The sequence below is a fragment of the Argiope bruennichi genome, chromosome 2 (genome assembly GCF_947563725.1).
Source record: "Argiope bruennichi chromosome 2, qqArgBrue1.1, whole genome shotgun sequence".
Lineage (NCBI taxonomy): Eukaryota > Metazoa > Arthropoda > Arachnida > Araneae > Araneidae > Argiope > Argiope bruennichi.
Window position 1 is genome coordinate 26,010,483 of NC_079152.1, and position 1,070,357 is coordinate 27,080,839.

Genomic DNA, 1,070,357 nt, shown 5'->3' on the forward strand with positions numbered 1-1,070,357 from the left:
ATACGATACAAATATATGAATACTCAAGTGGTTCTCAAGCAAACAGTCATTAACAACATTAACCGACATCCAGTCCCTAAATTAGATTATCATCACACACAACTAATCCTACACGCTTTATGTCAACAATTGAATTAAATCAAAGATACTAACAAATAAAAGTTTGTCTTTCGGAATCGGATAAAATCTGAAAAAATGGCATTAAAACAGCTGATTAAACTTTCTGAAGATTAATCAATACCTTTTCTGTTGTTTCTTATGGCACTTGACATGGGCAAGCCCGCTGTTCGAAGACAGCCAATTTAAGCCTGAAGGGGAGCGCCTCTTGTTTCTATTGTAGCTCCATCTAGAGCCAAGAGAACGACTTAGCTACCCGCATGTCACAACCCTTTTTACGGGGCAGACTTCATTCACTCAACCACAGATCATAATTTAGACCTGAATCAGAGAACGATCACCCCTGATCCAGTACCCCCCAGTGGTATTACTCTCGACATGGAGGACTTTGTGACCACGATAGATTTAACGTGCGTCAGTCACCAAGCGGCAAATCTTCGGCCGGCGGGGTTCGAACTCGCAACCAAAGGGACGCGAATCCGACGCTCTACCAACCAGTCTATCCCGGCCTCAATCATTTTCTAAACTCCCATAAGAAATATTATAATTTTGTAAAAATTTTAAAACTTTTTTTTAAACTTTTGTAATTGAAACCTCATGCTAATCGTGAAAAAATGCTGCTTGCTTTTACTGGCGGTCATATGAAATATTTAGGGCATTTGATAACCAACTCAGGGACAGTAGACGATCTTAAAAACAAAGCTAACTCACCTTTGTAAACCTACTTTGAATGTTCACATTTCATTCGATTTTTTTTAAAACCTGAAGATCATAGACTCATTAATGAAAAAGGAAAAATAGAAATTGTGTGAAAATGATAGTAATATTTTTTTACTCTTTAAAAAATATCTTTCAAAATACAAACTTTTGCAAAATTAAAATAGCTGAAAGAAACTTTACGTCATAAGAACCATTGCTAACAATTATATGTAAGTGCTGTGTTTTTACAAGACATCAATGTAGAAATGATTAATCAATAGGATGCTTATTTAACAATGCTGAAAGAAACTAACCACTACCGAGAAAGAAGTTGTAGCTTTGAATAAATTCCGTGATTACATTAATGATTAAGAAATTGTCATTTGTTATAAAACTTTGTAGTGGTTATTGAGCTTAAAATAACCAAAAGAAATATTAACTTGGTAAGCCCTATAAATACAATTGGTCAGTCCCAAAATTAAACACAAATATCTCGTAATACCTGCAAGGTCACGGAAACGAATTTTCCGATTTATTGTCACAAAGAAGTGTATATATGTAGATTTTTGAAATTCTTAGTATTAAATCTTTAGATCTTGGCACGAGACTAATACCCAGAAGAAAACGTTACAGTTTCATTGTTAAGGATTTTGAATTATAAATTTGAAAACTAAAAAACGAAAAATGCGTTGCCCTATTTACGTCAACCAATGCTATAATAGCAGAGTGTTCAGTCACTATAATAGGTAACTAATTTAAAATATTGCTTACCAAGAAAAGTTATAGGTTATAATAGCTCAAAATGTATTAGAGATATAAGGCAACATGTGTATTTCCAACTGGATAATTTCAAGAAGTTGATTTCGGTCAATTATCCTGAAATTAACCGAGCTGAAAGGAAAAATAAGGATCTAAAATCCATGATTTCTGTCAATTATCCTGAATTTAACCGAGCTGAAAGGAAAAATAGGGATCTAAAATCCAAGTTAATAAAAGAGGTTGATAAAAGTTCCATGAGAGAAAAATTATCGATGATTCGTTTTCTCTGAACACTCCTAAAAGTTACAAAAACAGATCACTCAGTTATCCTAGTTTAGAAGGCAACTTTGAAGTTCAGATAGTATGATTTTCATGAAGTTAGGAACAATTTATAATTTTGTTCTTTACATTCTTTATTTCAGGAGCTTTGCAAATTTTGCTAAAAGAAAAGTTAGTTGAGAAACAATATCATAAAAAGCAAGGAATATGCGAAGAGAAATCATACACTAAGATTTAAATTTAAATACACTTATCGTGTTAGAGTAATAACATACACAGTTAATAATACATAATTAAAAAAAAACTAATTTTCGTCCCACCGTAACGGACCTATATAATATTGAATCAACGATCTTCCATTTTTTTACATAGTTGTTATTACAATAAATCCTTCAATTCCTTTTGGTCCTTAAATTACATCCTCAATCTTCCCTTTTTATGGTATGGAATTCCAGCCTATGAAGTTGCTACGTGTATGCTGACTTCCCAGAACAAATGCAAGAGATCATTTCTCAAATGTTAAGAGGAACTGTCATTCCTAATAGATGTGAACCTCCCCCCCCCCGAACCAACATGGAAGAGTTCAGTAGACATCAAGACTACTTACCCTTAGCTCGACGTCCTAGCAAGAATACAATACTTGTGCCTGAAAGACTATCATTTCAATGTGCAACTTGTTCTGAATGGACAAATTAGAACAGATTCAGTGAAAACATATAAGCCATGAACCTGAAGTCCACTCTGTTATTTAAACTGGTGAAATAAAATCGCATGATCGAACTGACGTTTCATCTAGTTATTAAATTTTAAATGCATTCGTTGGCAACTAAGGTTAAAAACAATATTCTGAAAACACCACAAAGTAAAATTGATTGTGAAGTGAGATAATGAAAATATTTGAGATTAGTTAAATTATTTTTAAAAGCCTATCATTTCATTTTTTTATTTATTTTGTATTTTAGGTTGTTCTTTGTATTTATAATTTGAGAAATTTTATTTTTGTTACGAATTTATTTTCTTTTCGGATATTGATTCTTTGTTGCAGTTCCGAAAAATATATAAACTATAGTAATAGGAGGCATTTTTTTCTCTGATAAGAATATAAAAAAAACTTTAATAGTCTCTTTGTTTCATAATAGGATTAAAATATAATAATTGATCTTTTTAAATAGTTTTTTAATGCAGACATTTATGTCATAGTGCTTTGAGTATTTTGATATTTTTATAGTTAAACCTCTTAATTTAGTATATTTTTTATTGACACTTATTTATTAAAGATTAAGGAGAAACTGACATTTTGCTTGCATAAAATCTATTTTTTTTTTTAGAAATCTTATTTTTGCAAATTAGACTTTTTGCTGAAATCATTATTTTCAAAAAAAAAAAAAAAAAAAAAAACAGCAAATGGTTTTATTTGTAAAAAAATCAGACCTTTAATTTTTTTTTCATTATATATCATCGATTTAAAATGTAGTGATTTAAAAATTGCGATAAATCACTGATTGTGCTGAACGTTTAGATTTTATTTTATTTCCTTTACACAAATTCATTTTCCTAATTTGCACTCTATCCGATTCGCATAGAAATCGGATTTTTAAAACACGAAGAAATCCTATTTTTAAACAATCTAGAAATCTATATTTTTTAAAATAAAAATGTGGGAGTTAAAACTAAAATTTGTTCCTCCTACATATTAAACCTGATAATTAAATACGTTGATGACAAACAACTTTTTTGATATATAGACGAAATATAAAACAGTTTGAAGATTTTTGGCTGTTTCTGTTGATCGCCATAATGGCAAACAATATTTATCTCTACATATTGATTAATTCATTTCATAATTTTACGTTTTTATCAAAAGTAATATTTAAGAAAAAATCTTCTTGAGCTTTTTAACAAACTTGTTTGAACAACGAGAAAAAAAAAATCGTAAAGATCAATTATGTTGTATTTAGTTTTGAAACATGGAAATGCAGACATATTTAAAAAAGTTGAATGGTCTAATATTTAAATACATTTTTTAAATGTATAATTTTCTTCTTTTCTTGATTTTTAAGAATAATGTCAAATTTTACACCAGAATTTTTATGTTACTTGAAATACAGTATTGAGAAAAGTAAACTAAAGAAAAAAACTAATATTATGGGCTACGTTTTATTCAAGGATTTATTTAAAAGTATTTAAAGAGAAAAGAAAGATGTTATTACGTTTTAATTGCAAAAGGCGCATCCTTCCATTCACTCACACAGATAATGATGGTTGCCTCAACAACTTAAAATACTTTTGCATCAACAACAAGTTGGTTACATCAACAGCTTGGAATACTTTTGCATCAATAACAAGATGGTTACATCAACGATAAGAATTAATTTTTGTCTCTTTCTGTATTTGTAATATCACTTCAATAATCATTCTTTATTTACTTTAAGCAAAATAGCTGTAATATGATTTTATTTACTTATCTTAAAATATAATTCTGATAAATATTAATTCAATGAATACTTAATATTTAGCATTTTAAGTACTGATACTTTAGTTTTCTTTATAAATTAATTATAGATATAGCCAGTTTGAATGTAAAAATCTAAAAAATTCCAGCGTTGATTTATTACTATTTTCTAATAAATCCTTACCTTTTCTTACAATTATAAATATAAATTAATAATTATGATTTTTACTACAACAGTAAATACAGAAGTCTTTATGAAAAAGAGTATCTTGTCCAAATATATAAGCAAAAATTTTTCATTTCATTAACATTTAAATAAAAACAAAACAAAACTAGACACTATATATAACAATTTGAGATTATGAAATTCCATGTGAGCTATTCAGTATATGGCGTATTTCTCTAATAAAAATGTTGTTTAAGCCTTTACAAAACTTTCAAATTTATTTAAATACTTTAACGCATGGTAAAATTAAAATGGGTAACATTTAATTTTTATATGTGTGACGGTTAACGTGATAAAACGAGTGGTAGTAACAATAACTAATAAAACTAACTAATCAATTTGTCATAATGGCAGATTATTATCAATATTACTCAGGATTATTATTAATAATAGTCAATCAATCATACTGACCTAACATATCCTTTATTTACTTTGTATTAAAGATTGCTTGTACATAGTAAGTCTTTAACTTAATGAACTTTACACCAACAATAAACCAATAAAAAGTATTATTTGTTTAAAAGTAACTACGGAATACATTTTCATCCATTTCATTTCAATTTAACCAGGTGAGAAGCATTATTACTAATATATAAAAATGGATTGTTGCTTGTTCTTATTTTATGCGCTGTAGTACCGTTCATCCGATTGCGATAAAACTTGGTCAACTTGTAGTTTTGAACCAAGAAAATCCATGTTTTTCACATGACCAGTTGTATGTTAGATACTCAAAAGTCGGACAACCAAGAAATTTGTTTATGCTAAAGACGGAAAAAAATATTTTCTTCCCTATACTTGAATTATAAAGTCAAAAAATAGAATAAATATTATTTATTCTTCTCCTTTATATATTATTCTATTTCAATAAATGTTTTTACTGCCGATAAGAAAATATATGGCATTTTTTATATCATTGCTAATTAAAAAGCTATTTCAAATGATATTTCTACTATTATTTCTTCTGCGGCAGCAACGCGCCATGTGTGAGCTAATTCTTAATAAAAAACATAAATGGTCTCTGAATTTGAAAACACTAAGAAATTTTAGATTAAAATAAATATTTCTTTCCAGAAATTTTTTGTTGAAACATTATTTTGGTAATTTGACAATTGACAAACTGTATCAAATGTTTTTACTATTTTGAAAAAAATACAAATATATGCAAAAAAAAAAAACTTTAAATCATTGATGATTTATAACTCTTGCAACAATTTTAAATTACGTTACATAAATAATACATTTTGGTGAAGAAGAAAAAACAGTTTACTTTTAGAATCACGATATATTTTTTTTTCTACAAAAAAAATGCATAAGCAGTCTTTCTTAGCATGTAATTTGTCACAAAATTTTAAAGATAATTAATAATAAACGTTTGATAGAAAGACTTATCTAATTTAATTTTTCATTAAAAAAATATCTTAGGAACTGCTGATTGAAGAATTTCTTTTTCATTTCGCTAATTCAAAATAAAAATTCAATTTCAGAAATTGAAACACGTTTTATTCTAAGTGAATTAAATGTTTTTGTATTCAGAGATTTCTGCAACTGCAATACTGAAGTATTTATTTAGTTTCCCAATATTTCATATATTATATTATTTCCTCTGAATTTAAGAAGCAAATATGTAAAAAAAAAAAAAATCTAAGAAATAGAAGATCTCTAAGAATCTCTGAAACGTTTCTTATTCAACCCATGATTATTTTGCTCATAGGAGCTGAAAGTTATTCAGCTCGATTTAAGCATCTGTAAATAAAATCTAATTCCGCCTTCTAACATTCTTCACCGAATTGTTCGAAACATTCTTTGAACAATATACTCTTTCATCAGAACTTTCATTAGAACTGTTACTGCTTCAGGTATTCTTCGATTTCATCATAGCTGGAAACAAGTAGCTTAAAAAGATATCTTGTTTCATCGAAGGACTAAGCGATTTCAAGCTAGCTCTTATATTGTAACTATGGTTATACGGATGTAACTGTTAACTTTCCAAATCTTTTTACTGATTTTCACAAAGGAAAATGCATAAAAAAACATTTAATTGCAAAAGATTTCTCACGTTTAAAACGTACAATAAACTAAAAACTGCCGATTTATTTTCTTTTAAAAACATTTTATATCACGTCAATTATTTCAATGAGTGTATTGTAATACATAATGGAAATATATAAAGAACTTTTTCTTTAAGAAAATCACAAACACTGTTTTGAAATATAAGGTAACTATGTTAAATTTTCGAGTCGTCTTTGCTTGATGATTGTTTTCGGCAGATGACGATTGTTTGATCTTTTTGCACAATACCACTTTTGGACTTACTTAAAAGTTTATTACCTCAGTGGGGTAGATATAAGCAATAATGAAGACTAGTTAAGCATACATTTGATCATTATCGAGGACGACACTTGCCTCTTTGTAAAGTTTCTGTATTTGAAGCTTAAAATAGAGCATTACTTATTCTCACAGTGTTCCTAATTTTTAGTTTAGTTTAGTTATGTTAACGTCCCGTTTGAAGCAACAATAGGGCTATTTTGGGACGGACCTCGTAATTTTGAGCCACGGTCAGATGGCGAAGACGACACCTGAGCTGGCACCCCCCTCTCTACACCATACCAGCGGGAGGACGTTTGGTCATGACGGATTTAACATGCAAAAGACCCCCTTACACTACGGTTCTTCGGTGGAATCGGGTCTCGAACGTGAAACCCTCCGGTTCCGAACCCGAGACCTTACCATCAGGCCACCGCGGCCGCCAGTATTCCTAATATGTATGGCTGTTTTGTTTTTCAACTTTACGAAATGACATTATTTGGCGGAAAAATACAGCACGATTCCCATTCATCAACATTCTTCAACACTAGGGTATCTAATCTGGTGCTTTTAGCTTCAAAACCGCTTGGTATTATATTAAATCAAATTTTAGTATTTTTTTTTATTTCTTACAATCTAAAATAACTTCGTTTATTAGATTGTAACAAAAGAATAGAAACATTTCGCAGTTGATAATGGGAAATGATAAATGGTAACCGTAATTCAGTTTCCTAAGGCTGAAATAAATATTCATAAGTATAACAAAGAAATGTTTCTATGTTTATCTTCGCTTTTGTTTAATTTAATTTCTCTTTACGCCTTCCGTATTTTAACTAGTTCACAAATTGCTGCTCTTCCATTCAGAAACGCTCACATAAATGGCATGATAAATTTTTAAAAGTCTCCTTAAAGATGCTAAAAAAAAGAAAAGTCATAATTGCTTCTGAAACTAAACAATCCTCTTCTTAGCAAATTCTTAAGTGGCGCTTTCTGAAACTTAATAAACTATTTAACTGAATCGTATTAGTTTTACTGCCAATAATGCAATGCTTAAAAGTGAAAGCTGCTTCCTTCGATGCGCGAGTCATTCTCAGACATCCTTTTAGTAATCCCTCGTTCGGCCCTCCACAGTTGCAAATAATCCTCGACAACAGAAGTTTTAAAGCTTTTTACCACATCTTCAGAGCCGCTTGTTTCCAATAATCTTTGAGTAAAAGTATTACTTCGTCCATCTTTTAAAGTTCAAAAGCAGAAGTAGTTTATCACGTAAGAGAAAGATTACTTTTCAGAAACTTTTAATGCATCGAGGTACTCAGGAAGTAATTTTTCATGACGTGTGTTGAAACATTTAATGTTGTCATTGTATTTATTGTAATTATATTGTTAATAAAATTGCCAGTAACCGTTGATATACTCTGTCCATTTCCTGTTCCATTACATTAGTTTCAGAAAAAAATAATTACAAGTTATCACTTTAATTTTATAAGACAAAATAAACAACTTTTTAACAATAAACTTTTAACAAAAATAATTATTTTACACTTTTTTGTTAATGAGTGAGTAAACGATTGTCTTGCTAATTTACAAAATCCAATGTATTATTTTCATAAAAAGAAATGCCCCATCAAAGAGTTGATGAGAAATTTAGATGTTTGTCTCTGCTTATAATACAAATTAATCCATATGTGCTTTCCTTTTAACGTTCAAATAAGACATAACGTTAGACTTGGAGTTATGCAATTTGAGTCGGGTATTTTTTGGAAGGTGGAAATGAACAAGTGAGAGCGATCTTTTAAAATTTTATTTACATAAAAAGTAAGGGAAAGTTTGTTGTTTTTCCATGTCAGTATCTTAAAATAAATGTCCCTCCCTAATATTAAAACTATATATATTTTTTCAATTATCTCAATTTAAATGCAGGACACATTTTTCTTGAATTCTGTTTTTCCCACTTTTAGCATTAAACTGAACTGAAAATCAAAATCAATTCCATTATTTGATCAAATGTATAATAGTCTAACTTTCTTGCATCACTGAATACTTAGAAAGTAGGATTCTTTTTAAACATTTAGTGATGAACCAAAGTTAAAAATAACTGGTAATTAAGTGAATAATAAAGGATGTCTAAGTTGGAAAAACGGGGAAATTGATCACAGAATAAGAGAATAATTCGAATGACACTAATCACATCTGTTATGCAAAAAGCAGTTTCTATAAAAATTGAATTTAACAGGATAATATAACAGGATTTCATATTCAGTAAAAAGTAAAGGAAACTAGCAGTTGTGGTCTCTCCAAAACCTTCTCGCATACAGTCTAATACACTTGTAATATCAGAGAAAGCCTTTCATGACACTGGTTTACAATAGTTACGTAATATTAACTTTTATTGTAATTTAGCATTTTTACTGAATATATCGCATGGTATCTGACATTATATTTGGTGATAAGTCCCTGGCATGCGTTAATAGTTCGAAAAATCGAATTTGTGTTTTAAATGTGTTTACTTCAATTGATTATAACGAAAACTTGACACTAAAACTGCACTTGTAGTCAAAAAAAAAAATCTCATACCAAATTTGATATATTTATGTCATAGCATTCTTGAACTATCTCGTAATATATATATATAAATACAGACGGACAGACAGTCAACTCGCTGTTGGACATGGCTCAAAATTTGATGGATGACTAAATTTTAGATATTAAATAAATCTGTGTACCAAACTTAATTTTTCTAGCTCTCTTTGCTTCGTAATTATCATGTTAGCTAATATCCAAACAGCTTGAATTCTGTTAGAATTAGACAGAATCTGTAATAGTTGGAATTCTTCTGAACAGAGTTTATTCAAAATTTGATAGAAATCTGAAAACTGATGCGAGTGTCTTATACTAAATTTCAACCTCCTAATTAAAAGCATTTTCGAGTTACCTTAGTCACAGATAAACAGACGGACATTTTCTAAAAAAAAAAAGATTTTTTTTTTCAGAAAGGGAGGTCTAAAACGAGGAGATTTGTCAAAATCTGGAATTCGAATTTTTTGACAATTACTATACTTTCTCTACACTAAGTATACGAGAAAGTAATTTAAAAAAAAACTGACACTGCAAGTTTATGAGAATTGCGGTCAGCTCCGACAGCCAAGCACGTTGTATAAAGATTTTCCATACTTGGTACGAAATTTTAGAGGAGCTGTGTGCTCAAAGATTTTCAAACACTGTGATTAGATCTTTATTTCTCAAATGCATCTTAATAAGTGTGAAAGGACTGCAGGTTGCGTCCCAATAATGTTATTAGCAATCTCAATATCATTTAGACAAAATGAATAAACCGATCACAGTTGATTGGATATTTTCAATTTAAAAGAAATCCTGGGTTAATTTAATAGGATGAAAAACAGCGTTATCATCTTTATATGAAGTAAGTGCTAACGCCACATAGAAAAGGGAGAAAATGAAGGTTTAATAACTTCATTTTTATTGTTTTAATTATTTAATATAAGTAAAGACATTAATTTGGATTATCTTGATTTAAAATTCCACATGTGATATTTTAGTCTATGATTCACTTATCATCACAGACATTCTAAACCATAATAACACTAAGTACTATCAAAATGAGAATTTTTATACGTCTTTGGGATTAACCCAACTCCAAATCATTTAAGATTAACACTTCAAAAATATAAAAACATTTCTCAGCTGTGAAATAATAATTAATCTCTAAACATTAGTTCTTTCTTCCCATAAATAGAAACATTAATTTTAAATCTTTAATTAATTTAATTAAAAAATTGTAATAAAAATGGCTGTAAAATATGCCATAAAAAAGTTAAAACATAGAATTTTCTAACTAAAATTACAATTTACTTAGCTACCAGTGTGCAAATTTTAAATATTTAAACCTTTAGACTCTCACAACATTCGACGAAATTATAATCAGGAAATTGATGTCAATACTACAATATATTATATATTTTGACATATTAAATATTATGTAATATAAGAAATAAAATCAAAATGGCTTAATCGAAATATATCTAAAAAAAGGAAAATTTGTTTAAATTCTTTAATATATTGTTAAACGCTATTCACAAATATAATACTATAAAACTCAAATTAATGATAGAAAAACATGACGTTGAATCTTAGAAGGATTAACAAAATAACATTTTACCAAAAATCAACATTCGGTTTAGATAAGATATGCATTTTAAGGTTTAATATCAAATCATACATGACACTAAAATAATTTATAATTAAAATTGAAAGCATGCGTGTTTTATTCTCGAAACTTCAACACCTCATTAATTTGAAAAACAATATTTAATACATTCTCGATATGAATTTTTACTTTTCAAAACAACAGTGAAAGTTCCATGGATTATTTCCATTATTAGTCTATAAAATATAGAGGACAAAACAGGAGGAAACTAATTTTCTTTTGGCATTGAAGGTAGACATATGGCAAACGGTCATATTTATGTCGGCCACTATCAAAGACGCATCGGAATTCTCATTCTTCACTCTGGGGTGGGGTGGGGTGGGGGGGTTGAAAATATCAATCACATAGCGCCTTTCTATATGGGCTTGATATTCTTATCAGTTTAGGGGTACCCATAATGGACGGCCGCCTTCATAGGCGATGAAGAGCAAGAAACAAATCCATAGTCGGCTACACAAATTCCGACATCAGAATTGTCAACAAGTCTGTCTTTCCAACTGCAATTAGGAGATCTCTTAAGTGTAGGAAAAAACGGAATCTATCGGAGTGTTCTATTGCTGATAAAAGATTAGCTTCTTGCTACTCTCTAACTTGGAGTCTGTAACACAAGACTTTTCAGATATCAGAGTAATTACCTAGCTTGCATTGTCTCAACAGCACCAAAAATCAGGAAAAAGTTTGATTTCCTCTACTAGAAAAAGTTATAGATTCGGTTTGTTCCTTTTTCTTTTGTGTTATATATTTTCGTTTCATTTCTTCGTAATGTACCTGCAATAAGCATCCACATTTAATTGGTTTTGGTCAGTTATGTAATTTTATTTTTAATTATATATATATATATATATATATATATATATATATATATATATATATATATATATATATATATATATATATATATATATATATATATATATATATCAGTTTCACGTCGTTTTTCTTATTTTTCAAATTAATTGCTCAGTAATATTTGCGGAAAATGCTCGAATTCTTTTGTAGTGCATATTGAATTCATTCCCTGAGAAACATTTAACGTGAAAATTATGTTGTTTTATATTTTATATCTATCTTTATTACTGATTTATAATATATATGTATTAAAAATAAGTAATAAATATGGATCAATTTGATGAGTGAATGGTTATCTTCATTTTAGAAAAAATATTATTTCAATTCTTTCATATATTTGTTCTTCATATTATTTCAATTCCTTTTATTCTCCACATTTCGATTGTATCTCTGACAAAATTTCCTGTAATATTGAATTTCTTAGGAAAAATTATTTCTTAACTATGTTTTAAATTGCATTTGATAAAAATTAATTTCAAAATTGGCTACCCTGTCTTAAACATAAAGTATCGAGATATAAAATAACTGTTTGTCCATAGAGATTTAAAATATCATGAAATCATGCAATAAATCTCATTTCAAATCCCATTTTATTTCCATTTACTTTATATAAATTTTATTGCAAATAACAATATCTTTCAGAGCCATTTTCTATTTTAATAATTTTGAACATTATAAAAATATATTTATTGAAGCAATTATTATTTATAAATTAACCGGAGAATAAAAAATTATTTATAAATCTATATTAGTTATGGAAGTTATATTAGTTCCAAATTTGAATTAGGTTTTCGGTTGCGATTTCTAGAAATGATTTCGAAGAAGTATTAAATGATTTTAAGTCCTGAAATGATGAATAATAAAAATAAAATCAATGCAAAGAATATTGCATTTGTATAAAAATTTTAAAAAATGAAACCCCTGGGATATTAATGTAAAAATATTTGAGATACATAAACAGGCAAGAATTCAAAAACATTGCATTAATCTTTTGCGATAAAGTTTTCTTGCAAGAAATTTTATTTTACTATTTTGATCAATAATATTAATTTATGAATGCAAATTCCATAGAAAAAATTAATGGAAGCTAACTCTTTTAGAAAAAAAAGATGCTTTGAAGACAAATAAATCTGAAATAAAATAAAATTAAAAAAGACTTTGAACACATAAATAATTTGTTAAATTTGAAAAAAATGGTGAGGTACATATGGAAAATTAGAAAAATAAAATTAGCTTATCATGTATTTTTGAAATAAATACTGTGACGTTTGTAAGAAGAATATATAGCACAACAGAAATTACTGACACACACGAAATGCACCTATATCCATTCTTTTATCAGTTTAAAAATCATTATTATCTTGGGTGAGATTTACTTTTCAAAACAATAAAACTAGCAAAGAAAAGGAACTGCGATTCATTTTATTTCCCGATAACTGATATTAACCTTTGATTTTCTGATTTCTACAAAAATCAATTGAAAAATGTTTCTAGGGTTTCATTTTTTGATCAAATCTTATGAGAAACAGAAAAAAAAATAATGATAATATTATTATTAAAAAAGATAATGATAATAATAGGATAATAAAATAACGTATATTATTTAAGTATTATAATTTTTGAGTATTTCTATCCTTCTCAAGCTGAGGCTTATTTCAGAGTCCCATGATATCCATTTTCAGTGGATCCTTTTAGAACCTTGACATTTCCGGCAATGACAGAGCAGATAGCTTGGCCAAATAGGGCTGCAGCCGCTTTAGTTCTTCCTCTTCAGCCCTCACCTTTTTAGAACATCAATCTATAATTAATGCTGAACTTTCAAGGGCGTGGAAGATCCCTCCTAGCCATCACTGGTATGCGGGCAAAAAACCAAGCTCTTCTTTTGCTTTCAATTGTGAGAGAGCTTCTCCAACGACAATATCCAGAATGGCAAGCTGCCACACTAAAAGTCTCTCGTTTTTAGAGGGCAGAAAGACCTTTGCGGTCTTCTCTAAATGCCAAGATCTGCAAGCCTATTCCGAGCACATCCTGAACTGTTTGGGACTTTCCAGAGTGGACATATACTCCTCCGCCCTTCTGGCCCTCGACTTTTTCCGGGTCAACAGATTTCGTCAGCCATCTGGAGGATAAGCCAGAACAACAGCAACCATATAATATTTTATGCATATTTTATTCCTATGAAATAATTTATTGCGTCCGGTTTTGGCAAAAAAGGGCTGTTATACCAAACTGTGTCTCTGTTTGGTGTAATTGCACAGAAATGATTCATTTTATCATCAGCTGCTATTATGTTTTACTATAATTATTTTTTTCAATCATTGATGAAGGTATTCTTTTCTTAGCAATATCCTACCAGATGTTGATTCAAGAATACTTCTGTGCAACGATATATAGCATCAAAATCTTTTGTAAAGAAACCTTGAATTTTCTATTAAAAAATGACAAAAGATATATATATAGGCATGATATACTTTTCATCTCACTTTTCATAGCACTTTAAATCTCATTGAAATGTATTCACTTCAAATCGGAACTATCATTTGGATATTATAATTTGAATTTAAATTTTGAAGAGAAGATATGCTTTCAGTGGCTTTAGTTGCTGAAGTAGTAAGAATATTTTCTGCATCTGGATCATCTTTAATTAAAGATATGTTTATAATCTCATTACATTCTCAGCCTAAATGATTATTTGAAAAACCAGGATGATATTTCCTTTCATTAGTTAAATCAGTTATTAATTAAGTATTATTAAACTTTTGTTCAATACTTTTGTAGAGATAATTTAAAAAATATCAGGGTGGGAAACTATAGAAAATATTAGAGAAAAAAATCTCGATATAATACAAAAACATTTATAAACTTGGAAATCTTGAATCCAGATACTTTTCAAAAACCGAGTCCTATATATGAAGCATAAAATAAGTGCATTAAATTGAAATTAAATAAATGAATTCAATCAATCTTAATTATTTCTTAACCCCTTACCTGGCGAGGATAACTTGCGAGATTCGGTCCCCAGTGCCACGTATTACGTGTACGCTCTATTACGTATATAATTGCGAGACGTATATATACGCCAGGGGCAGTTAACACATTGACTTAGAGAGACGTATATATATATACCGCTGCAGGCAAGGGGTTAATGTCTAAACTCAAAACTTCTGGGTATTATTTCTTCTTCATGAAACTTCACACCTATTGTTGCCAATCAGTTGCGGGACTTGTTTGTCTATAATAAATATTTTGGAATTAAATATCTAAAAAACAATGATAAATGCAAATTTAAATAGTTTTATTTTAATTTTGCATTGCTGAATAAAATATGATATTCTAAAACAAAAAATATGATATGGCAAACAAAACCAGTAGGCCATACCACCACAAATAAAAAGCTTCAACTTATTTTTTTTCCATTAACACTCTATTATATAAATTGATTTAATTACTTTTTCAATATATAACCATATAATTACAATAGTCTTAGCATTTCAATCTTATTTTCGTAATATATCAAAAGTAAAATGAGTAAGAGGGAAATTTATGCATTTAAGAATTAAATGTGAAGATATTAAGCCCTCTTGATGTTAAAGATATGAATATCTCTATCTTAACCCCTTACCTGCCGAGGATAACTTGCGAGATTCGGTCCCCAGTGCCACGTATATATATACGCATATAGTTGCGAGACGTATATATACGCCAGGGGCAGTTAAAACATTGACTTACGGAGACGCATATATACGCCCACGGCAGGCAAGGGGTTAAGTAGTCAACTCACAGGATTCTGGCATGAAAAAAGGACTTATGATTACATTATTTTCGAAGGCATTATTAAAGAGTCAGGAAGCATGCTGACACTTTTTATTCTAATTTATTTGCCCAAATGAAAGATATTGAAGCTATTTCTTCAGATTAGGATTAATTGCATTAACTGAGCGCAAAGGCACAGAGATTCATAAATTCATTATAATATCTCCAAACGTTGTTACCTTTGAAACCGTCTTAAAGCTCGCTTATCTATTCATACTCTATCTATCTTTGAAATCTCATCTCTTTATTATCTATTCTATATATTATTGTTTAGCATGGCACATCATTCTTTTTCGAGTAACCATGCATTTTTCAAATATTTTCAAGAACTTGTTTTTGCTCTTTGAGTGTATTGTTTGGGTCATGGTAGCCTGTCTATAGAAGAGTTGTGAATTTAAGCAATTCATTCTTCATTTTATTTCAATTCATTTATTTTTCTATTTCCTTATTTTGCAAATTTTGTGTTGAAGTTTCGCTTTTTATTTTCATTTCCCTGTATACGAAGTTTAAAAGAGGCTATTTTGATTGTCAGATAATTCGATTTCCAAATATTGACGAATCTGCGAAATTCAGACATTCGTGAAATCTAAAAATATATTCTTGGCTTTATGTATGTATGCCAGTGAAAGCCATAACTAAAAAACGCTCTGATCTAGACGGCTGATATCTAGAATATGGATTATCGAACGTATTTATATACTGTATGAAATATTAAAAAAAAAATTCGTTCAAAGGAGGCATGTCTGTTGACAGTCCTAATGCAAATTAAACCGTAGCTACAAAGGAAAGAGAGCTAATAGATAAAATTTGGTACTCAGATTTAATGTTAAAATTATAGATACCATATCAAATTTGAAACCAGCTTTAAGAATATAAATGGGATATTTTGAAAGCTCAGTAATTTTTAAATTTGGTATGTGAGTTGCAATTGTAAGTTTGAATTTAATTTTAGTTTCAATAAGCTAAAAAATTGCATCCAAAACACAGTTTTAAGTTTTAGATACTATTTGCGACATGCCAAAATTTATTTCTCAAAAACAATCTCCAATAATAACACGATAGATTCATTTCAATTATCTACATTTCTTAAATATTGTTCGCCAATTCCGTGCGAAGAATTCACGCTCTTATACAAGGGTCAAAATTTTATGCATGGGAAGGGTAATATCACCTTAATTAAAGAGAATACGAGAAAGTTTCAGAGAGACCACACCTGTTGGTTTTTTTTCAAGTAATATTAGTTATAAAAAATATTTAAATAGTGTGTGAAAAAAAATAAGCTTGTTCATGTTACACTTGAATATAAACAATTCAATAGAGTTAAGTAACATTTTTAAGATATATGGTTCTCGCACATATAGCATGTTTCAACATTTATTTAATTTTTAAAGACAAACAAAAAAGACGCCTAAAGGCAACAAATATGCTTATATGACAAAACTCATGCCTGCTGCATATTATTAGCTTATCTATAAAGTTATTCCTTTGCCGTTTATTTATAGTTCTTATAAGGCGAGGTAATACGTTTCTATTTTTTTAATATTATTTTTATAACCCATATTATACCAAATTGAGAAAAGAATTTAAAATATCTTTAAAAAAACCATCTATTATACTAATTAGAGAACAAGAAAAATACAAAACTCGACAAAACTTTATTGGTTTCCCTTTTACAAACTGTCCCATATATTCGGCTGTGGTCCAATATACCACTGAGTGTTTTTAAGTCAAGCATTCTGGCTTGCTTGAAATATTAGGAAATATTCGATACAATTAATATGTTTAACTATTTATTAAAATTTCAAAGACAGACGAAAAATCATTTAAAGGAACGAAGAAATTATCATGACCAAATACACGATTACCTGTTGCCCTGTATTGGTTTAGAGGACAAGTTATTATATTGTTAGCTATTTATAGATATCATATATGCAAAATAATTTGTTATGGTATTTTTTTAAAAAATATCCTTTTTAATGTTTTGTTTATTGCTGGTTTAAAAGTGGATGGTTCTGCGATATTTTATTTATTATGTAAGAATTAAATAAGCAAATGTGAGTTAAACATGATTAGAGTAAAATTGAGGAATACCTTATAATTCGAATGAATGGAAACTCTATCAGTAATTTCTGAATCTTCGAAAATCCAGATCATTTCATTCTTAATTTACCTTGCTCATTTTCATTCTCCTTTCTCACCCAACTAATCTTCTAAACTGAATCCCACGGGAATCACCTTCGGATCATTATTCAAGTCTTAATTCATTTGAACCGTAGAGAATGACTTTCAAAGGAGTCGGCAAAAGAGGAAAAATCCGCTCGGATAACTTTCCCGTAAACACGGTAATTTTTCCCGAACCCGAACTTGTGCGGGGAAAGACAATTTTCGAGTTGCTCCCGAAAACGGAAACTCTCGAGTCCTTCTCTTCGTTTTCCTTCCACGGGTTTCGGTAATTTCTCAACTGAACAAGATTTCGCAATTCAATTTGCAGCAGTGAGTTCCGAGAGAGAAGTTAAAAGTCCTGGTTCAACTCTTAGCTCATTAAAGAATATAATCGCGTAAAGTGTTTCGCAGAGGCTTAAATTATGCTCGCCGTACTTAAAGAGAGGAAGATACATATTACAATCGAGAGTGAAGATACAGGATTGCAGGTAAGAAGCCTCGAGGCTTCTGCCTCCTTTTGAGAGAGGATTAAGATACAGTTACAAGAGGCTTTTAAAATTAAACTTTTGATGAATGGCTTAGTTTTTATTACTCTGTAATACTAAAATCTGTCTTAGGAAGAAATGCAAAATTGGGAAAAGCAGCTTCATAGTGCTGAGACATTGCTGAATGATTAATTGAAAGTAATTAATTTTTAAATTGATTCATTGAATTTAATTAATTTTTAATTTCATTAATTGAATTTGATTAATTTTAAATTGATTAATTAAAATAGATTAATTTTTAATTGATTTATTGAATTTCATAAATTTTAAATTGATTAATTGAAATAGATTAATTTTTAAATTGATTAATTGAAATATAAATTTTAAAATTGATCAATTTTTTTCCAATAAAATGCATCTAACAATACTTTCAAAATATTAATAACGTCCCATTGAATGAATTATTTAAATTTCTATTACAAAATAACATTTAGAATGAAATCCCATACAATGAAAAAACATTTTCAAGACGTTATTTGCAGAAGCGATTATGAAATTCAGAAGTTCGAGTATTGATTCATCTAAAAATAATCGAATATGTGTGCTTCACAGATATTTAACCATGTAGAAAACTAAAATGTTTATGTTAACATGATTTAATAATTATTTAAAAAATGAAGTAAAAGCTTTGGTGCTCTTCAAATGTTTTCATGTATTGTATGTACCTTTCTCAAATATTTCAAATATGTTTTAAAAGTCTATCTAAAAAGAAACGGAATATGCAAGGAAGTAGAAGCATATATATAATTCCAAATTCCAAGAAACCAGTGACAAAAGCAGTCACAGATAGGAGAATAATATGATTAATGAACTCACTGATCCTTGGCTGTTGATAATCAAGAATAGCAAAGCCAGTAGGACACATATTCAATGCTGGAATGCTAAACTATCTCTCAAGGTTTTATGCCTGCAATTGTTAAATTTGATTAATTTCTCATCTATCATATTATGACCATACAAGAATGGGTCATATAAAGACTAGCTAACTTGGAAAGAGAATAAACGTAATTAGACTCCTATTATAACATGATCGTGTAAAAAGCAGGGAATTTCTCATGTATACTTTGAAACTATCTATGATATTTCTATCTTCATTAAATATGTTTACTACTGAAAAATAATGACATTCAACTATAATCACATTTGAATGACTAGTCCTTTCAAAAGTTGGTTCCTTGATAAACATTTTTGTGATAAATTATAGAATGTTTTTAAAGTGGCTCAAAATTGTCATACATCATTTCTATAAATAAGGGAAAATAATGAAATATAAGCAAAATATAAGGAATTAATTTTGTTCAAAGGCATATTTAATGGTAATGGCTTAGAAACAGAGAATTAATTTAAAGATAGCGGATAGATTTGCATCTTTGTTGTTATATAAAATTCGAAAAATTTTAAATTCAAATAGACAAAAAAATACTTTTAAATATTTATAGACATAAATATATATATATATAATTTACAATTTATTTAAATAAAAAATGCTTAATTTTCTTTTTTCTGATTTTTTTTGGATGGATGCATATGTAAATATCACTTTTAAACATTATTCATTGTTTAAAAAAAATTTACCTCTTTAAAAATTAAAAGAAGTTGTAGAAAAAAGGAGAGAACGCTTATTTAATTTCGATTAAATAATTTTTATGAAAGTAGCACACCCCACGCACTTTACTCACTAGAAGGGAATAGAATTCTTAACTAGTTCTTTTTCTTCTTTATCCTTCCAGAGGCCCTTTATATGTCATATTTGCATTTCAGAATTTTTGTTCGATCATTCTGATTAGCCTAGAAAAAGGATTAAAAAATGAGGCTAGGTTTCGCTGCTGTACCTCAAGATGCTTTCCTCGCCGCCTATTGGAGCATTTATCAATGGCCTCGAAACTTATTTGCATATTTGTCACAGCTGCACCACGTGTTTAGCGACGCTTCAATGACCTTATTGTTTGGTTTCCGATAGATTTCACTCTCTTGCTGCACAACCCCCACCACCCTTCTCATGGAATATTCCATGGGAACCACAGTGGGATACGTCGCTTCTCGAGTTACACCCCTGAGATTAACACTGAATAAGTTGCAGCATCTCAAAGTTTTCAGAAGCTCAAAAATCAAGAAATTCGTTGATTAAAGGAATTTCAAGGGAAACAGAATTGTATCTAGATGAATTAAAATTAATATTAATTAAAATGGATGATATTTTAATATAATATCTTTTGAAAGTTGACATAATAATTACAGAAGGAAGTTTAATGTATTTAAAAGTTATGATACCTTTTTACGATTCTTGTCAGCAGAAAAGAAACTATTTTTCTTGAGTTTTTCACTACAAATTCGATTTATAATCTAAACCACTTTTTTGTGGCGATTCTCGAATATTAAAGCATATTTAAAATCAGGATGAATAGAATGCTAAAAATATCTATATTAAAGTTGATATTCAGATGATGTAACAAGAAACATAATATCTCTAAATTTTGTTAGAAATATTATATTGTTTCAAATTTAAATTTCGATAGTGTGACAGAAAACGTAAGGAAGCATCTGATTCTTGAAATGAGGTTTCGGAATTTCTCATTCTTGTCTTCATAGTAATAAATAAACCCATTTCATTTAAAGTGAAATCTTAAGGACGAGTAAATAAAGTTATTTGCAAAATATTTGATTAGAAGTATATTAACTCTGAAAAGGGGAAATATAATGGTTTAATGATATAGCATCGTACGCATAAGTAATGCAATGAAACATTTTATTTTTGATCCGCTGGAAGGAGATATTATGTTAAAATAGCATATATTGAAGCTTTCTTTAGATTGATTACTATGTTCAAACGGTAGGGAAGGTTTCAATAAAATTTCAATTTCATTGAGTTACAAGAAATATTTATTTAGTTATTAAATTATCAATTCTATTGCAGGAAAATTTTAGATGATCGATTCCTAAACAAAGAAAACAGCGAATAAGTATTACTAGATACTACCGATATCAATTTTTTATAATTTGAAAATATTTAAAAAATATTTTAATAATATTTAAACTTTTCTTCTTAGCACTGCTATCTAAACGTGCATCAATTTCGTATTTAATTACTCCACCTATGATACTACATTCTTAACCTATTTAAGATACCACTATTATTACATTCTTAACTTAATGAAGGATTACTTTATTTTTAAGATGGTAAGAAGAATACGTTTATCATAATGTTCTTGTTAAACAACCTGCTTAGCCAGGAAAATTGATATTATTTAATTTCCATGAATTTCTTATGCAAAAGATGTTAATGGTTTCTTGAAAACCAAATGTTTGTGTACCCAATTGGGAAATTAAATATTTCACAATTTCTCGCCTACATCTCTATATATTATTTTAATACTTTTTTGCTGTAATATTATATAAAGATATATAATAATACGTTTTTATATATTATTTTAATATTTTATATATGTTTTATTTTTATTTTATGTCTGGAACTTATGAATGAAGCGAAGTCATATGCTAACATAGCGATATTAAAAATTGAAGAATTAAATTTCAAATGCCGGTTTGTCTGTCGCGATTTTTAATTCCTGTATATATATATATATATATATATATATATATATATATATATATATATATATATTGAATATATAATTGCAAAATTATAAATAATATTGAAAGTATTGTTACTTAAAATAATTCAAATAATTGTTAAAATTCAAGAAAAAGATGCATAATTAAATATAAATCAATGGAAAGAAAATGTGTTTAGCTTTAAAATGGTGAGAAAATTATTTCTAAAAAATAATATATTCAGAAAATAGCTAGGATAAACTACAGGGTTTCGTTTTTTTTATCTAATAGAAATTCTCATTAAAATCTTTAAAAATCGTTCGAGTGCAAACATTTCCACTATGTATAATAAATATATGGCAAATTTGATATTTCTAGTCTGGTTTGTAAAGCACTAACACACACACACATATATTTTTCTTTATTATCAATATAGATGACGAAAAACAAGAATCCACTGTATATAATCAACACGTATCCTAAGAATTATTTGATCTTCGATTTCTATGACCTGAAAAAAGAAAAGAACTGCCTCTTTACTAACATTCTTGTCTGAAGAAATGATCGTGAATTCATTCTTAGTTTTAATGTAAGGATAAAAAAATAGTGATTTCATATAAATATATCAGGCATTTCGATTTTACTGACAGATTTCTTTGACCCTCAGTCATATTTCTTTCTTATTTTATTAGGAAATGTTTATTGATGTTATTTCTTAAATTAATTCAATTTCGAAATTTTTCAAATATTTCATTTACATCTTTTTAAGCATGAATTTTATCTTTGTCCTTTAACAATCCTTTACTGCAGAATTTTCTATAATCCTGTAAAGTTAATAGGCGATTAGGATTAATGTGGTATTTCGTTTATGAAATATTTATCTTATCAGCAAATTTGCAAATTTCTTACGAAATATTATATATGTCAAGTTTACAATCGGGGTATTCTTTGATATATGATTAATGCATTTTGTTATTAAAACCTCCGAAAAATATCTAATAAAAATAACTTTAAAGGCAATTGGAAATTCGTGTTAGATATTTTTTATTTAAAATTACAATACATTTAATAAATAATAATATAAAAATTGGATATATATTTCAGTTTTGCAGTATCCATTACAGTAATAATATGTATTAATAAAGAAACTATATTTGAAAATGACACAATACATTGAAGCAAAAAGAATAAAAGGGAAATGAAACTATAAAATGTTTTATTTAACTATGAAAGACAAATGAGAAGAAAAATAATGGATAACACTTTTGCGATATGAATAGTGATGAAATCATTATTCTAGTTAATTATTATATTTATTTTAATTTTTCTTATTGAAGCAATCAACATACTGATTTATGAGCAATTGAAATTAAGTTCTTCTAATATTAAATGAATTTTAAAACTTTTCAAATAAATCTTTAGTTATAATCAACTGATAAAAATTCTTATTTTGCATGAAATTGTCGAACTACTGAAATTACAGCATTACAATTTATTATTTTAAAACAACGTTATATAATTTGTATTAACTTCTAATTATGCATTTAAAAACACTGTGTACATATACAAAAAAATTCTGGTACCATTCGATTAAGTAACAGCAATCAATCGACAGATATTCCCAATATGATTCATCTAAGCTATACAATGATTATGAATTTATTTGGAGGACTAATTCATCATATGCATAAATAGGAATGAAAGTATCATTAAAGAAAACGAGAAGATAAAAGATATATTTGAATGTTAATATAACGAAATACTTATTTTCAAATTATAGATAATGCAAAATAAAAAAAAAGAAGCAGAGGCAGAATTTTACAAGGAAAAATAATTCATGCAATCCCATTACATTCATGGAGATTTAATCAAAATAAATAGAAATCCATTATGAATCCAAACCATTTTATTTAAACCTTGTTTTCTCAAATGAAATAATGTAAACAAGGTTTCATTTTCATGAAATGTTTTAATAATTCACGCAAAAACGCTGTTATAAAAGTCGAAATGAATAAACTTTTGGGAGAATGAAATTAATAATAATGATTTCAAAATTTTAAAGATGCACGAATATTTTCATACACAATTGTGTCTTTCAAATATAATAGCAATTTTATTTATTTTAATCTCCATTTACGATGAAATTCATTATTATCATTAGTACAATTATATGATTTCGTTTACTCTGTAAAGTATAATTTTTATGTTATTCAGATATATATATATCAAATCAAAATCTGAAATATATCGATTGATGAACACAACAAGAGAACACACATGAAATGTTCTATTCTTTAAACAAGACTGAAATTAAATTGGATTTTTTATCGAATTTCCTCCTAATATTTTTCTACGTCTACGAAATGAAAATGAAAATATAAATATCATGAAACATTTATTTTGGATCCTTATTTTAAGGAATGCTTTTTTCATATTTTAATTTATTTCAAGAATTGTTAAGAGCTGTGGAGAAAAATTAATAAGTATTACAAAAACATTATAATTATATACCATTAAAATAAAAAAAGAAAGAAATAGGAGGATTCCTAATATGAAAACATTTTTGAAATTTAAGTCAGATCACTTGCACATGATAGAGAAATAAATTAAATAATGATCCCTCCTTATACGACCAAAAATAAATTAAAATAACTAAAGATTATATCTTAAAAAATTAAATGAAAGAAGATTTTATTAGAGAGTTTCCACTTTTGGTTAGAAAATACATATTACTTTGTCGAGTTAGATGCTTTATTTAATTTTAATATTGTTAGATTGTAAGTAATACGAAGTATATGCAAATTACTTTGATTTACAGTGATATATAATTCCTTTCGAAACTGATGCCAAATATCGAATTAAACAAATAAAATACCTTTAATTATCTAATGAACAAAAAAAAAATTTCATGAGTCACTGCTTTTTTTTTTTTTTTTTTTTTTTTTTTTTTTTTTTTTTTTTTTGCTTTTAGCTACGTTTACTCCTGAGGATTCTACAGAAAATTTATTTTTCTGTTCTTGGAAAATTACACAATCAGAAAAGCAAAAAGGAGGTCACAATAAATAATTAGGTTCATTTTCAATGTATCTTAAACTGTCACTATACTCATTGATTGATATGTGCAGAGAGTTCAAGATAGTAATCACTTTTCACTCCATTTTAATACAATATTATCTTATTCCTCATCGAACAATTGGTTTTGATTAATGAATTCCTTTATATATATTTATATTATTAGAAATTTTGATTTAATAAAGAAAATAAACGATTTCAATAAAAAAATTTCATTTCTCTTTTAATATGTTTATGTATGAACTTTTGCCAGTTAAATAAGTCATAGATAACTGGTCATAAATACTCATGAATTTTGGTGAACCTTGATTTGATTAATAATGCTGGCGACCTAATTCTATCAAAACGACTATAAACTTTAAAAAGGGACTATATTTATAAATTCATGCTGAATTTTTCTTTGAAATGTAGGATCAGCCAATAATTAAATAAACAAATGAATCAAGTTTAAAGAAAACCCTGGTTAACATGCAACATTTATTTGACAAAATCGCAGGATCAAAAAGAAGCTTTCAATTTTATTGCATTTTGAAATTAAATTTAGATAAAGAAACCCTCTTATTGGAAGTTCATTGATAAAAATAAATCTTATTTATATTTTAGAACGTAACCACTCTATAAATGTAACTTAAATTAAAATATTATGGCTGAAATTAACTGTCAGGGAATTACAAAAGATACTTTCCAGTTTTAATTTATGTATTAGATTTTTATTAATACAATGGAATCTTCACAATTATTGCTTGTTCATTGGTATAATATGGATCTGGAAAGTATCTCACCACTGTGGTAATCTGAATAACTGAGTCACTGAGATAAGAAACACTGAAGCTGCGGTTCTTATTATAGATCTATTACATTATGTATCCACCTCTCACATAGAGGTAAATTCTTCACTGAAGAGAATAAAACAGTTCCACACCACACTTGAACCCACCTGTTGAGCGAAAATAATGACCTTAATATAAACGTTCCATCTCATATCTGAGTTACCTTTAGGTAATTCAAATATGCGATGGAATGCTTACCTACCTACCTAACGTACCGCTCAGATACCTACCTAATTTACCTGAATAGGATGTGTAAGTTTAAATGCAAAGAAATAACGGAAGTAACGTCCAAAAATAAATTATTGGACAAATTAGATTCTTAGGCAAAAAGATACAAGAATAACTTTTCATTTATTCTATTTCCACTGTGTCATTTACATTCGTTTCAAGTATGTTTCTGGCAACGGGATGCTTAATTTCAGTCAGTTTCTTAACTTGTACAATTTTCGTCGGACTTCTATGAAAAGATAAATCAATAATTTGATATTCAAGAAACATTCTCAACAAAGGAAGTAAGCTAATTCTTCAGTGTGACTGGCCAACATTTTGTTAGAGAATAACTGTTGCTGTGCTTATTGATTTTTCTTTCATAATTTCGAAAATTTTATTGTGAAGATTCCTAAAAGTAAAACAGATATTTCTTTACTTTTAAGTGTAATAAATCATTATATTTCTTCAGATGTTAATTATTTTAATTTTTCTTGATTACAGTTTTTTTTCAGCTGTCAATAAGTTTTTGTGATTGATGTTTGTGAGATATAATTCATTTCGAAAAAAAGCATGTTTGAAAGTGTTTATTTATTTAATTTTGTATGTTTGGAAGACTTATTTCATATTCATTAAGAACATTCTGTGGAATTCCGATAAGCATTTGAAAGTTATTTTGAATTCTTTGGAGAGTAAAGAATTTCAGGCGGAGTAGAAACAACCATTATTTTACATTGAGGAAACTTTAGTAAAGTCATACGGAAAGGCATATTCTTTGATATTGCATTGCTGAATAATTTTCTTTCCTTCTAGGAAGAATAAAGTTTGTTTGATTTTTATGGAGATGTTCCATTTTAAGTTGCCCATTATTAGATATACTAAATGATATCCAGAGAAACTAATATATTTAAATGTGTCAAAAACAAAATGATATACTTCATGATATATGTCTGGGCAATACACATATATTGTCTACTATGGTAACTGTAAGATAAAAACTTGAGCCTTACCAATTATTACACCTAAAAGTAATGATGTATCTTTGTAATGTATGCGATAATGGGTATTTTAAGAACTTTTAGTTTATAAAATTCAAAATGAGTTATTGGGCAGGCGTGATGCAGTTGGAACACGCAATATAAAATCTGCGTGTAGTACATAATTTTTGATCGAAAGTCTCGGTGGAAATATCAAATTTAGAAGGATATTTTTGCGTTGGTTTGAAAATAGTATTGTAAGTTAGAGACTAGTAGTTAGCTCATAAACTACATAAGTAAATTTGCTAAGAACTTAGGCTTACAGAAGAATTAACTACTTCACTACCATGTTCACTATTTTTAAGTATTTTCACTACTTTTATCAATATGGATTTATGCTTTCGGAGTACTAATGCACGATATAAGCATTTGGTAATATGTATGATAAGCTTATACAGAAGAAACCTTTAGGAGTTTAAGAGGAACCTTACTAGATCAAAGAGAATTTGAGCACTTACCAAGAACTTGTCATAATTAGGGGTGCGAGTGTTTGTTGTGACTCCAATTATTACAACGTTTTAAAAAAAATAATTTTATTTACATTTTAACTAAAGAAATTAAACATTTTATTTTTACTACGAACTTCACCAAGGCAGGGCGCGCGAGAGTTCCGAATAGAAGAAGTGATAATAGCTTTTTTAGAAGCATACTCGGATGATGAGCAGCTCTGCAATTATGTCAGACACAACCTCGACGGAGCCTGTAATTTATATATATTTGATATGATTCACATGATTTATGATAGGCATTCACTACATGCCCAAGCCTAAGAAGAAAGGGCAGGTACCAGCTATTAATAACCAAGGTCTCAGCAATTAAAATATATTTAGATTCCTAAAATATATTAGATTAGATATAGATTAGAAAATATATTTAGATAACAACCTTAACGGGTCTCAAAAGTTAACCCACTTGATCTCTAGCAGATACATCATTTAGTTGGTTAATTACTACACTCATGTCCAAAATTAAGGTCACAAAAATGTTTTTCAGAGTAATTCTAAATGGCTACCAGTAAAATTTAAGCAAATTATATTTTATATATTGTGAAGGACCGATAACAAGATATTCACCTTTGTTGTGAAAAAATGTTGTTTAGCATTTGTTTTTGAAGAACTACTGAAATTACACCGTTTAGGCATTTGGGATTTGTGCCTGCACTTTTGTGAATGTTGCATTAAAACAAAAAAATTAAGCTGTTTCCAGTGAAAATTAGTTCTCATAATCGTTTAGACGATTCCTTGAGATGGAGAGCCGTTGGCAGGCTTAAAGCTGGGCAGTCTCAAGCGGAGGTGGCTCGATGGTTACAAATGGCACCGAAAGTGGTAACCAGGTTGTGGAATCAATTCCAAACAAGTGGTACTGTAACCAGAAAAGCTGGCCAAAGCCGTCAAAGAGCAAAGACGCCTGCACAGGATCGCAATTTGGCATTAAGCGCACGACGGCATAGGCTGACAACGGCTCCTCAACTTGCTCGTGACCTTGCTGCTGCGTCTTGAATAAGAATTTCCAGACATAGAGTATAAAAACGTCTAGCAGAGTGGGCCCTTTATGCCCGATGACCAATTGAGCTTGCCCCTTTGGCTGCATCCAACAGAAAAGCCCGGTTCTTGTGTTGCCTAACACAACAGTCTTGGGCACAGCAAGAATGGGGACGTTTTCTTTTCAGTGATGGGTCGGGATTTACCACACAAAGTGACACTCGTTGGATATTCATCTGGAGAGAGCGAGGAGCTCGCTATCATCCATCCTACGTAAAAGAAATCGACAGACTTGATGGCAGATGAATCCTTGTCTAAGGTGGCATAATGTTGAGCAGTCGTACACCACTTCAAGTCTTCGATGCGGGTACTGTCAATGCACATCTCTCTAGAGATGAGATCCTTGAAGCCTATTTAAGGTTGTTCCGGGGTGCTTTTGGCCAAGACTTCATATTTATGGACGATAGCACGCGTCCACACAGAGCCCAGATCGTTGATGATTTTCCTGAGGAAGAGGATATTCGACGTATGGACTGGCCTTTGAGGTCTACGGATGACAATCCTATTGAACATGTTTGGGATGGTCTCGGAAGACCCATTGCACAGCGTAACCCTCCTCCTAATACCCTCCAAGAGTTAAAAGCCGTGCTTTTGTAAGAATGGTCTTTGTTGCCCCAAGCATTTATTGATACCCTCATAAACAGTATGAAATCTCGTCGTAAAGCCTGTATAGCAGTGCACGGTGGTCACAGTCCATATTAGACAGGTTTTTCCAGAGATAAATGCTTTATTTCTGATTCATAATGTAACACTTTTTGATAAACCATGTTTCTTAATTCCCAATTAAAATCTTTTTTATGTTGTTATGTGTCTATGTTCTTTCTTCCGTTGCAGTGTACCTCTGTGCCAAATTTCGTGGCAACACTGTGAATAGTTTTTCATTTTTCGCAGATTTTATGTTTGTGACCTTAATTTTGGACATGAGTGTAGTTATAATGATATACCAGAAAACGGAATGCTTAGCTCATTTAAAGTACGGCTACGCATCACGTGTGCTTTTAACTTTCCAGTAGAAATAGGAAGTAAATAACAGGACAACGTATTTTCATATAGAACACACTCATAAAATAGTAAGGAAAAAAGAAAGACAATCAAATAGCGGATAATGGAGAAGAAAGGAAAGACAAAAATGCCAAGTAATCTCTGGGTATCTTAGGATTGGAATATTCACATTCAATTTAAGAAATTGAATTCCTGAAAACCAAGGTTATAAGTACAACCAAGATGCATTTCACTTCAGTAGCAATCTTTGCTTCAAATGATCACCAATATTTCACAAAAAGTCTTTTTTAATTTTATTCCACAGATTAATGTTCTGAATTTGTAAGGAAAATAAGTAACATTTCTCTTGTTAATTATAGTTTTTGCAAAAAAGTGTTTTGATTCTTTATTTGTATTAATTCTCAAAAAATAATTCAGTCAGGTAAAAAGCAAAAAAAAAAAAAAAAAAAAAAAAAAAAAAAAAAAAAAAATTAGAACCAAGTTCAAAAATTCTAGCCACATTACTTTAATCATTTCTCAAAAAATATTCAGACGAACTATATCTTCATACGAATTCTACATTATTTATAAAATAAAAGAATTATTTTCATGTACATTAACTGGAAATGCCTTGGAGATGTGTTTATCTTTTAAACTCCGAGGCTTATGTGAAAGAGCGGGTTTTTTTTCCTCTTCTTTTCCATAAATATTGTCTAATGTTAAGCACAGGAAGAAAAACAAATGGAAAAGTGAAAGTAATAGTTAAGCAAATGGAATTTTTCGTTCATTTTAACGCAAAACTACTCTTTCATTTCTCTTTTTGCTCGCAGTAAGGAAGAATACGATATTTTGTCAATGGGTTTCAGTTTGATAGAAAAAATTATTCACCAGTAAATTAAACATGTACATGTTATAAAACATAATCTCCCAGAAAATATTCATCCTTCCCTTTTGTTTCATATAAATATTTTGATCTTTCAATTCTGGGTCATGTTTTCAATTTCCGTTTTCTCGTATTCAACATATGGAGAAAGTATTGCAATTGTGAAAAATAATTCAATCTCAAGATTTAATGAATCTTAATGTTTTTTTGTTATCTTTTTATATACCTCCGTATGTCTATGTCTAACTTTTGTGTCTGTCTATCTATCTATGACGAAAATAATTCAAAAACGCTTTGCTCGAGACTAAGAAATTTAGTGTATGATCTTTGTACAATTTTTTTTAAAAATTTCTTTCAACATTTGAGCTAATTCCTTCTGAGGAAGCATGTCTATCTGGTTGACGAATATAAATTAAAAAAGATGTCTACGAAACGAAAAGAGCTAGATGTATAAAATGCGATACATACATTTTAAAAAAAGTTTAAAATGTAAATAATTATTAAAATATGGAATTTGGAGCCAAATCCGTAAAAGGCTTGACTTTATTTTAATCTGTGCATTCTGAAGCATAAATACGCTATGACACAAAAACACATTCACTTAAAAATATGAAATTTGGTAGGTTATGCCAATTCCCTTCTTCCCTAAGACGTTCAGGATCTTATTCAATATCGACATTTGTATACGTCAGGTGAGAAAAAGCACCTTTATTAAAAAGTGTAAGAAAAATTCGGAAGGAGAAACCTGCTGGTTAGCTTTCTATTCTACTTTCTAATATACAAAATGTGAAGTATTGAAATTATTAAAAAATTCAATTCCGCGATTTTGACTAATTTCCGCTTTTCAGACTTCTTACACTCAATAAATATTTTTGTTGATATGTCTGTCTTCTGCCTGTTTATTTATATGTGACAAACTTCATTAAAAAATGCTTTGAGACAGCCGAATTGAATTTAAAGTATGGTCTTAACAATAAATTTGTAGATTTATATCAAATTTTGATTGAAATTGTGGCGGTTTGATGCGAGGATAGAACCTGTGACCTTATGGCTCGCAGTCGAGTAACATAAAAACAACAATACAAAAGTACAGTAACAATACAAAATCAACTGCTCGAGTAGCGTAGTTGTTAACTGTCTTATAAGCTTTCGCCACAGACTCGCCCTCCAGTGAGTCGGAGGTGAGACGAACGATATGGTGTTGAGTGGTGATGTATTAGCTGTTGATTCTAATGCGCCTGTACCCATTTGAGTAGCGCTAAGCGTTATGACGAGCGTGTGTGGGTTAGTGGTTGCTGATGCTGTTGCTTCGTCAAGTGAGTTTGTTGACTTTGGGTTGTTGCGGCCTTTTTGCGTTCAAGTGAATCTGACGACTTTGGTTGCGGGTAGATGGCGCCACAACAGTTGTACGAAGGTTGAAGGTTCATCGTCCGAGGTCACCAAATGTTGCGGATTGTGATGAGTGAGGATAGAACCTGTGACCTAATGGTTCGCAGCAGAGTAACATGACCACGATACAAAAGCAAATGCTCGGGTAGCGTAGTTGTTAACTGGCTTATAAGCTTTCGCCACAAAATCTACTCCTAGGAATAGATCTGTCTGTCTTGCTGTCGGAATGTGAAGAGAGATATTAGGATAAAATTTGATACATAAATTTAATATCTAAATTATAGATATCTATGAAATTGAGAATAAATTACTCTAAGGAGTCTGCCTCTCTGTACTTTCAAAAGCATGTAAACGGAAGAACGAAAAAACGCCATGACTTAAATATATCAAATTTGATATATGATTTTAAGACTTCATAACTAACATATTCTTCGGTCATGCCATGTCAAGTCTCAATTTACTATGTAATTAATAGGTTGTCTTCAGCCATCTTTTTTTATATCAGTTATCATATTTTTTGGATGATAGCTTGATGTTGAACTGTCTCCTTTGAGAATAAACATAATTTTTATAAACATGTCATAAACAAAAGCATATATTCTTCAAAACTTTAAAAGAATATGAAAAGAGTAACAAATTATTTCATAAGTGACGTGTTTCCAGAACTATTGCGATTTCTCAGAGTATGTTAGTGGTTTTGGAAAAGTATAAAGAATTATGATGTACGCCATTTTTCTTCTCAATATATTCGATTCGTCTCGGCTTTATTAAAATTAGTTTTCTTTCGATGAAAAGAATGCAACATCTGGAATATTCAGTAGAGTTGAAAGTTTTCTTACAATGACTCTGTTCTGCGGTTTGAATATATTTTGCTGAAAGAATCTTTATTTATAATTTTTTTTTCCTTTCCTCACATTTTCTTCTTACGTCTCCCACATTCCATACATTTTTGCTCGAAGCATTAGCAAGATAAAAGAAAAGATTATGCTATACGAAAAAAAAATTAATAGTACGAGGCCTTTTTTTGTAATATTGATATAGATTTGAAGCGTTTTTTTTTAAATCGAATGAATTCTGTCCATCTTCGAGCATCTAAAAATGGCGAAGAAAGAAGCAAAAGGAATTGACGTAAATATATAAAATTCAAGATAATAAATATTATTATATTTAAATTTTTATTTTATTTAAAAAGATTGTTTTTATCATTAAAAATCAGTTAGAATGTCAGAAAATAAATTTGTATATTCTTTCTTTCTGATGATAAAATTATTTTTTATCGTAAAGCAAAAATAAATAAATAAATAATAATAATGTGTAAATTTTTATTGTTAACGAAATCTGTAAGATTTAGTAAATATTTTCAAAAACATTAATCATCAAAATGCATTTTTAATCAATTATTGAAATTAGAAAAGCTGATAGATAAAATTATCCCTCCGATACTTAACCCTACAGTGCATGAATTTAAAATTTTTACGAAAAAAATAAAAGGGGTTTGAATAACTCCAAATTCAAGAAAATTATTTAAAATTTTTAAAGCATTTTTTGTTCATTTAAAAAAAAATGTGTCAAATGGGTACATTATAAATTAAACAATATACCAGTGACGCAAATCACATTATAACAATTCCGAAATAAAAAAAAATACCAATATATACCAATATATCTTTACTAATATATTTTTTTACGAAGCAAAGCAAAAAATATTTTGATAGTGTTTTTAATGGTAGAGCTATTTATGCAACAGCCGTCCTGGTATTTTTCCGAGTTTCCAGTTTAAATCTAATTCCAGTAAAACTATTAAAATTTATCGGTCTTTTCTACAAATTTTTATCAAAAAGCATTTAAAAAAGGGTTTCAAAAACTCATAATTGTCCTTGGAAACAGTCTTTTGAAGCATATAAATGGAAATAAAAACATGTAGCCAAATAGATACATGATGCATTAAAGGATTAAAACTTTTATTTTTTAGCATTTGAAATAACCTAAACGGTCGTTATTACTAATTGAATATTATTGAAATATACATTAGTTTATTTATATTTTTATGAATTTCAAGAGAATTCTCATTAATTAACATTATAAAAGGAATGCAGGTGTGATGAAAATACATATATATTTCATATTACAGTAAAATACACTTCAGAAGAAGAAAAAAATATTTTTTCAAAAATAAAAGTACGTTTTTAAAAAGTGCTATACTTGAACTTATTTTTTGCGGAACTGTTGATACAAAAATATTTCTGAAATTGTGTCTCTGCTCAGTTTATATAAAAACAGGGTATTAACTTTCATTCTTTCCGTCCGGTTTCTCAGAAAGGATAAAATTATTTTTCAGTGTATAGTTTCCTTGTACTTTTGAAAACAACTTTGCATTTCTAAAAACATTCTTTATTGTTGATATTACAAAAAGGTAACCGAATATATTCAAGAGAAATGGTTTTTAATTGTTTTTATGTGGTAATTTAATACCGGGGTGTGTTTGATTTCATGCTTTAACTGAACTAGTATTCCTTAGCAAAACATAGTGTCTATTCTCCTTACCGAAAGTGAATAATTCCCACTCCCTTAAAAATAAATCTATAAAATTATCTTTCAGTGTATAGTTTTCTTCTACTTTTGAAAACAACTTTGTATTTCTGAAAACATTCTTTATTGTGGATATTATAAACAGGTAACTGAATATATTCAAGAGAAATGGTTTTTAATTGTTTTATGTGGTAATTTAATACCGGGGTGTGTTTGATTTGATGCTTTGGCTGAATTAGTATTCCTTAGCAAAACATAGTGTCTATTCTCCTTACCGAAAGTGAATAACAAGAAGGCACATTCGATTTCCTCCCCGCCCCCTTAAAAAGAAATCTATAATGGCTTTAAAATTTTATTGATAGCTTGGGTAGGTAATGTTGTTTTGAAACTTTCAAAGATTAGAACATTTATCAAAATACTATAAAAGAGTTACAGTCTAGACTGTTGTTATTGGAAAATCTTTCTATTGCAAACGAATTTAATAGTGTACCCTTTAAAGAGATAACATCGTGTTCTAAATAAGGATTTCTTTATTAATTTCTACAGTTATGTGGCTAATGTATTTCACAATTCATCATTATTAAAATTTTATATTAGGTGGCGCCTTATGTATGAAATTTATATATAATTAATTTGATATATTTATTAGTAATTAAGAATTCGAAACCATTAAAACATTAAAATATCATTGGGGTCAAATAATTTCGCAAAATATATATCTAGCAATCCAGTATATCTATATAATTTCGCAAAGGGATTCGCAATCCAGTATATCAAAAAGTAAATCAAAATTCGATCAGAAAATTTTATCTTTGCAATAATAAAACTAGGCAAGTTAGAAAGTATTAAAAAATATATATAATCTTGATTTGTTTTGCAATGACGATTGGAGACCAATTTCAGTATTGAGATAATTGTATAGCTATCATTGAAAATTTATCTCGAACATGATTTTTATAATTTAGAAGTAAAATCTGCATTCAAAAATTGCAAGGATTTATAATCCATAACCTCAAATAGGACAGTAATTACATTGTTTTCATTCTTATTTTTTAAAAAATTAAACAGAAATAATGGTAATAATTAATAAATAGTTTAGTAATAAGTAAATAAGTAGTTTCATTAGCTTAATTGTGACTATATAAGTTTTGAATTTATTAAACTAAAATTCATTAATCTTTATTCAATTCAATATGCTTTTCTTCATTCATTCATTCTCATTGGTAATATAACTCTTATTTTTAATTGAAATATCCTTCTTTGATATAGGGAATATAGTTAGCTATAAGTATTTAAGCAGATAGTGAATTTAGAGACACATAAAAGTAATATAGTATATAGCAAATATATTCAATATCTACTTAAATAATTTTTTTACCGAAAACCTTATATTTTTGTTTCTTTATACTTATTAATAATTGCTATATGACAAAAATAAATATAACGTTACAAATTTTAAAAAAAATAGTTAAATTTGGAAAAAATTCATATTCGTTATAACTGCGAAAAAATTTTAAATTTTTTAATAAAGAAATTTTTAAATAACCTCTTGATGTAAAACATTGCGTGATTTTAAATATACGTCATAGAAAGTAGCAAATAACTGTACTTTCAAACTGAATTTTTGAAATTAGTTATTCATTCTTCGAATTATTTGTAAGAATAATCTCGCAAACTAGACACTTTTCATTTTATTGTTTTTCAATTATAGTTTTAAAAAATCATCTGAATGTGGTTTATAATAAATAATTATCTTTCAATAGGCAAATTTTATATCTGTTTTAATTTTCCGAGAGATAGTTTAGCCAAAATTGTTTTCCTAAATATAGCGACTAATAAATTTCTAATTTCTTCCTAAATACAGAGTGATTATAATTAAAGTTACGATTTCAAACATCGATAATTTTAAAACTACTGATCAAAATGGCTTGATATTTTAGTAGAACAATCGTGAGGCAATGGAATTTTTCTTGGAGAAGAAAAAAATAGTTCCAAAATCTACTGATAGATGCGGCTGTCAGGGGAAAGACGAAAATGGATTCGTTAAATACAAGAATATTGTTAGCCAAAATAAAACAATAGAGTTCAGTGGATTAACTAAAAATTTATTAGCGATAAGACAAGAATACATGTTAATAGCGACAACAGTGATAATAAAAAAAGAGCTTCATGAAACAAACATATTACTGATGGGTAGTTAAGGCATAAGTTGTTCGATATCCCTCCTCCTTGTTCTGCTACAAATTCGAAGCGGAAATGCCATGCAGCAGAACAGATAGAAGTGTATCTGTACTGATACAATATATGTGATTTGTGGTGCTTGCCTTCAAGTCTTCTAGATTCTCAATCATATCCTGTAAACAACATTTTTCAGGTACCCCCCAAGCCAGAAATCACACGGGATTAAGTCGGGGAAACATGGGGGTCATGTTGGTGGAAACTGGCGGCTTATGATCCTATCATCTGCGAAATGAGCACTCAGCAGCTGCTTCATATGAGTAGCAATGTACGGAGGAGCGCCATCTATCATGAATATTGTGCGATCCACACACTGGCACTGCTGAAGTGCCGGAAGGATATGGTTACGCAAAAGGGCTTTATACCGCTTGCCAGTAACGTTGCAGGTAACGGAACCCGCAGTTGTGATCTCCTCGAAGAAAAACGGACCGATGATAAACGCTGCCGTTATTCCGTACCACATAGTGATTTTTTCAGACTGAAGAGGTAATGGCTGTAGCTGAAACGTATTCTTGGTAGCCGAAATCTTGCAATTTTATTTACAGAATCATGCAAATGGAAGTGGGCTTCGTCAGATCACAGAACTGCCATCCGTTGTCCACTTCTATCCGTGCAAGTAATCGTAGTGCAAAAGATTCATGTTCGTCCATGTCAGTAGATTGCAACCGTTGCAAGTTGTCTTGTACGGATAACAGCGCAAGATGTTTTGTAGAACTTTACGCCCCGTGCTGATCGGCATATCCAGCATTCGGCTAACTCTTTGTGCACTGCTGATTCCAGAATCACTGTTAGTCTGTTCTTGAATTGCTGTAGCCACATCTTCCACTGCCGCAGCCGAAACTGGTTTCCTTTGCCGAGTCTAACTGCATCGTTTTGCTATAAATATTTGTTTTCGATTTAATTTAAAATGATAGCATTTACTTATCTATACTATAATGTTCAAAAACAATCAAAACATTTTTTTTTCATTTGGTCTTCATAAAATTCGCACTCTCCCATGATGATTGTCAAACTTGTTGCTGATCGTTCGCAGAATCATAAAAAAGTATGTTTTCCATCGTCACCTTCTGTTTTCCCACATCCAATTTATTTCACCCTATTCTAATATTATTAATTCCTTTAAAAAAAGTCCTATCTCTGATGATGCGATATTAATCATTTATTTCCACAATAAATGAGAACTAGCAAAAGAATAAAAAAGGAGGAAAACGGAGCGATGTTTGTTTGATTAATTCGACGTTTAGGGGGCGTTCCAAGAAAAAAATTCCGCAACAGCGACGCGTAAAGAATTTTCTACTCAATAAATTAATCAAATTGTCTCTTTAAAACGACGCCCTAGTGAAAAATAGAATAAGTAATTGAAGATTTTTCCTAACAATTCTCGAATAAATTGATCTTTGCTGCGCTGTAAGTAATCCTCACACCAACGCAGGCCGGGGCGGTTTTGTTTTTCTTTCCATCCGAATTTAAGAACCCACCCCCTGTACATGGTCATTAGAAAGAAGAATATATGCTTTGGAAACAACAAGCAAAAGGTGGTTCTTGTCCATTACTTTGCTGGTTGTTGGAACTTCACAGCAAGTTGCTGTTTGTAAGACCTTCGCCCCACGTGGAGATGAGCAATAAAGTTTATTAATGGATCATTACGATTTTTAGTTGCATTGAATAATTTTTTTTCAGATTTTTTTTCTTTAAATAAATCTTTTTGCATTTTGTCAGCTCTTTTTTTTTTTAATGGAATATATGACAAACAAATCTAGTAAACAAGGAATAAATTGTTTCATCCCCATCTTAACTTTGGATTTATACTTTTTCATGCTATTGAAAATACAAAACTTTTCACTGGGAATTTCAATAGGCAAGAGCGCATGTTATGAAATTTTAGGTTTCTTTGAATTATTTTCGAAATCACTTAGTTTCTTAACAGTTTTTTTTTTTTTTTTTTTTTTTTTTTTTGCGATTTTAAGTTTTATTTAATTAATTCTTTTTTTTTTTTTTTCTTTTAAGGAAAAATTTTGCTTTCATTATTAAACATAAAAAATTCTGTGTTTGAAACAAGGTGATAACTATATTTAGCACACATGAAATAATTTGTTTAACCCTACATTTTACCATAAGTGTCGTTTGCTGGTGATTTGAACTTGTAAGTCAACAGCATTACGGTAATTATTTTTTTTTTCCAGTTGTCCTCCAAAGCTCCATGTCCTGCTTCTTTTATTTAACCCTTAACAGGGGAAATTCGGTATCTGGGACTGTTAGGGATGGACTTTCGGTCACCCCTGTTCTATTTTTAGCTCAATCGAATGTTCTGACCATATAGCTTTTTGTTTCGCCACCTTCATTATATATGCACTTTTTCAATCGGTTTCAGCGGATTGTTTTTTTTTGAATATTTCGACTTTTTCTTTGCGTGATGACTGTGAGACCGCACTCCTTTTAGTGTTCCAGTAATATACAAGGCTCAGCCGATTGCTCTAAAATTTGGTGCTCGAAATATTATGCAATCTACTGATCAAAACTCGGCTTAAATCGCTGATTTGTTACTTATGGCACTTGTTTATGACAAGTGCCATAAGTAACAACAGCAACATGAATAAAAATGCTAAATTTGTTGGGGAGGTTTTGTGTTTCTTGAAAATATCATTTCTGATAATCATCTGTGAATTAGGCCTGAGGTAATTCCCATACATTCTCTTCCCATTCGGCAAATACTAACTGAATGCATGTGATATATTTCAAAGTTGAACTGTTTAATGTCTCAAATTTTAAGAACATTTTAGAGTAGAAAAATATTTTAAGCATACTAATATTTAAGTATTATAAAGATCAATGTTCTGCTTGTTATAATTATACATTTATGCCTGTTATAAATTATTCATTTCTATATATTAACCGAAAGAGAAACAATGAAAATTATCAAATAATTATATCATACATACGAGAAAATCTTCAATATTAAGATAACAGCTTTTATGAAACATAGTGATAAATGATTCGGTAGATTCATTTTGCAATTCAATATCACGAACAGCAACGTTCTGTACATGATTTTTCAAAACTCTTTCTCTCTCTAAAACTTTCAGGACCAACCTGCATGAGCTGCACCACGGGAGGTTCATCAACCATGCAATTTGCTAATGACTTTTGCCTCGAAGAAGGACGCAAGCCCATCTCCCTCACCCTCGAAATAAACCATCATCGATTAGGCCGGCCTATGACAAGCATTCAATCAGATAAATCGCAAACAACCGCATCCAGACTGAAATAGGCGGATCCCCCAGCTATTCCTTTTAGACTCCACAATCCGGGAGGTGGAACTCGTTTTTGAATTAAAATGCAATTAGTGGTACACGGGAGCGAAACAATGTCTGTATTTCCCCTCCGTCCATTCCCACTAGAGGTAATTGTTTCAATTCTCTCGGCTAATGACTGCTGGGACATTAGGGACAGCCAAAATTTATTAGTTTTGTAGGTCTACGTCTGAAGTTGGAAGCAGATATTTGCGGATGGAGAAGAAAATGCACCTGACCTTCCAAGAACGCTGCCGTCTTTAGAAAGCTGAGTATACTATTATGCTCCTGTTTCCCCTAACATTTGTAAGAGTTTATTTGCTATTTCAGAGACTATAATGGCTACCCTGAAATTTCATAAATACTGGTTAACTGCCTCTTCATTTATTTTAGTTTTGAAAAGTGTTGTCATTTTGGAGCTATTATAATTTGAATGATTTTGATTTCATTACCACAACATGGATTTAAGTGTCTATTATGGATTATCAAAAATCAGATTAACTACAAATGATTACACAACAGACTTGTTATAAGGCAAAAATATATCGAATTTAATTGATCAAAAACCGGACTTTAATGAACTAGACATCAACTTGACTATTAAAATAAAATTTCTTAGATAATATTTACATTATTATCCTTAATATCTTATTCTTTTAACTATTCATCAATCAGATATGATTTATAAATAAATAATAAGCGAATATTTGATATAAATAAAATATACTTTTTTTTATTATTGTTAAGAGGAATGCCAAAATTTAGTCATTCAAGAATAAAAAATAAAATTATATTTCGATGATAATAAAAATATTTTCTTGCATTCATATTTCCGTATTAAATAATACATTCTCTTGATAAAATTTGATATGTGCTTGGATATAAATTTTAATTTTCATGTATTTATTTATTGCCGAGAAAATTAAACAACCTACAAAGCAGTAATAAATAAATTTCAAAGCCTTCATATAACGTCTGAATAAGAAAGCAAAAGCACTCAGCTTGCTATAAAGGGCGATATTTTTTCCTAGGGATTCAGACGAAGGTTTATTAATAAAGAGAATTAATTAGATCGAATAATTATAATTTATCAATATTTTATTATTATTAATATAAAGTTAACGGAAGTACAATTAATAAGAAACAAGATTGTTAAACGTTAATATATCATCATATATTCTTGAGAAAGATATTACATGTAGATTCCTTACAGTAATACTACGCTTCAATGATTTTCATGCTATGATTTCTGGAAGCATTTCTGGATATTTTCACAGTCCTTATTCCATTGAATCCAAAACTGCATGTGTGTCTGATATGTGTACACTTAATAACATTACCATGTCTATGAATACTATTGCTTAAATTATTTTCATTTATCTGATCATTTTTAGGATGTTAAAGAGAAGAGAGGGTGGTTGAAAATCTCATCTGAGTTCCTATATAATACATCCAGCTCAGGTGGAAGCGAAGGATGTATTCTCATCTCTATACTTATTTACAAATTAAATTTGACATATAACTAAAACTAGGTAAATTATTGACTCATCTCAGTAACTTTTGTATCTATCAACTTATCTCCAAAGTCTCCTTTAACCTATCATCTTGGAACGTGCTAGATGCTATCTTTACAACTAGCCATGGTTCTTTCCCTTCAAGCGATTTCATATTAAAGGATTTGATCACTGTGGCTTTGGTGAAGCGGGCGATCCACTTCATTATGCCACTAGCTGCCCTCTCACCACATCTTTCCATTTTTACAAACTCAACCACGACCTCGAACGAATCTCATGGATCAACGTTATTGGAAACAAAATGTCCGAAGTCAAAATTAGAAATCTTGAGCTTTATCTGCGAGACAACGAAGAATTGATTCCTGAGACTGAAGCCCTGAATAAATTTTCATCTCGTACCTCAAATAATAACTCCTTTCTCTCCAATAAATATTAACTTCAACAGAATTCCTTAATACATACTTCCCAACGAACACTACCTTTATCATCATTGTATTATATGTAGTTACTTTTTGTGTACCCTATATAAACTTTAACTTTTTTTCTTCTTAATAAATTTTTTCGCGTATATCAACTGGCAGGAAATCCAAGAAATTCCAAGTTCGGGGATATTTTGTAGCTAAAGAAAGAAAGTTGTTGTTGTGTTGCAATTTATGACACTTTGAAAGCCCACTGACAGTTCTCTGTCAGAGATTTAAGCCGAGTGAGCATCTCTTGTGTTTTCAGTAGCGCCAACTAGGGCCAAGAGTACGACTTAGATACTTTATAAATCACATTCGCTTGAACAATCCCATTTTACAAGGGGCACATTCACACACCTCACAGATAATACACAGAAGAACAACCATGCCCGAACCAGGACGCCCAGATCACGGGGTAGACGCTCTACCTCTATGGCAGGACGCCGGCAGATGGAAAGTAACTTTTGTATCTAAATTTTTTCGATAGCTATAATTTCTCAGAAGTGAAGAGGCTGATAAATAATTTTCAATCAAAAAATATAATCGATTTAAATATGGCTCCTATACATACATATAAATAAGATATTACTAAATCAGTAACTTTCAAAATCTGTAAATGGACTAGAGCCAGTAACTTGAGATTTGCCTTGTGGTTGATTTTTGCAGTTGCTTGCTAAGAAATGATTTTTCGAAACTTTAGTAAGTAATTTGATCAATTAAAAATCACCAGAAACAGAAATTGTTTCTAAGATCTTCAAAACCTTAATACAGAAACTGCTTTTAAGAAATTTTAAAATTTTAGAAAAATAGCTTTTTAATAACAACAATTATTTTGCATACGATAATTTGTTTAATTTAAATTTATTCTTAAATGTTTTCAAACACAACTGTATCAATGCTTCTATTATTAAAATGAAATTCAAACCGTTTTTATTTTTTTGCTAAATTATTTGCCCATATGCCTTTCCTCTATTACAATGGTGGATTATGTGTATAATTTTAGTCAAATACTATACTAGATCATAAATAAGCCTAAATGGTTGGCAAATCTGTAAGTGATTTATAGAAATGTAGGACGGGGCAGTGCAATGTATTAGAGTCTAACCTTTTAGACTAGGCTTATCTCAAATGGAATTTTTTGCTTTCACTTTTAAAGTAACTTTGGTGAAAGTCGAAACCTAGCAATTACAATTATCAAAAAGCTGAAATTTGACAAGTGTTTATTAAGAAGCAATTTATGGAATTTCAGTCTCTAACAACGAAAATCATCCCTCGAGAATTCAAATACTAAAATATTTATGCTTTGCTTTAACGTCATAATAAATGTTAGTTGTATTCTAGGCAAAATACTATTTTAATAGATTGAGATAAGCCTAGATTTTATACGTTTTGGATATTATTAATAAGGTGCTTTTAGTCATTTGTTGAAATTATAATGCATTTATCCTGAAACTCCATCTGGACCCATTAGGATGCCTCTTTCATTACAAGTTGCTGCAGATGCTTATAGTTATTCGCTATAATCTATACTTATATAAAGTTCAATGTGTGTGTGCGTGTGTTGGCTCTGTACAGTCCAGACCGTTTGACCTACAGCTATCAAATGTGGTACATGTATACCTTGGTGGTTGGGAATGTGCACCTGGGGGCCCTTTTTCGAATTTTTTATTATAATTTTAATTATTAATTAAAAACTAACTTTCCTGCCAAAAAAATCTTTTCATTTTCCCCACCGCCAAATGAGTAAGGCTTCAGTTTTTTTTCCCACTCTAATGAGGCTAGGCTTAAGATTTTTCGGCTGATTATTTCAAACGATTCTGTTTATTTTCTTAATGTTTGATGCGTTTAAAATTAAGCATTGTTAATGAATCGATCTTTCAGATTCATTCTGAAGTACTTTTGAATTAAAATAAAACAGAATAAAGGAAATTAAAAATTTCTAATCTGCATAGCGTTACCCCAACAGGCGTAGAAAAACTCACGCATTTGCGTTACTGTAACTGACGTTGAAAATTCACGCATGCGCATTGAGTTCTGATTGTTGACAATTATTATCAACGGATGCGGACCTGATTTAAATTATTTTTAGGTTAGTTGCATGCTTTTGCAATTAAATTGTATTTATGTTAGTTATATATTTTTTATATATGTTTAGTGTTTTAAGTACATAGTTTTTTAAATAGTTTTTTTAAAACCTGTTTTCAACCGATTATATTAAACGATTCGTTTTATTTTCTTGGTGTTTGATGCATTTAAAATTAAACTTTGTTAATAAATCGATCTGCTCATGATGAATCTGAGAAAATTTTGTTGACAAATTCTTGAGATATTACAAAAATTAAGAAAGATATTCTTTAGTGCCCTTAACGTTTAAACGCTCAATGACTCTGTTTTCAGTAATCATATTATACAAAATGCTTTGTTTCAGCAAAAAATATTATTATATTTATTGCATATTAATCCTTTCCACTTTTATTTAAAGCATAAATTCTATGGGAGCAAATAGTAAATTAGTGAGATACATATTACATTATGACGGAAGGCCTTTATAATATTATGAGTGAATTATATGACAATCAAAATTTGAAGTTTTAAAATATTTTAATGAAGAAGCTATTAAAGTAGGAATTGCGTAATATATTTAATTATTAAAATTTTAACGAACATTAAGATTGGCAAACCGGCTGGTCGCCAAAGGCGGTATCATTTATACCTAGTGCTCCACAAACATTTTGTACATGTTTCGTTATTTTTCGGCTTTAAGACCATCCAATCAGTTCTTCTAGACCAAGATGAATTTGGACCTCAAGATTTGAATATTTATTTAATTGGATTTTAAAGTTACTTGGAATACTTTGTTTCAAGAATTTCATGATCAAATAAGAGAAACTAGAGTGAAAACACTGTGTTTTGATCCAGTCTGGAAAACGTTTTCTTTAATTAAATCCAATCACAATATTATTTTTTTTTTGCATTTTTAGCTTATTTTTTTAACTAATTTTAATATTTTGAAGATAAATAAAGACATTCTATTTCATTCTGATTAACATATACAACATTTTTTTTTTGCCTTTTTTAAGAGTATTTTTTAGAAAATTAATTACAGTATTTTGAAGATAAATGAAAATATACTATTTCATTCCGAGTATTTTAATTGTTAAAACCCTAAATTTTTCAACAGAAAAAAATTAAGCAGTTAGCGCTAATTTAGAATTACATAAATCACTCATCTGTAGTTTTTCAAGATCAAAATCAGGCGTGATCCAAAAACAAATCCCCAAAACCAAAAGCAAGCCCAAGAAGAAGTCACGATCTTTGACTCCGTGTTCGAAGAAAATAAATGCCCTTCTCTTTCGAGATCAGCATTTTCTCCCACTAGAGGGAAATAGATGCGATGGCTCGATTCGAATATATTCTCAGATATTTATTCGATAAGATTAAGCAGGGGTCGAAAGCTGTCCCCAGAGCGCAATGAACGCACGATTCTTAGTCCTCGCGAAAGAGCTTCATTTATTGGCCTTAACTTTCCGAAACAATTTCCCAAAGCGAGAGGACAATCTCGCAATTGATATCTGCTGACTCTGAATAAGGAGATTCCTTTTATTCCTGATCATTTTTAACAGGTGGTATCTCGACGCCAGTCTGTTTTCTCATTTGCTGATTTCCAAGTTGGAATTAGCCACCGACTGTCATATCGATTTTGTTAGCCGTACAGCTTTCACTGCATTAGAGAAATAAAAGGACGAGGGAATTCGTTGCAAGACCAGTCTCAGTAACACGATATTCTTTCATAGAGTTATGTTTCTAGGTTTATTTTCATGGAGTTTAGGCTTATTTCATGCAAAATAATTTTTCGTAACTGATCATGTCGAAATATTTGCTTATTTGGAAAGAGTTTGGAATAATTTTCCCCCCAAGATGACGTCGAAAGTTCAATAAAAAATGAATTTTAGCGACGTCGTTCCTTATTTGAAATGTATCGAAATTTTGATGATTAATCCTTTCGTGCTCCTTTCCTGTCAGTGAAAAATTTCTTTCCAGAGACCCTCTGTTTTTCGCCGCATTAGAAAAAACAAAAATAAAAACTCAACATTTACAAATCGTTTTAAACGCTTAAAGGTTTTAAAATGTCTAAGAACGCTTGAAGCGCGTTACTGCCAACCTGCAGAAGTTTCACTTGAATGCGCTAGATGCATTACGGATGACGAAGAGGTTAAAAACATATTGTTATATTTTACTAAAAATAAGTAATTTTCTTTTTAACTATCAGCATAATTTTTTCAAATGATGTAAGTTAATTTGACTAGAATCAATCTTCAGTTAATCAGTTAATTGACCTCAAATCTTCAAATAATGGTAATGTGGTTTGTAAATATGGACGTGAATTCGACCAATAAAAACAGCATAAGAAAATAATAGAAAAGAATTATTTTAAAAGAAAATGATATAAGCATTACATATAGTGAAATTATGATAAAAAGCTGCATATAAATACTTAAAAAGAATGATTCAAAAAAAGGACAGTAAAATCGAGAACATATTGAATTTTATGAAGGCTACTAAAGAATTGTGGCATTTGTGTTTATATGTAAACTTTATACACTTCTTTTTAAAAACATATATATAACAGTATAAATAATACAAATAGAGGTAAAAACAACTAACGTCGAAAATATGACAATATTTAATAGCAATTAAATATAAGAGAAAATTCAATTTCACAAATTTTGTAAATAAACGTAAAAAATTTAATTATCTTTTAAATTTCTTGCATTTGATTAATAAATAAATTTTATTTATATTGAAGCATCATTAGGAACAAGTTATATAGTACGTATTTCAAAAAATAAGTGTGAAAATGTGTAAAAGAATCAAACAGTTGGAAAAAAATCAAATTTCTAATCCTAAGCATTGTTGCATTATATTATAATGTTTTCATAATAAAAGTTTCTTTAATAGCTATAGTATACAGTATTTCTCCTCTAAATTCATTTTCTAATTCATGAAATTATATCAGAACCATTTAAAAATTTGAGATAATTCTAATGAATTAGAAATAAAAATACGTGAAAAAAGTCTTAAATACAAATATTTTTAAATTATAAATTGACTGATTTTTTAATTAAAGTGTATTTTATGAAACCTATTACATATTTACACAAGGAATTTAAATGTTGAGTGAATATTGAAAACATTTCGCATCAATCGTTGCATTAAAATTAAAGAATACATTATAGACAAATGAAATTGTTTGTATTTGAAAAATTAGTTTTGGAGTTTTAAATTGGTTTAAAAATATTTTTAGTCAAATAACATGTTTTGAATCTTTAGAAGATTATTTAACAGTAGCATATCTTAGTCAGTATCTATTACTTAAGAAATAATGACAGATAATATATAAACACTTTAGGTCCATTTGTCTGTTTTGTGGAACGGCTTTAATTTTTTTTTTTGTAACGGGGTGACTATCTGTAGTTAGAAAAATAATAACTATTTTGTAGAATATTTTGAATTATACAAATAACTTCTAAATCTACAATCTTAACACCACACCACACCTCCATTTCTAGAGCTCATGTGGTCCCTTTCCGGTTAATCTACAACCTTTATCATATATATATATATATATATATATATATATATAAAGAGAGAGACAGAGAGAGAGAGAGAGAGAATATACAGCTAGAGATCAAAAGATGAGCCACAAATGGTGTAAATTAATATAAATTAATTATTTTTAAAAATAATTTAATTAGTGTATAAACAATTAAATACACAATCTTTCCATTTTAATAATGTTCTGCAATTAAATCATTAATTTATAATTCCATGTTAAAAAGAACTTGATGAAATAATTTATTAGGTTTCCTCATTCTTATGATGTCAGAATTCACTAATATAGTTTCATGAGTTAGCAATTAAGCTAAGAAAACATTATAATAATGTAGTTATTCTAAAAATGCAAATACTTAGAATTTCAAAAATCTAGCTCATAAGAAATTCAATGGAAAATTCTTTAAAAAAATGAAGTATAAAATTTCAGAAAAATAAATTAATGCCAAATCAAACATCACAAATGTAAGGAAGTAAAAATGCAATATAGCAGGATATGTTTTACATTCGAATGCTGTTTAGAGGGTTTTTTTTTTTTCACTTTATCATTTATTTAAAAAAAATAAAGAACATTTTTTAATATAAATTAATAACATTCACTGATTCAATTCAATAAAATTAATGAGTTTTAAGAAACTAGTAGATTTTTTTACTTACCTTGAAGCTTAAGTAACATTAAAATTCTCTAGAAAAATTTATAAAATGTATAATACTTTTTTAAGTATAAACACCGTTCTGTTTTGCATGTATTGATTAATTTTATTGTCAAGAATTCCTTCGTTCCTGCCAGCTAGAATAATTATTAGAAGAATAAATAAATATCATTATTGGGCTAGTAACTTTTTTATGTCCAGAACAAAAGGAGAGTCTTTTTCCGGTAATTGAGGTTTTATTAAGGTTAAGGATATCTCCGATGATAACAAAGAAGGAGGAAGTTACTGCTCCCTACAGGAATGGAACCGTCATTAAAAGTCCTAGGATAAGAAATAAAAGGGTCATCATAGAATTCAAGCACATTTTTTGGTCAAACTTTTGTCCATGACATACAAACCAAGTAGAGAAGAAACTAAACCTATGGGGAACGATCAATGATAGCAAATATTTCTTTTCTACCTTGATTATAAATATAAATAAGCGTTTAGACTTTTGATATATTGTTTGATTGCTTTATAGGGTTTATGTGCTTCTATTGGCTACTGTGTTCTTTCTGTTGTGTTTCAGCACATTCTGATGTGGCAGCATATTAGCACACATGTGCACTGACGTCAAAAGTACATTTTGCAGGTTCTGTCGTGTATTAATTGAAGTGCATGTTTACACACTGAAATTGCATAAAAAATTAAATCTCATTTCTAATCAATAAACCATGAATCTAATGATAAGCACATTATTAGTAGATGAATGATCAAATACTATGCCGTTCAGTGCTTTTTTTATATCATATCAGCAGAGTCCCTTAAATAATGTTGTTTCTGCTTTCCCTTAAATAATAGTAATAACCCTTAATTATGTCCCTTAAATAATGTTAAATAATTCAGCTTTCTCATATACGAAGTATCGAGAAGGTGTTATAACCGTCAAAAAATTCGACTCGAGTTTTTGACGAATCTTCACGTTTTTGACCTCCCGAGTTTGAAAAACACATTGTTGGCATCATTCCTGTCTGTCTAACTCAGAACTACTTTAATAACTCAAAACTACTTTGAGTTAGACGAATGAAATTTGGTAAAGTGTCTTTACATCAAATTTATATATTTCTAGCAAACTCTGTTCAGAGGAAGTCTGTCTGCTCGGTTGGTTGAGTATGAACTAACAGGATATCTACAAACGCAGATAGCTGTATAGATAAAATTCGGTAAACAAATTGTAGACACCTTACAAATTTTGAGCCATATAGAAGTGTAGTTTTAACATCTGTTAATCTGAACTCTCAGAAGAATATAAACTCGATAACTCAAAAAACGCAATGACTTAAATGTATCAAATTTCGTTTGTGATTTTTGTAATTATATGTAGCTTTATGTCAAATCTTAGATTTCATAGGTTTGTAAAAATGTAAAAAAAAAATGTTTGTAAAAAAACACTAATTCGATTTTCGGAAACTATTAATCACCTGCCAGGGATAAATCACCAATTTTCTTGCAATGCTGATATGAGAGATTCAGCAAAAATGTTAAATTCATGCCAAATGTTAATATTTCGTTACTATTGTTCACCAGTGCCCTTTAAGGCGTTTTCTCCCTTAGACAAGGTCCATAAATTTTTTTGTGCATAGAGGATAATATCCTTATCAAAGAATATATGAGAAAATTTTAGGAAGATCATTCCGCTGATTAATAAATATAGCAGCGGTTGGATGTTCAATCTTTTCAGTTTCAAAGAATTTTATCTAGGCATTACACATCACGAATTATGCTCTATTTATTACTTTCTAAACATATCATTTGAATTCTTTTAGAACAGATATGGTCTATACATGCTACCAGCAGAAATCTGTAAATCAAATCATCAGATAATCAGCTTTCAGTGATCAAATAATCAGCTTTCCAGTAAATTAGAGATATCATTATTTTTTATTGTATATCAGAACCATTTATTAAGATTTTGCGTTAATATCTTATGGTATATATATATATATATATATATATATATATATATATATATATATATATATATATATATATATATATATATATATATATATATATATATAATGCTATTTTAATTTCTAATTTAATCCAAATTAATTTCCTAAATTTTTGTCTAATTCAGTCCGTGTCAAAGTCATTCTAAAATATTCTCTTGTTTCCTGATATCATTCCACTTTTTAATTCAACTGAAGCTTTGTACAAATTACTGCGCCATCAGTTGCCCTTGCCAAAGTCAACACGAGGATTGAAGTATTGAATTAACAAGTGGCCGGAAATCCCATGTTATATAAGACAAGTGATTATTTGTTTCATTCCTTCTGCTTTTGTGCCGAGCTATGGCTGACGTGCCTTGTCCGCGTCTCTGCTTGTAAATAATTATGCCTTCCCGGGATGGATATTAAAGAGAATTAAAAATTTCAAAGTGTCTTCAAACCTGCCTTCTGCTTTTAAGAATTATATATATATATATATATATGTGTGTTTGTGTGTGTGTGTGTGTGTTTAAAAAACCCGATAAACTATATGAGTAAATGTCGAGAACTGAGTACTAATTACAGTGAGGAAATAAAGAATATTTCCTGCAAAAAAGCTTTTAAAAGTGGGTTTTTAATTGCTAAAAAATAAACAAAACAAAACAAAAACATTGAGAGGTGCATTTTATTGTGAACTTAACCATTGAAAGAAAAAAAAAACAAGGCTTAGATTTCTTTTTTATTATTCAGTATTTTGTGTTTGCTATGCATGTTTAATCATGCAAATATATTAATTTGTTACCTAATTTCCAATTTTTTTTGTATTGTAATGGCTCAGTATTCAGTCATCTGAAAACAATTTATTCTTCTCATTTCAGTTATTAATTTTATGTCGTAATCTGGCAGTAATTATTAGGTGAAGAAAAACGGTGAAATGAAATGCTCATTTTTTTAGATTAGTTCTGGAATGCTGCTTTTATTGTTATTTTATTCAAGGCCGTATTTGTATAGTTATTACTATATATTAATGTATTATATATTATCTCATATTAATTTAGTTCATAAATCTTGTATCCTAGCACGTAACTAAAGAATTTTCAAATAATTCAATATGTGGAGTTTTTATGCTTAGAAATACATTAATGCAATTTAAATACATCATTATCATTTCTCCTCTACACATTTTTTGGTTGTTTTAAGTATTTCCATTTAATAAAATTTGATATTTATCTGATTCTAGCAGTTGTAATCTATTAATTTAATTAGTTTTAAATTCTTACAAAATGATAAGAGTATGCAATTTGGTTTCCAAAAATCTGCTGTGTCGTGCTTTTATCAGTTTCTCAAAGCATTAACTGCTTTTTGATCTAATGTCCATTCAGCATCTATTACTATTTCTGTAAAATGTCTTCCTTAGCGGAAGTTTCATTGTGCTGGAAAACAAAATTATGGATTCATAATAATAATCTGTTCCCCTTATATATTTTACATATTTATATCAAATTTTCTTTATGCAATTTCCTATTAAAATTTCGGAACTGTTAATCAATAATTTAACTGTTGGAGTTATTATATTACGATACTAATATCAGTAAACTTAATAATTAAATATCCTTAAATATTAGAATAATGAATAATAGATCGGTTTTTATTTCTTCTATTTTAGTGTTTGAAATTTTTTTTCAAATTTAAAATACTTCTTATGGAGATAAAAATTTAAGACTCCCATTTAAAACACATACTAGAATATATCCTTCTGTAAAAACAATATTAACTTTCATTTTTTAAAAATTACTAAATTATGATAATTTTATTAATTATTAATGCAGAAAGTGTTGATTTAAATTTTATTCTACAATTTTAATTACATAAATATTAATTAGCATAATTATTAATATCTCATTAGGGCTATTAATTATATTAACTGCTTATATATTTCAGCCAATACCATGAAATATATTTTCTATTCTTGTGAGTACGAGTGTTTAAAATTTAAGAATTCCTAATTTAAATAATATTGCAACTTTACAGCAAAAACCAATGAAATAAATAAATGTAATCAAAGTTAAATCAACACAAACGTATATTCCATTCCGCAATCGTGCGACTTTTATTGTTTCTGTTTACACCATGCAATAAATTACATAAAGCTAAAACACTTCAAAAAGTTTTAATCAATGCTATCCTTCAGTCTTCATGCTCGAAACTATCAAATCTAAAACGAGTTCTAATCAACCCTTTTGTTCTCTCACACCGTTTTCGGATCCTTCCCACATCAAACAAGAGCAATAAAACCCACCTGCCATTCTGATTTAGCATCTGCACAAACTATTAAAGCATCTAGAAAAATGCACCATACCCCCGCTCAGGGCCCCCGACAGAATCTTCGGTAATTGCGGGGCCTTGCACTTATCCCGGAACTGGTTTCCGATCCAGTTGGTTTTTCGAGCTGAGCACTTGAGCACGGCGCTCCCATTGGAAAGCATCCAAACCCTCTCCAAAATAAGCAAGAGTTGCAGCGTTGAAAAATAGCTGCGACTCCGACCAAGCATATGCTAATTAGGAAGACGCGCCATCCTTAGGCTATTGATAATCGGTAAAAAGGCCAACAAATGCCAAACTCGCCAGCTTCGCGACATTTCTGTCTCGCTTTGTATCAAGGCACTCCGATTTGACATTAATTCGTGTGACATCTCGCCCATTATAATATTAAATGATAGATGGAAAACTGTTTACTCCTTCGGTTTGAAAATATGATGTACATTTTTGTTGAAATTCATTTATCATCATTCATTAGTCAAGTATTATTCATTTATCATTAGTTAAGTAAAATAAGTTTACTGATATATATGTATATGCAATATATTCCCAAATCACTGACCAAATGTGGTGGAAGGACTTGCAGGATATGAAAAGTTATATAAATTAATTTCTTTGCCCACCAATACCAGAAACAAAGTTTTTATCCAAAACTCAGTGTTATAATATGTATTTTCTCACTTCTAAATGAGTACTAAACCCTCGATTTATCACAATGTGAACGCAGCCGAGGCAGGTCGAATCACAGAAGCAGTTGCCGGTAACATGTCGAGTTAAAAATAAAATCAAAATTTTATCAAAATCGCCTTTTCCACAGGAAAAAAAAATATTGATACTATTTCAAACTCGATAATTTTGTCTCTTTCACAATTTCTGATTTCATCACATTTATATGTTTACTGTTAACTGTTATTTAAATATTACTATCAAGTATAAATAAGGCTATATAATGTATCCTCCATATATAATAGCTTATCATACTCTAAAATGAATGTTAACATCCTATGCCCTTCTATTTGGTGGTAAAATTTGCGTATGAATGAAAGTTCAGGCGTTGTCCTCTTCTACTAACCACTGTTCAAATTTCCTAGCATTATCTCAAAATCGCTCTCATTTTGCTGATATATAGGGCTTTAATTTTAATTAATCTCCAACTGTATTTGTTCGAAGTTGGCTAAAATGAATTATCCTTTTCTGTCGACAAATCAGAAAGATTAAAAAAATCTTGATATTAGAGGAGCATCTAAATGTGCAAATTCATATTATATGAATTAATTTATGTAGCATAGTTAGAATCTTATGTTTGAAGTAGAATCTCATAAAGATTAATCTTCGAATGAAGAATGCTGGAATATTACGTCATGCCACCAAATTTATAAAGTTTATGAAAAGTTTATAGTGGCTTACTCTTATCAAAACTGTTTTAATGACAGTAAACCAAAAATTATCCCACATTTTACCCATGGCGAATGTGAAAAAAACTTTCATAAAATAAGTTAGTAGTAACAAAAGCTAAATTTAAAATTAAATTTTTCGAAAAGGTGCTAGATATCGCAATTCTAATAATTACTTCGAATCTTATAAAATCTCTTTCGTTTGTCATAACTTTTTTGAAATTAAACTATAGATTTAAAAAAAATAAATTAATTAGTTTGTCATTCTGGTTATCATCCATCCCATCCTCACACTAAAGCGTTTCTAAATAAGCATTGCTAAGGATATAGAACACTATCCAAGAATGGACGGGAAAGGAAATTTCATTTCATATTCTCTGAGTCGTTCTTTAATCAATCGGATTATGTGTTGTATATTTTTCCAATGAACCAGAAAACAATCTAAAATAGTGGCTGTTTTCAAATTTTTGTTATGAAGCAAGACTGTAAAATAAAATATTCATTTAATTAAACAAAGTACCGTAATTTAAAGAAAGGTTGCCTTTTTTAACATAGCGGATAAAACTTAAACTACAATTTAATGCAATTTGCTGTTTCAAACTTTCTCTATTAAACACTTACATTTATAATTATCTCATACATTTTCTAGAACAGAATGCTCGTCGTATATTAAAACAAAATGCCCAGAGTTTTGAAATCTTCACAATAATGTACGATATACAGAATATCAAGCAACATTATGAAGAAATCGTACAAAATCTTATTTTAACGATGATTGTTTGTTTATGCTGCTAATCCAAATAGATTGTGATCAATTACGTAAGATTTTTTGAAGTACTTGTTTCCAAACTCTTTTGCATTGCTTTGATAATCTCTCGGCATTATCTATCTTTCAGAGTTTTTCTATTTCGTCCTTTCATTCCTTGCTTATTAAATAAACAAACCCACTTAGTAAGAAAATTATGAATAAATAATGCAAAAGCAGGTAGTAAATTAAAGAGGCTTTTTCCGGCTTGGTATATATATATGTAAATATCTCATTTCTAAACTTATAATAAAAGTGTTGTACTGATGTGAAAATGCTATAGTATTTGCCTCTTACAGAATTCTTTGTTTAATCCATGCAATACATTTCCAAAAAAAAAAAAATAATGAAACATAGCTAATTAAAAGGCGGGACAAAAAAATGAATAGTCACGTTTTTAAATTAGCATTATATATTTGAAGATTCTGTATTTAAGATTTTTTGTTTAAATTCTCTTGTTATATACAAACCTTTTAGAAAATAAACCTGTTATATATTTATATACATGTCTCTACTAACTAGTAAAATGCAGAGTTAGACGAAAAGTATCTGAATTATTAAACATATGAAACGAAATCCAAATAATTGGCAGTCTATCTTCAATCCCGAATCGGCCCAAAGACTGCAAAGATAAAAATAGCAACCAACAGCGGCCTGTTCGCTGCAATATTAATGGATTCCTCTCTTCGAGCATTATTTCTCCGAAATAATCCGTAATCTCGGCTTTATTTCACGTGTTTAAGGTGCTCTGCATGATTCATGATATGCAAATATAATCAGTGTTGCTGTCTCTTTATTCCATATCTTCGGTTTGATGAAATATGAGGCTTCAGTTTTTGGTTTCTACTTCTCGTCAGAGTTAAGAACAACTCATTAATCTTGCTTCTCTAGTGAAATGGAAAGAAAAAAGAAGCAGCTCCATTTCATTTCTATTATGAAATGCCCCTTTTCTCAGGTAAAATAATCATTCTAGTAGCTTTCATTCTGGAATATTCTTGGAACTTGATTATAAAGAAAGAAGTTACTGCGATTGTCTTACTCCTAGTAAATTAGTACCACTGTTCAGGAGGAATTGATACGACTTTCTGATCAGCCTTTGGTATGATTGTTTTCGTAAGGAAATTTTGTCTTGCAATTATTTATAGACGTTAACTGCTTATTTTCTATATTTATTCTTAATTTGTTAAAAGCAATGATATATTTCAACAACTTATTTAGTCAACAAATACTTAACTTTTTATTTAATAATGAATAGATTAGAAATGCTTAGAGCATTAGGATGCTAAAATATTGAATAGAGAAGTATGTGTAAATACTTCAGAATTCAAGTTCAGATCATAGATCCACACTGTAATGTTGACAGAAATTGATTTAACAAACTAGCCATTTAGCTTCAATTAAAAACTTACTAAATATTAGAATTTGCTCTCCATCTAGTAAATATCTCTACCTCTATAAAATTTCTAACAGTCTTCTCAATTTCATATAAAAGTTATTTGTATTATTTTGAAAGATAATAGGTTGTTGTTGTTGTTGTTTCTTATGGCACTTGCCATGGACAAGCCCGCTGTTCGAAGACAGTCGATTTAAGCCTGAGGGGGGAGCGTCTCTTGTTTCTAAAGTAGCGCCAACTAGGGCCAGGAGAACGACTTAGTTACACACACGTCACAACCCTTTTTAAGGGGCGGACTTCATTCACTCAACCACAGATCGTAATTTAGACCTGAATCAGAGAACGATCACCCCTGATCCAGTACTCCCAGTGGTATTACTCTCGACATGGAGGACTTTGTGACCACGACAGATTTAACGCGCGTCAGCCACCAAGCACACGGGGATTCTTCGGCCGGCGGGGTTCGAACTCGCAACCTAAGGGACGCGAATCCGACGCTCTACCACCTGGTTAGACAAGATAATAGGAGGAAAATGAAGTAAAAATCCAATTAAATAACTTACGTGAACAGTGACTTTAAATTATACAAAATAAATTTGATTTAGATATCTAATTTAGATATTCAAAGTTATGAGAAAATGAAGTTTTATCACAATATGTTTTATCAAGTGACATCTGCAGAAGCATTTACAAAATGACAAGTACTTAAATTAAAAGTTTATGTTTACAGGTCGTAATTCAAATAATGATTAATTCATATTATTAAGAGATACACAATTTGGATTCAATATTTCTGGGATAAAATTGGTGATTAAGAAACACAATAGATATATTAGAACTTGCTTAATTTAATCAGTGTTGAATTCCGATAACAAGGAAATCACTTCAAAGTCGATGATAAATGTCTTTTTATTAAGTTGTTTTAGTTGAATATTTCCTTTATTTTAAAAAAAAAAGTTGCTATTGAGCTGCAGAAGGTATTCGAAGTTGCCATTGAATAATCGCTTTGCTTTACTGTAGATATGTAAAATATCAGCAATGTACCTAGAAATCTATGTATTAATTTGTATAATTTTATTAATTTGATATTAAAAGTGCTGGCCGATATTATTGTTGGAATAACATCAGTTCTTTGTTTACTTTTGTTAAATTAGTAAACATCCATAAAATACCGATTAGACAGATTTATAGAAAAAAACTCTTCTAAGAGTTTTAGATAATAGGAAAGAATTGCAAAAACACCAATTCTTGGTCACGTGAATAAAAAAATATTGACGTGAAAATGAATACTAAATTGAACTACTATCTGAATAATAAGTAAATCTCACATTCTTTTAATATAAATTTAACTCAATCACGAAATAGTGTCATTAGTTATTAACCCTTTGACTACACATTTATTTGAAGCGACTTTTATATTTGAAGTGCATTTAATTTTTTGAGCATGAGAAGGCAGTAAGTAGCTTTTACATAAGAATTCATTTATTTCTTATTCAAAATATGTACTAATACTTGATATATATATATCATTTAAGCTAATTATGATTACAAAATAAATAGAAACATAAATTCGAGCAAATACTGAACATTCTGAGGTGTCTAATGTACCCACATTTTATAGAATATAGGAAACTGTAATGCATAATAACATTATAAAATTTGCACATTTTATCTAACCAAAATTACTTAAACCTATCCACATAATGCGTTGTATTAGATATGAGGGTGCTCAGTTACTGTTTTTTCATATTCCTCATAGTATAACAATGGTGTTCAATCTAGTTACCTCTTCTCCAGTGATGGGACATTCGTTCTATTAGAAGGCTGTAACATGTCAGATGATAGCCAAAACAGCTTAACTCTCATCTCCACTTCTGTGTTGTCAGAATAACTATCATTTAATTGCCCTGGTACTTGGGGAATGCAAGATTGTGATTATGCGTAAAATATAAAATAAAGTAAGCCATTGTTGAAGAAATATTTATAATTATATGCTAATATTTGCTTTCTGGTATTGTAGTATGCTGAAAAGTATTCTGCCGAACATTAATGATTTTATGATTACAGAGATTTTAATGAGGTTTATTCTCTATCGAATAAATATAAAGGGTTTTCCTGTCTATTTAAAGTGTACACTTCAATAAGATTTTGTTTTCTCGTAATCTGATCATTATTACAATATTTTAATTAGCAGTAATGGAACATAAGGGTTTTCTTTAAATGGGCCCTTCATAATTTATTAATTTATAATAATAATTTATTTTAATAATTTAAATGATTAAAATATAGCAATGAAAAGTTGAAAGTACATATGCGCAAGATCGTATAAATGATGAATATCATGATACATATTTCCAAGCGTCTTAAGACGAAACAAATCTCTTAGAATATAACCATTTTCATAAAAAAAATATTTTTTAAAGTTCCATTGCATTTAAATGTATTCGAAATTTGTTTAGAACCATTTACAAAAGCATAATAATATTATAAAATGCATAAATTAACTTCTATATTTTGAATTTTGAGTTAAAATAACAGTTCCAAATTTCTTTTCTTTTCTTTATAAATTATTTCTTTCTATTCCAGCGTATTAGGCATTGTTAAATACTTAGGTTAAGAACTGATTTGAAGTTATTTACATAGGTATGATAAAATCACAAACGGATCATTTTAATTCTGTATTTTGAGTTTTCAATTCCAATAGCGGTGCATGATTTTTCATTTGCAATTGTTTATGTAACTCTGATAGTGACCAAAAATGGCGAATATCAATGCACGCTAGATTCCGGCCAAATGCCCGCATGTATAATCGGTAAGCCACTAAATCAGAAAAGAGTGGAACTTAAAAGATGGGAGTCGGGCTAAGTCTTACATACCAGTAAGAGAATTCTATCGAAGAAAGGGGGAGGGAGGTAGCCTTCGAAGCAATTTACCATTCTGCTGTCTTGCTAACGAACGTTCGGAACCAGTCGACTGTGAACTAACTGGCAGTTCCACGGGCGAACTTGTACAAATAGCAAAGGCTCCTGTCTCGGTGGAAGTGTCACTATTATGGCAATGTGTTGCTGAAGAGGCATGGAAAGAAAAGGTGGGCTGTTAGCTGCACTTAACGGCCGGCTTCTTTGGGGACCGTACACGAGTTTAAGGATCTAATTAGGGCAAAAGAAGGCATCGTGCCCTCTCCTCACAACCACCTTGCGTCTGTCACCATGAAATTAGTTTATTGAATTATATTGTGATGCAGCCTGGAGGCTGTGCTTCCTCCTCTTGTAATCGATGTTCGAGTCACGTACGTGAAAATTTTTACTTTCTTCCTACAACTTTTCTCGGTGTTGCCTCTTGAGAGGATTCACTAATGTAAACACCATTCATTAGCCACAAAGAACACGGAGTAGGAAATAATTCGTTACATAAACGCTGCTTTCGATAACTGTGTAGTTTTCTTTAGCTTAGCAGTGCATGCTTACATTTGTCTGCCATGTCATGGAAGGACGGTGTAGCTTAAACGCGCTTCCTTAGAATGAATTATAGCTGTACAAGTAGCTGGATGAAACAAATACTTCCAATGCGATTCCTGTTCTTCTCATGTTGTAAATATTAAATATTTGATACCTTCTCCCAGTCATGCATTTTATTTATAACAAATATATGAAAATATCTTTGTGTCTTTCATATTGCCATGTTTATTTTCAGCTGAAATAAAAGTTGCATTATCTTTATTCTCATTCTTCTTTCACTTACATCAAAAATTTAGTAGAATTTTATTTGTAGTATATATATATATATATATAATAGTAAATACAATTAAGTAGTACATAATTCCTTATGTCATATGACTGAAAAATTGATAATTTTTTTTTGTTCAAATATATTTTTGACAAGTGAATAATTTTTGTTTATTGGTATACTAAATTTATTGTGCTTTCAATTAACAATTATTTTCGGGTATGAATTAAAATAAATTTTATCTAAGTTTATTTTAAATAACTGCAACAGATTTAGATTATTATTCATATAAAATAATGAACAAATCATGCAGTTTGCTTTTGTGGTGGAAGTTAATTCTTCGAATCCTTGAGTTTGGATTCTGATAAAATTGTCAAGCGAATCGGATTGAAAAATTATTTTATAAACTTCATAAAAATCGACATAAAAAAGCAAAATAAAATGTGTTAAAATTGTATTATTTTTGCCAATCGCCGATTTAAAATGTTAACATTTTGTTTTGTTTGTTAAATTTATAAATGCTCCTATTTGCCTTGATGAACTCACATAAATTCTGATTAGTTAGTGTTCAACTTTCTAATAATAATAAAAATAAATTTCATTGTAAATCTGAGCAATTTCTAGTCTCATAAATTTTCTATATTTAAACAAAAAATGTATTACTATAAAATTCTAATTGGTGATTTTAGGGCAGAATAGTTAATATTTTCATAGCCTTCACACAACATCTTGTCAATGAGTAGTGGCAAGACGATTGATAGCTCATAAAAGTGGTTCATCATGTTAAATTTATATCTACTGCAATATTTGGTTTGTTTATTAAATTACTTTAATTCAATCATATTATATTTCTCTTTTCAAACAACTCAAGGATTACTTTAAGACGCACTTGAAAGCTTTCTGAGACAATCATAAGTTGCAAAAATTTATTGAGATTCACATTTAAGATAAAAATTCATTGCCAGGATCGATTCAAAATTGGCTTATTAAAAGAAATGATAAACAGAACAAATAAAAAAAAATAAAAAATAAAGAAATTTATCTGTATATTTAAAAGAGTTTTATGATATTTGTCGAAATTTAGTCAATTTTGTCAAATTTATTTGTCAATTCTTGCATTATAGATCTTTATATATAGGGTGTTCATTAATTATTGTCGGGGTTTCAGTACCTCATAACTTTCGAATAAAAAATATTACGCAAAAACCGATTACATATTCGTAAATTACAACTCAAAGAATTTTATTAATGATATTAAAGTGTAAAGCTTGCACAATTTGCACTTTGTAGGCATTCAGTTGAAGGCGATTATGTATTCGTAAATTACAAGTCAAAGAATTATGAATACGTAAATTACAACTCAAAGAATTATGAATACGTAAATTACAACTCAAAGAATTATATATTCGTAAATTACAACTCAAAGAATTATGAATACGTAAATTACAACTCAAAGAATTATGTATTCGTAAAGTACAACTCAAAGAATCACCTTCAGCTGAATACCTACAAAGAGCAAACTGTGCAAGCTTTACACTTTAATATCATTAATAAAATTCTTTGAGTTGTACTTTACGAATACGTAATCGGTTTTTGCGTAATATTTTTTATTCGAAAGTTATGAGGTACTGAAACCCCGACAATAATTTATGAACACCCTATATAATGAAATTAATATGCTTCGTTTACCAGTTTCAAATCATTCCGTAACTTGTATGCGGCTTGGAAATTTCTTCACATAGAGAAACATTAGCTTTATAGAAGACCGAATAAATCATGTTCTAAAATCATTATTACTGTCTTGCACTAATTGGGGAGAAGATCAGTCACAAGTTGATTGATTTTGCCGAATTCCATCATTCCAAAATCGAATTTGTTTAGCATGGTAATTTTGGTTGCGTCCTCATTTGCAATCATATGCTTTAGCATTTAAAGTTCCCTAATGATAAAATATAAAATGATTTTCCTCTTGCACAGAATAAGAGTTAATAACTAATTTTCTTCATGGATCAAAACTACATTTCATCCAATCACTCGTTGATTATTCTAAATAAATGTTACTTTTCTGTATAAGAAGCATAGAGAAAGAATTCAGTCGTCAAAACTGAATTTGGGATTATGATGAATCTCCATTTTCAGATTTCTCTCATTTCGAAAAACACATTTTTGGAATTATGTTTATTTGTTCTACGACAAAATAATTTAAAGCAGCTTTGAATTGTTCAGAAGAAATTCGACTTATAATATTTTCATCAAATTTGTATATTTCTGTCACCTTTTGAGATAATATATTCAGGAGAAGTCTGTCTGTCCATCCATATGAGATTAACGCAATAACTGCAACATGGGGAGAGCTAGATGAATAAAATTTGGTGCACATATTTTACATTCAGATATCTACCAAATTTGGAACCAAATATGTCTAGTGCTCTACGTTTTTTTCTGTCTGTACTTTCACATATATGTAAATGCGATCGAACATAAAAATGCAATGACTTAAATAAATAAATTTGATATTTAATTTTTTATGTGTAAAATTTTTCTTTCAATTGGGTGACAAAACACAAATTCGATTAGATAGATATTAAACGAAGATTAATATCTATTCCAGAGATTAATCGCTAAGAGAATCGCCAAATTAGATTCAATAAAACTGCTACCTTCACGTCACAGATCAATATTTCTTAACTACTTTTTACAAATACCAGGCAAGGAATTTGCCGTCCAAAAGGTTCTGTTGGAGGAAAAGGAGTAGCATGCTTATTAGAGAGAATAAGAGAGAGGTTTGAGAAGACCACTATCGCTGGATCGAAAATATGATGAATTGTTTTTATTGATACGCATATTCAATTAATCATAAAATCAACGTTAACCATAACATATGTTAAGCAAACTAATGTTCGCTATTGTTTAAAAAAAGTTTTCTGAAAATCATGGGCACACTCAAGTGCTCTTCATTGTCAAGATATGTTAATTAGACTCTGCATTAGTTATCCTTTTTATAATACCCTTCCTTTATATGATTATGTTTTTCAACAATTCGTTGATATTTAAAAGGTATATGCATTCTGTATTTTATTGGATAATACTAGTCGTTTTCAATAAAGATTAGGATATTGACTATTATTGATAGTTATGACTTACTCTCTGTTCTGTAATGCATGCCAGCCATGTCAGACTAGCCCTGTTATATATTTTAATTATGTTTCTTGTTATAAAATTTTATGCGAAATGCAGCATTATTGATTAATGAAAGGAAATTGCTTAATATAATGACAAGCAAAGTGAAAGAAAAATTTAAGATGCAGGCATGGAATACTTTCGTGTATAACGTGAAAAAGAAACAAGATAAAAGAAGTAATAATAAAACTTATATTAGAGTGAAAAGCTTTCCATTAAATATCCTTTCATCCTTTCACGCTTTTTAACGTATTGAAAATGCTTAAAGAAAAATCTTTTTTTTTTGTAATAAATAAATAAAAAAAAATTGGTCCAAATTTTTTCAACTTTCAGTAGACTATAAAAACGATAATGCTGTGAAGCTGAAACATAGATTTTTTTTTTATTTATTATTTTTTTTTTTATTTTTTATTTTTCACCTTTCGAGTTTTTAATGCGATAAAAGGAGAAAGTATTAAAGAGATGAAAGACGGAGATTAAAAATAAAGAGTTGCCTATAAAACCTGTCAAGTATATATTTCAGAGAATTTTCCTTCATTTTATTTTGAAATTAATATAAAATATCATTTTTAATAAAATTTAAAATGAAACTTTTTCTGCCATTAATAATCAACTGTGTGTTTATATATGTGGAATAATAGTTTATTTTTATTTTAACTAACGACGGTAAAAGCGATATCTTTTAAAAAGCTTTAGTTAAAACCTGCAAAAACTTTCAGATTTCTTATGTAAAATAGCATATACATTAGTTAAGAATAAACTAGAATCCTTTAGATTCCATAAAATGTTTTAAGACTATGTATGAGTTTCATTTATATCGCCTTAGGGAAGAATGTATGCATAATGTAAAATGTAAGGATTTTAAAGTTATAGATGCTAAAGCGTAAAGCTAAATTTGAAGAAAGGCTTTCATTTCTCTAGTTTTTACTCTAATGCTTTACACTCTATTTAACCGTTTTACTACTGTATTAATATTTCCACTCCAATTTTAAAATTACTATTGGGATGAAAATTACTTTGAGACTCATTGTGATGTGTTAAAATTGTAGAGGCAGAATAGATTCATATTTAATTTAATGACCTATATTGCACTGTATTTTGCCCTTCAAAAACAATTTTTCACAAAATAATTTTGTTCTATTCTTCTATGTTTGCTAATTTTTATCTAATAGTAATGTAACAAAATTATTTTGCATTACAAACAAACATTTTGCATTGTAACAAAATAATGCTCAGCATTACATTTTATATTTCAGATATTGAGCTGATTATGTCTTTTATCATTTATTTTCAGATATTTGGTTTCCAAACATATGCGAAATGAAATATGAATGATTGAATTGATTTGAAATTTCAAATTCAAAAAAGTTCTTCAAATATTCTGATTTGACTAATGTCTTTTTGTAAATATCCCAATAAATTAATCTGATACTTATTTAATGAAAAATATATTGCATTTAAACCAATAGTAACATCTGAATGCTTTGATCAAACAACTGAAATAATGAATGAAACAATTTTTAAATAAACTTTTAATAATGCAATAAAATATATATTCATATTTTAATTATTTTCTGCTCTTTAGCCTTTAGATTATAATTCATTATTGCAAATGTAATGAAAGTTTAAAATCAATTAAAATATTACATGTCAAGGTGGCACAGTTTGTATACAATCAGTTATTCAAATCAATCTATACTCTGAAAAAATTAAAATAATCAAATAGTGCATTTTCTTCGATAAAGTGTAAATGTACCAAATTTGAAAACGAACACATCAGGAAACAATAAGTAAACCGATTAAAAAATTCCATTTTTATAAACATGAATGAAATTAAAGTCCTTAAAAATACAATGAGGTATTGGTGTTTTGAAACAATTTTCAGTATTAGGGCAAATTCAATTAAAAATTTTTACATTAATAACCACAATAACAGTCTATAGATTGGCAATAGGAAAATCTGCAGTTTATGCGTAGACAAATTCAATCAAACATTTCTTAACTTTTATATCAATAGAAAAATCAGTACTTTTATATCAGTAAATAAAACTCCTTTCTTGTCACAGAATGATATAATTCAATTATCTTTTTATGTATTTTTGCCATTCAACTTAAAAAGGAAGATTTTGATCAAATTACATCGAAACTCGCTGTTTTAATGATACGTTGTTTAACATTTTTTTAAATCATTGTTTTAATTTTCTATATTTGACCAGAGGATGAAATATAGATTGTTATCAATAATTTTAAAGAAAGTCTAATTCATGCATTTCTTGCATTCAACTTCATATGCTTGTTATTGCCTTTGCTGCTTCAATTTTTAATTAGTTTTGTTGTTTATTTTTTCCTGTTGTTTTTATCCTTATTTTTATATGTGTTTATTTTTTCATCTATGTATGTAGTTGCTTCTACTTACTTCTGTAAGCCTTGTGCTGTACTTTGTGGTGCACAAGGATTGACTTATTATTAATAAAAAAAATAATAAATAAAAAAAAAAAACTTCATATGCTTAATCTATTGACTATTTCAATGTCGCCCAGCTCTTATGTTTTTAAATTTTAAATTTTTATATCAATAAATAATATAAGTGAACCCTTTTCGTCTTTCCTTCATCTAGGAACATCATGAATGTTACTAGTCAGCGTACTAACACAAGAATAGAAGTTGGAGTCCACAGACTTTCGTTTATCACAATCCATTGCTCGATCGCTAACAATACTGCACACTGGAATCCCGTTGAAAAAACCGGCAACTCTTCATCCACATACTCGAGGTGCATTCCAAGGGGAATCATTATTTTTAAAAGTCCCTATAAAGATATAACATACTTAATAACTATCGAAAAATAGAGTAAGAAAATAATTTAAATAGCCAGTGTCTCCACTCATGAGTCAAACGAAATTAGCTCCGGATCTCTTTTTTAAATCCTACTGCCAATGATTGCCTCAAAAATGACCGGAAATTATCAAGGTTTTACCCCTTAATTCTTTCCGATCTGAAAAGTGAACCTTTTTTCCTCTCTTTCAGTAAAATTCATAAATTTATTTTTTTCAATGTTCATTTCTTCTTTCTTTAATGTTTAGACTGTTTTTAGAAAGAAAAAAAAAATGTTTTAGAAATAATGCAGTGCAACATACATCGTCAATCGTTAATTTGTTAACCATGGTATTAGTTAAAAAATATTTTTCACTGAATTATAATTTTTATCATATATATATTCAACATTCTAATATTCAACATTCTTATATTCAACATTCTAATATTTAACATTCTTATATTCAACATTCTAATATTCAACATTCTTATATTCAACATTCTAATATTCAACATTCTTATATTCAACATTCTAATATTCAACATTCTTATATTCTTATATTCAACATTCTTATATTCTTATATTCAACATTCTTATATTCTTATATTCAACATTCTAATATATATACATATATTAGAATGTAGCATAATAGTAATAATATATAAGAGTGAGTATTTAGAATATATATAATAGTATGGGCCGGAAAAGCCTGGTTTATAGGGCGTTGGACTCGCGTCTCTTGGGTTGTGCGTTCGAACTCCACTGGCCAGACTCTCCGTGTGTGTGGTGGCTGACGCACGCATGAATCTGTGATGGTTACAAAGTCCTCCATGCTGAGAGTAATATTCCTGGGGTACTGGATCAGGAGTGATCGTTCTCTGATTCAGGTCTAAATTACGATCTGTGGATGAATGAATGACGTCTGCCCCCTAAAAAGAGTTGTGACTGGTGTGTAGCGAAGTCGTACTCTTGTCCCTTGATGGAGCTACTGAAAAAACAAGAGAAGCACCCTTGGCTGAAAATTACTGACTTCTAAAGTTAGTGGGACAAGTGCCATTAGAAACAACAACATAATAGTATAATATATAGAATAGTAATAATATACAAAATTCACAGAACAGCAGTATTTTCTATAAATACAATATAAAGCAGAACATTCCCAATAATAAGTAAAATAAACACCAACGTCTTCAAAGAAAAAAAGCATTAAACAAAATAAAAACAAACTTTTGAGTATGCGAATCGTATATGCAATATAAAATTTTTAAAGCATCAACATTTTAAGAAACTATAAAAATTAATTATTCAATAGCAAATTTTGTGAGCTGTTGTTTGTAAATGCTATCTGTATTTTCCTTGAATAGTAGAAATATTTGTACTATTCTTTAAATCCTATTTATATAGCAACTTCTCATTTTGGTCGTAATTTCCTTAAATTAAATTTGTCTCATATTTTTTTTTTTTTTTTTGCACTATTCTTTTATTTATTATGTAAAACCAAGCGAAGCAGTTGCTAATTGTCTTCATTGCACACATAACATGACTTTATGTGGAATGACTTTTGGAAGATTTTTTTAAGCTTCAAAGTTATGACTGCAATTTAGCATAAATCTTAAAGCTCGATTATTATTTTTAGAGCCGTCTCGAGGGGAAAAGTGTTTTTCTTTCTAGTATTCTTAAGGCAAACATAGTTAAGCTAGAATTATTCATGAGAAATTAAACAAGAGGTTTGTTAATCTTACCCTAAAAGAAGAATATTTCAAAAACCTTTAAAAAAATGCAGAAGAAAAAACCTTTAACTTCCCTTTCATTTTGAGATATTACGCATATAATATTAATATTCAGAATATGAGGAATAAATTTTTTTCACTGATTATTATATTTGACTGCTTCTTTTCTGCGCTACTGTGTAAAATAATAACCTAAAATTTGATTTTTCAGCGGCATATTCTGGTCACTAACGAAAAGTTTTTATAATAAATTTTAAGATTTTTTTCTGTACTTTCTCGTATTTTTCATCAGTTGTTCTTTTTTATATTTGAAATCAGCTTTTGCCATCTAATCCTAATTACATTACATATTCATGAATCCTGCGAAGTGAATATTGCAAAAATTAGAAACCTAGAAAATAGGAACTTATTCACTGTTTTTTATATGCCTCATTTTTAATATTTCTGGAATTATGATATGTTGAGATTGCGATTTTTATTTAAATATGTTGAATATATCTTATATACAAAATTGGCTAACAAAAATATATTTCAAATCGTTCCAAAATTATAAATTCAAAACATTTAATTTTGATTCAGTTTAATCTATAAATTCTATATAATAAAATTGTCTAAAAAAATAAAAATATTACAAGTTTAAAATATTATTATTATTTCTCATAATTGTATATTTAGATTAAATAAGTCAAAAATAATTTTATAAAATAGTACAATTATTATGTAAAGAAAAAAATAAAGTTTTTGCTTTAAACTTAAAGATTTTCTTATTTCAGCTTTTTATTTTTTGCACGTATGCAATTCAACAGTTTAAAAAACTATGGAATTTTAAAATCAATTTTTTTTTCTGAAATTCAGTTATAAATGTTTCTACTTGGAAAATCAAAATCTAATTATATTTCTCAATTATATAAAAATTTATTTCTAATAACATAAAAATTATATAACTTCACAAGTATGTCATATTATATCAAACTACCAATTGATTATAGCTTTCTGATAGGAAACATGTCATATTAAATATATATATTTATATATATATATATATATATATATATATATATATATATATATATATATATATATATATAAAATTCTATATATATATATATATACATATATATATATATATATATATATATATATATATATAATTCTATATAGATATATATATATATATATATATATATATATATAAGTAACAATACACTGACTGGAAAGTTATTAAGTACATTTAATATTAAATTATAATGCAAACTTTTACTTTGAATAATATTTCTATAATTATTGCTGACAGCGTGCTATGTCCTTAGTTACAATAAAATAAATAAACATCTATGATTAAATTAATTACAAGGTTAATATATGTTTTATATAATCTATAAAATTATTACATTTGTTGCTTAATTTATTTTATTTTTCTAAAATAAACATTGAAATACTTTAAAATGAAAGTTACTCCTGAAATGATTTTACTATCAAGAATAAAAGTTATGTTCATAAAAGAGACAATACATTATAATATCATTCAGGAGTTAGAGTTTCTTTTTAGCCATGAATGAATTTTGATAATCTAAAGACATATTTAAAGATTTTCATAAGAATTCTGATCCGTAGTTACTTTCAATTTATTTTAACATTCTTTATGAAAGAAACATTTTACATTTTTATCATTTTAAACTTTTTTGTTGAATATTTATGTACTTTAGATTGAAAAGAATTCCCTCAAAACCACGAAAAGTAGAAATAATATGTTATAGATCAACATTTTTAATTTGACAATAGCATATCTTTATTTATTCACTTTTGGAACTAAATGATATTTATTTCTTTAATTTAAGTATTAATTCAACATAAATTTTATTTGTCTGAAACAAAATATTAAAATGTAAATAAACTAACCAGTGCATTTATCCTTATTTAAAAATGCATTTATCATTATTTAAAAATTGAAAAAAAAATATTCTATAATAAATTTCTTTTATTCAGAAACTTGATGGCATTTAAAATTTATGAAATGATGTTTAGAAATACAAGCTTTATTATTGATAGCATATGATTGCTTTGTGTGTAAGATGCCTTTTTAAAATTGCAAGAAATAATTAAAATTTTGTCAGATTTCTGTAGTTACCTGTCATATTTCATAATTTAAATTAAATTACCTGAGCCAGAATAAGAGTTTTTGAATTAAATCTTTTTTAATAAAAAGTAATAAAATTTGTAATTATTGCCGGTAATTACGAATGCCAGAAATTAAATGTAATTTTTTTTTTCAGAAATATCACGAAAATAATAGTTTATCATTGTTCAAATGACTTGTCCTCAATAATGTACTGAACCAAATTCTTGTAATAGCAATCTAATGTCTGGCAATAACGAAAACTTGTAAGTAGCAACGTAAGAAAAGATTGAAGAGTTCGATTTGAGATTCGAAAAAAGAAAGCAAAAATCAATTCAAACGATTTGTGCGGCACCAGAAGAGAAAAACTACTACTTGCAAAGGAATATAGTCGAATACAATCACATTTTATTCTTTTTGCTTTTGGATTGCATATTGAATGCTACTTAAAGATACTGAAAGTACTTACTATTCAAGATATTAATTTAGGTGCAAATAAAATAATTCTTATTTTTTCCCATTTGTGTTTTCTTCTAGAAACAATTGATTTCCATAACAAAGATCTCCCGTTAAGAAGATAAAGCTTTTCGATTACTTTAATCCATGTAGTCATTTCGAACTCCTTCTTAAGGAGAATATATTCTTAATAAGAATATTTTCTGCTTCTTTATGCCAGTTCAAAATATTTATTTCGATGAATGGAATATTTCGAATCAATTTGTAATTTTAATCATTTGCTAAAAAATAGATTTGTTCATCCAAACACATTGTTTAACATCATTCCAAATAGCTATGATGTCAACCGTTTATGAACTCATAAGCATTACTTTCAAAAGCAAGATTCGGAATGCTAAAAAAAGCAGAATGAAACGAATGCAGACGATTTATTTCTCTACAGAACGCAACAGAGTGTCATTTCCTAGCATGTAAATGCCAGCAGGCGTAATTTCATTTTCTTCTGAATATTTATGACTACTTACAAGTGCTGAAATTATTATATATGCGCTTTAGTGAACATTGATAAGATGATACTTTCTATACTCTCTAGCATGATTCTGTCTAGTATTCTCATTATTCTTATTATTCTCTCTAACAAGTAAGTCAAATTCTAGTAAGTAATTCAAATCCAAGTTCAATCTCAAATAATTTTTTAATAGGAATTGTAATTTTATTATTCTGTTTGATTTCAGACGATAATTACAAGATCACAGACTAATAAATAACAAATAGATATATTAACGTGAATAAGAGTCTTGGATAACAAAATGACTACTAATAAATCGATGGCTTTTGTTATTTAAGAACAAGTGATATCTCCTTGTTCGACGAGAGTTCGGTAAGATTTTGAAATATATTAAGCCATATCCTTAAATATTTTATTTTGGCTTTTTTTTAAAAATTCTGGTTATTCGTGCGAAAAAAAGAAAAGTCATAGAAATGTGTCATGAGAATTTTGTCGGTTTCAATCATAAATCTTCTCAAATAATGAAATTAATCAATTTTTAAAATTCATGGTAGTTTAATTACCTTTCTATTCATCTCGTAAACCACATAATTAGTAAAATGAATTCTTTAGCTTTCAATAATAAAAGAAAATATTCAGTCACAGTCAAATATTTGATGGAACAATGAAAACTCTTTAACAATCTATTATTGAAAACAGATTAAAAAACATAAATTTGCCAGAAAGCGGGAAATATATTCATGATTATAAATTTCTATGAATAAAAATAATTATATGTATATATATATATATATATATATATATATATTCAAACAGTGTAAGATTCAATATTGTGCAAAAATATTTGCATCTGTATAGGCAACAATTAAAATGACTCTATAAAACGTCAAAATTCAGTTGAATAAATGTCTATTTAATTAAAATTCTAATGAAAATCCCAAAAAAAAACCGGTGCAAGTTGGGCATAAAGTATGTATGCGCCAAATTTGGTAGCTGTAGGTGAAACGATCTGGTCTGTAGAGTGCTTGAATACAAAAATACACACAATGATTCGTTTTTATTATTTATAGTGATATAGACTCTTTATACGGCAGACTATATTGAATAAATAATTATGTTTTCATATATTTCATGATGGCGATGACTGTTTTCCTGTATTAGACTGTTGTTTTTAAGAATTCTGGATGAAGGAAATCGATTTGAAATAAATTGCCAAACCGTATTCATAGTGATATAGACTCTTTGTACGGCAGACTATATTGAATAAATAATTATGTTTTCATATGTTTCATGATGGCGATGACTGTTTTCCTGTATTGGACTGTTGTTTTTAAGAATTCTGGAGGAAGGAAATCGATTTGAAATAAATTGCCAAACCGTATTCATAGTGATATAGACTCTTTGTACGGCAGACTATATTGAATAAATAATTATGTTTTCATATATTTCATGATGGCGATGACTGTTTTCCTGTATTAGACTGTTGTTTTTAAGAATTCTGGATGAAGGAAATCGATTTGAAATAAATTGCCAAACCGTTTCGATTTCCGAAATTATACGGAATTGTACTATTTCTGAAATCCTGTCGCGCACAAGGAGTTGTTTCTAGTAATCTCAGTTTTTAATGGTTTTTATACATGTATGCTTATGACTTTTAGTTTGAGGAACAATCTCATATGAATAAACATATTCAATAAAGATGTACTTACTATTCTGATAAATGAGTATCAATACCATTTCTTTACCCTTAGCTTACTTTAGTTTTAAATTGTATGACAAGATCACAATGCACTTTACATTGCTCAATGTATCATAACCGAGTTTTTCCGAAAAACGAAGGTTGTAAAAAAAATACAGAATCATATTACTATTGACTATATATATATATATATATATATATATATATATATATTTGAAATCATAAATTCTTAGAAAACGTCTAATGGGATAAAATATCATTATCATTATTAATATTAATTTAATAGCTAGAAATTTAATTTAATGATGAATTTAATAGCTTGACATCGTGAAAAAACTCTCCAACAAAGATGCCATGAAATGCCATGCATTCGTCAGCAAAATGGGCAATGTGGTTTCTCCTTTATTTTTTTAAATTTTTATTTATTTATTTATTTGACGAGTGGAAATTATTTCTGTATCTGTTTACTAGTGATTAAAAGAATTTTGACACATAGCAATTTCTTGTTGGGAGCTTGTACAAAAATTAAGAAGGATCCTACACCAAGCATTTACAAAGAGGATGTTCTTGTATGGTTCAAGCACATGATCATTCACTTAAATTTAAAAAAAAATTGTCTTGAATACAAAGGATTTTCCTACTTAAATCCCTAATATATTAACACCAACAACAACTTTGAAGGTCATTACAGGCGTCATGCATGTGCATTTGAAAGCGCAACAAAAATAATATACATGAATTACGGACATTTAACTAAAGAAACTGAATTCGAATGTTTCTCTTATCATTGGAAAGAATATGAAGAAAGAGGCAAAAGTACAACTGTCTATGCTTTATTACTTAAAATGGAAATCTAATTCTCAATAATAAAGCCTTCCGTCGTAGATAATGCTCTGACACTCTACATTAAACTATTATTAACTATTTAAGTCTCATAAACTCTGACACTAAAACATTAATAAGAATAAAATACTCTAATTGTATATTTTGAAACGGCATTAAATTGACAGGCATGTATATTTGAAACGGCATGGAATGGACAGAAAAACTTGAAATATTCCATTCAGTACTTCAGGCCATATCATTAGGATTAAAAGAAACAATTATTGTAGGAAGTGAAGAAAGGGAAGTGATTAAAATTTGGGCAGACATTCATTCGAATTTATTGGTAATACAAGTTCCACTAACTCCTCATGAATATATCCGAGCTATCCATGCTTTCTCATACAAAACCTTAACATCCTCTTTAAGATGGATTAAAGCAGATCTTGGTTATCATGGTAACGAAGAAGCTGACAGTCTTGCTTAAGAAGTCACTAGCGAAGCGTTTGAGTGGTAGTTCTAAGCCCTCAATGCGAACTTAAACAACGGCTACATTAAATATTTTAAAGAAAATTGCTAAATCCTCCTGAGGATGGAAGCATTGACCGTTCTATTTATAAGGTCCTGAAAATAATTTAATTAAAATACTCTCCTGGGTTTACTGCTTCTCCGTGTGACTAAACCATGTTTGTCTCATGACCTGGTCCATTTCCATTTTTCCTTCCACCGTTTTCACCTGTCATAAAGAGCATAGTGACCCCATCCATCATTTATTCAGTATTGTTGTACTCAAAACTTCTATTTTTCTTTATATCTTTGTTGTCAATTTTATATATACTTACATCCTTTACCTTTTATATGTCTATTTGCAATTGATTACAAATAATTTTTCCTTTTTTTTTTCCTTCTTTTTTTTAATAGCATTCACCAACGCTTTTACTAAATCGGATAGGAAAGACAAGAGCTCTAAAAATTGAGTTAAGATGTCCTATATTACTGTACATATTCTTATCCAATTATATTGCAAAAAACAGCAACAAAGTTTAGAGTTAATATAGTTTTTAGAAATATAAAATTTAAAAAAAATACTTATTTTTTGAAGCGAAATCTTCTTTGTTGTTATGACAAAACGTAAAACAAAATAAAAACTTTTATTAAAAATATGATTTTGAAAGAAACGTACTTAATATGCAAATAAGGACCACAAAAGCAAACAACATTCGCGAAAAATAACCATAGTATGAGTTTTATTAGAACAATAAAAAGAATTGCTTTAAATATATCTCAAAAGTTACTAAAATTATAAAAATAGTTTATACACAAAAAAAATACACACACATAAATTAATACACAAATAAATAATATAAAGTCATTTTTCAAATAATTTTTCGATTATGTGAAATATTATTTGGTTTCATAGCATTTACCAGTCTTAAGAAAAATGTCAAAATCTGATTGATAATTAATTATTTTTTAATTAAAATTTCAAAAACAAAAGAATATTTGAATTGCAGATTGATTATTTATTTACACAGATTCAAATTTCATCTATACGCCTGCAATATCAAATAGGGCAGTTTGAATTGTACTTTCATCGTTAAAATTGTTTTAATCAGTTAGTTCTGAGAACGTCAATGATATTGTCTTCAGTTTGTGCTGTGAACAAATGAGAACAAATGCTTTTCAAAAGTAAGAAGTCTATGAAGGATAATTACTTACATTGAAAAACAGAGGAAAGCAGTATTACTTAATTTTGAAAATATGAATTCTTATTTATTTATTATTTTGAAGCACCAAACAAAATTAATGCTTTAGAAATTCGCATCAACGTTAGCTTCAATTTAAGATAAAATCATAACAATGCCAGTTTTTAAAAAAGATCATTATCAATCATATATTAACGCAGCCTTCGTTTCTTATATGATAGATATTCAGGATAATAAAGATAATCAGAAAGGCATGTCAGGTAGACAACAGAAACAAGTAATATTTAGTGCAGAATTTGAGATTGGAAAAGGATTTATAAATATATATTGGATTTTATCTTCTGGTCTATATGAGGGAGAAAGATATAAAAGGTATATAAGTTTATATATAGTTAATACAAACGAGGTATGTATATGTCATTAAAAATCTGTAATATCAACTATCTGCGTAGATAATATCATCGTCAGAAAAGATAACTTTACAGTAATGCTGAGTGACGTGAAGTCAATGGCATTCGGAATTGGTGCTAAATGTGTTCTTCATTTAACGATGAATTTGGTGACACATGTGTAGTGAATAGCTTATAAGTCAGTTAACAGCTACGTTACATTGACAATTGCTTTTGTATTGTGGTCCTGTTACTGGCTTCGAACCACAAGGTCCCAGGTTCTATCTTCGCCCATTTCAATTTGCCACATTGGTGACCTCGGACGATGAACCTTCGTACAGCTGTTGTGGCGCTATCTACCCACAGCAAACCAAAGTCGTCAGACTCACTTGACGCAGCAACAGCATCAGCAACCACTCACCCACACACACACGCCATAACGCTTGACGCAACTCAAATGGGTACAAGCGCATTAGAATCAAAAGCTAATACATCACCACTCAACAGCCATATCGTTCAACTCACTGGAGGGAGAGTCTGTAGTGAAAAGCTTATAAGCCGGTTAACAGCTACGCTACACAGGCAATTGTTTTTGTATCGTGGTCATGTTACTGGGCTGCGAACCACAGGGTTCCAGGTTCTATACTCGCTTATTCCAATCCACTGCACATGTCTATTAGAAATAGAAATCTAGAGATTCTCCTGAAATATTTGATTTCATATCATATTATATATGAAGGTCATAAGGTCTCCTAATATCATATTATATATGATATTAGGAGAGGCAGTCACAAGTGGTATTAATACGATATTCTGACTGTTGATCGCAGTACTTGTCCTATGCTGAGCACTCTTATTTTTTTATTTAGTAATTTACCATCAGCTTGTATTGTTAGTTGCCTAGTCCGGTCTCAAAGGCAAATATTCCAGCCTCTTCAAAATGCAATTTCATTTTTTCAAAGATTTGTAATTATCAAGTGCTTCTATGTAAACATTTTACCTGTAGTAGATTTAGTAAAGCAGAAGTATTGTTGTCCATTAATAAAACAACTTAATAAGTAACGGACGATTAGGTAAATGAAGTTTCACGAAGAATTCTTCTCTGTTGAAAAATGTTTCAAAATCCCTTATAAAAATAGCGGATGTATGCTTGTTAATATGTTTGAAGTGCCAACTCCGAAGCACTAATTCATACCCTGCGTTATAATAAAACTAATTATGTGTGTGTTTCTTTTCAGAATGGCCTTTCTTTCAGAAATCTAAATAATGAAAACAGCAAATGTACACTATTTGGGTGAAATGAGCGAAAGAATTTCCATACAGAACGGTCTAAAAATTGTGTTTAATATAAATGGTTCTTCATATAAAATGGCCATGAAATTATTCGTGGAAGTATTTTAAACTTTATTTTAAATTATAATCCAATAAAAAATGAAATAATAAATAACTAAAAGAGTGTGTGCATCAAAAATTGAAAAAAAAAATTGTGTGCATCAAAAATTTAAAAAAAAATTGTGTGCATCAAAAATTGAAAAAAAAAAAAAAAATGTGTGCATCAAAAATTGAAAAAACAAAAAATTCTTAGTTCCAACTCGTATTTGAGAAAAAGTAAAGAAATCATTAATTTGCAGGCAATAGTTATTAATGAAGAAAAAATTATTATTCTACTTAAAATGAAATGAAAAGTAAAAAAATTCTGAATATCTAGAGTATCTTATAGAAAACAAATTCGTTCTTCAAATATGTTCTTTTTGTTGTTTTTTTTTGCAGCAAACTCTACTGTCTTCAATTCATGTGCGGAATGCAAGCCGAAATATTTGAAGCAGAATGCATACTTTGACAACCGAGCGTCATTGTTTTTGTGTTTGATATGAATAAATTATTTTTCTTATAAAAGATATCTCCGTGGACCTAAATAAAAACAAAATATATGCCTTTAAAATTTCTTTGCAACAATGAAATAATAAAAATACATTTATTTTGCCTCATAGTACATAAGAATTTGTTACTGTAATCTAAGTACCAAGGGATTTGGATTTAAATACGGAAATGCGATTTGTACAGCGCATTTAAAACTGCTGTAAGACTAGACACGCTCAAGGAATATGCAACATATAAAACGCTGAGCGCCTTTTTGATTGTCATTCCATTTTGTTATGGTGTGTTGTTTCAAAATTTTAAGACAATTCAAAAGTACATTTTATATCATAGTCTTTTGTTTTCTTCATACTTTGAAATAATATCGGTGCAGCGACAAGTGCAAGAAAAAAGAATTAAAAAGATAAAAAAGAATTAAAATGAGAAAAAAGCAACACTGACTTTACTTAAATTCATGACCTTTGGGAATTTAAATTGCGACACAAGAAAATTGTTTATTTATATTGTTTCTTTGAAATACAAAGAAACAATAAACATTTGCAAAGAAATATAAGATTTAAAAGACAAATTCTTGTGATTTGTTTCTTAAATAACTGCTCATTGCAAAAACTCATGATATGAATGATAAAAAAAACAACAATTATGCTTTATCATCAAGCATAATTTAAATGAATGACACTTTTAAATTTATGCTATTTTTATGACAAATACTTACATAAAAGGTAATAGCAATTATTTTTTTAAACGTTGCACATAAAAAGAAACTTTTCATTAAAGTTGAAGTTTGATTGCAAATTTTCTTAAATGAGTTTTAAATGTTTAACTTTTTTGCCTCCATTATCATTTAGAAAGTGTTAATTTGCTGTTTGCAATTAATTATAAATAGAGAAAAATCTGACTCGAATTCATTTAAAATATACTTAAAATGTCTATTGGAATAATTCAAGATATCAGAAAGTGTTACATTGTGAAACAAATAAAAATTCCAAAAGCCTTCTTTTTTCCCACCTGATAAGCCTAATTGCTTAGTTGCTAATAAGCTTAAAATAAACCCATGGAGCTATTTCCTAGAAATTATCTCCGACTCACTAATAAAAATATGCGTATATTATAAAGTGTATGCTTTTATCGATTAATATTTGTAAAATAGTTAATTAGTGTACGATCTTTGACAATTAATCGTAAGGATGATCCTTTAATAACACAAAAGTATCAAAATCGAAAGTGCAATTTGGATCACCTTTTCTTCCAATCGATTATAGCCAAAATTCAGCATCAAGCTACAATTGTAGTATCAAAATCACATTCCAAATTTGATAAATTTAATAAATTGTTTTATTGAGTTATATACTTCTACAAGTAAAAATCGATATAATACTTAGTTTTAAATTTGATACCTATCTTTTAGATGTTAAACACAGCAGATTTAACTCCATTTCTTTCTAGTACTCTTTGTTTTATAGTTATCATGTTAATTGATATTTGGATAGTCGATTTGACAGACTTCTTTTCGAAGTATTTCATTCAGAATTTGATAGAAATCTAAATGTTGGAGTAGATACCATATACCAAATTTCATCCATGTGCCTCAAAGCAATTTTAAATTGTCGTGCTCCCAAACAGATTGTCATAATACTAAAAATAAATTTTTCCTGAGTCAAGAAAATCTGAAACATAGAGATTCGACTAAATCTCGAAATCAGATTTTTCCTTTCTTTTTGAGAATTTCAATATTTTTTCTTTATATACTAGAAAATTACGAAAGTAATTGTTGCCACGAATGCATATTTGTATATTACATATCTCCTCCTATACAATTGGACTAAGCTCAGCCAGCCTTTCGCAATTGTTAAGTATACATATAAATGTATGTGTTTATTTATTAGTACATATGCGCGTATGCGTCAGCGATGTCCAGGCAAATATATTACTTGGTCATGGGATTTAGACCACAACAAGTCGTAATAGTAATTAAATTCACCTCCATTCGCGAATTTTAACCAATTTTTTTAATTAATCTCATTAATAAATCACTTTTCTTAAATTCTTTTAGATGTAGGAGGTTAGGGGCTTCACGCTCAAGTATTCCTTTCATGTTTCGTCTTCGTCGTCGTCTAGAATTTTAAAATTTATTGCAGAAATCATTTTATTTAATTTTTTGTGTTGCCTAGACATTTTTTCCCGTGTATTCATATGCAGTAGAGATTCTCATGAATGTAGAAAAAAATCCTCCCCATTAAAGAAACAGCAAATTAATTTCCATTTTAAAGAAATTTGTTTTCAAACTTTGACGTAAATGAGTAAAGTTGGAATTCACTATTTATATTTGTTTCTATTTGTTGTTGCCAATCCGCTGCAATATTAACAAGTGATTTAAAATTATAAAAATATGAGATTAACATTGCAAAATATCAGTCATTATGAGAACTAAAATATATTATAAGTAAAGAAAATAAAATATTTTATTGGTTAAAGTGTTAACACAAATTATAAGTTATTTTCATATTTCTTTAAATAGCATAGAACACTTTTTAAGCCTCATTAATTCTAAAAGATATAATACAAACTTACCAAGTACTTCTATTCATTCCTAATACTAATAATGAAGTCATATGATTAGTTCTGGCCATCCAAATGTTATAAGACAATAAGATTCTGCTCAATATTTTATTGAGAAATATATCTCATTCTAGCTTGCATGTTTTTCATTTCCATTTTTTGGAGATTCTTGTATGAATCTTATGAAAAATCTCGGAAAGTATTAAACGCGAACTTTGTACAATGCTTGAAGTTTCTTTTTCAAATGAAAATAGACAAAAATTGGTCACATAATATCTTTGCGCAGACGACACTTATTTCCAACAACGGTATTTTATCAATATTCAAAATTACAATATATGAGTAAGAGAGAATCCGTTCTAAATGAAACCATTGTCATTCTCAAGGTCACAGTGTGGTGCGGGGTTAAGTCAAAATTTATCGTTATCCTTCCTTTTTCAAGGGGCCTAATAACAATTAAAAGCCATTTTTAAGTATTTTTTTTTCTTTATTTATAACCTGAAGACAGTGAAAAACCCATTTCTTTACTGTTTTCTCTATAATTTTTGACTTACAATTTAAAAAAAAAAATCAGTTTTTTCTCTTTCCACGGCTTTTGGTCTAAGGACAGTTAACAACCGTTTTTTTTTAATTGCTTGGCACCAATTTAGTATGATGGAATTTCTTTGTTGTTTTGAAAAGAGTTTTACAACATACCGCATCTTATGATGAATATAGTATCATCTATCGAAAAGCAATTAAGCTTTCTTTTCTTTCTCAAACAAATTATCATTATCTCACGCATACTCAGATGAAATACCAAGTCATGCGGATCAGTACTTATTTTTTACAGCCTTTTGAAAGTACAAATTTAATCATAATATAACTCCATAATATAAATTATCAACATAGAATTAATTGTATTGTGAACTTCTATTGGATAAAAAGCATAATTTAAAACTTCATTTATTTAGACTCAGATGCCAATCTTTTGTGTTGAATTGACATCTAAGTCTGATATGCCTTTAAACTCAAGTGCAAAAAATATAATTTTAGGTTCGAAAAATAATCGGAGTTTATATAAAAACGATAATAAAGTTCAAACGCATAAAATATATATATGTTTAAGAAAACTATATCAAAGACTGTATGGATATTGGTATTAACCCAAGGAGTTTTAAAATTATACGTTAAGTTGGTGGCAATATCTTCGTTGTCTTTTAATATATAGGATATTCTGTTTAAGAACTGACAAATTAAGAGAGTTGTTAATAGGCATCAAGCGGAACAAAAATTGCTGTGGAACCTAGTGCTTCGAACCATGATAAAAGGGTGAAGATGGCTAAAAATGAATACAGACTCAGAAAACAGAATTCAGAATAATGAATACAGGCTTCAGAAGGCATTATCAACACACAAAAGGCAGAAATATGGATAATGAATTACCTCCCCTCGCTGCTATTGTACAGTCGAAATCTCATTTCAAGTTTCGTGTCAATTTGTGGTTAAATTCTTTTGCGATTACTTCTTGGAAACATACATGCTGACCGAAAAAATTGTTCTCATAAACTCGTTCTTCTAGAAATGTTGAAATATGTGCCAACTGCAGTGGTTGTGCTTCATGCATAATGGTGATTCTGCATATCTTTTCGCGAGTTGCTTAATAACCTAGATGTTACACAACCAAGAGTTTGAATTGGATGCCCAAGAAATAAGGTTTTATTTCGATGTTCACCGGATCTTAATCCGTGCGCTTTTTTCCATTGAGATTATCTTAAATCATTGGTTTACGCGACGGCTATGGATACAACGGAGAGTTTCACAGATAGGATTGTCGTTCGTTATAACAAACATGAAAAGTGTACAAGTATTTTCTAGCACATTTGGAAATCTTTTCCTGTCGTTACAGCTAATGTAATGACATCAGCCATCGTTACTTCTAAAAACTCATGTAATAATGAATCAAACAAACCTTTTGCAGCTGTTATTGTATTCTTTGTTGTTTTAGCATATCGTTGAAATCTGCATGTGTTTCTAGCGAATTTCAGAGCAGTTTGTAGACACATATCTCGCTGAATTTTCTCCGTGGTGTTTACTAACAATTCTTAGAGATTGTAGACCCATTAATAGAGCACCTTGTATTTTCAGAGATAAATTGTTTATATCTATCATCAAATATTAAGAAACTCTTAGATACTCATTATCTAAGAATTTATTATCAAAAATATATCTCTACATTAATAACTTAAATATTCTTTAATCTGAGTAATCATTACATTCTCAAAATACCGAACATTTTCTGATTAGAGAGTTATAAAAATAAATCCATCATTTCGGCAAAACAGTTAGAAAATTGATCGTAGAAGCGCGAAATATAGAGTGAAATAAAATTTAAAAAAAAAAAAAAAACTTGTGCACGAATTTCCTTTTTTATTATGAAATAACAGGTTTTATTCCATTTTTTGTTGAAAAAAGATAAAGGAGAGAATTCTTCATCTGAATAAACTTCACATGTAATTCTAAATATTCTTATTCTGTTTCATTAAAGGCGACATATCTAAGTACTAATATAAGTATACAAAAGTCTTATTCTGGTGTACATTTCTATAGAGTAAAAATTAATTATTTTCATTGACTGTTTCAAAGTGTTTTTATTGTTAAATGAAGCACTTATTATTCTTAAGAAAGAATACTATTATTTCACGATTCCCAGTTTGTAATTTATCAGAACGTCAGAGCATCAAAAATAGCTCAAGCCAAATTGCGTTAAATTCTTCAAGTCAATGTTTCATTCAAAGCATTATGAAACATCTTCTCAATTCCAAAATATATTCCATTTGATGCCTATAATGTCATTTTAAAATCTTCCTTGCAAGTTAAGGCAAGGACATCAAAAGCCCGTTTTGCAGTCGCGTAAGAATTCATACGAAGAGTCATGAAAACAGAATTTGAAATTTCCAGAAAAAGATTCGAATCCCTGCAAACGATTTGTGTCCTATTTTACCCGAAGACAGTCATCTCCTCCCATTCCAATTCCATTTGCATCTAGCCTGAATATTGATGGCTACTTAGCGAATGTAAAATTACTATTTGCAATTTTATTTCTAGCACATACGGATATGTCCATGTTTTTTTCTGCAGTAAACAACTGCTTCTTACTGGATTTCTCTATGGAGGACTTCTTGCAATGCAGGAAAATTATTTTGATTATTTTATTTTTAATAACTCATACTTCATTCTACATAATTTTAAATTCATTAAATTATTGGTTTTCATTCTGATAATAAATAGTGTCTTTCATTGAAGAACAGAAAAAAAATCGCATATATTTCCCATGAAATAAGCGTATGAAGCAGGCTGACTTTACTAAAGTTACTACATTTTGGAATCAAGATGAATTAAATTGAGAGATACTGTTCATAGATAATTTAAATGTATTCAATAAAGAGTAGAAAATAAATATTAAGAACTAATTAAAATTTGTGGATGTCATATTAAAAATAATCAGGAAGAGTATATCCAATACAGGTCATAAAATTACAGCAAAGATGAAGAACATAAAATTAAAAAAACCAGAACTTCTAGTCCTAAGTATCGTTGCTTATTAAGATATGTTATTTGCTTAAACGTCTGAATTTATACGAGACTAACTATTAAATGACTTTTTGTGTAATGCATCAGATAATTTATAGACAATTTGCATCCCCCCGGGGGGCACCTCGGATTGAGGATGAGATGCTTCGGGCATGGTGGTTGGATCTCGCCACCCTGGAGTGTACACTAATAGGTGGGGGATCTGACTCCTCCCATCGATGACGGGATGTACTTCCTTCGGGGAGGGTTGTACCGTGGCCGGTGGCGGCCCTTAGGACTCAACCACAGTTCCCACCAATGTTGTTGTTGCGGCAATCCGGTCATTCAGTTTTTATGGTTTAAATCCGTGTGCCTTCGTGGCGGGTCGGAGAGTTAGATGGCTGACTTATAGACAATTTGCCAGTATAAAATATTTCTTATATTAAAATTATATTTTGATAGAGAACATTCTCAAATATATTGATATCTACCTAATTAGTAAAACTACATTACATACTGAATAACTAATAAAATTTAATTTTTTATACGTATGGTTTTATCTTATTCTTACATTAAGATTACTATTTTATTTAACTCATAATTTCTTAAAATGTCAAAATAAACCAATTTAAAAAAACAGCGAGATTTCATTAGACCTCATCCAAATACCCATTTAATAGTCACCCTAAGTGCGCATAGCTGATTCTTCTTTAATGGTTCTCAAACTATTTTTGTAAACTGTAGTTCCATGCTGTTCAATATTGTTTGAATAAATTTTAGAGCGAATTAGTAGAGTAAATATTAAGTTTCTTTCTAATTCACTGACATAAATAAAAAAATACAGCGAAAAATAATTTGGTTAGAAAAGTCATTTAAATTAATTTCGTGAAATTTAATCAAATATTTTTTTTCTTTCACATCAGCTTTTCATCTGAAACTTTTTCTTCAATAAATGTTTTGCGATAAAACAGACCATGGAAAAAAAAGACTACATTTATTTCACAAGATGTAAAAACAAGAGGCTTTGCTAAAAATACAGTATTATTCTTCAATTTTAAGTTTTTGAAAAATTAAGACTCAGATTTATTGCTGCATATGATGTGAAAAAGATATTGCATTGAAATTGTATGTACCAGAGTCTAAAGTTTTCTCTCCACAGAGTGTTAAAATCCTTCTCGTTCAACATACCGAGATTTTTTCCAATTTTCTCTTCACCAAAGATTGTACAAATATAGACATTTCTTCTTTCCGATGAATACATCACAAACGAATTTAATTCGCTGAATTATTATGAAAGAATGATATGAATGTTATCCCAAAAATTGCTAAATTTATAAAATAAAAATATTAGAACTGTTGCAATGTAGAGTTTCATATACATATAGAGAGGGATTCAAAATGAATGGGACAAAAGGAATAGCATAGTAAGAATTGTGAAAATGATTTATTTAACAGAAAATAATTCATTCTGAAATTACAGTTATACAAGTCTCAGCTGGCAAAAGTCAAAATGCATCCAGTTACAAAATAACCCCTAGAGGCCGCTCTCAGAACCTGTTCGTCACCGTCACTATCAAAATGGCGCCATCTATTCAGGTGAAGGCATTCTTTGTTTTGGAATCTGCCAAAACTTCTTGCTTCGTTCAAATAAATTTTTACCAGACATTTAATAACTGTTGGATATTTAGAGAGGATCTGTTTACAAAAATGAATTTTCGGATCCGAATTATTATGACGTCTTTGTGTTGTTTTTTCCAATTCCTCACCATGATCTCAATTTATGTAAACAACTGACTGATTCGAACCCGACCTTTTTCTAAGTTTAGAGATTAGTGATTGGCAATAACTGTTATGCAAATCTAACTGCTTTAAAAACCTCGGTTCGTGTTTTTGAGAGGTATATGAGAAGGATTGAGACTTGTCGGTATGTGATGGAACGGTTCGAATCGTTTGCCTAAGGTCTGGTAATTCTTTTTTTTTTATATGAAAGTATAATTTTGATTGCTCCAGTGATGAGCGAATTGATTTTTTTAATTATCTTTAATCAACTTATTTTTTAAGAAACTGCTTTTATCATTATTTCTTCCTAGACATAAAATTTCATTGCGAACTTTGATAAAGCGTGGATTAGTTAATCCTGAAGTATAACAATAACCACATCGGCTCATCACAGAATGTTGGATCAAGCAATTTTTAGACACTAGGTGTTTATGTAAGATAATCAGCACAAGATGAATACTCGCCAAAAGCGAAGTGGTTGAAAAATTAATATTGTAACGTTTACATGAAGTCCCAAAAAATCAAGTGTTTTCAGGGGATTCACACATCGATGTGGTGTATTAACTGACATGGCGTGTATGAACTAGCATGTTGAACATATTAACAGAAGATATTGTATTACGTGTGTGGAATGGAATACATCATAGATATTTGGCATTTCATCAGAGAGATACACTTATAACAACATAGAAACTTGGATAATCGTTATTACCTCGTAAATTTTATTTATCAAAATAAATTGATAACATTCATGTGAATGCTTAATTTTGTCCCATTCAATGTGAATCACCTTTAATAATTTTAGAATAAAAAATTTTGAAATTGACATTTTCCAATTAAATTATAAATGATATGATGATACTTCATTTTATATCATAAAAACTATTTCTCCCACTAACTTTTTCCTTTAGTTTTCTGTAGAAATGTGCATGTTGTGGCATGCACGTTTCTTTCAATTTGCATGTTGAGAGTTTAAATAACGATAATTGTAAAAGGAAAATCAAACTTTAGTATCTGCATATTTTTAAGTTAAATGTGCTTACGAAGCCTTTTCTTTCCAAATTTCTTTTCGAAAACTAAATGGAACAGGTATTTTTATCTTCAAACTATTGTTTACCGTAAGGAGCTGGAAAGTAAAATTTATTCTGGTTCGTCGAATGTAAACATTGATTGCTATTGTTTACATCCCAGCGGATCTGAATTTAACTATGAGAATATTATTTGAATAATGGATTGTAAATTATTCTGACATCAAACATGACTGTGATATTTATCTATGGAGGAAGATGTCGCTGCCATCTTCGATTTTGATTGCCACTCAATTTTATTGCTATTTGAAATTTAAGCCACTCTAAATATAAGCTGCGCGATCTTGATTCTTGTTTTTTTTAATGATGTGTTTGTTTCAGTCTGTTTCAAAAATGCAAAAAAAAAAAAAAAGGAAGAAAAAGACCGAGTATTTTAAAAGAAACTTTGCAATCCAAAAGACCGAATCTCATTATTTGTTTAAACTTAGACAAAATAAAATTTCTTGCAAGAAACATTGTAAAAACATTTCAAACAAACACTGTTTCAGAGACATACAAGTATATACTTCTTTTTTCATTCATTATTAATACTTACTTCACAATTACAAATATAATAGGGTAACTAACGTAAAATTATTCTTTACAACTGATTATTAAACAAGAATAAAAATAAAAAAACATTTTCATACTAAATATTTCCTGGCAATACATTTCTGGTGAAAAATTTTGATTCTGAATAAAGTAATAAATATTTGACACTGTAAATTGCGATTAAAGTATCAAAAAAAAACTGAATTGTTTTTAGCCTTGCCTATTAAAAAAAATCTTATTCGGTACTCAAATTCTGAGACTGACACTTGTTTTACAATGTATGTGATATAGTCTTCTGTACTTTTGTTATATGATATCAATATCATTTGTAACATTTTATATTTGGTTAGATTGCAAATATCATGAGTGGGGAAAAATTATTTAAACTTTTGGAATGCGAGGTTTATAACCTGAATACAAATAATGTTTTAAATAAAAAAATAAATTATAAAAAATGATAACTTATAATTAATAGTTTAAATTTAAATAAATGATAAACAATATCTTTAATATTAAAAATATTCTACTGAATATTTAAATATAAAAAATAAATATGATAAAAATACTTAAAAATTAAAAAATATATATAACTTTAAAAAAAACGTATATTTGAATGAAAAAAAAAATATATATAATATAAATATTTTTCATATGCATGTTTTAATAGAAAAATAAAATTCTAAAAATTTCTGAACTAAGAGTAAAGCATTATACGGGGACAAGAGTACGTGGATGGGAATTCACCGGTTAAGTAAATGGATTCTCGCTTCTGTGATTAATGCAGAAATTGTAATAAATTTTCTCTAATAGCAGGTATCTGTTTCCTGGAGGGACTCACAAATTGTCCGATTATGGTTATGATGTGAATGAATTTTATAGCGGTGATTTACCAACAAATGACCCAAATGCATAGTTCGAACTTTGATTTGGTGTCTAAAAAGCAAGAGCATTTGTGAGATTTCCAGCATAAAGTGATAAAAACTTTTAAGATTCCGAAGACTCAGCAAATAAGTAATACCTATGCAGACTGAAAAACATTTTTTTTAAGAAACCCTTAGTTCATTATATGTTTTAAATACTGTATTTGTTTCATAAGAACCAGCAATACAAAAAACAACTTTACTAATTCCGAGTCACTGATTCTCCGAAAACAATATTTTATCCATCCTGAAGTACTTTATTTTCTAAAAACGCACTCCTCCATATTCTTGTAATATGATTTCAAAATATCTAAACAAGTCTGAGTAGTGTATCGAAAATCCGCTTTCGAGCAGCGAGAGATTTCATATGCAGAGTATTGAAAATAGGATTTGGCACACCAAGAAAAAGGCCAAATCGATGTGGACGATTTGCATCATACCGCGCCAAAAGAGAGAAACCAGGCCTTCTATTCGTGCATCTACAGATGATGTGATTTCTTTTGCATTTGGACTGAATATTGATAGCTACTTAAAGGGACTGAAATTACTATTTAGGCTATTATCTCGATCACGGATAGACAGATTCTAACATTTCACTTGCGCTTTCTGCCATAAGCTACAGATTTTCTCAGATTTACATAACAAGGATTTTGTTTTAGGTACGAATGCTTTTTTGATTACTGAAGACGAGTAATTCATACTCTTTTTTTTTCTTCTTTTTTTGATCGAGAAAAATCCTTAAATGGATGAGTTTTTGAACGAATTTCAGTTGAGGATATAAAGGGGGGAAGTAGAAACTGGCTGCTAAAAATTAGAGCTATCCAATGTTGATTAAATTGAATTAGATGACATATTATAGAGTATATGAAATTTACAAAAATGTAAAATTTAACATTATTATTAAAACATAAAATAATAAATATTCAATTTGATAAAAATTCTTTACTATTATAATTTTTTTAGATAAATCTTTGATTTTTCTAATATGTCTTTTTATTAAAATTTCGAATCATGGCCTGTTTTGCCATATATGACAGTTTTGAGTTCAGTTTAATTTAAATATATTAACGTTCCGTTTTAAAGCAACACTAGGACTGTTTTGGGAAGGACTTGGTAATTATAAAACTTTGTCAGATGACGAGGATGACACCTGAGCTGGCACCCTCCTCTCCAATTATCCTACACCTCACCAGTGGGATGATAGTTTTGAATAAGTACTTTAAGAAAATTACATGCATTTATTTAACTACCAAATAAATCGAAATTTTATTTGAATGCAAAAATATTTTTAATCGCTTTTTTAATTAAATATTTACAAAGGATTATTGTGCATTGAACTTAACTTAATAACTTAATTTTAAAAAATATGATACATAATCATTAAAAAATCGTAATAAGAAATGTTTATGAAAAAAAGAATGAATACATTGATTCCAAGATGAAGTTTTAACATTAATTCACACATTTTGCAAAAGTTTTAAAACATTACAAATTTTTAAAATATGTATTTAATGTATTAGAAATTAAAATATCTCAAGAAAATTATCTATTAGAAATTAAAATATCTCAAGAAAATTATCTATTAGAAATTAAAATATCTCAAGAAAATTATCTATTAGAAATTAAAATATCTCAAGAAAATTATCTATTAGAAATTAATATATTTCAACAGTTAGAAGCAAAACAAAAGTGAAATGTGTTGGTTTTGGCAGAATTGTTTCCTGTATAGAAAAAAAAATGGAAAGATCTATGCATTTTGTCTTGCCATGTAAGAGTATATTACTATTGCTTGCATCTCATTGCTTGCATTACTATTGCTTGCATTTGGATTTAGCTATGAAAATTCAATTTGAATAACAAATTTTAAATTTCTTTGAGACCAGACAAGCTCAAGAACAAGAGAAAATGTCATGGACGAATTCGATTAGTTTCTTGCTTGTTATTTCAATCTTTGAAAATTCAAAACACTTGAAAAATGCATGATTTTTCCAATTATCCTGTTTCATCACTTACATGTTTACATAAAATCTGTATATACAAAGTAATGCAAAAAAAAGGAATACGAAGATTTTATGTAAAGTTTCTATAACTGAGAATGTGAGATGAAATTCTACAAACATATAAACATATAAATAAGATATTTCAGTGTTTTTTTTAATCTTTTTTTTTGCCGAAATGATTAGTGAAAATGAAAGCTAAACAAAACTATTTTAGACAGAGATGAATTAAGTAGGAGATTCTGGAAGTTTGTGTTTTAAATTTTTGATAAACAGGAAAAAATTTGCTGTAAATGAAAAAAAATAATTCGCTGATATTTCACGAACATTAAAAGAGCTAATAATCTATTCAAAAATTACAAATTCTTTGTCTTTATTATAATGTTGAATTATAATGTAGTTATTGATTAACAAAAAATTTCATTAAAATAAAATGTAAATTCTTTTTCAGTATTCCTGCATGCAATTCTTGGCTTAGAAAGTGGACAACCATGAGTTTTCATTGCCTCATTGTCTGTCAAATTATTATTATGAAATGGATGTTTATATACAAATAAAGTCATATTATTGATGTACATATGTTTTTGTGTAATTCTATGACATTGAATTACACATTGAATTGATTTTTGATTGTAGTAGATTTACTCATATTTATTATCTAATTAAATGATCTATTCTCTTCTCAAATTCAGAAGTTATATAAAATGGATAGTCTAATTACGCAAAAACTGCGAACCATTGTCAAAAATCATGGCGGTAAACAAGTTAACTAAATTTCAGAAAAATATGTTTACATTTTTAAACAATGTAATAATATAAAATTTATTCTATTATTCGTTTATGATTTTAAATGTCAATATTTTGTCAATATCAATATTTAAATTCAAGCTGCAAAATAACGTGAAAATAATACGTGAAAGAGCTAATTTATGTGGGATTACATGTTTAACATTAAGTTATCAAACTAATTATTTTTGATGAAATTTTCTGAACATTTCTAAATGCTGCAATTTCAAAAATAAATAAACTCAAATTCTCTAAGAGAAGGGTCTTTTTTCTTTCGTAATAAATTTAATCTTGACCTATGATATCATATCTGATTTAAGATCTAGTTTTATCAAAATGAACACCACATTTTGTTTAAGGAGTTATACTTATATTCAGCTTTTCATACAAAGCAATATTCCATTATTGCTCGAATGTTCCCTATTCCCATAACGTACTTCTTCCAAATTATTCTGGAAACAAGTGCGTAGTATCAAATATCTGATTTTTCAGCTGAGTAAATATTTTTTATAGGGCTTTATGAAAATTGGATTAGGGATTCTAGGTGAAAAAGCTCAAAATCAAGGCAGACTACTTACATCATACTACTTCAGAAGAGAAAGCATGTTCTTTGCACACCAGAGTAGTGAGATGTAAAAGCATTAATTTTCTGGATTGAAAATTGAAGATTCCTACAAATACAGTAATTACTATTTACAATATTATTTAGGGCACAGATCAAAACGGTTCTGTACTTTGCATTACAAAGTGATACTTAAAAAAACATATATATTTGTTTATTTTGTTTCAATATTTCCTTTTATACTACATTTCATGGTATAAAAAATCATCAAATGTGTATCATCGATTCATTATGTCGACACAAGATCATTACTGGATTATTATAGTAAAAGTTCACGAAAGAAAAAAAAAGAACTCATATTCATTTGGCCATAACGACTCTTTATTGAAAACTCCGCTCTTTGATCTTTTTCTAGGGATTGCCATTCATTATTTGGATAAATTCGTCACTTAACACTTAACACCACAACACACCTCCGTTTCTAGGGCTCATTTGGCCCCTTCCCGGTTTCGTATAGATGTAGGTCGACTTCATTAAAAAAAAATACCCAGCAATCAATTTGAATAAAAACTAGAATGAAGAATATCTGAAGTACAATAAAACTGGATAAATGAAAATGATAATATACAGTATGAGTGAAAATATTGTATAAAGGAATAATAAAAATTAGTTACTTGAGGAAGTTAAAGGATTTATTATGAATAAAATGCGAGATGTATTAAATGATACTCTTAAAAATTGATAAGGTTAATCTCACTGTAACAGTTCTCCATGATCCATTAGGAATCTAATCATGTTTATGATTCGTTTTTTGGAAGAATGCTAATGACTCTTTTATACCAAAGACTTTTTAAGGAAGAAGAGGGTTTTCGGAGGTGCCATGAAAAAGTAAAAGGGGAGGATGTCGCAAAGTGGATGGGATCGCCAACTTCTCCACAAGAGCAGATGTCATCTTCTGATAAATGGAAACAGTGAAGAAAAGAAGGAAATGGACCACGTCCTGTGACAAACAGAATTTCTTCACGAGTCCAGGAGAGTGGTTGCAATTTTACTGTTTTGATGACTTTATAAACAGAATGATCAGTATTTCCATTATCTCAAAAAATTTGCCATTTTCTTATAAATATTTTCTGAAGATGCTGTTTGAGATGACACCGGGGTTTATCAGCTTCCATTAATACACCATCGATGGTGGCTGCTTTTGTTAGAACATCAGCTTTTTCATTCCTCCGATAACCAGCATGGGCTTATCCATCTTAAAACAATATTTGGGTTTTGGAGAAGTAGGGACTGGATGTCTCGGACAAGTCGATGAGGAGAATGGGGATCTTGTATTGCTAAAAAAAATGAAAGACTGTCTGTCCAGATTTTAATCGTCTCATTTTCTTCGCTAGCTCGTATAATAGCCCTTTTCAGTCCAAGCAATTTGGCTTGAAACACAGTATAGAATTCCTCTAGTTTTCTTTTCCATTCAAGGATTTAATGTCATTTCTGAATGCGCGATATGAACAACCTGTTCCCAGCTCTACTTTGGACCTATCTGTCTAGAATGTCAGGCTGTAATCCTTCAAAGGGCTCTATTGTTGATATTTGTTTTTCTATCTCAAACAATGGTGGATAATAATATAATTGACTTTTTCTTTAAATTCTCTAAGATAATATGTTACACCTTCTAATTCTATTTCTTTCTTTAAGCGTGTGATATTGATGTAAAGGGTTTCTTGTTCAGCTTTCAGGTATAGTGACATTATGCCTCTAATGACTTGCGAAGCTGCTATTGGTGTTGTACGATATGAACAATGACATATAGGAGGCAGATCCTCTGAATAGATGATAATTTTCTCTCCAACCTAGGAGATGATGAAAGTGATCACGCACTTACACCATGAAGGAGTATCCTCTAAGTGACTATTTGATATAGGGTCCTTCTGAATTTTTGTTGCAGGCCCCAGCGAAGACCTACTATGCGACATAGCCTTACTTGTTGATATTGGTTGATAACCTTAGAGCCTTGTTCTGGTATATGAGTAATCGAATTTAGCTTTTCAACCATTGTTACTCCCAGATATTTGAGAGATGAAGTTCTTCTTAGAGGCAAGGTGTTTCATCGAACAGTTAATCCCATGGACAGTTTTCCTGTAAGTAAATCTTCCTTCACAGATTGTCTTTCATTTTTATTTTGATAAAATCATCACGGGATAATTTACCTGGCCATCGTTAATGATGTTCAAAAAATGAACAAATAATATAGTTTATTCACTAGTGGATATGCATAATTCTTTAGCAGTAACTTTATAATATTAAGATGATAAATATGTGAAGGTTTTCATGCACAATTATTAAACATCTAAGTATGTTATTTCCTCCTTCTTTTAACAAATCGGCTATTTCTAGCATAAATAATTTTATAAAAAATAAATTATTTTATATTTGTTGCTAAACGAACTGTATTTTATATACAGTGCTGTTTAATAGGCAGTATCCGTAATATCATATAGAAAAAAATTTATCAGATTTTTATATTGCTGTAATGAAGAGTCTTTATCAATAGCCTCAGTGATTTTTTACATATTTATTTAAATGCTGATTCAATGCATCAGAAAAATATTATTTTCTAATGCACATTTTTTTTAAAAGCCTTAGCAGTTTTTGAAATGTATATAGCAATAATCTCGAAAAAATATCGACATTGAACGCATATGCAGCCGTTATATTATGGTTGCTATATAAACAAAGGGAAAAAAATCATCTTATTTAGCATTAAACCAGAATAATATTCGTTGAAAACATCCTAGTCTTCTTCAGGAAATTTAATACATTTACCAATTTTTATTTTGTTTTATTGCTTTCACTTCATACATCGAGAATGTGTTGAAACCTTCAATGGAAAGTGCATATTTTAGCAAACCGAACGTCAATGTTTTTATGTTTGATGCGGATATATTGTTTTCCCTTCAAAACATATCTCAACATATCACAAAGAAAGCAAAAACATCTGTTTCGACAACGCTATTTGCTGTCGAAAGCCGAAAAGATATATTTATTCTGTCTCGCCGAATGCAAGCAATGATTACTATTGTTTAAATCCCAAAGGATTTGGGTTTAACTACAGATATGCGATTTGAATAGCGAATTTTAAATTGCTCTGAGACTAGTCACGCCCATGCTATCTGCAGAAGTAATGTGATGTAGGCGTATTTTGATTGTCATTCGATTTTATTGCTAGCATATAGCTTTAAAAATTTAAGACACTTCAAATACTTTTATTATACCAACGACCTCTGTTTCCTTCATTACTTATTTAAACCACTCAATATAACAATAATGCAAAATAATTACAATAATAATAAATAATGAGAGAAGGCATTGACTTCATCTAAATTTATGACAATTGGGACTTTTAAGTGAAATATAGTCAGGCTGAAAATTGAATATCATTTTTATGTGTCTCAAATTGTTTAAAAGAAACAACGCTAAATTAAGGGAAGTTTCAAACTATGATAATTTCAAAGTCAAATGTCAGTGTTTTGCGTTTTAATTAATATTTCAAAGGAATAGCTAGACAACCGACAGCTACATGAAAAAAACATTCCTTTTAATTAAAAATTAAAATGGTCTCTGGTATTTCAGGTCAGTTGCATATTTACAATTAAATTTTAAATCCGAGTTAAAAAGTGAATGCAAAATGTAATAGCTGTTGAATAAGATATTTAGGAAAAATAATCTTAATTGTAATTTCTAATATCAGATGAATGTTTGTTATTTAGTTCATAATTGCTAGAAGTGATAACTGATAAAAGTGACAGCAATAGTTTTGTATATAATCAATCATTATTATATATATATATATATATATATATATATATATATATATATATATATATATATATATATATATATATATATATATATATATATATATATTCATTTACAGATTTTGAATCGATTTTTTTAAATGCAATAATTAATAAAAAATCTAAATTACCAAGCAGGTTTTAAAACAGGTTTTTCCTACTTTCAATAACGATATATGTAAAATATAAGAAAACTAATGATGCTTTGTCTTTGAATGAAAGAGACGCAACGAATTTTGTGTTAACACATCTTTAAAAGATAATCTACATGCACTCATCCATTTTTTTTCTCTATAGAATGTGTCTGAGAAAGGTAGAAAATGTTTCGTACAACATGTGCATTTTCTAATTCAATTTGACAGTGACAGTAATATCTTTAATTCACCGATAATCTTGTTATTTTCTTTCGCATCTATTTTATGTTGCATTGAAATATTTTCTCATTCTGGTTTCAAAAAAAACACTTTTAAAAAATGTTATAACCGACATTTTCCTTTAACTTCCCTGATTTAATTTTGCATTAATATATCAAGTATTTTCCCTAAATAATTTACAGTAATTATCAAATTTACTTGTTAAAAATTAGATACGAAAATATTTATTTATTTTTTTACATTATTAATGGGAGAGTATATTTTTTGAAGTTTGGTAGGTTTTATTGAATTTAACATTGAGATAAAACTATATTGGTAAACAAATGATGAGATAAATTTTATATTTGTTAAATGTTTCGAAACAGACAAATAACGCTTCCTTTCCCACTGTAGAATTAAATTCACAAATTTCCATTAATTTTCTATTAGTATCATGTAAGCGAAACTAATGGGCAGATTTTGCATTTTTTCTTGATGGATATTTTCCAAAACATATCGATTATAAGAATATTTCATCCCAAAATGTATATTTTTTGTCAAATCTGGCCTGCCTCTATAAATTTGTTTGAAGCTCAGGTGCTGTAAATTAGAGTGTTAGAAAGTATAAACTAAGACAATTGTTTGTTTTCGTTTGCTTGCCGAGAAACAGAAACCAAACATTTTACCATTCTCTAAATGGATAAACCTGGATTTCAGCTTTTCTTATTTCCTATTGATATTCGTCTAAGTTTCAGCCGTATCGAATTTAATTTCAGAATGTCGATGGCAAGTCATAAAAGTGATATCTAGATACACTAAACAGTCAGGTAACTTAGATGATGAGACCATTTGCAGAGTTACCTAGCAACAAAATTCGGAGTTAATATTCTTGTTCTTAAAACTCTATGCACTACAATAAAACATTCAGTTAGAAACTAAATAAAGATCAATTATTTAGCTCGGAAAAAAATCATCTTTTTATTAATCTTTTTATTAATTACCTTTAGTATTAATACATCGAACTTATAAAACATTGATCATGATCGCCATTTTAATATACCTTGGCGCATTTTTTTATTTTTTGGTTTTTTTCTCTTTGCTTTTATTTATTTTTATTTTCAGGTTTTGAAGGTTTAAACTATCTATTTTTGGTAAATGTTATTATTTACTTATTATGTTTCAATGATACTGTTACTGTGGAATATTATGTAGGCTCTTCTACTTGAGCCATTCAGACCTTCTCCATTTTTTCTTCTTATGCCTGCTCCTTTATTTTTTGTTCCGTTTTTTTATTTTCTGTAGCTGTCTTCGATTTCTTTTACATCTGGTACTCATGTCTATGAAAGATTTTGAATAGCTAAATCCTTTGATAGCCATTTAAATTCTGTTTTTTACTTTAATTCTAAGCTTTTTACCGGTGTAGCGTCACTTTTGGCACACGCCTAATCATCATCAGAACAAACCAGAATTAGAATACTCAGATGCTTAGAATATGATAGTTGCTGTCATTGAATTGAGTACTTAAGTGAACACATAATACATTTATCCTTTTGTTTTGTGGTTCAGTTTACTATATTGTCATCAAAACACTTTTATTTTATATAAAATAGGAAATTATTGAATAAATTCTTCCTATAAATCATACTTTCATCAGCAATAAAATGTTCACATGCCTTGAATTCCTCAAAAAAAAAAAAAAAAAAAAAAAACACTTCATTCTCAACAAATGTTGGTAATTTATTTCTATGATAATCAATAAAATCGATAGAAAATATATATAATTAATTGGTGTGAATCAATGTATTGCATGATTCTCGAAAATGCAGTACATCTGTAATACTAACCAGCTTGTTGGTTAGCTTATGCTCATTCCATCCCAGACATTTTCAAGGGGCAGGTCATGAAAACTAAGTCATTTGATAAAAGGTTTAAATAATAATATCTGTAGATAACGAATAAAAAATATCAATAAATGTATGAATACCAATAAATAGCAATAATATAATGTATGAATACCAATAAATACCAATAATATAATGTATGAATACCAACAAATACCAATAATATAATGTATGAATACCAATAAATACCAATAATATAATGTATGAATACCAATAAATACCATTAATATAATGTATGAATACCAATAAATACCAATAATATAATGCATGAATACCAATAAATATATGAATGAATACCAATAATGTATGAATACCAATAATAATGAATAATAATAATAAATGTATGAATAATATGAATCCATAATACTAATGTATGTATGAATAAATATGTGTTCTTAAAAAGATAAATTTATATGTAGTATTTTTTTAATTAGTTGCACTCGAAGGCGATACGTGGAATCTAGTTCTGTAATAAAATATATGCTATTACAGTAGCTATCTCAAAAGTATTTTATTCATGAAAAGCATAATCGAACTTCAAACTGATACGATAATTTCAAAATCACAATCATAAAATTTAACTGTTCAAATTTTTGATTATGTAACAACGATTATTACTTCGATACAAAACAAATAATAAATATAAATGCTACAAATGTGTATAAAACTTTAACGTTACATTGTTTGATAGAATTATTGAGCTTCATAGTTTCGGACAATACTGTAATGTTTGTATAAACACAATATTAAAACATGACCTCTTAAATCTTTTTTATTCATTTTACTTAATATTTTTAATGAGCTTGATAATAATAACTATAATTCAATTGCAAAAAATCTATTCATATTCTAAAAAAAAATTACCAAGATTAACTATAACCGTGAAGGAAATCGAACTGAATTAGAACAGAATGTTCCCGAAATTTCGAGTGGATATTTTATTTTAAATATCATTTCTAAATTCTTCAAATGTTCATTTTTTCATATTCTTTTGTTCCATATGCATTGTTCCATATTCTTTTAATGTTATTCGGGAAATTGGATAGTTCCAACTATCTAGAAGTTAAAGATCAATATTTGAGTTCAAAATATTTAATTTAGGAATTCGCAGGAAATATATATAAGTTTCTATAGAATATTTGTATAATACCCTAACATAAAAATAGAATCAAATGTATGTAGTCTTTAGTCTTCAGATAAAGTTTTATTTGCTTTTGGAATGAATGGATTATTAGTAGATGGTATTGTTATATACGATATTATTTATGCATAAATGGGGTAAATTCATAGTTTTCACTTACTATTGCTCCAAAAAATCTCTGATTTACATAATAAGTGTTTTTTTGGAACCAACAAAAAAAGATATATATATATATATATATATATATATATATATATATATATATAGTAACCAATCTTAAGTAAGAAAACGTTTGAAAACGAAACTAAAATGAAAAGTTTCGAAATCGCAACTAAAATTTATAACCTATTTAAACTAAAACCAAAAAAGAACTTCATAGTATTTAGAGAGCGTTTACTTTCTGTTAAAATGGTATATCTCTTGAGCATAATTTCAGGGGATTTTCGGGTCACGAGGAATCATTATTAGACAATGTCTGTATTTCCTCACAAAAAAATACCTGTCTTTGAATCCCTGCCTGAGGGTGACCCTTGAAAAAGTCTTCAGGCCGGATTCTCTTTTTTTATATTTTTTATAATTTTTTTCGTTTAATATTTATTTGATTTTTGGTTTTTCCTATTAACTTGATTCTAATACTTATATATATATATATATATATATATATATATATATACTTCATATCATACAATTATTTCATATCATACAAGATTTTTGATTTTTGATACAAGATCATACAATTGAACTTTTATCGATTTATTGCGTTGACCTATTGTTTATTTTTTTAGATTCAGGTATCACTCTTAATTTTTATTATAAGCATAATTTAATCTCAAAATTTGGATCAATTTATATTCTTATTATACAAAAAAATTACAAGCTTGTCTATATATTACACAAAATAAATATTATTTTATAGAGTATAAAATAGGAGAAAACATTTTAAAATAAATAAACACATTTTTATGAGAAAGTCCAAAAATATATAAAGTACACGAATTCATTATTTTGCATATAATAATTATAAGCGGATAATATTGTATGTTTTTACTTTTATAACATAATAATATTTGTTTTTAAGTATTAAAGAATTTCACAGAGATCAGATCTATTCTAGAAATGTTTTCTTTTGTTTGCGATAGAAATATATATTGCTTTCAATTTATGTGCTGAGAATGCGTTGACATTTTCAAAGGAGAATACGTACTTCAGCAACCGAACGTCAAAGGTTTTATTTTTAATGCGAACGTAATATTTTTTTCCTTTCAAAATAGATCGAATCTAAAGTAAAAATATATGTCTTGACAGCATTGCTTGGTGTATAGAGATGGATTGATATATTTATATTGTCTCGTCATATTTAAATATAGATTACTATCGCTGGAATCCCAAAGGATTTGGATTTAACTATTGAAATGTGATTTCTACAGCGAGTTTGGAATTGCCTTGAGACTAGACACGCCCAAGGAATTCTCAAAAATTCCATGAAAGAATGTGCTTTTTGATTGTCATTCAGTGTTGTTATAAGAGCGTAGGTTTGAAAATTTAAAACAGGCTAGGGTATACATTTGCTTTCTTTATTTCTTCCTACGTCACTCATAGTAACTAAGATGGAAAAGTAAGAAAAGAAAGAAAAAACTAATTCTATTTAAATTTATGAAAACTGGGAATTTAAAATGAAACACAGTCAAGCTGAAGCCAGAATCTCATTATTCTACTTAGAATTAAATTTTTTTTAAAAAATCTTTTGTTAGTGACAGACGTAACAAACAATAAAAAGAGATTTCATACCGTGAGCATTTCGAAAATATATGCCAGTTTATTTTGTAATTAGTTGTTCGTACCAAATGCCAGACAGAAAGGAGAAAAAGCTATTAATTTAATTTCAGAATTGTCATTCACAATTGTTGTCAGTGACAATTTGTAGTACTTAATTTGTATATATTAAAACTTGTATAAAATATTTGTTATGAATAACAGTTTTGAAGACTACACACAAAAATTCTATTTTAATTTTATACATACTTTTTATATTCCTTAATATTGTTTTTTTATTTAACTTAATATCGTTAATAAAATTAACTTTTAATCCAATGTGGATATCGGATTAATTCAAATTATCCATTTTTCGGAATAATTTTTTAATCAAGTGCTCATTTTGTAAAAAATAAATGTATTCTACTTTAGTTAATATATATATATATATTATAACTTATTACTCTAGGCCGGGATAGCCTGGTTGTTAGAGCGTCGGATTCGCGTCCCTAGTTTGCGAGTTCGAACCTCGCCGGCCGAAGATTCCCCGCGTGCTTGGTGGCTGATGGGCGTTAAATCTGTCGTGGTCACAAAGTCCTCGATGTCGAGAGTAACACTCCTGGGGGTACTGGATCAGGGGTGATTGTTCTCTGATTCAGGTCTAAATTACGATCTGTGGTTGAGTGAATGGAATGTGTGAATGAAGTCCACCCCGTAAAAAGGGTTGCGACGTGTGTGTAGCTAAGTCGTTCTCCTGGCCCTAGATGGCGCTACTATAGAAACAAGAGGCGCTCCCCCACAGGTTTAAATCGGCTGTCTTCGAACAGCGGGCTTGCCCATGGCAAGTGCCATAAAGAAAAAAACAACAACTTATTACTCACATTTATTTTACTTTCCCCCCACCATTCGTCCCGGAAAACAATTATTTTATTTAAACAATAATATTTTCCATTATATTTTAAATAATTTCTTCATTTTATACCACGGAGGATCACTTTAAGGCTGCACAGATGCCAAAATTTAAAAAAAAAGTACCGATAAAAATTTTATTGCACTTATCGAGGGTTCATACTGTCAGGATTCATGACTCAAAATTTTAAATTTCATATTTATATAGTCTTAAAAATATTTGCAGTTTTCTGGGTGTTGACTCATTGAAAGTAGATGAAAGCGGTTAATTCCGTTTTTATTTTGAAGAAATTCTCAGTTTCTAAAAGTTAATTAATTAAAAATATTTTTGAATATAAATCGACTTCTTAGGTGAAATGATTATCACACTTCTCTTTTTATATTCTGAATCCTTTTCAAGTTTTCAATGCTATCTAATATCTAACTCTTCAAGATTTAAAATTTCCAAGATCAATATTAGATTTCAAGCAAAGTATTTTTTCCTCTAAAGAATCTGTCATTTGATATTTTGGTTGTTTCTGATTTATTATTCTGTTGAGAAAATGAATGAAATGTTCTTGAATTACTATGATATATAATGTGTTTGAAAGTTGGCAGGCTATTGAAATCTATAACTCTAGAAACCAGCCATCTATAGATACTAGTGTGAAATTTCAAATATAAATCTTTTAAATATAGGTATTGTGGGTAAAATTAAAGATATCTTTATTGCATCAAACTATATTTTGGATATTAAAAATATGTATAATCTGTGATATTTAAAGTCTGTGCAAAGAAAGTTCAAATTTAATGTTGTAATTTAAAATTTACTAGAAATTTGAATGTTTTATGCATAAATGTGATTATTTTCAATTTTAATTCTGTATTATTATTATTACAGAAGTGCACTGCATTCAAAACTTTCATGAAATTATTAAGTTTTGATCCGATTAAGAAACCTGCTGTTGTTATAAAATTAATGTTATTGGTATTGAGCGAAAAATAATACTTTAAATTAATAAAATCTAAATAAATAATGCTTTAAATTAATAAAATCTATTCAATAATATTGAGTTTAAATAGCGTTTTTGTGCATTTGTTTATGTTTGGGAAAACACACGTTAACCCTATGACCCCTGTCCGCCAAATATCGCCCCGTTCGACGGGAACGCGACTCAGGCTCTTTGGAGCGGTTAAATGAGTTAGACCCCTGTTGAACAGGGCGATATCGGGGGGTCAGGCTTATAGGGTTAAAATGTCAGAACTTCTATTTTTAATGATGCATGTATTTTCCTCTCCAGATTTATTTTTTCTGTTCTAGTTAGAATATTAATATTTTTATAGATTCTTTCTTATATATATATATACTATAATAATTAGTTTAGATTTAGAACTGAGATTTATAATTTTTTGAATGTTAAATGTTGATATTTTTGTAATTATTGGGTTATATATATATATATATATATATATATATATATATATATATATATATATATATATATATAATGTGTTTATAACTTCTGCATAGATAGAGATTGAACATGAAAACGGTTACAGAAATTACAATTTTACACCGCACTAAAAAAAAAATCAGTAAATAAAAAGTTTTCTTATATTTATCTATACACATACTAGATTTTTCCTTACTAATTGTAAAATTTTTTGAGATATTACACATCATATTTATTGGTCCAGACCATATTTTCTTACCACAGACCGGTGTTTTAGCAAATATTCAAAAAATGCACTCAATATGAACTTTTCTAATAATGTTTGCGTAAATGATATCCAGTTTATAACTTGTGGCATCAAAACAGACTTCTTCAGTTCATCAACAAAGATCTGATGCATCTGCAGACGATGTGTTATATAGATAAGAACGTAACGAAACCGTGAAAGGTTAATAGGAGGTAAGTCAGTTGTTATTAGAGGAAATTCAGAGGATCCGGTCAAGTCCTCCACTTGTCAAGCAATCCCTCATTCAGTCATCGTTTTGCCTCTAATCTGCATTGAGAAGGACCTCATTTATTTGCGAAAAATCTGTAGAAGTACTGCACAAAACCGAAGAATTCAGGCATAAAACACTTCAAAACTAGTCGGTTATAGTAGTATCGGCCTTCATTCAATATATTCTGTGATAAACAGGACAAATCAAGGATTTTTTTTTTATAAATACGACGCTATACACGTGTTTAAAGTTGTCACCAATAGTGAGTCTCTTGTATGAGAAATGGATTTTGTTTTGTTTCAAATGTAGAAATTTTGATAATTTATGCTTCCATCGTGATTAAAGATCCATTCAACTCTCCAATTTTCATTTCTGAAGAAATATAGATTTGATTCAATCTGAAAGGGCTCCAAATGTAAAACATTATACGTTCATCTTAGTTGGATTGAAACTATTCACGGAGTTCACGAATACTCTACGGATACCAATTATTACATTCAAATATTCTTTGCAACGTTGTTTTTAAAATAATGAGTTGGGAACTGACAGTTATTGCCCTATCAAGAAACTAACTTCAAAAATTCATAAATCGGTATGTCAGCTTCTTTATCAAGTACATGATGCTACAAATTCTCAGTAGAATTTAAAGAATTGTAATTTGAAATCACAAAACAGCTCTGTAAATGCATGTTCTATAAAGATGCGTGAATTTAGAAAAGTGAAATTAGTAATCTTCTGTAACCAGGCGGGAATTGCGACTACAGACAATATAAAGCATCGACATTTCAAAATGATCCTCGTTACTGAAATATATCGTTCGACTTATAGCTTCATATCACGCACGCAATTGCAAGCAAAAGTTTTCATTTCTTTTCAGGTATTCCACTACTTCTGAGAGATAAGTACAAAATTTATCGGAGAAGTATCCATGCACTGACGGTTTATATCGAAATTAGAATGGAATAAAGGCATCCATCTAATTTTGTAATTAGCACCTCTAAATTTAAAAATGGGCACATCTCAGCAGATTATGCAGACAGAAGAGGGGGACTTTGCGTGTGTATAGATGAATGTCTGAGAGAAAATTTTCTAACAATTATTTTTAAGCAAGAGTGGCCTATAATTTTTAAAATCTTTTTTAATTTCAATCTTTATGGAAGCCAAAGTGTTTTCATTCAGATGTCTATTTTATTTAAAGAAATCTTAAGCATATCTCTAAGTGCAATATTTAAGAAAAGAAACTCTTTTTCCACTTTATATATAGAGAGAGAGACCAAAAAGTATATTTAAATATTTTTAACCGTTACAGATCAAAAGAAAAAGACGTTTTGAACGAACTTCAATTTATTTTACCACAGCAGGCATAACGACACATAAACAGGATGTGCCTTTCGCGTCGGAAGACAAGAGCGAGAATGACGGAAATTTTCCCTTTAGTGGTTCTTATATGAGATTCCGATAGGGATTTCTTTCACACGTGTTGATTTAGGAAAGGGAATCTTAGGTATCTTTGAAACATCTGCACGGGAACCAAGGATTATTGTCCCTTCGCTCGTGGCGTGTGAGAAAAAGAGAAAAGAATTTTTTAGAAAGCTTGTTGGAAGTAATTAAATAAAAATTTGAGTTTGGAAGGAAAAATTTTAGAATAAAGTAACATTAAATTATTTAAGATTAAAAAATAGGAAATTAATTCGGATTTAAAGAAATATCATTGCACATACACATGCGCATATATATACTACAAAGAATATTTGTTTAAATAATTAGTTAACGGAACTGCAAATTTTAGTATTCAACACTAAAAATTGAAATCTTTGGGAGCAAGATTTTATCATTCGTAGCACCTCTTTCGAAAAATTCGGTAAAATAACCAAATCTCTTGATATTTATTATTACTACACACTCTTCCACTTCCTGGGAATGCAAGCTCAAGTTTTTTTTTTTTTTTTCAGGTATGAATATATTACGAACTTTTTTATGAACCAAATATCGCCAAATCATTATCGCTTTTTTTTAAGATGCAAATTATTGTTTGATTTCTTTACATTATTTTAATACATTCAAAATTTCAAGTAACTTCATTAATACTCCAAACAATGTGTTTTTCCTTAATAAATTACAAGAAGAAAAGAAGAACCGGGAAATATTCAAAAATATATGGTAAGAGAATAAATAACAAAAAAAAAAGTGAAAAGTAATGTAAAGATGAAGTATCATTTTTTTTTTTTCAAAATCACGTTTCTCTGTTGTTTTTAGGATTTTTTATGGGTTAATAACATTTCTGTAATCATATGCAAATTCATATTAAACTATCTGAAAGTTGCATTCAATATAACCGCAATTTAGCGAAATCCAATCGTCTCTCTACGAACCAACAACGCATGTGTTATTAAAAGTATGATCTAGATGAAACCCAGGGATGATTAATTTTAATCAGAGCTAAAAATTGCTTAATTGACATGATGAAATGTCATGTCGCTTCGATAAAGCCAGGAAGGGAATCGGGTTATTAGAACTGCAAGAGACTCTAACTTAAAATGGAAAGTTAATAATTAACATTAGTTGTCTTTTTTTAGTATTCTCTTAAATTAAACTGCATTCTTCTTATAGTTTTTATTTATTTACATTTTTATTTTGCTTCAAAATTCATACAAAATAATTATTCAAAATTCGAGTATGTGTCTAAAATTTTCAATTTATTTCTTTTATATCAATAAATTATTAGGATAAAGATGAAAATATTTTTAATAATGATAGAAAATAGAGTTGTTTTGAAATGCATTGTTTAGTTTGCCATCCAAAGCTAATCCAAAAGACGGCTAATATATAAGCATCCGAAATAGATATGACGTTAAGTTGGATTGCAATACAATTTTATAGAACACAGATTAAATATCGTTTATATTTTAATGCGTTTAAAATGAAAAGAGCTAAATGTCTGCCACAGAACGCAAGAATCTCCACTCAAGTTTAAAATACTATTCTGAAAAAAGGAAAAATGTAATTCAGTTTTTGAAAAACTTTTTTTTTATTGCTACACTGTAGGATTTTGAAATGTTCATCTATAAATGAATATAAATAAGTTACAAAAAATCTCTCTAAATATTGAATTTTTCTTTAAAGGTTTAAAGATTGAAAAATAATAAACTTTTATAAAATAAGCTTCCCTTAAAATAAATATATTTTTTATAAATCAAAAGTATAAAGTTCAACAAAATCATTAACATACGGGGCGCTTATTTTTCTATGGTACACTATAGGATTTTGAGATGACTAGTCAGTGATCTCCATCTTTAATATACTATAATCTAGTACAAATAAGTTAAAAAAAAAAAAAAAAAAAAAAAAACTTTTTAAATTTTGAATTTCTCATTTAAAGTTTTAAAGATTGAAAAAATAATAAACTTAAAAAAAAACGCTTTGGTGAAAAGAAATACTTTTTTTTTTTGTCAAAATTTTACTAGATGGTGCCTTTAACATGGAACCGAAATTTATTTAAAATAAATAGATTAACATATAAATACATTCTGAAGAGATTGAAATGCTATTTAGCTTAATAAGACATTTTTTGAAAATTTCAGAACTTAATTATTTCAGAAATTGAATGGAAATCTATTAACGAAATTTCAACATTATTAACATGAAAGGACTTTTATAAAATCCAGTGAAATTTTATCTCCAGTATCTTATTTCCTGTTAGCCATTAATTACTATTTTTTTCACTTATAAATTAGTTTGACATCTCGGAAAAAGTTTAATCGTAGATAAGATCACGAGTATTTTTGTTGGTAAAATATGGACACTATTGATAATAATTTAAGGAACACTCTTTGAACCTACGAATACGTATCTAATGTATAGTCTCGTTTATTTTATTTCTAGACTAATCCATCCGCAATCACATACGATTACATCTCATAAATGTAGTGGCCAGATAGGTGCCGATATTGATCTGCCGTCCCAGAGTGCAGGAATCATCAATAAAGCTGGCCCGAGAAGATAAAACTTGCCAAGCCAACTCCTCACCAAAAACAATCCGTCACGCCGGGCCCTCCAGACACGAGACAATCTGTCTTGTGGATCGTGCATAATGCTCGCAGGGGGTCAAACCAGCTGCAAGCGCTTGACCTTTGCGCGGGACGACGTGAGAACTCGCTGGCAGTGGTCAGGCGGAGAGCAATGGGATGAGGGTCAACACTCAACATCCATCAAGGGATTCCATCTGGCGTCGACCGGCGGAAAGGATTCCTCGCCAATTGGCAGCTCGGCTGTCCTGTTTGGCTCCCAGAGATTGGTGGTAAAACGAAGCGAATGCTTTTGTTTAGTTCTTGATTAGGAAGTTGGAGGTTTGTTCAATTTCTTTATCGCATTAAAGACAAATAAAATCATACAAATTTACTACAACCGAGAAACTTTCAGATGTCATTTACTGAATGTTACTAAATTATAGAGAATACAAAAAAAAAAAAAAAAAAAAAAAAAAATAGAGTAATTACCATGTCATATAAAATTTTCGTGACAAATATTGTTCATGACTCTGTAACCTGGAATTACAAGGAGATGGTCTAGTAAAAAAAAAAGTGCATACTTGGCTTCTGTAAATCAGATTTTGACTGAGGGAATGATAGAAAGGATAATTCGGGGAGTAAAATTTGCATTCGCTCCAGGATATAAACATTAGGAGAATGAAACGGATTAATAGAAATGGAAAGACAGAGGACAAAGACTTTATATGTCTGGCAAATAAATATAATTATTCGTTAAAGAATAACAAACCTTAAAATATTCATCAAAGAAAAATCCAAGATTAAAATTTTAATCGGCTTTATAAATGAATCAAAACTTTTTTTTGTATTTAAAAACAGTTTCATATAATTTATAGAAATTGATTACAGTAGATTGATTATAGTTTATTTTATGACTTTCGAGTAACAGTGCGCAGCTTGAAAATTTTCTTTAAAAAAGATTTTTCAATAACCTGACTAAATTATTTAGAATATGTGCAAATACTTTCTGTTATATTTTGCGCACTTCTACAGCTCATGTAATTATTTTGAGGTAGATTTTTCTTACAACATTCCCCCTCTAAATTTATGGCAAATAAAATCTAGAATCTTTATTAGGAGGTTGCAGTGATTCAACTGTTAAGTATAAAAAGGTTGGCAATACCAAGAAATTGAATAAAAGTAAATTGAGTCTTAAAGTATTGTGAATTATTATATATCTGAATGAACCAAACTGTGCTGATTTAATTTTTATTTCGCATGTATTTTATACTGGTACTCATTTGACAGCAGTATATATTTAATAAATCATTAAATTAAACCATCCCATCTACCCCTTTCACTCGCTCTATTTATTTGTTATTCGAAATTATTCATCAGCATTACAATGCTTATTCATCAACATTACGACGCTTATTCATCAACATTGCGACGCTTATTCATCAACATTACAATGTTTATTCATCAACATTGCAATGCTTATTTATCAACATTGCAATGCTTATCCATCACCATTGCAAAGCTTATTCATCATCATTGCAATGCTTATTCATCAACATTGCAAAGCTTATTCATCAACATTGCAATGCTTATTCATCAACATTGCAATGCTTATTCATCAACATTGCAATGTTGATGAATAAATCAACATTGCAATGTTGATAAATAATATCAACAATGCAACGCTTATTCATCAATAATGACTTTCTCGGATTGTTTTCCATTTTTATAATAATGTATGATTATATGATAGTCACAATATTTTCACATCATATATAGAAACGAATCATTGTGAAAGTGCAAACAATTTTTATTTTGATGTTAAATAAAATAAATAAAAATAAATGTATTGTACATTTAAAATATTTTCTCAGTTAATATTTAGATTTAAAAAAATACATATTTTTAAAGAGGAAAAATAACTGCCCCAATAATTGCATCTTTATTTCAGAATCACTTGTATTCTTTCAAATTTAGAACATAATTTTTTTCTCCTCGTTATTTCCAAAGATTTCTGGAACAATGCCGGTGACAGCAATCTTCATCTCGTTTGCAAGTTGTCCTTTAATTGAAACCTTATGAGAACCTAATCAGGGAATATGAAACTGCTCGTAGTAAGAGAATGCGAAAAAAGTTAATGAATGAATTACAGCAGGGAATTAATTAAGAAATTTCAAAGCTCGGATGTCAAAACGAGTTTTCTTTTTTTCCCCCTTCTGTTTCTAAATCTAGAAATAAAACACAAAAGTGAACAAAACTGAGAAATATTTTATGAAAAAGCTCAAAAATCAGGCGCGATATTTCTTTAATTATGCATTCTTACAAAAAATATCACCTTGAAAATTCTTTATAATGAAGTTCATATTACTTTATATTTTTTTATTTTGAGTTTACAGACATTTTTATGATAATGTTTTAAAAATCCACGTATTTATGTTGTTTCAGCCTGCATAGGATTAGATTTCAGATTTTACATACTTCGAATCTCTTTCTTAAGAAAAAAAAATATTCAAAGAACGAGCTTAAAATTCCTTTCACGGAATAGCAAATACTAAAAATAAAATTTCTGATTAAATGTCACTGGATTTAAAGAAATAAATATTAAAATATTAAAAAAATACAATGGATAAAAAAGCCGTTGAGATTTCTTTGCCATCTTATATGAAAAATAAAGGCATTTAAAAGAACAAAAATTGTTTGTTCAGATGTTATATATATTTTGATTTTGGGAATCTATTTTAGGGTAAAATGTGATACTAAGAAAAAGAGATATAAGAATTTAGAGGTATGTACTTTTGTGTTCAAGGCTGTTTAGAAAAATACTTTAAAAAATTTTCATGTTATTTAACATTAAAATTTTTAAATAAATTATCATTATACAGAAATATGAAACATATATTTCAGCATTCATGTATTTAAATTTGTGTTGCTAACTTTAATGTTTTATCTAATTATTTACACTTTTTTTTTAATTTGAAGGTTCGTATTATTGAAAATTTTTATTTAAACATAATATTAGAATATAGTGGAGGCCCACAGAAATTATAATTGATAATATAAAGAATGTGTGTAAGAATTGTATTATAGTGGTGAATATAGAGTAATCTGCAATTTGAATTAACATGTAATTAATTAAAGAAACCTATAATTTTTGAATTAACATGTAATTAATTAAAGAAACCTATAATTTTTGAATTAACATGTAATTAATTAAAGAAACCTATAATTTTTGAATTAACATGTAATTAATTAAAGAAACCTATAATTTTTGAATTAACATGTAATTAATTAAAGAAACCTATAATTTTTGAATTAACATGTAATTAATTAAAGAAACCTATAATTAAATCTCACTAAGAAATCATTAAAAATTAAACAATATCAAATAGCATCTACAGTTTTGCTTTTATGTAAGATTCATATCTAATGTTTAGCAAAATACTCTGTAGAAATGAATTAAAATGAGTATTTTAATAAATTTTATATATTTTATATAGTTTATTGTTTATAATAAATTTTATTTAGTTTATAGTTTATTATAAATTTTATATATTTTATATAGTTTATAGTTTATAAATACATTTTATACTTGCTTTTTAATATTTATTTTGATAATTATTTCACAAACGATATTTTGAATTGAGTGTTTTTCACCTACGGAAATAAATTTTTTAAAAAAATTCCACAATATAATTTTATTAAAAAATTTTTAAAACACAATTATTTTATTTAAAATCTTCAGTGAATATGACATCAAAAAATATCATAGTGCAAAGATTTTTATCAATTTTTTGACAATTGAAACTGCTTAATTTAAAAGATTGAGTGTTTGTGATTTGTGGATGCCTTTCAGAAGATAGAAAAAAAAAAAGATTTTTAGGTTTGTGCTGAATAATTTACCTTCACGTTCTTGATTTCGATAATATCGTTTAAAGTTAATATGAAACTTTTACCTTACTAATTGAAAGAAATTAATTTGAATAAAATAATCCCATAGAAATACAAAGACTTCTAAAATGTGGATAAAAACTTCTACCCAAATCCCTTGGCACAACAAAAAAAAGAAGTGTCACTGGTAACAGCCCCTTAAACGCTGTCAGTCCACTTCACAGAGTGAGAAAGAGAAAAATGAGGAGTGAATAATAAAATAGAGGCAAAATTTTCCGTCCGAGGATCTTTCCGATCGATTTCATTCACGAGATCCCGGCGCAGAGAATCCGGCCCACCAATTTCCAGTAACATGCTCCGATGGAGAAGTATTAGACCTAATGATGCGGCTTCTCGACCCCTTCCTTCCTTTCTTCTCCATCTTTCTCAGGGCGTGTGTGTGTGGGGAAAGGGGTTGACAGCTGCCTCTTTAGATTCTATTATTATGCCTAAAAGTGGCGGCACATTCGGATGTGATGCAGTAAGGATTTGAATCTGCGGATTTTTTTTTTCTACGAACTTTTTTTTTTAAACTTTCTATTTTTTGCGCTGAAGAAAATGTATGTAGCATAGAGAGAGGTGTGTAATGATACGCTTTTTCATAAATACTTCTCGGCTTTTTTGAAAGATTTGGACAATTCCTCGATATTTTAATCAAAGTAAAAAAAAATGTATTCATGTGTATATTTTTACATAAGAGTGCTACGTATGCTTTATAAAGCCTTATCATCACATCTACATCTGTAAATACAATTAAAAATCTAAATAACACCGCTTTTATTATAAGGTGTACCATTACGAATGGTCATCATGTGCTTTAATTGTATACAGTGTCAGAATTGCAGTTATGATATTTTTTTGAGGGTGAATATTTTATTTCTTATAAGAAGCTAACCACCAATTGGTTCGCTGAGATTAATAATTTTTGAAAATTTCAATTGTATCCTCAGCAAAATATCTTTAAGCTTCAAATTTTGATTGATATACATCTTACATTATTTCGAAAGTTTTACGCATTCTGTCCACAGCGCTTTTCATCGCTCTAATTTTCTGTCTACATCTTTATAATTTTTATTAAAATTGCGGGCACTTTAAAAAATGTAATCCATAGTTTGAGTCTATTAAATTTTAATTTTAAGTATAACAGAATATCAAACAATTTATTAAAAAACTTTATTAAATCTATGAAGAAACATCATGAATTTCTAGATATTTCGATAAATAAATGAATTTATATTTTAATCAATGTATAATTCTTATTTTGAATTCTGTCTGCCATTGATTTCTTTTTGCATCTTGACACTCTGAACTTTCCCTTTATTAAGGACGTTAAGAATTCTTTTTCTTACATACGTCTTTTGAGAAGAAACTAAAAATGTGCTTTTAAAGTTTCTCTACTCTTTGATCTATGAAACGTGTAACAGTATTTTAATATTCATATCAAAGTAGTATGTAAAATTAAAACTAAAATTAAAAATTCATAGCAAATTTTGGAGATTTCTAATTATTTTGGAAGGCCATGCTGCTTAAAAATTGTACTTATACAACAGTTTTGTAATTTTAATTTAAAAGTGTGCAAAAACATATTAATTCCTTTAAACAAAAACTAATAATTGGAAGATTTTTTTTTTAAGCATCAAATAAATTTTACCATAAATATCATCTTTTTTTTTCCTATTAAAATAAAGCTTGATCAAAAATAATGGTAATTCTTTTGGTTCAAATGGTAATTCTTTTCGCAAATTTTATCATTTAAACATTAGTAAGGAAAATAGTGAAACAAAAATTTGACGAAGTATCAAAATATTGGTACTTTTGGCCTTTTAAGAAAGTTTTAATTTCTTTAAATGTCAAAAATTTTAAGTAAATAGTCATTACACATACGTTACACAAATACTTTACGCATAATCAACTAGACTCTTTCTAAATTTCAAGTAATATTTAAAGAAAAGTTAAAATTATTATGTCTGGAAAATGAGAAGTCATAAAAAAACATTTCAAGTTCAGATTTTTTTACTTACATTGAGGAAATACAATTTTCCCTCTTCATTCTGTAGTGTTTTCCCCTTTCTATAAAATAGTTAAATTTAAAATTACAAGGAAATTCATTCCTTTCGTTATTTTGATGCTTATGAGTACTTATCATGATTTAGCATTTAATCATGTCAACAGATTTAAATGTTCTTTACTGAGATATTTTTTGGAAGAAAGTTGATTTTAAATAATAATTTTTATCCCAAGTAAAAGATCCTTTTTACCCATTATACAAATTAAAATAATGAAAATACTCTTTGTTGCTTACATTGCCCTTTTCAGATATTCAACTAAAGTAATTCTTTTATTCTCTTGACTTTATCTTAGAATATCCCTTTGATGAGACCATGAAAATAATTTTGTGATTTTCACTCGAAAAGGAGCTCCAGATGGAAAGGAACTTACTTTGTAAAGCATTAATGTTACTTTTTTTTAACTCACGTTTTTATGTTTTATGTTATACTTGTTGTCATACAAGGTGTTTATACCTAGAGCTTTAAAAACAATTGCTTTTTAAATATATAAAACAATAGAAAGTAATAAATAAATGTTGGAGGATTTTTAATTTCGTATTATGTACAAATGCCTGCTCCAAAAATTTTCAAAACACTTTCAATTTAAAAATAAATGTAGTTTTTCATCATTTTGGTATTGTATTTCTTGAAAATGATTGATTTTCCGAGAAATTCTTTACACCTTGTAAATAAAGAATTCTAACGATGTTATCTTCAGACCGTATATTTCGAACAGCTCCAATAAGAAAAAATATTTTGAAACTAAAAATAAAGTAATTTTCCAATGAATTTGATCACAACGATTTCTTTATTGCTAATAATTCCTTTTTGTAAAAATAGCTTGTCTGTTGTAGAGAGTTATGTTGAAATTACCTTGAAACATTCTTAATGAAACTTTTTAGACATGGAATGATAAAAAAAAATGAGATAATATTAGATTATTAGAAAAAAAAATTATAATACAATTGGAGTTATTATGAAAAGAAATAAACATAAACATTATAATTAATTGCTTTATATCTTAAGTTAGAAGTCTTTTGTGACACTTAAAAAGCCAAATTTTCATAAATATATGAAAAGGACATTATTAATATGTATATTATTTAAATAGAACTTTCAGCATAAATATCTAATTTAGGAAAATAAACCATTTCTAGTATTTAGTAAGTATGGAAAATTTCTTTTACTTGATAGTCACGCATGATTAAATTAAAGATTCATTTATCCATTTGAAACAAGTATTATAATAATTATATAATTTCTGATTCCATGTAAGCAATCTTTTATATTTCTTGAGAAAAGCGATTTTGGATGTTTAATATTACTATGTTTATCAACGCACAAAAGCAGAAATGCTGTAAAATTTATATAATTAGAAAAACTAGAATTGTTTCTATATTAACTAAATATATATATATATATATATATATATATATATATATATATATATATATATATATATATATATATATATATATATATATATATATATATATATATATATATATATATATATATATATATATATATATATATATATATATATATATATATATATATATATATATATATATATATATATATATATATATATATATATATATTTATAACATGCTAACAAAATGAATCTTCATTTATATCAAATGTTGATAAAAATAAAATGTTCAGATCTTAAGAATATAAAAGACATACTGCGCTAAATAAATAAAAAAAATATGAATAATCAGATAATAAAGATATTCAGAAATTAGCAAATATTTATAATCTAAATATCAGGAAATAAATATATTTAGATCATTTATAGATTTTTAGTTTTTCTGAGAAGTTTTAAATTTGCAACCAAGCGATTGGTTTAAAACAGTTTTTTTTTATTCCAAAGACATTTTATGACATTAATAAATATCATTTTGTTCAACTATTTTAATTTTAAAAAATGGTTTTTGTAAATAAAAAAAATGAATATATTTCTCTTTTTAATTCACTCCAAAGAAAAATATGCTTAATATATTTTTCTAAAACACCATAAAAGACAAGGGAACAATTAATTTCAAATCAAAACCAAACAATTAATTTCAAATCAAAACCAAACAATTAATTTCAAATCAAAACTAACCAATTAATTTCAAATCAAACGGTTAATGGAAAGTGGGAAAAGCGTAGAAAATTTCACTCCAATTAAAAACGTAATAAAAAAAAATGTAGAAGAAGAACCGAACCTCTGCTAATAATTCTTACATAAACTCTCTCATATGAAAATAAAATCCTTTTTGTTGATATTCACTGGATCATTCAATTTCATCTATAAAATTAATAAAGAGCCCTTTGATTTACTTCCCAAAATTGGGAAAAGAATTAAAATTTTAATTTCCTTTTCTTCATAATAGATTTTCTCCGTTTAGAAATAAAGTAAAACGTAAAGTTAATTGCAGGCTTATGAATGAAAAGCAGCCTGTTTGATGGAAAACGAAAGAAATTTGCAATGAAACTCTGATAAATTTTAGAAAATGATGCAAAACTAATTTTCATTCATTGCTCTAAAAGAGAATATTCAAAATATTTTTTTAAAAAAATGCCTTTGGTAAGTAGGTTTTTTTGTTGTTATCTGTTTTGCAATGAAAAATTAAAAATAATAATAGATGATAAAAACCCTTGAATAAATATAATCAAATCATATAATCAAAATAAAATTTTAAGGCCAATATTTTAAGTAGAAATACTGTTTCTTCATTTATAATATTCAGCAGGATTATCTAAACACAGCAAGGAGCTATACATCTAATCCAACTTCAAAATTCAAGGAACATTTAAATAAAAAAAGCCGAAATCAATTTAAATTTCCATACAACTGTTAAATCACAAATGCAATTTTTGAACATTTGAAAAATTTTATTCTGCAATGAACAATCAAAAACCGTCTATGGAATATTGAAAGCCATTGTTGAGAAATAATATCTAAATTAATATTAATAACAGCATTAACTTAACTTGCTTTTTAGGTTAGTGATCGCTTAGCTTAACTTAATAGTATACATGCGCATATGTAAAAAAATAAGCCAAGAATTTTCTCGGGGAAAAAAAGCCTATTATATATATGAAGATCCAATAGCTGAAATACTGTGCTTTAGTCTGTATATGTTTCAAAATATATTGGATTTATACGTTGATTTAGTTTTATAAAGGATTAATTTAGTTTTATAAAGGATAATAATTTTATAAAGGATTAATCTTTTTTTCAGTTTTAGTCCTCTCCTATTGCGTCTTTATGATTCCAAAACTATTCTGAGAGAACAGAATTGCAACAGGTTTTTACTTAATCATCAATTAGAAACGTGTATCTCAAAACTGTATTTTAATTAAAAAGTTCCTTGTTATCTACCAGATAAATGAAAGCTAAATAAAAAAAAAAATATTCGGCTGTAAGTTTTAATTTAAATACCTTCAATGTCAAAAAATAAGTTGACAATTTGATTTTTTTACTTTATTTTAGAGCAGATTTAATTTAAATTATGATTAGATTTCCGAAAGAATTTCATTCCGATGTAAAATTATGCTGACACGAAATATTTATAGTAAGAATTATTCTTCGAAAACATCCAAGTTGAAGCTTACTTTAGGTTTAATATTAAAAAAAAAAGCTCTTTTACCTAATAAATTGTATCGTTCGTTCTGTGAAACTAATTAGAATTCGAATATGCCTTGTTAAAACTTGATGATAACAAGTCTGGTAAAAGGGACAAGTAATGGTTTAGTCCCAATATATAATTAAGATTAAAATGTTACCTTTTGAAATTAATACATGATAATACAATTTTTTTGGCGAATTTTAGTATTTTTTACTATAATTTAGTAAAAATTTAGTAATTTTTTTTGGCTAATTTATCAGGAAAATTTTAGTGATTTTTTAAAGTGGAGTAGATTCCACATATAGTTATCATTTTGTGCTCAATACACATACGAAAAAGATTATCAAGACACAATTTATAATTTTTAAAAAAAAAGACTTTATAAAAATTTTATTTATTTTTTATATTATCTTTAAAAATAATATCGAGACTAAGATGCTTTCTGAATAACCAAGTATTCATTGAGTAAACCGTTCATAAGAAAAAAATTCAATTACTTTTGGAATCATAAAATCTTCGGTCTTCTGATGAACTAATGGTGCTCTCACATTTTTGACCGGCTCTTGCTCATTGAAAATTCACTCCTTTAACGCTGATTTCACGTCCCAATATATACCATGACTTTCAACACATATTAAGTGTATTTTGAATGCAGACATTCTTGATAAAAGGCGTAACACTCTATTTAATGTACACAAAAATACAGAAAAGTAACTGGAGCCTGATTATATTAAATATATGGCGAAATAACATACGTGAGATAACAACACGGAAATGTAGAGTTCCTGCCTCTTTAAATATCTATGCTACTTGATTATGTGTCCTTATACAGATTTTATGTGTGCCAGCCCAAATATAGATGCCGACGGTTCTGAATTCTCTTTCGATAACCTCGAACATAACATATTGTGAAAAAGAAACCATGAACCAATAGGGATTTTAAAGTTTTTTTTTTTTTTTTTTTTTTTTTTTTTTTTTTTTAAGCTTGTCGGTTTTGGATTTCTGCACTTTTTCTACAAATATTCATTTTGATGTTGTACTGAGTAATGATCGAACACTTCAAACGAAAATTTAAATAATAAATAGATTCACTCTGATATCGAAACACATTTAATCAATTTTACTTAACACCGCTTCAATATAAATGCTACATATGTATTAACTGTATTATAACATAACTAAGGAGATCGGTCTTTTCAAAACTGTCTTGCATACTTTCTACTGTAGGTGTTATCTCCCTCCATACAAGTAAAATTTTATACATTAGGTAGAACCACGAATGCCTTGCAAAAAATTAAAAAAAAAAAATAGTTACAAAATATCGATTTTCCCTGAGAATATAGAATTTTTTTCAACATTTAATTTCAGAATATGTATTTTAGAAGCAGTTTTTTTCCAAACGGGTGTAACGAACATTTATATGGAACTACTATTGCAATCACAAGACCATGTACCAAATTTCATTGATTTAAGCCATCGTGTTTATGAGTTTTTACGTTTACATGTTTGTAAAAATACAGTCATGCCCTGATGCATTCGATTTAAAATTTTATAAGAATTTATATTTTAGATCTTAAACCTGTGGTCAAAATTTATTTATCTAGTTATTTATGTTCTTTAAACTTTTTACTCACATAGTGGCCACCTGGATGCTCAAAAACAACAACGACAAAAACAGCTGGTAAACTTTCAATGTTTCAGTTAGCTGTTAAAATATTTTGATGACCACTGGTATATTTCTGAGACACTTTTCCATTATACCAAAACCGGTTGACCACGTTGCCTGGCACAAAAAATAAATAAATAAGTAAAATAGAATTAAAAAAAACTTTGCATTCCGTGTGCAAATCATATATGTACAATGATCTGGACTTCCGAATTCAAATGTCCTTTTTTTTATCCACGGATTGCAATTTTAATAAATATGACATCTGACTTAAAATCCATAATAATCATCAGGATTTATAATGTGGCTTCAAGAATAGTTTCTTTTTCATTTTGCAATGAATCGTTTTCCCTGTTTCCAGAATTGGTCTAAAAACCACATTATTTGGTACCAAATATATGGTGACTTTTGAACTTAGAGAATAATCATTTGTTGATATTTAGATCTTAAACAATCATCTTGTTAATTCATCACATACAGCATATAAGGTTTGCATGTTCCTTTTTACATGTTTCCTTCAGGTAAAAAATGGTAAATATATATAAATATGTTTTAATGATTAATAATAATCAGATTTTCTAAAACAAATATACTAGTTTTCAGTTGTAAAATCTTCGTATCTTCATCTGTTTAAATTTTTTTCACTTGCATATTCTCTAGTATGTAATATGTTCGTTTTCCGAAATTAAATACCAGAAGTCTGTCAGCCACGTCTTTTAAAGTTGAGCATGGTAATAAAATTCCTCAGAAATTCGAAAGCGTGACTTAACTTTTGGGAAAATAAAAATTTTGTTTTTATCCAAATAATTAATAATACAGCAAATCAAACAATGGTGTTTGATAAATGTATTTTTAAGCGTTTTTGAATGTGCTGAAAAATTTCTGCAATTTCCTTTCAAAATGTTGAAGCAGAATTTCATCAATTTCTAAGCTCTTGCATTATAATTACAAAGTTTTTAGACAAGGATTTTTCATTAATTGTCATTATTTTTATATAAAGACTAGGGAAGCGGAAACTAACAATAAATATGGATTTTTAAAAAATAAATTTCAGGTACTTTTTTTTCTTCTTTTTTTCACATGTATTTTAACAAATTCTTACTCAACCGAATTCTTATAATTTCAGGAAATATACTTTTTGATATATTCGTTTTCTTTTTTTAAGTATATTAGATGTTACCAATAAAGAAATTTTCCAAATATTTCTGTCACTTCAAGAAGTTAGATATAGATCATGCTTATTTAGAAACAATCTTAAAAACTTAAATACTGGGGCCGTATTTTATGTATAATAAAATAAACAAATTGATTTTGATTGAAATATAATTAATATTTTAAAATCAGTATGTAATAATTAGTAGGAAGTTATAAACGAAAGCACAAATGAAATTTCAATGCAGGCCTTAAATAATTAATTAAGTGACATAAATGGTAGTGTATATATAAATAATAAATATGTAAATATCTATAAGTTATGTTTACATAAATATTAATGAATGGATTAAGAAACATAAATAGATAATTTTGTAATACAAAAAAAAACTCTTCTGCTTAATATTTATTAACAATTAATAGTCTGTCCCAAGATTATATACTAAGTTTGAAAAAGGAAATAAAAAATAATATGTTTAAGATTGCCTTTCAAAACATTTTAACGAAAATCCGCAAAATATACAAATAAAATAATAATTATTTCCTCTTTATTTGTTAATGATGTAAAATATAAACACAAATCTAAAGCTAAAATTAAGAATTTTTCTTATTTCCCGCTTTAGAAATAAGAAAATTTGGTCGAGACAAATTTTACGGAATACATAAATTCACATTAATTCTGGACAATGAAAATTTCGAAATAGTGATAATCATAGGTTTTATTAATCAAAATGTAAGAGATAGTTGCAACAATATATTCATATAAAAATGCTTTAAAATAAAGAATACAAATTAATTATCGCTAATTAGATAAATTTAAACAGGAAATGTGAAGCTTATAAACGCTCGAAATTATTCATTGAATTAAATAAGTAAATTAAAGCGACATTTTATTACTTGAGTGGCATTTTTTAGCATTTATTTATTAATTGCTTTTAAAATATTTTTCTTCCTATGATGCTTTTTTTTTTCTTTACACAAGAGTGAGCTGAACAGATTAATTCTCTTTAAATAATTTCATTTGCTATTCATTTTTCTTGATTACGCGCTTGAGTTTCATATCCTTTAATTACAATATTTTCTTCTTTATTACTGCTTTTGGTGACGGATTTCAAATAATAGCATTATCTTGGAGTCAATACAATTAGTGAAGCGTTTCAAAGCGTGTGTTATTTAAGAAGTGTTTTAATATCATGCATCGAAATATATTTACTTCCTTATGATATGCAAAAGAATCAACTGTAAACAATTACCGATCATTAAAAAAAGTGCTGAAAATACATTTATTACTTTTCCACAATGGATTAATTTTTAACATTTTAGCAGATCTTATCATTATTTGAATGATTTGTTTGTTTGTTTCATTAATAATAAATTGAATTCATTTAATTACTTTCTTATTTAATCTTTATTTTATACAGATTTAAAAGCACCAGAAAGCCTTTGTTTGTTTGGTTTTGAAAGGAAGTGCATAACTAAAAAGAGCGAAACCTACAGCTACTATTATTTAAAAAATATTTTAATAGTTGCAGTACTCTAGAAAAATGTCAATATTTTTTAATGTAAACCTTTGTGTTGCTGTATTAAATCCACTTGATAGATTTTTTAGCTGAATATAATATGCATGATATTGATATGTATATATATTTATTTAGTTTTAGAATGTTTAGAATGTCCTAGCATTCAAGGATTGCTGCATTTCACTTTGCATCCAGCCATCCATACCTTTCCTTGAGATACAAATCCGCTTGTTATCGTCTTTAGCGATTGTCCGCCTGTGTATTTTCTTCCAATGTGCGATAGTTGATGTTAAGAACCATCTTTTATGCGATCTCAAAGCTCAGTTTATGCTGTCCTTAAAGAATTTCTTATGAAAGAAACCTATGTCAGCTGGCGTGGAGAAATCTTTTGCTGCTATTATAAATTTGGTTACTTTTTGACAGTAATTTGTCTGTTGTTACTATTTAAAATTTTTCTACTTTCTAAAGAATATATTACACTCTTTACTATTGTACCAACAACAAGAAACGATTTTACCCTTTCCCAAATAATTAATAGGTCTCGAGGTTTCATTTTACATACCATTGAGTTATTAATTTTGTTCTTCCTGATTAGCAATAGATCGATCATTCTCACATTTAAGTAAATAATTAGAAAAAATCGATAAAATGGTCGATATATTTCGAGAGGCAGACCAGTTTAAGGGAAGTGTGGGAAACCAATGATTGCAATTGCATAATCAATATTAGCTCATGCACTGACTATTCAGATAGTTTAAGCTATATATCATAAGAGTTAGCTAAGTTATGAACCCTCAGATAAGTTAAAAATAAAAATACAGAAGTTAAAAAGAAAACATCAAAATGAAGTTTTATTTTAAAGTACTTTACTTCGAAAACGAATAATATTTTAAGCTGAATTCCTTTATCTTAATATTATTCTTGAATTTTGATCCTAAATATATGTTATTGATAACATGCATACAAAAAAAATGTGTTTAATGTCACCGCAAAGGGTTTGTGATTAAAGACAGTAACTAAAATAATAAGAAATATTCTTTTTAAAAACTTATTATTATAATATTAAAAACACATAATAATTTAATTAAAAAAATCTTATTTTTTTTTAATTTTAAATTGTTGAGTTTTAATATTTATATAATAGAGTGGTCTGAAACTAATGAGGAAACAATTTTAAAATGCTGATTAATTTTTAATTAAAAATCTTGAAAATAATTTCTTACTGGACACTTGAAACTCAAGAATGTGTAAGTAGCATATTTAGTATTTCTATGTAAATCATCCGCTCGATTTACACATTTTGAATGATTGTTAAATCCTGCAGGTCTTACTGTGCCATTTATAGTTGGTGCAAGAACTTTTAAATATTATTATGCTAATTTGGGTGTAGCAATTTTTTGGATGTAAAGAAATTGTTAAACTTCTCGTCTAGAAAAGGTAAGTAGAACCGGAACTCCCAGAGTAAACAGTTGCATTATATGCGATTGAAGATGTTATTATAAGGATTTGCTCTTCATGAAAGTTTAATCTTTTTTCGATTGTGTAATAAAATCAAGGTAAAATGCACTGACATATTTAAGTGAAATAGGGTGACTTTTGGCCCATTATTTGTGCCACAGACAATATTAGAGCTGCTGTTTCGATAGCGATATAGTCAATTATCTTGTAACTGTGGATCTATAATTTTGAGAAATGTTTTTGCTTCCCACTTCTTATGTTTTATTTCAAATAGAGTGATAAACTATAGATATTCACCGTGTGAAACTTTTCATATTTTTTTAAAATCTTAATTACGCTTAAAAAGATTTTACAACCACTTTATTTTAATAATATTTCTTTAATTTTAATAATATTCTGAATTTAATTTTAATAATATTCTGAATTTAATTTTAATAATATTCTGAACTAAGCTTATAAGTCATCAAATACTTACGAGTGACTCAGTATTTATCCCACACATGCATCCCTTTTGCAAAAGAAAAACTTTCATAGAAAGGCTTAATGATAGAGTAATTGCATTTATCTCTTGATTATTCAATTTAAACGCATTTATAAATTGCCTATTCTATCATGTATTTTATCACGGCCACAAAACCGAAATCCGAAATCTGTGAAATCTACATTTACAGTTAAACAATTTTATAAAATAGTTATTTATACTATTTGGAATGATTTTCTAAATATGTAGAAATTATACAGGTCTATAATGTGAATATTTGAATATTCTGCATTCTATCAATTAAGATAACTTTATAAATTTGGTATTGATTTATAAAATAGAGTAAATTAGAATAAAAAAATAAAACGTTTTTAATATAGAGGGTGCTAATTTAAATTTGATGGAGATTTCTATAATAGTAATATATATATATATATATATATATATATATATATATATATATATATATATATATATATATATATATATATATATATATATATATATATATGTGTGTGTGTGTGTGTGTGTGTGTGTGTGTGTGTGTGTGTGTGTGTGTGTGTGTGTGTGTGTGTGTATGTGTGTGCGTGTGTATGTGTGTGCGTGCGTGTGCGTGCGGGCGTGTGTGTGTGTGTGTGTGTGTTTCTTATATGAAAATGATTTCAAAAATCTTTGTTGAAAATTTGAGCAAATAATTCAAAATTATAAAAATACCATATTTACTCTCAAGAGAAAATATCTCATTTTAATATATTTGTTACGCTATCACTCAAAAAGCTCTGAATTTTATTAGACCCTATTTACTTTGTTTTTTTGACGCGCTGTTGCCAAGAAATTGGATATTTTGAAAAAGAGTTAAATTCATTTTAAAGGATAGCAGTGTGGACGTGTGTTGAAAAATGATCTTTTTGATATCAATGTTGGTATACAAGTAATCCATTTTGTATATTATTCAGAGAAACCCCATTTTAGAAACAAGGCCTGTTTGGAAGAATATTAACCATAAGAAAAGCAACAGCGTGGTTGAAAAATGGGTGAATTTCCCTCCCCGTAAGTGGAAAAGAATACGCTAAGGTATTTTTAGAAAGCAGTGCGACGAAATTTTATGTAAAGTAAGCAAAATCTATTTTTATAAAACTAGATTCCCTTAGTCAATCCATAAATAACATTCATGCGAAGCTCTTTTTATGGTAGGATAAATAAATTATATTTTTAGGAATACTTCTTATGGAAAAACTGTAGCACTTGTTCTTATGTTGTGTCATGCAGCTATTTTTATTTTTAAGATAAAAGGTAGAAACTAAAATGATGTTAGGATAGTAATGTTTCAAGATACCTATTGAATTTTTAAAGTAATAATGTATTATATTCTGTGTATTATATTCTAATGTATTATATAACACAGAATATATTCAAGAATTATGAAATAAAATTCTTCTTCAATAGAGAGTGATTGCATTTTATTTTTTTATTCTAACACCAACCAACAGTTCTTCGTGACTCAAAAATATTAATAATTTGACAAAATCAAATAATTTGAACAATAAGATAAAAATCGTGTTATTTTTCATAGTTTAAATCTGCATTTATATATTCATTCAATGAATGAAAAGATAGTTGGCAATATGAACGAAAAATTTAGGATTTAAAGTACATAATGCCTAAGCAGGTGATTTCTTTTTTTTATATTTAAATAAATAATATTTACAATATTACAAACAATTTTTTCATATTTAGATATACAATAATTGCTTAAATTGCTTAACCCCCTCCTTAACCGATGTATTTTAATTTAGATATCTCAGAATATTTGAATGGCCGAGCTTCTGCTTTAAAAATTAGAAAAATTCTCTACTACTCTGAAACACTACATTGGTTGCTCTAGTTCTTTAGGGGTTGTTATGTAAAAAGGTTGAACCTCTGAGCTAATACCTATTAAGCAACTACACACCCCGATATCTTTTAAGAGTTCTTAGAAAACTTTTCTTCTCCAAAATTAATTTAGAGGAGCGTCTCTATTGAACAAAGAATGTGACTCAGGTATTCAATTAATTACACTTTACGAAAAAAGGAGATTTGCAATAATATCTAGCATACTCCGCAGCTTTGTTCAGTGGACGTTTGCAGTTTTTCCATTATAATATAATCAATGAACTACCATTTTAAAGTTCAAAAATATCACACAAAATCAATTTATTTTGCTTTGTTATTTTTTTTATGTTATAAAACTTTGGAAATCGATCTATATAGTAATTTTACTTACAACTTAAAAATATGAAAAGGGATTAGTAATATCTACAAATCTAATTTTATCATCAATGTCTTATTTTTTATACTTGAAATGTTTTCATGGTAGTCATTAAAAATTAATTAGAATAATTAGTAATCATTTTTTTCTTTTAATAGTTTAGTCTTAAAATATTTAACTACGCTTCAATTAATGATAGCACAGTTGTTGATACGAGTGATTGAATAATAGGCAAGTGACGCAAGATGAATATTTTAAGAATACAGGACGAACAAAATGAAATGAAGCAGATTTCCATTTAAATATGTAGATTTATTATGGAGAATATTAGTTGTCTTCTTGAAATCAGTTTAAGTCTCTTAATTCCTATAGTTCCAAAATAATCGCAATCTGGACTGTTTAAGATTTTATAATGGTATATAGTTTTTTCCATATTGACAGCTTCAGTTATTATTGATTTCAGCACCAACACTGTAACTGTAACAAAATGTTGCATAATAAAAATTTTTTCCCTGTTTTCTTCTTTCAAATTCAGATTTCGAAGCATGATAAAAATGATTACACATAAACGATCAAAAAGGGTTAGTTGAAGTAAAATGGTTTGGTAAATGTGGACACTCTGCAGTTTCCGTTAAAGGGATGATATTTCATATGACATGGCCCGGAAGACTTGCAATCCTTTTCCAATCCATATCCAAAACCTCAGTGCTAAGTAGCCATCAATATTCACCCCCCTCAGTTCTCCTGGCAATAGCTTTAACAGAAAACTATTTTGGCCAATAATCGCAGCTGTGTGTACTTAGTTGTCTAATAGTCGGTCGAATCAATGGAGAGGAAAGGTGTTAAAGGGTTGTGAGAGAGGGGGAATGGTTCATTTCGCTCTTGGGACGAGATAAAATGGGTTGCTGGAGGGGTGGGGGAAGAACGAATCGGGTTGCAAGACTATTGCGGTAGGTGGAGAGGAGCTAGTGACACGGGCATCCATTCAAGTATCAAATGCGTTCTGTGGAAATGGATGCATTTCCTGAAATTCAAATCCGGTTCAGATTTTGAGGCTTATAAGAGAAAGGGGATGTGTACAAGTTGAAGAGGGTGAGATTTTAAAATGTGAATCTGGCCAATTTTTTATAACACTTATAGCTAAAATATTCAAAATACGCAACTAAAGACATATTTAAGTTTCTTTTAAGTGAAACTTAATTATAGTAGGGCATTAAAGAAGACACTTTAATATATTTTTGAAAATTGTCTTTTTACCCCCAAAAGAATATTACTGTTATCACTGAAATAACAATTTCAAAAATTAAAATTTGAAATAGAGTATAAGTTTCTCACACTGCATGCTACCAGTATAAAGCAAAATTAAAAACGAGACACTGGTTTCTAATTTTTTTTCAGATATTATATTATATTTCATATTCTTTCATTTAGAAAATCTAGCTAACGACGGTTTCACTAAATATTACTACGAATTCTTCTATTTGATCAGCGACATTTTAGAGTACTTTTTACCTAAAGATATGCAAAGACATAAAATAAGAGTTTTTCATGCATTTGCTGTTTCTTGATTATAAATTCGAAAAATTGCTCAATATTGTACATCGTTCTTCAAGAAATCAATTCGAAAATAAATTTTGGAACAATAAAAGATTTATAAATATTGATGTTCAGCTTATATAAATAATTATTTTAAGAAATAAATTAATCCTTAGAACATTTAAAAATGGAGTAATTTAACACCTATTTAGATAACAAGTCCTATTTTGTACATTTATTGTTAATTCAGTATTTATAAGATCTTCAAGAATGCATGGAATACATCAAATATAAATGTGGTTTCAATTTATAAGTATTTGTCTTTTTAAATTGCATATAATTTAATATATTGTAGTTCCTTGCATGATTTAGACATACCATTTATTAAGGAAGAATCAACTAACTATATAAATTGCAAAATTATTTTTAAATGGTTTGCTCTCATTTCATCATATATTTTGATTGCAGAATTATATGATTTCTTTCTAATAACGTGTATTCTTTAGATTTTTAATTAATCTCATAATGACATCTATAGTCATGTGTATAAATTTATTAATTCATTTGATAGTAGTCTGTATTATTTTAAGTTTCAATTCGAATATGTTACACTAAATAGATATAAACCTATGTTTGTTTACATCCTTTTGTGGAGAATTTGTGCATGGATACAAAATTGGAAAACAATTTATATCAAACCATGCAAAATCTATTGAGATAAATTAAAAACTATACATATAAACTTATATTTAGAATGAGGGCATTTATTAGAAATTTGATAAATGATTCTTTCACTAAATAACTTTATTTGTTTTCTATTGATATGAAGTTAAATACACAAAACCGTGCTTGTTACTGTGAGAATAGAATATCTACTGTAATAGATATTCTCACAGTAACAAGCATTATATGTGAGAATATCTACTATAACAAGTCTACTGTGTACAGTAACAAGATGCTTATTATTGAAGTAGTTTTAGTAGTTTCTGTAGAAGACACAGTAGACTTGGATTACTGTACACAGTAACAAGCACTTTTGTGAAAATATCTGTTGTAGTAGGTATTCTCCCAGAATTGTAAGTGATTATATGTAACGTATAATTTTGATTTCGCTGGCTTATTTTTCAAAAGATAATATTTCTGAAAACCTAGAAGTGATGTAGGACAAAATGTCTGTCAAAATTGAGAAATCAGTCAGTATATTTTCTGTAAATTAATTAAAAATAAGATATTAGATAATGAACTGAGCAAATGTTATAAAATATTTGGTTTTAAGATCCTATGTATCTTACAATTTTAAATGAATAATCTTTAAGATAGCGATTTGTAATATTTCGATTTTAATTGTACGCTTTTTAGGTATCTCTGAAGGTAGGGTCAGTACATAGGCTCTTAGGTAGAATCTGAAGATAGAAATTTCCAAGAACTTACTATATTCTTAAATTTGATGATGTCCCAATCTTTATTTTCTAAAGAGATAATATAAGAAATGAAAATTATAATTTTCATTATGATTTTGGTGACAAATTCTTGGCAGTTAACAAAACTCTCTCCGAGGTTGATTTTAATATAAGGGTTTATTTATATTTGGAAAGAATGATCACATCATTTTTTTTAGTAACGTTGAAACGAGAAGACAATATAAATTTCAAGATAATTGTCAGATAGTTTTAAAAAGTAAACAGAAAAAAAATATTTCTGAACTGGCAATTCGAAGCCAGCAAAATGCTCTAAAAGTTTAAGAATTATTAGTATTTTTTTTTTAAATTTTAAATCCGTCTATTATGGTCATACTCGTTTCCATTTGAAACTGATCATTTAGAGAGGACGGAAATGATGATGTTTTATTTTTTTTTGGAACACAGGATATTTATTAAACAAGCCATAATTTATTGTTTCTGAGAAAGTGAAATTTTGAAAATCATCCAACAAACAAAAATACTTTATTCGAATATATCTTTGTATTTTAATCTATTTTTTTAAGAAACTTTTTGTTTATTCCTTTATTCTTTAGTTTCTTTTTTTAATTCTTTAGGCAATTTATTTTTCTTCTTCTTTTTCAATTGGAAAAATAAATGTCTAATCCATTCGTCGGTAATTGTAGAAGAGTGGACAATAATACTATCGGTTTCTTTTTCCTTAAAATTCCTTCAACTGATGATTAATGATTTTCTTCAGTTGTGTGCTCAGATGACTTAAACATTGGGATACCATTTATTCTTATTCTCCATTATTATAATAACGCTGATCAAAATTCAGAAACTCTATTGCTATGTTTAGAGATTAAAATGCTCTGATTGTGATGAAAAAGACCACTTCTTTATATAGTAACAACTTCAAGTTGTTTTCTCCTAATTAGAGGATGGATTTCAGCTATTTCTTTATAATGGGGAAAGAATACAATCAATTTCGATCTGATGTCCATCATTTTTAAAAATAATTTTGGTTTTCCCGTTTTTTCCCTATTTTCTTTATTTTAGTAAAAAACTGAAGTTCAAGGTTATGAAAGGAATCGATTCCATGATGTTAAAAGAATGATCATTTCTGCCATGGAAAAATTTGGGAAATGGTCGTTATTAGTATTATTTAACACTACCCATATGGGTAAAAAAAAAATCTGCATCTAGTAACAGTTATCATTGAGGATAATTTACATCAATATAATTGCAATATAATAATATGAGGGATAATATAACTATATAACTATAATGAGAGATCTGTCTGCGTAATCTTTCCAATTTGATTCTTCTTCTACCTGTGCAGACTAGTACTAGGACTCCAACATTTGTAATTTGAGTGGTACATTTTGGATAAAATATACAACAAAAATTAATCTTAAAAAATAATAAATGTTAAAGTGCACATCATTTTTCTCTTTGGCGGTATGCGGACTAACGATTAAGTTTATCATCTTAAAAATATAGTTTGTGGATCAAATCGCCCTGCTAGAAGTTTTAATCGTTCTTTAATTTTTAAAATTTTTCTTCTTTTTTGCTTTTAATCGTTCTATAATTCTAAAAAACTAATATATCAAACTCATAAAAATTATTAATATTGAATAAACAAATAGGATCGAATAAATCAGTTTTCTGTCAGCAAATTGGAAAATCATAATACTGTTTTTATTTTAGCAACTGCGCTTGCCGATTGGCTGTTACGTCTCTATTGCCACAGCGTGACTTGCCGAACTCCGACCTTAAGCATTCATCTTCTTTAATGAGTTTTAAAATCGTTAATTCTTATGATGGAGTTAATGGAAATAACAAATATAATTTTTCTGATTAAAATTCATTATTCATTATTTATTATTCAAACGGTCATAATGCATATGTGTTTAAACAGAGAGTAAGAAACAAAATTGTTTGCTGCTTGATTTACTTTAGACATCCCACTTACTTAAAAACACATACAGAGTATATAGTGAAGTCAAGTAAGCCATGTTGTATTAAGCTTTCGAAATTTTATTTTGCTAAAGACCCGCCTTATAAGAAGATCTGGTTTACGAGAAATCTGTCAGGGAAAATGCATTTTGCCTTGTATGGTGCGAAAGCTTTAGGATGCGGATGCCAGCTTAGGCGTCATCCTGACTATCTGGACACAGCCAAAATAATCCTAGGATTGCTTCATATTTTGATTCAAACCTAACTAATTAAAACAGTTAAACAAATCTGAATTTCTGAAAATTGTATTCTGTTTTAATAGTTTGCAAAGCTCATCTTAGAAATTAAACATGATCAAACTTCCATAGTTACATATTAGATAAAACCTAATGGTAATCGTGAGGGTACTAGGATGAATTAACTTTTCTTATTGGTTTTTAATAAGCTTAATTCCCCTTCTGAAAATAGCTAACATATAGTTTTAATAGATAGAAATTAGTTTTTAATAGATATAGCACAGTGATATTGCCACTGGACAATATACCACCATGTAAATTTTTATTGAAATATATAAATTTGATGCCAAGACTATGTACTAAATTTCATTCCTTCATCGCAATGGATTTTTGAGTCACTCTGTTCACATTCATACAGACAGAGGTACATATAATTTACGACATAATTCCAAAAGCTTTTTTCGAATTTTGGGAATTCCAAAACATGAAGATGTCGAAATCAAATTTCTCGAAGATTACTAAAGATTCTTTTTGTATTATTTATATAAGAGAAAGGGAAAAAACGCACAGATAGATTTTTATGTCATTTTTTTATGTGTGACATACAAAGCATGTAACAATTCTTGAATATAAAACTCTTTTTGCAAGCACCTATACTTTATATTTAAATGAGAAATAAACTGTATAGCCCCATTTGGTAGGCTTTTGCCTTCGTAAATTCTCAAGGGTTTGAGGGATCGAAAAGCGATTACTGTATCAAAACGAAAAATCTAAGTGTCAAGTCTGCAACTCAAATACTTGCTTAAACTCCATTCTGAATTTTATTATTTGGTCTCACATTTACAATATGGCGTATTTTCAAATATTACTAATAATTTTGAATCTTTTTGATTTATAAATTATAGATTGATATAATAAAATTAAATAAAGAATCGCTTACATAATTTATGAAGATAAATAGAGTTTTCCGAATTCAGGAAAGGGAAGTATATCGTCCTGTAATATATCTTCCACGACAATTATACGGATATATAATCAGTTTTGAAAAATTCAAAAAATGCAAGGGACACTGCACATAAAAAAAGTGATCCCATTAAACAGCTACTTTTTGAAAGGTTTAGATAAAATAAAAATAGATTTTAAGCACTAATACGTTTCGAAGATACTGAGAGGAAACATTAAAATTTAGAATAATTTTCAATTAAAATTCTAATGAAAATATCAAAAAGATAAATACTCAAGATGTAATTACCTGCCAAATTTCAATTGTCTAGTCTCAGTGGCTTGGGAGATCCAATGAGTGAGCATATATATATAAGTTTTATAATAAATGTTTCAAAAATAACGTACACGGTACTCATAAAAGTACAAATATGTACAATGTACTTTGCAGATATATGTTTAAAATGCTGATGGGATTCGCAAGAGAAGTGATTTCGCAAGAGAAGTGAGTCATTTTTCATAAATACTATATTTCTAAGAGAAGGGATACTAGTGAGTTGAAGATATTGTTTGCAATGCATTGACATAAACTTCAAAAATTAATGAAAAAGGAATTTTTTTTAAAAAAAATGTGAGTTCAGCAAACAAAAAACGCCAGCAGTAAAATGAAAGAGCGAAGATGTGTTACTATTAAAACAATTTTAATTTTCATTTTAAAGTTATTTAAGATGCATACAAATATTTATTCATTTAGTACGGAAACGCACCCATTCAAATCTTTGGTTTCAAAGTATTACATAGCCATTTGAGTGGTGAAAAATTCAGAACAAAAGAATCCCAAATTTAAAAAAAAATAATTAAAAAAAATCCGCCAATCTGAAGAATATGATAGTTTGAATAAAGAGTCTGCCTACACATGTATCGGCATCGTTATCTGATTAAGATCCCGTCATCCGAATCACGGATCATTTTTAATGTAATCTTGTTTCGTTTCAAAGCAGGAACGGTGCAAGTAATTTAGATTTAGTTTAATTAATAGAATGAAGTTATATAAATCCTCCATGAAATGAAATTTCGTTATTTTGTAGCGTTTTATTTATTAGAATATCGTTGATTAGAGTATAAAACTATTTAATTATACACTTTATTTTAAATATGATAATATCATTTCAAAAATGCTTTAAGTGTTAAAGTGATGCATTGCGTAGTTTTAAGTTCAACTAATTTAAATTGTAGTTTAATTAAGTTCTAATGTAATTAAGTTCAACTAATTTAATTTTAATTGTAGAAAATTGAATAACATAACAAAATATATATATTATATAATTTTCTTTTTTATTTATGCATATTCTCTGTGATTGGCCTAATTTCCATTTCTATAAATGTAGTCAAATCTATCGAGTGAAATGTCGTCTATAATCAGTAAAATTTTAAGCTTTTTATGTACCATAAAAAGTGAAATTTCAGATAGAAGCATGGATGCTACATTTAAGTATGAACTACATTACTCCAGATTGTAAATTTTTAACGATGCAAGAGGAAGATATTCTTAATTATTTCTTGCGAACAAGAACTTTGAAGAACAGAAGAAAAAAAAAGAGGGAAAGTGACATTCTTTTTCAAGTGAAATGGTTTTGAAGCAAGCAAATTTGAAAGGCTCATACGTCTGTCCAAAGAGACTTAGAGAAAACTCTTTAAAAGATCTCGAAGATTTCACAAAAGATTTTTGCTTTAAAACGACTCGAACAATTTCTTCTTTTTCCTCCTTCAGCTTAATTTGGTCCATTAGTCGTTCTCCAGAGACATTTGGAAAGAAATAAGAATTCTTCTTTGGCGTTAGCTTTGACTTCTTAGTGAAGAATTCCCCAACTCTACTTTAAGCATTCGTTTGGCTCTATAAGAAGCCATTTCAATAAATAAAGCCATTTGTCGAAACGAATGGATATATGTTAATTTATTTCATGTGTGAGAACAGACGCTGAAGAGCACTTTACTACTTTCGGCACGAAAATTGGGCGATTTCTTCATTTCGCCTCATCTTCTTGGGGCATGTGAAGAAGCAAGGGGGGGGGGGAGACTATGCATTTAACGATTTCACCACGGCTAATGGAGGTACCGTGTTCATCCGCCGTTAATGGATCATTTGATAGTCATTCGCACTACACGTGTTCAAATGAACAGTCAGAATAAGATCGTCTGCTGACTGCTGCAGTGCCTATTATTTGGTGCATAAGAATCTTTTCATAGAATACACGTAATGGAAATATTTTCCATAGAAGGTGCTTTCAATTCGCATGAAAATGTCTTCTGGTTATGTTTTCGATCTATTCATCTTTAGAAATCCGATGGCTTCTGTATGAATGAAATTCACTAACTAGTTTCACGTGGAAATTATTTCATTTTCTCTAAGTGTGAAGCATTTTATTTCGGTGTGCATTGAAATGGAAATTTTTATACCTCTATTTTGTTTTCCAATGTTTTCATTATCATTTTTTTTGTTGTTGTTGAGTGAATTACTAAAATTCACATTACATTTTCACGCTGTTTTTTTTTAAAATTTAACATCAACAGTAATAATTATAACCGCAACTGTTTGGTTCAAACAGCCATAATATTTCCCAACTTTAAATAAGCTTTAGAAATCACATATTTAAGTTTTAGGTGGATTTATATTTAGTTAAAAAGTTTATAGATTCATAATGTTATTGAAGTAAAAATATTTTAAATATATGTTAATTACAAGCAAGAGCAATTCTAATTAATTTCATTTTTATGATAAAAAAATGAAACTTCAAATATGTACAATACACTTTACAGATATATGTTTAAAATGCTGATGCGATTATTTCACAAAGAAGATAGTTATTTTTCATAAATGCCAAGTAAGTTAAGTTAAATACAAGTAAGAACGGTTTCTAATTAATTTCATTTTTATGAAAAAAAAATTATGAATTCTTTCTTCATAAGTTCGAGATACAATAAATTTCTTTACATCTAAAACTCCTGCGATTATTATCTGAGTCCCTATTTCTATTTATGCACTTTAGTATTGTTTATAAAAGTGAGAAAATATTATTTTAGTGAAACCATTGACAATTTATCATACATTTTCTGATTTTTTTCATATATTATTTAGATAATAACACCAATAAGCTCTAATTGTTCGAAAGCAATTTATCCTCTGTATTTTAATGCATTTTTTCATTATAGAGAATATGCAGCATAACCTGTATGAAAGTTGTTTGAATAATTAGATTCATGCCACATTTAAAGAACTTAAGAAGATTCATAAATTACATATATAGGATGTCATTCGAAAATGCTTATCCAACCCTTTACAATGATTTAAATGGAAATCTTTGATATCTCTAATTCTCTTTCTTCCAAAAAAGAATCTATAAACCACTCATATATTTAATATTTGTGAATGAAGCATTAATGCATTATCAATGACGTCATGAGTGTAACTTCTTTTGTCATTATATAAATATTCATTATTCATTTGTGCTGTGAATTAATTAATTGTAACAATTGCTAATCGTCTGCTGACAGCTGCAGTGCCTATTATTTGGTGCATAGGAATCTTTTCATCAGAATACACAGAACAGCCGTATTTATTTTTCTTTGCTGTTTAAGATTAAATTATATTCCAAAATATGATTTTTGAAACTAACGAAGAATGGAAGAAGATTAAATATGATATAAGCTGGATTTTAGTTTCAGATTAATATTATTTATGTTCCATAATTTGTTGGTATGTTAGTTTTTCAAGAATCATAAATATAGAAGGTGATTCTCAGAATTATAACAAGTGAATACAATGATTCACTGAGTATCATTTTTTATATTTCTGGAGAAATCAAAGGAGTTCAAAAGAATTTACAAACTCTACAACTAAAATCTTACACATACGAGAATGGTTGATTTCAAGGCAATGTCTCTAAAGATGGCTTAGAGTTTCAGACAAAATGAATTTATCAGGACGTACTTCAAATTGAAATTAAATTCATCATGAAGGACAGGAAAACCATTCTTGACGAACAGCCAATTATCAAGTTACATAAGACATGGAATTTTTAGTAAAATTATTTTAAATCAGAAGATTTTGAAAAAAAATGTTTAATAAGTAGAAAAATGGTGCATGCTTGAATGAATGCTATCAAATATGTTCGCTCACATATTCTCTCGATGACAACTGAAAATGTAATGGTTTAGTGGGAAAAATAGAAAGTTAATAATAGAGAACTAGAGAATCAAAATGCAAAAGACATGCCGGCAAAAAAAAAAAAAAAAATTAGAAGAAAGCAAATAAAACATAAGCAGATTTTCACACATTTTCGGTGAATATAAATCTGGATCAATGAATAGCATGTATATTTATTATATTTTCAAAGAATTTTGAAATATCTGCAGACAATCTTATAAGTAAGCAAAAAAAAACCCGGGCATTTCAAAACGAAGAACAAACGAAAATTCCAGCTTAGATATAAAATAATCAAGCTAGGAAAAGTCATTATAATATATCTGTAGCAAGAAATATGCAAAGCGTTTTTAAAAGTTCAATTCTTTAGTTTTGTATCCCGAAACCGGTAGTGTAAATGAGAAAGACATAGATTATTGAAAAAAAAATCAAACTTTTATTGTTATAAAATTGGTGTACATATCTGAATTTTTAAGAGGATACCTTAGATTTACAAATTTTTTTATGGTTTTTTTAGTTTGCCCTATAGTAATAAGTATACAAACTGACATTCCCTAAAACAAAATGATTTGATTGCTGGGGTCGCGTTGTACCTTAAACCGAATTTCAGTTTTGATTTTTTTAATTGGTTTCATATGCATGTTCAAAATGCTTATCTTATATCACTTAAGTTTTGCATTTATTAAATGCTTTAAAAATCCACCATTTCCAATTTTAATAGTTTTAATTACTTTTTTACAAATCTTACACAGTAGTCAAAATTACAGCAGGGTGTTGTATTTTTGACCAGAAAATGTTGTATCTTTGTCCTGTTCATATTATTAAAACAAACTTATATGAGAAAATTTATTATATTCAAGTAATTATAAATAGTTACTTTTGATTAAATCTCACATTTTTATAGATAAACACGTTATTTATAACAGTAGTTTAAAAAAAAGTTAGTTTAAAAAACTGTTTTCATTATGTTGCTATTTATTGGATGAAAAAAACTCTTTATTGAATTTTATAATTCTGAGAAAACTATTACTACTTTCAGTTAGTTTGGAATTGAATATACTGTATCAGAACAATAAGCGGTTTTATAAGAGCTGGTGCGTAAACATACACATAGAAAGATATTTAAAAAACAACTCTACTCTTTTTTAATATATGCTGTCTTAAAGAGGCTATGATACCGTAATATTATATTCAACTAATAATAATTCATTAACTTATTAACTATTTTTATTGACTTTTATTTATTTAACAAATTAAACAATAAAATATATTAAAATTAAAAACAAAGAAATTTTAATGCAAATAAGAACAATGAGTTTTTTAAATATAAGCAAAATACACTGTTTTACTTATTATTTACAAACATTTACTCTTTTTAACATAAAAGAAATAAAAAACAAATTTAAAATCTCTTATGGAAATTTGATAGATTAGACACTTGTATAAACTGCACAGCCATCCGGAATTTAACTCTCCAAACATTAACCACTAGTGGATTTCCATTCAGAAATCATCTAAATGGCACATTTTCTGCATTATCTGTGGCAGAAATTATCTTTGCCTACACTCCGCCTTCTCACGATGTACACATGCTGAATCAAATTCAGCAAACAAAAGCAAAAACAAAGCCATCTAATTCCCCAGCTATTCCAAGACCAGTAAACAGAACCGAGCCAAGAGCGCTTCAGGAAAAGCAACATCATTAACGGGTGCAATAGTTCATAATGGGTAGTTAAGAAGCCATGCTTAATTATTGTAGTGGTAATGATCTCCTGTTTGAGCCCCATCATTAGGACGTTGGTGACTGTCCAATCAGAGCGCCCAGAGAATGCAGGCGAGAGATATTAGGCGATATTATGCGATGTGGCAACCTAAATAATGATTGTCATACATGCAACTTCGATAGTCCATGGCCACTTCGGCGCTGGCCAGCCGTGGATTTGATTACAGACAGATGAAATCTTGTCGGGATCCATTGGATGCATTTGCAATTTAATAAACTGTTGCGATGGCCTAATATTCCGAGAATGGTATGCATCTGTCTGAATATTACTGATCCGTAATGCCATTATTGTGTCTCTTCAGATCCAGCGCTAGACAGTTTTGCAGCTTCTGTAATGACACTTACGTCGAATTAAATTGTTTTGCGCTCGCGATTCTTGGAAGAATGTATTTTATTTTGCAAGAAAAGTTTCAACTTACATACTATGATGAATTCGGTTTTATAAAATAGATGAACTTCAATGTATTTATTTTATATTAACTGCCACATAAAATTTTGGATAATATTAAATTTATATAATGGTAACTAATTATAAGTATCTTTCGTATTTGTAATTTTTTTTTTAATTTCAAGTATTGGAAAATATAATATGGAAGCCTACTTTAAGAAAAATTATATATGTCGTCTATTCATAATCAATACTTTTTCTCTTTCGTAATCAATTCCTCTAATAGCTTCAGTCATGTCTGCAGCCAAATGAAGAGTTATGAAAGAAATTTACTAAGAAGTCTTGTATAATTAAATATGTTTAATAAAGAATTTTTCTATGTTATTTTCTACATAAATGATATATATATATATATAAATTATTAAAAAAATAATCTTTTATTTCATATTTAATTAATTATAATCTTAAACGAATCTATGGCAATGAATGCATGTATAAATTAAAAGTATTTGTTTTTCTAAAAGCAATAACATTTTTACACACTTACATTATTAACTTGCTTTATGGTATTTGGCTTTATGGTAATTGCATAATAGTTTTATGGAATATTGAAATTGATTTTTCATTGACTTCCTGATGTGCTAAAATTTTTAAATATGACACTAATAATTTTTTTCTAAACTGAAATTGATTAATAACATTAAATTACCTTTTCTTACTACCGATGTTACTGTAATAAATTACAGCAAGATTCCGTAATATTTAAAATAATGACTTATAAATTAAAGGCTAAAAATAAATAAATAAATAAAAATAAAACAGCTATATTTAGTTCACTAAAAATATTTTTTTCAAAAAATGTAGCTAACTTAACTTGTTTGATGATTATAAAGAATTAATTTTAAAATTAATTTTTCACTCGCAACATCATAAGTGTTTTGAAATTTTATTCATCGAAGTAGCCCGATGGCAGAATTTATTAATAAATATTATACAAATTTTAGCCAAGTTTACTTCTTATTCATAGTAACGTATGAAATCATGTATAAAAATTGAAAAATATATGAAACAATTAAGGGTTTACTTTTTATTTAATCACAAACATATGATTTTATAATTTTTTCTCCATTTATAAGTACGATATTTTTTCAATAAAAATAACATATTTTAATATATACAGTGATATTCCTGACCGATTCTCATTTATTACAATGATTAGTTCTTGTATTTTGTTATTATAAATTAAATAAAAACTATAAATGGATAATGTTTTATATTGAATATTTATTTTATTTTTATTACGTCGTATAAGGGAAAAATACTTTCCGTCATATACATATACCGAATCATGAAATTTTTTATTTTCTTTATTATTAATCTGTCATTTTATTAAGAAAATATTTCCCAAATTATTTCTCCAAACACCTCAATACTTTATCATTTCAATTCAAAATTGCAAAGGAGTCGAGATATTCATTTTCTTAAATATGCCTTTTAATATTCATCATCATCATCTGCCTTGGGACTTCATGAGTTTTAAGATCGTATTAAATTACGTTTTCTGCATAAATAATGTATTCAGTGAAAATGAAGGAATAATATTGTGGTTTTGATGAGTGAGAAAGTGATAATATATGTCATTAGTGGTTTAAAAATTTAAATTGTCGCATTTATTCCAATTATATCTCTTTTTTTTCTTGCATATATTTTCGAAGAAATTGCTTGTTGTGATGCATAAAATAAATTAATGTTAATTTTTTTAAACTAACAAAATAAAATTAGTAAAAAAAATGTGCTTTAGAAAAAATTTCACCCTAACCTTACAATTTATGAAACAAAACAGAATTATTTTGTTTAATCAAAATATTAAGAATTTTATTAATTACTACATTCAACAGATAACTTTGTTTCCCTGTTTTGTAATGTTTAGATTTAATGTTTCTAAACTAAAGCAATTTCTTAGAGGGTTAATGATTTCATAAAAATAATATATCATGTTCAATAACATTATCTCAATTTCGCCATACATTTTTCAAAACAAATATTTTGGAATTAGTTTTCATAGTTTTTTCCATTTGCAGTTTATAGCTGAAATCGCTGCTTCTTTGATTCCAAATGACATTTTAAACATAAAATTGTAAAAAAAGTAAATTTAATTTTTACAGATTATTCATTAATTATGAAGGTGTATGTTTAAAAAGTCGGTATTGACTGTAATACCTTAAAATATGCTCGGTTCCTGACATCTGAATATGTTGCCAGAGATGTGGATAAAACTTTAAATGCCAAAAGAGCCATGGTTCTAATTGTAAGACCACTTACCAGTGGAATATTAAAAAAAAAGTCAAAGAAATGAATGAATAATAATGAAAATTAAAATTATGTAATTAAAGAGAAATAGAAATAATCAAGTTACGAAAAGGAGAATTTTATTATTTCCTTATGCTTTCAAGTAATTAGAATTTTGAGAATATTTAGAACACTGAGAATTTTGCTGTACAATATTAGGAAAGATATTCGATACTATTGGAGCTCAATATGAAACACGAACATCAGAGCAAAGTTTTAAACTTTACTTTGCTTTAATATTGCATAACAATAATGCTTAATAAATGTATTTCAAATTTTGCAATACTGTGTAATATTGTTTGCTGCTTAGATTGTTCAGTTATTGCTTATAAATACTTACAAAGCTACTTTACACCATTACTGCATTAACATAAGTACATAGTAATGCACAGTAAATTTGACTATCATTTCCTTATATTTCCTTATGAATTCAGAGATTCCAGTATCTTACAGATTATTGAATAATTCATTGCGCGTAACTATGTCATTCCCCGATCTTATTCCTTGTAATTTTCATATGTGTGGTTTTTGAAAATATGTGGGGGGGGGAACTAAGGAGAATAATCTAAACATTTTATAAAAATATAATAAGTAAATAAGTGTTAATATGTTATGTTCTTTTGTAATAAAGAAAATGAATTTCTTTTGCACTTGAGACAACAGAACTAGAATCGAAGTTAATATCAATTATATGCGAGAAAAGTATTTTTTTTTAATTTTAATTTATTTCGAATAATTGATTGGGATAACTACATCGCCCAATTCTGTAGAATATTTAACAAATTTAATCAAAAGTACTTTTATTTGTATAAATCTAAATATTATGATTAGAATATGAAACAAAATAAATTTAGTTACATCTGACTAAAATAATTTTTACAATTAAGCTTTGAAATTTATTTCATTTTATAACATTTTGAGGCCAACCTCTATATAAATTTTTTCAAATGAATTTTACATAATGTTTCGATTAATTTAGTTAACAATTCATTCGTATAAACATTATTTTAAAAATATAAAATGATTTTTTTTTTTTGCAATTTCGAATCTAAAGTAATGCGTATACAGATTTAAAACTAATAAGTTTTAAGCTATTCATAATAATACAAGATTATTATGAATTTATGATATTTTGCTAATTTTTTCGATGCTATATAATATTATATATTATACGTTGTATTTGCCTTGCTATTTTTAAGACGGTCAATACGAAAGCAGCAATTTAATGAACTCTGCAAAAAAGAATGATATACGTCCCTTTAGTAAAGTTATTCTTTTGAAACTTTATTTCTTCGCTCACTTTTCCTTTGTCCTCCTTTTTTTGTATTTGTAAAGAGGAATTAAATGTGACGATGTTCTTTTGAAAGTCAAATCAATAATTTTTATTCCTTTAATACTTTTTGAAACTGAAAATAGAGAAGAAGGCTTAGGAATATGATGATTTTTGGAAACTATGCATAAATGTGTTCCTTAGAAATTGCAATTTACTTGTTTTACACAAAATTTTATTGCATACAGTGATTAATGTAGTGATTTTAGGTATCTGAAATATTTAAATAGTATAAATCATGAAGTAATCAAACAATATATCCTTTAAAATTCCGTTTGGGGCATATTTATCTAAAACTTGTGTCAATAAGTTCACCTTATTTTTCATATTCAGAATGTAGCTGAGAATGGTAAAGAAAACACTCTTTTCTCAGCAGATCTTTGCCTTTATGTTTGAAGAAAAAAAATGCAAGAATTTTACTTAAAAGCTAAAAAATACAAGCTTATGATTAATGCATGAAACATTATTGAGATTTATGCCGTTCTATGGAATGGAATTTTGGGAATCGTTGTTGAACAGTGCTAAAAGAAAGAGTTGTTTTGAAAACAAATATTATGACTTGTTATATCTGATTAAAAAAGTAAATGATAATTTTCCACGGTAGATGTTAGCAATTTTCAGATCAACATAATGGAAATGAATATATTTACCCTTTAATAACTTCAAGGAATTATATTTGTTGCTTATAACAACGAATAAACTTCTCAAGAAGTCTTAACGTAACTGTTAAAGTTATAGTTATGTTTCCATAAAATATTAACTAATGAATAAACGTAATATGTATAAAATGATATAACTTTTTTTCAATATTACTTTAGAAGGTTAGTATCATTGTTACTTAAGTACTAATATAACAATAAGCAGAAGAATAAGATAATCTATTTTTAAAAGCTTATTCGCTGTGACTTTGAATATAACAAATTTTATTTAGCATTTTTAAAAATTTAATATGTAATAAGCAGATAAATAATATAACCTATTTTTTAATGTTTATTCACAATGATGTTAATTATAAACTTTATTTATCATTGTTTTTTTATTTAATACGTCGAAGGATGTAAAAATCTTAATTGATACAGAAAAAAAAACTTTAAGGAATAATTAAGATATGAATTAAAACCAAGGAATCATTTAAATACCCACGTGATCAGAATTCCCAGCAATGCGTAGAAAAGAAAGATGGAAACACGATCATGAAATTTTTCATTCACATATATCAAGCATAAATTAATACTTTCAGCCTAGTTTAGAAATATTAATTTTTTTTTGTTTCGAAGCAGTGCATTGTCTAATTTTGGAAAGACACTTAGCTGTTATAAGAATATGTGGATGAAACTTGTCGGTAGTTCCATCATCATATATCCACCTCTATAATAGGAGGATATTATTTAATTTCGATTTTGGATTCAACATGCACTATAGAATTATCATAAAATAAAATAGAAGCATTTTTGCCTTATTTTGAAAAGGAAGACCCTCGAAAGAAGATCTCTGCCCTTTGCCAACTGGTGTAGAAAAGGAATTGTCTAAGTTTTAGTTCGATTAGAAAATAGTTAATATTTGCCATATCTGATCTAAATATATTCTTTCTAAAAGAATGGAAAGTTTCCTGCTCACATTTATTTTTAAAATTTCGTAGAGAATGTCTTTGCTGAAGTTTTTACTTTCAAATCTCATTTGAGAAAATTGCAGATCAGGTGGTTATAGATTGATTATTTTTTTATAAAACTGTAAAAAAAAAAAAAAAATGTCAACTTTAAAAAAACCTGAAAATTCACTACACAAATGAAAAGTTACTTTTCAAAAATACATTTATTGTTTGCTGAATTCATTCCCTTCAAATGCGTCAAAACAATACTTCAAAATATATGTATTCAATGTATATGTATTTTAAACAATATATGACTTGTTTTCCATAACTTAAATAAAAATGTATTCAGTGTCTTTGATTCCTGCTATACGGCTACAAATTGCCTAGGTTTGAAGTAAAAATGCAACTCACAATCCAATAATATCTATGAAATATATCTTTTTCTCTACTTTTACTATCTACATTTTTACAGAAAATATAGAAATCTACGAAACGTTTGGAAGATATTATTATAAAGTGATGGAAATGAAGAACTGCATAAGGAGAAGAGGAACTTATAAACAGCTGACATGACTATTTAAGAAAATAAAAACTTTTCCCCCTTTTTTGGAACAACCTGTATATCATATGAAGCGTATTTCTAGTTTTCTTCTAATGTAATTACGACAGCAACACTCTAGAGAAATTTTTTAAAAGAGTTTTTATAGTTTTGTTTGATTTATTTTGGAAAGGAATGTTTCTACTAAAACCCTCTTTTAAAGAACATAAGGTACCATGCAAGGCATCAGGTGGATGAGAAAAGAAATTAACTCCTCAGAACTTTTGTTATGATTCAATTCTATTAAAAAAAACTACAAATTAGAGTCTATCTGAAGTATTTATTAAAGTGTTATTAATTTTTATGTCAAATTTTGAGTTAACGCCTTTAAAACTATATTGGTCTCCACCAGTACTTAAAGTTTTTGAAAATCTTAATTAATTATTAAAAACTTAGTGAATATGATTCAAAGATGGCAATATATAAATTTATAAATCATTCTTGCTATTTGACCCAAATATAAATTGCTATCGCTGTTTTTTTTTACTTTGATAATTTGTTAGATGAAAAATTATCACTATATACCTATTTACAAGACTACTTCTTTTCCCAGAAAATAGTGATGAGATGAATTAAGCAATTGCTTTAAGCTTTAGAAAAAAAAATTCAAAAGACGAGAGGATAGTTAAAGAAAGCCTAGATTGTTTTGAAAGAAGCCCATCCTTTTTGGGACGAAAACAATGGATTCATTTATTACATTTAAACATTCAAAAGGTTCAAAATTTCAACTCATATATTGCCTTCTAATCGGGATATTTGAAAAGAAAATATCTAAATTGGGAAGATTACTTTTAGGGTTCTTTAGGGAAGATCTTTTAGGGTTGAGACGATAGCCGAAGGACGAATTCTTTACTGAACAGCCTATAAGTTTATTAGAAAACATATTATTTAAGGATCTAATACTCACAGAGTGTTTAAAAAAATAAACTTGCTGGAATATCAACATACATCTTCTTGCTCTTACAATGACATATAATAGTGGGTTACAATGTTCAAATATGCTATCGACATAGATATTAACGCAAAAATGAAAAATTTTCGATTCTGGAGAAATGCCATATCTTGCGCAATAATATTACTAAAATTTCAGCAAAATTCATCCGCATTCTACTAGCCAATAAGAACACGATATTGCACTGGAATCTTTATGAACAAAATATATAAAAGTAGAATTCTTCTTTTATTAGTTTAATTCTCTAGAAAGCATGCTGGTGCATGCATTTAGAGAAAAAGCAAATACTTTATTTTCTTCCTTCGGTATCACTGGGAGCTTCTGAGTGGGAGATTTGATTTATGTTTATTTTGTTGCATGCTACTACTGCTTTTTATTTAATATTCTTGATGAAACTTCATACATTCTTATTATGATAAGTATCGATATCAAATATATTTATTGATTGTATGATCATATGAAGCATACATAAAACTGAACATTCAATTTCTATATATGCAAATTCTGTTTTGAATTTCCTCAAATAGTTTTTGGGTGAATATATCAATTTTTAGCAATAGTCAGGTAGTCAGGATGAAAATGCAACCAATGTTTCTATATTAATTTCTCGTGCAACATAAAACATAAGACTTCTTATTCCAATCGATTTCTCGTGCCACTGTTCAAATGTAATATTATCAATGCTGATAGCAATGATTCTCCTGTCAAAAAACTGAAACTCGGTAATTTGTTCCTCATAGAAGTCTAAGTGTCCTTTCTTAGTAACATTGGCTTTTTTTTTTTTCTATCATGTAAATTTTAATCCTCGGATGGCTTCTCTCAAGTACCATTCAAGATAGATTTGACATTTTAAATCTTGATTTTTAATTTTGATTCATTAAAAAAACTTATATATATATATATATATATATATATATATATATATGGTTCAAAGAAAAAAGGAAGTAGATCTGAGGGAAGTAGATCTGAATATAACTCTGTAACTATACATCAGTATCTAATGGAACATGAAAATCCATTTTATTTATTATGTTCAAAGAATTATCATCATATTATTATTATGTTCAAAGAATTATCATCATATTATTATTATGTTCAAAGAATTATCATCATATTATTATTATGTTCAAAGAATTATCATCATATTATTATTATGTTCAAAGAATTATCATCATATTATTATTATGTTCAAAGAATTACCATCATATTATTATTATGTTCAAAGAATTATCATCATATTATTATTATGTTCAAAGAATTATCATCATATTATTATTATGTTCAAAGAATTACCATCATATTATTATTATGTTCAAAGAATTATCATCATATTATTATTATGTTCATAGTTATTCTTTTGTTTAAATAATTATCACCTGAAATCGATACATTTTCAAACAATTTGAATCAAAAATTGTGGCGACAAATTTTTAAAGACTAATGTAAAGAAACATTTATTCAATGTCCGGTTTGGGAGATCTTGTTTCTATATAAACTATTATGCTTAGAAAATTTTCAAATGTATTTAATAAATTCGTAAATTGAGAAATTAACATTTTCAACATACTACAGATCAATTTCATCTCTTTGGTTTATACATGAAAAAAATTAAGCTTTCATAAGCATGTCATTTATATTTATTATTTTTAAAAGAGGAAAGACATAAGAAATAATAATTTATTTTAATTTAATTGTTATTTTTACTTACTTACTTACTTACTTAAGTTAATACTAATTAATTAATTTAATTACTAATTTTTTTACTCCTTTTCATTTTTTTTTTTATTTTTCTGTATGTTTTGATGTTTTTTGATATTAATATTTCAAATAGATAACATAGAAATTTTTATCTGAAATTAAATGAGTTATCGTTTCATCTTCCAAAATTATTTAGCAATTCTCAAAATCTCAATCAAGTAGAAAAAAAATGACAAATGACGGAATTTTATTTGTTCCTCTAATTGTTATTATTATTTAATCACTAATGCGAGATATTTTGGTTGGAAGGTAATTTATTATTGAAATATTTTTGCACTCTCGCAAGTCATTACTTTGTCTATACTTACACTTAATAAACAATTTTACAAAGTTGATGCAATTATTAAAAAATATAAATTGATTTTCATAAAAAATTTAATATATCTGCCCATTATAAGTAAGACCAGAAATAATATAAACTATTTCCTTAACATATTTATTTAATACTTTTTCAATTTTCATCTGTAATTGCGAAATATATTAAAAAGAATTATCCATAATTCTGAAAACTTTTCAGAACAAGTTCGTAACTATATATACATGACCAATGTAATGATTATTAGAAATAAAATTTAAAATTGAATTCCGAAAAGGTAAATGATATTTCAATGTTTTATACCTCTTTATTATTTCAAAATAAGTTTTAACCGGAACTAATGGCTTACCTAGAATCAATCTCAAAGAATATGTCTGAAGAGATTACCCTTTTGATTTCATAGAAAAGATAACCAGTAAAATAATCCTACATGTTTAGCGTAAAAAGGTTCTGAAGATAAAATGTTGAAAGTGCCTTTTGGGAATGTGGTTTGTTTAAAAGTAGCAAATCCTTTGCACTAGTCACATGCTATATGAAATTTCATTTAACTAAAGCTTGAAAAAGCCATTAAAATGCGTTTAGAAAAGTTTTGTATGTTTTAAATGAAACAGTGCGGTTTTATAATCCTGAACTTTTTATTCTTGGATTTGAAAAGCCTTAATCTCCCTTATTTTATCCCAAAACTCATTTAAATTCTGTATTCCATTTTAAACTGTTTTTTTTTCTGTGTGTGTGTGTGCTTATCTTTATGTTTGTACATTTCAAAAGGAATATTGTGGTTTAAACTATATCACTTGAAAAGAATTATTAATGAATTAAAGCATATTCAAAATGAGGAGTCAATTCTTGGTAGACAACAATGTAATTCGCCATGAGATTTTAAATTTTAAATTCCTTGCACGATTTGAAAAATGTCGGGATGTTAAATTGAAACTAAAAATAGTATCAATTTATATTTATATATAAATGACAATTTGTAATGATTTTTGTAACCATTTGCTAGATTATTCTTTTAAGTATTTAATTAATTCTTCCATTAAAAATGAAGAGAAAAATGAGGTTTGAATGTATGAGGATTGATGTGAGTACTTGTTAAAACAAAGGTCAAGAAAAAATTCATATTGTTACGAAATTTCCTGGGTTCGTTTGGATAGTGGGAGTTATGTGGTGTGGAGAACGCTCAATCAGCAGGTGACAGTTGAAAATAAAACAACGACGTTTATTTACACGAAGACACACAGCACAGCACAAAGACGACAACTATATGCAGCACAAAAGACGATTATCTTCAGCCGAAACGTGCAGCATACAAAGCAGTATACGAAACAGCATAAACAGCAGCATACAACAGTCTCTACTGCAGACAGTAGTGCACAGCTTAGTTCAGCACTAGCTTCACTCTTCGACTCCACTGGCCCACGACTACTCGGCAGCAGCGGGCCACTCCTTTTTGAGGTCTCAGGAGGCGGGGCTAGAAACCTCTCAACCAATCAGGAACGTTCGAGGCGTAACTCGGTTTCTACTGGACGGTTCGGGAAAATTCTCCATGTTTCGGGTATAGTCTATTTAGGCGCCAAAGTCGCCAAGTCGTAAGTCTAAAGTTATTTGCATTTTTAGTGCAGTAGAACTCAACTCAATACTGTTAAGAATTTTAGTTTGAAATTTATTACAATGTTCCTTCCTATAGAAAGATCTTATTAACTGTAAATTCTGGAGCTTATTTTAATATCCTCATAGTAGAAACAAGAGAACTTTTAAGTTGCTTTATCTTCCGTTCAGCTCTTCGTTTTCATTTCAAGAATATCTTATTTCTAAGCTTACCCTGCAAAGTAGTAATCAGTAATTTATCTCTAGATTTTTTTTCTTCCGCGTGTAAATGACTCTTTCTCCCAACAACATATATAAATTTGCAAATGTACTCCACAGTTGATAAATACTAATTCTCTACAGTCTTTATACCTGTCCACAAAACTACTGATTTTAAAATTATTGATCTTTTTTCAATTAATCCTCCTATTTATTGTTAATTTTCTTCTTTTCTCGTCTCATAAGTCTCATACTGGTCAAACATTATCTAATACTCTTGTTTATATATTTTAATGTAAGAAAAACGCGCTTCTTTTGATTTTACTAAATGTTATTAATTTCTTATGTCAACTAAATGTTACAGCAGTTTTCTAATGTCAACTAAATGTTACAGCAGCTTTCTAATGTCAACTAAATTTTACAGCAGCTTTCTAATGTCAATATTAGATCACATAATAGAATTCTGGAATTGAGAATATTTCTTGGAAATTTTGATATATCCACAAAATTTCAATTTCTCATCTAGTAATTCTAATTCATATCTTAGCAAAAACTGTTTTCGTTTGACTATTTTTCCTCCTATTCGAAATGTATATATCTTTCCAAAGAAATGTCTACAAATTTTTGGTTTAACATACTTGTCGATTATTTTCCCGTATACAATTATAACAATTGACCCAAAAAGCAATCATCTATAAATTATTTACTTATTATTGTGCCAGAATATAACTATTTGTATATTGATCTATGAAATCTCAAAATTACTTGTGCTCCATATTTGTTACTATTCATATTCTCATGATTTATAAGGATAATAAACAATTTCAACTACATTTCTGTACTCATTCGAAATTAGCGATTAATTATTTTTTAATAATTTTAATGCCATCTTTTCCTAATGATTAATCCACGAAGGGCACATCATAATTGTGGATCAGAAGCTTCCGACATGATGGTTGGTTCTTTCCATTCTTGTGGGTACAAGAAAATGTGGGGTTTCTGGCTCCTCCCATGGATGGCGAGACGTAATTCCTTAGGGAAGGGTTGTACCATTGCCGGTGTTGGCCTTTGAGACTCAGCGACAGTTCCTTCCAGTGTTGATGTTGCGGCTATCCGGTCATTTCAAGTTCTACTGTCTGTCTTTGGGTGGGTCGGGATAGTTAGTTTGTGATATCCTAATAATTAATTTTCTCAAAGATATCAAACAATCAACATCAAATATAATTGTAACCTCTTCTCTTACTTAAGTTTTATTTTCTGATACCACTCAAAATGTGTTTCTGAGATTAATTTGCAGCTCAATTTTTTACTGGTCTCACGCCCAACCGCAATTTTATTACCAGTAATAATTGTGAGTTCGATATGTTGTTGAGTGCTCTGTTGTCATTCTCAACAGGCATTCCAAAATGTTTACAGTATTTCTGGAATTGGATGGATTATTCTATAATACCTCGTTGGACGCAATATTCATTTTAAAGAGTTCAGACACAAGTAAAATATCGCAATTAGTAATATTAAACCACATCATTTTTTTATTTTATTTTTCTAGCAATCTTTGTGGGATATTTTACTCACTTTCTTGTGGGAGACCGATGCGGACGCAGTGCGCTTGTGAGATCAATGTGGCATTAACTACTTCCCAAGAATGAAAACTGGGCTAGATGTTTCAAAAGATCTGTTAAAAAATCATAGTTATTAATAGGGGGAAATTCGTCCCTACTTAGAAGTGGCGATGGACATTAAACACATGTGTCATGCATGCCAGGCCAACTGTGCTCGACAGAGGATTAAAAATTCAACATGTAATTACTAAATTGAATATGCAGTTCATTTGTACTCAGCTTAATCACCACATGTTTCGGTAAAATAATCTTACTAAGGGGTTTCGCCTAGTGGCAATAAGACACTGTACTACTAGAATTTTTATCTATGATGAAGAGAAAGAAAAAATCTTATACAAAATAGATACTTATAGGGATTTTCATTATGTCTAGCTATATCACATATTTTATTATCTAATGGAATCACCTCTAATATTCGTTGTATTAATGAATATTTGGAGTTTCTATTTGTCTTCCAATAAAATTACCCGACTGACAATCCTAAAACTCAATATATTCCCCATAGTGTGTGGATTAATTCCAAATTAGGAACCAAAACCAAAAACTTAATAAATTCAAACGCAGTGAAGGCATCTAAAAACTTTAACTTGCAATTGCGTTAGAAAAAAATACTTTTCCCATGATTTCTCAAACTAATAACATACAGAAAATGTTTTAATTCATTCAATAACCTATAATATAAATATTTAATTTTCCCCTATACTTCTTCATATATTAGCGCACTCAAACAGCACACTGAATTTTTACATATTTCATCTCATTTCTACGCAATTCAAGCCTTAAAACAACCATCAAAAAAGCAAAAACAAATTATTTTCTACACTAAAGAAATAAAGAGAAAATATCTGTATTCGCATTTCTATTTGTACCTTCACTCTGCTTTCCCGACAGCTAAAGTTCCCTAGAGAATGCTATATTCCCTCGGACAATGAAAGTAGCGCTTTAGACGCCCTGGTATTTGAACTCCTGTCATATTCAACCTTTATTTCATTATCGCTGGTTTCATTTAATTTGGAAAGAAACCTTCTCTTCAGTTCTTGCCCGGCTCATTTCTTGATATCGCGATAAAGTTTTATCTTTTCATTGTCAAACTTTTATCCTTTTGAAATAAATGTTTTTTTTTCAAATTTATTATTGTGTTGTTTTTATATTTGGTTTGTGAACGACCAGTAATAAAGTTTTGCCGTTTAACTTTTACGTGTATATATATATATATATATATATATATATATATATATATATATATATATATATATATATATATATATATATATATTCACAATTTTGTTTTTAATGTCTATTTTTATAATTCGGTTTAATTCATTTTTAGCATTCTGTTAATTCTTATATTCTGGAGTAATTTTATATTTCTTAAGTAAGAAAAAATTAAATACTTTCATAAAATACGTAAATAGTTCTTTAGCATTGGTTGTTTGCTGTAGAATATCTATCTATCTATCTGCTTTTCCGATAGAAATTCCATAGAGTATTCTATATTAATAGAATATTCTATATTAATTATATGTTCCTCAGATAATTGGATGATGAAAGTAGCCTAAACAGAGATGAAAGCCTAATTCCACAAATTATCTTCATAATTTTAATTAGTTCTTTCATTTATCTGACATGTAATTTTGTTTTTCTTTTCGCAATTTTCCCACATCTGAAAAAGCTGTGAATCATCATCCCAGAGCTATAAATTTACATCATTATAAAGATGAGGTAATCCTCTTACTTTACGCAGTTAAATTTTCCAATAGTATTCGCTTGAAAACAAAATCTTATATATATATATATATATATATATATATATATATATATATATATATATATATATACACAAAAGTATTAGAATCAAGTTAATAGAAAAAACAAAAAATTAAATTAAATTAAACCAAAAAAATTATAAAAATATAAAAAAAGAATCCGGCCTGAAGACTTTTTCAAGGGTCACCCTCAGGCAGGGATTCAAAGAAAGGGATTTTTTCTGTGAGGAAATACAGACATTGTCTAATAATGATTCCTCGTGACCCGAAAATCCCCTGAAATTATGCTCAAGATATATATTATTTTATCATAAAGGAAATACAAAACAACAAATTAGAAGAAAAAACCACAACAAAGTAAAAATACAATAACACAAATAACAAAAAAAAGTATAGCACTAAAATTAAAAATTAAAAAGGAAAAGGCCAGAACATACCATCAACAGTCAAGGAAACTTTAAACTATCGATCGGTTGTGATTTTCCGTTTTTAATTTTTAATTTTAGTGCTATATATTTTTTTTGTTATTTGTGTTATTGTATTTTTACTTTGTTGTGGTTTTTTCTTCTAATTTGTTGTTTTGTATTTCCTTTCTGTTAAAATGGTATTTCTCTTGAGCATAATTCCAGGGGATTTTCGGGTCACGTGGAATCATTATTAGACAATGTCTGTATTTCCTCACAGAAAAAATCCCTTTCTTTGAATCCCTGCCAGAGGGTGACCCTTGAAAAAGTCTTCAGGCCGGATTCTTTTTTTATATTTTTTATAATTTTTTTGGTTTAATTTTTATTTGATTTTTTGTTTTTCCTATTAACTTGATTCTAATACTTTTGTATCAATTCATCTCTGTTTTAGAAGTAGCTGCAATCGCGCTCTCTAAATACTATGAAGTTCTTTTTTGGTTTTAGTTTAAATAGGTAATAAATTTTAGTTGCGATTTCGAAACTGTTTTGTTTCGTTTACATTTTAGTTTCGTTTTCAAACTTTTTCTTTAGTTTGGATATATATATATATATATATATATATATATATATATATATATATATATATATATATATATATATATATATATATATATATATATATATATATATATATATATATATTAACCATGTTCTTAACCAGTAATGCTTTGTGAAATGAAGGGCAAGGTGTCGTCTAAATGCAACATGTATAATAAGGCCAGCATTTGACATTAGACTGTTTCTTTATTGATGTATTTTTTTTTAAAAAAAATAGCAGCGTAATTATTAAATATATAATTAATTGAGGTAAAATTTGGAAAAAAACGCGAGGAACTTCATTTAAGCATCATAGTTTCGCATTAACTATTGGATATGAGAAATATTTCAATAACATATGATTACAAACGCAAGCACAGCCAGTAGCTGCATTTTATGTCACAGAAAATTGTTGTGGACTAATTTTTTATTAGAAGTGATGTTTGTAACTGTATGAACCTTTCAGTGAAATATGGAAATTGTTGAAAGCATGGGAAAATGGTCAATTGACGAGAACTACTGTAATGAAGCAATTGCATAAGTTCAGATTTATTTAACAATAATGCTGGGTCGCATTTTTAGAAATTGGAAGCGTACGTGAGAACAAATATCTTTACACAGTTTCAATGCAGAATAATATATATATATATATATATATATATATATATATATATATATATATATATATATATATATATATATATATATATATATCATTTTTACATTTGGGAGGATGAGAATGTCATTTTAAATCATACTTCCAATCAATGAAAGAATTGTGTTAATGGAGCTTTGTTAAATTGAGCCAGGAAAGATATGAAACCAAGAATATAGAAAAGAAATCAGGGACATGAAGAAAATAAGCATCATCACATAGTTGCAACGTTGATACTAATAAAATAACTTATTGTTGTTACAAATCTTTCCTAAACAAGGAAAAAATACATAAATTTTTTAAATATAATTCAGAAACTACTATGAAACTACATATTATGACATAAAACAAAAATAAAGAATTACAATAATTCTCAGATGTTTTATTACTATTTTACTGTTTAGGTCTATGTGAGTGATATTTTAATGGAATTACAGTTACACCATTATTCCATTGTAGTCGAGTATAAAAATATTTAAATTAATTATTTAAACAACAGGCAAAAATGAATTACTAGTCAATTTTTACACGATATTGTATTATTTCCTGTTGCCCAGCATTACTTTAGGGAAATGTATACAAATAAAATTAAAGCGAAATTTCAAAGGATTCGAATTTAATCAAAATACAGGCTTGAAAATATATTCAATTGATGAAATGTTCCATTTGTAATAAATAAAACATCAAAGTAATATATTTCCTTAGTTTAAAGAATTCGTTTATTTCAATTTAAATGGCTGGTAAACATTTGCGGACAGGAAACAAGTACTAAATGTTTATAAACATCGATATCAACAAATTAAAACCCAAAGCAAAATTCTTAGAAAGTCAGAAAAGTCAGGTTTCAACAAATAAGATTACTTCGTGTAACAGATTGTTAAACTTTACAATTCTTCACTGAATTTGAATCCAGCAAAACTTCTGCTTTTCCTCATCGGTTTGATTCTACTTAAACATAACACGATCTTTTTAACGTTCCTCTTAAACCCTTATAATCGGTCCTCTTCCGTTGAAGAGAATCGATCCGTTTAATTAATTATTCGAACCTTTTCTAGGCTGCTGGAAGGTGGATCTTCCTCCCCGGAAAACATTTTTAGCCCGAAAGTTGGTCGTGTGATTTTCCGAGTCGTTGAATAGAGACATCAGAGTTAATTTCTCAGCAACAAAAAATAATCAAGATGTCGTATCTTTGAACCCAGTGAACTAAAGAATTCCCAGCACTCTCTCACTACGTTGAACACGGCACCATTTTATCTTGGCGTGAAAATCAAATGATCAATCGGTCGCCAAGCTTCGGATGGGATTTTTGGCTGCAGCAGCCGTCTGTGCGTCTCCCACACAACAGAAAACTCTTATACTGGAATGAAATCTTTTCTTTTCACTTCAGTTCTCTCTCCCCCCATTGTTCCTCCCCGAAGGCAATAAGTCATTCGAGCGTAGTTGGTTCGGATTAGATGAAATCGTTTGCGCGATTAAAGGTTTAGTATTAGGTCAATCAGACATTTCTCAGCGTCAAGTCGAAGCTTTGAAGTGAGCAACAAAACTTGCGTTCAGACGTGAAATTGTTTATTTTTGCTCACTTCAGAAAGAGATTACATCATTCTGTCAATGAAATACAAAAGGTTACATTTTCACTCATTGTAATACAATTGATTTCGAGAACTATAAAAATATACATTGTTTTTGAGCAAAGATATAAAAATTCACGTTGTTTCGATAAAGTTGAAATTGAAAAAAAGAATATCACTTATATTTCGTTGATATAAAAATGATACTATTTTTTAAATTTATGTAATAATATAGATACCTTTTATTGATTAGATTTTCTTATTTTACTAGTAGATATATAAAATATAAATATAATTGTAAAAGGCCAATAAAGTTTGTAATTATTTGCATTTTTTAAACTTTAGATTAAAAAAAATTATAAAATGCTATACTTTGAATAATTTCTGTCCATTGGTTTTAAATTTTCCATATTGTTTTCTTTTTTTTCTTTTCTTTCTTTCTTTTTTTTTTCTTTTTTTTTTTTTTACAGAAAAGCAGACTAAGTGAGTCGACTATAGATAGATTTAAATTAAGTCACTTAGCCGAGACTTAAATAATGAAGTGGTAAAGTCGAAACATTGATTAATTAAGTTTACTCTTAAAAGTGAAGCAGGTTTAATTTTTGTCTCGTTGAAAATAAATTATGTATATTTTAAAGTGAATTTTTATTTTTATTTAACACTATTATGTATATGGCGTTTGTAAAGTTAGCATTTTAAAGGGGTCAGAAAGAATGCGGGAGTAGCAGACATGCTTAATTTGATTTTAAAGAATTAATCTTTAACAAAACGATACCATAAACTATTTCCACTTGCTTCAGTATCAGGACCATTATTAAATATAAAAATTCTTACCATTATTAAATATAAAAATTTAATAATGGTAAGAATTCAGACGGTGAAATAAATAAATTTCCAATTTTTAACTTGTGTTTCTACAGTATTGTCAGAGAATATTTATATTTATCCATTGCAAAGCATTCGTTTTAATAATTTTACAAGAAAGTGTTTTCTGTCACTTTCAATCATATAAAGGATGTTGACAACCTTATTAAAAAAAACATTTGATAGGTGATATTTTAGGGTTAATAAAAATGGAACCTTACATGATAGAACAACGAGTAAACTCAAGATTTTAATTAAATAAAAAAACAGTCTTCTTTTCTTTAAATTATTATATTTTTATTGAATCGTAAAATACACGGGATAGGGTTATGTATGGAATAACACAAAGTGCAAATGATCTCCAAAGTTTTTCTGATACGTGCGCACTTTTTTGTCGAAATTTTCCAAGCTTATCTTGCATAAAAGTGGCTAAATTGTATTGAAGCAGCGTTGAATTTCTTCTTTCAATGCAAGTGTGCTAATGGTTTTTTTGGAATAGACATTTGACTTCAAATAACCCCATAAAAATCCAATGATGTTAAATGACATGATCTAGGGGGCAAATGCCGCAAATTTTAGAACTGTGGCCGTCAGACTTTCATTATTTTTGAAATATTGTTCAAAAATGAGAACTTTTTGTTCTATTGTGTAACGCTACATTTTCAATAGCCTAAAACTATCAGCTGTAAAATGTTTTCTTAATAGAAATGCAAATACTCTACTGCACGAATGGTACCAAATTCAAATCTTGCATTAATTTTGGGACAATCTTTATAAGAGTTGATAATGAAGCTCTAATATTACGCCAATCATTCATTTCACAGACTGAAATCTAGGTTTTGCATTGAGTAGGAAAAGGAAATTTATCTGATGTAAAAATGTGTGTCGATGTTCATATTTCAAATATTTTATATCAATTCCTCAACAGAATAAATAAACAGACTGTATTTTTGCTCAACCTTCTACCACTGATAACTATAAACATGAATTTAAGCCACGAAAAGAAAGATGATACAAATGCTTCAGAATTTTTAATCTATCATAAGCTTCAAAATCTAACGAAAAAATAGCATTGATTTATGTTATGAAAAGGCGGAGAATCGCAGTTTTTCCTGCTTCATACATATATTCACATTAAAAAAAAGTATATTCTAATTTATTTTTATTTTATACATATACAAAGATATAAACAAAATTTTATTCCAGTCAAGTTTTGAGAATTTTAAAATAAGAAATGATAACTTCCGAGTGAATGTGTTTCAGTAATTTCCAAGTTTATTGAAATACTTGGTTTTAATTACTTTCGTTGTATAAAGATAAAATTCTTATAAATGAATATAATTTTGTTTATTGATCAATGATTACTGATGAAATCTTTAATATATATTTAAATGTCTTTATTTATAAAAGCACACATGCGCATTTCTGAATTTAGAGAAAACTTTGATACTTGATTTGTAATCTTTTAATAAGCTATAAAATTTAACCTTTAAAATATTCCACACATATTTCAACTACTTTACCCTTTCGTGTCCTGTAATGCGCTATAGTTAATTTACTGTCAAGAATATAAAACAAAAATAAATATTATCTCATGATAATTTTTTCAAGACTAGATAAGAGATCGCCCCCCTCCTCCACTAAAATCTTTCATTTTGAAATTTCATTTATCTTATAAACCGAAAGAAATTCATTTCAGTATGATATCGAAATTCTTTCATACTTTGTAATATATTTTAATATGAAGCCAGCACAAGTAAAAATAAAGTTATAGCAAATATTTTAAAACTTTATGTAATATTAGAGGGATAAAAATTTAACAATACGAATAATAACATATTTGCCGATAGCAAATTTTTATTTCTTTATCAGTAAGTAAGATAAAAATTTAATTTAATAAAGAAAGAATTTTCTTTCCCAAATTTCGTCAATAACAGAACTTGGTATTAAATTGGAGAAAATACTTTTTTCCTAATCAAACTAACAATTTCGGAATAAAAATATTGCGCTGTAATTTTCCAAGAGAAATTTAATACTCTTTTATGAATGATATTATTGATTATCTTCTGTAAACTATTATTGAGTTTTTGTTATTTGTTTAAATGTCAGTATAAAATTTGAGTTTTAACGGCCAGTTCAGTTAAAATGCTTTTCTAAAATTATTCTTTTTTTTTTCCTTAGAAAAAGTAAAAGAATTTTCGAAACAGTTATATTAAAAAATCCTTTATATATATAAAAAAACTATTTTCGTGTAACATAATTTCATTAAATTAATGTCCTTCAATAGAATAATATTAATTTCTAGTTTATTTGAAGCCATGTTTATACATATTGATGAATAATAATCTGTTATTATTGAAAATATCTTAAAATCTTTACACATATTACAAAATTAATTACTTGGTTTGAATTCTTTTGAATTTTCTGAATGAAATGCAATCGCTTTACTTTTTAAAAAAAATCCTTGAAGAATACTGCCCTTTTGATGCAAAGAAGCTATATTTGCATCAAAAAAGGGTTCAGCATCTAAATGAATATAATATCTTCAACCGTCTATAAGTAGCATAGTGAGAGTGACATCTGAATTAATTAGATTTATAGATGTAAATAATTTCTTTATTCGTTTTCTGAAACATTTCAAACAAAAAGAAATTTAAATTGAATTATTTTTGAGGAAACATTTCTCATTATGTGCTATTTATACATTTGTTTATAATTTAAGATAAATATAACGTAGAAAATTAATCAATGAAAAAAGTTTAATTTTATAAAAAATAATTTCTTCTAACTTTGTATTATAAAAACAATCAAAGAAAAGAAAGAAGTAGATAAAAGTAGTCTCTTTTGTCAAAAAAAAAATGTTTAAAATAGATCACCAAATAAGGAAGGTTTTTATTTTATTCACTTATTCAATAATTTAATTGTTTTCTTCAAACTATTGAAGCTTCAAATATTTTTTTTTATATAAAAAAAAATCAAATGTCTATTTCAGATTTTTTTATATTGATATTTGGCAATCAAAAAAAGATTTTATGAAAGAAATAGCTCTATTTTTTATAAATATCTGTCAGATTAAGAAACAGAAAGGATTACATTTCTCATCATTTCTAATCCCTTATGAATGATTTCGTATTTTCTTTCTGTGAAGGTGAAAGACTTTATTATTTGTGCGCCGTTTTCTAAATAAAGCTTACATTTAGGATTTTGAAAATAATGCAGAGTTTATGAATTAATGTTGTAAAACAAAATTCAAAATAATATTAGAATGTTGATGAATTAATACACATGTATGACTGATTCATATCTTAAAGTAGTTAATTTAGCATATATGCTCTAACTAAAACATTTAAAGAAAATTAAATCAATATGCAAGTGAAAATATCAGTGGAAAGTGATCAGTTTTATTGCTAACGTAAATTGTGGCTTCTAATGGCACTTGCCATAGACAAGCGCACTGATTTTAGAAATCAGTGATTTTAAAGGTACGTCTCTTGTTTTTTCAGTAGAGCCATCAGTACGCGTTAATTTTCAGTGGGTCCAGAAGTACGACTTAGTTACACACACGTCACAGCCTTTTTTATGGGGCGGACTTCATTCATGCATTTCATTCACTCATCCACAGATCGTAATTTAGACCGGTATCAGAGAACGATCAGCTCTGATCCAATAGCCCCAGTGGTATTACTCTCGACATGGACGAATCTGTGATCAGGACATATTTATACGTGCGACAGCCACCACACACACGGAGAGTCGTCGGCCGGAGATGCGTCGGTCGGATGTGAATCCAACGCCCTACCAACCAGGCTATCCGACCCTTACTTAAATTGTTTAATATTTATAACACTAAAAATAAAATAAAAAGCTAATTAATATCCTATGTAAAATTCCAAAAATCCTAAATCATTGAAAGAGTTTGGAATAAAAAAAATAATTTTTATTAAGCAGGCTTTAAAATTTGTTTTCATAGAAATGTAGAAAATTCTGTAGAATAAATCGATTTTCAAGCATAAAATTTCTTTCTACTTTTATATTTTGAAATATAGATCTCATCATGGAGCTATTATTATGTTGCTACCATTCCAGTAATGAACTTAGTATCTGTAGTATCTTAGTATAGTAATTACTGATGGTTTTGCTTTTAATACTAGTTAATAGTGAATTAAAAATACTTGATACTCTGATGTATCTCAGTAATGCTGAGATACATCACTATAACAGAAATCTTATCATTAACTATTTTCTTGATTGATTGGCATCAAAGCTAAGATTCAACAGCAGAAAGATCAAAAGGAAAAAAAAATTACTCCTAATGTTTACTCCTAATTTGAAAAATTTTTTCATTCCCTTAAAGGAAATTCTAATTCAGAAAGGGACATCTAAACTATATTCCATAAGCATTACTTTTAATATATCTTTTTTTCCATTCAGGATACGTGGGCATCTTCTAAAGATATTCAAAATGTACTTTTTGTTAACTTGTGATGAAGAAGTGTAACATATATAAAGAAGACATCTGAGCTTAAAGTTATCAAATTGCAGCTACCATCGAAGGTGTTTCAACTGAAGCTCCAAAACCCCGGTTGCATCTTAAACAGCGTCACCAGGAAATATTTATAAGAAAATGGCAAAATCATTGGGACAGTGGGAACATCGTTCATTCTGATTATAAAGTCATCAAAACATTAAAATTCTAACCACTCTCATGGACTGGTGAAGAAATCCTGTTTATTACAGGACATGGATCATTCCCTTCTATTTTTCATCGTTTCCATTTATTATAATATGATTATTTCGCTTGGGGAGAAGTCAGCGATTCATACACTTTGCAACGCCCAGCTCTTTTACTCTCTCATTTCACCTAGGCCGCGGTGGCCTGGTGGTAAGGTCTCGGCTTGTGAGCCGTAAGGTTTCAGGTTCGAAACTCGATTCCACCAAAGAACCGTCGTGTAAGGGGGGTCTGTTGCACTTTAAATCCGTCCTGACCAAACGTACTCCCACTGGTGTGATGTGGAAAGAGGGTGCCAGCTCAGGTGTCGTCCTCGTCATCTGACCGCGGTTCAAAATTACGAGGTCCGTCCCAAAATAGCTCTAGTGTTGCTTCAAACGGGACGTTAATATAACTAAACTAAACTCTCATTTCACCAAAATCCCTTATCTTTGCTAGAAAGTCTTTGGTACAAAAGAGTCCTTAATAATTAATCTTACAAAAAAAATCCTAAACATGATTAGATTCCTAATTGATCATGGATAATTATTCCAATTAGATTAATATTAAAGTCAACTCCCTATCAATTTTCCTGTGCATTATTTAATACACTTCGCATTTTATTGATAATATATCCATAATCCTCATCAAGTACCTAATTTTATAATTCTTTTAATCTCTAATTCATACTGTACATTATCATGCTCATTCATCTAATTTTATTGTACTCTAGGTATTTTTCATTCTATTTTCTTTTCGATTTTTTGCTATGTTTTTATAATTTGTCATGTGTATGCTTCTTTCTAATTCATTGCAATATAATTTTCCTCTTTTTAATTTTTTTGAAAATGAATTCTTTCTACATTTATACCAAACTGGAAAGAGACCACATAAGCTCTAGAAACGGAGATGTTTTGTTAAGTTTTAAAGTTACCAGATATAACACATACCTACGAAAGGGAATTGATAATATAACCTCAACATGTCGAATGAAGAGTTTAGCCAAATATTAATCTTGAAGCCTACCAGGTGTATAGAAATATTTACAAAACTATTTACTGTGTGGTGAATAGCATATAAGCCAGTTAACAACTACGCTACCCATGCATATGCTTTTGTATAATGGTTATGTTACTGGACTGCGAACCACAAGGTCCCAGGTTCTATTCTCGCGCATTTCAATTCCCTAAAACTGCTATATTACAGTAGAGCTTTGAAAATTGCACATACTGGATTGACAATGAATAAGTTATAACAGAGAAATTTTGCTTCTAAACGAGTCTCTTAATATCTTTGAATGTTAGATGTCCTGAACAATTATCTATATACCCAAGTTCCAATTCATATTACAATAAATTTCAAAATATTCCTAATTTCAGCATGTTAAAATATACTGAGCTATTTTGAAATCTAATCTTCTACGTGTTTCAAAGAGAAATTTCCATATATTTAGCAAATGTCTCGTACCGGAAACTTCTCTCAGAATGGATTGAACTAAATAATGGCAGTTCCTGATCTCTTCCGATAATTAATTAAAAGTCATTTGTGAGTATTGACGTTCAGCTGACATCTGATTTCGGACGTTTCGACAACAGTCACTATCTGACAACTGTCTTCATGGTTTAGTATTGAGATTTATCCTAATGCTTGCTAATCGTATCTTTTCCAGTTTGGGCAATAAACTACTCATTTAGAAGGAAATTTTTAAAATTTCAACTATAGTTTTATTTATTAAATACTAAAGCAAAATTTGAAAAAATTTCGCAATAAAAACGAATTACTGTACGAAACTGTTTATGTACCATCTTAAAATTAGTGGTAAATTAAGACTTCTAAGCGATATAAGAAAGTATTAAATACTATTTGTTATTTTTAAAAGTATTTAATTTAAATATTTTTAATTAATTTTAAACATAATTTATAATATTTTGTGTGTTTTGTTTTAGGATAAGAGACTCAATTTAAATTTTATAGTTTCATCAAGTTTTTCGCTCATACGCATTTACAATGATAAATTTATTAAGGAAGAGGTTGAATTTTTGAGAAATTTATTCTAAAAAAATTCTCACTTTCATTAATATGACAATGATTTCAAGCAAACAATTCTGTAATCTGCGTGATGTAAAATTTAGGATGTTAAGATGCAGTTAATGAGGCAATCAAACCGGACCTGAAACATCAACTCTCTATGATATTTCTTATAAGCGTTTCGAATGCCGAAGGTTTTTTATGCAAAATTACACAGGCGAAGCTAATTTATCCTATTCAGCGTCCACCCTTAATGACATATATTATCTAGTTGAATTTGCAGTGAAAAGTTAACAATGCTACAATATTAATTACGACAGGAATTGAATGAACATAAATTAAATATGTCTTTCACAAGAAACCTACGTTATTTAATTATTAAAAAAAATGTAAAAATAAACAAATTATGTTTTCGGTAGCAAGAAGCAAACTCAGACCGGGATAGCTTGGTTGGATTCCCATCTGTTGGGTTATGAATTCGAAACCCGCCGGTCTAACACTCTCCGCGTACATTGTGGTTTGTGCAGTATAAGTATGTCGTAGCCGCAAAGTGAGTTGAGACTATACCACTGGGGGTACTGGATCAGAGGTGATCGTTGTCTGATTCAGGTCTAAAATACGATCTGTAGAAGAGGGCTGTGACACATGAGTAGCTAAGATGTACTATTGGCACTAAATGGCGCTACTGAAACAAGATATGTTAAAACTCGGCTTAAAATTGATGATTTCTCAGCGGGCTTGTCTGTGACAAGTGCCAGGAGAAACAGCACCAAAAGAGACAAACTCTGTTCATACATTTATTCTCGAAGGGTGTATAAGCATTACTGGTATAATTAAATAGAATGTGGCTTTAATTGCTGGTAATTGATATTTTGTATGAAAAAATTATATTTTTAAAATAAAAGTTATTTGGTAACAGGATTCTTGCATAGTTTCAAATGCATAGAGACAGATTTGCCTCATTATTTTATAATTTATTCGCTCATAGCTTTATATAGAACAGTTACCGTCGTATTACCTTCATCAAAAAGCTATGCAGATCAAAATAGAGAATTTCTATAGGAATATATAATACTTACTAAAATAATGGTGATATAATAGCAAAGGTGAATTTGTAGAAAGTTCCAAACGTTTCTTTTGCTAATTAGTCAAATAGTTCTGGTATTACATCATTATTATTTGTTTAATTTGAATATATAATTCAATATCCATAAAATATTTAAATGACACAATTATGTTAGATACAATGTATTCCTTATATGTTTCTATTATTTTTTATCATTTTTCTCCATTAACATTTAAACTTTCGTTTAAAGACTTATTTTCATAACAATTCAAAATATTCATTGATAGTGCATTTTCTTAGATCTACAAACTTGGGACATTTTTGACATCTCAAAAATTGGACTCTCAGTTCATAGTATTCAAACAGGAATTTTGAATTTATGGCTTAAAGATAAAAATTTCCTATCCAATAACTATAAGTTTCACTATATTCCAATGCACCATATGCGATCGAGTATTATTGTGCCGATGGATCTAACTTTACCTACTGGTTATTTTAGATCGCTTGACAGTTAAACTTTCTCTAAATCCATCCAACTGACGGCAATGGATGCTGGCAAAAATGATTTGACGATAGGTTGAACCTTTCTGCCAGCATCATTGTGAATGCCATACCCACTATTTACAAATATCCCTTTCTTTCTTCTCTTAATTGTATATTTATATAGATCTCTTTCTTTGAAAAAATCAGAGTCTGTACCTCATAAAATAACGCAAAGGTTTCATTTTTTAAAAATCAAAACCACAATTCATTTGAAATGAAATGCAAATATGTGATCTCAATCTGAGCATACATGCATAAGCCCGCCAAAAATCAAATTCCTTCCAAATATTTAATTTCTATTAAATGAATACAAAATTGATCCCACAGGAAAAATACTATATTGGTGATCCATATTATCACTCATCTTCGTAATTGAAATTTTTAAATTCGTCTTCATGAATATTATTTTAATGTATTAAATTTTTTATTTGAAAACTCTGTCGCATTTCAATGGAACTAAAGATCAATAAGAATTATTTTCTGGATATGTGGTTTTACATAGGACATAAAATGTCTTGAAATGCTTATTAAGGGCAATAAAAATAATTTTGGGAGAAAAAGTATGAGCAAAATATTATAATAACTATTAAATTTCCTACAACAGAAACCATTTAATAGACAAAAAATCTTTAAATATTTACTGATTTAGAATGCTATAAACTTGGCATAAAAATTCTATTGCATTAATTAATGTCTTAGAGAATTTCAATAATTCATTTTTCTATTCTGTATAATTTTCTATTATTTTGATTTAAAAAGTATCCTTACTTTAGAATGGCTTCAGAGAAAATTGATTACAAACGTAATACATTTTAATTCGTCAGTTCAGACATTAATTGTCTTTACTCAATTTTTGATTTTATCTACTAAGCTTATAAAATTTTCTGATTATCTTTAGCACATGTATTTCATCTTTATAGTAGTATATTTCCCAGTTAATCGAATGTGCTAGATCTACTGTCTTTCACAACAAAATATCACCTAAAAATCAATTGATCTTCATTTGTTGGATGAAAATACAAGACTCCATCGAAAATAGACTGAAGCTAATGTTCAACAGTATTTTCGTCTTAAACAACCTGTTTAATTAAAGAAAATATATTAACAATTCTTTAAAACAAAATCTTAACAAAGAATGTCAACATTTGTAAATATATATATTTATATTTTTTTAACAAATGATGTTTTAATTAGATATAAAATATTACTTCATAGAAAAGAAATAAAATGATTTCTTGGGAATATATAAATATGAAAAGTATTTATTATGTGAAAGGATCGTTATGAAATTAAGAAAATCATTAGGCTAAATTCTATTAAAGTTATAGAATTCTATTAAAGTTATAGAATGAATTCTATAAAGTTATAGAATTATAGAATAAAGTTATAGAATATAGAATAGATAGAAAGTTATAGAATAGTTATAGAATGAATAAAGTTAAGGCAGATCATACAAAATATTAATGATTGCTCAAATTCGGACGAAGATTAAGGACGGAATACCTTTTTTTTTCTCTTTAAACAAATGCAGACATTTATTTCTACATCTGGATGGCATATAAATGAGAACACCAAAAATCAACGCGAACCAGAATGAAACCAGAATTAATGAAATTAGTTGAGTAGTAATGCTGAACAAATTTGTCCCAATATTTCTCCCAAGAGAATGTATTGCCAAGTCTTGTTTTCTTAATTTCTTTCAAAAATAGAAAAAGGAGGAAAATAGTCATCCTTACATGATATATTTAAGGGTCATTAGCTTCCATATGATGCCAAGATTATGGAAAGCAGACCAGTGGTTGCAACTGGACGATAGGTCAATTTGGTTTCTTTATTATTCTAAATGCATAGATTATGTTCGCTCTTCTTAAATAAAGAAAAAAATATATATATATTTGCATCAACTGAAAAAATATTTATAATTGAGATCTTATTTCATACCAGCTGCCTTGGGTAATTAGCGAATGTTGGGGAAATTTTCAATAACAGGCTTTATGTAACTTTAGAACTTCTACAAGAAAATATTTTTAAGCTTCTGATTTGATAGTAACATTTCAACTTTAAATTGAAGCAAAAGTGATTAAACTTCAATTAATCTAAATAATTTATTTTGCTAAAACGAAATATATTTTTTTAAGCAGGCATATGAACAAATGATGGGCACACAACAACACAGAACGACACAGAGAGGAATGAGGAAATGCTCTTGGACATTTTATCCATGTTCTTATATAATTTGAGATTTTGATAGGGAAAATATTTTTTTACAGTGCTAGTATATTATTAAGATTTCGATAGGGATTTTTGCTACACACGTCGACAAGGCAGGGGAATCACAGGGAGGTTTTAAAAAATAATTTGTCTCGTCAGCGGTATTTTGTCCCTTCACACGGAATGTGGAAAAGTTAGGCTTTTAGCCGATAGAGCTATTTTACATAGTTTCTCTTGAATTAATTAAGTAGAGACAGTGGAATTGGATCAAGAATTAAGAGTATATTTTAGAGTAAAGTTACTATGGGCTAAACTAAGATAAAATCTTGGAAATTAATTAAATTGAAATTAGAGAAAAAATATCATTACATATATATATTGCAATTTAAGCAATATCAAAAAGAATCATTCAATAATAATTTGTCTGATTTACAATAAAATTTATTTTTAGTTCTATTTTCAAAGGGATTAAATGACATAAATAATATTCATTTTGTTCGAGGCAGCAAATGTTCTTTTAAAAAATTTATTATAGCTATATTTTGTATAGATTATTATTTCTGAACTACAGCTAGAAAGAGGCAATCCGATTACTTCTGTAAAATTGTCAAAATATATATACACAATGTACACTCATGTCCAAAATTAAGGACATAAGATCTGAGAAAAATGGAAAACTATTCACTGTGTTGCCACGAAATTTGGCACAGAGGTACACAACAATGGAAGAAAGAACATAGACACATAACAACATGGAAACGATTTTAATTGTGAATTGAGAAACAGGGTATATCAGAAAGTGTTACATTATGAATCAGAGATAAAGCATTTATCTGGAGAAAAGCCTGTCTAATATGGAGTGTGACCACCGTGCACTGCTATACAGACTTCACAACGAGATGTCATACTGTTCATGAGGGTATCAATAAATGCTTGGGCCAACAAAGCCCATTCTTCCAAAAGCGCGGCTTTTAACTCTTGGAGGATATTAGGAGGAGGGTTACGCTGTACAATGGCTCTTCCGAGACCATCCCAAACATGTTCAATAGGATTGTGATCCGGAGACCTCGAGGACCAGTCCATACGTCGAATATCCTCTTCCTCAGGAAAAACATCAACGATCTGGGCTCTGTGTTGACGCGCATTATCGTCCATAAATATGAAGTCTCGTCCAAAAGCACCCCGGAACAACCTCACATAGTCTTCAAGGATCTCATCTCTATAGAGATGTGCATTGACAGTACCCGCATCGAAGACATGCAGTGGTGTACGACTGCCCAACATTATGCCATCCCAGACAAGGATTTCTCTGCCATCAAATCTGTCGATTTCTTTTACGTAGGAGGGATGATAGCGAGCTCCTCGCTCTCTCCAGATGAAGATTCGACGAATGTAACTGTGTGTGGTAAATCTCGACTCATCACTGAAAAGAACACGGCCCCATTCTTGCTGTGCTCAAGATTGCTGTGTTACGCCCCACAAGAACCGGGGTTTTCTGTTGGATGCAGTCAAAGGGATGCATTCAACTGGTCACCGGGCATAAAGGGCCCTCTCTGCTAGACCTCTGTATACTGTTTGTCTGGAAATTCTTATTCCAGACGCAGCAGCAAGGTCAAGAGCAAGTTGAGGAGCCATTGTCAGCCTATTCCGTCGTGCGCGTAGTGCCAAATAGCGATCCTGTGCAGGCGTCTTTGTTCCGGGACGGCCTTGGCCAGCCTTCCTGGTTACAGTACCACTTGTTTGGAATTGATTCTATAATCTGGATACCACTTTCGGTACCACTTGTAATCACCGAGCCACCTCCGCTTGAGAATGCCCACCTTCAAGCCTGCCGACGGTTCACCATCTCAATGAATCGTCTAAACGATTATGAGAACTCATTCTCACTGGAAACATATTAATTTTTTTGTTTTAATTCAATATTCACAAAATTTCAGACAAAAGTCCCAGATTTCTAAACGGTCTACTTTCAGTAGTTCCTCAAAAACTAATGCTAAATAAACATTTTTTCCCACAACAAAGGTTAATATCGTGTTGCTGGTTCTTCACAATATAGAAAATATAATTTGTTTAAATTTTGCTGGTCGTCATTTAGAATTACTTTTAAAAACCTTTTTGTGACCTTAATTTTCTACATGAGTGTATATATAGAAGAATATCATAATGTACTATAAGTTGGCATGATATTCAGGTGACCATTTTTCAGATATCAAATCCTGTTGATCTGTCTTTTATTCCACATATCCAACAAAAATTAGGAAAATGAGTAATATCGTTAACATTTCAACTGATCAACAGCGACGAAAAATAATTTTCGATGGTAAAAATTGATTTTTTTTTATCATTTGATTCATGGCTCCAGTTCGTTTGATGAAGAATTGAAACTGACTGTTCTGCCAACATTTTGGAAGTTTAGGTCATTACAGAAATATCTGACATATAGTTGAGTTAGTGTGCGCAACTTAATGTTTTAGAAAAGCATGCTATAATCATGCACAATTATTATAAGGATATCGTATTTCTTCATGAAGGCAACTTTCGGGTCTTATTCGAATATGTCATGAATGGATAATCTCCGATATCCATGCTGAGGAACTTCTTGGAAGTGAAAGAATGCTCAGAAAAGAATAGCATGTTAACCCCCACCCGAATTAATAGCAATGAACATGTGCAACATACATTTTGGGGGACGCGCTTGAACGCATTCCGCCGTCTTTTAGGGAAAACATGATTAAGACCTTTAATAAAATTTAATTTATTTCAATAATTTCGAGTTAATCTGGTTAAAATTACTAACAACTGTCGCTAAGAGATGGTCACAAATGTATTCAACAATAGAAAATGTGGACATTTTCTTATGATAATTTTTTTCACTAATCCAGGTGTCGCGGTGGCTTTGTGGTAAGTTCTCGGCTTCGGAACTGGAGGGTTTCAGGTTCGTGATCCGATTCCACCGATGAGCCGTCGTATAAATGGGTCTGGAGTGCTTTAAATTAATTCGGGACACATGTCATCCCACTGGCGTGGCAAGGGGGGATGTTCAACTCAAGTGTCGTTCTCGTCATCTGACCGCGTCTCAAGTTTACGATGTCCGTCTCAAAATAACCCTAGTGTTAACTTAAAATGGGACGCTAATTTAACTAAACTAAACTGACTAATTCCTTCAATAACTGTGAATTAGTATGTTTACTTTCTTATACCACGTTTTCCTTAAATATTCTGCAAATTAATAACTTTTGGCTTAATATTTTTAAGGTTTTTTTTGAATTTTTTTTTTCAGTTACATAAAACGTTTTCAATTTTTTTAGAGGAAACAAATGAAATTTTGCTGTCATTTTATTTATGAACACTATGATGAAATTTTCTGTAGTGTTTTAAAAAAAAAGATAATTCAAATTCTTTTCAGTTTCTTACTATAGACAATTTTTGAGAAGTATACGGGATTAAATACTCACTCTGACGACAACTTATGTCTTTACTATTTCTTATTATCTTCAACATTTATATGAAAATATTTTATGTCTTTTATTTTTTGTAAGAATACTGGGTCCTTCCACAAACACACAAAATAAAATAGCCGCGTTGAAGTTTTAAATACATTTTGCAAGAATCTATTTTTCACTAAAATAAATTCAATGGATATTTCTCAACTAGCTCACAAACACAATAATGAAACACAATTTTTTTTCACCATGATTTTCAATGATTCGTTTATAATAATTCCACTTTAAAATACAAAATAATCCCAGAGTGAGACATATGTCGCAATAAACCGTCTGCTTACATATTATTAATGTAAAGACAGCACAAATCGTTTCTTCATGTCTCACAATTTCGTGTTGCTTCATTTGCATAAAAATGAGTTGGCTGCATGTGGAACGGAAACGTGTCGTAATGTCATTTAATTGAAAAAAACTAAAAATGGGCAATTAGTTTACATACATATATTCAATTAGACATTCAAAAAGAGAAATGATGCTATAATTTCTTCTTTAATAAATAAATAAAAATTAGGAGGGAGACATATATCATAAAAAACCGTCTGCGTATATATTATCATTGTAAGTCCAGTACAAAAAAAATTACTTCTCCATGTCTCAGACAATTTCATATTGCTTAGTTTGCATAGAAAAAATAATTGAAAACACTTGAAATTGGAACGTGTTATTTAACTAAAAAAAAATGCTTTTTTTTTGTTTACATACATAGGTAATTAGACATTACAAAAGGAAAAAAAATAACTCTCATTTCTTCGTCAATGATTAAATGAAAAATTATTATACATTTTTTAATTAGTGTGATCATTAATTTCATTAAAATTAAGAATTTTTATCTCGCCATAGAAAAATGTAAACTAAATTCACAAAGCATTAGATTAATATTTTATTACCAAATAATGTATTGTGATAACAAAGAAATAAATATAAATAATTCACTTTTTTTTTCTTATTGAATTTTCAGCATTTTCGAGACTAGATTACAATGTATAAACAATTTGAATTATATATGATGTTTATTTCCACATTAACTCCTTTTATTTTTTAATTGATGTAATATTTGGATTGATTTATATTATTACATATTCTAGGACAACAAATTCTTTTATTAAAAATATATATTCTCTTTTCCTTTACATAGTCATTTATATATTTTGCACTTTTATTATTCAGATTTGCACTTCATTATTATTTGCACTTTTTTTAAATTCATATCATAATTACAAAATATACATGAATATGCATATGAGCAATTTTAAATTAAGATGAATAAATTGCCTTTGTAGAAAAAAATTTTGTATATGTAAATTTACAAATATTTACACATCTAGCTGATGTTATTTTTTTTAATTTTTAATATATAGCAAAATAAAAAAAAAAATGTAATTATTTACAGAAATTGTGATTTCAATTGAAAACAAAGTTATCGTGGTTTCGAAGTAATTTAAATAATGCTCTATTTCTGTTAATGCATGTATATTTTAATAACGAAAAATGTGCGGAATTTTTTAATTTAGCTGAAAATAACTCACGTACCGTGGTAGCGCTAGACCCAATTATTTTCTTTCTTGAACTCTGACCCGATTTTAAACCACTTTCTGAATTATTTTGGCTCCTCGTGTAGAATTAAGTTAAAGTTTTGATATTACAATGCTTTCCAACAATTGGCATATCAGTACGGTAATAAAGACATTTTAACAAACTAATATATTTTTTCTTAACAAATCAAGTATCAAAAACAGATTTTTGAATTATATATCTAACATTATTAGAATTGAAAGCCATAGCTAAATATGAAATTCTGATTTACATTACATGCTTTTATTTCAAAAGTTTAAAAAATTATGATTCGAAAAATTAAAAAAAAATACTGGAATTGATGATTTTATTAACCGATCCAAGATGATTTATATTTCTGAGCCTTAGTTAGATTATGAATTAGATTTGAGCAAATACCAGAAGAAAGATATTTGATTCCTTTGAATTCAATAGGCACTTTAGTATCATAACTAGCAAACCTTTGATAAAATTTTGCATCGAAAACCACCTATTTTAAACTTTTTCAGAGGAAAACTCAGGAATCTGAGCTTAAATTAAATAATTAAATATTTTAAACTCAATGATTATCTACATAGCCTCTCCTACTAAATCATTTTATCTTTACCCATCTAGTTCACTTACATTAAAGCCCCGTTTCAAAGCAACACTAAGGCTATTTTGGGATGGACCACGGGATTTTGAACTGCAGTCAAATGACGAGGATGCTACCTGAGCTGGAACCCACACTTCAAACCCCCGCACCAGCTAGAGAATGTCTGGCCCCGACAGAATTAACGTGCAACCAGACCCACATACACGAAGATTCTTCGATGGAAGCTGGTCTTTGAAAACCTCCAGTTCCGAAGCCTCACCACTAGATCACACCGGCTCTTTTTGCATACAAGCATTACAGTGAATAAAGGTTGTTCAATCATTAAAATACAGTTGAATTAGTTATCATTATTCATGGTTATTTTAATACGTTATTTTATTGGTTACTTTCTGCGATTTCTTTTACTGCTAATTTTTAAGATATTTATTGACATCATCCTTTAGCTATATTTATATCATCGTATTAAGTTAATTATTAATTTATTTTTGAATCATTAATGAACCTTTTATTGCATAATATTGTCTTTAATGTGATGAAAGTTTAACGCCGTTTTACAATTAAATATTAAGCACTAAAGCCAAATTACTTAAAATGAAATTAGTAACTACAAACTTTCAGAAAAACAGTTATAATATTAAGATATATTTTAAGTATATAAATATATCATTTCTAAATAGTTCCTTTTTTCTTTCTTTTGCATTTTTTCGAGTTAACTTGCTGTTTCCAGAAGGGAATTTGAACAAAACTCATTTCTGAATTATTTAAAAATATATCTTCAATAGTTATTTACTTCCTTCAATCAAAAACAAAAATATTTTTCTGTAGTATTTGCGAATCTCGAGAATCCTATCATTCGTATATATGCTAAAGGAACTTACATTATAATGGTTCATATTTACAAGCTAATGTGACATTTTACTATCTCATTCCTATGTTTAAAACACTAAAAAAATAATAGTAAATTTTTATGAGAGAACATCACGGGTGGATAAAATATAATCTATTAAAAGAAGAGTATTTTGCAAATTAGGCATTCGATAACGTTATAAACAAAAGAAAATGGACGTCACATATTTTTATTTGTATTGACATCACGTATCTTGTCACGTAAATTGTCAAATTATCTTTCTTTATTTAAAAACGAAAATAAAAAGGATATATATTTTTGAAGAAACAAATGGATGCATTTTATTTGTTTGTCAAAAACATTTGACGGAAATAAAATTCTTTAACTGCACTTTCATGATTCATTAAGAATGTATTTAGGTTTATTTTTATGTACGATGTTAAGTATATTGACATGTTTACATTTATTTTTCTGTTTTTGCGGAAGTTGATGAAAGCATTCTCTATGTTTCGGGATATTATCGTTATTTTTCTGCACTTTTAACCCTTAATTTGGGAGTTGAAATTTTAGGACTTAACTGGGGAGGTGCGGTCTACGAGACCGCATTTCATTTACACTCAAATCAAATTTTCTAATGAATGTATTAGTATGAAAAACTGCCAATATATTTTGCAGATATTTTTCTTGATATATATATATGTTTTAGAAATTTTTCAAAATATATTATCATTGAAAAAAGTAAATGCGCTGGAACATACATTTTCTTCCCAAATTACATGTTACGATAAATAATATTCTTGGAAAAAAAACATATTACTTTTTCTTTTTAAATCATATTTATTTTTACAAAATATGAAGGTATATAGAAAACAATATAATGCAAATTCATTAATTATATGAAAAATAAAAAAATTGACAATAGGTAAAATTGGTCTTTTTTATCGACTTGTATGGCTTTCATAGCACGGTTTTCTAGGGTATTTTAAACATACAGGTTAAGAGCTAGTATAAAAATCAACCTATAAATTCTGTATATATATATATATATATATATATATATCTTGGTATATTAATATATTTCAAAATTTTTTTCAAAATACATTCACTTGAAAAATTAATTATGTTTGAACATACATATCAGAATCAGTTCAGTGCGAACTTTCATCGCAAAAACTCTTCTGTACAATTATCCTTATCACTAAAATCACTTTCTGCTTCATTTAAAAATGTCTGGTTTACTGCTTCATAATAGAATTACTAAGTTGGATGATATTTTGGGCCCCAAGTTTTCATCCGCTAAGCCTTGTTTATCACTGGGACACTAACAGGGAGGTGCGGTCTTAGAGACCGCGCTAAAACAAATAACTGAATTATTTAAAAAAGTATCCGCTGAAATCGGTTGAAAAAATGCACGTGTATTGAAGGTGACAAAACAGGAAGCTACAGGGTCAATCCATTCAATTGAGCTAAAAATAGAATGGGGTAACCGAAAATCCATCGATAGCGGTCTCACAGACCCAATTAAGGGTTAATGGGAAAGAATAATTTAATAGACGGAACAATTCTCTTTCAATATATGGAAGCAACCTGTGGTAACATGGATTTTAAGAATAATGGTAGCCTAAAAGTTTCTGTTGACCGTTCACATTTAATGCGCTCTTTCCATTCCTCTTTCTGGCTTTTATATAAATCATTAATAAATGGGGCCGGCGTCCAGGCTTAGGGGTAGCGAGTCTTCTCCTTGATCTAGGCGTACCGGGTTCGAGTCCTGGTTCGGGCACGGTTGTTCTATTTCTTGTGTTCTCTCTGTGAGGTACGTGAATTTGCCCTCTCCCCCCTTGTAAAAAGGGGTTGTTCAAGCAAGCGAGTGTGTACCCTCAGAAGCTACTACGAAAAAATTTGGCTTAATATAGTCACACGACAAAAAAATAATAAATGGGAAAATAAAATGTTAAACAAAAGGTGAAAAAGGCAATCAAAGGATTGATTGCTCATCAGCGGACGAAATCAATGTGGGTTGTAGAAAAAATTACAGCATTTTCTGCTAACAGTATGGAACAATTAAGTAAAAAGATATCATCTTCGTTCGAAATGTTATAACATACCAATGTGCAAAGTCGGAAAAAACTGCGTTAAACTGGAATGCATTATTAATGCTTTTTATATTATATATTTAAATTAAATGTGGAAATATACTGGAGATGTAATTAAGAGGAAATAAATGCCACCAGAGAAAGATAAACAGCAGGAAAGACGTTACATTTTCCGCATCGAACGTTGTTTTCGATGTATCAAGTTACAAGACTTTTTCTACTAATTGTGATTGTTTCCAGGTGAAATTCATGCATTAAAGTTAACAATAAAAATATAATATTTGAAATAATGAGTTGTAAAAATAGTTAAAAATTAAAATAAAAAAGGTTTTTAACAAAAAATGGAAAGAAAGCATTTATGATGATATAGGCAGCAATATGTGTTTTGAAAATTCAATCTCAGATGTTGTTGATTTCGTTTATCTTTTCGAAATTTTGGGTTCCAGTTTCACTTTAATAAGCAATCCTTTACGATGTAGTAAATTCATTAATTAAATATCCAAAGATATAAACTGCGATATTATTGATAATAAGTTTGGATAGTAAGCTCTTGGTTTAATTTTTGATTGAGTTTGTTTCGTTGTATATTTTATTGATTCTTATAAACTTATTTATAACAGGGCTTTTAAAAATTTTGTTGGATGTATTAAATCTCCAAAATATTAAGATAATTGATTTATTTTGCCACAATATCTATTTTCAGGTAGCTTTATACCTCTATATCCCCTTTAATAGTGTTGGAAATTTCTGGTTTTAACTATATGTTTGCTAAGATAATTGTAATTTTGGAAATTAAATTTATAATGATAATCAATGATTATGAATGTAGAGTTGATGCTTGCGACATGAGTCCTTTCAAGATACTTAAAAAAATGAATAATTAATTCCCTTTGGAATGCCCTTCATTATTTGAAAGATATTTTTTCCGTTCTACCATATCTTGCAACATAAGCAATTATATATATAAAAAAATGGCTCTCAGGATTCTTTCATTCAATGGATTTTTATTTAATAAAAAATACTTTAACTCTCTTCTTCCTATTTGTTTCTATTATTTGATTTATCTATAATCTTTCCATTTTATTTCATTATTTTTTTATTACAAAATTCACTATAAACGAAAGTCTTCTCTCTTTCCTGGTTTGGTAAATGATTTATATTGGCTATTGAATATATATTTTCTTTTGAAAAAAAAATATTGAAAATTTTTTATAATGTTTTGATATTTAAACATCTTTATATAATAGTAAGCAATATAACATATAGACTTGAAGAATTCTCTTTAGAAAAATGTATAAGTTTATGGTTGATGTTGTTAAATAATTAAAGATTCTTAAGAACTTGTTCGCTTTCTATTTTTATGCAAATTTACGTTTTTGAAATTCTACCTTAAACCGAAAAAGAAATGCATAACTACGTATTCAAACTTTGATGTGTTTAAGAGTTGCTATAGCTGAGGACATATAAACCAGTAAGTATTTACTACTTTATAAAAAAAGTATATTTTGTGTAATGGTTCGTATTATAATTATAAAAACTAAAAACTTTTACATGGTCATTATTACATTAAGAAATCATTATTCATTTTGGCTAAATCCATGGGACAACAATCCTCAATATATATATGTGTGTGCGTGCGTGTGTGTGTGTGTGTGTGTGTGTGTGTGTGTGTAATGATATTTTAAACTCTTGATTTGATCTAAATTAATTTCCAAAACTTTATCTTAATTTAGCCCATTCTAAAAATATTCTCTTATTTCGTGATCCAATTCCACTTTCGGTTTAATTAATTCCTCTGTAAAACTAATGCGTAATCAGAACTATGTATCAAATGAACGTGATACTTCTGTTTCTCTTCTCAAGGTCAACACATGTATTGCATTGGTGCATGGCCAGAAATCCAATGTTATATAAGACTAGTGATCATTTGTTCGTCCCTTTTTGAGTTTTTTCTTACTTCTGTGTTTGTGCCGCTCTGTGTCTTGTTGTTAATAATTTATGCTTTCCCGAAATGGATATTAATAAGAAATTAAAAATACCAACTCTCTTCTATGTCTTCAAACCTGCATTCTGCTTCAACCAAAATAATGTTGCATATTATTAAGCCAGCAGGATTCAAAAATCTTTACACACACACACACACACACACACACACACACACACACACACACACACACACACACACACACACACACACACACACACACACACACACACACACACATATATATATATATATACATAAACCAGTATTCACATTGTAAGAAATGCATGCATTTCCTTAATATTCTGCACGTTTATAGCGGAACGATAGAAACAAAATTTTACTTCATCATTATCTTCACAATTAAAACTAATTTTAATCTTCAGATCATTCGGCTTATTCATTACATTTCCTTTAACTACATAAAGGCATCATTTGTCACCATTAACTATGCCAGTTGTATTTTGTACTTTTTTCGTCTCTTTTAAGATGCTGATGACTTATCTTAATTTAAATATTCATGTTGAACTGAGGTAGGGTATTGTGTTAACGTATGTAAACTAAAGCGCATATTACAGTCTATATCATGAATTGCTCAGCTTTTATCATTAACTAATTGCTTCCCTAAAGTCGAAATTTAACATTTAACAGTTCAACATTTGATGGATAATTACGTTGAGGCATTTAATATGTTATGTAACAATGCTATGAACCATCAGATGTCTGGAAATGTTATCAATTGTCTTCGCCAGATATGAACTAATTATATTACAGTTACAGTACATTTAGAAGTACGATAACAGTCGAAAAATTACATTTGGTCTAGTTAAAAGTTCTTTAATGGCAAAATAAGTGCTTAGTTTCCAAAAGCTAATCTTCCACGATCTGAATTGTCACTGTTATTCCTACTTTCAATAATATTTTTATAAGTTAACATTCATTTATTCCGATTATAATAAACTTTTAAAAACATGATGCAAGTTAAGATATAATAAACCTAGATGCAGGCTAAGATACAATATATCACCTGCATATTTCACAAATAACTTCAATCCCACGGAATCTATCACTTATGTAAATTTATACCACTGATGTAAATTTTGTAATTATAGAAATTGCTTTAACACCCTTTTATTAATGATTATTTACCTAAAGTAAACATTATTTTGCCTAAGATGATAAGCGTGTTTAATAATACCCACTTACCAACATGATTTTGCAAAATATTTTTTACATTTATCTCTTTTCACTAAAATATTAATAAATTGCTTGACATTAAATTATTTTAGAGCTCGTAGTTATTGAAGATTTACTATTTATTCGTGAATGTTCTGATTTAAAAAAAAATACTTATGAAATATATTCATTTAATTCTTTTTTATTTTTTACATGATCTTTCTGGAACTTATGTAAAACATTAATTTAATTCTAGAAGTACGTTAACGAGAACTCGCCGTATAAATAAAAAAAAAGTCTTGGAGTTTGCTTGGAGATATACTAATAACAAAGAATCGAGTTACCTCCATTCAGATGACAAGACGAATCTCTTGAGGAAGGCGTTGTCAGTGATGACCATAAGGCTTCATCTTAATTTTCATGATGGCAACAGGAAACTTTAACCAATACTTAGATAGCCAAGCATTGTTCTTTCTTATTGCGAATTTTCATCACAAATACATATGAATAATCGTATTTACAATGCATCTTTATTTTTGAAAAGAAATATGCGATAAGATTCCTATTCCTATTGCAGAGCAATAAAGTATTTTTTTTATATATCTATATATTTTTTTTCCTTTTGAAATAACAATGCCTTGTTGTTATCATGCATTTTTAAACATTATAATTGTAATCTGTTATTTTGAATCAAGTTTTCTGTGTCACGTCTGCGCTTGAGAGATCCCAACTTTCAAAGTAATAGTCAAAGTTAAATTTTGATCTTGAAACTGAAATATGTTTTCCTTTCTTTAATGTTGCCTGAAGATATTATTTTACCAGTTCACCTTCTATCGAATTACTATACTAGTTTGTCTCAATAGTAACAATCACAACTTGAAAATATTAAAAACAATTGAACATTTTTTTTCACAAAGTTTGTTTATTATAATAAAGGTTAAGTAACCACATGAAACAAAATGTTGTGGATCATTGATACAAAATTTGTAAAAATACATGCTAAAACATATAAATATATAATGTATCAGTTTATCTATAAAATCCAATGTATAAAGTGTACTGAAATTGTTATTTGTTTAATATTTAATACTACTTATTCCCGAACCACTTGAAAAGGCACCTCTATAAATGTTTGAACTCAAAAGTCAATAAAGAATGAAATAATAATGAAATTCCCTATGCCAGGTGCTAATTTATCGCCTCACCTTTCAAAGTTTTTGTATTCTATCTTAAGGTTTACTGTCAAACCTCACTTAACCAGCTCTTCTCATAACGAGCTATTAGCAAGATATAAAGAAAAATGGAAAAAGTGACTTTCTTAATGAGTGATATTTTGCAGAATGAGTAGCGAGGAGACACTGTGAAGTTACATCCTGGATTAGCCTATAGATGACTGTAGTGGGGGTTTCTTCAAAGAAAGCCCTTATATCTATATGAAGAAATCTAGGCAGGATAACGCATTTGAATGCGACTCCAAAGGTTTCACCAGTACTTATGGAACCATAATCGATGAGATCGTGACTGTGACCAAAATTTCAGGGCTAGAGGTGGATAACAAAAACACTAATTAACTAGTAAAAGCGCATAGCCATAATTACCGAAGAACTTATGGAATTGCTTTAAGTATCGCAGTAAAAAGCTTCTTCGAGTTGTGGTCAGAAGGAAATAATGAACTCAACAGAGCAAAACCTTCCTATGAAATTAAAAAAAGAAGCTGAAAGCATAGAAAATTATCAGAAGGTATGCTGAGAAGCATTATCCAATTAAAGCAGTAGCTATGTGTTCTACAAATACCTTTAATAATAATACTACGTCTCATTATCAACAAATTTTCAAGAGTATTTAAAGATAAATAATTATCTTTAGATAATTTCATTGCAAAAAACCAGTATTATAAATAATGAATTACATAATTATAAATGTGTGTATTTTTTGGATTGGAATGCATTGTCCTAATTTAAATGGATTCTTACGAAACAAAATCGCACGCTTAGCAAGTATTTCACATTTGGAGTATAATTCTGGAATTAATTAGGCTTATTAAGCAAGGTTCTACTGTAGTGTGTTTATTTAAAATGTTGATTTCACTTATATCGCAAGTAATAGCAGGTTACACTATTTGCGAAAAAACCTTCGACATTTTGGGTATAAAAGAAATAAAATACCTATGTCTTGAGTATAAATATTTGCATAAGAAAAACTTTCTTCCTTAATAAGAAATAAAGTATGGATGTATTACTTATATTGTTTATTGTATGGAAAATTTGAAGGTTATTATCTCCATGAATTCCAATGTCTACATTAATTAGTATTCTTATCATTTCTAAATATTAGTTTTCGTGGCAGTATAATGGGAATTCATTAAGTTATCAATTTTATAAAATATCGTTCGGTGTATTAAATTATAACTTTTTAAAGTTTAAATTTTTGGCTCATAATTTAGTGAAAATTATCAATGTACTTATTATAACTTAATCTGCATATTGTATTCTGATTGAGAAAATTAAATATTCATCCAAAATGCACAGGTGCCCAATGTCTTTTCTTTACACTCAGAGTAGAGTTAAAAAAATCATTGGGAACCGAAAATAATACAGATAGATAACTTTAATACAGATAATAATAATACAGATAGCTTTAATGAGCTTTGTTAAAAATGAATTTTTGAAGGCCAGTATTAAAAATGTATCAATGAAAATGCTTCTGCTTTAATTAATAAAACTATTATTACACTAAAACAAGTTACATTTTTATTTGTTTTGATGATTCATAATAGTTAACAAGTGTAATTACAAAACTTTCAAGTTAATTTTTTTATAAATTAAGATCTAATCTCATTTCAAAATATGTCAATAAACTGAAAAATATGAATTTCTATTTAATATATAAGTTGCATCGCTTATTGAAAAATCATAACCAATAGTCTTTCAAGAATATAGCTTTCTTTACCATGCACATAATTTCGTAGAGAGGCGTAATATTCAGTTTTACGCCAAGTTTTTAAGATTCGAAAAAGTTAAAATCTTGAAACTACTTTGTTCAGCTCAAACTTTTGAATGCATGCATAAAAATACATTCATAGAATAGTTTGTGCTGCATCCAGTAACAACCCATTCATATAAAGTAATATAGATAAAACGAGATGACAGCGACTATAGTATAAAATACAAGTTCTTGTTAAGACTGATTTCAGAATTCATGAATAAATTCTTTTGTAAATCTACTATTTTTAGCTTTCACATTAAATCTTGCATCATCTCCGCTTATGAATGATGGGAAATGCAGAAGAATTGAATAAAGGCTTATTTGTCATCTTTCTTTAGTTGATAATAGTTTAAAAGTTTTAGAAAGTTCGAATTAACTTATTTCACTTGGAATTTAAAAAAATTAAGAATTTCTCAATTGGTCTTATTTCTAGGGTTATAAAAAATATGAACATTTAATTAATTTCTAGATACCTTTTGGATTTTAAGTCTTCTTTCCTTTTGAACGTTCTCATTTCCAACGAAAAATACTAGATCTGTATTTCTATCGGAATATATTAATTATGTAAACATATATTTAATAATTTTAAGCAACCACATCCATTATCAAGATAAAAAGAAAAAATCCAACTTTATTAGAAAGAACTTTCCCAATCTGTCCTGGATTTGATTACAAGTTTTACGATTTAGACATTAAGTGACAAAAAATATCGATTAATCGATTGCATGCCGATACGTTATTTATCGGAAAAACAGATTTTTGTTCGTTAACAGATATCGATCGCAAACCGGAATCTTTTTAAACGGGGACGAGCCGAAGGTCTCTTAATTTTCTCTTAAAACTTCTCTCGCTCGAACTTCTTCCAGTGTCATATTTCCATCGTCATCCCGGCAGACAATCCTCTTCAATCGATTTTAAGTTCTTTTCTTCCATTAATCGTCAGAATGAAATGCGTTTCACTTTCAGCAACTTCCATCAGCCCATCTTTCTAGCTCCTATCTCTTACCCCGCGTGCCGACCCTTCAATCCACCCTTTTTTACAATGCTAGCACCACTTTCTTTCTCCTACTTTTTGCAAGGTTGTAGTTTCTTTCCGCATGTCTATAAATAGAGATAGTCGAATTTTAAGTGGACACAGAAGGGTGAAAATATGAAATGTAGGAAGTATAGAATAAAACCTATTCTTGGTGGAAATCTTCATTAGACATTGTAGTTTATATTACATGCTGATGTTTCTATGTGTAAATGATATATGCGTAAAATATGCGTTGATATGTGGTGTTAAGTCTTTTTTTAATAAACCTTCAATCTTTTGATTACAATATATTTTTTATTCCAAACCCCCAAGTAATTTCTTTCATAAAGGAAAAATAATTTTTAAAGTCTTTAGAATACATTTCAGGTTAGTTCATGGATATTGTTGAATTGTAGAGTTCAAAGCGTCTCCGATCAAGAAAGGCAAGCAATTTGAAAGCTCATAAATAGATTTTATACTTTCAAAACGGGAAGATCTTAGGAACTTTGCAAGGGCAGCATTTTAATGAGTTAATATTGGAGTTTTTAAATGTCAAATTGTTTTCACTATTGGAATTGTGTCCCAAAATTCATTATTAAGATTTGATGGTACATATCTTCTTCCTTGTTATGATTTGTTGCTTATGTATATATGATGTGCTTTAGTATAAAATATTATTAAATTATGCTTTTCATAATATTTTTTGAAATTATTTTGTACCTATAATCATAGTCTCACTAAAAATTATCCAATGAAGAAAGATTTTAATTACGTTTGATTTTAATACTAACGATGTTTCCTAGAATATAATTGGATGCATAAATTATATTATCATTCTTTTAGATTGGAAATTCTTCTCCGGTTTTGGAATACTTTTGAAAAATCAGAGAAATGCTTATTGAATAATCATCAAATATATTTCCTAAATTATGAAATACTGTGTAGTACTCTCAAAATATAATTGCTGCAAAATATTACTTTCTATACTTATATTTTTTAAAAGATATGTTTCAATTCTTTAAGAAATATTTTGTATTAGTTGAAATTTAATAACTTTCTTCTAAATTAAAGTATTTGATATAGACCAATTAGAAATAAATAAATTTTCTAAATAATAGATATATTAGAATATTTGGATATAATAAGTGAAAATAAGATATATATATATCTCAATGAACAGTTTGTTGTGAAACATCTAAAATAGTAGACGCTACATAACAAAAATTGGTTTATATATTCTTTTTGAGGAAGCCATTGAGATACGTTGCATTGGACATTTAATTAAACATTTAACAATTATTAAATTGGGGAAAATCTTTTCTCTAAAGATCATTAATTATAAATATACATAAATAAATAAATATTTCAAGTGATGCACTCACGTTTTGAGATTCTCCTGTTATATGACATTCTAGTCGCACAATACAAACATAAGGATAACTTTTTTTCTAATAGCATAGCGCCGTTAAATCTATTTCGTATAATACAGCTCATGAATATGTATACATATACATATATATATATATATATACAGTCCTTTTTCAGCACAACTTTTTGATATTACAAGCATAACAAGGCTTTAAAATAAAATGAAATGGAATAAGCTCCTTACAGCATATTTAAATATATTACAAATGGTTTTATTTATTATCTAGGCTTAAATGTCTGAGTATATGACAGTATAAGGAATGCACAAAAAATTACCGATAACTGAAGCGAGATTTCAACATTAGATAAAAAAATAATTATATTATTTTGTAACAATTTTTAACAATTACATTGTTTTGTAACAATTTTTAACAATTACATTGTTTTGTAATAATTTACAATTACCATTATAATTACTCTGCATACATCCACTGATGCACGTATATTTTTAACTTTTTCTTTACATGTTTCTGATGAATCACTTTAACCCTTTCTAAGGCCGTGTGAAGTATGCTTCCCACCAAACTGATCAATCTTTGTATGAAATTATGTAGGTTAATATCAGTTCTGAAATTTTTTTTTAGAAAGACACAAACTTAGATGCTTTACTTCTTTATCTCACACAAAATGATGTGTTTTGATTTGTTACTTAATTACTAATGAACCAAATTAATTAATTAATCAAATTAAATTTATCTAATAAGCTAAATGAATTTCTTTTCTTGTTCTAATTTCAAGCCTAAAAATATTTTAACATAAAATGACTAGAAAAAAATGGCCCTTTAAAGGATTAAAGAATAATATGTCGTTATAAACGTGTTGTTTTATTTTATATGGGAATGCTGTCGTAATTTAATAAATGCTTTTACTAACATAACATAAGAAAAATGTTCAACAATTAATTAAATATGCATCACAGTTTAAATTCATTTTTTCCTTTTATTTTTTTTCAAATACTGAACTTAATGAAACAAAAAATGAATTCATCTGCTCAATCATAAAGCATATTTCCATTTATTTTAATCAGTAATCTTATAAAGTAAAATGTATTATTTTGGTTAATTAAGAGGAGATTCAAAATACTGAAAGGTATCTATAAATAATACATGATAATTTGGTAATCACTTTTATATGCTGAGAGATATAGCATTTCAGCATTTTATTATTTTGTAACAAATACATGAATTTATATCAAATAACACAATTTAAAAACAAGATTTATTTTCTAAGTCATTTTACAAATATTTTTTTTTCAAAACCTCTACAAAATTGATCTTTTTAAAGTATCGTATTTGCGTGCTTTATTAGAAAAAAAAATTAATTATTCCTCCTTTATTAAATTGTTTACACCAATCATACAAAAGTATTAAATTTCCACTTTTTATTATAACTAATAATAAAAATATTGTTGACATTTTTTAAGGAAGGTGAGAAAAAAATTAGAAATAAATTGCTACGCATTGATTCATTAAAGAAAATGTAAAGAGTCTCTGTAAGAAACGAACGGCAGACTAAAAAAAAATCTCACCGAAAATAATGAGAATTTTTAAAAAAATTAAAGATGCTGAAATCAGTTCTTGCGAAAGAGAGATGCGGCCTGGCTCATGAAATTATATTTTTTTCTAGGAACTAAAAGGCTCAGATTCCACAAATTAGAAAAAAAAATATTCTTGTTAAAATCTTTGATTCTCTTTTCCAAAATTAAATTATTAAATCGCTTTATTTTTTTTACCAATTACTTTAAGAAAAATTGCAATGTGATTGACAATAATGATATGATAAAGTATATTTATAAATAAGTTGGGGGAAAATAAGTTTTTTTAATAATCTTATAATAAATTGGTAGAATTACTTATGACTTGTAATCAATTTAATTAATATATACGGGAGATCGGAGTAGGATGATGATGTTGGCAATTGATCATTTTTAATGAACTAAGTTTTTGTTAAGAAAAACAATTTAAGTTTAAATTGGTTTTTCTTTGCAAATATTATTGGAATGTATTTTTTTTTTTCACAAAATACTTAATTGGATAAAATTTCATTAAAGTCGATATTATTTTAATTACATTTATTTAGTTCAATTAAAAAGGATTTGCAAAAATGCCATCTCATCTGGTATTTTTGGAGGCAAGAGGATTTTGACCCCACGGTTAAGATGGGAACTTTTACACAGTTTATTTTTATTCTTAGAGGATAAGATAGTGTACTAATTAAAAAGATATTATTAAGTACTTTCTATGGAATAATATGGAATGACAGAGGCATTGTATTCAAAACTCTAGCTACTAATGTACTCATATATCTCAAAATTGGTGTTGTCTTACTATCAAAAATTATTGCAAATTTTCCAACTGAAGTTGAGCAATCCTTGCAGCGATATATTTATATTTTGCAACATTCTTTCCTGGTTTGCTGATGAAGGATCAATTTCACAACATGAAGAACTGCAGTATCTAGTTTCGAAGGAAGTTTCAATCAATGACCTGAGTTTCCAAGAGAATTTTAAATTTTTAATAACAAATTTTGCATATTGAGCTTCTTTCGTTTGTTGATTTAAATATTTTTACTGAGCCTTATATATTTTCTTAGAAACGAGCAAATCTTCCAAACGGGAGATGGTTATAATGTTATATATAAAACATGCGGTTAAAAGTATGATTTGAAAAAAAATCATGTATCATGTTGATAAAAAAAACCCTCAGAATTAGTTATATTAACATCTCATTCTTAAAGCAACACTAGGGCTATTTTAATACGGACCTCGTAATTGGTCAGATGACGAGGACAACATCTGCGCTAGCACCCTCCTTTCCAAACTTCAAGCTTGATGATCAAATGTTTTTTCCATAATGTCTTCTGAAAATAGATTTTTACCAAAAATATACAGATCTAGATTTATTGCGAATATTATAACGACGGCAATCATTCTTAATTTGGATTTGTTATGCATATAAAATTACATCACATGTCCAGTTGACGAACGGATTTTTTTTTTCTTTTTCATTTTCGATTTTTACTCCCTTTAAAAAATAGAAAGGTTGATTTTGTGTAAAAAACCAAGAGGAAATATTTAATTTGGAATTTTGATTTAAAATGTATAATTGAAAATACTTCATAGATAGCATTAAAAATATTTTTGTGTTTTTTATCTAAAGAAGATGGATGAATCTTTTAAAGGATTTTGTGTAAAAAGATATGAAATGAAACAAATACCATGCTAAGTTTAAAATAAATAGCTGGAATAAATGGAGACAATTTCAAGCAGAGATTCAATAGAAGAAATTTTCGAAACAGCAGAAATATTCGGAAATAATAAAATTGAATGTAAACATCTTCTATATCAACACTAAATTGTCAAATTAGTCTTTCTTAATAAAGATGTGCATTTTTTTGTTCGTTTTGTTTTTTATTACATTTAATCTAATCAAGTCATAAAACTTTCGAAAAAAGTTTTTCAAATACGATTTTATTAAGTCGAAAATCGTTGCGAAGAATATGTGGAAAAAGAGGTATCATTAAATGTTTTAGAAATACATACCATTTCAAAATTCTTCCATTTTTCTAATGAATCATTATTTTTTCTGTTAAAAATGAATATGAGCACTTATTCTTTTGATAGAAAATTAAAATTAAAAAATATTTAGAGAACAATTTAGGGAAAATAGAAAAAAAAAATGTGAATTGATTGAAATTTATGAAATTAATGAAGCGTATACACCTTTTTACGAAATACATTTTTATATGTATTTCATATAATAAATAGTTATTTCATTCAATTAGAAGCAAATTTACGATATGAGTTTAAATTAAAATACAATTTTGAACTGAAATAACTGTTATGTTATTGGGGATAGATTTCGGAATATTTTATATAAAAGAAAATAGGAAATCAATTTAATTAAGAATGTTTTCATAGGAAGTCCTTTTGAATTTTCGCATCATCGAAGACAGTTTCAGGTAAAGGGGAAAAAGGAATAAGGTAAAAAAATATTTACAGGTAAAGACGTAAGAGTTTCTTTCCTTTCTTCTATCCTTTTCTTTATCTTGTTTTATTTATTTCTTTTAAAGAAAATATGTTGTGCACCTTATTAATATGGCCTTTTTCTTCTGTTAATAAGATTATTTGGCTACCTTTTAGAAACTATATATTCCATTTGAAACCATAAATAGAAATAATGTAAATTAATATTTGTGGAATAAAGTAGCAAGTACAATGGGTATGGACAAAGATTAATATATTAAAGGCGATTACCCCAGTGCCAAACGTTTATGGTTTCAAACGCAAGTTCCCGATAACTCCACATTTTAAAAATGTAGAGATGCCATTCTTAACCCATTGAAAACCTGCTAGGATGGGCATGTCGTGGTTTGAAAAATTGAATTATTAATCTGATCAGATTTCTTATCAGTCCAAATAACTGTTAGAGAAAAAGAAATAGAAAGGAAAAACAATTTTAGGAATACTTCATGTCATTCGATCGGGTGTACATAGACTGAATGCAGTGTGTTCTAGCATACCGTAATTGATCAGCCTAAATGACTGGAAAAAGAAATAGAATATTGTAAAATGGCACCATCTCATTGGCGCGGAGTGGAGTGTTCGTAAATCTCCGACTTACGATAGGCATTTGAAATTCGAAAATCACTTCAGCATAAAAGGATGCTAACTTTTGGCAAATAAATAAAATGTTTTAAAATAAAAATGCGATCTATGATTGCATCAAATTGTTAAACAGGCTCACTAAAAAAAAGCAAAAAAAAAAAAAAAAAAACAGAAATGCGTTTTATTTTATATCCTGTCTTATGTTATTCATTCGTAGTGACATTTGATAAAGCCCCGAGAAATAGTTTGTATTCCGATATGTGGCTGAAAAGCGCATGCTCAATCATTGAAAATGTACTTTTATTTAAAAGAAAGAAAAAAGATAATTATCAAAACAAACACAAACAGTAATTATAATCATAATATGAAACCATCGTATAAGTCAATCAGTATAAATTATCGTCTGATATTTTCACAGCTCATTTATTTCAACCAAAAGCATCTGTAAAAAAAGTAATAATATGATGGAACAAGATCCTGCTTATTATGTGCAAAAGAAATATTGATGACTACAGTTTTGAAAAAAGAGCCGTATTATCTTATTGTACTGATTCTGAAATAAATTTGATCCATCATGTGCAAAAAAGTATTACTGGATGTACAGAAAAATTATGCACTGAATTAACATATTGTACATAGTTGTTTTTTACTTTATATATGAATCAGAATTTGAAATTTCTGATTAAGTGGTGACTTTATAAACCACTGAAATTAAACTTCTTTAATTAACTTCTTAATTAATTCTTAACCACTGAAATTAAATCTTCTTTATCATCGTATTTATCTCATACAAATCTAATTCTTTCCTAAAAGATAAAAAGCTGAGTGAAAGTTAACCAAAGCAACTCTTAAGTAAGTTTTTCCATCTTCCTTTTCCTTTAAAATCAGATATACTTAATTAATTTCAGTTTAATACCTTTGAGACAGATTTTTAAATATTTTTAGTAGAACAAAGAAAACCGAAATAGCAACTATGTACTTACGAGTTGCTTTAAAAGAATTTGGTTTTAATTCCTTGAAGAAATAAATTTTAGTTTAAATATAAAAATGTATTTTTTAAAAAAAGGGTTTTAAAACTTAAAATATATATATATATATAACATGATTTACATTAAGTATTCTGAAACGAGATTTATTAGTAGCGGTGTCATGTAAGTCAGCAATCCAAATCCAAAAATTATTGGGCAGCTCTTATCTGTTGCGGAACATAAAAAAAAGGAAAAAAAAAAAAAAACTAATAAAAGTATTTTGGGATTTAAACTACACTTAATTTAAATTTTAACATGCTGCGGCACATGTAAATCAAATAAAAAGTCTGTCCTAAATATAGTAAAAGTACAGCATAATATTCTTAAAGTTATAAGATCTACGGACAGTTTGAAATGCACAATCATTACGATGTGTACCTTGATTAAAAATATTGCAGATATTAATTTCTTTGCTAGGCAGTTTTGAAATATTTAGCAGAATTTCATTCCAAAATCGCAATACCTTTGTACATTTTGAAATAAATTTAGAATTTTAAAACATCCGATGTGATTGACTGCCTTTAGTTTAATATCCATAGATACAGATAGACAATTATTGAAAGAGAGTCACTAATTGTCTATCTGTGTCTATAGATACAAATAGACAGTATTAATAAAAAAATAGACAATATTAAGCTAAATATAAAAAAGATTTCAAATGTAAAAAATAAAAAATTGAATACGTACATATATTTTCTTTCATAAAATTTATTATGAAAATGGGCATCTGCGATCAAATAAATAAACAGAATCATATCATATTTATCATCATATTTATTTTAATGAGCAATTATTCCAAATAAATTATAATTATGATATATTTTTTATCAATTATATTTGAGAATGATGATTAATAAGTAATACCTAAGTCAGAATATTCAGAAAAAATATATTTTCAGATAAAGAAAATTTATTAAGCAGGAAGTTATATCTGTTTTTAATCACAATTAAAAAGTAAAAGAAAAAAAATAAGTATAAATAATCAGCGAATATAACTGAAAAATTACTATTACTCAAGTGCAAAGAATAATTTGGAAATGAAAGGCGTATTTAATCTGAAGTTAATTATATAAATTTTAGCTGATCGAGATTATCGTGGATTAATTTAAAAATTATTTCTTAAAAAATCTGCAAAAAAATCAGCAAAGAATATCGAACTGTAGTTATATTAATATTGCTGAATTGATAACAATTAAAACTTAAATTTATGTGAAAACCTTTTCTTTCTATTAATAAAGCGTAAAAGCTGGAGGGCATCAACATAAGAAAAAATCATAATCTTATTCGACAGCTGGGAAGATAAAACATACATTGTTTGGGGATTATTTTTAATGGATAAAGTCATTCTAGTGAATTAGAATTATTAGAATTATTATTCTACTAAATGTTTTAAATGACATTCTCATGCAGAAATCCACCAAGTGGTGGAGTTCTTGACTATTCGAATATATTTTGTAATTATTTACTGGTGAACGATTTATTAAAAGTAAGAATGGTATTTAAAATCATTTAAATTTTATATTTATATAGGATTTAGAGGTTAATATCCGGTTTCGTTTGTCATAGTAAAAATTCTTTTAGTCTCTGGTTAATGAGATTAGAAGTAAAAATCTTACCTTTATTTTATTCTGCCACAGAGTTTCTGGAAATACATTTGAACAAAATGTAAATGCAAATATATAATTATTATTTTAAGCTCATTTAAATAGTTTCTGGTCTTTTTATAAGAAACGATGACAAATTAATTTGCATAACATATTAGTATCAATCGTTCAGTTAAATTAATTGAACTAAGAATATTAAATTAAATGATTTGATACATGTAATCGTTCTTTTTTTTATTTTGAAAGTTAAATTAAATCAAAATATTCACAGCAATGTTATGATTCAACTTCAAATAAGTCACTTTAAATTTCAATGGTCACATATTACAAAATTGAATTTAATGATTTCGATTATTCAGTGTTATTTTTAAAATACTGCAATCCAAGTGCAACTAAATTTCGTAAATATATATATACATGTATTTTTATTTTCAAGTGAAATAAGATTAAGAAAGAAGTAAAGTGCCATTTAAAATTTTAGATTAAAAAAAATGGACGACTCCAGGGCATTTAATTTAAATTCACATCAAATCTGGGGTGGAAGTCAAAATCGCAACCTTCTTCTTTTATAATACTCTGGTTTTTTTTCTCTTTAAATTCTTTATATTAAACATAATTCAACTTCATTTAGAAGCCGGCGATGTTAAAATCATCAATGCTTCAACCCTCTCCATCACCACCACAACCACTTTGCACAAATTTTCTCATATTGTTCCTTTGTCAATACCCCCCCCCTCCCATTGACACAAAGCACTTGAATCTTAAATGAGCTAAAAACACTGTTCAAGATTGCTTAAAAATTTGCCAAAACTAAGCAGAAATTACATTTTAAGTTATCGTCATTAAATAAATACCTATTTGCTCTTTTTTAATGCGCGTAAATAATACAATCTCTTGCAATAAGTTTTTCAGAAAATATTAACAAATTTCTAAATAAAAATTCCGAAATTTAGAAAAAATTTTGTTATCTCCTCAGTTTTAAATTATGAAAGTTGAAAACATTACAGCTAACGAAGGATTAAGTACACAAATGGTATGTTTTTTTCGCTGCTTTATTTTCATCATCCATTATTGTAACAGACAAAAAAAATTGTATTTTCTTATAGATATTTAGAGATTATTTTATTTAAATAATTTGAGCAAAGATTACACGATATCTTCTTAAATATAAGTTGTTATTCTTGAATTTCGTCATAGTTATTTACAGACAGGTTGTCATAGTTGTATTTCATATAAATAGTACTTTTACGAATTCTTGTAAGCACATTAATTGGATAGAATTTACAATATGTTTTCAATCATAGTTCTTGTTAAGTACATTTAAAAACATATTGTTGCAGTAATTATCATTGTATTTTGGAGAACAAAAGACTTGAAAAAAGGCAAAAAAAAAAAAAAATTGTAGAATTAAAAATAGTTGTTTATGTCTCAGAAAGTCCAAAATCTCTCTCCAAAAATGATATTAATAGTTGATATAGACAAAAAAAGAGCAGTAAAAATTACTGTATGAAATACAATGTGCTCAATCACATTTATTTAAATTTGAAAATATTTTTTTTCATAAATATAAAAGCTCACAACTTACGAGCTGAACTTATAAAAACTGATGAAAGAATGGACTATGCAAACAATATTTTCTTTTAAATTTTATTTCATTTGAAATTCTATGAAATGAAATATCTGAAAATAAAAGCTTCCATAGATAATAATAAATTTAATGACTAAATAAAGAAAATAATTATTTGAAATCTATTACTTTTTAAAGCATAATTTCATAATTCTTAATAAAAAAAATGCCATATTCCACTATAAATCTAAAGTCTTTAAATGTTTCATGTAGCTGTAATTTTATAATAGATTTTTCTGTCAAGAATGCTTAACAACTATTTAACGAAACTATTTATTGCAATTTATAGAAAAAAAAGTGTAAAACAAACAGTTTAAAAAACGAATAGGATTAAAAAATTGAGATTAGATTTTGGTCTGAACTCAGCAACATATATTTCCTCCAAAATATTCGCAATAATGTATTTGAAAAAGACGATTAGCTACAAATGGATGATTTATCCATAAGAAAAAGAATTTTAAGATTAAATTCAAATTTAAGTAATAGATTATAAATCGTGTTTTTTTCTCCATGTTCCCAGAATCAGTAATTCAATATATATATATATTTTAATTCCTTATATTTTAAACGAATTCTATCATTTTTTTTTTGACTAAAACACGATACGCATTTTTCGAGAAGTAGGGAAGCCTTTTTTTTGAATTATTCAGCTTAAGTAGATATCTTAAAAGAATTTCGAGAACTTATATATTTAAATGTTTAAAATCATTATTAGCTAATAAATATTTTATCAGACACATCTTCAGACACGTTTTTAATGTATTTGATCTGATGTATTTAATTATGTTACAAATTACGATATATTATTTTTAATATATGTAACATGATTTATAAATTAAAGTGAAAAGAAAAATGATAGAATATTTCTTTAAAAAAAATGTATTGAAACATGCTTTTTTTTTACTATGCAGAAATGAAAAAAGGAACATAAAATTTTTGAAATGATGCAATCAAAAAATAATTATACAGAGACTGTTGTAAGGAAAAGATACGCAAGCATTCATTATGTTAAAATGTATGATGAATATGGTCAAAATTACAATTTACTTAGATTATTTCAGTAAAACTTTTGTGCGTACGCTCCTATTTTTGTCCCTCAGGCTTTAGATACAAAAATATTTTCTACTTTCATTAAAAACAAGAACAAAAAAAAACAGTTTAAAATATTTCTTTCAATTTTATTTCATCAATCAGGCTGAGAATTACGTTTCGTGATCCGTTCAATTCATTTTTAAATTATTATTTATAGTGCCCTCGAATCATAGTATTTTATTGTTTAATTTAAAATTATGTTTTCCAAGTCCCAATGGTGGTTTTCTATAAAATGATTTTAACATGAATAAAGTATCTGGTACGTTATTTATAGCTTTGTGGATGTTGAGAATGTTAGTTGGGGATTTCAAACTGCGATCATGATATCGAAATTGAAAAGCTAAAGAAAAATAAATAAAAATAAACAGATCCCAAAAGAATAATTTAAGAATTAATTATAAAAGAATAGATATTTACATCATTGTAATCTTGTATTGATGCCTCTATAGATCATTTTTATTTGCTGGGAATCATAAAAATTAACATTTAAAAATCTATCGACGATGCTAATCATATCTTGTAAACATCAACAATTTTTTTTTTTTTTTGAACTTTAAAATAATTATTTCTCAATGTTAGAAAACATGTGTTTTCTTCCAAATTATCTATAATTATTCTAATGGATGTCGCCATTTTCTAGACAATATTTTGGAAAAATGGTTGCTTAGTGGTAAAATAGTGGAAAAATGGTTGCTTAAAATCCTGAAAACATTTTGGAAAACTCGCATTTCTTTAGATTCGGTGAATCCCAAGAGCAATTTTATTAACTAAAATATCATAAAGTTATCATTTTCCAAGATAAATTAGAATTAGAAACGCATTCATAAAGATTAAAATGGTAACAGAAATAATGAAGTATTTAAAAATTCCCATTTATGGTAATTAATATTTGGTTGGATAGCTTTTAGCATCTATTATGGACTTGGAATTCCTCAATACTTTTAGTTCTACAGTTGTTGTAATGGGATACCATTACTGGATTGTTGTTTCAATTACATGGATTTGTTGATTTGGGTTTCGGACAGCCTGACCCAATTTGTATAATGATCTTCTTTAGTCTTTTAAATTCAGTTTCATTTGCGTTCCAGTCTGGCTCTTGATTTATATGATAGCTTGATTTATTGATAGTTGATTTACATGATAGCCCATTTTGCAATTTGTTTCATGTACTGTTTTCTGAATCACTAAGGCTTTTTTTAAAAACTGAAGTATGGGTGAGAAATGTATGTTCTGAAGTACATGTTTTGCTGAAATGCATATGGAATTAGCTCTGTGAAGTATTTTTTTTAATATTGAAGTTAAAATAATTTGGATTTCTTGAGGAATTTATTGTTTTTTTAACAATAAAAGTATTAATAAATAAATATCAGCAGCTGAAAAAGCACCAGATTGTATACAACATATTATAAGGTACTTGGAAAAAAATTTGAAAAAAAAAATGTACATATTAAAAAAAAAAAAAAAACCCTTAAAAATTTTTATAGCAAAAATAAATAAATAAAAAGAGTTAAATCTCAGAAACTCTTTTTCAATAAATAGAAATTATTTACTGCTGATTTACTAGCTTGCATTAAATACTGATTATAATCTAATTCAAATATTTAAAACAAGAAAAGTTGATTAGAAGGTCGCTTGTGACATTAAAAAAATGTCACTGAAAAATGTTGCTTAATTTAACGGATGCTTTTTAAAACAGCATTTGAATTATAATTGCACTTGAAAACAATCAATCATGTTTAACTAACGGAAATAAAATTGAAACTGCTCATCCATCTTTTACCACACCCAGATTTTTAATAGAAAATAAATCCAGTATTGCAAACCTTCGAAGTATGCAACGCAAATCAAAATATTTGCTTTCATTTTTAACAAAATTATTTTTGCTTAATTATTTCTGTTTGCTTAATTTAATAATTCTAACAACCTGAAGTTTGGAAAGTTTTTATTTTAAAAGTAGCAAGGAAAGCACTCCTTCCAAAATTGAGGAAAATCATCTGACAGAATACAGAAAAAAAAAAAAAAAAAAAAAGAACGAAGGAAAAAAAAAATGCACCTGAGAGGGAGAACTCTGCCCTAATCAGTCATCACTCCCGTAAGGGCTTCGGGGCATCCCCTCCAAAGTAATCAAATGTTTATTGTTTCATTGGCCGATGCGATGTGTCTGGGGATGTATTAAGGGTTGTGAATTTTCCACCACTTGATTATATTCATGGAAAAGAAATAGCCCTTGGCTCTTGCGTAGCAGCAAATTGTCTTTGTTTTGTTGTCATTAAATATCCGTGAACACAGCAGCTTTCTAGAATTTTTTTTTATTGTCTTTATTTAATGTTTTTAGCAATCGATAACTTAGTTACATTTATAAAGATCAATGATTATATGATATGGAATTTATCTAGAATATTTTTGAAAAGAATAAAATTAATACTAAGTAGCAAGTTTTGAGTATCATTGAAACATTTGAATTATTTTTATTTATTGGAGCATATTATTGGAAGTTTGTGTATGCCAATTGATTTTTCAGGAGAAATAAATAACCGATACTAATATTATAAGATAAAATAAAAGATGCGCAGAAGATTTCTGAGCATTTTTTTAACTGGAAGAAATTGAATGTTATGGGACATTTATGGATTTTAATTGAAATAGATAGTTATATTTATTTTAGTTTGGGTTTTTAACTATTCAAAGAAATAGAAACATTACTAAAGATATTTAAATTTCAGGAGTACTAGAAATGAAACCAATGAAAATAAAAGGATACTTTTTGCCAATAATGATTCAATGACAAGAAGTAGCCTGCATATATGTACGTGTCGTTGTTATTTGAAAAAGAGGCATTTAGTAACATTTTGTCTCTGCCCATTCTATTTTATTGTGGGCAAACTATTTCTTCTATTGTATACAACATAGAATCACCTTTAAGATACTTTTTTATCCACGAGATTATTAAGGGAGATTTTTTCCATGCAAGATTATGATAATAATTAATAATTTAACCTGTGCTTATGGATTTAATAATTTTGGCCACTTGAACCTTCAACGAATGGCATCATTACTGATTTTTGGAATACAATGCTACTCTGCATAATAAATTCTTAATTTAAATCATCTTATTTGCAAATTTTCTTTACTAATAATGGATATCCATGCTGCTAAACAACATTTTATGAATAATAATAAATAATCATAAAATTATCTCGGAATATGGCTTATATGTACTTCGTAAAAGAGATTTTTTGTGAGATGTGCATCACTGAAGTCAAGATAACCTATCTCAGCAAAAATCAATGACAATATTTTGCTCTCCAGATGGAACGACTTCCATTTTTTTCTTCCAATCTAAAACATTCAATTCATTGGGTAGAAAAATTGCCTTAATGTTGTCGAAAATTTGTTTCATCGAATATTAGAATCAGTTTGAAATGAATTACATAAGATAACCTAATTGTCGTTTGAAAATGAATTCATGATAAAGACACATCCAATTGTAATCTAAAATCGCTACTATGGCAAAATATATTAATTAATTGAAATTGATGAACTCTATTTAATTATGATACAGATATTACTTTTAGAAAAGAATAATTACATTTTGCAAAGGCGTTAGGGTTTTGAGTTAAAGAAACAAATAACTAATTTTTTTTTTTAAAGCGCTTTCTTATGTTTTTTTTTTTTTTTTTAAGAAACGTAAAGTTTTTTTGTTTTTTTTTTCCTTTTTTTTCTTTTCTTTCTTTTTTTTCATTTACATAGCTCAACATTTACATAGCTTTCATTTACATAGCTAATAATTTGTTTTATAAGTTTATTACGTTTTAAATATCAATATTACATTTGTTATTATTCTAAACAATATTTTTCAAATATAAACTTAATTCTTTAAATTTAAGCTCATTAACATTGGCAATTCATGCACAAAGAATTATTTTGATATAATTGAGTTAATTCTAAAGTATATTTATTCAAATGCTTAGATTTTCTGAGATATTTTTAATCAAATACCGCGAATTTAAAGCTACCTGATGAAATCTCATTAATTATTAATTATTCTTTAAAGAAAATGAAAAAGAAAGAATGTCTCGAATAAAGCTAATAAAATATTTAATTCATTTATAAAATATTTCTTCATTTTTACTTGTTTTCATTAGAAATTATATCTCAGAGTTATTTCCATTTATTTGAATTCTGTAAACTTTCATATTTTGACAATTAATTTTGCATTTATATTGTAATTTGAATTTATGAAATGTTATTGAAGCTTTTCTCGTTTAATTTTCAAAGCCATTCTTCTTATAAAATGGACAATTTCATTTTAATTTGTTATGTACAGGTGATTATCAAAATAATGGAAACACCTGTGAATAAAAGTGACATTTTTGAATGCGTTTCGTAAGCATTAAAATGTAATAACAGCTACCATTTTTTTTATATAAATATCAATATATATATATTGATATTTATATAAAATGAGTATGAGCAAGCTTTATAGAAGTTCTGTAATTATCCGATATTTTTTCAAAAGTGTAAAATGTCGGACCTCTCAGATTTAAAAGAGGCCAAATTGTAGGAACCCGTCTAGCTGAGGCAAGTATGATCGAAACTTTTAAGCTTTTATAGAGGTATGGTGTGTAAAGTCATGACAACGTACACGCATCACGGCAAGACAAGCTCGGCAAAGCAAAATAGTGGAAAGAAAGAGAAGCTCAGTGAAAGAGAAAGACGGGGTATTGAAGAGGATTGTAGTGTCTAAAAAGCGAACAGCTGCAACAAACGTGACCGCAGAGTTTAATATCCATCTGGATTCTCCAGTGTCAGTGATTACAGTTAGAAGGCACCTTCATAAACAGAACATTTATGGTAGAGCAGCAATTCCCAATCCACTTGTCAAAGATGTTAATGGTGAACGTCGTTTGCAGTTGTTTCTCACTCCCAAAACCTGGTTGATTGATAAGTGGAAGAAAATAATATGATCTGACGAATCGAGTTTCACACTTTTCCTTACAATAGGAAGGGTGTATGTTTGGAAAATACTTACGCAATCTGATACCTGCTGATCGTGATTGTCTCCTTCCAACTATCAATCATGGAGGTAGATATGCCATGATATGAGCAGCCATGTCGTAGTTTTCTGCTGGACCAATCGTAACCCTGAAAGGAAGGATCACTGTGGAGAAGCATAGAGAAATTTTAGCTGACAAGGTCCATCCTATGAAGTAAACTTTATTTCCTGCAAGAGATGGAATTTTCCAGGATGATAATGCTCCTAACTATGAAGCGATATTTGTTCAATCATGCTTTGATGAACACGAGGATAAAGTTTAATATCTGTCTTGGTTCGCACAGTCACACGATTTCAAAATATTTGAACCGTTATGGTCTATTTTAGAGAGTTCAATACAGAATTGGTATCCTCCACCGGTATCTCTCCCAGAACGTTCACAATATCTCCAAAAAGAATGGTACAATATTCCTTTAAACACTATTGAACACTGGTATGAATCTATTCCTAGGTGAATACAAGCTGTATTACATGTCAAAAGTGCTACTACACCATACTAATAAAGGATTCTTTATAAATCTAAGGTGTTTCCATTATTTTGATAAGCACCTGAAGCAATTGCGAAGTATAATTTACTTATGTGTGTATTTGATGAGTGTAATTATCTTTACACCCATCAAATAAGCGCGACATCTGTGTGTACCTTGTCCATGCTTCACAATGATTACGATGAATTATCTCAAATTTATCTATTCCTACATTGATATTCAATTTCGAATTATCCAGATTAGGTATATATAGTTTACATAGATTAGTATTCCATTAATTCAAATTCATTCGTAGGACATATTATAATAATTTTGAATCCAAATCAGATGACAGGGTTGTCATGTGAGCCGGTATCCCATTTTCTAGTTCATACTTCATACTGATGTGTTTATACTATGGTGTTTATAGTGTTTGTCTACTATGATGGCATTAGCGTGCACCAAATTCTCATGCATGCTGAATTGCTGTCGAATCGAAGATATCCGTGGAATCCTAATTAATTGCTCTTGCAATAGGCTACATCAATTATTTCATTATACGAATAAATTATTCTATCTGTCAAAATCGATTTATTTCATTCTACTGTTTAATTCTTCCAAAAGTCAATCCAATCAGCATTACATGTTTTATTCATTTTAATGTATTTTCAGTATATATCATAATGTGGGTTTACATGAGGTTTCTTGAAAATTACGATAATTAAAGCCGAATAAAAAACAAGATCGCATCGGATATATTTGAAAGATCTCCAAACTATAAAATTGCAGTCTATACCAAAAAGTAATAGGTGCTTATTGAAGAAATGGACTGTAGAATGTTGTCAATGTGCTTATGCTGTCTTATTTATATTCCTTGTAACAGATTACAATCCAATTATTCCAAAAAACATTTAAGTTATCTCATTGTCTAATTAACCAATTTAATTGTCGTTAACAATAATGTATTCTATCAATTTCAAGAATTGTCTTAAGTAACACACCTTGGAAAATTCAGAATACAGTGAATTTCTTTATTTATCCTTTAATTATTCATATTTACATTATTTTATCAGTTTCAATCATATTAATTTCACGGTATTTCGTTATCTTTCATATTTTAAATATTTTATTTCATTCAAAATTTTTTATTAACCTATGTTATTTATTCATGATTTAGATTAATTCTAAGAGACTCTTGAGTTGTCTAGATTGATTTGGCCTGCATATATTTTTTCTTTGCCAAGAACCATAATTTAATATTAAATTTATCTTTTAACAATAACAGTGCAATCGAAAAAAAAACATTAAAAAAGTTCACTCGTTTTCGTAGGGAAATACATATTTTCTATAAAGAGCATATTAAATAACACAGAAAGTTATGTTACAAATATCAAGTTCTATTATGAACTTGTAACTCTTATAAGATAAATAAGATTTAACTATTTAACTTAAAATGATTAATTGAAATATAATAATTCTTATTATGTAAATATTAATTTATTTCAATATCTTATAATTAGTAAATTATATAATATGTGAGTATGAAAATATTTTTAAAGCATGTATGCTTCGATGAATAAATATCTTGAAATTATTCTTTATTCGCTAAAATGAGACTGAGCTTAATCTTAATCAATGTTAGTTGATAACAGTGGAATAGCAAGTAATATATATTTATATTCAAATTTTATAAGATAATATACGAGTATATTGCGTAAATGATAATACGCGATGATAAGGATTTAGTTTTCATTTTTAAAATTTCCTAACTTTATCTTCCTTGCTTGAAACTAAATCCCAATGGAAACATTAGTAAAATAATCGATTCCCTATTATGAGTATCTCAAATATTATCTCAAGATAGATAATGTATGAGGATGATATATTATCTATCCTAATAAATAATATCTAATATAAATGTGGAAAAAAATCTGGTGGTAATGCATAATAAACATGTGTTGTGCAATTCTGGGATAACTCAGAAATTTTCTAAGAAAAACATATGTATTGTAATGCTTTTTAATAGATTTGAACAAGTTCAAACTTTTGAACAATGCCTAGGTATAAAAAAATATCTGTATAGTGAATTATTGAAGTGATTTTTTTTCCGTGGATACTATATATTTTTTGTAGTTATGTATCATGATATCATGGTATTTATGATGTGTGTTCATTAAAAAAAAAAAAAATCAATCGTTACATTTTCTGGTTATAAGCAGATTAATCTTATTACGTGAAGGCAGATTAATCTATGCCTCAATACAATAAAATACTACTGCGATTTATTCAATTTGTCGAAAAAAAAAAGCAGACGAGAAACCATTTTCCTTTTCAAAATTGATAATACGCAAAAGTTTGGCAATGATTATAAACACCATACATTATCAGAAGAATTTAAACCTCGATTTCAGCTTATTTCAAATAAAATTGCAAAAGAATGAAATTATATCTCATAATGTTTTTAAACTATCAACTGGATCAAGTAAATGTCTGAGCAATTATTTTTTGCATAGAAAAGAGTTAAGCTTAGTTTTTAATAGATGAAGCGTATCATAATAAAATGAGATTTCTAACTCTAGATTTATTTTTGGAGGCTGTGAATGCAACCCGATTAAATGAAAAAAAATCCAGTCAATGTCGCAGAGGAACAGCATTGGAGGGCGGTAATAATAAAGCACACGATCAGGAGATTAAACATAATATTAACACTTTTCCCCGACCACACATTCACTAGGCTGTTTTTCTTCATGTTTATCTTCAAATTGTCTGAAACGAATTGCGACCTTAAATCTGTATATTGGCAAAAATAAGATATATATTTTGCTTTCAGTTTCTTCCTCAAGAACTGACATAAGATCTCAGATATTTAGAGAAGAAATGTTTGTAGAAATGTTCACTTCTTCAGAGAGTCTCTCTGGGTAGCTTATTTTGATAAAATATAAAGTATTATATTGCAAAGGAAACAAATAATACTAAATAATTCTACTATGTTGCAAGAAAGTATCCAATTTAAAAAGGGTGGGACAATGATCTGGTCGATTAATTCCAAGATTGGACATACTCGCTTCTGCTTTATTCATAACTAGCCGCCTTTGGCGACCAGCCGGTTCGCCAATCTTAATGTTCGTTTAAATTTTAATAATTAAACAGCTTGAACCGGAGTTTAACCCCCTTCTTCACCAAGTTGCGATAACGCGCCAAAGCTGGCAATCTTTATTATGCACTATGATTAAACATCTGCTCCTTTGGTTTTAACATTTCGCAAGGCCGTTGTTGGCGATTTTTAAAAGCAGGGGGTTAAACTCCGGTCGTACCATTACATATTTTACGCAATTCCAACTTTAATAGATTCTTCAGCAAAATATTTTAAAACTTCAAATTTTGATAGTCATATAATTCACTCATAATATTATAAAGGCCTTCAGTCATAACGTGATATGTATCTCTCTAATTTTCTGTTACCCCTCGTAGAATTTATGCTTTAAATTAAAGTGAAAATGATTAATCTGCAATTAATATAATAATATTTTTTACTGAAACAAAGCATTTTTTTTAATAATATGATTACTGATAATAAAGTCACTGGGCATTTAAACTTTATGGGCACTAAAGAATATCTTTCTTAATTTATGTAATATCTCAAGAATTTGTCAACAAAATTTTCTCAGATTCATCATGAACAGATCTATTAATGAACAATGTTTAATTTTAAATGCATCAAACACTAAGAAAATAAAATGAATCGTTTAAAATAATCGGTCGAAAACAGGTTTAAAAAAACTACTTAAAAACGATGTACTTAAAACTATAAGCATATACAAAAAAATATATAACTAACATAAATACAATTTACTTACAAAAGCATGCAACTAACCTAAAAATAATTTGAATCATTGAAAACAGGTTAAAAAAAAACTACTTAAAAAACGATGTACTTAAAACTATAAGCATATACAAAAAATATATAACTAACATAAATACAATTTACTTACAAAAGCATGCAACTAACCTAAAAATAATTTAAATTGTCCGTTGATAATGGTTGTCATGGCAACAATCAGAACACAAAGCGCATGCGTGAATTTTCTTCGCCACTTACGGTAACGCAAATGCGTGAATTTTCCTACTCCAGTTGGGGTAACGCTATCCAGATTAGACATTTTTAATTTCCTTTATTCTGTGTTATTTTAATTCAAAAGTACTTCAGAATGAATCTGAAACATGGATTAATTAACAATGTTTAATTTTAAATGCATAAAACATTAAGAAAGTAAACAGAATCGTTTGAAATAATCCGCCGAAAAATGTTAACCCAAGCCTCATTACTGTTGGGAGAAAAAAACAACAATAAAGCCTTACTCATTTGGCGGTGGGGAAAATGAAAGATTTTTTTTGGCGGAAAAGTTGGCGGAGGGGAAAATGGAAGATTTTTTTGGCGGGAAAGTTAGTTTTTAATTAATAATTAAAATTCTAATTAAAATTTCAAAAAAGCGACCCCAGGTGCAGATTCCCGACCTCTAAGGTATACATGTACCAAATTTGATAACTGTATGTCAAATGACCTGGCCTGTAGAGCGCCAACACACACACACACACACACACATTGAGCTTTATTATAAGTATAGATGACTCATCAGTTCAAAAACCGGATTCTTAAAATTGTTCGGTTCTTTTTTTTTATGTTGAGGAAGGGGATATTTGTCTCTTACTATGGACCAATGCTGAAGACAATACTGATTTAGGTAAAATGACAACTTACATATCATGAAAAGAAGATCATTCGGTAGTTCGCAGCATGTCTTTTTGAATTTAATCCAATAGAGCATACCAAGGACATATGACTTGTTGGCCAGTTATCTTTGTCACTAAATCGGTTTATTAGCTAGAAAGAGTTCGGTTACTAACGATGAGCTGAATATATATATCCTGATGAGTATTATTAGATCCTATGAATCATAAAGAATAAATTGTCATAGTACGTTAGTGCAATAAAAGTCTATTTTTTTTCCAACAGTTCAAAATTTACATTTTGTTTAGAAATTTGAATTATGACATTTTTCTTTTGTATTAAATTAATTATAAAATGTGCTTTTTCTATCAATTAAGTATGACCCTTATTCGCAGTACTTATTAAAACATATTGAAAAACGTCCAACGCCTGACTTTCAAAATCTAATATTTTCTATTCAATTCATTAACAAATAATTTTAATCTATAAATTAAATCCAGTTTCATATTAGTCTCCATTTAAAGCTTTTTTGTGGGCTCAAAGATATTTTTCCAACTCAAATAGATCAAATTTTTTTTTGATTATTTTATATTCATATATTTTGGCGATCGAAATACTTAATAAATTTTTGGTTACTTAAATGTAACTGAAATTTCATATCGTTTAGTTTCTTGTAAATGCTTGGAGAGAGATTTAACAAGAAGTTAATGATATTATTTGATGTGAAATACCAGGATATATTAAATTCATAACTGAGGAGGTAATTCAGCTGTATGATTTAATGATACACTATCAATCACTAATGCATCTAGTTTCAATTTGTAGCAGTTGCACGGGGTGGGATTATGATCTTCAGAAGACTTGATGGAAATATTATTGTACTGATGCTTTTAATTCAAAACATCGATGTTGACTTTATTGTGCAATTTATGCATTTGAAGTTCCATTTATCAATTTCCAGAAAGATGCAATGCTTCTATTTCAGCAATATCATATTGTGTAATCTTTATGATTCCAATAAATATATATAAATACATGGAATCTTGAAATAGAGGATTCCAAACATGAATTATTTTGATTTTTATATATTTAGATATTGCCCAGTATAGAAAATAATTATAAAAATATGTTTTCTTATATTATGTCGAAAATATCCTTCAAATAGTACAAAGAAACCTCCTTACTACTTCCTTTCAAAGTCAAAATTTATACAGGATGCGGTAAAAAAATAGAATAATTGGATTTTCAGAAAAGTCAACTTATTCAAGAGTTTAATATAGGAAAAAAAGTTTTTTAGTCTTAATTGTATTTTCTTCCAAATAATGCATTTCACTTTTCCTGGAAATCTTCTAAAAATTTTCCAATTTCTATGACATCGGTTATTAGAGAGCATACAAAAATGTTTGATACAGTAAATGAAATATCACCGCCTTTTGACAGGAATCGTGAGGAAATCATTCCATTTCACTTTTCTAAATTCTAAGCACCCTTCCTTTTTAATGTCGAAAAAAATAGATTTAAAGCAAAGTAAAACTCACACGCTTATAGCGCAAAGAAAATATTACTTCCATGTTGTCATATAAGAGCTATATTAAATGCCAACTCTAAACAAGAACTAAAAATGGGACTCAGCCAGTACATTTCTTGAAACTGCAGGGGTAAATATTATTCCCAAAACAGATGGGAGCCAATTCAAAAAAAAAAAAAAAATCCATAAAAATGAAAAGAAAAAATGCGAAATATAAAAAAAATCAGCCAAGCAAAAGCCGGATCTTTTGATCCCAATTTGATTATCTTTCTACGTGATCGGCCAGCACTCGGCTTCAAAGTGGTGAAAACTTTGTCAAACTGTCGATCACGTTCAAATGAAGCTCTGTTGTTCTTCCCATGTTCTTTTTTCTTTCCGCAAGAAAACGAAATAAGGTTGGTCTCTTTCGTTAACCGTGCACGTACCAGACGTCAAACGTAATTTGTATCAAATGCTTTGCTGCTTATAGCGAATGCATATCTTGTTGTGTTAAGCTTATTGAGAAATGAAAGCCAATTTTGAATTTTCGGTAATATTCCTTCAATCTTTCTTCTACTGAGTTTGCTTGCTTTTAATTTATAAGAAAAGTTCTAAATTCGCTGAACAGAAATATAATTCTATTAAATATTTGTTGAGTCCTTTTTTTCTTCTTTTTTTTCTTTTATCATATTAGATGTTTGTTATATTATACTGTAATTCAATCTTTTTTGAACGAAATTAGCGATACATTTTCTGTGAGCAGTTTTGCAAGAAAGATTATATACTTAAAACAGATAACTGATTCTATTCATTATATTATATTTTAGTGTATTGATTTTATTTCTTTTCGATCGCATTATCATGATTATTTGAATAGAAATTTTCTGAGCGTAGCTTTGTAAGAAAGAATCTAAATTTTATGAATATTAAGGAAGGATTTTAAAGAATTCATTTGGATTTTTGAAATATGTTATACATTTCTCATATATAAATCAATTTCAAGTGCTATTGGATAAAATTATCGATATTAATACATTAATCCTTTTTTGCACTAAAATACACTAAATGCACTAAAATATAATATATTGAACTCCAAAAAAATGGTCTAATTTCTGAGACAGCAAAACAATTTTGTTCAGGAATTTGTTAAAGTTCTGTACTTCGCTTTCTATCAGATTTCTTCTATAGCAAAGAATTTTCTACCAAATTCTTTTCACATCATAATAATAGCAGACAAAAAAAATCTTGCTTTATTCAAATAAGTACACAGAATAATTAAAAAAAAAAATTACTAAGCACTTATCTAATATCAGGAAAATCCCGAATGAGCACACAAATTGCGTAGTATATACTCGGCTAACGTTTACAGGTATACAGGAAGCAGTTTACACCCTGAATTCTCAAGCACAATCAATAAATCTTTAGCAGTGCAATGTAGTAGTACACTCTTCATAACAGCAGGTTGTCAGATATCATAGATGTGTGCAATATATATCTTCTTGTTTGGGAATTTAGTGATCAATAGAAGTATCAAAAGTCAAGGTGTTTCTGAAGCAATTCGGAAGCGATTCACGGCGTATAGGATATTGCTTTATCCGAATGCAATTGTCGAAATCCATGCAAATGACATGAATAACAGTGGTTCAATGGCCAGGCAGCTTATTTATCTTTTACTTGTTGAAGTCATCTCTTGATGTATCAGGGATTCCATATCGTTCTAGCTGCACACACTACATACCATCTCAAAAGTTTAAAAAAAAAAAAAAAAAAACTTGCCTTGTGGACATGGAGGCAAAAATTCATAAAGTAGTCCCCATACAACTATTTGTCCATCTGCCCGAATGGGAAACGAAATTCGTCAGGCAAGGTACGTGTTTCCTGTCATCAACAATTCAATAGCAGTGTTTGTTATCTCAAGCAAAATGGTACACGATGGGATTTCATTTCCAAAAACCTATATCAATGATGATCTGTTAAATAACTCACACATTGGTACTTGCTGATTCCCCGGCTTTGAAGTTCGTGCCAATTTAAGAATGTGCTGCACATTTTTTTTTTTTTAAGGAGTCTCGTCAGTCATCGATTGCCCCGTTCTTTCAATATATTTTCTTCGTCGCACCGATTTCGGATATTTAATGTTTTTTTCTGGTATTTACTGTACACTCATAAAATTCTCATACTCGAAAATCCAAATTTCATCACTATCTCGAAGACGCTAAGTACTATCTCAAATGTATTGACTTTATTGCTGCACTCAAAATCACTTGAATCTTGATAAAATTTCATTGTGGCAACAAGAACCGATCTAACAGCTTTGCAAGATACCTAATATCTTATATAGGCGCTGCCGATCATATGCTAAGTTTATTGGTTGCATTGCTCCTTTAATTATGTATCTCTGTATAATTATTCTGGATCTTCAATGTATTTGCTGAAAATGTATAGAGAACATTTATTTTTGTGGTCATAATTTCTAATTGAACATTATTATTCATATTATAATGCAATTAAATCGTGATATCCCGGCTATCTACTAAAGAAAAGTTGAAGTTATGCACTAAAATCGCAGTTCCACTTTTAATTGGGGACGTTTTGAAGATAGTTAAAAAATGAAAAAATATGTTACTAATATGTGTATATAAAAATACACGGCAACATATGTTCATAAAAATATGCGCATGTTATCGTTACCTTTACCCAGGAAATTCTGACTGAATGTTTCTGAAGTAACACATCACATATGTTGAAACAATTTCTCTCTAGAGAAGTTAGAATGTACATTTGCGCAATATTATTATAAATTTATAATATTTTAAAATTTTGCTACCGAAATTTTTTTTTTATTTTAAAATTTTTATATAATTAATTTTTATATAATCATATATAATTATATTTACCTATAATTATTAATGTTTATATAATTTAACATTTTTTATAATATTTTATATAATTAAAAAAGATTGAAGAAGAAGTTGTGATTTTAAAAATCAATATATAGACTGGGAATCTGAAGAAATTTTTTAAGGATATTATATAATTTAATTGAACGTATAATCTCTATGCAAACTTAAAAGGATTGAAAACTCATTTTGCCTTGTAATTTACTAAGTAGTCAATATCTTCTGATTCATTTTTTATCGTTTCTACACACGAACAATAAAGAATTTTCGAATCGTCTGTGGTGATGGGGTCTAACCGAATTCCGTCTCCCCCAAATTTTCTTCATATCGATAAGATCCATGTGAAGTGGGTATATGAATTAACCTATACACTTAACACCCAGCTTAATACCTCCAGTTAGATTTACATCCCGTTTCGAAGCAATGCTAGGGATCTTATGGAGCGGGCAATGAAATCTTAAACCGTGGTGAGATGACAACATTTACCGGTAAGGCTCTTCTTTTAACATTTGCATCAAACCAACAGGGGAACATTTGATATTAAAGAATTTAGCGTGAACTAGATTGACTTATTGGTTTCTCTATGATGAAATCGAGATTTTAATTAATTTGTACCGAAACCGAAACCGAAACTTTTCTCAAGGCCATTTCAATTTTTGGAAATGTCACAAAGAATGCCAACTCTTAGATATGATAATGCTCAATATCGTAGATCTTAAATTTCAAGATAATTTATATTAAAAATATTTTAGTAACTTCAGCATGGGGTAAACATTTTTTTAAAAAAAAATATCTTCCAGAAATATATTTCATAAAATTAACATTTCGCAAGATACTGCACATTTACCTGAATTTACTCCGGTCGAAATCATTAGCCAGAAGACAAGATTTTATATCTTTTAGCTCACAAATAAGTTTAAATTCTAATAATAAACTCTGCCCATATGAAAATAACTTTATTAAATAACTCCAGACAGAATCTCATATTGTCTATGAAAAGATAAATATTAGTTTCTAAATTTCCATTATCTCTTTCCCTTATATTAATATAGACATGCAAAAGAAATATCTACATGCGCTTAAATTATACTTATAAAAGCCTGTTTCGTATAGCGCGTATCCACATGTCACATTATGGGAAACAGTAATATTTTTGTATAACTAAATGAAGTTCCATGCAGCTTTTCTACGAAATGTTATGGAGGAACAAATATCTTTGGTATGTGTTATTGTACATGTATGATCATCTGACTTCTGGAAATATTTTTATATTATGGAATCCGTACAAACTCAATTGATTATACTTCGAGAAACAATTGTATGTGTGATGTATCTGTTTCCAACTGACTAACTGTCCGATGAACGATTGATACCGATAAATCGAGATGCTGAGACAATGTTCAATATAATTTTGCAAAATGTCTTCCACCGAATACTTAACTCTAGATGAAAACAAGCATAATGCCGGCGTCCTTGCATAGGGGTAGAGCGTCTTCCCCGTGATTTGGGCGTGCTGGGTTTGAGTCCCGGTTCGATCATGGTTGTTCTTCATCTGTTCTATCTGTGAGATGTGTGCCCCCCCCCGCTGTAAAAAGGGGTTGTATAAGCGAATGTGATGCGTGAGTACTCTTGGCCCTATTTGGCGCTACTAATAAACAAGAGAAGCTCCCCCACCGGCTTAAATCGCTGTCTTCGTAACAGCTTGCGTGTCCATGGCAAGTGCCATAAGAAACAACAGAAGTATAATTTACTGTTAGTAATCTACTTCAGTTTTGAAAATTATCCATTCTGACATTATTTTCAAATAAAAACTTCCTTTATCCAGCATTATTTCAATACATTAAATTTTTCTTTATATAAGAATTCAGTATAGCTTTATTTAGTTTTCTTGTTGCTTATCCCCTTTAGATTGCACTCCAATTCAAACCAAGTCCAAGAAATCGGGGGAGTGGGTGCAGTAGCTTCTGATTGTATGGACTCTTGAGATTCTAGAACTTCATACGAAGATGACACTCACACACTTGCTTTCACAACCCCTTTCTACGGGGGCTCTTGCATACACCTCATAGATAGAACATAGGGTAAATAACAACCATGCACGAACCAGTACTCGAACCTGGGATGCCCAGACCGCGGGGAAGAAGCACTACCCATAGGCTAGGACACCGTCCGAGAGCTTTCTTGCTACAGGAAAATAATACTGCGGAAACAGTGTTTATTCAGTTTTTTTAGCAGTGGCTTTTCACAAAGAAAAGAGACATTGCTTGAATAAAAATGCATAAGACATTTTGGTATATCCTCTGTCTAAGGAAATGTTGGTGGATTTACTTTTCAGCATCGTTATCAAAATGTCCAGTAGAGCGTGTTTCCATTTAATTAAGCAATCTTATTCAATATAGGCTGGTTGAATATTAGATTTGTTTGTTAATAATTTTCCCTTTGTTTAACACTAAAGATTTGAGTTCTAAAGATCAAATATCTGAACTACATAATATTTTTAAAGTTTGGAAGTAGAATCGTGCATATCCACTTCATATAAAGTAACTAGATGTGCTTCACAAATCTGAACTTTATTTTTTTTCATGAAAATAAATTGTGTTTTCTGACATAATGCGTGTTTCATAGATTTTACGAATAGTAGTTTTATAACAACAAATGATTTTATTACAAGATTTTTACTTACAAAACATGAAGTGTTATATTAACTTTACTATATTTACCTTAATTCTGAGTATTATTTTCAACTTCATCAGAACTGACTTGCACATTGTTACACTGCACAATGGAGGGAAATATACCGACGTGTTTATTGAATACGCTACTAGAATAAACATGGTATGTTACAAAGCAATATAATAATACAATCTATAGATTTGCATTTACAAATATTGTTACTGTCACGATAAGTAATTAGTCATAGAAATACTGCTTGTATTAAAGTCGAATTTCAGAACTATATATCATTTCATCCAAATATTGAAGACTCCTCTATAGTGGTAAATATATGTATTTTCTAGACTAGAAATTTTATAATACTGCATTTGCATATTTTACATATGTACTATTAAGCATGGTGGTGAATATATATATATATATATATATATATATATATAATTGCGACTCGGCTTAATATTATTAAAAGGCTACATGTGTAAACTCAGTTTGGTTTTTACATGTGTAAACATGAAGACATTGAAGCTAAATTGATACAAACAATGATATCTGGCAAGGGGCAATCATATCCTTCAGATCAGTTTAAACGAATAATAAGTTATCCTGTAGTGGATATTCCATTATCTAGCACAGGATATCCTATTATCTATTCTAACAGCAGAATCAAATTAAACTACTAGATAGCAATTCATTATTAAACTAAAGTAAAAGTATTTGAGAGCTATTTCAATGACAGTATATATATTTTTGAAACAAATATTTATTTTCAATTTTAAAATATAATAATGTGATCAAAAAGATATACTTGAATTTTTTAATACTTATCATCAATCTGGATTCCTTTGAAAAATTAATAAGTTTCCATAATGATTTTTTTTATCTATAATTTTTAAAATCTAATCATTATGTAAGAACGTTTTTTAAAAAATGATTATTTTTTAAAAAAAAATAGAAATTAAGTAAAGAGATTCAAACCCATTTGGGAAAATTAAAAAAGAATATATTAAGGTATATGATTTTGGCTAGATTACAAGACACAAAATAATCAGAATTATACAATTCGAAGTCTTTCTTAAAATAATTTTAAATTAAATATGTTAATTTATGCTCATGTTTTCATTTTTTTAAAAAAAATCAAATAATAAGCTCTTTTTGTATGTTTATGTGATGATGCCATCTATTCATGGATTTTCTTCATTCATATTCAATTTTTCGAAAAATCAAATTACAGCCTGAACTTGCTTGTCCCAAAGGATTTTTAACTTTAGTTAAAGAAAAATCAGTGAGATAAATGCTGAGGTCCAGGTAGAAGTGTAATATCTTTAAAAAGCTTGCCTGATAAGAAATACCAGAAGACATTTTTCACAGCGTAATAAAAAACAATATATACACTTGTTGCAATGACTCTTGCCAGTTGATTAAATAAACATGCTCGTTCTGATCTGAAATGTAGAATATTTAATGGAGGAAAAAGGGTGTAAGAAGGTGGTGAACAGACATAAGAATTTGTAACCAAATCTCCGTAGCAGATCGATCTGCAGGTTGGTGAACAAAGAAAGCATCAGAAAAGTCGAAAAAAAATGAGTCTTTTAAAACGGTTTTGTTTGAAATAATTAAAATGGATATATCTAATATTATTCTAATTTACTGAAATTAGAATAATAATTAAAAATTAGAATAATAAAATTCTAATTTTTAATTATTATTCTAATTTTTCAATTTTTCATCGAAACTTTGTTTAGTCATTAACTAAGGTTCGCAATACAGTTTATAATGCAAACATCGTCAGGATGTCGGACTCTAAAAATCTATGCATCTATTACCAGAAAGTGTAGACATATGATAATAACAGCAGCGGAAAATAATGGTGAACATTGTTGTTTAAATGATGAATTTTACATGCATATGCCACATTTGGGGATTCTTCAAACATACGTTTATATACACTCATGTTCAAAATTAAGGTCACAAAAATGTTTTTCAAAGTAATTTTAAATGGCTACCAGTAAAATTTAAACAAATTATATTTTATATATTGTGAAGGACCGGTAATGCGATATTAACCTTTGTTGTGAGAAAAAATGTTGTTTAGCATAAGTTTTTCAAGAACTACTGAAATTAGACCGTTTAGGCATCTGGGATTTTTGCCTGCAATTTTGTGAATATTCCAATAAAACAAAAAATTTAACCTGTTTCCAGTGAGAATGAGTTCTCATAATCGTTTAGACGATTCCTTGAGATGGAGATCCGTTGACAGGCTTGAAGCTGGGCAGTCTCAAGCGGAGGTGCCTCGATGGTTACAAGTGGCATCGAAAGTGGTATCCAGGTTGTGGAATCAATTCCAAACAAGTGGTACTGTAATCAGGAAGACCGGCCAAGCTCGTCATAGAGCTACGACATCTGCACAGAATCGCTATTTGGTATTAAGCGCATGACGGCATAGGCTGACAACGGCTCCTCAACTTGTTCGTGACCTTGCTTCTGCGTCTGGAATACGAATTTTCAGACAAACAGTAACGGACGTTTAGCAGAGAGGGCACTTTATGCCCGGCGACCAGTTGAGTGAGTCCCTTTGACTGAATCCAACAGAAAAGCCCAGTTGTTGTGGTGACGAACACATCAGTTTTAGGCGTAACAAGAATGGGGTCCTGTTCTTTTCAGTGTTGAGTCGAGATTTACCACACAGAGTGACACTCGTCGAATCTTCATCTGAAGAGAGCGAGGAGCTCACTATCATCCCTCCTACGTAAAAGAAATCTTCAGATTTGGTGGCAGAGGAATTCTTGTCTGAGGTGGCATAATGTTGGGCAGTCGCACATCACTGCACGTCTTCGATGGGGGTACTGTCAGTGCATATCGCTATACGGATGAGATCCTTGAAGACTATATAAGGTTGTTCCGGGGTGCTTTTGGCCCAGACCATATTTATGGACGATAACGCGCGTCCACACAAAGCCCAGATCGTTGATGATTTTCTTGAGGAAGAGGATATTCGACGTATGGACTGGCCCTCGAGGTCTCTGGTTCTGAATCCTATTGAACATGTTTGGGATGGTCTCGGAAGATAAGTTGCACAGCGTAACCTCCCTCCTAATACCCTCCAAGAGTTAAAAGCCGCTCTTTTAGAAGAATGGACTTTGTTGCCCCAAGCATTTATTGACACCTTCATAAACAGCATGAAAGCTCATTGTGAAGCCTGTATAGCAGTGGATGATTGTCACACTCCATATTAGACAGGCTTTCCCAGAGATAAAAGCTTTATCTCTGATTCATAATGTAACACTTTTTTATATGCCCTGTTTCTTAATTCCCAATTAAAATCTTTTCCGTTCTGTTATGTGTCTGTGTTCTTTCTTCCACTGTAGTGTACCTCTGTGCCAAATTTCGTAGCAACACAGTGAATAGTTTTTGATTTTTCGCAGATTTTATGTTTGTGACTTTAATTTAGGACATGAGTGTATATTTGCTGTGTTTATATAAATATACGTCTTTTAGTGCTAGGCAGACTAGGTAGGCAGATAGGTAGCTTACCTTGCTGCCATATACTTTTCAACAAGTAATACGTATACAAGTTTGTCAGTTATTTCGGATTGTCATGTATTTTTAAATATGGAAAATAATGTATTTATAAATAATTATTAAATGCTTTAATTAATTTAACTCTATTCGAGTATTTCTGACATCTTTTACTACCATAAGGCTTATTTTATAAGCCGATTTTATAAGTTAGAGAATTCAGGTGTGATTCCATCTCAAAGCTGATTTTTTTCGAAGATTTTTTTCTCATTTTGATTTTTTTCGAAAGAGCAGCACTCGACATCACTCTGTAAAAAAATTATGCTAAAGATTGTAACAAAATTAACGCTAGATTTCAGTTTGCCACCATTCATGCAGTAAATGTTTGGCAACTCCAATAAAAACCATAAGACAGCTGATAGTTTAGGGATGATAAAAAGGGTGCGTTGCACGATAGAACAATGCGTTAACGCAAGATTTGAAACATAAAAAACATAGTTTTTTCCCTTTAAATTGCTATAATTTTATTGAATCTTAAAGTAAACAGGATAGTGTTATGCATGGAATAACACATAGTACAAATGGCCTACAATACTTTTCTGGCACATACGCACTCTTTTGTCGAAATTTTCTATGACCATTTTCCATAAATGTGATTGAATTTCTTTGATGCAGCTATAATTTTTTCCTTCAATGCCCGCGTGCTTGTGACTTGTTGGCATAGGCCGTTTGATTTCGAATAATCCCATAAGCAAAAATCCAATGGTGTTAAATCACATAATATAGGGGGCCAATTCTCAAATTTTCGAACTGTAGCAGCCAGACTTCGATTATTTTTGAAATATTGTGAAACAATGAAAACACGTTATTCTATCATGTAACGCTTCATTTTAACTAAACCTAAACTATCAACTGTCATTTTTTTAATTGAGTTGGCAATACTTCACTGCAAGAATAGTAGCAAATTCAAATCTTGCGTTAATTTTGGGATATAATTTACCTCTTAAAATTCCGTTGAATAACTCAATGTCATTTTGATATTCTCCTAAAGAATAATACAAATAAAAGTGCTAAAAATAAATTATTGCCCCCTCTAATTAAAATTATAGCTTCTTAAAATTAAATATCATTAATAAAAATATTTTTATAAAAATAAAAGAACAGAAACAACACTCTCTTGCAATATTATGATAATATATAAATAGCTCAATTTTAATGTCCTGAAAAATGTTTTCCAAAGTTTGATCTCTTTTATAATAATGATTAATTTTAATTCTATGTTTTATATACTTACTTTCTTATGTATATTTTGAAAGTTTATGATCATACGTTTAATATATTTAGCAATTTGCAAGTAAAAAAACATATTTTATTTATAATTTCCTTTTAGTTGCTGATAATTTTTTTTAATAAAAATTCTGATAAGAAACTGGTTATCTACAAAATCTTTGAAACATTTATAAAGCAATAGAGTAAACAATTTGTTTCCTTTTTAGTTTTTACAAAGAGAAAATTTTCTATTTTGCTTTAAAATGATATACATGTATCGAAAAATAATTTATTAAGCACCTTAGAATTGCGTTAATGAAAAATAATAGTTCAATAGAATGAAAAATAATAGTTCATTATTTCTGATGAACACAAATAGTGTAAAAGGAAACCATACTCATGTTAATATACAAAAATTAAAAATTTAATAAAAAGTGAAGAAATTTGTCTTTCAAGTGTCTGTATTCCTATCTCTGTATGGTATTGAAGTTACTTTGCATTTTAATAAAAAATAAAGATAAGGATTTTGATAAAAAACTTTTTGAAGTTCTTTTGATAATTAATTTGCTAGTATATGGATAATTAAATTTTCTCTATGTTCATTAAAATAGTTTTAAGCTACATATGTCTTAAACAAAATGACTCTTTAAACTTCATGAGAATGAAAATATTTTCTGAACTTTACTAAATTTAATTATTTTCAAGCTCTTTTAAAGTAATAATATGCTTGAAAGCAAAGAAATAATTGGGGCATCAAAGATCAAGAAAACAATTGATATTGGTTTTTGCAATTGTTATCTAATTATGCAAGAAGTTTATAAGTGTAAAGAGGGAATTAAATCATTGTTTAATTATAATAGAATAAATATTATTAGAAAGTCTGCTCTTAAATGTGAGTTCTTAAATTCTGTCTCTTTCTCTCTTTATGTATAATTACTTTATAAACCTTATTATTTCAAAGTGTTTACAGTCGTCAAACATATCATTGAAAACAATCCGAAATAATCGAGAATTTATTAGATTCATATTTGATTCCAGGAATTTGAAAATAAACAATAAGAAGTTTACAGAAAGTTATCCTCATCAATTACTGGTTTCGGATAGAAATGGAATCATCTATTGTTAGATAACGCAACTGAAAGAAAACATTCTCGCCCCTCTGGGGCACGACGAAGGATTGCAAGGATTCTTTTGGGGAAACAAATAAATTGGACTTTCCATTTAATTTCATTTGCCAAATGAATATAAGGTACGTTTTTCTTGAACAAAAGCAAGTTTTCAACTATACACTTAGTAGAAGAATCTATGTTTACTGTGTTTCAATCTTAAAGCATTGATCGTATAGAAACAAATGATAATTTCTTGATTTAATCTTGTACTAGCTTTTCTTTTGTAAATATAATTCAATCGTAAAACAGCAAAGGTTTAATATATTATTAGACAGTTCACTCTGAAATGAAGATAATATAAACTCTTGACAATTCTAAGCAAGCGTAAAGATGCACGAATGGCTAAAAAATAATTTTTGATGAGTACTTTTCGTATAGAATTTGATGATATAGACAGAGAACTTCAAAACTATTAGGATTCATTTGCTCGGCATAATTATTTTTTTTATCTATGTTTCTAACACTTTCTTAACTTTAATGCTCGATTGTAACTTAACTGTGAGATTCTGAGAACCATATGATGAAGACTAATAACATTTAATTTTAAAATAGCATTTAACCATTAAGATTCATAACAATTCCGTTTCATTTTCTTGTAAACGGAATTCTCTCAATGTGTACTCTGTTTTATCTTTTGATGAATTTAGTTCATTTACAGAAAGTGCAATGTTCATTTATAGTCAGTTCAGAACAATTTGAAAAATATAAGAATATTTTTATACTTTTTTAGAAACAGACTTTCTATTTAAGCAAAAGCAAAATTCATCCATATGAACAATTCCAAACATTTTCTTTTAGATGTTGTTAACTATAGTTTGTTGATTTGAATAAGCATTTTATAAATTTCTAAGAATCACAAAAGTATTTGCTGAATCTATAAAATTAAAATAAAAATAAGAAATATCATTTATTAAAACATTTGTCTTAAAAACAACTGCTACTGTATGATTGTAAATCAATTTGTTTTCTCAAGATTTTCTATTATATGAATGTCTTCTCCTCATACTGTCATCATTTGAGAATTTTCTACATTAAAGCGTACTTTTGTACAGATTTTATGAATTATATATTTTTTTAATAATTTGTAATCAATTAAAATATGTCAAAATTTTAAAGCTTCTCTAAAGGGTTTTCTTTTATTTCAAAGATTTGCTTAATAAATATATTCTCTAATATGCTTGCTATTGAAGGGCTTGAAAAATTTGTTCTCAAATCTTAGTTCATAAATCATTATAAATAAGGAATTAAGCACTTAAGAATAATTTAGTGAAAAATGCATGAGAATGTCTTTTGTATCCGATACTACGACAGAAAAAGTACAATTGAAATCAAAATTTCAAGCACTGAATATTTTTATTTGAATGGAAATAATGTGGAGCTAACCCTTGCGGAAAGACCCCCGATGGGCACTTCGAAAAGAGGATGAGATGCTTCCGGTAAGGTAGTTGGATCTCACTACCAAAAAGGGTGAAGAATCTGGCTCCTCAAATCGATGACGGGGCATACTTCCTTTAGTAAAGGTTGTACCGTGGCCGGTGATGACTCTTAGTATTCAGCCACAGTTCTCACCAGTGTTGCTGTTGCGACTGTCCGGTCATTCTTTATCCGTGTGCCTTCGGGATGGAGTGTCGGTGACATGACTAAGACCTTGCGGAAGAAACTTTCAGCAAGACTATTTAAACGATTGGCTTTAGCACTCAAAACTCAATAAAAATATAGGTATAAATAAATTTAAATACTAAAATGCATATTTAAAAAAATAAAAAAAAAATCGAAAAAATGGGAACAAAGACGTTAGAATTTGTTTAGTATATGAAATAAATTCAATGTAAATTGTTAGTCTAGGAAAAAGATTCATTTATTTTAAAGAAATTTTGATCTAATTTGCGAAAGAAAGGAACAAATATTCCGAAATATTCTTTAAAATAAATATTTTAAGAATATATAAATATTAAATGTATAAAATAGTTATAAATAAATTTTATTAATAAAGAAAAAAATGTTTTAATTATTCTTTTATTTCAATTTTTTATAATATTTTCTAACTTTATTTAAAAAAAAATTTCCTTTTTCAGTGGAATATTCATCATCCTCTACAGAAGGCGGCTGTAACTTTAAAATTATTGTAAGAGTTCTTTGAGCATCACAATTTTAATTCAGAAATACTTTTTAGATATTCATCAAATATATATAATGTCAATTTTAAAAGCTATTATAAAATTCAGGATATTTTTATTTTCATTTGCATAATCTAAAGAAAATGTCACAGTCAAAAAATATGTATAAGGATTTTATTCACCCAGAAAATTAATTCACCTTATCTTTTTATGGAAATGATATTTTTACTTTCCCGTCTACATATTTTCCTTATTAAAGTCCAATATGAGATAAATATTAATTTTACTCTACAAGAGAATTAATCTATTATCTCTATTAAATTACCTTTGATGAACTTTGCAGTGGTTTTTTCTTTGCTTTCCAATTAAATCCCCTATGTTTGATGATTATACACGAAAGTAATTGCAGTTAGATAAAAAGAGATATCTCCATTACGATCGAATCAAAGTAAAGTTCAATTTTTAAGATATTTTAAAAGTGAAAAGGAACTTTCTTTATTATTTCTCTCATTTTAATAAAGTATTAATTATCTTAATCAATAAATACCAGTTCAGGAATAAGAATTAAATGGCTATAAAACATAGATAAAAATAGTTTTAAAATAATCTTTAAATGAGTGCATTCATTAAATTCTTAGTTCAAATCTTTTCTGTTCCTAATATAGATACGAATAAATAATGCACTACTATTATAGATTAATCATTATTTAAAAATATATGTACTAAAATTCAACGCATGTACATAATAAAATATTTGTATATTTAAATTAGTCATAGGAAAAGAGATGTATCAAATTTTTTCAAGGTCAATAAAAAAATAATAAGTAACGAACCAAAGTAGTTTTGAATTCTTAATAATTCGAAATAAAGTACTTTTGACACAGAATATGTTGGTTTATAAGATTCATTTATAAAGCAAGCGAACTCTTAAATTAAAGCCTTGATGTATTTCCATGCCATACCAACACATTAGAACTGATTTTCTATGTACACATTTGTGTATAGAATTTAATATTATTTTATGAATATAATGATCGATTCTTTTGCGTATTTAGAAATTGATTAACCACTCTCGAAATGTGTATTTAAAATGTTAATGAACAAAAGTAGTTGAAATTTTTCTTAAAACTGCAAATGATGTTCCTGAAATATTGTACCAAATTAAGTTAAAAAGATAGTTATAGTTTTAAATTAAATGATAGTTTATAGTTTTAAGTTAAATGCTAATTAATAGTTTTCGGTTAAATGATAGTTAAGAGTTTTAATCATTCCTAAAGCAATAAATAATATTCATGTCTCGAGTTTAGTTCAGTTATATTAACGTCCTGTTGTAAAGCAACACTAAGACTATTTTGGAATGGACCTCGTAATTTTGAGCCGTGGTCAGATGATTAGGATAACACCTGAGCTGATACTCCACGAGCGGCAGGACGTTTTGCTCTGACGGATTTAACGTGAAACAAACCCTCTTACATGACGGTTCTCGGTAGAATCGGGTCTCGAACTTGAAACCCTACCACCAATCCACAGTGAACCATCTGTCTCGAATAGGGTTGACACACACATGCATGTGATGATTCGAAAACTAGAATATGTTACATATTTTTATAAAAATAATATATGAACAGAACAAATGTTCATGAAATTGTTGAAAATCTATTAATCAGCAAATTGCATTTCCCACAATTTTCAGGCATAATATACAGATCGATAATTGCAACGCATTGTAGTAAAATTAGTGCCTCATCTTTAGCCTTATGATCAAAGCTTGAATCATATTTTCGCTATCAAGAGTTGCTGGATAATTTTAGAAAATAATTGTGGTATTGATCTAGGTTTCAATACTACTACTAGGTTAAATTCTGTTTCTTTTATTTCCTGCTTTTTTTTCCTTCCCTAAGTTGAAATTCTACATGAAAAGTGGAAGAATTGTAAACATAGAAGGGGATAAATAATTCAAAAGGCAATTTTTCGAAATATAATCTCCAGTAGCCATTTTAAGAATAAATAAAGAACATTTGAATATTTATATCAAAAATATAATCTCTTGTAGGTGATGAATCGCATTATTAGGTATTATTACTTTATTTTAAATTCCAGTTTCTTTGCGTATGCAGCGTATCAAATATTCAATACATTTTGAATAAAGAGAAAAACTTTTTTTTATCTTAGTTTTTAAAATTCTTAATATTCATTTAGAAAAGCCTTACCGTTGCTTTTAGGTGTTAAAAGTTTTGTGTATTTTACCATTATGTATTTAAAGGCAAAATTATCTCATATAGATGCATCATTATTTAAATCCGAATTTCATTTAATCAACGATAATATTCATCTACATTATAATTAAGGTGTCAAAAGAAATATATTTATATATGCCTCATCTTCGATTCATTTTATCTGCACAAGCCCTATTAAATATTTTGCATCACCACCATCTTTATATTTCTGACTTCTGCACGATAATAATTGCTTTTCGCTTAATATTCTGTCAGGATCTCGATGCTCCTTAAAACGAATTTCAGAGCCAGCTGGGTTACAACTCCTGAATAACAACGCCCAATCATCTTTGAAGTCACTTACTAATCTCAATCACCGTTTTGTCTGATTCACAATAATTCTCATTCCAAACATGAATTTGAATTCAGACTTCAAAAGGATCCGTCAACCTTCTGAGGAAACGCAAATGAGAACTACAATTCAGCGTTATCAAAGCTAATAAGTCATCTGTCTGACAAGGACCAAATGTATGCAAACGTGAACAAGTTTGATATTGGGAAATTCCCCCGTCCGAAGCGACAACTAATGTCGCTGTTCGTGCTGAATTCTGCTGTATGTAGGTTTGATGTCAAATTAAATCTCTCTGCTCATTAATGCGACAAATTAAGCTCGCTTATGCGGATCTAGCATGTTAAACATGTTTTGATATCTAAATTAACACATGTATAACTATATTATAAGAAAATGTTTTAATCGATAGCAAGTAGTGTCACCTCAAAGAACCATTAGAAAATGATGAAATATGATACTATTGTTATTTAAATAGATTTGTAAATTGAGTGGAATATTATATATGAGATAAATTATATCATGTAGCGAATTGGTTATTTTTAAAATACAAAATATTTTTCTGCTTTTTAGTTTCTATCTCATTAAAACGAAAGATCTAGATCAGGTCTCCTTTGCTTCAAACATGAGATATAATGAAAAAGTGGGATTTAGAACAAAACATTTTAAAATTTTGAAAATTAGATTCCAGATAATAAACAGATTAATATAGATTATTTATAGATTAATAATAATATTATAGATAAAATTTGATATATAAATAGGTTAGTTAAAGTCATGGATTTAAAATTTTTCTGCAGAAATAAAATTTAAAAATGTTTAAAAGTGTTAAGGTAATAGATCAATTTCATAAAACGTGAAATTCAAAAAGAATTTAGAGCAGATGAAAAGTAATGAAAGCAAGTAATCTTTAGTTTTCAAATCAATCAGTCCTCTGTTTAATAGACGCATTTAATAAGACTTTTCTGAAGTGCCCTTTTAAGATTTTTGTTGAGAATACAAATTTAATTGTAATAGAGATATCAATGGTAGGAATAATATTTCAGGGTGTTGAAAATAATTTTAATCAGAAAACTGAATAAACTTATTTTATTTCTTCCAGTTAAAAAATGCAGGGTTTTGCCGTTTCTAAAAGACGGCGTAGATTTTATACATTAGAAAAGTTTCTGATTCGTGCTAATGTTAGATTCAGCATAAGATGGCAAAATTTGAGCTTGAATCTTTATAAATCTAAAAGCATTGAACTAAATTAAAAGGAAATTACAAGTTTGAGTATAATTTTATTCGAATCTTTATTAACTCTCATTATGTAGCTAAAATCCAGTAAAAAACGTCTGAGGAACTGCTTTTCTCGAATTAAGTGGAGCTTCTGGGGATCTTCTTTATGGAACTTTCTCTAAATAGTCCATCTATAAATTTAGTTCGATTTGCTTATAATATTTTACATAGAAAGCATATTTCATATTTTGAGTAAGATTTGGAAGGCTGCTTCTGTTTTAAATGTATATATAGCTAATTTAAGAATACGTAAATCATTCTATTTGCCTAGAAATAAAATCATTTACTATAATGTCAAAAGATAACTGGATTATACTATTATCTACTGGAATAATAATATAACTTTTGAATTTTTGTCACAAAATCATAAGTTATTGATTGTAGCAGTTACAGTTTAAAGAATTAAATACCTCGCCTTTAGATGGAATTAAGATTTACATAGGATTAAAAAAAATTCGGGAGTGGTGACTTAAAATGTTTAACATTTCGTTCTTCACACAGCAGAACCAGTACCTTATAACGAAACAAATTGGCGCTCATATGTAGGACTAGGTTTATATGCGTTATTAAATTCGCCATGTGTTTATCACAATATCAATGATGTTAGTTCTATGAATGATGTGACTTATCTTTTGAAATTTGAAAAGTGGATATCACACCGAAATTTTTTGACAAAAGTTTTAATCGATATAACAAATTATTTCAAAAACTGCTTAAAATATATTGCATCAAATTTTAAATTAGGGAATATAATGGAGGTTATAATAACAGCATAATGGAATATTTCATCTGTTGCCTTATTCAATATAAGACATCAATTCGACAATTTCTAAAACATCCGTTGAATTAAATTTTAAATTTGGCTACCAATTAATTCAATTCTGTAGAAAATTAACACATTTCATTTTTTTCTTTACACAAGGGACATCATTCCATCCTCATTTATTTACGAATTACTTATTTTTAGAACATTTCTGGTAATTTTTAATCTCAATGTATATAAAAGAATTCAGAAATGAATATAAAGTGATCATGAATTCGAAATTAATGAACCATATTTATATTTCATCTAGAAGTGCTTAATCTCTGAATGGAGATTTCTTGGGAAAATAATAATTTGCATTCTGAAATTTATGATTCACATTTCAATGCACATTTCACATGCACATTCATCAATTCACATTTCAAATAAGAAGTATAACGGAAAGAGATATGCTTTTAGACTTACTAAAAGTATGAAGAGGCAGATGAATGCCGATGTGATCGAATTTTTGATCTGGATTGAATTTGACTAATGTGGAAAGATCCATTAATATAATCTCCCGAATTAGAATTTAAAAATGAAACAGGAGATAACTCGAAATATTTAATTTGAAATATATATTGTAACAACTAATATCGAAGATTTGTTCTTTTTATCGTTTTTGGTAAAACTAGAGATTAACTTAAAACTTACTTTTTTGATTGAATGATTCTTTTCTATAAACTCTAAATAGAGACTTTTAAAACATTAAAGTGAAGACTAATTTTTTAAAAAATATATTTTAATAATCCTCGATACAATTTGAAAAAGGACCTAATTTAATCCTGGAAGGATGCTATTACAAATCAGATTGCTAGACAAAAAATTAATATGAATTTTATGATAGACTTCGGCTGAAAACTAAATCAGGTATTTAATTAAGGAAAATTTGTTTTGGCAAATTTTCCTTAATTGAAGTTATAAGATTCCAAATTTTAAAGTGTTTAAAAAAGTTCTAAAAATGTGTTAATCTTACATTTTGAAATCAGATTTCGAATGTATTTTTCTGTTTCAATAATGTACAGGAATTTTTCATCAATGTTGGCTTTTACATTTTAAATAATAAGGATAGAAAAATACATAATCTTAGATGAGGTTTCAGGAATTTGAAAAGGTCGACATTGTGCATTAGTTCTTTTGATTTTAAGAGGAAATAATTTATATTTCACGTTATTCAATCTTTTTGCTCAACGAAAGATACATGATTAGATTACAAATTTTTCTCTAAAATTTAGTGTTATTAATTTTCTAAAATGCCTTTTTTTCTTGTTTTTAACATGATAATATTAAATTCTAATTCTTTATAGTTCTTTATTTTTATTTTAGCTATCATAACTTTTATCTATAATAAATTTAAAATTGAGGATTAGATCATTCTTGATCGAAATCTAATAACTTTAAAATTTTGGAGAATATGATAATTCTAATCATGCAGACACTGTTATATATTTCCGAATATGTCAAAAACGATATTTGAGCTTTTTATCAGTAACATAAACCCATCCAAAATAATATTTTACTTTTTTGAGTACAAATCATATGAAACAGCTGATGTATGATCTGGATGTTTATCTGAGAATTCAAAGTATTCTTTTTATTTCTTTTGAGAACACGATATTATGTTCAAAAAATTATATTTAAAATTGTAATTACATTAGATTAGATCATTCTTGATCGAAATCTAATAACTTTAAAATTTTGGAGAATATGATAATTCTAATCATGCAGACACTGTTATATATTTCCGAATATGTCAAAAACGATATTTGAGCTTTTTATCAGTAACATAAACCCATCCAAAATAATATTTTACTTTTTTGAGTACAAATCATATGAAACAGCTGATGTATGATCTGGATGATTATCTGAGAATTCAAAGTATTCTTTTTATTTCTTTTGAGAACACGATATTCTGTTCAAAAAATTATATTTAAAATTGTAATTACATTAGATTAGATCATTCTTGATCTAAATCTAATAACTTTAAAATTTTGAAGAATATGATCCTTCTAATCATACAGACACTGTCATATATTTCCGAATATGTCAAAAACGATATTTGAGCTTTTTATCAGTAACATAAACCCATCCAAAATAATATTTTACTTTTTTGAGTACAAATCATATGAAACAGCTGATGTATGATCTGGATGTTTATCTGAGAATTCAAAGTACTTTTTTTATTTCTTTTGAGAACACGATATTCTGTTCAAAAAATTATATTTAAAATTGTAATTACATTAGATTAGATCATTCTTGATCGAAATCTAATAACTTTAAAATTTTGGAGAATATGATCCTTCTAATCATGCAGACACTGTCATATATTTCCGAATATGTCAAATACGATATTTGAGGTTTTTATCAGTAACATAAACCCATCCAAAATAATATTTTACTTTTTTGAGTACATATCATATGAAACAGCTAATGTATAATCTGGATATTTATCTGAGAATTCAAAGTAAATTCTTTCGTTTTACTTCTTTTGAGAACAGGATAGTCTGTTCAAAAAATAATATTTAAAATTGTAATCACATTTTCCCTTGCATTTAATAAATAAGAAAACCTCGTATTTTCTTTTAAAAATGATATACAAATGACCTTTCAAAGGAGAATTGCATATATATACATACGTATAATTAACATTGTTTATATGAAGTCGATCTTATCCATAATAAAATCCTTAATTATTTAGGAAAAGAAATTTAAACAAACGGTCTAATATTGATGCATGATATATATATTTGTAATGTTCTATATAAAAGATAACGACATAGATTATTAATACTAACAAATATATGGTTAAAATATGTAAAATATTTTAATTTAAACAACATGAATTTTTTCCCCTCCTGAGTATCTTGAGAGAGATTTGAGATTATTTCTAATTCTATAATTAAAACTTCAAAATCTTTCAGAAAAAAAATGTGAAATTCTTATGTTATGCTTTCCATGTTTTATAACACATATTAATTTGATTCCATTTTTTTAATAATCGTCATAAGTAGCTTAGTTTCAGCCTGTCAAATAAAATTATTCATTTTAAACTTCATGGCGAGTAAAGCTAAAGTAAAATAAAATGAAATTCTTTAATTTTTAGAACAAAAATATGACCAAACGAATTAACTTGAAAAAAAATGAAATCACATGTCATTATAATAAATGTTTTCAAAAAAGTTAAATATGGATACTGCTACGATTTACCTGTAATATCAGAAACTTTTAAATATCAATACGTGAAAAAATATGTAGAAACAATTTTATTACTTTAATTTATTTGGTTGAGCATCCAAAACAAATAACTATATCGGTTTGAGGATATCGAATCTAAAGGGCTGTAACATTGGTTTCCCGAATCAAATGAAAGTACATTAACTTCAGAGAAAAATTTTAGATAGTAGTGCTATATGTATTAAAATGGTCTTCTTATAAATGGATTTCATTGAAGAAATGATAAAAAAATTTTGAATTTGATCTAAATTCCAGATACCAAATTTCATCGGTACAGCACAAAACATTTTGATTATAGTGCTCAAAAACAGAAATAATACCTAAAGTATGTTTTTAGAAGCAAGACAATTTGAAACAGCGTGATTCTGCGAAATCTCGAGATGACAATTATAATCTCTACCTTTTTGTATGAGAAAGCAAAGAGCGTGAAACAAGAAAAATATTTTCAATTTCTTTATTATTTGATCGAAATTTTCGCAATTTCACTTAGGTATGAAGTAATAAAAATCAAATATTTTGTAAAAGCTTGATAAATATCCGCATTATTATTATTATTTTGAAAATTAAGCTTTATCTGAAGACACGAGTATAATTTTTCGGACGAAAATAACAGTTATTGGAAAATGAATTCATATTTCTTAATAAAGCAACCAATTTCTTTCTCGAATTCACCATTATAATGACACGGATTGTCTTTTGTTTCGTGAATTCGGCAATACAGAAAATTTCTTACAGCTATAATTTCTGACGAAGCTGAATTTCCCGAAAGCTATTAGAGATATCGATCACAAAATTTTATCAGATATTTCATTCTTATTGATGTGGACATAGTTGGAATTCCAGGAATTCTACTCCAATTATAATGTTATTTCTAAATCTATGTTTTTTTTTAATTTATTCCTGGGTAAATTAAGATATCAACGTCTCATTGTATAGGGTGTTTATATAACATTTCAATTTACACCTTCGCTATCAAGTAATAATACTTTATTTGAACGCTAAAAGACCTTTTAAAAATTTTATCTTCCTTTTCTTTTCTTATACTCCTATATATGTGGAAAAATAACGTGCCCTATTTTGGATAGACAACTAAAAATCTTAAAACAATAAAATTGCTTTTATTTATTTTTCTATATCGAAATACAATTCGACTAGAGACTAAAACAATTTCATTTCAGTTAATAACATTTTTAATATGAGATTTGTTTATCTTTACTAGTGTGGTTTCTTATTATTAGTTTATTAGGTTTTAGTGACAGTGTAAATTAACGCAATGCTGCCATCATAAACAGCCTTATATGTCAGTACATCCAGAAATCCTTTTTGCTCTTATAAAATATCAGATATCAATTCAGGTAGGGTATGCCTGAGAAAGATTACTATAAGGAGGGAGATTATAGGTTCCAAAATCGGTCTTTGTCGGCGTTATTCTAAAACGGGTGGATGGAAATGTGGCTAAGAAACGAATAGCTAATTATGATTGGTTTGACTGCAGAAAGTTTCCCTACGTTTTGTTACAACAAACGCAAATTTTCACTAGTTTTCTCTAAATTTCAACCAAAATTTCTAGATTTAGATAAAATTTCTATTTAATACATTCATTAGATGCCCCATTGCCTTTTTAACCAAAAAAGACATCCCACTTCTACCTGTTCATGAATTCTTTATATCTCGAACAATGAACTTTAAACATTAAAGAAATAAACATTGTATTTTTACTAAGGTTGCAGCTATAAGAATCACAATTCTTGTTCTAATTTGTATATTATAAACATTCACAAAACGTTTTCACTCGATAAATCAATTAACTAAATTTTATTCGCAGTATGTTTATTCTTTTTTTAATGACAAAAATAAGACATATGCAGAATGTCTACCTATTCAGTTATAAAATTACATGTATTTAGTATATTTTAGACATTTAAAGAAATGCGATTTGTCTCTATAATGAATTTTTGCTTTCACGCTTAGCCATTTTCTTAACACTTTAAGCTTCATAAACTTCCTTAAATAATTTTTGTGCAAAGGGGAAAAAAAAAAACAATTATAATATCTTTTTAATATTTACCTCACTTTTTTTTTACTCCAATTTTTTTAACACCAATAAAAAAGTTTGGTATTTAGTTATTATAACTCAGATCCAGATATATTTCTTGAAAGTTGTCTTTATCTTGCAATTTCAACCTGGGTAAACTGAATACCCTTTGTCATGACAGCATGGAAGCCAGCACTATGGACCAAAACTGGTCATGGTACATGAGCCATGCTCTCGTCATTGTAGCAGATACGTTCCAAAATATAAAAAGACGTATCTTGAGATGTATTAAAAAGATTTATCAGGAAAAAACCAATCTATCATATTCTACGTATGTCTATATCTGAGGAACCGAGTTTTTGAGAACAAATATTTCTACAATTCAATAACAAGAATATTGGAGAACAATTTATGACGCAGAGCTTTGAAATAAAAGAAGAATCGCGTATAGAAACCTTAAAATTTCTGAAAATATTTTAATTCATTACAAAATTTGAAATGTTTTTTTTTAAAAATATAATTCATGTAAATATGTATAGAAGTATTCTTTAATGTACAAAATTCTCAATTGATGCAAGTATCAAGAGAAGTCGTTCATATGACATAAAAAAATTGAGATAAAGAATTAATGTATTATCATATAGTAGCAGATTCCTTTCCTTATGAAGGATTTTTCAAGATTTTTTTGCCGTAATTCCAAGTTTTCGAAGATTTCGATTTATAAGGAAAATGCTTCTATTTATATTTTTTTTCATATTTTTTAACCACAAAAACACAACCTTTTCTTCAGATCTTCCACAGAAACAGGCATGAAAATAATCCAAACGTGCGATCTGTTTCCAAAAACAGTTGACTATATTTGGCCTTATTTTGTGCCGATAAGTGTATACCAGTTATCCATGTAATTGAATTTCTGTGTAATTGTAAATTTGTATTGCATTAAACTTACGCATGAACTTTATTTAGGGTAACTGGTGCTAAATCTAAATGTATGGTTATACCCTCCGTTTAATTGCGGCTTCATATTCTGTTATAAAAATTATTTTTATTCCATGTCTCATCAGTTACCTTTATTCCATGTCTCATCAGTTTTAAATTGTTCCATTATTTTATAATGACTCTGTATAAATATTTCATTCTAGGAGTGACTAAACTTCTCCCTGTCACAGCAAACTATATGTATCGTAGTTCTTCATATAAATCCGAAGTTACGGATGTCTTTATATACACCCGTAAAAGATTTCCATTCAAAGGAACAATGAAATATATTTCTTTCTTACAATTTTTATTTGTCGGTCCTTTTTCAATGTCAAAAATTTGTCATCTATCCTTATCTTCACTAAAAATCTATCATACCCCAACTATTGTACAGGAATAAACTTTTCCAGTCTTCTAAAGATAAGTTCTTTTATTTATTTTAAGCACTTTGTGCAGATTGAAAAGATTTTTGTCATTGGCGCAACAGCCATATCGCAATCTACAAAAGTGTGACACCAAACCCCATCATCAATCGCACAGGTGCCCATTAATCTCATAGAGAGGGTGGCCGTCACGCATTCTGCAGACCCGCCATTCATCGCCCGACATACTCCAGGCGACATTCCACTTCTATTCTTATTTTCGATATTATTTCGCGGTACGCTGGTCAAAAGGTCGATGCTTCACTCTGTTATTTCAGCCGTCTGATTAAACAGAGTGCTGCACAGGGTCTGGCTGCTAGTGTCTAACTTATTCTATCCACCCCCTGCCTCTTCCCTTGTCCAAATATCTCGGTATGGGACAGTTTTCGGAGTATCTCCTATTTCGTTGGCGTTGGAAAATACTTTCTGAAATTTCATCAATAAGGATTTCAAAACATTTATCCATTTGGAATGTCATCCAGAATAAAATTGCAATCGTGCTTCTAATATCATAATTTAAAAAATAAATTAATTAAGAAAATTCCATAAATTAAAATGAAATACGAAATTAAAAAAAAACTATAAAAAGTGGGATGGATATATTTTTTTCCTTGCAGCAATATAAAGGAAATTTTTATAGAGAAGTTTATCATTTATCATATAATTGTGAAATTTTAATCCTTTTTTCTGATTTTTTTTTAGAATTTATAATTGAAACTACTCTCTTGTCATTATGTAATTATTTGCCAAAATATATAGTGTTCCAAAATAAGTATTTATTTTCGGACAATCGAATATCAAAAAAATTTCAAGTCTGCTAATATTTATCAAGTGAAAACGTATTTTAAAAAGTAATAATCTTTTTATATTTACAAGTTAATTTAAAATGTATTTTTTTTTAAATCAAAGAAGCAGTTTTCTGATAGAAGATCATTAGCTCAGTTGATATCAAAGAAAATATTAATTTAGTTGTCCAGGAAATAACTTAACAAATGCTTCCACGCATTGCTACGAATAGGCTTGAAATCAGTAAGAATTAAAATGGAGCATATTTTGCAAGATTTTGATAAAAAAATATAAGATTTTTTTTTCTTTTTTACAGTTTGCTGTTTTATAAAGGTTTTTGCAATTATAGCTCAGTTGCATAAATGAGTGTAAATTCTGTTGATGCCCCAAAATAAATAAAATATTCTGGCATACTAAATAAAAAAATTGGTTCACTTTATATATACTAAAAGTAAATTTAATACTCTTTTGAGATTATTTAAAGATGATAACGATAATTTCATTTGGGGTTTTGCTTAGAAAGTGTCTTATTTCACAAAAATAAGCACTTACATTTGATACAGCTTGTATAATAACATAATTGCCATGATAATTTTAGCTGGCAAACTTGAGCTCTTAAATTTTCTTTTATTTCACAGAAACACTTTAATGGAGTTTTCAGAGCAAATTATTTTCTGTTGGATTAATGAAAAAATTATATTGGAAATTACTGCCATGGTTCTTGATTCTTATATCAAATGACGATGGAATCAAATAGTCAAATTATCGAATTCCTAACAAAGTTAATTTCTATTGTTCTAATCTACTAATTGTTCTAATTCACTCATTTTGTGATTAGAAGACAGCCATTCATAACTACATTATTAGGATATATTCCTTATAAAAATATATTTGAGTTAATTATTAATAAATCGAAATCAATCAAAATTATTCTTTTTTTGACAAAATAGGAAAATTATTGTTGGATGAAATACTTTAAGATCGAAATAGCATTATTTTTCCCAGAATTTACCATTAGCATAAATGCGTTGTTATTCATTTAATTGTTATTTAATTATATCAGTAAATTCCTCAGGCAATGTGATGTACATTAAATATGAACCTGCAGAATAAAAATATGTAGAACTTTCCAGATTCTTACACGGATTACAGATGTGATAATTATATTTTAATCTGTCTACCAATTATCTGGAAGTTAAATACCTTTGTATAATTAACCATTTATACTGATTGATTGGAATGCTTATAGTGCGAAGTATAATAAATATGTTAATATTTAAATAAAGAGTGTCTGCAAATAAGATTTACTTAAATACGAATTCATTAGCGTATAAGTATACATAAATACAAGTTGAAATTAAATAAATTATGCACGTTAAATACTACAAATTTTAATTAATAATTCTCTTTGCAAATTATATGTGATCTCGTGACTGCATTTTTTATGTCTTAAAATAAATTTTAAACATTCATAATTGAAAGTCAAGTATTTTTAACTATTTACTATCTTCATGACTCAAATTTTATTCTTTAATTTATTAAGTTGTGAAACCCATTTAATTAGTAATTGAAATAACCTGCGTTTCTCGAAATTAAAAGTTTTATTTAAATATTTTTTATTTCTTTTTTACATATTTTAATGTAATTCTTATTATATGTCTCTTAATAAACAGCCCTTAGGCCTTTGTCGTTTGTAATGAATCGAAAATGAAAGGTGCATCAATTCATTCTTGCAGTTTTTTTAACGCACCGTTAAAAAAAAAACTTATTTTAATCAGTAAAAATCTTTAACCAATAATTATAGGGTAGATCAAGGATTTACTGCGAGCCATCTTATTTCAAAATCGTTTGCGTTAATTAAAAAAATTGAAGAACATATCTGGAAAGGAATTTGGAACTGAAAAAAAAGAGAAAATTTTGAATTTTAATAAGACATTATTGCAACATAATTTTCTTCTAAGTTAATGGAGAAAATACGGCATAATTTCAATTATTTCCTAATTAATTGGATATATCATTAAATTTTGAAATTTTTGAAAAAATTGATATCATTATTTCTCTTGTCTTAATAATAAATGTGCTATATTTATCTGGCCATCTCTTAAGAAGATATGTGAAACATCTCTGCATAAATGCATAGCCAAAAGGACTTTTATTTATATTAAGGTAAATAAGTCAAGCGAAAGTTAGCAACAGCAACAACAAAAAATGAAACCCAGCGGCATTACAAAAGTACAATTAAATTTAAAGATATATTGAAATGTAAAGATTGCTGAAAATTGCCAACTCGTTTTAATTGGATCTTTTGGTTTTTATAAGAAATCAGATTGTTGTAAACTATGAGAGAAAGAAGAGAAAAATTTCCTAAATACAAATTTGGTCAAATTCAATTCTAAATTCAATTTTGAAGCTAACTGTTCATTCAAAATAATTCAGTTCAATAATATTTTACATTAATCAAAATGTAATTCCATTAATAAGTATGTTTGAAATTGATAAAATGATAGAATTAGTCATGCAACTAAAATAATAAAGTTGAGCACCAATTTCCCCCCTCCCCCCAATTGAATCTTTTTTTCAGTAAATACAAAAACTAATATCAGTACATAAGTTACTAATATATTATAATTCTAAAATACAAGTAAGTTTCGATGTAGCAAAGAAATTGCATTATAGTTGAAAAATTGCACAAATAAAATTTCTTAACTTGTATATGTAAGATTTAAAATAAAATTAGAATAACGTTATCACTAAAATGTAAATTGTAGCGGCTTATATTTTGAAGCAATCGGAAAAATTTACTATATAATTACGAAAAATGTACTATATAATTACAAATGTAATTACTGAATTATTATTCAAATAACTAAATTTATGAAATTCTGTAAAATTCAGTAAATAAATTGAATTGTTATAAACCAATGAAAAAATTGCTAGATCTTATGCAATCTAATATTATGCATGAAATAAAACTTTAAAATTAAGTTTTTAAACTTTAATGTAATTTTTAATTTTTAAACGTTAAATGTACAAAATGTATTTATACTTTTATCCTTTATTTTTAATTTGCCCGTAAATGTGCATTGTTTAAAAAGTTAGATGTTTATAGAAAAATAAAATTGCATAAGCACATTTAAATATATGATGTAAATAGTTTTATTAGACTTTCAAGTGAAAAATATACGCTATTTTAATTTAAAATATCACACAAATTAAAATATCTACCACTTATTGAAATAATTTATCAGCATCATTGGACAGAATATGGAATAATTTATCATTTTCAAATGCCGCAAACACTCTACACACACATATACAAACAAATATATATTTGTGATGAAATGGAAATAAATATACATATTTAGCAAAAATCACAGAATGCATTACGCTATAAATCACGGAATGTATTATTAGCGTACCAAACAAAAATGAATTATTGGAGAATGGAAATGAAATTCATCAATAGATTTCGCAATTATTAGATGAATAATGCACCTTAACATTCTTCGATATTGTTTCAAGATCGAAGTCTTTATTAATCGATTTCTTTGTGTTAACTCCCCACATGCGTCTCCCGTGATTTCCACGGATTGGCAATCAGTCTATTTTCTGTTGCATCCCGCTTTTTTCGCAGTTTAGACTGTTTATTTTTAAGATTTTAGATTTCTATTATATTATATTATTATCGTGTAACATACAGTATCAGTTCACTTTCTTTGAAAAATATTTGAACTTATTTGCAAACATCGCATCTAAATAGGTATTTTAAAGAACAGCCAGAGGGTTAATTACAAATTTTTATTATAAAAATGTATTCAAATCTTTCTTTTAATTCCATTGCCAAAAATTATTAGTTGAAACAAGTTAGCATCAAAAGTAGGTTCGTAGTAAAAAAAAAAAAAAAAAATGTTTCATACTAATTGAATGTCAATGGCAATATTCGGAGTTGTAATTTTGGGACATGTTTAAATTTTGCATACATTTATCCTGAAAGCGATTGTCACATATTGTGCGATTTGAAACAACATGGTACACACACACCCTCTCCACTTTTTACTAGTCTAACTCTGTATTTCACGATAACCACAAAAAACTATTCTTGGAGTCTCAACTTATTCCAAAGTTTCAAAAGTAAACAATAAACTTCATTTTCAGTCTGAGCGCACCCATGTTTTATTTATACTTCTCCTTTTCCACACAATACAATGACGAGCGAACGAAAGCAGCAAAGCAAAGCAGAAAAAAAAAAGAGAAAAATTCTTTGATGCAATAACAATGTTTTTATCTGCATCCACAAATTCTGTTCCAGCCTTTTAAAAACTTCCATGCAATGCTAATTCCGATAGGCGCATCACTTTCTTCTTTGCCGAAACACGTTATGAAATGAAAGGAGTGTTCCATTCACCCTTCAAAGCGATGAGATCCTCTGTTGAAATGAATGTCAAAGCATGTCGACAACCTCATTTAAAAGTCTTTGCAAGGGAAGGGAACGGAAAAAGCAGGAGTAAATGGAAGTTACTCCTCTTTTTGTATCCTCCAAGGCCGAATCTTCAGGAGAGCATGAATATGTTTGAATACATGAATGTTTATGTAAAATTCGAAGAGTTGTTTACTAATGGAATTACTGGTAAATCTACTTAAGCGAAGAATGAAGTGATTTGTACTGAGGCAGGACGAATATTTTATAAGCACGTTTCCGTTTTATGCGAGCTGAAAGGATTGTCCGCAAGAGGACGTCTTTAGGAGCTGCAGAAAACAATCATTGGGAGATCTACGTCAGGCAGAATTACGTGTCTCTTGCAAAGAAAGACAGGGGATAAGAAAAAAAAGCGTATGTTTCCTTTTGTTTCTGCAGCAGGAAAAGAATTTTTCAAGGTTATGGCAACATTTCAACGTTTCTTTATATACTATACATTTATATATTTGCTTTAGAAAACTTTCATTGTATATTGCAAAGTTCTAAGATGTTTCAGCATAAAATATTTAAAAAAAGTGCAGGAATTCAATTAAATAAAGAATAAAAATAAAGAAAAAGTTTTTGCCTTCACAACCAGAAAAGAAAAATAAAGTTATAATAATATTTGAATGTACATATGCATTGGGAAAAGAAAATGGTGTCCATTAGAAGGCTTACATTAAATTTTTAAAAAAGTTCTGATGCTTTTATCAAGTTTCCAACAAACTTGATTATTATTTTTAGTATTTGTCTTGTATAGTATTCAATACAATTACCCTCACATGTATGCGTCATAATAGGCGAGGTGCCTTCACAAGTTTCTTTTTTCTCTCTATAGATTTTGCAGTACTACATATATATATATATATATATATATTACAAAAAGTTAGTGGCATAAGTGCTTTCCTTCTCATATGACTGTTAATTTCTGTATACATTTCCTGTATGTATACAGATGGAAAAAATCTTTTTCAAAAAAAAAAAAAAAAAAGAAGAAGGTTAAAAATTTGAATATATTTTTACTGAAAACTAATGCATATAATTCCTCTTGACACATACAATTATGGAACTTGTTTTTTTATCAAAAAAAAAAATTAAATTATCATTTTCATCCATAAATACATTTTCGTATTTCAAGAATTCGGCATGCATTTAAAAAAAGGATATTTGCATAAAAGATGTTTCCTGAAGATATCCTGTGCTAGAAAACTTTAAAACACATCTAGGTTTTAATTGGATTTCTTTTGTAATTAATTACGCATGTTTATTGTTGGTTAAGTTTTCTTAGGTAACAAATATACGAAATTGAAAGTTTAAATAATCTGAATTTGAAATGAAATACATAAAGCACCACTGAAAGAATGCATTATTTATAAAATATTTGCTAAATGATATAAATGAATAAATTTTATTTAATACCTTTGAATTAGTAGAATGTATACACATTGAATAATAATGTTAGCAAACTAATAATAACAGCATGTAAATATTTTTAAAATCCTTGTTTATTTCAAACTGAACAACGGTAATAACTCTGATTAAACATAGCTTCATACACACTCCATAAACGCTTTAAATTGCAATGTCAAATTATTAAAGCAAAGATTACGATTGAATATATAAATACAGAATGGAATACTGAAGAAATTGTAAACATCTAGATATTAAATATTCTATGATAAATGATTTTTACAAAGGGAAGCAAAAGGAAGAAATATCTTATTGTAAATTTATATTTAAAATATGAATAAAATAAAAATTTAAATACATATCATTGTTATGAATGATAATACATTAATACGTATTATAGTTTATTTTTTCAAGAATTCAAAGGTAATAAAATTCATATTTATAGATAGATAATAAGTAAAAATAATTTTTCTATCATTTCTATCTATCCTATCACGATTAAATTTAGAAAAAATGAATAAATATCTCACAATGTAATAATGAAGCCTTTCGATTTTAATATGTTTTGGTCTTCAATGTATTCTACTAATATGGAAAAGGATGCTGAAATTAATTTCAAATATAAAAACAAGTTCTTCTCTGAATAAAACATTTCAGTTTGTACCATTTTAATGCAAGAATATTCTTTTCTTTTCAATTGAAATTTTATTTTGGTGATAAAAATGTGTGGATAAACTCGAAATATGTTATTATTGATAATATATAACATATAATAGTATTTTAATAATTTTATTAATATTGTATTAATTTTTCAAAGATCACAAGATTTCAATTATTAATAAAAGTATAAATTGCATCCAGAGTTTGCATTTCTACTAATTTAATCAGTATCGCCCAGAGTCGTATTGATGGAATAGTTATTTACTATTTTCAACAAGAGCATAAGCATTCCCAAATCCCTTAGTTTGTTTAAGCCAGGTTCTAATTCCTATGTTGGCATATATACCACTCATTACATTGAATTTGAGTATGCTTTGCTTTTTTCAATGATTTTACTGTATTTTAAAATTGATTTTGATGCATATCTATAAAAATATGTTTACGATATTTCTTTACTGATTTTCAAATATTTTTTCTAAAAAAGATGTATAAAAATAAACCAGACATATTTTTTCGGAAATATTGGTTTCCTTCCCAATTATCTTGATAATAATATTTCATTCTTTTTCATAATTTTAAGTAAATATATGGAAATTGTGCTCTGAATTAAGTTATTTCATTAGTTTGAAATAACTAATACCAATCATTTTGAGATTATTTTTCCGATTATCACACTTTCCTCTCGTCAAACCGCTAACCATTTTATTTCCAAAGTTATTAAGAAAAGTTACAGCCATTGGAATACATTTTACCTGAAGCAAAACCGGAAATACCATTCTGAGGGATACTGAACTTGACTTCTGGAGAAGATGATTTTAATATTGCAATATTTTGTAATGGTTCTGCATTAATGCAATAAAGGACAGTAATGGTGACAATTTTGTAAATCAATTAAAATGTACAGGGCATGTATACCAAAGGTTGGTGCTACTTTTCTAAAGCAAGAGAAATGTACAAAACACCTAACTGAAAAATGAAAAATGGCCTATCTATACAACGATCAATTGCAAAAGTACCACGGAATTCATATAATAATTCGTAGCAACATAGGCAATTTGCAAGGTACACAAAACGTTATTATTCAGTGTTTCTGAATTCGCAATGCAAGAGAGATACTGATGGTTCTCACAAACATCAATGAGAATAGGCTTTTAGCAAATAAAAGAAGGATAAAATGGCAGGACATCCAAAATCATTACTCTGTATTTTTCTGCAAAGAAAAACGCAAAATGCAAATGAATATTTTAATGGCATATTATGGAAATGTAGAACACCATTTTGTTGGGTTAAAATCAGCGGAGATAAAGTCATTTATAAATGTTCTTTAGTTTAATTTAATTTATAAATTTTATTTAATTAGTTTTATATTAAATAAAGATGGACTAATTAATGATGCCCAAATATTTACTCTATCAAAAGCAAAAACTCAACGAAAAAGTTCTTTTTTACAAGAAAATAAGAAGTGCATCCAAAATAAGAAAAGAAAAGGCAGAAAGTTGTGGCAAATTTTAAATTATGGAATGACAGATTGGCGTATACTGTTAACCGTTTTTCGCTCAAATGTCATTTAAATTTAGTATAAATTCCTCTATTTCTCAACAATTATTATGTTCACACACAAAAAAAAAACACCTTTTCGTTGCTTTTATGTTTATGATTCACAATAATCTAAAAATAATGAAAAGTTATTTAAAAAAACAAACGTTTCAAAAATTCTTTCCTAAACATAGGGAGTCTTTTTAAGTTGAGATTAACCGGTTTGGAAACATAAAAAAAGAAATTACCGTTAGCTATACTAAGTAGCTTTTTTGTATCTATTTGTTTTTAAATCTTGGTGATAAAAGCATGAATACATAATGAATCAATTGTCAAATTAACACTACAAAGGAAAAAAAATCCGATAAAATATTTTGTTTACCTTCATAAGTTTTCTCGCATCAACACATCAATATGTTACAAGTCCAGCCATTTCTCACAAGATATATGATCACACTAAATCAAAAAAATGTCCAATTCTTCTAAGGCAGTGAGATACACTCGGTTTACCACGAAAACAATATAATCCATATATATCTCCTCGTATTTTTATTTCTCTCGTTTTTCTTTCTTTTTTTAATACCCATTCCGCTTTCGGCAATTCTCTGGCCCTTGTTTTGAGAAGTGAGAGAGGATATTTTATTGTATTTCTGGCGCCTCGCATCCACATCTGCAATTTGTCAGATGGTACTTTTATGTTGGGCGGGAATTTTTCAACTTCTTGGTTAATTGGATCGACAAGTTTTTGAGCCCTGGGAAATGATGGACCGACTTTGTTTAATGTTTTCTTCTTCGTCATCTTTCTCGTTTTGGATGGCAGAAAAGTCAAGCAAAGAAGTTATAAGTTCAGTAAATAAAAGAATTTGTTTTTTCTGCAGTGATCGTTGCTTGTTTCGTGTAATAATTCTAATTGGCTGTGTAATCATTTGTGACAACGACCTATAAGAGAATTATATTTTTTGTATTTTTTGAATGTCCTGCTCTCTTTTTCTTATAATAGATATTTCTGTGTTATTATTATTATTAGTTCTTAGCTAGAATCTACAATGTTAGAGCATTGCTAGTTCAGATTAAATTTTATTTTTATTTTGTGTGAAATACATTGTTTAAAAATATGGTTAAAACATATCTTTAAATATTCATTAAAAATTGAAATTTAATTTATAGGTTAAAGCAATAATATCATTAAGAAGATAAATTTGCAAAGTATAACTTTATGGAAAAATCAATTTTGCGTTGCAATACTGTCGGAAGTTATAGCGAGAAAACGCCGAAATTTCGCTTAATTTTTAAAATTGTAATTAAAAATTTTAAAAAAATCGCTCTGAGGTGCACATTTCTGACCTCCAAGTTATACACATACCAAATTTGGTAGCTGTAGATCGAATGGTCTGGCCTGTAAAGCCCCAACACACGCACGCATATTGAGCTTTATTATAAGTATATAATATAGATTTACAAAATTTTCTTCATATGAGAGTAATGATTTAATTACTCATTTCTGAACATTCATATTGTTAAATAAATTTTTTCACCATACTTATTCTATTTATTTAACACCTAATATAGTAATCGCTAATATATAACCTTCAAATTAATGTTTGAATACACAGGATAATATAACAAAATCATTACTTGATAAAGCATGAAAGTTAACATTTTATATAAGGGAGAATAGATTCCAATACATGATGATAAAGGAGAATATGGAAGAATAGTTCCCAATATTTTAACAATAAAGGATTTTCTCTAATATTTAATATTGATTAAGAAATTTTTCTTTTCAAAAGTAGAAACTAAGTTATACGGGTTCCCGATTCTTTTACAAATTAATAAATTAATTATTATTTATTGTAAATTTATATTACAAGCCATTTTAACCCTTCTATGATACAAATGAAAACAAATTTAAGGTTCCCTAAGATGTTAATTCCTAAGTATACTAATTTGAATTTTTTTATAAAAACTTCTGAATCAAAACAAATTTATGTCATTCGCCATATACATTTATGAGTTGCTATAAATGTAAGTGGCATTATTTCGAGTAACGTCCCAAACTAATTGCCAAAAAATAATTAACATCATGACTAAATAAGCAATTTAAATTATTTTCATATCAGGTATTGATTTAAACTGCCTTGTAAGAGTTTATGACTCTAAACCATTCTGAATCATTTTGCTTCGCCATTTTGATTATTCAAGAGATGCGTCCAAAAATAATCGGCGAATAATAATTAGCGTTGTTATTGAATGGGTAAAAACTAATTGCTTTTTTAAGTGAAAATAATCTTCGTGTCTTCATTACATTTATTTTACCGTTCCTCATTTTGTCACTACTGAAATAATCATAAGCGCAACTAGATCATTTTAGCAAAATAAAATAATAAATGAGCAACTTTCATCGCTTTTTTTCAATGCGTCATTCAAAGTCTTAAAAGTAACTTCAGGATGTGGATCAATATCTAAATTGTTCATTAAAAGTCATGTCCGTAATTATTTCAAGTAATTTCGTAAGGTTGAAATAATCAAAAGGCACATTATAAATGATTCATTTGAATTTGTATTTGAATCTCATTTCATCCGTACTGATTTTGGGATCCTAATGAAATTCTCCTATCTTAAGGACTTAGAAAAAAATGAAAATAGTCTAATTATTCCGTTTCTGGCATTAATATTCTTCCGGACTTCAGTATTTGATCTTTTTTTTTTCACATGATTTTAGCCACTATATATATATATTTTCTCTATATATTAAAAAAGAAGCTAATTGTTTCCTACATTCTGCATTTCTCATTATTAAAAACACATTACATTTGAATGATTTCGTAACTTGCTGTTTAATATACTAAATAGCTACGCCTTTTATTGATTAAAACTGTTCGAGTAATTAAATAAAGTCTATAAAATGCCGTTATATCTATATTCTTCTTAGCTTAACAAAGAATGCTCAATTGTCATTAATTAACCGACTTTTTTTTGAAGTTAAGCAGATTATATAACAATGTCTCGATAAAAGTTTTGAATTCAGAAGTATTGTGTTTTATTTTTTTTATATGCCTTAAATTTCTAAAAACAGTTTATAACAAAAACTTTTCTCTAATATTGTCAAATGCGAATTGATAATTTTCAAATTAAAAATTAACTTTTGTCACTTACATGTAGATGCAATAATTGTAATTTTTTTTGATAATTTTTGTCTGAATAAATTACGACCTGTTTTTTAATACACTGAAGTTGATAAAAAAAGTTTAATAACATCAATCGAATTATCGAATTAAAATGTCAGTGCAATTATAATAAAATTCAAAAAAAAAATTGTCAGAAAAATTAAAATCTGAAAAATCTTGGAATGATTTAGTCTTAATTCATGTATTTTTAATTTATAAAAGTGTTATCAAATATATTGCAAATAATAGATAATCTCTGATGTACATAAATTCAATAATTAAAAGTATAAAAAACATAGTTGTAAAATAAACTTAGAAATATTTTGAAAAAATATTAAATTGAGAGAAAATGTTATGTAAACAAATTGAAATCACTAAAAATTTTGTGTCAAGAATTTCAAAATTTCTGATATTAACCTTTGACAGTAATATTTTTCTAAGTTACTAAGGAAAATGCAAAATTTGATTAATTTTGAATTAAATATCAAATTAAAATTTTTCTAATACTTTAATTAGAGACTACTGAAAAGTAAATAGGGGATAATGAAAAAAAAAAATTATCAAGTAGGGTAGGATAACGAATGGCTTTCTTTATATCAATATTATTCAAACATCTCTATTCAATCTCTATTCATCATTATTCAATCTATATGGTAATTTCTATGGTTAATATTATAATCTACATGGTACATCATTATATTATATACATGCTTCCATTATTTCATACATCTGGAAATATGAATTCGAACTATGTTATTACTGACACTATTTTTTTTAATTAATATATTTTTATTGATTTTTGTAATTTTTAAGGTTAACTTACGATCTCGTACACTCGAAGGAAAGATATTTGTTATACATAAATACCGATACAATATACTTTTCACAATTATTAGTTATTTATTGTTATACATGAATACCGTAGACAATATGATTTTCACAATTGTTATTTATTTATTTTTATACATAAATACCGTAGACGATATGCTTTTCACAATATTTATTTATTTATTTATTGTTATATATAAATACCGTAGATAATATGCCTTTCACAATTATTAGTTATTTATATTCAATTCTTGTTAAACTTACCAAAATAATATATATATCGGTACAGGAACGTCAGAGTAAATTAGAATTTCGTCATCTTGCACCAACTATTGCTTTTACAATTATATATTATACTCTTATATACACATTCTGTTCACTTTGTGCGATATGTTTATCTACTTAAATGACAAACTCCCCAATACCGTACTACAAATCAAATCAAATTATAGATAATATTTTAATAATCTCATCTTTGGATATGTTATATAAGAAGGGAACATAATCTGCAGCAGAAACATTTAAAGAAATAAAAGAATTTCAGAAGCGAAAGGAAAGGGTTGCTGCTAAGAAATTGAAATATGATTTTTCTAGAAGATTTAAGAACTTCGACATTTGAGAGGTCTCAGGGACTTTTCAAGGAAAATATTGTTTAATTTTCCGTAGCCTGATATTAGCTTTGATCCTCTATTAGAACACTAGGAACTGAATTTTGCAAAAACTACACATGTTGGCACAAGAGATACTCAAACGCAGAAGAAATGAAATTTATATTTGATTTTAATTATAAATAAACACCAATTGCGGAGCTAGAGATTTAAACATAGTATTTCTTTCATAACATAAATTTAAATAAAATTAATTTACGAACGAAATGTTTAATTAATTAATGTAGTTCTTATATTTCCTAAAATTAAAATATTCCTATGTTTTTTTTCCTTTTTCTTATCTTTCATCAGTAACGGAGGTTAACTTTCTCGTCTCCCCATCTGTGAAATTGGTAACTCTATATCAGTAATCTGTCCATAGGACATTTTGGGCTAACTGTTTCTTCATACCTACTACATTACATACATCGTATTCTGTAAATAATATTTTGTACGTTATCACGTGGAAAATCACCTAGAGGTATAGTAGAATATATAGTAGAAGTATAGTAGAATTATACTTCTTAGAATTCAAAAATTATTAAAATTGAATACTATTAGAATTGAAACTGTAAAGTATTGCTCGCATCAATGTGTTATGAATAATGGTAATATTTAAATGTATGTTTTCAATATCCTCTTCAGCGTTCAATTGAAAATGTAGATGAAGAAAAAAATTAATGAGGCATTTCTATAGCAAAAACATATTATGAACAATAGAGAATAGCCATTGATCAATCATAATTAATCAGGTATTTTAAATTCGTATGCATTTAAGAAATTATTTGACATTCTTTGTAAATTTTTAATATGAATTTAATTTGGTTTGATTAAACTGCTGTTTAGAAGGTATGCGTGGATTATTTGTTGGCGACATTGTAGTAATAAATCTTTGCGGATAAGTGAATGACATTTAGATCAGTCCCCGAAATTCAGCATGGTATCAACAATTCATCGTCTTATCATTTGAAATTTAGATATTTTAACAACCATAGAAGTTTAAGAATTCGCTGTCCCATATGTGTGACAGATTTTTACAAAAATCAGATCTTGATTAAGATTGTAAGACATTGTCACCGAATATTTACCTAAATGTCCCCGAATTAGTTTTTACAAAGTTTAATAATGTGTGATTGCATGAGATGTAAAGCACCCGTTTTATCTCATGAATTCTGGTAATTCATTAATAGTTAACTTTTTTTACTGTTGTTGTTTCTAATGGCACTTGCCATGGGCAAGTTTGCTGATGAAGTCAACGATTTTTAGACAAGAAAGCATCTCTTGTGTTAGTAGTGCCAACTAGGGCCAAGAGTACGTCTTAGCTACGCACGCATCACATTCGCTTGCACAACCCCTTTTTACAGGGAGGCACATTCACACATCTCACGGATAGAACAGATGAAGAACAACCATGCCCGAACTGGGACTAGAACCCAGGACTGTTTCGAATATTCCATGATTTAAAGATCTGAATATTGCTCACAGTGCTTTAAATTATTTTGCTGTATAAATTATTTTGAAAATTAGATGGATTGAATAATAAAAAAAAGAAAATTATTTTGTTCCATTTAGAAAAATTGTCTTATTTGATATTCTAGAATAAACTTCATTTGCACATTCCTTATAGAATTCCAACAGCATTCTGCCATTGTATGAGCATTCCATTTATTATGTAAGCTCTGCGATAACTTTATATATTAGTAAATTAATTTATATTTCTCTTCGCATGTTCCTATATTATTTACATGAATAGTCTAAATGTTTTAAATGCAAGTGGATACAAATTTGCTTTTCATTAGTGGTCATTTTGGCTCAATCTGAAACTTATATTTTAATACAAAATGAAATTTATATCCATAGATTAAATTTAAACATTTTGATAGAACTGATAATTTCCTTATTGCTTCAAACCCAATTTTTATTATGCAGAGATAGTGAAGACGATTCAATGACAGCATAATCATCCATTACATATTATTCAAAAGAATGAAACAATTATGTAAGAAAATACTTGCAAGCCTTTTTTAAAATTCGACTCCAGAGTTCTCGATTTAGTTGAACTTTTTTAATTCCTAAATATATTTGTTTTAAAATATATAATTTGTATGTATTTTAATCCAATTTTTTTTTAGTTCATTGTTGTATCTGTAATAGAAAATGTATAAATTACTCCCTCAGATGACGAAAAATTTTAAAAAGCAGGTTAATATATATTTGTTTATAGATGATTGGTCATCTACTCTTATGCGTATTTCATATGTCGGTGATTTCTATTAATTAATTTTAACTATTTGCATGAGCTGAAAACAAATACTATATAAGTCTTTCTTAGTAGTCTTACTCTTAATTTTAAGATATGACATAAATGTTTCTTTAGCATATTAAATTAGACTTCTAGTAAAATTGCATACTTTATTTTTTTTAAATATATAATAACTTCACTATTTCAAAATATCAATCCAATTTTCTAATAATTTTATAGAAAATTAGATATGCCAAATAAAAACAAAAAGGAAATTAGTTTGTTCAACTTGGAAAGATTGCCTTATTTGGTACTTTTAATACATTTCATTTACACATTCCTATTAAATTCCAACAGTATTCTGGGATTGTAAGAGTACCCCATTTCTCCTGCGAACGGTGCTTCTTCTTTAACTGTATGTATTCGTAAAATCATTAATCTCATTCTTCACTAATACCATCAAGAGTTTTCAGAAAATGTCTGAATGTCTGTTGAAATACTGACACTTTATGTGCACATGTCAAGAATGGTTTCCGCATGTGTTATATATGCTGTTAATTGAATGAGCACAACAGTTTTGAGACTTATAGTTTCTGAGAAGACTTTTCACAGCAAAGATAAATAGATCAATATTTTTCACTCTACTTCATTCAAGGAATTTCCCGAATAATCAGTGTACCTCAGTGCTTGGATATGAGGAGCATCAAAAATACAGCATTAAGATTTTCTATGACTTTCTAGATTTATTTTGTCGCATGTATTCAAAATAATCGTTATTCTTAATAAGTTCTCAAATTTTTTCATCAAACATAGATATGTATACAGCTGTGGGAAGAATATTTTATCCCTCCGACAAGTCTCAATGAATTTCGTTCGTCAACTGACTGTTCTTTCTTGTAAGCCACTCATTAACAATATTGTATATTGTTGTATTATGTGACTCTGCTTTCCCATATACAATTTCTCATGTACAATGATTAGTTTAGTCCACTTGATAACCAGTGAACCACGACACATTTTTATAGCCACAGAAGTTACCATTCGCGTTGGAGAAACCTCTCTCTTTTCTCTCTGATAATAATTGCAGTATCACATTCTTATTTTATTGATCATATGACTTCTTCCTTAAAACCAAATAAATACATATTGTATTTTTTTTCATGCAATGCACTTGTTCGAAGATTAACACACTTCTTAAAATAAGTATTCCATAATTTAATACTGAATAAAGTAACATAAAACTATTATGAAATAAAAACCTTTTTAAATTTGAATTCAGCATATGAAATGTTGTTAAATAAATTGAAATAAACTCCAAACGTTTACCAAAAATACTTTTTCCAAGTTTTTACTGAATTAAATATTGTAAAGTATAATGTGTTTTTTGCGTAATATTATTTTTTTACCTGGTTAGTTTTGGCGAAGACCTAATAAATACTGGATTTTTTTTTCTCGCCAAGTTTTTGTAATATATTTAATGCATGCATTTACTTCAGAATTACTGAAATTCATAAATCATAAGTGGATCTAACAGTAATGTGTCCGTCCCTCAACTCCATCAGTCTTAATAAGTAGAGGAAATATGTCGTTGTTCATTTTCTTTCCGTATTTTGTATTTTTTTAGTTACATTTCCATGCCAGCATAGGATATAATTTATTATATTATTCAGAATTCTTTTATAATTCATGACTCGTTTTTTCCCCCCTGCATACTGTAAGGTTTGATGAAACATCAACTTTATGAAAGTATTTTTCTTGTTCCTGTTTGGCATACTGCTTGCATGCTGTTATGATATATATATATATATATATATATATATATATATTTCTTTTTAAAAGTTTCTTCGTCAATTCGGTAATTCCTCCACAACTTTTGGCTGATCTTTTCCGAAAAAAAAATGGTATGATCTTTTCGAAAAGAAAATGGTATTGTCTATTTTTCATTTTAGAACTTTTTAAAATTAATTATTAGTTTCTCAATTGATTCCAAACTTTGTTTTAAATAAATTATTGGTTCATTCGATACATTTACTCCTTTATGTAATTTTCAAATATGAAACGGTAAATGATTTTTGACTTTGTAAACAACTGTATAAAAGCAAATTATAGTCACAGCCCATCACAAAGATTTTGGCTATTAATTTCTGTATTTCTCAGACAAATAAAAGAATTAATGGCTTTTAAGATAGATGACTGTGCTGAACTAATTAACAAAAGTAATTATCGTTCAAATTCAATAAACAAGGGCAGTTAATTGCCGATTTAAGTAAAATTTTCAATTATTCTTGATTTCACTTTATGCAATTACTACCTGCTTTTTATTCTGCTTGTCTCAGTTATTTCATTCAAGTCAGTTTCATAAATTAAAACTTATCTATGAATTGGGATTAATTTAAAACCATATTAAATTTTTGTTTGACCAGCAATTCTATAATGAAAACCCTTTGTAGAATTCGAAAAGGTTTCAATTAATTGAATCGATATTGGAATTTATGATTCTAAATCATACACTTAGTTATAGAAAACAATTTCTAGAACGAAACTCGGCATATATGTATATGCCGAGTTTCGTATGCATGTTCGAGTGTATATGTGGGGCATATTTATATATATTCCCCACATATTAAACAGTTAGAATTTAATCAGTGTATCAGTGTTAGAATTTATCAGTGCAGTATCAGTGTATAACTAAGTGTATGATTCTAAATCATACACTTAGTTATAGAAAACAATTTCTAGAACGAAACTCGGCATATATGTATATGCCGAGTTTCGTATGCATGTTCGAGTGTATATGTGGGGCATATTTATATATATTCCCCACATATTAAACAGTTAGAATTTAATCAATGTATCAGTGTTAGAATTTATCAGTGCAGTATCAGTGTATAACTAAGTGTATGATTCTAAATCATACACTTAGTTATAGAAAACAATTTCTAGAACGAAACTCGGCATATATGTATATGCCGAGTTTCGTATGAATGTTCGAGTGTATATATGGGGCATATTTATATATATTCCCCACATATTAAACAGTTAGAATTTAATGTATATGAACTTGAAACGCTATCTCCTACAATATAACCAAATGCAGATTCCTGTAACCTCGGATTCTCATTTTTTGCATTTAATTTTACCGGCTTGTCGTAAAAGTATTCGACAAAAATTAAAATATATATTTTTTGCGGAATATTAAAATTAGGATCCGCAATGACAGTTGATTTTGGAATCCTTATACGCATATCGATCATCTTATTTGATATTAAAACCGTTATTTTTGATACCACTAACATCGAAATAGATCTTTCTAATAGTTAAATGATCGTATCCATTCATTGTGGGAAGCAGAACTTTGATCAGAAATTTCCTCTCCCAGATTGCGAATTATTTATGACTTCACCTGTTTCTGCATTCGTAGACGAAATATTTTTCACTTCTTTCAGAAAGTGTATTAATTTATTGTGAGCTTTCACACAGAAACAATTCCTATACGACACACTTTTTAACGCTGTAATTAGACGATACACATTTAAAGCGTTTTTATTTTTTACTACCTCACAACACGTTCAAGAACCGAAAGCCTCTTAGGAGAACAAGCATATAACGGATGATTCTCACATTTTAGACATAAATCACAATTTTTATTTTTCATTTCATTGAAAAATACTTTTGATGCCGCTTTAAATTTGTTGCTATGATTTTATTCTTTTTTTGTCTCATTTATGATTTTGCCTTTGGAAGCAAAATACCAATCACATTCTTTTCCTAATTCGAGAGGTGTAAACCAGTTTTAGTTTTGTCTAATATTGATATGATTTGCTATTTCTTTATTCAGCGTTTGAAATAATTTATCCGAAACCATCAATTGTTTTAGGGTCTCGAAATCTGTCACCCTTCTTAATTTTGCATAATATTCAAAACGCTTCATTTAGTGCGACGCGAATTGCATATCACTTTCATTACCTCTGGAAGCATTTCTAAAATTCTCTAAAACCGCTTGCGGTGTTGGTTCGAAATCTTTTAATACAATCGATTTAATTTTGTCATAATTATTTAAATCTTTTTCAGTAATATAAGTTAGGATATTAGAAACTCTTTCTTCTAGCAAATTTAATAAAATCTCTGCTTTAAACTTCTCAGGTACCTTTTAAGTACTAAATGCTCTGTCAAGCAAAGCAAAAAAGAAATGCCATTCCTGAGCTTTACTCGGTGGTTTAATACACAATATTCTCACAAACTTTAATAAGCTATCCAGTGACTCTTCTGGTTCAGTTTTACACTCTACATTAACGGAAGTCTGAGTACTATTTTCATTAGCCCTTATTTGCGCTAATTGTAATTCTATTTTCGTTCTCTCTCATCTGAAACACTCTAGCTCTATTTCACTGCCCTGATCGAATTTTTGGTTTCTATTCCCTATTACTCTATCTAAAGCATCTTTAACAACTTCATTGTCATTTTTGAACACGTCATTTTCCTCAGTTAAACGATTTATTTCACTCTTTTTCATGCTTTCCGCAACAACCAAACCTATCTCCTCGGCAAACGAGTTTTAATTCATCTTCTTTTAATTTTGCTAACCCAGCATTTTAAAAATAAAATTCAAAATAATTAAAGATAACTCACTATATTAGCACAATTTTATTCTAAACTCATTAAAACAAAATTAACTTCTTCTCGGGAAATTAATTATAACTCATCAAAAACCAAAATAACTTCATCTCGGGAAATTAATTAGTTAATAACTCACAGGATAATATTGCCCTACTTCTTTGCTGGGACTTATTATCCATAACTGATTTCTCATTCTTGGTATTTTCGAACTAAGTTCGTCATCATCGACGATATCATCACTGATAAAGCAAACAAATTTCAAAAAATAAATCCCTATTCAATAGATGCATAATCATCCCCGGCTCGACGGACTATGTTTTGGCCCATGATAGCTCATCTTTTAGAAAACACAATCATATATATATCAAACACAAACTCTTGGATTGTATCACCATTGCTGTATTTTCAATACTCTCTGGAAGACACACTAACGGGTTATATCATTTGGCCAATTGATGCACTACAGAATTAGTAGGCGGAATGTTCTGCTGACTTACTGGCACATTAATTGTTAATAATGTGATATCGATTGATGAGAGTTCTCTCCTATAGGCCAATCAATCATGCCATAATGCCATATCGCTTGATAATATTTAGAGTACATAAATCCTACGAGCACAAGAATAAAAGTACATCAATAATATATTTAAAGAACAATAAAAACGAAATAAAGAATATGCCACTACATAAGATTTCAATTTTCAGCTAGACAATAATGTAAAATACTGCCATCTAATTCTGTGCTTTGTTTCTTCATGACGGTCGGGGAACTTATTTTTGGGATGAAAATATATCCAAGAATTAATAGGATAAAATGCCAATTACATAGATTTTATTATATCATATTCTCGTTAAAGCTGCGGTTGTGAATCTTACGTTCTCGTATTGTTATGTAATAGAATTTTCGGATATATAATACCACTTGTATTCTACACACTATCCAGCGAGTCACTTCAGAATTAAATTTCTGCTTTCATAAACCACTCCCACGATTTCATACTTTCTTCAAAACGATCGATATTTTTTCCCCTGCCCGGATTGAAGTATTTCTGCAATAAAATTTTTTAAAAAATACAAAAAAAATCAGCATTTTGGAATAAAATTACAGTGAATTTTTAGAATATCCTACATTCCAATTTAAAAAATATTAATTATTTCAGATAATTGTTAACATGCAAAAGAAATAGTTTGTATGAAGAATAATTTTTTTCAAGCAATTATCTTTACAAATGGTAAAAGTTAACATCGTTGACTTTTACTCAAATAACTTACTTTCAGCTTTAATCCACATTATTTTATTAGATTAGAATACGCCGTCATGGTGATTAGCACAATAAAATGTAATCCAAGCCATTAAAAAATATGTAATTCCCGGTTGAAGGAAATCAATAATTAAATATCATTTAAATAAATCCAATTATTTGAATAAAAATCTTCAAAGTTAAAATAATTAGAAGAATTGTAGAAAATTTTTGGAAATGCAAGGAAATAAAAAAATGAAGCTGTCAAATTCATTTAATTGCATAGATACTCAAACTTAAACCAGTTCTCATCAAACAGTGCGGAGTAATTGGTGTAACTTCAAAAGAACGAGTCAGATAATTAATGACAAGTGAATAATTTTTGGGAAAGAAGAGAGTACGTTCATATATATGTATTTTGCAGAAATTACTTAATTACTCAAATTGTTTTTATTCTTACAAAGCGAAGCAATTTGATACTTTTAATAGCAAACGCAGAAACCATTCGGAGGTAATGTTCTTTTAATAATGAGAAATATGGGACATCGGATGACATTAGATTTCTTTTTCAGGCAATGGAAAGGTAAAAAGGGAAAAAAAACCATCAATAAAAATGAAAGAGAAAATAATAGAATTTAGAAAGAATATTATTTAAAGAATCTCGAATAATTAAACTGCTTTAATTACTCTATAGCCCGTAAGATATCAAAACTTCATTATGTTCTCTAAATTAACATTGATGTGATACGATTCATTTTACTTGTTTCATTTATAATGCATCTATTCATGATTTCAACCTTACGAAATTACTTACAATAATTATTTGGCCTTTAATGTTCCTTTCAGGTTTTGATTCACTTAATTAAGTTGCTTTGAAATCCCTCAATGATGTATTAAAAAAATGAGTTTCCTGAGTGATTTCATTGTGCTAAATTTTTTTCAAAGCATTGCGCAATGTCAATCATTATTTACGTAGCGATTAAAAGAGGAAATTTTAATTTGAAGCAAAAATAGATATGATCCTTATTTTTATGTTAGTTACCTATTCATTTATTTATTTATTCAGACAAAATGTTAATTAATTTTCTTAATTAGATTTTAGTACTCGTCTTAATAATTACAATTACTCTCTCCAGAATCTCATAAAGAACAACGAATCACTGATATATTTTTTTCTTGGAATTTTTTTGTAAGAAGATAAAAAATAATTACTGAATAAAAACGAGTTTTGATGGATTTTAGACGAGTTATGAGAATAGGCAAAACGAAATCCTAATACTAATTTTACAAGATTCAAAAGTTATGGTTTGCTTTTTATGAGAGTTTCTTCTTTATTTAAAACCTTCCTGAACTGCAAAAAACATAGTGTAAATTCCTATAGAGATGAATAATAATTTTAAAAATGTGTTTTTTAAAATATATTTATTTATTGGTAATTATATTTCATGTCACAAATAATACTAGAGATATATCTTGTAACATTCATGATTACATGGCATTTCCAACATCATATAGCATTTATCATCAAACAGCATGTTGCGCTCAACGAGATGATTTGACGATAAAATTTCAGGCATTTTTCTAATATAGAGAAATACAATTTTCAGAATAAAATTACATCACTTGGAGGAGCCATGAAATTTTCAATGTTGTGCGCTAATTCAGATGTCGGCCCTGTCATCTGGAAAGGACTGTAATTAAAGGAACCACAATAAAATTATACATCATATCATCTATAACGCTATTTAGTCAAAATATATAACACTTAATTTTGTTTTCACCAAACAAAGAGAGATATTTAGTTCATTTCAATTAATTCATGTTTAAATTAAGATACAATTAAGAATATTTCGCAAAATTTTATCGATATTAATAATGCACTTTGATATCCATTATGGTACATGCAATTACAGTCATCTTCTAAAAATAATTAACATTCTAAAGAAGCTAATGAAAACATTCTCGAGTTTTAATTTCAACACTAATTAAAAATGACATTTCGATTTTTTTTAAAAAAAGAATACTTTTACAATTAATAATAATAAATATTAAAATAATTAATATTATTATTAATATTAAATTTGTAAAAAAATTAATAATAATAATAATAAATATTAAATTTTATACAAATTAAAGTCATTGTCAAGATGCATGCATGCACGTATGTGTATGTTCCACATCATCTTCTAAGTAGCTGAAGTGAATTTAAAAAAAAATGCATACTTATTATTTCAATTAAAATAAAGAATATTGCCAACATTTGAAAATTCTAAAATAATTTAATATTCTATTAATTTTAAATTTTTTAAGAGATTCGACTTTTTCACTATATATTCAGGGGAAAATATTCTCAAAAAGTATTTTTGCATCATCTTAAAATTCAGAATTTTACCATTTCAATGGTAATAACTTCATTTCTGCATAACATATCTCGCAATTGTTAATGGTTGATTTTTTTAATAAAAAATGAAAAAGTTGAGATCAACATTAACTTTAAATTTACTCTATTATTTTTTTTTTAAATTTTTAATCCTAAAGCCTAGGAAACTTTTTAACGATACCAATTTCCTTTCTGTGATATTCTTTCTTCAATTGTTATTATACTTTAAAAAATTAAATGTAGAGGATTTTGAAATTTATAGACCTGTTTTTTCTAAAGTACGACTATAATTTTGAGCTATTCTACTATTTTTTTATCTTCTTTTTATTTCACTACACATGTAATATAATATTTAAAACATGCACTTGAAAAATTATGTACATTATAATATTTTATGCATAAATAATTTTTATCTTAAAAATATTAATCATGAAATGATTTCAATTTCGAGTAATATTACTTTTTCTAATACTGATTAAATTTAACTAATTACAATTTAATATTAAAATTTATTTAATACTCGATTAATATTAGATTAAGTTTACACTCAGTTTTGTTTTAACCGTTTTAATGCAAAGTGGAAGTTTTTATCATTTGAAGACTTAAAAAAATCATTCCATTTTCTAAAAACTAATTTTAATTTTAATATCCTATTTATTATTTGAATACAAATACTCTTAATTATTGACTTCCAATTATTTGGATTAAAACTTTGAGAATGCCTGCGGATCATAGAAAGTAATGTTATTTTTAGATAATAATAAATCATGCAATAAATAATGTTTTCATTAATTCATAGTAGATTTCTTTCAGATAGACAATTCGAGAAAGATTTCTTTTCCTTTTTTTGTTCCTTAATTATTTCTCTTTTTACACAGAATAGAAATAATATTAACAGGAATTCAAATATAATTAATTACATCTAAAGGAAGAATAAATTATTTTTAGAAATATGAAGAAATTCAAAATGTAAAATAAAAAGTCATCTCATTACACAGTTTTCAAATTTTAAACCATTTTTCTTCCAAACAGTACGAAGTGACCTGGTGCAACTTCAAAAGAAAGAGCTAGTTAATTAATGACAAATGAACAATTTCTGGAGAAAAGATAGAGAAGATGTATGTAAACGTATTTTGCAGAACTCACTTAATTAATCTGTTTTTTTTTAGCTACAAAACAATGCTATTTGACACTTTTAATTGCAAATGAAGAAACCATTCGAATATAATGATTTTTTAACAATGAGAAATAAGGGACATTGCAAGGGATTAGCTTCCTTTTTTAGTAAAGGTGAAGGCAAAATCAAAATAGAAAGAAAAGAAAACATCATCGATACAAATAATTAGAAGTAGAGAAAGATATTAACAAAAGAAAATAGATTAATTAAGCTATTTTAATCATTCTATATCATGTGAGATATCAAAAATTTATTATGTTTCACTTATCAGCTACGATAAAATGGGATTTATTTTACTTGCGATATTTCAGATGGTGTAAACATAACGGAATCATTTAAAAGGAATAAAAATACATAAAGGAATAAAAATACATAAAAATTCATTACAATTATTCAATATTGTATGGAATGAAGGCAACAGAAATTCTTTTTGCCATTTCTTTTGATTTGAAATAATTTCGCTAAGCCGAGTATTATTGATACGTTTGAGTATTAATAATAAATTCACATTAATGTAATCATTCACATTATGCTTGAGTACTAATTTGATTCTAATAAGAGAAGTAATTGGTTTTCCGATTAGCTTGATTGGAAAATATGAATTGTAGGTGACAACATTATTGCCGTCAAGGTCAACAGTTTAATTATCTCCTTATCCGTTTCAATGTAGCATTCCTGCACCTTCTAAATGAAAAGTTCATCAAATAGAAATGGATGAAAATACCTTTGCAATTAATTAAATTTCTTTCAACAACAAGGTTCCATTAAATCATGTTATAATGTTAAAAATGATTCTGCAGTTCTTTGTGCTTATTAAATATTTTTTACTTAGAATTGTACAAATTTCGTCGGGAAGACTTTTGAACCTCCGTTCTAACTCAATTTGAGCCATTATTATGACGCCAAATTTATTTTTGAAAGATTAGATACATATGGGTTTTCCGGAAAAGATCTGCCAACAAATCGAGAGGATATTAATACGTAACAGATCAATTTTCACAACTTTTTGTTGAATCGCTGGTGAAGAAAAATTAGAAGGCCCTAGTAAGTAAGTGTTCTTGAAACAAGCATTTCAATGTTTCTTACTTTTCGATTTTAGAAGAAAGAAATCATGCTTGGGTTGAATATACTACAATTCACTTTATGGTAGGTACACTTATACACACATTGCAGTTTAATATGTGGGACAAAAGAATTGAATTCAAGGGATATTTCCCAATAATTGAATTGGGAGCTTGAGGAAATAGGTAGCGAATTACCCAAAAGTAAAGAGAATGCTATTTGTGAGGAACATTATGCCCGAACACATAAAAGAGATGAGACAGGAAAATATACTGTGGTGATGCCATTTAAAGAACACTGATCTCGTCTAGTGAATTCAAGGGATATTTCTCTAAAACGACTCGAATCATTGTGGACTCGCCTGTCTAGAGATCGAAAATATCTACATTCTATTCTGAATATCTGACTGAGTATGAGGAGTTAGGGCACCTGAGCGAGATACAAGAAGAAAGCATTGAATCTGAAGTGACGTATTATATGCCTCGTCATGGCATCTTTATCTTCAAAAAAGCACAACTACATTACTTACCGTGTTTAATGCATCCACCTTGACTACTAGTGGAAAATCGCTTACCTCAATTCAGTGTAACGGTGGAGTAATTCAAGATGATCTATTTACATTGTTAGTTAGATTCAGAAAGCATATATTTGCATTTACTGCATATATTCGTCAGATGTACCGTATGATTAATATAGATGGGAATCAAAGAAATCTCCAAATAATTTTATGGAAAGAGAGAGTTAATGAATCCGTTAAAGCGTGCCCGCTAAATGATGTTACCTACGGAACGGTAAGTGCTCCTTATCTATGTCTGATTGGTCCAGAACCGTCTCTGTCCTGGTCCCGGGAACTATAAAAGACCGGTAGTCTGAAACTGCAGTCAGTTGTGCTTTGAGTCGTGTATCAAGTCATAAGCGTGGAAAGAATCAACGGCGAATAAGGTGATCAGTCCAGCGAAGAGCAAGCATTGTGTAGAGCTCAAACGATTGCTGAATTGAGCTGTGTGTGCCAGGTCCTGATGATTATTGTGGAAGCAGCACCGAATCGTGTAAGGAGTAGACAGTCGATTAGTAGTGTGTCAGCAGTTGGATACAGCTAAAGCAAGGAGACAGTGGTGAATTGCAGGCGTTTGGAGAGACCGTAGAGTAAAGTTACGAAGATTCCTTCCTCTTGCTGAATTCTGCCTTGTAGCTTTATATGCTGTGGTTGTTATTACTACCGATTACTTCTGGGCTATTGTTGTAGTGTGTAGCTGTGTGTTGCCTGTATTCGTCTCGGTTGTATATCTTTTCTTTACGTATTCTTGTCCTTCGTATTTAATAAAAGTCGTTGTTAGTTATTGAGGCTTGTTGATTGTTTTCATACCATACACCCACTACAAGTGAACCCGGTGAATGTACGTACTTAGAGGAATTGAAGTTCCGTAACAATATACATTGTAAGATTGATTAATTTTTCAGAAAGATATTCCATTAAAGAATATGTATGTAAAATATGATTAGCACGTGTTAACGCATTCGCGGACAATACTATCATAGCAACAACAGGTTTGTCTTGTCCATAAATTCAAATGACTGCTATATTTTTCTCCACGAAAAAAAAACTTCCTTTATATACTCCGTCTGAATTATAAATCATTTTAAAAAAGTATTAATATATTTATAAATATTATGCGAGATGTCTTATAACTGCAACAAAGCGCTTGATTTGCTATTGATTTACTTTTCTCCTTTTAATCAATTATGGACCTCGCTTTCTGTATGTGTACACGCACACACTTATATATGAGTATGTGTTTTTATAAAATATTACAAAATAATGATGATTTCACTTGCATTTATCTTAAAAATTTCTCATAATAATTTTATCAAATAAATAAAGTATATTTTATTACGTTATATTAAATTTTCTTATATTTTCAATAGAAGTCCGGAAGCTTACAGCTCATAACATGATTCATTTACATAACGTAACACGTATTTAACATTAGGAAAATCGAAAACTTTTTAAAAACTTCTTGGTCTTCTTTATTAATCATTCTTTTATTAAAACTATAAATGTCTTATATTCTATCAGGAAGTGTTAAAATTCTAGTACAAGGCAAATAACAGAATAAATAAAAGATTAATCATTTATAAATTTAACAAAAAATTAAAGTGATGTAATATACTTGTTGTGTATCTAACAGAAAAATCAGAAACCTAATTTCATTCATTTATCATATATTATAAAAAAGAAAGGTAATTACCGACTTTCTCTTAGCTTGTTTTCGGTTTCTTATATAAACGAATTTATTATGTTCATGTTTATCTAAGAAATATGAGAAAATTGAAGTATAAATGGCAGTTTATCTGCATTTATTTTTTCACTAGGTTTTTTATGGCTTCTTTCATCAGGGTACTTAGAGTTTAACTTGTCACAATTATTACCTAAACGATTTCCTCATTCTTTTCCTTATGTGACAGGACTTTCAAATTTTGTATTTTTGTTTAACCCTTAACTGGGGACGTGCGGTCTGTGAGACCACTAGCGATGGATTTTATGTCACTCCTATTCTATTTTTAGGTCAATTGAATGGATTGACCCTGTAGCTTCCTGCTTTGTGACCTTCAATACACGTGCACTTTTTCAACCGATTTCAGCAGATGCTTTTTAAAATAATTGAGTTATTTCTTCGAGTGCGGTCTCTAAAACCGCATCTCCCTGTTAGTGTCCCAGTGATAAACAAGGCTTAGCAGATGACGCTAAAACGTGGGTTCCGAAATATCATTCAGTTTACTGATCCTATTTTGAAGCAGTGCTCCAGACACTTTTAAATGAAGCAGAATGTGTTTTTAGTGATAAGAATAATTGCACAGAAGAGTTTTTCGATGAAAGTTCGCATTCAACTGATTTTGATATGTATGTTCAAACATAATTAATTTTTGAAGTGATAATGTATTTTGAAAAATTTATAAAATATATTAATATACCAAGATATATATATACAGAATTTATAGATTGATTTTTATATTAGTTCTTAACTTATATGTTTAAAATGCCCTAGAAAACCGCGCTATGAAAGTCACACAAGCCGATAAAAAAAGGGCCAATTTTACCTATTGTCAATTTTTTTATTATTCATATAATTGTCGATTTTTACATTATATTGTTTTCTATATACCTTCATATAATGTAAAATTAAATATGATTTAAAAAGTAAAAAGTAATATACTTTTTCAAGAATATTATTTATTGTAACATGTAATTTGAGAAGAAAATGTATGTTCCAACGCATTTACTTTTTTCAATGATAATATATTTTGAAAAATTCCTAAAACATATCTATATATCAAGAAAAACATCTGCAAAATATATTGGCAGTTTTTCATACTAATACATTCATTAAAAAATTTAATTGGAGTGTAAATGAAATGCGGTCTCGTAGACCGCACCTCCCCAGTTAAGTCCTAAAATTTCACCTCCCCAGTTAAGGGTTAATCTTGGTAGCATTACACTATTTTGATTTTTTGAAATACAAGCTATTTGTATGCTTTTATTACAATTTAAATATTTAATTTACATAAATTTTACTTTGAAATGAATGGCACCAACACGTAATGAACTCAAGAAAAATTTATACGAAAATATTATAATGCCTATAATAAAAAAAGTAGGGATGAAAGCCTAATACAGTCAAATGAGAAGGAAAATAAAAATCTTTCTTCCCTACACAACAATAACTGAGTGTTTTTATTGAATATACTTTTACTTATCAAATGCAAGAGTTTTTTTCCCCCTATCACTACCAAACATTTGGTGAATGATATTTTGCTTCAATCAATGCAAGCAATTCGTATTTGCTGTATTTCTGAATGATTCATTCAAATGAATTATATTTTTAAAAAAATAATTTAGCGTCATTTGGAAAAGTGATATAATTGAACCCACTCTTCCAATCTCATATCCTATGCTTATGTTTTCTAAAAATAGAAGGTTTTACGCAAGAAATAGTTTTCTTTAGTAGTCATCCATTTATACTGTTACGAAATTTCCGGGGCTCGTTTGGATAGTGGGAGTTATATGGTGTGGAGAACACTCAATCAGCAGGTGGCAGTAGAAAATGAAACAACGACGTTTATTTACACGAAGACACACAGGACAACACAAAGATGACAACTATATACATACACAATTATCTTCGGCCGAGACGTGCAGACAACAGCACACAACAGATTCTAATGCAGACCGTAGCGCACAACTTAATTCAGCATCCATTTGACTCCGTCACTGCCCCGCTAATCTCTGGAAGGCCAGTTCTTGCTGTAGATTCCAACTACTCTCAATTCACCACTGGTTCACCACTCGATTCACCGCTGCCCGGCAGCTGCGGGTGTTTCCTTTTATAGGTCTCAGGAGGCGGGGTTAGAAGCCTCTCAACCAATCAGGAACGTTCGAGGCGTATCTCCGTCCCTACTGGACGGCTCGGGAAAATTCTCGATGTTTCGGGTATAATCAATTTCGGCGCTAAAGTCGCCAAATTCGTCGCCAAGCTCTGGGATCCCCTATGGAACCCACTATGCTTTGAAGCCGCATCAGAGATTCGTAACAATACACATCGAGTCACACATTATTTTTTATACAATTTTCTATAAGCATTTCCATATTACGGTTACAAATATTTCTTAAAGACAATAGAAAACTGTTTTCTGCATAACTACTAATTTCACAGGAAACTCACTGGGTTTCCGGGTGATCGTTAAAACACAGTACTATGCGAATTAATTGGGACAAACATAATTTTTAAGAAAATTGTTCCTTTGTCGGGGATTTTCTGCTTCAAACTGGATTCAACTGCATTTTCTTACAACCCACGACTGCCCTTCGCTAATCTAAACCGGTTTCGACGAGTCATGACATCGAAAATTTTTCCCTTCAGTTCCTGTAAGAAGTGGTATGTGAATTGTATCCTTCTGGCGTGTTTTAAGAAATGGATATCACTCCCAGGAAAAGGGCTAGAATTGTTATCCTTAATCAGCATACTTCTATTACTGTGAGGAATATTGTCGCAGCAATTAGAGTTGGAAAATCCAGTGTTTCGGGGATTATTAATCAGAAAAAGAATTTTGGAACAGTGTCTCCAAAAGGAAAGTGTAAATGTGGACGCAAACGCAAGACCACACCTCGAACAGACAAATTTCTTGTGCGAAATAGTACAATGCAGCCTTACAAAACAAGTAGAGATCTTCAGAGAGAATTATCTACTGGTGTGAATGTAGATTCATCGACAGTTCGACGAAGACTGCACAAGATTGGAAGAAAGTTTTATACACCGACGAAACGTATTTTCTTGTTCAAGTTCTTTCACCAAGATTAGTCAGACGAAGTGGTGGAGACCCCATCAAGCAACAACATCTTATTCAAACAGTTAAGCACCTTCAGAAAAGATGTGTTGTGGTTATTTTACTTCTGGATAACCTTGACGCTTAGTACCAGTTGAAGGAATGATGAACTCTAAACAATACATTTCTATAATAGAAAGTAAAATTGTGCCTATGATGCAAACATTAGCTGGTGGTTATGGTATCTTTCAACAAGATGCTGCTCCATACCATACTTTTAAGCTAACAACGAATTTTCTTTCAAAAATAGAAAATAACTGTTTTGGGTTGGCTTGGAATTCTTCTGATGTAAATCCATCGAAAATTTGTGGAGCATTATAAAGAGACGTATGAGTAAAATGGATTGCTCAAGAAAGAAAATAACTATAGAGAATGCTATAAAAGTTTGGCTTTGTGATGACATGATCGAAAATTTATGTTCTAATTTAGTGGAATCCATGCCAAACCATGTACGAAGTGGTGGAGATTGCTATACCGTGCATGTAAGTAAATCTATACTAATTAAACAACATTTATGAAAATTTTTGTGTTTGTCCCAATTAATTCGCACAGTACTGTAAATTTGCTCTGCTTTTCCTCACGAGCTACTAATCGCTCACACTCCACGTAAACGTCTAGTTAGCTTGACTGCCAAATAAACAATAAATCTTGTCTGCATAATTTTGAAGACAAAAGCAATTCGGTGCCTCTTATTTGATAATTTTTTTTTAATACTACTTAAAGATTGATTTATAAAAACCAATAATAAAATTTGTGCTCTCATATCTATTTCTCAGGATTACCAATTTCAGATATCTTTATTTCACTATATAGTACATAAAAGACAAGATTAGCTAGTTGTTTATAAATATTGGTTTATACTTCATATTCGATATATTATTAAAACACTAAATATTTACGTGCTTACCTCATGATATCCAGAAGGAAACGTTGCATTTAATGTTGGACAAATTATAATATAGTGTTAATAGCAAAGGATAAATTGCTCAAATTCTTTCAACATTTTATTTTTCTTTACTTCGCATCAAGATAGGTCAGTACAATAACATCGTCAAACGAACGTAGAAATATTTTTATTTATAGTACAGAATAAAAGTTAACATATGACAATTATGAAAGGGGTCAGATATTCGTGTTTTTTTGTTTTTTTTTTCTAGAGAATTTTTCCAAAATAATTGTATAACTTCTAGAAATGCCTTTAGCTTTCGATTATAGAAAACAAATGTGTTAAATGCATGTAATCTTTTAGAAATACTTTTGCTGTGAAAACTTATTTCTACACTTTTAATGAAAAACAACGGAAAACAATATATTAGATATTTTATAACTCGCACATTCTCTCGTGGATAGCATTTAAAATATTACTTGCAACACTTTATTAGTTTACTTTCTTTTCCACAAACGGACATAAATATGCTTTCGATTCTAGCAATATATTTTCTAACACAAGAGGCTAAGTATTTATTCGTTAAGAAGTATCGAGAAAGGCATAAACTAAAGCATACAGATTAAAGCAATAAAAGGGAAAGAAAAACATTTTCAATTTCCTCTGAAACGTATTGTCTTCATAAACACGAAAGAAAATACTTTTTTTCATTCCTTACACCGATACCTAATTGGAATGGCAGAAATATTTGTTTTTAGAAGATGATAAAATCAACTTTCATTAAATTTATTGTGAATTCTTATTCCCTAGAGTATTGTTGTTTTTGGAGAATTTTATTTCGCCACTAAAGTTTTCTTTAAGCATGCAAGCTGTTCATTTTTAATTTATTATTTCCTGAAGAAAAGTTTATTTTCGGGAGTTTATGTTTTTAAAATATTTGTTTCGTAAAGAATATGGAATGGGAAATTTTTCATATATCGAATGTCAAATGAAATATATTCTCATTACACTGATTTTAGGAATGAAGGAAAAAGAAAACTTCATTTTTTGAGGTAATTAGATCTATGATTACTTTGGATGACATATCAGTTAAATTATTATCTTTAAAAATAACCGCAATGATTAGACATGTAGTGTTACGAATAAGAAAAAAAATCTATCTGCATGGTTATTAATTACGAAAAAAAATTGAAATTCTGGAAATTTTGCTTCACAATTTACACTACTAGTTGTATATTACTGGTTATACTAACTACTATTAATATTTTTGAAAATTCATAAATGTGTAGATGATTTCTAATGGAATATGTTATTAATCTTTTCTACATTTTTGACAATATGAGAAATTATTGTCCATCTTTATTATTTAACTTTCATAAAAGGCCCTAAAATGTAAATAGCATATTCTTTGCACTTGGACTTGTTTTATTTATACATTTAACTAAATGATGAAAATACATATTCGAAAAAGATAAACAATTATATAAGTAAATATACATTTCATAAATATTTTTTTTGAAATTTCAGAACTACAATAAATTAAGTTTGTTAAATTTGTTAATTAATTCAAATTTCTGAATTATTTTCCAAAATTACACCCAAAACAGGCAAAACAATTCATCATATATTATGGCATCATCATGGCCTTTCGCAAAATATACTGTTAAAAGTGAATGAATTTCAAATAGGCCATCACGAATCTTCTAAATAAAATTTTAATTTTAATACTTAAAATATTTATAGAATTTTTTTGGTGCATTATTAATTGTTTCATGTTAATTAAATAAATTCGAACAGATTTAAAATATACAAGAAGCTCATGCACTTACTTTATGTAAGAATTTTCAATCATAAATACAATTTTTATTGGGTTTAATCATTTTTTATTTTGCATGTATTATATGTTTGATGGCTAATGCGATGACATTTCAATACATAATTAATACAATGATTTACAACTGTGACTTACGCGTGATATAATCAACAATTGCGAAATAACTGATATTTTCAATACAAAATTGCAGTGATTTTAGCAATGATGACATAATGAAGAGTTCTTATAGGGAATGCATTATAACAGTTTTAATTTTTTAAACTTTTTATAAACTCACATTGAATTATGATGAACTTATTTTTAAAGCCATATGGCCCACTATATTACCATATTATTTTATGTTTAAGTGCTAATTAGTAACATCATTGAATGTGATAATGACATTTTTATAAAGTTTCAAGTTAAGTTAAGAACAGTTTTAAATTCTTTTTACCCTATTAGAAATTCATATTCAATCATAATGAACTTTAAAATCTTTAATTATCGATATAATTTGTTTCTACTATTATTTTCGATGTTACTTTTAATGCCATATGGTGAACTATGTTGTCATAATATGTTATGTTGAATTGCCAATTAGTAACATGATTGCTTATTATGATGAAAATATGCACATAGTTACGCTGTATTATTTTTGTTTCTTGCAGAGAGATGCAGTTTCTTAGTAGCCTTGGAAATTAGAAACCTCATCTTTCCCAATTTAGAAACCTCATCTCTCTGTAGAATCACAGTATAAGTGGCCTAGTATACGTCAAATCTGCAAAGTTCAAGTCCTTGGGTGGAAGAAGTTCCATTGCGGAGTAGAAAATAGAAGGAGTTTTGAATGCCAATTCAATTGTTGCCCTCACCATCTGAAAATTTAAAATCGTGATGACAATGCCAAAATATACCTCCCATTTCTTGGAAGAGGGAAGTAAATAATATAAATAAGGTAAATTTCTTGGATACAAAACCATCTATGATAATGTAAACCTGTTCAACATATAATAATAAAAAATGATGATAATAATAAATTTAATAAGTTAAAATGGTAAAAAATAAACAGAAAATAGAAAAAAAAGTTTTTTTCAATATTATATTAATTATTTACTGAATAAGTAATTACACGTTTATATAATTTTTCTTAAAATTTCATTATTTCAGGGAATCAGAAAGAAATTTCGTACAGAAGTTGATTCCTGCAAAACATTACTCATATAATGTTTCAAATTTATTTTGAACTATGCTCTTAAATAAAATGATTCCTTTTAAAATCAAGAAAATTATATATATATATATATATATATATATATATATTCACCCTAGGAAGCTTATTTACAATTGTATAGCCCTCACAAAAAAAATGGAAAGGAGTGGATTATAATTCTTGTACTTAAACAAAATGTATAAAAACTTTCATGGCTATAAGCATTACCAGAATTTAATTTAGTTTATACGTGCAGTATGATGAAAATTCTAGAAGTAATATGTTTTCACAGAACTTGAATATGGAAAAGTATTGTACATGCAAAACATAAAGAAATGATTAAATTTATGTATGTTTAATGCACTAATGTAAAAAAAAAAATCTTTTCCAATATTTAGCACTTTCAATTTAAAAAAAAATATTTCTCACTTTTTTTCCTATTAATGAAATATGTTTTATACACAATTTGAATTTTTAAACAGTAAGGTATCAACAATTATTAAAAGTTGTCTTTGTTAGTTATCCTTTTAGCCTAATAATATTTAACGATTCAACGGCAAGTGCCCTATTTTAAATAACATTGAAAAGGATCGCGTTCCAAAATTAAAACCAAACAAGACGATAATATACTGTGCCTCAAGTTGAATAACTTTAGTCGAAATATAATTTAAAAATTACGTGGAAAATTGAATATGATTTTCATCACAAAAATGGGAATTACCAACAATAAATTGAGCCAGCTAACGAAAAAGACTTTCCATTCCAGCAACCTCCATTCAAAAAAAGTTATAACTTGCATTATTTTAAAATTTCTACATATTTTAAGATTAAACTTGATGTTTAACCCTAATTTGTTAATGATGGATTTCGAAACATCTCCAATTTGGTAGGAAAATGTTTACGAAATTTAGAATAGGCTTTAACTTCTTGGTCTTATTATTCTACAAAATATGCTTAAAAAATTATATTTCTAAAATTTACCCATTGAGAAGTAAAAACAATATAAAGGATTTAAAATAAATTAAAAATTTAAATAGTTTGAGAATAAACAAATAACATTTCAAATTTTAGGCAATACTATTTAAGATAAATGCAATGTTTCTTAATATTATCTTAGTAGATTAACTCAACTATGATATAATATTTTGAATAGATAGGTCACGCATATTGTCTATACCAAATATTCCAACGCTTTAATAAATTCCTAACATGAGCCATTTTCACCCTAAAGCAATATTACAGCACATCATTGAAGTTTCAGAAACATAAAAACAAATTCTGGAGTCGAGAACCTACGTTTCTTGCGCTCTAATATCAGATTGCAAGTTAATTTTTCAGCTAATATATTTCGCAGGTTAATTAGTTGGAACTTGAAGCGGAACAAACAGAGGATATTTTTTTTTCCTGTTCTCCGCTGCTAATGAAGTGCAAATACGAATGCTCGCTTCTTTAATGGGTTGAAATATTCCCGTTTCCAGGAATAAAATATGGTCGCAATGTGCCTGCGGCTATTATCGTATATTTTACGACGGACCCACCAACACTTGCGCTTCAAACTAAATGATCACATTCCTCAAAAATTCATCCGAAAGGTATTGAAAAAACAGCAAGCCCAAACCACTATTTAAGTCTCTGAGGAACTATTATACGTATTTATGAATCTCAGGAAATGAGCATCTGTTTTGATTTTTGAAAATATTTCTTTTTCAAAAGATATAAAATGATGCTAATGACATGCATTCGTATATTTAGTCTGCCTTCAGTTTGGGTTTATGTTATTTTTTTAACCCTGAAATAAAGTTTTAATAGATATCAGTTGAGAAGTGGATACTTTGTTGCAGTCATGGCTTAGAGTGTAAAAGTTTAATTTTCAACTCGAAGACAAATATTTACCACATGTATTGTTGTTGCAACGTGACTTTTTTCAATTAAAATTATTTCTTGAATCGAGAAAGCGTGAAATTTAACTATTCTAGTTAATAAGGACTCAAATGAATGAAAACATAGATTTCTGGAGAATTTGAAAACACTTTTTTTCTTCTTCTTCCTTTATTTTTCAACTAACCAAGTTTCTGTCATTAAATATCTGATTTCAGCATTAATTCTTATAGTTTGGAGATTTCGTCTAGAAATATTGAGAACAATTTATATATTTATTCTTGATATTTTTTATTCAAATAACTGTATATCATGCATTAGAAGGCAGTATATTTCTTCAGAAATGAAACGCATGTTTTGGGATCTTCAATTTGCAGAAGTGTATTTGAAAGCCTTTAGAACCCCATACGCTGTTAGGAAACACTTAATGCATTACATTAAAAATATGTAATTAAATTGATGCTATTAATACAAAATTATTTTAACTCAAACGCATTATAGAGCAAAACTAGTTAACAAATTAAAGCTATTTTTTGAATAGTAGTTTCTTGAAATGCAATATAATCTAGTATTAGTAATATAATATAGGATGTTTCATACAATAGTATAAAACAACAATATAGTTTTTCTCTGCCTATTTTCCCAAAACAGTTAAATCTCAAAATGTAAACTTTAAACATCCTCAGCGAGCATTTCTTTCAAATGCATTTTCGCTTTCAATTTATGAATATCTATATCAAAACTCCACTATTTGTTTTTGCCATGAAATGTATAAATAAATTGTATGATATAACCGCTAGGTGGTTCTAGGCAAAAAAAAAAAAAACAACAACAATAAATAAATATCGCAGCAATTGTTACATAATTGGATATAGGAAAATTCAAATGTCCAAAATAAGGAATTTCTTTTGTCTTCTTCTCTGCGCTATATTGCATACCAGAAAACTATTATTATAATAGTTAACAATATTTCGTTAACTATTTCTAACTAAATATTTATTTTACATTTTTCTTTCCATTCAGATATATATTCTGTGTGCTTCTTTATTACCAATGAACTTACAAAAAACACCAGAAATATTCTCCCATTAAAACAATTTTTTATGAAAAATTCGTGTGATTTCTTGAATATGTTTTACATTTATATAACAGATTCATTAATGAATCGATATTAATTCTCTATCTCTCGCTTTCATGTCATTATAACTATATGGCAAAATATAACCTCATCGTAACTATAATGTCCACCATCATCATAATTATTGAATAACTTAATGTACATGCGAAGCAACCATGAGGCAAATTTCTGACCTAGGGAGCGGAGAACAAGGAGATTCAGGCAGAATTTCAATAAAATCATTCATGAGAAAACTGACGCATTCATTAAAAAAATCAAAATATTAAAATCATTTGTTTTTGAAACCCTGAGTAATCTATGAATTGTATGAGGTGACTTAATAAATTGAATTTGGCATTTTCCAAAAGCAACAACCAGCGGTACAATACAGCGTTTTTTGAGGAAAGCTATTGCCTTTAGACTATATACGCATCATAGCATGATAATATTCTAGATTTGTTCAATCTATCTTTCTTTTATTTTTCAAATTAATTCTCAATTATATACAATTCCTGTAAGATTATTAGTTAAAATGCTTAGAGGAAATGTATATACTTTGTGTATACATTCGCTTTGAGTATAAAGTTGGAAATTAAAATGATAATAAGAAAAATTCTAAATATGCTTTAGAACATATTTCAAAATTTCTAGAAATTCGAGAAATTAATTGTACAAAGATATTATTATCATCACTTAAATTCTACTTTCCTTAGTTTAAAATAATGTTAAAATTATTTTTAAACAATAACATGCTACGACGTTATTGAGGAAGGATATTTAAATGTCTTTTAATTATTAACAATCTAATTAAAATTTCAAAATTACTTCCTTACGGAGTTGGTAGTAGTGATAGATATAATATTGGCAAAAAAAGTAATTCTGTTCTATTGATTGCTACAAAATTCAGACTACAACTTGCTGCTCTACAACACTATTTTGATAATATTTATTACATTTTTGAACCTAATATTTATGTCATTATTAAATTATAATATGTGTTTGTTAAAATTTCTTCTTATGAAATGACGAGTAGCATTGGCTGCATCTAATTATGAAGAAACTCTAATATCACGCAGTGGTCTAAAAGTTCATCTAATCGCATACTAATACTACTTACGATGCAAAGGATTCAAAAGTTCATTGATTGGAGATCAACATCCTTTTAAAAACATCAACGGGATTTATTCATTAAGGTTCAACAGAAAATATAAAATCAAGAAGTTACTTTAACAAAATTTTAAAAGCACAGAAAGTATTATATTGTCTATTCTCAGGCATTTCTGAAACTCGTAGCAAACAAACGTCGCTAGAGCGAAAAGCAAGCCAGAGAGCGGGAGAATGGATTCGGATATATCCTTACAAAAGCTGGCATCCGCTTTTATATGATCTCATGGCGATCACGTGATTGATTTACATGTACATACAGATTTACATTTGCGTATTGCACAGTAGTTACGACTCGAATCAGAAATACTGAAATCTTATGCTAATTAGTCAGATGATTGCATCTAAATAGTTTAATCTTAGACAATATTAAATTAGCACGAGATTATGATAATTTATTATTTACGAGATGAATATGTTTAAAGATTAAAAGAAACAATTTCTCAAGAAAGAACAGAAGCAAACTATGCTTTTGTTTATGTAGGCATTTTCGCGTACATTTCGAACTTTGGCTAGGAAAACTAACCGAAAAAGGTAATAATAATTACGATTAAATTATCTTTTTCTTAACAGTGTTACTCAAGTCCATTTATTGAAGTAGCATTTCTTTTTTTCTTAATCAATGCAATTAACAGTAATATAAAACATCGTATTATAAATTATAATCGATTAAAGCACAAAACTGTGAGCATAAAACTAACAAAGTTAACAACGTTTACGATCACAGTGGTCTTTTCAGCCTTACACCTGCAGTGACGTGGCTTACATTAATCGTAAGTAGCATTCTATTGCTCCTGATACACAGTGGAAAGCGAGCCAATCAGAACACTTGATGAGAATAATTAATAGGCAATTAATTGATAATTATATGCCTAATTCAAAGAATGTATTCCTCTAAAAATATTAAAAAATTAAATATTGAATTGAAAAATAAAGATATATTATTATAACACTGAAAGCTAAATTTAAGATGCAGTTTCAATGAAGCAACTTGCATATGATTATTTCAATTAATTTCGTAATTTTTCAACTGATTTGCCATTTTCAAACGTCAAGATAAATTATGAAAAGTATGATAAATAAAATTAAAGTATTTTCAAAAATATCATTTTTGTTACTGCACTCAAAACAAAATTTTAAAAAAAAATTAGCATTTTCCTAATTATTTTTTATTTTTAATTAATATTTAATTATTAAATATATTAACGAATCTTAATGTCGCTTTTTTTCTCAAACTAAGTACCAGATGACAATAAATTTTCAAATTAAAAATTTAATTTCATTCATTTTAATTGATTATTATATTCAAAATTATAGAGAATTATTATAGGGAAATAATTAAATTATGAATAGGAATCAAAGATAAAAAAAGGTATAAAATATGAGACTTTAGCAAATCAATACGACATTAGAATTCGGAAAAAGAAAGTCAAAAATTTATATTTTTATGCATAAATAATTCAAACGTAGTAAAACGTATGATAATATAAACATTACCTTTTAAATTCAGTTTAAAGCAAATTCACACTTAATAAATTTTATTAATATTATAAATTGCAAACAAATATTATTTCAAAATCTAGAAAAAGGGGGTAAATTGATTTAAATTCGAGAATCTGCTATAAAAGAAAAGACGACATATGAGGAAAAATTTATTTCCTACAAATTAAAGAAGTTTCGGAACCTTAATATGTTTACAATATTATTTGTTGAATCAAATATTTAGATTCAAATCTAAGCTATTGAAAAATCTGATACATCGCTAAGCGAAAAAAACATATAATTTTTTTTTATTTTATGGAACAAAATTTAAAGATAGAGATGATGTTACAGCGTTTTATATCTTCGTTTAAAAGTCTAATGAAGAAAAACGAAGCACCGTTTCGCTTCTTTCGAAATAACAGAAAGGAAAAATTTAAAATTCTTTATATATATTTAAAAATATTATGTTAAACGAAGAAATATATAAATAACATGAATAACTTGTTTTCGTTTTAAATTCACGTTTATCTTAACTTTATTATTAAGAAAAAAATATTTTTAGTTGGGAAGAAAATATTATATTTCCTTATCTTCAGCGAAAAGGAATTATTTTGAAAGGTCTTATGGCGAAAATTGTCTCTACAAATATTGATACGAATATAAAATAATATGCTCAAATTTGATACCATATTTTAATCGTAGAATTCAGATGAAAAATATATGAAGCTTTGTTTAGTTATGAAAATAAAATAACGCAATATCATGTTTCTCCATCACAGTTCGAATTGCAGCAAAGCTTGTAAAATGCTGACATTCCTAAGTTTAAGAAAAAAACTTAATAGGGATATATTTTAATCAGTTAGGAAATTGAAAAAAAAATTCGCAGACTTATACAAAACTAATTAAACTGGTATTCATTTTCATCTCATTATGTAAACATATGGTTCATCTTATAAGACAATGAAAAATTTTCCTATTATTTAAATAAGGAATGATAAATTCAAAGTGAAAGAAAATTTTGTGTCAAAAGATTTAAATAACTTTGTATTATTTATAAGAGGAAACTGCAAATAAATAATTTTGGAGCTTTCTAAAATCGTAAAACTAATGTTTGAAAATTCCGATATTTAATGAAAGTATAAATAACGAAATTAAAGATAAAATTAAATATAATGATATAAATCTCGCATAAGATAATCGCTTAATGTCATATAATGTTGTCCAAAATTTTTTCATTCCATTGAATTTCTCATTGATCTTCTTCTCACCATCAAACAAGTTTGAATTACAGACATTTTCTCTCATATTATACCAGCCTACTACAAAAACTATGTTGGTCCTTGACTCTTTCTCTTAAATAAGTTCATAGCAGAAATTCAAGAAAAATCGTCATTTTTCTTGTAATATTCCCGAAACTTTCTTTTAGTTTTTTCCAAGAATGTAATGTTCCATAAGAAGGTTTCATTATAAAGTTATACATTCTCAATTACTGAAAATTTTCTCAAAAATTTCTTCATTTATGCCATTTGCCAGAATTTCTTAAATTAATGCAAAATTTTGAATGAAAGCAAATTTTAGAAGTGTATTATAATTCATATTTTAAAAAATACTAGCTCATTTTATAATAAAAGTAAGTTGGATTTAATATTTTGGCCAATATTAGATGATCCTTTTATTTACTGTAACAACCATGTATTTTATTTGAAGAAAAAATATTTTATTTAAAGCTAAAATAACGCAACAATTTAATTCAATTTTTTTTAAAAATTAAAAGGACATAATTAATGTTTAAAACTAATATATGTGACAAAAGCTTATAAGCTTAGTGTTAATTATAAGCGGAATTAATTTTCGATATTTGAGATACAAAGTAAGAAATAATGAAATTTACGAAATTTTAAAAAAAGTAAACATCTTTTGATTAGCAATGTACCAATGAGAAATTCATCTTGGATTTTTAAAAGTACAAAAAAAAAACCAAGTAATAGACACTTAATTCTTCTATAATAAATACAAATTGGTCTATTACATCAAAGATGATCTAAAAATGGACATAAATATTAAGATTTTTCATTAATAGTTAATTGAAATATATTACCATGTTTTCATTCAGGCCCTCAAATTTCGCCGATGTTGGCGCCAAAAATTAATTATTCGGATTGCGCAAACAAAATAACTTGATTTATATCTGAAGCTATGAATATTCTCTTACGAAAATTACTCGATACTCATCCAACGGAGATTCTGAAAATTCCACGATAATAATTCTGACTAAAGTCTTTTAGAAAAGGAATGTTTGAAACATTTCTGATGTGAAATTAGAAATTCTTTGATCAACTCGCTCAAGGCCCATGGTCTGTGGTTGGACAATAATTCTATAATTATTATTTATTGAGATATGCTTTATTCCGGAATGTAAGCATATTTTTAATAAATTCTATGTAACTTTATGCTTAATTCACAAAAATATATAAAGTGGCATTCTCCCAGCTAAATAAAGATAAACTTACAAACTTGAAAAAATAAATTTTCTTATTTATAAAATAGTTTCCTTCTCCATTTCTACGTTCTTGATTTTATCACATACGGATTTCTGTACTTTCAGCTTTGCCCAAGTTTAATTGTTCTTTATACATATAGAAAAAAGCGAAATTTGAGTATTTCTAGTTTGTGAAATTTTTATATCGAACCCATACAATATTTTAATCTTATCGATTACAGCTCTAAAAATTCGGATAAAAATATTTTTAGTGACACTATTTGGCGTATATATGTAAAAATATCCTTGGATCTCTCCCCGTCTTGAATTTAGCTAAATGATAATTGACCATGGGAGAAACATGGAATTTTTAGGTACATAGTAATGTTTATAAGAGATTAAATTTTAACTTAAAAGATAAAAAAATCAAATGAATGCAAATTAAAGACTCTTTGACTCAGATATCTGATAATTTCATTTTTAAAAATTGTCTTGATTAGGATCTTTAATAAAAAGAAGGATATCATCTAATGCCAGGAAATCAAAATTAATGTAATACGTGTAACATTTAAGACGATATAAGAAGAAATTGCAAATACAGCTTAATAATAAAATATTATTCTGTGATACACTTTACAGATGAAATTAATCTGTAATTGACAAGATTTAGTTCAAAGCAATATTCAATATTCAAAGCAATTAGAAAAGAAAATTATCAATTCCCTTTTCTTGGTTACAGATTGTCAATAAAGTTTATTGTGTAGTAAACATTTATTTAGCAGTTTATTTATTATTAGCCGGAATAATATTCACTTTTTGCTATTGAGTGTACTTCTTCTTACATTGTCTTCATTGCACATATCCTGAAGTTCTTAACTTTTATCTTGCAACATTCGCAAACATGCTCCAAAATCTCATAGCACGACACATCGAAAAATTATGGTATTTTACATGGCAAAGTGAAAAAAGTAATATTTCCTTCATACTGCATCCCCCCCGGGGTGCACCTCGAATTGAGGATGAGATGCTTCCGGCATGGTGGTTGGATCTCGCCACCCTGGAGAGTACACTAATAGGTGGGGGATCTGACTCCTCCCATCGATGACGGGATGTACTTCCTTCGGGAGGGTTGTACCGTGGCCGGTGATGGCCCTTAGGACTCAACCACAGTTCCCGCCAATGTTGCTGTTGCGGCGGTCCGGTCATTCAGTTTTTATGGTTTAAATCCGTGTGCCTTCGTGGCGGGTCGGTGAGTTAGATGGCTGACTTCCCTTCCTACTGCTCTTTTTTCCTTGTGGCGATTTATTTTAATTACTTCATTTTTCGTATCTATGCATATTTAATTCACTATGACTTGTGATGCATTTTCATTTCAAATTGTTTATACTGTGTATCGGTTTTACTTTGCTTTTTCCGTCTCATTCACAATTGTATATAATATAACTTCAAGTGAAGACAATACTTTTCCAAATAATTATTCGATAGTGTTTTCAGAAAATGTTATAATTCTTTTATGAACTGTTTGCAGTTTATTCTTTGATGAGCAATTAATACATCAATCACTTTCTTTCACATTGTCTTTTACGTTTTATTTTCAGTTTTATTATTGATTGAATTTAGCTTTCTACAACACCCTTTGAATTGCAATATTTTGCACATTTACTCTGTGTATTTTTTTTCTCTTTTTTACCACATATTTTATGTATTTTTCTTCACTCCAGTTTTCTTTTGTTTTCAACTTTGCTTTCAAGCAACTTCCTGTGAGGAAGACCAATTATTGCAATGGTTCTCATGACACGAATTTGAAAACATTTCTGTAGGTATAACCCATTAATGTTCCCTATAACCCAAAACGATTTTTCTACCAAAAAATTTGTATATGTATGATTTAGCTTAAACGGGGTGGAACTAGTGGAGTTAAAATTTTTATTTCCTTATAGCATGCTTAATATTGAAGATAGAAAAATAAACCAAAATAGCGGTACAAATGAGCGGTACCTCATTTAAAAGAATAAACTTTTATTTAAAATTTTTCGATAGCTGCAGTTACTTAGAAGATAGATGCTGGAAAATAATTTTGAATTCCTAATTTTGACCGTTTCTAGCATCAAAAACTTATACTGTTCTATTTTGAAAAAAAAAAAAAAAAAAAAAGAATGGAATAAAACGTTTTTTATTTCCGTTATTTACATTGAAGTGCTTTAAAGGCACGTGGACTAAAAGTTTAAGAAAATTAATTAAATACAAATAAAGCATAGGAAGATTTAATGGCAACTTTATGCATAATTGAGCAGCTTAAACATTTATAGAATTTGCTTGATTTTTTAATTGTGTTTCCTTTATTATGCAGTGCAGTTCTAGAAGTATTATGTATCTTGCGCATTGTACAATTATTTTAGTAATATGTATTATCTATGACAAATATATGAGATTATTTGCATTTGAATATTTAGTAATTGAATTTTATATCCTGAAGTTTACTTTGATAGTCTATTTTAAAGACGATTGCCGTATATTTTTAGAAAAGCCGTTATCACATTTTAATTAATCATAAAACTATAAAAATATCTCATCACATACAACAACATATGAAGTAATTAACGTGTAAATGTAGTATGTGGAATATTTATGAAAGGGCATTTTTATGAAATCGGATGCAGACAAAGTTTATTGTGTTTTAATTCATTCCCCATTAAATTCCTTTTAGTTTAATTCGCTTATGCTGACCCTCCTTATTTATGAAAGTTTTTCCCTTTCGTATTTTAACAGAAAGCGCTCCATTGTTTTTGTTGTTCCATTGTTGTATTTATTTGAAACATCCGAAAGAAATTTTATTTACCATCAACGAACCAGAATTCGAAGTCAATGTGGCACCATTGTCAATTGTTTTGTTATTTTTTTCATGTTTTAGATATAATGGAGTAGATTTAAAAAAATCATCGTTTATTAATATTTTACAAAATTAAAAAATAAAGTCTCAAGTTTTTTACGAAATTTCATTTCATTTCATAGACTTCTAAATTCTAAAATTATCTATTTAATTTAAATATTTAAATTAAAGCTACTGGAAATATTCTTAGTTTAAATTTTCAGAGCCAACTCGAAAAATTCTAAGATGTTAGTTGTTATTCTTGACGAATCCTCAATTACACTTTCTTTTAACATTTCATATAAAATATTTACCATTTAGTAAAAGGCATAGGTAGTTAGAGGGAAAAATGCACCCTCAGAAATTCTCTTTCAAATTGTGTCAAATCTAATTATAGAAAGATCAAAAGAATTTATATTAATTTCGAAATGCATTGAAGGTGAAAGCCTGAATCTTGGAGAAAATTTTAAAAAATGATTCATAAAATATCCAAAACAAAAGAACAGTAACTTAGACTGAGTAAATTCAGATTAGTACTGATACAAATTATTAAATTAGTTGTACCAATCGCATTTTTTTCGTTTATGTTCGGTATAATTATGTTATTATAGAATCACCTCGATTTTGCTTTCAAAAACTAATATGTCTGTGCTCTAATCATTCTACAAATAAACTACTTTCTACTACTTTTTCTTTAATTTAGTGCCATTTGTTGCAACTCCATTAATTTCTATCAACTGGGAAATAAAATTTAGTAAACTCATGATTTGCGAAAAGAGAATATAAATTTCTTATAAGGTTACTAAATAGAGAAATACAATTCTTTTTTTTTCTTCGCCGAAGTCTTCATTTTAGCATCAATTACAAGTGAAAATATATTACAATTATCTGATAATTGACTCACGTATACACATTTATTGTAGTCAAGACTCTCTTAAGTCGAAACAAAAGTAAAATATTTGAAGAAGAGAATTCCTGGTTAATTTATTTGTGAATTTCGATTTAAATTTATAAGAGAAGTTCCAAAGCAACCAATAATCCGCATTAATTTTACAAATGAACTATCTTGAAAAAAAAAAGAATATTTGAGATTAAATTACATTTTTCTCATAGAACTGATAAAAAAATATATCTGATAACAATTCTTTGGAAAATGTGAATTTATTTATGGAATATTATGTGTATGAGATGTATTGGCATGGAGCTTTTCTCGAATGCTAAGAAAGTTTTATTCAAAAACCACAGATAGTTCAAATAGTATCTTTGTGCCGAATACATAACATGTATCATGCAATTTATCAGTCTAAGAAAGATAAATCATGTTCAATATCATGTCATAATTGTCTGATGGTTTGAAAGAGTTATGTTCGTAACTAACAATATTGAAATGATAATTAATGAGGCATTCAGAATCTATTTTTTTTTTATTTGAATGAAAAATAGTGTTGTTCGTGCTATAATGGTTTAAGGAATTCAGTCATGTAATGAAAAATATTATTTATGTTGAGCTACAATATCTTTCGGCATTACTTAAATTTCATCTTTTCTTATTAATTTCGAATAATGTAATTATTAATAAATAAGGAATATCAATCGATTCTTTATGTAAAAACTTAAACTTAACACACGATTTAATCATTTTTATATTTATAAATCATTGTTTTTATTCAAATTATATTATTTTTAGAAACTATTATTGATTATATTTCTTAGAGGAAAATTCCAGTTAGTGAAAAAGTTTTCACTACACAGAATGTGATTAAAATCCTGATTCCAATATTTATGAAAAGAATGAGAGTTATGTATATGAGTTGTGTCTTTTCACCCATAATCTATAGGACGGAAAAATATTGCTTTGCCGCTAAACGGCAGAATTAGAAACTGGTACAACTCTTTTAACGCCACCTTTCGTGCAGAAACTGCGTAAAAGAATGATTGAACCATTAATGCGCACGCAGTGTTAAAAATCAGTAGTTTTGAACGGTATTTCTTTTTTTTTAAATCTACGAACGAAGATATATCATTTTTGTTGATTTTTTTTGTATTTATTGAAAGATTAAAAAGGAATGCTATTAGATTATTGACAGATTTAGATCTACTGGACGAAACTAAAATATTTGTAAACTAAACAATGATTATATCTATTATATTGAAAAAATTTCAAGACTCCGAAATTCCTCGGTGTTCAAAAGGGCCATATCTAACTTCATGTAAGTGAAGTGCCACCTTACAAAATAAAAGTGTAAAGTATACCTTATACCTTATACTTATGAATGTTTTATAAAAAAGTAATTTTAATAAAGAAAAGTATTATATTTTCTGTTTCGTTTTACTTATCTTCTGATTAGAGTAATTAATGTTTAAGAATTGCACTGGGAGTCATACACTACTAAGACAGTAAAATTTTCGTCTGTTGTCCGATTAAAAAAGACGATTTTCCAAGAGTAACTAACAAGTTCTTGAAACAGAATTAAATCAAAGGAATTTTTTTTAATTAACACTGTTCGAAAACATTAACACTAGATAATTTCTTTTTTTATTATTTCCTGACATAAATTACAAAAACTAATTAATCTTATATTTTGCTTTTTGATCAATATTTGATGCTTATAATGGAGATTTATTATATTTCTGGATTCAGCTCAATTTTTATTACTTTAATTAATAAATAAAATTAAATTCTTTATAAGATTTTATTGTAATTTAGGCAGCAGTCTATAATTCTAATCAGAAAAGATTTTATGATTATACAAAATTATTTCAATTTTGATAAAATTGCTTTTATGAATTATATGGAAAGAAATTTCTTAAGATAGAACAAAATTTATTTACCCTTAATTCATAGCCTCTTAAAGACATTAATCCTTTCTTAAAGTCTTTAATTAATGATATACATATGAAAGCGTCTGTTTACTAAATGCAACCACCTGTTCTCATAAAAATGATTCCTCAAATCACATTTGCATTGCTTACTTTATGGCATAAATGTTGAATAAGGGACAACAAAATATTAAAATAGAATGATGTCCAGAAAAGGAATGTTGCCAAACCTAGCAATCTCCTTTTTATATATTATATAACGATATTATTTGCCAATGTATCGATGATTTTTGTGCTGTAAAATAAAAATTAATGTTCTTCTTAAGAAGTTTTGGAAATTTCATATCTTCCTGAAAACACTTCAATAAATGTCACTTTTATTTCCGATATCTTTTATTAACTAATTAGAGGATATCAAATTATAAAAATTATTTATTTATTCAATATTTTAATTTATCTATTTTGGAAAAATATCTTCATATAAATTTACTATAGCATGAATATTAATTTTGTAACTTGCAAATTACTAATTACGAATAATTCTATGTAAATTTTCAGGTACAAAAAGAAATATTATTTTTTTAATGCCCATTTCATTATTCCAAACGGGTAAAATTACCAGTGAATGTTTTTGTGTTCAAAATGAAACATCTAATACCAAAGGTCATTTGCACACTTTTATTTGCAGAAGTAAAGACATATTGACAAAACATTATAATAGCAAATTTATAATTCTGTTTCATATTTAACCTGTTAATACATATTTTATCTGGTTTCTTCTATGATTTAGTCATTTTTTTTCAAAATGAAGCAAAAAACGTAAATTAATAAATTTTATTAAGTTACATTAATTCACAATTTTACTTGTGTTTCTTCTTTATAGATTAATGAATTGTATTGCAATATTCTAATCACTGAATTAACAATTTTCTTTCTATAAATAAACCTTTAGTAATTTACCAACATATTAACTAATCATTTAACTCGTTGATAAATTGATCTAATCATCAAAATTTTTATACTTGCTTCTGTACTTATTTATGCTTTGTTTGAATTGTTCTTTTAGTATTATTAATGATCGGAGCCCTTCAAAACAGGTTTTCAACAGTTATTAAATAAGAAAAAATAATCTTTCTAAACTGCTATGCTAAAATATATTAAAATGCATGAAATCCGAATATTTATAAACATTTATTTTTTATGTTACATAAGAGTACTATTCTAGAGTAATTTGCTTTTACCTTAATTTTTTATAAATAAGAGTAATAGCTTTGCAAATTTATATTTTTATTATGGCAATGAGATAAATGAGTAAAAAGAATAGGAAATACTCAAAAATACTTGCTGATAATTGATTCTGAGATTATAAAACGATCTTAAAGCAATCACTTCAATTGTGAAAATGACATTAAATGAACTAAAAATATATTTTATGACAAATAATGTATTACTGATTCATGCAATTTCCCGATTTCGCTTAATAGGATTAGAGTTTATATATTTTAAGTGTTACTGTTTTTTAATGGTCAAAAAGAAAAAAAAAGAAAACGAGTCAAAAATCTGCATGTCTCTTTTCAATCTTTCAACTAAAATCTAAATCATTTCATGCATAATTTTTAAAAAGAAAAATACTTTCTTCAAAATTAAGACATGTTTTCAATCAATTAAAAATGTTAGTCTTTCTCTCCGGACATCATTATTTTATAACGTTAACGTTGTTATTAAAAAAAAAAAAAAACTGAAATTTTAAAGATGAAAATTGAATTTCTATCGTAAATTGTTCCTAGGCTTTTTTCCCATTACCAGAAATTAATTTTAGTCTCTATTCCGAAATTATTCTCCAATTTTTAATTCATGAAAAATTTTTAAATAAAGAAGAAGGGAATGAAATTGACTTTCAAATTTTTGAGGTTTTTTATAAGAAATTCAAACTTCACATTACATTAAAGACACTTTTCAATCTTTGAATGAGAAATAAGAAAATAACAATAACAGTTATTATAATGTAAAAGTGTCCGCATTTTCGATATCACTTTAGAGAAAACACTGAATTTTCCCAAGGTCCGTTGATTTATTTTTTATTGGAAATCTCTTTGCATTCGTTTTTCCCTTTTTAAATGTATATCATGATATGAATTTGCATTTTTATTATTTTTTTACATTATTCTAGAGAGAATTATAAAATTTCATTCATGAACAAAAGAACACTGAATTTTTCTTAGAAAATTATGCTAATTTTAATATAAATTTTTTTCAACTTCAATTTTTTTAAAATTACTCTAAATTAATTAATGATGTTGGAAAACTTATTTGAAATTTAATTTTATCATCATAATTGAAAGAAACCTATTCATAAATGTGCAATTAGTGAATTAAACTTCTTTATTATACTTTTTTACTTCAAAGTAGCAAATATAAGAAATAAAATCCTGCCTATTATTGAATTTTTCGAAATTAAATGGAAGGTGATAAAGTAAATAGTACAATTACACTTTAAATCACATAATGCGATTAAACTTTTTTTTTTAAAAAAATTGAATATTAACTTCCTCTTACATATGAGAATTGAAGACTAATTATATTTAATATGATTCTTGATATGAATGATTTGATATGATTCTTTACTCACATGCATTATCACATATCATAGAAATCATTAATAAAACTATGTCAATTGTATTAGTGTTTTACAAAAAAAAAATGTAAATTAAATTAAAATTCCACAGAATTTATTTTATATTTAAAAAAAGTGTATTAAGGAAAGGTTAAAAAGGGAAAAGTTTATTTGCTATTTCGTGAACAAAATACGAAGAATATAAAGTAATCCTATCTGCAACTGATAAAATAGTAATATTTGTAATGATGATAAATTTCGCAGTAACTCAATGTTAAATTTATTACCAGATCTTATTAGAAAAAAAATAACAAAGAGTTCCCGATAAGACTGGACGGTGGGTAATGAAATTTAGAATAAGATAGTAAGAAAATGATTTAGTCTTGCACTATATCTGCATTCAGCGCGCGAAAATTAATAATCTTATATTTCTTTTAAAATTATTTTGGCTAAAAAATATTAAAATTAATTATTTGGGGAACAAGAAAATAAGCCGAAGTTTTGTAATTTTAATAAAATTCTCGATTTAAAAACACTAAACTTAACAAGAAATGGTTAATTTTTAAACATATATTTTACGCAAACTAAATTATTTTTGACGGGGATTCAAAATTTCCGATCACTATAAACTCTAACCTCTTTAATATTATTTTAAAAATAGCAATGACCTGGTGAATTAATTAAATTTTAAAATACGTTTCGTAATTATCTTCTAAACTCAGTATTATGTTACATGATATGGGATCTGAAGATTTTCAGAAAATATGAGTTTAAGATTTTCAAGAAAATATGAAATTTCTCGCCATCATTTTATAGATGAAATAATTACTTGTTTTCTCAGGATCTTCATAATTTAATCACTGGAGTGAAACTTTCTTTAAATATAAGGATTCAAGTTCTCAGTGGCAGGGATTTCTTTTTCAGGCCACCCGTTGCATATTTCAGTAAAAAAAGCACAGCTTTATATTTCTTAGTTCTGGAAGCTCTATATTCCTTTAAATTATTTTTGATGCCTTATAAAAACATTTAATTACAGCATAAAATTTTAATTTGAAGCTTAATCTTAAAATGAACCAAAAGCACACGTCCATGAAGAGAAAAAATTATTTAGTCAGTTTTCAAAAATTTAGATACTTCATTATCTATGCAGTTCAGTTTTCTTTTGGAATTCATAAAATATAAAACAAACAAGGTGGTAACTATATATCTCTTATAGCTAAAATATGTACACTTTTCTTGGTTCTAATGTGTTATTTAACATATTCATTAAACTACAGCTAAGATCATCTATCTAGTAATTCGTTTATTTATTTTGGTAGTTTCAATGGATATATAGCGTTTTCAGTGATTTCCACGACTACAATTCGATTTGCTACACACTCTCACCGAGGGAGTCGCTATCTCATGTGTAGTCTTAACAAAGCCAACAAGATATACTATTTCCTCAAAGTAAGACGTTTCAACACCTCTGTTAGTTCCTTATCGTAAAATTAAAGGCTAAATATGCTGTCTTTCGAAAACTTCCTGATATATTTTCCTGATACTGTGCATACATAAGTGAATCACTAGTTTAAATAAATGTAACAAAATACAGTTTTAATAAGCTGAATTAAAACAATAATGTTCGGAAATGTTTTTCTTATTTATAACATTTAATGTTATTCGTTTCATTCCTACTTGACTGGAAACATGTAGGATTAAAATTTGGTAAAATATCGAATGATTAATAATGAAATTGCGACACTACTAAAATGTAAAATTATCGAGAAAAAATAAATCATAAAAATTTAAGCAAAATGGATTGATCATGAATGTTTACACTAAAGTCAATGTTGCTACACTATCCTCCAAGAAACTGGTAATGAAACTAACTGAAATACATTAAATACTTTGTGTATTACAAGATATTTTTCTAACTAAATTTTTAAAAAAAATCCGAAAAATTGTTTTTAAATTTTCGTTTTTAGAATTTTAAAAATAAATCGTCTCAAATTTCATGACGTCAATAAATTCAAGACGAAATAAAGTGAATTTCTCTATAAAATAAGAAGTCAAAAAATAAGAGGGCTAAAGATATAAAAACAATCTGAGCTGGATTATTTAACAATTAATATATTGCTTTTAAGAAATTATTTAAATCGTGAAAATATTTGATCGATAGCAATTTTACTTCATTGGTAACACTCCATTTTCCAAAATGTATTGTTTTTCTCTAGTAAATAACGATTACAAAGTTCAATTCTATGTGAAATCATAAATTTTTGAACAGATATATATTTTTCTATAAATAGTTTCATGTAGATTTTAAAACTTAATTATGAATAAAATTAATTAATTATTTATTAAATTATTCTTAAATATTTCGAATTAAGTATTTCTTATTCACTGGCAAAATATTTTTTAATGATGTGTTGCCTGAAATTTACGAGTATATAATATTTCGAAAAAAAATATGTTTTCATCTCCAAAAGAAGGGTAATTTACTGCCTAAACTATACCTAGAATAAAACATAAAATTAAAAAAAAATCTTAATTTTATTAAAAATAATAGCACATACTATGGTTACGATAAATAGTTAGATTATTTTATTATTTTAAAATAATTAAAATGGAATCTTACAGAGTGATCAACTAGTTATAGCGAAAGAAATTATTGAAGCCCGAGTCCCTTGCTACTTTTTAAATACATCAGTATATTTTAATGATAAGAAGGAACTTTGAATGACCATCCAACCATATGGCCATATGGGAAACGCATGTGCTCCAGATTAAATGATAAAACATTCCTAATAACATTCTTGTGAAAATTTTTGCAGCATGGAATACTGAATGTTTCCACAAGGGTGGGTGACAGCAAACAATTGTGCTACTTGTGCTTCTGTAATAAATGATTTATCTCCCTTTCCCATATTACATAAAATTGTGAGTCTTGGTTAAAGTTTCGAGTATCAAGCATAATTTTGGTAAACAATAGTTACAGAATATGGATCGTTATTGTAAATCTATATAGTTCATTAATGTAAATCTATATGGATCATTAATGTAAATCTATATGGGTCGTTAATGTAAATCTAACACATTTACCTAATTGATTGACCAAATACGTATTCTGGAACTTATTTTCCTATCGATGGAAGCTAAAAACTGTCATAGAACTATATTTGCCCTTAAGAGATAACAGCATACAAAATTAAATTTAATTTAACCAATGGAATTTTAATTACTGCGTTTTTATACATGTAAAAGTGCGCATAGTCATCCTTTTGAAGTATTTAGTTTCAAATCTCATATAGATCTGCATTCAAAGTTACTAAAATTGTATACCAAATTTTATCTATCCAGCTCTTTATATTTTGAAGTTATCATATCCACCTGTATTCGGAAAGTTGGGTTGATTTCCTCTGAAGGAATTTCGATAAAAATCTAATATATGGTATAAAGTCTATAAGTTACGGTCAATGTGAAAAATCGGTTACTATTAATATTAACCGGTTATTATTAATAATAACCTCCCCTTTTATTCAAAGTGAGAAATATCTCAAAATATTCACTTTAACCTGTTATTATTAATAGTTCCTAATGAAGTGTAGTCAGTGTGATTAAACAGTTTATAAAGGATTTTGACATGGGTGTGCCTCCTTGCATATGTTTTCTAATTTTTCTTTATTTCATAATTTATTCAGTCTAATATTTTTTTCGGGGGGGGGGAGGGGGGTTGTTGAGGTAAATCATTGAACTATCTCGATATCTATTATGTTGACGGGAAGAAAAAGATATTTTGAAGCATTAAAAAAAAGCGCATGGATTTAATGGCGATTATAGTAGATTATAATTTTTTTGGACGTGGGAATCAATCAATATACCCTCTAATTTTTCCCGGAGGTACCACGGTCTCTGGATTTTAGAGGTCCGTGGTACAGACGTGCAAGAAATCCCACGAAGATATCGGGGAGGGGGGAAGGTGCTGCCTCCCCATATATACTCTCCTGGATGGATTTAAAAATAAAAAAAAAGCGCAAAGGTATGTTGTTTTTTTATATATAAGTATTCCTTGCATATACGTTTTTTGGATTAATTTTCCTAAACAACAGATATGGCTTCATTGAAAAAGTAAAGTATGTTTTATCACTGCTAAACAAAGCCTGTGTCTCATTTTTGCAGGAAAACGAGATGCTATCTTTATAAAAGCATCTCTACCAATATTTTGGGAATTGAAGATAACTTTGGATTATTCTTTAAATGAATCTGTTGACATTCAGCTAGGCCCAGAAAGCAAAAAAAAATGCATTCAGAATGAACAACCATATCTGTCAAACCAAGGAAATACATATATTTCAATTAGCTGTTGCCATTATATAAAATAACGCAAAAAACTGACATTGACCAAACTTAGTTGGTTATTATTAACTATAACCAGTTAATGTGATAAATGATCATACGTTATTTGGAACCGGATTAATTTGCTATTATGAATAATGACAGGCTAGTATTAATAATAACCGATTATCACATTGACTGTAACATATAGACAAATTTGTCTGCTACCTTCATCCGTCCAGTTGAAAGCGTTTTCCAGAAATCTTGTTTAAAAGCAGACACAATGCCAAAAATACGTTTTTCGAATATAAAAAAGTTTTGAAATGCAGAAATTCTAAAAAATGTAGGGTTTCTATTTTTTTTTTTTTCAATTACAATACATTTCCTATACTTTGAATATCAGAAGTGAAAAACAATTTTACATATTGTGTTGCCCGGTGTTTGAAAGAACATTTATTGACGATAGTGCAAAATGTAACATATATGTTCTCGTCAAATGACATACGGTATCTTAATTTCTAGAATTTGAAAACAAAGAACTCGTAAAGATAGACGATGAATTCCTTTATTTTTTGTGTCATTAAAAGAATGGCTACGATATATTTACAAACGGTAAAAATGTTTCCACAGTTTTGTGCTAATTGAATATCATTTCGCTCCAAGGATGTATATAGACATGAAATTCAAAATACTCATAATATTCTATACATATTGCTGGTTTCACTAAATAACATGACAAAATGTCAAAGTATACTAAAGTATAAATACTAAAAGTATACTATTAGTATACTATTACTAAAGTAAAAGTTTACTATTTCAAAGTATACTGAAATAATGAAAATAATATGTTGATCGCCCAATTTTAATTTGTGATGTTTTACTGTATGAACATGACACAGTTGGCAATAGTTTATCTAAAATTAAAAAAAAAATGCTGTTTATCCTAAGGCATGACAATTTATAATTATGAATTTAAAAAATATATATTGAATTATCCATTGAAAATTAATTCCATTTGAAATAAATCATATGAGATTTAAATTTTAAGACCTTAAAAAATTTACAAACGGGAACTATTAAGTTATTACAAATGGAAGTCAAAACTAACCTCCCAGCTTAAATAAATTATCTAATATCAAAATTTCAATAAAAATTGAAATATATATATTTTTTTATTTTCTTATAAAATACTTAAATGAATATTATCATAAAAAAGATAAGAAGATTAGGAACGATTCTTTTAAGCAAATTCTTTCTTTTGTTCTCAGTATAAAAGTAGCCGTATTCCTGCAAATTTCGTTCAAGATCTTTTGACTTTTAAAAGATCATCTCATGAATAACGGATTCCAAATGGATAGTAATCTTTAAAGCACTCAATCTTTAAGCAAATCATTTAATTACACGAAGAAAATGGATTTTAAAATGTCAGCCTTCAGTTTCGTTACAAGGAGCATCTATCTACCCACCTCTCAACGTATTCTTGAGAAATGGCCGCTTTTCACAATGTAAAAAAAAGAACGTTCTTTCATGCCAGTGAGGCCAATACCCGTTCTGTTTATTTTATTTATCACTTTTGAACAGAAGATTCCAACGAAACCTTAATCATAAGAAATGGTAAAAGATAGGAAAATATAACGCCCTACCTCCTATTTTTAACAGATTTAAGCCGGTTTACTCTTTCGAAGAAAGCGGAAAATTCACTCTCGTTGAAGTAAGAGCGATTCGTAATACCAGAGGCGAAAATAAGAAAACATTATCTCAAATAAATAGTTCTGAAATCCTACTCCTTCACTCTCTTTTTTTGGCAACGGTGGCATGCGTGTAACTTTAGTTACGAAAAACATCACGGAGTAAACATATAAATCCAGTGAAAAATTTCATGTCGAGTCTGATCTAAAGAGAAGTATCGAATCCCGTAGGTACGTTTTTGCTGTATTTTTTGATGTTCGGCGAATGAAATTACCCTTCGCGGTTCGTGATATATATGTCGACGGTTGTCGATCAAAAATGAAAGGGTGATGTCGTAGAAATATGGCTAAATTTCAGAAGGAATTTTCAAAATCCAATTGGTTTAGAAATTTGACAAAAATTAAGAAATTATGTTGCAGTTTATTGTGAATTTTTCAATTTGTAGAAATCCTCCGAATATGTGTTAAGGTCATATACCAGCTTCCTTCGGTGCATATCTTGCACATTCTTCATATAAATACTATACATTTTGTCAAGAAAACTAACTGTAAAATTAGATTTTTGCTTTTTCTTTTCCCTTTTTGTTTCTTGGTGAATTGAATGAACGAATTTCTATAAAGAAATAAAGGTATTAAAAAATACAAAAAATACGTGAAACGGAATCTGCAAATTAAATATAAAGGCATTTGAACTATATTTTGTAATTTAAACAGAGTAATTAAACGAAATTAAATATTTAAAATTTTATGTTTACTTTTTATAAAATACAGAGTGATGAAGAAATAACAGGATGTGTTTGGGGCCTTGTAGCGTGTTATGTACTGGACAAAATTTAACAAAATTTGGCCACCATACACATTAATCTATGCTATTTCCATTTATCAAGGAAAAAAATAGTACCAAAAAAATGATGAAAAGAGAAATCCTGGCACCGCGATCGAAAACTGTATTATGTAATTTACTTATACGGGTACTTTGTGACGTGACATCTAATATAAAAGAAAGAGTTGCGGGAATTTAAGCAATTCTGCTTTGACACTACGTGAACGCGCTTTATTAGTCAATCTGTTTTACCAGCGAGATGAAAATGCCAGTGCTACTCTTCGTAAATATCGGTGGTTAAAACAGTTACATAGAGGACCGATAATCATAACTAACTTACGAGGAATGGTTGAAAGATTTGAAACAGCAGGAGTTCTTGGTGTGCCGAGAATTCAAGGCTGAGGAAATAAAGGTATCGAGCAGGAACAAGTTGAAGAAGTTTCAACGGCCGTTATGGATCTTTCATGGATGCTTTCATCATATAAAACATTCTGATTTTGTACACAATAATGAAATATTTTGTTTTATATTCAGTTTAAAATTTCTAATATCTTTTGACATATTAGATGCAACTAAATGTCAGAATTCTAACAATTTGTTTGTAAAATATTTTTGGACGTTTGTTAAGATGTCTTTATCTATTATGGAAAACAAATAAAATTCATTACAGTTTATTTCTGCTATCTGATCACATGATTCATGAATTATCAAAAAACTCCTTTTTATAATTTTTTTGCTGTTCAAATATTTTAAGGGGAGTGTTCAAAAAAATTTAAAGATTTCATGAGAACCTGACTCCAGGAGTAGACATAAAGTCTGTATAGTCGATGGCGGATTGATTTGAAATTTTGTTCAATATATCTTAACCAAAGATAATAATATGTAAAAAATTAGTGATGTGATGTTTATTAGAAGAATATATTTCATGAGCAGAAAATTTTTATGAAAATATTTTTCATCAAAACTTTCCTATCCTACATGAAAGCAATATTTATCTGATGAGAGTTCAGGAAACTTACACTCTAATCGTGCCATTTAATCTGTATAAAAAAGTAATGATGCATGAACTATATCAAAAATCAATTTTATATCTGCGAAATAAAGAATATAAACTCATGAATGACTATAAAAAAACCATATTTCTTGATCTATTCAACATATTTTAATGTTTAAGTGCTCAAGATGTGGAAAATGAAATATTGAAATTCTCCTCTTTTTGTTCCTGATATTTTCCTATCGTTCTGCTCAAATTTATATTAAAAGTTTGAAAATTCAATTTGTACTAATACAAGATCGCTCTGAAAAATAATTTAATGTAAAAGAGTTGCAGAATTTTATTGACGAGTTTAAAGTCTTTAGCAAAAAATAAATTCCAATGAGTTAAAATTGTTTACAAAAAGAGAAATGTTCTTTTCGATTCAATTTCATGAAAATTTCTGACTGTCTATTTCCGGTAAAATAGGAAACTTTTTCTCGGCCAGAAAATCAAACAAAACAGAAACCCGAAAGTTTAGGGGAAAAAAACTGCACTAAGAAAAATGGAATTACTTAAAAAAAGTTTTCAAACTAGTAGCTGTGATGGAATCGGCCCTCTTGGTTTATTTATATGGTTTTTATTCAGTTGGTTTCAAATTCTATTTCCAAAACAGACAGTTTTTCTATGTGGTGGGTTATGTTTAGTGAGTCTCCTCACGCAGACCAGCTGTTTTTATGCCCCATTCCTGTTTGTTTATGGTTATGTTATGGAAACTCTATCCCAGTTTGTTTTCTCCCGCATTTAGTAATTGAAGCTACAGCTGATGTTTGGAACTTTGCAAAAAATTATAAGTAACTCTAACTCAATGTTACAAAGTGCAAATGCATAAACATCCAGATGTTTTGGAAATCAGCCAAGAATAGCTAGCGACCATGGTAATATTTTTTCTTCGTAGCATCGGAATAAAATATGCAATTAAATGTTGTATATGGCGAGTGCTGGCTATGGAGCATATATTTCTCTTGATGAAATATATGTCTTATGAATATTAGTGTCAAAATAGAAATACCAAATGGTGGTGTCTTAGTATTCTATTTTCATTTTTACAAAGCAGAGACACAAAACATTTCTTCAGTAAATATAGGAAAGAAAATTTTGAGTTCCGCACAACATATTTTCTCCTCTCTTATTGGTGCAAGTAAGGGCTATCTGAATGAACATCGACACGCTGTTACTTAATTATAATATAAAGCAGAAAATGCGTGTGTCTCTGTGGGTTTGTTAGTTCAAAAAATTTCTCTAAAATGATGAATAATTAAAAAGTGAAACATATATATGTGGTGCCAGAATTGACTTCTAGATTCAATTATGTTTTAGTTTTTGAGTTATTTTAGATGAATTTTAAATATACATGAAAGATGATGATGTAAAATATTAAACTACATTATTTAATTGAAATTCAAATAAAGATAGGATCTTTCGTATCCCAAATGCCTACTTTTTTATCTCCTTCTTTGCAATATAAGATGTGTTGAAGAGAAATAAAGTAAAATGAATTGATATAGTTATATAATAAATATGGAATGGTTATGAAACTTCATTGGAAAATGATCATTGATAATGAAGAATAGGATATAAATTTAAAATGAAATAACTTTCTTCTTTTCTAAATAACGCGTTTAATTAATGATACTGTAAGTCTAGCATATCATACGATACGAACATTGAGTTTCAAAATATTTATCAATGTAGGATTTTATTTTCAGAAGTTAAATTTGAAAATTAATGAAGAAAATTAAAAAAAAAAGTTATTACATTAAATTTAAATTATTTTCTTTGCATTTAAATGCCTTCTCCAAATACCAATCCGAATTTTAGAGTTCAGATATGATTGATTATCCCCTGGAAAAAAGATTGGATTTAAGTCAATTATATCGTGTTAAATGTGCATGATGATAACACAACTGAACTATTTAAAGGAATAAAATTAATTTTGTCACCAACATTATGGAAAAAATTGGGGAGGAAGAATTTTATCTATTTGTCAGTCCTTTCATGCTTTTATATAGCTTTGTAATCATAAGTAAAAATGGGAAATTATTGGTGTTTCTGCTTGAAATAAAATCAGAAATGTAGATTTAATCTCATTTTTATCGGAAAATAATTTTGACTCTGCATATATATTTTTTTCATTGGACAGCTTTCAATCGATTTTTTTTTAATTTCCTAAATCTTAAAAGATTGGGGTAAAAACCCTAACAAAATATTTGTAAAAGTCAAAGTTGAATTTTTTTTATTGTTATGAATAATTTGAAATTAGCAATTTCATTAATTTTTAGTTAGTAATTAATATTGAAATTTCTGTGCTAAAATCAATATTGAACAACTAATTGTTTAATATTTCTTATTAACTAATTAATTATCTATTGAAAGTAAAAAATATCTAATTTAAGCTATGCAGAAATCAGTGTTTCACAGTGAATGACTTTAAATACAGATTTGAACACGAGCCGTTATGGTATGCATTAAATGTTATTAGTTCACTTCAATAACTTTTGGCTTAACGACTTGACTTCTATATCGTAATGGTATTTACTAGGAAAGTGAAACAGCACTCTGTAATCAACCAATTAATGTAAGTTCTTGTATTGCACTTCCACTTCTATCAGTATTACTTGGCCTTTGGTCATGATTTCCCCATTGATCATTCAATGAGGTAAACATTTTGGGGAGCAAGTTTATGCTTTCTTAAAAGTACAAAAATTATTGTTCTATGAAAATTTTTTAAAAACTTTTTTTGTTTGAACTGTATCCAATCTAGTTATGCATTTTTTCTAACATAAATATTTTTCCTACAAATATTGATTAATTTATCCAAATTTAAAAATTAATAATTTCATACTATCATTAACAAAAAGATCTTCTAACAGTAATATGAAATAATTTGTTTACAAAAGAAATAATCTGTTATATTATTTATTTATGAAAGAAATATTTTTTTTATATTTACTAATAGTATAATGCGACATAAATTTCATTAAATCACAATTATCGACATTTTTTAGTGCGCAATTAGGAAAGAGTTCTTCATTAGAATATTGTGTCTGTATATTTAAAAAATAATAAATTTCTGCCTTATGTATGTGTGCCTTTCTCTCTTTCCCATCTATTTTCACGTCATATCTAAAAAATATTAATATTTTATCTGAATTACTGAATTTATTTAATACTTTTTCTTGCAAGAAGCTGTTTGAAAGTTGAAAAGGTTTCTCGCCAATTCTTTTTTTTGCCAAATGTATTCATTAATCTAATATCTATATAGATTAATGAATAAGAACCTGTACAATTATATAAAAGAAATCAAAACTATTTTTCTCTTGAATTAAAAAGTTTTAATATTCCATTTGCTGTACACAATTTTCAAAAAAGAAAAGTTTGATGTATTAAATGTAGAATAAAATGAACATAAATATCAAAAGTTTTCTTACAGAAATGCTAACAAACGAAATTTATAAATAATGTCCGTCTAACAAAGCAATCAGTGACCATAAAAACCTTTTAGATACTGAAATATTGCTCGAATCTGCAATGTTCATTTAATCCCATAAAAAAAAGAGTTTGACACAATTCGATGGATGCTGAAGGGAATGTTGAAACCCCTGGTCTCGGTGAGGCATTTGGAACATTGTCGACAAAAATGGAAGTTCTCGGATAAACAAGAATTTTGGTGATATCTGCCGCTTTAGCATTCGGATATGACATTCTAGCTTAGAGAATTAAAAAACTCATCTCGGGATTTATAAAAACGAGAAATAGAGAATTAAAGTGATTAGTTGAGCGAACTCTACTTTTGGAGTGGTTGCGAAGTAAACTCTCTAACTATTCGCATCGCATCGCATTAAAGCATCGTTTTCTGTGAAATAGATTTTTAGACGCCTTGCCATGCACCCATCAGAAGAATTTTTAATTGCAATCAATATTGCTATAAAGCCGGATTGTTCACAATCATGCATCTAGATATGATATGCTGGCAATAGATTTCGGAGTTCCTAACGAGAATTTAAAGCTCATCTATGGTTTAAAATATGGGTTTAAACTATTCCTAATTTGTACACCTGTGCTAACTTGAATGAATGGAGTTATCAAATGTATATTTTTCTGCATATAAAATAGTGTTGATATCCTTCACATAGGTGTTCCATTATTTTAGCATTCAGTTCAGCTATACTAAAATAAGCTAACATTGAAAATAGGACTATTTTGAACAGTGTGGCTTTGAACCCCGGTCAGACGATGAGCAAGACAACTGAATTGTCACTTTCTCTCAATACTTTTGAGTCATACTTACGGGTGAACGTTTCGCATGCGACATCATAGTTGAGTGAACCAGATTCGCATAGATAATGGACTTCAGTGGTGTCTGGTAAATTTGATGGATCAACGTGATGACACACAAAATGTCCAAAATCAGGACCAGAAATCTTCTGCAATTTCTGCAAGATAAGGAACATCTGATTTCCCCAGAAACAAGCCAAAAATAATTTTTGTTACATCGTCTTCTTCATTCAAGCATTTCTCCAAGCAATTTTAACTTTTTAAATGCTTCCTTTTTTTTCACAGTTGTATTGTATTATGTATATTTGCTATGTTGTTATTTTGTGCACTGTATGTAAAACTGTTTTTTTTTCTTAATATATCTTTCATCAAATATCCGGGAAATTGACAAGGAATCCTAAAGATTATACATGTTCTAGGGTAATCTGTGGCGGAAAAAAGGAGGGGGGGGGGGAAGTGGAGTAAGTTTTCGAACATGAACTCATCTATCTCCTCGGACGAGATCTTATAAACATCTTTTCGTTGTCCTTCATTACTTTTAAAGTGCATTTAAATTATTAGTGTTTAACTAATCAATCATGTATTAGCAAATGATATGACCTTTATTCCAAGGATTAAATGTCTTTATTTTTATAGAATAAAATATAACTAACTAGAAGGGGAAAAGCTTCATATATATAAGTGTTTAACATCCGTTAGAATTATCTTTTATATCTAATGATTAATAAAAGGAGAAAAGCAAAGAAATTAATTAATTCATTCCAACATTAATAAATATGCTAGTTAATAATTACATGGAATAATTAAATAAGAACAAAGGTGGCAGTGCAATTATGAATGAAACGTTAGCAGAATATTTTAATTTATGGTTTTACAAAATAAACATAATCTTCATAATCACCTGTTTATGTTTGACTTTAATATATCTAAATCCGAAGACAGCTATTTAACGCTGTATATGGAAAAGTTAAATAAAATTGTAATTTGGTTAAATCTTCGACTGAGTTCCAAATTAATTTTCCGTTCACAAAGCTGCTTTCTGCTCAAGCTTTTGAGTAAATTAATTTCCATTGCTTTTTATTTTTCTTCCTTCTTAGTCTAATGCCTCTCGGAGTTTTGGAAGATACTACTGTTTCGTCTTAATGAGAGAGTCTAATTAGCATGTTTAGTCACTTTTCACTGAGTAACAACTTGAAAGCATATGCATTGCCCTCAAATCTTTTTCAAGTAACTTAATCCCTCCATCGACTTATTCTTATGAAACTGTAGCAGCGGTATAAACAATTCATTCTCTAAAGTGTAAGATTAAAAAGGTAACAAAGGAAATTTAAAGCATTGTTTTAAAACGATGCGCAAAAGAGGGTTTAGTCTCGAAAAGAATAGAATCCAAACACACATTTCAAAAGTAAGTAAAACCATTGTTTTATATGCATCTAAGTTTTTAAGTAGAATTTTAGTAATAGGTTAATTTTATTCATTTGCATTCAAAACAATAGCATTTAATTGTATTCTTTTATTAAAGATGAAGTTCTACAATGAAAAATCTGTAATTTAATTATTCATATATAATTCTCACCTTTCCTTTTTGTAACAGGTAAACAATAAACAGTAAAATATAAAAATGAATGCTTATTATTTCGGCCATAAATTTCATAACACGCTATAATCATTGCAGAATAGCCAAATATCATTAACTATTTATGATAGAGAATTATCTGAATTATCTGAAATATTTATTAGCTAAATTTGTAATGCTATGTTAGAAATCGCAGCTTTAGAATTAATGTCACAGTACACTTCATATAAAGGATTTCTGCATTCTTGGATTATTTTCATTGAATCACGCAATTATGCGCAACAACAGTAATTGCTGTTAATCTAAAGACAATTCAAAATATAGAAAATCTATTATTTTGAATTAAAGGCAATAATTTTGATTTATTGAAGATTAAGATTGTTTACTTTTTAGGGGCTAAATTTAAAAACTTAAAATAAAGATTTTAGCTTCACATTTGGCTTCAAGCTTGATGATCTGCTCAATTATTTTTATTGGAAGACAAAGATATTGACGCATTCGTGTAATTTCTAAGCATGAATACTTGAAATAGGAATTATGAGTATTCAAATATTAATGATGATGTGATGATGTGATTTCTGCATTCTGAGGATTGACGTTACATTTGTTTAATTCCTATTTTGATAATACTGAGCAACAAAGTTTCCAAAATATAACATATAAAGTTTTGAACTTTATGCTACAAACTTTTAGTTTCTTTCTATTCGGGACAACGGATTTAAGTTTATGTAAAAAACGCAAAAAAAAATGTTTCAAGTTTTGCCGTTAAATTAAATAATTTGTATTATGCTTTGTCATCTGACTCAGTTAGTCGAAAGAAGCAGAGAAAGCACAAATTCCATTCGAATAAGTTGTTCATAAGCGACACTGTTTGAAGAACAATGTTGAAGAAATATTATTAGCATGGAAATAAGATGAGATTTTTTTAGAATAATCTTTAAAATTATTTTTCATTAAAATTATATAGGTCTAAAAGCCCCTATATAATTGAGTTAAATTTAGAATATTTAATTCATATCCAAATTTAATCTTCAATTTTTTTGGGGAAACTTTATTGTGTTTCTTTACTCTTCTTAATAAAGGGAAATATCACTTCGAGAAAAACATGTAACACTTAGACAACGATGTGTACATATATGTCAATGGAGATGAGATATCTTTCTCAAAAGGAACACTTTAATTCAAACCAAAACCTATCTGATATCAAGTATATACGGTTTATTATTGAATGAATCAGTTTTCTGGTTCCAGGATATCGCTACGCTAATCGTCAATAATAATTCCAAACATTATCAGATTTCTGAAACATTTTCTAGATACTAGAAGAAAAAATATAACGCTTATAATCATTTGTTTCAATATAATTTTAACATTTTTTTTTCATTTTGGATAGCAGGTACATTAATAAAGAGAAGAATAAGATCATTGATTGGACATTTTGAAAAATTTGCCAACAAATCTTTCTAAATTATAAAATGTATCCAGATATAGAAATCATGAAAATACAGTACACAATAAGTTTATTTGTAGTTCCCTTAGAGGAGATTCACCTGAAACTACTTGCAATCGTAAATCTGAATCAAATAAAAGGCAGCATATAGCAATCCACGATACGCAGTAAGTATTCTTGTAATTGGGGGGGGGGGGAGAATACTTGAAATGAATGAAATAAAAACTACTTGCAATCATAATTCTCCTAGAGTTGAAATGCAGATTACAGCAATACTCCCTTGTAAACAATTATAGGTATTCAAAGAAGACTCTGTAAGATTGGAATTTAATATGATAACCGTATAATTATGTTTAATAAAGCTCATATGAATGATTTCTCCGATGTCATCACCAATATTTTGTATTAACGTTTTTCAATAATTTAAAAGTATAGAATACCCAATTCAATGACAGTTCTTCTCGCAATTTGAATGTAGCGTTCGATCTTTTGAAAATTGCTAGCCCATATAATTACGTTTGATAAAGCTCATATGAATGATTTCTTCGATGCCATGACCAATATTGTTTAATAATGTTTTTCAATAATTTAAAAGTATAGAATACCCAATTCAATGACAGTTCTTCTCGCAATTTGAATGTAGCTTTCTATCTTTTGAAAATAGATACAGCTGTTAGGTAAAGAACAACTTAAAGAGTTTCCATGAACATTTGATTGAGAATAAATAAGGCATTCGCAAACAATTCGTATGACTGGTTTTAAGAAACTGGGTTGTGCTGTTGTAGGTATGGAAGTTTGTAAAATAAGTACCAGGTAAAGGAATCAAACAAATAACCAATGCTTGCGAGCAGTTAAAAATAATTCTTTAAACGAAGCATTATTACTTCCGAACTATCAATGAAATAGGCACTAATTCAAATATTCGAAGATTTGTATATCGCTTTATAGAAAATTGATTCAAAGCGTATCACCAACATGGAATGATTCAAATCTATAGAGGCCGGTACCCAAGTTGTATGTATCTCCTATTAATCTAAATGCCCAACGAAGTTTTCACAGTATCTTCAAGCTATTCTCTGAAATTCAAAATATCGAGTAATATCATAGAAATATTTTACAATGTTCTGTGCTAATACGAATACCTATGATTATTTATCTACAAACATTGACTTTACATTTCTTGTGCAAAATTCTTCAATGATGTCGGTATCGAAGGATATGAAATTCCATGCCCATTAATAGCATAAAAGGAAACATTAAGACTACAATTTGTCGTATTTATAACGTCGTTGGGTCTTGAAAGAACTGAATTTTCCTATTTTGTTCAAAGAAGTAAGATAAATAATAAAAACAAGTAATTTCCAACTGCTTCACATACAAGCAAAATACCATTTGCTATAAATTAATAGCACTTATGTTATCTGTTATTGATATCGTTCTCATATTTCCAATATTTCTGTGTTCCTACTTTCATATTTAAGAATATTAAAATAGATTTTATTGCCTAATTCATTTTGATCTTCTTATAAGTAGACATGATTTATACAAGTTAAAAGGTGAAAATAAATCATTTGATTCCCAACCCACACACATGGTAAACATTTTTAGAGGAATTCTTTGTATATATTTTTTTCAAATATAAAAATTTTATTTATTTTCATGAAAATAGTGAAGCTAAATCTATTTATTATTGCTTTTTCTGATTAAATGCTCAGAAAGTAATTTATTGAGAAAAATGGGAAATTTTATGAATAAACTTAAAAAGCCATATAACATAACATTAAAAAAAGTACTTTTTAATACATTTTAAATTAATGTCAAAAAATCAAAATTCAGTAAGAAAATTATCTTAAAAATTTAAATGGAATATATAATAATAACTAAATATATTTATATTTCATTTTTCATCAATTTTAACATAAAATCGAAGTTTTTATTCGAAATAAGAGTAATTCTCATATCCTCAGAAACTTTATATAATTTGAACTAATTATTGTTCAGAAGCAAATTGCTTTAAACTAATTTTTGACGAATAAAATATAATTTATATTTTTGAAAATATTAAATTATGTTTAAGCACTTTTTTCCCAAAATGAATTTTTTGTACATGTAGGTGTTAAAATCTAAATAATGACACAAAAGTTATTTTAATGACAAAATATTTACTTCACATACTCAGTATTTCCAGAAGACACAACCTAAGATAAATAAAAGAAACACATCCAGTTGAAATTTTAAACGCACAAATGTTTTTTAATCCAATTTTTTTTTTTTTTACACGGTTAGTATGCTCATGCACAAAATGAATTCAAGCTGTTCTATATTCTGGTTCTTTCACTTTGAATGCAAAATGTTTTCCAAAGTGAGGTTCTGACGCTCGTAATTTGATGACAGAACCTTCAAAGACGCAGTCTTAGCACCTGAAAAATAAAACATTCATGTTTTATAAAAGTGAATGGGACTTTTAGTGTAGAGATAAGTGTGCATAAAATCATCCATTTAATTAGAAGAATGATTATCTTAGCATAGTGAGAGTAAGCTACTTCGTACTAAAATAACTTAAAGTCTTTATACTCAAGACTATAATTTTCTTATTATGATGACAAATGATAAGGAATTGAATGGATGATGATTCAAAAATAAGAGCTTTCAATAGTAACACAATAGAGCTTTCTAATTGAAAAAAAGTGAGAGTTACAGATACAAGTATGTCTTTTCTTGAGTTTGAAAATGTGACAATAATGACCTTTTTGAGGCTGATATCTTTAAGATTGTTCTTGTAAACCATTTTTATAAATTAACCCAAAATTAGAAGATACATGTATTAATATCTAAGGAGCAAGATGATGTACAGAATGCATTTGTCGAAAGATTTTAGAGATCGCTCGCGATAACTTGCGGTTAATAGCTCAAGTCAAATTTTAACTACTGTAGAGCACTTCTATAGATAAGTTTTTCTTCGAGTTAAATTACAATTTTTAAATTAACAATTCGTTTCTGTATTGAATATGTTGGTTTTCAGGCCTTTTTGGTTTAGTGTAATTATATTAACGTCGCGTTTTAAAGCAACACTAGGGCTATTTTGGGACGGACCTCGTAATTTTGAACCGATATCAGATGACGAAGACGACATCTGAGCTGACATCCTGCTCTCCACACTACGTCACATCAGCTGGAGGACGTTTAGACCAGACGGATTTAAAGTGCACCAGACCCGCTTACACGGAGGTTCTTCGGTGGAATCAGGTCTCGAACCTGAAACCCGCTAGTTCCGAAGCCGAGACCTCACCACCAAGCCATCACGGGCCTTGAAAGTTTTTTGAAAAAATTACGGAAGTAGCATGAAGATATTTTCCCTTCTGCTAAGTCATCTTAGACTGATTAAAATTTATTGTAAAATGATTTAAATTTAATGTTAAAAGTTGATTAAAAATATTAATTTAATCACATAAAACGAATTAGCAATGTATTTAGTGTGTAAATACTTATAGAAATTCAGTCAATTACAGTAAAAATCAATATTGCCGGAAAAGACGCGTGCTATATCATTTCGTTGAGTTAAATATACCTCATTATTAAATATTATAATAATATTAAATATTGTAAATTAAATAGTTAATCTGCTTCGAATACTTATTTTAAACAATATTTCTTAGTTCTTAATAACCAAGCATTTTTCTTCTTTTCAAAAACAGTAATATCAAACATATTATGATAGTCGTTATATCTATATTTTTCCGCAAGTTGCCACCACTGAATGTAAATTCTCTAATTTTTCATGTTAAATTCATCTAGATACGCTGAAAGGAAAAAACAGTATTTTGAACAAACAAAGTTATAATTATTATTTTTTTAAGCACATCTAGTCTATAATTGCAATCTTCATTATAGAACACACTCCTAAATAATAAATTATGAATTATTTCCTTCTTTTTAAACTAACTATACAGTGCGAGTTTCTGTCAAACAAAAGATAACGATTAATAAAAAAGCCCAACGAGATTATAAAACATTATAGCAACCCTATCATGTCTCTTATCAATTGCAAGCTATAATGGATCAAGTGAATATACTAGCAATATTGGAAAAACTATGATTTAGAAAGTTTTGGACTGATCTATACATAAAATAAAAACTTATTTTAAAATAGCAGAAATAATTCTATAAGAGGATGGCATTTTTATGAGGATACCTGGATTTAAAGCTCAGCTAAAAGTATCACTAACTTCGGTGAAACATGGAATTGAATCACCAAAATTTTTAAAATTGAAAACTACGAATACTGTCTAGACACAATTTGTCAAATTTACCAAAAATGACACCAGCTTTCAAATGAGCCTACAATAAATTATATCATTGATCAGTTCAGGAGAAATTTAGCTTTTACGTTTGTAATGCGATATTAGAAATAGATATTCTTTCGAAAAATCTGAAAAAAAATTGACTGTAGATAAATGGAAAGTAATAAAATCCAACAATCTGAATTCTCTTGGATATGAAGATGGTTGTCGGCTTGTGGTTGGTTATTATGCTTTTATTTCTTAATGAAAATGCTACTTTTCTTACTTGGCTATAAAATTTCACTTTTTGAACTAACTGAAAAGACACAAAATGGATGGAAAATTAAAATCAGGAGCTACAAGTCTTTCGTTAGTGTCCTGTTTTAGCAAACACCATTTCAATGATATATTGCCAAAAAAAGACTGCATTTCTCCTGAACTATATCATTGATATGGTTTATTGTAAGCTTATTGAAAAGTATATGGAATTGAGAAGGTTTTGGTAATGGTACTTGAAAGTATTTTGAATGGTATTTGCGATATTCGATATTGAAATTATTGGCGACATTTCGATTCTGCAATATCGCCAAGGTTTCAATGATAGAATATTTCTTTAAATCCAGGTATCCTGATGAAGCAGAAAAATGCTTCCTGCTTATAAAATTCTTGCTACTCTTTCAAAATATGTATTTAATTTAATGTAGATTAGCCAGAAACATTTTAAATTAGGATTTTTATTAATTGGTAGCATATTTACATAATTTGTCATAGCTTAGATATCTGAGAAGATAGGACATGGTTACTATAGATTTTATCAGAAGAAGATAGAATGTCATCCTATATAGAATTATATAGGGTGATAGAAGAAGCTAAGATTCTACATGGATTGTTCTTTCACTTTTTAATTAATATGTGTTTGCGTTTGAAAATTTAAATTTAAGGAGTTATTAATTTATTCTATTTTGGAGATAATAGAAAAAAATTACATTCGTTGGATCTTTGTAGAGTTTTTTATACTTTATTGTCTTTTTCTTAACTTTTTTCTCATATATCTCACATTTTGATTACAAGTTTGCATACTTTCTGTTTATAAACTTTTACTTATAATTATTATTATTTATTACTCTCAAGGTGATATTTTAGGGGGATATACCTTTACCTTTTAACACTAATTTGCTAATAGTCAATACATATAAAATACTAATATTAAACATATTTGTTAATATTAACGTAGAAAACTCTCATGCTTGATTATCAACCGTATATTTTTCTTCTGAAGAGAAATATTCTGTGATACTTTGCATGTTTCCTTCTTTATTGGGAAGAAATACAAATATAGACCATGAAATTTATTTCAAAATAAAATTGAATTAATCTGAGAATATTTTCCTTACAAAAATTTTTGTAAATCCATTAACACTCCGAGATTTCAAGAGGTATTATAATAATATAAATGAAAATATTGTTATAAAAGTAATATCTTTCATCAAAAAAAAAGAAAATTCCATTTATTCCAGTAACTCAATTTGCGTTTCAGGGTATTTCTTTTGTTATAAGTAGAAGTAAGAAATATTTAAATCCGTTCTATTTCTCCGCTCTCAATTGTTGTTTCTTATTAATACAAGAAATTATTTCCAATCTCTCTTATAACAGTATCAAACCAGTAATGAAAAAAACCATGCATTTAATAAGAGCATAAATCATAAAGGATTTAATTATGTTTGGAAATTATGAATTCAGTGAAGCATTTATTTATGAATATGATCTTTGCTAATACTTTCAAAATTTGACACAAACTGTTTATTCCAATCAACTTACTTAGATGTGATTCAATATTTGCATATTTCAATCTAATTCTATCCCTTCAATTTTTAAAACATCAGATTAATGAGAAAGGGAATTAATTTTTACTTTGTTCTTAGTAAATATCTTTAATAGTAGAAAAGAATAAACATATTTATGCATACACTAAACATAAAATCAAACAATAAAATCGGAAAGTATTGTGAATAAATTGAAAATATGCATGAAACTACTTTCCAAAATATAAAATGTCCGAATAATTCTTATCAAATAAAATTGTTTGTAAAAATTATAATATACTATATTTAATGTAACATTCAAGATTTAAATTTTTAAAATATAAAATAAATAGTAGAGGTTGAATAATTTTGGATAAGTTAAGTTGCTGCTTAAATTTAATAATTTTTATCTTTCTCAATTAATAAATTTCTTATTGCAAAAACCGAAAGATCTTTCACCATTTCTAACTATATATAGGAATGTTCTGCCTTTGATACTGTTTTAGTTGATGCGTTAAACAACATAAAAATGTGTTGCATAGGTGCACAAAATGGTTTGATAAAACACATGTATCACGACCATGGAGATCAGAGGAGAACGAACATTTATCTTTTGCCACCTCATCTACATCTAACCTTTATTTCCTCCAACTGCTGGTAACACACCATAGATGACCAGTGTGACATTACTACTCTGAAGAAGTTGAAATGAAGTATTTAGGATTTCAAGAGTTGAAAGAAGTTGACATTTTCTACGCCACTTTCCATGTCTTTTGAAATGAAGGACAAAAAGATATTCATACATATATTAATATTGACTTGAAGCTTCAATAACTCATGTCCGAGAATGGAATGTTTAACCACTTACAAGATCCATATTCATGTTGAATAAATTATCTGAAGTGCGATGCACAAAACATGCTGTTATTTTACAAAAATTGTTATTGTTGTTTCTTATGGCACTTGCCACGGACAACCCTCTGTTCGTAGACAGCGATTTTAAGCCGGTGGGGGAGAGTCTCTTGTTTTGTTAGTAGCGCCAACTAGGTCCAAGAGTACGACTTAGCTACTCACGCATCACTCATTCGTTTGCACAACTCCTTTTTACAGGAGGAAACATTCACACATATCACTGATAGAACGACCATGCTCGAACCGGGACTCGAACCCAGGATGCCCAGGTCATGGGGAAGACGTGATACCCCTATGCCAGGACAGGATTTTACAAAAACCCACTTGCTGACAAAAAATACCATGCAGCTTTTAGCTCTTCGGCCTTTATACCTAAACCAGAAATCAATAACAACCGAATTGTAGATTTTTATATCATCTACAACAAATAAAAAATTTATAAGTATAATCACAGCATTGACATTTTAATTCAAGCATTGTAATAACAATATTTCTGTAATAATTAAAATTTAGTAATTCCTTTTCTAACTCGATTTCATTCTAACGAAGCAGATGAAATGGAATTGAAACACAGTTGCAAACACAATTTAAACAAACGCATATTTAAATTTTTCGAGTATTTGATAATTAGAAAATTTTTGACGACAGGTATCATGACAACAAATTATTTGATGGAACAGAAAAATTATGCATTGTTAAATTAAAGAAATAAGTGTATTAAAATTAAATAATTCATTATAAGCATTGTTTGCAGTTTTACATATTTTTGTACATCTGCTAGATTTGTACTATTTAATCCAACAAAAGAGGAGTTCAGATATATAAGGTTGATGTCATTACGTAGTAATTCTTTATTCATTCTAAATAAGGATTTTGATAAATAACTTCATTTAAAATGGGAAAATATGAATAAAATGTTTAAGAGCCGTTGTGTTTGGTTCTGTCATTTTTAGATTGAAATATATATCGAATTTTTAATTCTATATTCAGATTAAATTAATCCTCCTGGTGCAGAAACTTTTAGAACAAGGTAATTAAAATAAGTCTAAATTGAGTAATGTTAGTGGAATTTGCTGTGAAATTTAAGACGAGTCTCATGAAAGACTTTTTTAGACAATACACGCATTCATGTATCAAATTATAATTAATTCTAATTAAATTAACTCCAAACTAAATTTTACTTTAAATCATGTGAAAATATAATGATTTCTTGGGAAGATGATGTATGCCATCACATATAATAAATAAAAAAAAATTCTCAAATTGATTTAAATTAATTGAACTGAGGATTGTATGGATGATGTATCATTAAATTGTTATATGTGATTATTTGCTCTTTGACAATAAAATAACTTATTGACTATCCCTTTAATTGTAATGGTACTCATTTTAAGTCATGTTTATGTGAATGAGGTTGCATTAGTAAATATTTTTGTTCTTTTTTGATGAACTTGCTAAATGAATAAAGTTTTCAACCTATATGTTTTCAAATACAAGAAATAAACTTGAACGCAAAGGAATATCTTTTAAATTTCTATTTTCTACGTCTCTCAAAATAAAAAAAATATTAAATCAAATGAGACCAAGGTAACTGAATTCTCCCTCAAAAGCAAAACAAACTCCAATCCTGAAAAATACTTGAATAGTTTTGCGCCTGAAAACGCAACGTCGATGCTGAAGGAGAAGGTGTCAGATTTCTTACTCGCTAACTATTTACTTAAACTCAGCATTGCGAGGAAATAAGTAATATGAAAACTCCTCGTTTCTACTTCTCCAAGGATATATATATATATATATATATATATATATATATATATATATATATATATATATATATATATATATATATATATATATATATATATATATGTATATATAAATCCCGATATAGATATAAATACATACATACATATAAAGCCGGGAGTCTGATTTGATAAAATATATATATATATATATATATATATATCCAATCAAGTTGACGTTTGAGTAGGGATCCTCTGTGTTTGCACTACACTTAAGCAAGGAGGTACCGGAACCGAGGATAGCATCTTGCAGTGGATGCGAAACCGATAGCAAAAATGAATTTTGCAGTCACTTCTCCGAGTGTTGCTACTGTAAATGGCTTTTGAAAGTGTGAATCCATGGTTTATCCTTTTCTTTCTTTTGCACTAGCTACGACAAAACACGAGACCGAAAACAGTTTTATTTATTGAATCCCTGCAGCTTTCTTGGAATAGACCATACTTTATCTTATATGTTTATTTTCTGAATCGGAATGGCTCAAGATTTGGGAAGCGAAAAAAAAAAAAGAATACAGAATCCTGGGAAAAAGTGAAAAGAAATATACTTGGTAAAGTTTCTTGAGTGGGCTAAACGCCAGTCTGCACTCTGTTGAAGCTTGAGTAGCAACTGAAGAATTTTGTTGAAAATTTGCTCTCAGTTACTGCTATACCTTCCCTTGCTTGAATGAATTCAATATAAAAGGAGAAGGAACATATACTTTTGGATTATGCAAAACTCGAAATATTATGAGCATGAATGGTTCATGTAGTTGAGTATTTTATTTTTTCTAGAAACTTCCGGGATGAAGTTTTTGGAAACTGAAATATTTGAAATATTTGTAACCGTTTTTTTTGGTAAGACATTTTGTTTAAAATCAATTATTCAAATTTGTTTGTTTAAAATCATTACTATTCGAATGCTATAATGGTATGATTTCTCCCCTCGAATTTCCACAATTTCGGTCGTCAATATAATAGAAAATGACTACTATAATTTTAATACGCAATTGTATGAATTGTAATACGCTTACATTTCTGATTCCATATATAACTGTAATACGCAATTGTATGAATTGTAATAATTGTAATACGCAATTGTATGAATTGTAATAATTGTAATACGCAATTGTATGAATTGTAATAATTGTAATACGCTTAAATTTCTGATTCCAATGGAAAGAAAATTTTAATATGTTCTAATGATTATGGTCATAATAATAACGAAATGTCAATATTCATTTAGAGGGGATTATTATATGTTTCGTGTAAGGCGTGAAAAACTCCCATATTCCGTACCCTTTTCTAATATATGAGGTTTTAATTTTACATTTTAATAATTGAATAATTGAAATGTATTACTATTTGTCACATTACATCAGTCCGAATAGTACTTTTTCCATAATTCTTGCAAATCAGTCCCATCAAAAAGAATGAAATTTCGCGATAGAAGAAAAGAGTATATATACTAGCATTATTCGTGCAAGTTACGTGAAATCATCGCAATTTCTGAAAAATAAATTACTATTTGCTTTATGTTCATTTTGTATGAAACAACTGCCGAGGTATATATATTCAACTCGTAATACTATTGAATCAATAAAAGAAATAAGAGATAAATCGTTCGACTTTGGTTAAGACTATCTTAGATTTAGGAATTATGTTTTAGGTTCAATGAAACTGAATGAAAGACTTTATTAATCTGCATTTTTCAATTAGGAATTATAGTATATAAATAAATTGGCCTGAAGTTATTTAAAAATGATTATTTCTAGAAATTGAAAATATGTAAATAAGTTATATGAGATTGTCATCAAATCTCTATTAGGAATGGTGGTGTAACAACAGTTTTTTTAAAGCCACATGTAAAACATATGGCATATGTGTACATAAAACTCCCGCAGAGGGCTTATTTATGTAAACTTATATGAGATTGATTACTTATTGAAACTTATTAAAATTCTTCTGTAAATAGTAATGCTTGTCACAAGTAAAACATTATTGTAACCTTCCATCTGGCGCACATATGTCAGCGATATGTTGGAGAATTTTTTAATATAATTTTTTACAAAACAGACTCTAAGATAGCATGATTTTGGTTATTCTTGAAAATCCTTTCAATCAGCGTTTACTCCATGTTTGGAATTCTAGGTGCTAATATAAATCTGCGTTGTTGGAAACTAAAGTTGGAAAAAAAAGTAGAATTAGGTTTTGTAGAAGAGAGAATGTATCTTCAAATTAAAAAAAAATTGCAAACGACAATTACACTAGAATTACGAAGTTTACCATAAGATGTGCTAGAAATTTATATTCTTGGAGAATTCTAAGAATATATGCTGGGACCGTAACCAATACAACGAAGCGAATATCAAAACGACATCATGCTTTTTATACATGCATTACAATTAATGTTTGCATCCATATGGTTTCTATCGTTTTATATTAAATATATAAATACTTCAATGGAAATATTGGTAATCAGTTAGATCCATGATCGTTTCAGATTGAGTTTCATTTTGCATTTACATTATTTCCATTCTTTTTTAAATAAAAATGTTTAAAATAATAGGACTTAACTTTTATCCAAATACAATTACATAACTTTTATCCAAATACAATCTTATTTTTAAAAAAATAAACCCTTAAACATTTTTTATATACATTTTATAAATATTTGACTAATGTAATAATACTAAAGTAAATTTAACTAATGTAAAATTTTATAATAGTTGTTTTCGCTGTTTCATGTTGACATGTAGGACGGATACGGTGAAAAATTCAATATATCAGTTGACTTTTAACCTTTTATTTACCAAATAATTTTACAATAAAATTCTCAAATTTATTTTTGAACCAGTATTTAAATTTTGGTACAGAATAAACCCAGGCAAGTAAAAAAGATTTTTATAATGAATCAAAATAATTTAATTAATAATTAAAGATTTTGAATATTATTTTTAGTTGATATCTATTATTTTTTATTAGGAAGAAGCTCTCCATGTTATTTTAAACACAGTTAAAAATAATCCTATTACGAAGATATCAGCTTTATTTAAACGGTAATTAAAAGTACCATCGATAAATAAATAGTCAAATTAAATGTAGCAATTTGAATGATATATTTAAAAATCAACTTTCACAAAATTGCCGTATTATACAGGGTGTTTATAAAGTCCCGGACCCATTTTGATGTTTAATAACTCATAAAATAATAAAGATATAAACACACTTATGACATTTATTGATGGAATAACTCATATATTTTCCTTTTCAGGTTTGAATATTTTTACTTTTGTAAATATCGTCTGCGCGTGTGGTTAATTTCAGATAATTTCATTTTCTAGTCTAAATATCTGTACTTTTCTAAATATTGTCTGCTTATTAATTGCATTTTTCTCTCTTTTGTTTTTGTCAACTATTGCAATGTTATGTTTACTTTTGATGTGTTTGTTCTATGTAGTACTTTTGTATGTAATGTTTTATTCTAGCGGATATTAAGGAGAATGCATACACCACAAGAGAAAGCACAGATTTTATGGTGGTTCATAGAAATGAAATCGATAGTGCAAGCACAGAGAAATTTCAGAAGAATTTGCCAAAAAAGATCCTCCATCCAAAAACAGCACCTTGCGGTGGAAAAAGAATTTTCTAGAAATTGGAAGTATCGAAGATAAGAAACGTTCCAGACGTCCTTGCACAAGTGATTTTGATGTTGAGCGTGTCAGAGAGGCATTTTTACACAATCCTAGAATATCTGTGAGATCAGCGGCAACAGAATTAGATATGCCAATTTCGACGGTGTACAAGGTTATTAAGAAAAAATTAAGACTGCATGCATACAAAGTTCAAATTGTTCAAGTTTTGGAACCGAACGATAGACCTAGGAGGATGGCCTTTGCAACAGATATGCTAAGGAGGATAGAAGATGCTGCTGATTTTCTGAAGGGCATAATGTTTTCCGACGAAGCATCCTTTCATGTTTCTGGCATTGTTAATCGCCATAAAGTGCGCAAATGGCTCTGTGGATGCCGACATGCTTGTCGCTACCTGGCGTGAAATTGACTATCGACTTGATATTCTCCGTGCGACGAAGGGGGCACACGTGGAAGTTCATTGACAACGGTCATGAAACTTTTTGAGTCTATTTAACCATTTATGTTATTAATTTAAATCTATCTTTATTATTTTATGAGTTATTAAACATCAAAATGGGTCCGGGACTTTATAAACACCCTGTATATTTATAAAATATATAATACAATCATTTTTTCCTACGGCGAGTAAAATTTGAATAAAAATTAATTAATAATTTTGCATTCGTATTTATTACATTAGTCAAATATTTATAAAAAATACAAAATTTTTAAACTTTTTTTTGTCGACTACTTACCAATAACAACTTTACAAATCAGGTGCAGACATCATTCGTTACAAAAGAGAAATACAAGAGTCTATTTTCATAAAACTGCAACAAGATTTCACAGTTAACATCATTTTATCATTTTTTTTCTTCTTCTAGAAACGAATATATTCTTCCGGAAGAAGTAATGTTTTTAAATGTCACAAAACACAAAGAGAAATTTAACATCAAGCACAACATCCAGTTTATCCTCGAATGTCAATTGTTATGTCGGAACGGACATGTCTTTGAAACAAAATTCCGAGGAATCCTTCCTCGTAGTTTCATCTAGATACTGTAAAATGTAGAGTAACACAAAGAAATAAAACACGTCCATATACATTGAGTCATATATATTCGAGATGAGATTATATATCATGCATTTCAGCATATGTCTTCTTGTCATCTGGTCACAATAGACGGAATGGGATGGTGACTGTGTACGGTCTGAAAAAAATGAGAAGTATAGGTTAGAACAAGGAGAAATTTTGGTTTTACAAAATAAAATGAGCTTAATCATGCAATATCTACACTTAAATTTTATTCTATTATGAACAAGGAACTAGGAAACTGAGCTTAATCATGCACTATTTACACTTAAATTTTATTCTATTTTGAATAAGGAACTTCATTCTATTCAGAACAAGGAGAAATTTTGGTTTTACAAAATAAACTGAGTTTAATCATGCATTATCTACACTTAAATTTTATTCTATTATGTAAACTTACAATTAAGTAATTTAACTCATTAAGTATTTTATCGAAAGCACTGAATAATTAAAAGTATTTTTATTATTTTAAATTCAAAATAATTTAAGTGTGATTATTTTAAATTCAAATGTTATTTTTAAATTTTACAATTAATTGCTACACGCTGCGTTGCTACAGCAGAAGAAATAATTTTGGAGATATCGTTTGAAATTTGAAATAGCTATCTTGTTTAATTGGGAATGATAGAAAGAATGATATTTATTTTCTTATCGGATAGAATACATTCATTGAAATTTAATGATATTTAAAGGAGAAGTATAAATTATATTTATTCTAACTTTTTTACCTTATTTTTTAAGTGCTTTAGAATAAACAATATATTTGGTTTTACCATAGACAGCAGAAACAAATTTATTAGCTGTCCAACTCAGGAGCCAACTCAGAACATACAAATGGCCATGTAAAAAATATGGATTTTCTAGATTCAATATTAGATATAATAATTGTTCTATGGCTATAACTCTCGCAGAAGTCCAAGTAATAAGTTTGAAAAGTTTCATCGCAATCGGATGAATGGTACGGCAGCGTATAAGATATGAACCAACAAAAATTCATTTTTATATATTATATATAATAACTGTATTATGCCTATAACCTTTGCGCAAGTGCAAGCAATAAATTGGCAAAGTTTTATCGCAATCGAATGAACGGTATGATCGTATTCATTTTTATATATTAGATTACTTCAATGGCAAATTTATCAGTGAATTCAATGTAAAACCAATCTTATATGGAATTTGAGATTGTATAGTATTATAAGAATATCATACAAAATGCCTTTATTATTCTAGAGAATTCTGTCTAATATTAATTAGTATAGTTCTCCCCGGATTAGAGTTTTTATTAGAAAGATCTATCATAAGATCAGCCGTAGGATTGTAACAATAGAATAAATTACATTTAATTCAGAAAATCTTTGTTCCATATTTAAGATATTTGACTTCATTTTATTTAAATACATGCTTTGACTTCCTTGCGAAAACATGGTTTGAGTAATGAGTAAGTGAACTTTCATTAAGGATTAAATCAAGAGATTAAACGTTTCGAAAATACCGATTTCCATTTCGCAATCAGAGCTCTTCAAATTTAAGAACTTTTAATTAGTAAATATCAGTTGGTTTAATTAAAATTTCAATTAGGCTTAATTCGGATGATTTAAATTAAAATGAGTTTCATCATAAATATATATTGATTAACATATGTATCTTTCACTTCAAATGTATTTGAATTCATGTAGAAATCAAATTATCTTATTTTTAAGGAAAATCTTAGTTAAAATTCCACTGCCCCATTAAATTTTAAAAATAGGAATCGTTTTAGGAATATGATTTTCTGTTCTACAGAGTTTAGATGCATCAGTATTAGATGCGGATTTCCTAATTTTATACGGTAATTAGATGACAAGGGCAATAGAGCCTCTCTAGTGGAAGTGTTCCTGAATTTCGATGTCAGAATTAGTGTGTGGCAGTCTCATTTACATGGACATTATTTCAAATTAGTCTGCATACTAAACTATAGTTGTAGTTAAAATGACATTAAAATCACGATATTTTTACTATAATAGAGACAATTACGAAAAAATTCGTTAAAATGGACTTACTGATACAAACAAAAAAGCTTTTTTAAAAGATATTGGCTAGTAATAAATGTGGTCAGAGGATACAGAAAAAGATTTTGCGATTTGCAATTGTATTTGGTTTGAGATATTCGAACTGAAGGAGTTGTATCGAAAAATATGGTAATCCTACTTTTAATGTTTATAGAAATTCTTTTCCTTCCTAAGTAATTAAAATATAAAGTGTTGCATTATTAAAAGTTTCTTACTGGCTGTAATCTGTTTCAAATTTCTTCTTCTTTTATACTGGCTGCCTCTGAAGAGCAACTGGTTCGAAGGAGAAATGCTCTCTAAAATGTTGGTCTCTTAATCTTTTTCATCAAAATATATTTCAGCCTCAAATTTCGATATTATCATACATCATATTATTATAGAAGCATTAAGACATTTTTTTCATTGTGTACTATATATCTCTCTATTTTGTTCTTTAAGACTTAAATTTGAATTTGAATTTGAAGAGATAAAACTTTAATAAATAAGAAAACTGATTTGTTGAAAGCAAGCATATATTGTAAGAACTCGTCTTCATAAAATCGTTTCCTTTAACATTGCAATCTTATTTGTTGCATATTGAACCTGTGTACAACATGACTTAAAATCATTTTGGGAGACATGGAAGCCGAAATAGGCGAATAATATGAATTTCGGCATACGATTTTAAATTACCCTTTATACAATAATGCTAGTGATAATGGGTACTACACTTTGTTGCTGAGAATGGCTGACCATATCCAACCCCTTGTATCAACATGTAATCAAATGATGATACAAAGGATGATTTAAATCTGTTAAAAGGAATTCACAGGGTGATTAGGCACTCATCTGGTCGGAAGAGGCGGAACCGAATTGGGAATATATTGACTCTAGTCATATATATCATATTCAGTTAGAACCAATCGATGTACAGCGTATGAGTTTGATTATTACTTAAGACTATTGCTATTAAAATTTCGAACGTTCTTAAGATAAAGTGGGAGAGTCAGAAGCCATTTGATTTTGAAAAGTAGATTAATGGAATAATTAAGCAAAGCGAAAACACAAAATCTAGTTGAAATGGAAAATATGGAAACTAAATAGGGTACATTAGTAATATGCCGGAGAACATTGAGAAAATTAAATCAAAACATTGATTTGACGAAAAATGCAGGCTCACATTATAAGCAAAAATAGCGCCATATAAAAATATGCTACAGAAACGGTATTCAAGGATGTCAATGGAGGATTACGAGAAGACTAGGAGACATGAAAAAAGACTCGTCGGTTTAAACGAAAGGCAGTTTTACGAAGATATTTTTAGAGATATTGAACATCTGAAAGTGTCCAATGAAATCAGAGCTTCCTTTCGTGAAATAGATATTGGTCAAAAGATTTTAAACTTATATTTACTGCATGTAGAAACAAAGGAAAATAATTTTAATTGGCAAAAAAAAAATGCTTTACTGGTGGAAGAGTAGTTTAATGGTTTATTCAATTTATCCATTATTCTGCATCAATCCTTAGTAAAAATTAAAGAAAGAATTAAAAATCCTTTTCAAAAAAAAAACCTACCCTCTTAACCTATATTTAATTCGCTAACAAACACACAAAAAAATGCAACATGTAAAAAAGTTGCATAAATCTACCCTTATATTGTTGAAGGTTGAGACGGGCTTAAACTTTCTAACTGCATGATGTTGTAAAATTTCTTTTTCAAGATTCTTAATTACGTATTAAGAGATGAAATGGAGTTAAATAATACATGCCAAATACCAATGATTATGTAATATTCATAATCATGTGAATTAATTAAAAATCAGAAATGGATACCTGAGTAGGAGGAAAATGCGATTTGTGAATGACATTTTCGTATGTGTATTCCTTGCAGTCTCCTAGACTTTCATATATCCGCTCAGTTCTGGTATTCGGAGTCAAATCCACATATTCTGAAAAGAAGTATAGTAAACTTCAAATAGGAGTTTAGTTAAAATTTTTCAATACTTGCATTTGTTCTAACATTTCATTACTATGTATTATGATGCAAATAAAGCAATGATGCAAATAATAAGCAATAAACATTATATAAAACGATAATACAGAAAAAGAACCTAATGTCATATTGTTATTTATATCATCTATGGACATTATTGGAGTAAAAATAATTTCTGTATTCAGATGTATACTAATATTTTGACCAAGACATTTACATGAACTCTTACAAGATGAATTGTTCCATTTGGAGCATTTATTGCTATTTCAATTCATGTAATAGCTTAAAAAAATGAGATACTTAATTTGTCCAAGTGATTTTACTATTGTTAGTTAATTGTTACTGCAGTTTCAATGAATGTTTAAGTATAAAAAAATTATACCGTTATTTTACATATGAGTAAACCCTAACATTGCAGCAGAAGAAAATATTTCTAAAACTTAACTAAGAGCTAGTCTTGTAGATATAGTGTTTTATGAGTTTGTAAATTCTGATATAAAACAAGGATTTCCAATCCAACTTCTTTAAATATGCATAAAAATAAAGAAAAATAGAATAAAACATTTTAAAAAAAGACATTGCAAAAGGTATATTCAATAAATGTATTAATTTACTACCACATTTAAAAGTATTTTTTTTGTTTTATATTTAAATTAGCGTACTTTTATATTTAAATAAACGTACATTTATATTTAAAAATACTCAAACTATATTTAAAAATAATTTTCTAAAATTTTAAATTTGGTTTAGAAAAAAAAGGAATTTTATAAAATTTACTAGAAATAGTTAGTCTTCTAAACGGTTTTTAAATAGTCAGTTCCAAATGGTATAGATGTTGATTGTTATTGTGTTTCGCGTGTTACGCAATTTCTTTTTTACTAAAATATCTTGAACGTATCGGCATGTCATTTAAATACACATTATCTCAAACTTATCTATCTTATCTTATCAGGTAATATCTTTCTAGCGTGTAAATGAATTTTTTCAGATTGTATTAATTTTGAATAATCAGTAGAACAATCATATTAATTAGAATTTATCTCTCATTTACGATTCTTCTATTCTCAAAGAATTTTGATTGGATGGAATTCTTTGATATAAAAATATATTGATTTTATATAACGAAAGTCAGTGTTTATTTACTTTTTTTTTAATTTTCGTGTAAAAATGTACATATATGCGTCATTCCGAAATTTCAGTTCGTTTCCTGAAAATACGCCCTTGTAAAATGTATTTTCTGATTTATTTTTACTGTTAAAACCTTAATGTGATAATGACCAACTATGTAAACTGGATTTTTTTATCTGTTCCTTTCAAGAATGATATTAGTGTCTGTTTATTCTTCTTGACATCCATATTCTCAACATGTTTTTAATTCTGATTGTAATGTACTATTGTTAACAATGGAATTAATAATTTCTTATTTTTAATCGCATTTCATTGATTATTAAGGAGGTTACTATGATGCAAAAATTAGATGGGGCACAATTTTGAAATGAAGAATCAATGTCAGATTTAAAACTATAATTTATACAACTTCCTTTAGGAATGATTATACGTTTTTTCCTATTTTATTTGAAAAGAAAGAAGAGAGAAAATGAGAATTTTTCGAAAAACTAACAAAAAATTTTCATTTGACACCTAAAAATAATCCTGTAATATGTATGCACGCATGAAATAAGTGAAAAGCATAACATTGATCTGTTTGTCTGTTGCATCTGATTACTTAGCAATATATTCGCATAATGATTGCAAAGTGAAGTAAATAACTGGCTGTCGAATGTCTCTAATTGATTACAGAATTATAAAAAGAAAGAAATATAATATCCTTGTCAATCATTTGTTATAACATATTGATTTAAATCAGTTTATACCTTTAATTTTGAGGATAGATGGGATTCTGAGGAAAAGGAATTCTGAGAATCAAATAAGCTGTTTGACTTAAAAATGAAATGGCCTAATTAGAATCTATAGTGTTTTTTTCATTGGTGGTTTCATAAAACGAATCAGGTTCGTGGAGATCTATCTATAGTTATAAAACAATTCCATGTGTTTCCATGTGTGTGTGTGTGTATGTATATATATATATCTATCTATCTATCTATCTATCTATCTATATATATATATATATATATATATATATATATATATATATATATATATATAAGAGGTCCGGTTGCAAACAAAAAAAATTAATGTCTATAATAAAATATATTTCTGTCCAAGGAAATTTAAAACAATATTTCAAAACAATATTGCGAAACGAAATTGAGAAAGTGTAAGCATTTCTAAAATTTAATGAAATTTGATTCAACATTACAAATCATTATTGCGCGCTTTTAAAATATAAGTGAAGATGTCTGAGTCAGAATTTTAATAATAATCTTTGTTTTTTCAGTATTTACCAAAACTTTATCTCATTTATATATATCATTATATTGAAGACTGATTTGGTATTTCAATTTTTCTATATATGAATTTAAAAATATTTTTAAAAAGTTTATAACATTCAGCTTCTGTCGGGGCTTTTCATATTACGTCAAATTAATGAGTAAAAAATGATTTATGAACAAAGATTATTAATAGTTGTGTATGATTAGTATTATGAATTATCTTGTTTATCTGTTACCGAAGTTGATGGTTAAACGGTGAAATGCATAATAAAAAAAAATTCTCTCTTAAAAAAAAAGAGGTGCGATGAAATTTTTTCAAAATATTTTCTTTTGAAAAGAATAATTCAATTCTTAATGTGTATTTCCTTCCTTTGCTATGAAACGTGCATGCTATTGATTAAAAAATAAAAACGACATATGATGCGTATTTCACTATTTTAAATACCTTACTATATCATTCTCATTTTAGTTTTATCAAAAACCTTAAAATAGGAAACAAACGAATACTTTACTAATTTTCTCTTTGAACATTTTTTAAAACTTTAGTAAGTGTTTTTTTATGTTGGATAAAAGTCTTGGTAAAATATATATATATATATATATTTAAATATAAAGCTCAAATATAAATAAATCTAATAAATTAATCCAATTTTATGACTATTATTTATATATGCGCGTGTGTGAGGTGTATATATATACATGCGTGTGCCTGTTATACAATATTTTAAAATCGATTTTCTAGTGAGAACAAGAGAGACTGGAATCAATATACATATTCAGTTGCAATATGAAACAGACATTATTAAAATATTCGTTTTTTTATGTTTGAAAGTTTATATATATGTTATAATAATAGAAGAATTTTTCACAATTGAAAATCTGTTATATTGTAAAGATAAATCAGTGCGGTATATTTTGTGTTGATTGCATTAAGATATTTTGAAAGTATTGTTTGGTAATAAATTTATTTGCTAAATTTACTTTGGAATGTATTTTTTTCATATCGAAGAGTGTTTTTTTAAATTCCTTATCACAATAATAGAATTCGGTAAATTAATTCTTCTTGTTATTTTACTCACCAGTTTGGTAATTCTTTGAGAATAAATCTGTTTGTTTCCCTTCAAACACTGTCTCTGAACACGATGGAGTCCTGAAAAGAAATGAAAAAAAAAAATTGAAGATACAGCCAAAATATTTGTTGTTAATAATAATTACGATAAACTAGATTTTAAAGTTGTATGAGATTCAATCGATGTTTCGACATCATTTTTTTTCTTCTTTTATTGATTCTTCAGAGAAATTAAGAAAATACATATACCTTTTTCGTAGAATATATTACATTTCATATGAAAGATTTAACAATATTCTCTAAATGCTTTATAAAAGAATATTGAGTATATTATATCTTGCTGGGTTTTTTTGTAACATTATTTTGAAACACATAAAAATATCAATCTAACCAATTTTTGGAATATCAGAATAAGATAAAAAATGATATTATTAGGCAATATATTTCATATCGTAGCAAAAATAATATGAGACAGGATGATTGGGAATAAGACGCGATTGCGAAAGGTCATTTCAAAGCTCTTTAAACTAAAAATCATTTATTTTGGTTAAGAAAATTTTTAGAGGGGTAAAATAAAGTATTCTTCCACTTTTTAATTTGATATTTGATACTGTATGTTTACTTTAGTTGCAATTATTCTTAACAATTTCCTTAATTTAACCATTTTATTCGAGAAAATTATCCGTCCTTTATTCCAGTTATTTATACTGTAAATTGAGATATTATATTTTTGCGAATCTTTAGAATATAATTGTTTCGAGGAAATTTCACTTTTCATCTTCGAAAACTTCTTGGAAATAGATTCTTGTTTTCGATTAGATCCGATATCTTTCATCACAGTTTAATTGAGAGCTCGTGTTTCTTTAAAAATCCACATATTTAAATTATTTAATAGGATGTTTTATTATTTATATTTATTTAATACTATTAATGTTTTATTATTTTAATAGGAAGCATGTTCTTCTGTATTTCTAATTTTTTATCAGCTCCCGTATAAGTTGAACCTTACAAGGAAATGGTAGTAATTAAATTTCTACTAAGGCAAAAATTACTTTGCTGCAAACAACATATTTTTTGATATGAGAATAGAAAATAGAATCGTTCAGGAATGAAATCATATAAGCACTACGAATTAATTTATTTACAATGTTTGCAATATATAAAAAAAAACATGCAATCAAAATGTCTTTTATTCATCATACAATTCAATTTTCAGCTTTACTTTCAAAGGGATTTAAGTGATATAAATGATAATATTTTGTTTTGCCTCAGAAATTTACTACTGAAAGAATTATGAAGTCTAAATTTTATCAAATCCTTTCACCCTAAAGAATCATATTCAATAAAATAACTTTGACATTTTTTTTTCGTTTGTTTTTTTAGGTAACGCGTTTTTATAAGACAGTAACATTCAAATTTTCAGAACTCACTCAGTTTCAGTCGTAACAGATTGAAATTCACTTTTTATTTAAAATCTCAATTTATCAAGAATATTTTACAAAATATGATTCATAGGACGGATTATCTATATAAAATTCCTAATTCATCAGTACATTTATCGTCTGAAACTGAATAGCACAGTGTGTTTTACTTCATTTTACCGTTTTTCCAATGAAATGTATATATCAATTATTAACTGTTTAGAAATTAGTCACTGGGCCTGTATTAGAGTAAAGAATATATTAAATCATGTTTGCTTAAAATGACACAGAAGAACTGAATTAATAATGCAAATATTTTAAACCTCTTACACCTGTTTTTCCAGAAAATATCATGTTTCATATTTATTCTATTTCTAAAGACATTTACGGCGTGAAATTTGCATATCGCTTTCTGAACTGCGTTTGTTGGCCAATTCTTTTAGTATCGAATTTTAGAATGAATTATTTCTTAAAATTTACAATTAAATATAAAAATTACGAAAATTCAACGTTTTTCTTTAGTATGTGCGCAATAATTTCAAAAATAATTATCGAAAGAATATTTCATATGCTTTCAAGAAGAAAGAGATACTATTCCAAACACGATTGTTTATTTTTTATGGGATTTTCATTTTGTAGTCCCACATTTAATATGTAAGTCATTCAAACTATTAATATGAAACTATTTAATATGTAAGGTCATTCAAAGTCATTGTGTCTGAGAAGGAAATAGGGGAAAAGTACAAAGAATTAACATAGCGAAGAAAAAAAAAACAGGAGGAAACACTATGGAATGTTTCTACTAACAGGCAGAAAAGCGTACACAAAAAAGTAAAGAATATGATTTCTGAACTTAATAATAATAAACTACGATTTTAAGGAAGTTTTGCTTTTCGCGAAACAATAATATACAGGAGTGGCATAATTTTAAAGGATATTACTAATTTGAATACTATAAAAATCCATATAAGTGAATATAATTTTTTATATATCCCGTTTACAAATAGCGAGACGCAAATGGAAGATTTTAAGGAAGGTTCGTCATAAATAATTAAGTTGTAAACTCAGTGTAAAATAATAGCTATGTTTTTTAATTATCTTTAAAGGTAGCCTTCCCAGCCAATTTGTTAAGCGTTCTTTTACCCCAAATTGCCGTTTGTTATGTTTGGATACTTAAGTTAATCTTTTAAATTTTCCATAAATCAGTAAGGAAATTAAGTGATGTTTTAAAAAATCACTTGGTTCAAATGATTTAAAGAATGACTTTATTTTAAAGAATGAAAATTTTGAAATTTTTCTCTCTCACAAATAAAAAAAACATATAAAAAAGGCACGTATTTAATTAGTTTTAACAAGACAAACTACAAAAAGCATTATTTTGAAAAATTCGAATCTTTCTCAGTAAAATTGGGTGTTTTTAACATCCTTATAAAGTTCATTAAATCTAGTTGTGAAATATTTGAAGTTGTTAGCAGTGAAAAATTAAATGAGACTTGTCAAACTCATGAAAGTAATCGGTGATTATGAAGCTAATGTTAAGTTACATGTAATCAATCATTTTAATTTTAGCGGCAACATACGTGTTGTCAAAGGTATTTTGAGAGATTTTTAGGTAGAGGAATCTCATCTTCTTTAAAAAGGCATAAAAATATGATAAACTATAGAAGGGGCAAACATAGAATTCACCACTTTAAGGTTAAGCACATATTCATATAGAAAAATTAAAATTTCAAAAATTATATGATATTAGCTTATTAAAAAATATATGATACTGGCTTATTATTAAAAATTATATGATATTAGCTTTCAATATCTCCAATATAAAAAATTATGTCCAATGAGAGATTTGCTTGGTTTTGATATGGCCATCAAATCATTTGAAGTGCTATATTGGCAATTATATATCATGGAGAAAGTTAGATGGTGTTTAAAAATCGGTTGTTTGAAATGATGCTCTGATTTTAAAGGAAAAAGTTTCAGACAATAAAGTAAATATGTGTATTAAAACAAATAAAATAATTCTTGAATTATAAATATTAAACCGAGAAGTATTTTTAGCTTAAACAACCATCTAATTAAGTATAGAAAAGATTATACGGGGAGAGGAAAATTTATATGAAAACGAGGCTTTATTTGTTATAGATACCAAATCAAATGTTTTTAAATATTCATATTTTATGATTAAATAATTGATCAATATTTCTTAATTGGAAAGCAGGTAGGAAAAAATGCATATTTTGAATACTATATCAAAATATAATAAAGTAGCAAAGCAGTTATCAATATGATTTTCAAGGCTCAATAATCAGTTATTTAAACTAATAAATTTATTTTAAGTATGAGAACGCTTTTAAAAATTTCACCTTGGTAGCAGCTCGAGTAATAGAGATTGAAATGTTCTATCTTTCAACCAAACAAAGCGCAAATAAATAAATACACCAAACTAGTAATTCGACGTTTACCCATTTATCATGTAGAAATACAATGTACATTCAGCTGTCATTCTTTTAAGAGCAAATAATGATTTCCTTAAACAGTACCTATTTGCAGATAACCTTAAGAATGATCTTCAGACAACAATTTATAAAGCAACTATAGCTAGGTAAAAGATTTATTAAGAAATATTCTCCAAATGATATATTATTTAAAATACCCTTATACTCAACTGCAATATGTTTCTTGAAGAATAAAGACGCATTATCCGAAGTAGCAATAAAATGGAATGGGATTTAAAATTCCACTGAATGTGGAAAGCAATATCCAGTTTGATAACACTTTCTAGAGAAACCGCAACTTAACATGAAATATGCGCCTGCCGAAGGAAATATATGTGAATGATGGGCTCTGAGAGTAAGAATTCGAAGACATTTAAGCTAGGGAATATAAAATGAACGCAAGCAAGGAGAATGGTCCCTTGACAATGGAAAAGGAAAACGAAAGGATACTATCCGGAAAATATTTGACTCTGCCATGTCTTGATGCTGTAGTTGATGCTTCACAAGTGCTGTAAACAATGAAATACGCTGGATAAAAAGCGATGGTTATTTCGCTTCCTACGAAGAATGTGGTAGAGGATAGGAAAATCCATACATATTTGAACAGCCTGATTTTAGGAGGCAGACAATTCTTTTTTTTTGACTGAATGTGTTACTTATCTTAAAACAGCATGTATTTTTCAATAGATAAATAGTTCAATATTGAATATAAGAAGGTGCTTATTCGTATTCTATCAGTTGAAGAATTTACATCATCTTTTACGGGCATTTATGAAACTCTGGAGTTATACTTTTAGCTAATTTTTAAGCACGTTAATATAAAAAAATTGATAGTTTATATTTGTTAACCTATGAAGTATAGAGTTGTTTTAATTCTTTTCTCTAAAATTACTGTTTCCTTTAGATGTTGATGATGTAATTGTACTTATATTTTATTATTATAAGTAGTTAATATTATTTCTAGTTTAAGCCCTTTATTCTTAAATGATGAAAAATTGCATTGACCCTTTAAAGGGCCGTTTTTTTATAGTCATATTATGTTAAAATACTTTTGGACTTGAAATTAGAATAAGAAAAAGGAATAATTTAGCTTATTAGATAAATTTAAATTGATTAATTAATTAATTTGGTTAATAAATAATTAAGTAACAAATCAAGACACACCATTTTGTCTGAGATAAAGAACTGAAGCATCTAAGATTCTGTTCTTTCTAAAAAGATTTGTCAGAACTTATGCCAACCTACATAGTTTCATACCAAAATTGATAAATTTGGTGGGAAGCATACTTCCCATGACCTTAGAAAGGGTTAAACAATTTTTTTTAAGTGCAAATAATTAATAAAAAGATTTTTTTTAAAAATATTTACATGTTCTTTGACTTTTTAAATAAATAATTATGTAATTAATTAATTTTTTTCATTATTATGCAGGTATTTTTATATGAAATCCATTTAAAGCATTTGATGATGTCGATAACTTAAAAGAAAAAGTTCCATCTGAGCAACGTGCCAAATAAGGGGTCATTGTATGTCTTAATTTAAATTTCATTATTATTAAGCTTTTGTTGAAGCTTATAATTTCTCCTTCATCGTACATTTAAGAAATTTTTCTATGTCACTCTATATTATTCTACATTTTCTATTTATTTTACATTTCATGGTATATAATTTTATGCATGTTATAGATATTTTTATGAATCTTTCTCATAGTTTTATACGAGACTTGTTTCCAATTTTTCCCATAGTTTTATACGAGACTAGTTTCCAATTTTCTCTATAGTTTTATACGAGACTAGTTTCCAATTTTCTCCATAATTTTATACGAGACTAGTTTCCAATTTTCTCCATAGTTTTATACGAGACTTGTTTCCTTTCGGGTAGACACATAAAATAATACTAATGCCATGCGTACAATCAAAAATAAAACATTCTATGGAACTGCTTTGCAGTGTACTTTACATTGATCAACATATTCCAGGTGATTATAAAAACACAATCAATGTATGATGCCATAACTATCATACTATTCACAAAAACAAAATAAAATCTTGGTTCAAGATATTTTGACGTATGTGTTCAGGAATCATATGAAAAACAGTAATGAAACCCTAACAGTTATTGTTATTGCGACAAAATTTCTAAATTTTTCAAATGGAAATGGATTACACATTTTGATAAAAATGTTGGTGTTACCATTTCAAAATTTTGCAGTTTTGTCAATGTAACCGTACCTGCCAGAGTTTAACTTTTTTTTGTTTATGATTCTTGAAAGCATATCTAAAAATACCTTGAACCAAAATTTTATACGTTCCTGTGAATAGTATGATAGTTACACTCTCATATATTGGGATAGTCTTTCTATAATCACCCGGTATGTATAAATTTATATTTAATATCATTAGGATTTTTTTACAGAAATGAAATTATACTCATCAGAATATATAGCTTCACAAAAACGAATATCGTAATCGGCTGATAATATTCATCAAAATAATCTCCAAGCTAGTTTTAATACCACGGTGTCTTCATTTACACATTGAATTTATACTTAGTTTAGTAGAAATTATATTTTACCCTTAATACTGGTTTGAATATATAACTCCAAATACATGTAATGCTCATATTTATATTTAAAGTGCCGTTTAATATAAAAACACATTAATTTTCAATTTGAATTAATGAATGAAATCTCAGTATATTCAAATGAAAGGAGAATTATTTGGTTCCGCACACAATTACTCGTGAATTTAACGTTATTTATAGACTCCTTTATATGCGTGGTCCTTAAATTTAGTTGAATATTAAGTACAGGATTCTCATTTGATACCAAAGCTTATTAAAAAAGAAAAGCTTATGCTCATATAAATAAAATATTATATAAAATGATTCAAAATTATGTTTATTTATTTACTTAAAAATGCTTTATTCAGCTTCAGTGCAAATAATGTGAACATTAAAAACCGGTTAAAGAATTATTATTTATGATCCAAATGCAATTATTTCTAGTCCATAACCTCATTGCAAAAACACATTTTGCATAATAAGAAAATACCACTAGTTACAATGAGAAAGCAATCATTTTCCAACAGACAATCACTGCTGTAGCTAATTTATTAGCACTTAAACAAACATATGCAGAGCTTACTTTTAGTTCAATCACTGATGATAAAAAACTCATTTAACATCAACCAAACCATTTGAACCAACAGAAAAAAAAAGTTAATTCAAAAGTTCACACAAGCATTTCATTCAGAGGCTTAATTTATTATGTCTGTGCGCTCACGAGCATCCCGACGGAGAATTATTCATTTACGATCTCAGCAGATTTTATGGTCTTCGAAGTTTGATTATCTTGACTCTATTTTTACAGATAATAAATTGTTGGATGCTTTAAAGTCTAAAAGCTTCCTACTGCCTCCCTTAACATGCTCCAGCACCTTCCTCCGGTGAGGAAGTGCGAGAGGCAACTGAAAAATACATTTTCAGCTTTTACTGCTGTAATTATGTGTACAGCGGAGGAACGATGACAATTTTTAAAAGCCAAAATGGAAAGAAAAGAAATTTTCTTATCATCACAAAAGCGAAATTATGATTCTACAACCATAATGCCTGGTGGTCATTTCTGTTTATGAGGAGACTTAACGAAGCTCATTTTGTGGACCAGTCTCCTTGGATAAAATATCCCGGGACAAAATACCGAAGCAGATAGATAACGAAGCAGAACCATCGTTCTCTAAGTCGCTGGTGTTTAATAACAAGCTTTTGAATGCGCGCAAGCACTTTTCGCTTCGTTTGTCTCTATGTTGTGTCCACGAGGTACGATTATCGAAGTCCCTTTCTGGTAATCGATAATCAGAATCAGCTCGTTACAAGTGTCTCTGATTCACTCGTAAAGGGCTTTCTTGCCGGCGCTGAGATTTATAGTTGCATCCCATGCTAATCAGAGCTCACTTGCGACACATGCTACTAATCTGTTGATGATGTCGTTAAAATGGTGTGCTTCAGTTATCTTATAATAATGATGGAGATTTCCCAATTAAAGTCGCTTGCTTCAAAAAATAATCATAAGAAATGGATATGAATGCTTTATGAAGATTAGAAGAACAAAATATACTCAATGTGACAATCTATTTTTGAAAAATCGGCATCTTTTAAATGAAATCTAAATGTTTTCATCTTAATGATGTTTAAATTGAGATAAATTTTAATTTTTATGTAAGACTGTACCAAATTTAGTAATGTGTTTAAGTATGAATTGATGATTTTTATGGTATGTTTTACAAAACAAATTATTTTATGTTATGCGAAATAATATAAAATACTTTTTTTTTATGATTTCAAAAGTTTACATTTATACCAAATTACAGTTAAAAATAAAATTATAAATATTTTCGAAATGTTTATCAAAAACTATCAATATGTATTCCAAACTACATTTGTAAGTTCTAATTAACCATTTTTCACCGAGCTTCATGCATTTAGTTTGCTATTGCGGATATAACTTTATACATGTTTGAAAATATAAGTCGCAAAACTATGCACAATTGTTGTTAGTTTGTTGACCAAGTTTCAAGTTTCGAAATAGTGTAGTTGTAAGATTTATAAACATTTTTTTTTTATTATTTTCTTATATTGTCTATTCAAATCAGTCCCCTTTTTTATAATCATTAATGGCTTTCAAAATATAAAATTTAGTATACTTTAAATATGTTTAAACATGACAAGCAAAAAATTAGTTTTTTTAACAATTTATATAATCCTACAAATATGTTTCCAACTCATAAAATAAAATTATTAGTATTTTTTTATAATATAATATCCAATGCTCACAATAATCAGTATTATTAAACTCGTAAACATTTCAAATAAACACAATTTGTAGATTATTAAAGTTTTCAGCTGTCATAATAAATTGAATATTTTTAAAAGATGGACAGTTTTTAGATAGATTTATGTATTGACGGTTAAACATGGTTGGCGATTTCAAACATTATTTTTGAAGTTAAGAATGCCATACTTTAAAATACGATAAACGTGAGCAATCTCTGGGGGTCTTTTATATAATCCAGAAAAGTTGATAAAAAAATCACGAATGTGAATAATTCTGAAGCTAGAATAGCATTTTTTTACAATACATTTACTTTTTTTACTTTTAAAATTTATTTACTTTAATTTCGCTTTAAGTTACGTTAATCATCCATTTTATGGATAATTTCGCACTTAACTTAATTGTGCATACTGTATACTTTCCGGTCATGTTTTGATTCTGTTTTTTTATCTGATGTGAAACTTGATAATACGAATATACAATCCGAAAATTCATTAAAATTTAAATATTTACATTAGGATATTTTGCAATAATTGGAGGAAATTTTTTTTTTAAATGAATATTGTGAAAAGCATTTATTTAGTACTAAACGTTCATATTGTAATATTCTTAAGTGCAAACAAAGATAGAAGTTCTTAATTAATATATACCATGTTCTCAATGTATTCTTCTTAATTAGCGTGTCTTCTTAATTCGTTCCTTTGAAATGAGAGGAAATTCAATCCCTTCATAACAAGTGATAAGATGAGAGTAAGATGCAAATGTGTCAAGAAAAATATTTAGCATTCATATTTACATCATGAACTTACTCATATAATTTAACCCTAATTTAAAATGCATTACTAAGTGATTCGACTATGACGTATACAAAATTTTATTACATTACCATATTACTAAATTCCAAAAATATTGAAACGGTATATTTTCTTCTTAAACCATTTTTTTAAAAAAAATCAAAATTCTGGTTTATCTAGAAATGAGGGAAAATTCAACCATAGTACTCTATATTTACAAATATGAAATAAATCTAGTTAATAAATATGGTGAAAATCAATCATTTTCTTTTTTAACCATCCAATATTGAATGATATATTTAGTCCAAGGTTAGATCACTAATTTTTATGATTTTCTGAATGATAAATATTATAATACAAAATGTTATATTCACTCATGTAATAATACATATAATGCACAGTTAAGGCATTAAGGATTTTCCACTGTTTGTTACCTTAATAAACTCCGAAAGTATTTTTCATATGACCTCGTAGATGACGACATACTTAAATATTAGATCATTTCTTATATGGTCAAGCAAGAACAAACCTAAAAATCACGATGATTTTCCATTAATCACATACGATATTTAATATTGCTTGCATTTTATTAATTATGTCTTTGTAATTAATTTATTATAGTTTCTTGTCCTTATGGATGGATTTAAAGACCAGAGAAGTGTGGATTATCTAAGTTTTGACTTCAATATCATTTGCCAAGGCAAGGAAATAAAACTCTCGCTCCTATCCTTTCCATGACTGAAAGCTTTATTTTTTTTCTATGTTTCCTTCGATTTTTGCTTGCATATATAATGTTTAATTCTGTTCATAATAAATATCAAGAACATTATTTAAATATGATGAATTAAATTCTTTAAATATATTATTTAAAAAATGGTGTGACTAAAATTATAATTTTTTATGAAATTCTCTACATCATTTAAATGTCTACAGCACCATTAAGTTTCTACGTATCTTATCTTCAAATGAATTACAAAGGGGATAAAACATTAATCCTCTAAGCATTGTTCTCTGTACTAATACCCCTTTATGATCTTGTTTTTAAAAACACATTTTTGGCGTTTGCTTCGACGTTATCTAACAGTCAATAGTTCTCTATCAGAAATTCCAAGAAGAAATTTTTCCAATAATGATTCAGAAATTTATTTTTATTGAGATGATAATATTTTAGAAGGTAATATACTCTCTGAAACATTAATTATAGTAATTAGAGCTCAAAAACTCTTTCATTAATTTGAAAGAAAATGTAAATCAATTATTGATAAATATCTTTAATTCAATAACTAAAACGAGGGGGAAAAAAAGAACAGTCGTATTTTTAATTGTTATTTTTATTTCTCTTCTTTTTATCTACTCTTGAAATAAATAATGAAATAAGTCTTTCCAGAGTGATACGTGTTTTCTGTTACAATGGAAAGCCATTCAAGACTACTCGAGATCTTAATTAACGAAGTAAATGATCTGATCCGAAAATAAATGATCCGATTAATTAATTTTAATTAATACTTTAATGAGGATTAGAAAGGAACAAACTGTCCCTACGTAAATATGTATTATTTTCTTTGAAAATAATGTAACTTAAAAAAATTGAAGTAAAATCAAAATTTTTAAAAAGAGATTTTGAGTACGAAATAATTTGGTTCTGTAACTAAGATTTAATTAGGGTTAAATAATTTCTAATAGAAAGTAACAGCTTCAGCTTTTCTACGCAAATAAATAATCATTCAAATACATTGGTGGAATTCTACTAAATTCTACCTTCTTTTAAAGGTGTTATGCTATTTATTATGAAACTATATTTGAATTATGATAGTAAATTTCATTGTGAAATGTCAAAATCATTTTTATATTGTATTCTATCATTTGATGGAATTTATAAGATTATATTATATATTTTTTTCTATAATTTTTTTACATAACTTATATTTAATTATCATTGATGTCTTCGAAATATCCATACAATTCAAAAACTAATAATGCCGCAGGAAAAAATAGTCATTCTTAAATATATATATGCATAGTTCTTTTTTGTAATTAAACTTCTATTTTATTAAAACTTTTCTAAACAATGGCGAGCAATGTGAAAATATTCATGCTAAAAAATAGGAGTCAAAAATCGATATGTCTAGTATGTTTATATTTTAGAGATTATGATTCTTATCACGACTATGAAGATCGTACAGTGCAGGATCTGAAAATGCACTTAGATTAAATCTTTAATTTTAATTACAACTGACAAAGCTTGAATGGTAAATAAGGTAATGAATAAAAATTTTGAAAATAGAGAAAGAAAAAAAAAGAATTAAAAAATGAAAGAAAAAAAATTAATGAATGAAAAAAATGTATATATATATATATATATATATATATATATATATATATATATATATATATAAATCGAATCGTTCTCAATAATATTGTGTAATTTTAGCTTTCTTATAAGGTTCGTTTAAACCTGGGTGCGAAATATTTAAAATTGTTAGAAGTTAAAAATTAAATGAGGCAGTAAAACTCATTAAAAGTAATCGATAATTATTTAGCTGATGATAAGACTCATGTAATCAATCATTTTTATTTTAAGGTCATCATATATTTTGTGAAATGTATTTTTCGATATTTTTAGGCAGAGGAATCTCAACTTGTATAAAAAGGCAAAAAAATGTGCTAAAATGTACAAGAGACACGCATACAGCTCACCGATTTAAAGATAAATATATATTGATAGTTTACCGTTTGATTAATATTTTAAGATTTCAGAAATTATAATATTTCTTAAAAATCACCAATACAAAATATTATGCCTTAAAATGATTTAAGGCAAAATATTATGCATTTAAATGATCCTAAACGCGAAAAATTGATGCATCTAAATCCTCTAGAGTAGAAGCATTATATAATTTGCAGTAACATTTACAAATCTTGAAAATAAGCCCTGAAAATATATATATATATATATATATATATATATATATATATTATATAATTGTAATAAAATTCAAATTAATAGGAAAAAAAGTATCAAAATTAAACCAAATAAAATAGTTGCGAGTTTAGTTTCGATTCCGAAATAACTTAGTTCCGAATAATTTCAATTTTAGATTGTTTCAATAATAGGTTTTAGTTACATAATGCTAGTTCTGTTTTTAGTTTTTAGTTTGATTCAAAAATAATTTTTTAGTTGCGATTCCGAAGTAATTTTAATGTTAGATTGTTTCAATGATAGGTTTTAATTATATAATGCTTATATTTTGATTACTTATATTATATATATATATATATATATATATATCAAAATAATTGAATCCTCAACACTCATCTTGAATTTATCAATTCATAGCAATGGCGAAATTTGTGACATTTTGTATGTCACAAATTTCGCCAAAATGTTTTATATATGTGGCATAAGTCAGTATGATGAAAATAGATATACACAAAATTATACTTTTCATAGCATTCAAATTCTGAACAAAGAAGCATTTTATTCTTTACAAGAAAAATTGGAAATAAAAGTAAAAATGACATCTTATGGATATGAAGTAAAATATCTAAATCTCTTGTAAAAGATTTGGCAAAACATATTATTATAAATCAAGCTCCAATTTTAGTAAAACACGACATTCGAAATTTTTCTTCACTGTCTTAAGAACTCTCCTTCATCTGTATGTGGATGTTTCAAAGATGTCTCTCATTTTAGGACGGTCATTTTAATCTATTGTAGGTTTCATTATTTGATACTAATGCTGAACAAAAAATCAAAATTACTTAAACAAATTTTTAAGGTTTTAAAATACGAATTTAAAAAAAAATGGGGTTAATTTATATTTTACTTATTTAAATACAGATAGATACATGAATTTATATTTAAAGTTTTGCAATAATCAAATTCTCTCAGTGTTCACAATTGAAACAAACTCAGAGTTAATCAAAAGCGCATGGAGATAAATAAATAATAAATATCTAAATGTATCATTTGAAAATGAAAAAAATAGTAAGATATCGTTTTCTAATTTCATGAATTTTATAAATTCAAAAATGCATGCGTAAATACGTAATGCAAAATTTTAAAGAATGATGTTGCGAAAAATATTTTAGAATAAAAATATTAAATATTACTTACTTTTCCTCTGAAGCTTTGTCTTCATTTTTACCTAAAAATATTAATAAAATCCATAAATTATACGAAACAAAATAACTTGTATGAAAATTATTAAACTTTATGTGTGTATATATATATATATAATGCAAGATTTTTATAGAAATAAAAATTAAGTGAAAGAAAAGTTAAAATTTGAATTTGAAACAAAATTTAAACCATGTAGTGCATCAAAATGATATATTTAAAATGCTACTTTACAATTCATGTAAGAGTTGATAATTCAAAATTTTTATTTTTATTAATTTAGGATTAAATTCACAAGATAGCTTAAATTATCTTAAGATTTTCTGCATAAAAAATTTATATTTTATTTTACTGTAAAAAATATTTTTATTAATAAAAAAAAGTAATTTGGGCACAATATAAAAATACTGTCCACCATGCAAGAATTTCTTAAAATTTCCATTATTTTCTTCTACGAGCTAAAGGTTATTCAATATATAAATTTTCGAAAATTATAATTCGTATAATAAAGCTTAAAATAATATTAAGTTGCCCTTATTTTAGTAGGTCCAAATTTCTATATACCAATAATTTATCTAAAATCTATAGTTTATAATTGGACCGCGCATTGTATTTTGTTCCATATAATACACTATTATCAGTCACAACATAAAGAAAAATATGTAACTGTTTTTGAATAGTTATATATAATGAATGTAGAAATTGAATGGAATTTAGGAAATGAAATTTATGAAAATTTATGAATGATTATTTATGAACCTTCTTCTTAATTTTCTAATGAAAATTTATGAAAACAAGTATTTCATAAATTTTCATTAGAAGATCAATAAATGTAGCAGAATATTCTTAAAACTTCCCATCATCACAAAGATATAATTGTCATTCTTGTTTTCATAAGTCCAATCGCCAGAAAAGATTAAATTCGTCACATAGTGATTGAATCGTCATTCTTGTTTTATAGAGAGGATGAAGTGTTAATTTTGCATAATCACTTTTTATAAGCATTAATTGCACGGCATACAAATTTTATGTATTGTTTATGATGGAGGCGCTTAAAAAAATCAATATCACATAATCAAGATTCTATAATGCTATTTTATTGTAATCACTATCCAAAAAATAATTAAAGGTCGATGAATTAAAAGAATTAATTCAAGAAATCTGAAATTTCCCTATGTCATCTTTATTTTCATAAGATATGTATATGTTTTACTCATAATCGAAATGTTATACACATTGTATTAACCTACCTATACAGGCATTATAATATGTATGTTGTAAAATTAATTAATACGTTATTAGTATTAATTATTAATTACGTAGTATTAATTAGTACGAATGGAAAGTCTAGTTTGGAGATCTAGTTTATGCGATAAAATTGATTGTAAAAGTCTTATGTTCAATTTAACTAACATATTTATTTATAGAATTACTGGATTCTTAAAGAAAATTGCATGGGCTGGGATTACTAACTCAAAGAATGGCAACAAAAAAAATGAACCATTTTTAATAAAGATTTTTCTGTGCGAATTTCCATTGTGTTTCTATAAAATAGTGCTTTTTCGCAAAATGAGGAATTAGAATTTTGACAATTTGTTGATACAAATTCCTCTGAAAAAAAAAAATAAAAAGAATCTGAATTTCTCAAAATAGAGGTATGATTATTTACGAACAAAAATACTTTGAAATTTTTCATAGCTTTTTCTTTAAGATGGGCGTTAATTATTTTTTTCAAGATTTCTCACACGAATTTTAGGCATGTCCATTTTAACGTTAACTCCAAATAGGTATCAATAAATATTTATCTACTATCATTTATTTTCACTATTTATCTATCTTTTAAGGGTTATTTATCTACAAATCTCATAAATAAGTCTAAATATTTTTGTAATGAATTTAATCGCAATACATGCTGCAAGCTCAAAAATATCGCTGATTTTTATGGCAAAAATTCGATATTATTTTTATGTTGTTTGATGCAAAAGGGTTTAAAATTGGGAAAATAGGTAAGAAATTTCACATTACTGTTCCTAATGTAGGATTTCTAAACATTGAAGTTAAATATTATGTCAATGATAAATAATATATTTTAATTCTATAAATATATAAAATCCTAAGCTTAAATTTTCTGAAATTCTATGTCTTTTTGTTTACTTCAGATAATAAGTGAAATACAAACTAAAAAAAAAAAAAAAATACAAGTAAAAAAAAAAAATAAGATGCAAATTATGAATCACATAATAATATTCTAGACTAGTTGTGAACCAATCATTTATTGGCGATATTTTGCTCTTTTTAAAGCTCATGCTAATAAAATATTTATAGCTTTTGTATGACTTTAAATGCAAAGGGTGTTGATATATATATATTTTCTTTTTTGCAAATAAATATATATAAAAAATTACTGATTGTTTGATTAAGTTTCATTTTATAAATAGTTATTTAAATCAATTACAAAAAATAGGAGAGAAAATTATACAAATGAAATTATAATATTTCAATAGTACTTTTCACTGGGGATTTGGTCATGTCATTTTAAATTCATGTTGTATATACGACAGTACGGAAAATATTACGATGCTTATGCTTTTTAACAAATTAAAATTCATTTTTTTTATTTTATGACTTCATTAAAGGAATTAAAAAACTATATTAACTTGTTGACTATTAAACGTATTTAAATATAAAAGTATAATATCATATTGATATTGAGATCTAAAATAATAAGAGAATATTTGATAAAATATGAACAACGGAAAAATCTTTAAGAAAATTATTCTATTTCGTACTCTTGCACGTCCTTATATACAATTGCAATATAATGGACTAATTAATGTAATAATAAGACCAAAGAATCTATAATAGAGCAAAATTGTAAGGAATTCCGAACAATTGGTAAAGCAAAGCAATTCTTACATATATTTAACCTATGAAGGGAATTTCGAATTATTAGCGGAAAAGATAAACAAATTTGATTTAACTATTCATACCATTACCAGAAACTAGATACTATTCAAGTAACAAACGGAATAGTTTTTAGATCTCTTCCCTTGACAGAGAATGGTCTCTGAATTAACTAGAACAGGACTGAAATATTAAGGGAATGAAATTCATCATTTTCAAAAATTCTTTCATCTAATATCTTTATCTCCTTTGCCCAAATCCATGTAGAATTATTAGGAGATCGAACAGAAGGGGCGTTATAACAACGAATTCTTGAGCACCCGGAACGAGACACTTTTTTCAGGCTCTAAAACTATGTCCCATTCAGGGAATCTTGCCTGTTTTGGCACATTATCTCCTTCTTGGAAGGGAAGGCCTTCGTCCCAGAACCATTGCGGAAGCGCCCGTGTCATCCATCTGTAGAGGCATCCAAATGGACGGACAGGGTATGATGCCACATCATACACCTCCAGCGCATAAATAATAGAACAAATCGCCATCGTCTGTATCTGGGGCGGGGCGCAACAACAGAGATTAGCAGGAGTGGGTGATTTGCTGCGCCATTTGGCGTCCCAACAGTCCCTCGGAGGACGTAATCCACTACTATTCTCACTGCGCGCTACATTAGGTACTAAGTGAGGCGGCACTTTTTGGCAGCGAAGGGCGATTTCCTGCAGAAAATAGGGTGTTACGACTGCAGGGATTGAATGGGTGCTGATTTAATATTAAGCGAGAAGATGCGTAACCCTCAGTTGGCAAGCTTTTAAAAGTTTCACTTACTTTAACTAGTAGCGAAGAAGAATTATCAATTTTGTGTCTTGTTAGATTGCTGCTGAGAGAGCAATTGGACAAAGTTTTTCACTAGGGAGTATTTAACAATTTATGGATATGGCGTTTTCTATTGACTAAGTATCTATAATGTTCAGCTAAGTAAGTATAATTAATTGAAAAGTGAATTATTTGCATTAAGTTGCGGCATATAATACCAATAATAAATAATTAATTTTCAGAAAATATATCTTTAGCATATCTATATTATTAAAGATATGATAATATTAAATTTTCTATATGGGTATTTGATTATAATTATGAAATTTCAAATGAATGCATGCAGTTAAGAATGCCCGGCGTAATGCATAACTTGGTTCAAAATTATTTAACTTTAAAAACCGTGCATTTAGTGAAAAAAAAAAAAAAAGGAAACTCAAACTTACTAAATTAATCAGCGTAAATTGAAATCCAAAGAATGGAATGTTTAAATTAAAGCTGAAACATCATACATTATTTTTAAAACAGTGATTTATTTTTCTGGCGAAAAGAATTTTATTTTCCATTTCAGCAAAATAAAATTCGGCAGTAAAATCAAAAAACTTTTATGGCATTTGTTTTCATACCTTTATACTATAAATATATTTCAAAAATGAGTTTTCGAAATTCGAATATTTCTCTAATATTCAAAACATTTTTTTAATGTATCCAGTAAAAAAGTTAAAAACTCTTTTAATAAAAACATCATAGAAGATTTGGATAAGTATTTTCGGATGGTTTTCTGGTATGGCGATTTAAGTTATTTTGGCACAGAAAGTAATCTAACATTTTAAAAAAAAGCTATGAATTCCAGTTACAGTGAGCTATTATTACCATATTTTGATATATAATTTGAAAACAAGATATCCTTTCAATTTGTAATAATTTGAAAATAAAATGTCCTCTTAGAGAATAGAGAATCCAAAGAGTTTCTCTATTTCATATTTATCATTTATTAATTCAGGTGAATTTGATACTGTTTGATTGAATACACTTTATGCTATTAAGATTATAAACTAATTACATATTAGAAATTCGACCATAAATATGGATTGCATGTAAAAATTTTCGAAACAAATATTCACATTTTTTTTTTTAATTTTTATATTAGGAGAAGAATCAAAATAAATTGATAAATGAGATATTCAACGTTATACCGATAACAAATAATAGACTTCATACAACAATTTTCATTAACTAAGGTTAATTCATTGGTTTAAGATGATTTAAATCTGTATAGGAAGAATTTGAATAGTACAATAATAAATATTCAAATGTGGAAAATTTGAATTTCCAAACTCATGAAATATTCCTCTTATATGTATTAAAAAATTAGGGACTAAGTCTTTTGCGAATGGATTCAATTTTTAAACCAACTGAATAAATGAAATAATTTATTCAGTTTCTTATTTTTTAAATTACTAATAGAAATAATTTGATTATGTAATTACTTTATGGTACGAATTTCATAGAATTAATATTGATACTGAAAAACTCAACGATACAGAAGAAATGGATTACGATTAACAAATGTTTCTCATCAATTTCTCTTTAATAAGTTTAGAAACAGCGTAGTTCTTTTAGAACAGATTAGCACTGCGGAAGGTTTGGCTTCTAAATAATGCGTGGAAGAAATCTTAAAATCCCTTTTTGAAATCGAGATTCCTACAAATTACTATTTTGAATATTGCTCAATTCTCTGTTTCCTTATTTTCTTTTATTATAAAGAAAGAAAACAATACACATAATTTGCTAGAAAATGGTAAAAGAGCATCTACAGAATTATTTAAGAGCAGATATTTTTATTTTCTTATTTCACAAGAAAAGAAGTTAAACACAAATGGTTCAGTGAACATAAAAAAAGACAATACCATATATGATATGCACTTCATCTACTAAAAAGAAAAAAAAAGAAAATGAAGAAAAGAAATGTAAAGGCTTTTAAAGTTATTAACTAGAATACGAGTTGTTTCATTTTTGTTTTGTTTTGTTTTGTATTACAAGCCGTCATAAATTTTCACCATTTTAATAATTTTGTGCGAACTATATTATGAATGTCTAATTGATAGTCATACGGTTTTTCCTTTATTGAAATCCAGCATTATTATACAAATTCTTTATATCCTATTCATTTCTTCATTTATATTAATGGTACAAATTATTATTATTTTTTTAAAAATTGAATCGCGAATTTTTCCTTGAAAGAGCTCAACAATGAATAAAAAATATTTTCTATACACTTATTATTGCCTAAAATATTATCAATTTATTTTTTGAAGTAATTATTCTTAAAGCTGCTTGTTGATATAGTTGTTTCTCTAATTATAAAACTCCGCTATCAATCGACATCAAGCTCATTTTCGAATAGATCTAATGACTTTAGACAGTATTCTGTATAAAGAAGAACAGCATAAAAATGAAGGAGTAGGAAAATTCGAAATGAAATAACTTTTTATTCACTATTTAATTTCGATAGATATGAGAATTTCTAATTTCTTCAGAAATCCAATATATCATCTTCTATTTGTTTAATTTTTTTTGAAATTGGAAAATAAGATATTACGGATAAAAAGCAGTTATAATAGTATAGTTCAAAAGAAAATATTTCTGTTTTGACTTAAATGAAAAATTTCATCTTCACCAAATTATCATGATGATATAAGTCAAAAATTTGTATATAAATATATATCTTCTTGTTACAAATTATTACATGATGCATTTTATATTTCATTTCTCAATCTATTTCTATATTTCCAATAAAACAGAATTCCAAAGGAAATGGTATTTTCTCCATGTAGCATAATATTTCTTCAAAAAAAATTAAATTACTTAAATCAGAAATTCCATTCAAATGTGATAACTTTTGTTGAAAAAAATTAAATAAATGATCTTCTGCACAGTAATGAAATCCTGCTCGAAAAAAGCTGAAAATTCATTGCTGAAAAAAAACCTTGACGAAATTTTGAAACTATGCTAGAAGAAGAAAGACATTTCAATTAACGAAAGCTCGCTTCAGGTGAAAACTTCTTTAAGAAACAGAAACCTTGTAGCATATTATTTAATTTCCTGGGCGTTATGTTTTTCCTTTCTTTTCTTTTTTTGTTTCTATACATTTTTTAGAAAACAATCTTTTAAATTCTTGTATGTGTCTGCATGTTACTATAATTGTGAGTATTTGAGACGCATACCTATCAAATCAGCATTTTATTTTAGAATGCATATCGAATCTCATTGTTTTTAGAAAACAAGGTTCTTTTTCATTGCTATTTTTAATACTTTATTGTTTTCATTACTTTTGTTTAGAATATGAAAACAGTTGTGCATGGTATCATTTAGAATTCAAAATTAAATTAGACCATTTCGAAGCTTTTACTACTTATTCTCTCGATTTTTTTATATTATTTCAAACTATGCATAAAGTACGCTATAATTTTTCATGTTGTATTTTGTCAAATTTATTCCTTTGTTTACAAGACCTTAGAAATTCACTATTATTCTAAGCATATCTTATTATATGTAAAGCTTTCCAGAAATCCTTTATATGGTGAAAAACTCGTGTATATCTTTTTCTTTCTGCTTGTGGACACCTTAACACAAAAGCTCTAAAATATAACTAATCATATTACTCTGTTGTAAAGTCACATAAAATGTAACAGGATTTATTGAGAATGAAAAATGCGATAAAAGGAACCACAATTTCTATTCAAATGAATCTAAAAGCTGGAAAATGATTTCCTCGAAACTCAATAGAACATCAATTATAAATGTAAAAATAATTTTTAAGTTTTAATCGTCCTTAAAGCAAAGATCAAAAAGATGAAGTCCTGAATATAGAAAAGAAAGAAAATTACCAAATAGAAATAATTTGTACTTAAATAATAGCACGAGTAAATTTAATTATGAAATAACAACCAATAAGACAATCAAGGTTTAATTTAGATTGTTTACTTAATTTGTTTCAAAACTTTTACAACTTATTATTATTAGATTGAAGGTATTTCACCTTGAGATTTATTTGTTAAATAATGAGTCATCAAATAAACTACTGGAAATACTTTGAAGAACACCGAGTATTAACTATGCTTCTCAAATCAATTTATTCTCGTTAATCGTTGCTGCATCAATTATTTGACAATCTAACTCTAAATTGACAATCTAACTCTCATGGTCAATAATGTTGCGCAGGATTTTTAAATTAAATCTTGCATCTATTTCTACTTTATCTGTATTTCAAAACATAGTACGTAGTAAATATTTTAAACAAGTAATTTTTTTAAACTTAATACTTGTTTTTATTTCTTTATATCTCATTTTTATTGTTCTGATGTTAACTTGTGCTGTTTTATATGCTGTTTTGCTTTGAGCATTCTTTCTATACTTAGTATACTAACTGAATCAAAATCTCTCGCAATATATCCCAAAATGTGCATAAAAATTTATAATATGTCAAATTCTATATAAAAATGCATTCATCATTTATACTAGGAAAACTTTTATAATCGGATTAAGAGTCTCTGTGCTAGCATAGTTCATATCTTTATAAAACCTACAACCAAATATAATGTTTTTAAAAATCAAAAACTTATTAATTATATTAAAAAACTGCAAATGAATTATTTTAGAATATGATTACTATGATGATAACAAAAATGGTTTTCGTAAATGCACAATTTTGTTATCTGAAAAAGTCTCTAAATTTTAATTCATGTATGGTAATTTAATATGTTTTTATTAGGATTTTTTTGCCTTATGTTTATGTTTTATTGGGATTTTTTTATGTTTTTTTATTCACTTGATTTTTTTTCAGAGCTTTCTAAAATTTGTAAAACATGAATGTAAAATTGACATCTGCAATTCTATATTTATTAGCTAATGATTTCTTAAGACGTAATTTTCTGCATGTATTTAAATACAGACATGTATCGAATTACTTCTCATTATACTTCAAATAAATTCTAGGCACAAATATGTTTTAGCAATTTTATCATGCTGCGAATCTGATGAATTGAGATTAAAAATGAAGCAAGAATAGGAATTTAGAATAGGAATAGAATTTAGAAGAATAGGAATCTTTTACATTAGTGTTAGGAAAAAATCTTAAGCAAAATATCAACTACATCCAATGATAAAATTCCTTATCGATGTTTTGAAAACAATAGAACAAATTTAGATGTGTATAGAATCCTAACATTTATTTTTATCAGTATTTAATTTGGCGACTACTTGTCATTATTTTAGGAGTATAAAGCCTAAGCTATAAAGCTCAGTACATTATTATCAATGAAAATCTCTTACCTCGTTTATCTCCTCTGGCTTTCATTATAAAAATAATGATGATCGCTAGAAGCACCAAAGCTCCGACTGTGCCCATTAATACTACAAGCACAGTGCTAATTGTCACAGGTTGGCCGTCGTCTAGAAGAGAAAGAAACAAGAATGTAGAAAAATTCTTCCTGAAAGTGTTTCTGTCAATTTGTTGTATTATCTTTATTGCTCTCTGTAATTAAAACAATAACATTTTTTTACATTAAAGATGATTTATCACTGAGATCTTAAGAAATGCACATTTTTTAATTTCTCGATTGCCATTAATGATTACTTTATAAAGAGATATGATTTAGGGAAGCGACGTATTAGTATGATTTATTTTAGAGAGGAATGAAGACAATGAATCTAAAATATTAAGAGTTATAACTAACAGGAAATTTAATATAGAATATTTATTTAATTGTAATACTAATCACTCATTTTCAGAGTTTCTACTTTTTTTTAAAAAAAATTGTGTAATTTCTATTGATGCATCTATAGTTAAAAAGAAATCTAATTGGTAGAATGAGAGAATATTTAATACATTATGTCTTTAATTTCTTATTGTTTACTAATATACGAAAAGTTAAAAATTGCAGACAATAATATTGGCCCTTATTAAATGCGGATAAAGTCTGTATTAGTATTTCTTATAACCTTGCTCCAACAATAACTTAGATAGATAAGGCATGACATAATTTTTCATTTCAGCGTAATCCCAAGCCCTGATTTTCATTCCTGTAATTCCGGTTAATCCCTTAATCTTAATTGTTCCTTATAAGTTGAGTGAGTTGAGGGAACATTCATTGAAACCATTCCCAAATTTAAGGCTAGATGTCAATATATAATAGTATCTCAGAATGTAGAATGTATTTCTGAATGCATTCGTGGGATTTATGCAATAGTAGGAGGCTGAAGAATAATAATCAGGTGATAGTTTGAGTTTTTTTTTCAGGATTATCCATTAATTGTCATAAATCTTAAACAGGTAGACCGATATGGGTTTTAATTTATAGTTGCTGCTATCTGGTTGGTTGCTAGTTTAGATGAAATACAAACGTGCTTAAGATTCCTATTCTTTGAGAAAAGAACCTTACCATCCATATAACAATCAGATTTGATGTACTCCAAGTCATTTTGAGCAATAGAGGATGCAATACTTTCGCTTTATCATAAATTTATGTCTTATGTACTTGTTTAAGAAGTAGTTAAAATGATAACGTAACATAATAAACACTTATAACAACTTAATATAATGTGGAATAAAATCAACACATACAATTCTAACGTAACAAAGCTACGTCCTTATAAAACCCTTCACGGTATTCAAAAAATTTCCCCGCATTATATACCTAATAATAATCTAGCTAAAATATCTGAAAGTTTAATAGAAAATAATTTTTGGTCTTCGAAAGGGGTGGGGTTAAAATTTCTTTAAATACACTATATGAAACATTTTATTTTACCAAATAGATATTTTAAACATTTTTTCTGCATTTTAAAAGTTATTGTATAGATTGCAACAAAGAAAGGAAAAGTTTATTTTTAAGGGTCTAACGAATTCCATGATAAAATGGGAAAATTGAGTATGAGGCATGTTTGTTTCATCAGTAAAAAAGAACATTATAAATGATCAATGTAAATTATTTACCAACGATTAATTGGTTCAAATTCATAGATTATCTGTGCATAAAACAATATGTTTCTTACATATATTTATGTGAGAAACAGTTTGTTAAATATCAGGTAAAAAGGTACCGAAAACAAGCAGAATGTACACAATTCAACTGTCAAGCATATTCTTCTAAAAAGTTTACAATCCAAAAATTAATTTTTATTATGGGTATGTCAGAACTGTATCGAACAAAAATTTTATGAAATTTCCGCGCTGATAGCTGAAAAGGAATATTTTATTTAATAATTATTTGCCAGGAACAATTAATTCGTGACAAAGATAATTTATTGATATTTGGCTGAAAAATACTCACGCATTAAATAACAAAAATAACATGTATCATGAAATTAAATTATAAAAATATCTGAAAAAAATTTGACACACATGTATAGTATATACATTGGAATTGCGATTTTGAAATCAAACATGAAAGGATGATTCCATTTTGCTTTTCCATATAATATTGTACAAAGCTTAAGATTCAGGAATACTCTTTAAAACAAAAGTTTTTAATATGATAATTTTTCTCTATGCTTTATTTAACTAACAAATGATGCATTTATTTGTATCATAAGTAATGTGTAAGGAGACGCTTGCTATCTTTGCTACCAAATTTCACCTAGCCAAGTATAGTTTGAAATTTTCAAAACGATATATTTTATTTTCTTGCAAGTTTTAAATCTTTGAAAAACTCTTTTTTAATCAATTATTTTGTTTAAATTATATTTGTTTATGATATAATTTAAAAATTTAATTCTTACTTAAAATTTTCAGGAAACTAAATTTATAAAAGATGAGAATAATATTTAAAATAAAACAGCTATTGCCATTATGATTGAAATTCATTTTATAAACAATTATCAGTAATATATTAAAAATAACCGCATACTATTAAAAGAGATTACCATTGTTTCTTCTTGTTAAAGATATTCATTGTACTATCGATGTGCTTGTGGAACAAAATCATGTTACCGTGAAATAAATTGGCATTTCACTAACTCGTGACAACATAATGTAAAATGTACCAGATAGCCTGAATCAGAATTCGCAAGAATTATTCAGAATCGAATTTAGAATGCTTTGTAATGTCACAAGCGTGTGATAAACACGTTAGACAATAGAATTGTAAAGCAGAATATATTATATAAATAGAATCAGAATCATATGCATCATAGAGTTTGACAATTTATATCGAAGTTTTAGAGAAGGGAGTAAATTAAAACAGAAAGCTTTGTCAACTCTATTGTAGGAAACTGCTAGTTGGAAATTAAAAAAAAAAAAAAACTATATCGTTTTTAATAAGATTATTCCAAAACAGACTATTTAACTTCTGAGCACAGTTCAACAATATTTTTAATAAAATCAGTGACAGTAATTCCACCAGAATTTTATTGAAGGCTATTTATAAAAGCTTTTATATTTCCTCCTCTCGAATAAAATTGTGGATATCGGACAAGACTGCGAACACCACAAATACATTGATTTCTATTTTCACATATAAAAGTTGCTTGCTTCTAAGTATAATAGAGAAAACCGACATTTGTGTATCAACTGCTAGCTATTGACAAACAATATTAAGGGAATACCGATGTTTGACATGAATCTAGTGTGAGATTAATCGCTGACACAAGTACCATAAAATCAAAGATATACAGGGTGATTCAAAACTTATCGTTCAAATTTCTTAGGGTAGAGAGGGACACATCGCTTGGCTACCTATGTCACCTGATTTATTGCCCATGGATTTCTTTTTGTGCTGGCCTATGAAAGACCATGTGTACGAGACTCCCGTCGACAATGAAATGGACCTTGTTGCACGAATAGTGACCGCCACAGGCATTGTCCACGATGTACCAGACGATTTTGAAAATGTTCGTCGGTCAATGCAATGACTTTGTGAATGTAGTGTTTGTGTAAACTGTCGCAATTTTGAACAACTGAAGCATGAAAACTGTCAGAATCTTCAGTTTAATTTTTTTAAGATTTATATTTAGTATGAAGAAAACAACAAATACATATATTATGTACCGGGTGCCAATTAAACTGTACAGAAAAAGATAATAATGATAGAACGTATAAAATAATTTAATATAGAACTTTCGGTCATGTTCTGTTATAATGACATTAATTACAAATATGATTTCTAACTTAAGTGATACCATGATACCTCAAAGTCACTTTAGCCAATTGAAGGGCCGCGGTGGCCTGGGGGTAAGGTCTTGGCTTCAGGGTTTCAGGTTCGAGATCCGTTTCCACCAAAGAACAGTCTTATAAGGGGGTCTGTTGCACGTTAAGTCAGTCAGGCCAAATGTCCTCCCGCTGCTGTGGTGTGGAGAGGGGAGCACCAACTCAGGTGTCGTCCTCGTCATCTGGCCACGGTTCAAAATTACGGGGTCCGTCCCAAAATAGACCTAGTGTTGCTTTACAACGGAACGTTTATATAACTAAACTAAACTTGGCAAATGAAGATATCATATCCCCTCTTTACCATGAGATTTTGATTCATGGAATCGGATTGCCATCTTAATGCAAGAAGGATCAAGACTATTAATGCCAAATAGCTTGTTAAGTTGCGTTTCATGATATTCTTGGGAGTTTATTTTCCATTGCAAATCTTTTACTTTACATTTGCCACACATACGTTTAGAGATTCCTATATTGAAAGTGATACTTTTGGATATATGTATCATATCACTGAGTCTCCGACCAGCCTCGAAGGCACACAAATATAAAAGCTGAATGACCGGACCGCTGCAACAACAACACTCTCGGGACTGTGGTTGAGTCTTGAAGGCCATCACTGTCCACGATACAATCCTTTGCTAAGGAAGTACGTCCCGTCATCGATGGGAGGAGCCAGACTCCCATCTTTTCGTCTATCCTCCGGGGTGTCGAGAACTAACCACCATGCTGGAAGCTTCTCATCCTGATTTCGAGATGCCAACCAGTGGATCACTCTTGGATATAAGAAGATTATAATAGTTCACTTTTGACTATAACACTTTAAATGCGGTGTCTGGAATCTAAAACATTCTTTTTGAACAATTGCATTTCAAATAATTAAAATGGTTATAATTATTGAAATTGTGAAATTGAAAAATCCATATATAAATAACTCGTTATTCAACGCGATAAACGAAATTACTATAGTTTTGGCATTTAATATCGTTTTTTTATAACCTTATATTTTATATCACTTTCGCACACTGAGTGTCAAAGTTTAAAAGCATCTGAAGGTTTATATAAATATTATATATATATATATATATATATATATATATTTTATTTCCCAAACAAAATATTTGCTTCAAACGCAGATGATAACATCTGCTTTTGAAATTACGAATTACAAATCAGAAGGAAAATAATTTATTTATGCAATCTTCGAAATACATAAAGAATAGTTTAAGAAACATAAGAGAAAAAAAGACTTCTTGCAAATTTAATTTGCTTCGTTTTCTTTGATGTTGTAGTCATTTGAAGAGTTAATTCTAAATAAACAATCGGATTTGTTAAGATAAAGCAAATACAAAAGTGAATGAATGATTCAATTCAAGATAAAACTCAAACACGAGAATCTCTGGAAAAATAAAAAAATAAAAAGACGATGAGATTTAAAGAATTCTTCAGCTACAAATTGAAATTCAGCAAGCGTATCTGCGAAATGGTTGTTCATTAAAAATGATTGGTATTTGGACGAGCAAAAATAACCTAGAAGGCGATTTTAGATATTCTCAACACTATTAAATTTAACGCGAAAAATAATTAGGTAAAGATGATTGAAGGTGAATTATGCAGCAAGCGGAAGAAGCGGGCGAATCGCCCAGGAAACTTTCGTCTTCGAGAAATAAAAGTTTAATAACGACGCAAAACGTGGAAAGTGTCAAATACCATTAAGGTCCAGAGCCATGAATGTTGATTAGTTCAGGAACAATAAACCCTCCATTCGCTTAAAGACTTAGAATGTAGTAATTAGAAACTCAGTTTCTTAAGGCTATCATGTAGAACAATGCTGTAGATACTAACAAATTAGGGGGGGATGCAATTTCGTTTTGATGATAACTGTTTTTGGTCTTTATAAATATTGCCAAGGAAGATAGTAGATTTGTAAATAGGTTTAAAACAGTTTAATTCGGCATGAAGTGCTATAAATTTTAGCAATAATTTGCTAACATTATTGGTAAATATAAGATTTTGAATAAAGACATACGAATACCTGAATTGCTTTATCTCTTTTCATTAAATATTTATTAAAATTTTAAAACGTTTAAATATCGGCAATTCTCTTTTGTTGAAATTGGCTTGCAATAAAATAATTTTCCGCTTTTAGTTTCACAAATCTTCCTAATTTTGATTTAAATAAATTTTAAATATAACATGATCTTTCTAATTAAGTCAAGAAATAATAGTTTCATTTGAATTTTGTGTTATTGACAAATATGACAAAATTACATTTTCTATTGCATTTAAGAACTCCCATTGCTTTCGCTGTTATTATATTATCACCATAAATTACGATAATTAAAATGCTAAGAAGAAACATTAAAAATGGATAGAGAATGTTTACTAAAAATTTGATTTTTATAAAGTTTTTTGAATATAATTTAATTTATTTGTTGTTATTTGCTTTCGCGGCTTACTCAGTGAATTGTATTTGCACTAAATATAAAAATGCATAATAACACGTCTTTCTTTAAATTGCTGTTAAAGGAATGTTCTTCACTTAAAAAAGCTAAGTGTTTCAACATTCTAGTTTTTAAAAGCATTAATATCTTCGAATTATAATATTGCGAGTATATTACAACAATGCATTTCACTTGAAAGAGCTAAATGTTATAACATTCCAGTTTTTAAAAGCATTAATATCTTTGAATTACAACATTACGAGTAGGTAGTTAAGGCGTTCGGAAATACTATTATAAGACTTTTTGGATTAAATTTTCCGACGTGTCAGCAAAATAAAGAAATTATCCAAATGGAGGAAAAAAAGGATTTATTACTTGATCTGAATATTTATGATTTGAATATGAAGTATGGTAGTCAAAGCCTTACTGTAAAATGCAATATGCAATAAAATTTGTTCTAAGGATAAAATGCCCTAATGCCCCTCACTTCAAGACGTGTGTAAGGCTATCATTCATTGCCATATATAACCTGGAATTTGCAAATCGATATATTATATTTTCTGGAAAGTTTAACCACTTAACTGTTTTATTTTCTTTCCTATCTAATAAGATAACACCTTCTATTTTGGGAATATTTTCTTATTTTGATTCAAATGGAAATCCATTGAATACTTGACTTTTCTCTGTACTCGAATTAATTTTAATATTGAATTATAATTGTTATGAATGGTTAAAGTTTTTGCTTATAACTATTAAAATTCGATAAGTCGATGCACGTACGACACTCGGGTAAAACAGTTAAGCGGTTAAAATCCTTGTGAAACTATTTTTAATTAATTAATTTGTTTGAATTATATTTATCTTTTATTCCATATGGAATTTAATTTTTGGTTAAAATTATTTATAGAATTGAAGATTCTTTCAGAAAATTAGATTTATAAAAGGATGAGAACACTAAAACTGTTATTTTCATTATAATTAAAATCAATTTTATAAACTAATACAAGCTATAAATTTTTAAATAAATCATTACATAATATTACAATAATTATATAATGTTGTCTATTATTGTAAAGGACATTCAATGCTTCCAGAACAATGTCATGCCACCATGAAATTGATGGTCAGTTCATTAAGTTCTGATAGCATAATATGAAACATACCAGATAGCCTGAATAATTTATTATTTATGTATTTACATATTGTGTTTCTAGTATTTCTCATGGAAAATAATTATTTTGTAATTTTTTAAAAAAATGTAGAAAAAATGGAAATTAAGATTTAAATTCCGAAAAGCTTTGCTGCAAAATTTAGAATTAACAAGTATATAGCGGAGGAATAAAAAAATAAATAAAAAAAATTAAACATATTTGTGTGTGAATTTCCCGGTGTTTCCTGGAAAGTTGAAATCGAAGCTCCATGTCATTTGTTTATCAACAAACATTTCCTTGCAAGTTTTATTTCTTTTTACTGCAAATCGGGGTGTATAAACAAAAGAAAATTTCTATTTGATGAAAAAATGATGAAAAAGACCAAATTTTTGTCGTTATATTTTTAACCATAATTTTAACTGATGATTCGCATTTATTGTCATTGGCTGTAGATTTGTTTTTCTTCCCTTTCAAGATTCCTGAAGTAAAGTTATGGCGTAAATGTATCTTCTTCAGGATCCTGCTTAAATAGAAATATTCCATATTTGTATTTATCCCATTCTTTAATACTGTATTTAATACTCTGATGATATCTTTTTTTCTGGTATATTAATTTCTACGTAAGTAAATTTCAAAGTAAATATACTCTACGAGAATGTAGAAAATGAATTTTCAAGATCTCGAAACCTTGAAATTGGAATGATAACAACTGATTTATATTTTTTTTATTATACATATATTTGATATTTGTCTAATTTCTATATTACATATTTGAATGAACATATTTTCCTGATTAATTTATTCAGGGTGTTTGTAAAAGAAGTAAAACATTTCCTAAAAGTCAACCTAAAAATTTGTTGTTTTTGATATTGGCTTCAAATAATTTTGGAAACTTTGAACAAATTATTGCTGAGTCTTTTCAATATTTGTTTGGCAAAAAGGAATTTTATAAACTGATTTTCATGACCTAATTTGATGTATAATGGAAGAAGTGTTTTTGTTTTTTTTTCATTCAGGAACATTCGATTTTTATCAATTCCGCAGAGATGTCTTATTTGGTAGTAAGTAGAATCTGTAACAATTCGTCATATCAGAATTGTAAATGTTAAATCACATTTTTTTCAAGATAATCCCTTAAAAATCAATTACAATTCTAAGTAACCAAAATATTGAATAGTATTTATATTAAGGTATATTTTATAAAATTATGGATTAATTTTCTCCGATGCTTACCGTCTAATAAATTTCAGCAAACATATATAAACTCGATGGATATTCGTCTGAATAGATATTTCATCAAAGACCAACAAAAGGGGGAAGGTGATACAAATTCAAAGCATACGAAGCCAAAATAGGAATTAAAATTATTAAGCATTTAAATGTAGAAAAATTCATTTCTGATATTGAATTGATAAATAAACCATTTGAATGTAAAAGAGGTATATTTCTCAGATTTGCTTGTCCAGAAATATATCACTTAAGAAATTCATCATTTTCATTGCAAACTTTCATAGGGTATTGAATCATTTTCTAAAGATATGAACTGAAAGTTGTAGCTTTAGATGCAATTTGCGTTTTTCAATAAAAGTAGTTCCCTTTTTAGCATTCATAAAGATCTAACAAGCAACAGCATAATGCTAATAAACAATATATCGCTACAACTTTTGATTATGTAATACGAAAACCTCTATATCTAAGTTAGCATTTAAAAAAAAAACATTGAATCTAGTAAATGAAATACAATCAAAGTAAAAGAATAAATAAAGCATTTCAACTTTATTGGTGTTTATGTCTAATTAAATTACCTTTTCCAAACTGTAACAAACATAGTGTTATACTAAGCATTCGGCAAATGAATCTTGCATCTGTACAACTAAGAGTGTCGGTCAGAGAGATCTCTGATAATCCTGATATAGCCAAATCATAGAATATAATCCTTAATCCTTTTCATATCCTTACTTAAAAACGAACTGAACTGCAATACTGTTTTCATGTTCATTTTTTTTTAGAATATTAATATAAAATAGAACTCGTGAAGAAAATACTAAAACTCTTTTAATTAACAGGTTTTTATTTTTGGTGCAAGTAAATAAATGCTTTCGTACTGAAAACATCAAAATGGATCGAAGCATATCTGTTTACAAATCTGACTTGGTTTGTTTATGCGCCCATCAGTGCAAATATATATTTTTTCAAATATGTTTACAAGCTTAAATACTGAATCCCTTTTTGCAATTATTATTTAATAAAATGTTAGCATTTTGTGTCGATTGATTAATTTAATTCAAACAAATCAAATTAAAAACTCACTTTTAAGTAAACATTTTAGGGTTACTTTATCACTGAAGAGCAAACACACTTCCAGTGGTAAAATTTATTCAATGAATATTTTCATCCTCTATTGAGAAATGCTATATCAAGATGAAAAAATAAACATTTATAAAGAGGAAGAAAATCGACAATTTTTCCAAAAAATTTAGAAATAAAAGAAGACGAAGTTGGCAATTTAAAGTTTTTGAAACTGGATAATTGGATAAATAGATGATTTAATTAAATTGAAGTGATATTGGAAATGTTTGTACATTTACTTTTTAAAGAAAAAATGCATCTTTAGCATTTTTTACCTTATTATTCTATTTTTGAACTTAAAATAAATTTATAAGGGGTAAAAATAAATATTTCTATTAGCGTATGTATTTCTTTTTAAGTAACGTATGTATTTTATTTTTAATGTATGTATGTTATCTTTTTATGTATTTTTGTTTATCTAATTTGATATTAAAATTACATGACAACCGTGGCTGATAATTATCATTTATCATTACGCATTTCATTAAGCTCTAATAATAGATTCGTCCTATTCTTTTTACAAAAAATATAATAATTTACCAAAACAAATTATAATTAGCACATTCAATTCAGCCTGAGTCGTACAATTATATATAGATTCTAATGAATCTAGCCAGAATAAAATAATTTAATTTTTTTTAATACATTGTAACAATCACTTTGATTTAATATTTCAACTTATATTAACGAAATGTAATGACCGAAGAAAATGCGTAAAATTACTTTATAAAATACAAAGAAAAAATTGTTACATTTTTTTGACTGAATTTAATTTTACATCAGGCAAAACCTAAACTCGGTTTAAGCCGGAAACCAACCCCTCTAATAGAAAAGTCACAAAGATAATCAAAAGCCAACAAAAGACAAATAGTAAAAAGTAAATCAAATCAGACATCAGCTCGTTTGGGCTGAGATCTTTTGGGTTACTTAATATTAGAATCAAATAGTAGATCATAAATAGAAAAAGAAAACTTTCCAAAATTGAGTAAAATAGTGAAAAAATAGAATTCACAAGGAAAACAAAATGATATCATTAGTTATGATTGATTATGCATCGTCCTTTTCATCCAAGTTCATGGATTTGGTGATTTATCGTCTTCAATAAAAAAAACACATCAAAAACATATAAATATTTTTTTCATAAAAAAATGAATGAATCGTAGAAAGAATATTACTACAAGTCACTTGTTTACCATGAAAATTTAAAAAAAAAACTTTTTTTTTTTTGAAGATGTTATAAATATTTGTAGTAAATAAAACTATTGGTGCTGAAGCCTTATTGCTAGAAATTGCAACAAAACCTTATATTAAGAATTAATTATCCCTTTATTATACTTTTTATTTTCTTATTATAAAAAATTCCAACAGATTGTATTGCAAATTTTTCATTTTACCTCACCATATTCATTTGATTCACTTTCAGACAACAATATCGTTTCGTTATCAAATCTCTATAGAATTAAATAAAATATTTTTCAAATTAGGACGATTCGATTGAATAAAGTGTGTCATAAAATATCACTCATATTCTTTAATAAGTTGCTTAATATGCAACTAAATATTTTTCTAGTATTAGTGAATGCAGAAAATTGAAATGCTTAGTAATTTACGGGCTTAGTTTCCTTATGACAATAATTAATAACTATATTTATTTATTACAATATATATTCTGTTCTTTGCCTGTTCTTGCCGAACTAAATTACATCCTAAAAACAAATAACATTTTAATTACTACTAGCAGAATGCCATACCACGCCACATATTATATCATATATAAAGTCTGATTAGCCTTTAAATGAACCGTTCAAAATCGAAACAGAATTATAAACACATTTAATAAGCATTTTACTGATCATCATCAAGCTGAGCATCTTTCCTCTTAAGATGCTCAGAGAAATGGATCTGATTCGCATTAAAACGATCACCGCAGTTAAAATATCTTCACTTTTGAAAGGTTGACAGATAATATCTTTTTTTGCCTGGTAATATCCCCGCTATTTTTTCGCAATTTGAGGACGTTTTCAGAATCTTCCTGCTATAGATTAAAAGACAAACATCGATCTCTCTTTTCTTAAAAAGGAATAATAACTTTTTGTTAGTTTTATATGTTCAATAAACTTTTTTGAAACTTTATTCATTTAATCTTCTGATAATAAAATTATTTCAGAGCAAAAGTCTTCTGTACTCTTATAAATGAATGAAAAATATAATATAATAATCGAATTGACTAGCGTCTTATTGTAATGACAATTTTCTAATTTAACACTCTTATTATTTTTTAACTCGTTTAATTCTCTTTATCATAAACGTAATCCATTTAACTCGTTTCTCTTATTTATAATTTCAACAGCAAAAATTTTTCAGACATCATAACATCTGAGTTAAATAGTGCCTGATTTGTAATTAGAGTTTTCAAATTCCCATTTTATTAGATTTCATGGGCCGAGTAGCAAACAAATGTTTAAAAAATTTCTAAATGCGATTAAGTAATGGTTATTTAAATGATCAGTTATTATTTATTTGAGATGTAAGCATTTAACTCATGTGCTTGTCGAAATTGGTTTTATTTCAAGGGTTAAAAATAGATTTTGCACTTAATAAAAATTAAATTTATGTTACTTTCCCTATGATTATAACTAGAGTCATTAACACTGATTAAAAACTGTACCTCTCTATACATTAGTATACAGGGCGTAAATCACAATGATGTAATAAATATAATTTGGAAAGGAATTTTACGAAGTTCGGGATCATTTAATTTAGTTTGTTTACTAGGTCTACACCTATAAATCTGTTTCATTTGCTGTGGAATCAATAAATTCACTAATCATTTTAAATTATCGCTTATATTTCCAAAGGATAATTCACCTCTATGTTACATATGATAAGCAATCACTATTAATTTTAACTTGGTCATGATACAAAGTTAAAAAAAATAATAAGATAAAAATAAGACAAAATTTGGAAGGGAATTTTATGAAGTTGTAACTCATTTAATTTAGTTTATTTACTAGGTATATTCCTAAAAATCTGTTTTATTTGCTGTAAAACCAACAAATTTAACAATCATTTTACATATTACTTATATACAAACATATATTCCCAAAGGATAATTTTCCTCTATTTCCTGTATGATAAGCAATCACTTTTGATTTTAACTTTGTCCTTATAGAAAGATAATCAAAAATAATAATAAATGAATTATAAATAATATATGCTATTATTTGTGCAAATATATCTATTTACAGTAGATTTTTAAAAGTGCTGTCTATATTATAATCAACTGTTTAACTCTTTCAATTGTATAAAGTTTCATTCTCATATTGTAACAATTTAGTTAGAAAATCTTGCAAATTTAAATTTCAGGCTCTGACATTGATTAATTTATTTTCAATTTATCAGCAGGCTTATCTCCTAGCTGCGCTTACTGAATAAAGTAATAAATCATACATTAATTATTTGAAAATAACTTCACGCTCTGCAAAGCAGCATTTTAATCTGGAATTCCGGGAATCTTATTCTGCGATCAGTTAGTTAAATACTTTGATTGTGGAAAACGTGTAAATTAATAATTTGGAAGAATTATTCAACTAATGGTTATTTTTGAAGCAATCCATTTTCTATAAAGCAGTATTTTAATTTGAAAATCTAGAAATCACATTTTGTGATCAATTTATTGCATATTTCGATTTTATATTTCGGGTGGCGCTTAAATTAATAATTGCGATACATGCTTTCAATTCAGAATTAATTTACGTTTAATCAAACAACATACTTGATTTTAAACTTAGTAATTGTTTTTCGTATTGTATTCTACAATTTTGAATTATAATGTAAGGATAAAATTCAGTGGAAAGCTTATATATCGATATCATTACACAAACAGTGATAATTGTTCATATATTTTATTCATGATTAACATGAAATACCTAATTATCTTGAATAAGTTTGTATGATTAAAATTGCAAAAAGATAATAGATATATTGCCACTTTAAATATATCACTATTTCATCAGCGAAACAAAAAAATTATTTATTTAGACTTGAATTTTTTTTTTTATTTTAATGTATAATGTCAATTTTATTTGATGTATTCACTATGCAAATAAATAGTTACTAAGCTCATTTGGTACTGTTCAAGAAATATATTTCATATCTTTAATTTTTCATGTTTCATATCTTAATTATGAACATATGTGCATGCATTTATTAATATCACATTGGCATTTTAATTTACCAGCGTTTATTAGAACCATAAATCATAGTTAATTTCAAATTATATATATTTATTTTATTATTTTCGTTGTTAAAACATTTAAATAAGTTTTTAAAATACATATATAATTCGGAAAGCCTTTTTCAGCATTCACAATGATATCTATATTAGTTATAATAAAGCTCAATGTGAGTATGTGTTTGTGTTGGCGCTCTACAAGCCAGACCGTTCGACCTACAGTTACGAAATTTGTCATGTGCATACCTTAGAGGCCGAAAATGTGAATCTTGGAACGATTTTTTTTAAATTTTTAATTAGAATTTTAATTAATTAAAAATTATGAGACATTTTAGCGTTTTTCAGCTATAAGCTCTGAAAATATTTTAGCACAAAAACGATTTTTACATTAAATTGAAGTCCAAAAATCATCTTTTTAATGATACCAATGTTTTTACCTACAAATTTAAATTTATATTTTAATGAATTTTTAAATAAAGATTTTAATCATATTTTTCAAAAAATTCATTCCCATAAAATAAAATTTAATTTGAACGGGCACGCTTCTCGAGAATGGGAATTAAAATTAGCTTTGTCAACGTGTTGCCATCACTTTAACAGAAGCTCAAATTAAGAAACAAATCAACTATTATGGCAAATTAAATATATAAACATGTGATTTTCAGCAGATTTCTGTATTAAATGAAAAAAAATGATATTTACTAAAAAGTGAGTGCATGGAAAAGCTTTCTATGACTTTAGACAATATATGTATCCTAATTGAGTAAAACAGTTTAATTTAAGAGAAACATAGTATAATATATATAGGACAATCACTCTAATCAGAGCCCATCAGTTAATTTTGGGCATGCATCTGCTAATAAAATGGTCTAAATGATTATATTTTATGTAACTTGAGTTAATAAATGATCTGATGAACTACGAATTTTAAATTTTTACATAGGTACTCTACCCTTTAAGTCACATTCCATCAAATATTCTTAAAAAACCAGTATTTTAAATAAAAATTGTTGAACTAAAATCAACTAAATCAATCACTAAAACTGACTAATTTATGAAAATTGAAAATCACTCTTCTATAAAAATTGGCGTTTATAGCGACCGTCTCAATGAAGATACGCCAATCTTTTGCCAAAGTTTCTCGACAGCGATTAGCCTATGATTATGAAACTGTTGATTATTCTAAAATTGATATATAAAAAACTTCATAAATGTTTCAGATTTTGTCGCAGAAGGTAGAAACTATTTATTTATTTAAAAAGTGTCAAATTTATTTCGCAGACTATGATTATTTAGGACCAAAGGATTGTGTAAAATTTAATCTTTTTTCTAATAAACTAATAATTTTTTCATAAGTAAATTTATTGACTGAAAATAAAATATTTTTATTTAAATCATTTAAATATTTTGAAATTAAAACTAAAAACTGAACTTTACGATGAATAAGAGATCCTTTTTTGAATAATTCTTTAAGATATAAAATATATGAAAATTATTCTGCAGTGTATATACATGTTCAATGTCGAACGCTTCTGCTTTCAATTTTCATATTAAAAAAAATATGTAGTTGATTTCGGTAAAAAATGTTTTTATATTAATTACAGTTTAATGTTTCCACTTTAGTACAAATTTTATGGACGTTGACAGAAAATTAGAGAGATACATAAGTAGTACAATAAACAGAACTGTTTAAGGTCTACATTGTAATATGACTGAATTATATAACTGTCAAAATATGAAGCTTAAAAATATTTTGCAGAAAAATTTATTAAGAGAACAAGTTACATATAATATTTAATTGGAAATTTTAGCGAACATTAATTCTGGCTAAAGGCGGCTAGTAAGGAAATAAGGCCGATATGAATATAATTAAATAATGTATCAATAAAAATTTATTAAAGCTCTGCTTCATGATTGTCATTATATTTCCTACTTGCTAAGAGCAATTCTGTTAGCTATTAAGATTCTTGCATTTTTGTTCTAAACCGCTGTTTTTAAATAAAGTAACATATTTGCTTCTTTCTAATGTACGAGTTTAACTGTAGCTGCACTTACCTAAGAAACATGTTAAAATGTTGATTATTTAATGGTCTGAGAAGGAGAATGAAGTTACCATGTTTATATACTTTTACAATACAAGATATACATTGCAAGTGACATGTGGATATTTATACAATACAAGATATTTTAATTATATAATAACTGGAATTTTACTCAGCTATTTTTTATAAAATGCAGAAAGAAATTAGGCAGTAAATTCAATAAACATTTCAATAAATAATGAGACATAAAATTGAAGCCGAAAATTTTATTTGTGTGAAGGATCATGACAGGGCTATTGGAAATTTTCACTGTTGCATAAAATAGTCTTTATTCTACAAAATCATAAGAGAACATTGTCTTTTTGGAGTCGCCGGGATGGTAATAGAAGAGCCATGATGACAGAACAAGCCTGGAGCAGTCGAGATGAAGGACTACGATGATGAATCAGGAACCGCTAAGGTGACAGAGCTTTTATGAAAGTCTTGCAAGACCGAGATGATAAAACGAGATTTTAAATCTGGAACCACCAATTGACAGAACGAGATAATACGTTTTCAAACTGTGGGAGATGGAAGATGTGGAACAATCGAAATAGCCGAATGAGTTGATAAGTCTTGAACCGCTGAGATGAGGAAACAAGCTAGAAATCATGAGTCACCGAGAAGACATAAGCGAAATAGTAAATTTGCAGCAATCGCTAGGATATAAAGCGGAAGAGTGTCTGTAGCCATAAAGATGATACTAATGTGATGGCAGTCTTGATTCGTCGTCTTCTCAGAAATTTGCTGATGTCCAAAGTCATAATCAATCAATATTAACCTCAGTGAGGTATTAATTATAGTCGGGAAAGTTTTTTTTCAAATCAAGTAGCAGTAATTACAGCTGCAATTTACTGTTATCATGCCATGCATATTAAATACACATGTCACATATCCATTATATAAAGACCACAGTTTTAATCATAAATAAGAGTCCGCAGGTGAAATATAAAAAAACAAACACAGAAAAAACAAAATAATATATACAATATGTACAATATATACAATGATTACTCGTGCCCACTAGGACAAGGAGATTCTTAGCAGGTTGTTGAACTTGTGCTTTTAAATCCATAAGTCCTTTCATTTCAGCCTTTGTCAGATAGTATGTAAATTCGTAAATCTTTGAAGAAACGAAGTGTATTTTTCTGAAGTGTATATTTCTCTGAAAAGTTGTTCCAAAATGATTTACATGCTTTTTCAGAATATTGATAGAATAGGGCAGAGAATCATTTAAGTGTTCTATCTCAGCTATTGAGGACTAGTGATGATGTAAAATGTTTCTCCCAGTTCTTGAAAAGCTAGCTCATAAGTAATTCAATAACGTTTTGCCATTTAAAAAAAAATGTCTAAATTTGCCATAGTTATTTCAACATCATTATTGTTAGATTGTAAATATGCATAATAACACCTGTAAATATGCATAATAACACCTGTAAATATGCATAATAAACCTGTAAATGTTCACTATTGTCCGACATTAATATTACTACTTAAGTTTCAAATAACATGGTGAATTGGTAACCATATTTCTTGACTTCACCCAAGACGCAACTTTGCTCACCTTTCGTTTCAAATAATGGTTGGGCCGTGATGCCACTAATGTAAGATTATCTTATTTTGGACATGAACAAGTGTTAAGTTCAGACATTTTTTGTTCATCTGAAAAACCAGAAAATGGATTGTTATTTGCGATGAGTGATTCTTTGAACGGGTTTTTATTTGTAAGTTCGAAAGGATTTCTTGCCAAAAATGGATTTGTAGCAAAATCGTTTTCCGAAGGATTCTCAAGAACACTGAATATATTTTTGGAGTTTTCAAATATTTCTATTAATTCAGGTTCTTCTATTTCAAACCAGGATGGATCTATTTCTGGAGGCTCATCAACTTCCAATGTTTTCTCACTCGAATGATTATCAGTTTTGAAAAGATTTTTTTTTTTTTTTTCACATCTGCAAAATCATCAAAATTGTTCAAGAATGGGTTAGTTGCTTTTAGTTCAATTAGGGACGCAACAAAATTGTCCAAGGAAAGATTATTACCAGATCGAATACATTTAATCTTTATATCTTCTAAATACGGCTGTGAAGAATCAACACCACATACATATACTCCAGTTTCGCCAGAGCCATAAATATCAGTCAAAGTTGAATCATGTTTGGTTGTTTGATTCTGTTCATAATCTGTCTGCACAGAAGCATCAGTCTTTTTTTTTAAAGTTTGAGTTGCCCATGATGACGAGGTAAATTACGTATTGAATGAAGTGAAGGTAGTTGAATAATTTTAGGCTGAATACTTAAAACAGACTCGGCAAAAAATGGATAAAAGCACAAGGACTAATAGCAATGTCCGTAGTTTCAATGAGTTAAATTCACTCGATGAAATCACAAACAAATTCAAGCTCACCACACTTGATGCGAACAAGCAGATAATATTGTATTGTTAGATTATAATTGCACTCATATATCATCAATAATGATATCAAGTATTGTTAACAACAAATATTGAATTTTGACAATCACTGTTTAAACATAGATATGCACTGTTTGAATCATAACAATAAAATAGTTTTTAATTCTTGTCTGAAGGATGATTGTAGAGAAAATTTTATATTGTCGAAAAACCAAAAAAAAGTATATCGAAGCGTTTTAATGATATTCGCAGTTTTTGAATTAATAGAAAACAGTAATTTTAAAATTTCGAAATAAAAATAGTACTATTCAATTTTATATTGAAAGCTTTAATATATTAGGTTTTAGAAAAATGATAACAAAATTGATAAAATACATATCAAGATTGTTGTCGAAAAACCAAAAAAAAAAGTATATCGAAGCGTTTTAATGATATTCGCAGTTTTTGAATTAATAGAAAACAGTAATTTTAAAATTTCGAAATAAAAATAGTACTATTCAATTTTGTATTGAAAGCTTTAATATATTAGGTTTTAGAAAAATGATAACAAAATTGATAAAATACATATCAAGATATTAGATTCAATATAAAATATTTAATTTATATCATATTTTTATCTTACGGCATCAAATTCTTCTGAATTCAATAATAAACAGATATAATTTATGAGTATTCACCTATGTTATATAAATAGAAAATTGACTCTCTAATCTGTGCTTTATTTTGCTGGATTCAATCAAAATATTTATCAAAATAAATCAAATGATTTATGAAGGAATGTAATAACATGTATTTGAGAAAATTGACTTTATATTCAAATTTAACGTCTTTATAAATTAATAATTTTTCGAACAAAATATATCTATGAAAATTGACTTAAAGCTTATTAAAAATCTAATAATAATTTTTATAACCAATTTTTAAGCTATTTTCGAAAATAAGAATAATGTGCAAAATATTTTTGTTGCTGAAACCGACAGTAAATAGTGTTGAATTTAAATTATGACAAACTTATGTTTTTAAGGGGGTAATCGATATTGTTCTTGGCATACTATAATGTTTCCCCTTTTTCCTCACATGATAATTTTTTTTCCTGCCGGTTGTAACCTCACCCGTTTCTCCAAAAATAGTTAAGTGCTTATAAAAAGCCAGATAGGTATATTTTTCACTAATATGGAATAAAAAAAGAAATCTGATAAATAAACATTTAATTGTTATTTGAATTGATATCTCTTTAAAATAAATATCTTCAAAAGATAATTATAAAATGAATTAGAATAAAAATGTGAAGCATTTTAATTACTCTTCAATAAGTTGAAAGAAATTTACTTTAAGAAAGCCATTATTATTACAATGGTGAAAAACATCGATGCTTTTATTTAAATTATTATTTAATTTTTATCTTATCGTTTAATTTATAATTCATTAATATAAGCCGTATATTAGCCGAAATTAATATTTTCACTAATTTCTTACTAGATGAGGCAAAAAGATTTTAAAAAAGACATTATTAAATATTTAATGTTTAGGTAACCATTTCGTATAAAGCAGTATAAATATTTCAGAGAGATGGATATAGAAAAAAATAGACAAGCAGCTAATTAAAATTAAAATGTTCAAAAAGATCGATTTATTAATTTCGTAAAAATGCACAGCATATAAAAATGGTGCTAATTATCACTAAATAAATGTTTTAATGATATAATTTTTAACTTTTGAGTTTCGACTGAAATAAATCTCAAAATATATTTTAAAAGAGGGGGGAAAATATTCTACTCTAAATTATTTGCACGTCTCTGTTCCCTGTTGTTGTCTCTTTTCATTAAGAAAAAACTAGGCTTAATTCAATGGGTTACAATATAACACCATGGTAAGGACATCGACGAATTTGCAATATTCCAATTGAAACATCTCTGTAATCAATGAAATATGCTATCGGAGCAGTATGTTTGCCCGTAAAAAAATAATTAAAAAAACATGAATATTCCCTTCCAATACTTAAAATAATCCGAAATATTCTAAGAATTGATACACTATTTTAAATTTTTTGTTTGTATTTCTTAAGTTATTTCCCCGAAAGTACAATAAGGCTAAAGCAATTATTTGTTTTACGGAATCTTCTTTCCCTCACTCAGACGTTTTTTCTTTTTTAATTAATCTATCGAAAAATTACCATTTTCCACTAAATGTTTAAAATCATTTATAAAAATAATGAAGCTAAAAATATCGTTATCTATTAAAAGTTTATTATATTTTAAAAATATTCTTAAATTAAGCCGTTTAGCATTCATTAGTTGAGAACTAATTAATTCTAAAAATTGAAAGACATCCTGCTTTTAATATAGTATCTAATTACTTCTGATAACTAAAAACAAAAAGGTGTTTGAAAGATATTGGACTTAAGGCGGTAAATTTGTTATTTTTGACACTAGGAATCCACAAAATAAGTAGAAAATGAAAGAAGTGAAGCGATGTATTTTCTTAATTCTATGTGAGGTTACGTCTTGCTTGAAAATTATAATATTATAAAATGTATAATTATCTCGAGTATATGTATAATTAAAAAGAGAAAAAATAATTATCTCGGTTAGCTTAAAATATATATTCAGATTCACTCCCCATAACGGGCCATAATGATTCACAACGATACTTGTAGATTTTGAAAGTTTTCAAAGTTCCTAATACAAATTGAGATTTTAATGCTGCATTTTTTCCTCTTAAAACTAAATTTAAGAAGAGGCGAATGTCTAAAATACTTTCCCGTGTGATAGCAATATAAAATTAAAATTCATTAGTTAATAAATACTTTTTTTTTCAAATTGTTCAACTATTTTCAGTTGTTCTTGATTCTTGCTTGGGTATTGTTCAAAATGGCCATAGTTAATAATTATTAAATCTAAAATTTGCCGAAATCAAAGAAAATAAAGAAAAGGCTGACAACTATTCATTCACTGATTCAAAAACCCTCCACGCGTTTGCGCATGTGTCAGGATGTGTTTAGTAAAAATAGGGGTGAGAAGAAAGATAAAAAGATATTTAGATGAACTCGGATTCTTCGAGAGCATAAAAGTGTAAAAACTGCAGACGGCTCCTAATATTGTGGGAGAAAGTTTTTAATTCGTTATAAAATAATTTAGAACAATTTTATAAGACGATATTACAATACATGAATAAAAGATTTATGTTCTTAAAGGCTAATAATTTAATCATTTTTTTCCTGTTGAAGCACTGTTTTTATTTGTTATTGAATAATTTGATTACACTTTGATATTAATAATGATAAATATTATCGGTCACATTTAATGATATTATATAAAATTTTCTTTCTGAGATTCCTGAAAGTTTTCTTGCCACTTGAGCTAGCCATATAAGCAATCAAAACTTAGTTTTGAATTAAAATAAAATAGTACGTTCAAGAAAGACACGACACTCACATATATGAGGAGAAAAAAAAACATAACGAAAAAGGGTCTGAATGGGTCTGAAATCAAGGTAAAAAAATGATGAAAAATACCGAAAATGCGCTCATCCTGCCATGTCTCACCTCTTAACCAGTTAGAACCGTCGAAAAGTTGTAGTTTCGAAATACTGAAATGAACAATAGTAAGAAATAACTTTCTGTTTGATTTTTTTTTTCATCAAAAAACCTCTGGCATTTTATTTATCTCATGCATGAAATATTTAGCAATTTTTCTTATTAAATTTTCGAAGAAATTGGAAAGGAAATCAATCAGAAATCCACTTTTAAATGATATATTCAAATGAATTATATCATTTTATTAAACTTACTTTTGAAAAAAAAACACTTAAAGAAAATTAATACTCAACATTCAGTCGGTTTGAAAAATGCTATTTGTTCATTTTTTACGTTTTTATTCACTTATTCTAACAGAACTAAATATGATGAAATAATAATAACATTTTGGCGATTCAAATTTTACAACCAGTATTTATTCATGGCATTTCACTTTTATAGTGAAAGAAGTTTCCTTTAATTAAAGGTTTCAATGAATTTATTTCATATTAATATAACTTTATCGTGTAATATAATAACAAGATAAGATTTTGAGACAAAATAATATTATTTTCCAGTTAATCTTTTATTTTATCTTTGCTTCATTATTAATTTTTTTTTTTAATTTTAATCTACGGTATTCTATACCATTCATAAAGCACTGTTCATAAAGCATAAAAGATTGTTTTCATACAACTCTTTAAAAAAATTAATGAAAATATTACTATTACTAGAGAAACCGTTTAATGTGTGATTAAAAATAGTCATTTAAATCTGCCAAAATTTAAGATTATGAAACTCTAAATCCCTCTGAAAGCCGGAACCATATCTTCGTAAGTGTCTTCTTAATTTATTTGATCAAGTTACGCTGAGAGACGCACCCCTTTTAGCTGCAGGAAGTTGAATTTAGCACTCAAAGTTCTCTCTTCTTTTTTGGGCGTAAGTTAAGAATTATAAAGAAAATAACAAAATAAAGCCTGAAGAAGAACATTTTTGAGTGATCAAAAATTGCTTTTCACGTCGAAAGTGACTGACAAAAAAATATTTTTTCTTCCTAACTTATTTAAGAGTTTTCACCAAGGTAACTCATTCATTTTATAAAGTATTTCAGAAATTCTTCAGCAAAGTGCTGTTGAATCGAAGTGAGTTGATTTTCTTTCATAAATATATAACCTTTTTTTTTTATTATTATCGTTTTCAGAATTCGTCTAACACAGGAGTTTTGAGAAATTCCTTTAGATTTCATTGCTGAGGTTTCAAGGAAACAGATGTTTTTGTTATCCAAAAATTTCGTGGAAAATGGGCAGAATCTTTTGAGAATTTTACAAAATTATTGTAATAAAAATAATAATATGAAAAATAATACCATCATTAAACTATCTGTAAAATACACTAAATTGAAATACCTGCTTTCTAATATTTCCTTCCGATTATTGAAGTTTTTTTTTCGTTTTTTTCATTATATTTGTTAATGTATTTAATAATGGTCTCTATAAATTCCGAGACAAACACTATTTTGTGGATTAGAGAAAATACTTTATCATTCTTAAAATACAAAAAAAAAATGTATCCACTTTTAATGACTTTAAGAAGACAATAGAAAATAAAATTTTTTATGACCATTAAAATAATATCTAATAATTTTACAGTTTAGCAAAATAAATTCTCTATACGATTGAAATATTAGGTGAATGCTCTTTTATTTTTGCTTAAAAATGTGTAACAGAAATTAAAACTATTTGTAAATCGTTCATTTAAATGTAATAATATTGGATTTTTTAAATGCACCAAAGATCAAGTCCTGACCTGGCAGATACAATTCCAGTACACGCTGATTAGCTGCTGAAATGACGGCAAAAATGAAATAGTATAGACACTATGCCAAAAGTCTGAACTACATTTTCTTGGAATTAACTGGCTATTAAGCTGTAACATTCTGATGAATAAACTTGAATAAGTCTCAACATGAATATGAATAAATTGCAACTCCAGCTTAATTTTTGAACCTATGCTCTCCCCTTATAAGGTAAATGTGATTTTTTTATTCGTTTAAAATTTTCTCACATTTCTTTAACTTCCAAAACTTCTGCAAGGAAAAACTCCAACTAAGGGTTTATTTTACAATTAGTTTTTCTTGCCAATTCTGTCTTAAACATGAAATAAAATAACATGGGTTATGTTTTCCTTCATAAACAACGTGGACTTATCTGAAAGCCAGCCCTCAAACCTCGAGCAATCGAAGTGAATTCAAGCGATGGGGCATATCAACTTATGACTTCATTTATAATACAAAACAAACAGTAATACTATGAACGGATACGTATGTATTAAGTTCAGAATTACCATTTAATATTAACTTTTTTACATATTCTTCATTTTTAGTGCTTTGCAATGTATATGTCATATTAAATATATTATTATGTTTATTAATTATTTTCCATCCGCTTCATTTTCCCAAATTGCTTTACCCTCACTAGCGTAATCCTATTAAAGTGCCGAGTTTATTTAAATGGCTAGATAGACAATAGACTACAATAGGCTATAGACAATAGGCTACATTCATATGCACTTAAAACATTACAGATACTACGCATTCCAAGTTAGGCACTTTCTATTTGAAACTTTATCGATTGTTTGGTTTTCCGTCACCGTTTACTTTATTTAATCCTCATTCTCCATATACTGTCTTTATAAGATTAAAATTATGCATCTTAAATAAGAACTTTTCAAATGGAGAATATTATACATCATTTTTCAATACTATAGCGCTGCATCCTAAGGGCAGTCTCTTCTACATTTCTACATCAAGAACACTTTGTGTGAATGTTTTTGTAAATAGTATGTTTAGTTTCTCATTTTTAATTTATTTTTCTACTATATATCTTTTCTTTCGTTATTTCAAAATAATTGTGGCCTGCTTTTATGTTTGTTCATTTTGAAAACTTTGTGTTGAACGTTATTATACATTGCAAGAAAACAAATGGATCTACATGGCTATATCTCTTAGGCTCTGTGATTAAGAAATATCCTCGATACTAGTTTTCAAATATAATAATTAGTCAATGTGTTACTATAGCGATGCAGCTTCAATGGTCAATGTTATAGGAAAACACCTACTCGAAGTTTTACTTCTCTGCAAACGCATGTATCCTATAGGAAGATGTAGGTAAATCTATTTCTTGACCACATATATTCATATATTAGGATACATTTCAAACTTCAGTTACATTTCAATACATTTCAACTTTCCTGGATTTAGGGATATGATGCAGTATCTACAACTGCATGTTGTTTTACCTTCAGTTTTAAAATCGAAAGAAAACTTTAAATTCTTTCAATTTACTGAAATGAATGATAATTTAAATGAGAAAAAAAACTGCATAAAGAAAAAGAGATGAAAGTTTAAATATTTTTTTTATATCTCTTATATGGACAAGTATATATATTTTGCTTATTTTCCTCATTTTTGGTATTAAAATCCATGAACTTTTTTCTCTCTTTATCATGTCCATCTATTTAGATATATACATATATAGGGAAATTAGAAAGCATGTATCTTTTTGGCTGTACGACACTAGGAATTTTAAGAAACTTTGAATAGCAATGATATGAAATTTACAACAACCATTTCTGGTCTATATCCATATAAATTGTGGTATTTCAAACTTTCAAAAATAATTATTTAACATATTTAATTAAATAATAAATAATTATGTAAAAATTTGTGGTTTTTACAATTCTTCACCATTAATTTCTAAAATAATTTCTGCAAAAAAAGAATATAGAAAAGTGCTTCAATTATAAGACGAGACCATCTAAAGCGTCTTAGTCAAAAAACTAATTTGCAAAGTGTAATTATAAATAAATATTCCAAATTTGCATACTTGTTGAAAGTAAACAAAACAAAGCACATCTTTAATTTTCAACGGAAATCAAAAATAACATTTGAAGTTAACAAAAAAACAACATTTTTAGCCTATTTTCATTTTATATAGCCTTCCTCTACTTCTTATGCTAGTATTGCTAGTATTGACAACATATTAGTGATTTTGTTCTACCTCTTTCAACTTTAAATTTAATGTAAAAGTATGTAATAATTGAAATTCAAATTAATGCATTTAATGATAAAATTCTCTTTCCAAAAATAATCTTGCTATTTTTAGAGATCTTCAATTTTATTTACATGTTTCAGATATACCAGTTTGAAAATATTTTGTTGGATCGAGGTGTTGTAAACATGAAGTCTTATTTATTTAATTGAATTAGCACTTCAAATATGACGCCCACGTTAGATGGCATGCGAAAGAGTCCACTTTTAAACATGTATAATCCTTTAATGGGCATAAAACTTCGACGCGCATAATGACATTTGTGTTTTCCTGCATATTTTCAATATGCTGTGTCAAGTGTATATTAAGGCAAATGTTTGTATCTCAAATGTTTTCTACAAATAGCTAAAAATCTTGTTTATTTAAATTAACTATAACGAAAATCTCTTTATTATGAACTGGATACTAAGAATAGAAATATTAAGCACTGAAGCGTAAAATATATCAATAATCCAGCTTGTGACTAATAGACTCTTATTTAATGAGTAATTGTTTTACGAAAAAGAGTTCTGCAAACCAATCATCTGAATGTGATTATTTGATGATCAGAATGTTTCTTGGTATGCTGCAAACCGAAAGTGACACTTATTTATTCCATCATCAAGCATAATTTTCTTGCACATTTAGGTTGTATTTTTATTATGCGAAAAAATTAAATTATGATATTTCATCATTAGTTCAGCTAGGGGTAAGTACAAAGAACAAAGTTTCCTTTTATCAGTTTCCTCTAATGTTGTATCTTTTAATTTAAGAAAATAAAGCAGTTACATTTGAACTTTTCCTCCTACTTTGACAAAAATTTAATAAATTCTGTCATAAACCCTTATTTGATGCATATTGACGATAGTAGAACCTTATATAATGTTTCCAAACTTTTATTAATTGAAGGTTTCTTAACCAATAAGTTTTATCTTACTGAAATTGTTGCTCTCGAACTGAAAGTAGTCAAAAATATAGTGAAAATTTTGAATTCCGGACAAATTATCCACTGGTACTCTTGAAACTCTATTTTGTGAATAATTAGAAATAAATTGTTTTAATCTTCCAAAATTTGCACTAAATTGTCAGCAAAAACGTAAGCAAATTTATTGTTATAGTGCAGCAAATTTGTCCTGAAATTTTTGAGAAAAAAAAATATAAGCAATTGTCCCTTATCTGGTTTATATTCGATTCTGATGTAAACAGATAGCCAATGATCATTAATTTAGTAAAAAATTATGACTTTTGTAGTAAAATGTATATTTTCAAGCTTATATAATGGAAAAGAAGATTCAACATACAAAAAAGCATTTTGAAAACCCTTTTTTTTAAATAACCCGAGATATTTTAATTACAACATAATTGTGCTTGGAATTTTAGCTTCAATATAAATAAATAATATAATTAATAAATAATATAAATTTTAAAAAAAATATATTTGACTTGTCTTCGCCATAGAACAATCTGTAATGAACAGCTAATTTTATATATATATATATATATATATATATATATATATATATATATATATATATATTTGTTTACAGAGTTGTAATTATTTTCCCAAAAGTAAAGTTTTAGAAATCAGGCCAGAAGTTGTTACCTAAGAGAAAGTTTATTTATTAAACTATAATTGAATTTACTTTATATGATGATAAGCTCTATCTGTCCTATCGAATCATTTAAGATTTCAGTTGCTTTAATACAAGGAAAAAGGGATAATATAAGAAAATAAACTTATCTTATTAAGAAAAATATGTATTTATCAGTATATGAAAAAGCTGATATTTTAAATTTTTTTCATTGTTTTATTATGCATATCAGGGAATTTTCAAAGTAGTTTTTAACAACTTAAATACCAAATAGCGCAATCATTATCGAAATAACACTTAATTTTATTAAATTAATAACAGATAATTGAATTATAAGGCATTAAAAATAATGCATACTCACGGAGAGAATAGAAATGCTCATTTTGAAACTTTTATATTCATGGACCGAGTGAATATTTAACATATAATTAGTCAGCTTTAATAGAGGCGTGCAAAGAATGTACTATTCACATATTTTAGTTTAACTTGAACATTTTTAACTTTCGTTTAACATGTTTTTTTAATATATATCAAAGGTAACATTATTGCTATTTCTATGCTTTCCCGTGTCTAGTGAATCATAATATCTAGTATTTTATCACCTGTTCTATTTACGTTTTAACGCTATCGCTATTAAGTCTTGAATAATCATCAAGGGCTTTCCCAGAAAACGCAAGATGCAAATGTTGCTTTCGTCGCCCCATAAACCTATTTCAAATTTTACTGGTAACACATAACCGCGTCTAGTGTTAAGGTGAATATCTCACTCGGCAATATATTCTGATGGAGAAATCAAGGCTCCGCACGGAACCTACAAATCAGTAGGCACAGATTTATGCCTAGGAATTACAGAGGGACTAACGTGCAACGTCATGTGTGTAATTCGTGGTATTAGATTTCGGCTGCAAGTGACGTGTTATTCGCTTAGTAGGCGGAAGTTGATACGGATTTTCTACGCCACTGGCGGAATGTGGCGGTGTGTTAACGTCTCATTTGCGGCAGCGCGCCCCTGAGCTGAACTTGCTTCGTAAACCACCCCGTGTAACTAAAGCTTCATTAAATGTGTCAGTGGTGCCAATTGTCCCCCTCCTTTCTCAACGAGGATATAAAGTGCAATTAATATTTATTCGGTGGCTAAATTTAATTCGAGTCTCTGGTACAAAATTCAGTTTGCGAACAGGCCATTATTGAGGGAGAAGGAATAAAATTATTTGGCGAGGGTAATAAATCTGTTATATTTCGGAATAAATGAAATTTCAGATAGCGATGCGGGGAATAGGGATAAAGTTAAAGGAGGAACTAGGAGATGAGAAATATTATATTTGAGCACATGCTTGACTCATAAATTTTATTTCTCTATAGTTTATTTTATTTTAATTAAGACTTATTCTGCATTGCGAAATTTTAAAGATCTAGCTGTATTTATTTCTAAAAATATTTGGGAAATTTTGAGGTTAAGTAATTTATTGTTAAACTAATATAAATTTGAGTATTCAGATTTAGATTTAAATAAATAAAATATTTTTGAAATTTAATCTTCGAACATTCAGAATTTTAGGCATAAATAAGCTACACTTTAGACAACATCTTTTTTTTTTTTTTTTTTGTCGTTTTTGTACCCAATTTTTTTTTTTTTTTTAATTTTTAGATTTGATATTTCTTTAATCATGATTGATTTATTTATTTAAGTCAAATTGTCAAATTTTCTTGAAATCAGCCCTACCCATTTATGATTGTATTTATTACATTTCCATGACTATTAAAGAAGGAATTAAAAGTTTGTTTAACGTACCAAAATAACTTAGGTTCTAATGAATGTATTTTAAAACTTATTGACTAACCGAGCAGTTTCAAAATGGCAATCAAGTGAAAGAATCCAATATTTTTTTTAAAAGTTGTTTCATCTATCTCTAACAAATTTAACACGAAAAAAAAATATAAAATATAATATTAATAGATATTTATGAAAAAAGTGAAATACTACGGGTGCTAGCCCTTATAATCTGTTGTAATTGTCCCGATACATTGTGTCCCGACTTATAAATTTAACATGAGTGGAGATGCCATTAATTATGCATTGAAAAATCTCAGATATGTATCATGATTAAATTTGTTGTCGAGTTTGCCATGGACAAGCTTGCTGACGAAGTCAGTGATTTTAAGCCTAGGGTACCTCTCTTGTTTTACTAGCCCCAAGATTACGCCTTAGCTACTCACGCATCACATTTGCTTGCACATCCCCTTTTTACAGGCTGGGGGACATTCACACATCTCACAGATAGAACAGATGAAAAACAATCACGCCCAAACAGCGACTCGAGCCCAGGACGCACAGGTCACGTGAAAGAAGTGGTACCCCTATACCAGGACACCGGCACTTATGTTGATGTACTAGTAAGGATCCTAAGTTTCCAATGACATTAGTATTCAATTTCCATTCCATAATATTAGCACTTGGACATATATTAGAATTGAGATCATTCCTTTTCAGTTTTTATATAAATAGCACTCCTTTCGACTTCGTGCAGTCAAATATATTAAAGTAATGTATTTTTGTTTATTGTTATTCTTTAAGGAGTAATAAATCCATCCTCAGAATGAATTTTAATGTAAATTAAAAACTCATCCAAATATATCTGATACTGTAATCAAATTTAATCTAAAGATATTTGCAAATGTATTATGCTATAAGAGATTCAACGATAAGCTTCCCGTTTTTCAAGAAAAGAAAATGTATGTGTAATTCACACAAGCGTTCTGATCTATTTGTTAAGATATATATTTTTAAATAGTGCTTCCCTCAAAATATTTAATTTACCTTGCATTTTCTCAGACATTTACTACAAAATATATCTTTTCCATGCACTTGGACTTTACTCAGTGCAGCAAAAAGAGATATCAATATATTATTTCCTAAAGAAAATATTAGAATTATGAATTGGATAATTATTTTAAACCCATCAAGTGTAAAACTCAAGGTCACACTAATAAATAATATAATAAATTTATCATTTAATGAAGTGTTTTTGATAAAGTTAAGACATAATATTATGTAGAACACAAGTAACATAGAATATTTTATAATACTATAAAATTTAGGAAAACTACATTTCACATTAACGTTTTATAATATTGAAAATAATGTAGTGTTGAAGAATGTAAGACCTTTGATAATGATCAATTCTGGTCTCCGAATTGTATAATATCGAGTTTCCGATATTCAGGTAATTAAATACCAATCCTAAAAATAATCCTAAAAATTATTGTTAATATCTCAGTATGAACATTTTTACATTATCTCATGATTATCTTTTTAGTCTAAATATAGCAAATTTCTGCTTTTTTCTTATTTTTATACCCCAACATGGAACCATTCATTTGACAAGCGGCGCCTTCTCCATTCAGCCAATGGGAAGCACTATTTGCTGGGCAATCATCATGAAGTTCCAATTGTTGAATTCTAAGGTGAAATTCTTTTAACGTCATTTTCTGTTCGATCATTGACCCTCACTTTTCATAACTAGAAATAGAGATACCTTTAAATGAGTTATTTCCTGTCTACGCAGATAATTACAATTTTTTCTCTATTTTCTTTCATATTTGATGAATTTCTGACCCAAATCATGATCTCCTGCAAATTCAGATTCCCAAATTACCCGGGTTTCTCTCGATTTTATTAATTCGCTTAAATACACAGAATTTTTTTGGATTGTTTGATTATTGTAAAATAAAGAGCTTGGATATAAGCAATCATTTCTGAGGGTGTCTTATTTTATTTATTCAATAAATTTAAGTCTTTAATGCTGTAAACTGTTTGCATTGCATCTTTCAATTTGTTTAATGCAGAATATGCTGATTAATAACTTGTAATAATTCGGGAGTCTATCCAAGATATTTGAGGCATCTTATTTTTTAGTCGAGTTAAATTAACATTTTAGAAATAAAAGAAAATCATGGTAGAGTCTATTTTCCTATTTCCTCCCATAATCATGGAAATATGGTATTGTACATATGTTTTTTGCACTGAAAATAACTGGAACAAAAAATGAAATTAGGCGCATTGCAAATAAAACAGAAAAATGTTAATAAACCGAATAAATAAGAGTGAAACACAAATCGATTTAACTTTTAAATAATGCATCATTGACATGCAAATTAATATATTAGTTGAAATTTACATTTAGGAATGTGCATAACAGAATGAACAGAAGATTGTAAAAATTCTAAAATGCTATTAGCAATTTGTTAATTATTATCAAATTCTATTATTATCAAATCATTATCAATTCAATGCTTATCAATGCATTATCAATTCAATGCTTATCAATGCATTATCAATTCAATGCTTATCAATGCATTATCAATTCAATGCAATTATCATTATCAAATTATTATCAAATTCAATGCTATTAGCAAAATGTTAATTAGCTATCAAATTCTAATTTATAAAAATATTTCTTTAAAGAAGATTGTAAAGTCCAAATATGTGTAAAAGATTCAATAGGACATTTTTTTGAACTAATTAATGACAAACCATTTGGTCTTCAAAGGTAAGAAATCAAGTAGGAACAAAGTTCACAAAAACTCACTTTAGAATACTTTTTTAATCTCCCAATCATTCATTTCTTAAAATTTATATTTTTCAAATGCCTATTTCTTCTATGACTGTCTCAGAGAAGAGAAAGTATATTGAGAATTCACTAGAGAAAGTAATGAGAACTAACTCACTTGTTCGTTGTTCTTTTGCCAGTTGAGTGTGAGCAGTAAGGGCTACCGACATGCTTCTTCCTTTAGCATTCGATGCATATGAGACTAAAAGATAGGATGAACTGGCACTGAGCTTATCCGCAATGAACAGCGGGCCGTCCATAGTCGACAGGTTCATGATTAATTGCTCCGCCAACATGCTGTACACCTCCAGGTGGAAGGTCTGGGGCAATCCGCCATCATCGCCCGGGTCACAAGCCAAGGTCAGAGTTGTTAGAGTGGTGTTAGTGACTGAGCAATTCTGGACGGGCTCTGGGGGACCTGTTGATGCGGAAAATAAATATTTATAGCAAATTTTAATTTTAATGCAAATAATTGTTAAAATACAACTAGAAATGTTCGCCTAATTTTCTTTTTAGGAAGTAGCGAATACTAGATTAAAAATTCGAAACAATTTTCCTTTGCCAAAGAAAATGCTCACAATGTAACGTTGGGAAAAAAAATAGAAAATATGATACTGTTCCAGCAAGAATCATATAGACTCAGAAACTTCATTTGATAAAACTGAAAATTTTAAAAGAAAATTTTTTGTTTTAAAATAAAGAAATTTCGTAAGAAAAGTAAGTAAGCGATTACTTAGCTAGAAAAATCCTTTCTCATTGTTTGCAGATATTTATCTCTATAAATCCCAAATTGCTAATTTCAAATTTATCTTCTATTATAAATGTTTCATTTCCTCTTTATTTTTATATTAATGAGCACAAAGCAGACAAATTTCGTAATTTTATAACAGTCGTGTTTTGAATTTTTCGATATGAACTTTTTTGGTATAATGCATGTTTAATAGAAAATCATTTTAATTTGTCGCATTGTTATGGAAAGGTAATTACTGCTTCTTTATTACAATTACTTCTTACTAATATTTACTAGAAATGCTTTTTTTCCCCTCTTTTTCTATTTAAAATAAAACTGGTTCATTTACAAATGAAATACTCCTAAACTTTCAGTACACATGATTGTTAAGTAAATAAATGTGTTCATTTTTTTTTTCCTATAAAAGAAAATAATGCAATAAATGGGATTTATGCATTATTTTTTTAATTAAATAAATCAACATTGAAAAGTAAATAAATTGTTATCAGCAAAAATTAAAAGCTTCAATTACAATTGGCAAACCCATTATTTAACACATTTGCACTCTATTTTCAAATATTTCATTATCATGTTACAATAAATTTCGAATTTTTCTACAGATCAAAAAGTTACAGAATCGCAAGCCGTAAATTTCAAAAGTCGTCGCATCAAATAAGAAATAACGCAGCCTTATGCATGTTATAATACCATTTAAAAGTCTTTAAGTACTTGCCTCGTTATAAATGAAAAAGAACGCCCACTTCTATGATAAAAATGAACTCAAAGAATAAAGCCTTGAAGAATACATTTTGTGATTTCGCACGAAAACACTTAAATAATGTAATTGATTTTTTTCTTATAAAAGAAAATAATGCCAGAAGAGGGGTTTATGCATATAATATAATTTCAAAAGATTGATTGAGCTATTTCAAAAGTATTCATACACAATTTTTACTTTAAGATTTTGCTTATGAATACAGAGCATAACACGTGTGCACTAATGTGGCCCACGATGACCATTGTGAGTCCCCTGGACATCTTTTTGCAGACGGATATGTCCCGTATTACTTTTCTATTCTGTCCTTATGTTTTTTTTTTGCAATGTAAAGTTTTCGAAACATTAGTTGAGATATGAATCACATGGCTCACGACAGAGATAACTCACAAGGCAAGAAAAATCCTCACATCACTAACATGCATAAAATATAACATTAGTTTGTTTTATATTGGAGGCATTTAGAAGCAGTTGATTAAAGATAAGTGCAGGTGAAATATTCATCTTAGATAATAATATGGCACATTTTTTTTTTCATATTATTCTGAACATGGTAAAATATTGATAGTTTAAAATCTAATTGACGTAATAAGATTGAAATCACTACCAATTAATATAACATATTGTGTCTAAAACAGATATGTTAATAACAAATCTGATACCAGATTTTAAATGCTTTGTTTTATTTGATTTATTTTTAGATATCCGGTACTAAATATAGAAGATATCCTTGAAAGCGATTTCTGCGAAATAATAGGATACTTCCTCCCATTCTCAATTTATTCTAAAACTGCTTTTAATTTAATAGAATGATATCTGTTCAAGTCTTGATAAAATGTCTACACAATTATTAAGAAATTCTATAACTTACATGAAGACAAGGAACCGTTTAATTAATTACTAACAAACATATGCGCTATATTGTAAAGAATGGCAAACTGTTTATTACGTCAATATCTATATACTCTATCGTAAAAAAAAAAAAAAAAAACCCTAATAATACACAATTTAAAATTATAAATGTCATCTCTTCAAAAATAATTAAGATTTTTTTTTATAAAATTATTGAAATTATCATTTAAATAATTAATGAGAAATGCTAAAAACAGCCTAATTAATAATTGCATAAAAAATGTTCTCTGTAAAATCTGTAAAAATTGTTTTCTGACTATAGCCTTACATATATCAAAAACTTTTATTACAAAGAAGAAAAAATCATTTTAATCTCTATTTTCCAGACTCTGGAAGCCATGTGTCATGATAAGATTGATAATTCAGTTTTTCTTATCTTCGTAAAGAAAATCCTTTTATCTCATTTTGAATTTATTTTTATTCCTTACTTTGTAGCCCAGACTTGTTTTATAGTCTAGTTTAAGCAGATTATACTAAATATAAAATATTCGATCCTCAACTATAAGAAATAACTCCGACTAAAAAAATTATTTTTAATCAATTCCAAACATAGACTTTATCTTCTTTTCATGGATTTATTTCATCCCACCCCTGCCCTTCAGTGAAATATTAAAAATTCAATTCATTGATATTGATTTTTTTTTTCTTTTTCATGTTTGTTTTTGGTAACACACATAACAGAAAAAAAAAAAAAGGTACCGAAAGAGACGCCTGAAGTTAAACTGCTGTGAATTACATGTTAGTTAATTTCGTTCAGAACATTCACGCAATCCTGCTATTTGAGTTTGTGTTTTCTTTTATGCACTGTGGTTATTTTTTTCTTCACTTTTTTCCATCCTTCTTCGAATCGAATTGTTGATAAATAAATTATGCATGACAATATTTGTGGAATCAATTTCGCCCCACCGCAAAGTGCCCGTTTGAAAAGAAATAATACATGAAGAAAAAAAACCTTAGAATAAACTTAATGTATTCCTCCGACATCAATAAACAATGGGAATCCTTTCGTATTTTCTAATTTCATTTGCGCGATAAATCCCGCAGACGGTACCCAAATATTGTCTTTTCCTTTTGTAACTCAGTAAGTGAAAATGATTTTAGTGAGATGAAAATATAGAAACTGGCTTTCAAAACTCTTTTTTTCTTTTGGGTACAGCCAAAATTAATTAGAGCCAGAAGAAATGTCATGTCACGTTTAATTCCCGAAAGTCTCCACTTGATATTTTGAAATGTGTCATTATTATTACGGTTACTTTCTTTCTCATATCAAAAATAACTTGAAGAAAGATATTTATTCTTTTCGTCTCAATTTGTTAAGAGGATTAAAAAAAAGACATTTCGCTTTATGAAGACTATTTAAACACAATCTTTACGAAATCTTTGAAAAATTTTATAATCTTACGAAAATATTTGAGAAATATTTTAAATATAAATATCTGATGGACATTCTCATAGGATATTCTTTTTATTTCGTCGAATGATGACACGATGCTAATGAGGTTCCTTTATTCTTCAATAATACTTTTTTGAGACTTTGTAACTGGATGGTAATCTTGTCCACTAAATTGAACTGTAATACAAACATACGTAACTACAGAAACCCTTTATAATATTTCAATTTCTAAGAATATTCCTTGGACATGCTCTTAGGATTTTGTGAATTATAATTTGGGATGTTATGGTTGGATGATGATATCATCGTGGTTTAGCAAGAATGTTGTTATTTTGCAACAGAATAACACTTCAATATCCACTGCTTTCATTAATCTAATGCTCATTAAATAGAAAGAAATTAAATATCTTTTTTTTTCTTTATTATCTAAAAATTTGAAGAGGGAGAATTAACTTCCTCCTCATTTGAATGCTGTCCCAAATGATAAAAGTCATCCCAAAATATCCCACTTTTAGCTTCATAAATGAGATCTAAATTTACATGAAATACCAGTAATAATTTTATTCAATATTATTAAAATATAAATGCTCACATCCCATTGTATTATGTTACTATTTGAAATGGCGAAAAAGTCTTACTCAAAAAATTAGAACTCCGGCTCGACGGACCAGATGTTGTAAATGACATCTCCTTGCCAACCAATCAGAATCGACCAGAACTGTTCTGTTTTCTCTTTTCATAAATGTTCTAAGAATCTTCTTGATGTAACGTTGTGTTGTGATTAAATATATCATATGTCACATCCTTGTTTATTCAGTAATTGTTAAATTCACTCAACCAAAACAGACATCAGGTAGATGTCGGCCCAGCATAATCATTTGAAACAGTGTGTAGCATATAGTTACGCTACAGTATGAGTATTCTTCACTATATACATCCATCCATATCGCACACTGTGAGGAATTTTTTTCAACAAATAATAAATTTATTATTTATCAGACATTCAATTGTCTCAGAAAAACTATGATATTCAGCTTGATGTTTCATAGACCGAAATTTCATTCCATCTAATATGAGATTCCTATTTTGTGCTTTTGGTACATTAAAGCAAATGCAAAATCAAAAGCTTATATGACAAGGAAAGGATTGAGTATAATTTATTCTAATTGTCTGAATGCGAATCAGATACATATCGTCCTCTGCATGAATATTTTTCGGAACATTCAAATTTCTAGAAAATCAGAATAAAAAATTACTTATGGTTGTGACGATTAATTCGCAAAGTAAAATCCCTTGTTTTGAATTATTTTGATATCAGAAAAATAATTTTGGTATTTTTTCAATTAGATTAATTTTATTAGATTCACTATTCATTATGGAAAATTAAAAGAGTTGTTTTTCAATAAATTATGCATATATATACAAAAAAATTAGCAACTAACAGCATGTTTGGATAAATACTGGCACTTCGTTGCAAGTACATAAAACTCTACTTTTGATTTTCGAAACATAATCGATTAACTCTGGTTATGCAACATTGTAATAAATTTAAAGAAATCTTAATTTAATCAGCAAATAAAATCATTTTGAAAAATAAAATAGTTATTCATAATTCAGTTTAAAATTATTAGAATCTTTTATATAATGAAATATTATGTAAAATGTTATCTATGTTCTACATTATCTTAATTATTTGATATGATATAGGTATTCAATATTTCAACAGGCTCCAAAAATCCGGTTTTATTCTTGTATGTATATAGATATAAAGTATTGCCACTTTATCCAGACATTCCAATTAAATAGAGTGTTTTGAGTATTTATCCGAAAGAGAAACTGCTCCCATTCTATAAGTGAAAAAAGAGGAAGTCCTTCTATTACTTAATAGAAGAAAAGGAAACAGCAGAAACTAAAGATGCCCTATCAAGAATGATTGCTTTTATTCAAGAAAAGAAGGATACAGCCATGAAATTTCCCTATTGTAGGCATGCGGATTGAAATCCTTTACACAATACATATCGATCCGTCATCCATCAGCAAAATATATTTGCCGAATATATTTATTGAAAATAAAAGTAGAAAAGTATTACTTTCTTTTATCATCTAATCTTTATAGGACAAATAATTCCTAATCTCACTTTTCATAAGGTTTATATTAACAAAGAATTAAAGACACTGTTTAAACATAAATAAAAGATGACCTTGCATTTCACGCAGTTTTTTTTTTTTATCAAACTTTAATATTTCAATTTTAAAACATCGTATTGTCAATTTACATCTTAATACCTTAACAGCACAATAATCCGCGTATCTTAATAGTATAATGCATGATTCTTAAATAAAAATTATTGTCTTATATTTTTATTTGCGATTTAAGAATCAAATTACAGAATTCTAATAAAAAATAAAAATAATAAAAATTTAGATTTTAAAAAAATTTTATAAATTAGATTAAAAAATGGAATCTAGAATTACATTTCTCAATATTTCTTGGAATTAAATCCTTTTTGCTTTTGTTTCAAACTTTTCAAGATGATTTGTTTCAAATTTTGCTTTTCCTTTTTTTGAAAATAATATTAAAGTTTTTCTAAGTTTTAGATCAAATTTCAGGACATGGAAGAATTAAATAAAAATACATTCTTTTTCATGATAGATTAGCCAAATCGCATATTATTTGACGATAAAATTTCTTTAGTATTAAGGACGTTTCATATATTTTACTCTGAAGTTTTTGATTTTCCTGCAATTTATTTTCTTCTTCATAAGAAGATAAAACAGTGGAATGTGTATAAATATTCGTTTCTAAACATTCTCCCCCCCCCAAAAAAAAAAAAATAAGGACAATTCTTTGATTCTCTTGCTGCAATGCATATATATATATATATATATATATATATATATATATATATATATATATATATATATATATATATATATATATATATATATATATATATATATATATATATCCTGATTAAAATATTTTTTCATTTTTTTTTCTTTTGAATATAGAAATATATAATTTTTAAAAGAAATCTTGATTTTTTCGAGGTATTATTCAAAATAAGAATCTTACGACATATTAATAATTATTTATTTTGGTGAAAACAAATATAAAGATGCCAGAAATGTTATAATTTGTAATCAGTATTTTCACTTATTACCTATTGTTTACTAGGGATTATTTTATTCAAAATAATTACTTAGGTAACAAATTTCTACATTTTTCTTTTAAAACTAGACAGAGAGAAAAAAAAAATGATAATATTAAAATATTCCTAACAGTTTGTGCTCGAAACAGGTGAGAAATCATTGGAAAAGATCTCTTTATTATGAATACATGATTCTTTTTTGCCAAGTAGAAAATTGGCAATCTGAGGTGGATACTTTATAAAAAAATTTCACACTTTTTTCAAATGTGGAGTAAGGACGAAACCTGAATTATTTTTCTAGTTCCCTATAGAGCCAGCGATTGATTGAAATTTTGATTCAAAAGGGTCTCTTCTGACTCAGACAGGAGGAATGGCACAGTTAAGCTTAATATCTATGAAGATACGGAGCAATTTTGGAGAATGTTAACGTATAGTATTCGCGCTATTTTATTTCATTGTTAGATCATTAACTGCTTGATGATTAGTCTTCTCCATGTGGCCGTCTTAATATAATGGAATTTACTTTTTTGCTCATATTTCATAAATATATGTTGTAGACTCGTGATGCAATAATGAGGGAATTGAAATTATGCAATAAAAATTCTTCATATTTTAGCAACACAACTTTCAGATTCTATTTTATTGCTTTCTGAAATTTTTAAGGAACAACTATGTTAAAACCTTTTGTAATTAGGATAATTGTTTTGAATTACTCCATATTTTCGTAAATCATCCGGGGCTCCAGATCATATAGGAACATGTGTTGTCTTAATTATTTAGAATTTTATTCAAACAACGACAAACATTAAATTGTTTAACGAAAAATGAGAGGAGGCATTAATAAAGTAAACTTAAGCTTTTTTGGAATCAAATTTTTTATTAGTTTAAAGAATCATTCATTTGAAGGGAAAGTGAATAGATTCTTTTAATTTGATATCACCGTTCGATAAAAAGGAATTATTAAAATTTTCAAAAAAATAATTTAAACTCACGCTTTACGTACAAGAAAAATTACTAAGTTACACATTAAAATTTGGATTTTAATTTGTTCAATAACATGAATCATGTAAATTCGATTATGATTCAAAAACTACTTTGGCATCTACACAATATTTCTTTATCCTTTCTATATTAAAGAATATAACATTCCTAGAAAATGCGATAACAATAATGTTTTCAATGTTTCTGGATGATAAGATTAGAGCTAATAAAGCGAAAAGAACAATGGAAAATTTCAGACTTCTAATCAGCATACTTTTATATTATATAATTAAAAATATTATCATAATAAATATTAATTTTAAATTATAAATTTAATTTATGTAAACATATAGCTTTGTTTGAGCAGTAGAATAACTCCACGAAAAACGCATAAACATTAATAATTCATCCAATTGGAAAAGTTATTCATACTGTTTTGAAAAATTCGATAAGTTAATAATATACTAAATTAAGAATCATAAATTCATTTAGAGACTATAAAATTAATATCGGCTAATAATTCGATAGACCAAACATAAGAATCATAATTGGGAAATCACAGAATGAAATGCTTACATATCGATGAGTATTGTCAACAAGAAGAAACTAGTAAGATGTTCAGAATGATTATTTCTTAAAATTTTTCAAGATGCGAAATATTTAAATTAAAAAAAAAAAAAAACTTTTAGAAGAGAGATTACATTGATTTTTTGTAATTTATTAAAGCAGATGAATGTTAGCAGTTTATTTAAAAATAATTACAAAATATATAAAATTAGTTAAAAATTCCAAACCACCTTGTAATCACAGATAAATTTGGAAGCAAACTAGAAGTACCCTATGTATATACTTAACTACTTCAAATAGTTAAAGTTATGCAATTCTTTGCATCCGAAGTTAAAATTTTGAACTGTATTTTACAGCACTCTATGCAGATTAATGAATATTTAATGCACAATTGCATTAAATTTTTTTAATGCAGCATGCAATTTTTCTCTGTAGTGTCACTTGGAAACTGGTGCATTTAAAAATGCCAGTTTTGGAGTAATTTCCAGATTACTTTTAAAGATTAAAGCAATTCATGGAAATGATTAGTTTAGTGAAACTAATGAAAGTATATCTATATTTTCAAAGAAGCTATATATATATATATATATATATATAATATATTCATGAAAATATTGGATTTTGAAATATAGCAGCTGAACAGTACGAATTTAATTTTTAATTCATTAAACCTTTTCAGTATCCAGGAAAATGTAATCTTTCAAAAAATATTATATATCGTTAGGTAGAAAAATCTCAAATATTAAGGCTAAAATAAGTTCAAAAGAGTTCTTCTATATCAGGAATGGTAACATTAGAAGCTAATGTTTCTAATTCTCAGAAAACCCAAAATTTTATTTAAATGTTTCCCAATGAATATGAATTAGTGTTTGCTCATAATGTCTCATATTCAGAGATAATCATAATAGTTAGATAATAGTTTAATTTCGTGCAATTTGAAAAGTTCTTAACTGACAAAGTTTAAGCTGACTAATTTCTCAAAACATTTCAAGAATTATAGTTTTTGGGAATGCGTAATAATATTGAAACTTGTCATTATTTAGAATTGTATATTGTTAAAATTTTCCTTCTGTAAAACATCAAATTTAATTTCTATTAAAGGCAGAAGTACAGTTTGGATTGAGAAAGTCTCGCCTAGATCTTATTCTAAGATAAATATCCATTCAAAAATCTTTTGAAAAAAGACTTTCATGCTCACAAATTCAAGTAATTTCTTTTTAACTTTTAGGAAAATTCTTTAAAAATAATTATAAACTATTTCTGACTACGTCTCACGCTTCTCAGAATTAAAATAATTTCATATGCATTATTTATAACGTAAAATCACTTTTGTGTAAAATATTAAAATATATGAAGTCTTTATATCGTCTCAGACATTTATAAATTAAAATTAGGATATCAATTAAACCAGACGACATTGGCGATAACTATTTTTTTTTTCATATACATTATTAACATTTGCTATAATAGTGATGCAAAAGTTATTCAGAAATACTAGCATGAAGTTAAAAAAAAAAGATTATTTTGAGACAATTCATTAAATTGTTTTTCATTTTAAAAAATATGAAAACAAATCAGATCAGTATTTGCTCCGAACTTCTGATAGATTGCGAATCTCATGCTTTTCTTTAGAATTTTCTATTATAATTTTGCTGATATCACCTTGATACAACTCTTCGCATGTGCTCTTGTTCTTCAATAATAAATGATTTCATTTTTTTCGCCAACGTTTTAGTTTCCATAACTTTATCTGTATTTGAACGGTGGTTTTATATTTTATTTTAAGCATGGCTGTGTCTCTACTACAAGATTCTCATTACTGAAAACTTTATAAATTTCTCAAATGCAATATTATTTATTTATTATTTCATAGAAGAAGCAGGAAATGGTAACATGGAATCTTATGTAACAGAAATTCTTTAATTAAATCAGTTTTGGAATTATTTTAAAACTAATATAAAACATGGCTAAAAGATTTTAAAATAAACACAAACATCAAGAAATTAATTTAGGAATTAAAAGTCTCACCCTAGCTTAACAATTTCCTATAATTCCTTATTTCAAATCGTCAGCAACTACTTAATTATTGAATAAATTTTGAAAATTTAATAAAAAGGAAAATTAGCATAAATTTAGTATTGTAGAAAAGTCGTTGCATTTATTGTATTACATTCCCATTAGTATCCTAGTTCCTCAGTTCGTGATATTGAGCCACAGTCCCTCATAAGCTAAAACACGGCTGCCATAAGCACCGTCAAACTACTGATTAAAAAAATTAATAAAATCAATTTTAGAAGTGTTTTAAAAAAAGAGAAAAATTTAAAAAAAGTGGTAAAGCGGCTAAAAGCAAAATTTTAGTTCTCTTCAGTTTTTACAGAATATTAAATAAAATATTTAATGTTATATGTTTGTTTTTTTTTGAAAAATTGAAAATATCTTGTATAAAAATAATTATAATGAAATATAAACATAATTTATGTGCAAAATTTAGTTAAATTCGGCACAGTTGTCTATGAGGAGATGCGGAATTCTTATTTCTAATGGCATTGTCTAGACAAGCCCACTAAATTTAGAAGTCATTGATTTTAAACCAAGAGTGCGTCTCTTGTTTTTCAGTAGCGCCAACCAGGACAAAGAGTACGACTTAGCTACACACAAGTGACAGCCCTCTTTACGGGGCGGACTTCATCCATGCATTTCATTCACTCATCCACAGATCACGATTTCGACCAGAATTAGAGAACGATCACCCTTGATCCAGTACCCTCAGTGGTATTATTCTCGACATGGAAGACTTTGCAACCACAACAGATTTATGCGTGAGCCAGCCACCACACACACGGCGTGTCTTCGGCCGGCGGGGTTCGAACTGGCAACCGTTGGTTCATGAATCCAACGCCCTAGAACCAGGCTTTCCCGGCCACTGCGGCAATCTTTAGAGAGACTTTTGCGATTACTCCCTGGCCTACCCGAAATCGAATTTGTACTTTAGGTGCGTTTTTCTCAAATGATTGAAAACAAAATATGTTACAGAACTATACTTGTAGTTTCAAAGTGATATATATATATATATATATATATATATATATATATATATATATATATATATATATATATATATATATATATATATATATATATATATATATATATATATATATATATATATATATATATATTAATGATAGTGATATATATAACCAAATATGATATATTTAAGTCATTGCGGTTTTTTTGGTTTAGTTTTTTTGAGTTATCACATTTACATACTTCAGAAAATCAGACTCATAGACGATCAACCTCTTCTTAGATTTGGCTCGAAATTTGATAGAATATTTAATGTGTGATTTAAATGTGTGTACTGAGCTTAATCCATCTAGTTCTCGTCGTTTTGTAATTATCACGTTAATCTAAAATGAAATAGGCGGAAAGACAGACTTTATCAGAGCATATTTTTCCCAAGATTTCATAGAAATTTATAAATTGATACAAAAACCGTATACCTAATTTCATCCCTCTAGCTTAAATGTTTTTGAGTGTTTGAGTTGAGTTTGTCATAAACAGATAAGCATAATGCCAAAAGTATATTTTTCAAACTCAGGAGGATTTAAAACGTGGACATTCTTTGATATCCCGAGAATTTTTCTTGACGATTACTACACTTTTCTCTTTATAAACTTAGTCTAAGAAAAAGGAAATAAAGGAACAATAAAGAAAACTTTGTATCACCTGACACATGTACAAACGAAAATGGCATCTAATTTAACTTCGAAGATCCTTACTCGTAGAAAGTAAGAGATAACATGTCTGAAGATAAGCATAGTTACTTTTATATGAAGCCATTGGGATGTAACATTGTTCGTTAAAGAATACATCATTTACAGAATTGTAAATGATGTATTCCTGAACGGATGCATTTTAAATTTTTGGTTTATAAATAAAATTTCATTAAGAATACGACTTATCTACACACACGACACAACCCTTTTTACGGGGCGGACTTCATTCACTCATCCACAGAACGTAATTTAGACCTGAAACAGTGAAAGATCACGCCTGATCCAGTGCCTCCAGTGGTATTATTCATGGAGAGAATTGGCGACCACGACAGATTTATACGAGCTCCAGCCACTACACACACGGAAAGTCTTCGGCCGTTGGGGTTCGAACTCGGATCCCAAGGGACACGAATCCAACCAGGCTATGCCGCCCTCTACATAATATGTAACTGGCTGATATAGTCGGCATTGTTCTGGGTTTTAATACTTTCATGTAAAATATTTTAATGTAATTTAATATACAAGTTTATTTTACCTTCTGACATTTGTATTGCCTTCTTTTAATAATATTAAAATATCAACTGAATCTGATAATTTTCAAAAACTGCCGACAGTTAATATACTCAATAAGTTATTTATATTTGTTATATTATTGTTCTGAATTTGGTTAACAAATGCTTAAAATATATAAAGTTTCAGAGATTGCCTAAAGTGAACTGGGACACTACTGTTTTGCAATGAAAATTGTCGCAATTTGAGTTGCAAATAAAGATGATTTTTTTACAGGTATCTGATAGAGAATTGACATCTAAAAAGAATAATTAATTTTAATTATAAAATCGTAGAAAAGATATTTTTTTGAAGTAGGATTTTTATGGTGAATCTAAATTATAGGTGTGGCTATTTTTTAAATTCATAACTACAAATTGCTTTACTCAGAAAAAAAATTATTATGAATAAAATCATTCAAAATTTGTCTACTTAATGAGCATACGTTTAATAATTACATTGAGGTATTTTTTATTTAAATACGCTAATAATAAATATACGAAAAAACAAATGAATAACATTGTAATGAAAAAAATTAATAGTACAAGCTGCAAAAGGGAACAAGTTTTTATTAACGTCTAATTAATTGAATATTTAATAAAGTTTTGTACTATGAAATGTTCACAGAATACCTTCTCACTTCATATATAATATGAGAGTACAACTTGATTAAATTCGGCCTGATTGATTAGGAAGAGATGAGGAGATTACATACATAACCACAATGATTACTTGTAATAAGATAAAAAAAGTTATTTTGAAAAAAAGATAATTTTATAATTATTTATTTTATATTTGAAAGTGAAGTTTTACTTATATATATATATATATATATATATATATATATATATATATATATATATATATATATATATATATATATATATATATATATATATATATATATATATATATATATATATATATATATATTACTCTTAACTAAAGAATGGATATATCGATTATTTTTTATCACTTTTTTCTTAATAAACTTGATTAAACGTAATTTAAAATAAAGTCGAAAAAGGGGGATTTCTCAACTTGATCTTTCAGATTTGACAAACATAAACAGTCTTTAAAATATAAAAAGCATGGCTCGGGCCTTTCGTATCAAGAAAAAAATATTCAATTCAAAATCGGACGATCCACATTTTCATAACACTGTTAGCGAATGTTTTCTCAAAATTGAGTTTTAGTAAATATTTAATAAAAGGTGTGTTATAATATTTTTGGAAATTATAGCTGGAAAACGACAACATTTCGCTTGATTTTTAATTTATTAAAATTATAATTGAAAATTCGAAAAAATTAACTCTAAATTGCGCATTCCCAACATTGAAGGTATACATGTGCCAAATTTCGGAGCTATAGGTCAAATGGTCTGCCGTGATCACAATTTATTTTTCATTTATTTATTTGAATTCAGAAAGTTTTGAAACTTGGTGATTTGTAAAAAAAGTCGAGTCGAATTTTTTGGCGACTACAATATTTTACTTTTATATGCTTCATTTACGAGAACGAAAAAAAGAAGAATTTAGTGCTCCACATATCTTTCTTTATAAGATTCTCATTTCATGATCAATTTGCTAACAAGGGGAAAATAGCAAACAGAAAACGAAAATTTATGTATTCCACAAGTTTTTGTAAACTGTCATCAAAGTATAAGAAAATAACTTTAAAAATTAAAATAGAGTAATTCAAATTTCATAATATAACGTATAAATTTACGGGTCATCATTATTTTCTTGAAATTCTTATAATTTAATTCATTAGATCAGCTAAGTTACAAAATCTACCTTAACGTATGATGGCCAATATAGAATGCAAGTTATCCATATGCCAATCATGTATATACTTTGTAAATTATTTATATATCTATAAATAAGTTTATATTCATATAGGACTTCTTTTGTTTTTGATCCTGGATATTTTATTTTGATGCTGTATGCATATTGCTTCTTAACCTAATTGAGCATATTTTTCTCAAGCCAAGGTTTCCGAACAAAATCCTTAAAATTTCTTAAAATATTCTTCTTATTGGGTACTTTTAGTATATTATTTTTGAAAAATCAAGAAGTAAAATAATAAATGCATGTCAGTTTGTTCAAAACAAGAACGAAGGAACAAGAAATGACCACATTTTGATATTACAGAATAATATTTACTCCTGGGATAGACATTATGCTCCTCAAGCTTCAAAAAAAAAAAAAATAACTCCATGTATCATAATATATAGAGCGTCCACAGTTAATAAAATATCTTATGTTTCAAATATAGTTGAAATTCATCAACTATATTTGTTGTTTATCTCTTGCACTTGATTATTATTATTATTATTCGGCACTTGCACTATACAGTTTTTAATACCCAAGAAATATAATACAACTTAATGGAAACGTTCTCCCGAAAAAGAGCATATGTTATATAAAACATATAAAGGAATTTTATTATTTACAATATTAACTAAAGGGACCAATTTCGTGCGAAATATTACCAATAATCTCTGATAAATGTAAAAGAAATTTATAAACGTTCTAGAAGCTAACATTTTATGTTTGAGATGTGGCTTTATTTTTCAAAGCATATGAGATATATTTAGTATTATGTTATCCATATTCTTTTTGACAGCTTGTGTCATGTGTTTTCTTTAAGATTTTGATATATTTGTTCATTAACTTTTTTATGATTTGAATTTGACAAAAGATAAATAACTATTAAATGTTTATTCATTATTTATTTGACATTCTTTATCGAGGAAAAAGAAATTTAAAGTTGTTCACTTTATGGCACATAAGTTATTTTTCCCAAAACAATAAGAGCCAAATCCTTATATAAAAGCTCTAATGATTTATATTAAATTACGCCTTCATCAAAATTTTTGGGATTTTCCCTATTTTATGTAACAATACGCATTATTTTAGATCATGAATCCCTTCCACCAATAATAATCCCCAATGAGTTTTTCTTAATTTCGTTTAATTTTTGATATTTAAATTTATAATTTTTAACAAAATTTGCATTTTGGTTCATAACTATTTATAAGATATGCCCAATCCCAGATCTTCTAAATCATGAAGTATTAGCAATGTGATTAGAAATATTTTGGTCACAAGATGCCACTTATGCATTCGTGACAACTATGGATAAGTAACAGTTTTGTAATTCTACCCTGCCTCAAAAATCATATGTTATTAAAGGTATATTATACAAAACTTATCTTCATTCAGCTGATAGCTGTTAAGAAAATATATTATCGATTATATCTGAGCGTACAAATAAACATCTTGTTTGAGTGTACATAGAAAATTCCCCAAATCCCTCTGGGCGACATCTCTAAAGAATAACCACATCAATCAATTACAATTAACGAAAGGAAGAAAAAAAATGTTAGAGATTTCAGACAACTTGGAGGGACTAAGTAGCTTCTTTAAAGTGAGTTATTGTATTACGGAGAAGGTGTGTGCGATATTGTATTTCTGTTTATGTGTTGGAGCTCTATAGGATAGATAGTTTGACTTATAAATATTATATTTAAACATAGATAATTTCGAGAGTAAAATTAGGGACTTAGGAGGGATTTAAAAAAGTATTTAAAATTTTAAATAATTAAAAAAAATCAAAATTTTGGGGTTTTACAATAAAAATTTCAGAAAACGCTATACGAAATCATTTCAGCAACCAGTAAAAGTTTAAAATAATGTATTTTTAATAATATCAATTTAATGTAAATTTTTCCTGGATATTTTATATTTTTAAAAGTATTTTTGATTATATTTTAACAATATTGAGATATTTTTAAAAATTAGTAAAAAAGAATGTTTCCTTGAAACGCAATCCGTTACCAATGTCCCATCAAATTCTTAATCGTATGAATTTTTTCCTTTATTAAAAGCCAAAGAGGAAGGATTTTGTTTAATATTTATGCAGTTTATATCTCTACTTCTACTGTAGACGAATGCGTCTGTGTTTATGTTTGTGTGTGCATGTTAACGCTCTTTAGACCGTCTAATCTAAAATTACTAAATTCCATACTTATATATTTTAAAAGGCGAGAATGTGCACTTAGTAGAGAGTTGTGAAAGAAATTATAATATGTATTGATTGAATTTTATTTAAAAGTTTGATTTTCTCATGATATTTTTCGGAAAAATTAGATCCGAAAAAACAATTGTTCACCATTAAAAATTTCAATCATCGCTTTTATTATTATTAATTTAATTGACATGCTATTTAGCAATTTTTTTAAAAAAAATATTTGTTGCGAAATTTTCTTATATATATTTCAATATTGAAAAAAATATTTCCAAACCGTTTTCATTATTTCATCAAATATTTACTCGTGTAATATACTTTAATTATTGGAAATCAGGGGAAAAAAAGGATCATGTTTTATTTTATATAATTTGTAAGCAGAAAAAGAAAGGGAAGTTACACTTTCATGTCAGATCATGGATAAACCAGATAGTTACATTTATAACACAATTATGAGGTTATGGAACTTAACTCTGTTAGGATGGTTCAAATATATAATAAACACAGCAGGGGCAAGATTTTTAAAATAACATGGCTTTGATGTATATCACGATTTGATTTCTAAATATACTTTCTTAGAAGAATCATGAACATTAAGTTATACTTACGAAATTCGATTGAAAGTAACTACAGCATTGAATCAACTGATTACCAAAGGCGGCTAATTGGAACTAAATGGAAAATGGAACTAAAGTCACTGTTATTCTTAGCAAAAAAGAAATCACCATTTTTTTTTAAATCAAAGAAAAAGAAATAATTCTTATTTTGTTGACAAAATTACATTTTATATTATTTTAGTATATTGAATCAAATTTTCAGAAATATGATATTTATGATCATTTACGAAATTCAGCAGTAATATATTTTCCAAAATTCGAAATCAGTGCTTCTTAAAAAACTTTCCAAAATATAAAAATAATTTCCTCTCTTTATTTGAGATCATCTTTCATTAAAAATAAAAACTCTGTTTGTTTTTTATATATTTTTGGGCTTTATTGGGATTCTTTTATGCTTTTTTACTCAAATGGAATGACACATGTTGGAAAGATGAAATTTGAGTATTCCGCTTGTAAAAAAAAAATGCTTAAATTTAATATCTCAAAAGTTTTATCTTTTAAATCAAAGAATGCAAGAATTAAAAAGAAATATTTTGACTTCTAAGCCAGTTTTAAAAGCAGAGTTTTCTTCTTAACTTCATATTTTTCAAAAGATTTTTTTTAAATCTTTAGAAAAATTAAATTGCTCATTATCTTCAAATAAAAGTGGATTGAAAGTTAAAAAAAAGTTCAATGAAATATCTTGTAAGAATTAAATTTATAAAAGCAATCCTCCAGGTATTCAATTTATGTAAAAGTTAAAAAATACTTTCTTATATTATAAGGATTACATTGACTAGATAAACGAAAGATTAAATAAACTACCACCAGGAATTTAAAATAATGATTAGTGAAATAACAGGATAGGATAAAACTAAGAAATATATCTAATAAGATGTATAGATTATTATCTGTCTATTCTGATTAGAATTTCTGATATCAGAACTTGGTAAATAGCACGTTAAAATTATTAATTAATTCAATGAATTCATCCGTCCTATCTTAAGACATCCAGTAAATAGAATAAGAGATCCTCCACAAATACTAATATGAGTAGTTTTAATTTAGGCAAAATAAATATTTATGAAAGTATTTCATGTTTCGCATGTTGAAAAGGAAATATTTTCTCTTACCAGTATAATGCTCACCACCATTACTTCGTTACCAAGGGAATCTAAAACCTGTTTATATATATATATATATATATATATATATATATATATATATATATATATATATATATATATATATATATATATATATATATATATATATATATATATATATATATATATATGTATATATATATATATATGCTCACCACCATTACTTCGTTACCAAGGGAATCTAAAACCTGTTTATATATATATATATATATATATATATATATATATATATATATATATATATATATATATATATATATATATATATATATATATATATATATATATATATAAGTTTTCGATTTCCAAACCGATGCTTTTCTACCCCTTCAAATGGAAATTTAATTAAAATCGTTTGAAATCATTAGGTTATTAATAATATAATCTAATGATTTAATTATATATAATAATCATATTTATTAGATAATAATATAATTGGATTATATATATATATATATATATATATATATATATATATATATATATATATATATATATATATATATAATTGGTTTCATTTTCATATATATATAATCAATGGTTTCAAACAAAGCTTTATATAAAACAATTGTCCAAATATTTTTAAGAGTACTAATTTATGATTTTTATGTCATTGATATTTAAATTATCATTTAGGATGGAATGTGGAGGATTGCCTAAATATTTTTGAACTATAAGATTTGAATTAAGCTATGTCAGGTTTGTAGATATACTTTACAAACATGTCATTGAGTAAACAAGCTTTATGCATTTCCCTCTGCAACTCAACCATGAAATTCTAAATAGGTGGCTTTGATTTCACATGTAGAATAAACAACTTATTTTTTCCGCCCTGGTAATGTCTTATAGGAAAACATCGATGATGTTTGCGAAAACCAGCACATGATAAAAAAACCATATTTGAGTTTTTAATTAATGTATAGTTTAGGAATTTCGTTTATAACATATTTATCGATTTTATTGATTTTCGAAAATACCTTCAAAAAAACAACAACAAAAAAAACGTGCGTTTGATGAACATAACTCGATTCATTTATCCTGCCTAATTTCTTATTATTTATTTAATTATTAGGTGATCAGATATCAGCGGAAATGGTCTCCTCGAGTTTTTCGAGTATGCATTTTAATAAATATACTTATGATGTATTAATCTATGGCTATGGCTGACAATTATAACGAAGCAGCCTATTAACGAATTGCCTATAATCTTTGACAATATTCATCTTAGCGAATCACGGATGAAATGTCTTTAAACAGGCTTTAGAAAACCAGATGCGTATTTTGGATTGCTTTTTCGGACTGATTAAAGTCAAAGTTTTCAAAGACTAAAAGTGTAGATATAAAATCCCATACCAAATTTCTACATTTCTTACATTACATTTTTTGAGTTTAGCGTTTACATGCTTCTGGAAGGATAGACAGACTGACCGATTGATGAATTTGACTCCAAGTCTGATACAAATCCACACTTTACAAATTAAATATCTCTATCAAATGCTTCTCCTTTAATTTTCTCCTTTCAATGAATAGGATATGAATTTATACCCAAACAGCCAATAGGCTGCCCAGTATTTGATAGAAATATAAGAAATTGGAGTATAGATAGATAATATGCCAAATCTCACCCATTTATCTCAAACTGATTTCGAAATATCGTATTAATAGATAGATACACATAAATCCAAAAAATCTATTTTGTGGTTTCGGGATTGCTTGAAACTTGAATATTTGTCAGTTTCTAAAATACTTTCTCTTAATTATATTTGGTATAAGAGGTAGTAAAAATAGATGCAAGTTTAAGAACTACAAATTTCATTCTATAAACTTTAAATTTTCTGGCACAAAAAATTATAATTCAATAAAAAATATCCAAAAAATTCATTCGATTTTTTATTTTGTTTGTCATTTTCTAAGTTTGAAAACGTTTGTATTTTAAACTTCATACCGGCTTCCTGACATAGGGATATAGGCATATTCCCGGTTCGGGCATGGTTGTTCTTCTTCTGCGTTCTATCTGTGAGATGTGCGAATGTACCCCCCCCCGCCCCCCTGTGAAAAGGGGTTGTGCAAGCGAATGTGACATATGAAGTAGCTACGTTGTACACTTGGCCCTAGTTGGCGCTATAGAAAAAACAAGAGATTCTCACTCGGCTTAAATCGCTGACCGATAATTGTCAGTGGGATTATAAAAGTGCCATGAGTCACATCAACATAAAATGTCATGGATTAATGTAGTTTACAGTTTTCTTTACAATGAAATTGACAATGGAGTAAAAAATATACTTATTTCTACAAAAAATTCAGCTAAGCTGTAGATTCGCTAGAGTGTACATTTATATTATGTGAGTACAAATTTTATAAAAAAAAAACTGCAATTTTATATCATAGGAAGGGCAATATGATATTTAGATGCAAAATGTATTTTGCACCCTAATGTTGAACTATTTTTGTGCCAAAAAATCCATTTAAATTTATTTTACTTGCAATGACTTGAAATTTATTCATACTTGCAATGACAAATTATGACTACCTTGCGGAACTGTCGACAAGTCTATCTTTTATTTTCTATGTTTCTGAACCAAATAGTAAATGGAATGTATTATATTTTGCTTTTCATTATACCCTAATATATTTTTTTCTTTGATCATTAAGTTTTTTAATTAAATTGAATTCAAACATTTTTGCAATATTAGACTTTGAAGCACGGGATATATTATATATTTACATTTGTAATTCATACTCATATACATTCACATACATAAAAATATGCATGAATACATATACATACTGCCAAGAATTGAAAGCCAAACTTTAAATTTTAAAATCAAATTTTTACAAACGTATTTTTAATAAAATTCTATTTTCTACTGATACTTCAAAAAGTTTAGCATGTGCACTAACCACACAAAAAAATAATAATTTAAAATTTAAAAAAAATGAAATTGAATTTACAATAGTTATTTTGCAAATGCCAATAAATTCCTTTACATCTGGATGCTTTTCTACAATAATTTTACTCTCAATTGCTGAAAATATTTCAGTGCTCAAAAAGGTTCCTGCGGCTGCTGCTATGCTTAAGTAATTCGGCGTCTATTTATCTATGATGAGTTTTCTCACCTGTTGGAATGATTGTGAAGACACACGGTTCCTTCATGATCCCCACAGCATTCTTAGCAAAGCAGTAGAGAGCTCCGTAGTCCAGTCTCGTCCTTGGGATATATCTGGCCACACTCCTTGAAGCGCCATCGCTGCTATAGGACAGGATGTCGATTGTCTCTGAAACGGTGTTGTTGAAAGACCACCGGAATGCCACTTCGGGTGGGTCTGCTTCCACCGCACAGCTGACGTTCGCTTCTTCGTGTCTCGCAATGCCATACGTGGTCTTTTGATTCGAAGCACAAACAGGAGCGACTGCAAAAATAAATAATGTGTTGGAAGGTTAAGCAAAAGAACAAAAAAACACCATCATATAAATATATAAGACGGTCCCCTTTCTAAACACTGTCATATAAATACGTAAGACGTTTCCCTTTCTAAACACCATCATATAAATATATATTATTTACATAAATGAATATGATGAAATATGCCCCAATTATATTTGCATATAAAGCATCATAACTACTTAATATTTTTGTCATCATCAATTCATCTGATTCGGTAAATATAAGATAATTCAGTAAACCAAGGTAGCTCTGATAGTATTTCAGGGTTTATTATTAGTATTATTACTCGTACTTCGTGCATTAAGAAAAAAAAATATCCACATATTTCCTACCCTCTGCAAGCTATCTCATTTCTAGGCACCTTCATCTTACATTGTTTTTATGTGTTTAATGGTAATTAATGTAAGTGGATATTAAACTTTTGACTTGTATCAAACACACATATATAAGGAATAGCAAGCCATCTTTGCTTCAGTTCTCGTAGCACTTAATCTAAGTGTTAATCTAAGTCTAAGTTAATTAAGTTAGATTATTTGTATTCATCTAAAGTGTAATCATTAATGAGCTCCTCATTTATTTGTTTAACATAAACAGTATAGGAAAAAAATGACTTTTCTTAAATATGAATAGATTCACATGGAAATACAGAAAGGATATTCATGACGTAAATGAAATTATAAAATCAGTGTAGCATTTAGATGATTTAATTAATGAACATTAACGGCATCTATCAACGCTTGATATCCAGGGAGAGAAAAAAAATGTTGGTATCCCTAAAGTAATTTGCAGCATAATTACTTGGATATCATGCTACTTGCCTTTATTACAACATTTTCTTTTTTTAATGAAATAATACTAAATTTAAAAAAAAAAAATCTTAAGTATATATATGATTTATCTGTCAATTAATTGTGTTGATCAAAATATAGCAAACTATATTTATTTCCTTATCAGTATAAATACCTCTTGAAATATCTTATTTACAGTTATTTAATATTTATTTAAATAATAAATCAGCATGCAACGTAATTTTTAATATCTGCCCAAGTCAAATTCTAAATTCCAATCTTAAATTCGCGACGGAGCTCAGATTAAAGAAACTGATTTCCTGTCATCCATCACTGATAATCAAAGGAAACTCCCCCAACCCACGTAAATAACCAATTAGATGTATTTAATAGCATCAATTAAACTCTATCTCTTAAATTTTGAAACAAATTTTACATCCTCGCATTATCATCGAAATCTTGTCTACAGAACAAGCCCTTCTCTTTTCAGTTCTGGAACCGATATTTATCTCGTCTTGGAGAAATGTCGATAAAAGCTCTTCTCCGAGCGTCCTAAAGTATGCGATGATCGGCTTTTTTTCCCCTCCCTTCTTGATAAATCACATACTTTCGGCATCAGCTGAAAATCGATCGCATACAAGAAGATCCGATGCTCCTGGATCAACAGCTTATTGCAAGATCTGCAACACAAATATTTATTCAGCTCTGGGACATTATTTGGATCAACTGTGAAAGAAAATATCTGTCCAGCACACAAGAATGGGAGAGTCCCAGTTTAGTATAGGGTATTTTCACAAAGACTGGACAGTAACGAAAATTATATATTGAATTAATATTTTGATAGGTTCAGTTATGAGAGATGGTATTCAATTAATTTCCAAATCGATCCTTAATTAAAAAGGAAAAACTTATTATTAATAAACATTGAAACCTATTAAAAATATTTTTATGAGTTTTAATACATCATTTGAATGAAATAAGAAAGAAAATATATTTCTAGCCCAAAAAAATGAATATTACGAATGCTGTAAGTTACATTTTCACAACGCTCGCACAACAATGAAAATTATAAATTGAATAAATATTCATTATTTTATTATAATGATTAGATTATCAGAAAGTTAAAGAGAAAATTTCCAATTACTTATCATTCAATACTTCTTAAAACCTAAAAAACTAAAATAACATATTATATGCTTAAAACGTTTTTATCAGATAAACTTATTTGGATCAAAAACCTTGCTCATTGTGTAATAAATCATTTTTGTGGATTTTTATATTTTGATAAATAAATGCCTCTGAAAGAGATTGACTTGATAAAGTCTGCATCATTACTTATTAATATCTATTTAACTGATTGTAATATTTATTAAATATTTAACAAAATTCATATCATAAGATGGAGTCAACATCATGCTCTTCTATACGAATTGATATGGAAATTTATCCGCAAATTAGTAGGTAATGCAGTTGCTCTATAGTGAAGCAATCAACCATGAAAATATGAATACACATAAAACATAAAACAGCTGGTGTTTATGCAAGAACAGCAGTTACAATATAAAGTAGCACATTAATAACAAATCAGTAGTTACGAGCAGTAAGAGCAAAGAAAGTGTTCAGACATGACTCCACGGTAGAGGGACTCCTTTTAACTGTCCACGGCTCTCGAACATCTGCTACTTTCTGCTGACTCTTCGCTTGAGCTGACACAACTAACACAATGCTCAATTCAATGTTGACTGACTATTCACAAACGATTGACGAGTTCTGTCTTTTAGCTTTTACACGATTTCCGTGAATGGCAAAAAAAGGTTCTAGAAATATCCATAACTCGCATCCTCTTTATCGTGGAAAGCGTAAATACAATCTTTAATTTAACTTTTGCAAAGATTAGTATAGAAACTCTTCTTGTAGATACTGAAATCGATTATTTTTTCTTTAAAAATTGATTTAACGAAGTTCTTCAATAATTACAACCTGATATGTGAATTGGAAGAAAAACTTCTTTTATTGGTTAGAGGAACATTTTTGTTAATTTTCCCCCTACAATATATGGTTTGTACCCTGACCACTTATTTTAGGTATTTTACTGACCTTTCGCACTTCTTTTTTTTCTCTCACAAAGGAAATAATAGTATTTTGTATCTTACCTGCATATGAAAGGGAATGCCAATTGAAAAGTGCTCATAAAATTATGATGCGAATATTCAATTTCATAAAGCTCTTTCATTATGCAAAAATATGACAATGGAACAAACAGCAGGGTAATTTCATTATGGAATATTATAGCTTTCAAGCTGGCTTGTGACCCATCAATGAAAAATGGGCATTTTCCGAGATTTATTGGTAATTTAAAGCAGATATAGGCCACTTATATCATTACAATGCTAAAATGATTACGTGTGGATCAAATACATATAAAAGAAATATCTGTAATGATGCTGAAATAAATAAACGATTCAAAATCAATACGTTCTAATTAAAAGATTTGTGATTTCTTATTTAATTACTAAAATAATTAGAAAAACTTTAAAGAATAAATTGATTAAACATGCATTCAGAACTAGTTCAGGAAAAAAATATCGAAGATGTTAGAAATGAGGATGTAATTGATTACCTATTTACTCGCACACAGCAGAAAATAAAGGAAGCATTATGAAAACTTCTTTTTTTTTCTTAGAGAAACTTGCTTAAAGTAATCAAACATTTTTCCAGAAAAGTTTCGATATCAGAAATATTTGGGAATTTATTGACATTAAAGAAACTATTAATTTAAGTAACTGAAAGACACTTCACTTATTCTTTCTCTTATTTTTCATACTTTCTATAAATTAACGTATTTTAAATGATTAAGCATACTTGAATTAGATACAATAGATACATTATCATTTTTTCATGACTATTTTTCACAGTCCGAGCTCCATCCACATGTTAATTTTGATCCATTTTTGTATGATATACCTCTGTGTGAATTTGAATTTATAAAATTCACACACAGAATTTTATGTAATTCAAATGAACAAAACATTTTGATCATTATCTTCAAAGCTGTAACCACTCACCAAAGTTTATTCAATGCTTAAATGTTCTCTTACATTTTTATTATGAAAATTTGTCGACTATTTTGTGCCACACTAAATGTTAAAACATGAAAATGCAAATAAATAAATAAAAATCCAAAGCATAATTAAATATATATTCAAATCTTTGTGACGTGATATCTTGACCGATGAAAGCAAGGACGTAAATAATGTTTTTAAACTACCTAAACAAGTGAATCACTCGATACAATATTTTTGTTTGCTGTTTCATAAAACGATTATAATGAAATTCAGAAGCAAGAAATGTGATTTTGTTAAAAACAAATAAGACATTTTCTTTTTTTTTGCATTTATTTTAAAACTGCAAGAATTTAGAATTTTTTATACAGTTATATTTCTTTTTTTTCTAACGCCTAATAATCCATAAGGTATAGAGAAATTAATAAATGCTAAATAACATAAATAAAATGTCAGGCATAGACAGATATAGATAAAATACGAAATTAAGGTATATATAATTAATAAATGCTAAACTTTTATTACATACAAACAGTTATTTTTTTATCAAAGCCGTATTTTATATTATTCAATGATAATCTAGTTAAATTTGCAAGTATTAACATAATCTTTTGATATTCTTTTGTATATAAATTCAACGAGTTAATATGGATAAACCAATTTAAGTCGATAATATAAACGGCTATTAATTTACCATACTCGATATTCTTCAGAACCGTTCACATTGATCCCAAAGAATGCTGTTTGACAACGATCGAAATGTTAAGTGTTCTGTTCAACAAAACAAACGATCTGTGACCGTTTTGGAGTGTTTATTGGAAGTTCACTGCCGCATAAATATCGAGTTCTGAAAATTGAACAGATAATGAAAGAATAGAAAGCTGAATCTGTTCAATCGAAGTTAACGGTTTGGCAGATTTCCTAAATTGTTGTCTTTGGCTCAATAGTAATTAATGGTGTCAATTTTTAACCGTTTGTTCAGTAGATATTAATTCTGTTTGTTTAGCGAAGCATTTGTTTTAGAAAGAAGTAGGATCACGGAAGAGTTTTAATCCATTTGAAAGAGCATTTGCATTTTATCTATGTCTGTCTAAGAACATAAAGGACTAAGATTCCTTACATTGAATGAAATTAGCATATGAAATGATGTGGGATAATTGGATATCAGAAATACTTTGTGAGGAAATTACTAAATTATCGATTGTAACTAACACATTTTAAAAAAATAGTATTGTGGATTATGTAACGGACAGATGGTAACACACCAACATAATCTATGTATTTTTTTATTTGTATGATATCGGTAACGATAGGAATACAATTTTAAGTGTTTGTTAACAAATAATTGTTATATGATGTCATATTAGCGAATTAAAATGAAATAACTCTGAAACTAGTTGTCTTTATATAAGACCTCTGCCTTCTAAAATAGGTAATATCAATATATATATTTTATGAAAGCTTAATTTTTATTTCAAAGTATCTTTTAGTGTTAATGTTCTATGTTTAATGTGTCTATATTTGCATAATTTTTAAAATTTACTTTTTCATATTTATTGTTAGTTATAATAACATTCATCAATTATATTATAGATAACTCGTACAAAGTTATCTTTAATATCATCGCAACAGACAAGTATATAAATACAATAAATGAACTCATGATAAGTATTCTTGAAAAAAAAAACCAAGTCTTTGAATGTTTTAAATTTAGAAAAAAATGTAACACTAAAAATCTTTTTTTTATTAAATTTTAAATTGAAATAAAAATGGTTTTTGTGTTTTCAGGATAAATGTTAACATTTCAGTTCCATGAAAAAATTCTCTTAAAATTGTCTTTTTTAATGAACATTTACTACCCTAAAAGTAACAATATGCCAAATTTAGCAGATCTTCCTCCAACAACTGATTTGGTAAAAAAATTAGAATGAAACAAGTAAAACGGGGCAACATAAATTTACAGATGATAATCAATCATTAAATATTATCAATTAAAAAATCCGAATAATATAGGCATTCCTAAATAAAATCCAACATCATACCGCAATGGTTATGGTGATGAATTTTTTTCTCAGCATCAATATATTTCCTTTCATTTCCGCAGTAACATCGTTCTAACATTAGTATGTAATATTACTATATTTTAGTGAAATGGAGTTTGATCCCATAATTTTTGATCTATGTTTTCTGTGTCACACGTAGATTACTGATTTCATTCATTTACTTTCTTCAATTTATAATTAATTACTTGTTTGCAATTTTTACTTCACATTAAAACATATTAAAATGTGTAAAACGAAAAATCATAAATGCAATACTTTTTAATAGAACATACTAAATAACATGAAAATCAATTTAATTGATACACACATTTTTTAATTGATTTATGTCTGGAAATTTTAGTAATTAAACTTAAAACAGTGAATTAGACAATATGTTAAATAGAATGAGTAATGAATTTCGAAAATAATAACATATTTCAAAGATACAATTTAGAAGTACGAGGGTATTTCAGATTAAAAAAGGCATAAAATCAAAACCAAGAAGGAATATGTTTCATTTGAATATTTTTATGATGTACAAGCTTTAATATTTTCACAACTAATGCTTTGAAACATACCGAAATGTTACAACATGTTTTACATAGTTACTCGCGTGATCTCTAAAATGTTACAGAACATAAAATAAGGAAGCTTTAGCCTTTTCACAATAAAACATATAGGGACGTATAGAAGTGTTCATTGAAATTTTTTCAGTATTGAAAGATGTATTTCATTGCATCACATGGAACGCGCAGTATGCAAAAGCTGTCAAAAGATACTATGTCTATTGACAGCATATCAACTTCATCAGCCATCGAATTTTTCTTTTGTTATTGAACAGAACAAATGTCACAGACGAATATTCGAAATAAGTTTTAGCATTCTGCTTATATTGTTTCAGAATAATAGTCAAAAAATCATCAAGGTTATTCAAAATCTCTATTGTTATGCATGGTATATGATTATCAAAACTAAATTTAATAAGAAAGGATTATAAATTAAATAAGGTATGTTTTATTTTTATTTTTTATATTTTAATGATTTTTCTTATAAATCATGGACTTGAAGGTGACGATGAAATAAATTAGAAAATACGAAAACGTGAAAATATCTCTGCATGTTTTCATCACCAAAAAACAGCTTATATTTAATTAAAATAACATTATAAATTGTATCAAAATGAATTGTTCAGTGAAATGAATATTTGAAGAGCTTAGATAAATAAATATATTTTAATGACTTTTCCTAAAGACATTATTCCACTTGAATTTAAATATATTTGAAATGTTCCGAGTGTCTTAATTTTTTTGAAGACATTACATAAGAAAACAGATTATGCATTTTATGTTTCGAGTTCTTTTGGATTGTTAAAAGTCCATTGATCAATCATAAACATGCATTTTCTAGTGAAATTCTGTGTGCGGATTTATAAATATTTATAAAAAAATAACTTTTAATTGAATGTGTAAATTAAAACTCAATTTAGATTTAAATAAATTTATATAACATAGTAAGGAAAACAGTTTTCAAAAATATTAAACATTAATCTTCCTAGAACACTTTGAAACTTTTTAAAATTTGTATTTTTTTAAATGTTTGAAATCAATATATTTCGCTTTAAAGAGTTTTTCAAATATATTTTAATACATATGCAGACATTATTTAATAGACCTAAATGAATAATTCCCAAAAGAGTCCACTACTCCCTTAATAAGTTTTAATGACCATTTAAAAACGAAATAATTTTGCATATATATATGTTCATATTGTATGCAAAATATCCCTGCTTGTGTATATGAGCGTATAATTCCATATGTGTTTAAATTTCACTATTTTTTTACGTTTTACTGAGATTTTTATGTTTTCCTTGATGAATTTTTCATCTAATAGAACTTATTAATATAATAAATTTAAAAATATATATAAAAGAAGAAGTAAACTTATTATCTTTTAGGCTCTATTGGTTATCACTGAATTACAAAAATTGAAGTGCTAATCTTTGAATTCTGAAAATTATATTCTTTCAACAATATTTTTGAAAGCCAATGAAAAAAAATTAATGTTTTTAAATTATAATTTTTAAAAAGCAAAATGGAAATGGTGATTTTGTTCCCATTCTAAAAACACATTTCTAATCAGTGAGTATGGATTATACTTCCACTACATCCACTGGCCTGTCTTATAAGGAATTTATTCACAATTTTTTACCTAATGAATTGCTTAACAGAAATAATATGTGTTTGTCCCCAATTTTTATCCTGCTAACTTAAATCCCATGCATAAGATTTTCTACTTCTTTAATTTTTCTTAAAATGTACGGAAAGCTCTTTGAATTACAGTAAGTCAGACGTATCAGTAATTAAGTAAGATTAATACATGCCTGCTTAAAAATACACTTTCTTTCCTAAACTGAAAACTCACACACAATTTCCAGTTGTTTTTCTTCCTGAATGGCGATAGACTTTGTTTCCAGAAAATAGATACATTATTTGTAATGTGTTTACCAAAAAAATAGTAGTTATTATCTTATTGATAAACTAAATTACAAAACTAACTCACATAGAAACAACGAAAGGCATAACTTTAAATGCCTTCGTTTTTCTTTTTTATAAAGAAAAATATTTTTATGCGCTATTTTTGAAAACAGATTAACTTCATCGTAAGAAATAATAATAAAAAAAAAATCTAAATGGATTCTTAGTTTTTTACTTGCTTTGAACTTGCAATTTCCTTTCTTCGTAAATAAATATATCGAGAAAAAAATTGCAGTTTAAAGAGTATTGGATCGTAAAATTTAACTCACAATTATGAGATATTTCAAAAAAAATGTAAAATGGAAAATGGAAAAAAAAATGCATTGGAAAATATTTGTTCTTTTATGGGAAACAAATGTAAACTTTTATTAAGTAACACATGTTGAAGCTTTTATTAATTCAGAAAAATAATTCTATGCAGAATTTAAAGAAAAATTTTCTACTCTCAAATAAATTATTACAGCAACAGTTATTCTGTTACATTACTTTCTAGCAGTAAAATCTGCACTTTTGTTTTAACATAAATATCATACATGCTGATGTTTATAATAATTTAATCGCTTATCAATCTGAATTATTAGTACTATGATTATTTAACATTCCCTTTTCGTAATATTAAATAAATAATGTTTGATAATATTAAATTGAAGCTCTAAATTCTTCTTTATAAAAGACTGAAAAATCAATTAATTAATTAAATGCAAAATTAAGCAGAACGAGTTTTGAAAAATCTTCTCCATTTACATTTAATGTAAAATATTTTTATTGTAATTGAAGTTCGTTAATGATAAAAATATCATGGATAAGCCAACCAAAATATTTATAATTCTGAAAAAGTCGTTTGTTAAGTCAATTCACTATCACGTGATGACTCTGAAAGCTTAAATTAAATTCAGTAGAGAGTAAAATTTTGAAAATAGCTTTTCACATTCTCTTTTAAAAGTAAAAATTCAATATATAAATAAGTATATTAACATCCTTTTAAATTAATATCCAGTTCTCTATTGCAAGTATTCTCTAAAGTGATTAATTGTATTCTTACTGTCGTATTTTTCATCCACATGCAGACTGAGCTAAAGTTCTAGTTGTTGATTTGAGTTTAAAAAAGTAGTATATTCTGATAATAATAATTCTCGTAAAAGTGATTTGGAGATTTTGTTTTGAATTAATTATCGAAGTAAATAATATAATAAATTTCACATTTTTATATTATTTATTACGATAATTATTGGAAACTCCATTATTTATCTTGAAAAATATTCCACAATACTTTTAAGTTAAATTTTTTATATTGTTTCGAATCAGATTTGATAGAAGATTCAGAATTTCTGTACTCTTTATAAATTCAAAATTTTAATTCAATTCTATTATAAAACGATTGAAAATATTTTCGAAAATCATTCTTTACATATATTAATAATATTTTTTTTGTAATTAAAAATATTTTTAATTGAAAGCTAACAGATATATTCGATATAATAATCTGGAAGCTCATTTCTTTAATTATTTTTCACTTCAATGTTAATATACGATTAATCCTTTCTGCCTTTTTGTCTTCCCCAAATATTGAGTTTTATGCAAACATGAGTGACAAATGGAAATTAAATATGAGTTTATTTTTATTTCAGGTTTATGCCACATGTATAAAATAAAGTATATTGAATTGCTAAGATAGCAGACTATTTATAGTTTGCAAATATTGTTAATCTATAAAATAAAATAATTTTACTTTTGAAAAGAAGAAATAAAGATCTCTTATTTTAATCTGTAATACGGAAGTAGTTTATTTGCCATCTGATTTACCTGAAATATATTCATATAAATATGGTTATAATTATTAAGTACGCATTCAGAGTTAATAAATGTAAAAGAAAAACAGTGTATCTTTATCGGTATCTTACTGAATTCTGTATAGAAATATAATTAATGTGGTCTATGTTTAAAGAAAGTGCATCGTTTTAGTTTACATGATTAGTTGTTTGATGTTTTTGTTTCTAAATGAATGAATTTATTTTTAAAACAAATGATAATTTTGCATTAGCTAATTTATTTGTGGTATAAAAAAGATATAATTGGTTTAAAAAAGTGAGATAAAAGGTATTATTTTATTGAAACTTTCGCAGACTCTAAAACATTTTGCATAAACACAGTTTTTACAGTTCACAGCATCATGAAAAATACAAACATTTTCACGTTTATCTATTGCATTATATTCAAAGGTTATAATAAAAATTGAGATGCCCATATTTTTTTTTTATTTTTTTATGGAATATTATTTTAGACTGTTATTATTATTAATAATAATGGTAAACTATTATTATTGTTGATATAAGTTATTATAATTATTTTAATCACCCTTTACCACAATATAAATTCAGCAGTTTTAAGATATTCTAGGAATCCAGCATGCAATATTTTTAACTTCGTTATCTGTAATCTATTTTATCATATACTGGTAGCTGTAAACATCTTATGAGTCTAATTATGCATAGGATTTACTATAAAATTTTGATTTTACTGTAAAAGTTCTCCATAAGGAAACAGAGAAGCATTCACTGATGTCTTTGGTTACAATAGAAAAAGAGAGAAAGAGAGAAAATTGTCATATGCATTCCTGTTAAGAAACTGACATTTTATATCACATTTCTTCCGGATGGTATAAAAATGCTCAAGTTAACATTTGAAATTTTTGAAAATATATAAAATTATATTTTAACATATCAAAATCGAGACTAGTGGCTATCTAAATATATATTGGATAATATCTTTTAGAAGTTGAAAAGTATTAAAAAATATTTTATAAAGTTTTATCGATCGAAAAAGTAATTCACATTTTTCTTAATATTGCTGGAGAAAGCCACATTTAATTTTTAGATAAGAATCCAAAATTTTAAATCCATATACTTTCTCTATTATTAAAATTTCTTATAATTTTTCATAATACTTTTAAAATTCATTTATTACCATATTTAGATTTAAGAAAATAAATTCGTATGTTTTTAAAATATGAAACTTTAATTATATAATTATTTATAAATTGATTATTATATGAATTTATAAGTAAAAGAACAGCTCATTTAATAAGTATTTAATGAATTCGCTGGTAGGCAAAGTAAAATTATCAAAAAACATGGTACAATTATTATGAAGTTCCATTTGTAGAACAACGTTAATTAAATCTCAGTTGTAACTTTTGGTATAAATATGGCATTTTAAAACAATAAAAATATATTAATTTTATGGGAGGAGTCGGGATATAAAGGTGTAGCCCAGGTGTCTTAGCTCTAATTTTTTTTACAATCGTTAATTCTGCCTTATTATCATAAGAAGATAATAATCGATTGAGTGCATAAAGCCAAGTCATTTTCAACTCAACTCATTTTCGACAATTCGTACAACAGAAAAAAAAAGCTTAATCATTGGAACGCAAAGAATTATATTCAGAATGTTCAGAATCAGTTTTGTATTTATAAAAGCATTGAATTATTACCATAAATCGTTTTGTCTGGAGGCACAGTGCAAATAATTCATGATTTATGAATATGATAGAGGTGATTGAGATCATATACGCATAATTTAAATCTTGCGAGCATTATTTCCCTTTATTTGGCCGATTCTTTTTTACAGAACGTTCTCTAAAATGTAACCTTTTCTCGAAATTCCTTCTTCCGACAGCTTCATTTGGTTAAAAATCATTAAAAATTACTGCAATAATATATCAAGAAGCCTTTTTTATTTATTTATTACTTGAGCTTTTATCTTCCAATTTCATGAATTGCTTCACTTAACCTACCTAAATATGTAACTTTTCTAAATTACTCTGCTTTTGAAGGTCTCTTTTGATTTTTCATCTTTTCTTTTTTACTCACATACAGTATTTTCTGTATATAGATATTTTGGAGTGAACTATTATATATATTTCAAATGCAATGTGAATTAAACATTATAGATACATCGTGGATTCAAAATCAAATATTATGAAAATTCTGAAAGAACCGTTTCGGAAGAAGAAATAGAACAAATTATAACAATGTTCGATTCGACGAAATCTTCTGAATGTTTCTGTCTTTTATTCGATTTAAAAAAATACAACTCAAGGGAAAGTAAATTCCTTCGTTAAAATGGTTGCTGAACTGAATGGAGTATTCCGAAAATTCCTTAGAATAGGAGGAAATAAAAGAGTATTTCACAAATCTTTACGGGGAAAAAAAAAGTGGGAACATTTTCCTTCAATTCTGTTACCACAAAAGTAACATTTTCAAAGCATGTTCATTTTATTTTCGAAATAACAATCTGTTTATTTGGCAGAAGTGTAATGTCTTGTATAAAGGAGAAAATATATAAGGGATACATTATTAGCGCCTTTATTTTCAAGTGTGTTTTTATTATAGATTTCAAATGATTCACATACTTTGACCAAGTAGAAATGTAGTTTTGTCAACATATTATCGTTTCTACTGAATCCAGAGTAGATTCTCTTTTGCACTCATATTGTATTTAGTTTGTCCTTCTGGGTTTTACTATCATTTAAGGCATAACCCATATCACTAATGATGGAAAACAAAAACAGATTTTCCTCGTATAACTTGGAAAGTTAAAGAAACACTTCTATTTATTTTTCATCGAAAACAATTCTTAATAGTATGTTTTGGATGGATGTTTCCCTAACAATTTTACATACGAACAAATGAAAAAGTGAGTGCTTATTAATATTTCAAGCAATGAGGATTTGAAAATAAAATTATTGCTTGGAATATCCACCAATTATTCCACCATTAAAATAATTATATTCTAAACTAACAAAAATATAAATCAATATATTAAAAAATTGAAAATCTAGCTAGATGAGAAACACATAATTGGAACTAGAACTAAGAAATCCGACATAGATATAGGATGAGGAGAAGGAGCACACACCCATTTTTTGAAATTTTATTTAATTTAAATTTAAATGAGATTTTAGAATTTCTCATCGATAACCGTTTTAAAAATATTATTGCAAAAATATAATTTTTATGCTATTTTAAATTTTTAAGAAATAATGTTTAATAATTACAATTAGTTTCTATGAAAATTTTTACTGATTTGTGGAATTTTACTGAATAGATATAATAAAAAAATGTTACGCCAATTTATTTGCACGTAATTAATCAAAAAAGAAAAAAAGAATAAGTGGCAGGGAAGTGGTTGAAAGATGAATAGTTAAGAAAATGTAAAATAGGTTTGCAAGTTGCATGTTTTAAAGAGAAAATTCAAAAATTTATTTCTTTACTGAAGAATTTATCTCTTGGAAATTCCCATTAAATATCCAATATAAAAACGAAATAATCATATAGAGTAATATAATTAGAGGGAAGATTGCTAAATTAGATTTGTTAACTCAATTATTCTTTCATTAAAAATCAAAAAATAATGGGAAACGTAGAAGGAATGAGGAAAAATAAGTTAAAAAAATCGAAAGCTCCAAAACTGCCATTTACATTAAAACATTATTACAAATTAATAATTTTGTCAACATTATTAAAAATTAATATTGTTAAAAATTGAATTATACCCATATATTATTTTACACGGGGGCATATGATTCCATTTTTTGCAACAGTTGTAGACTGGACAAGTTGAATCCCTGTCCGAAAGGTGAATTCCTAACTGCAGTAACTATGATAGAAGAAAGTTGATGAAAGAAAAGTCAGAAAGGAATGGAAGTCTCTTTTTTCATCCCCACCCCCTCCCAACACAATGAAATTATCACTTCGGAGGGATCTGAGGCTCGTGAAATGTTTGATGTCTCCCCGCGGGCCCACTTCCGATGGGACCTGTGGGGCCCCCAATGATGGTAGAGGAGCACTTCTCACAAAGTAGATATCATTCTTTTTATTCTTTTTTTGGCAGAAGACGTGCGACAAGGCTGCTCCGCCTTTTATGGTACCAGAAAAATAATTACGTTTGAGCCCAAGGCCCCACATCTGTCTCGTCTTCTATCTGTTAACTGTCTGATCATGGCGTGTATTGTTGCGAGAGGTCAGAACAGCAGTTGCCCATGGTAATGTGCTTTCGAGATGGAAAAGACAAGACAGGGGAAAAAAGCATGCTTTTGTATTCTTGTAACGTTACCAGAAACAAAACAGTGGCTTCTTCCAGGTAATCGTATTAGAAAGATCTTAGTTTTTCGGCAATCTTAGCGCTTTTTCGTTGTTAAAATGTTTTGCAGCATTAATTCTTTCTAACATTTTTTCTGGTGCTTAAATTAAATATTAAAAATAGTTTTTTGTAATATTATTATTTTATCACAGTATTAATTTTTAATACATGAAACACATAAACTCATTTAATCGGTACAATTATCAACTAACGATATTTTCTTTTTTAGCGCTTAAAATTAAAATAACTTTACAACTTCTGATGACATAATATTAAGAATTCCATTGAGTATACGTATAAGACGCTTTAGAACCAGCGGTTTACTTGACCATTTGGTCTCTAATATTCCAAAGCATAAAATTACTCCTTTTTAATGTAAAATATCTACTACATCTTTATAATCTATTTATCAAATGAGTTACAAACAAAAGAAGAAGTTTTTTCGATTTTTCAATGTTAAATGTTGCAGAAAATGTGAAAATTCATTCGATTTTTCCGCATTGATTGCTTCCCAATTCCTTCGAACGCACTTTGAGTAGCTGGAAAATATTATCGAATCAATAAGTGGGTTCTCGCTTCTTTGATGTTGGTATAATGTTACATCGCTATTGACGGTTCATGTCTTTTACGATAGGGGATTGATCAAAGAATGATTATAAATTAACTGACCATATTACTCATGTTAACTATTAGATACACCGGATGGTCAAGTGCTTGATCAGGTGACTTCGTGAATTATTTCTTGCCCACAATATCTTCGTTGTTCCAAATAATGTAGAAGGTTTATAATTTAAAACACATTAATAGAAAAGAATAATAAATTCTACATTTTTCACATTTAATTCAAAGCATGCGTCAACTTTGGATGTTTCTGTTGATTGTGATTTATCATACTTTTACTACTTTACCAATGACAATAATTATTCGTCGTTGAAAATTGTAAAATATATTTATTACAGTCTATATATTATTTCATGTATCAGAAAATTAAATAGGTTCCAAATGCACTGATCTGTTAACTGCAATGGTTTGTGCATGTTTCGACTTTGTTTTTTTACCTGAATGTTTTTGTGTTATCTTGAGGAATAAAGCCTCGATATCTTATTAATATTAATATTATAATTAGTGAACGAGCCCATATTAATATTATAATTAGTGAACAAATATAATTAGAAACTAGCAACGAGGTATTCAGTTATTTAATATTACACAATCACTTTACTACAAAGTGAAATATTCTCAAGGTAAATTTCCTTTTCTCTAATTAATATTTGTTAATTAAAAACTTATGGATATCATTGTTTACATAAAACATTTTTGTTGGAAGAAGAGAAAATTTCCTTGTATAATTCACAAAATAAAAGCTCATGTAAAAAATTAGTTTAATCAAAAACAGCTGGAAACTAATTTCATTTTTATTTTCCCAATTTTCTAACACTCACTTACATCATTTTTATATAATTTTAAAATGCTGAAAAAATTGTGAAATAAAAATCAAAACATGTTTTTTTCCATATTTTTCCAATACCAAATTAAAGGATTTTTTTAAAAACAAGCTTTTATATTCCAATCTTTGGGAAATATTTCTTAAGCTGGAATTAATGTGTTTACTCACTTATTATAATTCATCTTTAGATAAATGGAATTTAAATATTCAAAAAAAATTCGTTTTCATTTATATTTCACCTCAAATCCACTTGCAAATTCAGAAAAAAAATTTTTTTGGTAAATTAATTTTAAATATACCGCTAATTTACTGGTATAACATACTTCATGCATGATGCGCAAAGTTTTATAGATATGGATAAGTGTTGCTTTTTTGTAATAAATGAATATAATTATAATATTTATCTTTTTATAATATAGAAATTATTGAATGTAAAATGTATAAAATATAACATTTCAAATATTATTACTGTTATGAAATATTGTAGTTTTGTTTTCTAATCCAGAAATGAGACTAAGTTTATAATAAAATGCCTTGTTTTCGTTAAATTTCAAAAGATAGTAAGTAAAAAACTTCATCTTAAATTAAAATGCAATGAAACTCAGAAGATACTGTACTTAATTATTTTGTTGACTGAGGGATATATGAACATGAATCATAGGTATTTTGCATTTAGATTTAAATATGAAGTTAGATTTATCGGTTTTGGAGCCTTAAGTGTCTTTCACGGCTTTTAATAGTGTTGGTATGAAATATATTCGTTGATCATTCATCACTATGAAAATTAATATCATGTTGTTAAAAACTTGAAAGCATGGATATTTAGTGGAGTCTCCTGTAATATTATTTCTGTTTATGGAAGCCAACGCTAAATTTTCCTTTCAAATAATTTGTTTATATTAACTTATAATTATCTTATATTGAGTTGTAAATGCATTATTAAAATTCAATTCTCAGATTTATTCAAATATTGGCTCTTCTGGCAAATATTTTACTTTCAATAAGTTTATCTTGCTTAACTTGAAGCTCATGATTTGCCTACGAAATAATTGTTAAACTTAAATTAAACATTGTAAATATTAATTGTTAATTTGTTGTTAAACATGAAGTTCTTAGACTTTAAAGTATTTTTTTTTTGAAAATTTACATTTGTGTATGAATCATCGTAATGAAATCAGGTTCAATAACATTAAAGAGCTATTGTTCGGTTTATCTATATCCAAACTTCCGAGGTATTACAAATTGTTTTTTTTCTTATTCTTCATTAAATCAGTACAAATAATAAAATAAATTTTTGTTCTAAGCATTAAAAATTAATATATATATATATATATATATATATATATATATATATATATATATATATATATATATATATATATATATATATATATATATATATATATATATATATATATATATATATATATATATATATATATATATATATATATATATATATATATATTTATCATGGCATTAAACATTTGAAGAAATAGTGAACATGGCTTGAATTTCAGTTCAAATATAATAAATTGCATTGAAAATTCAAGCAAAAAATATATTAAATGATTGAAAAACTATTTAAGGAAGTCTTGCAAGGCAATGAAATTATTATATTAAAAAAGATATTTTCTTTTAAAAATATCAATAATATATAAAATACAAATTGGTACAGTACAATTTTCGACATTGAAGTAGAAAATGACACGGTATGAATCTATATAACAAATTTGTACACTCTATATCTTATTTTTTAGTAGATACTCAGATACCTTACCATTTTTTTAGAGTACTCAGCTGTAAAGAATACTAAATCAAATGAATTCCAAAAGTAAATTTTTTGGGTAAATAATTTATATTAAAAACAAAGTCTTCCAACCTGAATAACTTTCAAAAAAGATCTTTAATTTGCTAGTCTACCATAGACGTTGCAATACCATTTAATAGAGTTAATGTTGTGCTTTACTTGATTCTAGTAAGGCTGCATTTTTTATATCAATATTTTGAATGTGATAAAGAAAAACCTTATGTTATATGATTTTTGTTTGCAATATTTCCAGAAGAATTTGTGAAAATAATGCTGTAAAGTGGTAAATATCTCTAAAGAAATATCGCAACAAACTTCTGGAAAATATCATTTTAGACTGGATTTCCTCCTCCAAGAAAAAATACATTCCAAAATGTGTGAGACTTCCACAGCATTAGAATTAATTTCCCACGCAGTCAAGGATATGTAGGTTTTAATTCATGATATCACGTTCATGAAATAGTTAATTCAACTTAAGCCTTAGAACTCGCAAATCTATTGATAAATTATATTACACAAATGTGTGCCCTTTTCTTGTCTAATGAGAAAAACATATGATGGAAGATCATATTAGAAGTTACTATATCCATAAAATATTTTTCGATAGCTCACCAATTTTGATCCTATATCTCCTCTTTACTCCAAATTTAAATTCGAAATTAAAAATGTGAAGATTTGAACCTAAGAAGTGAAATAAATCTAAAATCTACTAAGATTCTTATTAATTACGCTCAAGAAAGAAAACCACATCCCAGTTCGTCAGTAGTTGAAGTGTTCGAAGAAATGAACATTCACGTAAGATGTAATGAAAGTATTGATAATGATGTTAAAAATGATGCACAATTATGTTAAAAATGATGAACAATTTTGTTAAAAATAATTTTCATAATGGACTTTATATAATTATTTAAATATGGCTCAACTTATTAAATCAAAACTTACAGAATGGATTATCGAAATGCTGATTTTGTATCAATCACAAGGAATTCAAAGATATAATTATATGAAATCCTTAGATTTAAATATTCATACATTTTAATATTTATACTACGATTTAATATTTTTATTTTATTTTCAATATGGCTTTTTCTGAAAACTCTTTATAATCTATTATAAGGTTCAAAGAAATTTTTACTTAAGACTATACAGCCAAATACTAATTAGTATAAACGAAAGGCCATGCTTCGTAGTTTCTTTATTTTACAATCATACAGCTTCCAAATAACATTTATGTAATGTTTAATTTTCCATGGGGTATCTCTATGAATCTGTAGAAATTCCTGTTATTGAAAATGTTAAAAAGGAATGATTTTGTTACAGTGGAATCACGATTTTAATTTTTATACGTTATTTTGCTTCTTCTAAGATCTTTTATGCTTTATTTTGTACTTTTTTGTAAATATTCTACACGAAGATTACTCTAATAAACCATGAGTTATATCTGATCAGATTAATCATAAGCGTTGACATGCATAATATTTCTCTGATAAAACCACATAATACTATTTACTCAATTTTGTTTATTTAGCAATTCAAAAGTTGGTATGACAAATGATGATATAGTTATACCACAAAACGTTGGATATGATCCAATCATCGTTAATGCATTTCATTCTATATTTCAGCTTTTACTGACAAATTCCCATAATATTCTCTCAAAAATCGCAGTGGTTCTTAACATTTATAATATTTTGTACGAATTTCTCAGTATTAATTTTCATCATTTGATCAACTCTATTTCACTTTTGAAATAGAGTTGGCAACAGGATTTATTTGTAAATATTAATTTTTTTTCTATTTAAACAAAGCATTATTATTTATTTTCAGACATTAGAATGAACTTGCAGCCAAGAACGTACAAGAACTTGCAGCCAAGAACGCACCACGGGGAAGTGAAGGAGATACTGTGAAAGTGGTCCTCCATCAGATTATTCCTTAGTCGCTAGTTTGGTGGCAGCAGTTATATTAGAATAAATGATTGAATGTGATATTTTATTCTGCAACACGTGTATGATATGATTAATATGTAAAAAAAGGCAAAGGATTTTTATTTTTCATGTCTTCTTTTTCATATGCACTGGCATTTTGTTGAAAGAATTTAATTATTGATACAGCAATTTTTAACTCTTTAAAAGTGGCAAAATTATGTTGCTTGGTGTAAAAATTGCAGATTCTGCTTCATGTTCATGCAATTCTTAAAAATGGCAAAATCGCATTTTTATCTCTAATTCAATTTCAGACGCTATTCTTTATTTACATGAAAGATGATTCACATTACTGTTTCATAATTCTGTAATCATAATTTTGTTGAATCGGCATCATATATAAAATTAGCATCTCAAATTAAGTAGCCAAAATCGAAAATACTGCTAGAGATAAAATATTAAATGGAAAGAAATGCAAGAAAATTTATTTTCTTAGCAAAGGAACAAATACCGATTGAAAAATATCATATAATATTTAGCACATCATTTATAATAAACATTACGTAATTTATTTTATTATTTTAAGAAACGCCTAAACCATTTACAAACTAAATTAGAAAAAATCTGACATATCTCTTTTATTAAACTTTAAGTAATAGAGTAAAAAATTTAATGCAAATTATAGACTCATTGAAAAGGCAAATATTAATGGAAGATTACCCAATATGATACTGATATTCAGAAGTCTCAATATTGAAAATAACTTTATGGTAAATACTTTCTAATGTTTTCTAACAAAAAAGAAAAATACCATCTAAAATATATTTATCAGGCACTTAAAAAAAGTAAAGAGGTTTTTAGTTTTTTTTTTTTAATTACTTAAAAGATTCTATTTATTGTGAATTTTGCTTAACTAGATAGTTTTTAATTGAAATATGTTGGTAATTCGACATTTCCTTTAATTCCTTGAATTTCTTACTAGAATAATGTCAAACTTATTCAAATATAGTTGAGTTAATTCAATATACAGATATATACTGAACATTGTATTCATTTCTGTGGCTATTTTATTATTTATCTACATCCGTAAACTGAATATTCAATTATTAAAAGAGAATAAGTTTTCCATTCATTAATTCTATCGAGAGATCGCAAGAAGTTTTAAAGTTCTCAGACAGAAAAATTTAAATGATTAAAAACCCAGTTTTTACCAAATTTTAAATCCCCTTTTTTTTCACCTCATTTTTTTTTCGTAAAATCTATTTCGCTTACTGTTTTAGCTGAAATATGCTTAACTAGTACATTTTTTTCATTTTCAGTAGAATTTAATTACAATAATACTCTCATAAAAAATTTAATTCTTCTGTACATTGAATATATTTAGATAAAATATATATAAATTTATCCTAAATGTCCAGTATTTGTCTTTAACTATTCAGTATTTAACTTCAATAATTACCAATAACTTTTTAAGAAATCTTCTGCCATTTCCAGCAAAGGGAAATTGTCTATGGTATAATCTCACTTCATAATTTTTTAAGGAACATAAGAACTTTTATGTTATTAATGCTTCTAAATTCTGTAAAAAAATATCTAAATTTTATAGGCATTTCCATGAAAACATTTAAATTACAAAAAATTACTACCTTCACTTTTCAAAATCTTTCGCATCATTCTGAAATATTCTTTATCACAGAATTTTGAAGGTTATTTAGAGCATTGAAATGAGTTTTTAACCACATTTAATGGAACATAAGTGACAAACCTTTAGATTAATCAATAATGTACCCTTTTTAAAAAGGTGTTTATTTTTGTAATGATAGTTTGGGTGTATAGAGATAGATTATTTTTTGTTATGTAAAGCTATAGACTAGTATTTATTTTAAATAAAAACTTCGAAAAAGTTATTGTTCATTAAAATAAGTTGTACCTTGAATGATTGTTTTGTGTTATTATGGTCCGTCACTTTTTTATTTTTACGTTATTTTTTTTTAATATTTTTTAGACTTTTTTCTCATTACTTTCTAAGTTTTTTATCACATACGGAACAACAATAGATTGCATATTTATCTTAATCTTCCCAATTTTTAATTAAAAATAAATTTAATCGAAAATGTACCTCATAGCGTCTATTACGTTTGCATATTAAAGGTTAAGTAATATTTTTTAATTGACAACATTTGTCTCTAGACTTGACATTTTATTATTTCACTTCCTTCCCCCCCCAAAAAAAAAAATCAGATGCTTGCAATATCCTTTCCTTCCGTTTTTCATATTTTCTTTTCTCTTTTATTATATGAATGCACAGGTTTAGATCCTTTTTTGCATTTTTGACGCTGCCAAAACCAATCACTTATAAAAGATATCACATCGCCTAACATCACTGATCAATTTTCAAATGCTTTTTCAATATTTTTTCGTATTTTGAAAAGCTTTACATTTATTTTTCTGTATGATATTTTATCAATATATTATATATTATAATTTATTATTTAATTAATATATTTCTTTAATTACGTTAATACAGTTCTACTCACACTGAACTCTGAGAAGTACTTCATCGCTGATGCTCTCGCCCTCGAGATTGGAAGCCAAACACCTGTAGCGCCCTCTGTGAACCTTTTGCACATTCTGTATGATGAGGGTATTGTTTCTCAACATTATTCCTTTTGAAGGATCGTGTGGTATAGCTTTCGAATGGAATCTCCATCGTATATCAGCTGCAGGAGGATTGGCCTGGATGTTGCATTCCAAATGTACGTCGCTCCCTTCTCGAATTAATTCGTTCTGTTGGCTGGCAGTGAAACTGATAGAGACGATTGGGGCATCTAAAATATTAAAAAATATTCTATTAGTACATAAAAACAGCACTTCATGTTCACTGGGAAATTTATTAGGGATAGATATACAGTTAAAAAACGGACAAAGTAACCTAATCCTTATGATTCTATAGATTCTTCTTGTTCATATGGGCTGGACATCTGGAATTTATCAAAAAGATTAACAGTATTAACAATAAAGGAGGATTTGGTGTCTATTCTCAGCATATGTATAGTTAACTTATTGAAACTCCCTTTCCAAACCACTTATTCATAATCACTACATGCCAAGTCAATATAACTTGCAGATGCACGCCGCTCGCTTGAAAATTAACCCGTTCTGTTGGCAGGCAGTGAAACTTACGGCGAAAATTAGGGCATCTGGGAATATTAAAAAAAATTTGATAGTACATAAAATTAGCACTTCATTCTCACAGGGATATTTCTAGGTTAGATACACAAGTGAAAATCAGACCTGGTAGCCTAAAATTTATGATTCTAGAGATTCTTTTTGCTCATATTATTTGGGCATACCATATTTATTAATAAAAGGAAATATTATTTAAAAAATTATATTAAAGGAGGCTTTAGGATCAACTCTCAGCAGGTGCAGAGTTAACTTATCACAATTCCTAATTTATAAAGTGTGTTTTTCATGATCACTCTGTGTCAGGTCAAATCATTATTGGCATTCTAAATCTATTCATCGCAGCAAAAACCTATCTGAATTGGCATAGCATGAAAATGTTAGATGCCATTCCTTTAGGTTTCCCATTAGTTCCCTTATGTCTAGTCGGCCATAGCAAATCCTGTCGATACTACTTCTTTCAGTGGTGGTGTAGGGTCGGCTGTGCGTAAGAAGTCCACTTACATACCCATATAGAAATGGAAGTTTAATGAATACGAATCAAGAAAAAGAGGATTTATATGCCTAAAAGTAGCTTCATGTGTACTTTAGCAATGCATTCACCATATAACGTTGGAGTGAAGTCAACGTGGAGTAGCGAAATGAAAGAGCTGAAAAATGGAATAATGTGGTGTTCCATCACGTGTGTCATGATTGATAATGATCGAATATAGTTCCAAAAATTTTTTACTTAGAATTGTAAGTTACTTTATTGAATTTTATTTATTCACACATGAAAATATTTTGTTATTTTTAATTTTTATTGAATACATAAAGGGCTTGTAGTACTTATTTGCTTTGAGTGAGATTGTTTGACATTGAAAAATTTTGCTCTCACTAAAGTTTTGAAAAGAAAATGTGAGATATAAAGAACATGAATTATGTGATCAAATACGAACAATTTCTATATATATATTTCCAAGTTTGAGGAGAAAAGTTAGATGAATTGTCTATGTTCTGCAATTTTATAAAAATACACTTGAATTCACATTTTAGAGTGAAGATTAGGTAACGGAAACATTTAAGGAACCGATCAGACGTTGATGGAGAAGAAGAGGAATTTGATTCATTCCTCTTCACAAAAGGGATATAATGGTCTAATATTTTTTTTTCAAATAATGATTTTATTAGTTTTGAACAATAAATTCATTTCAGTAAAAATAGACCAAATTCTTTTTCTTCTTCACAAAAATCATTTGAACGAATCTTCCTGATTAAATATGATTTGAAGTACATATTTTACATAACTGCAGTACAGTGATAGTTTATCCAGTCTTTCTGGAGAAATTCAAAAAAAAAAAATAGATAAATTATAATTTATCAGATAATGTATTTTTTAAGTAAAGAGATTTAACCATTGTTCTTAGAAAATTAAATCGAATGTATTTACAAACGTTTCGAGAACCTAGCAATATTCAGTTCATTGTATTTATTATATACGTATATAAAATATTAAACAAGCAAATATAATGCTAAAAATAAAAATATAGCAACAGAAATGAAAAAAAAAGAAAGTAAAAAAAAAAATCGAAAGTAAAACGGAGTACAGGAGAAACAGTACTTGAAAACACAAAAATGCAAATTTGACACTCCAGTTCATAATACTTTTCTATACTAATATCAAGACTTTGTTGAAGCTTTCTTACTCGCATTTATTGTTGACACACACACACACACATAGATATACAGATATATATTGTGTTTCTATAATCATACGGTTTATATTAATCTTCATATATTATTGTTCAAATGAAGCATTTTATCTTTTTTTAAAACAACCAAACAGATCTTGATACTTTTTTTTCACAATGACCAGAATTTATCCGGAAAAATTATAAAGTTAAAAAATAGAATTATAACAAAACAAAAAAACCAGTCTTAGAGTCCTCTTTGGAGATTTGGATCTTCATCTTAAAAAATCTTAATAATTGTTGAATCTCACCATTCACATAAAAGGATTCCTTTCAACTTAGGGACTAAAATATTTCAAAAAAAAGTTTCTAAATCAAATAGTTCTAAATTTTTTCTACCTTCATTCTTCAAAAGAATATTTAGAAACATTAATGATGAATACTTTAATTTCTATTGTGAATTTAAGGAAATTTTTATCACTAAATAATTTTATTTTATCGTTAAATTACTGTTCGCGTTTACTGTACGCGTTAATTACGGTTCGCAATTTCCTTGAAAAATATTTAAATATAATTTGTTTCTGTTTTTTTACTTTTCTAATGTTTTATAATTATTTCATAAGATGATTATTGGCATTCAATCAAAATTATGTCCAATATTGGGAAACCTTTCTTGGTAATTATTTTATAATCAGCCAGATTTTTGAGCGATTTAATGTTTAAATATCTGGATTCCTGTGATATATTTCTTTGACTTTTCAAATGCAAAACATGTTATTTAGGAATTAAATTAAGAAAATGCGGAGCCTCTGAAATAACTATGAAGAAAATACTTTGACGGCAATTATTAGAAATGCATATATCATTTTTTTAATCTCTGTTGGTTTAAATGTTTGACAAATGTACCGCATGACATATGTAAGAACATATTCTGCTGGTATTAAATTTGCTCCACTAGTAAGTAAAAAATGTTAAAATAATTCGCAATGTATTATATCTAAGCAGGTAACAATTTCAGCTCATAAAATCAAGTACATTTCAGAACCACAATCCACAAAGACCCATTGAGGAGTTAAATAACCTTATTTAACCATAGCTTACGAAACGAAATTATAAGTAAACCGTTCTTCAATTCACATTCCGTCATGTATGCATATCATTACAATATGCACAATTCAACCAATCCGGTTCTCAAAGCTTGAGCCGGTTGCAAGTTACTCACAAAGCAAAGGTCAAAAAGATAGAGCTGCAAGCTGCTTTAATCCGAGCTGCTGGAATTGCTAATTACGAGACCCAGCCTTTCTGTGTGGTGAAGCAAAGGCAAATCTGGAAAGCGTCTCGACTCAGGATTAATTCCTCCGCAATTGCGGGCGTCAGAGTGGGCGAGATCACGGATCCAGTTCAAACAATACTGCAGGTATTTAGTTAAAAGTTTAAAATATCATTTCTGGGGAGCATCTTCCTTCCTTTGTGAGCTCGGCTCCGTGGGAGAAGAACAACATTTGGTATTCAAAGCGCATCTCAACAGGTTAATTTAGTCAAACGCTGGGGAGCGTCTTTCTTAATTAAATGAATATGCTAATCTAATTTTACTCTTTTAATGTATGTCTTTGTGAAGTTCTGAATACAAGAGTGTTACTTAATGATATGTGTCGGCTGGATACAGCTATGGGAATGGAGGAGCTGTACTCGTCAAGACCTTCAAAATCGAAATAATTCTTGATTCATTGATTTTCCATTGCAGTCTCTTAACTCTCGTCTTTGTACCTCATGTACCAAAATAATTCCTGTAATTCGTAATAGGTCAGTAAATCGTTCTATTTTTCAAAGATTATCACTTCCCAGTATTTATATCAATATTATATAAAAATAAATCTTTTCTATTATTGATATATCAAAATTTTCGAACACATTTATTAATTTACTAGCCGCCTTTGGCGACCAGCCGGTGCGCCAATCTTAATGTTCGTTTAAATTTTAATAATTAAATATTTTACGCTACTTTAATAGATTCTTCATCAAAATATTTAAAAACTTCTAATTTTGATAGCCATATAATTCACTCATAATATTATAAATGCCTTCAGTCATAACGTAATATTATCTCTCTAATTTTCTGTTAGCTCCCGTAGAATTTAAGCTTTAAATTAAAGTGGAAAGAATTAATCTGCAATTAATATCATAATATTTTTTACTGAAACAAAGCATTTTTTTATAATATGATTACTGATAACAGAGTCACTGAGAGTTTAAACTTTATGGGCACTAAAGAATATCTTTTTTAATTTATGTAATATCTCAAGACTTTGTCAACAAAATTTTCTGAAATTCATCATGAACAGATCGATTAATTAACAATGTTTCATTTTAATAAAACACTAAGAAAATAAAACGAATCGTTTAAAATAATCGGTCGAACACAGGTTTAAAAAAAGTACTTAAAAAAACGATGTACTTAAAACTATAAGCATATATAAAAATATATATAACTAACATAAAAACAATTTACTTACAAAAGCATGCAACTAACAAAAATAATTTAAATCATTCGTTGGTTGTCATGCCAACAGTCAGAACATAATGCGCATGCGTGAATTTTCTTCGCCAGTTACGTTAACGCAAATGCGTGAATTTTTCTACGCCAGTTGGGGTAACGCTATGCAGATTATACATTTTTAATTTCCTTTATTCTGTGTTATTTTAATTCAAAAGTACTTCAGAATGAATCTGAAACATGGATTAATTAACAATGTTTAATTTTAAATGCATAAAACATTAAGAAAATAATCAGAATCGTTTGGAATAATCCGCCGAAAAATCTTAACCCTAGCCTTATTACTGTTGGGAGAAAAAAACAACAAAAGCCTTACTCATTTGGCGGTGGTAAAAATGAAAGATTTTTTTGGCGGAAAAGTTGGCGGTGGGGAAAATGGAAGATTTTTTTGGCGGGAAAGTTAGTTTTTAATTAATAATTAAAATTCTAGTTAAAATTTCAAAAAAAGGGACCTCAGGTGCACATTCCCGACCTCTAAGGTATACATGCACCAAATTTGATAGCTGTATGTCAAACGGTCTGGCCTATAGAGCGCCAACACACACACACACACACACACACACACACACACACACACACACACACACACACACACACACACACACACACACATTGAGCTTTATTATAAGTATAGATTTCTGATTCTAAGTTTAACAATGACTCACAATTTTTAACTAGTCAAATCTATTAACCCCCATGTCTATGGATTACAGTTGTATAATCATTGTCTTTATATTTAATAGAACGAATTGTTAAAGATTTGCTTTTGTAGTAGAATTTTAAAAACAATGTAATTTAGTTTCTGTTATCATCCTAAAATATCTTATCTTAGATAAATTCATGAAAGCGTTAGTTTTTTTTATACATTAAAGTAAAACTATCTTTTAAAGTGTATGACTATGATCGGGATAAATTTTTCTGAAAAACGCTCTAAAATAGTTATACTTTTTAATTTTTGCAGAAGAAAGATTAAAAAAACATGCATGACATGCATGAAATGAAAATTTAAAATTAAGTAATTAAAAATTGTTTCAGAAAGTGGAAAAGGGGCTAGGCTAAAAGAGGCTTGAATTCTTTTTAGCTTAAAGATTTGTCAAACGATTTGCTTAAAATTTTACAGATAGTTTAAGAAATATGTTACCGAGTTCCTGGACTAAAAAAAGCCGTATTTATCTCCACTCTGAATATTTGGTTTCTGCTGAAAAATAGTATGAAAATTTCATTATTTATTACGTTTTTAAGTATTATGACAATTATAAAATATTTCTAAATGAATATATTACTTATTCTCTATTTCAGAAATTGCAAAATATTTTGAGAAATTATGATACCAAATTTGAACAAAAATATCTGGAATTTATTTTTATTTATGAGGTTTCTCGCAAGAAAATTCTATTAAATATTAGACTCTAATTAAATATATTAATTAGACTCTAATTAAATATCTGAAATTCTATTAAATATTAGACTCTAATTAAATATCTAGACTCATTTATAACCGTTAATTAACATTAAAACTTTAATAAATGGAAATATAAAAAGCACTGTAACTTCCTGGTAAATGGGCTTAGAAACAAAATTCAAGCTAAGCAAAAAAAAAGCTGAACAAATTTTAAGAGCATTAAATAAAAATATTCATATTTAAAAAAAAAAAAAAAAAACACGTTATTTTCTTAACGTAGTCACTTACCTAAAAAAACTCGTTTAATTTTTCATCTATTATATCATTGGCTGATGATGAAATTGATATTTAAAAATGTGAGAAGTGGATTTTAGTTTATTTCACAAATTTTAAAACCTTTAATATGTTAATTTACTTAATAATTTATTTTACATTTTTCAGAGTAGTCTAACAAATAGTGGTGCAGAATTAGATTTTAATCTTCGCGTTATTGAAGATCAGAAGCATCGGACAGTATCATTCAAGAAATATGAGAATTCAGAATCTACTGACAGTTCGAAGCTGAAAATTGAAACCAAGAATATAAGCAGACTTTATGATCGTAGGATTGGAACATAAAAGAAATTGTTTACCATGAAGAAAGATTGTGAAGAATCTGAAATTGAATATGTCAGCTTTAACTTTTAGCCCCTACATCAGTTGTGTGCTCACTTGTAAACTGCGCTTCTAAAGGCAAAACAAGAGAAAGTACTGAGTCTTTCAAGGAAAGCATCTTTCAAAGGATTCACAATTCTGGAGCTGTATTTTATGATCAAGCGAAAGTAAGTATGAGCTCTTTTGAGCAAGCAACTATGAAAGATTGAGGCACTTAAACAAATGAATATCTATAAACAACAAAATATGTAATAGAAATATGATGGTATAGAATCATTTTTTCCCTAAAGATGCTAGTGAAATTTTGATGTAAGAAAGTAAAATTACTTGAAGTACGTATGCTAACATTCTGTCCCATATCACGAAGAAATTAAAGATTTTTAGAAATTTTTAGTGATTATTCATAAAATAACCGAATTAAATATTAGAGTTTCAACAGCAAAGCTTATTTCTTAATATTGTCACAAACGTGTAATTTTGCTTCCCATCACGAATAGTATCATCATAAAAAAGACCGTTTTACAGTCATATGTATTGGATGCTGTCGAATGCCGAGCCAGTGACAGTCTTGGCGACAAACTTGGCATCAATTTGGCGACTTGGCGACGAATTTGGCGATTTTGGCAACAAAGTGGATAATTCTCGAAACTTCGAGAATTTTGTCGACCCGTCCATTAGGCAACTAGATATGCCAGGCTGGTCTAGAAAATTCTAGCCCCGCTTCCCGGGAACTATAAAAGGCCGGCACTCGTGAACTGTAGGCGGAGTCACTGTCAAGTAACGAGTCTTCGAGAGGATAGCGATGGAACCTGTGGAGCTATTGCTGTGTGCCGAGTCCTGTTGTCTACTGTGGAGACAGCGTCGCATCTTTTGTGTAGTAGCCAGTTGTGAGAAGAAGTGAGTCAGCAACTATAGCTAGAAGAGACAGTGAGAAGTTCAGCCATTGGAGAGACCGTAGAGCGAAGATCCGAGGATCCCCTCTCAGGCTGGATTCTGTCTGGCCGCTTCGTGTGTTGTGGACGATTACTACTTGTGGGCTACTATTGTATGTAGTGTGCTACTGTGTGTTGTCCTGTGTTCGTATCTGCTGTAAATGTTTGTCGTCGGTGTATTCGTCGTCTTTGTGTACTCGTGTCTTCGTGTAAATAAACGTCGTCGTTGTTTTCTACTGTCGCCTGCTGATTGTGTTTTCACACCATACATACACTATCAAAAGAACCCGGCGGTGAGGAAAATCCGTGACAATACCATCTTACATTTACATTCCGATTTTGAATGCAAATTTATTTTGAAGAGCGAATGAATCAATAAAAATAAAGTTTTTAAAGCTATTAAAAACTGCGCTGTGTTAATAAAATTAAGCAGAAACTGAACCATAGCATGAATCAAAAACCGAAAGGAGTGACTGAGGTTAACGCAGGTTCAACTAAGTATTAATTTTCCTACTTAAAAATGCTGTGTTTCTTTTTTTATGTAAATATTTGATCTTTCGAATAATTTTGAGCTATGCATTTATGTACTTGAGTTATGCATTTATGTACACAAATATTATACATAATTTTGAATTATGTAAAAATTTTCTTATTCAGAAATATTATATTTTAATGTCTTAGATTTGAAAGAAAAAACTATGTGAATGTGTTTGTAAGAATAAAGATTATACAACTAAACAAAAGTCATTCCATGTCAGCTAACATGATAAAATGTGCGATAAAATTTTGAGATCCTAGAATTCACTAAAGGAAATAACTTTCATTATAGAAATCATAGTTTCATAGGAAAACACGGAAAGGAATTGATGGACAAAACCAAAGAGCTGAAGAAAAAACAAGATTGGCAAATGAATATTGCTGCAAACAACATTAAAAACTTTTAATCAAAGTTATTTGATAAAAATTTCAATTGAATAAGACTTACAATATACGTTAAGCACCCACTGGTCTTCCAAGGCACTATCAGCGTTGACAGGATTCTCAGCCCTACAGGTCAAAGTTTTCTCATTATCGTCACTAGAAGGAGTAAAAAACAGCTTGCTCGTAGTGACATCATCGAGGATTTCTTCTGTTGCATAACGCTTCAAGTCCTTTCCGTCCTTCCACCATGAGATCTTGGCTGGGGGTCTGGATCCTTTGCTCACGCACACAACTTCAATCCTTTCACCAGCAGAACATGGTCTATTAGGGGTGGTTATATGAACTTCGGTTGGATTCACTGCAAATTGAAATAAAACAGTTTATGAAGCAAGATGGAGACACATCACTTATACAGACGAGATGTTGTAAATGAAGTAAATGAAGGTAAATGGATACATTAAAAAAAGAATTATTTAGTATACATCAGAAAGTACATTTAAATCCGCATTACTACACGTTAGTACATAGTGGGAAAAATAATATTACGAATCAAATTTATGTTTGACACACATACACACACACACACACACACACACACATATATATATATATATATATATATATACTGTTACGGTACTTCTTCCAGTTTTCTATTCCGGTTTGTTGATTGATGAAACAAACTATAATACACAGACGGCAAATATACAGCTGAGTCAAACACAGACAACACAGCAGCACACTACAACAAACAGTAGTCCACAAGAAGTAATCGGTAGTAATAACATCCACAGCACACGAAGTGGACAGACAGAAGGTGGGAATTTACGTAGCTTCACTCTATGGTATCTCCAATCATCTGCAATTCACTACTGTCTCCTTGCTTTAACTGTATCCAACTCACTATTACACGACTAGCTACTCCACACACGACTCGATGCTACTTCCACAATAAACACCAGGACTCGGCTCACAGCTCAACTGAGCAATTGCTTCAGCTCCACACAACTGACTTCGGCCCGATTTTCACGACTGATTTCGGCTTGAGACTCCAATCTTTTATAGTTCCCGGAGGTGGACAGAGAAGTTTCTGGACCAATCAGGAGCATTTCACTTCCTATTGGCTCAATTTTTAAAATTCTGCAAGATTCCGTATTATCTACTTTGACGGTAAAGTCGTCAAATTCATCACCATGTCGCGAAATGGTCACCAAGCTCTAGACTCATTGATTCTGCACCCGGTCAGCATCCAACAGAGCTGAAAACGGTCTTTCCTGTGATATTATATAGTATACGCTTATAAAAGAGACACAAATTAAATTATGATTCTTGACATTTTGAACAATTGACTAGCCAGTGTGTTGGATTTTGTATTTATCTACTACTGATTGTATTAATTTATTATTGGTTTGACAAATGTTTTAATTTGATTTTCTTAGAACTATGCCAAATTATTCAAAGAAAAGGGAGACATGTCTTCCTTTAAAAAAAAATTAAAATTCACTACGATTATAGAATTATCTTCCTTTTTATGAATCTGAAAGACACTCTTCTTTTCTTCTATCAAGTCTGAATCTGCATTTTGAATGCAAAGTATATTTGCTGTTTTTACGTTTAAATAATTGCTGATAAAAAATTTAGTTAATCCTACTATAGAAATACAGTGTCTAGAATGCTATTATCATCTTTTGTGATAGAGTTTTAAAAGCATGACCCGCATTCTCAACAACTTAGGATGCAGTTGTTAAATATATTTAATTAATCAAATAAAAAAATATATATTCCATTCATAAAATGTGATGAGGTTTCATTGCATAAAATAAAACCTTTATGAATATAGTTATTTATCACCCTTTATTGCACAGCTAGGATCTTATTTTTAATTCGTTCTCTTTTTAGAAAACAAAATGATTTTATTAAGTCTTCAGTTGCGTACAAGTTGGTGTTGGTCATTTCTATGATTATGGTATCCATTTTGATGAAACGTTATTAATTAGTTTCATATTAATTCAAAAACATGAAATATAACATGATGATTAATTACGGATAAAACTTGCAGATTTTATCGTTGATGATGTATTTACTCACGATCAAGTAACGAAAGGCATAAAGAAAATTTTAATTAAATCTAAGAAAACCTGTCAAACTCTTTAATTTAAGGATAGGTAAGCATATATTTTAATTAAAATGATCCGATTAGTTTGCATAATAATTAAGAAAAATATTTTATTTTAATGGATTTGCTTTGAAAATTCTTTAAAACGATTTTTTACTGTTTCATCACAATATATTTGTATTATAAAAATAGATCTATTTATTAGTAATTAGTAAATTATTTATTGCAATTAATTATGATTTAATAAATCAAATTGTAAAACTTTCTTCCATTAAATAGCTATTTTATTTCTTGCTTAAGTTAAGCAATAAGAAGCAATCAGTTTTTTCAATTGCTTAAGGATAATTTAGAAAACAAATATACAACCTTCCTTTAAATAAAAAAATGATTTTTAAGCAGTCCCCTACAAAAAAAAAAAAAAAAAAAAAAAAAAAAAACATTTAATTTTACAATTTAATTTGTAATATAAAATTTATACTAATTCAAATGATATTATTTTATCATCTTATTTCCATAGAAGAGAAAATATTTTATTCCTGATTATGGCCTGGTGGAGGATGATAAAAAAAAATTATTTGAATAATTCCTTACATTCTCTGTGTTTAAGAAATAGGACAGTTCATTATTTTTTAATAACAATTTCAACAGAAATAGACAATTTCCTTTTTTTCTTAAAAAATAATGAATTTCTCAATGTTTTTGGAGCATTAAAAGAATGTTACATGTCCAACAAAGAAAATTTAGAACTAAATTGAAATTCCTAATGCATTGGAAATTAAAACCTGACCAGAGAATGTAATGGGATTTTACTATTTTTCAGTTGAAGGGGAAAAAGTCTGAGATGAATATCTAATAGCTAGAAATAAATTATTCACTCTAAAAAAGAAATGGCTCATTCGCGTTTGCTTATTTACGTAATTAAAGCGTTATGATATAAGCAGAAGAGCCAAGTAGTTTTGATCATTGGATGGATAAGTTAAAGAGCTTCAACTAATCCCTTTAATGCCCGTTTGCTTCAGGGAATTAAAGACAGCAAATGAGGATTCGTTAAGAATAATTTGTTTTTGAATAATATATTTTCAATGATTTTTTCTGCAGAAAACGTCTGAAAATTCGCTGTTAGTTCAATTTTAAATATTTGTTTTCCAATAAATTTTTAAAGAAATGTTCAGAATATTTATTTTAAACATTACTTTTTAAGAAAGGATAAATGCACCTTGTTGGAGAATTTCAATTTTTTTGTTTGATGAATTAAATCAGTGAATTATTTAATTTATAAATAAAATATAAAACATATAAAAATGACCTAAAATCTTCTAATGAACAGATCATCATTTGTATTATATTATATGAAGCTTTCAAATTTAAGGAATTAAAATCGTTAACAAATGTATGCTTGAAATTAAAAAAATATATATGCATATTTTGGATATTTTTTAACTGAAAACTCACAGTTTGGGAAATTATTTCTTTATAACAACCCATATACTCATCATATCTCAAGAGCAGAAAAAGATACAAGGGGTGTTCAAATGAAAAGGTAAGAAACGACACGGTCGGTATAAATGAAGACTTTATTCAAAGCATGCAGCTTTGGCCTGTGCTCAACGATTCCAATGATTAACGAGCAGAAGGATTCCTTGTTCCAGGAATTCCTGTGGTCGTGACGATACCCAGTCCTTCACAGCGTCCTTGAGTTCGCCGTCCAAGGTCGGCTAATTCTTGAAATCCTCGAACACAGAAGAAGCATTATCTCCGATGTGTACTGTGAAACATTCCGAAGATTACGCAGGTCCATCAAGAACAAGAGACTGGGGCTACTCACAAAGGGTGTTGTTCTGCTCCATGATAACGCACGTCCACACGTCTCCAAGGTTAAATACACAGAACTTGTCAAATTCAAGTTCGACCATTCATCCTACAACCCGGACGTATCGCCCTGCGATTTTCATGGATTTGGTCCCCTGAAGAAACATCTGAAAGGCAAGCGCTTCAACTCGGACGGCGAACTCAAGGACACTGCGAAGGACTGGGTCTCGTCACGACCGCAGGAATTCTGGAATTAAGGGATTCTTCGGCTAGTTAATCAATGGATCGTTGTGTTCAGGCCTATGGTGTGTACTTTGAATAAAGTCTTCATTTATACCCACAATGTCGTCTCGTACCTTTTCATTTGAACACCCCTTGTAGAAGAAATTTGGTATATAATCATGCAGCAAATTTTTGGGAGCTAATGGGTGTGTGAGAAGAATATATCCAGCGTATATTTGCCCCATCAAAATTCAAAGCTACAGCAAATTAAAGGAATATTATCGTATTTATCAGCAACATTTATATTAAATTTTAAGTTGAATTGATTAATATAAACTCAATTGCAAACTGAATAATCCATTTCTTCAGTATATGCCGAAGCTAACATGAAACGAATCATATTTTCAAAGTAAACGAAAAAATTGAAAGGCGAATACACATATTTATTATTTTTTGTTTGGTTATTTTACTTTAGATTATTGAGCAAATTTGTGTTAAAGATGTAAAAACTTCATCTTTTATGAAAGTGCAAAATAAAAATTTAATTTCTTTCTGTAAGAATGGATCTCTAAATGGAATGATAAAAACCTTTGCCCTTTGGCTTTTGGTTTTGAAGACAATGAATGAATGTAGGTAAATAAATATTTTCAACAAACCAAAAGCTGCAATCTTAATTTATTCTATATACCAGCCAATGGTAGATGGGTAAAAAAAAATTGATATCGGAAAACTATTATCTAACATTGCATAGCGTCATAAATTTACCCTACATGAATAATATACAGTAAGTAGAATTGATTACTCAATCATGGCAATTAAAATTTGTCTGTCACGCAGAATTTCGACTCACAGATTATTTATTCTGTTTTGTTTCTTGTTTTCCCCCTTTCAATATAGGGAGAAAATTTAAGTCTCTACATTCAGAGCATGTTTGCAACACATCATAAGTAATTTACAATTTTCCAATTTATGCATTGCATTGCCTAATTAATAATTTATTTGAAGCCTTGAAGTACAGTTGGAGACTTATATCAGAATTTCTTCGCCGGTGTTCATTTAGTTTACCATTGGTGAGAATAACATTTAATTTAGTGCTGTAACGTAATGTTGCGATGTTTTGGTCTATAAATTATTCACACTGCCTTGGTAAAAAATGTGAATATATGCATTATGCTATGATATATAAGGCGTGGAATTAAAAGTTGAAATACTCTGCCAGTCTTTATTAAAGTGAAATCTTTATCTTCAGATCATTTCACATTGAAGGAAATATAGTCTTCATTTCATCGTTAATTTTTTGTTAATTGTATCCTTTTATTTGGAAATTTAATTTGTCCCCAATATACTTTGCTAATTAGAACTGTAGTTAAATATTGTGATATAATTGAAAAGATTAAAATATATAGAGAAGAAAATTATTTGAATTTTTTTCTTTTTTAAAAGTAATAAAAATTATTGAATCAATTAAATAAATGAGATGTAGATTAATTACACGAAAGCTCATTCTGTAAAAGCAAGACAAAATGTTAGCGATATAAGTCCAATAATTAATGCCACTTTTAAAATGCATGAAAAAATGTCTTATTTGTTTGTTCCTTAATAATTATATATAGGAGATTTTTATGATGGAATTCATATTACTGGTTTAGGTCTGAAAACTGCATTTTTACCTGTATAAAATTGAGTAATAATATATTTCTATATGTACTAGGCATAAATATTCCAAATTCCTTTTCTGGAGCTGCAGTGACCTGTTGGTAAGGCCTCGGATTCGGAATTGGAGGGTTTCTGGTTCGACACCAGATTCCACCGAAGAACTTTAGTGTTAGTGGGTCTGGTGCACGTTAATTCCAACAAGAACTATTATTTGTGTTCCCAACTTTTTTTTTATAATATTTTTCATTTTTTACGTTTATCATAACCGAATGCTTATTATTTGAAAATAGTTTTAATTATCATAAATAATCGACACTTAATATAATGATAGCTTTTAAGTACTGGTAGCTCTTTATAGTACTTAATGGAAATAAGTAGTAAAGAAAAGTTATTTTAACCTAACAGGACATTCTGCAGTAATTTTACGTTGGCACTAAAATTATATTAAAAAATTTCTCTTATGACGTCGTTGTTTTTAATTTTGACAGTCTAACTAATTTTGAAAATCTAACTAATCAATCCAAACCAGTATTTTACAATTTTTTTTTTAATTTCAAAATAATTGAATCAAAATGGGGTGGATTTGTGCTAAAATGATTCTTATAAATTTATTACATACTACTACAATACTATCGTTCATGATAGCCTTACTTCTTATCCTGGACATACTTTCAGTATTACTTTGTATATTGATTACCAGAGCGATAAGAAGTTGAATCGATATAATATCTTCAACAAATATATTTTACTTTCTGTAATAAATATTAATTGAAATTGCATTACCTTTTAAGGCATTTATGGGTTAATCTTTACAAATACTGCAGTAAAAAAGTACTAATCCTAGACCTTTAAGTAATATTTTATGGTAAATATCTCGATAGTTTAATGGCATTCTTAAATCCTTCCTTTGAAATTGGAAGTTCCGTTCATCATATTCAAATAGCTTTATAAAGTCATGTAAATTCTAAAATATGTTGTGTATGCAGCTAACTATATATTTAATATGGACTCTTGTTCACATTATTTTAGTTAAGTGCACTTATAGGTTGCTAAATTTTTATACACATTTTTGCTTTAACAGGTATTTGCTATTATTAACTACATTTGTTCAGTACATAAAAGTATAATAATAAGCAAAATATTGATTACATTTACATGATCATTTCCCAAGAAAAATAAATGTTTTATGATAATCTTATAACATGTTAGAAAAGATAGCTCATCAGAAAAAGGGTTTCGTATTTTGTGGAAAACGAATTATGATGCCATGTAGGAGGAGATGTTTTGCAATATTTCCATTAATCTATAAGTGCCCCATGTTATCAGTCTAAGTAATTCTCTTTATCTTCTGAAACTATGAATTTCTATAACTTTTTAATTAGAAGGCTTGTATTATTTGGGAAATTTATTGCTCTTTCAGTTCATATAAAAGATAATAAACATCTGCGATTATAAAACGTAATATTTAAGTTCTTTTATGTATTTTATGTTATTGAGATCTTTATTTAAAAATAAATTTTTAAATACTATAACTCGAATAACTAATCAAATACGTCCTAAACTAAGAGATCAATGGCAGTGTTTTGTCTGCATTTCTTACGTTTTCTTTATTCATAAATTGTTCCAGTCTCATAATGAGTATGTCTCTTTTAAAATTAAAATCACTATTTAATTACTCATACTAAAATATAACAGGCGATTAAGCACTTTTATTTAGAAAGCTATGTCCGAACCAATTGTTAGAGTCGAGAAAAAAACATTCAGGTCACTCATTTTCTTGATACTCACAACTAATATCAAGCTTGACAGAAGCCGTGACGGGTGCAGTGAGGTTGGTGTTTGAGGCCTGGCAGGTGATTTCTGTGAGCAAGTCCTCCCTCTTGAGTGTATCGATGACCATCTCTGTTCGGACGACGCCCCTCTCCGGGTCCGACTCGGAGAATTGATCTGGAATCTCCGCCCGCACTCGCCTCCACGACACCGCTGGCAGGGGCCGACCTGGAAAACAATCGATAAGCAAAGTCAGAGAGGGAAGAGGTTTTCGATGTAGCCCCTGTCATAAAATTCTGACAGAGGATTCAATTTTGTGCCTGCTCGCTGATGCTCAAGGCACTGAGAAGGGTGAGAAATTGTATACCAAGCAGGTCCATTCAATATTTGAATCAAAAGAACTGAAAAAGACCTTTAAAGTATACTTATGATGCAAAAAATATAACCCTTCGGGAAATTAAGACTAATGAATTCAAAACTTTATCTTTCATTTAAAAAATAAAAACAAGTCAGAAGATAAGTTTAGAATAAACTGAAAACACGGTAAATATTTTATAATTCTCGACTAAAAGGATTCTATCCAAAAAAAGTTAGTCTATAAAAGTATAGTCTATGAAAAAATATGATCTATCTATGCCATAACCGCAATAAATTTGGCAAAATCATCTATTTTAGACCTAGATAGAGACACGAGTCATTTGACGAGGGAATATTTAACTAAAGAATGAACTGGTTTTGAATCAAAAGGTAAAAGAGGATGTTTAATTTAAATCAAGAAATGAATAATATAATTGAATAATAATTTTATGGGGGACATTTCATCTAAATAAAATCTGTCTTTTCCTTCTATAGATTAAATAGGCAAAGTACTAGTATGCATTATTAATAAAAAAATGTAGAAATAAGTAACAGCATTTGACCTCCGTTTACATTAGACAGCAATCGTGAAAGTAATTCTATTAAGTCTTTTAACTATAAAATAGTTATCTTGTATTGGAATGTTGTAAAGGCGGTTTCTGGAATCAAATTTTATTGAAAGTGCAATGTAGTTACAATATTAATAGAAGTATTTTAATATTACCAATCTAATATTTTACGGAGACATTGCTAGCACTAACATTTAAAATTATTAAGTATATCATTATATTTTCAGAAATAAAACATGTTTAACTTCTAATTATTATAATAAAAATTGTTGAAATAATTTAAGAAGCGACTATTTCGACGCGTCCAGAAGCATACGGGGAAAATTGAATGACCGGATCACTGCGACAAGCATTGATGGAAACTAATGTTGGGCTGTAAGGGTTATCAACAGCCGCGGCACAATCTCTACTGTAGGGTGCATACCCCATTATCGTTAGAGAGTAGTCAATATCACTCCATTTTTTCTAAACACGAGGGCGGCTAGAACCAACCATCAATCTAGAAGCTTTTAATTCCCATATCTTAGGTGCGCCCCGGTGATGGGACTCAGATATCATAAAGTGCTTCATAAATCGGACTGTTCAGAAAAATGGAGTTATGCTATATTGTTAGAAAAAAAAGCTCAGAAAGGAATTATAACACCAATGATTCCCATGAATTGGAATTGGAACGGAGCAATAAAAACAAATAAACAAATAAAGGATATTAAACACATCAAATATTTCTTAAAAATGGAAGCAGAGATGGTAGAACGCATAAAATATTAAATGTGATTTCGCAGATTTTGTGTTGGTGTAAATTTTAGATATTTGTTGTTCTAATTATGTTAATTAATTTAATTTAATTTTTATTACTCACGTCTTCAGACTATTATATTGTTGTACTGGTTTCACATCAGTATGTTTCAAATATAATTAATTCCTAATAAAAATGTTTATGTTGAAAGATTCCTCGTTCCTTTGTGTAATGATCATAATCATTAAGCTTACAATTTACTTATTATTTATTACAATTTACAATTACAATTACAAGCATAATCTCACTTTTAAAATTTGATAATATTTGCAATGGTATTCATTAGTTACAATTTCATCATAAAAACTCACAAATAAAATTTCTCCGCTAGCATATTTTAAAAGAGAACCTACCCAGAACTAGCGAAAATTTTTCAAACCCTGAAATATAATTGTTGAATTTACAATTTTAAAACTTATCAGTTTTTTTCTCTTCCTTTTTTAAACTATTCTAAAATTACCACATGTTATTTATTTAAATTTCTTTAAAATTTTGCCACTGGTTATTAATTATGCAATGGATTCCATATCAAATAATTCTTACATGAAATATCAGATATAGGTTTCTTATGCAAGCAAAAAGCATAAATTCTATCAAATTCTTGATTTTTTTTCTATAATGTTTCTGTTTCTAATGTGCGTAATAAATATATATATTCAAGCCATCAGTATATTTTCAATTAAATCTGTGTTGAAGAAATAGCACAATGCATTATATTGTTTTTTTAATATCATTGGCAGACGTTTCGAGGCATTTTTTTAGCTAGATAAAGCATAAAAGTAAGCTAAAAGTAAACGCTCTTTTGCGGCCTAATGGAACCTCCACATATGATGGGAAATGAAGGGCTTTTCCCCTCCTAAGCACATAGAACTTGATGGATGCGCTCATTAAGCTCCTTTGATGATATTCTTTTGAGGGAAGGACTCAGAACATCATAAAATAATAAAATTTCTTTTTGTGAATGACTCTGCCATAAAATCTGCGGCAATCCACATCATTTGTTCATTATTTTTGGGGTACCATTCATACTAGATTTTGTAAGAGTTAAAGATATATAATAAAAATAATGCATAATATTTATCGTAATATATTGTAGAGTTTCTATTCAACGAGCTTCCATTTAATGAGGCTTTCTATTTAACGAAATATTCCATATCATTTCATTTCAAATGATACATGCTTTTTTACTCTCCATAATAAGAAAGATGATTTCCATTTGACGAAGTTTCCACAATTAAACATTTTTGTTTTTAGTATTTTGTGATTACGCTGAAATTCCCGAAATGAAACCCAAGAATTATTGATTGTCATAACATCGTATTGCGTCTTATATTATAGTATATTTACGCAATGAAGAGAAGTAAATTGCTTCAGTTTCAAGTTTTAAGCAGGACTATATGATGCAGAAGAGATAAAAATGTAAATTACGTTCGAGTAATTAAATTACATTTGCCACAAGATTTAGTTATAAGTCTGTCTAAGTAAGATGCATTTTTTTTTTCCAAAAAGGAGCAGTACTTGGAGCAGAAATTCCGCTTAATGTGCATGACAGCAGTCAAATGTAAACAATTCATCATACGGATTTCAGACTGCTTTACTGAATGTTTTTACATCTGCATTGAATCCAATGATTCGTGTAGCTAATTAATTGAGCTGCAAAATACTATAAGAATCACTGAGACGATTGGCTGAGTCACCAAAAGGTGCAGATGTAAAAACATTCTGTACCTTTTGGTGACTCAGGTACACCAAAAAAAATATGAATTAACCCTATTTAATGATTTTTTTAAATAATCTTTCTAGTTAGAGGAAATATGATATAAAAAAATCAAGAAATAGAGTTCAAACAGAAAGTTTAATGGAGCTCAAAAATGGGCTTAGCCATTGCCAAAAAAGTAATATTTATAGTTTGCCTAAGGAAACTGATGTTCATATTTTCCGAAACAATTATGTTTTAAAAATAATATTTATATTATTGTAAAATTCAGAACATTGTCTTTTAAATAATGTTAATTTCGTTTCTGTACAATATTTTCCATGAAATAAAATTAAATTTTATTTATGTACAATATTTTCCTTTAAATTAAATTATATTTTATTTTTGTACAATATTTTCCCTTAAATCAAATTATATTTTATTTCTGCAGAATATTTTCCTTTAAATTAAATTATATTTTATTTCAGTTTAAAGTAATATTCTTAACAATGCTTTTAAATGCTCCGATGGAATACAAGATCACTCATCAAAACATTCAGTCCTGTTTTTTTTCCAAAAATTAACTATATAATAGGATTTTCAATTAAGCTTTTAATTTTGCAGAAATTGGTTTAATTCATATTTGAAAGTCCTATCAAATAATAGAGACTTTTCTTTAACTTTATTACGTATTAATTATTTAGTTACAAAAAAGTATATGTTCTAGGCAAAGAAATTTGTCTTCAAAGGCAACTAGTTATTATTTAAATCATTACAGATTAAAACTTTATCATTAAAAGAATACAAGCATTTAAGAGGAAGAAATAACTAAAATAACGGTTTTATGACTGCAAATTTCACTAGTGAAGAAAATATAAATTCATTTTTTGATCGTTAAAAGTAAGTGCCTTACATGTTTCAAAAAAGTAAATGTCATTTATTTTGTCAATAAAGTGTAATTTATGATATTTATAACTCTTGTAAACTACTTTCAAAATGAAATAAATATTGGAAAATCCAGGATTCAAGATTGTGTTATTTATTAACAATTGTCCAATAGATTGTAAGTAAAAATGCTATCGAATAACAGAAAACTCTTCCTTGCCGACTAATAAGACTTCAGCCATTAGATGAAGAAATATAAAAAATTTCTTTAAGTGCATCATCGAAAAGCAACTATACAAAATGCCATTATTGTCTTACAAAAAGGCCATTACATGGAAATGTGTTAATTTAAAGATCAGCATTTGAAGGAAATCAGAAAATTTGAAGGATCAGCAGCAGATGAAGGAAACATTCTAGTATGACGCGGCTGTATCAAGTGTATAAAATGTTTTGCTTAAAATGGTTTCAAAAATACTGCCTGATGACAACGAATCAAATTGCTTGGCAGATCAGTACAAAAAAAATAATGGCAACAACTGAAAGACATAAGAGATTTTTGAGAAAGAAAAAAATTGTCTTATGTTTTTTATTGTTGATGAACACATTGTAATTACTATATATACTATGCATCATAACTTATTAAATTAATTACGAACCAACAGTGAGATATGAAGATTATTATAATGGGATAATTATAATCATCTTCACATTTTGAAATGCCGGTAATATTTCTGCATTGCTTTGGGAATTACTATTTCAAGAAAATATCACAGATGAAGCGTTTTAATATTAATTAAAGTCTGAAAATTTTTATAAAATATGTATTTATTGTAATAAACCTGTATAACTCAGGTTAACTGTTGTTAATTTTTAGCATACGAAATGTATAGGAAGTATTGTAATCTTCAATAAATTTGAATTCAACATTTTGACGAATCTGTATATATCAGGTCTTCCTGAATTCAGAAAATATATTTTTAGCATTATGTCTGTGAGTCAATTTGTCTGTGAACTCAAACACGATTCAAACTGTAGGTTGAACTAAGGTATACGGTTGAACTTAGGTATATGAACTTAAGACCGAGTTTGTAGATTTCAGTTAAATTTTGAATGAAATCCATTCCTTGGAAGTCTGTCTGTTCGATTATAAGTGAGTTAATAAAAAGGTTAAGGCAGTTAGGTTAATAAAAAGTTTCAGCTTCTAAAATATAAATTTTAATCAAATGTTTAACCAAATCTGCCAAAAATTTGACAATCTGTGGGCTTGTTCTTTGTAATAATTATAAACGTAAAAACTCAGTAATACCGTAGGTTTATGTTAAATTTTGGTTTTATTCGGATGGCAAATAGGCGTTAAAAATACATGTTCGCAGTATCGATTCATTAAAACTGTTAAATGCACGCCAAATATTTATACACCGTAGCTATTGGTCACTATCGGATGCAAGATATTTGTGGTTTTTTCCAAGATTCATAATTGTGTACGGAAAGAGAGGGATAAGAAATTAATCGGATAGTGTGTAAGAAACTTTCAGAAAAACCACTCTTACAGGTTTTAATTGCTCTCACTGCATGTAAGATTTAAATATTTGCCTTTATTTGCTTTCTCAGTCATTTTCGTTTTTTCAACGAACATATAAATGAAAATAACTGAGGAAAGTAACTTTAACATTGGCTTTAGTTTAGTTTAGTTATATTAACGTCCCGTTGTAAAGCAACACAAGGGCTATTTTGGGACGGAGCTCGTAATTTTGAACCGTTGCCAGATGACGAGGACTGCACCTGAGCTGGCACCCCCCTCTCCACACCTCACCACACCAGCGGGAAGACGTTTGGCATGACGACTTCAATGTGCAACACACCCCCTTACACGACGGTTTTTCGGTGGAATTGGGTCTCGAACCTGAAACCCTACGGCTCACAAGCCGAGACCTTACCACCAGGCCACCGCGGCCCTTTAACATTGGAAAGAACCCGAATGATAGAAGTGATAAAACAGTGGAACAGGTTTAAGATTTGGGCGAAGAATAAAAGGAATTGATACAGATTTTATTTAAATTAACTTCCAAAAATTGATTTTAAAAATATAAAATATATAAATGTCACTGCAAAGAAAATATTTAGTATTTTTGGATGGTGTAAAAGTAGATTTTATAACTTTTTGTTCCAATGTTACGACAAATACACATAAAATATTTTAATCGCAATCTGACCCCATCTTATAAAGGAGCGTATGAACTTTTTAATAGCGCAGTTCATTATTTTTATTGCAAATAAACGTATATGCTAAAGTTTGAATTCTATCAGTGGGGGTTGAATTATTTAAAAAAATACGCAACCAAAGAAACAGAAATACCATTTTGTATATAAGAATTTATAATTTATAAAATCTGCACATATTGTATGTCGAGGAATTATTCATATGATTTTTCCTCATAGAAAAATTTCAAAATTCCAAGAGAATATAAATAAGAACATTCAAATATTCCAAAGCTTGATTTGATCTAGAGCAATATTGTTTAAAATATTTTCCTTGTGTGAAAGGTTGAGAAGATTCAAACTGTGATTTAACTCACTTTCCCCTTTGGTTCCAAAGTATTACTTTCATCACCACAAATATCACGACTCGGAAAATGAAATTCTTGCACTCCGAATTCTCTAAAACATGAAAGCAAAGATTCAACGACAAAGGGAAATCATATATCACATGGAAGCATAAGGAAACGTTAGCGTCAACAACCTGTTTGAGAATAATAACCATTATCATTTCTCTTTCAAGTTCCCTCATAGGAGATCGCTTGGGCTTGTCCCTGCATTCGACTGTCACCGCTGAAGTGTCATTGTTAGACAAGAGCAGACGACATGCTGGGGGTGGAATGCTCTCTTGTAGCACACACGCGGAAGCGATTCAAGGGAAATGGGATATTTCCATACATCCCCGCCTCTATCCATTTTAGGCGTTCTGGGGTGAAAAAAATGAGATGACAACTGCACAATCCTTTGCTTCGCTTTCCTTAGAAGACGAAAGGAAAAAAAAAATATGGAAGTAAAAGAACACACCATGAGAGGAAAAATTCCGAACAAATTGCTTTTTGCTGCTCCACTGAATTTGAAAGCAAAAGATAAAAAATAAAGCATGAAATGTCGAACGTATGCAAGGAGGCTACTTTTAGCTTGGATTTTTCAGTTTGCAACACAGTGGGATTTGCATTTTCCCAGACACGTGTAAGTTGGCAACATGGAACCTTCTTTTTCTGCAATTTTTTGCCCTTATTATATTTTTTCTCCTTCCTTTCCACCCATTATCACCAAGGAGTAGAAATAAGCATGGAGTGGTTTGATTCAATTTTCTGTTGCAAAGCGTTGCTGAAAACAGCAGACATCAAGTTAAAAGCAAAAGTTAGACTATTTGAAGTGGAATCACGTAAATTTATACCAAAGTTTTCTTCGTATTCAGTTTCAAACAGAGTGAAATCCTGGTTTTATTCTAGTTTGGAAAATGTCGTACATAAACACATGTATTGGCATAGCTCAATTTTTAATTCAAATAGATACTTTACATAAAATAGTTAAAGGTGGCGATTTTAAATAAAACACATGTTCTATATTTTTTAGCTAAAATTTAATTTTAATGGGATTGTTAGCGTAAACTATATAATAATAGATTTTATGTTTCAATAATTATTGACTTCTACATATAATTGTAAACAATGTATACAATTATATGTAGTAGCATTAGAATTAGCATTAGAATTATTAGCATTATTATTAAGTAGCATTAGAATGTATAGCAAAATTCGGCACAGTTAGACATCTTATTTTTTATTAGAAAGTTTGAAATGCACTTTCAACTTTGAAAGTAATTGTTAAATCAATTTCTTTGGTAAATTTTATCAAGTGCAATGGAATCTAAAATCCAAAACCAAATAACTTAAACCAGTAATGTCGCTTTTATGGATTGTATTTCTGCAAATCCTTGCAAACAAATATATATATATCTGTGGGCCACACTCGAAGCAGTGGTCCAAATACACAAAATTAGAAACAAAACCCATTTAAAACAAGTGTTACAAGAAGAATGGAGTAAAATATCTTCAGATACCTCCAAAAATGGGTCGAATCGGTACCATAACGTTTAGAGGCCATTATAAGAGCCAAAAGACCTGCAACTTAATAGTGACACTTTGTTTCTATGCAAAATATTGCAAAAATGTGATATTGCAAAAATTTCATTGGTGTATTCTCAATTTTTTGTGGCAAAATTCTGCGTATGTTTATTTAAAATTTTTCTGAAACTTTTCAATTTCAAAGTTTTTCCTTGCTTTTTCTTTATTTTTACTTTAAATTAAACCATTTGCTATGGGTAAAAATAAAAACATGTTTGCACTTCCCGGTAATGTGTTATTTATATTGAAAGTCGCATTTATCAAGAAAAGGAAGATGTATTCTCAATTTTTTGAGCGACTGTATATATATATATATATATATATATGTGTGTGTGTGTGTGTGTGTAAGGATTTATTCGTTGATATTGTAAATATTAACAACAACAGAACCTCCAAATAGTTATTCCAGTTTTGTTGTTTTACTAATTTTTTCCCTTTATTGTCAGGAGTTGTAGGTAAGTAGGATACTATGAAAATGAAACTTGGTAATCTGTTAAAATGAAACAGTTAAAATCTAATAGGGAGATAAATAATATGTTTAATGTAAAATCAAAATTTTAATGCGTTATAATTCTTGTTTAATCTTATTTGGTCTAGTCTAAATAGACAAGACAGTTAATCTATATCCAAGGAATAATTAAATCCACAGTGTTGAAAAATGTCGGCTTATGTTTTTCAAAGTGGTCTTGAAATAGATTTATGCTGAGATAGTTTTTTAAACTTTAATTCCCTGTGTCCATATTTAACTTAATTTCATAAAAAAAGGATATATATTTTTATATCGATTTGCAGAGAGCCAAGAAACTCTTCAGCATCTTAACCGAATTTCAGCGAGAAAATCACTATCGAAATTGAATTTTTTTGAAACAGTCTTTGAAAAGATATGATTTAAAAACACTGACCTAATCGATCACATAACGTTTTCTTTCTCGCGGGCATACCTCAACAGAACATATCAGATCATCAGACAGAAAATAGGTCAGGATATATTAGAACAAAATCATAACAGAGTAGGTGAAATAAGATTTTCTTCTTATTAGAATTTAGAGCAAGGACATTTTCTAATTTTGTTTCGCATAAGGGAATAACACAGATGCAATCAGTTGCCAGAAATTTCACTAGCCAAATAATGTTATATGCTACAATTACAATTTGCAGATTCAAATATAAGAGCATTTCCTGTAGATATTTATTAATATAAAGAAATACGATATATCGCTGTTAAAATAAAAAGAATAATAAAAGGGTTTAAAAACGAAAAACTGTTATAGATTTTTTTTTTCGTCTTATGTTAAATCCAACAACATAAAAGTAAAAAAATCCGATATATATTTCATAAATTTTGAGAAAATATTATTTAACAAGTTTGCAAAAAATTTATAAAAACTTGTAAGAATTGTGTTTTTTATAGGTTATAAGATGTAGCGTATATAAAACGAAGCATAACATAACAGCCATTGACTGAAAACTCAACTTTGTAGACAGATAAATTAGAAATAGAAAAGAAAATTATTTAGGCATTGAGAGAGAAGGGCCAAAAGATCAAGTTCGGAGGAAAGAACAAAAAAATATTTGCAGTAGAAGACAGAATCTAAAAAATACATGAAGAAAGTCAAGAGAACCAAAAGCGTTGGTTGGAAAGATCTTTGCACTGACGCTGCAAATCCATATAGAAAACATTTTAAAGCTGCCTTTAGGAAAACAATTCCTCCATCTCAACTAACAGTCTTTCACAATATAAATCCAGAAGGAGGACACCAAAAAATAGCTCAGGATATATTAGAACACATTTTTCCATTTCCAAATTCAACTCCATCTTTAACACATGGAATCACCACCAATCCTAATGACTGTCCTTTCACTGAAAAAGAAATATCACAGGTTATTTATAATCTCCCTCATGGAAAAGCACCAGGATATGACGGTATTGATAATCTAATTCTAAAAACAATAAACAAAAATTTTCCGACCCTCTTCAAAGAATATTTTAATAAATGTCTTTCACCAGAAAAATTCCCGGATCCATTTAAAATAAGCAATATCATCCTATTTCAAAAAACTGGAAGAGACCCTAAACTAGCCACATCGTACAGACCAATAGCTCTCATGCATACTATAGGAAAAGTTCTAGAAAAACTACTCACACGGCGTCTTATTTATTTTCTAGAATCAAATAAACTCATCAACAATAGTCAGGTTGGATTCTGTGAAGGAAAATCCATAGATGCTTCTCTTAAAAAGCTTGTAGAAAAATTTATGATGGAAAAAGGGGAACACATAATATTCTGGTTCTTTCAGTGGACATCAAAGGTGCATTTGATAATATCCAACACCGTTCAATAGTGAAATATCTAGATAAACTCCAATGTTCTCAAAATTTAGGAAACATCTTTGAAAACTTGCTATATGCCAGAAAAATCATCCTCAACACACAAGAAGGCTGGGCCATAAGACAACAGAAGCAAGGATGCCCCCAAGGATCTTGAAGTGGTACAGCTCTATGGAACTTGGTGACGAATGATCTGCTTAATAAAATCTGGCCTGCCCATACAACTATCCAAGCATTTTGTTCTGGTCATTAAAGCCCCCCCCCCCAAAAAAAGGAAGAAAGAAAGAAAGAAAAAAAAAAGAAAATCTAAGACAAAATATCAAAGAATCAATAGCACAGTTCATATCCTGGGCTGACATAAACAATTTAGAAGTGCCCACGAGGAAATCCAACTTTATTCTGTTTAGTAAACGGGCAACACGACTCAGAATCTATTGGCAGGGAGAAAGAATAAAGCAGACACACGCCATTAAATACATAGGTGTCCATATTAATGATAAATTAAATTGGAACACCTCAAGAATTTAGCACTGAAAGAACAATAACAACAATTCAATTTTCCCAAAATATCTGGCAAACCCCGGGGAATAACAATTCGACACAGAAAGATTCTGTACAGGACAGTTATTTAAAGGAGGCTTGCACACGGAGCAGGATTTTGGTGTCTCCACCCAACAGTTAGATTAGCAAGAAAGCTCTCTTCCATTCAAAGAGACTTTCTGTTAGCAATTACGGCGCCATACAAGACCACGCCTACTGCAGCACTTCAGGTTATCCTTGGCTGGCTTCCACTTCATCTGCAGCTTCAGATGATTGCAAGAATGACTGAACTGTACAGACTCTGTGGAATCTTACATGATATGTCGCATATCAGCCCAAACGTGTATGAGCACAGAGCTACGGGCTGGACGTCACATCCTTCCAAACATCTCCTAGCACATCAAATTCCGTTGGAAGACGGTGGGTTTCAGAATTTAGGACTCCGGATCTATACAGATGCATCAAAATCCTCAGCAGGATTTGGGGCTGTATTTTGTGTCATGCATGATGCAGTAACTATTGAAAGAAAACACGGTCAACCAACCTATTGAAAGAAAACACGGTCTTCCAAGCTGAATTACTAGCACTCAATAGAGCAGTCAAATACGCAACCTCTCTTCCTAAATCAAATCCAATCACTATTTACGCCGACAATAAAACAAGTATACAAGCCTCAAGTTCTCCAAGATCCAATAGCCAATTAGCAAGAGATACATTCACCCTTCTTCTTGTAAATCATCACATTAAAATCTCATGGACAAGGCACATGTAGGCTATGAAGGGAAGTGGCGGACAAACTAGCCAAAACAGCGGCTAAGGCTAATTAAGATCGGAATGTAATGAAGCTTCCAAGATGTCTTCTGAAGAACATCGTCCAAACAGATATGATGATAAGATGGCAAAAGGAATGGGAAGAATGTGAAAGAGACCGCTCCACATTCAACATAATACAGAAAGTTTCTCTCTGCACAGAGCGGATGTCCTTTTCTTCACTGGACTTCCCATTCCCGACATACCTACACAGATTCCTTCTGGCCAACTCTCCTTACTGTAGCTGTGGGGAGATAGGACCCCAATTCACAATGCCATCGAATGCTCACTGACTCTCTCATGGCACATGAGAAAGTCAGAAACAAGTATCGAGGAAAAATGGTACAGAAGAGTTGCATCGAATAACCTTTCACGAGGCAAGATCCACTCCACCATATTAATAAATACCAAGACCTCTTCAAGACTACACAATAGTTGAGACCAAAAGGTCACTTGTCAAAATCAGCTGAAATTGCAACTTCAAAAGTGCTCAAATGTTCCTCAAAAGTGCAGTTCTCACGAAGGAAATCAAAACCACAGAACTCAGACGGACGCTACAGATTTCTGACTCTTCAGTGATTGTTTATATACTTATGCATGTCGTATAGATGTTCTCAATGTAATTTATCAATTTTTTGCCCTTTTCAGTTAATTAGCAATCTCATTTTCCTGTAAGTTCAACTCAAAGTCAACATTTATTTAAGTATCCTTGCCCCCTTCATCCAGTTATTACTTCAACAAAAAATTAAACACAGTCGTGTAGGATTTGACATCGATGGGATTCTCTCTTGAGAACCCTGGATGGTCTGTCGTTTCTTTCTTTCTTTCAACAATTTTCTTCCTTCCTTTCTTTCTTTATTTATTCTCCCCTTCCATCTTGTGCTCATCGAACTGGTTAGATAACTTAATGTTACAGGCACCGGGGGCACAGGATGGTGTTACGTTATGTTATATAAAACGAAACAGAGAAATATTCGAAATAATAATAAAATTCGTTTCTCATTTACACCTTTGACTGAAATACCTTTTGGCAGTATTTCCCCTTCTATCTCGTAATTATAGTATGTAAAATTTTTAAAATTCCTAAAGATTTACTACATATGAAAAAAGATAACTAAAGCTTTATCATAAAATAATTAATATACTATTTTAGCTATTCTCCTATTACAAATGCAGTCATATTGCTTTATATATGGTTTAAAGAAATTTTCCTTACATTCCAGATTTTATTTTTTTGACAAGGATCTTAACACATATTTAAAACTGAATATCTTTTCCTTTACTATCGATTCGTACTTTATTAACTATAAAATTTTCATCACCATTACAAACTGTCTTTCATACAGAAATTTTTTTCGGCCTGGAAAAATTTTCAATTAGGAAAATTAAATTGTTGATGGAATGATAGGCTTAAAATTATAATAAAAAAATAACTATACCCCGATTTTCAGGAACATTTAATACAAATGCCTTTGATAAAATAGTGAAATATTAAATTTTAATTTTACAGTTTTAAGCATTTACAGAGAATGTGGAGGAAATTTATAGAAATCTTTCTCTAGAGGCTTGAAAAAAATAAGATTGTTCCTTTATATTGCCATTTATGATATTTTTCGGAGAAAAGGCATTAGTAATATGTATATTTCAAATCTATTTATAATTTAATTTCTTATTATCGTCCTTTTTACTAAACATATATTTATGTTACATTTAAGTCTTTTGCTAATTATAATATTATTAACGATTTTAATACCATTTCCCTGCATGGATATTTTCATTTTCAGGATAAATTTTGCAGATAGTTCTAATGGATTCTGAATTGAGTCTAGGTTATTAACACTTCAACTGTGGCTACTAACATTTTGATCTTTGGTCAGCTTGGCGAATAATTTGGTTATAAAAATAAAAACTCTAGCTACTTCTCGAATTTAGGCAATATCTTGATTATGATTGAAGATACGATATCCATCTAAGAACACTTTAAGGTAGTCATGGGAGCTATAAAAGGAAAGGCACACAGAAGAAGAGTCATGAGGAAGAGGAGTTGGCAGTTTAGATGAGTGAAAGGTTGTTGAATATATTTTCCCTTGGCGATGTTGATCTCCAACTGAATCCTGTATTAGCACTTTGAGTTTCTGCAATTATTTAATAGCGACTTTCTGCTTCAGTCCTGCATTTCGTTGTTGATAAATTAGTAAATCTGAATATAAAATGTCCAATATCTACCTGAATTTATCAATTGCAGAAGATTTGATGATAAAATTAAATACATTTCGAATTTGAAACCTTGTCTTATGTGTAAGCGGATTTAAATATTCTGTCATAATTCCTTAATTTTGCCATTATTAATTATAAACAACGCAATTGATAATTATAGAAAAGCCTCAATTTAAAAATTTGATTTGTTTTGAGTTTTAAATACATCCAAAAAGAAATTGCTTTTTTTAGAGAAATTAACTTAAAGCTGGTTTAATTTATTCCTCGATACAAGATATTTTCTTAATTAAAAATTAATAACACTAATTTATGTATTAGCCTTTAATAAGAAATCGATTTCGTTTTTCTCGAAAAAGTGAAACACAATATAAACTAAAGTATTTATATAGGCAGAAAATATGTGTTGCAACAAAACGAGTACGAAGAGATATTATCGATACAAATGAAAGATTGTGAAAAAGATAAATACCATCGTTTTAAAGAAGGGCCCTTTCTTAATTTCTTTCGTCACTCACGCTTATTCAAGTAGAAATGACCACTGACTTTCTACACAAAATATTGTGAATGATTATCAATATATTAACAAAAAAAATTATATCGGAATGTTGCAGGTATTGAATATTAATTGTGTGTCCCTGAAATGTTGGTATAGTAAGCTATCCGAGGCGCCTTATACTAGAAAAATTCCTTCAGAATTAAAGTTTTTCTTAATCCCAACTTTCTTATAAACGTATAGAAACGAACTTCATAACCAGTAAAGGTATCTGTTTTGTAATTTAATGTATGTAGCATTTGTCATCTTACAATCTTTTAAAAATATTTTTTAATATGATTTTCTAAGAAAAATTAATGATTTTATAATTTATTACATTTTTTCTAATCTGTAATTTCTAATTAATATAATTAAATAAATTATACAGTTGCAAGTGTTCTAGATTTCGGATATTTTATAGCGTAAGAAATCTTAAAATCTTATGTTACAAACATTAATAATAATACTTATAATATAATTTTGTTATTATGGTGTTTGATTACGAGTCTCAATAAATGTCAAATTAATTACGATATTATTAAATTGTGACTTTGTACCAATGGTTTTTTGGGAAGATAAATATTTAATTCCATTTTTCAAAACCTGTGGATAGCTGGAGGATACAGAAGCCGTGAACCAGATGGAGGATACAGAATAAATGCAAACGAAGACACAAAATGACATTTTTTGAAGTTAATGCTGAAACAGTTCTTTCTTTATCTATTTTAACTTATTGATTGTGCATCCATAATGAAATTGTTGATAACCTTGGGCTATGAATAATTTTTTTTTTCAACTACTCAATTCGATAAACTTTTAGTTTCAAAATCTTATCAAGAATGATTTCGTCCTTTCTAAATCGAGATTTGGATTTCTTTTACCGAAGAATCATCAAATTTAATTTTAGCCCACTCAGCAATAAACATAAGCATTGGATGAAAGAATTTTTAAGATTCTAAACTGAATAAATTCATAACTATTAGATTATTTATATGACGCTATATTGCTTTATTTTAGGAAATAGGGAAATTTCTTTAACATAAATGGTTCGTCATTTTTTGATTCTGAAAGCCTTATTGTTTTTGATACATTTTTAGGGAAATTTTACTTAATTTAAATCTTTATTTTTTTTTAAAATTTAGTTCTTTACTTAAATTAAGTTTAAACATCCCGTTTTAAAGCAACACTAGGACTATTTTTAGACTGTCCTCGTACTTTGGAACAGCGAAGACCAGGAACGAGAACGACACCTGAATCTGAAAAACAAAAATAATCTGCACTTTTTGTCTTTATTTGATGCCATCTTGACTTTGGATATTAGCCAATTGTTATCATATTTTGATGAATATTCTAACTTGTTGCTTTTGAAAAAAAATTCTGTCAAAATATGATTTAAAATATTTATTCCTCTAATCCATAATATTCTTTAAAAAATTAATGAAACCTTGACATTAGGAATATAACAATATCCATGTAATTTAAGGATAAGATAAGCAAAATTTTGACTTATTCATAAATAATTATTGGAAATATTATCTCATACAAATTATTTTTACAACATACTATAAAAATATTTTTTTAATCACATGAATTGAGGCGGTGCCACTTTTTTTTTGTATAATATTGATGCTTTAAACAAATAAAAAAAAGAAAAAAGAAAAAAAAGGATTTTTTTTTCAAGTCTAAAAAATTAAGTGAAACTTTAATCAATTGCCAACTAAGCAAGATTGAATTTCGGTTTTTCTCCCTTATCTTCCGCAAATGTTATATAATGATATATTTTTATGCTAAAGCATAAATATTTTTATACTATAATTAAAAATAATAGAGATTCAATGATTCCAATTACTTTATTACACAATTATTTTTCTATTATAAATATATTTTGCAAAATTAGCCTTATGCATGAATAATATAGTTTTTATTCTACTGAAATATTGTAGACTATATGTTTATTCAATGCTATTATTAAACTGCGTACTCTTACCATCATTTAGATAATTATTAAAAAACTGTTGTCTAACATCAGTACAGAGATCATTTCTTTATTCCGCTTTAATTTTATGGAATAAGTATTATTTTGTACAGATATAAAATTATTTGCTTTTTAAAGAATGTTTTAAAAATAATTTAGGTTTCTTTATCATTTTATATGCATATATTTAATTGTGTCTTATACTTCAGCCCTTTAATTTTTAATGATATCTCATTCATAAAGGATTTTATACCACGTTTCTTAACTTGAGTGTTTTGAATAAAAATTTACATCATTGTATTTATAGACCATTGGTTTAGACTAAAATGCATTTTGCTACATATTTCCATTTGGTTTCAAAGTAATACTTTTTTAAATGGACTTATATAACATTGCATTCAAAGTATAGAATGAAGGTCATCTTTCAAATTCCTAGTATCCGTGATTCCAATTATAATTTTTCTAGCGGATGATTTTATCATTATTAATACCGAATAATGTGATATATATTTCTTTTTTTAGCAAAGTATTTAATTGTATGTGCTTCTACTGATTCTGAAGGCCATAATTTAAAATTTTTACTGCTTTCTAATTTTTTAACTTAATTACCGTTACAATTTAACTTCAGAATTCCGAAATGATGTGAAATTTTTGCAGTTTGTTTACGTCTATGTGTTGATATTCTTTACTTCTATATATTTAGATCTTTTAATCATCTGTAAGCATCAATTGTAGTTGATTTATTTTATTGTGTCTATAAATAAAATATTTGTATGATAATTAATTTTTGAGGCATATCAAGTAAGCGTACAGCGGGAAATGTTTTTATGGGCAACTTGAATTCAATTAATTAATTAATTAATCACTGCCAGGGAATCGAAATTTTCATTAAATATCAAATTTGTGAAGTAATACATTATAACATGCAAATATATAAATAAAAATGGCGAGTGGCCAGAAAAGCCTGGTCGGTAGGGCGTTGGATTCGCATATCTTGGGTTACGAGTTCAAACCCCACCTGTCGAAGATTCTCCGTGTGTGTAGTGGCTGGTGCATGTATAAATATGTCGTGGTCACAAAGTCCTCTATGTCGAGCATAATACATCTTGGGGTAATGATTCAGAGGTGACCGTTCGCTGATTCAGGTCTAAATTACGATCTGCGAATGAAAGGCATGAATGAAGTCCATCCCTTTAAAAGGGTTGTGACGTATGAATAGCTAAGTCGTACTCTTGGCCCTAGTTGGCGTTACTGAAAAAACAAGAGACGATCATTCAGCTTAAATCGCTGACAGATAACTGTCAGAGAGCTTTGAAGTGCCATAAGTCACAGCAAAAAAATACATATGAACAATGTTACTAAAATACTGTTAGTCTGAATGTCAACCTAAAAATTTTCAAATTCAGTTCTTTTCATAAGGAAATCTAAAATGACGACTAATACATGGATATTCATTCATAGGAAATATAACTAATTTTCCTATATGGGCAATGCAACAACAACAAAAAAAAATTAAGGTTGTAAACCAGAGAATTTAATTAATATGTTTGGTGGAGCATTTAGAATAGCAAGTATCCAACGTTGAACATTATTACTTCTGCCATTTGTTGCAAGCATTAAAAAATTAAATTAACAAGTTGAACAACTTATTACAGAATCTCGCCATCAAAAGATCTAAGGATAGGTAAGTTCTCTCTTGTATATACTAACATTAGATATTTTTGCAACTTTTCTTTTCTATCGATTTTGCACAGGAGTTTAGGTTTCATGTAACTAAATAAATATTTTAATTAGAAAGCATGTTCAGATAAATAATTCATTTTCATATACATTTTAATTTTGCATGAACTCCTTTTTCCATTTTTATAAATTGCAAATGGGAAATTTTTAGTAAATGTATTCTATAATAATTGTTATCTCTAAAAAAGATAATATTCTGGGACGAACAAGCTGATCGCTCAAGACGCAAGTAAATCATAATCTTCAATTATTTTTATCAACAGATTTTAATTCATATAACATTTAACTGATCTTAATTTTGCAGTTCCAGTAACTAGTCTTAAGTTTGTCAGTGTTAATAAAATCAATATTCCTAGAATATAAGTTGGTCACCGACTAGTTTGTGATAAAAGCTATTAATTTAATATTGGTAATAATGCTAAAAGTGATAATAATGATAAAAAATAAATATTTTACTGTCATAATATTTCAAAATCTAATAAATTAATAGCAAATAATTTTTTCTAGGATAATCAATACTTTGTCAAATTATAAGTGAATATTAAAATTTCAATTTGGAAAGAAAATCTACAAATTAATTACAGGGTGCCTAAAAAGTATTTTTGCCTATAATATTTAATTAAAAATGAATCAAATATTTTTCGTAATAATTAAGAAAGTATCAAATTTCAATCATACAACGCCATCTAAAATTTTGAACAGTTTTCCATTTTAGAAAATTTCCTCTAAAGGCATAAATCTTGTATATTTATCATGAATTGTCTATTTTGAAGATTGATATTCATTTCATCTTTAACAAAATTAAAGATCTAAATTCGAAATTTGTAACATTTTATCGGTTAAACCATATTAAAACGACGATATTAAGAATCTAATGGCAATCGACATTCACTTCAAAAAAAGTCTTTATTTAATGAATAATAATACATATTTGTTATTTTCTTATCTTCTAAATCTTGTAAAATAGCTTTTCGGGATAGTGTATTGGTAATTTAAATTACATATGAATATGGCATAAGAAATCCGTTAGAATTGATAAAACAATTTTTTGAGCAAAAGTGCACATTACACTAGAGTTAATTTGTTATTAAATAAAATATGAATACGAAATAATGTTTATAAATTAGCACGGAATAACTAGATATTACTAAGCAGTGACACCCTCTACAATACCAGAAATTAAATAATTATTATAAGAGTAACATATTGTGTTTCCATTTTATTACTATATCGTATTTTAATTAGATAAATATAAGTAAATAAACACAGAGTGAAGTTTTGAATAACGAAGATTATTTAAATTCTTCCTCAAACAACAAGTTAAATGAGACTGAGACGGAAAAAATGCTTTGGATAAAAATTGCAATGTATAAAGAATTAATAATTTGCGTAAAAATTATTTTCCTAAAAGTATTTCAAATACAATTCAAAACACACACACACAATCAATACATTTAGAATTCGCAATGCAACATTCGATTTGGGACACATAATCATTGAAAAACAGAAACAAATTATGTTTAGAAAGGATTATCTAGACTTTATATTTTACCAAAACAAACCTTTAAAAAGAAATGGAATGTTTAGAAAATCTCAGTGAAATTTGCATTATTTTTTATACAATCTTATGTTTAGCATTTTATCTGCTCTTAAAAAAATAAATATATTTATTTTATCTAGACCTCTCAGAATTTTTTACCGGAGTTAGATTATTTTCCTATTAAATCACTATCTAATGAAAGTTAATTCAATACTAAATGATATGTGATGAATATTTTACCTCACGTTGTTGTTGTCAACAACATTCAAAGTATTAGTTTCAAGTGAAATCTGACTCTAAATTATTTGAAGAATTCCATTACGTAAAAAAATGTTTGAAAAACACTTTCTTAAATTTTGATAATAGATTCGCTGAGATTGAAAATACTATAAGATGTTGCTTTTCTTAATTTTATTCCATCAGCACAAATATTTGCCTAGTAAGAATTTTACATGTGTAAACTGTGTTAAAAAATATATTGGAAAATAATTCCTAACAATAGAATTAACTGGAATAACTATATAAGAAATAATTCAACATTTCCAAAAATAATTTGAAAATTAAAAGGCATAATTATTTACAAATGGAATTTAATTAATCTGGAGTATATTAATTATTGGAATTATTTATTACAATTATTATTTAGTATATTAGCTAATATTAAGCTAGAGCATAGTATATTTATATTATAAATCATAAAAAAAATCGTAGAACATTATAAATAGAGGAAAGCCTTGAGCATATTATGGATTTTTTTTAATTGCAATGCAAAACAAAGACATTTTTTGAAATAAAATTATAAACGCAATAGTTAAAGAATCATACATCAAAGTAAATCTAATTCAAATCCACAATATGAAAAGCATAGATCATTTATGACAGTACATTTTATTGAATGATATTTTTTGCATTTACACGAATTATTTGATATTACATAGAGTTTCATGTTATTAGAAATGGATTAAATAAATTTTATTTAAAAAAAAACGACAAGTTTCTTAAAGAGGATGAATATTTGAATTTCATCCAGTATCCACATGTATATTATAAATATTTCATACCGCATCATATTATAAGATAATTCAATATATGATTATTAATTCGATATTAATTAAGTATTTATTATTTTATTGTATTAGAATAAGATAAGATAACGTAAATCACAAAGTTCTCAAGAAATGTGTTTCAAAATCTTAAAGTTACTAAACTGGATCAAAATATTTTTTCACTGAGTTTTAGGAAATATCGAGTTTAATCCTCAATGGATCGCACGATTAACTATACCATTTGTTGAGCAGTTGTGTATGTTGGGAAAAACCTGTCAATCCTCCACCATGATCGCGAAATTTTGATTTTTAGATACTCTTCTTTAGCTGACGAAATAGAAATATAATTCTTACGATAACTCCATTGACAGCTGAAAAAATCTCAACGCCATATTATCTGTTGCTACTCAAGAGCTTGGACAGTAAACGGAGTTTTAGAAAATCTAGCCATCCATGCATTCGCGGAATAAAGCATTAGTTTACGTTGATGGATTTCGTTTCAATATCAGCCATAAAAATAGATCCATCCGAAGTTTAAAAATTTCTTTTAACCAGTATTTCATTGCTTTAAAAATATTTTCTCCTATATAAATGCATAAAAATATCACTTTCGGTTAACCACTCTGTACCAAAAATCAGAACAGCTTATTTTGCTATTTTCTACCTCTTTTAAAATATTGTCTAATATATGTATTCTCATAAAAAGTTGTGTATTGAATTTCAAGTAATCCGTGCTTTTAACGATTTCATTATGGAGGTGATGTGTTTGGAAAGGGAATATTTTGGCAGAATGAAAGCAAAACTCTATTTATTATAAGCAATAAAGAAATTCCTGTTTTCCAATTTGATAATTAATAGCACCTTACCAAGAGATTGACGTTTTAATTTAATTTTGTAATAAATCAGAAGTGCAGGAATAATCTTAATTCTTCTTAATATCTACATTCTTTTACAATTTCCTTATAATTTTGTAAACACAAATGCGAAATGTAAACTATCAACAAATGGCTAAATTCGTATTACGTATTTTTCAACAAAATAAAAATCCCATTTAAAACAAAGGCGGCATACATTTTAGCAACAATGGAATATATTTTGTAATAAAAATAATAATATCATCATTTTCTTATTAAGTTATTAGTTATTAATTAATTAGGTATGCAATTAATATTTAACGTTTAAATTCTAAATAAAAGAAACCTAAATCAAGAATAATTTCTGTTTAAGCAATAGCATGCGAAGTAACTGAATATGGCTCTTATGCTAATGAAATCCAATGTTCTATATTAAGTAAGGAGAAAAGAATTATAAATTCAAATAGCAAGAATTCAAAACGATGTCTCAATTATATTTATATCTTTCGTGATACTCAAAATTCAATACTTTCAAATATTAATAAAGAATATAAATAATGGGTTGATTACTTTGAGGTACATGAATCCACATTATAAACAAAATAATTTATATGCACCACTTTTAGATGATATTAACTTTTAGGGCATTATTTCTGATTAAGATTTAAATTCATTTCTTAGTGAAATAAAATATTTGCTCGATCCATTTAAATACCGACAGCCCTCTCAAACTAATCACTTGACTGAATACCGCGAAGACTACATTACCTTTAAATAGTGAAGATGTTAAATTTTGACACAGCCTGGTTTAATAATAAGAAATTCGCAGTATTCACGAAATCGTTAAAGTATCGCAGCAGACTCTCCGAAGCTACTTTGAAATGCATTCAAAGTTTAATTAATCAGATCTCGAAAGGAAACAATCTCTTATAATTGCATTTCAAAGCCCTTCCATTGTCAGAAACTCGTTGCCTTTGCATTTCAAAAGTATTAACCCACATTGTCCTCTGGACTCAAAAGCAAGACAAAGCTTTCCTCCTTTTAAATCCTTATCACTTTGGTCCAGCGTATTTCTCTTCACGGAAACTCGGAGTGACACGGGCAACCCTCTCCACCATCTTGCAAATAAATTAATCTTTTGCGAGGCACAGTCTTATTGATTCTTGGGGGGCATAATCTGAAAGGCTTAGGGGTAATTTATGCTCAGTCATTTGCTAAAAGAGATGGAAGGAAAAGGGGGGGGGCAGCAGCGATCCGGAATATTTAACATGATTAGTTATGTCTGTTATAAGTTGGTGGAAGGGGAGATTGCTTATGAGGAGAGATATTAATTCAAAACGCCCGCGTCGGTGCCACTATCTGGAAGTTTTAAGGTACATCTTGCCATAGAAACCCAAACTACAGATGCTTTTGGAGAATTCCAAGCGATGCCAAATTAAAAGAGTTGTCGATTAGATTGGCGAAATCTTCCTGGATGACTCCAGAAAATTGCCAATAAATGCTTCAATCATTGCAATTCATACAATATGGGACAGCAACGCAATTCCGCTGTCGTTACATCATTTAATGTTGCTATAAATATACCGTTGTCGATGACGATATTAAGAGGCTCTGTTGCATGTTGGCTGAATGTGGCGATTTAAAAGATATCCACCTATTTATGGCTACAAATTGCGCGCAGTTTTGAAATATAGGGCTTTTAACTCTCAGTACAAAAGGGTACATCCTAAAATGTTTTTGGTTTATTTATTAGAATTAGTGGCCACATTTAACTTTAAATGTTATAACATTTTGTTTTCCTTCCGTTAATGGAATATTAGGTGTAAATGTATTATTTTCTTACGTATAAAATGACTTCTATTTAAAATTATATTCATTCCATTAAAGTATTTCTGTTGTTATGATTTGCCAAACTTTCATTTTTGATATATAAATTTTATTTTTATGTAATAATTACAAAGAGCTATAATAAAAAATTGCCATATCTTATGCTAATAATTGGCTTCCATCAATAATTTTTATTAAAGCGTTTTGCTTTGTAAAGCAGAATAAGTTCGGAATTAAATATTTATATTAGAATGAATGGTTTTGCAAAAGAAATTCATTGAAAAGTACCTGACTACTTTTTAAATATTACATAATAGAAATATCATCAATTTCTATAATTTTACAAAGAAGTTTTTCATTATTAGAATCATATAATTTTTAAACGTATAACCTGAAATTAAGTAACTTTAAATCAGCACAATTTCACAGAAGGTTTATTGGAATCTATAAAAATTCCAAATTAGAGTATGTAGTAAAATCAATATAAAACAGAGTGTACCACTACAAACTTTTTTTAATTCAAAATCTGTATTCAATAAAAGTCATTATGGCCACATATTTACTCAAAATATTCTAGTTGGAATGAAAAATATTCCTAAAACAGGAGTAAAATGTGAATCTTTTTGTCCGAAATGTATATATTTAATTTTAAAAATCATTAATGGAAAGTAAACTTTTATTTTCAAGTATAAAATTGTGAGGTTAAAAATATTTATTACAATATAAAAAAAAATAATAAAACGAAATGGACGCTTTGTTTCGCTTCTTGTCTACTTTTTTTCGTTAACAGACTTCTTGTTTAAATAAAACTATAAAAAAAATAAAACTATTTAAAACTAAATATTAAAATCAAAAAGGGCTCACTATTCCTCTCATATTTTTTTAATGCCATTAAGCCTTTTTTTTTTGTGTAAAAAAATGAAACTAAATAAGATTAAAAAATAAAAAGAATGTTATTAAAAACATTTAAGACATGAATCATTTGTAATGAAATTATGTCATAATTATACATTAAACTTTCATAATAACGATGACATTTTGAAATAGAAAGATTTATAATGCATTTTATGGCTTTAATTTTCAATAATAAAACTTACGCCTGTCATATAAAATTTAAGTCTCCTGGAGGTAACATAAAAAAACTTAATTTTTTGACGAACGATTTTCATTTTAAATTTACAACTCCTTTAAGTTAATATTATTTTTTTATTTATTGTATATATTGCAATACAGCTTTTCAAAAAGTAAGAAATTAATTTTATGTACGAATAACCCTATTCAAGTATAAGTAATATCATTTCTTGGCTACTTTGAAGACAGATACTAGAAAAATTGACCCTGATTTTCTTAAACATGTGACCGTCTTTTGTGAAATGTCAAACATCTTGTCAAAGAATTTATTTAATTTGCATCTCAGAAATCATGAAACTCTATTTTGATTGTTGAAAAGATAGGAAAAGAAGTAAAGAAATCTTAAATGGGCAAGACAGCTAAGCAAGATCTCATATCATTGGTTAAAGAACACATAATTGTCTAAAGACATAGTATCTTCAATATTAAAACTTATTAACTGAATGAAATAAAATTGATAATACAATAGATGATATGAAAACATACCAAAAAAAATTAGAATATATATCATTCTAATAATATATATCATTCTACTAATAGATGAATTTTCTCAAAAGTTGGCTAGCAAAAATCCTAGAGATATCTTCTAAGATGGTTAACTGGAGCAAAATGAATTTTATGTTGATTCATTGATGACTTGATCTAATTCCACAGTTGAAGAAACTACATAAATTTATCATTAAAAACTATGTATCCTCATAGTTTAAATGAAATATTATCCCAGAATTATTTATGCACCACAACAGTTTATTTAAGGCACCAAGCCACAAATATTCAGAATAAGAACTTATGATTATTCTTCAACCGACTCAGCAAAGAAAAACTTTTATCGTAGAGCCAAAAAATTTCTTTTTGTACTGTTATTTGAGTCATGAAAAATTATTAAATGTCTGGCAAACAAACGATACAAAAAGCTTAATATATAAATTCATGAGTATAGAGAGTATTTGAACTTCCATAAGTTTATTTTAAGGTAGAGAACTTAATGGGTCTAATTAATTGACACAATAAACAGAAACGTAACCATTCCTCATAACTATCTAAAAATACAAAAATTTATCCTTGAATAAATTATTATAGATATGAAGATGTTAAAAATTCTTTTGCTCTCAGAAGCATTAGAAATAAAAGTAAAATTGACTACAGACTCTTCGAAGCACATTTAGCATTAAAAAAAATTGGATGGATACTGAGATCAAAATTTTTGGATTAAAAAATTACTTTCCAACGTTTGAAACGAATATCACTCCACATCAACAACTTCAACATTTTAAGAATCAATGTAAAGATTATTTTCGCAAGGATAAATAAATTATATGTTTGATCATTGAATAATATTTGTAGTGATTTGATAGTAAATTTATTTTAATGTAACGTTATTTTAATTTTATATATTTTAAAACAATTTTATTTTCATAAAATGAAAAAATAAGATGGTTCTGGTGGAGATATTTCAGTATTGAAATAGTTTTCATTTGTGTAATTACAAGAAGTTTGTTAATAAAAAAAAACAAATAGGAAACAATTAAAACCATTATCACTCTACTTACATTTTACTGCTTTCATTTTACATAATACATTTACTGTTTTTATTATTAATTACATTCCTGACTTTTCGTTTTTTAGCTTGAAAACAAAAATGTGCTTTCTATTTATGCTTTCATTAGGAAAAAAAATTAAAAATTATTTTTGACAAAAAGAATTTAGACCCTATATTGGAATCCAAAATATTTTTCAATTTGACAGATTTCGTTTATTAAATATGGTGTCTTTGTGGCAACTTTCTGTCGAATCAAAGTTTTGAGTATAAAGAGATTGCTTTCTTTATGCACTCTAATCTGTAAGCTCACAAAGCTTCATGCTTCTGTCTGCAAAATTTTCTAAAATATCAAAAAGCAAATTAATTAGCAATGGAGCAACTTCATAGACTATTCCACATCTTTCATGATAATCATATCACAATAGATCATTAAAAGCATTTTATCAAAAATAATTAGGCACAATAAAGAAAATAAAATGAATATATTGTGACCAAACAAGTGATAAGTGAAGGGTTTACAACACTTGTTCAAAATGATTACTTTTAGTCAAATATATAAATTTAAATACTTGCGTATTCGCTGTTTAGTTCATCACTTGAGATTGGAATCGCACATCATGAATTGCTATTGGAAGCAATGACATCTTGAATTCGTCAGCAAAATTTTGATACTTTTACAAGAGACTAATATGTTTCGATAAATAAATGTCAAGATTAATCACGTCAAGTGATATACGAGGGAATTCAACAAGTCCATGTAATTCAATTCACCTGTCAACTAATTTCACATTTAACAATTATATTAATTGTGTTGAGGAGGTGTGACGACTAATAGGAAACACACTTATAGGAGAAATGCCAAATTCAAATAATTCATTAAAAGTAAATGTCATAATTCAGTGTATTTTGTGCAAAGTGGGGATTCGACTGTTTGAAAACTAGCTTGAGTATAACTTGCTTTCAAATAAAAATGTGAATAACTTTATCTCTCTAATGTCACATCATCCTTCCCATTCCTCCAAGGGAATACAGATATACTGTAATTTGCCATCGTTGAACAAGATCTGTAAATATTCAACGTTTCGGAAGATCTATTCTGATTTTGCTTAAAACCGTCCAATGCACTTGAATATATTATTCAAATTCTAAATTAAGAACTCATTCAATGGCAGGTAATGTTGGAAGACAAGGGTTACTGAAGTAAACAGTACTTTAAAAAACAATAATGGATTGAATATTAACTTGATTACACATTTCTCCACAGACTTGAACAATTTATTTTATATTACAAATAAATTTTGTTATCCTGAAAATTTACAGTCTGTAATTCAAATAAACTTTTTATGAAATCCTTTATTTACTTTTAAATACGACAGACTCCTGCTTAAATATATAATTACAAAGTGTAATGAGATACGGTATAATTCTGCATGCTATCAACTTGAATTCTTACAGAGGCTTTGTTGTTTTGGCTCTATTATTTCAAATGGATCTTCTCGTTCATTTTAAATGTTACGCAAAAATAAATTTAATGAAAAAAAAAAAAAAACGTTCGTTTAAGAAGTTTGTTTCTTGACTATTTACAATACTTCTGATCCCCTAGAAATAATGTGCATGTGTATATTCTCTTAAACGGTACATTATTTTGATATTTTCAGAAGTTAATTATCAATAAACAATTAACTAAATAATTTTTGAGTCTATTAAGCATCTATGTAAACAATTGTATTGAAAAAAGAAACCAAGAAACTATGCATTATAAAATCAAAAGAACTTAAAAAAAAAATAAATAAAATTTTTAAAAATCTGTTTTTTAGTACATTAAAAGTATATTCTCAGAAACTTTGAACAAAATTTATAATTCATAAAAAACTGCAAATAGTTACAATGATTAAATCAACATTTCTTTTCATCTTACTTTTCAGGTTCCCAACTTTTTTTTTCTTATTCTCGGAGTTTTTTTAGACTTTTCGAGATTCTAAAAGTTACTTCGGATTCCCAAATATTTTTTTATCACAATTCTGTCGAGTAATATAAACAACTAAATTAGTGTAAATATTCATAAGTGTGTTATTAATGAAGTGAATTTCAGCAATAATATGAAGCATTTAAAAAGCAACCCGTCTATGAAAGTTGGGAGTTGAAAGCGCCGGATAATTAATAAAAATTTAAGCCAAAGATTAATTAAGAGTGGAGTCTCAATGAATTCTTAATTAAATTCTAGTGAGAAATTGAAATCCTTCACCCTCAATCATTTGCATCTAAACGATTTATCATAAGCTGTATATGAAATTTATAAATATTAATAAAGTGAGTTATTTTTCATGATGCAATTTCTTCCAGTTTCTCTTCCATATCTCTAGATTGAGATAGAAATAAATTTTACTTTCAAGTGAATATTATCAAATAATTATAATTTAATTTGTTAATTATCAAATAAAATCAAAACAATTTTTTTATCTATTAAATATTAAGAAATACTTTTCTTTTGCATGGTTATCTTCTTTTGTTTTCTGTTATATATAATTTTGTTTATTCACCGCTATGAATGTTACGCGAGCTGCATTCTTCCCAAAGTTTTGTAAAAAGTCTCAATTTTTTTGTATTTAAAAGAGTATTGCTTCAGACATTTAATGCATAGATATTACAAAATACCCATTTGCTTAAACATTGCCATCTGTGTTAAAATTTATACTATATATTTCCCTTATGATAAATGATATCTTTTTTATAATCTTTCAATTTTTTAATGTGCTCATAAATCAATAATAAATGGTTGCCATATGAAAATGGAAAATAGTTTTAATACAAATCTTTTATATTCAACTGTGTATAAATCGTATACGAAATTTTATTTTGCATTTAAATAATGTATAATATTTTACAAACATAGGAAAAATGAAACATAAATTCATAAAATATTCAGACATTTGATATTTGTAATATTTAAAACAAAAATATAAGAGATAGAAAATAAGTGATATATTGCATCATAGACCAGGTTATAACATTTAAAACAAAAATGCAAGAGATAAAAGTATGTCATTTATTGCATCATCGACAGAATTTTACCTTTCCAATCTTTCATCGTTTTATATGGAGCAAATCGTTTTATATGAAGCAAATCATTTTATATGGAGCAAATCATTTTATATGGAGCAAATTTGAATCTGGTATGGTAAAGGACAATGACAACAGCATCTACGGAAAAGTCTTAACATATTTAAAATCGCATGCTTTATTTAAGACATTTTTGAGGAAAAAGAAATGTTTTTTTTTTCTTCTGTTTTGAGCAATGTTTTCTTATGCGCTATTTTTCTTTAAATTCAGTTGTGTTTAAAAAAAAAAAAAAAAACAAAACTTTCATAAATCTCATCATTTTTTTCCCTATACGGGTTATATGCAAGATTGCCGATTATGCCATGCATTTTTTGAGTTTGTAGACATAATAGCTACGAGTTGACTTCAATTTTTTTTTGTTTTGTATTTATCTCTTGAGAAAAAGTTAAGATTACATTAAAATTAGGATTTTTTTTATCTAGAAACTCAATAATGTTCTTTCATGAAAATAATTTTTATTCCAATCCAATAATAGTAAATTTTAACCCACAAATAATTACCTATTGCAGTTTAAATCACACACACACGCAAATATATATATATATATATATATATATATATATATATATATATATATATATATATATATATATATATATATATATATATATATATTGTATATACATATATTGGTTTTATAAATGAAAAAACAATGTTTGTTAATAATAATTACTGATGTAGGAATCTAAAGATGATAATTTTGAATATTTTTAGCAAAATATGAAGTTACAAAGATAGGGGACGAAACATAATTCAAAACATCAATGGCTGATGTTTTAAAAAAAAAGTCCTATTATTCATATATTTTATATTTGCATATAAAAGTCTCAAATATTCTGATTGACAGGAATCTAATGTATACTAACAAATGTACACAATATACAGTATATATATATATATATATATAGGTATATCCTTTATGTAAGACAAATAGATATAATATATATGTATATATGGGATATATATAGCATATATGTTCATTTCTTTTCCTAAAATTAATGAAGTTGATGCGAGATTGAACAAGTTTAAAGAGGATCAAAGATACCATATCAGATTTATAAAAACCACTTTTAGATTTCCGTCAGACACTTAAAACCCATATGTCTGCATTCTATCGTCCAGAGCTTCCAATAAATAATCGAAAAATTGCGTCATTATTAATGGATTCAATTTTTAGTCTTTAGACTATATATTTGCTTATGCAATTGAAATCAGCAATATATATATATATATATATATATATATATATATATATATATATATATATATATATATATATATATATATAACCAATCTAAAGTAAGAAAAAGTTTGAAAACGAAACTAAAATGAAAACGAAACAAAACAGTTTCGCAATCGCAACTAAAATTTATTACCTATTTAAACTAAAACCAAAAAGGAACTTCATAGTATTTAGAGAGCGCAATTGCAGCTACTTCTAAAACACAGATGAATTGATACAAAAGTATTAGAATCAAGTTAATAGGAAAAACAAAAATCAAATAAAAATTAAACCAAAAAAATTATTATAAAAAGAATCCGGCCTGAAGACTTTCTCAAGGGTCACCCTCAGGCAGGGATTCAAATAAAGGGATTTTTTCTGTGAGGACATACAGACTTTGTCTAATAATGATTCCTCGTGACCCGAAAATCCCCTGAAATTATGCTCAACTATTAATAAATTTTTATAAACAAGTCAAGGGCATTCCAATGGGGACAGCTTTCTCAAGTGCTTTAGCTAATATTTTCCTGCATTACTATGAGAAAAAAATAATTAAATATAATTTTATAAACGGGTGGAGATATATTGATGACCTACTTTTGATTAAATTCGACAATACTAATATTATTACTAATTGCTATCCAAAAGATTTAATTCTAAAAGATACAAATAAAAATCAACTTGAGGCTACCTTTCTGGATTTAAAAATCGAAATTGCTAATGATAAAACAATAGTTGATATATACGATAAAAGGGATGATTTCAACTTTAAAATAACAAAACTATGTAACTACCATTCCAATCTAAACTCTAAAATTTTCAAAAATCTAATTTTCTCACAAGTTAACAGGATCAAAAGGGTTTGCAATAATAAAAATTCTTATATTGAAGCATCAAATATTCTCCTTAAAAATTTAATTAAAAATGATTTTCCTAGAAATTACTGTAATGTCAATTTTTTAATTAAACAAGGTATGGTTTGGGATTAATCTTTTGGCTTAAATAAAAATAGAACTTTACTTGCATATTGGTTCACTCAATAGATGGCGCTGGGTGCCTACATCTGTTTACATAATTTACCGTTAACTTTTTTAAAAACACGAAATCACAATCGATTGTTTAAAGCTTCCTTGACTGTTGGATGGTTTGTATTCTGGCTTTTTCGTTTTTAATTTTAATTTTAATTTTAATGCTGTTTTTGTTTTTTTGTTATTGTTTTTATTGTATTTTTACTTTGTTGTGGTTCTTTTTTTCTAATTTGTTATTTTGTATTTCCTTTCTGTTAAAATGGTATATCTCTTGAGCATAATTTCAGGGGATTTTCGGGTCACGAGGAATCATTATTAGACAAAGTCTGTATGTCCTCACAGAAAAAATCCCTTTATTTGAATCCCTGCCTGAGGGTGACCCTTGAAAAAGTCTTCAGGCCGGATTCTTTTTTTAATATTTTTTTAATAATTTTTTTGGTTTAATTTTTATTTGATTTTTGTTTTTCCTATTAACTTGATTCTAATACTTTTGTATATATATATATATATATATATATATATATATATATATATATATATGTTGTGCTTAGAAATCATAATTTAAAAAATTCATCAATTTTGTAGTATCATCATTTAAATTTTGGTAACAAATTTAATTCAAGAAATCTCTTACCTCCTTGTGATTCGCAAACCAGAGAGAGTGAGGAACCTTCCTTATAAGGACCTATGGTACCAGATAAGGTTTTATTATCCTTATCTTTTATCACCAGACTGTTAGTAGGCACTGAAAGAAAATATTAAAAGTCAATTTTTCAGCGTCTAATTCTAATTTAATTTTTGCATGCAAAAAAATGCATTTTTAACGACCTTCAAATATTTAAAGACAATTCAAGCTATGTAAAATCAAACAAAGGAACACCTCATTTGTAAAACTTCATCTTGCTTTTATGTATTTTAGAAAGAAACGCTCCATCAAATTGAATAAATTTGTTTTAAATATAGAATTTTATAAATAAAAAGATCATTTATTGATATTAAAATAGACATATTGATTCCTTATAAATAAATATACTTTTGATATTTAGTAGGGCTGTTGACTTCAAGCACTGTCAGCTGAAGTTGATTTTTAAAGTAAAGAGAAACCGTTATTTGATATTTATTTCTTGAAAAATACACAGGTTATTAAAGTTATCAACCAGAATGGGCCTAAACTGTTACAACTGTAGTGACTAAATTATGTGTTTTTAAAATTAAATAAAATTGTAGATGAATTACTTTAATTTGGCGCAATATAAAAGTATAATATTATATATTTAGAGTATGCGATTTTTATAATCAGTTTTTTTTTCTCTAAGAGGAATATGCAAATAATTAAAATATTTTTTTCACAGCTATAATTAATTTTTAGCAATTAAAAACCTTAGAGGATTAGGGTTGTATGGTTTCTGTAATTTTTGATTAATTCCTATTGGAATGAATACTAATACTTAAAATAATAGATTCTATCTAATAGAATAAATCTATAAATGAACCTATATATAAGATCTCATTTTATCTAAGACCACTCTCTGAAAGTTAGGTTTTACTCGGCAATGAATAAAAAACTAATATATTCATATGAATTTTATAAAACTGACGATATCAAGTAATAAATTTATTCATCATATAATAACTGATTAAATTACAATATGCAAAATTATTAGTAAAATGCAAGCATTTTCATATGTTATTTAATATTTTAACTAGAAAAATTAATTCTAATACTGCCAACTGTATACATTGTCGCTTTAAGGTACCAATCGATTTTTTGAGCGATTTCAACACAATTCATAAAAAACCTTTTCATCTTACAGAAAATTTTTCAATTCGCAATGCTTTTAAATATTTAACAATATATTGTACCTTTTTAATATTTGTAATTTTTCCAAATAAAAATGTACGGTTTCTCTGCCTGTGATCTTGTTTTACAAAAATTCTTTTTTTTAATAGCATCATATATAACAACTATTCTAGAACTTGCATCGTCTCTGGAATTAGAAGAATTCGATAAGTCTTCTGATGCTTCAGTCTGAAGTACAGGATTTTTCCCCAGCAATTTTCTTTTTCTTTTGTATATTTTAATAGCTTATTGTTCTTCAATTCCTTGAGCATCTGTCAGGATTCTACAATTTGTTTTTCTACCGCCTCGTTAACAAGGCAACGAGAAGATATGGATTGAGGGCATTGTCTACGTATTTAGACAGTTTCACCCAAACAGTACACCGGTTAGAATATTCATAACTAAATTTCGTATTTTCGAAATAAGTCTTCTAACAAAAATCAATGTAAAAATCAACCCTAACTGTTATGTTCTCCAAGAAAATTTCAAAATGGTTGGCAAAGTAGCAATTAATATTGCCACTTATCTAACACAGTAATGAAACTCGAAACTAAATAGTATTCAATTAAAGCGTGTAGGTCCTAATAATATAATGGCCTTAGGTACATAGGACTCTCCTTAATATTGTTTGTAAATAAGTTATAATTCTTCGAGTAGCAAAACAAAAAATGAAAAGCAGTAAAATTTTTGAAAATGTCTGAAATTTCCCCCCTTTTTTTAGCTTATGTTTAACATTTTGCATTCTTCCTTTTGCATTTCATTTCAGTTGTGACTACATAAACTCACCGATAACATTGAGCTTGACGAGCCAGCTGAGAGTTCTGCCTCTTTTAAAGTCCACCCTGCATCTGTATTCGCCGGCATCGTCCTCTTGCACGTTTTCCAAGGTCAGGGATGCAGCACTAGGTCGCTGAGTGCTGATGTTGAAGCGTGCTCGACCTCCTAGCACCTGGAAAAGAAGAAGATTAATTTAGAGAAAAGAAAATTTCAAACAGCAGTTTATATCTCACGGAATAGAAATAACTTTTTTTCAGATTATCAGAATAGTTTATAATCTGTAATACACCGTAACTAAAACTAAATGTCTTAATGGAATATATTTCCTTGGCATGACGTTCCGTTTAACAAACCATCTCTTTTTCAACAAACAAACTTGTGGTCATTTTTAATGTCTTTTTTGTTTTGTTTATTTTTTGTGTGAAGCAAACTGTAATACTGAAAGAAAAGCATAGGAATGAAATCTGAGACAATTATAAACTAAAAAAATCAATAAAATCGAGACAATTATAAACTAAAAAAATCAATAAAATCGAGACAATTATAAACTAAAAAAATCAATAAAATCAATTGAAAATTGATAGAGGAAATATATTGTTATAAGAATAATATGATTAATTTTTATTTTATCCGTATTGTTATTTTTTAATGTTACGTCTGGGGATAAACTTATAGTCGCAATAGCACTTCAACAGTTTTAACACTAATTTATAAATTTTACGATTTTGCATAATGATAGAAAGTGAAAGTTTTGTTTCGAATTTTAAATAGAGCATATAAAGAATGCGACAGCAACTGAACTTCAACAATCCTTAATGTCAGTAGATAACATACATAAATGTCTAAAATACAGAAATCCGTAATTATTAGGCGGATAATATAATCTTGTTAATTTTTTGAGTAATATAGTTAATTAATTTAGTAAGTAATATAGTAATATAGTAAGTTATAGTACTATCTATTGGTTATAGTATACTGTGGAATTTTTTATTTTAAATTAAATTTATGTAGATAATGGTCCTAATTTCAAAGTTCCTATATGGTTACTTCCATATGAATAGAAATTACATCTAACAAAAAAAATTATTTCCGCATAAAAATTCTGGATGATATAAATTCCTTTTCACCCCAAAAAGCAAGATATAAAGTATATTGACCACACAGATGATGCAAATGGGCATCAGAATTATAAAAGAATTCCTGCTCTAAATGTTATTCAAACTAAACCAAACAAAACTTTTGCATAATTAAAAATATGTTTTTGGTATGAAAATTATTTCTATTTCATTATTTATTCATATTAGTAACGAATTTGTATAAAATTTTTCTCTCATTTTGAAATAAATTTCTATCTTGTTTCGTATATTTCAAATGTTCTGTGAAATCAGGAAAATCCAAGGATATTCTGTAAAACTAAATGGAAAATATTTACTTTGCTGCATATATTTATGAAGTTTGTTTTGTTATTAGCATTCATCGACGGAAACAGCAATGCTGCAAACATAATAGATCAAGCCAATATTACGGTACTACATATTTAATGGTGGTTTGCATTTCAAACAGTGAATTTTCTGACATATTGAGTATGAACAAATAAAAAGTAACGTATGCAAAATCCTCATTTGTTTGCAAAATTCCATTCATTAAAAGGAAAGTGAATATCTTTTAAATTTTTATTCACGTGTCTCGATTTTAAATGAAACATGCTGCCAAACATTGAACAATTAACATATGTATGGCAACCATTTTTAAGCATTTACGATATAATAGTGGAAAACTGAAATTCAGTGTCAATAATTTTTAAGTATACTTTTAAAATTTCAGTTTTAAACATAAATTCCCTCGCGAATCGTATTACTCTTAGGTATAATTGTAAAGGAGTGAATTTAAATAAGCAATATTTTCTAACAATAATGCATAGTCCAATTTTTGGCAGTTATCATTTACTTACAAAATGTGATTATATATATATATATATATATATATATATATATATATATATATATATATATATATATATATAAAGTAGGCATAGTTAAGTGCATACACACTTCATACTTTTTTTTCAATCAAATTTATATCCATATCGATTCTTTTATCGACTATTTGTTGTAAGATAATTCTTTTATCATAAATAACTGAATAATGATGCGTAATTTTAATTATTCAGGTATATTAGTTATTAAATTATAATTATGTTTAAGCTGCCCCAAATTTTGGTTTAAACTAATAAAATTTCGAATACATTTTTAACATATCATATGAAAAAAAATCCCATAGAACGCGTTAAATATTTTTATTTTTTTTTTTATTTTTCTGCAATCAAACTATAGCAATCAATTTTGTTATTACTGATTATATTTAAAAATATGTTTTTGTTAATTGATTCCGATATCAGATTGGAATTTAACAAAAAAAGGTAGATATCAAAACAGTGATAAGAAATGAATATAAGAGTTTTATTTGAGAAAATGCTTAAAATAAGTCAGAATTTAATCGAAAATACAAGGACATTGAATATTAAAAATATAAACCAAAACATTAAATTTCTATATTTATTAAACTTATTTAGTACTTGCTTTAATGTTAAAACATTAATTATGATTCTGCTAAAAATTTATTTTCTGAATATCATAATAAATTACCGAAGGTATTTACATGAATCTTAAACATATAAATCAATATTCTGAATGAGCATGAATTTTAATTAAATTATTTTTATTGTGATTGAAGTACCTTAGATAAAGCAACAAAAGATACAAATTTTCGTCTCTTTTTTAAAATTTTTCTTTTTAAATAGCTTTTGTTTTTCATAAAATAAAATATAAGAAATGATGTGAATATATAAAAATATGTCTACTCTTCCTAATACATTATATCCATTATTTTATTAAATCGAACATGAAAATTATTTTTATGACATAATTTTTTTTGAAACGATAGAATGAATCGAATTTTTTTAAATACAATTTTTCAGAAGAAAATTCTTTATTTAATATATGGTTTAATTTATCATTTTCCAAAAAAAGAAAAAAAAATGTTTAGCTTGAGTAAGATAGCATTTTTTTTTTTTATAAAAAATTTCTAAAAATGATTATGCATTTTATTCTCTTATTATCATCATTAGATCATGTGTTTTGTTAAGAATAGAAAACGGCAAAATTGGAATTAAAAGCAGTGCTAAAATATTTTTGCAAGTAAATAGAGGAATATAAAAATACCATCATTAAACAACTTAGGATGAGTAGTGAGGATTTTGCTATATTTTTATTGTAAAGAATCAAGCTATAAATATCACCTTATACTGAAGCAACGAATGTTGATTCTTTTTTTCTTTTTAAATTTCTAACTCGAAACATAGAATATATTACAGAAACAGGAAGCTACTTTTAGCACTTTTACTAAAATTTTAACCCCTCTTGATGGAAACCTGGGAAATCAATAATTGCTTTGACAATATTGAAAAATGTCAATCCTGATATATAAAAAAAGAATTATTTTGTGTAATTAAGCAAAATTTTCATTGCATTTACTGCGTAGCTAATTAACTTATAACTTTGAAATGAAGTAAAGGCTAAATCATTATAGATAATACATGTTGAACATAGGCAGGCAGCGCCTATTGATTTGAATGTAGATATGGGATTTAAATGATAACATAGTATAAAACATTACCATTTAAATACTGAAAAATGTCAATCCTGATATATATATATATATATATATATATATATATATATATATATATATATATATATATATATATATATATATATATATATATAAATGAAATTAATAATTTTGTGCAATTAAGCAAAATTTTCATTACATTTACTTACTGCTGTTCGAATTAATTTAAAACTTTGAAATTAAGTAAATGCTGAATTATTATAGATAGTACATGTTGAGCACAGGTAATGCCTATTGTTTTGAATGTAGGCATGGGATTTAAATGATAATGTTTTATTGTATGTTATCATTTAAATTTCCATGGTAAGATATTTGAGGCTAATCATGTTATTCGGCGTCAGTAAATTACTGCTTGCATATGACCCCAAAGAGAGGAATGACTGATTTAATATCTGTTGAATGTCATAAGCAATGGAATGAATCAGGAGAAGGATTCAAGTATTAATGGGTTAACACGCTAAATCCACATTTATTGGCTTAGACCAATTGATGACGAAGACTAGTTCTGTAGAAATATTCCAGCCTTTTCTCCGCACAATGCTAATATTTAAGAACAAAAATAGAATCTTAGGAGAGGTACGAAGCTTAGAAAGATATCTATATAAATAAAAAGGTATACATCCGTTTGTTCAAAATCTTAAATATCTTACAGTTCTTAACCTATTGCTTTGAATTATTAACATAATATTGTAGTCAAATATGCTAGCATTTTTATAACCTTATTACATATATGTCGCAAGTATGATGAGTAAAAACATGCTTTAAAATAACAACGTTATTTATTGGATTATTTAAGACACATGCTTTATTGAATATTTTCAGATTATGATGTTTTGGATTGTTAAATTAAATTTTTATAACTCTGGATTTATTTCATTTTTGATTTAAGGTAACCGACTACGTTCGAAGCAATATTTTTGAAATATTGGATTTTTTAAAAACTTTTTATGGATTTTAGATATATTGTCAATTATAAACACTATATATACAAAAAAATTATTTGGAAATATAATATATTTTGAGAAATAGGAAAATTTGTAGTAAATTTTAATGAAATTTAACCTAAACGGTTAACACTCTATACAAAATTGTAATGCAGCAATCCTATTTTTCTTTGTACACAAGTTATAGAACATAATGATGAATGAAATGAACCAAAATCTTAGAAACATTTTGAGATGCAAAGAAATTATGAGTAAAAATATACGTATATATACATTTTTTCCATAAATTTACAACTTAATTTTTCTAAAAACACCTATAAATGAAAAAGTATTTCACCAACAATAAAACTTTTGGTTCATTTCATTGCCCACAGTATTTAAAACACACGTTAAAATTTTTATGTAAATACCTCTTTTAGTTTTTGAAATATCATGTTAACGGTGGATAATTTTTATAAAAATTAAAGTTTGAGATAAATGAAGTTAAAAAAATATTTTAGCTAAAAAATTGTTAAAAATTATCCTGGATGATAGTTTAGACCTTCCTTTTCCTAGAAAATACTATTTTGGAAAGAGGAAAGTCTGAACTACAAAAAATAATAAGAAAAGAAGAATTTGTCAATGTGGTCGATAACCAGTGTTTTCAACGTAGTCGGATACCTTAATTATTTTGCGTGACAATGCGTTGGAATTGAGCTGTGTCATTTATTATAACACTCATTTCAAGAGAATAGCTTATTTCATTGTTTTTATTTCAATTTTTAACTTCTTTTTATACTTTTCAAAACTATCGAAAATGGAATTGAGCTGTGTTGATTGACCTCTATTTGGTTTAGCTAATCAAACTTTAGTACACAAAATGAAAAACAAAAATGATTCAAAATTACACAATAATAACCATAATTATTCAATAATAAAAATAATTCATAAATGGAAATGGATGTATTCGTCATGACCTAACAAAACTTTGCTTTCATAAGAGCTTATGTATAACATAAGAAATGCTAGTAAAAAGCCATTTGAGCGTTGCAAATTAGGGGAGGAGTCTACGGACAACCTGGCATTTTCAAAGAAACTACAATAGGTGGATTGTAAACCTTGAATACCAATCAAGATGAAAGCTTCTTTATTCTATACTGCTGGTAAATGCAACCAGTCCAACAACTTTCCAGCCAGTAAGAATTATCAGAAACGTTTCGCTTGCCTCTCTCTGCAATACGTATTTTCTGAATTTATTGGGGAGTGGCCAAAGTGGGGAGTGGAATGGCTACATTAATGACGAGTATAATACGCCACATTCAAATCAAAATCGTTCATTGTTTGCAATAATATTGGCCAACTCTCTCCTTCATTTCCAAGAGAGTTATGGGAGAAATAAAAATCCCACATAGCAGAAATATTTTCCTTACGAATGCGCAAGGGAAAGTCAACCATCTGACTCTCCGACCCGCCATGAAGGCATACGGATTTAAACCATAAGGCTGAATTACCGGACCACCGCAACAGCAACACAGACTGGAACTGTGGTTGAGTCCTAAGGGTCATCACCGGCCACGATACAACCCTCCCCGAAGGAAGAGCGTCCCGTCATCGATAGGAGGCGTCAGATCCTCCACTTATTTCTGTACCCTCCAGGGTGGCGAGATCCAACCCCCATGCCGGAAGCATCTCATCCTCATTTCGAGGTCCCCCCCCCCGAGGGACAATGCGCTAGGGAAATCAAACATGATGTCACAACAGAATGCTACAACGAAGCGTTGATAATAACTGAAGATTTGTGCTTAGAAATTGCTAACAAAACTCTTAACCAATTCGGACTGCCCTCACCGAATTTCTCTGATTCCAATCCATTCTACCGCAGCTATTCCAATTTATCTGCTGCTGCTGAATTGTATCGCCAACAAAACTACAACATGCGTTCTATAGCATTCAAATATTCTTAAACTAACGTTCAAGTAAACTGTCAATAACAGGGTTGAAGAAATCTTCTTAAATACGCCAAGAGGAACTGCTAAAACGTTTCTAATTAGATTGTTCTGGTAATAATTCTATTCCAGAATTGCATTGTCATAGCTCTGGTGTCGATCAGAATAGCTAAGACATTCAACCAGACGGAATAACTATTAATCTGGATTTGAAATTGCCATGGCATGGAAAAACTATTGCAGAAATGCAAACTTATTGTTTGAGAAGATAAATACACAATGAATAAAAAAATCGATCGAAACTATTGAGCGATCATTTCCATATTTATGTGGAAACTTCAAAGCATCTAGGAACACATTAATATTGTTTGCAGGAGACTTTAGGTAAACATTACCTGTAATTTCTCGCTCAGCACTAGCGGATTAAATAAATGCTTGCCTGAAAACTCTAATTTGCGGCGACGCATAAAGTTGTTGGAACCAATTAAAATTACGCATGTTCAGTTGCAAAATTAATCGATCGGCTGGTATGTTCTCCCATCAATTCCTTGGAAAGGAAAGATGTGCGTTGATCTGACCTGAGTTATGAGGCAGATATCCTTTACCTCATAACTTTTGTAATTTTGTGACGACAAAAGTAGAACTATTTGAAAACATATTTTCCAATATGCAAACAAATTATAAGAACAATGATTGACAGAGTGAATAAATAATATTTGTGGCCAAGAACGCAAATGCTTACGAACTTAGCAATATTATTTAGTCTAGCATTCAAAGTGAGGTAACATATGCAGGTATGTCGACTGTGTTGTGGAAGCAGATGAAGCAGTTAATTATTCAGTATAATTTCTGAATTCACTCAATCAGCCACGGGTACCACCACGCAACGACACGTTTGCTATTAAAGGTGCAATTAAAAATCTGTTTGCTAATTATCATATTGCAAAATATCAGCTAGCCAAAGCTTTGCAACGACATGCAGCTTGCGATAAAAAAAAATAAGGAGTAATGCCGTAGAAGCTACAATCTTGTCAAGATTTCTCAAAGGTGAATATGTCCTTAATCCTCCTATTCCTATGATTCCAGCAAACATACAATTCCAATTTCAGAAATCACAATCTACCGATTCGGTTGGTGTTCATTGGATTTTCACTATTCACAAAGCTAAGATATAATCTTTAGAATCATGTGGTTTTGATCTTGACATTTACCTCTTTGAACTTTTATGTATGTATTTCTTCAAAGATTAATTAAATTTTAGTTTAGTTTCAATCATTCTGTAGCCAAAAATATCTATTATTAAATGATACGATGTTAATCAAGTATGTTTCAAAAGAGGCGTTATCCTGTTAGAGTCCATAATTAAAATTTAAAAAATAAATAGAATTCAAGTAGCTGTCACGAAATTAGCATTTCAGAAACCTCTAATATGAATACGTTCTCTGTAGAAAGGAAGATGAAGACAGGCATAAATAAATAAATAAATAGACTAGTAAATAAAGGGTAGACATAAAAAGAAAACGTGGAGGAAGCATAAATGTCTCAAGCAGTAAAGTCGACATAACAAAATAACAGTATCAATCAAATATGATTAGTAAAATAAAATTTACTGAAGACAAGCAATAAAATTTAGGAAATAAAAATTAATAAAAATAAAGTAAAAGTTATTTTAAAGAAAATATATAATATGCATACGTTGAAATTTAGGATCAGCACATTGTCATCTATTTTGTCTTATTTTGTAAATACATTTTCATATTAAATTATAAAAGACACCTCCACCTTCTTTTTTAATATTTATATTTTTTTATAATTCCAGAATCCTGGAAAGATTTTGTTAAGGAATGAACTACTGAAAACTTAGCTATTTTCGGGGTGCTTCACTAGAAACAGATACTGTAATTCAAGTGTATGATTTCGCTAAATATTTTTCACATATAAAAATATTCAAAAGGAGTTGATATTACTTTACTGAAAGAAAATCGCTGAGAAAATAATTTTCGTGTTTTGATTTTTAACTAGAAAATGATTAAAAATAAACAGAACATAAGAGAAAATCTTTCATAAATTGTGTCTAATGCAGTTTGGTAAATAGAATCTCTGTGATTATGTACGCAGCAAGATATATATTCGAAAATAGTTTTAAGCTGTATTCTTAAGAATGAATGAATGAAACGTACTTTTTTTGTTTTATATGATTCATGAATTAAACTTTTATACAAGAAACTTCCATCTCCTATAGTTTCACATATTTTTTTCAGAACTTTTCATTTAAAGGAAGATTTATTTCACTAAAGGTAGTTCTTAATCATCTTAGCTTCCATCCAAGTCATACAGCAAAAATGAAAAAAAAAATATGATATATCGAACATGAGAAGCACCATAATTATTGTACAGAATTAAAAAATTGTGATATATTTTGGTGTTTGGTTGAATTAAAATATGTTAAGGTTTCGAACTTTTTATTTATTTTCGTGAACTAACGAAAAACGAATTTATTGTTTATATTCATGAGCATATTTCATTTCATAAGTTCATTTCGTTATAGAACGATCATATTACAAGCAAATAATCACAATTCATGCTAAAAACTCAAACTGAGTCAAAAGGATCAATCTTAGAAGCACCATTTTCAAATAGTAAACTGGAAAATCCTTGAGTTCTTGTACTGCTCAATTATCGCTAATCAATCATAAGACTGTTTATGAAGCATCCATCTCATGGATTCTGAGAAATGTAGGTCTCCAAGAATGTCAATTTTGAATGGATGCCATTATAATGGCTTCCTTGTCCGAGTGATAAATACCAATCCAGAGGATACTGGGCTACAAGAGAAACTGAGTGGTGGCGCCAGACTCCTATAGCAATAAATTTTCCTTATCAGGTTTAAACTGTTCTAGTAATAGGACTTATTTATCATCTGATGTGTCTGCTGTTGGCTACATTTGGGAAAATTTGGTGTATGACACTATATGCAGTCTAGGCATGAATTACATTGCCTACAATAAAAATAACAAATATATAATAAATATCATCAATATGCTTGGTCTGTGTGATTAAATGTTACACTACTTCATATCATACTTCAATTAATATATACATGCCAACAACACATAATATATCTAATGACTTAAATATACTGTTTGACTCAACGATGGTACGTATTGAGAATGAATTCTGTCGCTGTTGTTCGGAGTAAAATAGGCTTTTCATCTGAATACACCACTTGCTTCCTGACTTGATATATGTCTGTGTTTGAATGCTTGGTTTGGTTCAAACTCGCTTTTCTGTGGTGAGAACCGGCTTCTGATCTTCTTTGTTGCCTGTTCGTTTTTGAAATCAGTTGGCAGTAGTTTCCAGAGTATAAGAATGCCATTGCAGATCTTCGAGGTACGTAGATACATAAAGTTTCGTTAGCAATCATTCATCACCTTGGGGAGGGAGGGGGCTCTATCATTCCCACCTCTATATTTTAAAGATTTACGACATTTTATACGTATAATGACGGAAGCCGAAATGCCAATGATAAAAAATGCTTTAGTGAATTCAAAATCAGAAAAACATTAAGTATAGCTTTAAAAGCGAAGTAAAAAATAATTAAGATTCAACATCTGTTTTTATTTCATAATAATGGAATTGTTTGATGTACTTTAAAAGTTAAAACTCAAAATCGATAACTAAAAATGGAGACGATCTTAAAAGTTTTATTTTTTAAGATTGTCTCCCTGAAAAAGAGCAAAAGAGAGAGAGAGAAAGAAAATCAAATTAGAACGTTTGTTACAAATTATGATATTTGAATTAAAGATACTCTGAAAGGAATAATCCCAAGTATTACGTTGGATATGCCTTCAAGTTCGTTATGTAATCTTAGCTCGCGCCGTTGAATCATCATACAGTTATGCCCAAATGTTGAGAAAGTTCTTAAAAATTTAATAACAATAAAAGAGAAATTGTAATTAAATTTTCAACCATGATTTTAAATTAAATCCTCATTTTTTAAATTATATTTTCCGGTAGGAGAGACACAAAATGATGGTACATATATATGTACTTTGTTTGGAAGAAATTTGAAGACTAAAATATAAAATTATAAGGTATTTAAAAAAATCAAAGATATATGCAGCAATAAACGTATTAGTACTCGTAATTAACTATTTTTCTACTTGCATCTGCGGTAATCAATGAATTAAAAGATTTCATTTGCGAGAATACTACATATTAATATTCATAACTAAAAAAAAATATTTAGAATTAAACACATTTTTAAAGGTTTACGATACATTAGTTATCACATAATATAGGCCAAATGAATTGCAAGTAGCTTTTGTTTGGATTTGAATGGCATTAAAATGGCGAAAAGGAAGAATAATAATAAGTACCGTGTAACGTAAATATAATAATAAGTACCGTGTAACGTAAATATAATAATAAGTACCGTGATAAGTAAAATTATCTTGACCAATCACAGAACAAATGAATTGTGTTTCTAAATGTAACGTTATAATTTAGTTTCAATTAAACATGTTGCATTACTCAATCCTTTTGTCGTGATTAAATTTACAAATAGTATTATAACGTTTTCTGTCTTTAAATTCGATTTATAAACGAAATAGTGCAAATTAAGCGGACTTTGATAAAGCTGCTTATAGTACTATTAAAAATAGTCTCATGTTCTTCTATATTCAAGAAATCTAGGGAGATGCTATTGAAAAATTTGGAATTTATATTTTACATGCAAAACAATAAGTATATTAGAGGTATTTAATCATAAAACTTAATTATCAAGATATTGAAAGTTGGAATTAAAAAAGGCAGTTTTTTGTTTGGTAAAATGCTGCAAATATGACGAATAAAATGACTGCAATTAATAGGGCATAACAGAAAAAAAAATTAGTTGGAGAACTCATAAATATTCCTCTTTGGTTAAGCGGATTAGCGTTTTTAACGCTGCAAAGAAAATTTGTCTTTAATTTGTTAAAATATCCATATCCTTCCTGGCATGCTACATCTCAAATATATCCATATTAGCCTCGACATAGAAATTTAAAATGGGTATATATTCACAACCATGGTAGACGGAGTGCAAGATCAGTTATCTATACCAGAACAGAAAAATTCAATTATTTGTCATTTTAAAATATGAAATATGCATCGATCTCTTCACGTTTTTATTTTGAATTTTTTTTTTTACAAAAATTGGCTTTTTATTTGCTATGCAATAGATTGATCCCTTCAGGATGAATAATAAAAAATATCTGAGCATTCGAATTTATAATCAAATTAAATAATATAGCTGAATAAAATACAAAAATATTAAAAAATTTTAAAATTAAGAAATAACTTTATTTATTCTGAATAAAAGAATAGATTACATTAAATCTTAAGCAAAAAAAAAAGCCCTCGAGGAAAAAAATCAATTTTAAGATGCAGTATAAGCTTAAAATGAGAAAAAAAAACTAAATTCTACATTAATTGAATTCTATTGCAGTGATATAAACAGAATTTTAGTTTAATCGAATAATATATAAAGGGCGAATTTCATATTTTGTGATTCAAATTTTATTTCAGACTTCCAGATCCATTGATTAAAATATTGAAAACAATATTCACTAAAACATGAATTATATGGAATGTTTTTTACATTTAACAAAGGCGTTTTTAATAAATGAATCAGGATAAAACAAGAAATTCTTATTTTCATTTGTTTTAAAATTTGTTTCTTAAATAGATTTTAAAAAAATAGATTTAGCCTTTGTAGAAAATTATTATTATTATTTTTTTTAATTTATCCATTATAGTCTGTAGGTGATGCATTTTTAAAGCATGCACCTTAAAAGCAAAAAGAAGATTTTACTATTAATGTTATCTAAAATTCTTTTATTAGCATACTATAAAAACAGAAATATGTTTTTTTTTCATTAAAAATCTAATGCCAAAACAAAAGTTTTGTAAAAACAATTGCTATTAGGTATACATTAATAAAGTATAATTTATGCATCAAACTAATAATATATTTTAAATTTTGACGAATTATTAACAATATATTTTATGTTGTTATCAATGCTTTTTTTAAATGAATGGTTATTTTCAAAATTTATTATATAAATAATTTTTAAAAGTGCTTCTTTTATTTTTATGACATTCTCCTTCTTATGTTCATATTAATTAAAAATCCATCATTATAAATATTATAAAACCTTATAATCAAGCTTTTTTTTTTCAAATTCATTTCTAAATAACTATTTGCATACAAAACTAAAATTGTCTCAAATTTAAGTAATTAATTTATAACCTAATAATAATGATATAAAAATGAAAAATGATGATGTTTTTTCTTCTTTTTTTTTTCTTTTCTATAAATAAACAGTCCTACAGAACTCTAGCACATCAGCCTTTCCATTTTATAAGCTAAATAGAACAAGTCGTATAGAATGAATTCATGTAAAATTTAGAGTTATTCCTCCAAAAAGGTATTGGTTCGAATTCAGTATGAAATTATTTAAAAATTCCATTAGATTCATCTAGTTTTAAATTGCCACGTATCTTCATTAATTCAGATGGAGTTCACGAGATTTATTAAATTGTATATCATCATGTGAATACCTGCCAGATACTTTTAAATATTCATTAAATTGTGAAGTTTATAATCATGTGTTAGACCTAAAAAAAAGATGACAAAATAGAAATCACCTCAGAAATATAATATCAATCTATTGACCAATATCTGAATTGTATCATGCAGCATGGTTTTGCTGATTTCTGTTGGGTTCTACATTTGAAAAAAACATATTTATTACATTACACATTTAATATACAAATTTATTTGGAAATTGAAGCTGTTCTTTTATGTTTGTTTTAATCACATTATTTTGATCCTCTTTTGTACTCATTCCTTTCTAATCCTTGATGGAAATTGGGAACTATGGATTATAATTTCGATTGAAACTTTAAAAATCGATATTTAAAATACTTCATTACTTTGAAAACCAAAGGAGAAAAAAGGGGAAAACTGCTTTTTCCTATATGTGAAGATGACTGAAATGGAATTTTGGAAAGGAATAAAGCGAATTGAAGCCATTGAATTGAAAGAACTGCCATTAGGCAGCCCTGCATGTAACATCAAATTGTGAAATAAGTTTTGTAATCAGAAAAAATTATAATCTTGGCAGCAGAGGAAGGTTTATGTTTTTCATGCCTTGGTTTGAAAAATAAATAATATATTTTTTTATTTATCCAAAGATATGCAACATCAAATAAATGCCTCCCATGCAGATTTCTTACAATTTTATTCATACTATACTGGATCATAAAGTTTAATTTATATATTAGCTTAATTTGTTTGTATTATATTTATTTTTAATATTTATGTCTGGAGAATTTCTGAACGGATCTAATGTGCTTGAACTACAAGCAGACGACAAGATTGGCATCTGATCTAGGATTCATCACACCCCCTACATATCTCTGCCCATTTCAAAATGTTGCCGGTGAAATGACTTCCTTGACTTCCTATTTAATATATAATTAACCTGCATATACGATATATAGATTTGGTATTCATAGATCTTAATAACAAAACTCCTACACGCAATGTCAATTCATTCAATTGAAGAAAAAAAAAAGTACAATATGATGACACAGAAACATAACTGTGAACAAAAAGAAAATGTGCATTGCATAATTCAACCCATTTTTAATACAAAATAGTTTGTAATAAATTAAACAAAAATTGAACGGAGTCTATAATTTCTCTCAAACATTCTCTTGGCAAATGTCATATATTGAAGACGATGAGTATCTTTATTCCTGGCGCATTTTCTTAGACATTATCAAACTTTCATAAAAATTAATGCAGTTCTGACGCATGATAAAATACGGCATATATTTATTTGACACATCTATCCCTAGTGACACAAAACCGATCCTGAGATATTCATCACCAAAGCTGTAATGAGACCCAATTTTAAACAGACCCCCTAAATATAATTATGAATCCGATGCATCCAATCGATGGTCCGAACATTAGTTTGAAGTGAGCTGACCTTGTTGGCGAAGTGCGTGGCATCGCCGGGGGCCGTGGCGCTCCTGGCGTCCAGGGTGTAGATGGGGTTGGGGAGGTCGAGCCTGTACCAAAGCACCAGGGAGAAGGAGTCGTCAGGCGAAGGAGGGCTCAAGTTGCAGGGCAGAGAAACCGTGGTGCCGATTACTGCGTGCATCTCGGGGTACTCTGTGAAAAAGATAAATATATATATATATATATATATATATATATATATTTGTTATGTTTTACTCATATTAGACAATATAAAATTTTGTATATTATTACAGTTATTGTCAACTTGTGGGAGAGAGTAGAAATTAAATAATGGAGGATGAAGTGAATAAACTTAAAAACCCAGAAGTAGAATAAAAAGAAAAAAAAATTAACAACAGCTCTGCCTTTCTGTCTCCTTTTGCTATTTGCGTGGTTAGAAAAGGCTTAAATAACAATAAAAATATACAAATATTATTTGATAATCGCATTCGTTTAGGATTTTTAACTAAGCTTACGTACCAGTATTTCTGCAAAAAAGAGGTAAAAACGCTTATTAATTTCACCATTATCAGATACATAATATTTTAGCAATCATAACATTGATTGTCAACAGCAAAATGTAAAATACACAGTCCAGTCATATTAATGTGCCCACCGCCTACTTTTGATGTCAACGTTAAATAACCAAACGCAGAAGACACGTATTCTCAGGAAATTTGGTGGATATATAAAGTCTGTAGGCATTCGGAAAACATTTCTGTTCTTGCGGTCATGCGGAAATTTAGTGATTTATCAGATGACCAAAAGGGCACGATCATTGGCTTTCAAGCAAAGGGTGGAAGCATTTGCGAAACGGTTAATTTTGTAAACCGTTCGCGGACCGCCATTGTAAAAGTATACCGTGCATGGTAAAATGACACCATCCAGAGTCAGCGACATGGCAAATGTGGTGTACACGGGCCATAGATGGCAGAGGTGAACGAAGGCTGTGGAGATGCTTTCGGGCGAATATACGTGCAACTGTTTAACAACTGACCGCCAAGTTGAACCAAGGGACTACCAACAATGTTTTCATAACGACAGTTCAGCGAACGTATGGGCTTTCGCAGCAGGCGCCTGGTTAATGCACCTATGCTGACTACTGTTCATCGACGACAAAGGCTCGAATTTGCACGCCAGTACCGAAACTGGACTTCCACTGAGTGGAGACAAGTGGCTTTTCCGATGAATCATGATTTATGCTCCATCGGACTGTTGGATGTTGGCGTATACGGTTTGAAGCGTCTGAAAGCAAACACCTTGCAACAATTGCCGCAAGGGTCCAAGCTGGAGGAGGGAGCATTATGGTCTGGGGAATGTATTCGCGGTATTCTCTGGGTACGCTCATCATTGTGGGAGGCACAATGGATCAATGCAAGTATGCATCTATCCTTGTGGACCCTGTTCACTCCTATATGCGAATTGTTTTTCCTCTAGATGATAGCATCTACCAGCAGGAAAATGTGACATGTCATAAAGCTCGCTGTGTACGTGCTTGGGTCGAAGAGCACCAGGATGAGTTTACCGCACTCACTTGGCCAGAAAATTCCCTGGACATGAACCCAATCGAGAATCTGTGGGGCCACCTCGATCGGGTTGTTCGCACCATGGATCCTCACCTGCGTAACCTAGGGCAACTGGCTACTGCACTCTAGTTGACATGGCTCAATATCCTAGTGAACACCTTCAGGAACCTAATTTACTCTCATCCTGCACGTCTCGCAACTGTTCGCTCTGTGAAAGGTGGTTATTCTGGATTTTGACAGGTGATCACATTAATATGACTGGACCATGTATATTACTTCACACACACACACATACACATATATAAAACATTTTAATATGTAAATTTTGGTTATAAATCTCGTTTTCCTTGATTTACATTCGTATTTTTAGATAATAGTGAATGCTTATTTTTTGTTAGCAACTTAATTAAGACAAGTGTAAAATAATTCACTAATATGAATTATAATTTAGCATGCATTTTATTACAGATATGTTTTAAATTGTTATAGTATTGTAGGATTCCGATGTGAAAGGCAGAAGAATAATTATGGATTTTTGCCGTTCATAATATCTTTTAAATAAAATTTTGAAGGAAAAAATTATACATCATTTTCATGATATATGAACTAATTTTAATACATAACTGTGCGTACTTTTATATGGCTTATGCCACTTTTAGGGAATTAAGAAATGCATCTCAAAATATGCACACATAATTTTACATAATATAACTTGGTTAATTCTTAATTCAACTTTTAAGAAATAAAAATTATAAATCAAATCAAAAGAATTTTGAAGAATAGAAAGCGCAATGTTGAACTCAGAAGAAAACTTAATAAACCTTAATTGAAGACTATATTTTTTCAGGAAAGTAATTTATTTTCCTAAGAAAAGTATTAGCTCTTAATAATGAATTAGATTTGAAAAGTTACAAATTCTTGCTATTGGTTTCCTTTTACCTTTATTTATTTATTTTTTGTCAAAATATTCGATTAGTGAAGTTTACAATATCATTTATACTAACTTCTAAAGGCAGTTTATCTATATTGAAAAAGGTCTTTTATACAAAATCCAAAATAATATCTCATGTACAACCTTTTCCAATGTCTAACAAGCATGTGGAATCAATGCCAAAATCGAGCTAATAAATAAAACCAAAATTCACGTAGATCGAAAATATCCCGTTGATGCGGCTTGAACAATACCCTATTATCTTCAAATCATTTGAAATCTATAATTGGAACGAGTACGTGCTGAATCCTTTAACGAGAATGAGATACATAGCTTTGTAATAAGCTTTATACAATTAAACCTAACACATTTCTCAGCCTTACATTATCAAATTGAAAGTTTGACACAATTTCAATGTGATTTCGTATAGGGCATATTCTATTCAAATGCTTGCTACAAAAGCTCGCACTATTATGCCCAATGTAAAATTTTACAGTATATTAGATCCTTACCTATGCTTTATGGCATTTCAGCATTTTAATATTTCAGAATTTATTTATCATTTAATTCAAGAAATTTAATGATTTTTTGGTCCACCTGGTGGTGAGTTTGAGAAAAATATGGTATTCAGATTCCATGATATTGATAATAACGAATTATGAATTAAAGACAAACCAGCAGAAAAAGTTTTAAAAATTATTTATACATTTAAATATATAAATAGTAATGTTTATTTTAATTTTTTATGCCTTTATATATTTTTATATTATAATTGCATTTCAGAAATTTAACATTTTAAAGAACACATGTTAAATCAATGTGTTTTATATGTTTATGGGGTTTTCCTGAGTATTTTATTTGTATTTTCACATTGTTATTCTTGGCAATGCATCAACATATTTTGAAAAATGCTTTTATGCCTGGAATTGTAAAGCAATCAAATAATTTCAGTCAAATTTTATTGAAGCACAAACTTATTAAAATACACAATACAATTTTCTAAAGTGCAAACTTGGCTACCAGCTAAAAACTCTCACAATATTCGATATGGCAAAAATGTTAAAATTGTCACTGTATTCTGTATCATATGTTTGAGATCATCATTATTATTATGATTATTATCATCTTATACTACTTGTTGGGTGTCCAATTAATTGCTTAATCAATGTAAAGCAATTAATTGGACATCCAATGATTTGGGCTATTAATCTTTGAACTATATTTTAATGCTTCGATTATCATGCTTAAAAAAACCCATCATTATTTCAAGACTTTTTATTAACTTTAGAATGAACAAAAAAAGAAAGAAAGAATAAAAAAGAGGTGAAAAACAAATTTTTATATAATATAATTTAAAAGAAAAAATCTTTTGAGTTGAAGGGAAAGAGAGCACAAGACGAGGAAAAAGCATTTTGTATCTTTATTTGGAAAGAGTAAGTTGGTTTGTCCACTTAGAGGTTATAATATTTTAAGCATTAAAACAATTTGAAAAAAGAACTAATAAAAGGAACACTAATCATATATTTTTATTTGTGTCCTAAAATTTCCAATTTATGCTTCCAACAATTTTCTTCTTTGGTCCTGTATTTTATAATATCTTTGTTTATGTATCATGGAATCAATTTTCCTCGTGAACCTAGAATTGATTAACTTATGGGACGTGTAAATAAACCAATATTATATTTAGTGTTTTAAAATTATTCGAACACATAGTGATTCATTACCTTCAGAGATAAGAAAGCGAAAAGGTGTAAAAATGTTCAAAATAAAGTAACAAACATATTTCTTCATGTTTATTAAATAGTTCCTAAGATTAATTTTCAAAGAAATCACAGTTTTTATATTTTTACACGGCTTATTTTGTCAAACTGGACAATTGAAAATAAATGATAATTATTTAAAAATTAATTAAAGGAAATTTTTTTTTCTCGATTGACCATCATTGAAATGTTATAATAAATTATAAATATATATATATATATATATATATATATATATATATATATATATATATATATATATATATATATATATATATATATATATATATACAGGGTGGTCAAAAAAAACTTCCCCTATATATGAAATCCTAGCGGCCTATCCGCTCAACCAATCGAGCCAAAATTTCAGACATGGTTGTTTGTAGGTATGCGCTGGAGATTGTGATGATTCAAAACAACGCAGAGCTCACAGTTACGGTTACCGTGAGAAAATTTCGAAATTTTCGAATGGCAACACCCACATTTTCCTTGCACAAATTGATCAGCGTATTGAAAAACCACAAATGGCGTTGGATCGATTAGCGTGTGACAAATATTGCCGCCTTAAAGCATTTGCAAAGAAGAGTATTATAAAGGACTAATGACAACACAGAGAGGAAAGAGAAAAAAAGCTTTTATTAGAATGAAAAGTTATAATTACAAGTTTTCAACGTGTTCACCTTTCCAGGCGACAATGCATTGCATTTGGGAGCTTGTGGACAACAATGCCGAATGTAACATGAAAGGAGGAATCTGCCTAACTTCACGTGTTATATATATATATATATATATATATATATATATATATATATATAAAGACCTGGAAACAGGGACGATGAGACAGAATGAATTCAATTTCTTTTCGGATGATAAGTGTGAAATGTTTATTCAAATTTGGCATCTAGAGCCCATTTCTTTCTTAAATATCTTTAATTGAAATAGTTATCATTTATTGTTTTATGTTCCCTTCGATAATTTAATTTCATTTGCATTAAATATTTTTAACTAAGCTTTGTAGGAATTTATTACTCCCCAGCTCTTGTCTGATTTTTTAAGCACGAGATTTTGCTTATGATGCGTCGTATCGGCTAGTTTATATTAATACATTAAATTTAAATTTGCATTGATCTTTTTATTTAATGACAACTTTATTTAGTATTGTTTAAATTTTTACCGTGATAAATATTTTTATCATAATTAATAAGGATGGCTATCAATGTATTAGCATAATTTACTTAATTAAGCCTCATATTAAGCTCCAAAGACAACAGATTGGCATATGTTTAAGAAATAATCTTTGAAATTTACAATCCATGTTTACTCATGGATATAAAGCAGAACGATAGAAAAATCTTTTTCGTTTTATATCAATTAAAATGTAACAATGTTATGCAACTTTCCTGCTTAAAAAGATTACTCAAAATGAAGAAAGGTGAAGGATATTAAGGACTTGATTGATGACATTTACGGCTACGCCTACCATGGAATAATAGAATCGCAAGATTTCAATCCATTTAATTTTATACCAGGTAATTATTACAAAAAAAGAACCTCTCCAATAACAAAAAATAAATTTCTGACGTTTGTAATATTTCACCAAAACACAATAAAAAAATAAGTTGAATTAAAATTCACTCAGCGAATTGGAAACATGTGTACTCATATGTGCATGCCTTTCCAGCAGAAAGTTGTGAAGCTTTAGCAATTTCAATTATTCAACATAAACTGAAATCATGTCCAGAATATTTTTAGGGATGAATTCTTATTTACAGAAATAGAGCTCTCGGGCACTTTAAGATCATTGTTAGATAGCATGAATCTGTTTTTGACATCAAATACAGGGTGGTTTTAATTAAACTTCCCCTAGAAACAGCACCATAAAACGCAAATGGGTGGACGAATTGCAACGAAATTTGGTATGTAGACTATACAAGAGATACACTCACGGAATATAGAAAACAATTTTCTAGTTCCAAAATATCCACCAGAGAGCCCCTTTTTCAGGAAAAGCATTAATTTTAACACAATAAACGATTTAAAAGGAATACAGAAACCAAATTATCATTTATTGACTAGTTTCTGATCACCTTATGATCGAACCACATTAAGTAAAGGTAAGGAAAAAACAATAGTAAGCTGTTTGAGAAAAAAAAATAACAGTTCAGTTTGCATAAACTAGAACAGATTAGGACGAAATTGCACAAGAGGATTAGTTGTTAATCATGCCGGCGTCCTGGCATAGGGGTAGCGCGTCTTCCCCGTGATCTGGGCGTCCCGGTTTGGGCATGGTTGTTCTTCTGTTGTTCTATCTGTGAGATGTGTGAATGTGCCTTCCTGTAAAAAGGGGTTGTGCAAGCGAATGAGTGATTCGTGAGTAGCAAAGTCGTACTCTTGGCCCTAGTTGGCGCTTCTATAAAAAATAAGAGACCTCCCCCTCAGGCTTAAATCGCTGTCTTCGTAACAGCGGGCTTGTCAGTGGCAAGTGCCATAAGAAACAAACAAACAGTTGTTAATCATACCCAGGACGATACAGGGAGAGGTGCTAAATGTGACCACCCTCATTCACCTGCAACATTTCAAGTCGATAGACAATATTTTCCACAGCAGATCGTACCTGATCAGTTGTGATGCTTCGCACAAAAAGCGTTTTGAAGCTCCTTAAGTCATTCAACGTCGCAACAAAATACCATCATCATTACAGCTGGAAACTTCGATATAAAACAAGACAACGACTGCAAACGTTTCTTAACCTAACCTGTTTTGTATACAGCTTCCTATTTTTCGCAAGCATGCAGATCTCAACGATTTTTTCCTAGAACTGACAAATTTCCCTTTTTTATGTTTTAATATTCATAATTCTTGTTTTGGATTGTTAATATTGTTTCTGTATACCGTTTTGGTCGTTTATTGTGTTAAAATTAATATTTTTCCGGAAATTTCTGGTGGGCATTTGGAAACTAAAAATTATTTTTCGAAATTCCGTGAGCACATCTCGTGTATAGTCTATATACCGAATTTCGTTGCAATCCGTTCACCCTTTTGCGTTGTATGTTGCTGTTTATAGGGGAAGTTTAATTATGACCACCCTGTACATCACCAAAGGAAATTATTATTATTACATTTTATTGTGAATTGGAATAAAAAACTAATAGATGCGTTTAAACAACAATGCGTTTTAAAAGCATATTTTTACCTAGTTTTATATTTTCTTTTAAAATGCATTATATTTTAGTAATCAGGCTATGGTTTTATCAAAGTGTGATATAAAGATTTCATTCTTTTAGATGAAATAAATATGTTCAAAAAATTTCAACTATCTTGAATTAAATTTTTGCTTTGTATATTATTTCACTCTTTCAAATGATAAGAGAAAATAATACATATCATTACTTTTAGCTTATTTATAATTCGGTAAGTATAAAAAATATATGCATTCAGATTTTTAAAATGCTTTGTTTGAAAGAAAAGAGTAAAAGTGGATATTGTATGATAACTGACCTTTAGATGATATGACTTAAAAGCGATTAGACCAAGATTTTAGTATGTCCCAATCCAAATTGTTACAATTAGATAGCATGTAGACACTGTTACTATTCCACATACAGGGGTAAATTATATGATAACAATTGTCAGGAATTCGTGGCTTATGAAAAACTTAAGAGAAACATTTGGAATATCCTATACAATTTATGTATAGGCTATTACAAATTATAAAATAAATAATTTCGCTTTCGTGCATGTGTGCATCCATATACATTTTTATGTCTTGAAGATAGAACAGCATGACATATATCATAATGGTTCGGTAAGTACGACAGATAATTTCATTCAATAATTTTACTTTAAATATCAATCTTCTAAGCAATCAAACATTTATTTGTTTTTTGGAAGATCTTTTTAGATTCCTTCAATCCGAAATATAAATTTAATAACAACAAGTCACTAAATATTTTACTAGAAATTTCAAGAAATATACAAATACTTCCATTCATCAGAACATTTAAGAAAGCAAATATTATAAAGAAACAAAATCAATAAAACAACCTGATACTTTTGAATTTTTGCTGGCATACGTTTATAGAACCCGAGATAGAAAATGCTCTGAAAGTATGTTACATTGTAAAAAATTTTCTGAAAATTTATGATGCTCAAAATTGCTTAGAATACCGGTTTCTAACAACAACAACAACAACAAAAAACAGTTTACATACTGAGTCTCAAAGAAGCTTTTATTTTCATGATAGCAGTTAACTTTTACGATACTTTTATTTAAGCTTACATTTTCCGTATATTAGCTGTAATTTTAAATTAAACAGGAATTAACAACACCTTCTTTAAGATAATTATTATTATAAAAACTGAATTATCGAATGTATTAAAAAATTTCCGTTTAATAGATTTGGTAATTCCTAAGTAAATATTATCAATTTTAATGAGGAAATACTTTATTGACAGTTTCAAGGCAGTTTACCGTCATGCGGCCAGTTCAAAATTACAAGATCTATCCAAAAATAACCCTAGCGTTGCCTTTAATAGGGTCGATAATGTAAATAATATATATTCAAGACAATTTATTATCACAGGACTATTCATTCTTAGTGGAGATTTAATATTCTGTTTGAATCTCGTACTATTTTTTTTTTCTGAATTTTTGTTTGTTTAAACAAAGAATGTTGTCAAAAGCGATCAACACATTCTTATTGTTTTAATAATTTCGCTTATTTACATAAAATATCCAATGAAAATTTTTTTAAAAATTAAGTTATTTAATTCTATTAAAAATATTTCTGTTTCCTAGAACAGAATATCACAGAGAACAAATAATTAATTAATGGCAATTAATTAAGATGCCAAAATTAAAACTCCCAAATGAACATAATTGATACAGTTTTGTTCCCTTTTTTGGCAATGAAGTTTCTTTCTAACTTTAAATAAATTTCTTAGACATATCGAATGCATGGACTTGGCAATTGCTTATTAGCTGGCTTCACAGTAAACCATATATATTCCATTACTTAGGCGAATCGAATGAACCCAAGGAATGTATGACGTTTTAATGCCCACACGCTCTGCTTGTATCTCTGCCGGCTGTAGTCATTGCCAGGATTTCGATGATCAACCAGCAACTATCGAAGCCAGCCAGCTGCACATTGAATTGAAGATCACTATCAATAACAAATACCGGAAACATTCTATTCAGGAAACATTTAACAAGCTCTATACGGCAATTGTCATTAGAAAATGCTCCCTTTTGTCAAATTTCAAAAATTGCTAGAAATGAAACCAGTTGAATTGTATATATAATATGTGCATGGAAGCTCTGATTCTGATGAATTCAATTAACTCCTAATTACATGCCACAAAATTTGGTATTTGTGTCTATTTAAGTCTATATAAGTATGTAAAAAATATTTAAGACTGTTAAAGAAATTTAAATATATATATTTTTTTCAATAATTGATTGTCACTTTGATTTACCTACATATTTAAATATGATAATTTCTGTAATTATGTAAACTAGTCTAACACTTTATTGTATGCTGAAAGGTTAATGCATTTATTATAGTAAGAATTATATATTATATATTTTAGTATTATGTATTATCATCAAAAGAACTTCAGAGTATTTTACAATTTTTTACACAATAGCTAGAGCATAAAAACATTGAACATGCGATTAGAGCAATAACCATACAAAGGAATGAACCCCTAAACTGTAAAAATATCCCAAAATGTCATCTTCAGATACTTTTAAGTGTCAAACATAAATCCTTTAAATAACAAATTTATTTTTTTATTGAAACTTACAAATTCCTTCCTCCAATAGACCTCGGTGAATATCGGCCTCATCAACTAGTTATCACATTTTTCCGCCCATACTAAAAAACAAGATCAACAAATTATCGACTGGTGTATTCCTTATACACCAGAAAAAAGTATTTATCGAAATATCCGGGAAGTTACTCCAGCGTTCACGTCTTCTTCCGCGCAACAACAAACAAAAATATCATCTTGGCATAAAGAGTTTTCTTTTAGTGAATGTAGGAGGCCCAGACATAATACCATCATAAAAAGTGTCTCACAATCTCTTAGTAAAGGCGGCCGTTCAGCTCCAAAATCACGTACTGCTGCTACAACCAGAGCTCGCGTTTATCTGATTTTACGACATTGGCCGGCAGGGAAGTAATACCTTGTCATACGTGGCGGGGACGCGGAATGACAACTACGGTTAAAAGGATGGAAACGGCAATGTGTCAGTTACTGCGTCCCGTAACTCATGTCCGGACGCAGCAACGGAACAAAAGCGGACGCGATAATCGTTCCAGGAAGTATATATAAAGAGTTGAAAAGTTCCGAAAGGCTGAAGTGCTGCTGCTATTTAGAAGACCAAAAGGTCTTTCTGCTTGCACTCGTTTAGTTGGACAGATGTGAGATAATAGTTTAAATATTAAATGCCGATATTTTTTATGGAATTTTTTATGCATTTCTTTATCAGAAAACCAATTGAAAACCTTTCCGGATATGTTCGTTTTCTCTATTTTTGTTACGGTCTCTTGCAGAACCAGGTTTAGTTTAGTTATATTAACGTCCCATTTTAACCCTTCAACCGGCTGGAACGTAGAAAGTCGCTCCAACGTGTCTCTTGAATACCGGCTGGAACGTAGGAAGTTGCTTTCCGAAAACTGTTTTGAACCCGGCTGGAACGTAGGAAGTTGCTTTCCGCAAACTGCTATTAACCCGGCTCCAACGTAGAAAGTCGTCAATGCTTTCCCCCTTAAATGCAATAAACGGGGTGGGTCATCTGCTTGTTAAGGTCATTTTGTGGTTTTCGCTGACAGTTAGAATTTGGGTGGTCCCTCCAATTAGGGGAACGAACTCCCGAAAAGGGGAAATAACGCTTTTCGTAAGAATTCGCGATTGCAGGATCGATTGGTGATATGAGCTGTATACTTCATTTCTGATTTGGATATTTCATTATTTCGCCACAAATTTAATATCCAAATGAAAACTATTATACTTATTAAAGGTAGGGAATCCCTCATATTTACATGTCATAATCATGTATAACAGTTAATGATTGTGATTAGTTCGCAAAAAAGTACGTTTGAACTTTTATTAATACTTTTATTAAAATGCTGTAAAATATAAAAAAACAAATCCTTATATAAAATTTTTAAATTTATTTTCATCCCAATTATTAAGCGAGACAAATATTTATTTATAAATATAATTTTAACTATTGTTTAAGCTTTGTATATAGATTTTGGCCAAGCATTTAATACGTAATGAAAGGCAAATTTGAAAATTTTTGGATCTAATTATTTATTTTTTACTGTTTAGAATGAGTTTTTAGTAAAAGCGTTTTTAATTTTTTTTATAGACGTTTTTATTTAAAGTATCTTGATAAATGTAGTTACTATTATTCTCTTATACTGCTTAATATTATTTTTTATTTCACTATTTAAATACAAGCGTTGTTCACTGGTTTTTGCAAATCATATTTGTCTTTCGTTTTTTTTTGGGGGGGGGGGAGAGGGCTCAGGTTATAAAAAAAAACCGCTTTTTTTATAAATATAAAAAATATTTTTTTAGAAATTATATCTTTATAATATATAATTATATTATAAATATATATTTAAAATCTCTATAAAAAAATCAAAGCACATTCAAATGGGAGGAAGAGTTGTGTCTTGTGACGGGCTGCGAAAAGCGTAAATGAAAAAAATTACTTGGTAATAATAAGGACTATTAAAAAAAGTTTGGCAAATGAAAGAAAGAAAATATATTTAATAAATGGAAAACATTTATTTATATTCTTCAAAATTGGATGATGTGTATGATATTGCTTTGAAGAATAGAATTAATGAATGTATCTGTGCAATTATAATTATTGCTTTGCAATAAAACAGCATTAACTATTTAATGAAATTAAATAAATGCATTAAAGGCTGATACGATTTCTAACTGTTTGAACGTATCACAAGGCTGTGGATTCAGAACTTTTTTTATCTATGGATCTCGGTTCCTTTCAATTGCTAGTATTCGGTAAGAAAATCCATGTGTTTCTCTATGTGAAAGTAGTTTTTCGGCTTGTTCGCATTGTTAAAAGAAGTTTTACGATCAAATCAAGCAGTAAAATGTCGGTAGGTTTAGTGCTTAAAGTTGCCCAAGTTACATTACAAAGAGAAGTGTTACATCTGGTGAACAACAGCCTATTCAAGGAAAATTAGTGTCTCAAAATGGGTTATATAGAACATGCGCCAGGCAGATTGTACAATAGAAGTACTTTTAATACGAATCTTGCATTGAAAGGGAGGATATTTTCCCTTGCTAGGCATTCACCAAGACACTAATGAATTCTTGAAAGAGGTTTTGAGTAGTTCTTTTAATCTTTACCATTCTTGAAATTTATGAGTCTTGGATTCAAAAGATTAATTCATCACTCCTGAAAGCGGTGTTCTTTTTATTAAGTTAACGTGGGTATTATGGCAATAATCTATGAAAAAAAAGTTTTTAAGCTTTGCTCTTTAATCAGTTTTAGATTTTATGTCAAACAAAGTGTGTGCTCTACTATTTTTGATTTTCATATCCATTAAAGGTTTTTTTCATAGAAGATTTAAAGACGTATTTCTTAATATATTCAATAATAAGTAATGACTAAAAAATAAAATAAAAAATTCGATTTCTCTGTTCACTAATACAATGCAAGTGGGTTTTCTTACTACATTTGTTTATATTCTGGTTGAAATTCGGCTATTGATCAGATACTACTGAAGATTGTTTCCAATAGAAAAATTGCTTCCTTTAGGAAATTTATTTCTAATGCACTTCCTAAGGGCAATCCTAATAGCAATTTTCAAAAATGAGCTAAAAATGTTTCACCAATGCTTGATTCTGCACTTGAACTTTATCTAAAGTATAACAGAATTTTTAACAAAAGCATACCACTGAAAGATACTCAGCATTAAATAATTAGTTGGATCATATCTTGATATCAACAATGGAAAAAAATTAGGTTGAAATGATAGAAGCAACAATGAAGACAATTTAATTTCACTTCCATAATGAAATATATTGATGTAAAATATGCTTAAATTCGATAAATTAATATACAAATGTCAAATTAGTTAATTTACTTTTCTTCGAATTACCACGGAAAAATTTTAATTAAAATTTTTACTATGCTTTAAAAATTCATAATTTACGAAAATAGTAGCGTTTGGATTTTTAAAAAGCTATTTGTGAATATTATTTTTGCTTTGATAAAAAGTAGTTACAGATGATAAGAACATCATGAGACATTTAACATTATGAGAACATTTTAACATCATGAGACCACGATGAGTCATCTGTGACTAGACCACCAATAACTTGCTGCTTTATCACACCAACATGATTCTCCGACCTGTCTTTGCTAATTAATTCTATGATGTAACAATTCACGCTTATCTCTATTTTTCTTAAAAATATAAAATAACTTATATATAGATATTATTTCTGATTTAGCACAACCTTCTTAATATGTAATGTCATTGTTAAGCAAATTTTCTCCCATCCAATTTTTGTGACCGGAGGATAAGATCATTTAAATGAAGAATTTCTGCCCTTCTTGCACAAACTGGAAAAATAAGGAACTGGTAAAATAATAAAATAATTACAGATTCATTAATATCTATAATTTGTTTTATTTTAATGAGTGTGCCAAAATTTGTAGCAAGTATTTTTATTGTTGCAATGAAATAAAAACCTTAATTTTCACTCACTGGTTTTAAACGTTATTGAAGTTATGATTACTTACTCTAGATTGTTTTTCATTTATTTTATTGTGCATCTACCTTTTGAAATTCACATGCAGCGAAATACCTTATAAATATTGCCAGTGAAATTCGTTTGAATTGTTCAGAAATGAAGAGCATGGAAGCAAGAGTCTGAAAGGGTAATTCTTAACTGTTGGACACATGCAGCTAAGTCTCATTTTTCGTAAATTATCTACGAGATAATTTACGAATTTTCATAAAAAATCATAATGTTGTAACTTAATAAAATGGGTACAGTTGAAATTTTGATTTCATTGATGGAGTTAGATGAAAGAAAGATTCTTCGCAATATTTAACGGCAGAGAAATGCTTGGATTTATGAAAAGATTTCTGCACTGACTATAAGTCATTTTTACCAAGATTTGTGACAAAATTAGGAATGATATAAGAAATTGACATTCAAAATATTCACTTATTAAAAATATGAATGAAATGATGATTTTTATCAGATATAAGCCTCGTGAGTAAATGGATACACTATGATTTCTTATTTTAGCATTAAAATTAACTTTAAAAATTTATTATTTCAACTTATTTTTTAATTATTTCAAAATAAGATAATTAGTCAAAAATATTCAAGTTAATAATATTTTCATCAACATATTATCATTAAAATATTCACCTACTATATATTGACAAAAGATTGTTTTATTATTTTTCAAAACTTAAAAAAATGAAATGAAAAACAAAAATCAAAAAATAAACAAATTTTTTATAAATTTTTATTTATAATTTTCAATAACAGATTATAACAGATTTATATCCGAAATGAATGTAGTATTTTTAAATTAATAATAATTTTTTATAATTTATTTCAATCAGGGAGCTATAAATCATGCTATTTTCATTTCGAATACCAAATATGCGAGTAAAAGGCTTACAACTAAAAATTAGAAAAAACTTAAGTAAAATTCACTGAATGTCAGTAAAAAGAATGTATTATATTCGTAATGCAATTTGATGAATGATAATTCCTTTTAAATAATTTATTAAACAAATTTTTCTATTACTAATAAAAATTTATAAAATCATACTGCGGATTTTTTTTTAAATTTATTTTTGAACAAATTCTATTTTCTGCAAACATTGCAGATTAAAAGAGAAGTTCTTAGTTCTCAGAGCGAAAACCAACTTCTTAGTTGAAAAGCCGCATGGCAATTGCCCTGCGTCGACAGATTTATTACTTGATTGATCAGTCAGTCCTATTCAAAATCCCCGGTGTTTAGGGGGTGGCGATGGTCGAGACGCGGGAAAGTTTACCCCCTGTTGTTAATGGTCAGGGGAAAGCAAAAACATACCAGGCCGGTTTAGGAACGTTCTGCCAATTTCTTTTCTAGTAAATTGTGTTCAACCTTTATTTTGACTGCGGCCGTTTTAAGAACATTCTTAAGCTGGACAGCCGACGCTCGATGGGTTAAAGCACTACTAGCACTATTTTGGCACGGACCTAAAAATTTTGAACAGCTGTCAGATGATTAGAACGACATCTGAGCTGGCACCTTCTCTTCAAACTTCCAAGTCACAAAATCAGGAGGTCAATTGGCCCCTGCGGATTTGGCGTGTACCAAGCCCGCTTTCATGCCGGTTCTTCGGTAGAGCGGGTCTCGAACCAAAAGCTTTTCGGTTGCAACGTCGAGACCTTAACACCAGGTCAACGCGTCTTCCATCACAAACAGAATTGGAGATAGTAATGAATAAAGCTAGAGGTCAAACAAGGTTAAACTTTTATGTTGCCTTCATATAATTTGAAAGACTGTCTTCCTAATCTAGATTTTTTCTAAAAGGACTTTTATCTATGTCTTCGTAGCGAAATAAGGTATTCAGCCGAATCACAATTATCTATAATACTTCGCTGAATAATTTTAGGTTCTATTTATTATCCTGATGTATGATACTAATACACCTGAATTCTTATATCATCTAGTAGGCATATCTTCAATAATTTACATTGCAAAAGAGAAAATAAAAGTTTTTGGTAAATCATCTCACAAAATATATTTGGAAATAATCCATATTTCAGGTTAAATGTAATAATTTGTATCAATATTTTATACGAAATTGAAATACCAAACAATAAGTGAAAAATTAGCAATGGAACTATAAATTTTTAAATCTAATTCCTTTTATAAATGTGAAATGAATTGACAAACAATTTTATAAAATGCTTAAGATTTTCGACGAAATTTTTCATAGTTCAATTCTTATTATTTTTTTAACATTTCAGGAAATTAATTTTGACATCATTATTTTTATTCAGTTACGATTTCCCCCTTAAATATTCAATCACTTAAATGTTATAAATTTCATTTCCAACGATATTGTTGTTTCTAATGGCACTTGCCATGGACAAGCTCCCTGACGAAATCAGCGATTTTAAACCGAGGGTGCATCCTTTGTTTTTCAGTAGCGTCAACTAGGGCCAAGAGTACGTCCTAGCTATTCACGCATCACATTCGCTTGTACAGCCTCTTTTTACAGGAGGGCACATTTATAGATCTCACATATAGAAAAGATGAAGAAAAACCATGCCCGAGTCAGGACTCGAACCCAGGACGCCCAGAAGACGCGCTACCAATATGCCAGGACGCTGGCTCCAGTGATATAATACCACTTAACCTTAATGATATAATACCACGTTCCTGACTTGTATAAAATGTTCCATTTATATTTTAGCGATACATCTTTTATGTTTGTATTTACATTTTTATTACATAAGATCATTTGACGTAAAGTTTTGTAGATGAAAGAGTTTGTGCTTCACTAAAATTATTCAATCGAATCAAGAATAACCTTGAACTCGAAATTCAATTGGAAAGATATTTAAATTTGCACATCTGTGCAACGAAACAAGAAAAGGGAAAGACAATTTATTAATTTATTGCAACGAATATAATTGTCGATACGTTTAAACGGTTGAAACAATGATTTTATTCTCTTTCAGAAATTATAGTCCTTACTTAAGAAATTTCCAATATTGCATAGATATTAGAACTAACTATTACTAACTTTATAAATGAAGCACCAATTTATTAGGTTCAAAGACTCGAATTAATTAATAAAATAACCAAAGTACTAAAATTATAGGCAGTTACTGCCCTACCAATAGTAAGGCAATAACTTATCACTATTGATGAAATTGCAAACATCGTTAAACATATCATTTTGATATTTCAGCTTGATTTTTCAATGAAATATTTTTTTATCATATTTTATGCTTGATATTATTTAATGAATTATTTATTATCATTATTTGAATAAGTGATTGCAATATTTTTGCATTCATTTATGCATTAAAATTTTATTATATGTATATATATATATATATATATATACACACACACACACACAGAGAGAAAATCTTGTAATTTTATGATTCTAATTTCTTCTTTCATTTTAAAATTGAACTGACCTCAACAAAATACCCATAAAGCAGAGGGATCTTTTGAAATGAAAGTTGAAAATTATAAGAATCAAGCCAATGTCCTTTAATCGAATATGACTATATTTTAACTTCATTAAAAATTTAAATACCAGCTTAATTTATCGTATACGTAACAATGACAATAAAAAGTAACGTTTCAAGAAATGTGCGAAGCATGTTAGAAAGTAACTGGATAAATAAGATTTTATTTCATGGAATGAGAGAAATTAAATAAATCTGTTGTACTCAATATTATATGCGTGTTCAAGAGAAATAAGTAATATAAAAAAAATAATGTCAGTTCCTTATTTCGCAAGAATTGAACTCGCATTCTTCATCTTCATGTGAAAAATACTGAAATCCTTGCATTTAACCGAATGAGCTACTGCCTGTTCATTCCAATTTTCATTACAAACTTTATTTTCATTACAAACTTTCATTACAAATTTAAAATATTAAAAATTAATTAAATTTAATAATTAATGAATTAATATTTGAAAAAAATTGTATTGACATTAAATGTCATCCACTACAACTTTATAAAAAATGTATTTGAACTTGAGTGGATGAATAAAAAGTATTTTATAAATGATTGAAAATTTGAATAAGAAATATAATATATACAGCGTCCCAAAATCCTTGACCTCGACTTTTATTCTTTAAATATTGATCATTGACATATACTGTAAATTACAAAGTTGCGTAAAAAAATGAACAAAATGTTATGAAATCGATTAAAATTTTCAGGGGATTAAACTTTAAAAAATACAAATTAAGTTTTTATACGGACCCTGTAAAAAATAATTCCTCATGAGTAAATTGTGCCCCATCCTTTATTAAGGTCATGTACAAAATTTCAGAAATTTATCATGAAAACTATGAAAGATATGTTAAAACAAAGTTGGTGAAGGGTCAATCACAAATTAAAATGCAAATGTTAGCTTCAGTACAGATGACGTGATGTAACAATGCATCATAAAGAAATAAAATCTGCTTTATATCTTTAGTTTTAAATAAATTTAAAATTTTATATTAGGAATTACAGAATATAACTTAAAAATAGCATAGTCAGTGAACTTATAAAAAAAAAAAAAAAAAAAAAAACAATTTATGCAATCTTTCCTTTAAATTATTATTTCTACAGATTTTGAATACTTTTGAACCAATAAATAGCAAAATAAATATTTATTTATTCAATCATTACTTTCTTTGTTAATTTGTGTACGACCACTAAAACACGATCATCCGACAAGATTTTTCCTCTTTGCGAACTCATATCCAGGCATCGAAAAATGATTTAATTCAGCAAATATGTAGTTTCTTATCTTTGAGACTTTTTGTGATAAATTGCTGAAATTTTGTACATGGCTTTATTAAAGGATGGGGCACATTTTACTTATTGGGAATTGTTTTGTATGGGGTCAGTATAAAAATTTAAATTTTGCCTTTTTTGAAGTTTATTCCCTTGAAAATTTCATAACATTTTACACCATTTTTTTATGCAACTTTGTAATTTACAGTACTATGGCTATGATCAATATTTAATGAATAAAAGCCACGGTAAAGGTTTTTAAGATACCCTGTATAGGGAAAGTGTGAACTAACAGTAGGAATTAAAAATGCAAAGGATATTAGAAACTAAAACTATCACTCTCCAAGGAATTTTATTGAAAATGAAGGTATATGGATAATATGACTTCAAATTAATTTAAAAACTATATCTATAAATAGATATGCAAACCGGCAGAAGATATTGAAAATCCCAATATTTTGAAACTTCCAAACATTTCACGAATCATAGGTTTTATGAGATAATAACTGAAATTGAATACCTTTTTAGCAATCAAAAATGCTGTGTGATTTCAAACAGCCAATAAGAGTTTTAATGCTGGTTTTAAGAATGAAATGAAATATAACATTTGGGACAGTTAATTGAAAGATGAGCAAAGCGTGTAGCATATTTCATATGCTCTGTATATCAAACATTTAATGTGTAAAGTGTACTCAGAAGTTTGGGACTAGCATGGGGATCTCTGAAGTGGAAAATTCAGACCTATTGAACATACAAAGAATAAATATGTCTATCTGAAGCTTCTAAACATTTCACGAATCATAAATTTTATGACAGAATAAGAGAAAGGGAATACCTTATTAGCAATCAGAAATGCTGTGCAATATAAAACAGTCAATAAGAGTTTGCGAAAATGCTATTTTTAAGGATGAAATGAAATATAACATTTGGGACAATTAATCGGAAGATGAGTAAAGCGTTTGGCATATTTCATATAGTCTGTATACCAAACATTTAAAGAGTAAAGTATACTCAGAAGTTTGGGACTAGCATGGGGATCTCTGAATTGGAAAATATAGACCTATTGAACATACAAAGAATAAATACGTTCTATTTGAAACTTCGGAACATTTCACGAATCATAAGTTTTATGACAGAATAAGAGAAAGGGAATACCTTATTAGCAATCAGAAATGCTGTGCAATATAAAACAGTCAATAAGAGTTTGCGAAAATGCTGTTTTTAAGGATGAAATGAAATAAAACATTTGGAACAATTAATAGAAAGATAAGCAAAGCGTTGGGCATATTTAATATACTCTATATACCAAATATTTAAAGAGTAAAGTGTACTCAGAAGTTTGGGAATAGCATTGGGATCTCTGAAGTGGAAAATTCAGACCTATTGAAAATACAAAGAATAAATATGTCTATATTCGCAATCTTAAACAAAAATTAAAGAAATGGGCAAATAATTCAAGAATTTCATGAAATTCTTAATGTATAAAGATAATGATCAGAAGTGTACTTAGTACGTTCTAAAGTAATAGGTTCATTATCATTGTTCTGATATAATTAAATTCTCTGATCAGAATCTTTCAACCGTGTTCAGTACAACTGGGATTAATAGTATCAAAAATTTAATAAATAATAAGTTTCTATTTAACAAGATTTAAGTGCTCTTCTTGCAGAAAAACGAGTCGGTACTGATCCGTCTTTTCGCACAAAACCCATAAAAAACCAAATCTTCTGCAAATCTTTAAATGTAAGCACGATGTAATGTGAACTTTTTTTTTATTCATTTGCGAATTATAGTTAGGCCCAATGCGTTTAAATGCAATTTTTACCTAGTTTTATATTAAGTTATTTTAAAATGCATTATATTTTAGTAATCAGGATATGGTTTTATCAAAGTGTGATGTAATATATTTACTTGCTTATACATATCAAATAATCTGTTATATCTTGTAGTCAGGCCCAATGTGTTTTAAGTATATGTTTTGCTACGAATTTTATTTTAGGTTCTATTAAAAATAAATATATTTTAGTTATAAAGATTTGTATTTATTTTAGTTATATATAATTTATTCTGTTTGTTTCTTTTTTATTTACCGTTTAATAAATTATATCGAGCAAAACTGTAGTCAGCTATTTTTGGAAATAATATATGTTTCTTTTTTAATCATTTCCCTCACTACATTGCAGGAGAATGAGGTTTTTATTCGCAATGCCAGTGTATCATGACTTCAAATAACTTCAGAAATGCAGCAGACGTCTTCCTCAGTGGATTAGTCCAATCCTGATTGAATCGTCCCTTCATTATAATCTGCAAATATACTTTTGGATAAACAGGCTGAATTTCTGAGACTAATTTTCAGTATTTGCTCTGCTAAGATAAGAATGGGTCATTTGATAAATGCTGTATTTGAATTTCCTATCCGAGACTGTTTCCCAACCAAATCTAATTTAGTGCGGGCCTGTGTATGGACAGAGTTTGCTGAGCAGTCTGATGAGCCTCGATATTCAATCCCAAACGGCAGGGGAAAGGAGGTTTATTGAATAGCTTATCTCAAGACTGATTTAGATATTCGATAGATCCTTAGGCGTTATAATAACTCAACAGTTAAGTGAATTAATGCATGAATCACTTTAGTAAATTATAATTTATGTTTTTAAGTTCTTTGGATAAAGGTTTCATAACATTTTTTTGTAAAGAATGTTTTTCTTATCTGAAAACTTTATGGAATTACATTTGGTACGTAAACACTATGCAGCAATAAACAAGAATACTATATGTAATCAAATATGGATACTTTTACAAAAGAATATGAAATATATTCAGGGAATATGAATCCGTTTCATAAATTTATTGCATTTATTCCACAGGATATTCCTATTCTTGTTTTTCGGAACACTAGAATAGCCAAATTCACCTTCAAAGATGAGAAAAATTCCTTATCCTCCTTAAATACCGGAATGACAATCCGTGTTTTTCTTTTTATAATAACTCAGCAGTTAAGTGAATTAATGCATGAATCACTTTACTAAATTATAATTTATGTTGCTAAGTTCTTTGGATAAAGATTTCACTACATTTTTTTATGTAAAAAATGTTTTTCTTACCTAAAAATGTTATGGAATTACATTTGGTACATATATACTATGCAGCAATAAACAAAAATACTAAATGTAATCAAATATGGATACTTTTACAAAAGAATATGAAATATATGCAGGCGATATGAATTCGTCTCATAAATTTATTGCTTTTATTCCAAAGAATATTCCAATTCCTGCCTTTCGGAATACTAGAACCCCCGAATTCACTTTCAAAGATGAGAAAAATTCCCTATCCTTCACAAATATTGGAATGACAATCCGTTTTTTTCTTGTTATAATAACTCAGCAGTTAAGTGGATTAATGCCTGGATCACTTTACTAAATTATAATTTATGTTGTTAAGTTCTTTGGGTGAAGATTTCATTACATTTTTTGTAAAGAATGTTTAACTAAAAATGCCGTAGAGTTACATTTGGTACATATACATTAAGCAGCAATAAAAAAGAATTCTAAATGTAATGAAATATGGATACTTTTTCAAAAGAATATGAAATATATGTTGGCGTTATGAAGCCGTTTCATAAACTTATTGCTTTTAATTAAAGAATATTCAAGTTCCTGCTTTTCAGAACACTAGAATCCCCAAATTCACCTTCAAGGATGAAAAAAATTCCCTATCCTCCTCAAATACTAGAATGTCAGTCCGTGTTGTTCTTGAGACGATGAAATAGAAAAGATGATTTCACTTAACTAATGATTATTATGGAAAAGTATGATCACTTGACTTTTCAAATTTTTCCGAAACTTCTCTTTTACCAAAAACTTGGGGCGATTACCTCTAACAAACAAAGCAAGCGCCACTGGTATTGTCACTTCAATGCTTAAAGTAGCAAGTAAAGCTGACCAAATAGAGCTATTTCAAATCGTATAATTATGTTCAGATCACATCTTGAAGTAATTAAACTGTTTGCGTATTCGCTAATTGCTCGATTTCGATACATATTACTTTGAATTTCTTTTTCAATTACATATTATAATTCTATATAGAAATTCTGTAAATTTGGGTTGGTTGTTTCATAGATATATCTGTAATTTTCGTCATAAGCGATCTCATTCTTCGTCATGTTTGCTCCTCTGGATTTCTTTGAGTTTTTTAAGATAATTGAGTTTCTCGCCGATATGAATAAGTAGTCAGAATAATATAGCATGAAAGACCCATTGCAATTTTTATTGAGATTGACGTTTCTAATTTTAACTTAAAGGTAAGAAATTAACTGGGTTTTGTTTCCTAGTTTATGCCGGAATTTTTAGTAAATTGTTTTAGAGATGCTCAAAAAATAGGAGGCAGTTATTGGGTGGACATTACATTATGATTCACTATTTTTTGATATTATTGGTATGATCAGTTGAAATATTTGATACCTAGTGTTGAAGAAGTTGTGATTTTTTTCAATTCAAAGGGTTATGTGAAATGTTGAAAAAGTATGCATTTTTTTATGAGTACATAATCAGGTTCAATACGGTTTTAAGAAATAGCTTCTACAAAAATTAAATTATCAATTAGCGAAGATTATATTCAAGAACAAACCGAATTGTGCCATGTTTTTAGTGTTTTCCGACTTTTGATCTCTGTAAGAAATTGATTTAAAGATGATATATTTGAAATAATAAAAACTAGCAAAAATAATGTCTTAGAACGCATTTCGTCTCAAGTTTCCAATTCTACGAATAATTAGACGGTTTTTCTGTAAAGATATTATCTATTTCACAGAATATCGCATATGAAATGTCATACCTATCGAATACATTCAATTTACAGTCGTAGTATTTTATAATCGTTACTTCTAGTGTCTTTTTTGAACAAAATTAAAAGATGAATATTTTTAACATCATTCATGAATGAGTATTCTGACAAAAGGGAAAGAAATACTTAAAAAAAAAAAAACCTGTAAGTGAAATTATGACTATTAAAAACTATCATTTTATCATTTCATGTAAGAAATAAAATGGGTTCTTCAATGTTGGCTAATTGGATCCATTTTTCTATCTTCAATATTAAGAAAGTTATAGGGAAGTCAACCATCTAACTCTCCGCCCCGCCCGAAGGCACACGGATTAAAACCATAAAACTGAATGACCGGACCGCCGCAACAGCAACATTGGCGGGAACTGCGGTTGAGTCCTAAGGGCCGCCACCGGCCACGGTACAACCCTCCCCGAAGGAAGTACGTCCCGTCATTGATGGGAGGAGCCAGATCCCCCACCTATTAGTGTACCCACCAGGGTGGCGAGATCCAACCACCATGCCGGAAGAATCTCATCCTCATTACGAGGTGCCCCCGGGGGATAAGTTATAGGGAAATGAAAGTGTCTACCCCCCACCAATCCAACTCACTTTGAGATAGAGAGGATATTACGAACTCGTCCGACATTTTTACATTCCTCACAATATATTCCAAACCAGTTAAAATCAAAACAAAATTACTCTAGTTTTCCTATTTACAAGATAACATTGGCACTCGTTATAATTATATAATATATGTATCCCATAGGAATCTACATAAAATATAAATTTTCAATATAAATTAGCACTGATAGCGTCTTTAATATAAAAGAGAAGCTTTGAAAATAAAAACAGCACCAGTTTTTAATAGAAGCATATTTCTTTCGTTGGTACCATGCACGAGTTCTTAAAAGTGAATTGCTTTTTTTAGCCGATCTCTTATGCAAAAAAAAAAAAAAAAAAAAAAAAAAAAGAAGCTATAAATCAATAGCGGGACGCAAAGTAAAGCATATTTATCTCTTCGAAATCATTGACGCAGCGAAATATTAAAGAAAATTAATGATGTAATTGGATTCTTCCTTTGAGAAGCCTGATGCGCTAATAATAAAGCTGCTTTCCTTAGCCAAATGAGTATCATAAAGATCTATCCATAATTTTTTTTTTTTTTTGGTAGAATAGCTTTTGAGGAGATTTGCTTATTTTTTTCCCTCCTTCTGTAGCAAAACGAAATTGAATTTCAAGCGTTCCTGATCATAGGATAAATCTTGATTACATTGCTTACTAAAATAGATCTAAAGCTAATATAGATTTCTTTGTTGCAAAGATGGAACGAAGCAAAAAACAATAAAATAAAAGAAGATGACTCTGAAATTTTACAATGCTGGGAGAAAAAGGGGAAATAAAGTGAAATAGAAAATAAAACTAAAAAAAAAGAATATATAGAAAATAAGCGGAAGGAAGGCCTGGAAAAATCAGGATTTTTTTATCCATTCAATTACGCCTAGAAATGGAGAGCAAGGAAAATGACTGAGCGGGATTTCTCTCTTTCCTCTCTTTTTTTATTTCGGAATTTCTGTTTCAAGTCTGAGATAGTAAGAGTATAGTATTAGCTAACTCTCTTTCTTCATTTTTTTAGTCTTTTTTTTTTTTTTTTTTGTTAATAATAAGATTCTTGATGCATCCAGTCTAAGCTGGGAAAAAGAATGGGGAAAAAATTAATTTTTTACGATTTCGATTTTTTCCCAGTGTCATTGAAGTAGACTCTTACAAATCAGGGAAAATAAGCATTTCTGAAATAAAAAAAATGTATTTAATCAAAAGTGATTAAAAGCGAATGTACAATGTGATAAATTATTCTGTCATCACTTATTTTTTTTTTTTTTATTTCAAGTGATTTTTTTTATTGAAAGAATTTTTTAATTGAAACAATTAAAAAAGATTCTAAATATATGTAACATAAAACATATGATTTCTTTAAATGCATATTCACATAAATTTATTTTAGAACTAATTTATTTCTCAGTATAATATCAGTAAAAATATAATTTTTTTCTCAGTATCAGTACACATATAAATTTATTTCTCAGTATCAGTATAAATTTATTTATGCTCTCACTATCAATATTTAAATTCTCAGTATCAGTATAAATTCATTTATATTCTCAGTATCAATATTTATATTATCAGTAATAGTATAAATTTATTTATATTCTCAGTATCAATATTTATATTCTCAGTATCAACATTTATATTCTTGGTATCAGTATCAATATTTGTTTTCTCCGTATCAACATTTATATTCTTGGTATCAGTATAAATTTATTTATATTCTCAGTATCAGTATTTATATTTTCAATATCAGTATTTATATTCTCAGTATCAGTAATTATATTTTCAATATCAGTATTTATGTTCTCAGTATCAGTAATTATATTTTCAATATCAGTATTTATATTCTCAATATCAGTATTTATATTTTCAATTTCAGTATTTATATTCTCAGTATCAGTATAAATTTATTTCTGAGTATGAATTAAAATACTTTTTAATGTAAATAAAATCATAATACAAGAACATAAAAGATGATATGAGACTCTAATGGTAAAGTCGTGAGGGTGAATGCACACGTCTTATGTGCTATAGCATACGAGCCAAAAAGGAAATTGAGGAAAGATTACAACATGTAAATAAAAATACATATTTAACAAAATAAAAGATCACATCTCTTTTTTCACGAACAGACGCATTAGATGCAACAGGATAAATAAGGTGGCAATTAGAATCCTGTTTTTGAAATAACTTGAAAAGAATTTTCGAGGGACGGATGTTTATGGGATAAATACATTTCACTTATTAATATTTTCCCTCAAAAAAGAATGAAAAGAAAAATTGTAGTAATCTATGAAGCTTTTGGTCCTCGAATGCCCAAATTTAGTTTCAAATCTCAGTGTTAAAAATCACGTTTTTGGAATTTTTTCTCTGTCCTTTCTCTCTGTTTGTTTATGAACACAAGAATTCAAAAATGGTTTGGCCAGTGCAATTAAGATTTTATATGTGTTTTTTTAAACAAACAATTTTTTAAATTTCTATTAAATTTGATTTTTTTCTTCTCTCTAAGCAGTAAGTGAAAAAATTAACCTCAAAATGTAAAGAGTTAGATAAATGTAATTTGGTACAGAATTGTAATATCTAATGTATAGATCTATATCAAATATTGATTTTTCCTTTGATTAGCTATGCTTTTATATGCATGTAAACGCGAGTTAAATAAGAGAAATTTGATAGACGATTTTATTTATTAAATTTTAATTCTACGGAAAATTTTGGCTTTGAAAAAAAGTCATCCAATCAGTGTTCCTCCCTATGCAAGGCGCGTATGTATTCAGTAAATACGAGATAAAATAAATTAATCATTTATTTTAATAAAAGAATAACAAAAATTTGATTAAATCAAAATATTTCTTTAGGGGGAAAACTAGATAATGTTACTTTTGTAATTTTTAAATATTCAACTGGTTAATGGCAACTTTCTTTTTAACATTACCTCACCAAAATCTGGTAACTTTAATAAGCTGAACATTGCTGGTAGAATCGATAACATTGATGAAATAAGTAATAATTCGCAGACTCGAGTTTTCTAAACCACGCAGTTACACTTCAGGGCAAAATCTCTGCCAGATAAGGGTCTTATCTTTACACGAAGCTGTAATGACTGATCAATAAAAAAAAAATGTACATATTCCAAGCTACTAATCCGAAAGAGCTCTTCTGATAATATTTAATTAAGATTCATAAACTTGGCAAACTGCTCGCTTAGCGTAACGACCCTGCCCCTCCCCCCCCCCCAAAAAAATCGAGAACTTTAGCAAGTTGTTCCACTCCTTAATTGCGTTATATTTTCGTTACGGAACTAAATCCTGGATAATAGGATATGTTGGATTAAATCAATGACCTCGGGGAAGGCACGGAACAGACGATTTGAGAAATTATTGTGTATCCAAACTACTAATCTTAAAATAACGGAATGATATGCCTGATTTCCATGCTCATCTGTCTATTTAATGACTTAGTAAGATTAAATTTTTAAGCTTGAATAGCAAATCTTGTTATTGATTATTAGTTTATCTGATTATTTTCTCATTTGATGCATTAAAAATCGCATATATGATTTTATTCTATAAGCTTATTGTGCAAAAGTAGATTAGGAAAATAATTACGAATATCATAAATGTTTAAACCTGTATCACATCGAAAGTTAATTTAACAACATATTTACTAAAGGTTTATGTATAATTATATTAGTTATTTGACATCATCGATCATCGTATTAGAGATAACTGAATTATTCATTTTTTCTTTTCCATTAACATTATGATATATATATATATATATATATATATATATATATATATATATATATATATATGTGTGTGTGTGTGTGTGTGTGTGTGTGTGTGTGTGTGTGTGTGTGTGTGTGTGTGTGTGTGTGTGTGTGCGTGCGTGCGTGTGTGTGTGTGTGTGTGTGTGTGTGTGTGTGTAATGATATTTTAATATCTAATTTCCTAAATGTTTTCCTAATTCGGCCCATGTCTGGATCATTCTAAAGTATTCTCTTGTTTCCTGATTCCATTCCACGTATGAAGCTTTGTAAAAATAATGCACCATCAGTTCCACATGGCAAGTAAAAATGATCCCTTCGTTGCCCTCGGCAAAGGTCAACACGTGAATTGACACGTGGCCGGAAATTCCATATTATATGAGGATAGTGATTATTTGTTTCGGCCCTTCCTTACCTCTACTTTACTATCGCTGTGGTGGACGTGCCTTGTCCACGTCTTTGCTTGTAAATAATTATGCTCTCCCGGGATCAATTAAAATTAATTTTAAAATGTAAAATGTCTCTTCAAACCTGCCTCCTGTTTCATATAAAATATGCTTACACCCACACACCCCCCCCCACATATATATATTGCCTTAAATAAGACTTTTTGAAAAGAAATTTATTAACAAGTGTTATTCAAGATATATGAATTAAATAATACATTTCAAGTACTATATGAATAAATTAATTTTTCAATAATATTTGAAAATGACAAGATTTATAAAATTTTGCTTAACAGGAACTTAAATTTACAATTTCATTTCGATCTTAGATATGCATTTGACTACATTTTAATAACTGTATTGAAATTCTGAATTTTATTTCTTTACTGATTATTCTAATAGCTTTTAAAAACCCATTTTGAAGAAAGTTATACAAATTACTGCATATGCTAATGAGAATTTGCGAACAATATTTCTATATCACTGATTATAATCATAATCTATAAAAATCATCGTGACTTTATATATATGAGTTTCTTACATCTAATCGTAAACGACAGGACGAGTTCAACATATTTTGTTCATTTGCTTTTTAAGAGTAAAAATATAATCAACTTGTTCAAGGCATAAAATTAAATTAATTAAAATGTAAATGAAATTGCATCATTTTCCACATTAACGTGAGGAGAAATTATTCTGGAAGAAATTCACACCATGTTAAAATTCAAAATTCCACTATTTTGATTATAGCAATTTCAGCTCAGCCCTATAGTTTTCTATTGTTATTATTTTTTTGATTAAATGTAAAATATAGATATTAATTTTGGGATAATCTAAAACTATATTTTTATATTTCAGTTTAATTTTAATTTTTTAACCAATTTTCAAAGTTTTAATTTAAATAAATATTTATTCCTAAAAGCAAGCAAAAGTCAATAGCTTAAACAGAGTCAAGTAGCAAAAAATTCTTGATAAAAAATGAAACCCATAATTACAACATCAGCGGCTTCAGGTTGTAAAATTATCCATTTTGCCTCAAAAACTATTAAAGGAATTATTCCAATATATATATATATATATATATATATATATATATATATATATATATATATATATATATATATATATATATATATATATATATATATATATACCATGTTTCTCTTTTCAAAGATACTAATATCATTTTTTTACACTTTTTTCTTTTACATTTTATTAAGTCTTCAAGAAGATTTAAAGCAGATGATATTGAAATAAAGAAACTTTTAGTTGCTCGTATGCAGGGCAAATTTATTTTTATCTATCATTATTTCTCTAAGTTACTGTTTTAGTATAGTTTTTCTTTGGTTAGCTATATTAACGTCCCGTTCAAAGCAAGGGCTGCTATTGGATGGACCTCGTAATTTTGAGTAGTAGTCAGATGGCGAGGACGACACCTGAAATATTTCTCTTTTATTTCAATGCACGTGCCTTCCAAGGTGTTTTAGTAAGTAGTACATTAAAAATATTATACATGAAAGAATTTGAATCTGGAGTAAAGTCGGGTACATCAGCTAGCACACAATACATGAGAAAAATTACATTTAAAAAAATCCACTATATCTGTTATTTTAATTTTTTTATGAATAAAACAACGGGTTTCTAAAGTTTTCTCAGAAATTGAATTTTTGCTTTTTCCTATAATTGTTTTACATGTTTTAAAGATTATTTCCTAATCACAACATTTATTGAACTAGGTGAAGTTTGAAATTGCAAAATTCTTAAATTTAGAACATGCAAAAAGAAAATAAATATTAATGTTCAGCAGTGAGAAATAACAAAAACATTTAATTATTTCCTTGTATATAGATATTTCATATTTTATTCATATCTTACTCTTATGTCACTTATACTTTCATACCTTATTCTTTAATTCGAATAAATTTGAATATACATTTCATAGACAAGCGCTGTACAAATTTCAAAGAAATATGAGAATTAAAACTTAAGTTCATTAAAAAAATATAGGAATGTTAAATATAACGCCAAAAAAGAAAATAAATATTAATGTTCAGCAGTGAGAAATAACAAAAACATTTAATTATTTCCTTGTATATAGATATTTCATATTTTATTCATATCCTACTCTTATGTCACTTATACTTTCATACCTTATTCTTTAATTCGAATAAATTTGAATATACATTTCATAGACAAGCGCTGTACGAATTTCAAAGAAATATGAGAATTAAAACTTAAGTTCATTAAAAAAATATAGGAATGTTAAATATAACGCCAAAAAAGAAAATAAATATTAATGTTCAGCAGTGAGAAATAACAAAAACATTTAATTATTTCCTTGTATATAGATATTTCATATTTTATTCATATCTTACTCTTATGTCACTTATACTTTCATACCTTATTCTTTAATTCGAATAAATTTGAATATACATTTCATAGACAAGCGCTGTACGAATTTCAAAGAAATATGAGAATTAAAACTTAAGTTCATTAAAAAAATATAGGAATGTTAAATATAACGCCAAAAAAGAAAATAAATATTAATGTTCAGCAGTGAGATATAACAAAAACATTTAATTATTTCCTTGTATATAGATATTTCATATTTTATTCATAATTTACTCTTATGTCACTTATACTTTCATACCTTATTCTTTAATTCGAATAAATTTGAATATACATTTCATAGACAAGCGCTGTACGAATTTCAAAGAAATATGAGAATTAAAACTTAAGTTCATTAAAAAAATATAGGAATGTTAAATATAACGCCAAAAAAGAAAATAAATATTAATGTTCAGCAGTGAGAAATAACAAAAACATTTAATTATTTTCTTGTATATAGATATTTCATATTTTATTCATATCTTACTCTTATGTCACTTATACTTTCATACCTTATTCTTTAATTCGAATAAATTTGAATATACATTTCATAGACAAGCGCTGTACAAATTTCAAAGAAATATGAGAATTAAAACTTAAGTTCATTAAAAAAATATAGGAATGTTAAATATAACGCCAAAAAAGAAAATAAATATTAATGTTCAGCAGTGAGAAATAACAAAAACATTTAATTATTTCCTTGTATATAGATATTTCATATTTTATTCTTAAACTTAGAACATGCAAAAAGAAAATAAATATTAATGTTCAGCAGTGAGAAATAACCAAAACATTTAATTATTTCCTTGTATATAGATATTTCATATTTTATTCATATCTTACTCTTATGTCACTTATACTTTCATACCTTATTCTTTAATTCGAATAAATTTGAATATACATTTCATAGACAAGCGCTGTACAAATTTCAAAGAAATATGAGAATTAAAACTTAAGTTCATTAAAAAAAAATATGGGAATGTTAAATATAACGCCATTTTTTTTAAAAAAAGAATAAATGATTGAGTTAAAAATATAGAATCTGAGACAGATTATTTTTTCTTAACTCAAGTGCTATATTTTTATTTATATGGTCTAAAATTACAATATATTTATCAAATCACCATTCAAGATTATTAATTAATATCACTGTCTGGAAATAAAAACTTCAATTGTCTTGAGTAAATATTTCAGAGATATAAGAAAAAATTTAATTAATCGTGATCATTTCAGAAACTGTCGGAGAGTTATTAATAATAACATGAGTTGAAACATGATATCTTGTATGGCTTTCATATTTTACTTTAGGAAAAATATTTATTTTTCAGTTTTGTGAATTTTACATGCGATGGAATATGATTTCCTTTTTCAATATTTCGTCTCATCTTTAATTTATAATGTACGTTTATTAAAAAATATGTCTTGCTAAACAAATGTTAGGGATTTTAAACTTCTATTGCTCAATATAGATCTTTTAGATCTTTCTACTGCCTTTTTCATTGACGCTAAGAATCTGGTTTTAATTCTTTTTATATAACTTCGATATATAAAAACAATAACAAAATTTCGTTTGGACCCCAAGAGTGTCAAGGATTACAATTTTCAATAGAACAATGCACAAAGCTATAAATCATAAATTTTATTTATTTTAATTTTTTAAAATATTTTATATTCGATATTGATGTAATAGTTTATTGTAAGTCAACTTTGACTCTCCGAGCCGCCACGAAGGCACACGGATTTAAAACATAAGGCTAAATGACCGGACCGCCGCAAGAGCAACACTGGCAATAACTGTGGTTGAGCTCTAAGGGCCAACACCGGCAAGGGTACAACCCTCCCCGAAGGAAGTACGTCCAGTCATCAATGGGAGGAGTCAGATCTCCCACCTATTTGTGTACCCTCCAGGACGGAGAGATCCAAGCACCATGCCGGAAGCATCTCATCCTCATTTCGAGGTGCCTCCCGGAGGTTGATAGTTTATTGTAAACTGCTTTTGAATTTATAAAAGGTTTTTTTTTCCTTGTTCTTTTTTTTTTTTTTAGAATTTTGAATGATTGATTAATATTACCTAAAGTATGAATAATTTTCTAGTTGCAACCAACATTAATATTTATATATATCAAACACTAACTGGCAATCGCTTTTACACTGCTGAATAGTAATTGGCTAAAATTGACAAGTAATCATACTAATTCCAGGCATTTATTGGGCATTTTTACTGTGACATTGAATGCAATGCTTTCTGTAGCTAATTATTGGAACTATAAAATAGCCTGAAAAATGTTCTGGGGACAGTTCGTCATGTCACCAAACTAATATTCAATCTTCAATCAGAGAAATGAAGATATGAAAGAAACTAAGAAATAGGCTTCAAACAGAAAATTTAATCGAAAGATAGATCTAACTGTCTTCACATGCATACGGAAATTGGCGCTCACATCTTCAAAACAAACGTATCTTATCTTATCAAACTTATCTAAACTTATGTTACAAAAATGTACTATATCTCAGAAAATTACATTTTAAGTTATGCCAATTTCATTTCTGCAGAATCTCCCCCTTAATTTTATTATTTTTTATCTAATTTGATAAACTCTAAGTAACAATGTTTTTAAATGAAGATATGATGGAATTCAAACTCATACCTCAAGGCACTCAGCCTCGTGTTTTTGTCAATATTAGCTTCATAGCAGGATTTTCAATTTACGCTTTTATTTCGTAGTAAATTCCCTTTCTAATTTGTAATAAAGTGGTTTTCGTATTATTTGTCCTATCACTTAATAAGGTTAAATGCATTTAATTCACATCAAATCATTGCTCAACTTAAAGAATTAATAATCTTGGTGAGCTAAATGATCGCCAAAAGGTCGCCAAGTTTTTTTCTACAGGATAGCTACAACTACATGCAAATGTTGGCATCTAACATGGTTTATTCAGAAGGCCGCAGTATGCCACGAAAGATCATAACTGTTATCATAATTCAAATATTTAACTATCAAAACAAGGACTGAAACGAGGATCTGAAAAAAAAGATTATGACTTAATTGATCTTTTAAATGTATTATTTAACAGGAGTGACAAGTTTAAGAATTCAGTGTTAAAATTAAAACACTTGTCAGCTAGATAAAGACATTGGAGTCAGTAAATATCGTCTCAGAGATTCATGCTATAGAAATTTTATGTGTCAAAAATATGCTCTTCAAATTAATAAAACTATATTTTAATATTCTTGGGTAAAAAATTGATATCTAACGCGCTGTCCTCGAGCTTTTTGAAGTAAGTAATTTCGTTTCCAAACTACTATCTCATATATATCTTCTTATATATAATTATAATAAATTTGTATACTTAAATTTATATTCAAATACATTTCTTAAATGAAATATACTTTATAAAAAAGATAATAAAATTTAGAATTAGTGATATTCTCTCGCTTTTTTCTTTTTGTTAAACTTTGATTACTATTTAGATTATTCCGCGTGCTTATCGAAAATGTCTACAAGCTGAAAATAGAACCAATGGCACAAATATTGATGTTGTTAAAATAGAAAATACCGAAGTGCGAAAAAAATAAGGTACCCGAAATAGGAAATTCAAGCATAGTGTGAAGAATTAAAGAAAAAAATAGTACAAAGGAAAATCCAATTTTCCACTTTACTTTAGAACCCCTTCAACCCCCCCCCCCAAAAAAAAATGCAAGTCCAAAGTTTTGATTTCCAAACTGCAAAAGAAAAAGAAAAACGAAGGGGAAAAAATAACATGCATCAAAATTTTATGATTTGAGGTCTTGAGAGTTTTCCTACTGGAAATATCAATGGACACTTCTATAAGAGCTGTCAATAAAAAAGGTGAGGTGCAGAGAGCAAATTTCACGTAGCAACACCAGAAATAGCAGACGAAGAAAACATTTTTAATCCCCTATCTCAATAGTTTCGTATCATAAATCCTAACGCCAAATATTGGCTCGTTTCTTTATTCAAGTATTGTAGTTCTTTCCTACTGTTGAACTAAGAAAAAAAATCATTAAAAAAACTTTTTTACTATATAGATTCGTGTCAGATTCTCAGGCGAAGAAAATCTGGATTTTTCCCTTCACGAAGGAATAAAAATATTTTTACTAGTAAAAAATGCTCTATCTGCACCATCTCACTTTTGCAATATTTGACAAGTTAATACGCGAACGTCAATCATCGCATCTGGTATGCAAATCGTGTAGGTGTTCCTTTCTGAACACAAAAGCATATAACTCTTACACTCTTTTCGTATTCGGGTTTTACGGGAGAGAGGAAAATGTAAATCGGAATGTTTTACCAATATTTCTGAAAGATGTTAGCATGTCTATGCCCATGGTTATGAACTTTGCTTCAGAAACAGGCCGGAATAACATATATCTTGGGTAATAAATGCAAAAATATATATTTTTTATACCTCATATTATTTAACATTACGCATTTTTAGTTACCCACAAAAAACGTCTTTAGATTAATTGATACGTTGATATCATTTTATGAAAATATTCTTTTATGTAAGAATAGAGAACATACTTTCTGCTGAGGAGAGTCACTCTTATTTACAAATGCAGCAATTAGCGAAGAATTTTTAGTACCACCGCTGGGAAAAGTACAAAGTCTAACACATAAATCTCATTTCGTTTTATGAAAAGTTGTACACAGAATGCCTTATAATTGACAGAATTGTTTTCTTTTTGTCGAGTGTGAGTATCTTCTCATAATCATCAAAATGCTCACATGAGTCAAAAGTAAAAAAAAAAAAAATAGAATGATGAGAATGTGTATGTTTGCCTTTTTTTCTATCCATACCTATATAAGGTAACTCCAAAACTTTCTCAGCTGCATGAATGATACTTGTTATTTTTATATCAAAACTATGAATCCAAATGAATTTTTTTCTCCAAATCTCTCAAAAAATTAAACCATAGGTTTATAGATACCGTTTCTTCTAACCATAGCATGTTTAAACGATGTTTTGAAAACAAATAAACAACATGATTCAAGAACTTCTCTTGGAATTGAAATGTTTTCTCCTTAATAAATTACTACTTTGATTTAAATAATTTTTTCCACTCTTGTTTTAAAAATATCAGTTTAAGCAAAAAGAAAACCAACGCGATAAATGTTTCAAGAAATACCTATTTAACCGAAAAAAATCATTGAGAATATTGCAACTTAAACTTTGGATTGGAATGAAATTTTCTTAACTTGTATTTTCACAAGTAAATTCAGCATTTTTTTTAATTCTAGTGTTTTTTTATGCGATTTCACCCCGTACAATACAACTTCTATATTCACAAATATGTGCCACAGTATAGTCCTTTCCTTATTATTGATCAATATTAAAGAATTCTTACGTAAATCTCTTTAGTATATAATGTACGCAAATCTCTTTCGACGGATAAAGTCAGAGGGGTGATAGTAGACACAATGAGGATAAAGAATCACCATACAACAGGGGATCCCAAAAGATGTTTAGTAGGTGACAATCGCAAAAATATCGGAAGTCGGAAAAATGTTAGAAACTTTTTTTTTTTAATAATTTACAATCTTCTGGTTCATTAAATCGGCATCTTACTTACATGAAAAAAAAAAGCTTTTAATCACGTGCTTTGTGATTTTCATGTACTAAACTTCGTTTGGGACCCCCTGTTGTATGGGGATTCTTTATCCTCCTGATGTCTACTATCACTCCTCAGAATTTGTCGGTCGAATTCGGCAACACCTTTTATATTGCTATAACCGATATAATGGTTATGCAGCCATAAAACATATTCTTCAGAAAAACTTTATTATTTTTCAATGATCAAGAAATAAAGTTGAATATTAATAATAAGAAATACACTGATAGTTTTAAATAATAAATGCACAGTCATAAAACGATCATCAACGAAACATATACATCTATTTCATGAATGTAAAAATTTACTGCTCATTATACAACCTGTATTTTTATTATCGAGAAAATGTAAATCAAACAACTGAACATAAATGAAAGAGTAATTTAATAATATTAGAAAATATTATTTGAAATTGAAATCTAGTTTGGAAGTTTATATAAGACATTGAAAAAAAAAATTAAATGTTAAATCGATTTTTTTCCCATCAGATTTTTTTAATGTACACTATATTTTTGAAGGATCAGTATTCATTTTTCAAAAAAATTAATTTCCCTCATATAAAATGCATACGCATGAATATCGGGATTCCATCTAATTATGCATAAAAATTATAAAGCCTTTACGGTATTTTACAAATTGTAATATACTGAATTGTGTTTATCAAAAATTTAATTTTCATTTCACAAACTTTTATTTCTTGATTTTTTTTCAAACTAATTTGATGAATCACAGAGGCATATCAAAGCAACTAAATAAGCTTTCGTAATCTAAGGACAACAATCTAACCTTCTCAGCTTCCTCTTAAATGTAAATAATTTCCTTTAAACAGTTCACGTAAAGTTATACATATTTACTGCTAGTAACGCATACTTTTGTCAATTAATCATTAAGAAGTTAAATGTTTCAGAATTTAAGCCAATACTTAAGCTTTGTAAATGACTCTAAACCATGGTTTTACGAATAAGTATCTTTCCCTTCTAACAATATTTCTCTTAAGACCAAATTAAAGCATAATTTCCAAAACAGTAGTGTACGGTATATTTCAGTAATTTCAAGTTTATACTTTTGTTTATAAAATGACAAAATAACTTTTAATATTTTTATCCAGATTTTGGATACATTGAGTTACAAGGATTATTCGGTTTTTAACTTACCTTATATAATGCAACAAAAAAAAATCATTTTATGTAATCTGATTTTTGCTATTTATTAAAACATATATATTCTAATACATTACTCTCTGAAAGTAACAAAAATAATAGTAATTATTTTTTTGGTAAGTTTATTCATCAAATGTACAAGTCATTTCTATATTCTTTACAGAACATTACATTGAAGCAATGCACATTTTCTATACAATGTTTCACATGAACAGGGTCAGTCAGTCATCGTCCAAAAACCATCGTTCAAAAAATTTTGAAATTATATTTAAATGCGATTAATAATTATTGGAAGAAAAATAATACACAGTCAGATTTAATTAAATATGAATACGGATATACGATAGTGTTGAATTAGACCTGACGCCAAAAGCATATTTAATATAATCAGTTTTATATTAGATTTGTTGCGAATTTTGAAAAAATGAATTTAATATTTACTACACTGAATTATGAGTTTTAAATTAGTACTCTACCTATCTATATTTTCTTTACTATAAAAACAAAATATTATTTGGAAGTACAATAATCTTTCTCTCCAAAAATTTCCAATAATCATAAGTTTGTTTTCAAGTCTAAATATTCTATTAAAGAATTTTGAAAAGTACTCAATTTCAAAAAAAAAAAAAAAGATTTGAATTAGGTTTTTTTAAATTATTGCATAATATTTTTTTTCTTTTATCCATTCACCATTTCACTTTTAATTCCCCTTCTTTTTTATTTTTTGGTTCATTTTGTTTAAATCAAAATAGCGAAATATAGATAATAATTATAATATATAATAATTATAATGTAAACTAATTGTGAATCCCAGAACTTGGTTAGCATCATAACAATTATTTATATGGAGATTCAAAAATATTTTCAATATATATATTATAAAATTATGCCATTACACGATATAAAAAAAAAAAAACATTATATTTAATCATTAATTTATGTCCGTCCGAAACTTTTAATTTCATCGTAGCAACAAAGATACCCTTTGCAAACTTTTCACAATTTGTTATAACAATATTAGATATTCTAAAGCAATATGTTATTATCAAACCGTTCTAAAAATTTTAAAACATGAATAAATGAAGTTTCGAAGCCATAGTAAAGAGGAAATTCTTAACACATTTTTTTTTATCAGTCAATTATTATTATAATTTATCAGTAAGAAAAGTAAAAATTTAAATTGGGTATCGAAATTTTTTTTCAATATTAAAAAAATATCATTATTATTCTATATTAGTAAGGATAAAATTCTGTTTTTGGTTCTGCTTTAACCAAAATACGATTAATAACATAAATTTAATTAAAAATGAGAAAATTTTAAAAGTTTTAAAATATTTAATACAATATATTGCAGAATTCAACTTTGTGGTAAAATTATTTTATGTTTCAAGATTTGATATTAAAAAATAGACGAACACATGCATTAAAATTAATCACTATTTCTTAAAATAAAAGGTTCGAAGTAATAGTAACAAATGGCATGCACATACCTCTGTGTAGAAAAAGGCTTAGTTTCACGAATGGATGAAGTATTTAATAAATTTATTTATGGTTAATCATAAAATTGATTTTATAAATACATTAGTTTTTTTTTTTCTTTTTGATATTCAAGATATAAATTCAAATTCTTTCAAGATCAAGTAAAAGTTCGTAAAGGAGTAAGAAAAAGGAAGTTCGGGGAATCTTAGAATTTTGTAATGAGGGTTTTATGAATAGTTATAATGTATTTCAAATATTGTTGATGCTTCAAAACTATTTTATAAGATTTTATATTGTATCCGATATGAAGTGGAATGGAAGTTTCCGTCATAAAAGTTTGTGTAAAGAATAAAAAAAAACCTATTTATGTTATTTCTATACGTTATATTATAAAGAATATATAAAATATAAAGATTCACATCAGAGATTCATAAGATATAAAGATTGACTTTAGAAAATTACTTTCAGAAATAAAAGATGCAGGAATTTTATTGGTGATAAATTTTTTTCAAATATGTATTCCTGTTATTATTTCTTCAAAGAAATAATATATTACATTTAATTTCTTAACATATTGTTATAAATTCATTTTTAATTGCGTTTAGTTCTATTGATAAGATAATGTGAAACATAATCATTTAAAAGATACTATAAAGTTAAATTTTTAACTACTCGCCTTCAGGGTGTAGTGAGTGATTATTTGCTCACCCACGAATTAATAGCACTTATCCAAGAATCTCAAACATATATAATTGCAAACCCAAATGAGAGCAATATATATTGATTGATTTCACATTGTTGGGAATTTAAGTGGCAAAATTAAACAAGTTGTTGAAGCTGGGGATATTTATTTGCTTATATCTCTACAAATAAAGTACAAATCTGAAAGCACATGAAAGTGTGAAAGCATATATAAAATCTAATTAATTCGATTTCAAATACTTTATGATTTACTAAACTAAAATATGGAGGAAAAAAACCATGAAAAGATTAAAAATGTGATCAATGTTTATTTCGCATGGGCTAAAGAGAATTAAATATCATGTGCGTCTCCTTGTCAATTTTTATCTTATAAAATGCATTAAAACAAATAATTCTTAATTTTCGGACGTATCCCGATTAATCAACTAAAATTAAATTGATAAAATGTATTCCAATATGGAATGTTTTTTTTTTAAATAATTTGTTCTAGCTTCATGAAAATAAAGGATATTTTGTCTGGATAAATTTAAAATAAACATCATTCTATTTATTTTTGGCACTTTTTATAAAGGAATTTAATTTCCTCAATATTTATCTTCTGCTTATTATGTTAATTTGAAGATTGTGTCCTACCAAGAAAAGACGAATGCACAACTTCCTGAGATTTTTTTAATGTCTACTTGATTTTTCGATTTCAAAATTTAAATACCAATTAAAACATTACTTTGCATGAAAATAGTGGGTTGTACAAGTTTCACATTCAATAAAACAGAAATTTTAATTAATTTATTGAAAAAAAGAAATAATTTCTTTAAAGAATAATTGCAATTCACATAAGAATTAATTATTCATTCACATAAGAATTATGTAGCAATTCAGACTGCTCGCCTCTGAGCTCTGACCAAGTAATAGTGAAAATTTTGAATAAAAATAAAGGTTTGCTGAAATTTGTCCTTTATTTTTTTTATCTTTTTACTTTTCCTTTATTTCATTATGAAAATTTTAGATTTCTAGTTAATATTAGTAAAATTTATTTCACAATGTTTTTCGTAAAAATATAGTAAAGATCTTTTTCTTTACGGAAAATAATTAATTGTAGAATATTTATGGAAAAATAAACAAATGGTGAATTAATATCTTTTTGAAATTGATGGCGTTTTATAGTTATCAACTTTTCATAACTTTAGTATCGATGATGTTGCAGGAAATCTTCATTTCTTCCAGGAAATTTCATATATGCTATGCCAGTCGTTTTCTGCGAACAGAATATACATAACTTATACTAATTTGGTTCTTCTCCAGGTGTTTTGTAAGAATATATATCAGACAAAGAAATTTTCTCCCCCTACGAAAAGCTATACCCAGAATTGTTAGCTACTTGTATTCCTTTATCGTTTTTCTAAAAACATGACATATAGTTTAATCTCTTTGCCACAATACTTATTTGTTTGAGATAATGTTTGCTTCTGAAGACAAACTAAAATATATATTTATTTCTCAAATAATTCAAATCAGTCATTAATATTCCAAATAAAGAGTGTAATTTTATATTTTAATTTCATAACATTTTAAATTAAATTTTTAATTCATTTCAGCGTCACCTCAAAATTCTTAATATCAATACTATGTTATTATTATTAATATTAATAATAATATTAATAATAAAAGAAGGGAATGGCAGATTGCATCATATTATTTTGTATTACATTCTCAGTTCATCTGCAAAACATGGATGTAGTTATTATTAATAATATTAATTAAATTTATGATATAATTCATATTTTTATTATTCTTAAAGAAAATAACATTATAAAATTTTATTATCGTGATTCAAATCATGAATATACATGATGTGTGATGCATTGTAAGATAATTAATTTTTTTCAAAGGGGTCATAATTCGAGAATTTGTCTATATCAGTAATTATAATAAAGTTTTAGCATCAAGAAAATCTTAATTAACTCTCGAAAGAATCAAACCAATTTAAGTTGTTTTCGATGGAAATTTCAAATTGTTCTGCATGATAACATAATTTAAACAAGATTTCATTTAAATTATAAATCTTCTAAGATTTTGAATTAAATTATTAAAAAAAATATTTCTAATTATCAAAGCTGCTTTCGATTAATAGAGAATTACAGCTTTTTCTTGTAGGCTCATCATAAAAATAAATAGCCTAATAAATTTGAATTATTTTTTTCATCGCAGAAATAATATTAAGATACATGTATGCGCTATACTTACAAGTAAGAAAAGAAAAAAAAAATATTTAAAAAAAAGCAAGATTAAGAAACCTACGCTGTCAAGTGAGCAATAATTCAGTTATTCATTAATTTTAAAAACGATGATGCTTTTTTTTTATTATTTCTGATCTGCGGTGAAAAAAAATATATTTTCGGTTGGTGTTACAGCACATTCTCACTAATTTAAATTTCTTCTTCTTTCCACACAATAGAAGTGCATAAAGAATGCGGAAAAATTCCGCAATGATAAAAAAAAAGAAAAAAAAAATATTAACTTGCTTGGAGGGGGGTTTTGATACAGTGCTGCTATTAGCATAAATGTGTTTCTTAAAATACTTCTTTCTACATTATAATTTTTTCCTATCACCCCCAACAAATGACTTGCCCGAAGTGCTGATATTTTGAGTTTTAATAAATTCTTCTACGCACACTTTACTTCAACTACTTTACCCCTAATTTAATTTCCTTCGGATATTTACTTTTTATGATGAAAGCTGTTACATCGCTCGGAAATTTAATAGAATTTTAAATTTAATGGCACTCTGATGTATTGAAATAAGAATACTTCTAAAAAACCTTTGATGATTTTATTCGTTCATTTATTGAAATTATTTAAATTTCTTGTGAAACTTTTTTCCTTTTTTATATCTGATTTCGAATTGTTTCTTCAAAATAATAAATATTTCTTGAAGGCTCTTCATTGTTGATATATCAAAACAATTAAGTTGACCGTCTTATAAGATGGGATTCAATTTAAAAGCTACATCAAGGTTTTTAAATTCACCAACCGTTTTATGTTTTCATTGTTAAAAGTTTTTACAAATTTGTGTCTAAACCAGAATTGTTTTTAAAATTATTGTTTAGTTAGGATATTTTAGCTTTCCAATTTTTTAAAGTTTCCAACAAACTCTGGTTTTTCACATTTTTTTAAAATTTTAACATATAAAATAATAAATATATTTCATAATATATCATTATATATATTGTGAAAATTTTTTAACTCAGAATTGGATGGTACCACTTTGATATAATTGATATTGAACATAAATGAATCGTCATATTATAAGCTAAAAATTAAATTTTGAAATATATATACATATATATATATATATATATATATATATATTGTGAAAAATATATATATATAAAATTTTCTATATATATATATATATATATATATATATATATATATATAAAATATAAAATTTTCTATATATATATATATACGGTGGCACCCTCCAATTCTGAGTTAAAAAGTTTTCATAATTTATATAATGATATATTATGAAATATATTTATTGTTTTATATGGTAAAAATTTAAAAAAATCTGAATATATATATATATATATATAATATAGAAAATTTTCAGATGTTTATGCATCTACAATTTCAAAACTGCAGCAGATCACAAAATAAGTTACTCTCTTCAAAGTTGGAATCCGAAGTTTCTATATCCACATTATTTGGATTCTTCTGTTCTTTATTTTTTTCGGTATAATACATCTATTACACATAATTGAATTCCATGTGCAAAGCGCAATTGCTGATTTGCACCAATCTACTTTCCAGCTTTTATTTCACAACTGTTGCTAAATCGGTCGTTATGGAAACAATATTTTCTTTCAGGGATAATCCATGTTTCGCTAATTCAGATTTAAGTAATTAATTAAGCCATTAATTAGCTAATTAATTTCGACCGTTAGGATGGCATAAAAAAAAAACGTATACTATTCTGCTATGTTCGCGATCCCTGAACCTATAGTGGAGGCAATTTTAAAAATTTCTAGTAAATACCGAAAAAACGGTATTTAAACTTGTGAATACCAGTATTACAAAATTGTACAAATGGCTCAAAATACCGGTATTCGGTATCCCGGTATTGCAATTCCTAATTGCAATATAGAAGTTTTGATAAGGCTTTACTAATTGGCTTCTTCCTAATCTTTCGAGACAACTAAGAATGGACATTCGGTTTCATGTCAACTAACTCAATAGATAGCGCTGAGACACTCTGATTTTTTTATTACTTTGAATGACGAAGCTTTTTTACGCAAGGCCAGTATATGACGCGGAAAGCATGAACAGAACCGGATATGAAACTTTTTTTTGTAGAAGTTTCATCTGCTACTGGTAAGGTCTTTCCTTTTTGTTCCAATAATTGGTTGTGAATGTTCTTTTATAGTTTATATTATGTTATTATAATTTTCGCTTCAATTGAGGATTGTAATTTATTGTTTTAGTTCTGCAGAAAATGGTTTATCTCTAAGGCCTCAATTTCAAAGGATTTTTGGTTGACCAGGGGACAATATGTTTGTACAAAAGTCAGACCCCTCACAGAAAAAATCCCTTGTTTGAATCTCTGCATGAGGGTGACCTTTGAGAATGTCTTCAGGCCGGATTCTTAATTCCTTCCTTTTTGATTCTATATTTATTCTTTTTGCAAATATTAACTTGGTATTTTTTACAAATGTGTTTAAGTTTATCTGTGTTTTAATAGTAGTAGCATTAGCGGTCTCTAAATGCAATTATGTCTTTTTTAGATTGATGCAGAAATAATTTTTAATTTTTTTAGTTTGTTTTTAGAAACAGGTTTTAATTTTAATTGAAATTTCCTAATGCATATATTTTTAATTATGTTATATAGCATAAATATTCTCTTTTTTCTCTTTGATTGATTGAATTTTTTTTATTTTTTTTATTATTTGTATCTTATAATTTTGAAATATAATTTTCTTTCTTTAACCTCTAGACTAGTTTTAAAATAACACAAGGGTTACTGTGAGATGGATATTGTCATTTTCAACTGTGATCAGATGATGGATTGAGCTCCTGGTTAATCAAAACATCCGCACATGACTAATGAAAGGATATATGATTTCAAATTTATTAATGAGTTCATAGCGTGAGTATGATGAAGATAATTTAAAACTTTCTTAGTTTTTATCGACTACATTAAAATTTGATTTTCAAGAGTTTTTCTTTTTGTGTGCGTGTGTCCAGCATTCTAGTGCGGCGATGTAACAACGAAAATTTTGCTGATTAGCTATACTAATATGAGATTGCCATTACCGATTCATCTGACTTTGCATGTGATTGAAAAATGTGATAATTCTGATCCGGTTTTAAAAGTGACTTTATCGCCATTATATAGAATTCTTTTTGAAAGAAAATTATAATTCAAAAATTTATTTTAATTTTTCAAATAAGTATAAAAGCCAAAGTTTAATTATTATTTTTGTGGCACGGCCGGAATTTCAAAACTTGTATTTCTGGTCCTATCACAAAAACATTAGAAATAATATTTAAACGAAGAAAAAATAAATTTAGAAAATTATAAAATACAAATAATAAAATAAATAAAAAATTCAATCAATCAAAGAGGATGATACGTAAATTTTAATCCTCATAAAAATAATTAGAACACTCAAATTGGAAAAATGAGTTACATATTGTGAGGAAGGTAATATGTTACGCTGAAGGCGACTAATCAGTTAATATTAATAATAATGAGTAAAATTATTTATTGATTTATCTCATTTGTAATTTATTATTAATAAAAAATTGATCGTTACTCATATATATGTTCATATATATATTTATATTTTATATTTACATATACAAATAAATATATATATAGCAACAAATTATTAGAATTTTGTAATATTACTGACTATTCAATTTTGCATAATTTCATATTGTCAATTATCTTGAGTACTTCTTTTAAATTAATATATTTGTGTCTCCAAAGCGCTTTTCGAAACAATGCGAATATATATACTAAAGATTATTCTAAAGACGGAATATTCATTGACCGTAAAATTTTGAAATATATATAGTTGCAATTTCAGGATAAAGGCTCAATAATTTCTTGAATAAGTTATTATCAATAGATCAAATAATATACCCTATTCGATTTGTACGTGCTTTAAACTGCATCTAGCAAGTTTCGACACAGATTAGCTACATAGTAAGAATTTATTATAATTGCTAATAGATATGTTTAACTGTGAGCTATATAAGGATGGGCATTGGTGCTGTTTTGGATGCTGCAAATTGCCCATAACCTATATTAGAAGATTTATTTGAAGCATCTACTTGGATAGAATGCAATATTGAATATATTAAATTATTGTTAAATATATGATATTTTGTAATGCTTTCAGAATTGGGTTATTTTATATATTTTACATTACTATAATAAGGACTTTAAATTTGTAAGTAAAAAATAATTTACAAACCAGTCAAAATCCAATGTCTGTTTTTAAATAAACGAATTATTATTTTTCTTTTTTAACAAAGTGGTGGTACAGGTAATCAACATTCTTTGTTCAGAGTTTTTAGATTCTGAGTCTTATATTTAAGAAGAAAGTATGATAATGCTGATTTTTAAAAAGATATATACCAGAAAGATAAACAGTATCAATTATACATAAAAATATAAATTTGAAATAACCAAATTTATACTTTTACTTAAAATTTCATTTCCTTGTTGTTTTACATGCTGAGATTCAGAAACTGTTCTGGTCGATATATGAATAAAATTCTTAACTAATGAAATATATTTAGTGGTACTGAATGAAAATACAACTCAACTTTTTAAAGAAGGGCATTCATATCTCAAATCAAAAAGAAAGGAAAAGATATATAAAGGGATTTAAAAAATATAGTTCAAGACCTCTGTTAGAAACAGATTTTTTTCTGAAACTTTTGGAAGTCTATAATATCTTGTGTTGAATTGTCACTGCATAAGAATTTTTTTAGCTTTTGCTAGACATCGCCATCAGATGGTGAGATTAGAATGACCAGAAACGAAAGCCCAGATGTATAAATATCCCCTATGAATTCGCAAACAGAATAAACAATTCGTATACATTTGTAAGAAGAATAATCAGACACAACCGAATTTCACTGTTTGACTTCAAATCTGTCCAAAATTTCTTCAGTACTTTTAAATTTCAACTATGGCAACGACAAAGGCAGTGAAATATCAGGATATTTAGCCAACGAAGCCAGATATAGCGTGGAAACGAACAACACACGTTGTGAATTTTTGGTGAAGTTTTGGTTATATTTGCAATTCTCCTATCAGGAATTTATCCTTATCTCTCTATCGGCTGCCATAGCTCTTTCGGTGCTGTTTTGAGAAAAGTTAGTATACTATCTTTTATCATGCCGTATAACATGTTAGTATAGCATACCGTTATAATTGATTCCAAAAATAATTTTGAGTTATACCTTCATACAAATTTAGAAGAGAAAAAAGGAAATTGAATAGCTTTCATGGACCGTTTATAAACACAATATGATAAAGATTTTTTTAGCAAAACAACTAATATTTTGTTCATTTTCAAAGCATACAATTATCATTTTAAGAAACACATTTTTAATAATTAAAAACGAATCTAAAAATCAATTAAATGAAGGAACCTATAGCTAGAGATTGGACCACGTGTTTCTTAAATTGCATTATCAATCTCTTTGATTGATAACAGATAAAGCAAAAGCTTTCTTTCTGAAAACTACTATATATTGGAAATATTTTTTTAATTACAGGTTTGATTAAAAATTTCCATTTTATGAATTAAAAGGAAAAAAGGGGTGATTACAAATACATATTATAAAGAAAGTCTTGATTACGAGAAATTATTCTTTGTTTAATTTTAAAATGTGAGAGAAAAGTGTTTTGTTAATTTATAAAAACTCCGCAATTTATTTATTTATGCATTTTCAAATGATAAATTTTTTATAAACATTTGCAAGCAACAGAAAGTTATCTTCTGAGTATACAGCCTCATATTTCCAGATATCCTTTCTTGAAAAAAATATTGAACTAAATAAAACAAAAAATTAAAAAAATAATTTTAAAAAACCTATGATAATTAAAAATTTCTATTAAATATTTTATATTTTAATTTTTTCCAGGCAGTTTAGTCAACTGAAAGTTCCGAAGAATTCCAGTATAATCGATATTTGAAATGCAATTCTAATTTAAGTTAAAGCAAAACAAATTGTAGCAACTGTACCATTGGTAAGCTATTAATTTCAGCCTATGTTTCAACTTAACATTTCAGCATACGACCAAATGCTGATACGAACTAGATCTATTTAACAAAATGAAAGTAACAGTTTCTAAATTAAAGCATTCTGATTCATAAAATAATTATATAATTAAATAATTTTAGTTAAGAAGATACTACAATAAGTGTAACAAAATCGCTTCATTTTGAAAAATTCTTAAAAGAACTCTATGGAATTTCAATTAAAAATGTTTTATTTCAAGTTTAATTAAATTTTATTAATTTAAAATTTAATTACAAATGTTTTATTTCAAGACTTGTTGAATGCTCATAGTTGAAGCTAATTAAACTTTTATTAAATAAATTTTGAACACACAAAGCATAGTAATTGTACGTTTTTAATAAATACTGAAAATAAAAATGCTTAAACTTTTTAAAAGTAAATATAACTAAATATTACCAGTTTCTTTATTGAAGATGGCATGTGTCTTTAATTTTATCCCAGGAACACCTGTAATAAAAAATACCATTTTAGAATTAGCAAATTATTACTAGCATTATATATATATAACTAATCGTACTATTTGACCAAATATTTAAAGAATAGAAAAATAATTAGTTGCATCACTTTATTTAGAACTGTTCAAAAAGTATGCCGTTGCAGTTTTTATTAATATTGCTTTCGTGTATATGTCTCACAACATGTAGAGTTTAACAGTTACAATAAGAATTACATTTCATTGTTCATTCAGTAAATTTCGTCCACTGAAATAAGATTTCCTTTAAACAAAAATAAAGAAAGTACAATAATCCATTTTTTATACAAAGTGATCATAGATAAAATATAGCTATGAAAGTAAATGATCAGTCAAACATGGAAACAATTTTTATACATTCTCTTTAAATCATAACATCGAATTATAAAAAGAAAAAAAGAAACATTTTTCTGCCGTTAGAGACAAATATAGTCAACGGGCCGAATCTGGGCTTCAAAAAGCATGAAAGCTGGATAAAGAAATATTTCACATATTTGACTAGAATATACCTTAATTGACTAGTTTAATGGTACTTTTAACACAGAAAGAAATTTTCAACATTCACACTGCATGTTTAATAATAAAATATTTATCATTTGCAATTAATTTGTTAACTTATAACACATTTGTAATTCAGAGTTCATTTTTGCTTTTATTTCAGAATTTAGTTTACAAAATACGTTTCTGTTGGTAATTTACTCGGAAAAAATTGCAAAATATCAAGAACATTTATTTGTACAGCAACATGCACACGAAGAAATTAATTAATTTAGAAGACTATAAAGGAATATTAAGAACATTATCAGACAAATTTTCTATCATGAAGAATGCATATGACTTAAATATCTAGTACCTGACAAATGTGTAGTTTAGACCGCTTATATAACTGCACATTCTATAATAGGATATAGGAGAAAAAAATCAATTTCTAACAGTTTCCTTTAAACATATTGTACCTTGGATATTCTCAAAGAGACAATATTGTCTACAGAATGTTTGTTGTCTGTCTGGTGTGGCGTGGAAGTTTGGACAGGGGGTGACAGTTTAAATGTCGTCCTTGTCACCTGACCTCGGTTCAAAATTAGGAGGTCCGTTCCAAAATAGCCATAGCGATGCTTTAAAGTGGGATGTTAATGTAAATAAACTAAACTAAACTGCTTGTTGTCTGTATCGATTTGCCCCAAACTCTGGAGTTGGCTAAATTAGCATGGCTAAATTATCTATACGGTGATACTTTCCAAATTATCTATACGTATATAGCAAATTATTTAAAGAGTACACAAGACATTTGAAATCAACCCACATCAAAATTCGCTAAGATTGATCATAGGTGAGAAACAATTTGCATAAGGCATTCTATACCAATATCAATGCAAGAAAATTGCAGTTGTTAAAAAAAAAATCAAATAAAATATAGTTTTGCTAAAATGTACAGTTTAATGTCAGTCAGATATGTAATTCCCAAATTTGAGAATAAAAACAACGTTAGGTTTTATTCAGTGTTAATATTTATCACAAAAAAATGCTAAAATTCAATTTGCAACACCCTTCTGAATCTGATGCTTTTTTTCATTACATATATCTAGATTAAAATTTAATTTCTCTATAATATATATTTTCTATCTAAAGATTACTTTCTGCGAAATTGATCAAAATAATATATATGTTACGGTGAATATAATCAAAAGTTAATTATTACAATAACCAACATTTTTTTAAAAAATATATCAGTTCATTAAGTGTTATTTTTACGAAATGATGAATAACTGGGATCTTTATTTTCTTTGTTATTAAGCTGTAAAATCTATTTTTATTATTATTACATTGTACATTGAAAAAATATATTTGTTAATCTTTTGATCTTATATATGATGAAAAAAGTAAAAATAACTTGAATTAAGATTTAATGCATTCAATGGATTTCCGTGCATATTGTGGATAAATAAGTTTCTTTTTATATTATATTTTGTGTATGTATTCTTTTCAAATAATACGTTCTTTTCAAATAGATAAAACATATAACATCAACTTTCAAATCAGAACAGAATAGAAACGAAATTAATTACTTCATCATCAGAATTAATATATCATCGGAATTATAAAACAGCTAAATAATTATTATTTAACATGCTCTTTTAAAAAAGAATGTAAAAATAAAGACCTGCGTTTTTCTCAAATATACTTTGAATATCAAATAATAAATCATTCTTATTTCTATTATACTAAAACTATTTGGTTCGACTGCTTTTATTACTCGAAACTAAACGATAATAGAAAATAAGATGAGAAGCTACATGAGTTTTATTTCTGAAAAAGGGGAATATTTTTAAATATATAAAGTATTTTTAAATATGTAAGCAATACCTTTATTATTTCTTTTAGATTTAAATTTTCAAATTACAAAGCTAATTTATACTGAAATATGAATCTTTCATTCGTTTGAAATAAATTAGAATTACTGCCTATATCTTTTGCTTATGAAAATGTAAAATGTTTTAAGATATATAAAGTAATGTTTCAATTTCCAAATTGTACAACTAAAACCGAATGAAATACGAATTTTTATTCGTTTGAAATAAATATGTTTTCCTTATCAAAAGTATAATAACTTATAACCATAAAATATCCATTTAATACTTCATTTTTTCTTTGCAAATCATGTTCTATTTATGAAAAAAGTTATTTTTTTATAATTTAAAATTATATTAATACATTTGGCAAAAATATTCTTTCGAAATTTTGCTTTCAGTATATATATTTATTATTCAAAAACTTAATCCCCTGAAGTCATTTGAATAAGTTTTGGTAATGATATTACAAAGAAACAATAGTCTAAAACAAATTGTTCTCGAAATCTTCTTGATCGATCATTTTAAGAGCTGTATTGAAACTATTTTTTTTATTCACAATGATAGTTCAAAAGCAATTACATGGGATAAAAATTGATTTAAATTGTATTTAAAATGAATATTCATTTCTAATGCTCTAATTTGATATTAATTCAACTAATATTTTATAAACTATAACAATGTTTATGAGCATGTCTTACAAATTCTTTGAAAGAAAGAATTTTGTATGCCGCAATAATTTAACTAAGCAAGTGGACTATTAACTGGAGGTTTCTCTTATCAATGTTTTGTTCAAATTTCCATAATACGATGCATTCGGTTTTTAACCTTATGATGCGAAATAAGTAAAGACTATGAACATTTATCAATTGGACTAGAAGATCCAATTCGATTAAATGTATTTATGCGCTTGCTTCCTTCTTTGCCGTTTAAATACGTTAAACAAAACTTATTTTATTTGATTTTCAAAGAAGGTGATGAGGTGTGTAAGGATATATATATAAAAAAACAGTTTTTCTTTCTCGAATTATTCGAAACATCTGTGACTATTTAAAAACCTGAAATTTTTAACTATCTATAACATTGTATAATTTTGGAAAGAAATTCTATCCAGAAAATTAATTCTCATGATTTTTTTTTTGTCAAACCTGAATTTGGATTCATGAAATATGAAGGCAATGAAATTACTAGGCATCCTTATTTGTTTTGCAGAAAAAGCCTTGATTCCTTTTAATGCACTGCTTTTTTGTCAGTTTCTAGTCAGCTCTTAAAAATTAATATTTTGGTTGAAAATCAGTGTAATACAACAATGACGATATTTTTCGAAAAAATTCAAAATACTATCACATCGATTCTAATATGAATAAAATTATATTTTTAAAGAGGTATTCTATTCAGAAAATTAGAGCAATTTTGTCTTCTTATTTTGTTCAAACTTTAAACTCGAGAAATATGTTCAACATAAACATGATTCACTCATCATCATCTATTATTCATAGATTTAGCTTGTAATCCCAATAAATGTATCAGTGGTCTTTTTAATTAAATGTATATTCAAAACTTCAGTGTCAAACCCAGATAATTCTTCCAAAGTTTATCTTAATTGTTCTCTACTATTGAAATAATTAGATGTTAAATTTGGAATTATGAAGAAATTTGAAAGAATTGTCTGGGTGTGGTGGTGAAATTTTAAAGATATATTTAACTAAAAAATCAGTGGTATAATGATTAGGATTACGAGATAAATCTATGAACAATAGATGATGATGAGTGAATCATGTTTATGATGATCATATTTCTCATTGAATTATATATGGAATTTAATATTTTGAAGATAGATAATTCTAAATACATTTATAATTTTTACTTTTTATGCTTATGAGCTTATCATTAGGCGTAAGACATAATCCATCACAAACAATCAATTTTTCTTTATCTGTTACTTATAATAATTTCTTATGGAAGTTTTGTGTATAAGATATATCTATTATCTTTTAAAATATATCAATTCTGTCTCAAGAAACGTAAGAATCCAATAGGTTCGAAGTTAAAATTTCATGTGACATACAATTCACATTATCATCTTTACGTTAAATCACCTGAGTGAAGAAAAAAGTAATTCTTTACTCATTTTATCGCATAGAAAAGAAATTTTGGGATTAAACTAAGAATATTAAACTGTAATGCATACAAAGTTATTCAGATGTTTTAAAATTTTACTTTCAGCGAGATGGATTAGCCTTATTTTAAACCTTTTTCCCACCCATGCAATTTTTATTCATGGCCAGTTTCACATTTTCATCCTAGTGTATTCCAGACGCGTAGAAAACTTATCAAGTCCTCATTTGGCAGCCGCCTCCTCCAAAATGCGTAAAGTATGCTTCGAGAAGATGGATAACTCTTTCTCTTAAAACGAAACATACAAGAGTGAGAAGAAGAAGAAGAAGAGGAAGTAGAAGAAAAGAAAGAAGCTGAAGATAAAAAGATGGCGTAAAAATAAAACCCCAAAGAACAATGGGTGGCATAAAAAAACAAGGAAAAGAATTCACAGGCCCTCAACTAGAACTTCCGACGGGTACACTAGAAGAAACTTTCAATCATTTCTCGAACAATAACAGAACACACACTGGACAACTTTTTGAAAACTATACTTTCTGCCCCTTTATGTAGACAGAGACTTTCTTTTTTATTTTCCTTGGATTTTGTTGGAGTTGTTTTGTTCCTCTTTAGTGGCTTCAAAGTGAAAATTTCGCACTTGGTTAAGCGAGAACCTAAGTGAAGAAAAGAATAAACTGGAACGGAATTGTTTAAAGATAGTTCTTCCAAAAGATTAAACTTTTTTCCAGTTTCATGTGAATTTAAAGGTTATTTTTTTTTTCTCTCATGCTCAAATATTGAGAAAATTCCTAATTTATGCAAAATATTTATTTGACCAAATTGGCAAAATGAAAGAAAAATTAGATAAGTTCTTTGCTTAACTCAAATTTCACGAAATAAAAATAAGATCTTTTATATCATTTATGTTCGTTAAGAAAACAGATACTTGTTTTAGTCTAAAAGTGATATTTTCTCTCTCAGTTACACCCCTATTTTTTGATGTCACATTAAATTAAAATGAATTAACAACTTAAATACTATGCATTGTATAAGACCTGTATATTCTTATTTTAGAATTTGTTATAATTATTCCACAAGCGTTCGTATGACACTATAGAAAATAATGATTTTTACGAAATTTTCAAAATCAATTGATATTATTTATAATGATTTAAATAGAGCTTTGGGCTTACGAAATGCTTCACTAAAGACTTATACTGTATTAATTTAGGGAACTAGAATGATTTCTACTTACAAAAAAACAGATTTTTAATTTTAGTTTCATAAAATATAACATACTATGCTGAATATACATATGCGTAGGTTTACGTTGAATGTATAATAAATATATACCTTTAAAATACAGAAACTTGAATGCATAATTATATATGTATAGCTGTCGGATTCGAAATCTTCCGTGCCTTTGCGCATGGGCCAGTCTGCGTTTATTTAGTAAAAATAGGGGTGAGAAGAAAGATGAAAAGAGGTGTTTAAATTTAACAATAAGGTAAACTCGGATTTTGTTTGGACTAAGAAACTTCGGGTAACTTTTAATATTGTCTGGAAAAGAAAATACTTTATAATAAAATACTTTGGAGCAATATTTATTGACTGGAAAGTGCCTAAACATTTATGTATTGTGAATAAATGGAAGATTTATGTTCTTAAAATTTGATAATTATTATTATTTTACAAAATAAGAATGTACCTTTCTTTTATATCACATTCTGAAATTAACAACATTATATAATCACTATCAAACAATGATATTACATAGAGTATTTTTCCTGCCGCTCCTAAAGCCTTTTTTGTCACTTGAACTAACCATATAAACAATCAATATACTTTTGAGTTAAAAAAAAATAATATGGTCAGAAACGCCACGAAAATGTACATAGAAATTACATAGAGTATTTTTCCTGCCGCTCCTAAAGCCTTTTTTGTCACTTGAACTAACCATATAAACAATCAATATACTTTTGAGTTAAAAAAAAATAATATGGTCAGAAACGCCACGAAAATGTACATAGAAATTACATAGAGTATTTTTCCTGCCGCTCCTAAAGCCTTTTTTGTCACTTGAACTAACCATATAAACAATCAATATACTTTTGAGTTAAAACAAAATAATATGGTCAGAAACGCCACGAAAATGTACATCAAAGAAATCAAAAGGGAAAGAAATCAAAGTCAAAGAATGAAGAATTCGGCAAATGCTCTCATTCTTCCCCGTCTCAACCCTTAGCAAGGCAGAATCGGCGAAAAGCAGTAGTCTTGAGATACTGAAACGAGCAGTACTATTTTGTCTTCTTCTCAAAGTATGTTTATTTTTTTTTCGAATTAAATAGTGTTTATATATAAAATAGTGTTTATTGCAGTAGTAGGAAATTTGATATTACAATATATACTTAAGCAGTAAAATAACATTTTTAAAAATTTTTGAATCACATGAATACTAATGATTTTTTATTTCATTTCCTTAAACTTATATAAAGATAAATTCAATATAGTTATTGAGTATATACTTAAATATTATGCTAATTTCGAAGCAACTTTATACAGATTTGTTTAGTTAGCGCACATATTTTTGATTACGAAATTGCCGATTATTGTATGAAAAGATATTCATTTGACTTATTAGAAAATAAGTACAGTGAAAAACATATATTTTATACTTGTATACAAAAAATAATCAAGTGATTATTTCATCAAATTTTGCAACAGATATTAGATTTTTTTTAATTAAAAAAACATATTTATTTACAATTTAAATGTAGAGATTTCTTTCTCCTATAGTTAAAGATTTTTTTCCAATAGGTCAATGCAGAGCTTCAATTCAAATATAATATGATGCAATTCTTATGTATTATGAAGCATTAATTGAACTGATTAGTTACATAATAGAAATGATTTTATATATAATAAAATATTATCTTTTTTTGAACGAAGGAGTAAACTTTATTATTAACCCGTTTATTACGAGTTAAGTTCACTGGTTAGAACTCCAGATTATATAAAATGCATCATAAATGTTTGCTATAAAATAACGAATTTAATTTCTCATGGATAAAAATTCTTCACGCGTCACAGTGTGAAAGTTTGACCATCGTCAAATGTTTGTGTCTTGAAAATTCAAAATCAATCCTTAAAAGTTTTTTTTTCTACTCTTAAAAATTGGTAAGTTAATTTCAGTCAATCAAAATAATCAAATGAATATTTCGCAAATACTTTAATGATGCATATAAATTATATTCGAAATGAAAGCTGAATGGTTGCAAATGATCTAATTCTTCAAATCAGTTTAAAATGTAATGCAAAACATTCAAAAATGCTTCTAATATCTATGGACATTATAAGCGACTCCACTCATTTGAAAGTAAATAATTTTCATTCTCTGATAACAACAGTAAAAAAAAAAAAAAGATTAAGTCTTGACATGTTAAATCTTAAAGTGACAAATACTAAGTTTGATTAATATAAATATTCTTTAAACATTTAACTACTGTAAAGTGTAAAAGAATCGTGTTACATTGTAAAACAAAACGTCAAATGATGAATAAATCATAATCTCTGACTAATCTAAATCAATAGACTTAAATCAACGGACAAAATGACTAAGACATATTTTTTTTTATTTCACCATTTACTTAATTACGCCCTTTTAACAGAGAGTAAATTAAACATCCCTACCTAACAAATTAAATCACTTGTCACTGAATTCCGAATTCAATTAGGTAGCGGAAGAAAAGTAAAAGCGTAAAGGAAATCCACAAAAAAACCCTGCCCCTGTGTTGTCTGTCTTTTTATGTACATTGTCCATCAAGCGGTTAATATGTGTCTTTAGAGCAGCTAATTAGTTTATTGTATAAATGAACTGATATTGCATTTAAATACATGAAAGCGCCCACAATAATAAAAAAAAAACCTGGATAGCACTTCTATCCTTGTCTACCTTTTCACGGCATTCTGATGTAATTTAATTCATGCCATCTATACATCAAACGATGTAAAGACGTGCAAATAATCCCAGTTGACGTAAAAATCCAAAATTTAATTACGCGGGGTTAAATATTTGTTTCTGAAGAATGATTGATGATTTGTTTTCACTAAATGAAGGATATAGTCATAATTTGTTGTAAAGAAAAAAAAAAACTTTCATGAAATTTCTGTCTCTAATTACAGTTAATTAAAATATACTACATTTTATTAAGCGAGAACGTTTATACACTCTATCCAATTCCTGAAAACATTAAATTGCTTTTAATTTATTTAAAATTAATTAATTTTATATAAGCCCTAAATGAATAATTAATAAGAAATATCAGTTATTATTTTTCAAAATATATCATTCGCGATATAAATCAAATATTAATTGGTTAGTGCTGAACTAAGTAGTTTAATTAATATCTTGATAGATAATCTGTATACTTAATAAGAAACTAATTAAGTGTTGTGATAATTCAAGTAATCGAATTATCATTTTTAATTAGAAATACATTTGCATCCTTTTGAACGCGTTACATTTTTGTGTTTTTATAGCACTTTCATACAGCTAAAAGAACAACAAGCCTGTGTCGAAGAATGCCATTTTTTGTCGAAATTCGGGATTCAAAAGTGATTATATTGAATTTGATTACTCTTTTAATTTTTATGCAATCTGTTTAAGACGAAAGATGCTGTAATCTTAATTTCTCTATGACAAAATAATCTCAATCCTTTAGAAGATTCTGAAAATTATTTTGAAGCGTTTGATATCATTTGGATTTCAAAGGATTTAGAAATTTATTTTTCATGCCTATGCCAATGAATCATTTTTTTATGTTTTAACATAGTTTCATCATTAATTTAGACACTTAGAAGATGCTGACACTGAAAATATTTTTTTAAATTTTTATTTCTCTAGTAATGCGTTGTTCGTCTCAAAATACCAAGACTACCCGTCTACTTGTTTTGGATTATTTTACTCCGCTAAGTGTAGATACACAATGAATAAAAAGAGGGCTTTTCCAGATTTTTTTAATTTTTTTAATAAACTAGCTTTTATTTTTTGTAATTCTTTTCCGATGGTAAAAGTTACTTTCTTAATCCGGTTATTTTGTTTTAATTTAAAATATTTTGCTTTCCTTAACATAAAGCATCATTTTTAATATTTCGTTTCATTTCTAGTTTCGTGAAACCAAAGCCGAATAGTACATGTGCTAAAGCATTACGAGTTAATTTTGAAAACGAATAATATGCCAAATCAATGTAGGAAACTGAAATTACACTATTTTTCATGCAATAAATTCTGCAGTTTATAGTTCAGTTTTTTTATTCAATTATTAACATTGCTAGAATGAAAAGAAAGTAATTAATGATATTTTTTTAAAAACAAGACAATGTAATTTTTTGTAACAGAATTAAAATCTGTTTATTTAAATACGCAGATCTCTATATTTTAAAATTAATTATTAATAATATTTGCTAATCATATTTTGATAAGAATTTTCATAGCTTTTAGACTGAGTATATATTTTATAAGAATTATTTTTATTTTAATCAAAACTTATATTATTTTCCTTAATTTCGCATATTTTGTAAAATAAAATTTAGCATATTTTAACATGTTTTATTGCAAATAAAGAAAAATAAAAACTGTTAAAAGTAATTTATTTAATCATCAAATTGATTTTAATTTTTTAATTTTATATAATAAAATATTCGGTGCATATAAAATTAGTTAAATTAATTATTATTAATATTTCCTAAACACATTTTCATAGCTTTTAGACTGAGTATATATTCCATAAAAATTAATTTAATTGTAATCAAAACTTATAGTATTTTCTTTTATTTCGCACATTTTGTAAAATTAAATTTAGTATGTTTTAAATTGTTCTATTGGAAATAAAGAGCATTAAATATTTTTAAATGTAATTTATTTAATTATTAGATTTAATTTATTTTTTAAAATTTTATATAATTAAACTATTTTGTGGTAAATTAAATTAGGTTCCCCTTTTTAACAATAATTGTTTTCTTGGAACAAATAATTAACTTCCAACATACATTAGAACTTGCTTAAATTAGAATTTATGTTTACTTAACTTTCCAAATAAATTTTTCATGCTTTTTTCACATTTCAACATTTTTTTTTTTTTATAATTATATAAAATTATTCCTTCTTCGTCAAAATTGGCTGTTAGAAAATTCCAAATATTTAACTCCAAAATTATTTTCTACTTTCAGAGTGATAAGATTCTAAATAATAACAATTGTTTGAGTGAGTATTGCGACTTTACAAAGCAAAATGCTCTCTGAAGAAGTAACTGCAAAGGATCTTTAGATGTATTGATTATTTTTTTAATTGCATTTTTTCTTCAAATTCCAAATTTCATTTTTTTTTCAAATTTTCAAATGATTATTTTTTCCAAAATTTTTCCCTATTTATTTTTTAACAAATTCTTCATTAATTATTTTAGAAAAAAATTCTTTCATGAAAATAAATTTGATAAAATCTTAAAATTAAGAATGAGATTTTCTAATACCATTAATATGTTTGATATATGACTTTTTTCTACTATAAATTGAAATATATGTTTGACGAAGAATTTTAAAATTATTTCTACCATTATATTTATATCTAGATTGGAAATTCTGTATTAGAAATGAAATTATTTCTAAACACTATCTGTTACTTTTTATTTGTTTCTTTGTAAAAGTTCTTATTGTTTCAATGTGAACTTTATTTTTATTTATATTGATAAAAAACTTGTTAAATCCTACAACTGCAATGAAGTGAATGCTTTGTTATACAGTCAAAGCGTAAAAGTCAACAAGTACTTTTTTTTCTCATAGCTCATCATATCATTCCTACAAAGCACGCACATTAGCATGTTTCAAAGCAGAGATTCCTGCCATCACGAACCGGTTGTTAGAAAATTTGAAGCGGGACAAATAACTATAATCAAGTTCGTTTTTCGTCCTGCCAGAATGAGAAATTTTAAACAAGTATACAAAAATGAATCAAAATAATTGTCGATGCTTCGCGGCGCGTATTAATTCCAGCGGTCCATTTAATTATATTGCTCGGCACGTTCCAATTAATTTATGCGCTACACCATACTAATCCCGAATAAAATCTCATTTAATTATGGGCGCCACTTCATACATTTAATGCCTCTTCTGGTGGGTTTAAAAATAAAGGCAACAAGAATTTTCTGCTGCTTAATTGATGCGCGGCATTAAATGGCCGTTATTCGATAAATTACTAGAATTACCCTGAGTACGAATTAAGTCATTATTAGAAATTCCCTTTCCTTTTACGGCAATTATCATTATAGTTAGGGTAATAATTTTTTTGCAGCCAGAATTACTCCTGATATAAAGGTGATTATGCCGGAATTATCACGAACGGGTATTTTTGCCAAACTAGATATGCGTTTTGAAATTTTAAGCACTGCTGGGCTCATAATATATTTTTAAATCTTCTACGCACCGTGAAGTTTTAATGGATTAAATAACTACTAATGCTAAAATGAAAGAGGAAGAGTGTATGGAAAGGGATGAGAAGTCTCTCCTTTCAGTTTATGAATTTGCCATCATAAAAATTGTTTCAGTAATCAATTGTGCCTCTCGCTGAACGATCCATTAAGTTCAAAGATATTTTCAGAGCAACATGTCTATCATTTTGGTGCTATTTCGCATCATTCTTCCAACATCAGGTTTTTCATAAAGGGGAAACTTACAGTGTGCTGTTTTTTGTCTTCTTTATTTGAATAAAGTTTTAAACTTTAAGGTGGAAATTGTGTCTCTACCGTGCAAACTAAAACTGCAAACTAGACTTAAATTAAAAGATATATCACTCGGTTAATTGGCAGAAAAATAATCAATTTCGACTAAGCAGCAGGTAATTGTTAACAATTTTGATTTTTATTCATTATATATATATATATATATATATATATATATATATATATATATATATATATATATATATATATATACATACAGCTTTCACAACCCCTTTTTACAGGAGGGCACATTCACACATCTCACAGATAGAAGAGGAAGAACAGCCATGCCCAATCCGGGACTCACGGGATCACGGGGAAGATGCGCTACCCCTATGCCAGGACGCCGGTATATATATATATATATATATATATATATATATATATATATAAACTAGTCATAAATGAAACAATGGAAGGAATCGTTTATTTATTTTTCAAGGAAGTTGTTTCTAATCTTTACTGTCTAATTTTCTATGTTGTTTATAATCTATATAAGCTATTTAAATGTCTAATATATAATGAAAAGCAAAAAAGAAAAGAAAAAAGACAGTTTTTTCTACAAACGTATTTGGAACAGGAATTAAATTTCGAAAGGATTTTTATCTGAACTAAGATGTGGATATCAAAATGATGGAGTTGAAACTTTCCATAAGTTTCATTTTCTCTTCAGAAAACCATAAGGATTCTGCCAAAAATTTTCTAGCATACTTTCTAATAAAAGTGAATTTTTGTTTTAGACACGTTTTTTCTCAAAACAAAGTTTAATATGAAACTACAGTTCTATTTTTTATACTATTCTTTTTTACTGTAATTTTTTGCATTGTATTGTATGAAACCTGTATCATTAAATTCGAGTATGGTAAGCCTGCTAGGTTCTTCTAGGTTAGGTATTTCTTTCTATTTTTTTATGCTTGGTAATGGGAATTCAGAAAACCCACTGTGAATAGAATTGAATAAGCATATTATATAATGAAAAAATATCATGATTTCAGCTCTGATTATAATCAAATAAAAGAAACACTCACACAGAGACATCTTTATTAATTGCTTTACTATTGAATTTCATTTTACTTGACCTACTCCATATTGAAATCAGACCGAGATTTATTTTACCTCTATTATCCTGACCTTGAATATCTTTAATACCTTCTCTATATTAAAGTAACGTTTCTTTTCCGCTTGATGATTTTGATGTAAAAAATCAAACACATCTATGCTTGTATTCTTTATTGTATCGAAAATTTTATTCTAAAACTTTGAAATAGAAAATGAATTGTAAGAACCATCCTCTACATACTTATAGAAAAGAAATTTTCGTAATTCATTCACTTGTAATAAAGAAAAAAATATGTAAAATGTAAAAACAATAATATTTTTAATATAATAAAAATAAAGAAAAATCAAACTAAAAAAAATACTAAAATCAAACATAAAACTGGAGGGTGCTAGTAGAACTATTGTAATGAAGTTGGATTTTTAATTACATTTTATAAATATTTTTCAAATTTATTGAATGTTTCAAAATTTTCTACCTTTTGATATTCACCGTGACTTACTATTCTTCCTAAAATCGTTTTCTTCATTTGAAGTTTTTCTTTCTTTTTTTATTTAAAAATATTACTTTTTATTTTTATATTACTTTCTATTTAATACTATTTAATTATTACTTACTATTTAAATATTACTTTCAATATATCTAGAGAAAGATACAAGTACAATTTTTCCTTATTTTAATTATTTATAATAATATATTCCATTACTTATTTCATAGATCCTTAATTTTTCCCAATACATTAGCAGATTGTTCACACTTTTGAAACCAAATTTCAATAAAAGACACGCAGTGACTAAAAAAAAAAAAAATAATAATCTTAAAATAGAAAATACTGTATTGTCAACTTTTCACAGAATGTCAGAACACTATTTCTCTTGTACACCTGGAAACTTGATTAAGACTCATTGAAAAAGAATCCGTTTTTAAAATCGAAAGACGTTAAATCAAAACATGAAAAAACTTGGCTATAAAACTTTTAGTTAGTGGAATCCTTCATTCTACGCCTTCAGTAAATTCCTACGAAAAGAAATGCGAATAAAGTGTTTTGTCCTTTGGCGGAAAAAAAAATACTAAATAGACGAAACATCTAACTAGCTGTCATTCGATTCCTCTCTTCATCACCCCCCGATAGCTCCCTCGAGTCCACAATCGGGCTCCTTTGACTTGATTTCTAGGGATTCGGCCCATTGATAGAAGCAGTGTACTAGTATTCCTTAAGTGTGGTCTCGAATTAATTTGATTACAGATTTTCTGACATTACTTTGTGCTGGACTTTAGTCTTTTGTGGACTAGTGTATAACTTTTAAGTCACTAATGCTACCAGGTCTCACTTATTTAATTTCTAAATAAAGTTAAAATTCATTTTGAGAAAAGCGTTTTTATTTCAAAGTATATAAGGGCGCAAATGATATTTGAGATAAGTATGTGTTTCTAAATGGTTTTTATCTTTATAATCATTTACTACTTTGACATAATTGCAATATCCTTATTGATAAATATTGTTACGAATCTGTGAGGCGGCTTTCCAGCATAGTCAGTTCCATGGGAGGTCCCAGAGCTTGGCGACGAATTTGGAGACATTGGTGCCAAAATAGATTATATCCGAAACATCGAAAAATTTCCCGACCCATCCAGTAGGAACGGAGATACGCCTCGAACGTTCCTGATTGGTTGAGAGGCTTCTAGCCCCTCCTCCTGAGACCTATAAAAGGAAGCACCCGCAGCTGCCGGGCAGTGGTGGGTCGAGTGGTGAACCAGTGGTGAGTCGAGCGGTGAACCAGAGGAGAATTGAGTCCTGGACCAGCGGAGTCGAAAAGTAGTCGGAAGCGACGGTGAAGGACTCGTCTTCCAGGTACTAGCGGAGGACAGTATACACAGCAGCGACGGAGTAGAGCTGCTGTGTATACTGTTGTATGCTGTGCGTCTCGGCTGAAGATAATCGTCTTCTGTGCTGTATATAGTTGTCTTTGTGCTGTCCTGTGTGTCTTCGTGTAAATAAACGTCGTTGTTTTATTGTCTACTGCCGCCTGGTGATTGAGCGTTCTTCACACCATATAACTCCCACTATCCAAACGAACCGCGGAAATTCCGTAACAATATCAAAAATGATGATATACGACAGGATACGATTCTACAGCGTATGTATGATATTGTTTGCTAAAATGTCAATATATTTATACTTTTCTAATTAAACAAAACATATTTTTATATTTTTCTAATTAAATACTCATATCTATTTATATTTTTCTAATTAAATATAATATATATTAATATTCCTCTAATTAAATACCATGTATATTTAAATTTTTCTAATTAAATACAATAAGTATTTATATTTTTCTAATTAACTATTAGGTATTGTTCTATATTGCTCCCTTTTTCCTCCTGATTTCAATTCATTTATTATTTACTAGCCGCCTTTGGCGACCAGCCGGTTCGCCAAACTTAATGTTAATTAAAATTTTAATAATTAAATATTTTATGCAATTCCTACTTTAATAGCTTCTTCATCAAAATATTTTAAAACTTCAAATTTTGATTGTCATATAATTTGATTTGATCATATAATTCATTCAAAATATTATAAAGGCCTTCAGTTATAACGTAATATGTATCTCACTAATTTTCTGTTAGCCCCCGTAGAATTTATGCTTTAAATTAAAGTGGAAATAATTAATCTTCAATTAATATAATAATATTTTTTACTGAAACAAAGCATTTTTTTTTATAATCTGATTACTGAAAATAGAGTCACTCAGCGTTTAAACTTTATGGGCACTAAAGAATATCTTTTTTAATTTATGTAATATCTCAAGAATTTGTCAACAAAATGTTCTTAGATTCATCATGAAAAGATCGATTCATTAACAATGTTTAATTTTAAATGCATCAAACATTAAGAAAATAAAACGAATCGTTTAAAATAAATGGTTGAAAACAGGTTTTAAAAAACTACTTAAAAAACGATGTACTTAAAACTATAAGCATTTACAAAAAATATATAACTAACATAAATACATTTTAATTACAAAAGCATACAACGAACCTAAAAATAATTTAAATCCAGTCCGCATCTGTTGATAATAATTGTCAACAGAATGCGGAATTCAGAACATAATGCGCATGCGTGAATTTTCAACGCCAGTTGGGGTAACGCTATGCGGATTAGACATTTTTAATTTCCTTTATTCTGTTTTATTTTAACTCAAAAGTACTTCAGAATGAGTCTGAAAGATCGATTAATTAACAAGGTTTAATTTTAAATGCATCAAACATTAAGAAAATAAACAGAATCGTTTGAAATAATCCGCCGAAAAATGTTAACCCTAGCCTCATTGCTGTTGGGAGAAAAAAAAAATTGAAGCCATTTGGCGGTGGGGAAAATGCAAGATTTTTTTGGCGAGAAAGTTTGTTTTTAATTAATAATTAAAATTCTAATTAAAAATTCGAAAAAAGGAACCCCAGGTGCACATTCCCAACCTCCAAGGTATACATGTACCAAATTTGGTAGCTGTAGGTCAAACGGTCTGGCTTGTAGAGCGCCAACACACACACACACATTGAGCTTTATTATAAGTATAGATTACAGAGAGAGAGAGAGAGATTTGGCAATGGTTATTGCCAATATAGTGCGGAATTTCCAAAGCTAATGATAGATTTAATTATCTTTGTAAATCTCAGGCTATATAAATCATCCTGTTCAATTACCATTATTTTTTTAGGATTGATTCCATTTATAAAATATATCTTGATAATCAGCTATAATACACCAATAAAAATAATAATTCATTGAGAAATTGGCTAAATGTTTTTGTTTTAAGCAATAATTTTTTTGCGTGGGAGAAAGATATTTAGAGAAATAGTTTTTATGTAAAAACCATTTTAGTATAAACTATTGCAATACTCAAAATCTTTTCACATACACATTTTTAATCGTCTGCTCTTAACTTTACATTCGGTTCTTCAGAATTCTATCGATATGCTTTGGTAACAGCTCTTCAAATTTATTTTTATTCTTCAACTTCAAAAAATATTGCAGCAGATTGTGTATAAAATTAATTCTGAAGAGTTCATTAGAAAGAAAGAAACAAATTCTATGGAAAAGAATTTTTTGCCATTGAGAAGCTAATTATTTTAAAACTTTTATAATGTATCAGAGGAGATTATATATATGAAATAATACCTTCGGGAGAAATCATGAAAAAAAAAAGAAAATGCTTACGTTATTCTTAATTACAGAGAATTTAAAACGACAGGAGATTTTAATTGTAGTAATTTTAAATCTAACTAAATAAAATTTTGAATTTATTTAAATCAATGAAACTCCACGCCATAAAGATTCATAAAAAATAAAAATAAAAATTAATTAATTAATAATAAAGCACATGTGCAGAGTAGCTGATAGTTTCACTATTGACAAGGAATAGATTGAATATAATTTTTTTTTATTTAATGGAACAATAAGTTAGTTTGAATTTAATTGCATCAAATTATGTTTTACAGGAGTTTTGAAGGGCTTTTTAAAATTATAGGAAACAAACACGTAACGCAATAAAATAATTCTAATATTATTTAGAAGATAATTTATTGCTCGTTAACAAAGTATAGAAGTAATTTTTTTATGTGAAAAAATCTTTTTGGTTATTGGCGAGAAATCATTAAATATATCTTAATTAGTTCTATTTAATTAAATATCTTTAAAAGTTTATTAATTTTTCAAGTTAAAAATAGCTAAGTTTTCCCAGAAATGTAACACCAAATGCCATGAGCAAATCTCAGGCTGCTTCCATTTTCCTTTTAGTAGAAATTCTGGTGACTGACTGATAGATACAGTCACTTCGTTCTTTATATTACAAATAGATCTAAAATAGGATTTTACACAAGATTAGCAAAAAACAATATTAGAATACGAAGTTTAAAATGGATTATCCGAATTATATTCATCAGAGTAAAACCTCCTATAAAAAAGTCATGGTAAATTATTTTACTGCAGCAAGCTTTAACTACCAATTTAAGGTGTACGTACACACTTGAAGATTTTTTTTTTAATTTTAACTTTAAAAATCCAGTTTTTTTCACAGTAGGTTATTAATATATGTTTAAACTCATTTCAGTGAGAAAAAACCATATTACACTAATTATTAATTAATTAAATAATATTTAATGAACTAATTAGCCTATTTTTTTGAAACAGGATATCTTAATTTCTAATTTGTACAGACACACAATTCTAGTTGGAAATGATGCCTAATATTAGTCTTCATGTTGTCTGCCTCAATCAAGTTATAAAAATGTATAGTTTTTTTAAAACAATTTTTTCATCAACGATGAATAGAAAAAGCGAGATTTTTTCTGTAATTTTAACATTTAAACAGCTATTAAAAATTTATTTCTATAAATATAACTTTGATTGAGGCACAAAACATCATCTATTTCATACATATTATTTTGATATATAAATAACTGTATTTGGTTCATTTCTTGTTGAGTTATGATTGTTTGAATGTAGCAACATAGTGGAAAAATATCATTCTTCATAAAATGAGTTTTAAAAACACCGTAACTAGAGTTTTTAATGAAAGCACCACAAGAAAAATAATTATAACTTGAGAAATATTTCGAATATTGACAACATCTTGGTATCGTTTGAAAGCTAAAGGATCAGAGAACATTATTAAGCAATAAAAGAATATTCGATATTTTAAACGATTTCCGAAGTTTCAAGTGTGTACATATACCTTAATATGTACATACATATCTAACCTTAATATTAGCTTGTATAATTATTCGGGTTTGATTTCTTTAACGTCAGTATGACTAAAAATCATGGCATTTAAAATAAATATTGTGAATGATGAAATAAGATTCTTATGCGCCTTTTATGGTATTTTGATATAATAATAAAATTAATGATATAAAGATATAATAATGCAGCCCTTTTATATTAAATGATGTGTCAGGAAATTTAATGTCGTCGTGAAGATTCTTGCAAATTGTAATTTGGTAATACCGTGTTTAGAATAGGAATGTGTTGGTTTGTAATCAGCATTTAAAAATTATTTGAAAAAGTGTCTTTAAATTTATCTCTTTTGCAAAACTATATGTATAATAAGCATTTCAACATGATAAAATTTACATGCAGGAAACTATGCATAAGTTCTATGTTGAGACCTAAGCTCCATATTCCAAACAACGTTTGAAACACTCTAGAGGGCGGATCGCTGAATCTGGCAAATACCGAATTTGGCACTTTGTTCTTCAATAGTGGGTATTCATTAAGAAAAATATTTCAACATTTTGATTGCGTCATTAATTAAAAATTAACTAAAATGTTAACAACTTAATTGTAAAATATGAAACACTAACTATTTAAGACAATACTTCATGAAAATAATTTTAACATCAATTTAAAATTATGAAAAACATTTTCTTAGTATACTAATTTCATATCTACTATATTTGTTCTATAATCTTATTAATTTTCAAACAAATGTTTCAAGTGTATTTTACAAAATACTTCAGAATGGTTTACTTACAACATTATGAGTAATTTTATATGAAGCAGCATTATGCATTTCTTTTTGTTACGGTATAAAATATTTTCCTAGTTATATCGTTATTATATATAAGAATATATTTTTAAAAATTGTATAAATATAAGGGAATCAGAATTATAGCATTGTGTATTTTTGGACAGCACGTTCAAAACTTTTACCTGGACTTTATTTATGTAATGTTTAGTTACGCATTTCTTGCAAACCAGAACAATTATATCTATTTTAACGACACCCAAAACATATGACTTTAGATAAGACTGAAAGGCAGATTCCAAAGATACTTGAATGGCTTGATATAAATAAAAAAATAGAAGGTTTTTGAATGAAAGGAATTTTTTTTTTTTCTATAAAAACACAAGTTTGACTTTTTTGCCATTAAGGAAGGCCATACATATTACTTATTCTACAGATTTTTAGATATGGAACAGAAAGGTTTTTAGAAAAAAAATCGTACATTAAACATCGCTACTTGCATTCGGAAGATTTTTACACCCGTAAATCCTTTTTATGTAGCCAAATTAAATATATCTCTACATTGTAAGATCATTTGATCAATACGAAAGGGGGGAAAGCAACATGAAAGCAAATTTTTTTCAGTTTTTTTTTTTTTCAGTGCGTTTTTTCTATGTTTAGGTGCTCAAAAATTTATCTTTTATAAAACTGAAAATTTTGTTCCACAATTAGATTTTTTTCATTGCCGTTTACATTTTGAAAACACGCTTCATTTGGGTTTTTTCCAACTCCACTTCTTTTCACTTCTTTGCTACATTTTTTTACATCGTTTCATGCTTTTTTTAAAAGCTATGTATGCTTTTTAAGTCTTCTTTTTAAATATTTACAGAGGAAGGCAAGCCATTTTTTTTTAAATAACAAATATAACTAGCAATTTCTTGACATTACGAAGGTATAACTTTTAGGGCCAGGCATTTAAAACATTAACATAATTTATTTCGAAGGGAATTTGGGTATTTTTTCTGTTAAACAAAAAAAAAGACTATGTTTTTTCTAAAGTTGTTTAGAAGATTTTACTTTTGCTTCAGAAGAATCTTGGATTTTCAGGGGTCTTATTAGCTGTTTTATTCTTTAACTACTAAGAAAAGTAAAATTAATTTTTTTTCAAGCATACATTTTAAAATTTACTTTATAAAAAAAACTCTGGCACTTCTCAGTCGAAAACATTTCAAACAAAAAGCGACTAATATCATTCATCAACGAAAATTATGTATAAAAAATACCTGGTCATAAATAGATAATTATGCTGAAATTAAAATTAGTTTAAAATATAATTCAGACATGCATAACATTATGCATTAATTGCATATTGAATTTCCAATTATATAAAGTATAATAACTTTAATTTTTTTTAATTAACACATTTGTAACAGGATTAAATTATCCCGAATATAATAGATCAATCGAAGTTATAATGTTTGAGTTTGATTTCAGTAAATTTTAAACACATAAGTATGCATGTAAATCGAAAAAAAAAAAAATTAAAGAATCTACGACGCTTTGTCATATCAAATTAATTCCTGTAAAGTGTTTGATATAGATTTTGTATTTAAATATAATTACTTTTTATTTGCGTTTACTTATACTTAATTTCAGCCTAATATAAGTTTGAAATGTATCCATAGTTTAGTTTAGTTTAGTTATATTAACGTCCGGTTGTAAAGCTATTTTGGGATGGACGTCGTAATTTTGAACTGTGGTCAGATGACGAGAACGACACCTAATTTACCCATAGTATCTCTACCGATTTCTAAGAATTTATAAAGCCCAGACACTTTGAAAAGAATATCAAAGTCATTAGAAAATGCCGGTACTAAGTATGTCCATTAATCATGATGATACAAAGCCTAATTGTCCTCAAAAAAATCAAAGTATAAGATTATAGTTTGTTATTTTAGTCAGAAATATAGATACGTCCTTTAAAAACCCTTAAAGATATAAACAGGATTTTTAGGAATTTTATTTCTTTTCAAGTAATTAATAATATATAACAATTCCGCAATGTTCAAAGCGTTTTAATGCTTCATGATACTATGTATATGACCTTACTTTGCTAGCCAGTATTCTTGATGAAATCACACAAATTTATTAGGGCCAATATGGTATTTCTTTTTTCTCTAATTCATATTACCTCTCATCCAGTTTATTTCAGAAAAGTATCCACTAATAAATATCACATTTAAAAATTCCTAATCTTGCTAGAAAATTTGAAATATATTACACAAGTCATCAAAATTTTAAATGGCATGGGGTATTTCTAAATGCAACTTGCAATAATATATATATATATATATATATATATATACCGATTTTTTTATAAAATATTTATAATGTACTTTTAAAAACAATAAAAGGTATGTAGAATAAAAACTTTTTATTACTATTTTTTTTACTCATAAGAAAGAAGTTTATATAATCGTTATTTTTGAACAAACAAAATTTTATAGTTAAATTTAAAAGTTTTACGAAATTTAACTTCACACGTTATAAGAACAAAAATATACCATGTTTCAAATTTAAAGTAAAGGTAAACTAAATTCAAGCTCAAATGAAGCATTCCGACGGGAACTCCTACCAAAAATAAAAATTAAAAAAAAAAAAAAAGTAAGAAGGCTTTCTCCAGAAACATGGAATCCAAAGTTCAAAGGAGATTTATTTTCCTTGTTTCGTTAAAATTTGGGTACTGAAAAAAAAAAAAAAAAAACATTCTTTTAAAGCAGTTTAGTCAAGAAAAAGAAAAATCGAAGAACATTCTATTGCGTTCTTATAAGAACAGGACAACTCCTCAGGCCTCATTATATCTGCCTTACAAGCGCAGTGCATTTTGGGAGGACTTTCCCGTCCACCAATCAATCCCAAGGAACTTACTTTCAGAGACATTTCGAACTGGTCTTCCTTTTAAAACACTGCAACAGTCCCGCTGCTAGGCCGAAGACCTCCCCTTTCCTGTAGTATGAAGTCGGGCCTAATGACCGATTTTCAAGCCCCCATGCTCTCAATAAGTAATGATTAAAAGAGGAAGGATTGTCAGTCATATGTTAACTAGGTATCTTTCGAAAGAATATTTGCACTCTTTTGAGTCAGGGGAGTTTAATTTGTATCATTGTCGTATTTGTTTTGCATACTCGAGTCAAATTACCATATGTATTTCATTAATGTTTCAAATTATCTTCCTATAAAATTTCAATGTTGAGTTTCAATTAGATAGATGCATGCATTTTAAGAAAGTAAGCTTTGAATAATTTGAAGATAGCAATCATGTCAAATTAATTCAAAGATGATTTATAAAAACAAAAGTAATTAATCTACCTGGATACTGTGCCTATAGAAACGTGTGTGTCTTAGAGTTGAATCGAATATTTATTACAATTGCCATGATAATGCATTAGCCGAGAAGTTATTACTTTTATTTTATTCTTAAGTAAAGTAAATTAAATTCAAAACAAACAATTTGTGCATAGCAAGATCTCAGTGAAATGAAAGAAATTTTTTTTTGTAAATTTTTTTCCATAAATATTTTATACGTATAAAAGAATTTTGATGAATATAAGAATTTTGATAATATTCTAAGAATCAATAATTGTTGACTTATGTAGTAACTGTAATTGTGTAAAATGTGAATCTATAGAGAAAAAGAGAATATTTATCTAATCATCCTAATGTAACAATATTTATATAATGTAATTGTAATAATATCATTCTAATGTAATTTAATGAAACATAATGTATCAATCATTCTATTGTAATAATATAAATTTTATACTTATTTTTAATACATCAAATATAAATAATTTGCTCTAGATCGACGCATGCATTTTAAGAAAATATACTTTGAATAATTTAAAGGAAACAATCATGCCAAATTAATTCAATCATTATTTATAAAAACAAAAGTAATTACTATTCCTATTTGATATACATATAGCAAAGTGTGTTTTAGAATTAATCGAATATTAAAAAGAAAACGCACAGATCGGATTACATTGCCTTTATAGTATATTAATCAAGAAATTGCAGTGCAGTTATTTTATTCTTAAATAAAGTAAATTAAAACAAAGAATTTATGCACAATAATATCTCAATAAAATGAAAGAAAGATTGTGTACATTTTTCCGATAGTCATTTTATTGATATAAATTTTTTATTGGAGTAAATATTATTAAAATCAATAATTGTTGGCTTATGAAGTAACGATAATTATGGAACATGCGAATCTGGAGAAAAAGAGGGAATATATATTTATCTAACACTTATTGAGTAATCAATCATTCTAATGTAATAATATAAATTTTATACTTGTTTTTAATGCATCAAATATAAATACTTTGCTCGTTATGTCAACATTAGAAGCACTTTAGAATTTTCTGCTTTAATCAAATTACTAATTCTTTTATCAAAGCATATTCGAAGAGAAATATGCTTCGGAGATTTTGAAGCAATGCACTTTCAAAAGAAATTCAAGGACGAAAGAAAAAAAACTTTCACTCGCTTATTTTGATAATATTTATCGGATTTCTCACCAAGATTCTCTTTTCAGAGTCGCATTCTTTGTTCATGCTTCAATTATTTAATGTAGCGAAAGTTTAAAATGCTTAAACAAATAGCTCCCTGCTGTTTGGAAAAAAGGAAACGTTAAATCTCTTAATACAAGTTTTCTATAAAATGTCACTAGTAATTAAAGAAAAGTTTGAGCTTGCTTTTAAATAAATGCATCTTTATAAAAAAATATTTAAGAAAAAAGCTTTAAGTCAAGTGGTAAAAAGACAGAATTTTAATAAAATAAAATATCAGTTTTTTTTTTCCTTATAATCAGAGCTTTTAGTTAAAATGTTTGTAAAAAACTTTTAAAGAAGATGCGCATTAGCAACAGCTCTTTTAAAAAGTTTTTCCTCCTTAAACTGAACTCAGATTGCAGGCTGAGAGCTTTGGTTTTTCAAAAGCTGTTTTTTATTATTTATTATGAAACCTATTTGAAAGGATGTACCAATAATTTAATAAATACGTACCCTCCTTGTTAAAAAATAATCATACTTCTAATGTATTAAATTTCATATTTTAATAAGTATTATAAATATTTAAAAAGTTTTCCTATTTCTTTATATTTTAATAAGTACTATTAAAGTGTATTACTACTTATACTTATACCTAATATATTACTACTTATACTTAGATCAGAAATATAATATATATATATGTATATATATATATATATATATATATATATATATATATATATATATATATATATATATATATATATATATATATATATATATATATAATTTTATTCACTACAGTTTTAAACAATTATTTGGATTTAAAAAATGTATATTATCATCCATTATAATCATTGCGTGTTCATAATTTGAAATCAATGGTATGCTCCCTAAAGTGAGGTTGCATATTAATAAGATTCAAGAATTATTACTGGAAGGCAAATACGTCCTAAATATGAGGAAGTACTTTGTAACAAAATCTCAAAATAATAATAATAATAATTTTTTAAACGCACTGTGGTATGCATTCTTCATCGCTAAAACTCGCTGTCAAATCATTTGTCAGTTATAACGCATTCACTTTGAATACTAGATGCATTATAAGCCAGAAAATAAAACAAAATTAACTTTATTACGTTTTCAGAAATTCATACTTCCTAAGCTCATGCATTTTTCATCGATATTCTTAAGGATATCATATTTCTTTCAGAGTGAGTTAAAAATTAGAGTTCAAACCTACATGTAGAATAAAATTATTTGAATGTAATTCTTATATCGTATCTTGACGGCGTCATGGCATAGGGGTAGCGCGTATTCCCCATGATCTGGGCGTCCGGGTTCGAGTCCCGGTTTGGGCATGGTTGTTCTTCTGTTGTTCGATGTGTGAATGTGCCCTCCTGTAAAAAGGGGTTGTGCAAGCGAATGAGTGATGCGTGAGTGGCAAAGTCGTACTCTTGGCCCAAGTTGGCGCTGCTATAAAAAATAAGAGACGTTCCCCCTCAGGCTTAAATCGCTGTCTTCATAACAGCGGGCTTGTCAGTGGCAAGTGCCATAAGAAACAAACAACAATATCGTATCTTAGCAGATGAAAAATTAAAAACATGCACTTCTCAATTTCCCAAAATTATTAACCTTCCGAAACCATGCCATATTTAACATAAATGATCAAGTATTTACTAAACCTAATAGAGAGTATTGCAATTATCAAAAGTTTATCATAAAGTAAGATTAATAATTGTAAAAATAATGTCTAATGTACACACTACTAGTTTAACAAATTATGCAAATGTTAAATCATTTTCTGTGCATATCCAAAGCTGATAAAAGCTTTAATTACTGCTATCGGAACAGAATAATGAACAAGGGCCTTGAGAGGACATTCAAGGATTGTAAAAAATATCTTTTTTTAATGCTACACATTTAAAAATATAATTTATAAAAACCTTGATATTCTGCAAAACAATACGTGGTTTTAATTTAATTTTTCAAATATACGGATTAAAGTTCGAAAATAGTGGAACAAATCCCATAAGTTTAGGTGTAGCAGACAGTGAAGCGAGTTATTTGTTTTTCTCAATGTACCAACAAACTGATCATGCTTATTTCTTGCTATGAAAATGTAGATTTAATTCTGTCACACTAAGGAATGTCTGAAAACCCAGAATTGATTTAATTAAAAAGTTTCTGAAAATAGTATTGCTGAAAATTTATAAAAAAAATCTAGTAAAATATAAGACTACACACACAAGACTAAGACTATAAAAAGATTACATAGCCTATTCACTACTAGTAATCCCTTTATAGTATACATCATATATTACTATTTTTTTTCTTTCAGAGTGGTTACAATGCACATTCTACATAATGACACTTTTCATTAGAAAAGAATATTGATTATATATCTTCAATCGCATAGAATTTATATGGAAGGCATCCGCTTGAAGAATATCAAGCTGAAGTAAAAGTAATGAAAAAGAGCCCTTAAAACTTCATCTGTGAAATGCTTTAACAAAATGGCGTCAAGTAAAAATTGACAAAAGAATTATTCGTTTCATTCAAAGCAGTGAATCTTTCCTCTATCAATCTCCATCGAAATAAGATGTAAATTCTTTCTTGGAAGAAATAAAACAATTCTTTTGTTACACACTAATTACCGAAAACAATAAAAGTATAAATTTGTCTGTCTCAATTATCAGTGAGTTTTTATTTCTATATTTATTCAGATATTATCATATACTTTGAAAAAAAATGTGTAGAATCTTAGATGTTTGATGCATGAGATTGGAATTGTTAAGCCTCGTTCAATAAATAACCTAAGTGCAAATGTTTCTTGATATATATACTTTTCAAAAATTGTGCATTCTGAGGCTACAATGAAATAAATCACGAGTCGTGTTTTGGTCTCATAGGATATCGACTACCAATATATCATTCAAGGCAGTAAGTGAAATGAAATGGATAGGCGAATGCGATATTGTTTGTTTCAAATTTGTGACGTTTTAAGATAAGAGACTTTAATATTCACCATCAATCTGGGGCGAATAGTTTAGAGCAGGGAGAAAATTTATTTCGCTAAAACTATAGCAGAAATGCAGAATATAGTCAAAATAATAAACCAACAGGCGTGGCCGTTCTAAAATTTTCTCATATATTCTTTTATAAAGGCGTTTTCTCAGACAACTCATTAGATGGCATTTCCGTATAATAATTATGAAATATTAACCTTTGGCATAATTTAGCCTTTTTATATAATGTGTCATGTCATTTTTGGCCAGTGTTTTGGCACTTTATACCAGGCATAAAGCTAATAATTTTCAAAAATCGAATTTGTGTTTTCCGCATGAGAAATCTGACTCAGAATTATACTTAATCACGAAGTCTCTTAAGAAATCTGATATAGTTAAGTCATTTTTTTAGTTACTGCGTTTAATTGTCTCTGAAATTACAGATCGGCTTTACTCCTTGTTGGATTTGGATAAAAATAAATTAGGCGTATGGTGTATGCGCAGTAGAATATTAAAGTTCTGTCTATCTAGCTCTCTTCATTTTATAGAGTGAGCTTATATTCTAACAACCATATAGACAGATTTAATTTCCCTAAAATTTTCAGATTTTAAAAAAAAATGTTTATTTTGGGGATGATAACCATCTTTGAAATTAAAAAAAAATAAAATAGAAGAGATTTTCTACAAACTGATATATCTTCATGCCAATATTGGGAACACATAGATAATAATTTATAAAAATATACCGAGTATAGGAAATCACATTTCCTCTTGTTATCATTTATCTGTGAAAATTTCTCAACAAATCTAGCCAAAATAACGTTTATGTCTAAATTTGCTGGCACTCATTGACTGCCACATCCCAGTTTGAAACTAACTCAAAGAGACCATTTTATAATTAGTTATTCACTGAGTGTAACATGCTTTTCTGGGGTGTTTTTCATTTTGAATCCAAAATTACAGAAGACCTGATCAAAATACTAGTCTTATGAAATATTATATTATTATAGCGAAATAGATCGATGTAATATCATAAAAATTGCGTTATTATTTTATTTATAGTATTTACAAGCATAAAACAGTAAACCGCCTATTTTAACACGTAAATCTACAAATATTTGGCTTGTCAGTCAAGTAGCAGCATCACTTTTCCAAATAAAATTACTATTGAAAAGTCAGTATTTAAAAGTCAGCCTATCAGTATTTTTTTTTCTTTATCATTATGAATTGCATTTAATATTCGAGATTCGCTCAGTGCACCGCTAGTAACATGCTTCATATTTGGGAAAAGGCTATGTTTTCGACTTAATTGACAAAGCGCGTTATATATAAAATCAGAGAACTTATTAAGGAATGGTAGAAACATAAAAAGAACAAGGAAAAGGAAGTCAAACGTTCAGAAGGCTTGAAAAGGAAAACATAAAGTAGAATGATTAAACAAGATTTAATTGATGCTTCACTAAAATCTTTAACATGATCAAAGTACCAGAATATAAAGAATGTGTACTCTTTTTAAAAGCAAAAAGACCTACCTGGTAAAATGGGAAATGTAGATAAAATTACTCTGAAGAAGGAAATAATAAAACGATTCGTTTCGAAAAAAATGAAGCAATGTGAAGAAGAAAATAAAAGACAATTATTTGAACAGATAAGAAGACTTTCGTATAGATTTTATAAAGATAGATTCGTATAGATTCATTTATATCTGAAAGTGTCAAATGTTGCTCAAATAATAAGCAGCGCATCCAAGAAAAAAAGTAGGAAGCATATTCTAGACATTAATATCTTTAACATTCTTTTAATATATTTGCTAATGTATATGGAATAATATATGCAATAATATCCAATATATATGCTGCAATTCCTTATGCAGCTAAGTCACGAAAAAGCAAATACAAAAACACTATTTTTTGACACGAGGTTTAAAAGTGTAGTATATGATCCATCAAAATACAATGTGAAGAAACTGTTAATCAGTGATCAGTGAATTTAGAGAAAGAAAGCATTGAAAACAGAGCTCAATATTTCAGAAACGAGTTTTCAACTAATTTTCCTTTAACTGGGCACTGAACTGGAGAATATTTAGGAAACATCATAGGCAATAAAACTATTGATCTTCTATCAATCATTATTTCATAAAAAAGGCATTAGTCAATTGCTTTTAATACCAAAATTTTAATCACTAATATGATAGTTAATTTCTGCTGCTATTAATAAAACAATAGAATCCCGAGAAATTATTAATCAAACAAGATGTTGGAGTTTTGGTACAACTTCAGTTAATAACAAGTTTCAGGAGGGGGATAATTTTCTTATTAATCAAAAGTTGAACAAAAAAAAAATGTTTGCTGTTTTCATGTCAATCATAACTAGCTTAAAGCAGGTACTTTTAATTCGGATAACAAACAGGGCCTGATATATAGACATTTAAACGATTTCTGGGAGCTCAATCGATCAAAGTAATTTTTCATACTGCACCATTTGATGTTTCAAATGATCACAAAATGAACAACAGCGCTTCAATTGTAAATTGATTTTACCAAAAATAAACTTGAGGAATTTCAACCAGGAAATTAATATAAAAACACTTTTAGAATTCACTAAAATATTTTTTGTAGATGTTCTCAAAAGAAAAATACGCTTTAGAGCCCCAGAGGGTTTCTATTATGTACGATGGATGGAAAAATCAATGAAATTGCTGAAAAAATTCTTTTTCAGATATGAATTTAAATTTTCAGAAAAAGAAGAATATGGAATTAGTGTTATTTACTCTTTCGTTTGAAATACTATGTCAACAACTGATGCTAAGCAACATCTGCTGGTTTTGCCTCAATAAAAAAACTTGAAACTTTTAAAAAACTCAAGCACAAATGAATATATTAATAATATATTAGAATATAGCCAGTATAATATACTAGTTGTATTAATATATTGGTTTGAAATATTTATATAACTTTCATAAGAAAATGGTAAGAACAATATTCTATTTTTAAAAAAAGTAAGATAAATTAATTTTTTCGGAGTTAATTACTATTTATTATCTTTGTTTTCTTTATTATTTTCATGAACATTCAAGAATGTCATATATATGAACAATCAAGATCCTTGGAATAGCGCAGGACATTTAAATATGGATAGATTGTGACATTTTATCCCCCATTAGGACAAAATGAGAATCATTCTTTCCCAACAGTGGTAAAAAGTGAAATACTAGACTCTCTCATCTAATTACAAATCTCTGATATTTTATTTAATTCTGAATTAAAATCCCATTTTAGTAGAGCCACAATACTTGCCAACAAGATACAAAATGATGATAACGGAAACTGCTCTTATTCCAGATTCGCTGCATTTTGAGCCATGGCTCAGTTCTCTGTTTGTACGAAAATCTCTAATGCATTCCGTTTTGTCTTGCGCGGATTCATTTCGAGATGGAAAATGGGGGACGTCACTTCGTTACGGCATCGTGAATATGCTTTTAAAGGCATCGGAAGCAAGATAATCATTCACATTTTTCGCATCCAATATGTTATTTCGCAGCTCGCTGTCCAACCAGATAAGAAAGATAACTTTTCAGAAAAGTTAAGAGTGTAAAGAATGGATTACCCGCAGACAAAGTAGAACCCGGACCCAAGATTAATCGAGTTATTAGCAACACTTTCACAGTTGCAAAGACCTCGAGTGGATAACAAATTACTTGGACTATCTGGTCAGAAAAATGCTCAAGACAAAGATAGCCTGGAGGCATAAATCTGCTTGTCTGGGCCCCTGAGTGATTTATACAGGACAGGAAGACATTTCTGGTCAGATATTTTATCATTTATCCTGCCTTTTCCTCAGGAATTCAACAACCTATCTTGGTGAAAATAATAAGATAAAAAATAACAGGGCCTTTCCTTTCTTTCCCATACATTCTTACCCTGAGCAAATAGAAGGAAGAATGCGGTAAGTGGTCGGAGGTATTCTTGAATTTATATGATAGTTCCACATTTTTTTAGAGGACCCAAGGAAAGATTTATTGATTTTTCAACGATTTTCGACAGGAAATTTATTCTGTGGAAGCTTGTTTGACTTTCGAATCAACATTTCCTGGGCTTTTATGGTGAGGATTTACGGCGGGGATGAAGTTTGGCATTATTGTGAGATGTTGGCATTGTAAAGAGTGGGAATATTAAAGCACTCAGTATTTATAGCCCCCACCTGTTTAAGCAGAAGGCTCTCCAATACAATGTTTTCTTTTCTTTCTTTGTTTATTCCAAAGAGCTTTTTTTCTGGGCGTAAACACCTTTTGATCTGGTGAAACGATTCATCTTCCGAACGAAATTAGATTTTCCAAAAGCGATCCCAGGTTTTACGATTCAGTTTGAGATTCCCGCAATAATTTTCAGAGGAAGAATAAGTGCTTGGAATAAGTTTTGAAAATGTGTGAGCTCCTAGAAGCATTTAGGATAGCAAATTTATAAAATGTGCTTTCAAAAGTTTGTTCAAAAATACGTTAACTAATGCAAGGAAGTTTACAATCTTTTTGAAAATTTATTTTAACTAAACTTTACAAATTAAAATCAAAATAATTTCCCCTTATTGCAAGTCATATCACTGATTCTTCGACTCGCCCGAAGGCACGTGGATAAATAATATTGAATGACCGAACCGCCACTACCGCAACACCGGAGGGAATTGTGGATGACTCCTGAGGGCCATCACCGGCCACGGTACAAACTTTCCCTAAGGAAGTACGTCCCGTCATCGATGGCAGGAGCCAGACACCCACTTTTTCGTAGATCCTACAGAGTGGCGGGATCCAACCACTATGTCGCAAGCATCTCATCCTCATTTCGAGGTGCCTCCGGGAGGGATTCCCTTTATGTAAAGGCCTTCCTAACACGGAGTTACATAATTGTAGATTTTCCAAATACTAGCTAATTTTAAAACTTATAAATTAAGAAAAAAATATTTTAAAAAAAAATTTAATCACTTTATGTTTATATATATATATATATATATATATATATATATATATATATATATATATATATATATATATATATATATAGATATAATCATAAATATTTTATTGTATAATCATAAATATAATCATAAATATTTGACGTAATGAAGCGATTCTTAAGAGAACTGTGAACTTTAAAATAGCAAAAATGGACGAAGCATGGCATTTTCTTTTTTCAGTCACTAAAAAAATCATCAAAATATGTATTTACATTCAATTAAAATTCTATTTCAATAAAATAATTTTTTGAAGGGCCTAAAGGAAAAAAGTACATTTTATTGAATTTTCTTAAAAAGTTATTCTAATCAGATTTAAAACGCTTTGAAATGTTTCAGGTGTGTTAATTTTTTAGGAAATTAAATAAAATTGATAATAAGGATTTCTGTCAAACGTCCAAAAAGAAACTGGGCATGCTCTTTATTTTCGAGTTTTATAGATACTATTAATTAAGAAAAACCTAAAATTCTTTTAACCATTCAATGCTTGTACATAAAATTATTCATAAAATTAACATTTAATTGGAATCCCAAAATTTAATAATGTTCAAAATTAATTTATATAGGATAATAAGAAAATAATTAAAAAAATAAATTAATAAGAATATTGTGAAATTTTCAAAAATAATTTAATATTTATTTTTTAACTATAATATCTAGTTAAATAGCTTTGAAAGATAATTTGAGCATTTATATTCTAATAAATAATTGTAAAAAAATTTCGTAATCTTAAGTAAATAATTAGTTCCTCTCATCTTTAATACCTTCTCGGAGTAATAATCTTAGCAGACAGAATGACACTTATTGCAAGATTGTTGTGGGTGTAAGGAAGTCTAAAATGGATATATCGGATATCGAATCTCTTAACAATTATGAAAAATTTGTATTGCTTCTTCATGCAAAAAAATAACTAGGTTTCAATAAATAGTATTGCAGATAACTTTAAAACAGCAGAAGGAAATATATGAATACATTAATTCCCTCAGAATGATTTTTGATATCCATGTAAACAGTTAAGAAAATAGCGAATGACGAAGATAACTCCATCGAACATTGGGTTAATCATTCGTTCAAAATCTTTTAATGTCAAACAGATTTCACTACATATAATCTTGTAAGCCGATTTCAGCTAAACTGGTTGCTTGCATTTGTCTTCCTGAATGGAAAATTCACCGTTGCTTTAATCAACGGAGAAGAGAGCTTTACAAGTAAATTTTATCGTAATAAAGAGGCTTAGCAGCAGATTTTTATTCTATTGTTACAGAAGTACATAACGATTCCAAATAGAATGGAACATAAAACATCTTAACCGAAGGGAAAAACGTGGTCAAACCCATTTTATCCAATTTCTCCTCTTAATCCAAAGAATCGAAACAAAGACATTTGGAGAAGAATCCCGGCATTTTATTTTTTCCATTCTGCGATTCCTTGTAACTCCTGTTCGAAAACTGTTGTTTCTCTTTTTTTTTTCTTACTGTTTTTTTTTATCATCGTAACGCATTTATAAACAAACACGGACGGAATAAAAAAAATAATGGAAAAAAAAGAGAAAAATTAAAAAAAAGAAAGAAACTGTTCATCGCAATTCCAGTTGGCTGACGTGAAAAATTGATTCTTTTTCTCTTATTGTCACTGACGGAGATTGTGATCGAAAAGAAATACTAGCAAGCGTATGAAATGAAATAAATGTGTAAAAGGATAAACGAAATACAAGAATTTTTGGGGCGCTAAGGAAGAAAATAGAGGAGGGAAGGAAAGGAGGGTTGAATGGAAGTGAAAAGAAATAAAACATGAAAAAATTAGTAGTAGCAATAACATTACAAAAGAAATGCTTCGGTTTCTAATAGGCTTGAAATCGTGGAATAATATTACGAGATGACACGACGTGAAAAAATGGGATAACTTGGAGAGCTATTTCTTTTTTAGTGCGAAAAAAAAGGCGTTTTAGAAATCTGACAAGACATTAATGACGAATGGATTTTTGGTGTTAGGAATCTCATTTCATAAATTTTGGAAATGTTGTACTTGCTTTTGATATATTACCGAAAATAAAACTATTAGTGAAATTGCTTTTAGAAAAACTAATATTTTAAAAAAAACATTTAGGCAAATCAAACATTTTTTGATCTGGAATAAAAAAATAAATTTAACTGAAAAGAATTTAGATTTTTTTTTCTGTTTAAATTTAGGTGCTAAAATAGAAGTCACTTTTAAAATTTGTCTCAATATGAAACTAAATTCACTAAACAGCTTTAAATTTATAAATTCAAACGAGCAATTTTTGTATATATATGATGTAAACCATGTTTTCCTTGAATATTACAGAATTATAAAATCAATAATATAGATATTTTGTAAGTTCAAAGAAAACATTTTTGTACTTATATTTTTAGAAATTATTTATTTCAACTCTTAGAGACACGTACAAAATTTACACTTTCCTAAGCTTATTTTTCAGTAAAAGTTAAATTAATCTTTTAATTTGAGTTATTGTCAGCGCATTAATAAAAGATCATTATCTCCATGCATGCATAATGTTTTCTTGGAGGTAAAATGTTATTCTTATGCATAAAATATTTTGTTGGAAATATGCTTAAAATATTTTTAATTGATTAAACGCAATTTAAGTGTTAAAAAATAATATCATTAAATACAAATATTTTTTTTTTAAAATTTTGATATAAAATCATTTTTGTAGTGTAGTATTTTTTTGGAGAAAGATTAATTAATTATTTAAATTAATTAAAATTTAAGATTAAGAATTAATTTATTTAAGATTAATTAATTATTTAAATTAATTAAAATTTAAGATTAAGAATTAATTTATTTAAGATTAATTAATTATTTAAATTAATTAAAATTTAAGATTAAGAATTAATTTATTTAAGATTAATTAATTATTTAAATTAATTAAAATTTAAGATTAAGAATTAATTTATTTAAGATTAATTAATTATTTAAATTAATTAAAATTTAAGATTAAGAATTAATTTATTTAAGATTAATTAATTATTTAAATTAATTAAAATTTAAGAATATTTTTACAAATCATATTTTAAAAATAATTTCTGAACTATTTGAAAGTAAAATAAATGAATATAAAAATTTCAGACTGCATATATTATTTTTATTACTACTTTTACTCAAAATCATTGACAAATTTTTTGTGTGTTATTTATAATATGAAAATATGAAGGCATGCTTAATATTTTTAAAGGCTTAAGTATTTTCTGTTTAACAAACTGAAGCGACCCTTTCAATTAAAAGTATATAATTTTTTGCATGAAATAAAATTTTATATGATTTCAAATTCTAAAATTTATTATAACAGCTTTATTTTAAATAACCACTTGAAATCACCACATTTATTGCCCTTATTGATAGGCTGTTTGAAAAGTATAAACATGTGCAAATTAATTCTTTTATATATCTGCTTCCCTTTATGAAACTTATGTGATTTTTTTTTAATGTCATCATACGTAGAGATACTGCACTGAGTACTTGGAAGCAAAATCCATTAGAGAAGAAAGTGGCGAAAGTGGGCGCAGCCCTTTGTGCGGTACGCATTGATTCTGGGACTTTTTCTCGGGGAAACGGGCAATTACGGGCTCTCCTTTCTGTCGCGGAATTACCCAATTACGGAATCCCCAGATTTCGTCATCCGGGCAATTACAGGCGTCTACTTCCTTGCGGAGTAAATGAACGTGGACCTACCTGCCGCGCCAGCAGATGTCACCCGCCAGGATCAAGATTTCTTCCTGATGTGTTTTGACTAGTTTCTTATCAACAAAATTACTTTTTATTTGATGCAAGGATTTATATTTTATCTCCTAGGGAAATATTTTCAGCAAGTCGATTTAGAGAACAAATTTTTATTTCGAAAATTATTTTTTTCGATTTCATATTGGAAAATTAAAGTAAGCATTCATTAATTATGAATTATAAACAGATGCTTGTAAAAAATATTTGAAACAATTTGAGATAACACAACTGCGTAAGCCCTTTTTGATACAGAATGTTCATAAAGATTGTTGGCTTTCCAAATGGTTGCATGGTTGTATCAAATTATTGATATAATATGGGGTTTAAAATACTGATATAAGAGACCATGACCATTGATGAGTTGGCTCATAATAAGTCTTTTCACTGCAGAAATTTTAATTTTAGAAATGTAGTTAAAACTTATTATCTTACTAATTTTCTGTTCATTTATTGCTTAAACAAAATAGAGATTACTTCGTACTGTGATTGACTGAACTAATATCTTCTACTTGCTGACTAAAAAAGCATAGAATCCAATAAAAAACGACGTCAAGAAATTTTATTCACAATAAGAAGCAATATTTTCAGAAAAACAATCACATGCTTTCGTCTTTTATTCCGCTGAGAATAAGAGTCAACAGTTTATGAAAGAAATAAGTAATAAATATAATGTTTTAAGTATAAACTTTTCTTACAAATTCTTTCTAATCTTTGCTCTTAAAAAGTGCCAACATTTCAAATTGTACACACATTTTATGCAATCTCTGCTTTTAGGAAAAAGTAGAATTTGGGCTCTGGGAGTGTGTTTATTGCCTTAACAATAAATTTCGCAATCTTGCTTGGGATCACGGAAGATTATTTCGGAAAATGTATTTATTGTCCATATGAATGAAAAGGGGTCATTTTCATACCAGCGAGCAAAACTTCAATATGCTCTTATAGTTTAAATTTTTCATTCAATAATTTAAAATTATTAATCATATTGTACAACAAATATGTTTCGTTTAATTCTAATTGCATGATTCGATGTCTTAGTAAGGTTACTTATTTTGCTAATAATTTTAGTCATATATATATCTATATCTATATTTCTCTCTCTCCATATATTATTTATATATATATATATATATATATATATATATATATATATTGTTACGAAATTTCCGGGGTTCGTTTGGATAGTGGGGATAGTGTGGAGAACGCTCAATCAGTAGGCGGCAGTAAAAAAAACAACGACGTTTACTTACACGAAGACACACAGGACAGCACAAAGACGACAAATATATACAGCACAAAAGACGATTATCTTCAACCGAGATTATCTTCAACAACCGAGTTACTTATTACAACCGAGAATATCTTCAACAACCGAGTTACTTATTACAACCGAGATTATCTTCAACAACCGAGTTACTTATTACAACCGAGATTATCTTCAATATACAACAAGACTCTACTGCAGACCGTAGCGCACAGCTTAGTCCAGCACTAGCTTGACTCCATCGCTGCTCCGCTAATCCCTGGAAGACCAGTTCTTCACCGTCGCTTTCGACTACTCTTCGACTCCACTGGTCCACGACCCTCGATTCACGACCACTCTCTCCTGCAGCTGCAGCTCACCGTCGCTTCCGACTACTCTTCTCTGTCGCTTCCGACTACGACTACCCAATTCACGATGACTCCCTGGCAGCTGCAGCTCCTTTTATAGGTCTCAGGAGGAGGGGTTAGAAGCCTCTCAACCAATCAGGAACTTTCGAGGCATATCTCGGTTCCTACTGGACGGATCGGGAAAATTCTCGATGTTTCGGGTATAATATATTTTGGCGCCAAAGTAGCCAAATTCGTCACCAAGTCGCCAAATGGTCGCCAAGTTTGTCGCCACTCTCTGGGGTTTCCTATGGAATCCATCTATACTGGGAAGCAGCATCACAGATTCGTAACAATATATATATGAAACACAGTTCAAATTTACTGTAAGCATTTAAAAGTTCGACACTTGATATCATAATTTATGTATTCCTAAATATTGGGCTTCTTTAGTTTATTTTTCTAGCGGTATGTGTACACGATAACCTTAACTAGGGATGAAAAGATTTAAAAAAATTCGATGCGTGGTCTTCGATTAAATTTGCAGATCAATATATGGATCAATTTTGGACCCAAATTCAAAATAACTGAAACACAATAATTAAAAATTGCAAAAAAAAAAGTTATATAATAGTGATCTTTAAATCAAAATTGTGTGATCTATACCAAATTTTGATTCATATATAGCATGTTCCAGAATACATATTCGATTTGCTTCGCTAAATAAAATAATTTTGCACAAAATGCTCTATTTTATGGAAATTTCTTGGAAAGTCGAAAGGAAAGTATTCACATTTTTTTAACCGTACCTAACAAAAATATATCAATCACTTGAAGCAAGAATTACAGCTTCTAAGCTGTAACTAGATCATACATATTCGAGAAAAAAAACATTAATGAAGGGGTAATAGGCATTATATATGAACTGAAAACGTGAACTTAATAAATATGAAAGATACAAAAGTCAGTGACCTAGTGTCAGTGTCTCGTATACAAATTATAAAGAAAGTATTGTAGTCGTTCGAACTTCAAATTTTGACGAATTTTAGATTTTCGTGAGTTTATAAAACACATTTTTTTTGGAAAATCGCTGTCTCTTATAAAAAAGATTTGAACTAAATGGATGAAATTTACTGTATGGTTTTACATCAAATTTTGCGTTAAAAAAATGTGCAATTTCGTATAAATAAAAGTATATCTGCTCCATTTACCGCTTAACTGCTTTGCCAGAGTGCCATACGTACATCGACTTATCGAATTTTGATAGTTGTAAGCAAAAAATAAACCATTCATGATGATTATAATTCAATATTAAAATTACTTCGAACACATAGGTAAGTCAAGTATTCAAGGGATTTGCATTTGGATCAGAATAAGAAAATATTCCGGAAATAGAAGGTGTCATCTTATTAGATAGAAAAGCAAATAAAACAGTTAAGGGGTTAACTTGATGGATATTTCTTATTTCAGAAAAAGGAAATCGTAAATTGTGTAAAAAATGCAATTCAATAGATAATTCTAAAAAGTGACAATGGCAGTTCACTGTTTAATAAAGAAAGACACAAAAAGTAGAATATACTATTTGTAAAGGTACTGATACCTGAAATTAACAATACACTTCGTATGCTCTTGTGCGTATGATTAGTGGGACACATTTATCCCAAGTAGTAATTTCATTCGAAAATGGGAAAAAAAAATCATTTGTAGATTTAAACTTATATAACGTATTAATTCATCCCACGAAAAGATAAAAAAAAGTTCATGGAAATATTACTGTTTGAAAACATGAGAAAAAATTGTTAAGATCCGAAATTATGAGAAAGTTTTATAATATATATTGACCTCGAGAGGGTTACATATTTTAATGACGATGAACATTTCCTCCACTATTGCTGCTCAGGTGATTGTTTATCTGAAAAAAGTTAAAATAATCAATTCTGTCAAAAATTAGCCCTTGATTGGAGTTTTTAAAACTAAAAACTAGCCGGCGTCCTGGCATAGGGGTAGCGCGTCTTCCCAGCGATCTGGGTTCGAGTCCCGGTACGGGCATGGTTGTTCTTCCTCCGTTCTATCTGTGAGATGTGTGAATGTGCCCCCCTGTAAAAAGGGGTTGTGCAAGCGAATGAGATGTGTGAGTAGCTAAGACGTACTCTTGGCCCTAGTTGGCGCTACTAAAACAAGAGACGCTCCCTTGGCTTAAAATCGCTGACTGTCAGCGAGCTTGTTCATGGCAAGTGCCGTTATAAACAACAACGAAACTAAAATCTAACTAATTTACTTAAAACATATTAATTTAAATAAAACTTAAATTATGTATGTAATATATGTATTTTATTTTCTTTAAATATATCCATCTTAAAGTGTTAATAAAATTATGTCAATAAGACGATAAGCGAAATTTTATATAACCTAAGAATTTGATGAAAATATTTTGCTCAATGTTGTTAAAAACATTTACCCTCATAAACCCTTTTGAGAATCATGAAATATTTCTTGTTTTGGAACAAAAACTTTTTTTTCGTTGTAGTTATTTTGAAACTTCTCACTTTTTCTTTACATATATCACTTTCTCTCTTCACAGAATCTTGTTTACTTTATTTTGTCCTCTGAGACTTTGTATCCAGGTTCGCGTGAGAGAACTGCGTGGATTCTAGTTCAAGTCTAACTACACGAAACGGAGGCTCAAATTACATTATTTCGATTCCCATTTTGCAGAAACGCAGCTGTTTCTGTGCAGAAGTTCAGTATCAAATAAAAACCACTATGAACCAGAAATTCCAAACGTAGGGGTGAGGGGGAAGGGATTGATAGTGGAGAGGAGGAGGGAGTTTTTATAAGGGATTGATAGTGGAGAGGAGGAGGGAGTTTTTATAATAAACAACTGACATTCTGTTAGAACGTTTTATCATTGCATGTTAGATATCGGTTTTTCCATGACCTGCCTCCCTCGGTCCTTATCGATCTCCGAGACTGGAATCATTTCGAGACCGAGTCGACTTTCATGAATGAAAATAGGCTGTTTGGGGAAACATCATTTCACGGTTTTCGTCGATTTTTCTGGAAAGTTTTGAAAAGCAAAGCCTCCGGATACGTGATCAAGTCTTTTGTGTGAGAAGTTGTTTTCGATATACGAGTTCGCACATATGCTTATTACTTTAGAGGCTCAATTTTTTTTAAAGATTTCATACTTTTCACTGGTATTTCTAAATCGATGAAAACTCAGATGAAATGTACCAAGAGTCAAATGACTTCGTAATTAATGGTTCTCCCCTTATAGTTGCTACTATCAGAAAGATCCAACTGATATCATTTTTCTAAGAGGCTCAAAATTAACTGCTTGAAACTATGGTATTTATTGTATTGTTAGTAAATATTGGATAGCTAATTTTTCTTTCCATTTATGAAAGAAGAGGTAAGATTACACAAACATATTGTTATAATCAATTAACTGATATTAATTAATCAATCAGAGAAGTTAAAACAATCTTTTTATTCAAACACAGTCAGAAGTTTTAGAAGATATTTCTATTAAATTTTTATTTAAATCATATTTAGGGGTGCAAAATTCCTAATGTATAATTTTTAAATAATGAAAGTATAGTTGATAATTAACAGACTAATTACATACTGTAAAATAGTAATATACTAATTACATACTATAGAATAGTAAAATAGAGAATGAAATTTTAATCGTAGTAGTATCGTCTTTCAGTAGTTTTAACATACATAAACTTGTTCAAGACGGTATCTTTTAAATATTTCGATTTAAAATAAAGGTGATGTGCATTAACTTTTATCATTACGATTGCTAATATTTCAAATTTCGTAAAAATTATTTAAGTATTTTTTAATATGCCACATTTTTAAAACGAACTAAAATTAAAAAAAAAATGTCCTAGTCTCATTTAGATTTATAACGCCATATATATATATATATGGTCCAGAAGATTTGTGATTACAAATTTTAAAAATTATAGAGTAGTTATTTTATATTTTTAGTCCCTTTGAAAAGGGTAGGATATTTATTTATTTTTTTCTTTAACAGTTTTTTCTTCTACTTTTTAGTATAATTTGCGTGGAAATTTACAATAGATTTTTAAATAAATTCCCAATAAAACTGCACACAACGACACAATTTATACCAAACGCAAAGTTCTGTTTAAACGTTCTAGCCTACAGCTAATAGAAAATTACTTAAAAATCGATTACAAAATTTGCTCCTAAGAGACAAGCAAGATACGGAGTAAATAATATCGAGCAAGTTAAAAATAATTTAAAAAAAGTATCAAAATTAATTGACATTGACTATTCCAAAATGTTTAAAAAATTTCTAGACAATCAAAATAGTTATGAGAAATACTTTTTTAAATACAAATTCGTATGATAATCTTAAAATCATGGGTATCGAAGCTCAACTTTTTCTGTAGAGAATGCTGTATCTAGTGTAAAAAGGGGATCAAGATTAAGAAGCCAATACATAATATAATGTTTACACTGATACGAAATTCGGTACAGCTAATTATAATTCCTGTATAGCTAAATATAATAAATAATTTTGACCTTGAAATATGTTGGCATAAATGAGGTTGTTAAAGTACAATTACGCAAAAAAATGAGATATGGAACAATAAAAAATGCTGCAAAAATCCTTTTTGCAGAAATGTTGCAAATAAGCATTTTTTAATTCCTTCCAGGCTTCAATTTCCAATACGAAAAGAGACAAAGAGATGAGGCAAAAGGTTAGCTGCTGACAAAGCCATCTGAATATGGTTGTAACTTGTGAGAACCCTCTTAAAATAAATATCATGTTGCTTTAAGGATGATAAATTTGTTTTTTAATTGTTTTTGCTATGGATGCCTGGAATTTTTAATAAATTAATTTAATTCTTCTTTTTTTATTACTTATAATTTAAATTATTTTTCAATTGGCGTCCTGACATAGGAGTAGCGCGTCTTCTAGTGATCTGGTTTTCCCTCGCTCGAGTCCTGGTTTCAACATGGTTTTTCTTCTTCTGTGTTCTATCTGTGAGGTGTGTGAATATACCCGTCTGTGAAAAGGGGTTGTGCAAACGAATGCGACGCATGGAGCCCTAGTTGGCGCTTCTGAAAAAAAACAAGAGACGTTCACTCGGCTTAAATCGCAGACAGGTAACTGTCGCGGGATTGTAAAATGCCATAAGTTACAACAACATATTTTTTTTTCGCTTAACTTTTTACTCTTCACGATTTATAGTAAGAGATTGTATTCAAGATCCCTTTTTAGTTATTTTGTTTTCTGTTTTCTTTATTTCACATATAAACTATAGAGATATAAACGAAAAAAAGATTACACGTCTTTAAATATATTCTTCGCAAACTACATTTTTGTTATTTTCATACAGCTTTTTTTTTAGAAAAATATTGCCACATTTTGAGGAATACCATATAAATGTTTCAATGTTACATAAAAAGAAATAATTTTATTCAGAGTCTCAGCTGCCATTGGGATTTTGTACAACTCAGAAGAAACATTTTCAAGGTAAATATTACTATAGGCGCGTTGATTTTTTTTCCCCTGAAATCTGTCTCTCTTAGCCTAAAACACCCTTACACTGTAAATTTTATTATATTTATTTGAATAAAATGTACATTATACATTTGGTAAGTTAATAATATCACGAAGATGAAAGTAGTTGGTTAGTTGATTCGGATTTTTATGTCGCAAGGGCCAGAGTTGGCTATGCTGTGCCAAGATGCATGGTATGCAGAAGATACAAGTAAACAACTTTTAACGATTGAGTAAACAGACTAATTGTTTAAAGCATACTTTAATTTACTCTATATCAAATTTTGAATAAAATTTGTTTATCTTCTCATTCTATATATTTGCATACATATGTTGGAGAAATTTTAAAATTGCAATGATTAATAAAGTTGAATTTCGATACCTCGCATTGCAAATAAAAGTGTAAATTTTTGCAAAATTATGGCTGAATAGGTCAAAAAGAAGACATCAAGATATTATACTCAGTATTTTTCATTATTATATAAAGGAGCGCTATAACTTCTTAGTATACACCATATAGCAGCTGCGCCATCTTTGCATGTGATTTATTTTTAGGCACTCTTTAGGATAATTCTTTTACAGCTTTCTTACTAATTCTAAGCAGAACTTATTCAAAAAGCATTTATTTTTAATATTTCTGTAAAATGCTATTAATAATAGTAGCAAATGCAAATTCTTCATTTATTATTAATTAATTATTCATTTTATTATTCTGCTTCCGATTCCTGTTATGTGATTAAATATTTTTAATGAAAATAACATTAAGAAATATTTTGGAGCTTGAGAAAAGACGCCGATGTATTTAACTTCTTCACATATAATGACGCATCTTATGACGTCATCGAAATACTAAAATTGTGATATTTAAATTTGTAACTCGGTTTAGCTAACAATTTTGAAGACAAGAATATTTTAGCCAGGCATAAATATCGGAGGTGAATTTTATCTTTTTTTACACTTCATACACTTCAAATATCCTATATGAAGTGTATGTTCGTTGTTAACTATAAACGACTGTTTTGACCAACCCGAAACACCTATAAATCTTAATGACATTATGTCTGAACAGCATAAGGGGTAATTAAGAAGTACTTCTGATGATCAACACTTCCACGGTACAAACTAACCAGTAAGAAGCTGTCCCGTCATTGGTAGGGGGTAGTCGACCCTCCATCATTTCTGTACACACCTGGGCGGTGAGAACCAACCACCATACTGAAAGCTTCTCATTCCCAAAAATATGCCTTCCACTTGCTAGGTTAAAGAAATCCGACTGTTCAGAGAATAAATAAAGCTTCAATACGCGAAATAAGTGCGAGGAATTTGAATTATAATTATTTAATCATATCAATATTCCCAGGATTGCACTTTTCTGACCTGGAAAAAATCATGTAAAGTATTATTGTATATTCAGAACTAACAAGATAGGAAAAGTAATCATTATAAAAGGTAGATAAAAAAAAATAATTAATTTTAGAACGATCAGTTGCTGGTAATTTTTAAATGCTACAAGGAAGGAGGTATCTATATATATTTTTTGTTTACAAATGCCATGAATCTCAAATTAACTTAAAAATCTAAATTTTTAGCGATTAATTATAATGAACATCATGACTCTCAGTTTTCGAGCCCTCCATTAAAAACGCAATAGAGAAAAATCGTTTTATGCAATTTTAATCATCTGAAAGAGAAAGGAATATGTAATCACTCGTAATATCTCAGACATATTGCATAAATAAAATTATTTTATTTTCCTATCTGTAATACACCGAATAAATTAAAAATTGAAACAAACATTTTAAAAAGGTGAGATTGTAAAGTAGATTCAAATTAAAGTAGATTCAAAAATTAAAAAAAAAGAATTGAATTAAATTAAAATACTAAATCAACATTTAAAAAATGTGGGCATTGAAAAAGAGCATCTAGTATATGAAAAATAAAATTAAATAATATTGAAAACAAAACACATAAAAGTCTTAAAGGAGTAATATCGAAGAAATTTATTCTGAAATAAAGTCTCCAAATTGAGATTAGAACAAATGAGAATACGTCACTTAGCTAGAATAACGTCGCATAAACATACATCATATTTTTATACCGTATGTACAAAAAAGAATTAAAAACGCTTATTATCGGTTGCAGAAAATGCATTTTTTTTATCATCTGGAAAATTTGAGAAATTGAGATAAGTGGTGTTGTTTTTTAAACGACAATAAACTATACTTATACTTTTAATATACTTTCAGCAATTGCATTAACTCCCTGTGGATTTATTATAATCCATTAAATAAAATGATAAGAAGCACATTAATTTATGAATTACTTTATCTGTGGATTGAAATAAGCAATTATTCTGAAAAAGAGAATGAATATTTTAAATAATGATATGCCGTTGAATTTCAGAAAACAATCACAAAACTATAAATAAAATGAATGATATATCGTTTCTATTACAAGAAAAAAAATTAGAACTGAAAAAAAATAATATACTTTGAAATACAAGCCGCGTTTGGCGACCTATTAGATCGCCAAGCTTATTGGTTTTTTTAGATTTTTAAATGATTCAAGAAATGCATTTTTGAAAAAATAAATAAGCATTTTATTTTTTGATACATTTTAAAAATGCATATTAAATCAGTTTATTGCAAATTAAAAATGCATATATTAAGAAATAAAAGTGGGTGAAACGCCTACTAAAAGTTAATGAAAAACCTGAAAGCGAATGATTTGATGAATGATATTGAATACTATCATACAATTTTAAAAATATCATTATAAATAAAAATATAATATAGAATATCACACTAATTTTAAAATACTACTGAACTTAAGTGGAAAAACCAAAGTAAATAGAAATAATATCAATCAAATAAGTAATTTTTTTTAAGTCTTAAATAATACAAAGAAATTCTTTATAATAATTTTAAAAGGTCTGAACTTCATAGGAAAGTAATAAGATTATCGAATTGCTGGTAGTTCAATCTACTTTTGAACTCGATTAAACATTCTAATTGAAGAATATTTCTTGATCTCTTTGATTTCTTCTTTGCTCTAAATGAATCCACTTTTTGGAGACACGGTGAACCACCTCTAGAACATTTCTAACAATATTTTTGGTTCCATTAAAAAACTAACATAAGCGTTGAATTAGATGATGTTTGTGAAAGAAGGATGATTTGTTTACCTTTTGATGTTGCCATTTACACTAAGTATTAAGAGCGATTTCTGTGCCAACTACTTTAGCGTCTACGATGGTTGGGTTGACCGGGCGTCTAGCCTCGGTAGGGGCTTATCCCCGGTAAGGAGAGACTTCACAGAACTTTACTGTCAATACTTGTCGTGGCCGTCTTCGACGAGATTTGGAGAGCGTTTATACACATAATGCTTTTATTTGTATCCGGATACCTTCCTAATTAGCTGCCGAGGTGGCCTGGTGGCATGGTCTAGTCTTCGGAACCTGAAAATTAGATGTTCGAGAACCAATTCCCCCAAAGAATTGTCGTGTGTCGAAAGCTTGAGAATTATTAACTTTAATATTAACGAAAATTACGTTTTTAATAGAATTAATTTTTATACATAAGTAAAGGGCATTCCATTGGGAATAGCTTTCTCAAGTGCGTTAGCCAATATTTTCCTACATTACTATGAGAAAAAAATAATTAAATATAATTTAATTAACGGTTGAAGATATATTGATGACTTACTTTTGATAAACTTAGATCATACTAATGTTGTTAATATCCTAATATTGTTACTATTGTTGTTATCCAAAAGATTTAATTCTAACTGAAATAAATAAAAATGAACTTGAAGCTATCTGGATTTAAAAATCGAAATTTCTAATGATAAAACATTAGTTGCTGTCTACGATAAAACGGATCAATTCAACTTTAAAATAATTAAATTTAGTAATTATTATTCAAATTTAAACTCTGAAAATTTCAAATATTTAATTTGTTCACAATTTAACAGGATTAAATGAGTTTGTAATAACAAAATTACCTATATTGAAGCAACAAATAATCTCATTAAAAAATTAACTACTAATGAATTTCCGAGAAACTACTGCACTATTGATATTTTAATAAAAAAAAAGATCTGGCTGAGGTACTAATATTTTGACAAAAATAAATATAGACTTTCAGTTACATATTTACTAACTCAAAAGATGGCGCTGAGTCCCTAGAATAATTTATTACCTTGAATGACGAAGTAGGAACAAAAACCAAACGCGAGAAGCAAAAAAAAAAACCAAACGCGAGAAGCAAAAAAAAAAAAAAAAAAAAAAACGATGGGACACTTTTTGTTAAACACATTTTTTTTTTTTTTTTGCTTGCTACTGTATGTTTTTTCCTTTTTGTTTTAATAATTGATTGTGAGAGTTCCCGTATAGTTTATATTATGTTATTATATTTTTCGCCTAAATTGGTGATTGTATTTCTTTTGTAATTTACTGTTTTATTTTTGTAAAAAATGGGGCATCTCTTAGGCCTTAATTTCAGGGGAATTTCGGGTCACGAGAGGTCATATTTTTGAATTAAAAGTCTCAGAAAAATCCCTTTTTTGAATCCCTGCCTGAGGGTGACCCTTGAGAAAGTCTTCAGGCCAGATTCTTTTTTTATTCTAGTTTAATTTTTTTATTTTGGTTTAATTTTGATTCTATTTTTTTTCTTTTTACTTGTATTAACTTAGTATTTATTACTAATTAGGTTTAGATTCATCTATGCTTTAATAGTAGCTGCATTAGCGCTCTAAATACAATGGTGCTTTTTTAATTTTATTCAGACATAATTTTATTCTGAAATAATTTTATTCAGAAATAATTTTATTCAGAAATAATTTAGAATTAATTTGTTAAATTATTTCAGAGATACATTTTACTTTGGATTTTCATAATGCTTATATTTTTGATTATTTCTTATATATATATATATATATATATATATATATATATATATATATATATATATATATATATACACAAAAGTATTAGAATCAAGTTAATAAGAAAAATAAAAATTAAACCAAAAAAATTATTAAAAAAATATTTTAAAAAAAAACATAAGCTCTCTCTAAATACTATGCGCTCTCTAAATACTATGAAGTTCCTTTTTGGTTTTAGTTTAAATAGGTAATAAATTTTAGTTGCGATTTCGAAACTGTTTTGTTTCGTTTTCATTTTAGTTTCGTTTTCAAACTTTTTCTTACTTTAGATTGGTTATATATATATATATATATATATATATATATATATATATATATATATATATATATATATATATATTGTTTAGGAGTCGTCTGCAAGAAATGGCAAAAAGAAACAACAACAGCATAACTGATTGTTAAATATTTTCACATTTTGATAGCCCTACCCCCCCCCATGAAAAAATGTATTCTCTTTCTTCATTCCTAGATTACTCACCAATCCTTTTCCCTGCTTCGATTTGAGAATTTACCGGGATTGAAGGAGGGATTCAGTTCATTCATTGGAGGTCTTTTTATTATCTCCATGGTTTTCTTTCTTACAACTGCAATCTCAAATCTTGTTATTTCTAGCACCGATTTGTCCAGAAGGAGTAAAACTAGTGTCATGAATTGAGATAAGGTGAATAGGCTTAATATTTTCTCATGGGGATCCGGTGCAAAATTGACTTAATGACCGTCACGTTATTTTGTGAATAATTTACAATTTGGCTTTCTATATGACAACTTCCTCCCTGTTCATATAAAAATAACTTTGAAATATTATTGCTGTACTGTTTGACCTACATATGCATTATGATAGAGCATAATCTTTCTAATGGAGAAAATACTTGTCGAATTTTGTTTCTAGGATCAAGTTTATCTTCAATCCTTTTTCACATCTCTGGACATTTTCGACAAAACAAAACTCTATAGAAACAGTATACACTCTATTAAACGCAATAAATAATTTTTGATACTGGTTTCTAAAGTTAATAAGTAATTCCATGTTAACATTCTGTTTCTATTGTCCCTTATCCTTTTTCTCATTATTTGTATCACTCCGAATCGAGCGATATCCATGTAGAAAGTTTGAAGAGATGATAGAGGAAGAAAATCGCATATAGCAATATATTTCTGTCTCTGAATTTCTCACCTTCCCTACTTAACATGAAAAGTCGGATAATTTTCTAGCTACATTTTGTATGTTAAATGCGGATTGTATATTACATCGTAAAAACTAAATATTGTAGATACATGAAAGAAAGATTTAAGTATGGCGCTATTTGATTTCGCACCAGTGATATTAAAATACTTTTAAACACTATTTCCGAATGCAATTAAATCAAATATGTAGCATATCTTTATAAATATCTCTTAATATCTTTATAAAGCCCTCATCATATGTATTTTCTACATTTCCAATTATAGTCATAATTTCAAAAGTAATGAAATTATAGGTGAAATTGACAGAGTGAATATTTTTTTCCCTTTTCTCTCATTCCAAAAACATTTAATTTTGTGTCTTTGCTTAGTGCTTGGAATTTTTAAAAGCGTAGTTTTGAACTCATTACAAAATATTTTTTCACAGCATTATTCGCTTTCGGATTAAAAGCTGAAATCGAGACCCACATTTCTATAACAATGAGACATATAATTTAAGACAATATTTTTTTCAATAGTAAATGATGTATCATTTTATTAAATGGACAATATTCTTATTGTTAAATTTAGATAATAAGATACTATAGTTGATAGTATCTTGGATGTATTATGAATATAATCCATTATGAAATTTAATACATGTATTAAAGTTATGGAAAGAGTTGAATGAAACTAACTAAAGGTCAATACTAAAGATTACAACTCTTATTGGCCTCATCCGCGTTTTAATTTATCGCATTATAAAAGGCACAGAGAAATGAATCTGTGGATAGTTCAAAAATATCTCGAGATTGAGATATTTGTGAATCTATGTTTTATAGTGCTTGAAAAATATCTCTTTGAACACACAATTATAAATTATGTAACCTGAACATATTAAATCGAACTAAAATTAAGAAAATTATCCATTTCCATTAATTGTTAAATAAATATTCAAATGGAAATTTCGTTTGTTTGCGCATTTAATGAATATTTGAACTATACAAAAGAGTGAAATTGAATGCATAAAATCTGCATTATATTGATGATATTTCTAAAAATGTTAATTTCCATCAAGTTTTTGGACAAATTTGTTACAGTTTCTCTATCTTTTTGGACATATGTAAACATGACGTATCTCAGTCTGAACAAGTTAGATTACTTTTTTTAATATCTAACTCTAAGGCCACAATTACAGACACCGAATTTTATTAAATTCGTCAATGGATACACACTCTGTATGTTTAACAGCTCTCGTATATAGTGACACATTAACTCATTAAGCAAGCAAATATAAAGCGAAATGAAGGGAAATCGATATATTTTGTTGGCATCATAATTGCTTATCGAATCCAATCCAGTTGACTAACAGGAAGAGATCAAGTCTTTCAAATCAAGATATCTTTTCTCTTCTCTATATTACGAAGCAAAATAGAAAAAAAAAACTTATTGTTTTTTGTATGTAAACGAAAATGGCTAAGAGAGAACAATATTGATTATTTCTATATGGCCATTACCGACACCTTATAATAAATTTAATAAATATTGTTAAAAAAAAAAAGGCTTTTCTACTGTATTCTAAAACAGAGAACACCGTGATGCTGTGAAGGAACTAAATTCATACTCGAAAGGTGTTGCGAAAACAACCAATGTCATTAGCCAGATGCTGGCCACTGTTCGACAAGCGCTAATGAATGAGTGCGAAAACGGATTAAGCAAAGTAGCAGCGTAATTACACAGCGTCTCCTGTGGAAGCTTTATGACTCCGCATCTGAGAGTATGAATGAATATTCATACTATTTCCTGGACAAATTTCCTGGAGCCACATGTATTATTTACTCGCAATTTTAGAGCAAATTTATTTGTGACAGATGGTTTTCGCAAAATGTTTGGAGTCTACTCTGAAGTGAATTGCACAGCAATAATGCAACCAAAGATTTATAAATATTAGTTTCTAAAATGTGCTTCTTAAATGGCTGGGTTAATTCATCCATAAATGTAGAATCTTTTAATCTTTGATTGGATAGTGCATTTTATTTGGATATTTATAGTTGTTTCGTTTCAATTAAGAGAATACAAGTCATTCAAAATATATCACGGTTTGAATGCTATCATTCTCTTTTCTATTAATTAACATTAAAAATCAGATTATAGATATTATTATCATATACTTTGTAATAATATAAATGAATCAAAATCTTCATTCTGAGAGGAGGTCATACGTTAAAAGATAAATGAATTACTTTTTTTTCAATTTGGAAATTTTTTAAACTTAGATTGTTTTCTATAAATAATTGAAGAGCGAAATGAGCATTCGAATAATGTGGATACAAATGGATAAAAACAATTTCCGATCAACCGTTTGCCTTTTAAAAGGATTACTATGGTACTGGATAAAGCATAGCATTTTCTAAATTAGTAGGTCATAAATTCGAAACATAATTTATGAAAAGATACGTCATTTGTACATATTTAATATGTTTAAATGCCTCTTTTGGATGTAATTTTAACATACGGATTCCAAACCTGATTTAATCCTTTTATTATGAATTTTTAAAAAATATCTTTATTTTCTATGTAGATGACGATAATAGGTTGTAAATAAGTTAAGTGATTTCGATTTTTTTTTTCAAATGAATTTTACGTCAGCTACTAGGACATGAGGGTGAAGAAATTCCCCCAGAAACTACTTTTATTAAAAAGTATTAAACTAATTTTAAAAGGTAAATGGGATGTATATTGTTTGATGTTTGTGAAAATGCTATTTTGTATTCATATTTACGTTCACTTTCCGGTGTACTAAATATTTGAAAAAAATTTGTACACCTTGTGTATTTTTGATGAAAATAGATTAGTTAAATATTTTGTATCAGAGGTTTATGGCTTAATGAAATTTTATTGCCATATTAGTGGCGGCATTGGTAACAAACTTATTCCAAAATTCCTTAATAACTACAATATAAATAAAAAGAAACTTATTTTGCACATCAGTGAGCGTTAAATTTTAATGGATAACACATTAATGAAAGTGTAGTTTTTAGCCTGCTTTTATTAAACTTATTATCATCTTTAAAATTGTACTTAATTTATATTTACCCTTTTATCTTCTATTTTTGAATATAAGCTCATTTTTACAACTGATTTCATTTCCACATTTCTAATAATAAATTATCTTTATTTGTACCATATTCTAATTTAGGCTTTATTAATCTGAGATCTAGTTGTATTTACTCATTTAATTTATATTTATGCATCTATTCTTTTTAAAAAATCAATGTTAATATGTCAGCGTTTCTGAATTAATTAATTATTCTTCTGTAAGAGCTCGAAGTTTATTTTGACGTTGATTTAAATAAACAATCTTTGCCACATTATTTGGCATTAAGCATTCTGTCAACATTTAAAAATTTCACTAGTGTATCTTCGGACGAGTTATAAGATTTTCTTGCAATTGATAAATAATTTATGTTTAATAAAGGTGTCACTAAATAGAATCAATGCTGTACCGCCACCATTTGCTTGAAATGAATAAATCGGCAAAAGTCTTAAGAAATTTTAAGACAGAGTTGATAATGATAACAAAGTGATAAAATTGATTAAAGATAATGAGATTTCAGAAGAACAACAGGACAACAACATAAATTATTTAAATAAAACTGAAGTCAAGATTAATCGGTGAATCGAAAGAAAGTAAGTGAGGACGAGTTTATTTTTGAGATCTTTGACTAAGAATACAAAGAATAATAAGGTAACTAAGAATTCGTTTTCATTCAGATTTTTAAAATAATTCTAGTTATGTAAAATAATATTTTAAAAATAATGACTCATTTTAAGAAAATAAAAATAAAAGGACAATGGGAGGGCAGATGTTTGAAATGGGAACTCTAAAGAAGAAAGAGAAAATAGTTTCTTTTTTTAAATCCTTTTTCAATCATATGAACATACCATTTGTATTCTTTTTTTGACACACCTTAGTTTTAACTTTTTATATCTCTTAACTACTGGATTATTAAATGAGACAAATAAAATAAGTTATTTTGGGAGTGGAAGTGATCTACTTTTAATGTGACAGTCTTACAACATTCGTTACAATTTCTTACAGAAATAATGTTAATTAATATACATAACTGTTTCATTCATTATTCACTAATATTTGAATATATTAAGAAGACTAAGTTCAGTAAATCAAAATACATAAAAAGAATTAAATTTAATTTAAATCCACAAATTGATAATCTTCGTATCGTAAACGGATACCAATCGTCGATGCTTTAAAAAAATGAGAAAGAGAGCATTGTGACTTGGCATCGATTGGCGATGTACGAGATAGTGATTTTCAACTAAATTTAATTTACGATATGAAATTACACTTTGCCGAATATATGTGTTATCCATGGGATAAAAATTGATAGTATTTATGATACAATTTCAAACATTTTCTAGTAAGGAAACTGAAAATTTAAATGAATTGAATTCCTGATAAACAGATGGAATATTTTATTTAAATTCTTAATACATAAAATATTTTTATAGATGGCTCATTTGGTTTTAAAATTATTAAGTTGGCGTTGTTTAGATAATCATAACAAGAAGGCAATTCTTTAGGCAAATGAAAAATTACCCTTAATCCCATAAAAGTTGAATAATAGATGCCAAGAAGAAAAAAAAAAAATAGAAAAAAAATTATCGGAAGAAACAACAAAGAGAAGTCATGATTACATCATTTATTCTACAAGAACTAATGATTATTACATTTTTACTATACAAATTAAAAAATGTTACACTATTCGTTAAAAATATAAAACATCAATATTTTTATGAAAATTATAATTTGCTTTATATGTGTATTAAATATAGAAGAGGCTCCAAGCATGAATTTATAAATTGAAAAGGAATTAAAAAGAGATCACACAAACAATCAAAATGTTTTCTTTTAACATGTTGTTATCCTATTCATTCACATTTTTTCTACTGTTTTTCTTTTAGTTTCTTTCAGTTGTTTGGGTTTTTTTAAGGAATGTTTATTCTCTCTCCGTCATTAAAAGTATTTTTTAATGGTATGCTTATTTATATTTTGTAATCCTTAAGCATTTTATTCATTCAAATGCATTTAAAACAATGTATTATTATTTTGTGAAAACAAATTATTAAAAGTATGCACATATTATTAATAAATGGAAAAATTTATCAAATAATCTAGAATTATACATTTCTATATCATCCAGACTGAGTAAATTATGGCTGGAAACTTAATTGATAAATTATATTTTCTTTTAATTTATACTGAGAAAAAAAATCACATCATTTTCTTCCATCATCAGCATTAAAAAATATTTTATTACTTGTTATTATATAATTTCATACGAAATATTAAAAGAAATTAATTGTTTTTTTATTGATTAAACAATATTCTGACATAACATTTTCGTATAAACTTTTCTAAAAGATATGATTCACGCTTTTATTTATTTTATAAAAAAAACATGGTTTACTTTTAATCACGTTAAATAAGTTAAAATTCTTTTATGTATTTTATTGTCTTTTTAATATTATATAATGCTAAAATCATTAATATAATTAATTTTTTCAACTGAATTATTTTGAAAAAAAAATTATGATCATATTATTTTTTGTCAAAAAAAACAAACAATTATCATCATATTATTTTTTGTCAAAAAAAATATAATTATGACTCGTTATCAATAAAAAAATTAAACTAAAAATTAAATATTTTTTGCATGAATGTACAGAAAGAAAGAACATTTCAAATAAGGATTCATTAAGGCGGTTTTCATTGTTAATATCTTATTCAATTAAAAATACTAACGTCATTGAAAATTATTTTTCCATAAAAAAAAAAGATGAATACGAAATTTAAAACATTAAATTTAGGTTTGGAATTAAGCAACATTTTGAAAGAAAGAAAATTCTTCAACATTGAAAGAAAATTCTTTCTATTTTAATTTAAATATTATATAAAATTTGAATAATGATTTTAGTTAACAATTTAGAAGTCGGTTATTGTTCAATATGAAGTCTAGGTTGAATGAAATTGGCTTTTAGTTTCAGTCTTTGAATAAATTTAACTTCATGGTAAAAACGAAATATAAGCATGTAAGGGAGATACATTCGAATCCAGGTCTCTATTGACTTCACCACAAGTCTTTTTCGCTGGCTGCAAGAGCGCCTTAGAGTTGTTTCCTGAAGTCATGAGGATAATGTTATATTCCCAAGCGCGTCTACAAGAGATTTCTTTTTCCACCTTGAATCATAGATTAACTTAAAAATAAATTGGTTTTCAGGAAGTGATATCAGCCATATTTAAGCATTAGAAGATACATTTTTCCTTTTTTTACAATGAGCTGTAAATTTGATAAGTTAATCTAAAATCTATTAGGATGAATTCCATATGCAAGAATTTTACATAAAGGTTCATTAAAAGTTTATTTACGTGTAGCAAAAAAAAAAGCCAAATACTTTATAACATTACACTGTATATCTAAACAATGATGTTACACATGTCAATGAAAATAGCATTCTGATTCTGAAAATGTTCTTTCATTGATTTGTAGCAGAATGCCGACATCTTTTCATATTATAATCTGCTATTTAGCCAAGTATCTAGTTATAAATCCTATCCTTTTTCTTAGAGCTAATTTCTTTTTAAATCATTGATATGTGGGTTCTTTACAACATTCCTTGATGTTATATTAAAAATTTAAAAAGAAATCAACGATTTTTTTAAATGACATTTACGTTTGCACTATCAATTAATAAAAAATAGGAGGCAATCTTTTAAGCAGGAAAATTAGCATTTTAAATAAACTGTTATTTTAAAGCATTTTTCTTTATAATATAATTATAATGTTTACATTTCTAAATGTTCCCTTTTTTTCAGGCTGTTAGGTTAGATTTAAAAAAGAGTTCCACGTTTGAAATTGATTTCTCCAACTTGGAATTACACTAGGAACGATATTTGGATATATATCCAAGAGTCAACGTTTTGAAACTGGTCTATGGAGGAGTCACTTCAAATTCATTTGAATTGACTTGGAAATCATAATTTAATTCGAAATATCCAATCTTAATAGTAGTTGATAATTATGTGATGGTTGCACACAATACAGAAAACCAAAATAAAATTTAAGAAAAATTTCATAATTGCATGAAACCTGATCACTTTTAATTATTTTCAATTTACTCATTCTCATTAATCTTCCCTTTTATATTAACTTGCTTTTCTTGCTACTTGTGATATTTCCTATCTACAAAATAACGATATACGTTAACAAAAAGAATTGAAACGTTTCATAGTGAACAATTCATAAGAACACATTATTATGGTGCTTTATTCAGATTGAGACTGTATGTAAGCGTTGTGATGAAATAGAATCATTACCCATATTTAAAATTATAAAACTTACTTTTTTTTATGGAGCAAGTTTAAAAAATATTTACCTATACAAAAGCTCTAACAAAATATCATTTTTTTTAGTTAGATAAATGAAGCCGGTAAAGATTATATAAAAAATAATTTTATGCCACGGTATTTTTTTTAAATTGAAAAAAAATTCTCATATCCCTTAAGTTTATGTACATCTATACTTATAATAAAGCTCAATGTGTGTGTGTGTGTGTGTGTGTGTGTTGGCGCTCTACAGGCCAGGTCATTTGACATACAGCTATCAAATTTGGTACATGTATACCTTAGAGGTCGGGAATGTGCACCTGGGGTCCCTTTTTTTGAAATTTTAATTAGAATTTTAAATATTAATTAAAAACTAACTTTCCCGCCAAAAAAATCTTTCATTTTCCCCACCGCCAACTTTTCCGGCAAAAAAATCTTCCATTTTCGCCATCGCCAAATGAGTAAGGCTTCCGGGTTTTTTTTCTCCCAACAGTAATGAGGCTAGGGTTAGTATTTTTCGGCGGATTATTTCAAACGATTCTGTTTATTTTCTTAATGTTTGATGCATTTAAAATTAAACATTGTTAATTAATCGATCCTTCAGATTCATTCTGAAGAACTTTTGAATAAAAATAAAACAGAATAAAGGAAATTAAAAATTTCTAATCCGCATAGCGTTACCCCAACTGGCGTAGAAAAAAAATCACGTATTTGCGTTACGTAACTGGCGTTGAAAATTCACGCATGCGCTTTGTGTTCTGAATTTCGCATTGTGTTGACGAATTATTATCAACCGATGCGGACTGGATTTAAATTTTTTTTAGGTTCGTTGCATGTTTTTGTAATTAAAATGTATTTATGTTAGTTATATATTTTTTGTATATGCTTATAGTTTTAAGTGCATCGTTTTTTAAGTAGTTTTTTTAAAACCTGTTTTAAACCGTCTATTTTAAACGATTCGTTTCATTTTCTTAGTGTTTGATGCATTTAAAAGTAAACATTGTTAATGAATCGATTTGCTCATGATGAATCTAAGAAAATTTTGTTGACAAATTCTTGAGATAATACGTAAATTGAAAAGGATATTCTTTAGTGCCCATAAAGTTTAAACGCTGAGTGACTCTATTTTCATTAATCAGATTATAAAAAAATTCTTTGTTTCTGTAAAAAATATTATTATATTAATTGCAGATTAATTCTTTCCACTTTAATTTAAAACATAAATTCTACGGGTGTTAACAGAAAATTAGAGAGATACATATGACGTTATGACTGAAGGCCTTTATAATATTATGAGTGAATTATATGACTATCAAAATTTGAAGTTTTAAAATATTTTGATGAAGAAGCTATTAAAGTAGGAATTGCATAAAATATTTAAATATAAAAATTTTAACGAGCATTAAGATTGGCGAACCGGTTGGTCGACAAATTCTTGAGATATTACATAAATTAAGAAAGATATTTTTTAGTTCCCATAAGGTTTAAATGCTCAGTGACTCTGTTTTCGTTAATCATGTTATTAAAAAAATTAACATTTATTGACGAACACGAACACACTGATATTCACCGTTACTCTGATTAGATATTATAAAATCTGAATAGATAAACATAAACGTGTAAACAGCTGTGCGCCGGTTTCTATGGCAACACAGCTGGAAAGGGAAAAGAAGTTTCCGAAGAAAATTCACGCATGCGCATTGTTCTGATTGTTGTCATGACAACCACTTTCAACAGACGATTTAAATTATTTTTAGGTGAGTTACATGCTTTTGTAAGTAAATTGTATTTATGTTAGTTATATATTTTTTGTATATGCTTATAGTTTTAAGTACATCGTTTTTAAGTAGTTTTTTTTAAACCTGTTTTCAATGATTTAAATTACTTTTGGGTTAGTTGCATGCTTTTGTAATTTAATTGTATTTATGTTAGTTATATATTTTTTTGTATATGCTTATAGTTTTAATTACATCGTTTTTTAAGTAGTTTTTTTAAACCTGTTTTAGACCGTTTATTTTAAACGATTCATTTTATTTTCTTAGTGTTTGATGCATTTAAAAGTAAACATTGTTCATTAATCGATCTGTTCATGATGAATCTGCGAAAATTTTGTTGACAAATTCTTGAGATATTACATAAATTAAGAAAGATATTCTTTAGTGCCCATAAAGTTTAAACCCTCAGTGATTCTATTATCAGTAATCATATTATTAAAAAAATGCTTTGTTTCAGTAAAAAATATTATTATATTAATTGCAGATTAATCATTTACACTTTAATTTAAAGCATAAATTCTACGAGGGGTAACAAAATTAGAGAGATACATATTACGTTATGACTGAAGGCCTTTATAATATTATGAGTGAATTATATGACTATCAAAATTTGAAGTTTTAAAATATTTTGCTGAAGAATCTATTAAAGTTGGAATTGCATAAAATATTTAATTATTAAAATTTTAACGAACATTAAGATTGGCGAACCGGCTGGTCGCCAAAGGCGGCTAGTTTGTAATAAAACTGAACTTAAATTTCAATATATTATATTATCTTTTTATTATTTTTATTTTTTTTAAATTATATTCTTTGAAGAAGTGAAATTTCCTCAACTATGTATTGAACTTTTAAAACTCACATTATGTTAATAAGAAAGAAACATTATATACTATTTTTATTAACATGTATTTTTTTTAAAATAGAAACATGCACTAATCTTATTTCTTACATAATAAAATTTAAAGTGTCTTCCTCCATCTGATACATCCATTATTTCCCACCGTAAGTTTGTCAGAGCTCCCCCCCCCCCGGGTGTTGGCTTCAATATTTGAGGAATAACACAGATATCGATTTCTTGTTAACCATTAATTTAATCTAATAGACCGATCTCTGAAAGTTTTAACCTTTGTGTCTTAATCACATTAGGTTCCGGCAAGTTTTAATCTACATAAAAGCTTTCCAAGTTACTCAAGTTTGTTACGAACTGAGCACCAGTGAAGTGAGTTTGCTAACTGACAGTGGAAAACTCGTAAACTTCAAGCAACTTAGTATCGATGACAAAGATTTTAGAAAGGCTGAATACAGTGTTATTAAAATATAAATTTCATCAAAGCCGCTTTTAAATTCTTAATATTTTCATCAGTTTAATGGAAAACAATATAACACGTTGCATAAATGTGTCATCTATTTTTTTTCTATGTATAATAAAGCGAAAAAAAATAAATAAGGAATCTCAACAAGAATTAAAAATATAAGATGAAATTCATACTGAAATGGAACGCATGTTCTGTGCGACACCAATTAAATTTTTTAATCTTTTGGGTGAGGTCAAAGCATAACGTAAGAGAATTGACAACTAGATGATTGATTATATATATATATATATATATATATATATATATATATATATATATATATTTACTTCAGTGCAGTGAGAATTCATTTTAATATAGTTTAAAAGAAATAATTTAATATAGTTTCCACTGCTCTTAAGTAAATTCAAGAGTAGTGGACGGGATCCTAATTAGTAGATTTTAGAACTAAATCTGAATGATTCTAAAATTCCACAATCACAAAAAAAAGAAAGAAAAAAAAAAGGATAATGATAAAATTATGACCACTGAGGCTAAACTTTCGGGCATTTTTAAAATGAACAATGTTTAATTTTGATAAGATAACAATTCATCTAGGCATGAGAAAACAAAAGATATGAATCGCATCCCCCTTCAAGATAATTTAACTTCCCCATCCATAAAATGCATACTATCTCGATTCGTGATCTTTTAGTGATTATCATAATGCGGAATCTCCATTGGAAATGGATGTTTGTATCAATAAATAAGGATTCACGGTTTACGACAATCGGCAACCTCTTCACCTTTCAACAGGCAAATATTTTATACATGCATTGCATCATAGAATTCCCATGTTTCAGCTCACAGGTCTTTGAATTTCTGCCGCATATTTTAGAATTAATTTGAACAATACCAGATACGCGACAGCACACCACTTCATCTGCGAAAATTAATAAATTTCCCCATTGTAAAAATTTGAACAAACGATTTTATATTTTTGAGCGGAATATTCTTTTGAAGATACCTAAAATGAATTCGAAAGCGTATTTACCTTTTCCGAATAAATATAAAATAACAATAAATTTAACTTTACGAATTCTTATTCAAATTTAAGGAATAGATATAAAGCAATAATAAAATATTTGTCATGGAAACCGAAGCACCACATTCCAATATTATAAAATTATTCTCTTTATTTAAGAATAATTAAAAATAATTATATTATACTCAGTTGCTCAATATAAAAGAAAAATTGAAAGAATAATTTAATTGACACTACATAAAAGAAATTTAATTGAAAATTCAAAATTCACTTAAAGAATTTCATCAAATATTCTCACTTAAATTTATTAGGCTCTTTTTGCATTATTATTTCGCAATGTACTTTTTGAGATATTGATAAATTTTATGATAGAAAAGAAGGATAAAATATAATAATAATAAAATATATATAAAAGAAGGATAAATCAGATATTATACTATGAATTATAATTGACTTTATATTTCTGAATCTAGCATTTTATTTTTGGTGTATAATCATGGTGTCTGAAATAACATCGCATACATATTAAATAGCTTCTTTTATCATTCAATTGACTATTTAATCATACAAAAATGTTTAAAGAAATTAAATGTTTTCGAATTTTGCATTCACTTTATAATTAAATACATCCCATTGTTAGTGTCTGTCAGGAATGAAAGTTATAGAGTTACTATTTTTTAAAGAATGTTTATATTCAGGATTTTTTTTTAGTCTTTTGCGTCATTGCAACATGCTATGGAATCTAAATATAAGGATTCAATTTTAGTTGATATCTGTTAATGATTTTAATTTTCACGAGTTGGCTTCAAATTTATGAAACCTTTTGCTTTAACCTATTTTGATTATAACAAAAATTGGCCGAAATTTGTTTAGTTAATTCTCGCTTTCTTTACAACGATGTCTACTAGTCATTACAACTATAACTGGATATACCTCCATTGGGAAGGGCTGTACGCTGTCAACTGATAGCCATTAGAAATAAATCATAATTGGTGACTCAGCTCTGTCAGGGTGACTGTCATTTTATTACTCCGGATGCTGCTGCAGGGTAAGGGGATCTCGTTTTTGCAGAATCTGGATCGAAATATAATTTTTTATGGGCCAGAAAACTGAACATTTGATGAGCCAATATCACTCATCTCAGACACCATATTCCTTTTTTTTTTCTTTCAAACTGTTACCTTAATTGTATGAGTGCACAACTTATGATCTGTAACTGACTTATTTGGAACGAATGCTGTTATTAAAAGGTGTAATAACTTCCCATGTTATATAATATTATGCATTGCTAAATGAAGAAAACAATTCCTAGCCTACGAATGCTGTTATAAAAATGAGTAATCAATTCCCGTGTTATATAATATTATACAATGTAAAATAAAGAAAACAATTCCTAGCCTTCCGTCTAATTTTACGATTAAATAACTTATGAGATGTAATACGAAGATAACTTATGATATGAAATGTAATACGAAATCATTCAAGTTACGATTTCGGAACAGTATATTAAAACGTATTATCTTTAAATTTATATAGTTAGTCATTTCAGTAGTTTCATGTTCAAAATAATAAAAGGATTATTCTGCTTCTATTTATTATCCTCTTAAATGAAATTAAATCAAATCATTCAAACGCAAAATAATGTATTTAAATGAAATCAATATGAAAAAGTATTTGGAAAATGAATGAAGTATCATAAATGTTCACCTTCAGAACTTCAACAGTTTTATTTGAAGGAGATTTGCAGAAATTTGAACTTACCTAGAAAAGAAATTAAAAAAAAGCCATATTAGAGCATTTAACTTTTTGTCCATACATTTAATTCAACAATTTTAGCTACTTGCCAAAAATACAAGAAAAAAATTATATAAGTATTAAAGATGAAATGCCAAATATGATATTTTATATACCTTAAAACGAAAAAATGTATTCATGTAATGGTTAACATAATTTTTGCATTAAAATTTATTTCCTTTTTTAACTGTACTAAATTTCTTTTATTTTTATATTTATTTCTTTTATTAAATTATTTTACTATATGAATTAGCAATAACAACAAATAATGTATGCGGTCTAATTAGGAATTGAAAGAAAATTATTGCTCAAAAGACTAAAAAGAGAATATTAACGAAATAGGAAATAGCTTCGTCCCTGTTTATTATTTCATCATTTTGATTGATTCTTATTTTAAAACATTTGATTATAATTAATTTAATTCCCATAACATTCCCTTTTTTTATAATTTTTTTGCTTTAAATAAGTGAAAGATGAAAAATAATAAAAGTCGTTTCTTTGACTTCCATAATAATGGTTTTGAATAATCTGATAAACAATTGGTTCACCAATCATGCATGGGATGACTGAACAGGAAAGAATAATAAAAAGAACTGCGGTGTAAATATAAAATACAAGTAATTAGATTCGTTAGTCAATACAGCACTCGCACCAAAAATTATTGACTTTATTTATTACATTATCGTCAAAACAATAAAGATTATTAAAATATACTTATCTATATAGCTCACAATATTGTAAAATATCTACTCGATCTATGAATGCCATACAATATCCGCAACAATGCAGTTGATCATTTTATGCTTTCAGAATTTAATCGAGAAAAGGGAAATCTTTTCTAATCATGAATAAAATATATAAACTAAAATATTAACATTTCTAATGATAAAATCTCCTTTTTCCAATTTTTATATTCAGTTTCAAAGCAGATAATTCATGTTTAAATGTATTTCCTTTGAACTCCAAGTATAAAATATTGCTGATATAGCAAAGACTTGATTAACTATAACAAAAAATGTTTTATTAAGCTTAAACACTAACCTTTCTCTATAATCAAATTAATTGAATATTTAGAGGATTCAGAAATATAATAATTATAGTAGGATTTATGATAAACCACAATTCAATTTTAACATCATATTCACTATGCCATGTATATAACTTATCCTTTTCACTGTAATATGCATCATAATTAACATCATTTCCTTGATCTGATTTGCAGAAACTAAAACATATACATTGACTTTCTTCAAGTTGTATAAAATTTATTATATATCATTAATTTAAATTTGAGAAGTAATTATTTCAGTTTTGTATCTTCTATGGTTCAATACATAATTTTGGGAATTATTTATTCACTTATTATAAATCGCAAAAATAAATCTTTTCATAATTCAAAAATTAATTTTAATATTTTTTTCTTAATTTTATTATTTCTGGCAGATTTATTTAAACTTTTCTTCATATAAAATGGAGAATATACATAAATGCATATGCAATTATGAAAAAGCATTATTAATTTATAAAAAAGGTAAAAGAAAAAGAGAAAAATCTTCTGCTTGATTTTTCTCAATATAATTGAATTATATGAATGAGATTGGCTATAAATGAAATGATAATCTACTTCTTTCTCGATTAAAAACAGCTCGATTAAAAAACGAGTATTTCAATAGAATGAAGCTGAAAGATTAAATCTATCTAAAAAATATATATTATGTATTAACATATCATGTTTTAATTACATTATCATGAAGAAATAACGAAAATCATAGTATATACATATTCTAATCACAAATTAATTACAGATTAATAATTTCTCTTTCCAAATGCGAAAATTCAGAAATAAAGAAAATACAGAATCCATATAGTAAATTGATCTTATAACTATATTTCTTGAGAAAGAAGTATTATGAACAAATCAATTAAAACACTATAGACGAGTGTTCGTTTATTCTGCCATTTTTAATTCCACGGAAGGAAATTAAAAATCGTCAAAAGATGCATAAAAAATGATCTGAAATACATTATTTCTCATAAAAGTATAATAAAGCGGAGTTCAGTTAATTACTTCAAACAAGAATTTATTTCAATAACCAAAGCACGCAACTGCCGGCGTTTGCATACTTGAAAATGAAAGAAATAGAAAAATTGCATATATCAAAAATAAAATCAAATGTTTAATTAATGGTTTCCTTTATAATAAAAACGATTTTTTTCTGAAAAAATAAATTCATTTAATTTTTGCATTCGTAATCGTTTTATACTTTTACCAATCAAAACATGCCTTAGGGAGAAAATGGCGAATGATTAAAATGGGCTATGAAAGAAAAAATACTTCGACAAAAAATATCAAATGTAATCTTTTTTCTCTGAAAGCGTCTAATATAATTATTTTAGAAACTAACCAACATGCAACATATTTCATTAAATCAAAGAAAATGTAAAAATATATTTGCACCGTAAAATGAAACATTTCGCATTTTTAAGAATTGTTTGTTTATTTCATAAGCAATTTGTAACAGTTCATTTGGATTTTTTTAATTAATTAATAATTTTCGAAAAAAATATTTTTAACAATGATAATTTTTTTTTTAAATTATCTAATCTTACTACCGTGTTCTGAAAGAAAAAGTGATTTTCCATTCAATAAATGTAAACATACTGCATTTAATTTATGATTTAATAATTTTGATGCAACTAAAATTATTTATTTAATCATCCAATTGTAAAACTTTGTCTTCAGAAACGACATGAAATTAGACAATTTTATATATTTATCTTTATCGAAGGCTGCAATATTATCATAATTACAGCATTTTCCGATTCTAAAATCATAAAATAAACGCATGGAATTCTAAGCAACATGCAAAAATAATTTTCCCCAGTGCTGTAACAGGGGAAAATAATTCAACTATTTTTTTCATATAGATAATAGATGTCTCTTTTAAGGAAAAGGATATTGCAGTCCTTAACAGAGGTTAATTAGGAATGTAATTTTCATAATGTATTGCTTTTTTTAAGGATTTTCACATAGTTTCACAGAGATTCACAGAAAAATTGAAATTCGATAGAGATTTATATTTTTATTATTATCATCGGTGTTCTGTTTGATTCAATATGATAGCATACACTTTCCAACTATATATTTAAAGGAGTGTATTGAAAGGTTTAATATGCATTTAATGACTTTGTTAGTGAGAGTGATATGCTATTGCTTTGAAAAAAAAATTCCATTTGTATATTCTCTTTCTCTCACTCACTTTTTTTTTTTTTGAAATTCTATTCATATATTGTTTAGATTTATAATTAACCAAGTTCTTTTCTTTAAACTTTAATTTAAAACTTCCATAATATATTGATTACTAAATAGGAGTGATGAAAAAATCCTGCAATAAATCAGCTCATTGTTAAAGAAGAAGAAAATAAACTTTTATCCTGTTCGGAAATTATGTATAAATGTCAAAAATAAAAAGGTTCAAGTGAATTTTAATGATTACCTTTCACTAGAAGGGTATTTAGTTGTGTTGTGGTGTTCTTTTAAACCACATATGCCAAGTAAATATTGTCACATTTACAAACAAACGTACGGTTTACAATACAAACGTACAATACAAACAAACGTACGGTTTACAATACAAACGTACAATACAAACAAAAGTACGGTTTACAATACAAACGTACAATACAAACAAACGTTACAATACAAACGTACGGTTATAATAAATATTCACTTGTTCTCTAAGCACATGTTTATACTAGAAAGGAACTCGGTTTGAAGTCAGAAAGAAACTAAGGTATGAGAATTCTAAGAACGTATAGACGACTATGTGATATTACTGCTATTCCTACAAACATGGAAAATTTCTTCTAAACTATATTTCTTAGTATGCTAATAATGCAAGGAAAATAAACCTGGACTTCCTGATGAAATAACAATTAGAAAAGTAAATAAGCTTTTACTTCATAGATTATGGAGCTGCTCAGTATAAAATTCCAAAAAATAATAAAAATGTCTTTCATATGAGCTAAATGCATCATGTAAAGTCAATTAATAGAAGACCAGGTCAAGAGACGGAAATAGCAATAATAATAATAATAAATAAATAAATAAATAAATAAAATAAAATAAAATAAAAAATAAATAACTGTGCATACTGTTGATTAATTCTTTAAATATATATATGCTTGTAAAGGAAAAAAATACTAAGCTACGATAATGATAATCTACAATATACTAGTTCTGCTTATAACTCCTTTATTTGCTGGAACTCAGTAAAATAATTGGAACAGAGACAAAATGACGAAGGAACAAAAACGGTCTTTTTTTAGAAGAATGCATCAAGTCCATAATTCATTAATATATTCAAGGCTGTCGTTGTTTTTCCAGAAATTATGTTTCGCATAATTTAGTCGGAAAATTATTGGCTAAAACATAAAATTAGTTATCATCATTAAAATCTTAATTTGCAATAAACTGTAAGACGTGCCGAATATAAACCTGGCCAATGAACCAATGATCGTAAAATAAATATATTGATAAGGAATTGTGAAAAGCATAAAAGTTGCTAAAAGTGCCATTTTTAAAAAAATTCTAATTGCAAATAAAAAGGAGATTATATAGAACTTGTTTTATTTCTGATAGATATATATATAAATATTAATATTAAATTTCTTCAAATATCTAATATTTACTATGTGAAAACTGCTTTTATCTATATGCAAACATGATTTTGCTTTTGAAAAATGTTTGATGACTGCAGTGAATAACACAATATTTTAGGACCAAATTTACACATTACATACGCTTATTGTAAAAGCGAACCAAAAGCAAGGCTTAATTTTGAATTGTCTTTCCGATCCTTTAACACTATCAGTTTTAAATGATTTTTTTTTTAATTTGATTAAAGCGAGTGTGATTTCTTTACTCATTTCTTGTTATATATTTTCTTTATAAGTATTTGCTTATGATGAATCATAATTAGTGTTCACGTCATAAAATTCATGTTGAACTAAATAACAGTCTAGTTCATGAAATTTTCTTTTCTTCTTTTGAGAAAAAAAAAAAAAAAAGATAATAGTAAGTTTAATGTTACATGCACAATGTCGTCATTTTCCTTGTTCTGTCAAAGCATTCAGTATTGTACTCAGTTTTCTAAAGAATTCTTATTTCAGAAATTTGTCATTCATTTATTGTTTCTTTCCTCTATACTTGTATCCAATGTGCTCTTTCTTTGCTTTCAATGTTCATTTAATCAAACACATATACAGATTGAATTCGAAAACATTTTGCTCGCTGCAAAGTAGTTTTGTCTCAAAAACTTTTAGTACTTCAGAAGTTCGACAACTCTAAAGTGAAATGCATGAAAGAATCTATTTTTTTAACTTTTCACTTATAGAGGGTGGATGCCATTAGGGTGATTCATTTTTAAAAGCTCCTCAAACAAAACTCCGAAAACTTTTTTAGTTAAATGATGCGTTAGAACTGCTTAAGATTTCTTTTTATGTTGAGTTGCTTCTGAAGATTGTTGTTTTTACATCATCAAAGTAAAGTTGCAAGATTGAATGGATTCACTATCGTGGCTCATTGAAAGTGTCATTTGTTATATGCTACAAATATTCTATACGAGAATTTACTATTATATGACACTTCGATGCATTTTTGAATTTCAGGTTAGCACATTAGTATAAATGCTGTAGAATATGATATATATATATAACCATATTCTATGGTATAAAAAATGATGTATATAATGAATCTTATCATGTGTATAATTTCAAAATGACGTATATAACGTTAAATTTAATATCATCATATATTTAAATAATGTATACATTATTATATTTTGTATAATGCATAATGTATATGTATTATGCATAATGAGTCACATAATATATATATTCACTTATTATGATATTCAGTCCACCAATTATTTAAATAAACTAATGATACAAAGCTAATCATAATCCAAACCTGATACATTCCTTTCTGATTCAAGTATTGAAAAATCTTGATTGCTGCAGGAATATAATTCTAAAGATTTTCGCACATATATTTTTGGAAGGTTGATTTAGTTTGTGTGGTTTATTGCTATATTTCGCCATACTGAACCAATTAAATTAATTTGGAAAGGTAAATTAATTATAAAGAATGTTTTACAATAAATAATATAAAATATTCTAACGGTACATTAAACGAAATGCTTACACAAACTAAAATACAGAATTAAATCAATTCTTTTTTTCCTTAAAAATTTTATGTATGAAAATACAACGAAATTTTTCCAAATGTTACTTCTATTAAATGTCGTAAAATGTTCTTATTATAATAAAATTTACATGACTAAAAATAATATAACATGATTTTGACAGAGGACTGTGATTTATCGAAATCGAATTATTTTTTATAAATAATGTCATTTTTATTCGTAATATTAATTTATTAATATAGTCTAAAGAAAATTATACAGATAAGAAACGACCGTTGCACAATATGCAGAAAGAAAGGTTAGCACCGTACTTTGATACTGAATATTTAATAGAAATACTGTTACATATTTGATATCTATAAATGAATGCAAATGTGTGTATGTACATTTGATTCCTTGCGACGAAATTTGTTTGATCAAGAGATACGAATTTGACTAAATAAACTTTGAAAGGTAGATATTTAAAACGATTCTTTTTTATAAAATTTAATTTTTTAATAATACTTAGTTACTTTTGGTATTTTATTCGTTATTAAATTAAAAAAAAAATATTTAACGTAAGAAAGTCTTGCTTTACCTTTAAAAAAACTATTATCTTTTCAGCAAAAGAAATTATCTTTTCAATGAGATAGTTTTAGATTGTCATTACACTTTTGTAAAAAAAAAAAAAAAAAAAAAAAAAAAAAAAACCCTGAATCTCCTCCTAAAAAAATAATTTTACGCATAATTTTCAATAATACTCTCATTGTAATTCAAACCATTCTAATTTTGAATGCAATATTATATATATCTTGTCTATTCTCCACATTGCCCCTAGATGGCACTTTGAGACTGAATATGTCCCATGATGCCTTTCAGTTAGTAAGATATCACTACTCTGTGATATCCCGGCTAGCCAACTTGACACTATGTGCTATTTTATTCTTCCATGTTAAGTATGTGTGTGCAGTTTGATGTTTTGCGTGTCCTGTGATGTGGAATCAAGAAGAAATCTTAATAAAACATGATTTCTAAAAGCCGGTGTTTTCATCTGCACAACACCATGAGACTCTCTTTACTACATACTGTTTTTGAATTCATTTTATTTGATTGTTTTAATACAGCAGCCCATTATAAGGCTATATACAATCTACATCATTTTTTGTTGAAATTAACAGCATTTTTTGCATGTGGAATAAGAGAGTAAAATTGGCCCTTACCCCATGCAATTAGATGCTGTAGAAAAGGTTATGTCACTTGGCGCCCTTGGCGATAATCAAGTACTCAATAAATTGCACAAATGTATGGGCCCTTAAGGGAAGTTTAGAAATATATACTGACGGAAGCTGCGATATCAAATTATGAATGAAACTATCAATTACGATGAAATTCAGTTATTTTTGCTAGTGAATAATACTATTACCAAAGATGGCTAATGGGTTAATAAAAAGAATGTAAAATTACATGTTAATAAAAATATTAAGTTTACATTTTAGCAGATTGTTCGTACTTCCAATTTTTATCTCGCATTTAGAAAACAGCAAGTATCTTCTTGGTAATTCATTTATCAGAAACTTTCTAACAGCAGAAGTGATTAGATTTTAAAGCATTTCCCACGACAATCCCTTCTAACTAAGATTACATTCCTGGGGAGAAGGGAATGAAAGAGAGAGAGAGAGACGTCCACCCACCCCTGAGACCTCCCCACCAGTAAACAAAGCACATTTGCATTTTGAAAAGATGAATGAACCTGAAAGGAACGTCTAGCCATCTCAGTCAAAAATGCGAAACCTGAAACAAAAGAGGAAGAGGCACGTAAATTCCTTCCTTAACAAGCTTAAGCACTGCCTTGCACAACCTCTCTCTACCCGAAACACAGCGGCAGCAGTCATCTCAAGTCAAATTTGACTGCCTCCACCACCTTGAAGGAAACGGAAAGCGAACGGAAGACAATTGTTTAGCTCAAACAAGATTTACAGACCTCTGAGTGAAAGAACGAGGGAGCACAACAAAACATGTGAAAACCCGTTAGAAACCCTCTTTTTTTTTTTTTTTTGTTCTTATCTTCTTACAGAACTTTTTGTCTTGCTTTCGTTGCAGCTAATGCAATTGTGTCGTCTCCCGCTGCTGTGGGTAACACTAAATAAAAGCTGTCATCGCATTAACCATTTGTTATCCTCTTTTTCTTTATGGGCCTTGAAAGAAAAGGGAAGTTGTACATTTGTACAAGGGGGGATCACGATGATCCGGGTCTAAAGAGACAACGATTATAGAAGAATAAATAATTAGGAAAATAAAAATCGAAGCTTTTTTTATTTATTATCAATTCTACGAGGGGGAAATGGCCATTGTATTTGACAAATGAAAAATTGTCTAGTTGATAAATTTATGGAGCTTCAGGGGAATCTTATCGGCTAGTTAAGAATTCAAAGTTGTAAGATTAATTAAAAGTGGATTGATTTAGTTAAGGTCAGTGTGACCGAAATTTATGTTAATGTGACTTTTCTTCTTTATATAGTACCACACTGTATCTTTCGCATTTAATACAGGGATCACGATTAGCAAAAATCAGAATGTAATCAATTTCAGAGATTGATAATAAAATCTTTGTGAAGTTTATAATACGATATATTTTAGTATTTATTCCATAGATGAAAATAGTGTAATGTAGCAATCCTCTCTAGATTTCCTTTTAGTATATTCCTTTGAATATTTAATATTAAAGTTATACCTCTAAGCTGGCGGATAAGAGGATTATTTTAATGACACTAACTGAATTCAAAACTGAAATTAAAATCACATTTTCTCGCTATTGTAAATGCACATTCTTAACTCCTCTATTTTCATATATTTAGTATTTTGAATTTCAAGCAAAGATTCAAAAGGAATGTAGCAATCTATAGTTCTTATTAGCACAAAATCCCCAACAGAATTATCTTCACGATATTATCAAGCGTTTAAAAAATAAAAGAATATGGTGAAAATATACTTTGTTAATAGGGGCGTTTTACAAGCTTCGATCTAATTACAGAAGCACAAGTCACTATTTTATCTTTGACACCAAGACTTTTACAAATCGTTGTCAGTGCTATAGTAAGAGAAATCGCCAAAGAAAATATATTTTTCTTTCTTCTCCCTACATTATGTAAAAATTAGAAAATGCATTGGGCAACGAAAGTGAAGATACAGCAAAATTCTGTTGTGTGTGTGTGTCAAATTTGAAAGCAAATGAATATACAAAAATTAATATAAGTGGTATATATTAGTATAAACGGTTATTTATTAAAAAAATATCCTAATATTAGCATTTAGCATGGTTTAAATGGAAATTTTAATTTTTTTTCAATGGTACATTATTGGGAAAAAATGACAACAAAAAGATATCGACTAAAAAATTAAGGAAATTAATTTAATTGAGAAATAGTCACCCGTAGATTAAATGCATTAGAGAGATAGATTTAGGCATTATCAACTTTATCGGAATCTGATATATACAAACAGTTGATAAAATTACCATCACACATTTCAAAGTTGAATCTAAGTCTAATCTACATTATAATCAGGACTTATAACAAGATCAATTCAAGCCTAGAATCACAATTCAGAAATATATATCAATTATTAGCCCTATATATAAATTTCATTTTTACATTGATTCAAGTATTTTTTAATTAAAAAAATCATAATTAAAAATAAAAAAAAATTACAAATGTTTCAAAAATATTTTATTTCTTTCTTTTCATATCATTCATTGCAGTAATTTCCAATATTTTTCTCTCAAATTAAAAGAGTGAAAGATAAGAATTTAGATGCACTGTGAATAAAAACACTTAAAAGAACTTTAAATGATTGTTACTATAAATAAGCTACTAATAAAAGATCATAAATGATCCGGTGACTTATTTATATCGTTGTCACTTTCAACTGAATCACAGTTCAAGTCAATAGACAATTTTAATGTTAATCCTTGTGGTCAATCATAGATACACTTTTTCATTTAATTAATTGTATCAAAGTTGTAACATTCCTCGTTTCCTAGTACTGATAAGACATTGTGTGATTCATTGTGTCGTCGCTGTAACTTACTAAACTCCTCGGGATAGCCAGATGGTGGATCTTTTCACCTGGGTGGTCTCGCATCTGTTCATTAACGACTACAATGGAAGACCACATATGGAATTCCTCGTTCCAGAGGTATTGATAGTATCTTCAAAGAGAAAGGGGTGTCCAAACATCTGGATGCTAGATGTTTCTCTTTGTGAAAGGACCTACCCACGACCCACTGGCGCCGCTGAAAGAGCATATGGCTGAAACCCGATTGGCCGAAGGAGAGCTCAAATGACCAATGCAAATTAAGAAGCGGAGATTATCGCCGAAATAAAGCGCGGAGAATTTTTTTTTAGGAAGAGAAGAAACGAATTGCAGAGGACGGTTGGACTACGCCCACGAGTTCGGAGTCTGAGAAACTGCCCCTGGAGCTGTCGTGCTGACAAGATGGAGAATTGAATTCCAAGAAAAACCTTCGAATTTGACTGTTGTATTTCCTACTACAGATGTAAATTACTATTTATTTAACCAAGATTAGAATAAGTTGTTCTTTGAATATATAGGGCTCTAAAATAAGGAATTGTCTGGAAATTCTGCTTCGTTATTTGATCAGTCTAGATCAGGACATTACAACGTCCTTGATATAATATCATATTCTTATCTTCATATGCATTTATATCAACATCTTTGATATAAATCATATTCTTACATTTATATGCATTTATTTAATGCTTAGCTTCAAGAAACAAGCTGAGCGTTTACTTTCGGAGCCAATCATTAGGACAATTCTCTTTTATTTTAACTTCATAAATGAGTTTCGATAAATCAGTTTTGGAAATTTTTGACGTTTGTTTCCAAAACTGGTCTAACATATTGTCGTTTTGATTTTTTTTTTTATGTAGCGAATAATTTCTAAGAATTAATTGAAATTAATAAATTTACTCAGAATAAGTTAGATTTTTCTTATTTTCCTATTGTATATTTCTGTTGCTCTTGACAACAGTGCAACAAGCAACTATATATCAAAGTTTAAATAATGTCAATGAACGATTTATAATATTATATTAATTGTTGTTAATATATTTAATAATTTAAAAGTTTCTTTTTTTTCATAATTACTTCTAGCAATTTTTCTATTTATACTTGGATATAATAATATCTAAATATTTCATTTGTTGAAATAATATATCCAGTTACATTTCTGAATAGGATAAAAATAAGGATACTAATTAAATAACTATAATTATTTGTATGTAGAAACTCACAACAAATTCACAAATTGCCTTTTTTTTATCTTTGGCCTTTTATATATATATAAATATAAAAATTTATTAATTAATCGTTGATCTCTTTAATTATCTTTTGAAGTTACTTCTGGAAACGTAAGTTATTCCTACAGTTCTCAACGTTTATCACTGATCAAATTTCACATATTTTTATCAATGATTTATTTAAAAAAAAATCTAGTAAATAAGAATATATTTAAAATCTGGTCTTGACACAAAGCATGAATGAATGTTTAATGAATTTCATTTCTTTTAATGAAAATTCGTCCATTATTATAGACACAATTACATTTATCTGCTATTATGCATGAAAATTTTCTATACAAAAATAGATTTAAAATATGATTTTGATCAATATTCTATAGGAATTTTGATACATTTAATTTATATTCTATTGAAGTTCTTAAAGTAATTATTCATATTATTGTATAAAACTCTCGAAAACACAGATCATAACATTCTGAGTCGAGACAATGTTTAGGAAGTCATAGTAGTTTCTTAAATAGAATTGCGCATGTTAACACATTTTAACATCATCTGTAATAAGATTCTATGCCTCTCTTCATTCTGTAAAATAACGTTTGGATTCCAAAAACGGTGGGTGTAGTTTATTTGATTAGTTCCTCATGAGTCGGAATTTGATTCCATTTCGCGTTATTCGGAGATCTTTGCATAAAATTTTTAATCAGCTCCTTTCATCTTAAAGTTCGAATTGTATTAATAAATCATATAGATTTAATATTCAGATTAATATAAAACATCACGCTAAGTGCGCAATAAATTATTCGGGTGACATATTACTTGGAAGTTATTTTCGTTTGGTAAGCCTTTCAGTACAATCGGTAATTGTATGCTGAAGTTTTAACTAGATTTGATTACAATTAGTTAGACTTGACTTAAATAGAAACGTATTTTCTAAATTTGCAAGGAAATAGTTGGAGTGGCATATTAAATAAGTACTCCTTCTCTTTAGATTAATGGATAAAATCGGTCACTGACTGCAAACGTCTTAAAAGCCCACTTCTAAAATCATAGCTCCTCGCCTTCCAAATATATTAGAACAATAAGGCAGCTTCATCAATCTTCAATAATTTCCGGTTAAAAGAGGTTTGTGATTAAGATTCCTTTAGGAATTTATAATTCCGGAAAACTCTAATATAATTCATAGAGAAGATCAATTCAAATTAAACCCTAAATGATATTTTAGATCATTGGAATTACCTATTTTTATCTATCATCTTCTATTTAAGTGTAATTCCAGAGATTTGAACTTTTTACTCTAAATCATTTACTCCAGATTTGAACGTTTCTCTCTAAAACATTTATTTTATATTTGAATATTTTACTCTAAATTGTTTAATCTATATTTGAACATTTCACTTTAAATAAAAGGGTATAGAACAGGACGAAATTTGATTACAGAGGCGAGAATGATACTAAGAATTGAAAGCAGATTACCATCATTATTCTACGGACACGATCCATGTCACGTATTTAGCCTATTCCACGTCACGTGTTTAGCGAAGATCCATTTCACGTGTTTAGCGAAGATTGAATCATATTTGAGACCAATAATGATTTTAAAAAACCTTTATAGAATCAATAGTATGATTAAATTTCCGGATACAGTAAGCAAAGTGTTTGATGCAACGAAAGATATATACGTTGAACAAAATCTTTTTAAATATCTTACAGAAGTTATGATAAGTTTATAATGTAGTTTTGAATATATTTTATATGGATGCTAAGGTTTAGAACGTCCATTAATATTTTTCCTGATATATACAAGTAACCAAAAATATTAGCAGTAGGTAATTAAAACCTATAATTGAAACAATCTTAATTATTTTGGAAACGAAACTAAATTATTTCGGATCGCAACTGAAAAATTATTTCTTATTCAAACTAAAAACTAAAAAAAAGAACAGAAAAAGTACCATTGTATTTAGAGAGGGCAAATGCAACTACTACTAAAACACAGATGAATCAAGACAATAGCAATAAAAATTTCAGGTCACGAGGAATCAATAGTTGGACCTTTTAGTCTGCTTTCCTCACAGAAAAAATCCCTTTTGTTCAATTCCTGCCTGAGAGTGATCCTTGAGAAGTCTTCAGGCCGGAATTTTATTTTATTTGGTTTAATTTTGATACTTTTTTTCCTATTAACTTGGTTTTTTAATACTATATACATGCATATTACTTTCTAGATTTCTGCATTCTTCGTCCTTTTTGAAGGCATCTAAATTTGTTCAATCATTTCTTCGCAAAATAAAATATGTGCACCTAAATACATAAAATGAAAATTTGATAAAGGGATATATTGGAAATTAAATTTGAAAATGTTCTGCATAGTTTGTTCATAATTATGTAGTGAATTTTTAATAATAGAAAAATCAGAATACTACATATCCTTCTTACATTTTAAATTGGCATAAAAACGGTGAAAAAACATTTTCCTAGACAAGATAAACGTCTCACAAATCATAGCTCAATAATAATTCTTTTAACCTCTCAACTGTTATGCCAGATAATAAATTTCCCGTCCAATTATTATATTTTTAAGATTTTGGGACAAAAATGTCATAGACCAGATAATTCGGCCCAGAAATGAGCATGCATATATATATATATATATATATATATATATATGCATTATGTATGCTTAAATAGAAGTAAATGCTAAAATTTAAAAACCGCAAATCAAATTATATGCCCATGTGATGTTGTCATGTTCTTTTATCATACAAAAAAGAAAAGTATTTTTGGTATATCTATCAAAAATAGTTTATATATATTTCCTCATTCATAAATCATTATAATGATCATACAACATTGCTTACACAAATCCTAACATCCACATAATTTACTTCCTCTAAATTGAATATAAAAGAGGCAATATCTTCTGCGCTTCTTATCAATATATCAAATTCCCGGAGCAAACTGACTGTGTGCAAAAACGTGAGAAAGATAAATGTCAGCGAAAGAGAAATTTAATTTTTAAAATCATTTAGGCAGCGCACGTGCAGGATGGAGTGAAGAAATACCACTTCCCATCCTAGTTCTAAGCAATCATTTAGGTTGATTCGCGAGTTGCCTTCGAGAAACAGCAACCTCCGACAAAATACCGCCTGCCACACAGCTTCTTCTGGAGTTTTGGTAATAAATTTGCGTGCTTCTCCCAGTGGGTCCGGTTCCTGCCTACCCCTCGACCCTCTGAAACAAAACCAAAAAACGAAAGAAACAGGAGGAGAGACCAAGCTCCCAGAAGGGAATCGTCCTGCCGTAAGCTGTGCTACATTTTTGATTAGTTTGTGACATGTACTTGCGACTTCGGGGATAGAAAACGCTCGGAAAAAAGCTTATTTCCTCTTTTCCTTTCTCTCTCTCTTCTAGCCGGAGAAGGAGATTATTTTTTTCCTGGCTTTTAAAGTGTGCCTTCAACAAAAATGCATAGACCTTTCTTTTTTTTTCGGGTGGGGGGGAGGTGTTTTGCGGTACTGCTTAAAAATTTGATGTTGGCTGAATTGATATCGTGCTTCCATAGTTTTTATCCTAAATTAAATATCAGTCTTTTAAGATGTCGACTATTTCTCTCATTGGTTCTTTTAAAAGGATGTTTAAAAAGTTCGCCTTAGTTTTTTTTTTTTTTTTTTTTTTTTTTTTTTGCTAAAGCAACATATCTTGTTTGGCTCTTATTCTTATCCATAATATAATAATATTTTGAACGATAACACTAATTTTCTTACGTTTCTATTGGCAATTACGTTCTTCTATTAAGTTTTCCATTTTCAACCAATTGATTTATAAGATCATCCAATCAATAATGTCTAGTTTAAAAAGAAATTTTGGTTTTTATAATAGATCACTATTCCTACTAATCAATTTAAAAAACGCATTGCAGTATTTTAGCTTATCTTGATTGTGATTTTCCATTTTAAATATTACATGAATTTACCATTCTTAACATGATAGCATAAAATTTGGAATTCTACATACCTTTCATCAAACTTTTATGCTAATCAATTAAATAATTGTACATATAAATATAAGCAGCTAAAATAATACTTTAAAATGATTCAAAGATAATTAGAAATAAAATAGCAATAACAATAAGAACCTCGGTCCATAATTATAATATTTTTTAATAATGCATTTTTTTTTATTATAACATAAGTTTTCCATGGAAATAAAATAATCCAAGAAAGAATTTTTTCAGATATAAAAAGATAACAAACAATACATATACTCGAAATTTAGATAACCAATTTTAATTATTTCAATGTAACAGTTTTTTTTTTTTTTTTTTTTTTTACTTCAGATAAGGAAAAATTTACGTAATTCATTATTTATGTGAAAATATGAGTTAAACAACTAATTTCATTCTTTAAAATAAATTGGAAAATACAACCACGCACGCAAGAAGATAATAATCTATTTGCACTTCAACGTCCATTGTTGAAAAATATTTTTTTTTTTTTTTTTTTTACCTCTATTCGATTGAAATAAAGAATCCAGACATTAGATGTAAGTGACGGAAATTAGTAATTAAATGATAACGCATTTATATGCTTGTATATATATATATATATATATATATATATATATATATATATATATATATATATATATATATATATATACTCTCTTTTTGCTAATTTTTCCACTTCCTTTTTTTATAATGTTTCTTTCCTTTCATTTTCGATTATTTGTATAGAAAATGTTTTATTAAAAGATTCGTTTTTTTTTTTAGTTCTGTTAACAGTAGATTATTTCTGAAAATTCTGGTTTGGGCTGCAATTTATGCTAAGTGTATGGAATGTAAAATATTAAGTCAATATTAATACTTCGTCATATATAATCTGCCATATCCCTTTTCATTTCATTACATTCACGTTATTAATTCTAGTAGATGCAAATACTTATTTCTGCTTTCATCATCTTGTGAAACTTAAATGATTGGTAATCATAAATTGTAATATATAAATGAATTTTAAATTTAAAAATTTTCTGCATTAGAACTTTATCTCCAAATTATGCACGGATTATTTTTTGACATTACAGATCTAAAGTGATATCATTTCGGCTGTTGATAAATTATCTAAAATTTTATACTCGTCTTTATATTCTCTCGAAATTACTAAATCTGTATGCAAGCAGAATCTTTTATTTGATGTCCGTCAACCGAAAATATAAATCCTGCCCTTTCTCGTGCATACATTCTCTTGTCAACAACAAATCCAGCCATCTTTCATATATTAGAATACTACCAAATAAATGAATCAAATTTTTGACAGGAAACATTTTGATATGACTTGAGGAGGGACAAAATTCCAATGACTTACCTTCCTTACATACTTCATGAAATCAGCATCACACTAGCAGTATTAGTACGACAACACAAATACTGATAGTATAGATTCAATAAAAATCAGGTTTAAATGATACCAGTATGATTTAGGTGAGATTGAACTCCGGTTTCTAAACTGTGGCCAGAACGATGATGGAGTCTGCATGTTATTATCATCAAATAAGGCTTGTTTGCAAGACCTTGTGCCCCCTCCAATCAGAAGGCAAACGGCGCAAGTTAATCAATCAAGAATCACATCAATCATTTATCTAGGTACATATTTAGTTGTTGTGACTTATGGCACTTGCCGTAGACAAAATTAGCGATTTAAGCCGAGTTTGTGCAGTAGCTTTTGATGGAAAAAGCCCCTGAGCATGCGTGGTCAGAAGTCTGACTTCTAGCTCGTAAGAAAATGACGCTCACCCACTCGCTTGCCCAACCCCTTTTTACAGAAGGGCTCTTTCACACACCGCACAAATAAAACACAGGGTAGAGAATAACCATGCCCGAACCAGGACTCGAACGCGGGACGTCCAGATCACGGAGAAGAAGCGCCACCCTTAGACCATATCTGGTGGGTACAACATTCAGCAAATATGAATGAAAATGTTCCTTAAATGTATGAGTGCAAGAGTCCGAAAAACGAAATTTCAAGGTTACAATTACAGTGAGAAAATTTCTCAGATTTCCATAAACCAACCAGTTACATGAAAAAACCCAAACTTGATCGGGAAACAGAAAACCCATAAATAGTTTCGAAGAAGTACTGGTATCTCGATTTTAACAAGCATAATACGACACTGACAAAAAAGCAATTGAAGAAATTAGTAAGAAGTGATAAATATTTCAAAATTAAAATGTTTTGGAAAATTTAAAAAATAATTAGACTAGCTGGCACTTTTAGTGTGAGAAATGGTTAACAGCGATGTAACAAGAGGTGTGGAAAGATATACGAACTCACTTTTATGTCCGATGTTATATTTCAGTGCCGAGATTGTTTGTTCAACAATTGGTGTATGTACGCGTACATCATTGCATTCCATACGCATTGGCGGGCATCATTTTTGCTCATTCAATTGCGCCAAGAGCAAATATATACCAAGGCTTTTCACAATCATAAATGTTTAATATCCATATAAATTTTAATATATTTTCTAAAACTGGCATGCGTTATTGCTGAATATACCAGGACAATGATGGTAATTACATAATCCTTACCATCAATAAGGAATCCAAGACATCAACTCCAAAATCGATAGTTAAACTAATTGAAGATTAAACATCGTGTTTTAGGTGCGATATGAGTGTTTGTAGACTGAGTGTCAAATTATTTGTCGATTTCAACATTTACATTTGAAACAAATCGCTATCTTCATTTATAAGAAAATAGCAAGAATTGTTGTACTAATAAATAATTTATAACTTTGAACATATATGCTTACTTATAATGCTATAATGCTTTGGGCCATAATAAATTTTGCTTCATATTGTACTTAATTTAAGTTGAAAATAATAAATTTTCTTCAGTATATAAACTAAGTAAACAATGCAAAGTTTCAAACTTGGTATCATTATTCTGAAAACCACAGATACTAAAAAAAAGTTTTACATAAAATGGGGAGAATAGAATGCAAGAAATAAATCTGCTTTGTTATTATAAGGATCATTTGAAACAATATCCTTCGAAAAAAAAGGAAGTATCGCTTTTAGAAGTTCTTTTCCTTAGTGCTTAGAGTATCCCGCGGCATTCTGATAAAACTTGCATCATTTCCCAAAACGCGTAATTTGCCTACTTAGAGCGTTAATGAACGTCCTTTGTAAGGCTCTCTTGTTTGGGTCGCCGTAAACAAAGAACTGAAAACTCAAGAGCGAAGCGCTTACATTATTTTAGAAAACACAGAAGAAAAATCCGAAGCTCTCTGTTTTGTGCTGCATTGCAGACTCAGATAAAACAAGAAAATGCGCTGAAAAATTTTGAGAAGTGCTATTTAAGTATTAATGGTTCAACGTGCTTACTTTGCAGTAGACATAGCATTTATTATTAGAGGATTCTCTTAAGCGTTCGGGGCAATTTATGCTGAGTATTTTAAGCTGAATTTGTTATTCTTGACAGAATTTTACCTATGTTGAAAATAAAAATTAAACTTGTTTCAATTCATTATGGAAGATATTTATTGCTTTAAAGTTTGCTGTTTTAATTCGTAAAAATAATTGAACATGAAAGTTTTATTCTGCTATTTATTGTGAACAAGAATTTTATTTTATCCTTCTTGAATACTGCATATTGAACGAGAAAGAATTGAAATAGCCAAAATTATGGACCTTTGTTTTGAAAAATATTTTGACCCTCTCCGAGGTTTAAAATGTATAACTTATAAAATTGGATAGTGGTAGTAATATGGTGTGGAGAACGCTCAATCAGCAGGTGGCAGTAGAAAAACAATAACGTTTATTTACACGAAGACAGGACAGCACACACACGGCAAATATTTACAGCAGAGGCGAACACAGTAGACGACAGGATTTGGCTCACAGCAGTTCAGTACTCGCTCCACACAACGCTGTCAATCCGCCGTTGCTTCGCTATCTTCTCGAAGACTTGTCGGTGACTCCGACTACTCAACACGATAATTTCCTTGAGAGTTCCGCTCTTTTATAGTTCCGGCAGACGAGGCTAGAATCTTCTAGACCAATAAGGACGTATCTGGGTTCCTATTGGATGGATCGTGAAAATTCTTGAACTTTCTATTATTATCCATTTTGTCGCCAAAGTCGCCAAATAGTCGCCCAGTTTGTCACCAAGCTCTGAGGTCATTTACGCGGCACCCGCTCAGCATGCACCGGATAAATCGTACAACTTGTCTTCCTTGCGATGACATTGTTCATGCTGGGAAGCAAATTACAGGTTTGTAACAATATTGACTTTTACAAGCATGTATAATTGAAGTAATCCCAAACGCAGAAAAATTCTGCCAAGCAGCTATAGTTCAAAGCCATGTGTGATAATTTTATTATTTTTTATTTGAAATTCATTGTTAGATTAAAGAATAAATCAGTGAAAGGAAAACTGTATATCTGTATTTATTGTTTCATTTATATTTTATTTTATACTAACACTAAGGCCAAAGGAAAAGTAGATCCTCCATATTATACGATAATCCTAAATATGACATAAAAAATGCATCTCGTTTGAATTTTTAAAAAAATGCAGCTTTTGCATAATTATTCTTTATTCTTTTATGAATAATAGAAATATAAATTAAGAAAGCTCAAAACACTGGGACAAGGAATAGAAGTTTGGTTTCAAGTTCTTATTATTTTGAAGATTCGTTAAATCATCATTTATCTTAAAATATTTTTGACTATCATTAGTTACATATTCATAATTAAGACATTCGTTTTCTTCGTGCGAAAATTATTAATATCACTAAAATAATATATATTTAAAAAATAAACGATTTTCTTTAATACTAATGAAAAAGAAAACTGCAAATTAGACTGCGCATTTACAATTTAAAATATATATTATATATTTTTATACTTAATAAGGTATACTTAATAAGTTGCACATATTTTATTTCACAATTTTGCACATGGAAAGCTGGATCATTTCCTTTTGCATTACTACGATTTTAAAATATTGTATGTATAAAAAAAAGTTCTTTTCGAAAAACTATGTCTTTTTCCCCTTTATATCTGGTTCTTATGATATAATTTTAAGCAGTTTAGTATAAATATAATTCCCGTAACCTCGGTCACCAAATAAACACTAAGTTGAAACCTTTTTTTTAAAAAAAATCAATCATTGATTTTATAAGAAAGTTAGACAATTGTAAATAACTTTAAGAAATTCGAGTATTTTATTGGAGGATGGAAAATTGTGCTCAATTATCTCAAAGAAATCAAACTTACGAGAGGAACGATTTGCCATGACTGAGAAATTATTTGCCTGAAAAAGTTCACATTATATATAATACCTAGGCATTTCTTACTTCGCAGGTAACAAAATCTCCCCGGGGAAGCACCTCGAAATGAAGATGAGATGCTTCCGGCATGGTGGTTAGATCTCGCCATACTGGAGGGTACACGAAAAGGTGGGAGTCTGGCTCCTCCCATCGATGGCGGGACGTTCTTCCTTAGGGAAGTGCTGTACCGAGGCCGGTGATTGTCCTTAGGTTTCAATCACAATTCCTGCCAAAGTTGATGTTGCGGTAGTGCGGTCATACAGTATTTATTATCCGTGTGCCATCGGGAGGGTCGGAGAGTCAGTAATATGACTTTGCCGGTAACATATCTAATATATTCTTTCTTATTGGTAGTAAGTATGGAATAAACAAATAATTTTCCACATTGCCAGACTAATCTTCGGATCTGAGTTATTGTATCATGAATTGCTTTACCACCAACAGGTGGCGCAGCATAGTCAAAACCATGGCTCTTGCGCCAGAAAAATCAAAACAAATCCACAAACAGGATTTTCTAATTTTTACATAAGCGTTTGATCAGCAGCGACTACATCCTTCTTCGAAAACAGATTTTTCAAGAATGAAAATAATAGTAAACGTCCTAAGTGAAAAATCATTCTGGGGTACGTTTTATCACTTTACGGCTCCAACATGCTCTTAAAATGCTACATGTTGCATTTGTGTCTTTTCATTTCAGAGTTATTATGTTCTGATGCTATATTCTTGACAAATAATTATGCAAAAATGTGTGTTTACACTGCAATTTAAATAATCTTATCCCAAGATCAATAGATTTGAAAAATTGTTTCACATTTCATTAGCAACTTCTCAAAAAATGAATAACATATATTCAAGAAGTTTACAAAGACACCATGAAATGGGAAAAACCTACAAAAAGAAATTCTTCTTATAATCAGAAATCTGAACTGTAAGAAATAAATGTATTGCATTATCGTAACATGTAGTATGAAACAATTTTTCTAGATAATAAAGTTTTTTTAAAAAAATCTTAAAATGAGATGTTTCCTTTTCAGAGCTTTCTCTTTCCAATTTCTCAAAAGGCTCCAGGGCATTCTGATAAAACTTGCATCATCTTAAGAAATTCGTAATTTTGTCTGCTTAGAGCCCTAATGAGCGCTCTTTGTGAGCTTCTCTTGCTGGAGACTGTAAACAAAGATCGGTGCTCTAGAAAATGAAATGTCCAGGAATTCTTCACATTATTCTAGAAAACTGAGAATAAAATTTTGAATTTTTCCATTTTATTCCACATTACAAGCTGAGATAAAACAGGAAGATGCCCTGAAAAATGTTTCAGAAGTGCTGTTGAAATATTAATGGTTCAACGCACTTTGGGTACAGCAAATGCTGCATTTATTAGCAGGAGATTATCTTGGAAACAATTTCATGCTGAAATATTTATGTAAACTATATTTTTCTTGACGGAATTTAAACTATGCTGAAGACTAAATTCTAAGCAGTTTTAGTTCATTATGGAAATCATATAATACATCCGAGTAGGTCATATATTTTTAATATGATGGAGTACTAAATAATATTTTTATGGTTGATGCATTATTTTAATGAATTGCTTTTTCCCGTCTTTATTTATCAAGAATACAAACTAAAGTTTTTTTTTTTTCTTTTTATTTCTGAAAATGATTTTCGTAAAACAGCTAAAGAAGCTAAACTTCATAATCGTTGCGACATAACGCATTGCTTTTTATAATGCCAATTTAATAAATTTATGAACATAATCATGAAATCATTTTCAAGGCACTTACAGAACATACCGCTAGAGGAAATGGTATAAAATTTTACACGTAAGTATTATAGTATATTTGTTGAAGAACAATTTAAAAATTATAGTCCAGAACTCACAGTAAAAGTTAAAGTGAAAAAAATTTCGGAATTTCAAACGTCAATACATTTTTCATAAAAATTTCATCCTTATAGTGAAAAGAAATTAAAATCGAGATGGAAAGATATTTTAAATGTTAAGAAAAATGAATATGAACAAACAAATGGAGACAAAAATGAAATTAAAAAAAGCAATAGTAAAACAAATAGTTTTGATTAAAAAAAAAAAAAAAAACTCTTGACACTTGCACCCTCCTTCAGATCGACATTTTGACAGATATTGCGCATATCATATAAAAATATCTCTTGGATTTTTACTTTCTATGGCGATTTCAAAATAGACAAACATTGCATATTATGCCAATATTTTATATTTTTCATATGCCAAAAGTTCATATGCTCTTATTCTCATTTCCAAAATGCCAAAAAGACATTAGAATCAGGGTGAGTGACTTTGGTAGTTTAGTAAACATGAAAGAACCAGAGATATTTCACTCATTAAAGTTTGCGCTAATAAAAGCTTTGTTAGAAGACAATAAATGTAGGACAGTAGCATTTTGCCTCCGTAAGACACGAAATAAATCATTTATTTGCTGCAAATTGGCAATGATTATCATTCATTCATAAAGAGTACACGTTACCATATGTTCGTCTACATTTGCAACATTCTTTTGAAAAAAAATTATGATTTACAGCCAAGAATGGCAGTGCTTGGTCCACAATATACAATTATTTTTTCGTAAAATAGAAGTACGACCATCATGGAGATTATAATCTTTTCAGTCTACGCTATTCTGAATGAATGTTATCGGTTTGTAAGAAATGTGTCTTATCTATCAAAATAATCCGTAAAGGCCAGTTTTTAAATAGCTTCTTACTGGATGAAGAATACATCTGCAAACTGAGACAGAAGTTTCTGATTATCTGCTTAGAGCACCTGGATACTCTAAAACGTCTGCAGCATCCTCAACATGAAAGAAAGATCCTCCAAGATGACGTCGATAAAATATGCAAATAGTTTCTTCATATGTGTCTATCAAATTTTGTATAGTTTGCTCCGAACATTGGCCTTGTCATAGCCTGTTGTTTCAAATGCTCTGCAGGCATTACCTCTATAGTATTTACCACTCATGCCGTTTTCCATTTAACAATGCTGTTTTATTTTAAGAGGCATATTGCTCAAGCCACATGGTAAAGAATTAAGAGGCAGTATTAAAATAACAAGTAGCCCTTTTCTTCAAGTAGGACGGAGTTTTCCAGCCTGACACTGTGTCTCATTAACTGACAGCATGCATACATTCTTATTTACTACTGCTTTTGTAAGAGATTCAGTAATCTAGGTTCAAAGCAAAAGAGACGGTTAAATATAGACAACTACTCCGACTCGTCCGAAGGTATGCAACAAAGTGCCGCAACAGCATCGGCAGGAACTATGGTTGAGGATCATCATCGGCGATCCTCAACCAACTGGTAGTAGGCACGTCCCGTTATAAGTAAGGGCAGCTTATACCATACAATTTCTGTATACACCAGTGAGAACCAACAACCATACCGAAAACTTCTCATCCCAATGTCTGAAAAACGGCATAGACGATGATATCAAAGGAGAAACTGTTTGTATTTTGGTGAATTATAATGTTATTGTCATATCATTTTTGCATGTATTTAACTTTGCAACTGCTTACCATTTTTCACATTAGACATATCATTGCAGCCCCCTTATTATTTTTTTGCTGTGATAAAAAAGTTTCCGTTAATTGCCATTTCAAACAAATCTGTGCAATTAGATCTGCTATATCAAAATTTTGTTACTGTGACCGTAATTGCCATATCTAAAGCACTGTTTCTGATACCAGTCGTAAATTCAAAACGCGTACCGTTGTATTAAAAATTTTATCCCATTCCTTAGCATGATAAGATCACAAGGGACTCATATGTTGGCATAGTTCTTTTATATTTAGTTTAGTTTTATTACTTGTTTAAAAGAAATCTAAAATATATCTTATTAGTTCTCGTATTCTCCAATAACAAAACATAAATATTAATTTAACTCTTTATCTGATGATGCAATTGCATTTGAAGAGTTGTAGGTTAAGTAGGAAGGGAACAAAGTATTTGGTGTGAAATTACAGTTTTTTCATAGGATTACAATCACTGATTCGAGAAGGAATATAATTGTAATAATTCTGACATCGATATTAAATAATTACAAATTTTCCCTAAGAATGAAATTTAGTGATTCATTTTTGGCACTGTTTCAATTTTCTTATGTTTTATTTGTCTTTTTAATTAAATTTCCTACTAGTCTCTCTATCATGTTGCTCTGATATTCTGTTTACTCACCTACGTTGCCATTAGATTTTGAAATATAATTATAAGGAAACATAAATGGCCCCTTTATAATTCATTGGAAGAAAGTTTCACACGTACACCGCTTAAATCATTTTTATTAAAATTTTCTAGTAAGATAAATAGTAAAAAGCAGGTAAAATAAAAGTTTCAATATTTAATTAGAAGCATGTTTTCAGTCATAAAATAAAATGTACTATAGCATATATTCATGAAAAGAGAAGTTAAAAAGTGAACATGTGATTTGGAAAACCCAGACATGTTTGCTCGTATATATGGAATTTGACATTTAAGTTAATGTTCTCAATAAAAGAAAACCAACTTCATAAAATTTCCAATATTCTTCCTTAAACATAAATAGTAAAGAATTTAATTATAAGTAGTCGATAATGTAAATTTTCCAAACTCAGACTTTGATATTATTATCACTATCAAATGCAAAATTTTTCATTTTGTGGGCAAGAATTGATATATATATATATATATATATACTGAAAACTGAAGCAACGAAAATTTTCTCAACTGAAAAGTATTTGCGTTGCAAAGAAGTTTGTGAAGCAATTGCTTAAACCATTCAAGATCGTAAAATTTTGCTAAATGGAAAATTACTATAAAAATAAATTTAAAAATTAATGGTTAAATTAAAAATTTAAACAGGAAATAATTTCTCAATTACTTCTAATTTGTGTCATAGTTTATTAGCATTCAATTTGTAACAATGATCAACGTGCTTTTAAAACTAAACTCATAACAAAGAGCCTCGATTATGAAAATGGTTCTGTGCCAAACCAACTATTTTGTAATCATACTAATATACTGATCATTGCTTATTTATATAGCAGCAATCTCAATTTTGTTTTATACTTAAGAAAATCTAATTTAAATTATTTTCCATCTAATCTGATATAAATCTTGCTCTAAAAATTGCATTTAATCGAATTTTTATTTCTAATTAGAATCTCGAAATAATCTAATTTCTGAAATAAAATTCAGAGTAAATAATATTTTGCATTATAAATAACATTATTTACTTATTACACTTTTGATTCAATACAACTTAATTGATATGATTTTCTGCAATCTAGAGTTAGGATATATAAATTTAGACATTGTATTTATTCCTTAATTTATTTTTTTTTAGATAGTAAAATCATTTCGAATGAAAATTATTTCGTCAATACACATCAGTCAGAAGAATCTTACTGTAATCATTATTAATAATTAATAATATTACAGAAAGATTTTAATTAATAAGTAATATTTATTAATTATTAATAATTTTTAAGAGAATGAGAATTAATACATATATTCCAGTCGAAGTCGATAACAAAAAAATAACGGATTAAAAATCTTTAATAAAGTTATTTGGGTCAGTAAGACGAACATTATCTGAATAATTATAGACGAATTAACTATCTTATTTCTTTGTTTTTTTTTCAATCCTACATGGGTCAAAATAAATAAAATTAAAATTAAAAAAAGTGGCTACATTATTTTATTTTGAGTTTTATAGCAATATGATTAGTTTGACAATGTGAGCAGCGGAGTTAAAGTACAGGTGTTAAAAGAATTTTTATCTATACCTTAAGCAATAAATACAAATTAAACATTTTATCATTCCATTACTTCATCGCACCATGAACCAACCACCCCGCTAGCTAGTCACGCGGTCTCTGAAACAAATCCCGATTCTCATTCTCTGGAACGCCTCCCCAATACGAGAGAGAACGGTTGATAAGGCGTCTGTCTGATCGGGGCGCATCCCAGAGTCGTTTGACAAAATAATTACGTTTTCGCCGCATAACAACGAGGACATGAACTGAAAACCCCCCACCAGCGCCAATTCTTTAATTTGAGGCCGCAGAAATCGGTGCTCTCCCTCAAACAAAGGCCGACAAAAATAAAACTAATTAAAATATATGGCATCGGACGGGGACTGACATTTCCGTCGGACTGGCGGGCAATTTAATTTCCGAATACAATCAGTGCAATGGTGTTAAAAATGACCCTCCGAAGCGCCCTCTGACGGCAGAAGGGAGCAACATCGGTGCTGGTTTGAGGAACTGCTGTTGCAGCAACTAATTCTATCAACCATTCAGTAAGCGTATGCCGGCGTACGTTAGTTAAAATGACAGAGAAGATTTTTCGCTGTTGTAATTAATTAGTTTCCTAGTAATCGTTAGACTGATTGCAGCGATTTCTTTTTTCTTTTTATACGCTCACAACTTCCGCTTTTCTTGTTTTACTTTTTCCTTTGTTATTTCCTTTTTCTTTTCACTTCGTGAACCTAATTTTTATTTTGTCCATGATGCAGAAAACGATGTTTTTGGTTCTCGTTAGATATGCTTTGTTGATTAAAGTATGCGTTTTAATTAAACCAATTGCGTCTACGCTGCGTTTTTATTTTGGCAATGAAAATGCAATTTGTGTATAGCGTTTGTGGCGGGAGTTCCCATGAGTTTGGCTTTGAAATAAAAATTAATTGTGTTTTAAAGTCGAAGAAGCGAAGCTTTTTCTCTTCACTCGAATGAAATTTTATCTTCAATTAATTAAAATTCTTTTTTTTTTTCACTGCTAAACCAAACATTTGTAGCATTGCGAAACTTTTTACCTGGCGAATTGTTCGGATATCTTTAAATGCTTTAAATTTCTTGTTGTATTCTGCATTATGTTAAAAATAATATTAGAATGTATTACTTAAAATTCTTTTTTATAATTGTAAGATTATTTTCAAAAAAGCACAGGACACAAATTTCTTTTAGTAATCTTCTCAAACCGAGAAATGTTGAGTCAAATGAGAACTTCCTGATATAAAGCAGCTAATTTTTCATATCTAATCAGAATTGGTCCATGAAACTATTAAAATCACATTCCCATAGAAGTTTTAATATTTTAAAATTCTAATTAACTTAAAGATAGAAATATTCGTTCTCCTATTGTGTTATAAAATTCGCATTAACCAAGTTTATTTCCAGCGTGATTTGAGAAGAAAAAGAAAAACTATATATGCATAATAATACTTCAAATTTTGCCTCACAATCTGTTAAACAAAGCAGCAAATTCTTGTTTCTCTGTTAAGATTATTTTTTTTAATCTTAAATATTTTTAAAATCGTAATCTGAAGGTTAAATGGGTATTCAAATCCATGTTACTAATTTAATGCCAATCGCTTCATGTGATAAAATGGTGGGAGATAATAAATTAACTATATTAGTTAAAGTGAAGATTTCATTCCCATGTATACATTTACATATTCCTTCGCTACATTTCTTATAAAGCTTGAGGCATTAAAAAACAGCATACAGCAGCGATGTTTAGAATATTGCAACGCAGTAGATAGCATGTACAATTCACAGTTAATCCAACTCCTTCGATTAATATTGAAGTTTAGTTTAGATATATCAACGTCCCGTTGCAAAGCAACACTAGGGCTATTTTGGGACGGACCTCGTAATTTTGAACAGCGGTCAGAAGACGAGGACAACAATTGAGCTGGCACCCACCTCTCCACGCAACACCACTGGGGGTACTTTCGTCATGACGGATTTAACGTGCAACAGACCCCCTTCCACGACGGTTCTTCGATGGAATCGGGTCTCGAACCTAAAACCCTACGGCTCACAAGCCGAGACCTTAACACCAGGCCACCGCGGCCTCGATTAACATTGAAATACCAGTTTGATGCGGAAGATGTATTGGGCATGATGAAGAGAATTTCAAAGGATAAATATAAAGCAGTATATAATTTCCAAAAATAAAAACAATAAAGAAAAATCTTTGTGGAAGGAGAAATAAGCTGATAGAGAATGCTAACATCGACTATTATATTAAAACTCTTTTCGTATTATTAAGTTTACATTTCTTTCTATTAGCTCGCAAGTTTTAATTTTCTGAGTAAAGCTGTCATTTCAGTCAGGCCGAATAAGATATCTTGCTATGATTTTATGTTTTGGTCAAGTTCTCATTACAGATAAATTATTTATCATAGCATTGAATTTCGAGATATATCTTTAGCTGTAATAATAACCAGTATCATCTTTGTACATTTTGTTTTTGCTTCAATAATTTATTTTATATTAATTTCCTCATTTGAAATGATAAATACTCTGCACCATATTTTTGAAACATGATCAGATGATGGTAGTATCCCTTAAGGAGCAAACTTCTCTACAAAATTCTATACTACATCGACGAATTATTTTTGACAACAGCAGATGAACACCTCATTAATCCCAACAAGACGTCAAATCTTCATGGAAATTGGATCATGATCGTTCGGGTTCAGAACCCTAACAAACATTATACTCTTCTTTTAATATAGCAGATTGGGTTTTCAATAAATTTTTATGTATTTATACTTTATGAATATAAAATTTAAAAAATAATGAATAGTTTTATCTTTTTAAAAGCACTTAATAGCATCCAATTTCAGAAAAAAAAAAAAAAAAATCGTGAAAGTCAGTAAAAATACATAAAAAATTTATTTTTTTATCAATGAAAATGATAATAATGAGATTTCTGTATGCATTTCACAAAAGAAGAACTGAGAAATTCATCAGGATGAAGGAATATTTTGAATGGCTCGAAAAAGAATAATGAAAAGGGGAAAATTAAATTAAATAAGTACAATGAAAATAATGAATAATGTAACTTGTTTTCTTTATTTTCTCATCTTTTCCATTGACAAGAAATTGCATTTCAACTGAATTTTGTTGTTTACGAATTACAACGAATTTGAATAAATCAAAGAAAATTGAAGATTCTTTTCTTTTTATTATTCAAAAAATAAAAATGTATATTTGATGTCTTGAGATTTCAGTTCCCAAATTTCATTTGATTAATTATTTAGATTAATAAAGAAGAGTTGAATAGTAAAGCTCTTTTAGTATACAATGAAATAGGGGAAATAAGTCTATTTCTGCTTTATCTTATATTTATGCGCAACGATCTGATATTTTTTCTTCTGCAATATGTGCACAGAATGCTACTAAAAAAAGATTCAAGTGCGGTATCTTGTTTAGAAACACAATAAGATAAGTGATTTATATATACGTTAAATTTTTTCAGACTTTTTAAAAATTTTATTTGTGATTTTATAATGATGATTCTATGATTAAATTTTGTAAAATGTTTATATAAATTATCAACTTGTAGGGTCATCTGTTGCAGAACAATAAAATTATGGATGACCACGAATTATTTTTAAAACATTATTTCTTATTTTATAATAAAATTATTATAGAGTAACAATTTTTAAGTAAATTAAAAACACAATATTGTACCGAATTAATATGCGTTTTCGATATAAACAAGAAAATTAGTAATATTCTGCTATTAAATTATTTGTTTTTATATTAGTCAATATTTTCCAGTAATGTTAGGTATTTTTTTAAATATGTTCTTATCCTTTGAAGCACTCAAACTAAAACAAAAAGTTTAAACATGACAAATAATATATAAAAAGAATGCTATTTAAAAAAATAATAAAAAGAATCTCATAGCTTTATAGTTAATGACTTGCTTTCCTCTCAACTTATAAGAAATAAAATAATAATAACTATATGAGCAAGTATTCCGACACAGAAGTCGAATGTTCTGAAATCTGCCTTTTTATTATTATGAAAGTGTTAATACTTTTTTATACTTTTCTTTTAACCTTACCATGATCCTTACCATATTATATCTATCTTAATTTATTTTCTTTTGTGAACGGTCTTAATCTCCCTTTTTGCCTTTTCCTACACCATTCAGTCGACCTTTTCCTTTTCTTTTTATTTCCCCCCTCTTCCTTGTTTATTTACCACAGAAGAACAGCTTCGTTCGGACGCTCTCGTCTCGAGAGTCTCTTTTTCCACACAAAGAGGAGAGAGAAATAAATTAAAAGGGGGAAACTTTAAAGTGGGAATGGCTCCTTAAAAAGAATTAACTGCTCCCGGAATGGTTTTAATTTGCAGTTTTGTGAGCCATTTTACTCATAAAGGCCAGCCGAAAATCGCGAACCCTTCGAGTACTTCTAGGCCCTTCTTTGCAAGAAGAATAAGAAGAGAAAAATAAACGCGTTTTCTTCTTCAATGGTAAAGAAGAATGCATTAAGGAAAGGAGAGGCCAAAATCAAGAGGATTAACGAGTTTTCAGAATGGGATTTTCAGCAGGCTTTTGTCCCGTCCTAAAAATGGATTCTTCAGCAGAAAAGGAACGGTTCCTCATTCAATTCCTTTACAAAACTCATACCTAAAAAGCAGAGAACGTGCCACACGTTCAGTTCATCTTGTCGCAATCCATTCACGTCATGTTGGTTCAGTGAAAATTTTTCTTCTAAAGTTAATATGTACAGTAAGCCGTTACAGAGCTATCAAAAAAGAAGAAAAGGAATGAAGGGAGCAACAAAAATTATAGAATAATAATAGAATGTAGTTATGCAATTAGGATTTAACTGCGATTTTATGAATCATAGATTCTCTAACTAAAAGAAAATTTCTGTATCAATGGTTTTCATCCACAATCACAATTTTCAGCTGCATTCCATTGAATGGAATTCTAAAAAGAATGCAATAATAAATATAGGGAAAAATTCGAAAAGGAATGGTTCCTCATTCAATTCCTTTACAAAACTCATGTCTAAAAAGCAGAGAACGTGCCACACGTTCAGTTCATCTTGTCGCAATCCATTCACGTCATGTTGGTTCAGTGAAAATTTTTCTTCTAAAGTTAATATGTACAGTAAGCCGTTACAGAGCTATCAAAAAAGAAGAAAAGGAATGAAGGGAGCAACAAAAATTATAGAATAATAATAGAATGTAGTTATGCAATTAGGATTTAACTGCGATTTTATGAATCATAGATTCTCTAACTAAAAGAAAATTTCTGTATCAATGGTTTTCATCCACAATCACAATTTTCAGCTGCATTCCATTGAATGGAATTCTAAAAAGAATGCAATAATAAATATAGAGAAAAATTCGAAAAGGAATGGTTCCTCATTCAATTCCTTTACAAAACTCATGTCTAAAAAGCAGAGAACGTGCCACACATTCAGTTCATCTTGTCGCAATCCATTCACGCTATGTTGGTTCAGTGAAACTTTTTCTTCCAAAGTTAATATTTGCAGTAAGCCGTTACAGAGCGATCGAACAAGAAGAAAAGGAATGGAGAGGACAACAAAAATGATATAGTAATAATAAGACGTAGTTATGCAATTAGAATTGAACTGCGTTTTTATGAATCATATATTCTCTATCTAAAAGAAAATTTCAGTGTCAATGGTTTTCATTCACAATCACAATTTTCAGCTGCATTCCATCGAATAGAATTCTAAAAAGAATGCAATAATGAATATAGGAAAAAAAACTGGAAATATTCCGAAAAACAACTACATCCAATATGTAGTTTTAATGTTCCTTCCACGCAGATAACTTTTGTCCGATTCTTAATCTGTATACTATTTAAATTATACAATATTCATTTTAGTTTCTTCATATTACTTTCAATACCTTCACTGGAATTATTACCAGAAACATTTTGTAAATCACAAAAGCAGCAACCTTTGAATTTTCACAATACACAACTGTGCATCTTTTGGAGAAATATACAAAATACCACAATTTAAAGAATTTTGGATTTTTTTATTCATTTTAAAAATATCTGCACAGATAGATTTTTAAGATGAAAAGTGTTATGTGTTTTATGAAAAAAAATTACATTTAAAAGCATACTTATAACATATTCCAATCCAGAAACATATTCTATGTGTCAAAAAAAATCAAGTTTTTCAGCAATATTAATATTTAATTCTTACTTAAATTGATGGCATGAATGTCAGCACACCTACCAGTATAATAAGAGTAGCAATTTGGTAAACTTTTTTTTTTATATTCTTTCGCAATCATTAAGTTAGAATATCTAATAAAGACAAGTGAAAACGCACAATCTTTATTTCTTATGAATATGGCATTATAAATTAAAATTGCACTACTGAAAACCGAATATAATTTTTATAGATTTCTAATAATAATATATGATTGATTCTTTACTTTTACTCTTAAATTATTTTCTGCGACTACTTTAATCTTATTTTAAATATATGAAAAAATTAGGTGGTGAGTTATCATTGCTTATTATTGCATGACATTATTACTACACATGCAAATGTGATAAAAACAAGGTGTCTTAGAAAAGTGTAAACACTTTTTGAAGAAAGTACGAATAATATCCATCAAAATTCCATATTTTAATATAAAATTTGTTAACATAAAAATAAAATAATATTAAAATCTTATTATAATTTTTTTAAATATAAAATTTGTTCATTTTTTTGGGAAATTTTGAAAATGTTTACCAACTTTTGATAGGAACAATATCAATAACCCAGGACACGGTAGATTAGAATTTTTGAACATTCGATTATTAGATTATTATTCGGTCAAAACCTTATTACATGGAGGTTGATGATTTTTATTTATTATATCTCCAGCAGAGTATATTTCATTCATTATCACTGTTTGATGAACACAATCTAAAAAATGCTCATGCCTATTACTCTGGTATAATTAACAATGGAAATAGATGGTAAATCATTTTGCCTTTCACCCTACAAACTTTCGAGCACATTGAGTCACTTCTCCTTTCGTAAGGTTTTGACTTATTTGATTTATTATTATTTTTTATTTGTATTCCTGATTTTTCTAAAATTAGCCTTCTTTTGATTAATTGTTTTGATTAACTGTTTCAATCCATTTGTTGTTCGCCGTTGTCTAGAGAACAAAAAAATACCAAAATTACTATTATAAAATAGAATTTCAGTTCTGTTATTTGTTTTCTTTTTATAAGCGAATGCCTTCAAAAGCTGATCGAGAGTACCCGAAGCTCTTTTATTGGTATCATAATCTAAAATCATACCCAGATTTTTGTATTGCGTGTTATTAATGATTTGTTAAGACATATTGCTGTCATAAGAGTTCATAAGAGAGTTATTCTACCTTTATAAACAGAAGTTGTTTCATTTGCAAACTTAAAATTTCAGCTCCGAATCTGTTTGTTTTTCATTTGTCGAAGAAGCTTAGTAACAAACATAATAATAAGTTTAAGATAAATTGATCTGGTTTGTAAGAAATGAAGTTACATGTACATTTGTACTCTATCTTATTAGATCGCTTATATGAGACATGGCTTTATTTCTTTTCTAGCTTTGAATTAAGTATAAATATTTGTCCTTAGAATTAAAAGTTTTACTATCGCTCAAATACAATATTTTAATTGCATATTTATATAGTTTATTCGAAATGTATTCTTCTCTGGTCATAGAGAAGAGTGATTTTCGTCTATATTTACAATTTGATTATTATATATATATAAAAAAAAGCTTTTGCTAAATTTCTCCATTTTTCTTAAATTTTCCCAACAGAAGAAAGTTTATCTGTGATTTATTTTTGCCTTTCTTAGGTGAATTAGTAATATACACTACAAAGTTATAAGTACTGTTTAGAAAAAACATAATCAAGTCATAAATACATTATTACAACTTGACAATAATTAAGAAAAATATATAAATAATAGATATTTTTTAAAGATTTTGCATCCTCATAAACAAGATCACAAAATATAAATAACTTCACGCCATTGTTTTTCACATGCAATTCCAAAATGTTTCGGGTCAAATATATACCAACAAAATAGCAGAATTAAAGGCTTGACATTTTGCCTTTTTAAGCTCCCGAAAGCTATATTATTTACAGTAACAGCTGCAGAAAAAAATTAACAAGTTGACATATAATCCTAATTAATTAAGTTTATGTGAGGTTCTATTATAAAATTATTTTTAGCCCAATAACCGTAATTGTAATAATTAATTAACTATTACTACTTTTGTATTAAAAAAATACAAAATTATTATATTAATTTATTAAATAATAAGAAACTTTCAATATTTGGAAAGATTCTAAAATATAATCATTTGATTGAAATTGAACTGGATAGTTAAATGTTCATATATTACTTATCCAAAGTATGATTTTTGAAAATATCATAAAATAAAATTTCATTGGATTTGGAAGAAATACAAAAAGATAAAATAAAAAAAAATTTAAAAAAAATTATACCGTAGATGAAACAGAAGCTTTAGAAAATGCAATTATACATCTAAGCATCTAAGTAAAAATCGTCTCTCTCTGTCACTTTATATATATATATATATATATATATATATATATATATATATATATATATATATATATATATATATATATATATATATATTGTCTCTTTTTATACAAGTCGTTTTTTTTTCTCATTCAAAATTAAGAAAAGTTTCAGAAAGAACTACAGAAAAGAACATTAAAAAAGATTTAAAGAATGTGTAATCCCATACATTTTACTATGTGTCATTAAATTTTTCAGAGATGAACATTCCACAAAAGTGAAAATTCTTTTTTTCTGTCTGGAAAAGCTTCTTGTGTTTAGCTTCAAATTTAATACTATGAAAAAATTCATCAGATATATAGCAGAACCCCATTAAACATATCGCAATATGAGCATTTAATCAATTGCCAATATAAAATAAGATAACCCAAGAAGGTGTTTAAAATTCCAGAAAAATTCTCAATAGAAAATCCCCGCAAAAGAATTTAAGAACACTGATTGCGAATAAATCTAAAGTAAATAATAATAGAAGAAATTCCTACAGGAAAAGGGGAGCAAATGGAACAACAAAGGAATTTCTATTAGGTGCAGCTTCTTTTTTTCCTTTAAGGCACTTAACAACACCAGACAACACTTGTTTGTTTATTTTATTTTTAGATAGTTTCTTTCAGCAGAATTCTTACTGTAAGTTTTTATTTTTTTCTAGAATTAAGGCGCTAACTTCAATGAAAGCGAATATTTGTTTAATAAATGGAGAGTTATGTTTATCAATAAGAGAAGGAATATTATTTTTCTTTCGCAAACATAAATTATATCAAAAACTCATTAAAACGGCAACAGTTTTTGGCGTGATCGTAAAAATAAAGATAGAAAATACCTGCACTGAGTATTTTATGTTATTACTATGATGCAACTTGCTTTGACCTTCAAAAATATTCGCAAAACGCAAGTACAATTAAGCATATATTTTGTTTACATTAAATGATAAAAAATTAAAAAAGAATATTTTTATTTCATTTTTATATTATCTACTAATAAAGAAGTTTCATAATGGCTCAATTTAGTAAAGGATGTATTTTATAGTTTTCGTTTAAAAATGATATAATTTCGAATGATTTCTTTCTGAAAAATAATAAAGAGAGTTTTAAGATTATTTTTTCTTTTATCGAATATCACATAAAATATTATCAAATAATAAATTCTGAATATATTTTTTTAAAAATTAATGAAATTATAAAAACATATTCTTCTTATAATTATTTATTGAATTTACATTAATTTAACTCAAAATAAATTGGTAATTATCTATTCGTAATTAAAAAATAATTAACATGATTTTAATTAAAATAATTTAAATTATAAACAATAATAGCAATTTAAACATAATTAATTTTTTTTTCAAAAAATCATCTACATAATAAACATAAATTTGACATAATAAATTTAACCTAATTAATATAATTTAAACAGAATTTAATTTTTTTTCAAAAAAATCGTCTATATCTAGAACAGTACATATTTCTATGAGGTATGATCGGATTGTATTTAGAGATATAAGATTGAAGTTTGAGTAAACAAGTTTTGAAGACCATTAGTGAAAAAAATTCTTGGTGCTGTTCATGGAAGAAATAAAATTTGTCATCCTAGTTTCTCAGCCAACGCAGTACCAAAGGTGTTCTGTTTCAAGTCAAGTGAATGAGGTATACACGAAATTTGCTTACTGATTTGGCGAAAATTGTGTTAATCGACAAATCTAGCTTTATGTGATGGACCATTATTCTTATTTGGGATGATTCCACCACAAACGGCACAAGCAATGATCTCTAATCGTCTATAAGAATATCTAATTTTATGACCTTCCAGAGAAATTGTATTCATTGTTACAATTCCACTTCTCTTTAAGAAATTCCTTTCTAATTTTGAGTTAATGATAATTTGTGTTTTACTGTCACCAAACCTATAGTAACTTTGCCAAATGTTTGATAGTAGAGGATTGATGTTTTCATATCAATTTCTATTCCTCTTCGTATATGGCCATTATGACTTCAAATTCATCATGAAATTTTTTCTATCTATGAATGCAATTGCATATTAAAGATGAAGGGGGCCAATAAGGGATATGTCAGTTGCTTATAGATGGATCGTAATCTGCCATCAATTACTCAAGGATAATATCAAAGCTGAATACTAATCATTCCTTTACTTTGCTCTTCTTAAACAGCAGTTCTTTCAAGAGCAATAGACTTTTCATTACAACACAATTAAGAATTTATTGCACAATTTACATCAATGGTAAGTGCATGAAGATCATCATTTCAGAAGATACAATTCAGTTTTTAACCTTTTAACTCATGTATAAAGTGCATTCTGCATGGAAAATTTTTCAAAGACCAAAATCTGTAAGAAAGTTTTAACTGGAATAGATCATTCGTAAAAAAAAAGGATATGAACAAATTGAGAATAGCTCTCGAAATAAACATTATTCCAAAAATAAAATAAATATATTAATATTTATTCTTAAAAATGATTATAATTAAATTCTAAATGTATAAAAAATGATAAATAATATAAAAAATTGTTCTTAAAAATAATCATAGTAACAATTTTAAAATTCCATCAGTGCTCTGAATTCATTGAAAAAAGATTTCTAATACAATAAAAAAAAAGACACCCGAAGCTAAAAAAGAATATTATTATTAATGATTTTTTTTTCATCTCAGATAAAGTTATTAATTTTGTTATTTGTTGTCTTATTAAATTTAAAACTATCTTATCAAAAATTTGCTTTCATCATCTCCTTAGAATTTATTTAAATAAAAAAGATTAAAAAAACTCTGATAAAATATTGTGTTTTAAACCAATATAAATATTTCCTCTCCCAAACCACATCTTTAATTTTACTCCTTTTGAAACAGGACCAAAAATGCATACAATGAAATAACTCTTTGAAAACTTCTTCCCAAATTCGTTTTTAAACAATTTCGTAAATCATAATTTGCATAAATTAAAATATTTCATATTAAATTCAGACTTAATTTTCTTTAGTGGAATATAAATTGAAATTTCTTGTCTGCAAAAACTTGAATTTTAAAATTAAATTATCCCAGCCAAAAAGTTATATAAAATGTCTTACTTAACTCAGTTATTCCAAAACGTGTCAACATTTTCCCTACATTGAATGAATATGAAATTCTTGCATTCAAATTAGTTTATTCAAATTAATTTAATGTATTCATAATATTTTTAAAGTATTAAGCATTTAAGTAAGCGTTAGGCAAATACGTTGTTATTTAAATAAATAGAATAGGTAGTTTATAACCAATCGGAGATTCTAGTAATATAGTTTGAAGGAAGAAATAAAAGAATATATATATATATATATATATATATATATATATATATATATATATATATATATATATATATATATATATATATATTTATATTTATATTTATATATATATATATATATATATATATATATATATTTATATATATATATATATATATATATATATATATATATATATATATATATATATATATATATATATATATATATATATATATATATATATATATATATATATATATATATATATATATATATATATATATATATATATATTTAAATAGTTTCAGTTGCAACAGTATTTAAACTGATACAAAAAATTTTTAGAGATTAAAAAATCAATATTTTGTGAAAGATAAACGACAGTGAAATGAATTTGTATCGAAAAAAGAATTAACATTTTGCTAAAAGAAACATTTCAAAGTATTTAATATTGATTTTCATAACATAATATATGGGAGGAGGAATGCAATTTAGAATTTTTCGTTCACTAACTATATGTTACTTAATTTTTGACTCGGTGATCTTGTTAGTTTAACGAACAAGAGCCATCACTTTTCAGGACTTAGAGAAAATAAAGCCGGCCATAAAAAACAAATTAGAAAGAATTACATCATTGAAAGAAACCTCATTATCCTTAAATTCATATGTTAGGAATAAACAGGGTATTATTCAATACAACTTACTTTAACTCATAAATTAATAGATTGAAAGTGGAAATGTATCAGGGTCATTCCTTTGCATTTGCAGTCATAGACGATTTTACTTTTAACTTATTTTTCCTCAATAGAAGCATATCTAAAATTCTCATAGTCTGTTTTAAATTTATTTATTTACCTTAATTCGTGCTTGTGGAAGAGAAATATTTTAATATATTTTTTCGTTTATTTTCAGATTGATTATAATCTCAATTAAAAATTTATTATTACAATAAATTCTTATTTTCATACGTTATTATTAGTCACACGAAGTAAATTTATATTTTATATTGGCACCGCCATCTGGTGGCGATATTGACAAACAATGTATTACAATATAAAGTTAAAAATTCATTGAAACCGAAAATTCACCTACTTTAGCACAATGGTAAAAATGTGTATTTTAAATGAAGTTAGTTTCTAGAATTACCTTCACTGTAAATAATTTCAACTAGTATTGAATTTATTAGTCATCTAGTAATGAAATCACATTTTAAAATTTTCGATTATAGACTCTTATAAGTTAAATTCTTATCCAAGTTTAAACTAAATTTATAAAGTGTTGACCGACCGTCGATTAGTACTTTTGTAATCACGAAAACACTGAGAAAAATGCTTACACTAAAATAAATGTTAACATATAGATAAACTGTTGTATACAATTTTATTATCTTCACTTTAGATCTTAAAGATTTGAACTAATCTGAGAAAGGGTGACTATCTTTTAAATTTCACATGCTTGCAAAAAACGAACTAGAAACTCAATGATTAACTAAAAAAAACAAAGTGTTTTAGAAAAATAAATGGAATTTAACTATTACTAATATGGCAGTTGATATTTGATAAATAACATATATATCAAATTTTGCTTTCATTTAGTCTGAAATAACCTGCCAAAAATTGTACTTTTTGGTTTCCTTTATTATACTAAGAAAAACGAAACCCTTGTGCAGAAATATGAAAATAGAAATATGAGTTCTTGCTTAAGATCTTGCCTAAAAATGTAGAGGCATGGGGGGGGGGTATCTTTATTTCGGAGTTTGAGAGAAAATTTCTGGAAGTCTGCGACTCTTAATTAAATTAAACTATAAATATTTAAGTGGAGCTTGAAGTCTATTATTTATTATTTCTAACTATTTATTATTCTGCATTTATTCGGAATTTGAAAATTAAATTTTTCTCCTATGATAAGGAGTTTTATATGGTGCACAAATTTTCTATTAAATCTCGTTTAGATTTATAAGAACTCTTTCTTTCCAGATTTTCATCTAGAAAAATAAAAAGATTATCTGTATCTCAAAATATGGATTTATGGAAATATGGATTTCAAAAGTTTTTCGCCAGCAAAATTATTTTTTAAGTCATCGATATCATCACCCATTTGGAACTCTCAGATAAGATTTTTCAGCATTAATCTTTTAAACAAAATTCCTTCTTTACTGAAAATCGGAATTTCAATAAAAGTTATTATGGTATTAAGGTATTGAAATACAGAGCATTTTGTTTCTTCACTATATTTTCTAAGATAAAGAAAATATGCAAAAATTAAGAAAATCAGTCAATTTTCACTACATTAAGCCTTCGCTCATTGATGTTAGAATCAATTAAAGGCTTCATAACATGAAATTAATTCAAAAACTATTCACCGTAATCATAACATTTTACATTCCGGTGTATCCTCATGGACCATTCACCGTGAATGTTAACATAAATATCAAGGTTAATTACACATTAGCCGTCTTCAGACTATGCAATAATCCTTTCTGTACAATGTATGACCTGACGTCGCTATGATAACGTCATTTTTTTATATATCTTCTTGAGAAATGAGACCTCTTTAATTAATCGGTAATGTAAATAAAATAATTATTCCTTAATTATTCGGGAATATATTAAACAATTTGAAATAACTTCATATAAATAGAGATTGATTAAGATAATCGATCATTAATCAGAAGTTATTTCACATTATGGACAAATTTACAATTATTATTCTATTTTTTAACTATTTAAGAAATAGATGGGATTAAAAAAATCATTTTTAGTAAACTTAATATAAAATGTGAAGTAAATTTAAATTAATATAATTAGGTTAAAATAATCAATATGTTATTCATATTTTACTACAGGTTATCGATTTGTTAAAAAATATAGACTTTTAATGCATTTCTTAGCGATTTAAAATTTATAGTCTTATTAAAGAAAAATCATTTTAATAAAATTATTATACAATATTAAAAAACTACAAATTTAAATAGTTTGATTAAATTAATATATCATAAATCAGAGTTACTTCAGATTATCGAGCTACTAATGTTTATTGATTTTTTAATCTATTTCTTAACAATTTAAGAAAAAGATAGAAAAAAAGAAAAATAATTTTATAATTATAATTACATTTAAATAAATACTGACAACATATTATAGCAATATACAGAATTATTTTTTTCATTACCTATATTTTGCATTTATCGGCATTAATCTGTATCCTTAATTTCACAAAATGTCTAAATGAAGTATTTCATAAATTCAACTTGTTAATTAGTAAGAATAAAAAAGGAATAGTAAAGTAATTTACTTGTAATTGTGAACACGCTTTCTCGTATTTCAACCTAGTTTATTTCTCTATCCTGTGAGAAACAGAGCATCTACCGCAATTTCCCATAACCGAGCTCATTTATTCAGACTTCTACTTTAATTAAGCCACAAGCGTCTAATTAAAGTTCAAGTTGCATCAGTTCTACTTTATTTATTTATTTATTTTTTGAAGTCACCTTCTCTCTGACGCCATAGCCGACTTTACTGCCCACTTACTTTTTCTCTTTAATAACCTCTGGGAAAGTCTATGTTGTTGGTCTTTCCTAGACTTTATCCTTTAAAGGATATTATTTTATTCCTGAAATGTGTTTCAGGAGTTTTAAAAAAAAGTAAATCTGCTGCTAAAGTTTTCCATCTCTATACCTTTCTTAGCTTAAATTTTTGACTTGTTCTATGTTTTTCTAATCACTGATACTAATTAAGTTTCTGAAGTGGATTTCGAAAAAAGCAAAGTCAAATGAATAATGAGAAAATAAAGAAAATTTCCATTGTAATTTTCGAAGTGCTGAATTATTTTATTCGTTCATTTTCTACTTTCTTTAGTTCTTTTTTTTTATTTTTCTATTAATTAATAGCATGATTTCTTTTTTTACTATTTCTCATTCTTTTAAACAAGGCGAAATATGATTCCTCGGATTTTGTTTGATCTCTGTAAATTAAAAATGGAATGGATGTAAATTAATAGAATGCACATTTAAAATGTTTAACTAATGAAAAAAAAATCTTATTGCAGAATTAGATTATTGAAGAAAATTCTTTTACTTTTTGAATATTCAGATTTATTTTTTGTTAAAGGAAATTTATTGAAAACATATTTAAAACTCATTTTCAGATCTTTAAACTATTTTTTCCCATCAATGTATATGAAAATATTAATATTAATAATTTTAAATAATATGAATTTAAATTTTTACAGAATTAGTATAATATTCATTGATAAAAAAGTATACGATTGGGGAAAATCAAACGCATACTATTTCATAGTTTTCACGAATAACCAGACCATATTCCCTGAAAGTATTTTTTTATTATTTCTAAATAACGAATTCTTAAAAAAAATTATATTTCACTTGAAACGAAATTGAAATTAAAAGTGGTAGTGAGAAGTAGCTTTATATGGCATAAAAAATAATGAAATATATTGTGATTGTTTTTCTATTTAAATAATTAAAAGTATTTCTTGCATAATATTCTACCTTATTTCTCATTCTATAAAAATTAAATCTATATATTCAGTCTAAAATAATATATTCACATGGCAAAGTTTATTGAATTATGCACGCATGCTTATGTTTATTAAAACAGGTAATAACTATTTTGCTCAATTATTTCGCAACTAACTGCCTTTAGAGATGAATAAGTTCACCAGAAATTATGGTTGAGCTTATTGAACAAATTGCTTTTAAGTGTCAAATTGTCATAGAAATTCGAGTAGTATTGTGTTAATAGTCTTGCACTTATGTTACTTTTCTGTGTACATGGAATATCCTGAGGGAATTAGTTCCAATATAAATGCATTGAAATGTAACTGTTTGACGTCAATTTCGTACTGTCTTTAGTGATACCATAAAAATACTTCCATATATATGATTTAAACTACCAACTAACTAGAATCAGGATTTTTCTTCCATTTCTTTTCAAATGAAAAAAAAAATCAACAGATGAAATATCTGAAGAGATAATTGGGACAGTTTACATTTCAATGCAATATTTAAATATATTGTTGAAAATCAGGCAAAGAAAAATTTAAAAATTAAATTCCTCAAAAATTGACATGCAAATATTTCGTTATCATTAAAATGAATGATATCATTTTCAGAAGTTGTCATCGGAAAGTCCCGAAATTTCCTACAAAAATTTTACTACAAATAATTACAAACAGAATTCTTAATTTTCATTTTCCATATTTAATTTATTAGGTCGATTATAGCTTGTATGTATTGTTTCTAAAATTAAATATTATTGTATGCATATAATTATTAGTTCAAAATTTAAAAAAAAAATCCTTTTTCACTAATTTTGTAAAATGAAATAAGTTTTTAATGGCTGACAGTTTAATTGTCTTAAACTTCTTATTTTACATAAAACCCTTTTGTTTCATTTATAAACTTCATAAAAGATTTTTTTAAAAATCCAGAATCAGATAAACTATAGTTATAGAAATAAATAAGAATATATAAAAATATGAATATTTTACTCCGGAATGGCGAGGTACTACTTTTGAAACTAGTCCAAATGATTAGAAAAAAGACTAAATCAATATTAGATTTTATGCTTTTAGACATTATAAAAATTCATGACATGTATAATAATAATTCATGACAATAGCTAAAAAATAACAGCTATAATGCATATCAGCGTTTAAACTTAAATTTAGAATCTAATTTTAATCTTAAAGTAATTCAATATTTAATAATTAACTAACAAATCTTTAACAACAGCTATTAAGATATAAAAACTTAGGAATTTCTGGATCGCAAAAACGTTTTTTTCCAACTATTTTTTAAAAAGTAAGAATTAGTAAAAAGTAAGAAAAAGTTTTAAAAAGTAAGAAAAGTAAGTTATTTTATTTATCTTAAAGAGTATTTTTCATTGTGAATTATATATTTTTAGGACAACAATTTCTACATTGAATCATTAACTTTGATTTTTTAACTATATATAAAAACAGAATTGATCATAAAAATCTGTACAAATTAAAAATTATGAAGAATGATTTTTTGTTAATTTTTGCAGAAAGATCAATTTTTTCTTTATTTTATTAACAACTCATATTATCTATATTCTATGAAGTAATTTCAGTTATGCATTACCAAATAAATATCTATATTTTAACACAGCAAAAATTTGCAGTGTATTTTTGGATGTTAATAATTTCTCAAAATATGTAATATTGAACATATATCTCTATCTCTCACTATTTTTTTTTTTTTTTCAATTTTACAAGATTCCACAGGTCTTGGCAGATTCAAACGAAATTTAGAACTCATATCACTTCTGTTACAGAATGATTAACTCCGTTTCTGGAAAAGTTTTTCACAGTGAACTAAAATTGGTGAAACAGTGAGGAACTGATTTAAATTTTTCCACCGTATATCCAGAGCAAATCATTTCACAAAAAAAAAAAAAAAAAAAAAGATATATTATTTTACTATTTTAAAATTTAAACATTTTGTTTTTTAGAGACATTAAATTTATTTATATTTTCCTTTCCTTTTATTTTCCTTTGATTTTAATCAATTTTTCATATTTAATTGAAACAAAATAGGTACAAATATGTCCTTTATTTGTTCTCAATATTAAATATTTTACTCGAAATATTAATTTCACTGCTTAATCACATCTGTCATTTGCGCACTTTTGTTAATATTGTTAAATTAATTTCTTTAGACATTTTCATTTCTACTTTATTAAGTAAAATAATAATAAACGTTTTAATATGAATTCGAAGTAATTTAAGATTAATTGTGCTTTTAAATTTTTGCAATTTCTTTATCGGATTTATTTATTTTGTCTCATATATTGCATCCAACTGGCTTACCTGTCTTTAAAAATTAATCCCATTAATTTTTAAAACCTGGTATCTGGGCGGGTTCAACTATTGGATGACAGTCTAGTTACATCTCAAGGTTGAGGAAGTGATCTTTTGGTGAAATGGTATTTTAGCCATACTTATTTAAGAGTGTGGAACGGATTGAAGTATGGCAATGGAAACGATAACCAAACAAATTTATAAAAATTCATTAACAATTTATATTTATTTATATATATTTCTTCATATGTTAGAATATAGCCATCCACCTCAGTTTATCAAATTTTGCATATTTGTAAGATTACCCAGCAGCATTTGCCAGTCCAGTATGGATTTTCGAAACATATATTGATAAAAAAGTTCTTTATATTAACGATAACTCATGAATATATTATGTTTGGTAAAATATCAATTGAATATCTAGTACAGGAACATCCGTTATCAATCTATATATTTATTTAAATATTAACGGAAGAAAATGCTTGGAAATTCAATTTTTCCTAAAGAATAAAAAATAGGAGTATATGCTTTAACTTTATTCATAAATATATTGTAAAATATATAAATTATTCTTTTTTTTTTTTGCCAAAATCGGAAATGCCATGACATTTCGAAATAAATACATTGATTTTTCGTTCAGTCTAATCAATGCTTTATTAATTTAAACAAATAATACATCTTTAAAACAAATCGGTTTGTATTTCAATGATATGATATTCTATATATGTAAAATAAAAGTTTTTATTTCATTTATTTATTTATTTATTTTTTTATTTAAGTCTAATTTTTATTTGCACTTGAACTCAACTTTTTATAGTTTTTTTGAAACGGCATTAATACCGTAACCTGGAAACATGGTCAACAAATTAACTTTCAATAATGGTGGGCTGCAGTATTTGCATTAAAAAAAATCTGATGAATGTATTTAATTGATTTTTTTAACTTGTCAATCCTATCTACTTTAATTAAAGCAAATAATATTTTCAAAAAATATAGTATTAAAACTTTTAATAAATTGAACACTTACAATAAATAGTATGCTGCTGTATTTCCATTGAAAAATTTGAGGAATGTATTTAATTGATTTTTTTAACTTGTCAATCTTATCTACTTTAATTAAAGCAAATAATATTTTCAAAAAATATAGTATTAAAACTTTCAATAAATTGAACACTTACAATAAATTGTATGCTGCTGTATTTCCATCGAAAAATTTGAAGAATGTATTTAATTGATTTTTTTTAACTTGTCAATCCTATCTACTTTAATTAAAGCAAATAATATTTTCAAAAAATATAGTATTAAAACTTTTAATAAATTGAACACTTACAATAAATAGTATGCTGCTGTATTTCCATTGAAAAATTTGAGGAATGTATTTAATTGATTTTTTTAACTTGTCAATCTTATCTACTTTAATTAAAGCAAATAATATTTTCAAAAAATATAGTATTAAAACTTTCAATAAATTGAACACTTACAATAAATAGTATGCTGCTGTATTTCCATTGAAAAATTTGAGGAATGTATTTAATTGATTTTTTTAACTTGTCAATCTTATCTACTTTAATTAAAGCAAATAATATTTTCAAAAAATATAGTATTAAAACTTTCAATAAATTGAACACTTACAATAAATTGTATGCTGCTGTATTTCCATCGAAAAATTTGAAGAATGTATTTAATTGATTTTTTTTAACTTGTCAATCCTATCTACTTTAATTAAAGCAAATAATATTTTCAAAAAATATAGTATTAAAACTTTTAATAAATTGAACACTTACAATAAATAGTATGCTGCTGTATTTCCATTGAAAAACTTGAGGAATGTATTTAATTGATTTTTTTAACTTGTCAATCCTATCTACTTTAATTAAAGCAAATAATATTTTCAAAAAATATAGTATTAAAACTTTTAATAAATTGAACACTTACAATAAATAGTATGCTGCTGTATTTCCATTGAAAAATTTGAGGAATGTATTTAATTGATTTTTTTAACTTGTCAATCCTATCTACTTTAATTAAAGCAAATAATATTTTCAAAAAATATAGTATTAAAACTTTCAATAAATTGAACACTTACAATAAATAGTATGCTGCTGTATTTCCATTGAAAAATTTGAGGAATGTATTTAATTGATTTTTTTAACTTGTCAATCCTATCTACTTTAATTAAAGCAAATAATATTTTCAAAAAATATAGTATTAAAACTTTCAATAAATTGAACACTTACAATAAATAGTATGCTGCTGTATTTCCATTGAAAAATTTGAGGAATGTATTTAATTGATTTTTTAACTTGCCAAATCCTACACACTTTATTTAAAACAAGTAATATTTTCCATAGTATGGTATTAAAAAGGTCAACAAATTGAACCCTTACAATAAAAAGTATGCTGCTGTATTTACATTGAAAAATTTGGGGAACTTATTTAATTGTTTTATTAATTTGTCATTTCCTATGTAGTTTATTTTTTTAAAAATTACATTTTCCAAAATATTTTATCAGATAACCATCTTATTCAATTTAACGTATTATTTGCTTAAATTTTGAAGAATTTTAAAATAGCATTAAAAATTTATTTGATAGAACAATAAAGTGTGAACAACATGCAAAAAATTTTATGAATTACACTTATTACAAAATTCAAACATTTATTTTTACTCGGGATATTTATGTTTAACTTTTAAATGAAGCATTGTTCAGTTCAATTTTAACTAATTTAAACTTACAAGACAAAAGTTATTTTTCCATGATAGATAGTTAATTAATACACAAGATTTTATTTAAAATATCGGTAAAAAAATTTTCAAAACTGATGCTTAAATTGAACTAGACTCAAAAATGTTTGATATGAAATTCGATGCATCAACAACTTTTTGCTGATTAGTCGAAGATAATCCATTTTTACGTTTGCGTTATAATCCCGATTCAATTTTGAAGTCTAAATATAATGACTGTTTTCGAAAGCAGTTTGCCGGTCAAATGAAATAATAAAAAAAGAATTTATCAAATAATTTCTTTCTGTTGACCATTTCTCTAACTAGTTATTTTTATCTTTTGTTTTGTTAACTCAAAATTTGACTTTTATCAATTCTTTTGATTTTGTGTTATAATTAAGATAATATAATAAACATTTCTTAAGGTAAATCTATAATATTATAAACAGGAATTAATTAAAGCATCTAATAATGGTTAATCTATCAAATAAATAATTCAATTAACAAATTATTATTTTATTTCCTATTATGTAAAAAATATCCAATTTTACTTCTTTAATTATAATTATTGATAATAAAACAATATTTAAATTATAATGATCATTTTAGAAAATTCTTTGTCAACTAAGCGAATTAATTCATCAGCAAGTTATCAATTCACTTTCCTTCGCTGAAAATTTCTCCAGGTCGATGTGATTTCTTGGCCAGCCGTTATCTTAACTTAATCAATCTTGTTCTTCCAAATCGTTAGATATCGAATTGAACTACTCTATTGCACTTATTGGTCCAACCAACTTTTCCCAATACTTTCTCCCAAATGGTGTACCTCTGATTGATTTAAGAATTAATGCGAAAGCTGGACATCAACCTATACCGGAATCCAAAGTGAAAATAATAGAATTTTTACTAACGTAGACATTTCGAAAAATAGTAGTTAAGAGTTACACCATTTATCATCTCAATATTTCATGTCCAATTTGAAGCTATTTTACTCTTTAGCAAACATTGAACAAAAAGTAAACTTCTTTGCAGTTCGTAGCTCAAAAAAGTTTCATTTATTAATATGTCACTGCTTAAAAAATTAATGGAATTTATCCTTATAAATTCCCAATTGTAATTTTTCCTGTCTGTGTAAACTTTCTATATTAACCTCCAAAACGATATAAAAAAAACTCGAAATTACATTTTTCCATAGATAATTTTCAAAACTGGATTTCAATTCCGCAATTTTAATATTTTTAGAAAATAATCTCAGTAATAAATATCCGGTGGAAAAATCGTATATTATTATCAATTTCCTGATAGATATATCTATTTCGTATTCTCAATTCCATTCCCAATCTCTTTCATATCTGAATGTTACGATTTTTGAAAAATTTATTTTAAATTATAGCCATGATGAATTCCACAGTAATAAATGCATATAATTGTACCTGATAATCCATCACCTCTCTGATTTCAAATACACATTCGTTTTTCTTCCAAAATAATATATTTAAGAAACATGCATTTCCATTGAATCTTTTCTTGTTCAAGTAAGAATCCAAATCTTGCATGAAAATAGATTTTATATTTCCGTTATAGAAGATATACCAAGAAACTCTCTTGCCCCTTTTTCTCATATATTTTATCAAATAAATTTTTAGCATCGATTTTATAACCACAATGCTTTCAAATTCATAAGCATATATTATATAAGCACTCATTTTTCATGGTATAATAATCAAGGTGCACAATTTTCCTTCAGTCTGGCATTTACTTAAAGCCTGAACTCGTGTAAAATGCTATTCTTTAATTTCTTATTGTCTTTGATCAGTTTTCTATAAGTTGGCTTTCTCACCCTTTTGTAGTATCTAGCTCTCTGTTATCAACTTCTCTAACGGTATTCACTTCAAATCTGTATATTTTTTTCATTCTTTGCAGTTTGCAACTGCCTTCACTATGTTTTCCTTTTCTCATTCAACTCATTTTGCTTTCTCTCCCTTATGGAATTTATTGCTGATTTCCTTTCAGCAACTGACCGATTTTTTTTTTTTTAATATTTGGCTTATTTTCTTTGCACATTTGTATGTTGCTTTGGAAGCTGAAGCAAAATTTCATTTTCCCTATAATTGGAATCTTCAGAACAGCTGACAGGAGACAAGAATTTATAAAAACTTTATTTGTTCTGATGAAAATAAACCTTGAAGCTATTTATAGCAGTCAAAATGTCGCCAAAAATATATGCTTCAGTTGAAAAATAAAATCATGTACTTCAAATAGATGAATTTATGGAAAAGAAAAATAAATCAACATCTTCAATAAAAATTTTATATATTTAGAAAATCCTTAAAGGTAAAAAAAATTACGCGACATATTCATATTAATTTTTTGGATTTTTTTCTGTGATTTACAAAGATGTAAAAACTTAATCGCTCTAATGAGGAAATAAATGGCGGAATTTGTGACGAAGTTCAAGAAATCTTCAAATTGAACGTTTAACTTTAAATAAATAAAAGAATAATTCGGCTTCAAAAGTAACTTTATAGAATTTTAGCTGCATTTCTTTTTAAATCTATAACTGTCTCAAATTTAGTCCTGATATGCCAAACCATTTGATTGGACTTGCATAATGAGGGGTAAAAACCGCCAGACACACAAACGAACTTATATATTTATATGAAAAGTTATTATCCGGAGTTACAATATGATTATAAATAAGCGAAGAAAACGGCATATGCCACGGCATAGTCATTGCTAGTAACGAATATGTTAAGAAAAAAAAACATTGTAATCTTGGTTCGTTTTGGTATAATTTGATAATATAGTGAGAAAATTGTAAGTTCTGAAAATGTTTCTTCCTACAAATGGTGTTTACATTGATTTGATTCTAGCTTTTTTCTGATGCAGCATAGTCAATACCATGATTTATACGTCAGAAAAATTCAGCAAAATGGCTACAGAGGGATAATTTAAGGTTTCATTTTAATTTACAGCTCTGGTGTAGATATTACTTATCAAGTTTTGTCACTTTTTTGTGGAAAAAATTGAAGGGTAAAGAAAAAGAAAGTTAGCTGTTTCATGTTTTTTATATTTGGTAATTACTGTACGTCTACATTGACTTCAGAATTCACAATATTTCTCTCACCTTTTCGCTGTATATTTCAAGGAGAGGAAAATAAACTTAAAATATGCAGAGTAATTTTAGTTGAAATAAAAATGAATAGTTTCCTTTGAATATTTAAAAAAAATATCTTCATTTAAATTTGCATATATTTTATACATTTTATTTGTAGAAAATAATATCTATAAAAAAAGCAAAGTCAAAGTTATTTGTTTTTTCTTCTGATTTAATAATATCATAAGAGTAAAATCTCCATTCATTAACTGGAGAAGTTATGCGCGCACAAGGGAGAAAGAGAACTTTTGTGAGATAAAAGTGGAAAGAAAAAAAATGTGGGTTGTTCCATGTTTTTATGTTTGGTAGTCAATGTACGTCCACATTGACTTCAGAATTCACAATATTTATGTCGCCTTTTCGCTGTATATTTCAAGTAGATGAATATATAATATATGGAATAATTTTAGTGGAAACAAGTGTTATCAATTTTATTTGAATTCTTTTAAAATATCTTCGCTTAAATTTGCATATATTTTATGCATTTCATTTGTATAAAACACATTATATAAAAAAGCAAAGGTAAAGCTATTTGTCTTTTATTCTGATTTAATGATCTCATAAGAGTAAAATCTCCATGCATTAACTAAAGAAGTTATGCGTGCAAAAGTGAGAAAATATATAACAATTTGTAGCAGATGACTCTTAGTTTATTGCTCATATCTTTAGCTTTTTTTATGTTCTCTTTATTGTTATTAAATCTTGTCAGCTAGTAAGACATAAATTCGCCATCATGACATGGCGACCATAGAAGCGGACATAAAACATCGACGTGAAGAAATACACACAGCTTGGAGAGTGGAAGGAAAAAAATAAGCAGAGAATCAAAATCTTCTGGGAGAGAAAACATAGCTATTCTCATTTTGCAAATGGAATGAAACCTACAAATAATAAATAAAAACAGAAGGAAAAAAAAAAAAGAAACGGGAACACATCAACGGACAGAAGAAAAATATGCAAAAAAGAATCGATTGCTAGTTTTCAGTTTTTTTGAATATTTTTCTTCCATTTTGCATATCTGGGAAAACAAGGGTAAAAAAAAAAAGGAAATAACTCGCCATTTCTTAGATGGAATACTTAAAAAAAAAGGAATAAACTGGTCCGTATGCCGATTTTAACAATACGTCCTGAACAAACGCGAGTAAAGACAAACATTATTCAGTTACAAAAATACGAAAGGGAGATCGTTTATATCGATGCACTTCATTTCGGAATCGAAATCGGTAATCGATAAGGCATAGCTGAATTCCGAATCGAAATATAACTGCTAGGCGTAAGCATTAAAACCGGAATTCCGCGTTTTCTTTCAGAATAAGAGAATAAGAGGCAAGAAAGAATGGTTCGAATTTTCGAAAGAATTGAAAAATGACCTATAAAACAATAATATATTTTTAGAATTATTTATGCTTCTGTACTTCCTACTCTCAAATTCTGAAGGTTTGATTTTGAAATTAGAAAATCAAAAAAAAAAAAAAAAAAAAAAAAAATGGAATATATTCAATATAAAATGCTGGTCACTGGCAAAGTAGAGGGGAGAATATTCGAAATTCCTATTTTAAAGTCTTCGGTTTTAGCCACATATTTTCTGCTTTTATTCCTATTGTCTTAATGACATCATATTTATGAATCATCAATAATAACAGGAAGAACGATCATTGATTTTTTTTTATTTGATTGAATTGGAATAAATTAGCATGACACATAATAAATTCGGTTCTTGCACCATCAAAATCCTACTTAATCATATCTTCAGTTCTGGGAAACAATTAAAATCTTATGCTGCTCTGATTTAATGTATATTCTAATCATTATGATGATGTTATCATTAGAATGATGATAATTCATGATGATTCATTCATTAAATTAGATTCATTGTTGTATTTGAAAAATGGAACATAATTGACAAAACAGCGCAATTTTCTGAGCTGGAATTTATAATAAAAGAAGAGAAACAGGATTTTTGGCAAATAAGTATTTGCAACTTGATTCGAGCGATTGAAAAGTAATTTAAAAGATAATATAACCATTAATTTATATAATTGTAGGTACTTGTTCTTCCTTTTGTTAAGCATGAAGTTTGAGTCCAATTAACTATTTTAAATATGAAGTATTAATCATTAATATAAATTTGTGTATAATTCTTTACGTGGCATTCTATTATTTCTCCAAGCTGAACAATTTTAATAATATTAATCATAATAATTTTAAACAGTTTACATTATAAATGTATTAATTGCCTACATTTGAGAAGAGTTTATTTTCAACTGTCAATGTCAGTGACTTAGTGTAGATCTAAAGTTATAATTATCCATAATATTTGTTCTTTTTATGGATAATTTTTTAAAACCTTAAAATACGCAGACATTCCTATTATATCTCCCGAATGCGAAATGACTATAATACCACATGTTAAATATATACTATTGAAATAAGTAATTTATAATTATTATATAGCAAAGATTTTTCGAATATCGAGTTTTAATATTATTCACAAATTATACATTTGCAACCTAATCAATAGAAAAATATTTTTAAAAAAATATTTTGAACCTTTATTTTATTCAAACAGCGAAATGTTTGGAAAAATTTTTAATATAGTTTTATACTAAAAATATACTGACTATGATTTTTTTATTTCCTGTATGTTCTAATGATTTATCTTTTCTTTTTGATGTGTGGTAACAGAAAAATAAAATTGTGGGACTCATAGGCTTCATGCTGAGTTTCTGGATTAAGGGTAGAATTTTAGAACTCCAATGAAAATTCGAAAGATGTTCTTTGTATAAATACACAAAGTAAATTTTATTAAATAAAAAAAAGAAAAGAAAAAGATATATACTCATTCATAGTAACAAACTGAGTATACTTTAATGGCCTAAAACATATTATTTGAATAACAGAAGCCGAAATGTACTGTAGAGTAAGCAATAGGAACACATTAAAGTGAGTCATGAACTTGATAGGCAATATGTTGATCACACTATAATAGCAAGTGAAACTAATTGAGAAATAGCCAAGTGCAAAAGCAATAGCTGGGAAGTATAGAAGATAATGAATTAGAAGGGATTTATTCTGAAGGAACAGCAGAAAAATACAGAGTGAAAAAATAGTGTTATCCTCATTACGAAGATTAATATTCAGCATTATTCAAATGTTACTTTAGGGTTGCTTCATATCAACGGACAACCACTCACACATTTATACTTGGATAGAAGAATAACAGGATCAGCATGTTAGAAAACAATTCAGTAAATGATTATTTTTTCAAAAAAAAAAAAAAATACTTTCTTATATTTACTAAAAGTAAAGACTTATAATAGATTCTGGATATTGCCAAAGGAAGCGAGACAAGGAAATTCTTGGTGGCTCTGTGCGTTCTGGTTGTATGAGTTCCTTAACAGCTCAGTAACTCTTATTGGCGTGAAAAGGAGTTTGTTCATTACATCTTCCACAGTTCAATGAATGGACTTCAGAAAAACTATATTTTGATGATTTAGAATTTTCTGGTTTTATATTAATACGAAATATAAAGGCCATTTTGAAGGCAACGAGACATTTGCCCGAGGACATTAAACCTTTTAAATAACTTTTGATTGAGTGACATGTATTCTTCTGCCATCCAAATAACATGTTACAATATATATTTGTGGGTGAGAGACAACAAATACAAGAACCGGGTTACAGAAGCACTATAAAGACAAGAACAAAAATAAAATATTAAACCTGTAAGAAATTTTGCGATTTAAAAAAAAATGACTACATGGTTTTCAATGAGCTGAACATTCCACAGCACAATGTAATGTCCTGATCTAGACTGATCAAATAACGAAGCAGAATTTCCAGACACATACAATTCTTTATTTTACAGCCCTATATATACATAGAACAACTTGTTCTAATCTTGGTTAAATAAAAAGTTATTTACACCTGTAGTAGGAGATACAACAGTCAAAGTCAAAGATTTTTCTTGAAACTCTGTTCTCCATCATGTCAACACGACCACTCAAGGGGTAGTTTCTCCGACTCCAAATTCATGGGCGTAATCCAACCGTCTCCTGCAATTCGTTCCTTCTCTCCTAAAAAAAATCTTATTTCGGCACCAATCTCCGCCTCTTAATTTACATTGGTCATTTGAGCTCTCTTTCGGCCAATCGGGGTTCAGCAATATGCTCTGTCAGCGGCACCAGTGGGTTGTGGGAAGGTCCTTTTACAAAGAGAAACATCTAGCATCCAGATGTTTGGACACCCCTTTCTGTTTGAAGATACTATCAATATTTCTTGGAAGAGGAATTCCACATGTGGTCTTTTATTGTAGTCGCTAATGAACCGATGCGAGACCACCCAGGTGAAAAGATCCACCATCTGGCTATCTCAAGGAGTTTTAAGTAACAGCGACGACACAGCTGGCTGTAAATATCTTATCAGTAGTGGGAAACAGGAAATGCTACAACAGGTAACATATCCTGTTACAGTACAATTTAAAATCTTGCTCTACATTATATGATAGTATTCAATATTCAACTATATTATATAGTACTGCGAATAGTGATCAATGTCATACATATTCTACAATATTTGTGTGCTATTAGGAGTGTGCTGTTTGTATGCTATAAGTTGTGCACAGCTGCAGTAATGGAAAGCTTAGTAAATTCTGCAAGAAAAAACGTATGCATTCTATTTGAAAACATTTTCGTAGCATTTCTGCAGTTAAAAGATAAAGCAGATTAATCTAAAAGAAACTGCCGAAAATTTATATTGAAAGGGAATAAGCGTGGCTAGACGCAATTAATTTAGTTCTGAAACTGCACAATGACAAAATTTAATGAAATTTATCTATATTTAACTCGTCATGCGTGACTAAATCAACATAATTTTACACTTCATATTTAACTGGATAGCGAGCTTTTTCAATTAGAGTATCAACCATCTCCTTGTAGCTAGTTTTGTGGTATTTCATAATGTAAATTCGACGAAGAACTACAAAATGATGCATTATCAGTCATTTTTAACGAATTATCCAGGAAAATAGGTTTTCTAAAATTTTGGTATTTTCTTAAAATCGAACAAATCTTTACTAAATGCCGAAAACCTTAGCTTCTTACCCTAAATTCTAAAATTTTAGAATTTTTGTAGGAATTTAAAATGCACCGGACCACTTTAAATTATAATTTTTTCTATCATCAACCAAATGAAAGGAAGCACTGAAAAGTTTTTAAATACCAAATACGGTGGATATGTTATTTTAGCGTAAAGACAAATTTTGGTGTTTTTTGCCTCTTCAGAAGACTTTAATAATTTGCATGAAATATGTATTTAACTTATTATATTTTTCATATGTTTCTATTGATTCACATGATTACATGTTTCTATTGATACAAATATTTTGAGCCCATTTATCACTTAAAATGCGACGGAACAATTTTTTTCGCTAATTTTTTTAATTGTATAGCAATTTTAAATATCGTAGCCTTTTATTATTTCATAGATGATAGTAGAAATGTTTTTTAAAGCATCAGAATTCCCTATTTTCGTATACTCTATTTGAAAACTCGTTTCTATAAGGAGTTTTACTTAGTATTTGATATGAAAGAATAATGAAATTACAGTTTTGTTACTTTTATTTTAATTAATATAATCTAATTAATAATATTTCTGCTGTGTTTTTGCTCTCAAAAGAGGAAAAAAATAACTCAATTTTTGGGCATTTCTTTGTTTTAAGTCTTTAAAAAAACAATAAGCTTTTAATAAACAGACAAACTTTCATTTTAATCCAAAATGAGATAAGATTAGGCACCTTTTTGAAAGATTTTTTTTGGAGAAATAATTAAGTGTCAACAGCACTTCTTTGTAAATTGAGCTCAAAGAAGTCTTTCTTCATTAAGTTTTTTTTATTAAAGAAAAAGTACTCCATCTCTATATTATGAAAGAAACAACATCCTTCCAAATAATAATCTTTGGAATTTACTTGGCAATTTTACATGCAATTTGACTACAAATTTTAAAAGAAAATATTTTAGTGTATCGTGAATCTAATATTTTTATTTCTTTAAAAACAAATAAGAAAGTTATAAATATTGAGCTGGCATTTTATATGTACCCGGTATATGTCAATTAAAATTATGACTATTGATTAATATTTTGTATTTTTGAGACATATGTTTATCTACGGTTCTAGTCATCTTAGTAGAAATTAAAGAATTATATTTTTTACAAAATAACCCACAGTGGTTTAAATTTTATATTCTAGATTTTAAACTTTTGCTGTGGCAGACAAAAAGGAAACTCTTGCGATATGGCGAGAAGAGCTTATAAACTTATTTGCGATTCCAACAAATTAGAGATATATCTACATTTATTATATTTATGCTGTTGTATCTTATACCAACATGAGCTCTAGAAAATTATAAACACATTTCGCTCTTAAATTGAAAAATACGATTATTTATAATATAAAACATAATTCATCGCTTTCGTGAATTATAATCACTGTATCAAATTATTCGCAGTTTTTAAACTGTATATAAATTGTGCACTTGCTAAGTATTGAAGTATATATATACATATATAATCATTGAGGAGATATGTTCGTCTTGTTCATTGAAATAAAAAGAAATCTAAGTTTCTCAAAATATAGCAAAACATTTACCATTATGGGAAAAATGGATTAGCGAATTTTATTCAAGACAAATATAGAACAATAAGCTTAGTATAGATATGCAGGATAGATATGCATTTTCAATGATATACCTATAAATACTGGAAAATGAAATCTCCGGAAATAAAAGCTATACTTCGAGTTTTAGAATTATATATTATATTCGAAAGGATACTTATTAATTATTAGAACTTCGAACAAAGAAAATTCGGTAAATTTCATTACACTTTATACTTTCTCGTATACGTAGTCTGCCGATATGTACTTTAAGAAATATGTACAGGCGATAATTCAAAAATACATTAACTTAAATATATGAAATTTGGTTTTGGATTTTGTGACTATAAGTGCAATTTCGTGTCAAATCTTATTTCAATCGGTTGAGAAAAACGTGTCTAAAATGCAAATTTGATTTTCAGATACTTTTAACCGCAAGCCAGAGAGTAATCGCCAAAAAAACTCGCCAAGAATTACATTATTCAGTTAAAATGCTAAATTTACGGCAAAATTTTATATTTCGTAATTATTGTACATCAATCCCATTCAAGGCGTTATCTGGGATAACACTTTTATTAGAAAATGTGAGACAAGGTTATGAAGTGGCCAATCCCCTGGTTTGTTCAGTTAATAAAAAGACGTACATGAAATATTATTTTTACAAAATAAAGAACTAAAATAATGTCCCAAAAATTGAAGGTTTTGATTTTAACAAGACTCAAGCCAGAGTGTATTCTTATATTACGTTACTTCAGTGTAACGTGCATATTATATTATGTTACTTCAGTGTAACGTGCATATTATATTATGTTACTTCAGTGTAACGTGCATATTATATTATGTTACTTCAGTGTAACGTGCATATTATATTATGTTGCTTCAGTGTAACGTGCGTATTATATTATGTTAATTACTTAAAATTGCTAAATGTATGGCCTATTAGAATTTTTGGATTAAATCAACAAAGCTAGAAACCCAGTCGTTTTTATTTTATTTTTGTTTTAATATCAGAAGGATTTCAGGGCATGATATATTTCTTAGAATTATAAATATCATTAGAATAATATCACGATACAGTAAATATGATAGCATCATTATTTACCTTCTCTGGCTGAATTCTACAATTCATCAACATTAATAACAAAAGAAGAATGCCAAATTAATATTTGTGATACTGGAAGTAACATTATATAAATCCTTGGTATGTTTACAGTAAATACATCATCATTCCAAGGTGACTTTATGGCATATAAAGCGAATCACTTAATTTGGTGGACTTAACTTTCGACTCAATTAACATTTTGGACATTAATATATTATAGTCACCACAAAAACAATAGGTAAGATAAATGTCAGTCAGGGAATAAATATAATCAATCATGCCTTGCAAGACAACTGGTTGACATTGAAAGATGAAATATTCTCTTTCAAGTGTTTTATACTGAAATAAACTTAAGCTAATTGTTTACTTAGAAATAATTTTCTAAAAAAATAGCTTCCTTCTTGTACATCTGTTAGGTCAACCAACTATTATTTATGGAGTTAATATTTTAAAAAGGTCGCAAAAGAGTATTATTCGAAGAATGAAAAATTTCTTTTAGAGAAAGTGTTTTCGAAATGTGCTGTTGTAATTATCCTGAATGAAAACTAAATGTATATTTAATATTTTCTTTAAAAGTGAACAAATAAATTTATGGGTCCTTAGGCAACTCTTAGTCAATTAGCAAAGTTAATTTTTGAGAGTTAAATAGCTCACAATTTAAACATCAAAAATTATTTTTAAACTAATTTATGCTACCAAATAAAACCTGTTTGTAACACAAACTTTCGTCTTTCCTTAAAAAATTAAAAAAAAAAAAAAAAAAAAAAACTACTTAACAATTGATTAATAAACGTACTCCTTTATTGAATTCAGGACTACAAAGAAGAAGTATTCAAATTAAAAAAAAATAATCTTAATAGTATTTATTATAAATAAATAGTTTTTACTAACATTTATTTCAAAAGGAACTTTTTACTACTTTTTTTGCATCTTTTCATATATCACTACCCTCATTTAACGAATTTACACAAACTTTGCTTGGAAAAAACCGCACCAACAATAAAAAAAAAAAAAAAAAAAAAAAAAAAAAATCATTTATATGGATAATGAACATTCTGCCATGAGTGATGCAAAAAAATTTGTATGCATTATTATTTTTTTTTCTTAGAAACTACTTCTTTAATTATTAGCATGAATGAGAAATTACAATGACAACAATTTCGCCATTGTAGATCATTGGTCAAAATTTTAACCAATTATAATCTAGGTTGTATCTTATGGCTCTATAGTAGAAAGTTAATATAATTTATCAATTATAATCTCTATATTTAATAGACGTAAACACCACAAACGAAACGTAAAATTAAAAAAAAAAAAAATCTTTGATTTTGATGGGAAATATTTTTAATTTATTAAAATAAATGGCTAAATAAGAAATATTAACCAAGCTTTGATTTTATCTGTAATTGTTCACTGGTGGTTAAATTTTTAGATAAAAGGTCATAATAGTATAAAAATAGAGAAACTGATATATTGTTATATTATAAACAGTTATTTCTCAGTCAGAGAAGTTGTTTATTGTTTCCGTTTAACTATATGAAACAATAAGGTAAATTTCCAAACTTTTCCGTTTCCCATAATAATAATTAAAAAAAAAAAAAAAATCTTTCAAATCATTTATCATGATTTTTTGAAAAATATTTCGAAATATCATTGGTGTTATAATATTAGCAATTTCAAATGTACTTCGAAATATTATTGAGAGAGAAATGGAATGGAAAAAAAAAAAAAAAAAAAACACTTTTTTTTTAATTCTGAAAGAAAAAGAAAACTGGACTGGCAATTTTTGAAAAAAAAAAAAAAAAAAAAAAACTATGTGGTTGGAAATAACATATAGATAAACCAACAATGCTAAAAATCCAAATATTTCTCTACTTAACAAACCAAACATTTCTAGGGGTTTATTCTTCTGGCTGGTCGAAACAAGCAAAAATAACAATCTGCAGGCATAGACGTAATACCATTCTGAGAACGAAGGCAATTATTCATCACCTGCAGGGCAAAAGGCTGAGACAGTAAGACGGAAATATGTTCTTCAATCACACGCCATCCCCGCTGCTTTTCCATCTTCATGCAAGGTTATATCCAAAGGAAATTAACCTCAGCGTTGAAGTCTTCATACAGAATGCACAAAGAAGGTTGGCTGGATAGGGCGAAACGTAGAAAATAACAATGGAAAATAAAATTCCTACTGAGCTGCAGCGGCAAACCTCTGCCTGCTTATCCTTTTAATTTAAGCGCCGGATTCCGTGTTTAATTTCGGTCCACATTAAATGCCCGGGAGGTAAGAAAGCGTTCAGCAATTGGTCTGGAAGCACGCTAAGCACAGGTTATTTAAGGGATTTTTTGGGGGAAATGGGACCTCTATTGGATGGGTATGGAGCTGTTTGGGATGCGTCAATCACGCAAAAGAGTGGTGAATGGGCGATGGCTTGTGATTGGAAAGGGCGAAACAAGCACTAATTGGTTAAAAGCTCTTGTGGGTGGGAAAGAAAAAAAAAATGATTCGTTAGGAAACCGCCATGACGTGCTTAAATTGATTTCCTAGAATGCATTTGCCTTGTAATTAAACGTTCAAAGAAGAAATCAATTGTTCCGGTGCTCTGTTTTGGAAAGAGAAAAATAATGGCACGCCGTTAATTCGTAAACCCACTTCTTTGAGTAATCAATATTAGATTTATTTATTCATTGCTGTTTATTCCGCTTTGAAAGAATTATGTAATGAGCAGAATAAAATGAACTTTGCGGAACATTAAGCGGGGAATTAATAATAACTGCTGTGTAAAGTGAATTTTTTTTTTTATTCACTGAATGTAATGAATGTCACAGATTACTGGATTGCTATGGATTTTACATCAATCGTTCTGCTTTGCAATCGGATTTAGTTTATCGATTTCGTTTAATACCGTTAAGTTTATCATAAGCTTATTTAACTCGTTTTCATCGAAATAATTTAAAAATTTTGTCTATTGAATATTGTATGTTGATATCTTGCTTCCTTTTAAGAAGAATTAACTTCTTTAATAGTCCAGTTTTGTTCCAATATTTCTGCAAAAAATATACAATTGTAATAATTGTTATTATTGCAGTAATATTATTTCATGATGCTTGAAAATAATCTATATTTATAATCATGCATTTAATGAATCACAATTAATAACTAAGCAACTAATTAATTAAAGTAAACTAGTTAATATAATAGTAAACAATAATTCTCAATATATGGGACTATTATTAATATATATATATATATATATATATATATATATATGACTGTTACTATAGTATAATGTGCTGCACAGAATTTAGTTTGTTACATATTTAAAAAATTCAAAATTAAATTTATTAATGTTGTCAACATGATAAAATCTCATTTTATTTTATTTAGATTTTGAATTAAAACTAATACATTCTTTTATTTCTGACAATACTAACGATATCTAACCTGGCTAAGGATATCTAAGAAATCTGAAATAAAAAAATAAAAAAGAAGACAGTATAAATAAACCAGGATTAAATGCATTTTGTGGAGTATTGCCAATTGTTTCTACAAAATAATGTCAAATTCATGTCATTTAATGAGAGTCTCTAATTATAAGGATTTTTTATAGTAGCATTTGAAAAGGACCTTAAAATTATTATATTACAAATAAATAACTATATTTATTGCGATTAATCATTTATTTTATTGATGTTTGTCATTTTTATGTACCTTCTTAGTTAGACATCCTATTTGTAAAGGTTTCCAAAAGTTAGGTGTGATGTGTTGAAATAAATTAATCATTCAAATTTCTTGATCTTTAATTTTTAGCTTCCGTAAAATGTAGATTTTATTTTTCACCACACGAACCACTATTACACCCACTGAAATTACTTACATACTTCCAATAATTTTTTAAATATTGTATGATGTTTGTAACATTTTTAACGATAACCCAGACTAAACAAAATTTATAACCAAACTTCTTCAGTTGCTCTTTTTCTGTTTATTCTTCAACGACGATCATTTTCCCTCAGCTTTTGAAAAGATAGGATGGATAATTTTTTATAATGATAATTTATAATTTTAAGAAATTAAAGACAAGTGATTCTTTTTCCATAAAGACAGAGCTGCTGTGTTTGGAAAGAGGATATACTCAATACATTGATAAAAGCCATATTCATAAAGCTGCATTTCTTTTAATATAATTATTTGCAAGCTGTAAAATGCATATTTGCTAAAAAAAATAAAGTCTATGATTTTTATTTTTGTTCCGTTTCCAGTGCATTGCCAAAATTATTATGTTCGAATTAACAAACAAACAAAAAAAAAAAAAGACAATAGTGTTTTTTAGTTCTAGAAATAATTGCTAAATATTAATAATATATTATAATAAATGCATATATAATATCTTAAACTCTTAGTTTAAACCAAATTAATTTCCAAAGATTTATTTTAATTTAGCCCATAGAAATTTCATTCTCTTATTTCCTGATACAATTCCACTTTCTGTTTAATTAATTCAACTGAAGTTGTATAAAAATTATTGCGCAATCACTTCTACGTATCAAATGAAAGTGATCCCTCCGTTGCTCTTGACAAAGGTCAACTCTTGTTTTCAATTGTCACGTGGCCGGAAATCCCATGTTATATAAGACTAGTGATCATTTGTTTGGATTCCTTCTTTACTTCTGCTTTTGTGCCAATAGCACATTCTTGTAAATAAATCATACCTGTCTTCCGAGAGAGAATAAAAGGAAATTAAAAATACAAAGTCTCGTCTATGTCTTCAAACCTGCTGCAAATTATTTTAATGTTACACACACACACACACACACACACACACATATATATATATATATATATATATATATATATATATGAAATGATTTTTTTGTTCTAAATTATTAGTTACATACTGGAAAGATAGTCATAATCTTTATATATATGTTTTTGTTTGTTCAATTAATTCTAAATAATTAACTGATAAGATTATCTATTTATTATACGTTTGAAATGATGCAAAATAAAATGATGCTAATTATTTTATCAAAAAGTTTTACTCAAATAATTAAAGAGTTACATATTTAATTTAAACCATTTATTGGGGAGGTGCGGTATATCAGACTGATAAGGACGAACTTTCGGGCTCCTATTCTATTTTTAGTTCAATCGAATGGATTGGCCCTATAGAGTCTTATTTTATGACCTTCACAACATGTGCACTTTTCCAACCGGTTTCAGCGGATGCTTTTAAAAATATTTCAGCTATTTTTTTTCAGCGTCGTCTGTGAGATCGCATCTCCCTTTTAGTGTTCCAATATTATACAAATTAGCAGATGACTCCAAAACTTGGTCCTCGAAATATCCTCCAACCTACTGATCCTATTATGAAGCAGTGCTCCAAACACTTTTAAATGAAGCATAAAGGGATTTTAGTGATGAGGTTAATAATACAGGAGATTTTATCGATGAAAGTTCGCATTCTACTGATTTTGATATGTATGTTCAAATATAATTTATTTTTCTAGGGTTAATGTACTTTGAAAAATTTACAAAATATATTAATATAACAAGAGAAATATCTACCGAACTTACAGGTTGATTTTTATGTTAGTACTTAACCTCTATGTTTCAAATACTATCGAAAACCATTCTACGAATGTTCACAAGTTCCGCCGTAGAAATGATACCGAAATAAAAAGGGTCCATTTCATCCATTGTCATTTTTTATTTTATTTTTATCGTTCATATAACTGTTGAATTTTTCTTATATCTATGTTCCTTTGTGTATTGGAAAAATAAATATGATTTAAAAAGTAAAAAGCAATATGTTTATTTTAAGAATATTATTTGTTGCTACATGTAATTTGAGAAGAAAATGTATGTTCAAACGCAATTACTTTTTTCAATGATAATATATTTTGAAAAATTTCTAAAACTTATCTAAATATCAAGAAAATATTTGCAGAATATATTAGCTGATTTTCATACTAATACTTTTATTAGAAAATTTAATTTGAGTATAAAGAAAATGCGGTCTCGTAGCCCATACCTCCCCGGATAAGTCCTAAATGTTCACCTCCCCAGTTAAAAGTTGATTAGAATTTCACTTTCAAAATTAATTTTTGAATTAGAAATTATTTTCCCAAAGTTCATTATACCCAAACTTGTTTGTATCCGTTTAAAGAATCGTGGTTTAAATATTTTTAAATAATTATGCAGTGTGCGCTTAATTGCATTTTTGAATTGATTATATATATAATTTGCAAACATACATATTGAAACGATATCATTGTTTCTCTTATAATACATAAAATTATATTTGCATTCAAAATTTGTTTTAAATGTCAAAGATTAAGATACAAATTATTCCTGAAGCGATGTACACTTTCCTGGAAGTGGATGATCAACTTTATTTCATTTTGCAAAGCAATGAAATTGCAGGTGCATATTGCTGTACTTTAATAATGAAACAGGATCTAAGTTCATCCTGTATAATTAGAATCAAATATCCAATATTTAGTCAGAATAATGGATAGATAGCGAATATCGTTAATTCAATATGATTAAATAAGCATATCTATTATCGCAGTGATTATCTATGCAAAATATTTATCTGCTTCGTTTGTACGTTCTGATCATCAGCCGGATTTATCTTGTGAATTATAAATAAGCAATTTGCATTTCTAGCAACACATATAGATCTTCTGTTTTCGTTAATTCATAAGTACAGAAACGAAGACATGTCTGAATAATTTATCCATCAAAAATTACTCTAGTAGCAATCTATTTACTTCATGCTGATATTTGTATAATTTGAAGATGTAGAAATTAGGTTTCGTATTAACAACGCTTTTCGATTTCAAGATGTTTCAATATTCAGGTCTTCATAAAAGGAAAATGATTAAATATTAACTCAAGTGTCTTTTTTAATTTGTAAATAAAATTATTAGTATTTTTAATTGGCATTTAATGTCCTTCTTGCAAATGCATTCAGTGTTTGCTATCTTTAAATAAATCATGGGGTGGTATAATAACTATTATTTATATGTTATTCAAGGGAAAAAATTAAAACATTTGTTTGCATGCGTTTAAATTATTATAAATATAAGATTTTTTTAAATTTATGGCTAAATCAATATTTAGCCATAAATTTAAAAAACTGGAGATATTTAATGATGCTTGCTGTAAAATTGTTAAACGTGATTAAATAATTAACCAATTAATAAATCAGTGAAAAAAGTAATGATATCGGCAGTAAAACTTATAATAAACTGATCAAAAAAGGAGAGTGAGAATAGTTTTGATCTACGCGGAATCGTAAGAATTGTAAGCGAAGAGTTCTGTTTTTCGAGTTCGATATAAATATCAATTTTAATGCTAGGAAATTGTTTTTTTAAAAATGAATAATTATTCTTACATAAAACATTACAGAAACTGGTGGCTATTAAAAAGGGACGATTTGCTTACACAATAATTTACTCGATTATTTAGGTTTTCATAAACAGCGATCAAATGACTAGAACAACACCTGAGCTGGCACCCCTTCTCCAGACTTCCACACCACGAGAGAGGAAGGACGTTTGTCCCCGTCGGACTTAGCGTGCGCCAGACCCGCTTTCACGACGGTTTTTCTATGGATTCGGGTCTCGAGCCTGAAGCCCTCCGGTTCCAAAGCCGAAACCTTGCCATTGCAGATCATTGCTGTCCAAAATTTAAAATTCGGAGAAATTATATAAGATCAAGTGTATCTAAGGACCCAACTTTCCTTGTTTCCTCTATTATCTTCGTCATATGTTTGCTTTTTATAGCTACGAAATCATTGCCAAAATTCTCTGGTGATAGGCAGATTCGAAATTAGACTTAAATCTAAATATGCTTCCGCATGAATCCTTTTCAAAAATATGAGGCTGGCAAATATAGTTGTTCTCTTTAAATCACTAATACTAGTTTTGTACGGATAAAAAAAATCTTATGAAAAAAAAGCAAATACTTTCATAAAAGTCTTTTATTACCCATATACACTAAAATCATTCTAAAATCCACGATATGCTCAAGTATTTCTTTTTAACCCCCATTCCTAAAGGACGATCTGTATACAGACAGACTTATTAAAACTGATGTAACCATAAAAGGAGCATAAATTCAGCTAATCCATTTCAATACGGAGCTTTTATCTCTGCACAGCGAATTGTACTCCATCAGTGTCTCCGGAAGGGTACTTTATTTTTACAGGCAAACGGGAAAAAATAAAATAAATAAAGGATAAAAAACGGGGTAGGATGAGGACAAGCAGTAGGGGTACACAGCGGACAAATATCTCATTTCCCGCAACTGCAGTCGTGCGGTCTCTTCCCCGGTGATGATCAATGGCATTTTGCGATAGAACTACAAATGACCGTATTAAGGAGCGTGAGGGGACAGCGAGGGGAGATCTTCTTGGAGAAGTCTTGTATTTTATTGTGGGCAATGCGTTCTTCAAATAAGGTTTAGAGATATGATTATAGATATAGATATTTTGGGCAAAGACCCTTTTTTTTTCTTTCTTGCTTCTTCTCTTAATAGAACAATGAAGCAAACGCAGGCCTTTGAGAGTAATGGCCCGTAATAAAATGTCGAATGGGGTAAAACGTGGTAATTGTCCCATTACATCAAACGAGCCTTCGGTTCCGGATGATGAGGGGAGACAAATTTCTAAATGAGTTATGGTCCCCAATTTTTGTATTACACTGCTGGGGTAGTTGCGAGTCTTTTAAAATCTTGAAAGAGGGTATCCATCTCGGATTTTGGTGGACTTAGAAGTCGATGATGGGTCGTTTGGAGAAATTTGATTTACTTCAAGACTCTTGCCAACTAAGTAAAGACGGTGACTGCAGCCAGAAAATGTAACTAAGCTTTCTTAAATATATAAAAGTTTGTAATCTGTATATGTGTGAGTAAATGTGTATGTTGCCTGTAATGTAACGATGCCGGTAATGTTGTCGATGATTATAATTCTTAATAATCATTGTAAATGTGATTAATCGAAGTGTTACAAATAATCGATTAATCACATTGTTCATAATATACGTATTTGAAGTGTTTGCATTGTTTCGTCAGGTCATTCCTTTTTGAGAGATTTTATTTCAAAGAAATTTTTATTTTTTGAGCAAAATTAAACTTCCTTTGCCATCTTATCTGTCTTTTCGTTAATTCTGAGCAGTATAATTTCATTGCAAGGAGAATGAATTCCATACCAATCGTTTTTTTTTTCTCAATGTTTTAGCTAGTTCAGATGCTGTATAAATAATTCATTAGGATTCACTGATTTAACTCATCATTCATTTATTTATCTGAAATCATAGGCAAGCCACCAACAGAATATTTTTAAATGAAAAAAAAAAAAAAAAAGGAAAGACTAATGCTCTTGTATATATGAAGCAGAGTATTTGTTTTTTTCAAATTAAAATTGTTCTCCGTTTTATTGTTGATATTTTTTTATCATTAAAACATAACACTTCTTTTTTAAATAATTAATATCTAATTATGTATAAAATGATTTGACTGTTTTTATCATCCATTTATAAAAGTCAAAAATCCATCATAAAATTTTCAAAATATCTCGGACTATAAGGGATTCACAATGAATCATCTTCCCATCCCATTTTGAACATGCTATTATCTCATTTATCACCCGTTTTCAAAGAAACAAAATAATGAATAATAACTCTTTGTTAACTTTGCATTTCAATAATATAATAGAATGCATTTGATTTGAGGTTATTATTTATAGAAGCAATAATTTTAAAATTTCCATGATTGATTTCTACCTATTGTTCAACAAGTACTATTAACTACTCTTTTTTAATGTATTAAACATCAAAACTCCAAATTTATTAAATTTTAAATTTGTTAAATTTAAATTTAATTTTAAATACTCGAAAGAACCCTTATAATTTTCAACATTTCTTGTTTGACTCAGACAACACAAATGGAAAAATTCATGAAAGCATAAAAAAAACTATAAAATATGAATTTACAAATAAATGCAAGCAAGCAACTTTAAGAGAGACCATAACCCTGGTGGGATGTTAGCATTATCAAAAGCTTCTGTTTGCACACCTTCCTATTCCTCCCAGCTCCCTCATTCAATCACAACAGTTTAGTTCTTCTTGTTTCGGCTTTTTTTTTTTTTTTTTTTTTTTTTTTGCAGTCTTTGCTGTTTGTCGCTATTTTTCCCAAAATTTCAGCTTTAAAGGAAGCTAACTAGAAACATTTATAGTTTACATTTGTTACTTACGGACTTTCAAAATTCTTCAGAATACCATCCAAGAAATGTGTCGTATCTTCACATAATATAAAATTTGGGGGAAAAAATAATATTTTCTATCAATTTTTATTGCTTGATTAAATGATTATATTAATGATCATATAAAAAATTATTCAAATTTTTTAAGCTTTAAAATTAAAATTAATGTAATCGTTACTATATATATAACCAAACGTAAATTTCAGTGTATTTTAAATTCACTGACTTTATTTTGCCGACACTCTGATAACCAATATTAAAAACCTTGAATTGTATAATAGACTTCTATACCTATTTTTAACAATGAATCATCTGTAAATGTTTATGAAACTTCAAAAACAATTTCAAAACTATCGTACGTATAAAAGGGTTCATTTGTTTAATTATCTCAAAATAAAAATTGAAATTATTTGAATAGTTGATAGCAATCGAGAGTTTGTTAAAAGCGTTCTGAAATATATAGAAACAGGATATAACAAGAATTTGAGAAACGTTTTATTAAATGATATGAGATGCCTCTCGATTTCCTGAACAACATATGAATAAATGATTGCACATATTTAACCCTTTTAAAAGGTAATGGTTATTTTTAATTCATTTTTTCGAAAAATTTAGGAGAGTGGTGGTTTTATGGTTGTATATTAAGTAATTATATGGCGCAGTTTTTAATTAAAATAGCAGCATCTAATCTTCTTTCGTGTGAATTACTTATACGAAATATATTTAAGCATATTTAATCTTTATTTGCAAAATATTTGCACACAAAAGTATTTTTTTAAAAAAAATAAAATATTTAAAATTAAGAGGTTTTTTTCTAAGAAATTTTATTGTAAAGTTTAATTGTTTTATATTGCAATTTAATATTTGATACCGAAAATTAAAATTTTTGTTGATATAGATAGTAGAAGATCTAGAGAGATAAGATTGTGAAAAAAAAATGCAAGATCAGATATTTTTAATGTATTTAAGTTCTACAATTAGAAACTGCCAGAAAATATGAAAAAAAAAAAATAATATTTATAAAAATTTAAAAAGACAGATTTTAAACTATTACTATCATGAATAATTCCTTAATAATATTAAACTATTAAATTACATATATTTCAAACTTTTTCTTGAAAAATATGGCCAGTACAGATACATCATTTATTTGTGACACAACAGCTATCAAATGCTCTCGAAATACTTTGAACTTAAAAATTCGTCACATTTACTCTATAGGAAAAAATTAATACGAAAACTGTCCGATACGAAACAGAACTTTCAGACATAGATTATCTGTTTTTAGTGGGCCTAAAGAACGGGGTTTCTTTACACAACTTCTAACGCGGACATCTGTCGAATATCTTTGGTTTTTCTTCGAGGAGAATTCGATACGAAAGAGTGGGTACCAAGTAGAGTTCTTGCAGCAACATTTTCAAATGTTTCTTTATCTTTTCTTTGTGATTGTCGTTGCATTGAGTTTGAAAACTGGTTCGACAGCAACAGCTGTTTCTTCTAATCGCAGCACTGCCTGGTCCTCTTTATCTACTGTCTGAAAAATCGACAGCAAAAGAGATATAAAGAGTGATTGTGACACTTGCGCTGCAACTCATCAATAAGGTTTGTAAATGGAAAAAGACATTTTTACTTCTATTAAATCTCCGACACAACTTCTTCTAAATCCTTCATCTTTTCTAAATCAGAACAGATTTTAACAATGCGTAATTGTTATTTAAATTAGGTTTCAACTCCATTGAATTTTCATGTGAATGAGATATAGTTCATATTTATATGAAGAATAAAAAGTTAGCTGTGTTTGCTGAAAATTTTAAACTCTCAAATGGTCATGTAGCTAAAAGGAAGTATCAGTAATAGACTCATTAAATCTTTTAATGCTTTTACATAAACACTTCATTACTTGATAACCACTATAATATTGTACGAGAAACGAAAGCATTAAGATGGAATGCGCGCTTGCAGTTTGGGATATATAAGAGGAATATAAGTTATTAGATTATCTAAATTGTAAATGATAAGACAACAAAACATTTTTATTGCCTTGACTAGCTATTATTTGAAAGCTTTTCGAAAATATAAATCAATAAATTTAATTATACATGCATTTATGTGAAATTTCTTTTCGCAGAAATTCTGCAATATTACTGATGTAGTCAAATTGCGTAGATTACAACACACTTTTATGTCTATTCAATCTTTCAGAAGATTTCTTGTTGCTGGTTCAAAGATTGATTTCACTTAAAACTTGTCAAGCATATAGAGTAAAAAGACAGGAATTTCGAAAGAATCATAAAAGAATATTTTTCTGGACTTAGTGGGAAATCAATGGCAATATACGAACTTAAATAAGCAGATTCTCTATATATGACATTCCAGTTTTATTATGTCAAAAATTTCTGATTATCTACTCAAGAAAGATCCAAAGGGATACTTTTTTTCAGTGTAAAAGATATATCAGAGATCTGATAGAAAGACAGTTTCATATAAAACTATAGCATCATATTTTTATTGGTTGATACTATAAGATGTGACCGTTCATTAAATTAATTATTTCATCAATTCGCTCTTCTGAATCAGTTTTTTTTTTTTTTTTTTTTTGTTCTGCGCAGTTTCTCTTTTACAAATATTCCAGGACTGACAATTTTTTGTCGTTGCATTTCAATAGCAAATGTAATATTTATGTAGAGTGAATTCATAAATAAACAAATTCTAGGGCAAATCACTCATGCGAGGCTTCAAAAACCTAGAGTTGTTACTAGAGTACAAGTAGTTTACGTAGAGTAATTTAGAGTTTTTAATTCAATATTTTTGATTAAGGAGCTGTATCTTTGGTGAAATACTTTCCTATCATGCAATTTTGATACATAAAATGTTGACTTACTTGGCACAGAAATCGGTATTATTATGTATAATCGAATGGCAACAGTAAAATCAAAACAAATTATTGTATATAAAATTTTGATTGCTGCAATTTTTTCAATACTCCGCAAATTAATAGAGATGCAAATTAAGATTATTAATTTAACTAAATATGGCCTGCCATGTCATAAAAAAAATAAAAAAAAACCTCCATTCCCCATTTTATAACAATGATGACATAAAAGAAATCAAGGAATAAGTGTTACACATAAAGTTCAATCGAGTACGAAAATAGGCTTAATCGTCGCTAGATGGATGATTGCCATATCATGCCTACAGAAATTGATGACTATATTTTCGAAAATCTTCTATTTCATAAAAAATCTTATGCATCCTTTTTAATGATACAAGTATCATTTCCTGTATTTTTTCTTGGTTTCTAAGATGTATATATATATGTGTGTGTGTGTGTGTGTGTGTGCACGAGGCCAATTATTGAGCACAATAGAAATCCACGCCCACCTAATGAAGATCATGTGACCCCAATGGGGCAGTTGAAAATAGATGTCTCACCGAGACAACTATCTGCTATTGTTTCATTAGAGACAAGTGATCTTCCTGTGGTAGGCGTGTCCTTCTATTGGGCCCAATAGTTGACCTGTTTGAACTTTCCTTAAAGCGGCGTTCTCACTAGACCAACTATTGTGTATAATAGAAAACCACGCCCACCTAAAGAAGATCATGTGACCCCAATGGGGTAGTAGCAAATAGTTATCACACCGAGACAACTATCTGTCATTGTCTTCTTAGAGACACGTACTCTTCTTGTGGTAGGAGTGTCCTTCTATTGGGCCCAATAGTTGGTCACGTGTGAAGTTTCCTTAATTAAATATAAGATTTTCTTTCTTTTTTTTACTTCATCATCTATGCAAATTTTAATTTCTATCCGTTGTAATTTTTAGCAAATTGATAAGTTAAATTCATGTTTTATATGTCATTATATATATTTTCATGTCATTGTATGTATATATATATATATATATATATATATATATATATATATATATATATATATATATATAATTTTAATCTTTTAAAATTCCAATAAGTGAAAAAATTTCTGCGAACAAACTGATTGCCAGATACAGCTACTAATTATAAATCTCAAAACTTTGTAATTATAAAAATTTAAATAAGAAATAAAAAAAAGTTATCTACGGGATATGGGCATTTTCGCCAGTTTCTTCTAAAGAATTTTCGGTAATAAAAAAACGGGAGTTTGAAGTCTTCCATATACATATATGAATATAGTGTATTGATGCGATATACATGATCCAGTATGGAATATTGAAAATATAGTAGGCACTGATATTAATGAAATTCTTCGAGTGAGAATTCTATGAAAATCTATCAGATATCTGATATATTTTCTGAAAAATTCTGAGAATATTCTGAGATATTTATATTTTGCTTTTATTTTTGAAAATTTTCCAGGAACTCATGTTCATATTTTTGTTCAATATGCGATTTCCATCAAAGGGAATCAAAAATATTCTCTCACACTGCTGTATAGGGAAACACGAGTTTTCATAAAATACTGCAATATAAAATTACTCCTTAAAAAATATTGTAAAATTCCTTCAGTATGCCGATATAGAAAATTCTTAGGGCAGAAATGAAATATATCTTGATAAAATTACCAAAAAATCATCAATCAATGCTCTCAACTTGTGATATTATTATCAAATTTAAAATTAAATATTTGTCACAGATCAAACAAACTACTGTATGAAATTTTTGTAAAATTATTATGATGTTTTTTATATATTAAATTATTTGATGTTTTATATTATATAAAATCACAAATATGTTTAGATATAAATTGAAAGGAGATTCTGAATCAAAATAAAGTTTAAGCTATTGTATGAAAAAAGAATCCTGTTCAGAACAGAATAAAATATGAAACATAAATAATAATGTCTATATAAAACATTTTTTTTTTATTTCTATATATCCAATTTTTTTAAATAAATAAAGTTGACATCTATAAGCCCTTGTTTAGGATAATAAATGTAGTATGTTTTTCTCGGAATTCAGTAAGGAGTTTAATTTGATGTCCTATATTTTCAATTTCATAGCATTTATTTTTAACATTTCTATGAAAATGTAATTAATTATCTTTAAAAAATTTATTATAGGCTTCTCACTATTATGCTTAAATTTAAAATTATATTAATAGTGTGCATGAAATTCTTATAGGTATTCATATGTATGAAAGGGAAATTGAAATAGGAAATTTTTATTTAATTTTTAATTATTACGTGTTTTTAGACAAGAAAAATCCTATTTTATATAAAAATAATTTATTTATGACTTATCTTTAGTGTGATAAATAACTAATCATTCTGTCTTAGGGACAATAATATTGTTATATTTTAAATCAATGGCTTGCTTTATTGTAAATAAATATTCCGTCTCAAGGTTCCAAGAAATTTTGATAATTATGATTGTAGAACTTAGAATTGAAAATCGACAATGATATCTTGTTTTCTACAATAATAAGAAATTTTCGCTACAATTTTCTACATTAATAAGGAATTTATTTATATTTCTTTTTAATGGCCTTTTAGTTGCAGATGATATTGATATACTTCAAATACACAATTTTCTGTTAGATTTATATGTAATAATTAATTGATTAATCGTTTTTATTAATATTAACAGCAAAAAGTGATTAAACGACGTATCACAATAATTTCAACATATCCAAAAATTTGAAAATTCATCGTCGTTATGTATTGTTGATTTTTTATTAAATATTTTGCTACCAACAAAGACTTTTCTTTTTTTTTTAACCACCGAAGTAATAGTTTTTCAAGGAGTGAGCAAAGATTTTGCAGTCTGTTGCATGGAATAAGCAGTATATCCTTCATACATGCTCTCTAAAAATCGTGAATGTTCTAACTTATATAAAACAGTATCTGTACCATTCATAAAAAAGTATGTGCCAGCTTATGAAATGATTAGAATAAATGTGTTTAACACTACATATAATATACCCTGACTTATTAGAAAAGTTCAAAAGTTAAAAGAAGGTATATCGACAAATTCGGAAATTTTAAAATTTCGCATTATTTTGTTATTATTAAATATTTCCCAACAGGGGGGTTGATAATTAAGTCATGACAAAAATTATACTATTATCATTTCTTTCTTATAAAACCGAAATAAAAGCGTCTATTTGCTTTTTTCGAAGAAGAACTAAGGAGGCTAAAAATATACTTCTTTAATTAAACATGCAGTATTATATGATTGATGTTCATTTCTATCAATTATTGGCTCGTAAATGACAATCAATTACACATTAAAAATGTAAAAAAATTTCTTTCCCAAAGCATATCTTGTATTTATCGTTGTTTTTCATCTCATTTCACATTATATTACAATACTTTGATAGCAGCTACCTATATATGTCTTCAGCACAATCACCAGTTTCGGAATTTCAGTAGTTATCATCTTGAAAGAGAAAGTGATGCCTATATACAGTAAAATGACTATGGACAACACGATGAAATTAATTGCAATATCGCCAAGTAGTAAAATTTCATGTCGGCATATTTATCTCAAAATTATTAGGGAAATTGAAAGAAAAGTCACTTGCAAGATCGTAGAGTATAGTTCAGCAACGCATTGTAAAACCCTCCACGTTATTACGCATGCGTTAGGTTGGGTTTAATTCTTCAAAATAGGGGTGAAAGGAAAGATAAAAGGAGAAGATGTTTATATTTACGAGTATGTATTAGGGAAAATCCAAGGTCAAAGGGAATACAAGAAACGCACTTATCGTTCCGCGTCTCACCCCTTGATGAGATGGAGTCGTCGAAATGTGGTCATCTCAGAATCCTTTGACGAACTATAACATAAATTTAGAAGGGAAAAAGGGAACAATGTAGAAAATCTACATCTGCTTCCCTTTAATTTCCAAAATCGTTACATTACAAAATGACTGTATATCTTCGAATCAGTCGCATTCGTTACACGTACGGATAAAACCCATTTTTCCAAATCCTTTATCAAGACTATAACTGATCAAGGATATTGAAGGAAGTGAGAGGTGGAGTGTTATCATAAAAAACTGAAATGTTCAGCTAGTTGCCATTAAATTATTTATAAATGATGGCGCTATATTTCTATCTTAAAATAAATAAACAGTTTACTTTTCAAAAATTGGCAAATGGTGTTGAGATGATTCTGGCACATATTTTAGAATCAAAGAGCTTATTCTTAAAAGTTAATTTTAATTTAATATCATGTAACATTTTATATGTTATGTTTTATTCCATTCCACGGCTCCTAATTTAAGCAACATAAATTTCCATTTAACATCTTAAACAACCTTGCAAGGGTCTTTTTAAAACATATTCGTAAGAGGTCGAGTATATACTTACTTCTGTCCTTTCGCTTTGAGCAGAACCAAAGAAGAAAAGAAAATTATTTATTTTATAGAATACTTGAAATTCCTGTGTCACTAATTGAATTTAAAATAATTTGCAATCGTTTTGATGGTAGTTGTAACAAAATTGAGCTAATTTATGGTGGTATGAGCTAAAGAAATAAGTTTTAAAGTTATATTTTATTTACTCTGGGTCTGATAGTCTATTTCTAGAATACATAATGCTGTTTCTGCAATTCCAAAATGTCTATTGCAATCTGTATTAAATAGATAATTTAACACGTGCACATACTGTCTATTTGCTCAAATCTAATACGTATATGCTTGTTTAATTTGATTAAATTTGGCTTATTTCTATTTGTTTACATGTTTATTAATCTATTTCTAATGTGAATATTTGTGGGATTCGCCTGGTAAACAAGAACTGATTTGGATCGTTAAATCTGGTAAACGTATTCTGTGCGTCATATTATTTGTTTGTCATCTTTATTAACATTAATTTCCATTTCAAAATATTTTTATTAAATTCACTCCCATGTTCAGAGTAGAATGTAACCTTTTAAATAAACTCTGTCAATAAGCCTGATATCCTTATGATGCACCCCCTAAGCATCAGTGATTTATTTCACATCTCATCGGTTGTCCAGAGTAAATAACTGATGATGTACTTAGAGATGTTTTCTGTTTTCGTACAAAAAAGTTATAGCACTAGACCAACAATGTTGACATTTCATCGCCTTGCAAAACTGAGATACATTTTTATTATCACAGATTTTTTAATCCGTATTCTGCTGCATCACTATTTAGGCTGTATAGGCGATGTTATGAAGATGTTATGTTATTGCTACTGACTTTATTACTAAATTAATTGGAGCCTTAATGATTGGTGTTTGATGGAAAACGTAGAAATGTAACCATATGTATGACTCTCTAAATTACTACGTACAACTTATATTCAATCTATATATTTTAAATAATAAGAAAAACCGATATATGAATGGTTCCCTTCCAAGTATTAGAGCGAGTTCGTCAATTGTTTTCTCATATGGAAATTCACAACAATTAGATATGTCATCAATGATCTTATATCCTTCTCTAACCTACGTTTTTGAGAAAATTTGAAAATTGTTTGCTTCCTTGTTTGATTTCAATGGTAAAAACACGATATATTCGCCAACCTCAAACTTTCGATTGTTTTCGAAAATCTTTACATCATGTGAAAGCTTATAATGTATTATCAATGACTACCTGTTCTCCACCACCTTTTATATTTAAAGTATATCCAAAACATCATTCAGACAGAGCAGTTCAAGCTACAGCGTCTTTACTGATTTAGAACAGTTTTATTTCTTACGGAAATCACGACACATATACATCATCAATGGTCGGTTGCTCCACACCGCTTTCATTTTTGAGACGAAATCGAGAACATCTACTGAGTACGCATTCAGCGATTTCACTGCACATCTTCTACGCGAAAGATTTCGATTGAATTCCACAGATCCAGCTATCATACCGATTTTGAAAATATATGTTTCATATTCATGAAATATATTACATGAATATAAAAATAAATATTTTTCATATTCATGAAATTTATTTCATATTCATTATTCATATTCATGAAATTTATTTCATATTCATTATTCATACTCATGAAATTTATTTCATATATTTCATATTCATTATTCATACTCATGAAATTTATTTCATATTCATTATTCATACTCATGAAATTTATTTCATATATTTCATATTCCTTTTTGCATATTCATGAAATACATTACATGAATATAAAAATAAATATTTTTCATATTCATGAAATTTATTTTATATATTTCATATTCATTATTCATACTCATGAAATTTATTTCATATATTTCATATTCATGTTTCATACTCATGAAATTTATTTCATAAATTTCATGTTCATGTTTCGTATTCAGGACATATATTTACGCTGTCTACTTTCTATCTCTTCAATTCGAGAAATATTGTAAAATAAGGCTTTGATATAGCCCTTAACCTCAACAACTGGACAGATTTCGTTAATTTTTGTCGCTAACAACATTCCATTACTTTAAGGTTAGAAGAAATTTGTCTTATGTTATTGTATTAAAATTATTATGTTTTATTTGGTTAGTAGGGTGTTGGTTTCGCATATATAGGTTGTGAGTTTGAACCCCGCTGGCCGGAAACTTCCGTGTATATGGTGGCTGGTACACGTATAAATCTGTCGTAGCCACAAAGTCCTCCAAGTCTAAACAATACTACTGGGGGTACTGAACAGTTTCTGATCAGTACCCCCAAGGACATGGATCGTTTTCTGATCCATGTCCAAATTACGATCTGTGGATGAGTGAATGAATGAAGTCAACTCCGTGAAAAGAGCTGTAACACTTGAGTTGCTAAGACGTATTCTTGGTCCTAGATGGCGCTACTGAAACAAGAGATGCTAAAACTTGGCTTAAAATCGCTGACTTCGTTAGAAGGCTTGTAAATGACGAGTGTCATAAGCAACAAAAACAATGTGTTTTATTAAGTAAAAATATTTATGATTCGTGAGACGATTCTACAAAAGGTTAGAGATTATAATCTTCTATAATTTAATCTCTTAACTAAAATTATATAAAATATAATTATTTATATCATTTGGATTATTTTTTCTAGGGGAAGCATGTGATTAACTCTAATGGTTTAGAAATCACTTATTAAGCCACAATAAAAGTGCACACGTAAATTTCATGTTAATATTCATGAAGAACTATATAATCATACAGTAGTATTAGGGATTGCAATACTGGACCAAAATTTCAATACCGGTATTCGGTATTTTTTAAATCTTAATACCGGGATACCGGTTTTAATACCGGTATTAGAAATTTTAGAAAAAGGAACAAAACGCAGGAGTTTCTTTGTTTTATTTGCCAGTTTTGTTAGAGAGTGTAAATATCACAAAAAATAATTTGTAACTTATAAGTTATAACAGTATATGATCACAAAAAAGTAAAGAAACATCTTATTTATTTAAATCACAAAAAAAGAAATCAATATCACTATTCAGTCTGTGGTACTATTACAAATTTTTGAAATGTGATCTTAAACAACATAATGCATCAATTGTACTGTCATTACGCCTGAAAAGTAATTTTGTGTAAAAATGATCATCTGTCGAAAACGCTCTTTCGGCATCTACGCTAGTTGTGATACTGTTAGCAATGCGCGATATACTTTTTCCAAGTATTTACCTCTAAATCCCTCATCTTCAAATAAATAGATTTTTCGTCGGATGGTTTTAGATATAGCTTATTTCTGTATTGTATTTTGGTTTATTGATTTTTTTTTTTTTATTTATCGCTAATTCTCATTTTTGTTCAAGAGACAATTCCTTTTCAGTATCGATATTAGTGTCATCAGAAACTTCGAAAACTGTACCGAATTCTTCTGAATGTAGATAGGTTTGTGGGTAAAAAATTTTAAGAAAATTTACTATAAACTTGATCAGATTTGAATTGGTTAGTCTCTTTTCTTCATTTTCATTTACATTTTTAAAATCATTATAATAATTATAAATACCGTAAGGCATTTTCTATTTCAGTATGCCTTTCTTCTGTGTGATTTTTTAAATGTAATATATCATTCTTGAGATAGTGATGTGCGCTGTTCTTTCAGTGACTGCAACATGAAATTTATTGTAGCATTGGTTGTTAATGAATTAGAATCTCTCCGACATAATGCCTCAACAGCCAGTTTTATTGGAAGTAGAGCTGATACAGTTCTAGATATTAAGTCGAATTCACTATCTGAAAAATTAATTTGTAGGTTTAAGTCGATTATTGCTTTTTGGATTAGGATTTCTTAGTTTCAAAACTCGTTCCATCATTAGTAGTAAACAGTTCCAACGTGCTTTAGAATCTAATATTAGCATATATTCTGTTTTATTTTCAGTTAATATATATTTTAGTAATATATCCTTTTTATAGGGCAACGTTTAAATATCTTAACAATTTTTCGAACTTTATAAATTATAGGAATCAATTCTTGATAGGTTAATATTTCATAATCATTAGCAATATATTCTTCAACAATTACACTGTCATTATCTTCATTGTCAATATCACTCTTACTCTTTTCAAAGTTGGAATCCAAGTTTCTATATCCACAGTATTTGGATTCTTCGGTTCTTTATTTTTTTGGTACAATGCATCTATTACTCCTAATTGAATTCCATGTTCATATCACAATTGCTGATTTGAACCAATCAACTTTCCAACTTTTTTCATAATTGTTTCTCCATCAGTCGTTATGGATACAATATTTTCTTTCAGAGATAATCCATGTTTCTCTAATTTAGATTTAAGCAATTAATTAAGCCATTAATTAGCTAATTAATTTTGTCCGTTAGAGAGATATAAAAACAAAAATGCATACTATTTTGCTATGTTCGCGATCCTTGAACATATAGTGGAGACAATTTTAAATATTTCTAGTAAATACCGAAAAACCGGTATTTAAACTTGTGAATACCGGTATTACAAAATTGTACAAATAGCTCAAAATACCGGTATTCGGTATCCCGGTATACCGGTATTGCAATCCCTAAGTAGTATATACAAACAGTGTTAATGTTGCAATTACAATAATAAAATAAAGCAATTAAAACTCAATTTTTATTACCATGGATGGCGATAGACATGATATTGAATGACTTCTGATTCTATCATTCAGTTAATCTGCCTTCTGAGCATCGGTAACGAAGAGTTATCTTTCAGTAGAAAACGACAAACACAAAGGAGAGATGCATTAAAACTGTCCTTCCGTGCGAAATAGCTCCCAATAAACCGGCAATCAGCATTTGGATGTTAATACCCACTTTAAATCAGAACTCAATTTCTGCCGAAGTGCTCCGCGAAGTATGTCGTTTAATGGACAGGTCCTACGAGTTTGGTAAACAAACTTTCCAGATGCGGGACTCGACAGACTCGGTTCCTAATTAAAGAATTGGATAATGGCTCCCTCAGAACGACTCGAAATCTCCAGGGTGGATAATTAGGTTGAACCGTTTTAAAATTACATTAGAGTATTATCTGACGTGGCTCTAGCAGGCGACTTTGACAAAGGGTCTATTGAAAAGAGCTCGAACCACCTACTCCTGGATAGGTGGGTTTATTATTAAGTCGTTACCAAATCGATAGCTGTAGACTGCCGTTTCACACCGGTCGCATTGGAGGTAATTTGTATTGTAAGCGAATGGAATCATGAATAGAAGGTTTGGACTCGATGGGGCGCTTCGTATCATAAAATGGAGAATCCATTCTCTAGTTTGCACCAAACAGGCTATTATGCAGGTGTCATTGGGCTGTACCGTGCGCTTGGTGTGAGCCTTTATTGGACCGGACTAGGACTCCTTGATTGTTAGGTAAAGCAGTGAGATTAATTTTGATTAAATGAGTTTAAATTTGTTAATTTAGTTTTTACTACTTTGAGTTTTAAGTCCAAATCACAAAATAATGCTGATGTTCTATTGGTCAAAAGAATACAACGGATTTTAACCAATAGTGCGATATTTTATTTTCAATGGAACAATGTTATGCCTACTATTAATATTAAAAATGCAGAAAAAAAGTAATAAAAAACTGTTGAGCTTGCTTTTTTATAACTAAAATTAATTTCTTAACGTAAACAATGGATTGTTGATTTTTTTTTAATCATAAAAATTTTTCTTTCATATAAAAATGTACTGGGTAAATAATTGGCAACTATATAATTATTCCAGATAAATTTTAAAATAATTATAATTGTTTTTGTTATTTCTAGGAGAAGCTTGAATGTGTGAATATTATTAATTTTTTATGCTTTTCTATTTATATTTTATATTTGTATTCTCATAGATATTATTTTTTAATGAGCATTATTGATTAAGTTTATTAAATTTTCCTTCAAACTATAAAGATAATGGAAAAATAATAAGTAATAATTCATTCATTTTCTTGTTTATTAAATTTTCATTGTTTTTTATGACAGATTTATTAATAAATCTCTAAAAATTAGGTAATAAAAAGAATTTAGCAATATCTTTCCTTTCTATTATTACCACCACATAGAAAATTAGTAATACAGTTAATTCAAAATGCAAATTCTAAATATGGATCTTTAACAAGATTATATCCAACACAGGATTCCGTAGTTAATCATCCTTTTTTTCATATCATATTTCTTCGTATTATTTGTGTCATTCTGTGAGTTCTTTCTACTTTATTTTAATGCATTTTAATTGTTTATATACTTTGCTTTAAACCCTGTTTAATCTATTGATAATATATAATAATAATTCTAAATTATTGCACTAGCTTGTTATTATTATCAAAACTTTTGTAATATCTTTTTTACGTTTATTTTTTTTCTTCATAGTACCAAAGCTGGTTTGAAGGAAAAAGTTCTATGAAAGAGCTGTTAGCTATACTGAAGAAAAATTGTTACAGGCAGAAGAAATTCATCACCTTATTTATTGTACCCTTTTGTACAAAAATATTCCGTCATGGAGTGAAATAGAACGTAAAAAATATAATAGACGTAATAAATCTACCAGAGATAAAAAAAAAAATGTTTAAAGTTACATTCGTTTCTTTTATCCCTTTCAATCAAACATAGCTACGTCTTTTTGTCCGGAACAGTCTTTTACTATGTTTCATCGTCGGAATTTTTATAATACTTCATGAGCAATATTATTGTTTCGTTTCTGACACTATTACATTTATCTTCTTATTGTCTTGCATTGTTAAAAAAGTATGAATCATTTTATATCTAGTAGATGAGAAAGAATCAAAATCTGAACTATTTTGTTTCAAACCTTTGCTGATTTAGCTTTCTTTTCTTGCTTATTTGTACAAACTTCTACAAGTCTGGTGTAATAAATGCTTTGAGCTCTATAATTTATAATTCGTTCTGCAAGTATACTTTTTTATTTATTATTTACTTATTCATTTAGTCATTTACTTATTTTATTTTTATGTTCAAAATAATTAAATTTTCATGTTTAACTCTATATTTAAAATGATATTTAGTTTTTCTATATTGCAGTTTAACGGATTATAAATTAGTAAATCAGAATTGCAACCTGAATAAAACATGTTATTTTCCTTTAATGAGAAAATAATGAAGTAGGCATCGAGCATAATAAGTTTCTTAAAATATTTAAGAGATAAAAATTAAAAACGTTCTTAAGCGCACAAAAATATTACTCTAGCAAATAAGAATTTTAATCACATTTATAAAATATTTTATTTTTTAATGAACATTTAGGAAATAACTTTTTGTGATATGAATCATAGTTTGATTTCTGTATAATATTTCATTTTATATCCATATATATTTGAAATTTTCTTGATATTCATATTTTTCGTAAAATTGATTTTCAGCTTCTTAATTTCCTTATAGTAGTATGTTATATAAAAGATTTTTATTATTCTGTTTGCTCAGTTAACTTATAATTGCGTGCGAAAAACTTTAAAAACGTTGTTTTTCCATCAGAAACGGTAAGCAGTATAATATATAGGAAATCTGATACATTAAAATCTTTGCAAAAATTCATTGTAAATCTCCATTTTTATAAACATACAACAATTTGAAACAGATTAAATTCATGTAAAATAAATACTGATGTGTTGACTATTTATAAAGGTAATTAAAATGTTCATTTTCTTTCACTGCAAGGTAGAAAAAATATCGAAATTACAATAAATACAATGTTACCAAATTGGAAAACAATGCAACTATCTGAATTATTTAATGTTCCAACGCACTTAAATAATATGGTAAACTAGTTGATAGATCCACCAATGTCATAAGAAACGCGATAATTGGGAAAGATAAGCCATACATTTCCCAATTATGAATAACCTCACATTTATTATCATTTTATCATGTTTAATGAGTTATTGAGCGCCCAGTGCAATACAAAATGCATTGATAAAATATGAATCCTGCAAGAATAATGTAGGTATAATACATAATATACAGAATGAAGAATTAAAAAAAGTTACAAAATGAGAATGAGGTAGTGAGTAATTACCAATGACATTATTTGAAGTTATAGCAAACTGCAGTAACTGCCGAAATTGGCTTCAAACATATCTTTTGTTCTCTTAAAACTTAAAATTTGGCACTTATTGCATTCCTCATTATCAGTACGAAAAGACTTAAACTAATGAATGACGTTAAATTATGTCTACCTGAGGAAGGCATAGGGAGATATATTTTGCGAAAAAAAATGTATCCAAAATTGTCTATGTATTACCTTGTGCACAGGGTACTAGAAATGTTGTACATGGTACAGGGATTTTCTAATATTGAGCAGAAATAGATTATTTTCTTTGAATTTTATACTACGCATTTTTATTCTATATACAATTTTTAGTACTCAAGTATTTTTGAATTTTAACAAAATCCTTTTTTTATGCTTTCATTGGGAGCTCTCTCTTTGCAATAACACCAAAACTTCTACATCGGATATTTTTGTTATTTTTTGTAGAATTTATTTTCTTATGTTTTCCATTGTCTGTGCATGAAATTTGGTTTCATTCAGTTCATTAGTTTTAACACCAAAATCCATTAGCTTCTAATTGCAAACACGGAATTATTTTATGCCCTCCTGCATTTGAAGCAAGAAAAAAGTGACATAAGGAATCTGTTAGTCATTATTTAAAAGCTCATTTTCTGTCAATAAAAATGGTCTCAGACATTTTCCTCATTTTCCTTATCTTAGTAATTAGTGATATTTAAAGGCTACATGCATGTTGAGTTTTCTTTTGTGGATTCATTTAGTTAAGCATATATGCCAGCGTCATGGCATAGAAGTAGCGCGTCTTCCCCGTGATCTGGGCGTCCTGGGTTTGGATATAGTTTTCTTCTTCTGTGTTCTATCTGTGAGGTCTGTGTATGTGCCCCCCTGTAAAAAGGAAGATAATTTGACTCATGAAGTAGCTAAATCGTATGTTTGACCCTAGTTGGCGCTACTGAAGGAATAAAAGACTTTCACTGGCTTAAATCGCTGACAGATCTGTCAGTGGTCTTGTAAAGGGCCATAAGTAACAACAACAGTTAAGTATATAAGTTCAGTATTTTTTGTTTTAAATTAGTAGATAAGTATACCACTAGGAAATACTACTGTGAAAGCATTTTTTTCTACAAGATACCTTAGTTGGCTCTACTGAAAAAATAAGAGACGTTCTCTCGGCTTAAATCACTGACAGATCCGTCAGCGGTCTTCTAAAGTGCCATAAGTAACAACTACAGTTAAGTATATAAGTTCAGTATTTTGTTTTAAATTAGTAGATAAGTATACCACCAGAAAATACTACTGTAAAATCATTTTTTCTACAAGAGAAAAGATGTAATATATAACGTGATGCACTGCTATTTCATTACAATAACAAAGAGACCGCAATTTGTCTTATGCCTAATCTAAACCGAATGTTTTAAATAAAATATTCTATTTAAATTTGCCTCTTTTTACAAGACAAGGCATGTTGAAATTACGCGTGTTTTGTTACAAGTGTTAATGTGTTTCTAAAAGTCCATTTCAGTAATTATGTAGTTGAAAAAAATTATTAGTACCAGGACTTATTATAATAGTTGAACGCGATTTTACTCCTAATTTATTTATTATTCTTTTCCTACATTTTCAGTATTCTTCGAATGAAACTTCTGATAGTTATTAACATACACACTATGCACATTACCACCTCTAAACGAAACTCTAATAAAATGATTTTAAAGTTGGCGCTTAAAGTATCAAGCGAGACATTATTCATGTACCTGTTTGGAACACCGGATTAAGAAAGTCCACGCATTTCTCTGTAATTCAATAACTTTTAAAGCTCTTTTCTTTACTTCTGCAATAAATGGTTCCGCAACTACCTGACTGCGGCTCTGTATCATAGTAGCACCTTGAGGGAACATAACGTCGAGAATCCGGAGATTAAGAGAGATTAGAGCGGATCGCAGGAGGTTGCATGAAAGACGGAGAAGTAATTTCCATTAATTAGGTCAGGGGATTAAGTGTTTCCTCAGCACTTAAGAGCGTGAAATGGGAAAGATGAAAGTCTTAGACTAATATTTACTTAACAAGCGACGTTCGTTAGACATACCTGCAAAAATGGTTCGGATCGAAAGAAAACGTGAAATAAGTGTACTCATCCATGGCGAACATGTCGACGAAAAGTTTCAAAAAGGGGAATATAAAACCGCTTTGGCTGGAATGGAGTGAAAAAATAAATGACCAAATTTAAGAACACAATTTTTAATAAGCATGCGTTTATTAGTTTCCTAATTTTACTACTTTACTTGGTAAATTAATCAAAGTACGTTTTATATTAATTATTAAATAATGTTTTACATTTTAATTATTTTTTAATTATTCTTAAAAATATTTATGAAAGTTGAAATCAATTTTTCTGAAATTTTTTGTCATATTACATCAGTTGCTTGGAGTGAAATTTATTTCTATTAAAAAATTATATTATAACTAAATATATATATATATATATATATATATATATAAACCGTCAACCGTCGTGAACAATTGTCATCGGTTTTATAAAAAATGAAAAGATTTAAGATATATAGTATAGAAGAAAGTGAATCTAAATTCATTCAAAAACTATTATGTCTACCAACATGAAGCAAGATAAACGAAAAAGTGGAAAAATAGATTAAAAAAACGATTTAAAAAAGAATATAAGACATTTATGGATATTAAGTAGTATTTTATGTAATTTACATTTAGATAAAAATGTTCAAAATAGGATGTATGAAATAGCACGAAAAATATGTCATATGGCTGTATGGGAATAGATTCTTTAGATACAAATGGATATGCACAAGCAGATTTTGTGTTGCTAAATTATGATTCTAATGAATTGTAATAAGAAAATCAGTAGAATAAATAAATATAGAATATGTTTTATAGTGATTACTAAATGATTAATACTGTATGTGTATTGAATATGTACTTGAAAACTAAAAAGCATTTTGCATTTGAAAGTTCAAGCATTAAGAAAACCTTTTTTGGGGGAGGCGGAGGCTTTAACTGGCAGGAGAGTTAGGAAGGGTTGTTCTGAGTTTTTTGGTTAAGATTATTGATTACAATTAAGTTGTGCATGATATATAATATTGAGAAGTTTCAAGATGATTCACTGAAATGTGGGACAATCCTTGAAAACCCCAAATGGTTTATATAAAAATAAGTTATTTATCTGAGCAGGCAAGAAAATTGCTTTTGTAACACCGATTTCTTGATCGTAATTGAAAATTACCGGAAAGAAATGTTTAATTATGAAAATGATCCCCATAAAAATCAATCGATATAAAGAGATTTCTGTTTGTTTGGGGCTCTAAATGATTTGTTGGTGGAACAATATATAAATACTATTAACAAAATTCAATGGACAAAACGAAAATAGTAATATATAGAATTGTTATAGCTAAATTTTCTATAGAGGAATGTGGAAGGCCTTCTATTAGCCAGAATGTCATGAAATTTAAACTGCAGGCACTTGAGATCATACTCTCGTGATTTATTAAATAAAAAGAAAATAGTACAAAAATGCATGGATTGGTGACGCTTCAAACGTTGTAGAGTTATAATGACGTGGACTATTATCAATGGACATTGTACATTATGTCTTGGATACCACAATGACCGAGACATTTAAGTATTGGATTGCAGTTTCCAAGTTCGTGCCCATTTGCCAGAAAATATCCTCAACATCAACAACCAAATAGCACATAAGGGAAAGAAAAAAAAATCATGCACTCTTGATTTGATAAATAAATTGCACTGATAGATAGAGTTTTAATACTTATTAAATAAAATTCACATGAGCAGAGCATCTTCGAAACGTATGAAATGGCATGTCTCATAAAAGTGTAAGACAAGCAATGCACAAAAACTATATTTAGTTTGCTGTTGCACCATTCTAAAAGACAAATATCTGTTATGGAAGAATAATGATGGAATAAAGAGAACACCCTCGGCAATGCTAAAAGTGTTTAATAGTTATATGTTACATGAAATAAAAGAATTTGAAAGAACTGGGTAGCTGAGTATTTTACCAGGTGGAAGATTACATGCTTTAGATACTGCTCGTATAAATGATGTGACTTGTGACTTGTGGAAGCCTCTAACCATTCCACATATGATGATTTTAGTTTAAAAACTGTTTCTGGCTCTCTTGATATGTCCTATTCAACTATTTGGAAAACAATAAGACGAATTCTGAAACTCTTATAAAAATCTTTGAACTGTCCGACGGGGGCACTGGAGTTCGAAAAACATTTGAGCTGCAATTCTTTGGTTGAATAGAAGTCGATGCTTATTGGAAGTGAAACATTCTAAGGATAAACTGGCCCACTATCGCCTGAATAACCACCTCACAACAGGTGCATTTTGGCAACAAAAAATTCACGAACTTTTCAAAAGTGACATTGTTCTCTGCAGTGTTTACTGTATAGTGTGGATCCTTAACAACTTTTAACATTGACCTTTTTTTTTTTTTTTTTTTTTTTTTTTTTTTTTTCATTTCAAGAACTAGTAATTCTATCGAATTTAAAACCTGCTACATCACTGAACAAACTTTTTGATCCCCATCCTGCAAGTAACTGAATTGTCTGCAGGAAAGACACTTTTGTAGAGGACGATACACCTCTTCATGTTTATCATAGAGTACAACAAATTTTAGGACAAAATTTCACAGATGAACATGTAATCATTCAAAAGTTTCCCCCAGTCTGGTCTTCACTTTTGCCTGATCTCACTCCATGATATATCTGGTTATGAAAATATTTAAAGGACTGGTTTATAGAGGGCGACTAAAATTTTTAACGCATTATAAAGGAGAAATTATTTGGCATATTCTGGAAATAAGTGCAAGCTTACTGCATTCTATTGTAGAGCAAATTGTTCTGGGATTATAAAGAATTATGGAGAAATGTGGCATTTTTTAAAGAGCATCTATAGAGCTTTCCCGTTGTTGTCAGATGTAACCTAATGGCGATTTTAGTATAAAAAATTATTTAATAAATCTCGAGAGCATGGTTTCAGGTGTTTGTTAATTTACTTTCCTGCCATTCTGGCTCAAAGAACGCTTTGCAAAGTTATCTTATAATGGGATCTGATACGTATTTCACACTCAACCTAATGAGTTTAAAGAGAATTTTCTAATCTTCAAAAATATGCTTATCAACAATTTTTTTATCAACATATCATTTATGAGTGCATAGCAAAATTCAATGAGTAAAGGAAAAACACTAAGCATTCTTGCATTTTTTTACAATCTAGAGAAATAAAAAAACATTTATTAATTATGCCAAAAAAGAAGCTTGGTTATTAAATAAATATTTAAGTTTTACTCATGTAGAATATCGAACGTTTTTATTTATATAATGATTTCAATAATTAATTGTTCTTCTTTCTAAAGTAATTTTTAATATGTTTTCAAAATCAAATGAATGCATAAATGAGTGATTTTTTAATTTAAAAACATATTCGTATTCATAAAACATATTTTTTATTAGTTTTAATCAATTCCTTCATATTTGTTTAACATGATCAGTTGATATAAAATGAATAACTTTAATTTATTTATAAAATGATTAATTGCCAGTCTGATTAAATTCTCGGGAAAGGTATTATTGTATAAATACAAAAGCGTTCGGAAGGAAATGAAATTCTTTTGGATTGTATTTTGTAGTAATTACATATCTCTAAGTATTAAATTATACTGATTACTAAATGGTAACAAAAAGTCGAAACAGAATTTTGTGATAAGATGATTCTAAAGGAAATGCATGTCAATTTTTTTTTTAAATAAGTAAATTATATTTTAATATTCTTCAATGATATGCGAATCTATTTTCGAAATGATTTAATTAAGTAAGAACGTTTTTCGGAATGCATTTAAAATTTATTCTTGAATATTTATTTCATTATATTGGGAAGAATTTTTTTCTCTTTTTCAGATTTTATAATTTGTTGAATTAAATTAGAGTACCCTTATTTTGGACAACTTAATGAGAAAATCATTTTCACTTTGGGAGACAAGGGAAATTGATTGGTACAAAAATATATAGTTGGCTTATTGGTTCAATTAGTTTTATTTTTATATTTCTTTACACACAGCTAGGTCAGAATTTGAATTTTAAATACCAACAAGTTGAATTTACAAAACAGGCTGGCTAAAGGACTATGTGGAACAGGTGATAAGAATGGAAAGCAATTTCTGAATAACCATAAATCCTCACAATTTGTTCTCTTGTTTCAACAGTGTGATTTGTTGTTGAAGTTTTTCTTCCAAAATGGTAATAATGCTGTCAGAGTTTTTCGAGCGTAACGAAGATAGAAAATTTTGCTAACTGGTGCAATAAGAACATGTCCTCTTGGTGAATAGTGGTTTTGCAATTCAAGCGTGTAAAAAAATGAATACAATGGTTACGACCGTTATTCGTTAAGCAAGCCATTGCGAGAACAGCAATATTATTGCTTGCTTCATATCAAAGCGTTTGGATTTGACACATACAATGAAATGGAGTTGCACGTGAATCCTGGTGATAAATTATAACGCTACATAACTTGCACTGAAGCCCGCTCTAATTATTTATTGTCTACTAGCAGTAGCCAAACAGAAACTTATCTCTAAACGAAAGATTACCGCTGCTTCATTGAACAGTTTTACAGCTGCGCTTAGTTAAACGCTTCTCTAATTAAAAGAGCTGCAAAATATTATTAATTGCTCTGGAAAGAATTCATCATGTTTCTATTAAAAAAAAGACGTGAAAGAAATCAAGAAAGTGATCACAAATAGAAAATTTAATCCATTGTGAAAATAAGATTAACCATCGTCATATAGGTAATCAATGACTTGTCTATGGAAGTGAATGACTATATCTTCAAAACTTATATCTCATACATATGGTTTTAAAGTTTTCTTAAAATTAAAGAAATTAACTTTTTAATGATATCAATTTCGTTTCTGTACATTTCTTAATTTTTAATATATAATTATATTTTTAATATATTTTTGAAATTCAATTTAATACATATTCTGTAACGGTTTTTTAATGTCATGATGAGAATGAAATTCCGTACAATGGCAATGGTGAAATCAAGATTAAAAAAAATCTAACTTTTCTTCTTTCTTTGGAATTGAAATCCAAACTAGGAGTTTCACCTACTTGTTTATTACGTAGTATACACACTTTTTAAATTTTTACTCATTGTAATTTGCAGTGGGAAAATTAAATTCAAATTTTTTAATCGTCAAATAGCAATGTGGAATATTTTAAAATATTCACTCGATATTATCCGTTTAAAAGCTTAAAAGTCAATAATTTGGACGTATAAGTTGGTCGTCAAAGGCGGCTAGTAATACTTAAATGACTACATTATTTTAAAACATTTTATTTAAAAATACCTGTTTAATATTTTAATTGAACACCCATTTTATTGAATAATAAAATTCTCAGATAAAATCATATGAATTTGAAATACAATTCTATTTTTAAATCTAATTTGTTGAAATTTATATTTTCAAAAATAACTTCAATATTTTTATAATTAATTTGATTTTCTGATATAATTTTAAATTTTACCTTCAAATAAAAAAATGAATTAAAATTAAGTGAACTAAGGAGTAAATTTAAAAAATAAAATATATCTACATATAATCACTTAATTTCGTCTCTCATATGAATAATCTGAAGCATCGCATCCCAGCTGTTCCTACGAGCTCTAAACACCCCGCATAATATATTTTAATATGGCCTCATTAACCACGCATGGATATGTCTATTTTGTGACCATATCTTCTCCCGGCGCAATAATGTAGTAATGAACTTTTCCGTCTTGACCCTTGTACGTCGCCTCCTCAAACACGTGTGCCGTCCCATTGTGCGGAAACATACTAAATTAATATGTAATTCAGTGGAACGGGAAACTCAGCTGAATTATTTCGTCTAATTCTCGGAAACTCGCGAGCAAGGTGATACTTATGATCTTCACGGATTTAAAGCATTTGTAACCGAAACTGAAACAGATTCAACATCTACGTATTGTTAGAAAATATATTTTCCCTTATAAGGGGGGCAGATACTATACTAGCAGAGCCTGTATTCTGCTTAAAGGTTATTATCGATAGTGTAAGTTAAGATATATCTCCAATTGCAAATCTAATATTCTTTCCTCCAATCATAGTTTTACTTTCCCCCCCCCCTTCGTTGCATTAAATTATATTTAAATAAATTTAATAATTAAATTAATAAAATTATAATAATTAAATAATATATTTAATATATCTGCATTAAATTATATAAAAGATAGAAATTGGCTATTCAAAAAAAAAAAAAAAAAAATCGGATTTTAATATAAATCTTAAATTAGAATGATTTGATAAAGGTTTTTTTTTTCAGTTGACTTTTCTTTTGTTTTTCAAGAATTTTCCTTTTAAAAGGATATTTTGAGACTTCTCCTGATTATGATGTGAAGGATATTCTTTGAACCACGTGGCTATATTTTAAGAAAAGAAATGTGTTGATAAAATTTATGAAACGATTAGCGAAAACCACTACATTGTAGTCACAGCTCAATGTTTTATGTTACCTTTTAACAGATCGGAGTTATGTTTTATATATGCTATATTTTAACCAGTTCAAATATAGCATGAAATTCATTGGTGAAATTAATATAAGGTATATAAACTAGTTTGTTCAAAATGCTCCACAAAATAGATTGTTTGACTCACCCAAATTTGGAAAGTAATTAATCTATCGATAATAAGTGTTCTTAAAAAGTAAATAGATTTTCAGGAGTTTCATTCATTTTTTTTTCAGTTTTAAATTTCAAAAGATTAACATTTGAACATTTTTCGCATAAACTAAAAGCATGTAATTTGAGAAAAAAATTTGACCACTTTAAAATTTATATAAATATGTACATGGGTGCGTATGTTTCGGTCATGTCAATTTCATGCCGTTTGACTTTTCTTTTCTTTTTATATATTTGAATAATAACTTCGAAATATTAATGTCGAGTGCCAAAAGAGATTAGTTCGTTAACGACAAAGTTATTAAAAATAACAGAAATTTATTCACGTTTTCTTTTTAGTTAAAATTTTCGAACTAATATAAAGTCCCCAAATTATGACGTTCAATTTATGACTGAATTATGGCTTTCAATTTAATTCATGTAATGAAACGAATATATATTTTTTTTTTACTTAATTCATGTAATTGTAGATGTGAAGTATGCATGCATCGCTCGACTTCTACAGGCTTTACTATTGATTCGAGGAATTTCAAGTAGCTATCATGTACCTGTCCATTATAAGGCACACGAAAAAATTTGAATAATTGGAACTCTCCAACAGCGTAGGCGGGAGCGTTTGTTGAGACCTAAAATCCGCCAGTAGTTACGGTAAAACCCGTAGGAGGCCCTTCCGGTAATCGCTAACGGAGGGGTAGCCGACCTGGTACCATTTCTATACTCACAAAGGCGCATGGAACAAAATGCCATGCAAATACATTCTTATTTCTATAACTGAACCCCTTCACCTTTCGGTATAGGCTTGGGAATGATCACGTATTTAAATGTGTTATAAAATTGGTTACTGTGCAGTAACAGGTGCACAATTATAAGCATTCGTTGGCATATGCCATCTGAAGCCAAAGAAACATGTTTAAGTAATGTTAAGAGAGTAGTCAATTTGATTCCCTTAACATGTAAAAATATGTTAAGGGGAAAAAATCGTACTCTTCTCGTAGTTTTATTAATGTGCATAACTGTAAATTCTCAGTTAATTAACAATTGATGACAAATATTTAGCGTATTAACATATTTTTCCTTTTTTAGTTAAATTTTAGATTGCAAAATTATGGTTATTTGTAAACAAAAACATTAAAAAACACACTTAGATCTACCGCTATTGCCTAAATACACTTCGTTGAAATTCTAACATCAATTAGTTTATGTAAGATTGCCGTACATCATCATTGCTTATAATTCAGAGGCAATGGAAGTGTTTTTAAAAATATTTTCAATATATCGTTAAGATATGAATTCAAGACAGACCTAAAAAAAATATAAAAACTCTTGAATACGATAAGATTCATGAAATGCATGGGAGAAATGTAATGTGATTCGCATTTAATTCACAGGCTCAACGTGTGAAATATAATCTTTGTTTGTTTGTTTGTTTCTTATGGCACTTGCCACTGACAAGCCCGCTGTTACGAAGACAGCGATTTAAGCCTGAGGGGGAACGTCTCTTATTTTTTATAGCAGTGCCAACTAGGGCCAAGAGTACGACTTTGCCACTCACGCATCATTCATTCGCTTGCACAACCCCTTTTTACAGGAGGGCACATTCACACATCTCACAGATAGAACAACAGAACAACCATGCCCAAACCGGGACTCGAACACGGGACGCCCAGATCACGGGGAAGACGCGCTACCCCTATGCCAGGACGCCGGCGAAATATAATCTTTTATACTTATAATTTTAAGCTTATTTGTTTACAGCAATAAGTTATTATACACATTTGATTTCCTTAACATGTAAAAATATGTTTAGGGGGAAAAATCGTACTCTTCTCGTTATTTTATTAATATGCATTACTGTACATTTTCAGTTAATTAACAATTGATGACAAATATTTAGCGAATTATAAATATTTACTTTTTTAGTTAAATTTTAGAAAGCAAAATTATGGTTATTTGTAAACAAAATATTTAAAACAAACACTTAAATCTACGTCTATCGCCTAAATCCACTTCGTTGAAATTCGAACTTATCAATTTGTTTATGTAAAATTGCCGTACATCATCATTGCTTATAATTCCGAGGCAATGAATGTGTTATTAAAAATATTTTCAATATATCGTTAAGATATGAATTCAAGACAGACGTGAAAAAATATAAAATCTCTGATTGATAAGATTCATGAGACGCATGGGAAAAATGTAATGTGATTCGCATTTTATTCATAGGCTCAACGTGTGAAATATAATTGTTTATAATTATAATTTTAAGCTTATTTGTTTTCAACAATAAGTTATTATACACATTAAGGACTTCCAAATATAATCAGGTGTTTCTTATAATATATTAATTGATTTCGTCTTGACAGTTAATATTCTTATGGTTCAAATATGCATTACAAAGTAGAAGGAAGCCAAAAAATCAAATAAAAATGTTGAATCTGAAATTCATTCAATGATGGTGGTTGATTCAACATATCAAGATTCCTTATGGATACTATGTTTTACTAAATCTTTGTACTCCAGTTCAACTGATCTGGTATTAGATGTCCACCCATAATGTTATTTTCTTTGTTGCATTATAGTGACGTGAAGAAATTTTCCTAGAAATTGGAATGCAGAGTGTGTTTTGAAGCTTAAAAGGAGCAATGTGAACTTTTGTCAATAGCGAAATATTTTATAATAAAGAAAATTTTCTAATAATTATTGAAGTAATAAATCATGATGATAATCTGGAAATATTGTTTTTTTTTATTGTTGCTTTGATTTCTCTTTAGGGTTCAAACTGATTATCACACTTACAATTATGCTGAATAATAACGAATTAAAACTATCTACAGGTTGATTAGAGACAATTTGCTACCCAAGATAGAAAGCCATTAGAAATCATCAATGGGTAGTGACAATTTAATGCCATTCAGGTGCAACTATCCAGGTGAAGATATAGAAAATATTCTAATATATGAGAAAAGGGTGCATAATGAACATAAAAATTTTAAATAACTAAATGATATGATTTATTTTACCTTCATAAATGCGTTTTATGAACATCACAAAAGCAATTATTTATTGAAATTTCCGCCAAAAGTTTCAAATTGTCATTTACGGTAGTAATAGTTTTATGAAATTCATAAACTTCTCTAGTATTCATTTGATTTTTTTTGTTACATTTAAAAAGCAGCACTTTCTAAAAGAGATGACGACATCTAAATAAATAATAAATGAAAACAATTGCATGAGTTAAAGATCAGTTACCACCAATTTTAAGCCAAATGTTGTAGATCTTCAAGAACAAAAAAATTAAAAAATGTAGTCATTAGATATCCCACCAATCCCCAGACTTAAGTAGAAAACTTCTCAGAGAAGTGAAAAATCGATCTGACTTAACAGGAAAACAAATTGATACTAGCCTTAAATTTGTTTCAAGACGGGTACCTGCCAGATAAAGCGGTAATTTAAATTTCTATTACTTATCTCAGACCAAGTTCAAAAGGGGTGTGATAAGTAGACAGACAACAAAAAGAATGATGCTTTTTTTTATGCTTCTGTTTTTATAAACCAAACACCGTCCTTTATTTATTTTTTTCTGTCTTTGAAGCAGAGCACTGCGTTTTAGAAATTTTTCTAGTTTTGTTTTAGAATAGTGGCGATAAAGCAAAACAAAAGCAAGATAAAATATCTTGAAGAATTAAAAAATACATCCAGAATTAAAGGGCAAAAAAAAAGATATATATATATATAATGTATGACTACACTGTGCGCCTCTGCTCAAACGAAAAACAGAAAAGAATTCAAAGACGCCTATCGTAACAATGGACCTCCCCAAGCCCCACCCTATACGGGAGGCTTTCATAAAAGGTACGTTTTTTCAAGGCTCGTTTTTTTCCCGAGGTGTTACGGATGGAAAGATAAATTTATTTTTACACAATACCCCTTGTATAGAAAAGATAAGAGAACGAACGTGATTTTTTTTTTTTGCGGGGATTTTTTTTTTCTTTTTTTTTTTTTCCCTACATCTTCTGTTTTTCCGCGAGTGAGACAATTTTCTCATTTTAGAAGCAAATTCGTGATCGAGACTTTTACACCACCACTGCTATAACAATTTTCTTTGTTTTCTTTCGTACTTTTTTTTTCTTTCTTTTTCTTTTTCCCATCGTGCTTTAAGTTTCACTCCTTCTTTCATTGAACAAAATTCCATGATGCGAGTGAAATGTGGTTTAGATTGAAATAGGTATTGTTAAGAAGAATAGGACTGTTGCCCGTCTTTGGAAAAAGGTACATTTTTTTTTCGTAAGAAAAAGCAATTTGAATGTAAAATATTTTCGCTTTCGCGCCTAATGACTTCGGAATAATCTCTAAGAAACTTCATGAAATCTCATTTTTGGTTTTGACGATTGCATTTTTGGACAGAAAATTGCTTTTAGGGGAAATGTTTTTGGAATTTTAATCGGTGCAGCATATTCACCGAAAAAGCACAATGATAGTGATAATATTTTATGATGTATTTTTTCATGCATTTACATGGATCTGATATTTGAAATAAAAATAAATTTGCCTCATAAAAATGTATTGAGTTTCTTGTAGGTTTTGTGACATGTATGAGTTTCAAAAATTCTTTCCCGTGATTCAGTTATTTTATTCAAAATGAGTATAATCTGAAAGAACTTTTCCCCGACATATCTTTTAAATTATTTTACTTATATATTTAAACTATTTTTTTAAAAAAAGAACTTAGATACAATTCTTTTCTGGAGCAAAATACATTAATCTGATAAATTAAAAATAATTTTCTGCCCGTTCATTATTATATTTTCTTTCTTATTTTGCAATTGTTACAATTCATACTTTTGACAGTTCTAATGTAAACTTTTGATAAATATAAACATCTTTTATTATAGAGAGTATCCATCAAAGTAAATAAATAAAAAAAGTAAGAAATTCAAGTTTAAATAACACTAATCAAATCATGACAGCCTGGTACAAGTTTGAAACGTGTATATCTTCGATGAAGTCACTAATATTATGTACAAAATGTTTCCAACTATCTGAATATAATCAAATATTTGAAGGATTAGCAACTTATGATTCTGATGGCATTCAGAAGTTCGATAGCTAATACCAAGAAGAACAACTGGAAAGTTAACCTTTATTAAGTTCGTTTATAATGCATCATCAGTCCGAACTAAAGTGAAAATATTTTGATGTTAGAGATGATGATTCTTCTAAAAAAATATCAGAATAAAACAGATATGACTGATAATCGTTCCATACATCGCTGCAATAATGTGATCAATAAATTTAGTATAATTTGAATGCAAATACTAAAGCAATGAAAAGTGTAGTTGAAGAATATATTTGATAAAGAAAGATAATGAGTGCAAAATTGTAAGGAAAGAAAATTTATATTAAAACTGTATATTATATATATCTTTGTACTTAAAATTTAATAGGGTGTCATATTTGGTACTATTAGCTCCGATGGTTAGCTCTATAAATTTTAAAATAGTGCAATGTATCACTCATATTACACAAATAAAGTCAGTTTAATATTTTAAAGTTTTTTCTGCTCCTTTGCATTTTTACATATCTTTATATTATCTCACATTAAATTGTTACATCTGTGCGTAAGCAAATTATTTCAAATTCTATTTCATTATTATTATTATTGTTTTTATTATTTTTTTAGAGATGTGAGACTAGGATTTATATAAAATTATAAATTTTAATAAAAATCCTTTATTAAAATTATATTTCTTTGAAGTTAACAATTTTTCCTGACGTATGAGGCAATATATGCAAAATTGCTGACTCAAATTTATTGCAAAGTTGTCACTTTGTACTTCATAAGCAATCCTATATTACTTTTAATGCTCTAGTGATACTGTTAACGTTTCTAGCTGACATGCGATCAATTATGACGAGCTGAAAGAAGAAATCACTATTTTATTTCTCACTCGAGCTTTGACAAATCCCAAAGAAACTCGCACAGAATTTCCAAAGTGGATCGAAGACGAATGGAGATCATTTATCGGTAAACGCCTCCATCACTAAACTGCAAACCGGGGACTCTTTAATTAGTCTTCGATATTTCAGTCCTGTCCCATCTTCCGATGTATGCGGTCGAAATAAGGTGATTATTTTCGCCCAGAGTGTGCTCTATCCTTGGAGAAATGGCAATTCCAGTTCCCCTACTTTTGAGAAAAAAACTTCTACTCTACTTATTCAGATTAAATGAAGTAGTTTGGAGATTGCTCGTGTTTGAGATCTCTTAAAATCGAATCGAGAATAATTCGGTAATAAATATTTGGGAGTAATAGCCTTCATTGCTTTAAAGAGAAATTTCGTTATTCTTGAAATGACTTAATTCTTACGTTATTTTAAGTTAATGCTAGGTGGAAAATATATTTCTAATTGAATTTCAAAGCAAGGATGGATTGAGATTTTTTAATTGGTTTATTTAATTTATTATAATTTTTTTAAAAACTTAATGTTAATGCTGATGGATGTCCCTGCACTTAAATCCGAGAAGATACCCAATTTCCTAGAATTGCGAAGATTCTATTGGAATTGGACAAGTGTGAAGAATAAAGTAAATTTGAATGCCGTTCTCCCTTTGCCACTGATTAATGGACAGGACTATGTTGGACAGGATGGTGGGGTTGGAAACCTTCTGTAAAATCCACTTGAGCTAATAACGAATAATTTAATTCATCTCTTCTTCTTTTTTTTGGTAAACGAGTGCCCATCCATCTATCTGAAATAAATATTTTTAAGTTTTTGCGTAAAATATGGGTTGATTTCGCGAGATGATTTGGAGGAATTTAAGGTGTATAGCTTGACTCATTACCGTTCAAAAAGTTTGTGGCTTGCTTATCCAGCTATAGGATATAGTGGTAGCTGTTCCGATTGTAAAACTAAGTTCTTGTTGCCGAAATGAGGTATTCCGTGTTAATTGATTTGCATGTTTAGAAAAACTCAGAAGATACTACCTTTTTTCTAGTTTAAGTTGGAGCCAGAATAAGAATTATATCAGAAGAAAGCTTAAAAGTGCGATTTTTGGAATTAATTTCACCAAACTATAATCAGCTAGGTATGTACTGCTAGTTTTACTGCATTATTTAATTTCTACCGGGTTGAAATTTGCACCAATAAATCTCTGGGAACTTTCAAGGCAAGTTACTCTGAAAAAGATTATTTCTTTTTTTCTGATAATAAGAGGTGAAAAACTTCACTCCTTTTTGTGCTTTCATGTAAATAAGAATTCCTAGAAGAAATGGACTTTGAATTGAGTTTAAAAGCCATTTTTATCTTTATGTGAGTGAAGTCAGACTGTTTTTCCATACAAAACCATTCTTTCAACCATAGTAGATGCAGTCGCCTCTTAAAATCTTTAGGTGCTGTAGGTATATAAATAGGTGTTAGGGTTGCAAACAGGTGTTGTTTTGTTATCTTAATAATAATATCGGATAATATCTTAATTAAATTGAAATATGTAATTAATGTAATAATTGTATCCTATATATTTGCAATATTGCAATTGCATGATATTTAAATTTTAGTTTTGGCAATGTACAGAAGCATAGGAACATATTTGTCATTATTCAATAGAAATCTATTTAATACAATTGTTTGTCATTGATGCAGTTGATAACTTTTATCTAGCATAGTTAGTTTTTTTCATATTTTCTTTACTATATTTGAGCATAACTATTTATTTTCATATTTAAGAAAGAACCATTTAGATCTGCAATATGAGGGATAATTATTTATTATCATTTTGATTTAAATGTATAACATTCAAATGTATTGAAATTACAAAAGAATGTTGTAAAACAATTCACTGTTTAAATAAATTGCACCTAGTATTGCATTAGCATATTTCTAAAAGTCGTTCGATGCTTAATATGAAAGACAAAACAATGCCTTTTCTGAGAAATTCTTTTTCTTTGACAATGCTTTCAAAATTTCCCTTTAAAAATGGTTTATAAGAAAGTTTTATTATCAAGTCTTAAAAATTGATATTTTAAATATTGACATAAAATATAAAACAAGATAATTTGTGGGTATAGAAATTAGTTTATAAAAAAATTAAGGACAAAAAAAACAACATACTTGTTATTTTTTTGAAAGTCCTACAGTCGTTATCTTTAGATCTGGTACAATAATATTTTGCTTGTTTTCTAAAAATAATTAGCTACTGTAATAAACTTTCGATTACAATAACCCCTCTGGTGACATTCATCCTGGAAAATGATTTTCCACGGATGAAATACTTTTTGAATATGAAATTAGGATTTTAATTAGGTATCCCAAGGTTGCCCTCAGGAGATTCGCAATATTAATACAGAACTCTGCGCCAGTTGCAAACTTTCAGCTTTATTCTGGATACAACAGAATATGAATTTTTTTTCCTTGTCTTTTCTTCATGTTAAGACTGAATGAAATTCGTTTCTGTAAGAAACAAAACAAATTTACATCCAAATTAAGATGAAGCCACATGAAAAGAAGTCATTTTTAGCAGTTACATTTAATATTGCATTGGGTAATAGAGTTTTTTTTTTTTCTTTTCCTTCTCAAAGGTTTTTTTTATTTTAGCAGTTTGTTTAAAACTGCAAACAAAATAGCTTTTTTTTGTGAATCTTTTATAAAGAACCTTTAGTTGAAATTTATAAAGAAATGTTTTTTTTTTTATCTTAACGTTTGCACTTTAGGAGGATTAATAATTAAATTAGCATTTCATTACGCTTGAAAAGTTTGAAAGAAAATTAATTAACTGCTTCGTTTCATCAGGGATTAAGCGTACGTTTTTTTTTTTTTTTTTTTTTTTTTTTTTTTTACAATTTAAACAATAAAGTTAAAACAGCTATTATGAAATCAGTTTCTATTCGCTTCTTATGATTATATGGTAATTTTCAACATTGAATTCCAAAACTTAAATTGAATAATCATTAAATGATAGAAAATACTCACCTGAATTAACACAGGCATATATCTTTTTCAATTGAATCTAAATGTTATGTTAATTCCGCTTCCACTAATATTTGACTGCAAATGTATATAAAATTTTACGCCTACGCTTTTGTTCATGGCTCTCCAGAGAAAAATGCCAAACATTTTCCTGTTTTTTTTCTCTATCTCATTTTTTTTTAACTTTAATTATAAAAAGTACTCAAAAATGTGAAGAAAAACTTTTACATTTAGTCCATCGCTTATTTTTAATGTAAGTTGCAAAGTAATATATAAATTAGATCTGTAGGATATAACGATTAGTAGTAAAATATAATTTTTAGTTTTAGATTTTCTTCTAAGAAACATTGCAAGTTTCTCAGATGTCCTTGGCAATTTTCATTTTGCAAGCAATTCAAAATAGGCTTTTAAAACAATAAAAAAACTCTATTTTTTGCATTTTAAATAATTTATTACATGATTGGAAATAATTTAGGAAAACACTAATACATTGCACCACTAATGATTTTTATTAATTTAAGCCAAATTATTAAACACTTTTTATATTATATCCATACTTAATATTTTTTTCACCTATGAAAGCTATTAATAATTATTTGATACTCATTGACTTTAATTATAGAATAAAGCAAGAAAGCTACCTTAAGAAAGGGAAAAAAGTGATGTTGAGAGAGGACTCATAAGGTAATGATATTGATCCTTTTCAATAAATTCGGAGGTTGTGGCAATGGAAAAAGTAATACTTTGAAATAATTCAAGGTAGATATCTCAACAAATCTGTATATTTTGATAGAATATGTTGAATGTACCATAATGAATGAATATTATGCATTCTTCTGAAGGACTGACGTTGTTGATGGATATTAGTTGAATAGGGCAGGTTTGACGAGCAACAATTCAGTTAAATCAAAATTTATTTTACAGAATAATAACAGCTTACGATTGCCTTCGATTAGAAAAAGATGCCCTATACTACATACTTTTTGTCTCCTCTCGCATAAAGTCCAGGCTTTTCTGCTTTTATAAAGCTTCATTTACTGATTTAATTTTTTTAAATCACTATTTTGGGTACTTGAGAACGGACAATAAAATAAATTCTGTAGAAATAAGCACTGTTTCTTATTACTAAAAATAAATTTTCTTCAAATCAGTTCGTTATTGTGATCAGAAGTTATTATGAAAGTATACCAGATTAATTATGAACGTTACCACAGCTGCAGCTAGTTGATCAATAAAGTTTGTTAAAATTAAGACCCTATTTAATGAGCCCTCAAGTACATGATTATGTACCTGCATGGAATTAAGTTATATTTGCTATTTTATACAATACTTTTAATTGAAAATGTAGAAGTCTGCAAGATTCGTTTTCAATTAACCTAACTAACCATACTTTTAGAAATTATTGATTGATTTGGAAATTCCAAGTTCTTTTCAAACAAATAATGTAATAAATTATCTATGGTCACTGCTGAGCTGATGTAGATTACTTCTCTCAATATTCTTTTGAATGCAATCACATTTAACCCCATTTAAATTAAATGAATTCTGAAAATTTTATACATTCTCTAGAAATTTTATGATTTTCTCAGAAATTTTATACATTCTATTATTTTTTAGTATGTGATTTTTTAGTTTTTAAAGCAATCATTTGTGAGTAATTTTTTATTTTCTAGGATCTCTTTATATGTTTGTATTTTTTTAGTACTCTGGCAACTTAAAATATTTTGAACTTTCGATTGTGCAAAGGTAATTAGTTTATGGATATTTTATCATAAATATCTGAAATTTTCGCAATTACTTTTGGTGGAAAAAATAAAAATTCTAGAATCATAATAATGGGCTATAATAATTAGCATTGTTCAACATAAATCACATACATTTCCATGCTGTGATATATTTAATTTCATTTGGCCACATTGGCCCATGATCCGGGTTTATCATGTCTCCCAAGATTAATAGTCTCCAGTGCATAGTTCACATATCATGGCGACGTTAATTCAACTGACTTAATGTGTGCAAAGCCAAGCACTTATACATTATTTATGAAAGACATAAATCCTTAAACGAAAACCTCTGAGGCTGAAAAGTATAGCCTTTGACACAAAAACACCAGTTCCTATCACCCCAATTTTTTCCCCTCTTTTTTTTTTTTTTTTTTATTATTTTACTCCGTCTTTCACCCTGTCCCTCTATCGGCACCAGCCTCGACAATTTTCCCCCTCTTTTCTTTTAGGCTGACGAAATGCCAGATCCATCTTCCTTTCAATTTACTTGTTTATATAACATCCACTCTTCCTCATACGAATGAAAGAGGAGAGCAGGAGGGGTGGAACTGGGGGTGTTCCAATCGGCGTGAGTGAAGTTTCAAGAGAGGATCGTTTGGTTTTCAAGTCACGTCCACATTGCGCATATGACTCGTATATTTTAACTCTAGCATTGTTCGCTGGTTGAAGGGAAGGTTTCACTCGTCGGAGCAACTGATAGATGAGTCTTATAAACACCCGAATGTGGAGAAGGGGGTGCTTGAAGGGGTGGCATATGAATAAGCATGGATGGAATGGGTAGGCGGAGGAATTCGCAGTTATTTTCATGTATTTCATGCGACTTTTTCCATCCCCTGGTACATTTGGTGAAAATGGAAAGAAGTAAAGGACGTGTGAGATGCATTTTAGAAAGAACGCTTTAAGTATTCGAACAGTGGAGGGAGAAATATCCCATACTTTTATGGATAACGCCAATTATTTTTATACTAATTGTATGCTTCGTTCTTAAAGTGGATTTGACTTTCTTTCTATTCAAATATACGAATGTTACTCAAACGTTATATTTGTTTTTAAATGAAACCACTACATTTCACCGCGGAATCCTAATAACTGTCACAGATTTCATGTTGGAAAAAATGAGATATTAAATTTATAGATTTTTTTTTCGTAAACTAGCTGTCTTTAATACAAGTGTAGATCCATGAAAAATGTGACTTACTTCATATTAGTTTGATTCATTTAATATAATTTTGATAAGTTTATTTTTTCCATATATTGAATAAACGGTTAAATGCAAATTGCAAATGTAATATGGGATAAATAGATTCAATTTCCAACATTACATAATTTGAATAAATTATATTGTGACATACTTTAATTATTGTATCATTAAATAAATATTGATTTTACAATTAATATCTACATATAAGTCAAAATCCAGACACCTATCACATAGATAAATTTTAAAATGCTAATTCTTTTATCATGCATATAAAAGCACATTCATTTCAACGAAGTATGCTAAAATACTTTTGCGATGCTTTGCAATTATTTAATTTCTGGCTTTTTCTTAATTTATAAAATTTCTCTTATATTTTTTTCACGAAAATTAGTTATTCCTTTTTTACCAAACAATAATCAAAACTGGCTTTGATTTCTTTTCTATATTTTATTCATTCTCTTTTTACTTCGTTATCCTAATACTATCAGATAACAGATTTTATTCGAGAAATAGCTAATATTTGAAAAAAAACATTCTTACGAAATTGCAAGAAAATTTGTCTGTCCTTACCATTTATAATAACAAGATAATATGGAATCATATTATATAATTATAACACATGGGAATCACAAAACAAAGTAAAAAATAAATTCAATTTGTCTTATTGTCGATCGAATTTGCAATAAGTGGTTAGATTTGGTTAATACACAATTTTGTAGCTATGTGGGGATTATTCAGGAAGGGACCACGTGATTTTCATCATTAGTCGTTCAGATTACAGCGACGACACTTGAGATGGAATTGCTCTTTTCAGATAAGCGCCTCACACCAATTTCAGATAACTCGAATCATGAAGACAGATTTAATGCACCCAACCCACATAATCGGTGGATTTTCAGTGGAATATCGTCTTGAATGTCTCGGGTCTTCGAATTCTAGAGCTGAGAGCTTAGCGAATGGCCACCAAAGCACCAGTGTAAACGACTTAGAAAATAATTTTAATAATCCATTCGAATCATTTCCAAAAGCCCTTGAAATTTCTTTCGATTTCAATATGCCGTTTTGGGAAAATTTAAATGTATACGACAGAAAAGCACATGTTTATACAAACCATATGTAATTGTTGTCAAAAATATATATGAAGTAATTTATTCTTATATAACGATGAAACTTTTAATCTATATTTCATTCTTATAATTATTTTTTTTACTTATGAGTTTGATATATGGCAACGAGAAGTTATTGGATGAGGAAGTGGACCCTCACTCCCACGGAAGTGTGTTGTTGTTTCTTATGGCACTTGCCACGGACAAGCCCGATGTTCAAAAACAGCCTGTTTAAGCCTAAGGGAGAGCGCCTCTGGTTTTTTTTTATCGTAGAGCCAACTTGGGCCAAGAGTAGACTTGACTACTCACGCATCACTCATTCGCTTGCACAACCCCCTTTTACAGGCGGACACATTCATGCATCTCACAGATAGAACAACCATGCCCAAACCGGGACTCGAACCCTGGACGTCCAGATAACGGGGAAGATGCGCTACCCCTATGCCAGGACGCCGGCCCCATCGAAGGTAAGAGATGATAATATCATCAATATCTGATATAAAAGATAATCCTTCGCTTTAGAAGGGTAATTGTGCCTTATTATCATTTAAGGCGACATTAGGTACACGGCAGGGAAAAAATGCCCTGGTGGAAAACTTTTTAAATAAATCATATTATATGTTCCAGCGTATTGAATTCCTTTGCCTTTTATGAATTCACTTTCAATTCAAAATAATTGAAGAAAAGGAGGCAGCAAATCATCAAACTTGGAATTAACGCAATTATATCAAGATCCAGATTTCAAAAATTAAGAAATTCCTTATAAATTAATGATATTCTTTTAAATTATTGTGTAATTTATAACATCGCCGATTAATAAATTTTATTCCTTTTTACCCTAATCAGTAGCATTTCTTCAAAATTCCTTCAAATAATGGCAAGAGATATCAATTGATTGCAGGCAACAACTACAAAAATGAGTCAATTTTAAATTTCAATGGCAATTTTTACTCACGTGATTAATATCTGAACATCAGTAATAATTTACGAAATATGAGCAAATGACATATATTTTTTTTTAAATTTCAAATGAATGAATGGTAATAGAGAAATGCAATAAGAGAGTCTCTCGGGCTAACGGTCTTTAAATTTTTGCAGAAAATCTATCATGCACCTTCAAAGAGAAATCATACAAAAGCAAGATTTTTTTTAGAAATATTTATTTGCCTCTGACGACTACTGTTATATTTGAAAATCATATGATATGAAGAAGAATGAATAAGAGCAACAATAACAAAAAAAAGGCTTAGAAGCCGTATTTTAAATCGTCATTAATTTAAATGTTAATAATTAATGTTAAAAAGCGGTATTTGCATGATTTTAGATATTTAGATGTATAATATTACTTAGTTATATTTTTAGATATTCATAAAAATTACAAAATAAGCAATTAGTACAAGATAGAGGGGTAAGACAGATCCGTCTACCCGCATGGGATTGTCAAATTTATGACAAATAATGATAAATTCACACAAAAAAAATGATATTTCAATACTATCACTTTATAAAGAATTTAATATTAATAAAATTATAAATATATTATACCTTTCTTTATTTGCTATCAAAAAGATTATCTAATATTAGCCATAATAATAAACCAGTGCTTATAATTCATTTTAAAGGAGAACATTTTTATTGTTCGTCCTTACGGAAAATAAAAATTTACAAATTTAATAGAAAGATGACATGACTGTGTCCAGCAACTTTAAATTCTAGATGTATTAATTAACATTTCAGCATCTGGAACCCTGTATTTAATGCTTATTTCAATATTTAAATTTTCCAGTCGACGTTGAGCTTCAGATTTAATGATATCGAATCGTTTATAACACGATTTGTTTTTCTTTGTAAAGGTAATATTTTATATAGGGTGTTCATTAATTATTGTCGGGGTTTCAGTACCTCATAACTTTCAAATAAAAAATATTACACAAAAACCGATTACGTATTCGTAAATTGCAACTCAAAGAATTTTACGTGGCAACAATGCGATCTTAGCGCATTTGCAGTCTGGGTAATTATGACGTCATAAATAAAAATGGCGACCGTGCAAGAAAAAGCAATGTGTGTATTGTGGTTTTTCGAAACTAAATCAGTCATAACTACTCAACGTCGCTTCAGGACCACGTACAAGAAAGATCCTCCTTCGGATAATTCTATCAGACGCTGGTTAACACAATTTCAGGAAACTGGTAGCGTTCTACACCGAAAGGGAGCGGGAAGACCGAGCACATACGACGATATGGAACGTTCTCCATAACCGCCTTCAACTGAATGCCTACAAAGTGCAAATTGTGCAAGCTTTACATTTTAATATCATTAATAAAATTCTTTGAGTTGTAATTTACGAATATGTAATCGGGTTTTGCGTAATATTTTTTATTCGAAAGTTATGAGATACGGAAACCCCGACAATAATTAATGAACACCCTATATTTATAAGAATTAATAATAAGATTTTTATTCCCCTTTTAATTTTAAGCAGTTATTTGTTTTTAAATATATCCTCTCTTTATCCTTTTATTCCTATTAACTGTTTAAAGAAATTGAGGACTGTTAAAGAATTGAATTGCGCGAGGATAGAACCTGGGACGTTGTGGTTAGCAGCCCAGTAACATAACCATTATGCAAAAGCAATTGCTCTTGCAGCGTAGTTGTTAACTGGCTTATATGCTATTCACCACAGACTATCGCTCCAGGGAGCCGGAGGCGAGACGAACATTATAGCTGTTGAGTGGTGATGTATTTAGCTGTTGTCTAATGGGCCTGTACCCAGTTGAGTAGCGCTTGAGTATTTCTTTGCTAGATTTCTTAACATATTTAAAGATAAAACTTTAATGTCTATATATACATTAATATTTTGAAGTTAAAGCGATAATAAATTTCTTTATTAATACTGCCGCATATATTATATTCAATTTCAAACATTACATAGATATTACATCTCAGGAAACGACATACTCATGTAATTTAAGTAATATAATAATTGTTAAGTGATTACTACGATAGCGAATTAGAGCTGAAAGTAAAGGAAAACAAAATACAAGATTTGCTTAAAAGAGAAATATCTGTATCGTTCCTATACGTATTTCTTTCCAAAAGTCAAATCTAAAAATAGAAGTTGAAAATCTGGTTAAAAAATAAAGGTTGAAAATCTGGAAAAGGGAAATATTTCAGTGAATAAAATAAAATTCCGTTTCTATAAATTTTCTATCGGAAGACAACTTTAAATAGAATTACGCGAAGAAAATAAAATACGACAAAATAAAATAATCTGAACAATACAAATATATTTTTTTTATATAATTGCAGGAATAATTTGTGAAAATAATAATTACAGAGAAATAATTTAGAAAACTTTATCTGTTATTTCATTTCTAGTAAAGACGTAATCATGCAAAAAAAAAAAAAAAAAAAAAAAAATTCAAATATTTGCTAAAATGTTATTTGTCTTCATTTCAAATGAAAAAAAAAGCATATAAGCATTAAACAAAAAAAATATAACAAAAATGGAAAATTAAGAGTTGTTACAATTTGAAGGGTTTTTTTTTTTTTTTGGATTGAGTGGAATTGTTTCAATCATAGCTCATTTTTTAATACTATACCGGAAAATTAAATATAGTTAAGATATGACTAAGTTGTTGACGAAAAAATTGCCAGTTTAAATAAAATCATATTAAACCGTAGTGACATTAAATATGGCAGTAAATATCATTTTAATAATTTAATATTTATCATAACAGCGTAATGTAATATATTTTAGCTATGAAATGACAATTTAGTATTTGATCAAAATAGAGTTTTTGATTATTAATTAGAACTAACTGAGTATTCAAAAATATTTTTTTTCCATTACATCTTTGCAATGTTTTCATACTAAATGTGATGCTGAAAAAAAATACCTAAAACATGCTATGGTAAAAAATAAATAGTTACTTCTGTTTTAAAATGTAACTGTTGTTTTATAAAAACATTTTTATGCAAAAAAATTCCCTAAGAATTAAATAATTATGACTGATTATAACCCGTATAGAAGGTAATAATGGAATTTTTGAGACATATTAGAATTTAATTCCCCTTTATTTGACACTCAATTTATAAATTGGAAATTCTACTAATTAAATTTATATTGAATTAAAATACCTACAAAATGATTTTATAATTCAAATGTAATGGATTAGAAAGCTTTAATGAGTTTCATTTGAAAATGTAGTCAAATAAATGCTTAGTTGAAATTAGTTAAAAATAAATCAATTGTTTTATCTAAGCCACAACTCTCTAAAGAAGAAACCATCTCCATTAGAATCGCTCCACCACGCTTATCATTTTACAAAGGATTATATGCGCACATTAAGCATTTGTTTATTCTCAAGAACATGAATAGTAAAGTATTATAAATAGCTTCAGCAACTTCTATTTCCTTTTTAACTTGCTTAACAACTAGTATTCTGCTTTCACCAGGTTCGATGAGTAATGTTTTATTCAAGCCACAAATCTACAAAACGGTTTCCATGCTAACGGGTAAAAATAATGCGAGGCAATTTCTATAAAGGCTCCTGAGTCAGACATTCGAAATTGATGGTGGAACACTTAATCATCCATCGCTCCATCGATTCATCATAAAGAGAAATTTCGGATGAAATCATTACTTGGAAATCATTTCCGAAGTTCCATGCAGAAGGAATAAAAATTGCTTCCTCAGAACGGGAAAGAGGTCATTACAGACGCATGCGAAGAAACGAACTTTCAATATTAAACTGAAATTAGTTTTCTCGGCAAACATCGTGAGTTTTCAATGATATGTAGTGTTTATCTTTACTAGATTGGAGCTCCAATACACATAATACTTAATTATTAAGGCATAAAGTGATTTTCAGTTTCGCGTAAATTCAGCATTTATTTTAAGCAAATATATATTTGTCAGAGAATCCTGATTTATGTTTATGGAAAAAAAAATACTTTCTAATTATATTGAGTAGCATAATTTATTTTATTTCAAAAGGATGTCTAGTATACTTTTATAATTTTGAATGTGATAAATACCTTTAACCCGTAAGTTTTAAGGAGTCCAGAAAATCTTTTTTGATAAGAAAGCCAGCTTGTCCAGCGGCAGTATTTGATTTCGGATAATTCGTTTAGAAATATCTTGTCTATGATTCATCCAAATATTGTGAAATTAAAACTTGGTATTTTAATTGTCTTACTTAAGTTCTTTTTATTTCGCATTTGAACCTTTCTAATGGAGGCAGTCCCATAATATCAAATTACTATTAGAAACGTGTATATCATGTTCAATTATTTTCAAAATTTTATTTGTCTTATAAATTGCATATATACTAAACAAAATATTTCTCCCGGCATCCTGGCATAGGGGTAGATAATCTTCCCAGTGATCTGGGCGTCCCGGTTCGGGCTGGATTGTGCTTCTTCTCTGTTCTATCTGTGAGGTGTGTGAATGTGACCCCTTGTAAAAAGGGGCTGTGCAAGCGAAACTGATGCATGAAGTAGATAAGAAGTACTCTTGGCCCTAGTTGGCACTACTGAAAAACAAGAGACGCTCACTTGGCTTAAATCGCTGACATATAACTGTCATCAGGCATGTAAAGTGCCATAAGTCACAACAACACGAAATCTTCCTTCTTTAACTACCAACAATGCAAGAAAATCATGCGATTAAAATATTAGAGGAAGATATGAAAACTTTTTGAATTTCAGAGCATCAATGTAACATTGTTGAAAATTAAGCAAAAAATATTTATAAATGTTGCCAATAATAATAAAAAAAATCATGACTGTTAAATTGGCTTCATTCAAAAGTCATTATTTAAATTCGAAAAAGGTATACAATAAAATTTTTAGAAATTATCGATAAAAAGTACCCCAAAATTATGATTGGTTTTTAATTAATTAAAATTATAATTAAACATGTAACAAATCACTAAGCCACGTGATTGTGCCAGCAGATTAATCATGTGATGCATGATCTTACTGTATTTTTTTCTGAGTTCACGCGATTTATAAATGCATTTTCTACATAATCCATTAACTAGAAAGCAAAAAAACTTTTTTCTTCATGTTATTTTTAAATAAAAATGTTATTATTTTTTAAAATATTGTTGTCCCGTACATAGCATGAGTAGTTACCTGGCTATAGCACATAGCTAAAACCGCGACGTCATCTTGATAAAAGCAGAATCAACACAACATATGTGTGATAAATTTGGTAGCTGTAAGTCAAATTCTCTGGTCTATGGAGCTCCATCACACATACACATCAATTTTTATTATTAGCAGAGAAGAAAAGAAGTCTCTGAGAATATTTAAGAATCTATAATAAATGTCTAAAAAGTACATATTTCCAGCTTCCTGTTTAAACAAGTATGGTAAGTGAATATGAATACCGGCATTAATATTTCTCCTTAAAAATAAATTAACTGGCATTAATTAATTAATTGTTAATTAATTTTAGTGAAAATTAAGAACATAAATTCATTAATTCTATGATAGAAAAACCAGTACAATTTCATAGGTCATTTCTTGTGAATTTGTTCCATAAAGGTAGAGCTGTTACAGAAAATGTGATTAATCCAGTGATTATGTGCAATTAATGGTGATTATTCATAATCATCATTAAATTTATTGGTGATTATGAGTTTAATGAATAATTATCCCTGGTGATTATGAATTATTGCCAGTAATTATATATATATATATATATAATCACCAGTTTGATGCATTTAATATAACAGGTCTAAACATTGTGAGAGCTCTACTAAATCATCCTACGTTTATTGGTTTTATATATGTTTCAAAGTTCAATGAATATAGACGATTAATACGTGCCTGAGCTCAAATATTATCATCATCTTCATTTGAGACATTATCAAATATTCATTTTTCTTTAGACAATTTCAAAAATGCATGAATAGAGTATTTTTTGAATATGTATTTAAACAAAATTATTCAAGAAGAAAAACGTTTTAAAAATCATTTATTTCTAACAAATTGTAATAGATAGAGGCAGATTCAATATGTCATGAGATAAAAGAAAATTAAAATTTTATTCTATGCTATCAACATGAATTCTATTTGTTATACTGCAACTGTTGAGCTAGAAATATATTTCTTGCTTCACGTAAAGCAACTAGTCCATAGTATCGCACTCATTGTTGTAATAGTTCCATCTAGAACAAAAGCAGACATAGATTTGAAGCGCACGCCATAGTGTTGCTGACATAATTCCAAACTTTGTGGTTTCTGTGTTTGTGGATTTCGCATGGTTACTTTTAAAAGTTGGTCGGTGACATTTAACATTTCATATGGCCACTGATGTCTTTTCCTTTCAAAGGCAACAATCTTATATGCAGTTCATGTACCAACTATTCATCTGTTTAGGAAGTAGTATCTTTATTAATATTATATAATATTATAAGAAAATGCACTCTACAATATAGCGATGGATTTACTCTTTGAATACTGAAGCACAATAAACTACTTTTTCCTGAGAAATCGTCATTACTTTTTAAAAACAATAATTGTGCTGCCTTTATAGAGATTATCGGAATACTTTAAAAAAATTGAAAATAGTTTTTATATAATGATGTTTCTTATGGGTATCTACTCATGTTCATTAGAAATAAACATTTAGCCCCTTTATTTTAAACTAGCCGCCTTTGGCGACCAGCCGGCGCGGCCAATCTGAATGTTCGTTAAAATTTTAATAATTAAATATTTTATGCAATTATTACTTTAATAGCTTCTTCATCGAAATATTTTAAAACTTCAAATTTTGATTGTCATATAATTCATTCATAACATTATAAAGGCCTTCAGTCATAACGTAATGTGTATCTCTCTAATTTTCTGTTAGCACCCGTAGAATTTATGTCTTAAATTAAAGTGGAAAGAATTAATCTTCAATTAATATAATAATATTTTTTATTGAAACAAGGCATTTTTTTATAATCTGATTACTGAAAATAGAGTCACTCAGCGTTTAAACTTTATGGGCACTAAAGAATATCTTTTTTTAATTTATTTAATATCTCCAGAATTTGTCAACATTATTTTCTTAGATTCATTATGAGTAGATCGATTAATTAAAAATGTTTAATTTTAAATGCATCAAAAACTAAGAAAATAAAACGAATCGTTTAAAATGAACGGTTGAAAACATGTTTTAAAAAACTACTTAAAAACGATGTACTTAAAACTATAAGCATATACAAAAAATATATAACTAACATAAATACATTTTAATTACAAAAGCATACAACGAACCTAAAAATAATTTAAATCCAGTCCGCATCCGGTGATAATAATTGTCAACACAATGCGGAATTCAGAACACAATGCGCATGCGTGAATTTTCAACGCCAGTTACGTAACGCAAATACGTGATTTTTTCTACGCCAGTTGGAGTAACGCTATTCGGATTAGAAATTTTTAATTTCCTTTATTCTGTTTTATTTTAGTTGAAAAGTACTTCAGAATGAATCTGAAAGATCGATTAATTAACAATGTTTAATTTGAAATGCATCAAACATTAAGAAAATAAACAGAATCGTTTGAAATAATCCGCCGAAATATGTTAACCCTAGCCTCATTACTGTTGGGAGAAAAAAAAACTGAAGCCTCATTTGGCGGTGGGGAAAATGGAAGATTTTTTGGCGGGAAAGTTAGTTTTTAATTAATAATTAAAATTCTAATTAAAATTCGAAAAAAAGGAACCCCAGGTGCACATTCCCAACCTCCAAGGTATACATGCACCAAATTTGGTAACTGTAGGTCAAACGGTCTGGCCTGTAGAGCGCCAACACACACACACACACATTGAGCTTTTTTATAAGTATATAGATTACCCTATATATGAATTTATTGCTTGGTTATAATACTTTCTAAAAATACTATGCTCAAGGTGCTTAAATAGCTAGGAGTTTAAATCCACGTTTTTATTATTTTATAAAGTCAGATCATGTTTCAAATGTCGATAAAAAGTTTTAGCAGAAATTCTATATAAAATTCATTTACAAACAGCATATGTTTCTGATTCAATAAAATTATATGAAAATGCATACAATTAAATAAAACATTGCCAGTTTTCAAATAAAAATGTGATTTTTCTCACACCGTAAGTAACAGCAATTCATGCTATATTTATGAAAAATTCTGAGAAATCTGGTAAAAGTTTCATGACTAGTAAGCAGAAAAAAAACCCTGTTTGAATAGCGTAGCAAAAATGTATCTATGTACCTAATGCATAAAACATTTTTCATATCACATTCACAGATGTTGTTTGCTGGGAAAAAATGAAACTGGTTGAATAAAATAGAAGAACGCCCAGGTTGAAGGATTTAAGAAATGTTTCACACAATTCTAGAGTAAAATTTTAAAAACAGCAATAAAATTTGTGATTATATTTAGAAGTGTATGCAATAAAAATTATAATATCGCCTATTCTTAGATTACGAGGAATGTAGAGATAATTTTTATTTCATTTTTCTTTGATTTGGCAATCGTCTGCTTGCTTCAAATGTAGAATAATTGACTGAGAATCTCTGTGTATTTGAATGATTCAATGATTAATGTTTCTTTCTTCCTTAAAGATTATTAAATGCAAATAATAATCCTTCTTTTGTTCAAGACTTGATATATATACAATAAAACTTGATTAAAATATATATATTTTTTATCTAAAAAACCCACTAACTTTCATTTGTCCAATACAAAAGGTTACAGAATAATGAATCAAATTTTTGGTTTAAAAAATTCTATCGGCATTGTTGGCGTTCAGACTTGAGAATTTAGAACTTCGTAGAAAGATAAGATAATTTAGAAATTTTGAAGAAGGATAATTTTGAACTTTATATTTTGATTGAATTAGAATTCTGGATTTTGTGAAAGAAAGAAGTATAGTCTTATCCACAATTCCACGTTAGTTTAAAATAAAGCCTAAGGATTTTTTCTTCGGGATTTTGGATTATCTGTTCTTGCCTCTTTTTTATGAAATTACTTTTTTACACACAATGTAACAGGGAAAAATGAATGATTTGAAACTCTCTTAATTATTTCGGAGAGTGAATTTTAATTGCTTAATGTTACAAAATTTGCAAGAGCTTATAAGCAGTAATTAAATTACTATGTTTAGGAAATCTATAACACCGATAAAAGGAAAAAAGAACCATTTAGTTTGAAAAGCTGAAAGTTTTATTGTTATACACTCATAAAAATATAGGAATGTGGAACTACTATAGAATAAAATTTACCATCGGAAACTCGAGTTGTTTCAATGCTATAGTCCTGCATTTCTGTAAATATCATTATATTTGAACATCCAATCTTGAAAATTATAGAAAAATATTTCCCAGTGAAGTTTAAATTTAAAATGATAATGTATGGATAAGATAATGATCCATATATTTAAATAACAAGGAAAACCAATAGGTCAAACCCCCCAAATCCATTTTTTTTTCATATGATAGCTCCTTCTGATGCTGAAAGAAAATGTGAAGGCACATTATGCATTCGGTATAAAGAAAATCTGCTACAGATTTCCACAGCCATAACCACTGAACTATTTTTGACTATTTCATATGACAACCCTGACTCCTATGTAAAACATCAGAAGTTGCCTGGCCTTCACCTCCAGTTGTTTAAGAGAGAAATAGGGGAAAAAAACTACTTCACTGCATATTTTAATGCTCTGCACAGGATAAAAAACTTCGAAACAAAACATCAATTTCGATTTTTTTATATGAATGCTTATGACCTCTTCGATACTTTCATGAATGAAATCATATGAAAGAAACTAAAATATCGGTAATATTCGACAGAGTTTTTCTATAGTAAACACAGATTAAATAAAAGGCACATTCATTCGGATATAACAAACAATGTTTATTTATAACAAAAGAATAGCAAGATCGTAATTTAGAAGATATCCTTGCGAAACAAACCCTATACGGCGCATTATTACGATAGGCAAACAACAGCTGAGAACAAACTAGAAATCCCCAAGCTCCAATCAATGGACGAATAAATGAGCTGAAAAAGAACTAGATAGCAAACAGAGTAACAAATACCCAAAAGAATATCATCGTGATTGTTTTCTGAAGAAGTTAGCTGCCTTTGGTAACCAGTTGCTTTGCCAGGAATATTGACATTTCTTTTTGAAAATTAAATGTCTATGCATAACTAGATGTTCATATTTTCTTGATCAAAATATTTTTAGGCATCAATTTGTGGCAATCATTTAAAACGGTGATCTTACAATAACGTTGCTCAATGTGTATCAATAAATTTTAATATTGCGATAAAATATTTTAATAACTCTTTCTTCCATTGGGAAGGTGTGTTTCTGGACCTTCTCAATGGAGTCGAATACGAAAGGTCATACTACCATTACAACTTGAGAGGACTGTAAATTTTATCAGTTTGAATGTATGTCTTCACACCAATGTTTAGATTTCTAATTCTTCATATAAACCGAGAAAAATATAAACATATTTTTTCTTTAGTTAATAAACAGAAGATCAAATTTTTTTGATGAAGTAAGGAAAATGATCTGATCGCAACAATAAACAATAAAAAAATAAATAGCATTTAAACTGCAAACATTTAAAAAAAAACATTTTTCAAGATTTAAAGTGATGTAAAAATCAGTTTTTAATCAATTATAGTCTTGGTATTCATCTTGGGAAAGCCCTAAAAAATTCACATAATTAATAATAAGTCTTTTTATAAAAATTCTTTTAAAGAATCAAGCTAGTTTGCACATATACATCGCAAAAGTAAATCTACTCGAAATATATTAGCGTTATGTGAAATATGCTCTGTAGAATATTGATGAATACACAGGTAGAATACTGATGAAGCAGGTAATTTTTTTGTTATCATTCTTCGTTAAAGCGATATTGCAAATCAAAAACAAAATCGCAGTTAGAAAAAGTTTGTGTACTGCTAAACGTTGCTAATCGAGATTAATTGGTTAAGCAATATAAATAAATATCGAAATATATGAGCAATGTAGTTTTAATCTGTAAATATGCGAAATCTAAATGAGCAAGAATTATTTTTCCAAATATTTTCTTTGCTCAAGTATAAATATTTTTACATATCTTAAGAAATTTTATTCCTGGCAGAGTTAATATTAGATCACTGCTTCTGCCCGCGGCGAAACAACCATTCTTTCTTCATTCATTGTTACTGAAATAAAGTTCGGAGAAGACATGATATATATCTTGAATAATGTGGAAGAAATCCCGTCCTGAAACCTGAGGCTACCATCAAGACTATTTACATTTCTCAACTTTACGTCTCTGCGTGTATCGGTTCAGACACAAAATTGTTCTTTGAATATAAAGCTACATAGAGTTTCCGCATCATGAATATAGAGTTATTTTAACCAGCTGTTAATAAAAAGAACACATTATTCCAAGAATCGCATTACATGAATTGTTGAATGTTAATAAAAATCATATGTTTCATAATAAAGAAAGCCCTTATACAAGTTTTTATCTGATATATATTTTTGAAAATTGTAAAGTAAACATTTTATTCAAAACAGTTAGTCATATGCAAACTTTAATATTGTCTGGACTTTAGAAACTAAATATTTTTTTCATCATATGTAAACAGGATCGATGAATACATTTCTCCAATTTGTCTATGATTGACCTCGATTTCGGCACGTGAAAAAAATTTCTGCAGATTAATTGCTGTTTTGTATTTTACTTTTTGATTCGAATTCAATTGCATATTTGATAATGGTATTTCTTGCTAATTATATAAAAATGAAATTTCAAGTTTAATCGAACAATAATGTATTTTCATTTCAATTTACATTATGTTAAATCAATAGAAGTTTTAATATGACTAATAAGTTCTCGATAATAAAAACGTTCTTTACTGAATTTGAATGCTTCATTATTTAAGGAGCAGCTTTTTTTAGTGAATTATTTCGAGTTCTTCCTTCAGTTTTTTTCTCTCAAATCAATCGATCCTGAGAAATGATGGGAAAATAAAAACATTTGGAGATTAACTTGAGTAAACGTAAAATACAATTTCTGATCATTCCATATATACAAATGGTAAAAATAAAGAAGAAAAAAAAACTATGCACGATTTAAATGTCTCTGTATTTTCTCCACTCAAATTTACCTGATATTAAATAATTTCATTTTATTATTGCATTATATTTTCGAATGTCAGTGATTTTAACATCTGTTGCTTTCATGAAAAATTACATAAGACGGAGGAATGGATTTTAAAAATAAACTGTCAAAAAGTAAGCATGGATTTCAAAGTTTGATTATCACCATAATATGACTTCAAATAGGCGCACTATTCTTAATTTATCAGATTTAACCCTTTGCATTTGAATGTCCTCTCAGTTAACATTCAAAATAGTGCATCATTTTGACATCTTATTTATTATTTTTTAAATTTTAATTGTTAAAAATACCTAAAGAATGGTAAATATATATATGGATCCATTTTTCGAGGGTACTCAACTTAAAACAGTTGTATGTATTTATCCCTCGGAGAAATAAACAACGACATATATTAAATGAATAATTATGCATCGAATTACTTTACCGAGTGCAAAGGCTTAGTTATAAACTAAATAACCAGCTTTGAAAGTGAAATAAATTATCGATTTATCTTAACGAAGAATAACTTAATTTAAAAGATTATTTATAATTCCTATAGGACAGTATTTTTTCTAGTAATAAAATACATATTTTAGAACTGGTCACATTTTTGTAGAAAACAATTTGTAAATGGTCCCCTGAAAAGCTCTACCCATGCAAACAGAGTTATGCGTTCAATCTTCCTAATACGTGCCTCTATCAAGTCAGTCTGCATAAGAGAGAACACACACTGAATAACCGCCCGCTTGACAACCGCGATCATAAAATGACAATGACATGATGTACCAGAGGTGAACAAATTCATACATTATTCCATCGCCAACCTTTACGTTTAGATGGGTGCAATTTGGAAATGTAATAATTCCGCTTAAGGCCGTTAATCTTTCAGCCAACTCGTAAGGAGATTTTATGTTTTTATCGAAAGTGTCCATTTTTACTAAAATCTCGTTCACCTTTTTGATGTGAAAGACGCATCTGTTTCTTTTTCATTCAGTAACAGATGGCAAAGAGCTTAAAAGTTAGATGCAATATACATAGTTGTCGTTAAGAATTTCCTTTTCTTAAGTACTTGCAGTGCATAAGATTATACTTATTTTGGTTGAAACATTTTAGTCAACAATGTAATGTCTACATCCATCTTGGGATTCTTAGCTTTATGACTTTGTGGATAATTTTACTTATGATATCTTAATGTGCTGGCTGTAAACTAATTCTTCAGATTCAAGAGTATGATTGTTTTTCGCATGTTTTTTGGTATTAATTGGCAATGTTTAATGAATTTATAATTCATTGTTCATCTAACCGTATTGTAAAAAATTTGAATGATTAATTTTGGAATCTAGTTTTAAATAATGAACAGATTTTATATAATTTATATTTTTTAAGAAAGAGAGCACTGCATGATTTTACTAATAATATTACCTGATGATTTTTCTAGAAAAAAGATGTATAATAGGATCGCCAGAAAAGAGTAGATTGTTTTCAATATATCAATTTGTAATAGAAAGAAGGAAAAAAAGAATCTTTACATTTTAATCAACGAAAAAATATTACAAAAGATGATGTTTCTAATTTACAGGTTACGAAATCAATGAAAAGTGTAAAAGAAAATGCGAAAAATATCGAATTTACATTTATGCTGAAAATATAACTACTGTGGGTTTCGGTTTCTAATCAAGTCTACGTAAAGCAATTTAGCTGTCTGATAGCAAAGAAATCAAATTTAAAAATATGGCTCTGAATTGTTCGAAGGTTCATTAAGGCAAAAATTTTAATGAAAATTACTGAGTTTTACTGACGCACAAATAAACATAATATTTTAACAAATTATAAGAAAAGATATGAACCAACTCATAGTAATGACAGGGCCGTGCTTTGATGACAGAAAATGTACTACTATCTTTCGATAAAAATAGGCGCTAAAATGTACAGAGGAAGAAGGAGAGAAGAGCAATTTATAGTAATTCTTGATGCTAGTAGATGATAACATCAAGCAGTGAAACAAGTAATAATGAAATAGCCATGTGCAAATGAAATAACAGAAAAATAATGATATTGACATTATATGAACTGGAAACGGCTGGTTATGATGATATGGCAAAAAACACCGAACGGAAAAATAGGAGTATCCTCAACATAAAGATTTGCCTTCAGTAACTAATTTAGTGGTTCATTTGAAATGTTATTTTTAGAGAATTACCATTCAGACATTTATGGGAGTGATTTAACACAGAGTCGATGGGCAGCTTTTCAGGAAAATACGACAAATAGCAGCTAAATTGTATGAATTTTCCCTCCATAAATTTCATAGCAAGTGAATTAAATGAAATGCACGCAAAAATAACCAATCATAGTTGAGACTAAAAGCACTTTTTGGATATTTTCAAAATAATCTAAACTGTATAATATGCACCAGATGTGGTTATAAGAGAACTTGAACCTCTTAGTCATTTACAATGGCTAACACGTACAAATCATAGTTGTTCATTATCGAAATACATTCTACAAATGAACTCAAGATGACTGTAAACAGAATTGAGATGAAAAGAGTCCTGTTTGGTTTGATATTAAGACATATTAAACAATGTAATAAGGCAGGCCCTTATCATATTTTGGAAGATGTTCTAGAAAAAACATGTTAATCAGATTAAAGCAAAAGAATAATAAACTCTGTGACTAAATGAAACGCATTTTTCTATGGCGCAGATAAAATATTGGCTTTGATAATGGATGAGAGGTAACAAGTACCATATATGAATTACAGGATGGGTCCAAAATAGGACGCTTGTGTTAACTATGTTAAAAAAATTCTCAAATTTTGATCAAGATTAGATCGAGTTAGATTGAATGGGTAGATTGGTTAACTCTTTCTAGGGCCGTGGGAAGTATGCTTCCTACCAAATTTATCAATCTTTGTATGAAATTAAGTAGGTTGTCATAAGTTCTGACAAATTTTTTTTAGAAAGACAGAAACTTAGATGCTTCAGTTCTTTATCTTACACAAAATGATGTGTCTTGATTTGTTACTTAATTATTAATTAACCAAATTAATTAATTATTCAAATTAAATTTATCTAACAAGCTAAATGAGTCCCTTTTCTTATTCTAATTTCAAGCCTAAAAATATTTTTACATAATATGATTAGAAAAAAATGGGCCTTTAAAGGATTAAAATATTAGCTGTTGGGAATAATAATAAATGAGCAAAGCGGATTGTTTCATCAGTTGTGTAAAAAAAAATTATTCTGAACTTGATTTTTAAATTTTTTTATACCGTATGATGTGTTAGTGAAAGATGCATCAAACTAATAGAATTTGCAGAAATATGGTGCGAACAATGAAACCCCGATAATTGAATTATATTATTAGTGCTATCAACATCCATATTGCAAAATTAATTAAATTTCTGAATTTAAGCTAATATATCCAATTGAATGAACAACCTTAACGCACTCTTTGTGATTGGTTAGAGTATGGGTGGAAGTCAGATTTCACTCACTTTGTCCCGGCGCGTTATGGGTTATTTCATAGTAAATTTTGAAATAGGCTAAAATTTTCAAAAAGATGTGCATTGTTCAAGACAGAATGTATGAGGCATTCTTATTAATGAATTTTCCGAAAGATGGTACTTACATAATGCTTCTGTTCATAAAATAGTACACGCCTTTATTTTCCTTTTACATTCTAAAAAAAATATAAGAACTTTGTACGAGCTTGAAATGCAGCGTATCGCTTTTAGGTATAATTTTTCTAAACAATTAAAAGAAAATATTTAAACACTATTAAATGTCTGAAAGTATATTCTGCATATTTTTAAAATAAATTATTTTTCAGTGTTTTTCTACCATTTTTTTTCAAAATATTAAGCTTTCAACAGAAGTACGGAAATATAATTTTGTCAATTTTTTTAATTGATAAGTATACAGCGTTCCAAATTCTGTACCTTATAAGAATTTAATATTAAAAAAATGAAGACAAGAATGTTTCCCTTTTATCTTAATGTAAAATCTCCTATAGATTTTTTTATATAAAATATGCATTAACGTAATAAAAAAAGTTAAATTAAAACATCAAAAATATTTATGACCATAATACTGACAATATGGCACAGAAATTAAAAAAATGTGGCTCCTAAAATTAAAGTAATGACATCTAACTTCAATCTTTTCTTTTGAAGCTTTATTGCAAAAAAAAGCTTACAAAAATCTTCTTTTGCCATATGGCATTCGGCATCAACTAATCAACAATATTAATCCTCGAGCTTGTAAAAGAAAAGGTTTCGCCGCACGCACCTTGCGAAATATATGAAAAAATTGACTTTCTTTGGATTGAAATGAGTCAAACCCACACTAGCTAGTTTTAAAATGACATTCAAAAAATTCAGCCTGTTTGGAGAAAAAAAATACTTTATTTTTTATTTGAATTCAGCTTAAAATTCACGAAATATCCTTTTGTGCATTCTAGAAGCAGATTTCTGAGCACAATTGAATGAATAGATAATGACAGAAAGATAATGACATTTTATTATTTATGTTATAATGAATTTAAAATTAAATATGATAATGATAGAAGGATAAGAATATTTCAGGATATTCAGGAAATAGAAGGATATTTCAGGATATAGAAGGATCAGATATAAGTTGTAATGAGTTAAAAAGCTATTCAAGAATATCCTATACTTCAAAAGTATATTTAAGTGCTCAGATGTACATTTTTCAAAAAAGTGCTAATGAAAGTCCTGTGAGAGTGGTTCGAAAGCTGAATAATCAAATTATTGATTGAAAAATTGGTGGCCATATAACTGTGGATTTATAGTAGATATCTTATCAGCTCCCTTCAAAAACTATTTGCTGTAAAGCTTACAATTATAGGGACTATTCCTAAAAACAGAATTCGTTCCTAATTTAATGGAATTAAAGCAATAAAAAACAAATAATTATGTATTTAAATATTAAAAAAGAAGACATAGATTTCTCCCAATGAACATTAAAATTAATAAAAAAACGTTTTCGCAAACCACTTTATACAAAGACGATAATATCAGTAGCTATACAATGGATTTAAGAAACGGATTAAGAAGAAAACCAAATAATAAAATGTGTTTTTAATATTCGTTCTTAAGGACAGTGAATATATTGAATGAAATGATATACGTAAGATTTCAAACGCAAAGCCTATGATAATCTTTTTTCTAATTTTGAGCCTTGTCCAGATTAATTTTAAGTGCTTTTTTTTCTAAAAGAAACTTCCTTTAGAATTCTAAAAATGAAAATAATACAATAAACTCTTCATAGAGATTACGTAATTCAGTGTAAAAAAAGATATCGAAAATAAAATTTCAAAGAAAGAATAAAACTTCCATGCAAAAGATGCCACTGTGTATAAAAAGAAGTTTGAGAAACAACTATGGAAGCCAGTAAAAAAAATCTGTTTATAAATATTGTAGATATGTATATAAGAAATCTAGTTTCCATCGTTTCAAAATTTACTGAATAATTAAAATTCGTTTTTAATTAATTACACAAATTATTAAATTAAAATGTTTATAATCATAAAATTTGTATGAATTATTTACAGTAGACGCAGCTTTCAAAAAATTTAGAATTATTCATAAACGAAATAATAAATTGGATGCGTTATCCTTTTAATATATATAAAATTCACTGCGGCTATGTGTGTATGTATATATGTTCCACATCTTCCCCTACATGACTGAACCGACTTCAACCACTTTGCATACTTATTCTTTAAGATAATAAAAAGTATTCTCTCGTTTTTTAGAGTGCTTAAGATAATTAAAATTTCAATTAATTAGAAATGAACTAAAATTTTATTATTTGACGGCAATAACTTCAGAAAGAATATTTTGATATTTTAGTACTATGTTAAGAGTCAAAATTTTACCATCTCAATGAAAGAAATTTCATTTTTAGACATATTTCTTTCAATTCTTATTATTTTCGTCAATATTAATGTTAACATTAAATCATTATACTTCTATTTTTTTTCTTTTACTTTTGTGTTTTATGTCTTAACATATTTATTTAACAAATATTGAAAAGTATTACCTGAAAGTATTCATAAACCAAGTATTGAAACAGGGACAAAAAAAATGTATAGATCTTGCAAGCTAATGAAACATATTTAAATAAAAAAAAATGTTTAAAAAATTACTTTTTTTCAATATATATTTATCATAAAAAGTTATTTATATTTTCTAACATTGTACACAAAAAGAGTTTCTGTATTAAGAACATTATACCCCGAAACTTTTTAATCCCAAACAATACCAGGTATATCAGCTAGTAAATTTAAAAAAGTAGGTAAAACAATATTGGCAATTATTTAGATTGGCAAGGAATTGAAATTACTATCCCGATATCCAATTTTCATCTGATTATATAAGTCTGAATAATCTATATAACGGTACATTTGCACTTAATTAATAAAATATTTTGGGACTGAACATATTCATCTACAAATAATGCAATTCATAGTACAGTTTAGTTTCTATTCTAAATGAAAATTTTAGCAAACACCCTCGATTCCCTTTCTCATAAAAATAAATTCCCTACATGTTTCATATAAAATATACTTCGATACTTTTATATAGGTTATCTATTAAAAAATTGAGAAAATAAAAGAAGACGTGAGAAAGTAACATATCCACAACGGTACAACGTACTTGACATATAAAATTTTCTTTTAGCTATAATTTTGAAAACAGAACACGTTTTGAGGTAAACACTGCAGTTATTAAGGATCTGCATAAAATCCTTACCTTATTCATCGTTGTAGATTTAGTAATGCAGTTGAGATAAAACGGACGTTGATAACCGAATTAATATATGGAATAATCTGCTTTATTAATAATAGTGTTGCCAAATTTTGTATAGTTATTTTGGCATTGCTTGAAATTTCAATTTGATTTCAAACAATAATGAATGGCTCGGCTTAAATTAATTTTAAAAAAAATACTTTTAATTTGTCAACAGGTAATTCGGCTGTTAACTTAATCGCATTTAACTATTTCATTCTTTAAATAATTGCAAAATATTAATCTAACATATTTTGTGAGCTAGTTGCTCTAACGTAAATAGAATATTTCAAATTATAATTAAATGCTTCATCTATATAGATAAACATGGTGCACATGATATTAAGAATTTATGCAATGCATATTATATTTAAATGATGAATTTCAGAGTATAAAATTAAAAATGTTTTTATGGGAAATTCTACTTAGATTGAAGTATAGAAATAACATTGATAATTATATTACTGTTATAGGAGATAGTTCTGATTCTAAAAATTATTCCTCTTGCGCTATATATTGGTATATATATTATACGCTATATATTGGTATATATATTATACGCTATATATTGGTATATATATTATACGCTATATATTGGTATATATATATTATGCGCTATATATTGGTATATATATTATACGCTATATATTGGTATATATATTATGCGCTATATATTGGTATATATATTATACGCTATATATTGGTATATATATTGGTATATATATTATATGTTACTTTCGCTATTATATTATATGCTACAGTAAGCAGAAATACGACTACTTTTTGTAAACAAATTACTTTCTAGATTTATGATGATATCTAAGGAAATCATAAATTACAGATTCTAAAAATATCCAACGTCTAAAAATCTGTTCTTTATGGAGACTCCTAGTGTAACTTTATTCAAAATTCACTGCCCTTATTACTCTCGGAAACTTTTTCTGAAACTGTAATGATTCTCTAATAGTATTGTAACAGTCAGTACAACTCCCTTAATATATTAACTCATTCAATAAATCAAAAAAGAACAACTGAATGTGACAAGGCGTGCTTTCTTTTATAAATATAAAAAATTAACTTTTCCCATGCAATAATGAGAAAGAAGTCATGAAAGAAATGGTTTTTATATGTTCTTCCTCCGCTTACAGGACACCAAATCGCACCAGAGTCAATTTGAAAGGAAAGGACAAATCCACACAGCAAAACATATATCAGAGGAAAAAAATATATCTAATGGTCCATTAAAGGGATGGCGCTACGAAAAAAAATGTTATTTTTGCCCTGGCCTAACCCCGCTTTTACAGTAATAAATGATCCAATTTTGTTCTTCTTATTAACCAACCCGTAGTGGGAAGGCCGTAGTTACGGAAACAATCCGAAAAGAATTAAGAGAAGAGGAGGTGAAAAAAATTATTTTTTTCCCTTCTGTTCTTTTCAATATATTAGAAGGCTTTAGTTGTTTTCCTCCCAACAAAAAATAAGCTCGTAAAGAAATGTAGTAGACACGATTGCAGCTTTGTCAAGTGTATCCTAATTAAACGAAGTGGCTCAATTTTCACACTTTCTGCAAGGTTTCTTTCTTCTTTTAGGACTGTATTTTTTTTTCTTCTATTGTTCGTCTAAGTCATTAACAGAGCGATTAAGTGGTACCGAGCAGAATTTGAAAAATAATGGTAAACTTCAAGAAAGTTTATCGGAAATTATTTTTACTCCTTGAAGTATTATTGCTCTTGTTTCATGAAAAGCTACAAAATTTAAGTAAAATTTATTATTATTATTTTTTTTTACTTTCTGGATTTTTGATGTAAACTATTTTTTAATCATCTTTTTTTAAGAACATAAAATGAATTTATGAAAATCGATTATGGTAGATCGTCTTTGAGCTTACGTTCAATGACCATATATATATATAGATACTTTTACAGCAATGATCATGAAAAAAAATTTCAAATCTATTGTAAAATATTTGTTTTAATTTCATGAACAGCTTTTAAAATGCTAAAAAAATTCTTATCAGTTTCATATTACATTAAATATTTTTTTTCGACAGGAATCCAATATTGACATTCTACCTATTATTAAAGAAATGAATAAAACGCAGAGTTAAACTGCAATAAAATTAAATTTAAACGAGATTTAATAAGACTAGAGCAGTCTAAAATGAACAGGAATCAAAATATTGACAAAGATATAAATTCTTAAGAAATACAAAAGGAATCAATAAAAGCTAAAGCAGTTTATTTCTGATTCTTATTAAAAACTATGACTATGATTAAAACTATTAAATTCCAATGAATTTTTTTGATAACCTCTAAAATGAAAGCTTTGAGCGCAAGTGCTTATGTGGTGACCAGTGATATAGTTCCAATCAATCAAATTTATGTCCGAGATCCTGATTGACAAAATTTGATTATTTTTCAGTGCGTAATAAAATATTCCATTAATTTTTTTAAACTTTCTCATAATACGCATTCTTTCATTAAAGACGCAATTTTTTTCTCATGTTCAGTTATTAAGATTGGGTGAAGAACTGTAATTACATTGAACATGAAACGGGATGAAATTGTAGCAGAAGCATACCTATTGTTAAAACGAAATTACAGAGTATTTTGCTTCAGTTTTCTACGGGCACAGTAGATTTTGGAAGAAAAATATAAATTAGAAGATGATTGTAGTACCGGAAGACAATTTTTAACTTTTAAAAAAATTGTGCTTTATTTCGTCGCAAAATAATCTCCTTGCATCATTCAGAATGTTGGAAGAGTTTTTTGAATATCAAAAAAGAAATTATTTGATCCATCCCTTATGAAGATTCAGGAAAAACAAGAATATATGCAAAACATGCTTAAACTTTTTTTTTTTTTTTGCCAGATTGCAAAGACATTATTTTATCACTGAAAATGATTCCAAAGTTTGACACACTAATGCTTCAGTTATTGAAATTCCCATTTGCTCCTAAATCAAAAAAAAAAAAAAAAAAGTGTGCGGTGGATGTAAAAAAACTAAAACTAAACTATTTCATGAAACCTTAAATATGAAAGTACCTTAAATAGGAAAAAAAATCCATAAGAAATAAATACAAGAACAACTGTTTATTAAGTTTTTAATAGCAAAAATATTGCCAATTAATAATTGTTCAAACAATTACTGGTGTATATTACTTATATGATTTAAAACATTTGAAATTCATAATTTGTTCAAAAAAATATCGGGATGATATCAGTTACCCTTATTTCATGAAAATGCACCCAGTCGCAAATTACCTACTACTAGTAGAGTTTTCGCAAAAATAATGTCTGAAAACTGACTCAACTGAATTCGTCCAACTAAGATTTGTTTTTAGTTTTCAAAATTTAAAATGTTATTAAAAGTTTTCATTTTGATATAATTTCGATCATACAAAATGCTTCGACATGTGCTTTATGGCCAATTAAAAAAAAGGAAAAGGAATACGTATTCAGGGAATCATTTGACTCCTGTAAGTAGTGATTTTTTTAAGGGGTTATTTTGTATAAAAATTCAATAGCAAATAGTGCTCTCTTGTTTCTATTTAATTTTATAGAACAGATTCTTTGAAACTCTGCATGCAGACGACAATGGCAACTAGAAGTGGGACATTCCAAAGTGGTGTGGTTAATAAGTAGATAAGTGGTTTGTATATGCATTATTTGCATAAATGAATAACTTTGTCTTCCTTGTGATTTATCTTCCTCTGATGAATTAAAGAATCACATTCTTACTTTTGTGTCATGCATATTTATTTTATAATATCACAAAATGTTTGGGAGCAGTGTATGAACTAATTGCTATTTCTGCGACGTAAATTTTGCTTTGTTTAAGGGGATTTATGATAATAAAAAAATCGGATGATAAACATTAATTGCACTGAAAATTGAAGTGAATTTTCCTATGAGCTGTATACCATTCCTCTTTGATGATATTCTTATTCAACCTAAAAATCAAATTTTTAAAAATAACTATAAAAATATATTGTATCAGAATGCATATATTTAATCTTAATTGAAATTACCAGAACTTTAAATCCTGTGTATCTTCGTGTTGCAAATTACAAAATTTCTGAATTTAATCTCTTCAAATTAAATACACCGAACTACTCCTGGCTTTCTGAATTCTGGGGGAATAAATTTAATCTGAATTCATGTCATTAAACCTCCTAAATATCACAAGTTAATTCCAAAATTCAAATTAAAAAGTTTCTGTGGAACAGCACTGACCTTTATACCACAGAGAGACACAATGTATATTTAATCAAACAAGATTTTAAAAGAGGCAGAGACAGTGGGAATTTGATATCCTTTCAAAAGAGACTTACTAAGAGTGAGAACGGAGGTTTTACTCGCTGTTTATTCAAAGTTCTAATTATAACTCAACAAAGAACACGTTGTGAAGACTTACAGGAGCGAAATGCAAGATCACTTCGGCGTAAATTTTAATCAATGTAACTCTCTAAGTCTGTTTGTTTTTCGGGGATTAGCATTTATTTGAAAAGGAATTGGAGGAGAATTATTTTGTGAAGAGGTCTTTCAATGTAAAACCAGCCAGCTCTTTTCAATTGACTCTAGAGTTGATGACTTACCGAAGTAGCTTTTAATGAAAGAATAATTTATTGCTATAAAGGTACATTAGAAAAAAAAATAGGTGTAAAACAGCCATGGCAATTCAGTCCTATCTCAATTAATTTGAAATCGGATTTGCTAATTCCAAAATCGTTGGAGTACTTTTATATGTCTTTGATAACACAATTGAGGAGTTGCTTTATTTGCAATAACAAGATCTTATAATCAGTTGCCAAAGAAAAACATAAATGAAAAAGAAATAGTTTGGTTTTATAAGATGTAAATTTTCTATCACACATGAGATCAAGTTAAGTGATATTTGATCAACTAAATTTTAAAAATTTATTGTTTCATTTTAATTACTTTACTGTGTGAAGTAATTTAAACACATTTAAAATTTTTCAATTTACTTTAATGGACTTTAAATATCTAAAAATGATTAAAATATTCAAATTTAATTATTCAGTAGTACAATTTAAAAATTTATTCCAAATTTATTATTATTATATATAATTAATATTTTATATCAGCGACAATTTTACGTTTTCGAAAAAATATTTTTTTCAGGTCTTTCTAACTAATAGAATTTTTCTCGCATAATAATTCTAATTTAAAGAAACGTGTGTATATATTAATGACTTTTACTATAATTATTATCTCAGGAGATGACTTAAGGACTCATACCAACACCATGCATGAAACGAAGTTTTAAAATATGAATTGCAACGCGAGTTTATATTCAGAGTATTTTATTAGTTCAATTCAACCATTTCTAAGCATTTATCGCCCTTTCTAAATAGAGATTTTTAGAAGCTGCTAGGATCATTCATCAATACTGCTTCATCAATATTATGTATGTTATTGCTTCATCAATATTATGTATGTTACTGCTTCATCAATATTATGTATTGTTACTAAGTATCCAATTCAAATTGAATGTACTTTGCGACAATTAGCAATCCACGCGAGCCAAGTCAACTATGCGTCGAGCGCTAGGGACGATTGGAAAAAAAATTGTCTCTTATATTGTTTAATTACTTATTTTCATCAGTATTTTTTTTAATTCTATATCTATTTTTTAATTTTATTTGAATTAATTCTGCTTCTGAAAATGTCGTTAAGTTTATTAAAGTTTTATATCATTAGCAAAAATAGTGGAATGACTTTCTGGGAATTAGTTGTGCCTTCAGTAGACATAATGTTCATAAGCAGCGTTTTTTTTTGGACTTTAGTTTGAAGTATTTACGATGGTGTATATTTATATACATCTATACAGAAAACAATATTGAGGTTCTTCTGATGAACAAGTTCTTTAGCGAAACAATTAAGTAAAAATGAATTTATATCTTTTAAACATAAAATATATTTGGACTATTTAAATATTAATTTCTTTTAAAAATTAAATTATAATGAATGAATAATTATGTAATAATAGTATAATATTCGACCTTTTTAATGTTTAGAATTTTATGAATAAAGGGCTTTTAATTTAATTACCATTTGATCTTACTGAGATGTGAATAGAGATTTATTTATTAAGTTTTAGGTATATTAGGTATATTTATGATTGTTCAATTTTACATAATTCAGAATAATTTTGAACTAAAAAATATTGAATTATACTGCAAAAGAATCGGTATATCTGTGTAATAAGTCAACATTGAAATTATTTTTATCCTAATAAATAATTAAATATTGCTTTAAACGTATTAAAATAACTTGTACTTTCATTTCTTAATTTTTCACCGAAGAGGCAAAGTATATATATATATTCATCAAATATATATTCATCGAAATTCTTCGGGAACTATTATCAAAGTTTACACAAATTTTTCATTACTAGACTCAGTTCGAATAGTAAATATGCCATGAATGTATTCTATATTTGTATTCGGAATGAAAATATTTTTTAAACAACTCCATATTCCTATTGAAAATGAAAATATGTTTCATCTATTGATGGCGTAAAATTAGTTATATAAATGTAAACAAAACTATCAAATATATTTCAAAATATAGTTTGATTAATTATTTTAAATACTTTTGTAACACGGTTATAGTGGCACTTTTGTATTTATTAGTTATGGTAAATTCATCCTCATTGTTTATTTTTATAATTTGAATAAATGAACTGCAATCGTAAACATGTTTTTAAAGAAAGGAAGAGACAATTTATCACCGATGTTATTTTTTATGGGAAATTTGATTGAAATTCTTTTAAACAAATTCCCGCAAATTGAATAATATTTTGTTAGTGCTTGAAAAGAAAATGTTCTAAAAATAATTCTTTATTGATATTCAGAAAATTAGAGTGATAGAATTTATGTTTGAAGTGACTATTTACTCGACGAGATAAAAACGAATGCAATTATTCTTCAAAGCTTTCAGAAAGTTTTTGGTTTTTATCGATTTTTAATTTGGTAAAAGGATTAAAAGAAAAGAATCTATTTTAAAAATGCAAATATTTATATTTTAGCCAAAAAAAAACAAAACACGAAGTATTTTTAGATTAAAACTTTAATAGTTTACGCAGAATCCAATTATTTATTTTAGCAAACGAATCAGATATATTTTAATATAATATAAATATAAATATTAGTTATTTTGTTTAGATGAAACATTTTTGGTGCGGTTAAATATTTTTGTACGTTGAACATTAAGTATATATTAATTTATAGTTGTTAATCGAACTCCTATTACAGTTTTTAAATATAATATTTTTAATACACAGGATCAAGAAATATTTAAAGAAAAAAGTTTTATATTCATACATAGTTTTATTATTCATATTTAACACATGTCTCTGCATATATTTTCATAGTTCATTTATATGGGCAAAAATGTATGAATTCTCTTTCCAAATATATAATATGTTTTTCAAAGAGGCTACTTTAAGATGTCAAATAAAAAAAAAATAGGTATATATTCTTAAATGGTAAATTAATCAATACTTATTAAACAATTTATTTTGACTTGCATTGTTTTTAATCAAATATTTTCAAACACAGACATAAAAAACAAAAAACAAAATCAATTGAAATAATATTTTCAATAATGTAAGAACATTGCACTTTAGTTTTCATAGAAATATTTTTCGATTGAATCTTAAAAATTGTGAGGCAAATGAATGAAAACTCATTTAATATTTTAATGATTAATTCTGCGTTATTCAAAGTCATGCTGATCTGTGAATTCGAATCTTTTATAAAGATAATTATAAAAGATTATTTGATTCAAAGTAGCACTAGCATTGGAAATATTGCTACTTTGAAGAATAAATTCAAGAATAATATTGTAATTAATAGCATATTTGAAGCTCATGCATGAGTATATAAACATATCTTTAAATTTTGCAGTCCTGCTCTTCTTATGTATATTCTCAATTTACGTTAGAAATTCAAATTTTTTAAAATCATTTTCTCAGATTAAAATCCTCTTGAACCTCTTGTTTATAATTGTTTGTAGTTTCTAGCCTCTCATGCAATCTTCATTCATCCATATAATCACGATTCAGCAAAAATGTCTAATTTAAAGAATACAATAAAAATATCTTTCCATTGAAATAGCAATATTTGGAAAGAGCTTCAGGAAAAACGAATACTATAAAGATTTTCAATTTTTTTAAAATTCACATAATGCCTCTTATAAGTATTAAAATATAATGTTGATGAAAGAAGTTGAATTTTTTAAGCATAACCATTTTCATTTAAAAAATATCTCTTAAAATATCTTTAATATATCAGTTTTCAATGTAAATCGAATATATTTTTCTGCATATTTTAACAACTTCCTGTAATATTTGGTTTTGAAATGTTATTAAAGCATTGTTCATTGCAAATCAACAATATTTTATTTAAAGCTAACCAAGGATATTTATAAACTCGATTTTTTTTACTTATTTTATAGATAAACATTTCTTTTTTTACAGAATTTTAAGTTAACTTACAATAGCGATTTCCATTGATTGGGAAAACAAAGCCTTTTTTACTTTTGTGACATTTTTGTGGCATTCATAAAGTTAAAAATGTACAAACATTTCATCCAAAACGTATCATTTCGAATCCCATGACCGCTTTTGTGTAAAGATAAAATTATTTTAAATGAAAATTATTCTACTTCATAAGAATTAACAATGGCTGATTGTTTCAATGCAGAAACCACCTAAGCTGATTATCCTTCATGCTATCTACAGATCTCTAATTTTTGCACAATTTAAAGATAATATTTCTTTTCTTCCCCTATTCGCATTCCATATAGAGTTGAGCTACCTCCCTATAACCATTTCCAACGTTAGTGGAAAAAAATCCCCTTCCAACCTAATCGGTTGTTTTTGCAAGTCTCATATCCATTTTCGGGGCGTCACCGTGAGATGTGAATGAATGGCCGTTCTAATGGTTCGGCACTTTATGTCGCACCGAAGCATAAAATTTCGGTCCTGAAGCAGAGTCTGAGATGCAACGAAGAAAAATGATGAGGTGCTGATGTGTCAGAAACTGAAAAGCGCTTTTGATGGATGCGTGTTTTATATGTAAAAGCGAAGCATCGGCCCCGCAAAAAGAAAGGAAGTATTTTGAACAATGAAGTCGATGATGTCGTTCGGAAAGGAAATGCTGGCCTTCAGAACAGAGAAAGAACATAGTTGTGAAAAATGTCGAAGAGGATGGTTCAAGGTATGGAACTTCTGATAGGCAACCATTTCATTAGCATCCGTTATCGAAAGCTTATGTGGATAAATTAATAGATATTCAGGGCCCTGATATTCTTTTTCTTATCTTTAAGAGCTAAGAAAACTGATGTACCCAGCTATACTGATTGGCAAGCTAAATTGATACCACTTTAAAGATATGATATGTTGCCACAGTAAAGTCAAATACAGTCTTCAAAGGTGATCACAATACAGTGAAAAGCCATTGAAAATTTAAAAAAGTAGAATTTGAGCAATAAAAATTATTAATAGAAAGAATAAAATTATATATTTGCATACATAATTCGTACATTATAACTTTCCGATCTCCATAGGATTTATAGAACTAAGAAATATGGATTCATAAGTGATGAAGTTGATTGTAGGTATCTATATACATATAGTGCACTTGAGTATTTGTTAAACACATTCCATTTAATTTCCGTTATTTTGAGTCGCAAATCTGGACGACACCTGAACTCGCATTCCTCTCTCCAAACTTCGACATCATACCACACCAGGTGGAGGACGTTTGGCCCAGACCGATTTAACGTGCACCAGATCCATTTAAACGACGGTTCTTCTGTAGAATCGGGTTTTGAAGTCGAGACTTTACCACCAGGCCACCGCGGTTCATCGTTATATGATTTATTTTTATTATTCTTATTACAAATAAATAAGATGGTTATCTTATACGATTATTTTGGTTAAGAATAATTATTTCTATTTTCAAAAAATGCAAACAAATACTTACATTATTTGACCAAGCATTCTGAAATAATCAGGAAAAGAGCAGGCTAAATAAAAGATAATATCCCGATGTTAAAAGAAAAAAATTGTTGAGGCTAGGAAGAAATTTTGTTTACTGAAATTGAAATTTAATTTTTTGAAATGTCATTTGCAGCCGTGTTCGCTTCTGAGTCACCATAATTACCTTGATAATTATCTCTTTTTCACAGAATTTTTGCCAAGGTTTTTTTTTTTTTTTTTTTACTGCTTTATATCGAAAATAGACATTCATCCTGCATGAATGGTCTGAGAGGGTGAAATTCTTGAAAACATGAATTCCTCTCTAAACCAAGTATAACGACACAAATAAAACGTAATAACATTTTTAAAACTTTTTTTTTTTAAATTTTCATAAAAGTGTCTCAAAATAAAATTTTCGGATTAAGAATAGAAATAAATTTAATTATAAATAAATGTACGTTATATCAGCTCAAACACAAAACTTGGAGATGCTGTATTCATGTAAATATTAGCTTATTTATTTCTCTTTTGAGAATATTTACTTCTTTGAAACCTTTTTAAAAAACCTTTCTGAACATAATTACCTAGTTTTAAATTATTTTATACAGTCTTCTTTATCTTTGAATTATTCCATATCAATTCTTTGAGTCATCCAATATAGTGTGTCTTAATTTTGAAATTTTTGAAATATTAGATTATAATAACGATCATATTGCTTACTGATAATTAATTTTAATATCATACGAACAGTTTTTAAGAAAACCGAATTCGAATTATTTATTAACACAATATTTAATTGAAAACTGAATACTCGAATTCGTTTTTATATCTTTCTTAAATTCCATAACTATGTTAAATGTTGAACTAAACATGATGCTGGATAATTATTCTTTGCTTATCAATTTGGTTTAAAAAAAATTGATTTATTTTCATTCATTTATTTATGTTTAAAGTAATTTCAAATGTGTTTTGCTAATAAAAATAACATAAATGTATTATTCTCTAGAATTATTTTGAATTAATTATTTCTCCAAATAAAAAAGCATCTTTATAATATAGAGAATTCTAAAACATTGAGAAACATGTTAAAATAGTGCAAAAAAAAAGTATATCTACTTTACTACTACTACTTTTTCATGTAACTACTTTGTACCTAACGAGCAATACCTCCAACAATATATAGAAGGAATAATTTCTTGATTATTACATGCAAAAAAAAAACTTTCATATATTTATTTTATACCCATGAAACAAAATCTCCAGCAATATATAGAATGAATAATGTCTTGATTGTTGATATCATATGTGATTTAAAATTCAAATTTTAAACCAGAAGAGGTGGAAAAAAGAAAAAGGCAATGCAAGCAAAAAAGTTGAAAAAATGAGACAGAATCACATAAGAATGTGTGACATTGCACAACGTCCAATGAGTATGAGATGCACGAAGATTTTGAAATGATAAGCCAATAACAAGTCGAATTTATTTGACATTGTTTAATCTAGGGTAGTGTGATTCGATTTTAGTTTCACAAAATCTGTAGTAAGCACTTAACATTCATAGTACCATTCGGCCCAAAGTTGGCTCTTGCGCCATTAAAACTCTCATCCAACCATCCAATCACAGTAGCACACGGTTCTCAGTAGACGTGATTTCATTGGCCAGTGTGGGAAATGGTAGAAATACTTTATCCATTTGGTAGGTGTATAGTAGATATTTTGTGCGATAGACAAAGACTATATTTCCATCATCTCAACATCCATTAACTGTCATATGGTATGCACATGTGATCAGAATATTAAACGGCAAACTCTGAATTGCAACGTCACGCTGCCGAGTAACAACGTCTAACCTATTTGGCCTTACTGTTTATGCTATCCTAATAAATTTTATTGTTTCTGTGCTTTGTTTCCTATACTGTCTAAATACTTTTACGCTGGATTTTAAAACTTCTAGTATATCAAGAATATTTCTTTTATTAACCGCATTTGTCCGTATATTTCTAGATTAGCAGCGAAAGTTGAAGATTCCGCATGATATATGAGTAACTACAGTAATTCAAAAATATTCAATGCAATTTCTGGCTCGTAAAAAAGAAGAAGTTTCAAAGTTTGAAATTAATTTCCAGCCATCATTTAGATAGAAAATGTAAGGTTTCAGATGAACTCTTAAATGAATGGTTTGCTGGAAGATTTCCCAGTCCCAATTCTTTTCACTTCATCACTTGAATCTTGGCATTCGAAGAACCGCCCCTGATTCGATAGGTAAATTAAACACAGTCTTAAGAACGTACTTCAATTAAGTTTAATTATCCTATTAATTATTTTGAGGTAATTAACTTTTTCGTTTCAGTTCCCTGAGTTTCTTTGAATGTGTAACAGTCGTGAAAGAACGCTTTTTACGGACTATCCAATGATGAAATCTAATTGATATCTATGCTAATGATTTCTCGTAGCAATAGATTTAAATTCTCTTAATCCGCAGCCTTTATGGCAATACGCAGCGAGAACAATTAGGGATAATTCTCGTTCAAAACAATGGCTGTAAAAATGGGAAGAACTAAAACTTTCAGAATGTTTCTTTCTCTCGATTGTTTAATTATCTTAAATTTTCATCAAGCTGTGCAATTGTTTGAATGAAAAGATCAAGCACATAAACTTTTAACTAACATAAAATTTCGGAAACTAGTAAAGAATAATTTTTGCAAAACAGGAATTTTACTATTTCAAGTAAGTATTATGTAGGAATATTGTTCTTTTTTAAATGATTAGTCCATTCAGCTTTTCTAAATACATAGTGGTTATGATACATTAAATATTCTTTTATCGATATAAATGATAAAAATACAACGTGTAAGTGTATTTTCCCAGAATATAGATAAAAATTAATTATTAAATTTAACGAAATACAGATTAAAACATAAATCAATAATTCTGTATATCTGAGTAATTATATGCATGAAAGCAATTTAATATCGATGCGCCATCGAATAATTCAATAATCATATCTTGTTTTCTTTCCCTTTCTGATATAAAATTATGCAAATAGAAATTAAATACAATATAAATAGCCTTTAGAATGAAAAAAAATATTTATATTACTATGTAAGAACATGATGTTTTATATATGGAAATGGAACATTAATGTAACTGAATACGCGATATTAATGCCGATATTGACGATCTGTATCAGTCATATTTTAGATGAGTTCTGTCTTTGGGAAGTCTGTTTCTCGGTCCGTTCATATGATAACTTAAATTGGCGAAAAAACCCTAGATGAACGAAATTTGGCTTATAGTTTTATCATCATAACAATAGATAAAAAAATGTGGTCCTTACAAATTATAGGAAAACGTTCAAAATACATAGTCTTCAAATCGATGCTCTTAAAATATGGTAAAGATAAGCACAGTTTGTGTAAAAACACAAAAGGAAGATAATTATTCAGATAAAATAGAACGATTTAAAAGATTCTATTTTGCTTCAACGTGAGCAAAATAGTGAATCAATTGGTTCTTATTTAAAATAAAATTTGACGGTGAATGGCTGCCACTTTTTTTTTTATCTCTGATGAAATATCTGACACTCCATGAGGAAAAAATTGTAAATTCCTTTATTTTTTATCTTGATTACAAATATGTTTAAATTTTATCTCACCTAAAAAGTTAGGTGTTTTTCTTTTATAATTTGACACAATTACTACACCAGCATCGAGATTAAAGAATTTTTGTCAAAACGATAATTTTACAGTTAAAATTACAAATTATTCACGAAAGAAATATTTGAAGGATACTTAAGTGGATTTTTTTTCTATTGCAATTTACTCTAAAAAAGAATATTATGATGCAGATTTTATGGTGGCATTTGGTTTATTTTAATTTTTAAACACTTTTAATTAACTTCTCATATTTGTAAGGATGAAATTTTATAATTAATTATTCATTCAAGGATTAGAGTTCTACAGGTCTATCAGTTTATTGAATTCCGATGGAAATAAGTAACTTTAAAAGTTTAAAGACTTTTAATCATAAAATAATAAACAATCATTAAACTTGCGTTTATTTCACAAAGTTGATATTATCAAGAAAATTATTTGAAAATTATTTTTTTAGATTCCATTACATTTGCCACCATGAATTAGAAAAAAAATTATTAAGGTAAAACAAAATAAAATGATACAGATAAAAAAAAAATGTTATATTGCGATGGTAAGAAGTAGTAAAATGTATTTCTTTTATCGCAAATAATCTATTATTGTTACGAAATTATAGCAAAATGTAATAATAATAATAAATAAAATAAAATAATATTTTAAATTTTATTTGGAAGTTCAAATATAGCATTATTGTAAATAAATTCCATTTTTTTAAAAGAAGGATTTTAATTAGATTTTCTTTCTTAATTGCATGCTTTTTAAGATTTTGTCTGAATTTCTATATTTTTGATGTAATTAAACAAGTTGTAATATTTTTATAGTTACAATATTCTAAATGAATTTTAGAATATTATAATAAGAGCTAAAAATGACTTTTGAATAAGAATGTTCTAATAAGAACTAGAATTTGTACTTTTGTTGTAAAATTTAACACATAGATTAGAGAACCAAATTAGAGCATTTATTATTAAAACTCTTGAATGGTGAGAGAAGGTAATTTTCTTATGCATAAAATTCATATTACTTTTTAGAAAATGAATGCAATTTGAAAGATAAATATCACATTTGGAATATTTCAGAACTAATGTGAATACGTTCAATTCCAAGTGAAAGTTTCAATGCTTGACGTCTTTTTCTGAGTGGAAACTAAATTCACAAGTAATAAAGAGTGAAAATTGGTAATTCATAAATATAAAAATTACTCTTTTAATATGAATTAAAATGAAAAGTACTTTCAAGAAATTCAAAATAAATTTTTTTAAAAGAGTCTGGTGAAAAAAATAATTGAAAGATATTAAACAAAAAAAAAATAGAAAAATGTAAACATTTATTGTACAAAATTTAAATATAATAAAACTTTCTGAAAGTAGTTCTAAATAACTTAAAGTATTCGAGTAGACTTTAGATTCTGATTTCATATTTTTGCCCTCTTCAGTGAGCATATAATTGCTTTAAAAAAAGTTTTTTTTTATATTTTTAAATTTGTGTTTTATTTATCTGTAAATGATAATAAATAAGTGTTAACACAGGAAGTAAAATATACACCAAACATAATTTTCACAAATTAGTCATTTTTGCAACGTCATGTGCAACTTCATTTCTGAAATAACCAGATAAAATAAACGATTGTATAGGAGCAGCTATTTGTATTGTATTTGCTATTTATTCTGTGTTTAAATAAGATCCTGGAAAATTCAGTAACATGTGATAACTCGTTATACTTGGTCTTTTTTTTTCTGTATAGAAAGTATTAAATTTTAAAATATAAATCACTGTGCTTCTGTTACAGTTATTATATTTTCCTTACAGTTGCAATAAATCTTGAAAGCAGTATTAGAAATTAGTTTTTTTTGTTGTTGTTTATCTTTTTGAAGATGAAAGCGCTTCTCAAACGTGAATGCTCTGAATTATAAACTTTATTTCTCCAATATCTAAAGAAAAATGTATCTAACTATCTTTCTATATTTTTTTTTTTCTTTTTCTGATGTGTGCCTCGCAGATCATCAAAAGAAACAGATTCTTAACACGCAACAAATACAATATCGAAAAAAGAGAAGGCTATAGTAAGCTGCGTTCTTTTTTAAAAGTAGAGACACGTTCTTTCCATCTATGAGAAAAAGAGAGTAAAAAGGACGGACGGTTAATAGAAAAAAGGAGAAATTCCCTTCTAGAAATTGAAGGAAAGGATATCTTTCGATTTTGAGATCTCACACGAAGATCGAGATTACTTTGGGCAGCCTAAGATATCGATGATAAAGGTGATAAGGACGACATAAGCGATATGCCATTTTTCTTGCTTTTTTTATAGTGAGTTTTTGTTCTCTTTCTTTTACAACGCGTTTCTGTACTTTATCTGAAAAAAAAAGTATCGGAGAAGTCAGTTGTAATCTTTGAGGTTGCACGCTGGTTTCTAGATTCTGATTGTAAGATATCCTTTGCTACGATGAAGCAGTAAAGATGTTATGTGAAGATAATGGATAACTTTAACTCAAGAAAAAAAGGGAGGATATATTCGTTCAATCACAGTTGTTTCGGAATTTTTTCGTCGCGTAAACTTGAAGTAACTTTTACAAAATCGTTTGAATTTTTAATTTTTTTAAAAAGGTATTTTTACAATACAATGAATATTTGGATTTTTGATTATTTGGATTTTTATTTAAAAATAAAATTAGAATAACGAATTCTAATTTTATTTTTAAATAGATATCATCGTGTTAATTTTGAAGATTAAGAAATTTGAATGTTTAACAAAAACTTTTAAAGAAAAAACAAGAATAATCATAAAAAAGATAATAATAGATTTGTATCTTCTGAGAAAAGTTATAAAATATTTAAATTTTGCTTGCATTAAAAGGTTTCTACTACAAATAAACATGATTTATAACATTTATAAATATTGGAAAAAAAAGGAGGTTGCTTTCATTTATTTTAGATTCTGAAGATTTACTTTTGGCAATAAAATCATTGTCTAAATATATTTACAGAGTTATTGCATTTCTGACTAAAGCGAGAAGAATGATCAATAATTTTTTCATAATAAGATGTAATTCAGATTCTGCTCAATGGCTTAGGATTTGAAACTTGGAAATATTTTTTAGGTTTTTTTAAATTTTTAAACATAAAATACATTTTTAAGTTTAAAATTTTTGTTAAAATCACTTTATACTTAGAATTTTAAGTATTAATAACTTAATACTTAGAATTTTACAAAAGATGGAATTCTTTTAAAACATGCGAACAATTTCCTTATTAATTAAATAACCGTCTTACATTATTTGTACAAGGTATTTTATTCTTACTATTATTAGTACATTTTATTCTTTTATTATTTACTCTTCATAAATTTTTGAAAAATAATAGTACGAATTCCTTAGCAAATTTTCAAAACGACCAATGAAAGGTTTACATTTAAAAAAACATAATTTTGCATTATATTAGAAGTTTTGCATCTTCGTTTTATATTAAGTATATTTAATAAAGAAACTTTTCTGTGAATAAATATTAAAATTTATTAAAATACTTTGTGCGCAAAAATAAATAGGAATGCGAAATATAGTTTCCATGATATCTGAAGATTAGAAATATAGCTCAAATATGAAATTATTGATATTTTAACTTTTCCATAGTTAGATTTTTATAACAATATAAATCAGATAATCAAATTTTGGATTAGAACATATTGATAAAGGTAGCAGTTTTGCATTTGTTTTTGAATAAATTGAATTTAATTTTACATAATTTTGCATCGTATTAGCAGTTTTGCATCTTCGTTTTGTATCAAGTATCTTTAAAAAAGAAACATTTTCTGTGAATAAATATTCAAATTGATTAAAATACTTTGTGCACAAAAATAAATAGGAATGCGAAATATAGTTTCCATGATATCTGAAGATTAGAAATATAGCTCAAATATGAAATTATTGATATTTTAACTTTTCCATAGTTAGATTTTTATAACAATATAAATCAGATAATCAAATTTTGGATTAGAACATATTGATAAAGGTAGCAGTTTTGCATTTGTTTTTGAATAAATTGAATTTAATTTTACATAATTTTGCATCGTATTAGCAGTTTTGCATCTTCGTTTTGTATCAAGTATCTTTAAAAAAGAAACATTTTCTGTGAATAAATATTCAAATTGATTAAAATACTTTGTGCACAAAAATAAATAGGAATGCGAAATATAGTTTCCATGATATCTGAAGATTAGAAATATAGCTCAAATATGAAATTATTGACATTTTAACTTTTCCATAGTTAGATTTTTATAACAATATAAATCAAATAATCAAATTTTGGATTAGAATGTATTGAAAAAGGTAGCAGTTTTACAGTTCCTGCCACTGATACAACAATTTAAAGTATATTATTTCTTTCTAGCTCACAAGAAGCAAAATAGACAGAACCTTTTAAGTAGATCCTATTAACCCGGTAAGAGTAGTCCCAACTTTTGATGGTATTCACTAATCGATGAGGTAAAGCAATCCCGGGTATTTGGCAAGTTTTAAGGAGATATAGGATTTTAAAATAAATGTATTGAAGATTATTGTTGGTAAGTTATCATTATGGCATACAGTATTCATGAAAAGAGTAGTTCAACGCTAAAATATCATGAATCTATCATTTAAAGAATCACGTTGGCAGATATGTTGATCAAATGATGGAAAATTTAAAAAAAAAATCTATCTGTAATGGATGAACTCATTTCATCTCATGCTTCCAGAACTCTTTGATGATTGCTGGATTTCAAGTTATTCTTACGCCGTCAGCAGAGCTCATCAGAAATTGCAAAATCGATGTTTGAAATTTTTAAGGCATTCTATTAGCAAAGATTATGATTTGGCTAATACTTATAAATCATACGTTTGACATTAAAAACCGATCTGAAAAGTATTTCTTTCCGGGAAAAAATGATTTATAATTAAAGCTTAAAATAAATAATAAAATGGAACAAACTTTCGAAATTAACATAAACTTATGAATAACGTTCAAGAAATTATTTTAATTTCATCTAATGTATTGAAATATTCAATAAAGATTATTATTTTGCGAAAGAGGAGAGAAAACGAAAGGCTTTTATCCATTTTAAATCATTAAAAAACTAAGATATCGATACCTCCAAATATCGGTAGCGAAACTTATTCTTGTCTAGAATAAATCTAATGCTCAATGTATAGAGACTTACAATAACTTAAGTAAATTATCTACTTATTACTTCAAGATTCCACATCAATTCGAATGTTGTAAAAATTCAAGGGCCTTCTTTACTGGTCAACTATATATGCAAGATAAAAAAAAATTTGGCTTAGTATCTGTACATAAGGAAATCTATATATAATTATAGGTTTCTAAGTACATATAAAACATATTAACATATAAAAATATATAACACATTTCTCTATTATATATATATATATATATACAGAGAGAGAGAATGGTATTTTAAACTCTTAATTTAATCCAAATTAATTTCTAAAACTTTATCTTGATTTAGCCCATACTAAAATATTCTCCTATTTTCTGATTTTATCCCACATATGAAGCTATGTAAAAATTACTGCGCAATCAATTTTACGTCTCAAGAGAATGTGATCCCTTCGGTGCCTTTGAAAAGGTGTCAAAGGTCACCACGTGTATTGAATTATAGCATGGCCGGAAATCCCATGTTATATAAGACTAGTGATCATTTGTTTCGCGCCCTTCTTTACTTCTGCTTTTGTGTCGCACTGCGCCTTCTTGTAAATAATCATGCTTGCCGAGAGAGAATAAGACGAAATTAAAAATGCAACGTCTCTTCTATGTCTTCAAACTGCACTCTGCTCCAGCCATACAATAATGTTACATATATATATATATATATATATATATATATATATATATATATATATATATATATATATTATTTATGTGTGTGCATCTGTACATAAGTGCTATATATAAAAGAAGTATTAATCTGTTAATTGTTTATGAATTCTGTATTATTTAGAAAATCCAACTTATTACTATGAATTTGAATAAAATTCTAATAATTTAAGTATACATTTGTAGCACACATAGAAAAAAACTTTAATTAAGGTACCGTTTATGCATTATCCGTAAATAATAAACAATATAATTTGTTGACTTTATATGCCGATTAAGCTAATAGAGTAAAACGAGCAATATCTTAGATGTAGAAGTGCTATTCGTAGAAAAAGAATTCTACAGCTACATCCTCTGTACCAATAAATTTATACTCATTTTATTTCTTATCCGTTAGTTTAATACATAATATAGTATCAGTTTGATGCATAATATAGTATCAGTTTAATACATAATATAGTATCAGTTTAATACATAATACAGTATCAGTTTAATACATAACATTGTATTCCCTCCATACATAATACAAGCTGCACAGGAATGCTTCTTTAAGTATATTATCTCAATATAAATAATAGCAATGACAATTAGTTCGTAGAGCTTCCCCCGTACCAATTAGTGGCACACGAATGTTTCTTTATGTCTGTTAGTCAATACAAATAATAGCAACAGCAATTATCATATTGTATTCCCTCATACATATTGCAATCATAACACGAATGCTTCTTTAAGTATATTACTACAATACACATATAAGCAATTACAATTAGCTCGTTGTACTTCACACGTACCAATTAATGGTGCACGAATATTTCTTTATGTCTTTGGTTCAAAACAAATAATAGCAATATCAATTTGCTCATTGTACTTTGCAGTCTACTGAGTATGAATTTTAAGTTTCCAAACTATATCTATTTCTAAGAAAAAAATACAAATGAATGAATGAAGCAATCGACGGAGGGAATGAACTTAAATTTCTGCCGCAGAGGTATCTTTAGGTTACTTTTGATAAGTTGGAAACTTCCAATTTATTTCCCTTAAAAAAGAAAAGAAAAGGAAACCCTAACTCTTTGAAGGAATCTTAATAGCCAATAAAATGATTCCTGTATTCCCCGTAGAGTAATATTATAAACTAACTCAGCACTACAATTTATTTTATGGGTTTAAATTTACCAAAAGCTCTTCACCAGGGAATACTGGCTTTTAAAAAGGAATTCCGGAATGATGTTGTCCAGGAAGATCCTTTTTTTTTTCTCCCTCGCTCCAAGTTAGAGACAGAATAATCCAGAAACCGCCTTTCAGAAAGAATCTTTTAATTCCCCTGACACAAGTCGTTTAGCGACTTCGAAGAAAAATTCTTTTACAATCAATAAAAATTGTAACGAATTTCTCCACCGCCTACAGCGACCAATTCATTCCGTGGCATATAAATACACATGGACATAAGACCCGAAAAGGAATAAAGGTTAACGAAGTAAACTGATTGGAATTTACAAAATGTCATTTAAAATCGCGATTTTTTGAAAAAAGGGAATTGAGTTTAGCTCTCGATGTTATTCATTTTCTTTTGTGTTTTGAAATAAGCGAAATTGAAAATCATTTTTTACATGTATTCGAAAATATTTTTTTAAAGTAAAAGACGATGTCAGATATTTCCAGTAGGATGAATTCGGAACGAAAGATATCATTTTGATAAAAAATATTTATGGTTTTTCATTTCTTTTATAAATTATTGTTGAGCAGAGTTATTGCTTGAATTATTCTATATTTAAACTTGCTACTCACGAGACGGTTGTAGGAAAGGGAATACAAGGCTAAGGGTAAATCAAAAGAGAATGCACGGTATGAGGTTTTTTTGACCCGAAAACATTTTATGATATTAATATATCTTTTAAACAAATACAGAACACAGGTCACATTTAAGTTTTAACTTTCAAACCGGGAATCTTGATGGAAAACAAACGACCGAAATAAATAAACCATCAATTTAACATTTATGAATTGGTGATTAACTGAATTTAAAGCGTAACATTTGAAAGATTAAATTACTTTTAAACAATTAAAAACATGAATTTTTGATATATTCAGTAAGTAAAAAATAATATTTATTAGTATTGTTAGTCATAAGCCCATAGACAATGAAATCATTTCGCATTCGCCCTAAAATAATATAAAGTTATCAAAAGTTAAACTAAAAAAACTTTTAAAATAGCTGTTTGGTTAAAATCATAATGGAAATTATTTATTGAGCAAAATAATCACCATTAATTCTCTTCCATCATCGTAACTTCAATGGTTTCATTGCCATTTCTCAGAAGGATATGTACAAAAAACCTGTGAACTTACCTAAAAGAGAAAAAAACAATGTCACATTAGATCATCTAATAATTTATAGTTATATACAAATGTAATCATACATTTTAATTCTATTTGATAAATTTATCGAAAGCAATAAAATATCTGAAAGATATTAAGTAAAGGCGTCATTAAAAATATTTATTTTAAATCAACCGTAAAATTTAATTTATCATTATTATTATTTTGCTTCGTTACGTATATAGGTTTGCATTACTCATTATCGTATTGCTTGTTAAGAAAGAAATATTATAACTTTCTTTGAGTGTAGTGTAAATAAAAAGTAAATGGATAAATTTATTTTTTAGAATTAGATTTTCTCAAAATCTCTTATTTTCTGGCATATCATGATGCGACTAACTCGAATTACAAGTTTCTGAATATTTAAATCTATTTTAGTCATAGTAAAAAATTAGATTAAATTCAAAACCTATCCCATACTTATCCAAGTGTCCTACAGATTTTCATATCAATCTAAACCATAACAAATACCTATGATAAGATAATAAATCAGTCAGAACATTAAAAAATTATTACAGAAAATTTTAAACAGTACCTTATTGATAATTATCAATATTTATTTACGATTTCTGATATTTCCAATAACTTTTAAAAGCTATTTATACATGGAGATTGATTATGCCTTTTCCTTGAAGATATTAAATTTGTGATTAACTTTTAGATACAAGAAATATGAAATATCCTCTTTTACGAAGTTTGTAATAGCAATAAATATTTTTTAATTTACAGGCTTTCTACATCGGATAACAATTATATTAGCATGGAAAAATGTCAAAATACACCTTACCGATTAATGTCTAGTGATTTAACCCCTTAGCTTTTTTTCTCTTTTCTAGTATCTAATTAGATGACACATTTCTCTTTGAGGATGTGTTGTACTACTTATTAAATTAAATATCCATTGAATATTTATGGATAATCAGTAATTTTTGTATCAAAGTAGAGTCTTTTTGTACAATTTAATTTTAGCTTTTAAATTCGAGAAGTTGAAATTCATGTACCGTTATCACACAGGCATAATTAAAGAGTCATCCCACTGTCAACAAGATTACTGGTATGATGATTGGTTGTTTCTTTTCAACGGATTTTTCTTTAAGTGAAATAAAAATTAACTTTAACACTACAAGCAAGAGGAAATTTCAAATATTTTGACTAATAGTGTAGGAATTATTAATTATCCTTTCAAATAATTGAGAAGAAATTTTAGGGTTAAGTATTGCTTTCTAATGTTTCTTCATTAATGACTATAACAGAATAATTGAATATAATAGGAGAATATAATTGTTTAATATATCAAAAGAAGAGAGAAAAATTTGGGAAAACCTAATTTAGAGTACTATTCATTCCCAAAAATATCTTCATTCTTTTACAATACTTTCTTGCGCAGATGCAAAAATCAATAATAAATTATTGCTTAATCATGAAGAAAATAGATTCTGCTGCCTCAAAAAATATAGGGCTGTATACAAAAAAAAATTTAGGACTGAGCACTAAGAAAAAAAGTCACATCTAAAATGAAGTAATATTAGATAGACAAATAAACAATTTTAAACTGATACAAGGAACGTTTTATATTTGGATTAAAAATTTTAAATATTATCCATGTTTCATCAAAAAGATATATAGTGAAATGATATCATTATTATGAACAGAATTAAATATAAAATTTTAAAAAAAAGTAATAAATAAAAATTGGAAAGTAAAATCTCTAGTCAAATCTAAATTTCGTGTAAGAATTCAGATACCATATTCATATACCATATGCTATTCAGATACCATATGCAATTTGCGAACAAGCCAAATCATTAAATATAATTTTGTATTGAGGCATTGAAAGCATGATCGTTGTGGAAGTAGTAGTAAGTTATCATGAGATTTCATGCAATAATTGCTAATTAAAAAAGAAAAATCATGAGTATACTTTGAAATCTCAAAACTAGTTGTTCAGAGACTAGCAAATTTTAAGTCACGAGGAATTTATGTTTTATTATCATAATTATGTAGGTTCTTCAAAATTATGAAATGTTTTGTGCAATGACTTCAACGAAAATAACATTTATTAGTCAAAAAACGTGTTGACTAAGAGCGAATACTCACAAAAGGTGATGATTAAATACTTAAGATGAAAGAATATCATTGAACAAACATAAAACTAAATTATCTTTATGGAAAGATTGGAAGAAATATAGGTACTACTAAGTAACTAGGTCCCCATTAATACCGAATTATACCTTTTCTTGATATATTAAAATAAGTTTTCCAAATTTTAATGTTAATTATTTTCCTTTCATCTATGATCGACTTTAATAATTTACAGTAGTATAATTCATACTCGTTCTTTACGTATAATAGATCAAAAGAATTTCAAATTTAAAAGACTACAATGCTTCGATATTTCTGAAAATATTCACAGAGCTTAATGCACATGTTTTACAATGAAATCACAGGAATCATTTCCGTAATGGAAGTTTGATTCAACAATTCCAAATATTTTCTTAGTACAAACCAAAATATTGAGTGATAAATCAGAAAGATCGAGTCATTTGCGGAGTCCAATGAATTCTGATCAATGCAATCAGAGTTGGAATTCCTGTGGAACGCATTTCTACTTATCTGCTTCAAGACTATTAGTCGGAAAATGAAATTTCATGTCGAGATCGAGAGATGTTTCCTCATTAATTTCGATAGAAACTTTGTGATTCGGCATTTTAATTAATGCTAAAAGTGAAAGCAAACAACTGAATCTCTCGTTAATGGGATCATTAATTTTCTTTTCAGATAATTCTCCCAGATTTGAATGCCGTATCGTTTGTTAAAAGGGACTAGGGGACATTGGCAACCGCCAGCAGTAATAAAAATACTAAGAGCATGTAATGAACCCTGCCTAGAATAGAGCAATAGGGAATGTTTTTCGAAAATTTTATTTGTTTTCTAAAGAACTCATTAAGATGGTTGAAGGTTTTCTAATGTTTTATTCGTAAACTTGGTTATATATTATTTTTAATATGTGTATGTTATTAGTCTTATAATTTTGATAAAATGAATTATAATTAAAAATATTAGTTATAATTCCATGTTAATTTTAAGTTAACGCATTAATAGCTAATGTATCAGAAATGATGAATCAAAATCTATAAATTTTGTAGAATTACTTATTTTTGATATTTTCAATGTCATTTAATTATGGTAAATATTTAGAATGCTCTTAAATTTTAACTGGAAATATACAAAAATATCTATCAATTAAAGAACAAGTTCAAATTCATTTTACCACCAATGCAAGGCGAAAGGGAAAATAATTTATTGTTATACTGCATATAAAATGCAATGAACTAACAATCCTATATATTATACCTTTTTTCTTAGAGTTTCTACAAGAAATTTAATAAAAGTTACATTTTTCTCAAATAAATTTCAGTAAAAAAAAGAATTTATTGAAATAATGATAAAATATGTTTTCGTTACGAAAATATCTATATTTCTTTTTTTTTTTAAAAATAACTTTACGATAAGTTGATTTTATCTAGAAAATAATTTTCAAACTCTTAAAAATGTTTAATTATACAATTTTGATGTATCATTGAATGGATTAGTATTATTTATAAGAAAACTGCATTATTTATTAGAAAAAAAATCATTATATTTAGATATTATTCTTTTCCCATGCATTTTTTTTGATTATTTCATTTATGAAATAAAAATATATATTGATAAAAATATGATTTCTGAAAATGACCCAGATATTTACATATGTATAATAAATTTCATTTTTGCTTTATCAGATTATACGGGTGTGTAATGTTACTGCAGTTTTTAAATATACCATGTTTCTATTTTCAAAAACCATGGCCGTGAATAAGAATAGTGATGAAAAATACAGGCAACACGGTCGAAAAAATCTATATTTCTTATTTTTAAAATCATTTTACGATAAGTTGATTTTATGTAGAGAATAAATTTCAAACTCTTAAAAATGTTTAATTATAGAATTTTCTTGTATTATTGAATGGATTAGTATTATTTATAAGAAAACTGCATTATTTATTAGAAAAAAACAACATCATTATATTTAGATATTATTCTTTTCCCATGCATTTTTTTTATTATTTCATTAATGAAATAAAAATATATATTGATAAAAATATGATTTCTGAAAATGACCCAGATATTTACATATGTATAATAAATTTCATTTTAGCTTTATCAGATTATCCGGGTGTGTACATCAGGTTTTGCAGTTTTTAAATATACCATATTTTCATTTTCATAATCTATGGCCGTGATTAAGATTAATAGTGATGAACAATATAGGCAGCACGGTCGAAAAAGTCGAATAAATCTGGTAAAGTCAAGCAAATAAATTTTGAGAAGCGCGTTTAATATTTTTTTTAATCATAATTGTGATACTCAATTAAAAATAAATGCACCAAGCAATCCAAAATGGTTTGGATAAAATATTTCAAATTCTTTATGAATACGGTGGAATCGATTATTTTTTATTAAATAATCCCTGTAACTTCAAGTAATCACAAATAGTTAACGTACATTTAAAAAATGCTCATTTTCATTAACAATTATTAAATAATATTTGTGATATAAAATATATAATTATTTGAAATGATTCTGTAATAAATAACCTGAGCAGCAAGATAATAGCTATGTAGCATATAATAGCTATGCAAAATATTAAAACGGCGGTGGAAGTATTAAGAAGTTACCAAATCGTTTTTCTCCTAAAAGCGAGCAAAATTTAATCCTAATTTTGCATATATTAATAAATTAAAACTACTAAGTACAATTTACTACGCTATTATTTATATTATTTTTAATAAATAAAATTTATAAAAAATTTATGTATGTTAAAGCTGCTTAAATTGATTGATTAAAATGAATAGTTTCCAAGAAAGAAAATGATAATGAAACCTTAATGATGGTGAATTTTTAAATTTTGTAATAATTTCAAAATTTAATAAAAGATGGCTAAGAATGTTCTGATACAACTTCTAATACTGTTAACACTTTTTGTCCGCCCTTTAAGTATATTATTGGCATAATAAATTCTGCGTAGTGAAATTCAAAAAAAATAAATTAATATACATCATAAAATATGAAACTATGGGGATGAAAACTGTTTCATATAAAAGCATAAAATTTATAAAACTAAGAAAATTGTTTATTCTATCATTAACACATCGATAAGAAAAATGCTTATTTTAATAGATTGGTTATCGTAATATATAATACTTTTTTGTGTGTGTCTTTAAAGAACATAAAAACGGCAAAAGTAAAAGAGATAATTAATTACAGTTACTTCTAATAAAATTCCCTACTCTGAGTTAATCACTCTAAAAAACTTTTCTACACTCTTTATTCTATCAAGTTTTCCCTTGATGTTCCTCGAGAATTTTCAAAAAGAGTTAGATTTCTTGAAGTTTTCGCAAATCTGTGCCAAAATTCCGTCCACATAGGAAAGACGCCATGTATTATTGACTCTGACAAAGTGTGGTAAACAACGGTTGCAAAATCAATACCGGGTGTTTGGGAAAGTGTGGAACTTAACTTATAAGAACACGTCACGCAACTGAAAAATGTCCGACAAGCTATAAAGATGATATTTATTGTATATCCTTCTTTCGTAGAATTGATGATGCCATTTTATGCTGTTTACATAAAAAGGGAAGCTCTACTAGGATCAATAAAGCTCATTTAAATAATTTATATGCTAGTTAATAATAAAACTGTATTGTGATTTTATACAAGATAATAATAATTAATTATGATAGCTTAAGTTTTAGAAGTTGATCTGAAAATAATTCTTTTCTAATATTATTTTGTGAACAAAATGATAATTAGAAAAGTATATTGTGGTCAGTTTTTTTGTTGGATAAAAAGGACGTGAACTTGTTACTATAATAGCATATAATCTTGTAAGTACTCTTCGTATTGGGGATAATAGGTGAGATAATTTGAGACTACTGTTATTTACAAGTAAGTTTTGCAAGGAAAAATTTGTCCATTATAATCGTGGACTAATACACCCGATTTAGTATTTTTGAAATGAAATAATTTGTGTAACTTTATCCAATGTCTTCCTCAATAAAACATTTGTAAACTTTCATAATTAACAAAATTTAATAATTGCATAAAATTTTTACTATTTTAGAAACCTTATACTTTTTGTTTCTTATGCTATGCATTTCCTTTACTTTGTATTTATATCTTTGCGCATGCAATTATATTGAAGAAAAGAGCAGCAGTGGTTAAAACTAGATGACATTTAAAACAATCATAATTGCTTGATTCTGAAGTTACGTCTTAATTGTAATTACAATATAAAGACAACGCTTTTAATTAAACAAAATCTGTACTGAAACTTATTCAACGAGTAAGAATACACCATTTTTTTGTAGCTTGACGATTAAAGATGGAAAAAAAGCTGAATGAAATATTAATAGCAACAATGAAAGAGGTTTGAATTTCAATTCAGCAATGGAATGTATCGTTTAAAATATGCTGAAAATGTTTTTTTTCCCCATTGGAAATCCTTTCTACGGCACAGTAAATTGATATAAAAAAAAAGGGTTATTTTCATATTTTTAGATGATGTACATATTTTCATTATGTAATGCTTAATCTGCACTGACTTTGAATGGAGAAAAATTTTCAAACATTTGCATAGTTTTTAATTAATTAAAATTATGTTTCATTTTTTTTTTTAAAAAAGGGGCTGTGAGACGTACATTTGCACTATTCTACATTATATAGAAGTGAAATTTGGTGATATTAAATCAAGCGGTCTGGTTCTTAGAGCACTAAAACACACAGTGGCATGGAAACATTCATCTTCAATATTACTACAAATGAATGTATACGCGCGCGCGCGCGTGTGTGTGTGTGTGTGTGTGTGTGTGTGTGTGTTGGCAGTTTATAGGACGGACATAAAAGGATCCACCACATAAAGCAAATGTATCAAGACAGATAAAATTGTTCCCCCCAGAAGAATTTTTTTTAAATTTTATTTAAAATAATTTTATTATTTTTTCGAAATAATTTTTAAAATTGCTGAAAGAAAATGATTTATGCATCGACTGAAAATTCAAAACATTGTTTTGTCAATGTACATGTATCTACAACATAATATTTAATTAATTTTAAAGATATTTTAAATATATGTATTAGAAATTCATTGCAATGTTGTCAAGAAACTCAAATCGGTATAATTGTTGTTACAAATATTTTATTTTAAAATTTCTTGTGTTGTTGAAGAAGAAATTTTGAATATGGGGATTGTTTTTCTAAAATAAATTTGTCTCTGTTTAAATGGGCTTTCAGTATATCTATGGAAATTTTGTTACATTAACCACTGAAATTTTAACTTCATAAGTAAGTAATAAAGAAACTTTAAAAAAAATGTTCTATTTTTAAAGACTGCTGCTAGTTTTTGTAATTTAATTGGATAGATAAAAATATCTTATCGTTATTAAAAATTGCTATCATTGTAGTGGGCTGAATTTTATGTTGAAAAAGAGAAGATTTTTAACGGAACAATTTTCTGAGGTATTGTATAGATATTATATAAATATTCTGCATTACATGTATAACTTTAATACTGAACGATTCCATTTTCTATAATCATGCTTTAAAAAAAACGTTTGGTTTCAAAATAAATTTTTATATGAATTTAAATTTTTTGAAGTTGTTCACTTGCGCTTTGAAATTAAAATTCATATTTTAGAGGAAATGATAGAAAATTAGGAAAATGCGTAATACAACAAATAGAACGACGTAAGGCTTCTAAAATAATATGAGCTATTTGCTTATCCGTAAGGTCAAGTTCCCTAAAATATTTAACAGTTTTAGTGCCCATTAAACTCGGAGAACCATCTTATCACCAAAAGTAGGTACTTTACAAAAAAATTCTAGTATCAGCACTTTTCAAAATTAAATTAAACTCTTCCATTTATTTTAATAAAATTACCAATTCTGATAGTAATTTTTAAATTTGTTATAAAAAATCTCATATTTAATAAAAATGTTTCTTTTATGGTTCTTAGTATTAAAATATCAGAGTTAATTATTCATTAATATTTTAATTCTTGCATTTTCACTTATTTAATCACTTTAATTTAAAAGAAAAACTATTTATCAATCTAAAAGGTAAAACATTATTCTTTTGTTCCAGAAAAAAAAAGTAAAAAAAAAAAAATGGGGAAAAAAAGTAAATGGCACGTTTCTTTATTTTCTGCAAAAAACAAGATTTTTAAATTTTTATGCTTTTTATTGAATAAGCGCGTATTCAGGCCATTATTAAAAGGAGAGCAGATCCAACCGAATTATCATGTTGCAAATGAAAGTGTTAAATGCTATGAAAAAAACAAGCCCTAAAATGCTTAATCTTCTGTGTGGCTTCGAAACGTATTAAAAAAGTTAATATCCTTTTTTCATGTGTCAGCAGGTATAACGCAGGCTTCTTTATTGGCATTTTTTTTTCTGTCATCAACTGATTTTTTTTTCCTGCTCAAGCATTTCCTGCTCTTAGAAGCTAGTCAACTAAAAGAAGTCGTAAAAATTAAAAGGGGAGAGAAAAAACATAAGAATAAAATATTAAGTGGACGAAAGTTGCAAAAAGGATGAGAAATGTGAGAAAAAAATACGAAAGAGTTCGAAGAAGTGTAATGTTGAAAGGAAGTAAAGAAAAAGCGCCGGAAACAAGAAACTGTACGTAGCTCCAAAATGACGAGGCGTTTCGAGGGTTCAAATCAAAGGGACTTAAAACTCTCGAGCAAGGAGGACAACCAAACAAATAAAAGAAAAAAGATTGTATAATGACTTGGCGAACGACCAAGTTCCTCCAAGTAGTTTCTTTTCTTTCAAATAAAGTAAGAAAAAAGAGTGAATGAAAGAAAAAAAATGGAACAGAAAAAAAAATTGGAGAGTTTTAAGTGTTGATGCCACAAGGCATGAAATCAGACATATGAAAGGAATCGTAATTTACCGAACAATATTTCTTTTAACGTACAAAAGAAATTTTGGTTTTAAGGCACATGTCGCTTCATCTATGCTAGAAAATGAAAGTAAGTAATATCTACAGAGAAAGAAAAATATGAAATGCACAACAGAAATCCAAGAAATTTCACTCGTAATGATTTTGTAAAATAATGAAGGGGTTGCTAAAGATTTACACAAAAGTAAAGAAGTAATTCATTTTTTAAGTAAAATTGTTGCATTCTTATGAAAACTGAGCACTTAAGTGAGTTTTATATTTATTGTGAAAAAAATTATTTTCAACTTTCAACACTAAATGATATCTTCATTGTGATTCACCACTTTTCGCCCAAACTAGAAAGAACTGGAGGCCGTGTTTCATTAATATTCTCAATTGTACATTTAATTCTTATAGTTTCGTACAGATATGGAAAAGACATTTGAAAGTCTTTTTTTCTAAAAAATTTCAAAATGAAGAGATCGATAAAAAAGTGACGTAATGTAATTTTAAAATGACTCACAACTCCAGTGAATAAATTAATAAATCACTTAAAGTGCCAAAAATTTCTTAAGAAATAACCTGTAAGTAATTTCATAATGTTATCAAGTTTCAAGGAAATAAAATATATTAGGAAATAAAAGAATATGTTATTTTCATGAAAAATCAGAAACAGGTAATGGATATACATAAGTTCTTTGATGAAAACCAAATTTGTATTTCTAGAAATTTAAAGCAAAACTCCTTCAATTTTCTCTTTAATATTTTTTTTTCAAAATGAAGAAGACAATTTAAATAGATATCATTTGTATATTTCAAGACGAAACATAATAAGTATACTTCGCATTCTTGCATTTTAAATTAGAGTTCCATTTTCAATATACGTGTCGTTTTTTAGTGACCGTTTTTATTAAATTTAAGGATATTTTCCTGTTAATTTTAAAATACTAAAACATAATCTATAATGGCTTAGTAAATAAGGACTAGGCTCATTGAATAGATTATCAGAAGGGGAACCAAAGTCTCGCCAAATACACGCAATGTACACAGAATCATCAAAGTAGAATGTCACAATTGTTTTGTGGAGTTGAAATTCATTATATTTGCTCATGTGTCGCTCTGTCATGTCTGTAAAGATTTGTTTTGAAAACGTTGATCTAGAATTGTTTCAAAACAGTGTATTATTTAATCAAATATCAATCAATCAATATAAGCTCAAACTGTGAAATTAATATGATTTAGTATATTTATTTTAAACATATGACCCATATAACGTTTTCAGAGTTTAAAAGAAACGGAGATTTTAAGAAAGCATTTCATTTCCCTTTTTATGAGTACGTGAAAAGTAATATTCATATTTAGACTTTTCAATAAGATATGACTAATTAATTAATACAATACAAATTAACTCGTACTAATTTCACTGAAGATGAGAAAAAATGCGATGACATTATTATACCTTATTTTAAAGATGCAACGAATTCCATTGAAAAAAAATGCAAATGTATTACGTTTGACAACAATATTGAAAAAATTCAATGAACTTAAATTACTAACAAAAGTTATTAAACATGTTAGCAGAAATAAACTGCCATTAAACTTGAAAATATTAAAAAAAAATAATAATTCAATACTTATATGCATTGGCATAAATCTTATTAAATAAGAAGTATATTTAATACTGAAGATATAAAATACACAAATGAATTTTGTCAATTTAAAAAATATATATATATATTTATAAAGTTTTATTATTTACTTTATATGTTGCAATACACTGAAACTACCTTAAAAATTAAAATTGTAACTTTTAAATTAATTTAAACTAATAGTATTAAATTTTTACTAATAGTAAGGGTAAATTTGTGTGTATTGGTGTTGCAGCATGTTTGACTCATAGATATGAAATTTGACACATGAATCTATTGAAAATAGCGAATATGCCCCTTAGGGGAATTATTTTTAAAATGTTAGTTATAATTTTAATTAATTAAAAGGAAACCGAAGTTTCGCATTTTCTGCGATAAATGCTAAAAATAAATTTACACATGTAATAATACACAACAATAAGTTTTACAGCACTACAATTTTTTTTATAAAATGTCTTTTTAATTATACCAATTTATTAGTCGTGAAAATTTTTGCTGAATTTCGGTAATTTTTTTTTAAAATATTTTTTTCTAATTTCCAAACATATACTATACTTGATATTCAAACCTTTTCATTATTCCATCAAATATGGATTGTTAAAAATAAAGAAAAATTATTTGTTTTATGCCTGTGTATTTTACAAGGTAATTAAAAAATGAAACTATAATGTCGTAAAATTTTAGAGATAAATTGATCGGGTATTAGGTTTTTAATAATGCTATGATAGGGTATGTTATATTATTTTATACATTCAGCAAGTAAGATTGTGTACATTAGAAAGATTCAAGTCATAATACGTAATTTTAGTAAGATAATTAAAATAATAGTCCTTAAGGTCAGAAAATTAATTGGAATCATGAACATGAAGTTATATCAAAATGATTTATTTGAAATAGAATAGAACTAACAAGTTGACGAACCAGTTGATGAGAAATTAATAAAAAAGTAAAATTTTAACAGTAGGAAAATTAGAGTTTTTTTTCAAACCTACGTTTTTTAATATATTATTATATCATGGGATTTGATTCTGTTAGGATTCACAATAAACAGAACATATATCAAGTTATTAAAACTACGTGGCTTTTATATTTGTCATATATATATATATATATATATATATATATATATATATATATATATATATATATATATATATATATATATATATATATATATATATATATATATATATATATATACTTAAAAATGCTTGATGAACTGTGAACATTGAGTCATATACATAAGGGATTTGACTGAAAGTGAAAACTATCCATTTTCTTGATGTATCTACCGGTCGTAAAAGACAGCTAGTTTGTAATAAAGGAATAGTTTCTATTTGGATTTTGCAACAAAGATATATGTTTGGAATTTTGTGTATCAATAGGATGGTTCTTCTTATTGATTAATTATAATTAAAGATTTTGATTGGGAATAAACATTGAATTCAATATTAAATTTAAAGCATCTACGTAAAGCATACTTCGCAAATAGTAGAAATTTAAAAATAAATGTTAAAAATATTTTTATTTTCTGATAAATAAGGAAAATATTTTCTCTTTCAGCCTTCCCAATTTTTTAGTTTTTAATTTATTATCAAAAATATGGTGAAAATCTCGGTTTATTAGATGTTAATTTTTGAATGATTGTCAAGATTCTTGCAAAAAAAGAATCCTTGGTTTGAACCCCTACCTGAAGATGACACCTGACAAAGTCTTCTCATCGGAATCATTTTTTTTATTTTCCTGTTTTTATTCCTATTTTTTTATACAATAATCTTCTGTGTTTTTCTTCTAGGAGTAAGTTGCATAGCTGTATGGAATGATTCTAAAATTTTCAAATACAAATAATGAAATATAACTATTTAATTGAATTATTATAAACGTCCTATAGGCAACAATGAAGATATTTAAGTTTTCAAACCCTTACCTCAAATGTAAAAAACAAACCCTTTCATATGCATGTGTTAGTTTTTAAATGATTAAATAATGTTCATGAATTTGCATCTGCTATCATTGCATTAAATAAATAAATAATATTTAAATAAAATTTTTAATAGTAATGAAATTTGAAAGATATTTTCATTACAAATTAATTCCCTCAAAATTCATAATTGAGAACTATTTTTGTACTTATTTTCAATAAATAATTCAAAAATTATTGATAATAATTCAAATTGAAATTGAAAATAATTCAAAAATTATTGATAATAATTCAAATTGAAATTGAAAATAATTCAAAAATTATTGATAATAATTCAAATTGAAATTGAAAATAATTCAATTAAATTGAAAATAATTCAAAAATTATTTATGGAAGTTATTTTCCATAAATCCTGTGGAAGGAAATATTTATACTTCCTAAAATTTATTCAGAATTTTCTTTTATTTAAAGAATTATTTATCTAAATTTTGATTGAAAACCTTAGCACAGAGTATTTGCCTGCCTTTAAAAACACACACCTTGAAATAAAAGAATTGTAAAAGAATCGAAACAAAATGTCTTTCTAAACAGTAAATGCAAATTTCTGCACTTACTTTTTTATTTACTCTGAAAAAAAAAACAGTTTAATTTGTTCTGACTGAAACGAAAGTGTTTTAAAAGAAAAGCATAGAAAAATACGAAGCTTAATTGTTTTGACAGGAAGGTAATGGGAAAGCTGTTTTGGGTTAGGATGCAACTGAATAATGAAATTTTTGGATCGTATTGGGTGCTATTCGGAAAGCACTGCCACGAGGGATTTAGGATGTGCTAAGAAACAAGAAATAAAAGGAAAAAAACAACAAAAATCTTTTAGTGTAAGAGATGAATATTTATTCACAATAGTTAGTAAAAAAATATATGGAAAAAAAACTGGACTAAAAGCTTCTAATTCGAATTAGACAGAAGCTCAAAATATTTCTTTGCAAACATTAGTATCTTCTATTAATAGTATTAAAAATATATATATATATAATTCTAACTTGTGCTGATTAATTCGAAATAAAGAGGTAACTTGATTAGAAGTTAATTTCACTTTGGATTTTTTAAATGGCAATTGAAAACATTTATATTCTTCCTACATGCAAATGTTTTATTATAAGCCTTGCAGAAAGGCGCTGATTATTTCCAACGCTGATTATTTCCAATTTATTGATGCATATACAGCATTCAGAATATTGTATTCTTTGTTTATTGAATAAATTTTTTAAAATTAGAAACTAATAAATCTCCCCAATTCTCCTAATATATATATATATATATATATATATGTGTGTGTGTGTGTGTGTGTGTGTGTGTGTGTGTGTGTATTAGTGTGCGTGTGTGTGCGTGTTACCAAAATTAAATCACATTTTTCTAAGAAAGGCTCGCCTTTTGGTTCAAATTATTTATTTATGATTTCAATTTTTTTTTGCATTATTTTCTTAAATAAAAATAAGACAATATTTGGAGTAATTTAGATCTTAGGAACAAGAGATCTTTTTTATTTTCAAACATTTAATATTTTAATTATTTGTTTTAAGTTGCAAAAAATGTAGATTATAGATATAAGTTAATTCTTACAATTATAAAAATGGTTTCAGATCACTGTTTCAATGAAACAAATGGTTACAAAAAAAAAAAAAAAAAAAAAACATTTGAGCAACACTCGTTAATTTGGAATTTAAATGTTTGTAAAAAAATGAAAATGCAGAATTGACTGTCATGTTTATTGAAAGTTGAATTAGTTTTTTCAAACAACAATTATTGCATAAATTAAATTAAGCATATATAATAATATGCCAATTTCAGTTAATGTAAACCTAGTATAAATATTTAATAAAGCACTGAGCATGCATTTAAAATAAGAAAACACTAAATAAAATATGCTTCCTTTTGTATGGATGTCAGCAGGCCGCTTTCATGTGTTCTGTTTAAAAATGTTTTCATTTAAAACGTTCTTCTTTCACTTTTCTTATTAAAAGCCATTTAGATTTTTATGGCAATTTCTTATTTTCTTTTCTACCTCGGGATTACTTTCAATTTCGGAAGAACTTAATTATGACGAACTTTTTTTTTCCAACCAAAAAATCTTCTTTCGTGGTTTTTTTTTTAATATGTTTTCCTCCCCAGGGTATGTTTTCAATTTAATTTTGTCTTTAATTGTTATTCTTTTAGGTTGAATGAAATATATATTCTCGCTTGATTACTGTTTTCGAACACAGCGAGTAAGTAGAAAAAGAAAATGTTCGCCATTTATAATAATTATTCTTTTCTTCTTGTGTTTGTGTTTAATAAAGTCACTTTTATATTTCAAGAAAGGAATCATAGTTCATTGTTTACTTTCGATTCTGTGTCTCAGGTTTCTTTTTTTTAACTCCATGGGGGAAACTAAAACACAAATAAAAATTTCTGATGGATTATAAAATGAAAAAGAAAATAACATAGAGAAGAATAATCATAAAATTCATTGTGATATTCATTAAAAATTTTTTGATAACAAAAAATAAATGTTTTATTCCTTTTTTTTATTTCATTCAAAACGAAAGCAAAATTATTTGCAGAATTATTTTGTTACTACTAGTAGAATATTATTTTTTTTCTTTTAAAGGCATGGGTTTTTATATGTAATGAAGAAATTTAATTAAAAATTTTGTTTCTGTATATAGTTTTTAACTATTATTATTATTGTTATTACTTTTGGTTACATTGTTACTCAAAGAATCATTTATTCTGATCATATATTTTTCAACTGAACTGAGAAATTTCAAATAATGCATAATTTATTTATAAATTATATTTATTTTCAAAAAATATTATAGAAATTAACGTCATAGTTTATTCCATGATGTTATTAAAGCATAAATGATTGAAAAATAATGTTCTGCTTAGTTTTGCCTCAGTAAAATTCGACAAATAAAACGGAAATCAATCATTAACAGCTAACCACCATTTGAGAAACCAGTTGGTAATGCAAACTTTCTTATAATTTCCTTAAAAGAATTTTTCAGTCTCAAATCGGAATATATATATGCAATGTAATGTAGATAATCTTACACCTATTCAGTGAAGACATGAACCTTCAGTCATGATGTCATTGAATACTCAACTGTCTGGAAATTAAAGCTCCTTATTTCACTTAGTTTTATATGATACTCTAAATTAACTTTCTTATTAAACGGCTTACATAGTAACAGAATCTTTCTTTCATAGTTTTAACAATAGAGGAAATATAATGACTGAAAAAATAATGAAATAGTTGAATTTCAAAGCAACAATGAAAATTATAACTGAAAAAATGCAAACATATTTATTAAAAAGGCATTAATTAACATGCTTGTTATTAATAAAAGTTTATTACAATTAAATCGGCTTTATAAAAAAGATCATTTTTGAAATTTAAAAAGCCGTGGAAATGATTTTTATGCGGTAATATTTTGGGTAGCTTTATCTGAAAAAAGTCAAAATTTCTTTTAATTTTTTTTGGTGTCAATTTTTCTAAATTTAAATTGCCTTCTTTTGGTAAATTTTATTACCAATTATTTTTAAATTATTCGGTTACTGTGGAATAAAACAAAATTTTATCCCGAATTTAAGTTTTTAAAGCAGGCAGCATGTGGATGGACTAAACACTTTTCCTTGGATCATTTGCTCTTTTTCTTTTGTTTTTGAAGACATTTTTATAACAAAGCAAATACCTTTCATTAAAAGATTTCCATATCACTGATACTAGAGTAAATTCACCTGCTCAAAGTCCTTTGAACCTTACTAGCTTGTGATCAGACCATAAATAACTTAGGAATTCTTTGAATTTATTAGGAGCTATTGTTTCAGGCTCAGAGATAAATTGTGCAACATTTGTAAGATTTCGCATGCCAATAACTTACTTTCCGAACTAATTTTTTTGTGATATTTCAGTAGAAAAAAAAATGCCCAACAAGTGAGGAATACGGAAAGAAAATCATCAAAAATAATCAATGTCAATTCCAATAAAGCAGATGATTCTGAGCAGAAAAAATAATGTTGTAGATCGTGGTATGGTGATAAATCATGCTCAGCTCACATTTATATCACATTCCTACCTCATTTATATATATTTCAGTTAAATCCAATGTTATTCCAAAAAAAAAAAAATAACAGTAATCCTTCTTTATAGATATACACATTCACAGCAACAATAATAGTGAATAATTTTTGATGTCCATATCGTTAATAAATAATTAGGAAACGTGAAAGAACCAACAGCAACTAGAAGTACAGATCAACAAAGGCTAGAAAAATATAATCCTTTGTTGTTCGTTTGGTGCCAAAATGACCACTACCCTCTTTCTATTTTTAATGTTATGTTTTACAAAATTACATGGGGTTTTTATGATGGCCCTCATAACTTTGAACTATAGTTAGATGGTGAATATTGCAACAAAAATTGGTATGTCTCCTCTAAACAATTGCGTCGTAATGTTTGCCATCATACAACCCCACGTACTGAATTTTCTGCGAATTCGGCATTCAAAACTGGAAGCCAGATCTTACCATTGGACTATCACTCCTTTTCACATTTATACGCATTATTATATTTGGAGGTCACAAAGGTTATACAGTAATGTATGTCAATAAAGACTAATGCTGAAAAAAAGATACATTGTACTATGTTATAAGAAAACGGGTAAAGAAAATTTTCCGAGCTTTACCATTAAGGTAAATTCCTAAATCAGGAAGATTTATTATGCGTGGTTTCTAGTTATTCTTTTTCCAAAAATAAACTAAATAGAAAAATTTAGTGTAATTAAAGTATTCATGTCGTGAAATATGTAACAGTGTTTTTTATGTGATATAAATGTATTTAAAAAATACTTTAAGTAGGAATATATGTTTCCTTCGTGTTAGATGTATTGATTAAATAGGTACCGACATTTATATAGAAAGCACATATGCCACAATCTTGAAAAAGAATACCAGAGGGTTTAAATTCTCTTTCTAGAGAAGAATACGCTGGAAACTGACCCTTCACGAACATAAAATAAATCGATGATAAATACGGCAATAAAGAATCGAAACCTTAGGGCAAGACAGGAGGGTTTCAAAGAACCCTTTAGGACATAAAAGACATTTTGTTAAAAGCTGCGGCCCCCTGGGCTGAACTGCTTCCGATTACTCGCTGCGCCAATGCATTCTCCCGATGCTTTTCAAAATCCCTCTTTTTATGCTCTTTCACTTTAGTTTGTTCTTCTTAGTTCTGTCCTGAAAGAAAGAGTGGAATTCGAAAATTGTGATCAAAATGTATTTCTGTCCGTGTAGTCTGCGGAAGTTGCAAAGCCAGACTGCAAATTTGGCTGTTTTCCAAACGACCGACGTCCATCTTTTTCTTCTTTTTTTCGAAAATCATTTTGTCACCGTTCCTGCAGATTTAATCGAAAACCTTTGCAAATAACATTGTGCGGGAGGAGGATTTTTCGCTGTGATTTCTGTACTTTATTAGGATCGGTCTAATGAAAAAGAAACATAAAAACCAATATATGAAGCAACAAGAAAAGAAAAATGGATATACTTCTTTGATATGAGATTTCTCCACATTAAAACTGCAAAAAATGATTAAAAAATAGAAAACAATGCAATTTATTGCATTTGCGCAAATTAATGAATCAAATATTAAAGAGTTCAACTTTTTTTTTCATCCGTCTGCATGAAAAGACAGAACTTTTGAGATCTGTTGGAATCCAATGTCCAACAATATATTTTTGTTTACTCTAATCTGTTATCCAATACCAATTCGGCGATGGTTTTCGTATTTAAGTTAACGTTTCTTACGAAATTCTTGTACAGTAGATAAAAATAAAGAATTAAATTTCTAATTATTTTTGTAACAAATAAAACTGACACCAATCAGATAAAATATTTGTTTATTTTACAAAGAATTATTTGTTTTAAATATATATTCAGAACGTAAAGAACTGTTCAAATTAGTTTAATCGTATCTTAATCTTAAATTCTGATATTGAATGTGCTTAATTTTATTGCATTTTCTGCTTCAATTTTTAATTAGTTTTGTTGTTTATTTTGTCCTGTTGTTTTTAGCCTTATTTTAATATTTACATATTTTTATCTATGTGTGTAGTTTTTTTCTACATACTTCTGTAAGCCTTGTGCTGTAATTTGTGGTGCACAAGGATTGACTTATTATTAATTTTTAAAAAAAGAATGCGCTTAATATATTTTTGTGAGACTTATAAAAAAACGTGATATTAATTTCGGTCAATATTTATATAAAAAATACAGTAATTGCCCTCAATTCAAAACTTTATTTTGTTTTTAAAATTAATGAAAGTGAAGCTTCCTATTCTACGTTGAACAAATGTTAGCATAAATGTTTGTACTTCAAATCGCGATCTCTATTCAATAGTAAAATTGATTAATATTTTGAAATGGCTGACAAAATTCTAAATAAATCCACTTTAAACGTAGTTTTATACTAAAAACACTAAAGATATTCAATATTTTCAATTACTAAAAGTCCTAAACTCCATTACAACTTTAAATGTTCTTTAAAAAAATATATATCGAATAATATTCTGAAAACAATGTTATGTATCAAGTTAGCTTTAAAATTCTATTTTCCTTCTCCGAAAAGATAAAACAAACTAGATTCACTTTAGTAAGTTGTATATACTAAGTTAAACAAAAATATATCAGTTTTCAATTGTTTATAGAAAAGATTTCCTAAGAAAGGTTTGATTGAATTTCTCTAGACTTATGAAAACAATTATAGTTTTCTTTCAAGATTATATTCGCTGAATTTCCGAGCTCCATCTTTATTACCCTATTACTTTGAGTGATGATACATATATTTTATTACTCGTATATTCTCCACATTGAATAACAGGGCTTAAGGGCACCTCAACTTTGTACTTAAATATTTTAGTGCCAGTTTGCGCTTTTATTGCTTGTACTTGAAGGCGTATTTCTGGAAAATCCAGTTTTTTGAAGTTGGTATGAAAAACTGCATCTGATGTTGATCAAACAATATATTCACCAACTTCAGGTATAAACTATTTTCTCTTCTACGCATTTGGAAAGTTCAAATATTTTCCCCCATAATTCAATTTCACATAGACTTCAATATTTTACGCTATTATGTTCGAAACAAAAAACAAAAAATGAGAATTAAAATTTTATTAAGATAAAAAGGAAATATTGCATTGTTTCACGCATTCCTTTTTATAATTGTTAATTATTTTAACTTTTTGTGATGGTTTTTGAGACAAGTGTTTATTTCAGTATCTGTAAACGTTGAACACTTTAATTTGAATTTTGAATCAGAATACGTATTTCTGTTCACTTGACAAAAAAATATCGGTCCATTTTGCTCTAAATGTTTAAATTGCTTTAAAATATGCCATTTAAATTGAGAGATATAGTTATAAATGCATTCAATTAGGATGGAAGCTTATGTTGTAAATCATTTTACGATTACTATTTATATATTTTTCATATTATTTATAATTTATACATTTTTTTTTTAGTTATGGCATCTTTTAATATCTTAAACAGGAATAGACATAATACAGTATTTAAGAATTTAAATCTTGAAAATAAACATGTAATTTTCTTTTACAAAATTAGATATATAGCATGAAAAAAAAAGCTGAAAATAATTTACAAAACTAAATAAATAGTATTATTAAGGTGTTTATCTTCAAGCTCTAACAAGCGACTACAGTTGACTGTCAATTTAATTATTTGATATTAAAATTAAATTCTGATTTTAATTTTCTGATATTAATATCTGATGATGAAGTAGAGACAATCCTTTGCAAAAAATGTGGATTGATGTAATTTAAAAAAAAGTTCTGAACATGTAAATGTACTTTCATTTAGCTATTGTAAAAGAACAATAATGGCCCATAAATGTTTCATGGGCAAAATATAAGAATAAAAGTAAGTGGCTATATTGAAAAGTCCAGTTTTAATTTTTCGAAAAGTTTTTGAGAAATTACGATATTTTTTATTTTTAATGTCTGAGCCAGTGTCTTCATAAAATCGTTTAAATATTGTTTCTAAGCATATTCTTAGGGAAATTATACTAATTTTTATATTTTCATTTACACATATTTTAATGCTATTTTACATTTTTGAGTGCATTTTCCCAAATTCTAATCTTTGAAAGAATTTTCTTATGAAAAATCCCACAAAATAAAATCTAATGCATATTTTTAATTAAAATTTAATATAATAATTTTGCAACATGTTCCAAATTTTCTGAATCAGTGAATAAGTAATAGAAATATTTAGGGTTTAAGGTTTTATGGTTTCTTAGTTGAAAATCCCATGTTATTTACTTTTCGAAATACCATATTTAAAGAATGGGTATGAATGCGATTCTTTTTCCTTTAATTTAGAAACTAGTAATAAATTTATTAAGTCAACATTAAAAAAATCGTTTGTAAATCTCTAAACTAGAGGAATATTTTACCATTTAATTATTTCATAGAAATTTTTCCAAATGTTATATGCAAAAATTCAAACATTTAACTATTTTAAAGCGTTTCTCAGAAACATTATACAGAACGTAGTTGCATATTTTAAAATAAACCGTTTTTATGTTTTAAAATGCTTATTCCAGTGCCTAATATTAAATAAAAGAAATAAATGTAATAATTAAATAAAAATCAGTTTAGTCTCTTCTTAACACTATTTTCCTAACATTGTAATATTCTTCATTTTTTTTATTATTATTATTATTACTGCAAAATTAGTTTGGAATGAAAATGAAGAAAAAGCTTGAAAAGCATTCCATAGAGTATAAATTTGTTATCTCAATAAATCTTAATGATTCATATTTAATTTTTTTGTTAATATAATATGAAAGAGTGCACTTAAATTTATCTAGTTCATTTTTCACATTACAAATGGGCTTAATAAATTGTGTTTATTTTGCGTTTGTTTGAACTGCATTTAAAAGTTGTTTTTTTCAGTCCTGTTATAGAAACCTTTCACTCGTAGCCAAGTATGCCGATTTCATAAACATATTTTTGCTCACATTAATAATGCAAGGAACTCCAGAATATTACTCGGAGGTAACGAACAGAAAAAGCAACAAAACTGTAACGTAAAGGAATCCATGATTGAAATGTCGTCTCCATGGTGAAAAAGGCAAAGGTATCCCTTCTCGGATATTGAATTTCCCTTAAGGATGAAAAAATTGCATATTAAGGAAAAAATGCTTAAAAAAAGTACTTTATCGGAGTATATGATGCCCAAAGATATAGAAGCCAGATCAAGCAAAACACATGTATTGAAAAAAAAAAAAAAAAAGAAAAGATCGAAAGGGAAAAAGAAAGAAGAAGGCGAGGAAAAAGTTTCATCAGAAAAAGGTTCGACTTCCGAACTAACGGTAATTTAGTTTGCGTTTCTTGCCTATTTTGTTGAATTCTGGAATCGAAGTGATTTGTCGTTCTGCACGCAGAACACGGAAAAAACTTTTTTAACGAGGAACCGGATCGTAATTCAGAAGGAATTGTGGAATTTTAATAATCTTCGTGTCAAATGATGTATTGCCATCATATATATAAGAGGTTTTAGCTTTCGCATATCTTATTGCTTTTTAGCTCTCTCGGGGAAGATTGTTTCTTAGCATTACATTTAATTACCAAGCTGCCATAGAATTTTATTTAACTTATAGATTTTACTTATTGTTCTACTTTTCGGGCTAAGCTCATTTAGAATCGAGCCTTTTTTTCAAAGAAATTGTTAATGAAATTTAATGCAATTATTATTTTTTATTTGAAAATATCACCATAAGAAAATATTGAGGATATTGTAACTGTTGAATTAATTGATTGTATGCGGTTCGTGCATATTGAGTATTCTATTTCTAAACGTTTGTAAAATTTTTACAATTTAAAATCTCATTTTGGCAAATCTTGTATTATAAAAGAAGTTTTTAAATTATTTGTTTTTTTTGCTGATTTACTTTTAAAATATGCATAATTTTTAATAAAAGTAATTGTAAGATTTATCAACAAATTCAACCTATTAATATATGTAGCTATTCAACCTATTTTTAGTTGCAGTTTTTACATGCATTGGTTTCGAAAACAATTTTAAATGAACTCCAACTTGAGAGGAAAGACTGAATTTTATAGTCAAGTCTTATTATATAAAGGAGTCTAAATGAATCGAGCCGTATAACTGATTTCTAAATCGTTTGATATAGGTGAATACTTCCAATTAAATAAACTGATTTAAATAATGCGACATAATAATATTATATGCCATCTATGAAAATAAATATAATACTGAAAAAAAAATACAAAATGTAATCAAACCTCACTTAACTAGCACATCGTATCACAAATGATTTGCACAATGAACAAAACGGAATGTAAAAATGTGAATCGGTTAACGAGCGATGTTTCGCAGAAATAGTGACAAGGAAACATTTGACGTCATCTGTGCTGATCGCTTGTTTGAAGAAAATGCTGATATCTTCATGGACAAAATTTTGACCGGATAGTTTTTTTGAACGCAACACATAGGGGGGTGACGAAGTGTCTGTGGAGCCTTAATCGAAAAGATTGTGTTTCTAGTCAAGATTATGGGACTGGAGATGGATGAAAACGACATCGATGATCCGGTGGAATAACATAGATAGAACTACCGAAAAATTTAAGTTGCAACTTTCTGCATCGCAGCCAAAATTTGCGAAGCAGATTTGGATAGGGGAAAAAGAAATAACATAGCAAAGCAAAAATCTTCTTGTGAAATCAGGGTGGTGCTGAACTATGTACCATAGGTTGAGAGATGTCATCATAATTAGGTAATAACTACATGCTCTAGAAATAAATTCAATAATAATATTTTGTTTGATTTTTGTCAAATTTTGAAGCATATACAAGATGTCTTTAATCATTTTCTTGTAATAAAAGCATTTCTTATAAATAGTAAATTACATTATTATAAATTTCTGTGCGCATGTTTTTTCGGAATGAAACACACTGTCCTATTTTACATAAATTCCTAATGGGAAAAGTTTCGAAAAGATTCGGGAAAAAATTAATTTAAATGAGGAACCAAAGTATAAAACCTTTGCAATCACCGTGTTATTTTAGAGACATTTATGAAACTTTTCTTCTATCTAACATTAACACTAGTATTTCCAACCAAAGAAAGTTTAATTCATCTATAATTAATTAACTTATGAAATTGTAAATACAAATATTTGTTTTTGAACTTTTAACAGTTGAATTACTTAGGCCTCAAGAACGGTGTTATAGATTTGTTTGCATATTGAAATTACTGAAAATTTCAATTATTTGACTTGAAGAGGCATTATTATTAATTTGGAAACATTTTAAATATTAAATTATTGTCTTTTAATGTATAATTTCGTAATGTATTGTATTCTTGTCTATTTTTTTTCCTTCATTCTTTACATGGAAAAAATCTGAGATAACTCTAAATTATTATCTAATAAAACGAAAGTCCAAATTAAAAACAATTTTATTCACTCTGAGCTAACAATAAAAACATTAATAATTAGCTGCTTCATTATGAAATTAGCATTGCTAAATGCACATCATGGAACTATAAGGTTAAAATGGCAAGAATGCTTAACTGTGAAAATTCTAAAACATTAAATCTTAAAAACTTAAAGGACAGTGGTGAGAATTCTTGCCATTTAATTTTATATAAAAACAATTTGTGTACATTTTTCTGCATTTTTAATTTGTACTTTATGAATTATCTACGAAAAGTACTTTATTATAAAATAAAGAAATAAAAATATTGCAATTTATTAGAATATATGGAAATAACATCGTGTTAATTATTTTAACAAAAAAAAATTCTTTAAAATAAAATAAAAAAAACTGTAATATTTAAATAATTTGAAAAATAATTTTTTAAATTTATTTTAATAAGTAAAATGAATTTGAAATATATGTGATGATGATGTCGTGTCCACCCGAGGGCAGAAGTCAGACTTCTAGCTCACATGAAAATGAAACACATTCCCTTGCACAACCCCTTTTCACAAAGGGTCGCATTCACACACCTCACAGCTAGAACACAGATGAACAACAACCATGCCCGAACAGGGACTCGAACCCATGACGCCCGGATCACGGGGAAGAAGCGCTACCCCTATGCCAGGACGGCGACTGAAGCAAGTGTTATATTATTAATAGGAAGACCTCAAATTTGAAGAAAATTGCTTGAGAATTTGTTTTGTTCCGGAAGTGTTAATTGATTATAAGAAAACATGTCTCTTTCAAAATGTTTAAAATTAGATTAAGAATATTTAAAAAAAAGGTAGAAATTCAATTGTTTTTTCCTTGAGCAAATCTTTTTGAGTTAGAATTTAAAAGCCAATACTATTCTCTTTTAGTTGATAAAAACCTCTATTGCGAGGGCCAAATATGCCGCAAATATATGGATATATGAATATGTGTTGGGGGATGTTAAAGAGTACTTTAAATAAACTTATTATTTCTCAATGATTCTTTAACATTTGCTACATATACGCGTATTTTATGTTTTTATACGCGTACTTATTTGGAGAAATGTGTTTTGCTTCTAACGTTTCAAATTTGACAAGAATGTGATTTAACTCACAAATATAATCAGTTACGTATTTTCTTCAACAATACAATTTGACAATACATCATTGAATACGAAATTCTTTGAGACATGATCCCATTAATGACATATTTTAAACCTTTCAGTTATCTTTTTTCAGATTAATTAAAAAAAAATGTCTGAACAAGAAAAATCAAGAATATAGAACTTGTAAATGCGTCATGAATACGAAAAAAAAATCACGAATAATATTGCGTGTTTTATATAAATTTGTTATGAATTCGAATTTCTTTCATTCGTAAGATATTATATTTAAAGTATGTTATTTCGATGAAACAGAAGAGCTAATTGACTTTATTTCAAATCTATAACATTGCTCATTATAAACATATTTTAAATAATATTTTATTTCTGAATGAAATGATTTAATTTTGTTCATTAGGTTAATTACTGATTAAACAGTATTGTTATTCAGTTCTTTTGAGTATAATAAGAATATTTTCTGTTATTCTTTTGTATATTTAAACTGTCGTTGCGTTAGCATATACCACTTGTAATCTATTTTCTTTATATTCAATAAATATTAAAAAAAAAAAAATGTAAGATTTTTTTTTTCAAAGAAACGCCATATATTAAGCAAGTAAATAATATAATGCACAAAAATAACACACACACTCGCGCACGCACACACACACACACACACACACACACACACACACACACACACACACACACACACACACACACACACACACACACACACACACACACACAAATAAAATGTCTAAGCAATAATTATTACTTTACTTTTCAAACCGATGGGAAAATAAAATCTCACCGCGTTCTTTTGTAACAATATAATTATTTATTTATTTCCAAAGCTCGGAAACTGCAATATCGAACAAACGGAGAAACTGTTTAGTTGAAAAACATTTGCATTTAAAAACATTTGATATCATAAACTCTGCAACAATTTCTTAACAAAATAACTATAATATTTTCATTGTTCACAAACAAGCCGGCATATAAATAAACTACTTAGTTGAAAAACACATTTACTTTTTAAATAAAGTCGAAGTCCTAGACATAAGAAAATAACAACCCTTTTTTCAAGCGCTCGGCTGCAATCTCCATATCAATTTGCTGCCTTTCAGATAAAGAAAAGCTCTCATCAATAAAGAAAGGGCTGCTTCTACATTCAGATATCGCATATGGAAATTGAAAATATCCATCATACTGCGCAAATAATGACACAGAAATCCATCCTCGAGTTTTATCTGTCCTAATGCTCGACGATACAGTCTCGGCTAATAATAATTCAGAGTAAAACTGCCGAGTTGGGTGTCAACGTTTCGTGGAAGAACGGTACAAATGGAGTATTTTTGAGCACGTATTATTTAACTGTGACATTTCGTACATAATCAGTGCTGGAAAATTTTTAAATAATTGAATAAATTTATTAAATTATGATAATAATTAAATCATCTAAGAGGAATATTTCAGAAATAGAAAATAAGAACAGATTTTTCTTGAACCTCGAAAAGCTCCAGATGTAAAGCATATATTCAAACTTTTATCAAAATGAATTCTGACTAACTAATTAAATACACCATTAATTATAGTATTCTTTCTACGGTAAGTCATTACTTTCAATTTCCAAATCTTTATTAATAATTGCAAAACTGAATTTCGTAAAGTATATTAGAATGTGCCTAGCTAGCTCTCTTTAGTAGAACGGTCCATAAATGAGCAGTTAGCAATTAGTTAACCCCTTCGCATACAATGACGTGTCTCATACGTGCATCGAAATACTGAATTTTTAGTTTTAAGTTTGCAATTAAGTGACAGAATTAAGGCTTTAAAGTACTAAACTCATTTACAAACGCTTCAATATCTCAAATGCTTCTTATTTTATTGTAAGAATCAAAATAACGATGATTGTCCAAAATATAACTGGTAATCTAATTAGGAAGTTAAATAATTTCTCATGTCAAGGGGTTAAATAAAACTCATTTATAATGTCTTTTTTTGCATTATAGCTTCATTAAGAATATATGAGAGATATCTGAGGACAAGAATGCAATTTTTAATCGTGCATTTTTTTTATGGCGTTAATAGTTACTATATATTTTCTTATTGTTATATCGTGTGTAAGATACGATTGGTGATGTACTTCAATATTTTATTTCCTATAATGAATTGAAATTTGAAATTGAATAATATAATACTAAAAATTAGAAATTGTTTCATTTCAAATCAGTCAGATTATAATTAAATTAATTATTATTAAATGGAAAAAATATCTCTTTAAATTAATTAATACGAGGTTTTCAAATAAAATAATAATGGATATTATTGTGAAAATATAACATACAGAGAAGAGTTTGGAAAACGTGATAAATGTTTTATAAAATAAAAGATTATTATTTGAACAAAGAATAAAGATCTGCAAAGATGTCGTTTAACGTTTTCTGTAAGTCAGTACCCAATAATTATATATTGATTTAAAAAAACGTGAAAGTGAAGAATACATTCACATAAAAATATATTCATAAAAAAATTCCACGTATTCACGACAATATTTGAAATGAGCAGTGTATAATTTAAGGAACAAATATTTAATGAGAAATGTTTAATTATTATGAAAATTCATATAGAGAATGTGATTTAAGGTAGAATTATCATTCTTTTCAATGAAGGAAAGCAAGGATCTCGTTCATTCGCCGAAAGTTTAATTCGTTCTATCGTCGTTCTTAGTAGTAAAGTGAAATTAAAAGTAAAATCTGACTTATATGAAAGTAATTTTATCAGTTGTAAGACTTTAAAATATTTTGGCTTTGATTTCTAACGATAAGAGAGTAAATACAATATTTAATAAGCAATAAATTAAAATTCATAATTTAAATGACATAGAACTAGGAGAAATGAAAAATATATATAATAATCAATAAATATATAGGGGAATATGATATTTTTTAAAAAAATGAACTACAACATTAAAGAACGCTTATGTTTGCAAAACTAAAGGATTTTCAAGCTTATATTTTGAATTAAATTTTGGCATATCAAGAATAAAAGGATACCTTCCATGCGAAACAAAATTTCAAATATGGCAGGAAAAAAGTTTACGTTTCATTTGTATTTGATTTCTATTGGCATCCAGTATTCTATAATATTTTTTTTGAAAAAATAAATAAATATTAGATGCTTGAAAACGGATACATGTATTTTTCATTTTAGAAATGTTTATTTTTAAAGATTTTTTTTTTCAAAATCTATAAAAGAATATCATTTTTCTAGAGAGAGTCTATTCAGGAACTTAACATAAGGATTCCTAGGAATGGAAGAGATGATTTCAATTTGAAATATGAATGTAGTCCGTCCAATATTGAGGGTATTCACGAATTTCTGAATCCGATTTCATATGAAATAAAAGTACTTTTAAAAAAATTTCATATCAGGTTTTCCGAATAACGTTCAAATGCACAAATCAATCCGAGTAACATTATTTTCAAAAGAGTTTTTACTCTTTGCTGATCATCCATGATGTTCTAACTAATGATTTTGAAGAATTTAGGAGAATCGATATCCTTTTTGAAATCTTATCAATGAAATTTTGTACTGCATAATGGCTAATCATATTTAACGAATAACTCGTATAATTCGTTTAGAATTATATTTAAGAATTAAATTCTTGAATTTTTATTCTTTAGTTTAATTTTAAATGCGCATTATAATTAACTGAAATACCTGATTCAGTGATAAAAAGTAATGAATTCAACTCAAAAGAATTATTTTTAAAAATGTTAAACAATGTTAATGTTTTTAAAAATGTCAGAAAAATCAATTTAAAATGTCTGGTGAAAGACGTTTGTTTAAATACGAATTGATAACAAAAAACACAATTTTCATACAAACTCTGTAATACTAATAATTTGATGATGCATTTAATTCTGTTTAATTTGATGAAAATTATTCCGATATTTTAATTGTATTTATATTTTTTTCTTCAAATAGTAATGATAATCTAAAATCGGAGATAAATACGTCAAATTTAACCACACTTTCATTTTAATTTGATTTTTAAAAATAAAAATGATTAATACCTTATTTTTATTCACTTAATGCATTTTTACTCTTGATTGTTACAATTTCTACCCTTATACAAAAGAATTTAATAAATTACATATATATTTTAACATATATTTTTAATATATATTGAATTAATAAATTATTTATATTTTTAACACGAATTAAAATAATTAAACATTAAGATGCCGCAAAAAGAATGAGCGAAAACAAATAAAAATAGTTTATGAAAAAGTGATGCCAAAAGTCTATTTTTGTGTGTGTGTGTGTGTTTTTTCTCAAAGTTTTGTATTTACATTAAGAACTAGAACTTTTCTTAAAAATTAAGAATATATATATATATATATATATATATATATATATATATATATATATATATATATATATATATATATTCGATTAATATTAACCTTTTAAAGGGCTGTTATTTCTAATCATGACATGATGAAATACTGTTAGAATTGAGATTGTCTGATGAAAAGTGAATCGCTTAACTTAATTTGATTATTTAATTAATTTGGTTAATTAAAATTTTAGTAACAAATCAAGATACAGTATCTTGTGTCAGATAAGGAAATGAAGCCTCTAAAGCTCTGTTTGAATGAAAAAAAAATTCAGAACATATCCCAACCTACATAACTTCGTACAATATAAATTTAATGGGAAGCATACTTCCCATGGCTCAAGAAATAGTTAATGTGAGCCATCAATTATTCGGACTTTCAATTACGCAATTAAAGAACAGATGCATTTCCAGTAGCTGATTCCATTTTTTCTTTCTATCTTCCGGTTCTAATAGAATATCGATAATTTTCTTTATATAATTTAGGTTCTAACTCTTATTGTTTTGTTACTAATAGGAATCGTTTAAATTATTTTTACACCTGCAATATCGGCATTATTTCAAAGCTGCATGAGAAGTTATGCTGAATCGATTTCGCAAAGTAGAGCTTTGTTAGACGACATTCATTGACTCCAAAGTTGAAAGTATCTAGAAAGTCCTTTTTAAAATTTTAGTGATTTAGATATAGTTCAAAAATTAGAATCCAGAATCTATTGTAGAATCATCTCACTAATAAGTAATGATTCTGAAAAAATGATGCATTTTCTCCATTTATGTTCAGTTTTTTCCTATTCAAAATTAAATTTATATTACTCATTTATATAATAATTTCAGCAATAAGATTACATATTATGTTTAATTTTTAATTTAACCAAAAACCTTTAGTTATGGTGAATTTTTTGTCTTATATTAATCCTTTAAAAGGTCGTTTTTCATAGTCGTGGTATATTTAAATACTTTAAGGATAGCGATTGATTTTAAAAAAAATGATTCATTCAACTTATTGTATAAATTTAATTTGATTTATTAGTTTAAGCATTAATCAATAATTAAGTGACAAATCAAGGCGCATCATTTTGTGTGAGATAAGTGGCAGAATCATCTAGGATTCTCTCTTAATTCTATTCTGTGTGAACTTATATAATCATGCAGACCCTTATATAACCATGCAAATATTCTATCCACAAGCTGAAATTAATAGGAAATATTGAAGACAATATCTTTCAACATTTAGAATTACAAATGAAATTCATTATTTGAAAGAAACGCATGTAAAAATGTGGTGCTATAATTTTACTAGGAACAGCTAATTATTTTATTAAAGGAAAGGGAAAAACCGTGGAGCAAAAGATAACCCTCTACTTTTTAGGCTAAATGATATACGAAATTAAATTTTATAGGAATGATGTGACATGTAGTCCATATCCGAATAATGTGAACGGAACGCAAAGATTCTTATTAACAATGTGATATTATCCAATACTTTTATAATGTTATTCGATATTCTAAATGCCGTAAAAATCCTCGATGATAGCAAAAGAATCAAGTCGAGCATTTTCTACTATTTGAAAAGTTGAAAAAAGACAAACCCATCCAAAATGTTATTATTTGAATCAAAATGAATGAATTTTTTTCAATGAAAAATAAAATTAGCAAATAAATTTTGTCGATGCTATGAATTCAAAATTATTTGATAATCCAATTAAACCTAAAGTAACTGAAAGATAAAATTTAAATTGAAATTGTAAAATAATTTGCTTAATATCTACTTTAAAAGATTTTCCACTCGTAAACTGTTTCTTTTTATGTTGCCGAGAACAAAAAATATCTTTTGATATGGGCCTTTCGGAACTTCAGAGAAATACACTGCGGCGATGCATTCTTCTCCAGCAGACTCTTCTCATTTGACTTGATTCATTTACGCGTGCAAAAATTCTGGGCTCACTCCAATGATAAACCGCCGTCCTAAGAAAGGGGATAATTGCGATATCCTAAACTGGAAGTCTCTGGGAAACTCCTGTAATCTAGCACTCGGCCGAAAGATATGGTTTCCCAGTGATTTGACAAATGCCCTGTCAGATTCAGTAAACGGGGGTCTGCCTCTGATTCCATCCATTAGTTTCAACTTCGTATTGATGGCAGTTTCAGGCCATTCTGGAGACACCCACCCATTGCCCTCCTCTTGATTACGTTGGGCTGGAAAGGTGGCTGCCATCCTATTCTGCTTTATTTCCTATTCAATCAGCTGTCTGAGTTTGTGGAAGGAAGAATAAATGGCATGCGTTTTTCAAGCTCAGACTGGCAACACGGATGGTTGCGTTCTGTTTGCTGTTTGCAGTGCCTATTTTGTTTGTTTTTTTTCAATTGTGGCTCGTAAATTTTCAGGCTAGCTAACAATGAATCTTTCACGATTCAGAAGCTTGATGAATGAAGGAAAATAAAAATAAAATTAGCAATAACTTTGCAGTTCTTTGGTGAAATGTTAAGTCAAAGGAAATAAGAAAAACAGGCAATTTACTTTTTTTATGTATAGTCACTACGGAAATTTATATGGGGATACAAAAGCAACATGGTTGGAAAGGATATCTGATGAAAGGATCTTAGGAATTGGAATGGAGGTTTAAGCTCTTGTGTTAAAAGAAAATAAAGAACTCCGTTTTATTTTTGTTCTTTCTTAAATATAAATAATAATATATATTTAAATTGTTAATAATATTGTTAATTTCTTCAGATGGTCTTCGTGCTTAAAGACACGAAATTAATCGGGATCATTGGAATAAAGGTTTAACGTTCTTTACTTACATTTAATGAATATTTTACACTCCCGCATTTTATTTTGTAGGACATGTAGTAAGATTCATTGATTGATGATTCATTCGTTATAATATTGTTTTCTGCTATTGAATTGTCCAGTTTTTTAAAAAAAAACTATGAATCATTTATTTTTTTAACCATTGTATATGTTTTTGCAATTTATAATTAATAAATATTATGGAAGCTTACAACAAAATTTTGCTGAAAATACCTAACAGATGGCGCCATTCATATTAATTAAAATCATGTGATTAACAAACAATCAATTTCTTACAATAATGAAACATTGCAAGGTACTCAAGGACACATATCTGCATGCATTTTTTTAATGCTAGAAATTAATAATTTAATAACGTTCCTTTACCATTTCCATAATGAATATATGTTCAAGATAAAATACTTTATATAAATTTACCAGGAATATCCTAATCAGTGAATACAATTTCAATTTGTATTCATTATGTTAAAAATCATTTTATTGTATAATGTTATTTGGGGACAAGGATCTTTTACAATATTATGGATTTGATTTATGTAATGCTATTTTTTTTCACAACTTACTAAATTTTGGGAAATAAAAAATCATTAATGTTTTTCAACTATTAATAACAACTTTTTAAGAGTTAATTTATAGTTTTATGTTAATATGAAATGTTTGAATTTTTATACTTTTAAGTATCGAGAAATAAAGAGTTAAGGGTTTAACAAGTGTGTTAAATTTAACTCATTAATTTAATTTTTAAATTTTTGAATGCAATTAGTGCTGCTGTCGGTCAGTTATTTATGATATTCTATAATATTCGCGCATTAAATTTTAGACATTTTCTGCTTTTAAGTTTACGTTAATAGTGTTTTATCTTCATTAGCAGTGTTCAAGATCGAAAATTTGCTACTTTTTCTTACCTCTTGGTAAATATTAGTAATTTAAACTTCGATTGATATTTCTTAAAGATAAATAAAAAATAATGAAACGGTTGTTAAGAGGACTTTCCTTTATGTAAATTCTTGCGTTATGGGTTATTATATTTTTGGTGATAAGAAATCTACTACCATCATAAATTTACATTTATTTCAAAACCTTAATAAATAAAATTAAAATTTGCGAAATTTGAACTAAGCTTCCTTGCCTTCATCATAATTCTCATATACGACTCGAAATTTATTTGAGAACTTTAAGCATTTTTTTTTCTTAAATGTGATAGAATTCTAATCGCGTAATATTGAGGAAAACACTTTTGGCAATGTTATATTAACATAATGCCATATATTAAATTTAAACAGCCATCTTCAGCTTAAATTAAATCTACGTAGATATTCTTCTGTACCTACTCTATGTAGTTATTCTTTTTATTCATTTATTTAAACATAAATGTTCTAATGCGATTCCTATCTATGAATTAAGAAATTTTAGATTAAAAAAAATAAAGAATGAACATTTTTATGTTATAACATGACATGGGAAACTCTTTAACTGAAACTTTCAGATATAATGCTTAAACAATATGGAGAAAATAAAAACAACAACAAAAAACAATGAAATTATGTTAATAAGTTTGATTTCTTGCAATACTTCCCTTTCAAAAATTCTTAAAATATGTATTTTCCAGTACGGGCTTTTCTAATAAAAATAAAACAAAAAGATACATTTCCTCACCAGAAAAGGAAATATTTATGATCGCATTTTCAGCACAGATATTTTTAGCTCAAAATAGCTTTTATGTTTCCATGATAAAAGTCTTCCTTTAGCCCATTCAACTCGCCATTTCTTCCTTGCCTTTTTGTTGTTTCAAGACCATCCTATTCGGATGAGTGCAACGCCGTGGAACTTTTTATCAAAAGTAGATCCGTCTGAATTCGATGATAGCAATGCTAAGAATATAGCCTACATTGCAACTACATCTCGAAAAACACCTCTCCCTGTAGAATCGCCAAGATCCGCTGCCTAAGACAAAGAAAATCTGTGAGAAAAGAAAATTGTGATGTGATAGCAAGAAAATAATAATAAAATAAATAAAAATCTCTGATGTTTCACAGGGCACGAGCCAGCAGAACCGAATCTTTCGAAGGATAAAATAAAGAAAAGAAAAATATCCCGAGATTTTAGACTTTTGCTTTTTGTTCCTCCTTTGTGATCTTTTTCCTCCCCTCCATTATTTATTTTATCTACCACCGAAGTTCTTAACAAGGAGATACGAGACGCTTTTCTATCTTCGTCGAGTTAATACAAGAAATCTTCCAGCATGTACAAAAATAACACCCGGGCTAAAATATCGGCAAACAGTCTCTTGTATCTTATGCGAAAGAAAATGATTCTAGGACGAGAAAGAGATGTTTTCTCCTCACAACGAGGGAATTGAACTTTGAAAGTACTTGCAAATATAATCAACAAAATTTTTAAAGATTTATTTTCAAAAAAAAAAAAAAAAATGGGAGAGAAACTACAATTCAAATAAATTTATAGTAGGTATAGTAGTTCGTAATTTACTTTTCTTTTCTTTTTCATGATTTTAGCATAACAGTTACCCTTAGTCAAGAGACAATATCTGTGTGACAACAATAATAAATAACACACACAAAAAAAAAAAAAATTGTCAGTTTCAAAAGAGTTCGTCAATTTGTCAGTTTCTTTTTCGGTCCCGGCTTCGGAATCAGAAGGTTTCAGGTTCGTGACCCGATACTACAGATGAACCGTCATGTAAGCAGGTCTGGTTCACGTTAAATCCATCCGGGCCAAACGGTGTAGTATGGTGGGGAGAGGGGGGTGCCAGCTCAAGTGTCATCCTTGTCTTTTGACTGCGGTTGAAAATTACGAGGTCCGTCCCAAAATAGCCCTAGTGTTGATTTAAAATTGAACTTTAATATAACTAAACTAAATCAGAATATCTTCAGATTGAGGATTCAAAATTGGTGTTATTGAAATGGAGGACTTTGCAAAATAATGTATATTCTCAGTATTTCTATGGTATCTTCAGCCTCTGTGTATAAAACTGATATTAATTTTTAAAAAAAAATATATTTGCTTATGCAATAAAAATTGACTAAACCTTCTCTAAAGGAGAATTTATTGATTTGATAATCAGAACTTTGTCAGTCGCCACAAATGTTAGTAGTTCTCACACCTAAGTTAAAAGAAAGAAAAAGTTCTCTCCCAAATCTGATGTTAAAATAACAGTTAATAGAACTGAGTAGGATAAAATGTTATTCATCGTTAGAGTATGAGAATGAAATTGTTTACAACATTGCAATTATACATATTAGAATATTACTATCACAATAATATTCTTTTTCTTTTATTCTTTGTGGATAGAAAATAAACAAGAAGATAGTGATTTTGTACAGTCAACTATACAAGAAGATGAAAATATGTGTTATTGAACAATATTAATTTTATTCTAATTATTTATTAATTGCTCATTTTGCAAAATTTAAGGATGAAAATCATAATGTCCAAAATATCTATCAAAAGTTCTGATATGAGACACATTATAAGTCTATTTTATACTGGCTTTAAGATAGTTTATTTTCCAGTATTAATGAACAGAAGCAAATTTCATATAGCTGTGATGTAAATGGGCACAGGTGATCACTTGGGAAAGAATAATACGACCTTTATAGGAATTTACAACATTAGAAATAAAATGTATTATCAGGGAGACATTGGATGGTAGAAGTAAAATAATTCCTCTAATGCTTCACTTAAAAATTTTTCTTATATAATAATTCATGAAGTCGTTCAGAAGAGATGGTGATTGCTTCCACTATATTTTTATAATGTTTCCTGATACAAAAAAAGAAAGGCTAGCAATTTTTTTTGGTTCTAAAATTCTTAAATTTAAATTGTTCTCCTTAAAGTTGAAAATATTTTTATCTATGGCCAATACTTAATATTTCGCTTGGTCATGTATCATCTTGTATAATAAGAATTTGTTAAGTCACTACAAATAAAAGAAGTATAGAGAATAAGTGAAAATTGTGCTTAAAAATTCTAAAAAAATGTTTATTAATATAAATACAAAGTTCACAAAAATCACTTGGAAAAGTTTCCAGACTTTTTGGGGCCATTTTAATGAGGTACAAGGAGAAAACTTTTACTAGGATATCAAAATAATGAGGTAAAGGTATTAAGACAGACAGGGCAGATATTTCATGGAAGGTTATTGTTGGAGCATCGGATATTTCTCCTCTATATGAAAAGAAATCAGATAGGGTTTTTCATGATTAACTTACCCTTAGCTTCCCTGAGCAACTTATTTAATTTTCATTTTATAGAAATGAAAATGTCAACATGTATTTCTTATCATACCATTAGTATTTTAAAATGCCATCATTATTGTTGAAATTTATTTAATTTTTTTCAAATTTTATCATTTAACTTACATTTGGCTGAAATTATATGTGATTTTTGTACTAATTATTATCTTTCTTAATATTTTATGGCTATCTAATATCAGGTTTTTCTATTAGATTCATATAATTTTATCATTGAATTACATATGACACATTTTCTTAGCGATCTGCTTACTATGTAAACTTTAATATAGAAGTTTAATTTTCAATTGATATCAAAATTTAAAGCCAATTTCACAAAAATAACATTAGAATCATAATTACAATTGTTGTCAATGAAATAATAGTGAAACAATATAATTTTATTTTCTTGTATTGTTGTTACTTCATATATTATAGCCATTTTGAATAAAACAGAAGAAAAATTTAAATAGGACACAGGTGACCAGAGGGTATATTGAGCTTCTAATCACTAAAAAGAATGAAAAACTATTTTCTATTTATTCCTCGCTATTCCTGTTTTAAGTGTGTTTTTCCGACTTTCTGTTAAATTTTAATTAAAAAGAAAATATCAAAGGGATGTATAAATAATCTACAGAATGCAGACAATCAGACAGAATATAGAACTACACTTTATCTGTGTAATGTGCATTTTCTGTGAGAAATTTTGCACATTGTGAGTTGATTAATGTCCTGCAATTTTGAGAAATGCAGGGGAAAGTATTTTCTGAGAGTATCTGAATATTCATAACGGACTTTAGACAGAATTTTAAGATGCACTTATATAATTGTAACTATATGCAGTATGCATTACATAATAAAGAATTATACCCTACATACGCAATATATGCTAAATTCTATTAACTCATAGAATTTTAGCATATATTGCGTATGTAGGGTATAAAGATTCAAAAGACTAGATATGACTTAATTTCTACCAACGCCATAATATAACCATTCTCTTAAATCTTTCAAATTCAGTAAGTAAATATGTCAACGATTCTTCATTTATAATTTTCTAATTAATAATTTGTTATTTTGAAATATAAGCATTTATTATAATGTCATATATTATTATATAAAACTTTTAGATTAAATGCTTACACTAAATTAAGCTCTTAAGTGTGAATTTGAATTAACATAGTTAAATCAGCTTCAGTAATTTTATATTAGTTTGTATTTTCCCTATCCTTCCTTTAAAACACTCGAAAAGATAATTCGAAAAAAAATAAATAAAGATTACTAGTTTTCCTCCAAATTCAAGAAGAAATCTTGAAAATAAAAATCATTTCAATGAATAAGCTCAAGAAACTTGGAGCTCAAATTAACTTCAAAAATTTGGCCAAATTAATTGAAGATCAGTTTATACGTATAAAATAAACATCTAAGCTGTTATAATGTTAGTAAAACCTTTCTTGAAATGAAGTAAAATAAAATCGCCACCATTATGAAAACTTGAGCTCCCCGAAGGAAAACCAATTCAGCTAAGTTTTTATTCTTTCTATCATTTTTTTTTATTCTTTCTATGTTTCTGAGAGAACGTTACATGCATTCAGAAATACATAAGTAAATATTTTCACGATGGTCAAAATGTGTTTTTAATAAATTATTTCAAGCATCAACACATTTTCTTAAAACATTGGTTTTTATGATTTTTTTATGCATTTTATTTTCCTAAATGAAAACTTTGAATTGATGATTCAGTCGTAATTCTCATAACAATTTAGATAAAAATAATACAAATTTTGATTTTGTTATAATTTGATTAATCCTTAAGGATGATAGGAGAAATTGAGAAAAGTTAATTAAGAATATGTTGTTTCGTAAGGTTAATAATAGTTGTTTACTTTAAAAACTAACTTTTAAAAAATATGATGAGATAATATATATCAAAGAAAAGCACTAACACGTAATTATTCTAAAAATAAATTGTATAAAATAAAATTAATTCTAAAGTTAGTCTCGTAAAGCTCTTTCATATATTTTTATCTAGAACTGTGTTTAATGAGAATGTATTGAGATTAAAGATATGTTCATTCTAACTAAATTCAAAGGGAATAATTTGTTAGCAATAAGCTATTGGTTAGCAATAAAACACATTTCAAATGAGGGTACATTGCAATTAATGCATTTCTAATCGTAATTCTTACAGATTAAAGGATGCTGAATTGATATGAATCTAATGCAGAATTGTAAAAGTTGTTCAGCAAATTTTTATTTTGGAATATAATTTGAAAAGCGTAATGTCAGCAACAAAAAATAATGAGAAATAAATGCTGAAGACTGTTAGATATTGATTCACATGGCGTCAATAATCTCCGCAAAATCGCAAATATTAGAATTTTAATTAATCATTCAGCTTTATGATGTATTCCTTCCGCATATGAATCATTATCTATGCAGAAGAAATCCTATTAATCAAATGTGTCAAACTCAAATATGTTTCGAACACAAGTGCTTATCAGAAGGCAGAAAGTTTCTCACTTTTACACGCGATTCTATTCAGCTGGAATATGTGCTGCTTATTTAAACAAGAGAGTATTTATTATTTTTAGTAAGTTTTAGTTAATTTATGAAAAGTTAATTAGCCATATACTGCATTTAGCTGTAGTTAGTCATACGTAAAGACTGAAAGTAATATATTTATCAATATTTTATTTTTATTTCACATCATAATCAAGTTTATGAAAGCTTATGTATTGACGAAATATTAAAAAATTGGAGTAAAATAAGATGGTATATAACAAACTGAAACGGGCCTTTCATTCCACTAAATTAATTTAAGTTTAAGTTTTAACAAATTATTAAAAAGAAATATTTAAATATTTATGTAATGGATTATTTTTAAATTTTACAGCAGAAGATTTAAATTGATCCTTGGTAGTAAGATTTTTTATCAAAAATATTAAACAGTCTTTCATTATTACTAAAGAATATGATTCGTTTTCCAAGCAATGTGAAAAATGGAGAGACCTGTGAATTTTGAATCATGGTCTAATGACCAGGACCTCACAACTTGAAATAGAAAACCTCATCAAAATTTTCCCTACTATTTTGAAGTAATATGACTTATTATGACCGACTGTTACAGATATAATGGTCATTATATCAATACACATGGCAAATAGGAGACTCAAAATCTACAATTTTCTAAACCACAAATATTAAAATGATCCATCACAATACTTTTATATACCTTATTCTTTTTACGTAAAGCTCAATAGAGAAACCCAACATGTTTTTAGAAACGTATTTTTTTGTAGAGGAAGTATTATTCAGACATCTGGTATAGATTTTAGAATGTGAAGGTGAATGTTAAAATTAATAAATTCGTGGTTTTTAGAATAATGTTCTTTTTCATATAAAAATAAAATTGAAACATTTTACTAAGATATAAATATTAATTCGGAAGATGTTTGATTCGTGAAATCCGAAACATATGTAATTCCCTGTTTCATATTTTTAACGATTGTTACATATTTTTTCTACCTACTTAATATACAAGAAAATAACGAATATTCAATTTTATAGTATTCATAATTATACACATGATATTTATTTAAATCACATTTTTTATTGTATGATATTTAATTTAAAATAATGCATTCTTCTAGAGGGAAATTAAAGTCGACAAGAATGTGAATAAAAGAATGCGATGATAAGGAAAGGAATGTTATGAGAAAATAGAAAATTTAGTAACCTGAGGAACATGCTTCGCGACGATTCTGCATTAATTTGTTGACACTTCGTACATTACAAATATTTTGAATAAATAAGATTATATTTCTAATTTTAGTAACTCTATTATGTCTGACTATTCTATAAAATTAATTCTATACATTATAGAAATATGAGCTTAACGAAAGTAAATGAGTAGCTGTAGTTTACTGAGCATTTAAACAAGCTTTAATATAAAAAAGTCAAGAGTACTAGTGTCAAGCAAATAGTATTTGATGTTAAAAAAAATTAATAAACTGTTAAAATATTTTCTATCCAAATTCAATATTACATTGACATATTATGTCAAAGAAGAAAAAAAAATAACTTGATAATGCACAATAATCTCAGACCCATCTTTCTTGCAACATTTTATAAAATTATATATATATATATATATATATATATATATATATATATATATATATATATATATATATATATATATATATATATATATATATATATATATATATATATATATATATATATATATATGTAGCGGTGCCACAAAGTGAAACTAAAACTGACATTTGCCACGAGGTTCAAATGAAATTGATAGTGCCGCTTTGTGGTTATTTTTGATCTCGGCAAGTATGCAAATTAACGACTCCTTCAGTCTCATGCGCACGCTCTCTAAACGCTTAAGCTCGCGAAGCAAGAAGAGAAAAAAGAAAAACAAAAACGCTGCCGAGACCGGAACGATGCTGACTGAATCTTTAAGCGTTTTTTCACTAATCTCGCAATTGTACAAAGTCTTGTAAATATGTTGTAATTAAATTTTCCTTAACTTGAACCTTGTTTTCTTAGCTGTAGCATATTTTAAATTAGGCAGGCAAATTTGTAGGTTAGGTAATTCAAACTAGCACTAACCCACAGATATATATATATATATATATATATATATATAGGGGAGAGAGCCAGAGAGCCACTGAAGAATAGTTTTGAAAAAAGGAAGATAAATATGAAATTCTTCAGGATTCCCACATTCTTCAAGCAATTGTAAGATACGACATATCAATTTGAAAAGCACTTAAAATATATCAATTTTTGAAGTTGACTTGGAAAGAATGTTCTTTATCCATGAAGATGAAACAAAATGGCCTTTGCATTTAAAAAGACGACAGCGAGAAGAGCATCTCTTACGTAACGGAACAAGAAAACAAACAATACCGTTCTCTACCATTCTACTCATTTATTCAGCACATATTCACCACAGCGAACAATTGTTCAAATATTTACCATTCCGGCATGCTTCTTACTGGCCTCTTTTGCAGGTTTGCAGCAGAGAATAAATTAAAAATGAATGCCTCGCATGCAGAAATTATTAGTGCAGACAATACGAGTTGAAGTTGCTCTGCATACATTGTTTAAGTAATTGCAACTCGGATTAATTATGAGTAAATAAAGAGAAATTGTTAACTAAAGTCAATTTATCATTACTACCGAAGAGAAAAATCATTCTTTTCTGTTTAACCGAAGACACGAATGTCGGGGGAAAAAATTGTTTCTCGATTAATTTCGGAATCTGCATTGCTTCGTGTTTGATGATATATTTTCGGCATTTAAAGTCCAAAATGATCATCCGGAAAGTAGTTTTAAAATAGCTTAAATTCTGAGAGAAAGACATATTTTAAAATAGTAGAGATCTGTGAACTAAGGATCTCACACAAAATTTGCTGAATTGTGCTGCATTATGATTATACAAAACATTTTGGTAGTCCTTTTTTCGACCCGCGTTAATTATCATTTCTCTAAGATAGTGTAATGTATTATTGAAAACTAAAATGTTAGACCAACTTTTGAATGTATTTTCCACTAGAAACTGCAACACTCTTCAATCAGTCAGAAGTAGGCATGAAGATTCTATCAGTCTAAAAATTATCAAACCAGTCAATAGTAACCAGATCAAATACAATTCGGACATCTTGAAACAGAATTTTCCGAACTCGGATATCAAATTCCCACAGTAGAGTAATCCTGATTTACTTACAACATGTGGACAACATTAATATATGTTTCTAATAATCTATACTTATAATAAAGCTCAATGTGTGTGTGTGTGTGTTGGCGCTCTACTGGCCAGACCATTCAACCTACAACTACCGAATTTGGCACGTGTATACATTTAAGGCCGTGAATGTGCACCTGGGGGTTATTTTTTCGAATTTTTAATTATAATTTTATTCATTTAAAAATTAAGCGAAATTTTGGCGTGTTTCTGCTATAACTTCCGAAAATATTACCACACAAAAAAGATTTTTACATGAAGTTAAAGATCAAAAATTTATATTTTAAATGATACCAATGTTTTAACCTTAAAATTAAATTTCTATTTTTAATCAATTTTTAAATAAAAATTTTAACTATATTTTACAACAATTTTTTTCGTAAAAAAATAAAATAAAATTTAAGCTGCACGAGCACGTTTCGCATTCATGGGAAAAAATTAGTTTTTTCAAAGTGTTGCCATCACATTGATTAAAGCTCCAATTAAAAATAAATTAAATCTTTTTGGAAATGAAATCTGCAAAAATATAATTTTCGGCACGTGTCTGTAGGAAATGAAACAAATATGAAATATTATTTTTTCTAAAAAATAAATTCAAGAAAAATTATTTTATGATCTTTTACACTCTCTGTATTATTAATCCAATAAATCAGTTTTTTTAAAGGCAAGTTTTGTTTAATATGAACAGGATATTCATTCAAATCAGGGCCACGCAACTAATTTTTAAACCTTTAGTAAGACACATATCTGCTAAAATGATCTAAATGGAAAATGATTATATTTTATGTAACTTGATTCAATAAATGCTCTAATAAATAACGAATTTTTTATTTTACATAAAGCTTCTACTGTGGAAATCACGATTAACAAAATGTTCTTGAAACACTAATATTTTAAATAAAAAGAGTTAATTTCCAATCACTTAAACTGACTGATTTATGAAAATTTTAATATCACTATTCAATTAAAAAAAAGATAATTTTAGATTTTCCATCGATCGTTTCAATCGATTTTCCATCGAAACCAATCAGCGCGCAGGTTTCTCAAGATTCATTGGCCTAAGATTATGAAAATGTTGAGTTTTTCTAAATTTTTAACATTGAAAACTTCATAAATAAGTCTTAGTTGATCGTAGAAAATAGAAACATTCATTCATTTATTTAAAATTTGGTGTGTCCAGAATATTTCTCAGAATATGATACCTTACTGCATTAAATTTAAACTTCATAATTTTTGAAATATATTTATAGGCCGGAACAAAATATTATTATTGATTTCATTTCAATCATTTTGAAAGCAAAACTAAAAACTGAATTTTATGCTGAATATGAGAAATTTTTGTTGAATTATTCTTTGAGATATTACATAAATTATGAAAAATAATTTGTTGCTCACATAAGACTTAAATACCGAGCGATTCTGTTTGCAATACTCAACATAATACAATTTAATAATAATAATAATAAATAAATAACAATAAAGATGATAAATAAAATAAAACGCTTGGTTTTATTAAAAAATATCTTTATATTAATTGCAATTTCATCATTCCCACTTTAAATTAAAGTTGAAGATTTAAAGGAAATGACAACAAATTAGCAAAATATATATAGTAAATTGAACGAAACGGTCTAAACAACAGTATAGGTTTGGTATGACTATCAAAATTTGAAGATTAAAAATGTTTTGTTTGAGAATCTATTAAGAGACCATTTACTTAAAATATTTAATTGAAAATTGTAGCGAGCGGTAATACTGGCGAACCGGCTGGCCGCCAAAGGCGGCTAGTAATAAATATAAATGTCTGTATTTGCGTGTGTGTGTGTGTGTGTGTTGACTTTCTACAAGTCAAACTGCTTGATCTACAGTTATCAAATTTGAAACAGCTATCAATATGTATATATATAAGAGGGTGAGAATGGGCAATTATGCTTCATTTCCTTGAAAATTTAATTAGAATTTTTATTAATTAAATTTAATTATGCCAATTTATTAGCCATGAGAATTTTGGCTGAATTTTGGCAATTTGAAAAAAAAATGCCTAATTTCCTGATTTTATTGTTACTCCGAAATTCAAATTTAATTGTTCAATCAAACAATTTGTTACATGATTTTTTCCATTATTGAAATTTAAAGTAGAATTCGGCTTAATATCTTTGGGGTACATATGACGAATAAAGACTCACAGATACAATACCATAAAATTTAGAAGACAAGATGAAGCGCTCATTTACTTTTTTAATAACCCTATGGCGTATAGGACTGGTCTATATGTGCACAAATAATATTGAATCGTCTTGAAATCTTACTTTGATGTAACAAAAAATATGTAGTTTGGACACAATTTGTTTAATCCTATTAATCGAAGTGGATAATAAAAGACCTTTTAATCCTACAAAATCTAATTTATAGCAGTAGATAAATGTCTTATTGATTAGAAAATCGGTAAAGTTACAAATATCAGAATTTTTTTTTTTTAAATATAATGCAAATTTAAAATATTTTGGATTTTCAAATGGAATTTAACATTATTTCTTTTTTTTAATCTCATCTTTTGAAATATTTCAGGGAAATGAACGTTTATGAAAGTCATCAATATGAATAACCTAACTAGATAGTTTTTTTTTTTTTAATTCTGCAATATATGATTTTTTTCTATAAATATGCAAATTAGTCTGATTTACGAAACGCAATTAATTTGAAGGAAGCAATTAATTATCTTCACAGAAAATGAGAGATAAAATCTATATATAGTACAGAACAAAATTCCTTCCCCAAACCCCCATTATTTACGTACCTGGAAGAAATAAATTTTGTTTTTATATTTCATTTAATATTTTGAACATATACGTTCGAAAAATTATTAGTATTTATGTGAAAAAAAAATTGTGAAAGCGTCAGTTATATGGCCTGATAGTAAATATGAATCACATTACAAATGTTTAAAATATAATTAAAATATTTTTGGTTAGTTCCTATAATTTCCTTTTTTAGTAAGGTTAACTTAATTATTCAGTAATCTGACATATAAACGGAGGCTAACAAACTCACTAAAATATAATTTAGATTCCAGGGTGAAATATATCAAATCCAAATTTATTGGTAATAGAAATACATATGTATATATATATATCCAGCAATACTTTTATTGATTATTAATTATAATTTGTTCAGACAAATGATACGAAATGTGTTACTTTTTTCCGATTTTAATAGAAATTTACTCAACCAATTCAGATAACTTAATAATAACACAATGATATTAGAAAGAAATACTTGAAAAAATATCTTTAAAAAAACGTTTAAAACATAATATTATCAACTATTTCTTTTCAGCGTTCTTTAAAAATGAGAAGTTGTTCTTTAATTGAAATTTTTCACTTAAATAGAAGAGAAGAAAAGCTGATTTATTTGAACACGGATGGAACTGTAAGAAAAAAAGAATTCTTTCTAAAAATACATTTGGTGAGCCAAAAATTCTATTCCAAACTTATAAGTTACAATGGTATTCGAAAAACAATAATAAAATTAATTTCCTTTTTTTACGCGATTGAGTTTTCGAAACAAAAAGAAAATAAAGGAATTTTTGGCCCTTTTTTTTTGTCCTGGCGTTTTTTTATTCTCATCATTACAATGAAAAATCCCGAAGTCGTTTAAAGTGGCTCTTCCGCTGGCGACTGGCAAGCGTTTTATCTTGGTTAAGTGCGCCAGAGAATGGCTGCAAATAAAACAGTAAAATGGCGGCGCAAAGCTCGAAGGATTTAAACTATCGACGCGTTTCTATGTAAGCATTAACTTTGGTGAAGTAAAATAACCTCTGCTTTGGATGGGTATTACATTTTATAGAGGGGGATCCTAGCAATAGAAGGCAGAATCGAACAAATAGACTTAATACGTAACGGAGCTAAATACATCAGGAATAAAGAAAGGGATTTCCTTTTTCGAGATTTAAGTACCGGTTCTTGTTCAAATATGTTCCATTGTTTCTAAGGAATCTTTAGAATCTTTATTTGTATCTAACGAAGCGTTAAGAATTTAAGCGACGTTTTCTAAAGTTTTCTTCATTTGATACTAATAGTTTCAAACAATTGATCGTTTTCCTGAAATATGATTCGAAAGGTGTTTCAGTTTATAGGAAATTTTAATAGTTTTTCAAAAATATTTAAGACAATTGGTCTGATTTCAGTTTTATCAAAAAGATTTAAGACAATTGATCTCGTTTTGATTTTATCAAAAATATTTAAGACAATTGATTTAAATTTTCGACTGTAAGTGAATAAAATCACAGAAATCTTATAAGCGGGGGTTGGTTTCGGAAGATTCGTGGATATATTGTTGTTTTTTAATGAAGGTAATAGCGAATTCGGACAGTCATTAAACATAACTGAGAAAGGACCCATCCTTTTCCTTTCTCAGTTATCACCACATTTATCACTATATCCACAATATCAGGTGAGACAAAACATAACTTGTAGAATCTTCAGCTACAAGCAAGATGATCAGAGGCAAAAACAATAACGGAAAGATGATTCTAAAGTTTTAGTGGGAGAACAGATTTAGCGATATGCTGAAGAATTAGAATGCAACTCGAAGGAAATAATTCTATTGATAATGGTTACTTCAGGAAGTGTAAAGTCTTTCCTGTTTAGGAAGATTCAAAAGGATTGGAATTAAATTGGCAAGGATTAAAAAAGGAAAACTTTCAAAAGGACTGGAATAATATACTAATAAGGATTATTTCAAATCATTTCAGGTCTTTCATGTTCTCCTATTACCTTAATCGTAAATACTGGTATACAAATTAAGCCTACAGTATTTGACAGTAGATATATCGATAATAGATAGTCAGAGTAATAACAATAAGGTATGATTATGTATAAAAATAAAAGATGCTACTCATTATTGGTACTAAACCACATAGATGAAGATTTCATTTCATTTTTCGAAGTTGAATGAACGGATAACGACCAAATGACAAGTATGAGTTTGATGGGATTCATAAATATTCATATTTGTCGGAATAATAAGTAACTATCAAAAATTATCTATAGTAGTAGCATTGCTACAACCTATAAATAAGTAACAAAATATTTGCTCTTTTCCACCCTCTACCATTTATTTATATCAGAAGAGTGTGTGCATACACACAAGCATAGATAAACATTTTCCTCTTCAATATGGATTTTTAAGCATTTGTTGAATTTAAGGGGGAAAAAAAATTAAAGTTTATAAAACGTATTGTTTTTTATTTCAAAGAGGTGAAAAGCATTTGCGAAAAATATTTTCAAAAGTCAGAAAACTTTTATTTAGTTTTATATTGCTTAATATTTCGAATAAGTCACTTCGATGTATATTTGGTTCTTCAATTTATATTTGTAACATGCATATTCATTGCTCTGAGTCCAATTATATGATCTTTATTCACACATCACTTTATTCACACATTATATCACAAATTCAAGCACATACCTTTCTTTATTAATATTAAAGAATATGAAGACAATGTCTTAGTTTCAACTTAAATATGTTCATCATTATTCCTCTACACTATATTGCAATACTGCCTCCCACAGTAAATCAATCGCCTACATGTATAGAGTAAGAAGTTTCTCATGGTTAGCTATTATTATTATTATTAGATAGCATAAATTGAGATCAAACATAATCATAGCTGGCTACTCCGACCCATCCAAAAGCCCATAGAAAGCACATTAATGACTGGATCCGCAAAACCAATGGAAGAAACTGATTATGAATCCTAAGACCATCACCAGGCACGTCTCATCATCGGTAGGGAGTAACCACTAGATATCCTTTCTGAACACAGTAAGAAGGTGACAACCAGCCATCTTTCCGGGGGCTTCTTATCCCCATATCTAAGGTACTCCTAGGAGAAGGTGTACGAGAGCGAAAATAAGACTACTTTTCTTATATACTTCAATGTCAGTTTCTAGAAATAAAAATGCAAGTGGAAAAAGCATAACAGACAATTAAGTTCAATGAAGGAATTATTTATATCATTTTTTTCTTAAACATGTTTTTACATCATTGCTGTTACAGTATCAAAATTTTATTGTATTGAAAATTGTAAGTTAGCAAATCATTGGAAACTCCCCAGCCAGTCGTAGGTCATCATAAGAGGATAGATGAGAGAGCCTCTTAAGGGTAAGCCATATATCTGAACTCCGACTTGTCACGAAAAAACACGGAAAAAGACTACCGGATAGCCGTAACAGCAACACTGGCTGGAACTGTGGTTGAGTTCTAAGACCATTACCCGCCACGGCACAACCCTCCCCGAAGGAAGTACGACCCGTCATCGATGGAAGGAACCAGATCCCCCACATATTTGTGTACCTTCCAAGGTGGTGGGATTCAATCACCATTCCGGAAGCATCTCATCCTCATTTCGAAGTGCCCCCCGAGGGTTGCCACTAGACGGTATATTAGTTAAAACGTTGAGTTATTATGGAAGAATGAATTATTCTATGAAAACATATTATGTGCAACCTAAAGGCATATACAAATCACAAAAGAGACCATGTCATTTTCCATTGAAATAACTAAAAAGGAAAAGAAAGGAGGCCCGTATATGCTTTTATCTACCGATGCAAGTAGTGATATGTTAAAATATACCATTACATATGCGAAGCCTTTTGCAAACAACGAAGACATAAATCGATAGAGATGTAAGATACATATCCCCAACCTTCACCAATCCTCTATTATAAAGCACGAAGAGAGAGATGGGGGATTTCTGAAGTCTTTGTGAATATCGACCCCTAAATGTAGGCTAAACCAACTGTCTAATCTCCTCTTCTAAGCCTAAACAAGGCGGAGGAAATCTATGCTTTGAAATAAAGTGGTTCTGCCGGAGGGAAATACTGCGTTCCGATTCATCGAATTATATGCATCCAAACCACCTAGCCGCTCATTTGGGAATGGTTTCATTTAAGTAGTTGAGTCCCGTTTTCTAATTGAGGTTTCAGCACACGGGCCCTGGCAACAATGCGTTTCTCTAGTATTGATTTGGACCCACATTCAAATTCAATTAGGTATTTTAAATTAATCCGTCCAAGCATTTCAGTGGTTCCGTGACTCATTGATAGAACAATGAGAACACATTGTAAAATGATAATAAAGGATAAAAGCCAGATAGTTGGATATTGTATTAATATATGAAAACTAAAGGGATTCATAATTTCTCATACATAAGAATATTAGTATAAAAAAGAAACCTCTAATAAAAAAAAGTGGTTCCGTGACTCAATGACTGAACAATGACAACATAAAATAATAATAAAGGATAAAAACTAGATAGATGCATATAGATAGATATTTGAATAATATATGGAAACTAAAGGGATTCATAATTTCTCATGCACATGAATAATAGTATAAAAAAGAAACCTCTAATAAAAAAAGTGGTTCCGTGACTCAATGACTGAACAATGACAACATAAAATAATAATAAAGGATAAAAACTAGATAGATGTATATAGATAGATATTTGAATAATATATGGAAACTAAAGGGATTCATAATTTCTCATGCACATGAATAATAGTATAAAAAAGAAACCTCTAATAAAAAAGTGGTTCCGTGACTCAATGTCTGAACAATGACAACATAAAATGATAATAAAGGATAAAAACTAGATAGATGGATTTTGATTTAATAAATGAAAATTAAAATAATTCATACTTTTTCATGCATAAGAATATTAGTATAAAAAAGAAACCTCTAATGAAAAAAGTGGTTCCGTGACTCAATGACTGAACAATGACAACATAAAATGATAATAAAGGATAAAAACTAGATAGATGGATTTTGATTTAATAAATAAAAACTAAAGGAATTCATAAATTCTCATGCACAATAATAAGTTAAAAAGAGAAATGTCTAATGAAAAAAAGTCGATTCATTTATTTTAGATGTTAACTATTTGATTATAAATAAGAGACAGTATGTATGAAATAAGGTACGCAGGCTTCCATAGAATGTTAAAAATGAAAAAAAAAATGTAATTAAATAAATAAATAATTGATACTGTCCCTCAATGAGATAAAATTCAAATAAAAACAACAATATAAATGCGATAATGTCTGTATACAATTTAAAATTTCATTTAAATTTCACTACTGCATAGTTTTATAAAGTTGCTTTTTGTTTCAAGTTTCAGAGTTAAAAGAAAAAATTCTTAAAGTTGGTGTTTTATTTTATTTCATTTCCTTGAAAATGAGATGGGGAATTAAGTTCTGGAAATTACTATATTTGCAGTTTGTTTGTTAACAATCATATGTTCTATTCTTTCAATGAAGTATTTTGATGTAGACAATAGCTTTGATAACATCTGCCTTTAAGTATTATGCAAAAAAGGCTTAGCAAAAAAGGTTCGATGCAAAATTTTCTTGTTCAGAAAGTATTGTATGAGAATGCGAAATATTCATTTTAACAGAAATTCAAATTGTTGAACTTTTCGTATGAAACGAAGTATTGATAAAATGAATAGTATCTCATTAAAATGTTAAATAAATTATATATTTAATAACATGATAATCATAGGAATTTTCAGAAAATATTTTTTACTGTAGTACTTTTTTAAATTTCAAATGTTAATTAATTAATTTATGATACATTTATCATAAAATAAAATTTAGAATTATAATTACTGAAATTTAGAATTTAATAAGAGAAAAAAACGGGAAAATTTGATGGCCAATTGCAATCAAAGACCTTATAGTAAATAACAGGCCTTCTTATGGATGGTCATTCAGAAAAATGTTAGTTGGAAGATGAATGCAATAGTTTACGATTCTGAAAATGGAATGTCATTCTCTAGATTTTCAGAAAGTCTAGATTCAGTATAAATATATACATGTAATAATATGCAGGTAAATATATATATATGACTAAGTAAATGTATGTAATGCTTTTCGAATCCAGTCGGCTAAATAATATGTAAAATTATTTTGGTTGAGGTTGAGTGCAGGTTGAAGTAATGAAGAAACTTTGTTGTTTTAATTTCGCTTGATTCTCTCTCTCTCTTCTCTTCCGGGAGACAAACATAATTATTTTACAAGATGCAGCGCGACACAAAAACCGAAGTAAAGAAGAGCAAAAATTGACGAACAAATGATCACTACTCTTATACAACATAAGATTCAATACACGTGGTGACCTTTGACACCTTTTCAAAGGGTACCGAAGTATCACTTTCATTTGAAACGTAGTTTTGATGGCGCGTTATTTTTTACAGAGGAATTAATTAAACCGAAAGTGGAATTGTATCACGAAATAAGGGAATATTTTAGAATGAAGTTATGATGGACTAAATTAAGATAAAATCTTGGAAATTAATTTGGATTAAATTACGAGTTTAAAATATCATTACATGTATATGCAGCAATAATATACGAAGCAATAATATCTTAATCAAAAACGCATGTGGAAACTCATATTTAAATACTTAAATAATATCTATCTTTTATCTCTTATAAATATCTTTAACATAAATATTCACAACTTGTTTCATCTTACAAGACGTGGTAACGAACAAAATGAATCCTAGCAATAAGGCGAACTTTCATTTCCGATGCGTTTCCAATTTAAAAAATAGCCAAGGAAAATACCAAGAACTTTGATACAAACTTTCTGCTGTGTCGATACATTTCTTAAGACTAATGCTTTCTTATACAAAGAATACCTTTTTTATATATATTCTTATAATTTCTTTCTTCAGCAGAAGACGCGAGATGTGTGATTTCCCGAGGAATGAGAGGATTTCACTTTTGCTGACTTCTTGTTTCTTCTGTTGAGGATTTTGTTCTTGGTACAATTTTCTTTCTGTTTTACCTCTGGTAATGAAGGCTATTCATCTGAAAAAAGGGGGCAGTCCCAAAATTGGATTGTACAGACCTCTGGATAGTGATGGAGGAGAAAATTCAATTTTCTTCTCATTGTAATCTAATCAAACCATCCAAAGAATATGGGTAAGAGTCCGTAATAGTATAATTATACTTGGGGAAAAGGTTACAAAAGCTGTTAAAAATCGGACATAGGAGGAGTAATGGATAAAGCCTTAATAATTAATTTAATTTTCTTTATATGGAACTAAGAGACTTTATAAGAATCTTCTTGTACCAAAATTCACATTGTAATGCAGTAATAGCTACTTGAATTCTGTTTCATAAAGTAATAACAAATTAAACTAGTGACCATTAACTCAAGAATATTAGCAAGAAATCGAAGCAAACATTTTATATCTTTATATATATAAAAAAAGCTTTGCCTCATTTCTTATTAGAAAATATTTTCTTTCATTTTGATACTTCAAATTTGAATGAGCAATAAAAATGAGAATCTATTCAACATCCAAAAACAGAAAAATTGATTATGTCATCATCTCATCAGGAAATACGATCTTGATAAAAATGCGAATTGGATTAAACGTAAATCACAACGGATTCGATCAATATTAAAACTAAATTAAAAATATTTTCTTGGTTATATAAAACCTTCTATCTTGCAAAACCTGATATCTTTATGATATATAACATTCGATATACCTGCTTTCAGACTTTCTTTTTTTTAACTGTCACACCAGATCAGTTAATTTCAATAAAAATGGCAAACCTCAAATGCAAATTTTATTACTAAACTCAATTTATTTATTTATTATACATATTATTATAAAATTCTACAATTTTCATTCCATGTTATTATAAAATAATTGCATGTAAAAATATTTTCCAAATATAGAAATTGTGTTTAAATAAATAGATAGCCTCCACCCACATAAGAAATTGATTCTTAAACAAACAGTTGCAGCTTAAGCAAAGGTTAGTTAAAAAACATGATTTTTTTTTTATCCATCAACAAGGATAAAAAAAATCATGACAGTCAAAATCATGAACATTCTGACAAGATGGGAAACTTATGGCATGCCATAATTTCATACATATGGTAATATTTCATGATACAATATGTATTGCTGATAATAAAGCAATTTTGTGTTTAAGACCTTCAGTACAACTGCTTTCATCTCTTTTTGAAATATGTTTCATAGGAAAGAAGTTTGATATTAATTTCATAGAAAAAATAATAGAAATAAACAGACATTGATTTAATTTTAAAGCAAACAAATGTTCAAGAGTCAAAAAATGAAAATAAATACATCGCTATGCTTAGAAATTAATTTACAGTATTGATAGAAGAAACTAATTTAAGATAGCTGCAAATACACAAAAATATGAATTCATTATCTTTAGTACATTGAAGATTTTATGTCTTATTTGCATGACAAATGCATAACTTCAATAGAAACACCATGGATTTATCTAACGAGGAAGAAAAAAAACGAATATTCGTTTAAAAATTAATTTAGTCTTTATTCTCTTCATGCATTTTGAAAAACCGCAATACATAAATATCAAATTGAATTATGTTTCATTAGCAAACTCAGAAAAAAAAAATATTATCGCGATTCTTATTTCCTAAATGTATAAGAATTTGATATATTTGTGCTAAGGTAATCACTGGAAAAGTCATGACAAAATAATATAAATAGAACCTAGTAATACAAATGAAACATATTAGAATCTAATATAAATAGAACCTAGTAATACGAATAAAATATATTAGAAAAAATCCTTTTTTTATACCAGGTGCAAAAGATGGGATTTGCAAGAAAAGAGAAAAATATCTTGCCTTTTCTCAGATTTCTTCAGCACAGAATTCTCGCAAGGCATTCACTTTAACAAAAATTAAGATTCCGGAATTCCATTCCGGGAGATTCAATTTAAAAAAAAAAGAATCTCTAAGGGAAACAACGAGAGGATTCTCACCATTTCAGGAAACTTTGAGGATAGAAAATTATAGTTTTTAAAATATGTTTTGGAGGAAATTCGACTAGCTATCTGCTCTTAAGTCTTTCTTTAGAAAGTCTTCTCTGGAGATTTTTTTGGAGATTTATTATTTCACATGACTACTAATGCTCCTAGGGGGATAGGAACAAGCTGGTGGCGCCAAGAGTTAACTCTTCGCTTCATTAACCTCGCCAAATGGCTCAAAATTATTTGAATGGTGTCGAAGAGATATCGGAAAGGAGAAATACATTCGGCGTTGTGGCGCAGTTAGACACTTTATTGCTTCACACAGACGCCAAAGAAAGAATTTTCACTGAAGTTAGGGATTAGAGTAAATCTTGAAATGTTGCCACGTTTGGTGATATTTTTTCTCCCTTGAACATTCCTTGGGAAAAAGGATGTTCTTGAATTCCAACGTGTAATTTCTACGGATATTTTTATTGGCTAAAAAAATTTTATTTTATAGCCTTCCTTTTGTATATCGCATATTTCGTTATGAAGAAGATTTTTCCCCTCCTTAAACGTGCATTTATAGCTCAGTTATTACAGAACTAAAATCCCCTGTGAATGTTCCTAGCATTTTATAAAGAAATAATATTTATAAATCCATTTTTAAGTTAAATTCGAACTATTATTCATATTATTTCCGGCCTTTTTTATGTGAATTTATTCTATTATATAATTAATATAACTCTATAATTCAATTTTAAGAATTTTTTTAGGCGGTTCCATATTAAATAAACGGGTTATATATAATAAAAATGATGCATTTTTTTAATTTGATGTCATTATTAGTTTTAAATGCATGCATTATAGATTCAAAATATTTTTGAATTTAACTATATTATAATATTTTTTCGATGACTTATATTTTGAAAGGAAATTATGTATTAATTCATTACTAACTTATGAAAGTTATGTTTGCGAAGAAATTTAGTAATCTATTTTTCACACAATTCTTGCTGTGGTTAAGGATATGAAAATGTCAGTAATGTGTTAATAATGTCAATGCAAGTAGCAAAAGTTTTCTGCAATTAATTTTGAATAAGCAAATAAAATTTCAACAAAAGTTGTATAAGTTGTAAAAGTTGTATAAAGTATTAATAAAAATTTATAATATTTATAAAAAAAATACAAAATAAAATGATGATAAAGAAAGAAAAAAACATAATAATTAAATGTAGGAAAAATATGAAAGCAAATACTTAATAATGTCCTCTAAAAAAATTCTTTTCAAAAATTTGAGGAGAGTTGAAAACAGAAACCATAAAAGCTTAAGTTGATGAAATAGTTTTGATATCGAAGAAAATCATAATAAATATTACAAGAAAGAAAGTTTTAATTTAAATATATGCTAAAATTGAAATTAAAATTTTATTTCTTTATTTCGTTATTTTCTTTAGGTGCACATGACCTCCAGATTTTGTGTAAAATTGTTTTCTTTTTCTTTTCATGAAACATTAAAGCGAATATTAAAAAAAAAGAAAGACTTCATTAATAATTGTTGTCTGTCTGACCATCCCTTTATTGTCCAAAATTAAAAGTACGATTTTCAAAAATTCAAGGAAGCAGTTTTTCATTTAGTTTGATATTTATGGACGTTCTATACATAACTGAATGTTCTGAATTTTATATTTAATATTAAATCTGAATATCATACATCATGGAAATAAATAAGTCTTTGAGTGAAGATGCTCAGACTTTTATGTGTATTTTCGATTTTTGTGCAATAAGAGTATTCCAGATCACGTCAATGTTGTGTTTCTGTCCATCATATGTACTCTTGTGTTAGTTTAAATCCAAACAAAAAGTCACGCAGGATCATCTCGAAATTTCCCTGGATTGAAACATGTAATTTTTCAGCCATTAACAAAATTTCGGGACCTGTTTTTAATTTCGCTTTTTTCTATGCGAAATTCAGGATGTAGTTCTACATGCAGGATGCAGGATGTAGTTCTACATCACATTAACGTTATTTTTTTTATTTAAACTCACAATTTGTTTTAAATTTAATTTGGTATTTAATATACGTCAATGAACACCATGCATTTCAACATTACATATCAATTGAATACCATAACACAAACAAATATTTATTATTTTTCTGTTAGAAAGCTGTCCGCACAACACCCTGATGTGAATGTAATTGTAATTGGCAAGCGCGATTAAATCCTGGCTCATAAATAGTTTGGGATGTTGTAAACGTATTTGAAGTCGAAAGCATAATTAATAGTTGCTGGCGTGCTTGTTTGATTGCTCCTTCATTTGTTCGCATTACATTCTGTCAATAAACGCTCGCCGCCTGAAATATTGCCGCTGTGATACGTTGAATAGCCCTAATAGCGTTTTGGATTCATTAATTAACGTAAACGTGTTCCACCTGAATTCGTGTCCAGACCGTTTAGGATGCAGAATTCAATAATTGGAGATTACTTAATATACGATGTAGAACTTTGCTTTTAAGTATATTAAAAATTGTTTTTGCTGTTTTTGGAATCAATACAGAAAACTGACAAAATTCTAAATGTATACATAATGTAATTCAAAATTCGAATTTTGAAAACTCAAGTAATGCTATGGATTTCAGTTAATTGAATTTAAGATATAGTAACCAAAATTGCTATTTGTGGCCATTTAGAGGTTTAAATAAAGCTTTATCGTGATGCAAATTATGTAAATTATTTTTTTAAATATTTTTGAAATTTTATAAATATTTTACTTGGCAGACTCACTATAGACTATCAGACTATAAATCACTACTAGACACTATCATCACACATCAGACACTATCAGATTATAAATATTTTACTTTTTTTATTCTTTTACTTTTATAAATATTTTACTTTGTTTTATAAACAACTGTTTAATATAAATTTCATGGACAAAAGAGTATTCTCAAAAAAAAGAAGAAAAAACATTATTTTTTGAAAACATTAGACATTATCTAATTAGATAAGCGTTTTGGTAGTAGTCACTCTCGAGTCATATTCAAGTGAATTAATATGCTTGGCAACTTCAGAATACTAAACGGATCCATCTTTTGATATCCTTATTAAAACAACAACAAAAAAAATAAAATACATTTGCCTTTATCAAAAAAGTTTATATTGAACCGCATCTCATTCTTTGTAGTCCCGACTTAATTTATTTACAAACTTCAAGCTTGAAGACTCTTCACGTACAACTATTATTATGCTTTATTTTTCTAAGCATTGATGAAATAGGAAAAGCTTATCCAACAGGAATCCCTTACTTGAATTCTTTTTTGTTTCACACTTGCGCTGTGACAAAATCTGCACTCACGTCTTACTCAATAATTTCAGTATATTTGGTCCTACAAAATAATGAATACATGCTATACAAGACAAGTAGGTGTTTTTGAAGTTGACAGATGGTATTATAAAGAAATGCCTAGAGATCGATTATTTCAAGTATTCCAAAATGGTTGACAGATACTGAAGACCAAATATATAACATTTGAAGTGAACAATCTCAAAAAACAACATATTTTTAGACATACTATATATTAGATTAGAATTTTCAAGACACCAATTTACAGCAAAAATTATTCATCAGAATAATATATTTGATGAGTAACATAATAGGATGATGAAATTTTTATCTACCACATAAAACCTTTTATGGAAGATGGGATTGCTCCACTCGGAATCTTTTATCTAAAACATGTTATCTTTAGCTTTAATTTCCCACGCCTTTGTATGCCAGATTCCCAAAAATGAAGGTTACGAATTTCGGATGCGGCAGTACTTCGAATACTCTGTCTATAGAGAACTTGTTCTAAGGTTTTTGATCTTAAATACCGTCTATTTCGCTATGTGCAGCATTCCACAGCATATAATATTTTCATCCATTAAATACATTACCTTGATCTTCTAGGGATAGTAACAGATAATGGAGGGCAAAATACCGAACAGAATTTATGAACATGATACTTGTAAAATACAGGGTTAGCAAGAAATAAGTTACCCCCTTCAGAGGGCACTAAAATGCATTCTATTGATAAAAATGAGATAAGATTTGAATTAGAGATTATTGAGATTCATTTATTAAATAAAAAAATAGTACAAAAATTTACATTTAGGTGGCGTTTAATATGGTTTATAATTGTTAAATAAAGTGAAATTAAAATTGCTCAATATGTCCTCCTTCATTTTCAACAAAATGCTCTAATCGGAGAGCCATATATTCTATAGATGACCAGAGTGAGGCTGCCGGAATATTAAGAATATGACGCCGAATGTTGTCCTTCAGATCTGGTAGAGATGATGGCCTTTGACGGTAAATATTGTCCTCCAGAAAACCCCACAACCAAAAGTCGCAAGGGGTGATGTCTGGTCAGCGAGGACACCAAACTGTTGTGAAATGACGGCTGATAACTCGTGCTTCCTTGAAATGCTGTATTATTTACATGACGATCAATATGAGGTGGCGGACCATCGTGCATGGCAATGATGTCATGAAGGCATCCACACTGTCTAAGAGTTGGGATTACAAAATCCCTCAGAATATCATGGTACCATTGTCCTGTGATGGAACAGGTTTGGATTCCATTTGAAGTTATCAAAGAAATACGGTTCAATGATAAAGGTAGCTGTAAAACCACACCTTACTATTACTTTTTCACTATGCAAGGGTTGTTCCTGGATAACGTGAGGGTTTTCCTCTGCCCAGTTGTGGGTGTTAACTTGCCCATTGAGGCAAAAGTGAGCTTCATCACTCCACAGAATGTTCCATGACCAAGTAGTGTCAACCACCATTCGAGCAAAGAACTGAAGTGAAAAAGTATCACGGACTTCTAAGTATCCATCCTGCAACAGATGCACATACTTGATTTTGTATGGATAAAAATGCAAAATCTGTCATATGATTTTTCATACAGTTCAATACGGCATATCCAGAATACGGAAAACAACTGGCAAACTCACACTATTATTCAGTGACTGACTGCTGGCTTCAACGAGCACGGTCGCAACATCTTCGACGCTGGAAGACCGGATTTTTTTTCGTCGTCTACCTGGAAGAATGATAATCTGCCCAGTTTTTTCAAATTTCTGCATCATCTTGCGTAGGGCACCTGGAGACATTGAACCTCTTCGTATCTGCTTCATATGACGAAATTCCTCTAGAGCTGCAACGGAGCTGCTCTGGTGGAACAATTTCACCAGCAGCGCTTTTTCTTGCAACGTAGGCATGATGAACAGAGAAGAAACTAATGTTCGTGCAGAATCCACCTTCTTTTTATCCAAAGAAAAATGGTGATAGACATGCGATGTTACGCAAATTATGTTTCACATTTTTAATATATACAAATAAATGCCATTTGTGTTACAATGCCATCTATTGGTGAATTTTTGTACTAATTTTTTAAATTAATAAATGTAAAGCACATCATCTGAATAATCTGTAGTTAAAATGTTTCTTATTTGGATCAATAGAACGCATTTTAGTGTCCTATGAAGTGGGTAATGTATTTCTTGCTAACCCTGTATTTAACCTTTTAATACATTTTAAAAATAATATTACCATTACGCCATTTAACTTTTGTTTTTGAAATTTCTTTATTTTTTATAAAACTTCCATTATCTCAATATGCTACTCCCCATATTTCATGATGAGTTGTTTTTATGATGAATTCTGATAAATGGGTTTTGCTAAAGATGCTAGCAAATATTAAAATTAATCATGGTTTTTGATAGTATTATTTTTTCATGTTGTCCTAGTAAATTAGTATATGCCATGTGTTTTAGACTTTTGTTGCCATCAAAATTATTCAATCATTCTTGCCTGTGTCTAGCTTAAGGTCCAAGCATGTGACTTGTGTTGTAAATTTTCTGAGATCGTCAATTCTCAGTTTTATCTACTGAAATGTTATTCTTAACTTTGAACATCGTAAAGCAATAAAACTCTAATATTTAAATATAATTTTAATGAAATATTGAAAGTGTGTAATTTACAATAGAATATGAAGAAGAGATAGGCATTAATATTGTAAAAGTAAAGAGTTAAGTTCACCTTCTCAAAATTAAAACTGTAATAACATTACTTTTTCTTTTCAACAATTATTAAAATTTTTGAAAAAAAAATTCAGTAAGGGAACTCCCTGTCTCCTCCAAAACCTGGGTCTTTATTATTTATTTCGATTTTATTATTACTTTTATTTTTCGATTATTTCATCTGAAAGTCGCAATTTTGAGTAAAACATGTTTCATGAAATGTCAACTATAAGAATGTGCAATGAAAAAGTCGGAAATGAAAGTTTTTACATGATTATATATTTTTACAGCAATCTTATAAAAATATTTTTGCAATACTTCTGCACATTTTAATCTCATGGTTTGTTCAAAAACTATACTGTTTAATTACTTCTTTTAACATTGCAATAATCACTCACGATGTCTTGCAAATGAAATTTTTCTTGTTCCCATGTAATTTTTGTAAACCTCCTAATGTATTATAAATATTTAAATTTAGCTTATGAAGTTTTAGTTTAGTTTCAGCTTTAGTTTATGAAGTTAAGTTACGTTAAATTGATACATGCATCATACTGGCAAAATTTAACGTGTGGATAAAATGCGAAAAACGAAATTTAACCTAAATATTTTGAAAATAGAAAATACGAAAATTGCTCATTTGGTTGTGTCGTTAAAACAGCTTATTTCACATTTGAATAATATTCATAGCTTATAATAATGAAGGCAAATGCGTTCACTGAAAGATAATAAAAAAAACTTTTTTTGAATGTAATGGTATGCGATATCTTTGCCCCTCCGGTTCTTCTTGAGAACTCTCATGAAAAATAAACACAATCAAGAGACCGCAAAACAATCCCCTTTTTGTTTCCACCAAAGCAAATCGATAATAATTTGATCATGATACAGAACATGCCATTTCGGTGGATTCATCCACTTTCTCTTCGGAGATTTCATCAATTATAGTCTGAAGAATCTTTCAATATGCATGCGAAAATACTAACATTAATGACTCTTCGAGGCGAATGAGGAGATGGTTCGAGGGGAAGGGTGGCGAAGAAAACTGGAGTGTTCCAATTTAAAGAGAAAAGAGGGGGGAGGGAATGAAATAAAATGCAAATACAGAGGAAGCAATGGCCGGAAAGCGGACTATACAATATTTGCATTTTCAATTTCGAACTCCTCGTCCCAGAGCCATCCCCCCTCCTTCTCCTTCTCTCCTCCCACCTGCCAGGTTTTCCTTTTGAAAGTAAAATATTGCGACTAATGAAGTAAATTGCGTGGCCCAAACATCTCCTTCAGAAAAATTCAAGCAGAGATAAAAATGTAATGAAGGAACAGAAGAGAGAAAGCGTGCTGCCAGAAATAGGAAAGGGAGAAAAAAAATGTGAATATCATTATTTGATAAGGTTTAGAAATCATTTATTCACAGCCCGAGGCCTCAAAACCGACTTTGGCGAAAAGGACTCAGATGAAAACTAACCAATATTTGGGCTTCAAAAGTACGATAAAAATATTTACTCCAAATAAAAATTCTCTCCTCTTTCCTAAGAACAGACGTCCTTTTCAAGTCAGCTGCAAATCGCACGCGTTGCCCGTTGTTGCCTTTGGGGTATAAAAGTTCGGCTGGAACCGTGGAGTTATTACAAAAGATAGGGAATTTAAGCTCCATAGAGTAAGGAAGTCCGCATGCTAGAGTATTAATTCGTCGCGCTTCAAAGCTTCTTTGAAAGATGGTCCGGCAGATGCTAAGCAGGAAGATTGAATGCGAGGCAATATCTTCCCCCTTTTCTGAAAGAGAAAGATTTTTTAAGAAAAAATGATGTTCGAATGAAACATTTTAGTAAGACGTTTATTAAGTTGCAAATGCCACCTTTTTAACTCTCCTACTTTTTTTCTTCAGAAAAAGATTCGTGGATCTGTTTTTTTTTCTCCTTTTATTTACCGGTTTCTATCTAGAAAGAGAAACATAATTTGGGAGAAATGAAAGGAATGCTGAATTGAATGGAATTTCGAACAGTGTACTAATAAGTTTTCAAAAGAGTCTTCAAAAACCTTTGTGAATCATTTAATATGAGTTGAAAATTTTATTAATGAAAGTATCAGACATTTCAACATTTTTCTTGTTTTCTCTTTTGTTCTCGACATTTTAAAATAATATGGATCTTAATTTTATTTACAGCTAAATGAAAAGACTTCCTAAAAGATGATACAAAGGTATGACAAATTTTATGATAAAGCGGATTTGATTTTTTATACTCGCAGGAATAATAACCTTTAAAGGAAAAAAAGTAATTGATATACTCCTATCTGATGTACGAGGACAAATCTGTAAATAATCTTTCGATGATTAAAATTAAAAATATGTGAGTTTAAATCATTAATATAAATAACAAAGGAAAAACAGAAAAAAATGCAATCTGAGAAATAATTAACTTGCATTAAAATTATCCAAAATAATAACTTTCTTCATATTGCAATTTCATTTAAAATTTTAAAGTTCTAAATATCGAATTATTATCTATTTTACTAATTACTACATTAAGCTTTACTCACATTACATTATTTTATTTATGTAATTAAAAATATTATCCTATCAAGAACTTTAAAAGAATGCATACTATTTGAATGCTATAATTTCAATATTTTACTGGATAAAGCTTTATTCTTCATTTAAATATAGAATTATTAGCACATTTACGCTGTTACTTTAAAAGGCTATTTTATTTTCTACGAATTTTGTAATTTACTTACACACCTTAGAATGGTGCATTTCAAGAATAATATAATAGACAGATATTACCATTGTCAAAACAAAATACTTGGAATTAAATCAATTACAGTTAAAAAGGTAATGAAAATGATGAATGAAAAACAGCAACAAAAGTGAATGGAAACAACATTGAGTCTTAGTATTTATATTTTGTTTATCTTCTTTAAAGTGGGGGAAATCTTGAAATAAAAAAAACAATCAGATTTTTTGGAGTTAGGTGTTTAATATTTAAAACTGCTGCTAAAATGGATCAGATCTGAGCAATTTAGGTTAATATAAACGTTTGCATAACATATCACTTACAAAACAATACTTAAAATTTAAATTATCTTTATACTTTAATTTTTTATTATCTTTGTATAAAAGACTAAAACTCACAATGGAATTTTGTTTTTTATTGAAGAATTTTTGAATTTATCCATTATCGATGGAAATTTGTATTTTAGTTGCATTATGATTTTTAAATATATTTTAGCATCATAAAAATGTCGAGAGTGTCTTTAAATACTTGCCAGTTTGGTTCGCATTTTTTATTCTACAATTTTAATTATACTATAATGGGTGTTTTTCATAATACTTCATATTTATCAGACAAAAGAAATAGTATTCTTTTTTTATATAACTGAAAGTTTCATGGAAATATTTATATTTTTAAATTTCTTTTACGCTCAGATAAATACATTCCTAATAGAAATAGTTTCAATTCTATAACTAATATCTGTTGTTCAGATCAATTCGGCATAAAAAATGTAAGATTTACTTATTTATGGAACTTTTATAGATCCTCCTAAGAAATGTTAATAGAATTTTTCCTTACAGGCAGTTATTTTGACGAAAAGTCTACAGAGGGAAAAAATAATGTTGTAAAGTATAACTAATGAAAGGAAATATAAATGAAATAATAATATGAAGAATGTCGATTAGTTTCAAATTACATTTAGTAATTAAATGTTTACATTCATTTACAAAAAAAAAAAAAATACAAACTTCTTCAATTTTTTTCATAGCATGAAAAGAAGTAGAAAATCGAAGAAAAGGGGCCAATTTCTTCAGCCAGGCGATTATTCTGGTTCAATGATCCACAAAGACAAAAAAATATTCTTCACAATACCTTTTTTTTATCCTTTTAAACAAACGGGCCTATTCTCTCAACATTAGATTTCCGTTATAAGGTTAGAAGAGCACATGCGACAATTTTAACAATACTATAATAGAAAAAACAGAGCGAACCATTTTAATATAATAGCTCAGTGTAACAGGAAAAATAAGGGTGTCTGAAGCTAACGCTCAGTTGAACAACCGGCGAATTCAACCTCAATTTCACACGACCTACGAAAAACCAAGGTAAACGTCGAACTGTTTGTATACTTTGATCTCAGTTCAAAAAATACATCTTATTTTTCTTTTGTTTTAGATTAAGTCGTTTCTTCTCTCAGGTTCTTTTCCAGATAAAGTTTGTCTTTGAACTTTTCCGGATCGTATAACAGAAGCTTTTAGTTTTCTGCCTTCTTCTTTACCCGGGTTTACCCTTGGGGAGGGTTACTTAATGGGTTTTGAATTTTCCTCTTTTACTGCTGCTTTATTCTCGGCGAGCTTTTTATTCTTTTGCCATATAAACCGTAGCTAACTGTACAAGTTATGCGTGTACGAAAAAAGGCAAGTTTCTTTTATTCAGAGTTTCATTTTTAAGGTGCTATTCAGAAGAATTTGTTCAAATGGATGAATTTAAGCACTTCTTTTCTAATTCAGGCATGAGGACTCTAGATACTTGTTCTAATTGATAAAGGACATTGAAGACATTTAGTTAAAATTATCTGTGTTTAATTGGGTTCTTTAAAAATGTATAAATGAAAAATTTCACATTGGAACATAATTAATAGAATATGCTTTGCAATCAAATAGAGTTGCAATCGAAATATTACAGTTTAAGAAGAGACTGTGCCACGAAAGAAGAATATTTGAAATTTTTAACAAAAAGTATAATTTTCAAAAACATTGATAGATTAAAAATGAAATGCAAAAATGCAAATATTAAAGATAACTTGATTTCAGTATCATAAAATTCAGGCACTCTCTACATAAAGCATTTTATCTAAAATGCATGAAACCCATTTAATAAAAACATTTTCAACAATCGTAGAACTTACTGTAAATCAAAATAATAAGTGATAAAACTTAAAATATGAAGTAAAATATCATGCATAATATGATTCATCTAGTCAGTGTCAAATGAGTCTGACCTTAATGATATTTTCAAACAATAACATCAGAATGAAGGTTGAAATTCGTTTTTGTATGCCAGGTGCTTAATCTTTATTCGTTTTTACTAAAATGAATAGGAGAAAAATAATTTTTTTGTGCAGTATATCAATCGTCTGTGTCTAAACCTAGGAAAATATTCGGGTTTATTTACTTGTACATCATGATACATGATAAACTCTACCCAGATTGTTCATTTAGATTGCCAGTGGGTATGATTTAATTTTTTTTCTTTATATGGGCATAGGTTTTAGGATTAATGTTTAAAGTTACTGTTTTAATGTCTGTTCTCATAATCTGTGTTATGGAAAAGGATTTGCTTCAGTAGAGGAAAAAAAAATTCTTCTTCAAGCTTGGAAATTAGAAACTAGTCTCTTTATCAATGAAATAGAAACACTTCATCTAAGAAAATCACTGAATCACCACTTCAGAAGTGAAAATAACTAAAATCAGTTATTTTCACTTCTTATAAAAATTGACTGTTTATTAAAATTTCTATAAACATTTCGCTTCTGAAATATTAAGCAAAACTATCCTTGAATAATAAATATTTGCGTGCCTGAAATTTTAGATTGTAATTAATATATTCTTAAAATAACTACTAATCAGATTAATTAGTTATAATTTAAACAAATATTTTAATACTGATTTTCATGTTCATATGGCAAGCAAAAAAGTGTAATTATTAAAAAAGAAATTTATTAGGACTCTTTGTGAGTATTATTCAAGAATCGTTTGTATGAAAATGAATAATGTATTGTTTTCATAAAATGTGTGGAATTAAAATACAATTTTTTATTTCGCTAGATAGCTATAATCAAAATACCTACATTGAAATAGGCATTTATGAAATTTTTATAAGGATAGTAAATTAAGTTTTTATTTCAAATTTTTTCTTGCTTATTCAGGGCGTATTTCATTTATTAAATATTTAGAAGCATTAAATTGGTACCTAAAATTTTAATTGACTAATATCTCCTACCGGTGATAAATTACAGTTGAAAAAACAATCGTTTTATTTTTGGATGACGAGTAGCTCTTTTGGTATCATAAATCATGCACTTTCCCTGTTCCCCTGTTATTAGACAAGTCAAAATGAAATTATAATATGAAGCAATTCTTCAGGGAAATGGAAAAAAATGGCGGAAAAGTGTAGCAAATTAGATTAAAACAAACTTCTTCTGAAAATAACTTCAAAACTTCACAGGGAAACCTTCGCAATTCTAATTAAATCAATCAAACAAGAACATTGTAATTTTCATAAGAAACTACTTACCGTCTCGATCCATTTCCATCTCCAATTCTTGCTCCAGATTTTATTCCAAAGAGAAAATAAAATGAAACACAAATAAGATACCGCCTTCTAGAGACTGAAAACCGATTATAAAATCAATGTTTGTACTGGAAGGAATAAAAACTAGACGGGTAATTAGCATGAAGAACACGAAGGTTGAAAAAAATTCTCGAAGCTGAGTGACGGTTACGTAATTAAATTAAATCACTTAATCATATTTGGATAGGGTAGATACCACCAACATCCATCAATCTTTTTGCTATCAAAACAAGTCTTCGAATTTATCTGGGAAAAATAGATTAGCTTTTATCTTTCAAAAAAATACCTACTTTTAAATTTTTTGAATTAATATTGACTTTTCGATATTAAAAAAAAGAACAATGTTTCGTCTCAAAACTGAAGTAAAATGTACATACCCTAATTATTCCTTTTTTTCAATCTCCAATTAGTGCAGGTAAGTTTACATGTAAGGAGATTCAACATAGAGTGAACAAAATGAAATAACAGAAACTAGTAACCTGGAAATACTGAAATAAACCTGGAATAACAGAAAACGCATTTCGAAAAACGCTAACATTCATTAAAGAAATACCCAATATAAACCGAAAACAATTAATTAAACGTTTTAAGATTTGTTTCTAAACAAATTATATACTTTCAGCAATGTTACTTAAGGGGAGAAAAATGCTTATGCTAGATATACAGACAGATATATAACACCCGTTATGAATTCAATAGAACATCGTTTGAAAATATCCAGCCAAAACATGAATATATTCTTCCACAATTATGGCTGATATATATATTTTTATGACAAAGTATCCTCAAATGTAAAGGAATATACTGCAGTTCATGTTGCATAAATCATTCCACATAAATAAAAGACTTGGGTTGCATGAACCAGACTCATATTGTTTCTCAGAACATTTTCCTGAAGCTGATTTTTATGTGCTCCCATGCGTTCAATTTTCTATTTCTTTTTTTTATATTGTCTTGAATAATCCTGTAAATATACATTTCCTTCATTTTAAAGTGCTTTGTAACGTTAAAAAAAAACTATCGCCCATACAAAGATTCCTGTGGATTATGTTTTTCCAAATTTACGAGAAAAAATAGAGAATAAAATAATTCTGATATTGATAATTTTCATCAAATTTTATGAGAGAACAATATTGTAATATATTTTGCAGCAATTAGCAATAATTATTCAGAAAAATTATAAGCAGAAATTTCATAAATCCTGATGTAGCTTTGCATTGCAAAAACATACTATAATTTCTACAAAATTACTGAAAGCGAGATATAAAAAATAATTCGAAGATAATTTCATGTTACATATTTCTTTTATAATATTTTTAGCAGTTTCATGTTCTGTTTTTCTCTAAAACATTTATCGTTACAAATATTTCAATAGTATAAATTATATTCAGTTAAAAAAAATACATAAAATTGAGCTGACGCGTGTGACTTAGCGTCAATTCAATTTTATGTAATTTTCTTATATTTTTTTTAATTAAAATGCCAAAATAGTACGATATTTTTCCTTTCCCTTTTTCTTCTTATAATAATGTTTTACTGATACCCATCCAACTAATAGAAAACGGGTTTGGCTCTGAGTTCGGGAATATGCTACATGATAAAGTATAATTGATGCATCATTGAAACATATAAATTTATTGTTAAATAGGAAATATAAAATTTAATATTATCTTTTGTTTTTAACAGGATGACGTTTCAATTATGACATATGGTTGTATCATTTTATTCCAATATTTTAAAGTTAAATGAAATTATAAATATTTTGTTACTTTTCGTAATATACTAAGTGTCTTATATAGTATATAAAGAATCAAACATCTTTATATAATTTTACATCTAGGAACATCTTATCTGCATTCCTTCTGTGTACTTAGAAACTCTTTTTACCATAGTTAAAGGCATCAAAAAATTCTTTTTTTTAATGTAATGTGACTCCACTTAAACTATTCTGGAAAGAGCCTCCATTTGCAGCGTTTGCAACTCATGGGGGACAATTTGCATACATCTTTTATCACGCGTTTTTTTCAGGAGGATCAACAACCCCTTCCACCAAATTGTTCAGCATTTAATTCGATGGTTTGTTGTAAAGGTATGTTTTAGGGGCCTTTTATGCACAATTTAACTTGTTACAAACATCTCCTCACCTGCTATTAAAAACGCCGAAAGCAAAAGGAGTAATTAAAGCACGGAGGACAATTTATGTTTTACCAAGTTAAGCAATTGCTACTTCTATGTTATGTTTATGTGCTGAATGAAGCACATCTTGCCTAGGCAAATTTCTTTGCATTTTTATTTATTTTTTATTTTTGTTTTTTACTTGACAGAAATGTTACAGTCTATACTTTCCGCAATCTAATGCTTTAACAACAGTCTTTGTTAAACTTTTTAAGGTAAGTTATACACTTTTGAATAAAAAGGAAGGAAGGATTATCAAATTTAACTCGTGTGTTAAACAGACTTAGTAAAATTTAGCAGTTTATAAATGAATATCATATTTCCATGTATAAATTTCTGTTTTCAAAGGTTTTCCCTTCTGAGGTTGCAATATTTTCTATAATATCTACAATTAACAAATGTTATTGTTATTTTACTATCAAACAAAATTTCTCACAATTCCGTAGGATTTTTTTTCTAATTCCAAAAATAATAATTCATACTATCAAATGTTATCGATCTATACCTATAATCTTTAGATTTTAGATTTAGAATAATTTTGTAGAAAATATTGAAAGTAATTTTTTAATAGCTTATAGCAATCTTGTCTTAACCCCTTGAACTGTGGTTTTTGTTGTGATCTCGCTTTTAAATTGTGCATGAGAAAAATTTTAATGCATTACATCGTAATTAAATACCATATTGTCCTAATTAACTTTCTTTTTCATCTTTTGTTTTTTAATCTGATTTTCTTATAGCCTAAACCATCTCTAAGTAACATGCAGGCAATCGGAAACATATTTTACTCTCTTAAAATGTTGTAAAAAAGTGTTTGAAGGAAAGGCATTTTATGCAAATACTGTAACTTTTAGGTTATTCACGTTAAACAATAATTTAGAATAATTAAAGACCTATTAACAATGAAGAAAAGACTCAAGAATGAGATGAATGAGATTCAGTAATGAATAAATATATTAAGTATGAAAAAAAATATTTATTAAACACATATGGCTTAGAGATATTATATATATATATATATATATATATATATATAGTTTAAAATATGACTGTGTCTAATCCGAATGTTAACCATTTTTTCCCCAAAAAATGTAAGGAATTGGGTGAAAAAATAAGAAATAGGGAAGGAAGTACATAGACTCATTTTATATTATACTGAAATGATATTTACAAAATAAATATTGCACTGAAAAATAAATCTACGTTGTGGGCCTTCTAGAATTTTACTAGAAAAAATATTTTCTAAAAGAATATATTCTAAGCATTATGCCCTTATGAGGCATAATGCTATCTTTTTCAAATGATAAATCTAAATGATCAGTATCCAATAATTGAATTTTTTGCGTACAAGTTTGTCACATTATTATAAATAACAGTTAAATTCCCTTCTATACGGAGAAACTTGAAGGTATATTTCTAAAATATAATTATATGTATAATTTTTCAATTGTGTACTATCATATATTTGTAATGATGTCATGCATGATTGATTTTATCAATATTTGAAAATATTTTTCATTATTATTTCCCCTTCCATAAAATATACTTCAGAAATTATTTTTCTTGCAATTTTAAAACGTGGATTTCTTATATGTTTTGATTCATTTCTTCTTAGTGATTTCATTATATTACTTTTCTATTTTGGAGCTAATTTTAAATCCATTATACTACAAGTCTCTGAATCTGTATTGTGGTAAAATGGCGAACATGTCTCTCTCTGAAACATATTTTTCTCTTCATTCGAGCATTATTCATGATCTGTTACAAATTTAAGAGACATAAATTTCATATATATTATGGATCTCTGCTACAAATATATCTTGAACTATAAAATTTCTATGTTAAGGACTTAGAAAGTTTTATTCCTTGAAATAGATTATGGAGAAAAGTCTTTCTTCTGTAAAATTATTCAGTTATGCTGTGGCTTGCATGTTTCTACTTATTAAGCACTGTTAGATTCGTAGATCTTTATTCATATGAATTAATTTTACAATGTATCGTTGGAAATTAAGAGTGATGCTTCATAAATGTGTGATTCGGAAGCCTCAAGTATCAGGAGATAACTTTAATTAGCTCATTAACAGATGAATGAGATTTCAAAACGTTGAGAATCCAGAGCAATTTGAAATCAGTATAGTTGAAAGATTTCATTTCCTGATGATGCGTCATTAGTCTGAATGAAATCTAATTTGGAAAATGCCATTAGATTAAGATCATTAAATTTTATTTAGTGAAGTATGGAATCATTCTGATTCATAAGCGAGGTGAATTTGATAACCAAAAATGTTTTCCCTTATGATAGAATATTAAGAAGAGATTCTGAAGAAATGTCTCCTTAATATTGAGTATTAAATCAAAAATATTAATAAGTTTTGTTTCTTCTAATTTTTTTTCTTTCCATATTCAGATATATATAAAATGATTATGATCTTTATATATTGAGTACCTTATACCATTGCTCTAATTTGATTTTAAATATCTTTTATTTCAAAAATTTTCTTGAAAAAATTGGTAGAGAAATAAAATACATATCACGTAATTAAATACGAAAAATTGAATTTAATACAATTTCTAGAGTAAATAGTTAACGAAAAAAAAAAAAAAAAAGGAAAATTTTGAATCTTTTAAAATTATTGAATTTGTCTTCCAAAGTATGTTCATGTTTTTCTAATTTTAAAGATTAACAAAACAAGATTGAATGACGATTTCTTTATTTTATAATTTCAATTTATGGCTATGAGAGAAATAATATCTACTATTACAAAAGTCTGAAATTTTGGAGGAAATTCTAAGTTGAGTAATTTTTTTTATTTTCAGCCCATTCGTTTCAAAATTTGTTCTTGAAAAAAATATTTGAAGCATTAATATAAAAGAAAGCTTTTCCTTTCTTTTTTATTTCTCTGCTTTCTTATCTAATTTCAACTATCACTAACAATATTTTTCGATGAACTAAAACTATAAAATACTTTGCACAAAAATAAATAATACAATTCTCACGTAATCTTCAAAAGAAATGTTATTAATTTTTCCACCACTTATTCATTCCTAGTTTAAATTTTTTGAAATAATCTTCTTATTAAACATGGCATTGTTTAATTGAAATTTTGTTTTTTACTTGTTGCTCATGTTGAAAATTTGAATTGTATTTCACTGAAAAATATTTATTTCCTTCAGATGTCAAATATGAAACTTGATATTTGTGCAATCAATTTCAAATTTCTCTAGTTTATGACATTTGAAGTAATATAATTCTTTAACATAAATAAAATGTTTGTAATTTGTTAATGATATTAAGGATTATTTATCGTCAGGTCGTATGTCGAGAAATAACTAAAATTTATTTTTGAAAGGAAATAATCAATTTTACTGTAAGAAACTACACAGTTTGATGAGTGATTGAGAAATAAGTGATTTGAGAATTTAAAATATCATAAAATAAATTTAATTGACATCATTAGTAGAATTATTAAAATTTAAAAAAAAAGCTGTAAAATTAACAGAATTTTGGTATGAATATGGTTCGAAAATTTCAAGATGAAGCATTATTAGTTTAAATAAAATTTTATCTGGCAAATATCATGACATAAAGGCCATTGAATTTAATTCAGCATCTTATGGAACAAAGCATCAATATTATTCCAATAAATATTCCATGTTTTATGTTCAATGACGTGTAACATTAAAAGATTTCTTAATACATGAAGATTTAAAAATAAAATTACCATCATCAGAATATATTTAGAAACATATCATTTAACTTCAGTGTGTATTTTTAAAATATAATGAAATAAAATAATATTTATTGATATAGCAGTCATAGCCGATTTATAAAAACGAGGTTTAATTGCAACAAGCGTCGCAAAATAAGCCTCAGAACAGAATCTAAGGAATATTTTTTTTCTTTTCTAAAAGTATATAAATAAAAAATAAATTATCTGCAATTTTCTTGCACATTTACTTGTTAAATGAATACAACAAAAGAAAATCATAAAAACTAATAATATGAATGAATATTCCATAATTGATTGTAGTGTCACTCATGATATCGTCCATAATATTCTGAAGAGGAACAATTGTGCCTTTTGACTTCTATGATGAACAGAAACGTGTATAAGGCTTGCTACAGATTCCTCTACTGAAGAATCAAGCCAAACTTGTGAAGGAATTTCTTATCGGCACGTTTTATTCCCAATCGGGAATAAAGTAAATGGCGACTATTCCTCAGGGTTATTGGTCTCCAACGGTAAGGCTTATACGTGACTGCGCCGCTTTGAGATCTTTATGTGTGAGTTTGGATGCTTCACCTTCTTATGTGAGCGGAGTTCTCTCAACTGACTGATGTGTTTGTCCACTTGAACCGAAAAAAGGAAGTGTAATCGGTACACAAGAGGTGGAAGAGCAAACATAGAAACATACTCCCCAAATTTTTTTCTTAAAGAATGCTATATAATATGTGAGAAATACCAATTCTAAGGAAAGGGTACTGTATTTGTGAACAATAAAAACGTCATAGAATATTTTTATAGCAATAACATAGTTTGAAACTCTCACGAAAATATATGGTGGTATAAATATTACTATTAATAATTACGATTGTCAATACGTTATAAATTTGAGCATTAAATTCTTTAGTATTCGATATTGAAAGTATTTTAAGTGGTTCAAATACACGGCCACAGTTAGTATTTGATAGATATTTTTGCCATTTTCTGTGAGTTTTTATATATTTGCATTCAAGGTAACACATTTTATATCTATATTTTCTATTTATACATATATTTCTGGTGCAGTTTCGTTTATTTAAATGTTGTAGCACATTTCAACATAGCTCAATAGAGAGATAATGAAAATTATGGCAAAAGTGATGTCAAATTTGCTCATATTTTTCGACAGTAAAAAAGATTAAATTTAGGATTAATCTTGTTTGCGAAATAGCTACTTGGGGATTTCCTGTATATTAAATATTTCTTTAAAAAATTAATTTTGTTTTTAACTAACAATTAATTTGAATTATTATTTTTTTTATCATTGTAAGTTCAAAATATATTATTACACAAAAATTAATTTTGCACCTCATCATAATTAAAAAGCTTTTCAATGATTCAATATCAGTGAACTACTTTTTCCCAATTTTGATAATGTCTTTAAAAAATGTTTTTAACATATTTTAGAAACTTTTTACTATTTCAGTTATAGTGCATACATGTGAGCATAGCAGTGATGCAAAATACATATTTTTTGTTTAAAAGAAATTGTTTCTACAACTAAGAATAATTTTTTCAGAAATCCTTATGAAAGGCAGACGAAAAATTAAGGAAAAAAAAATTAAAACAGTGAAACAAATCTGAAATATTAAAATGCTACAATATTTCGAAATAAATAATAAGACCAAATTCATATTTTTCATTCTATTCTTATACTATAAACATATAGCGTTGATTGCAATTCATTGTCTTTGTATTCACATGAAGTGCAATATTATTACTATTGTCATTTTATATTCTAGTTGTGACATCTTGACATCACACCACTCCTTAGTCTTTAAAATTCATAAAGCTCCGATCCTGTTTAATATAGATCTCCGAAGGCTATATTAAATCAAAATGTACCATATAATATATCAAAGAAAAATATTACAGTACCAGGATGCAAAAAACCTTGAATAGCAAGATTCTTTATAAAGAAAAATACTGCTCTGTTTTTGGTGTTCAATTTTGTTTTCAGGAAACACATATTTTAAAAAGATATTTGTTATTCTTGCTAATCCATTTGATATTCATGCTTATATAAGCTAGCTTAGGTAATCCAACATACGAGGGATGATTCAAAAAAAGTTTACAAGCAATAGTATTTGGAAAGTAGAAATTGTGGATGGGGATATTGTTACCTAGAGTGGGGACAGATGTCCCTAGTTGTCTTAGACCGGTCGTTCGAGCAGATAGTATTAGTACTTAGTACTTAGATAGTATTAGACTTAGATAGTATTAGTACTTAGTACTTAGATAGTATTAGACTTAGATAGTATTAGTACTTAGTACTTAGATAGTATTAGACTTAGATAGTATTAGTACTTAGTACTTAGATAGTATTAGTACTTAGTACTTAGATAGTATTAGACTTAGATAGTATTAGTACTTAGTACTTAGATAGTATTAGACTTAGATAGTATTAGTACTTAGTACTTAGATAGTATTAGACTTAGATAGTATTAGTACTTAGTACTTAGATAGTATTAGACTTAGATAGTATTAGTACTTAGTACTTAGATAGTATTAGACTTAGATAGTATTAGTACTTAGTACTTAGATAGTATTAGACTTGGATAGTATTAGTACTTAGTACTTAGATAGTATTAGACTTAGATAGTATTAGTACTTAGTACTTAGATAGTATTAGTACTTAGTACTTAGATGGTATTAGTACTTAGTACTTAGATAGTATTAGTACTTAGTACTTAGATAGTATTAGTACTTAGTACTTAGAGACAGCGATAGTAATGGCGACATGTCTACAGAAGTGGTCCCGCACAGAGGTGCGAGCCGTGATACTATCTCTATGGGCCAAGAATGTATCCCCATTGGACATTCATAGACAAATCGCTGAAGTGTATGAGGACGAAGCAAGGAATAAACAACAGGAGGCGAAATGTTGCCATTCTTTTGAAGTGGGCAGAGAGATTGTTTGAAACGTTAGCTGGGAGGTCTGGAGTCATCCCCATACAGCCCGATTTGGCTCCCAGTAACTATTTCCTTTTCCCGGCATTGAAGAAACACTTATCCGAAACAAGGCTCATACCAGACGGTGATGTTCAAAAAGGTGCCAGAACTGGCTCAATAGCCAGGGATCTGATTATTACAAAGAAGGGTTAAACAAATTGATCCAGTGGACTGATAAATGCCCCAACAGGTTTGATGATTATGTAGAGAAGTGACCGCCACAAATGTTTTTTAATTACCATTTGTATCCCGTGTCTTTTGTTGATAAAGCATCTTTCCTTTGCCTTGTAAACTTTTTTTAGATCACCCCTCGTATTACGAGATTGATCTTCATTTACCTATTTTAGGACGCTCAGATTAATTTCAGTTTATAATTCCATGCAAAAACTGCAGCATAAGAATTAATGGAAATTAATTATTCAAAAATCTCGAAACATCAGATTTTAAGCGATAAAAGAGCATGCTCTTGAATTGTAGTTATGTGCATCCACGGTGGAAAATGTAGCTGCTCACTAAGGTGGATGTTGTAGCTAATATAGAGTGTAAAGTGCTTGGGATATATCAAGGATACCTCTTAATGACGTATGATGACAGCTTTGCATTCCTCACTAATGTTCACTCCGATTTCACTGAGAATTTCCATCCCATGCCCATTATGCTACAGATACATACTAATATTCATCTCAGTGAGCATTGTGTAATATTTGAGTAACCATGACTATCATGCATAGAATCCCTTTGTAAAGCAAAACGCCGTCATCATCTAACCTATAAATTTAACGGAAAGGTCAACCTTGCACAGAATTTATATTCTATGTTCTAGATAAGAATCATTCGTGTTTTCTGTTAAGAATAAATGTTTATTTAAATTCGCTGATAAAGGAATTAAATATTCATAATGAAAAATGCAAAAGTTGGATCTGCTCAGAATTCTCTGATTTCCGAGAAGAGGAATATTATATCATTGTCACTTTTCAAAGCTTGTGCTTAAGTACACTGGCTATGTTTCATGCCAAAAGAGTTAAACATAAATTTAAAACTTCACTTTAGGCATAAACTTTAAACTAAATATTTTCAGAAGATGACTACTCATTTCCGAAATCTTGCCTTTTATGAGACATAAAATTAATACTTTATTTAAAAGTAAATAATTTATGAATTATCACTTTTTAAATTTAATTAATGTTTGATAACTTAATCATTGATTAATAAAGTTATTTTATTAATACACTTTAAATTTATAGGAAAGAATATTTTAATAAATAAATTTAAGTAAAATATTTATGTTTTAAGTAAATAATTAAAAAAAAACTTGAAAATTTGGAATATTTTAACTTTTTTTCAGGATAACTAATGCTTCTCTATCAATTATTAAGACCATCAGCATTTATTGTATTCTTTAAAACAATCATTGATACATAAAATAAAATTCTTTATTCATTTAATTTCAACATAAAAGTTAAAAATTATTAATGGAAATATTTTATTTGATCAATGCTTATTAAATTTTAATCCTTTTAAATGTTAAAATTTAAATAATTATTTTTAAATATTTTTTTTTACATACCTTACGTGCATTTATTTAAATAACAATATTTTTTTTTGAAAAATTAAAAACTAATCAAAATTTGATTTAACTAAATAAATTCTTAGATTTCATTTAAAAATACACAAAATAAGAATTAAATATCACCAAGGTAAAACTTTTTTTTTTTCAAAATTCAAGGTACAAAATCAATTTTAACAGGGTTTTCATTAACATTCATTCTTTTTTTTAAACATTTATTAACATTTAATATTTTTTTTAGAAAGAAAAAGAAGTTTATTCTTAAAGGAGTCAACATGAAAATTATCAGAAATATGCAAAAAATACAATCAGTTAAAATAGTACAGGATATAGTGCAAACTTTCAGTATTGTTGATTCTGAAACCTTTATTGGTTAACATGTATCTGCATGAAAAATATGAAGATTTGATTTTATCTTGCATTGAGTAAAATAAACCTTTCCTTAGAAATCTATATGTACTGAATCAAGATTTCAGTTAGTTTAGTTGTATTAACATTCCGTTTTTAATGCAACACCAGTAATATTTTAAACTTGACCACTTAGAACCCTTCTCCTATTTCCACAGTATTCCTGCAAGAGGACATATATTTCCAACGGATTTTGTGTGTACCAGGTCACTGACACAGTGATTCTTCGATGGAATAGGGTCTCGAACCAGACCACAAAGACCACGAATAGAAATTTGAAAATGAACTTATAAAAATCAAGACTGAATGAAAAAAAATCTATTATATTTATAGAATTATACATATCTGTGAATTTTCAAACCAAAATATATCCGTACCAAAATTGTGAGGAATGGATTACTCTTAATGAATTCCAGAGGATGACCTCGTAATTGAGGATGAGAAGCTTCCGGCATGATGATTGGTTCTCACCACCCTTATGAGTACACAAAAAGATGGAGGTCTGATTCCACTCATTGATTACAGGACGTACTTCTTAGACAAGGGGGCGGTGATGACCCTTAGAGCTCAACCACTATTCCCGCCAGTGTTGCTGTTGCGGCGGTTCTGTCATTCAAGTTTTTCCATGTGCCTTCCGGTGGATCGGAGAAGTCAGTTTGCGATTGAGATTACTCTTGACGACGCTCCCAATGGGGAAGGACACCTCGTAATTGAGGATGATAAGCTTCCGGTTGGATGGTTGGTTCTCATTACCCTTGTGGGTACAGAAAAAGGTGGGAGTCAGCTACCTCCTATAGCAAATGAGACGTACTTCTCAAGGGAAGGGTTGTACCGTGGCCGGTGATGGTAATTTGGACTCAACAACAGTTTACGTCAATGTGGCTGTAGCGCCGATCCTGTCATTCAGATTCAGATTTCTCCATATGCCTCCAGGTGGGTTGGAGTAACCTGTTATTGGTTACGCTTAATATCGGCCTTTTAAAACAAATATTTTTCTATTATTTTTATTCTAAGTTAGAGAAATATTGAATTTCGCTTTAAAATTAAATGCCAGTGTCGTTTTCATTGCTAGTTTAGTCATTGCAATTTTTTTCTTTCGTACAAATATTTTTTTAATCCAACAAATACTAAAAAGAATTCTTAAAAAAAAAAACTTTTCATTTGAAGAGTTCACTTAGAAATGTGAAAGAAAAAAAAAAGGCAAATATCCCCTGAAAAAAAAAAGCCATCTTTTTTCTTATGACTTCAAATCTTTCGTCAATTTAGACTATTTCGTTCCACTTTACCTCTAATGAACGACACTTTCGATACTTTTTTTTTTTTAATTTTTTTTATTTCGGCCCACGATGCCGAGACACAAGGTGAGTTCTCGAAAAAAATTTATCTTTCTTTTACTTGGAACTGTTTCTTTCTTTTATTTCCTCTCATCCAGATTTACTTCCTTTTCTGCAGGTTAATCAATTGATGGGGAGGTCACGTGACAGTGCCTCCTCATTGTAAGGTCACCCGCTTTCTTAAAGATCACGCGGAAACTTCTTCGGCATCACGACATTCTATTGATTCAGCATGCTCTCAGAAACTATTATCCAATAGATGAGTTGGAGATTTATTTGAATGTCGCTGCAAATTGAATTACAGTAGAGAGGAGAAAAAAGAAATTCTTTTCAGTCTTCTCGTGTCTAAAATGTTTAGAATTATTATATAAGAGATGAAAATAATTTAAATATTTGAATGAAGGAAGTTCTAAAATAGCCTTTTAACAAACAAATAGTATATACTGATGGATAGAATCAAAGGCTTTCTTTTTCAGTAATGTTTACTGTAGACTAATCATATTAAACCGTTCGCCCGGAATTCATTTTGCACATATTATATTAATATATATATTAGTAAAAAAAACATTGCAAATCTGATTAGGAGAGCATGTATAGATAGATATATATAATTTATAGGGAAAAAGAAAAATATATAAAATACAACGTATTAATATTTGTTAATTAATTATTAATTCTCATAACCACAAAATTGTCTTCAGAAGAACAAAGTATGTATATCAATAAATCACTATTAGTTTTTTTTTTTAATTTGAAAATTTTTATTCAATAAATGATTGTTATGGTTATTCGTATCAGCTCAAGATAAGTTATTTTGTAATTATATAGAAATATAATAACATATTAAATCAATTATTACAAACATAACGCGAGTAACATTTGCTGACCTGCTCACAAAGTATCGCGATACATGTACGAGTATGACTCGTTACAACGCACTTGGGCTTTAATAATGCATCAAGAATATAGATAGTTATCCTTCGAGAATGGATTATATATTTGGCTTCAAACAACAAGAGGGGTGTCTGTGAAATGATTTTGGGTTCTTTTAAGTTTCCCAGGGCCGTTGGCGATAGTTAAATTATTTTCGCCAAATCACCAACAAAAAAAAATCGTCAACAAATTGGTGATTTTTAAGGCCCTCGGAAATTTATGGAAAAGTACCTGATTTTGTAATTTTGATACATGGCCAGATGAAGAGGAGGTATATGTTCAATGCCCCCTTCTCAAAATTTCCGAACTAAACACGTAAAACAATGTTTAATCCTCAAAGTCAGATGTAATAGTCACCACGTCTGTATTCGTATTATTCCTCTACGGGATCGAATTTCTAATATCAGAACTAAACCCAAAATCATTATCAGGATTTATAGGTAGCAGTTGTGTTAAAACGAGATACAAAAATATTGAAGATAAAGATAATGTTATTCATACCCAGCTTTAAATAAGTATTATTACCTTCATCCTCATTTTATTCAGTCGGAATCGTCATGCATATCAACTTTCAATTGTAAATGGCTTACAATTACTAAAATATTAAAATTCGCCGACAGTTCACAAATGTTTAGTCAATTATTGCGTATAGATTTATTAGCTCTGTGTAAAAAAAAGAAAAATGAAGAATATTTTTAGTAGATGTCTATGTTTCTTTAAATTAAAAAAAAAAAAACCCTATTGTAATCGCAAAAAAACTCTACTTTGAATTATATATATGAATTTTTATGTTTCAGAACAAAAATTATCGGTCAGCCTTTCTTGGTATATGCGTGAAGGCATTACATGAAAAAAGCAAAAAAAAAAAGTAAGTGAATGAAATTTGATATACAGATGTGGCATTGGTATTATGCATATATAAAATTGGATAAAACATTTCAAATGAGATATCATATTTGGCTTATATATTCTCATATAAATAACACAAAAACGAAATTATTTGCACAGACTTGAGGACCTGTAAGCAGATTGAGGTCTTGAAGTCAAAACAGTAGACATATGCCACATTTTTGATTTTAGATTTGCTGAAGTTGAAGAGACACATGCTGAAGTTGTCGTGACCTTTGAATCATAGGCTCAAACCTCTCTACTCAGTGCCCCCTCTCCAGTTTTACATTCAAATATTACAATGGAGGGCAATAAAAAAAGGCCCTGGAAAGTCAAAGGGTACGAGAAAGTGAAAGTGAAAAATTATCTTTTGTTTTCTTCCCTCTTATGAATTTCCTCATACTACGAACTAAATTTTACCACAGGGATTTAATGCTTTTGTGATCACTGGAATTTCCCCAACAATTCCCTGAGCAAAGAGTTCAATTTTTAACAATCCAACAATTTTTAACAATCCAACAATTTTTAACAATCCAATAACAATTTTAACAATTTTTAACAATATATAAAGAAGAAATTTTTCGTTTTTTCTTGTTTATATATTTGATTGTTAAAAATTGAAAAATTGATTGTTGAAAACACTTTGTTACGATTTGTCTACTCTGCGAACATAATTTTCTTTATTCCCAGATTTTGTAAATGAAATTATTGAATTTTCTTCCATATATAGATTTTACTTTGGATTTTCCCAAAACGTTGAAATTCTCCGAATTAAATTCTTTATAATAATGCATGTTATAATATATATAATAGTTTATATAATCCTTAATTTGATAGAAAACTTTTAAAATATAATCTGTTTAAAACTTTAATAGTGTTTTTGCATAATTTGAAAAAAAAAATACTTAGACTTGGAATGAAAGATGATAATTATTGCAGTGTAAAAATAATAAAACAATTTTCAACAGCATTTGAGTGGAGTTCCGTGAAACCAGAAAAATTTTATTGAAAGAAGTATTGATTAAACAGATGTAGAAAAAAAAAGAAAAAAAAAGAAATGATAATTTTTTTATCTTAGTATACACTTCTTAAAATTATAAATATTTATACTTTAAAAAAATATAAACTTTCCTTTTGATGAAGTTCTACTCATAATTGTCTCAAGAAGCGTTAATTATTCATATTTTTTATTTCAAGAATTTAAATAAAAAAAGCCATTATAGTCACTCTAAAATTTTAGTATCTTTAGTTTAATTACTTTTAATAAAACATGTGCTATAAATAAAAATTATCTTGGTTTAAATCTTACTTTCTTGAAACGTTATTTTTTAAATCTAAATTTTAATTCTCAAAAAAACAACTAACATAAATGTAAATATGTCACTTCATAACCATTCACCATTACTGTTTTTAATCAAAACTGCAACGAGTCATTAAGTAAAACATATTTTTTTCACCAAAATAATTGTGTTTTACTTAATGGCTCTTTCGACCAAAAATGTAGGATGCGAATGTATGTAAAAAATTATTTACATTGGGAAATACTTTGAAATGGAAATTATCTTGTGTAAATCACGCACTTTTCCCAAACCGTAGTATTTCATGGTTTTCTGTTATATTTGCTTCGTAAATATAACTGAAAAAACATATCACATTTTCTTTAAAATGTCTTTAAAAAATGAGTATTTATTCATAATTTAAGCAGCATTTTATAAAAACATAATTGAGATACTGAGCGTTTCAGCAATGCATGGCCATTACATTCTCTTTATCTTCAATTAAATATTTATTCAAGCACATATTTTGTATTTAAAATTTTAAAGAACAAATTTCAAATGCCATTAAAATATTATTATCTCTAAACACATTTTTTTAAAAATTCTAAATGAATGAGCATTAAACAACATAAACACTTGCATAAATTTCTATAATTTTCAATTATATCAGTATTTTGAAGGATAATTTCATTATTTTCATCTTTGTTTTCCTTAAATGTAAATTTCTATAAAATAATCAATTTTTATTAATACATAAATAAAGAAAAAATTAGATAATGGTGAATTAATGAAATGGTTACATTAATTAAGCTGAAAGTAGCTAAAGGAAGTTACCATAGCTGCCAGGTTGAATAGAAGCATTTATTGATAGGTTACTACTAGGTAAAAGAGAGATGAAATTGGTCATTAATTTTAATTGATTGCTCAGTTTAATTATGAAAGAGCCAAAAAATATCCTTGTAACTCAAAAATTTAATTTACCAATTTTTCCAAAATATCTCGTATATTCAGTAAGGAATGATTCATGCTTATTTTTCTGTTTAAATCAACGAATGGCATGAATTAAAGAACACATGTCGACGATTATACGCATGGAAGTATAGAATATAAATTAAATAAAAATATTCAAACCGAGATGAATCTCATACATGCGAAGGAGCCAAAAGCATTACTCAAAAGTCATGAAACAGGTTTTAGAAAAGGTAATCAATTTTAGCAGACAGATAAATGGTTATTGCAGACACAGATAAATGCCAGAAGAAACCCTTCAGAAGATTGCTGTGGAGGTTGCCCAATTGACACCGATTAGAATATCAAGTGTTTGTAAACAGTATTGGTTGATTTGGCTAAAAACTGGCTAGATGTGCTCTATTAACTGGTTTCTACAAAATGAAGAAACGTAAATGGTACTTTGAATCAGAGATTTACCTTAATCAGCAAGGGGATGTACACGAAAAAATAATTGTCATTCGATTTAAGACCCCAATACATTTGGCATGATTACATAATCTCTTTTCTTTCACTATCTTCCTAGTAGCTGAACATTATAAAGTCAGCAGTATTGTGATATGGGTGGATATATTATTGAATATATCCTCTTTAAATATTATCATCCATGATGGTGAAACATTTCCAAAACAATTTTTTCATACTCACATGACTTTAATCTCATAATGTGTGTATGGGATGCACTTTAGAGATAAGGGCAATGTGCAATATACCAGACCTTGGCAAACAATTGTTTGACATGGTGTTCGAACAGGAGTGACATAATTTACTTCAGACTCCTTTGTAAAGTCTGGTCAACAGTATGCGCAATTGAGGTTATTTGTGTTTACTGGGCAACAAAAGGTGAGTACACACTTTAATAAGGTTTGATAATAGAAATGTAGACACATTTTTTCTGATAATTTTATCTATTCTTCCAAAATTCATTTCCTTTTTGTATTCTGAATTTCCTGTATTGTTTCATAAATTTGTAATTTCTCGCAATGTAGTTTTTGCACTAGAGTTTTATTTACAGCTTAAATTTAGCTTTTAATAACAAACATCTGTTCCAATTATCTTTTGTTGATTTTTTTTATTTTTATATATACTAGATAATGTGTGAATCGCCGTTTGTGCAATTTTAAACTTCTGAAAATAACATTTTTTTAAAAACACATTCCCTGAGAAAATTAATATCGTTTTTTTTCAGCCAATTTTGAAATGCTTTCACAGAGTTTTGAAAATTAATAATAAGGGATAAAATGTCAATTAAAACCCAAAATTTATCTATAGTTCAGAGCTTATTTTAACAGATTTTTTTTATTTTTCTTATGTATGTATCCTTTAAAAATATATGTATTGTAATGCATATTTAAATTAACAGTCCTTCAAAAAAATTCCCTTTCTGGTAACCAGTAGCAATAGCATTTTACAGCATGAAAGTCACTGTGTATTCAGAAAAAAATCATTTTTCAATCATCATATTTGAAAATTACAATATATTTGAAAATAAAATTATTTTTCTATTAAGCATGTCAGTAATGCACTGCATATTAAACAATGATGATACCTTAGAACAGATGTTTCCTTATAAACATAATTGTAATCTTCAGCCTGTGTCATTAAGCACATAAAAACTTGTTTATAGTTGTGCATATTATTTATGATTTCTCAATATTGCTAAATAATTTGCATGATTTTTGAGAATTATCACGACGAGAAAAAAATAACTTCACAAAACGTTCTAACAAAACCAACGTACTTGTAACGCTTGCATAAATTTCAAAAAAGTGTTCACGATCTTTTAGAAAAATGATTCCTGCACGTAAATATCATCTTTGCACCAAAAACTTATTAAGCTGTATAATTTAAAATATGTTAAAAAGGAAATAAAAATATATATTTTTAACGAGATGATTAGAAATAGAAATAGAAATTTTTCGCATCACCAAACCCCTATATTATAACAAAATGTAAGTAAAAAAAAAAAATGTGCATAAAAAAAGCATAAAGTGTAATTCTAGTGTTAATTTTCTTAATTTAAAAATTTAAATAAATTTTTGAAATTTTAGAAGTGCAAGAATATTTAAATTATAACTTTATTATCTGCATTTCACATGAGATATAAAAAAAAAGAAAACATTTTACTCTTTAAAAGCGAACATGGAGACAAATCATAAGATGTTAACTAGCTTTTTATATCCAGACTAATACTTTAAAATAGCTATAATCCCCATAGTACATTATAATGTTCCTATTTTAAATAATGTATATATGTGTATTTAAATAAATCATTTGTTGATACCATAGAATGACTGTTGCAGTTACATGACATTGCAATGTGTGTGTGTGTGTGTCAAATATCTTGACTTAAAAATTTGCATCTTAATAATACGATAATAATACAAAAATTAAAAATACGATTGCGTCTTTTTGGGATGGCATTAACACAGATTGCGTAAAAGAAAAATATTTCTCATTACTCCGGTTTACCTTCGGAATTTTTATTTTATTTCGTTTTTTGTTGCATATTCAATTCTTTTCAGTTCTGACTTCAAGTCATTCTTCCTGCATTCACATCTTTTAATAAAAATTTACGATAGAACCATTTTTCACTTCGATGTTTAAATATATCCAACGCAATCAACATTTCATGAAATCATATTTCTCAAATTTGTGCATTAATGTATGTTCATTCATTATCATTAACCCTTAACTGGGGAGGTGACATTTTAGGACTTAACTGGGGAGGTGCGGTCTACGAGACCGCATTTCATTTACACTCAAATTAAAATTTCTAATGAATGCATTAGTTTGTAAAACTGCCAATATATTTTGCAGATATTTTCCTTGATATATAGATATGTTTTAGAAATTTTCTAAAATATATTATCATTGAAAAAAGTAAATGCGTTGGAACATACATTTTCTTCTCAAATTACATGTTACAATAAATAATATTCTTGAAAAAGCATATTACTTTTTACTTTTTAAATCATATTTATTTTTACAGTATATGAAGGTATATGGAAGACAATATAATGTAAAATTCAACAATTATATGAAAAAAAAATAACAATGAGTGAAATTGGCCCTTTTTTTACCGGCTTGTGTGACTTTCATAGCACGGTTTTCTAGGGCATTTTAAATATACAGGTTAAGAACTAGTATAAAAATCAACCTATAAATTCTGTATATGTATTTCTTGGTATATTAATATATTTTATGAATTTTTCAAAATACATTATCACTAGAAAAAATAATTATGTGTGAACATACATATCAAAATCAGTTGAATGTGAACTCCCGACGAAAAACTCTTCTGTACAATTATCCTTATCACTAAAATCACTTTATTCTTCATTTAAAAGTGTCTGGAGCACTGCTTCATAAAAGAATCAGTAAACTGGATGATATTTAGCGACCCAAGTTTTAGCGCCATCTGCTAAGCCTTGTTTATCACTGGGACACTAACAGGGAGATGCGGTCTTAGAGACCGCGCTCGAAGAAAGAGCTGAATTATTTTTAAAAACATCTGCTGAAATCGGTTGAAAAAGTGCACGTGTATTCAAGTTCATAAAACAGGAGGCTAGAGGGTCAATCCATTCAATTGAGCTGAAAACAGAATAGGGGTGACAGAAAATCCATCGCTAGCGGTCTCACAGACCGCACGTCCCCAGTTAAGGGTTAATTACAGAACTTATCACATTTTAATAACAACTGTTAAAATTCAAACTTTTTTACATACTAAAATTATGAGCTGATAATGAGGAGTAACAATTTCTGTTGTCTCGAAAAATTAATGGTTGACTGAAGTCACAAGAACTCTCTTAATTTGAGTATAAATACAGAAAATTTTGCTTCACTTTGTAATATATTTGTATATTTTTAAATTTGAATCTTTTTTTTTTTTCGGAAATCAACATTAGTTTTAGATAAATAATTTTCAAACACGAAATCAGGTTGCAAAGAATTATATTACAGAACATATTTTCTTTCTAAACGTTTTAAAGAAATTCGATCCGTCATTACGACGAAAATCTAATTCTTATACTCTATGCGTCAGTAGTTATTTTCTTGCTTTCCATGCAAAAGAAGAAAAAAATGTGACTTTAAAATGAGCAGGGGAATCTTGAGATTCCCACTTTCCAAATTTAGAATTCCAATCGCTATACTTCAAAGAAAGAAAGCAAAATAAAATAAAATCGCAGAAGTTCGACTGTCTGATCCGTCGACTTTCAGTTCATTTGGACGTTATTCAACACCTACCCCCATCTCGATTGTAGACGTCCCTTCAAGGTAGTGCCAAATGGGACGAGAGGCGAAAAAAATTGAAAGGAATATATACTTAATATAGATGATAGATCTCGAGTTGCAAGGATGGACGAAGATGAAGTGCCTGGATTAGCTGAAGGGAACCAGTGACGGCCGGATTTTCGAGGGGAAAGGAAAAGAGGAGCATTCATCTCGATGTCAAATGGATTTGTGTCGCAGATTCACTAATAGAGTCCCCATACATTATATTTTTGGTACATTTGTACCAAGTGGAAATTACTTTGCTTATAGTTCACTGCAATGTAAACAAACCAAAATATCTTGTATATAATAAGGGCATTTTATAAAATAAAATGTATTCTCCACATAGAAGAATCCAATATTATTCCACAAAAAGCCAAACTGGTTTTTTATAAACAATCCATCCAAAGCCCGTTCAGGCAAGATAAATCAGAGAGAGACGGTAGAGACATCTAAGTCCATGGACTCTCATATTTTCCAACAGAGCCAAGAAAGCCTAAATCAGAATATGAATGCAAGATAGGGATCTAAAAGTTATGGATTTTATGAATATAGTAGAATCAAAATAATGCAATTAAACAATAGATATGCTAATAAAATAAAAAGAAAAATAATATAACTATAAAGTAAAAATTGTTGTATTGCTGAGCATTATTAATACATAGAGAAGAATTAATTTTATTTTTAAATGAAATTTAATTATATAATCTTAATCCTTTAAAGGGCCGTTTTTTTCTAGTCATATTATGTTAAAATATTTTTAAATTGAAATCAGGATAAGGAAAGGGATTCATTTACCTTACTAGAAAAATTTTATTTGATTAATTAATTATTTTGGTTAATTAATAATTAAATAACAAATGAAGACACGTCATTTTCTCTGAGATAAAGAACTGAAGCATATAAGTTTCTGACTTACTAAAAAAAATTGTCAGAACCTATGCCAACCTGAATAATTTCATACAAAGATTGATAAATTTGGTAGGAAGCATACTTCCCACGGCCCTAGAAAGGATTCAGGTATATTTGTATACTTCTAAAAATTTATAGTTAGTTAGAGAAAACTTTTTAAACGAAAATCAGATAATTCTTACTTTATTCAGAGAAAAATTAATTTTCTATAAACAGCAATGTTGATTTACCATCAAAAATATACACTTATTTTCTGTGTTTATGTAAAAGATCCGATACCGTTTTGCCAAGTTTGATATCAGAATCAGGATACTAGAAAATATAATTTTATAGTTTTGTTAGTTTTTGAAGTGACAATGAATTTAGATTTTTAAAAAATAAAATTAAAGAATATGTTCTGATATACTGAGGGAATTAAAATAAAAGAAAATTACAATTCAGTTTGTGGTGTTTCATGTTGATAAGTGTAGCTCGATAGAGAAAAATGAAACATCATCAGAGCATGATGATGTCTTCTAGTTCAATGATGTCATTTGCATTAGATGAAATGTATCTCCATTTTTTAAAATTTAATTTTGACGTCAAATTTATTCAAATATTAACATGACATGTTTGCTTTATAATTAAATATCTTTTAATAATCTCTTTGAAATCGCATGGATCAAAATTTAATGAATTTTAAGTTTATACTCGTTTCAATGAAACGGCTACAGTTGATATTTTGGAAGAAATCATTTGTTAAACAGAAGATAAAATAGAAATCATGGAAGTAATCTTATTTCACTTTATATATAACGGATTAATATTTAATTATGCCATTATATTATAAATTATTTACACAAAGAATTGGTATTACATTCAAAATTTAGTTGTTCTATTTTAGTATCATTACGAAAAAAAAAAATTAAAAAAAAAAAATCTTGATAAGTTTAGTTATAGTAACGCCCCGTTTTAAAGCAACAATAGGGCAATTTTGAGACGCATCCCAGTAAATTGTAACCGTAGTCAGGTGACGAGAACGACACCAATGCTAGCACCCATCCTCTCCATACCACAGCACACCAGCAACGGAAAGGCGTTAGGCAAGGCGTAAGCCGAGGCCTTACCACCAGGCCATCGCGGTCCCACCAAAACAAAACTATCATCATTTTTAATAAAATGAACAGGCTAGAACTAAATTCTGTTAGCTATAATTTCCTTATAGTGAATGTTCCAAATTTCAATAAGATAATTTATCATCGAGTTGCTAATAATTTTTAGAAGAAAGCATCACAGACAAATTGAATAAGAAAAGCAATCTGAATTGAGGAAAAATTAAATATGAAGGAAGAAAATATAAAAAGCTATAGTTCCAGCAATTTGAAAATTAATTTTAGATATTCAGCATTTCAAGAATATAATTTTGAGTAAATAAATAAGAAAAAAAATTAATTTTGATATTCAGTTTGTTGTTTTCTTTCTCTTTAGATTTCTGGAATGTAATACTCGCAGTTTTACTCGATCATTTAGTAATATTAGTTTTTCAGATATGAAAAATGTTCTAAAATCTATAGTATTAAGAAAGGTAATGTTCCATTTGTATATTATTTTCCAAATGCTCGCCATAAATTCGAAATTCCTATTTAATTTGCAAAACTCACGTTGTTTAGAAGTATTAAAGTGTCTCATTATGTATTTGAATTTTTCTAATATTCTAAAAAATTAAAGAAAACGAAATGTGAAAAACTGTTATTTTAATTTGGAAAAGGGGAATAACATTCGATGGAATTACTGGAATAAAAAAATAAAACAATGATACCTACAATATAGAATTAGCCTTACTCTGATTAAGTATCCGGAATAGTTGAATGATCGTTGTCATGAAATGGAGATTGTAACATAAAAGACATTACTAAAATAGACCATACTCAATTTTAGGATGGAATTCCTCCCATAAAAGGTGCGGTCTATCAATGAAGTGGTATCAACGAAAACCTGCTTCATTATTCAATAACCTCTTACACAGCGTGCTCCGCAGAAAATATTATATGTACCATAAATAAAAAAAAAAAATATATGTACCATTAAAATATTATATGCACCATTAAAATATTATATGCACCATTAAAATATTATATGCACCATATAATATTTTGTGCATATAATATGTTGTAAAAACATTATATGCACCATATTTCCTAAGATAGAACTTTCATAAAGAATATATTCAGATTCCTTAAAGCTTTCATCAATTAAAAATTTTAATGAAAAAACAGATAAATTAATGCATAATTTCAATTTTCGAACTTATAATTAAAAAATTATCTTGTTTTTATGTTTATAAAATCATCATATTTAAGAAGATAACAGTTTGAAAATAAATTTTGAATAATGAATGTCTCAAATGAGTTTTAAAAAGTATCATTAAAAGTTTTATAATTTTCTTTTACTTTAGCTTATACCAAAATTGTTCCCTATAGAAATATTATGCTTTAATGATGGTATATTCTGCTTTATATATGATGATATATTCTGCTTTATATATGATGGTATATTCTACTTTTGCTTTATATATGATGGTATATTCTGCTTTTGCTTTATATATGATGGTATTTTCTGCTTTATATATGATGGTATATTCTGCTTTATATATGATGATATATTCTGCTGATACATATTCTGACTTAATGATGATTTATTCTGAAAGTACATTCTAACATAAGATTTGTTCTCGTCCCTCTGCCTTATTTCGAAAGGGGACTTAATATGCCCCAGACAGATACAAAATGAAGGATTTTCGACAGTATCAGTTTCGGATTCAAAGTTCTCCAATTCGGAAGCTGAAATCGATCTCTGACATGACATCACATTTAATAATTAATTATGAAGTTGACGATATTAGTTGATGAAATCATGCAGAAGCCTAAGAAAATTCAGTGGGATTTGATAATGTTGATTATATTAACTATCATTACTGTTGCAGAGTAACGGATAAAATTCTCTGATTTGTATTGTCATTAATTCAGCACGAAATCATGTATATAATTTTTTATATAAAATTATTTGTACTTTCAATGCAATTAAATTTATTTAAGAGAAAGTAAAAGTAGATATTGTAGCTAATTTACCGATTCTGGGATATATTAGAACCTTTTCAAATTTATCAAAAGCTTTTCTAATGAAATCTAAACATTATCAGGCTTAAAATGAATTAAATAAACATCATTAAGGTGAGTCAATAATTCCACGTTTGCAATCCACAATATTAGTTTTTCCAAACCACTAATCACATTAAGAAAGATAAACATTTTATATCAGAATGAAAGCAATTAATGTGTTTGTGATATTTAAATTTCATTATATTCAAATGACAGATTGTTTTAAGATACAATATATATATATATATATATATATATATATATATATATATATATATATATATATATATATATATATATATATATATATTTCTATGTTATTTTAAATAAAATGTTTAATTGAAAATATCTCTTTATTACAGTCATTTAATTCTCAGAAGAATTCTCACTTATTTTTGGTAGCAAAATATTTGTAATGCCTTTCTGTTTCATATGTACATAATTTAGATGCAATATATGTTAAATGCAAATAAACTACTTAAATGAATTTATTTCAATTGAAATAGCGTATCTCGACAAGTTATTAATTTAATATTGTCCAAGTTTTCGGAAGAGAAACTCATTTCATATTGAATTATTTTTAATGCCTGGTGTTGTAGGTATTTGAAATTAATACTAATATAAATATACATATTGACAGAATATGCAAATAATCATTTGATGAATATAAATGTCTCTACAATATTCAAAGAGATAAATTGCCTTCTATTTAGCTCTCTCTTCGTACATTTCATTTGTTTACTTTCCGTTTTATATATCTGCTAAATGATAATATGAAGGAAATATATTTAATAAAAATTATCTATTTTTTCATCAAATAGTTTTCATATTAATTCAGAAAAATATATTCTTAACATAAAGGATTTCTTCAGTCTGATTCGATATAGTCGTCAGCAAATTTTCCCACATTTTAATATAAGTCCACAATTCTTAGCAGGGAATATTAGATGTATATAATTTTAATTATTTTTTAAAAGTATAATTTGGTGTTTATAATTTTAATTATTTTTTTAAAGTATAATTTGGTGTTTATAATTTTATTAGGATATATTTAATAAAATGTGATTGATAATTAAAAAAAAAAAAAACATGATTTTTGAATTCTACCTTTTTTCATGGGATCATTCACATGTCTAGGAGCAATTTCTGCCTGCAGTATCTGGCTAGTATTAGTTTTTTTTAGTTTAAACAAAAAAATAACTCTAAAGATTGAAGAATTACCTAATCCATTAACATTATTACGATTTTTCATATATAGGTATATGTGATTCTTATATTTTAAGGAACAAACCCAAGAAAATGTAAGAAAATATTGTAACATTACGGTTATTTTAGCGCTTCTGTATATATTTGATCAGATAGTAAATTTCTTTTAGAGCTATTATTTACATATTCAATCAAAACTCAAATCATTACTATAATAAAATTTAAAGTATAATGTTTCAAAATATAATAAAGACTATTCTTAAATATTGAATATTATGTGACAGAGTAGAAACAGGAATTTTAAAAAATTACTTTTCGTCTTTATTGTTTCATTTGATGAAATCCAATTTAATACCCATTAAAGAAAATTGTGAGTTATTTCCATATCCCTTTTATTAGATTATTGTAATCGTTAAGAGTTTAAAATACTTAAATGTTTTAATCAAAAGGAGCAGCAAGTACGCAAATACGCTTTTGAAGAGAAGATTTATGGACTATCTGACAACAGTAGTTTTAATTATGCTTATTCAACCACGTTAAAGATAAATAAGCATATGAATTATTTGATTCAATCAAAAAGAACCTTTGTAAATTTATCTGCAGTTTGATTTGCACAGACACAGATTACAGACCTATAAATAATGTTTTGTGATTGGCTTATTAGTATATCGTTTGCACCGGACCATGGGTAGAACAAAATATACAATACCTTAATATTTGAGATCATGTGCTTACATAGAATTAGAAAAATATACTTTTTTGTGGATATAATGTTATTGTTATTTACTTATTTCTATAATATTAGTTTTTGAAGCTGTAAGAGAACTATTGTTGCAAAATTTACTTCTGAATCTTGCTTAGAACGTGGCGAAGACACCTAAAGTAGAATTTTGCAATAGACAAATCTTCATGTAATGAATTTTTATCAATTACCACAAAATTCTTTATCCACCATCAACAAAAACTGTAATTTAGAGAAAAAAATAGCCTCCGAAGAACCCTATTTTGAACTGTTTATTTTTGAAACCAATTCAAGTTGTTGAATCAGTCCATCATTATCAATATTCATATTAACTCAATGAGGTTTAAAAGTTAATAACTGTTTGGATACTATGCAACATATTAACGGATTATTTGAGACATAACCACTTAACTATTTAATTATTTTCCGGTATTTAATTAAATCTCTTTGCTTTTAAAATAAATTATAAGTTGTTAGAATAACTGAGGTGCTTTTGGATTCCAAGAACTTTTCTGACTTTCTTTCAACTTTCCCCTGGATATCTTAGTTTATAAAATTAAGATAATTTACTACTGGCATAACAGAGAAGGAAATCAGCTATTTAATTTATAGCAAAACAACCTAATTTTCAATTTTTATTAAAATTATGATTTTCTACTTACTTAAAGTGTCCTTATTTCATTTGGATTATTAAAGACAAATTAATATAATCCCATTGTTTTCTATTTCTGGTGATTACTTCTGACATCATTAGCATTTTGTTTGCCGCGAGAACCATTTGACACACTTGTGTGATTCACATTTATTATCTAGATGTCACATCTATTATCTAGATCTTATTCACATTATTATCTATTATCTAGACGGTCCCTTTTCTGCAATCATTAAGAGATAACACAAAAGGAGGTATTCACAAGGGTGAGCCATGCAATTAATCCATATAAATTACTCGGTTATCCTTTTACATATGATAAAAAATAATTGATTTTCTACTTACTTAAAGTGTCATTATTTCATTTGGATTATTAAAGACAAATTAATATAATCCCATTGTTTTCTATTTCTGGTGATTACTTCTGACATCATTAGCATTTTGGTTGCCGCGAGAACCATTTGACACACTTGTGTGATTCACATTTATTATCTAGATGTCACATCTATTATCTAGATCTTATTCACATTATTATCTATTATCTAGACGGTCCCTTTTCTGCAATCATTAAGAGATAACACAAAAGGAGGTATTCACAAGGGTGAGCCATGCAATTAATCCATATAAATTACTCGGTTATCCTTTTACATATGATAAAAAATAATTATTTTCAAGTATGACTATTTTACTTGAAACTAAGGATATTAATGATAGAACATCAAGCATTATTACTATAAACTATTTTACCATTTAATTCGAAAGAATTTATCATCCTTGTAGGATCCATCCAGATTCGTTTCTTTCATTTATTGATATGTAATAAGATGCAGAAGATGCAAAGTGTCGTATCGAATTGTACTTGCTGAATTTTCTTAATATCTGGCAGCTGATTCGATTCTGCGTGTCGCTTTTCAGATATGATTGATACTTCCAGAAAAGCGCGAAAAACGAACTTGATGCATCGTGAGTTGATGATAGGGAAGAAAGAAAACATTTCCTAGCAGAAAAAGAAACTAATTTTCCCTAAGCCAACCGTTTTCGAAGAGTTTCGGGTGACGGGCCGATGATATATCGAGATATTGTACCGTGAGATATTCCTTCCTTTTCCCCAGACAGGGATTTTCGCTAAAACCTAAAAGAGCCGTCGGTGGCCAATAAACCTAACACGCGTAAGAATTTACTTCCAAGAAATCCTGAAACAAATAAAGTGAGTAGAGAGAGTTTACCTGCTAATACCCCTTAAGGAAATGTGATCTTCATAAGAGTTTTAAAAAGTTAAATAAGACTTGTAATTCTTCAGGCAGTTTCTGATAATTATTGCCCGATAACGAAGTGCGTAATTGAGAAAGTAGTTTGCTAAGGATTTTTCTGTGTTTTAATTTCAACATTTATTTGGAAAATTAGAATAACTTATTTGACAAAACTGTTTTAATATTATCAAATATATGTATATTTTGATATGAAATTTCGTAATTATTCATTAATTTCTATGAAATATTTTTGTTAATAATCATTCTCTGTATTTTATAATTATATCTAATTAATAAGATCAGAAAACTGATTTTCTTTTCTCTGTATTTCTGAAATATTCTTAATTAAAAGATAATAAGCCAAAGTTTATAGTCACGCCAGCTTTGACATTAGTTTGTAAACAATTTAGTAATGGCGGATGAAAGATTTGGCAATATTTTTGGCACAAAAGAAAGTTTTGGGTATATTATGGATATTCTCTGTTTAATATGCTTAAAACTTCATATGAATGCAACCTTCATATGAAAGAGGTAAATAATGTAATTAAATTATTTTTTTCATAATGCTAAAAGGAGCAATTGAAAAGTAAGCTAGTTGAAATGCAACCTTATATAGGAAATAATTCTGACACCAAGGTAGGAAAAAAAAATTAAGGATTCTTGATTCTGATTTAGAAAATAGTTTATTCAAAGCAGCTTGAATGAAAAATATCCCAAATACTATATAAAACAATTTTTTTATCGTTGAGACTAAACTGATAATACCAGGACATATTGAAAATCATCTCAGACATACTAGATTCATAGAAAAAAATCAAAGCCACCTTGTATGGCATGTTTCCGAATCGAAAATTGAAAGAATATTAATGAAAAATATATAATATTATTATCGAATCATATTTGATATTATGGTGAATATCACGTCCCCTTTTTCTAATAAGCAGCATTAGCTAGTTAATAAGTCTCCAGACTATGGCTAGACGGAACAGCAAATATATTCATATTTGTTGCAAGAAGAGAAAGATGATTTACTTATTTCCAAATCGAAGAGATAAGACTTTTCTTCTTATTAACCAGAGATAAATTATTGTTCGTGATATATCTAACTGGCAATTACAAATGTGGAAATAAAAAGGAGAAGCTAAATTTAAATGATCTTGATGTGACAGAAGACACCATAAAGTAAAATAAAAGAATTATACATTCCAGCATTATAGTAACCAATTCGAATTAATGTGGGAAAAAAAGCTTTCAGTCCTTATATTCAGCCTTTAAGAAAGAGTTAATAACAACATAAAGTGTGAAATAAATTTTAATCCCTACTACCAGAAAACAAATTTAATCTATATCAAAAGTTTCATTATTTATAATTCTATCATCATTATCCTGTTTGATTTCAGGATCAGATCCAGAAACTTCATTCAGATTAAATAGAAAAATGATGAAATTTAATTTTAAATTCTAGATTTAATTTAAAAAATGTTTCTGTATAAATAAAGGGGTCAGAAAAAAAATGCATTCGTTAGAATTATCAGTACATTTCAAACTTTCTTCGTTAAGTAGTAAACATTGTTTAACTAAGAGACAAGATGAAATTGATAAATTACGTCTGAATGGTTTATAGTTAAACCTTTCCTTTAGCTAGCACGCAATCACGCAGTAGAGTGAAATACATGACCTTATCCAGGTTATTTAATTATTTAGATTCATGTCTGTACTAAATATTCCTCACAATCCAGATTGTGAAATTAACGTACTTACTCTCGATTCAAAATTATAGAAATGTTAGATCTTGCATACTTCTCGAAGGAATATTTCTTAGACGAATATATAAATTATATACGATGTATCGGAATATGCATTAAAAATTACATCATGGCCTTTAATGAGTGGGTGAACCTGAGGTCGATGGTTTCTGGATTCTTATCATCGATAGCGCGTGCGATGCAATTGTAAGTTAAATGTTTCCATGTCAGAAAAACTTAAACCTTTCGACGTCGTCTCCTATACACGGACATTTATGTTTTTTTTCTCTGTTTTCAGCAGCATTAGAACAAACAAAAATAGAAACTGAAACATTTACAAAGCGTTTTAAAATGTAGAACGCTTGACGCCCGTTACGGTCTCCCAGTAGAAGTTTCACTTGAACGCTCTAGACGCGCTATGGACAACGAAGAGGTTAAACTTTGTTCTTTGTTTTTAACATTTGAGACAGTTCTACCTACAGATTTATTTATGAAAATGAGCGTTCATTTATGTACAATGGGATAAATTCTATAAGAGAGATGAAGAGATTTATAATATTAGTAAATAAATGTAAACTATATATTTCTGTCATAAAACATATTATAAAGTATCTATTTACGATCGCATGAATTTGTTTGCCAATGTCAGCTTTTCACAATCGAAGTAATACATGCATAAAATGCAAGAAATGGATTAGATCATGCAGTAAGAATCGCAATTATGTTATAATATAAAATACTAAAATTCCAATATGTAGTCTGAAAGTTTTAAGAGTGAAATTCCATATCAAACGGGACAATCTTCATACAGAAAAAAAATATATTACTCCCCAAAATTTTCTCCCATACACTTTAATAAAGATGCGATTCCACTAAATTCCTTTCATGACATTGGTGTACAAAATTACGAAATATTAACCTTTGGCATGAATTTAGCATTTTTGTTGAATCTATCATTTGATTCTTGGCGAGTGTTTTGGCAATTATTTTCTGGCATGCGGTCAAAAGTATTAAAAAAAATTGGATTCTAGACAGGTTTTTCCAACCGATTAAAAGAAATTGGCATAAAACTGCACAAGCAGTTAGAAAATGCCATACCGAACTTGATATTTTTAAATCACTGCGTTTTTTGAGTTTTCGCGTTTACATGTTTTTGAAAGTACAGGTGGATATACGGTCAACCCCTTGATAGATTTCGATAAGTGTCTGTACTATAGATATTAAATCTGTGTACCAACATTTATGTATCTAATAGTTTTCGTTTTGTAGTTATCGCCTAAAATTATATTCAAACAGCCGGACAATCAAACATCATTATAACTGATTTTGCACAATTTAAATCATATATATAAATGATTGCGAAAAGAATAAGGAAATAAATAAAGTAAAAAATAACACACAATTACTTGCCTCAATGTAAATAAAAATGCGATTTTTGGATCAGCCAAAAAAAAGATTTTTTCTGTAAACTTAGCAGAATTCCATCGTTTTGATTTTCGCATTTGTTTAAACTCCTAATTAAATAACGTATCCTATTTAAGACATTTATATTTTCTTTAGTTCAAATAGAAGTCTTAAAGTAGGTAACAGATTTTTATCTTTTTAATTAATTGCTTCTATGGGATGTGACAGAATTATTGATTTCATAATATAAGTTTGGGAATTCAATACCAAGCAAATCATAGTAGAAAAAGAAGTTAAAGGAGAAATTAAAGAAAGATTCTAGACAATGAAGAAAATGCATGAAACACTAAAAGAATTTGTTGTTACATTTTTAAGGAATGCACCAATCAAATTATGCTTCATTACCCATCTTCAGATCTGCTGGGAGCAGTAAATTATTTAAAAATAAACCTTGGTATCTAGTCTAACCCTAAAATTCATTATTTCTAAATTAAATTTTTCTTGATATTTCTCCCACATAAAAAAAAATATCTCTTACTGTTTCCCTAAGCAAATCCCAGCAGTTCTTAATGAATCTTCTCTTCTACCACTTAAAACTCAGTGCATTCAACAATGGTGGAAACACCGGGACAGTTCCGACTTCAAGGTAGAGGTTAAAGAAGGCGATGCGGAGCCCGCTTCGCTTTCAGCAATTAGTATCCTTCTCCTCCCTTTTCTTGAGATCCGAGTCTCAATATCCCCCCACGGCCGACCTCCACGTTTAATTGCAACATTTGAATTCCCGTTTGACTCTCGCTGCCTCCACGCGATAAGCTCGCTCCATAATTACTCACAAAGATAAAACTGGGCGGAGGGAGCGTGTTGAGCTCGTTTCGAAAGCATTTTCGTCGGATGCTAAATCTACTTGCGAGACATAAATTTTCGATGCGAGCCTTCTGACAAGGATTTCCTCAGTGAGCGTCTGCAGAAGCATTGTGATGAATCCGAAAGATCAATTCGATGCAGGTCTCCATATCGGAGGCGAGGGACTGACAATGCGCATATGGTGCTCAAGCCTAAAGCCATTTGAGATATGATGGCTCTGAGCAATTTCAAAACGAGTCTTATCTCGTATATGACAATGAGCCCGATGACTGCCTGAGGGAGACTGTCTATCTGTATTGACATATTTTACTATTATGTCAATACAGAATGTATAACAACGTTGGCTTTCAAATTATACTAATATAAACAAAAAAATTCAGATAGAGAAATAAATATTTAAATCCTCAACTATGTGACCTAATTCGGCTAGAAGACCGAACTAATAGCATAATAATAATAATAATAAATAAATAAATACATCTCGAATAAACTAATGCTTTATAAATGATGATTCCTGTCTCACTCATATGATTAAATATCTACTCTTTATGCTAATTCCCTACTTATACTCATATTTTCTAAATTCTTTGGTGCTCAAGCCTAAAGTGACTTGAGAGATGATGGCTCCGAGCAATTTCAAATCGAGTGTTATCTTGTAAATAACAATAAGAAAGATGACCGTCTGCGTCCTCATATCTTACTATTATGTCAATACAGAATATATAACAGAGTTTGCTTTCAAATTATACTAATATAAACACAAAAAAAAATCAGATAGAGAAATAAATATTTAAATCCTCAACTATGTGTCCTAATTCGGTTTGAGGACCTAAAGAATTGCATAATAATTATAATAGTAATAAATAAATACATCTCGAATAAACTAACGCTTTATGAATGATATTCCTGTCTCACTCATATGATTAAATATCTCCTCTTTATGCTAATTCCCTACTTATACTCATATTTTCTAAATTCTTTGGTGCTCAAGCCTAAAGTCACTTGAGAGATGATGGCTCTGACTATTTTCAAATCGAGTCTTACCTTATAAATAACAATAAGAAAGATGATTGTTTGTGTGAAAGATGAATGTATAAATCCTTCCCCTCATATGATTAAATATCATCTCTTCATATCAATAGCCACACTTACTTATGCCATCTAATTTCTTTCTGCCAGCCAAGAATTCCGTATTATGACTGAACTGTGCGTTTCATATTATTTCCGAAAAAGTAATACTTGAATAAAAGTACACCAGACATTTTAGGCTGTATTCAATAACTATTACGTCATTTACAGAAAAAAAAATCATTTAAGTATTACAACATGAATAAGAATATTTTAGAGGGACCAAGGACTTCTCAACAACAAAATGACAGATTATCAGGATTTAACTCAGTTTAGCAAATTTTTCTTTCAATTGAGTAAATAAAGTAAAAATGAAAATTAAAAACATTGATAAGGATCACGAGAAATTGAATAATCTTAATTGAATCAACATCCCCATTTTTCCGTCAAAACTTAAAATTGAACACCTGGATGGAATAGTTTTAATCGAAATGCATCCTTATAGGAGTTACGATAGAGAAAGAAAAGATTTTTAATGCAGTCAAATTGAAGCTTTTATACTAGATGTAATTTTTTTCCAGAGGAGCGACAAGCAAGATGAAAAAGGTACATGGTTGTTTCATACCAGCCCTCACCCCTTGTCATTCACTCAAATTTCAACTCAGCATATAGCATACCAGAAAAAAAGATGTTCTTTCAACACAGAAATTCCTTGGCAAAATTTTTAACTATTGAAGCAATTACAAACTAATGGGTGCTCACATACACGTTTTCAATTACTTGAAATCGCTTAAAGAATGAAGTCAGTAAGAGATATAGGACTAACTGCAATTTATCAAAACAGGTAAGTTCGAGAAAAGTTTTCGGTATCGGAATACATTTATTTTGATATAACAGTTTGATATAACATAATTAAAGCTGGAATGAAAGATAAATAATTTCGCTGGAATTACTTTTTATGTCTCAATGAATGTAAAAGTAAACATTTTGACAAACAGCAAGCATTTCTTCTATATTCACAAGCGTGAGTTTATATTTGTTTTTATAAAATCTCAATTAAAATGACAATCCATGTGTGTATTCGAGCAGCATGAGAAAATAGTACCATCAAGACCAATCATTAAAGCTACTTGCACGTTTGAATGCTGTCTTTGATTATAGATAATCATTATATAGGGAAAGGTATTAGAGCATCTATCACTGCGTGCGAAATATAAATTTAAGTTGCTATTTCACATTCATTTTATAATAAAAACAGATTCGACTTCAGGTTATTAATTATTTTCAGAAATTTATATCTATATTTTGTGTCTGTATTTATGAATTGTTAATATATTTATGAATAATTAGATATTTGTGGAGCACTATTCATTACTAAAGTTATTTCAAATTTGAATACCTTTAACTCAGATGAATTTTAAATTATATAATGTGAAGAAGATTTGAAAATGTATATATAATTAAATATTTTGGAGGGGGAGAAAATATGCAATTAACGAAGGCATTTTTTTTCACATTTTAAAGTAACAAGATATATTCCTACATTGGGACCTGGGCATGCAAACACGAAAATGCATGCCCCTTTTTTCAAACATTTAAACTTTCTGAAAAGTATTCTCCCTTGCGTTTATTCATAAAATATAAATTTCTTGTAAGCTTCCAAAAAAATACGGGGAATTGAAATAGTAATATTAAGATTAGAACTTTTTCCATACAAATAAAAAACTGTAATTTCATATTAACCTTTCATCTGCTTACCCTGACGTTTCAACAAGCTGAAATTTCTTTCGTTTCTGCAGTATTTTACAATTTTCGTGGTATAGCATGTTTAATTTTTGCTATTAAGATTTGAGTTATATTATGCTTTTATCGAGGAATACATAATTTAGTTCAGTTGGTTAAGAAAAACATTTAAACTGGCTTGGAAACATTGCAATGATTTAAAATATTAGGTAGTCAGCGAAGGGATTAAAAGGAGAAAAATTCATACATTTATGATGCATATACATGCAACATATATTTATAATGCATTATTTGCCTTATGCATTTATAATGCATTATTTGCACAATGCATTTACAAAGAAAATGCCATCTATTATTCTGCATATTCAGTTATGAAGGAGATGGAATGATAGCCTAAAAATGCATTTATATTCATGAATAGTACTTACATTAATTTCTATATTTCTGCACAAAAAAGATTCAGCTTAGAATATTTGTAATAGGCCTAACAGAAGAATAAATACAGAGCCATAATTCGTTTTATAAACCGGTAACAGTTTGAATTCCCAACGTTATGAGTATCATATATAATCAGAATCCTAGAATCACGGCATAGAAGTTCCGTTTTACAAGTGATGGTCGTAGTTTTATAATTTAAAGCAATGATTTCTTGTTCGCGGGATGCATGTCAAATGCTTTGCTCCACTTTATTTTTGGAATCCATTGCAAATTTAGAGAAATAAAGATGATATGATATCGCAAAATACGGCATTCGACCAAGTCCTCTAAGGATTTTATATGGCATGAGCAGTTTATCATGGGACCATGAAACCATGTATTGTTTTCCTTGTTGAGACAAATGAACACTGAAAAATTAAGATCCATGACTCCTTTCGGTTTTACCTTCTATGTGCAGTGTATTCTCGAAAAATTCATCTGAGAGATTGATTTTTATTCATATGTCTGATTTTTATCTTCTTGACTATTAAAAACTATATACATATATATATATATATATATATATATTATTGTTGTTTCTAATATTTTTAATTATTACATATAATAATTTAAGGTTTTTAATAGAAGTTTTAATTTGGTGCATGTTATTAAAATGATTACAAAAAGAAAATACACACAAATTGTATATGTTAGGTAAAGCCATTTAATTAACCTATAATAATTGCTAAATAAGACTACTTAACAATTTCTTCATTGCAATGCTAGGAAATATATGTTAAATGGTTACTGCTATAATCTTAAAGATTTCTTAAATATTTATCTTAAATAAACACATTCTGGATATATGTTCTTCGGTTGATATGTTTCATACCATCTCCAACTCAAACACAGAAGGAACTAGTGATACATTTTTCTCAGAAACAGTTTCGGAAAGAAATTTTCTTGGCAAAGCAAGATGACGTGCCGTCCTGGTGACTAAATAAGACGCCTGGAAGGATGCGTGACAATTTACATCCGTGCTCTTGGCCAACGGAGTCGGTCAGATTCATGTAATCTATCAGGAGTAAGGAGATAATGCATTTTTCAATGGATTGTGCCTTTATTCCGTGGCTTATATGAAAATTTATGAAAATGGTCTTCATGGTCTTCTCGTGAAACGCATATCAATACAAATGATCATACGTTCATATCTCTTCTATTTTTTTGGCCTATAATATATATTTTATGAAACATTTTTTTCCAAGACTGATTCGAATATATGGAACTAAATAACTTATCTTGGTTCCAGGCAAATAACCATGATACATAATTTGAATTTGTGTAGTAATAGCAAGTAAAATGCCTGCTTTCTTAGATCTAATTATGAATTAATTAATGCCGTTTAAAGTTATCTTTTTAACAAACAATTGCGAGCAATATAAGAATTAATTGTCCGATGTATTTCTACCAAACTATTATTTAGAATTTCATTGACGTTAAGTGAAAAAAAAATTAGCTTCAATCCCACTTTTTTCACATTAAACTTTAAATTCTTATATTAAATAAAAGATCAACTTTCTAGTAATAAGATTTTGCATTTTCTAAGGAAGAGAGCATAAAAAAAACTGATTTATCTCATGTAGAGATAGATTGGAGAGTACTTATAAACATCCTAATCGTTATCTGGGAAACTTATTTACCTTATGTTAAACCTTGTTATTATGTTATATATATATATATTTATATATATATATATATATATATATATATATATATATATATATATATATATATATATATATATATATATATATATATATATATATATATATATATATATATAAATCCAAAACTTTTGCAGCATTATTTTGCACCACCGAAAAGTTTCTTCCTTTAAAAGCTACAGAATAATGGGAACTCGCAATTCAAAATAAAAAATAATAAATTCAAAATACTGAAAACTGCAATCTCCATTTTCTTTAGAATGAGCTAAAATCATGCCCAAAATTGAGTTAACAGAAAGATACTTTTACTTTTTTTAGCCATATAATCTGAAAGTAAATGCACTTTAAAAATGCAAAAATGTATTTAATGTAGATATGCAATATTTTATTTTAATGTGGAGGACACACACGGACACGCACACACACACACACAAACACACACACATATATATATATATATATATATGTGTGTGTGTGTGTGTGTGTGTGTTGCGAAAGATGCATCTTACATCAATATTCATTACAGGCAAATACCCTCCACATTAAAATATTGCATATCTACATAAACATGTGTGTGTGCGGGTGCGCGTGTTTGCATATGTGAGCCTGTGTGTGTATGTGTGTAAAACTTCCGCCATTTATTTATTTGATAATTAATTTATTTTATAATGTTATGCTATTTATTTATTTATTTCATAAATTTGAATGTTACTATTTATTAATGTAGATAGCGATTAAATATCTAGTTTCATTTATTAATTTGCCTTTATATTGATTCTTCATAAGCACTTTTATCAAAACATTCTTTAAAAGTTGTCATCATATCATTCCTCGTCCATGCACATATTTAAATTTATCTGAGATATATTTCAATAATTTAATAACCATGTTTTAATTAAATTGGGATATATTTTAATAACCAGGATTAAGTATTTTGACATTTTAGGTTTGACTTCTCAGTATAAGTAAATGTGGTATGCAATTTAATAACTTCGTTCGATATTTATTACAAACCTACAGATTTGATATTAAGACAATTTACCGAATATAGCTAAACAATTTACCAAATATAGTTGGAAAATGTACTGAATTTATTTACATAGTCACATGCGTTTTTTAAATAGGAAATTGACCCGATATTAAAACGGATTTTGACAGACTTCGTAAAAAATTTTATATAGACATGAACATGCTTCCACCACAAGTGTTTTTTAAAAATTTTATAAGCCAGTATTTTTATATTTTAAAGATTGTATGGCATAAATATATTTCGTTACAGTTCACACAGAAAAGTAAATATTCAATTATAAATACATTTTATTAAATTGACTCTAAAAAGAAACTCATTAACTGGAACATCATTTGATACATAGATGATGGAATTTAAATTCAATTTTAGTTTTACTCTGGGGAGTAAATCCTAACCAAAAGACAAAGATTAATTGTCAACTAAAAGCATTTAAACTCCTTCCTTTAAAGCTCTAAGGAGAAAATTAATTCCGAGCTCATGATTCTGCATTGGAAAAACGCCGTAAACTTCGTTTGTTACTCCCTCATCCATTTTATATTTAAAGTTTATGTAAATTCCGAGTTCTTTGTCTCAAGTTCCAATTACCGAAGGGTGCTTGTTGGCCTGCAGTTTAATGTTTCTGAAACTTGTGATTTTATACCTCTATAAAAGACGTAATTCCCTTTCGCCCCCATTGCATTTTTCCTTTAGCTTCAAACATGCGGATATTATGCTTCCATTTATTTTAGCTTCGTCACTCAGAGGGATTTGATTTTATCACCGCTAACCGAAGCAAGACTCTAAAGCTGGAGTAATATCGCCGCTTTTTATTCATCCAGGGTAAACAGTGTTCAATACGAGGGAGTTCTCGGTGCAGGGCGGAGAAAAAAGGATTTTTAGTGTGCTGCAAAAATTTAAAACGACATTGAAACAGATCAGGTTTGGACAGTAAGGAATATATGGCGTATAAAGCTAGTAGTATTCTCACTATTTGGAATCGGTTGATACTTTTTTTAGATTCAAATGAATAGAAAAACACTGAAATCGAAAAAGTGAAATGAGATTGCAGAGAAATCTGTTTTCTATAAGTCTATTTCTTACCCTTATTTTCGCGCTGTGTTGTTTATTTAATATGTAATAAAATCATTTCCATATTGTGGATATCTGTTACATTTTAGACAATTGATATCCACATGTTACTTGTTAATTGAAAACAAAATATTTATATGTGGTTATTATTTCGTGGCATATTTCAGCGGATTATTTGCTTTTAATTTCAAATGAGTTAATCGTATTTACATTAAATGTGAAAGTTTTAGATAATTAGAGTTGTTTATAATATATTTAAATCAGTTGTTTGTAGAAAACTGTTTAGATATATGTTTGAAAAATGGAAAGAAAAGTTTCTTGTTATTCTAAAAGAGATGATTTTACTGTCCTCTACTAAAACTAGAGTATATAATAACATTTTATTCATTCGGAAGAAGTGATATTCGGAATTAGGGAGTTTCGTTGGTGCAGGATGAAGGAAGAAAATTCAACATGCTTCAAAAATTTTAAATGAGGCAAAAATGAAATCAAATACGAAGAAGTAAAAATCTCATCTTCTTTGGCGTTCAGTTACAAAAAAAAAAAATGCTATCAAACATGTGATGAAGCAATTATAACTGTTTGAATTTCAGAGTAACAATGCAAATCTGTTTTTGGAAAATCGACAGAAATTTTTTTTTCAGAATTCACAAAATCAGATCTTTTTTTATTTCATTATTATCAGATTATTTCATTTCATCAGATAATTTTAAAATTCAGAGTCAGATTTATTCATTTTTAATGAAATGCATATGGGACGGGTTTTATTTGGTTTTGGTTTTGGTTATATTAACGTCCCGTTTGAAGCAACACTAGGGCTATTTTGGGACGGACCTCGTAATTTTGAACCACGGTCAGATGACGAGGACGACACCTGAGCTGTCACCCCCCTCTCCACACCACGCCACATCAGCGGGAGGACGTTTGGTCATGACGGATTTAACGTGCAACAGACCCCCCTTACACGACGGTTTTCGGTCTAATCGGGTCACGAACCTGAAACCCTCCGCATATGGGACGGGAATAGGCCGCCGTGGCTTGGTAGTAAGGTCTCGACTACGGAAGGGGAAAGCTTCGGGTTCGAGACCCGCTTCCACCAAAGATCCGATGTGTAAGCGGGTCTAACGCACGGTAAATACGTGGGGGCCAAACGTCCTCACTCGGGTGTGCTGGGGAAGCTTAGAGATGGGATGCCTGCCCATATGCTATCCTCGTCATCTGACCGTGACTAAAAATTACGAAGTTCATCTCCAAATAACCCTAGTGTTGCTTTAAAACAGGACGTTCACATAACTAAGCTAAACAATGGGTTAATAATATTTGACACATTTTTCGAAAGGAGTCATAATATCCAAGCCTTGTTTATTGAGAAATATCTGATTGTAATTTAAATTAATTTTTCCGTAGAAGTTTTTGATATCAAGAATATGGAAAAAATTATCCATATGTGTCGATGATTTTAAAAGAATGAACAATTTGGTATTATCTTTTAAAAATAAAATCTGGTTGAATCTGTCAATTGTGAACAAGATTCGGATTATTTATCTATTTTAGATAAAATGCTCATTGTTCATCTCATTTTTCTAGTTTTTCGAATTTTTATTTAAATTGAAGCAACTGAATAATTTATAAACTCATAAAACATATTTTATTTATTGAAATCATCACTTACACGAAAAAAGTCTCCTGAAAGAAATTTTTTTCTCTATTGTCGGTACATTTTAGCCTAATAATATTTATAGTTTGAATCTGTAATAGATCGTCTTCTTAGTAAAACAGTCCAGCACATTCTTATAGAGTACCCTGTTTTAATTCTCAGCGAATACAATGCTACTATTCTTCTCACATTATTTTAAAAGACATTCTTCATAAAGTGTCTCATCTTTATCTTTTTAACTTTTTAAAAATATTTGGTTTCATCTATCTTATATGAATATTGTTCATTCTCTTTTTATGTTTCAAAACCTATACAACATTTTAAATCTAGAATAGAATATTTACAACATTGAATAGGATTTTTAAGTCACCTTTTAAAATATGACCATACTCCTTTTTATGAACTATATGTTTGCATATATCTTATGGTTGGAGCTACATGATCAGAAATAGTATTAGAGCCAGTAAACTCTATCAAACTCAAACTCAAGCTTTGTTAAACAATAATTGAATTTTGAGATCTTTAATAATATATAATGTTAAAATTTCTAAATCAAGTTAATTCTACATGGTCCAGTAACATTAATGTGACCTCTGTCAAAATCCTGAATAATTACCTTTCGCAGAGTGTGGACAGCTGCGAGACATGCTGGATGGGAGTCAAATAGGTTGTTGAAGGTGTTCACTGGGATGCTGAACATTTTCGATTGGGTTCATATCCGGGGAATTTGCTGCCTAAGGATGTACAGTAAACTCATCCTGGTGCTCTTCGAACCTCGCATGTACACTACGAGCTTTATGACACGTCGCATTGTCCGGTTGGCAGATGCCATCATCCTGAGGAAAAGCAATTCGCAGGTAGTGGTGAACATGGTCCGCAAGGATAGATGCATACTTGTATTGATCCATGCCTTCCACAATGATGAGTGCGTCCAGAGAATGCCACGAAAATATTCCCCAGACAGTAATGCTCCCTCCCCTGTATTGGAACCTTCCAGAAATTGTTGCATTTCACGCAGTATACCTCAACGTCCATCTGTCCAATGGAGCATAAAACGTGATTCATCAGAAAAAGCCATCTATCTCCACTCATTTGAAGTCCAGTTGCGGCAATGGCGTGCAATTTCCAGCCTCCATCGCCGATGAACAGCAGTCATCATAGGTGAATTAACCAGGGATCTGCTGAGGAGGCCAATACGGATCAACGTTCGCTAAACCGTCGTTGTGGAGTCACTGTTGGTTGCCCCTTGATTCATCTGGGCGGTGAGTTGCTCAACGGTTGCACGTCTATTCGCCCAAAAGCATCCATTCAGCAGTAGTTCATCTCAGCCATCTATGGCCCGTAGTGCACCACATTTGCCACGTTGTTGATGTTGGAAAGTGCCATTTTGCCATGCACAGCATACTTTTACCACGGCGGCCAGTGAACAGTTTACAAAATTTGCCATTTCGGAAATGCTTCTACCCTGGTCCCGATACCCCCGGGGGCACCTCGAATTGAGGATGAGATGCTTCCGGCATGGTGATTGGATCTCGCCACCCTGCAGGGTACACTAATAGGTGGAGGATCTGACTCCTCCCATCGATGACGGGACGTACTTCCTTCGGGGAGGGTTCTACCGTGGCCGGTGACCGCCCTTAGGACTCAACCACAGTTCTCGCTAATGTTGCTGTTGCGGCAATCCGGTCATTCAGTTTTATGGTTTAAATCCGTGTGTCTTCGTGGTGGGTCGGAGAGTTAGATGGTTGACTTACCTTTGTCCCGGAAGCCAATAATCATACCTTTTTAGACGTCGGATAAATCGCTCCGTTTCTGCATGACAGCAAGAAATGTTTTCCGAATGTCTACAACAGACTTTATATGCCCACCAAACTTGCTGATAACATGTGCCTTCTGCGACTGGTTATTTTTCGTAAAAGTAAGTGCTGGTCACTTTAATATGACTGAACTGTGTAACATCAGAAAATATGAATTTATTTCAAGTATCGAATATGATGTTGACTTTATTTAAAGATAAAAATTAATTTTTACATTCGAGTATAAAAATAAAATGTCCATGCCATTAATAAATTTAAAGTGAATATGATTAAAGTTTGGAAATTCATACATTTGTACGATTTAAACATGTTTACCAAAATTCGATTACTATCTGTTCCCAATTTTTTTTTCTTAATTCTGAATAAGTGGATTATGAATTAAATGTGGAAATTGGCTTAATTCTCCTCTTTCCAGGTGGTCTTTCAAACTTTGCAGACGTCTGTGACCTCTGGGCTTCGATGTGCTATTCTTATTTAATGTTAAAAGAGTTTGATATGTTCCATGTATATTTAATAATAAAGTATTGTATTTAACTAAGTGAAAGTTTGTAAAGTTTTTATAATCGAAGTGTTTTATTATCTTTAATTAATTTACTCTGAAATGGAATGTACTTCAAAGAGAAAGGGTAAAAGGCATGCCTTTTTAGGAACATTTTATACACTGATTATTGCAGTGTATAAAACCGAACACTGCAATAATTCTATTTCTGTGGGAATAAAAGGTAAATTATAATAGCTTCAAAATAATGCATATTATCCACTTTAGGTAAGCTCATGAAAAAATTATTTTGGCTAATACTTATTATAAAAAAAAAGTATTCGTTCTTTTACAGACAGTAAGTAGATTCTAAGTGCACTGTCTTTTCGTGTATATCTCTTGTAGAGTATAAAATGTATACGAATCCTCTGAAAAGAATAAAATGTATTTTTGTACCACATCATTAATAGCTAGAACATCCATAAAATTGCTATTTAATACAAAAAAAACAGCTTACAATTATTTTATGAAATTTATGTTATAGATGCATATGAGATTCTGAATTAAACATGTACCATTTTTCAAAAATATTTAGAAAAACAAACTAGTTTAATTAATTGACAGTGGTAGAAAAAACAATAAAAAAATCATTGCTGAATTTTTAAAACAAATGTCTGAAACGGGAATAAAAGCAGAAGCATTATTGTTTATATTATTTCAGATCATTATTGTTCTTAAAAATGTTTTTGATTAAATACTACAAGGGAAGGTTTCTCTGCCTAAATTACAGTTAGTATTGGCGAAAATGTAACCGTTATTCCAAAGCAACTGCATTTTACAATAAGCAACAGGAGTGTTATTTTGAGACTGCCTTAATAATTTTGAATAGTTATCAGATGATGGGAGAGGTATCTAAAATTAGCTCTTCCACTATAGATTTCTAATTCTCATACATGGGAGGACATTTGCTTTTCAGCAAATATTCTATTCAGGGCTATGAACGCGCAGTATTTTACATAGAATTGAATACCGAATCCGCCATAATAGTTCCTGATGCCTAAAATGATACGGCATGAAAAATTCAGCAAACCAATAATTAAATTTAAACTCATAATCTACTATTAGCTGTACATTCTGGTTATGTAATCAGTCAAAAAAGAATCTGGATACTTATTTTCGCTCGTAATCTATAAAATCTGAATTCGAGGAAAATAAATCATTCGACTTAGAAGTATGTCCTCTATAAAAATATGTAAAGTGAATTCTCATTTAGGACCAGCAACATTTTTATATTTGCATAATCTTTACATTTTCCAAATACAATCCCCATTCTTCATCTTTCGAAATATTATTGATGAATCCTTAGATATAGAATGTCAGGCAAATCGTTCAAAATTACCGGATATATTAAAGAAAAAATATCTATGGACTTTTTAAATTTATTGAAGCTCAACATACAGATTTTTCTATTATTACTTTTCATCGCTTAAGTTTTGATGTCAGTCGTTTATACTTTAATTTCACTCTAAGAAGGATTAAAAATTTTAAAAACTTGTAGGGCGATAAAACATGACTAAATACGAATTAAAATATGTTTTCTTTGCATATTTAATTACAATAGATAAATAAAAGTTAAATAATATTCTCAAAGCATATCATTTCAAATAATCAGTGATTCAGAATAAGTTTAATAATTAATTTAATGAGCCTATAATAATTTAATTGAGCTTAAATTTTTAAAAGAAAGTAGAAGCAGCTGAAAAATAAAAGGAAGATTCTTTTCCCCGAAATGCTCCTTCATAATTAAAACATAAATAGCAGATTTACATTTAAAAGCTTACACGAAATGAAGCTTTAAATCACTTTAAGATTCCTTTTTTTACTTAATCTTTTGTTACCAGAGAAAGTATTAAAAAGAACTACTAATTTAGTGAATCACTTTTTTGTTTTTTTAGTTAGAAGATGGTATTTTAAAGTTTTAGTAGAACCTTTCTGTAAACAGTAGGACAAACATATGATGGTGTGACCCTTGTGCTTCCTTTAATTTCTGTTAAATTTAATTAACTACAAACACACTAGCAAATTTCAATAAAAAACCAGAATAAGAAAATCTCATTGAAATGGCACAGCAAATATTATAAATAGTTTATTGATAATCAATTATATCACTGTCTTGTAAAACCCTTTGCTGCAACAAAATGTGGCAACTACACGAGATTAATAAAATACATTTCTGTTGCTCTACTTTGACAGTAAATGCATCAAAACTGCTACGAATCTACAGGAAGAGTCCTCATGCATCAACAGTTACTTAACTGGCATCTCAGGTTTCTAATTAATAACACATCTGCGCATCCTCACCAATAACAACTCATCAGCGAGGTGGTGGTTGCTATTCCTTTGGACTGAATTTCAGGAATGCCGAGCAGGAAGGGTTATTGATGAACGACGAAGGATACTTGACACCCTCGCCGTCAAGGAATCGCCTGTTATTTATTAGATTAGCATTTGCCGACGCAGTTTCATTAGTTGCTGAATAGCGACTGCAGGTATTAAAGATCTCGGCAGGGAAGCTCGCTATTATGTGTCTAACTCCCCAGAATATTTCTCGACCCCAGCTATATTGCGAGAATCCAATCTTCCTAGAACTATGAGGGGAGGGAGGTATGGCAGAAATAAAGAAGTGTGGGAAATGATGATTAATGTCTGGTGAATCTGACAAACTTGGAGAAAAAAAGAATGTTTTATTGTTTTAAATTCTTTTCATTCTGATTATACAATTCCTACCAAACAGATTTTTTTAACCTTTGGTGTGGTGTGCACATTTTCTTCAAACATGGACTATTTTGCCGAAAGCGTTTGTTTATATTCTTAAAGACGCAACATACGAATAATTCTTTTTAACATTAATTTGTAATGAATAAAAACAAATAGATTCTAATCGCACATTGCTATGGCGTGCCTCAAAATTTAATGTGTGATTCGTTATCATTTTAAATTTAGAACCATTCCGATGCCTCCTTCCCAAATGATCATCGTGGCTTAGTTATAATTAAAACATTTATTCAAATTTTATTTTTTTACAAAGTTAAATGCTATAAGGTCTTTATGCTTTTCCTAATTAAAATAAATATTTCAATATTTTTACGTACATGAGCATTAAATGAATGAATGTTATTATAAATTACTCATTTATCAATATTATCCATACTTAGGGTACAAACATCTATATGATTCCTGATCATTTATGATTAAATTTTTCAGGAAGTTCACTGAATTAACGAAGAATCAACGCTTGAATGAAGGAGATAAATATGATTTCATAAGTAAATTGATTTTATTTATTAAGATATCGTAAAAAAGTGTGACGAATAATTGATTTCATTTCTATAGGCAGGAATACAGCACTCTCAAATTTAACCGTTTGTATTTGTAGCGGTAGCAAGGAATAAGTTTTCCACTTTCGAAGGCTCTAGAATTCGTGCTATTGGTACAAATGAGATAAATTTAAACAACAGACAGTTCAAAATATGCACTTGATATTTATTTTTAAAAAATCGTTGAAAATGCCAAAGCTAGTGCTGTAATGCATGCAGTATATTTTATGATTTTTTGCAGTATTTAATTTGCTTCATTAATGTTAAACAATAAAAATAAGTAGAATTATTATTTCTCAATACGTCCTTCCTCTTCATATTTAACAATACGTTCTAATCATAGATTTACATTTACCACAGCTGATTGGGGTAAGCCTATTAAAATCTCAAGAAAATGGCGACGAAGGCTGTCCATCAGATCTGGCTCACATACAGGCCATGCAAGGTTTTCTTTCGGGAAACTCCATAACCAAAAGTTACAAGAGATCATGCAATGAGAACTATGATAACATGTTAATAGAAAATAATAACTGATCACCCGCACCTGTGCTAAATGCTGACTTCGCAATGCAATTACCTTACAGAACGATCATTGTGAGAAATTGAGCCAACCTGTATGAAAATGACATTCTGAAGACATCGACGCTGTTAAAATTAAGGATTATAAAATTTATCAACATATCACAATACCAGAGACGAAATATATTTGATTCCAAATGTAATTATCTCTCAAAAGAAAAACGATCCAATGATAAAGGTAGTAATAAAACTTCCATCATACTCAGACTTTTTTTTCAAGATGAAAGGGCTATTCCTGGATAGCGTAAGGGCTTTCCACTGCACATATTCAATAATTATAGGTGTTAACTTGCCCATTGAGGAAAAAGTGAACTTTGTTACTCCACAGAATGTTTCATGATCAAATGATGTCTACCGGCATTAAGTAAAGTTTAACGAACCTCTGAGTCTTCTTCTTATAATATGCATATACGATTGATTTTGTAGAGATAAAAAGGAAATTCCGATTAAATGTGTTTCATACGGGATATTCAATACACCGGAAACAATGAGCACGGTTACGTTGCCATGAGACGATGAACTGTGGCTCAAACCCCCTTAGTAACCTCATTTTTGATGGCAGAAGATGAGATTTGTTTTTACCCTCCACATGAAAGAATATCAAGTTCTCAGTTTTTTCAAATCTCCGTATTATCTTGCGAGAGTATATGGAGACATTGAATCTTTTCGTATCCCCTTCGTAAGACGGAATCTTTTACTTCTGAGGGGAAGTCCTGCAAGTTCTGGCTGAACAGTTTTTCAGGAGCACTTTCTCATGCAACTTAGGTATGATGTGCAGAGAAGTAACTAATGATCGCACAGAATTCACCTTGGTTTTATCCAAAGAATAATTGTAATAATGCTACGCAAATAATGTTTCACATTTTCAATATATATAGATAAATACTACTTGTTTTCTAGATTCATCTGTTGGTGAAGTTTAGATTATATTTTAATAAATGTTAAGTGCATTATTTGAATTATCTGTACTTAAAATTGTATTTAGTTATTGATTTGGCAATTCAAACTTGAAGTCTAACGTTACCTAATAATTGAATCTGAATTTTAAAACAGATAAACTGCTAGTTGAAACTGAATGTATATAATTCAAACCTTGTTTGTGGACTTTTGAATAGAAATATAGAATAAAGAAATGCATCTGTTGTTTGTCTTTCCACAAAATTCATCTTCATTAACCAATATATTGCTTAAAATTCGAATTTCAAATGAAACTAAGAATTCAACAAATATTTGTGCTCTTTAGTGCCAATTATTATAACAGTGATACGATTTTTCACGTCACCTAGGTACTATACAGCGTAAATCAACTTAAACTAATTCGAATGTTTTCTCTTTGTTCTATAGTGAAAATATTTTTTTTGGTAAATGGGAGAAAAATTAGACTTAAAAAAATACACTAATTCATGCACAAGCCTCAGAATATAATTATTAATCTTTTTGATAGAATTGAAAGCAAAATAAAGTATTATTGGGTGTGTGAAAATTATTATAATTATTTTTGGTGAGTTATTTTTAAACTAAGATGTTCACATTTTCATATTATTTTACATGGGCAATTAAGACAGTGAATATAAACCATTAAAACTATAATATAAAATATAAATATAATAGAAAGCAAATGAAATTCAGAAAAAAATAGATTTAGTTTCATAATTCCCTATTTTTAGAATCGATGATGGATTGCCCAAAAATGGTGAAATGAATGTACTGATAAGAAATTTTAGCCGCGATATGTTAAAGAACAAAATCTTTGCTAAATGGTGACAACAAAAATAACAATTATTTTGAAAAAAAATCAAAAATTTATCATCTGGGAATCATCGTGAGTCACTTTTTTGGTGCACTAGTTGATATATGCAGCGTTTTACGGAATTAAATTAATGTACAAAACGTTGTTTTATAAAATACTATAAAAGCAGAACCCTTTTTAGGGCATATGGACTGAAATAAAATATATATTTAAAATACAATGGTAAAGCAGATTAAAGTCTTTATATTCACAAAAAAGGAGTACCTATAAATTTCCTTAAAATTATCAGCATTAAATTTCCAAAAGAATATATAACAGTAAACGGAAATATTGACACAAAAAGAAATTGCCATCGTTGAAAAGTTAAAAAGTATAATTTTTAGTTAACTCCCTCCGAACTTTCTGACGAAAAAAAAATCAAAAGTAATTTAATTTCTTATATTCTGAAGCTGCTGCTGTCATCAAACAGTTTTTTTTTCATTTTATTTTCTCCTAAGATCTTTCCTTTGTTTATTTCGGTTACTTTAAAAAGCTGAAAAAATTGCTTATTATCTTCCCTAAAAAAGCAAAACCAGGTTAAATAATATATAACAAACAGAACAGAAAATTAACAAAAATAATAGAAGGGTATTTCGAAATTAATATTAATTTAACTGCTATATATATATATATATATATATATATATATATATATATATATATATATATATATATATATATATATATATATATATATAATAACTGAAAAAAATGTTTAGAAACGAAACCAATAGCATTGAAATGGTAAAATTTTGAATTTTATCAATGTTTAAAAATAATTTTATAATAAATTTCCCTGATGTTACTGTAGAAAAATGCAAAATTTTGGTTAGTTTCAAATTAACTGAAAATTGAATTAAATTATAAACCTGACGAAAAAACTTTTGAAAAGTTGATTGTATTTCTTTTCTTATCTTAAACGATAAGTGGGCCAAAAGTATTGAATTTGACTCAGTGGTTTAACATTAGAAGTGTTACATACATACATACATATGTAATCTAAATGCCTTTTATTTATTTTAAGATGAAAAATTAGTTAAGCCTGGTCTTCGCCATGAAACATCTAGAAATATTCTAGAAATATGTGTAGGTGCTTATTCTTCACAAATTTCATTTAAAATCCATATTATCCGTAGGGCAAAGGTGTTCCTAAACCAAACTTTTACTCTAGTGCTTTCAATATGTAAAATATGAATTAGTTTTAGAAAAAAAATAATTTAACGCAAAATATTATAAAATGACAGAGCTGATATATTATTAAGTATTTTATATTACTTTTATTAAAAACTGAATACTTTGGAAATGGGTAATGTAAATAATTAACTGTTTTCTGTTAATTTTTACATGCATTAATAGGTGGAATAAAATTGTATATTAAAAAAAAAAAACTTTGAAAATGACATATTTGTATTAATATAAAGATATGAATAAAATAAAGAATGTCAAATTTTCATTATTGAATTCTATTTCATTCACAACATATTCATATTTTTAACTTGATATTGCATACGAGAATATACTAAATCAATTTCACTTGCCTAAAGCTATAATCTTATTATAAATGAAATTGAACTCAAAAATGTGATTTTAGTAAAGAAATCTATTCATAATAAGTGTATGAATAAGCAATAAACTTCAAAACGTATTTCAAATAAAGAATTCAGTAATGTTTTATTCATAGTGTAATACTTGTAATTGGAACAAGAAAATGAAAGTAAAATATAATAAGTTTTGTATCACTACATACACAAATCCTCGCTTTTGTAGCAATAATGAAATTTTCATTTGTATAAAAGGAAAAGATTTGAAATATTTATTTGCATTTGATGAAAAGCAGAAAGGATACGTTGGAAATCAATTTAAAAATGAATTTAAAATGGAAATCTTTGTTGTTGTTCTTCATAAAAGAAAAATATCGCGTATTTCTTATTGAAATCTTTGCTATCATACCGTTTTTAGTTAGTAAATACACATTCTAAATTCATCGAATAAAGATTAGGATTCTTTCTGTGATACGTGTTATTGATGTTTGTTTATAAACTTATAAATAAATTTAATGTTTATTTATAAACTTATAAATAAATTTAATGTTTATTTATTAAAAACAATAGTTTAAGTATTTCAGTTATTATATTAGTTATGTGACGTAACTATAACTACAAAGGAGAATTTTAACATCCGGAAAGGTTTTTGAATTTAAAATTCATGACATAAATTTGAGGTAATGAAAGTTAAAATAATACATGCTGTGAGCACGATTTATTGAATGAACGACATTTCAATGCTGGAAATGAGTTAACCAGAACTGGAATTCGATCATAAAATTTAATTTATGCAAAAAGTTAAAAAAATGAATTTTGTGCTTCTAATTTTAAAATTACAAATCCATTTAGTTTTACATTAAAATTACAAATCCATTTAGGTCCATTACAAATTTTATTTTAATTTTTATTATAAATGCGATTCAATATGATATCATTGATTTACTGAAAACGTTGGAAATTTCATGGACTATTGCAGTCGTAGTTAATTAGAATTCTTAAATTGATACAAATGTACTATTTTTTATAATAATGAATGCTTTTAGGTGAATACTGAATTAACATTGTATTTCTTTTTAATAGATAAAAGCTTCTTTCTTATCCTACTGTAACACGAAATAATATTCTTATCAGAATGTTGCTTACGGTTGTTAGTCCATTTGAAAGGTAAGATTTACTAAGAGAACAATGCTAATCCAACCAACTGAAAGAATCTCAATAAGCAGCGTATCCGTCAAATTAATGTTGAACTGCTGAATTCTGCTGTAGCGTATACAATTAAAAGAATGAAATTTAGGATCATTTAAGAAATCCATTATTTGAATCAGATGTGTAAAAAAGATACCAAAACAAGTTTCTTACAGAAGGTATTTTTCTAATTTATTCGATTTGCTGATAAGGCTAAATGTATATGCAGTGACAAATCGCAGTTGATGTGAAAGAATGTTTTTCTATTCCTATTGACAAAATAAGATATAGATCGAAATTGATTTCAATTGGTTACAGATTTCTTGCAATATTTACTAAATATCCATCCCCTCTACTACGTAATGAAATTGTATTCAAAGTAGATATTATGAACAGCAGATATATTTTAGAAAGAAACACCAATCAAATTAGAATAATAACAATCTTCATGAACAAATATAGAGGAGAGGTAGAAAACATCAATAGCAATCGGAATTACGTAGGAAAGTAGGGTCGCAAATAGCGCCCTCAAATGACAAAAAGACGAAACGAAGACACAATACAGAAAGCAACATTAAGCTCTCTATTACACAAAAAATAGTACAATAATTAGAACCATTAGAGGGAGAGTTCGAAATTCCGTCCATCGTCATTAATGCGTACACTATATGACGTGCAAACATTTTCAAAAGTAGCGAATTTTGTGAATTGTAGCAGCAGCAACGGTGATTCTTATAACAAAGGTCGTTTCAGAATCCCATGATAAACCCATTTTTAAGTGCAATGACAGAAGGTAAAAGGTATTTTTTTTTATTTTACCCTTACCATACCTTATTCAACATTAAAAAAATTGGGCAGTAATTCGCTTATTTATTTTATTCATTAGAGGGAGAGTTCGTTTCTGTTTACATTTCTTTACATTTCTGTTACATTATTTAAGTATTGCAAGAAATAATTTGATGAAATTTAAATAAAAATAAAATAAAATAAAAATAAAATTTAATTAAAATTTTCTATATATTTTTTTTAAAGTTATGCTGGTATGAATGTTTCATGAAATGAATTGGGATCTTCTTTTGCATCTCTTTCAATATTATAATGTGTATGCTATTAATTATTAGAGACAAATATAATAAAAATGGTTTTTATTTAATTAATAAGTGAAATAAATGAGAAACTGCAACTTTTACCGTAATATATTAATTATACGATTGCTTTTTATTACTTCGCATAGTGCAGAAACTATGACTAGACGACGTCGTGATATGAATTTGAGAAGAAAGCTTTTATTAATCAAGTTGAATTCATCACGCAAATAAATATCGTACACATCACACTCTGATTGATATATTGACATTTTATTTTATTGCAAACCTTCAATAAATAACCTTACCAAACAAGGTAATATTGGGTGATTTCCTCCAGGTATTACTCATATGGTATTGAGTAAATGGAACTATCAAGATAATATGCAACATCTTCGAAGGGGTTATTACTGTAAAATTGCATAAGTTTTGATTAAAATATTTAGTCTGGCGGAATGTTGTAAGATATATTTTATGTTACACTGGAAATAAAAATTATATGAAATATCAAGACGAAATTATTCAATTGGTAGATAATAGCTGATAATTAATGACTTCCACTCTTTTTTGTTGAATTTGTCATCTCTGAAGTTTACATGTAGGGAATATATTAATATAGTTTCCAGTTACTTCTGCAAGTACTAGAATTCCGAATTTTTGCGCAGCTATTTAGTGCCAATTGCATTGCAATAATTTAATATTTTTCTAACATAATCCTGCATTAATATGAATTTGAATAAAATTTTGATTCCCTATGATAAGAAGAACCAGATAATTCAAAGAAAAAAATACTGCATATACATTTGTTATAATTCATCACAGCAATAACGAATATTTTAAAATATGATACAGTTCAATATTGCGTTATATTGTGAAAAACTGCAACTCACTTACGACAAAATATATCATTGAAAAGAAAATTTGATAAATTATCAAATGTAGTGGGCATTTAAAAATATTATGTTACGGATTTTTTTTTTTTAACAAAAGATAAATATTTCCTATGAATATGTTTTAGTATAAAAAATTATGGAATAAATAAATATACTGGTTAAAATTGGAGATTTGAACACCTATTTTTATAGAATAAGGAATTAGACAATTTTGATAATATAAGAAAGCTTTTCAAATGTTTATTAAAAATTAATATTATTAAGAAATTTATTAAATTCTACTTTACTCAAATTATTTCAAACTACATTTCATTATTAAAAGTTATTGTTTATAACATTGGAATACATTCAAAAATGCATTTTCTCATAATTAGTTTATAAACAAAAGTGGGTTTTTTTTCAGAAATTTTATTTTTGTTTATAATTATTTTCATTTGAATATGGGATCCATTTATTTTCTTCGGGAATTCTTGCTCCCTTCTTGTATCACCAGAAATGAATTTCATGTGGATTTAAAACATAATTAAATTTGATGAAACAATCTGCAATTTGTGGTGGTTATGTTTGGGAAGGAACCAAAACTCTAATGAGTTATTTGTATAACTAATGAACCATTGCTTTGAAGAGGGGGAAAATAAACAGTATCAGTGTCTTCATCCCTATAAAAATAATTAAATTTATGGTTTAAAATAATGCATAAGATATCAAATGTAATAAATAATGTTGGGCTATCAACCATACAAAAACAAATAGTGTGCGATAAATTATTATAAAAAAAATAATGTTTATTTATAGAATTAAAATGCAGTCAGTTGACAAAAAATTTCAAAAATTTATATTATTTAAAATTAAATGTTTTAATTGAACTGAACATTGTTGTACTGATTTTCAACTAAGAAAATAACTGCCAGCAAGATACTTTTATGTAAGAAAAAATATTTGGTTAGATGAAAATTACCTCATGAAATATCTCTTATACGTATCATTCATGTGTATATCATGATTTCCTACTTATAAAACACTTATAAAGCGTTATTCTTATAACTAGATTTACGTTTCGAGGTAAAAAAAAAATGCAGAAATAAAAGACATTAAATTTTAGGCTAAGTTAATTAATTGCTCTATAACAAATTCCTCTTCTCTGAAATTTTTAAGGAAAAAAAAATTCTGTCAAGATCTGAAAAATCGCAGCCATATTTAATGGATCTGTTTTCTCATTCATCAAAACAACACAACCATTAATTCGATGAGGAAAAGAGATTTATTTGATTTCCGTAATTAAATTGTTTTTTCCTTCTGATACAATGTATACTGTGTAGAATCAATGTTTATTCGAATATGAAACGTATTTTTTCTGGATACATCTTACAAACAAATATTCATTGAACAATGCCCATTTGATGAAATCGCAGCTTCAATAAAAAAACGAAACATTATTTTTTGTTTCTCATTTAATACCAAATGGGCATAATATAGTTTTGTATTTTTTTCGATATACATTTAACAAATTAATCTTATTTAATGCACATTTCTGAATTTATTCTGAAACATTAAAACGATAAGAAATAACTCATGATTCTTAGTTCTCATAACTTAAATGCAAAACAAATGCATTTAAGAAATAAAATTGCTCCGCTGGATTTATGCCATGTAACAGTCGTTAATAAATCTGCTAACAATTCCACTCCAGAAAATTTTAAACTGGTCCGCATTTACCATTCAATCCTATTAAATACGCTTTAACGCACCATTTGATTCGGGCTCCAAACAGGACACTTCTCGTAGAAGGCACATCTCAGTTCGCTCACGACTATTTAATAATTTGTTATATTCCGTAGTTGAAAGCTCGCCAGCTTATCTCACTCTTACTAAATACATTGCCAAGACAGTCGCCAAAACCGATAGCGAGCTGCAAATGCCGATATCTTTGCTAATGACATTTCTATCAAAATGACTGGACGGCGATGGAATTTAAATATTTAACGACGGTGGCGTTCTATTCTGCAAGAGCAAATCGAGTAGGAAATGACTATGAAATATCATTTCGACAGACTTGGCATCATAAAATTGGGCCTTCGAAATATGTAATAAACCACTGTCAGCTTAGCTTGACACAAAAATGGGCCACTTATTAATTCAGCAAACGCAGTGTCCTTATTTAAGTATTACTTTAATGGAATTTCCTGTCACCGCTTAAAATTTAATAAAATATAATGATATATATACCATTTGTGTCAAACGACAGTAAACAAAGGTATTATAAAGTTGCATATCTGTATAAAATTGACTGATTTTATTTTGCAAATTATTCTGTTCCTTAATGCATGAAACGTTATATATCCTATGTTAAACTGGCGATAACTATTATACTTTCTTTATTAATTGTAAACTATTATAAATGCAAACATAATTACAAAATGGCGTCTTCAAATGTTTTGCTTTATTACAATTTTAAATGTATTTAATTCCAGATACATGTATTTCAATGTACAATATGTATTTCACCTAATTTTGCCTTCAGGATTATAGTTACCTTTTCGCTATGAAATTCGTGTCTTGCGAAAATCATATAATAAATTCATGAAAAGGGTTGATTTAGATTTTATTCGAAGAAAATTGTACTGAATTTCATTTTTTGAAGAAGAATTCTTCCTTCATTGCAAGAATTCCTTAAAATTTCGATCCCTTATCAGACAGCATGACAGACATTTGAGACGACATCCTCCTCAGATGTCTAAAATGTTTTTTTTTTGTTTTTTTTTGGAATGGCTTGATCTACAGAGACGAACTTGATGTGTACATGCTCACAAATGAAATGAGCTCAAATACGTAACATCAAAGTTGTGATATTGAACTTGAATAAAAATTTTCACATTCTGAAAAGAAATAAAAATTCAACGATTTTATTAATATTTTTGAAATGTTCATATAATTTTATGAATAAATTTCTCCAATGTTATACATTATTAATTTCGGATATTATTTTACATTATACTCAGCTTAGAAAATGCATATAACCACATAGACGATATATCACAAAGGAACTAAGCCTATTGAAAGCTGCTTTTTTAAAACCTAAACAGAAGCATGGAAATTGCTACTATCAGTCAATCAATCTTGTCACCATGCCTTCCTGACATGGAAAAACTTTTCCTTAGATATTGCTTTTTCAACCAAATAAATCAGCATATTATGAAAGGTGATGCACATATTCCTTATTTACCAAGGCAGACATATCAGTAATGTTTGACCTACTTTTTAAAGTCTATACTTTATGAGGTTCCTTACATATTGAATGTTATAAAAGTTTTATTCAGTTTTCACATTATTAAATTTATATTGAATATTTTAATTTAAATTATTAACTAGTCGTAATTATATATAAAGATAATAAGTTAGCATCCAATGTGTTATCATCTCCAAAATTAAGATAACTGCATCTTCCCCAATATCTTTATATTATACTGAAGCTGGAAATATGTCCTTTTTCATGAATAATGAATTCTGGCAACTAAACAGTTATTTATCATTATAATTTATGATCGAGTCTCGCTGATAATAACTACTACTCTGTAGTAAGAAAAGTGTTCCCAAAGGGGATAAAATATCTCAGATTTTTATTTTAATTTGCGGTTTAAGTTAATGTATTAACATCTTTGAAAAAAATTTCTCTTTCAAATAAAACATTTCTTTGAAACTTGAATGTCGCATTTAGGGCAATACAATTCCCATAATACTTATTCAAGGATTCAAAACATAAGAAATAAATAATTAAAAATATATATATTGATTTATAGTAATATTCTGCACCTATAAAATAAGACAAATAATTAAATCAACTTATTAACGAGACTAATAAATGCATTTCTATGCATATACAATGCTATATATATATATATATATATATATATATATATATATATATATATATATATATAAGTAAAAATCCTAAGTCAACTTGTATTGACTCGGTATTTTCACTAACTTATTTACGTTCATCTGTGTTTTAGTAGTTGCAGCATTAGTGTTCTATAAATACAGTAGTTTTTTTTATTTTTTATTTTTTTTTTTTTTTTAGTTTGATTCAGATTTTTTTCTTAGTTTGTTTCAGAAATAAAATTTATTCAAAATTTCATGATGTTTGTATTTTTTATTATATCTTCTATATATATGATTGAATAATATATATAATATATATTTTTCGATATATTTTAATATATCTATTTTAATTATATCTTCTTTCTCTCTCTCTTTCTCTCTCTCTCTCTCTCTCTCTTTATATATATATATGTATATAATTAAATTTATAATTTATGTTCGTCGACATTTTAATTTAAAAATCGATAACTGGATATTAATTTTTTATCCAGTGATATTCAAGGTATCTCCTCTTTTAGTGATTCAATGATTGGTTTCGAAACTGCTAAAATATCACATACTGTTTTATCAATATACTGAGTGTGAGCATATAATGTGCATTTATTAACTGTACATCTATTATATACATAAAGTGTACAACTACTGCAGATAAGAAAAAAAAACTTGCATAAATGGATTTTTTAAATTTACGCACTTATCCGAATTTCCTTAGGCTGAAGGCTCATTTTATGTTTGAAACTTCGAACATTAAAAATTTTATCAGAACTCGCATCTTAACGTTAATATATAAAGTGGTGGTGGTGGGGGGGGGCATACCAGAATCGAATGATGACGAAAAAAAGTTGTTGGCTCATCCCTTTCACAAAAGAAAAAAAAATGTTAAAAATTCAAAATTCCCAAAAATATTTTATTTTCTGTGGGAATATTTTCATACAATTAAAAAAAATAACACTTACATTCGTGAGCTATATGTTTATTTTCTTAAATCTCAAATATTTCGAATAGGTTTTCTTATTCAATGATGATTTTTCTCCCATTAAAACCAAACTTACGAAGTCGCTCGCATAATGTCTTCAACCATTTTATTAAATTCTTATTTGAAGCTATGAATAATCGAAGACACATAAGTAGTAAATAAGTTCTTAGTAAACAAACTTTATCAGCTCTTTATAAACCCACAAATTATATAAAATATTTCCTTTCATAATTTCAAATCATATGCGTATTGGACAACTTATATGAAAATGCCATTTGAATACCATTAAGATTAAAATATGTATTGGAACTGAAGTGAGCTGAATTTCATATATTCTTTAAAGCGAATATAATGAGGAAGGATTCTCCATAAATTTATTTCCTTCGAATTTGAATCTTTGAATAGTTATACCGTAATTTATGAGGGTTAGAAATGTACTGAATTTAAACGAGTTCAAAGATAGTTTGTCAAGCAATTTTGGGGAGATTCGTAAAAAGCTTAAAACCGAAAATCTCAGGGCAATTTTGCTCTCACATAGTGTATAGTATCAATTGACAAAATACTTTAAATGAAGAAAATTGTAATGTTTGAGTCGATAAATGCAATGTTAAATAAATTATGAAATCTAAATTTTTTACAGAACTCCAGTTCTAATATTCGTATTCAATAAAATGGTCTTGATTCTAACACATACAATTAAAAAAAAATCCCCCATGTAGCCACTGTGTATTTTTTCAGAAAATTAGGATTATATTCAAAATGGTTTCAAGGAGCAATTATAAATATTTAATAAAAAGAAGATGCTTAGCGAAAACAAATTTGTTTTTTTATATTTTTTAAAATTAATGAGATAAAAATGTGCAATCGGTATTCAGACTGGAAGCAAAGATTTAATACAAAAAATAGCATAGTTTGCAATCAGCATGAGAGAAGGATATAAATCATTTTATTACAAAAGAAAATATTATTTAAAATTTGATTACGATTAAAATTATGATATCACTTTACTGGAATATTTTTAGAAATTACCTTCTTTGAAAATATATACACTCGAGTAACAAATACATTTTATACATTATGTATTAATATTACCACAGATGCAAATTACGTTTATCCTGTAACTTCTATTAATGTATTGAATTACATAAACATTTTTAAATGACTTCAATGGAAATAATCTAATGTAGGAATTAACGAGGATTTCCATATCCAATAATCTTATTTCTGAATATATTGGTCAGAATAATACATAGCTGGAAAACTTTGTTAAATGTACCCTCATAATGCAAAGACAACATATTCGACAAATTCCAAAACGGCCATACTTGTCCAAAATTTGAATAATGCTCAGATTAAAGCAGACATTAAACCATCATGATGGCTATGGCTTCATTATTGCACTGTTCCATATATCACACCAAACATTTATAGACCAACGCATTTGCTTCTTACTTGATCATGAGCTACACGGAGAAATTAATTTTCTTTTGTTTAAATTTCTTGAGGATTTCAGTAAGAAAAAATTATCTTTGGTTAATCATATCAGATATATTCTTACCTCAAATTTTCAATATTTTAAATGAATAGATTTCATTTAAATTCAATTTTAATTCCTGTAACATAAATAACTTTATTTCATTATTCCATATTTCACCCGAAACGTTCCAGACCAATGCACTTGCCTTTTATTTAATCGTGTGTTAAGAGGAATTCCAAGTTTTGAGAAATAAATGAATATTCTTTGTTTTTAAATTTCAAGTCATGAGAATTTCAGTAGGAAAAATATATTTTTGGTTACTAATATCAGATTTATATCTTCATGAATTTTTCACATTTCCTGGAACAATTTGATGGAATATATTTAATTTAAATTAAATTTTAATTTCTGGAACAAGAGTAAGACAGATGGCTCAGTAGGAGTTTGCACAGATTCAATATTGTTCTATAAATAATTTCCTCATCAATTTAAATTTAACTATGTTGTATAGTAAAATTACAAAGTGTTGACATTTTAATTCATTTCTTCAAATAACTCCAGCAACATCAAAATATTTTAAAGTGTTTTGGGCAGTAAAATAAAATAATTAAAAATACTGAGAAATATCGAAGGCCGTATCAACAACACTATATAATATTCAATAATATTCAAAAGGCAATGAATTTTTAAAAATAAGTATAAAATAAGATTAATAACAGGATTTATTTCATTTTTGAATAAGAAATGAAAATAAGGATTTAGCAATTAATCAGATTCAAAAGGATGCCTAGTGCCTTCAAGTCTCCTGAAAACTGCTTTGTGCTTAGTAACTGAATCCTTTTATGACATTTAAATTTATCAAATCATTTATCATTCCAAGTTACTACTTTATGCAGAATCATGCAGTGGATTCATTAAAAGGATGAAATAAATCCATTCAACTCTAATAAAATTTCCAATGGAAGTACACATCAATAATTTGTAAAAGCAATTGGATACAAGTGATACATTGAAAGTAAATAAAAAACACTGAAAGTAAAAATACATAAAACTAACAGACAGTAAACTGAATTTCGCTTCTCATTTAGAAAACTGTTTTGGAGTTGTGATAAAATTCTTCCATCAATTCCATATGTTAGATCTATATATAATTGTAGATCTAATTATAATCGCCAATTTTTCTGTCCATATGAAAAACTCAATTTTTCCATGTGAATTTCCATTTCAAATAAATGACATAAAAATGCGCAACTTTAGAAGCAGAGTAGAGTTAAATTTTATATGTTTTACGAAATAAAGCATATTAATCTTTTTCATTACTAATCCTCCCAATCCAGTCGTAAAAGTTCTTTATGAATTGGCTATTTATAAGCCAATTATTATTTCAAACATGGAGGTCCAGGATGTTTAGAAAGTCAACACTAAAGATACCTTCGATTTACATTCTGAATTCCATGTTTGAAAAAGAAATTGGCTCCAAAAATTGTCCATTAGATAGGGCTTGCACGATTGGGTTGATCCGAGTCAATAGTGAGAGGGTTAATGTAATGGAATATCATATCTGCTGAAGAAGCTCATATATTTACTAAATAAGAAATAATGATGTATGAATATGCCGGAAAGCGCCAAAATTGGTTAACTATTCTATTGTTAGAATTAATTGTCGAATTTCAGAAGATTAGACTATATTGCCTTTTTCTTATTTCAACCAATGCCTCCTGTAGAAATAGGTAATATAGTTTTAATTTTTTGTTTTCATTTGAATTTCTTTAAATAGAACATACCAATAACATTGAAATATTACACCTCAGAAATGAGACACATATTAAAATTGCTATATAACAAGTTTAAATGCCACGAAAAATGTATCTGAGGAATAGATAGAAATAATTTCTCAAAGTGAATATATCAGAGTGTGCGGTGTGATGCACAGTTTGAATTTCACAAACATATATCTCTCCAAAAGTTTAACTAAAAATATTTTATTCTGGAAATGTTTCGGGAGAAAAAAAATGGTGGGGAAATCTGTGAAGGAGGCAAATGCTGAGGGTGGGTCAATGGACGGAAAATAGTAGGAGAAAGACATAAAAGTGTTTGCGTGATTTTCTTTGTGTCAATCTTTGCTCAGGGTTCCTCTGATCGACTTTTAGGTCTAGAGCGAGACAATTTTGTTCGATTCAAAAAACGATGACTCCGTTCTCGTTTTTACAGATTTTATTTTCCATTCGTTTGGTACGTTATTCTTATTATATTTTCCCGCTTTTGCCTGCTGCGTACACGTTTTCCACGAGTTCCCTTGCCACCAGAAGGGGGAGAGGGGGAGGAGCAAAAATAAAATGGAAGAATGTCAAGGGGGTCTCGAAACCTCAATTTTCTCTGTTTTCCTTCTGATCGAGTTTTTACTGTTTTTCCTTCAACTGTAGGGTTGGAAGAGAAGTTTTGGGTTTATTTTGTTTTCACCATCCATAGCCCATACGCCTCGAAAAAAAAAAAAGGAGATTTGTGTATGGAAAGTCTTTTGAGTTATTGTCACGGGTAGCCGTTCCTTTCTTTCGGCTGTACTTACGGAAATAGCTTCCAAATGGGCTATAAATAATAGCGTGAAATATACGAGTTCTTATCTATTTGTAAATGACTGCCATTGCATATGTGAATCAAATAAATTTGGAAGAATTTATGAAAGAATGAATATGGTTTAATACTTTTCTTCTAGAAAATATAGATATTTTTCAATGTTCTATGTGAATCAAATTATTTCTAATGATTTATAAGTAAAAAGTCAAGTCATTATCTTACTAAAATGCGCCAATAAAGTATCTTAAATTTGAATTAACTTTCCCTGAGATTTTTGGGAACATATATTCTAATTTTATTTATTTTTTCATAATTTATATTTTCTTTCTGAACAAACTTGTATATAAAAAATTATTATAGATTCAGCTTACTGTTTAATTTATAATATATTCCTTGGTAAACAAAACGATGCCAAAAAATGTTCCATACGTCAAATTTCCACAAAACTTTTAAATAATTAAATTATTTTTTTTTTAATTTTAATTAAAATAAGTGAAACACTTGATCTAATTATTATATCGAATTTATATTTGTGAAGATAAATAATTGTTTCACTCTTAAAAGTCTTCTGCGCAAAATTCTGGTGTATGTATAAGTTCTTGTAACCAATTCTTCGGAAAGATTTTAAAATAATTTATTATTTTAATTTATTATCAAAATATTTTTTTAGAAAATTTAATTTAAATACGTTTTAAAAAATAAATATTGTTTATTTGATTAAACTCCTCTAAGAAAACAGGAAAATTTGTTATCTGAGACTTGGAATTAAAAATAAATATGTAATTTCATTACTAAAACTTTCTTTAGATGTTTTGTTTTTCTTATGCAGGAAATTTGTAATTAAAATTTACGCTGAAAATTATTAAGAGGTATGTAAAAGAATAAATTTTTCGAATTGAAAAATTAGAAATTAAAAACTAATTTCACTATGAAAAATCTATTTTAGATAAAATTTAAGCAGCACCACTCTAACTTTTTTAAGTCACCGATATGCTAAGGAAAACTTAAGTATTCAAACTTAAAAAAATTGGATTTTCTTTTTTTTAATGTTTTTTTTTTCAGTTATATATAATCAATTTTATGAAATCAATTAGTAATTAAAAATTCAAAATATTCAAGATGAAACTTTATGATATGCGCTATTTCATAAAAGAATTTTCAAATAACGTTTAAGAAATTTAAGATTTATTTGATCTGTCATTTATTAATTTTTCTTAAATTGACTAATTTTAAGAAAGAAAATGAATAAAGAATTAAAACATCTGATTCAAAACCAATATACATATATAACTTTAATTTTATATAGAAATAATATATATCTGCTTATGAATTCAAGGCTAAATACATATTATTTAGCCTTGAATTTATAAAGAAACATCATTTGAAATAAATAATTAAAGTTTTTTGAAAAGAAAATTTTTATTTTTTTTATTTTTTAAGGAATTAATTACAAACGACTTCTTTCTTTCTGTCTGTATATATATATATATATATATATATATATATATATATATATATATATATGTGTGTGTGTGTGTGTGTGTGTGTGTGTGTGTGTGTGTGTGTGTGTGTGTGTGTGTGTGTGTGTGTGTGTGTGTGTGTGTGTGTGTGTGTGTGTGTGTGTGCATGTGTGTGTGTATGTGTGTGTGTGTGTGTGTCTGTGTGTGTGTGTGTGTGTGTGTGTCTCTGTGTGTGTCTGTATCTGTGTGTGTTGTGTGTGTTTCTATTTAAATTAGATTTCGATTTTTCAAACAAATTTTAAAAAGTTCGTTTTTTATATATAATTGTATTCCGAGTAGAGACGTAAAAATTCTAAATACTTGTTGGGGTAATACTCCACGATATATAAGAAATATACTGTGTTACCTCTGTAGGTTTGTATTTTTTTAGAATATGTGATGAAAGTCGATAATTTACTATTTTTTAAGAAATCAATTTTCATTTTAAGGAATTAATTACTACACCCTTCAATTTATTGCTCCCAAGCCTCTTACTTTTGTTTCTTCACATGTTTTGATATGCATTAATTGTTTAATCTTGAACAAACATATCTTCCAAATATGAGAATATTGTTATATTATCTTTAAGTATGCAATGCTCATAAAGAAACTACTTCGTGATTAGGAGGCAAAAGAAGTAAAAAATATAATTCAATGGCTAATAAAAATAAGTAAAAACACTTGGAGTATGATAAAGAAATCATGAAAATACCACCTCACCTTATCTCGATTGGAAAGTTTAAAAATTCTTGATTCTTTGGGAGGAAAAACAAAAATAAGATTTAAATAAACATTACGACTTTGAAGGGCATATTGTCAAAGTCATTATTTTCATGACTCTCACCGTAAGTAAGTCATGTGTAGAAAGAATATAACCACATATTTCTCCTTAAGATCTCTTATATAGATATAGATAGATGAGATCTTACTTTAAAGATCATAAAATAATACGAGGCATCCTACAAATTTTATAAACATCATATAACTAACAATGAAATGATGACACTGACCTCACTGTGAGAATTTTTATTTTTTATTGGGAAGGGAATAGAATCAACCTTAAGAGGATAATGACTGAGTGATATGAATTATTTTCTTGTCCCAAATGCCAATTCGATACGAAATTTAGAATATATTATGCTTTTTTTAAAAAATAAATATCCCTATTTATTTTCGAAATCTACCTAATTTGACTTTATATTATATTTTTCTAATATGATTTATTTTTTATGCCTGAAGATAATATTATTTATAACTTCTTTCATTTTCTTGTGATTTTCTTCATGTTCCTGATTGTGTAGTTCCGCAAATTCGTAAAATAAGACTGATTATAAAATAAGGAATAAAATTTACGTTCATTACTACAAATTTTAAAAACAATAATTTTAATGTCTTTACATTTCTACTAAGCAATTTTTTGTTTTCTCCATCAGCGTCACTCTCGAGAATAGGGAAAATACATCTACAACCGATTTTTTCACTCTATTCCTTTTTCATATACTTGACTCCAAAAATGCACTATATTGCCTTCCAGTGGCCATGGATCGAACTTCCGGGAAATAATATCAAAAAATATCTAATATGAATAAATATGTCCTGAGAGTAGCATCCTAACAACAATATCGAAAACAAACATTGAAATCTAATTGGGAAAAAAAACATTGACTCAGATTTAAAAAAATGTTACTTTGAGATTGATTTTTATGATTTCTTTTAATAAAAAATCAATGCGTAAACTTAATTATTCAATTAGGGTTATGAAATATTTCATGCATAGGCATTAAAATATAATATGTTAAATTTCTTAAAAACATTTTAAAATGATATATATTATTTTTTAAAATAATATATATATATAAAAATTTTAAAGTATTCTAGGCGTTTTTATTTTTATTTTATTTTTCTATTATTGTTTTCTAATTACCTAATGTTAATTTATTTGGAACAAAAATACATATGATTTTGTAATTCTAATTAAATTATAATTTTTTAGAAATATTTTTATGCACACTAATTGAATTTTCATAGGAATTTTATGTTTTTCTGAGCTAAAATTTATTTTTAACTATCTAAAAAAAACTCGAAACATAAAATGCATACCCCATTTTCTTTTTAAATTTTGATTGAAATCTTCGTTATAAATATTCTTTATTTTCTTCAAAATTGGACGTTTCAAAGATGGTTAATCTGATTACAATATCATTTTGTGAAAAATCATTAAGATGTACTTTTTTTCCTCATGATCCTTTAAATATTCATGTTATTGAACAATACATTTTATAACACTATTTTAGATTAATATAAATATATATTTTAGTGATCAATCGATAAAAATAAAACTGCTTGTTTCCGTCTACTTTTTCTTAATTCAAAGTCCACTGTTCTCTTAACAGATACATTTTGTTATAATTCTCCGCCAGACAGATGTGGGCGAGACAGATTAATTTTTGTAATTCGATATGAAAATGAAATGATTAAGTATAAATACACTGGATCTGAACAAATGATGCAATTTAGATAATATATTCTCAATCATTGATATTAAATTTTTTAAAAAAGATATATTGAAAAGAAAATGAAATATTTATAACAATTAGAGGAACCGATATAACTAAAATGAAAGTTGTTTTGACATTAGTATTTTATTCAATATTTATTCACTGCATTCAAATTAAAGTATGTAATTCAATTATACATTGAAATTAATAGAAAAGTCAATAAAAGAATTCAGAGAGTATTGCGATTATATCATTCTCTTAATACAGGAATAAAATACAGGAATAATATAAAATACAGGAATGTTGAACGCTTCATGATCATATTTCGTTTTAAATGAAAATCAAGTATTTATATTTCAGTTTCTTTCGTAACGATTGAATATTTGACTTCGAAACTATTTTCAGAAAAATAAAGTAGTAAAACCAAATAGACAGATATTTAACTATTAATATGGCAAATTAAATGTTGGATTCTTAATTTTACAGAAACGTCCTCACAAAGCAGTATTTTAATGTCGCAATATTATGATAGGAAAAGTGATGTAATATTTTCCAGGAAAGGAATAGTTTAATGGAATTCGATATCGTTATTTGTATGAATAATGTATAGCTATTAGTAAGCAAAAGTTAAGGTATTATTCAACTCAATAAAATGATTCTAGAATAGTTATTATTTAAATGATTATGATTTGGAGGAAAGTTCTTAGGAAAAGTGAAATGGAGTTTTGAATATAATTTTAACAATGGATTATTATTCCACCTAAATATTGCCTTCTTTAATATAGAATATATAATTAAATTCAAATTACATTTTATTTTCTTTGAGTAAAATTTTGGGTTTAATAAATTTAGGTTATTTTTTGCTTTTAACAATAAAGATTAAAAATAGTATAAACATTTCTTAAATTGGACTCAAATCCCCAACAAAAAGATGCAGACAAACCAAAACAGTAATTTTTTAGAGTTTTCAGCATCACAGTATTTTGTGTTATGATCAGAAAATTTTTCAATTTTTTTTTCTTATAAATGACATGATTAGTACAATCATAATGCTGATTCTAAAAACTAATGTTATGAATTAAAATTATAACGTTCTGAATAAAGTTAAAGTTAAATATTAACGTTTTGAATCTAAACTATTAATTAAACGTTTTTTGTTTTAATTAGGAGACCAGAAGTATTTATGTATGTAGCGAAAGTTTATGAGATTTTCTCATGAAATTAATATTTTATTCTTTAGTACTTTTATTTTGTCTGAGGTATCCGTAATTTCAATGTTTATTCATTTTATATAAGAGCATTAATGGGACAGAGTCAGTTTATTTCCATTATAAGAATTTTCTAATTATAAGAATTAGTGTAAGACAAAGTCAGAATGCAATATCGCATGAGCAACAAAAAAAAATATCTATAAAGATTAGAAAAGATATTTAAAACAGAAATAATATGATTAAAATTATTAAAAAGTATTCGTGCATACAGCACTTATGAGTAAAAGATTAATGACTAGTATTTACTTATCAGAATGATAAATATATTCTCTGTTGTACAGTCCGAGATGAAATTTGACCGAATCGCCACGGTACAGGGAACTGTGGCTAAAGTAAAACTCCCACCATTACGAATAGCCCATGCACCATCTATTTTTATAGAGGCATGACTCCTCATGACTTTACTCAGAGGCATGACGCCTATAGAGTAAAATTAAATTTTCCTTATCAATTAGGGCAGTAAGAAACAGCAACAATGCGTGAGTCTTTTTATAATTATAGTGAAAAAAATTACAGATAAATTATTTGAGGTTAAGTTTAGTTATATTAACGTCCCGTTGTAAAGCAACACTAGGGCTATTTTGGGATGGATCTTGTAATTTTGAGCCGCGGTCAGATGACGCGGATGACACCTGAGCCGGTGGTTTCTTTCTGATATTTACTTGGTCTGAAAACGCTTGATTCCGCTAATGAACCAAGAATAGGTCATTAACTCATTGTTCATATTGAAAATATTATATCGGTAAGTATTGTACCTACATACAGAGATTTATGTGTAAATGCTATACAATTTGCTCAAAACGTTTCACAGCAATTTTCAATGTTCACACTCGATTAACATTAAAATATGTGAATTAAATTAATTTATTATTGCGTCCTCTTTATAAACATGTGACTAATTTTGATACTGAAAGCCATCTTTATATTTATTTTCATACTATCTTTAAATTATCTAATATCTAATATAAAATTAATAATAATAATAATTTAAATTATCTAAAAATAATAGCCAAATCGTCTTCTCTTTTTTCTCATTAAGATTTTTTCTTACAAGAAGTTTTAAGTAACTTAAAAAAATTTGCAAATAAATACAATAAAAAAAGAATAAAAAAACCAAAACCTAAAAGAATTTAGCTTCTGTGCCAATTTATATCCATTTAGAAAATAAGTTAATCTCGTAAAACTTTACATTTTAGGTTTTCTTCACACAAAAAGTTAATTCAGTATCTTTCAGCTGTACATTAAATGGTGTGCAACAGAAAGAATGAAAATATTGTTTTTTCGAAATTTGAATTACTTTCCTCTTTATAAATTAAAAGAAAATAAAGAAAAAAAATTAAATGTTCTTCTCATTCTTCTTCTTATTCATAGTTGCAGTTTAAAATTCTCAATATATCAAAACATATTTAATTGGCCGATGATTGTTTCATATGGTAGATACAAAAAATAATATAATAAAAATGAAAATTTAAATATTTAATATTTAATAAGCTAACATTTTAGTATATTCACAAATTATGATTAATTATTATTTTAAGAAAATTATTTATATTTGCAATATTTTACGATAATGATTATCCAAGCGAAAATTAATATGAATTGTGAAATTTTTTGAAGGACATTTATTATTTCACTCATAGAAAATAATAAGTAATAAGTATTCGTTTCTATACACATTATTTTTTTCATAGTAAGAATCACAAATAATAAAATGCGTATACACATTTTTCATTAATATTTCATATCACATATATTTCATCAATTAAATATAAATGCATATAATTCATCCTTTCCATTTACTATATATTTATATTCTTACTGATTCGTATTTTTATATATCCAATCTTATTTCGTTTAATCAATATTTCTTTTTAAATATTATTAATAATAGCTAGGAAATAAAGGAATTAAATCAATTAATTAATCAGTTATAGAATGATATTAGATCAAGAGTTTCTGCCATTTTTTGCAATCATAATAAGCTTTCTATATATCAGAACAATTCTAGCTGATTGCTTGAAAAATCTATTCTCTTTCCGAAATTGTTTGTTCGATTCTTCTCTGCCTTATGCATCATAAATATATTGAAAAGAAAAATATTTTATCAATGCTAACTTATTCTTCTAAAGTAATATTCATTTTTTTTGTTATGTATTTTATTTTTATTGGCATTTTTTTACAGCAAAACAATTTGCTAAATTGCTACCACAACTCCTCAAAAACAGAGGAAGCAGCGGATTGTGTTCTGAGCACTTTAATATTTCATTGTACATCTTCGGAACTACTGAACCTAAATTGCGGATTATTTTTCCAGGGGAATACAAGTACTTATTTTTTTCTTCGATTAGCATGATATTTTCATACATTTCTATAAAATAAATATTATGTTAAAAATTTTATTATTAGTTTAGGTCAGAAAATATTTAATTTAAAATTTCGAAATATTGTATATATTATTTATATTAAATAATAATTCAAAACGGAGCAAGGATAATTGTAATTAATAAATTAAATCTACAGATGCATTTGAAAAAAATGACAGCATTCATTTCGCATTAGGGTTATTTAAATTTCAACCTTCCGTACTACATTGCTCGTGCCTTTGAAATTGTAAAAAATATATAATGTTTCAAAGTAGTGGAATTTGAATTTAATATGTAATATTATTCCTTGAATGCTCAATTTTCGAGATACCAATTAAATCAATTAAAGTAAGTCTTAATTTTGCATGTATGAAGTTTTGCACATTAGAACGAATTTTAAATCGAAATGGTTATTTACCTAAACAAAATATGCATATACTTTCAGGCGCCATTCTTATAGAATGGCACTGAGTTCTTCTTATAACGTGCTACACGCCAGCGTCCTGGCATAAGGATAGCGCATCTTCCCCGTCATCTGAGCGTCCCGGGTTCGAGTCTGGTTTTTGGGCATGGTTGTTTTTCCGTTGTTCTATCTCTGAGATGTGTGAATGCGCCCTCCTGTGAAAAGGGATTGTGCAATTAAATGAGTGATGTGTGAGTAGCAAAGTCATTCTCTTGATCCTATTTGGCGCTATCATAAAAACAAGAAATTCTCCCCCCTTCGGCTTAAATCGCTGTCCTCGTAACAACGGGCTTGTCCGTGGCAAGATAACAAACAACAACAAGATAACGTGCTATATTCAGTAAGCTGAATGGACATCTCACGGTTACTTGTGAAAGGACCGTTAGTTAACACTGTCTTCCTATTAATCAATATGGAGTGGACAGGTATAATTTGTGTACATACGATTAGAGAATATACAGAATTAAAGTAATACGAAATCAAAATGCAATATATCATATATATTAGAAGCATTTTATTTGCCTATAAAAATTCTAAAGCATAATTAAGATGAGTTAAAATTCAGTCACGAGCCAGTTTGAATAATGAATACGTCTTATTTAAAACTAAGAACATAAAAAAAAAATATTTTGCTGATTTTTAAAAATAAAAAGAATAATTAATTTTAATGTCTAAGTATATATGATAAAGTCTAAAATTTTAGTTAGTTAAATAAATACATTCATTCGTTTAAAATGCATACAAATTTAAAAAAAAATACTTTAAGTATGTAACATTCATTTTTATACTTTTCATGTTCATGCATTTAATATATCCCAAACATATTGGGCCTTACGCGAGGCATGTGACGATTAGCCCTTCATCTTAAATATTCTTAATCCATATTTTTGAGAAACAAAAGCTTAAACTGTTCAATGAAGAAAACAATTTTATTTCACTAATAAATATTTGGTATAAACAATTAAATAAAACCATGCGATCCACTTTTTTGATTAATGTATGGAAAAATATTGAGCACAGATAGTGGAAAATCATAACACGAAAAAAATAAAATGTATTTTGAACGCATGTCTGAATTTTCCAATTAAATAAGAAAGCGAGACATTTCTAGCAATGTATTCTCTAATCTTTGGTCCATTAAAGTTTTATAAACCATTAAAAATTGGTGCACAATTTCTTAAAAATAAATTAATATGATGTGCAAATAAGAGATTATATTTGTGGTTCGACTTTATGGTGATGAATAGCTCAAATGCCATGTTAGGCCCTATTGCAAAATAAGAAATTATGCTAGAATTATATTTTATACGATTTGAAGAACACTATGCTTTCTGTTGCAAGATATTTTATTTTTCAATTGTAAAATATGAACAAACTGCCTAAAACGATAAACCCTATTAGAGCATTAAAAATACGTTGTATTTTTCATCGTATTGAAGCGGCAAGGAAAAATTTGAATTTACGTTGTAGAAGACTAAATTTTTAAACAATCCTGTTAATTATATTTTGTACAATATTCTTATTTCATATAAAGTTTAAGGGAGTCCATGACACAAAAATCGACCCATTTTGTAATATATATATATATATATATATATATATATATATATATATATATATATATTTCAGAAAAAAAACTATATGTTTATTTTTATTTTAAATGACGTTTGACGTTGAATCATGTTTCCACCCTAATTAGCAATCCTTCCCATATAATTACTTTTTTGATGTGTTGTTTTGAAAATCTAGAGCTCAGACTATAGTTATCATGATATGCGTATGCTAGTAGACCATAAAAAGAAAAGAGGCATAGCATTTGGTGGAAAAAAGCGCGGAAACCTGAAAAAATGAAACAGTTATTACCGCAATCCATAGGTAGAAAAAAAAAACAATGTCAAAGGGATAAAGACTGATATTTATACGATTCTGTTACATTGCAGTGCCATAGACTCTAAATCAAAACATACAATACGCCCTACTGAGCCTGAATCTTGTGCTTCTTTAATTGATCTCTGGCGTTGGAACAAAAACCACTACTCAATAGACAGCCATTAAAACTCCTCTGCTAGAAGCTGCTATCGCGAAATTGTGCTTATTTTTTAAAGACTGGCTTCAGATAATTTTAGCTTTTTGGAAAGGTATTCAAACTTTAAACGCGTGTTTCTCTATGATGCATTTTTTCAAGATTTTTTTGTATTCAGATTGCTATAAGTCAAGAACTGATAAATATTAAGGGATGAAATTTTAACAAATCTTTTATTATAAATAATATATTATTATAAATTAGCATATGTGAAAGAAAAAGGTTACTTTAAAAATATTTCGTTTTATTATAAAAGTATCTTAGCATTTATAGAAATTTTCCTTCAAAAATGTATCATTTTTTATTGAAATAATATTTTTTCATATTCCTGAATCAAAATCATAGTTCTTTCAAAAATATTTATTCTGAAAATTTTTTTAATTTTAGGAATTTAAAATAATCTCACTTTTAATGCAAAATAAAATTTAAAATAAAAAAAAATCTTTAAAACTTTTAGGTTGTAATTTTGATTATTATTTAGATGGTTAATCAGTGCAAAAAAATTTCAAAATTCTAAATTACTTAATAAAATCTTTTAATGTGTTTCAGACCCACTTAAACAAAAATATTCAAATATTTTGCAACTGAAATTGACAAAATTATGAAGAAATTATTTATTAATATTAATTGAAAATGAATACAACTATTTTTAAAAAAATCCATTGCTTCATTCGTCGTTGCAAGGAAAATCAACCAACAAAAGGACGCGAATTTCTTGACGCAATGAATTGCTAAAATTAAAGAAATTTAGAATTTCTTAGCAACTTTTAGGATGGTTAAGAGTTTTTACCTTTAAAAATGGTAGTGAGCAAAAATAAATAACTTAATATCAATAATGGGATAAATGAGTTGTAAAAAAAATTTATATTTTACTTCTTTCAACTTTCACCCTGTATAATATATTATTATTGATGCCTTTAAAATTATTTTTCCAACACCAAGAAGTCAATACCCCTTTTAAATATTCGTTATTAAAAAATTTGTCATTTACATTATATATATATATATATATATATATATATATATATACATGCAGACACAGAGAGAATTAATATAGATCATATATATATAAAAAATGACAATGAGTCACTGAGAGTTTCCTAGATATTTTATCGGCAAATAAAGGATAAAATTGCCGTTTCACTTTAAACTAAATAGAAATCTGTGGCAGCCTGTTATACCCTGAATCTCTATATATGGAGAGAGACAGAAAGAGAAATTCATTAAAATAAAATAAAATACAATTATGAGTTATATATACATATATACACACATATATATAGTTTGGGCAAACAATATCATTATTAAAACCAAATACATTTAAAGGATTCTTCTTAATTAATTCGATATAAAAATTTAGAACAAAATAAATCATTAAAATACATTTGAAAATTCGAAGTATTCCTTCAAAACAATGCATTTATTATATACGAGCGTAGCGTTCAGAATGATTAAATATGAATTCAATCAAAATGAATTGATATTAAAATGTTCTGAAATGAAAGCCCCTTTCTTCTGAGATTAGCATTCGAATAAGACATCGACAATGATTTTAAAAAAAAGGAAAAAATCTAAAGTCCCAGTGAATTGAAATTTTATTTTTGTTAAGCTCGCAGAAATGAAAAGAACAAACCTTCATTCGAAACAGTGTATTTGCAAGAAACCTGATTTGCTAGGACAGATACTAAATGAAATAAAGCTGAATACCTAACTTTTGGAAGCATTCCAATGAGAAAAGTCAGCGAAGTGTTTGAAGCTAAAATTTATTTCTTTCCAATTTCTGCATATCTGAATTATGTTTGACATTTTCATTTTGTGATGTTATTTAAATGGATTTTATGAAGAGTAAACAAAAGTTGCTTCTAATTAATTGTTTACAGCTTCAAAAAGGTAGTATTACACGAATTGAAATGCGATTTTCTAAAAATTCTTATACATGCAAGATTATGAGAAATTCAATTGGAATATGAAAACTTCAAGTCACTTTTCGACTTTCTAAATAAGTTCCATGCATTTTCAGATTTTTTTATTCATTCGAAATCACTATTGAGGGCTTTATTTTTTGTTATTGTTTCACAGATTAAAATGTTAGAAAAACAAATAACCGGATTCTGATATTTCATTACAACATTTCTGAAAAATAAATTAAAAGAGATTTGCAATAGTCGTTTATTGTTTTAGGTTTGTTTTATTTCATATTTATTTTACTTTTAGAATTTTATTTAATAGTTCGAAATGACGGACGAATATAATCCTAGAAATAGTTAAAACAATGAAGATTTTTTTGTCTTAAAATATTCTTAAAAGTTTTTAAGACTTATTAATATTATAGAGAACAATTTCACAGAAATAAAATTGTTATTATGGAAAACATATTTTATTATAATCTATGAAATTCGAAGTTATTAACGGAAGTTCAAAATATTTATAAACATTTATTTAAAAATATATTTAAGACTGAGAAAACTTTTCAATGTGAACCCCTATTATTGAGAAAATAAATAACTCCCAAACTGAATTTGTATAGCAGTTGTTCTATATCAAACGGCATGATCTTTAGAAAGTTTTAAACAATAAATTATAATACATATTGCGATTCTCACGCAATATGTTAACTTGTAAACATTATTAGGACAGATATTATTAATTTAATTAACATGTGAGGCATCTTTGTATTAAAACTCTTCAAAATTTTTGAATCTCATGAGTATAAATTAGATTCATAAAGCATTTTTTAAAAATAAGGTTTCATATTTTTGACAATAATATAATGGATAAATAATGATGAAATTCTTGTAAATTTTCTGTCATGGTAGGTTCTGGATACTTATTTTTTTCGATAAAATGTGATATTCTTGTCCATTTCATTGTCATTGCAATATATCGTCATTAATTCCCATGATAAATTCTATGTTTTTTTAGAATTACGTTACTTAGTAAAAGCTGACTTATTTCTAGATTCAAAACATAATGTTAAAAATCTATATTTGAATTTGATCGTTTCGTTCTTATGTGATATTTCAAATGCGTTATTGATATGGTTTAGGTTATTTTTTCCATGCTTTTCTAGATTGCTTCAATTCTATTATCTTTATGCATATAATTTTTTAAAGTATTTTTTTCAATCAAAAAATCAGAAACCATAAAGTGACATATTTAAATCGCACATTCTGTAGAAATAAGTTTCCTCTACATCCGAAGTAAAACTTTTTATATAATTTGACATTAAAAATATTTACAAAAGTTTTATTCTAAAGTTCTAAAATAACTGATAACATCCAATAAGGAAAATTTCCTTGCAACATTTTTAAACAAATTTAAATATATTCTATTAAATTTCCAATCATTAAATATATCTCATTTTCAAAAAAATATATGCATTTGTTACACCATGAAAGATTTCGAAAATATCGTTAGAAATAATTCAACAGCTTGAAAAGAATTAGTGTATCCCGAAATTAGATTTCAAATAAATTAATTCTCTGAGGCATTAATTCTGCAGTTCATGAAAAAAATTTATTACTATAGAGAAAATAATAAAAGATATGATTCCACCAATTTTTAAGATTTAATTTGTAAAATATTCGAGCAATACAAATTTATTTAATTTAATCTTCATTTTTAATTATTTCATTGATTTCTGAATGCAGTTCTTAATTAGAATTCGAGGCATTTCCTTTTCAAATATGAATGCACATTTATAATCCGTGAAGCAGACCAGAAAATTAAAATTTCATAATGCAAGTAATTTTAAAACGAGTACAAAGAAATAACAAGGTAACGCACTGAAAAAAGAATTTTCTTTCAATATCTGCCAAAACTCTTTAATAAGTTATGAGTGAATATTTATAATTATTCAGATTCAATTCTTTCCATGAAGATTTTATTGTGCAATGAATTAATATGGTTTTGTGATGTTTATCTGTAATTCTAAAGGGCAAGTGAAGAAACATAAAGCATATTCAAGAATAGGATATAAGTTTTAAAAAGATGAACTAAGGTGGATTTTGAATAGTTTTTGCAACCTCTACATAATGAATAATGAACCTACATATTTAATCTATTATTTCAATAAATATGAAATCATAATGAGTTAATATGTAATTGTAAATAAATTGGAATAAAAAAAATTAAATAATGTATGCAACCGAAAATAATTTTTAAATAATTGTGTGCATTTTATTTTTCTCAAAATTGATTAAACCATGATAAATTACTCTGAATAGAAAAAAAAATAATTTTTACTTTGCTTTTTTGCTTTATATAAATCATCATTTTTGCTTTACACGCTTTATAAAAATACTGATGACAGTTTTTTTTTTTTTTTTCAAAATTGAATTTTAATGTACAATATACAATTTATTTTGAAAATGTATGTATCATTATATTGCTTTTTGATAAAGAATAATTTTTAGAGCTTTAGATCTCTGATCAATTAAAAATGCAGAACACTTTTATTTATTCATTCATTTAAATTTTATGGCGAATTGAAGTAGCATCAACTAAGCAAATTTAATCTTAAAAATTAAATAATTTATAAAAATGTCTAATGCTTACTATTAAAGCTTGTCCTGTTTCAGAATCGAAAAAAATTGACACACAATAAAAAATAAAAGAGTTTATCTTTAAAACATGATTTTGTGGCTCACTTTTATTCGTTTCTTCTTTTTAAAAGCAGAGTATAGTTTACGATAAAGATTATGCTCGCAGATAAAATACGCTATTCTTATAGAAGTTTATAACAATTATCGTTATCTATACTTATTGTTAATTTTAAAAATATATATATATATTTTCAAATGAAATATATAAATAATAGCTTGGATGAAAAATATTTTGACAATAAAATTTAAAAATATTGTTTTTAAAAGTCAAAACAGATAAAATAAATTCATTCAATAAAATTAAGATTAAAATTTGCATAGATGCATCATATAAAAGAAAACCTGCAAAACCTTCAACAACTATTATTTTGTAAAATGTGTAATAACATAGATTTTGATACATTTTTATTTATGAATTATTTAAAAACACATAATTTTATTTATCATTCCAACATATAATTTGATTTATAATCAAATTTAACAATATTATTTATTCGCTATGTGTAAAGCACATATATACCCCTGCTCATTTAAAATTCAAAATAAGTTTTTACTCATAGAGAATGCATGCTCTAAAATATAAAATAAAATCTTTTATTTAAATTGTTTCAATATTTCTTTATATTTAGACTTTCATTATTTTTCTCGTAAATGTAAAGTATTTGACTGAAACTATAATTTTAATGAAAATAATATATGTAATATTAGATTTTGCCAAGTTCAGTTATATTTTTTGTCATGATAACTCCATGCAATTATTTTCAGAATAACTTTTTCACATGCTAGCTATAATTCTAAACTTATTTTAGAAATCAGTTTTAAATTGAAATAATTTATTAATGCAATAAAACATAATTTTTAAATTTTTCTACTTTAAAGTCTTATCATTCCAGATCTTTCTGGTAAGATACATTTTATGAAATTTATAATGTATTACTGAAATTTAATTTTTAATTAAATCTAAATATATGAATAAAGAAGCAAAATATTAAAAGAATTATCTCTTACAAATTTAATTTTTGATGTTTCACAAAAGAATATTAATTTCACAAATAAATCATTACTAAAAAAAAAAAAAAAAAAAACTGGAATTATATATATTTTACATCTGCTTTATTTTATTGGTATTTTTGATTGCGTGAGGTATCGAATCGTAAAATAAAAAAAAATATAGAAGTGTTATAAAATATATTATTTTTATAAATTACACAGAAATTGCAATCTTAAATGCATTTATGCTAATTACTAATGATTATAAAGATCTGAGAAAAAAGTGGTAACTAACTTGAGGGGTTTCGAAATCTTTTAAACTGTTTGAGAAGTTTATAAAAACTTCGAATTTTGCTTCGTGATACTTTGTGCATTAAATTATTTTTGATTAAAATTTGAGTAAGATAAAAAATTTGCAACAATTATAAGAGATTTTTAAAAAGTAAGTAGAATAAAAATGAACAAAATGTAAAGACACAATATTAAAAATAATTTGATTTTAAAACAATTTATAACATATAATAAAAATAAATTGATTAAAAGATGTAGCATCGATTATGAAACTTTGTCTTTCAAATGAGCTTTAATTTTGAAGTCTAAAATGTCTGAGTAATTATAGAAACATTTACATCAATTTTTTTAAAAATCCTACCATGCATTTCGTATTATAAGACATACTTAATATATTTTTATTCATTTTATTCAGTAAATAATAGTTTCTTTTATTCAGTAGATAGTAATTCATTTTATTCAGTAGATTTTATGCTATTATTCAATATTTTATGCTAATATTTCGATTTTGATTCCCTTTATTAAAAGTAGTTATTTTTCATTTAATTCGCATTTCTCAGTTAATTTTTTTTTAAAAAATCTATGCATAAAATATTAATTAATAATGCGATTAGTAATAATTAGTTTTGTTATGCAAAAATTTTAATTAGCAAATACTAATTACTGCATTTAACAAATAAATTTATTTCCATTCATCAATTTCTTTTGTATCAAACACTTATAAAGTGAATAAAAATATTAGCTACATATAAATAATAAGTAAATATATGGCTCTGAAAATTTCATTCGCGTTGCAATGACTTCATTCTTTTTAAATGCTATTGTGTGCAAAGCAAAGACAGGTTTTTTTTTCTAATATTTAATTCGCAAATATGTTAATTATTTGAACAGATGTTTAAAGTAAAAACATATTTTAAAACTTTTTTTAATCATTATCCATTTAAAAATTTTTATAGCATTAATAACGAAGTGATTGGTACAAAAATTATAAACTCCGAAAATTGCACAAGAATTGAAAAACTGTATTTTATATAATTATGGCAGTTGGTAAATTCTATATTTTAAAAATTTGTTTCCAAAATTTTCTTGGTGATTTGTTTTGAACATCAAAAATTCACTTTTAATATCATGCGGTCATGCACTGCAAGCCACTTACCCGCACAAATGACTTTAAAACAGATGCTTAACTGTAAAAACCATTTCCAAAAAATGTTTATCCACTTCATCTCCGCACTTTCAGCTGCATACAACAATAATATAATCTGCTAAGTCAGCAGAAATATGAATAAACTTTTTTATACAGTTTTCATATTTTGTATGAGTTTTAAGTGAATCAGTAACACAATTATTTTATTCAACTGTAGCGAAGCAATTTTTCATTTTTTGGATGTTGAGAATTATTTTTTGCTCTCTAACCCACAGAGCGCACGCAGTGTTTATATAAACAGTGCGCCTGAAACAGAGGTCAGCAGTGTTAAGACTAGAATCTATCTAACTCTCCTCGGATGAAGATGCACATGCTTCACGTTTAGAGACTTTACTCCGGACTGCCGTCTTATTTTCCAGACTAGCCGACTACAATGGTTGCCGAAAATTTTGAAAAGGAGCTGATGGCGCCAAAGGAAGCTCAAGATGAACGCCAAGTGTTCGCCAATTATCCGAAGCATCCGAATTCGTTTGGTTAATTATGAAATAGGGTTTGTTTAATTAATTATAAAGTGAAAGATAATATAAAATTTAAAGAATAATACAATCCCCACGTTAGCATTCCTGCAACATGCATTTAAAATTTCTTTTTTTTTATTGTAAAGTAGCATATTTATATCATCTGCGAAATTCTTTAAGAGACTAAATATGGTAAGAAGAAAAAATGATTCAAATCTTGTTTGAATTTATTTTTTCACATTAAGTCAATGTTTTAAATATGTTATAAAAATATACTCATTCTTTTAAACACTATTATTATTAATTATTAAATTGATTAATTTATATTTAATTTATAATCAAGGAATTTAATCTTACCTTTGTGTGTTAAATAATTTTGGAAATCCCATAGACTATCGTTAGAATAAACATTTCAATTCCTTATTGTTATCATTCCTATGAGATGTTTATTGTTTAATATATATTTTTATATATTTGCAGCGTGGTTCGAAAAAAACCCAATATTTATTTATGCTTTTATTCCGCTGTTACTGCTGGATGCTTTAAATGCTGTTTATCCCTGTAAACCATAGAAATAACAACAATACAACACATACAAAATCTAAGAAACGAATATTGCTTAAGAGATTGAAAACCTGTTCATTATATTGATATTGCTTCGAAATTTACTCTCTTTTTTTCTTTTCGTTCGAGTGTCTTGCCATTTTTAAAAAATATGTGTAGAGAAAATTCAAAGCAAACTATATTCTTTAACCCTTAACTGGGGAGGTGCGGTCTAGGAGACCGCACGCTCAATTAAACAAACATTCAAATTAAAGTTTCTAATTAATGTATTAGTATGAAAAACTGTCAATATATTTTGTAGATATTTTTCTTGATATAAAGATAGGTTTTAGAAATTTTTCAAAATATATTATCATTGAAAAAAGTAAATGCGTTGGAACATACATTTTCTTCTCAAATTACATGTTACAGTAAATAATATTCTTGCAAAAATATATTACTTTTTACTTTTTAAATCATATGTATCTTTACAGTATATGAAGGTATATAGAAGAAAAAAAAAATGTAAAATTTAACAATTATATGAAAAAAAAAATTACAATGGGTAAAATTATAGAGGTTTTCTAGGGCATTTTGAACATACAGGTTAAGAACTAGCATAAAAATCAACTTATAAATTCTGTCTATATATCTCTTGGTATATTAATATAATTTATAAATTTTTCAAAATATATTATCACTAGAAAGCTTAATTATGTTTGAACATACATATCAGAATCAGTTGAATGCGAAATTTAATCGAAAACTCTTCTGTACAATTATCCTTATCACTAAAATTATTTTCTGCGACATTTAAAAGTGTCTGGAGCATTGCTTTATAATAGGATCAGTAAACTGGATGATATTTAGGCCTCCAAGTTTTAGTGCCATTTGCTAAGCCTTGTTTATCAGTGGGACACTAACAAGGAGATGCGGTCTTAGAGACCGCGCTCGAAGAAATAACTGAATTATTTTAATCCTCTGAATTATCCGCTGAAATCGTTTGAAACGTGAATTGAAGGTCACAAAACAGGAAACTGCAGGGTCAATCCATTCAATTGAGCTAAAAATAAAACAGAGATGACCGAATATTCATTGCTAGCGGTCTCAAAGACCGCACGTCCCCAGTTAAGGGGAAATTATTATTATTATTATTATTATTTACTTTTTATTCCTTAGCCTGTAATTATATCTTCTTTTTGTAGCAATAATAATAATTTACAGTAAGAATAAAAATTCTAAAAAACTTATAATTTATGCAAATAAAAATTTTGCATTATCTATCTTGCTATCTATACTGATAAATTTAATTTACAGAAATTGTAAGTATCCAGATATTTGGCATCTAGGAAATATTAATCAGACTAAAATCACGAAATGTCTCGTTTATTCCTGTTTGCCATTTTCACAGTTAAAAATTTATCGCACTAAATGTAACAAATATTTACCAAGACTTATTTAATTTCGTTCCAGAGAAATAGCACAGAAAACGTTCTAGTTAGAGACAATATTAAATAACTTCCACATTTTAAGTGAAATGCAGTTGTTACCATATATTAGGCAGGAATGCTAGATAGAAGCTTTCGAATGGTTGCAGCAGATTTCCAGAATTGGAAACATTAGGAATGTGTTATTTTCGATTTAGAGTTTGTAGTTAATAAATGATTCTACTGTTTTAAAAATAATTACCCTAACTTTAATAATATCTCCTTTATAAACATGCAATAATTTAACAAACTAATAGAAATTCCGATCGCAAGGATATCTAATTAATTACAACTATTACCACCACTTATTAGATATGTTAATATTACTTCAGAAACTTACTATGAAGCTGCTGTCAATGTTTGTTTTTTTAATTTTATTGTAATGTATTGTGTCAGAAAGGAAACATTTAAACAGACTTTCCTTTCTTTGGAAACTGAAGCATGTAAGATGCGTGTTTTTTTTAAATATCAAGAAACAAAAATATGACATTTACCAGTTTTAATAATCCTTATTTTAAAATAGGTGAATAAAAGTATGAAACTGCGATGTATTTAGGGTTAGAAATAAACATTCTTAATGATATAACACAGAAAGTTCGCAACATAATAATATCATCTGCAAACAAATGATTTTTTTGGGCTACATCACTAGATAGATAAAATTACCCATTTACAAGAAAATAAATTGCAATCGTTGGCACATATACAGCAGAAATATAGGAAATGTATAAGAAAGATAGATTCTTGCGATATTTTAAAAAAGTAATTTTAAGAAGAATATTTAGTGGAGTCAAATGTTATAATCATTGAAGGTGAAAAATCAAATTGGAAAATTAAAAACTATATAAAAAAACCCAGATATCATCAAATTTATTTCAATACAGAGTATTAAATATACAGGAAGTTTAATAAGATTTGATGGCAATCTAGCCACTAAAATAATCTTTTCGGCTAAATATTTTAGTACTCGAAAAACGACCAAAAGTTAGGTAAATTGACTGGTAAGTAAAAAATTCCTGAAAACTATTTAAGTGACGAACTGAAAATCCTTAGTTAAGAATAGGATGATGTGGAATGATATTCTGAGGAAAACAAGAGTACATTCGGGGTTGTCACGGATGTGAAAAAGAAGACGATTGTTAGAATTTGAAATAATGCAATATATTTGGGTTTAATTGATTTTAGTATACGTAAACATCTAACCACATAGAGAGAGCATTTCACGAGTTACATTATTTAAAATCATGACTGTAAATCGCTTGAAGTAAACAATTTCTACAGAAAAATAACTACGGATGAATGTCCACGCTTAGTGAAATAGGTAGTTAAATGCTACAGAAATTGTAGTGAAATACAGAACGGTAGTGACCACCAGTCTCTGCATTTATCAGTTTCAAGAAAAATGGAGAGAAATAACGAAACAAAACAAAAAGAATTATTATGACAGTTAAGAATACATATCTAAATGAGGTGAATATAACTTTTTTTTTTGAAAAATTCGACGAATATGAAGTCTTTTAATAAGGTTTGAATAAGTTATTATTCACGTTGTTTACCGCAACATAATGTAAGTACGATCGCGGAAAAAAGAGGATACACACAATTTTATTCTGCTATGATCATTATATGTGCAAATTAAATTATTATGTTAAAGGTAATAATGTAAGCCAAAAAAAAAGGCTACCTAAAATTACCTAAATGCAATTGGCTTCATATTTAAATTTGTTCAAGTTTTAATTTTCCATGTAGAATATTCCTTTTTATAGCAAATTCAATTTTTATTAACATAGAACATATTCATTTTTCTATGGCATGATTTGATTCCCCATAAAAAAATATCTGGAGGTCAAAATTTGAGTTACATACCACAGGGTAATATTTCACATTTTTTGATAAAAGGACGCTTCCATATATGGAAATATAAGTTCTCTGCATATCTCAAAACTTTGGTAATAGCATTTTTTGCGATATATTAAAACATCGTTTTACATGTTGCAATCAAATGGTGTTTGATGCAAGGAAAATGTTACTTTGTAAATTTGAGGTATAATTTTGATTATTTTCCGGCAAAAAAGTCAGTAACATCAAAATTATCCTTTAAATAGTAATTGAGCATGAATCATCAATATATTCAGAGCTTTATGATTCAGAAATTTGGTTCATTAAAGTAAGAAACAAAATTAAATATGTCATTCATATTTTTAAATGAATATTGATTTTATTGATAATAAGAATATTTTACTGATAGATAGAAAAAATGTATTATTTTAATCATTTTCCACATTATTTATCCTATTTCTTGTTCAATGTATACTAATCTTATAAGCATTTCTTATTATTCATGATTAGACATGAAAGGCTATAACAGTTTTATATTACGCATTCATTCACTGACAATAAAAAGTAAATAATTTTCACTAATTATAATAACATAAATAATTTCTCTTACATGCTTACAAGTAACTTAATTTTATACATAAATGCTTTTTTTAATTCAAAAATATTTCATCATATGAAAATGCATATAAAGGATGTATATGAATTTACAAATATGGGAAGCAAAGAAAAAAAAGAATTTATACCTAAATAGTCTTTTATTTATTCAGTATGTTTGTTTTTTTTAATTTTCTATATTAGAGCATTCATTCATATAGTTAAACTACTGATTCATCATATAATTTGCTGCTTTAAACATGAATGGAATTTTAAATCAGAAATTATTATATAAATAATAATTATACAAACGATAAGAATAATTATTCCGTAAGGATAACTTTATAAAGCAACCAGAATAATAAAATTATAGTAGATATTTTTTGATTAAACACATCAAAATGGAACTGAATAATCAGCATAGAAAAATATAAAGTTTTTTGTAACCAATTATATAAAATGGAATAGTAAAATTATTAAATCAGTGTTAAAAATTCAAAATATGCATTTAGAAGTAATTTACTGAATATAGCATATTTATACTTTAAAGTTCAAAAAAGAAATAAATTTTTGCATGTTATTAAAAGTTCAATATTCTTTTCAAAAGGATTCCTAAAGGAGTTGTTCGACAAATCTCGATTGTCCATTCACAAATAAAATTAGCAAACTTTTTTTTTTTTTTTTTTTTTGTAATTTAAAAGTGACTTATTTCATCTACGTGTCAAAAATCATTAAAAATCGTAATTAAATTGCGTATTGTTTTGTTATAAGATATACAGAATTGAAATGAAATTCTTAGATATTTTTTTTTCTTTCTAAATTACATATATATTTTGATATTCGAATAAACAGGAAAAAATAATAATGTTTTCAAATTATGTTTGAATCGCTTTTGTATCTCATTTAAATATTGAGAATTGCTGAGTAAAGCAGGAGCAATTTAAAAACGTAAATTGATTATTAATAAATTAATTGAATTATTTGACATTGTTCGTCCTTTTATACGTGCGAAATAAATTTAAGATATTATTGCATCCAGAAAATATTAATACTAAATACGTAAATTAATAATATTTTGGCACCAAAATTCAACTCCATTTATTATTAAATATAATGTTATAATAATTACAATTACTTCTAAGATATTTGGAATTTCTGTAAAAAATTATCAATATAAATATTAATATTTTGTTTTTAAATGAAGTGAAAATTAAAATTGCTTTCTTTGGTTAGTATGCGTTTCCTGAGGCTGAAGAATGAAATGTTCAGGAATGATAGCTGTTTTTATAAAAAAAATATGCGGAACAATTGTATGAAAAACAGTTTTATAAATATATAAAGCCATACTAATCATATCATTTAAAGAAGCAGAATGAAAACTTGAACACAAATGTGGGCTTAAAAATACAAGGCACTCTGTTTTACAAATATAGGAAAAAAGTTTAAAATTTCAATGGTAGCAACTTTATTTTTATTAGAATGCAATCTTCACAAAGGAAGATTACAAATTTGGTTAAAATGGTACATGCGTTCGGAATTATGGTAATACAAAGAAAAAAGTGTAAGCGCATGCCAGTATTGGCATTAATTTCAATGAACACCACATACCACATCGTGGTTGATGCTCTGAACACATGAAAGCTGCACAGTAAATCTTCTTCCAAATGTAATGAACTACAGGACTGAGGAATGCAGATTTCCAGGTCCAGCGAAAATACACGGCCTGGCTTACGTCTTCGTCCTCAGTGAATTAGCGTGTCCTGCGATTTTAATTTTAGTGCAGCGTCGTCTTTCTCCCCCCCCCCCCTTGCACTTTGATTAGAAAAACACTCCTTTTAAGAAGAAATCATGATGAAATATTAATGACTTATTATAGGTATAAGTAAAATAAAGCATATTCGTTGCATTTTGATACAGAATTCTACTGTCGCAACGGAGATCATATTTTATAAATACTTAATTAACATGTTATGGAAATTTATGTACAACATTTCATTGTGTTGTGGATTACTCACAAAAGTCAGGTGTTGGTATGGATTGGTCTCCGTATCCTCGGGTTTGATACGATTTCTTCTCGTGGAGCTACTTGAGAAACAATGTTTATCCTAAGAACCCTCAAATATTGGAACAATTTGAAAAATTCTCTGTTCAGATCCTTTCAGTAGAGCCATTGCAACGAGTAACTTCGACCTTTACCGTTTGGTTGCGTAATGGTATTCCTGTGAAAGTTAGTCATATCGAAACCATTGTATTTTTAGTTTACTTCTGCTCACGTTCTCCCGGAGGGTAAATGAGGGATGAGGATGAGAAGCTTACGGCATGGTAATTGGTTCTCTCCACCCTGGAGGGAACAAAAAGGTGGGGGTCTGGTTCTTCCCATCAATGACGGGGAGTACTTCCTTAAGGAATGGTTGTACCGTGGCCAGTGATGACCCTTAGGAATCAATCACAGTTCGCGCCAGTGTTGGTGTTGCGGCGTTCCGGTTAGTCAGTATTATTTATCTATGAGCCTTCGGGGGGGGAGGGGGGTCGAAGAGTCAGTGACATGACTTACCTCTGGCCAAGAAGCGCACTTTCTTACAGTTTTTAAAATATATGGTTCTGTTGCTGCAGTGCACTCTGATGTCTAATATTGGATGTAATTCTGCAAATTAGTATATAACAATTTCTAATCATCTCTATCAAATATATATCACTTGTGTCACATTTTTATCTCCCACTGTTCTACTTCTGCCGTTTCAATAATTGGCGGGATAGAACACACTCAATTAAAAAAAAACATTTTCTGTCATATAAGACATTATTTCAAGTGCATGAAAATATTGGTATAATGTAAGAAATCTTCCTTTTAGAAAAGTTAATTTACCCTACCATTCTGTTCATATTTACTTTACGCGTGTAGCGTTAGGGTCGATATGACCCGATTCAAAAAACTAACCTTTCTTGCAGTAAATCACAAGTCCCATTTAAGAAATGGTTTAAACAATAGTTTAAACCATTTCTTAAATGGTTTAAATTATGAATGCAAGTTTAAAAATAGATCTAATAATATAAAACATCGATAAAAATAACTGAAAAATGTTTGAAATTGGAACTGACAATAATAATATAAATTATCTACAAAAATAAGAAAAATATATTCAGAATTGAAACTTACACGAGATTTGCAAAAGTGATTCTTACATTTGTAGCATAACATATTAGTTTTGGGGCATTGCTTGATACGTTGAACTAGTAGTACTTGTAAGTTGCTATACGTAGAACTTGTACCTTGCACGTTTGATACACATTGAAGTATTTTCAGCAAATCTCGATGTTACGTTTTCCTTTTTCTCTGTATTTGCTTCACTATTTTTATTGAGCCCTCACTTCTTGGTAGGTGTGACCTTGCTTCAATGTGTGGAAAAATGACTGAATTTCCCAGTTCTTCCAAAAATAACCTTCGTTAAGTCAATTTTCACTATGTATTGAAGTCCATAGAACAAATGCATTAGATTAGAATGCTATCATGGGCCAGCGATTTGTTTTTCTTTTACAAGTGTATGTGATTAAAAGTTGATCAAGAGTATCCAGAGCACCATTAGATGAATTGCAATCTAAAACCATTTCTTTTGTCAGGTGTGTTGCTAACTTCTTTGTCATGATGCAAAGTGCTCATAAAAATAACATTCTTGTTCTTTTTTTTGGGGGGGGGGATATAGTTTACACCTGTAGTGTCTTCTGTAAAATAAAATAATAAGCTGTGAACTTCTTTGTTTGGTATTTTTTCACGAAGCTCATATTTTTTCTAATGGTGCCAAGCATAGTCATTTTCCGCTTAAGAAGAAGTTGTATTAAATGGTAAGATGTGAAAAAATTATCACATGTAATATTGTGCACCCAAATAATAATGTTACAGAAGATCTAATAATAAGTAAAATCACACACTAATCGCATTCCCTGATTTTTCTCTGACTTTGACACTTGTTCTTTTACAGCGTAAATTTGTGTTTCAGTACATACGAATTTTTACTGTCACATAAAGTCCATATTTAGATGGCTTACTTGGTATATATTGTTTTAAAGGACAGCGACTACGAAATCCTACTAATTGTTCATATACAGTAATAATTTCATTGGGATTATATAATTGTAATAGAATTTCTATCCGCTTTTCCCAGATATCTCGCACTGTAGCTAAATTATTCAAATTTCTACTTTCTTGACGTGTGGATTTATTATCAAAACGAATAATTATCGATATAATGCAAATGCTTCAAGGGACATTGTCTCACGAAATATATTTCTGTCGGTTTCTGTATCCTGTGGTGGTAACATTATAAGCCAGTTAACAACTTCCGGAGAAGAGTGTACACTCTTGTCTAGTGGCTTTGTTACTCGGCTATGAACCCTAACGTTGCGAATTCGAACCTCAACCTGCACAATCCCATAAGCTTTTTGTTGATTTTCCATATATTCCACTCCTCCATACGATCCAGCGGGCCGCGGTGGCCTGGTGGTAAAGTCTCGGCCTCGGAACCGGAGGGTTTCAGGTTCGAGACCCGATTAAACCGAAGAACCGTCGTGTAAGGGGGTCTGTTGCACGTTAAATCCGTCAAGACCAAACGTCCTCCCGCTGGTGTGGTGTGGCGTGGAGAGGTGGGTGCTAGCTCAGGTGTCGTCCTCGTTATCTGACCATGGTTCAAAATTATGAGGTCCGTCCCAAAATAGCCCTAGTGTTGCTTCAAATGGGACGTTAATATAACCAAACCAAACCAATCCATACGATCCAGCTAACAATAATAATCCAACATATGCTCTATGGATTATGGATTTTTACTTTCGATATTTTCCCACTTTTTCAAAAACCTTTTCCTCTTCAATATTAATTATTTTTACGATTTCATCTTCAATTGTAAAATTGAATACTGCCTTTTTTACCTAAGGTACTTTTTATATCTGTTATCTTTATCGTTGGATATCTTGTGACCCCTGGAGTAGTTTTTGTAATATTAGCAACTGTTGATCGAGAGGAATGTGAAGTCCACTTTATTTCATGATTCTTGGGCAGAATACTTTCTTTTATAGTTTATTTGTTGAATATCGGTATCAAAATCGTTGTCAGAACTTTCACTATCAATTTCATCACTTGTATGAATTTCATACTCGGATACTCCTCCTTCGTTGTGACAAATTAAATTATTAGTTTAACTAAATCAGCGGGACTCAAATTTATGCGATTCGCCATTTTTTCTCTCACATTCACAGGAACAATTCTTTCACAGTATATCAGAAAGTGAAACGCAGTAGAAAAAATGAATCGTTACAGTAAGACCAAATAGTTTGGCCCCTTGGAAATTGTATCAACTTTTTGACCTTGCATCCGCTCTTTTGTCATGTGACCAAACACATACGTCAATGAAACAGGTTTTGAAAACGGATAAATTAGGGAAAATATTATTATTCTTTTCTTTAGAATTATTCCAAATAAAAGTAAACATAACTGAGTAAAGATAAATGATTTTTTTGCATTGGGTCATATTGACAAGAACGATACATTAGATATAAATTGAAAAATATTCCTTCGAAAAACAAATAAACATAAATCCTTCTAGAAGTACATATTCATATTATTTATCAAAGATGTCAAGAAGTTTCATGAAAATATCCTTGTACTGTATTTTTTATGAATGTATAAATTTTATTTTGAGTCATATAGACCCGAACAGAACAGCAGGGATAAAAGAGTGACTCGTCACTGAAAAATGTCGAGTCGAACATAAAATTTGGATATCTCTTTTACAGACCTCTTTAAATTTGGTCGAATATTAGTTTAATGTTAAATAATTTTCATTTCTCTAATTGAAATTTATTTCCCGCTTTATCATACAGATTAATTTTATAACTTAAAACCAAAAATGCTCACGTTTTTCCTCATCCTCCTTCGTTGCAATGTATATGGAAAAGACCACAATAATAAACAACCTATTACCTTGGATTCGACTTCCATGGTAAAGGATGATTTATGCTTCACATATTTTGAAGCGAAAATGTACAATTCCTTATTGATTGTGTTTGATTCTCCTCAAAATACTTATTTTCCTTTAAGAATTATATAGCTCAAACTATAATGTAATGACTTTAAGTATTCAAGCTTAAAAATAATACATAAAGAATATATATGTAAAGTTTTAACAATTTTACTTTTTGCATTTAAAAAAAGATGTTTATTGTTACACTTGTAAACAAGATCTAAATGGTAAACCAGAATATATTCCTATTAAGGATTAGTGAACGAACACAGAGAAATAAACATATTTGCAAGAAAAAAGAAACATAAACAAAATCAGAATCAGTTATTAAGCTTCCTAAAAGCAAAATAAATGGGATAGTTTGTAGATTAAAATATTATTTTCAAACAATATCATCAAGCAATAACTCAATATTTATTAAAATTTGAAAATTGTAGAAGATTGTTCGAGTTTAATGCATAAATTAGAAACATGATTCAAGGAACTATTTAAATAGCTTTTAAACATTTTCTGGAGTTATTTTTTTCATATTTAATGGCAACTGCACAAAAGTTTCCAAGAATATAAAACAATAATTTTAATATACATTACAATGCTGAATTATTCATTAAGAAATGCATGAATAAATGAAAATATTTTGGACCTGTTACTGCCTTTATTTATTCTATCATATAAGATTATTAATATTAATTACTATTAAATATTTTATCTGTATAAAGCTATAAATGTACTAAAAGTCTATAAACAAAATGCTGATAAAATAATAAAGATATGATGAGATATGATACGAGATATGATGTTAAAATAATAAAGTTTCAAATGTAAACTAAATTACAAATGAAAACTAGTGACAATCTTTTTTATTTAGAAAACATTGAATTATCAGTATAGAAAAATTTGTTTGTTTATATCATTTTGGGTTTTTAACATGGGAAATTTATTCAAGAAAGTTAGAATTTTTTAAGCATTCAATAGTAATAATTCATTTATGTAAATTTATGTCATTTGTTGGAGAATAAAAAAAATCGTTTCGTTTATACTTGCTAATATAAAATGTTGATTGAATGAGTATGTCTTGAAATAATGCCATCTTCGTCCTTTAAATATACAATAATTTTAATATTATATTTTTAATTCTACGTTCAGATAATTGTCGTTCAATAGTTTTAGACATAATATTATAGTGAAAAGAAATTACTGTTTAGAAATTAAATACTTTTTAGAATTCACTTGAAGTTAATATATTTTTATATTAATTTTGTCAAACTATAATGTTTTCTTAAATTGTATGTATTGACTCTTTTGAAGTTATTTTTTTTATTATGCACCGAGACATATCATATTATTTAAAACAAATAACAATTCACAAATGTATGTTTTAAAATAATGGATATAAGGAAAACAAGATCAATTACATAATTTTAATATTACTAGATAAATTTTAAATTAAGATTTCACTCAAAAATTTGAAAAGGGAGAAAAATATTTGGGAAACATCACGAGTATCCAATATTTCCAAAATTAATTTCTTTAAGATGAAAATGGAATTATAATTAAGGGATAAAGCAAAACCATGAAATATATTACGATGAAGATAATTTTTAATTTAATGAATGATAATTCTTTCTACATTGTTAAACTAAAATTTACATACAATTTTAAAAAATGAAATCATAATTATGAAACTTAGAATTCATGTCTGAAACATGATAACTCAACATTTAATTAGTGCAGAAAATATTTTTTTTTAATCTATTCAAATATTTCAATAAAATGGAAATATATATATGTGAATTATCTACAATGGTTTTACATTATAAAGAAATTAATATTACTAAGAAATGCATGGTAAGACACAAGAGTATACAGATATAATGAAAGAATACTTTTTTAATGTTAATGAGTAAAATTTAAAAAAAATATATTTAATAGATTTCAACTTTTTATTTTTAGATAAATAACTATTACTATCATAATGGGGTTTTCTAAAAATAAACGTAATTTAAATTTTGAAATTATTAAAATAATGTTTTTTATCAAATATGTATAAGTTTTCAATATTTAAAACTTTAAAAAGAGCAAGAAGTTATGGACAAATCGATTATAAAAATTCAATCGAAAACGGCCCTAATCACTTTAAAATAGTTATGTATAAATATAACACAAAAGTAATGTCGCGGTTACACTTGATAGCAAAAAAAAAAGTTATTAAATTATTAAATGTATTAATGAATTTTAATTTGCTGTAAGCAGGGACTTCTCCATTTTGCAAAAAATGGTAATTAATTATAATGGAAATATCCATTCCTAATGATATGAAAAACATGAAATATAAAAAAAAAAATATTAGGAAGAAAATCAATTACATTCCCTTCTTTTTTAAACGAAAATTTCATATTTGTTATAGATTTACTTATTCTTGAATTGATAATTAACTAATGAAATATAATTTTAAACAAATCATATATATAAATGAAATAAAAACAAGAAGTATATTGAATTGTTTAAAATCCTTTTTGATTTCTGGAAAGACTGTTCTTGCATTTAATGAGTTTTTTGATTAATAATGAGCTATATGCCATTTTAATCAATATAGCCATATAAACTGTAAAGTTTTATAATTTATTTGTAAAGAAATATCATATACAGCTTTTACTATTTTTAAATACAAACATACATTTTTAAAAAATCAATAATTTCCATTATAAAAAAGTAAATTAATTCAGAGTTTTCTCAATTTAAACTTTATTTGAATTGCTCATTACTTTGAAATGTGCGGTACAACAAGGTTTTTTTACAATGTGAATACGATTAACTTTATGAAACATTCAAATGAAGATGAAAACACGGCCTTTTAATCGTTTCTTAGCATATGTGTATGTTTACTGCATGAGAGATCTAATTTATTAAAATTCAATTTGGATTCTCAGAATATATGAATTGTAATTAAATTAATGAAAAAGCTATTATAAAATCGGACCTAGTGTGTGAGCTAGTTTAATGCTGTTTGAAATTTTATTTCTGCTTTTACTCCCCTCTAATTAAGGAATAATTTGCAATTTTTTAATATTTTTTCATATTGATCAGTAATTTTAAATAATATATCATCTCATTTTGAAATACATTTTATAGTTTGCTAGAAAATTTATCTACAAGGACAAAGTTTTGAGTTCAATGAAATACTATTGATAATCTTGAAAGATTATTTACTAAATTATCTGCATTATATAAGCATAAGAATTAATAATGAATAACATTTCAAATATTCAAAACTTTTTTTTGGCAATAGCCGTTACTTTTTATTGATTTTCTAGTTGCCTTTTCAAAATTATTATCTGAAAAAAATAACATTACCTTTCATTTGATCGTTTCTTTTATGAATTTTTACACATTTGGAAGCCGGTTTGATTAGGGAACAAAAGTAAGTAATTTTTGTTGAAATATTTTATAAATATGTAATTTTTTTAATAATAACAAGGATAATTTAGCAATTAATTTTTATTTATTTTCAACTCTACATGAGCGTACTTAAGCATAAAACTAGTTTTACGATGACAAAAATCTCAAAAAAATTTCGAATATTGAGATCATTATTTTGATTTCGTTCATTTATACCTAAAAACTTGTGAAATTAAATTTTTAATGCATTGTCTTTAGATTATTTATTGCTTGATTATTCAAATTTAAGTTCAAAATTTCTAATACTTTTTCCAAACAAATTCATTAATTTCATTTTTCAATATTAAAGCAAATATTTTATTATCGTATAACTACGATAATAGATGTGTAAAAGGCATTATTTCTCTTATGAATATCTACTTATTATTCTAAGTATGTACAAGCTCCTTTTATTCAGAAATATTCCCTCTCAGAGGCATCTCAATTATGGCAATGAGAATCCTCCGGTATGGTAGTTGGTTCTCGCCATCTTTGTGGGAAAATAAATTTCACGGGTTCGGCTACTCCTATTTGATGATGAAATATGCCTCCTGAGGGATGGGTTGTACCGTAACCGGTGATAGTATTTAGAATCCAAATATAATTTCAGCCTATGCTGCCATGGAATTTTGGTTATTTAATTTATTCGAAGGCCTTTAGCGTAGTTTTGTGTTATCGCTTAGTAAGTAACTTTTTTTTTGAAGAACTTGATAATGCTTTAAAAAAACATTTTCTATTAATCTGATATCTAATTTTTTGCTAATGAAAAATTGACTACAAGGCTAATTATGTGTTTCACAGAATACATAACATTGTCAAAAGATAAATTAAATGTAGAAATTTATAGCGAAAGTGTGAACAAAAACCTAAAATACAGAAATGAAAAAAACTTATTATTTTTTTTTTTTTTTTTTTTGTATTTAGAAGTTTATCTCAGAATACTAGAATGCCCTAATTTCTTTTACAAATATAAGAATATTCTCTGTCCCTAAGAGCGATAATTATGGTTCGTGATTTTAAATGATTAATATAAAAAAGAGAATATTACTGAACCAATGGTTATTAAGCATAGGTATTTACTGACATTGCTTGAGAGTTCTCACAAAACTTCCCTGTACCCTTAACTCATTTGGATGAATGTCTCTAACGAACAAAGCACTCATCACAAGCATTCACACAATTATAACCAACGAATAAAGAGAGAACTTTGCAGTTACATCCAAATGTCTTAAGCATCGACCATGATTTCGTTCAATCGGCGTCAACATCCTTTCGATAAGATAAAGTTAGCATTTTATTTAAACAATAATGTTGTAATTTTTACCCGAATTATGAAATAAATATTAAAGCTGGCTCAAGATATGATATTGGTTTAAATAACTTTATACTAAATATATATACATACATTTTTAAATTACTTATACACACTATTGCAAAAACAGCCAAACGAGGTTTCTCAATAACTGTTCAGGCGTTATCGTTGAATAATAAAATAATGCAATTCGCTTAAATATGCAATTTTTATATATTTTTATATACTTAGTTGCTTCATGATTATATAACTGTATATTATTATTGATTTGTTTTACTCTTTTCTTTGTATTTTACTCAAAGTAAGTCATGGTTTCGATTAAACATATTATAATAATATTTTTAGAAATTGATTCAAGCTTATTTTATTAATTTTTAATTTCAAAGCAGTAACATTACCTGATGGTGAATTTACTGATTCTCTATTCAAATACGCAAACAATATTTTCAAAATAAAATTCTAAATTGATAAGTTAATTTAATTAAACTTTGTGTTGTTATCAGCGAGACTACCAGATAATTCACTTAGGAAAATTTCGATTTCATGTTTTCATAACAATTAAACTAATGAATTATAAATTAAGGTCTAAAATGCAGAAAACTATTCAAAGAGAAAATATTTTACGTTTTCAATATACTAATAAAATTGTGTTTTCAAAAATTGTTTTCATTTCCTTTGTTTGAAAAATGAAATTATCTTGATTAAATTATACAGATTTATAAATAAATTTAATCTGACTAATCAAACAACGCTATATGATTGTTTCCTGCTTAAAAAACGAAACAAATCAGATTCAATTTCGGGGAAATGCGTTTTTATTAATTATCGAGATTTGACGAAAGAAGCATAACTTCAGAAATGGTGATCCTTATTTAATTACAATATATTGAAAATAGTCTATCTATAATGTTGTTTAAAGATTCTTGTATTTTAATCTATTCTACAAAATTAAAATGCTTATTATTATATTAATTATTCATAGCTCACATTTCAAAATTTTGCGAGTAACTGAATATTATGGTTTAGATTAAATATGTTGTAAAAGAGAGAAGAAAACAACTTTTACCTCTAAAAAATAGATTTTTTTTATCATAATTATAAATTAACTAATATTTTCTGCATAATTAGTTCCATTACATTTTTAAATATAATATTGCATTAAAAATAACAATAAAGATTAAAGCATGAAACTAACAATATCCATTAAATGAACCTTGAAACGCGGTACATTACGGGGCATAAAACGGAATTTTAAATGTAATAATACACGTGTCGGTTTTTAAAATTTTCGCTAATTAGTATTTCAAAAACAGTTAACAACATAAACAATTTTAAACTTTGATAATTTCTAAGTCACATATTAATTAGTATGCACTTTCACACCATAAATATATAGATAACATGTTTCTAAATAATTAACAAAATTCGTTCTAAGATAAATGATCCTATATTTCAGTTGATTAAGTAAATTAAAATGATTTGTCGTTCTTAATTCAGTTGTGAAAAATTCTATGAAATCTTATATTTGCGACGACGAGTTAATTCTATTTTTTTGCTGAGAGCTTGTACAAACTGAGACGTCTGCATACACGCATTATAAATATTTGCATTATAAAGTTGTGATTTTTCCACCAAATTGCGTGTTTTATTATAAGCAATATTAATTGAACAAAATGAAGAAATCATTTCCAAATTATCCATTTTTCTCTTTGATCGATCTCATTAAAAACTAAATCATTAGTTTACAAATCAAATTAATTTTCCTCTATTTAGCACATTGTGGCTTTAAATTATCATGGATATATGTATATTTTAAATTAAATGTAATAAATTGCTGATTTGAACACATTTATTGAGGATAATAAATAATCCCCTGACGCAAAATCAGAAATTTACATACCAAACTGTATTATCTGAAAAAAATAATTATCTTTATGGTTGTTTTCGTCTTGTTTTCTACCACTATATCAGGGAAATTAAGAGAGTCAATTAAATCATAATACATTAGATTTTTCGAAAAAAAATCTTTCATAGATATATTTGTAAAAATTACTTATGTGAGGCTTAAGACAAATATTTCAATTCTCATATCTATTTTTTTTCCTTATAATGTCAGTGATGTCCGAATTTCAGGACAATAAATGTAAAAAAAAAATATTCAAAACATCCATAATTTGTAGATCTCTCAAGCGAGACCTTTGTGGAAAAGTTGAGATTGGCTGTTATAAAATTTATTTTATTTACATTTAAGTGTTTATAAACAAGAGAAAATCGTTTTGCATAAAATTCAGCATAAAATGGGATTTAATTTTCCTTATTCAAATGTATTAAATTTATTGGCATACTTAACTTTTCGCCTCCAATTGGTTCACCAGTAATACTGGTTATATTTAATGTCCTGAAAAACCTGATGTTTAACGTTGCCTCAACAGAGAATTTTCTACCATAAAGCTATGATAGATATTCAAACTGTGTTATTTTAATCAGACATTAAAATGAGGTGACACATTTTGCTTGCTATTATATGAGCTTGCCAAGTAGCCTTTTAGCTCTGCCTGAAACATACTGATAAGAAAATTAAATTACTACAAGAATAATCTTTGAGAATATGTTACATGTTTTTAATGTCTTATAAAATTCTTTAAATCTAATCCGGAATAAATTAGAAAAATGAAATAAGGAAATAAAATATATTTATGATAAAAATTAACTATATATATATATATATATATATATATATATATATATATATATATATATATATATATATATATATATATATATATATATATATTATATAACTATTTTCATATGAAATTATTTATGGATTCATATTTTATTTATGGATATATTATGGATTTTTTTCTTACATTCTGTAATAAAGATGCAATACCCTTTTCCACCATAAAGTTGTTGACTTTGGGCAAGATGTAGTGTCCCTTGATAGACGAACCATAGCTAGAGTTTTGGCGGGGATCTAGTGTTTTTTACTGAATCTAGCATGCTATCTGAGGCGATCAATCGTTGGCTTCGTTGAAATCCTTATAGAGCTGCAGTTGTAATCACAAATTTTTATTGATTTATTAAATGCATATATTTAATTATTGTGTTTTCAACAAGGAGAAAATAATTTACAATTGACAAATTTCAATACATATTTACAGTTTAGATTATATATTTTACTTATTTAGATCTTTATGCTTTGTAGTTAATATTAACACCTATAATTAGACAACATGATAGACAGATTTCTAATGAATGGATATTATTCAAACTTTGATAGAAATTTAACAATTTCGTGCCCCTGCATCAAATTTCAATATCCAGTTCAAAATATTTTTCAGCTATCATATTCAGAGACAGGTAGACGTAATTCCAAAAATGTATTTCTCGGACACAGGAAGATCTGGAATATGGAGATTCGTAAATCTTGAGATCAAATTTTTTGATGGTTACAATATTTTCTCATTGGGTATACAATATTTTTATTATATCCGGCAATATTTCCTTTTACATACTCCATTTTCATATTTAATTTTGAATAAGAAGAAATCGAAAATTGATCCGAAATGCAGATTTTCAATCCATAAAGTACTTTTTCGCAGACAAGTAGGCACTTACATTTCATTTAATATTATTAGATATATAAGATGTCCCCCCAAAAGGAAGGAAAACTACGGTTACATCTATAGAATAATTTAAATGTATTTATATATATTTAAATCATATTTTTATAATGATTATTCTTAATTCATTTCATATCTAATTTCAATTGAAAGATAAAAATATTATCTAGTTGCCTTATGAATTAGAATATTTATATCAAATTATACTAAGAATACTTATTTTTATAGAGCAAAAATGAAGGTTAAATTAATAGAATTAATTAATTAGTCAGAAAAGAATTAATAATTAAAATCAGAGAATTGTACTACAATATGTATTTTTCCTTAAATAAGGACATACTGTATTTATCTTTTATTAAGAACATTCTATTGATTTTAAGATATGAAATATTAGAAAAAAATATTTTTTTCTATTTATCATACAACTATGCTAAATTTGATTTATTTTATCCTTGTTAAAACGGAATTATTTTCCCATGCTCACCTTCTGATAAGAGAGGGGTCCGTGGTGGCCTGGCAATAAAGTCTCAGCTTCGGAACTGGGAGGGGGGGGGGGGTCACGTTCGAGACCCGATTCCACCGAAGAACTGTCGTGTCAGAGGGCCGGATGCATGTTAAATCCGTGGGCGCTGAACGCACTTTCTTCGATGCGGTGTGGTGTAGAAGTTTGGATAGGTGAGTGCCAGCTCAGATTAAACTTAAATATCAATTAATTTAATTAGCATCTGATTCCATAAGAGTAACGTTCCATGAAAGTGAGTTTTTGAAAAAAAACACGTTGATCGTCTCTGTTGTTGTAATAAGAAGCGTCTCTGACGATCACAATGTAGAATGCATGCGTGCTTTTCTGTGTGTGTGTGTGTGTGTGTGTGTGTGTGTGTGTGTGTGTGTGTGTGTGTGTGTGTGTGTGTGTGTGTGTATGTGTGTTGGTTGGAGCTATACAGGATAGACCATTTTCTCTAGAACAACTTTAATGTAGCATATACATACTTTTGAGAATGCGAATGCTTAATATGTCGTGTTTAGTTAATTTTTAAATGAAATTTTAAATAATTGGTACTTAATGGGGCCTTGGCGTTTTTCTACTATAAATGCTGTTAAGGATAATTGTATACAACAGGTTTACAAGCTAAGGAAGAAAAATTATGCTATAATCTGCATATTATGTACGAAGAATTTGAAAGCTGAGTTAAGTCATCGCGAGAGACAAAGTGTATTTTGAATTAGATCATACAAACACATAAATTTTTAATGGAAATGCGATGTCATAGTACTCGAAAGAAACAGGAATATTGATGTGAACAAAAGATGTAAAATAAGTTATTAAAAAAAAGAATTATAATGTTTAATGCCATAAATTATTGTTAAAATATATTTTGTTCAGAGATCCATAAGCTCGAAAATGTGATTAAGAAATATAAACTGAAATAAGCACAATTAAAATTCCCAGGAAACAATCTAGTCGCAAAAGATAGTTATAAAAATGATTAATTCCTAAAAGATTATCAAAATTATGAAATATTTCAAATTAAAATAATTTCTGCTTTATAAAAAGCATATTTTTAAGCAAATTCCTAAATTTCCCATGATGTAATTAGTAAAAATGGCTTTTTTAAAGTTAATTTTTTTAAACAGTAATAACTATGTCAAGAGTCAGAGAATTTTGCGTAAAATTATTATTTTTGAAAGCTCGATAAAAGAACGATTAAACAATAAACGAACGATACGAAAGATTAAATTACTCAGAAACGTATAATTTGAAATAAATTCTGCAATTCATTTAAATTAGACAAACGCATGGAAATAAAATATTTATGTGTTTCTGGATTAGTATTTGTGCTCAAAATACATGAATGTAATATGTGTAATGAGTGTGAATGTAATATGTTCACGTATTTTTAACAAAACAGAAAGCAGTTCCATTCAGAGTTAGTAAGTTGGATAACACAACAATTTTGGCAACAGGATCCCGGTATCAGAAAATAGATTTCTTTTCTATTGAGATTTCTTCACAGATATTACTAAAAGCAGCAAAAATGAATTTTTTTGACATAATAGAAAAGTCTTTACGTGCTTATATAAATGATATATAATGCTTTCATCAAAATTGAAAGAAATTATCTCAAATCTTGTTTTTATCTAATGTTGAGAAAAGTAATCTTTCATACTTATCAATTAGCCTTATTTTGCTATTTTTTTTAAAAAAAATTATTCAATGAAATGAAGTTTATACGTATATGAAAATTGATTGAATATTGGAACATTACAACTCACTTTATATAAATCTGATATAACTGTGGGCACGTTATATAAATCTGATATAACTGTGCACGCTATATAAATCTGATATAACTGTGGACATTTTATATAAATCTAATATAACTGTGGTCCTATTTAAAGAAATTATATTAGGAAATAACATTTTCAAGTTCATTACTTTTTTTGCAATTTTTATGTATGTTACGATCACCTTTTTGTTTGTTCCATGATCAATTTGTCTAATATGTAAAGCTTGAAAAATTTGTTTGACTTATTCTAAAGCATATTTTAAATGGAATAAACGTTGCTTGTAATGGCTGCTATTAACTAAACTTTTCAAGGAAGTCTAAATGTCTAATTAATAACAATATATAAATATTTTGTTTTATTCCACGCAATGCCTTTTAAAAAATGCGGTGTATATTTGATGCATTAGGATCTTCTAGAATCATTTAAAAAATTGGTTTTCATTTTGCTCCATATATGTTTTGCTGCTAGCCCACTCGAGGTAAATGTTAAAGTCACTTGTTGTATCTTAAAGCTTTTATAAAATTTTAAAAAATAATGAAAAAATCAGATAATTAATAGCACAGAAAAACAGCTTTTTGTCAGTAAAGTTGAATTGAATTTCATTGTTTTTCTCGGTTTGCCCAGATGTTTTGCATACAATTTTAATGTGCCATTAATTAGTTCTACGGAATAACTGTTCTTAAGGTATTCAATATTATCCAGCAGGTAAATATTTTAATATTTAATTACTCCAAGAAGCATTCCATAAATAATTCTCTTTATTTCTTCTTTCCATTACGAAGGAAAATGCTTCCATAAATTTTAGGCGCCTTTTGAACGAATTACAGTATTTGAATTGCAATTATAACAGCTTAGAATAACAGAACGAATTGCAATTATAACAGCTTAAAGGTTGTGAACGTAAAATGTATCAGGAAATCGATAGAATAACACGGATAAATATTGAGATATATAAATTTACATGAATTTCTACATATCTAGCATATCTTAACTACGTCCAGTTTTAATTCTTTATGAATTGTTTTTTGTTATTTATTTATTTATATAAATCTGTTACATTAAATTTAGTCAGTGTATAAAGTTTATAAAACAATAAAACATTAAAGATCCAATTTAATTTGTTATCTATAATTTTTACTTGAAGAAATGGTTTTTAAATAATTAATAAATACTAATGAGTAATAATAAATACTAATGAGAAATAAGTTATATCGCCTACAATTAAAAACATTGAAATTAAGATATTTCTTTTAAGCACGCGGAATAATTTCACGTTAAGAATTCATATTCATCTAAAGAAATATTGAGATTTAAACATTATCAGATACATTACTTTGAATACATTTTCATATTTGTTTTACATTTTAAATTCGATTCTTAAAAACGCTTAGTGTTTCGATAAGTGTTTTCAATAATTATAAACGCTTTGTCGAATCATCACAAAATAATATCATTCTATTTAACACAAAGCCATTCTAAGGTCCACAATTCCTTCATTATTCAAACAAATTCTACATAATAGACATGGCCCATAAAAGTTTGATATGTGTGTATGTTTTCAGAGATATATTAATTATTCACTATATATTACTCGCTAAGTGTTTTAAATAATTATAACCTAATTTAACCAAGATGAATTAAAGTAATCTATATTTTAAATATAATTATATTTAAAAAGTTATTAAAAAGGGACTCAGACGAAATAAAATATTTACATTAATTACTAGGATGATTCTAAGGCTTATTAATTATGTAATACCCATGTAAATCTAATAATAAATTTTAATCAATCTGGTTATATGTTACAAAATGAAGTTATTTCTGTTTCCAAATAAAATTAATATTTAAAAAGATAAGTTTGACTTCTTTTGTCGTGAAATAAAATAATTATATACAATCAGGGATTCAGTATGATCTACTATTTATCTTTTAATTTTTATCCATAAATAAGGGAGGTTCATTAATTCTATAATTTAAATGCATGAATAATTTAGATTTTACGTATATTATCAGCAGCTTTTTTTCTGCCTAAAAAAAAAAAAAAAGAAAAAGAAACCGTGGTGTTAAATTGAATGTCTCAAGTTCTCGGGACTTTCGTTTTTCTTTCTGGATTTATAAATAATCCATGAGAGAATAACCAAACCGGGCGATAAAGGCTCTCTCTCTGGAACATTCAAGTTTCGAAGGAGCGACGCCAGTGGGCGCCACAATGCAGACATCACTTCCAACAAATGCAACTCGAGAGCTGCAGACTTAAAAAGATGCACAAAATTAGGGTAATTTGCTTAAAATATTTCTTTTTGTGCCTCTCCATTATTTATTTCTTTGCATTCAGTCATTTCTTTCTTTTCGCAAGAATTCGCGGCGATACATTTTTTTTTCACTCTCCGCTGGCAATAACCCTTTTTTCGGAGTAAATATTTATAGAATCCCATTCATCAAACGAGACTACGGCTTCGGATTGGTACATTTCGAACCAAAAAAAAAAAAGTGTTCCAGACTCTTCGGTGTGGAAATTGCCCCGAACGGTTTATTTACATAAATGGATGATTCGGTCTGAAGTCGAAAACCTTTTTACAAATTTAAATCTATCAACGGTTTTAGTATTCTTATTTATTTTTTATGCATCCTATTTCTTCATGATGGATGGAGACGTGTCAAATACTACGCAGATATAACAGCAGCATTAAAATTTTTGCTAAAATGTCTTGTTCACTTTAAGATTCATAATGAATTTTCCTCTGACTGTTTATTTTTCATTAGTTAGAAGATGGAAGTAAATTTTAATAATTCTAAATATAAAATGTCGAAAATTTGCAAAACTATTTATTATAAAAATAGTATTATCTATATTTACAAACGATGTATTTATTTTATATTTTATTTATTAACTATTTACAAAATTTTTTACAGTTAAAAATTGGTTGCTCGAATCGGATAAATTACAATAACATGATATTAATTAAATGGATATACATGTATAAGAAAAGCCCTATTATATTAAACTATAATGTCTATATTAAAATGTTACTTGTTTATATAATTTTGGTGCCGGCGTCCTGGCATAGGGGTAGCGCGTCTTCCTCGTGATCTGGGCGTCCCGGGTTCGAATCCCGGTTTGGGCATGGTTGTTGTTCTATCTGTGAGATGTGTGAATGTGCCCTCTTGTAAAAAGGGGTTGTGCAAGCGAATGAATGATGCGTGAGTGGCAAAGTCGTACTCTTGGCCCTAGTTGGCGCTGCTATAAAAAATAAGAGACGTCCCCCTCAGGCTTAAATCGCTGTCTTCGTAACAGCGGGCTTGTCCGTGGCAAGTGCCATAAGAAACAAACAAACAAACAATAATTTTGGTTAAATTTCTTGAAATGGAAATTATATTTTGATAAATGGAACAATGCTTAGAAAAAAAATAAAGATACATTTAAAACTTTGATTTGTTTTGTGACAATCTACCCACACTTAATATTTAGTTCATAACGATAAATTAATTATTTTCCACCTATTACTTTTGTCAATTACAGTTAGAAATAGTTTACTAAAACGTAAGTATAATATTAGTATCAAAATGCTATTAATTACCCTTTAACACTTTTTTTACCGAATTTTGTTGCCATCAATTTTTCAACTTCATTTTTGCACTAGTAGTTACGTTTACTTGCAGAATAATCCCAGGGAACCCAAAAAAATATTTTAATTAATATAAATATTTTAATTAATTTAATTATTAATTAAATATTTTTAATTCCTACTTATAGCTTATATTAACTTCTTGCTATTTGGGTTAAATTCTCCGTGTTCTTTAGAATACCATCAGCAAAAATTGTCATATTACGAAGATATAAGCCAGGTTTAAATAGTACTTTTAAGTACCATCAGTAAATAAAGGGTTAAATTTTAACTTTTATCGAAGATGTTAGAAAAATTAAATATTTCGGTTCATTTGGATTTAAATAAAATTGTAGCATTAAGTGTAAAAAAACAACAAAAAAAACATTTAGATAGTAGTCGCATGCGGAAAACCAAAGTTCTATACTTTATAAGAATTTTTATTAATGCTAATCAAGAGCGTTTTGGTGTATAGTAATGTGTTGGAATTATTTTTGAATGTCATTCTTGTTTGGTTATACAGAAAAAAAAATCTATTAAAGAATATTCTTGGTAGTTTAAACTTTTTCTATAAGAATACTTATTAATATTGGTTTAATGATATAAAATAATTTAATCTTGTAATAAATCAATAATAGAATCGTATGAATATACAACCACAACGAAACTTCAATAGGTGATGTCCATAATACCGGTACCGTTCTTTTTTTCTTCCCTTCATCGCATTTTTCGACTGTAAAATTTTCTTGAAAAATATTAATTCTGTTGGAGAATATTCTTAAATATTTGTTTTCTATCATTTTCATTCATTTTTTTTTTTTTAGATTTCAAGCATTGTTTTTGAATATTTTGTCTATTTATCTGCATGAAAAATTACTCATTATAACTTACTTATATACAAAGTAAACATAAACCATCGGTGAAATATTGAACTATAATTTTAAAAATAATTAACTTCGAAATTTTGCTGCGTGTCTGTGTTTTAGATTTCGTTGTTTTAAAATGAAATTTTTGAAATTACGTCTTATATCTTTGATTATTTATCTACATATTCGATAATTTAAAAAATAGAAATTAAGAAGTCTAGAAATGATTTTTACAACCACACAATAGAATTGTATCAAATTGTGGAACACTTTGTTCAAAAAAAATTTTTCAAAGCCCGTTATTATGTCTGAAAGCACAATAATTAAAAACGATGATATCTAGATGGATGGATATTGGCATGTGGATGCATATGGCTTTATGAATTGCAAGATATGCAATGAAGTTTAGTCCAAATTTATTTTTTGGATTCCTGTTTGGTCTTTTTTTGTGCATGAACTCGTGTCAAATAATTGCAATAATTCAGAAATTGCTATATCTATAAATTGAGTTATTTAAATCTAGAATTATTAAATCTGGAGTTGGAAATTGAATTAGCCATAGCTGTTTTGGTATCCTAAATCTTAACTTTAAAATCAAAATTAGTGTTGAATTCTTTAAAATCATATTTAGTTATTAGATTTAAAATGATTAGATACATCTTGGGATACGTATTTTACTTGCCTATTTCTGAAACACAGATATTACATATTAAATGTTTTTTATATTTGGACTTAAAGATTCTACAATTACCGCAGTAGGTGTTAAAAATAAAGATTCTGGGAGTAAAATTCATCTGACAATTGAACAATCACGCTTAGAAAGTACTTATTAGAAAGTAAATATTTCTGGTACATTAAATGAGATAGTATGTTCTTATATCAGACGCTACCTATTTACTTCATAATATGTTAATTTATAACATACTTAAGGTTTCAAATGAACAAGAGAAAACCATAAAGATTTTGCTATTAAATTTCACATAAGCTTTTCCACTATAACGGAATATTAAATAATTTACATACTGGGATATAAAATTCTCATTTCTGCTAATGATGCTGAAACTAAGATAATTTAACCAATATTATGAAATTGCTGATACAGCATGGAAAATGTAATTATCTTTGGTGTATTTGTATCTAAATGCATTTAGCATATATTCATATATTCTTAGATGTTTCTGTTATGGCAATTGATTAAATTGTAACTTAATGGTTTTGTATTTAATATTCAAATCTTTACTTAAATGTATGTAATTTGAAGTGCAAAAATATTTTTAAAACGGTATGCTTATAATAGAATAATGAATTTTGTTAACAAAGCATACACATATAATGTTATGCTGAATACAGAATGTGCATTTGGAATTGGATTCAAAATTGAATAATTATGTCTGTACATATGCAATGAAAATCCGTTGAAAATTATATCCTTATTTAATAATTAAATGACTATATTTAGAATTTCAAACCCCTTCATTATGGAAATCTTACACTCTTAAACAAAAAAAAAATGATGATAATTATAATTTTTATTATGTACAAACTACTTGATAAGTAGTAATTGCTGTCAATACAATTCTTTAAAATTCAATGTCCATTTTTATTGCATATGACTTAAGTAAGCTTTCTATGCACTAAAGTTTGCTCATTTTTATTGCATATGAAATTTTATAACACGTTATCAAGATTTCTATGTTTCTTTTCACTTATTTCATTCTGTCTGATTAGTATGTATTCAAAATAAATCTTAGACAGAATCCCGAATCGAAGAAAAAAAAATGGAATTATTTTTCTAATTTTTGTCGTCAATTAATTCCGCTTCATCAGAATATTTTATAATTATTACATAGTTCTAAATTAAAGTAATGATTTCTTTTTTTAATAAAATATATTTATATCAAATGTTTGTATTATTTTATATCAAATGTTTGTATTGTTTTATATCAAATGTTTGTATTATTTTATATCAAATGTTTGTATTGTTTTATATCAAATGTTTGTATTATTTTATATCAAATGTTTGTATTAATTATTATTTATTAATACCATTAATATGCTATTAATAAAATCAGTAGTGAGTATTATTAAAATTGTATCACTCACTTTTGTTGAACAATCTTTTGAGAAATAGAAAAATAAAAAAGTATAAATACAAGGATATAACAAAAATGAACAAAAGTATTATTTCAAATCAAATAATGATAGCTCAGTCTGATTGTGAAGTTCCATTGATAAGTGGCGAAATTTTGAAGATGGCGAAGAAAATTGCCAAAAATAAGTCATGTTCCCGAAGGTGAGGACGCTTTCAAAATTTTATTTTTTGGTATCTTCGGATATGGAGAAGAAAAGTTAGGAGGCCACTAATGTCGTATCTAGAGATGACGTGTACTCATATGAAATAAATATAATATTTTCGAAATCGATTCTGTGATTGTTGTTGGGTTGTTGTGATCATTCTCTTAGTTTTCCTCACAGGGAATGCACAGTGTAGTAGATTTTCTCTGATACTTACTTAAAATAGAAAATACAGGAAGTAAGGCGAATCTTGATGCCATATTTAAGAATCATAAGCTTTCATATGAAATAAAATTATTCAGTGATTTTAATTAGAGAACTCAGATGTATATTTTCAGTCTTAACTCTTGACGTAGTGGTTTTTTTCCGATTTTTTTTCAGAAATAGAGAACGGAGTAAATTAAGTCATAAACTTTGATATAACATAATTTTGTTAAACTGGCCTGATTGATGTTTGTTAATGCCTAATTAATCTGTTTCTTTATAATTTTAAATGCATATGTTAGATTGTAAGCATATTCAGTAGTTAAAACAATAGATTTTCTGGATCGACTTCAGAATTTTGAGGTAATGATGCTTGATGAGAACCACTAACGGCATCTGAAATTGTAAATATAACCGGTATAATTTTCCTTGCAAATTGCATAACATTCACTGACATCAGATTTAAAATGTATCTAACACAATATTATATTCTCAGATTCTAAAATTCTTGCAAAAAAACTTTACTTTCCATTTTATAAAATATAAAATATTGTATGTAAAAATATATATTTTATCAAACAAAGAATAACCATTTAGCTGAATATATATTTGAGGCATTTATTTTGATTCTACTACTATTGAAGATGTGCTAATATCAGGATTTTTGTAGATACATTTTACAGTTTTGGAAAGTTAACCAAAATGTTAAAAAGTTAGATTATTTTTAGTTTGGAAAGTTAAATTAAATCATATTAATCATATTTTTTAAATAACTTTTCACTTTTCGAAAAAAGTTTAAAAAATATTCTACGTGTATTAGGTTTTTATGTGTATTTCTGGCATCATCACATCAATTCAGAGAATAAAGATTATGAAAAAAAATGTTAGAAAAAGTATGCTAAGCCTTTTTCATTCTTATAATGTAATTACTTTTATTAAATTAAGCCAATGTAGTTTACTAAAACTTTTTTAAACGAGCAGAAAAAAAAAAGTTATTTTATTTAAAATATAAAAAGATGTTGTCAGGATGAAAATCGTTTTTGTGCTTTTTCGTTGTATTTTAATCCTATTATTTCTCATTGTAAAATTTGTTTAAAAAATTTCTAAAGATTTTGATGGAATTATATCAAGGAGATCTCCTGTCGCTAAACAACACTGGCGGCCCTAGATCCATAACGTTAATGGATAAATTTTATTTCTTATTCTATTTATGGTTCAGGAAATATAATATTTAGCATTTAACTCCTTTAAGTTACTAAGTAGTGAATTGAAATACTTTTATACTATTCAATTTCATTTACAACCTATATCAATAGAATAATTCTTATATTACAAAATGCATAGAGGTTAAAGAGAAAGAAATTCTACATCGTGTTTCATTTATTTATTTATTCATTCATCCAAAATTATTCAAGTTTTTCTATTGATGTCCATTCCAAATATTCCAGAATGCTAATCATTTAGAAATCATTTTTCTATTCTAATTATTTAACGAATATGAGTATTATCTTACAATACATTCCTTAAGAATTTGCTTTACATAAGGCATTCTATATTGTTCTTTTTACTGAATGAATACTGCTCTCAATTATAAATAAGAATATTTAGAAATAATTAAAAAAATATCTAATGATTCACATACGTTTATAGTTTCACTGCAGAATAAAAGAAAAATAATATGTAATCCTGCATGACGTTCCATTTAACAAAAAAATACATAATTTATTTAATATTTACGAAAGAAAGCTCGGAATGTTCTAATTCGCTTATGCTATTTTTATGCTACCTTTCATATATTATCAGTTTTAGATTAATTTATATATTCTAAAACTATATCAGGCATTTAAGAAAAACCTGTATAATTTCTTTATTTAAATCAACAATTTAATAATTTCAAATGTAAGATATGAAGTTCTTTATTACCTATTTTTATCTAAATTAGAATGTATCATTGAAACTTTTCAAATAATATTTGATAAATAATTTTCTGTCATAGACTTAATGTTTAGTATTTAAAAAAAATAGTTCTAAATTTTTGATTCTTCTTATCAAATATTAATCAATATCAAAGCTAATAATTTGAGATATCTATATTACTCTAATGTAATAAGAAAGTTAGACATTTTGTAGAACTTTTATTATTTTATATATTTATTTATTAAAGTAGATCTGGTTAAATCTAAAAGTAAGCATTTAAGAAAAATTTAAACTAGTCACCTTTGGCAACTAATTGATTCACCGGGAATATTGTTTATATTTAATTTCATTTAAATTGTTTAGATAAAATTTCTCGTTTTCAGCAGTTTTTTAACTGTATTTAATATTGTATTTTCTTTATACACAAGGACATTTCCTATAAAAAGAGTATTTCTGAGACATTTATAGTGTTATTAAAAATGTAAATATTCGATTCATCTATCCGTTACAATACTACTTCACTTGTTCTACTTTTAAACGGAATTCTTCATCTTTTTTAAGCAGAAGAATTTAATCATACAGTTAAATATTTAATGACCGATGCATACGTTTTGAATTTCAGGCGAATAGTGTATTTCATTAGAAATTTGTTAATTGGAAAATTAAAAATATTGTATAAGAAAATATATAGGCTAAAATATGTTAAAAATTTTTACTACTGCTAAATTGATATTATTAAAAATTTTGTTTTTTTTTTATTTTAAAATGGTGAGGAATCCAATTTTGTGCAACGATATTTGCGTTTAGCATGAGAAAAGGCAAAAAAATTAGCTTTATTTTTAATTTATTAAAATTCTAATTAATTAATTGGAATTCTAATTAATTTATGCAATATTACCCCAGTAATAAATTCTTATCCTTTAAAATAAGTGTGCCCTAGAGTTTGTGATTGTAAGTAAAACAGTGTGGTCTGTAGATTGTCATTCCCTAAAACACACACACAATATTTTCATTAAACTCTAATACTTTAATTGAATAACTTTTAATGTAATTTGTATTTAATAAAATAATTTCGTAGAGAGATAGGTAATAGATAATTTCCTAAATAATTTGTATAATAGTTTCATAATAATTTGTATAATAGATAATAATAGTTTCATAGAAAATTTGTAGTACAACATACAATTTTTCTTTTGCTTACCGAAAAAAAAAATATTCTTCATTCAGCTCACTGAAAGTGAATATTACACAAAGCTAACAATCCCAACACCTCCATTGCATCTTAATGTTATCAGATATATTTTATCAATCCTTTATAAGCCAATCCTTTCCCGGATCCGTTTCAAAAGAGAGAGAAAAAGACACTTCAGACCAAAATAGGAGATGCTCCAGCGCACAAAAGTTATGACACGTGGGACGAAGAAAAAGAAGGGGCATTTATTATTAAAATATGCATACAATTTCAGCGCGTGGAAAGATGCAAATTTCTCGTGTGGTAAACATACAACTGAATGGAAAATTCATGACGATGCGAACTTCGATAAACATGTAAATGAGAGCAGGTAAATGTGTATTGATTATACTGCCGGCTACATTTGTGTGTCCAGATTATTCAGTCTGGTATTTTATTGCGGCAGTTGCTGCGTCCTCTCGCCTGTAATGCTTTATGAAAATTTAAACCTTAGAAGAGTTTTCTTCTTTTTGGAGTAAAGGGCCCGAGGAGTCGAAAAAATCTTTCTCAAGGAATAAAAGAGTATGAATATGAACGAAAATCTTTCATAAGATGAAACTAAATGTCATGTTCGTGCCTCCTGAATGTGTAAAATATTTTACTAAAGATGAAATTTATGGTTGTGCTAAAAGTTATGTGAATTCAAATAATTTCACCTACTATATTTTCTTAAGTATTCCGTATTCAATATATACATATATAAATTTTAACTTATAAATGAATACATGAGAACATGAAATATTCAAAAATAAATTATAATTATTAAATTTTGCGAAACATTTTTTTAAGAATATTTTTTAAATACAAAAGTTTTAAATATTTCTGGAGAGTTTTAATTTAATTTAATCAGAAAAACAATAAAGTATTTTCCATCTTTAATCAACATTTTATAATATGAACCATGTGAAATCTTTAATATATAACAAAAATGTTTCATTTTATAAAAGATGTTTCTGAAGTGGATTAGAAAAGAGTTGAATGAAAAACCATTTGTTGTAATAAATTATCGCGTTTCAACAACTTCATATTAAAAATAAATTTAGGAGCTCCATTTTTAAATTTAGGAATAAGCATGAGAAATTATAGCATGAATAAAATTATTCAAAAAATAGTAGTTAAATTTGGAAAGTGTATCCAAAATTTCAATGATTATATTTTTCTTTAAAAAGGAAATATGATTTGAATTAATAATTATTCATTATCTCTGGCATTCGTTTTAAACGTATAATAACAATGACAGAAATTTTATTTGTATATATAAATATTGCATTATTGTATTCTGAATAACTGTAGTTTGAAACTGTATTTTGAAATGTTATTAAAATTTAAGAAAAATATTTTGTGTTATGGACTTAGAGAATAATTATTTTAGTCATAGAAATTTGGAATTCAAAATTTTGTTTCTGAGATTTATTATTTTGGATTTAATTAAGTTCAAATTCAACATCGGAGATAATGGATTACTGTTTAAGTTCAAAATAATTTATATAAATATTTTTGAACAATTAATTTGTTGAATACTTTTAAATGTCTGGGAATGCTAGAATTGTACATACATTCTGATTCGATTTAATTGTACTAAGAAGTTATAAACCGACATTTCAACCATGGTTGTGATAATAAAAATAGAAATTATTTTAATAAATCACATTGTTTTTGCAATAGCTAAAATCATATTGAATTTATCGATATTGTATAAAGATATGCCATGCCAGAAACGTTAAATTTCATTGAATCCGACATTTTCATGCAATTAACGGGAAAAAGTTAAATTTATACTAAAGAGACGATTTAAATTTTAAAACATTGATTCCTATTGAGTGAAACTTACATGCCATTATTTCAAATATAGCAAAAATGTGTCAATAGTCAACTGAGAGATATGGGGAATGGAAGAAGGAATTAGTTTAGAAATATTAACTTTCCATTTTAAAGCAACAAAGGGGTTATTTCGGGACGGTCCTCGTAATTTTTAACCACGATTAGATGCCGAAGTCATCACCTAAGCTGGCACCACCTCTCCAAACTTCCACACCACACCAGTGATATGAGGTTTGGTCACGACGGATTTAACATGCACAAGAACTGCTTACAAACGGGGTTTACATGGAATCGGATTTCGAAGCTGAAACCCTTCGGTTCCAAAGCCGAGACCTTAACACCAGGCCTCCACGGCCTCAATGGAAGCAAAAGATCGCTAAATGGATTAAGAGTAGATTAAACTAGTACAAGACCTACTTAAGAGATTAAACTCAATTTTTGTTGAAAATTTATTATTAAGAACTTGAAAGAGATGGCTAAGAGACAAGATTTATGGCATGTAGTACTTAAAGTTAAAATTATTGGATTGGGAATTGTTTTGCTTAATTACTGACTATTTTTCTTAGTAAAATTAAAAATGAAAGAATAATTTCATCGTTAATAACATGAAACAACTCCTGAACTTTTTTAGTGATAAAAATGTTTTTAATCTGAATAAGTATGATTTTCAAAATTGTATCCTAACTTTCTACATTAAAAAAATTAATAGTTATTTTTGGAATTATATATGGCGAGTATTTAAGATAATTTGAGATATTTATTTGGATCAAAATTTGTAAAATCAATATTTCACAAAATTAACATTTCAAATAACACATTTTTATAAATTGATGGAGAGAATTTTAATTCTATAGGGATTTCTAGTGCTAGATTAGTTAATGTCTTTTAAACTACTATTAAAATAAACAAATATAATTTTAAAAGATCGTTTGCATATGCTGATTTTTATTTTTATTGAACATTGACATATATGATTTTATAACGAATTACTGTCCAAAGAAGTTAAAATTAAATAAGTTAAGTCATTTTTTTAAAAAAGTAATTACTTGTAAATTGCTAATTGATTTATCTAATGGTGGTCACTTTGTCCAATAATATGATAACAGGGAAGAATTTGGATTCAAGGGTAATAAATTATACAAGTTTCTCTCAAACTTCTAAAAATTAAAACGTACATATTTACACGCATTGTTACGAAGAGACAAAGAGTAAAAGTCTTAAGAACATATACGTAAACGAATTCTAAATTTTGTTGCAATAAATAAGGTTTTAGAGAGCGCATTTTATAAGTTCGAATCACGAGAAATCAATTTTTAAATGATGTCTGTACTCCCTCCCACAAAAATAATATCTAATTTGAATCCCCACCTGTAAGGCGATTCTTAGCGAAGTCTGCTGGCCAGATTCTATATAATTTATGTGATATTCGTGTCTTTTCTACATTTTCTTTCTTATATTGATGATTCAACTGATATCAATATATTTTGAAAACAACAATATTTTGCATCTTCCAAAAACAATGTAAATAAATTACATGTTATGAAGAGACTATTTATTTTATTAAGATTTTGTGATCACAAAACATTTTATTATAAATTATGGTTTAGTAACAATAGTGACGCCATGTAATATAATTCGAGAAAAAATTACTTCAGTGTTATATTATCAAATTAAATCAATATTAAAATTTAAAAGAAATAATTTTTGACTTAATTAAAAAGAACATTTTAAAATGCGCTTTTCATAAATTCATTCTTTAATCCATTATAGATAAATGTTTGAATATTCAGATAAATTCAGTTTTATTGAAAAAAATATTTTTTCTTTAAATTCAATTCCATATGTTTAGAAAGATATAAATTTTAAAATTGCAAATGTCAGCTATATATAACAAAAAATTTCAATATTATTTAATGAAAATTCTTTCTTTATGGGTTCCAAATGTTTTGTCAATTTTGATTTATTATCATGACAACAGTTGATCGGTTTTCCATTATATTTTTTTTTTTTCTTCCGGTTTATTTATCGTGTGTCTGGTAGTGACTTGGCACATTCATGAAAGATAATAAGACATAAAAATATGTTTTCATTTTTTTTCTTTTAAATAAACATATGAGTATGAATATCAATATGATAAACATATGAATTTTTAAATAACATGTGAGTTTATTTTTTTAAATAAACATAAACTCATTTTTACCTTCTTAGAAATTTCGTTTCTCAAATAAATATATAATACTCGCATATAAATGATAATAAGTTTTAAGCATTAACTAAGCATGATTTTATACTAATTGACGATTTGGATCGTTTGATTATGATAATCGTATGCAGATAAAAGAAAATAAAATTTGTATCGATTGTTAGAAATGTTAAACTTTCATCTGCAGATATTACACCAATTTTAGTGATGAAACTGCTAATATTTTGTTTTATATATTTAATTTATTAGTCTATCAATATATAGATTGAAGTACATTAGTTTTTCTTCTACTTCTTACATAATTACTAAATATTTAATTTTGTGTTATTCTTTTTAAAATCATTATGTCTAAATTAAAAATATGTATGTTTGATCTCAAAAGTTATGATTGTTATTGTTGTGTTATGACTTATGGCACTTTATTAACACGCTGACAATTATCTGTCAGCGATAAAGGCGAGTGAACGCCTCTTGTTTTTTCAGTAGCGCATACTAGGGTCAAGTGTACGACTTAGCTACTTCATGCGTCTTATTCGCTTGCACAACCCCTTTTTATAGAGGAGGGGGACATTCACACACCTCACAGAGAGAACACAGAAGAAGAGCAACCATGCCCGAACCGGGACTCGAACCCAGGACGCGCAGATCACGGGGAAGCCGCGCTATCTCTATGACAGAACGCCGGACAAAAAGTTAGTTTTTACTTAACTATCCCCAAAATGAAATCAGCTCAAGCAACACTTAATTAATATGAAATATAAAGAACGCATGCCATCAAATGAATAATTGCATAAAAAAAAGATATAATATATTACCCCTCGTATGTAAATCATATTCTCTACTAATAATAATGGAAAACGTATATGAGTTGCTTATTGATATTCAACAAGATAGTCTTTTATTCTAGAACTAATAGATGTGCACAAATATAGTTTGGAGAGTATCACTCCCAAATGTTTAATTGAAATTTTAATTTTTTTCATTAATTAAAAATTAAACCAAACTTTGATATTTTCTAATGATAATACTAAAGATTATTGCGTGAAGGGTATTTCATACATTCACGACAGTTTTAAAATTGTTTATTTAAACATATAAGTTTAATTGTAGAGGAGAATTTTCCAAAATGTTTGCAAAAAAAAATTCCAAGACTTTAATTCGAATGTATCATTTGAATCCAGATTATATCCAGTGTCAAGTTTGTGTGCTAGAAGACTGAAATTCTTGTAAATTAATAGCATTAACCCATTAACAGCTGGTGTTGCGTTGACGCAGCGGTCAATACAAATAAATATAAAAAAATAACGATTAAACAAATTTTTGAATAAATTACAGTTTTATGTTAAAGAACTGCATTACTAACGAATCGGTGAAAAAATTGACTTAAATAAATTATTTTACATCTAATAATCAATGTTTTACTTTAAGCACTTTTTTTTTGTTTAAATTTCTAAACTCATTATTTCTTAGAAAAAATAAAAATAAAAAATAAATTGGTGTTTGGCTGTGAAATATATTAGCCGAGGTCACTCTTTGTCAGTAAATTCCACAAAGAAGGTGTTTCTGTGGGGGAGGAGGGGAAAGTAAAAACAGGTGTTGCGTTCGCGCAACGTCAGCGGAAAGGGGATAGACTGTTATCCTTCTCCAAAGATTTCATTTCAGTATTGTGCCTCTTATTGGTAGCAACTTTTTTATCCTCCGTGGTTTAAAATGCGTAGAACAAGATATCTTAGGTTAGAAGAAGCTTTGGAAAAAATTTTGGAACAAAATTCCGATGACGAAGATGCAGATCAGACTGATATTGTTGTCATACCTCCAGAAACAGCAGATGCTAGTGATGAAGAAGGTAATGAAAATATTTTAAATAACGATGATGAAGTTTTACCTAGAGATACTGCAGGGGAAGTTGAAGTTCATGTAAAGAAGAAATTAGATCCTCCCAAAAGTCCTGCTAAAAAAAAAAAAAAAAAAAAAAAAACGGAAAAAGGAAGAATTACGATAGACAAAAAAGGAACCAATTTATAGGCCTCAACCAAAAAATGAAGAAAAAGCTTCAATTGATCGTATCAAACAAATCATAGAAGTTAAAACTAGTGCACATGCTGATATTTTCATTTTTTTTTTTCAATATGAAGAAAACAAAAGATACTTGTTGTTCGGTGGAACGACAATTATGTTGTGACAATAGGGTCAACGTTTGGAAAAATTGAAACACTAATAACTGTTTTTTTATACTCTAAAAATCAGAAGAAGAAAATATTAGTAGCCCAACCTCACTGCATTGAGCAATATGATCAGAAAATAGGTGGTGTAGATTTGTGTGACAATTTTGTTTCCAATTACAGAATTAGGGTCCATGGCAAAAGATGGTGCTGGCCGAAATTTTTAAATTTCCTCGATGTTGCACTAACAAATGCTTGGAGAATATCAAGATTTTCTGAAGAAGGAAGTAAAAAGTCACTGTTGGATTTTAGACGAGACGTTGTGCTTCATCTGTTACAGACGCCTTTGGATAGTGAGATAAATAAGAAAAGATCAGCTACAGGACGTACAGGCAAATTCAGCCTTACAAAACCAATGTCCGAAGGACAATTTATTGTTAAGTCTACAGATAGTAGAAAACTACGTTGCAAGTATTGCCACAACCAAACTATTTATCGCTGCTATGTTTGTGAAGTTGCTTTACACCACATTGTTGTGAAGCAAATCAAACTTGAAATTTATATCACCTTATTCTTACATAATAAGCTTGTCAACTACATTTATTTGTTAGTTTTTAATAAATCAAAATTTTTAAAGAAGTGTTTTGACTGTTTTACACCTTTTAATAAGCTCACAAAAATGTTTAGTTTTTAAAACGAAGAAAATGCGGCTTAGTGCTCGATGATAACGATCAACATTCGTACTTCTTTTCCGCTGACGTTGCTCTAACGCAACGTCCTATATTTTTAAACGTAAATCCAATTTCCTTATTTTTACATTAAATTACTATTATAAGTGGTCAAAATAATAACTTGTATTGTTTGCATTGAAAACAAATAATGATTTTGAGTTTTGGCGGTTAATGGGTTAAATCTTCTTTTAATGAAAATACCTACAATATGTGTTCAGTAAAAATTAAAACCTTGAATTGTAGTCAAATTCTGTTGCATGAAAATTATCTTTGTTGATTTTTATAACAACTATAACTTATCTATAGTTGATTTTCATAATTATGCCATGCATCTGTTATGCAATTTTAAAATAAAATCCTGTTGCGATACTGGTTCTACTATTAAAATCTCTTAGAACATCACATATATCCATTGTTATCAAAATATAATTAAAAATCATTTTTTCTACTCGGTTTAATGTTTTTACCCTTTGTCAATTGTAATCGAACGCCTATTTTTATGTTAATATTTTTAAAATTAAGTTTTAAAATAATGTATTTTATACTTCATACTTTAAATATTTTTATTTCAATGAAATTACAAGAAATAACATATTACTGTTGTGGCTATGTGTTTTGTAGCAAAAAGCATGATTGTTTCAAGACTAATCTTTAAATTATTCTATAGTGTTTTTTAAAGCAATCTTTACGAATAAAATATTTTTTCAGATACCATGGTCAAATGGTGATATAAATTCAAATGTTCAATAATCATTTAAATATTCTGGCTTTAAAATATCGAGAAAAATATAATCAACATTTTATCTGCGAAAGTTTAACTCAATTTTCACTTTAGAACCAAACTACAATTTTTCAAATTATAACAAATTAAAAATCGATGCTTTCCGCAATGAAATTTATGTTTTGAACTTAATCATTTCAAGTTCATATAATTTTATTCTTTATAATGTGCAAAAATGAGACAAGAAGCGTTTTATATCATTTCAATATTTGAGACGTATGTGCAATTTCACGATTCATTCTTCCACGTTGAAATTTATATTTTGAACTTATTTATTTCAAATTTATATAATTTTATTCTTTATAATGTGATAAAATTCTGAACGAAGCATTTTATATCATTTTAAGATTTGAAACGCATGTACAGTTTCAAGATTCTTTCTTCCGCTTTGAAATGTATGTTTTGAACTTGTTTCTTTCAAATTTCTATAATTTTATTCTTTATAATTTGCAAAAATGATGTATGAAGCCTTTTAAATCATTTTAATATTTGAAATACATCTACAATTTCTCGATTCTTTCTTTTAATAATCTCTTTGCTATGCTGGTAAATCTCTTATATCGAGAAAATATAATGGGGCTAAATTTGTTTTCATTCCACTTACGATGGCAAATAAGATACGTTTCCTTATCCTCTTTACTTGAGCTAATTTTTATCTAAATTGAAAGGAGAGCCATTCTTTCAAAGTATTTCTTTGGCAGCGTTGCGGCTTTTTAAAATTCAATACACTCCCCTCCGCAATTTCTTCTTCCTTCTTTTTCCAGTCTATCTGACTTCGGATGTATTTTTCGCCTGCAATTTAATTAAGAGTTCGTGTAAATACTTCAAAGGGAGCAAATTCCGAAGTGCGAAAAAAATCAAATAAAAAACACCCCAAACAGATCTTAACCTCTCTTGCAGCAAACTCTATCACTAACACTAGATCCGTCTTACGACAATTTTAATGTCCCCACTTGAACATGTCTTTGTTTAAAATTAAAGTACCTAATTAGCCCTAATTATCACAGTGGAATCACTCTGTTCCCGAAGTATTATAATTAACTGTTCTCGGCTCATTTATCATGGGTTTTTCTTTATAATTCAGCCTGCTCCTCAGTTTTGGAGGAAGGAAACATTTTTAATTCCTCTTCGCTTTTATAGTTTCAAAAGGAAGGTTTTAAACGGATCCATGGGATTTAAATTTCCACTTAAAGGAAGTTCTTAAGAACTCTGCACGGAATAAGGTCACTTTAATGAATGTAAGAAGAAGAAAAACAGGATTTCAAGGAAAGGTTTCATGAAATTCCAATAACAGTGGACTTTTTGAAGCTAAAGACAGTCTTGTCTCAAATTCTTGATAATAAAGTTATTTGTTTCTTCCTTTATGCTCTGCATGATTTATTAAACGTAGAAAAATTTTATTTTGATCTGATATATTTATGGATAATGAGCTTTGCAGAAAATAAAACTGCGATTACACATCTATTTTCGATGATTTCCAATAACATGAGACGTCCTCGAATAAAAGGTTTGTCTTTAATTATTTAAAATAAATCTGATCAATTGTTTTTTTTTTTCAGTTTGGATGTTTTCATTTAACACTTAAAAAAGTAGTTGAAGGTAACTCTTGTTGATTGAACGTAGAGGAAGCACTTAAAATCGCAAGAATAAGAATCCTGAGTGCTTTAAAGAAAGTAAGAAAAAGTTGAAAGTGTAGTAGTTTTAGTAAAATTCTAACAACAAAACTCTATTTCAAACTAAACATTGTTTAGTATGAAATTACTTGAAATAAATTTGTTAAGTTTTCCACTCAATCAATGTATTTTGAACATTTGAAACATTTGAAAATATATATATATATATATTTGAAACATTTCTTATTTACGTTGTCTAGAAGTTAAAAAAAGGCTTTTATAAATTCATTCTCTTTGAATTCGAGTCTAGTATCCGAAGAAAAGATATTAGATACGGAACAGTAATGCCAAAATTTTCATGCAAATATTGAAACATATAGCAATAAATTTAGACTTGACTAAAACATTTCCATATGTTAGCGACAAATATTTGCCAAGGACAATGACCTTTCACTTAGAATATAATTTAAAAGGAGCTTAGAAATTTCATATTGCAGTGAACAGAAAGTTTGAGAATACCCTCCCTTTAAAGAAAACTGAAATGTTTTTCTAATGTACAAGGTTGGTGACAATTGCTATTACCAAAGCCAACGTAATCTTAATTCATGCAATCATATATATATATATAAATGATCTTGATGATTTACTAATTCGTACGATACTCTTCGAATTTCCATACATTACAGCATCTTCCTTGTCCTTCGGATCAAGATTTTGTTGCGACCTCGACATATATTAGTCTTTCTTATATCAGCAGCATCACTTTATTTTAATAGGATTAAGAACTCTCGACCTATTTGTTTCCGTTTATTTGTCTTTATTTTGTCCGAAAGAGATGAACATGGTTTCAATTTCTGCCAAAAAAGGTATTCAATAGAAAATCTAATTCTATGAGCTCATTTTTATGGATATATATATATATATATATATATATATATATATATATATATATATATATATATATATATATATATATATATATATATATATAATTTAATCTAAATTAATTATTAATTTTCAATTTTTTTTGCTTAATACGGCCCATGTCGGAGTCATTCTAAAGTATTCTCTTGTATCCTGATCCCATTCCATGTATGAAGCTGTGTAAAAATTACTGCGCAATCAGTTCTACTTATCAAGTGAAAATGATCCCTGCTTTGTCCTTGTCAAAGGTCAACATGTGTATTCAATCGCCACGTGGCCGGAAATCCCATGTTATATAAGACTAGTGATCATTTGTATCGCGCTTCCTTCCTTACTTCTGCTTTTGTGCCGCCCAGTGGCGGACGTGTCTTGTTCGCGTCTCTACTTGTAAATAGTTTTGCCTTCCTGGGATGGATATTAAAGAGAATTAAAAAAATCCAAAGCTATGTCTCCAAACCTACCTTCTACTTTTCAGAAATATGCTTATATATATATATACGAAATTTTCTTAAAAATCTGTTCTAAAATAGCATAATAAATTTCGTCTATTACTATTTTTATATTGTTTTCTTGTCATGTCATTTTTAATGCATAAGTAAATAAAGCTTGAGTACCTAAAATTAATAATATGTGGTTTATTCAGCAATGGGTATATATTTCGTTAAAATATATATATATATAATTAATTTTTATAGAATCATCTGATTGCTTACTTTTCTGCTATTTAAATGGGTTTTATGTATGTCTCGAAGCAAATATACATGAATTATAAAAGTGAAACATGCATAAATCGTCTCAGAAACTTATTTATTTATTTTTTTTTACAAATATTCTATTTCCAAAATGATATCTAGGTTTCAAAGAAATTTTATATAAATTTTTTTTACATCAAATCCCGGAAACTTTACTTCTAATGCCAATAAAAGAAAGTAAACAGCTTATATTTTAGGAATTTAACAGGGTTCACGTTTTTATACTAAAAGGATTAAAGAAAAATCTCACAATTTAAATGATTATATTATGATAATATTACGTTATAAATCTATTTATATTTTTAAAAAAATGCATCACATTTGATGAAAAAGAAGCAAAGCGGAAGGATTTGAACTGAACATCAAAATTAACCATTTAAAAAAAATAACTAATACATTTTCTATAACTTAAAATCTATTTAAAATCTACTTTGCATACGTGCATATAATTTTGAATGGAATTTTTTTTTATACATTCGGATGAAAAATTTAATTTTTATTATATGCGAACTTATATTCCATAATTGTCATGAAAATAATTTTAAATTTTAAATAAATTTAATTTAATTAACATGCGCTTAAATTGATCAATTCTCTCTTATTTACTTACAAAGATCTCAGCATTTCTGCATACCGAATTCAATTTTATCTACAACATTTTATTGAAGTACTCATTTTTCATGACTGGGTTAAAATCTGATTTTTTTTTTCCATGAAATTAAAAAAAAAATCTATATTATGCTATGCGTAAACTGTCGGACCTTTAAAATTACTTTTATAATTTGGTTAATATCAACTCGTCTCATTATATTTTGTATATTCAACAGCATGATTATTTTTTTAATGCTTGCTTTCATAATTTTTCATCAAGCACCATAAATGATTACAAAAACTAAATATTAAACTATTCCCAAACTATTCCATTTTTTTATTTTATTTAAAAGCAATAAAGCAATAAAATAAACAAAAAATATCGACATAAAGCGTACAATAATGCTAAATTCAACGAATTCAGCTAAATACTTTTCTGTGTATTTATCCCTCTGTAATCACATAACATGGTTTAAAAACAGAATCCATTAAAAAAAAAAGTCATAACATCACCGACACAACGAAATTTCCGCACTGATGGCATGTCAGAATGACAGCCAATCCGATTTCCGAAGTTAATGCTCGGCCTTCGTCTAAACCGATTATGATTCCCTGAAAGCGATATTGTTATTAACTTTAATAGGCGTTTCTAGCTAAACCGGAAAAGGGATTAAAACTCATCGTCATCGATTTTCAGAAACCTTAATGATTCTCCGATTTCCTGTTGGCGCGGAAGCATCATTAACTCTATAGATAGGTGCTTTTCACTGATTTGTTGCAGTCAGCCAAAAATAGGCGGACTTTCATTCGGCTCAATTATTATCTGTAGCAATTTCTAAAATCGGGAAAGGCTGTTAAAAAGAAAGCCGCTTTATCTCTTACGTAATGTTTCCAGTATTACAAGTTTGATTATACAGAAACACGAACTCGATGTTTTATATATTGAAACAATTTTTTTCTTCTCTATAAAAAGTATCTTCGATGGATTTTGTAAATCCACAACATTTTAAGACAGCGAAGGTGGTAATAATTCACAGAAAACATTTACAAATTTTAGAGGGATTTTGATAAATTTAATAATTTTAAAAAAAGCATGTGTTTGGGAATAAAAATTTCGGACACAATCTTATTTTTTAAAACGAGAAATGTCGTCTGCTTCTTTTAATTTTTTATTCTTTCTTTCTTTATTTATTTTATTCTTTCTTTAAAACGCCGTTTTAAAACAAGCTATGTTATGAAGAATAGTTTTGTCCATTTTCTGAAGAGAAATATTCCAATTTCATCATTTAAAAATGTTGTAAAATGAATGATATTAACACTTCTAAGTGTAAAACAAGCTACATTGCTAATTGAAAAGGTAATAACGGTCAATTATTACTATTTCATGGGAAGAAGACAGCAATCAAATACTCAGAAAGTGGCATATAATGTTTCAAATTTTTCTAAAGTATACTGCTGCAACAAGAATAAATCTGCTCATGCAGAACTCAATTGTAAAGTCCTTAAATTCATCCGTATCAACAATATATAAAATAAAAGATTTATATCTAAAAAAAGTTGAAAAATATAATGTGCGTGAGATTTAGTAGTGGCATGCGGATCAAACTATAACAATTTGTAGAAACCAGTATGAAATATTTAGCAGGGCGTAATTGGAAATTATATTGGAACACTTGATGTATCATAGATTTATCTCAGTAATGCAACAAAAATGTACATATTTATGATTGTTGGCGAATTAAAAAAATATATACACCTGGTTCCGTCAGTTCATAGAAAGTTCCAGGAAAAAATGATGATGATTTTTACACAGTGATCCTAATGATTTTGACAGGAGAAATTAGAAATAAGAAGAGGGAGAGGGAATTAAAAATAAACTGAATATAGTAAGGAAACTTTTATATACTCTATTTACAGAAATAATTCAATTTCTAAACCTCAATGACATTCAAATTGTGAAACTATCAAAATAAAAGTACAAACCATATTCCATAATACTTGATTAAATGCCCTCACGTTATATCGGTTAATAAGTTTCAAGTGAGTTTTACTAATTAGACCTTATTTTGACCTCATAGCTCAACATTATGTAGTGTTTGCTTCGGCATTTCTCATGCAACTTTGATGCTAAACATCGAAATATTTTTTGAGAAAATAGAAGTGATATCATCAAATTCGTACCATGTTTTCAGAGCTTGGTATAAGTTTCTATCTTTGATTTAATGGAGATAATAAAGACATATAAGACTTGGAGAGAATTCTCCTAATTTTCATCTTATTTTGTTAGAATTACGAGACATGTCTTTAATTTCAAAATATTTCTATACTTATTCGAAATTTTACGAGTCAAATTCACGCACATGCACAGAATTCATTCGTATTCTTAGCAATGTGCTTTTAGACCAGATTGACACCGTATTTAAAATTTTACTGGACAGTCGTAATGAGACTCTTAACCCTTTCAGAGGCTCTCAGGTAACGAAGCTTGGTGGCTGGATCGGCAGAGTGCAGCGCTTAGTTTTGCAGGTCTTCAGTTAGAGGCTTGAACCCGACAAACATTTATATATAATTTTTTTTTAATTTATTTTCACCAGTTTTCTCCATCATTCCTAGAGGTAAAATGAATAATTTCGAATCATATACGTCAAAAATAGAATTTAAAGGCCCTCATGTATCTAAAAAAATAAATGATTCTTTGCAAATTAAATAAATTAAACTAAAAGCCATATTTTTTAGATAAATTCATCTTAATTAAAGTAAATATTTAATATTTTTAATTTGTTTTAAAGTGGATTTGAGAATTATGAATAAAATATAAATTGGGGAATTCCCACTATGAATTAAATAATACTTTAAGTTATAAAATCCATTTGACAATCTTTAAGAAATTTTTTTGTCTTTTACAGAATATTTGCTAAACAAAAAACATTGTGAAAAAAAACAGAGTGAAACATTTTTTCATTGTGCATTCAGCTTAGGTTCTAATAAATATGACAAGGACATTGATATGTAGAAAAAAAGTATTTAAGTTTATTACACGACCATTTGAAGTTCTACAAAGAAATTTAGTGGTATAAAAATAATATTTTAATTAAAAGTGAGCAAAAAATTTTAATTGGAAGCTAAACATTCATTACTACAGGAGTGGACAAAATATCATTAAATATGCTGGATCCTAACAATTCACTAAAAGAAGGAAAGAATGAAATAGGGTTTGGTAATTAGAATTTATAATTTGGTTGAATATTTTTTTTAACTTTCTGATGTAATGACATTTTTACTAAATTTATTTAACTCATTAACTATTTAATTATTCAAAAATGTTTCTTAAATTTTGTGTAATTCTTTTAGAAAATACCTGGAGATTTTATTTTACAAATTCGTACGCATTGAGAAATATGACTTAGGACTGAGGAATAAAATATGTTGATTAGTAATTAATTGCAAAAATCTTAAATAGGATTAGACTATATAATATATGTTTGTTGAAGTGAGACTCAAAATGATCTTATTGTTTCTAATAATATTGCATCCTTTTTTTTCTTCTCGTTTTTACAGATTTTATTAAAAAAATTCCAAAATGAAGAATGTTTTTAATAAAACTTTTGAATATTGCGAGAATTACAACTTAATTTTACTATCAGAAATACTAGCAAAGCATGTGAAAAATATCCAATACTGAATTATTTTTTTCACATATTTTACCACATTTTATTGCATTGTCCATTTTGCTTGATTTTTTGCTTTCTTCTTACAATCCAATTTATTGTTCAATAAAATAGATACATCTTTGATATACCTTGTATTTCTTCTGATACATTACGTAAATAATGAAATATATTTCACACGAACTTCTGAAATAAAATATTCTTCTTTCTGTTTTTTTACATCATTTTTAGAATGACTTCAATTTATAAAATATATTTATGGATTAGTTATAGCTTAATTCTTTCCTATTTCAAATAAATGCACAAATTTCATCCAAGATAATTGATATTTAAGCAGAATGTATAAAAAATAGTGTGCATAACAATATAAGGGTCTTAAAATTATATGAGTTGTATTACTACCAAAATTAAATTTAAAAATACTTTTCTGAGGAAGCCGCTAATAATAAATATTTAGTAGAAATGTTTCATTAGTAACAATGTGACGAATTAGCTGGTTTCAAAACACGGCTGGTAATATGATAAAGCAAGTTTACAATGTATAAGTGATTATTCACAAAATGATTAAGCAAAAGGCAATATTGCAATCTTTTTTTTTTTTTTTTGTTATTACAGTCCTCTAGTTTAATTTTATAATAAATCATTATTATAATTTTGAAAAAAAAATTAAGAGGGTTTTAATTTTAATTATTTGTTTAAGTTTTTCTCGATAGTAAATTTACGATATCAAGCTTAGTTTTATTTTGCAATTTCATAACAATGCAGTGATATAAATACAAAAAAATCAATAAAATACAAATTAAAAAAGCAAACATGTAATTTGTTAAGAGCAGATATGAAAGCAAATATATAAATATATTAGTTTTCATTTTATTTGATTGAATTGATATGCTATTACAAAAACTGGTCATAAATATCGCCAAGCTAGAATTAAAATGTTCTAATTAACATTAACAATGCTATTAATTTTGGTTTCAGTGCCGATTTCGGCAGTCGAATTTTACATTGCTTTATTGTAATTTTTGATGTATACGTTGTGCATTTCTTTTATTTTCAATAGAAAAATGAGTTTTTCTGTTATTGTGTGCTATTTTATTATTTGCGCAAAATTTATAAATTTAAGTAACAATTTATAAAATTCGTAAAAGTAAAGTGTGTTGAAAGTTTGAAAAATCTGAATCACTTTTCAATAACAGACCAAACATAAACAATAGAAATTAGCATAGAAAGTATACCGAATAAATCAAAATTACCAGCAAAAGATAAACTTGTGTAAAATTAAAAAAAAAAAAAAAAACTTTTCTACATGGTAAACATTTATATGGATTATTAATTTAAACATCAATCTAAGTAACAATTTGGATGTGCCCTGCCCCCTTATAATATGCATGCCAACGTAACTCTATATTTCCTTATATATTTGTGTGGTTGTTCAGAAATTTTGCGAGAATCCGATTAAACTTCAGAGACAATTTATAATCAATATTTTAAAAATAGACATTTCTTTGATTTTGCGCCAAAGTGACTCCTTAAAATCAATTCGCTTTTTAAATAACATACTGAAAGAGAAATGTAAATTATCATAATTAATATCAGTAAATTCTACGTATTAAATCATGAGTTAACGTATATATTGATTAATGGATGATATGCATAAAAACAATCTAAAACCAAACAGTTCCACTCCCATTACATACATATATCAGAGATTTGATGGGGAATGTGTTTGGTTAAATCTTTTAAATTCCGTAGCATGCAAATATATATTTAACTATATAATATTTAGTCGAACGATGCCTTAAACTATTTATATCTATATACATTGTTAGAAATTCCTCACAAAAATTGACCACCTCATATATTTCCACATCCATGGCCATCTTTACCGGTTATGTCAACTCAGTCCACCCCCCAGATGCCACCATATCGCGAAATTGCAGATAAAACGACCGATGCGTCATCTCCCAAAACATGGCAAGAAAAACAGCCATATAGATATATGTGTGTGGGCGCATATAATATAGGTTTCCGCACCATTGCTGAGGAAATGCCCCTGACTTCTGATATCAATGCTCGGACACGTCCGTATAAAGCTCCCGAATTCCAGAAGTTCGCTACATTTTGATTTATCGCGCAACTAGTGTCAGGAAAATGGCACTCGGCTCCCGAACCAAAATTCCAACAGGAGAGAAGAATAGAACCAGCTACAGGGTGCAGGCACAAATTAATTCGGACCAGAGCAACGCCCTAGGAATGTTTCTACCATATCAATACGTGTTGTGATTTAGAATGAGTGTTTTATTTAATACTCTGTTATGTTATTAATCTCTAAAATATGGTTAAAATAGGATATATCTTCGTAATGATTTCTACTCTTTACTACACATCTTATTTACTTGATCTGCAATAGGAACAACTTCCTTGAATGTTTCTCCCATATCAATACGTGTTATGATATGGAATGAGTGCTTTTATTTAATTGTTTTATGATTAATCTCTTAAATAGGGTTGTAATATGATATATATCTTAGTAAACATTTCTACTCTTTCCTACACACCTTATTTGCTTGATCTGCAATAAGAGCAACATCCTCGGATATTTCTCCCATATCAATAAGTGGTGTGATTTAGAATGAGTGTTTTATTTAATACTCTTTGTGTTTATTCTCTTAGATATGGTTGAAATATGATATATCTTCGTAAACATATCTACTCTTTCCTACACACTTTATTTACTTGATCTGCAATAAATTCAAGAGCCTCGGATGTTTCTCCCATATCAATACGATTTGTGATATGGAATGAATGCTTCATTTAATACTCTGTTTTGTGATTAATCTCTGAAATAGGGTTGTAATATGATATATCTTCGTAAACATTTCTACTCTGTCCTACACACCTTATTTGCTTGATCTGCAATAAGAGCAATATCCTCTAATGTTTCTCCCATATCAATACGTGTTGTGATTTAGAATGAGTGTTTTATTTCATACTCTGTTTTGTGATTAATCTCTTAAATATGGTTGTAATATGATATATCTTCATAAACATATCTACTCTTTCCTACACACCTTATTTACTTTACCTGCAATAAGTTTGTGTTTTAGATGAATGTTCTATGTAATACTATGATTGCTAATTAATGTTATTACTTAAACATAAAAAAAATTTATGAATAATTCCCCTTGACTTTTAAACTTTTTCCTATACATGTTGTATATTTTCTCAAATATAAAGTCTACAGCACGTTTTATAGTTTACATGATGGGTAGTATGTAGTAATATTCTTTGCAAATAATGCAATCAGACGTAACACAGGGTTATGACATATATTCGTAAATCAACTCACTCTTTCACACCTTATTTATTTCAGATATGAAGACTACGATATGTTTTAATTGAAGTGCTGTATTTAATATTATGCTTTCGAATTAATGCTATTGTTTAAATATGACACATGAGTATGACACATTTCCATTAACTTTTCAGCTCTTTCCTACACACATTATTTACTTTCTCAGAAGTCTTAGAACGTTTTAGATTGCAGATGAAGTGCCTTTCGTGGTATCATTCTTTATAAATAAGGCTATCACTTGAACATAACACTGGGTTATGACATATTTTCATAAATGTTTCAACTTTTTAATACACATCTTGTTTTCTTTCTCAGTTATGAAGTTTACAACACGTTTTAGATTTTAGATCAAGTGGTGCAATTAGCAATATGCTTTGCAATTAATGCTCTTACTTAACAACATGACACTTATTTGTACATAGGTGTTTTGTTCTTAAAATGCTTGTTGCTGAATGAAGTTAAATCTATTGAAGTAATATAAGCAAAAATTAATATTTATTATAGGAACAAAAGAATTTTTTTTTCGCCGTTGTGAAATTAGTTATATCAAGAAGAGTATTCAAACAAAAGACGGAAAACTGACAAAAATTAAGAGTCCCGTAGAAATTCATGTCTATAAATTTTTCAAAAATCAAATCTTGAATTAAAACACGAATATTAATTAAGTGTTTCAATGTATTGTGATTTATTTCATTTGGATTATTTGGCTACTCCACATATACATATACATAAAAAAATTAATATGAGATTCAATAATTAACACTGCCCTCTGCGAACGATGAAATATCTTAATATAAAGAAACCTCAGCCTGTCATAAAGATAGTAAGCATTTTCAAGCACTTAAAGATTTTTTTTTCACTAACTTACTTTTTATTCCAAATTATAAAATTTTCTTGCTACAATATTTTTTGTAACTAGCATACACATGAATTTCTACAAAAATAAATAAATAAATAGATGAAAAAATTACTAATATTTTATATATTTGAATCGAATAATCAAAAGATATACATAGTAGACTGACAAAAAGGTATTAACATTAAGGTCACGAATTTAATTATTTATAAATAATAATTTGATTTTAGAAACTAACGAAATTTGAGCATTTTATATATTTAAATAAACTTTTAAAAATACACTGTCATTTAATAGGGTGTAAATATGTACCTAATTTAACTTTCAATAAATTTGCCAGCACTGATATAAAGAAAACTATATTGGTTTAGCGAATGTTATTATATATGTTAAAGATGCGCCATCTAATACAAAAATATATTTATCGCTTTAGAACAGAAACAGTTAAAGAACAATTTTTTTTTTCAAAATGCGAAGAGAAAAGAGGATACAATGAAATTAAAAAAAAATCATCTCATAAACGAGTCTAAAAGAAAAGAAAATGATTAAATTTAAGATGTATATTTAACAGATACTGGTGCAGTTAAAAGTTTTTCAATAAATATTTCGCATCTAATAAAAGACTTATGTTCCATTTACAATAATTGCATTTGCAACTGAAACATGTCATGTTTAGCCTCACAGATTTCTTTTGGAATGATATATGAACTTTTATATTCAAAATGTTCTTTTTTTACTTTTTATTTTAAATTTTTAAATTTAAATGAACTTTTATATTCAAAATGTTCTTTTTTTACTTTTTATTTTAAATTTTTAAATTCAAATGAACTTTTATATTCAAAATGTTCTTTTTTTACTTTTTATTTTAAATTTTTAAATTCAAATGAACTTTTATATTCAAAATGTTCAGCATTTCTATAATATTTGTTTTCTAAATCTACTCACTACATTCTAGAGCTACTGCAAGAAAGTGAATGTAAGCAAAAATTTGAAATAATATGCTAATAAAGTTTCTTTGAATACGGTGGCAACGGATTAAATCACGATGAAATGCGCAATACATTTTCCCTCAGAATTGTCTAATGGCGTTCTTGCAATCGCTATGTTTCACTAAAAAATATAAGAAATTACTGAAATAATAGTTGTATTTACACAAAACAACTGTTTTTGCTAACTTTAAATGTAAGCAAATTTTGTATCCTACAATCTTGAAGAAAAACTTTGAATAGCTCACAACTCATTACTTGAGGTGTACTAAAAAAGGTTTCCCTGCATTACAGTTTGAGAATTATTTTGCAGTAAAAGCCCCTTTTTAATGAAATGGAAAACACATCTATACGATATTAATAAATCGTTATTTCTTTTATTAATTTTCACAACAAACGTTGGTTTCCTGTAATATTTAATTTTATTTATGGAATTCATTTCAATATAAAAAATATAAAAAAAAATACTTAATTTTTCAATTATAAGAAAATCTATACATTTTTATTATAAGAATAATCATGAAAATCATTAGGATTTTTAGAACCTCGCAAATGCGATGATTGGAATGCTAGTTTAGAAAATTAAAGAGGATTCTAAACATTTAATCACATTTTATTCATCTGCCTAAGAAATGTGAAATATGTGCTTATTTTCAAGAAAAATGACAAACAATATGCATTATATCTTATACAACAATGCCAGTAGATAAATTAAGTATGCTTTATGTATTCATTAAACATCAAATAATTTTTGTGCAAACAAGATTTCCAATAACGTATTCTTTATGATTTTTTATCTGTTTTGCTGCAAATAATGTATAATCATATGAAAGCTTTTAAAAAATACATATCTACAGACATAGACTTAAAAAAAATACTTCATGATTCTTTGTTCTATAATATGCTGAAAATAGTAAGGAAAGAATAATCATTAATAAATATCGAAGAAGTCATTTTGTTAAGACCCTACGCCACTAATAATAAAAGCCATTTATAATTCACATTTTTCATATGATAAATTTCTATCTGATACTTGAAAAGAAGAATATAAAGAAAAATTGCAGTAGTAACGATTTATAATTAAAGATTCATTCCAAACCACCAAAATTAAAGAAGTAGTGAGGTCAATAGAGATTACAAACTCATTAATGGTTTCTAAACTGTTTCCTCACTGTTTTTGCAGCAAAGTTTTTGTTTAAAACTTCAGCATTTCCGTTGTTTATTTTTCTTTATTTTCGAATCCAGTAAGTACATTGCTTATATTTAATGCTTAGGAGAGTTAATGATTTTATTCCATGAAAAATAACTTGGGTATTGTTTAAAATTCCAACTATTACTGATAGTTAAATTGTAAATTCGATTGACTTAATTTTTTTATTTTTTTATTATTATTATTATTAAAACGCTGGTCTTCAAAAGTTAAGGTATAATCTGTCTAAAATTTGGAGGAAATGTGAACTAAGGAGTCTTTAATGAATACAACATAGAAATTTTCTTAACTTCAACTCGAAAATTATATACAACAAAAAACGCACTATTGTAAGAGAATTCACTTCTTGATGCAAACTGTAAATCACAGTTTTATGTAGAAAAATGTCGAGAAAAAAAACTATGAAAATGGGTTTTAATAAAGAATATAACTGGGCCTAAAAACAACGCATTAACCAAACCGACTTCCCATGTTAAGAATGAAGTTAACAGAAACTTAAAGGGAAAACGAAGGAGTAATCCTTTTAACAGATCTTCTAACGACTTTCGAGAAGGACTTAAAGCAGCAACCTGTCTCTCAAGGCACTCTCAAAAACACTAACGTCTGGACAGGTCTGGAGAACACTAACAACAGGTTTGGAGATCAAGCTGTACATTCCATTTGCTCCGTATTGTGAATCTCAAGATATTTCCGAGTATGCCAAGCTCGATATAGTAAGAGAATTATATTTTATCAGAAAGAAATCATTACTAATATTAGTGGCATATGGTGGACATATGGTTCAAACATCTTGATATATCCTAATTCATAAATCGTTTCACTATCTTCTAACTTTAAAACTGCTTCAAAACGAAGGAACACATGCCGGTCAGTGTGACCTCCAAGAAAGATTTTTTTCCCGTACCATTCTTTTCCTGCATCTTTAATTGTGGCTTTCCACAATATTGGTTTAATTGTATTTGATGCATCATCCCCACCAGATCATCTGATGCTTTGAATCACCCTCCCATGTGAACCTGGACTCGTCTGTGAAGAGTACAGAAGCCTTTGCTAAGTGGTCCAGGAGTGGTTCACTTGTCCAACTTAAATGGCAAACTCTGTATTCTGGTTTTAACAGAAGATTCACAACTGCTCATCTTGCATACAGATCTGTATTATGGAGATCTCTTTTGCCAAAAAAGGATCTGCCATAATCTTATGCACAGTGCTGCTTCTCCTTTATCGGATTATTTATTTTAGCTTTCTTTTGAGCCATACCAGCTCCATCACTATATTTGAATCTGATTGAGCCTCCACCTGCCTTTCGGCAAGAATGATGCTGCTTTAAGTCCACCTACAAAATTATTAAATGAGCTGAAGCCTCTATATGGCATGTATGGTCTAAACGCTCCATATCGGTGTGTTACAACTTCATTTTCAGCATCAAAAGTCGATATCACCAATGCAAAAATTCCTGAGAATATAAGTTTTATAATTATAATGTTTTACAAATTAGAAGAAGTGGTGAAGGATTAATAAGAAACAAACATCTCTACAATCGACGTTTTTTAATGCCGGCGTCCTGGCATAGGGGTAGCGCGTCTTCCCCGTGATATGGGAGTCCTGGATTCGAGTCCAGGTTTGGACATGGCTGTTATTCCGTTGTTCTATCTGTGAGATGTGTGAATGTGCCCTCCTGTAAAAAGGGGTTGTGCAAGCAAATGAGTGATGCGTGAGTAGCAAAGTCGTGCTCTTGGCCCTAGTGGGCGATACTAAAAAAAAAAACAAGAGACACTCCCCCACCGGATTAAAATCGCTGTCTTCGTAACAGTGGCCTTGTCCATAGCAAGTGCTATAAGAAACAACAACGTTTTTTAATAACTCTTCATGTTATGATCTATCTCATTCAGCCTAAATCAACCTAATTCTTATATTCATAAGCTTATGTATGATATTGTACTCAAAATTTTGCTCTTAATATTAAGAAACCTAATTATATCAATTGAAATGATTAATTTAAAAAAAATTCCAGAACTCCTTGCAGAATCTTGTAAGAGATGTAAAGAACATCGAAAGTAATTATAAAGATAAATGATAAAGCATGATACATAATTGCTATGCGTACAATATGAAACTATTAAAATTAAAAAATATTCCAGGAAATCCATAAAGAATCTTGGAAAAGAAATAGGTAACTTTGAAAAGGATTATAAAAATTTTGAAAAGCATTCAAAAATCGATTGTGATTAAGATTTCTAATACTAGCACGTTTTTAATGTTTACTGTTCTCTGTATAGAATTCGAATGATTGCATTCAACATGAATAGCTTTACGAACGTCGAATATGGTAATATTCACTCAATATACGATGTTTTATTCTCCAGAGAGTCTTCTGCCAAAGCACCAAAGGATCATTGATATGCATCAGAACCTACCAAAATATAATGTCTTCAGTGCATCAACGTAGAGTCTTTCACATGTACATAAATACTAAATTTACGTGCACTATTGTATGAATAAATAAGAATTTGGCAAGGTGGTGTTGTTTAATGGTTCTACCTTGCTTTAAAACCCATTTTAATGATACATGAATCATCATCGGTGTTGTTAATATTTATGTAATGATCGGTACTTTTGAAGATGTTCGTCATTCTGTGAGACTTAGAGGTCATGTTTGTATCCATACCAATGGGTAATATTTCGATATTTCGAACAATTGAGATTATATATATATATATATATATATATATATATATATATAGATGAGGAAGCATTCAATAGTTGAATGAAGAGAAATTTAATATACTTTATAACAACAGAGCTGAATGAAAATGAGCTGAATGAAAATAAAAATTCAGAGAACTTGCCTTGCATCAACATATAAGGATAATATTCAACATATAAAGGGAACAGAGTATCAAATCCCTATGAAGGATCGGAATCTTGGTTCCTAATAAGTATATAGCCAAATTTCTTTCAGTTTCAAAACCATACACTTTTGTAGTCTAATGCTTCCTAGTCACCAAATCGTCGCGAAAGCCGTGGTCATTTACCTGGAATCCATTCAACTCCCATTAAAAATATCTGTGAATCTTTTTTCATTTACTATGAAAGTATGCAACAGATTCGCCATTTTTTTAGATATTAATTTTGCATCTTTAGCATAACATTATGCAGCTATACCACTTGAAGCTAACATTTCCATTCTCGTTTTCGGCCCATATTATACTAGAAATCATGCAAAAAAAGACAAATATAGAATATATTATAAATTGACATATTGAACAGTCTACAACTCTCAGAGAGTACTCTTGCTGAAATTAGGATATATTGTTAGTTAAAATGAATGAAAGTCTGAAACATTATTCAAAGATAATTCATTCTTATTCATTCGTTTTTAGTGGAATGTAAGGTAAACACGAATTATTAGCAAATTGATAAATTCACAATGACTTTATCCAAAGTAGAAGAATAAACTTTCTTTTAAAAATTTTTTGAGGTGATATGCAATATTTCTTATAAGACTGCAATCTTGATGCTTATTTGAAACCCATTGCTTTCCTATAAGTAAAAAATGATATTATAAACAAAAATTCTAACAGAATTTCTGAAACGTTCCACTCAAACAATATTATTGCTTTAACAGTGGTTAGAAACTATTACGATTGTTAGAACTATTACAGAATACCAGGAATGTTCCTTTTCTTTATGGAACTAATTCATAAGAAGCCATAATTTTTCTATATAGAACTTTACTTACAACGTTCAACTAAGTTCGTCTTCATAACAATAAAACAAATAGTAAACTATTCAAAGAATTTTTACTAGAGGTGACATATATTTTCTCCATCGGTTAAGGAACCAAAGGAATTATTTCGATTCCAAATCGATGTCTTTCCAAAGCAAACAAAAAAAAACATACATCTCGGATTTTAATAAAGAATTCTGGAGATTTAGTTAATCCACAATCGAAAAGTAGAAAAGATAAATGTAGGTGAGAAACCTCAAAATGATATGTATCAAGGAAATCTAGAGAGTCTTTCTGATATTAAAGTGAGTATAAAAGTATAACTGACGAATGAATGTTAATTAATTATTTTATATTGGCAAATAATTGAAATCAGATATAATTTTTAATTACAATGAAATTTCAATAATTGTGTCTCGAATAAACTGTGTATTTAAATTATATTATATCTTAACATATCGTATAACCAAATAAATTATTTATGAGGCTTTTTAACAATAAATTCAAAGAAAATTATTTTCTTATTTATGGAAGAAAATCGATACATATAAATTTTAAATTTTTTAATGTGTATATATATATATATATATATACTTCTTGAAATGAAAGATTCTTGCTCAAATCACAGTTGCTATTTAAATTGCTGAAGTGTTTCGAAATTTAAAACTACTAGACTTGAATTTCATATAGTGCGTATTTTTTTTTTTTTCTATTTGGTTTTTTTTTTTTTTTTTTTTTTTGATTCTTAAGAATTCTTTATTTTCTCCCCTCCCCCTTCACTCCCAGTTTTCAGAAATATGAAGTAAAAAAGTTTTTTTTGATCTTATCCTTTAAATTTGGAAATAGTTAATTAAAATTCAATGAAATCCAATATATATGATGAATGTTTTCTTTCTTCTACGATTTTTTTGTGAATTCTAGTTCACATCTGTGTATTTTTTGAAAGGGAACCTGCAGCGGTCAATCTGATCATGAAGAACAATACGTTGTTGAACCTCATAAAAAGTTACTAAAGTTTAATTGATAAGATTTAAAAACACAACTAAAAGAATAAAAGCATTGTTTTGTTAATAATTTTCATGTATTTCTCCTTTATAAGCCATGCTACAAGCTATCAAAACGTTAATGAAGAGCAGTGTTTTGACAAATACTTGACAGAAAATTGCATGGTTCCTTTGGTTAATTTTGGTTTCATTCTCCAATTTTTATTTCTGAATTTGCTATTTATACTAATATATACATCACAATTTTTATCAAAATATAGCATAGATAGAAACTCTCATTGAATAACTATTTGAGTTTATTATCACAGATGAAAGAATAAAACCAAAGTAAAAATCGCTGCTTAAGTTATAGAATTATAATTCTTATTATTTTTAAATAAGATGGATATTTGCATTTAGTATGTACTATCACAAAAGTAATTTTTTTAATGAAAGTTTAATGTGATAATAAAATAATATATTTTGAACGTCATTACATTTTATTTATAGAAATGAAATAGAAACTTTTTGGTCTTATTTTTTTTATAATGCCTAATACGAGATTTCCACTAAATTATCATGTGGAATATTTAGTGACTGCACGATTTCGCCGTTAGAGGACGTCCCCTCCCAGAAACTTCGATGGGAGGTGGATCTAAGCCAATTCTCCGGTATTGTTCTCTGACTTGACAGTCTCCAAAAGATATTAAAGGGGATATGAAAGGCATTCTGGTGACAGGTCCAGGACCTGCGCGTCGTTTGTCCAATAAAAGGTACCAACACACTTACCTTTTAGGTTGTTTTATCTTGTGGCTTCTGTTTGCTGTTATTATTTTTTCTTGCTTCTCTGTTTCTCCTTTTTCGCTTTTTCCCTCTTCCAGCAGATAAAATCTGTTACACTTTTATATCGACGCACTGAAAATCAGACAATACTCACTGATGATGGAAATTACAAGTTATTCTGGAAATGCAAAATGCTCAAAATACGAAATTTAGGACTTGGAACTGTGTTCTTTTTTATTTATTATTATTATTATTTTAGTTTTAAGAATATTTAAAATGTTTTTTTTAAATATATTTTTTATATATTTTCAAATGACTAGTATATTTTAAATCCTATGGCGATTGAATAGAATGAGTACCTAAAAGAAAGAAGGCGAAAGAAAAGTTTTAATTTATGTACTTAAATAAATAAAAAAAAACGTTTAAGTTCCAATAATTTAACTTTTATTTTTATAAATATTTATTGTTGTAGACAATAAAAAAAACATTTATTTTCTTTAAAAATTATTTGTATTTTCATTAAAGGACATATCTTTTCACAAAATTTGAATGAATTATGAACCATACTTCTTACCAACACTCTTGAATCACCAACGGTATTCTCAAAAATTATTCGCCACCAAGACAAATATTTTTTAGATGAATTATGTTATAAATTATCACAAAAGAACAAATTCTTAATTGTATTTAATTCAAACAGTAATTTGTTCATTGAATCTGTTTGATACGGATGATTAACTCATATTTTATAAAAAATTTTTTAGCTTCTTATAAACAAATTTTAATGAGGAAAAAGAATTCAAATTTTCAAATAAATTCATCTTATGAGATTTTGTTGAAACTTGAGAATAGCTATTCATTTTGTCTATGAGTCAGTATTAAACAATATGTGTACTCGGTAGCTCAAGAATAGTAAAGTAAACCTTAGAACATAGGAATTATGTGCTTTGGCTTTATATCAAAATCGCAGATTTGTTATAAATTTGGACAATATCAATCGATATGATATTTTGTATATATATAAACAATATAAATAAAAATAAAAATCATCAGGTTAATGAATTTTAGCTCATAATTTTCTTGCTAGAATTATAGTCCTAATGAAACTCAGGACGAAGACCTGGCCAGTCGACTATCTGTTCAAATAAATATAATCAGAAGTTAATGGGATAATACAAGATAAAGGGGCAAGACAAGTATTTTAATTGAGGGCTCACTTAGTACTGTGCTTACAATGTTAGCACTAATGGCAAAGACCGCTAATAAGCCTTTATGTAAACTATTTTGATTGAACCGTTTAAATTATGTAAAACATTTTCGAGGGGTTGCTCTAAATTTCCCTCAATAATATATTTATGCTAATGCAATTTGATCAGCTGTATAAAAGTAACTTATTTACTTATAATGTAGTGTGCATTAGAAAAAGGGATTGTCCTTAGTATTTTATTAACATTAATTTTCATCAATGGTTGACTGTCTGTCATCTATATATTTAGTTTCGATTTAGCAGTAAGTTGTTTGAGAATATTTAGGGATGCCTATCACTTTTGATAAGCTAAATGTTCCAAAAAAATTACTGCATTACATTATATTTGTATAATAAGTATAAATCATTCTGTTTGGTTAATCATTCTTACAAATTAAAGAATCAAACTGATTATTCCAATTAATAAATTCAAAGTAATATTCCAAAGTAAATTCAAAGTAAAAATTTTATTTGTGATTTTTTTCGAAAATAAAAGATATAGTAGAAAGTAGAAATAGTTGCTCATTTGTGGCATGTCTAGACATCATCAATTACCCCATGACATAAAAAATGGATGGATTTTTTGCTGAGATTAGAAGTTTTCACCTATAAAAAAGTGTATGGTGAAGTAAATTTTCTGAGATTTCCCTCGGACTTAAAATTGATGGAAGCCAGAAATCCCTGATGACATTTTAAACAGTCATGAATTTTGATGCAAAATTGAAACAGAAATTCAAATTACAATATTTTGTTATTTTTATTTCTTTTTCGCAAAGAATGTAGAGTAATTTTTTAAAGATTTCTTTCAAAAATTAGAGGTGATGGGGGACATATGTAGATTAATGACATATCTTGAAGCAATATAATAGTTTCATATGTAATAAAATTGGGCCAATGATTAGTACTAAAGGACAGATTGATTGCATATCTTAATTATTATAAACAAATGTATATAAATTTTATAAATGCCTTAAGTTAAAATTCAACCAACTACAATTCAGTTACGATTAATACGTCGTTAGGAAAAGAAAAGCCTTTTCCATGGTCACCATTGGGTAGTAACCGGTCTTATGCTTATACTTTGAATTGTTTTAAATAATTTTTTACTCATATAGTTGAGAGATTGTTTAATTAATACAATATGAGTTGAAATTTAATCCTATAATAAATAACAATATTTTCAAAAAAAATTATTTTTTAACGAAGAACAGTAAAGGAATTATAATGATAAATAGAATACAATATTAAGAAATTCATGTTAATATAGCAAAAGAGTAATTAAATTTAAAATGGGATTTTTCACACGTTTAATGTTTTTATGGATCATAATATTTTCTGTAACATAGATATCCGGGGAATCGTATCAACTCTGGTGTAGCTGTCATAATATGATTATGATTCAAAAATGCGATATTAACACCCAAAGCCGCTAATAAGAATTTCATTATACTGGGGTATAATATAACTAAACTAATATTAGCTAGTTATTATTAAATTTGTGAATAATAACTTCTCAGACGTATATAAAATTTGTTTTGTTAAAACTGTTTGTTGAAGCATGCATATACGTTAGTTTGGACCATGGGAAAACGAAATCTTCAATAAAAATGGTATAATCAAGTTTTGATAGAGGCTTCAAGGTGGAACATAAAGAAAAGAAAAACAAGACACAGATTGCAATTCAAAACTTGACTTAATCGCATCATTTACTCAATTTGAATTAAATTTACATCAATGGCCCATTCAAAGAACATTCTAACGAGTTCAACAGAAGAGCGGTGTGTTTCTTTAGAGATTTGCAGCAGTATGATATGTTAATCATGCTTTCAATACATGTCTCCTCTTGAACAACTAAAAAGAATTCTATAGTACTTATTATATAATATATGAGAAATAATCATCTCAATTTCGCAATATAGAAAATTATTTAAGTATGCAATCAATTAGAAATTAACAATTTTTCACACTTTAAGTTATTCTGTCTCTATTTTTATTTTATTTTTTTTTTTTTTTCATTTCAATACGTTTTTGACAATACCTTTATTGGTCTTAAAGTATTGATTTAATTTTAAAGTAGATTAGGTTTAAATCCACAAACACATCTTTTATACTTTTACATCTGTGAGAAACTGTGGGGCTAATATAAGCAATATTAATTGCTTAGGGAGAAAACTACCAATCGGTGGATTTTAAAAATAAACTGGCTTATTTGTCTATCTTATTTTATTAAAAGGCGCTCATTAAATATTTTAGACAGCAAATGGATTTTGAATATTATATTAAATTCATAAGTAGTTTGCGCTTTAACAATATAATACATGGAAGGTTTTAAAATATAATACATGGAAGATTTAGCAAAGTCGAGTACATCAGTGAGTTGGTAACAAATCGTCATTTATGACCCTTTGCTTACTTTTACAAAATGCAAGATACATAGATGTTGTCGTTACAACTAATTCTGTCCTTGATTATATAATAGAATGACATTATATTTGACACTGTTGATACTATATTTTGATTATGACTCTATTTTTGGCTTTATTCAGATTATATATATTAGCCATAGAGCTTAAAACCCTATTAGTATGAATCCATAATATATGGTGTAGGAATACTATAATCAATCGCTTCGAGAACTAATATCCATCATATCAACTTCAGAAAAACAACCTTTTTTTTCTAAAAAATTAAGTTCGCTAGTCATATAAATTTTTATCTAAGGACCTGAACAATAATTTACAATTGTTCAGTTAGAATGAAAAATCAAGAATGTGTGTCATAGAGCATTTTTTTCAGGCACTCAGGGATAAGCAATTGACTCCTAAAGCTAATTAGTCCTCATTTTTGAAATATTCATGAAAGATATAGGTAGCTAAACTTTCTCAAAATATTCTATAATTAATTTTAAGAACGATTACAAAATCCAATTAAATAATCTGAGAAGCTGCCTCTCCTAATCTAGAGTTAATTTCGACTTTATTAGAATATGAAGCGAATGAGTATATATAAACGTGAAATCAATTTTAATCTTAAAGTGGAAAGCCGTATGGCTTAGTATTGTAAACAGAATTATTTTATGTGTATATAATAATTTATTTTTATAACTTAAATATAAAGGTTTTAAAAAATTAAAATTATAATAAACATATAATACATTGAGCAGATAGTCTTTCTTAAAGCTAAACCAATAGACACACAATTTAATTTTGCAAACTAATTATAATGTAGTTTATTTTGTGATAGGAAATCCTTCATTGGCGCTGATTTCTCATTCCAGTCACATGGCCTACATTTTTGAAACAAGCAATTTCAATATAATAAACCAATAAACACAAAATTTAATCTAACAAACTGATTATGATGCAGTCTATCTTGCGATATTAAATCCTTCATTGGCGCTGATTTCTCATTCCAGTCACATGGCCTACATTTTTGAAACAAGCAATTTCAATATAATAAACCAATAAACACAAAATTTAATCTAACAAACTGATTACAATGCAGTCTATCTTGCGATATTAAATCCTTCATTGGCGCTGATTTCTCATTCCAGTCACATGGCCTACATTTTTGAAACAAGCAATTTCAATAACACAAATAAACACAAAATAAACACAAAATTTAATCTAACAAACTGATTATGATGCAGTCCATCTTGCGATATTAAATCCTTCATTGGGGCTGATTTCTCATTCCAGTCACATGGCCTACATTTTTGAAACAAACAATTTCAATATAATAAACCAATAAACACAAAATTTAATATAACAAACTGATTATGATGCAGTCTATCTTGCGATATTAAATCCTTCATTGGTGCTGATTTCTCATTTCAGTCACATGGCCTACATTTTTGAAACAAGCAATTTCAATATAATAAGCCAATAAACACAAAATTTAATATAACAAACTGATTATGATGCAGTCTATCTTGCGATATTAAATCCTTCATTGTCGTTGATTTGTCATTCCAAATATATGGCCTACATTTTTGAAACAAGTAATTTCAACCCAATATACCAACTGAAACAAAATTTAATCTAACTGATTATGATGCAGTCTATCTTGTGATATTAAATCCTTCATTTATGTTGATTTCTCATTCCTATCACATGGCCTACAATTTTGAAACAAGTAATTTCAACATATGCATAATATATTTCAAGAAACGTTAAGCCTACAAGAACTCTAAATTAATTAAATAAAAACCAATTCTTAGTATAAAAGGACTTGAAGAGAAATGAGAAAAAAAAACATGTTTAAAGGGCGCAATATAAATTACAACCCATTGTTGTAGACTAATCACTCTTTAACACCCCAAGAAATTCACTTAAGGTTATTTTAACCACCCATCTCAGAAGGATAAATGCACATTGCAGATCCATCATTTTGTGGTTCATTTCCCCTACTGTTCTTCTTCCCGCTTTCTTTTTTGCCACGAAAGAGTCTTGGACAGAACTTGAGTAATGGAGGGAACGCACTGGGAAGGAAAAAGTCGACCATCCTACATTTAATTCTCGACACTATTTTCTAGCTCACCAAAAGGAAACTTTTATAAAAATAAATTCATTATATTACTTATTTTGGAAATAAATATTATTCTTTGATATATATATATATATATATATATATATATATATATATATACATGGATTTTTTTTTCTCCAGATTTAATATGCGAATATATCTAAAATAACTGTTTAGAATCTTGGTTGCATCATTATTGTCTTTGTCTTTGTGAAACTACCAGATTGCTGTTAAGAATTTTGAAATATTGTGTGTTGAAATGATTAAAAAAAATGTAAGTGTGACAAAAATGCAGGTTGCAAAAGTTTAGATTTTTTTAAAACAAAATGCATCTACTTTACATTCTCATGAAAAAGTGCACAAATAAGTAATATTATAATTCTCAAAAAAATGTCGCAACAGTATTATAACTGTTTGTCTGCTCTAATTTAACGATTATAGTATTTACAAAACATAAAAAATTAGCCAAATAAAATGTAATCCACAGCTTAGCATTTAAAGTGCAGATCCTTATTATATTTTGAATGATTCCTACAATCGTTCGCATATAGAAATGATGATTAAAAATGCAATAAATTAATTAAATGAAAATAGATATTGTGATCATATTATTAAATTTGTTGCTGTGTGTAAAATTTCGATTTGAATCAGTTCATAAGAAAGTCATCCAAAATTCATACGCTACAAAACAAAAAATTACTATTTATGCAATTCTGAAAATAAAAAATAAAATGAAAAAAAATCTGATAATTAGAAACGTTCATACTTTTATGCTATACATAACATCTTTGTTAGAGAATGTGCGAGAAAATGTTAGGAGGTCCACAGCGAAGATTACAATAATAATTGCATTATTCTAATTATTAATTAGAATAATTATAGTTAAGTTATTTATAAAATAAATTTGGATGACTAAATTCATGTTTTTAACTTTATTTGACTTTTCTTTTCTCTTTCACTACTTAAAATACTCAATAACTGCATTCTTAAGAATTAACATGTCGAATTTCCAAGACAAGTAAAATTACTTTGGTGGATATCATTTGGTCTTATTGTTTTACAAAACAGAAAAGTTTTTTATTTAAAAACATGATATTTCTATAATAACAAAGGGAACGTATCTTTTTATTTCTTCAAATTTTAAAGTGCATATTTCACAAATTCACTGACTATTTCCCAAAGGATTCAAAGACTCTCTAGCAATATTTCGGTCTATATCTGACAAGTAATTGATATGAGACACATTCCGTTCATAAGCTGCAATGTACATATATATGGTGCATGATAAATTGCTAGGATTCAATCCCGAAAATTGATACGATTCAGAAATTTAATGAGGAATGATGTTGATTCTGATATCGTCTCATCATTTGATCATAATTTTCAAATTAAAATTCCTTTTATAAAATAATTCTCTTGCAACTTCGAAAACTGATTTGAAAGGGAGAAAGTTACAATTCAATTCACTTAAAATGTAACATTTTTTTTTTTTCGCACATTGGAAAGATATTTTTTGTAACACTGGGAGTGGCGATTTCTGTTAGGTTATTTGTGCTTGACTTTGAAATGAAACGAGCGGTATGATAGGTGACAATGATAATGGACAAGCGAATTACTGCAGGGTAAAGGTGCTGTAATTTACATTACATCGGACATTGATGTGTTTCGGCTTTCCTAATTAATTTATAATGATTTAAATATTTATAACACAAAACAATAGTTAAATATTTAAATAAAGAATTTGAAATAAACATATATTAAACAATATTACATTTTTATTAGTATTTAAATAAAAAAAAAGATTTTTAATTTATTTTTTTCAATTTTTTTTCTTGCATTTCTTATCACGTTTAAAAAGATTAATTCAACAGCAGATGAACAATAATAAAAAAAAAAACCCTGAAAATATAAAAATAAACACACACATAGAGGAATAACATATTATTCCTTTTAATTTGATATTTTTAATTTACTATTATATAAATTTCTGTTTTATTTATATTAAAATTTCTGGGTCATAATTTAATTTTCTGTACAGGATAGACTTCTAAAACATCACATAACATTCTTGGAAAGAAAGAATCTGCTAATTTTCGACAGCATTTTCTTATCTAAACAGTATCACAAGGAATATTCAGCAGAATGAAAACATCATCAGATAACTGATAATAATTAGAATTGCAGTACTCTGTGAAAAGTATTATTTTTTCCATTAACAGCGATACACCATTTTTCCCTGGCATTTTCAAAGAAGATTGAAACAACTGAAAATGTAGTATAGAGTAATAATATAGGATCTTAGTAGAATGAATATAGTTTTCAAAATTAAATAAATCAGAGATTATATATAAAAATGAAAAAAAAGAAAAAAAAACCTAAGTGATGTTACAGGCCTTAATGTCTGTTTGATGCCTTCAGAGAATTTCCAGTAAACCTGTGCTTTAATTTGGCCTCATTAGCACCAAATTTCAAGACGAAAAACAAATTAGAGATGAGAATCCTTTGCTTTTTCTAAGAAAATTAATTATATTAATAACTCTACCTTACTGCATGATTAATTAAATTAATCATTTAACCATGCATAATACTTGATAATTGTGAAATATTGTGCACAACGTCTTTGAAATTATTTAAGAAAGACAAATTATTAGATAATATTTAGACATTCAAAATAATCGAAAGTTACAGTTAAGCAAGTGTGCAGTTAAATTTTCTCAAAAGGTTGGGATATATAAATTAACTTTAAGAACGACCAGTTAATAATTACAAAAGCTGTCTCAATCAACCGGATTGTGAGGTGATAGATTCCAAAAAAATTCATTTCATTTCGAGAAAAATGTTATAATTGTATTCATTCAAGCGAAATCCAGCATTAATTGCTTGATTTATGAATTACTTAATTAACCAATTTCTTTTGAAGATATTTATAATTATTTTAATTCCAATAAGGAGATTTGAGATTTTAAAACGTTTTTAAGTAGGTTTCTATTTTAAATTATTTAATTCTTTCACTTAAATTTTAAAATTCGGTCATTCAACTTTCGAGTCAGTCTGCTCTTTGAATATTAAATAGTTAATGCAGAAGTTTAATGTTTTATGAACTGTTGATAAATTTCCATTTCTAACGAAATAAAACTGATGTAATTTTTCCCCACAAAATCTAACCAATGTAAACCAATTGTACCATAGATTACATGAGAAGAAAACATTTTGAACTTCTAAATTTTGCAATATACATTAACCTCAAATTATTTAATCACTCTTTAACACCCTGAAAAATTCACTTTAATTTATTTTACACTTCCATATTAAAAGGATTAATGCGTATTGCATATCCGTCATTTTCCGGAACATTTCCTCCTTTTTTTGTCTTTTGCGAGTTTTTCTTTTGGTCAGGATAAAGTATTGGACAGAACTTGAGTAATGGAAAGAATGTACTGAGAAGGAAAAACAGAAACTTCTTATACTTCATTCTGGCCACTATTTTCATGCTCTTCCCAGAGGAAATTCTAAGGGAAAAAAACATCTTTGTACAATTTATTTCGAAAAAAAAGAGCACATTCTTTGATTTACAATGAAATGGTAAATACTTTTCGATCCGTGAAAAAATATTGAACTTAAAACCTTAGAAATAATGATTGAATATTTGAAAAGAAGATGTAAAATTTGTGAATCGAATAATGGATCTCATTTTTTTTTATCAAAGAAAATAGTATAAGACATAATCCATTTAAATGTGTGGATATTTTCAATCTCCAGATTTTATTTTCCCAAAATGTAGAATGGAGAAATAAATCAGATATTAAAAATGGCCTGCGTTTAAAGAAACTTGTTTGTACCATGCTTTAATGTCAATGAATTCATCTTATCATATCAAATCATTCATCGACTTTTCCTACGATATCAATGAACATCGGTAAGAAGTAATTTATATCGTCTCTTGAACGTGATAATTCAAAAATTATATTTATTAAAAACATGTTGTTGTTTATAATGGCACTTTACATGGACAAACTCGCTGACGAGGTCAGCGATTTTAAGCCAAGGGAGCGTCTCTTGTTTTGAGTAGCTCCAAATAGGGTCAAGAGTACGTCTTAGCTACCCACGCATCACATTCGCTTGCACAACCCCTTTTTACTGGGGGGGGGCACATTCACACATCTCACAGATAGAACAGAGAAAGAACAACCACGCCAGAACCGTGACTCGAACCCAGGACATCCAGATCACCGGGAAGAAGCGTTACCTTTATGCCAGGATGCTGTCATTAAAAACATGAAATTACTTTTGTTGTGTCAACAATAAATATTTAGCTTTACTGACTGCTTAGAAAATACATCGTATTATCTGCCTTTTTCGACAAGTTATTTCGCGAGCATCAATTGTCGATAAAAGTTTCAATTTATATTTTATTAAATTGGTCATAATAGCTACTTCAAAATAAATATTTGTGATCTTCAAATTTTGATTAGCATAAAACTCATACTAATAAAAAAGCCTTACTTTGCTCTGTTTATTGTACTATTATCTCTCTCATTTTCTGCCTTTTCCCGAAAAATGTGAAACGGAAAAAAGTAAGCAAATACTAAAATTTCTTTTGCTGAAACCAAATATGTTTCTTAAATATATGGGCACAGAAAAGTACAGTCAATCAGCATTGAAGTCTGATGTGCATAATACAGAATATTTTTTTTAAAAAATAATTAATATCTCAAAGAATTAATCAATGAAAAATTCTTATTTAAAATAAAATTCAGTTTACTGCAATAAAAATCAACTTTTGAGTGATAAAAACAACAATATATTTTTTTACGCTTGGCTGTATTACAAAACAAGCAACAACCTTAAAATTATATATATATATATTAATACATCTTTAAATTATTATATGTTAAAGTTTTATAAAAGATAACATTTCATGATGAAGATACCGAGACCGGGAGAAACTAATTCGAAAGAGCTTACGAAGATTTGGATGTTGAAGGCTTAAAGTAAATTTTTTCTGAAAACATCGATTAATATAATCAATCTTTTTATCTAGTTGTATTTAGTGTGATACATAAGTTCCACGCGATGGCAACAAGAAATGACATCATGGCGCTTATATCTTCTCGCCTGATCGGTAACTAGAGGAAAAAGCAGAGTTAGAAGGTGTTTTTGGTTATGTGATATCTGGTATTTAATTGTTTTCTTGTTTTAAGTATTGTGCACTATTTTTAATTTGTAATTAAAACTATTTCAAATACCATATTTTCCGTTTTTAAAAGGCTTTGAATATCACACTAAATCCTGCATACATATATTAAGGAGCATGCCGATTTGGGTGATTGTGTGAAGTCAAATGTGATAATAGTTCGACCTACTCAATAGCTGACGTGTACCCTTCAAATGAAGGATGAAGTTCAGCGGTCATTTTAATTCTCGATATCAAAGGATAGGATTCTTATTCGAATTTATTAAACAGGAAAGAATAGTTTATTACAAAATTTAAAAATCCTTCTGAAATCATATCTTAAGTCATAAAGAATGGTACAGAGTCGAAATTAAATATCATGCATACTGAAATATCTATTAGTGACATCCTGGGTCACCAGGATAACTGAGAGTCTGATGACAGGATCTGAGCAAGGGGCACCGGAACTTTGTCGTTCGCAGACAATTTGGTGACTTTGTGATGATTTGGGCAGTCTTTTCATACAATGAACTAGTGTCTGTGTATTTTACGTGTTCTCGTTACGTATCACTATAATATACAGATGCATTTGAGGATAATCTGAAGTCATTTATTGCACATTTAGTGGACATCAGAGAATTTTTAGTTCAGCTAAAAATACACTTCAATTTGCACTGCAGTCAACTCAAAGGCAAGTTCTCAGAATAGAAAATGTCTCGAATGACAACATGTTATCAAAACTCTAATCCAAAGAAGAATTTTTTAAGCATTATGCATTGCGAATTTTATGGCAATGATACCCATTAACCCCCCCCCCCCGTAAATGAACTTATTCTTTTGAGGAAATGTATGAAATAAGGACTGCAAAAATTAGCTTATTCAAGGAAAACTATTATTTATAAGCAAATCACCAAGAATAAATGCACAATCAAAAATTTAATCCTGTTTATTTTAATTTCATTTCACTTTTATCAAAAATTTTGAAACACTGTAAATTTCGTGTTTAATTTCTAAATAATTTATTAATGTTCAAGCTAACTTTTATTGTTCCAATGTTATGTATGCACAATATCAACCAATAATTAATTGGATACCTGTGATAAAATAGATAAACAAGATTTATTCATTTTCAGTAGTTGGTAGAGTCTCCACTTGAGACAAATACTACCATAACCCTTAAACGAGTGATATTTATTGAGACAACAGTTCCAGATTCTTCTTGGAACTCCTGAATTGTGTGGGCCATTGATTTGGTGCGGGTTTCCGAATTTCTTTGAACAGCACTCGTCGGTTTCTACCCCTTAGTCTTGGATGTCTGCAAGGTCTAAGCACATTCTGACCATCACTTCTATCCTGCCACTTCTTAATCACAAAAGCCACTCTCTATTTCAGAGTATTTACCTCATTAGATCTGTCCCTTAAGAATCGGCATTTCTGCTATATCCAGCAATTGCGCCTTTCTCGAAGTCAGACAGCTCTAAATTCCGTGGCATCTTGCATGTGACTAATGCCAATGCTGTTTTCTACATGATATTTAAGTACAAAATGCCTTACACAGATAAGGACTGCAGATATCCTCATTTGCATGGATGTTCAAATATTTATTTGAACATCCATGCAATAGTGCATATAGTGTATATTTAGCGCATTTCATTGAAGACGTGTTAGGAAAAATGATTAAATTTGTTTTGAAATCTGTGTGAATTTCTTTAGTTTGAGCCACAATATATTTTTTATCCAGAAAAATGAATTTGCATTTATTATTCTCCTTAAATCATGAAGCTGTAAAACGTCTTGGAATAGTTCCAAATGATAGAACAAAAGAGAATCTTTCAAATAGCTTTATGTCTATGAATTTCGGTCTTTTTTGTCACTTCATTATTTTTTTAGATTTAATACCGTTTTCTGCATATAACATGATCATAAATAACATCATTTCTATATTTGATAGCTATTGAATCGCCTGATACTATAAAGTTATAGCAAACTTTTAATCTAAGAAAATTAACTACCATTTATTTAAAATTGCATTTTATATTTAAAAACACAAATATTTCATGAAAATACTTATAAGTTTTTTTTTTTTTTTTTTTTTTTTTTAATAAATAGAGTAACAAACAGATACTTTGTGGCAAAAAAGTACAATTTCCACAAGTTTTAGTTAAATTCACAATTTAGTATTATAAATGCTTGAAACGCTAAACACTTGAAAAAATGGCATTTGGTTTATAGATTCATAATTTAATAGCAATATGAATTATTTTTATGAAATAAATGGATCAATTCAAGCTGTAAGTTCATCAAATCACATTAAAAAAATATGAGTCGGTGGTGAAGAATATATTTTAGACTAAAGTTTATACTTTAATGGGATGTGAAATTATTAACTTCAAATAGTTAGTTTCTAACAAGTAATTAGTAAAAATCATGATACAAAATATTTTCCCAGTTAAAGTGTATCAAAATATAGTAATTTTATTTCCAATACGTATTAAAATGTGAAAGGGAAAAGATTAGGAATATTACTTTAATGATTAGAATAAAGATTAAACATGATACTTATGTATTTAGTTCGATGGAATTCTATTTCCATTTTTTTAAACAATAAATATTTAATGGAGTCATCCTTTATCCAAAACTCCGTTATCCATCCTTTATCCAACCTGATGCATGGCAAGTGAACTAAATACATTTAATTTTGGAGTTTATATTGCATTTTGGAGAAATACCATAGAAAAGAACAAATTAACATACAGTAAGATATTCCAGAGATGGACAGTCATGTTTGCCATATGGACGAGACGTAATATGAACATATTTTGCTAATACAGTACAACATTTCTATATTAAAAAATAGTACAATATTATAAAGATATTATTATACCATATAGAAATATACAAAATGGTAGAAGAATTTCAAGTAGTTTACTTATTCCAACAAGTATAAAATTCATTTTATTGAGTTTATTTATTCCTTTTAATTTTAAAAATATATTTATTATTCCATTCTATGTCAGGGATCAAAACATTTACACAAAAGTTTTAAGCTAAATGATATATTTGTTTGTCCACAGAAACTATAATTTAACTCAAAGTTAGGAACAGCTCAAGAAAAATGAACACCGTCCGAGCTTTCCATCAAAATTTCTATCTCCAGAAATTCCCAAAGAATGCAGTTATTCTCGATATAGTTCCCATTTTTTTTCTTTCTTTTTCCTCACTTCAATATTTTTATCAGAGGCTTCCCTTCGATACTTTTTAATCTCACCTCCTTTCTACTTTTATCCATTCTTCTCTACTTCCATCACCCCCCTCTTGCCCCTCGCCTTTCCCCGTCAACCTCCCCCCCCCCGTTGAAAAATCGGCCGCACTTTTCAAGCGGAATGCATTAAACATTAGTCAGGCGCCCTCTAAGGGCGCTTTTCTGATGTCATGGCCAGCTGACCTGGAAAAGACATTGATGGACTAACGCCCCGGCTGCACGCAGAGTGCGCTGAATGTACCAGCAAAGATTTTCCTGCTTAAAAAGAACTTCTGGAGAGAGAAAGATACAAAAAATGAAGCAAAAGTGCCAGAAGTAGAGAAAAAAAAGAGAATAAACTAAATAAAAACTCGAAGATAGAGAAAGAGAAAAAAATGGTTGGGGGGACATGGCCTCCATGGTTTCACACCCTTAACTTCTCTTGCTTCAGGTGTCAGCTGGTAGGTTTTCAATACCAATAGCCCGTAGCCAGAGTGAGGGGAAGATTTTTGCTGCTTCTACTTCTGCTGGCAAAGTCGACGACGATTTTTATTATTGCATAGTGGCATTTCTTTCTATTTTTCGATCCCTGGAAATCGTTTTTAGGTTACATTATCTCGGCTGCATCCCAATGGTAAGCAATTGGATGCCTTCCGGAGTTCTTTATAACACCAAGGGACTGACACAAAAGTACGGAACAATCACTTTTTACCACTTGCCCATACAAGATTGTGAAAGAATACTTTGGAGCAGTAGTAAGAAAAACAATTTTCAAGGAAAGAAAAATGCTCTGACTTTTTTATTTGTCAGGAAAAATACTCCACAGTCGAGAAAAGAATATATCTATGTTATTCATTATTTCAGGTTAATTTTAAAGCTCGGTAGACAGTTATTTTAAGTAGATTTATATGAAAGCTTTAATTAGAAATTTATATTTATGCATCGTAATCTGAAGATTTTATTTTCTTGGTTCAGTCAAAATTTCAACCGTGGTACTGTTCACACTAATTTATAAAAATAAACAAATAAATCAATTTTATATTATTTGTATTTACAGTAAAGCTTATTTGAATAATTCCTATTGAATAATGCATATTGAAAAGGACTGAATAAGAATATATGAAGAAAACAAAGATGTGATAAATTATGAATTTTAATAATCAATTATGAATGCCTATATTTTTAATTATGTCATCTGTGACAAAACCAAATAAATTCTAAATATTTTTTTTATTATTATTTATAAATTTAAGAGATATCAGACAATGCAAATGCCGACTTTAGTGCTTTGCTAATACATAATAGAATTAATTTTTTTACTCACATTTTGTTCGTTTATTAAAATGCAGAGCATTCACATTTTGAAATTATTTCTGAGGTATTTGTAAATTTGAGCAAAACAGAACGAAAAAAAAGGTATTAAATTATCGTTGATAAACATCATTTCATCTAGCACTCTTATCTATTTTTTCAATGAAAAAACCACAGTATGCTATATGCTATATAAATGCTATATAAATATGAAACGTTCTAAATGCCTAACAATTCTTTTTTTTATGTTGTGTGAATTAGATGTATACTTTTTGTTTCTCTTTACTTAATTAACAAGGATTGCATAAAAGCATTTGGACGAATAGTAAACTTAGGATTTATTGCTGAATTAACTAATTGTAAGATATTTCAATATAAAATTTCTTCTTTATTTCAAAAAAAAATGTTGCCAAATTTTAAAAAAAAAAAGTTTTTTTTTTTTTAAATTTTGCTGTTTTTTTTTTTTTTTTTTTCATTTTTCATTTATGATGTATCATGTAAAATAATAAGAATGTCTAATGTATTGAACTATTAATCTTTTAATGATTATTAATAATTGAATATGGAATATTTTATAATTATCTCAGCTGTTTTTAAAGCATTTGAAAATCATAGCATCTTTATTGTTTACCCTATTTCAAAATAATTGATGAGAAGAAAACATCTACAAAAACTATCAAGCGCAAATGAATAAGTCAAGAAATTTATCCTTTATTTTACAAAAGAAAAAGTCATCTGCAATTAAATTAGCATTAATATGTTTCATAAATTTGCTCAAAATAAATTGCAAAAAACGCTAAAAAATCTAAATTTTGTTATGATGTTAATTTCTTAATCATTTATCTCCAGTATTTCAGTGATTAATTCCAATTTTATTTACTAAAGATATTTTTACTAACGAATAAACTATGACAAGCGGAAATAAAATGAGTAAAACGATTAAAAAGAATATAAATTTTCTTATGATGATACATTTTTTTAATCCTTTATCTCCCGTATTTCAGTGATTAATCCTAATTTCATTTACTAAAAGATTTTTTACTGATGAATAAGCTATGACAAGAGCTGAGAATATGACAAGTCATGTATTTTCGATTTACATGTATAAACTACTAACCATCAATTAATAGTAATTCAAAATTTTGACCATAACTGATATTAAATCAAGAACCTCTAAGTTAATATAACAAATATATGAGGCAAGAAAATCCATTCGGCATATAGTTCTTTTTATCTGGCCTAATATCTTTTCATTCTTATATAATGCTGGTTATTGTATTTATAAAAACATAACATTCATTACTTTTTGCCCTTCATCTTTCATAAAACGAAAAAATAACGGATTTCAAATCGTTGAATTTTTGCTTGACCTAAATGAGGATTTCTTGAGTGCGAAGAAAATTCTTGTTTACAAGATCTATGTAAAAATGTGTCTACCAGTTATGAAATCCATTACACATTTTGTAAGAGTAAGGGCATGACGTCAGAACTAAATACTGGACATTGTGCCATATCACATGCTCAAGAACATGCAGAAATAAAACTACATGAATTGATAACGTTCCTCAATTCAAAAATATATAGCATCAATATATTGTTCTAAAACAATTAATATTAATTATAATCCGTTTTCCGAAAAATGCAAATATTTATTCAAACAATTTATTCAAAACTCTTTTATCATCCGCAATTTGAATATGTAAACTCTTTTTTTTACTTTTATACAGATAAATAGAATAAGTTTAAATTTGTGAAATACCCACATTTATTCTACGCATCTAATGAAAGTTTTAATATATTTTTTTAATAAAAAATAATATTAGTTTATATTTTCCAAACCCTATGCGAAATTTTAATTCATGTGGGGATATACAGTAATTTTTTTCCACAAAAAGTATTATTGAAAAATATGCCACATAATGTAATGTCCGTGACTATTAAACCCATTCATTTTATACATTTCTACACAAGAAATTCGCAATAAATACATTTCACTTAAATTTTGCTCAAAAGATGGCACTGCAGTATTAAACGGAAGGATGAGAGTTTCATCATTCTTGCTTCATGTAATTTGATATTTAAATGGTATTTCAAGGTATTTTAACTTTGTTAAATTATCAAATTTATTATTTAAAGACTGTGATCTTATAAAATGATTTTTTTCAAATGTTCTTTAGATTACTTTTATTTCAGAAATTAAACATTTAGAGGAGCAATTCTTTCAGTTTTCAAAGTATTTAGCAGTGCTTATCTTTAGAAGGGTATTTGATTCAGTGTCATTTCTATTACTAAATACATTCTATTCTTACTGTCCGTAAGGAATTAATGGAATATATTATGTAGATGATATCATTGTGTTAATAAGTTAATTATTCATGCTCTATTTTTGGTACGCAATTCTTCCTTTCTTACATTTTCTAACGTTATATATATTATTTTATTGTATATATTTTAGATATATTTTATAACAAAGAAACTCATTCATATAATTTATTTATTAAAAAACTAAAAATGCTATATAAGCGCTTAGGGCTATTGAAACGTCGATAGATAAAACACTTTTTTTAACAATGGATAAATGTGTCCCAGTTTGGCATTAAATAAATGGAAATTGATAATCAGCATGCTGTTAGTAAAAAATAGTTAGTTGAACCATTGTGCAATACAAATCATAACATTTTAACAACTTCTAAGAATAGCAATCGATTCGATTGACTGAAACGGAACTGAAATACTGGTCATTTACAAAGTTTTACAAAATAATAATAATAATATTATTAATAGTAATAATAATAATAAAGACGAAGAAAATTATAGACAGGGAAATTTTTAATGAGTAAAATAGCTAAAATATTTGTAATTAAAATGATGCCATTTGCTTTGAACAATGTACATGTAAGTAAGAAACAGCATTTATATTCATGAAAGTAAGTATAATGAAATTAAATACAGATGTTTGTCATACACACAACTGCATATATATCATTATAGGCTGAATCAATCTTCCGCATTTTATATTTATTATGAAAATTACGTTTGCAACTAAAGATAGCAAATGAATACATGTAAGATAATTTATTTTCAGAAATCTAACATTCATAGGAGAAACAATGCAATACATTTTATTTTTAAAAGCTGTGTTCTAGCTTCAAAAGTAAAAAGGGGATTGTTCATTTAATAATTTGAAAGATTTTATATTCCACTGGTAAAAATAAGCAGCGCGTTTGGAATATAAATAAGTACTAACAGCCAAATTTTGAATTTTTATATTTTATAGAATGTTTTGTTAAATACTCTATTTTTAAAATTATTTATTCTCAGTTAATACCAAAATGTATATTGAACAAACAATGAATATCGAATTATCCCAATGATATATGAATATCCAAATGAATATAGAATAAACAACAATTTTTTTCTAACTAATAATTATAAGTGTATATAGCTTCCAAACATGCTTACGAATGTTGAGAATGATTAATTTCAAAGGTTTAAAAATATTTGAGTATTCTGTGATTTTTTTTCTTTTTGTAGTATGATGCAGTTTCTGAGAAATTTTGTGCGGCATGATAATTTCATTGATGAAATTTCGGAAAGGGCTAAAATTTTGAATATAGAAACAGTTATAAATTGAAATATTATGGATTTGGCGATAATGGAAATATACAAATCAAATTAGTAAAATGCTTTTGCTATATTGGGTCCCCAAAGAGTGATCATACTTATGATGGAATTTAATATAATTAGTATCATAAGTTACGCGTTTTAAACTTTATTTTTATAATCTAGATGATATTTGAAACAAAGTTTTTAAATGGGAAGTATTTTCTTTGTGCTCTTATTTACTTAAAAATAAGGTCTCTCACTTATTTTGATTACTGTATGATTACCAATCTATATTAATAACTAACTATATTATTTCCTATATATTATTAACGCATTGCCTTAGGCGCCCAGCTGGTTCGCAGGCAATATATTACATGTTTTTTTGTTTCCAGATAAATCGTCCAGGTATAAGTTCAGAGTTTTTATTCCATTTAATTATTTTACTCACTGCGCATTGCATTTATGAACGATTTTAAATGGAGATAGTCCCTTAATATCATAGTTTCATTAAAAGTCATCATCTTCTTACTTTCAAAATATTCAAACAGTACTTTTATATGTTGTCTTTTATATTGGCACTTGTCATAGACAAGCCCATTGACTTTTGAAAGTGATTTTTAGCTAAGAGTGCGTCTCTTGCTTTTCCAGCAGTGCCATGTAGGGTCGAAACTACGATTTAGCTACCCACACGTCATAACTCTTTTTTCGGGGCGGACTTCATTCATGCATTTCATTCATTCATCCACATATTGTAATTTAGACCAGAATCGAACGATTACGCCTGCTCCAGTGCCCCCAGTGGTATTACTTTTGACAAGGAGGAATTTGTGACCACGACAGATTTATACGTTCGCCAGCCACCACACACACGTAGAAACTTCGGGGGGCGGTGTTCGAACTCGCAATCCAAACGACTCTAATCCAACTCCCTCACAACCAGGCTATACCGGCCCGCAGTGTTTTTTTATGCTTCTTGTAAATTACACAGATATTAAATAAAATTTTATTGCACAAAATCTTTCTTCTTTAACTTTCATGAATGGTAGAAAATCATACTATCAGAGAGTTAATGATGCACTGAAAATGGTGTAAAATTCAGAGTAGCAATGCATAGATTGTGTAGTTAAACTAAATTACATTGTACTATTAGAAATTAAACAAAATAAATCAATTTAAAAAGTTGCCAAAATTCAGGGAAAAGGAAGCACGACTATTAAACTAGAGTCCTTAAAAAGACAGTTTTTAAAATTTTAAAACAGCATGGAATTTATTATTGTATATTTTCAAAAGTCATCGCAGGAAAGCGTTAAAATAAATTTTTAAATAACTAAAATTATAACTAACATTTAAAAAAAATTGCTCCGAGGTACACATTCTTACCCTCCAAAGTATATATGTACAAATTAGGTACTGTAAATCTAATGACCTGGCCTGTAGAGCGCAGGTATGAATATGTGTGTGTGTACACACATATTCATATTTATTGTTAGTATTGATAACTTTACCTTTGAAAGAAAAACAGAATAAAATTAAATAAATAATATAATTAAAAAATCGAATGATTAAACTATAGACAGATTAGGTCGACTTGGTTTGTGAAACTGATATAATTTAGAATAATTCGACTCTGCCAGCAAGTAGTAACATAAACAGTGTCTAATGATTTCCAAAATAAAAATTCAAATTGAAATATGTAAATAAGGAAAATAATACTTTAAATATTTTAATTAAATCCATTCATTATAAGTTTTGTAAAACGTGATACATATTTCGTATTTTTTTTCAGTTAGTTATTAATTACTATACTTGGTCCTTAATGTTTTTCGAAGACTGGTAATAAGAATTCATAATATTTGTGTTTAAATCATTCTATTTAAAAGAAAATTCAAATTAATATTCTATGCTTATTTGCCTTTAATAGTAAATTATGATTAAAAATAAATTTGCATTCTTATTATCAACGCATGATAGAATTCGAATTTGCATATTTTTTTGAGTATTGAGGCTTAGACATTTTTTCGCCTACTGTAAAGAAAGATTCTTTATGAAATTTCAGTGTTTCAGCATAAGTGCAGAAGTCATTAAATCTTAGACTTTGGAGTGAGTTTCAAAGACGTTTCAATTATTTTGTGAGTTTCACTATCGTCGATGGAGATTCATGGTATATTCAGGCTTCCAGCCCGAACCACCCCAGATTCGAAATTAGATTCCAAATAAGAGTAAACATTATTTTATATAAATGACCTTGTTGAATATTAAGAAATTATCGGGTTGGGAAATCCTCATAAATTTATATAGGAAATTCAACTCAAATATCATCATCTGACCATTGATTTAAATGACACGATTTACTGTAGAAAGGTATAAATAATGTGTAGATACAAAACAGGACATTACAATTCATCTGGGGGGGGAGGTAGTACAGTAATAAGCATCAGGCACATGATTTCAGTTCATACAGTCCCATATCATGAGTTGTTTCAAAGGAAATACAATAGTTGTGTCAAATGATAGTTTCCAGGTGCAATGTATCCATTTAATACAAATATTTTTAAATACAAAATTGTGGACGAAAAAGAATGATACGTCATAAATCTGAAAAAAAAATAATGTGCAGTTAGAAATAAGGTTACCTTATTTATTTTTTTTATTTAACACTTCCAATACTATTGGTTGTAAGGAATGTAGAATATCATCTGTGAAATTAAAAGAAAAAAAACATATTACATGCAGGCAATAACCAAAATAAATGTGGTAATTTATTACAAATGATAAGAAATATTTTAATTATGAACTGTATACATAATCGAAAAAAGAGAATATATCTTGTCAACTTTCATGAACAAATATTTAAAAATATAAAAAATCAGGTACAAAATAATAGCCAGAGAGTTACCTCAAACAAATATATAGGAAATATATAATAGGCAATAAGTAATTTTTAAAATAAATATTTGCGTTATTGTATCGAAACTACTATAAAGGTAATTTTAGATATAACAGAAACATTCGCACCACTTAAACATAGAAAACAGCAAATGGCTTAACATTAAATTATATAAAATAACCAAATTTCTTTTAGAATATTAAAAAGGATCAACCGCTCGACAGTCCAAGCACCCGTGGCATAACAGAAAGTCAAACCACAGCAATAGGCGCAGTCCAAAGGGATTCCGAATTTTCAAAAGGATGCATTTCTTTAGACATATAAGCAGCCAAAGGGACTAAGTGTGTGGAGTTATTAATAATCATTTTACATTAAAATGTGAATTGTAAATTTTATAAAAAATTACAATTTATTTCTTATTTAAACATACATTTTGAAATTTATAAAAAAAATATTCAAAAATAAATATAAATCATCTTATTGATATTCAATGAAATAGATTTCATATAAAGCAAAAACAAAATGGCAACAGATAAGTCAGCCATCTGACTCTCCGACCCGCCACGGAGGCACACGGATTTAAACCATCAAACTGAATGACCGGACCGCCGCAACAGCAACACTGTCGGGAACTGTGATTGAGTCCTAAGGGCCATCACCGGCCACGGTACAACCCTCCCCGAAGGAAGTGCATCCCGTCATTGATGGGAGGAGTCCGATCCCCTCACCTATTTGTGTGCCCACCAGGGTGGCAAGATACAACCACCATGCCGGAAGCATCTGATCCTCATTTCGAGGTGCGCCCCCCGGGGGTTAATGGCAACAGATAAAAATACTTTATAAATGTCTAAATTTTTAATAACGGTAAAAAAACCGGTCACATTATAGTCGAATCAATCAGATCAAAAAATCAAAATCATCAAATCAAATCAATCAAATCAAAAAAATAATAACAGCCATAATAAAACCCCACAAAAAGAGTTAAAATCCCAGAGCCTTCGGCGGCAAATACGGGAGTACATCAGGTCCATCTTAGCCATTTACAGAAAACATCACAATCAAATGACTTGCAGTTTAGACCGTTGATATTCTAGAAACTATGATATCAATTGAAATGTATTTTTATGAAAGATAAAGCTTCAATATCATCCCATTGGATATTTTGTTAATGATAGTTATTAAAAAAAAATGTCCTGCTAACACATTTTTTGCATACTTGTTACTAATAATCATCTAGAAGATATTATACTGATAATCAAGTACATAATATGAATATTTTAATGTGTATGTAATTTTATCCAAAAACTAGTCTAAAAAATGTTAAAAAGATTAGGAAATATATGCGCGAATCATTTCTAATAGAACATGAAAAAATAGTGTCTCGAAATGGCAGGTTTCCGTCGATATAAAGCACGCAATAACTCCATACCACAAATACGATTTCTTTCCTTACAGATACCGAAAGCATTTCTCGATTCCGGATATCGGCTAACAATTTACGAGGCTCGTTCTTTTTCACCGTCTTTTTCTCTTTTTTTGTTTCACTGCATCCCTTTCACATTTTACCGATAATGTAATGAATATTTTTCACAACATCTCCTGTTCTCTTACCGATTTAAAGAAACGAGAAAGAGCGTAACATTTTCCAATGCCTCGTAAACTCGTACCTTTTTAAATATTTTATTTTGTGCGACAAACTTGATCGTTATTTTTAACGGGTGTCTAAAACATTCGATAATATACAAGATGATTGTTTTTATGGTGGGTTTCTGTTCCGTGATATTGTGTGAGCTCGTTTTAAAATTTCGAAAACAGTGGCAGGGTAAAATAACTCTTGTAAATGGTTATTTTTTTAGTTCCAGCTGAATACATTTTAATCATTTTTTTTTCTGTTAACGATGCATTTTTCAGTCTCAATAATATATAATTCTTTTTAAGTACATAAATTATTTGCACACTTTGAATGGAAATAAAAGTTTTTTAATTGCTATTTCTAGTTTGGATTATATTAGTCACTAAATAAATCTCATTTTTTTCATTTCCACTTTTTAATCTGTTTAAATTTTCTTATTTTAATACTTTAGATACTCACTATTTACTCATATAATGTAAATATATATTTGAAAAATTATTATTTATACCTTAGTAAATTTTATAAAATCTTATTCCTCCTTACCAATATTTTAGAAAATGGGAAAATTTTTAATTAGGAATTTTATAGACACATATTTTATTAAAAAGGCTTTTAGACCTAGATGATTGATGAGGCACAAGCAAAGTTTTAAAATCTTGCTATCAAAAAACAACAGATAGGCTGGTAAAAATATATATTTAAATTAATTGTGGAAACATAAGTTAACAGATTTTCTAAGAAGGATTAATTATTTTTCTTGCAATAGAGGTATGCCAGAATATTTTCTAAACTTGTTCAGAATGACAGTATGTTTCCTTATTGCGTCTTAATTCTGGTATTAAAAATGTTACTTTTCTTTAATTACACGCTTTATATTATTTTTTTAAATAATTTATTTTTACACAATTTTAATTAATTTGATTTATTTCATGTATGGAAGAATGAAAATTAACAATATATTTCTTACTTCCTGATGATATAGAGTTTTGAAATTTTATCTCAAGTGTTAATGCGCCATTTTGATTCCATAATTTATTTAACAAAATGGTTCCTAAAGAAAATAAACACACTAAAATTGCATCTGAGATAGAATTAAATTTTAAATAAGAATGTAAAAAATATTTTTCAATACATTTATAACAGTGTGTTTTATTAACTTCCAAAATATGTTCTTATTTAAGATTGTTGATCAATTTAAAGTAATTTTAAAACTACGTCTACTCATTGCAAAAGCATCATTTGGTTCAAAAATGACAGCAATCTTAATTTTATCAATGTTCATTTTTATCACAATCATACAATAAAAAGCTTTGATAATAATTATAAACGATTTTTAGGATCGGTTTTTTTTTCTATTCTTTGCCTTTAGGGGATAATGGAGTAAGGACGAGTAAGGAATATGGTACATTGACTTTATGGAACTTTTTGTGATTTTATGAGCTTATGAACTTATTGTGATATTGTGACTTTATGGAATAAGTCATATTGACTTTTAAAGCTGATAAATTATTTTTGTCTTTTGTAATGCTCAATTTTGTATTTATTTCTCAATTCTAATATTTAAATTCTAATCTTCCGAACGTTTAACTCTATATTCACGGAAAACCAATCGATTTATTTACTGGATGCTCGTTCTATCACATTAAGCATACTAACAATATTAATGAATACAATGATTGTATTTTATGAAACTAATATTTATTTTAAATTCTTTATTCAAATTCCTTTAAGGTAGAACTATAAATTATTCGCAGATAAAGAGTTTTCAGAAATTTAACAACTATTTAATTATCAAACTATTAACTATTTAATTATTAAACAACTGTTTAATAGCTATTAAATTTACAACTATTTTATCTACATGATTACAAAAATAAAGGTCAGGTAATTTCAAAATGGATACTGCACTAAGATCTGATTCTTTTAAACGCAATGGTTGGAAGTGAAAAGAATTGTTATATTTAGTTCTGAAAAGTTTTCCTTTAAATAATGATTATTTCAAGAACATTCTCAGTATATTCCAATCAAAACATCAAGGTAATTTGAAAAATTCTGAATTTAATAAAAACAAAATATTATAATGTTTCACTATGACTACGTTTAAGATGGTTAATGATAAATTTATTATAATCAAAATTTTAAAAAAAAGATACTGTTAATTTATTGAAACGTTTTTTGACGTACGTACGAATGCTCCTATAATAACTTAATCAATCCATTCAGTTCCACTAATTTTGATGATTTCAGTTTTCTTTTTACATCTGAATAAAGCCATTCATTAATTATTTTAATAGTTTCTGCAATAGAAATTTCTGACTTTATCCGCATGATTACAAAAGCAAATGTTAGTAATTCTGATGAATTAATTGAAACAAATGATATACTGTATGATAGTTAGCAATAAATAATGAGTTAATTTGCAATAATTTTGAATCTTTCTGATGTTAAAATAGGATTTAAAAACATTTTCTTATCATCAGGAAAATTGATTTAAGTTTGTTAGGAAACATGACAGGGCAAGCAAATTGTTTGTGTGTGTGTGATGACGTATTTCATTAATTGCATTTAGTTTTATTCATTCGTTGAGAATGAGAATTTTCTATTTTATCAGATAAAAGAGCAAAGGATAATTAGATTGGGACAAAATATAAAATATCAAACGTTCTTCGAATGTTAAAATCATTAACATGATTAATTCTTCAGGGAATTTTCTCTGTTTGTCGGCTCGATATGTAAAGATTGCAAATCTCCTAAATTCCGATAAAGAGAAAACGTATTTAAATTTGAATTATGAAAATTTTGAAGGTATATGGATTTAAATTTGTTATGTTTGTGCAAAAGAGGAGCTTGCAATTTATTCAACATTTTGAAATATAAAATGAACATTTACAATTAATGATTCCTCTTAAAGAAACTGTAATTATTTCAAGAGCACATTCAAAAATTGAGTAATTAAAAATAAGCATTTCAATATAGTAGTTCCAATTTGTACATATTTTTTTAAAATTCTGTACACATTTAAACTAATTTTTGCTGCAAAACAATGTATGTTTTGTATAAATTTACTTCTCAAAACATTTCTCTTGACCTTTATAAATGCAATGATGGAAAAACAATTTAAGTCAAATAAACATTTCTATCGAAGCTGTTTTTTTTTTTTTTTTTTTTTTTTTCTTCCGATTATTGAATACAGCCATTTACAAAAAAGTGAGTTTCAATAAAATCCTTTATCTTTGCCTAAAGTATCATTTGAATTTTAAAATATTTAATTTTGTGCATTTAATAAGAATTTTGATTCATCACCATATTTTTAAGAAGTTATGTGATTTAACTCAAATTTGTCAAATATTATTTTAAATATAAATGAAGTGTTTAATTAATAGAATTTGGATGAAAAAAATACGTAATAATTTAAATAGTATGGGAAATTAAAATGAATGTTATTTTTATCCATAAATATCCCAAGAGCTTTTTCAATTTCCAATCTTTTTGTCCAACTAAATCTACTAGATGCTCCTTAAAATTTGCAAAAATGAATAAAAACATATCATACCAGCATGTCAATAATTTTTTTAAAAAAAATAATTATTAAACATAAAAAAGTATAATTTTGCAATATTTTTTTTTTCAAATTTTCAATATTCTTAGGGGAAATAAGCATATCTTTCTTTTTAGATTTTTCAATAATGTCATGCCATAATGATTTTTCAAAAAAACTAAACTTCTAGTTATTTCAATGAAACGTGACAGAATTTTTTTAACGCAATAACATTAATCATTTATATTAATTATGCATTTTTTAACGGTTTTTCTTAAAATTACAGAATTATCTTCGCTGCCTTTCCCTATTTTTTCAGCCAGATACATTTCATTATCATTACAGTTTTTTATTCCTGTACAAATAATATTATTATTATAGAAGGTTAGTGATTTTTTTTTCTTTCCCCTTTTGTGTTAAATCAATATTGGTTTCATTATTTGAAAAAGTAATCATAATTCATTTTTTAACATGGACAAAACAGGAATTTGTACAGCTGAAATTTGCTTACTCTTTGAAATGAATTTTAACAACAACAACAACAAAAATACAATTTTTTAAACGACATTAAAATTGTTTACAATTATTTTAAAATCTAATAAAAAATTTCGCAGTTAATATTTTTGAAGAAAAATATGAATCCATTAATTTCCATGTAAGAGGAAATCAAATTTACAGCGACAAGTTCATTTGTACATTAAAAGAATTTGTTTTTCAAATATTTTTATAAAGAAATAATCAAAACCATTAAAAAAGATTTTCAATTAAATACTATTAAATAAATAAATTTTATCTTAAGTTAATTACGTTTAACGTTATATTTCACAGTAATACATGTTTGTATAGTTACCTTCTCATGGATAATTTTAATTAAATTTAGATTATTTGAAACTTTCATAATGCGATTGCTTATTAGGTGACTTTTTATATTTTTATTACAATCAAAACATTTGCAGCATACGGAATATAGTTATTTCCAGATAAATAAATTTCTTTCTAAAGGTTTAATAATAATTAATAAGTTGAATGAAAATTAGCGTGAAAATAAATTTTCAATTATCTCTCAATGACTTCTATACAAACATTAATTCATTAATTATTTAAATAGTTTGTTTTATAAATAAATTAATCATACTTTTAATGTTAGGAATATTTGCTACTTTATTTCAAATCTTAAATTACTAAATTGTTTACTAACTAATTATTAAATATTAATCATTTTTTAATTCAAATAGATTTTAAAGAGAGAAAGATGTATTTCCTCTCTGAATACAATTAAATATTGTGTTTGTCATTGCTTCAAGAAAAGTTATATCTTTTAAAGAAATCTCTTACAGTTATGAAACAAATTCGTTTTAATAATGGATTATTAACTTTTAATTAATTATGAGCGATCGATGATTGAAATTACCGATAGCAACTACTTCTTGCTTTTTAAAATACAGAATTAATTGTATTATTTAATATAAAGTTCCACTCTGTCACATGCGAAGGCAAGTTTGTCAATGTTTTCTTTATAAATGAGTGAAATAACACGAACATCATTCTTAGTCTCATCACGGAATAACAGTTAAGGAAATGGAAACGCGGTTGTTTCTGCAATTAGCCACAGTCGTGACGTTGTTTGAGATGCGAATGTCTGATCAGAAAAACCAACCCAAATTGGATTCACTAGCTTTCCATTCTAATTCGCAACTGCTGCATTTTCTTGGGAATTTAGAAACTATAAATGTGGGTACTTTAATCAACAAAAAGATGAAAAGACAAGAATGTAACAAATCGCCATCGTTTGATACATGTCAATTTACGAAAATTTTAATATGTGCTTAAATTTCGAATTAGATTCACAAAAACTATTTTAGCTAAAAAGAAAACGCTAATCTTATATAGATAACATTTAGTTACATTTTATAAAATTCAGTTTTATTTATCAGAATTTTTCTATTCGAAATAACAATGAAATTAATATAATATATTGATTTTCTACGAAGTTTTAACACATTTTGTATTTTATGTTTAATATTAATGAAACGGACTACTCTCCACCTATTACATCAGAGAAAATTAATATCGAAATACAATAAAACAGTATAAACAATACAATACAATAAAACAATCAACGAAGTCAATTTCTTTATTAATGTAGAAAAATCATAAGGTAGAAATTTAAAACGTTGGAATATATAAACATTGTCTCATAAATTATGCATTCAGTGTTTGTTTAAAAATTGAACATTTATACATCAAACCCTATAGATAAGCACAGTGAAGACAATGAAATTCTAATGGTATTCAAGTAAATGCAATTTTTCATCAAAATAATTTAGAAATGGAAGAGATTGTAATTGTTTGTTGGTGATATTTAGAAAACATAACTTCACTTTTAAGCAAAAAAAAAAAAATCTTAAGAAAAATAATTAACATTTAATTAAAAATAGGGAGTTATTTCTAATTGCCTATTCTATCTTTTATCAAGTGGGCCACGGTGGCCTAGTGAAAAGGTCTCGGCTTTGCAATCGGAGGGTTTCAGATTCGAGACACGATTTCACCAAAGCTCCGTCGTGTAAGCGGGACAGGTGAACGTTTAATCCGTCGAGGCCAAATGTCTTCCCGCTGGTGTGGTGTGGAAGTTTGGAGAGGTGAATGCTAGCTCAAGTATCATCATCGTCATTTTTTTCGCCACTTTTTTTTTTTTTTTGCTTATTTGGAGTAATTGTTGTATGAATGCCTTTTGTTTATTTAATGATATCACTGTACTGAAGTCTATGTTCATATCTGATAATGTATGAAATATGATATTGTTCACCTTTCTGAAATTATATTATCTGCATATGACAAAAAGTTATATCAAGTGAAAACACATATCTAAGTTAATTTAAACTCGTTAGATGTAACGAAATACTGCAAAAATATACTGTCTATTTAGATATAACTAATCACAATCCGAAAACTCGTTTGCTAAAGATTAAAATATTGTTAAGCTTAACCTTAAAAATTCAGCTGAAATCGCACATTTAAGAGTAATATTTCTTAAGATTTTGCTATGAAAGTCGGAGTAGATTTCTTTTGGGAAAATAAATAATGGTATCGATACTTTATTGGCAGATAGCTGCAAGAAGTCCTTATCTTTGCACTTTGCTTAGATGACAAAAGCGGGGATATATATCCACATTTTGGCTGTCATAAGGTTCTCTTCAAAGGGGTGTTGTTTTCTTCCTTATCTGCTTAGATGAGGAGTGGTGGCGCCATAAATTGCATCTCTTACCGACAGTTGCGATACCAGCTTTCCTTAAATAAAGAAAAGGGATAGAATTTCCTTTGTTGGCCTCTCTTACTAAGCCTCAAAAAGTAAAAAAGAGTCATTTTTCGGGAGCGTCAGCCTACTTACATTATTTTCTTTGGAAATCTACAAAGAGTTCGACAAAGATACTAACATGCATAAAATTATGAAATAAATGTGTGATCATTGTTGATAGTGCAAAATGCAGCGGATATTAATTTTGGCCAGATTACTTTTATAAAATTAATTACAAAAACTATGAGACAATATGAAACATTTCCAGTGCGTTATGTTACCATACATCTTAGTAGAGGAAATCAACGAGATAAACGTTGAAATAAAACATAATTGAATTTTCATTTTTTCACATATGAATCCTCCCGATGGTGTAGTGTGGGAAGTGCCTGCTCAAGTGCTGTCTTCATCATCTGACTGGGATTTAAAATTACGAGGTCCATCCTAAAATAGCCCTAGTGTTACTTTAAAGAGGAACGTTAGCATAATTTAACTATACTAGAATTCTCTTATACGAAGTATAAAGAAAAATCGTAATAGTCAAAATATTTGAAATCGAGACTCTGTAGGCACACCACGTTTTTCAAGTTTTAAAGATAACTGAGTTCGAAAAACACATTTCCGGAATTATGTCTCTTTGCGTCAAAGATAACTAAAAAAACTTTTGAGGGGAGCGGATGAAATTTTGTATACAATATTTGCACCAAATTTTTAGAGTTTTATCACATGTTATCAAAATCCGTTCTCAAGAAGTCCGTCTGTTCTTCAGTAGGATATAAGTTAACATGATGATTAAAAACGTAAGAGTCTTAGATAGATTCTTTACGTAGATTTAACATCTACAGTGCAGATACGTGTCGAAGCCATATCCAAAGAAGAATAATCGTCTATCAGGCTTTAATTCAGGAACAACTCAAAAGTCAGGACAACATTTGATATTTCTTAACAGTTCCGTTCTCAGGAAGTCTGTCTGTTTTTCAGTAGGATATAAGTTAACATGATGAATAAAAAAGTAAGAGTCTTAGATAGATTCTTTACGTAGATGTAACATCTACAGTGCAGATACGTGTCGAAGCAATAGCCAAACAAGAATAATCGTCTATCAGGCTTTAATTCAGGAACAACTCAAAAGTCAGGACAACATTTGATATTTCTTAACAGTTCCGTTCTCAGGTAGTCTGTCTGTTTTTCAGCAGGATATAAGTTAACATGATGATTAAAAAAGTAAGAGTCTTAGATAGATTCTTTACGTAGAGTTAGCATCTACAGTGCAGATACGTGTCGAAGCAATAGCCAAACAAGAATAATCGTCTATCAGGCTTTAATTCAGGAACAACTCAAAATTCAGGACAGCATTTGATATTTCTTAACAATTGTACACCAATGCCTTGCAAGGCGTTCTCTGGAATAACATCTTTTTTAGGGAATGCACCAGAAAATTTTTGCCATCTTATTTGGAAAAGGATTTTTTATTCATGATAAACTATGTTTAAACATATTTTGGATATTTATTTGAATTTTTAAAAAAATCTATTGAAAAATTTGGAATTCTTTTTTCCAAAATTACTTTATTATTATTCATGCATTTTTTTTATCGTTTACCATTTTTTCACGCTGTTATGAAATTACAGTTTATGTGCAGTTTCAGTGGATGACCATGCTTTAAAACACATTCTATTTTATAAATCTGATCTGTTTACAAATCATAAATATTCAATTATTTCTAATTATACACATTTTTACGTATTAATCTGATTAAATAATAAATCATTTTATTATTAACAGATTAGATGCATCATTTTATAAAATAGATTGTCTCATAAGAAAAAAAATTGTTTTCACACATTTATCTGTCTATAAAGTACCTAAATGTCCTTGTAAATTAAAATATAACGCAGAAAAAGGCTCAATAATTTAAAATAGTAATATTACGACTAATCTAAAAGGAAGTGCACATTTTAGAATTATAAAGAAATCCAAGAATTTTATAACACACATGCTATTATTTACTATTGAAAAATAATGTATCTTTCTTCTTAGCTTTATCTGAAACTTTTTAATCAAAAAAGAAAAATCGAAAAACATGGGAAAACTCTGGATTCGTCTTAAAACTCGGATTAATCTCAAATGAAATGCACATTTTAAAATTGTAAAGAAATCCAAGAATTTTTATATCACACATGATATTATGTACTATTGAAATATAATATATCTTTCTTCCTAACTTTATCTAAAACTTTTTAATAAAAAAAAGTAAAATCAGAGAACTTGGAAAAAGTCTGGATTCATCTTAAAATAAAGACTAATCGCAAATGAAATCCGCATTTTTGAATTATAAAGATATCCGAGAATTTTATATCATACATGCTATTACGTACTATTGAAAGATAAAGTATCTTCTTTCTTAACTTTATCTAAAACTTTTTAATCAAAAAAAAATATCGAAGAAATTTGAAAAAAGTTTGGACACATCTTAAAATGCAGACTAACACATTTATTGTGCACTTAACTTTTTTCCCATCTTCTCAAGCATTTTTTTCTAAGGTTATTTATTTTTCATTAAAACACAATTCATCAATTAGTTATCGCGTGACTGGAAGTGTCCTTTCTTATCAGCAAGGGAGAAATAACCATTTTTGATAATAACCATCCAATCTAAAAGACCTTTTTAAATTATTTTTCCTTAATCGCCTTCCTGCAGAAATAAATTAAATATTGATTTAACTCAAAGTAATCATCTCTAGAAAAAGCTCTTTTCACCATTTTTCAGCTTTCACGATTTCGATATTCGGAACAGATGGTAAATATTCTTTGCGTTATCTGAAATACGTGACAAAATTATTTATGCTTTATTTTGTTCCATTAAATTATAACAAATTCTTACAAAAAATAATTTAGAGGCGAATTAATTGTCCCATTTTTCGCCTAGAAATCGATTTTGGCGCTTGCTCTTGTTTTAATAAGACGGAGTTTCAGAAAAATGGCTAATAAATTATATAATAAAATAAATTTTCGTTGTAAACATGTGAGCATTTAGAAACAAAAAATACTGTCCGTGTTTTCCGTCAAAGAACATTTTATCTATAATATTCTTTGACTAAATATATTAATCAGTTTAAAGAAGTATTCAATCATAATTAGTTTAAAAGGAGTGAATTGAAGAAAAGTAAATACGGATGAAAAATTTAATATTTTTTTTTTACACTTTTACATAAAATAAAAGTATTTGGGAGTTCAGTTACATTGAAAATTCTATACAAAACGCTACATCATTCAGTTCTCAAACTATTCAGAATATATTAAAGTTTATATTTTTACACCAAGGCTAGAAGTGATATTTTAGATAAAATTTGGATATTAAAATATACACAAAAACTAACAAAAGGTACATTATATGTGACTGACTGAGATTTATTGATTCGTTTAACGAAAGATTTACTTTATACAGGATTTAAATATAAAAACTCATTTAAGCTTATGACTGCTTGATGAGAAATAAGTAAAGCATTTATATTTCATTTTTAATATTTATCCTGATTGTTATATATTTGTGACTCACATGTTGATCTCAAAATTATAGAACAAATTTTTTTATAATTTAATTTCTTTTCATTCAAAATTTGATTCATCAAATAGTTTTCGTTACATATTTATTATCCCCCCCCAAAAAAAAATGAACATAGAGATAATGGATGTGCAACTCGGATTATTTTAATGGCCTCATTTTTATTATCATTCGAGTTTAGGTATTTTTGTATACTGGAACTTTTGGATTACTCCTTCAAGCATAAGAGTGTTTCAGAAAGTTTCTAATGAACAAAGATCGTTCCATGAATATTCAGTCAATCATACTTAACGAATAAGGATTAAATTCTTATAGGCGCCGATATTCAGGCCCCAATCTTATTTTTTTAATGAATTTTCGAGGTCTTTCAGTACTGATAGAGTTAAGAGCTTGGTATCAATTCATTTGCTTTCCAGTGAGAAAACATAAGTTATGTGTGAACAGAAAAACTGTAGCCAGTTATGACCCTCTCAATTCGCACTCAAATCTCATGTTATTTCGTGACATATATCATACAATTAATTTATATGTTTAGATAGGGTGGGGGAAATCCACAAAATAAGAATTTAAAAAATGAATAACTTCTAAAATTAACACTGCCAACCTTATATTTCAGCATATTTCTGCCTGACGTTCAATAATCTACGGTGCTTTAAATCAGATAAATTAATCAGAATTCTGTAATAACCGTAAACATCTATTCTGCTACGCCTTGAAGACACACGATGAAACTAAATGACTGGATTGTTTCGCCTGCTTTAGCAGAATGATGATTAACAGCGAACAGTACAGATGATTAATAATAAACAACACTATATTTGGTCAACAAATTTCATTCAATTCTTGGCAATTAAATGAATGAATACCAATAAAAAATGTTTGCTTAGGAATATTTTTATTTTTGAATAAACTTGCATTTCTGAAATAAGTACTTTTATCTAAATTTGTGATAAATATTTTTAAATTTAAAAAATTGCATATATGAGAATATTTTATGGATAAAAATATAAATTAATGTGGGTTCATATTGGAACATAAGAGAAAAATTTAACTATTTGAGACTTTTTCACTATGGAGAGCAGAATAATAAAATAATTTTGTTAAAAGCTTTCATCAACAACTTGCAAAAAAAGCCAATACCTTTTACTATACCTTCCTCAGTTAATGAAACAATATAATTGGAAGTAGATGTCTATATTCAATATTTAGAGAAATTATAGTTGTTCCCTTTTTTAGAACACATTTTATAATTAAGGTCAGTACGATTAAGTATCAAATTGATACAAATGTGGATTGTTTTATTCAGTGAGTTACAATTACGGGTCATTTGTAGCAAAGCCGAAGTACTATAGAAACGTACCGCAAAATTATAACGATGACGTTTCTATTAAAGGGATTTTCCTTGCCACACAAGCAGATGGACGTTGACTCCATCAATGCGGAAAGACCTGAAACTCCCATTCAAAGAAAATACGGCACCCTCCCGAATCGCCAGGCCATAACTGCCAAATTCCTTCCCATTTCATTGTAGTCGGCGCGTGTTTTGTTAGTTAGAGACGCTCTCCCTAATGAGTTTGTGGGACACAGGGTTTATGTAAGAACATTAAAAAATGTCACTGCCCACATTTGCTTACTGGATATTTCGTTGTGATTGGCAAATGTTTTGTTATTAAGTGGCACTCATCCAAATGCGTTTGTGGAGGCAGAGAGGTCATCTAAGAGCATGCGAAGAATACCGTTGCTTATATTTGCTTACTAGCTACTGGATCAATGAAGATATATTTTTGCATATCACTCTCATAACGAATGCGGAGCTGTCATTGCAGTTGGAAAATTTTCTTATTTTTGAAAATGAAGCTCCGATGTTCCAGAATTCAAAGATATCTGAACTAATCTGAACTGATTTTAGGAAAAAGTTAACTCTTGCCATCCGATTTAACGAACATTTGTCCCATATCCACAACGGATGTGTGATGCTATTGCATTTTAAATTTAAAATTTCCGATCTCAAAACTGGATATCGGAGAATTTTAAAAACCGGAGATCCACTGTGGCCTAGTTGTAAGGTTTCGGCCTCAGACCAGGAGGGTTTCAGGTTTGAGATCCGATTCCACCGAACAAAGGTCGTATAAACGAGTATGGTGCACGTTCAATCTGTCAGGGCCAAACGTCCTTTTGCTAATGTGGTGTGGAAGTTTAGAGTAGGGATGCCAGCTCATGTGTTTTCCTCGTCATCTAATCTGGTCATTGTTCAAATTTACGAGGTCTGTCCCAAAACATCCCTAGTTTTGCTTTAAATCGGGACGTTAATATAACTAGTCCGATCTCAAAACTGAGGTATGTCCACAAGTCCCTGATTTCTGTATGATGAGTTACGGTTGTTATTCTAACATGGAATCAAATCTGCAACAACTGAATTGCAGCTAAGAGACTGCAGGTCAGGATGAAAATCATTTCTTTTTTATATCTGATTGTATAACTAGAAATTGCTAAAGGCAATAATTACAAATATCTGCAAGTTAAGTCTGATCTAAGAAAAGGAAATTATTTCTTAAAACACGAATTTTACTCATTTTGTAATATATGCATTTGACATAGTTTATTATCTTCTACAAGTTGTTAAATTGAATTACAAGAACTAGCACTTAACTAAATTGTACCAATGTGATCTGGGCAACGGCAATTTGTGCAGATGCTTCCTGCTATCCAATGACGCAGTTAATTACGAAGTAACTCAATCTCCATCGAACGTCACATCTTAGAGCAGGTCACATGCGCATTATTAGAATGCACTCATGGACTGTAACAATCGGGACATTTCATAGTAATGATGAGATTCCAGAAGAGGAGTGCACCCCTGTTAGAAATGACATACAATATGAATGTCGTCCGAATATCTTTTGAGAATATGGTAAATGTAGTCACAATGTATGCCGTTATCAGCTGTAAACAATTCCGTATAAAATATATCAAAATAAATAATATAATATATAAAGCATGTATAGAAATTTAATAATATATAAAACAAGTATAAAAATTTAAATATCAGAATGCATCATGTACATTTTTCAATGAATACATCAAACTCAACAATAACCAGATATAAATAAAAATGTATTAATAACTAAATTAACGAAAGCAGATGTAAAACTATATAAAATTAATCTTGTTTAATAAATATCAATGTATGCCGTTAGTCACAATGTATGTCGTTATTAGCTGTAAACAATTCAGTACAAAATATATCAAAATAAATAATATAATATATAAAATTTGTATAGAAATTTAAATATCTGAATGCATCATGTACATTTTTAAATGAATACATCAAACTCAACAATAACCAGATATAAATAAAAATGTATTAATAACTAAATTAACGAAAGCAGATGTAAAACTATATAAAATTAATCTTGATTAATAAATATGAATGCATGCCGTTAGTCACAATGTATGTCGTTATTAGCTGTAAACAATTCAGTACAAAATATATCAAAATAAATAATATAATATATAAAATTTGTATAGAAATTTAAATATCTGAATGCATCATGTACATTTTTAAATGAATACATCAAACTCAACAATAACCAGATATAAATAAAAATGTATTAATAACTAAATTAACGAAAGCAGATGTAAAACTATATAAAATTAATCTTGATTAATAAATATGAATGCATGCCGTTAGTCACAATGTATGTCGTTATTAGCTGTAAACAATTCAGTACAAAATATATCAAAATAAATAATATAATATATAAAATTTGTATAGAAATTTAAATATCTGAATGCATCATGTACATTTTTAAATGAATACATCAAACTCAACAATAACCAGATATAAATAAAAATGTATTAATAACTAAATTAACGAAAGCAGATGTAAAACTATATAAAATTAATCTTGATTAATAAATATGAATGCATGCCGTTAGTCACAATGTATGTCGTTATTAGCTGTAAACAATTCAGTACAAAATATATCAAAATAAATAATATAATATATAAAATTTGTATAGAAATTTAAATATCTGAATGCATTATGTACATTTTTAAATGAATACATCAACTCAATCTGATACGAATAAAAATGTATTAATAACTAAATTAATGAAAAGATATGTAAAACTATATAAAATTAATCATGACTAATAAATATATCGGTGGTTAATCATCGACATTATCCTGACTATCATACGACTATCTATCTATTAATGCACTTATTTTGCCAATAAGTTCATTAATCAAATAACTGTTGAATCTATTTTTTTTAAATCCCTCAAGTCCTTTTTTTAAAGTAAAGCGATGACGCATATTAACGTCTTATGCATTACAAATGGTTGCATAGCAAATTTTGAAAAAAGAAACAACTCATAATTAAGAGAATGAGATTTCATCTTTATAAGATAAAAAAATACACATCGACTGTGTCAAAATAAAGATTTGTATTAAAGTATATACATGTTGAACGAACTTAATGGTTAATTTTAGAGGTTAAATTTAATTATGTTTGTTTATTATGAAGTGAATGTTACATGTTATTAGCATTCCTTACATTTATTTACTTTACATTTATTTAGTTATAAGATTATTGTGTTATTCCTCAATCAAACATTGTTTAAAAATATATATATGTACAATAATGTAATTGAAATACGCACAAATATATAGCAAAAAATAATACAAGAACTGAATATAAAGATATGAAAAGAAAAAATGAAAATATATGATTAAAAAAAGAGAGAAATTAGTGAAGAATAGGCGTTATGAATGAGGAAAATTCGGAGAAAATATATTACAAGCCAATAATAAATGTAGAAATAAAAAAAAAAAATAAAAAAATATTGCAATTTACATATTAGATACGCCATCAAGGGATGAAGTTAATATGGACTACGAAAAAGAAATAAAAATACATAATAAACGCCACATAATAAAAAGAATGGTATATTATAGCACTGGGATAAATAATGTGTGTCTTTTAATTTCTTTTAGACTTCTTTGGAAACACATTTTATTCTCCATTTTTTTTTATTTTTTATTTTTTAGTCTGTTAAATAATAACTATGGAATGCATTTTTTTTAAAAAAATGAATTAATAAACATTATAATAATTAATAATTTAATATCAATTAAAAATAAATAATATTTTTTTTAGTTATTTTTTACACTTGAGAATCGAATTTCTAAATATTAATAAAAGAAAGGACTTCTCTCTTTCTTCCCCTCTATCTCTATATAAAACAAAATTAAATTACTGAAGGTGATATTTTTTTCAAAATGGGTTGTTTTTGATAAATAAGGTGTATTATCTGCCTTTCGTGACCAGTCCGTTTGCCCAAATTATTGACATTTTAAGGTTCCTAATCAATAAATGTGGAATACATTTTTTTAGAAAAAATCCACTTGTTATATAAGTCGATCGTAAAACATACTTTAATTTGAATAAGTTTATTAGAAATTAAAAGGTATATGTGTTACCAAATAAAAGCGGGAGTGAAAATTCTACTATGGAAATAATGATTGGTAGTGACATTTGATTGAATATTTTGGCAGATGCGCTCGAATTCTACCATAACATAGATAGCAATATTGTAACAGATTGCATACCAAATAATATATATATATATATATATATATATATATATATATATATATATATATATATATATATATATATATATATATATATATATATATATATATATATATATATATAAACTAAGGTTAAAATTATACAGAAATGAAATTGCCTATTTAAAATGCTATTAAACAAATAAGTTAATATAAAGTTAATTAAGAAAGATGGTTTTTGAAAGATAATGGTTCTGGTTTATATGAGTATCAATATTCTTTGGCAACGGATATAGATTACTGTTTTGGGTACAGTTAAATCTAATTTTGAAAATCTAGTTAAATCTAATCTGAGCCTCATTTCTTAATTTTTTTTTTACTATTTTTTCCCCTATGACTTAAGGTACTTTTTGTGAAACAGTAAAGAATCACCAAAAAATTTCTAATAATATTTTGCTGCTCCATTAATTACACAAACCAAGCTTTATATTCAACGAAGATGTAAAAATAATTCTGAAATTCGTGTGAGGCTTTGTTTACAATTGGGTCTTGCTCCTTTGATTACCTATACGAAGCTTTAGATTAATATAGCTGTAAAAATATGAATGAAGTAATCTGAAATTCGTTTGAGGCTTTGTAAACATTTCATTTTTGGCATTTCCATCAACAAGTTATTATCAAAATTTTGAAATTGAATCTTTTGATAATTACAATGCTTTAATTTCATATATTTTTTCGAGAATATAAATAACGAAAATTGAATTCTGATTAAAGATATATTAGGATGAAACTACAAAATTTTTTGTGTTTATCGGCAGCTATCTCCTTGTTTTCCAAGTTATGCAGAATAAAATTGCTATTTGAAAAATTCTCTAATCAGCAAACATCACTCCCTGGAAGAAAAACGAGCCCTCGAATAGCCTCAGGATGTTAAGAGCCGCATTCTTTTTAAGAGCAGTGACAATTCCTGTAGCATTTCTGAGAATGCTAAAGATACCAAGAATAAAAGTACTCTTTCCACTTATTTATCCTCATTTGTCTTTTCCTGGTTATTGATGCATCGAGTGAAAGTGCACATGCACTCACGTGACCACAGAGTTTCTTTTTCTTGTAATGAACCTTTTAAGAAAAACAAAGTAAGATGTTGTTGTGATCCAGCATCTTCTGGGTCTTGAAGAAATCAGTAGAACATATTTTATCTCAACCTTTCTCTTGTTTAAAGAATTCAAAATAAAAGTTTTGTTTCTTAAGGATTAAATATTGTTATTAAAATCTGAAAACCCCTTCTTTTTCGAGAAATGGTATATTTGAAATTTTCAGGATCGACATTAATTTATGGAAAAGATCATTTTGTTAATTGGGTAATTTTTCTAATCTCATATATAAAGGAATAATTATTGTAAAAAAAAGACACTTCGCTACTGTTTGAGATTTGCCGCTGATAGCAACAGTTTGTTCATTACGAATATTGGTTGCGTTTAGTTTCAAATAAATCTCGTAAGCATATCTTGATGCCCACGATTCACATACAATATATTTTTAATTAACAGATTGTGGCAAACTTCAGGTGTTAAGAGTTCCTGAATTGATCTCGTGTCCAGGTTCTTGTTATTTTTATAACTTTACACTTGTTGTGTTAGTTGGGTGCATAGACATTTCTATGAAGTTAAGATAGCATCCTTGTATTAAAAGCTTAAGCGTTTGGATAAAAAATTTTATACTGCACATTTACGTTTGTGACGTAATTTCACTTCCTGATCCCACAGGTAAAATGTGCGAATTATAAATTTAAATAAATATAATTTATCTTCTTTAGCTCTTGAAAATTGAAGAAAATCATGTGGTGATAAAAACATTTGATAAAAATTATAACTGTTTGTATTTCATTGCAACAATAAAAATAGTAATTGAAAATTATGCAAATATATATTTTTAAAATATCAAACTTTAAAGCAAGACACAAGACTTTACGCTAGAATTAAAACGAAAATCCTGAAATGAAAATAATAATTACCTTTTTTATGCATAAATATTTTTTGCAATCAAATTGTTGTGGGAAGAGGTTAAGTTAGCATTCAATTTGATAAACTAAAATTTAAAAAAGAATATAAGAATATATTAAGATAATGAAGATGCGTACAAAGTGATATTGTCTAAGTTTACTAGAAAGACAGGGAAAGGACGCTGCTTTGTTAAAAAATAATCTTATTATGTCACATAATGTTTGATTCTGTTGAATTTTAGGGCTTACACATAACTTTAAAATTTAATTCGTACTTGATGTCTAAATTTCGTTTTTTTTTTCTGTTTTAACTTTTGTTCATTACTTGTAAGAAATATTTGAAAAATGTAATTTCGTAACAAGAAAATATTTTTCTGCCGACGCGCTTACTTGTACAAGAAACTATATCTTACCAATATAAAACTCTATGTTTTATTAAAAGTAATGATGCTCTCAGAAGAAATGAATTTTAACAGTAAATGTATGGATAAATTTGAAATCGATACTAAAGTAACTTTGAAAACATGTCAGAATTGCATGCACACAAATCGATTATTATGTATGGTATACACAAATTGGTTGTTCACGATAAACAAGCTAGAATAAATATTAAATTCAAGATCTCATTTATATTGGACAGAAAGTAGTAATAAAATAATTCAAACAAATTAAATAACAACTTAATATCGCAAATCAAAGATAATTTCTAAATTGGGTCTTTCAATAAACAAAATAGGCACTTCAATAAATTTGCAAAGTTTGATTTATAAAGTATCATTCAGTCAATGAAATCGGGATACAAAAGGCATTTTCTGATATTTTTAATGAAATTGTACTAGGGATATTTTCAAAAAAAAAAAAAAAAAATCTTGATATCGGTCCTTATTTCAGGAAAAGAATTGTCTGAAGAATCACAACTTTCTACTTTACTTAGATGAAAATCATCTGAATTATTGTAAATGCGCTCCATATCCTTGCGTTTAGCTTTTAAATCATTAACGGTAGGTTTGTTTTTTACAAAATATTATTTCACAATATAGGAATTAGTCAACTAATATTTGAAATAAATTCTCATTAAACAATACTATAAAACAATTACAGCCAGAAAGTAAACACTGGGTTACCGCATGCACTCAAGGGAATCACACACCGACTGAAGAAATCTTAAAATGTTCGTTTCTGTTGTGAGGGTTTGCCAATCAATGCTGGTCAAGTCGCCAACGGCAGAATCCGATTATACTATTTGGCGACGCATTACAGTTCTGGCGATTGGAAGTAATTCTTACTACAACGTATTTTAATGATAACACATTCATTTCATGAAACTTAGGATATATACTCTGTAATCATCCATTTTAATTCTTATAATAACGATATAACTTGTAGAAGTTAAATTATAATTAGTTATAAAATTACACCCTTAATAAAAAATCTTGCAAAATGCAGGCTCGTTGAATACTTCCCAACCTGAGGGTCCAATTACTAAGAAATCAATGATACCCCCTTAAAATCATCCATGAAAGGAAGAATTTGACTTTGGAATAAGTTCAAGGTGTCCTTTCTTCTGCCCTAGAAAATGTAGGAAAAACTAAGGAAGTTGAAATAGTTTTCACATTTTATTATATTCCTCAGAGCTGTGTTTAGCGGTTTAATCTATATTAATTTCTCAACAACCACTATTGTATCTTTTCTAATTAAATCCTGAACAAAAAAACATTTTCAGAGGCCTTTTTGAGTAGAATATTTCATTGTCAATTGACTTTAAAGAAAAGGAAAAAAAAAAATCGAGAATTTTCGAATCTTTCGACATTTTTTTTCTGATATTGAAGATGTATTTCTCAGCTCTCTAGATACCTTTGCCTACTTTTCCCCCCAATTTACATGCGTCTGGTAGTAAAGAATTCGTCAGCTTCCGTGAGATAAAAATCCATGGTAGTTTCCTGCAATAATTTTTATAGAGCTGCGTTAAATGCACAGCTACTTTATTTATTTTTTATTGCAATTATTAACATATCTTCATTTTTACATGTTGTAATATGCTAATTTTAAATTTGAATTTGTATAGTATTTTAAAAAGCAGATTACCATTCAACTGGCGACATAGGTCATGTCAAAAATAATACATGACCGAAGAAATCATCATGCAGTTTTGAAAGAAAATATTAAATTAAACCATATGAACATCATTTATTGATTCGCAGAATGTTAACAAGAAATTTTGTTTGTGAAACACATAGAGAAAAAAAAAAGAAAAAGAAAAAAATGAAAATTAATCAGGATATTAAAAGTTTTCTTTTTTTCTATTGTCACCCGAATAAGATCATTAAACATGTTTACTTCCTTTTGCTGAATTGTTTTTCATTTATTAATGAATGATGATATTTTATATTGAAAAAATGAGATAAACTAAAAAAAAAATCTTTTTCTAATAAGTTATTTTATTTTGCTATGCATTAAAAACTTGAGACAATATAAAAATTATATCTACATATTCATGAATATGAATTTTATTTACTTTATGAACAATCTTTTATTTAATTAATTTACCTTTAGGAATTACAAAAAAAGAAATAATAAAAGGAGAAAAAATTTTACTTGCGTAGAATTCCCAGTAAACAAAGGACAATTATTTAAAAGAAAATATAAATATTTTCAATTTTCTATTAACATCAATTTTATTTTTTCAATGGACTGATGAGTAATTGAAAATTTTTAATAAATATCTTACTTTGTTAATTATAAAATATAGTAAAAAATTGCTTTGATTATGGAACAATTGGAAAAGCCATCTTATGCAGAATTATATTTGAAATATAAATTCTGGTACACAATCTTTCTTAAGATAATAGAATAGATATTTCTATATAGATAGAAATAACAGATTTTGTTTTTCATTTCCCAGAATAATCATCATTTCATAAAATAATTCTGGAATATTATTAGGGAAGCACAATATTAATTAACTTTGACTTTATCAGATTTATAATATAAAAATAAATCTTCACAATGCTTCATTTGATTATTTTATAAACAATATTAAAATAAAATAAAAAAAACTTACTTAAAGATCAAAGGATTAACCAAAAATAAAAAATTAAATTAAATTTGTCTGGAATGTTTTTTTTTCTTTCCTATGGAATTTAATATAAATGAGAATAACTCTTGTTAAATTTAAAAGTGCAAAATTCCTTCACCAGATAACAGTCGTGTTAAAAATAAGTCTAAATCTTAGGGAAACCTTAAATGCAGCAATTGTTCTTAAAATATCGCACCTATTTTTTAAGTATCAAGTTTTGCAGATATTGAAAATTCAGAAAGCTACTCAATTATCTTATACTCTCATATATCTCCATGTTTCTTTTTCAGGATATGAATACTATAAGTAAAAACAACGTCACCACTGAGTTCTTTCTCCTTCACTAGAGCATCTTGTGAAAAATGCATGCTTTCTTGACCTTTTTTGTTCCTTCTTATAGTTAGAATTTTAACTACGAGTATAAAACGGAAGACGATAACATTTCTACCTTTCCTTTCATGTTATTTAAACGTCGTGTAGCTAATAAGTGCCATATACAATGTTAAATGTCTGAGATAATTAATGACACAATTTGATAGCTAATTAATGTTTTGTTGATGGAATAAAGTGATAGTGTTTGTAAGCAAAATTGTAAACGGGAGCGGGGAATCTTGCAATTAACCTTTAAAAGAATGTATTTAGATTCAGTGTCAGATAAACATCATTACAAGTGCTATATATCTCAAGCAAGGCAGAAGAGATAGCAGCAGAATTTAAAGTGGGTTTATAGCGCAATGCAATGATAAATTGATGAGAATTCCAGACATGAAATGGTTTTATACTGAGTTATGTTTACGATTTGACGACTGTGTGGATGTTGCTTGGTAAACTATAATATTATTCGTAATAAATATTCAATGCTTCTTGCAGATAAAATTACAAATTAGTAATTTGGTAAATAGTATGAGTCCTCTCACTACTAATACGACATGAACATTATGAATGATAAGATTTTTTATTTCCACACGCATACACGAGAGTTGTGTATTTCATAAAAATAGTAAAGAAAAAAACGGTATTTGTGCATTAATTAACTTCATGGCAATCAATAGATAAGAAAAATCGATCTTTGGTTTGAATAAGCGTTTTCAATTAATCTAATTGCGATCACTAGTAATTGCTTGGGATATTAATTGTCAGTATACTATTAGTATACAAGCATTAGAATATCCAATGAGTGTTTTGAAAGTCTGCCTAATTGAATTCAAAGTTTGAAGCACAATTACAAATGTTGTCCTTAGATCTCAAATCCAATTTATTTAAATAATCGAGTTTTCGCTTTATTGTATTTACATACATGAGAAAATACTGACAAATATACTATCACATATCCTGATCCTGCGAATTAACTGTCATATATCTAGCACTTTACATTTAGTACGTATCATGTTTATGTCCTGCTAATGGATTTCGCTCAAAATTTGAAAGAAATATAGATATACCATATAAATACCATGCACCGAATTTCATTATTCAAGCTAAAAGCATTTTCTTAGCATATTCACAGAGATACATCCTTCTAAAAATGTGTTTTCCTGATTCGGGTAGATCTCAAATGTTAGGAATCATGAAAATCTCTTGTTCAAATGTATGAATTGAAAGATTACAATGCATTATCTGTGTATGTACCTAATAAGAGAAGGAAAAAATGTGGTGTGTAATTTATCAAAATAGTATATATATTTTGAATAATTCACAATATCGATTAATAAAATAATTTGTTTGATATTAGAAATGTAAAAAAAGAAGAAATAGTACTAAAACGAAATTTGTAAAGATGTAAAGAAAAAGTTTTATTTTTTTTTGAATGAGATTGAAAATAGTGATTTTAGCCAATGACTTCATATTTCGATATTTTGGAAGGTTGAACGAAAGTAAAAGAATATTAAAATGTTTCGATATTTTTGCTTTCATTTGTTTATTGAATAAATAAAAGTTGTATGTGAAAAATGTAATTGTATGTGACAAAAATTGTATGTATTGTGAAAAAATTGTAAAAATTATCCACATTATTATTCATGTAACTAGAATTTTATTGATTTAACAATGGTATTCGTTTCTTTAAAAAGAGTAAAGTAAAAATTGAAAAAAAGATGATCTTATTGACATTTGTAATTTTTTTCCCTTTTACAAATTGCTAAATATTGAAAGAAAACGTATGAAATTTTTTATGTCTGTCATTACAGTGCAAAGGTAAACATTGTATTATACCGAATCTACTTTAAATTAGCCAATTTATTCATTGAAGAAAATATGAAAAAAAATAAATTAAAAAGTGATTTTCAGGCACCAAACAAAGTAGCTTATTTCTTTATACAGGATGAAGTAAAGGTTAAAGGTACAAGTTATATTTTAATCATGACAATAAATGTTTCTCTTCTTGTTTCATGTCAGAAGTAACTAAAGTATTTTTGAAATCCATTGCTAACTTGTAAATATTATCATTAAAGTTTTCATACTCATTGTAGTTATAAAAAATAAGGAGTTTATATATGCAGGTTAAATATAACCACAGTCCGGTAAATTTATTAAAATAGAGCAGATTTCCATTATTGATCACTTGTTAATTGTGTAGCCTAATTAATGATTCAAATTATAGAAAACATCTTTTAGATCAGATGGTTATTAGGTGAGAAAATAAATAAAAAAACATGTATGTTTGAGGCTAACAATACTCTCAGAAGATTAGTCTTTTTTTAAATATTTAAATCTTGTTTATAATGAGCACTTGATTTGAATAGGTATCGTTATATTAATTCGTGGTTCATACGAATTGGTTCACTCCTGACCCAGCAACTTTTTCTCCAGACTTCCGCTTCACATCAATTGTAAGTTGTTTAGTCTTCAATGACATAATATAACGTAATTTAAAGCCATCATGTGCCCCGGTGTTTATAACAATAAGTTATACAACTATTTGGATGAGCACAAGATGGAAGGAAGAAAAAAAATGTTAAAAGAAAGAATGAGACGACAAACTATCCAGCGATCTCCAGAGAGAATCCCATCGGTGTCAAATCCTACACGACTGTATTCAATTTTTTGTGAAGTAATAGCTAAATGGAAGGGACAAGAATACTTTAAAAAATATTGACTATGGGTTGAACTTACAGGGAAATGAGATTACTAACTGAAAAGGGAAAAATTGATAAATTACATTGTGAACATCTGTATGCGATGCATAAGCATATAAACAAACATATAGTCAGAAATATGTAGCGTTCGTCTGGGTCCTGTTTTTGTTTTCCTTCGTGAGAACTGCACTTTTGAATGAATAATTTAACTGATTTTTTTTATACTCTTTGTCTTCAATGACAGAAAAACACGCATATGTCCTCGATGGAATTAATTGAAATACGAACTTCTGCTGGCTGGTTCTACAGCTAAGAAATTACCACCCTATGATCTGTTTCCCCATAAACATAAGGAACATAAGAATATGTATGAAAGATTAAATTTGTATAATGGAAAATGCCTTCATAATATTAGCAAGGGTGATATGCGCATAAGTTACTTAAAACTTATGACTCTAGAACTAAAGAATATTTAATTTTTGAATCAGTATTAGAACAAAAGAATCATATCAGTTTTAGGAAAATAAATTAATCTCCCTTATTTATGTAGAGTCCTTCTTCTACATTCAAATGCTTTTTTCATGCACATTAATCAGCAAATCCTTGCAAGTATAATACGTCTTTTCGTAAAGGTTGCCTTTGCTCAATTCAAATGCCGAAAAGGCGTAGAAGTAAACGATTTTGTTATCTGCTTCGCTTTTTTCTTTTAACAAATGTGACAGAAACTAATTGCTGAGCTAATGAAGGCCTCATTCCTAATGAATTTACTTTAGTTTGTTTTCTTTCAAACCTCAATTTAATTAAGCTAATGAATATGTATGGCGGAGAAGGCCCCATCCATCTTAGAAGGTTTAAGTTCATGTAAATGGAAACTGTAATTTCAGTTAGAAAAGCGTGTTTAGTATTTAAGATGTTATGGATGAAATCTTATTGAGAATAGCATCGTTTTAAATTCTGTAAATGATAAAAATAATAGTTGGTAATACTAAGTATGCAGTGTTTATTTTATGTTACAATATTATTAAATATCTGCACTAATAAAGTGACAATTATTATCATTACAATTTTTGCTTATATTAAAGATCAGTGTGTGTGGGGGCGTGAGCCTGGGCTAAATCGGTGGCCCCAGATCTACCAAAATCCACAAATACATACTTTGGATGATGAGATTACATACCTCGGGGCGATTTTTTTTAAGCTCTGACTAGAATTTTCATTAATTAAAAATTAATTTCATTAATTAATAATTAATTTCATTAATTAAGCGATATTTTGATTTCTTCCCATTATAACTTGCAAAAACTACTACAACAACAAAAAAAAAATGATTTTTACATCGACTGAATTTTCCAAAAATGTTCCTTTGAATGATAAAAATGTTTTAAACTATAAATTTAGTTTCACTTTTTAATGAATTAAAAAAAGTATATTAACTATATTTTCCAACAATTTATTTCACACAAAATAAATTAAACGTTTCGCGAGCATGGGAAAAAATAAATTTTATCTACATTTAGCCATCACAATGAAAAAAGCAAAAATTATAAAATAGACTAACCATTATTTCAAATTAAGCTTAGAAAAGTGTAATCCTTTTAGCATGTGTCTCTATAAAGGGAAATAATATGAAATATGACACTTTCTACAAAATAAATGCAAGAAAAATATCATTCTATGATGTTTTACAATATCAATAAATCAGTTTTATTTAGGATAAATATGTTTTAAGGCATCTATGATACCACTTTAACGAGGTTTCAACAGCTGTTTGTAAACCTTTAGTAATAGATATACATATACTAGCAAAATGGTCTAAATGAAATAAATATTTATATTTTATGTATAAATGTCTCTGATGAACTTCGAATTTTAAATTTTTACATAGATCTTCTGCTCTGTGAATCATATTTAACAAAATATTCTTGAGACACAAATATTTTAAATATAAAGAGTTGCACGTTTATGACTTTACAATTACAAAAACTGACTGATTTATGAAAATATGAAAATCACCATTCAATAAAAAGGGGGATTTTCGAATATATCATCTCAAAGAAATACCCCATTCAGTGTCATGATTTCTCAAGACTGATTGGCCAAATATTATGAAAATATTGATTATTTTAAAATGGTGATATTCAAAATTTGCTATCAATTCTGTCAAGTTTGGTCACATAAGATATACGCGTTTATTTATTTATTTAATAGAGGAGTGTAAAGAATATTTCTCAGAATATGATCTCTCAGATCCAATGGATTATATAAAATTTAGACTATCATTTTTTGAATTTATTTATAGACCGAACCAAAATAAAATATAATTATTAACGTCATTTAAATCTTTTTGAAAGTAAAGCTAAAAACTGAATTTTATGATCAGTCAGATAAATTTTTACTGAATTAATAATTGAGATATTTTATAAATTATGAAAACTATTCTGTAATAAGCATAAGACTCAAATTCTGAATGAGTAGGTTTTCAGTACTCATATAAAAAATTGCTTTGTTCCATTTAAAAACACCTTGTATTAATTGTAGTTAAAAACATTTTCTGTTTTTGAACTTACAATTTTAAAGTTGAAATTCTACGAGAGCTGACAGTAAATTTGATTGGGATATATAGTACAATGAACAGAAAGGCTTAAGGCCTCCATAATTGTATGATTAAATTATATGACTACAAAATATTGAACTATTACGATACCAAGTTACATAAAATATTTCATTGAAATTTTTTTCTAGAATTAATACTTGTGAACCAGTTCGTCGCGAACGTCTGCTAGGAATTAATAAATTACAAAGAGATTACATAGAAAACGATATGTAGATTTCGTTGATCTGTTTATCTATTAGAAAAAAAACCAGTGAATTTGATTTCAGAAGTCATTAAAATTTTTCATTTAAATCCGAAAAAAATATGTAAATTTCATTTCTTTGCTATAATGTTTTGAGGCTTCTCAAAAACCAAAATATTTAAAAACATTGAATTAATTATTAATATTTCACATTTAGATTATATACATGTATAATTAATTTTGCGCACAACAGTCGATATATTATTTAAACAATTGTAGCATAGTCCTATGAGATAAAAAGAAACACAATCAATAAAATATCATGTAGCAAATAATAGTTTTGGGAGTCAATGATTTCCTCTAACTTTTTACGCACTTATAATATGTAGTTTAGACATTTGAACAGTAATTAAAATGAAGTAAAACATTTTATTTTCTTATCTTTATCAAAATGTTTATAATAATTAATAAATGTTATTAAATATATTCACAATTGGTTCTCGTGTTTTTAAAATCTTTATAACATGTTTTCTTAATAATTTGAATAAATATTAAATAATTTAAGTTTTCATGTTATAAATGCTCCCTTTTCTCTACTTTGACACTTTACTTTATTTATTGCCTTATAAATCATCTCTTTCTCTTCTTTGTTGTCAAATTTCCGTTTCGGTCACTTATTGTGTTAAAATTAATGTTTTTTCCGGAAAAGGCGCCTGTCCTCTCGCTGGTGTGGTGTGGAGAGGGGGGTGCCAGCTCAGGTGTCGTCCTCGTCATCTGATCGCGTTTCAAAATTACGAGGTCCGTCCCAAAATAGCCTTGTGTTGCTTCAAACGGGACGTTAATATAACTAAACAAAACTAAACTAAACCTGAAAAGGCGCCCTCTGGTCAACATTTTGGAACTTTTTTTTTAATTTGTGAGCGCATTTCGTGTATAGTCTACATACAAAATTTCGTTGCAATTTGTTCACCCGTTTGCGTTGTATGATGCTGTTTATAGGGGAAGTTTAATTATCACCATCCTGTATATACAATAGTTTGCTTAAATCCAATTAATGTATATATCTAATACACTAATTAAGCAATGAATGAAACGCAAAGTTTTAAAGCAAACAAATACTTATTTTATTTTTAAATAAATTTTATGATTTGTATATAAATGTTTTAATATTATAATTGCATAAGCATCATTAAGAAGTTCATTTCAAATTGTTTATGTTTATCGGTGATTCAAAATGGTTATGAATTAATAATCAACGCTATTTAAATATTACTTTGTTTTACTTTGAATTAAATTACGGCAAAGTAAAATTTTCCTTATATATCAAATCTAATCAAATTTGAAAAAACATATTTTAACAAACATTAAAATATGATAAAATAATTTGATATATTATGCAAAAACCGAAAAGAAAACATTTGCACTATACATAAAGAACAACAACTACTAATTACGCAATCAAATACCTTTTTGCCGTGAGGTAAAAATAAGCATCTTGAAAATCACTGCCATATTTTTTCAGCGAAACTCACATATTACTAATTTTAACTATCCTTCGTTTTCTATGCATGTACGAATAAATTATTAAACACACTGATCACCATTATCTAAAAGACTTGCTTGTTAACTTCGAAATACTTTTCGATTTAGTGAATAATACAAAAGATAGCTTAATCGGCGGAGTTCATTAATGAGAATGATTAACATTGCTTTCTGAGCCCAGGGGACGGCTCGTAATTAGAATATACTCTGCGTTCCCATACCCGGGTAATAGCGGAGAAGCCCATATTTCACCCCGATTACCTTGGATTAGAAATACTACCCAGGGGAATCAAGTAACAAGCGTTCAAGAGAATCCGACGCAACCCGAATTTGCCTATTGCCATACTCGAAATAATGGATGGGGCAATTGGTTCGGATAAAATTTCTTTTCGCATTTAATGAATGCTATTTGACTTAGCCGTGCATTCTAGACTCCAAGTACCTTAAGTAATCTTTTCATTATTATTTATTTGCATTTTTTATTCCGATTGGAGGTCAATAGATTATTTGTTAATTGCAGTTTTTTCCTCCTTTTTTCTCTCTCTTGTAATATTGGTTTCTGCGGATATTTTATGTTTTTCAAAACTGTGCATTTATTTTGAGGCTGTATTTTGTCGAAAGGAAATCCAGTGACTTAATCCTGTGAACGATATTAATATATTCAAATTTAATCTACTTTCAAGCGTTAATATTTGATATTTTGTAAGTTAGATTTCTACAATTTATAAGAAAAGTGTTCAATTTCGTTGTATAACTTCGATAATTCATTTCATGAATTGAAAGATATAACATAGCATTTTATTTCTCACAGGCGTCATTGCTCTTTAATAATTTTCTTACTACCCAAATACAATATCAATGGCTTAATTTTGTTGGGTCCTTCATTAAAATCAATTTTCTCTAATTTAATTATGATTGATTAATTTTGTTGCATATTGAAGTATTTTATTATAATAAAAATTGCAGAACCCCCATGTTATTTTTCGTCACATGATGAAAGTCAATACCATACTTATTTCCATCTTTTTCCGTTCTCTCAGGACTTTTGTACGATGATACTTCGATTATATACATCACAGCAATATATGTTTCACTCAGTACAATTTGGCGGCAAATTTTGCTGGTATCTACGCTGGTAATAGTTGCAAAAAGTATAAATTAAATTCCATCACTTTGCGATTCATAGTTAAATAACGGGAAAAAATAATGTGTTGTGACTGAGTAAAATTTCTAAATGAAATTATGTTTACTCATTTTACATATCTAAAGAATGTGTCATTTGAAAAAAAAATATATTTACCAAAATGAAAAAAACATGAAGCGCAACTCAATTGCTCCAATTGTGATAAAAATATCTAATGACATTTTTAATATATTCGTATATGACTTTGCACATCATAATGGATACATATTTCAGAGTTACAGCAGATTTTAGACTCAAATTAAGTAGCTCCCTTTATATGAATGCTTTAATACCTGTTAAAAATTGTGTTTACTAAGACAATTTTAATTATTCATGAGCAAGTCAGATAGATGAATGTCAACTTAGTTAGTTAGTTATTTATACTAACATCATGTTTAAAAGGAACCCTAGAGCTATTTTGGGAGGGACAATTTGGAATCTCTGTATTAAGGTCATTTGGAACCGCGGTTAGAGTTAAATGAGGACCAATCCTGAGCTGGCACCCCCTCTTCAAACGGGAGGACATTCATTCTGTCCTAATATATTTAACGTGCGCCAGACCCGCTTACATAACAGTTCTTCGGTGGAATCGGGTCTGAAACCTGGAAACCTCAGGTCCCGCCTCAACCCACCTGGCCATTGACCTGATATGAGATACAATGAAATTTAAATCACAAAAACATGAAATATATTTATGAAAAATGTGCAGAAAATAATATAGCTACAGCATGTTTATTTTTCTTAATGACAATATTAATAAGAAACAAAAATCGAAAGTAAAATTAACTGTAAAAATACATTTAAGATTTTCAGTAATGTGGGCATCCAATTTGCAGCTTAAATTCGTATGTTGGGACGATCTTAATATGAGAATTAGGCCTTGAGGTAATTTCGTTTTGCATTTAATCATGTAAATACTGCTTTTGGCATCAACAATTTTATGGAATAGCGTGACTTCAAAAAGAAATGCTTATCCAACGAATCAAATTGTAGAAATAGCTGAAAGAAAAATGTTATACAATTATTTAGTTAAATTCCTAATTTAGTATCATACCAAACCATTGAAGAGGCAAACATTCAGCCAGCAGAGAAAAGTTCAGAGAAAAATGTCATCACTAAACTAATTGATCAAAATAAAATAAATAAATAAATAAATATTTTATACTAAAATGTATTTGCTATGCATTAGACAGAAATAATTTGAATAAGGGCTGCATAAAATTTCAAATAATAATAACAACGGTATAAGATATTATCGCATCTTCCCAGTGATCTGGGCATGCCGTGTTCGAGTATGGTTCGGACATGGTTGTTCTTCTTTTGAGGTGTGTGAATATGCCCCCTATAAAAAGGCGCTGCGCAAGCGAATGTGACTCATGGAGTAGCTAAGTGGAGTAGCTTGGCCCTAGTTTGCGCTACTGAAAAAACGAGAGACGCTCACAAGGCTTAAATCGCTGACAGATAACTGTCAGCGGACTTGTAAAGTACCGTCAGTCGCAACACAACAACAGCCACAACTTCAGATGAGAAAAACATATTTCTTTAGGACAGTTGTTTGTTCTCTTTCTTGGTGCACTAATTTTTTCCCAATATTTATAAATTATATTATGAGGAAATAAGTCCAAGAAGTTCATGCTTCAAGGAAATTGAGCCATCTGTACAACCTGTCTGCCAAATGTGATAGATTTGTCCATATATATGCACAATCCTTTTTATAGGTATAAATTTCAGTAATTTATCCTTTGTAAGCCAACTGACAATATCAGTGATCCCTTCTACATTTTAAATAAAAGAAACATATATCTTTCATTAATTATTATTCTTGAGAATACTAGAATGGTATTGTATTTTTCAATATGGTTGAAATAGCAATTATAAATTAATATTGCATTTGTGTCTTTTAGAGGGGATTTTTAAATGAGAATGAAGGATGTAATTATTGATTATTTTTTTTCAATTCCCAGACAGTTATCAAATTCGTAAAATAAAAATAAATAAATAAAAAATATCTGCCATTTTAGTATTATTCCAAATTTTTAATTTTAAATTAGATTACATTTATTGATTCAATCTGCTTTACTCTGTCTTTAGAATAAGGCTTGACTATAAAGATGATATATAGATTTAGAATAAATGATAAAAAGCTTTAAAAATATGGACAAATATATAAATGGATGCTGTGACTCATGATGAGACTATTAATGGATATTGTGACTTAAATATGTTGTCAGTGGCCGTTTACAATTTAATGGATTTCGAATTCAGTACAGAAATATCTTAACGAGCTATGTTTTCGATGTAAAAGGAAAACAACTGGAATATCGTATGCAAAAGATTAAATATAATACCATATCTACTAAATTAATAATGAATGCTTTATTCATGTAGTCGTCTTTTCGTTCCTTATGATTATAGCAATACAATTCCTTCACATTTTAAAGGGACGAGGTGGCTTAGTGGTAAGGTCTCGGCTTAGGAGCCGGAGGGCTTCAGGTTTAAGACCCGCTTTCACCGAAGAACCACCGTATAAGCTGGTCTGGTGCACGTTAAACGTCCTCCCGCTGGTGTTAAGCGAGGGGTGCCAGTTCAGGTGACGTCCTCGTCATCAGATCGCAGTTCAAAAGAGCGTAGTCCGTCCCAAAATAGCCCTGATTTAATATAACTAAACCTTCGCATTTTAAAGACTGGTGATCAATAAATTTTCTCAGTTAGGTAATGTATATTCCTTGCATTTTAAAAATATATTTTTCATTTCCTTCTAATAAGAATATAAATTCTGGATCAATAATATCTTTTAATGAATAAAAACTCTTCAAATACTTTTAAGGATATATTTATGATGCTTAATATAATGAGCTATTTTCATATTAATTACAGTACCAATCAAAAACACCTTCCTTTTCTTGCAGCTGCAATGTAAATTCTTATTTTGAATCAAATAATAGTTTAAAGAATTGATAAAGTAAGAACGATTTAAAAATATTGATTCCACTTTTTCAGACACGCGTTTTTCTTTATAATAAAAGGAATAATTTCTAATGGGTTCTATTTTTATTATTTCTAATATAAAGACATATTATAATAAAAAAAATAATTTAACTGTACCCATATTTTTTTAGATTTAAGAAAACACCTTATACATTCGTTAAATACTCTTTTTATCTATATACATTTCTTATCTAGTTTATTTCTACAAAAAATTTTAATTCTTTATATTAAAGAATAACAAGAGAACATTAAAATGCAACCTTATATAAAAATTCATAATAGAAATCTTTGAGGTACCGAGGAAACTGTAGGGGAAATTATTTTGATATGTGATGGCATATGAAGTAAGAATCAAATATAATAATTTACAGAATTTAATAAGGTTTTATCATATAAATATATGTTTAAATTGTTTAAATGTTTCACCATAATTCTATAAATTCAAAAATATGAAATTACATTAAAAAATAATTTTAACGGTTATATTAAAGATAATAATTTGATATATATTTCTATTATCTTAATTAAGTTAGTTTTTTTTAGACTACTTACTTTATTGAGGTATTTTTTGATAGTTTTTAGATTAAAGCAGAAATATAGTTGCAATTCTATGAATTTTACGCCATATGGATTAACCCTTCCAGATTACTCTTTCTTACTACCACCTATCAAATATAAACACTTTCTATATTGGATATAGAAAAATATATACTAAAGGAGGTTTAACAAAAAAGAAATACTAAAAAAAGAAGAAGAAAGTAATTCACAAATAGTTTGGTCGAGTTTGTTTTTTCTCTCTGGCTACATTAACAATTTTTGTTCCTATTTTAATTCATACTATGCATTTGAATTTCAAAAATGGGTTTAAAATCTTTGATTAATTTTAAAATTTTCTGATCTATTACAAATGCATGCCCCAAGCAGATACTTGAATGTTACAACATCCCAATGTTTAAAGCCGTGATTAACGCATTTAGTTATGGACTGCGCAAGATAGCCGGATAATGATCTCGATTCGACTTCAAGAGCATTTAACAAACTCATCATCAAATGGTTAATTTGGCAGAAAGACCCTCACCTCGTAAGTCAACTGGATAAATTAACTGGGTTAACAACACGTGAGAGCGTCCGGTGCAAGGATTGCGGTCAATGATCTCTTGCTCATTTGCATCGAACAGTCCCTAAACTAATTCCATATTTAAATGAAGGAAGTTGCACAGGGTAGGTATTACAGTAAAAGAATAATATTACAGTAAAAGAATGTAGCGTTAATCCGATGATAATTGGAAAGTAATTTTTTGGAAACGTGATTAAATCGAGTTATTTTAGCAGCCCAGTACTTAGAGTTTAATTCGATTAATGTTTCATTCATTTCATGTTATACCAGAAGAGATTTAACTATGCTTCTATGACGGAATGTTTAATTTTATAAAGTTCTTAGATGATGAAGGTAAAACTAGAATCGCCACACATCTGTACAATGTTTTATGATCAACTTATGGATGAACGTTTCGATCACTGGCAAGATTTCCTTACATATAAAATGCTAATGTATGTGGTACAGAAGTCGTCGTTATTACGTACTGCCGAATGGCAACAATCAAGTGTAAACATCACCGTAAAATCATTTTAGACTGCTTCATTGAATGGCTGCCCATAATTTAATGTTTAAGCATTAATGATGCTGAAAATGATATTAGAAATGCTCAGGATAGGGCTATCCAAAAATTGTTCCTTCAAATTACAAAAGATGCAAAAAAAAAAAAAAAAAAAAAAAATCAAGAAATGAGTATCAAACAAATTTTAATATATAGTTTAGCAATTGCAGTGTTTAATAATTGTCAGATGAATAATCGCTATACATTACCTAAGAAACAAATGACTGTATCATCCAAACATATTATCTCATAAAAATGAGTTTTATATATTAGCCGAATTGTAAAATGTTGCCAATGATATCAATTTCATTTCAAATTGGTTTTTGTCTTACAAATCTTATAAATACTAATAAGGTGAAATTCATAAAATAGTACTCATTCCGTCTAAAAGCCTAAAATTCAATCATTTGATCTAAGAAGCTGGTCGCCAAAGGCGGCTAGCTTAACTTCAAACTGGGATTCACTTTGGGCAGTAATAGATGGCATATATGTGTTGGATTCCCTTTGGACAGTAGTAGATGATATATATGTCTTAGATTCACTTTGGACAGTAGTAAAGGGTATACATGTCTTGGATTCACTTTGGACAATATTAGAGGGCATATATGTCTTGGATTCACTTTGGACAATATTAGAGGGCATATATGTCTTGGATTCACTTTGGACAGTAGTAGATGGCATATAGTCTTGGATTCTTTGTGTACAGAAATAGATGGCAAGTATGTCTTTTGAGCTATCTTATAAATTCACACATTTGAGGCCAATTAAATAGGAGGATACTGATCCGTGTCAGAAGATTTCACATGACCAAACTCTCACACACGGAACATCTTCAACGGAATCTAATTTCTAATCAGAAATCGAGTTTGCTACCAAGCCAAAAAGACTGAGTTATTTTAAAATTATGTTCATAATATGAATACTTTTTAAACATAAATGGAATAGTTTAAAAAAGATACACTTTTTAATAAAGAACAAATAAAATTATTTGCGCAATTCTTGCAGATGTCTTACAAACTAAATTATGATTGTCAATTATCATTTAACTATACATTTTCTTACGCTGTGACATCAAAGCTTATATTATTGCCTATATCCAGACTTCAATAGTATTAGAAAAATGCTGCGGCGTATTTAAAGTGTCATACGAAGATGAAAGAGCTGAAAGAGAAAGAAACATCGATTTAATATTTTCAAAGAATAAATAATAAAACAGCAATATCATAGATAAACAGAGCTATAAATACTTTAGTAATCAATTACTAACCCTTTCGCGACGGATGTATCATATATGCATCACCAGCGAACGTTTCTCACAGCCGGGCGTCTCACTCGTGCATTTCTGAAATCGAACTCATATGTGCATCCTAAACTGGAAAAATTTTTAAACATCACGAGATGGCTCCCTGTGTCCATTACTTTTGAAATAAATATAGTAGTAGTACTCTGATCTTCAGTTTGCTCATATTCAGCCTTTGGTATTTTACTCATGAGCTACTGCGGGGGAGGGGGTGGGGTAAGAGTAATGTAAATAAACAGAGCTGGGTTGTGAAACGTTCCACTTAATAGAATGATTTGCTTTTCTATCTCTCTCCGAATTCCTTCCTTTTGTTTTTGTTGTTGTTGTAATTGCTGAATAATCGTAACTAGTCTTTTTGAGCTTTACCGTCAGTTCTCTTTTTATTTTGCGTAGTTTTCTGCTACATTTCTCATACTTCTCTTTTTACTTTTGAAAACCATGGTTTCAGTTTATTATGACAGGAAAGCGCGATTTGTGCAGGAAAAATGTACTCAAGTTATGAATAAACTAATAATCTTAAAAGGTAGAAAAAATGACGAAATTAGAAGTCAAACTTTATTTTTGTGATTTTTTTTTTCAAAGTTAGGCTTAGCGACGCAAAACTCCTGTCCTGTAGAATGATTCCTTTCGCGTATGCTCCGTCCCGTACGTACGACTAGGAGAGATGCCTCCCGTCCCATAAGGTATAACTTATTCAGACGAATTTCATTTCAATTGTTTGAAGGATTGCCGTTGATTTTATAGCTTTTTAGTGATATTACACGTATTGAAAGAAATTTGTAGAGACTACCAAAGAAAATTTCACCTAATTATGCGATAACCTGAAATTGCAACCAAACGGTATAAGATTTTCCTTACGTTTTTTCATTCTATTTTCCATTTTTTTTTTTTTTTTACAGTTCTGGCTTTCGTGTTGGTGGATAACATGTTGTATCAGATCTCTTTTTCTTTTATGGTTATTTCGTACGATAGTATGTTCTTTCGTTCGTGGAATAAAATTATAGAATGATTATACATGTTAAAATTACAACCAAAATTACCTTATTAATTTTTGGACAGTTCAGACAATTTATTTTTATTATGAATGAAGACTATATTTAGATTGATACAAATTACATTTAAGATAATGTAATTCTAATAAACAAAAATTTTAATTACGTAATAGTATACCATAAAACTTCTTAGTTTTGAGGCAATGTTTATATTCATCTGATTCTTAATTTATATTATTGAAAATATAAATTTAAATAAGATATGCTATAATTTGAAATAGAACTGATACGAGAATTTTTCTCATCCCATTTTACGTTATCTCTTTAGATTCCTGGTTAAAAAAGGCCCGAAGTTATTTTTGTCAGTTTTTCAACCATTTTTTTAAGTCCTAAGTTCTAACATTTTGTATATCCAAGTATTCTTGGAATAATGCACCATTTTGAAAGAATTAATCTTCTTTATAAGATAATCGATTAATTTGATTATATTTTTATTCCCTACAAATGTATTGTTTGGTAATGAATTTAAGAAATCAAATTAAATTTCAAAATATTTGCAAACGTCAATTTTAACTTAGACTTAAAAAAATAGAAAATAAATTATATTACTATTTTTCTAAATATTTGTATTTTAAAACTGTTTTGATTCAATTTAGATTAATTGTTTAATATTTGTTAAGATGTTGTACTATATTTGAATTTTCACTTATTTTCTACTGTGTAAGAAATGTAAATTTATAAAATCTGTGCATTCTAAGCGATAAAGTACATTCTCGATTATAAAATTTTCACTTATACTTTAAAGGCTAAATTTAATTAAGTGTTAATCCTACACGAATAGTATCGCTTAATAGTGAATTTGATAAAATATTTCACAATTCTACAATATTTATAAGAATAAACATAAATCAAAGAATTAATGAAAACAAAAGATAAAACTTTACTAAAAGGTAATTTTTAAAGCCTGTTTTCATTTCATCTTTGTTTAATAATGCGTCCAATTTAATGAACAGTAATATTTTAACGAAATAAGATAATACTAAATGAGATAATTGACTTAGTTTGACTTAATTTGTTTGAACAAACTTGATTAAAGAGCTCCATATGCGATGTTTTCTCTAACATTCGTTATTTCTAAAGCAAATAAAAGTAAAAATTAGGGATGATGAGAAAGGATGTTCAGCAAATAACAAACTGCATAACAGCTTTCGGTTTTGTATTCTGAATGTGATGCAATTATTCTAAATGCAATCAAAATAACTGCAATTTTCCCTCACTGCCCTCGAATAAATATTTTTGAAGATTATTTATCTTGTCTCACGTCTTTCCAGATCCATTTAGTAAGAAAATAATTTTGTTTTGACTGCGAAGTTGAGAGTATCATATTATGAAAACTGCCAGTGCAGTTATGACTGGAAAATAAGATTATGATACCAAGGAAACAAATTTATTTTCAAAGCAATGTGAAGCTGCTTTAAAAAATTGAAAATTTTAATCATCAATAATTAAAAACATTTCTTAAAAATTTAATGGAATATATTTTAATTAATTTAATTTTAGTAAATTTCCTCTGTCGTAATGTGGAAAAAAGGAAAGACAATCAAAAAGCAAGAAAAATTTATTTGGTGCCGTGGCGAAAAATTATTTTCATAAGTTATTTTAATCTATATTTATAATTTCATTAAACGAATTTATAGAAATTGGATTGTTAAGTCCTGATATATTTTTATTATTAATTACTGTTAATATTTAATGTAAATGACCACTAATAGAAAAATTTGAGACATATTTATGATATTTACAGTAACTTAATTCTCGCCTCCAAAATTGTAAAAAATTAAAGCTGTAACTTCATGTTAAAGTAAATTTGAAACAGTAATTATAAAATCATATAATGCACTTATTTTTACTAAGATTGCACACCATGGACTGTTACACTTAAAAACAGAATAACAGGAAATCTGATGAAAAGTCATGATGATAAATTCTTAAATTTCATAAATATAGAAAAAGAATAATATCTAATTTTATTTAAGTATTTAATGCATTAAGTATTTTTTTTATTTTTCAAGAAAGAATTTGTATTTTTTTAAGTTAATGGGTTATTTATTAAGTTAAAGTGTAGAAACAAAATATTACAATTTATTAATTTTTTTTTATAACATGAAGATGAAGAAGCTTTATATTTCCATTATATTTCTATCATAAAAATGAAATATGAAATATATCTTTGGATACCAAGTATGTATCATCATATGAATCAAGCAAGATATACATAGTAAGCCACTCCATTACGATTAATAAATTAATAATTATTGCATGTATTGAAATAGCTACAAATTAAAACTTGAGCATATTAAATGCAAGAATTCGACCTTTATATTTGTTCCAGGAAATTAAATTGAAAATTGAAACAAGAATCTAAATACCGTTTTACCTCCCAGACAAAGCAGTGATTGTTTTTGTGATGAATGCACTATTGAAAACGCTTGTAAATAAAAATAAGAAAACAAAGAAACGAATTGATGAGAAAAATGTTCCAGGCTATATTCATGTGAAAACGTTTTGCATGTAGACAATACAAGATGAATTCACAATTTATGCTTTGAGTATCAGAGTAAATATTCAAGCAAGCCTTCAGCATTTCTTTTTTTTTTAATTTCTCAGCTATAAATTCTATTGCAAAAATAACAAAAAAAAAATTAAACAGCAAATTTATAGCTAATAATACAATTTCAAAATTTAATAAAATAATTGATTACTTGATAATTTAACTCCGAAAATAGAAAAATGACGCACTGCCATCGGCAACAGTGGAATGTACAAAATACAAAATAATAATAATAATGATAATAATTCGTTATAAAGAAAGGGAAAATCAATATCAACATTTCTACATTTACGAATATGAACATGTCAATGAAACTAAATAAATGATGGGAGACGTATATTGATATTTAAGAGATTGAAAATGGATATTGCTAATAATACAACTTCAAAATTTAATAAAATAATTGATTACTTGATAATTTTACTCCGAAAATTGAAAAATGATGCACTGCCATCGGCAAGAATAGAATTTAAAAAAAATCGTTATAAAGAAAGGGAAAATCAATATCAGAATTTCCGCATTTACGAATATGAACATGTCAAGGAAACTAAATAAATGATGAGAGACGTATATGGATATTTAAGAGATTGAAAATTGATTGTAATGAATTAATTTCTATATTTTCACATTCCAGGGAAAATAAGCACCTTGGTATCTTAATCAATATGAGTTTACGCATTAATGAAAGATACATTATTTTCCGATATCAGATTATTCGCTTAGCAATGCAGTAGGGAAATTCATTCATTTCATCATCTATGCTTTAGCATCATTCTTATGATTAATCTAATTAATTGCAATAATCACAACTATCACATTCACAAAAAATATCAATACAAAATGGGGAATTCATAATTTTTTTTTCAAAAAAATAAATTTAATAACAAAATATTTTCATATATATACTGTATGGATGATCATAATTAAAGAATAATTTATTAAACTTATATGAAATGCACTCTCACAACACTTGTTTTCATAGGTCTTTGAAAACAATTTTAATACGCAGCTCGTGGTTATTTTGTCATAAAAAATCGCCGTTATCTAATTTTGAATCGAGCTCAAATGACTTTAAAATCAAGTGACTATTGATAGAATTGTTTTATAATCAATGCTTAAGACTACAGTAATGGTCATCGCCTTTATTTGAACTTCAATTTATTTTAAAGTCAAATAAGGTGAAACAGTTTGACACAAATCATTCAGATGTATTTGCAGCTCTCTTATTTTAAAAATGCACATACTACTTCCTAATTTTTTTTCAAATACTAATGTAGTTTTAAATATTGTAAAAACTCCATAACATTTGAAAATTAATGAAACATTTGAGAATTAAAATTAATTAACATAAATGCAATTTACAATCTTTAAAAATAACTTTCTTTATTTCTTTTTAAAATTCCTCTTCTAGAAACTTTTTGTCAAATACGTATTTTATATTAATTGAAAACATGATTCTGTTGAATTTTGGATGTAATTTCAATAATCTTAATCATTGTAAAAGGAATGCTATAACGAATGATGCTTCATAATTTTTAAAATATTATATTTAAGTCAATATAATACTCTGGAATATGTTTCTCAAAGTTTATTGCATAAATATAACAAAATCCTAATATGTGTAATCATTAAATAGATACTTAGTAGAAATATTTCAAAGATATTTTTCTTCTTATAACGAATCCAAATTTTTCGTACTATTCACAAGATTTTCTTTCAATCAATAACTTTACAGTAAAAAAAAGGAAGTTTTTATGCTTAATTTGAATTGAAGGGTGTAATTCCAGTGTGATTATCACACATTGGAATTATACCCTCTTTCTTGAAACCCATGTTAAACTGGATGACCACTACCACAACATCAAAAGGTGGGAACTAAGACTAAGTCCTAATGGCCCATCACCGGCAACACAGCTCTTTACATATGTTCCACCGTGAATGTGGAGGTAACTCTGCGCAGCAATCTTTACGTATCCACCTGAGAAACATGAACCATTCCTCTACTTGAAGCTTCTTATCCTCATATCTGATATACCCCCGAATGGATGTCGATAAAAAATACAAGGTCAAATTTAAGAAAATATAAATTTCTTATAAAAAAAATATGAAGCGTCAGGCAGGAAAGTGCCTGGGGAAGGTCTCTTTGGCAGTGAAATGTGAAAGTACAGAACCTATATATAGATAAGAAGTGCGACCCAAATTTAATAAATATATTTTCGGTAGAGCAAAGACAAAGACATAGAGCAACATGTCCATCTATCTTATTATTCCAATAGTACGCTGCATCATAGATACAGTTTGGAAAGTATAAAAACAAAAATATGATATATTTATAAGAATGTTATGTCATCCCAAGCCCAACGACAGAAAAAGCATAAATCACTGCAATAAATTTTGCATCATTTATAGAATTTTTAATGAATATATTTATTTATTGTTTTTTTGTCATTCATGATATGTATTGTAATTTGAATATATCTCTATTTCATATCATATTTCGATGAACATTTTTAATAAATAATGAAATGAATTTCTTTGTTAAACTAAAGAAAATTTCGTTATTATTCAATAACCATCGAAGTAGAGGATGCTTATTTTGTATATAATTCTCTTTTATAAGTACATCCGAATTTGATTCGCATTCTTAAAGCCTGAAATGTTAGCAGTGAAACGTTGAAAGAACTTTATAAAGACATACCATCACTAATATTATCTACACATCTCTTTCATAACTTTTTTATACATATTTTTTTAAAACAAGCATTGATATAATTTAATATTAAAAGACAATAACCACGAATTAAAATGTTTAAAACATTAAAAGTATTTTTTAAAAAAATCCATTTTTATTCAATTATTAAACACTAAAGGGATTCATTTTAAGTTCACAAAAGCACATAAATCTCGTTTCACATTAATGCATCAAATAATCAATGCTTAATAATATAGTAATCTCAGCTAAAATATTCTAAGCTTGGAAGTTTTTCAATAGATTTATGAAGAGGAAATTAAAACATTTCGATTTTATAACATCTAAACTTGGAATATGTTACATTTACCAAAATAGTTCCGCAATATATATATTTTTTTAATATAAATAACTAAAAAATGAATTCAGATTGGTTTAACTCGCGATTTTCTTTTACATAAATAAAATTAAAAATATGCAATTTCATTTTTTATAATCTTTTGATAAATATTATTGAAATTCCATATATATTTTTCACATACAGACAACTATAGAATCATATATATGAATATATTATTCTAAAGAAGATTAGGACTTATCAAATGGCGCAGGATATCAGAATGATATAAATCACGTAAATAATGGTGAGTTTTAAACTAAGTTCAGTTATTATTATTTTTTTTTCATTAACAATTCTGCACCTCATCTTACTTATACTACGTACAAATGTTTAACTTTTATAAAGGATTTAAGCATAATCCAAAGATAGGTAAAATTTACGTCTTATAAAGGAATAAAGAAACACATTATTACCTTATCGTCCAACAACAGCTACGGTCCAAAGTCACCCAAGCAAAGAAAAAAAGGTTTTTTTCATGTTAAAAAAAAATCATTTTTTTTTTCCTTGATGTACACGTGTTTTGCCTTCTGCAATCGTGTTGAATCCCCTTTGAGACCCATCATCCTATAAAATATTTTTTTTCCTTGAATAGCCAAATCTTGCAGGCGTGAATTTCAAGAATTACTTTAGAATTTTCAAAAGAAAATTCAAATACTTTATGGTTGGCAGAAGATTCAGAATCTGTGGGTACATAAAGCAATGATTTTCAATATTTTTTTGATTACTTAAAATTATTTTTTAAATTAAAAATAAAACTTCAGAAATATAATTTTTTACTATGTATGGTAATTATAAAAGTCTATTTTTTCTGTTAAAGGCCTTTAAAATGATTTACTTATACATTTTTAAGAAACGCTACCAGTATATATTTGATCCTTTGATTCGTAAATTACAGAAAATGCGAAGGAAATTAAACACATTTCCTTAAAAAATATTTTTGTAGAACATAAAATTTTGCTTATTTCGTTAGTTTATTTAGAATTTCGTATAGATGTCATACGGCTGATAACAATTTTCGGTAATAGTAATTATGAGCAGATATCTTATTTTATAAAGTTCAAAATCATTTTGGCATAAATACTGTTAATGTTAATGTATGGTTTTAGGCTACACCTTGCGTGCAGATGAACATATCAGCTGTTTCCATACACTAGGTCTATCACGAATTTTAATTTAAATTTAAAATTCGATAAATAGTAGTCAATATGTTAACATATTTTGACAAAAAAACGTTTTAAACAAATTGAAAAAAGTATTTAGAATTGGACCTAAATGTTGACATATATTATATATTGCCTAAAAAATAGATGTTCAAGGTCTTTTTTTTTTTTTTTTTTTTTTTTTTTTTAAGCATTCACATTTTTTTTTTCTACTTGACAACAAATTTTTGTTTTCAAGCACAAAGAGTTGTAAAGACTAGAAAGTTATTTAATAGTTAAAAAATTAATTATAATAGTCTGAAAATTTAATCATATGTCATTGAAAAATCCAGTACAAAAAAATAAGATTTAAAATTATAGAATAAAAGGTATATTTTTGATGGTTTCATTTGCTTCTAATCCATTTTTTTTTTAATTTAGCTATCGTTTTCAATTTTTTTGATGTAATAACTATAACAGTTCTTCGAAATATATAATGCAGACTTTTTTTATTTTTATTTCGTTTTTAGTTCCTTCTTTGGGTGGTGATTTCTAAAATTTTTTTCTGAGATTCCGATTAAAACATGCATCTTTTTTCCCGAATTATTTCAGACTTAAGTTATTATATATGCTTCTCATATTGGCTTAAAAAATCCAATAATATTTGACTAACTAACTTAGATTTGAATAAGATTTTAATGTGAAAATGACTAACTTGACTATAGATATTTTAAAAACTATTCTAATTTTACTAAACATGCCTATCCATTTTAATTTAAATGCAACATGATGCATATCGTGTTATTTCTTACAGAGTAGCATTTTCAAATGTTTTATTAATCAAATGTTTTATTATCAAATGTTACCAATATTTTATCAGCAAGATAGATAAATAAACAAAAGCAGTGTTTTGATATTTTTCACATTGGCTGGAAAATGGGAAAAAAAATTATTCACGAATCTCATGTATTGTTCATAAGATTTTTATATATTGTAAATTGAATTGATGTAGATCATAAGAAAACTTATTTTCTTGTATAACGGGATTCTTTCTAGCAAAATTTTAAACATTCTTAAATATAATGAAATGTTCTATAGAAATTCCTGTTGAAATATTAATAAACCCATCTGGTTGGTATTTAAATTTTAATGTAAATTTTAAATTTCTTCATTATAATTACAAAGAACCTTAATTTCTTTATATTATTATTTGATTTTTTGGGGAAAAGTATTATTTACTAATTGTTATTACTCTCATAAAATGATGTTTAAATCCTTTTTTATTTTTTATTATTTTTTTTGTTTATTTTTTTTTATATCTCAAAATTTAACTTAGACTTTTTATAAAATCAAAAAAAAAATCTCAAAATTATTTCTATATAGCTTTACTTCTATTTTCTATTGTTTCTGTTTTTACCATCATGAAGCAATATATTAAGAATAATACATGTATTAACAAGAATAATTATCGGTAACCAATAATTTCTCAAAATGTTAGAGCACTTTTAGAGCAGAAATCGATAATAAAACTCAACGTTTCCAAACATAAAAAACAAAAAATTAAAGAAGACTTGTTTTTTTAATGAATGTTTCCAAAATTAGCAAATAAAGCAGTTTAAACTTGTTAGAATTCAAATTAAGAGCTGGAAATTGAACATCTGAATTCTTAGGCACTAAAATAAATAAGAACCCTTTGCTACTTTTATGACGACCATGAGTATATGCAAACAGTTATTTAAAATAATATAAATATTTATATCAGACCGATATTATTATGGATGCGAGTAATTTGTTATCCATGATCTATTTTTTTTTTCAAAAAATTCATAATTATTAACTATTTTTAATTCTATTGTTGTTGTTGTTTTAATTTGGCACAAAAAAATTGTCAATCTCTATTTTTTGGGGAATGAAAAAAACTCCATTTGAATGGAGGATTAAAGTAAGATCGTTTAAGTCCTAAAATAAGCAGACTTTAAAAAATGCGTGTAAAGTTAACATAGTGTTAGACACTTACATTTAATCAGAAAAATGTTAATTAGCAATATCTTTAAATTTGCCTCTTTTTTCTTACACTTTATGGGAATAGGATCTGTTTTAACCCTAAATTGATTTTTTTCTACTAATTATTTTTATCCTTATTTGAAATATACAATATAAATAAGCTTTATTGAAATCATTTCCTCATTTATTCACATTAAAAATAATTGAAGCTCATGATTTGGAAATAAAAATGATATTAACAAAAAATATCTCTTAAATATCTCAGTACTTTTAAAAATCAAAATAAATGTATAATAAATAAGTTATTATAAAAAATAATCATTTAATGAGTATCATCATTACATGCATCCAGAAGTTTTCTAAAGTCATTTGAAATTCGAAATTGATTCAAGTCGAACAGTTTGACGCGGAGGCGTTATGGCAGTGACATTATTTCCACCCCTGTTCGGTTAAAATGGGAACTTAGAAGAAAATTTGAAATCTGTATTTGAAGAAGAGAAGTGAAAAACTTATTTCTATTCAGAACGGAGCACATTCGTTACCGTAATTGCCAGGATCGAGTTTAGCGCGGTAACCTGCCGAAGAAAAAGAGTCAAATAAGATAAGATGAATTGAAAAGAATGCGGGGGTCTTTCTTTGAAGGAAGTTCTTTAAAGTTTTCGAAATCGAACACCCAGTCAAAGAGATATTGAAATCGGAGATTTTTATCACGCAGTTGAGACAGCGTCACATCGCAGAGCTCTCCATAAGTTACGGCAGAGTATATTTTTTTACAGCGCTGATAGACTTATTACGCTTCATCTTTTGATATTTGTTGGTTTACTTTTTTCGCTTATTCCAGTTCCGTAGTTTCCTTTTCGCACTTTCTTTTGAAAGCTGAATATCACGGGGCGCCGAAACTTTCCAAAGGAATAGGCAAATGGATACTTTGCAAAGCGGAAGAAGTGCGAAGATGGAGTCTCTCTCTCTCTTTTTTTTTCTTTCTTTTCTCTCTTTCTTTCTTTCTTTCTTTGATTCATTGCCAGTTTTGGAGTAAAAAAAAAGAAGATTCTCTAAGCTCTCATAAAGCAGAACAAAAGCTGTGCGATTCTACTCAAAATAATACAAAAAAAAAATTGCAAAGGTGCTACGTCAAACATTGTTTTGATGACTTAACTTTTTATCTCAATAAGTATGCTGATATAAGTATATTATTTCTTAAGTTTCAGCAATAATTTTACTTTATTATTTTTAATTTGGATGCATGAAAATATCTAATTTCAGCACATACATAACTTCTTTCTGAGTATCATTCTTAATTCTCTACTTCAAACCATTCTTTCTCATCAGTCTTAGTGTGTATAGAAAATACATGATATCTTTAAATGCATGGCAAAATGTGCATGTTGAATATTAAAGTAACCCTGATACTTTACAATACCTCTTAAAGTTCTTAGAATACATGAATCCGGGGACTGAATTTTAATTCTGAAGTGAATCTCATAATCTTTACATTAAAAAAGAAAAAAAAAATCTATATTCCCATATCTTATCGAGAATAGACGGTAAATAAGTATGAAATATGAGTCCCTTGTATTTTGAATCCATCTTTTCAATTTTTACAGATATTTTTAAGAATTTATCAAAATATGTAAATAATAGTTCTTGCTCATTTAAAGGAAGTTTAGAATTATAGGGCTAAAGCATTGGGTATAAAATAATTTGGTTTAGTTCATACTAGAAAAAAGATTCTATTAATTAGCTGCCGTTTCAGATTTATTTAAGTTAGTTCAAGAGACGAAAGTGTATTTTATATGTCAAATATTTAAAATAATTTAAACACTTTAGTCAGAAACATTAAATATTTTATATCTAAGAAGTTTATATGATTTTATTTATTAAAAAATAAAGAACACGAGAAAAATGAAAACTTATGTAATGACAAATAAATTCAATTATATTTAATCTTATTGTAAATCATATTTTATCTAAAAATTAAAATATATGTACAACAATATATTTATATATTAAGGGTAACTTCTAATTTATATAATCAACAAAATAATCAGCATATGTCTAACAATTTAGTACCACAATAACTTAGAAGCATTTTGTAATTTTAAGTTTTAAAACTTGGAAAAATTATTTTAAAATATGATATAAAAGCAAAATAAAAATGGAGTAATCGCTAAAATACATGATATCCTGTTTGACAAAAGATAAAAATTTCAAAATATTTGAATTTAAACGGAGAACAAAACATTGACTTTTCGCAAACTAAAATGAAATAGAAAAAGACTCGTAGAAACTATACACATATACTCTTCAACACAATACAAAGCTCTTCAATTAATTTTATAAGAATCGTTCTTATATTAAATTAGCCGCCTTCCGCGATCAGTAAGTTCAGCTGGAATGCTAGAAATGTAAAATAAATATCGTTGTAACTCCATGACTGCCCCCTCAGAATATTAATAATCTTTAATATAAAATTTTAGAAGTTTTGTATTTTTCTGTTTATTTCGCTATGCAGTTTCTTAATTCTCTATCTATATCTAAGTTTATTTAATTCTTTTATAGGAAAAGGTTGTATTGTTTAATAATGAAGCACTTTAGATAATTTTCATCATTCTGAAATTAAATGCTGTCTATAATTTATTACAAAATTTTAAAAACTTATTGAAACTTATTTAACAAGAAAAATGTTAGTCAAATTTTCTTATCTTGAGCATTGGAAATGCGTCATAATTAAATATTAGTAGCAACATTGAAAACGATTACAGTTTAACTTCAACAATGAATAATGCAGCAGGATTTCCTGAAAATATTTATTGAAAATTAATTAAAAATAGAAGAAATACGTGGTGATACATATGAAATAGAACAAAAAGGAAAGTATAGTACTAATTCTGTAATTAATTCATTTAGCTGAAATTTATTCTGAAACTTCAAATTTGTGAGTCAAAAGAAATCCTCTATAAAATCCTCTTCAAAAAGAAATCCTCTAATAGGTAAGATAATTCTGCTACAGATTGTTAGGAAAAAATATTCACCGCCTTCAAAATCCAAATGGCGTCATCCATGCAGGGTAAATAATTCTGTATTTTTTTAAAATATGCCAAAACATTTTCGTTTATCTCGTTTAAAGAAACCTTACTCAAGATATTTGGTAAAGAGCCTGCATCGGACAATGATGTTTATGTGGGGAAAAATATTTGTCAAAACCGAATTGGTTTAAAAAATTCGTAAACTAATTCATTTAATGTGAATTCAAAATTGATTGTGATTTAAACAATGGTGCGGCATTTGTTTCAGCGATGTGGTGTGTGTTAATTGATGTGTTGGGCTCATTAACAGATACATACCGTATAGATATATGCCATGTTGTCCTACACATAACAGAATTGGAATAGAAAATTGTGGTTTCATAGTAAATTTTATTTAGATGAATATCCTTTAAACAATGGTGCGGCATTTGTTGCAGAGATGTGGTGTGTGTTAACTGATGTGTTGGGCTCATTAACAGGTAATACCGCATAGCTAATTGCCATGTTTTCCTACATACAACAAATATAATAACATGGATATTGAATTTTTATAGCAAATTTGATTTACAGAAATAAATTAATTACATCATTCATACTTTATTTTTGTCCCTTTTAACGTGAATCCCTCTTTATTATATGGCAAAGACATAGGTGTTATTAATAAAAAAAATTTTTTTTTAATTTTAAAATTATATAAAAAGGAATTAAAATTTGTTTGATTAAAATTCGAATTAAAATAAAGATATTGTATAGATCGAAAGTACATATTTTAAATTTACAAAGTATAAAAGTTGCAAGTCTTAAATTTCTAAGTCAGGCAGTCTTAGAGCACCAATAGAGACACAAATAGCATTTGAATGTTAGCAGTAATTGTTATTCGAAAATTTCCAAACTTTTTAAACTACAGGTTCTTTTTTAGAAAACCTCAATGAAGAAAAATTGAAATTTGAAATCAAGATTTTTTTTTTTTTCAATTGTTACATTATTTTCCAGTTGGCTGGAAAATGAAATCGAACTACTGATATTTTCTGCAAACATTATACAGACAGCGGCGAGGGGAGGGATATAATATTAAGGCCAAAGGGTAGCGCGTCTTCCCCGTCATCCGCGGGTCCCGGGCTCGAGTCCTGTTTCGGACTCGAACTGCGTTCTATCTGTGAGGTCTGTGAAAGAGCGCCCCCCCCCAACTGAAAAAAGCGGGTCCACAAAGTGAGTGTGTTAGTGTCATCTTCATGAGCAAGAACTGAAACTTCTGGCCTCTGATGGTCAGGGGCCTTAACCCTCAAAAGCCAGCTACAAACATTATGCTATTGTCTATGTTTCTGGCAAACATTATACTTATAAGATAACGCAGCAATACTTGACGGCATCCGATTTCATCCTATTCATATAAAAGACTGCAGAAGATATGGTAATAAAAATCTAAGATGGTATTACGTCCATAGGAGCAAACTATTCCATACAAATATTTTTATCAATCTGATTGTCATAAGGTGGAAAAACGTAATGTTAACATAATAAGTAAAAAGTAATTGGGAATATGAATAAAAAGAGGCTTTGTTAATGTGTTCTAAATGCACTGGAAATAAAACGCAACTGTTATTTCTTAAATTATTTCACCATAAATAGAACTGTTTGATTGGAGCATTTATAATGGTTTTAGTTTAAACTATTTAATAATAGGTGGGATTTCGCATTGCTATGCAGCATTTATAATATGACCTAAGACAAAGCATTATAATATCACCTTATCTCCATGCCTACTTTAAGCGCATAATATCTTCGCCTAATGAAAAGTTAAGTACCTCTATTTATTTATAAATCCGTAAGTAAATATATAACTATATCTTTTTTTTATGAAAAAATAGAAGACAAATGAAAATAATTTGATATTAGTTTTTCTAACCTCTTAAATGCATTGATCAATATATGTTCTAATTTGTTGTTTTTTGGCTGACAATTGTAAGCAATGTGAGCTCTGAGCCTTTAAAGAATTTGCTTTTATAAATATTATAAAACAGATATTACGAATTTGTCTATAGATATTACGAAACCACGATCTGAACCAATAGCGATAAACTGCCTGAGAAGACTACTGCAATAATCTTAGAAATGATTTTTTTTTTTTTTTTTTTTTTTTGTTTTTGATGTTCATCTAAAAAACTTTCGTTGTAGAAATCATAAGTAGAATGTTTTTGTGCATAGCTTCAAAATTAATATCCCTATGTTAAAATAAGTAAATAATCTAAAGAGTATTATCGATTTTTTAAAATTCTTTCGTTGCGAATTACAATGTTCAATTTCGTGTCACTTTTGCATTTTCTTTTTAAACAACACTGGTAAAAGCCTCCGTAGATTACATGTCGCTACGGGAACTGTTTAACAAACACGTCAATCCGTTAATGTGATGGGCGGCAGGATTATCTCTTTACCAGCAAGCTAATTCAATCAATCGATCGACTAAGAAGTAACGTGAGAAAACTGCTGATGAAAAGATGATTGGCGGCTCTTACAGGCTACGGTATATCCTGTCAGCATTTCCTTTCTTTCATTTTCTTCCTATTTCATTATGCATTATGTCTGGAATCAGTCCTTTGTGTATGATTTTTACAGCCAAATGAATTGATCGCACGCATATACAGACACAAAATAATAGATTGTTAAGCTCATTAATAATGCATTTTTCTATGGTCTACTAAAGAATGTGGTTAAGATATTATTTAAGATATTTCAGTTTCTGAAAGAAAAGAACAATTAAATGCTGAATAATTAATTTTGATTAAAATAATTAGAATTTTGCTTGCGATATTTGCTATAAATTAATTAGTATATAATACTTTCGTTAAAATGCCTCATTTATTTTCTTGATTAATGTATTAATTATAGTTTATTTTTAGTTTGAAAAATAATGCACTATTGTATTGGAAGATTCAATATATTAAAGAAAAAATATCAATTATACCTTTGGAAGCATTTTGTTGACTTTCTGGCTTAGAAACAGCGCGTCCTCTATGTGATCTGAAGGTCCCGTGTTCGAGTCCTGGTTCGAGAATGATTGCTCTCTACCCTGTGTTCTGTCTGTGAGGTTTGTGAAAGAGCCCCCCCCCCCTTCAAGAAGAGTCTGTGAGAGCGAATTTTTTAAGTGTTACAATCATGTGTGCTAAAATTGGATAGTGCTCAGGGGTCTTTGCACTGAGAAGTTACTGCACCTCTCTTTCCCCGATCTTTTAGACTTGGTTTGAATTGGAGTTCGATCCAAGGGGATAAACAACGAACAATTTTATTCCTTAGAGGTTTTGCTGAGGATGTGAAAGGAATCTTTTCAAGTAAGAACTTTCATGATTCTCCAGTTGCAACCAAGAGACTTTGAATAGTTAATTGACTCAGAAGCTATAATGAGATGCACCTGTTTGTGAGAATTTCGATCACTTGATGGTCTTATTGTGATATATTATACTTGATTTATTGTGTTCTTGTTGTTTTCTATTGCTGTGTTGTCACTCAACGAAGTCTATCGTCTGATTTCAGTTGCTAATGTAATTACTCTTTAATAATTATAAATAATTGAATTTAATTATAATTATAGGGAACTGTTTTATTTAGTAACTTTCATTGTAAATCTATTCCTTAGACAAACATTTTAATTAAAGACAAAATAAATTTTATTTTTGTAATTATGAATCCATTCGTAACTATCCATCCATTTAAATTAGGTTAGATAAGAGGGTTAAGGTTAGATAAACAAAGGTTAGATAAGATTTCATAAGCAAATGATAGATTTTCTTCCAGATAAGAAAATAATTCTTATCTGGGGAATTCTGTAAAATACAATAAACGCCATCTTCAGTAACTCTGTTTAAACTCTATTTTTTAAACTTAAAGATGATGAAAAAATAGAATTTGTAAAATATATACTGTAAATTAAGTACATATAAAAATGCCGAAATTTAATCCTATTTTTATTTTTATAAAAACTTAATCCAAATTTTCAAAATTCTTTTTTTAGCCAGCACTTTTTTTAAACAATAATTTGATGAAGATTAGATGTGCCAAAAGTGACATCATACCAATAAAAAAATTGTTCTTAAAAAACAGCATTTAAATAGCTGTCAAAGGATTAGCTATTAAAAACCTTTCTATGAATATGTGTTGGATACAAAAGAGGTTGAAAACAGTTAAAGGAAATAAGAAACCAAAACAATGATTAAAGGGAGAGGCATAAAGAGAAAACATGATGGAAGTCTGGATGAAACAAATAGTAAGATCTGCATAATATAACAACAGCATCGTTCAAACATAGTATGGGAAATAACATTTACCAACGATAGACAGACACAACATAGAAAACAAAAGAGGAAAAAGTATTAAAAATAAAATAGTTTTAAAGGAAAGTTGAAAAAATATAAATAAATGGATAGAACAAGAAAGAAAAATAAACAAAATAAAATAAATATATACAGTGATTTATTCTAAGATAGATTTTATTCTCAGGAATAAAAGGTTAGATAAAGATTTTATTTCACTTTTTTTTATACTCACAAGATACTATTCGGTTTTAATAATAATTGATTTTATTCAAAAATACTTTGAAAGACTCAGACAATGGTCGAGTCCTATTTAAAATCTCCTATTGTTAAAAAATCTTTTAACTAGTGACGCCATTAAGAGAAACCCAAAACCGGTATACAACAAGGTATATTCAACAAATAGTCATTGCGTTTTTGCATGAGGATAATATGTCATTCCGAAGAAAATAGAGTCCAAAATAGGAAATATTAGTCTGGAAGGAAAAAAATATCTTAGTATTACTTTTTAAAATCCAGCTTTTATTGTAATACATGAAATCCAAGATAGCTTGAATTTCTAAACTCAATAATTTTTTTATACAATTTCAGAAAATTTTTGTTGTGATATAATGTTTTTTTTTTCTTCTTTTTTTGCAAAGAATGAACAATATAGCAACGAATCTATCTAGCACCACATCTATCTCTACATTTTATCAAACTGAATCTTTTGAGATACCGCAGACGAAGCCCCTGGATTACAATAATTGGACACAATATTTACTATCAATACATCCATTTATTTTTACCAGATAAAAATATTAAATGGAAAATGGCCTTTTTTCATTATTTTCACATTTTGATTAATATTATTTGCTATCAATAATAATTGCTATCTATAATGATTTTAGTAATACGAATTTTGATAGTTCTTCCAGACTTTTCAAAGTGATTATCTATTGCAGATTTAATTGAATGTGGACTTTAATTCAATCTAATAAGGTATAGTTCTTCCAGACTTTTCAAAGTGATTATCTATTGCAGATTTAATTGAATGTGGACTTTAATTCAATCTAATAAGGTATTATCATTTATTAGACCTTTAAAAGCTAAACTAAAGATTTCTTTAAACTGAATTTTTCAAGAGCCTTCAATACACTTAGACTTCCTGTGAATATATAACAATGAATATGTAATTTGTTATCATTTTTTTTTCAATTTAAGACATGAAATATTACAAAATGTTTCGCTTGAAAACCAGAGCACTGACTTTCAATCCAGTACTGAATCACTTAATTTTTATCTTCGCCAACAAAAATGCAAATTGCTGCTTGAACTTGCTCATTTATTTCAAAGTTATCTGCATACATGTATAGCTGTTTGTAGCCGCCTAACATACCCACTAGACAATAGTGATCAACCCTGTCCAGAGGCTGTTATCTGGTTTATTAGCTTATCACATCAGAAGGTTGTGTGTTCATCCGGGTCACCAATGTAGCGGATTGTTATGAGCGAGGATAGTACCTGGGACCGTGTGGTTCGCAGCCGAGTAACATGACCACAAGACAAAAGTAATTGCTCGTATCTCGTAACTGTTATCTGGCTTATAAGATTTCATCACAGATGGAATGAGAAATTATCACTGCAGAAACATCCACTAAATCTATTTAAAATTAAAATAGAGTCCTCAAGATAGTCCATAGTCCATAGTCCATAGATTCATCAAGTTAAATGGATTCCATGTTTCTTATAACTAATCATTTTAGAGCTTTGAAATGTTTTACCAAAAAAATATCTTTATCATGATTTCTGATCAAACACCAAGAAGTTATAATATAACGTACCAGAGACCAATTGAGTAATTATTTGTAAGTTGTTGTAGATGTTGTACGAAAAGTTCCTATGATTTCTAATAATGCTTAGAGTTGATCTTTTTATTTTATTTTTATTTTTATCTTTTTTTAGCCCTTTCACCAAACTGAATATGCCTGGACAAAAATTTTTTACAGGTCTATTATGTATAAAATTTTGAAATTTTGTTTCTGAAATTCCTTTATTGTACTCGGTAACTGGATGTCAATTTAAAATTTTCGTCATCTTCCTTCCCACGTATTTCGTAAGGAGCCATGCCATTTACTCTGTCATCAATAATTACAGCAAGAATCTTTGTATTTCTGTTACGCTTGATAATATTACCAGTCTACGAGCAATATGATGGGTGTATTTAATGCCTTTTTTTTTCAAAGAAATCACGAGCAAAAGCCATTTCAGTATTCCGGCTTCAACAGTCTAATTGTACTAACGTACTTTTAACAAGGTATTTAATTTTATTCTTATCAGTGATGCCACAAATAGATAATTATCTACATTAGCAATTATTTCAATTTCTTCTTCAAAATTAGTTTAAACATTAGCTACAAGGTGTATCATCTTAAAAAAATTTTATAACCATAATTTAAATAGATTTTCTAATATTGAGGCAACTTAAAAGCACAGAAGGTTTGGAGTACAGTTCATATATATATATATATATATATATATATATATATATATATATATATATATATATACATATATATATATATATATATATATATATATATATATATATATATATATATATATATATATATATATATATATATATATTAATTTATATATATATATATATATATATATATATATATATATATATATATATATATTAATTTATATAGCGTTAATGACTTGCAAGTACAGACCAGAAGTTTTGAAATCTGAAGAAAAAAGAATATTATGTGTTTAGGTATTTTTTGACTCAGAAATCCAGTTTTTAATATGAATACCTGCTTCAGCCGCACTTTTCTCAATAATGAAGTCATATTGATTTTGATGGAGTTGATTATGCTTTATAAAATTATATAATATTGTTTGTAATCATTTTATCAAATATTCTCCTAGTAAAATCAAGAATACCAAAAGAACGAAAAGCTAATGCATCTGTATCATTCTTGTTTGACTTGACAATATTTGCGCTACTTTCCATTTTGCAGGAAGATATCCATCATGTAGTATTTATCGTAAATTTAAACAAAATTTTGCTGCTTCATTTAAACGCTTTTTCAATAATTTTTATTGAAATATCATCGGTACCTGGAACCTTTTTCATTATTTAAACTTTTGGTTATATGCTGTATTTCGAATATTGAAAATTCATGATCATCTAGATAATTTGGAAGAATTCGACTTTTGTTTCGAATATTTTCATGAAAAGTAGCTCTCTATCATCCAAGGGGCTGTGAAATTCAAATAAAGTGTTCTATCGCTTCTTTAGGAGACTGTTTTTCTAATAGCACTATATTGGAAGGATCTATTGTGTGGATTTTCATTCATATCGGAATTAATTCCAAATGGTTGATTCCATGTTATGTTTTCACATAAAAAAGACCAAATATTCTTTTTTGCCCAATTTATGCTTATTAATGTAATCTGTCTCTGATTCTTTAACTAGCATTCGTAGATATTTCTTATACCTTATATCTTTTGCCATTAAACAACTTTCTTCTTTTAGCACCTATATTTTCTTTCATTCTTATAACAGTTGAAGCAAACGAATAGCAAATAAAAACTAGCCTAAAAAAGTTTTCAAACGCATCTGTGTCTCTAAATGTAAAAGAAAAATAAAATTATCGCTAGTCTCCCTTTTACATATTAAGTCATTAGTGATTCCATCATAAGACTGTGATCGGAATTTTGGCTTTTGCATTTTACTATTGTTCATTAAACCTAAATTGTGTAGATACTTACATCATTCTGTCTTTTCTTTCATTTAAATAAATTCCAGAAAAAGAATCTTCTTTGCTCTCATCAAATACCGGTTTTGAAAGTATTTTCTTTCATTCACTGTAACATAAATTTTCAAAAATCCGTTTTCTTTATTTTTAAATTCCTTTAGACTTCATTTGTATTCTAGAAATTTATTACGGATCACATCGTGTCAATTGTTTTTTTAACAGCTTCAAATTCTTTCTTCTAGAGAGAAAAGGAATTTTACATGAAAAATGTCTTTTATTTTAGTAATTTTCAAATAGTCTGAAAACATGGATGACGAAGCTAGCATTGTTGATTAGCGTGTTTTAACTTATTGTCTGCTTACAATTATATTTGTAGACTCTTTACTGGTACAGTCCGTCCAAAATATAACCGGAAAATTTTTAATGTTATTTTAAAATTCCTTTAGACTTGATTGTATTCTAGAAATTTAATTACGGATCACATCAAGACAATTGTTTTTTTAAGAGCTTCAAATTCTTTCTTCTGGAGAGAAGTGGAATTTTACATGAAAAATGTCTTTTATTTTAGTAATTTTCAAATAGTCTGAAAACATGGATGACGAAGCTAGCATTGTTGATTAGCGTGTTTTAACTTATGGTCTGCTTACAATTCTATTTGTAGACTCTTTACTGGTACAGTCCGTCCAAAATATAACCGGAAAATTTTTAATGTTATTTTAAAATTCCTTTAGACTTGATTGTATTCTAGAAATTTAATTACGGATCACATCAAGACAATTGTTTTTTTAAGAGCTTCAAATTCTTTCTTCTAGAGAGAAGTGGAATTTTACATGAAAAATGTCTTTTATCTTAGTAATTTTCAAATAGTCTGAAAACATGGATGACGAAGCTAGCATTGTTGATTAGCGTGTTTTAACTTATTGTCTGCTTACAATTCTATTTGTAGACTCTTTACTGGTACAGTCCGTCCAAAATATAACCGGAAAATTTTTAATGTTATTTTAAAATTCCTTTAGACTTGATTGTATTCTAGAAATTTAATTACGGATCATATCAAGACAATTGTTTTTTTAAGAGCTTCAAATTCTTTCTTCTAGAGAGAAGTGGAATTTTACATGAAAAATGTCTTTTATTTTAGTAATTTTCAAATAGTCTGAAAACATGGATGACGAAGCTAGCATTGTTGATTAGCGTGTTTTAACTTATGGTCTGCTTACAATTCTATTTGTAGACTCTTTACTGGTACAGTCCGTCCAAAATATAACCGGAAAATTTTTAATGTTATTTTAAAATTCCTTTAGACTTGATTGTATTATAGAAATTTAATTACGGATCATATCAAGACAATTGTTTTTTTAAGAGCTTCAAATTCTTTCTTCTAGAGAGAAGTGGAATTTTACATGAAAAATGTCTTTTATTTTAGTAATTTTCAAATAGTCTGAAAACATGGATGACGAATCTAGCATTGTTGATTAGCGTGTTTTAACTTATGGTCTGCTTACAATTCTATTTGTAGACTCTTTACTGGTACAGTCCGTCCAAAATATAACCGGAAAATTTTTAATGTTATTTTAAAATTCCTTTAGACTTGATTGTATTCTAGAAATTTAATTACGGATCACATCAAGACAATTGTTTTTTTTAAGAGCTTGAAATTCTTTCTTCTAGAGAGAAGTGGAATTTTACATGAAAAATGTCTTTTATTTTAGTAATTTTCAAATAGTCTGAAAACATGGATGACGAAGCTAGCATTGTTGATTAGCGTGTTTTAACTTATGGTCTGCTTACAATTCTATTTGTAGACTCTTTACTGGTACAGTCCGTCCAAAATATAACCGGAAAATTTTTAATGTTATTTTAAAATTCCTTTAGACTTGATTGTATTCTAGAAATTTAATTACGGATCACATCAAGACAATTGTTTTTTTAAGAGCTTCAAATTATTTCTTCTAGAGAGAAGTGGAATTTTACATGAAAAATGTCTTTTATTTTAGTAATTTTCAAATAGTCTGAAAACATGGATGACGAAGCTAGCATTGTTGATTAGCGTGTTTTAACTTATGGTCTCCTTACAATTCCATTTGTAGACTCTTTACTGGTACAATCCGTCCAAAATATAACCGAACACTTTTTAATGTTTTTAATAGATAAAAATTAAATTCAAGGGAAAAAATATCATTCAGTTGAAAGAATATCTTCTTTAAAAACTTGTAAATTGCATTTTTCATAAGAATCCATCTACATATGTGCACAATCTTCAAATTTTTCCAATTGCAACCCGAATTTTTAGTCTCTGAACTGATTTTGCATCATGAGAAATCAATCAGATATAAGGCATTAGACGGGTCAGTTCAAAATAACTGAATATATATGTACATTAAAATTTAAGGACTGTTTCCCTATATGCAAGCGCAGCAAATATATTCTCTAATAATGCCTTCCTTTATTCACATTTTCCTTTCAATCATTAATAATGTTTTAAGAGAAACTCCTTTTTATGAGCACAGTTATACCAATGAAATAACCCTAAATAAAAATTGAAAATCCACACTTTTATTTGCATATTTAACTGAAAATAAATTATTAAAAAATATTTTTTAGTTTCATATTTTGACATGATCAAAAAGGTTGGATAAATTTACTAATTAATACTAATAAAAAATTTCAATTAAAAATTTCTGTGGAGTGTGCAGGTTGAGAATCGAACTCGCAACGTTAGGGTTCATAGCCGAGTAACAAAGCCACTAGACAAAAGAGTACGCTCCTCTCCGGAAGTTGTTATCTGGCTTATGATGTTACCACCACAATAGTCCCCCAACAGTGAGTCGGTAGAGTTTATCGCGCCCGTTATGACGAGCGACGAACGTGATTATTGCGCCAAGCGTTATGGCGAGCGACGAACGTTGTTATCGCGCCAAGTGTTATGGCGGGCGACGGCGAGCGGTTGCTGCCGGTAGATGGAGCCATGACAGCTGAATAAAGGATGCGGTTATTCAGAACCAGGGTCACCAATGTGCAGGTTGAGGATCGAACTCGCAACGTTAGGGTTCATAGCCAAATAACAAAGCCACTTGACAAAAGTGTACACTCCTCTCCGGAAGTTGTTATCTGGCTTATGATGTTACCACCACAGGAGCTAAAAAATAAAAGTAAATTGCTTATTTTTCGAAACATTCCTTTATATCTAAAGCACAAATAGCATTATTCTCTTGATTTAAGTGACCAAGTTTCTACCAAATGTTATATTGAATCATTTAAGAATCTACTTTATATTTAATCTTTTTATCATGAAGCCCATTTAATCAAAAATAATTACCGCAACATTCATTAGCTTTTGCTTCATTTTAAAAGTTTGTTGACAAACTTTTAAAACCATCATTAACAACCCTCTGGATATTGCTTTTGTATTTTTCAATAATGTTTTATTCATTCATATAAGTCATTCAAAGTTTTGCACTTTGTATATACTTGATTTTAATATCACGGATACCTTCAAGAAACACAAAGAATAACAAATAAGCGGTTATAGTTCTATACGTTTTTATATTATCTTCAAAACTTATCTGACTTACACAAAGTATTTAATTGAGACATCGTCTCCCAACATATCAGATAAATTTTAATGAATATAATATCTTTAATAAATCGCATAAACATAAAAAACGCTAAAGTATTAAACACATAGATATAATATAAATTATTCATTTTTTTTTCTACCTCAAATTCGTTGCATACGAAGAAAAATATTGTAATTTCTGTAATTTCAATTCCTGATAAATTAATCGAAATTTTAAGGATTTTTCAAATTTTAGAAAGCACGGAATTTCCGTTCATCTTTCCAGGAAAAAAAATCGGAAACCATATATCTTTGTTCACTCGTATAACTTAAGTCAAAAGCCAAAATAGCCAACAGAATTAAATTTCCTACTAGGTCTAAATTCCAAATTGTAAATCTGTATCAAGTTTTTAACAAAACCCATTAAGCAGAAGGGAGGCGGAAAGAGAATCGTGTCTGCTAGTCGTCCGTATGCATTGACTTAATGGTCATATGACCATTAAGGAAAAATATATTGATCTTTTAGCTCGAAATAAAACCAGATGAAGCATTTCATCATATCTTTTAAGATTATTTAGCTTTTTTTTTTTTTACATATGAAGAAATTTACTTTTCTTATATTTATTGATTTTAGCTTACGACATTCAATGCACTTTTAAAATCTTCATCCTGAACTATATAAATCTTTATAATCGAGAGTAATGAATTCAAAAAAATAATGGAGAAAATAAATTGTAAGTAAAATTTATAGTAAGTAAAATTGATTAAAAATACATTAATTTTAATTAATACATAAATTTTACATTAAAAAGTAACCCTTATCGAATGAATTTATTAATTTTTATTAACTAATAATTACATTCTTCAAGGTTGGTTAAAACCAGCTTTATTAAATTTATGGAGTGAAATTTGTCAAGCGCCTTCGTTAATTATCAGTGATATATAATTTGTAAAAAAAGTGAGAGTAAAATATACAAGAAAGTACCGAAAATCTGATACATTAGTGTAATGATAGTATCTTGGTCTTTAAAATCCAGGAGATAATATACAACATGGGGATTTTATATATAATTTGAATCTTTTTCTTGTTAACATTATAAGCTAATTCAAGAAAAAGTGTAAGTAATACAATCGAAGCATGCAGATGCGAAATTTAAAATGAAGCAGATGTAATGAATGTACAAAATGCTGGTAAAACAAAGGATTGAGATACATTTCGAGAATTTTTTTTAACAAATCTCCAATTCCTAATATTTTAATTTGAACATGATTTTAAATAAAAATATAGCAATAATAATTTTAATAGAGTATATTATTGATATATAAAGGAAAATTAATAATCATTCTTCTTTTAGTAATCTCATCATATATAAAATTTGGACATTATTCTGAAAGGAGGGTTACATTCAGTGCTATGGAAACGGTTCAAGTTTGTAAATTATTGCTAACAAGGTTTCAAAACATTCGGAAATTGGGAATAGATCTTTAGTCAACAGGCGAAAGGTAAACTCTTACACAAGAGAGTTTGATGAAGAATGAAAACCCTTCGTCTCATCAATACAATTTCAATGGCTTAGAAGTTACTGTCCTTGATTGCGTTCAATTGTTCACAAATTCACCAATGATTTGTATCATTGTCAGTTGTTACTTGACGTGTGAAATTATTATTATAAATTACCACACTATTGCAGTTGGAATGGTGAACAAAATAAAAGAATAAGATAAAGAATGAGATAATGATATAACATAAGTAATTGTATTTGAGATTATATTAAGGCCTTTAAATAATACTTCCATGCACTACAGGACTCCAGATCAAATATCCCGTAAATAAATCGTTACTAAATTTCCCGCAGTACTGAATTATAACAAAATATTCCATATTAATTTGTTGACGAATAAATATTAGTAAAACACAACAAAATCATAAAAATGAATTATTAGCCAAACATTCGCTATTTGACGTAGAATAAATTTTATATTTGCTATAAAAAATATTTTTTGTCTTGTATTAGCAGATGTTTTAATATTTTGATAGATAACCCACGAGATTGAGATGGGGTATGATCTAGAAGGGTAACAGCAAGAAAAGGAGATATAATTTAATTGTATTTGAGGATTATCTGACTGCATTTAAATAACAGGTGCACGCGCTGCAAGATTCTAGATCAAATATTCCATTACTAAAATTCATACTGAACAGTAATTTGTTAACGAATAAATATTAGGAAAACCCAAAAATATCATAACAATGCATTGCTAGTCAAACTTTCGGTATGTGACGTAGAATTTTTGATATTTAATACAAAAAATATTTTTAGTTTTGTATTAGTGATTGTAAGAAAAAGACCAAGGGTAAGACCAAGAAAAAAGACATAAAATGTAGACTGTGGTGGTATGTAGATTATTATGATCCATGCAGGAAGCAACAGGACGAATGTTTTAGGAACATTTCTTTTAATAATAAAAAACTATCAATCCAAAAATAAACAATGTGCAAAAACACCTATATAAAATTTCCAGAATTTATATAATAAAATATAAAATATACATTGTATTTAGAGAGCGCTAATGCTGCTACAATTAAAACACAATTGAACTTAACCAAATTAAAATTAGAAATAAATTTTTCTGTGAGGGGTCTGACTTAAATTTTTTCTGTGAGGGGGCGCTTTAATTTTGATGACGATGCATTATGACGAAATAGGCGTATATAGCTTTAAACGCGGAAAAAATTAAATTTAGTTTAATTTAACGAAGTGTTTTTACCATAACAAGTTTTTACCTCAAGGTGTTTTCTTCGAAATTGTACTTGCAATTTGTAAGTATTTTGCTTTTAGTATATTATTTTGGTTCTATTTTCATGTATTTTGTATTCGGTGGTTTGATTTGCTGTGGTCTTATTTGGATTGTTTTTTTTTTGCAAATGTTTCCACTTTACTCTTGTGATACTAATTATATCTCCAAAACCTCACTTTTCTGGGATTTTCGGGTCACGAGGGGTCAGTTTGTTGGACGAAATTCAGACCCCTCACAGAAAAATTCCCTGGTTTGAATCCTTGCCTGAGGGTGACCCTTGAGAAAGTCTTCGGGCCGGATTCATTTAATCTTTCTTTTTGATTCTTTGGCTGTAAACTTAATATTTATTTCTAATTTTAATTTGGTTCTTTTAATAATCACATTCACACACTAAACAAACACAAAGACAAGACATTCACGAGCCCTGCTTCACAGTTCAGCGTCACATCTCATTCTCATTACAATCGCAATGCACTATGGGATGGCCTAATCAGGCATCGCCATCTAGTATCCAAAAGAGAAGATAAAAGTAATGCAACTGCTATAAGACTAGATTGGTGGTTCGAAGTGCTAAATCTTGCTATATATCTTCATGTAATTTGCATTTTTGGTTTTTTTTTCAGATTTTATTTTGTTTGAACAATTGTAACAATCTTTTGAAATGTATATATTTGACATTTTATATATAAGTATAGATATGTATAAATTATCTTTCTATTTGTCTGTCTGACGCGCTATGCTTTCATTTATATAAATGTTGAAGTTTTCATCTGTAAATTTGTGGACGATTGAAGTATTAAAAGTGGGCTTTTTTCATTTACTCCATATTAAATTTTGACCCTCTTCATGTAAAGATTTATATTTTGGTACAATGTTTCAATACATTTCGGACGGATTGCCTCACTATTTTCTGATGATATCAGATTATTTATGGAGCACAGTTTACCACACAATCTTATTAAAACACATCAAATATTCGTTGGATTTGAATTGCACAATATCTTACATAAATGTGTAGATTTCCATATGTCCCATTTATACAAAGACATATATATGTATACTTATAAAGTCCAATAAAAGTAAATAACATACAGTAATCTTGAAGATCAGATATTTTTTATCTTTATAAAATTATTAACCTCATTTTTTTACAATGCATTAAATTGGCCTTCTTACTATCGTTGCTGAGCTACTTTGGCAACTGATCTGGAAATATCGAAGTATTGGTGAAAGAACAAGACTAAATGATGACTTAAATAAATGATTTTCCCGCGAAAGTCATTATCCAAATGACACCGAAAACCAGACAAGTCAATATAACTCGGTAAAAACTCCATGAAGAAAAAAAAGAAAAAAACCTACTTTCTAACATGAAAAAGACATTTGCCCTAATTGCAAAAGTCTCTACTATGTAGCAATCAACTAAATTGTTCTTTCTCTCTCTCATAATGAATATTTGAAGGTTTTGTTAACGGAAAAATTAGAATTTCATTTATTTTTGCATTAATTTAATCGGTTTAAATTGACGAAGCGGTTAGGAAAGAATTCATTTTTTTAAACTACCCAATAATAAAAACGACTCAAGATATTTTTTCCTCAACATTAAATTAAGAGAAGCGTGATGCATGATTAAAAAAAATTGAAATAGAATTAAAAAATATATATTTTTTATTTTAATAAGATAATCTTATAATTAATAATGTTTTTCTTCTTTAATTTAATTCATTATACTGATATTTTAATTATTATGTTCTTTATATTGATGAATCTCTTTTATATTTTAAATTTGTATATGTTTTAATTCACAACTAAGAAATATTTTCATTGAAAAATATAAAGCATTTAATCAGTGCATTAATAAGATTATTCACCATTTTGTTGATGACAGTGTTGGACGGAAATAGTCTTTTAGATTCATTTTGTTTTATATGAATTTAATACATCAACGAGCTACTTTTAGGCTAGAATATATAATTCAAACTTATGTCAAATAGGAATTATATACAAATAAACGTCTCAGGGAACTAAACTTCAAAATTCAACATCATACCAGGGGTAGAATTTTAATTTAAACCAATTAATTTATACCAGATATGCGCAAATGGCGAATATTTAATGAACCTATTTTACTAAGCCTCTGCGGTCCTGGATTTTAGATTCTCGGAATATGAATTGCCATAAAATTGTTTTATAGAAGATTTTCCAAATGACGACAAAGGCATTTAATTAAGAAACTTTCTCTTAACAATTTTGCATCTCTTCTTTTAGGGAGATTTGATAATAATATATTTATTAAACGCTAAATTTATGTATATCGCATATGTCATAGAAACTTTTCAAGATTTATCGTTCTTTTGATTTCAAGAACTATATCTTAAATATTTCATCTACGAATTTAAAAATCGAATTTCAAAAATATATATATATATATATATATATATATATATATATATATATATTGATGCTGTATTTTATATTCGCATTTAATTAAATATTAATAAATTAATGTTAAGATTAATATCTATTAAATATAATGAGTTATAGCATCCGTCGTTAATTTTAGTTATTTTATTATCTTTAAAAGAATAATGTGACAAGCATATTTTTAGAAGAAACTTATAATGCATAATACGTAATAAATATGCATAATACCTCCATAAATCTTCGATTTATTAATAAAGTGTCATATAAATAAATGATAGCTTGCTGAAATTTTAAAAAAACCTTAATATATTTATATTATTCTTTCTTTCAATCCAATTTCATAGGAAAGTTTCATAATTTATTTCATTACAAGAATTATTTTCGTCAATACCCATGTATTCTTTAACAAGTACAAAAATTATCCATGTACTGTATTGCAATTTTTGAGATTTTTTTTTTTTTTTTTTTTGCATATGAATTGAATAATGTAATTTCAAAAAGGAAAATGATATAAAACAACACTTTGACGTAATTTTTTCAAGAAAATTGATAATTTGCATGGCATTTTCTGAAAATACGATAAACCATAGAACGGTGTGTCTTTTTGTGTAATTTGACATTTAGTAATTGAAAAACACAATATCTTATCTTGCACAGATGAATTTGAACAAGCAGTTTCGTTTCTGAAATTGTAGTCATATATCATATTCGAATATAAATCAGATTTTTTTAAAAATCATCTATAGTATTTTGAATTATACTATAAAAGAATGATACTGAAACTGTTGCTTTCTGTCATCAGGGGCCGATTATGGAATATATGCTATCAAGAGGATTTTTCATATGTGCTACTAGGATTACTTTGCATAAATCATAGTGTTGCACATGTTACTGTCTTCTTCATTGGCCATTTAAATATTTAACCTACTATGGCTTGTAAAAGCAGAAAAAATGTGTCATATTTAGTTTGTGTAAATGACACTCTACTAAAAAATAATACTATAAATCATGTTTCTTTGTCGTTTCATGACGTTCGATATAGAGTGTGTGCGGCGCTGGGGGAAATCCGGATAAAGGGGGGGGGTCATTCTATGAAAGAAAAGAATGATAAACATTCTATAATTGAGGACAAAAAATGAAATTTCTGGCTCCTAAGTTTTATATAATAGCATGTTAAATACCGCGTTTCAAATAGCGAGTGGTGTATTGAATTGAGTCATCCTCCGAGGTCACCAACATAGCGGATTTGGAATGAGCGAGGATAGAACCTGGGACCTTATGGTTCGCAGCTCAGTAACATGACCACGATACAAAAGCAATTGTCCAGGTAGCGTAGCTGTTAACTGGTTTATAGGTTTTCACCACAAGTGTATCATTACTTATATTAGCAAGTATAAACTTATGATGGATTGACAGATAAAAGACATTTGAGTTGATATCATGAAAGGCAAGAGCGATTGCAATAATGAAACGCGTCTAGATCTTTTAACCTTATACATAAAAATAAAGCCTCCTTCTTCGTGTTCACTGCAAAAGAGCACTGTCAATTACAACAGAGAAACTGAAATTTTGTGATTAATTTTCATAGAATATATTCAGATCCGGGTATCAATATCACCTGCAGAAGTTAAGAATATTAAGTGAACTCAATGCATTTTCTGCTCATTAACAGTTAGAATGCATTTGACTTTCCATGTAAACTTATATAATATAGTTATCAAAGGTGAACATTTGTTTAATATAGATGAGAATGGTAGAATAAAAAAGAAATAACTATAACAAAATTACCTTTAAATTATCTTTACTCAACATTATAATTTTAATAAAATGTATGAAAAAGTATAATATTAATTTATTTTTTTAGAATTTTTTTATACGAAAAACTTTAAAAGAACTGCATTTTAAAACCTGAAAATTAGTTAAAAATATACTTTTAATGATTAAATATTGTGATTTCTAGCACTTAAATAATTCCATCATCCAAAAACAATTTATATTAATTAATTTAAATGATAAATTAAAAACTTCAATTAAAGAAAATTGTTAAGAAGTATATTAGATATTTTGTTGAAAACTCCAAAAGACAATTAGTCATATATGTATGAGTCATAAACATCATATATGTATGAGGATTGGATGTCAAACGTCTTTCTAATATATTTCTGGGATTTTCCTCTAAAAAAATTTGTGTTCAGAATTTATTTTTATAATATTGTAAATCAGTACTATGTACAGTTTTCGGACAGTAAATATGAAACATTCAAAGTAGAAGAAACCATGGAACTCAGGTATGTTAAATATTTAAAATTTATAGTAGTAAAAAAATGAATTATCCATTTTTTAACACAGATAACACAGTTTTTCTGCAAAATCTTATAGTTTTTCCACCGATTTCAATAACTAACTTGGAAATTTGAAATATCAAAATCCCCTTAACATCTAAATCCCCCATCTCATGGAATAAAAGACAGTTATTGGTTGTTGAAAACCAGGTTTTGACTACTTAGTCAAAAGAAATATTCAAGGTGCTGCTATTAATATCAAAATCGATCTTATTTTATGGACACCCTCAAAAAGGGTGTTCTTGTCATTCAACTGACAGTTTAGAAAGTTTTGAAAATGAACCATTGAGCTTTCCTATTTGTACTCCAAACAAGAATTTGCGAAACTTCAATTAATGAAAAAATTAGTCAATACATTGTAGGGTTTTTTTGTGGTTTAATTTCACATGCTCCTTTCATGCTCTGATTTATCAATGGATTTGTGAATGTATTACAATAGGCAATGCATACGAATGCCCTGAACTTTTTATCATATTGCGCAACCCATTGTTAAAAACCTATCAAACTGGTAAAAAAAATATTACACGAAGTAAAATAATCTTACCACGAATTATTGACACAATAAGATCTCGACGAAGAAGAAAGCATAACTCCAACATAAACTGCGTCTTCCATAGTATTCGACTGTTTTTATAGTTTATAGTTTTATATATATAGTTATATATATATATATATATATATATATATATATTCATTCTCGCATTGTTTGATTATTGCTCTTTTCGTAAAATAAAAGATAAACTTTATACATAGAAATAATGCAATATATCTTTTCTAACCATCCAATAATTAAAAAAAAATATTCTTTTCATATATTATTCGTATGTTATTTCATATATTTTCATTCATATTTTTGCTCTCTGCATTTAAAATTTATGAAAATTCTGCGAAGAACGGAGTTAAAACGAAATATATCCAAAATGTTCTTAAAATGAGTTTTACACTTGCATTATTATCATCGCTTTGATAAAAAAAATATACTATTCCATATTAAACATGCAATTTGTAACATCAAAAATATTTATACATATAAATTAATACAAAATCAAAATTCAAAACGTATTGACAGCAAACTGTATTCCATTGACTGCAATTCAAAAACATCCCGATGTCAAGCCTCATTACGATAATGACACGGCTGAAAATTCCCAGTCTTTCCTTTAGAAGAGAGTTACTCTTTTTTCCTGCGGAGCAAGTAAAGAAAAGAAAAAAGAAGTATAATCTTTAAAAAAATCTCTTTAGAAATTAATCTCTGAAAGAAATTATATCTTTTTTTATTTCCTTATATCTTAAAGATGTTCTTCAAAAATAATTTAGAAAACCGGCGAATCTTTAAAAAAAAACAATTTACTGCAGATATTTTCTTTATACCTGAGAAAATTCTCAAACAAAACAAAACAAATATTATTAATAAAATGTTATAACAAAGGGAAAGTTATATATATATATAAAAGCAATGTGATGAAAATATTCATTTTATAATCATATGAATTTGTTTCTCTGTATATTCCTAGTCTTAAACTTAATACGAAAACATTTAAATGAAATAAACAGTTTAGCGAAATGATAAGAATAGCAGAAAATATGCATATATCTTTTTCATTTTATATTTTAATCGTTATAGCCACTTGGCTTCAAAGTAACATTATGCAGAGTTTAATAATGAAATTGTATGTCATAAAAATAAAAGATGAGTTTTATATACAAGTTAATAGTATTTTTATCCACTTTGGAATTAAATGTTGTATAAAAGCTACACATCGTCATGCATAATTTGTAGACAAAATGTCATACCGTCATTCTGAGGGATTTTAAATAGCTTTTAATAACATTTAAGAGACGAGACAATTTAATTTATCGAAGCAAACATATCTTTTATATCATTACATAAGAATTGCTGAATGTTCTAAAATCCCGAGAAACTGAGAAATACATATTTAAATGTACTTATTCAAACTTATTTTTAGGCATTAAGGCTGAATATCGAATGTTCTGGATTTATAAACATTCGTTATTTATCTACCATATATATATATATATATATATATATATATATATATATATATATATATATATATATATATATATATATATATATATATATATATATATATATATATATATATATATAATATCAGTTGTTATTTTGAATTTAATGCAGTAGGAACCAGATCTGGCGATGCCTGGCATACACCAAATACTGAATTAGATGGTATATTTACATGTTTAATGAATAAGTACATTCACAATAAGTAAGAATATGTATTGTGAATAAACTTCTGTGAATAAATGTAAAAAACACTTTTCTGAATTTTTTCTGAATGTTTCTGCCGCTGCAAACTTTCAGCTCTATGTTAAGCACAGAAAAGAGGACATTTGGTTCTTACCTATTCATAGAAATGTTATAGTTATGAATGTTTTGTTAGCAGCAATTATCATTTTTATTAAAAATATCACAGAATTTTATGAGAAGGAGAAGAAGTGCTGCAAATTTCAACAGTCAAACAAGTGCTTTACAAATTTCAAAAGTCAATTAAAGACTGAGCTAATTAAAAATTGAGCAATGGTTTTTGTAAACAACAACTTCAGAACATAATTATCTTCTTTTATATGAAAGCCAATCTCATTGTCACAGAAATTATTTTCTCCAGTTTTCATTATTTTTTCTTTCATTTGATACATCCTCACAAATAATGTTTTTATGATTATGGAGAAATTGAAATTAACTTAATTGTTCCATCAAACCATCCAAGCGCAGGCTTTTACTAGTGCAAAAAAATGTTTTTCTCGGAAATTAACGTTGAAGTAAAATTTTTACTTCCGGCTTGTTTTTTTGTAGTAATGAATTCTTAGTATTCAAAAGGAGTAATTTTTAATGAACTGAATTCATTAAATTCATATTTATTAGCCTTATCAAGTTACATGGTGAAATATCAAATAAGTATAAGTATCCTTTTTAAACAGCCTGGAATGCTTATACCCCGTATAAGCAAATCACCTATATTTACACCCACAGATACAGTAAAATAAAGATTATTATGTAAGAATAATTAAAATTTATGTGTATTAAATTATATATATATATATATGAGGACTGTGATCACGTATGTTATCACACGATTGTCCACGGCCCGCGATATCATATAAGAGAGGAGCCTTTCCCACTCCAAGACCCATGATCACGTATGTGTGATTTCCATTTGGAACGTCTTATTTAAATTTTTAAATGGCACTAGATGACGTTTGAAGTCCATTATAATTTCGTATAATGTTTCACAGAAAATAATCTTCAATACAATGATTTGGTTCCAAGTTTTTTTTTTTTTTTTTTTTTTTTTTTTTTTTTTTTTTTATGGGGGAGGGGTCCTTTTATTTGATCCGGGTATTTAAACTTATAAACAGTTCTACTTTTTCTGAAGTCTCGAGAGGGTTAGGCATTCAAAGGACTGACTGCACTCTGAGTTTACATTTATATTTTTACTAAGATGGATAAAAGATTACTTATTGGTTTATAGTTTTTTTCTTTCTATTTTTTATTTTTTTTAATTTTCGGTCAGTTTTATTTCAGACGCAATAGTGAAAAGAGCAAAATATTTGAGTGAGAGTGACATTTCTAAATTGATGAATGAATCATATAGTGAAACAGGCTAAAGTGGTTTTTCGAATATAAGCGATATTGAATCTGACTATTCAGATGACACTGAAGTAATTAATTATGGGGATAAGAGTGCGGCTAATTTAAATACGTATGATTGGCAAAATGGCATCAAAGGATTATCATCTTTTTGGAAATAGCAATATGTGCATAAATATTCCAGTCATTTGAAATGAGATTTTTTAACTTTTTTTTTCACGGATGAAATCATTGAAATTTTAGTTATAGAAACCATTTGACAATCCTTTACGATTAACTGGACGTCATTTTCAAAATTATATGTTGATACGAATGTTAAAAATTCAAAAAAGTGTGTAGTATGCGAAAAATTCATTGAAAGCAAAAAAACGAAGTTTATTGTACGATAAATGCAATAATTGCAAAGTAGGGTTTTGTCCTAAACAATGTTTTAAAATGTGTCTTAAACTTAAGATATAATAAAGCAATTTTCAAATTAAGTTTTCTAATATTTACTATGTTTTGAATATTTATAAGGAAACGTATGTCATTTTCTGAAAGTATATATTATACATAAATTCTTTTATTAAAACGTTACTTTCATAAAAATGTTTCTTTAAATTATTTCATTTTCTTTAAATTTCTAAATAGTTTTTTTTTTTTTTTTTAATATCGCGAGAATTTTATTGCAGCATGTTCAAATATTATCAATCATATTAAACTGCAAATTTCAGCGTATTCAATTGCAGAAATGATTTTATATGAATTTTTAAATAAAATTAGGCTTAGCGGGACAAATCGCCCAGCTATTCTCCTTTCTCCGATCTTAAACGGGATATATATATATATATATATATATATATATATATAGTTAAAGCACTCCATGCGGCTTAATAATATATTTACCAAAATAAAAGGGATTTGCAAAGAAAAAATCAGTTTATAATTGGACGTTGTACTATAATAATGCATAGAAGAAATTTAATGAAGTTTTCAGTAAAACTGACAAAGATATTTGTGATTAAAATTATGATTTTTTTAATTGGCTTAATAATGAGTTAAATTTAAAAATGATTTCTCGGATAATATCATACAGTTTTTTCAACTTAAGAAATTCCGAAGTAAATTTTATGAAACGAAAAATACAAACAGTAATAGAAAAAAAAAAGAGTGTGCGCCCTAAGAATACATTTCTCAATCTTTCCTTTCATTCTATTTTTAAATTTGAGCTCTTTTTTCAACTGAGCATCTATTACATAATAACTAATATTTTTCAAGCACGTGTAACATGCTCTTTCAATTGTAAATTTTAATTTAAAATATAATAAAATTAAATTTAAAAAATATATTTTTTAAAAAAATTATTAAATATGGATAGAAAACAGCTTATGTAGTAAATATCATATGTATCATCGGAAATATATATATATTTTTTAATTTTCGGAGCATCCAAAAATAATTTTTGTGGTGTAATAATTTCGAAAATTATTGCAGAAAAATGCTGAAGTTTCGTATAATTTTTAATTAATCAAAGAAATATCACCGAGGTGTAACTTACTACTCGCTAAATTTTACATGTACCATATATGATAACTCCAGCTCCAATAGTTTAATCTGCACCGAGCCAACTCATTCATGTTCACATTTATTATAAATAGAATTTACGTTTTTTTATGTCTTTTTTTGAAATATAATTTTGCCACTTTCTTTTTTGGAAACAAAAATATAATTTTATCATGTAAATTAAACTACTGTCAATCTACTACCGATATCATCTCTTTCCCAAATTGAAAAAAAAGAAAAAAAAACTTTTGTGACATGCATGATTTGTATTTCCTTTAGTAAGTCATCCTTTAGTATTCAAAAGTGCAAAAATAATACAAACGAAACCATCCTAAACTTAAGAAGAAATGTCAAGAAACTGATATGAGAGACTTTTGAGGCTATTACTGAAAAGTCGAAAGGGACACAGAACAAACTATCGAGAAACTGCTTGTGAGCGGGAATACAATTTGAGTGTGAATTCTAACATAAGCAGAAATCGAAGTAATATAGTCAATATCAGTGAGACACTAAAGATCAAAATAATTCAGAAACATTCAGGCTGCAAGGAAAAATATAATGAATATTGCGCAGTATTATATAAATGCTTGTAAACTTAACCATACTCATGGATATGAATCAGAAAGCATTGTGAGATTATCTTCAATCTAAAATCTATATTAAATTTGCTCTGAGAAAAAAACGTGCCCCCTGATTTGTATTGCTATGTCGGAATAGGACAATCATATCCTTTTTCATCACCTCTTTAAATTTTGAAATGTATATTCACAGCATCAATTGAAATGTTTATTTAAATAGGAAGAGATAGAATAAGAAGATATCGAAATTCATGTTTCATTTGCCTACTTAAGGATACTTTTAAATAGCATCTATAGAAAGAGAAACCAGGGGCATATAAAAATTTTGAATCCTGTGTAGCAGCTAGATAGCTACTTTTTTTACATAATTTTTAACTAGAAACTTTAAAAAAAGGCTTATTTCTTATCAAACATTTTAGCAGTCTGTAAACTTCTAACATAAAATATAAACCAACATAAAATTCTTCTAACATAAAATACGTATGTAATTTAAAATATTCCAGAAACACTTTAAGTTTTACATCTTAATTACTTATACAGTTATGAATAATATTTAACATCTCAAATTGGAATAATTCGTTGATTTTTAAAAATGAAAATGCAGTGAAAAGTTTCGAATAAAATGCTGTTTATTTTGCAAAATCTACTTTATAACAATAGGCTTGAGATTAGCACTTAAAATTATATTTTGAAAGCTCTCTAAGAAAATTTAATTTCATGAAGAATTTTAACAGATAATTAATGAACTATTTATCAATTATTAATGTTTAACTTTTTCTCAGTTTACACATTTTAAACAAACATCTTTCAAATCGACCTTGTGTTCCACAAAAAGTTTAAGTTTTTTAACCGATGGTTATAGTAGCAAAGAAGAAATTGAGACATCAAACTGCTTTTATTCTTAAAAAAATGAAATCTTTCTGATCTAAAATTCTTTGAAAGTAAACCAATAAAACGTATCTTTTAGACATCGGGCAAAAATAAACGAAATGTAATGAAACTGCATTGTGCTTTGCTCTTTTCTGTTTGAGTGATGAAATATTTCTTAGTAACTCACCCGCGTATTTGTTTCTCATTCTGAGTCAGCAAAGAGATATTTCCAGAGAACAAAGAAATCGCACCTTGTTTTTGGCTGATTTTTCTGCTGATCTTTTCAGGAGAAACAGGATTTTAACGCTGCTGACTAAACAAAGATTCTTTCAACGAAGTCCTGAAGGATTTCGAATTCCATATGGGGCTATCGAACTAGAGCCATTCGCTCACATTTACTTTTTCTCCGATAGAAATAGTTTGTTTCGAAAGAAATTAGTTAATAGTATACTAAGAAGTATTTACGAAACTTGTTAATCCCTTAAGCAAAGGGAAGCTCCTGATATACTTAAAAGAAGATAGATAACTGAGTATTCGAAATCATTAAATAGCTCACGACTTCTAAAAGATTACTGAAGATAAGTTTACGGAATTGAGCAGACGGTAAAATCTATTCTTAATTGTCTGATTTATGGAATTGTAGAATCTTCTATTAATCTAAGTAAATATGTATCTGAATTCAAAAGGTCAGGTTCATTAAAATGCAAGCAAATCCAAACAATACTGACTGCTATATAGGAAACAAATACAAGGTGATAAAGATAACGTCAGTTAAAATGACCGTAAAATTAGCTAGTTGCATCCTTGGTAAGCTATGTTCCTTAAATTATTTTAAATATATACACATTTATAAAATAAATACTATACAACATTATTAGAAATTTTATTCACATTTTTAAGCATTAAATCACTTTTTTTAGACTCTCTATTATGATAATTTTACCCATAGTGTTAGGTAAAAAGAATTATTCTGTAGGATACATTATTAAAAATAGATAAAAAAGGAAATGACTTATAAAATTCCTCCAATATTAGCACAATTAAATGGAAAAAGAAGAATATGTATTTTATTAAACATACAAGGAATGTTTAATATGTGAATTTAAGTATTAAAAATTAAAAATATATATATAATGTCCTGTAGTATCGGACGTAGGTTCGTTTGATATTTGAATGATTCCTTTCAATTCAATTGATACCTTCATTTGCTGAAGAAAATATTTTTCTCCAAGAGAAGATTTAAAGAGATCTAATTGTAAGCAGATTATTTTCTGCTTATTAAATTTGACTAAAAAAATTTCGATAGCCTTTTGACATTATTTGCCATTATTATTTACCATTACATAACAATAGTCATTTTCTTTTACCATTACAAACAACCGACAGCTATTTTATCTGAGGAAAGTGCTATGGTACTCCATTTTTCATTCTTCTTTTTTGGGGGGTGGAGGGCTTTCTTCGGAGCTGCTGATCAAGTTTTCCTGTTATCATAGTTGTTGGAGAAAAGCTCGCTTTCTTTATTTTATATTCTGAAAGCTCTTCACGAAGTAGGAATGTAACTATATTTAGAATTAGAACTTCATTGTTGTTTCCTGAGCATGCTCCTTTTATTTTCGAATTTTTTTTTAGCGATTATTACTTTCTTCAGAGCTGGAAGTGATAATATTGTGAGAATATCCGGTTTTAATGCTTTTAAAGGCTATATAATAGCTTTTAAAACAGTTGAAACTTCAACGCATACTTTTGAAACTGATAGAGATTCCACTACCTCATTTCAAGCTGAATGGGGTGTGTTGTGTAAGATTTGCACTACTATTAGAGTTTTCACTCCAACTTTATTAATTGGATAGAGCAAAACCTTGGAAATTCTTCATAGCATTTCGTGGAAAGAATTTCACTGCCAGCTGCTTTGAAAGTGCGAATCGTAAACTTTAAATATATTCTGAAAGCATTTCTTTAAAATTGTGTTATGATTTTTCTTCAAAGATATAAATTACAATACATTTTTAAATTATGTCTGATGAATACAAATTACATGCACTGTATTATGTAATATTAAAAAAAAATGGAAATTATTTTTTCATTTAATTGTTTTTTATTCGAAGTTCTAATAATAGTTTGATTCTTTTCCTTTTCAGGTAACTCTTATAAAGGAATAATTGGACTGACGTAACATAAAAATTGTGTAGAAAGTTAATTTTATAATATATGTATATATATGCCACTTATTTTTCAAAATACATAACATAAAATATTACCCATTATTTATGTAATCTCGAGTTCTACATTCAGTCTTTTTTTCATTCATGAAATTATTTATCAGTTATAAGGTTTTGAATTCTTTATAAGTATTAATTGAAAATCTAATGTTGGATGTCAAATACAAGGATTCAAATCCAATTTCGAAATGGAAAGTGTTTATTATAACTGGAACATCATATATGTCTGAATGAAATAAGAATTATTGAGATTCGTAAGCTTCAATACAAAACACATTTGAAACTTGATCTTAATTCATTATAGGGAACAATATCAATTCACGAAATTTTTATTATAAACTAATACATGTTTATTTCCTTAAAATCATAAAAATGTTTCAAATTCTGGAAGTTTCCAGGCTCTCATCCAAACAAAATGAACAAATCAATACTCTTAATTATACAGATTTTAATATTAATTATAATTTAATTTATATGCATTTTAGAAGGGCAAGTTTATTATTATTTTTCCCGAAAATATTAAAATTTAGTATTTAAGATATATGCGACAAAAATGAATTTTCATCTGTTTCCAATCAACAAGTACTGAACAAAGTACTGAGTCAAAGTATAAAGTGTCTGCTGAGATAACGCCATGATTCATGTGAAGCAACATTCACCGTCTTAGGTTTTAGTTTTTTTCTAAACATATATAAGTAGTGTCAGTTCCTGCTAAGCAAACGGCATATAACTACTTCGTAATATTCTATATTATTTTGGAAAGTAAAATTGTTTGATTTACTGTTCCACTGATAGGAGAATTAAATGTTCTTTAGCTTTGCAGCATATATTCCTTTTACATTAAAAATACATTATTTTTTTGTCTTGAGTGATATCGTTTCCGAAACTAAAAGGTTTATGTTTTTCTAACCATATAATTTGGTCAGAACTTTTAAGAAGTTAAAGAGTATACTACAACAAATTTTCTTTCTAAAATAATATAAATTGAAGCAATTTATTTACTGAGGCACTATCGCAATAGAGCGAAATAAAAGAGAACATAAAAGTTTTCCTTGTGAAATCATTAGCAAAGGATACTTCACAGTGAGCTTATAAAATTTAAATAAAATAATATGCAGCAGCTGTAGTATAAGCTCAAAATCCTAAACTTTATGTTGGGAAGCATTTTAGAGAAGATTCCTTTAAGACTGTTATATCTCAAAGTTTTCGTCAGTTCACAAATTTGATAGAATTAACTGTCATCTTTCAAATTCTGCTCTTATCACTCCAATATCAATAAGAAGCACCCATTACTGTTGAGAAAACAAATTTTGAATACAGAAAATAAAAAATGAAATCTACGATCCCAAATTTCAAGTTAACATGTGAGAACATTATTATTTTTAAGTCATTATTTGTCTTAATTAATTTAATTCATTAATAAATTTAAACTGGTTTACGAGAGTTCCACTTTTTTGTCATCCAAGAAAAAATTGAAAATGAAAAATGCCATTTTGTTTTTTTTATTGCCTATTCGATTTCGAGCTTCAAAACTCCCTAACCAAAACAACATCATGTTCTCACAAAAAGGAATGTCATGCTTAGATGCTAAATGACGTCGCAATGCGATTTCCAAATGATAAACTATATACCAATAATTTTTTAACATACTAATTTGTATAGATTTTATGAAAACAATATTTTTGTCAACACAAACTGCTGTTTTCTAATTTCTGAGATCATAAAACAGTTTCATAATGGATTAATCTTAGAACAATATATATATATATATAAATATATATATATATATATATATATATATATATATATATATATATATATATATATATATATATATATATATATATATATATATATATATATATATATATATAAATAAATAAATAAATATATATATATATATATATATATATATATATATATTTATATACATTTATTTTATTATTTACGTAAATTGCCATTAAACATTAAAGCATATTCGATTCACAAGCCAAACAATTGTCTATAACATTTGCAGCTAATAGTCTTCTATTGAATACAGTTTAGCTTAATGGAAAAATCATTACGAGAAATGGAAGGACACTATACAAACCTGTTTCTGCTCCGAAAAGTTATTTCTCATATTCCATAGTCAGTCAGAAATATTTCTCATTCTGCAAAAAGCAGAATTCAATGCATATCTAAATGACTTTAAAGAAGATTTTTCAAAGTCTTATTCAAATTTCATGCTTAAAAAAGATATTTTGAATGCATAAATTTTAATGAGAAAGTGAATTTAAATGGAATATTTTATAGGAAATTATTCTTTTTTTATATATTTGTTGTTAGAAAAGGTATAACGATTAAATTTTTTTTTGTATTTATTAAGCATATTTAAAAGTTAATTTATCTTCATTTATGTTTATTCTTCAAATTATAAAAACTAACTCTTGTAAAATTAATATTATATTTATTTATTAAACCAAAACTTTTCCATTTTGTAAAGAAATTATAGAATGCATTTTACACTATTTAAAGGTATTATACATATATACATACATATATCTATATCTATATATGTGTGTGTGTGTATTTCTGCAAGTTAATATTAAGCTCTTATGTTAACAAAAAGCAAATAATAATACGTATCTGTAAAATACAAACTTCGCAAACATGTATTAAAGCATACATGTATCAAATATCTATAAAAAAGATCTTTAAAATAGATTGTATTAATTTAAAAAAAATAAAAAGTTCCATACGAAAAACTTTTTTTTTAATGTGTTTCTCTTATACTTTTCATATTATTAAATAAACATCTCGTACAAAGCTGTTTACTAATTTAAAAGTAACCAAATCAAAATTGAAAACACCAAAATTGAATTTTAACTATTGAAAATTACTCAAAACATAAATTACATAATCAGTTTTATGTAAATGTTTAATGGAGATTTTTATTATAAATTTCTTTCCTCAAAAACACCTGAGGCATTTCAAAATTACTAAATCAGATGAAAACAACGTTTTCAGAAAAGGTCATAAAAATTTACTTACTTTTCTGAATCTATTAAATATACATTTTATTTAACAACGCATTTAATCTGCCATTTCGATCTCATTAAATTATGTATTTCGGAAACGAAACATTAAAAATGTAATTCCGTATTTTTGTTTCTGTTTTTCTAATTTTAAATTCCATCATCTTCTTAAGCTACAGATTTGATAAATATTTTTCCTGAAGTCCAAAAATTAAAATTTATTTCTAGATATTAATTATAGAATGATATATTTTTGTATGAAAAAATATTTATACAAAACAAATTATTTGGGACTCCCCAAGAAAATTGAAAACATTTTTTTTTAATGTTAAATTATAAATTTTCCATAATAATGATATAATTTCAAACATTTATATAAGAAAGAATAAAATGGTTTTAGCACTAAATAGATAGTGCATGAAAACGCAAATAAGAGATTTTCTTGTGAATAAAATTTTAAATAGCTAGTGTATGAAAACGCAAATAAGATATTTTCTTGTGAATAAAATTTTAAATAGCTAGTGCATGAAAACGCAAATAAGAGATTTTCTTGTGAATAAAATTTTAAATAGCTAGTGCATGAAAACGCAAATAAGAGATTTTCTTGTGAATAAAATTTTAAATAGCTAGTGCATGAAAACGCAAATAAGAGATTTTCTTGTGAATAAAATTTATATCTTTACATATAAGATATTTTTATAGAGAAATGCCAAAATATGAGACTTTTATTATTTTGATAAACATCAACATCTCAGAATGCTTTATGTGAAAAAGAAATATAAATCAAGAAAAACTGTGTCTCATATTCTAATAATGTATGAATAAAATATTAGAATACACATATTCTAATAATAACATTCAAAACAAGAAACTATTCCTAAGCCTGCATTCCGATATAATGTTGTTTTTCATTTTTTCATAATCATTGATCAATTTCACTTTCAACAACCGGTTCAAGCTCGTGTTCTCGCTCTTCTACAATTTATAACTGCTTTTATTCTCTGCTCTTTGTACCTCGTGTTCATACTCTTCATATTCTTTCCTTTCAGACGTATAGTATATGCAGTTTTCCCTCATATATTTAGTTGTATAATGAAGAAAATTAAATATTCTTCATTATACAACTAAACTATGTGAATCCCCATCCCTTTGATTGGTTGGTCTGTAACTTCGCTGCACATCTACAAATTTAACGTCAGTCGAACCACACATTAAATCACATTTGTTCTCTTTCTTATTTTGAGTTGTCTCATTCATAAATTTGTCCGGGTCATCGTGTTTCCGAAGTTATTATGTTTAAATATAAAAAGTATAATTCTTAAAATCCCTTTCTTTTAATCAGGAAGAAGGTGTATAAAATATGCACATTCTTCAAAATATATACATAAAATATTCTAAAGAAAACTGAATCTTAACAGTTTTTGGCGTTTTCAGCTATTATTTTTTTTTAAGTCTTGGTTTGAATAGAAAAAATTACTGAATTGTATTCAGCCTTGAGTCGAGTATTTCAACTATAAGCAATGGACTGAAGAATCAGTCCATTTACTGTTCGAAGGTATTTGATTTGCATTCTTCTTTCAAAGAATCAGTCAATTTTCTAGCCCGATCTCTTCTTCAGGAGAGAAGGAAAACAATTCCCTCCTCCTGTTTATCTTCATTTGTCTCTTCCCGGATATTGATGCAGCAGGTAAAGACGCACGTGCATTCGCGTGACCTCAGAGGCAATAATCCTTTGGGGTGGGAAAAGAACATTGTGTTCTTTTGTTCTTAACATCAAGAGGAAGATATTTGCATTGTCATTACATTTTTTTTTTTATCTCCTGGAATGAACTGATGGTGAATGTATTTATTTGCCGAAGTTAAAGGGAAGTTGAAAGAATAGGAATTGTGTCTTTTATTTTATTTTTTTTAAATAGAAAGGATGTACAGCCATATTTCTTTTGAACATATAAGTCGATACAAGGAATTCTATTTCTTCATTATTTCGAATTTCACTTTGTTTTTGGATAAATTTCTAGAATTTGCTATGTATCAAGCATACAAATAAAGAAAATATCGCTTTCTTCCTAACATCCATAAAGTATATAATTTATTCATTTAATGGAGACCTGGAAATTTAGAAGTGTTTTTAAAAAACCATACATTAATGGGTCTTCAAAAAAAAAAAAAAAAAAACTCTAACACTTAAAAAAGATTTTCCACTGTAGAAATTTTTACAGCATTCTAGCATCAATTGAAATCGTTAATTGTTGGGTTGTAGGCTAAAATAATGATCGATGGGAAATAGCAGCCGTGAAATCAATTTTCACGCACTAACACGAAATCGCAGAATTTGTATTTTGCTGAATAATAAAGAAAGCCGCGCAGGACATCGAAAATGTTAATACGTACATTATTCTTTTATATGATTTATTCAAAATTTGATACATTTAATTTGTACTGACAAGTACCTAATTTTATTAGTTTAACTGACTGCCTTTCCCAATCATTGCATTCCTTAACATGGGAATACTCATGACGATAGGAAACCAGATTTTCAATTCATTTCCTACTAAACTTAATGCATATCTGCATCTCTAATGAAGGAATCGAATGCTAAATTATATCAATTTAAATTTACAATTTCGAGTTATATTTGTTTACTTGTAAATGGTGAAAAATTGTTTATTTTCTGAATTTTGTCCAAAACTATAAGATCCCATATCGAAAAGATTCTTAAGACTAACAATTCCATGTCTCATTTCATTCTTATTGATGCAGAAATATACAGATCACAGAAATACAAAATTCCAAAATTGGGCTACATGATTTTTAGGACTAAGATGAGGATGGAGATATAGATATTCACTTAGATCTTGAAAGAACATTTTTAAATTATTATAATAATTTAAATAAGACAAATAATTCATAAAGATATGTCCTATATGATCAAAAGTTTGTTGATGATAAAGTAGATTTTTAATAATTCAGAAATATATGTTCTATATGATCAGAAGTAACCGGAAAGTTCAAGATTTATTTTTTTAAATCATATTCAGCAAGATTAGATTAATTTTTCGTGACTTTCAATCATATGAAGAATGCTCTGGAACTCTCATTTTACGGTGAAAATCTCAGTTACTAGGGCATTCAAGGAATCGACATTAATATATTCTCTCTCACATTCCCACAGCTTCACAGAAACTTAACTGCAATTCGACATTCATTATTTTTTTCATTGCATGATATAAATATGTTTTCGAAAAGAAAATAGTTTCAATATCCAGGAAGTTAAAAAAGATGTCATTAAACATTCCAGAATTTTCAGCGTGTTTTCAGGAAGTTAAATTGTTGTCGTTAAACATTCCAAAATTTCCCCCGTCCTTATTTTGAATTTAATAATTATTAATTCTTATGAAACTTACTGGGTACATAATATATACTCGAGGTATTATAGAAAAATTTAAAATAAATTGCATATTCTAGTTTTTAACTGCGTATGCTAAAAGAAAGAATATTCAAACTTTCATAATTTTAATGATAATATAATTTATATAAAACAACAAAATTATGAAAATCATCGGCATTTCTGTTTGTATTGAATATATGACAAATGATAATTCCACAAACTGATTTCTTAAAGTAATATTCTGAATAGTAGAGAAGTAAAAAGCATAAAAATGCTATATTATAAAACCTAAGCTTATATTATAAAACTAACATAAAACTAAAGTTTATAATATAAAACTTAAGTATCTAATTTAAGTTGCAGTAAATTTGGCATCATGAATGATTATTTGTACTCCTATTACTTTCACTAACATTTGAATTGTAAAATTATTAAATGTGATATATATAGATTATATATTTAAAATTATTCAGATATCTTCGAGAAACATGTAAATCAAAATTACGGTATTTTGTTAATTTCAACAGAACTTGGAATTACTTCATCAGAAATAAATTATTTTAAAATCCCAACATCTCTTTTTGGTTTGGCCTGCAGATTCCTTAGTTAATTTTACGAAATGAGGCAATCTTTTATTGCAATGGCGACTCTTATTCTACAGAGAAAGCTATTTAATTTTTAATGGAATGATTCGAAAAGAGCACCATGCTATTCTTATGAAAGAAAGTATATGTTTTTCTTCTAATATGATACATTTTCGTATAATTGAATTTGAGCTTCCGATTCATTCCACGGGTTTTCCATTTAGTTCAATTTATAGTAGTAATTAATGCATTCACAAGATAAGGAAAACTCAAAAATTTCCTGATAGGTTTAATAGCCTAAATTGAGATACAAAACGTTACAATCGTAATTATTGTGCAAAAAAGGGAATTACGAAACAATTTATCATTCAAAATCCATAATTTACAACAATTTATGTTATTTAACCAATTTATAAGTACGTTGTAGCTCTGAACATATTTCTAAATATTATACTATAAAATATAACTGTTCGAAGATTTATACATAACAATTTCCAAAGTTTGGAAGGTCTCAGATTATTTATTTTCCCATAGAAAATTGAAATTCAGTTCTCTAATATAAATATATCTTCTTCAATCTTAAATATATTCTATTGTATCGATAAGATTTGCATGATACATCTAGTTTTGAAATTATAAAGAATGAAATAGACTTTGCTTATAACAAACGCTTTAAAAATTACTTTCTATTGTATTTAAATTTCTTTGAATATTATCTGTTCTGAAATTTAATATGCTGTTTTTATGTCTTTTGTACTATTTCCATTCCTTTTCACGTATTAATTAACTTTCAAAGATTTAAAAGAAACCTCTGCATGTTGTAAGGTAAATACTAGCAGAAAAATCTTAGGTTTTTCAAAAATTAAAGCTCTCTGACTTCACCAATATAGAAGCAATTTTTTGAGGAAATTCTTACAAGCCTTTCACGAAGCAAACAAAACCATTTATGAGAATTTTGAACCATTTTCACTTTTTTTTTAAACAGGATGAACATAATCCTATTCTTTTTAAGCAATCTCTTTTCAATCTATTAGATGAACTCGTGACCGAATCTCTCTTTGTGTGTGTTCTATAGAGTATACAAAATCCAGAAAGCAAATAAAAGGTTGAAATTACTTTTAAAATCTTACTTATATTATTGTTAGAACTGGAAAAAATAAAATTATTAAATTAATTTTTACTTCTTTGCTTATACATAATATGATAGTAAATAAATTATTTTGTTAAAATTATAGAAAAATTATTAAACACTGAGGAAATCAGATTTAAATGCATTTTAAGTTGCACGAAATTTTACAGTTACTGCAATGCATTACTGTATTATTTCAAAAGCCTAGAAGCAGTTTCTATAATTATACCAAGCATATAAAGCTGCTTTAGGAACTGAGAAATCCCTTTCATTGTACTAGAATTCCACATTTACTCATTACTAACATAATGAGACTTAAACCGAATCATCAGCTGGCGTGAAGAGATTAGTTTGGATTTGGAAATTATATAAAAGGAAATGCAATTAATGATAAGGTAAACGTGTGAGATTTGCAATTCTCGAAATAATAAGGAGAGTAATCAGAATCTGAAATCCTGCTACATTCATCATGATTTTAACAGAAAGGAGAAGTTGGAAGATGCTGATAAAAATGGCATAAAGTGTTTCATTCAAATTTTTATAATATATTTATATTGTGAGCTAATTTGAAATCCTCCATCAAATCTAGACTGAGGAAAATGTATAATTTTGATATAAATTATTTGTTTTTAACAAACTAACTCTGCTGTAAGTTTACAAACTCATTTGTACTTTATCAGATAAAAAGAAATTTATTATCCCAAAATGAAATCATGCTTCAAATTTTGATATTTTGAAAATTATGAAAAAGATGGCATTGGATTTTTTTTTAATTCTGTTCTTAGTTTCAGAAATTGATTAGTTATAATTTGGCGGAAAAAAAATATGTTGAATTTTTTAACATCTCGAGTTATCTAATTCAGGGGCAATATCTGGTTTAGAAAACCTGGTTTACTTTACCCAGGATTATCTTCCTGCCTGTGGGGAACTTAGATAAGAGGATGGGAAAGTTATGCCATGGTGAATAGTTTTTACCTCTTAATGTATACAGAAACGATGGGTGTTATCTACCTACTGAAGACGGGACGTGCTTCCCACTGTACGGGCTGCACCGTAGCCGGTGATGGCCTTTAGGACTCAATCTTAGTTTTCACCAATGCTGTTGCGACATTCGGTCATTCAGATTATTAGTATACTTTCGAGCGGGAGGCAGTATTATTAACTTCTGCCCGAGGAGTATGTTTAACCAGAAGCATTCAATCTGTATGCCAAATAACCAAATCCCTCATTTCACATTTATTTTCTCTCTTAAAAAGTGGACCAAGTCATTAGTCATATTTTTATTTCGTAGTTTACTTTTTATCAATAATTTGAAAAAAATATTTTTCATTATGATTTATTTCTTGTCGCTTATAATATCAAATACCCAAGCATCAGTTAGTGTTTCCCGTTTGTGGTTATTAACAATCGCGTTCAAATGTCTTGTTTTGTAATTTCGTGCGATTCTATTTGCTATTATAAAGATGAAATGCACGGTCGGTTAGAATGCATGTTTCGTGAAGTTTTACGTGAAGATTGCATTGTTGAAAGATTGCAAACTTGCTTCTAATGAAACGAAATGATAGCAATCGTGCCTAAACCACTAATTTCATGAATTCTAGGAATGGTGATATTTGTCCTCTAAGAATTGAAACTTAATTTTTTTGTATTGGTCTCAAATTTCAGTTTGATAAAATGATCCGTTTCCCAAAGTTACTGTTATCAAGAAAATTGCAATTTGTATTCCTAGAAATGTCATTTTATCTAAAGATGTCATAGAAATGTTTTCATTCTTGATTACGTATAGTGAACGTCCGAATGATTGAACGATTATCGAAATCTTCAAATAAAATTAAAAGCAGCTTTAAGGTAAAAAATGCCAAGAAATTTTATTAGTGAAATTTTTGTCCCTTTAAAAATCTTTAATTATGCGAGGTACAAGGAGAACTATCAGCACAGATTTTATTTTTAATATTAACTTTAACTAATTAAATTCATTATTAAATTTGACTAATTAAAAATCAAATCTTATATTTTTTGCATTCTATTTTATTTATCAGCATATAGTAAATTTAGATTTGGGACAATTTTAGGTTAGTTTAGTTATATTAACATCCCGTTGTAATGCAACACTAGGGCTATTTTGGGACGGACCTATTAATTTTGAACCGCGGTTAGACGACGAGGACGACATCTGAGCTGGCACCCCTCTCTCCACGCCACACCACACTACACCATCGGGAGGACGTTTGGCATGACGGATTTAACGTGCAACAGACCTCCTTACATGACGGCTCTTCGGTGGAATCGGGTCTCGAACCTGAAACCCTACGGCTCACAAGCCGAAACCTTACCGCCAGGCCACCGCGGCTCTAGATTTGGGACAAACCACTCATTCTCATGAATTACGTTCCTGTTCATTCTGGTTCCATAATAAATGAATAAAGCCTTATCTAAGTAATTAATCCTATTAGTAACAAAGACTTTAATTCTAATATTAAGTTTTTATTGTACATCGAAATAGCATATCTAATTATATTACAGATATTTTCTAAGGTTCGATTTTTAAAATGAAGAAATTTAATTTTTTCCTGCAAGATAATATATTCCAAAGAATTAGATGATATAAGTAACAGTTGTTGTTGGAAACAAATACAGTAATCTGGACAACTGCAAATTAATTCGTCTGTTAATATATGGTTTACACCTCCGCTACCATGAACTGCCGCGTGGTAAGATCAGGCTGATTTATTACAAAGAATCCAGCCTTATCAAAGCAAATGTACACAATTTTATAAAAATATTCCTCAAAGAAATGTTCGCCTAACGTTTCCAATCATTATAAATGGCCCAAATTGCATGCTACAGAACCTAAGTTCTTTTGTTGACACATGTATTGTTGGTGATTCTTTATTTTATTTCCGCTGATACGTTTATTTAGATAGCAAATTTTGATAAGACTTTTTATCCGAGATTGAAACTAATAATGTTATTTAGTTTTGATACGAAATTTAATATTGCTAACTTGTAACATTGATATTTTAAATTGAACAGTATTACAAATATATTATTAAACCCATACCTTCACTCAGCAAGTTGTTTGAATTAGCTCTAAGTTGTTTGAATTAGCTCTAAGTTGTTTGAATTAGCTCTAAGTTGTTTGAATTAGCTCTAAGTTGTTTGAATTAGCTCTAAGTTGTTTGAATTAGCTCTAAGTTGTTTGAATTAGCTCTAAGTTGTTTGAATTAGCTCTAAGTTGTTTGAATTAGCTCTAAGTTGTTTGAATTAGCTCTAAGTTGTTTGAATTAGCTCTTACGCATTTTCTCAATTTAGTTTAGTTATACGAACGTACCGTTTGAAAGCAACACTATGACTATTTTGAGACGGACCTGATAATTTTAAGCCGCAGTCAGATGATGAGACTGACATCTGAGCTGGCAGTCCCCTTTTCTAAACTTCCGATTAATGGGAGGACGTTTCGCCCCGACAGATTTAACGCGCAGCAGACCCGCTTACACGATGGTTCTTTGGTGGAATCGGGTCTCGATTTCGAAATCGAGACCTTGCCAGCAGGTCACTGGTATTTTCTCAAAGTCATCATTTAAAACTATTTAGCACTTATCTGCAGTTGTAGGACACTTACTCTAGTATCTTGTCTCTGTCTTTCCAATGACTTGGAGTAAGCGGTCGCATTGTCCATCGCTAAATAAGGTTTAGTTTTCAGGGAAAAGGATCCAAATTATATGTTGAGAGCGTTAACTCATTTTCAATTTATTATTGCAACCAAGTTTTGCATCCAAATCAAAAATTAATTTCTTAAAGAAATTTGAATTCACTTTTCCTAAGAAGTACGTTAAGACTTTAGAAAAGCATTCCAAGTTTTCTTCATATTTATTAGAGGACACAATCAAAATCCTACTCTTAACGATGTTACGGTCCAAAGCAAATAACGTGCCTAGGTTTTGTGTCGCTGCTTTAAAAATTTTTATAAATGGTATGAGTCTTTTTGAAACATAATTATACAGGCGTGGTATCATTATCATCGTGAAACATGGTATAATTTTATTTCCATTTGTATCAGCTCAGTTATGATGGGAAATGATCATATTATTTCTATGTCAATTTTTTTTTTTTTTTTTTTTTTTTTTTTTCATTTCACAAAATGAGTATACGAGAAAACATGTTTCATATGCTGACAACTTAATAAGATAATTGAATGGAAATTTTTCTATGCACAGCTCTCTTTCAATAACTTTATTTCAACACTGTATCACTAATTTTAATGGAAGTTAATATAAAAAGAATTTAAAAGATGCATAGAATACAAGATTTTGGTGTAAATAAATTTAAGGTTAAAAAAATTATGAATTCCAAATTTTTATAAAATTCCTTGAAACCTTTCGTTATATTTAGTAAAATATTTCTTTACATATTTTACATACAAAAATTTTACACCAAAGACATTTTATGCATTTTTTGTGAATAAAATTTATGAACTTATTAAATTGTGATTTTCAGTATTTTGGGCTCCTCATTGTAAGGTTCGAAGAAACTGAATATTTTGATTGGTTGGGCTTCCTCAAAACAATTACCGAATGGCCTAAAACAATAGATAATAATGACTTTAATAAAAGCTTTTCCGATTATATATATTTTAAAGATATTATATGATTATGTTTGACTTTTTTTTTTTTTTTTTTTGAAAAACGTAGCAAAAGTGCAATATTTTTTTTTTTTCAAATTTTTGCATAGAAAATAAGACATTAATAAACCAAACAAAAAAACAATAAAATAAACAAACGAAAAATGTGGCTTCCTTTGTTTAAGAAAAGATATAAAACAAAGCCTACTAGTTTAATAGTTTTTTAAGTGATACGCACAAAATCTTGCAAACAACTTACTAAATATATTTCCAAGATCCTTAATTAAAAAAAGAAGGCTTCCTTCTATCCAAACTCTAAATATTGGGTTTTAACTAATAAATGACATGACAATTTGAATTTTTCTTTTCATTGTAAATCAGTAAAGCAACATTAACGTATTTCCAAATGTTACTTTCTAAATTAAGAGATTGCTTATTCATAATTCAAAAACAGTAGAATATATTGGGAGATTATTATACTAAATTGTAATATATATATATATATATATATATATATATATATATATATATATATATATATATATATATATATATATATATATATATATATATCAGATTTTAATCTACGATATTCATAAGAAAATTCTACCACAGTTTATAATCTCTGAAAATAGCTTTCATAGCTGTAAAACAGCATTCAATCATTTATTATTACAATATTAGAAAAAATAATAATAATCCCACAAATGATAAATTTAGATACAATAAAAATGATTTAATAAAAATTTTTCAGATGTTGAGAATATTGCATGAAATAATATTTAATACTTTTTCAAAAAAAAACCTTACTTTTTTACATAGCCACTTATCATAAAATACATATTTCTTTACACCATTTAAAAGATTGTTTTAGTTGAAAGTATATGATTATCTTTAATACTTATGAACAAAAATAATGATACATTTCTGTAGATGTTTAATTATTAACGCATCTTCACCAAATCGGTATGGATGGAAATTATTCAAGAAGACGGGTTTGTTTACATAAAAAAGCTGATTAGCCGAGTAAATTAGTTAGTATTTCGGAATTTTAACATTTCAAATATTATTTTTTATTCAATAATTCGATCCAGTATATTTTTCTTTATTTATGTATCAGATTTAGTTCCAAAATTTGCTAGAGTTCTTGAATTATAATTAATTTTTTTTCATTTTATCTCATTGAGATTCCAAAAAAATAAAACAAATGTAAAACAGATTGATCTTTATTCATTCTCAAATTCCAATTAATAAATTATTTTTATTGGAAATTTAAAAATATTATTATGCGTCAATTATTTATTACTTTGAATGACGAAGCTTTTTTACGCAGGACCAGTAAATGACACGGGAAGCAAGAATAGAGCGTGATATGAGCATTTTTTTTTTTTTTTAAGTTTTACCTGCTACTGGTATGTCCTTGCTTTTTTGTTTCAATAATTGGTTGTGAGTGTTCTTTCATAGTTTATATTATGTTATTGTAATTTTCGCTTAAATTGCAGATTGTAATTTATTGTTTTATTTCTGTAAAAATTGTTTATCTCTAAGGCCTCAATTTCAGGGGATACTGTTGGGTAAAATTCAGTGTATACTGTTGGGTGAAATTCAGGGGATACAGGAGTAATACTGTTGGATAAAAGTCAGATCGCTAGGAGAAAAAATCCCTTGTTTGAATCTCTGCCTGAGAATGACCCTTGAGAAAGTCTTCATGCAGGGTCCTAAATTTCTTTATTTTTTATTTTATTTGCATTATTTTTGCTAATATTAGCTGAGTATTTTTACTAATTAGGTTATAACTTTTAAAATATTTTCGAATCAGCTTTTATAGTTGATCCTATACTTACTTTTTCAATACCATTCCGAAATTTTTATCTGAATGAAATGCATTGGTCTCAATATTTTTTTGTAAAATTTCATTTCATTGATTAAAAAAAAACCTAATTGATATAATTTCGTTTTCAGCAAATGAATTTATCAATCTTTATATAAAGGAGTAATTTCTTTTCATATTTTATTTAGATTATTCAAATTTCTATAATATAATTCTCTATGATTTAGTACGAAACACAAGCTCTTATTGCTATGATGGAAAAATTTAAGATAAATTGTATTTATTTCGAGCTCTTTGGTAACTAATTGAACTATTAGTTAACTTATATTTTTTCATTTCTTTGAGCTACACTAACTTGATTTACATATTTAAGAAAAAAAATTTAAATTTTCTAATTAAAGCACAGATAAGATAATAATATACATATTCAATATTACAAAACATTTCAAACTTAGTAAAACGGCTTTAACTTAGAAGTTTCAAATATTTATTGAAGTCGTACTGCTTGGAGATATTTAATTTGTTGAATCTCGTTATGAAACGCATTTTTTTTTTGAAATTTTACTTATTTTTTGGTTTCTATTCACATATTTTAAATTTGTTATGCATATTTCTTAAAATTAAGGAACGAATAACGAATATGAAAAAATGCACACTTGCGATGGGAAAAAAATCAGAAACTTAGAATTAATATGTTTTTGAAAGATTTGATTTTTTTGTTGTCTTGCAAAGATGCATCATGTTATTTTTTTTTTTTTTTAATTCCAAAACTCTTGGAGAAAGCTAAATTAAATCCGCTACTTTTTTAAAAGTTTATTTACTTTGACTTATTTCATATTTTCGCTCACTTCTTAATGCGCTACAAATTTTTTTCGAAATTCTTTGCATTTCTGCTTTGTATAACAATAGAGTATGATGATATCTTCAGAACTGAAATATTACTAAACTGGACAATTGAATTAGAATTTTGAATTAATAGATTGTTAACGCATGATGCATAATTTTAAAAATTATATTTGACTAGCCGCCTTTGGCAACCAGCCAGTTCGCCAATCTTAATGTTCGTTAAAATTTTAATAATTAAATATTTTATGCAATTCCTACTTTAATAGCTTCTTCATCAAAATATTTTAAAACTTCAAATTTTGATAGTCATATAATTCTCTCATAATATTATAAACGCCTTCAGTCATAACGTAATATGTATCTCTCTAATTTTCTGTTAGTTCCCGTTAGAATTTATACTATAAATTAAAGTGGAAAGGATTAATCTGCAATTAATATAAAAATATTTTTTTACTGAAACAAAGTATTTTTTTGTAATATGATTACTGAAAACAGTCACTGAGCGTTTAAACTTTATGGGCACTAAAGAATATCTTTCCTAATTTATGTAATATTTCAAGAATTTGTCAACAAAATATTCTCAGATTCATTATGAAAAGAACGATTCATTAACAATGTTTCATTTTAAATGCATCAAACATTAAGAAAATAAATAGAATCGTTTCAAATAATCAGCCGAAAAATCTTAAGCCTAGCCTCATGACTGTTGGGGAAAAAACTGAAGCCGTACTCATTTGGCGGTGGGGAAAATGAAAAGATTTTTTGGCGGTAAAGTTAGTTTTTAATTAATAATTAAAATTCTAATTAAAAATTCAAAAAAGGGCTATCCTATCTTTTAAGTTAGATAAAACTGCACACGGTGTGCAAATTTGATTAAAATCGGTTAAGTAGTTTAGGAGTCCATCGCGGACAAACAACGTGACACGTAATTTATATATATTAAGATTATTCAAAAGTGTTTATAAATTCAAGATTGAGAGATAGAAAATAAAAGAAAATCTGTCTTTTAAAAAAATAAATAAAATTTGCTTCTAAATAATAAAAAAAAAATATTCCTTATAATACAATTAAATTGGCAAATTTGTTGTTTTTTAGTTTTATAATATTTGAGTTAATATAATTGAAGTTTAGCGATGTATTAATAGATATTTTAGATATTTTTTCACGAATTTAATTACAGTTCATTCCAAAAGTTAAAAAAATCAATCATATTTCTTTCATGATAACTTAAAAGGCTTTTCTTAAGATATATATTAAGTATATATTTCTTCAATCAATTCGTCATTGACATAAATAAAAATATAAAATCTTCTATTTGCCTTTTCAATAGAATATTAAATATAACTTTTTCTTTGCCTATTATCTTACGACCATGTGTTGTTTTATTATTTAAGCTCAGAACTATTAAAGGGAACTCGATTCACAAGCCGAACAATCGCCTATGACATTTGCAGCTGATATCCTTCCTTTGAACTCGATCGAGCGTAATGGTAAAATCGTTACGATGCAATGGAAGAAGTCTGCTAAAAATCACTTTTGCGGTCTAAAATACATTTCTCACAGTCTTTAGGCTATACTTTTTGTTGTGCTTCCGTCTTTAAATATCCCAAATTTCAGTTTTCTAATTGGCTTGAAAGATGCATAATCGATGAAAAATATATTTTGTGTCATAATTGACTATTTTTAGGAGATAATAACATAATATACATTTCTGTGACTAGTTTACTTGAAGTTTTGATATATTTGTGGATATGTATTCAACTATAAATAAGTCAAATATTTTAAGAAAACTTATTAAAACAGCATGTGTTTCGTTTAAAAAATTTAAAATATATATATATATTTGAATATTTTAAGAAGTCCCAAGCCATTTAAATTTTAATTCTTTCTTTTTATTTATTCTTACTGTCCTATTAAGATTCCTTTGGAACAAAAATAGGTATTTATAGTTCCAGTTAAAAGATAATGTTTTAAAAATATTTTTATATTCATCTTCCAATTTAAAAAAAAAACTAAAAAAAAAAACTATCCAAAAGAATTCAAAACATGAAATGCATACACAGCTTTCTTTAATTATTTAAACAAAGTATTGACTGTCATTGTTATGTAACTTTCTCAATAATTAAGAGACTAAAATGCTTCAAAAGTATTTGAAACTAATTGAACACTGTTTTGATAAAAATCCATTAAAAAATATTTATTTCTCCAAGTGATTCAAATATTCATTTTAATAACCAAATACATTCTTATATAAAAACGTATTTTGATAATATATATATATATATATACTGTTAATTTCTAAATCTATCGTCCCCTTAAATGAGAAAATTTAAGACTTTTACTTTTAAGGATTATCTGATAAGAAAACAATTTTACTGATTATAATTTTTCCTTAGCATTGCATTATCGAATAACACATTTAATATATCATTTAAATAAATATAAGGCAATAAAAAATGTTGATAGGAAATTTTTGCACAATATAAAAGCTGTATTTCACCATTTTTATGACTTTTGATAATATCATTATTTTAACAATATATTGAGAAGAACCAGGTCTGACGATAAAATGTTTTTTTAATTTCGAAGTTAATAGATATTCTGAATAACTGCAGCAATAAAATATTCCTTTTATTTTAGCTCAAAATAAATTTCCCTCTAGTAATTTTATCACTCTATTAGATTGTGGATGTAAAAAGCGTCGTACAGAAGATTTTCACTGCTATTCTATTGTAATAATATAAATTGAAGTATCAAAAGATTAATTTTTTTCTAAATACTCGCTGCCTTAATCGTTCTCTTAAGTCTCAATATAATACATTCAATGCATAAAATTCCGTATTTATGGAAAAATATATATATATATTGAATTTAAGGATTTCATTAACGGTGCACTAAAAACGAAATACCTAAATCAACGCTTTTAAACATGAATTATACGATTTTTTTTTCTTCCTTTAAGTAAGAAATATTGTATCATTAAAATTTTTTAAAGATGATTTTGTCCGTCTTTATTTTTTTCGAGCAAATATTTACTCTACAGGTAACATAGTGGGAAAACAAAAATACAATTGTATTGTTACACTTCTAGTGATTATTAATTCAGTAACACAATAATGAAAATAACTGTTGTAAAACTGTTAAAACATTCTTTTTAATTTGTTAAGATCAGAGAAAAACTTCTACGCAAATAAATTTGGTATGACTGAAAAATATACTTTGGTTTTACTTTAGATATTGTATTAAAATGGTTTAGTTCATTAAAATAAAGGAATTGTTAGAAAATTTTTAAAAACCTTAATTAATTTTCAGTTAAGATTCTAATTAAAATTTCTATTATTTTCCCTTTCTTCCTTCCTTCCGCCTTTTTTTTTTTACCTCATTCCTTACTTAAAAACATGTTAAATTGTGTAGTTCCTAGTTCGGCGATCTTCGATGCAAATGAATTATTAAGCTAAAGTTAATCTAAATTATATAAATTTAAATTAAATTATTCAAAGAAGAGGATAGGATAGCATGATATGGGATTAAAAGATGTCATGAAAAATCATGCATCAATTTATCTTGCCTATTTCTTATTTTTTATTGTTGTATAAAATTATTTCTTGTATAAAATTATGCATTCTGTTCCAAAAAGTATTTTACGAAGATAGAATGAATATATGTTAAATTTCAAACTTTTACATGAAGATTTAAACGATACATTTTGCACATAAAACGTCATAGAGATTGAGTTTTCCTCTCTCCTTGTACTTGTCTGTTGTTGAGAAACTTTCGTGAATTGAATTAAAGAGTGAGAAATTCATATTACATTATTTTTTGGAAATTAAAAGCCTATTTATCATACTGAAAATGCTGTTTTTGGTGTGAAAGACGATACGGTCAATTTGTAATTCTCTATTTAGCATAATTTAATAAATAATAAAACATATTTTCAAAATTTATAAATTAATAAAATTTTAAATAATTAAAAATAATTGGAATAAAATGTTAGAAGAATTATTTTTTCTTTGCGTATTTTAGAAACAAAATGAATAAGGATACAAATATATTATTCATTGACATAAAGTTTATCAATCTAATTATTTTTAAGCATTATATTCATAAAAACCATGAACTGTCTTTGTAAATATTTCTCGAGTTTTTTTAGATGTTAAAAACATTTTTTCAATTTGTAAGTTAAAGTAAAGAATATATTTATCTGTATAGTAATATTCATAAAAAATATGTGTTGGAAAATATTGAAAGAGAAATAAAAACACTGGATTCAAGTCTTTACCAATTTGAAAGAACGCAGTACATTGAAAAAAAGTCTGTGCCAATTTCTAGTCAAAGTTTATGTCAGTTCTGAAAGAAATTAACCAGTTAAATAAATTAATGATTTTTTCCAATAAAACTGTACTATACTGTAACTGTACATCAGTAGTATAAATGGATTTTCTAATTAAGTATGTTTTTATTTACTAAAATAAAAATTTCCTTCTAAAATCCTATTAACCATGTGTTTATTAGTTTAAAAATATATTTTTTTAATTAATTGTGTCCAGCTGAAAAAATTATATTCAGATATTTTTAATCTCTATGTTATTAATCTATTAATCTATTGGTCCATTGGTTAAAATTTTGAGTAGAAATCATTGTTACGGTGATACTGATATTTCTATTCATTTGTTAAATCAATGGGTTGGTAAACATTATTGCGAGTATTACAATTCAAAAATATTTTAACCATTTTTTGCGAGAAATAAAGATGCTATGCAGTTGATTTATTACGAATTACAGGAAGCAACTCTAATTGTTGTAACTTACCTTAATTGTATCTATTTGTCCACACATCAACCTCTAATTAACTTCAATGTTTCTCCTATATCATTTTATTATGCAAATTGGCTGTGATTTTGATTGTATTTATTGCCAATGAGATAAAATATGCAATGAAAGTGCAATTTTCAAAAGATACTTTCAATTTTAATCTTTCAATGAAATTAATAGAAAAAAAAGTTTTTCCCAATAATTCATTATCATACCAATTTAAAAAAAAAGATATTTTGATATTTCCTTTTTTCATAGTCCATTAAAACTTAAATTCTATGCAAAATGGTATCATTTTCCTTTTCATTAAAGTTCAACTATCTTATATGATTATTTCAATTTTATTAAACATTATTAAACTAAATACTATTTAGTATAAATTTTCAATATGAGTCTGTGTCATATCATTACTTTCTTTTCGGCATTTTTTTTTGTTAAAGGAATAGAATGATTTCTTTTACATAATGTGAGAAACATCTTTGATTCAATTATAGATGCGTCGCAAATAGTTGCAGTAATAATGTAAACTTTAACGGGAATAAAAATGTAATTCATTAAATACTAGCACTGGATATCACTTCATTTGATCCGATTAAAATACCTCAGAATTCACATTTAGAGAGCCTTATTGATATCTGGCATTCACTTATCATTAAAACCTTTATTTGAATTCTTAATTTTTTTCTTAAAATAAGCAAGGTTGATAATTAAGTTAAGAATATACCACGTAATGCTACCAAATGGTATAATATAAATGTAAATTATTAAGGAATATTTTGATCCTTAAAGAGTTTTCTTAGAATAAAATCCATAGCTTATGAATGAATAATGTTGTTATAATTATGAGATTATTCCCTAGAAGATTTATTTGATTTAATTAAATTCTCATACCTCAGAAGTAAAATAATCGGTGACATAAAATTTAAATTATAATTTTAGTTAAAACAGAAAGTTCTTCATCATATTAAGAGATTGAAAATAGTTAAGATTTTTTTTTAACAAAATACGCCTTTTTGCAATTTAAAAACTAAATTGAAATAAAATCAAAATTATTAAAGTAAAAATAAAATAAAATAAGATTAATAAAATTATCTTGAATTTAAAATGCATTCTTCAAACTCAATAGCACATGGCAATGTCGTATTTTGAAGATTTGTACTTAAATAATATGTTTCAAAGAAAATTGAAAGAAAATGGCTAAAATTCATAATTTTGAAATGAAATGCATTCTAAGCAATAGTTTTATATCCAAAAAGAAATTTATGAGTTTTCGACTAATTTGTAGTAAAGTAATACCATATATTTATGAATGCATAATGTTATTTTTACACACATTTCATATAATATTGATATAAATATTGATTTTACATAACAGCTTAAATATTTTTTTTTCAATTTATAATGCTATATATAATATATATATAAAGATAATAGAAAAATAATGTATATTGAAATATTTTATGAAATGCAATTCTAATATGTATTTTGTTATTGATGTAATTTATCCTTTATATTCACATGAAGTTCTTTGAATTATATTATTTAATCATGTCAAATAAAATTACTTTGAATAAATTTTTTAAAAAAATCTAAAAATTAAAGTTTTTTTTTTGTTTGTTTGTTTAACCAAATGATGTAATGAAAATATTTTCAAAATGTATTTTAAGTTTTAATCACAAACATATAACAAATAACATATTTTCATAAGGTTTTACAGTTTTTTGACCACTGTTATTTCTTATTCAGAAAAACTTTTTTCTTAAATTGATGCAAGATATTTAGTACTCAATTTCTTATTTATGTAATTTGATTTCATCTTAGTTTTTGGATTGTAACAATTTATGGAAAAAATAAAATTTATTTTTATAATTTATAAAATTTGTTACAATGAAGAAGAGAAAATCAATCTTATCCGAAGTTTTTTACTTTCGATATT

At 27.9% G+C, this 1,070,357-nt stretch overlaps 1 protein-coding gene across 1 annotated transcript; it reads right to left on the bottom strand.

Annotated features, from left to right (window-relative positions):
• Positions 1-299,275: 299,275 nt before the first annotated feature.
• Positions 299,276-889,558, bottom strand: LOC129989399 (nephrin-like). The gene is made up of 16 exons (XM_056097917.1): positions 889,184-889,558; positions 531,418-531,468; positions 482,888-483,072; positions 468,296-468,458; positions 466,304-466,414; positions 433,768-433,977; positions 426,244-426,537; positions 417,398-417,688; positions 394,783-395,076; positions 373,152-373,451; positions 340,691-340,810; positions 331,643-331,673; positions 317,998-318,068; positions 314,366-314,481; positions 310,165-310,620; positions 299,276-299,422 (listed from the first exon to the last, which is right to left on the bottom strand). Exons 1-15 carry the CDS (start codon positions 889,251-889,253, stop codon positions 310,576-310,578), a joined length of 2,352 nt encoding a protein of 783 aa, XP_055953892.1. The 5' UTR covers positions 889,254-889,558; the 3' UTR covers positions 299,276-299,422; positions 310,165-310,575.
• Between the last annotated feature and the right edge of the window lie 180,799 nt (positions 889,559-1,070,357).

Excerpts from the sequence above, each read along its gene's own strand:
- LOC129989399 (XM_056097917.1), bottom strand. The coding sequence starts at position 889,253 with ATGAAGTGGATAAACATTTTTTGGAAATGGTTTTTACAGTTAAGCATC. Across the intron at positions 417,689-426,243 it reads GTGGGTGCTTAACGTATATT|ATGCCCCAATCGTCTCTATC; the intron begins GTAAGTCTTATT and ends TTAATATTTTAG. Across the intron at positions 340,811-373,151 it reads GGCAAAAGAACAACGAACAA|ACGACGGCCAACCTGTGACA; the intron begins GTGAGTTAGTTC and ends TTTCTCTTCTAG.